The 1,073,734-nt window shown below is 49.0% G+C and overlaps 402 protein-coding genes across 402 annotated transcripts in view; 190 read left to right on the top strand and 212 right to left on the bottom strand.

Moving 5' to 3' along the window:
* Positions 1–1,110, top strand: part of N7508_009892 (putative cytochrome b5 reductase) — a gene marked incomplete at both ends in the record, with an annotated part of 1,472 nt that extends 362 nt beyond the window's left edge. Inside the window, one exon of the mRNA XM_058467953.1 lies at positions 1–1,110. This exon is cut by the window's left edge and continues 185 nt beyond it. Within this exon, the coding sequence (XP_058315799.1) occupies positions 1–1,110 (1,110 nt within the window).
* Positions 1,111–1,713: 603 nt separating this feature from the next.
* N7508_009891 (uncharacterized protein) lies at positions 1,714–3,420 on the top strand (the record flags this gene model as incomplete). Its single annotated transcript, XM_058467952.1, has 1 exon — positions 1,714–3,420. The coding sequence occupies one exon, from the start codon at positions 1,714–1,716 to the stop codon at positions 3,418–3,420; it is 1,707 nt and encodes a 568-aa protein (XP_058315798.1).
* A 272-nt stretch (positions 3,421–3,692) lies between these two features.
* On the bottom strand, positions 3,693–4,436 carry N7508_009890 (uncharacterized protein; the record flags this gene model as incomplete). The annotated part of the gene is made up of 1 exon (XM_058467951.1): positions 3,693–4,436. One exon carries the CDS (start codon positions 4,434–4,436, stop codon positions 3,693–3,695), a length of 744 nt encoding a protein of 247 aa, XP_058315797.1.
* Positions 4,437–6,688: 2,252 nt separating this feature from the next.
* N7508_009889 (uncharacterized protein) lies at positions 6,689–7,030 on the bottom strand (the record flags this gene model as incomplete). Its single annotated transcript, XM_058467950.1, has 2 exons — positions 6,689–6,771; positions 6,862–7,030. The coding sequence occupies 2 exons, from the start codon at positions 7,028–7,030 to the stop codon at positions 6,689–6,691; spliced, it is 252 nt and encodes an 83-aa protein (XP_058315796.1).
* An 889-nt stretch (positions 7,031–7,919) lies between these two features.
* On the bottom strand, positions 7,920–9,832 carry N7508_009888 (GMC family oxidoreductase; the record flags this gene model as incomplete). Its single annotated transcript, XM_058467949.1, has 3 exons — positions 7,920–8,866; positions 8,922–9,638; positions 9,802–9,832. The coding sequence occupies 3 exons, from the start codon at positions 9,830–9,832 to the stop codon at positions 7,920–7,922; spliced, it is 1,695 nt and encodes a 564-aa protein (XP_058315795.1).
* Positions 9,833–10,470: 638 nt separating this feature from the next.
* Positions 10,471–11,872, top strand: N7508_009887 (uncharacterized protein; the record flags this gene model as incomplete). The annotated part of the gene is made up of 5 exons (XM_058467948.1): positions 10,471–10,605; positions 10,660–10,886; positions 10,948–11,087; positions 11,146–11,354; positions 11,420–11,872. 5 exons carry the CDS (start codon positions 10,471–10,473, stop codon positions 11,870–11,872), a joined length of 1,164 nt encoding a protein of 387 aa, XP_058315794.1.
* Positions 11,873–12,009: 137 nt separating this feature from the next.
* N7508_009886 (uncharacterized protein) lies at positions 12,010–12,447 on the top strand (the record flags this gene model as incomplete). Its single annotated transcript, XM_079040915.1, has 2 exons — positions 12,010–12,059; positions 12,309–12,447. 2 exons carry the CDS (start codon positions 12,010–12,012, stop codon positions 12,445–12,447), a joined length of 189 nt encoding a protein of 62 aa, XP_078897039.1.
* A 1,533-nt stretch (positions 12,448–13,980) lies between these two features.
* N7508_009885 (uncharacterized protein) lies at positions 13,981–15,117 on the bottom strand (the record flags this gene model as incomplete). The annotated part of the gene is made up of 2 exons (XM_058467947.1): positions 13,981–14,889; positions 14,941–15,117. 2 exons carry the CDS (start codon positions 15,115–15,117, stop codon positions 13,981–13,983), a joined length of 1,086 nt encoding a protein of 361 aa, XP_058315793.1.
* A 692-nt stretch (positions 15,118–15,809) lies between these two features.
* On the bottom strand, positions 15,810–16,148 carry N7508_009884 (uncharacterized protein; the record flags this gene model as incomplete). The annotated part of the gene is made up of 1 exon (XM_058467946.1): positions 15,810–16,148. The coding sequence occupies one exon, from the start codon at positions 16,146–16,148 to the stop codon at positions 15,810–15,812; it is 339 nt and encodes a 112-aa protein (XP_058315792.1).
* Positions 16,149–20,276: 4,128 nt separating this feature from the next.
* On the top strand, positions 20,277–21,035 carry N7508_009883 (putative allergen; the record flags this gene model as incomplete). Its single annotated transcript, XM_058467945.1, has 1 exon — positions 20,277–21,035. The coding sequence occupies one exon, from the start codon at positions 20,277–20,279 to the stop codon at positions 21,033–21,035; it is 759 nt and encodes a 252-aa protein (XP_058315791.1).
* Positions 21,036–21,570: 535 nt separating this feature from the next.
* On the bottom strand, positions 21,571–22,990 carry N7508_009882 (uncharacterized protein; the record flags this gene model as incomplete). Its single annotated transcript, XM_058467944.1, has 2 exons — positions 21,571–22,829; positions 22,882–22,990. The coding sequence occupies 2 exons, from the start codon at positions 22,988–22,990 to the stop codon at positions 21,571–21,573; spliced, it is 1,368 nt and encodes a 455-aa protein (XP_058315790.1).
* A 1,679-nt stretch (positions 22,991–24,669) lies between these two features.
* N7508_009881 (uncharacterized protein) lies at positions 24,670–24,927 on the top strand (the record flags this gene model as incomplete). Its single annotated transcript, XM_058467943.1, has 2 exons — positions 24,670–24,713; positions 24,762–24,927. 2 exons carry the CDS (start codon positions 24,670–24,672, stop codon positions 24,925–24,927), a joined length of 210 nt encoding a protein of 69 aa, XP_058315789.1.
* Positions 24,928–25,182: 255 nt separating this feature from the next.
* Positions 25,183–25,517, top strand: N7508_009880 (uncharacterized protein; the record flags this gene model as incomplete). Its single annotated transcript, XM_058467942.1, has 2 exons — positions 25,183–25,242; positions 25,284–25,517. 2 exons carry the CDS (start codon positions 25,183–25,185, stop codon positions 25,515–25,517), a joined length of 294 nt encoding a protein of 97 aa, XP_058315788.1.
* A 1,254-nt stretch (positions 25,518–26,771) lies between these two features.
* Positions 26,772–26,978, top strand: N7508_009879 (uncharacterized protein; the record flags this gene model as incomplete). Its single annotated transcript, XM_058467941.1, has 1 exon — positions 26,772–26,978. One exon carries the CDS (start codon positions 26,772–26,774, stop codon positions 26,976–26,978), a length of 207 nt encoding a protein of 68 aa, XP_058315787.1.
* A 2,143-nt stretch (positions 26,979–29,121) lies between these two features.
* Positions 29,122–33,675, top strand: N7508_009878 (uncharacterized protein; the record flags this gene model as incomplete). Its single annotated transcript, XM_058467940.1, has 4 exons — positions 29,122–30,283; positions 30,340–31,022; positions 31,092–32,306; positions 32,362–33,675. 4 exons carry the CDS (start codon positions 29,122–29,124, stop codon positions 33,673–33,675), a joined length of 4,374 nt encoding a protein of 1,457 aa, XP_058315786.1.
* Positions 33,676–36,185: 2,510 nt separating this feature from the next.
* On the top strand, positions 36,186–37,089 carry N7508_009877 (uncharacterized protein; the record flags this gene model as incomplete). The annotated part of the gene is made up of 2 exons (XM_058467939.1): positions 36,186–36,414; positions 36,473–37,089. The coding sequence occupies 2 exons, from the start codon at positions 36,186–36,188 to the stop codon at positions 37,087–37,089; spliced, it is 846 nt and encodes a 281-aa protein (XP_058315785.1).
* A 259-nt stretch (positions 37,090–37,348) lies between these two features.
* Positions 37,349–38,456, bottom strand: N7508_009876 (S1/P1 nuclease; the record flags this gene model as incomplete). Its single annotated transcript, XM_058467938.1, has 2 exons — positions 37,349–38,246; positions 38,326–38,456. The coding sequence occupies 2 exons, from the start codon at positions 38,454–38,456 to the stop codon at positions 37,349–37,351; spliced, it is 1,029 nt and encodes a 342-aa protein (XP_058315784.1).
* A 2,873-nt stretch (positions 38,457–41,329) lies between these two features.
* N7508_009875 (SEC14 family lipid-binding protein) lies at positions 41,330–42,559 on the bottom strand (the record flags this gene model as incomplete). Its single annotated transcript, XM_058467937.1, has 4 exons — positions 41,330–41,698; positions 41,759–42,148; positions 42,198–42,339; positions 42,399–42,559. The coding sequence occupies 4 exons, from the start codon at positions 42,557–42,559 to the stop codon at positions 41,330–41,332; spliced, it is 1,062 nt and encodes a 353-aa protein (XP_058315783.1).
* A 1,360-nt stretch (positions 42,560–43,919) lies between these two features.
* Positions 43,920–47,092, bottom strand: N7508_009874 (uncharacterized protein; the record flags this gene model as incomplete). The annotated part of the gene is made up of 2 exons (XM_058467936.1): positions 43,920–45,436; positions 45,496–47,092. 2 exons carry the CDS (start codon positions 47,090–47,092, stop codon positions 43,920–43,922), a joined length of 3,114 nt encoding a protein of 1,037 aa, XP_058315782.1.
* Positions 47,093–47,528: 436 nt separating this feature from the next.
* Positions 47,529–49,507, bottom strand: N7508_009873 (uncharacterized protein; the record flags this gene model as incomplete). The annotated part of the gene is made up of 6 exons (XM_058467935.1): positions 47,529–48,293; positions 48,353–48,601; positions 48,659–48,907; positions 48,978–49,092; positions 49,167–49,353; positions 49,414–49,507. 6 exons carry the CDS (start codon positions 49,505–49,507, stop codon positions 47,529–47,531), a joined length of 1,659 nt encoding a protein of 552 aa, XP_058315781.1.
* A 605-nt stretch (positions 49,508–50,112) lies between these two features.
* N7508_009872 (uncharacterized protein) lies at positions 50,113–51,806 on the bottom strand (the record flags this gene model as incomplete). Its single annotated transcript, XM_058467934.1, has 2 exons — positions 50,113–51,478; positions 51,571–51,806. The coding sequence occupies 2 exons, from the start codon at positions 51,804–51,806 to the stop codon at positions 50,113–50,115; spliced, it is 1,602 nt and encodes a 533-aa protein (XP_058315780.1).
* A 1,909-nt stretch (positions 51,807–53,715) lies between these two features.
* Positions 53,716–54,515, top strand: N7508_009871 (putative extracellular soluble lytic transglycosylase; the record flags this gene model as incomplete). The annotated part of the gene is made up of 2 exons (XM_058467933.1): positions 53,716–53,858; positions 53,909–54,515. The coding sequence occupies 2 exons, from the start codon at positions 53,716–53,718 to the stop codon at positions 54,513–54,515; spliced, it is 750 nt and encodes a 249-aa protein (XP_058315779.1).
* Positions 54,516–54,870: 355 nt separating this feature from the next.
* N7508_009870 (cytochrome P450) lies at positions 54,871–56,483 on the bottom strand (the record flags this gene model as incomplete). The annotated part of the gene is made up of 5 exons (XM_058467932.1): positions 54,871–55,046; positions 55,093–55,169; positions 55,220–55,836; positions 55,901–56,286; positions 56,342–56,483. Coding segments are annotated over 5 exons (1,398 nt in total), but the record flags the coding sequence as incomplete, so codon positions are not given.
* A 1,557-nt stretch (positions 56,484–58,040) lies between these two features.
* N7508_009869 (putative C2H2 finger domain protein (Kin17)) lies at positions 58,041–59,134 on the bottom strand (the record flags this gene model as incomplete). Its single annotated transcript, XM_058467931.1, has 3 exons — positions 58,041–58,718; positions 58,775–58,989; positions 59,041–59,134. 3 exons carry the CDS (start codon positions 59,132–59,134, stop codon positions 58,041–58,043), a joined length of 987 nt encoding a protein of 328 aa, XP_058315777.1.
* Positions 59,135–59,640: 506 nt separating this feature from the next.
* N7508_009868 (uncharacterized protein) lies at positions 59,641–61,814 on the bottom strand (the record flags this gene model as incomplete). Its single annotated transcript, XM_058467930.1, has 3 exons — positions 59,641–60,209; positions 60,266–61,637; positions 61,698–61,814. The coding sequence occupies 3 exons, from the start codon at positions 61,812–61,814 to the stop codon at positions 59,641–59,643; spliced, it is 2,058 nt and encodes a 685-aa protein (XP_058315776.1).
* Positions 61,815–62,538: 724 nt separating this feature from the next.
* Positions 62,539–63,246, bottom strand: nctB (negative cofactor 2 transcription regulator complex subunit NCB2; the record flags this gene model as incomplete). The annotated part of the gene is made up of 4 exons (XM_058467929.1): positions 62,539–62,658; positions 62,727–62,986; positions 63,137–63,163; positions 63,225–63,246. 4 exons carry the CDS (start codon positions 63,244–63,246, stop codon positions 62,539–62,541), a joined length of 429 nt encoding a protein of 142 aa, XP_058315775.1.
* An 868-nt stretch (positions 63,247–64,114) lies between these two features.
* Positions 64,115–65,036, bottom strand: N7508_009866 (SDR family oxidoreductase; the record flags this gene model as incomplete). The annotated part of the gene is made up of 4 exons (XM_058467928.1): positions 64,115–64,151; positions 64,201–64,571; positions 64,630–64,943; positions 64,997–65,036. 4 exons carry the CDS (start codon positions 65,034–65,036, stop codon positions 64,115–64,117), a joined length of 762 nt encoding a protein of 253 aa, XP_058315774.1.
* An 841-nt stretch (positions 65,037–65,877) lies between these two features.
* Positions 65,878–67,223, top strand: N7508_009865 (NAD(P)/FAD-dependent oxidoreductase; the record flags this gene model as incomplete). The annotated part of the gene is made up of 2 exons (XM_058467927.1): positions 65,878–66,338; positions 66,392–67,223. The coding sequence occupies 2 exons, from the start codon at positions 65,878–65,880 to the stop codon at positions 67,221–67,223; spliced, it is 1,293 nt and encodes a 430-aa protein (XP_058315773.1).
* A 644-nt stretch (positions 67,224–67,867) lies between these two features.
* On the top strand, positions 67,868–68,564 carry N7508_009864 (zinc finger CCCH domain-containing protein; the record flags this gene model as incomplete). Its single annotated transcript, XM_058467926.1, has 3 exons — positions 67,868–68,168; positions 68,236–68,314; positions 68,390–68,564. The coding sequence occupies 3 exons, from the start codon at positions 67,868–67,870 to the stop codon at positions 68,562–68,564; spliced, it is 555 nt and encodes a 184-aa protein (XP_058315772.1).
* Positions 68,565–69,125: 561 nt separating this feature from the next.
* On the top strand, positions 69,126–70,239 carry N7508_009863 (non-structural maintenance of chromosomes element 1 family protein; the record flags this gene model as incomplete). Its single annotated transcript, XM_058467925.1, has 3 exons — positions 69,126–69,240; positions 69,309–69,928; positions 69,979–70,239. The coding sequence occupies 3 exons, from the start codon at positions 69,126–69,128 to the stop codon at positions 70,237–70,239; spliced, it is 996 nt and encodes a 331-aa protein (XP_058315771.1).
* A 1,185-nt stretch (positions 70,240–71,424) lies between these two features.
* On the top strand, positions 71,425–74,715 carry treA (alpha,alpha-trehalase treA; the record flags this gene model as incomplete). Its single annotated transcript, XM_058467924.1, has 2 exons — positions 71,425–71,436; positions 71,491–74,715. The coding sequence occupies 2 exons, from the start codon at positions 71,425–71,427 to the stop codon at positions 74,713–74,715; spliced, it is 3,237 nt and encodes a 1,078-aa protein (XP_058315770.1).
* A 192-nt stretch (positions 74,716–74,907) lies between these two features.
* cat1 (catalase catB) lies at positions 74,908–77,329 on the bottom strand (the record flags this gene model as incomplete). The annotated part of the gene is made up of 5 exons (XM_058467923.1): positions 74,908–76,002; positions 76,056–76,220; positions 76,273–76,688; positions 76,743–76,968; positions 77,033–77,329. 5 exons carry the CDS (start codon positions 77,327–77,329, stop codon positions 74,908–74,910), a joined length of 2,199 nt encoding a protein of 732 aa, XP_058315769.1.
* A 1,580-nt stretch (positions 77,330–78,909) lies between these two features.
* On the bottom strand, positions 78,910–79,633 carry N7508_009860 (GNAT family N-acetyltransferase; the record flags this gene model as incomplete). The annotated part of the gene is made up of 2 exons (XM_058467922.1): positions 78,910–79,121; positions 79,243–79,633. 2 exons carry the CDS (start codon positions 79,631–79,633, stop codon positions 78,910–78,912), a joined length of 603 nt encoding a protein of 200 aa, XP_058315768.1.
* A 336-nt stretch (positions 79,634–79,969) lies between these two features.
* On the bottom strand, positions 79,970–81,123 carry N7508_009859 (uncharacterized protein; the record flags this gene model as incomplete). The annotated part of the gene is made up of 2 exons (XM_058467921.1): positions 79,970–80,612; positions 80,666–81,123. The coding sequence occupies 2 exons, from the start codon at positions 81,121–81,123 to the stop codon at positions 79,970–79,972; spliced, it is 1,101 nt and encodes a 366-aa protein (XP_058315767.1).
* Positions 81,124–81,924: 801 nt separating this feature from the next.
* On the bottom strand, positions 81,925–83,053 carry N7508_009858 (SDR family oxidoreductase; the record flags this gene model as incomplete). The annotated part of the gene is made up of 3 exons (XM_058467920.1): positions 81,925–82,689; positions 82,749–82,986; positions 83,034–83,053. The coding sequence occupies 3 exons, from the start codon at positions 83,051–83,053 to the stop codon at positions 81,925–81,927; spliced, it is 1,023 nt and encodes a 340-aa protein (XP_058315766.1).
* Positions 83,054–83,345: 292 nt separating this feature from the next.
* Positions 83,346–85,008, bottom strand: N7508_009857 (putative aromatic-L-amino-acid decarboxylase; the record flags this gene model as incomplete). The annotated part of the gene is made up of 3 exons (XM_058467919.1): positions 83,346–83,910; positions 83,972–84,902; positions 84,960–85,008. 3 exons carry the CDS (start codon positions 85,006–85,008, stop codon positions 83,346–83,348), a joined length of 1,545 nt encoding a protein of 514 aa, XP_058315765.1.
* Positions 85,009–85,319: 311 nt separating this feature from the next.
* On the bottom strand, positions 85,320–85,871 carry N7508_009856 (cupin domain-containing protein; the record flags this gene model as incomplete). The annotated part of the gene is made up of 1 exon (XM_058467918.1): positions 85,320–85,871. One exon carries the CDS (start codon positions 85,869–85,871, stop codon positions 85,320–85,322), a length of 552 nt encoding a protein of 183 aa, XP_058315764.1.
* A 532-nt stretch (positions 85,872–86,403) lies between these two features.
* Positions 86,404–86,973, bottom strand: N7508_009855 (cupin domain-containing protein; the record flags this gene model as incomplete). Its single annotated transcript, XM_058467917.1, has 1 exon — positions 86,404–86,973. One exon carries the CDS (start codon positions 86,971–86,973, stop codon positions 86,404–86,406), a length of 570 nt encoding a protein of 189 aa, XP_058315763.1.
* Positions 86,974–87,223: 250 nt separating this feature from the next.
* On the bottom strand, positions 87,224–88,249 carry N7508_009854 (uncharacterized protein; the record flags this gene model as incomplete). Its single annotated transcript, XM_058467916.1, has 1 exon — positions 87,224–88,249. One exon carries the CDS (start codon positions 88,247–88,249, stop codon positions 87,224–87,226), a length of 1,026 nt encoding a protein of 341 aa, XP_058315762.1.
* Positions 88,250–88,566: 317 nt separating this feature from the next.
* Positions 88,567–90,765, bottom strand: N7508_009853 (transcription factor domain-containing protein; the record flags this gene model as incomplete). The annotated part of the gene is made up of 2 exons (XM_058467915.1): positions 88,567–89,641; positions 89,702–90,765. The coding sequence occupies 2 exons, from the start codon at positions 90,763–90,765 to the stop codon at positions 88,567–88,569; spliced, it is 2,139 nt and encodes a 712-aa protein (XP_058315761.1).
* A 366-nt stretch (positions 90,766–91,131) lies between these two features.
* On the top strand, positions 91,132–92,609 carry N7508_009852 (putative MFS monocarboxylate transporter; the record flags this gene model as incomplete). Its single annotated transcript, XM_058467914.1, has 5 exons — positions 91,132–91,151; positions 91,203–91,419; positions 91,488–92,261; positions 92,309–92,406; positions 92,456–92,609. 5 exons carry the CDS (start codon positions 91,132–91,134, stop codon positions 92,607–92,609), a joined length of 1,263 nt encoding a protein of 420 aa, XP_058315760.1.
* Positions 92,610–94,128: 1,519 nt separating this feature from the next.
* N7508_009851 (glycoside hydrolase family 32 protein) lies at positions 94,129–96,048 on the bottom strand (the record flags this gene model as incomplete). The annotated part of the gene is made up of 2 exons (XM_058467913.1): positions 94,129–94,246; positions 94,298–96,048. 2 exons carry the CDS (start codon positions 96,046–96,048, stop codon positions 94,129–94,131), a joined length of 1,869 nt encoding a protein of 622 aa, XP_058315759.1.
* Positions 96,049–97,000: 952 nt separating this feature from the next.
* N7508_009850 (oxidoreductase, short-chain dehydrogenase/reductase family) lies at positions 97,001–97,966 on the bottom strand (the record flags this gene model as incomplete). The annotated part of the gene is made up of 4 exons (XM_058467912.1): positions 97,001–97,212; positions 97,273–97,424; positions 97,489–97,689; positions 97,746–97,966. The coding sequence occupies 4 exons, from the start codon at positions 97,964–97,966 to the stop codon at positions 97,001–97,003; spliced, it is 786 nt and encodes a 261-aa protein (XP_058315758.1).
* Positions 97,967–99,771: 1,805 nt separating this feature from the next.
* Positions 99,772–101,518, bottom strand: N7508_009849 (cytochrome P450; the record flags this gene model as incomplete). The annotated part of the gene is made up of 4 exons (XM_058467911.1): positions 99,772–99,944; positions 100,016–100,282; positions 100,342–101,008; positions 101,069–101,518. The coding sequence occupies 4 exons, from the start codon at positions 101,516–101,518 to the stop codon at positions 99,772–99,774; spliced, it is 1,557 nt and encodes a 518-aa protein (XP_058315757.1).
* A 271-nt stretch (positions 101,519–101,789) lies between these two features.
* Positions 101,790–103,575, bottom strand: N7508_009848 (putative serine peptidase, family S28; the record flags this gene model as incomplete). The annotated part of the gene is made up of 3 exons (XM_058467910.1): positions 101,790–103,038; positions 103,089–103,303; positions 103,372–103,575. 3 exons carry the CDS (start codon positions 103,573–103,575, stop codon positions 101,790–101,792), a joined length of 1,668 nt encoding a protein of 555 aa, XP_058315756.1.
* A 2,053-nt stretch (positions 103,576–105,628) lies between these two features.
* Positions 105,629–106,603, top strand: N7508_009847 (SDR family NAD(P)-dependent oxidoreductase; the record flags this gene model as incomplete). Its single annotated transcript, XM_058467909.1, has 4 exons — positions 105,629–105,912; positions 105,968–106,197; positions 106,258–106,359; positions 106,410–106,603. 4 exons carry the CDS (start codon positions 105,629–105,631, stop codon positions 106,601–106,603), a joined length of 810 nt encoding a protein of 269 aa, XP_058315755.1.
* Positions 106,604–109,331: 2,728 nt separating this feature from the next.
* On the top strand, positions 109,332–109,757 carry N7508_009846 (ester cyclase; the record flags this gene model as incomplete). The annotated part of the gene is made up of 1 exon (XM_058467908.1): positions 109,332–109,757. One exon carries the CDS (start codon positions 109,332–109,334, stop codon positions 109,755–109,757), a length of 426 nt encoding a protein of 141 aa, XP_058315754.1.
* Positions 109,758–110,926: 1,169 nt separating this feature from the next.
* Positions 110,927–113,036, top strand: rglA (putative rhamnogalacturonase B; the record flags this gene model as incomplete). Its single annotated transcript, XM_058467907.1, has 11 exons — positions 110,927–111,284; positions 111,335–111,456; positions 111,510–111,579; positions 111,630–111,705; positions 111,753–111,804; positions 111,854–112,065; positions 112,117–112,338; positions 112,403–112,649; positions 112,704–112,844; positions 112,896–112,952; positions 113,007–113,036. The coding sequence occupies 11 exons, from the start codon at positions 110,927–110,929 to the stop codon at positions 113,034–113,036; spliced, it is 1,587 nt and encodes a 528-aa protein (XP_058315753.1).
* A 198-nt stretch (positions 113,037–113,234) lies between these two features.
* Positions 113,235–114,922, bottom strand: N7508_009844 (uncharacterized protein; the record flags this gene model as incomplete). Its single annotated transcript, XM_058467906.1, has 2 exons — positions 113,235–114,559; positions 114,607–114,922. The coding sequence occupies 2 exons, from the start codon at positions 114,920–114,922 to the stop codon at positions 113,235–113,237; spliced, it is 1,641 nt and encodes a 546-aa protein (XP_058315752.1).
* Positions 114,923–115,870: 948 nt separating this feature from the next.
* N7508_009843 (glycine decarboxylase subunit P) lies at positions 115,871–119,035 on the bottom strand (the record flags this gene model as incomplete). Its single annotated transcript, XM_058467905.1, has 1 exon — positions 115,871–119,035. One exon carries the CDS (start codon positions 119,033–119,035, stop codon positions 115,871–115,873), a length of 3,165 nt encoding a protein of 1,054 aa, XP_058315751.1.
* A 404-nt stretch (positions 119,036–119,439) lies between these two features.
* N7508_009842 (putative phthalate transporter) lies at positions 119,440–121,254 on the bottom strand (the record flags this gene model as incomplete). The annotated part of the gene is made up of 8 exons (XM_058467904.1): positions 119,440–119,563; positions 119,635–120,096; positions 120,147–120,364; positions 120,411–120,556; positions 120,604–120,721; positions 120,768–120,896; positions 120,952–120,991; positions 121,046–121,254. The coding sequence occupies 8 exons, from the start codon at positions 121,252–121,254 to the stop codon at positions 119,440–119,442; spliced, it is 1,446 nt and encodes a 481-aa protein (XP_058315750.1).
* Positions 121,255–122,733: 1,479 nt separating this feature from the next.
* Positions 122,734–124,639, bottom strand: N7508_009841 (putative MFS transporter; the record flags this gene model as incomplete). The annotated part of the gene is made up of 4 exons (XM_058467903.1): positions 122,734–123,052; positions 123,121–124,182; positions 124,236–124,398; positions 124,447–124,639. 4 exons carry the CDS (start codon positions 124,637–124,639, stop codon positions 122,734–122,736), a joined length of 1,737 nt encoding a protein of 578 aa, XP_058315749.1.
* A 1,989-nt stretch (positions 124,640–126,628) lies between these two features.
* Positions 126,629–130,509, bottom strand: N7508_009840 (hybrid sensor histidine kinase/response regulator; the record flags this gene model as incomplete). The annotated part of the gene is made up of 5 exons (XM_058467902.1): positions 126,629–126,840; positions 126,911–128,577; positions 128,647–129,920; positions 130,007–130,148; positions 130,295–130,509. 5 exons carry the CDS (start codon positions 130,507–130,509, stop codon positions 126,629–126,631), a joined length of 3,510 nt encoding a protein of 1,169 aa, XP_058315748.1.
* Positions 130,510–132,326: 1,817 nt separating this feature from the next.
* Positions 132,327–133,327, bottom strand: N7508_009839 (uncharacterized protein; the record flags this gene model as incomplete). The annotated part of the gene is made up of 3 exons (XM_058467901.1): positions 132,327–132,906; positions 132,972–133,229; positions 133,293–133,327. 3 exons carry the CDS (start codon positions 133,325–133,327, stop codon positions 132,327–132,329), a joined length of 873 nt encoding a protein of 290 aa, XP_058315747.1.
* A 1,992-nt stretch (positions 133,328–135,319) lies between these two features.
* N7508_009838 (dienelactone hydrolase) lies at positions 135,320–136,924 on the top strand (the record flags this gene model as incomplete). The annotated part of the gene is made up of 3 exons (XM_058467900.1): positions 135,320–135,569; positions 135,625–136,062; positions 136,113–136,924. The coding sequence occupies 3 exons, from the start codon at positions 135,320–135,322 to the stop codon at positions 136,922–136,924; spliced, it is 1,500 nt and encodes a 499-aa protein (XP_058315746.1).
* Positions 136,925–137,398: 474 nt separating this feature from the next.
* On the top strand, positions 137,399–138,673 carry N7508_009837 (uncharacterized protein; the record flags this gene model as incomplete). Its single annotated transcript, XM_058467899.1, has 1 exon — positions 137,399–138,673. The coding sequence occupies one exon, from the start codon at positions 137,399–137,401 to the stop codon at positions 138,671–138,673; it is 1,275 nt and encodes a 424-aa protein (XP_058315745.1).
* A 198-nt stretch (positions 138,674–138,871) lies between these two features.
* On the bottom strand, positions 138,872–140,429 carry N7508_009836 (purple acid phosphatase family protein; the record flags this gene model as incomplete). The annotated part of the gene is made up of 2 exons (XM_058467898.1): positions 138,872–140,226; positions 140,294–140,429. The coding sequence occupies 2 exons, from the start codon at positions 140,427–140,429 to the stop codon at positions 138,872–138,874; spliced, it is 1,491 nt and encodes a 496-aa protein (XP_058315744.1).
* A 1,274-nt stretch (positions 140,430–141,703) lies between these two features.
* N7508_009835 (uncharacterized protein) lies at positions 141,704–142,882 on the bottom strand (the record flags this gene model as incomplete). The annotated part of the gene is made up of 1 exon (XM_058467897.1): positions 141,704–142,882. The coding sequence occupies one exon, from the start codon at positions 142,880–142,882 to the stop codon at positions 141,704–141,706; it is 1,179 nt and encodes a 392-aa protein (XP_058315743.1).
* Positions 142,883–144,569: 1,687 nt separating this feature from the next.
* On the bottom strand, positions 144,570–146,210 carry mfsA (glucose-inactivated glycerol proton symporter STL1; the record flags this gene model as incomplete). The annotated part of the gene is made up of 1 exon (XM_058467896.1): positions 144,570–146,210. The coding sequence occupies one exon, from the start codon at positions 146,208–146,210 to the stop codon at positions 144,570–144,572; it is 1,641 nt and encodes a 546-aa protein (XP_058315742.1).
* Positions 146,211–149,472: 3,262 nt separating this feature from the next.
* Positions 149,473–149,882, top strand: N7508_009833 (uncharacterized protein; the record flags this gene model as incomplete). The annotated part of the gene is given in 2 exon segments (XM_058467895.1): positions 149,473–149,607; positions 149,625–149,882. 2 exon segments carry the CDS (start codon positions 149,473–149,475, stop codon positions 149,880–149,882), a joined length of 393 nt encoding a protein of 130 aa, XP_058315741.1.
* Positions 149,883–152,682: 2,800 nt separating this feature from the next.
* N7508_009832 (FAD-binding oxidoreductase) lies at positions 152,683–154,388 on the top strand (the record flags this gene model as incomplete). Its single annotated transcript, XM_058467894.1, has 4 exons — positions 152,683–153,048; positions 153,098–153,792; positions 153,844–154,052; positions 154,117–154,388. 4 exons carry the CDS (start codon positions 152,683–152,685, stop codon positions 154,386–154,388), a joined length of 1,542 nt encoding a protein of 513 aa, XP_058315740.1.
* A 992-nt stretch (positions 154,389–155,380) lies between these two features.
* On the top strand, positions 155,381–156,277 carry N7508_009831 (uncharacterized protein; the record flags this gene model as incomplete). The annotated part of the gene is made up of 1 exon (XM_058467893.1): positions 155,381–156,277. The coding sequence occupies one exon, from the start codon at positions 155,381–155,383 to the stop codon at positions 156,275–156,277; it is 897 nt and encodes a 298-aa protein (XP_058315739.1).
* Positions 156,278–156,547: 270 nt separating this feature from the next.
* On the bottom strand, positions 156,548–160,911 carry N7508_009830 (uncharacterized protein; the record flags this gene model as incomplete). The annotated part of the gene is made up of 6 exons (XM_058467892.1): positions 156,548–157,084; positions 157,135–157,385; positions 157,438–157,684; positions 157,738–160,458; positions 160,506–160,739; positions 160,831–160,911. The coding sequence occupies 6 exons, from the start codon at positions 160,909–160,911 to the stop codon at positions 156,548–156,550; spliced, it is 4,071 nt and encodes a 1,356-aa protein (XP_058315738.1).
* A 633-nt stretch (positions 160,912–161,544) lies between these two features.
* On the bottom strand, positions 161,545–164,933 carry N7508_009829 (Sfi1 family protein; the record flags this gene model as incomplete). Its single annotated transcript, XM_058467891.1, has 2 exons — positions 161,545–164,813; positions 164,870–164,933. The coding sequence occupies 2 exons, from the start codon at positions 164,931–164,933 to the stop codon at positions 161,545–161,547; spliced, it is 3,333 nt and encodes a 1,110-aa protein (XP_058315737.1).
* A 289-nt stretch (positions 164,934–165,222) lies between these two features.
* Positions 165,223–165,505, top strand: N7508_009828 (uncharacterized protein; the record flags this gene model as incomplete). Its single annotated transcript, XM_058467890.1, has 3 exons — positions 165,223–165,285; positions 165,336–165,431; positions 165,485–165,505. 3 exons carry the CDS (start codon positions 165,223–165,225, stop codon positions 165,503–165,505), a joined length of 180 nt encoding a protein of 59 aa, XP_058315736.1.
* Positions 165,506–165,772: 267 nt separating this feature from the next.
* Positions 165,773–169,124, bottom strand: N7508_009827 (isoleucine--tRNA ligase ILS1; the record flags this gene model as incomplete). The annotated part of the gene is made up of 3 exons (XM_058467889.1): positions 165,773–168,577; positions 168,633–168,680; positions 168,744–169,124. 3 exons carry the CDS (start codon positions 169,122–169,124, stop codon positions 165,773–165,775), a joined length of 3,234 nt encoding a protein of 1,077 aa, XP_058315735.1.
* Positions 169,125–169,405: 281 nt separating this feature from the next.
* Positions 169,406–173,650, bottom strand: N7508_009826 (uncharacterized protein; the record flags this gene model as incomplete). Its single annotated transcript, XM_058467888.1, has 5 exons — positions 169,406–169,486; positions 169,537–172,943; positions 173,022–173,217; positions 173,267–173,317; positions 173,375–173,650. The coding sequence occupies 5 exons, from the start codon at positions 173,648–173,650 to the stop codon at positions 169,406–169,408; spliced, it is 4,011 nt and encodes a 1,336-aa protein (XP_058315734.1).
* A 438-nt stretch (positions 173,651–174,088) lies between these two features.
* On the top strand, positions 174,089–177,479 carry rat1 (5'-3' exoribonculease Dhp1; the record flags this gene model as incomplete). Its single annotated transcript, XM_058467887.1, has 6 exons — positions 174,089–174,395; positions 174,487–174,767; positions 174,826–174,951; positions 175,010–176,250; positions 176,316–176,864; positions 176,918–177,479. 6 exons carry the CDS (start codon positions 174,089–174,091, stop codon positions 177,477–177,479), a joined length of 3,066 nt encoding a protein of 1,021 aa, XP_058315733.1.
* A 1,628-nt stretch (positions 177,480–179,107) lies between these two features.
* N7508_009824 (uncharacterized protein) lies at positions 179,108–179,455 on the top strand (the record flags this gene model as incomplete). Its single annotated transcript, XM_058467886.1, has 1 exon — positions 179,108–179,455. One exon carries the CDS (start codon positions 179,108–179,110, stop codon positions 179,453–179,455), a length of 348 nt encoding a protein of 115 aa, XP_058315732.1.
* Positions 179,456–179,945: 490 nt separating this feature from the next.
* N7508_009823 (pentafunctional protein ARO1) lies at positions 179,946–184,756 on the top strand (the record flags this gene model as incomplete). The annotated part of the gene is made up of 3 exons (XM_058467885.1): positions 179,946–183,075; positions 183,158–184,671; positions 184,721–184,756. 3 exons carry the CDS (start codon positions 179,946–179,948, stop codon positions 184,754–184,756), a joined length of 4,680 nt encoding a protein of 1,559 aa, XP_058315731.1.
* Positions 184,757–185,111: 355 nt separating this feature from the next.
* On the bottom strand, positions 185,112–186,866 carry N7508_009822 (cytochrome P450; the record flags this gene model as incomplete). Its single annotated transcript, XM_058467884.1, has 5 exons — positions 185,112–185,243; positions 185,296–186,163; positions 186,213–186,337; positions 186,394–186,581; positions 186,635–186,866. 5 exons carry the CDS (start codon positions 186,864–186,866, stop codon positions 185,112–185,114), a joined length of 1,545 nt encoding a protein of 514 aa, XP_058315730.1.
* A 2,885-nt stretch (positions 186,867–189,751) lies between these two features.
* N7508_009821 (putative integral membrane protein Pth11-like) lies at positions 189,752–191,108 on the top strand (the record flags this gene model as incomplete). The annotated part of the gene is made up of 6 exons (XM_058467883.1): positions 189,752–189,884; positions 189,936–189,955; positions 190,008–190,044; positions 190,093–190,160; positions 190,209–190,579; positions 190,637–191,108. 6 exons carry the CDS (start codon positions 189,752–189,754, stop codon positions 191,106–191,108), a joined length of 1,101 nt encoding a protein of 366 aa, XP_058315729.1.
* A 223-nt stretch (positions 191,109–191,331) lies between these two features.
* Positions 191,332–192,120, bottom strand: N7508_009820 (sulfotransferase family protein; the record flags this gene model as incomplete). The annotated part of the gene is made up of 1 exon (XM_058467882.1): positions 191,332–192,120. The coding sequence occupies one exon, from the start codon at positions 192,118–192,120 to the stop codon at positions 191,332–191,334; it is 789 nt and encodes a 262-aa protein (XP_058315728.1).
* Positions 192,121–193,820: 1,700 nt separating this feature from the next.
* Positions 193,821–194,615, bottom strand: N7508_009819 (uncharacterized protein; the record flags this gene model as incomplete). The annotated part of the gene is made up of 1 exon (XM_058467881.1): positions 193,821–194,615. One exon carries the CDS (start codon positions 194,613–194,615, stop codon positions 193,821–193,823), a length of 795 nt encoding a protein of 264 aa, XP_058315727.1.
* A 1,921-nt stretch (positions 194,616–196,536) lies between these two features.
* N7508_009818 (uncharacterized protein) lies at positions 196,537–196,795 on the top strand (the record flags this gene model as incomplete). The annotated part of the gene is made up of 2 exons (XM_079040914.1): positions 196,537–196,589; positions 196,633–196,795. The coding sequence occupies 2 exons, from the start codon at positions 196,537–196,539 to the stop codon at positions 196,793–196,795; spliced, it is 216 nt and encodes a 71-aa protein (XP_078897038.1).
* A 3,889-nt stretch (positions 196,796–200,684) lies between these two features.
* On the top strand, positions 200,685–202,684 carry N7508_009817 (stress-regulated transcription factor RPN4; the record flags this gene model as incomplete). Its single annotated transcript, XM_058467880.1, has 2 exons — positions 200,685–202,572; positions 202,623–202,684. 2 exons carry the CDS (start codon positions 200,685–200,687, stop codon positions 202,682–202,684), a joined length of 1,950 nt encoding a protein of 649 aa, XP_058315726.1.
* A 4,641-nt stretch (positions 202,685–207,325) lies between these two features.
* N7508_009816 (uncharacterized protein) lies at positions 207,326–207,916 on the bottom strand (the record flags this gene model as incomplete). Its single annotated transcript, XM_058467879.1, has 1 exon — positions 207,326–207,916. One exon carries the CDS (start codon positions 207,914–207,916, stop codon positions 207,326–207,328), a length of 591 nt encoding a protein of 196 aa, XP_058315725.1.
* A 929-nt stretch (positions 207,917–208,845) lies between these two features.
* N7508_009815 (cytochrome P450) lies at positions 208,846–210,558 on the top strand (the record flags this gene model as incomplete). The annotated part of the gene is made up of 5 exons (XM_058467878.1): positions 208,846–208,908; positions 208,959–209,744; positions 209,800–210,114; positions 210,178–210,344; positions 210,393–210,558. The coding sequence occupies 5 exons, from the start codon at positions 208,846–208,848 to the stop codon at positions 210,556–210,558; spliced, it is 1,497 nt and encodes a 498-aa protein (XP_058315724.1).
* A 291-nt stretch (positions 210,559–210,849) lies between these two features.
* N7508_009814 (magnesium transporter CorA family protein) lies at positions 210,850–212,034 on the bottom strand (the record flags this gene model as incomplete). Its single annotated transcript, XM_058467877.1, has 2 exons — positions 210,850–211,423; positions 211,478–212,034. The coding sequence occupies 2 exons, from the start codon at positions 212,032–212,034 to the stop codon at positions 210,850–210,852; spliced, it is 1,131 nt and encodes a 376-aa protein (XP_058315723.1).
* Positions 212,035–217,044: 5,010 nt separating this feature from the next.
* On the top strand, positions 217,045–218,499 carry N7508_009813 (DUF563 domain protein; the record flags this gene model as incomplete). The annotated part of the gene is made up of 1 exon (XM_058467876.1): positions 217,045–218,499. One exon carries the CDS (start codon positions 217,045–217,047, stop codon positions 218,497–218,499), a length of 1,455 nt encoding a protein of 484 aa, XP_058315722.1.
* A 3,301-nt stretch (positions 218,500–221,800) lies between these two features.
* Positions 221,801–223,153, top strand: N7508_009812 (Zn(II)2Cys6 transcription factor domain-containing protein; the record flags this gene model as incomplete). Its single annotated transcript, XM_058467875.1, has 3 exons — positions 221,801–221,926; positions 222,038–222,328; positions 222,398–223,153. 3 exons carry the CDS (start codon positions 221,801–221,803, stop codon positions 223,151–223,153), a joined length of 1,173 nt encoding a protein of 390 aa, XP_058315721.1.
* A 232-nt stretch (positions 223,154–223,385) lies between these two features.
* On the bottom strand, positions 223,386–224,401 carry N7508_009811 (short chain dehydrogenase/reductase family oxidoreductase; the record flags this gene model as incomplete). Its single annotated transcript, XM_058467874.1, has 2 exons — positions 223,386–223,679; positions 223,763–224,401. The coding sequence occupies 2 exons, from the start codon at positions 224,399–224,401 to the stop codon at positions 223,386–223,388; spliced, it is 933 nt and encodes a 310-aa protein (XP_058315720.1).
* A 915-nt stretch (positions 224,402–225,316) lies between these two features.
* Positions 225,317–226,939, bottom strand: N7508_009810 (cytochrome P450; the record flags this gene model as incomplete). The annotated part of the gene is made up of 1 exon (XM_058467873.1): positions 225,317–226,939. One exon carries the CDS (start codon positions 226,937–226,939, stop codon positions 225,317–225,319), a length of 1,623 nt encoding a protein of 540 aa, XP_058315719.1.
* A 262-nt stretch (positions 226,940–227,201) lies between these two features.
* On the top strand, positions 227,202–228,123 carry N7508_009809 (uncharacterized protein; the record flags this gene model as incomplete). The annotated part of the gene is made up of 2 exons (XM_058467872.1): positions 227,202–227,340; positions 227,363–228,123. 2 exons carry the CDS (start codon positions 227,202–227,204, stop codon positions 228,121–228,123), a joined length of 900 nt encoding a protein of 299 aa, XP_058315718.1.
* A 155-nt stretch (positions 228,124–228,278) lies between these two features.
* On the bottom strand, positions 228,279–231,843 carry N7508_009808 (benzoate 4-monooxygenase cytochrome P450; the record flags this gene model as incomplete). The annotated part of the gene is made up of 5 exons (XM_058467871.1): positions 228,279–229,769; positions 230,091–230,238; positions 230,293–230,450; positions 230,507–230,617; positions 230,686–231,843. The coding sequence occupies 5 exons, from the start codon at positions 231,841–231,843 to the stop codon at positions 228,279–228,281; spliced, it is 3,066 nt and encodes a 1,021-aa protein (XP_058315717.1).
* A 405-nt stretch (positions 231,844–232,248) lies between these two features.
* Positions 232,249–236,463, bottom strand: N7508_009807 (multidrug resistance protein 1 2 3 (p glycoprotein 1 2 3); the record flags this gene model as incomplete). Its single annotated transcript, XM_058467870.1, has 4 exons — positions 232,249–233,176; positions 233,235–234,661; positions 234,756–235,395; positions 235,496–236,463. The coding sequence occupies 4 exons, from the start codon at positions 236,461–236,463 to the stop codon at positions 232,249–232,251; spliced, it is 3,963 nt and encodes a 1,320-aa protein (XP_058315716.1).
* A 576-nt stretch (positions 236,464–237,039) lies between these two features.
* N7508_009806 (FAD-dependent oxidoreductase) lies at positions 237,040–239,492 on the top strand (the record flags this gene model as incomplete). The annotated part of the gene is made up of 3 exons (XM_058467869.1): positions 237,040–237,323; positions 237,380–237,654; positions 237,706–239,492. 3 exons carry the CDS (start codon positions 237,040–237,042, stop codon positions 239,490–239,492), a joined length of 2,346 nt encoding a protein of 781 aa, XP_058315715.1.
* A 471-nt stretch (positions 239,493–239,963) lies between these two features.
* Positions 239,964–241,848, bottom strand: N7508_009805 (Cytochrome P450 oxidoreductase; the record flags this gene model as incomplete). Its single annotated transcript, XM_058467868.1, has 3 exons — positions 239,964–240,121; positions 240,231–240,735; positions 240,784–241,848. The coding sequence occupies 3 exons, from the start codon at positions 241,846–241,848 to the stop codon at positions 239,964–239,966; spliced, it is 1,728 nt and encodes a 575-aa protein (XP_058315714.1).
* A 556-nt stretch (positions 241,849–242,404) lies between these two features.
* On the top strand, positions 242,405–244,074 carry N7508_009804 (beta-ketoacyl [acyl carrier protein] synthase domain-containing protein; the record flags this gene model as incomplete). The annotated part of the gene is made up of 6 exons (XM_058467867.1): positions 242,405–242,677; positions 242,736–242,822; positions 242,879–242,936; positions 242,995–243,328; positions 243,397–243,987; positions 244,041–244,074. 6 exons carry the CDS (start codon positions 242,405–242,407, stop codon positions 244,072–244,074), a joined length of 1,377 nt encoding a protein of 458 aa, XP_058315713.1.
* A 7,662-nt stretch (positions 244,075–251,736) lies between these two features.
* Positions 251,737–252,885, bottom strand: N7508_009803 (uncharacterized protein; the record flags this gene model as incomplete). The annotated part of the gene is made up of 3 exons (XM_058467866.1): positions 251,737–252,618; positions 252,671–252,715; positions 252,793–252,885. 3 exons carry the CDS (start codon positions 252,883–252,885, stop codon positions 251,737–251,739), a joined length of 1,020 nt encoding a protein of 339 aa, XP_058315712.1.
* Positions 252,886–253,686: 801 nt separating this feature from the next.
* Positions 253,687–254,521, top strand: N7508_009802 (uncharacterized protein; the record flags this gene model as incomplete). The annotated part of the gene is made up of 2 exons (XM_058467865.1): positions 253,687–253,903; positions 253,965–254,521. 2 exons carry the CDS (start codon positions 253,687–253,689, stop codon positions 254,519–254,521), a joined length of 774 nt encoding a protein of 257 aa, XP_058315711.1.
* Positions 254,522–258,051: 3,530 nt separating this feature from the next.
* N7508_009801 (uncharacterized protein) lies at positions 258,052–260,123 on the top strand (the record flags this gene model as incomplete). Its single annotated transcript, XM_058467864.1, has 6 exons — positions 258,052–258,056; positions 258,120–259,109; positions 259,169–259,305; positions 259,356–259,689; positions 259,745–259,787; positions 259,839–260,123. 6 exons carry the CDS (start codon positions 258,052–258,054, stop codon positions 260,121–260,123), a joined length of 1,794 nt encoding a protein of 597 aa, XP_058315710.1.
* Positions 260,124–260,899: 776 nt separating this feature from the next.
* N7508_009800 (type I polyketide synthase) lies at positions 260,900–267,384 on the bottom strand (the record flags this gene model as incomplete). The annotated part of the gene is made up of 5 exons (XM_058467863.1): positions 260,900–264,787; positions 264,845–265,048; positions 265,120–266,694; positions 266,762–267,035; positions 267,089–267,384. 5 exons carry the CDS (start codon positions 267,382–267,384, stop codon positions 260,900–260,902), a joined length of 6,237 nt encoding a protein of 2,078 aa, XP_058315709.1.
* A 2,974-nt stretch (positions 267,385–270,358) lies between these two features.
* On the top strand, positions 270,359–277,917 carry N7508_009799 (PKS4; the record flags this gene model as incomplete). Its single annotated transcript, XM_058467862.1, has 6 exons — positions 270,359–270,479; positions 270,591–271,420; positions 271,505–271,615; positions 271,678–274,506; positions 274,623–275,791; positions 275,871–277,917. The coding sequence occupies 6 exons, from the start codon at positions 270,359–270,361 to the stop codon at positions 277,915–277,917; spliced, it is 7,107 nt and encodes a 2,368-aa protein (XP_058315708.1).
* A 1,305-nt stretch (positions 277,918–279,222) lies between these two features.
* On the top strand, positions 279,223–279,947 carry N7508_009798 (uncharacterized protein; the record flags this gene model as incomplete). The annotated part of the gene is made up of 2 exons (XM_058467861.1): positions 279,223–279,336; positions 279,375–279,947. The coding sequence occupies 2 exons, from the start codon at positions 279,223–279,225 to the stop codon at positions 279,945–279,947; spliced, it is 687 nt and encodes a 228-aa protein (XP_058315707.1).
* A 3,189-nt stretch (positions 279,948–283,136) lies between these two features.
* Positions 283,137–283,619, top strand: N7508_009797 (uncharacterized protein; the record flags this gene model as incomplete). The annotated part of the gene is made up of 1 exon (XM_058467860.1): positions 283,137–283,619. The coding sequence occupies one exon, from the start codon at positions 283,137–283,139 to the stop codon at positions 283,617–283,619; it is 483 nt and encodes a 160-aa protein (XP_058315706.1).
* A 1,399-nt stretch (positions 283,620–285,018) lies between these two features.
* On the top strand, positions 285,019–286,737 carry N7508_009796 (FAD-binding oxidoreductase; the record flags this gene model as incomplete). Its single annotated transcript, XM_058467859.1, has 1 exon — positions 285,019–286,737. The coding sequence occupies one exon, from the start codon at positions 285,019–285,021 to the stop codon at positions 286,735–286,737; it is 1,719 nt and encodes a 572-aa protein (XP_058315705.1).
* A 3,480-nt stretch (positions 286,738–290,217) lies between these two features.
* Positions 290,218–291,787, top strand: N7508_009795 (zinc-dependent alcohol dehydrogenase; the record flags this gene model as incomplete). Its single annotated transcript, XM_058467858.1, has 5 exons — positions 290,218–290,329; positions 290,413–290,508; positions 290,583–290,810; positions 290,876–291,456; positions 291,509–291,787. The coding sequence occupies 5 exons, from the start codon at positions 290,218–290,220 to the stop codon at positions 291,785–291,787; spliced, it is 1,296 nt and encodes a 431-aa protein (XP_058315704.1).
* Positions 291,788–292,223: 436 nt separating this feature from the next.
* On the bottom strand, positions 292,224–292,835 carry N7508_009794 (cupin domain-containing protein; the record flags this gene model as incomplete). Its single annotated transcript, XM_058467857.1, has 1 exon — positions 292,224–292,835. One exon carries the CDS (start codon positions 292,833–292,835, stop codon positions 292,224–292,226), a length of 612 nt encoding a protein of 203 aa, XP_058315703.1.
* A 5,204-nt stretch (positions 292,836–298,039) lies between these two features.
* N7508_009793 (uncharacterized protein) lies at positions 298,040–298,439 on the top strand (the record flags this gene model as incomplete). Its single annotated transcript, XM_058467856.1, is given in 2 exon segments — positions 298,040–298,061; positions 298,078–298,439. 2 exon segments carry the CDS (start codon positions 298,040–298,042, stop codon positions 298,437–298,439), a joined length of 384 nt encoding a protein of 127 aa, XP_058315702.1.
* Positions 298,440–319,767: 21,328 nt separating this feature from the next.
* N7508_009792 (putative glycosyl transferase family 8 family) lies at positions 319,768–320,454 on the top strand (the record flags this gene model as incomplete). Its single annotated transcript, XM_058467855.1, has 2 exons — positions 319,768–319,790; positions 319,947–320,454. 2 exons carry the CDS (start codon positions 319,768–319,770, stop codon positions 320,452–320,454), a joined length of 531 nt encoding a protein of 176 aa, XP_058315701.1.
* Positions 320,455–321,656: 1,202 nt separating this feature from the next.
* On the bottom strand, positions 321,657–321,936 carry N7508_009791 (uncharacterized protein; the record flags this gene model as incomplete). The annotated part of the gene is made up of 2 exons (XM_058467854.1): positions 321,657–321,763; positions 321,828–321,936. The coding sequence occupies 2 exons, from the start codon at positions 321,934–321,936 to the stop codon at positions 321,657–321,659; spliced, it is 216 nt and encodes a 71-aa protein (XP_058315700.1).
* Positions 321,937–322,694: 758 nt separating this feature from the next.
* N7508_009790 (uncharacterized protein) lies at positions 322,695–323,225 on the bottom strand (the record flags this gene model as incomplete). The annotated part of the gene is made up of 1 exon (XM_058467853.1): positions 322,695–323,225. The coding sequence occupies one exon, from the start codon at positions 323,223–323,225 to the stop codon at positions 322,695–322,697; it is 531 nt and encodes a 176-aa protein (XP_058315699.1).
* A 2,275-nt stretch (positions 323,226–325,500) lies between these two features.
* On the top strand, positions 325,501–326,251 carry N7508_009789 (uncharacterized protein; the record flags this gene model as incomplete). The annotated part of the gene is made up of 2 exons (XM_058467852.1): positions 325,501–326,145; positions 326,198–326,251. The coding sequence occupies 2 exons, from the start codon at positions 325,501–325,503 to the stop codon at positions 326,249–326,251; spliced, it is 699 nt and encodes a 232-aa protein (XP_058315698.1).
* A 953-nt stretch (positions 326,252–327,204) lies between these two features.
* N7508_009788 (Mpv17/PMP22) lies at positions 327,205–330,649 on the bottom strand (the record flags this gene model as incomplete). Its single annotated transcript, XM_058467851.1, has 4 exons — positions 327,205–328,698; positions 328,758–329,142; positions 329,530–329,946; positions 330,012–330,649. 4 exons carry the CDS (start codon positions 330,647–330,649, stop codon positions 327,205–327,207), a joined length of 2,934 nt encoding a protein of 977 aa, XP_058315697.1.
* Positions 330,650–331,143: 494 nt separating this feature from the next.
* On the bottom strand, positions 331,144–333,018 carry N7508_009787 (MFS transporter; the record flags this gene model as incomplete). The annotated part of the gene is made up of 2 exons (XM_058467850.1): positions 331,144–332,595; positions 332,653–333,018. 2 exons carry the CDS (start codon positions 333,016–333,018, stop codon positions 331,144–331,146), a joined length of 1,818 nt encoding a protein of 605 aa, XP_058315696.1.
* Positions 333,019–336,733: 3,715 nt separating this feature from the next.
* On the bottom strand, positions 336,734–337,346 carry hhtA (histone H3; the record flags this gene model as incomplete). Its single annotated transcript, XM_058467849.1, has 3 exons — positions 336,734–337,011; positions 337,060–337,167; positions 337,322–337,346. 3 exons carry the CDS (start codon positions 337,344–337,346, stop codon positions 336,734–336,736), a joined length of 411 nt encoding a protein of 136 aa, XP_058315695.1.
* A 679-nt stretch (positions 337,347–338,025) lies between these two features.
* N7508_009785 (histone H4) lies at positions 338,026–338,674 on the top strand. The gene is made up of 3 exons (XM_058467848.1): positions 338,026–338,039; positions 338,092–338,367; positions 338,418–338,674. Exons 1-3 carry the CDS (start codon positions 338,030–338,032, stop codon positions 338,441–338,443), a joined length of 312 nt encoding a protein of 103 aa, XP_058315694.1. The 5' UTR covers positions 338,026–338,029; the 3' UTR covers positions 338,444–338,674.
* Positions 338,675–340,799: 2,125 nt separating this feature from the next.
* N7508_009784 (heme-dependent oxidative N-demethylase family protein) lies at positions 340,800–342,280 on the bottom strand (the record flags this gene model as incomplete). The annotated part of the gene is made up of 5 exons (XM_058467847.1): positions 340,800–341,435; positions 341,531–341,709; positions 341,762–341,814; positions 341,870–341,972; positions 342,022–342,280. Coding segments are annotated over 5 exons (1,230 nt in total), but the record flags the coding sequence as incomplete, so codon positions are not given.
* Positions 342,281–342,788: 508 nt separating this feature from the next.
* N7508_009783 (dolichyl-P-Man:Man(6)GlcNAc(2)-PP-dolichol alpha-1,2-mannosyltransferase) lies at positions 342,789–344,704 on the bottom strand (the record flags this gene model as incomplete). The annotated part of the gene is made up of 4 exons (XM_058467846.1): positions 342,789–343,040; positions 343,095–343,889; positions 343,940–344,612; positions 344,664–344,704. 4 exons carry the CDS (start codon positions 344,702–344,704, stop codon positions 342,789–342,791), a joined length of 1,761 nt encoding a protein of 586 aa, XP_058315692.1.
* Positions 344,705–344,875: 171 nt separating this feature from the next.
* N7508_009782 (RNA-binding snoRNP assembly protein NAF1) lies at positions 344,876–346,729 on the top strand (the record flags this gene model as incomplete). Its single annotated transcript, XM_058467845.1, has 1 exon — positions 344,876–346,729. One exon carries the CDS (start codon positions 344,876–344,878, stop codon positions 346,727–346,729), a length of 1,854 nt encoding a protein of 617 aa, XP_058315691.1.
* A 285-nt stretch (positions 346,730–347,014) lies between these two features.
* On the bottom strand, positions 347,015–348,757 carry N7508_009781 (U4/U6-U5 snRNP complex subunit PRP3; the record flags this gene model as incomplete). Its single annotated transcript, XM_058467844.1, has 1 exon — positions 347,015–348,757. The coding sequence occupies one exon, from the start codon at positions 348,755–348,757 to the stop codon at positions 347,015–347,017; it is 1,743 nt and encodes a 580-aa protein (XP_058315690.1).
* A 263-nt stretch (positions 348,758–349,020) lies between these two features.
* On the top strand, positions 349,021–354,224 carry N7508_009780 (DNA-directed RNA polymerase I core subunit RPA190; the record flags this gene model as incomplete). The annotated part of the gene is made up of 4 exons (XM_058467843.1): positions 349,021–349,205; positions 349,273–349,764; positions 349,821–352,554; positions 352,608–354,224. The coding sequence occupies 4 exons, from the start codon at positions 349,021–349,023 to the stop codon at positions 354,222–354,224; spliced, it is 5,028 nt and encodes a 1,675-aa protein (XP_058315689.1).
* A 705-nt stretch (positions 354,225–354,929) lies between these two features.
* Positions 354,930–357,501, bottom strand: N7508_009779 (TFIIH/NER complex ATP-dependent 5'-3' DNA helicase subunit RAD3; the record flags this gene model as incomplete). Its single annotated transcript, XM_058467842.1, has 4 exons — positions 357,457–357,501; positions 356,944–357,400; positions 356,779–356,895; positions 354,930–356,723 (listed from the first exon to the last, which is right to left on the bottom strand). Exons 1-4 carry the CDS (start codon positions 357,471–357,473, stop codon positions 354,930–354,932), a joined length of 2,385 nt encoding a protein of 794 aa, XP_058315688.1. The 5' UTR covers positions 357,474–357,501.
* Positions 357,502–357,798: 297 nt separating this feature from the next.
* On the top strand, positions 357,799–362,983 carry N7508_009778 (ubiquitin-protein ligase RKR1; the record flags this gene model as incomplete). Its single annotated transcript, XM_058467841.1, has 7 exons — positions 357,799–358,098; positions 358,154–360,273; positions 360,326–361,164; positions 361,214–361,627; positions 361,679–362,052; positions 362,105–362,404; positions 362,462–362,983. 7 exons carry the CDS (start codon positions 357,799–357,801, stop codon positions 362,981–362,983), a joined length of 4,869 nt encoding a protein of 1,622 aa, XP_058315687.1.
* Positions 362,984–363,721: 738 nt separating this feature from the next.
* ppm1 (protein C-terminal leucine carboxyl O-methyltransferase ppm1) lies at positions 363,722–364,979 on the top strand (the record flags this gene model as incomplete). The annotated part of the gene is made up of 2 exons (XM_058467840.1): positions 363,722–364,016; positions 364,087–364,979. Coding segments are annotated over 2 exons (1,188 nt in total), but the record flags the coding sequence as incomplete, so codon positions are not given.
* Positions 364,980–365,076: 97 nt separating this feature from the next.
* N7508_009776 (serine hydrolase domain-containing protein) lies at positions 365,077–366,994 on the bottom strand (the record flags this gene model as incomplete). The annotated part of the gene is made up of 4 exons (XM_058467839.1): positions 365,077–365,896; positions 365,956–366,220; positions 366,273–366,383; positions 366,439–366,994. The coding sequence occupies 4 exons, from the start codon at positions 366,992–366,994 to the stop codon at positions 365,077–365,079; spliced, it is 1,752 nt and encodes a 583-aa protein (XP_058315685.1).
* A 291-nt stretch (positions 366,995–367,285) lies between these two features.
* On the bottom strand, positions 367,286–369,319 carry N7508_009775 (Zn(II)2Cys6 transcription factor; the record flags this gene model as incomplete). The annotated part of the gene is made up of 6 exons (XM_058467838.1): positions 367,286–367,935; positions 367,992–368,269; positions 368,322–368,543; positions 368,613–369,038; positions 369,101–369,172; positions 369,231–369,319. 6 exons carry the CDS (start codon positions 369,317–369,319, stop codon positions 367,286–367,288), a joined length of 1,737 nt encoding a protein of 578 aa, XP_058315684.1.
* Positions 369,320–372,104: 2,785 nt separating this feature from the next.
* N7508_009774 (SUN domain-containing protein) lies at positions 372,105–373,565 on the top strand (the record flags this gene model as incomplete). The annotated part of the gene is made up of 2 exons (XM_058467837.1): positions 372,105–372,425; positions 372,477–373,565. The coding sequence occupies 2 exons, from the start codon at positions 372,105–372,107 to the stop codon at positions 373,563–373,565; spliced, it is 1,410 nt and encodes a 469-aa protein (XP_058315683.1).
* A 793-nt stretch (positions 373,566–374,358) lies between these two features.
* Positions 374,359–374,703, bottom strand: N7508_009773 (uncharacterized protein; the record flags this gene model as incomplete). The annotated part of the gene is made up of 1 exon (XM_058467836.1): positions 374,359–374,703. One exon carries the CDS (start codon positions 374,701–374,703, stop codon positions 374,359–374,361), a length of 345 nt encoding a protein of 114 aa, XP_058315682.1.
* Positions 374,704–377,057: 2,354 nt separating this feature from the next.
* On the top strand, positions 377,058–378,290 carry N7508_009772 (putative transsulfuration enzyme family protein; the record flags this gene model as incomplete). Its single annotated transcript, XM_058467835.1, has 2 exons — positions 377,058–377,213; positions 377,265–378,290. The coding sequence occupies 2 exons, from the start codon at positions 377,058–377,060 to the stop codon at positions 378,288–378,290; spliced, it is 1,182 nt and encodes a 393-aa protein (XP_058315681.1).
* A 25-nt stretch (positions 378,291–378,315) lies between these two features.
* On the bottom strand, positions 378,316–379,933 carry N7508_009771 (Zn(II)2Cys6 transcription factor; the record flags this gene model as incomplete). Its single annotated transcript, XM_058467834.1, has 3 exons — positions 378,316–379,015; positions 379,075–379,552; positions 379,606–379,933. 3 exons carry the CDS (start codon positions 379,931–379,933, stop codon positions 378,316–378,318), a joined length of 1,506 nt encoding a protein of 501 aa, XP_058315680.1.
* Positions 379,934–380,347: 414 nt separating this feature from the next.
* On the top strand, positions 380,348–381,712 carry N7508_009770 (IST1 family protein; the record flags this gene model as incomplete). The annotated part of the gene is made up of 2 exons (XM_058467833.1): positions 380,348–380,368; positions 380,543–381,712. The coding sequence occupies 2 exons, from the start codon at positions 380,348–380,350 to the stop codon at positions 381,710–381,712; spliced, it is 1,191 nt and encodes a 396-aa protein (XP_058315679.1).
* A 697-nt stretch (positions 381,713–382,409) lies between these two features.
* N7508_009769 (uncharacterized protein) lies at positions 382,410–383,135 on the top strand (the record flags this gene model as incomplete). The annotated part of the gene is made up of 2 exons (XM_058467832.1): positions 382,410–383,006; positions 383,094–383,135. 2 exons carry the CDS (start codon positions 382,410–382,412, stop codon positions 383,133–383,135), a joined length of 639 nt encoding a protein of 212 aa, XP_058315678.1.
* A 401-nt stretch (positions 383,136–383,536) lies between these two features.
* N7508_009768 (AP-2 complex subunit sigma) lies at positions 383,537–384,276 on the top strand (the record flags this gene model as incomplete). Its single annotated transcript, XM_058467831.1, has 5 exons — positions 383,537–383,571; positions 383,629–383,668; positions 383,740–383,769; positions 383,878–384,108; positions 384,175–384,276. 5 exons carry the CDS (start codon positions 383,537–383,539, stop codon positions 384,274–384,276), a joined length of 438 nt encoding a protein of 145 aa, XP_058315677.1.
* A 1,967-nt stretch (positions 384,277–386,243) lies between these two features.
* Positions 386,244–387,210, top strand: N7508_009767 (sulfotransferase family protein; the record flags this gene model as incomplete). Its single annotated transcript, XM_058467830.1, has 3 exons — positions 386,244–386,388; positions 386,445–386,721; positions 386,775–387,210. The coding sequence occupies 3 exons, from the start codon at positions 386,244–386,246 to the stop codon at positions 387,208–387,210; spliced, it is 858 nt and encodes a 285-aa protein (XP_058315676.1).
* Positions 387,211–389,584: 2,374 nt separating this feature from the next.
* N7508_009766 (arylsulfotransferase family protein) lies at positions 389,585–391,688 on the top strand (the record flags this gene model as incomplete). Its single annotated transcript, XM_058467829.1, has 3 exons — positions 389,585–389,683; positions 389,744–389,872; positions 389,928–391,688. The coding sequence occupies 3 exons, from the start codon at positions 389,585–389,587 to the stop codon at positions 391,686–391,688; spliced, it is 1,989 nt and encodes a 662-aa protein (XP_058315675.1).
* A 1,468-nt stretch (positions 391,689–393,156) lies between these two features.
* Positions 393,157–395,156, top strand: N7508_009765 (putative MFS transporter; the record flags this gene model as incomplete). The annotated part of the gene is made up of 2 exons (XM_058467828.1): positions 393,157–393,955; positions 394,006–395,156. 2 exons carry the CDS (start codon positions 393,157–393,159, stop codon positions 395,154–395,156), a joined length of 1,950 nt encoding a protein of 649 aa, XP_058315674.1.
* Positions 395,157–395,598: 442 nt separating this feature from the next.
* On the bottom strand, positions 395,599–396,621 carry dph5 (diphthine synthase; the record flags this gene model as incomplete). Its single annotated transcript, XM_058467827.1, has 3 exons — positions 395,599–396,196; positions 396,285–396,433; positions 396,487–396,621. 3 exons carry the CDS (start codon positions 396,619–396,621, stop codon positions 395,599–395,601), a joined length of 882 nt encoding a protein of 293 aa, XP_058315673.1.
* A 1,012-nt stretch (positions 396,622–397,633) lies between these two features.
* N7508_009763 (transcriptional regulator SPT3) lies at positions 397,634–398,750 on the top strand (the record flags this gene model as incomplete). Its single annotated transcript, XM_058467826.1, has 2 exons — positions 397,634–397,864; positions 397,917–398,750. The coding sequence occupies 2 exons, from the start codon at positions 397,634–397,636 to the stop codon at positions 398,748–398,750; spliced, it is 1,065 nt and encodes a 354-aa protein (XP_058315672.1).
* A 653-nt stretch (positions 398,751–399,403) lies between these two features.
* Positions 399,404–400,164, bottom strand: N7508_009762 (blue light-inducible protein Bli-3; the record flags this gene model as incomplete). Its single annotated transcript, XM_058467825.1, has 3 exons — positions 399,404–399,426; positions 399,494–399,902; positions 399,961–400,164. The coding sequence occupies 3 exons, from the start codon at positions 400,162–400,164 to the stop codon at positions 399,404–399,406; spliced, it is 636 nt and encodes a 211-aa protein (XP_058315671.1).
* Positions 400,165–401,033: 869 nt separating this feature from the next.
* On the bottom strand, positions 401,034–402,600 carry N7508_009761 (phosphatidate cytidylyltransferase; the record flags this gene model as incomplete). Its single annotated transcript, XM_058467824.1, has 2 exons — positions 401,034–402,536; positions 402,586–402,600. 2 exons carry the CDS (start codon positions 402,598–402,600, stop codon positions 401,034–401,036), a joined length of 1,518 nt encoding a protein of 505 aa, XP_058315670.1.
* Positions 402,601–402,911: 311 nt separating this feature from the next.
* Positions 402,912–405,641, top strand: N7508_009760 (baculoviral IAP repeat-containing protein; the record flags this gene model as incomplete). The annotated part of the gene is made up of 4 exons (XM_058467823.1): positions 402,912–403,049; positions 403,120–403,398; positions 403,450–403,574; positions 403,622–405,641. 4 exons carry the CDS (start codon positions 402,912–402,914, stop codon positions 405,639–405,641), a joined length of 2,562 nt encoding a protein of 853 aa, XP_058315669.1.
* A 206-nt stretch (positions 405,642–405,847) lies between these two features.
* Positions 405,848–406,483, bottom strand: N7508_009759 (U4/U6-U5 snRNP complex subunit SNU23; the record flags this gene model as incomplete). The annotated part of the gene is made up of 1 exon (XM_058467822.1): positions 405,848–406,483. One exon carries the CDS (start codon positions 406,481–406,483, stop codon positions 405,848–405,850), a length of 636 nt encoding a protein of 211 aa, XP_058315668.1.
* An 841-nt stretch (positions 406,484–407,324) lies between these two features.
* On the top strand, positions 407,325–407,889 carry N7508_009758 (uncharacterized protein; the record flags this gene model as incomplete). The annotated part of the gene is made up of 2 exons (XM_058467821.1): positions 407,325–407,766; positions 407,828–407,889. 2 exons carry the CDS (start codon positions 407,325–407,327, stop codon positions 407,887–407,889), a joined length of 504 nt encoding a protein of 167 aa, XP_058315667.1.
* Positions 407,890–408,388: 499 nt separating this feature from the next.
* On the top strand, positions 408,389–410,611 carry N7508_009757 (Zn(II)2Cys6 transcription factor; the record flags this gene model as incomplete). Its single annotated transcript, XM_058467820.1, has 1 exon — positions 408,389–410,611. One exon carries the CDS (start codon positions 408,389–408,391, stop codon positions 410,609–410,611), a length of 2,223 nt encoding a protein of 740 aa, XP_058315666.1.
* Positions 410,612–411,042: 431 nt separating this feature from the next.
* On the top strand, positions 411,043–411,826 carry N7508_009756 (ThiJ/PfpI; the record flags this gene model as incomplete). Its single annotated transcript, XM_058467819.1, has 2 exons — positions 411,043–411,631; positions 411,702–411,826. 2 exons carry the CDS (start codon positions 411,043–411,045, stop codon positions 411,824–411,826), a joined length of 714 nt encoding a protein of 237 aa, XP_058315665.1.
* Positions 411,827–412,142: 316 nt separating this feature from the next.
* Positions 412,143–413,479, top strand: N7508_009755 (histidinol-phosphate transaminase; the record flags this gene model as incomplete). The annotated part of the gene is made up of 3 exons (XM_058467818.1): positions 412,143–412,222; positions 412,266–412,436; positions 412,483–413,479. The coding sequence occupies 3 exons, from the start codon at positions 412,143–412,145 to the stop codon at positions 413,477–413,479; spliced, it is 1,248 nt and encodes a 415-aa protein (XP_058315664.1).
* An 811-nt stretch (positions 413,480–414,290) lies between these two features.
* On the top strand, positions 414,291–416,077 carry N7508_009754 (putative integral membrane protein Pth11-like; the record flags this gene model as incomplete). Its single annotated transcript, XM_058467817.1, has 2 exons — positions 414,291–414,655; positions 414,724–416,077. Coding segments are annotated over 2 exons (1,719 nt in total), but the record flags the coding sequence as incomplete, so codon positions are not given.
* A 1,157-nt stretch (positions 416,078–417,234) lies between these two features.
* On the bottom strand, positions 417,235–418,066 carry N7508_009753 (DNA-directed RNA polymerase core subunit RPB5; the record flags this gene model as incomplete). The annotated part of the gene is made up of 3 exons (XM_058467816.1): positions 417,235–417,760; positions 417,840–417,922; positions 417,974–418,066. The coding sequence occupies 3 exons, from the start codon at positions 418,064–418,066 to the stop codon at positions 417,235–417,237; spliced, it is 702 nt and encodes a 233-aa protein (XP_058315662.1).
* A 218-nt stretch (positions 418,067–418,284) lies between these two features.
* Positions 418,285–419,946, top strand: bfr1 (putative nuclear segregation protein (Bfr1); the record flags this gene model as incomplete). Its single annotated transcript, XM_058467815.1, has 3 exons — positions 418,285–418,395; positions 418,519–419,685; positions 419,737–419,946. 3 exons carry the CDS (start codon positions 418,285–418,287, stop codon positions 419,944–419,946), a joined length of 1,488 nt encoding a protein of 495 aa, XP_058315661.1.
* Positions 419,947–420,387: 441 nt separating this feature from the next.
* N7508_009751 (uncharacterized protein) lies at positions 420,388–420,832 on the top strand (the record flags this gene model as incomplete). The annotated part of the gene is made up of 2 exons (XM_058467814.1): positions 420,388–420,405; positions 420,482–420,832. The coding sequence occupies 2 exons, from the start codon at positions 420,388–420,390 to the stop codon at positions 420,830–420,832; spliced, it is 369 nt and encodes a 122-aa protein (XP_058315660.1).
* Positions 420,833–421,303: 471 nt separating this feature from the next.
* N7508_009750 (uncharacterized protein) lies at positions 421,304–421,900 on the bottom strand (the record flags this gene model as incomplete). The annotated part of the gene is made up of 1 exon (XM_058467813.1): positions 421,304–421,900. The coding sequence occupies one exon, from the start codon at positions 421,898–421,900 to the stop codon at positions 421,304–421,306; it is 597 nt and encodes a 198-aa protein (XP_058315659.1).
* Positions 421,901–422,255: 355 nt separating this feature from the next.
* N7508_009749 (glycoside hydrolase family 35 protein) lies at positions 422,256–425,563 on the bottom strand (the record flags this gene model as incomplete). The annotated part of the gene is made up of 6 exons (XM_058467812.1): positions 422,256–423,586; positions 423,636–424,308; positions 424,356–424,872; positions 424,932–425,234; positions 425,294–425,370; positions 425,429–425,563. The coding sequence occupies 6 exons, from the start codon at positions 425,561–425,563 to the stop codon at positions 422,256–422,258; spliced, it is 3,036 nt and encodes a 1,011-aa protein (XP_058315658.1).
* Positions 425,564–426,281: 718 nt separating this feature from the next.
* On the bottom strand, positions 426,282–429,049 carry N7508_009748 (tRNA (cytosine-C5-)-methyltransferase; the record flags this gene model as incomplete). The annotated part of the gene is made up of 4 exons (XM_058467811.1): positions 426,282–426,567; positions 426,622–428,709; positions 428,777–428,973; positions 429,026–429,049. The coding sequence occupies 4 exons, from the start codon at positions 429,047–429,049 to the stop codon at positions 426,282–426,284; spliced, it is 2,595 nt and encodes an 864-aa protein (XP_058315657.1).
* A 1,347-nt stretch (positions 429,050–430,396) lies between these two features.
* N7508_009747 (mitochondrial processing peptidase) lies at positions 430,397–432,161 on the bottom strand. The gene is made up of 5 exons (XM_058467810.1): positions 431,949–432,161; positions 431,772–431,897; positions 431,640–431,717; positions 430,890–431,584; positions 430,397–430,840 (listed from the first exon to the last, which is right to left on the bottom strand). The coding sequence occupies exons 1-5, from the start codon at positions 432,096–432,098 to the stop codon at positions 430,450–430,452; spliced, it is 1,440 nt and encodes a 479-aa protein (XP_058315656.1). The 5' UTR covers positions 432,099–432,161; the 3' UTR covers positions 430,397–430,449.
* Positions 432,162–432,456: 295 nt separating this feature from the next.
* Positions 432,457–433,425, bottom strand: N7508_009746 (SDR family oxidoreductase; the record flags this gene model as incomplete). Its single annotated transcript, XM_058467809.1, has 1 exon — positions 432,457–433,425. The coding sequence occupies one exon, from the start codon at positions 433,423–433,425 to the stop codon at positions 432,457–432,459; it is 969 nt and encodes a 322-aa protein (XP_058315655.1).
* Positions 433,426–434,835: 1,410 nt separating this feature from the next.
* N7508_009745 (rRNA 2'-O-methyltransferase fibrillarin family protein) lies at positions 434,836–435,995 on the bottom strand (the record flags this gene model as incomplete). The annotated part of the gene is made up of 3 exons (XM_058467808.1): positions 434,836–435,546; positions 435,620–435,771; positions 435,908–435,995. The coding sequence occupies 3 exons, from the start codon at positions 435,993–435,995 to the stop codon at positions 434,836–434,838; spliced, it is 951 nt and encodes a 316-aa protein (XP_058315654.1).
* Positions 435,996–436,565: 570 nt separating this feature from the next.
* Positions 436,566–437,378, bottom strand: N7508_009744 (uncharacterized protein; the record flags this gene model as incomplete). Its single annotated transcript, XM_058467807.1, has 2 exons — positions 436,566–437,060; positions 437,115–437,378. The coding sequence occupies 2 exons, from the start codon at positions 437,376–437,378 to the stop codon at positions 436,566–436,568; spliced, it is 759 nt and encodes a 252-aa protein (XP_058315653.1).
* Positions 437,379–439,288: 1,910 nt separating this feature from the next.
* On the bottom strand, positions 439,289–441,639 carry N7508_009743 (CCAAT displacement transcription factor COY1; the record flags this gene model as incomplete). Its single annotated transcript, XM_058467806.1, has 2 exons — positions 439,289–441,459; positions 441,525–441,639. 2 exons carry the CDS (start codon positions 441,637–441,639, stop codon positions 439,289–439,291), a joined length of 2,286 nt encoding a protein of 761 aa, XP_058315652.1.
* A 557-nt stretch (positions 441,640–442,196) lies between these two features.
* Positions 442,197–446,046, top strand: N7508_009742 (uncharacterized protein; the record flags this gene model as incomplete). The annotated part of the gene is made up of 3 exons (XM_058467805.1): positions 442,197–442,350; positions 442,417–445,058; positions 445,108–446,046. The coding sequence occupies 3 exons, from the start codon at positions 442,197–442,199 to the stop codon at positions 446,044–446,046; spliced, it is 3,735 nt and encodes a 1,244-aa protein (XP_058315651.1).
* A 471-nt stretch (positions 446,047–446,517) lies between these two features.
* Positions 446,518–447,068, bottom strand: N7508_009741 (U6 snRNA-associated Sm-like protein LSm7; the record flags this gene model as incomplete). Its single annotated transcript, XM_058467804.1, has 3 exons — positions 446,518–446,645; positions 446,720–446,791; positions 446,897–447,068. The coding sequence occupies 3 exons, from the start codon at positions 447,066–447,068 to the stop codon at positions 446,518–446,520; spliced, it is 372 nt and encodes a 123-aa protein (XP_058315650.1).
* Positions 447,069–448,092: 1,024 nt separating this feature from the next.
* Positions 448,093–450,216, top strand: N7508_009740 (Zn(II)2Cys6 transcription factor domain-containing protein; the record flags this gene model as incomplete). The annotated part of the gene is made up of 2 exons (XM_058467803.1): positions 448,093–448,699; positions 448,751–450,216. The coding sequence occupies 2 exons, from the start codon at positions 448,093–448,095 to the stop codon at positions 450,214–450,216; spliced, it is 2,073 nt and encodes a 690-aa protein (XP_058315649.1).
* Positions 450,217–450,837: 621 nt separating this feature from the next.
* N7508_009739 (uncharacterized protein) lies at positions 450,838–451,891 on the top strand (the record flags this gene model as incomplete). The annotated part of the gene is made up of 2 exons (XM_058467802.1): positions 450,838–451,538; positions 451,621–451,891. The coding sequence occupies 2 exons, from the start codon at positions 450,838–450,840 to the stop codon at positions 451,889–451,891; spliced, it is 972 nt and encodes a 323-aa protein (XP_058315648.1).
* A 648-nt stretch (positions 451,892–452,539) lies between these two features.
* Positions 452,540–455,244, bottom strand: N7508_009738 (PAN-complex poly(A)-binding subunit PAN3; the record flags this gene model as incomplete). Its single annotated transcript, XM_058467801.1, has 8 exons — positions 452,540–453,570; positions 453,617–453,772; positions 453,819–453,963; positions 454,014–454,196; positions 454,507–454,568; positions 454,659–454,798; positions 454,866–454,917; positions 454,983–455,244. 8 exons carry the CDS (start codon positions 455,242–455,244, stop codon positions 452,540–452,542), a joined length of 2,031 nt encoding a protein of 676 aa, XP_058315647.1.
* Positions 455,245–455,694: 450 nt separating this feature from the next.
* On the top strand, positions 455,695–457,301 carry N7508_009737 (clathrin-mediated endocytosis regulator UBX3; the record flags this gene model as incomplete). The annotated part of the gene is made up of 2 exons (XM_058467800.1): positions 455,695–455,826; positions 455,880–457,301. 2 exons carry the CDS (start codon positions 455,695–455,697, stop codon positions 457,299–457,301), a joined length of 1,554 nt encoding a protein of 517 aa, XP_058315646.1.
* Positions 457,302–458,390: 1,089 nt separating this feature from the next.
* On the top strand, positions 458,391–462,995 carry N7508_009736 (pleiotropic drug resistance family ABC transporter; the record flags this gene model as incomplete). Its single annotated transcript, XM_058467799.1, has 2 exons — positions 458,391–460,193; positions 460,239–462,995. The coding sequence occupies 2 exons, from the start codon at positions 458,391–458,393 to the stop codon at positions 462,993–462,995; spliced, it is 4,560 nt and encodes a 1,519-aa protein (XP_058315645.1).
* Positions 462,996–463,770: 775 nt separating this feature from the next.
* Positions 463,771–465,687, bottom strand: N7508_009735 (ferric reductase family protein; the record flags this gene model as incomplete). Its single annotated transcript, XM_058467798.1, has 1 exon — positions 463,771–465,687. One exon carries the CDS (start codon positions 465,685–465,687, stop codon positions 463,771–463,773), a length of 1,917 nt encoding a protein of 638 aa, XP_058315644.1.
* Positions 465,688–466,615: 928 nt separating this feature from the next.
* Positions 466,616–467,564, bottom strand: N7508_009734 (putative 2-deoxy-D-gluconate 3-dehydrogenase; the record flags this gene model as incomplete). Its single annotated transcript, XM_058467797.1, has 3 exons — positions 466,616–467,065; positions 467,161–467,373; positions 467,436–467,564. 3 exons carry the CDS (start codon positions 467,562–467,564, stop codon positions 466,616–466,618), a joined length of 792 nt encoding a protein of 263 aa, XP_058315643.1.
* Positions 467,565–467,968: 404 nt separating this feature from the next.
* On the top strand, positions 467,969–470,317 carry N7508_009733 (uncharacterized protein; the record flags this gene model as incomplete). Its single annotated transcript, XM_058467796.1, has 4 exons — positions 467,969–468,069; positions 468,131–469,452; positions 469,501–469,820; positions 469,871–470,317. The coding sequence occupies 4 exons, from the start codon at positions 467,969–467,971 to the stop codon at positions 470,315–470,317; spliced, it is 2,190 nt and encodes a 729-aa protein (XP_058315642.1).
* Positions 470,318–470,489: 172 nt separating this feature from the next.
* On the top strand, positions 470,490–471,402 carry N7508_009732 (SDR family NAD(P)-dependent oxidoreductase; the record flags this gene model as incomplete). Its single annotated transcript, XM_058467795.1, has 3 exons — positions 470,490–470,545; positions 470,636–471,060; positions 471,131–471,402. 3 exons carry the CDS (start codon positions 470,490–470,492, stop codon positions 471,400–471,402), a joined length of 753 nt encoding a protein of 250 aa, XP_058315641.1.
* A 218-nt stretch (positions 471,403–471,620) lies between these two features.
* N7508_009731 (NAD(P)-dependent alcohol dehydrogenase) lies at positions 471,621–472,909 on the bottom strand (the record flags this gene model as incomplete). The annotated part of the gene is made up of 2 exons (XM_058467794.1): positions 471,621–472,802; positions 472,853–472,909. 2 exons carry the CDS (start codon positions 472,907–472,909, stop codon positions 471,621–471,623), a joined length of 1,239 nt encoding a protein of 412 aa, XP_058315640.1.
* Positions 472,910–473,509: 600 nt separating this feature from the next.
* Positions 473,510–476,067, top strand: N7508_009730 (60S ribosomal uL22 domain-containing protein; the record flags this gene model as incomplete). The annotated part of the gene is made up of 9 exons (XM_058467793.1): positions 473,510–473,593; positions 473,645–473,743; positions 473,793–474,024; positions 474,088–474,197; positions 474,257–474,724; positions 474,929–475,069; positions 475,241–475,454; positions 475,667–475,854; positions 475,909–476,067. 9 exons carry the CDS (start codon positions 473,510–473,512, stop codon positions 476,065–476,067), a joined length of 1,695 nt encoding a protein of 564 aa, XP_058315639.1.
* A 573-nt stretch (positions 476,068–476,640) lies between these two features.
* N7508_009729 (putative haloalkanoic acid dehalogenase) lies at positions 476,641–477,342 on the top strand (the record flags this gene model as incomplete). Its single annotated transcript, XM_058467792.1, has 1 exon — positions 476,641–477,342. The coding sequence occupies one exon, from the start codon at positions 476,641–476,643 to the stop codon at positions 477,340–477,342; it is 702 nt and encodes a 233-aa protein (XP_058315638.1).
* A 377-nt stretch (positions 477,343–477,719) lies between these two features.
* N7508_009728 (VHS and GAT domain-containing protein) lies at positions 477,720–479,245 on the top strand (the record flags this gene model as incomplete). Its single annotated transcript, XM_058467791.1, has 4 exons — positions 477,720–477,866; positions 477,916–477,954; positions 478,011–478,391; positions 478,487–479,245. 4 exons carry the CDS (start codon positions 477,720–477,722, stop codon positions 479,243–479,245), a joined length of 1,326 nt encoding a protein of 441 aa, XP_058315637.1.
* A 602-nt stretch (positions 479,246–479,847) lies between these two features.
* On the top strand, positions 479,848–480,864 carry N7508_009727 (NADP-dependent oxidoreductase; the record flags this gene model as incomplete). Its single annotated transcript, XM_058467790.1, has 1 exon — positions 479,848–480,864. The coding sequence occupies one exon, from the start codon at positions 479,848–479,850 to the stop codon at positions 480,862–480,864; it is 1,017 nt and encodes a 338-aa protein (XP_058315636.1).
* Positions 480,865–482,006: 1,142 nt separating this feature from the next.
* N7508_009726 (lytic polysaccharide monooxygenase) lies at positions 482,007–482,939 on the top strand (the record flags this gene model as incomplete). Its single annotated transcript, XM_058467789.1, has 1 exon — positions 482,007–482,939. One exon carries the CDS (start codon positions 482,007–482,009, stop codon positions 482,937–482,939), a length of 933 nt encoding a protein of 310 aa, XP_058315635.1.
* Positions 482,940–484,115: 1,176 nt separating this feature from the next.
* Positions 484,116–484,901, top strand: N7508_009725 (uncharacterized protein; the record flags this gene model as incomplete). The annotated part of the gene is made up of 1 exon (XM_058467788.1): positions 484,116–484,901. One exon carries the CDS (start codon positions 484,116–484,118, stop codon positions 484,899–484,901), a length of 786 nt encoding a protein of 261 aa, XP_058315634.1.
* A 1,351-nt stretch (positions 484,902–486,252) lies between these two features.
* On the bottom strand, positions 486,253–486,940 carry N7508_009724 (uncharacterized protein; the record flags this gene model as incomplete). The annotated part of the gene is made up of 4 exons (XM_058467787.1): positions 486,253–486,405; positions 486,467–486,598; positions 486,666–486,838; positions 486,892–486,940. 4 exons carry the CDS (start codon positions 486,938–486,940, stop codon positions 486,253–486,255), a joined length of 507 nt encoding a protein of 168 aa, XP_058315633.1.
* A 943-nt stretch (positions 486,941–487,883) lies between these two features.
* On the bottom strand, positions 487,884–488,194 carry N7508_009723 (uncharacterized protein; the record flags this gene model as incomplete). Its single annotated transcript, XM_058467786.1, has 2 exons — positions 487,884–487,975; positions 488,050–488,194. 2 exons carry the CDS (start codon positions 488,192–488,194, stop codon positions 487,884–487,886), a joined length of 237 nt encoding a protein of 78 aa, XP_058315632.1.
* A 451-nt stretch (positions 488,195–488,645) lies between these two features.
* Positions 488,646–488,858, top strand: N7508_009722 (uncharacterized protein; the record flags this gene model as incomplete). The annotated part of the gene is made up of 2 exons (XM_058467785.1): positions 488,646–488,697; positions 488,755–488,858. 2 exons carry the CDS (start codon positions 488,646–488,648, stop codon positions 488,856–488,858), a joined length of 156 nt encoding a protein of 51 aa, XP_058315631.1.
* A 2,768-nt stretch (positions 488,859–491,626) lies between these two features.
* Positions 491,627–492,628, bottom strand: N7508_009721 (uncharacterized protein; the record flags this gene model as incomplete). The annotated part of the gene is made up of 1 exon (XM_058467784.1): positions 491,627–492,628. The coding sequence occupies one exon, from the start codon at positions 492,626–492,628 to the stop codon at positions 491,627–491,629; it is 1,002 nt and encodes a 333-aa protein (XP_058315630.1).
* Positions 492,629–495,324: 2,696 nt separating this feature from the next.
* Positions 495,325–495,792, top strand: N7508_009720 (uncharacterized protein; the record flags this gene model as incomplete). The annotated part of the gene is made up of 1 exon (XM_058467783.1): positions 495,325–495,792. The coding sequence occupies one exon, from the start codon at positions 495,325–495,327 to the stop codon at positions 495,790–495,792; it is 468 nt and encodes a 155-aa protein (XP_058315629.1).
* A 3,471-nt stretch (positions 495,793–499,263) lies between these two features.
* On the top strand, positions 499,264–500,906 carry N7508_009719 (cytochrome P450; the record flags this gene model as incomplete). The annotated part of the gene is made up of 4 exons (XM_058467782.1): positions 499,264–499,426; positions 499,452–499,882; positions 499,931–500,524; positions 500,577–500,906. 4 exons carry the CDS (start codon positions 499,264–499,266, stop codon positions 500,904–500,906), a joined length of 1,518 nt encoding a protein of 505 aa, XP_058315628.1.
* A 744-nt stretch (positions 500,907–501,650) lies between these two features.
* On the top strand, positions 501,651–503,390 carry N7508_009718 (uncharacterized protein; the record flags this gene model as incomplete). Its single annotated transcript, XM_058467781.1, has 4 exons — positions 501,651–502,211; positions 502,260–502,459; positions 502,516–503,096; positions 503,158–503,390. 4 exons carry the CDS (start codon positions 501,651–501,653, stop codon positions 503,388–503,390), a joined length of 1,575 nt encoding a protein of 524 aa, XP_058315627.1.
* Positions 503,391–504,123: 733 nt separating this feature from the next.
* Positions 504,124–505,563, top strand: N7508_009717 (cation diffusion facilitator family transporter; the record flags this gene model as incomplete). The annotated part of the gene is made up of 2 exons (XM_058467780.1): positions 504,124–505,261; positions 505,322–505,563. The coding sequence occupies 2 exons, from the start codon at positions 504,124–504,126 to the stop codon at positions 505,561–505,563; spliced, it is 1,380 nt and encodes a 459-aa protein (XP_058315626.1).
* A 1,268-nt stretch (positions 505,564–506,831) lies between these two features.
* N7508_009716 (uncharacterized protein) lies at positions 506,832–507,312 on the bottom strand (the record flags this gene model as incomplete). Its single annotated transcript, XM_058467779.1, has 2 exons — positions 506,832–507,126; positions 507,182–507,312. 2 exons carry the CDS (start codon positions 507,310–507,312, stop codon positions 506,832–506,834), a joined length of 426 nt encoding a protein of 141 aa, XP_058315625.1.
* Positions 507,313–507,550: 238 nt separating this feature from the next.
* Positions 507,551–508,177, top strand: N7508_009715 (uncharacterized protein; the record flags this gene model as incomplete). Its single annotated transcript, XM_058467778.1, has 1 exon — positions 507,551–508,177. One exon carries the CDS (start codon positions 507,551–507,553, stop codon positions 508,175–508,177), a length of 627 nt encoding a protein of 208 aa, XP_058315624.1.
* Positions 508,178–508,612: 435 nt separating this feature from the next.
* On the top strand, positions 508,613–509,833 carry N7508_009714 (uncharacterized protein; the record flags this gene model as incomplete). The annotated part of the gene is made up of 1 exon (XM_058467777.1): positions 508,613–509,833. One exon carries the CDS (start codon positions 508,613–508,615, stop codon positions 509,831–509,833), a length of 1,221 nt encoding a protein of 406 aa, XP_058315623.1.
* A 401-nt stretch (positions 509,834–510,234) lies between these two features.
* Positions 510,235–511,330, top strand: N7508_009713 (uncharacterized protein; the record flags this gene model as incomplete). The annotated part of the gene is given in 3 exon segments (XM_058467776.1): positions 510,235–510,667; positions 510,782–511,160; positions 511,174–511,330. 3 exon segments carry the CDS (start codon positions 510,235–510,237, stop codon positions 511,328–511,330), a joined length of 969 nt encoding a protein of 322 aa, XP_058315622.1.
* A 754-nt stretch (positions 511,331–512,084) lies between these two features.
* N7508_009712 (uncharacterized protein) lies at positions 512,085–515,103 on the bottom strand (the record flags this gene model as incomplete). Its single annotated transcript, XM_058467775.1, has 2 exons — positions 512,085–514,792; positions 514,842–515,103. 2 exons carry the CDS (start codon positions 515,101–515,103, stop codon positions 512,085–512,087), a joined length of 2,970 nt encoding a protein of 989 aa, XP_058315621.1.
* A 1,737-nt stretch (positions 515,104–516,840) lies between these two features.
* On the bottom strand, positions 516,841–518,331 carry N7508_009711 (aminotransferase-like domain-containing protein; the record flags this gene model as incomplete). Its single annotated transcript, XM_058467774.1, has 3 exons — positions 516,841–517,282; positions 517,344–517,759; positions 517,852–518,331. The coding sequence occupies 3 exons, from the start codon at positions 518,329–518,331 to the stop codon at positions 516,841–516,843; spliced, it is 1,338 nt and encodes a 445-aa protein (XP_058315620.1).
* Positions 518,332–519,064: 733 nt separating this feature from the next.
* On the top strand, positions 519,065–521,752 carry N7508_009710 (uncharacterized protein; the record flags this gene model as incomplete). The annotated part of the gene is made up of 3 exons (XM_058467773.1): positions 519,065–519,598; positions 519,681–520,417; positions 520,468–521,752. 3 exons carry the CDS (start codon positions 519,065–519,067, stop codon positions 521,750–521,752), a joined length of 2,556 nt encoding a protein of 851 aa, XP_058315619.1.
* A 692-nt stretch (positions 521,753–522,444) lies between these two features.
* N7508_009709 (ankyrin repeat protein) lies at positions 522,445–525,777 on the top strand (the record flags this gene model as incomplete). Its single annotated transcript, XM_058467772.1, has 1 exon — positions 522,445–525,777. The coding sequence occupies one exon, from the start codon at positions 522,445–522,447 to the stop codon at positions 525,775–525,777; it is 3,333 nt and encodes a 1,110-aa protein (XP_058315618.1).
* A 106-nt stretch (positions 525,778–525,883) lies between these two features.
* N7508_009708 (RTA1 domain-containing protein) lies at positions 525,884–526,847 on the bottom strand (the record flags this gene model as incomplete). Its single annotated transcript, XM_058467771.1, has 3 exons — positions 525,884–526,332; positions 526,399–526,641; positions 526,691–526,847. The coding sequence occupies 3 exons, from the start codon at positions 526,845–526,847 to the stop codon at positions 525,884–525,886; spliced, it is 849 nt and encodes a 282-aa protein (XP_058315617.1).
* A 329-nt stretch (positions 526,848–527,176) lies between these two features.
* Positions 527,177–528,604, top strand: N7508_009707 (Zn(II)2Cys6 transcription factor; the record flags this gene model as incomplete). The annotated part of the gene is made up of 3 exons (XM_058467770.1): positions 527,177–527,245; positions 527,289–528,085; positions 528,136–528,604. The coding sequence occupies 3 exons, from the start codon at positions 527,177–527,179 to the stop codon at positions 528,602–528,604; spliced, it is 1,335 nt and encodes a 444-aa protein (XP_058315616.1).
* A 1,620-nt stretch (positions 528,605–530,224) lies between these two features.
* On the top strand, positions 530,225–531,349 carry N7508_009706 (agmatine deiminase family protein; the record flags this gene model as incomplete). Its single annotated transcript, XM_058467769.1, has 1 exon — positions 530,225–531,349. One exon carries the CDS (start codon positions 530,225–530,227, stop codon positions 531,347–531,349), a length of 1,125 nt encoding a protein of 374 aa, XP_058315615.1.
* A 505-nt stretch (positions 531,350–531,854) lies between these two features.
* On the bottom strand, positions 531,855–533,153 carry N7508_009705 (Hsp20/alpha crystallin family protein; the record flags this gene model as incomplete). The annotated part of the gene is made up of 1 exon (XM_058467768.1): positions 531,855–533,153. One exon carries the CDS (start codon positions 533,151–533,153, stop codon positions 531,855–531,857), a length of 1,299 nt encoding a protein of 432 aa, XP_058315614.1.
* Positions 533,154–533,658: 505 nt separating this feature from the next.
* On the bottom strand, positions 533,659–533,865 carry N7508_009704 (uncharacterized protein; the record flags this gene model as incomplete). The annotated part of the gene is made up of 1 exon (XM_058467767.1): positions 533,659–533,865. One exon carries the CDS (start codon positions 533,863–533,865, stop codon positions 533,659–533,661), a length of 207 nt encoding a protein of 68 aa, XP_058315613.1.
* A 347-nt stretch (positions 533,866–534,212) lies between these two features.
* Positions 534,213–535,784, top strand: N7508_009703 (uncharacterized protein; the record flags this gene model as incomplete). Its single annotated transcript, XM_058467766.1, has 3 exons — positions 534,213–534,497; positions 534,549–534,793; positions 534,845–535,784. 3 exons carry the CDS (start codon positions 534,213–534,215, stop codon positions 535,782–535,784), a joined length of 1,470 nt encoding a protein of 489 aa, XP_058315612.1.
* A 1,877-nt stretch (positions 535,785–537,661) lies between these two features.
* N7508_009702 (uncharacterized protein) lies at positions 537,662–540,375 on the top strand (the record flags this gene model as incomplete). Its single annotated transcript, XM_058467765.1, has 4 exons — positions 537,662–537,999; positions 538,067–538,178; positions 538,227–538,960; positions 539,016–540,375. 4 exons carry the CDS (start codon positions 537,662–537,664, stop codon positions 540,373–540,375), a joined length of 2,544 nt encoding a protein of 847 aa, XP_058315611.1.
* A 2,477-nt stretch (positions 540,376–542,852) lies between these two features.
* On the bottom strand, positions 542,853–543,676 carry N7508_009701 (uncharacterized protein; the record flags this gene model as incomplete). Its single annotated transcript, XM_058467764.1, has 2 exons — positions 542,853–542,972; positions 543,029–543,676. 2 exons carry the CDS (start codon positions 543,674–543,676, stop codon positions 542,853–542,855), a joined length of 768 nt encoding a protein of 255 aa, XP_058315610.1.
* A 3,012-nt stretch (positions 543,677–546,688) lies between these two features.
* On the top strand, positions 546,689–548,416 carry N7508_009700 (putative pyridine nucleotide-disulfide oxidoreductase; the record flags this gene model as incomplete). The annotated part of the gene is made up of 1 exon (XM_058467763.1): positions 546,689–548,416. The coding sequence occupies one exon, from the start codon at positions 546,689–546,691 to the stop codon at positions 548,414–548,416; it is 1,728 nt and encodes a 575-aa protein (XP_058315609.1).
* Positions 548,417–549,285: 869 nt separating this feature from the next.
* N7508_009699 (uncharacterized protein) lies at positions 549,286–550,964 on the top strand (the record flags this gene model as incomplete). Its single annotated transcript, XM_058467762.1, has 2 exons — positions 549,286–550,048; positions 550,105–550,964. 2 exons carry the CDS (start codon positions 549,286–549,288, stop codon positions 550,962–550,964), a joined length of 1,623 nt encoding a protein of 540 aa, XP_058315608.1.
* Positions 550,965–552,610: 1,646 nt separating this feature from the next.
* On the top strand, positions 552,611–553,162 carry N7508_009698 (uncharacterized protein; the record flags this gene model as incomplete). The annotated part of the gene is made up of 2 exons (XM_058467761.1): positions 552,611–553,098; positions 553,150–553,162. 2 exons carry the CDS (start codon positions 552,611–552,613, stop codon positions 553,160–553,162), a joined length of 501 nt encoding a protein of 166 aa, XP_058315607.1.
* A 2,542-nt stretch (positions 553,163–555,704) lies between these two features.
* Positions 555,705–557,009, top strand: N7508_009697 (uncharacterized protein; the record flags this gene model as incomplete). Its single annotated transcript, XM_058467760.1, has 1 exon — positions 555,705–557,009. One exon carries the CDS (start codon positions 555,705–555,707, stop codon positions 557,007–557,009), a length of 1,305 nt encoding a protein of 434 aa, XP_058315606.1.
* A 1,345-nt stretch (positions 557,010–558,354) lies between these two features.
* On the bottom strand, positions 558,355–558,694 carry N7508_009696 (uncharacterized protein; the record flags this gene model as incomplete). The annotated part of the gene is made up of 2 exons (XM_058467759.1): positions 558,355–558,536; positions 558,592–558,694. 2 exons carry the CDS (start codon positions 558,692–558,694, stop codon positions 558,355–558,357), a joined length of 285 nt encoding a protein of 94 aa, XP_058315605.1.
* A 3,028-nt stretch (positions 558,695–561,722) lies between these two features.
* On the top strand, positions 561,723–562,439 carry N7508_009695 (uncharacterized protein; the record flags this gene model as incomplete). The annotated part of the gene is made up of 1 exon (XM_058467758.1): positions 561,723–562,439. One exon carries the CDS (start codon positions 561,723–561,725, stop codon positions 562,437–562,439), a length of 717 nt encoding a protein of 238 aa, XP_058315604.1.
* Positions 562,440–564,907: 2,468 nt separating this feature from the next.
* On the bottom strand, positions 564,908–565,680 carry N7508_009694 (C40 family peptidase; the record flags this gene model as incomplete). Its single annotated transcript, XM_058467757.1, has 2 exons — positions 564,908–564,917; positions 564,971–565,680. The coding sequence occupies 2 exons, from the start codon at positions 565,678–565,680 to the stop codon at positions 564,908–564,910; spliced, it is 720 nt and encodes a 239-aa protein (XP_058315603.1).
* Positions 565,681–567,196: 1,516 nt separating this feature from the next.
* Positions 567,197–568,481, top strand: N7508_009693 (uncharacterized protein; the record flags this gene model as incomplete). Its single annotated transcript, XM_058467756.1, has 2 exons — positions 567,197–567,364; positions 567,444–568,481. 2 exons carry the CDS (start codon positions 567,197–567,199, stop codon positions 568,479–568,481), a joined length of 1,206 nt encoding a protein of 401 aa, XP_058315602.1.
* Positions 568,482–568,855: 374 nt separating this feature from the next.
* Positions 568,856–570,278, top strand: N7508_009692 (uncharacterized protein; the record flags this gene model as incomplete). Its single annotated transcript, XM_058467755.1, has 6 exons — positions 568,856–569,026; positions 569,090–569,225; positions 569,279–569,290; positions 569,363–569,782; positions 569,835–569,868; positions 569,921–570,278. The coding sequence occupies 6 exons, from the start codon at positions 568,856–568,858 to the stop codon at positions 570,276–570,278; spliced, it is 1,131 nt and encodes a 376-aa protein (XP_058315601.1).
* A 1,649-nt stretch (positions 570,279–571,927) lies between these two features.
* Positions 571,928–573,525, bottom strand: N7508_009691 (uncharacterized protein; the record flags this gene model as incomplete). Its single annotated transcript, XM_058467754.1, has 5 exons — positions 571,928–572,766; positions 572,813–573,055; positions 573,109–573,224; positions 573,272–573,380; positions 573,429–573,525. The coding sequence occupies 5 exons, from the start codon at positions 573,523–573,525 to the stop codon at positions 571,928–571,930; spliced, it is 1,404 nt and encodes a 467-aa protein (XP_058315600.1).
* Positions 573,526–574,708: 1,183 nt separating this feature from the next.
* On the top strand, positions 574,709–576,599 carry N7508_009690 (putative general amidase; the record flags this gene model as incomplete). Its single annotated transcript, XM_058467753.1, has 3 exons — positions 574,709–575,014; positions 575,089–576,379; positions 576,442–576,599. 3 exons carry the CDS (start codon positions 574,709–574,711, stop codon positions 576,597–576,599), a joined length of 1,755 nt encoding a protein of 584 aa, XP_058315599.1.
* Positions 576,600–576,730: 131 nt separating this feature from the next.
* N7508_009689 (oxidoreductase, short-chain dehydrogenase/reductase family) lies at positions 576,731–577,692 on the bottom strand (the record flags this gene model as incomplete). The annotated part of the gene is made up of 3 exons (XM_058467752.1): positions 576,731–577,145; positions 577,211–577,525; positions 577,577–577,692. The coding sequence occupies 3 exons, from the start codon at positions 577,690–577,692 to the stop codon at positions 576,731–576,733; spliced, it is 846 nt and encodes a 281-aa protein (XP_058315598.1).
* Positions 577,693–578,497: 805 nt separating this feature from the next.
* N7508_009688 (superoxide dismutase) lies at positions 578,498–579,234 on the top strand (the record flags this gene model as incomplete). Its single annotated transcript, XM_058467751.1, has 3 exons — positions 578,498–578,545; positions 578,598–579,074; positions 579,127–579,234. 3 exons carry the CDS (start codon positions 578,498–578,500, stop codon positions 579,232–579,234), a joined length of 633 nt encoding a protein of 210 aa, XP_058315597.1.
* Positions 579,235–579,393: 159 nt separating this feature from the next.
* N7508_009687 (uncharacterized protein) lies at positions 579,394–579,967 on the bottom strand (the record flags this gene model as incomplete). Its single annotated transcript, XM_058467750.1, has 2 exons — positions 579,394–579,625; positions 579,687–579,967. The coding sequence occupies 2 exons, from the start codon at positions 579,965–579,967 to the stop codon at positions 579,394–579,396; spliced, it is 513 nt and encodes a 170-aa protein (XP_058315596.1).
* A 397-nt stretch (positions 579,968–580,364) lies between these two features.
* Positions 580,365–582,011, top strand: N7508_009686 (TPR domain protein; the record flags this gene model as incomplete). Its single annotated transcript, XM_058467749.1, has 1 exon — positions 580,365–582,011. The coding sequence occupies one exon, from the start codon at positions 580,365–580,367 to the stop codon at positions 582,009–582,011; it is 1,647 nt and encodes a 548-aa protein (XP_058315595.1).
* Positions 582,012–584,902: 2,891 nt separating this feature from the next.
* Positions 584,903–586,576, bottom strand: N7508_009685 (glycoside hydrolase family 47 protein; the record flags this gene model as incomplete). The annotated part of the gene is made up of 4 exons (XM_058467748.1): positions 584,903–584,988; positions 585,037–585,211; positions 585,259–586,306; positions 586,353–586,576. 4 exons carry the CDS (start codon positions 586,574–586,576, stop codon positions 584,903–584,905), a joined length of 1,533 nt encoding a protein of 510 aa, XP_058315594.1.
* A 2,703-nt stretch (positions 586,577–589,279) lies between these two features.
* N7508_009684 (histidine biosynthesis protein HIS4) lies at positions 589,280–591,990 on the top strand (the record flags this gene model as incomplete). The annotated part of the gene is made up of 3 exons (XM_058467747.1): positions 589,280–590,123; positions 590,175–591,737; positions 591,791–591,990. 3 exons carry the CDS (start codon positions 589,280–589,282, stop codon positions 591,988–591,990), a joined length of 2,607 nt encoding a protein of 868 aa, XP_058315593.1.
* Positions 591,991–592,517: 527 nt separating this feature from the next.
* N7508_009683 (uncharacterized protein) lies at positions 592,518–593,534 on the bottom strand (the record flags this gene model as incomplete). The annotated part of the gene is made up of 2 exons (XM_058467746.1): positions 592,518–592,825; positions 592,880–593,534. The coding sequence occupies 2 exons, from the start codon at positions 593,532–593,534 to the stop codon at positions 592,518–592,520; spliced, it is 963 nt and encodes a 320-aa protein (XP_058315592.1).
* Positions 593,535–593,950: 416 nt separating this feature from the next.
* On the bottom strand, positions 593,951–594,897 carry N7508_009682 (rRNA-processing protein UTP11; the record flags this gene model as incomplete). Its single annotated transcript, XM_058467745.1, has 2 exons — positions 593,951–594,712; positions 594,802–594,897. The coding sequence occupies 2 exons, from the start codon at positions 594,895–594,897 to the stop codon at positions 593,951–593,953; spliced, it is 858 nt and encodes a 285-aa protein (XP_058315591.1).
* A 437-nt stretch (positions 594,898–595,334) lies between these two features.
* N7508_009681 (uncharacterized protein) lies at positions 595,335–595,933 on the top strand (the record flags this gene model as incomplete). Its single annotated transcript, XM_058467744.1, has 2 exons — positions 595,335–595,491; positions 595,674–595,933. The coding sequence occupies 2 exons, from the start codon at positions 595,335–595,337 to the stop codon at positions 595,931–595,933; spliced, it is 417 nt and encodes a 138-aa protein (XP_058315590.1).
* Positions 595,934–596,647: 714 nt separating this feature from the next.
* Positions 596,648–597,526, bottom strand: N7508_009680 (putative transcription initiation factor TFIID, 31kD subunit; the record flags this gene model as incomplete). Its single annotated transcript, XM_058467743.1, has 1 exon — positions 596,648–597,526. One exon carries the CDS (start codon positions 597,524–597,526, stop codon positions 596,648–596,650), a length of 879 nt encoding a protein of 292 aa, XP_058315589.1.
* A 654-nt stretch (positions 597,527–598,180) lies between these two features.
* On the bottom strand, positions 598,181–600,562 carry N7508_009679 (putative lipin Smp2; the record flags this gene model as incomplete). Its single annotated transcript, XM_058467742.1, has 3 exons — positions 598,181–599,982; positions 600,036–600,401; positions 600,454–600,562. The coding sequence occupies 3 exons, from the start codon at positions 600,560–600,562 to the stop codon at positions 598,181–598,183; spliced, it is 2,277 nt and encodes a 758-aa protein (XP_058315588.1).
* A 483-nt stretch (positions 600,563–601,045) lies between these two features.
* N7508_009678 (Fibronectin type III domain protein) lies at positions 601,046–604,374 on the top strand (the record flags this gene model as incomplete). The annotated part of the gene is made up of 3 exons (XM_058467741.1): positions 601,046–601,161; positions 601,208–601,401; positions 601,451–604,374. The coding sequence occupies 3 exons, from the start codon at positions 601,046–601,048 to the stop codon at positions 604,372–604,374; spliced, it is 3,234 nt and encodes a 1,077-aa protein (XP_058315587.1).
* Positions 604,375–604,655: 281 nt separating this feature from the next.
* On the top strand, positions 604,656–606,073 carry N7508_009677 (tRNA guanylyltransferase; the record flags this gene model as incomplete). Its single annotated transcript, XM_058467740.1, has 8 exons — positions 604,656–604,669; positions 604,725–604,814; positions 604,959–605,090; positions 605,163–605,207; positions 605,284–605,459; positions 605,538–605,626; positions 605,694–605,798; positions 605,861–606,073. 8 exons carry the CDS (start codon positions 604,656–604,658, stop codon positions 606,071–606,073), a joined length of 864 nt encoding a protein of 287 aa, XP_058315586.1.
* A 201-nt stretch (positions 606,074–606,274) lies between these two features.
* N7508_009676 (uncharacterized protein) lies at positions 606,275–607,036 on the bottom strand (the record flags this gene model as incomplete). Its single annotated transcript, XM_058467739.1, has 1 exon — positions 606,275–607,036. One exon carries the CDS (start codon positions 607,034–607,036, stop codon positions 606,275–606,277), a length of 762 nt encoding a protein of 253 aa, XP_058315585.1.
* Positions 607,037–607,800: 764 nt separating this feature from the next.
* On the bottom strand, positions 607,801–609,448 carry N7508_009675 (WD40 repeat domain-containing protein; the record flags this gene model as incomplete). The annotated part of the gene is made up of 6 exons (XM_058467738.1): positions 607,801–607,938; positions 608,088–608,214; positions 608,322–608,659; positions 608,736–608,802; positions 608,851–608,950; positions 609,148–609,448. The coding sequence occupies 6 exons, from the start codon at positions 609,446–609,448 to the stop codon at positions 607,801–607,803; spliced, it is 1,071 nt and encodes a 356-aa protein (XP_058315584.1).
* A 1,175-nt stretch (positions 609,449–610,623) lies between these two features.
* Positions 610,624–611,955, top strand: N7508_009674 (class I SAM-dependent methyltransferase; the record flags this gene model as incomplete). Its single annotated transcript, XM_058467737.1, has 2 exons — positions 610,624–611,006; positions 611,064–611,955. 2 exons carry the CDS (start codon positions 610,624–610,626, stop codon positions 611,953–611,955), a joined length of 1,275 nt encoding a protein of 424 aa, XP_058315583.1.
* Positions 611,956–613,073: 1,118 nt separating this feature from the next.
* On the bottom strand, positions 613,074–614,706 carry N7508_009673 (Set1-mediated histone H3-K4 methylation subunit Swd1; the record flags this gene model as incomplete). Its single annotated transcript, XM_058467736.1, has 4 exons — positions 613,074–614,151; positions 614,251–614,477; positions 614,527–614,588; positions 614,637–614,706. 4 exons carry the CDS (start codon positions 614,704–614,706, stop codon positions 613,074–613,076), a joined length of 1,437 nt encoding a protein of 478 aa, XP_058315582.1.
* A 987-nt stretch (positions 614,707–615,693) lies between these two features.
* On the top strand, positions 615,694–616,765 carry N7508_009672 (uncharacterized protein; the record flags this gene model as incomplete). Its single annotated transcript, XM_058467735.1, has 2 exons — positions 615,694–615,779; positions 615,871–616,765. The coding sequence occupies 2 exons, from the start codon at positions 615,694–615,696 to the stop codon at positions 616,763–616,765; spliced, it is 981 nt and encodes a 326-aa protein (XP_058315581.1).
* A 2,392-nt stretch (positions 616,766–619,157) lies between these two features.
* On the bottom strand, positions 619,158–620,003 carry N7508_009671 (glycosyltransferase family protein; the record flags this gene model as incomplete). Its single annotated transcript, XM_058467734.1, has 2 exons — positions 619,158–619,862; positions 619,914–620,003. 2 exons carry the CDS (start codon positions 620,001–620,003, stop codon positions 619,158–619,160), a joined length of 795 nt encoding a protein of 264 aa, XP_058315580.1.
* A 285-nt stretch (positions 620,004–620,288) lies between these two features.
* On the top strand, positions 620,289–623,045 carry N7508_009670 (uncharacterized protein; the record flags this gene model as incomplete). The annotated part of the gene is made up of 3 exons (XM_058467733.1): positions 620,289–620,408; positions 620,476–621,330; positions 621,381–623,045. The coding sequence occupies 3 exons, from the start codon at positions 620,289–620,291 to the stop codon at positions 623,043–623,045; spliced, it is 2,640 nt and encodes an 879-aa protein (XP_058315579.1).
* Positions 623,046–623,396: 351 nt separating this feature from the next.
* Positions 623,397–625,389, bottom strand: N7508_009669 (sugar porter family MFS transporter; the record flags this gene model as incomplete). The annotated part of the gene is made up of 8 exons (XM_058467732.1): positions 623,397–623,533; positions 623,589–623,662; positions 623,728–624,158; positions 624,223–624,230; positions 624,292–624,836; positions 624,888–625,112; positions 625,168–625,244; positions 625,294–625,389. 8 exons carry the CDS (start codon positions 625,387–625,389, stop codon positions 623,397–623,399), a joined length of 1,593 nt encoding a protein of 530 aa, XP_058315578.1.
* Positions 625,390–626,023: 634 nt separating this feature from the next.
* Positions 626,024–628,080, bottom strand: N7508_009668 (glycoside hydrolase family 154 protein; the record flags this gene model as incomplete). The annotated part of the gene is made up of 3 exons (XM_058467731.1): positions 626,024–627,174; positions 627,236–627,534; positions 627,593–628,080. The coding sequence occupies 3 exons, from the start codon at positions 628,078–628,080 to the stop codon at positions 626,024–626,026; spliced, it is 1,938 nt and encodes a 645-aa protein (XP_058315577.1).
* Positions 628,081–628,530: 450 nt separating this feature from the next.
* Positions 628,531–629,938, bottom strand: N7508_009667 (putative lipoate--protein ligase; the record flags this gene model as incomplete). The annotated part of the gene is made up of 3 exons (XM_058467730.1): positions 628,531–628,776; positions 628,825–628,932; positions 628,985–629,938. 3 exons carry the CDS (start codon positions 629,936–629,938, stop codon positions 628,531–628,533), a joined length of 1,308 nt encoding a protein of 435 aa, XP_058315576.1.
* Positions 629,939–630,153: 215 nt separating this feature from the next.
* N7508_009666 (bifunctional chorismate synthase/riboflavin reductase [NAD(P)H] ARO2) lies at positions 630,154–631,492 on the top strand (the record flags this gene model as incomplete). The annotated part of the gene is made up of 3 exons (XM_058467729.1): positions 630,154–630,188; positions 630,247–630,608; positions 630,663–631,492. 3 exons carry the CDS (start codon positions 630,154–630,156, stop codon positions 631,490–631,492), a joined length of 1,227 nt encoding a protein of 408 aa, XP_058315575.1.
* Positions 631,493–632,414: 922 nt separating this feature from the next.
* On the bottom strand, positions 632,415–635,249 carry N7508_009665 (uncharacterized protein; the record flags this gene model as incomplete). Its single annotated transcript, XM_058467728.1, has 1 exon — positions 632,415–635,249. One exon carries the CDS (start codon positions 635,247–635,249, stop codon positions 632,415–632,417), a length of 2,835 nt encoding a protein of 944 aa, XP_058315574.1.
* Positions 635,250–639,689: 4,440 nt separating this feature from the next.
* Positions 639,690–643,201, top strand: N7508_009664 (putative serine/threonine protein kinase; the record flags this gene model as incomplete). The annotated part of the gene is made up of 2 exons (XM_058467727.1): positions 639,690–642,177; positions 642,225–643,201. The coding sequence occupies 2 exons, from the start codon at positions 639,690–639,692 to the stop codon at positions 643,199–643,201; spliced, it is 3,465 nt and encodes a 1,154-aa protein (XP_058315573.1).
* Positions 643,202–644,787: 1,586 nt separating this feature from the next.
* N7508_009663 (uncharacterized protein) lies at positions 644,788–645,947 on the top strand (the record flags this gene model as incomplete). The annotated part of the gene is made up of 2 exons (XM_058467726.1): positions 644,788–645,123; positions 645,216–645,947. The coding sequence occupies 2 exons, from the start codon at positions 644,788–644,790 to the stop codon at positions 645,945–645,947; spliced, it is 1,068 nt and encodes a 355-aa protein (XP_058315572.1).
* Positions 645,948–646,794: 847 nt separating this feature from the next.
* On the top strand, positions 646,795–649,101 carry crzA (putative C2H2 transcription factor Crz1; the record flags this gene model as incomplete). Its single annotated transcript, XM_058467725.1, has 2 exons — positions 646,795–648,046; positions 648,098–649,101. 2 exons carry the CDS (start codon positions 646,795–646,797, stop codon positions 649,099–649,101), a joined length of 2,256 nt encoding a protein of 751 aa, XP_058315571.1.
* Positions 649,102–650,088: 987 nt separating this feature from the next.
* Positions 650,089–652,539, bottom strand: N7508_009661 (aconitate hydratase ACO2; the record flags this gene model as incomplete). Its single annotated transcript, XM_058467724.1, has 2 exons — positions 650,089–652,443; positions 652,495–652,539. The coding sequence occupies 2 exons, from the start codon at positions 652,537–652,539 to the stop codon at positions 650,089–650,091; spliced, it is 2,400 nt and encodes a 799-aa protein (XP_058315570.1).
* A 1,145-nt stretch (positions 652,540–653,684) lies between these two features.
* On the bottom strand, positions 653,685–655,404 carry N7508_009660 (uncharacterized protein; the record flags this gene model as incomplete). Its single annotated transcript, XM_058467723.1, has 8 exons — positions 653,685–653,840; positions 653,888–654,073; positions 654,132–654,345; positions 654,397–654,563; positions 654,625–654,903; positions 654,969–654,993; positions 655,048–655,129; positions 655,185–655,404. 8 exons carry the CDS (start codon positions 655,402–655,404, stop codon positions 653,685–653,687), a joined length of 1,329 nt encoding a protein of 442 aa, XP_058315569.1.
* Positions 655,405–655,792: 388 nt separating this feature from the next.
* rpp1 (ribosomal P1 domain-containing protein) lies at positions 655,793–657,191 on the top strand (the record flags this gene model as incomplete). The annotated part of the gene is made up of 5 exons (XM_058467722.1): positions 655,793–655,851; positions 655,924–656,200; positions 656,372–656,449; positions 656,554–656,683; positions 656,740–657,191. 5 exons carry the CDS (start codon positions 655,793–655,795, stop codon positions 656,784–656,786), a joined length of 591 nt encoding a protein of 196 aa, XP_058315568.1. The 3' UTR covers positions 656,787–657,191.
* A 563-nt stretch (positions 657,192–657,754) lies between these two features.
* Positions 657,755–658,973, bottom strand: N7508_009658 (PQ-loop repeat-containing protein; the record flags this gene model as incomplete). The annotated part of the gene is made up of 5 exons (XM_058467721.1): positions 657,755–657,904; positions 657,965–658,023; positions 658,077–658,126; positions 658,181–658,782; positions 658,875–658,973. 5 exons carry the CDS (start codon positions 658,971–658,973, stop codon positions 657,755–657,757), a joined length of 960 nt encoding a protein of 319 aa, XP_058315567.1.
* Positions 658,974–659,623: 650 nt separating this feature from the next.
* N7508_009657 (transcriptional repressor TCF25 family protein) lies at positions 659,624–661,801 on the bottom strand (the record flags this gene model as incomplete). The annotated part of the gene is made up of 1 exon (XM_058467720.1): positions 659,624–661,801. One exon carries the CDS (start codon positions 661,799–661,801, stop codon positions 659,624–659,626), a length of 2,178 nt encoding a protein of 725 aa, XP_058315566.1.
* A 256-nt stretch (positions 661,802–662,057) lies between these two features.
* On the top strand, positions 662,058–663,972 carry ptcF (type 2C protein phosphatase ptcF; the record flags this gene model as incomplete). Its single annotated transcript, XM_058467719.1, has 3 exons — positions 662,058–662,725; positions 662,777–663,799; positions 663,861–663,972. The coding sequence occupies 3 exons, from the start codon at positions 662,058–662,060 to the stop codon at positions 663,970–663,972; spliced, it is 1,803 nt and encodes a 600-aa protein (XP_058315565.1).
* Positions 663,973–664,522: 550 nt separating this feature from the next.
* Positions 664,523–665,545, bottom strand: N7508_009655 (putative mitochondrial export translocase Oxa2; the record flags this gene model as incomplete). Its single annotated transcript, XM_058467718.1, has 1 exon — positions 664,523–665,545. One exon carries the CDS (start codon positions 665,543–665,545, stop codon positions 664,523–664,525), a length of 1,023 nt encoding a protein of 340 aa, XP_058315564.1.
* A 216-nt stretch (positions 665,546–665,761) lies between these two features.
* N7508_009654 (alpha-1,2-mannosyltransferase ALG11) lies at positions 665,762–667,517 on the top strand (the record flags this gene model as incomplete). The annotated part of the gene is made up of 2 exons (XM_058467717.1): positions 665,762–666,141; positions 666,191–667,517. 2 exons carry the CDS (start codon positions 665,762–665,764, stop codon positions 667,515–667,517), a joined length of 1,707 nt encoding a protein of 568 aa, XP_058315563.1.
* Positions 667,518–667,779: 262 nt separating this feature from the next.
* Positions 667,780–668,464, bottom strand: N7508_009653 (ankyrin repeat-containing protein ANK1; the record flags this gene model as incomplete). Its single annotated transcript, XM_058467716.1, has 3 exons — positions 667,780–668,111; positions 668,220–668,397; positions 668,453–668,464. The coding sequence occupies 3 exons, from the start codon at positions 668,462–668,464 to the stop codon at positions 667,780–667,782; spliced, it is 522 nt and encodes a 173-aa protein (XP_058315562.1).
* A 410-nt stretch (positions 668,465–668,874) lies between these two features.
* Positions 668,875–669,452, top strand: N7508_009652 (DNA-directed RNA polymerase III core subunit RPC11; the record flags this gene model as incomplete). Its single annotated transcript, XM_058467715.1, has 4 exons — positions 668,875–668,884; positions 668,961–669,170; positions 669,275–669,369; positions 669,417–669,452. The coding sequence occupies 4 exons, from the start codon at positions 668,875–668,877 to the stop codon at positions 669,450–669,452; spliced, it is 351 nt and encodes a 116-aa protein (XP_058315561.1).
* An 866-nt stretch (positions 669,453–670,318) lies between these two features.
* Positions 670,319–671,974, top strand: N7508_009651 (translation elongation factor EF-1 alpha; the record flags this gene model as incomplete). The annotated part of the gene is made up of 3 exons (XM_058467714.1): positions 670,319–670,581; positions 670,638–670,776; positions 670,866–671,974. Exons 1-3 carry the CDS (start codon positions 670,447–670,449, stop codon positions 671,972–671,974), a joined length of 1,383 nt encoding a protein of 460 aa, XP_058315560.1. The 5' UTR covers positions 670,319–670,446.
* Positions 671,975–674,694: 2,720 nt separating this feature from the next.
* On the bottom strand, positions 674,695–675,870 carry N7508_009650 (MAGE domain-containing protein; the record flags this gene model as incomplete). Its single annotated transcript, XM_058467713.1, has 3 exons — positions 674,695–675,371; positions 675,457–675,787; positions 675,856–675,870. The coding sequence occupies 3 exons, from the start codon at positions 675,868–675,870 to the stop codon at positions 674,695–674,697; spliced, it is 1,023 nt and encodes a 340-aa protein (XP_058315559.1).
* Positions 675,871–676,225: 355 nt separating this feature from the next.
* Positions 676,226–676,829, bottom strand: N7508_009649 (putative pathogenesis associated protein Cap20; the record flags this gene model as incomplete). Its single annotated transcript, XM_058467712.1, has 2 exons — positions 676,226–676,717; positions 676,779–676,829. The coding sequence occupies 2 exons, from the start codon at positions 676,827–676,829 to the stop codon at positions 676,226–676,228; spliced, it is 543 nt and encodes a 180-aa protein (XP_058315558.1).
* A 2,281-nt stretch (positions 676,830–679,110) lies between these two features.
* On the bottom strand, positions 679,111–680,077 carry N7508_009648 (uncharacterized protein; the record flags this gene model as incomplete). Its single annotated transcript, XM_058467711.1, has 3 exons — positions 679,111–679,125; positions 679,291–679,664; positions 679,957–680,077. The coding sequence occupies 3 exons, from the start codon at positions 680,075–680,077 to the stop codon at positions 679,111–679,113; spliced, it is 510 nt and encodes a 169-aa protein (XP_058315557.1).
* Positions 680,078–680,775: 698 nt separating this feature from the next.
* On the bottom strand, positions 680,776–681,824 carry N7508_009647 (60S ribosomal protein eL27). Its single transcript, XM_058467710.1, has 4 exons — positions 681,719–681,824; positions 681,614–681,669; positions 681,112–681,448; positions 680,776–681,051 (listed from the first exon to the last, which is right to left on the bottom strand). The coding sequence occupies exons 1-4, from the start codon at positions 681,723–681,725 to the stop codon at positions 681,044–681,046; spliced, it is 408 nt and encodes a 135-aa protein (XP_058315556.1). The 5' UTR covers positions 681,726–681,824; the 3' UTR covers positions 680,776–681,043.
* Positions 681,825–682,274: 450 nt separating this feature from the next.
* N7508_009646 (uncharacterized protein) lies at positions 682,275–690,239 on the top strand (the record flags this gene model as incomplete). Its single annotated transcript, XM_058467709.1, has 2 exons — positions 682,275–682,357; positions 682,445–690,239. The coding sequence occupies 2 exons, from the start codon at positions 682,275–682,277 to the stop codon at positions 690,237–690,239; spliced, it is 7,878 nt and encodes a 2,625-aa protein (XP_058315555.1).
* A 636-nt stretch (positions 690,240–690,875) lies between these two features.
* Positions 690,876–692,184, top strand: N7508_009645 (uncharacterized protein; the record flags this gene model as incomplete). The annotated part of the gene is made up of 2 exons (XM_058467708.1): positions 690,876–691,355; positions 691,447–692,184. The coding sequence occupies 2 exons, from the start codon at positions 690,876–690,878 to the stop codon at positions 692,182–692,184; spliced, it is 1,218 nt and encodes a 405-aa protein (XP_058315554.1).
* A 569-nt stretch (positions 692,185–692,753) lies between these two features.
* On the bottom strand, positions 692,754–694,348 carry N7508_009644 (SWIB/MDM2 domain-containing protein; the record flags this gene model as incomplete). The annotated part of the gene is made up of 3 exons (XM_058467707.1): positions 692,754–693,278; positions 693,329–694,203; positions 694,258–694,348. The coding sequence occupies 3 exons, from the start codon at positions 694,346–694,348 to the stop codon at positions 692,754–692,756; spliced, it is 1,491 nt and encodes a 496-aa protein (XP_058315553.1).
* A 297-nt stretch (positions 694,349–694,645) lies between these two features.
* On the bottom strand, positions 694,646–695,963 carry N7508_009643 (proteasome regulatory particle lid subunit RPN6; the record flags this gene model as incomplete). Its single annotated transcript, XM_058467706.1, has 2 exons — positions 694,646–695,652; positions 695,702–695,963. The coding sequence occupies 2 exons, from the start codon at positions 695,961–695,963 to the stop codon at positions 694,646–694,648; spliced, it is 1,269 nt and encodes a 422-aa protein (XP_058315552.1).
* A 223-nt stretch (positions 695,964–696,186) lies between these two features.
* Positions 696,187–697,636, top strand: N7508_009642 (rRNA-processing protein SOF1; the record flags this gene model as incomplete). The annotated part of the gene is made up of 3 exons (XM_058467705.1): positions 696,187–696,189; positions 696,246–697,225; positions 697,276–697,636. The coding sequence occupies 3 exons, from the start codon at positions 696,187–696,189 to the stop codon at positions 697,634–697,636; spliced, it is 1,344 nt and encodes a 447-aa protein (XP_058315551.1).
* A 144-nt stretch (positions 697,637–697,780) lies between these two features.
* On the bottom strand, positions 697,781–699,012 carry N7508_009641 (uncharacterized protein; the record flags this gene model as incomplete). The annotated part of the gene is made up of 2 exons (XM_058467704.1): positions 697,781–698,368; positions 698,500–699,012. 2 exons carry the CDS (start codon positions 699,010–699,012, stop codon positions 697,781–697,783), a joined length of 1,101 nt encoding a protein of 366 aa, XP_058315550.1.
* Positions 699,013–699,644: 632 nt separating this feature from the next.
* On the bottom strand, positions 699,645–700,955 carry N7508_009640 (phf1/phf2 family PHD finger domain-containing protein; the record flags this gene model as incomplete). The annotated part of the gene is made up of 1 exon (XM_058467703.1): positions 699,645–700,955. The coding sequence occupies one exon, from the start codon at positions 700,953–700,955 to the stop codon at positions 699,645–699,647; it is 1,311 nt and encodes a 436-aa protein (XP_058315549.1).
* Positions 700,956–701,785: 830 nt separating this feature from the next.
* On the bottom strand, positions 701,786–703,403 carry N7508_009639 (CaiB/BaiF CoA transferase family protein; the record flags this gene model as incomplete). The annotated part of the gene is made up of 6 exons (XM_058467702.1): positions 701,786–701,997; positions 702,052–702,345; positions 702,396–702,900; positions 702,953–703,076; positions 703,143–703,174; positions 703,230–703,403. 6 exons carry the CDS (start codon positions 703,401–703,403, stop codon positions 701,786–701,788), a joined length of 1,341 nt encoding a protein of 446 aa, XP_058315548.1.
* Positions 703,404–703,593: 190 nt separating this feature from the next.
* On the top strand, positions 703,594–704,405 carry N7508_009638 (riboflavin synthase; the record flags this gene model as incomplete). Its single annotated transcript, XM_058467701.1, has 3 exons — positions 703,594–703,624; positions 703,678–703,800; positions 703,858–704,405. 3 exons carry the CDS (start codon positions 703,594–703,596, stop codon positions 704,403–704,405), a joined length of 702 nt encoding a protein of 233 aa, XP_058315547.1.
* A 358-nt stretch (positions 704,406–704,763) lies between these two features.
* N7508_009637 (Brix domain-containing protein) lies at positions 704,764–706,161 on the bottom strand (the record flags this gene model as incomplete). Its single annotated transcript, XM_058467700.1, has 2 exons — positions 704,764–705,906; positions 705,958–706,161. 2 exons carry the CDS (start codon positions 706,159–706,161, stop codon positions 704,764–704,766), a joined length of 1,347 nt encoding a protein of 448 aa, XP_058315546.1.
* Positions 706,162–706,348: 187 nt separating this feature from the next.
* rrp3 (RNA-dependent ATPase RRP3) lies at positions 706,349–707,854 on the top strand (the record flags this gene model as incomplete). The annotated part of the gene is made up of 2 exons (XM_058467699.1): positions 706,349–706,709; positions 706,767–707,854. The coding sequence occupies 2 exons, from the start codon at positions 706,349–706,351 to the stop codon at positions 707,852–707,854; spliced, it is 1,449 nt and encodes a 482-aa protein (XP_058315545.1).
* Positions 707,855–708,104: 250 nt separating this feature from the next.
* agm1 (phosphoacetylglucosamine mutase PCM1) lies at positions 708,105–710,049 on the bottom strand (the record flags this gene model as incomplete). The annotated part of the gene is made up of 6 exons (XM_058467698.1): positions 708,105–708,965; positions 709,023–709,514; positions 709,565–709,579; positions 709,638–709,782; positions 709,880–709,893; positions 709,957–710,049. The coding sequence occupies 6 exons, from the start codon at positions 710,047–710,049 to the stop codon at positions 708,105–708,107; spliced, it is 1,620 nt and encodes a 539-aa protein (XP_058315544.1).
* A 316-nt stretch (positions 710,050–710,365) lies between these two features.
* Positions 710,366–711,533, bottom strand: N7508_009634 (PGAP3/PER1 family protein; the record flags this gene model as incomplete). The annotated part of the gene is made up of 4 exons (XM_058467697.1): positions 710,366–710,420; positions 710,483–711,257; positions 711,314–711,356; positions 711,411–711,533. 4 exons carry the CDS (start codon positions 711,531–711,533, stop codon positions 710,366–710,368), a joined length of 996 nt encoding a protein of 331 aa, XP_058315543.1.
* Positions 711,534–712,108: 575 nt separating this feature from the next.
* rmtA (protein-arginine omega-N methyltransferase HMT1) lies at positions 712,109–713,508 on the top strand (the record flags this gene model as incomplete). The annotated part of the gene is made up of 7 exons (XM_058467696.1): positions 712,109–712,203; positions 712,255–712,268; positions 712,337–712,356; positions 712,421–712,530; positions 712,589–712,920; positions 712,975–713,446; positions 713,502–713,508. 7 exons carry the CDS (start codon positions 712,109–712,111, stop codon positions 713,506–713,508), a joined length of 1,050 nt encoding a protein of 349 aa, XP_058315542.1.
* A 528-nt stretch (positions 713,509–714,036) lies between these two features.
* Positions 714,037–715,220, top strand: N7508_009632 (putative peroxisomal dehydratase; the record flags this gene model as incomplete). Its single annotated transcript, XM_058467695.1, has 5 exons — positions 714,037–714,156; positions 714,206–714,254; positions 714,318–714,638; positions 714,695–714,788; positions 714,875–715,220. The coding sequence occupies 5 exons, from the start codon at positions 714,037–714,039 to the stop codon at positions 715,218–715,220; spliced, it is 930 nt and encodes a 309-aa protein (XP_058315541.1).
* Positions 715,221–715,753: 533 nt separating this feature from the next.
* N7508_009631 (putative trimethyllysine dioxygenase TmlH) lies at positions 715,754–717,563 on the top strand (the record flags this gene model as incomplete). The annotated part of the gene is made up of 10 exons (XM_058467694.1): positions 715,754–715,890; positions 715,951–715,968; positions 716,031–716,097; positions 716,161–716,221; positions 716,274–716,397; positions 716,455–716,557; positions 716,629–716,728; positions 716,784–717,266; positions 717,322–717,393; positions 717,442–717,563. 10 exons carry the CDS (start codon positions 715,754–715,756, stop codon positions 717,561–717,563), a joined length of 1,287 nt encoding a protein of 428 aa, XP_058315540.1.
* A 294-nt stretch (positions 717,564–717,857) lies between these two features.
* N7508_009630 (proteasome regulatory particle base subunit RPT5) lies at positions 717,858–719,413 on the top strand (the record flags this gene model as incomplete). The annotated part of the gene is made up of 3 exons (XM_058467693.1): positions 717,858–718,171; positions 718,287–718,702; positions 718,755–719,413. The coding sequence occupies 3 exons, from the start codon at positions 717,858–717,860 to the stop codon at positions 719,411–719,413; spliced, it is 1,389 nt and encodes a 462-aa protein (XP_058315539.1).
* A 1,162-nt stretch (positions 719,414–720,575) lies between these two features.
* On the bottom strand, positions 720,576–722,522 carry N7508_009629 (glutamine--tRNA ligase; the record flags this gene model as incomplete). The annotated part of the gene is made up of 1 exon (XM_058467692.1): positions 720,576–722,522. One exon carries the CDS (start codon positions 722,520–722,522, stop codon positions 720,576–720,578), a length of 1,947 nt encoding a protein of 648 aa, XP_058315538.1.
* A 519-nt stretch (positions 722,523–723,041) lies between these two features.
* N7508_009628 (uncharacterized protein) lies at positions 723,042–725,425 on the bottom strand (the record flags this gene model as incomplete). The annotated part of the gene is made up of 3 exons (XM_058467691.1): positions 723,042–724,950; positions 725,024–725,214; positions 725,240–725,425. 3 exons carry the CDS (start codon positions 725,423–725,425, stop codon positions 723,042–723,044), a joined length of 2,286 nt encoding a protein of 761 aa, XP_058315537.1.
* Positions 725,426–730,006: 4,581 nt separating this feature from the next.
* On the bottom strand, positions 730,007–730,540 carry N7508_009627 (uncharacterized protein; the record flags this gene model as incomplete). Its single annotated transcript, XM_058467690.1, has 1 exon — positions 730,007–730,540. One exon carries the CDS (start codon positions 730,538–730,540, stop codon positions 730,007–730,009), a length of 534 nt encoding a protein of 177 aa, XP_058315536.1.
* A 611-nt stretch (positions 730,541–731,151) lies between these two features.
* Positions 731,152–731,568, bottom strand: N7508_009626 (uncharacterized protein; the record flags this gene model as incomplete). The annotated part of the gene is made up of 1 exon (XM_058467689.1): positions 731,152–731,568. One exon carries the CDS (start codon positions 731,566–731,568, stop codon positions 731,152–731,154), a length of 417 nt encoding a protein of 138 aa, XP_058315535.1.
* Positions 731,569–733,554: 1,986 nt separating this feature from the next.
* Positions 733,555–734,721, top strand: N7508_009625 (uncharacterized protein; the record flags this gene model as incomplete). The annotated part of the gene is made up of 1 exon (XM_058467688.1): positions 733,555–734,721. One exon carries the CDS (start codon positions 733,555–733,557, stop codon positions 734,719–734,721), a length of 1,167 nt encoding a protein of 388 aa, XP_058315534.1.
* Positions 734,722–735,075: 354 nt separating this feature from the next.
* On the top strand, positions 735,076–735,312 carry N7508_009624 (uncharacterized protein; the record flags this gene model as incomplete). Its single annotated transcript, XM_058467687.1, has 1 exon — positions 735,076–735,312. The coding sequence occupies one exon, from the start codon at positions 735,076–735,078 to the stop codon at positions 735,310–735,312; it is 237 nt and encodes a 78-aa protein (XP_058315533.1).
* A 626-nt stretch (positions 735,313–735,938) lies between these two features.
* Positions 735,939–738,860, bottom strand: schA (serine/threonine protein kinase SCH9; the record flags this gene model as incomplete). Its single annotated transcript, XM_058467686.1, has 4 exons — positions 735,939–736,304; positions 737,226–737,388; positions 737,445–738,611; positions 738,817–738,860. 4 exons carry the CDS (start codon positions 738,858–738,860, stop codon positions 735,939–735,941), a joined length of 1,740 nt encoding a protein of 579 aa, XP_058315532.1.
* Positions 738,861–740,973: 2,113 nt separating this feature from the next.
* N7508_009622 (chromatin structure-remodeling complex subunit RSC7) lies at positions 740,974–742,975 on the top strand (the record flags this gene model as incomplete). Its single annotated transcript, XM_058467685.1, has 3 exons — positions 740,974–741,022; positions 741,132–742,323; positions 742,375–742,975. 3 exons carry the CDS (start codon positions 740,974–740,976, stop codon positions 742,973–742,975), a joined length of 1,842 nt encoding a protein of 613 aa, XP_058315531.1.
* Positions 742,976–743,851: 876 nt separating this feature from the next.
* On the bottom strand, positions 743,852–744,723 carry N7508_009621 (ESCRT-III subunit protein SNF7; the record flags this gene model as incomplete). The annotated part of the gene is made up of 4 exons (XM_058467684.1): positions 743,852–743,931; positions 743,988–744,196; positions 744,280–744,484; positions 744,546–744,723. 4 exons carry the CDS (start codon positions 744,721–744,723, stop codon positions 743,852–743,854), a joined length of 672 nt encoding a protein of 223 aa, XP_058315530.1.
* A 445-nt stretch (positions 744,724–745,168) lies between these two features.
* On the top strand, positions 745,169–745,713 carry N7508_009620 (nuclear telomere cap complex subunit Ten1; the record flags this gene model as incomplete). The annotated part of the gene is made up of 2 exons (XM_058467683.1): positions 745,169–745,254; positions 745,335–745,713. 2 exons carry the CDS (start codon positions 745,169–745,171, stop codon positions 745,711–745,713), a joined length of 465 nt encoding a protein of 154 aa, XP_058315529.1.
* Positions 745,714–745,885: 172 nt separating this feature from the next.
* Positions 745,886–747,737, bottom strand: N7508_009619 (MFS transporter; the record flags this gene model as incomplete). The annotated part of the gene is made up of 4 exons (XM_058467682.1): positions 745,886–746,609; positions 746,664–746,940; positions 746,996–747,372; positions 747,424–747,737. 4 exons carry the CDS (start codon positions 747,735–747,737, stop codon positions 745,886–745,888), a joined length of 1,692 nt encoding a protein of 563 aa, XP_058315528.1.
* A 1,220-nt stretch (positions 747,738–748,957) lies between these two features.
* On the top strand, positions 748,958–750,549 carry N7508_009618 (putative 3-beta hydroxysteroid dehydrogenase/isomerase family protein; the record flags this gene model as incomplete). Its single annotated transcript, XM_058467681.1, has 3 exons — positions 748,958–749,180; positions 749,251–749,896; positions 749,964–750,549. Coding segments are annotated over 3 exons (1,455 nt in total), but the record flags the coding sequence as incomplete, so codon positions are not given.
* Positions 750,550–751,147: 598 nt separating this feature from the next.
* On the bottom strand, positions 751,148–751,863 carry N7508_009617 (pre-mRNA-splicing factor SPF27 family protein; the record flags this gene model as incomplete). Its single annotated transcript, XM_058467680.1, has 2 exons — positions 751,148–751,761; positions 751,827–751,863. The coding sequence occupies 2 exons, from the start codon at positions 751,861–751,863 to the stop codon at positions 751,148–751,150; spliced, it is 651 nt and encodes a 216-aa protein (XP_058315526.1).
* Positions 751,864–752,607: 744 nt separating this feature from the next.
* Positions 752,608–754,947, top strand: N7508_009616 (neutral/alkaline ceramidase; the record flags this gene model as incomplete). Its single annotated transcript, XM_058467679.1, has 2 exons — positions 752,608–752,813; positions 752,868–754,947. 2 exons carry the CDS (start codon positions 752,608–752,610, stop codon positions 754,945–754,947), a joined length of 2,286 nt encoding a protein of 761 aa, XP_058315525.1.
* Positions 754,948–756,196: 1,249 nt separating this feature from the next.
* N7508_009615 (uncharacterized protein) lies at positions 756,197–756,637 on the bottom strand (the record flags this gene model as incomplete). The annotated part of the gene is made up of 1 exon (XM_058467678.1): positions 756,197–756,637. One exon carries the CDS (start codon positions 756,635–756,637, stop codon positions 756,197–756,199), a length of 441 nt encoding a protein of 146 aa, XP_058315524.1.
* A 100-nt stretch (positions 756,638–756,737) lies between these two features.
* On the top strand, positions 756,738–757,316 carry N7508_009614 (uncharacterized protein; the record flags this gene model as incomplete). The annotated part of the gene is made up of 1 exon (XM_058467677.1): positions 756,738–757,316. The coding sequence occupies one exon, from the start codon at positions 756,738–756,740 to the stop codon at positions 757,314–757,316; it is 579 nt and encodes a 192-aa protein (XP_058315523.1).
* Positions 757,317–757,873: 557 nt separating this feature from the next.
* N7508_009613 (CVNH domain-containing protein) lies at positions 757,874–758,356 on the top strand (the record flags this gene model as incomplete). Its single annotated transcript, XM_058467676.1, has 3 exons — positions 757,874–758,015; positions 758,075–758,235; positions 758,300–758,356. 3 exons carry the CDS (start codon positions 757,874–757,876, stop codon positions 758,354–758,356), a joined length of 360 nt encoding a protein of 119 aa, XP_058315522.1.
* A 1,092-nt stretch (positions 758,357–759,448) lies between these two features.
* N7508_009612 (uncharacterized protein) lies at positions 759,449–761,756 on the bottom strand (the record flags this gene model as incomplete). Its single annotated transcript, XM_058467675.1, has 3 exons — positions 761,633–761,756; positions 759,931–761,577; positions 759,449–759,853 (listed from the first exon to the last, which is right to left on the bottom strand). The coding sequence occupies exons 1-3, from the start codon at positions 761,690–761,692 to the stop codon at positions 759,449–759,451; spliced, it is 2,112 nt and encodes a 703-aa protein (XP_058315521.1). The 5' UTR covers positions 761,693–761,756.
* Positions 761,757–762,181: 425 nt separating this feature from the next.
* On the bottom strand, positions 762,182–763,088 carry N7508_009611 (EI24 domain-containing protein; the record flags this gene model as incomplete). The annotated part of the gene is made up of 3 exons (XM_058467674.1): positions 762,182–762,356; positions 762,412–762,989; positions 763,038–763,088. 3 exons carry the CDS (start codon positions 763,086–763,088, stop codon positions 762,182–762,184), a joined length of 804 nt encoding a protein of 267 aa, XP_058315520.1.
* A 364-nt stretch (positions 763,089–763,452) lies between these two features.
* Positions 763,453–764,215, bottom strand: N7508_009610 (haloacid dehalogenase, type II; the record flags this gene model as incomplete). Its single annotated transcript, XM_058467673.1, has 2 exons — positions 763,453–764,003; positions 764,050–764,215. The coding sequence occupies 2 exons, from the start codon at positions 764,213–764,215 to the stop codon at positions 763,453–763,455; spliced, it is 717 nt and encodes a 238-aa protein (XP_058315519.1).
* Positions 764,216–764,339: 124 nt separating this feature from the next.
* N7508_009609 (uncharacterized protein) lies at positions 764,340–765,165 on the top strand (the record flags this gene model as incomplete). Its single annotated transcript, XM_058467672.1, has 2 exons — positions 764,340–764,519; positions 764,587–765,165. 2 exons carry the CDS (start codon positions 764,340–764,342, stop codon positions 765,163–765,165), a joined length of 759 nt encoding a protein of 252 aa, XP_058315518.1.
* Positions 765,166–765,494: 329 nt separating this feature from the next.
* N7508_009608 (translation initiation factor 2) lies at positions 765,495–768,828 on the bottom strand (the record flags this gene model as incomplete). The annotated part of the gene is made up of 3 exons (XM_058467671.1): positions 765,495–765,646; positions 765,704–768,755; positions 768,805–768,828. 3 exons carry the CDS (start codon positions 768,826–768,828, stop codon positions 765,495–765,497), a joined length of 3,228 nt encoding a protein of 1,075 aa, XP_058315517.1.
* A 222-nt stretch (positions 768,829–769,050) lies between these two features.
* On the top strand, positions 769,051–770,259 carry N7508_009607 (uncharacterized protein; the record flags this gene model as incomplete). Its single annotated transcript, XM_058467670.1, has 5 exons — positions 769,051–769,156; positions 769,288–769,299; positions 769,349–769,485; positions 769,542–770,170; positions 770,229–770,259. The coding sequence occupies 5 exons, from the start codon at positions 769,051–769,053 to the stop codon at positions 770,257–770,259; spliced, it is 915 nt and encodes a 304-aa protein (XP_058315516.1).
* Positions 770,260–770,589: 330 nt separating this feature from the next.
* Positions 770,590–771,097, bottom strand: N7508_009606 (uncharacterized protein; the record flags this gene model as incomplete). Its single annotated transcript, XM_058467669.1, has 2 exons — positions 770,590–771,028; positions 771,078–771,097. The coding sequence occupies 2 exons, from the start codon at positions 771,095–771,097 to the stop codon at positions 770,590–770,592; spliced, it is 459 nt and encodes a 152-aa protein (XP_058315515.1).
* A 646-nt stretch (positions 771,098–771,743) lies between these two features.
* N7508_009605 (uncharacterized protein) lies at positions 771,744–773,339 on the bottom strand (the record flags this gene model as incomplete). The annotated part of the gene is made up of 7 exons (XM_058467668.1): positions 771,744–772,078; positions 772,141–772,252; positions 772,311–772,326; positions 772,390–772,860; positions 772,915–772,974; positions 773,041–773,072; positions 773,241–773,339. 7 exons carry the CDS (start codon positions 773,337–773,339, stop codon positions 771,744–771,746), a joined length of 1,125 nt encoding a protein of 374 aa, XP_058315514.1.
* A 301-nt stretch (positions 773,340–773,640) lies between these two features.
* Positions 773,641–775,880, bottom strand: N7508_009604 (uncharacterized protein; the record flags this gene model as incomplete). The annotated part of the gene is made up of 12 exons (XM_058467667.1): positions 773,641–773,851; positions 773,904–773,939; positions 773,990–774,054; positions 774,116–774,213; positions 774,262–774,283; positions 774,342–774,609; positions 774,674–774,787; positions 774,837–774,908; positions 774,971–775,023; positions 775,078–775,140; positions 775,190–775,287; positions 775,343–775,880. The coding sequence occupies 12 exons, from the start codon at positions 775,878–775,880 to the stop codon at positions 773,641–773,643; spliced, it is 1,638 nt and encodes a 545-aa protein (XP_058315513.1).
* A 651-nt stretch (positions 775,881–776,531) lies between these two features.
* On the top strand, positions 776,532–779,075 carry N7508_009603 (putative alpha-glucosidase; the record flags this gene model as incomplete). Its single annotated transcript, XM_058467666.1, has 1 exon — positions 776,532–779,075. One exon carries the CDS (start codon positions 776,532–776,534, stop codon positions 779,073–779,075), a length of 2,544 nt encoding a protein of 847 aa, XP_058315512.1.
* A 1,451-nt stretch (positions 779,076–780,526) lies between these two features.
* Positions 780,527–781,711, bottom strand: N7508_009602 (mitochondrial 37S ribosomal protein uS2m; the record flags this gene model as incomplete). Its single annotated transcript, XM_058467665.1, has 3 exons — positions 780,527–781,338; positions 781,404–781,631; positions 781,681–781,711. The coding sequence occupies 3 exons, from the start codon at positions 781,709–781,711 to the stop codon at positions 780,527–780,529; spliced, it is 1,071 nt and encodes a 356-aa protein (XP_058315511.1).
* A 437-nt stretch (positions 781,712–782,148) lies between these two features.
* hel10 (putative high expression lethality protein Hel10) lies at positions 782,149–782,808 on the bottom strand (the record flags this gene model as incomplete). The annotated part of the gene is made up of 2 exons (XM_058467664.1): positions 782,149–782,461; positions 782,513–782,808. 2 exons carry the CDS (start codon positions 782,806–782,808, stop codon positions 782,149–782,151), a joined length of 609 nt encoding a protein of 202 aa, XP_058315510.1.
* A 1,765-nt stretch (positions 782,809–784,573) lies between these two features.
* Positions 784,574–785,118, top strand: N7508_009600 (putative phosphoglycerate mutase family protein; the record flags this gene model as incomplete). The annotated part of the gene is made up of 2 exons (XM_058467663.1): positions 784,574–784,796; positions 784,892–785,118. 2 exons carry the CDS (start codon positions 784,574–784,576, stop codon positions 785,116–785,118), a joined length of 450 nt encoding a protein of 149 aa, XP_058315509.1.
* Positions 785,119–785,674: 556 nt separating this feature from the next.
* On the top strand, positions 785,675–787,448 carry N7508_009599 (putative 60S ribosome biogenesis protein Rrp14; the record flags this gene model as incomplete). The annotated part of the gene is made up of 3 exons (XM_058467662.1): positions 785,675–785,689; positions 785,740–785,826; positions 785,946–787,448. 3 exons carry the CDS (start codon positions 785,675–785,677, stop codon positions 787,446–787,448), a joined length of 1,605 nt encoding a protein of 534 aa, XP_058315508.1.
* An 898-nt stretch (positions 787,449–788,346) lies between these two features.
* N7508_009598 (NuoI/complex I 23 kDa subunit family protein) lies at positions 788,347–789,178 on the bottom strand (the record flags this gene model as incomplete). Its single annotated transcript, XM_058467661.1, has 3 exons — positions 788,347–788,477; positions 788,541–788,806; positions 788,916–789,178. The coding sequence occupies 3 exons, from the start codon at positions 789,176–789,178 to the stop codon at positions 788,347–788,349; spliced, it is 660 nt and encodes a 219-aa protein (XP_058315507.1).
* A 285-nt stretch (positions 789,179–789,463) lies between these two features.
* On the top strand, positions 789,464–790,251 carry acpA (acyl carrier protein; the record flags this gene model as incomplete). Its single annotated transcript, XM_058467660.1, has 6 exons — positions 789,464–789,676; positions 789,763–789,780; positions 789,880–789,960; positions 790,043–790,091; positions 790,149–790,187; positions 790,244–790,251. 6 exons carry the CDS (start codon positions 789,464–789,466, stop codon positions 790,249–790,251), a joined length of 408 nt encoding a protein of 135 aa, XP_058315506.1.
* An 838-nt stretch (positions 790,252–791,089) lies between these two features.
* N7508_009596 (GOLPH3/VPS74 family protein) lies at positions 791,090–792,345 on the top strand (the record flags this gene model as incomplete). Its single annotated transcript, XM_058467659.1, has 4 exons — positions 791,090–791,362; positions 791,441–791,687; positions 791,752–792,245; positions 792,295–792,345. The coding sequence occupies 4 exons, from the start codon at positions 791,090–791,092 to the stop codon at positions 792,343–792,345; spliced, it is 1,065 nt and encodes a 354-aa protein (XP_058315505.1).
* Positions 792,346–792,846: 501 nt separating this feature from the next.
* N7508_009595 (uncharacterized protein) lies at positions 792,847–794,910 on the bottom strand (the record flags this gene model as incomplete). The annotated part of the gene is made up of 1 exon (XM_058467658.1): positions 792,847–794,910. One exon carries the CDS (start codon positions 794,908–794,910, stop codon positions 792,847–792,849), a length of 2,064 nt encoding a protein of 687 aa, XP_058315504.1.
* A 364-nt stretch (positions 794,911–795,274) lies between these two features.
* On the bottom strand, positions 795,275–796,591 carry N7508_009594 (phosphatidate phosphatase App1 family protein; the record flags this gene model as incomplete). Its single annotated transcript, XM_058467657.1, has 1 exon — positions 795,275–796,591. One exon carries the CDS (start codon positions 796,589–796,591, stop codon positions 795,275–795,277), a length of 1,317 nt encoding a protein of 438 aa, XP_058315503.1.
* A 1,264-nt stretch (positions 796,592–797,855) lies between these two features.
* N7508_009593 (uncharacterized protein) lies at positions 797,856–798,128 on the bottom strand (the record flags this gene model as incomplete). The annotated part of the gene is made up of 1 exon (XM_058467656.1): positions 797,856–798,128. The coding sequence occupies one exon, from the start codon at positions 798,126–798,128 to the stop codon at positions 797,856–797,858; it is 273 nt and encodes a 90-aa protein (XP_058315502.1).
* Positions 798,129–798,850: 722 nt separating this feature from the next.
* Positions 798,851–800,077, bottom strand: N7508_009592 (ribosome biogenesis TSR3 family protein; the record flags this gene model as incomplete). Its single annotated transcript, XM_058467655.1, has 3 exons — positions 798,851–799,581; positions 799,641–799,777; positions 799,833–800,077. 3 exons carry the CDS (start codon positions 800,075–800,077, stop codon positions 798,851–798,853), a joined length of 1,113 nt encoding a protein of 370 aa, XP_058315501.1.
* A 257-nt stretch (positions 800,078–800,334) lies between these two features.
* On the top strand, positions 800,335–802,689 carry N7508_009591 (VHS domain protein; the record flags this gene model as incomplete). The annotated part of the gene is made up of 8 exons (XM_058467654.1): positions 800,335–800,401; positions 800,466–800,553; positions 800,609–800,684; positions 800,737–801,030; positions 801,080–801,352; positions 801,420–801,807; positions 801,857–802,431; positions 802,489–802,689. The coding sequence occupies 8 exons, from the start codon at positions 800,335–800,337 to the stop codon at positions 802,687–802,689; spliced, it is 1,962 nt and encodes a 653-aa protein (XP_058315500.1).
* Positions 802,690–804,593: 1,904 nt separating this feature from the next.
* On the top strand, positions 804,594–805,092 carry N7508_009590 (uncharacterized protein; the record flags this gene model as incomplete). Its single annotated transcript, XM_058467653.1, has 2 exons — positions 804,594–804,636; positions 804,719–805,092. 2 exons carry the CDS (start codon positions 804,594–804,596, stop codon positions 805,090–805,092), a joined length of 417 nt encoding a protein of 138 aa, XP_058315499.1.
* Positions 805,093–806,872: 1,780 nt separating this feature from the next.
* On the top strand, positions 806,873–808,248 carry N7508_009589 (uncharacterized protein; the record flags this gene model as incomplete). Its single annotated transcript, XM_058467652.1, has 2 exons — positions 806,873–806,961; positions 807,009–808,248. 2 exons carry the CDS (start codon positions 806,873–806,875, stop codon positions 808,246–808,248), a joined length of 1,329 nt encoding a protein of 442 aa, XP_058315498.1.
* A 5,976-nt stretch (positions 808,249–814,224) lies between these two features.
* On the bottom strand, positions 814,225–816,043 carry N7508_009588 (uncharacterized protein; the record flags this gene model as incomplete). The annotated part of the gene is made up of 4 exons (XM_058467651.1): positions 814,225–814,729; positions 814,786–815,082; positions 815,137–815,609; positions 815,660–816,043. 4 exons carry the CDS (start codon positions 816,041–816,043, stop codon positions 814,225–814,227), a joined length of 1,659 nt encoding a protein of 552 aa, XP_058315497.1.
* A 299-nt stretch (positions 816,044–816,342) lies between these two features.
* Positions 816,343–817,586, bottom strand: N7508_009587 (uncharacterized protein; the record flags this gene model as incomplete). The annotated part of the gene is made up of 2 exons (XM_058467650.1): positions 816,343–817,285; positions 817,339–817,586. 2 exons carry the CDS (start codon positions 817,584–817,586, stop codon positions 816,343–816,345), a joined length of 1,191 nt encoding a protein of 396 aa, XP_058315496.1.
* A 1,327-nt stretch (positions 817,587–818,913) lies between these two features.
* Positions 818,914–820,520, bottom strand: N7508_009586 (caspase family protein; the record flags this gene model as incomplete). Its single annotated transcript, XM_058467649.1, has 6 exons — positions 818,914–818,939; positions 818,998–819,606; positions 819,661–820,020; positions 820,082–820,145; positions 820,213–820,375; positions 820,441–820,520. The coding sequence occupies 6 exons, from the start codon at positions 820,518–820,520 to the stop codon at positions 818,914–818,916; spliced, it is 1,302 nt and encodes a 433-aa protein (XP_058315495.1).
* Positions 820,521–821,267: 747 nt separating this feature from the next.
* On the bottom strand, positions 821,268–823,205 carry N7508_009585 (chaperonin-containing T-complex subunit CCT7; the record flags this gene model as incomplete). Its single annotated transcript, XM_058467648.1, has 5 exons — positions 821,268–821,371; positions 821,425–822,459; positions 822,521–822,857; positions 822,926–823,092; positions 823,160–823,205. The coding sequence occupies 5 exons, from the start codon at positions 823,203–823,205 to the stop codon at positions 821,268–821,270; spliced, it is 1,689 nt and encodes a 562-aa protein (XP_058315494.1).
* A 417-nt stretch (positions 823,206–823,622) lies between these two features.
* On the bottom strand, positions 823,623–825,244 carry N7508_009584 (putative histone acetyltransferase Spt10; the record flags this gene model as incomplete). Its single annotated transcript, XM_058467647.1, has 2 exons — positions 823,623–824,699; positions 824,747–825,244. The coding sequence occupies 2 exons, from the start codon at positions 825,242–825,244 to the stop codon at positions 823,623–823,625; spliced, it is 1,575 nt and encodes a 524-aa protein (XP_058315493.1).
* A 597-nt stretch (positions 825,245–825,841) lies between these two features.
* Positions 825,842–827,578, top strand: N7508_009583 (lanthionine synthetase C family protein; the record flags this gene model as incomplete). Its single annotated transcript, XM_058467646.1, has 4 exons — positions 825,842–826,022; positions 826,078–826,648; positions 826,706–826,719; positions 826,773–827,578. 4 exons carry the CDS (start codon positions 825,842–825,844, stop codon positions 827,576–827,578), a joined length of 1,572 nt encoding a protein of 523 aa, XP_058315492.1.
* A 74-nt stretch (positions 827,579–827,652) lies between these two features.
* On the top strand, positions 827,653–830,556 carry N7508_009582 (F-box protein; the record flags this gene model as incomplete). The annotated part of the gene is made up of 3 exons (XM_058467645.1): positions 827,653–827,658; positions 827,890–828,112; positions 828,164–830,556. 3 exons carry the CDS (start codon positions 827,653–827,655, stop codon positions 830,554–830,556), a joined length of 2,622 nt encoding a protein of 873 aa, XP_058315491.1.
* Positions 830,557–830,801: 245 nt separating this feature from the next.
* Positions 830,802–831,761, bottom strand: N7508_009581 (40S ribosomal eS26 domain-containing protein; the record flags this gene model as incomplete). The annotated part of the gene is made up of 5 exons (XM_058467644.1): positions 830,802–831,036; positions 831,095–831,246; positions 831,359–831,437; positions 831,620–831,656; positions 831,707–831,761. Coding segments are annotated over 5 exons (429 nt in total), but the record flags the coding sequence as incomplete, so codon positions are not given.
* A 393-nt stretch (positions 831,762–832,154) lies between these two features.
* N7508_009580 (CBS and PB1 domain protein) lies at positions 832,155–834,306 on the top strand (the record flags this gene model as incomplete). Its single annotated transcript, XM_058467643.1, has 3 exons — positions 832,155–832,367; positions 832,426–833,445; positions 833,494–834,306. The coding sequence occupies 3 exons, from the start codon at positions 832,155–832,157 to the stop codon at positions 834,304–834,306; spliced, it is 2,046 nt and encodes a 681-aa protein (XP_058315489.1).
* Positions 834,307–835,067: 761 nt separating this feature from the next.
* Positions 835,068–838,719, top strand: N7508_009579 (nuclear import receptor PSE1; the record flags this gene model as incomplete). The annotated part of the gene is made up of 6 exons (XM_058467642.1): positions 835,068–835,250; positions 835,388–835,610; positions 835,687–835,862; positions 835,916–836,347; positions 836,397–838,462; positions 838,512–838,719. 6 exons carry the CDS (start codon positions 835,068–835,070, stop codon positions 838,717–838,719), a joined length of 3,288 nt encoding a protein of 1,095 aa, XP_058315488.1.
* A 224-nt stretch (positions 838,720–838,943) lies between these two features.
* N7508_009578 (uncharacterized protein) lies at positions 838,944–840,039 on the bottom strand (the record flags this gene model as incomplete). The annotated part of the gene is made up of 3 exons (XM_058467641.1): positions 838,944–839,298; positions 839,370–839,742; positions 839,763–840,039. The coding sequence occupies 3 exons, from the start codon at positions 840,037–840,039 to the stop codon at positions 838,944–838,946; spliced, it is 1,005 nt and encodes a 334-aa protein (XP_058315487.1).
* Positions 840,040–840,506: 467 nt separating this feature from the next.
* On the top strand, positions 840,507–842,150 carry N7508_009577 (putative C6 transcription factor; the record flags this gene model as incomplete). The annotated part of the gene is made up of 1 exon (XM_058467640.1): positions 840,507–842,150. The coding sequence occupies one exon, from the start codon at positions 840,507–840,509 to the stop codon at positions 842,148–842,150; it is 1,644 nt and encodes a 547-aa protein (XP_058315486.1).
* Positions 842,151–842,199: 49 nt separating this feature from the next.
* Positions 842,200–843,204, bottom strand: N7508_009576 (quinone oxidoreductase family protein; the record flags this gene model as incomplete). Its single annotated transcript, XM_058467639.1, has 1 exon — positions 842,200–843,204. One exon carries the CDS (start codon positions 843,202–843,204, stop codon positions 842,200–842,202), a length of 1,005 nt encoding a protein of 334 aa, XP_058315485.1.
* A 511-nt stretch (positions 843,205–843,715) lies between these two features.
* Positions 843,716–845,352, top strand: N7508_009575 (MFS transporter; the record flags this gene model as incomplete). Its single annotated transcript, XM_058467638.1, has 2 exons — positions 843,716–845,016; positions 845,067–845,352. Coding segments are annotated over 2 exons (1,587 nt in total), but the record flags the coding sequence as incomplete, so codon positions are not given.
* A 77-nt stretch (positions 845,353–845,429) lies between these two features.
* Positions 845,430–846,785, bottom strand: N7508_009574 (iron-containing alcohol dehydrogenase; the record flags this gene model as incomplete). Its single annotated transcript, XM_058467637.1, has 3 exons — positions 845,430–845,801; positions 845,858–846,364; positions 846,438–846,785. The coding sequence occupies 3 exons, from the start codon at positions 846,783–846,785 to the stop codon at positions 845,430–845,432; spliced, it is 1,227 nt and encodes a 408-aa protein (XP_058315483.1).
* A 5,515-nt stretch (positions 846,786–852,300) lies between these two features.
* Positions 852,301–853,359, bottom strand: N7508_009573 (SDR family oxidoreductase; the record flags this gene model as incomplete). Its single annotated transcript, XM_058467636.1, has 1 exon — positions 852,301–853,359. The coding sequence occupies one exon, from the start codon at positions 853,357–853,359 to the stop codon at positions 852,301–852,303; it is 1,059 nt and encodes a 352-aa protein (XP_058315482.1).
* Positions 853,360–853,831: 472 nt separating this feature from the next.
* N7508_009572 (uncharacterized protein) lies at positions 853,832–854,963 on the bottom strand (the record flags this gene model as incomplete). Its single annotated transcript, XM_058467635.1, has 3 exons — positions 853,832–854,240; positions 854,366–854,775; positions 854,826–854,963. The coding sequence occupies 3 exons, from the start codon at positions 854,961–854,963 to the stop codon at positions 853,832–853,834; spliced, it is 957 nt and encodes a 318-aa protein (XP_058315481.1).
* Positions 854,964–858,528: 3,565 nt separating this feature from the next.
* N7508_009571 (germin family protein) lies at positions 858,529–859,351 on the top strand (the record flags this gene model as incomplete). Its single annotated transcript, XM_058467634.1, has 3 exons — positions 858,529–858,668; positions 858,723–858,865; positions 858,924–859,351. The coding sequence occupies 3 exons, from the start codon at positions 858,529–858,531 to the stop codon at positions 859,349–859,351; spliced, it is 711 nt and encodes a 236-aa protein (XP_058315480.1).
* A 1,275-nt stretch (positions 859,352–860,626) lies between these two features.
* On the bottom strand, positions 860,627–860,950 carry N7508_009570 (uncharacterized protein; the record flags this gene model as incomplete). The annotated part of the gene is made up of 1 exon (XM_058467633.1): positions 860,627–860,950. The coding sequence occupies one exon, from the start codon at positions 860,948–860,950 to the stop codon at positions 860,627–860,629; it is 324 nt and encodes a 107-aa protein (XP_058315479.1).
* A 3,652-nt stretch (positions 860,951–864,602) lies between these two features.
* On the top strand, positions 864,603–866,620 carry N7508_009569 (putative ferric-chelate reductase (Fre2); the record flags this gene model as incomplete). The annotated part of the gene is made up of 2 exons (XM_058467632.1): positions 864,603–864,991; positions 865,045–866,620. The coding sequence occupies 2 exons, from the start codon at positions 864,603–864,605 to the stop codon at positions 866,618–866,620; spliced, it is 1,965 nt and encodes a 654-aa protein (XP_058315478.1).
* Positions 866,621–868,929: 2,309 nt separating this feature from the next.
* Positions 868,930–870,198, top strand: N7508_009568 (uncharacterized protein; the record flags this gene model as incomplete). Its single annotated transcript, XM_058467631.1, has 1 exon — positions 868,930–870,198. One exon carries the CDS (start codon positions 868,930–868,932, stop codon positions 870,196–870,198), a length of 1,269 nt encoding a protein of 422 aa, XP_058315477.1.
* A 126-nt stretch (positions 870,199–870,324) lies between these two features.
* On the bottom strand, positions 870,325–871,929 carry N7508_009567 (putative C6 transcription factor; the record flags this gene model as incomplete). Its single annotated transcript, XM_058467630.1, has 1 exon — positions 870,325–871,929. The coding sequence occupies one exon, from the start codon at positions 871,927–871,929 to the stop codon at positions 870,325–870,327; it is 1,605 nt and encodes a 534-aa protein (XP_058315476.1).
* A 2,634-nt stretch (positions 871,930–874,563) lies between these two features.
* On the bottom strand, positions 874,564–875,172 carry N7508_009566 (ankyrin repeat domain-containing protein; the record flags this gene model as incomplete). Its single annotated transcript, XM_058467629.1, has 1 exon — positions 874,564–875,172. The coding sequence occupies one exon, from the start codon at positions 875,170–875,172 to the stop codon at positions 874,564–874,566; it is 609 nt and encodes a 202-aa protein (XP_058315475.1).
* A 1,088-nt stretch (positions 875,173–876,260) lies between these two features.
* N7508_009565 (uncharacterized protein) lies at positions 876,261–877,106 on the bottom strand (the record flags this gene model as incomplete). Its single annotated transcript, XM_058467628.1, has 1 exon — positions 876,261–877,106. One exon carries the CDS (start codon positions 877,104–877,106, stop codon positions 876,261–876,263), a length of 846 nt encoding a protein of 281 aa, XP_058315474.1.
* A 1,554-nt stretch (positions 877,107–878,660) lies between these two features.
* On the top strand, positions 878,661–879,050 carry N7508_009564 (uncharacterized protein; the record flags this gene model as incomplete). The annotated part of the gene is made up of 4 exons (XM_058467627.1): positions 878,661–878,672; positions 878,733–878,791; positions 878,852–878,926; positions 878,978–879,050. 4 exons carry the CDS (start codon positions 878,661–878,663, stop codon positions 879,048–879,050), a joined length of 219 nt encoding a protein of 72 aa, XP_058315473.1.
* A 748-nt stretch (positions 879,051–879,798) lies between these two features.
* N7508_009563 (glutaredoxin) lies at positions 879,799–880,192 on the top strand (the record flags this gene model as incomplete). The annotated part of the gene is made up of 2 exons (XM_058467626.1): positions 879,799–879,949; positions 880,038–880,192. The coding sequence occupies 2 exons, from the start codon at positions 879,799–879,801 to the stop codon at positions 880,190–880,192; spliced, it is 306 nt and encodes a 101-aa protein (XP_058315472.1).
* Positions 880,193–880,472: 280 nt separating this feature from the next.
* Positions 880,473–881,774, bottom strand: N7508_009562 (chalcone isomerase domain-containing protein; the record flags this gene model as incomplete). The annotated part of the gene is made up of 1 exon (XM_058467625.1): positions 880,473–881,774. The coding sequence occupies one exon, from the start codon at positions 881,772–881,774 to the stop codon at positions 880,473–880,475; it is 1,302 nt and encodes a 433-aa protein (XP_058315471.1).
* A 632-nt stretch (positions 881,775–882,406) lies between these two features.
* Positions 882,407–883,030, bottom strand: N7508_009561 (uncharacterized protein; the record flags this gene model as incomplete). The annotated part of the gene is made up of 1 exon (XM_058467624.1): positions 882,407–883,030. The coding sequence occupies one exon, from the start codon at positions 883,028–883,030 to the stop codon at positions 882,407–882,409; it is 624 nt and encodes a 207-aa protein (XP_058315470.1).
* Positions 883,031–883,972: 942 nt separating this feature from the next.
* On the bottom strand, positions 883,973–885,376 carry N7508_009560 (putative extracellular exo-polygalacturonase; the record flags this gene model as incomplete). The annotated part of the gene is made up of 3 exons (XM_058467623.1): positions 883,973–884,613; positions 884,690–885,056; positions 885,107–885,376. The coding sequence occupies 3 exons, from the start codon at positions 885,374–885,376 to the stop codon at positions 883,973–883,975; spliced, it is 1,278 nt and encodes a 425-aa protein (XP_058315469.1).
* Positions 885,377–885,851: 475 nt separating this feature from the next.
* On the top strand, positions 885,852–888,010 carry N7508_009559 (putative alpha-L-rhamnosidase B; the record flags this gene model as incomplete). The annotated part of the gene is made up of 3 exons (XM_058467622.1): positions 885,852–886,739; positions 886,793–887,064; positions 887,125–888,010. 3 exons carry the CDS (start codon positions 885,852–885,854, stop codon positions 888,008–888,010), a joined length of 2,046 nt encoding a protein of 681 aa, XP_058315468.1.
* Positions 888,011–888,914: 904 nt separating this feature from the next.
* Positions 888,915–890,640, bottom strand: N7508_009558 (uncharacterized protein; the record flags this gene model as incomplete). Its single annotated transcript, XM_058467621.1, has 2 exons — positions 888,915–890,399; positions 890,539–890,640. The coding sequence occupies 2 exons, from the start codon at positions 890,638–890,640 to the stop codon at positions 888,915–888,917; spliced, it is 1,587 nt and encodes a 528-aa protein (XP_058315467.1).
* A 903-nt stretch (positions 890,641–891,543) lies between these two features.
* N7508_009557 (uncharacterized protein) lies at positions 891,544–892,686 on the bottom strand (the record flags this gene model as incomplete). Its single annotated transcript, XM_058467620.1, has 1 exon — positions 891,544–892,686. One exon carries the CDS (start codon positions 892,684–892,686, stop codon positions 891,544–891,546), a length of 1,143 nt encoding a protein of 380 aa, XP_058315466.1.
* A 1,113-nt stretch (positions 892,687–893,799) lies between these two features.
* N7508_009556 (NAD(P)-dependent alcohol dehydrogenase) lies at positions 893,800–894,897 on the top strand (the record flags this gene model as incomplete). Its single annotated transcript, XM_058467619.1, has 1 exon — positions 893,800–894,897. One exon carries the CDS (start codon positions 893,800–893,802, stop codon positions 894,895–894,897), a length of 1,098 nt encoding a protein of 365 aa, XP_058315465.1.
* A 684-nt stretch (positions 894,898–895,581) lies between these two features.
* Positions 895,582–898,554, bottom strand: N7508_009555 (M28 family metallopeptidase; the record flags this gene model as incomplete). Its single annotated transcript, XM_058467618.1, has 1 exon — positions 895,582–898,554. The coding sequence occupies one exon, from the start codon at positions 898,552–898,554 to the stop codon at positions 895,582–895,584; it is 2,973 nt and encodes a 990-aa protein (XP_058315464.1).
* A 503-nt stretch (positions 898,555–899,057) lies between these two features.
* On the bottom strand, positions 899,058–901,005 carry N7508_009554 (putative ubiquitin ligase complex F-box protein GRR1; the record flags this gene model as incomplete). The annotated part of the gene is made up of 3 exons (XM_058467617.1): positions 899,058–899,405; positions 899,466–900,146; positions 900,199–901,005. 3 exons carry the CDS (start codon positions 901,003–901,005, stop codon positions 899,058–899,060), a joined length of 1,836 nt encoding a protein of 611 aa, XP_058315463.1.
* A 516-nt stretch (positions 901,006–901,521) lies between these two features.
* Positions 901,522–903,510, bottom strand: N7508_009553 (putative AMP-binding domain protein; the record flags this gene model as incomplete). The annotated part of the gene is made up of 5 exons (XM_058467616.1): positions 901,522–901,841; positions 901,911–902,540; positions 902,596–903,042; positions 903,100–903,295; positions 903,364–903,510. The coding sequence occupies 5 exons, from the start codon at positions 903,508–903,510 to the stop codon at positions 901,522–901,524; spliced, it is 1,740 nt and encodes a 579-aa protein (XP_058315462.1).
* A 788-nt stretch (positions 903,511–904,298) lies between these two features.
* Positions 904,299–905,258, bottom strand: N7508_009552 (60S ribosomal protein uL13; the record flags this gene model as incomplete). Its single annotated transcript, XM_058467615.1, has 4 exons — positions 904,299–904,437; positions 904,517–904,829; positions 905,002–905,137; positions 905,238–905,258. 4 exons carry the CDS (start codon positions 905,256–905,258, stop codon positions 904,299–904,301), a joined length of 609 nt encoding a protein of 202 aa, XP_058315461.1.
* Positions 905,259–905,986: 728 nt separating this feature from the next.
* Positions 905,987–907,356, top strand: N7508_009551 (metallophosphatase domain-containing protein; the record flags this gene model as incomplete). The annotated part of the gene is made up of 2 exons (XM_058467614.1): positions 905,987–906,182; positions 906,320–907,356. The coding sequence occupies 2 exons, from the start codon at positions 905,987–905,989 to the stop codon at positions 907,354–907,356; spliced, it is 1,233 nt and encodes a 410-aa protein (XP_058315460.1).
* A 2,991-nt stretch (positions 907,357–910,347) lies between these two features.
* On the top strand, positions 910,348–911,955 carry N7508_009550 (J domain-containing protein; the record flags this gene model as incomplete). Its single annotated transcript, XM_058467613.1, has 1 exon — positions 910,348–911,955. The coding sequence occupies one exon, from the start codon at positions 910,348–910,350 to the stop codon at positions 911,953–911,955; it is 1,608 nt and encodes a 535-aa protein (XP_058315459.1).
* Positions 911,956–914,285: 2,330 nt separating this feature from the next.
* On the bottom strand, positions 914,286–916,196 carry N7508_009549 (putative sterol o-acyltransferase (APE2); the record flags this gene model as incomplete). Its single annotated transcript, XM_058467612.1, has 6 exons — positions 914,286–914,312; positions 914,386–914,427; positions 914,478–914,733; positions 914,796–915,506; positions 915,559–916,002; positions 916,072–916,196. The coding sequence occupies 6 exons, from the start codon at positions 916,194–916,196 to the stop codon at positions 914,286–914,288; spliced, it is 1,605 nt and encodes a 534-aa protein (XP_058315458.1).
* Positions 916,197–916,913: 717 nt separating this feature from the next.
* Positions 916,914–919,686, top strand: N7508_009548 (AP-1 complex subunit gamma; the record flags this gene model as incomplete). Its single annotated transcript, XM_058467611.1, has 5 exons — positions 916,914–916,923; positions 916,993–917,116; positions 917,173–917,361; positions 917,415–919,530; positions 919,591–919,686. 5 exons carry the CDS (start codon positions 916,914–916,916, stop codon positions 919,684–919,686), a joined length of 2,535 nt encoding a protein of 844 aa, XP_058315457.1.
* An 819-nt stretch (positions 919,687–920,505) lies between these two features.
* N7508_009547 (putative nucleotide-sugar transporter) lies at positions 920,506–922,015 on the bottom strand (the record flags this gene model as incomplete). Its single annotated transcript, XM_058467610.1, has 4 exons — positions 920,506–920,779; positions 920,839–921,711; positions 921,794–921,870; positions 921,932–922,015. 4 exons carry the CDS (start codon positions 922,013–922,015, stop codon positions 920,506–920,508), a joined length of 1,308 nt encoding a protein of 435 aa, XP_058315456.1.
* A 506-nt stretch (positions 922,016–922,521) lies between these two features.
* On the bottom strand, positions 922,522–927,066 carry N7508_009546 (uncharacterized protein; the record flags this gene model as incomplete). Its single annotated transcript, XM_058467609.1, has 3 exons — positions 922,522–926,622; positions 926,684–926,786; positions 926,852–927,066. The coding sequence occupies 3 exons, from the start codon at positions 927,064–927,066 to the stop codon at positions 922,522–922,524; spliced, it is 4,419 nt and encodes a 1,472-aa protein (XP_058315455.1).
* A 1,267-nt stretch (positions 927,067–928,333) lies between these two features.
* N7508_009545 (LMBR1 domain-containing protein) lies at positions 928,334–930,459 on the top strand (the record flags this gene model as incomplete). Its single annotated transcript, XM_058467608.1, has 2 exons — positions 928,334–928,641; positions 928,704–930,459. The coding sequence occupies 2 exons, from the start codon at positions 928,334–928,336 to the stop codon at positions 930,457–930,459; spliced, it is 2,064 nt and encodes a 687-aa protein (XP_058315454.1).
* A 1,643-nt stretch (positions 930,460–932,102) lies between these two features.
* N7508_009544 (uncharacterized protein) lies at positions 932,103–932,819 on the top strand (the record flags this gene model as incomplete). Its single annotated transcript, XM_058467607.1, has 1 exon — positions 932,103–932,819. The coding sequence occupies one exon, from the start codon at positions 932,103–932,105 to the stop codon at positions 932,817–932,819; it is 717 nt and encodes a 238-aa protein (XP_058315453.1).
* Positions 932,820–933,108: 289 nt separating this feature from the next.
* Positions 933,109–934,495, bottom strand: N7508_009543 (uncharacterized protein; the record flags this gene model as incomplete). The annotated part of the gene is made up of 2 exons (XM_058467606.1): positions 933,109–933,485; positions 933,544–934,495. The coding sequence occupies 2 exons, from the start codon at positions 934,493–934,495 to the stop codon at positions 933,109–933,111; spliced, it is 1,329 nt and encodes a 442-aa protein (XP_058315452.1).
* Positions 934,496–934,878: 383 nt separating this feature from the next.
* On the top strand, positions 934,879–937,096 carry N7508_009542 (Hsp70 family protein; the record flags this gene model as incomplete). The annotated part of the gene is made up of 8 exons (XM_058467605.1): positions 934,879–934,975; positions 935,025–935,584; positions 935,639–935,711; positions 935,766–936,027; positions 936,088–936,190; positions 936,247–936,380; positions 936,446–936,659; positions 936,731–937,096. 8 exons carry the CDS (start codon positions 934,879–934,881, stop codon positions 937,094–937,096), a joined length of 1,809 nt encoding a protein of 602 aa, XP_058315451.1.
* Positions 937,097–937,510: 414 nt separating this feature from the next.
* N7508_009541 (uncharacterized protein) lies at positions 937,511–938,611 on the bottom strand (the record flags this gene model as incomplete). Its single annotated transcript, XM_058467604.1, has 1 exon — positions 937,511–938,611. The coding sequence occupies one exon, from the start codon at positions 938,609–938,611 to the stop codon at positions 937,511–937,513; it is 1,101 nt and encodes a 366-aa protein (XP_058315450.1).
* Positions 938,612–939,417: 806 nt separating this feature from the next.
* N7508_009540 (NAD-dependent epimerase/dehydratase family protein) lies at positions 939,418–940,323 on the bottom strand (the record flags this gene model as incomplete). Its single annotated transcript, XM_058467603.1, has 1 exon — positions 939,418–940,323. One exon carries the CDS (start codon positions 940,321–940,323, stop codon positions 939,418–939,420), a length of 906 nt encoding a protein of 301 aa, XP_058315449.1.
* A 2,114-nt stretch (positions 940,324–942,437) lies between these two features.
* Positions 942,438–943,199, bottom strand: N7508_009539 (SGNH/GDSL hydrolase family protein; the record flags this gene model as incomplete). The annotated part of the gene is made up of 1 exon (XM_058467602.1): positions 942,438–943,199. One exon carries the CDS (start codon positions 943,197–943,199, stop codon positions 942,438–942,440), a length of 762 nt encoding a protein of 253 aa, XP_058315448.1.
* Positions 943,200–945,851: 2,652 nt separating this feature from the next.
* N7508_009538 (Dyp-type peroxidase) lies at positions 945,852–947,708 on the bottom strand (the record flags this gene model as incomplete). Its single annotated transcript, XM_058467601.1, has 8 exons — positions 945,852–946,104; positions 946,151–946,529; positions 946,595–946,698; positions 946,754–946,864; positions 946,921–947,013; positions 947,063–947,352; positions 947,404–947,623; positions 947,671–947,708. 8 exons carry the CDS (start codon positions 947,706–947,708, stop codon positions 945,852–945,854), a joined length of 1,488 nt encoding a protein of 495 aa, XP_058315447.1.
* A 1,665-nt stretch (positions 947,709–949,373) lies between these two features.
* On the top strand, positions 949,374–951,389 carry N7508_009537 (uncharacterized protein; the record flags this gene model as incomplete). Its single annotated transcript, XM_058467600.1, has 1 exon — positions 949,374–951,389. The coding sequence occupies one exon, from the start codon at positions 949,374–949,376 to the stop codon at positions 951,387–951,389; it is 2,016 nt and encodes a 671-aa protein (XP_058315446.1).
* Positions 951,390–951,842: 453 nt separating this feature from the next.
* On the bottom strand, positions 951,843–952,880 carry N7508_009536 (proline racemase family protein; the record flags this gene model as incomplete). Its single annotated transcript, XM_058467599.1, has 1 exon — positions 951,843–952,880. The coding sequence occupies one exon, from the start codon at positions 952,878–952,880 to the stop codon at positions 951,843–951,845; it is 1,038 nt and encodes a 345-aa protein (XP_058315445.1).
* Positions 952,881–955,967: 3,087 nt separating this feature from the next.
* N7508_009535 (Zn(II)2Cys6 transcription factor) lies at positions 955,968–957,993 on the bottom strand (the record flags this gene model as incomplete). Its single annotated transcript, XM_058467598.1, has 3 exons — positions 955,968–957,758; positions 957,848–957,939; positions 957,990–957,993. The coding sequence occupies 3 exons, from the start codon at positions 957,991–957,993 to the stop codon at positions 955,968–955,970; spliced, it is 1,887 nt and encodes a 628-aa protein (XP_058315444.1).
* A 2,363-nt stretch (positions 957,994–960,356) lies between these two features.
* Positions 960,357–963,617, top strand: N7508_009534 (uncharacterized protein; the record flags this gene model as incomplete). Its single annotated transcript, XM_058467597.1, has 7 exons — positions 960,357–960,995; positions 961,046–961,245; positions 961,294–961,868; positions 961,923–962,056; positions 962,342–962,496; positions 962,542–962,702; positions 962,749–963,617. 7 exons carry the CDS (start codon positions 960,357–960,359, stop codon positions 963,615–963,617), a joined length of 2,733 nt encoding a protein of 910 aa, XP_058315443.1.
* Positions 963,618–963,637: 20 nt separating this feature from the next.
* Positions 963,638–964,805, bottom strand: N7508_009533 (fumarylacetoacetate hydrolase family protein; the record flags this gene model as incomplete). The annotated part of the gene is made up of 6 exons (XM_058467596.1): positions 963,638–963,796; positions 963,849–964,010; positions 964,065–964,305; positions 964,354–964,570; positions 964,619–964,697; positions 964,743–964,805. The coding sequence occupies 6 exons, from the start codon at positions 964,803–964,805 to the stop codon at positions 963,638–963,640; spliced, it is 921 nt and encodes a 306-aa protein (XP_058315442.1).
* Positions 964,806–965,409: 604 nt separating this feature from the next.
* Positions 965,410–967,274, top strand: N7508_009532 (uncharacterized protein; the record flags this gene model as incomplete). Its single annotated transcript, XM_058467595.1, has 7 exons — positions 965,410–965,594; positions 965,644–965,668; positions 965,726–966,018; positions 966,076–966,180; positions 966,236–966,802; positions 966,864–966,981; positions 967,041–967,274. 7 exons carry the CDS (start codon positions 965,410–965,412, stop codon positions 967,272–967,274), a joined length of 1,527 nt encoding a protein of 508 aa, XP_058315441.1.
* A 360-nt stretch (positions 967,275–967,634) lies between these two features.
* On the bottom strand, positions 967,635–967,958 carry N7508_009531 (uncharacterized protein; the record flags this gene model as incomplete). The annotated part of the gene is made up of 1 exon (XM_058467594.1): positions 967,635–967,958. The coding sequence occupies one exon, from the start codon at positions 967,956–967,958 to the stop codon at positions 967,635–967,637; it is 324 nt and encodes a 107-aa protein (XP_058315440.1).
* A 1,383-nt stretch (positions 967,959–969,341) lies between these two features.
* Positions 969,342–969,836, top strand: N7508_009530 (uncharacterized protein; the record flags this gene model as incomplete). Its single annotated transcript, XM_058467593.1, has 1 exon — positions 969,342–969,836. The coding sequence occupies one exon, from the start codon at positions 969,342–969,344 to the stop codon at positions 969,834–969,836; it is 495 nt and encodes a 164-aa protein (XP_058315439.1).
* A 720-nt stretch (positions 969,837–970,556) lies between these two features.
* Positions 970,557–970,905, top strand: N7508_009529 (uncharacterized protein; the record flags this gene model as incomplete). Its single annotated transcript, XM_058467592.1, has 2 exons — positions 970,557–970,682; positions 970,735–970,905. The coding sequence occupies 2 exons, from the start codon at positions 970,557–970,559 to the stop codon at positions 970,903–970,905; spliced, it is 297 nt and encodes a 98-aa protein (XP_058315438.1).
* Positions 970,906–971,239: 334 nt separating this feature from the next.
* Positions 971,240–972,901, bottom strand: N7508_009528 (fungal specific transcription factor domain-containing protein; the record flags this gene model as incomplete). Its single annotated transcript, XM_058467591.1, has 1 exon — positions 971,240–972,901. The coding sequence occupies one exon, from the start codon at positions 972,899–972,901 to the stop codon at positions 971,240–971,242; it is 1,662 nt and encodes a 553-aa protein (XP_058315437.1).
* A 1,157-nt stretch (positions 972,902–974,058) lies between these two features.
* On the top strand, positions 974,059–976,060 carry N7508_009527 (uncharacterized protein; the record flags this gene model as incomplete). The annotated part of the gene is made up of 2 exons (XM_058467590.1): positions 974,059–974,109; positions 974,198–976,060. The coding sequence occupies 2 exons, from the start codon at positions 974,059–974,061 to the stop codon at positions 976,058–976,060; spliced, it is 1,914 nt and encodes a 637-aa protein (XP_058315436.1).
* Positions 976,061–977,083: 1,023 nt separating this feature from the next.
* N7508_009526 (DNA-binding ATPase) lies at positions 977,084–982,912 on the bottom strand (the record flags this gene model as incomplete). The annotated part of the gene is made up of 3 exons (XM_058467589.1): positions 977,084–982,772; positions 982,830–982,847; positions 982,902–982,912. The coding sequence occupies 3 exons, from the start codon at positions 982,910–982,912 to the stop codon at positions 977,084–977,086; spliced, it is 5,718 nt and encodes a 1,905-aa protein (XP_058315435.1).
* Positions 982,913–984,294: 1,382 nt separating this feature from the next.
* N7508_009525 (uncharacterized protein) lies at positions 984,295–984,812 on the bottom strand (the record flags this gene model as incomplete). Its single annotated transcript, XM_058467588.1, has 3 exons — positions 984,295–984,441; positions 984,520–984,656; positions 984,785–984,812. 3 exons carry the CDS (start codon positions 984,810–984,812, stop codon positions 984,295–984,297), a joined length of 312 nt encoding a protein of 103 aa, XP_058315434.1.
* A 183-nt stretch (positions 984,813–984,995) lies between these two features.
* On the top strand, positions 984,996–987,897 carry N7508_009524 (secretory pathway Sec39 family protein; the record flags this gene model as incomplete). Its single annotated transcript, XM_058467587.1, has 3 exons — positions 984,996–986,523; positions 986,575–986,731; positions 986,784–987,897. The coding sequence occupies 3 exons, from the start codon at positions 984,996–984,998 to the stop codon at positions 987,895–987,897; spliced, it is 2,799 nt and encodes a 932-aa protein (XP_058315433.1).
* A 957-nt stretch (positions 987,898–988,854) lies between these two features.
* On the bottom strand, positions 988,855–990,498 carry N7508_009523 (dual-specificity mitogen-activated protein kinase kinase; the record flags this gene model as incomplete). The annotated part of the gene is made up of 4 exons (XM_058467586.1): positions 988,855–988,984; positions 989,036–989,405; positions 989,464–989,755; positions 989,812–990,498. The coding sequence occupies 4 exons, from the start codon at positions 990,496–990,498 to the stop codon at positions 988,855–988,857; spliced, it is 1,479 nt and encodes a 492-aa protein (XP_058315432.1).
* A 4,097-nt stretch (positions 990,499–994,595) lies between these two features.
* Positions 994,596–995,231, top strand: N7508_009522 (GPI anchored serine-rich protein; the record flags this gene model as incomplete). Its single annotated transcript, XM_058467585.1, has 1 exon — positions 994,596–995,231. One exon carries the CDS (start codon positions 994,596–994,598, stop codon positions 995,229–995,231), a length of 636 nt encoding a protein of 211 aa, XP_058315431.1.
* Positions 995,232–997,682: 2,451 nt separating this feature from the next.
* N7508_009521 (NAD(P)-binding protein) lies at positions 997,683–998,754 on the bottom strand (the record flags this gene model as incomplete). Its single annotated transcript, XM_058467584.1, has 7 exons — positions 997,683–997,789; positions 997,853–998,144; positions 998,203–998,284; positions 998,336–998,424; positions 998,475–998,543; positions 998,598–998,668; positions 998,721–998,754. 7 exons carry the CDS (start codon positions 998,752–998,754, stop codon positions 997,683–997,685), a joined length of 744 nt encoding a protein of 247 aa, XP_058315430.1.
* An 822-nt stretch (positions 998,755–999,576) lies between these two features.
* Positions 999,577–1,000,464, top strand: N7508_009520 (fungal specific transcription factor domain-containing protein; the record flags this gene model as incomplete). The annotated part of the gene is made up of 1 exon (XM_058467583.1): positions 999,577–1,000,464. One exon carries the CDS (start codon positions 999,577–999,579, stop codon positions 1,000,462–1,000,464), a length of 888 nt encoding a protein of 295 aa, XP_058315429.1.
* A 40-nt stretch (positions 1,000,465–1,000,504) lies between these two features.
* On the top strand, positions 1,000,505–1,001,080 carry N7508_009519 (uncharacterized protein; the record flags this gene model as incomplete). Its single annotated transcript, XM_058467582.1, has 1 exon — positions 1,000,505–1,001,080. One exon carries the CDS (start codon positions 1,000,505–1,000,507, stop codon positions 1,001,078–1,001,080), a length of 576 nt encoding a protein of 191 aa, XP_058315428.1.
* Positions 1,001,081–1,004,315: 3,235 nt separating this feature from the next.
* On the top strand, positions 1,004,316–1,006,410 carry N7508_009518 (DnaJ and TPR domain protein; the record flags this gene model as incomplete). The annotated part of the gene is made up of 3 exons (XM_058467581.1): positions 1,004,316–1,004,838; positions 1,004,911–1,006,072; positions 1,006,131–1,006,410. 3 exons carry the CDS (start codon positions 1,004,316–1,004,318, stop codon positions 1,006,408–1,006,410), a joined length of 1,965 nt encoding a protein of 654 aa, XP_058315427.1.
* Positions 1,006,411–1,007,578: 1,168 nt separating this feature from the next.
* N7508_009517 (uncharacterized protein) lies at positions 1,007,579–1,009,780 on the bottom strand (the record flags this gene model as incomplete). The annotated part of the gene is made up of 1 exon (XM_058467580.1): positions 1,007,579–1,009,780. The coding sequence occupies one exon, from the start codon at positions 1,009,778–1,009,780 to the stop codon at positions 1,007,579–1,007,581; it is 2,202 nt and encodes a 733-aa protein (XP_058315426.1).
* Positions 1,009,781–1,011,329: 1,549 nt separating this feature from the next.
* N7508_009516 (putative serine/threonine protein kinase) lies at positions 1,011,330–1,014,467 on the top strand (the record flags this gene model as incomplete). The annotated part of the gene is made up of 3 exons (XM_058467579.1): positions 1,011,330–1,012,221; positions 1,012,277–1,012,374; positions 1,012,425–1,014,467. The coding sequence occupies 3 exons, from the start codon at positions 1,011,330–1,011,332 to the stop codon at positions 1,014,465–1,014,467; spliced, it is 3,033 nt and encodes a 1,010-aa protein (XP_058315425.1).
* Positions 1,014,468–1,014,783: 316 nt separating this feature from the next.
* Positions 1,014,784–1,015,471, top strand: nut2 (mediator complex subunit NUT2; the record flags this gene model as incomplete). The annotated part of the gene is made up of 3 exons (XM_058467578.1): positions 1,014,784–1,014,814; positions 1,014,866–1,014,962; positions 1,015,105–1,015,471. 3 exons carry the CDS (start codon positions 1,014,784–1,014,786, stop codon positions 1,015,469–1,015,471), a joined length of 495 nt encoding a protein of 164 aa, XP_058315424.1.
* A 723-nt stretch (positions 1,015,472–1,016,194) lies between these two features.
* Positions 1,016,195–1,018,374, top strand: N7508_009514 (bZIP transcription factor; the record flags this gene model as incomplete). Its single annotated transcript, XM_058467577.1, has 5 exons — positions 1,016,195–1,016,244; positions 1,016,298–1,016,698; positions 1,016,754–1,017,272; positions 1,017,328–1,017,712; positions 1,017,768–1,018,374. 5 exons carry the CDS (start codon positions 1,016,195–1,016,197, stop codon positions 1,018,372–1,018,374), a joined length of 1,962 nt encoding a protein of 653 aa, XP_058315423.1.
* Positions 1,018,375–1,018,442: 68 nt separating this feature from the next.
* On the bottom strand, positions 1,018,443–1,019,354 carry N7508_009513 (HpcH/HpaI aldolase family protein; the record flags this gene model as incomplete). The annotated part of the gene is made up of 3 exons (XM_058467576.1): positions 1,018,443–1,019,008; positions 1,019,058–1,019,150; positions 1,019,201–1,019,354. The coding sequence occupies 3 exons, from the start codon at positions 1,019,352–1,019,354 to the stop codon at positions 1,018,443–1,018,445; spliced, it is 813 nt and encodes a 270-aa protein (XP_058315422.1).
* Positions 1,019,355–1,019,630: 276 nt separating this feature from the next.
* N7508_009512 (IlvD/Edd family dehydratase) lies at positions 1,019,631–1,021,702 on the top strand (the record flags this gene model as incomplete). Its single annotated transcript, XM_058467575.1, has 3 exons — positions 1,019,631–1,020,230; positions 1,020,283–1,020,437; positions 1,020,493–1,021,702. The coding sequence occupies 3 exons, from the start codon at positions 1,019,631–1,019,633 to the stop codon at positions 1,021,700–1,021,702; spliced, it is 1,965 nt and encodes a 654-aa protein (XP_058315421.1).
* Positions 1,021,703–1,021,765: 63 nt separating this feature from the next.
* Positions 1,021,766–1,024,099, bottom strand: N7508_009511 (uncharacterized protein; the record flags this gene model as incomplete). Its single annotated transcript, XM_058467574.1, has 4 exons — positions 1,021,766–1,023,034; positions 1,023,143–1,023,622; positions 1,023,673–1,023,703; positions 1,023,762–1,024,099. The coding sequence occupies 4 exons, from the start codon at positions 1,024,097–1,024,099 to the stop codon at positions 1,021,766–1,021,768; spliced, it is 2,118 nt and encodes a 705-aa protein (XP_058315420.1).
* Positions 1,024,100–1,024,417: 318 nt separating this feature from the next.
* N7508_009510 (putative erythromycin esterase) lies at positions 1,024,418–1,025,761 on the bottom strand (the record flags this gene model as incomplete). The annotated part of the gene is made up of 1 exon (XM_058467573.1): positions 1,024,418–1,025,761. One exon carries the CDS (start codon positions 1,025,759–1,025,761, stop codon positions 1,024,418–1,024,420), a length of 1,344 nt encoding a protein of 447 aa, XP_058315419.1.
* Positions 1,025,762–1,026,170: 409 nt separating this feature from the next.
* On the top strand, positions 1,026,171–1,027,443 carry N7508_009509 (uncharacterized protein; the record flags this gene model as incomplete). Its single annotated transcript, XM_058467572.1, has 3 exons — positions 1,026,171–1,027,011; positions 1,027,065–1,027,328; positions 1,027,391–1,027,443. The coding sequence occupies 3 exons, from the start codon at positions 1,026,171–1,026,173 to the stop codon at positions 1,027,441–1,027,443; spliced, it is 1,158 nt and encodes a 385-aa protein (XP_058315418.1).
* Positions 1,027,444–1,027,649: 206 nt separating this feature from the next.
* Positions 1,027,650–1,028,667, bottom strand: N7508_009508 (putative inositol phospholipid biosynthesis protein Scs3; the record flags this gene model as incomplete). Its single annotated transcript, XM_058467571.1, has 2 exons — positions 1,027,650–1,027,751; positions 1,027,810–1,028,667. 2 exons carry the CDS (start codon positions 1,028,665–1,028,667, stop codon positions 1,027,650–1,027,652), a joined length of 960 nt encoding a protein of 319 aa, XP_058315417.1.
* A 792-nt stretch (positions 1,028,668–1,029,459) lies between these two features.
* On the bottom strand, positions 1,029,460–1,031,121 carry N7508_009507 (oleate hydratase; the record flags this gene model as incomplete). Its single annotated transcript, XM_058467570.1, has 2 exons — positions 1,029,460–1,030,501; positions 1,030,568–1,031,121. 2 exons carry the CDS (start codon positions 1,031,119–1,031,121, stop codon positions 1,029,460–1,029,462), a joined length of 1,596 nt encoding a protein of 531 aa, XP_058315416.1.
* Positions 1,031,122–1,032,253: 1,132 nt separating this feature from the next.
* On the bottom strand, positions 1,032,254–1,033,268 carry N7508_009506 (uncharacterized protein; the record flags this gene model as incomplete). Its single annotated transcript, XM_058467569.1, has 2 exons — positions 1,032,254–1,032,649; positions 1,032,726–1,033,268. The coding sequence occupies 2 exons, from the start codon at positions 1,033,266–1,033,268 to the stop codon at positions 1,032,254–1,032,256; spliced, it is 939 nt and encodes a 312-aa protein (XP_058315415.1).
* Positions 1,033,269–1,033,541: 273 nt separating this feature from the next.
* N7508_009505 (bZIP transcription factor) lies at positions 1,033,542–1,034,294 on the top strand (the record flags this gene model as incomplete). The annotated part of the gene is made up of 1 exon (XM_058467568.1): positions 1,033,542–1,034,294. One exon carries the CDS (start codon positions 1,033,542–1,033,544, stop codon positions 1,034,292–1,034,294), a length of 753 nt encoding a protein of 250 aa, XP_058315414.1.
* Positions 1,034,295–1,035,485: 1,191 nt separating this feature from the next.
* On the bottom strand, positions 1,035,486–1,036,634 carry N7508_009504 (putative sarcosine oxidase; the record flags this gene model as incomplete). The annotated part of the gene is made up of 1 exon (XM_058467567.1): positions 1,035,486–1,036,634. The coding sequence occupies one exon, from the start codon at positions 1,036,632–1,036,634 to the stop codon at positions 1,035,486–1,035,488; it is 1,149 nt and encodes a 382-aa protein (XP_058315413.1).
* Positions 1,036,635–1,037,329: 695 nt separating this feature from the next.
* Positions 1,037,330–1,037,995, bottom strand: N7508_009503 (GNAT family N-acetyltransferase; the record flags this gene model as incomplete). Its single annotated transcript, XM_058467566.1, has 1 exon — positions 1,037,330–1,037,995. One exon carries the CDS (start codon positions 1,037,993–1,037,995, stop codon positions 1,037,330–1,037,332), a length of 666 nt encoding a protein of 221 aa, XP_058315412.1.
* A 982-nt stretch (positions 1,037,996–1,038,977) lies between these two features.
* N7508_009502 (uncharacterized protein) lies at positions 1,038,978–1,039,352 on the top strand (the record flags this gene model as incomplete). The annotated part of the gene is made up of 1 exon (XM_058467565.1): positions 1,038,978–1,039,352. The coding sequence occupies one exon, from the start codon at positions 1,038,978–1,038,980 to the stop codon at positions 1,039,350–1,039,352; it is 375 nt and encodes a 124-aa protein (XP_058315411.1).
* A 1,588-nt stretch (positions 1,039,353–1,040,940) lies between these two features.
* N7508_009501 (uncharacterized protein) lies at positions 1,040,941–1,042,818 on the bottom strand (the record flags this gene model as incomplete). The annotated part of the gene is made up of 1 exon (XM_058467564.1): positions 1,040,941–1,042,818. The coding sequence occupies one exon, from the start codon at positions 1,042,816–1,042,818 to the stop codon at positions 1,040,941–1,040,943; it is 1,878 nt and encodes a 625-aa protein (XP_058315410.1).
* A 1,564-nt stretch (positions 1,042,819–1,044,382) lies between these two features.
* N7508_009500 (MFS transporter) lies at positions 1,044,383–1,046,058 on the bottom strand (the record flags this gene model as incomplete). Its single annotated transcript, XM_058467563.1, has 2 exons — positions 1,044,383–1,045,052; positions 1,045,121–1,046,058. 2 exons carry the CDS (start codon positions 1,046,056–1,046,058, stop codon positions 1,044,383–1,044,385), a joined length of 1,608 nt encoding a protein of 535 aa, XP_058315409.1.
* A 1,150-nt stretch (positions 1,046,059–1,047,208) lies between these two features.
* Positions 1,047,209–1,047,421, top strand: N7508_009499 (cytochrome P450 monooxygenase; the record flags this gene model as incomplete). Its single annotated transcript, XM_058467562.1, has 1 exon — positions 1,047,209–1,047,421. The coding sequence occupies one exon, from the start codon at positions 1,047,209–1,047,211 to the stop codon at positions 1,047,419–1,047,421; it is 213 nt and encodes a 70-aa protein (XP_058315408.1).
* Positions 1,047,422–1,047,978: 557 nt separating this feature from the next.
* N7508_009498 (4-hydroxybenzoate octaprenyltransferase) lies at positions 1,047,979–1,048,986 on the bottom strand (the record flags this gene model as incomplete). Its single annotated transcript, XM_058467561.1, has 1 exon — positions 1,047,979–1,048,986. The coding sequence occupies one exon, from the start codon at positions 1,048,984–1,048,986 to the stop codon at positions 1,047,979–1,047,981; it is 1,008 nt and encodes a 335-aa protein (XP_058315407.1).
* Positions 1,048,987–1,049,898: 912 nt separating this feature from the next.
* Positions 1,049,899–1,051,757, top strand: N7508_009497 (uncharacterized protein; the record flags this gene model as incomplete). Its single annotated transcript, XM_058467560.1, has 3 exons — positions 1,049,899–1,050,228; positions 1,050,605–1,050,947; positions 1,051,294–1,051,757. The coding sequence occupies 3 exons, from the start codon at positions 1,049,899–1,049,901 to the stop codon at positions 1,051,755–1,051,757; spliced, it is 1,137 nt and encodes a 378-aa protein (XP_058315406.1).
* A 118-nt stretch (positions 1,051,758–1,051,875) lies between these two features.
* N7508_009496 (O-methyltransferase) lies at positions 1,051,876–1,052,861 on the bottom strand (the record flags this gene model as incomplete). The annotated part of the gene is made up of 3 exons (XM_058467559.1): positions 1,051,876–1,052,230; positions 1,052,295–1,052,472; positions 1,052,531–1,052,861. The coding sequence occupies 3 exons, from the start codon at positions 1,052,859–1,052,861 to the stop codon at positions 1,051,876–1,051,878; spliced, it is 864 nt and encodes a 287-aa protein (XP_058315405.1).
* Positions 1,052,862–1,053,729: 868 nt separating this feature from the next.
* On the bottom strand, positions 1,053,730–1,054,792 carry N7508_009495 (CAZyme family AA7; the record flags this gene model as incomplete). Its single annotated transcript, XM_058467558.1, has 3 exons — positions 1,053,730–1,054,004; positions 1,054,059–1,054,264; positions 1,054,320–1,054,792. The coding sequence occupies 3 exons, from the start codon at positions 1,054,790–1,054,792 to the stop codon at positions 1,053,730–1,053,732; spliced, it is 954 nt and encodes a 317-aa protein (XP_058315404.1).
* Positions 1,054,793–1,055,020: 228 nt separating this feature from the next.
* N7508_009494 (CAZyme family AA7) lies at positions 1,055,021–1,055,524 on the bottom strand (the record flags this gene model as incomplete). The annotated part of the gene is made up of 2 exons (XM_058467557.1): positions 1,055,021–1,055,204; positions 1,055,265–1,055,524. The coding sequence occupies 2 exons, from the start codon at positions 1,055,522–1,055,524 to the stop codon at positions 1,055,021–1,055,023; spliced, it is 444 nt and encodes a 147-aa protein (XP_058315403.1).
* Positions 1,055,525–1,055,852: 328 nt separating this feature from the next.
* On the top strand, positions 1,055,853–1,056,947 carry N7508_009493 (Short-chain dehydrogenase/reductase SDR; the record flags this gene model as incomplete). Its single annotated transcript, XM_058467556.1, has 2 exons — positions 1,055,853–1,056,769; positions 1,056,824–1,056,947. The coding sequence occupies 2 exons, from the start codon at positions 1,055,853–1,055,855 to the stop codon at positions 1,056,945–1,056,947; spliced, it is 1,041 nt and encodes a 346-aa protein (XP_058315402.1).
* A 106-nt stretch (positions 1,056,948–1,057,053) lies between these two features.
* Positions 1,057,054–1,057,858, bottom strand: N7508_009492 (uncharacterized protein; the record flags this gene model as incomplete). The annotated part of the gene is made up of 3 exons (XM_058467555.1): positions 1,057,054–1,057,278; positions 1,057,343–1,057,766; positions 1,057,824–1,057,858. 3 exons carry the CDS (start codon positions 1,057,856–1,057,858, stop codon positions 1,057,054–1,057,056), a joined length of 684 nt encoding a protein of 227 aa, XP_058315401.1.
* Positions 1,057,859–1,059,305: 1,447 nt separating this feature from the next.
* Positions 1,059,306–1,060,047, top strand: N7508_009491 (uncharacterized protein; the record flags this gene model as incomplete). The annotated part of the gene is made up of 2 exons (XM_058467554.1): positions 1,059,306–1,059,985; positions 1,060,041–1,060,047. 2 exons carry the CDS (start codon positions 1,059,306–1,059,308, stop codon positions 1,060,045–1,060,047), a joined length of 687 nt encoding a protein of 228 aa, XP_058315400.1.
* Between the last annotated feature and the right edge of the window lie 13,687 nt (positions 1,060,048–1,073,734).

The raw sequence follows: 1,073,734 nt of genomic DNA, 5'->3' as shown, positions 1-1,073,734 counted from the left end.
GTGCGCGTGGTCTCGCAAAAGACAGAAGAGGCCACCACCTCTTCATCAAGGGCCATCCCAGCCATGGCTGCTCTGGGTGGTCTGATCCCAATCTTCTACATCCTCAACCGCACCAGCTATCTCAGCAACGGTCTGGGTGCCATCTCCCAACTCATCCCTCATCAACTCAAGAGCCTCCGCCTTCCTCACGGCGGCTTCGTCAATGGCTTCCTAGCGGCCAGCGCTATCTCCACGGTAGTAGGAGTTTTCGTCGCCAAACAAGCCAACCGTTTCACCAAAATCGACTCAGGTTTCATGCGCTACCCACCACACATGAAAGCCAAAAAAGTAATGCGCATCGATCCCCATCTCACCCGGGGCGTCCTCGAACCACAGACCTACCAACGCCTCCCGCTAGTCGAGAAGACCGAACTAGCAACCAACGTCTACCGCTTCGTCTTTGCCCTGCCAACAAAGACAAGTGTGCTAGGCCTCCCAATTGGTCAACACGTCGCCATCCGCGCCGATATCAACGGCACAACCGTCACCCGCTCTTACACCCCAACATCCAACAACACAGACCGCGGCCGCATTGAACTAGTAATAAAGTGCTACCCAGACGGCCAACTCAGCGGTCAATACCTGGCCCACCTCCAGCTCGGCGATGAAGTCGAGTTCCGCGGCCCTAAGGGCTCAATGCGCTACACCAAGGGCCTCTGCAAGAAGATCGGCATGGTAGCCGGTGGCACTGGCATCACGCCTATGTACCAACTCATCCGGGCGATCTGTGAAAACGACACCGATACCACGGAGGTTAGTCTGATCTATGCGAACCGCAGTGAGGCGGATATCTTATTGCGCGCTGAGCTTGAGCGCTTTGCTCGTCTCTACCCGAAGAACTTTAAGCTTTGGTATTTGCTGGATTCTGCACCGGAGGGGTGGGCTTATGGATCTGGGTATGTGGATCAGGAGGTGCTCAAGTCGCGGCTTCCAGGTCCCGCGGAGGATACGAAAATCATGCTGTGTGGTCCTCCTGGCATGGTGAATGCGACTAAGAAGAATTTGGTTTCGATGGGCTTTGCGAAGCCAGGGGTTGTCTCTAAGATGAGTGATCAGATCTTTTGTTTTTAGTTCTAGAATTTGATAGACTGTGGCCTGATGTGGTAATTGCCGAGGTTCGAATTAAGGTGCATTTAAGTTTTTGTTGGGATTTTTGATCTGGCCAATTGGACTGGATGTGAATATCAGTTACGGCCCCGTCGCCTAAACGCGTTGGGGTCCGAGCTAGAGAAAAATCTGCCGTCTCAGGGAGATTTTCCGAGTGTCTAAGACGGGTTTTCCCGAAGTTATGAATGGTGGAGCTTATCCAGACAGAGATTCAGCCGAGGTATCTTGGACGTCGAATCTCCAAATACTCGACAATATCCTGCAGGAACAATCGAAGTGAAGAAAGAAAGAAAGAGTTGTCTGCAGCTAATTATAGTGGATCCCCATGTGGCCAATCAAGCGATGCTGACCAAGCTCCCTCAAAGTCGGAAATGCTTGGCAGCAAATCTCTACACAAAGACAACTGTTGATGCAAGCCTCTTACAACCTGCAATCCTCCAAAAATAGATGAATTCTTGATTTTTGCTGTATCTTTCACGCTCATTTCACAACCCATCTGTAACTCATCGCTCAATCGCACCCATTTGAATTTTCATATCAGGTCCTTTGAAACATTTAGCCTCGACCATGTCAGGCCCCGGAATCAATGATGGCGCTGTGCCCTACTCCAGCATGGCTGGAAAGCTAGACTCCAAACTTCTCCAGGCCCTCAAGATCATGGAATTCGAGTTCATGACCCCAGTGCAACACCGTGTTCTGACCGAACTCCCTACCTGGCGCAGCGATTGCCTCGTCCAGGCCAAGACCGGTACTGGAAAGACCCTGGCCTTTCTCCTCCCTGCCCTGCACTGTCTTCTCCAAGGCCAGGCAACCCCACCAAAGGGCAAGGTTGCCATCCTGATCATCACTCCGACTCGAGAACTCGCCCAGCAAATTGCCAAGTCATGTGATCAACTAACATCGCAACTCACCACTCCTGTCAGATGTGATATTGCCGTTGGTGGAACGAACAGGGCACCTGCCTTTTCTCGTTTCATGAAGCAGACTCCTTCTGTTCTTGTGGCCACCCCTGGACGTCTGAAGGATTATCTTTCCGATGAGGACTCAGCGGAGAAGCTGTCTAACATCCAAACTCTAGTTCTGGATGAAGCTGATACCATGCTTGAGAGCGGATTCATTCATGACGTGAAGCAGATCCTCAGACTCATTCCCGCCAAGAGTACTGGCTGGCAGGGTATGTGTTTCTCGGCTACAGTCCCTCCTAAGGTTAAGGACGTGGTCAGCGTGGTCTTGAAGCCAGGCTACACCAGTCTTTCCACCATTGAAAAGAACGAAGCACCTACACACGAGAGAGTGCCCCAGTACCATGTTCTGATGCCATCCGTGTCACAAACTTTCACTACCCTTACCTCCCTTCTCAACCTTGAAATCAAGACCAGCTCCAAGATCATTGTCTTCGGTGTCACCGCCAACATGGTTGCTCTCTTCGCAGCTGTCTTCTCCCAGGGCTTGACACCTTTGAAGGTGTTCGAGATCCACTCTAGACTCAACCAGCGCGCACGCACAAGGACCACAGAAGAATTCAAGGAAGCCGAAGCCGGAATCCTCTTCGCCTCAGATGTCATTGGCCGCGGTATGGATTTCCCCAACGTCGACCTCGTCGTTCAAGTCGGTCTGCCCTCCAACGGCGAGCAATACGTTCACCGTGTCGGTCGTACCGCACGTGCCGGAAATGACGGCCGCGCCATCATCCTTCTCACCCAAGGCGAGTCTTTCTTCATGAACAACAACCGTCACCTGCCTATCAAGGCTCACCCCGCCACCGAAGCTATCAATGCCGGCGCAGACTCGTGCGTCGACACCGTCACCCAGGCTATGTACAAGATCGACGAAGAGACCAAGCAACGCGCTTACTCATCCTTCATCGGTTTCTTCGCTGGATCAGGTCTCATGCGCCAGCTCCGTCTTGACAAGCCCGGTCTCGTTCAACTCGCAAATGAAATGGCTATGAAGGCCATGGCTTGCCCCGAGCCTCCCCCGATGGACAAGAAGGTCGTTGGCAAGATGGGACTGAAGGGCGTTCCCGGCTTCAACTATGCCAGCGCCAGCGACCTGGCCGCTAAGCGCGGCGGTGGTGGTCAGCGCGGCCGCTCCCGTTCTAAGAGTAACACCCGCGAGCCCAAGATTAAGAGCCGTGATGCTTTAAGTCCTGGTGCCGGTCAGCGTGATGGCAGAGGCGGTGTTGAGAAGAGACGTGGTGGTGGCGGCGGTAGAGGCCGCGGCGGTCGTGGTGGAGGCCGTGGAGGTGGCCGGGGAAAGCCAAGAGCAGACTAAATCTTTCGAACCGAGCGTCATCCCATTTCCCCTATTATGCCCTAGAGAACTATCTACATAGACCATGCAATGCCCCCACACAAGATCAGATCATGTCAGATTAGACAAAACCAAAACGAAAGAGCCCTCAGGCTAATGAAATCCAATCCAATCATTTAAGTTCAGCTCAGTCCATGCCAATCTTGTCAGCCCATTCATAACTATAACCAGTACCATGACTCCTATCTATATCTACCAATTCCATTATCAGGCTCAATTACCCCTCACCGGTATTAAACAACCTCGCCCGGATCCCTAGGCCGACTAACAAACACAGTCGACGGCCCACTCTTACTCCTCTTAATCCTAATATGAGCCCCAGCCGCGAGATCCATGGTATACCGCTCAATCGGAGAAAACATCCCCTTCGCCTCCTCCGAATCAGGATAAAGTTTCACCTTCACCTTGACAGGCGTCCGCACATGCGGATGAAGAGTGAACTGCGGAGGAGGTGTCGATCCAGGCGCTATGCGAACTGTTTTCTTTTTCTTTGATGCTGGCGGCGGTTCTGTCGGTTCTGGTTCTGGCTTTGGCTCTGGGGCTGGTTCAGGTGCGGGCTCTGGCGAGTCTTTCAAGGTATTAGAATCTTTTCGGTGTTTTCGTCGGTGTTCTTCTGCTGCTCTGGGCGATCGTCGGTAGCAGCAATATAGTAGTAACAGGAGGAATGCGGCGCCAAGAATTGAGCCTGCTATTGCGCCTTTGAGGGGGCCTGATATGCCGCTGCCGCTTTCTTTGCTGCTGCTACTATTTCTGGAGCTATTACTGCTGGAGCTGGTATCGCTTGTATCGCTATCCGTATCGTCGGTGAATGCATAGCTTGCGGGCGGCGTAAAAGTAACTGAATTACCGCTACTGCTCACAGTAGATTCGCGAATTAGGACTTCTGTCACGCGGGGACCAGACGATCCCGGTATAAAAGCTGAAGATGTTGAATCTGGCGGGATGGTCTGGGAGAGCTGGTGTATCACAGGCGCCATCGCCCTACCTGCGGTACAGATCCAGATGACATCCTCGATGGGCTCTCGGTTTTCCGAGGAAGGAAGAAAGGGAGGGAGGAGGATTTAATTCCAGGCCAGCGTGGCAGGTACATATAAGCGGGGGTTTGGTTCAGTTTGGACTATGGGCATTGTGCTGATTAGTGCATAATGTACACCGTACATGCAAGATAATTCAATGTCGGAGTACATTTTTTGTTACTAGTTCGCGTCATTTGCCCTGCTTGCTAGGGGTCGATAGTGGATGCGTTGCATGCGGGTGGGTTAATCGTGGTCAATCACTCTGGAGGATTTTTGGGGTTTCTGAGTTGTTCATGCAGCTTATTCTGCATTTTCATGCATATTATGGTGTTTTGTCAGTTTGAAATGGGTCAATCGATTGGTACTTGGGTGCTTTGGCGCCATTGGCTTTATTCACGTATAGCTTGGGTTGCAGCAACTTCTGCCCAACGACTGGTATCATGTAGAACTTGCGGTCATCTAACCGTGATTTTCGAGGCTATGGAACTGTGGATGTAACTGGTTTTCGCAGTAATTGGATGCGGAGGGGAATTTGATAGAAACAAAGCATTCCTGTACGGAAGCAAATTGAAAAATGACAAAAAAAAAAAGAGAGAACTTGATATGCTCACGCACCGACTTGAACGATGGACCTCGGCATTACTAGTGCCGCGCTCTACCAACTGAGCTACGCGAGCTGATAGGTTATTCTTGGATCATTTGGGTACTAAGACCTTGAGGGATGGTCTAGTAGAAGAAAAACAAAATGCAAAAAAAGGTAGATATGCTCACGCACCGACTTGAACGATGGACCTCGGCATTACTAGTGCCGCGCTCTACCAACTGAGCTACGCGAGCTTATTGGTTGATGCTTTGGTTATCACCCCGATACATAACCAAACATATACCGTCCATCCTCTTACACCAAATGAATTAGTTATGTGCCACCCTATATAGGCCAAAATTGGGGGTTTCATGTGTTAAGGTGCGTGCGATCCAACGTAGTCCATAAATTACTCCAAATCGACTGTAATCACGGGGATTGTTATTTTAGTCGTGGATTCTTTGTAGATAGCTACTGTAGCGAAGATATATATAGTTTCACTGTGGATGAAGAACGTAGGGTGACTCGGGCTACAGTCTCGCAACAGGGAAGACTTCTAGTTTAGCTGTGTAATGAACCTCAGAGCAACAATTCCGCAAAAGTATATAGTTGACTTTTACAATAAGACGGGAATATCACAATATAACATACAAGAGTAAGAATTCGCCAGGTGAAAGCCGGGATGAGAACCCTGCCGGCGCAACCAACCACCGTACTGATCTGCATTTGATTGTCACCAGCGGCTGTTTACTCTGTATCTAAATCCGAACTTAGACTACAAAAATCTCGTTCACATTCAAATCTACTCAAATCTTCCGCAATGAGGGCCGGTGATCCCACCATGGCCAGATTATCGGACGACACCACCGAGCACGCAATTCTGACCTGGACCAAGTTCAAAGTCCGTGAAGACCTGGAGCTGGATACCGAATGGGCTGGGTATATTCAGCCGCTGCATTTTTCACTTTCATCCACGAGCCCTCAAGCCACCGGGGTTGACCTGGCCTAGGCTAAATGTCAAGTCGGGAGAACTCTAGTGTGTAATCAAGGGTGGTATCCGTACGAACGCCGGGACAGAGAAAATTCCCGAACGACGCGACTAAAGCCATACTCAGGACTTTGTATGGGGCGCACCGACAAAAGCAGTGAGTGACGCGCCCGTCCGAGGCCGACAAAGTCGGTAGAGATAAACAGTAGATGGATATCTTGGTCTGTAAGATGATATACGAAGCGCAGGCACGTCCAGTCGGGCCTATAATCTGCAACAGTGCGAGCATATGCCTAAGATGCAGTACGAGTAGAATTCTAAACGTACTCGAAATTCTCGGGTAGAGTAAATCGGCACTTATAACTACTGTTAAGGAAAAAGCATGAAAAGTAGAACAACACATTGATGCTTGAGTACCTAAAGAAGGAACATGTCTATCTTTCAATAGTACCTTTAAGGCCTTAAATACCAAAGAACATAGACAAAGAAAGGCACACATGGAAAAAAAATAAAACAGAGAAAATAGAGTCGTGCTGGGCGAGAAATAGGTCAAACATATCCCTCTCGTCTTTCCGCGTTAACAATGCTAGCCAGATTGGAGCCTCAATCAGATCAAGTTGGCGGAACCCCCCACAGGCTTGATCACAGGGAAGATGGCAAGGTGGCAGCAAAGATTTCGTAACAGACGTTCTGCTGCTTAGCAGCAAGCGTCGCAATGCGACAGGCTAATATGAATTTTGGTTAGAAGTACTAATTACCATCACGAGGCGAGGGTCAGGTAAAGACGAACCAAACTGCACAAGAGACGCCAATACCGCCTCCAGTGTTGCAGTAAACGCAGTACTGGTCCCTATCATAGCATTCATCACAGCTGTCATAGCTGCAGCCTCGCGCGTCGAGGCCAGCACCTCGCTGGTCCACAGCGGCGGCATGGACAACAGACGCAGCTGAGAAGACAATAGCAAGAATCTTGGAGAATCTCATACTGGGAATTGTTGTAGGAAGGTAAGTGCAAATGTGGAAAAGAGGAAGTTGGTATAGAGAGGATCTGTAGTAGAAGACGTTGGAATTTCCTTTACTTAAATACTTTCTCCTTCGTCCTGAAACTCACAAAGATGCGCATATGCCTACCAACTGTATATACCCCATGGATCACGAGAGAAAGTGACGTTAGCACTAAACCTAGCAAAGAGATAAGACATGAAGGCTGTAGAGTCATTGGTTGAGGTGAACCCAATATACAGCTCAGGCCAATCTTCTTGCTTGATGAGACATAAATCAAGACTTGTTTAGGCGTACGACACAGCCGCATTCAAGCATTCAAAACGGGGCAAATGGCGCGCGTATCAAGCTTTGTATCGGAAATGTTCTGAGATGTAGGGCCTCCAATGGAAAATGACGTACATTCAGGCCTCCAATACCAAACATTTCACATCTAGGCTTCCAACGCCAAGCAATTTGTAATTGGAGGCCTCAGAAAAATTTATTACAAAATATCTTTTCCAGATTACAGAAATTTTGAATCAACCGATGAACTGCAATAATTCCAAACCTTTATAAGTCAATGGTAGAGAGTGAAAACGTCTGCTTCTAGGCAGAAGCACCCCATTTTGGCCCGGATCTGTGCCCTCTTTTGACTAGAATATACAGAATTCTTACTTTACTGCATAATTTTTCCTAGAGAAACTCCACAAAGACTTGCTATATTGTAAGCCCAGCACATACTACTTACAAACAGGGAAGATGACACAGGGAAATTTCGATCTTGACGAGTTCTTAATTGCCCCTTATAATAATACGCGCGATTTGATAGCTATATATTGCAGCCAATTGTAGCTTATATCTCGAACTACAACCTCTGCAATTTCTTTATCTAAGCCAGGCTGTATTCCTTGATCAACTTCTCGGCGCAAGTTGCACCAGTAACATAGGCCACTGCCTGGACATGGGCATTGACCAACACCGGCACAACGCCCATATCAGCAATCCGCAAATTCTCAGTGCCCATAACTCTGAAATCAGGATCGACGACGGCATCAGTGTCGCCTTTTTTGCCCATCTTGGTTGTTCCTGTCATGTGCCAACTCGACGAGATATTCTGGCGCCAATATTCGAGCAGGTCCTCGTCCGATTCGCCCTTGGGCATGGCTAGTTCGGCCACATTGTCCTTTGTATAAGATTCATGCTTGGCAACTCGGAAAGAATCTCGCAGAGCCTCAATTGCAAGGCGGCGGTCGAATGGGTGGGCAAGGAACTTCGGATTGAAAATAAGCGGAGCATCGGGGTCCGATGATTGCAAAGTGACTTCTCCACGAGTCTGTGCATTGAACAAGAAAACCAACAGACAAGAGTAATTCAAGGCTTCGTTAGGGAAGTCCGGAATGAACCAGTGGATAGGGAAATGGGTAATAATCTCGTAGTGTGGCACGGTCTCTTGAAGGAGATATCGCTGTTCATCTTCGGGAAGGGCCTTGAATTCTGGCGTGGAAGTGAGCTGTTCAAGCTTGAACCAACCAATACCCAATTCACAAGCGAACTTCGCCCAGGGACCGGTTCCATGTTCTTCCCATTCCTTTTTTGCGGCATCCATAGCGGCCTCGGAGCCATAGAAACCCCTTCGGTCCGTACTGGTATCGGTGCGCGTGTTCACCATTGGAACGAAGCAATGGTCGCGAAGTCCTTGACCAACGGCGGGGGCATCGAGAACGACGTCGATGTTGTATTGTTTGAGTTGGTCGGCGGGACCAATTCCCGAATGCATCAAGATGCGAGGGTCATTGAGTGAGCCGGCGGATAGAATGACCTCCTTTGTAGCATAGTCTATTGACAAAACTGTATTAGCACTTTTTTTGGAGGCCGAATGGGTTGAACTCACATTTCTTTCCGTTCGTTTCAACGCCGACAGCCTTCTGTCCTTCCAGGATAAGACGCTGCACCGGCGAATTGGTAACAATAGTCAGATTATTTTTATCTTCTCCGACAACCAGATCCTGTGCTGTTGAGCGCAGACCCTTATAGGCAGAGTTAATCAACACCGACATTCCAATGGGGTTACCCGAGTTATGATCAGGGTTCAATGGGAATCCAGCCTGCTCGAAAACATCCAACAGCTCCGGCAGGTCTCTTTCCCACTCGCGTGCAAAGCCTACGTGCAGAGGGCCTTTGCTACCATGATTTTCTGACTTTGGATTGGCGTATTTCTTATCCATACCTTGCGGCGTCTCTCCGTGAAAAGTCTCAAGGTCCTTCAACCTTTTCTGGATACTTTGCCACCCATAAGCATCATCGCCAACGATGCGCGCCCACTCTTGATAATCGTCACGCGCGCCAACACTGTACACGCCAAAGTTGATGGCGCTTGATCCACCCACACACCGACCGCGGCTGTAGTCAATCTCCCGGTTGTTGCAATCTTTCTGCGGGGAAGTCTTGTAGCCCCAGTTCATAGACTGATTTTGGAAAGTGATCCATCGCTGTCCATCCACGCGAAGATTACGATCCTCCTTTTCCTCACCCGCTTCCAGAAGCAAGACCTGTGGCTTTGCGGTCGAGTTGGCAAGTGTGGCAGCGAGCGAACTGCCAGCCGGGCCACCTATCACCTATTAGCTATGAGGCACCAGGGTTGAGGTATTTGGGATAGAATCCGAGGCTTGGTCCCGAGAGATATGATCTAACCTTAGGATACCATGGTACCCCGCAAACCATCTGAAACCCTCGGGAATAGGCTGAAATCGTATCTAAAGGCTATTACTCACTTCCGACAACAATAAACTCAAAGGAGGACATATTCACAAATCGAGTGAAGTGCCAGGTGAGGAAAAGCAGAGAGGGGCACTGCAAGTCTCGCTGCCTAGGGATAAATGTATATTTAGTTGAAACTTCTCGAACCGACGGGCTACCGGAAGGAAAGCCGATTTCGGTAGGCCATTAGGAATGCTAGTTGTTAGTTGAGCCCCTGAAATGGGACCGCCCCCATCGATCAGCATTGTCCGTCAGTTCACCGAGCGGAGCAGGGTTGAGAGTTCCGGTAAAACTATCCCAATGTTTAGCCTCTGAAAATTGCCACGGTCGTGCTTGGCGGGCCGACACGAGCTCCACCTCTCCTGTTTTTGTGGACCTGGTGGAGAGACGTGCGTGAGTATTCGAAGATCTTGCTTGTTATGGATGGCGAAGCGTACCGATGACACGAGTACCGCAAATGGCTTTCCATGTATGTCTTGTCAATAAAATTGAAGTGGATCAGCTTCTGTACAAAAGTACCAGGGGGCTTATGATCTTCAAGCAAACAAGATGGAAGGATTCAGCCACGAAAATCCCTGGAAGATCCCATTGAAGCCTCTTGGAGGCTTCATTATTTTGTGACCCCTGCCTGATCCTTCACACTTACCGTCATCTGCATTCCTAGCCATCGCGCACTCGTGGACATGTCGAGCAATGTCGAGGCATGGGTGTTGCTATCTTTAGCGCTGTTCACAATCATCGTGCGTATCTTTGTACGATGGAAGCTTGTCGGACCTGCCAATTTCCAGCTCGATGACTATCTCATGCCTTTGGCGGGGGTATGTTCTACTTCTCTCTATGTGTCTTCTATGCGCTAAGACTATCTTGCACAGATTGTATTTGTATTAGAGACAGTAGCAGCGTATCTCGTTGTTGCCAAGTATCAGGGCTTGACCAACAGCTATATGACAGATGAAGAGCGGAAAGGTGTCGACCTTAGATCTAAGGAGGCGTATAATCGAGTTGCTGGATCAAAGATCCAAATCATTGGATGGTCACTATACGTCGCAATCCTATGGCTTGTCAAATTCAGCCTGTCGGTCTTTTATTCTCGATTAACGTGCGCTCCAAATGCTTCCTAGGAACATTTCAGAATAATTGAAATGCTGATAATTCTGCAGAACTGGCCTACAGAGCCTTCCGACTCGTGTCCGACTCGCCTACGTTATCCTAGCCGTGACATGGGCTGCAACACAGTTGTCTCTTTTGCTGTCATGTCAGCCTTTCCATGCGTTCTGGCAGATTAGCCCAAATCCCGGCAGTGAGTTTCCCCCAAGCCATTGGCAAGCAAAGTCTCAAACATAACTCAATATGCACAGAATTATGCCAGCCAACAAACTCCCCAGTATACGTTCTCGTCGTGGTGATACTCAACATCATCACTGACATCTACTTGCTTTCGATTCCACTGCCTCTGCTGTGGACAGTCAACATCAGTTTGAAACGCAAAGTTCCTCTTATGGCCCTCTTTTCTGGTGCTGCTTTTGTCATCACAGCGTCAATCATTCGAGCCGTTACCATTATGAGCGTAAGTTCCTTGTCAATGGTGCCCTTTGCTCCAGCAATACATTATTTCTGACAAATAACATGCAGTCGGGTCCCGATGGCGCCTCTGCCGGCTCCAAGTGGGCTTGTCGCGAGACATTTGTTTCAATCGTGGTATCTAATCTGCCCATCATTCAGCCACTTCTTCGCAAAGGCTTCAAAAAAATGGGTCTCTCTCAACTCTTCAGTTCCTCTGGAAAACCATCGGGGCAGACTTACCCACTCTCGGGCTTGAAAACTTTAACAAATCGCGGTGACAGAAACACAAAGAAGAGTAAAATGAGTACCGCGGGCCCGACACAAACGCAGGTTTCTGCGTGGGGAAGTGATGAGCATATCCTTACTGAGCCAGAGCCTACTTCAAAAGATATCACGGTAGTCTCAGAGACTGTTGTGCAAAGTGAACCATGGAGCTTGGATGAACCCGGTGGGAGCCATTCCACAACTCCACCGAAAGAATGGAGAAATCCATTGACAGACCGCCAAAGCCTAAAAAATTGAAGCTGGTTATTTAATGTGCGGTACAACTACGGTCTTATAACTATGATTAAACTCTCTAATAATCGCAAACTGATGCATGCCTCCATTTGTGATATGTCTTCTGGAATAAACTGGCCGTGAAAAAAATTGTAATTAACATGCTCAATTCCGTGACACCTAGCACTTATAGAGGCCAATTGCCAGGCAAGTCAGTATGTCTTTGACCTAGCTTCACAGACCTCATTTTGTTCTAAAGAGCTTTTTGCACTCACATCACTAGCTACTTAAAGAAAGTAGCTTTTTCTGTTGTCCGGCCTCGATCTATTAACATTTAATTTCCTAAGCCATTTATCATAAGATTATATTCTTATCATAACAAATTGAGAATGTAGTATAATTATTAAGGTTGATCTCCGCGGAAATGAAAAATAGATACAAAAAAAAAAACATACAACAGTAAGGATTCGCTAGTGGTCACCCACCTAACTACTAACTTACCGGCGTGTGGCTTAAGTACGGCTGAGCGGACGGGAAGCCCTGTTCTCCACACCCTGTGGTCGTATGTGTCAGAGAAAGCATCAAGGAGACACATATAGGAATTTAATCCAAAAGGCGTACTACAGTGTTCAGCGCTTATGCGTAACTAGTATCCACACAGGTGACTAACCTGACAGCGAGTTAACTGCTCACAGTACCTAGTATTGGACTTTCAGTAGCTTACTATCGAGATAGCGTGAATCTCGTGGACCTGATAAATAATGGCTCTCCCCTTTTCCCTTCTTACTCCATTCCTTTTACTTCATGGCATTGATTCAGTTTCGTTCCTGCTGCAGCACTTATGTCTTTCCATAATTGAATTCTGCGACAACTTCCAGATTTAACAATCGAGACAGGGTAAATTATGATCCTCCAAAATTTGTAAATCGCACAAGGAATTTCACTCGTGGTAGATTCTCAAGTGGGACCAGACCATATCCCTCTGACCCGAAAATTGTTGTCTAGAAAGAGCTCCAAGTCTCCAAGAGCGAGGAGCCTGAAACCACTAGATGGGCTGGATATCCTTAGCCGTTTTAACATTGCTCTAAATCTTTCCATTATAGCTCCAGTCAAGTATGTCCTCCAAGACTTCGGACCACCAGAGAGTCTTCTTGTTCCCCACCCAGTCGAATCTTTCTCGTTGAGACCCCAGAGGAAGTCATTCCACTCCTCAACTTCTTGAAATATGCATGGGGTCCAGATGCGCGACAACCAGATGGGTGAGAAATCCAGACTCCACCCGGACCAATTTCAATACGGTTTCTTCTTAAGAATATGTCCTGAAAATAAGCTGACTTTGGAATGTATTAGATCATTCTTTCTGTTCACACACCTTCTCTGATTCTTCTGATGATGGTTGCTCTTATGACAAGACATGAAGGAATAGATTCCCTCCCACCTTAGTAATATACGTTACCAGAAGCAGCTATCATGCTCTTCCTCAATTTGATCATAGTCCATCTGCGAGCCTTCAAAGTATAAGCCGCGTCTGTCTTTGCTCACGTTATGGTGAGTACTGCATTCAGATGATTAAATTCCAGTCGGCTTTATTCTTGACACACATAGGTGTTCAAGTCGGTCAACCACAGGTCTGATAAATAATTGAGCGACATCGGGCTTGCCGAGAATGTGCGTATTGAGGTTTTTTGGCCTGAACATAGCTTATAATAGCTCGGCAACCATGACAACTCTTCTTGATGGATGTCTACAGCTGCAGAAAGACTCGGTTTCCAGCCTTTCTTCTTTGGTTATGCTAGAAATGTTGAGTGGCTGGAGACTTGAGATTCTTTTGGCTCGGAGAGTCAGTCATCTTCGACTCCTAGCGAGACTTTGGTGAGAGAGTTGGCACTAGTTGAATACGGCTGCCATTCAGTAGTGGAAAACAGGGCTAGTAGTGAGCTAGTAATTTAAGGCTTATGCATGTAGGATATTGATGCAGAATAGTATAGAGAGTAATCGTTCCGGTTGGAAATAGCAACGAGCAAAAGAGGACAGAGCATTCCGAAGGACCAGGGTATCATATATAAAAACAAAACAAAACAAAACAGCAAGCAAAGGAGATTCGGATGCTGGTGGTAAGCTCAAGTTTCTCCCTAGCGCTGGAAAGGCCGCCCGCGACTTGTGGCCAGCGAAAGAAGTTCGATTGGAGCTGCAGTATTTGGATTCTGCTTGAATGCCTCGATGAACTCATCGCAAGCTTCCAGGAGTTTGTGTCGGTCGCACACCTCAACCTTCCGCCATTCACGGGTTGGTATCGAGATGTCTGCTCGTGAATTGAAAATCTTAAGGATTGGAGGGGAGACATCGACAAAGTCATGAAGCTGCTCATGGGAATAAAGGTACTCCAGGTTGTAGTGCTTGTGGAAGAAGGACTTCCAAATTTCTGCGTGAGCAGGATCGATCATGTCCTGGTCCCTGATGACGGTAACATCGAGTTCAATATTGCCACCGTGGACGGCAAGGTTTCGGTTGGTTCGGTCACTATCAGTAATTCCGGCCCAGAGGTCTAACTCAGCACCACGTATGAGAAGATTTTGATGAGATTGAAGCTTTGTTGCTTTTTTGAGCTGCAGAATTTCGTTCTTGAGGGACTGTTCTGCTTCCCCGAGCTGCAGCAGTTCGTTCTTGAGGGACTTGTCTGCTTCCCCGAGCTGCAGCATTTCGTTGTTGAGGAGCTTGTTTGCTTCCCCGAGCTGCAGTAGTTCGTTCTTGAGGGACTGTTCTGCTTCCCCGAGCTGCAGCAGTTCGTTCTTGAGGGACTTGTCTGCTTCCCCGAGCTGCAGCAGTTCGTTCTTGAGGGACTTGTCTGCTTTCTTGAGCTGCTGCATATCTTTCTTGAGGCTAGTTAAGTCCCCCAGTTGACGAATCATAGTCAAGCCATCTTCGTTACCGATGTAGTGTTGATCCTCATCAATACGGACAGGAATTGGCTCAAAGAGCTGGTGCGCCATCGTATTAAGGTTGCTTCTGGCAACGTGTTTCGCGATAACTCCGGTCAAATGCTGCTTAGCGTTAGCTAGGCACAGTTTGTGGATGGAAGTATCCAAACTTACAGCCGGTAGTGTGTTAGGTCGTGCTGCGGCTGGATTCGGTGAAGTGGTCTGTATTGACTGCGCCAAGATTGACTTGTCCACACATGGGATCGGCACGGTGGCGGGTCGCTCTATTGCAGGACGAAGGGGAGCGATGGACCGCGCTAGCTTTATCCGAGGCAATTTGAGTGCTCCCATCTGATTGCTGTCAGTTGATTGGCCCTCATAGTAAGGAATGCGAGTACTTACCGTCAGTGTGGTGGAGAATGTGTAACTAAATGTAGCAACCACTCGGAGAATTGATGCAGGAATGATGGGAGTGGGCAAGAAGTATCCACAGAGACGGCGGCAACTCCCGCCACAAATGTCACGTGATACACAAGCCCACTTCCTGTGATCCCGGTGGCTTGGCAGGGGTGTTGGCCAGACTTTCTGATGCCTGGTTGCTAAGGCATATTTTTGGGCAAGTGATATAGACCTACTTGGCAAGCCTGGCATGCAGTTATGTAAATAAGATTTTTTTAACGTTAAATAAGTTAACTGCTGATAGCGGCCACGTAATAAAAGCCATGCGATCCACACAGTATCTCATTTCAGCAAAGTCATAGAGACTCAAGGCTGGATACCAGTCTCTAGAAATACGTTTGGTAGCGAGCCAAAACGTCATAATTCTGGCAGTCCCGAGGATACGAAGCGAGAATTGATGTCATTTATACTAGACTTGCACCTTCAATCTTTTTTACGCCTTTGCCATAAAGAAATGCGATTTTGAAAACGATCTGCCGTGTGATTTGAGCTTAATCATACAGTCCACGGTAAGAAATAGCTAAGGTTTGCGATCAGGCTGTTGGTATGAGATATTCCCCTCTCAATGATTTTGATATGCTGCTTCAGGACATCTGCAACTCCCTCTCAAACGCACATAAGTCAGGGTCATTTTCGCTGTCCGAAGACTCATGTCCATCACCTTCGGCAAAGGGTGATGCCGGACGTACTGCGGAAACTTCAGCATCCTCTGGGTTCTCAGTCTCGTCATTTCCTTCCATGTCACGCAGAAGCCCTATGACCATACTATCATCGAAGCCCGCGGTAGGTGCAGGTGGAACTTGTTGCTCGGATCGAACCACACCTCCAGTCGTGGGTCCTGGAGCAGGCAAATTTTGCACAAACTCCTCGAGGATGGCACCAGCAGTGATAACCTTGGAGCTGTCGCTGGAAATAGACATCATGTTGAATGGATCACTGAAATCCAAACGCTGATCTACACATTGCATCCTCATGCTCAGTGTGAGTTTGAAAATCAACGGACAAGTACATCTGAAATGACTGACCTCCACTCTAGGCTAATGTACATGGCATGGTTCCCTTTATTTGGAATTGCAGAATCCGTCATAGGGAAAAGGGTCTTGTTTTTACTTTAAGGTATCAAGAGACCTGCATGGGACTTGCAGACTGGAGACTCTTCATTATCAATGGAGCGGTAGAATTTCTGGAAGGAGCGACTGCCGTGAATAAGTAGTGCAGATGAACTGATGCAACGGAATCGGGACGGCGCCCCATATCTGGTGGTACTTGTGAACAATACAGCGCAACAAAGCCAGGAGAAATATTCAACGCACTTAGCTCAGCTTAGAGAGACATGTGAATACCCCCCTGTGAAAAAGGATTGTGTCTGGGTCCAGCATCGGCCGGATTGACAGTTAATCCAATTTGAGACAGCCAAGGTTACCTCATTTATTAGCTGCAGTTTAATGAAACAGCAAAACCACCTGTATTTCTTACAACAATTCGCGCTATGAATGCGAATCAGTTATGGTACAATTCTTCTTACTAGCAACTCTTTTTGTGCAGCTTATCTTCCTGCGTATCCACCCCATGACCCTCTCTCTCGTGAGATTAGTATGATCATCAGTGCTCACCGAGAATCCAGTGTAGGGGTTATCAGTCAATCTGATTGATTTCAAATACTTAAACGTGGAAAATAAAAAGCAGCCATATGTTTGCCTTGTATAGTGTACATCCTACCTCAATTCGGGTCAGTTAGCCCTCATGAAAACTGCAACGCGCTACCTCACGTATAGACGGTATTTCTTGCTTTTTAATAGCTTGAATAGCTAACAAGATCATACCATCTTGGTCCGTGCGTTTTGAGAGGATTGAGTTCGGATTGGTGGCATAGTGGGTGGTTGAAGAAGGAAGGTCTAATCAATTGACGCGTTTTCGCGACGCTGATCCACTCTGTTATGTGATACACTCGGTAGTCAAAAACGTTGTTTAGTATCTTCAAATGGTTTGAAAGAATAGTGGGTCACTCAAGGAGTCCGTGGTATTGAAAGGTTTGGACATGGGGATTCAAAGCTTATTGTATTCTGTCAAAGGCGTGAACTCAGGCTTGAGTGAGAAGAAAGGCAATTTCAGACTTGCGGAATGGCAACCAGATATCTTTGACTATCTCTATGTTAGAGGATATGGGAGACGCAAAAACGCAGAGTGTGATGCGCAGATAGACGAATCTTTTCATGGCTCAGATCTGTCTAATTTGACAGAGATTAGAGGCATTGATGAATGGATTCCCAATTCTCCGCATAAAATCTCTCAGTATAAACTGCTTGGCATGATATTCGTAGAGCGTGGAAGAGATTACCAATGAGATTGTATGGCTTGCAAAAAGCTTTGACACTATTACGTGAAATTAAGTACCCCAGGCTTTTATTATTCTTATATTAATTGTGAACTTTGAATGAAGTCACAAACACCCAATAGATTGCCGTCAAATAACCTACTACCTTTTCAAACGCCGAAAAGAACAGTAGCCGAGATTGCAACCAAAGTCAAAGAAGCCACAGAACATGGCGCCCTCACATGTTACAAGCATATGCAAAAAAGGTAAATTGGTCATATCTCGTTCATGAAATCCAGCATAATCTTTTGTGGTGTGCACCTGGTCATCGGTCAAAGTTGACTCGGAAGCGCGACGGCTGTCGTCATCGGAGTGGCAAACGTCATGTGGGTGTCATTTTCAGAGGCGCCAGGAACAAGCGGGTGTGGCAATAACATCAACGAATCAACAGTTGAATAAGTCTATATTGATTCGCTTTATATATGTGGTGGCAATAAATATTTGTTTGCGTGCTGTTCTTCTGCCAAGCCGCACTTCTTGGATATGAACTCTATTCGCATAACGAACACAATTCAACCTATTTTGACTGACTTGCGTAATCAGAAAAGCTCTATCGGAAATCAATTGAATTGAAAATTCCACCTAATAAATTTGACCAGGATGAACTCATTGAGGGGATTTGACTGTCAGCATTCCTGGCATGTGGGGGCCCAGACATATCGACTTGTCTAGACAACACGCTCGACTCCATATTGAACCCACAAGCTACACTAGGCGAACGGGAAGACGCTTGTTCATTGTGCAGCATATAACTTTATTTCCCTGGTCAATGGTCTCGAACAAAGAAACTCCGATATTTTGACCGAGCTTTGCTGAGCCTTTGAGACAACGACTACAGTGTAACATTAGTCGAGTACCCACAGTCACGAGCTTTTCACCATAAATCCTTTGATTGTCTGGCTCAAGCCCGCTCAAATGTCCTTCTCGCCGAGTCGGCAGTTCTTGATCCCATGTTTGAACCCTCAGTGGGACTTTGCGGAGTCAGGCAAGATAATTATCAAGGCCCACCCAGAAAGGTGGAAAGCATAACCGTGAGACATTGGCAGTGGGGTTCGTAGAAGGATTGATTCTTGGCGAGGAAGGGTCCGCATGTGAAGCAGAATTTTCGATTACCCAGTCCTGAGAGAAAAGAGATGAACACGTATGCACTGTATTTCAGCCTAAGCAGCGGCGTACAATAAACATATGAGTGTGGTTGCGACGCCTTTGAGATGTCTCCAACGTTGTGTGGCTTTTTCCCTGGGGCTGCGTCACGGACCCATTCCCCCTGTAAAAGAAACTGAGCGAAACCATGGTTGGCTGTCACTAGAGTTCAAGACAACAAAGTTCGATTGGTTCGTTTGCAGCGTTGCCCTGCCAAGACTACAAATTGTATTGTGATTGGTTTATAGTTTTGAATGGTCAGCCAATCGCCTTGCTTTTCTCCTGGACCACAACACCATCGTCCGTGGCACTTAAGCTGCGAATCACAAAATTCAACTCATCTCAGGGTCAGGGGCAGAAATTCTATTTCAGTAAACAATCAATAGGTACAGAATCACTGTATATTGTCCTTGAAAAAAGGGTATACTTCTATATCTTCCGGTACGCACGTCAAGAGACATGCATCGGTCACACTCAAAATCCTTCCAGATCTTAGTTTCCAGCAGTTCCGGCTAGAATCCCTTAGTCCCGGGCCAAGACAATTTGGTCATCTCGGCCCCATTCAAGACCCCATTAAAGGCCCACAATGGGCTCTTTCTGTCCATTTAGTCCGGCGATCCAGTTCTCAAACTTTGATTGTCGCTTCCAGACTGGCACAGTTCTTCTAACCCCATCGGATGCTCCATCTTTGAGTCGCATTGGCGCCCTGACTTGAATGGATTACTACTTCTAGTTACTCCGTGGGACATTACTTGTACTGGTACTTCCTGGATTACAACGTGAGTCGCGTCCAGTTCATTGATATGGAGAGCGAGAGCCTCCCCGTGCCGAAATCGTAGATGCGCCGGCCATCCTCCGGAAAACCATGCGGCCCCTGACCCATCCACTGCCAAATTTGGACAGGACCATATACATTGGCCCACTGTCTGACAGACAAAGGAACCGCCAATGACGAATGTCCCGAACACCGTATCATTCTAGATTGATTATGGCTTGACACGTCGCACACAGGCCCAATCATACTTATCCACAATTCTAATGTCCAAAATGTGACCCATGGCCCGGAGCATCCGCGTGTCCACCTTGAATGATCTCTGTTACACCCAAGCCCTAACCCACCGCGCCCCAGAGAGAGATGGTCTCGGCTTTTTTTCAATCCCACGGGCATACGACGCCTTTCCTCCTCTGAGTTACCTGAAGTACTTGCGCCCCGCTGTCCACCATGGAGATGAGGGTCAGGTACCAGGCACCTTTGGTTTCATCCTTTTGGTTCTGAAATAGGCCTCGACTTTGGAGGCGAGTGGCGGGGCTGCAGATTTTGTCTCGACTCTCAAAGGTATTTATACCTGGCCATGTCTGGCACATCTACTCTCTTCTTCTTCTATCCAAACCACCACATTCTTTTTAAGGAACCACGACTTCTGTCATTCTTTACCTAAGACACAGACACTCATTCGAATATCTTGACTGATATATCTCTCCCCTTCGTGTCCAACTATCCAACAACTCGAAGTTCCATCTTCCCACGCACACAATGCAATTCTCCACGTCTTTCATGCTCTTCGCAGCCTTGGCCACAGGCACCCTTGCCCGCCCCACCACTTTCGAGCGCCGCCAGGCAAGCCAAACCTCTGGCGGCGATTGGACTGCCACCCCCTCCAGCGGCAGCTACTCGACCGCCGGCTTCGGTAGCTCAACCGTCTCCTCCGGCAGCGGCGTGACCTACGCAGGCAACGTCGGCAACCCCTACGGCAGCAACATCATCGAAGTGTCCTCCTCCGACGCCAGCCAGTACAAGTACGTGGCTCAATTCACGGGCTCCAGCACTGACGACTGGACCGTCGCCATCTTCAACAAGTACGGCCCCGACGGAAAGATGGACGGCTGGTACGGCAACGCCTGCAACACCTTTACCCTCGCCGCCGGCGAGACCAAGTATATTGCCTTCGATGACGACTCGCAGGGTGGCTGGGCTGCCGCCTCTGGTTCCACTATCCCCACTGACTCCGCTGGTGGCTATGCCTCCACCTGGGGTGAGTTCGACTTTGGCTCTACCACCAACAACGACTGGTCTGGATTTGATGTTTCCGCTATTGCCGCCCAGAACGCTGGTCTCACTGTTGATGGTATGAAGATCTGTGATGCTCTCGGTGGCACTTGTTCTTCTATCTCTCCCAATGCCGCTGTCGTTGACAATGCTTATACTTCTGCCGAGACTGATATCGGTGGTATTGGTGGTAACATCTCTGGCGGCGCTGTTCGTTTGGCTGTCACTATTGACTACAGCGGCTAAATCTAAAAGCACTCTGTTTTCTTTGATTTACATTTGACATGATGTTGAAGATAGACTTGTGCTTTTTTGTTTCTTCTTCCTTGGCCATTCTGTTGTACGGGATGGTCTCCAGCTGGAATGGTTTCGCTTCTCTGTCAATATAGAGACTTAGGCTGGTCCTCTTTTTATGGATTTCAATATACCACATTCGGTTTCAATTATTTCCAATGGTAAAAAGCAAATCATTGTAAGTTTGTTCAAATTGCCTTCTACTCTGAATAGGGCGTCGTGGACTCTTCAAACGTGGCGGACATGACCACATAATTGCATACGCAACCCCCCGCTATGTCGCCGCACCGCCACAAGCCATCAACCACAACTACGGTAGCACGTTTCACATTTTGCGATTATAATAAGAAAAAAGCCAGAGGAGCTAAAATTAAATATGGTTGCATCCCGAGATCCCTTCGTAACGTAGTGATATATCGACAAATTCATTATTGACTTCGTATCCGCTGATCAAAACAACACAATTTACCCAAGTAGCCCTAACAGCTTACTTACGGGGGCTAACGAGACCGTAGAACTCAAGCGGCTTAATACTGAAAGCGCCGTTGGACTCAAGCTTGTAGTTAGGGTCCGCCAACTCGAACTTGGTATCCTTGAGAATGCTAGCCAGAGTGAAGAACGACCAGCGCCAAGCCCAGAGCTTACCAATGCACTCACGCTTGCCATTACCGAAGCCCTTCTTCGCGGCAGCAGGGAGCTGATCCCACTTCTCGCCGTAGACACGCTCGGGCTTGAAAGCCTCGGGGTCTTCGAAGACGGCTGGGTCGCGGTTCACTTGGCTGAGGACGGCGATCATGGGCTGGTTGTGAGCGATCTGGTACTCGCCACCGGCGAGCAAGATGGGGCTCTTGTCGTCCGAGGGGATGGGCTCAATGTTGAAGCCGGGGGCGGGGGCGGAGAGTCGGATCGACTCGCGGAGGATGGCCTCGACATAGTTCAGGCTTTTGAGGTGCTCGAGATCGATCTTGCCGTCGCCGACGACGCGGTCGATCTCCTCCTGTGCCTTGGTGATCTCGGCTGGGTTTTTCATGAGATAGTACAGAGCGTAGGAGACGAGGTTGGGGGCTGTGGCGGCACCGATGAAGCAGGAAATGATCTCATCGATCACTTGTGACTCGGTGAGCTTCTCGCCGCTCTCGGGGTCGCTGCCGTTGAGCATGGCGTCGAGGATGTCCTTCCGGGCAGTCTCCGGGTTTTCTCTCCGGATCTTGATCACCTCGGCTGAGAAGTCGCGCATGGTTTTGGTGTCCTTCTCGAAGCGGCGCTGGTACAGCCAGTTCAGCAGCTTAGGGCGGGTGGGGCGCTTCATCGCCTCCATGGTGGCGCCGTCCATGGCGTTGAGCATGGGTGGTTCTTCACCCTCGAGCACATGCACGCGCTGATTGAAGAAACACTTCTTGCAGGATGCGAGCAGTAGACGGTCGAGGTCTTTTGTGAGCAGAGTGCGCTTCTTGGTGCCTGAGCTCCATTTCTTTGTGAGATCTGGGATGACCTCGGCCATGTCGCCGAAAAGGTTGTCGGTCCCGGATTGGGTGAGGTGAGGCATCATAATGCGATGTGCAATTCCCCAGCTTTTTTCGCTGTCGTAGGCTGTGAACAGACTGTCGTGCACGGCATATCGGATCTCCACAACTGGGCCTGTCACACACTTGCGGAACCGGGTTTGGTCGCAGATCTCCTCGAGCAGTGCGACACTACCGATGAAGACAATCTCATGTCCCAGGGCATTGATTTTGAAGATAGAGCCTAGGTAAAAGTCAGCTGCTGCGACTCCGAAACCTTTCTTCATAAAGCTTACCAAATTGCTTGGCCAAGCTGTTCAGCGAGTTCCATGTCTCGTTGGGGTTGACATCAAAAACATTACCAAGGAGCGGAACTCCACGGGGTCCAGGAATCTCAGTAGGCATATCGCTGGAAATAATGGAGGGGATATCACTATAATACACAAACACTAATCAAGAGGGTGAAGATTGGAGAGAAAATAGAAAAGAAAGCTCACCCGCGCAGAGCGGGGGAACAGACTTGGAAAAAAAGCCTTCAGCTTCGGATCTTCATCTCTGCATCTCCGATCGACAGATCAAGTTCGACCCAGTCCAGTGGAGGAAGGCATCTAGCGCTCGGACACTCCATAGGTTCATAGGTTCGAGCTGAAGAGATCGGCGCGATTGCAATGTAATAGCGCAGATTGGCGGGCGCTGATCGCACCAGGATAGGCAATCCATCAGACTATCTGGAGCCCGTCTGCAGCCATCTGGAGTAGGCTAAGCGCACTACGGGCTGTAGTGCAACCACCGAGGGCAATAGGGTTCATCACAATGGTCAGCCGGGAAGCTCCTGCGGATTTTGGTCCTGCACCCAGCTGTACTCCCTGGATTCGTCTCCACGCATCTTGACCGCTTGATCGGCTCGGCTTGACTGGCTGCTTTTGTTTTCTCGTGTTTGATATGATTGGAGCTGGCTGCACATCATAGATCATATTTCATCGTCAGCATGAAAAACATTGACTGTGGGTGGCTGCCGTCGGGTGGGGCAAGGGTGAAATTGACATCATCAAGACCAGCCTCCCCTTCAAGGGCTAAGGATTTGCAATGAAAACCCTCATGATTACATCGTGCATTCCAGTAGCATCAAAGGTAAAATCAAGACCAGTCCCCTCTCGTGACAAGAACCATAGTGCTGACCCTTGGTTTCACGCGGGTGCGCACCTGCAAAAAAGTGGGGCATCGTCTCATGAACCACACGTGATCGCTCCTCCACCTCGATCTTGACAGCGAATCCGATGAGAATGAACAAGGGCTAAGTTGGTCATAGCTTTATTAAACTTATGAGGATACTTGATCAGGTGGGATTTTGTAGCGCGATCCCTCTGAAGTTAGGCCGAATCAGATTGCTTATCGCGTAGCACTGGATCGTGTAAGCATTTCGGTTGATCATTAGCAAATGATATATTCCTGGTGCCAGTTAAGAGCGTTATTCATACAGAATGATCTCATCGCTTTTGACCAGGAAGGGGCAAGAGGGAGACCTCTCGAATCTACGCACCCCAAGCCAAAAGTCACCAATCATATTAGCCAGCCATAGCCAGTCTTTGTTATTTTATTCACCAAGGCTTGTACAATGACAAGCCAGGGGAGCACCCTGCCATTGATCCTAGGCAATCGAAGGAGACAACGTTGAAGTCAGTACTGAACCAGGAGAAAGATCTTCAGCCAAGATTTCCAGAACAGCTTCTCGTCTTTTCCCAATATTTTTACAGTAGCCGCCACGGTATTGTTCGGCCTGCACCGTATCATCTCAGCCTAGATGCTTCAGAGACTTGCCAGATTGGGGATTTTACTCAATGGCTTAAAGGCAGTTTCAATATTTGTATTACATTGTATGTCAGCAAACAAGGCCACGTAAAGAGCCTACAAAAGCGAAGTATGATTAGGTCCAGCACCCTATAAGCAGCTGAATTCAAGTTTCCCGGGGAGCTCGGTTAATTTGGTCCCTCAAAAGGTCACTCAAGTGATCTTTCAGGGCTCCTTTGCCCTGCACCTTCGTTTGCCACCAGCGCTCATTTCTTCCTGAGACTTAATACTTGCTGATGGATTATATCGGTGACTCGGACGTCCAAATGTTCTCGAAAATGTGGGACGAACACCGATAATAGAAAGAAAAGAGAAGAAACCTATGTAGAGGGCTCTCTCGTAACATGCTACCTCCAAGGTGGATTGAAATGCCCTGTATAGGATCCTGGATCTTGGATGACAATGGAGCTTTAGAGTTTTCCAATCGCCGCTTGCCCTTGAACTCCACAAGTCGGAAACGGGTGGAGTTTCGACCCACATTGGTCGAACTGTAACCTACTCGACAGCGGACGCATACTATCGCGATATTCTGTCCTGTCATGATAGTTGTAGATGACATCAGTAAGCTCTATACCTTATGTGAATGACGGTCAGGGCCAGATGGCCAGATAGACGACGATGAAAGCTCTACTTCCGCATTTTTCCAAAGAGAAGGCTGAGGAGAACCATTGTTCTACACACTAAGAGATCTCGTTGCCCGGATATATTTTTGATAGCAATTAGATTAATAAATGTGTGGTTGACCTCGAATGGGCATCTTCACTATCAGCAGAAACCCTCCTTCCGCCATACTGTCTGACAGCTCAATCGTTTGACGATCTAACAAGCGAGAAGCTCGGTACATTGAAAGGGACTTATGAAGGATTCGTGGATATTTTTGAAAGGAAGAGAAATACTTCCCATTTATCAAGAACATCGAACATATTGGTTGTCGGACAAAAAGCACGAGGATAGGAGTGAAAGACGAAAGACTTTGGTATTTCTCTGCTTTGAACACAACGAAAGTGCAATGTCTTTCAGCGGCACATTTATCCCATCTGAGTGTCTTACAATGACGCTCCTCCTGGATTTGACTTGGTTGTAGCCATATTTTGGGTCCCGGATGTTGAAGAGATTCTGGCTGCAAAGATTTGAGATAAAGATGAACATGAAAAAAAGCTTCGTCAAATATTTGATGAGGCTGCAAATCCCGTGTCAGACATAATATCAGATTTTTAATCATCTTTCAAAACATGGAAGCCCAATCTTTTGGAAGGATTGTTATTGAAAACTGTGACCGGGGGTGTCAAATTTCTTCTTATCATACTCTGCTCTTTATTTTTCTTGATACATTTGTCTCATAGCAATACTTCAAACAATTGCACAAGCGTAATATTGATGATTCTGGGCATAAACGTGAGAGTAGGGGCAGACTGGAGAGCCAAGACATCATTCATGATAACAGATAGAGATTAAAATACTCATAGGCCTTAGCAAGGATAGTTATACCCCTTATATGCCAGCATGTTTTCTGGCAATATGGGGGACTTGTCACCTAAATGGACAGGCACAGATGAAGTTTGGACGCTACATTAGGCGGCTGGATCGCCTAGCGCCAATCAAACACTAGTCTAGCCCAATTATTACACACAAGCACTGGATCACTTAATTTGTATGTCCAGTCTAAGTGGGAGTCAGCCTAGGCTTACACCCCTCCTGACTTGATTCCCCCCACCTTTTTCAAACCCCCAGAAGTGGATATCTTGTGTACAAAATTTGGATTAAATTGGCGAAACAAATCTACGCTCGCCATATCGTAGCTTAGACGATGGCTAATTGGAAGATCAACATCTCTTACTCCTGTCCCAGGGAAGTCCCGTCGGCGCGAAGAAACCGGGCCGCGGGCCGATCCAAAATCCAGGGAGAATGACACTCGACAATTTGACCCATACGGAACATATGACAGTGGAATTTTTCAACAGAGCTTGACGCATGCAAGCATTCCAGTTGTCAAGAAAGTAATCGTGAGGACTCAGAAGACGGCTATCGGGCGGCTCCCGTCTAAAAGACAGACAATCCTATCCCGTGGCCAAAATGCGGGCTATACGGTGGAAAAGAATCAGTACGATAACGAAGGCGTCGAACAATCCGATGCATACCCCAGCAGTCGGCGAAGAGGGATTTATTTGGGTAGTCACCGCAATCGATGCGATGAAACAAATGATGGCAGGCCTGAAGTCTCTGGCCTTACGGGATACGTAATTGATCGACCCGGCTCATATATCCAACTTGGCCACCAAAGGAGACCAGATAATTTTTGATCACGATATTGAAGACGCCATATAAGGCGATGACCAGCATGTCACTCGGTCCGAATCGCCCCTTGGTCGCGGCCGTCGAGCCTCGAATGGAAATCTGCTGCGAAGAGATCACACGGGGCAGGTATGGCGATGGAAGAGCTATATACTTCCGTTTCAAAGTGACTATCTTGGATGCCGAGAAGTTCAAAAATGGCCAGGAGGTCAGGTTCCTGTTCCGTGATGTTTTCAGGGCAAGAGAGCATTAAATTTTTCAAAGTCTCCCCTGAGAGCATTCGAACCTCGGTGAACCCGGTGGACAGGACACATGATGATGGCTAGAAATTAGGCTTGGACGTAGGTATTAAAATTCTCGGCGAGCACGTCAAAGGCTACAGAGACAAAAGGAAGGCTTGGACCAAACCAGACTTTTGGGAGTTGTAGGGAGAAGAGACGATCTACGAAATCACAGCTAGTCTCAAACGTCATCGTGATGCGGCCCCGTTAATGCCCATACATTTCCATTTGCAGTTCGTCATCTCGGATTGTGATTGAAGGCCGTTCCATATTGCCTGCGACCTTGATTGGACACGAAAGGGCTACATCTTTCCTGATGATGGGTGGAGTGGGTTTTGGAGAGAAGTCGATATGACTGACAGAGTAAGGGAGGGAGGCAATTTTGGAGAGTGGATACAGGGCATTAGTAGAGCAAAGGGAGACCTGTTGGATTTGCAAGAGAGTCAGTGTTTCATGTAGCTTGAGATCACCTTTCTGTGCTTGCTCAGCCAGCCGCTAACATGGACTGCAGGTCAGGAAATCGGTGATAAGTGCAAAGAGCTGGGAGAGGTGGTTTAGATTGCAGACCATTGCTCATTCGTGGAAGCCCTCGAGGGCAGTGCCTGGACTCATAAATGGAGATAAAAATCTCAGAGTTGGCGACACTAAGACCCTGAAAAGGTTGATTCACTGCTTTGCCTCTGAAGGCTCTGCCACATGAGCTTTATAAGCTCACTGAAATCCAGGACCAATGATTTACCCGAGGCTGCATGCCTGCAAGCCAGAGAAAAAAAATGCATTGGATCGCAAATCATGTGAGCAGGTATCAGATTAACAGACGGATGACTCTTTCGGGAATAATACAGTCTCATAGCCCCAACGGCCCGAGCATAATTCAGTGCTAAGACCATTCGTCATCTGAATAAAAGATCGCAAAATAAATTCAAACTGTCATTGGGCGACCGGATCTCGGCATAACAGGCTAGAGGCCAAAGATTCGGGACCTTAAGGCATAGTCTACGCTAAGAGCACAACTTAGCTGATCAAAGCACAGCAAAGCAGTCGAGAGCCCCTGGAAGATAATGTTAGACCCGCAATATGAGTCCAGACACCTTCTCGCATATTGCCTGATTAAGAAGACGCTAGTCACATATTTCCTAATTTGGACTGGTACAAGTATCCAGGAATTCGGCACGTAGCTTTGGCCGGGTAGATCGGGATCGTCACACCCGTTATCGGGCTGACACCCTCTCACGAATTCGGGAGCGGAATTCTTCCGCTATATTTTTCGGCATCGAATATAGAAAACAATTTAATTCTACCCGATTTCTTTATGCAGGTACATATGTCGTCTCCGATAAGGCGCCATGATGATCTAAAGTTAAACTGTATTTCGTCTGAGCATAAAATATACCGCAACCATCTAACGCACTGGGCTTATCCAACCGTCACACATCGCGAAGGTTATCTAAAGGGAAGACCTGCTAAATAATTGCCGGCATCTTATCCTACTTGAATCCACAGTGGAAGTGGAAACAAAACAAATTGTTGATTGCTAATAAATATCTCATAGACAAGTAATTTTACGTCTGCGCCCCCTAAAAGTCTCACAAGGATCCAAAGACAACCCAAAACCCAAGTAGGCAACAGATCGGACATTTCTCCGGGTTTAAACTCGCATATGTAGGCCAATCATTGATTATCCTGTTTTGGTATGAGCCTTTGCAGTAGTTTGCTCGACCCAAGATCTGTCAAAACAATGAGCTCCACCACCCATTGAAGCTCGGCCGGCGTGCCGATTCTCAGGGATGCTCCCTTCTCAGGATCTATACATAGTGGCGGGTGGACCAATAGCCGCCGCATTAGATGCTTATGAACTGATAAGTGTGTATAAACTGATTTCCGGCCAAAGATGGCAGTTATGTCCAATGACGGCTGTTGGATTCCCCATTGCTTCGGATCTGTAGTCGGAACACACATTTAGTACCCCTAAGAAAGTATTTTGTGGATTGAAATAAATACCCTGGTCTTTCTCCCCTTCAATAGATCTTTGATCTCAACATAATAATTAACACTCTTTGACCGATCTCTACTCCCTGACCGATCTCCACTCCCTCACCGAATCCCTTCTCTATAATGGACAAAAACCACGACCCCGACGATACGTCGGCGTCCGAACCTCATGGCGAATACTACTCTGAAAACAAGAACGAAGAACGCAGATCCGATGATTTGCCTGTTCGCAAGCTAAACACCCACGATTTCACCAGTGTGGAAACCCTACACGTACCTCACACCAACATCCGCGAAGCCAGCAGTGCCGAGACCCTATATGCTGGCAACGGCAAAGCCCCGGAATCACCCAAGAAGGACGTTACCTGGCACATGAAGCATCATGTTATTCGGAATGCAGAGCGAGACGAAGCTGCCGGTTTCAAAAGGCGTGAGCTTGGTGTCACATGGCAAGACCTAACGGTCGATGTCCTTGCCGCCGAGGCCGCCGTCAATGAAAACATGATCTCGCAATTCAATGTTCCTCAGTTGATCCGAGACTTCCGCCGCAAACCACCACTCAAGTCTATTTTGTCAGAAAGTCATGGCTGCGTGAAGCCTGGTGAAATGCTCCTTGTCTTGGGCCGGCCCGGCTCGGGATGTACCACACTTCTCAAGATGCTGTCCAACCGCCGCGAGGGCTACCATTCCATAAAGGGTGATGTGCGATTTGGAAACATGAGTGCTTCCGAAGCCGAGAGCTATAATGGTCAGATTGTGATGAACACAGAAGAAGAACTGTTCTATCCCAGATTGACTGTCGGCCAAACCATGGACTTCGCCACCAGAATGAAAGTTCCATTCCATCTACCAGATGGAACCAACAGTGCTACAGACCATACAGCCGAGACGAAGCAGTTCCTCTTGGAATCTATGGGCATCGCACACACAGCCGATACAAAGGTCGGAAACGAATTTGTCCGTGGTGTATCCGGCGGCGAACGGAAACGAGTCTCTATTGTCGAGTGTCTTGCAACCAAGGGTTCTATTTTTTCTTGGGATAACAGTACCCGTGGTTTGGATGCCAGTACTGCATTGGAGTGGGCAAAAGCTCTTCGTGCCATGACCGATGTCCTCGGTCTTTCTACTATTGTCACCCTGTACCAAGCAGGAAACGGAATTTATAACCTCTTCGACAAGGTCTTAGTTCTTGACGAGGGCAAGCAAATTTACTATGGCCCTGCCGCCGAAGCCAAGCCTTTCATGGAAGATCTTGGTTTTGTTTACACTGATGGAGCAAATATCGGTGAGTTTTGATGTCTTAAACGCAGAGAAAGTGGGCGAAGGCTAACTTCGAGATAGGTGATTTCCTCACTGGTTTGACTGTTCCGACAGAGCGAAGAATCAGACCAGGCTGCGAAAACACATTCCCTAGAAATGCCGATGCCATTTTGGCTGAATACGAAAAGTCCGAGACTTACAAAAAGATGGCATCCCATTATGACTATCCCGACACTGACCTGAGCCGTGACCGCACGGATGCGTTTAAACACTCGGTCGCGTGGGAAAAGTCGAGGCATCTCCCAAAGGGAAGCAACTTGACCACTAGCTTCTGGGCTCAGGTCAACGCATGCACCACTCGACAGTATCAAATCTTGTGGGGTGAGAAATCCACTTTCTTGATCAAACAGGTTTTGTCGTGCGTGATGGCCTTGATCGCCGGTTCATGTTTCTATGACTCTCCGAACACATCTGAAGGACTATTCACGAAGGGTGGTGCGGTCTTCTTCTCTCTGCTGTACAACTGCATCGTGGCCATGTCTGAGGTTACCGAATCTTTCAAGGGCCGCCCGGTTTTGGTAAAGCATAAATCATTTGCCATGTATCACCCAGCTGCTTTCTGCTTGGCTCAAATCACAGCCGATTTCCCGGTTTTGTTGTTCCAGTGCTCTATCTTCTCGGTTGTCATCTATTGGATGTCTGGCTTGAAACACACTGCGGCTGCTTTCTTCACCTTCTGGATCATTTTGTTTACCACAACCTTGGTAAGTTGGCAGTGCTTTGAGCCATTTCCTGGCATACTGTCATATACAGGCTAACCAGGTCATCAATAGTGTATCACCGCTTTGTTTAGATTCATCGGAGCCGCGTTCAGTACCTTTGAGGCCGCATCGAAGATCTCGGGAACCGCCGTCAAGGGTATTGTCATGTATGCTGGTTACATGATCCCGAAGCCTAAGATGAAGAACTGGTTCCTCGAATTGTATTACACGAACCCATTTGCCTACGCATTCCAAGCCGCAATGTCCAACGAATTCCACGACCGTCATATCCCTTGTGTCGGTATGAACTTGATCCCGAGCGGTCCTGGTTATGAGAATGTTGGAATAGCCAACAAAGCTTGCGCGGGTATTGGTGGCGCTTTGCCCGGTGCAGACTATGTCACTGGTGATCAGTATCTTGGATCTCTTCATTACAAGGCCTCTCAGATGTGGAGAAACTTTGGTGTCGTCTGGGGATGGTGGGGATTTTTCGCCGTTCTCACCATTATTTGCACATCGTACTGGAAGTCGGGTGGTGCATCTGGTGCAACCCTACTCATTCCACGCGAGAAGCTGAAGAAGCACCAGGCTGCCAGCTCCGATCCAGAGGCACAAAACAAGGAAAAGGAGACTGCACGCCAAACTACTGATGAGCCTGTTGAGGTTGACGATGACAACCTCTCTCGAAACACGTCTATCTTCACTTGGAGAAATCTCACCTATACTGTCAAAACTCCCACTGGCGACCGGGTGTTGTTGGATAATATCCACGGCTGGGTTAAGCCCGGTATGCTTGGTGCCCTCATGGGTTCTTCGGGTGCCGGAAAAACGACCCTACTCGACGTTCTTGCACAGAGAAAGACAGACGGTACCATCAAGGGTTCTATCATGGTTGATGGACGACCGCTTCCGGTTTCCTTCCAGAGAATGGCTGGCTATTGTGAGCAGTTGGATGTTCATGAGCCATACGCGACCGTGAGAGAAGCCCTCGAGTTCTCTGCCCTTCTACGCCAATCCCGCAATATTCCCAAGGCAGAAAAGCTGAAGTATGTAGACACTATCATTGATCTTCTTGAGCTTCACGATCTAGCAGATACTCTTATTGGCTCTGTTGGCAATGGACTCAGCGTCGAGCAAAGAAAGCGTGTCACAATCGGCGTGGAACTAGTGTCTAAGCCTAGTATTTTGATATTCTTGGATGAGCCCACATCCGGTCTTGATGGACAATCCGCCTATAACACAGTACGCTTCCTTCGCAAGTTGGCTGATGTGGGCCAGGCTGTTTTGGTAAATTTCCTTTCTGATATGCGTGGGATCATACTGCTAACATTCAATCTTTTAGGTCACAATACATCAACCCTCAGCACAACTCTTCGCTCAATTTGACACCCTTCTCCTGCTTGCGAAGGGCGGAAAGACCGTCTATTTCGGAGACATTGGTGCTAACGCCGCTACAATTAAGCACTACTTTGGTCAATATGGAGCTGAGTGTCCTACCGATGCCAACGCAGCTGAGTTTATGATTGATGTGGTCACTGGTGGTATCGAAGCTGTCAAGGACAAGGACTGGCATCAGATCTGGCTCGATTCTCCTGAGCAAACACGGATGATCCAAGAATTGGACGAAATGATCGAGGACGCTGCTGTCAAGCCTCCAGGAACAGTTGACGATGGGTTTGAATTCTCGATGCCTCTTTGGGAGCAGACCAAGATCGTCACTCAGCGCATGAATGTTGCGCTTTTCCGAAACACCAACTATGTCAACAACAAGTTCTCTCTTCACATCATTTCGGCTTTACTCAATGGCTTCTCCTTCTGGCGTCCTGGCCCCAGTGTGGTAGCTTTGAACCTGAAGATGTTCACGATTTTCAATTTTGTCTTCGTCGCACCCGGTGTCATCAACCAGCTTCAACCCCTATTCATCCAACGCCGTGACATCTACGATGCCCGTGAAAAGAAGTCCAAGATGTACTCGTGGGTCGCGTTTGTGACGGGACTCATTGTTTCCGAGTTCCCGTACCTCTGCATCTGTGCCGTTCTCTACTTTGCGTGTTGGTACTACCCCGTTTGGAGATTGCCTCACGACTCCGACCGATCTGGAGCTATCTTCTTCATAATGCTTATATACGAACTGATTTATACTGGCATTGGCCAGTTTATTGCTGCCTATTCTCCCAACCCGACCTTCGCTGCGCTGGTGAACCCACTGGTAATCAGCTTCCTTGTTCTCTTCTGTGGTGTCTTTGTTCCATACAATCAGCTCAACGTATTCTGGAGATACTGGATGTACTGGCTTAATCCATTCAACTACGTCGTCTCTGGAATGTTGACATTTGGCATCTGGGATGCGAAGGTCACTTGCAACGAGGATGAGTTCGCCTATTTTGACCCGACCAACGGAACCTGCGGACAGTACTTGTCGAACTATATGGCGGGGAATGGCTGGAGAATCAATTTGCTTAACCCTGACGCTACCTCGGCATGCAAGGTCTGTCAATACAAAAATGGCAGTGACTACTTGACAACCCTCAACATCAATCATTACTATGTTGGATGGAGAGATGCAGCTATATGTGTGATTTTCGCTATCAGCGGATACGCTTTGGTCTTTGCATTGATGAAGTTGAGAACCAAGGCTTCGAAGAAAGCCGAATAGGTTCACCATTCATTCTTCAGCTTCGTCAAACATTTCATCCCTTGCCGACCGACCGACACTTGAAAGTGTCCAATCTGTTTCATTCCATTCCTTCATTCATTGTTCTCATTTATTCATTCATAGATTAGACTTCATCATAGAGTTTCCCATAGACTTTGTCATATAGATTATTTTAGCCACTCTTTCGATTTCAAAATAAGGAGCTTGATTTGTCATATACTTTCCATTGTACATTAAGAACAAGAAGCTCTAAGGATGAGTCTTTTATAGAGACGTAGCAAGTTAATAAGCCGATGAGGACCATGACAAACAAGACAAACAAGACAAACAAATAAGGTAGGCTTGAGCCCGAAGGCCGAAACTACGCTCAAACCTGTCATCGCTAATCCAGTTCAGCATTTATACGATCATAAATTTCTATATCAGGTTGAAAACAACAAGCTGTAGCCTTTCTCCAATTTTATCACCCCATGGTGGAGAGATATGACATATCGTCGTTTTCTCAAATTACGCCGATATCTGCGCGGAGTTAATGAAATCAACAGCAAGACACAATCCAGTGGCCACATATACATGTAGCAATGTACTCTTTCATCTCAAAAAACTCTCTGAAATCTCAGTGGTACGTCTACCAGTTACGAGGTCTTAGAGTTTGTACGCCTACAGACGTAGACGCCCCACTAATCCCGTAGCTCTATTCCAGTACCGCGGTTGAACCATTACTGTATTTCAACGATTCTGGATTGCTTTATGAATTCTACCAACCCATGACTCCTCTAGATCCAGTCTCATTGAGTTTTCAATATACTATTTAGCATGTTCAACTCAGGCTGACAGATCCGCAACACCCAAAAGCGCGTACAAAAACCACACGAACAGCTTACATGTCCAAGTATTATCGTTCGGGGGACATGATTTCACACAACGAACGATAATAAGTTTGCATGCGTGTAATTGAGTGTTCACTGGCTGGTGAAATCGAAGAACAATCGCGCACCGCACCGCTGTGTTTCAAGAATTCGAAACCTTCCCATCCTCCAATCCCTTCAATCGCTCTCTCGGAGTGCTCCTGAAGCTCAGATCTATAATATATAAGACAGATAGTAGTGCATGGAACTTGGTGGAATACACGACATTCCAATTGTCGGAATATTCAGCCCGTTCTGACTTGGCAACTCGATGATGGCACATCTTAATGCAACTTGAACTAAATAGTCAGCTTGAAACTGGCACTATTATGGTATCAGTAGTTGGGTTAGCCCACAGATACTACGTGCTAGTAATACGCCGCGAGGTCAAGCCCGGTTCGATCTCGCTAATGTCTTTTTGTTACGTAGTGAGAAGACATTGGCGCATATTTGCAGCCCTGTTCACGCTTCGCAGCACTTGTTGAAGCCAGGTTGAGGTAGTTTGTAGCTATTTTCTTTTTTTTTTAAAAAAAAAGGAAAAAGTGAGACATTAGAACCCAAAGTATTCGAATGTCGAGAACAATGACGCTTAGGGGCTTTCGTGCCGAGACTATGCCTTCATAGCGGCACAGTCTACAAAACATAGGGCCACTTCAGGATTGCATAGCTATTCGCCAGATTATTATAGGCGGAGCCAAGCCTAGGCGTTGGCCCCTGCTCATATTTGGTGCTTGGATGCGTCGTGCTTGAAATGACGTCATTTGTTTGGATTCTCATTGTCTAGTGTAGTTCTGAGGAACTCGATTTTAAAGGGCTTGACTTCGGGAAAAAAAAAGAAATGGACAAGAGCCACTTACAATTTGGTTGCGCGTCCACGCATGCTCATATCTTGAGGCCCGTCCAGATCCAAACAAAAAGCCTAGTGCCATTCATGCCACGCAGGAACTTGGAAGTGGCGTCCAAGCAGCTGTTGAAAACTTTTTTAGCTGAACTAAGTCGAAGTCTGGGCGTGCTAGCGATAACAGCCAAAAGCGACAGGATGATTTCATTTATTTCTCGGATGTCTAAAGCAGCCCAAAAAACCGATGAGTCCATTGAAACCGGGTTCACTGAGCAACAGAATTTGAAATTTTATATGAGACACATGGCACTCTGTATTTCAGAGAACAGAATATGTGATTGACTTGCAGTCTGCGATCGCTCACTTGGGAGCAGGGCAGGGATTTCACCCGTGAACACGCGTCCTGTGTTGGGCGTTGGGAAAATCCCCGCTACGCCACCCCATGGTACTTGATTTTAACATGGGAACAACAACTATGTGGAGTGCGTATAGACCGGATGTTGACGAATCAATTTGATAGATAGCAGTGGCTTGCTATACTAGATTACAACAGCTGGCCCTATGCTTGTGGAACTACGTAGCCTAGGTTGATCCCTACCCACTTCCGAACAAGGAGACATCGCTCTCCTCTGCTACTTCAACATTCGTTTCCCCGATTTTTAGCCACTCTTTAAGTGAATTGAGTTCCCTCTACATTAGCGCGCTAGTCACCCTACTCTTCTTGGCTCCTCATTTTGTTCTTGCTGGATTCATCTACCACAATGAAGAACATCATTGCTGTTGCAGCCTTCGCTGCCGGAACTAACGCACTTGTTGGTCGCAGCGACAGCTGTTGCTTTCATTTGACTGCCACCGGTGGCATCTCCGGATCGCTTGGTCAACTAAGTGACGGTCAGGTCCGTGTCGGCGATACTACCTTGTCTGCTGCTCAGTTCTGCCTCTCGGACAGCATCATTACCGATAGCGAGGGCCGTGGCTGTGTTGTGACGTGTAAGTAACATCCGATGAACAAACTCAACAGCTCGTCGATGACTGACACACCATGCAGCTGAGACTACACAATTCCAGTGTGACGAGGGTTCAACTGGTACATCCGGATTTTCTCTTGCTTCTTCTGGCTCCCTCGAGTTTGATGGTAGCTCAAGCTTCATTGCATGCGCGACTGGTTTAAATGGCGGAGACAACATCTATATCTCCAACAGTACTTCTGTCACGCAATGTACGAAAATCCAATTGACGGGCGACTCATGCTTCGCCGCCGCCTCTTCTTCTGCTTCGAAGCTTTCTTCCACACCTTATGCCGTCCCTACCAGTGCTGTACCGGTACCTATCCCCGCTATTAGCTCTGTTGCCGGTGCTGTTGGCTCTTCCGCACCTATGTGGACCAGTTCAATTCCCTCAATTCCTATGGTTCTGCCCTCCACCCCAGTCGGGACTTCCACTCCAGCCGCGAGTACCCCATTGACGACTTCGAGCCTTGCGACAGGCACTGCTACTTCAGCCGGTCAATCAGAGTCGGGTTCCTCGACCAGCTCCTCGGGATCCTCTGCAGCTGCTACCACATCAGCCCCCGCGAATTCCGGAGCCAGACTTGACTTCTCCGGACTCGCGTTGCTTCAAGTCGCCGCTATGACCTCAATCATTGCCTATCTTGGCCTGGTGTAGATACAACCAGACTTCTATGTTCGCAACATAGGGATGATCGACTGTTTGGAACAATACTTACGAAATACCAATTCAGCTATCTCGCAACGATCGATATGTCATAACGTGGAAGCGAAGAGGTAGGCATCCGAAATTCTGGGATAGTCTGCTGTACATAGAATACATAATACACGCTTCCGAGTAACTTCTTATATTTGAAAGAGTTCACGCTCAACGACTCCACCATGCTCCCACTAAGATTGCTAATTACATTACCAAATCAGTGCTTATGATCGCGCTTCTCTGAGCAGCATGACCCGTCCATAGCCGCTCTAGCAAGGTTAGCACGGCTCATAGGACGAGGCTTCGGAAGAAGATCCCGACCGGACAGGTCTGGAGCCGCGTCACGGGTCATCTTGACAAATCCTTCCAAATCGCGCTTGGCAATCTTAGAAGTGTAAATCATGTTCAGCCAGTTGCCCAACCTGTAGCCACCCTTTGCAATCTGAAGCTCAATGGTGCCAATGGCAGAATTGTAGTAATCAGGGTAGAGGTCGCCAGTCTGCAGGGCGGCAGCTCCATCGGGCATGACAATAGTGCACACATAGGCATTGGCATCGGAAGCCCAGCGAGTAGATGTGGTGATAGCATCGCTGATAGTGTCTCCCTCGATCCAACTAGCTGCCTCGGATTTGTAACTTCCTGAGTCGATCTCGCTGACCAGAGTCTCAGACCAGGTCTTCGCATCTGAGAGTGAGCTTCCACCAATCAATGACTGCGGCATATAGGTATCCCAGTCCGAGTGAAGATTGTCGCTGTATCCATTGTAGGTGACCTTAATGCCGTTTCCGCCCGTCTCGTAAGCCTCATCATGCAGTGGTTGCGTAATGTCACCGAGGAAGTGCACAAGGAATCTGAGAGCCTCTGCTGTGTGGTCGTTGGTAAGTCGACCGTCACTTACACGCTGGGTGTAGTTGGCGATAGCAGACACTGAGCACCCTGAGCTGCCGCAGTCGCGCTCATAGTCTACATTGCAGGTCGTTGGAGGATTGTCCTCAGCATCAATGTAGTGGAGCGAAGCAGACCATTTGCCAGCGGTTGTTGCGCGATATGAATCGGCCCAAGAGGCAATGCTAGCCAAGTAGGAGTCGGAGGTATCTCCGAGAACACCTTGCGCCCTTGAAAAATATCAGCATTGAATCTTGAAATAGGTGACCCATAGACTCGTTGCTGTTTGGAATCACAAAGTGCACATACCACGCTGCTGTCTCGGAGGTAAGATAGTTTTGGGCAACATATGCCACTGTAGCATGACCTAGTGAGCCCCACGCATTGACTCCCGTCACTGACCCAAAAGCGACAAGAGCGATCTTGTTAAGAGGCGCCATCTGGGAAAATATTCAAAAAAAATCCTGCGTGGGTTTACGAATGATCAACAGCCAAGAAGGGTGAGCAGGTCTCTGAATATTTTTTTGGCAGCGAAGCTCTGTTTAAATAATTCAGTCCCCGCATTCTTCTCGGCGCGTAATTTATCGGTTGCCTTATAACTCTGAAGTCGGACTAGAGCAGTATGCAGACCGACGTTACAGCAAGTACAGATGCCCATGAGGATGTCTTCAATGTCAAAGCGGCCCCTGAATGGTCACCTTACTTACCGCGGACGAGTTTGACTTCGCGCTTCCACCTATTGCAGCAGGGTATATTTGTGAGATCTGCATGCAGGGAACCGGAGACCACCGGCTTGCGACCCTACAATAAAATTGTGGCTCGACATCTGGCGGCGCATGTCTTATCTTTTGAGCTTGATAGGTTTCTGTGGACTAGCGTTCTTCTTGGCAACACACTAATGTGAGGGGTCATTCGGCAGTCTTAACCAATCTTGGCGTGGGGAGAGTGTGTGGTGAAGAATTCATAGTAGCCGATGAAATTTAGATTGCTTCATATTTCAAGATATTCACACACGTGCTCAAACATGTTAGCGAGTGGCCGAATGTCCCAGGAACCATATCTAATTCGCTCGTGCCGTGTAGCAACTACCAGGAATATCTAATATAGGACTTTTATTACGAGACTGTAATTAAAGTGATGTTCAACTCACCGATGAACTCTAACTTGCATGAAAAGCGACATGAACAAACCGGAACTGTATGTAGTTAAAAATTTGAAGATGTTCTAGATGATGAAATCGTTTGCCTCTTCGGGCAGAGATTCAGCGATTGTGGAAAATGATATTATGCACCATGGAACATTCTGTGTGCTCCGAGTGAGTCTCAATATAAGGGAGTTTGTATTCATATAAAAGTCAAAATAAAGTGCCGTAGAAACAGAACGGCAAATTAGGATAAGCCAAAACGAGGTTATAATCTGCGTATACACAGGTGGACGCAAGAACAATGAGACATCGGATACAATGAATTGCTCCAATGACCTCTAAAATACAGGGGCTTTGTCTTCCCGTACGAAGTGAAGTTTTTCAAACAGTCTCAAGCTGCCAGGACCGAACAAAAGTACTTAAGTCGAGCGTGGGCGGGGATTTGAGGTTCCAACAGATAGCAAAAATGTTGTCAGCGGACTATTAACTTCCAAGCCTAGTAATTGTGCCTCGAAATGCACTTATAAAATTTAAGGGGAAGGAGAATCGATTGTTATCTTTACCAGTCTTGGTTGTAATGTGCAACTTCATGGCTGTGGACACAATAGAACAGTTAGATATCACCTAGTACTATCCTCTGGTGATATCGTATCTCTATCTTGTTCCACAGCTTCATAACAATGAAATCGATCAATATCACGATCAGTACCTGGCCTGGTGTCGTAGATTTGTGGCCAGTGTATTTGACATGGGACTGGGATAAAGAAGACCTCGACTTTAAAATAAAGTGGGGTTAGAAGGTGCTAGAACCTAGGGGGTAGATACTAATTCCGCTATATTAAAGGCGTTAACAATGAAAATTAATAAAAGAAAGTACTTTTGTTAAGCTAATAAGACTTTATCAATTAGTCGTAATGTGAAATACTGCTTGACTAAATAGGAAAGAGTCTACTATTAGTAGGAAGATTTGCCCTTATCCAAAAAGGTTAAAAGTAATATTCCATCTAGAAGAGATCTAGTAATAGGGAAGTGAAGCTTGATAGCGCTCTTAATACAATATCTTGGCTAGCAATAAGTCTTCAAACAAGGGTCTTATAACCTTAGAGGCCAAGAAAAGGGATAGAGAAAAGGATGCCTCAGTGAGCTATCTACAAAAAGTGGTCTTTATAGACTATCCGTCAAAGAACTGCTAACAAAGGGGTCACTGACAAATAAAAGGTCTGATAGAAAAAGAGCATTGGGCATGTTTGCCCAATTTGTACGTCACATTGTCTGCTTGTTGAGAATGTCCAACTTCGTGATTCGGTAATTTTGATTGTCTGCGGTCGTTTCTTTCAAATCCTTCGAGGTAGTGTGTCGTTGAGCAAGGTGGTGATTGACGTCTTACATAAGCCTCTGTTTTTACAATCGCTGGTGGCATGAGACAAAACGCTTCTGTCAGTTTCTGGGCGTCCATTACGTCCATTGATAGTTCTATCGTTTTATTTAAAAGCACCATGAGATCGGACAAAACCATCAAATAGATTTCGAAGATTTTGTTTTCAACGCAAAAACTTTGCTTCTAGTCGTTAGAATGATTGTTCCGTTCAAGCTTCGAGTATGGTGGGATCCTGATGATTGGGGGGTCTCGAGTCGAACAAATCATTGACTGCCGCACATATGGCTGAAGCTGTTGAATGTAGTAGGCGCTCCATTTTCAACATCAGCTGTCTTTAATGGGTATTGACGTTAAATTGAATACTGGCTTATTTTAATGAATCCTAATAGAGCAGGGGCAATACTGGCAACGGCAATGTGAGGTGAACTTCTAAGGATGGTTTTATCCATGCAGAGACCGGGAGTCTGGAAAGAAGCCGTAATAGCAGGATAAGAGATAAAGTTACTTCATGTAGAAATCCACGCTCCATTGGATGCTAGCGCAACGATGGTCCATTTCTCCCAAGGTCTAAAGGCGGAGTAAATCCGATCGGTAGACTATGTTCCAAGACAATCGACTCAAAGTGGATTGAAATATGTCTCTGATTGTAACCCCAAGTATGAACTCTCCGGCTCAACTATCATATCTATCAATGACAATTAAACAAGTTCTCCGGCTTTAAGACATGTTCGGAACGCTTATTGGATCAGTCCAAATCCCCCAGCAGATTATGATCTAAGTAGAAGTTGCAACTACTTCGTACAATCAATCTCCGCGATCTTATCACTTCTCGTCAAACCAGCCTGGGTACCAACTGCCGATGCAGCAACTTTTCCGTCTGCTTCCCGAGCCCATTTGATGGGACCAGGAGGCAAAGTCTTTTCTGGATCGTCCCAGTTCAAACGATCCCGGATGTTACTATCGAGATCCGGTAGCATGCCGTGCTCAAAAGAGAAGCCACCGCCAAATATGCTCGGAATGTTTTCATCATCAATATCCTCCCTCAGGGTTGGTAAGACCTCAGCACTCAGTAGAACTACGATTTTTTCTGCCGTGTAAGGATCTACCCATCCTTTAAGGTACCTCCAGATTGTAGAGAAATATGAAGGAGGGTTGCAGACCTGTGGTATGTGATGTTAGTATAGGTAAGTTGCTGTCTGTACCTCTGCTTCGCTGCTCACAATGATGCGTTGTATAGTCTCGGGGTAGCATGTTGCGAGAAGCCAGCTGATTGCCTGGGCAAATGATTTGACGCTCCATCCCTGTTTCAACCCTAAATTTGATGCGTCCACAAGATAAACGAAGTTTGTGATCGGAGCCGATGAATTTGGTCGGTCCTTCATCATTGAGCAGAGAGGAAGCACAAACCGGGCTAGACTGTCGTGAAAGATCGAGGCCGACTGCATCATATCAGGATTCGGTGGCTGCTGTTCCCCGGACGGCGAATGTTTCCAGCCAGGGGTATTGCGAGTCTTCTCCCAGCATGCTAAAGCATCTTTATCAAGGTAGGTCACGTCAAACATGCATATTGGTAGACCATTCTTGTCTCTGCGACCGGTCCAGTGAGGATACTGAGTCATGTAAGTGGGGTCTCAAAGGATAGCAGAAACTGCCACTCACAAATTGCCGAGCCTGTTCGAAATCGTCGATTGGGATGATATCGTACAATTGGAGCGTCGATTTCTCTTGGCGAAATTGACATGCTTCTTTGAATTGGGTGAGTGCCGCATCGGGATCGAACCGACGGGCAGTCAAGAATCGTCTGTCAGTGTCAGCCCCACGAGGGAAGAAAGCGGTATCCACGTAGTGAGGAAGATGTACAGCAGGGTACTTGGATCCGATAACCCATCACACAAATCTCGGCTTTCCTGCTCGTTGAACTGATTCAAAAGTTTATGCTCCTCGCATAACCGAGTAAATGATTCCAATGAAGCCTCATGCTCGGGTGGGATCTTTAAGTCTAGAATTTGATGGATGGACATGGCGAAATTGTTAAGGGCGTTCGAGAATTGGATCATTGATATGGGGGTGGGGGTTTGATTGGGAAGAGAAGACAAAATAGAGTTGGGTGCGAACCGGCTTTGTGGGAATAATCTGCAGTGTCGCGTGTAAATTATGCAGGCTGACGCGCGTGAAAAGAGATCCCTGAAGGACGAGCATTTGCTTTGGCCGAGGCAAACTCACCGCTTGCCGATCATGAGGCAAGTCATGAACAGAGATCTCAGCCACCAATGAACTCACCAGTTGACAACCCTGAAATTGTGGCACGAACAGGGCGGTGGTCCCAGGTAGATGTAAATATGCCATCAACATCTCAGCTCTTAAGATATAAGTATATATGATGTCAGTTATTTGCGTCCTTACTTCAGTCATACTTGTTATCACAAGGCGCTGGGTTGCTTTGACCTTTGAAACGCATCATGACAAGTTAAGATCCATGGCAGCGAGTGTTTTCCGATGAAGTCATTGCCCTCGATCTCTACCCCGCTTGTCAAAGGTTTTATCATCGATTTTGACGATGCAAAAAGAGTATTCACTCAATCTTCGATCTAAGTGAGCGAACCCACCATTCCCACTAAAAACCCCAAAGACATGGTTTTTAACATTTCCAAATCCGGATTAAGCGGGTAGTATGGAATACACTCTGCAAACTTTAAAGGGGTTGCAGATTAGTATTTCCGACAAGCTAGAGCATGTTGAGCAGGAAACAGATTGTGAGAACTAGGTGATGAGGTTATTGGTACTTAAATTGCTAAGATGATATTTTAATCAGCTCATTTTGACATCTTACACCTTCTGGAAAACTCTTTAAAATTGCAAACATGCAAACCTCTAGCCTAGAGAGTGGGTTTCATTTGATCTACTTCTCCTGTGAAAGCTCATGCCGCCTTATATTGAATGGTGGAAGGAGCGGGTTGACGTTTGCTTATGAGTTGAGTGCAGGAGCCATGGAGCCAGACCCCAAAATGTACTTCTCTCTAAATGGAGAGACCAACCTCCATAGTTTCAACTGCGTACTCCGAGGCCAATAGCCCCTACATGACTAGTTACTATTATTTATCCAAGATGTATCCCTGGATGGGCTTTTAAGGAGCTAGTTTGAGAGCGGCCTATTGAAGGCTGATGGATAAAAGGGTACAACTAAGCATTTGCGCTGGCATCTACAGTCCTCAAAGCCCCTATCAATAACTGATTTTGTCGCCCAACAGGAACGAGGCAGCACTCGCAACCTCTCGACGTTGAACGCTGTTAGATAATAAAGATTCAGTGGCTGACGAAAATTATGGAAAGAACAAAAGAAATGTCAATTTAGCTTGTCACTTCGATGCAGGAAACATTTATTTAACTTTCCATGAGCTTGAAATTAACGGTAAAATCAAATGGTCCGGCTTCCAATCGATGACCTTCAAAAGGACCAGGACCACAACTTGCTGTCCCGATTCCGTGATGCGCATAGTCGATGTTCAATTCAGTCTCATTTTTGAGCTCAGATAGCTCATGGGGGTGTTTTGCGCGATCTAGTTCCGCTGTACTATACTTCCGCAACGAGAAATTGAAAGGTCTATCCATCGTAGCCTTCATCTCGGGGAAGGCTGGATCTGCACCAGCGGAAGCAGAATAAGAAGTATCAGGAGGCGAGGAATGGAGACGCACCCAATGCGTATCCATGCGATTACCATTCTCCTGGGGCCACTCGTATGGTGTCTGGAGACCAGTATCAAGGGAAGCCGTGTATGTGCCGAATCGAGCCGCGCGCTTCTTGTCACGGTAAGATTCTCCGGGACCCCTGCCGAACCATGTGGCTGAGTCATATCGACGGGGTAGTCGAAGTGTGAGTCCAAGTCTGGGGATGTATTTTGGATGTGTGCCAGTGAACTCGCCATTGACGTGCAAATTCACAGATGACTCTGTGATTGTGTAATTGAGCGTTGCTTCCATTGCCCACTCCAGGACTGTTGGTGCGACTCGGACTTTTGTCTTGATAGATACATTTCCGTCTTCATTCACATCCCATGCTGCGGACTGGATGAGCATGCGAGTGCTCTTCACACGGAAGCTCTCCCACTCAACGCAAGGGCCTGCTGGGCCCAGATCATTCTGTGTCATGGCGCGGTATATTCCTAGCTGTGGCCCGCTTTTTAAGACCGTGCCCGCATTAGTGGACCACGACAGATCGCCCCTGATAAGGTCGTAAGTGAACTGAGAGGAAAACCCCGTCGAGGTGACGTATAGTCTTCCCGGGCCCTCGCGAACAGTCATCACGGAGCCCGGTGAGCTCAATGCCAGAGGAATTGACAGTTTCCGTTCTTCGTGTAGGAAAATCTGTGCCCAGGCAATCTCATGTCCACTTGGCGCCCAAGCCGTAGCCTCCTTCAAACAAAACCTGACTGTTAGCCAGGTTGGCTCAGAAGTAAGGCTCACACCTTCTGGGAGCACAACAAGAGCAGAAGTTCCAGGTTCAGTGAACGGTATGTCCAACGACTTTGGGCTCGTGCTTCCAGTTTCCCTGACAAGATGCCATGTCACGGCCAGATGATCAAGAGTATTGAAGTCGTAGTGATTCATAACTTTTAAATGTCTTCCCGTCTCCTGCAGTGTCACTGTTACTGGCTCGATGGCTTTTTTATACTCGATCAATCCGGGGGTAGGCGTATGGTTAGAATATACCATCCCATCAAGAATGAAGTCTGCGTCATTGGGCTCGTCTCCAAAATCACCACCATAGGCGTAGTAAGACATATCTCCATCTCTTTTCAGAAGGCCTTGATTACACCATTCCCAAATGAAACCTCCTTGGAGAAGCCTTTCGGTGCGGTAAGCTTCAATGTACTCTTTCAAGCCCCCGGGGCCATTGCCCACTAAAAGCAGATTGTTAGAAGACGTTATCAGGTCTCTTTCTTTGGGCTGTTGAACTTACTGGCATGACCATACTCGCACTGGATCAAAGGCTTGTCACTTTTCTCTGCAACATGCTTTTTGAGCGCGTCTACACTCCAGTACATGGCAGAGTACAGGTCTGCGCTAAGAGCATCCCTGTCTCCTTCATAGTGAACTAGACGTGTCGGGTCCGCGTCTTTGATCCACTCATACATACTGACATGGTTTCTTCCGTAGAATGCCTCATTACCGAGTGACCACATGATAATGCAAGAGAAATTCTTGAACCGTTGCACCAGTTGTATCACGCGGTCGAGGTAAGCATCCTTCCAATCCGGGTTATCAGATGTCCATTTCGTTGCCATCTTGTATGACATTTCTTGAATTTCGTATTCAGTCATGAGGTGCTGGTTTGGAATTTTAGATCGCTCCACTGGATCGAAGCCATGACACTCGAGATCTGCTTCGGCCATTACATAGAGGCCTAATTCATCACAGACCTCGTAGAGCCTGGGATCATTTGGCTGATGAGAACATCGCAGTGCATTGATGTTATGCTTCTTCATCATGATAAGGTCTGCACGCATGTTTTCGTAGGGCACCGCTCGACCATAGAGATGGTGATGCTCATGGCGGTTCACGCCATACAGGATGACGGGCTCTCCATTAACCAAGAAGTTTGAGTTGATGACCTCGATGCGTCGGAAACCAATACGTTGGGGAATTGTCCGCCCGTTGAAAAAGATAAGCAAGGTATAGAGGTCAGGGGTTTCAGCTGACCACAATTTCAGGTCGCTCCTTGAGACCTCAATGATACTAGAATCGGTCGATGGGAATTCTGATTCCTGCAGTAACTTGCCATTGGGGTGATACAGCTTAATCTGGACATTGCCAATTTTGCCTTGGATTTTGACGTTGGTGATCAGCCGACCCACAGTGTGATCCCTTGCGGGATCCTCAATGGTGGCAACAGCGTTGAAGTCAATAACTGAGTCTGACGGGAATGAAACCAAGCCGACATCCCGAAAGATGCCACTTAGAAGCCACTGGTCTTGGCGCTCAATATATGATCCATCACAAAACTCGTACACGCGCACCGCCACAGTATTAACGGAACTGGCAGCGAGAAGCATGGATGTGATATCAAACTCGCTAGGGTTGCGTGAGCCCTGGGAGTAGCCAACAAGCTCCCCATTAACCCAGAGGTGAAATGCGCTATCCACACCCTCGAAGCGGATGCGAATCTGTTGCCCGTCCCATTTCAAGGGCGTGACAAACTGTCTCCAGTATGATCCTGTTTCGTTTAGAGCGGGTACTTCTGGGGGGTTGACGTGAAATGGATAATTGACATTGGTGTAGGTCGGATGCGAGTATCCTTGGAGCTGCCACATTCCCGGGACTTTGATGTCATCCCAGTTCAAGGGGTCCACGCAGGACCATTCTGGTGCCTCAAAAGGCGACGCATCATGTCTGAATTTCCAAGTGCCGTTGAGTGACACGTACTCGCTCTTCTCGCGGGCCAACGTGCGCGCGGCTTCTTCTGAGCTGTATGAATAGAAGTGGGCTCGTGGCGGAAGAGTGCCCTTGTGAATGACCTTGAGATTGTTCCAGTCGGGCAGCTCTTTTAGAAATGACATGATCAAGAGCTTTGATCTGAATGAGCTCAGAGAGATACTGCCTGATGGTTAAGCTAGCAAGGAGGAGCCACAAGATAAGGACAAACTCCGGCGGGGCCAAGACTGCTTGCTTGGGTTCACATTCTCGCGGAACTCCGGCAATCCAGGTCCATTTCTCCGGATGATAACACAGCGATATTCAGTCAAATGTGGGCCCCGTGGCTGTAAAGGGACAAGGATGATGGGCGGGGTTCAGGGCAAAGGCGGTTCTAGTTCCAAATTGGGCCTCGAATCGGTGAGAATGCCGAAAGCTTTCCAAATTAATACTTTTGACGTGCAAAACTCTCAATTGGCTGTATTTATTTGCAATACCGCGAAAACTCTAGACATATTGTCCTGCGAACACTAAGCAAACTCTAAAGTACCACGAATGCCATTTTCCACAAGTATCACATCATTAACAAGTGTACTTGAATTTGAATGAGATCTTGGGCACCCCAGTAAACTCAGAAGGCACAACATAGGAGATGTTGTAAACACGATTATCCTCAACGCTGGCACCGTAGATTACTGGTTGCTCTACTAGCCCTTTTGCGTCGATGGCGACATCAAGGCAAGGAAGGTCCTCGAGGCCTCCCACAACTTTCTTCTTGAGAAGAGTCCAGCTTGGCGGCAGTTGCGCGAGCGCGAAACTGAAAATATTAGTGCCATCCTGAGTGGTGTTCGGGTACGAAATCTCAAGGCTGTTAGGCCCTGCGACGGCATGAATAGTTGATGCTGTCGGATATAGAGAGAACAAGGCCATATACGGATGGGGTGTATGGTTTTTATCACCGGCCCATTGCACAATAGCCGGGACATATTGCTCACCGCGATTGACTGTCTCGGAGACTTGCTCGGCCCCGATCATGAGGGGGGCACTAATCCAAGAGGTCACCACACGGACCTCTGCATCGGCGCCGAGGGCATGAGGAACCTTTTTAGTGATCATCCGCTCGCCATCCCCGTGACCCTTGGATGCCAGCCATGCAGAGTCATTTTTCGAGATGTGCTCTCCAACTACGTCCATGACGAGCGCCAATGCTGCACCCTGAGCGATGTCGTACAAGGAGTCCGATTCCATTTTGGTTGGCTGAGGCCCGCCATAGCCGTATAGACCCCACCAGAAGTAGTCGATGACAGCCGAGTTTGAAACAAGATCGCGTGTATAGGCCCGGTCATACTATTTGCAGCGTTGCTATTAGTTGTTGTGATGTGGTAGACGCTGAAAGAAAGACATACTGGTCCAACCATGTTCGCAAGGTAAGGGTTGTAATGCGCGGCAATATCTGCCCACAGATCCGTCAAGATACTCTTAGCATCCTTGGTCATGGCGGCATCCTGAGGTCCATATTTGATGGCACCAGCGAGTGCCCAGGTATCCATTCCGTAGTACGTGGGTGCATTGTATTCAGACAGCACATTAGAGCCTGTCGACTTGAACAGCTCCAGGATAGTCTTTCCCTGGTCATTTGCGTAGTCGATGAAAGTCTAGAGATTTAGTCAATCTATTCAGAGCTTACAACCTAGCTGATGGGGATCAGATACCTGGTTGCTGCGGCGCTGGCCAATCCAAGAAACGTACCATGCGCGCATTATAGCCGGGTTTGAGTACGCTGGTGTCAGGTTGTCTCCTTCAGGGTAGGATCCATTTCTGCGCATAGAACCAACGGCTGCAATTTCCAGACTGTCCTCGATCCGCGATACGAGACTGTCCCCTAGAAGATCGGAGAACTCCTCCACAATTTGCACAAGCTGAGTCCCGATGAATTCTCTCCAATTTGGGTCATAGGTGTTCTTGTAGGGTTTATGTGTTAGTTGATCCCCTTCTCCCGTATTCAGTGGTTGTGGACTAAGGGTAACGTACATAGATTTCCGGCGGGTACAAGTCCGAATCAGGAGTTGGATAGGGCTCATCGGGTGAAAGCTTGAATGTGCCATACCAAGCAGAGTCATAGCTCTCGGCCATTTGGCACGTAAGGCTGATAGACTTTAATGAGCTTCAAACACGCGGAAAGACTGAATCACTTGGCATTGTTGATTGAGATGTTCTTACATATTCTCAATAGCTGCCTTGGCGTTACTGAGATCATGACCCTTATTTCGGTACAGTAGTCCGGCGGTATACCATGCTGTAAAGCGAGTTGACCACGGGCCGTTGTCGGAGTACCAGATGTACTTATACGAGTCATCCCAGCGCTTGTCATTGACATTCATAGACCAGTCAAACAGATCTTGAGCATCTAACATTCTCATGTGAGCAAGTCCCCGTGCCTGACATCGATTGTTCTGAGTATACTAACTTTTTGTCAATCCCTTTGTTATTTGGGCGGCTGAGGCGCTGGTGACTGCAATGGCACCGACGAATGCATATCTTGCGATGTTGTTCAGAATCATGGTGCCTGCAAATCAGTACAAAACAGGAAGAGGACAATTTGTTGACGATCACCCTATAACAGGGCGGGGTCAATTAATTTATACAGACAGACTAGTATAAGCCAAATCCCCTTGAATAGTGGGATTAAGCTTTCAGGGATGGTTATTGAGGCTACTCGGAGAATTCCCGGCTAATCCCCCGCACTTCGCCGGTGAAATGTCCGAAGGTTTATCGCCTTCTGCTCGTCGATGTCTCACTAAGTCATCTAAATTAACTTTGAGTCACCTTAAAGCGTTTGTTCCAGAATTTTACCAGTGCTTTGCCGGACGTAACATCTCTTTTCGGGTTGTCTAATCGAGCTGTAGATAGTGGCGGGACCCGCCTACCGCACCCTCTTCCTCTCGCTCGGTCATAGACGCAGATTTTGGATTTTGCTGAAGGTGGTGGTTGAACTACTATTTGAAAGATGGTTTGGGGGTTTGGTTTTTCTAATCGGCTTGGATCCCTGTAACCAGATGTCATCTTACAAGGACGCGTTTCATTCAAAGAAAATATTGAAACAAATGAGCTTAATACATAAACACAACAAATGAGAAACGCTGGCCATAAGCATACTCAGTGTTGATCATAAAGTCTTGGTGACCACTTTACTCTCAACCACTGCCCGGTCCTTCTCATGTTCACCGAGTTTCTTCTCCACTATAGATGCCGTGACTCCAGCCAACGTATCTCCATGTTCCTCTCCATCCAAAATAACGGCAGTCTCCTCCAAGCTTAGATTGCCGGTCTCCACGAAAAGGAAATAAACCACCACAAGCTCGAAAGCTAGCCAAACGTCATAGGTAATGTAGAACTTCCATTTGCTGTTGGTGACGCCGATAGGGTTAACGTACTGGTTGAAAATTCCGGCCAGTGCGACAAAGAGATTGTAAAGAACGAGGCCCCGGGCACGTAGGTTGAAGGGTAAAATCTCAATGCAGTAGGTTACCTGCAGAGGTGTCCAGCCGATGGAGAAAAAGAAGTTGTACAGGAATATCATAGCCAGAACACCTTTTGCGTAGCCATCACCTCCTGTTCCATCAAGCGCCGTCTTGTTTTCGTAAATAGCTTCGAGTGCCGTCCAGACGATGTAGACTGCCAGTATCCCTCCAGTGGAGATGAGGAAGAGAGTTCGCCGACCGAATTTGTTCATCAGAGCAGCGAATACAAGACTCCAAATCATAGACCAAAGCGTGAGGAGCGCATTGATGAGTGTCTGAGTGCTTTCCGCTGTATAACCAATCGAGTCGAGAATAAGAGTGAGATAGTAAGAGATAAGACCGTTCCCGCTCCACTGAGAGAAGAATCCCACGGACAGAATAATGAAAAAGCGCCTGATATTGCCTTTGCTCTGGAAGAAGGTCAGATAGGAGGTATTTTGTCTGGCTTCATGCTCGAGTTGAAGCGCAGTGCGGATTTCTTCCATTTCGAGGGTGACGAGTAAATCAGAGTCATCCCCGTTGGCGTGATATTTGCATATCAGCTTCCTAGCCTCCTCGTCGCGTTCCTTGCTGATGAGCCATCGTGGTGATTCCTCAATGAGAAGGCAGAGGCCGATTTGGATCACACTGGAGAGACCCTGCAGGAGGGACGGGATTCGCCATGCCCAAGTGCTTTCAATGCGGAATGTGCCATAAGTAATCCATGCGGCGGCAAGCGCGCCCAGATTCCACAGGCTGTTATATATAGCCACCTGTGGACCTTGCTGTCGAGGAAAAGCCAACTCCAAGAGGAGAAGCGGGGCAGCGGTGATGTTGAGGACAAGGCCCATACCAATGATGCCACGAGCTGCGATGAACATGCCGACATTCTGTGCCGCCGCTTGTAATGCGACACCTATCATCAGAACAAAGGCGCCAGCTAAAAGCACCGGACGGCGCCCAAATTTGTCGCAGCTAAAGGCGCAGATTGGCATGGTGATCAGTTGGCCAACATTCTGGATAGCGTTCAAACTTCAGGATAATGTCAGTTTTCTTCTTTTCTTCGCCTAATATCGTTTGTATCTGCCAGTTGAATCAGAGGAGCCAGTATGGGTGCTGCTTACAGGCCAAGCTCAGAAGCTCCGGGATTGTTGAAAGAATTTTGCCAGGTGGTGAGTGACTGGAGGCCATTCATCATAGATCCATCATATCCAGTCGCATAACTCGAAATCTGGAAGATAGCAAGCATAAAGTTGAGTTTTATGATACCGGAGTTGGTGATCCATGATTGTCCTGTGCGCAGGCCTGCGATCGCACCAACTGTATATGGCGACTCGGTATCTGGAGATGAAGAAGCCATTTTCCAACTCAACTAGATCAGAAACCCGAGGTAAAGGCAGGTCCTTTTGAGCAGATTTTGATATATAGCACCCAAGGTGGTGAATCTCAGTCGTAAGGCTAGGTCATCTCACATTTGACGGGATATCAATCATATATCAGAGACTCCCTTGGGAAAGACGCTAGAAAAGGCGTGGCATTTACTGCATGGTAAGCGATTGCAAGCTCTCCTGGGGGAGAGATTAGAGTTCATTGGCTCGTTCTAGACCTTCGCGATAGAAGACCCTGGGGGCTACCGTTTTAGTGTTGACTGCGGAGCTGTGGCTCTTACTGCGGAGAACATGCGCAATGATAGTTTTTGGAACAGGAACAGCCCACTCGAAACTCAAGTGGCGCAGTGCTTATCCATGGGAAGACTTTTGCCGGACTTCGCCGGTTTCACCGGTCTGATAAGGAACGCCGGTTGAACGTGAGCTTTTTTGGTGAAAGGCTATCAGGTCTGTCGCATATGAGAGACTAAATGATAAGTTTTGAAATGGGATACGGAGGTCCCTCGTCTGGGAGGGTATCCATGTTTTTGATTTCCGCTTTGTTTCCCAGCAGTAACCGCAACAGTTATCGCAAAGTTTCAATGCGCAGCTGATGATGGTGGTTTCTTTGCATCAATGTTGAGAGCGCTCTTTCGCCTAATTGGCCATCTCAATCACGAGCATATTTGTGAATGCACACTTGCCTGGTGTGAAAGATGTCGGAACCTACTTCCTCGCTCTTCACAGGAGAGCATTCAGCCATGTCGTGGCGCACCTGCAATGGACCCCAAGTCACTCATCTCTCATGCGATCCATCGCTTCGTGTATGGCTTGGCTACGTCGCTCCATGATTGCCACCCCAGCCGGGTGGTCAAAGCCCACAAATCCAGCTTGTCCGTGTCCGAGACTGCTAGGATTGCGACAGATGATCCCACTTTGGATATTGTTCATGTCTGCACAAATGAGAGACCTCTTGACTTAAGTGGTAGTCTGAGGGACGCTGGGTGAGTGAAGGAAAAATGTAGCATGAGTAGAGAGGGTTCATGCCAATCTACGCTCGCTGAATTTGATCGGGCTTGCTCTCCCTGTGCACGTACCCAAGCTATAATATGATTACATATAGAACCTCTACAGCTGATCAGATAAATGGATGCATTGAAGTTATATTATTTTATCCAATGCGATACTGTCATTCTGCATTAGATACTTGGCTTTACGCAGCAATCTTTCGTTATGAACTCGGCATCGCAGTCGATAAGAAACAGTTGGGGGAGAATATCATCATACCGTGAGAGGTTGATTGTTCAATAATTTACTCCTTGATAATCACTTCAACTCGTAAACTCCAAGCTACAGTATAATTTCTGACTGAAGATTCGCACTCACTTTCCACATTTGGAAACACGTCTACCGATTCGTGCAAGATCGACAGGGCAAATTGTATCCGAAACCGCCCCCAACACTGCTCACCAATAAGCTACAACATTTGTGCCATGCAAAATCATGATAGACCCCAGATTTTAGTGAGCAGTCTCAGCCCGCGGTCTTCAGTGGCGCACCCCTGCATATGAGATCCTGGGGGCGAAACTTACCAAACACCGAGTCCTTCACATTTACCTAAATAGGGCTTGCACCATGCCCAATTCGGAAACTGGTTCATTGAATTTCTGAACAGACCTCTCCGCCTCTATACATATAACTGTCTACTTTCAGAAACTCCTATCGAGCTATGGGATGATCGTCGATTACGAGCTGAAAGAAACCTGGCAGGTTACATCGAGTAAAGGAGAGAGACAGCTTACAGGATACTAAGTTGCATCTCAAGACTATAAAGATGACCTGATTTCCGACCTGAACAGAATTCACTTAACCAAGCTCCATATCAAAGATTCATTTTCTAAAATGGCCATCCTGAAACCTATCGCTCTCGCAACCCTGGCCCTAGCTGCCCAATCAGCAGCTCAATCCGCAAACCCAGGCGTAGGAGCCAACCCCAAAGCCGACGGGGCAACAGAAGATGTCACGTCGACCACAGGTCCAAACGGGTACGCACTCTACCCACTATTGTCCGTTGAAACATCTAACAAAATTCCAGATCCGAGGATTGGCTGAACACAGGCATAACCGACAACGGCTGGAACCCACCGTTCCTCTCCATAGACGACGTCTATCACATCTCCCTGGATGACTTCTACAACGGAATCGGATCGGCCTGCAAGCAATACGACAACTACTTCCAAATCGCAGGTTCAAAGTACGGCGTCGACCCAGTAATCCTAGCCGTCATCGCAATGCAAGAATCATCCTGCAACGCCGATGCCGGCGGACCCACGCCTGGATTGATGCAAGTCTCTTGCGAAAACTACCCTAACGGCCAGTGCACGGATTCGATTCAGGACAACGTTGATGCTGGGACCAACTACCTCTCTTCGCAGCTGGATTCGGCCGGTGGAAATGCTATTCAGGCGTTTGGGTCTTACAATGGGTGGTTTACTAAGGGGAGTGGGTTGAATGGGAATAAGGGTCTTACGCAGGATTATCCTTGTTCGGAGGAAGGCCAGTCTAATGGTGTTCCGCAGAATTTGGATTATTTGCATCAGGTCATGAATGGCTGGCTGATGGGGTTGGATGTTTATGGGGATGATAGTTGGATTGGGACTTACAACTGCGACCAGTCTTGTGGTGATGGTAGCTTGTGCTAGATTCTCAGCATTTTTGTTTTACAACAGTGGCCATATGTCCTTTCCCACCCCTACGTTTATACAATCTGAATGGCTTACCTGGTGCACTTTGAAATTGGCAAATTCAGAGCACAAATAATGCATAAAATAGCACGTTCACCTCGAAAAATTTGGGAGGAAATTGTCCAATACTTCATGACACTGGAAACAGAATTCTGTTACCTGTTGTATATTTGCTACTGTTTACTGAAAGGTAGGTTACTTGCCCTTGACTTTCGGGGTCTAAACAATTGGAATGTTTCACGAATTGTTCATTTTGTTTATAGAGTGCCTTCGCTCAACAAGACAACAGTTGATCTGGTTACTCAACGTGAAATCATGTCTCAATAAGGCAACGATGACCCTGTGGAGCCATCAAGAAGAAAGACTCCATAATCATATCGTTCTCTGACATTCCCTCTTTCTTCGAAGGTCGAGCATCAGGGAAAGCACGGAAAAAGAGTGCGGTGGCCATCCGAAGCTCCATACGCGCTAGATGAACACCCAAACAAACTGCAAACGTTAGTTTTGATCAGAAGTCTGGATATGAGAGACGTACTACGAGATCCACCACCAAAAGGAAGAGAGGCATCTCTCATTTCTTTGGTAGGGTTTTCCCATCTCTCGGGTTTGAAGCTGTTCCACTTAGTATTGGGTTTGAACCTTTTGGACCTTTCTCAACTCACCTGTTCGGGTCTGGGAAGATAGCAGGGTCTCGGTGCAGACTATAAGACTGGGTTGTTACTGTGCTTCCTCCCGGTAACTGGTATCCACAGAATTCGGCTCCTTCTGACGGCACTGAGCGAGGCAAACCAAGCGGTACAGCCGTGTATAACCGTAAAGTCTCCGTGATAACCAGATTGAGATACGGCAAGATTCTGAGGCTTTTATCCGTAACAGGCTCGGAAAGATCCATCAACTCACCAACAAGTTTCTCTCTCACACGGCTGTCGCTGGACACAGCATAGCTCAGATAAGTCATAGTAACAGCAGTAGTATCACTTCCTGCAACTATGTATCCTTGGGCTTCCTGTCGGATATTGTCGAACGTCAAGCCATTTTTCTCGGTTTCAAACAATTTGGTAAGTAGAGTTGGCTTAGGCTCCGATGGATTTTCAGCAATGAGACGTCGATAACGATCTATCGACTGTGCGGCGTACATCCCAAGTCTTCTACCTGCCTGTACACCTTCTTTGATCATTGGCAGAGGAACATGACCAGCAATTTTGATTAATGTTGGGAAGGTCGTTCGCATTGGTTGGTATGATGCCAGTCGTTCCATATCTGAGATGTACTGGTTTTTCTGTAATCCGTCGTCATCAGCACAGGTCTCTTCAAAGATTGATACACCGACAATATACACAAACCTTTCCTGCCTCAAGCATTCGGAACGATTCACCAAAGCTCAGTTCACCAATTATGTCTGTTGCCATGAATAACCACCATTTGAAAACATCAGCCGCACCACGAGATTCTATCTCCTGCTTCATTTTGCTGACAGTAAGGTTGATTCTATCAGTTATGAGTGGCTCAAAGCGAGTCAATGAAGAGTCGGAGATTGGAGATGCCAGGAGACGCCGATGGACAGAGTGGAACTTGGTATCCATAGTCGAGAATACGTTATTCACGGCACCGCTGACCATGTTGCGATAGAACACGGTTTTAAGGAAGCGGCTGTTGGTCTTGTGGATCTCTCTCACGGCATTTGTATCACATATGTCAACCATGTCTGGACGGACTCGAACAATAGGGCCTGTTCATATCCATGTCAGTACATTTCTATTGGTTATCAAACTGGTGATGCTTACCATATTTCTCATGAAGCTTATGGACATACATGGGTGCCTTTCCATTCATCCAATAGTATGTGTAGACGAATCCTGTCCATTTTGATATTTCAGGGCCGGGGATATGCGATGTGTCATTTGTGAGTCGTTGATATATGATAGTCTGGCAGCGCTCCGGTCAACAAGTCTTGAAAAGGAAACGGGAATCAGCATAGAAGCCTACCAGGCAAGTAATCCCAACTAGATTTGCCAGCCAGTGGCTGAGAAGAAAGGAAGTAGGCGATATTTCGCTAAGCGACACCATTATGTAGCGTTAGGCCTTGAATGATTTTGCTCTAAGTTTGCGAAAAGACCCGTACCTAGCGGTTGCTTTATACTTGACGAATCACCCACCGTACGTCACACGAGTCAAAAGGTCTGGACAGCTGTCACTGTCGCTGTCGGGGGTCTTGATTTCCGATTCCCCGACACATCGCAAGGAAATTCGTAAGGCTGTTTGCCCCCGAACTATCGGTCGGTCATTCGTGAACGAGCGAGGGGGGGAATGATCGACGAGGCCCACCATCGGGCTTAAGCAAACCCCCATTCACCGATGCAGAAATCGATGGCTTCACATTGCAAAATGCAACATTTTATTGGCTCTCACATCCCTGCAGGTCTGATATCATCGAGACTTCCACCTACCCCGCCATTATTGTGTCTCTCCTAGCATCACAATGAACCGTTCTACAGAGAGTCTCGGTACATTATGTGAAATGGACGAGAATACAGCCAAAACAGCAGTCTATTGAGTGTGTCCATATTCTTTTCTAGGCATCCCTCAATCGAACCCTGCAGCTTCCAGCTGTGACATTCTAAATCACATCTCCTAGTCCATTGGCAAGAGAATGATATGCTCTACGATGACCGATCATCGATGATGGCTGGATAGAAATTACGTTTAATATACCCGGAACTGAAGAATATGCTTTTTGGGACGAGACTAATCCATCGATGGTTTTTATACTGGGGGTTAAGCTAACATTTTGGTGTGAACTAACACATTCAGTCATTGCTACCAACGCTATCAACTCCTATGATAATGTTTTGATGATTGCCATGTTTACTAAGATATTATGGACGCCAAAATAGTTTCACCAACATACAGTAAAAGAGGGGTCCGAGAAACTTATATTGTTTGGTGTGAATGTACTGGTGGTGTACAGGAAATTTTGCTTCGCTCTTGATACAAAAGCGAATCATGAACATCCTTGGAACGTAGAGCTCTACAATATAAAGTTATAATCCAGTATGATGGCTGTCACATTTGTCAATTCTAAGTTACAACATTAGTCGCAAAGGTGTAGGTCGCATGAAAGGAAACAAGGCGAGTACTTTAAGGCACATCTTTCACACCGCATCGAGGTAGGATGCAATAAGAGGCCCAAAGAGGCCCAAAAGCTAGACCTGCAAATTAGCCATCCCTGCAGAAGAAGACAACAAACGGACGCTGGATCCATCAATGTACAGGACCGACCAATTAGTTGAACTTGATTTCACAAACACCATTGAAATTGGGAGTTGCACATTCCCAATAGCTTATATTGCCAGAAAAGAAGTTTGCGTCGTAGAATATGTATGCAAAGATGTGCAACTTGTCCTGTTTCGTGCATCGGCATTAGATTGACGTGAGTCGCAGGACGCGGTTTTGGAATATAGAAGACACATGGCAAGCCACGCTTCAAGTCACCTTGGGACGCTTGGCATTGTTAAAACCAGAACCAGGATGAGACCGCTTGCGTTCCATAGCCTCCATCTCGGCCTTCATGATTCTCTCTTGCTCGGTCATCTTCTTAGGAGGAGCGAACATAGAGCCCTTCTTGCCAACCAGCGGGTTCTTTTTAGCGGCAGCAAACACGTTCTTGGGCTTTTGGGCACCCATAGACATGGAGACCTTGATTGGCGCCGGTGGTTGAGCTTCGGCAGGCGGGGCAGGAGAATTAGTGGCATCAGTTGGCGAATCCTTTGTCTCGGGGGACTCGGCTGTAGTTGGAGGTGATGGTGGCTTTGATTCTGTCTTTGGCTTGGATCCAAATCCGAAATCGAGCTTCATCTTCTCGCCTTCCTTCCGCTGCAACAATTTCGCTTCAGGTTCCTCTTCTGTCTTGTTGGCTGCTGCCGTGCGCTGGGCCCGCTCGATCTGTTCTTGGATTTGTTGCTGTTCTCTCTCCTCGTCGCCCTTGTCCTGTCGCTCCTTTTTCATGACGGCTTCGCGCTTGCGCATTGTTTCCGGGCTGTTGTCAATCCATGAGACGAATAATCCCTTCTCGCCTTCCTCCACGCGGCAGATACCCTCCCGTCCAAGGTATGAGGCGAATTGTGTCAGGCTTGACCATTTCGTCGAATTCATATGAATATGCTGTTCCAGGTTAGCACGTGCTCTTAACTTTCAATGACAACGGATTAAAGACTCACGCTTTTATCTTGGATAACCTGCTGGTAGAAGTGGTTGATCTGGATCTTCTTTTCACCGTGTGTTGTTCTTAAGAGCTCAACAAAGTTCCTCAAGAAGTCGCGACTGAATTCTTCGATGTGCTTCTTGGAGTTTTCGCCAATCAGGAGCATCTGTCTCGTATGACTTTCGCTGTTCACATGGCACTTGAATCCGTTTTGATCGTTACACTGTTTTTCTTGAAGGGGTCAGTATATCGCATGTAGTTCAGAGTCGGCAGTAGACTTACCACAGGCCTGACAGTACCAGCGAAGTCGGCCTAAGCCTTTCGACTTCATCTTGTTACTGATCGCCTTCGTGCTTCCTGCTTCGGCGCGCGGCATTTTGGGCGAGTATGTGCAAAATAATAGCGGGAGGTATGCGACAGTTGAATGATGAAAGAGAAGACTCTAGTCAACGGATAAGGCCGTTGTGGAGAGGGAAGTGTCAATGTCGAGATCAACGATGGAGTATCGGCCTCGGAGGCGATAAGCCCATTACTAATGTAATATTTGAGGTCACGTGAAGATTAAAAAACGGACCAATTAGTTCATGATTGGTGGCCTGTCTCATCGATTGTTTGATACAGTGTGAAAAGGACAATTTATGAATTGAGACAGAATAAATTATCCTGATAAAAAATATCTGACCAAACTCCCCAATCCTACGCCTGCGGCCGCAGATGGCCTTTTCTAGGACTCGTAGCATACATGTAAAAAAAGAAAAGATAACAAATCCGACTCATCATAGCTAACTTCGCCAGGTAACGTCTCATAAACCGCATAATGTGAGAAATAGACGAAGCCCGAGCCAATAGGAAGCGGTCAGCAGGCTAGATGTGCGAGTTGTATTACAAAATGTATTCGTGAATGGCGGATGGTCCGCTCTCGTTGTACTCAACTCGGCTCATGTAGCCCTTGCTGAGACCCTGATCAAGAACAAAGAAGACCTTGGCAGCCATCTGAGCACCAAGGAAAATGGCCTCCTCCATACCGTGGCCACCCTGGGACGACCCGGGTGTGGAGTTAGCACCGGTGGCACCGGGGGCGTTGCTGTTGCCGTGGTCCTTGAAGTCGGGGAAATACTCGGGAAGCTTCAAAGTCTTGACGGACGTTGGGGTCTGAGAATGGCCGGTTGAGCGGTAGTGTGAAACCATGTTGGGGTCCATGCCGGGAGTACCAGGCATGCCAGGCATGCTGGGCATACTGGGGTTGTTATGAGTAGCAGCAACGAGAAGAGGGTTTACGCCGGGAGCTGCGGGATGGTACATCATCCCAGATTGGCCCATATGAGCAGGCGTGCTGGCGCCAGTGGGAACAGGCGTGGTGAAAGTAGAGGGGATTTCAGAGGTGAAGATGGTACCAGAAGGAGAAAGGATGAACTTTTGTTGGATAACACCGAGCAGAGCCTGAGTGAAGCCTGTTGTGATGTCAGTAAATATAGTTTGCGACGGAAGCAGATCATCAATGACTTACCCTTGACCTTGCTTCCACATCCAACGATGATTAAAGAGTCCCAAAGCTCGCTTCGTTTTGTGGCATCGGGAACAGCAATAATGGTATGGTGAATTTGTGTGGCAATGTCCTCAAGAATTCCGCTGGTGAGGCGGTCTCCGTTCTTTAAACGAGGCGAAGTCAAAAGAAAACGCTCAATGCTGACTTCAATCTCTCGTTGCTTGCGGATGTACTGTCGAGAATCGTTGGTTGCTGCATCCTGTCCTTCCAATTGCACGAATTCTTCGAACTGGAATGAAGCCTTCTCTTTCTTCGAGTTGGGAAGACGAGCTTGCTTTGGATCAGCTGCTCCCTTCTTTGTCGTCGTCTTTTCTTTCTCAATATTGGCAAGATACTCGGTGGTGTTACCGCTGACGATTGCAGCGACATCAAGAACGCCCTCCTCTTCATCATTGCTGCCCTCTGTCCCAGTCTGAGTGCCATCACCTGGTCCACGCGGGGCAGAATCGTTGCTATCTGCTCCTCCAGTTGAGGCAGCAGCAGCCGGGTTCGCACCCTGGCGCGCGGTGGCAGCGTCTCCAGGAAGTGGGGTTCCGGGGGGAAGAATCTCAGTAATGTTGCTTCGCTTGAGCTGCTCGCACATCTCTCTGCTGAATCCTTTTGGGCCCAGCAATTCGACAAGACGGTCCGTCATAGAATCACCACCGCAGCCCTCGAGAGCAATACCTCTGCCATGCTCGTTGACCGCGAAATCGGTAACAGCAGTAACATCAACCTTGCCCTTGCCGACATCAACAACGGTAGCTGTAGGTACGCCGTAGCCGTAGCAAGCTGCAAGTGCAGAGTCCATAAGACTGAATGCTGGAGCCTTAAACTTCTCAAAGACGAATTGGGTGATTGCTTCGCGATCGCGCGCAGACCAGACAGGCTCGGAGATGAGCATGATCGGAGTGTGAAAAGGTGGGCTCAGGGTGTTGTAGATGTGAGTCAGCAGAGCAAAGAAGCAGGGCCAATCGACAATGCGCCCGTTCTCAATGGGATGAATTGCGTCTTTGTCGGACATCACATCCTCCTCGTAGAATACCTCTTCAATTGTCTTGGTAGCTTCACCATTGGCCTCAGCACCGTCGGCCCCGCCTTCAGGCTTCTCGGTAGGCTCGGTCTTTGGGGCGTCGGCCGCAGATTGAGCGTCCTTCATTTCCACATCTTCCTTAGGGGCCTCTGTGCCATTCTTGACCTTGATCTGTTGGCGCCGCTCATTGACACGGTAAGGTTCATATTCTCCCTTCTTCTCGGCGGGGAACATGCGTGTTGGGAATCGGTATCGCGCGGGCGTGAATGTTTCGGGCAACCCCAGCTGCGCCAGGGTCATTTGCGAACCCGGCGCAATTAGCTAGGCAGGTCAGCAATTCATATTCTGAATTCAGGGCAGACATGAGGAGTTTGTGCATACCAAGATATGCTCATCCTTGAAGGGAGGCATAGTGATGGTGGGCTTTGAGCGCAAGTGGTGATGACTGTCCACGGGAGCTCCGCGCGATTTGCGATGGGGGTTACGGCGTCTTCCCATTTTGGCTTAGTGTGGTGAAGACCACGAAGTTGTCACGTGTGCCAAGATATTTGTGCCCTGTTTGTCAGGCGTCGGGTGTGGGCGAAATGTGGAATCTCAAGAGGGGAGGAATCTCGAAACTGAGATCGAGAAAAGCGCAGTCTCAGAACTTCGAATTTCAGTTCAGGCAGGGTTTGGATTATTTGAGACTCAGTTTGCAAGCGCTTTTTTTTTCTCCTAGAAACTCCAATGTTATGCCAATACGTTCTACTCCAATACCACCTCCATTTGATCCAACTCAGATGTCAATATCTTCATTCCAGATTCAATTTAATTCTGTTTACTAGGGACTGGAGGAAAATCACAAACATAGTGGCACCTTATTGAGGCCGTGTAGTATCCAGAATTCTGGAATATGGCAGGCATCTCTTCGTCTACCAAGTTTGTTGCTTCCTCGATATATATCTTGACAAATTCTTCGAAAACCACTACATCAAAGTACTTTTTAGATTGGATCATTGAACGCTTTGAGGAAATTCGAGATTATTGATAAACGTTAAATTCATGTGCAATTCAATGATGCATTGACGCGTATACGCCATTAAGTATATCCCCAACCCACCCCCAAACAATGACAAAAAAACCGAGAACCATCGCATAAAACTCCAGACCCGCATAACCAGTGAGTCTTGCAAAACGCCCATTGACCCTTTTGCTCTATGACCAGCACGAGTCTCAAATGATTCTATTCAGGCCCGGCATTGTACTTGTCCGTCGCTGAACGGAACAGCTCCTGCTGTTGCCGTAGAAGCTCCTCCTCTGTCAAGCCACTCTGCTCCATCTTGCTCTGCTTCTTCTCTCGTGACTAGAATGGAACCAGGTTAGCAACTTGATCTGAGACAACAATGCGCATCCAAACACGCAGAGACATACCTTGAGCTGCTGCTTGTGCTCCTCAGCGACGGAGAGAACATCGGCAATATAGTCGCTGAATCCAAGGTCGCGCAGGGCCTTCTCGACATGTTCACATGCGATTGTCTTCTTGGCTTCCTTCTCGCTGATATCGTTTGCCTCGGAGGAGATCAGGGTGATGAATTCAACACAGCATTCCATGAGCAAGTCGCGCGCATCCTTGGAAAAGGTCTGACCGGAGCTGGGGGGCAAAATTTCGGTGATGATCTTCTGGACCGTGGCTGTCGCAGGATCTAGGTTAGCACAGGCTCGTCGAACGCGCATACATCGCCGCAAGCACAGAAGAGAAGAAGGGACAAAGACAGCTACCAGGTGAGTTGTCTGCACCCCAGAACGCCAAAATTGATCACAAACAAGGTTTTAGATCGTACCTTTAGGAAGCGACAGGTCGTCGTTTGCTATTTAACCATAAGATGTCAGCAAAAGCACGCGCAGGATGTCAAGATTCCGGCCACTTACAGCTGAATTCACGATCGGACATGGTGAAATCGACAGGGGAATATAGTGGAAATGAGGAACAGGTGAAAATCGAACTGAGAAGTGAAAAAGAGAAAAAAAGATGCGATCGTAATTTCCTCGAGCTTTTGCGTGGGGCTCGAAGTTTCTTGGAGATCGCAGGCGCGCCGGAGTTAAGTACATTTCTTGCCGGCAGTACCACACCGCTCTTGACTACATATAATGTGCTCTCGATTTTTTTTCTTCCCTCTTTCTTCATCATTCACTCAACCACCTTGGATTGAGTCTTTCTAATGCGATTGACTCTCTCCAAGGCTCTGCACTAATGGTAAGTTCATAAAGCTCGAAATTCTCACTTTCCTTTTTACCATGATGAACCTTGTTGTCGCCCCTATCATACATTCTATGGTGACCATACCTGTCCTAGCCAAACGGACTTTCTGATACCATCAACATTACCAATTTTGCATCTCACTTCATCTTTTGAAGCTCATGCTAACTTTGTTGAAGATTTTTACAGTAACTCGTTACTCGTAGCTTGAGAATCCGCATTTCCCCCCCATCTTTCTCTTCACCTACGGAACAACATTCGGAGGACAGGAACACTACATTTTTGTGTATCTACTATCCAAAAGGTACGCGTTTGAAATTTACTATACTCTGAATTTGAATTACATGATGAACACCCTACATTCCATGCTAAACATGAAGGTGTGCTGCACCTAATGCTTATAAAATGTATATGCTTTTCATCTTTCGGCTGACTTGTAACCCAATTATTGCCTTGCACTTGCGTCAATATCTATAGCGATCCATGCTGACTTGCTATATAAGACCACAGATATGAACATGAAAATTTTTCTAGCTGATAACGATAACAATGATATAAAACTCTATTCCTGGAAAGCCTCAAGCTCCTTGTCGTTCCACCTGTAATCCGTTAGCATAATTAACGTAGTGACTGTAGGGTTCAACATACGAGTAGAAATGACCACTGATCTCCTTGGGTGCATCAAGAACCAGCTTGGCCATGACATGACCAGGCTGCTCGGGCTTGAGAAGCTTGCCGTCCTTGTGGACACCGGTGAACTTGGAGTGCATCTCAGCATCCAAATTTGTGGCATGGTCCTCCCGGAGCTCGCGCTGCATCTCGGTGTCGACCATACCGGGCCGGACAGAGACGGACGTAACATCCGGTTCCTCAGCACCCAGGCTCATAGCGAAGTTGTTCATGGCGGCCTTGGTAGCGGCGTAGAGAGCCCAACCGCGGTATCCGGTGACTGCTGCACCGGAAGAGGTGAAGATGATTTTTCCCTTGGACTCCCGCAGAGCCGGGAGAGCTGCCTTGGCCTGATGACATTGTTATTTTCGAACGTAGAGCAGGACTGTATATGTAGGGGACTCGTACAAATGCAACCAGGCTGATGAAGTTGATATCAAAGCCTTCCTTCCACTGTTGTGGATCGGCTTCTGAAATTTTGCCGATTTGGCCCAGGAGGCCGTGGTTCAGAACCATGCCGTCGAGCTGGCCGAATGCCTTGATGGCTGTGTCCACGGCCTTTTGGGCAAGAGTGAAGTCTGCCAGATCTCCATTTAGGACTTCGACTTGCTTGTTGTATTGCTCCTTCAGTTTTTGGAGGGGCTCAACGCTGCGGGCTACCACCACCACGTTGTGCGATTGGGGTGCTGAGAGCAGATACTTGGCCACTGCAAGACCGATGCCTGACATATCGTGTTAGTGTATGGTTGTGAATGGACAAGCTTGGAGCTGTTACCTCGGGAGGCACCTGTGATGATGATAGTTTTGGCAGCCATTTTGGGATGTTCTGTACAAGTTGTCAGACAGATATAACCTCTCTTAGGAAGCACAAAGCAATATGTCCAAAGAAAGCAAAGGCGATTGCCAGATAGGAATATATCCTTTGCATTTTATAAAGATTGCGCATCATGGGGCAAGACTAGGGCAGAGACGGAGACGGAGACAAAGAAATACGATTGGCTTTTCTCCCTTCAAAAGCCCGGGGGGATAGAATGCAGATTGCAGCTTTTCAGCAAAACTTACCTTTCAATGTGATATTGCACTTACTAGGGTCTGTCTTCAATGATTGTGAGGCGTGAACTGGCGATTTAGTGCGGGGCTTAATAATCTCGTGGGGTTGGCCGGCTTTGCAAAACGTCATGTTACGCAACATTCCATGCGTAATCATAAAAAAACATTTGCGTCTTATTTATATATCGATGTGGAGATGAAGAAGTAAAGTTTGCAAAAATTGTCAACTAGTTCCATATGAAGGCTTGTAGAAAGCTGTTCGTATCTATCTAACAGGTGCAGCCAGGGATAGAAAGGCATATCTATGCTGGTTTGCCGTGCTCCACAAGGTGTTTGTCTAACAAGGCAGCATGCAGGAAGCTGAGAGCATAGAAATCATTATCTCATGTCTTCTACCACACCCAGGCGAACTTATCTCTGTCTTACCCCGCCATTGACCTGAAGTCCCCGGCCCGGTACATCTTAGGATAAAGATAATAGGTCGATGAGACGGACGTGACATCAAACTGACCCAAACCCATTCGAAACCGGAAGTGTACCTTTCAAGCAATATTCCATTCTCACGCGTTGCACATATAAGAGCACTGACTGTTCCAAAGACCAGCCATGTCGACCGTTATTCTTGGAGGAGGTATCATTGGCAACGCAATTTCGTATTATCTGTCTACAAATCAGCCAGAGGGTGAAGTCCACATCATTGAGCAATCAACGGAACTTTTTTCAGCAGCTTCAGGTTATGCCGCAGGTTTCCTAGCGAAAGATTGGTTTGCGCCGTCTCTTGCACCTCTTGGTGCTTTATCGTTTGACCTGCATACTGAGCTCGCCGCCGAGAAGGACGGAAAAAAGAACTGGGGATTTATGAAAGGGACGGCCTTCAACTTGGATACTGTTCCTCGCCAGAAACAGAGTGCTCCACAGGCTGATGACTGGATACACACCGGGACGAGTCGGGCGGAGACTGCGGCGGGATCTCATGATCTTAGTGCCTTTGAATGGCCGGAGTGGTTGACGAAGCAGAAAGATGGCAATCTAGAGAAGATCAGCCAAGAAGGAAGTGTGGCTCAAGTGTGAGTGACTTGGAAAAGGAGTTTTTTTTCAGTATTTGCTAATTTGTTGCCAGTGATCCATTAAGATTATGCCACCATCTAATGAACAGTGCGACGTCTCGAGGGGTGAAACTTCATCATCCAGCCAAGGCAACGGCAGTTGTAAAAGATGCGAATGGCACAATTACCGGTGTTAATATCGTGCGCCTGGATTCGAAATCAGAGTCCATAATCCCATGTACAAACCTTGTTCTGAGTACGGGACCTTGGACGCCACAGGTTTTCAAAAATCTGTTTCCGTCCTCGAGCATATCATTGGATATTTCGCCTCTAGCTGGCTATTCTCTTGTCGTTCGCTCTCCTCGGTATACTTTGGAGCATGAGAGGAATGTCCACGGAGGTCAGAGCCACGCTGTGTTTACCGAACACCCTCCGTCGTGTGGGTTCAGCCCCGAGATCTTCCTGAGGGAAGGTGGTGAGATTTATATCGCTGGTCTCAACTCCACAACCATGAATCTTCCCTCTTGCGCAGAAGATCGAAGGCGGCTTTTTGATCCACAAGAGATGCAAAAACTCAAGGATGTGGCGGTCCGTTTAATGGGTGGTCTTGCTAAAGATAGGGAAGATGCCACCGACGAGACAACCAACGTCAATGATCTAGAGATACTACGAGAAGGACTGTGCTTTAGGCCTGTAGGTAGTACTGGTGTTCCCACAATTGGCAAAATCGATAATCCATCCTTGGGAGGAGGAACAAAAGCAAGTCCTAGTGGAGGCGTGTTCATTGCAGCTGGACATGGACCATGGGGGATATCATTGAGTCTTGGGACGGGGAAGATTATATCTGAGATGATCAAGAAGCAGGAACTCTCAGTTGATGTGAGAGGGCTTGAGGTGAAGAAATAGGGCCAAGCATCAAGCCGTGATGTGCAGCACTAGTTGGGCCTCTTGTCGAGGTGGGATCATTGACTTTTTATGAACAGATTAAGGTACATGTCTACATGTCATGATAGTAACAAACATCAACGTTAGATTGACATTTGAAAATTCCTTCAGCAAGGAGTGAGTACCGATATAACGTATTCCTCGGTATTATGATGACAGGACGGCAGTGAAATGTCTCACATGCTCGTCATAACAAATTCAATACCACGCAGATTTTCTTCAGCGCGATATTACCTCCATGCTAAATTCGTTTTATCGAGTCACCTTTCGTTTGACACTTCCCGCCACTGCCATACCACGAAACCGTCTTACGGCGATATTCGCGCTCACTTGTTACACCGCCTGCCACAATGAGATCCCCCTAGCAGAATGTCGACCAGATGGACGATGCTGAGCTTAGTCATCCCCCTCGACCCCGGGAACTGACCGCCCGCGAATGGACCGCCCGAGAGCTCTCCAGAAACTTCAGGCATTGCATAACCGCCACAAGCTTTCAAATCAACTCTCCCCTTTTGCCGACGCCCGCCACCTCGACTGCGAGGTTATTTTCTCCCTATCTCCTCCACTTTCGACGTTGCTTTAGTGAGATCCGACAACTCGCAGCTATGGCCAACTATCTCGCCTCCATCTTTGGTACCGAGCAGGACAAGGTCAATTGCTCCTTCTACTACAAGATCGGCGCATGCCGTCACGGCGACAGATGTTCGCGCAAGCACGTCAAGCCTTCCTACTCGCAGACTATCCTGATGCCCAACATGTATCAGAACCCGGCCTACGATCCCCAGAACAAGATGAACCCCAGCCAGCTCCAGAACCACTTCGACGCTTTCTACGAGGATGTCTGGTGTGAGATGTGCAAGTACGGCGAGCTTGAAGAGCTGGTAATTTGCGACAACAACAATGACCGTAAGTTGGAACTCCTGAGTCCACCGAATTCCCCGACACCTGCTAACCTCTCATCTCGCGACAATAGACCTCATCGGTAACGTTTACGGCCGGTTCAAATACGAAGAAGATGCGCAAGCCGCCTGCGACGCCCTGAACTCCCGCTGGTACGCAGCGCGGCCCATTTATTGCGAGTTATCACCCGTAACAGATTTCCGAGAAGCGTGCTGTCGTCTGAATAGCGGAGAAGGATGTGTACGTGGAGGGTTCTGCAATTTCATTCACCGCAAAGATCCTTCGGCCGAGCTTGATCGTGAGCTGCGACTGAGCACCAAGAAGTGGCTCAAGGAGCGCGGCAGAGATGCGCGCAGCGTCAGCCGCAGTCCTAGCCCTGAGCCTGCCCGCCGGCGGTACTAGTGGTGTTTCGCAGCTTTCTGGATGTTGACTTCATCGACTTTCTTCTTTGATTTGATCTTTTCCTGGCGTTCGGCGATATCAGTGGATGATTCGATTCCGCTTTCCTTGCGCATCGGAGCGTCTAGGGTTTGGGGTATTGGTCTTTTTTTGCTGATCAGCATTTGTGTTTCGTGGCATGATATCAGAATTTCAAGATGAAAATTTCCTGCTAGATAGCATAGAACTTGCTATGTGAGTTGCATTGTTCTCCATGTATTAGTAGTACAGTATGCATTTCCAGCTATCGTGAAAACGATCATTTTCTTACAAGTATACTTCAGTAGCATCGAGAAAATTTCTCTTCAAACCTTCAAATTGTAACTCTGAATACACTAGACCAAAGTGTTCTTTGTCCAATGCGCCGACTCCGAGGTCTTGGCATCCACTTTGATAGCTACGCGAGCGCGTCGGCGCGTCGATTCTAATTCTCAGATCAATCGCCCCAGAACAACCCACGCAGCTGATACAGCAACATTTGCTGTCGCATCAAGCTCAGCTGACAAGAGACTTACTTGCGACAATATGGCTGCAGCATACGACCACAGCAACCGTGCCTTTCTTCAAGCGTTCATGGCACGCTCGTCCATGACCTTTGCAGAAGCCCAACCAGTCTTGGCCGCGATATTGACAGTCTCTGGTACTTATTTCAGCCTGTTATTATGCTCCCACTCATGGGGATATGCGTTAACCGCAAACCATGAACAGAAGGCCAAACAGTCGACCCCGAAGATGTCACCGAAGAGCAATTCTCCTCTTACATTTCAGCAGCCAATACCGCAATTTCACCATTCGACCTCGAAATCAGAAGCTCATTGCCACAAATTCCTCAATCCACAAACCCAGATGACGCCCCTTCATTACCAGATCGAGTATACGCCCTCGTCAACACAACAAGTGATCCTCTGACCCAGCTCGCAACAACCTACTCCGCAGACGAAATCGCGTTCTTGAAACGTCTCCTTGACTACATGTTCATCACGAATAACACAACACGATGCGAAGGAATGGCCGTTACCCAGATGCAAGCAGTTCAATTACATCGAGTTGGCGACGCCAATCGACAACAGTCCCAAGCTGCCGATACACAACAAACACTGGCTGGAGCAACGCAGTCGCTGCGCATGACGCAGGCAGAGACTATGGTTAAAAATTTGATTGAGGAGGGTTGGCTACAGAAGAGCTTGAAGGGATATCTTAGCCTGACACCACGGGCTTTGATGGAGTTGCGGGGATGGTTGGTGTCGGAGTATAACGATGAGACTCGTAGTGATCACCGAGCACATCGGATTAAGTTCTGTGCCGCTTGTAAGGATATAATTACTGTGGTGAGTATACTTGACGCTTTATTTGCTGGAACCCATCTAACTGAGATTAGGGCCAACGCTGTGGTGACCTTGAGTGTGGGGGACGACTTCATGACCATTGCATGCGTAATTTCTTCCGTGTGCAGCAAGGGGAAAATTGCCCCGTTTGTAAAGAGGAGTGGCCGGGTGATCATTATGTTGGCGAGAGAGCCTTTGCTGCCAGAGCACAGCCGAGAAGTATCGCCCACCCGGACTCTCAGGTTCCTTCGTCTGGTATGCCGAATGGTGATGATGAAGGATCGGATGAGGAAAATACCGATGAGGAGGGATGAAGCGATACGCAGTGACATGATCGACTATCAAGCATCTTGATCCTGGCCAAATATGCCAAGGATAGCGCCGGCTCCTCCCATCATGCAGTGGATACCATACCACTCCAGAGCATTGGAATGGTGATAAAAGGCAAAGCCCATAGAGCTTGCTGGAGTTCTCGGGCAGCGAGAAATGGTTTGGATCCAATCCGGGCGAATTGTTCTTGAGCATGCCGTGCATCGCTCACGTCTTATTCAATCAGAGTTCACGTCCAAGCCTGATCAGATGTATCTAACCTAACTATGATGGTCAAATAATTGATACCCTCGAGGCGAGGCCACATACAAACCTGGAATTGAACAACCGAGGACTGACGTGAAATGAAGTAATATGAACAATTGCAATTATCCCGGCAGAGATAAAGACTTCTATAATCTAGCCATTATCTGAAAGACAACTCAAGGCAACATGTGAACGGGGAAGAGAGAGTGAACAACATTCGAAGTATATACCAAATTGACACCTGAGGCAGAATATATTTTCACTCCTGCATAAACATTGCACACCGCAATAGTGACATTTCAGGGCTAACCTAACACTCCTTTAGACACGAAGGATTTGCCCCATTAATTTAACTCTAGGCTCCAACGGCCATTTACCGGGCAATTACTCCAAATGCGAGGGCATCCCCACATAAATCTCGCGCCAAACCTTCTCTCTGACTCGATGACGACGATCTGGGGGAATCCGGCATGGGCAAGTTCAGTCCGTGGATGCCGATTGCCATACTTTTCGGCCATCTTGGCCAATGTCATCGACATCATGCTTCGCCCCGCATATCCCGACTGTTCCGTAGACTTCAAGCCTCATACGACACCTTTGAGTGGCTTGGCCAACGCCCTCCCCCCGGACTCTACCTCGTATAATCCACCACGAACCGGTCTTCTGCCACTCAGATGTGGCAGCAGATCCCCACATTTTGCCTGAGTTGAGGCCTTTTTAATTTATTATGTACCTGGATCGGCATCTACTTCCTTCAGTGGGAATGCGCATTAAATTTTTTCTTGCTTTTTCACTTTCTTCCTTCTACCACCCCGCGTTCTCGGTTTCCAGTATAAACCGTTGATCGCACATCATCTTGAAATATAACTTGGGTTAGATCTACCTAGAATCAGAGCTGGTTAGAATCTTGGTTAGACTGCAATATGCAGTTCAAAGTGAGTCTTCAACCCCGTGACCAACAAGTTATGTAAACTAACCTATACCTCCAGTTCATCACCTGCGTGGTTTTGCCGCTGCTTGCATCTCTTGGAGTTCTTGTTAGCGGAGCACCCAACGGACGCCTCATCAGAAATGTTCAACAGTACGCCGGCCCAGGCAAAGTGGGCAACTCCAGCAAGAATGTATATCAAACAGGCTTTGACGGCGTGACATGGGACGATGACAACTGGCTCCTCAGTACCACCAACTTGGAACAAGGTCGCTTTGAAACCCGCGGATCTGTAGCAAATGGATACCTTGGTATCAATGTTGCCAGCGCCGGTCCGTTCTTCGAGATTGATAGTCCCGAAGACACTAACGGATGGCCACTTTTCTCTACCCGCCAGTCCTTTGCAACAGTCAGTGGGTTTTTTGACTCGCAGCCTACTCTAAATGGCAGCAATTTCCCTTGGCTGTCTCAGTATGGTGGTGACAGTGTGATCAGTGGTGTACCTCACTGGTCGGGACTGATTCTGGATCTTGGTAATGATACATACTTGGATGCGAAGGTGGATAACAAGACTATCTCCAACTTCCGATCCACATTCGATTTCAAGGCTGGTGTCTTGATCTGGTCTTACAAATGGACACCAGAAGGCGACAAAGGATCATTCCAGATTACCTACCGCCTATTTGCTCACAAGTTGTATGTCAACCAGGCCGTGGTGGATATGGAGATTGTTCCATCTACTGAATCTCAGGCTACCGTTGTCAATGTGATGGATGGAGCCTCAGCTGTGCGTACCGAATTTGTCGAGACTGGAGAAGACAACGGTGCTATTTTCTCAGCCGTTCGACCGATCGGTATAGCCAATGTTACGGCCTATATCTACACCAACATGACTGGATCGTCGAATGTGGATTTGTCTTCGCGCAAGATCGTGTCCAATAAGCCATACATCCACGCCAATCAATCTTCCATTGCGCAAGGCGTGAATGTTAAATTCCAGCCTGGCAAGGCTGTTCGCATCACCAAATTTGTCGGAGGCGCTTCGACCGATGCTTTCAGCGATCCGAAGAAAACTGCCAAAACAGCTGCTTCTACTGCCATGAAGAATGGATACGCCAGGTCCGTTCGTTCGCATATTATGGAGTGGGCAAGTGTCATGCCAGAGAATTCGGTTGATCGCTACGCATTTCCAAATGGAACACTTCCTGCAGACACCAACATCATTGATGATGCAGTCATTGCTGTGGCCAACACATACTACTTGCTGCAGAACACGGTCGGAAAAAACGCGATCAAGGAAGCTTCCGGAGCCCCAGTGAACGTGGACAGCATTTCGGTCGGTGGATTGACCTCGGACTCTTATGGTGGCCAAGTCTTCTGGGATGCCGATGTATGGATGCAGCCTGGCCTTGTCGCTTCTCACCCCGAGGCCGCACAGCGATTCACGAACTTCCGTGTCGCCAAGTATGAGCAGGCACAGGCGAACATTGAAACAAAGTTTACGGGATCCCAAAATCAGACTGTCTTCTCACCCTCGGCTGCTATCTACCCATGGACCAGTGGCCGTTTCGGTAACTGTACGGCTACTGGCCCTTGCTGGGACTACCAATATCATCTGAACGGAGATATTGGTCTTTCTTTGATCAACCAATGGGTTGCCAGTGGTAACACGCAGCTCTTCAAAGAAAAGCATTTCCCAATTTATGACTCTGTGGCCACACTCTATGCTGATTTGCTGGTTCGAAATGGCTCTTACTGGACAATAACCAATATGACTGATCCTGACGAGTATGCCAACCACATTGATGCCGGTGGCTTCACAATGCCTCTTGTTGCTGAGACCCTTCGGTACTCCAATTCATTCCGCCAACAATTTGGACTCGAGGAGAATTCAACCCGAGACCAGATGGCTGATAGTGTTTTGGTGCTTCGCGATAATGATGTAACTCTTGAGTTCACTACCATGAACGGGAGTGCTGTTGTTAAGCAGGCTGATGTGGTCATGGTCACCTACCCGTTGGATTATACTGCCAATTATACTTCCCAGAACGCGCTGGATGACCTGGACTACTATGCCGCCAAACAATCACCCGATGGCCCGGCCATGACCTGGGCTATCTTCTCAATTGTCGCAAACAAGATGTCTATGTCTGGCTGCTCCGCATATACATATGCCCAGTATTCATACAAGCCTTACACGCGCGCACCATTCTTCCAATTGTCGGAACAGATGGTAGACAATGCTACTATCAACGGCGGAACACACCCGGCATACCCCTTCTTGACTGGACACGGTGGTGCCAACCAAGTTTCTCTCTTTGGTTATCTTGGATTGCGACAACTGCCAGATGACATCCTCCATGTTGATCCCAACTTGCCACCCCAGATTCCCTACCTGAGATACCGCGACTTCTACTGGCATGGATGGCCTATCACCGCGTGGTCAAATTATACTCATACCACCATTCGCCGTGCCATTGGTACCCCAGCCCTTGATACTGCGAACCCCAAGTTCGCCAACAAGACCATTACCATCCATTCTGGCCCGGACACAGATACCAGTGTGTACAAACTCCCAATGAGGGGCTCAGTTGTCATTCCAAACAGACAGGTCGGCTCTTCAAACACAGTGGCCGGCAATCTCGTCCAATGCCAGCCCATCATTTCCACCGACGCATTCGAGCCCGGTCAGTTCCCCATTTCCGTGGCTGATGGCGCAGCATCCACAAAGTGGCAGCCTTCCCTCGCAGATAATGTGAGCACCGTGACAATCTCCTTCCCTGAATCGGAGATCGGCACTCCAGTGTCAGGCTTCTACTTCGACTGGGCTCAAGCGCCCCCAGTCAATGCCACAGTCATCTTCCACAACAAGACCCTGCAAGATCCCACCCTGGCCCTTCGGTCCATGAACAGCTCAGACTACGCGATCGTACACGCCATGAGCAATATTCCTCAATCTCGTCCTTACACAGAGGCCACTGACCTTGACACGATTGCCATTCCTACTGGCAACTCAACCAACGTAACACTCCCATCACCTGTTCCTGCGGCGCGATACGCGTCTCTCCTTATCGTAGGTAACCAGGCCCTCGGCCCCATTGACGTGGAAGCCAAGAATGGAACCGGTGCAACTGTTGCTGAGTGGGCGATTATTGGACAGGACAAGCAGAGCAACTCTTCTAGCTCTCAGCTTGCCAAGAGGAAGATGGATATGCGTCATGCAGCTGCTCTTGCGGATGTTGACTCGTTTATTCGTCGGAAGCGACAGCTTCTTTCTTTGAATTAATGTTGATTGATGTTGAGTTTGAATTATGCGAGAGTTTTGAAGAGCCAGATAGGATAGGGGTTGTTTTTCTTTTACTCTGTACAAAATATGATAGCACAATTCAGATTTGTCGTTCAGTTATATCATAGGAAGATGACTCGTGGAAAGAAGAATGTACATTCCCATTTTTACCCTTTCGAATCCCAACAAGATTTACTCATCCAAAGCAAACCGATCCAAGAACTTGAACGTCTTCAACCCCTCCTTAACATCCTTGACAAACTCCTCCCCAACACTCTTACCAACATAAACACCCTCCCTCTCAGCCGAGATCAACCCAGCCCGCAGTGCAGCAGACCCACCCCCAACGGCCGCAACAGGCTTTCCAAAACGGAAAGCATCAAGCAAGATATCCAAAGGCCGTCCAGCCGGATAAAGCGACGTAGCGCCAGACCCCTTATTCTTAGGCGAACCAGTAAAAGAACGCGAAGAGAAAAGACCCTCGGCCCCGTCCGCAATGACAACAGCATCAAACTGCACAGCATCAGAAGCAGAATACGTCTGATTAACGTTATCCGCCATCCTCTCCGCAACAACAACAACGTCAACTCCAGCCGACTTGAGCGCAGACTGTAACTTGGCCCCTTGCTGAATCGACGATGCATTCGCGACAGAGGCAAGAAGTCCAACCTTCAACCCATCCAACTTGGTCAATTTCTGTCCGAACGCACCGATATGCGCCGTCGTGTTATCATGGTAGAAAGTTGAATCGGGCTCTGGCGCATCGACGCCAATTGCACTGGCAACCCGCTTCGCGAGATCATTGCTGATCCGGTTCAACTGGATAATAACATTGTTGCGCACGACTTCACTCTTAACATTCGAGTTCTCGAACCGCATCGCGTCAACAACGAACTGTTTCTCTGCTGGGACGAGCGAGTTCCAGAACAGGCGCGGCTGTGACCAGACGTCTTCGAAGGTTGAGCTCTTTGAGCGGGTGAGGTGGCCGGTTGTTGTTCGGTCGGGGCTGGTGAAGAAGCCGTTGCCGACGGTTTGGTTGGCTTGCTTGGGGGAGCCGGAGTTTGGTGTGTTTGGCGTGTAGGCATATTTGTTTAGTGGGATGAACATTTGGCCTGCGCCGTCGCGGTTGTTGTTGTGGATGGGGACTCTGGGACGGTTTATGGGGAGCTGTTCGAAATTGGGGCCGCCGTGTCGGTTTAGTTGCGTGTCTAGGTAGGAGAAGATTCGCCCTTGGAGGAGGGGGTCTTCTGTGAAGTCTATGCCGCGGACTATGTGGCCTGGTTGGAACTGGGGGGTTGTTAGTATGGATGGGGTTGGTGGAAGGGAGAGGGTGGATATACCATTGCTTGTTCGGTCTCTGCGAAATAGTTCATTGGGTTGCGGTTTAGTTGCATCTTGCCCAGCTTTGTGACGGGGACGAGTTCCTCAGGGACGATCTTGGTTGGATCAAACAGATCGAATCCGAAGCGAAGCTGGTCCTCTTCGTCCATGATTTGAACACCGAGCTAGCAATGGATTAGCTGGAGGAATAACATCAAAGGGTCTGCGAGAACGTACCTCCCACTCAGGGAATCGACCGGCTTCAATAGCTTCGAACAAATCCTGGCGCATAAAGTCCGCATTCTTACCAGCAGCCTGTTGAGCCTCTTCCCAGACAAAACTAGCCTTACCCTGCATACCCTTCCAATGGAACTTGACAAGCTTGGAAGCACCCTTGTCGGTAACCATACGGAAGGTGTGAACACCAAAGCCATCAACATGACGGAACGACCGAGGAATCCCGTGACCAGCCATTGCCCAGAGGAGCGTGTGCAGCGCACTAGGCTGCTGACTGAAGAAATCCCAAGCGGAGTCATGTGCAGTGGCAGCTTGGGGGATCTCATTGTCGCCGCGGGGCTTGACGGCGTGGATCAGATCTGGGAACAGGATGGCGTCTTGGATGAAGAAGACTGGGATGTTGTTTCCGACAATGTCTATTGCAAGTTAGCTTTGCCTTGCTCAGATACAATGAGCGTATGGATACGAACCGAAGTTTCCTTCCTCTGTATAGAATCGGGTGGCGAAGCCGTGTACATCTCGTGCTGTATCGGCACTTCCGCGGCTTCCAGCCACGGTGGAAAACCGCGTGAACATGGGTGTCTGTTTGCCCTTGGCGGAGAGGAAGGAGGCTGCTGTGAGGTTGGACCAGTCTCCGTAGGATGTGAATGTGCCATGGGCTCCGGTGCCTCGAGCGTGAACTGCACGTTCGGGTACCTAGGAGAGAAAACTGCATGAGCGTGTGACTCTTATCGTATGGCTCGGTTATATGGAAACATACCCGTTCATGATCGAATCGCTGAATCTTCTGACGGAAGATGAAATCTTCAAGCAGAGTCGGACCACGCTCGCCAGCCTTGAGACTGTTCTGATCTTCAATAGGACCACCCACATCCGAGGTTAGGTAGGTATCTTCGTCATTGAGGTAGAACTGGGAGAGGAATTCCTCAGTGGCTGCAGCATCGCCATCGTTGCGACGTTCGATACTGTGAGGACTGTCGGCGATGTCGCCTGTCATATAAGGGCACGCTGCATTGGCAACACCAACGAGGCCCGTGAAGAGGGCGAGGGCATGCATGACAACCAAAAAAAAAATCCAGTACAGTGGAAAGAGTACTGTTCAGAATACAATTAGAAAGCACCGCTTCAATTGAACCTGTCGGACCAAAACCGACATACGAAACGGAGACACAACGCTCATTTTATATGCATGCGACCTTGAGAGAAAGGAAAAACATCTACCGAGGCCACCTGCAGGTAACCAATGGGAAGCTCTATTGACAGCAACATGATGTACAATCCAGGCACCACATAGGGTGGCACGGGCTGGCAAATCTCCAACCAGGCAAGAGATGATTATTTCAGCAAGACGGCCTAGGCCAAGTTGTGTGACAAGATCGAACCACCGGCGCAATAGTACTGTAGTTGGGGTTGATCGTCATGTCTTCCACGGTGAGCCAGGAGAGAGCGCAGTGGGGCATGATGCATGCTTCGGAAGATCGTTAGCTCACGGCCGAAATGAAAAGCAGCAAGGGTTATTGGCCCGCTGGGATCCTTTGACAAACAGCCAACAGCCCATGTCCGACTATCATTGCGCTATTTGAGAATGGGGTAGAGATTGGCACGCCATACAGTATATGCGACGATTGGTGACGCTACACTTCTTGGCTCGGTTGTCAGTCGGCGAAATTACCAAAAGTCAAACAAGAAAGGTGGACTTGGTCTGGGCATCTGGACAGGCAGATGTGATTCAGCAGGGATCGGATTAGATGATGAGGCGGTCGAGCCCGAGATGCTTGGTAATAGGAGCATCTGGACATCTTCTCCACTCAAGTCGAAGATGGTTGGACTTGGCATCTCAACACACCGTGACGTAGGGATTGTATCAAGGGGGATTGTCTTGGGTGCAGACCCTTGAAACATCAACTGCTGTCTCATGTGGATCGGTTCATTTATCCCCGACCATATCTTGTATATTGCGACTGTACAACCGTGGACAGTCGACATACTGCTGCAGCCGGCAAGTTGAGTCGGACCTGAAAATGTGACAGGGATGTGCCGCGGCCTAACGCCCAGGAACTTCTGCAGGCTATCCCTGCGACGCACATCTCTTACCATTTTTAGACTCGCCTCTTACCCCTTGGCCGTTGATTAGCTCCTAGGAGTTCTGATAGCCAAGAGTTCGAGGATCTAGGGTATGAGGGGGTGTTATTATTAGACAGTAAAGGTCTCTGCATTGATCCCGCATGGTCAACGGCTCATGTGGTGTGGTCGCTCGTTGCTGGATTTCTTGGAAAGCGGAAATGCTTGGCATGGAAAAGAACTTAGCAGTATCCGTTGGATCGACCAAGAGTAAAGAGCTTGGCAGTACGAAAGTGTCAGCGAAATAGCTATTTTTAATGTGATAACTATGTGATCAAGGAATTGAGGGGTAAAATGCCCTCGCAAGCTCAAGTTTGAGCACGATGACCCGTAAGATTCTAAAATTGGACATAATAGCGCAAAACTAGCCCAGAGACCGTACTTGACAAATCGCATTGCGTGCGACCATTCCTATACAAGGACGAAGAGTGACATGTTATGCTGAACAGCTCTACTGCTTTTCTACCAACTTTCGCTGCTAACCCCGGAATACATATCGTTCTCAATCCACCCCAGTTAAAGCCGCCCCATAGAAGCAGTAGTACCCGGTTTTGCGGGGTCACTAAGATCGACAAACCCATGCCTCTCATAAAGCGGTGCACCAGCCTTACTAGCATCAACATAAGCGCCGTCACCCTCCCGATCGGCAATATCACATCCCCACTGAACAAGCGCAGAGCCAGCTCCGCAACGACGGTAGTCGGGATGTGTACCAAGCATATCGAGATCTGAATCTATCAAGTTAGCCAATTTTATACAGCAAAGCCCACAAGACGGCGATAGTGATCGTGATCATAATCAGCCCGTAGGCAGAATCAAGTAATCATATGGCGGGGACAGGGCTCATACAATAATGCTTCCTCTCACCCATTACCCGCCTCCGATCATCCTCCAACTTCCCAAAGAAAGCATCGCAATCGCCAGCCGGCATGTCTGCATGCCAAGGCGGGAAACGAGGGCCGCGCTGGTTGGGCATGGCCAGATCCCATTTGGCGTAGGCTGCTAGTCTGGGACGGCCGTCTACATCCTTTGTAGTTGGGTCGATGATTTTGATGTATTTATGGTAGGGCTTGTTCTCCATGTCATGGTAATTTGCTTCTGTCATCCATGCGCGCACACCGGGTGTATCGGGCATTAGGTGGTTCATGCTTTCATTGAAGACTGTGAACCAAAGGTTTGTTATTGCGGGTATGTCGTCTGGTGTGGCGAGCTCTAGTATCAATGGGGCTTTTAAGGCCATTTTGGTGGTCGGTGATTGATTGATTGATTATTGTTGTTGTTGTTGTTGTTGATATGACTGAGGGGCAGTGTCGGTATACTAGTAGACTCGGTGGGGACTTAGCCGACTGGCGGTCAGATTCGACTGGAAATCAATTCGGTCGCGTTTGTAATGTGACTGTGACAGTACTCTGCATTGCATGGAAATGCATCGCTGCGAAGGGAACTTTTTTTCGCTGACAGGTCTGCCGATCTCGGCGAATTTTACGGCCAAAACTAAGCATGAATCGAGGGGTCTGAGGCTCGACACTCAATGTATGTCTATGTCTATATTGACATCACTACTCCGTGCTTCGGCTTAGTACTGGGGGAAAGTGGGATAGTTCCAGCTCTTTCCACTCTGGATGAGCTGCGAATCGACGCCATTGCTACCGCTGCTGACGTGCAAGACCTTTGTGAAGGCCACCTGGGAGTAGTAGGTGAACGAGACACCGACGGGAATGAAGGCTACGTCACCCATGAAAAGGGTAGCGACCGGGTAATCGCCGATCTTGATCATGAGCACACCCTCGAGAACCTCAAAGGCGGCAGCACCAGGCAGAGTGTAAGTGGGAGCATTGTCCTTGGTCTGGCGGCTGAGCGAAATAGTCGAGAGAGTGTAATTGGTATCCTGAGCCTGGGCAGGAGTGACCAGAGGCTGGATGACCTGGTATCCGAACTTGGAGTTGAGGTACTTGGGGCCGTAGTTGTTGGCAATGAAATAGGGCTGAGCTGGCGTGCCGAGGGAGTTGTCGCCGGTGTGCCATTCGGAGTTGTCAATGGGAGCAGTGCCGTTGACGAAATCGCGACGCGGCTCAAAGTCGAGCTTGGCGTAGACATCAAACCTTTGCAATGAAGAAATGACGCTGGAGTCTGGCGAGGAAGAGCTGTTGGAGTGGGCAGGAACATAGGGGGTGTCGGTGCCCGAGGTGTAGTTTGTTCCGAGGGCATAGAACAGATCTCTGGATATAGGTTAGTATATCTCTAGTGGGGTTTGATGTATATGAATTCTTACTCAAAGCCACCAGGGACAATGACGCCGACCATCTCAGTGTCGGGATCTAAGATCTGGAAGGTATGGGTGGTATTCCTAGGGACTGATCCGTAGTCACCCTGAGTGAGCAAACGTGCCTGTTGCTCATTCGAATCCTTCTGGGCCCAAAGCTGGAAACGGCCCTTGAAGTTGAAGAAGTTTTCATAGTGTTTCTGGTGAATGTGCGGCAAGACACCCAATGAACCACTGGAGGGCGCATTTGTGCTCATCAAAGTGAAGGCATAACCAGAAGAAGGACCAGTCACGGTGAAGCGGTACAGCTGGTCCCCAACAGTGACAGCATGCGAGTTGGCATAATGCGGGATGACATAGGGGCGCGGAGAAGAGGGCGCATTCTCAAGGTAAAGCTCTTCAAGGGTGGCCGACTGAGCAAGGCCAGCACTAAACGAGGCCAACAGCAAAAGAGAGGATTTCAACATCTTGAAGGGTGGATATTCAAATTGCACGTCCCGGTCCTTGGGTATGCGTGCTATATAACAAAGGAGAACTCGGAAATGCCGCGGTCAAATAGACTAAAAGAAGATTATTCAGGAACAGACGAACGGCGTGGATCCACAAAGTTCCTCTTTCCTCTCCACCCTTCGCCAGTTTGGCATCAATATCTGGATGAAAGGAGAAATCGGCTTGAGAATAGCTCGGCAATTCCGGATCGACAAATCGTCAGGGCCGGTATCCAAGCGATCCGACGATGACTTCTTCGACTGAGCTTGCGTCGACTGGATCCACTAGAGCTGATCGGCATTAATCTTTGCCGAATCTTCTCCCGGTCCGCTATGGCTTGTATAGCAGGGATCTTCTTCGGACGTCGACTACATTCATCCGTCCCCGAAATGAAATCTGCGGAGAAGGGTGACATCGCTTCATCTTGGACATGCCGTCATATACTGTATCAAGGGAGGATTCTTCACGCGTGGGTCCTGTTTCAGGCCTTGGCGGAGTATCAGGAGTAGTGCGACGAGTTGGACTCAATTTGACAGTGTACATGGACACTGTCAACTCAGAGAAGATGCCTACGTCAAACTCAGGTTTCATGCAGTTATCCACTTCCCGACGCCTCAACGCCTCCAATAGTTTGATCCGGCACGGCGTCGGCAGCCATTTCCCGACCTCCGACAGTAAAGCGTAAAGCCGATTATTAAGCAGAATAAATAAGTTAACTTAGGGTATAGACTCGAGCTCCATGTAATCACACACCTACCCAGATATAAATATCTAAGCATCTAAGCAAGCGCCTTAATCTGCCCCACCAAATCAACAACAGTCTCCCTAAAAGGTCGATACTCAACCCCCAATTCCTTGCTCACAGTCTCCCCATCAACCCCATAAGAAGCAACCGGCTTCTCGCCCATCTTATAGTTTCCAGTAACACTCTTCTTGCCCCACTCAAACTCCCCCCGAATAATATCCGCCGCAAGCTCATAAGAGAATGGCTCCGACGAAGCAGGAATAAACCTCTTTCCCCCTGCCTCGGGAGTAAGCAACGCTTGAACATGCGCCTCTGCAAGATCGCGCGCATCAATCCAAGCAGGGACTCGAGCACCAGGTAAAGGGTCCGCGCCGGCTGCTACACTCCAGAGGACGGAGTTGGATTCGTTGAGTTGTGCCACGGTAGGCACTGGGTGCACGACTGGGCCGAAGACCATTGGTGGGCAGAGAGTTACTAGGTCGAAGGAGGTTTTTTGGTCCCGCACAAAGTCCCAGGCTGCTTTTTCGGCGAATTTCTTCGAGCCGCGGTATGCGACTACTGAGTTTGATTCTGGGGAGATTGAGGTTTCGTATGTTAGGGGATTCCAGTCGGCTGCTGTGTAGGTGAAGCCTGCTGGTGGGGTTGTGTTCACGTCCACTACGGCGGCGAAGGAGGAGGTCATGACGACACGCTTAATGTTTGAACCTTGTTTGGCTGAGGCTGAAAGGATAGATTTCACGCCGTTGATTGCTGGTAGGACGAGTTCTTGTTCGTTATTTGTTGTGTCGTAGAAGAATGGCTAGTTTACGAATTAGCTTGTGTTGTTTCTAGAAAGAGATTTGGGGATGGGGGGCATACACTTGCTACATGGATGACTGCATCAATGCCATCCATCACAGAATCGAACACTCCGATCTTGGTGAAGTCTTCTACAACGACCCAATCGAGCTGAGAGGCATATTGAGGACGCGCTGCCTTCATCTGATCTCCCTTTGCCTTGGATCTTGTTGATCCCCGGACTGAAAATCCGCGAGCCAAGAGGTTATCGACGACATGAGCGCCGATGAATCCTGTGGCGCCGGTGACGAGAACATATCTGCGATTGTGAGCTTTGATTGATGTGACAGCACTGGTCATACATACGAAGGCTTCTGTGCAGACATTTCGATCGAGATATGTGAGATGATGTCTGTCAACGCTGTGTCTATTGAGACAATATTGGGGCAACCCCGCATGGGGAACCGACTCGGAGTTACTGCGAGGAAGTGGGATTTGGTTCCCCACGCGGTGGCATCTAGTGTGGGGGAGAAATGGTATGGAGTAGAGTATGTATTGTTCTGTTATGAAATGGTCTAATCCGTCTGGGCATGTAAGAGTTCAAATGTTCTGTCAAGTGGCAGCATCTGCAGACCACATCTATAATGAAACTCTCCATTGAAACCCGCCAAAGTCTATTCACTTTTGCTGCAGCACCTCTTCGGTGGTGCGAAGCACAATATCAAATGCATTGCGAACGTTCTTTTCCTCAGCTAGAGGATTGGCACTCACAACACGGATCACATAAACACCATCAATGACAGTGGATGTGATGAAGATCTCTCCTCGCGAGTTGATCAACTCATACACTTTCTTAGTCAGAGTATCAGCCCCTTTATCCTGAACAGCGCGCTCAGATGTGCCATTAGCCCCGTTAAATGAAGATTGAGGGTTTCTTAAACGGAAAACAGTCAAAGCGAAACCGGGCTTCGTCACAATCTCAAACAGATCAGAGCGACTGCGCACCAAGTCGGCAAAGATATCACCAAAGCCGATCGTCTTGCGGATATGCGCTTTCATGCCGTTGAGACCGTAGCTTCGCATGACGAACCAGATCTTCAATGCGCGGAATCTACGACCGAGGGAAATTGACCAGTTTCTGTAATCAATCACTGTGCCCATGTCGGAGTATGGGTTGCGCAGGTAGGTTGGTGTGATATCAAGGGCATTAGTGAGATCCAAGCGATTCCGAACGTAGAGGACACTGGTAATAGTTAGAATCAGAGAGCATGTAAAGAGATCCCGCCAAATCCAGCGATACTTGCCTGGCATCAAAGTTGACTAGCAGCCACTTATGCATGTTCATGTTGAAACTGTCAACACCCTCCGCAAAGTCCTTTGCAATATACTGCCACTCATCCGCGACAAGCGAAGCACCAGCATAAGCGGCATCGATGTGCACCCAGATGCGCTGCCAGTGGGGCTTCTCCTGCAGTACAGCCTTGAGCTCTGCAAAGCGATCCACACTGCAGGAGTTGGTAGTACCCATGGTCATAGTAAGGTGATACGGGGTAAGTCCATCCTTATCACACTTCTCAAGGACCTCCCGGAGACGCGGTCCAGTCATCTCCATGTTATCTTCTAGCCTGGCAGTCACGCTACGGAAGCGAGTACCAGCAATTAGAGCTCCCTTAGCTCCGCTGCTGTGGGTTTGATCACTGGCAATGGCAACGAGCTTGCCCTGGACATCGAACTTCCGGTCTTCATACTCGGGCGTACCCTCTTTCAGACCCTCTGCAAGCAAGACCTCCCGAACACGCCTCTCTCGTGCAGCGACGATAATCGTCGCGATTGCATCACTGGCACTGTTCTGGATTACACCTCCACCATGTGTCTCGGATGTGCTTAGGAAGCATTCGGGCAATGCTAGGGCCTTGGCAACCCAGTCCATCACGATGGTTTCCATTTCTGTACATGCTGGAGAACAGAGCCAGTTGAATGCTGGTGCGGTGAAGGTAGCCGAGTACATCTCGCCTAGAATGCTGGGGTATGTGACGCTGGCTGGGTAGTATGCCATGAAGTTCGGGGATTGCCAATGGGTCAAGCCGGGTTTGATCTTTGTGTCAACATCTTCCTGAATCTGGGCCCAGTCTTCTGGCTCATCGGGAGGGTTCTCGGGGATCAGAGGACGAAGATATCCGGGGTCGACGGCGGGGAGAACTCTTCGCTCGGGGACTGTATCGAAGTACTTGACGACTGGGAAATTGTAGGTCAGAATGAAGATCTATTTAGCTACTGGTATATAGCCCATACTGTCATCAATGGCTGAGTGAGCCGCATCACGAAATTGGTTGCGATCCATGCTGCACGTCAATTAAATGTCTGCGCCGCGGGGAAGTGGGGCAATTGATAGTCGGGATGGAACAGCCAGATATCCAGATATACTAGCTAAGGGATGGCTCGTGGAGGCGTATGCAGGGAGAACAGAGAGGAAAATCAAAAGCTGTCAATGAAAAGACGGGGAATTAGGCGTGTCAAGCACAAGGCGTGGGGGGAATTAATTCCGTCGGAAATTTTCTTTCCGAGGAACGTTCCGTCATTCCGAGGACTTTACAAAAGTGTATGAGGCTCATCTACGGTAGAGCTACCCAGTGAGGCTCTTCAACATGTGACTCAATCCTCCTCTTCCTCCGGATCATAGATATCTCCAGCGAGAGACTTCTCCAATCTAGTTCCATCCTCCAACACAATCTCTTTACTAGGAACAACCACCACGAAGATTCTAGCAACGTCCTTGCCCCGATTGACCCATTCATGGTTCACACCCCGACAGACAATGACATCGTGTTGATTCAAAATCCTTTCTTCACCACCGTCAGTGATGAATCCAACAGTGCCAGACAAAACGACACCGTAATCCAAGCTTAGCGTGCGGTGGAACCATCCTGCGTCGGCAGGGGGCAGGTCGAGGATACGACAAGAAGGTCCCTTAGTATCGGCGAGCGGGACGAGGGACTTAGGCGGATCGGCGACCGTCTTCAGATTGTCCACTGGGAACCCGCGCGATCGGTGGATTTGGATGACGCCAAATCCAGAGTCGGGGCCTGGCGTAGAGAAGACTGGTGCGGTTTTGGGATCATAAGGCGTAATAATTTCGTCCGAGGCAAAATGTCCCTTGCCTTGGGAATCGTGACTTGCAACAACGCGACGAATTGGAGCGTCCATGTTTGAATTGGTGGTGTGGAATGGTGGCTTGTCAGGTAGAGGTATCTGAAGAATTGCTGTTTGTGCTACTGTTTAATTGCGCGATACAGCGCCATCTTATATAGTTGTTTAACACCTTATCTACAACTATGCTATCTATTGAGATTTCATTCCAATGGCTTCTGTGCGCAGCTAGGTGGATGTTGTCGACCTGATTGATAATCTCGAGATTTATAATATGGGGGCCAAAACCCTCAACATGCCATAAAGCACGACAATTGATTGGAGCTTCGAAGTACAGCTTATAAATTTCTATCATTTAGTCTCGTTCGTTCAAGCTGACGAGGCCGATGATTGTACTAAGCTAGATTGGACGGAGTGAAGTGAGAGATGAAAGAGTACTACCTCAGTCTTTCAAAACAAGCCGATCTAGAACCCAAGGGTACAAAAATTACAGATTTGAGCCAAGAGGGATTAGAGACGTGATGAATGTATTGTCTAAGGCCATGAGAGAATGCTTTAATGGCAAGTCTCGTTTCATCTGACAAGATATCTAGTCATCTTTTTTATCCGGCTTGTCGTAGTCATCTTCGTACACCTCGTCTCCCAACTCTTCGCCTCGGATTGTCAATTTATTCATTGGCAAGAAAACAAACAACATCCGGCACCACTTCTTATCACTCCTATTCCGAAATGAATGAGCCGTACCTCTCTGCACACTCACATCACCACGATGCATGTGCCTCTTCGAACCCGAATCCAGCACGAGATCCACCTCTCCTTCAAGTATCACGCCATAGTCAACACTGACAGTCCGATGCATCGGCGTGGCCTTTCCAGGACGGAGATCGATCATCCGGAAAACTGTCCCTCCATCGGTTGTAATGCCCGGTGGTTGATGCAGGAACTCGTCGTACATGGCTACATCGGCTTCGTCATCGACGGATACTGGCATACTAGTTGTAGCGTATAGAAGGGCAATCTCGCCATCTTCCCCGGCCGGCTTTGAGGGGAGATAATCGGGTACCTGTGCATGAGGAAGAAACACCGCTTCGCCTTCCGTATTGTGGGTTGTGATATAGCGGTGGATGTAGGGGAGGTCGTTCTTTTTGTATGAGAGCATAGTGAGACACTAGAGATGGCATTGGAGAAGAGAAGTATTTTGGAAGGAAGAGCATAATGGATAGATTTGGACATGAATGGTGATTGAGAAATCCTATCACATCATAGTGGCATCATTCTATAAAATAGAGGTTTTATGCTTAGTTTGGTTCCAATGTTGAGAAGAACCTGACAAGCACTACACCACCAGCGTCAGAAAACGACGTTATAAGCATGAGTAAAACAGAGGCAATCTCACGCAGGCATTAAAATCAGTTCAAATCAAGCTTCTTGTACATCATCTGGCTTAGCTTGTTGCTAAGATGACCTTCCAACATTCGCTTGTGCCCCTCCGATATCTTCATCTTAGTATGTAGAGTACCAGCATATCGCTCGATGCATTCTTCCAGACTGGGGCCGCTTTCAAAAAATTCTTCATCTTTCTTAGCAGCGACTGCGTCAGACCAGAGAGTCTCCAACTCTTCCCTCCAACCCAACGCATCGGCCAACTGACGAACACCATTGTCACACGTGCCAATAATGCAAACATCCTCTTCCCGACTTCCAAAATCACCCGCTTTTTCATTATTGATCAAAACGCGTGGAATCCCCTCTCTAACCGAGCGCGGCAAACCCGAGCAAGGAGCGCTCGTTCCCATCACAAGCATCAGGTCCGCCTCATGAACCTCCTTTTGTCTTTCTTCAAACTCCGCTGGGAGATCCTGCCCAAAGAACACAACGTCAGGCTTCACTGCACCACCACATCCGCCCTGCAGACAATAAGGCACCTCGCCCGCCCCAATAACTTTCTTCATAAGATCATCAGGATAATGCGCCTTGCATTTGTCACAGTGCTGATTCTTCCAGTTACCATGCGCCCAGAGGACTTTGTCTTCCGGGACACCAGCATTTTGTTCAAGACCGTCGATATTCCGAGTGAAAAGAAAGTGCAGAAGGTTCTTCTTGGCTAGTAATGCTAGGAATGCATGAGTCACCGTTGGCTTGAGATTGCCCGGGTGTCTTGCCATTGCAATCGCGTAAAATGGCTCGGGTGTGTGCTTGAAATAGCTGATATGGAAGATCGCCTCTGGGTATGGGAGTCTCAGTGGCGCCAGCTTGTCATAGAGTCCTGTGGTCGGGGATCTGAAGTCTGGGATCCCTGCGCCGGTACTGATACCGGCGCCTGTTAAGACGACGATTCGCTTGGCTTGACCATTTTTGATGCGGTTGACGATTGATTGGATGTCGGGATTTGGTTGAGAACCCGTAAATTCAGGCGCAGTGTTCTCGTTAGACATAGTGTTCTGGAAAGAGTCGCGAAACCTTACTTCATCAAGATATCTTCCAGGAGACGATATAAAAACAAACGGCGGAGCTTAGGCCATAGGATAATAACATCATGTGATGTCAGATTGTTTACTTTGGCGCAGAGCCTCATCGGTGAAGAGACGGTCCAACCAGGCAAACCGATTACCACAAGATCTCCGCATTACATCCCTTGACTGAAAAGATCGACAGGCTGCAGGCGTTTTGACGTGTCACACGGTCATTTTCAAACAAAGGAAGGAACTTCGGGCCTCAATCCATGAAACGAAAGGAACTAGGAGATTGCTCATTATTCACATGGCATAGTGACGTTTGTCAATTCGGTCAATAAATCTGTCCAGTCCGGTGTTTCTAGCTCCGTGTACGCGGTGCCATCAAGCATCTCCGTCCACATGTCCTCTAGAGGCAACGGATCTGAAACCGATTCTGACAGCAGTATCGGTTGACAATCAGAGACTTGTGGGGCAAAACAGACTCTTTTTGGGCCCAGGGAAGTAGCCGTAACAAGATCCGCTTGTGAAAAATTTGCTGTGACATTTGAGATAGAAGATGCAGGGGGATCTGCATGTGAGCCACTAGAAATAGGCCTCTTTTCTTGCTTGCAATGTTTTCGCAAAATGTCCATCATCGCACTTATCCCTTCGCGGGCAATTGGTGAAGATTGTTGTGCCCTACTCAACATGCGACACGCATCAAGGACTTCCTCTTTCCTTTTTTCTGCCAGTATATCGTCCCAGTTGAAGCAGACATCAATCAGAAGAATGACAGCTGCCATGAAAACGTGGTGCATGACTGACCATATCATCGAACTATGTGGAGTAAACACGGGCTCTTGTTCATCCATCATGCGCTTGACCTCAAGAATCTTGCGAGCGGATTGAAGCGATATTACATGAGAATAGGAGTAACGAGGGTCTTTGGATCCACGCACGAAATAGTGGCGATGCAAGCGACAGAGTCGGGAGTGATAGCCTTGTTGAACGATGGATCGTTGCCATGCTAAAGTCGGGCGCTCGCGGTAGAGCGTCGCGAATTCACGTCGGGAGATTTGATCGAAACGGAAAAAGCTCGGAATCCCAGCGCAAGCTTTGTGAAGTTCCCGATCAAGCTCAAGTATCTTCTCGTATGGTACTTCTTGTCCATTCAGATGGTATCCTGCGGTTTCGTCCACTATGTGACGGCATACAACAGCCAACCTCATTCGACAAAGACTATAGGACATGTCGGTCGGAGAGGAAAGAGGCAGCCCAGCCTCGGCATGTTCAATGTCCTTGTCGTCAACATTCAACGGCTCCCGCACTTTCATATGCTGGGGTTGGACGGTGTATGTCCCTTCCTGAGGACCACTAAGGAAACCTAATAGCCTTATAAATGATCAGCAATCAGCAAATTCACGAAAAAAAATCTCCATATCTGAGGCTTACCAGTCGTACGTGGCGAGATCCCACCACAGCCGACGCCTAAGTTCAACATTGGTTTTGTCGGATCCATTTGCTGCGCGTTCATCTACAGATCGACTTGAATCCACGAGATGCAGTCGCATACTGGTTGCTTGGCTCATAAATGACCTGTGCACACAGAATGAGCTCACAGAAGGAGGTAAATTCATGTTGGACAGATAATGTCCAATTATCATAGTTGCCTGTAGACCTTCGATGGTCGGATACGCGATATAATTGCCTTGAATCAGCGCGGCTCCTGCTAGAAATGTTGTCTCCTGGCTACAGAGGTCTGCATATTCTGATGATTCCATCAAAAGTTTGTAGTAGATGGCCGAGGCAACTATACTGAACAGCAAGGCAGCGTAACCAAAGTTTATGCTCTCGTTGCAGGCGACTTGCTCATAAATCGTTTCAATTTGTCGTTCAACCTGACTTTGTATGATAAGATGGTACTGGAAATCGAGATAGTTGCAGTAATATCGAAACAGGCTCAACGCTTCGGCCTTCGGGGGCAGATATGATGGCAGATGAACTGTAGCTGGATTCTCACGCGCGGCTATTGGATCACGTCGAATCATAGCAGATTGCACGCCAGGAACTGTGTTCTGGCGTAGAGATGAATGCTCGCTTTGTTGATTTTGGGAGAGCTCTGCTCTCAACGGGGCAGGAATCGCGCTCGGTACACGATGCCCCATGACTATAGTCTCAAGCCAGTCTGCCGTCAAAAGAGGCTCGTTTCGATTGCTTTGTTGCGTTTCTGAGTCAATTCGGATACTTCGTTGCACAGTTAGAGGTGGCTCAAGCCTGATGTTGTCCAACGTAGGTCTCTCCTCTGTGTGGCTCCCGGATTTCATTACCCCTGAGCCACCGGTACTATAAAGACATTCAAGCTTGCGCATAGCACAGTTACCGCAAGGATATCCCCTATCACACTTGGATTTCTTCCTCCGGCAGGACTCGCAGGAAACAGGGTCCTGTCGAGGCTGCTTCTTCGGAGGCGATCCAGCACTTCCAAATTGGGTCTCAGCGCTCGGCTTTCGCTTCATTGTATTGCACTAACAATAAGAGAACCAGAACAAACCGATGAAATCAGAAACGACGCGACGCGACATGAGAATATGCCCTGTGGCAATTGTTGGGAATGTAGTCACAATGGTCGGAAGGTCCGTGGAGACTCCGGTGGACACTAAGCCTGATTCGTTGACCATACATAGCCAAATTCTCATTCCAACAAGCAACTCTGAGCAGCAGGAGACCCTCGGAGGCTCCGGTGAAGCATTTTTTCCCTTGCAGATGCAGATAGTCTAGATGAACGTAAGTATTAATATTCTTGCAATGTTTTCAACTTCCAGCTTTTCAAGATCTATTGCTCGCCGGCAGATACCAACAGCCATCCAAGTTGAGACGGAGAAATGGCATCTACTGAATACATGTGAGCTGAATTCACCTCTAAACTGATGATACTAAAAGCTCACATTCCAAGGCATCGGGCATGGTTCGTCATATTCGGGGCCTTTACTTGTCTGTTCTGCACCATCGGGTTCATGAACTCGTTCGGTATCTTTGAGGAATACTATGGCAGGAACCAGCTTTCATCAAGTTCATCATCTACCATTGCATGGCTTGGAGCTATTTCAATATTCTTCCTCTTCTCAATTTCTATTGGGGCAGGCGCAATGCTTGACATATTTGGACCAAAGGTGAAATTGATCTATTTTGACTATCTGAGCGATACAGAGACGAAGCTTACCTCATATCGTACGTACAGCTTATGGTTTACAGTGGCTCCATCGGTACCGTCTTTTCAATTATGATGATTTCACTTTGCCAGGAGTTCTACCAATTTCTACTTGCACAAGGGGTTTTGTTGGGGATCTCCATGGCTCTGGTAACATGGCCCATGCTCGCACTGGTCGGAAAATACATCAAAATCAAACGCGCAGCTGCCATGGGCATCGTCCTTGCAGGCTCATCCCTCGGGGGTGTTATTTGGCCCATCGCTATTGACAGACTACTTGAAAGTCCTAGTATCGGCTTCCCATGGACTATGCGAATCGTTGGCTTCATCATGATACCTTGCTTCATATTCTCTTGCTCTGTTGCCAAATCCCCAATGGCACCGCGGAGCGCAGAAAGTGAGACATGCGAAAGATTGAATAACGAGAAGAATCCGGATCCAGACATTCAACCGCGGAGTCATAAGGCAGAGGCCTTGGATTTCTTCAAACAGCGCTCGCTGCAATTATTGTGTCTTGCCATGTTCGTAACTTATTTTGGGATGTTCTCCCCATTTTTCTACACAACATTATATGCTGTGGAGAAAGGGTTTTCTACAACTTTGGCTTTCTATACTGTCTCGATTGTGAACGGCACTTCATTCTTTGGTCGGATTCTTCCGGGTATCGTCGCTGATAAGTACGGAAAGTTCAACTGCTGCATTTTGGCGACCATAAGTGCAGGAATTGTGGCTTTGTGCTGGACTAAAGTGACGTCCGTTGCTGGACTTGTGATCTGGTGTGCTGCTTATGGCTTTGCTTCTGGCGTGAGTTGCCTTGCCTATCACCGAAAATACAGACTAACTTCGCTCAGGGTATTCTATCTCTACAGCAAGCCTGTGCTGCACAGGTTGCCAGCAAAAATACTCTCGGTCTAGCCATTGGAAGCGTTTCAGGTTCTACAGCTCTATCGTAAGATCCCTTGCTCGAGGTAGTTTTGTATATTCTGACAAAATCACAGTGCTATGGCCAATGTACCCATTAGTGGTGCTCTTTCTGAGAAATACGGGTATCTTTCATTGTCACTCTTCTCTGGCGTATCATTACTTCTAGGTGGCATTTTCTTGATTGCTGCTCGTTTGGTACAAAAGAAGCAACTTCGAGCGATCGTCTGATATTTGTGCATTTGACTAGGAATGGAATGTGGGGCCGGAACTGGAGAAAATGTGGGGATCTTCATAATGCATGCCTGGGCTTTCTTCGGAGCAGACTCGGGCATCATTCTTGGCCAATGGGGTCTGCATATCCACGCCCAGGAATAAGCACAAAATAGCGCTTCAACACCTGCTTTCTGAAACATATTATAATCTGCTCAATTTCTAGCCGTGCCTTCCTTGGCAGCGTCTCGAACGATCATGGAAAAGTTATCTCATTCTGAGTGCGTTACACGGTGACCATATGCGTGACCCTAGATAAACACCTAGATTCTAATGCGAAAAGAAGTTGTGCTACGAAATAATTTGGCCAGTATAATAAGGAATAGGCATCCAGTGGTATATGTATCGATCTTGCTGCCAGAGTTCAATATCATGATTCAATTTGTCTCAATCCTTTACATTTATGACCTATATACTACGCTATCATGGCTCCCACTGTTGTCTTCATTACGGGTGCTAACTGAGATCTGGGCTTCGCGTTGGTAAAGGGTTTCTTGGCCAATTCAAACTTTGTGTGTTACAGTTCGAAGCGGTATTAGCCAGCCGCTGATCAAGCCGCTCGTAGGCTGTCGTTGCTGCGGTCCGAGATCCGGCACACTTAACCGCTAAGGAGCTATCTTATCAGTCCGCCGGCAAAGGCAGCAGCAACGTCGTAGTGAAGGTTGGCGCTGGTGTTGAGAAAAAGGCGTTGATCATATTGATTACGCTGTTGCCAATGCCGGCATCGCTAAAGCCTTTCTCCTTATCAAAGACGCCAAACGCACCGACGTGCTCGAGCATATTGAGTTGATTGTCCTGAGCGATATCTCTTTCTACCAATCCACTCGCCGTATACTTAAAAAGTCGGTCACCAAGCCTGTCTATGCTGTGATGGGCTCTGGAGCCGGAGCTTTAGCGTAAGATATCCCTTCGCCTATCTATTTGCGTTTATTGTTTCTTTTCATTTGATGCCTCTACCATCCTAATTCACTATCTAGTTGTCAGCTCTCTAATTCTAACACAGCATACGGTGCTTGTAGAACAGTTCTCTCGTGGTCCGATGTTCGAATCGCCCCGCAGATGAGTGGCTTAACAGCTTTGTATTGAACCCCGGCCGAATACAGACCGACATGGGAAGCGAAGCTACGAAAAGTTGGGATATAGAATAGGCACCGGTCACTATTGATGAATATTCTAGTGTATGGTCGATGCCTTTACCAATGGGAACAAGGAGCAGTACGGTGGCAAGGTTGTCTTTTACACCGGCAAATTTCAAGAGCATTAGATTGCTTGGGTTATTTTGCTTGATCGGTGGTTGGAATACAAGAAAGCTAGACTAAAGAGGTAGAGGTAGTTTATACATGTGCAATTTCAGTACTTAAAATGTGCTATAGCTTCAGTGTACAAGGGTATAGATCATCACCTAGTCCAACATATATACAAACACTTACGGGCACAGTACAGTGCCAGATGCCTTGTATGCACACTAAAATCACGTTTATCCTCTCTGGGGCCAAGCATTGTACAGGCCCTCAAAGACAGTCACATTTCCAAAGGTAGCTTCTCCCACACCATTGTGGAAGAAGCTAATATTAGTCGAGTTTGCATACCAAGAGCTGTATTAAGAGTTAGTCTTTTTGCTACGTGATGAAACCGGATCTACTTACCGTGCCCAAGTACTCAACGCGAAGCGACCATTGGCATAAACCTCCAGAACACCATTGTCCGCCACGATAGTCAGCTCCAAGGTCTCGACTTTTTCTGCTCCATCCTGTGCGATATCGAAAAGGCGCAGACGACCAGCCTCGTTGTCGCTGCTGATTCCATCTGTGGTCTTTGCTGCGGCACTGGTATTGCTGCGATCGATAATGACAGACTCGTTTGAGAATTGGTAGTAGATATATGTTGACTCAAGCTCGGACGAAAGAATCCTGAAACCGGATTGAAGATCGGAGCCACGGGCCGAGCTAGGGAAGGAAATGTTCGCTGTCAGAACGAAAAACTTGCTGGATGGTGAAGTTTTGAACGCCAAATCTCCGACTTCTGACAAAGTCCGACCTCTCTCGATAGTGGAGGGTGCGGATGTCAGAGCATTGTAGGTTTCCCTAGCCACTGAAATTCCCATGGACTCGACATCAACTTGGCCGCTTGCCTCGCGAGAAATGCGCCAAGAAGAACCTGGCTCGCGTGCAAGTTCATTGTCCACAACATTGGGGAGGGTTTGGACCTTCAGCTCGCGAGGAAGAAGAAGGGCTCCGGTCCAATTTTGCTGAGACGTGGGGAAACCAGTTGCCAGCTCGAACAGGTCTCCAGTAAGCCAGACATATGAGATGAATCGATCCGGTGCGCCGCTCTCAGAAGAGGCCTTCGAAGTAGCGGGTAGAATCTTTCCAGCAGCCGCATACGATGACAAGCCCCAGTCAAGTACACCTGCCATGGTAGGAGTGAAGGTGACAGAGTCACCCTTCGTGATATTTCCTGCCACCCACAACATGTCATGGATGGAAGAAACTTTGGGAGTGATGGGTGCCTCGGATCCCTCAGTACCGAGTGTCATGAACAGTTCTCCGTCGGCACTATATCCCTCTTCATTTAAGCTGAAAATGTTGCCAACCTCAAAGTTGAAGCCCCATCCTCCGGCCCAGTCACCATTACCCCAGGTGGTGTTTACAGACTCCTGCCACCATTGCCCGAGATACTCCCAGTATTGGAAGTCTGCATCGTGCTGACGGTAAAGGAACTGGCAAGGTCCGACATTATGAACACCACCGGAAATGGCGGTATACCAAGTATTCTGGGTGCTGTTGAGGGCCGAATCCAATGCCGGGCTTTGGAAGACATATGGATCACGGAACGCCGTCACGTTGAGGGAAAATGGCGGGGAAGGGATGACCGGACCTTGTCCGAGCTTGGTGAAGTTGCGACCACCATCATATGAAACGGCCAAAGATTGTGTTTCACTTCCCCGGGTATAGGGAATAGACCAGTGAATTGGGAGGTAAGATACCGAAGTATACAGCAATGTGGGCAGACCATCAATACCATTGGGGATCACCGAGCCATCGAAGACAGCGAGTGGATCGTTTCTTCCTCCTGCAACAATTGATGGACTTCCGTCGGACCTCAAGTCTTTGTAGGTAACGAGATCATCTGTAGTCGCACCTGCAATTCCGTCGTGAAGCCAGCCAACATGGAAGAGTCCTGTCTTAGGATCGGTGTATTGCATGCATGGGTCGCCTATCTTTCCTGATGGAGGGAGTACATGAGCTCTCGGTCTCCATGTATCAAACAGAGTAGCATTGGCTAATGTCGACAGGTTTGGGGGTGCTGAGTTGTAATCAATTGAAGCCTCACGACTGAATACAGCACTTGCTGCTCGATCGGCCAAAAAGACCAAAATCGCACTTGATAACTTCATAGTGCTGTTCAATGCTACAGTGCCTCCTATTTACTTCGCGGGGTATAAGCACTTTAATACATCTGATTAGAGCCAAACCTATTTCACCGAGATTTAGTGACGCTCAGAACCAATTAAATGAAGAATCTGCGCAACTCTGGATAGTCTTGCGATGTTCATTGCCTCTTTCGACGCATTCAGAAGTTTGCATGAGCCAACGGCAAAACCGCGGGGAATCTCCGGGCGGCAATTCCCCGACGTAATCAAAATAACCTCGCGATGCACTTGATTTCTTGTTTTATGCCTGCAATTGAATTTACGCTAAAATTAAAATTTAAGTTAAGAACATTTGGCTGATTTCCAGTGAATATAATGGACACTCATCTCCTAGAGTAATCCCAGTTCGCACCTAGTGTAACCGGCGCCAGGCGTCCCGCAATCCTGATTAATCCTATTAGTCCTATTAAAAGCGAATAAATCATCCTTTTGCCGTGGGATGATGCTTATGAAAGAAATGTATGCAGCGGTCTAAAGCTATTATCGCGGTGAGAGACTTGCAGCTAGCCGCTGATGATATCTGAGATGTTAGTAGCAAAGGTATTGCTGTAATTGCATTTATATAGATTTTCTGTTCGAGCTACGATACTGGCACTGAGGATCAAAAATGAGTTTTCGAATTTTAGCTATACTACAACAGGGGGCATAGTGCTGTTCCCAGTATCATGGAGTATTGGACAAGTTCTTCACAAAGTTCTTGAAGTGAATGTATAATTTCATGCACAATTTGTGCTTTGAAGTAATCACTCCTGCTTTGAATTATCGAGTGCCTCGGGTTAGTCATTCAGATTGTATAAACGTGGGGGTGGGAAAAGACTTGTGGGCCATTATTGTACTATGCAGGAGCTCAAGACATGATTTCTCCGGCAATGTTCCGTAAGTAAGGAAGCTAGCTAGATAACTTCGGCATTGAATTTCAAAACCTTCCCCGAACGAGTTTGGTCATTCCATCAAAGGCAGCCCGTCTCTTGTCAAGAATATCATTAAACTCCTCCGCGGGCCCGGCAGAACCAATGATGATTGTATCCTTGCCAGCCACCAGACCATCAAATGCAGCCTCAACAAACTGAGAAACTGGCATACCCATGCTACGCCCTTTCTCTTCGCCCATGTAGTCATGAAGCTCAGCTAGATTTCAGTCAGTTGAATGCTGAGATTAGACTTGGATCAGATGTAGCTGAGACTTACTCTGCACGACAGGGGGAGAAATCTCAATAACCTTGACATTGGTCTTAGATAGCTGTTCGCGCAAGCATAGAGTAAAGACATTCAACGCTGCCTTGGATGCACAATAGGCAGGCATGGGAAAGGCAGGCACAATCGCAATGTGGGATCCCGTGCTATTCTATATTAGTTCGCCATTACATAAAATCGACCACATAACGCGGTACAAGTGATACTCACAAGATGAAGCTAGTTGTGGTATCTTTCTCGGTCAAGAAAGGCAAGAAGGCATGGGTGAGAGCGACAAAGCTGTTAAAGTTGACGCTCACTTCGTTCTGAAACTGATCCAGATTGAACTTAGCGGGGTCAGTCATGTCATACATGTGCTGTACACCTGCGTTGAAGAAGACACATTCGATGTCAGGAAATTGCTTGGTGACACTATTTACTTGGTATTAGTATCAAACTTCCCAGGTTGATCCCGGCTGGATCTGTACCTCTCGACGAAGCCGGGGATGGCTTTCATGTCGGCAATGTCAAATGCAACACCACTAGCCTTTTCTTTGCCGTTCATGCGCACGAATTCATCCAAACGGTCTTGGCGACGACCGACCACAGTGACTTTAAATCCACCCTCGAGAAGTCTGTTGGCCATAGCGAGGCCAATCCCTGAAGTCCCACCAATGAGGAGGACATGCTTGTATGGGAAAGAAGACATAGCTTTCATACTTGTGATACTTATTGAGAGAGTTGAAAAGAACAGCGGCTGGGAAGAAGACACAGGACGACTATGTATCGTATACAAGTCAGACATAAGCGGTGCGAAGCACCGATAGCGTCCTCATCGACCAATCAGGTGTGATTATCCCCACCCTTGGGCTCCATTATCGAAATGGTTGCCAAAAGTGGCTTAGCGTATTTCCAACCCAAGAGTACATTCTAAGCGTCACTTACTGCCATTTCTTCCATGACACAATGGTCTTTCGTGGGCGGCCATCCAAGGCTTGCTCTCGCTGTCGATCTCGGAGATTACGAGTAAGACTACCTGGTCTTCAACCTAGCCACAAGCTAACCCCGAGCAGTGCGACCTCCGACCTGGCTCATGCGGGTCGTGCCTGCGAGCAAATGAGCCCTGTCACGGCTATCGGAATAATCCTGAGCTTCGCATTCAGGATGAAACGGAGTCTGTTTATCAAAAACTTCGTGTTCCAGCTGTCAAACCCTTGCAGTTCGCAATTGAGGTTCAGGCTAGGGATATCTTCTTCGCACACTATGTATTACCTGGATCACGGGGATGGGATTTCCTAATTCAGATGCCAAGTTCAACACCATCATATTTTTCACCCAGTCTTGATGCACTGTGTCTGGCATTCCTGGCATATCGGTGTAGGTCGCCGTCACTTATATCGCGCGCTCGCTCGGAATATTCAACCGCTCTTCGATCGATGAATAAAGCGCTTCCGTCTTTTACTATTAATGCCAAACACTGTATGCTGACAAGTTCCATGTGTCTGGACCTCTTTGAAAAGATTACCAATACCCACTCAGCAGGAAAGGGCTTCTGGTTAGGGCATATCAAGGGCTCTCTAGCTCTTGTTCAGGCATTGGGATTGCGAAATCTCACGGATCCTATGTCTTTTACGGCTGCTGGTACGATTGGTGACGAATTTTACAATCTCATCTGTGGCGAGTGCCACCGCTATTCCACAGGAACTGCTCGAAGTACGATCGCACGTTGAGAGAAATTCGACTATAGGCACGGATCCGAAATGGAAACTCACCGGCTTGATGACCGAGTATGCATTTTTCCGAAGCGGCATTGCAAACCTTACCTTATCATTGGATGAGTGTAACAGCATCGCCTATGGTCTTGATCTCAAGCTCGTGGAATTGTGCCAGAGTATGCCTGACGGATGGCTACCTGAGATACAAGGATCAACAGATGTTTTCCCTCGTGAAGAAATTTATCCAGATCGACATGTTACAAAAGCATGGAACACAATACGGCTAGTTCGTATTTTGCTGCACGAGTTTCTGTTGCAATATTGCGAAAGTGATGATGAGCAATGTTTTATCACGTTGGGTAATCTACATGAACCGAGTGTCAATATAATTACGACAATGGCTGATGACATGTGCGCCACGGTTCCACAATATGCAGATGCATTATCTCAACAGAACTTGGATCCCGGAGGGAATTCGGACTCATCCCAATATATGAACTGTTACACATTGCTTTTCCCACTATATATTGTCGGGAGATCCACATGGACAGCTGCATTTACAAAATCATGGGCTCTCGAGCAGCTAGAGCGCATCGGCAATGATCAGGATATTCCCGCAACGCTACAGTTATTACATCTGATCAAGGAATCGCCCGAAGCAGAACCATGGCATGTGTATGCCCTGCTTGGGAGCTACGGGTTTGCAGCATGATACAAGCTCCGGTACAACTAATATTAAACCACACTTCGTTTCATTCTATTCATTGGTCAAGAATCGTAACAATAGAACATATTAATCTCACATCCGCTCCGACGAATACAACCGAATAGGAACACCCAAATCATGCATCATAGTAAGATTCGACAACTTAACAGGCTCCGTCCGAGGATGAGGATCCGCATTTTCAAGCGTGTCAAAGTGTTGCATGAGACGAACAACGGTATAGCTTGCTTCCGTGAGGGCGTATTGTTCTTAGTGACAGTTAGTAAGGACTCAAAATCCCGCAATTCCGTTGTTTCCCAAGATGTAGAGGTTCACTTACGACCAAGACAGATACGCGGTCCACCATTGAAAGGAAGATACTCCCAACCATGCTTTGCATTCTCTTCCCAACGCTCCGGTCGGAATGATCTGGCATCTTTGCCCCATAGATCCGTCCGGCGGTGCATGGCAAAGACATTGTAGGCGACCATGCCGCCTTTTTTAATATAAACTGGGGATCGTCGGTCTGGTCCACCACCAACTGGAATAGAGGTATCCTTTGTTGCGACACGGAAGTTGACGGGGACGGGTGGTTGAAGACGAAGGACTAGAGATAGGTCAATCACCATGGCAAGTCTCTATCAGCTGCTCAATTGCACAACTCACCTTCGTTCAAGACATATCGCAGATAAGGAATATCCTTGAGCTTAGTCTGCGTCATCTCAACCTTGGAGCTCTTCCCATCACCAAAGTTTTCAATAATCTCTCGACGCAGCCGATTCCAAACATTAGGATGACGCGAAAGATAAAAGAAAGTCGAACTAAGTAGAGACGCAGTAGTATCACGCCCAGCAAGAAGAATATTCAACATATTGTCACGCAGCATCTTGGGGTCATCGGTCTCAGCAGCCAAAGCCTCGAGGAAGATATACCGACCATCGGCATTCTTCTTCTCCGGATTCCGCTTCGACTCTAGTGCGACGTTGACATAATGATCGACGACTTCGTGAACCTTGCGATTCGCATCGCGGAACTCTTTTGGGTTAATAAGCCAGTATAGACCCTGAGCACGCGATCGCGATGCGAGATAGTCCTGTGCTGTTCCGAAGGCCTCGGCGAAACCTTGTGCGCTTCCTACGGCGGACTTTTCCAAAACACCTGTTGTTTCCGAAGGTGGGAGCATGCATCCCACTGATTCACCGAACAGGAAGTGTGTTGCCGAGTCCAGGGTTAGCAGAAAGAAAAGACGCTGGATATCGAAGCTGCTTCTATCTTTGGGGATCAAATCGATTAAATGCGAGATGTGATCGTCCAGCATAGACAGATCGGCAACCTGGAGCAACCATTGGTGTTAAATTCCCCGAAAAGGTTCCCGGGCTTCAGCTTGACTCACCTGGTCCCTGGTGAACTGCGGGCGCAATAATCCCCGAGCATGCGACCACCCCGCGCCATCCAGCGTGAAGATACCATCACCCAACAACGGATCAAATTGCTGGTGTCGAGTACCGAGGCAGAAATCTTTGAATTGAGTCGCGAGAACGGCCTTGATATTCTCCGGCTCGATAGTTGTCGTCAATGTGCGCGTCAGGAATTGCTGACGGAAAGTGTAGGCGCCATGCACAGCAAACTGATCGGTGAGATAATCGATCCAGCGCTTTTCGCGCACGGCTTTGCTCAGACGCAAGAACGCGGGGATTCCGAAAAATGCGGAGTGTCCATCCGGAGGACGTTCGCAGTTTAGGGCTTTGGATTGTTTGTGGTGGTGGTGTAGCTGTGCGAAGTAGCGCAGGATCACGAAGCCTGCATATAAAGCGCCAATCCAGGCGATGGCTGGGCTGAGCATACTGACAGAACTTAAGGGGTGAGAAATCTCCGAAAGAAAGTAAGTAGTTTTGATTTAAGTATGTGAAGAATCAGAATATGTGAAATCGCGGTGATCCCATTCGCATCTACAAATGAACACACACCTCGGCAGAGGCACACGTGAGAATCTCGGGTATCGGTGAAGATCACAGTGTGCAGTCACACACTTCACACTTCACAACTCATGCTATGAACACATGCAGAAATGGCGTTTGCCGATCACTCTTGGCTTCCCCGGTTATTCCTCCGACTTAATGCTCCGTGGGTTTGAAGCATGGCAGCCACTCTTTCAACGCCTTGTGAAAGTGGTCTCGGGACACCTTGCCCGGCTCAAATGAAGTACGGAAGTCGAAACAGTGCTCGGCATTGTCCATGATGTATCCGAATAGTGAGTCTTCCTCGGTCTCCACATTGCACGCTGGGATGTCGGTCGTGAAGACCACGTTCTGCGGGGCGAGGTCTCCTGTTGCAAGGGGAGAGAGTGTGCGCCAGGGATCGAACTGTCCACCACTCCAGTACACATTGGACGGGCGGATTGTCCACCCGCCGGTCTCCCTGTTAGTCTCCTTAGTTCGGGGGTGTTTAGGCAGCAGGCCGGTCTTCGAGGCTTCCGGGAATTGTCGGTTGCACACAAACTGTGCGTAATCGAGGGACTGATACTTGGAGAGGAGCGCGTGAGGTCCCTTGTTGATCGTCTGGAAGTATCCCCATTCGTCGCAGTACTGCCATGTCCAACTGATGGTGTCCGGGTCGACTGCCGGAGCGGACAAGATACACGAAAGTTCCTTGCTCGGGTCGAGCTGCTTGCAGTTGGTTTCGAAGTTAAAGTTGACCAGCTCGGTGAAAACTGGCCATGAAGCCCACCGCTTGGCGGCATACTCTTTACCGCGGAAGCGGGCGAATCCAGTAGGTGGCGCCGGACGACCGGTCACCCCGTCGCTCTCCATGTGCTCGCAGAACGACGACAGGCCCGCAACGCCACCGCCCAGTCCATACGACTGGAAATAGTTAAAGATGCCAGTGAGCGCCGCAGTGAAATCACCATGGCTGTTTTTCTCGGCGCCCTCGCCGAAGAACTGTTTCTTGATGGCAGCCGCACTAGTCTGATTCCTGGACAGCTGCTCATCGATGTATTCCAAGGCCGCTTTGATGTCTTTGGTACAGTTGGAGTATCCGTACGCAACGAGTCCAGCATACACCTGGTCGAAATAAACGCTCATGTCGATTTTTGCCTGAACTGGTGCGGATGAGGCGAAAGAGGCGAAAATGCTGTCGGGATACTCATTGCGAGTAAAGGCAGAGCGCATGCCGGCATAAGATCCCCCAACCATGACCCAAGGCTGTGCGTAAGAGGTCAAGTCAATCTCCTTGAGGCTATCGCGAGTGAAATTTTGCGCGAAGTACGGAATATCCGCCAATGCCTGGCGGTTGTTCAGGTACTGGAAATGCTCCGGTGGAGTATTATTGTTGATGGGGTATGGCAGTGAATCACCATAGTATCTACTTCGGGTCAGTAAAATCCGGCGATCTATTGACAGAGGCGGACAGACCTGTGCTCCCAGACAATACCCACGCCACCGAACTCTTCAAGCATCTGATAGAAGAAGGAAGACGAATTACCCAGGTGGGTTTGGGCTGAGGTTTCGGCTGTTGCCTCCCCGACGTCGTAAATGAAGACCGGTCCTCCTTCTTTGTAATGCTCCGTCGAGGCCCAGTACCGGTTCTGGTAGAATCCCACGGAATGGTTTCCATGGTCGATGGGAAGCTGCAACTTGTCAGTACCCTATTTCAACGTCGGAACAGACGCAACACGCTTGAAAACGAGCAACATACCGAAATATATTCCGCGTCAACTTTCGTATTAAGAGAAGATTCAGCAACAGCAGCCACAGAGGTCCGCTGTGCAAGCAGAATATCCGGATGAATCCCCAACTCAGCAGAAAGCTTGATTTCCCGTTTGAACTTGGTCATGCCATGACCCATTCCCGCAGCTGTACCAGACAGCGCAGCGAGGGCTATCAAGGACCCCCGCACCATAATCGACAGATGCATGATTGGCAGTATCAAGGCTTGCTCGAGAACGAAGCCAACGACACAATTTGAAAAGGAGTGATACGGATCGACATAACTGGGATGCTAGTTTATTATATGCACACCCCGGAAAAGGACGCTATGAGGTGGTGAATGGAACATTAGCCCGAGAACAATGTGATGAGAACAATATGGTTGCGTTCACAGATAGGCACCAGTGGATTCAGATTGTGGATTCGGGCATTGTACTGGGCATTGGATTACGGACGTAGAAAGTGGGCACTGCCTACAATACATCGAAGACCTCCGAGACATATTCATCGCCTTCGGCCAATAACTATTCTCGGGTGACTCTGAGGAATAGTGTATGTTGCAGGTTCTAGATTGATTGATTGTGTCGGATGTAACCTCTATTCGGGCGAAAATACAAGTATTGGCTGTTGGACCAGGTACCCCTCGCCGGCTATGCACTATCCAGCCTTGCTGTAGACACCTACATGCACATTTATCTCTGGTCCAACTTGCATTGCATTAGTGTACCGTACCGCTTCGGGGCTATGCGCGGGGCTCAATTAGCGACGTCGATCATATACTATTTCGGAAGGACTGCGATCAGCCTTGCAGACTGATTCAGCGATATCATCACACGGACTTTTGAGATCTGGCGCGGGTATGCGACGTTGTCATTGGTGTTTATTGTGTTTCTTGTGTACATATTTCCGGGTCAGGAACAGCTAAAAAAGGAACCACGCGAGCCGGGTCGATCCCGCCCGGAACCGGGGCGGTCTTTGCCATGCGAGTTCTCCAAGCTGGCAGGGGATTGCAGTGCAATGGTTGATTATTCATGCGTTTACCGGACTCCGGATAATGGGCGGGGCTTAATATTGTTGTCCGCTGCCCGTGTCTAATTATGTCGAATTAGTGTTCTGCTAAGCCACGGCAGACCCTTAGACTTGGCGTGCTGATCATGAATAACATTCCTGGGAATTTGTCACGATTTGCGATCAGAGTGGTGGGCTGGAAGCGGTGTTCCGATATCGCGGAATGTGCGAAAGTCGATTGTGGAATGTCCGTCGGGCACCCGGTAGAATAGTCAGGGAAAGGCAATGTTCGGTCACGAGACAAAAGGCGTTCAAACATGGCTTGGAAGTTACTCAATGTTACACTTCGGGATTTCTCGTGGTTTCGACAAGTGAGAAACACTGTTCTACAGTGTTCTCTCTTTCTAGGAATTCGTCGGAGGTCGATCCCTTGTTTCTTTCAATTTTGGTCAAGTCTCATTTGGAGAGACATAGGGGCTTGACTGTCCTTGGATCCAACACTAAACAAGAATTGTTTTGCTTTGGGATCCTTTTCGCAATCATTTTCAACGAGCCCCAAACGCGCATAGATCTGGAAAGACTGTACCGTGGGACTACTGGCCGCAGCCATTGGGGTGACCCGCAATGTCTAACGGTAAATGGGAAGTACTGGGGCAATACCTACAACAAATAGAATGGTGGCTTAGTTATTGAGCAGTGCGTTTAGTACTATGCCATGGTAGGACTGTCCAGCCCCCCCCCCCCAAACCCGTATTGTTTTCTTGAGTCACTCAAGGAAATCAGGGGAAACGATGGTTAGCAAGACGTCGGGTCAAATTCGACCACTCGCACTATCTTCTTTCCGTTCCTTGTGTTTTTTCTGCATTGATTAAAACAGGCAATCGGAGCGAGCCTTGTGGCTCGGCTCTATTGCCTTTAATGTCAAACCCCCTCTTCATCCTCTATCTATCTATATGGACTAGTCCGTCATCCAGAAGTAGCAAACGGACCGATTTTGTACTCCCTTCAGACAAGGTATTGACGATCGGTGGGATGTTTTGGAGGCCTTATACCCACATCCATCCCGCGATAGTAACTCCTTGACTCGAGCACATGTGTCGGTTCAGTTTCCAACATGAACTGCCAACGTATAAAAGATTTGCAGGCGACATCTGACAGACCTGTATTTTTTTAATCTTGAATCTCACCGCATCATTTCTCCAGGCATCAAGCCTTAGCTAGATAGCAAAAAGTGAATCATGTCGAGCTCAGCCCGTCTGCAGGACAAGGTGGCCATCGTCACCGGCGCGTCGTCCGGTCTAGGACGAGCAATCGCCATCCGATACGCGCAGGAAGGAGCCAAGGTCGTCTGCGCCGATTTGACACCAATGGCGCGATCACAGGAAGAATCCGAGATCACGACCCACGATCTTATTGTGAAGGAGGGAGGGAAAGCGATCTTCGTGCAGACGGATGTCGGCGATGGGGCTCAAATGGAGAAATTGGTTCAAATGAGTGTTAAGGAATATGGACGACTTGATATGTCAGTGTGTCGAGCAACCAGAATATTGATTGGGTTATCTGATGATTTTCAATAGTCTAGTCAACAATGCTGGAATCAGTATCGAGGCACGCAAACCAGCCGTCTTGCATCTCACTGATGAAGCGACCTGGGATACGACCATGCGTGTCAACACCAAGTCCGTCTTCCTGGGTTGTAAATATGCTCTTGCACAGATGCTCGTGCAAGAGCCTCATTCATCTGGGGATCGTGGCTGGATTGTTAACATTTCTTCAATTATGGCTATGATTGGAGGTCCCAAGAATCGTGAGTATATCTGTAGGGACTGAACCGTATGGCAAGAAGTATAACTAACAGCGCTACCAGCATCTTATTGTGCATCCAAGGGTGCAGTCAGCAATTTGACAAGACAGGTTGCTTTAGATTATGCTCCTGAAAACATCCATATTAATGCACTCTGTCCTGGCTGTGAGTCACTTTCGATCTGGTTGTTTTGACTCATACTGACCTACATGCAGATACACAAACAGCTATATTCAAGGAGACCACCACTAATTTGACTCCGTGGGAAGACCTCAGACGTCGGCATCCTCTCAAAGGACCGGGAATGCCGGAAGATATTGCTAGGATGGCTGTTGTATTGGCAAGTGATGATGCTAATTGGGTTACTGGTACATGTCTCCCGGTAGATGGCGGGTACACTGCTCGATAGCACCCGCAAATTATTGATTGGCGAGAAGACAACTGTACATTTTCATGTTCCAACCAAGTCTCACCTTGAACAGAAACAAAGAAAACACGCAGATGTCGTTAAGTTTAAACGGTTGGAGCCTGGATTATCAGGCGTGAATATGATGTCGAATCCCCGTGAAATCCTATACCGTCGTACCCAATTAGAGATGTCGAAGACTCTGCATTGTATTACCCCTGTTACGGAGCTATTTTATGTCTAGTCTAATTACTAATCTATCGGCATGGATCATTATATCTCCGGTTTTCATGCAGTATTCGTACGATATTGTTGACATTTGATGTTGGAACTTGTGTATTCCGTAACTTGCACAGCCAATAAGGGCATTGAAATCTCTGTCATTTATTACTTGCTAATTCTTGCTATTTATGCTATGCCCCTCATTAGTAATCTGATTACTCGGAGTTACTATAATTCCGGTTCTCAAGCAGTATTATTGAATTCAGCACTGACATATGAAATGAACATGACGACGGAGCAAACGCAAACCTGGGCCAATGGAACACCAAAAGGCTCTGCGTATCTGTAGTCATGAGAGTAAGCCTTTCCATTCCACACCAGCATGTTAGCTCAGGGGAAGAGCGCCGGGCTCATAACCCGGAGGACCCTGGATCGAAACCAGGACATGCTATGTCTATCTTTTTTTTCTTTTTCTTGTCGGATTTGAGATAGTATGATCCCTTGATGTTTTTTGTTTCTGTTTGGTACAACGACTTGGGCTCCAGTCATCTCAGGTTGTGAATGGTATGTTTTGCTCAAAGAAAATGTTTACTCTCACCCCCAATGGAGGGTTAAATTCGATGAGGATAGCAACTAGCCGGTGAAATAGAGATGTTGAAACTTGTTCAAATGTTTGCCGCTTTTATCTTTGTTCCTCTCAGCCCAGTATTGTAAGAACAGCATCACCGCGCTGTCCCCTTTGCTTGATACACCTATTTTCTTCTTGAGATCACCAAATGTCTTCATACATAACGGAGCTGTAAAGTCGTTTCCCTGTTTATGAAGCTTATTTAAGGCTTAGCGGTCCGCCTTGTCTGATCATCCGATATGCGCTCCCTCCGCAAGAAGCTCCCATTATCATAATAGCAATAACGTGGACAGAAATCTGTTGTAGAGGCTAGCACAAGCCTCATGTAAACCCTATGGTGGTAGTCTTTGGCCTGCTAAAGGCTTACGTTCGCTAAGGAGTGGTGGCTCAGTTGTGTTTGCGTGAAACTCATGCTGTAGGAAATATATTCTTCACCGACGGTTGTTTTCCTATGCTTTTGTCGCATCTTAGTTCTGTCTCATGCCTGGAAGACTTGAACCACAGTCATAGATTATCATTTATCAGCTTGCTGAACCCTCAACAGAAGGTTTCCCACCAACCAAGGCCGATCTTCTGTCGAAGCAGGGTTCTTCTATTAAATCAAGGGCAATTGGTACAAACACGCCAGCAGACTCTCGCTTTATACCATCGTCTGATCTCCCGAGAAACAAGATTGCTGCCTGCTTGCCTTCCCCAGCACCTGCACATTAACCTACACAGGCCCCAAAGCCTCTTTTTCTTTTTGACTCGTCACTGTCACTCCAACGATGTCTCTTCTTGACCTATCCAATGAGCTTCTCCTCATCATAGTTTCACATCTTGACTCAGATACTTATATTCAACACTATCGCCCAGGCAAATCGACGTTGCTATACAATATTTGATTTTGATCTTTATGATCGCAACATCTCAGAATATGAGTTCTGCGGGATGAAATGGGCTATCAGGAATGGTCAGATACAGACTGCGAAAATTTTCGTTGATCAAGGCGCTAGTCTGAGCACCAAAACCAATTACACCAAGCTCACAAGTCTCACATGGAGAAGGTCTCCTCTATGGAGTGCAGCATTCATGGGGAACAGCTTCAGTCTAGAGAAAATATGCGGTCCTCTCTTCTCAGGTACAGATCCACAATCCTTTGTTGTATATGCTTCGTTGAGCAAAGAGATGCTGATATGCCGCCAGTATGTTGGAGAGGCTTGCCATCTGAAACCAAACTAGCCCACATTGAGGATGCCGAAAGAACAAATTCAAGGGCCGTTTGTATTCTATGCAAATTTATATTTGCCAGTTGTGTCAACCAGCGATTGGAGACCTCGACTTTATTCCAGTGGCAATTAGCAAAGTACATTCCGACGGATACATCCCGTCGGAATACTCGGATGGGAATCGCAAGCTGTGCACACATGTTAAACTGCTGGGCAGATATCGGAAAACCCGAACTTCATCTTTGGTCGAACCAATGAGAACATTAGAAGGTCTTCAATATGCAAATCGTACAAACTGTACAAACTCGGGAATCGCCATCATGTACGCATCATTTTTAGTGATATTTTGCCTATAAATTGGCATTGTCTGCCTTGCTACATGTTCTTAAACCAGATTCGAACTTCACAAAATACCAAATACTCTCCTTTTCATGGCCGCGAGAATCCTCGAAAATTTCATTTGCACTTTTTGTATGTCGTTGATCAGACTGAAGCCACATAATGCATTTGAAATCGGAGAAACATTTGTGTCCTTTACTGATTCATTGAACAGGAAGCTGTCGATAGTACCAAATTCTACTCTGCAATCTGATTAGAACAGATTCAATCCGTGAGTAAAGTTCGAAAACGAACTACCGATAGTGGAAGACTAACATGCCCTGAAGGAATAAATATGTCTCGCCCTCTTCTAGAAAGAATGCAACGATTTGTCGAGTTCATCAACTCGGGCGATGAAAGTCTGGGGAAGGCTGTGGTTTCTGAATCAGCCCAATTCCACGTTCCGTTCTCACCAGAACCTCTCAAAGGTTTGTCTGGGTACATGCAGATTCTCGACATGATGCGCTCTGCTTTTCCAGATGTTCAATGGACTCTTGACGATACGGTCATTGAGGACGAAAGAGTTGTAGCGCAGTTTACTCTGCGCGGATCCCACAACGGTGAATTCTTTGGCGTTCCGGCTTCTGGGAAACCAATCCAGGCACGAGCTATAAACATGTATCGTTTCAAATATGGCAAAATTGTGGAAGAGACCGGGTTGCCTGACATCTTTGGAATAATGTTGCAAATTGGAGCTGTGAAACCCCCAGGCGCGCCGTAGGGAAACATGTCATAGTTTATTTTTACAGCTGCAACTCGTGTTGGATTATTAAATGAGACATTAGCAACAATCAATAGCCTTAGAATAGAAGAAAAGTCTAGATAACTGGTGCATGCGGTGGTATATCGCTAGCTCAAACCAAGACCCACATTGAGGACTATAGAACGACAAAGTGTGAAGGCAGATCTTATTGAAAACACATTGTTATATATTTATAGGTGTGAAGCAGACTATCCCTTTCATGAAGAGGCCTTCTAGGACAGAGGAAGTCTGTAGATGTACGCATAGACAAACATAGGAAGCCGCTTCACCCGAGCGAGCTGTCAAATCTAGAAATATGTCGTGACCAATGGATCGATAGCAAATAGCAGCCACGTGGGACTCTGAAACAGCAAGCAACGAACTAGCTCTCGTGGTCTTCATAATGAGTATAACGGCTTTCGTATGACGTATTGTACAGTGATGAAGAGCAAGTAAAACAGAGGGCGGATTTTATTAGATTGTCTGTCAAATTTTTCTTTCTACGGACGCCAATTGCAGAGTGACTCCGTATATTGTTCATGTTCAGATCTGGTCTTATCGAAGGACACCAAGGCTCATCAGGGCCGAGACTTCGGGGGTGTACCTAAAATGGAAATCGGGTGTTTGAAGTTAGGGGGTGGGTTGGAAGGGGGTTCTAATTCCACAGCTCAGCTTAGCTAGTAAAAATGTCTCAGGTTTGTCCTATGGGACAGCTGACAGGAGCTCGGTGCTGTTGAAACAACCATCAACCCCACACGGGATTGCAAGGGTCTTGGCAACCCTACGCGAGGTGGACCTCCGGGAGTCTGCCCTCGAGAGAGCTTGATGATGAAGATGATGAGGTGCTCATTTCACGGAAAAGCGGTGTTTCCGTCAATTCTTCAAGTGTTCCGTTCCTGATGGGGAAATCATGCGGAATGAAGTCAGAGGCGCCGCCCAGATTGGTGGAACTATGGCTGAATTCAGGGCGTCCGGGGAGAACCATGCAAGGACGAAGTACTAATCAGCTGCCAAATCTCCACCTTTCACAATGCAGAGATTTAGCGTGATGGCTGTGAATTCTCCGGTCGTATAATATGTAGCTTCCCCGAATCGTGCGTTGGATTAACCATTCGGACAAATATCTCGCGACGCGCAGCATCATCAAGATGATTTTCAACCCTTTGGCTTTTGCCTCGGTGGTTCTTTTGGCTAAGCAAGCATACGCTGCTTTCGGAATTACTACTAGTTCCTCTGCCTATGTTATCGACGCTGGCTCGTCCAACCCTCTCAAGTTCACTGTGAGCCGGACAAGTTGTGACATTACCTCGATTAACTACTATGGCTCCGAGCTGCAGTACCAGTCAACTGGATCTCACATTGGATCAGGTCTTGGATCTGCAACTGTTACCGCAGAGACGATTGGTGATTATATCAAGGTGACATGTTCCACCGACACCTTGATCCATTACTACGTTGTTCACAGTGGAGATTCGATCATCCACATGGCAACATACACCACAGCTGGTTCGTATTCTTTCCGTTCGTACGTTTAAATTATACTAAAGTTCTTTTAGAGCCGGCCATCGGAGAACTGCGGTACATTGCCCGCCTGAATGCGGATCTGCTTCCAAATGAAGAGCCATTCGGCGTTGTATCCAACATTGCGGGTGGTTCTGTTGTTGAGGGATCTGACGTGGTGAGTATCTTTCAAGAAATACTCGACCAACAAATGAAACTGACGCAGCATAGTACTTGGTTGACGGCCAGACCCGAAGCAAGTTCTACTCCAGCGAGCGTTTCATCGATGACAACAGACACTGTAAGATGACATTGAAGCCTATACAGCGTAGTGTATACTCACTTCTCCAGGTGTTTCCGGAAGCGCCCACCGCGTCTGCATGATCTTGAATCAATATGAAACCTCCGCCGGCGGACCTTTCCATCGGTAAGTTCCTTAACCAGTATAGATTAGCCCATACTAATTTGGTTCAGCGATATCAACACCAACAACGTCGGCTCATACACTGGTCTCTACTGGTACATGGTATGTAACAAAATATTGATTATCATATAATAGCTACTGACTGCCTCAGAACTCCGGACACGTCCAAACCGAAACCTACCGCCAGGGTCTGCATGGCCCCTACTCGATGTATTTCAGTCGCAGCGGAACCCCCAGCTCCACCCTTGACACTTCGTTCTTCGCCGACCTCAGTATTAAGGGATATGTTGCCACTTCTGGTAGAGGTTATGTCAAGGGTACTGCTTCTGGTGCTTCGTCGTCTTTCGAGTGGGTTATTCACTGGTGAGTGACATCGATATCCCATCACTGGAAACAGCCATCTCACAAGTACAGGTACAACGATGCCGCCCAATACTGGACAAAAGCTTCATCCTCGGGAAGCTTCACCTCCCCAGCTATGAAGCCCGGCACTTACACCATGGTCTACTACCAGGGTGAATACGCCGTCTCTACTTCATCGGTTACAGTTACTGCTGGATCCACTACTTCAAAGAGTATTTCTGGCTCTGTCACGACCGGAACGACTATCTTCAAGATTGGAGATTGGGATGGAACGTAGGTCTCCTTCACACATTAGACACAATGCCCCGATATAACTACATATACTCATGCTTAACAGACCAACCGGCTTCCTCAACGCCGCCAACCAACTCCGCATGCATCCCTCCGACAAACGCATGTCATCCTGGACACCGGGTACTTACACAGTCGGAAGCTCCTCAGTCTCTTCTTTCCCAATGGCTTTGTTCAAATCTGTCAACTCGCCCTTGACTATTAAGTTTACAGCTACATCTTCGCAGACTGGGGCTACGACATTGAGAATTGGAACTACGCTCTCTTTCGCCGGTGGTCGGCCTCAAGCAACGGTAAATGAGACATAGCCGCTTACTCGCTTCTTGGATTTATCTGACGTCTTTTAGATCAACAGCTACACAGGCTCTATCCCCTCCGCTCCCACTAATCTTAACTCACGTGGTGTCACTCGTGGTGCTTATCGTGGTCTTGGTGAGGTTTATGATGTTTCGATTCCATCCGGGACTATTGTTGCTGGCACCAATACTGTAAGTCCCTTGAATCGTGAGCCATTTAGACCTGGATACTGATGCATATAGATTACTATCAATGTGGTTTCTGGAAGTTCGGGAGATACTTATCTCAGCCCTAACTTCGTGAGTGCCCTTATCTATACCGACTTCATTTGGAGATGCTAACAGATAGTTTAGATTTTCGACTGTGTTGAGCTGTTCCAGTAAGCGCGTACTGTTTATCGATTGCTAGCGCTGTGTGATACATGGAGACTTTCAAGTTGTCAATATATAATCAAGAAATTGACTTGAATATGTAAAATGTATCTATACCTCGTGAAGGCCTGAAATAATATAGGAGAGAACAAATAAATACCAACGAGAGAATCGTAACCTTGCAGAAACCACAGATATAAATAAGATGGATCACCCTCTAGTATGAACCAACCGTCCAGCAACCCAAACAGCCTTAACATTCCGATCGTCACCACCCCAAACCCACTTCTGAATCTTCTCCGCCCAAGTCTCAGTTCCAAACAAATCAACATTACCCACAGGCCCAGATCGAACAAGATCAACCAATCCATCCCCATAATCCCCATCCAAAGGACTCTCCTGTAACCCCTTAACACCACCAAGCTGAATCAACTGCACATCCCACAACATCCCCAAATCAAAGCCTCCAATATCATCCGCCATATCAACAACGGCAGCACCACCCCGCGTAGCGAGATACAAACTCTCCGGAACGGAAAGTTTCACACGCGCCGCCTCATCTTCCATTTCCTTCTGCAAACCATCCTTTCCATGCGAATGGGAATGCCCACACTCAAATCCTTTCTCAAAAGTCCCCGTATGCCCCAACAATCTAGAAGCAAGACAAGCCTGCCTAGCAGCTTCAAGGATACTAGGACTATACCCACCACTAACATCAGTCCCAAGACCAACCGTAATACCCAGATCAAGGAAAGAGCGCACAGGCGCAATACCCGAACCCAGCGCCGAGTTTGACGCAGGACAATGCGAGATCTTAGCATCACGTTTCGCAATCAATGCCTTTTCCTCAGCGGAAAGATGCACAGCATGAGCAAGGATAGTCCGCGGCGTAAGCAGATCATATTTATCATAGACGGCTGTATAACTCCCGGCTTCAGGGAAGAGGTCGTTGACGAGAGTGATTTCGTTTGTATTTTCCGCGATATGGGTTTGAATGTGGAGGGGTGGGGAGTATGAGGCGGCAAGTTTACCCAGTGCTTCAAGAGAAGGGCGCGTACAAGATGGCGCAAAGCGGGGTGTTAGAATCGGGTTAATGAGGGAACCTGTTGGGTCGATTGCGTTGATGTGTGCGATTGTGGCTTTCGTTGCGGATAGTGAATCCTCTGCTGAGGTATCACGGTAGTATTTGGGACAGAAGTCTGGGTTGTCCATGCAGACTCGGCCTATGAAGGCTCGCTGCCCGTGTTTCTTGCAGAGGCTTGCTAGGGCGTTTGTTGCTGGGATGTGGATTGTTGCGAAGTAGGATGCGCATGTTGTGCCGTGCGCCAGTGTGCGGCTTATTACTTGGTTGTAGATTGTTTGGGCTGGGAGGGGGGTTTCGGTTGCTTTTGTTGCTAGTTGGTGGCCTTTTTCATTGTCGGGCTGGGTGCCGAATCCGGATTCCACGGGGAAGGTGTAGGTTTCTAGCCAGTCTAGCAGGGTTGAGGAGCCGAAGAGGCCTGCGTTTGGATATTGGGGGGCGTGGATGTGTGTGTCTGTTTTGTTAGTTATGTGAATGTGTGGAGGGTGGAAATGTACCTACCAATGAAACCCGGGAAGAAGAATTCATTCCTCTCTTCACTCGCAGTAACAATCTTCACCGTGATTTTGGATTCTTGGCCGTTCAGATCAGAATCAACATCAATCCATCCATTCCGGGTCATCAATCCGGCAAAGCCAGTATCATCATGAGCCGCCCAGTCCCAGCCCTTGATCCGGCCATCCGCAGCAGAAACCCATAAAGCACCCTGATTCCGAACAAGTTCAGGCTTAGGACCGGCATCAGACAAACGAGGCAATTGAATGAACGTGCCGCGGTAGACAGTCAGACTGAACGATGTATCTGTCGTGGAACCCATGTTGATACACGAAGGCGCCGTAGATGTAGATGCGGTGTATATAAATATCGATATCGAAACAAGACAAATAAATCAGCTGAACGAGTATCCGAATCTAGCAGTATAAACCCGTCGATATAAGAGTCTAACTCAAGAGAGCGCAGATCAGTCTCCACAATGCAAGCCTCACAAGTCAAGTCCGAAGTCAAAGGCCAAGGAACAAGATCAAAATCGAAATCCCAAAGAACGGAATCTTCACAAGAGGGAAAGCAGTCTAATATATCGTCTCTAACATAAGCCTATCGCAACAACCTACCACAGTGGTCAAAAGAATAAGCGATAGCCCCCAAAAAGCCAAGCGCGCAGGTATGTATCAAGGTTGTCCCTTCTAAATTGGATATAAATCTCTCTCCATGGGTCGTGCCCCGTAATTGAATCCTGCGAACAGCGGCTGAGTTGACAGTTTCATCCGCAGGAATGGGGAAAGTTAGGCCATTCGGGGTCTTTGGCGGGGCGGGGATCGGCTGACTCCGATGTGTATTGAAATTTACCGTGTTGTTTGATTATGTCATTCGATCATGGGTGTTGGAAGTGGGGTAATTTTGGATGGATGGTATTGTATTGTACGAGGGGCATTGATAAGTTGAGAAGCTGATAAGGGTGTTGATTTTGCCGGGTTTTGCCGACTTCGGGTGCTTACAATTTACTGACGGGGGGAGAGAGAGAGAGAGAGAATATAATAAATGCTATATTGTATTGTATTATGCCCGCTGGATGATTATGTTGAATCAATCCAAGCCGAAAACTATATCTTTTTGAACGTCATCATCGTAGCCAAAAGAAAAATGTTGAATGTATACACAAGAAGAGCGGGAACATATCCCTATAACGAAACCAAGAGCCAAAAGCAAAAGCAAAGCAACCAGCGCAGCATGGGTATCATAGATCATCGTCTAGATCGATCTTAATCTATTCGCTGTCCTCGACAGGACCGCAAGTGCAGAACAAGTTCTGGTCACCGAAAGCGTCATCGACACGAGTGACGGTGGGCCAGAACTTCTTCTCGAGCAGGTAGGGCACGGGGTAAGCGGCCTTCTCACGAGTGTAGGGACGCTCCCAGGCGGTGGTAAGGAGGTCACGCTGGGTGTGAGGGGACAGCTTGAGGACGTTACCCTCGCGGGGCTGCTCGCCTGCCTCGACCTGGGCGATTTCCTTGCGGATGGAGATCAGGGCGTCGCAGAAGCGGTCCAGCTCGGCCTTGCTCTCGGACTCGGTGGGCTCGATCATCAGGGTGTTGGAGACGGGCCAGGACATAGTCGGGGCATGGAAGCCGTAGTCCTGGAGGCGCTTGGCGATGTCGATGGCTTCGATACCGCAAGTTTCCTTGAAGCCGCGCACGTCGAGGATGAACTCGTGGGCGCAGCGGCCGTGGTCGTTGGTGTACAGGATTGGGTAGTGGGGCTTAAGGCGGGAGAGGATGTAGTTGGCGTTCAGCAGGGTGATCTTGGTGGCGTGGGTCAGGCCGCGGTCGCCCATCATGTTGATATAATTGAAGGTGATGGGAAGGATACTGGCGCTACCCCAGGGAGCGGCACTAATTGGTGGAGAAGAGGAGTCACCACGTTTGGACTGCAGATACTCACTAGTAGGGTGAGAGGGCAGGTAAGGACGCAGGTGCTCGGCAACACCAATGGGGCCGACACCGGGGCCACCGCCCCCGTGGGGGATACAGAAGGTCTTGTGCAGGTTGAGGTGGCACACGTCGGCGCCGATCTCACCAGGGGAGCAGAGGCCAATCTGGGCGTTCATGTTGGCACCGTCCATGTAGACCTGACCACCGTGCTGGTGAACCAGACGGCAGGCCTCCTTGGCACCGGGCTCGAAGACACCAAAGGTGCTGGGGTAGGTGATCATGAATGCGGCAAGCTCGTCCTTGTGTTTCTCACACTTGGCCTTGAGGTCCTCGAGGTCGAGATTACCGGTCTTGGTGTCACACTTGACGGTGACAACGCGCATACCGGCCATGGCGGCACTGGCAGGGTTGGTACCGTGGGCAGAGACAGGAATTAAGCACAAGTTGCGCTTGGCATCACCCTTGCCCTCAAAGTACTTCTTTATAACACGGAGACCAGCGAACTCACCCTGGGCACCGGAGTTGGGCTGAACAGTAACCTCAGCCATGCCGGTGATATCGGAGAGCTGCTGCTCGAGATCATCAATCATGTTGGTGTAGCCCTTGGCCTTGTCAGCAGGCATGAAGGGATGGATTTGGGAGAACTCGGGCCAAGAGATGGGAAGCATTTCCGAGGTAGCGTTCAGCTTCATGGTGCAAGATCCGAGAGGAATCATAGAGTGGGCCAGAGACAAATCCTTCGACTCGAGGTGATGGATGTATCGGAGCATCTCAGTCTCGGAGTGGTGGGTGTTGAAAACCGGGTGAGTCATGTAGGCGGAGGTGCGCTCAAGGTTGGCAGGGATGGGAGTGACACCAAGGTGGCCGTCGACCTCGACGGGGGAAACGGACTTGTGAGCGGCAAAGACAGCCAAGAGTTCCTTAACCTCATCACGGCCAACAGTCTCATCCAGAGAGAGACCAACCTTGTTACCACCAAGACGGCGGAGGAACACGTTGCTGGCCTTGGCCTCAGCCATGATGGCATCAGCCTCTGCAGCACTGGGCAGCTCAACGGCGAGAGTGTCAAAGACAACACCAGAGTCACCATTGGTGCGGAGAGGAACGTTGTAGCCAAGTCCGACAAGCTTCTCACGAAGAAGAGTGGTCATGGACATGATACGCTCGGCGATAGACTTGAGGCCGACAGGGCCGTGGTAGATAGCATACATGGCAGTCATGTTAGCGAGCAGAGCCTGAGCAGTGCAAATGTTGCTAGTAGCCTTCTCGCGACGAATGTGCTGCTCACGAGTCTGAAGAGCCAGACGCAGAGCGCGGTTGCCGAGACGGTCCTTGGACACACCAACAACACGACCGGGGACCTTACGCTTGTACTTATCGGCACAAGCGAAGAAAGCAGCGTGGGGACCACCGAAGCCCATGGGTACACCAAGACGCTGGGCACTGCCGAACGCGATATCGGCACCGAACTCACCAGGGGCCTTGAGCACAGTCAAAGCAAGCAGGTCAGTGGCAACACTGAAGGTACCACCCTGACCGTGGATAGAGTCACCCAGGGACTGGAAGTCGTAAATACCACCCTCGGTATCGGGGTACTGGGCAAGGACACCAATCAGGTGGTCCTTCTGGTCTTTGACGAGCTGGAAGTCGTTGGCCAGGATGTCACCAACAACCAGGTTGATTCCGAATCCCTCGGCGCGGGACTGCATCACGGCAATGGTCTGGGGGTGGCAAAGGTGGGAGACAACGAAAGACTTGTCAGCCTTCTTCTGCTTAGAAGCGGGCATAGTGGCGAAGGACATGGTCATGGCCTCGGCGGCGGCGGTGGCCTCGTCCAGAACGGAGGCATTGGCGAAAGGCAGACCGGTCAGATCAGCGGTCAGAGTCTGGAAATTCAACAAAGACTCCAGACGACCCTGGCTGATCTCGGGCTGGTAGGGGGTGTAGCTGGTGTACCAGGCGGGGTTCTCGAGCACATTGCGCTGAATGACGGGAGGCACGATCGTGGGGTAGTAGCCAGTTCCAATGTAGGTCTTTCCGGAGACATCAATCTGCTCCCGGTACTTATTCAAGAGCTTGAGCATGTCGGTCTCGCCGAGACCACCCTGCACGCTGGAGCGGTATAAGTTGATATCGGCATGGGGCTCGGAAAGCTCGAGGTTCTTCTTGGAGAGAATGTCCTCAGGCAGGACCTGCTTCACAAACTCGTCCAAAGATGCCACTGGGGGATCCAGCACTGCTAGCATCTGCCCGGCGGCATCTGGAGAAGGACCGATGTGTCGGCGGGGGAAGGTATCGAGAGGCTGGAAGATATCTTGGGGGTGGGGGTCACCGTGATCGGCGAGGGTGCTATTGTAAACTCCACGAGGCTGCGAGCTGTGTACGCCCCGTCTCTGCAGGTTCAATGGCGAGATTGAAGCTCTAGCAATGGAGGGGACGCGAACACGCGATCGCAGCGCAAGCTGGCGGGTGCCACGAAGGGCAAAGAGGGATGCCGCCATACTTGAGGTAGTATAGTAGGCACTCAACACATCCAATTGCGGAGAGGAGAAGGAGGATAGCAAGATACAAGAAAAGAAAAGAAAGCAAAGAAGTACAGAGCCAAAAATTAATACTTTATCAGTGACTTGCCCTTGCCGACGGGCAACTATCGGGAAACGGAGTCCACTGATAACTGCTGCTTATCTAACCAATAACCGCCTTTTCCTGCCCCCGTCGCCCCTCGACTCCGCCAGTTCCCCACTGCTTTGCGGAGGTGAGCCCCCGAGTTTCCCGCCGGGAAACTGATCGAAAGTGGGCTATAACCCACCGAGGGGAAGCAGAGAAGAGCTCCGGTTGAGCTTCCGATACGAATTGAAGTGGATAATGAAACACCTGATTGACATTGCTATCTCGACTATATGACTCAAATGGTATATCGGAACTGAGCGTCGCCCTCGATTTCCCGCTCTCCCCGATCTGCCTGCTTATTACAGTGTCTGAACCACAAACTCAACGCGATAACCAAGATGATGATAAGAATGTTGCACCTGCAGAGACATCAGTCAGAGATCAAACGGAAGGACCAAACGGAGACAGAAGGGGACAGAGGGATACATACGCGATAGCGGCATACATTCCGGGCCGATAACCGGGCGCGTCCTGTTCACGGAAAACCAAACTACTCACGATACCACCAAGGCCACCAAATCCGACAAGAGTAGCGCTGGAAAAGGCACGTGTCCATTGTCCACGCACGTTGTTCGCTTGGTACGCCATACAAGCGGGGATATTGGCATTGGCTCCAGCGACAGTGAAGAACACTCCCGCATAGCGTGTCGCATCCCCCTTGGCGAAGCCCATCATCGGCAACCCAATAATGGCGAGCAAGGCGTTGAAGATCAGGATCGGTCCGCGCATGTGATATTTATCGGCCACCCAGGCTGTGCCGTACATGACGATTCCCGCGAAGGCGTAGGGTGGTGCGACGAGGCATTGCGATTCGCCGACGCCGTAGCCCATTCCGAGGCGGAGGATGATTGGGAGGAAGTAGGCAATTGCGTAGGTCACAGTTGTGAGGCAGCTAATTATCATTAGAATAGATCATCGGGTCGGGGAAGGGATTGTGCATACAAGAAGATCATTGCGAAGCCCCAGATATGAATGTCCAGTGCGGGCTTGAGGAACTTTTTCATGGAGAAGGCTTCGAGATTGCCATCGTTACGGTCGTCGTTGATGCGGCGGACGATGAATTGGCATTCACGTTCGTTGAGGAAACGCCAGGACTTGTGTGCGCGGTCTGGGAAGTCGACGAGGAAGAAGAAGCATAGGATGCCGATGAAGCCGGTAATCTGGTCCGTCAGTATATGCACTCAATTGATACCACGCACTACGCACCACTCCTTCAAGAATAAAGATCCACCGCCAGCCAGTCAGACCGTGCTTTCCATTCAACTGCATCAATCCGAAAGCGAGAATACCTGCCAGCGCTGAGGCAACACATCCAATGAGATAGAAAATAGAGAATCGCTTTTGGACGTCATCTTCGAGTGGTCAGCCATCGTTCCGAGTCTCTTGGTTGTTGTCTTACATCGAGTATACCAGCAAGAGAGCAGGTAAACACAGCCAGGGAAATATCCTGCCTCTAGGACACCCAAGAGCACACGTGTGACAACCAATTGGCCCCAATCCTTGACGAATCCCATTCCCTATACCAGTCAGCAGAGAACCAATATCCTTGGGGGCAAAACACACTATCATGATAGCAGCCCAGCAAATAATGATCGACGACAGGAACATAGTCGGGCCCAACTTGCGGATGATAATAGTCATCGGTGGTTGGAAGAGGATGTAGGGCACGAAGAACATCAAAACGATGATGGACTAGTGGACAATTAGCATCAGCCAACCAAAAGTATCAACAGGAGTATAAACATACATATCGCTGTCCAATATCCAACCTCAATTCCTCTTTCAATCTGTCAAAATGTCAATAATTGACCCCATCATTCAATATGAAAAGGGAAGCATACCCAGCAACAGCAGCCATACTCAAATTAGTCCGATCCATCAGTGAAATACAATAAGCCAATCCAGTCATAGTAACAAGTCTCAAGTCAACCCGTCGAATAATCTTCTTCTGCTCCTCCGGCGTAAACTCATCATCTTCACTGGGCGGGCTCTTGCCCTCAATATCCTCGATATTATCAACAGTAGGGGGTTTCTCGTCGATGGGAGCCATGTTTCCCATAATAACACAAAGTGTCAAATCAATTCAATTCAATTGAAATCAGACCAACCCGATTCCTCTGATCGAGATTGCTGGATAGATGGATAGACAAGATAGAGAACAATGACTCTGTAGAATGCAGTACAGAAAAAGAAAAAAAAAGCAGGCAAACCCACCATCTTATCTACTTCTGCAAAGCTTCACAAACTAATCATAAAGTTCACCTACTCTAGATCTCCACAAGACACCAGAACCACCTCCCACCCAGTCACAAAGACCACTCGCCAAATAACCCCCCATGGATCCCGCCCAGCCAACGCCATCAACTCCAAAACCGGAACGAGAATCAAATAGCCGACACGGGGCCTCGGGACAAGACAATCGCCTACAGTATAGACATGTACAGAACGGCAGCTTGGGGGGCTAACAGGATAGTTGGCAAGTAGAGTCAGCGCGTAATAGAGCAATATTGCCCGAAACAAAGGAGGGGGCTTGGATCCACTTTTTGCTTTCTCTACGAGTTAGACGAGTTAGATAGGAGCTGGGAGTAGGTTTGATGGCTGTCTTTGGAGGTTTTTGGTGAGAATCCGGGGGCGTGAGGGTTTAGATGCGGGGGTGGGTTACTTGGCGGGTTCTTGGCGAGTGGTCATCCCCTCGGTTTGTGTTGTTTAGGGGCGGAGGGAGAGGTGTAGGTGTAGGGGTTGGGGTGTTGTTCGATTGTCTTTGTTTTGCCACTGGCTCGTTGGGGTTGTTGATTAGGGCTTGAATGGGTTTGTTTGGACTAATGGCGGTGTAGGTGTCATTTATTGTGCTTTACTTTCGCCTATCTGGGTATTCCGACTTTTCCTTCATTCTTTTCTCCTAAACGCTTTTCTATATGGTAGCCTCGTGTGGTGCTGATTGTCTCTTTCATCCAGTGGCGAGGTCCAGATAGCCAAGCAAGAGTCAGCTCAAGCCATACCTCCTATACGAAGAGAGCAACATTCAGCATTGACATTTTCTTTCTGATACGTCTGTTTCAGACTCACATCGGAAATACCGAAATTTTAATTCGTTATCTCTCACAGCTTCTTCATTGGTACATAAAGCGTGGCACTACCTACCTACCCTGGTCTCGGCCGTCGGGAATCTCAGTATGCAGGTCATGAGCTCATCATACATGTATCCCTTTATCTAGGCTAATAGATATACCCCATTCGTCCAGCTAAGAACCGCTTTAGCGCTGTGCTCGAGGTTGGAAGCTTCTGCGTCAGACCCCCAAGCTCCACCGTATATTCGAAATCCGGGGAAACCTAAAACCAATTCCGATTTATTGTCTCAGAGCATGTGACCAGCCCGCGCGTTTTCGTCTTGGTAGTACACATAATTTAAGAAAAATGACAGCCACAATACACAAAGATGAGCAGAGAAAACATTGGCATGCCGGCACTCAAGCTAAATGCCGAACGAACCTCGGCCAGCATCTAAAACCACTCATTCGAACCCGATGCATCAACGATACTCCTCATCACTCTCGTATTCTTCCTCCTCTTCCAAGAACTGGAGCAATCTCTCCCGTTCCTCGTCATCTACTGCGTCTTGTACTTTTCGTTGGCGGACAGCCACGAAAACAAATATCACGAGTGCCATGCCCACGATAAATCCCGCAATTGCCAAGGTGGCATTTATTGGGATTGGGTTTCCATTGAAGGTGCGGTGTGTCAATGCGTCTAGGCCGTATTGGGAGAAATTTGCTAGTCCAGATAGACAGATGATGGCTCCGTAGACGCGACCGAATGTGGCGAAGCCGAAGACTTTAGTTGTGTAATCGCTGTATCGATGTTAGTTATAAACGGCATGATATAAGCTATAGGAGAAAGGGCAAGGGAAGAAACATACGACATAGCAGAGTAGTAAAGAGGTCGTAGTAAAACAAACAGTATAACTGTCATGTATCCAGCCCAAACAGCCGGAATGGAATTCAAAACTCCAATAACAGTAGTGAAAAGAACAATAAGACCTAGCATCGCTGGCACGCTAAGACGATCAAGCAAGAAGCCAATAGCAGGCGTGAAAAGAACGCCACCAACCGGCAATGCAATATCAAACAAATTCCCAATTCTATCAGCTTCATCAACTGACCCGAGCATAAACTCATACTGCGAGCGGATAGTCGCAATGAAATAGTTCATGCGGATCATCTGCAGGACTGTCATCAATGTAATTAGAATGAACCACGGCGTCGCCATCTGCTTGTGCGCCGGAAGACCGTGCAACACACCCCAGACCCAGGAGGTCTGTTGACGATCCTCTTCTCGGTCGGCGCGCAGCTGGCGCTCGTCTTTATCCCCCAATACGGCGTTAATCTGGCGGATTTTCTTCTTCCGCTGTTCGGCACGTTTCCTGCGCACTTTGTTTAGCTCGGCTGTGCTCTCGATCTCATCGTCTGAGTCGTGTACGTCGCGTGTGGCATCTTCCGCCCTTTCGATTCTGTTTTCTAATTGCAGTGTTGAGACATAATCCTTCGCCGGCATTATTGTCATAACTGTAATTAGAATGCATAATGGCACGACGAGATAGCCTAGGAAGAATTTGTCGGGTGTGAATGTTCTTGCTGTGGCCTCGTAGATGAGTCGGTAGAACAGGAAGACGGCGGCCGACGCGTCAAATGCACCCGTGACCAACGCGACGATCGTGCCCGCATATTTAGGGAACGCATTTGCAATTTGGAAGGATGGAACGAAGATAAATGTTCCAGCTAATGCGAGGAAGAAGTTTCCCGGGATGTACCCGTCGAAGCTGGGGATGTGGAATGCGAAGCCCATGACCACCCCGCCGATGGCGAGCAATATGGATCCAATGAGCCAACATACTCGCGAGCCGCAGCGATCCAGGATTGTTCCAACTGGCAAGGCAGATACATTGGCGGTGATGGAAGCAATAGTGAAAAAGAGATTGAGTCTGGCGGTGGTTAGTCATAACAAAGTTGTCGCGGGAGCACAGGGATGACCTACCTCAGATCTTGCTGAGAACACAATTCAAGACCTTCTTCTAGTTCAGCTGCTGTACAGCGCTCATGATAAACACCCTCCTCAACAAGGACTGGTTTCAGAGCCGCGAACCCAAACACGATACCCGACGCGAGCCAGCACGCAAGGACGGTCACCACAACCTGCACTGAGACACGTTAGCTGATAATTCCGTCTTGATTTGATTGATCCGTACCTATTCGCCTCAGAGGGGAATGCTCATACGCAGGGATTCCAGGACGCAGCTCTGCGACCGGGATTCCCTCAGTTGGTGGCTGCAGGACATCGTAGCTGATTTTTCTCCGGATGGGGACGAAGTCTTCTGCTACGTCTGGCTCAGGTTCACGATCCACACCATCTATGACGGAGACGTGCTGCACCAGCGACATTGCTCGTGTTGAACGATGAGCTTGGGTGGGTTGTGGAGGGGAAGTGGTCTTATCGCGGAGACTTTTCTTTTTAGTGTGTTGTGGTAGGGTTTTATGCAGTGCTATCGCGGATTAACTCCCCGATGCATGTGAATGTATAGTTATTCTGTTTCTATGGATTTCATTTTGTTTCTATGGGTTTCTTTCTGATTTTGATTTTGCAATGTGTGGTAGCTCTGTAGATCGGAGCTATATGGCACCTGACTTTGCTGGGTTTTCCTTGGAGCTAACCCAAGCTCCCGTTACTCCGTGGCTGTACATGCTTCTGATTCGCCACTTTTAACGGGGGCCGTTTTTAATATATTTCAGTCGGCTGAGAATTCCCTTTCTTATACATTCTACCTTCTTTATCCTTACTTCGAATATCGAACAAATTTTTCCAGCCTTCTGCTCTGATATGCTTCTTTTGGGGAGATTAGCCTATCTGGTTCCATAGTTCGGCCAGAACAGAAGCACGGTACAATAGGTACATCGTACGTCTATTCAGATGTATATTGTTATGCAGCTCGTACTATATAGATAAAACTATACATTTCTCAAATGAACCAAGCCATATACAGTCCCTTATCAACCATGATTGTCTACATGATACTATGTTATGTCTGTTTGCCTGGCACACGTGACCCTAGGGAGTATATGACGTCAGGACCGCGCTCGTGACGTCAACCTCGACTTTCTACACTCTCGCAATTCGGTGTGCAATTCATCTTGAATTCTCATCAATCACCCGGACACTATTTGCCTCAGACTTAGAGCTCATGACCCCTTGCAACGAGTCAATACTAAAGAGGCCTAGTTCAGACCAATGCCCAGTCGCCCCTGTATTGGGGCACTGAGTCTCTTCAATCCACTTAGCTTTAAATGCATATTGTCTGTATTTGTGCTCATCCAATCACGCCGCTACGAGACTTGGCACATGTATAATTGGCTCATCCTAGCGAACATGCCTGGCACGCCTAATAGTATCGAAAACAAGCATTCGACGTTCATGTTTTCACTTGACTCTGCGTCACTTTTCCACCCTATTTCGTTTCAAGGCCACAGCATGCGAGCGCATGTCACCAGTGATTTTGGGTTGACAGGCTGGGGGATACTAGGTATAAGCAAATGCATGTGACCTGGGAGCTTGGGGGCCATCTCAAAGCTGCGGACCTCAAGAAAATGCGATTGCTAGGCTCGTAGCATACGCTATTTTCGCCATAGCAACAACAAATTGCGATCTCGTATTGCCTACTCGCGCACTTGAAATAGTCAGTAGCAACTGGTGTTTGAATTGATACGTCAAAGCCTGCTTTATATCGGGTGGGAGCTAGCTCAGTACGTGCGGTATCACATAACCAACAGAATGTCAATGTGGGCGGTCCGCTCATTTAATTCCATGCCTCAGCATCGCGGGTTTATCAAACGGTGAACCTAAGGCAAGTTCCCTCCTTCAAATAAAAGTCAGATATCACTCCCACTTGCGGCTTCATTGTCTCCAGCTATGAGCCCACCAGAATAGTTTGAAGACTTATTCATAGCCTCAACATCTACAACAGTCTACTGATGCAGGGGCTATCGCATCGGGTTCGAATTACTCGGCTTCTATCTAGACAATAGAGGTATTTCTTGTCTGCTTCTCCTCCCTATCAAGTTGCCCAAGGCTAAAACAAAGATATGAACAGGGTTGTATGAGGGGCTTTCTGCCAAGCTCAGGCGCGATGGGGGCGGGTCACAATAGAGATGCCAATTGAAATGCCCGTGGGCAAGGGATTTTGGCAACTCAACGAAGACTTTTTTGTATGCGATTCTTGTGTTTTCATCCGTAGTTGAGCCACGTATCCTGAAGCTGAAAAATTAGATTGCCTCCAGAGGTATGAATCTGCAATGATGACCACCCGGTCGCAGACGCAGCAGTTTTAATGATTGATCCGGTGATACTCCCAATGCTGGAAATATCTTCAAATTTTCTCACTCGCCCAGCACGGTCATTATTTCCTTGAGAGAGGCCGGCTTTCGGAGGAAGACATTAACGCCTGCCGCATAAGCTCTTGAGATATGTTCATCCGACCCTAGACCGGTGAGCGCGATTATGCGTGTAGGAGACACGGTCTGCCGCTTTGTTTCTATCAATCGAATTTCTTTGCTTGCCTCGAATCCGTCCATTATAGGCATAGACATGTCTTTTGGCGCGGATTTGTTAGAATTTTTCGGGTAATTTTGAAGACTGGGGACTGAGAAGAAACTACTCACCCATGAAGACATAATCATAGCCTTGTGGCATTTTCTGTACTAATTCAACGGCGTTTGCGCCGTTTACGGCGCAGTGCAGTTCTTGCGTTGGTACTTTTGAGATAAACCTTTTGAGTAGGGCGAGGTTTATAGCGTTGTCCTCTACCAAGAGGATTCGAAGCCCATCTTTTACTTCAGTCAGCGAGGAAACATGGGTTTCCTTGGCATCATTCCCAATATGAGCTGGCAAGTGAAGGTCCGTAATTCTGGGCTTCATATTTTCTTCATTTGGGGTAGATGATGTGACCGACGGAGATGAATCACTTGATTTGGGCCGTACTTCATGCTGCCGAAGGAGAGCCATCTTTGTTCGCGGATCAGTTGAGTCTGAGTCCAAATCTGTGTCACGTTGAACAGATTTCGCCGTGCTATCGGACGTATAGGCCTTGCTTGGCCGTAAATTTTGAAGGGAGCTCAAAAGCGTCCTGGCTAGTTGGTGAGGCCCACACGGAAGAGTCAGCCATATTGAGTTGACCAGTCGCTCTTTCATCAAAGTCTCCGTTGACAATGGGCTAGAGCCTCGATGAGACAGGACCAAAAGTAGGGCATGACGATAGACTTTGGGGATTTGATCCAAATGACGCTCGTCAACAACCACCAAGTCAGACGCGGTAGGAAGAGGCTGATCCCCAATAGCCATGCCGAACCATTTGGTCAGATATTGTTTGATCATATGAGGTGATGACGGCTTGCTGGATTGGAAATTGGCGGTGGGATAAAAGAATACCCTCCTCCCTTCCAGCTCTGTGGTAACACGGTCAATAGATGTCATAGTGGGTGGCGACAAGCCCGGAACGGGAGACTTGGTTTCAGAAATCTGGCGTTGTTGAGGATATGTAAGAGGGAACGTGATCTTCACCACTGTACCCACGCCGAGTTGACTTTTAATTGTAATGCTTCCACCCAGTGAACGAAGTATACCTCGGACGAGTGAGAGACCCAGCCCCGCACCAGGTGACATTGGGTTCTCTTGTGAAAACGGAGTAAAGATATTGGAACGAAGGTAGTTATTTGAGATGCCCCTGCCCGTATCGGAAACTGTTATCAGGAGCACTGGGCAGTCGTTCTTTGACTTCTGAGTCTCAAGATGGAGCGAAACAGATCCTACGTCCGTGTTCTTTAATGCATTTCCGAATACATTCATCACGACGCGCCTCAAAGCACCTGGTTCCAATACATAAAGCCAGTCCTGGGGTGCAGCATCAAGAAACACGTCCACTTGTTCGCCGTCGATGGTTTGCGATTCTCTCATGGTATCATCCATCGGATCCAACTGCCATAGTCGGGCAGATGCACTGCCTCCATTCATGATACTTGATAGGTGCTGTCCGGAGCAAACGCTTTCAACAGCCTCCTCAACGACTGCAAGGACATCGACTAGCTTGACGATGTGTAATGTCTGCGGCCGACCACGTTGGAGACGTTGGTGGGGCGAGCGAGATCTTGATAGTTCCCTTTCAAAGGAGTTGATTTTGGTGAAATCTAAGATCTGCTCAAAGGTTTCAAGGAGGGTTTGACCACAAGCACGGATCGTGTCAAGAAGCCGCTTCGCGAAGTCTGAATCCACGTGATCGAGGAGTAATTCGTTAGATGCTAAGATGCCGTGCAATGGGCTTCGTAACTCATGTCTTTGGTGGTTTTGTGGTTAGGAATGTCCATGGCAAATTATAAAGAGAGGGAGGGCCCGTAATACTCACGACATGGTACTAATAAAATCGCCCTTTTGCTTAGCCGATTCTTGGCTCTGAATACGACTGTGCTCGACCATTAGGGATGAGCCAAATCCAAAGAGTCCACCCAGATCGACATGTGCACTGAACACTCGAGTCTCGGCTCGACTCCAACAAAAGGCACCACCGAACCATCGCGAATTAAGTGAGTCCCATAGAGGCGCGAAGATAATTCTGGTCGCATTGGGGAAATTCTTTCTTATTGATTGGAGATCCTTCTCGCGCAACGATTTGAGCGACTCTGGATGTACTGAAAGTGGAGGTTGGGAGGGGTTGGGAGCATCCTTTATGCTCCCCGAACTGATTCCATCCTCATCGGATGAAAAGGCTCCTCCATGGTAATGCAAATACCATAGGCCGCCGCGTGGGTGATGTCGTATCATTCGGCGTACAAATTTTGATTCCATCTGTGATGCTGGATATGAAACGATTTCTTCCTTGGTTTCATGGGGCTGATGTTTGGTGTCCGAAATCGCCCATAATTTGACCAGTTTTTTCTCCTTTTCCCCGTCTGAGTGATCGTACAAATCTTGATCGATATCTTCACCGGTGCCAACAATCACCACACCACCGTCTGAGCCCAGATCCAAGCTTTCTCGCATGATGTTGGCAGCACATTGAAAAGTCCGCTGTAATTTGTTGTCGTTAAATCCCGGGCACCGTTCTGCCTTCGATTTTGGTAAAAATTTGCGAGTTGTAGATGGAATGATGCCAGAAGTAACAACGTCAGGTGCATTTGGCTGAGTCGACGAAACCAGTGGTGGGCTTCTGCTCCTGGCCTTGAACGTATATTCCTCAACCTCGGTGTCAGGAGTATGAGGGTCGCATGGTGAATACGATGGGAGACAGTCCGATTGGCCGGGGCTGTGCCTAGTTGAGTCGCGCGGGGTATCTGAACTGGATGCACCTTGTACGAAAGTATTCAAGCCAGCCAATAGCTTCGTCAAGCGATTAGCCTCTAATGACTGCCGAGAGGTCTCCAGATACTCCATCACCGCATCCGCGATATTTCCAAGTGTTTCTTTGTGAGAATCGCCCAAACGGCGGTTGGGTCGAGGATCAATCACGTATAAACTGCCAATATTGATCCCATTAACGGTTTTCAGGGGTGTACCAGCGTAGAACCGGAAATGCGGATCTTTTGCGACGCAGGGTAAATTGGAATAGGTCGGATGCTGCTTTAAATCCTCTACGACGAAGAACGCATGCTTTCCGTCCGAGGCATTTAAGGTAATGGTTTTCTGTGACCATCCAGAAAACATCAGCAATTTCCATCCCGAAGAGATTTCTTTGAACAAAGAGTCCTTTTGGAGCTCGTAGGGCTCACCTCGCACAGAGATCCCGCTACGGGTCCTCGCGAACAGCCCACCCAGAGGCCATCGCCATGTCTCTCATGCCGGTCATTGTTTGCCAAATCCAGCGACCGCGAGGCTTCTGCTACCACATAAAGTGTTTCCCGATCAATCAGACTGGACGATTGTCACAGGGTAAGTAACTATCTTGAGGATGGATTCCAAGGTTCGCGCTTTGAAAAAGTACAACGAACAATCCACCGGAGCCGTCCGTATGCATTTGGTAGAATCACTCCAACGCATCACAACAAAGAAAATCGTACCTGATAACTGTTCGTTGAACCCCCAGCTTTAATGCGGCCAATTGTGCCAGAGCCGTCAACACCAGGTTTGGACTTGATTTTTGAATAGTGGGGTTTTCGCATGATCGCTTCGCGTGCTGGCCGGTTGGCATTAGAGCCGGGTTGTCCGGTTGGAAATAATGGAACAATTCTCGGGCGCGTAAGTCGGCATCGCGATCTTCCTGCTGCGCGTTCATGGTGCCCAGTCCAGTTGGGATCGCCAGCAGAAGAAGTGAAGAACGCACTTACGGAAAAAAATAAAAAATAAAAAAATAAAGAAAAATCGAGTGGGAAGTAATTAATAATAAAAGAGAGAATGAAATTCGTGAAAAAGCGCGAAGATGGAGAATAAAGTGGTGGCACCGCGAATTTCGCGGCGTCATGGGTAAATGCCAAAAGCGCAGTCCGTGCCTCGGTCGGAACCCCCACCATCAATCATCTGACTGGTGGGTGAGACTACCGACGTTCCCGAAAGATGGAGTCGCAGCCCGTTTTTAACATCAAGAAATCAAGCCCCACGTGGTGGTGGTGGTGGTGGTGGTGTCTCCTCAAAACGTTATCTACTCCCCTTTCTCAATTGCTGACCCCACAACTTTACTCTGATGTTCGGCAACAGGTAGGATAATTGCTGGAATTTTCAAATTGGGCTGCAAAGGTCTTATCAATAAGTTCCAGGCGACATTCTTAGATATTGTCCGGCCTATCGAATACAATCCTCCTAGGTATGTTTCTTGCTTTACCGTGAATTTCGCGATAGACATGTTTATTCTATACATTACTCTGCTAGGCTTATCCATGGGAATTAGCTCATATAGTTTCTCATAGACCTACAAGGAACGGTGACCCGAACCATCTGTCTACCTAGAGCAGCTCTAGTCTTCGCTGTACGCTCTTGCTCAGCGACTCATGTGGTCTCTGATTTACGCCATTTCTTGATAACTCTTCGATTCCCGCCCCGAACCCATATTGTCCTTCGCCGAATTGCATTCCGGTAGCTTGCACACGGTTTTCCATGGCACGGCCGCAGACTTGCACATACCACGCGTGGAGCCAAATTTGACGACACCACAGACACTTTGTGTGCATTTCGCCGTTGCTCCTCTCCATGGAAATCGCATCTACCCGTTCCAAGATGGTAATTAGACGTGCAACGCTTTGCGACAAGGCTGCTCATTGGGGGTCGAAAATGGGGTGGTCGCACGATCGCTCATAAGAGCAACAAAGAGCTTGAAGGCGAGAGGAAGAACGAGCTACAAAGAAACTTGGACGAGGAATTGGTCACTATGCAGAATCGATCCTATTCGAATCGGCGTGTGATCAGCTTCTGTCTTCACAGCAGTATGAAAGATGACATTGATCTATCCCCGATCACTATGGAAGATTACGAGATGCAAAGGATCGACCGAGTGGCCCACTAACCGACCTTGCATACATTGGCTCCGCCCTCAGTGTTAGGCAGGGTGTCGAGAAGCTTGTCATTTAGCTCCATAGATCACCGCCCAACCAGACCGCGTCGAAACCAAAGCCCGTCAATTTTAGAATTGTCTCCACAAGCTCCGTTAGTATTCATGAATTCAAAGCCCGAAGCACCAGTTAAACTTTTGTCCCTAATCAGATAAGAGAATACAGTCTGACTTACCATTCATAAGCAGTTGCATGTTTTTTTTATCTTTTTTTTTATCTCCGCTTCCGAAACAAGGGCGCAGCATAGCAAGATGATTACTACAACGCGGTGTATTTCACAGAGTGCACCGTGAAGGAACTAATGGCGAAAATATCTCACAAGCAACGCTTCAGCCAAGATCATATATTGCACCTGTTCCAAATCAAGAATGGGTCAGCATCATTCAATGATGATGTTGTCCAGCGAATCCTAGATGGCCAGTCTATGATTGCTGAAGTTTACCAAAAGACGGTAACTGGTTTCAGGAACTTGCAACCTTTTATCTCCCTGGTACTCGCCCAGCCATCTCCCAAAGCGCTATTCGATATAGGATAGGTCGGATTTAGTTGTTCAATCCTCAGATCCCCCTAGTAGAGGCTCCTGCTCCCTGTCCACCGCATTCTCTCCATCTTTGGCCCTCCGCCAAGCCAATGCGAACAAAACACCCTGCCCCATCGCAAATATACCATTATCAAAAGCGGGGAACCCAACCAAGCTATACCAATACATAAGATTGTCGGGAGCGACCACGGGCCATGACCACGAGCCCCACTCCAATCTAGCATTTTCAATCGGAACGCGCCAGATCCATGTAAAAGCCACAGCAGCAAAGACAACAGCTTGCACTGCCAATCCGCAGATACTTAGAGCATTGTCCGGTGGACTCGATGATTCTGAGCTCCTTGCACTTTTGATTTCCCGTATCTGCGAGAAAACAGCATATACCACCAACACTGTTACGAGCGGATTCAGCAGACACATGGAGAGGAAGAATATTCCCGAAGCTACAGGATCACCGTAAGTGTGATCTGGCGAAGGGAAACCATAGAGGATATCCAAGATTGGAGGGATGATTGATATGGGAATGTAGAGTGCGTATGCGATGATATAGAACGGCTTAGAAGGTGTGTGTCGTAAACAGGCACAGAAACTGGGTGGTATGTTAGTTGGGACTTGCTTGATAGTACCTGTAGCCGGGGGTCGGATATTACTGACAGTGTAAAAAATGATAACCAGGCCACAGCAGTCTGGTACATATTCAGTCTATCTCCAAACGTTGGGGGATCATAGACGAGTGGGATGTTTTCTTCGGGGTCCTTGGCTATGAGAAGATAGACAAAGAATTTGAATTGCTCTGTTGCGCAGAGGAGGTTCCAAAAGATGTAGTCCGTTGAAATCCCTTTGCTGGTCTTTTTTGTCCAGATGCGATGCAGTTGAGGGAGAAACGATAAAGCGGTTAGGATGGTGAGAGCCCTGCGAATTTCCAAGCGTGTTAGTCGTCTTGTGTTGTTTGTTCTCGCTACTATTGGGACATACACTCGGAGACGATCAGGTATGGGTATAAGCAGCATTCTGAGTAGAAGTATCCCATATGATATATGCTGGATAAATCATGTACTCAGAGAGCTCAAGTCGCAACATTGAGGGGTTTCCCTCGGCTGACACCACCCGCTCCTTCTAGTATGGCGCCTCTTTTTTTTTGGCCCCCAATTTTGTTCCATTTGTTTGTATGAAATATGCTCTAGACAGGCAATATGCCATTATTTCAAATATTGGATGGTTTTGAATACTGTCAACAAGGGGGGTCAGGGCTAAAGGGCATTCCAGATTAGGGCTTGGAAACAATCTGTGTGGATAAAGTGACGCTTCTGTTTCGACAGAGTAAGTTGACCATACGCTATGTATAGTAATTTACCGACCTGTACTATTCCCAGCATAGCCACACTATATTACGACAAGCCACAGCTTCGGAAATTTTGAAGAGCCACGTAAGACCGAAACATGTCTTTCCGTTATGGAACACTTTCATGTTTGTTTCCTTGGACGTTTGAGACTTGTTTCATCGTCTTGATTCCTCGACTCCAATCAATCACTCGTCCCCAAGTCTAGGTTTCTGTGATGTGAGGGAGAGTGAGCAATACGCCCGCTTACTAACTTCTAGTCAGGCTTTGGGGGACTTGCGCCTATAAAGGACATTGCGGGAATTGATGTCACCGCTTATTACATTGATAGCATCAATAGGAAGCTGGCCTTGTTCCTCGGTATAGACTGGTTATCTACTATACAAGCAATTGGTCTCAGACGAAAGCTCACCAATGACTTTTCAATGATAATGTGTTCCAATCCCGTCTATTTCGGATTCACCAGCGATGGTTTAAGTGTCGATTATCGGTCCTATGGCATATATTATTTCTAATTCATTTCGGTCGCTGCTAAAAATTGTTTATTCTCTAGAGGTCCACTCTACGTCGGAAAGAAACCTTAAGATAGTGATCTCGTCAAACCTGGTAGAACCATGAGTTGGACGGACTAGTACTTTGTAGAACGGTGTGTCGCCCTTGACAACAAGGCCATGGTAAAGAATACGGATGAACACCTAGTACTGGCACCGAGCGCCTAGTAGCATTTATTCCTAGAGAATAAGCTACAAATTGTCCTTGGAAAGAAGGTCAACCGCAACAAGAGAGTTAGGATCGACTTACAGAGATATCCGGGTGTTGTGCAAAGTAGATGTATATATATCTACTTAATCATGCAAACTTCCACTAAGCCTGAAAGTGATACCTTATCATCTTAAAGTTGGTGTTTAAAAAAGTAAGTTATAATAAGAAACATCGAATATCTTGAATTATAGACTTATTTCTTAATTTCTCCGGGGGTATATAGTATAAAAATATCATGGTTCAACATATGGTCTAGAACTTATGTAAAAAATAGTATATTGTTTTGATGATAGAGCAGCTTTATAATTGAAATGCAAAAGTTAGGTCGAGTTAGGTCTCAATTGGGATTTATTGGGGCCGTAGTATTGGGTCCGGGTTGGGTTTTGGTCGGAATCTTCGACCCAATTGGGTTCTGCAGAAATTTAACCGGAGAGTGGTACGAGGTACATGAAATTAGGGGTTACAGCCAATTGAATCGATCGAATTTCTTCTCTTAATAGCTAATAAGATCCTACCCTCTTGCTCTTCTCGTTTTGAGAAGATTGAGTACGAATTGGTGGCATAGTGGGTGGTTAAAGAGGGAAGGTCTAATTGACTAACGCGCTGGGTGGCCACTCGTAGTGCAATACGTTAATGAAAACGATGCGATTCTTACCTTATCTTAATGTGCATGTGCCTGACTCACGTGATTTAATATAAACCATGGTTTGATGACGTTGCGACGCCAATGACGTAGAGCCGTTAAGTGTCAACTGCCATGGTTGTGTGACCGGCCTCTTCATTTCCTCTTATTCATTCTGTTGCCCAGTAAATCGTCTTCGCGAACTCAGTTTTACCATAGTTGCGGCGCTCGCGCAACCTGTAACAGCTTAGGAGGCAACATCACCACTATATACAAGCATGGCCACCGTTTCAATCAGCGCCCCAGGCCTGGGAAGCGGAGGATTCCTCTATAATAATGGCAATAACAATGCGCGGCTGTGTGTTACGGCCGAGACCGAAAACTTCGATATGGAGACCATCAAGAACTGGCAAGATGAAGGATTTGACGTGCTCTACATCCCATACAACGGCGGAGGAAAGGAGTATGGTGCCAAGTTACAGTCAGTGAAGGATGGACTTGGTGTGGGCGAGAACTACGGTGTAGTCGGTATGCAAAAATCAGGACTCATGGAAACTCAGATACAAACTAACTCGATCTATAGCATACGGCGATGCCGCAAACTACTGTCTCGACTACTATCTCAAGCCCACAAACTCGAGTCGACTCTGCGCCCTTGTCGCATACTATCCCAGTATCATCCCTGACACACGCTCTCGATACGGTATGCAGATGCAGGTCCTTGTGCACCTGGCTGGTGAGACCGTGGACGTGCTTGTTCAGCCCGTCGCACTCGGCTTACAGGGAAAGAAGCGACGCCAAACACGCCCTCTCAACCCTGGTGTTGGAACTGGAGAGCGCTTGGATCTGGGATATCCCACTTATACGTACGACAACGCGCAGCCCGGCTTTGCCGAGACTGATATCGAGGAATATGATCATCTGTCGGCTGATCTTGCTTTCACGCGGACTTTGAAAGCATTGCGAAAGGGTTACTCACGGGATCCCGATTTGGAAAGACGCTGGGAGGACCATGTGGAAGGTAAATTCGAACTTTCCCTCTGTCGGGTGGATTTGCTAACAAATCTGTAGCCAAATTCTTCGCGTCCAACGTTAAACAGACAATGGAGGGATATGTGCAGCACAAAACCCCCGCTGTGACTTATACGCCAACAATTACAGGCGGCATCGGCAAGAAAGCCCTCCGCCATTTCTACGATCACTACTTCATCGGCAAACTACCCCCATCAATGCGCCTTCGCCTCCTCTCCCGGACTACAGGCGCAGATCGCATAGTCGACGAGCTGTACGTGAACTTTGAACACACACAGGACGTCCCGTGGATGCTCCCCGGTGTCCCACCAACAAACAAGCGCGTGGAGATCATCCTCGTGAGCATTGTCAGCATTCGCGCCGGTCGCCTGTACTCCGAGCACGTCTACTGGGACCAAGCGAGTGTCCTCGTTCAAGTCGGTCTGTTGGACCCTAAGCTTCTGCCAAGCACCGTTCAAGGCGTCGACCGACTTCCCGTTGTCGGTCGCGAAGCTGCTCGTCGCATCCTGCACGAAGACAATGAAGTCGAACAGGAGGATTATCATAACAAGATGATTCGCCGTGCGCATGCTCGGGCTCGTCGTAATAACAGTTCCCGTGCTTCTCAGATTGCCGAGGAGTCTGGCGCTGAGATGAAGAGTGAGGCGGAGCAGACTTTGCCTGATCGGACTGGTAACAAGGGCAAGTCGGTACAAAAACCTTCTGCTCAAATGGCCGAGGTGGATGATGATGGCGCCGAGACTGAGACTGAGTCTAGTGCTAAGGCGAAGTCTGAGGCTGGAGATCGGGATCGGGCTGCTACCGTTGAGGATGTCGGAGAGGATGGACAAAATGGTTCGAAGCAGACATGAAGGCTTACCTCGTATTGTCGTGATCCCTATCATGAAATTATCGCAGAGGTACCCTCGTCTGAGGAGTTTGTGATTCATGTGGATAATCTCGGTTGGGAGTTCTTATTTTTGGGCGATTGCGTTTTGATCATGAGTGATGTTGTACCTGTTGGACTCTTCTTCGTAGCGTTGATGATTTCCACCAGTATGGACATGATGATGAATGTGACATGTATGTTTGAGCAGATGTTGCAGCAATTAAGTTAAGTTGATCTTATAATCTGATAGTAGACTACCGCTTTGGGAAAAGTGCCGCCGCTTTAAACCCCACGCTGTTTCGCGACGTCATGCAACGCCAAGTCATGCTTACCCAAAGAAGATTGGACGATGTCGCGCTCCCTCTAACACTATTCTCTCTTGAAATTATGTGAAGGTCTCTTATCACATATCCCAGACCGTGTAGCTTCCACAGGCCATCAGGGTCCGGACCAGCAAATGGCCCGACATTCCCACTTCCAACCAGGTCGAGAACCACTAGAAGACCACAATGGCCTGGAATTAAGACGATCCCATGTCTCAGGCCCAGTGCATTTCTTGAATCCTACCTGGGCCCATTACACACCAACCCAGCAGCTTAAACCGAAACGCCCAGGACTTGGAGAAGCCCAACTCCATCCACCCATTGAGCATCTCTGGCGATCGCGCGATAACAGAAAAGGCCGGCACGCACTGCGCGTTGACATAAAGGCCACTCCCCAAGAGACGGGCTATACGGTTCCACCATTAACACGTGGCACACTCGCAACAGCAAGGGGAATTCTCCTCATGTTCACATACGTACCTTACTGGGACGTGTCATATCTGGTAGCGATTACATTCACAATTGGCTCCATAATCTGGATTATCAACGCTTTCTTCGTCTGGCTACCTCTGGAAGATCCGCAGACAGGTTTCCCCGGTGAAACGCTAACAGGGGGTGGCGTTTCCGCATTTATCGGCGCGACTGTTTTCGAGATTGGAAGCGTGTTGCTGCTATTGGAAGCTATCAATGCAAATCAGACGGGGTGCTTTGGTTGGGCGCTTGAGTCTGTTTTGTCGAAAACAAAATCTGGGGAAGATGGACGTCATTCACATACGCCTGCTTCTACGAAGGTCATTCCCAACATGCGGGAGTGTCGGCATCACCATGCGGATCGGAAGTCACTGTTTTTTGGCGGCCATTCTCGCCCGTCTACTAGTCATCATGAATCTTTGTCGAATTATCCTGGTTATGTTACCTCGTCACCTGATGGGATGTCATTTCAATGGATGCCGTCCATCCTGGCATTGCGCTCGCACTACTTCCATGAACTGGGGTTTCTGGCATCTTTGATCCAATTCTTCGCTGCATCTATTTTCTGGATTGCCGGTCTTACTGGTCTTCCCGGCATCTACAATCATATGAGCCAAGGGCTTGCCGATGGTGTATATTGGGTTCCTCAGATTGTGGGTGGCATGGGATTCATTTTGAGTGGATTGCTGTTCACCCTTGAGACTCAGTCCAAGTGGTACCGACCCGCTTGGCATGTTTTGGGCTGGCATATCGGTGTATGGAATTTCATTGGTGGCATTGGCTTTACTCTCTGTGGTGCGCTTGGGCCGGCGAGTATGCACTCTGGGGTCGAGTATCAGACTACGCTTGCTACATTCTGGGGGTCGTGGGCTTTCATGATTGGATCTACAATCCAATGGTATGAGAGTCTGCAGAAGCATCCCGTTGAAAAAAAGTGAATCTGTGCTTGTTTCAAACTTTGCTTTCCTTTTCCATTGCCTGACAGTGTTCAAGAAAAACAGGCATATTGACGGATTGTACTTGTCTATTCAGCGCATTATATACTCATCATCCATGAGCGCGTAACACTCTACCTAAGTCTTAATCATATCAACTTGAACAAAATGTCCTCATTGGTCCCCCTCAAACAATCACCATCACTGCCTCACAAACTGCGTAGCATGCTTCTTGTACAAAGTGCTAGTATCCAGTACCTCACCAGTGGAAGACTTCAGAAACTCAACGGTCAAGTGCTGCTCATCCACAAACTTAATAGCGCTATAGCTATAATCATCAGCATAAGCAAAGGCAGTATAATCAGGCTTAGTCCCAACAGAACTCAGCCCCTCAATATTACCCGCACCACCAGCAACAATGTACATAGGCGCCTTGGGATCATTCATGCCATTGGCATCAGCAGTACCATTAACAACAGGCAGGAACCGCTGCGAGTTGTGCACGTGCCCGAAAACACCGAGGTCAACTCCGTACTTGTAGAGCAGTCCTTCAAATGCTTCCTGGCAAGAATCACATCCGCTGGAAGAGCCAGTTGAGTACCAAGGTCTGTGCCCAGCGACAATAACCCACGGCGTGACAGTTCGGTCAACACTCGCCAGATCAGCAGTCAAGAAATCAATTTGCTGGTTCTTTGTGCCGAAAGGTCCGCCGTCTAGCTTTGCAGAACCATCCTGGCCGTCCGGGGCATCGGGGAAATCCGTTTCGGTGTTGATCATGACAACATGCGCCATGCCGTATTCGAAGGAATACCAGAATGGCGGGTTGGATAGGGACCGGGCCTTCTTTGCATTTGCTTGGGCAGTCGCATCTGAAGAAGATGAGGTGAAAGATTGTGGCATGGTACTGTCGAACCGATGCATGAAATCGGTAAAGTTCTTCTGGCCTTCTGGGCAGAGGCCATTGATGTAAGGAATTTCACTGCAGTCTGCTTCGTGGTTTCCAGGACTGGCCATGTACATTTTCCGGCCTGCGATGGGAGCGAGTTGGTCGTAGAATTGCTCCAGGATTGATTCGTAGGCTTCTTTTCCGTCGAAGAGGTTCGAGAACTTCAGATACCAGTCATCTGCGTAGGCAAAGTCGCCTGGGTGAATTACAAGCTCGTAATCGTCAACTGTGTTGGCTAAACTACCGATTGTTGTGTGGTTGAGTTCTGGTTCGATGACGGGGATTGTGTCTTTTTTCTTGCTGGTTGTGAAGCCGTCTTTGCCGTAGACACCTAGGTCGATTACTACATCCATGTTGAAGGGTGTTTTGTCGCCTGGTGTGCGTGGGCTCAGGAAATGGCCTATTGTTGAGTTCGTGGACTCGATCTTGTAGTAGTAGGTTGTTGCTGGGGTTAGGCCTGTTAGGATGGCGACATTGGACCATGTGCGCGATGTTGCGTAAGTTGTTGATGAGCTTGAGCAGGCTTTTGTGTCCAGCTTGTCTGCTGATAAACCATATTGGACACAGGCTTGGTTCAATTGCTCGTATGTGTTCCAGCCAACGGATACAGCTATAGATATGTTAGTTCATGGTCGTGAAACCCCCTCATAGAAGAAAAAGAATGCGGAGAAACGTACAGTCAGGTCCGTAAACTGCCAGACGCTGCTGATGAGGAGTAGTCAAGTCCTTTGGAAGAGGAGGATAAGTGACACTGGCAAGAGCACTACCTGCCACAAGGGGCAGAGACTTGATGAGCGTCGAAACTCCAACCATGATGACCACGTTTCAAGACGATCGACAAGATCTGAATGTCAGACTACATATCAGGAAGGATGATCAAGTCTATATATATATTCATTTCTTATTGCAAGCATTAAAAACACAATGCGCTGTAGCATAAATACAACTGGGTCGAGAAGTACTACCAACCAATCATATTCGGAATGCCACCCACGGAGCTGAACATGCAGATCTCTTGCATACAAAGTCACCAGGCCCCACCACGTTCGTCAGGCACAAGGGTCGCTTAGCACAATGTGGTTTTAATGTCCGGGCTTAATAAACTAGATCTCGGGGATCGTCAAGCTTTTGGTTGTGAAGGCATCGGAACTTACTTATTGGCCGTGGTTTAGGGCGCACGTGGAGGCATCGGTTGGTTTTCATGGGAGTTACTAATTACTATTCAATCGTTGGAATGCTCAATTCGTTCGCTTGGGATTGTTCACGCGCAATTAATATCGGAGTCTCCGGCCGGGATCAGACCATTGCTGGTGTTTATATTGCAGCTGAGTATTTTAGGGTTGAACTATAGAGGGGAAGTGGGAGTGCTTACCGAGGTTTTTTGTTTCTACGTATATTCCTGACTGCTGATATGCTGCTCTACAAGAAGCTTGATTATATTTATTCAAATTTCACATTAGCATAAGTCTCCCTCATGCACAAGACCGAAATTAATGCCCACAGTATACCTGTAAACATGCGCTTTTCGGTGTACAAAGTACATTCTACAAATTAATCATATGATACACTCTGCCTTTTTATGTCTCTTTCCAAAGCACATTCCTTTACCTTTATTGTTTGAGGGCGTATTTCTAGATGCTGTAGTCACGTGTTGGAATGAAGACCTCAACTTACCTGCGGGATCTCGACTGAGGAAATTACCGCATCTTCCACGAATAGCGATTCTTCCTAATAGCTTAAAGATCATCTCAAGACTTCTATTACCATTTAGTTGAGAATTCCTACCCAAATTACTATACCAAAAGCTGAAAAGAAGATGATTGACTAAAAAGGGGGTCCAGATGTCAGGGTAAGGTGATTTTTGATTAATTTACCCAGAACTAACCGAATAGTACTATCTCGCATAATTAAATGAGCGTAGGTGTGCACAAGTCGCACAGGAATATTCAAAAACACAAATCGGATGCAGTCAACATCATACGAAAGGGTGTTCCACCACAACAGGAACGTGCCAAAAATCTCCCCAAAACAGCGACCATTGAGGCGCTAAGCGAGGATCAGCCAATTCCGATCATATTGTTTTTACCTTAAGCAGAAACGCTGGCGGAAGCATCGGCGGAGGCGCTGGCATTGCCGGAACCATCGGCAGATGCATCAGCGTTGGCAGAAGCATTGGCGGAAGCATTTGCAGAAGCATTGGCAGAGGCTTGAGCTTCAGCGGAGGCCTGGGCGGAGGCAGAGCCGCTAAGAGAGTCGCTTGCGCCGCCGAAGGCGCCAGTGGGACCGGGCAGAGCGAAGCTGATGCTGGTGCTCCAGCTGGTTTCTTGAGGCGAAGTTCCGGTGCCGGAGCCAGCTCCTACGCCACCAGAGACGCTTGTGCCAGACGAACCAGATCCGGAACCGCTAACACCAGCGGAGCCGCTGCCAGAAACGCCAGCCCCAGAAGAACCCGAGTCGGAAGAATCAGCGGCAGGGGAGCTAGACTCGGGGGATGCGTCGCCAGTAGAACTCGCGCCAGAGGAGCCAGTTCCAGAAGCTTCACCAGATGCACCGCCGCTAGCAGATCCAGAGCCAGAGCCAGAGACATCACCAGAAGCACCGCCGCTAGCAGATCCAGAGCCAGAGCCAGAGCCAGAGACATCACCAGAAGCGCCGCCCGAGGCACCGCCGGAAGCACCGCCGCTAGCAGATCCAGAGCCAGAGTCACTACCAGAGCCACCAAGACCAGCGGAGCCAGAGGTGCTAGCGCCGAGAGAACCAGTGCCGGAAGCATCACCAGAGGCAGTACCAGACCCACCAAGACCGGCACTGCCAGAGCCACCGAGACCAGCAGAGCCAGAAGATCCAGCCCCAAGACCGCCAGTTGCAGAAGCACCGCCGGAAGCACTGCCATATCCACCGAGGTCAGTACCTCCAGAAGCACCAAGGCCAGCGGAACCTGAACCGCCGAGGTCAGCGGAGTCAGAGCCACCAAGACCAAGACCAAGACCAAGACCAGAGGAGCCACTGCCAGACCCGCCTATGCTAGCAGAGCCGGATCCCGATGCCTCACTAGAGGCGTCGGCGTCAGCGGAAGAATCAGAGGAGCCGCTACCAGAAGCAGAGCCACCCAAGAAGCCGGGAAGGAAAGAGGAAAGTCCACCCGAGCTACTACTGCCGCTGGAGCCGCCCACGGGCCAGAGGCAAGGCTCACGGGTCTCGAGAGTCTTGTTGAAGGGAGCTGCGAGAGCAGTGCCCGCGAGGAAAAGAATCGCGGTGTTCTTCATGTTGCCGGAACAATGAAGGAGAAAAAGAAGGATAGAGCGTCGAAGTCAACTCTGGAGGAAGAAATAAAAAGAAGAGCGAGTGAATTCCAAGTTGATCCAGTCAACTGAAGCAAAAGAAAGAAGTAGGTTGTTGATGAGGACTGATCGGTGCTGGAATATGCCCTCTCTTATAGTTCTCTCGAGGCATGGAGCGGGCCGATAAATGATTCTATTTTGGTGGATGTGCTCGTGCTCGTGACTGTTCCCGTGCTTGAGATCGTGCAATCTGTTGACGTGCATTGTTAGTGAAACTACGGCTGTGACCGTGACTTGTAGTTCCTGTTTCAGAGTACTACAAGTCTGGATCAACGAGCTCATTCTCAAGCTTCTCCTAGGGCGAATCGTTTCAGATGCCTCATAATCGAGCTTCCCCTGTCGAGTGTCTGGTAGAAAGGTCGCAAGCTTAAGGTCGTCAATCCAGTGATCAAGGTAAAATACAAGTGGTATCAAAGACGCAGAAGCTGGGTGGTGATCAACTTTTCCTCGTATACATCTTCAAGCCACTCTACGGACCGTGTGCTATCAAACTCAACAAAGATGGAGCTATGGAGACTGACACAAGGGGCTGTTTTGATTAGATGAACTGGAGAGAGTTGATTAGTTGGAAGAACTCAAATATGAGGCTTTTTGCCATAATTATCTAGAAACTTCTCAGGGTGGATCCGATCCGCCTTGGGGTTCTTTAGTGCCCGTGGCCGAGCATCCCGAACACCGAACGGTTCGTGAATAAATTGGGTTCCGTGCGAGATGCTTATTTTTAGGTGCTGTCAGGGGATAATTAAGGAGAAGGGGGATTGCGAGTAGTTTGCAAACCAATCGCCACTTGGCTATCTATTTGAGTTTCCTCTAACGGAGCTAGGGATTCTTGTATAAAATTTCAACTGATTCTTTTTGAAGCAAGATTTGCTTGTGAAATGAAATGGCAAGTTCTGTCAGCCTGGAGAATTAAAATGCGCGTGTATGGTTTCATTTAGGGCTTTGAAGTCCAGTGACACAGGGTACAAAGGCAGAATATATAGGGGGAAAGGAAAAACAGCACGAACTCTTGCATCGAGCACATACAGTACAAGGATTTGATTGTGAAACAAATATTGTTTGTCGAGTCTTCACAGAAAATGCACCGTTGAATCACAACCCCAAGGATCATCGCGATAATCGCCCCGGAATGCGCACGATCGACGCAGTTCGTTTCAGCCCCCGCTGCAGGTGTTGATAGATTGAGACAATCCATAACGCCCCACTGTGTGATTAATTTAGTTAGCTACATCCTCGACAGACCTAGTAAATGGTGGCTGAAAAGTTCAACCAAGTTTCCAGATGTCTGCAAGCACAGTTGGACACCCCCTAAAGGCTCCGAAACACCACCTCTCTTGAATGACCAAGAGTAATTAAACAGAGATATCTTGAAGACATGTACAGAACACAAACTGGGTTCCGGCTACAATCGTAATCATGATCATGAAGTTGAGCAAAAAGAAATCATTAAATTAACGTGACGAGGAAACAGCAACACATAAATACATAAGTTGTCTATAACTCGCCTTCACTACCCTGTCGTCGATATCACCTTTCTATCTCTTCGTAACCACACTTCACAGAAGCTAGTTACCTTCACCCCCTAGGTTTCAACAGGTCCACCAAAAGAGAATTACTCCTTGTAACGGGTCTCCTCGATCTCCTGGCCGTTGTCACCATTGTCACTGCTGCTCATACCGAGCTCGTTCTTCTCAGCTGCGCCTTGGTCACTGGTATCCAGGCCCAGATCGCGTGACTGTTGAGCGATTTGTTCGAAGGTGAGCTTGGGCATCTCCTTGGCGACCCTCCAGGCCATCTTTCCATCGACATGAGCCTTGGCGTAGATGATGTCGACCTCTTCAAGTTCACGGCCGGCTGTCTCAACATAGAAGAAGAAGCCGAAGATCAAACCGATGAAGTTGAACAGTGCGAAGAACAGGTAAACACCCCAAGGGCTCTGTCCAGAGAACAGTGGCGTGAACATGACAACAGCAAAGTTGCAGATCCAGTTGGTGCAGGTCGATGCCGCCGCGCCGATAGTACGGGTACGGAGAGGGTTGATCTCAGGGGGGTAGATCCAGGGCAATGGCAGGAGTGTGAATGCGAAGAAGGTGATGAAGAGGAAGATACCGACAGCAGCACCCTTGGAGTTCTCCTCGGTCTCCTTGATCAAGCAAGCAAATGTGATAACGAAACTGAGACCCTGGCCAAGGAAACCAATCAAGTATAGGTTGCGACGGCCAACCCGTTCAATCATGAAGAAAGATGGGATGGTTGCAAGGGCGTAGACAGAAGCGAATACACCACCCATGATGAGCGATAGGTATTTGGCCATTCCTAGGTTTTCCTGGAAAAGTAGCGTAGAGTAGTAGATAGCAGCGTTGCAACCGGTGAACTGCTGGAAGAATTGACCGGAACAACCAATAAGAAGACGCTGGAATTCCTGAGTCTTGCCGAAAGTGAAAACGGTTTTCCAGCTTGCCTGTGAGCGCTTCGAGTTTTCGACGTCCGCTCTCAGGAAGTTAAAGTCGGTAAGCACTTCGTCGGAATCGGGAGTAGAGCCCTTGATCTTGGCGAGAACTGCGCAGGCTTCGTTGTCAAGTCCGCGCTTGACAAACCACGACGGGGAGTCCGGTAGCAACAAAGCACCCGTGGCCACGATAAGAGCGAAGAAGATCTGGAAGGCAATGGGGAAACGCCACTGAACGGTATCGGCAGCGTGCGACATACCAAAGACCAACCAGTAGGCAATAAAAGTGCCACCAGCGATCATCGCACCTTCGAAACAGACCAGGAACCCACGGTTGTGAGCGCCGGAGCATTCCGATTGCCAGACCGGGATTGTAGCCGTGTTCATGCCGTTTCCAATACCAGATACAACACGGCCGATGACGAACTGGCCGACTTCCCATTTACCAGTAAAGCAGACGGTGGTGATCAACGCACCAATAGTCAAGACGTTGGCACCCATGAAGATCACGCGAGTACGGCCGAGTCTCTCACCGAAGAACATGGAGAACAACGCGCCGAAGAAGCAGCCAAGCTCATAGCATGATGTGACGGCACCACGGATAACGTCGATGTAGTGCTTTTGGCCCGCGGACGGATTATCGGGCATTGCAAGAATTGGGAAGGAGCGAACGAATTCATCGCCGTTCAGCAGGCCAGCCATCATACCCTGGTTGTAACCGAAGAGGGAAAATCCCACGACAGCGGTGATGGTGATGCTCACCCGGAGCGACCGACCGGTCAAACCACTTGTGGTTGTCCACATGTTGACGGTACGTACAAAGTAAGAGCCGTCAGCTTGTGGGGGGGGGGAGAATGGAAGTTGGGGGAAAAAGTAGTAAAGAAGAAGATTTAAACCGAGGTCAGGACGGACGATCGGGCTGTCTTATAGCCTCCATGGAGGCGGACATCCCACAGATACCCCATCCTTGGTCGGGCCCCAAATGGGAAAGTCCAGCGACTCCAGCGACGGCTCTACAGTTCCACATGGGGAGAGACGCGGGGGAATCCTTTCACTTGGCACTTGGCGGGTCTGGGCAAGATTGACTAATCCGGAGATCCCAGGCCCGATCTTTAGTATAGATGCAGCTCTATGATAGATTTTGTAATTGTATTGCACCATTCTTTTCTCTACTCTAATTTTCCTCTGTTCGACATTTCATATACATCATGCACACATTCATTTTACCGTTCTAGTGTACCTGGTACCTGAGGCCGCCAAGGCTTTCGGCCCCAACATGACATCAAAAAGTTTCCGCCAAGGCTTTTAGTGGCGCTGGACAAGGTTTTCCCGGCCCCGAGCCAATCACCGCCACATACTTTGTGGCGCCGCACAAGGCACACGGACCCAAAGTTTTCGCTGCCGACTCCGAAAACCGACCGGCGCAATTTCGCTTAATCGCCTTTTTGTGGCAAGCCGGCTTTTTCCGTCCACGTTGTACCGTGACCAGACATCGGGCCGACTCAGTGTCGCCGCGGCCTATCGGGTAGATGTACTGGTACTATTCTTTATCCAAATATATATTTAAAAAATAGCGCTGTCTAGGAGCGAGTCATTCCGTCGCGGTTCCACAGTCCCTGGAGGCATACATGTAACACCACACTTTCAAAATATTAGTGATGTTACGTCACAACGGGGAACCCATAACTTCCGCTTGGCAACTGGCGCCTTGGCGACTCTGGGCGGACTTGGCACGCCTGAACTGTAACCAATACATGGCGAAGGGTCTTCTCGATAGGCTCCACATGGCACATGGTACTCGCAAGCGGAGTATTCACTGGCAAAAGCGAGCCTTTATGCTCCACTGCAATCTCCTATCGATGCAAAACAACACTTAGGCTCAATGTAACGTGCATATATGTAGATAAAATTTTCCCGCGATATCCACCAACGACAAAAATTCTACATTTTATGCTCGCATTAGCGAAATAGCTACGACGAGAGGACTAAGGCGGTACACATAGAATAACAATATAACTGTAGTGTAGCTCTTATCGAACTAGCCACAAGCTGGCTCGCCATCCGCCATAGATGGCGGATTCGTGACCCGTGATTTTGAGACGGAAAGGTACGCCATCTACGTATGAAGCTTCTTCTTCGGTTATTTCTATGTGTACGAATTTGACCTGAACCAAGGCATCACACACCATGGAAGGTGAAGCGGAGGGTCCAAAGCAATGTGGCTTACTCGCCCGGGGCGGCAACGGTGCTTAAGTGCTGCCTAGAAATTTCTTGTAGCGCCAAGGGCCCCCATGCGAACGCCGTCCCCGGAGTCACTTCCCTCCCGGTACGCCACTGACGGCGTACCGCGAGTTGTGACCTTTTGGCTTTTCTATTAGAATTGAGGTTCGGCCCTTGGCAGAGTGGTGGCGCCCCGCTAGCTCATTCAACTCGGCATAGCACCGCCCTCTTTCAAATCGGCAAAATATTCCAGGGTTTTTGACATGCGGTGTGAGACCGACATCTGAAATGGGCCCAGCTGTGGATACGTCAGCTATGATATCACTGTGGCCTTGGCAACACGGGGCCGTGTGCGACTTAGGTCTTGGGAAGGACCGAGTTGAGTCTTTTTCCGCAATATCACCATGTTGTGTACGCATCGGCTTATGCTCTATCTTTTTTATCCGACATCCAGTACATATCCAGTTGCAGGGTCTAATAGCCACCCACGCTCACCTTATGTCAAATTCCCTGGCCATTTTAGTCTTTCGCCTTTAGAATTGGCCTGCAGATTATCTGTTTCAGGTGCGGCCGAGTAGACGGGAAGTCCAACTCCACACCTTGAGGTCGCATGTACCAGGCAGGTTGACCAATCAGGGGAACTACGTGTACATTGAAGTCAGTATCAGATACAAACTGCATGCTGTAAAGCTCAAACCTAACTCAGTAGCTGCGTGCAGTTTATACGTATGTGATCAGTAGTTGGTGGGTGTTGCCTGTGTGGTTTTAGGATGGCTATAACGGGGTCAAATGTTTGTATACGGTGCCACGAATGAACTGGTCTTGAAGATTTCTACATGAAACCTCAAAGCGACTGTGCCGCTTCATACAATGTTTTTTCGTACTTTGGCCGCTCCTTTTTCGCCTTTTTCTAGCACATTTTCAAGTGCCTCGGTTTGTAGTTGTTCTAAAACGATGGGTTAATCATGAAGGGATGTGAAAAAACCGATGGCCTCTATTTTACCATACCAATGCTACGCGATTTAGGCCGAGAAGGGGAATATGTTATACGTGTAGAGGGTCTAGTATCTCCATACCACGTAGAACCGCGACAATACTAATAAATGATTTCGAGGGCTCTTATATGAATTGTTAGATTTTCATTAGACATCGAGTTATCTTCTGTGACTGCAGTTAAGACTGATACAATTGAATTAGAAGAGATGGAGTTATAGTGGCTTTGAAAATTACAGATGGTTGGTGCAAATATATATTTCGATTGATGGTCAATCTTTAAGCACACCAGTGAGAGTTGGCATGTGATTATCACATGACCATTGATCTGTGTGTGGCTCGGCTTGCAAATTTCGCCTGGGTGAAATCAGAATGAGCACCGCCGCACCGGCGTAAAGCTGCCGGGTGAGCAATGTGAGTGCAAACTGCATGTAGGGTGAGAGCCGGGTGATTCTCGATCTCTGTGTTGCGACCGCCGCACTGGCCCGCTCAGAGGGCTATAATGAATACTACTGGATGTTTGATTCCACCTTACAGACTGAGCCTCAAGTAAGCTGCACACATCCGCTCATGAGATGATAATTGGGGCAGAAGGACGCCTGAGTCATGAGGTTCGAATTTTGTCGGAATACCTTCCTAGGGTCTACGGAGTGAATCCTCAAAGGACACCTCGACAGATTCGATGATTGGACCGGAGGTAGCGGGCCCCCGCATATAAACAAAGGCAGTAAGATGGCCCCGACTCATCCGAGTCTCATGGCGATCCCCGCGTCCGCCGCGCCAAGTTGTCTGGGCTCGTGTGACCTTCTCTTGCCTGCGGTAAGAGCTCTATAGGATTCTTCGGCCAACCAAAATGGCGAACAGAAGCTGTGGGACGTGCAGGGGTACGTTTCATCTCGGGAAACCACCTGTTCGAGCCTCAGCATCTGAAGTCGCCGACGATGGCTCTTACATCGCCGGATCCTCTGCGATCGGACTTTCCCAATATGTTTGAAATGTTTCCAGTCCAACCGCATCTGTAAAGGCTACAGTATTCGGTTGTCGTGGCCAAAGGCAAATGTCAAGCGGCGAGCGGTCGTGGCGCGCTCATTGCTGCAACAGAGGAGCACCGGACACCGGTTCTCTGATGCACGACTAGTCAATGCATCCACCTGGGATATTGAGATGCATCGTCATCTCTCGGGTGTAGCAGTGAATGGTGGTGCAGTCCACTGTGGAGACTTCTGCGATCAGCGAGAGGACAGGAATAGTGACGCCTTGTAGAGTATCACCGGCTGACATTACAATCGCCAATGCCATAGAATTCATCTGAACTAGATGTTGCGGAAAACGGTTTATTTCAATATTGCTAGTGAGATATGAATGTGGCATCCAGACAATTTACCATGGGACTGACCAGTATTGCAGTCCAGGGCACCACATCCTGCTCTCTTACAACATTTGACCAGGACCTGACGGGCATGGGCAATATGCTTATTCGAATTGCTCTTGTAAAAACACTCCATCTGCCGCGGCAGTACTGTGCTCTTTGCTTGCTTTGTTTTCGCTGCACCGCTCTGGACTGCAGACACAAGCTGCCTAAGCTCAAGATCGGTGCCTTGGAAGCCCTAAGAGCCGTGTCGAATCACGAGATTGGTGCAATGGAAAAAGTCCAGCATATTGCGGCAGGAATATTGTTGTGCTCATTTGAAGTTCGTATGAATCTGTGACCCCTGCTTGATAAAAGAATGATATACGCCGACATAGTTGGCAACACAGATCTATCAGGCGTTATGCACCTCCGGCCAATGGCGGTCGTACATTATCGGCATCCCACCGCCACTGGTAGATAATCATCCGGGTACAGAGGTTAGAAAAACTGTCTTGAATCTCCCGGAGATCGATTATTCACTAAGCGGGATAGATCACACTCTCAACCCAACCACCCTCTACTGCAACTCTGAGGCTGTTGAGTGAGATCTATAGTCTAGTTGCAACCGGAACGTCTCATATCGCTGCATATCAAGCATCCGATAGCGTTAAGAGCTATCTCCATATCCTTGCATGGAGGATCCGGTCTATCCCAACCTCGGATAATAAAGTCGCCGGAAGTTCGGATACAGCAACTTTCATCGATTTATTCCAGGTGGGCATGCTGTTATATCAATAATGGTGATTACTTTTTTTCGATTTGCGAATACTCGACATTTCTTCTGTTGCCGCGTGGGCTTGCAGGTGGCAGCCTATCAGATGAATAGTTGTACTTAAGAAAAGGCTGTACTCCAAAGACCCATTCATCAAGTGAAACCTGATTAGAAATAAATTCCTGCAACAAAAGACCGAGCCAAAGCCTATCTCGGCGAGTATCTATCCTTTCTATGATAATTCCGCGAATAGATGCCATTTCGTTGGCGCCGAGGACACCCTATTTCGCCTTAGTGGCATGGAAGAGGAATCCTGATTCGATATCTCATAGGGCTATAGAAAATTTACAGGTAATACTGAACTTTGGCATCATCATGTGCTTCGTATTCGATTTCCAACGAGCTTTATATGTCTCGTCCCTGAGTAACTTATTTCCATTGGTGCAACTGGTCATTCATTCCTGTCGGGTGTTTATAATTGACACGCCACACAAGAGACAAACTGGGGACGGATTGACAGCGCTCGTGCTAGCAATGCCGCCCGTACTGACACTTGGTCGTAAGAATATCATATTGAATCGGTATGAAGATGTGTGGTTGTAGAATAAATTAACAAGAGGACAGTTCTATCATTATCATCTCAAAGTTTAAGCGGGACTGTTGAGTTACTCAGACAGTTAGGTCATGATGAACCTTGCAACATCGATGCAGACACCCAGCTGTCTACCTTGAAAGCTCCTTTCTTATTAAAGAGTATGTCCCTATTATATCCCTGCAAGATTTTATATAGAAGATGGGAAAGAATCAAAAAGAATGCCCTTCGAATATTCACTTGTCTAACGGTACCAAAGGCTTAACGGCTGATTTATTTTTTTTACCTCAATTGAAAGGCCCTTCATTCTTAGGATTTGGGCCATATCTTCACCTTTTTAGACTGGTCAGACCTGGTATCGTAATTGTGATACGCAAGTATTGTTTTGTTTTCAAAATGCAAGATCAATGAGGAAGATTCTCGCAATACGAGAGTCAGCGGCGTCTACGACACGGCGATGTAGTATCGGTCAATGGTCATTCTCAGAGGGACCTAAAAAAGCGATTCAACAAGACTGATATAGTCTAGACACCAAGCGAGAAACAATTCCAGATATAGTCGAGTCACTTCTCGCGTGGCAAGAGACTCACGTTGAAGTTGTGTCTTAACTACGTAGGAGATGGCATTACGTTTATTTATGCTAATTATTGAGTGAGCCATCATGTTTCTGCATGTGGAATTCATTTCATGCTATTATTTCGTTCTGTTGGGGGTTCTCTCTGTTTTCTTCAATTTCTGTACCCTACCCATCATTGCAGGTGGCCACTTCATTAAGGGCCACCGGTAGAACTATGAGTGTTTTCAACGCAGTTTATGAGTTCTATCTTTTCACGTAAGTCCACCTGGTTCACATGGTTCAGTCGAAACCACCTGCGTTTGAAGATATACGAACACGAACCCGAGAGCTAACGTTTAGCTGCTCGGTTCTTGATTGGCCAAGGGCCTCGAGCTCGGAAACTTATGGTGGCATCGGGTTCGGGTTCGCATAAATGTCACTGCCTAGGTATATTTGTCTGCTCGACCTTGTGTTGTTTTGAAGGTAAGCTTAATTATAGTATACTGATCCGTGGTTTAGTAGCTTAATCTCTCTGCCTAAACAGGCTCAGCACTATTACGATCTTGTGGAGCATGATCAGGACTTGGGAAAATCCAAAATCTCGATCGGAAACCGAGACCCTGCCGTGATCACCGCGGAGACTACCGAAACAGACTGGCTTTATGAATAACAGTGAATTATTGCTATCAAGAATCAGGGGGCAGAACAATTCAAAAATTATATATAAGAAGGGGTGTTCCACGCCGCCATTGTTCCTTTCCCATTAACATTCTTCATATTCACAAGCCTCTAATGCATCTTTTTATTCCTTTTACTGGGTTGTCCCTTTTGAGCCGGGCATTTGCCAATTCGAGTTCCAGCCCGAGTGCCTCGGCCACTCTGACTGGTTCCATTGTGACATCTTCTGGCACTCTTGGAATTCCCAATGATGCTTCGTGTGCATGCGCAAAGCTTGCCCATTCTATGCCTAAGCGCATGCTCTTACCGGGCTCTACAAATTATACCATAGAGACGGTCGACAAGCTTTGGGATATTCGCGCCGACCTCTCACCTGCTTGTGTCGTGGTACCTAATACCGCCAATGAGGTCTCGCAAGCCGTCGAAAACATTGTTTCCTGCAATGCGCAGTTTGCTGTCCGAGGTGGGGGGCATATGAATGTGAGCTTATTCCAAAGCTGATCTTGAAGAAGAATCTGACAATCAACAGTACCCGGGCGCGAACAACATAGACGCTGGTGTTCTCGTTGCCCTGTCAAATCTGAACTCCATCAAAGTGAAGAGAGATACAGTGGATGTGGGCCCTGGTCTCACTTGGTACGATGTATACTCAGCACTTGAGCCCTATGGCCGTGTTTGCATCGGAGGCCGTATGAAAACCATCGGTGTTCCTGGCCTGACTCTTATTGGTGGCTTCCATTACTTCAATAATAAGTACGGATACGCCATGGACAACGTGGTTAACTACGACGTCGTTCTGGGCAATGGTACCCAGATCACCACCAACAAGACCTCTCACAGTGATCTCTTCTGGGCTTTGAAGGGTGGCGCGAACAACTTTGGAATCATTACGCGATTTGAACTGAAGACCTTCAACGTGCCAAAGGTTAGCACCACTATTCAGATCTTCAACGAGACCCATATCCCGGAATATCTCGCCGCTGTTTGTGATGCTGCCAAGTTGAATGAGGTGGACCCCATTGCTGCAGGAATGATTGCTACCATCTCGTACAATGCGACCACAAAGATAGCCCAAGGCAGTCTCTTGGGTGTTCAGGAGGGTGTCAGCAACCCCCCTACGGAGTTCGCCAACTTTACCAAGATCCCTGCCGTCCAACGCACCCACAATGTTACTACCATGAAACCTTGGGCCAACCAGCTCGACTCTCCTAAGCAGATGTTCCGGTATGTTGGCTGCATACCACTAGATATGCCTGATACTGACGCTTTTCACAGGGTGCAATTCTCTCACAAGACCATGAAGCCGGATGCAGATGTCCTGTACTCGATCTATCAAGCTTGGAAGGATGCAGTGGATGCAGTCGCAGATGTCAAGGGTCTATATCCTACCTTCGTCACCAATGTCATTTCCCCTACCTCTGTCCGCGTGGCCAAGACCAACGGCGTCGGTAATGTCTGGGGTCTTGAGGAAGAGCCACTGATAAGTAAGTCATCACAAATAGGTTTTGAGTAGACTTTACGAAACAATGGCTAACTACCTTGCAACAGTTTGGCAGTTCAGTACTGGTTGGGCCCTCGCTCAGGATGATCGCCGGATGCAAGCTTGGTTTCGTCAACTAAGCGAACACCTCCACGGTATTAACCAGGAAAGGGGCATTGCTTCCGAGTTTGTCTATATGGGGGATGCCGGTGACTGGCAGGATCCATATTCTGGTTTCCCTAGGGACAATGTCGCTCGTATGAGGACAGTTAGATCGGCATACGACCCCAAAGGAGTGTTCTCCAAGCTCAACTGGGGTGGTTTCAAGCTAGGCCTGTGAAGAGCCATATTCTTTCTTACGTTCAACTAGTCGACGGACGACGTGTATCAAGTGCTTTTCGTTCTATTCTACAACAGCACGGGGGCTATAAGTGTTTTCACATCACGACCTTGGCATAGGCTGTCAGCCCGATACACTCGAATATGTCCAAATTATATGAAAAGAAAGAGGCCAAGTTAGTGTGAAACAATGTATAAAATAGTACACTCATTTCGGAAGCCTTGTAGAAACCATTCAATACTCCATGATGGATGGTGCACATTAATAAATCATGCCATACATATACAAGTTTTATCAACCCGAAAGTGCTCATCCATATATACTCAGGAGCTTAGCCACGACGAATACAATACTTGTTTGGCCAATCACAAAGCGTCATAATCGAGTCATACTAATCTTACCTAGTCCCTGGGTAGTTCGATTGTCAAGAACCACCAATGAAAATGCTTCAACCGGAATGGCAGCCACCGGCCAACCTCATGCATGATTGCCAATTTTTTTAACCCACATGTCCTTTTCTTTTGACAAGTGAAATTGCTCTATTCTTGTAGATCAAGCATTACCAAGCCATTCAGAGGCGTCCTGCCGTCAATAGGAATGTGGGATCAATGCCTACATACCACACACGATCCTGGATCGACATTATACGAACATTCTGGGACTGGAATGTGCAATCACCCAATCAATGGAAGGCAAATCGAACTTTATGACACTTTCCTGTCACCTAGTATGACGCTGGTGGCCCATTTGGCCTTGAGACGCGTTTCACGACTAGCATTAAGGCCATTCCAATCATTCTTCCCCGCCATCCCATTACCCTGGTGCACTGATGGAATGATGGAAGCAATAGTCTATATAATAAGGGGTGACGATTGCCATGAACAATCAGATCCTCGACCAGATTTCTAATCAAATACTCTGATACCCTTATCTCACTACTATATCAATATCCAAGCATCACTATTTGCGGATATTGAAGCACTCAAGCAACAATGCATTCCCTCACCACATCTTTCATCTCCCTCTCCCTGCTCTCAGGAGCAGTGCAAGCTCAGAGTGTCGCCCGGGTCTGGACACATTTCTACCCCAACTGCCCCGGCGACGCTTTCTCCAAGCTGGACACATATGAGAACTATGAAGAAACAGCACCGTCCAAGGACATCACAGTCGGCAGCTGCGAAAGCATCCCAGTCCCCTCCTACGAGCACAGCATCGTCAGCGCCATCTCCATCGATGGCGAACTCCTCTCCCACAACCACGACCTCCCATTCCTAGAAGGTGGCAGCGGCTGCAACATCACCGTCCACGAAGTCCCGGAATGTATCGATCCACCCCTGATCACCAAGGAGATCCGCGATGGAGTTGCAGTCACGCACTGTGAACAACGCCAATTCGCAGCATACAGCCAAGTGTGGGTAAACCTAGTCTGCGACACGGATATCAACGGCATCGCAAATGGCGAGGTCGACCCCAAGGCCAGGACACAAGACAAGCAAGCCAACACAGAGCACACAAATGAGCCCGAGCAACCCATTCGCGCCGAGAAGCAAACTTCCGTTGAGGACATCAACAACATCCAAACACCAGGGTCGAACTCGGATTCGTGGCATTTGTCGCAGATCACGCACAACCAGCGCGAGCCTGAGCAGGAGGGCCGTGTTAACAATGCCGGTCATGCTGAGAGTCAGCAGATTGTTCATAAGATGATGGAGTTGTTGAAGAACAAGGCTTCTGTCCTTATTGATGGAAAGCACAATGGTACTCACCATAATGGCACTCATCACTTGAATGTCACCATGCATCACAACGGTACTGTTGCTGGCAACCGTACTGTTATCTCGCGTCGTCATCCTTCTGTCTTGCGCAGCCGCATGGCTCGGTTCGTTTGAGTTGTTGAATTCGGGTCTTTTCAGCTTATTTTCTTTTTCTTTTTGATGTTTAATGAAATTTTGTCCAAAATACATACATGTATATTAAAACAATCAAAAGTCGATCCTAGTTTGTGAAGACACCTTGCTTTGGAAGTAGTACTCAATTATGTTTCATCACTTAGTGCTTTCTCTAGCTGTTCAAATTTGCTTCAGCCTGCATCATCGTTCAATCAATAGATCCAGTTACAGTCTGACAAGACAAAAAGTGCTAGGAGATCAAATTACAGCCTAGAACCCAAAGCTATCCAACAAAGAATTAGCATCCGGTTCATGGAACATAGTCGGAGCCGGTTTCGGCTTGGGCTTTTCTTCCTTCTTAGATTCAACACCTGTCTTCTCAGCCCCAGAAACCCTGGAGTCCGTAAGTCGAATGGGCAAGTCAGCCACAACGAGGCTGCTTCGGCGACGAAGCAACTTCCGATAGTCAACACCATTCTCATTCATTTCGAGAGAAGTGTTAGCGTGCATTGAGTCTTGCATGGGTAATCCGCCGAGGAACTCCCAGTGGCGCACCAGATCTAAAGCGAGGAAATCGCAGCCCATGCGGTCGTAAAGTCTGGCGTTGCGGAGGACGAACTCCCATTCTTCGCGGGGTCGGACCTTTGAGGCGCCCTTGAGGGTTTGAAGGGTCTTTGCGCGGAGCTGGTGGTAGAGAACGACCAAGGCGGGATCGTTGGAGAGGTAGGATTTTGATTGTAGGGTTACTCGTCCCGGGCTTACTGGTGAGGTCGGGGTTGGTGGTAATAGGAGGGTCTCGACAGGTGACTAGAGCCGTGTTAGTTGGGGTTTGATAGTTGGGAAAGCATAGAGCTTACGATCAGTGCCCGCACTGCCATATCTCGCCGTCTGAGCATCCAGAAGGCCCACGAGGCCATCCAGCGGTTGCCCTCCGAGGCAGCTTCGTGTAAGACTTTCTCCTCTAGGATGTGTCGGAGAACTGGTCCATTGTCTCCTTCGTATGCTCGCGTGATTGCGATAGCAAGCTGGAGATCACCCATCTGGTTTATGATAACGTTTGCAGCATCACGCAAGTGGTCTGCAAGAAGGAAGAAAGATGCAGCATATTCTTGATAGACGTTAGCTTTGCTTCTATTTTGGGGGTAATTGGGCAAAGTTACCGAATCGTCGCTTCCCAAGCAATGCATAGGCATTCTTGAGCGCCGATGTCTTCCATCGCTGTTCTTTGAAGTCATTCGCCAACAAACGTTGGGTGGCTGCTTGTTCGCGGTTCCAATGTGCGATACGCCAGAGGCCCTGGAGAACATTCTTCTTTCCAAGAGCGAGGTAGTATAGAGTGCAGTCGATAGGATTCCGCTCTTCTGTCTTGGTGTATTCACACCGAGCAAGAATCTCGAGTTGTGCTTTCTAATTGAAGAGTTAGTTTTGGTTTTCATTGGTATGCGGTAAGAAATACGTACAACAGCTACCGGGTCCGAGAGCCACATGAAGAGACCGCTTTCACGAGCAGCCTTCCATGTCAACTTTCCATTGAACTGCCTCGATACGAGATCTGTGAGGATGTCTTGACTGCTGCTGTGATAAGCCCATACAATTTCTCGCCATGAGACAGCGTCTTTATTGGCAACTCCCTGGGTCCGTCGCAGCATGTGTTGTCGGAAGAACAGGAGATAGCGTGCTGCATTATCGTCCATTGATCGTCTGTGCTTTTCAACCATCGCAACGCATTCAATGGTATCAGCCAGGCGGAACTGCTCATGACTGGACAGTTGAGGCAGAGCGATGCGTGCCAAGTTCTCGTTAAGTGCAGTGGCAGTATTTTCATCTATTACAGAGGACATTTCCTCGTCGGCGGAATCCATATAAGAGGAGCGCATTTCCTTAGAAACTGCTTGTTGGGAGCCATCCTCTTCATAGAAACACTCAACCGGCATCTCCAAGAAGCCATCTAGGTCGTCACCCTCGGTATAAAACTTCAGCTTCCGATGCAGGTTCAACAGAATTGTGTGTACCAGGCTGGTCCTCCCAGCCAGAATGCACTGTGCCAAATATTGTGGATGGAACACAGGAAGTGGGCCATTAAGCCGGCTAACAACGTCGAACATATCGACAGACTCAAGTCCCCGGGACGGCATTCGAAGCTCAGAGACCAGACGATCTCCAACATTGATATCCTTATCCCAAACAAAGAGCTGGTTACCTGCGCCTATGATCAAATGACCATTATTTAACCAGCAAGAATCTCCGATGGGATGAGGTGTGAGGTCCCGGATCCAGATCTCCCGAACCTGAGTCCATGAAGGTCGAGAGTCTAGATAGTCGTAACGAAGCTGTGACAGAAGAACCACTTTGTGAGGGAATCCTACAGCCAAAATGGATTGTTTGTCGGGTGTTGAGGTCCAGTCAAGATCCCGAATAATATCATGTGAAGCGAACCGTTCCTCGAACTCCAATTGGGCATTGTTGGTATCCCAAATGGTGAGGCGAGTCCGATGTTCGTCTACCAAAGCTGCCTTGCGAATAGAGCTTCCACTGGCCAGAGAGGGGTTGGTGATGCCAGTATCAACTGTGGATTGCAGCAGCCATTCAGCTTTTGAATTTGCAGGGTCAACCTTGGCGGTCCATGTACGCACGACACCGCTGTATGTATATGAGAGAGCGATGTCGGTGGAGAAGGCATCGAAAAAGCCAGAGTGCTTGGCTTTGGGGCCGGCCGGGTCCACGGGAAGAATGTATGCGACGTCCTCTTTCAATCCCATGTCAAATATGCAGAGCTCTCGGAGATGATAGCCAGCATCATCTCCAGATTTGCTCTGGCTGTCCTTGGTGGGCCATTTGATTTCCCATGCGATACCATGCATATCTGCCCAGATGGTCGCTACATAAGCAACGCCCGAGGTGATCTCAGTGCTGGGGATTGGGAGCACACAGAGCGGCTTGTTATCTCGGGTGAAAGGTAATGAAGCCACTTTCTTCGCGTGATATGAGCTGTAATCCCACAGCGAGATGCCATTATGATGGAGATTAACCAGAAGACTGCTGTTCTCCAACACGCATGTCCGGTGGATATGCTCGTCGGAGAGCACCACGCTCTTGTGAGCCAATCTTGATCCACCATCATGGCGCCGCTGTTTCCAGACTGTTGCTTTGTTTTCGTTGGTACGTGACACAAGTGTATCTCCAACAGCGTTTCTGACAATCTTCTTGACCGGAGCTGTATGGCCTGACCAAGACGCGGTCTGTATGATTCGTTTTGTTCGAGGTGCAGGGTCAAAGAGAAGATCCACTTGGGAATCATACCACTCAATCCGGCCGTCGAAGTGATGAACCAGAACGCTTAGCGTGTCATCTGATGCTGTATTTTGAAATGCATGGATTTGAGCATAGTCCTCTTGCAACGATCTATTAGTTGCGAATCCAAACCCCAATCCCTCCACATGGAGAATATTGAAGACGCTCAGTTTGGTCTTTGCTTTAGAGCCAACATCTTCCAAAGCCCAGGCCGACATGTGGCCCTGACCGTCAATCACAACACAGATCTCCGGCGCCTTGTTCGCAACCTCGATGACATGTTCCAATGCATGGTTCTCTTTATTTCCTGTAGTCCTCTGAACAGCACGTTCAGTTGCAGCGCAAAAGTCGCGGCCGTCCAAAATAAATCCATATCGCCGTTGTGGTCCTTGTTCTTCGTTCAAGGCATGTCTAGGCTGAACCGACTCACCCATATCAATCACAGCCCAAAACTGTAGTGGCGAAAGCGCATGGTGGTCTGTCACAGCCCATACCCGGATCTTGTTATCGGCGCAAAATGTGTAGAGGACATTATCTATGGACTGTTCAGGGTGTCGCGGCATTCGCCAGTGTATCCCAGTAACGACATTCGGATGCGGGAGATATGAGACCTCAAACCGGACCTCATCTGCACCAAAAGCAAGCCGCCTCCATATCTTAGCCAAGCGGTCGTATTTACCTATTGTAACAATCAAAGCTGAATCCGGAGAAAATTGTGCGAATTTCACTGGCATCGCTAGCTGGCGTTTCCATACTAGTCGCGGTTCGTCATTCAGAAACCAGAGGGCGAGTCTGGAGTTGCCCGCCAGGAGCTCGTTCGCGGAACCCCACGATAGCGTATAGATCGGTTCGTCGTCATCGCCGGCACGGAATGTATAAAGGAGAGACCACTAAATATAACCAAGTCTTAATATTAAATTCCGTCCTTCTTGCGCACGTCTATTTCTCCAGGCCAAGTTTCGGGGTCGAACTGTATGCGCACCTTCAATGTCTCGCCCTGGATGCCGTACGGCTGGTACACGAACACATCGGGCCCCCCACAAACAGCAATCTTCCCGGAGGTCTCCTCAAAGGCTACAGCTTCAAGAGCATCGGTATCGTCGACGTAAATCGTTTGTAGGAGCTTCTGCGGACCGCCGAGGATAACCAGCGCGTGGCCGGAGATGTATGCCTAGAACGCGCGGGGGTATAGGTCAGCGACAGGGTTCTTTAACCGGGAACTGGAGCTGTAGAAGTGTGTTTCGGTCTCATATAGCACATACAACAACACGAAGACCGTCCCACAGCGCTGTGCTGAATGACTGGAGCTTCGCTGGGGGTCTCCCCGGCAGTACCGCTCGCATAGAGGCGGTTGGTTCGGAGGATGGACGCTCGTTGCGCTTGGGATCACGTTACACCATTGCCAGGTTCGAATGGTGTATTCCTGAGAGGAGGAGGCGTATGGAGGGAGTTGGGTGATTTCGTTGGTTATGGGGAGGTCTGGATACGCGGAGGCGGAGAGTTGTCCATTACGCTTCCGCTCCACTCGGCGTGACGAATGACCCTCGACAGCCTCGTTTTGGGCAAGGAAGCCCCTGATTTCTATCATTTTGGGCGTCGGTCTGTTGTCTGTTTGGCCGGAGAATTTTGTTTTGGGTGAAGTTCTTGTGAGCTCCAAAATATAGCAATAGAGCTACTTGATAAGGAGCAGTTAATCAGTACGTATACTGATCGACATGGATGGCTGACATATCATTCTACTAAGTCTACGATTATTTACTGTTGAAGATTCTCAAAGTCATACTATTAACGTTAATGTCACGTTCATTCATGTCCAAGTACATTCATTGTATACCAAACCCCCAGAATCCCTGAACTCGCTATATGTTGCGCCGGTTGATGCATGGAATGGAACAATATCAACAAGACACGAAGAGGACTATAGTCATCGCTGATGTACAGAAGTGGGAAGCAGCTGAAAAGACATCATATATCAATCAAGAAGGTAAAGGTCGTCGATTCGCTGATCGGCGACCATCTGTCGGAGACTCAGGAGGTTCATCGTCCACGAAGCGGACGCTGTTTCCTACCGAGGTTCGTCGACCAGTGCGTGGCCTGATGGAGGATGTGATTTGACCAGTCGTGGTACCGGCACGAAGAAGCCGACTCGCGAAAGGGGTGCGTAAGGGGGTGGCAGGGGTGGTGGACATTTGTGCCAGTGCTCGCGCTCGCGCGGCTCGTTTAGAAGGTGATGCGGTGAAACTCGGGGTTGCGAGGGGAGTTGCGGAGACCGGCTCCTGAGAGGTGTTCGTAAAGTCGCTGAGTTTGAAAGGTGTTTCGGCTTCGTCTTGGTACCAAGGGTCAAATAGCGCCGAACCAGCGCTATTCACTTCTCCGAAATTCGGCACTCGTGCTGGTGTCGTGGATGGACCGGGGGTCATAGGCGGACCAGCAGAATCTCGAGCCTCGAGCTTCATTCGGGCATTGTCCACCCAGTTGCGGAACATGTTCCTCGAATGTTTTCTGAGATTTCTTTCGCGCATGGCTTCGGCAGTCTCGGCGGTACTACCGATCTGGAAAATGCGAAGACTCATCTTGCGAAGGGAAGCAGCTGACTGTCGCAGGACATGCAATCGCAGGACATTGTCTGCTTGGTCTTCCATCTCACGGCGAATGACAAAGGTTTCGGACATTTGCATTAGCTGGTCGAAGGCAACTTGTCGGAAATATGAGTTGTCGGCGTCCTGAACATCCTGTAACCTCTTGGTGGTCTTCTCATGCCATTGGACAAATATCTCCGATGTATCCGTCAGCAATTTGTCACGATCAACAGCACTGGCTTGTTGCTCCATCTCAAGTATGATCCGCGTTTTCGAAGCCCAAGCAGCCAAGGCCTTGGACGCGAGATTGACTTTGATTCTCCGTCGAACTTTTGCATACGCCTCTTGTCGCCGTCGTTTGCCGGAATCCACCTTGGCCTGGTGCCATTGCTTCATGTTCCTTTTCACCAGGAAGTAATATCGGGCATCATTGGCCCATCCTTCCATTTTGAGCACCTGTTTATGCTTAGATTGCCAAATTGCAAGAGACTCGGCTGCCAATCGCGGGGCATAGAATTCAGATGCCACATACTCTCGCTCGCGCTGGAGCTGCAATTGATCCCGCCAAATGGCGAATTTGGACCGCACCAAGTCTTCAGCTCGATTATCTTCAAGAACTTCTGCATGGAACAGCAAGCGAGTATAGGTACCTCGGGTATTTGTCACAAATCGAAAGAACACTTCCCGCTTAATGCGCTGCTCACGAATTCTCCGCATCAGCTCGAACCTCTCCATCAGAATCCACTTGTACATGGCTTCCATCTTGAGTCGCTCATCAATCCGAGCCTGGAGGGCCAAGCAGCGAAGCGTGTCATTCCAAGACGTCCATGCATTATGCTGAACACGAATACGGTCCATTTCTTCGGCTTGTTTCGCCATCTGAGCCTTCCCAATCCACTGCGATAGAGCATTTCGTACAATTCTAGTATCAACCATCTCTGATACACGAGAACCAGCCGGAGCCAGCCGGGACTGAAGTCTCCATTCATCAAAAGTGTCTTTCAGAGTATGCTGACGTCGAGAATTTTGAAAATACTGTTCTGCAGAGGCAATGGTTTTTGAATGCTGAGACCATACCTGGAGAACAGACTTGAGAGATGACCGTCTGTTCTGTAGGTCTATGTCATGGTCACGCTCTCGGTTATTCCGGAATTTTCGAAGCCAAGCAAGAAGTGACCGTCGTTTTAGTCGGTAATCGGATAATTCGAGGACTCGACGATCACAGAAACACCACCACCAGTGCCAGAATGACGCTTTTTGCATCTTTGCTTCACGAGAGGCAACGGCTTGAGCCTCTGCCGCTTTCAGATCCTGGAGTTTCTTCCGCCATGTGTTCAAAGGCCTCCGTAAAGCGAACCGTTGGGCTTTCAATTCATTGACTGCGGTGATCTCCCGCCATGCGTTGAAATATTTGACGCCAAGAACATGTCGTCTGGCAGCAGAAGTACGAGCTACTTCATCTGATGTAAGTTGAGCCCAGTGACTAAAGGCTTTAGTCATCAAATATAGATCGCGCGCACGGGTGGCACGCTCTTCAAGGTGTTTGAAAAACCGTTCTGTTTGAGCCGAGTGGCGTTTGTCCTGAATGATTCCCCGCCATGGCTCAAATGCCTGTCTCGTCAGAAGACCTCGGTCATAATTTATTGCGATAGTTTCCCTTGTTTGACGCGTTTGTCTTGCCTGGAAGGCCTTTTTGAACCATACTGACAAGATTCGACGGCAGATGGATCGCTGTCGGTACATATTGAAAGTCGATGCGTCCCGAAGTAGATCGGAGAGTTGCGGACGGTAAACATACTCTGGTGGGACCTCTTCCTTTTCGAACGAATCGTGTTCTGGGCCTTCAGACAGAATTGACTGCGCATCCTCAGACTCAGTGGCTGATGAATCAGGCAATGGAGGGCGTTGCTGGTGTGAGCTAGAACGTGAACGTGAAGCTTCAGCCGCTCTCTTTGAACGATCGCGGGCGACTGCTGACCTCGCCACCACTCCATTGGTCAATCCATTGGTTAACGGAGGATCTTCCTTGACGGGGACCTTGTTCTCCACTCCGTCGAACCTGCTTAACAATCGACGACCAACATCCAAGAACTGGCTAATCAATTGTGTCCGATCTGGGGACCTGTTGGGGCCAAAATCAGGATTGGGCGTAGGAGACAATTTGGGTTTCTGAAACTCGGGCTTGCCAACGTCAAGTCGCGACATCGACGAGCGAGAGCTTGGACGATTGATGAAGCTTCTTTGTGTAGCATCCTCGCCAATGTCAACAGTTGTATTGAACGAAGCGCGTCGTTTCGGAGTAGGTGTTACACCGTTCGTAATGGGAGAATGATTTTGTTCGACCTCGCTAGGAGTATCATCCACGGTATAATTGGTGTAGTGGTCGGTCTCGTCGTCGCCATCGCCGAAATCGAACTTAATCGCGATGTTCATCTGTTGAAGCAAATTCTCGAATTTGTCGAAGAGAGTCTTGCCAGGTACATCTTTGTTGCCCATCTTGAACAGGAAGCGCAAGCACGCATGGCCTGGGTCTGCATCGACGCCGTGATCCCGGTTGTGTTGTGCAATGACTTCATCGTATGCTTCAAAAAGTGCGCGGAAAGGGAGTAGATCGACAGAGGGTTTGGTCTCCGCGTCCGAAATAACCTGGTAGAGAAAGCCGACATCTAGGCGGACGCTATTAGGCTCACATCACGGTCATAGGCGTTGCATAAGGTCCTACCTTCGTCTGAAAGAGACGAGTTCTCTTCGGTCACGGCTCGGCGCTGAGAGGATATCGGAGGCATCGAAATTCGCGATCTTGAGGCGCGCTTGTCGCATCCGGGTCATAGAGGCGTAACAAATATATCACCGCGAAAGCGGGGCATGCAGAGAAGATCCATGCGCATGCAGAGCTTGTCTGCGATCAGCAAATGCGCAAAAAAAGAAACAAAGTCATAAATCGGAGTTGGTCAAGTTGTTTTGGTTGGTCGCGACAGAAACATGCGGCGCGGTCACGTGCGCATATCCGTATTAGGTAACATTCCTGGATTCTCCTTCACTTCATTCCAAGCTCAACCATCAGATACATATAAGATGCCTGCTAGAACTCGTCCTGTGGAAAAAATTGCTAAAGCCTCGGCTCAGTGCTCCGCTGAGGTGTGTATCTCGTGACCGATCCTTCTGTCTTGCAGATCTGACTGAAACAGGTTGCGGCATACGGCAAGTGTGTCGTCACGGATTACAATTCAGTGCATAAAGACATGTGCGCGAAGGAGTTCATCAGATTGAAGAACTGCTACTTGGTAAGTAATCTCATATAGGTTGCATATTTCAACTTGCTAACCTGCTGGTACAGGCGGCCTCCAAGAAGGGCTAAGCAGAAGCTCTTATTATCATGTACAATCAAGCGTTTAAGGGTCATGACTTCAGTTTCAACGGCGCATACGAGGAGGCATTTTAAACTAAACTATCTTGAATTTCACTACTAAAGCATTGGATGCGAGTCTTATGTATCGAAGAAGAAATAATTGAAATTTCGTGAATATATTTTTATTCGTAAAGCAGGGAAAGGGGGAATGCAAACAGGAGACTTCTATCCACACATGCTCATTTGTTGAAGTCGACACAAAGCACGCTTGATGCTCTAAAGCCTGAGAAGACGCAACAAGAAGGTGGCGTTCTGCACTTCCTGTTCTTCTTGCGAGATGGTACCCTCAGCATCCGCGCTGGGAACCTTGCCGTCGATGAAGGTACTCTCCTCAACTTGGCGGCGGAGAACCTTCTCAATGGCTTGAGACTGTGACTTGAAAGCCTCACCGAGGCCAATGCTATCGGGGTCCGAAAGGACGGTGTACTCCATCTTCACATCATCAGTGGGGAGCAAACCGGCCTTCTTGCGAAGACGCTGGACACGGTTGATGATCTCACGACCCAGACCCTGGTGAGCCAGCTCAGGGTACAAGTTGACATCAAGGATGGTCAAAACATCAGCGTCAGTGTTAGTCTCCATGCCCTTTGAGCCGTCATCCTCCTTGATTCCACGTTTCACAACGAGGTCACCCTCGACGAGCTCAATACCATCGACCAGGATCTTCTTGTTGGCAAGGTAGCCCTTCACGTCGTCACTGGAAAGCGAAGGCAGGGCCTTCTTAACCTTTTGAACGTCCTTCTTGAGCTTCTTACCCAGAGTAGGCCAGTCGGCGTTGACACTGTACTCGACGTTGTACTTGGCCTCGTCAGAGGACAGGACAAGTTCGAGAACATTAAGCTCCTCCAAAATGTATCCCTCAAGCGACTTAACATCGTCAAGGTACTCCTGGTCCTTGTTGATGACGACGAGGGTCTTCAGAGGGGTCTTGAGACCGATAGCACGGCGCTCACGGGAGATACGGCCAAGGTCGATAACCTTCTGCATACGAGAAACTCTGCGCTCAACAACCTCATCGAAGAGCTCCTGGCGGACCTCTGGGAAGGGAAGGAAGTGGACACAGCGGCTGTCCTCGGCGCGGAGCGCCTCGGGGATGTGAGGAAGCAGACGCTGGTAGATGTTGTCGGTGATGAAGGGGGTGAAGGGAGCAAGCCCTCGGACCAGGGTGTAGACGACCTCGAAGAGAGTATTGAGGGCGTGCAAAGTGTCATCAACACCGTTCTCACCCTTGAGACGCTTACGGTTGAAACGAATGTACCAGTTAGTAGTGTCCTCGATCAGCTGGAGAAGACGGGGCACAACAGTGTACAGACGGTAACCAGCCATCTCCTGGTTCACGAAGATCAAAAGACTTTGGCAACTGGCCAGAATCCAACGATCCATGACGTTAGTGTTAGTGGTCTCCGCCTGAGGATCAAACATGAAGTCGATGTTGGAGGTCTTCTTCAAGAGAGCCACCTGGCCTTCGAAGAACTTGTAGCTGTTCCACAAGGGGAGCAACACCTTTCCAACAATCTCCTTGACACCGGACTCCTTGAAACGAAGAGGCTCGGCACGGACGACAGGAGAGTTGATCAAGTAGAGACGAAGGGCATCAGATCCGTAACGGTCCATAATCAGAGTAGGATCCGGGTAGTTCTTGAGTCTCTTGGACATCTTCTTACCATCCTCAGCAAGAACAATTCCGTTCACGACACAGTTCTTGAACGGCAGCTTGCCGAACAAGTGAGTGCCGAGAACAGTGAGAGTGTAGAACCAGCCTCGGGTTTGATCTAATCCTTCAGCGACAAAATCGCCAGGGAAGCCGTTCTCAAATTGTTCCTTGTTCTCAAAGGGATAGTGTTGAGAAGCGTAGGGCATGCTACCGGACTCAAACCAACAGTCGAAAACTTCCTCAACACGCTTGAGCTCGCCTCTTCCTTCCTTGCTGGGAATGGTAATGTGATCAACCTTATCACGGTGAAGGTCGGTGATTTCACCGGTGTATCCACTGAGCTCCTTCAACTGCTCAATGCTGCCGATAGCAACCACTTCCTTGTAATCCTCAGATACCCAGAGGGGTAGAGGTGTACCCCAGAAACGGCTACGTGAGATGTTCCAGTCGTGGGCATTTTGGATCCAGCTGGCAAATCTGCGATCCTTGACGAAAGAAGGAGTCCAGTGAGACTCAGAGATTCCCTTGAGCATATCAGGGATGATGGGGCCAATGCGAACAAACCACGATGGAACGGCACGGTAGATAAGGGGGGTGTCGCTTCTCCAGCAGAATGGGTACGAGTGAGTGATTTGGCTATCAACGAGAACACGGCCGTTGGCCTTTAACTGCTTGATAATTCCCTTATCTGCAGCCTTCACTCCTTGGCCGACGAAGTCGCGGACTTCGGGTGTGAAGCAACCCTGAGCATCGAGAGGGTTTGGCGCTTGACGCTTCTCATCGGTAACGCCGTGCTCCTGAGCAACTCGGTAATCGTCCTCACCGAATGATGGAGCCTGGTGTACGATACCAGTACCGTCTTCATTGGTGACATATTCATCATTCAGGACCCTGAAACCGAAGTCCTTGAATTCCTCGTAAAAGTAATCGAAGAGAGGCTGGTACTTCCATCCCTTCATATCAGAGCCCTTGAAGCGGTCGACAATACTGAACTTGGCCTTCTTTGGGTCCTTGTAGATGGTCTTGAGCAGACCTTCCAGGAGAATGTAATTCTTCTTTGTGGCCTCATCGTAGATCTTGACGTACTCGTATGTGGGGTTAACACACAGTCCGATGTGGGAGGGCAGAGTCCAAGGAGTGGTAGTCCATGCAAGCAGACAAGTCTCGGGATCGTCCAGAAGAGGGAAGGTCACGACAATGGCGGGGTCCTGCACATCCTTGTAGTTTTGTTGCGCTTCGAAGTTGCTCAGAGGGGTGTTGAGAGCAGTGGAGTATGGCATGACGCGGTAGCCACGGTAGACCAGGCCCTTATCGAAGAGCTCCTTGAACACCCACCAGACGGATTCCATGAAGGAGGGGTTCATAGTCTAAATTCAAAGACAGTTAGTAGGTTTCACCGACGGCTGGCAATGTATATTCTACCTTGTAGTCATTGTCAAAATCAATCCAACGGCCCAGACGTTCAATGGTCTATTTCGAGTGTTAATTCTAATGCTGGGCAAGGCATGCTGTGAAACCATTCTAGGACTTTACCTGACGCCATTCAGAGGCGAACTTCATAACAATAGCTCTGCATTCCTCGTTGTATTTCTCAATACCGATCTTCTGAACTGCCTCCAGACCGGACATGCCGAGCTTCTTATCAATCTCATATTCAATTGGGACACCGTGAGTATCCCAGCCAAATCGTCGCTCAACGTAATGGCCTTTCATAGCCCAGTATCTCGGAATGATATCCTTGATAGTGGAAGCGAGAAGATGGCCATAGTGAGGCAGACCAGTTGCGAAGGGAGGACCATCGAAGAAGGTGTAGGGTTCACGGCCCTTGGAGAGTTCGACCTGCCGTTGGAAGGCATTGATCTCCCTCCACCGGTTGAGGACGAGCTCTTCCTCGGCAGGAAAATCGATCGACATGGTGGAATGGTTTGCGATTTTCCCAAAGATGAAGAGTGAAGATCCAAAAAAGTGACTCACCCCGCCATTGATTTTTTGCCAGTGCGCGCCCTACGCCCTCCCCTCCTCGTCCACCGCCTTCCATAACAGGCAGATTTATGAAGTACACATTGGAGTAGACGAGGCAATGAGAGAATTTTACAATAGAAGACTCCGATAATCGTCTCCAATGGTGATATAACCATCCATGTGTAGGGTTTGATTTCGATTGCGCAGCTATATACTCAGCAAACATTCCTCCATCACACATCATCCTCCTCGTCATCATCCTCGTCGTCATCCTCAGCCTCTGAGACTTCTTCTCCAAGCTCCTTGAGTCGATTCTGTGCATTGTTAGTGTTTTTTTTCGAACATTCTTAATTGCTGAACGTACCTTGTCTTGGGTTCTCTTAACTTCTAGGTCTCCAAAGACAATCAGAAGATCTTCCAGTTCAGACTGGGCTGTTTGACGAGAGTCCTCTTTCTCCTTCGCTTCCGCCCGTGCCTTTTCAAGCTGAGCCTGGATGGCCTTGAGAGCGTCAGCAGCACTGCGAGCCTGAGACTCGGCCTCCTTGGCCTTGTCTTCAGCCTCTTTAGCCCGAGTTTCCAGCGCAGAAGTTTTGGATGAGGCGTCTTCTTGGGCTGACTGAAGGCCCTTACTGAAATTCTTGGACTCTGCAAGATCTGACTCAAGAGATGCGACAGTTTTCTTCAAAGCAGCGAGCTCAGTTTCATGCTCCTTCTTGGCTGTAGCGAGGTTCGTTTCTAGAGTTCCGACTGTATCGCTGTGACCAGTAGCTGAGTTCTCGTGTTGTTTCTTAGCCGCAGAAAGATCCGACTCCAAAGATTCGAGCTTTTTCTTGTAGTCATCGACTTCCTTCTCATGTTCCTTCTTGGATGCTGCCAAAGAGGACTCCAGGCTCTGAATCTTCTTCTCCATATCAGTGACCTGTCCACCCTGGGTTCCCTTGGCGCTTTCCAAGCCCTGGATCTTCTTTTCGAGGTCGGCAACTTGAGACTCGTGTGATGTCTTGGTGCTTTCTAGGTCTTGGATCTTCTTATTGAGATCGGTGACCTGACCGTCATGGCTCCCCTTGGTGCTTTGCAGCTCTTCAAGCTTCTTCTTCAGGTCGGTGACTTCCTTGTCGTGAGAATTTTTAGAGCCTTCCAGACCTTGTATCTTCTTCTCGAGCTCAGCAACTTGGCCGGCATGAGATTTCTTGGCGCTTTCAAGATCCTGGACCTTCTTGTTAAGGCCGGTGACTTCTCCATCAGAAGATTTATTGGTGCTCTCGAGGTGCTGGATCTTGTTCTTGAGTTCAGTAACTTCTTTGCCGTGAGACTTCTTGGCGCTTTCCAGATCTTGGATCTTCTTCTCGAAATTGGTAACCTGACCATCGTGAGATTTTTTAGTACGCTCCAGATCTTGGATCTTCTTCTCAAGACCGTCAACTTGACCACCATGAGACTTCTTCGTACTCTCTAGATCCTCAATTTGCTTCTGAAGATAAGCAAGTTGGCTTTCAGAGGACTTCTTGTTGCTTTCGAGGTCTTGGATCTTTGTCTCCAGATCAGTCACGTGTTTATTGTGACTCTTCTTCGAGATTTGTAGGGTTTCAATCTGCTTTTCGAGTCCAGTCACCTCACCACCGTGAGTTTCCCAGGACTGTGTGATCGTCGTCTGCAACTCTTGGATCTTATTGTTTAGTTCCGCAACGTGTCCATCATGAGATCTGTTGGTGTTTTCCAAGACTTGAATCTTCTTTTCAAGGTCGGTAACCTGTGCCTTGTGTGATTCCCTGGATTGGGTGATGACATTTTCCAACTCTTGGACTCTCTTGTTGAAATCGGCGACCTCTACCATATTGTGCTCTTCAATGCGAGAGATCTCTTGCTCCAAGCCACGGATGGTTTTCTGCAGACCAGCAACTTCACGCTCATGGTGATCTCTAACTTCTTTAGCCTGGTGACTCTTTCTTTCGGATTCAGCAGAGACCTCCTTGAGTTGATGGTCAATGGCACGGAGCTGGTCACCGTGTTTCCTCAATAACTCATTGTGGGCATGCTTGTGTTGCTCTTCCAGCTTTGACAACTGGTGTGACAGCTCTTGTGCATGACTGTATTGCAGAGATTGCTGGGCCTGTTGAGCTCTCGTCAACTCAATAGTGCCGGATTCTTTGGTCTTTCGGTGATCCTGATGTTCTTGGTCAAGCTTGCGTTGGATGCTGACAAGATCGGACTCCAGCTTTTGGAGAGTTTGAGTTCGATCTTCAAGTTCTGCGCGCAAGGAGTCAACAAGCTCACGCGAGACACCCTTCTCGACACCATTGGCAACGACAGAGATCTCGAATCCAGGTTCACGGTCGATAGCCCGGAGCAAACGGCTGAAGTTGTCCTTGAGGAATTCAATGAAAGAGCGGTCAAAGAATACCTCGGGCAGTCCACCCTCAAGTGGCCCTGCTGCGGTCTGCGGCAGCACTTCGAAGTCACGGACCAATTCACATTCTCGGAGCCTTGTTATCTTGTCGATGTACTGCTCTCTCCCGAGTTGCTCAATGAGCAACTTGTGTAGCGTAATGCGAGGGATGGGCGAGTCCTTAGTAGAGAACTCATATATGACACCCAATAGGACGGTGCAAAGACCAGGTATCAGTTTACTTGGAACCCGCTGGTGCTTGATCTCCTGCAACAGGGTTTGGATACTGCTACCCTCGCCAAGGAGATCGTTCACGACATCTGGGTCTTCGAAAAGCCAACCACAGAGCAGCATCAGGTAGCCAACTGTGATTCTTTCATCGTCGCCGCGTTGCAAACCAGTGATTAGATTCCCAACCACAGACTGAACACTGGTGACTACTTCCTCACCGCTCTCAGCATCGCCCTCGGTAACGCTCATAGCCAATGCCTTCGCCTCTCCATCGTCAAAGATCAGGTGGAACATCAAAACAGAGGCCATCCAAACTTGGTATGGATCAGCATTTCCTCGTAATTCTGGCGCAGTGAGCAACACAGAGAGGATATTCGGGATCTTGTCCTGGCCACTGGTATGTCCTTCGATAGCACGTCTGAGAACATGGATCCGGATTCCAGGATGATGGGCAAAGAATGCTTTCATACATTCACAAGCAGCTAATCGTGCATCCAAAAGGCTGTTGGGGGCAGGCTCAAGGCTAAGCTTTAGGAAAGCTTCGATGACGTTGATCCGTAGTGGTTCATGTGCATCGCCATTAGCGGCCTGGTCGCCACGTGAGTAAGAGCCCCATAGCACTTCAATGTCACCAAATCTTTCCTGCAATGGCGAGTTACCGCGAATAAGATCGGCACAGGTTCCCAATGCCTTCGAAGTGACATTCACACTGAATCTTTGGCCAAACGCTATGCTGAGTACTTGTTCTGTGACACCATTCTGCCAAAATGCTGTCTGGTTAATGGGTGTGCTCATGCCACCACGGATCAAAAACAGCTGAATGATGGCCAGTAGACCCCAGACGTTCTTGTCTCGGTGGAGCTGGGTCCATTGGGGGACGGGCTCGTCGCCCTCTGGCTCCTGTTGGCATTCATGAAGAAGTGCTGTCACTCTTTTTATAGATCCTGTCTCACGGAAAAACGATTGATTTGAGACATTGAATCTCAGCAGTTGAGCGAGCAAGGAAAGGCAATCTTCGACGACCTCGGTTCCAAGACTCAATGCACCCTCTGCTTCGATAAGAGAGAAGAGTATCTCGAACGCATTCTCGAAAGCCACAAGCTTCTGCAGCTCCTCTGATGCGGGGGTCAGGGCGATAAGCAGGACTAATGCCTCTATAGAATGAAGAAAACAAGTTGTCAGCTCCATCCACATAAATTAACAAGCAATTCCAGATATTGACAATGGCATACCGTTGCGGACCGGTTCCCTCGCATCTGTAAGCGTGCTGACGAGCTTAGAAATACCCAATGGCGCTGTAAAAATGCATTCTTGTGTTCGTTCAGGTCGTGCGCTGCAAATGTGTGACATCAATTGGAGGGAATATAGACGGGAGTAAAACTCTCGGGCTTCGAGAAGGTCGAGTAGGGTAGTAATATTATCTTGTCGCTTTGGTGATGTTAGCTCATGGTACAATGGTTGGGTTAGCACTGCGTACCTGGGTGAATTCATCTGCCAGCCACAGGGCGATTTCATCCGACGCTTCAGGCTAACAATAGCTGTCAGTACTTCAGTGGGCTTTTTTTTTCAAGCTGGAAATGCCTACACTGGATTCATCAGGCGTAAATAGCATCAAAAGGGTCTCAAGGACCACCTTGATGGTGTCAACATCCTCGCTATCATTGCGTAGACTGCTGATCAAGGATCGCAGACCACCAGAGGCTACCGAAGCAGGATAAAGCTTTGCAAAGCTTCTGAGTCCCTGAATTGCAGCCCGTCGATCTTCCAGCAATGTAGCACTTTGTAGTCTACTGCTTAATACGTCAATTGTGTCCGTAGCCGTTTGTTTGGCCGGAGCTTGCGACTCGAGGATTCGGAACATCGCAGCTAGTTTTCAGTATCATGGTCACCGCCGGCCGAGGGCGTATGAGTCGATATTCATCGAAGGGAGATCAGAAATTAGCGGAAAGTCGAAGTGGTCAGTAGAGAAAGCTGTCCTCCTACTGAAGGGGGTTAAGGCCGATCTTGGCCCGAGCAGAATCGCCGACCGCCCGGAATTTATCTTTTCGTCGGCCAAGCTACGCTTTCATCACTTAACACGCTGCACCGCGATTTCTACTGCGGTTGCACTCTGCTTTTGAATTACTTCTACCCCGGTGGAAGTAGAAGGACTTGGAGCTGAAGTATTTGCAACTACTTCCTCTCAAACCTAGCGCGAGACATCGCGACTTGCGCCTGCAACAACCCGCTGTCAACCGATTGCGTCAAAGCGATACAACATTCACCCCAATATTGACCGCGCAGCTGTCGCATCGCCATCATGGGTGTCCCCGCGCTTTTCCGATGGCTTTCCAACAAATATCCGAAGATCATTTCGCCGGTTATTGAGGAGCAGGCCCAGGAAGTGGATGGAGAAGAGATCCCGATCGATATCACCGGTCCCAACCCCAATGGCGAGGAGCAGGATAACCTCTACCTGGATATGAATGGTATTGTACATCCGTGTACTCATCCGGAGGGAAAGCCCCCACCGGCGAACGAGCAGGAGATGATGCTGGAGATCTATAAGTACACTGACCGCGTGGTCAACATGGTCCGCCCCAGAAAGCTTCTGATGATCGCTATTGGTATGTGGATGTCTCAGTAGAGCTTTCGCGGCTCTGCTCTTGATTTTATGCCCTTAGATTGCCGTCAAACTAACCTCTATCTTACGTACAGATGGTGTCGCCCCGAGAGCCAAGATGAACCAGCAGCGTGCACGTCGTTTTCGCTCCGCGCAAGAAGCTAAAGAGAATGATGAGAAGAAGGAGGAGCTCCAGAAGATGCTTGCCAAGCAGCATCAGACAAAGACCGGTGAGCAATTGATCCAGGAGGAAGTTGTTCAAAAGACATGGGATAGCAACGTCATCACACCCGGAACACCTTTCATGGACATCCTCGCTGCTTCGCTGCGCTATTGGATTGCCTACAAACTCAACACCGACCCCGGCTGGGAAAATGTACGTTGGACCTTATCTTTCTTATCCTAGTAGTGATGCTCATTCTCATATCTCACAGTTGAAAATTATCATTTCGGACGCCACAGTCCCTGGAGAAGGAGAGCACAAAATCATGGAGTTCGTACGATCACAGCGTGCTTCGCCCGGTCATGACCCCAACACTCGCCATGTTATCTATGGTCTGGTGAGTTATATTAAGTGTTCAAATCATGGAATGTTAAGTGCTTACCAAATCTCAATAGGACGCCGATCTGATCATGTTGGGACTTGCTACCCATGAGCCTTACTTCCGTGTATTGCGCGAGGATGTGTTCGCCCAGGACTCAAGACCTCGCGGATGTAGACTATGCGGACAGACAGGACACAAAGCCGAGGAGTGTCTAGGAAAGCCAAAGGAGAAGAGTGGAGAATTCGACGAGAAACAACATGCTGCTCCTCTCAAACCATTCATTTGGCTTCATGTTGCTGTTCTCAGAGAATATCTTGCTGTTGAGCTCCGTGTTCCTCAGCAGAAATTCCCCTTCGACCTCGAACGTGCTCTGGATGACTGGGTGTTCATGTGTTTCTTCGTCGGAAACGATTTCCTTCCTCACTTGCCTAGTCTGGATATTCGTGAGAACGGCATTGACACCCTTATCGCCATCTGGCGTGACAATGTTGCCGGTCCCATGTCTGGGTATCTTACAAAGGATGGAAGCGTTGACATGGCGAATGCCCAACTCATCCTTCAAGGACTGGCCAAGCAAGAGGATGCTATCTTCGCGCGCCGCAGACAAGCCGACGAAAGAAAGCAGGCAAACGAGAAGCGTCGCAAGGAACAAGATGCAGCCCGCAATGCAGAGCGTTCTCAAAAACGGAGACGCAGCTCTCCCCAGTATGATTCACCGCAAAACCGCTCGCGTGGTAGTGGTGCTGCTGAGCCTGCGCCTCCCATGGAATTGATCACTCCCGGCCGTGGCCATTTGGCCAAGGAGACCCGCGAATTGACACACAGCATGGTTGTCAACCGTGGCGCTGTCTACCGCGCTAATATGGAGAACAAGAGCGCCGCTGCTATCTTGAAGAGCAAACTCATGAAGGGTAACCAGGATGAACCCGCAGACGAGACTCCAGCTGCGGAGGGCGAGGAAGCAAACGCAGGGGAGCCAACCTCGCCTGGAGTCCTCGGCAAGCGAAAGGCAGACGAAGTTGAACAGCAGGAAGCCGAGGCAGGAACACCGGGCAGAGATTCTCCGCCGCCAGTTGCCCCTGTCCCCGAGAACAAGCCCAAGGAAGACGAAATGCCTGAAGACACAGTCAAGCTCTGGGAACCGGGCTATGCTGATCGGTACTATGAGCAGAAATTCGGTGTCGATCCGAAAGACATCGAGTTCCGTCACAAGGTCGCGCGTGCCTATGCCGAGGGTTTGGCCTGGGTTCTCCGCTACTATTTCCAGGGCTGCCCTAGTCAAGGGTGGTACTATCCGTATCATTACGCACCATTGTATGTATCACTACTCCCTTCACTTTATTGATTGGAAGACCAATTTGCTAACACACCTTTTCTAGCGCCGCGGACTTCGTTGACATCGCCGATATGGAGATCAACTTTGAGAAGGGCAAGCCATTCAGGCCGTTTGAACAGCTTATGGGCGTCCTGCCTGCCTCATCTAACCATGCACTGCCAAAGGTGTTCCATCCTCTCATGTCTGATCCCAACAGTGAGATCATTGACTTCTACCCGGAGGATTTCCCTCTGGATCTGAATGGCAAGAAGTTCGCCTGGCAAGGTGTCATTCTCCTTCCTTTCATTGACGAAAAGCGTCTCCTGGGCGCTATGGAGAAGGTGTATCCTCTTCTTACTGAGGATGAGAGGAGTCGCAACAGCCATGGTTCGGAAGTACTTTTGCTTTCTGACCGTAACCCATTGTACCAAGACCTTGTCGCGAATTTCTATTCCAAGAAGCCTGGTCCCGCACAGTACACAATCAAGCAAGAATTGAGTGGTGGTCTGGCTGGTATCGTTGAGCGAAGTACCACCTACATTCCCCACAGCTCGCTCAACTCTCCCCTCGAGGCACATGGCATGCCGGGACTTGATGATGATCGCTCTCTTACGTGAGTTTAATCAGTCTTCCTTATTCAAAGTCCAAACATACTAACCTCTATAGTGTCGAATACACCATCCCGAAGTCTTCCCACGTTCACAAATCTATGCTGCTCCGCGGCGTGAAGCCCCCAACGCCAATGCTAGATTCAGCCGACATCAGAGCAACCAAGGGTCGCGCTCAGAACTCAGGCCGCTCATTCGGTGGCGCCCCATTCCAGGGCAGAGGCCGAGGTGGCCGCATGAACTATCAAAGCGATCGCCCGAACCCCTTCGCCGCTCACCTCGACCCGAAATTCAGCTCTGGTCCACCAGGTGGTCCTGGCGGGCCACCCGGATGGGTTCCCCCTGGCCAGAACTACGGGGGTGGTTACTCACGAGGTCCTCCTCCCCCACCCCGTGGTGGAATGTCGCACCAGTACCCACCCCAGCAAGGTTATCAACAGCCTGGTGACTACTACGGTCACCAGAACCAGTATAACCAGGGTGGTCAGTACAACGGACACCAGCAAGGTTATGGCTCGCAGGATTATCGTGGAGGCCGTGGCGGTGGTGGTCGTGGTGGTGGCGGATATCGTGGTCACCGCGGTGGTGGTGGTGGTGGTGGTGGATATGGTCGGTATTAGAAAGTGGGATGGGACTGCTAATCTCTCATCTTTTTCTTTCTTTGTGAATGCTTCGTACTGGTTTTCAATGCCGATTGTATCTTTTTTGAATGGTTGGGCTCTGGGTATGAAGGCCCAGGAAAGAAATGGAGTTATGGGAATGTAACATGAAACAAAGTTTTTTCTTTCTTTTCGATGGACTCTTTGAATATTGACTATTCTTGTCTAGGGCTTTGTAATATGTAGTCACTGCATGCTAGGTATGCCATTTCGATATGCACACAATGTGCTAGATCATAGATGTAAATACATCCAATTTTTGATTAGACACCTTTGTAGGTGCTTAGAGAATACACTCGTTGAGTATCAATCTCTTTGCTCATTTTATGTTGTTTTATTTTGTGGTTTTCTTGGCGATCTATATTCTACTGTGTAGATATGCATTCTGGGGCAATGACTAAATTTTCTCAAGCCTTATTCCAATTCGTGGTCCTAGTTTGTAATGAAGTACACATAAATGTAGCCAGCTTGCTAGAAGGAAGTTATAACTTCACACCTTTCAACACGCCTCCTAGACCTTTGTTCATCATCACCTGCGATATCTCCTCATCTACTTTGATCACGCGGTTCTTCCGCTGCTCGATTTTCATATGCCTGAAACCGAACCGCTCAATTTAAGGCAATACTGTATTGTGCCCGAAATCCTTTACGATAGAGATTACTGCGATTGTCTATCCAGAAATGGCAGGCTCCTTGCAGGTGCCTGCGGCTGCGACACAAGCCGGGAGATTCTGGGCGTTGTTACCAATCCGGACGCTGTCAAGATTGCAGAATTGTTCCATGTCAAGAACTGTTCAGTTTAGAAACATCTGGCAACATATGCCATTCTGCCCCCCCCCCCCCCACCCAAAAATTATTATAGCCTCAGAGCGCCGCGCCCTCGGGCCGAACAGATAGCGCTCAAGGTTTGGCTCATTTATCAGCTAATGCTCTCAAGTTATTCCCCCGCACCAATCTCGATGCATCTCCCATTCGGGTTGAGGCCAATGACTTTTTACACGGATTACGATTTTAAGCTATGTCAAAATGACGCATCGTGGACACCGGCACAGTCGACATGCCAGAGCTCTACCTATAGAATGGTGCCACACATCCAGTGGTGATCCTCGAGGCACAACCTTTTCTGCATAGTACCCAAATGAGCACACGGAGTCAGGAAACCACCAGCCAGCAACTAGATTGGCCCACTCCCCAGAACGGCTTGACCTGGAACACAACACCCCAGCCTTGACGATTGACAATATGACTTTGCCTGGGCAAATAACCAGCAGAAATGACAGCGACACACGCCAGATGTTGTTTCAATTCGCCGGCAAGCTAACTGAGCATTTTCAGCAGAGTCTGCTATCTCTGTCAAACAACCTGGCAACCCCGAGAATGATGGTGGTGGGGATGCGTTGTTGTTCAAAGCCAAGCACTTGATGAGCTAGTAAGTTGATGTGCGCGCATCATGAATAAGTGCAGCGGAGGGTCCCCAATGGAGTCCGCTCGATCAACTACAGTTGATGTCAAGACCGCAGATGCAGAAATGGCTGATCCAGATAACACCAATGAAAAGACTGCGAATGTCAAAGGTCACTGGCGCAGAGATGACAGATGCGGAAACCGCGGATACGGAGACCGCGGATATCGAGGTCACTGGAGCTGACATGGCTGATGCAGAGACTGCCCATGCCGAGATCGCCCAGCCGGAGACCACTCACATAGAGATCGGCAGTGGGGACACCTCAATCAAGAACACGGTCGACAAGAGATCCAAGGCGTCTGCTAAGAGACTCAGAAGGTCTGAGCCCCCCTTGAGCGGCATTTCCAAGGCCAAGACAAAGGCCAGAACTTCGAAGCCCATGGAGACACGACAGGCACTCCTGGAGACGGCAATCAAGTTGGAGCTGAGCGATTCGGAGCTGAAGGTGGAGCCCATGAAGATGGAGCCATGAGTCACGGTCGAGGATACCTACTTGTACTAGTAGATCGATCTACAAACTGAGCTGAGAGATGATAAATTGGAAGGGGGAATGGAATGAAAAAGGGGGGGGGGATAGAAGATCAGAAAATAACATATCACAAATGAAATCCAAATCACAAATCAAAACATAGTAAAAGGCCACACTGTGTTGGGGGGAGGAAACCAGTCGTTCGTCGTTGGTCAATTTCAGGGGTTCGGATTACCGGGCGGTCAAGAAAGCCGCGAGATCGGCGGGGAATTCACGATCGATTTGCTTTTTTAACCTCATCTTCATTCTGTCTTCTGTGTGTCTGTCCAGGTATGCTCAATTCCCTGCTCTTCAAGGATCTCATTGCCATTGTTCAGTCTACGCCACTAGCGTGGAGCAACCTAAAATTAAAGTATGAGTCAAGGCTGACCACCACGCAGAATGAGATGAGCAGATCATAATCCCCCCAACCTCTCTCTGTCTCTCTATCAATATGACTGAACCTACAAAGATCAGTATCTTGGGCCGGGAGAGCATTGTTGCTGATTTCGGCCTGTGGCGCAATTACGTCGCAAAGGACCTGATCACCAACTTGCCCTCCACCACCTACGTCCTCATCACCGACACCAACCTCGGCTCCATCTATACCCCTACCTTCCAAAAAACCTTCGAGGCCGCCACCGCATCTATCTCTCCTGCCCCGCGACTTCTCGTCTACCATGCTGCGCCCGGCGAGAGCTCAAAGTCCCGGCAGACAAAAGCCGACATTGAAGATTGGATGCTGAGCCAGAACCCACCATGTGGAAGAGACACAGTGGTCATCGCCTTGGGCGGTGGTGTCATTGGTGATCTGACCGGTTTCATTGCGGCAACCTACATGCGCGGTGTCCAGTATGTGCAGGTCCCCACCACCCTCCTCGCCATGGTGGACTCCTCAATTGGCGGAAAGACTGCCATTGACACGCCTCTGGGCAAGAACCTCATCGGCTCCATCTGGCAGCCGTCGAGAATATATATTGATCTCGAGTTCCTTGAGACGCTCCCCGTCCGGGAGTTCATTAACGGTATGGCCGAGGTCATCAAGACCGCTGCCATCTCCAGCGAGGAAGAATTCACCGCCCTCGAGGACAACGCAGACCTAATTCTCGGTGCCGCGCGCAGCGAGGCGAAGCCCGGCCAGGGCCGCTTCGATGGAATTCGCGATATCTTGAAGGCCAGAATCCTGGCATCCGCTCGCCACAAGGCCTATGTTGTGTCTGCGGATGAGCGCGAGGGCGGTCTTCGCAACCTCCTCAACTGGGGTCATTCTATTGGACATGCCATTGAGGCAATTCTCACTCCCCAGATCCTCCACGGCGAGTGTGTAGCCATTGGTATGGTCAAGGAGGCAGAGCTTGCACGCCACCTCGGCATCCTCAAGGGTGTTGCCGTGGCTCGTGTCGTCAAGTGTATTTCCGCCTATGGCTTGCCTACTTCTATGAAGGATGCCCGTGTCCGTAAGTTGACTGCCGGTAAGCACTGCTCTGTGGACCAATTGCTGTTCAACATGGCATTGGATAAGAAGAACGATGGCCCCAAGAAGAAGGTTGTTCTTCTGTCGGCCATTGGCCGTACTCATGAGCCCAAGGCCAGCGTTGTTTCCAATGCCGATATCGGCGTCGTCCTCGCCCCCAGTGTTGAGGTTCACCCTGGTGTGGCCAAGTCCCTAAATGTTACTTGCGCCCCCCCCGGATCCAAGAGTATCTCTAACCGAGCCCTTGTGCTTGCTGCACTTGGATCTGGAACCTGCCGCATCAAGAACCTTCTGCACTCCGACGACACTGAGGTCATGTTGAATGCCTTAGAGCGTCTCGGCGCAGCCACGTTCTCCTGGGAGGAGGAAGGTGAGGTTCTTGTTGTCAATGGCAAGGGCGGCAACATTGTTGCAAGCCCAACACCTTTGTACCTGGGCAACGCTGGAACTGCCTCCCGATTCCTCACTACCGTGGCAACTCTCGCTACCCCCAGCACCGTTGGCTCAAGTGTCCTGACCGGCAACAACCGTATGAAGCAACGCCCTATTGGCGATCTTGTCGATGCTCTCACCGCCAATGGTGCCGACGTCGAGTACATGGAGAGCAAAGGCAGCCTCCCTCTCAAGATTGCCGCTTCTGGAGGTTTCGCCGGAGGCAAGATTAACTTGGCCGCCAAGGTTTCCTCTCAGTATGTTTCTTCGCTTCTCATGTGTGCTCCTTACGCCAAGGAGCCAGTCACTTTGAAGCTCGTTGGTGGCAAGCCCATCTCCCAGCCTTACATTGACATGACCAATGCCATGATGCGTTCTTTCGGTATTGACGTTAAAAAGTCTACTACTGAGGAGCACACCTACCACATTCCCCAAGCTCGCTACGTAAACCCTGCCGAGTATGTTGTGGAGAGTGACGCAAGCTCTGCCACCTATCCTCTGGCCATCGCCGCCGTTACTGGCACCACTTGCACTGTCCCTAACATTGGCTCCAAGTCCCTCCAGGGCGACGCTCGCTTCGCAGTCGAGGTTCTCCGACCTATGGGATGCTCTGTCACCCAGTCTGACACTTCCACTACTGTCACTGGACCTGCTGACGGTATCCTTCGGCCATTGGCCAACGTCGACATGGAGCCCATGACCGATGCATTCCTTGGCGCCTCTGTTCTCGCGGCAATCGCCCGGGGCGAGGACTCGAACCACACAACCCGCATTTACGGTATTGCCAACCAGCGCGTCAAGGAATGCAACCGTATCAAGGCCATGAAGGACGAATTGGCCAAGTTCGGAGTTGTCTGCCGTGAGCATGACGACGGTCTTGAGATCGACGGTATCGACCGGTCTACACTTCGCCAGCCTGCTGGTGGTGTTTACTGCTACGATGACCACCGTGTCGCGTTCAGTTTCAGTGTCCTTTCTCTCATCGCTCCCCAGCCGACTCTCATTTTGGAGAAGGAGTGTGTTGGTAAAACCTGGCCCGGTTGGTGGGACACCCAGAAGCAAATGTGGGGCGTTAAGCTTGACGGTAAGGAGCTCAAGGAAGACGAAGTTGCTGCCTCAAGTCAAGAAGAGCGAAGCAACGCTAGTGTCTTCATCATTGGTATGCGTGGTGCTGGAAAGACCACCACTGGCAACTGGGTTGGTAAGGTCCTTGGCCGTCAATTCATTGACCTTGACACCGAGCTTGAGCAAACCGAAGGAACCACCATACCTGAAATGATCAAGATTCGCGGCTGGCAAGGTTTCCGCGACGCTGAGTTGGCCTGCCTTCAGCGCGCCATGAAGGACCGTCCTACTGGCTACGTCTTCGCCTGTGGTGGTGGTGTCGTCGAGATCCCAGAAGCTCGCAAGATGCTTGTTGACTACCACAAGAACAAGGGCAATGTTCTCCTCATCATGCGCGATATCAAGCTGGTCATGGACTTCCTCCAGATCGACAAGACTCGCCCTGCCTACGTCGAGGACATGATGGGCGTGTGGCTGCGCCGCAAGCCTTGGTTCCAGGAGTGCAGCAACGTTCAGTACTTCAGCCAGCACTCGAGCTCTGCTGAGCTTGCTCTTGCCTCGGAAGACTTTGCGCGCTTCATGCGCGTTGTGACTGGCCAGACAGACAGCCTCGGTCAGATCAAGAAGAAGAAGCACAGCTTCTTCGTCTCATTGACACTGCCCGATCTCGCCCCGCGCCGGCGACATCATCACAGAGGCTTGCGTCGGATCCGATGCCGTAGAATTGCGGGTTGACTTGTTGAAGGACCCCTCATCAGACATCGACATCCCCTCGCTTGACTACGTCACCGAACAGATGTCCATCCTCCGCCGTCGTACCTCTCTCCCCATCATCTTCACTATCCGTACCAAGAGCCAAGGAGGTCGCTTCCCCGATGATGCTCACGATGCCGCGATGCAGCTGTACCGCCTGGCGTTCCGCTCTGGATCTGAATTCGTGGATCTTGAGATCGCCTTCCCTGACGGGATGCTCCGTGCTGTTACTGAGATGAAGGGTCACTCCAAGATCATCGCCTCACACCATGACCCTAAGGGAGAACTCTCTTGGGCCAACATGTCCTGGATGCAGTCCTATAACCGTGCTCTGGAGTACGGCGATGTGATCAAGCTCGTTGGTGTCGCCAACAGCCTGGACGACAACACCGCTTTGCGGAAGTTCAAGACCTGGGCTGAGGAGGCACACGAAACCCCTTTGATCGCTATCAACATGGGTGACAAGGGTCAGCTCAGCCGCATTCTGAACGGCTTCATGACCCCAGTGTCTCACTCCAGCCTCCCCTTCAAGGCCGCACCCGGTCAGCTCTCTGCGACTGAGATTCGCCGTGGTCTCTCCTTGATGGGCGAGATTAAGGCCAAGAAGTTCGCCATCTTCGGCTCTCCTGTCTCTGCCTCCCGGTCGCCCGCTCTCCACAACACCCTCTTCGGCACCATGGGTCTTCCCCACGAATACAGCCGCTTGGAGACCACGAACGTTGAGGACGTCAAGGACTTCATCCGTGCCTCCGACTTCGGCGGTGCCTCCGTGACCATCCCTCTCAAGTTGGACATCATGCCCCTGCTCGATGAAGTCGCCAAGGAAGCCGAGATTATTGGCGCAGTCAACACCATCGTTCCTGTTGCCAACGGTGACAAGCCTCCCCGCCTGGTCGGCTACAACACCGATTGGCAGGGCATGGTCCAATGCATGCGCAACGCAAGCATTTACGGCTCATCTGGTGATGAGAGCGCCATGGTCATCGGAGGCGGTGGCACTGCCCGTGCTGCCATCTTCGCTCTACATCACATGGGCTTCTCTCCGATCTACGTCGTGGGCCGTAGCGCTAGCAAGCTCGAGGGTATGGTCTCGACCTTCCCCACCAGCTACAACATTCGTGTTGTAGACAACCATAGCCAGCTTGACAGCGTCCCCCGCGTTGCCATTGGCACCATCCCGGCCGACCGTCCCATCGACCCCACCATGCGTGAGACACTCTGTCAAATGTTCGAGCGTACCCAGGAGATCGATGGTGCCCTCATTGGCAAGACTTCCGAGTCCAACAACCCCCGTGTCCTCCTCGAGATGGCCTACAAGCCTGCCGTCACGGCGCTCATGCAGCTTGCATCCGATTCTGGCTGGAGCACCATCCCTGGACTTGAGGTTCTTGTCGGACAGGGTGTTCACCAGTTCGTTCACTGGACTGGTATCACTCCTCTGTACCACGAGGCTAGGGTAAGAAATAAAATGCTCTCTTGATAATTCATACTAACGGATTCTCTAGGATGCCGTTATGGGAAACACCAATGAGTCTTCATAAGATCTGAATTACCATGTCTAATATCAGTATCGTGTTTCATGTCTAGCCACATAAGGGCGGGTAGGCTATAAAAAGGATTTTCTTCATTGATTTTCTCATTCATCTTTACCAATTGGTTGCATGTTCTAGTTGAATATGCGCCATTATTTACATATCTTCGGTCAAATATATTGTCCTTAACTCCATAACATAATTTCAATGCCTACCAATGTCTTTTCTCCCGTTTATAAGGAAAGTATTGCATGTCTCTCAACTTATTCCCAAGATATCTATTGCCTGCTCCTATAGTACAGTGGCATCTCAACTCAATAATAACAAGAAGTATTCCTCTGCATTCCATCCCCAAAACTAATGCTCACTCGGCCTTGACTTCTGGCCTCTTCGAAATAGTGAGCCACACATCTCTCCAGTACCCAACACCACCCTTGACCATGAACTTCGGCTCAGGTTTGCCAGGTACAGCATTAAACTTGTACTGACGGAAGAACTAAAAGCAAATTAGCAACGATCCCAATCAAACACCAAAACCACAAACTCACCTGCAAAGGACCCTTGAACAATTCCATCATAGCAATATCCTTCCCCAAGCAAATTCTAGACCCATACCCAAACGCAAAGTTATACTTATTAAACAACTTAGCCTTCTCAGCATCCAACCACCGCTCAGGCCGGAACTCCTCAGCATCATCCCCATAAAGCTTCGGATCCCGCTGAACAAGATAAGGATTACAAGTAATCTCCGTACCAGCCGGTGCAAACTGCCCATAGAGCTCAATCCCAGGCTCAGGAACATACCGCGGGAAAATATTCGGCGCAGAAGGACAAAGCCGCATAGTCTCCTTAACACAACCCACATAAAATGGCATATGCTCCAAAACCTCGCTATACTGTGGCATCTCAGAGATCAACCCCTTCCGCGTCGCATTATCAATCTCGGCCATCATGCGCTCGTACACGTCTGGGTTTGCCAGGAGAAATGTCATCAATGCCTGGAAGGCTGTCCCCGTTGTATCGGCGCCAGCGAGGAGGACTAGAAGGACTTCTGCGCGGATATATTCCAGGTCAAGGGGTTTGCCTTCTTCGGTTTGGGCTTCGAGGAAGGTTTGCAGGAGATCTGTTCGGACGTTTTTGCCTGTTTCGATGTCTTTGATGCGTTGGTCGATTAGGCGGTCGCGGAAACGCATTAGGACACCGATACCGGTGTTGTCTTCGGGCTTTGCGACTAGATATTTCTTCATGAAGGTTGTTTTTATCCAGGATGTGAAGGGGTGTAGGCGGGCCAACAGGCCGAAGGCTGGGAGGCCGTCATGGAAGCCTTGGATTAGGCCGCCGATGTCTTCGCCTTTTTCTATGAAGCCAAAGGGCTCGCCGAAGCCTATTTCGCTGATTATGTCGTAGGCCATGTAGCTATTTGGGTCGTTAGTTGGTTTCCTTTTGGGGGTGATCTGCTACCTACACTGCCCACCAGGAGAAGTCGAAGGCTTCGCCGGATTTGATGAACTTTTCGTCGAGTTTGTTGGTCCATTCTTGGATGCGCCTGTCGAGGAGAGGTTCCATTTTCTTGATGTTCGTGAAGGAGTACTGCATATTGTCAATTGTTTTAGTTCGGGTATTACTGCGCGTGCATTATATCGTACCGGTCCGGCAATATGTTTTCTGAATACTGCATGGGTCTTGTGAGACCTCATGTTGAACAGAGATTCATTTTCTCCAAAACTTCCGGTGATGTAATGGCCGGTCTTGTCTACATTGCGGTGGTAGACTTCCGGGAGCTTCTGGTAATCGCTGACCAGCAACAATGTCGGGGTAATACGAACGACGGGACCTGCACTTGTCAATTCAAGATCTCAAGACTCAATTGAACAAGTAAAGCCTAACCATGTTCCTTCGCCAGCTCATAAACAGTCGGCACTTCTGTTTCCTGCAGATTATGCCATGCGATCCAAAGTCGAGTCACCGAACCCCAGAAAGGACCGGGGAATTTCGAAAGCGGGTGGAAGAAACGATAATAAACAATCTGATAACCAAAATTGAACAAAACATAAGCAATCAGACCCAAAATGCAATTGGGCACTGTCACCAGTGACAGGATATTCCCAGCGAGACCCATGGCGGTTTAGAAATGGCAACCAAACATGAAGAGCAGATGGAATCGACTTCCTTTAGAAGGGGACCAACCCCGCCGAGAAGTATTAAATCTCCAAATCTCCAAATCCCCTAACCCGTTTAAGGGCCTTGCATTGTAAGGGGCACAAGGGCATTGGCCAGAAGGCTATGCCCTGGTAGCCATGTCCACTCCCATCAGTTCACTTCCTTGAATCATGCAAGCCTAGACCTACTGGGTCTAGAGGTGGAAGCTATACTCCGTACTCGGCAAGGACTGCACCACGGAGTATACATCGGGGAGTCCACCGTTCTCCCCCTGGAACCTAGTGTCTTCGGCACGGAGGACAGTCAAAGCATTGACAACTGTGTGGATTTGATGACGACTCCGCTTGCTAATTCGGAACTGGCGAACTATTTGTGGCTGGTTCTCCGTGCGTGTCTAGCTACAGTGTACGGTAGACGGCGGATAGCGGCTAATGATACACATTCCTATTGTGGTAGTGATGGTCTGTACAGAGAATAAACAATGGAGAACCTGCATCTGTCAGGACTTGAAGAGTTGGCTTTGCGGAGCCTCGGCAGTCGGCATCCTTCGTACAACTGGGTGTAGCAATGCCATTGCCTTGTTTGAAAGTATGTGGATCAGCATTGGAGATTGAAAGGTCTCCACCATGAAGAGGGTCTTGACTTGCGAATCCGAAACAAGGATTATCCGGCTCGGGTCATTTGCACAGGGCAGGCCTGGTACGGGTATGGAGAGGTTGCCTTGTAGATTTAGAAACAAAAGTACTTGACACTAGGGCGGGGTGGACTGCAGGCTGTGGCGTTCTCCACTGTGGAATTGCCAACTTCTGACTTGGCGTAAACCGGAACTAAATGAGGCTGCAGACGCCAGGACAAGGGTGGACTTGTTGGGTCTTAGCGCCAAAGGACCGTTAATAAGGGTCGAACACGTTCTTCGTGAAAAGAATGTGGAGAGAATAAATAGTTCGTGGAGGAATTTGATTTATCTAATAAAATGTAATATGTGATACGTTCATTATAGATCAACTGAGACAGATTACTGTGGTTTCTGGCTGTGGAGATATCAGGAAGTGTTCTCCACTAGTTTTCCCCGAGGAGAATGTGATGCGCCAAAGCCCAATGCTAAGCTGCCACATACGCTGTACATACTGCGGTTCAATATCCCGGTGCAAGCTATTGTCCGAGGACCGCCAATGGTACAATTCATGATTCGTTCAGGGGGTTGTTTTGACAGCCGCCGATCCCAACGGTCGTAAGTGGCCGAGTACACTGTTTAATTCGGAAGAAAACCTTGAGCTTTTCAGTTTCGGAAATACCAAATAGGTTATTAATCGGGGATTTGTAGGGCAACTTCCGAGGGCGCACTGGACCACTTACTTAGTACGGAGAGCGGAGACCAGCAGTGTATACTTCCACTATAAGAGGCTCAGGATTTGTCGTGCAGATATTGACTGCAGCTTGAATCTCATGTATAAACATGAATTATATCACATGTACCCGCGGCTCTATTCTTTCCAATGACCTTCTCTTAGTGCAACGTCTTTGAAGGGGCCTGTTCGCCATTCAGCCAATTTCGCTTAGCTATTGTTGAGGACGACCCGCTCTCCACCAAGACGGCTCGGAAGGCCAGTGCAGATCGGAAGCATTAGCCTAGTCTAGCGTCATGTCTGCATTAGGGGCAAGCCCATTTGTCCCGGCACATCGCGAACGGGACAGATCTGTCGCGCACTGAAACGCCCGTCCGCGCAGATCCCACCGCCACTCTCGTGTAAAAACCGTCTAAGCAATTCTTCGGGATAAAACCCTTTTAAACTGTGTTCCGTCGCAATTTCTAGTCGCTCCGGGGGAAAGGATAAGGTGTTTGACTTTTTAGCGGCGTCCTGTCAACTGAATTTAGTTTGATGTTTGAACAAAGGGGTTGTTTTACACAGTGCTCCATACTACTCGACCAAAGATCGCTACTAGGGACATCAAGATCACCTCATCTTGATAAAATTTATAAATAACTTGAAATCGGAGATCAACTCGGTCGCTTTCCGCTTACACTCATTTTTCGGTCTGCTCTATCTGATCACCTTTTCTTTTTTTCTTATGCAAGTCGGACATGTACCCCCCAAATATGAGGGAAAATTTCGCTGAGGAAGGATTTCTAAATGATCGTCGAGACGTTGAACGTGTCGACCCGGCCCTGTCCAAGCCAATGCCAACCCTGTCTTGGTGTGGATATTAATGTACTAAACACAGATATTCCTTGTCCCCCGAACTACTGTATGTAGGACCCTATTAGTTAGGATTGAGCTGGGATTGAGACTAGGCAAAATGATTTATCCAAAATCCTTTCTAGTACGTAACATTTGAGCGAGCAAAACTCATCTCGGTGTCTGCGTAGCGAACCGAATCTTGCACAGGCTTCCAGTCTTCGCCTTTTGGATCGCCATGTTTCAAGCCCCTCCCGGAGAGGCAGGCGGGTTAAACAGGTAATCCTCGGGTGGAGATAGGCGCCTCTGACAGTCTCGTGTCTCGTGTTTCTACAAAGGGAAAGCCCTTGTCAATCCCTACCTTGTTTTTGCGTACTGATGGGGTATGGATCGAAGAACTAGACCATGCATAAGGCGCATCGTTAGCATTTTACACGGTCCTTTTGTTCATGCTAGTCCAGGGGAGTGCAGAATCAATCTCTTTATAACTATAAGCCGGGGTACCGCGAACCATTTTTCTTGATCTTTCCGATGGTACTTGCAGTTCTCCTTTTTCCTCTTCTCTGTGAGACGGGGATGTGAGACGGCTGTCTGTGCCATTCTTTAATAGACTTATTCGCTATTTGTTACTTTCCCTTTCCTTCTTTCCTGTTTTCCATTCCTCATCATGACTGCCAATGGATCCCAAGGCCCGGTGGTGGTCGGCATTTGTGTTGCCTTTGCCGTTATCACATTCTGTGTCTTGTGTCTTCGTATCTTTGCCCGTGTATATGTCCTGGGCAAAATGGGCCTCGATGACTGTAAGTTATCAATCGATACACTGTGATCAGTGCTATGCTGACTCTTCCAAGACCTCATTATCGGAGCTTGTGTAAGACAAAATCTGACCCAAATCTCAACGAACCGTTCACTGATGAAAATAGCTATTGGCTTGGGCATTCATCGCTGTCACCATTGTTGGTGAGTCCATAAACGCCATTTAACGATGCAAAAGCTGACAATATTTAGCCGTTCAAAATGGACTTGGAACACACTATGTCGATACGGACAAGACAAAGCTCATTAACTATGCTTTTGTAAGAAGACCAATCTTGAACTTCTCTTGCATCGCTCACATTATCTAGGCTGTCTGGTTGAGTTCAATGTTCTACCTTGCATGTCTCGGTTTCGTCAAGACATCTGTCTTATGGTTCTATACTCGTCTCGGAGATCGTTACCTGACCCGCCTCTCCTGGATCATGATGGGAGTCATTGGAGCACAAGCCACTTCATTTGTGCTCGTGGCTGCATTCCAATGTCGACCTGTCAGCAAGGCCTGGGCAAGCACCAAGCCAGGAACATGTGTCGATATCAACGTGTTCTATCTTTGCAACGCAGCGCTGAACATTTTAACTGATGTTCTTACCTATACTTTGCCTATCAAAGTTATTTTCAAGCTTCAGATGCCCAAGAAGCAAAAGATTGTCCTCGGTATCATTCTCTGTCTCGGTCTTTTGTGAGTGAAAACATCCAGCCAAGGAAAGCCGCAGCGACTAACGTCCCGTCTTTGCAGTGCATGCGTCTCCTCCATCATTCGAATCACATATATTCCCGCCATGCTCACATCCACTGACTTCACTTACGCCATCAGCGGCGCCATGTATTGGTCCGTCATTGAGACCAATGTCGGTATTCTTGCCGCATCAATTCCCTCATTCAAAGCAATCGCCTCCCGTTTTCTGCCTCGCTTCATTGGAGAATACAGCAGTGGAAAGAAGTACGGCCCCTGGTCCGGGAACACCACTGCCAGACGGTATGGCTCCGGCTTCACCAAAGTCACTGATCCCAGGAATATCACCATGGGCACCATCGACAAAGACGATACGAACATGGGCACTGAAATTGGGGCTGCTAGTAACTCTAGCGAGGAGAGAATTATTCCCGATGGCAAGATCTTCAGACATACGGAGATTGAGACAACCGTGGAAACAAACCATGAGTTCAGAAGCTTCGGTTCTTCATCGCTCGAGCAGGCTCGTCGGTAATAATTCTCCAAGGTTAGGTGGGATTTATGATAAGTTGTAATGGGTTGATTGTATAATAGTTTCCGGGTACATAGGTATACAAAATACCCTTTCTCATGTTCATGCATCGCCTGCCCATATTCATTTCACCGAAGAACAGGAATGATTTACAAAAGCAAGACTGTCTATGATAGTATATTCAAAACTTAACTCATTCTTCATAGCCTATTGACATGTCCACCTCTCACCAATACTTGCGCCAAGCCGCAATCCCAACGCCAAGAACAGCAAAAGCCACAGCCCAGCGAGTCAACCCCCTGCGCAAATGATACTTGACCGTCTTCTCAATAGCCTCGGAATCATTTATGCGAGGGAACGCCTGGTCCGGGGGCACTTGAGCCCCCAGAGCCTCACACAATGGCTCCCACCCATCCTTAACATCAAAGAAGACCAACCTCTCCTTCGGCACAACCTCGGTTAACCAAGCAATATGCCTCTCATACGTCTCGCGGCCATGATACCCCGAAACACCCCCATACAAGCGTTCCCACTGCGCAGCAAGCAAATGCCCATAAGGAATAAAATGCCGCATGCCCTCCAGCGGAAGCAATGCAAGCCGCGCAAACCAAACACCCGTTAGACTCTGTACACGCATCATACTGGGTTCCCAGAGAAGCGGATCACGCGTCGTGCAAATAACCTTCGCATCCGGATACAATTCCATCAGTTCTGGGACGAACTGAGAGCCTGGGGAATCCGTTATGGCAACGTAGCCCCCCAATCGGTGGCGCAGGAGTGGGAACATTGTCGCGCGACTGACCTGGTCGCCTTTGAGCCACTTCTGAAGGATTGGTATCCAGCCTTTAATTTCGGCTGGTGGGCCCATTGATGATTGCGTACCGCAGTGGTAGACTGGGCCGTCTAGCAGCATTTCTAAGGCCTGACTGAAGGATGACGTCCCTGTGCGTGGTAGGCCTGCGCCTATGACTTGAATTGTCGCGCCTTCTTTTGGCTTTGATGGTTTTTGGCCCATCTTGCTGTGTTTCGTGTACGTGTTGCTCTATGCTTGTCGTGTTTGAGTTGGGGCGTGTTGGGGTTTCAGGTTTACCGACGTCCCTCATTTCCCTTTTTTGTAACCTTTCCTCCCCGGGCGCTGATGATCTGCGCTTTCCACGGGCTAATTTTGGATAACCCGAGAGACAGATGTTTCGCGAGAGGCTATCAAGATGGAGTCGGGGGGAGCGGGTTGATATAAAGCGAGTTTCGGAGATCCTTTCGGCCCCCACTCCGGGATTCCCCCTTTGGGGCAATGAAGGCACTTTAGCCTGCCACATTCCATTTTCTTTCTCTCTTTTTGTCAGGCATGCATAACTTTCATAAAGATAGCATGTATCAAAATCATTGCGACGTTGCATCGCATATTTCCTTGGCTCCTCTACGATGTTATTACCCCCCAGGACCTTTCCAGGGGGTACGAATACGAGCGATGGCTTTCGATCTTTTTGCTTTCGCCGTCGCATAACAAGAATGATGATACTAAGCAATAACAATAATTCACAGCCCGAAATCTCAACTTATGGGATAAGAATTGAGCCCTGAAAGTCAACGTAACAGCTCTCCAAGCTATTCCCTTTCGCCTAGTCACTGGTACTTTGGTAATGATCTACCCATGTAAGAAGCTTATCAAAGGCAACCTAATCGCTCAACTCAATCCTCTATCACAAAGTGCTTGACTATACTATGATTCCCACGGTTTATCTCGGTGACACTGCACTTGGGGTCAGAACTGGCAAACCCCGGGCTTGATAGCAAGTCAACTATCGCATGATGCCCATTTGACGCTATTTATTTCAAGGTGGTTTCGGGGTAGATATCCTCTTCATGGACCTTATCAGTCCCTTTTTCAAGACCCATGGCCACGGGCAAGTGTCCATACTCTGCTGCCCAGGATAATGGGGTGCGATCCTGTATTTATCAACCATGTATTGCGCGATATACTAAGCCATTAGCTAGTTATGGCAGGGCAATATTGAATACACGTACAATCCGTGACATGGTATACACCGACACACATAAACATCCATGGCTAGATAACCATTTTTCAACTCCAGACCGTGGCACTGTGACAGCAAAAGTCCCACCTCCCCCCTCTCCCTCGATTGCTTCGCATTTTAAACCTTCAATCTCAGCATCATCATGGGCCTGAGCCATGAAGCATTGGCCCAAAATATGGTCAGATGCCGAGCGTTTTAAAGGGGAAGGTACGGACTGTATCAATGAGTCTTAGCATGAACTGCTATTGTTGATCGGTCAAGGGGAACAGTGCACCAACCGCGCGATTACTGGTAGTAACTCTATATAATTCCTTCTTGCGATGTGTTAAATACATACGACCACAGGGTGTGGAGAACAGGGCTTCCCGTCCGCTCAGCCGTACTTAAGCCACACGCCGGTAAGTTAGTAGTTAGGTGGGTGACCACTAGCGAATCCTTACTGTTGTATGTTTTTGTTTTCTTTTTGCAAGTTTTCCAACTCATAGAAAGGTTGGTTGTTGAGATATATGATCGTGGAATCTCATTTTTAAGGTGGTGTTCTAGCTGGACCACTCGGTGGAATACTTTAGTTGCGCGACCAGTCCTCGGGGCGCCTTATACCTGGCTTGAGAGTTTGAGTCGAGAATGTGGTATATATATTATTCTAAACTTAGGCGATATATAGATACTTCATTCAAAATCAACTATCTATTCCATAATATCGAGCAATTTCAATCAGACCTGTGCCTCCAAATTCGACCCAAAGATCCACAAATCCCTCTTCCCTGGCTCGCGCAACGTCTTTACTATCCCAAGCTTCTTCCAAGTCTCTTTCAAGGTAGATTGTCTGAAAGCCACATTTTTTGGCGGCTTGCAAGTCCTCAAGATGGGCTGCGACCAGACAACATTCCGAATTTTCAAGACCGAATCTGCGAGAAGCACCACGATAGACCTCTGGCGACGGCTTGTAAGCACCAAAATGCTCTGCACTGGTGATGTGCTTGAAAGGCAAAGAATTGTGTTCTTGCAGGTCTTCGAGCAGTTTTACATTTCCATTGGATAATGTAGACGTCAAGAATTTAGTACCCAGAAACGACAGGCCTGGCACACTATCAGGGTATGAGTCAAGTCGGTGCCAAGCGAGTGTCAACCCTTGGAGATCATCTTCGCCAAATAAACCTGGAAATAGCCTTGTGTTGAGAATATTTTCCAAAGAAATGCGGTTGTACTCGTCTACTGAGACAAAGGGCTTAGATGTATCGTAAGTGTCTCCGAATTTCATATATTCGCGATGCCACTCTTCGGCGATCTCCTGCCAGCTAGAGGTGGACATATCACAAACACGTTCTCGCACATCGGCGCTCAAATTTCGAGCTTTTTCTTGCAGAGCCCTTTGTGCTGCAGCATGCAGTTCGGTCGCGATGCAATGCCTCCATTCCACAATTGTCCCCAGAACGTCGAAAAATATCATTAAAGGGAGCCCGTCCTGTGACATCTTTGTTGGAACTCTTTTTAAGAGATTTGAAAGAATGAAGGCTTTTGCGCGAACTGTAGACTATGTCTACAAATTCATCGTCGGTCAGTGATAGACACATATTGGCCTCAACAGACGACTTTACCGTTAGTAACTGGTGAAAATGTTGGTACAGTATTATCGCAGGTGGGATTGGGCCTCTTTAAATGTTGAGCTCATCAACCTCGGGATTTTATTGGTTATGGTTGCATGTGATTGATAAGTAGAAAATCTCAACAACGCCCAGGGGTATCGCGGTTTCGGAATACCAGGCAAGACGCCTATACCAGTCAAATGAATCTGCCCGAGTAATTAGACCTCGGGGCTGCCTATCGGCTGCCCATGGACGAGAAAAAAGTAGTATCTACCATAAAAGCAAGGACACTATCGATTATCTGATGCAAATATGGCATTTCAATTAGGATAGAACTAAATTTAGCTTGCGAATGGAATCCAGAGATTGATTGAAACACAACCGGAGCCTCTTGGTTATTCTATTCTCCTCCAACCAATTTCTATTGATTGCGTTGCTTGTGGGCTCTGGCTATCGGAAGATCTCATGAGCCTTCCCGCCTAAAATAACAAGGAGGAACAATCACTCCGGTCAAAATGTTCTCTTTGACTTATTTTACAACAAGCTTAGACGGTCTTTTATATAGCGATTTATTCATGAGTGGGGTTCATGAATGAACAGATCTATTCACGGCGTTGACGCCTAAGCATCAACCCGGGTTTCCTTATCCATCTAGTCCCAGGCATTAGTGTGGACCAACCCTTAGTAGTAGCAATATATTAAGCTAATACCCACTTATCGGTAGTTCTATGCCATTTGTGGGCCATAAGAGGGAAAAGAGAGAAGGATACTTAGTCTATTGAACCCTCGTAAGGAAGAGGGTCCATATTCAGCGCTCTGACGAATTGTGGCAAGCACATACTGATTGCGTGATAAACATTGAACCACAAAAAACAAAAACAGCCTGAGAGCCGTATTTTCTCTCTTCCGCCACTTTATTCTTCATTTATCACAGCCATGTGCCATTCCGCCCTCGCGATCCATCTTTGAAATAATTTCACACACTGCCGCCGCTCATTCACATTTCCAGGTAGAAGAGGTGGAAATGTTCGCTCTGAAAGTAGTGGAAGTGAAAATGACAAGATAAATCTTCGCAACTCCGGCAGCTGATACTGGCTCTACTTCGTCTTGAGAGAGGTAGATTCCGGTCAAGGTAAGCAGCCGAGCTTCGTTGCGCTGTCGTTCGAGCAGTGTACTAGGCCTGCCAAGTATTCCCACCGTAGATCTTGATTGATTCGACAGATCTTATTTGAAAAGGTTGAGAGACTCGGCCCTCTGAAGTTGCTTGAGATCCGGAGGGAAATAAAGGCAAACAAGCTTACCTCGGATAATCGTCCAGCGTAATTTTGTACAAGACCTAAAGAGCCGCGTATTGTTGCTGCGATTCTAAAGACCATTCAGCAGATGAGTTCTGGAGTCATTGTTCTGTCTATTCAAGTTGTTGCTCCGTACTCTCAAGGAGGTTCCAGAGTCTCCAATGCATAATAAAAAGAAATCGCTGCGGCCAGGTTTAGCAAAGAAATAGAGGACCGTTTGTTATCCGATTAAGGCAAATTTGTCTTGCATCTGTCATGCGTGGGGTGAAGGAAGTGATGAAAGCTCGATAGCCTTGATAAAATTTGACTCCAGGTGAAAGAAATTGTCGCGTACGTCGGACGATTCAAAGTCCAAGTCTTCGCGTGGCTACCCCGAAAGGACTGTCTCAGAGAGACCAAGATGACAATTAGGACTATCGAGGTCGTTGTGATTATAGTCCACCGATGGTTGTGTTGGTATTTTCCAGTCCAAACGATATGTTACATATACAGACAGAAAAAAAATACAATAGTAATGATTCGCTGGCGGTCACCTATCCAACTACTGCTGAGTGCTTCACAGTCCGGGTAAATTTGAACTGTATGTAGTCCCCTTCACCATAACACCTAGTACATACGACCACAGGGTGTGGAGAACAGGGCTTCCCGTCCGCTCAGCCGTACTTAAGCCACACGCCGGTAAGTTAGTAGTTAGGTGGGTGACCACTAGCGAATCCTTACTGTTGTATGTTTTTATTTTTTTCGTCATATTTTTGTTGTGCAACTTCGCATGATGCGATCAAATCTGGGATTCTCCTGTAGCGTCCAATAAAGTCTCATATCGTCCAACCAGTTTTTGCTGCGGATATTAGTGCCCTGATAGAACAATCCGCTGGCAACAAACGGACTCATTTCAGTTAGTCACATTGTCGGATCTGGCAAAATAGTTCAAGCGCCTTGTGTTTACGGTAAGTTTAGAGGTGGGGGCGAAGGGTTTTGCTTATAGAGAGATGTATCGGCCTTTGGTGTGTTTGCATGAAATATCGATCCATTCTCCACTCTTATATATATATGTGAGGGCAAAGGCCGGATACACTATCTCTCAAACTTAAAGATATATCTTGTGATCATCGTACCTCTCAACATCACCTTCCATACAGTATATAGTCCGAACAAGGGTTGTTACTATTTTTGTAAATATAAATATACGAACAGTTTGATCTCATAAAAGACGCAACGCGGCTGGCAATACGTATTGTCTCAGATGAAACGGGGTTGTTTTCACCACAAAAAGAACCGAATCACTCAGCGTTTCGGATTGTTGAGAGCAGACTGCGTAGTAATCTCAGTGGCTCTGAGCTCTACAGCGTTTATCCTCGACAGAACATGTCCAGAATTCAATTTGAGTGACCGGTATACGAACAATGTTCGCACACCTAGGCATCAAAATAAAGTTGAAGGCAAAATCCACATGGGTTTTCAGCCGCACTGGTGGCTGTCCCGGAGACTTGGTCAAGATCCCTTCAAACCTCAATCTACGAGGTCCGATACAATACGGAGTACAAGGAGGGATAAAATTCGACCCTTGATCACATGTAAGGTTGACTCCCTTGAAAGTAAAATACCAACCCCTCCAAACATTCCAGCTGAAACTGTAGCATTCCTCACATAGCGTGTCTAGCTTCTAGAAAAATGTCAAGTAGGCAACCAAATAAAACAACTGGCACCCCTTGCACCCTATCACTGCAACAAGCTGCATAAGCCTCGATCCGCCAAGGAGAGAATTCCAAACACTTTTACTAAAATTATCGCAGTCTTTGATCCTAGCTGACGAATACAGTATGTACGTGTACCACAAGCCACGTGACAGCTACTGAGTCATGGTGGACAATGATAGCATAATCAGAATTACAAATAACCAAGCCACACATGCAATCAATGTCCATTAATGACAATCACAACGCAGCATGAAAACTCTTCAATCATGCAGCCAAAGAAAACTCAACAAAAAAGCCCCGAAACGAAAGAAAAAACCAAAAACCAACTTACGGCGATACCCGGAGGCCGACATTCCGGCACGAAAATAGCAAGCTTCCAGAAGCCCGAAAACAACCGCACCAAACCCAACCAGGAAAGGCCTCAGCCACTAATACATCCCCTTCTGGAAAGGTCTGGAAATGACCAATACATGCAGACGCACACCTGCAGCCATAAATACCGTAACAAGGCTAAACCGGCAACGGGGAACAGCGTAACGGCAATACCGACTTTGTGGCTGTACACCTACAACAAACACCAATGAAAAGCATCGAAAATTTTTTCCTTGCATTAGGCTGTTTCTAAATATGAGATTTTAGTCTCGCTAGTTGGTCTGTAGGGCTTGTTCATGCTGCCCGAAAACCCAGCTCAGGTGATTAGAGTGCTGACACTTTTTTTGGTCGGGATTGCTTGCCGATGGGAAAATTTTTCTCATGCAGGGGTTCTGTTTTGGTAACGGCGTTGGGGTTTGTGCTCAAGTCGGGTGTGTGCTGGCTTGATGTAGAAGGTCGCTTATTCTTGTTTGGTTTGGGAAGGTGCTTTACACCAGGTACATGCGCAGACTGCGGTCACGTCTGATTTCCCTGTTTATACTCCATTTTGATCTAATCTATGTGGGCTGGACACTTGGATCAGCTGGTGCTGGCGCTCAACTTGCCACCCCCAGACTTTGGATCGAGTAACCCGAGAAGCCCGAAGCCACGTCTTCATGTGCACACTTTGTTTCGGGGTTAAGGGTGTTTCTGTGTTAGCAGGTGTACTCGACGCCAAGATCTCGGATCTAAGAAGACTGCAGAAGTGCAGAATCCGGAGATGGGCTAGACTGTTCGGTAGACACGGCACACCCCCGGACCCGTCTCGGCCTGTCCAGACCGGGGTTAGAGGCTCATCCGAGGACTTGCCGATTCTCAACATTCTGGTCACATGGCTAGTTGCAGTATGCTAATGGTCTGCAGTAGTGTCTCATTGTTGGTCTAAGGGAATGCTCAGGTGAAAGAATCGGGATTTGCCACCCTTTCGCGTGTTCGGCTCGGAGCCCCTCGATCCGATCTGATATTCAATTAGAGCCAAAGCCATATGCACGGTCGGCGACTGACAGCGCTAGTAGAATTTTTTTGAGTCTGACCTGCAGTGCATTTTTCACACTTTGCACGGCTAACAGTTCCGCGTGGCAGAGGGATCTGATCTACAGGGAAAATTCTATCCCATTCACATTTTTAATTACTGTTTTAATTAAATTTTCTTACATTGACATCTACTATATTCTACATCTAGAATCTAGACATACCTGATTAGGTGGTTGTTAGTACATAGTCACATATGAGTCGATTGACCATGTGACCATTCCAGTCCCAAAATGGGCGTTTCCCGCCGAGCCTATCGCGAACTAGAGACAAGCGCTTACCATCGAAATGCAGTTGTCCATGTACTAGTCACAATATCGTGGGGTGACTCAAGATCGAGTCAGCTGGTCAACGATCCATGGACTGCATTGTCCGACTGCACTATCATGCCATGGTCAGCTGACTCGACGGCTGAAAAGTCTCATCGGAACCCGCCGATTGGAGACATATCAAGACAATGACTTACTTCACAGCCACACTCAACCAAGTCTGCAGATCCGATCTACAGATAGCAGTTGGGGGAACGTGGACAAGCCAATGCTAGTTTCCCCATGTGGGAATGCCATGCCGTTGGGGCGGCGGTCCCGAGCAAGTGACACTAGCCACTCGATGTGGCTAGTGCAGGGATGAAAGAGACGCACAGTAGGATACGGGGATGCGCAAGGGGGAGCACAACTCTCCGACAATCCACTAATTCACTGAGTAATCGGCTAGTGATGACTACCAATCAGTTCTAGCAGGTTCTGCTTGACTCACAGTTGGGCCGAATGTCAAGTCCCGAAAAACTAGGTGTGGCTCAGCCCTAAGGAATCCCTCGGCCGACCCACCCCCATTCTACGTCCTAATTTTGGCGCGGTCACCCGAGTAATCTAGTTCTAGGCAAGGGAAAATTCTAAGCGAGCTTGGCCATGGTACGTGTAGTTTTTCAAATTACCAGGAAGTCCAATACAGAATGGTGAGTGTGACTTGGAAGTCCAAGTCCAATACTCACATAGATAAGTACAATAAAATAATAATAAAATAATAATAAATAATTCATGTTGATGCCCACTGGTGGAGTGTGGCTTGCTCATGTAAGCCACGAAGATCCCCAGATCAGTGGACTCGGTATGGTATGTAATATTACCGGGCTACTCTCGATCTGGACTAGTGTAAGATCCTATACGGTATTTCGGTCACTCCGTTACCTGTGAGGTCATGGCCTACTTATAAGGTCTCCCTCCCTCTCTTTCATTACTCATACTTCCAACTCTTGATATCATATATCTCCTAACTTTCCTCCGGTCGAGTCATTACCCAGAACCAAACTCAACCTCACCCAGTACCAACCCAACTTTACTACTCAATCATTCGATCAGCCTCCCGACATTTCCAGACTCTTCGCTACCCCAAGCTTCGAACCAAAGTCTCTTACAAACCCACACGGCAATTGATCAGGAAATCTTATTCGGATTTTGCGCCCTCGGATACATATAAAAGCTCGCCTTCCCCGGTGGCGAACCCTCTGACGTCCCCCACCATAATGCTTATGTACCCACGTAAGGGTCTCATCACCGATCCATACAACTCAGAGGACATCATCATACAAGACGACCAGTATCCACCTGAGTTATATTCAGAGTACAACTGTCAACGCCTGCAATCGCCGTTCCAGTGCCACCCTAGTGTACAGCTTTCTCCGCCATCTTCCGCACCTTCCTCGCCTTCCTTCTCCTCTCCGACCTTCTCTATTCCTTACCCGCAAACGTCGGACTCTCAGTCGTTTGGGGCTCCTTCAATGACCCCAGCTTCTTCTTACAACCCGTCGTTTGACATCCAGGGTTCCAATTCGCCTCACTATCTTCCTCAGTACCCTCAACAATACTATACTCCAATGTTGGCGCAACAGCCTCTCGCCACCAACCAAGGGTGGGATAGCAACTTGCAGTTGTTGAGCCCTGCGCGCATTCCATACGCCGGTGTACAGAAGCGCACTTCGCCTCCATCACCCGCCAACAACTTCCACCGTCGTTCCAACAGCTCCAACAAGCCGTTGCCCACGCCAGTGCAAACCCCGCTTCAGAACTCCTTCCTTGCGACACCCTTCCAGAATTTTGATCCTTCCTCCCAGGATGGCCACAACGCCGATGCCGAGTCTGCGATGAGAAAGGCCATCATGGACCAGCAGAAGCAGTCCCCTCCCCAGCAGCTGCAGAGCGATTACTCTCTGGCGCCTTCAGTGTCAACTATGAGCCACAACTCACCAGTGACTCCTCAGACAAGCTTGGATGAGCTCGAAGATGCAGCTAAGATGAATGGTGAGAATGGAATGATCAGCCAGTGGATGGACCAGTACTTACAAGTCGACGCAGAATACACCTCTAACGGTATGCCAATGGGAGTTCCCAAGCTGGACAGGACCATTTCCGATATCTACCAGGATGAGCTTTACAACCCTGCTATCATGGGTGCTCCCCAAATGAACAAGCAAATGGCTCAAAATCAGCTCAATCCGCGCAATTTTATGGCCGATCGCCTCCAGGCTGCCAACCAGGGACATATGTCTGCTCGCTCTCAATCTCCCGCCAACCGCCGGGATCGTTCGCCTTTCCGCCCTTCTTCTCCTTTCGCCGGTGACATGGGTAGCAACATGCAGCAGCCTCAGATGGCCACCAGTGTGCCGATGACACAGAATGCCATGCAAGGAATGAACCGATCTCAGCCCAACGCTACCGGAGATATCAAGACCATGTCCCCCAAGGACGCAGTCTTGGATTTCCAGGATGGTGAGGACCCAGCTCTTCCAGCTCTGTTCCCCTCCGGTATGCCCCAGGGTGACTTCAACTTGGGTGATGCTCTTGGTTTGCGACGCGACAGTGGCTCAATGCGACCAGTGGAAGCCTTCCCGCAATATACCACCGCCATGTCGCAGCCTCAATTCGCATTCGCTCAGCCTCCCAGCCACCGTCCTTCGCAGAACAACCTGCTGCAGCAAACTCCCGACTTCCCATCTCTATCGGTGGAATCCAGCGAGACCTCGCCGCAGGCCCAGGTCAACATGTCAATGGAGATTCCCCGACCGAGCAACACCACCTCCGACGCTGGCACCTATACCTGCACCTATCACGGCTGCGCATCTCGCTTCGATTCTCCTTCTCGTCTACAGCGCCACAAGCGTGAAGCCCACCGTCAAACTACACCGGGCGGCCACCTCATCAGCCGCGACACCACACTACGCAATTCCCAAGCCGGCCCGCACCGGTGCGAGCGCATCAACCCATCAACGGGCAAAGCGTGCAATTCAGTATTCTCCCGACCCTACGATCTTACCCGACATGAACATACGATCCACACGGCGGGCAAGCAAAAGGTCCGCTGTCACATCTGTAACGAGGACAAAACATTCAGTCGAAACGATGCTCTGACAAGACGTAAGTTACACCCCGTTGATCTATTACATTCCCAAACTAATTAATTACAGACATGCGAGTGGTGCATCCCGAAATCGACTGGCCAGGCAAGCAGCGCAGGAGGAGAGATTGAGCGCGCCTTCTACGTCATGGTCCACCGGATCGGCATGCCGAACGTCATAGGGCCCATCGCCCCACTTTTGGGCCCCTGCAAAATCCGGGGCTCGTCATCATGACGATGTGTATTCTTATTTTATTTGTGTACGATTTACGAGTTGCATGCGTTGCATTGTACGGTTATGGTTATGGAAACGGATATATGGTGTTGACTGGTGTATATTGTTTTCTTTTTGGCTTCGGCTTTGGTTTGTTTTTCGCGTTTTGTTTACAAGCGAAGCGCAGTACAGTTGCTGGTTCTCTTGTACTATAGTACATTCCTCCCAAAAAAAATGTACATTAGCTGAACATTGGGATCTGTTGGAATTACATTAAATAAACCGTTTTACTTGGACGTTCATCACATTCACTGTATGGTCATTGTTGATCGCGATAGTCTGAAACACACTGCTATCTCCCCTCTTTACTACTGCATGTATGTACATCCATCCCTTGATTCACGGTTTCAATTTCTCGTACCTAGGTACCATCTCAGCCACAATATGCGTATACCCTTGTTAGATAGAGTATGTCACTACCCGCTTAAGAGTAGTACAGTAACACAACAACATTCACAGATGTCATCAGTCATCGGGACAATCAGAATCATAATATTATCATAATAGTATCATAGCCCCCACGTTCTCAAGGATAATATCCAGTTCTGAATCCATCTTACAAGTTATGCTTGAACAGCTGATGAGTCTCAAAACTAATTCTAAAGGTAATGTTCTTGCAATGAATCTGAACTTGTAGTTTCGTGCCAAGACCTCCATTGACATGTATGATCCCATCATTGCGTAGACACCCGATCGCGGACCCTGGTTCGCATGATTCGTGAACCACTTGGATTTGGGCTGATAAGATATGAGATACATAATTATGGAGGGATTGTGACTTGGATTCATTATTTAGATTTAGTTTGAAACTTGGCTCTGAGGTGGTTATTGTTCGATTTGGAAGATCCTTGGGTTTCGTCGCTTTCGGTTGGGTATTTTGTGTGGTTTACGTATGTTGGACGGGTGTTGTATACTCCAGTCCAATCATTGTTCTCTTAATGTCATTGTCGATTTCAACCCCAACTCGTACTATCTCCTTTTCGGATTTGGGTTTGACATTGAGTGCAGGATGGAGCTGGAGATAGTGAGTACATGAGCCGTATAGTAGCTGTCAAGGTTTCGGGTGATTTTATCCTTGCTCCCCGGTTTAGTTTAAAGTGAAAAGCGACGGTTAACGTAGACGTTGGTTGAACTTGGTTCGATTGTATTAACACCGATCATAATTATTGTCATTGTGATCCAATCTTGAATTCATCCCTAGAGCAAACCTGCAATCCAACAAATCAGACACAGTATTCACCCTGTGGGACATCCCCTGCCTACTCTGTACACGTACACATCTAGGAACATGGACCTCTGGACATGCGGAGTACTCCCCTCCCTATTCCCTTACCCCCACTTTACATTTACCCCGACCCCAAATCCAAAACCAAAATGAAGTTCCCTGCAGTGGAAAGCTCACCCCATGCCAATCGCACGCAAATCCAATGTCAATCCCAGGCTCATGTGGACCCCTAATTCCGTACAGACCAGCGTGGAGGGATATCGAAAGAAACCCCTATCTCATTGGAAAGAACGACACCGGATTATGGGCCCATGGCTTGTCTCGCGTGTCGCGTGGGTCGGGGATCCTGGATCTACAATACAATATTTTTTTACAGCTGAGCTCAGCTCAGCTTACAGCTTACGGGGCGGACGGAGTACATATGGAGTACAAAGTCCATAGCGCGAATTACTGTTCGATTCTCGCTCTCGCATTCGCGGGTAGTGGAGATTGTGGAGCACGTTATTGTATTGTACTACATGTATTGTAGGGTGGAGTTTATACCCGTGGGATTGGTGGGGTTACTGTAATTGTGGTGGGTTTGGTGTTGTGGGTTTAGTGGAGGTGTGGCTTGGTACGAACTCGTCTGTCATTTCTGATTGCGTTGTTGATCTGTGCCCGTACTACTGAATTAGCCTGTGAGGGGAAGTTTGGAAATGAAACGGTCGGTTGGTGGGGCTTGTGGCTTTTTGATGATGCTCTTAGTCGCGTCTTAGTTTTTGACTTTGCTGTTCATGTTTATGTTGGTTTAGGGCAGGTATTGAGGGGTATTATTGTTTTTCATTAGGGGCTTACATATGTGGCTTGGGATAGGGGTGCTTGCTCTATTTTGGGTTGGGGGTACGTTTGTGGCTTATTCTTGTGGTTACGGCTCTGCACTGCATGTATGGGTAGTGTAGGATTGCACGCCATTTTCCAGGTTATCGAGGAGGGATAGAGTCACAGTGACGGATACTCTATTGTAGTAGATCTTCTAAAGGTCATTTTGATTACAATTAAATGGTGTAGTACAGTACAGAACCAAAATAGACAGCAAAGGCCTCACAGTTCACATGAAAAAGAAAACGCATATCTAAAATGAGCACAACAACTCATGATAACAGTGATAGATTAGACGTATCCTCGATTCTCATGATTGATGATTCTCATCGAGAAATGCTAGACAACTGATCGGACTACTGAACCGAAGAGACAACTACTTGATCGGGCTGATAATACTGTTACTGTCACTGGGTTGTGATCAATCCCCTCCTTCACAAAAGCATAGAAAGTGTCATTGAGTGCCACATAGGAAAGCATCAAAGTGTATACTGTTTCAGGACTTTTATTCGGCCTCCTTTGCCTCTCCCGTCTCGCCTCGACTGCTGCATGTTCGAGTGCCGCAACTCGCCTTGCGACTTAAGTCCTTTCCTGCATCTTATACATGCGACATTTCCTTCGTCGACAATTTTTTTTCTGTCTTAGATGGTCGGCAATACAATTAACATGGCAGAGTTAAATAAAAGATGGGTTACCTCTCAAGCACAACCAGCCAAACTGTTGACTATTGACCAACCACGCCCTAACTATCATTAAAAGGCAAGAGTGGATTCTCTTGGTTACGCTTTGTATGGCGCCCACAGATCTTGAGCAGAATGCGATGGTTGGTTGTACGACTCCTGGAGCTCGGAAAGCCAAGTCTACGTACATGAGCCTGAGGAAATAGCCGATTAACCCCCTAGACAAAACCACTCATCACCTTTCATTGCAGTGCAGAATAAATGAAAAACTACAGAAAAGAATGCAAAAATAAAAACATACAACAGTAAGGATTCGCTAGTGGTCACCCACCTAACTACTAACTTACCGGCGTGTGGCTTAAGTACGGCTGAGCGGACGGGAAGCCCTGTTCTCCACACCCTGTGGTCGTATGTACTAGATGTAGTGCTGAAAAGAAATATATAGGCCAAACATGGTGGCCGCTTTATCGTCGCGCGACTAGTATTGAGAAGGGCGAGTGCACAATAGACAGGGTGAAAGCGAGGGATTCTCATCCTCCGTCACTCTTCCACCACACATTATCAGACTCCAACTCAGGATTGGCCAGATCAACGGCGAGGCTGACTTGAACGTCGCCTTGGGCCAAAGTATTGTGCTTATTGTCTAGGCATCAGCATACTCACGTGGAAACCAGCGTTTTTGTTGCATGAGGCACGATGTTGTGAGATTAGGCCATGTATGCGAGCTTGTTCAAATCGCTACTTAGGGAGCATAGCAATTCAAGACCTATTGTCAATCTCATCGGTGTAGCAGTACAGTGATATTCGAAATAATTTCTACCTCTACTCAGACAGTTTTCCAGCACCCCACTAGAGGAGCACTATTCCCAATCAGCAATATATATACAGCCTCGACGAAGGTTGTGAAGAGGTTTGAATTGCTGTCGAAGTCCACCATAACATCCGGTACACCTGGCGTAAACATAGAAGATGCCAAAGGGCTAGGTCCATCAATACAAGATATTGGTTTCGTCATAGATATGCAGAGCGCTCCCTGACTTATGTTAAAATGTTATAGACGAAATCATAGGGATGATAACCCATCTACGAATGGCTCCCCAATTCACGGGACTCGCAGGATCTTGATTCAAGGGCTCCTCCCAGAATACCTCCATATTTGTGTCCGTTGCTTTACTTTTCTCAACAATTTGAAAAGTGTCGGTGGGATTTTCAGGATCATGGCCATGGTCCCGAGATTGAGAGTTTTGTAAGCCTGTGTCCACCCGATATGACTTCCTCTCCCTCTGCACCTAGGTAGATCGGCAAATACAAGAGTAAGTTCTTGAATGAAGTACTGAGCTTTTTTGGGTGCGTTGAAAATAATTATATATGCCGTACCAGCTTCTAGGCCTAGCTCCTTTGATAATTTCATCGTAAGCGCAGGTCGCGGTCCACTTTTATAAATAGCGACTTGAGAACATGGTAATTCCACGGGATCCTTCCCCACCCTAGGAGTGCCGCACGAGGATTAAGTGAGTCCGACTAAACACAAAAGACAAATCATACTCGGGTTCGGATTTCAATGATTGCCTCTCAATGCACGCAGGCCTCGAACCCCATGGCCAAAGGAAGAAGTCTAAGGGACACATTGAATTGTGAATTTGTTTCACTCCCGATTGCCCAAGTGGAGGCGGAAAACAAGCCAACTGTATTCGTATCTTCGACTAGATAGCCTCGTTTCCTTATATATACAAGCCTTAACATTCTTCACGATCCTCGGGTGTTTCCACTCTTTCCAAGGTCCTGAGATGCACCCAGTCTGGTTTGCTTATAATTCCCCGACAATTCTCTGGCAGATACCAGATTGCCCAGGCGCCCAGGACCACGACCATCTGGTAGCCGTCAAAAGCATAGGTCGGCCATTCATTTTCGACCAGAAATGGGATTCCACCAGCCATTGTCAAACGCATCACATTGCGGCCGAGACCAATGATAGAAATAGAGAGGCCGAAAAGCTGATTCCAGGATCTCCAACGAGAATATAGAGTTTGGCTAGGATAAGTCGGGTCACGACGCAATCGAATAGACATGTAGATGTTCTCTGCGAAAGTAAATGCCCAGAAAAGGGTCTGCGCAACGTAGATGGAAATGGTCATCTTGGTTGCTAAGGCAATGGTAATGCGGGAATTGGATGCCACAACCATTATACCTCCAATGGCCTGCAGGACAATCAAGATCGCATTCATGGTGGAATAGCCTATCCGTTGCCATGTAATTGGAAACCAGCAAAACTTTCCAGCGCCGAGTGCTTGGTAAAACTCGGTCTGCACCAAATTGACAGAGATCATGATCGAGCTTGGCCCAAGGAGCAAGAGGACTGATTGGATGCCATAGGCTGCATGATTACAGGAGTCTTGTGTCGAGAATGTGCGTGCGGTATAGCCTGCTAGTTGCACTAGTGGAAGTCAGACAATTGTTGGCCACCATCGTTGATGTTTACTCACTGAATGCACCAAGCACGAAGAATATGTTAATCCAACGTTTGGTCTGGATCACTCGATAGCAGTGGATAGTCGCCAATCCCGAGAAACTGATGACTGCGATCAATGCAAGAGGGAGATTCACAGTATACAAGTATAGTTCGCATTGTCTAGACGCCATGGCCAGATGATTCCTGTGAAGTGGCGAGATTGAGAATCGACTGGAGAATGGATGGGCTGTCAGTGATCCCGTTGTAGGAGTGTTTATAAAGACAGAAGCCTAGGCAGCCATTTTGAAGAGATGAGCCTGAAATAATCCAAAATTCGGGGGCTTCGACTTATCACTAGTACATACACGCATGACTGCCATCTTTGGAGACGAACTCTGCAAGGATTAATGATCGACAGGCTTGACCGAGCCTTAGCTGACCCCAATAACGTTTGCATCAAGCTAGGCTTAAGCTTTTACCATGGAAAGCTCGAGTATTGGCCATAGTCTCAAGATAGGGTTAATCCTTCAACTTTCGACTGCTTTTCGTGCCCAGTACGGTATACTTTTGCTTGGCATTTATTTGCGGAAGAACGGGTCGAGTTCGGCTTCGGGATCGGCTTCGGGTTCGTATTCCTTCTTGACCGTGCCGATCAATCATACCTTTTAATTGTTAATTTTTTAGATTGAAGGTTTAGGAGCGGTGCGGGACTATGCGTCCTTTGAACGGAGACATGGGATTATGACAAAGTACATAAGCTGTCCTGGTCTGGACCAAGACCGGACTCGTCTAACACAGCGATCGACAATGCTTCAATCAATCACTCTGTCGCTGGACCCAAAGTATGCACTAGGGCTGGCTGTTTCCTCGGTATTCTATGTCTCCTGAGTTAAACAGTACAAGTTTTCTAACCGCTGCAGTTGTCTGTTTACTTTCTGACAAAAGTCATCTACAACGTTTACTTCCACCCATTGAGCCGTTTTCCGGGCCCAATCTCCCACGCCATTTCTCGGCTCCCATATTGCTATCGTGCAACCAGCGGCACTCTGCCCTTTGATATGCTGAAATTGCACAAACGCTACGGTAATATTGTTCGCATCGCACCGGATGAACTTGCCTTCTCACACCCCGATGCCTGGAAGGACATCATGGGCCACAAGAATGGAGCACCCGAGATGGGCAAGGCTGCCTGGTTTTACCGACCTATTGAGCAGCCTTTGCACATTGTCAACGAGGACCCTGGAGAGCACAAACTTTTACGTCGTCAGATGGCCCACGGCTTCTCCGAGAAAGGAATGCGAGATCAAGAGCCTATGATCAGAAAGTATGTTGATATTTTGCTGAAAAATTTACAGGAGTTCGCCGAACTTGACGAACCCGTTGTACTTTCTGACTGGTATAATTTTACCACCTTTGACATCATTGGGGATCTGGCATTCGGCGAGCCGTTTGGCTGTCTGGAAGATTCGAGCTACGACGGCTGGATCCAAAGCATTTTTGATTCAGGGCGTCTGGGTACAATCCTGCAAGCACTGTCATTCTTTCCTTTGATAAAAAAGCTCTTGCTGTCCTTTGTCCCTCAATCCCTGAAAGACGCCCAGCATAAGCATACCAATCTAACCAAAGCTAAAATGCTGCGCCGGATGTCTATAGCCGAAAAACGTCCCGACCTCATCGAAGGTCTGTTGGTAAAAAAGGATGAGCTGGTACGTCATAGCCACCAAAAGTGCCTAGAATTTTTGCCTCTTCTAATAAATATAGGAGCTCAATCTGGAGAAGCTGGTTGCAAATGCTGAAATCCTGATCATTGGTGGCTCTGAAACCACGGCATCGTTATTGAGTGGAGTGACTTACTTACTCCTCACAAACCCCGAAGCCTACGAGAATTTGAAGGGCGAAGTTCGCTCAACGTTCCAAAGCCAGGATGACATCAACCTGATAAGTGTAAACAAACTTTCATATATGCTTGCCTGTCTCGACGAGGGCATGCGTATGTATCCTCCTATCGCCAATGGTCTTCCTCGGGTCTGCCCAACAGGGGGATCTACTGTCCTGGGCGAATACATTCCACAGGATGTAAGTGTTTTCATCATTTGTCTAAACATCGTAATCGATCATGTACTAACACGTGGAGTAAAGACATTTCTCTCAATCCATCAATGGGCTCTTTACCGCCGTCAAGAATATTTCAGTAAACCTAACACATACCACCCCGAACGCTGGTTGGAGAGTCCTAAGTTTGCGACCGATTGTCGAGATGTCTTCCAGCCATTCCATCTTGGCCCCAGAAATTGTCTCGGAAGGAAGTATGTGGCCATTTCGACTTTATTATAAATATGCTAACCATATCCCAGTCTTGCATATAGTGAAATGCGCCTCATTCTTGCTCTAGTAATTTTCAACTTTGATATGAAGATTGCAGATGAAAGCCAGGACTGGATTCTACAGAAAAATTTCTTGATGTGGCAGAAGGGCCCCTTGAAGGTGTGTTTAACACCAAAGGCACAGAGCTCTTCATGACTTCCTATGAATTTACTTTGAAACAAATATATCAAGCGGTGTTTGTGACTATTATTGAAGTTCATTTTAAAGGTCGAATCTTTTGTTCTTTTTTGGTTTTGTGGCTACTCTCGACCTCGCAAAAGTCCAAGCGACCCATTTATGGACATGTCCAAACCTGTCCACGGGCGGCTTTGGATACCCTTCTGGGGTAGATACCCTACTGGTGTCCAGCTCGTGGATACTAAAGCAAGTAACTTTGTATAATTTAAGTGATTTCATTCACTCAATAGGCGGTAAAGACCAAGCCTATTATATCGCATTAATTCTTTTCGCAACAATAAACAGCAACACTAGAAGACCGAGAATAAGCCCCAAAATACTAGGCCACCAAGCCAGGTGTTTCACATATTGTCCAGGAACTTCTATGTTCATTCCAAAAAGACCGGTTATGACCTGCATCATGACCACGACAACCCCGACAACCGTCAGTCGGCTTAGGGCGGCCGCGATCTCGTTGCGGATGCGCGTGGAATCAAATGATATCTGGGCCAGGTACTTGGATTGCAAGCGTGACAGCATCTGCTCCGCATTTGCCAAGTTTGATAACATGGTCAAGATGTGGTCCTGGATATCACTCAAGTGGACTCCAACTTCAGTAGGCGCAGCCCCAAAGGTTCCACAGTGACGAGCAAAGCACTGAATGGCATCGGTCTTCTCGTGTAAAAGTTGGCGGATGCGAATGACCTCTTTGCGAGATTTGAAGATGCTCTGGAGGGCCAGACCAATGTCGTCGGGCCGTGTGACTGACACGCTGTCCTCCATGACTTCCAAGCCAGCTTGGATGCGGTTTATGAAGGGGGCAAAGCCGTCTACAATATCGTCGCTGGGGTTCGTTAGCATAAGGTTCTATATCGATGTGGTTATGACAGCGTCCTACATTAAGGCATAGCAGATCCAGTCACTGGTCAAAGGAAAGTGGCTTCGTTGCTCTTTAATGCGACCCAGCACATTTTGTGTGTGTTGGCTGTCATCAAAGGAGAAGCTCAGTATGCCTCCGCGAAAGACAATGGCGTAAACACTAAGCGACGATGCCCGGACACCTGCCTCAAGCTGCTTTGGCGGGCGCAAGGAGACGAAATAATAGGGACCGAAGAGCTCGGTTTTCTCACGAGGCTCGCGGATCTTGATATCCTCGGTAGTCAGCGGGTGGATATCAAGCATGCGCGATAACGACTCGATATCCCCGTCGGTTGGCGATGTAACATGCAGCCACCACAATCCACTGGGCATATCGGTCCTTAGAAGAAGATCGAGGGTGGGGTATGTGGACTTCAATGACTGAATGCTGGGGGCATGGGCGATCACGTCGAGCTGGGTACTAAAAAGACTGCAATGCGTTGTTTCGGGGGTGTCCTGCTTTTCCAGGAGAGCAGAGTCTCCATTACCAAGGGCGACTACAGGCGCTTCGGCGCGGATGCCCGTTGTCGAGCCCATGGTGGAATATAACGAAGCAGCTTTTGTTGACTCATGTAGAATGTGAGAGTAGTATAAATGACGTGTGTTGAGGAAAGAAAAAAAAATGAGGTCCTAACGCGATAATCCAAAGTCTCCTGTCTTGGCATTGTGGCGGAGTACTCCCTGCGTCCACACATTGTAAGGAAACCCTCCTGTCTATTCAAATGATTGAAGTGCCTACACGGCTAGGCAAATCCATCAGCTTATATTATACTTATACAATAGTTTGTCGGTCAGTTAATGACAAGTTTTGAGAGGCAGGCTCAGGTATTAAGTCAAAAGTCATACATTTTTGTCGGTACAAAAGCTGGATGGGCCAATCAGCGTACGTTAAGAACCACTGACTTTTATATGGGGTATGATTATATAATGGACACGGAACAACAGATCCTCCGGGTTTATATAGTCATCTGTAGACATTAACGTTATAACGTAATTCACATGCGAGCTGGACACACAAGCGAGCTGGACACCCCACCTAATCAATCAATTTTAAATGCATTTATCTCAACCAAAACGCCATTAAATTCAATGAATTAAACTCGAGATCTATCAGGACATGTAGTCATTCTATGACCCTGAATTCCACAAACGCTACACTTCGGTAAGGCTCTCGTACGTGGCTGAGAAGGTGTCGGAGCTAGCTCTGCCTCGCGGGGCAATGGTGCTAAAACTGCTTGCTCTGACTGCGCTATTAGAGTAGAGGCCTCTAAAACTGAGAGGCCTTCTCCGGAGGGTATTTGCCTTGTAGAACGAGCCCTTTTTTGCCTCTTCTTCTCGTTTTCAGCGCGTAAATCGCTTACTTCTTTCTCGAGTAAGGCAGCTGATTGCATCGTGCTTTGACAGGCTTTTAAAACCTGATTAATCGCGGAATTTAGCGGACTCGGTGGGCTTTTTGAGCGTTGTTTAAGTAAGGCTTTTATTGAAGAAGCTTATTTTTGTAATTGGACGTAGTTCGAGGGCGTTTTCGGCGACCACTCGCTTCCCCGGCTCGAGGGGGGTGTCGGGGTTCGAAGCTGAATATCAAGCTTTGAAATCACTCGATCGGGGTTATACGGTATTAGACCGGCAGCGGCGAAGCTATTTTTAATAGTCTTTGATTCAAATGTCTCGTTTCGGGCAGATAGGTAGGCTTCGAGGAATTCTAGTTTATCGACGTGATTGATATTCAGCCGAACTTTCGATTCGACTAACCGACCGTACGCGCGCTTTAACCCCGCAAAACAGCCAATATCGAGAGGCTGTAAAAGGTGAGACGAGTGCGGAGGCATACAAATTGCGATAATATTGTTCTTCTCGCAAATTTCGTCGAATTTCGCGGTTAAATAACTTCCGTGGCCGTCGAGTATCAAAAGTCTATACTTCCCTTTCGTACGCGAAGAAGTAGACGGAATAAACTGCTTTTGAAGCCACCGAAGGCTAATTTCGTCGGAAGTCCACCCGTTCGAACTAACATCGAGTCTCCAATCAAGCGGAAGGCCGTCGAGCCAAGATTCAATAAGGACTTTACCCTTAAAAATAATATACGGAGGAAGCGCCCACCCTGACGCGTTTATACACTCGATTGTAGTCACCCACGCGCGATTTCTAGGCTGTAAAAGCGATCTCCGACCGTAGAATTCCTTTCTCGTAATAACTTTTGCGGTCGCAATTAAGCCCATTGCAAACCCGGTCTCGTCAAAGTTATAGATATCGTCGAGATCGATACCGTACGTTAGAATCGTTTTTTGAACGAGAGAGAACCATTCAGAAATAATTTTTGGGTCTTCGCATTTTGCTCGCTGATAATCGTAGCGTCTCGAGAATCGGGCCGATAGGTCAGAATACCTTTTAACGAAATTCGTAACCCAATTTTGGCCGACCGAAGGAGGAGGGATAGATCCACGCGCCGCGAGTAGTAAGTCTGCTATTTCTCGTACAGTAGAAGGCCGAGGGGCTGCTCCACGAGAATCCATTGAGAGAATCCATTTTCGAAGCGATTCCTCCTCAATTTCAGTCAATTTGTATGAATTTGCGCGAGATTCAACGCGGTTTTTAACCCCATTAAGGCGTGTAGCGAGAGTTGAATTCGGTACTTTGAATTGGCGTGCTGCTTCACGAATAGAGGTAAATTCTTGCTTCCGAATAGCCTGAATAGCTAATAAGATCCTACCCTCTTGCTCCGTACGTTTTTGAGAGGATTGAGTACGAATTGGTGGCATAGTGGGTGGTTAAAGAAGAGAGATCTAATTAACTAACGCGTTTTTGGTGGGGTGTCCAGCTCGCTTGTGTGTCCAGCTCGCATGTGAATTACGTTATATATTCTTAAATTCAGTCACACTCTTGTTTGCGTGACGTGACAGTATACATAGATTTTGGACTGATGAATCTACATACATTGTTCCCTCGCTTCTAGTCATATGTAAGCTCCCACTAGATGATGCAAATACATGAGTTTCTCCAATGAGTGTTTCAAATTTCCTTCGGTAAACTTTAAGCCTTCGCGGTGTAGGGCTGTGAAGGCTGTTACGTTTCCATATGAAGAGGCTGGAGTGTGCCAAAAACTGCAAAATCGCAATCTCGTGTACTTGGCTGGCAGTGTGTTGACGACCTGACGACCTGACGGTCTGACGGAGATAGGCCCCGGTCCTCGACTCTTTGGGTTCTTTCTTCCATTGAATGTGAGTCTATTGTCTGAAATGTTCTCTCTCATATGACAGCAAAAAGCAGAGCTGCGTACCTTAACCAATATGGTTTTCTCCTTGACCAGCAAGTCGGCCATGTCATTTCCAAGCACGGAGATATAGCGCAGCTATCGTAAATCACATAAGAGATGGCGCTTCTTACTCTAGATCCATCCTCTTGACCCCTGATATAAGTCATGCTGTTTTCCCAGGGCACAAAGTTGCTATGTCTTCTAGTCCGAGGCGCTGTAGTCGGATCAAGGCTTTATAACGCGTCGGTCGCTGCCATTCCTCTGGTTGTACGAGGGTGTTCGGGAGCACCCGTATGTGGGTCCATCATCCTTCCCGCTCGGTGCACAACAATAATTTTATATCGCAATTGTATCAGCCACGTTTTGAGACGCGCTCCAAATGCCTTGACGAATACCAGCAAGTACAGCTGAATTCGAAAGATTTACTATACCCTGTGTTATAGTACTTCCCGTCCTCAAGCTACAGCGAAGTGCCACGATGCCGAAAAATACAGAGGCGCGGTCCAAATACAGTGATCCAATCTTATACACTGAAATTCTCAGCCATACAGTTCTTCCCGAAAATGACACCTCACCACCACACTCTTCTCTTCAATCGTTTCTCGAACCCTAATGTCAAGGCATATTGCACCATAATAGAGATAGACTCGGAATATTAATAATTCTGTAAGGTTACCCGTACAGCATTTTACTCTCAAGGTTACTTAAATTCATGTATCGTCACTGTATAGAGTAGCCACTATAGCTGGAACTTTCCATATTGACGCGCACAAGTCATACTGCCATGAAAATACTGTATCTTCACCCGCAGAGAATGACTTGTTGCGATTGAATACACCAGCATCATCTGCGTAGCAATGGTGTCAACGAAGACCACAAGATTTGATTATCACAAAAGTACGACAATAAAGTGGTGCTGGACCAACGCCCACCGGGGTAGAGGGCAACTGTCTGTGATGGCGTGCCTATTCCTACTGATACAGCTTGCCATGACCAATGGGGCCAAAGGACTTCTCAAACCAGGAAAAGCGAAATGAAAAAGTCGCTTCAGTGACTACCTGGCCAAAAATGAAACAGTGGCATGATAGAAAAAGTATGGACGAACGGATAGTGTCTGGTGTTGCGTCCATGGCGCACAATGGGGCTCCAAACCATAAGCCTGTTATCAAATTAAAGAAAAGCGGTCGAGCAGTAAACTTTCGTATCAGGCATAGACCATGGGTTTTACGAGGGGCAAAATGCTGCGAGGGGCAAAACGCAGCGCTAAAAACAAAGAGAAAGAGAAAGAAAGATCGTAATGTAGAGCGAGTGAAAGTGTCACATATAGTTGAGGGCACACCAGGTCTGCTTTAGGTGGACAAGGGTAATGAGTGAGCGCTACACATCTCTAGCGACGGCCCAATCTGCGAGCATCCGCGACACAACCCTGTACAGAGTACAGTAGAACTCGCAGGGGCTCACTGTATCCTTAATTTCAAGTGATGCGGCCAATTGTTTCACTTTTGTCCCGCAAGATGGAGTTTACAGCTCTGCTTACTATATGCCCTTTCTGTGCCTTTGTGTAACCGGGTGAACAGGGGTGTGTTGTTAGTGCCGATTCAAGCGCCCAACATCTGGCCCTCATTTCTTCGAAGCACCTGACGTGGATTGATTCACTGCAGGTTGTCCTTGAAACTCTCTCAGTTGAGAATCATAATAGGTAGCAGTCGATATTTGTTCTGAACGAGTGAACAATCATGGGGAGGGAAAGTACGACTCTCTTAGAGTTCCGGGGCTGCCCGTCGGGCATGACCCGTCCTTTTCGGCCCCCACAGGGCTGGAGGCTTGGCGGGCCGCAAAGATGCATGTACTCGGGTGGACGGGTTACTCTTCCCGCAATGTACTACAAGCCAACGACCACCGTATCTCCCCGGTATATATCGGAATTGCATAATCTCAAATATGAAAATGGTCATTTGATATCAATTTATCCGATCATGTTGGGCGTAAGACCATGTTCGATGGACGGTCGGCATCTGCACTAAAATATTCGCGCCGGCGCCAATGTAGCTCCAAATCAATCACGCAAATCAATCACACAGTTCGGTTCGCAAATATGCTATTCAATTGGCAGCTAACATAAGCGATGGCCCACTCTCTCGCGGGGCTCACATATTCTTTGTTATAAGGCCTAGTCTCGGCGTTCAGCCGCCATCTCATGTGATTGCCTTTGTGCCTTTGTGCTTTCCCCTGAGCCATCAGTAGGCCATATTTCACTTTAATCCTCACATCCATGCTATCAAGCCTCAGTGAATATGCTCGCGATAGCCCTCAGTAGCGGCCGTGAACGGCGCCGCTTAGCGTTACTTGGATCATTTGTGCTAGTAACAATACTCTTGCTCGGGTACGAATCTTGGCTACCAATCTCAACTTGCGAATTTCGTCAGACAGCCACAGTCCTCACTGCTGCCAAAGAAAAGCAATCCCTGAGTCTTCCTGCCGAATACACCACCCTTCCTGCAGAATCAGCATTCTGTGCAGAGAGGTTTGGAACCACATTCCTCAACAATCTTCGTGATTCGGCGACACAATACTGCAACCAGTCGTCGGCTCTCACATGCTTTCATACTTGGACTGTGGGCGATCGATGGGATTCTTTCTGCTTCGGAAAGGGGGTCAATTTTAACCACGACGGAGGTAAATTCCACCTACAGTGCGATCTGGCCCAAAAAACAGACTCGGACTTGGAGCAAACAGTGTTTGAGAACGCTCCCAGGTTTCCAAGATTCGATAAACTTCAGAAATACTGGTATGATACTGGGCCACCATTAGTATTAGATGGCTGGGTCCAAATGGATCCTGAAATCCAATCATCCCTGGAAAAGACTGAGAACTACACCATATTGGTCAAACGAGAAGGCGCCACCAACCATTGGCACTCATTGATGGAGATATATTCCATGACATTGAGTATGGACGTTTTACAAATCACACCTCAATCGACAGAGTCTACTCCCTTCTACATCGCTGAACGTGACATACCAAACACACAAGTCGTCATCCTTGATGACCACCCAGACGGACCATATTTTGATATGTGGTCGCTCTTTACAAAGAAGCCAGTTCTCCGTTTCAAAGATTTGACGGGGAACACAAGATTTGAAAATCTCATTGTGCCACTTGCCGGTGCAGGAAATACGCTATGGCAAGGTGACTGGAAGATTAACTCTTGCGAAAAGTCAAAAATCCTAGACACATTTGTCAATCGGGCTTTGACTTTGTACGGGTTGAATGATACCAAGCCGCGACAGAGTGAGAAAATTACTTTGACGTTCATCTATCGAGTTTCCGGGCGAAAGCTCGCCAATCATACTGAATATCTAGAGCAGCTGCAACAAAAGTTTCCTTTGGTGAATGTTCGATCGATCGACTTCGCCGCAATCTCCTACAAAGATCAACTGAAGATCATTCAAGAAACTGATATACTGGCGGGTGTCCATGGAGCAGGCCTCACACATGGTATCTTCTTGTCTCCTGGATCTGCGATGGTGGAGATCCTGCCACCTGGGCTAAATCACAAGGGCTTTCGTAATGTTGCTTCGCTTAGGGGCCATGATTATTTCAGCGCACATGCGGAAAGTCCCAATTCAGCCCACGGCGGTGACTGGCACTCCGAAGATGTCTACCTGGATATTGAGCGGTTTATTGATGTGATGAATGTAGCCATTAAGGCAATGTATAACAAGGGCATGCGAAGTTATGATGTTTGAACATATAAATTTTGCCCCAAGGGGCTTTTTCCTTCTCGACCTATCCCGCTTCGAGCCTGTTAATTTTCAATCAAATCTTGACAAAATGAAATTCAAAAATTATCCAATAAAATACTACATAATTTTTCCTTTTTTAGCGTGGTAGATTCGGTCGCACTACCTGGGCTGAGCTGGCCACGGCAACGCCTGCTAAATTGCCAAGACAAGCTTATCGTCATGATTTGGATTTTGGTGGGATTTCTGGTATTGTTGCGTCTTGTTTCTAACCAGGTCAAGAAGCCATCTCAATGTCGCGGCCTGTTCATTTTCCAATGGCCGAAACCCCCACCAGCAAGAGCATCACCAGGTAATCGAGACAAACGCTGTTCAGCGTGGGCGATCAATGTTTTGCAGATATCTTTGGCTATATGGCCTAATGGGCACGCGGACGCAGGGAAGCTATCTGGTACTTTCGTTATTGAGGATTATTAAGTACGGCGCCCCAGAGGCGATATATATGCACTGGGAATTGCAAATTGGCCTTTACCTCTACGAACTGCACGTCGATAGAGATATGGAAATAACATGGGTATATGTGGATGCGACGCGATGGGGCTCATGAGGTCCCATACCCCGGAAAAAGTCGTCGGTGAGACGTCCGCGACAGATTCTGAGCTTGCAAGTATGGGTAAGCTGCGCCCTACGCTTCCGATAAGTACTCGGCTCTGGGAAAATCCAACGTATTTAGCGGAGAGAGTGTTGTCGCAAATTAAATCTAGCGGCTTGGGATCTTCTTCCCCCAAGCAAATTATAACTTTGTGTGGAAAAACTGTCACAGAGTCGCACTCAGGATTCTCCAGGCCTCTATCTGCTTTGATATTGGCAAAGCGGATCCATTCTAGTCGCTTGCTTTGGCGTGCCGGAGAAAGTTGAAAGCTGTCTCGAGCCACCATGGCGTTAAGGAAGTGTATGATTCTCCAAGTTCGTGCATATGAACAGCCACAGACATGTGGAGGGGCAAGCTTCGAGAAAAGCATTTCGAAGGATTACTGGCTGACCACGATATGGCGCTGTCAGAGACGGAAAGTTCGGAAGATGGTGATTTAAGAAAACAATGAAGTCCCTTAATACAACATTCTCCAATTGTTTGAGCCTTTGGAGACCCTCAAGAAGCTTGAGGATAATGCTCTGATCAGATTGCCGCGCCCGAAGGCTGGGTCAGGAAGTGGGTTAAGAAGCACCACCTGTCCATGTCCACCATACGCTTCATCTGCCGTGGCAGTGCCATTTCCAGTAACTGTCACACGGAACAAATAATCCAGGACAGGGTGTTGGAATATTGCGACCATGGGTTCTTCTTGGTAAACAAGATCATTATCTGGAGATGAAGCAGAGGGCAAGTCGAAGTTGCAAAGTCTTATACTAAAGTCTGTATTATCGGAAAGACCAGCATATTGAACAGAAAATGTCAAATTTGATAGAGTCTGTCTCAAGAGATCGAGCTTTGCTAAAGGGACACGCCAGTGCCGCTATTCGGACGAAATCACCGGTTAAGGAAAAGCCCAATATGTGTACCACTAGTACTGAGAGTGCTTCACCCTAAGTTCTACCAGGGAGAAAACTGTATAATAATTATTATAAGAAAGAGTACAAACTTTTGAAGATGGTAGGTCGATAGGAGCGGAACAACCATATGAAAGAGCTTGTGACCCCCAGTAGAATATATGTGAGAGCCATAGCACGACTGACTATGCAGTTAGGCGCCAATTTGGAAACCCAAAATGCGGTTCAAAACCCGAGCCGCAACACCGAAGGTGTCTGTGGCGACTAGCTTGGTTAAGCATCAAAGTGGCCCGAATACAGTGGCGCGATCCAATCTAACACGTAACTAGTCTACTAGTACGCACTCATTTCCCCACTGCTTCATATAAATATTTATTTGCATATAGATCTCATTGTTAGATACCGAGAGTCTTCATATATTTCAGTTACGCTACGCTAATGCACACTAAGGCAGAGGGGTAGCATTGATTAGAGATTGTACTTATTCAAGGATATTCCGAAGGCCGTTTCCATAAGACATCCTTCAAATTTCTTGTATTGAAATGTAATTCAGTCTCTCAATTATGATTTTCGTCTCTAGTCCTTGTTTTGTGATGCCAGTCTTAGAGGGGTGTGACAGTGCATGACTGCGGAGGTCAAACAGCTGAAATGAGGGTTTCATCTAGCAAAGCCCAGATTCACTAGTTCACTGATTCACTGCGCCCATTGAAGCCCGCTTGCCGCCTTTTTCGGCTGATTTGCGTTGGCGCATCGACCTACTGCAGTAGTTGCAGGATTAGGCCCCCACAGAGGCCATTGATTTGATCACGCTTCCACCCAGTTCAGCCTCGTGTAACGAGAAACAAATTAGGCAATAGGGGAGGAAGCAATTGCATGAGTGGGCGCAGCTTGGCGAGCGGGCCGTGTGGGGTACGGCCGTTCCTTGGTGCCATCAGCTCAAAAGTCGTTCTGCCACCTATTCAGTAATATTACTATTTCTGTACATGCGAAATACATCACTACCATGTACGATCTTCCTAATCTCGTAATTCTAGAGCGTTGGGATATAGACTTAGCTAAATAAACTACTACTAAATTTGTTATAGTAGAGTGTTAGGTTAGATATAGGCTATGTTACTTGTTCGAAAGGATTGAATATTCCGTACGCGAAACTTCCAAAACGAGCGTACCTTGGATATTATTTTTACCTTCACCTTTTCTTCCATCTGTTCTTCCACCGCTTTTCTCACCTATTTCCCCCTGTTTTTCAGTACCTTGAATTATTGGTTATACTCTAGTTACCAACAATGGATAAAGGCGGTACCTAACGCGGGATTTCGAGCCGATGGCACCAACAGCCTGCCGTAGTATGGCACGAAACGTATACCTTCAGGGTTCTTTTGGCCCCCGCGTCTCGAGTGGGTTTTGACATTCTTTCTATGGCCTGATAGGCAGTGTGCCTTCAGGCGGCCCCGTGGGAAGTAACAGGAAGTCCGGCTCGTCGCCGTAGCGGAACTACTGTAAACACCGCCCATCCAGACAACAGGGATTATCTTGTCTCAATGTCAGCTTCACACCTTGCTTTAGTGGGCGACTCCTAATCAGTACATACGTACATAAATTCTCACATAGTAGCCGTGTCTCATATGGACACCCTGTAAAGAACCCCTCATCTGCGGGGATTTCTTGCATCACATGTATTTGATCTCCTATTTCGAGTCCTAGATTCTCATGGAATTAGATTGCATCCCGAGTTTAATCCAGGCAGCAAGTGAAAAAGATGTTCGGCACTATCCGATACGACAAGGACACTGATAGTCGTGAGCATGTGGAGCTCCAAAGAGCCGATGGGATTGAGGCCAGAGGTTATACCCCGATTGCCTGTGACCGCTGTCGTTCGCGAAAGGTCAGTGAATCTACATCACCTTCTTTCTACCACTGCAATCTACATTTACTCTTCACAATGAACAATTATATAATTCCTAACCGCAGCAGAATGCTGCTGACATGCCTCCAGCTAAAATGTAGCGGTGACAAAGATGGCTGTGGAAGATGCCAGACTGCCTCAGTTGCCTGCACTTATCGAGATGTCTTGTCGAACAAGGACAGCAGGAAAATGTCTAAACGGGTGTGCACTTCGAACAACCAGTTGCCTATTCCGAGCCCACGTCGCGCGTCCAGCCGCAGCCAACCGCAGCCCTTGAGCACAGAGGTGGACCGAGAGCGTACGCGAAGTACGTCGGACTCTGAGCCGTTAAATTGGCTATCCTCCTCCTCCGATGCATTTACGGAATCACCCAACACGTGGGTGAGTTCGATCTTGCCAATACAACCTACGTTCTCTGAAATGATAAATGAACGGGCAACTCTCGGACAGGATATATCATGTGGGATGTCTGGGGTTCCAGAAAGCAATGATCCCTCCTCGACAGACGTGGAAAATATCTTTGACGCAGTCCTCGATACGCAGGCGGCCTACCACCATACAAACGTCCCGTCTCAGCAGGCCTTTCTTAACGGAAATACTCCAGAGAAACGGGCAGGACGGACCTCGCTGCCAGGAGGTAATCTGTTATCCACTGTTGGCGCTGGCAAGAGGATTCTCTCAAAATGTGAATGCCTCAGCGATGTGGCTAGATTCCTAGAAATCATTGGCGTAGAATCGACAGAAGCGAGAGCTGACATGCTCCTAATGTGCGTGAGTCGAGGGATGCGGATCTGTGGGGAGGCGCTTCGATGCTCAGACTGTAGTGTTCGTGGGGACAACGGCATGTTCCTGGCCGTTGTCTTACAACAGCTCGTGACATTGACACGTACGGCATCAGACAAGCTTTTGGCTTGGACTCGCGAAAATAGGAACTGCCAGGGATCCGCTGCCGAGATCCACAGTCCCACCGTTTGGCTCGACCAGTACAAAATCGAAATGCCGGATCTCAAGGCCCCGCTTATTCGTCACGTCGTTTTGTTGCACTTGTTCAGTTTACGAGATCTATCGAATGGCATCAAGGATAAAGTTAGACCAAACAGTTTGGCGGGGCACCTGATTACGGATTGCGAAAGCAATATTGTTGATGCACTCGAGACAATTCAAGACAAGGCATCGCATTCGATGCCTATGAGTTCTGCGTTTTAGATGGGAAAGAAGTTCAGAGTGGAAAGATATATGCTCACTTGACACTGGCTTTCTCGCAGTTTGAGCGATGCCAATCATGAACAGAGCAGCAGATAGAAGGTTTTAAACAAGATAGCCCAAATGAATCCATTGATTGCTGTATAAATGGCGCAAGGCAAAGAGAAGTACATCTTCACCACACAAGAACCGGAAGGGGACTCGGCACATTGGCAACTCTTCGATAAGTTGAATTTCAGGTTCGCATACCGCTATTCCGAAGCTCTGCTATAAACCGTCGCTTATGCTCAATATAATTTTTATTGGGACGAGCAAGACTGCCAGTGGGATACAATGCTGTCAGTGGCACGTCGCGAACAGCAATCTCCGGAGCCGCTTTTGTGCCAACCATCTGCGTCTCAACAATACTGCCGCCACCCCATTGGGGCTCCTGAAGGACCCGCAAGATGATTGCAGCGCATTCAAAAGCCGATAGAGATACGTCATCCAATGTCAACTTTTGATTCCACTCGGGCTCAAACATAGGGGTCTATAATTACGCAGTTAGAGATCGCTGTGGCCAAGCAAAAAAGAAGAAGAAGAAGATGCTGAATCGATGGAAAGGTCACTTACAAACACAGCTCCGGGGCACACGGCGGAAACCCGGATTCCAAATAAGTCCAGAAGATCACCCAAGCACCTAACAAAGCTAATAATCGCCGCTTTGCTGGCCATGTATAACGGTGTATCGATTGCATGAAGATAGCCGGCCATACTTGCCACACACAGAAGATTACCCTTCACGTCCGGATTTTGAGTCCAGTAATCCACGGCAATCTGGGACAGTCGAATGGGCGCCGCTTGATTAATGGCAAAAATCTGGTATTGACCGGGCGCCGCGTTGATGGGATCCGCAGACTTGGGCGAGAGCCCGGGCGGTTCCCAGAAGGAGCTGAATGGTGATTCATATATGCCGGCTATATTGGCGACAATATCGATCCGCCCGAATGTGCTCAACGCGAACTCCCATAAGGCACCAAGTTGAGCCCAGTCGGCCACATCTGTTTTGTGGAATACTGCAGTCGAAGCTCCGGGCGTGACAGCTGGACGAGGATACTTGGCAACCGTAGAGGCGGCCTCCGGGCGCAATTTCAGGTCGGCCAGAATGACAGACGATCCTGCCTCGAGCAGCATGCTGGCCACTGCGTGACCAATCCCTGAGCCAGCGCCCGTCACTACAGCAAATTTTCCATTCAAATTATAAGTAGACATTCTTCAGAACAATCGCAAGACCTGGAGTTTGTTGTTGAGCTTCAATGATACTGGTGAACACAAAGAATGAGACTTCCGCGGAGATGGACTAGAGCAAGGTGAACAAATAATTGAGCATGAGGCACCATGGCGTTCTCCGCCACAACCTGCTGGACTAAGGATGTCTTTGTATAGTATCAGTGGCTTCTAGGCGATGCATCGGAGCTTCCACAACCGGTAATCGCCGTCCAAGCCCTAACACCGGGCCCTAAATTCGTTCAAAACAGCATCAACCGCGTTCGTGAGTCCATAGTCTTCGGCGTAAACCTAATTGGGGCCCTACTTCAAGATGCCGAGGGTTGTTTGCTTGATGATGCATACAGAGCCTCGCCTTAGACACCAAATCGAGGTGGAATGGGGTGGAGTGGGGCGAGGTACATCCCAAAAAGTACTTCCACCAAATCGACCTACCCGATCAACACAACAGCTAATTCCACTTATAATTTACGTGCGTTTGGCAATCCAATGTGGAAAGTCGCAATCCGAAATTGCCCCTATTACCAAGGAGGACCGCAAAACGATATACAACACTTTGCAGCGTTTTGAATAACAAAATAACTTTGATCACCTTCTCGGAGTAGCCAGCTTAAGAAATATGAAAATCGCATAAGACATCTATAGGTTTTCTTCTACTAGATTTAACGACTAAATAGCATGATCGGAACATGGCTTTAAGTATGATGCACTCCCATTTGTGACGCACAAACCGATGTATAGATAGTACGATGGAGGGGATTAGGTACGAGTGTTTGAGTCGCCCTAATCAAAAACGAAATTATTCCTCTTGCAAAGAACTCAGATGCGCTTCAGTCCTGCGACTGGGGATGATTGCAAAAAAAGTAGGATTTCCCTACCTGAGGAATGGAATACAACATGTCAGACCAATTTGTCATTATTCACGGACGGCTGAACGCTTCCCTTTCGGCGGCGTACTCGTAGCTTGGCATTGGAAGATGGAATGCGCAATATCCCAATCCACCTGTCACCGGGTCTCGAGTCCATAATCTCCAGGTCGTAGTACATCAACGCGTACGCCAACATTAGTTTGAGCTCACTGGCCGCAAAGAATCGGCCGGGACAGGCTTGACGACCGTTACCAAAAGCAAGATAATCGCACCCAGTAGCGGGAAATGTCAAGCGTGCTCGCTGTACGTGGTCCTTGTTGGGATCGTCGCTGTTGACATCACGCCGCAGTCCAACGAAGCGGAATGGCTTGAAGGTATCTGGCTGCTCATACACATTGGGGTCGTGGACAACGCCTAGGTTATGGACAGCGCAGAAATTACCGCAAGGTAAATGGACACCAGATGTCGTGGTGAATCCCTCCTTGGCTACGACTCTGCGACGCAGCCCCACGGCAACCAAAGTGTTGAGACGAGCACTCTCGCGAAGCACCGAGTCGAGCTTCTCCATCTTACCCAATGCCAGCTTCGTCCATTGTCCTCCACACTCATCCAGAACTTGTTTGACCTCGGCGCGCAGCTCCTCAAGGACTTCAGGTGTAGAGGACGCCAGATCCAGCATGACATTCACGATGGTCAAGGAGGATGTGTGGATAGAGACCAGATTCATTAGAAGTATGCGGCCTGCAAGGGTCCTGGGCTGCCACATGCGAGGGTCGCCGCTTTCTTTCGCCTGCTCTATACACCACTCTAGAAAATCATTCTTCTTTTCCGCTTCGCCAGAGGTTTCCTCGGCACGCAGCGGGGAGGTAGGATTGTCAACTTGTTGTAGGCGATGTTCAATCTCTGGAATTAGCATTTGAGTGAACCGGTTTTCGTAATATCGACAGGGAAGCGTGAACAACAATGATGCCAAAGGACGTAGCGGCTTCCATGTAAAACTCAATAACAGCTGGCTGAATGGTAGTGCACGTGCAAAGCCAATACCGGCATTCAGCAGCGCCGAGTCACGACAGTATGGGAGACCAACAAAGGCGTAATTTGTTGCTCTGCTCACAATAGCACCCATACTATCCCATATTGTGACGTCATGAAATGACTCTGTGTCGGTTCCCCATTGTTGCTCAAAGCCTCGAATGGTCTCGTTAGCCAAGCCAGGAAGGAGATTAGCGACTTGGTTGGTTAACGTCGTCGTAATGAGCTTCGTGTGCGTTGGGTTTGAGACGATGAAATTGTCGGATATAGTGTACTCGTAGAGAAGCCCTTGTACAATAACCTCACGCAAGCTGAGCACAGTATTGGGCTGATCCGTCACTAATTTAGTCTCAGACGCTGGAAGCAACACAAATGTTTGACCGCCAGGTCCTGCAATAGGCAGAATTGCGGCCTGGTCCTTGTGCGTTGCGTAGGCTTCCAAGATATTCCCCCGAAGGTTGAGAGCGTTGCGCAATGCGGCTTGAAAAAAGGGAAACCAGTCGCTGTCTTTGGCGCCAATTATGGGTAAACCCTTGGGGAGATGTGCGACAGACGGAAACAAGAGTTTTCGGACAATGTAAACGCAAATCAACCCCGCTATTATCTTCGTGATGAGAGCCATATTTGCGTCTGCACTGCTGATGCAGTTTGGAGACTTGTAGCCGGGAGTATAACCAGGGAGGCAATAAAATTGGGTGGCATTCACAAAATACTCAAGTTGACACGGCATCACGTCCAGAAAGTTGTGATGATATCTCGGGTTCTCTTAATGTGGAAAGAGCCGAGAGTGGCGCCCTGCAAACAAAAAAAGTGCATTATTACAGATAACTGGCATGTACGCGCGCTCCATTTGATCCGAGGCAGAGAGAGAAAGGCTGCCGAAAATGAGGATCCTTGCTCTCCACGGTCTCGGCTCGTCATCCTCGCTGCTGAAGGAGCAACTGGCGCCCTTCGTGAGGGCATTAGGCAAAGAGTACCAGTTCAAGTTTCTAGACGGAGCAATACCTTGTGGGAGAGGCCCAGGTACGAGTTTCTATCATTCCAGCTCCAACCAATACTGAATCATCCCAAGGCGTCCCAGCTTGGGCCTCCGGGCCCTTCTATTCATACGCAACTGGATTCACTCCAGCTGAGATGCGTCAAGCTCTCCGTCACTTGGATGATTTTATCAAAGAGCACGGTCCTTTTGACGGTGTGTTTGGCTTCAGTCTGGGCGCTGCCCTTGCGATAACTTATATGCTGGATCAGCAACAAAAGCAGGCTTCTGCGCCATTCTGTTTTGCTGTCATGTTCTCGCCCATATTTATTGTTTCACCTGATGATAATTATTGCGAGCAGCTTCTGCGGCGATGGCTATCAGACGACTATGCAGTATTTCGGTCCAAGTTCCCCAACGGCGAATTTATGACGGAGTTGGAAGATGCGTCCGAGCGAGCACTTGCCCAGTATCTGCAGCAGGTCTTGTCTATGCAGTCAATGGGTATTGGAATGATTTTGCCAAACACAAATGTCGATTTCCTAGGCACCAAACGGCCCGAGGAAATACCGCGCTTGGTACATCCAGATTTGTTCGACTCCCGCATCAAAATACCAACGGTCCATGTGAGCGGGCTGAGTGACTCACCTTACATTGGAAAGCAGTCGGGAGTTGCGCGAGACCTATGCACACCTTCGATTCGGCGGGTGCATAGTCACGATGGTGGCCATGACGTACCTTTTAAGATATCCGACGTGAAAGCTATTGTTCCATCGATCAAGGCGATGGCCGAGGAAGGTACTCAGATACGAGCTTTATATGGGCTTTGATCTACTCGCGAACGGAAACGGGATGTCATAGAAATGGCAGTTTTCAAGCTGGACATTTCCCTAGTTGAACTTCCATCATCCGAAACATGTTTTCAGGTTCACAGGCTCAAGAATGCTTTATCATATATACTGCCATTTGTCTCCTTCGGTTGCTATTACATGCGTAAACTATATTTCGTGAATTCACCGTCCTTGTCGAGGAAGTTCACTTCTTTGTCAGATAAATTCATAACAAACTCGATTCCGCCATAAGATTTTCGAGGTATGACGAAACAGGTGCGAAACCCACCGTTGCAATCTCCCATGAGCGGCCGAAAAGCTTCCGGTCGACCACCAGCACCGAATGTCTGGGCTCCAAAGCAGGTCTCATTGAACGGAAGCGTTGTTGGAGCCAGGATGCCCACTGAGGGGGATATCATGCGAGATGCTCGCAGCTGCGGTAGACTTTTGTAGTCTGGGACCGAATCGAGTAGTCTGTACGCATCCAGTAGGTTGTCGTGACCTGCGAAAGTCGCTGCATGGGTCCGTATCGTTTGCGCGAGCTGGGGTATGCTCGTATCCCTGCCCACAATATGGCTCAGGGAAAGGGCAACTCTGTTTTCAAAGTTGACATTGCCCAGATAACTGGTTGGCAGCAGATCCTGTAGCTGCGGCCGCGCATCAAAGGGGATGCTGACCTCTGACATAGCTGTGCCAAGCCCGCCGTTGTTGTGCTGCGCGTCTTGAGTTGCCATCCAAGCCCTGACAACACTTCTCCAGATCAATGCACAAATAAGGTCGTTTCCAGAAACTTCCGTAGCACCAAGTTCAGCAACGCAGTCTTTGCGTAGGGCTGTATATGCTCCCTGCGGCAGATAAAACAACGTGGGCTTCATTGTGTTGGGCACACCAGGAAGGGCGTCGGGAGCGGTGGAAGTCATATCAAGAATTGCGTGTTCGGAGTCAAGGCCCACAAGTCGACAAATTCCTGCTGCCATATGACTTGAAACCTCACCTCGCTTGTCCCCTTTGCATATCCTTCTCAATGCTGTCCGTTCAAAATCCGAGCTCAAGCCGCCATGCGGTTGAACACTGTTGTCCGTCTCTGCGTTTGTCATCCAAGAGTTGCAATGGTGAGCCCAAGTTTGAGTCACGGAGAGCATAGCTGTGCCGTCCGAGGCCGGGCTCGCGACAGAGAGAACCAGAGCACAGCCTCCAGGCAAAAAATTGGCCTGGGCCGACAAGACATCAGCCCCTTGCTCGAAATCTGGCTGAAACGGCACCGTCCATAACAAATTTTTATCTTCGAATGTGTCCAATGGGAAACCTTGATCTCTGAGATCAGAGAACTTTAGATCAGTTTCTAACTCATTGAATCGCAGTTGGTGTGGTGACTCTTTCGAAGAAGGGGACTCGAAACGAATTTCCAACTGTCCGGGACGCCACCCCGGGGTATCCTCACTCCAGTGTACGCGACCATTCAGCCAAGGTATTTGAGCAAAGGTTCGACGCAGGCCTTCTTGGAGACGTCCAAAGGCCTCCTGCACCGTGACACCCTGCTTCAAACTCAAGTAGATCACGCTCTGTGGAATATTCCACGCAGCTATGTGGTCGAGGGGGTCAAGCGCGATCTTCGAAGTCGAGGCCATGGTCATCACAACACAATTCTAAGGGTAATTGAAACACCTCGATTTATGATTTTCTTTTTAATTCTTCTCAATTTAGGGGTCTTAGCTCCGAAGCATATTCAGTAGCTGAGAATATTCAAGTCGCTGGGAGGTCGGATGTTACTTGATTCGGTCATTCCAGATTATCTGTAAATGCAAATGCATTGCTACTAGTAGTGGGTAGAGCTAAGCAACCAATATCTTCCTGAATGTCTCAGCCAGATCTTGTTTTGTAAGTAGAATCTGCGGGTATGGCCAAGTGTGAACCTGCTAGATAACCGGAGCTCGATATCACCCTGCTTTATCTTGTATAATCCTCACACGGATTCCCTGCCCTTCGAGGCTCGGGAGCCCAATTATAGAATCACGTTTGACATCGACGTCCCGCTCCCTGATTGTGTCATGCAAACGCATGTCAAAACGAGTCACGAGGCGGGCTATAGCGAGATAAAGTTCGGCGTATACAAGACTGTTGGATGGTCAGATGGCGCAGGAAAAAGACCGATAGCTAATGAACACTGACTTGATACCAAGACATATACGAGACCCTTTGCCAAAGCCCATAAAATAATTCTGTTTCAACGCAGGATTGTCAAGCCAGCGATGCGGGTTGAACGTGTAAGGATCCGGGAAGATATCGGGATTCATATGATGCAGATAATGAGATTGCATCACACGTGCCTATACCCGTTAAACAATCAATGAGAAATCGATTTGGCCTTGTAAAATGTACTCACCCCCGCGGGTATAGTCCATTTGCCGTAGCGTAGTGTCTCCTCCGGTGCATATCGAGGCATTCGGCTTGAAACCACATGTGAGAGCCTGATTCCCTCTGTAATTACTGCTGGCTGATTGACCCAACATGATTAGCTTATATCTTACGTCGATGAAGGTTGACTTTTTCTCAATGACCTACAAAATATCTCAAGGCTTCGAGGGCAGCCACGGACACCCGTGAATCAGGGTGGGGCATGAGAGGCGCCAGTTCTTTCCTCAGTTGCAATAAAGTCTGATGATTATCCAGGATATGAAAGAGGACAAGCGACAAAGCCCTGGCAGTAGTCTCAGTGCCTGCAATAAGTAAGAGATTGGCCTCTGCCGCTAAGCGGGCGGGTGCTTTCTCGCCGGGCGGAAGGTTGCTACGTAGAATATCCTGGAAAATGGACTTGTTCTTTTGAACTTCCTTCTCTGCCTCGAATGAATCTTCGGATTTGCGTCTCTTCTCTTCTTCCTGTTGATGGACAGATTCCTCAATCATACCGCGGAAGAAAAGCCGATTCCTGGGAATGAGGGCAGCGGCAGGGCTGATTCGATGCATGAGGCTTGACGGAATCAGCGTAAGACATGCCTTGGCAAGCCAAGGGAACTGGCGACCGACAGGGCCAAATTGACTCAGTTTGCTATATGCCTCGAGATACTCCGCGCCGAAGTCCTGGCGCGTTAAGTTGTCCGTCTCCGCGCCGAAAGCGTAGGCCGAGATGACGTCCATTGTTAGCGCACCGCAAGCGAAGGTTAGAGGAACAACATCGCCTGCGCGACAAGCCTCTGCAAAGCGACCACACAAAACTTCAATCTTCTCGATTATCATCTGTTCGTGCTCTTGAACGGAACGCTTGCTGAAGAAACGATTGAGTGCGGCCCTTCGCATCCGGTGGACATCGTGATCGACAGTCTGAAAAACCGACCATCCTAGAGGGCCATTTGGCTCAGAGCGGTAGTACCAGGGATCTCGATTGCGCTTACGCTTGCCTCCGGCATATATTTCATCGAGGTAGTTGGGGTCGTTGATATGTAAGTGAATTGGGTTGATGCGAACAATTGGCCCGTATTTCTTGTGCATTTCTTCTATCTTCCACAAGTAGCGCAATTTGTGTGGGAAAAGGTCATAATAGAACTCATACCAAAATGTCGCTGCTGCAAGCTTGGGGCCTGGGAACTGGGCCAGCGGGTGAAGGGTCAAGCGATAAATATAGAGGAGGATTCCGTAGACGAGGTACAGCGATATTCCACCGAGGAGAACATCTTTGAATGTGTAGTGGACTAGAAAGCCGGAGAGGTCATTCGAGGACATCATTTTGACAGGTAAACTAACTGTTCGTAGATGGTACACGTCAGGGTTGCTGTAGTTCCATTTCAAAACCCAAGGGCGGTATACGCCGGATATAACCAAGAATGGAAAGTCCCGACAGCCATGAGAGCGCAAGAGAAAAGGCTCCAACGCCTTGACAGAAACTAGACTATGAGGCATCATGAAATCATGATATGAACTAAGAACAGACGAAAGCTAATAAAATTATTACTATCTAATGATAGAGAAGAGAACTAATCAAGGAAGATAAAAATCACAGGATGATCATAGTCATCAGGTACCGAGAGAAAAACAAAACAAAACAAAACAAAAAGCATCAATTTGATAGTCCCTATCCGATCGGACTTTTTCTTACAACCGCCAAAGATTCGGGGTCCCCAGCTAGAAGATTCACATTTCGCCCAAATTCTGCAAGCCGACAAGCTCAAAGTATGCCGACCGCTTCTGCATCAGCTCAGAATGAGTTCCACACTCGATGATGCGGCCTTGATTGAAGACATATATCATGTCTGCCTTTTGCACCGTGCTGAGACGATGCGCGACGGCGATTGTCGTGCGGCCTTTAGCTGCGGTATCCAAAGCAGCTTGCACGAGCTTTTCGGACTCTGAATCGAGAGCGGAAGTGGCCTCGTCCAGCAAAAGGATTCTGGGGTTGCGGAGCAATGCTCTAGCTATTGCAAGACGTTGCTTCTGGCCACCTGACAGCATGCTGCCCTTACTACCAACGAGGGTATCGAAACCGTTTGGCAGACTGATGATGAAATCGTAGATGTTTGCGTTCTTGCAGCATAGCACCATTTCGTCTTCCGAGACATCATCTCGGTCCGTACCCAGCATAATATTCTCGCGGATGGTACCTTGGTAGAGCGTTGGCTCTTGGCTGACAAGTGCGAGATGGGAGCGGTAGTTGTTGATGTTGAATGACGAGATGTCCTTGCCGTCGACATAGACACCGCCGAGGACTGGATCGTAGAATCTCTCTAGGAGGGCAATTGCAGTAGACTTGCCACATCCACTAGCTCCGACGAACGCAACATACTGCCCGGGCTTGACGTGCAGATTGAGATCTCGCAGAACGAGCTGGTTTGGTCGCGTCGGGTACCTGAAGTGCACGTTTCTGAACTCGACATGGCCTTCGATACTCTCGACCTTCTCGCCATCATGGCTCCAGCTATCGATTTCCGGCGTCCGGTCGAAGAGAGCCTTGACACTAGCAGCAGCGTGCCTGGCTTTGGCAATATCCGGCGCAAAGCTGAAGATGGTTCCTGCAGACTGCGCCCCGAAGATGACTGTGCTGAAACACAGGAAAAATTGGAACCTGAATATGAGGGTTAGAACTAATCTGGCGTCAGTTCGGGGAATCTTTATTTACTCACATGGAATATTCGTGTCTGCCGAACAAAGTACCTCCATACCAAAAGCCGAGAGCCATGCAAAGAAATTGAAGTGACTGAGATGCCGCATAAAGAACGGATGACTTGAGAACCGAAAACACTAACCTGCGGCCTTGCAAGAGGAGCTGTTCATGGTAGTGATTGCAAACGTCGGCCTCGCGGGTCAAGGAAGCCACAGTTCGGATGGCTGAGGTGGCCTCGCAGGCATAGCTTGCAGAATCTTCGTAGGCTTTCTTCTTCTCTTTCTCGAGTCGGACCAGCATAGCCAAACGGAAGTACCCACAAGCGAGAAGGAGAGGAATGGTGGACATGCACACCAGACTAAGCTTCCACCCTACGGCCAGCCCAATGGCGCATGAGGCAACCAAGGTCGTGACCAGCAAGAGAATCGTCATAAGAGTAATCCCAGAGAGCCCAGCCAGGTGGGAGGTCTCAGTGGACAGGAAAGAAGTGAGAGCACCAGAGGAACGTTTGTCGAAAAAGGCAATGTCTTGCCGAAGGATATGTCGAAATGCTCGATCGCGAACCCGATGGGTAAGTCGCTCTGCGCAGTAAGAGAACGCAACACCCTGAGATATAAGAGCGAAAAGCTGTACAAAGGCGAGCATCAAATACATCAGCGACCAGAAATTGGCTTGTCGCCGTATCTCAGAGCTCTCGGAAAGAGGAAGCGAAAGGGCTGTGATGCACTTGGCGAAGAAGACAGCCTGTGTTGGATTACCTCCACCACAAACGGCCGAGAGTAAAAGTCCAAAGAGCATGTATTTCCACTCTTTCTTGTTCAAGCCAGCGACGAATCCTATCAGCGTGAACAAGGTATAGTTGTCGGCAATGTCATCCTGCCCCTTCTTCGCAAGTGCTGTTCTCGATGCGGTCCTGTCTAATCGCGTCTTGTCCACTTGAAGGTCATCAGGATCTTCTCCTTCAACCTCTTTGTCTGAGACGTATCGATTCTCTTTGAAGTCGGGTTGCCGTAAATCGTAATCTATTTCAGGCAGTATAGGATCTTCGTCTTGGTTTCTAGACTCCTGCTTCGTCGCGATTCGCTGCGCCTCGGCCAAGTTGTAGTAAGCCCCTTTCTTCTGGAGAAGGTCATCGTGGGTGCCCTGTTCGGCAATACGTCCATGGGACATGACCACAATATTGTCCGCATTCTTGATAGTAGACAGTCGGTGAGCGATGATCACGGTGGTTCGTCCCTGGGCAGCTTTGTCCAGTGCGGCTTGTACAACTCCCTCGCTCTTCGTGTCGAGTGCGGATGTTGCTTCATCAAGTAGCAGGATCCTAGGATCGCTAACCATAGCCCTAGCAATTGCAATACGTTGTTTCTGACCTCCCGAAAGAAGGAACCCTCGTTCGCCAATGTCGGTTTCGTAGCCCTCGGGAAGGGAGGTGATGAAGTCATGGGCCTGAAAAGCAACCATGTCAGAACATCGTATCGTATATGGTACAAGCAGGGAGGGTGTGTCTGAGTCAGGGCATCATGCAATTTGCCTTACTTACGTTTGCCATCCGAGCAGCACGTTCGACTAGCTCCCAAATTCCTTTTTCGGATTCATTCTCGTGCGTTGTTCCGATCAAACCGTGCTTGATATTGCCAAATATCGTAGTAGCGAATAAGGTGGGCTCTTGGCTCACCAGAGAAATTTGTTGTCGCAACCAGCGTAGGTTTAGGTCTTTGATATCGTGGCCGTCAATGTGTACGCATCCACCAACAGGATCGTAGAAACGCTCAACCAGCCCGATGATAGTGCTTTTCCCAGAGCCTGAAGCCCCAACAAGCGCAGTAGACTTACCCGCGGGGATCAGCAAGTTCACATCATCCATCACAACAACTTCGGGGCGGGAAGGATATATGTGTCTGATATTCCTGAGTTCCAAATTTCCTTGCAATTCCTCTAGCTTCTGTCCTTCGTTCGACAAAGGGTCGAGAGGAGAGACACGATCAATGGTTGCGTAGATCTTGTTGGCTGCGGCGACGGCTGTGGTGATGGCCTGGATATTCGGTGTGATATTCCCGAGGGCAAAAGCCCCCAACATGATGGCCATTTGAATAGTGAGGATTTGCGCTAATCCAACGGACCCATCCACCAGGAAGCGGGAGCCCATCCAGAAAGACAGTCCGTAGTTGAGGTAGATGTATCTAACAAAAAAAGCGCAAGGTTAGAACACTGGGCTGTTTAAGGTAATTCAAAGAGACCGCCATTCGGACGGCGAAATGTTGCGCTCCTCGCTGCACTTACAGAAAGAGAAAACCAATCATTGAGCTGGTAGTGGCTTTTAGCTTGAACCCGGATTTCTCTGCTTCGACAAGATATCCATCGTATCGTCGAGCCAGCTTCTCTTGGGTATTGAACGCTGCCGCATTTCGGATCGAGCTGATGACCTCTTCCGCAACCGTTCCTCCTTCAGCAAAATGACCGAGGTATTTCTTGCTGAGCTTAGCGACGAATGAACCCACGGCGCCCAATGTCACAACAATGGCTGCGACAGTGGAACACAGAATCAGCGTGAGCTTCCAGTATCTGACAAACCCAATCACAAACGCGGCCACAAAGGTAGCGACGGCTGTCAAGGTCAATCCCACTTTCTCTGAGATACCTTCCTGGACAAGATTGGTGTCTGCTGTGATGCGTGTGGTGATCTCACCCGCGCCGAGCTCGTCGAAAAAGGCAATATTCTGCCTCAGAATGGCGGCCAAGAACTGCTGCCTGATCTTTGCTGTGATGTGTTCACCAGCGTACACGAAACCGACCGTGGCCAAGTACACCATCACAAACTCGCCAATAGCGAGATAGAGGAAGTAAAGAGAAAATCTAGCAAGCTCGCTGGTGAATTTGCTGTCCGATATGTCGCCCAGTAGGAAGCTGCGGAAGGTGCCTGCAAGACCTCCAAACAGGACGGTCATCAGAGGCATGAGTGCACCACCGATGATTGCTGCGAGCGAGGCGATGACCAGGATGATCTTGTCATTCCGTGTCGCATAACGATACAGCGTCATGTAATTGACCTTGGTGGCGGGCAGATCCAACTGTCTCTTGAGAATGACCCTCTCGTGCTCAGGCAGATGCTTGAACGGATCACCATCTTCCTCATTTCTGTCTGCATCTGCCGGCGATGAGCCGACTGGGTTCAAGGGAGGGTTGGCAGGCATAGCTTCTTGGCCTGCCTGGACAGGCGCTTGCTGGTCTCCAAGTTCGCGGCTCTGCATAGTGAGGTATTCCAGCAATCACCCAAGGGGGCAGTGGTAGTCAGCTATGGTAGTCAAGTCCAGGAATGGAGGGAGGATGAAGCTGGAGGATCGTTGAGGCGAGGCTGAGCTGAATGCTCGGGTTTTGTTTATGCCCCTGAATGTCCCTGAGTGCCCCTGCCGACGCGTTTTCTTTGTTTGGGATCAGTGGGGAGCGACAAGGATACGGGTACGGTAGCCTGTGTAAGACTGTTGTATTGCAAGGATGTTGTACTGTGTGGGTCACGACCCAGTCTTAGAAATATACTAGGTGCTGTAACCCTAATGCATGAGTGGCGTGTAGAGTCACAGAACAGTTCTTTACAGAGTCCAGACAAGACTTCCAAGACTTAGTGGCAGACCGCTAAGCCCTAGCCGAATCAACGCGAATCAACGGGGCTCGGAACTTACCGAATCAGGCAATCCCTGATTCTCCCCCTCCCCCTGTATGGGTTTAATAACAGCTAGTCTCGTTGGCGATAAAGAGGGTCGCGTTTGTTCTTTAGTACTCTTTTGTTTTGTTGGAATTCTTTGATTTGCAAAGACCTCATCGCATCAATGCGGGTAATAATTGTTGGCGGGGCCCTGGCGGGCCTCACGCTTGCAAGTGCATTGGAAAAAGCCAATGTTGACTTTGTATTGCTAGAGGCCCGAGGTCGATTTGACCCCCAGGTCGGAGCATCGATTGGGCTGAATGCCGCCGCTATGCGCATCCTGGATCAGCTAGGGGCGGCCGAAGAGATCATGAATCATACAGCACCAATCAAAATGTCCAAAGTTCATCGCAGCGACGGCACACTGGTCATGCCACCAGCGTTCACTTTCCCGATTTTGCAAGCCAGGTATGAGATAATTAAATGTCTTAGTTGTGAAGCAATTTCATTGAAGAATATTCTAGGTTTGGCTACGGAGTATGCTTTCTGGACCGACAACGCGCTCTCAAGGCGTTGATAGGCTCAATTGCACGGAAAGAAAAAATGCTGCCCAACAAGACCGTAATGCGGATCGACCAAACGGATTCTGGCGTTAGTGTGGACTGTGAAGACGGCTCTTCCTACCATGGTGACGTGGTCGTTGGTTGTGATGGTGTCAATAGCAAAGCATCGACTCGTAGTGAGATGTGTCGTCTTGCCAAGGAGGATCCAGGCTACGCCCAAGCACTGAAGGAGACAAGTAGGGGCGCAAAGCTGCGGATCAAGAACTACAACTAATGACTTTTTCCAGGAATGAGTGCGGAGTTCAACTGTCTCTTCGGCATATCTGACCCCGTGGCTGGTCTCATCGAGGGAACCGTAGACACTGTTTTTGACCACGGCAGGTCTATGCTCGTGATCACTGGGAAACATGGACGAGTGTTCTGGTTTTACCATGAGAAGTTGGACAAGGTCTATTATACCGATGCCAAAGACTTCCCACGATACTCTCAAGCAGATGCCAAGAAGCTTGCGCTCAAAAATGCCTGGCGACCTATCACTGAGACGGTGACGCTGGGAGACCTCTGGGAAAAGCGTGTGACCTGCACGCTGGTGCCGTTGGAGGAGGCCCTCTTTAACATGTGGAGTTGGGGACGTATAGCGACTGTTGGGGATAACTCCCATAAGATGACCCCTAATACTGGCCAAGCTGGGAACAATGCAATTGAATCTGCTGCTGCGCTAGCAAACCAACTCCAAAGGCTCCATGATGAGGGGCCGGTCACCTCTGAGACAATCAGGTTAGCCTTGCGCAAGTGGCAGGAGAAGCGCCAGGCCCGAGTCAACGCGACAGTGAAAGAAGCGGCGATGGTTTGCCGATTGCAGGCGCTGGACAGTCGCATGGCCCCCTTCGTCATGAACTATGTTGTGCCAAATGCCATCGAGTCGCTTCTAAGGTTGGTCACCGGGACGCTCATCGGCGCTGAGATCATTGAGTACCTACCAGTACCAGCCCAGTCTTTTGAAGGCTCCTGTCCCTTCAACCCAAGTCAAGGTATTGGCAAGCATGAAAGACTGTTCAAACGTTGCACCCTTGCGTTGCCATTGCTCGTTCTCTCTTCTTGGATGGCGACAATGACGCCCATTGACAGCGTGGATGGTTCTATGCGCCAATTCCTACAGCCAACACAACTCCCGGACTTCGGTGAACGAGCACAGTTGCTTCAAATCTTAGGCGCTCTTGCTGATGGGACTGTCATTTATGCCATATGGCTCATTGAGTCCAATCGTCGTGCCAATGTGATGACATTTGCGCAGTTTCCAACCATCTTCTGGCTCCTTGGCCTTAGGTTCGGACCAGGAGTTGTTGCTCCTTGTTACTATGCCCTGCACTTTTTATTCTCAGGCATCGAGAAATTCGCGGCAGCTGATGCAAGGCTCACCAATGTGGCCTACACCCGGTTGATCTTGCCCTCAGTAGTGCTCTTCATGGGTGCACCGGTTTTCCTCACCCTGGGCGGCTACTCCATCAAGGTCGATACGGCGTGGTGGCACTGGCGATGGATGCTCCAGCCACAGTGTTTAATTGCGATCACGCAGTGGATAATGGTAAAATCTCGAATGAGCAGAATCACGATGCATGAGGACACGATGAGTAACCAGCTGCGGGATCTCCCCTGCATCCGATGGTGTTTATGTGTTCTCAGTGCCGTATCTGCAGCGACTTACATAGCTACGCGGCAGAGCGTACTCTCGGGCGCTTTTTCGACAGCTTTCTTGCCCGGCGCAGGTGGAGATTTGTCCGAGTTGCACCGATACGGGACCCTTCTCGCGAGTCTCTTCTGGGTCTGCCTCTTGATCCATGACATCAAGAGCGCCGGGATGACTCAAGAAAGTTGGGCGAAGATACTCACAATAGGTTTTGTGTCGGGCGCACTTGCAGGCCCCGTGGTTCCCGTGGCGCTGGGATGGATTTGGCGAGAGGAGATATTGGCGTCTAGGAGAGAAAGACACGCGGTCACTAGGGACAAGTATTCAGGAAGGTCGATCCTTGAAGTCCAGAAAGAGATCTTGTCCAGGGGAAAGGCGGCGAAGTGAGAAAGTTGCAGGCTTGTTGATTCTAAGACCCCGTACAGGATGTGCTACTAGCATATTCAGACATAGTTTATATCCTGTTCAATTCTCACTGGTGCAAAGAGGTCGAGTTTTGTTCTGCAAGGGTTCGCCGTGGTAGAATACCTACTCATACATATAAACTACTATTAAGATTCATAAATTGGAAAGGCCGCGCTTTTGTGTGGGTAACTATAGATAATTTTATCGAAGTGGAAGCACCGCCTGTATCACGATGACTGATGAGCTGATATTGCTGCGGTTGAAATCATTTCACATCGGTAGGAACCACTATGTAGCGGCGTCTGACTTCATGTAAATCTCGAAATTGCCTTGGCCCCTCAAACTTGGAATTCTCCCGCGAAATACCAAAGCAACGAAGGAGCTCGTTGGTGTTCTATTGAGTCTGTCTCTTTGAGTACCAATATTGAGCCTACTTGAGAAGCCAGTTCGAATTCAAAGAGGACTGAGCCTGACATAGCACTGCCGTGGCATTCGGAAAAGTCGCTGTTGAGACTCCATGCTGTCCAAGTCTTTGGGAAGAGACTCGAACTTGAAGTTCAAGACTAGAAGCACGAGGTTTACGCGAAATTCCATCAACGCGAGATTTCTGCCTAGAGATACACATCGGCGTCAGCTAAGGTTCCTGTCCTACTTATGGAGTGTCCGAACGAAGGGCCGACTGTGGGCATGATAGTAAAGTTCACATACCATAGCACATACGTGGACCCGCAGAGAATCCCAGACGTGGAAATTGACGAGGGTTAAAAGAGCCGTCTTCTGCAAGCCACCGCTCTGGCTGGAAATCATCCATGCCGTTGACATCCCAGTATGATTCGAAGTTACCCTTGGAGTTACGGGAAGTCTCGGATCTCAAATGCTCAGGGATATCGAGGGGCTGTGTACCGATATAAGGATTGAGAATTACAGTAACGCCCTTTGGAATTGAGTATCCGAGCACCTGGGTATCAGTGGTAGTTCTCCGAACGAGACGAGGAGACGTGTTCGCCGCGCGCATGGATTCCTCCATGTATGCTTCCAGATATGGGATCGACGTGCTTAGGATAGATTTCACTGAAGGCTGCTCTCCATTTGAACCTTTAGGCAACGCATCAACAAGAGCTTTTCGTAACTTTTCCTGCTTCTCGGGATTGGCTATCAGAAACTTTACAGACCAGGAGAGGAGAACTGCCTTTGTCTCATGTCCCTTTGGTTTCCTGGGCATCAGCTATCTGCCTAACAATTGGGTAATTGGCACATTGGGTAATGGACTTACAGCGACGAGAATCATAAACAGTTCATCATGAATCTCAGCTTGAACTGATGCCGGAAATGGGACGTTGACGGGTTGCCCCTGACGTATGTGTGCCAAAAGCTGACGCCGTACACCAGTGACCAGGGCAGAGCTCTCTTCAAGCTCCATCAGTTGACCTTCGGAGAGCCCTGCTAGCTTTGAGCGGGTTTTTTCAATAAGCCCGTCAATGGTGCTGTTTTTGAAAGCTAATTTCCGCTTGTAGACGGGTTGCTGTCTGAGATACCAAAGGTGCCACGTCTGGGAGACTGACTTTAGCGACTTTGCCACTGTGCTTATAAAGAACGACACGGCCTCGCACATATCAGGCTTCTGAATTACTGGTATCCGAGCCGGCGAATTCAGTGATGGTGGTTGGGCCGTGTCAGAGGTTTGGCAGAGGACCTTGTTGCGTGCATTTTTGATGGCGTCCACATTTGTCCCAAATACCAGTTCCCATATTAGCTCGAACGCGGCTACATCGAAGTCGTCAAAGCAGTAGAATGGTCGACCACCGGCCATTTTGGCCTGAGCTCTGAGTAGGTCGATTAGCCCCAGAGCGCATCGGTACATCTTCGGCTCAGCGACGCGTCGTAGGAAAGGCGTGCCGGTAACGCCCTCCCAAAAGCGTCTCTGGTGTTTGAATGCAGGCCCTGTTGCTTTGACCAAACTGCAATGTGGAAGAAGTGAGCGATAAGCGTCTTGTGTTCTGGGAGCGCGATCAAATTCGTGCGTGCGGTTGCTTAGAATATCCTTGACCTCGCGAACGTCATCAATAATGATGGTGGGATTTGAAAGGGGCGCCAGAAAGAGCTGAATCACGGGCGAGTTGAGCTTCCTGTTTTGTTGGAAGATGAATTTCGCTGGGTCCTGGGTTATCTTGACAGCGTCGAGCAGCCCCGACGAGTCGCCCCAGAACTTGTTTGCTGAGGTAGCATTGAATGGAATGCCTGGATATGGGCTTGGATATGCCCTCTTGGAAACATAGTAGAGTATAAATGCGAGGACGATTGCAACCAAAGGTAGATGGTTCAATGATAGTATATCCATATTTCTTTCTAGCAGTACCAGTGTAGGAAAGTAAGAAAATTTGATAGATGCCAAATTTCGACTTTGAATATATGAATTAACAATTGTACAAAACGGCATCAAAAATCTATAGGTGCATTCCGCTATTGCCATCCGTTCAGCCGTCAGGTATGGAAATATCCGAGCAAGTGGTAAGAGGAAAGGAAGAGCCGCCATTATTTCATTATTACTGCTCGGTTGAAAAATGCTGCTGGATAGGCACCCGCATGTTCAGACTCGGATGTTTCCTCTTTGGGAAATCCGAAGCTGAGAAAGACACCGTGTTGGGAAGTCCACGCGCAGTGCTCACGGAACTCCACCACGAGTACTACGAGAGAGAGGATGACAAGGCTTTGATAAACGAATCGGAATAGAATGCTTCTAAGATTCGCCCCCAAGTCGCAAAATTATCACTAGTGTACAGAGTCAGTATATATATAATATCATATTGACTGTGTTCAAGTCTTGCCAAACCCGGGACTGCCTAGATTCCCAAGTAAATAAGCTGTGAAATACACGTTATCTTAAGCTACTGAACATGGCTCCAATTCCCAACCCTGACACAACTCAACCAGGCGACTCCCCCAGAACCAACGGAGCTACCATGAATGGCAGAGAATTGCCACGGCAACATGCACCCTCAATTCCTATTGCGATTGTTGGCATGGCTTGCCGCTTCAGTGGGAACGTCAGGAACCCTTCCCAATTGTGGGAACTCTGCGCAAATGGGAAGGATGGCTGGTCTCCCATCCCTGATTCGCGCTTTGATGTGAAGTCGCTGTACCATCCAGATAATTCAAAAGCTGGCAGAGTAAGTTTTCCATTCTATAAAACGCACGTAAAGCCAATGGGTGCTGACGTATATGCAGAGCCATGTTATTGGTGGTTACTTTCTGGACGATGATATCGCTTGCTTTGATGCCGCCTTTTTCAATTTAGCGTCAGATGTCGCTAGTGTAAGCAGAACCCCTTTTATGCCCCGAGTGTCGAAGAAGCTGACGCCGAGAAAAAGGGTCTTGACCCTCAAGCCAGATTGTTGCTCGAGACTGTCTACGAAGCAACAGAAGATGGTTAGCTCCTGTCCCTTGTGCTTCTGTCAAGAATTGTCGGATAAGCTGACCCGCTTAGCTGGCATCCCTTTGGACAAGCTCGCTGGCACCAATACATCGGTCTATACAGGAACATTCAACAAAGATTACCATGAAATCCAGACCAAGGATGCCGAGGTTTTGACCCGCTCCTTTCTCGCCGGCACAGGCACCGCAATGCTCTCCAACCGCGTCTCGCACTTCTTTGATTTGCAAGGACCAAGTCTTTCTATCGACACGGGCTGTTCGTCGGGCTTGGTGGCAGTTCACCAAGCATGTCAAAGCATTCGCACTGGAGAGAGTAACATTTCAATCGTCGGTGCTTCTAGTACACTCCTGAGTCAAGATGCCTTCATTTCGGCATCCACTATTGGGTAAGTGCGAGTTTGAGAATTGCATGTATCTCTTCCACTAGAGCGTGACTGACAGAAAGTCATGATAGTGCCATTGGCTCCGAAGGTAAATGCTTCGCCTGGGACAAACGTGCTGCCGGTTACGGCCGTGGCGAGGGTGTAGCGACACTCATCCTCAAACCTTTGGATGCCGCGCTGCTCGCTGGTGACCAAATCCATGCTGTCATCAAGGACAGCGGGGTCAATCAAGACGGGAAGACGACCACAATTACCTCCCCATCTGCCGACGCCCAGGTCAAATTGATTGAACAATGCTACCGTCGTGCAGGGCTTGATATCTCTCAGACTGGCTACGTGGAGGCGCACATGACCGGCACAGCAGCTGGGGATCCCATTGAGGCCGAGGCAATTGGGAGAACCTTTGGAAAAGCTCGCCAGGCAAGTGACAAGGTACGGGTTGGCTCTGTGAAGACAAATGTTGGCCACACCGAGCCCGTCAGTGGGCTTGCAGCCGTCATCAAGACTACCTTTGCGTTGAAAACAGCGTCGATCCCTCCAAACCTCAACTATGAGACTCCGAATTCAAGCATTGACCTTGATAAGGGCCATTTGGAGGTGCCGACACGATTGATGCCATGGCCGGAAGACAAGATCCTTCGCGCTTCAATCAACAACTTTGGGTACGGTGGAACGAACGCTCACGTCATATTGGAGCCTGCGCCACCCCCAACAGCAATTCATCACACGAATGGACAGTCGGCACCTGAAGGAAGTCAATCGGGGGATAACTCGCGCGTTTTCGTGGTCAGCGCGAGGGACTCTGCTGCCTGTCGGACCGTGATGGACCGTCTTGCTTCTCATATTATTGAGACGTCACCATCGCCAGACAGTCTTGCTTATACGCTTAATGAGCGTCGATCACTACACCCCTGGGTTGCTGCTGTCCGGGCCACGTCAATCAAAGACCTGGCTGAACGACTTCGAGAGTCGGAACGTAAGCCCTCATTTGCGTATAAAAAGCCACGTTTAGGTTTTGTGTTCAATGGCCAGGGTGCCCAATGGCATGCAATGGCTAGAGAGCTTCTTACTGTGTACCCTGTTTTTGGCCATGCTATATCTAATGCCAGCAAGATCCTGAACGAATACGGGGCCTCTTGGTCATTGATCGGTAAGACCTGAATCCAATCTCCAACATGAAGCTTGCTCACAATAAGTTTTCAGATGAACTCAATCGCGATGAAACCTCGACTCAGGTATCCGAAATCCATTTGAGTCAACCGATTAGCGTCGCCATTCAGCTCGGCCTCGTCGATCTGCTCAAGTCCTGGGGCATCACTCCTTCTGCCATCACCAGCCATTCCAGTGGTGAAATTGCCGCGGCATATGCAGCTGGAGCGCTGCCTTTTGAACAGGCACTCGGTGTGGCATATTACCGTGGCGAGCTAGCCCGCAAGCAACTCAAAGTGTCCCCCCCTTACAGGTGGAATGCTTGCCGTAGGCATCGACCAACAGAGTGCTGAGCGACACATTGCTGATATCGCAACTACCGGCGGTGTCGTCGTGGCTTGTGTTAACAGCCCCAGCAGCGTTACCCTCTCCGGGGACTTGGACACTCTCGACGAGATTGCTGCTAGGTTCGAAAAAGAGGGAGTATTCACCAGGAAGCTCAAGGTCCCCATGGCCTATCACTCCCACCACATGATGCCTATGGTGGCTGAATATACCGAACGACTGGAGGAATTGCTTGACCTTCCCGTGACTCCGGAATGGGATGGCCCCCTTTTTGTATCCCCGGTAACGGGTGAGGCTGTGACTGCAGTCAAGACATTCAGGGCCGAACACTGGGTTCAGAATCTGACCAAGCCGGTTCAATTCAGTCAGGCATTTGAGAACATGTGCTTCAGCTCATCGGAATCTTCAGTTCCTTCTGCCAATGTTGATCTTATTTTAGAGATCGGGCCTCACAGCACCTTGGCCGGTCCAATTCGCCAGATCCTTAAGGAAAAAGATGTTAAAATGCCCTATGTGTCTTGTCTCAGGCGACCAATCAATGCCGTGGAGACAATGCAAGACCTCGCCTGTGAGCTGTTGTCTCAGGGCTATCCTGTGGATCTGAAGTCAGTCAACTCTCCTATGGGGGATGCTGACAATATATTTTTGGCCAATTTGCCGTCTTATCCGTGGAATCATTCAACTCGGTTCTGGGTGGAGCCAAGGATTGCCAAAGAGCAGCGGTTCAAGAAATTCCCTCCTCATGAGCTACTAGGTACTCCTCTGAATGGATCGAACGCTCTCACTCCCACTTGGAGGAACTTCCTCCGTCTTTCGGAGATTGAATGGCTCAAAGACCATCAGATCGATGGTACAGTTGTTTTCCCAGGCGCCGGGTACATTGCCATGGCTATTGAGGCCATACGGCTTATCACTGATCCTTCCGAGAGCACAATTCGGAAGTACCGGCTGCGAGATATTGACATTATGAATGCGTTGGTGCTTCCCGACTCTGAAATGGGAGTGGAAGTGCAACTTCAGCTGCGTCGTTGCAGCGACAGAGAGCTTGACCACGAAGGCTGGTATCAATTCGAACTCTGCTCTCTAGCGAGTGCCGATGCACCGTGGATTGAGCACTGCAAAGGTTATGTCGCCGTGGAAACAGAGAGCGAGACTCGAATAACCGCGGTCAATGATGAGCGCGAGATTTCACGCGAAGATACCTTTTTTGCCGATGGTGTTGATCCATACCCTGTCGACATTGATTCACTTTTCGCTGGTTTGCGGCAGCGCGGAATCTACCACGGTCCACTCTTCCAGAATATCATTGACAGTCACGCAGCTCATAACAGAGCAATTACAAATTTCGCAATCTCAGACATCGCTTGTCAGGAGCATGAGTATGTTCTGCATCCTACTACGCTGGACTCCATTCTGCAGTCGTCGTTTAGCAGCCTGCCAGATGATATTGGGCAGGATTCCATGGTTCTTCCTCGTTCGATTCGTACAATCGATGTTCCGAAGAATTTCAAGAGACAAGGTGGTGAAAGGTTGAGAGCTTTGACTAAGATGGTCACAGGAGATACACGTGGCTATGCATCAGACATAACGGTCGTGTCTGATATTTCCGATAAAACCAGCTCTTTCCTTGAAATCAAGAATTTCTTTGGCTCGGCAATTCCTCGTCGTATCCAAGATTCAGACGAGGAGGCGGGTATCTGCTCCATTAACTGCTGGGAATTGGATATCCTTCACAACCCTCCCGCCTCTTTTAGAGAATCAATGGTCATTCCAGTGAAAGAACATGAGATTGAGCAAGAGAAGAAACTGACCCGGATGTCCTATATCTTCATCCATGATGCCGCCGCGGAATTTGAACCCCAGGAGTCCGAATCCTGGGAATGGCACCACAAGCGATTGTACGCTTGGATGAGAGAGGTTGTGACACTTGGTGAAGCCGGACAACTCGCACCCAACAGTCAGACATGGTCTAAACTAAGCCCAGGTGCGAAGAGGATCCTGGCAGACGAGCTAAGCGCAGGGAATGCGGCCGGTCGACTCACTGTTCGGATTGGAGAAAAGCTCGCGAGTATCATCCGCGGAGACATTATGCCGCTGGAGCTGATGATGGAAGGTGATCTCCTGAATCAATTTTACATGCAGCATGAGGCTCTTAAGACCCGATCCTACTCGCATCTCGCTCAGGTTGCAGAGCTATACGCGGTGAAGAATCCTGGTGCCAATATTTTGGAGATTGGAGGCGGTACAGGAGGAGCGACGAGTACGATCCTTGAGGCTTTCGGCAAGAGGGGTGCTGACAACGGTACTATCCTCGGTCATTATACCTTTACAGACATTTCGCCAGGATTCTTTGAGGCTGCAAGGGAGAAGTTTGCCCCGTGGGCAAGAATGATGGATTTCAAGAAACTCGACATCGAAATTGACCCGCTCGCACAATCCTTTACTTCTGGCAGCTTCGATCTCATTGTGGCGGCCTCTGTGCTTCATGCGACCAAGAACCTTCATACGACCATGAAGCATGTGCGGAAGATGCTCAAGCCAGGTGGCACGCTGTTGCTCATCGAGGCTACTGCCGATCGTCTTGAAGGCCAGCTTATCTTCGGTACCCTGCCAGGGTGGTGGCTTGGAGAAGAGCCTGAGCGGCAGAAGAGTCCCAATGCTCCACTCGAGATGTGGGATCGCGTCCTGCGGGATACTGGATTCACTGGCGTTGACTTTGAAATCAGCGACTATGAGGAACCTGAATTCCAGTCAGCGCGTGTCATGCTATCGAGGACTTCCACAACAGTGCAAGCGCCCATCTCTATTGTGGTTGAGGACAAGACAGCGGAGAAGCCCCAGGAGTGGTTGGCAGAGCTATCCGACGCAATTCAAGAGAAGACGGGCGTTTTGCCAAAGCTTGTGGACTTGAGTGACGTTGATTCGTTTAAAGACACAGTCTGCATCGTTGCGCTTGAGATGGAAAATCCGTTTGTGCACAGCATGGATGCAGACGCCTTCCAAAAGCTCAAGAGCCTTCTCCTACTCTCCAGTGGCCTACTCTGGCTCAGCTGTGGTGGCCTTGTTCATTCCCAGAACCCAGCCTTCTCGGCTTCGGAGGGTCTTCTGCGAACCATGAGACAAGAGGATTCTCACACACGATGGATCCGATTGGACTTTGAAAATGACGAGGATACGTGGACCAGCGGCAAGATTAGACACGTTGTTCATGTGTTGGAGCGGTCATTCGACAAGGACACTGAGACAGGCAACATTGAATGGGAGTACTCAGTGGCAGATTCCCAGCTTCATGTACCCAGGATTTTCCCTGAGAAAACTCAGGATGCCATTGCCAGAAATCTCAAACTTCCTCTTGAGCCTGCGCTTGAAGCATTCCATCAGCCTGACAAGCCTTTGGTCTGGGAGACGTCGCCGAGCACAGGCCTGGACCCATACTTCGTGGAGAATCCGGTGATCCTAACTACGGATGTGCCAAGTGAGATGGTGGAAGTTGAGGCAAGAGCTTTTGGCCTAAATTTCCGTGAGGTGATGGTTGCGCTGGGCCAGCTGGAAGAGCCCCTGACGGGCTACGAGTGCTCCGGCATCATAACCCGTCTAGGTCCCAATACGGAGCAAAGCGGTTTGAAGGTTGGCGACCGCGTCGCAGCACTGTGCAAGGGCCGTCTTGCGAGCAAGGGACGAACTTACTGGACTTCGGTCGTCAAGTTGCCGGACGAGATGCCTTGGAAAATGGCAGCCTCATTCCCAGCGGCTTACACCACGGCTTATGGCAGTCTAGTTCAACTGGCAGGACTTCGCAAGGGCGAATCAGTGCTCATCCATGCTGCATCCGGTGCAACTGGCCAAGCCGCGATCGTCATTGCGCAGCATGTTGGAGCAGAGGTCTTCGCTACCTGCAGCACTGAAGCGAAGCGAGACCTTCTCGTCGAACACTACGGCATCAAGCCTGATCATATCTTCGCCAGCCGTTCTGGAAGCTTTGCTGAGGGTATCATGACTAAAACAAACGGCAAGGGAGTTGATGTAATTCTGAACTCTCTGTCTGGACCACTGTTGAAGGTATCTTGGGATTGCATGGCCCGCTTCGGCCGCTTTGTTGATATCACGAAGGTGGACATGGAGGCCAACCGCTGGTTACAGACAGCCCCATTCAGCCGCTGTTCCATGTTTTCGAGTTTCGACCTGTTGCAGCTTACTGAGTATCGTGGCAGACTGACGCACGCGGCGCTGGTGGAGAGTCTCAATATCGTCCACGAGCGTGGAATCTCTCCTGTACACCCCGTTACGCCGTACCCAATCTCTGAGATGGCCACGGCCATGCGTCAAATGCAAGGAGGAATGCACATGGGCAAGCTGGTCCTCGTACCGCATGATGAGGATAGAATCAAAGTACGTAATGATTGCCTTTTCTTTCCTTTCGCGAATTGAGCTGATCAGTGTTCAACAGTTCATCCGCCGCCCATCACCCGTCTCACTGGATAGCCCTGGTGAGACCTATTTGATTGTCGGTGGACTAGGTGGTATTGGTCGTGCCATTGCGCCGTGGATGATTGAAAACGGTGCGAAGAACTTAGTGCTCGTCTCACGCCATGCCACATCCCATCCTGAAGCCCCTCAGCTTGCCAAGATGGCCGAGACAGCAGGATGCCGGCTTCAGATCCACGATTGTGACGTTTCAAATGAGGCGAGTCTGCTCCAACTGATCCGTGACTGCTCGGAGACATTGCCCCCGTTCCGCGGAGTGGTCAATGGAGCCATGGTACTCGACGACACTGTCCTGGAGCGCATGACATTCGAACAATGGATCAATGCTGTCCGGCCGAAGATCAACAGTAGCTGGAATCTCCATACGCATCTTCCCAACCTTGCATTCTTTGTCATGCTGTCATCCGTGGCTGGTGTGGCCGGCCACATGTCCCAGGCCAACTATTCTGCTGGCAACTCCTTTGAGGATGCCCTTGCTCGATACCGAACGGCACGCGGTCTACCAGCCGTGACCATCGACCTCGGTGCTGTCAAGTCGGTTGGGTACGTGGCAGATAGAGAAGCCAGTGGCGACGACCGGCTGCGGGCACGAGTCGAGAATGTCGGTTTTGGCTCCGTCGACCTGGATCATGTATTGCGGATGGTTGGGCATGGAATCAGTGAGCCTCTGCGCCATTCGCCATCGCAGAGCCAGGTCGTTGTTGGGCCCAACTTCCACACCCTTGCCAGCGAGTCAGTCATGAGCCATGACAGGCGCTTCGGTACGCTCCGTATTGCTAGCCAGCGTGGAATCGAGGCAGCAACCACATCCACCAGCAAGACCTCTACGGCCGCGCTCGCGCAAGCACTCTCAAAGGCCTCGACTCTCACCGAGGCCGTGGCATTGCTGGTCCAGGCGATTGTGGCCAAGATCGCAGAAATCTTTAATATTCCCCTCTCGGATATTGACGCCGAGTTGCCGATGTCGCGCTACGGCGTCGATTCTCTCGTCGCTGTGGAACTACGCAACTGGCTGAGCAGCGGCGCAAAGGCTAAAGTCACTGTATTTGATATCCTCCAGAGCGCGTCGCTGAACGAGTTTGGTGCCTTGGTGGCGAGCAGGAGTGAGGATTTGACGTGCAGGGATCTGCCAGCATAGGGTCGGTAATGCCCACTGATGAAGGAATGAGCGCAGACGGGAAAGTTCTGGACAGATTAGTCATGAAGTGCAAAAGATATGTGTAGATTGGAGAACACACTGGTGTGGACCATTAGCAGAGGGTATATATAGATCAGCTAACCTTATACAATTGGTTTCTGTTATGACCGCGGCTGCGTCAAGTTAGCACCTACCAAATAAAGCCATGTTGTACTTTTCATGCTCAGCAATCGAAAGCTTTGCCGGTTTGATCGAAAACATCTGGGTGAGTCGTCGTGTTGGATACTGAATCGGTTCACTGTTGAGTGACAAAGCATGGAGTGATTTAGCTATGGTATTTGGGGCGACCTACAGCGTCCCGATTGCCTGTTCAAGTACAAGCCAATCACGGCGGACATCAACCCTTTGGTCACACCTCATAGTTACGCCGCTAAGCCGGGGAAATCTGTCTTGCACGATCCACGCTCGGAGATCCTATAAGTTAGATGAAAAACATGTTTCTCACTATCGGACGTAAAAAGTATAGGAAACCACAAAAATAAAAATAAAAACATACAACAGCATTTGTATGACCGTGGTCATCTAGCGGCCACGGTTCTGGCGTGGGCGGCTCGCCGCTCTATTCAACCCTCTTCAGGAAAATCCGGGCGGACCTTCACCCACCTGAATGTTCTTCAACTGAACAGTCACCCTTGGTAGAGGAATATCTCTTTTCACATTTGGGAAAAACAAGGAATCGCCGTAGAGGCCCGCTCTTCTTGCTTTTCTTATACGATCAATCTAGTGCAATAGGAAGACAAAATGTAGACGGAGCACGATCCAACACTAGTGCTTGAAAAAGGTGCTATTAGATAAAGACGTCTCTATTTATATTAGCTTATAAGTAATAATTCGTGACTAGAAATATGCAATATTAGGAGTCATATAACTAATTGAGAGATCAGCTTGTTAAATTTTCTCTTGCTACCTAAGTATAGCCCTACCTGATTTAGTGAGCAGTTACCTCTCTTTGGTGAAAAAGAAGGGTTTAAAGAGCCTTTCCGATCGTTTTTTTCTCGGGGTTGTTCGGCGGGTGAGAGATATTTGATCTATTGATCACACAAAGCCCGCCGAAACTTACCTTGACTAAAAAGGGAGTGCAGTCGCGCATTAAGTACACAGGTAGAATAATAGAGGAAACGTTAGGGTTTGAATGGATCTGAAAGATGATTAGCTGAGTTGTAGTAATGAAGTAATGCCACACACATGAATTGCTCAATATCGAAGTCTAAGGCACACATGAAATTTGAAGTCCTCAAGAGGCTTTCGCTTTGAGACAGGTCTCGCCCCAGAGAGCCTGGCAACGTGCACTATGTAGGATGTTCTCCGTAGTGCCCTTTATAGATTCGAAAACAGCATCTTCCGGCCCTGGTGCTTCTCCATTGCCGATATCCACCAAGCTCTTTAACCTGTATTCCTCAGGCGGGAAATATTGGTGGATGACTTCTGGGGCCACAGAGATGCACCTAAGATTTCCAGCCTTGCACTCACCCATCATCTTGACGTCGAATGCCTCGCCTTGACCAGCTCCAGTTAGCTCCAACACTTTTCTGGCACCATCATGAGACAACGCATAAGCGAACGAACAGACTGGGTTATCGGACCAATATACAGCTCGCTTTCCGTCAGGTATGCGGGACAGGTATTGATGTGCCCAACCAGTGTAGTCCGCATGTGGGCACACTGCATCATTATCAAAGAAAACAGTCTCGAATCCTTCTTGCCAGTATTCTCCACAATGGCCAATCCAAAGGACATCCCAGCCGCGACCGTACGGCCCCCCTTCATCTTGAGTGGTCTTTGTCAGGGATTTCACTGCGGATGCAATATCTTTCATTTGTGCTCTGAGCGATACATCCCAGTCAACATCGTCCTCGATGATAAGGGTCGTTTGAAAGTTGGATTGGTAGGCAAATTTGATCAGATCAAGGTGCGCAAGCCAAGCCCGGCTGCCACCGGGGGTAGGGTGATCTTTCTCTTGCTTATGGGGACCGAGAAGAGCAAATGCGTTGATGAGATCTGGGTGTGTTGGCGGCTGCGGGGGAATCGTGATTTGAAGCCCGGTCAATCTAGCGGCGGCGACAAGGCCCCGAGTGCGCCATGACGCACCGTGGGATAAAGCAAGTATCTGTTGGAACTTCGTTGTGTCAGCAAGTGAACCGAACAATGTAGTCAAGAGAATGGCTTACTCCTAATGTCCCGTTGCCTGCGCCCTCTTCTGGATGCGGGGGAGTCTTTGGAAAGACGGATGCCGAAGCAGATTCGCGCGTTGGGGACAAATAGAGGGAGCGAAAAAAAGCCAACAACCAACGAGGAGCACGGTGGAAAGTACGAACGAGGTCTGACGGTATGAGAGCAACCTGTGGACGCCAGACGGCATTGTCATGTCCCGGAGGAGCCGCATTGAATGCCTTCGATCAGGCGTGAAAGCCAGCATTAAATCAATCCAGCTTCCAAGACAGCCTCTCTGAAAGGGGCCGCAACAACCGGCAGTATTAATCACACTGCAGTCAGTAATGCAGCGCTAGTCAGATAGTGCCTTATACCCTTGTCGAGTGGACCGCGCCGCCGCCCTAGTCACCCATGGCACGTTTCGGCAACTCCCTCATCTCGCGCGTAAACTACGAGAGCACTCCCGAAAACACGTAGGGGTCGAATCTTTTCCCTCTAAAGCTACCACGAGAGCACACTTTTATATCTCAAAGTATCCATGCAACCAAGGGTAAATTTACATTCTGGATTGAGTTTCCGTTCGCCCAATCAACGCTGGGTGGGGGCTTGTGCTATGATCCCCCGTATGGGCACTACATCCACAAAAGCGCTAGGCTTTAGCGTGCGATTGGGCCGGCTCATGATACTATTCGGGCCTGTCGATCGCCGCGGGAGACGGACTCTTACGGGGCCATATTTGGTGGAGGCTCGAATCAAGTGGTATGCAAGTCCTGAGTTCTAACTATTTTCAGCTAAGTTACGCACAGCCATATTAGATCATTCGAAGCAAGTCCTGTGGTTGCTCTCTTGCATCGGTGTTGAGGGACTTTGGACAGACTAACTAAGAAGGGTCTAGTTAGTGAATCAGTTAGTGCTTTGGGACCCCCTTTCCCTAAGTCACCTCCTAAGGGCTGAGACTCAGCCCTTGCACAAACTCTGTCCGACGGCTCTATCCTACCTACTCACTCGGTGTCTTCATCTCCTGGTTTCCTTCATGAAGCTATTTTTGATCCTCCTGTTAAGATGCGCCATTACTTTTGCGGAACCGGGGATCTTCTACAATCCACCGACGGGAGGTCCCATTCATGAGTACCAGGATAATCCGGTTTACACCCTGGGGGAGACAGTGCAGTTGCGCTGGGATACTACGTTGGATACCTTTTCAATCATGATATGGCAAAATGATAATTCAGACTTTGAATGGGTGCAAAGTAGGTCACCCATTTAGGCCTTGATCTCTTGCAACTTCCTAACACTGTCAAACACTCTCAGCCAACCTTCACGACGTCACCTCTTATGACTGGATCGTGTCAACGAATAGAAACTTGAGCAACGGAGAAGTATTTTTCTTCCAAGTCCGCAATGCTTCGAATCTTGACGACCTGAATGAACTCTTCGCCAGTCATTACTTCAACATCACTCAAGATGACTCAGCAACCTTAGCCACATCGAGTTCTGCTATTTCAACTACACTGGCCACGGCATCTACTCTTAGCTTGAGCCCCTCCTCAACTACAACTCAAGCGGTCGCTACGACCACTAATGCAAGTCATACTAGCCAGGGAAATAGCGGACTATCAGATGGTACCAAAATCGGCGTGGGAGTGGGTGTCGGACTCGGGGGTGCTTTTGTTGCAGCTCTCGCGCTATTTTTCTTTGTCCGCCGCAGGTCTAGGAGTTCAACGCAGGTCAATGAGAGCAATCCTGTCACGTCTCAAACACAGCCCGTGATGGATTCAAAGTCCTACAACGGACAGGCTCAGAATGAAGCGCCGAAGATTTTCGAGGCACCAGCAAACGAAGCCAGACGGTTTATCGAACTACCGTGACGAGCACGTGTCTATGCTAATGTACAATAAGAGTTGATACATCATTCAGCGTGATTGAGTCGTATAGAAAACTTGCATTGAACGCGGGTAGGTATCAGTCCCAAAGAAGCAAGCTATATCCCTCGAGCTAACCACAAGCTGGAATACTTTTCCTAGAGGAAGCCAACTGTAAGGCTTCCCATGTTCACAAGACGTTGTAAATGAGTTCAAGAAATTGGTTTTATTACTCAGGGGCAGAGATTCTTCAGCGCCCAAAATTACCCTTGCCTCTTAATCAACTAGCGAAGGGAAGCACCATGATTCTAGGAATAGCCCAATGTAAGTAGAGTACCTTCTAGAAAGCCGGAATCCTTCTCCGGGCACTGCATCGATTTCGAAAGGAAGTTATCATACATCACTGTAGCTACAGCCTCTTCAGACTTGTACCGTTGGTTTGTAGGAACCTGTGGGGATCGTGTTCATAATAGGTTTATTCTATATCTACAAATCAGCATCGCAGAGACACCGAACATTTCTCCAATGATTAGTAAATTGCTGCCCTATTGCTTTAATCTCTTTCATTTTACTGAACTCCACCTATCCAATAGGAGTCACTACCACCATCGTTAACTAGCAATCTACCGTACCGGTTTAAATGGGGCAATAGCTATGTTCTAGCCTTCCAGAGCATAATGTATGTTCTGAATGCCCATTTCCTGAAGGCATTGACGCATTGATGGGATTGTCTGCTTTTGAGGCCCTTAGGGCTAATACGACGAAACCTCCTGCATTGGCATGGACTGCTAATTGCAAGGGCGGCTCGGGCGCCTTAGTGGCGAATGTCACGTATAGACCGGCCGCCGCTCGATGACCATGTATTGTTTCCGGACATTTGGGTTTCTCGACTTATAGTTGGTAAGAATTAACCGCGGTCAATTTCAGTTAAACTAATTGGTTGCTCTCAGTTGAGAGGTTCTGATCCCCGCGTCAATTTTCTGCGTGCGACGGGTGAGAATTGATCTCTGTACTGCATGTAGAAGGACGCGAAGGCATTGTGGTGGTCGGTGCCATAGCTATTGGTCGAAGGGCTGAAATTTCATAGCCTTCACATTATAAATCACTGCACAAGCAATACTGGCCTGGAGTTTTCTATGAGCAAGGCATTCTTGGTGAAGGAAAAATTTTGTCACTTATTTCGCAGGGAGTTTGTATACATGACGGCATTTGCTTACCGCAGTTCCTTTTTCTTCGGCTACAGGATATACAGCCAGTCTACTTTTTACGACTCTATGCACATTTTCTCTTTTTGACCGGCTGAGCAACAGTTGTACGCGTTTCTCGGTCCACTGCATGTCTGGTTATTGACGAAAAGTGCTTGCAATCTGTTATGAAGACCTTCGACAACCCCGAAGATAGTAAGGATAAAAGATGGTGGAAGGCCAAGGATGGGGGAAGGTTCCTGTTATAATAGGAACTATGAATTCGAGTTCGTATCGATCGTCAAGCTTGTGATTTTAGATCAAAAGATTTACCTGGAAAAGGCAGCCTAGAGTGCGCCAAAAGCCGCAATTGGGGGCAAACCGCACCCAACCCGTAAACCACTGCGGTTCCCCAATGGGGAATCGCAATAACCCAATTTTGCATCAAATTGCATAAAAATCCAAAAATAGCTCGATAAAGTCTCTTAAAAAACCATATAATCCAGTAAAAAAATCTACGCACGTGATTTAGCGTATAGATCATACCCCACTTTAAAAACCATTGGGGCCCGAAGAATCATTGCGATTTCTGAACTTGGCCCCAAAACCCGACCCCATTGCGGTTTTTGGTGCACTCTAAGGCAGCCTCTGGTGTACATGGTACTCGGCGAATGCTCGTGGAGCCGATCGCTTCCAGAATTTGTAGCTAGACTGTCATCTTGTTTATGAAAGAATTTTGGCAATTCAGGTCGCTTTTGATAGGTGAAAACTCCTGCCGTTAGCTGCCTTTGGTCCTCAGAGATTCTTCTTGCACCGTGAGTTTATAGGCTGGCTAATCATTCCGCCATAGTGACAGATACCATTTGCCTAACTTGGGATTGCGTGGTTGAACATTTTCCAATATGCTTCCGAGCTTGATCGATCGACCTTGCGATACTCCGGGTCTTTAAGAGAAAACTTGCCCATATCCATGTGGTTCTTGTTTATCGCACGAGTAATCTCGATACTCCTATCTCCCAAACATGAGGAAGCTCTCTCGACAACCTTCGAAATCAGCTATAATGGCCCAGGTTATCAAAGTTAGCGACTTGTAAGTTTTCTATTCAGAGACGGCACACCTTTCTGTTCTTGGGATAAAAAACCAACCTACTAGCTCCGCGTTGTTATAGAGCTCTACGAAATCAGGTAATAAGATAGCTACTAGACTTCGCCAACGCCCACGCCAACCCGAGCCCAACCCGCAAATGGGTTGGGCTTTGGGCCCAGTCTTTGAGCCCACGATTGGCTGTAGGCTTTGCTTATGGGCCCCCAATAGGCCCTAGACAATGCAAATAGAGCAGAGACTCGTGACTGCATAAAATATGTGGTTATCACCTATATGTTTGGGTATTTCGTTTACGACTGTCAATTTTCTTTGACGAAAGCCTTAGTTAAAAGGTATCTATTTAGTAGCTTGCTGGTTTTAAAGAGACTAGTTTATTTAGTGCAAAATTGTTTGCCTATTGTGCATCTAATGGGCTAAAATCCACCCTTCTTTCTCTGGAACAACCTCTTTCTTGTCCGTTTTAAACCTCCGCTGCTCCTTAGTAGGGTCTTCGTCCTAACTTTCTTTATCTATCTCATTTTCCTTCCAGGGTGGGGTGAAGTTTGAGTTTGTCACGGCAATCGAATGTCGACACTCCTTTAGTTAGTCGTTTTGCGACGAGAACCTGGTGCAAGTTCCTGAGTCCTTAAACCCTCCTTCTTGACCTAGTCCCGGAAGGCTCTGACCTTGCAGGCAACTTCTTTATAATGTGCTCTCCTAAGAATAAGGGCGTGAGACAATATGTGAACACCGAACGTCGTCATCGCTTTTGGTATACGATAATTCTCTCTATATCCTGATAAAAGATTGTGATTTAAAGGCCAAGTGATAGTGCTCCGCACGCTTCCAATCTGATTGCTATTAGCAGGATATATTGAACTACTATAGGGCAGTCCAGTGACTAGAAATCTGTAAGTATCGCATCTTCTCCCGTGATGACCATGGACATATTCAGTTCAGATTCAGTAAACCTTGGAGCAAACTGAATACTGATTATCGAAGTGAAAAGATATCCAATCATGTTGGGATGTAATGTGTAATTTACATACCATGGCGGGCCGGCGAATGGAGCACCAATACCGATCGGCGCCCTTTCGGCCCCACTCGGCAGATCCACCGGAACCTGTAACCTCGCATGAGAGAGACCCATTGATGGATTACGTGCAGGGTTCAGATCCTGATGCGGTAATAAAATTGAGTTAGTGGCCTTTTTAATCGAGATAAATGAACATAAATTTTACCTGGAATTGGGGGCCATTCGCTTATCGATGGCGTGAGTCAGAGGTTGGTTCATTTGGCCCTGGGGGCATAAGTATCAGGGCCTTGGCTTTTTGAGTCATCCCCCAATCCTCCCACCATACCATCCCCCCCCCTCCCCTTTGTCAAAAAGCACCATGGCGGATCCTAGTGTCGTGAAAGAGGCGGTTCTACTGTTGGACGAGCTCACCGGCGAAAAGGTCTCCAAGACAGAATTGAAGCGACGCCAGAAGCTCCGCGCAAAAGAGGCCGAGAAACAAAAGAAGGCCGCAGCCGCTCCCCCCAAGACCCAGCAGAAAACATCGGCCGAGGACGATGAAGCCAACCTCAGCCCCCACCAGTACTTTGAGATTCGGAGCAATCGGATTAACAAACTCCGCGAGACCAAGAACCCAGACCCCTACCCGCACAAGTTCGAAGTCACGAATGACCTCCGGGAGTTTTTGACAGAGTACAAGGTTCTGGATAAGGGCGAGGAGAGGACCGATGTGCCCATTCGGATTGCGGGACGGATCTACACCAAGCGTGTCGCTGGCAACAAGCTGGTCTTCTACGATATTCGCGCCGAGGGGGTCAAGGTCCAGGTGATGTGCCAGGCTCAGAACTCGACGGTCCCCTTCGAGAAACAGCATGAGCTCTTGCGGAGAGGTGATATCGTGGGAATTGTTGGCTTCCCCGGGCGAACCTCGCCGAAGAACCGCGACGATGGCGAGCTGTCAATTTTCGCAACGCAGGTGGTCCTCCTCACACCCTGTCTGCACGCTTTACCGTCAGAGCACTACGGCTTCCAAGATAAGGAACAGCGATTCCGACAACGCTACCTGGACCTCATCATCAACGACCGCTCCCGCGAGATCTTCCGTACCCGAGCCAAGATCGTCTCGTACATGCGAAAGTACTTCGACAGTCGTGATTTCACCGAGGTTGAAACTCCGATGATGAACACCATCGCCGGAGGGGCTACGGCTAGTCCCTTCATTACCCACCACAATGATCTCAATAGAGACCTTTTTATGCGTGTCGCGCCTGAGCTCTACCTTAAGATGCTGATAGTGGGTGGTCTCGAACGGTACGTCACATGAGAGCATACCATTCTTATATCCATGCATTAAGTCTAACACCGATTAGCGTCTACGAGATTGGCAAGCAGTTCCGCAACGAAGGTATTGATCTGACCCATAGTCCGGAGTTCACGACCTGCGAGTTTTACCAAGCCTACGCGGACTACAATGACCTAATGGTCATGACCGAGGATCTGATCTCCGGTATGGTCAAGCATATCACGGGAGATTATGAAACTACCTTGCATAGTCAGACTGGGGAGGTTTACACTATCAATTGGCAGGGCCCCTGGAAGCGAGTCGACATGATTCCTGCATTGGAAGAGGCTTGCGGCGAGAAGTTCCCCCCGGAGACCAACTTCATACCCCGGAATCTGGCACTTTCCTCAAGGATATACTCAAGAAAATGGGGGTGGAATGCTCGCCGCCTTTGACCAATGCCCGCATGCTGGACAAGCTGGTTGGCGAGTTCGTTGAGGACAAGTGCATCAATCCTACGTTTGTGACTGGTCATCCCCAAATGATGTCTCCTCTGGCCAAGGGCCACCGTGATACCCCTGGTATCTGTGAGCGCTTCGAAGTCTTCGTGTGAGTACTCCATACAGTCGCAAAGCTTTTGCACACGGTCACTTATCTTTGACAGTACCACCAAGGAATTGTTGAACGCGTATACAGAGTTGAACGATGTAAGAACCCCTCACATTATTGGAATAGACCCCAGCTTACGATATTCGCAGCCTTTCGACCAACGGATGCGATTTGAGGAACAGGCGAACCAGAAGGCTCAGGGCGATGACGAGGCTCAGATGGTCGATGAGAATTTCTGTCAGGCTCTTGAATATGGCTTGCCGCCTACCGGTGGCTGGGGCATGGGTATCGACCGTCTGACAATGTTCTTGACCGACAACTATAGTATCAAGGAGGTTCTGACGTTCCCCATGATGAAAGACGACAAGCCCGACGGGGAGAAGGAGGCGACGGAGAAGAACGACGCGGTAGAGAATGGAATAGTAGAGCCCTAGGCAGGACACGGCATTGTCATATCCTGAACTCTGCATTGTTCAAAGCTAGTGTTGCTAGCTCGATGCTTACGGTGTACTAGCGTGGGTAATATTGTTCCAAGTCAAAAGTCCTACTTTATATAGACACGTAAATGGTTGGGATTGGAGATAGACAGACACACCATGACTCCCATAGATAGCCTATTTGGGGATACAATAAAGAAATGCAACATACAGCAAATCGTCACAGCAAAGCTCGAGACAAATCGTAATTCATCCTCTTTGTTGCCTGAATTACGAATTGCAGGACTCGGTGCAGACAGAAAGTTCAGATCGCTGCCCTCCGCCCTTCAAAACTCCAACATTCCAAGCTTCCAAACCACAATATTGTTCCAGAAACCTACCGATAAAGAAGACCGACTTCGATATTTTAAAGCAGATTTCTGACTCGAAACGCAAATCAACTATCCCACTCAAGGCCACCGCATTAGGAATGTTTGCACAAAGCGAATCCCGCAGGGAGGGGATGGGACCAAAATTAAAATCAATGGACAGAATTGACAAGGATAAGAGCCCACTTCCAACATCAGAAGCCTCGACACAGATAGAACATAGTTTCGAAGGACTTGAACCTACAAGCAAGGAATAAATGTTAAGAGGAGTGGAAGGGCAGAAGGTCAATCAGCGAGTTAGTGGCATGTCTATTGCGTGGGTTCTGGACAATCTGAATAAGAACAAAAGATGGACATAGCATGGTTGTCCGATAGAGCAGCGGCCTTCATCACCGAGAATCCGTATCAAGCCTCGATGCGCTTGAATGCCTCTTCAAAGGCACCGCGAAGAATGTGCACCTGGCCAGGTGCCATCATCTCAAGATGATCGAGATCAACAGACAGACACAGCGGCTCATATCCAATGTACCTCTGCCAGCCATTTGGCCCCAAATCATTTGCGCCTTTGCTCAAAATACTCCATCGGATAGCCCCAAAGGCTGGATCCTCCATGAATCCTGCAGGGGGATCCCGGGTCAAACCTCGCTCTGCAAGTCCCCGCATAATCTCCGGATTATCGTAGCAGCGCGTGATCATTCCTTTCTGGGCCCAGATAATGATTGTGCGTTCAGGACGCTCCTCGACCGTCATGGGGGGCGGGTGGTAGATGGACACGGCCTTGAAGATGGCACGAAGGTGCTGCTGCGTGTTGGTCGCGACGTTGGAGTCAGCATGACTAGAGATGGCCTCAAAGGCCTCAATATCATCGTTCCATAGATTCTCCTTGAGGTTTGAAGCAACAGTAGGGCGGGGACAACACATGTCGATAAGGATCATACTGTCCACCTTGCGCCCGAGTGCGGCCAACTGCCGGGCAATCTCATAGCTTAGCATGGCACCCCCAGAGAAGCCACCCAAGAAGAACGGACCTTCAGGCTGGGCCTTCACAAGGGCCTCGACGATCCATTTGGCTGCAGCGGGAATTCCAGCTTCCGGGGTGAGCCTGCTCGGGCAATGAAGGAATGGCGAGTCGACACCGTAAATAGGCATCTTGACTTTGGCGGGAGGTAGATGGATGTATGTTGCGATGGAGCCACTACCATCCGCAATCAGGAAAAACCTCGGCTTGCCCGGCACAGGACGACCTTGCAAGAGGCTGATCCTGACGCGAGGCTGGGGCGAGTCATCGTGTACCGGGGTTTCGGCGAGAGATCGACCATTGGGAATGTCGATATCCTTTCTCGCAAATGCAACATGTTCTTTAGCTTCCAGAAGAGATTCTTCTCCAGGTACAGAAAGCTCCTCTTCGCTTGTGACAGATGCAGAAGAATCTGGTGTATCCGAGGCCTCCTTGGATTCCGAGGAATCGGAGGATTTTGACGAAACACTCTCACCAAAAGTACGTCGTAGATGGCCAATTGTGGGATACTCCAGAACGAAAGATGGTAGAAGGTCTTCATCCGTCGAGTCTTTGACATCGGCGACGATCTCAATCGCCATGATGGAGTCAACACCGATTTCGGCCAGTTCTGTATCATCATGGAGCTCGGATAATTCACCGCCGGTCGTTTTGATAATGGCCGCAATGAGTGCCTGATATATGCCTTGCCCAACTTCACCAGATTCCGAGGCTGGAGCTGTGGTCGCGATGGCAGAATTTGGTTTTTCGGTACTCGGCACCCCCGGGACGGACCGAGCCTCGTGTGGGCCACGTTTCAATGGCGGACCATCAGATGCCGGTGCCGGTGCCGATGCCGACGCCGAAGCGGGCTTGCCGAGTAGTCGTTCCAAGGTGGCATTCTGGACATGGTGGAAGACACAGTTGGTGGACTCGATGATCAGTCGGTCGTCGTCAAACACGAAAGTGTCACAGTACACATGATCCTGATCCTTGCCCGAGATGCGCGAATACGTGAAATAAGACTTTCCGGGAATGACCTGACCCGTTTGGACATAGGTCCCAAGACTCGCCATCATGTACGTGATGTCTTTGGGCCGAGCAGGGGTTCCGTTCACGACGAAACCACACAATTGGGAAAGGCTGTCAGTCCAGTAGGGAGAGGACGTAAACTTGGTGCCTGTGGGATCTGCTCGCAAAACGACCTCAGCGGCAGCCTCCTCGAAATCCTGAGAGACATATGCCTCCTTGACTCCCCGGAAGGGGGTATCATACTCGACTGTATCAGCGAAGAGGGCGTAGTAAATATCGCGCTGGATGCGGTGCCCCTGACCACTTTTCACATTTGCAATGATGTCATTCATCCGCGATCTGATGAAGAAGGAACTCTTTTCCCACTGGGCTTCTAGACCAGCTTCACAGAGTTTCAAGAGGCAGCCTCCAAGTCGTTGCGAGGATCCTGCCGGAAGTGACTCGTTGAATGTAATGCGCACAGTGTCTTTCGAAGCACTGTCCAGGACGGCCGTCGTTTGAAGTTCAGCTTTGGCGTGCACTGATTTGTGTGTGATCGGACGGATAAGAGCCATTTCTTGAAGGCTCAAGACGGCTGTGTCAGCATCCTCCCTTCCGAGGTACTTGAGCAGATATCGACCGGCCGTTTCGGCGGCTTCTATAAAGACCGCACCTGCGCAGACTGCCACTCCTCGCAGGCGGTGGCCGTCGATGAAGGCTTTGAACCCGGCGTCCGCTGTGACTGCACCGAGCTTAATCTGTGGCTTTGGTGTCATGGACTCCTCAATCACGTACTGGGCACATGTGGAAATCGGACCCGACGTTTTGCCACGTCCCGAGGTAGTGTTCGCGACCACAGCTTGACCGGGGCCACTAGGCTCCACGTATGGCATCCAGTAGTCTTTGAGATCCCACTCATAGGTAGGAAGTGTCTGAAGTCTCAGGCTGCTTTCATACGGAGCATGAAGTCCAAGCCAGTCGACATCAACGCCATTCTGGTAGAGTCCGGAGAGACATTGGGCAACAGAGAGCCAGTCATTTCCTGTTGCATCCAGGGTCGACATGACCTTGGAGGTACTCGGGGAGATTGTTGCTCGGACAAAACTAGAGCAGATGTGACTGGGGCCGACCTCGAGCCAGACCGGATTATCCAACTTGGACTTCACCGCATTGAGAGCGCCAACGAAATCAACCTTTTGACGGGTCTGCTCGACAAGATACTGAGGGCTGAAAGTGCCTTCTTTGTCAATCACTGCAGCGAGTAGAGTGGAAGCGACCGGAATCTTAGGCTGCATGAAAGTGGCCACTCCAGCAAGGATGTTATACTCGTCCAAGATAGGGTCCACCTGGAGGGAGTGGAATGCGAATGGAACAGAAAGCACTTTGGACCGGATATTATTGTCCTTGAATTGGTCTTGAAGATGGGAAACTTCCCCAAGTGGTCCACTAACGACAGTGGCATTCGGGCCATTGACGCAGGCAACTGCACAGGAAAGGTGTGGCTGGGTTTCCAAATGCACCTGTACAGTGGTGGCCGACGCATTTAGCGCAAGCATGGAGCAGGTCCCAATCTCACATCGCTCAAGAAGCAGAAGAGCTCGTCGGCCAACGAGATACAAGACGTCTCCAAGCGACAAGACACCTGCGACATATAGAGCTGCGTACTCTCCCAATGAGTGACCCAACACAATGTCCGGCAGAACCCCAATAGACTTCCAAAAGGCAGCAAGACCAATTTCAAGCGCCAGCAGGGAAAGTTGAACCTGCAATGGACTCTTGGTGGAAATATCGATGTCTTTGTCTGTGATGATATCGATGAACTCGGGGAATTGGTGGTCATTGCAAATCCGAGCACAGAGCCTGACAGTGTCCCGGAAGGCGAAGCTGGTTTCATATAGCTCAGCACCCATTCCTGCATATTGCGACCCCTGTCCCGTGAAAGTGAAAACAATAGGAGACTTTCGTCCACTGAGATTTTCCGGGTTCTCACGGGCAATGCTTGACTCCAGCTTGGTAATCAGGTCTTGGGTCGATGAAGCCGCAACAGCATATCGCAAGGGCCAATGAACCCTTCTGGCAGTACTGGTGTATGCGATGTCCTGAATTCGCGTGCTCTGGTTGGCCTTGAGCCAGTTCAGAAGGTTCCGCTTGTTGGCGTGATGAGATGCTTGTGTCTTCGCCGACGAGACAACCAAATGAGTGGATCGAGGATCTCGTTCATCGATCTCCAATTCATTGGAGGTGGAGGAAACGTACTCTTCTAGCAGTAGACACCCGTTGCCGCCCTGCACAGAAAGTCCAAGTCAGTAACGCCCTGACATGAGTTGCTCAACTTCACTTACAGCTGCATCGAAGTTATTAAGCAGAATCCGTCTAGGCATGTTGGGCTTCTCCTTGAAGTCGTCAATTTTCGAAGGGATGACCACGTTGATGTCGGACAGAGGTGGGAAATTAGGGTTGAGGGCGTGTGGCATGCCTGCCTGGGGCGGAATTGCCTTTTTCTGGAGCATCATGAGGCACTTCAAGAGAGAGGCCATCCCAGCGGCCTAAAGAATTGGCCAGAATCCATGATCAGCGATGAGCAAAAAGGCAACACCGTCAGCTACGCCTCACTTACCGATTCACTATGTCCAACATTTCCTTTGACAGCTCCAAGCGGGAGAGGTGCGTCGCTTTTTCGATTACCAAAAACATTGGCAACAGCACCCATCTCGGCAGGGTCACCGATGGGTGTACCCGTTCCGTGCATCTCAACATATGAGATATCCTCGGGAGAAACGTTCGCGTTCCGAAGGACCTTTTGGAAAAGTCTCGTCTGCGTTCCGGTGTCCGATGTGGTGATAGAAGTTGCATTTCCGGCCTGGTTTCTTCCGGACCCAGCTAGGACTCCCAGGATGTTGTCATTGGCAGCAATTGCGTCTTCTAGTCGTTTGAGCACAATGACACCTGAAAAGTCCGCACGGCAGTAACCGTCAGCGTCGTCTCTGAATGGCTTACAGTTGCCCGTTCTGGACAACACGCCAGACTGAGATAGACTGATGAAGGTATGCGGGTACCCAATGACGTTTGCAGCACCAGCAACAGCCATGTCTGTGTCTTTGTTCATCAGACTCATACAGGCGAAGTGGATAGAGGAGACACTGGAGGCGCACGCCGAGTCCATGGAATACGCCGGGCCTTCCCAACCAAAGTGGAAGGCAAGTCGCCCGGGTCCAAAGGCGCGCGCAGTACCAGGCAAAGTGTAGGAGTCACAGCCCTTGACATCGTGACTTGCGATTCTCCAATCGTCATTACATTGAGCAAAGAATATGGAGATCTTCTTGGGATCCGTAGCTTTGGTATGACCGTTGGAATAACCGGCCATTTCCAAAGCTTCATAGGCATTCATCAGAAACATGCGATGCCCAGGATCCATGAGCAAGGCTTCGCGTGGGGAGATATGAAAGAAGCGAGCATCAAAGTCGCCTGGCTTGGCAATGAAGCAGCCATGTCTTGCCATCGATTCGCTTTGGCATTGTGTCACATGACCCTGTTTGAGGTAATCCTCCAGATTGAAGCGATCCTTGGGAATTTCCTGATGTTGATCCTGGGCATTGGAAATCACGTTCCAGAATTCTTCGAGGTTTTCGCATCCAGGGCCCTTGCCAGACATTCCTACAATGGCGATACGACCGCTGGAAGTTGATTCAACCTGCTCGTTCCCCAAGCCGTTTCTGAAGTTGACAGCTTTCCCGGACGACTTCAATGTGCTCACCAGATATGCCGCATGACTGCTCGGGCCTTCCATGGCCATGTTGCAAATGTTGGCTTGATGTAGTGAGCTTAGACAACCGTGGAACTCGTCGACGACTTTGACGATGTCAAGAGGCTCAGATAACATCTTTACAAACACCACCCTTAACAAATCACCCCAGGTACCCCAAGGCTCCTTTGGCTGGGTCATGCCCCACAGCCTGAAACTGGGATTGACATGGCTTTTGACGAGGGCTGAGTCTCCCACAATGTAGTCCAAGTCGGACTCGGAAAGGTCAAGAGCGTGCTGCAGGGCATGGATGTTCAATTTGTCTTTGGGGAGTGATTTGATGGCAGGGCATTGTTTGAATACGAGCTCTAATATCGAAGGCGGGCCGATCACAGTATTCCATCGATCACCGGTCAACCCGACCTTAGCCCTTTTGGAGCTTGGTATTCCCTGTTCGGTGTCCAATCCGTCAGCTTCTCATGGCAACTTGATCGCTTGTATCAATTTGAAAACATACCATGTTATTCTGAAAGTGATCGAGTGCGTCTCGCAGATCGCTTGAGGGGATTCCGACAACGAGCCAGCCCCACGAGCCTGAGCCTTCCTCGATGGCCCGGGATCTCACGATCGCAAGTCTGCACGACCGGCAGAACATTCTTAATCCTTCCAGGCAGGCTGCGTACAATTTGTCAAAGTCTTCGGCAACTGCAAGCACCGACGCGTTGGCCAGTCCCCCCGAGAATCCCACAGCGTGTGAAGCTGTGAGAAGACTGGGCTCGCGCTTGATCCATCTAGTGCTTCACATCAGCGGGTTCCAATCCTTCGCTTGGCTTATCGTACATACTGTAGGAGATAAGCAGCTCGAATCGTGAACAGCATCAGACCTTGTACGTAGCTGATCTCGTCTGTTGTGTGGCGATATCGATCCGCGAGATCCTTCAAGTCGGTGAATTCACCTAGGCAGTCTTGTAGGGTCCTCTCGATAGTTCTCTTTTGTTCTTTAATGATGGATACGGTGTCGTCGAGAAAGCCTTGGAGCCATGGCTCCGAGCTAGCTTGTTTGCATAAAGAATCTATGCTCTCAATCCATGACTCTGTATAATCCCCAAACAAGAGGACTGACTCTGATATTTTGAGCATAGCCTGAGAGGAGAATGAAGGAATGCAAAGTTGGCAATGTACAGAAAGATAGATTAGTATGCTGTGTTTTCAGTAGCAATTTATCTGGAATTGGGCTAATTTATAGACATCTGAACCTGGATCTACCGGTGATAACATGAAATATACGTACAACTATAGGTGAAGTCTTGCCCTTGACGTGCTTGCACATCGGCTTTGGGCGCTCTAACTCCGAGCTCGTATAGATCCCCAATCCTTCATATCGGACGGTAATGTGTTGCAACCCACATGTCCCGCCTCAAATCTGACCTGCATTAACGACCCAGGCAAAATCGAGTGGAGCCTGAAAGCGCACCAATAGGATTTGCTCCTTTCGGGATTCCTTCGAGTCGGTCTTCACACGTACAAGTACACCTATAACCCGATGTGGGTCCATGGTCCTTCTTTTACTATATCGCGTAGTACTCGACTCGGGAGGCGCAGCACGCACCGGCAATCGGCCCAACCTAGCTTACGACACCCGATCCTACTTACGCCGATCCCGCTGATGGATCCCCATCCTTCGGGGGCCCGAATGGTTCAGGTATTTTGATTAGCCATACAATCCCATGACAATACATCCATGGACACAATAGACCTTGGTGGGTCCACCTTGGCGCACGCCGAGCTGTCTCGGCAATGGCGGCCGTTACAATTAGCACATTATTTATTAGCACATTTATTACTACGGAATTTATTACTACAGAATTTATATTTACGCGATATGCTTCCCTGTGTTTCCCATTTGGATTGTCATTGGTCCTTGTTCTCTGTTGCCTTGTTCTCTGTTGTAGCACCAAACCTAGCCTTCATTAGCGGTTTCGGGAAACCGAGTAGGGTCGCAATCTCAAACCCGTAGGCATATATTGTTTTGTTTTATTCCTTTTTCCAAAACCTACTGGAAGGTATAATTACGGAGAATTCGGTCCACTAAAATCCGATTTGCGGGCCCTCCACCCAGCTAATGGCCCCGAACTGTCGGGGCTATCCGGACACTAAATTATCCCCATTGAGAGGCTTTGCATGCCTTTGCACATGCAGTACAATCATATCATCCGCGCAGGAGACCCAGTGGACCCCACGTGGAGTATTTTGTTGAGTCCTTTTATGTAGTCAGGGTTGCACGAGTTTGAAGAACACAGACTTTGTATGAAGTAGTGGCGTGATTAGACTTCCAAGATCCGCAGGCACTCATTTGATTTCAGGGAAATATATTAAAAACTGGCGAGGAGACAAGTCAAAGGCCACCAAAGGGTGATGGTGGTGATGCCGTGTTTCCTATTCGATAATCGTTTCCATAGTACTTTTCGTTCGCTGCCTTTCAATTTCGAGACATTTTCCAATCCTTTGGGAAACGAATGATCACCATAAGCAGCACGCCATATGACGCCACTCACGATGACACAGCTCTATAATCGTGGGACAGGAAGATGGAGCGATAGGTGACAATCTTACAAGGCTCGGATTGCTTCCTATCAACATCGCGCGACCCCCAAGCTACATCGGAGTCTGATAATCCATGATGGGCGTTATAAACATTGATATATGTGCTTATCTAGACTACACACTCGATACAGATAAGCAAACGCTCCCGAGATGGCTGCAGATATCATCCGTGGAAAATATACCCATTGGGGGCTGACATAGTAGATAGCGATAATGGGCTTCCTCAACCATCTCAATCCACCAAGGTGCTATCAACCTTGGAATCAGGGCCTAGAATAACGAAACACTCTGATACCGGAGGCTAAAGATACGCATTTGGCCCCATGGAATGAGGATGCATGAGCTGACTCGCAGGATGGTTATGCATTAACGTACCTTTGGTGCATCTGGCCTTCCAAGAGTCGTGCAATAAACAGTAAATTAAATCAAAACAGCTCTCTAACATGATAGGACAGGCTCCATAGCCCCACATACCCTGGTATCCCTGCTCATGCAGGTCAGATCTTAGGTGGGTATGTGGATTTGCGGCTCATTCCTTCCTTTTTAAATGATATCACAAGATATCCGGAGCCGAATGCAGTAATTATCTGACTCAATTCCCAGCTTCTCATCATTCGCTTCCTCGGAACTTACTCAAAGCATCGAGATGCCAAGATCAAATTGTCATGCCCATGTAAAGACAGAAACCCGAAACCGAAAATACGAGCTGGTTTCTGTGGATAGCCACTGTTAATGAAGCGGATTTCGTTTGACGAGCCATATTGCATCAACGTCCCGATCTATACGCTGTGATTTACAAGGACACTGTGTCTTGTTGGCTGCAGCCTCGGGTTCAGTTTCGATTGGTCTCTGATGTTGCTGACCACCTAGGCAGCACTCCGTGAAAAATCACTGTAGGCTTTCCCAATTTCTCTTTGGACGCTCGAGAATTAAAAGATAAGAGCGATGGTGGAACATCTGTCTGCAGCTAGGCGGGACGATCTTGCGCCTTTCCGCAATCCCTTTGCGAACAGTTCTTCTGTTCCTAGTGGCGAACGGAGATAGTGAAGGGCGACTCGCGCCGGGAATCAGGCATCCCGAGTCAGATTCACCGGTGGTAACAGTTCTTTGTGATTACATCCAAGAATAATACCTCATGCATATAGATTAAGCGGGTCCTGGACACGTAATTCCTCACTGGGAAGCTGGGGGTAGAGTACACACTGTCCTAACTATCAACACAATGGGCCAAGAGCTCCACTGGCAGGTAGTTGTGAGAGAATTACAGCGCGTTCTTCGTATACGGGCTCCTGGTGGCGTCAGCAAGACTACTGGATTGAGGAGAACTCATCCTGAGATCTATAAAGCATCCTCTTCCCAAGCTGATCTATCTTCTTTTCAACCCCTTTGAAAACATCCGTCTAGCTATCCCACATCTCCTGATCTCACATAGCCTCTTTTCTCTCTTTTTTCTGCGCAATTGTATATTTGTGGCTTTTGTTGGAAGAAAACCGCGTCACTTCCTTTCAAAATGACATCCTCCAAAGACTTTTCGCCCCAGATTCCAATCGCCATCGTGGGACTAGCTTGTCGTTTTCCAGGAGATGCCAATTCTCCAGCGAAGTTTTGGGATCTTTTGAAAGAGGGTCGAGGTAAGATATCATCGAAAGCTCCGGCATGGGTTTAGTCTATGCTATGTTATGCTCGACTCTGTTCCAGGGGAAAGCTTCCTTGCAGTCAATGCCATACTAACTCTTTCAAAGACGCCTACTCCCCTCGAACTGATCGTTGGAACCCCGACGCATTTTACCATCCTAACAAGGACCGCGTGAACACCCAACCCACAAAAGGTGGTCACTTCCTCAAGCAAGATCCCTACGTATTTGATGCCTCGTTCTTCAATATTACAGCTACCGAAGCCATTGCACTGGATCCCAAACAGCGGATTGCTTTGGAGGTTGCCTATGAGGCCCTGGAGAATGCAGGTCTGCCACTCCAGAAGGTGGCTGGCTCCCAGACCGCATGCTACATGGGGTCTGCTATGGCCGACTACCGGGACTCCATTTCTCGTGACTTTGGCCACGCGCCCAAGTATTTTGTGCTGGGAACTTGTGAGGAGATGATCTCCAACCGCATCTCCCATTTCTTGGATATCCACGGTCCAAGTGCCACTGTTCACACGGCCTGCTCGTCGAGTTTGGTGGCAACTCATGTGGCATGCCAGAGTCTGCGATCTGGAGAGGCTGATATGGCTCTTGCTGGTGGTGTCGGTATTATGCTGACCCCTGATTCCTCTCTTCAACTTAACAACTTGTCTTTCCTCAACCCAGACGGTCACTCTCGATCATTTGACGCCGACGCTGGTGGCTACGCTCGTGGCGAAGGGTGTGGTATCTTGGTGATGAAGCGACTCGATGAGGCCGTCCGAGACGGAGACAACATTCGAGCCGTTATTCGTGGTTCGGGTGTCAATTCGGACGGATGGACCCAGGGAGTCACCATGCCTTCGCCTCAGGCTCAAGCTGCTCTCATCAAGCAGGTCTTTGAGAGAAACAAGCTTGACTATGATACAATCCAATATGTGGAGGCCCATGTGAGTATTCGGTGTTGCTTGGTTTTCCCAGCTATACATGCCTTTGACATCCCAACTTCGGACTGACATGATGTATCTGTAAAGGGTACCGGTACCAAGGCTGGAGATCCAGTTGAAACGAAAGCCATCTACGACACCATCGGACAAGGCGTAAACAAGTCGCGGAAGCTCTGGATTGGAAGTGTCAAACCAAACGTTCGTTCCAAGGCAATTCAACACTCCCACAAGAGCAATTTTACTGACAATATATATCTCAGATTGGCCACCTTGAGGCTGCTGCCGGTGTGGCTGGTATAATCAAGGGCGTGTTGTCTCTAGAGAATAGCACTATTCCCCCTAACATTTACTTCTCGAAGCCCAATCCCGCTATCAAACTCGACGAATGGAACATGGCGGTTCCTACAAAGTTGGTCAAATGGCCTGTTACCCAGACCAAGCGAATGACTGTCAGTGGATTTGGCATGGGTGGCACAAACGGCCTGGTTGTGTTGGAGGCTTACACGCCCCAGCGCCGCCTCAATGGTGCAACCAACGGCACCCGATCAAAAGAGACCGCGCACTCGAGCAAGAGGCTGTTTGTCTGCAGCAGCCAGGATCAGGCCGGGTTCAAGCGAATTGGTGAAACTTTTGTCAACCACTTGGACAGCCTGGGACCCACCGCCTCCAGTAGCGAATACCTGGCCAACCTTGCCTACACTCTTTCCGCCGCCAGGGCTGGCCTGTCCTGGCGAACAACCTTCGTGACTGACAACACGGCGGAGCTTCGGGAACAACTGGCCACCAACCCAGGTGAGAATTCCACCCGGGCCAGTGATGCCGAGGCGCCGCGCATTGGATTTGTCTTCACTGGACAGGGCGCTCAATGGGCTGGTATGGGAGTGGAGATGCTTGAACGACCGGTGTTTGGAGCTTCCGTGGGTAGATCGGCCGAATTGCTGCGTAGCTTCGGCTGCACTTGGGACCCCATCACCGAACTTCAAAAGCCCCAAAAGGAATCTCGCCTCGCTATCCCCGAGGTCAGCCAGCCCATTTGCACTGTTGTTCAAATTGCTCTCGTCGACGAGCTCAAGTCTTGGGGCGTGACACCGGCCAAGGTCGTCGGCCATTCCAGTGGTGAGATTGCCGCTGCCTATACTATAGGCGCCTTGACGCATCGCGATGCCATGGCTGTTGCCTATTTCAGGGGTATGGCATCGACTGCCTTGAAGACAAGCGCTCCTCACCTTCAGGGAGGTATGATGGCCGTTGGCACTTCGGCTAAGGATGCCCAAAAGCTCATTTCAGAGACCAAAGGCAGCATCTCTGGTGATATAACTATTGCATGCGTCAACTCGCCTTCCAGTATCACGCTCTCGGGTGACCTTCCAGCGCTCGAACAGCTACGTGCAATTCTCGAGGATCGCCGTGTGTTTGCTCGACGTCTCAAGGTCGACGTCGCCTACCACTCGTCGCACATGAACGTCGCTGCACCAGAGTACCAGCAATCAATTGCCGACATCGAGGCACATCCTTACTCTGGTGAAGCAGATCTGGTAAATCTACCGGTCATGGTCTCCAGTGTCACAGTTGAAGAGGTCTCGCCGGAGCTTCTGGGAACCTATTACTGGGTCCGTAACCTGGTCTCTCCCGTTCGATTCTCGGATGCTCTAGCAGAGTTGGTGGCCCCAGGTGGCTCAGAGAAGAACGACGTCGATCTCTTGATTGAGATCGGTCCTCACAGCGCGCTGGGTGGTCCAGTCGAGCAAATCCTCTCCTCCCACAATATCCAAAACGTCGACTACAAGTCCGTTCTCACTCGTGGCCAAAACGCTCTTGATACCTCCCTGTCTCTCGCCTCTGATCTATTCCTTCGAGGAGTCCAACTTGACATGGAGAAGGTCAACGCTGACTCCGACTGTCGCTTGCTACTTGATCTCCCCTCATACCCGTGGAATCATTCCAAGATTTTCCGAGCCGACTCGCGTATTCAGCGAGAGCTACTCCAGAGCAAGAACCCCCGCCACAGCATGATTGGGTTGAAGCAACCCATGCTCGACGAAAGCCAGCACGTTTGGCGGAACTACGTGCGTCTCACTGACGAACCTTGGCTGCGTGGTCACGTTGTTGGTGGCACTGCTCTCGTGCCCGGCGCTGGAATGGTGAGCATGGTCTTTGAAGCGGTGCAGCAACTTGTCGACCCCGGGAAGTCCGCTCATTCACTCCGAGTCCGTGACGTAACATTCTTCGCAGCCTTGACCCTCCCTGAGGACACATCCATCGAGGTTGTGACCAACCTCAGGCCCCACCTGGTGGCTACTTCGGGCTCCACTCCCGCAAGTTGGTGGGAGTTTACCATTTCTTCGTGCCCGGGAACCGATCAAATCCAAGAAAACTGCCGAGGCCTGGTGGCAATCGAGTATGCCAACAGCAGGAGCGAGCAGATGATCTATGAGGATGCCAATGAAGAGACTTCAAGGATCGCTGATTTCCACCGCGTTCGCGATGAGTCTCCTCTGACGATCCAGAGAAAAAAGTTCTACGAGCACATGCATAAGTCCGGTTACAACTACGGTGAGACGTTCCAAGGAATGGAAAGGGTCCACTTGGGAGACGGGGAAACTGCCTTCCATGTGAAGCTCATTGATATTGGCGAGACGTACAGCAAGGGACAGCTCGAGCGCCCTTTCTTGATCCCAGGATCGTCACTTGATGCCATTTTCCAGTCTATCTTTGGAAGTACTTTCAAGAATGGCGCCTTTGAGGTCGAGAAGCCCAACTTCCTTGCCTACATTGGGGAACTCGAGATTTCTCTGAATATTCCCGGCGAAGTTGGGTATGTGATGCCTGGTGTCTGTTTCTCGCGCAAGCATGGCTTCAACCAGCAGTCTGCCGACATCTTCACCTTTGACAAGTCTCTTTCCCAGATGCATCTGGCTGTCCGAGACTTTAGGATGACCGAGCCAGAGGTCGGTGATGATGCTTCGGATGGACTCGAGCCCTGGGCCTTTACTTCGGTTCCGCGCTGGAATTACGCATTGAGCCTGCTCAAGCCAGAGGAAATTAGTTCGGCGTTGACTAAGGTGACAGCAAAGGACGCTCCAGTTGAGGTAAGTTGACAGTCACCTTTTTAGTCCTTTGCGGCTCTTTTCATCCCAAGCTCATGCTTTGCTGGACATGGAATGACCATGTACATTTCGAGCTTCCACTAAATTTATATCCGCAGCTACTTCGCGCGATACTTCACGAGAATCCGTCCGCATCGGTTATTGAGCTCATTCCCGAAACCGATGATCTTGCAGTTGCTTCTTCCTATCAGCTACCCAAGGGCAGCATTCAGCCATCTCAGCTTCGGTACGCGGTTGTTAAACCTAGCCCAGATAACCTTGCCGATGAGAGCCTGGTTGGAGAAGTATTTGAGTTGAACGGAGTCAGCGAAGATGATCAAAAGACTTCGGCGGATGTGCTTATCATTCCTGCGTCTGCGGGCCTTCTTGAGGACAGCAATGCCATTCTCGCACGTTTCCTGAAGCTTGCCGGTTCTGCCGCACTTGTGATAACAGCTTCCGGATTGCATAGCGCGGGCTCTGTCCTTGAAGCGAACGGGTTCCAGGCTTTCCCCGGCCTGAATGGCATCACTAGCCTGCCTGGGCTTTATTCCAATGTTGAGGAACCGTCTTTGCCTCAAGCCAACCGGGGAACCCGAGACACGTCCGACACAAAAATCACCATCCTCGTGCCATCCTCTCCCAGCTCTAGTACCACTGAATTTTCGACAGCGTTGTCTTCTCGACTAGAGGGCCAGAAGTATTCCGTGATCGTCCAAAAGTGGGTCGGTGGTGAAGCTGAAAAATTCCACAATACCACTTACATTTCTCTTCTTGAGCTTGAACAGCCCTTCCTCGATGACCTCTCTGAGCCTGACTTCCAGGGTATCAGGAACTTGGTTCTCGATTCTAATCGTCTAATCTGGCTTACACTTGGCGAGAATCCTTCCTTTGGTGCCGTCGATGGATTCTCTCGTGTCATGCGAAGTGAATTGGGTGTTCCCAAATTCCAGGTGCTGCACTTGAGCGGCCAAGCTGGCTTGCAGAGCCGAGCGGAGCTCACGGAGCGCGTCCTCAAATCGCCCACTGAAGACACTGAGTTCCGTGAGCGAGACGGTCTGCTTCAGGTCATTCGTATCTTCAACAGTCCAGATGTCAACGAGACTCTTCGTGGCCACTTGGAGAACACTACCCGCGTTCTCCCTATCAAGCAGCTCGATTATCCGGTCCGGCTGACTGTTGGCAAGCCAGGATTCTTGGATTCCCTCCAATTCATCAAGGACAGACGTGCTGAGGCTCCTTTGCCTGAAAATGAAATCGAGATCGATGTCCGCGCGTCAGGTGTCAAGTAAGTCATCACCGTCCCTCATGGTTCTATTTGTACCACAGGTGACAAAATAATCATTATGCTAATGACATTCGACCAGTTTCCGTGATGTGATGGCGTCAATGGGTCTCATCTCCACCCCTATTCTTGGATTTGAGGCAAGTGGTGTGGTGACGAAGAGCGGTTCCCAGGTCTCTCAGTTCCAACCAGGCACCCGGGTTAGCTTCATCGGAGAACACACTCACAGCACGAGAATTCGGGCCGACCCACGTCTTGTTGCTCCTGTTCCAGATGACGTGTCGTTCGAGGATGCTGCTTCTCTGCCAATCGTTGGTGCCACAGCCTACCACACTTTGGTCAACCTTGCCAGGCTACGCAAGGGTCAGACCATTCTGATTCATGCTGCTGCCGGTGGTGTCGGTCAGGCGACAATTCAACTGGCCAGCCACCTTGGTCTGGTCATCTATGTCACCGTTGGTACTGAAGATAAGCGCAAGCTCCTGGGAGAGAAGTACAATATTCCTCAGGTAAACATCTTCAACTCACGCGACGCTAGTTTCGCCAAGGGTATCAAACGAGTGACCGGCGGCCGTGGCGTTGACTGCGTGATTAACTCGTTGTCTGGTGAGCTTCTCCGAGCCTCGTGGGGATGCGTTGCTCCATTCGGTACTTTCATCGAGCTGGGTCTCCGTGATATCACGGATAACATGCGTCTTGATATGCGCCCATTCAGCAATGTGACTAGCTTCACATTCTGCAACATCCTCGCCTTGATGCAGCAAGACCCGGATGCTATGGGTGTCGTTCTGAAGGAGACCTTCGAGCTTGTCTCTCAGGGCATTCTCACTTCGCCTTTCCCAACCACCGTTTTCCCCGTTGAGCAGGTCCAAGATGCTTTCCGTCTCATGCAACAGGGCAAGCACCGCGGAAAGCTTGTGCTCTCTTTTGCAGGGAATCCCCAAGCCCCGGTTCTTTGCGAGGCCAAGGAGTCCCTGCAACTGGACTCTGATGCCACCTATCTCATTGTGGGTGGACTCGGTGGCTTGGGTCGTAGCATAGCTTTGGAGCTCGTTGCATCTGGAGCTCGACACCTTGCCTTCATCTCACGATCCGGTGATTCCACGCCCCAGGCCAAGGCTATCGTGGCTGAGCTGAAAGAACGCAACATCGACTTCCGGGCGTACCGTGGCGACGTTTCGAATGAGGCGTCCTTCTTGGCCGCCATGGAGCAGTGCTCACGCGACCTACCCCCCATCAAGGGTGTGATTCAAATGGCGATGGTGCTACGTGATATTATCTTCGAGAAGATGACGCACGAGCAGTGGACAGTGCCACTTCGTCCCAAGATCCAGGGAACCTGGAACATTCATCAATACTTCGACGAGTCCCGACCCCTCGACTTCCTGGTTATCTGCTCTTCTACCTCTGGTATCCACGGCTATCCCAGTCAATCGCAATATGCGGCGGGTAACACCTACCAGGATGCTCTGGCAGCCTACCGGCGGGCTCGCGGTCTGAAGGCCGTTGCGGTCAATCTGACCATTATTCGGGAAGTTGGCATTCTCGCCGAGCAAGGCACAACGGGTAACATCGCGATCTGGGAAGAGGCTCTGGGTATCAAGGAACCCGCATTCCACGCGCTGATGAAGACTTTGATCACTGGCCAGCAGGGACCTGCAGGCTCGGAATTCCTTCCTCCCCAGGTTTCCACCGGTCTCGGAACAGCCGACATCATGGCTGCCCACAACCTGGCTCTCCCGGATTATTTCCAGGATCCTCGATTCGGACCCTTGGCCGTGTCTGCTTTCTCCACTAACGTTGGCGGTGATAGCCGTAACGCGACCGTCTCCTTGTCTTCGAAGCTCATCGAAGCTGGCAACGTGGATGAGGCCTCCGAAGTCATTGCTGACGCCCTTGTCACCAAGGTGGCCGACATCTTGCAGATCCCGGTTTCCGAAGTTGACGCGAGCCGCCCCATGTACCGTTACGGAGTCGACTCCCTGGTTGCCTTGGAGGTCCGTAACTGGATTGTCAAGGAGATGAAGGCCACCGTGGCATTGCTGGAGATTCTGGCCGCCGTGCCCATGAACGTCTTTGCTAAAACCATTGCCAGCAGGAGCAAGCATTTGGCTGCTGCCTCCAACTAGACAGCGTCTGCTGTCTTTTTCCCACTGTTGCTGTACAAATCAAGGTGGTCCGTGAACGCCTTTGCCCCCTAGATATGTTTTTTATTTACAAGATTTATAAGAAAATCACATTCAGCAATATCTCCAAAAGTGACCCATTATACAATCTTGGAATGTACGTCAGGGAGCAGTAGATTTTTCGATTCCCCCGAGGTTAGACCTTCATATTGGGCTAGGTTGGGCCTGAACCTGAGGCCCATAGCCCAGTTAGCAGTGGGCTATGGGCTACGGGCTCTACCTTCAAAACCCAACCCACCTTATAGCCATTAGTAGGAGTAGACCTCCGTACGGCAGTATACAGGGACAAGAGGGGCTCTTTCTAGTAATTAGAAGCTCGCAGGAGCAGAAGACTGGGTCTTCAGTGATTAGTTCAGCATCCTATAGACTTTCTCCTCGATTAGGTAGAACGGATCGTGGATGCTGTTGATATCTACAATGATGCTATTCGGAGCCAACGCCTAGAAGCGGTGTGAATTCCTGCTGCATCGCCCGCGCATCAATACAAATTGTAAGGACAACAATGGAAACACGCCTCCCTGGTTGTCTACCCATTTTTCACGCGATAACACCACCGAGCGGCTTCAGACTTAGACGAGTATCGACATCAATTTCGTCGGTGGTCAGGGCAGATTCCAGACGTCCTCGACTTCTCTGCACCATGCTGCGGCACCGTCTTGCAGTGCTAGAAATTGATGCAGACCTTTGCACTGCGGGCTAGTCCCTATTCACGCAGTGATGGTGCTGCTGAATACGGGGAGTCGTGAATATCAATGCGAGCGGCTTGGCGGATCCGCGTATCTGTTGGGCGGCAGAAAAATGACATCTAGAGACGGTCAGACGCTTGGTGCGGCAGGACCGGCGTAGGCAACACGACTAGAGCACGATCGCGGCTCAAGACACTAAACCATGACCAGATTGATGCCAATGTCAGGAATCGATGGGTGGTACTGTAAATAATCAACAAAATTGAGATTTGACGGGAGAATAAAGGGTCGAATCATCGCTCGAAATCTGCCAAGTAATCCTGCGCTTCTAAGCACTAGTCCGATGCTTGTCAGCTTCCTATCCTCTCAAGCACCACCTTCTTTGACTCCCAAATTGACTGGCAAATAACCTGGGTCACATCTTCACCCGCCTGCCACTGTTCGCTAAATCTGCGGGCGCGACGCACTGCTGCGCTCGGAAAACCATCCCAACCCATCCCTCTACCTGGCATTGCGTAGCACGCAAACTGCAACAATATCCTCAAGCCACCATCGCGCCCCCATGACCTCTGGCTCAGCAAGTTTGCTGTCGGCATGGCTTCCTGTTAGACCCAACCCTGCATTAAGTCTCCTTAAAATCTTGCCTGCTCAGGAGCATATTGCGACCCCCAATATAGTATGGCTAACGACCAGACAGTCCTTTACTCGACCCAGACAGCCAAGAAAGCTTACTTCCCTCTCTCGGATGCGCTCACTGAGCAGGACGTTCTCTCATTCCTGCATCACCACGCCGTGCTTGCACACCTCTTTTGGCCCCCACCGGTGACGGAAGTGGTCGGTCAAAGGCACACCAACCCCACATCAACGCTGTTTAGCATTGGGTCAGCTGCCACAAAGGGGACAGCGACCATAACTACCGCGGCCGACGAAACTGTCTACGAAGAAGAGCTACCATTAGGTCTCAGAATGACGGTGGCTTATAGAGTCATCGACACCTCAGCCCGCGCTCATGGCAATGGAGATTTTGAATTCTCGGACCGTCTCATATCACTACCCGAGTCACGCCTGTGCTTGGAAGAAGAGCGGTCCGTGGCCGCCCCTTGGCCCCTTTCGTTGCTTGTCAATCTTAAAGAGGGGCCCATGCCCAAGACTCTAAACCTAGTTGGGGCTCTGAATGAACTCGGCCGGAATGGAAAGGATGTGGGGTTAACCGTGGCTTCTTTCCCAGCACCCACAGCCGATCCAGACGACGACGCGTACGAGCTGGAAAAGTACAAGGCAGACTGATTATGCGGATCACCTATAATACTAGATGGCAGCATCGACCATTATAGATTTTGCGAGCTATCCAGAATACAAATCAAGAGTCGTCATGCTGCCACGGCCTCTCTTTGGCATTCTAAGAGGTGTCAATGTTTGACGCCTGTTGATACACCAAACGCCTTAATTTTCAAGAAATTCTCTTCTGGTCATAATTGCTTCCTAGTTTCTTTTCTTTTTTTCGGCCTCTTGTAACCGAAGATAGGGTCTCTGCTCAGCCTATGGCATTCTGTCCATTCCAGCTCCATTAGATCCCTATTTTATACACTTCTGTATTCTCTCTACAGGCTTCGACAGCCAGTCTTGGGCCGAATTGAACAAATCGAAAAATTGAATCTTAGCACCTGTTGTTTCAATGATTGCGTTGTGCTAATATGAGCAGTGTATGTATCACCCCAAAAGCGGCTGTCTTTCTCCTTCCTCCGCGTGTCTAATCTGTCGCAAAGACAACCACAACAAAATTCTTTGCCCTAGAGCAAGCAATGCATCATTGACAGCGACAAACCCAACCATGTGGTACCATGCATTAATAATCAGAATGATCGGGTGTCCACCATCCAGGTATAGATCCCATGGAACAGAGACTCTGGGGACCCAGGAAACGGCTGAGAGCATGAAAGCCGCTGTCTGAAGCTTCAATCCAGTCAGACTTTGCGTTTGTAACGACATGCGGGCTTGCTTGATTATTCCTATAGTAAGTGGTATAGTCGTAAGAAATGGCAGAAGTATGACGGCATGAAGGCCCTGGAAGAGAGCGATTGGATCTCGCTCATGCTCAGGGCAGTTCGGATGGTGTGGAGGACAGAAGATGTCCGATACTTCATCTGCTATGACAGGCACTATAGATATAATGAGAAAGCCGAAATAGATAACTACTGTCAAAGCCTTGCGAAGGCGACTAGTGGGCTTGTGGTAGAGGTTGAGCCATAATCTAGACATTTTGGTCAGTCTCTGGTCGCTTTATGATTATTAGGAAAGGCAATATTGTGAGCTCACAGGATATTCCACAGTGCCCACACGCCTAATACTTGAACAAAATTGACCCAGTCAAGTGCATTACGCGGATGGTGAGTCCAGTACCCTGTCTCGATAGGGATATTGATAGCATAAAAGAAGACGAAAAGTAGATGCTCCGTGGAACAAGCGACATTGAAAAGTAGGTAGAGCAATGAAATGTCTCCATTATCCTTGCCGAGCCAAGCGTGACGTATATGAGGTGCGAAGGAGGTAAAGACCAAAATACGGACAATGCTATTTGCTTGTTAGGTTTTCTGGAAAAATTCATAGTCCTAGCTCCATATGTGCAGAGAGAAATACCCACAAGCTGAGAATGACTAGTAGCATGCTGTGTGATCCCTATTAGGACTCAGAAGCGATAAGTTGAGCAAATGAAAATAAATAAAAAGTAACGGAGGGACGTGGATAATGAAGGGAGGCGCAGAACGAGGTGCAAAAAGAAAGTAAATTAACAAGTAGCTCGGACAAAGAGCTGACTATTCTCTCACGGGAGCAGGAATCTCATCATTTCAAATGGCAGCATGGAGTAACACGTTGCCAAGAGATACTAGCAGGAGCCAGAAAGGTTTTAGGTCGTCCAAGGTCGCCCCAACGTTGCATTCGCCTCATTGATATTAGAATCAAGCAAGCGGCTCGGAGATTAAACATGAGCTTGAGGGCAACTAGGATTTAGACTACTTCAAGTCTCCAATAGACCCATTCGCTTAAGATCAGCCTATAATATCCGGCAAAGAAGAAACCTCAGCTGGGACCGGAAATATTTGTCGCCATTTGCCAAGATCTGCTGGTTCAATAAAGGAACCAAGGATCAATTTATCCCCTATCACCGGGCACAATACGACCAAATCGAACGAAGAAAGCAGAGATTTCAACGTCCGGTATAGAAATGATAATGACGACCACCGAGATAGGTCCGTCAGATGCTAGTGGAGATACTAATGAATGAGGAATTCTGAGTCTTTGATCAAGAACAAATAAGCGTGAATCGCCGTAGAGAGGCAACACTACGAAGCATTAGCAGGAGCCTTGTGGACCTGGTTCGGGTATGAAGTTTAGCGGCAGTTGCAAAACCGTCGCGAGTGGTCAAAAAGACAATGTCGAGCCTCAACCAAGTGAGAAAATCGCAAATGGTCCTCGGCCCCATAGAGATCCAACTCAAGTTAAGGGGGGTTTTCCACCTAAGCACTAACGGTTCAGTCTACGGAGTCCCGATCTAAGACAGTACTATACACATTCGTCCTTAACGACCGAATAATCAGAGCTAGGCGGTGCAAGGGCCGCGCCGGCATCAACCGAAGTGGGCCGCTAAACCCTTCCGGGCTAGTTCCACCCGAATTTTGTGGCCCCTGCCCTACTGTTGGTGTCATTTAGTTGTGGTGTGTCATTTAGTTGTGGTGTCTCATAGTAATTTCGCTTATGGTTTACCCCTCCAATACTCACATAGCTGTTGAGCTTTTACGGTTTAGCAGAATCATTCAAAAGAAATGTATCTATTATACCGTTTGTTGTAAACTGATACGAAGGCCGACAAAGCTACTGGCTGTATTGAACCTGAAACAAACAGCAACACCTAGGTATAAATATCAGTGTACTCAAGTGCTTGAATTCATCGTGTAGTATTATACCCGGAGGAATAGGGCTCCCTGGAGCCACTTGACGCGAGAATGAATATCATCATCCAGTCCAATTTCGAGACTACTAGCAATACTACTAGCATCGAAATGTCGGCGATGCTGTGACTCTTTACGGAAAGGCAGACTCGTCTAGCTGAAAATCTGACCTCTCCTGATGTCGTGCCCAGTTGATGGGAGACAACTAGGATTTGATTGATGAGATTATAAAGGGAGTAGTCTAGCAGAGGTCTGTTTCCCTACGGTTTCCTTCAGCCACTATTGCGACAATGAATTGGTTTCTGGCTTACCATGGTAGTGACCTTTCAGTTCATCTACTAGGCGAATGCAAAGGCTGTGTTTGCCCATTGTATGGTATGTAATTCCACCCTGAGCTTTTCTATCTAAATGAAGTATTATAACAATAATACTCTTCAAGGTCACGAGCTCCGAGAATTATACTGCCTCCGACTGGTAGTCAGACTTTGGATTGGCCTAGGATGTCCATGTCGATGTGTTCGCCCTTAACATGGCATGGGAAGACAAGACCAATGACGCTTCCCTGGAAATGGCCTTCACTGCTGCCAATGCGAAGGGATCCAAGATATTCTTCTCATTTGACTATGCTGGCAATGGACCTTGGGACCAAGAGGTTCTCACCAGCATGATCCCAAAATACGGTTCTAGCTTTGCATACTTCTTGTGCAACGGAAAGCCATTCGTGTCTACTTTCAAAGGACCCGGTAATGCAGATGACTGGGTTACACTCAAAGCAAAAACAAATTGCTCCTTCGTGCCGGACTGGTCTTCTGTCGGTGCTAATCCGGCCGTGGAACTGACAAATGGGGTTGCGGACGGATTGTTCAGCTGGTTACCGCTGGTGGGAACCGGGCGTGCAAGAGCCAGATTCCAGTCACTAAGCCCTGCCTTCTCCCTCAGCAGGTGGTCGGACATTGAAAAAGGAGCCACGGTTTCGACAACGGCTGATGTTAGCGCTGATTTGAGCTTCTGAGTGCGCCGCTCGCATATGAAATACGTTATGTGTTGATAGGCAAAGCCTCACTGCTTCATGGTTGAGATTTATGTATAAATATATTCCCCTTTCATATAATATTTGGTACATATGACCACAAGGTGTGGAGAACAGGGCTTCCCATCCGCTCAGCCGTACTGTAAGAAAGGGGTCTGATGTTTACAGGATAGAGCCTGTCAACTAGGTAAGATCAAAGATGTCTCCGAACAAGTGGTATTGCAAGATGTACAGAGACTGATTCTCGGGGAACTTCCAGCTTCACCAAGAACGACATAGTTAACATGATCAAAACAGGCGGTGAGTTGATGCTGACGACTCTACGGGGATGCACTGGCAAGAAGCGGGGGTAGTCCACAAGAGTTGATACTGGCATGATACATATGCCCATGGAGTCCGTGAGACCGACAGAGACATACGAGCGAACCTTGAGCAACATTGACGAAGAATATGTCGAGGACGTGCGGTGGGTTTTGACTCTGCATTGCTTCTCCACCCGATCGCTCACGGCTAACGAGCTTGAAGCCTGGAATCTGTAGCATGTTTGAGGATGTGCAGCCTCATCTTTCGAAGGGGATAATAAGACTCGATTCAGCACCCAAGACTTCCGTCTTCCGTCCAAGCCAGAATTGTTGAATGCAATGCAGGCTTATTCTGAGCCGAAATACCCCGAGCCTCTAAGCATTTCTGTTGGCTTGGCCGAGCTAGATATTACACAGTAAAGACAGCAATTCAAAGATAGAAGTCATCGACCTATGATCTAATTGGATGCCTCAGGCTCACGTTTCGAGAGTGAGGCTCAACCGAACCCGTGACATATTTGCTTCGGCCAGATAGTGTCGCTCAAGGTCTAGGCCTGGGCATGATTCTGCAAACGGTAAGACTATCTATTTAAGATTTTTCAGTTCCTGAGAAGGCTTAGAACCATTAATCTAGGCCCACTGTTCACCGCTTGGCGTATCTTTGGTCCATACCAAAGGCTAACTTGTTCCGCAGCAGAGAAGCAGCACCTCCTTGTCTCTTGGCATAATATCAATGCCACTATCTTAATGAATGAGTAGATATATCCTTGCAGCCCTTTGCAACTGTGGCAAGAGTAATGTGATTTACCATAGATTTGCTTAGCAACAGTGCAATAGATATACATCATCATTTATATGGGAGTGATGTAATGCCGTGATGCATTCATATCAATGACCAGTGCTTGAATTTACAGATATCACGTCATAATCACCCAAGCGGTTGAACGCCCCCCCAAATCTGTTCGTGTCCCCAAGCACTTCTGAAAAGTATAAGGCTGGGTGTCGCTCACGTCTGAAGCGTGTCCACTAGACTTCCGTCAATTGTCTATTTGACTTCTGAAGTCTTTCAGAAAGTAATCATGGTCCGACTTCAAGATTTTGAGGGAATGCAATACTCCCGCGATGGGACTCCAGCTGAGAAACAGGACTACGCCTACTTCAACCAGCAATATGCGACCTCAACTCACGAGGATGATCACAACATGTACCCAGATCTCATCGTTCAGCCGAAACGAGACGAAGACGTCATTCAAACTGTAAACTGGGCCAGAGAGAACAAAGTCGCTATCGCTATCAAGAGTGGTGGTCACCAGTACAGTGGTGCATCGTCTACCAGTGGCAAGAACATTCAGATCGACCTGAGCAACACATACAAAGACTTGATGGTTCTGAATCCCCGCGACCCCATTGACCAGGATAAAGCACTGGTGTACGTTGGCGTCAGCAATCAACTCAAGGACTTCAACGCATATCTCAAGCACAACCAACTGTTTGTCCCCCACGGACAGTGCGCTTACGTATGTCTGGGTGGACATGGTCAGACTGGTGGTTATGGCCAACTGGGCCGTAGCTTTGGCCTTTTTGGCGATCATATCAGAACCATTCGTATGGTCTGCCATGACGGTGTCATTCGAGACGTCTCTAAGGAAAACGAGGCCGAACTTTTTTACGCCGTGCTCGGGGGCAGCCCAGGTAATTTTGGTATCATCACGCACTATGTCGTGGAAGTATATCAGGCCAAGAGTTACATAGGGACAGTTTCCGGTCCAGATGGATTCAAGGGACCACATGGTATTAAAGGACTCTGGATCTACTCTCCGGCGGTCCTCAAAAATCTGCTTACTGCAGTCGCACAAATGGCTGACGATAGCAATGTCCCGCGAGGCTTTGACCTCTGTGTGAGCGTCCTCAGTACAGAATTTCCCGTCACGATGCTATTCCCCACATTGAAGAATGCTGACGAATGGCAACGCATTCAAAATAAGATCAAGGAAGCCCTCGCGGATAAGTTCCTTGACTGGCTGAATGGCAGCTTCCCCGCCATCATCGTGCTCTATGCGCAGTGGTGCCCAACCAGCAAAGATGACAAGTATGACGAGAGTGTTGATCAATGGTTCAACAAGTTCCGGGCCCTGAAGGGTTTCTTCCATAACGAAACCCTCCTCATCAACGAGCTCGAAGAGGACATGTCTCAAATGACTGGAAGATGGATTTTCCCCAAGCAGCGAGAGTTCGATCTCCCTTACGTCAAGCGCACCTATTCTACGAACTCGAAGACTCTCGAAAAGGACGGCTGGGTCGACGATGTGGTTGATCGCATCGACTTAATCTATAACCCGCATCAGTTGCTCAATAATAACCCTGGAGACAAGGATTATGAAGTCTACACACATTGCAAGCTTTCAGTGCAGATCCAATGCTATGGAGGCGACAATTCGCGTTTCTATTTAAACCAGGATAACGGCACCTCTTACAGCTGGAGGGACACATCGGTTGTCCAGACGCTAGACTGCTTTCATGAACCGGGCGACAAGTATAAAGAGTATGCCGAAAAATGGCAGGCCAAGAATGACTCCATTATGGTTGGTCCCTCGAGCCCTTTTAGCAAGCAGGACAGACGTTTGCTCTGGGGGTCTTATGGTGACTGGGACCTGGGGAAGCCGGAGATTTGGAACTGTTATTATGAAGGTGCGGACAAGTACCAGAAACTGGGTAGGGCAAGGGATAACGCTGATCCCAACGGTACCTTCACTGCAAACCCATTCGCTGTTTCGGCTATTGCAACCAGGGACGCTTAAACTGTAAGATTGCTCAGCGGATGGGTCACTAGTAGGGAGGGACTGAGCTCGCTTAAACCTTGGTAATAAATTGTTTGCAGGGATACTTGTTCGTCCAAGGCAAAGGAAAGAGAATAATATGGAAGTGCGACGGTTTGACCATTGGCGTTCCGGGACTTGGTCAATCAATCAATCAATCAATCAATCAATCAGTCAAAGTTCTATTAACCTGTTGCAGCCTATCTAGTATCGAATAGTTATTTAGGCGCTTCTTTCCAGTTGAAACAAGAACTCGTGTCCCGTACGCCTGATCATGCTCCAGTACAGAAAACTAGGCTGATTCTCGAAATAAGAGAGAGCACCAGCCCTATATGTGGTCCAAATAAGCCAAACCCGTACCCAAAATAAGAAGCCCGTACAAATAAGAAATCCAGTGTTAGGAAGCACTGAATACAAATGCTTGCGTGGATGCACTGTCCACCTCCCCTGTCCTTATCTCCTCTCTCCTATCTCACATCCCATGAGACACCTCTCGATCTAGATAACAGCCAATTCCTGCTGCAGCAAGATCAAACCCCGTTCTCCGAAATCCTCACTTTAGCCTCAATTGCTGGTTATCGTTGGTCGGGCCGAGCGTAGGCTTTAGCCTAGTCCGGCAACGTGTATTCGAATAGCGTATCAAGGTTCTCTCTATTAGAGTGCGCCAAAAACCGCAAAACCGCAAAATCGAACCGACCCAAACCGCACTTGGTTAGGTTTTTGGGGCTAGTTCTAAAAACCACTGCGGTTTGTGGTTTCTTAGGTTCAAACCGCAATGGTTTTTGGGGCCCCAATGGGTTGTCAAACAAAGCAAACTTCAAGCGCTAAATCACATGCTGTAGTGGTGAATCCCGTGACAGTAGCATATTGTCGAATCTTCGGAATCCCTGTACCGACCAATTGGAGATATCAATGACTCTGAGTTGTATTACCCCTATTACGAAGCTATTTATACCTAGTATAATGACTAATTCCTTGGTATCGGATCTATAGTATCTTCGGTTTCATGCAGTATTCCTAGACCTCGGCAAGGACCGCAAGGGTCCGGTCCGGTCTTGCGGTCCTACAAACGGGACAAACATGTAGAACCCCGTGATTTACATAATTTATGAAGAATCTATTGGTATTTTTAAGTATTTTACTGTCATACTTTGTTATATATAGCCTAAATATATTCTTTCCAGAAATTTTGAGTACTTTTCTAGAAATTACTTATGTGCATGATTTATGTTGAAAGGATCAATTGTCCTTTATATCTATTAATTATATACAAAATCCGTATTATGTCTTAGTCTCTTTGGAATACGCCCTAACGAACGCCTCTAAATGTCAAAATTAGGTAGAGGGATCTTATTATTATCAATAGCCCTTCTCTTCCCTAGCGCTCGTAGGCTAGGCTGCTTAATAGATACTTCTGCAGAAGTTTCTATTGTAAGATCTTCCTCGTTATCGCTAATAGGATCAAACTCTTTATCCTCTTACTTAGCATTATCCTGCTCCTTCTTCGAATGCTTCTCTTAGGTAGAGAGGAACTTATCTACTAGCGCAAGCTACTTAGACTATATATCAAATCTGGTTGTATATATAAATATTATTATGTCCTAAATAGTCTATAGTCTTAATAAGCCCCGGCGATAGTGGTATATATCCCGAGCAGAGTTAAAAAGTCTCTCTACCCTAGAGCCGCTAGCTAGAGTTATAAGGATATCTCGGGCAAGGCTTGCTAAGATAGGATACTCTGCCTTATAAGCCTTCTAGAAGACTAGGGGTGTTAATTGGACAGTACCTAGAGAGATATAAAGTTAGCAAAAACAAAGATTTGATATACAATAGGAGAGAGGGATATTAAACTTACTACTTCTAAGATACCTTGTGAGTTCATCTAGAGTAGTCGGTCTTGACTAGACAGAGGTAGTAGGTCTTAGAAGTATATTAATATCAGAGATATTGTTACTTATTGACTAGGAACTTGACATTGTCTATGCCTCTATATAGCGCTTCTAGTAAGGCTAGATATAAGTCTCGAGGGACTCCTTATACCGCGGTGCCTAGTATTTCTCCTATTCTAGTGTTAAGAAGAACTTAAGCTTATTTCGTGGGCCTAAGATAGTGTCAGGACCCTCGACTACTTATGTTGGTACCTGAGGCACGAGTGGTGCCTCAGGAATCGTGGCAGTATAGTACTGCTCACCGCCCGGAAGCTGGGCCAGCCTGTATTTAGTTCATCCCCGCTGACCCTGGGAAGGGTCAGCGTTCAGTCTCTTCTACAATAGAACCATATTGTACTACACGTCAGCTGAGGCTTCTACTTCGCTTACCTAACTAAACCGGAGACTCTGCGTGGTCTCACAACAGCCTACACTGGCATGCTGCATTTATCCCTTTGCATGGGTTCGGAATGAACTGTAATTTCTTTCGGCGATCATACTCTCATAAAAGAACAGGTAAGCTCGCTCTAAAGATATTTCTCAACACGCTGGTGCAGCTAGATTCCAAATTGGCTTCCATGCTTTACAAAGGGAAATTGTTTCTGGAATCCTAAGTCGAGATACGCTAGTCCTAATACGGATAGTTTAGACGCAGGGGCTGTTACGTCAAGTTTACGGAGTACGGTTCTTTCAAAACATAAATACCTTAGATGTAAATTATACGCATTGCAAGCAAAAGTCTGTTAAATGTATGATTACTGATGTAATGTTGCTGATTGGAATGAATCGCAGTGAATTGTTATGCACATTGTAGGCAGACCATAGTCGTGTGTAGGTGGCCGGCAAAGCATCGCCGATTCTTCGGAGATGACCGCCTTGGGATTTCGATTACAGTACGTCTCGAAAGTAGTGTCCCCACCCACAGTCATTCGTTCATTCTCGAACCCTAATTGCCAAGATACACTAGTGCGTACTTAGATTTTTCCGAGCAACCTCCTTGTCGTTGAACCAACAGTATTGGGTCATACAGAGCGTTTTCAAAATTTCGCCTCGTCGTAAATTACCTGTAACATTAATACATGACACCTCGACGCCCACCTCTGAAGATCATCACCCTCTGGTACTAGGTTTATTGACAATCAAGCATAAGTGGTACCACTAGAATGGCAGGAGCTTTTTAGTCCCATGGCACCTTCAGAGGTCTATTCATATCGATGAGAATAAAATGTGGAAGTTCTATGAGCCCCAACCAGTCTAGAACCACGTAGAAGCAAAGCGTATTTAAATCTAGATGGCCAACGACGTGTATGACGTGAATATGAGATTCACGATCTCAACACACCCCTTCGCTTCACAGGTTTGGTCGAGATGCGATCATGGTGATGTAAACATTGAGACACAAGGAAAATGTCAGAAAACCCGAAGACGCCTCGCTATCCGGTGAGTTATATATACCCTTCCTCTATCCGGGTTATCAAAGCGCCCGATCGAAAACCCATTGATCAAAACGAACCATTATATTCGGAAATAAACTATGTCTGCCTCGATCACCACAGATGTCAGCAACTATGGGGCTCGGGGATACGGCGACCTAAGCCATAAGATGAAAGCTTTGACCTGGCAAGGGAAGAATTCGGTTAAAGTTGGTCAGTCATCCTGCCTATCACAACTTTCACTTCACTTTGACCATTTTGAAATTCGATTTTCCTGCTTATACAATTTGTTATAGTGGAGACGGCTCGCCCGAAGATCATCGATGAAGGCGATGTCATACTTAAGGTGACGGGCAGCACTATTTGTGGGAGTGACTTACACCTGTTCCACGGTATGTCGCGACTTTGTAATAGTTAATAAAATGCTAGTGGATCTGCTAATAAGGTATCTATTACCGGTTTATAGAGGCCATCCCAGATCTCCAGAGAGGTGATATTCTCGGCCACGAGTTCTGCGGTCTTATCGCAAGCGTGGGGCCGGCAGTAAATAAGGTTAAAGTAGGTGATCGCGTTGTGGCGTCGTTCCAAATTGCCTGTGGGGAGTGTTATTATTGCAACAAGAAGTTGTCCTCAATGTGCGAGCGGACGAATTCGAGCGAGGCTGCCTGTAAGCTATATGGGCGTCGCACAGCCGGTATGTTTCCTCTCTAAACGGCTATATTGATATTAGTTAGACTACTATACTAAGACCTATGTTAGGCATGTTTGGCTACTCCCACTTTACGGGGGGTTTTGCCGGTGGACAAGCGGAATATGTTCGTGTCCCATACGGTGATATAAACCTCCTTCAGCTGCCTAACGACGTCCCCGATGAAAAAGGTCTTTACCTTTCTGATGTGCTAGCAACATCTTGGAACGCTGTTGTTGACACTAGGGTTGAGGAGGGTGACACTGTGGCAATTTGGGGAGCTGGCCCAGTTGGACAAATGACAGCTGAATTTAGCTTCTTTAATGGTGCTAATAGGGTAATCCTTATTGACGGCGGCCATGGAAAATGGCGACTAGACTTTGTCAAGAAGATTCTACCGAAGCTCGAGACAATTGAGTATACGAATCTCCCAAAGGGCGAGTCTGTTACCTCAACTCTGAAGAAAATGTGTGACGGCCGCGGACCTGATGTGGCAATTGAATGCGCCGCAGGCGAGTATACGAAAGGATGGGCTCATTACTTCGAAAGATTACTAGGTATGGAAACGGATACATCTGAACTCCTTAACGAGATGATTACCTCTGTCCGTGGGTTCGGGCGTTGTGGTGTTACGGGCGTATATACCGGTTATGTGTGTGATGCCTGTCCTATAGTAGAATAATTCCACTAACGTGTCGATATAGTGCAATCATTTTAACATCGGTTCTTTAATGGAGACCGGGATCCATCTCGCGGGCAATGGACAAGCTCCTGTGCAAAAATACTGGAATGACCTCTTGAAGTATATTCGGCAGGAGCAAATCCACCCCCTGCATATGGTCACTCACCGGTTTAAGCTCGAGGACATGGAGACGGTCTACGATTTATTCAACAAGCGTGACCCGGGTATACAGAAGGTTTTCGTCCAGACAAAGTTTTCGGCGCCTCCAACACCAGGAGCTCCTACGTTAACAGAACTCTGAGCTTCAAGGATGGTTAAAAGCTAACAAGTTTGAATGTTTCACATTGGTTTCATGTCTGAAATATCATTTTCAAGTCGGCGCTTCAATAACATAATGTGAAAAGGGGTATATTTATTAGAGTCATATGGCAGTAAAAAATCGAGATATCTTTGAAATAATCACCTGGAATCAAAGGAGCGTGTCACATAATTTCGCTACTTTTTATCTGAAATGAAACTTCAAGAGCTTCCTAGGGAGCTCAAAATAAAATGAACCTTCCTATACTAGACTACTGTTCTAAGAGAAAAGGACTGCGTGATATGAATGCACTCTGTATATAATTCCAGAACTTTTTAAAATATTGAGACGGGATATTTGACAATACTTAAAACATTTAAACATGGCCAACTTTTGTTCAGCAATTTCAAACAATACCGCCATGCCACGTAATTTTTTTTCAAGTCTCACACAGAGATAAATTCAAGTCCTGACCAACGATCTTTCCGTCTTCCAATCGCACCTGTTCGATAGGTTGAAACACGAAAAAGACACGTAAAATACCAGAGTTCTCTTGCTTTTCAGTTATATTCCGCCAAGCATGAGCTGTGCCTCGTTGAACAAACACATCTCCCTTTGCCATTAATCTTTTTTCACCGGAATCAAGGACTAATTCTGTAGTGCCATCAATTACGACACCATAGTCGAGGGTCGCTGTTCGGTGCATCGGGACCTCTGAACCCGGAGGTACCTCAATAATTGTGCAGGAGGTGCCGTTTGGCGGATTCAAAGGCGATGGATCTGAGAGCAGAGAGTGATAGTGCTCAATGTCGAGATTGCCTTTAGACTCCGGGTTTGCAGAATTTGGAGGAGAAAGCCCTTGCACAGGAAATGTAGTTGTGCTATAGGCTAGAGCATAGTCTGACGTCGTGGGCTTGCCGGGGGGAACCGGGAACCCAGTAAACGATACCTGCTCCCCGACCGCGTCGCTAAAGATAGCTCGGCCGCTTGTAGAATCATGTGTTGTTATGATTCGACGAAGCGGCTCGGGCTGTCTTTGTCCGACTGCCATGTTGAAATCAATATCAAGACAAGAATAGGGCGAATACCTGGAGGATCATACGGCACTTGATTAAGGCTGAGAAATATTGCAAATTTGATCCCAGCACCGCTCGACACTTATATTATCAGCTTTGAGAGGCATATGACTCAAATTTAAATCATCGTATAGTCATAAAGTCAATAATTGATCAATGTCTCGTTATAGGATGAAGGTATCATTGTGATTTTCAATTCACCATTGGTCGCTTTACCAAGGTCTGGAGACCTAAGGAATGCTTTTCTCCACATAATAGACATTGAAAAACTGACAGCCAGCTTGTCATCTTAAGATCATTATCACATCATTCAAACCATAAATTCATGAGCACACCATGGAATGAAAGTGAGCATTTGCACAGCATTGGGAGTGCATGGGAGTTCGCGTGTTCAGCAAAGTCGTGGAGACTGCCTTACATACTGAACCGTCAATTGAACATGGGAGTGGCAAAGAACTTTGCTTCGAGGCCCTTTAGGCTCTATAGTTTGGCTTGTTTGCATTACTATGGAAAATTCTAGTTCCTTGGTTTGCTAATACAGTTACGAGACATATGTTCGTACTTATCAAAGTAATTTTCAGTAATGATTTGATATACTTGAATATTGATATTCCGGGTCTATTCCTGATATAGAGTAATGGGTTCTGGCATTAGGGTTGGATAATCAATCGAAGGGTGTAGGTGTGTCACGGACTCTGTGGGGGACATGTATCACATCAGTATCAACTCCTGTGGACTACCCCGCGTCTTGCTAGCGTATCCCTGTAGAGTCGTCAGCGCCGACTTACCGCCTCTTTTAATAATGTTAAATAAGTCCTTCTTGGTAAACCTAGGAGTTCCCCAAGAATCAGTCTCTGTATCAAATATATATTGTAGTGGTGAATCCCGCGACAGTAGCATATTGTCCAATCTTCGGAATTCCTGTACTGTATCCGACCAATTGGTAGACCTCGGCAAGGACCGGGACCTGACCATGCGGTCTTTGGTCTTTTTCAAAGTAGTCAGGACCGCACCACGGTCCCCCGTAGTCCTTTGCGGTCCCCTATACGGTCCCCCATACGGTCCCCCGCAATTTCATAATTATGCCAAGACCTTCCTTTTTTGGCCGTATAAACTGATTATTCAGCCGCGCTTTTTACTATTATTTAACACTGTTTTGGTATCTACACAAATTTTGATAATGAATCAGGTCTAACAATCAATAAAATAGTTGAAACTACCTTGTATCTGATTTTATGAAGCTTGGGATTAAGTTAATTACTAATAAACTTTCAATTTCGGACTATTGTGGTTGACATTTTAGAATTTACTTCTGATCATACAAAGATATATATATTTTCTATATAGGAGCACTTATACGCTTAGGAAGAGTCGTGACTATTAATATCCCTAGCCTAGATTTCTGACGGCCGTTAGAATTTGAGCCTATCTATTGTCTAGAAACTGTTAATATCCCTACTAGATTTCTAACAGCCGTTAGAATTTAAGCCTATCTATTGCCTAGAAACTATTGATATCCCTACTAGATATCTAATAGCTATTATTATTTAGGCCGATTAATACGTGTTAGATATAGATTATTTATAGGATCTAATAAGTTCTACTAGTTCTTACGGTCTTTTGGCGGTCCTTATCTAGTCCTTATATAGTCCTTATAGTCTTTTAGCGATGCTTATATAGTCCTTATATAGTCCTTATAGTCTCTATATAGTCCTTATAGTCTTTTGGCAGTCTATTAGCGGTCCTTATACGGTCTTTATATAGTCCCCGCGGTCTAAGACCGCATAGATCTAAGTAGAGTAGGTCTTATTAGCCAATTACGGTCTATAATCTAGTCTATTCTATCTGAAATCATCTATCTATTATTTTCTTGAATATGAATACCCCTTAGGATTCTTTTGCCTAGACAAAAGATAATAGTATATCTTGACTATCACTCTAAAGCCACACTGCCTACTATCTATTAATTATTTATTAATATATCACAGAGCCACGTATCCCAATTCTCGGATAATTATCCCTTATCTATCTTTGAGGACAACCTAGTTGATACACTCTCCTTCCTTATATCTAATAAGCTATTTAACCTAGACAGAGGCGTAACACCAATATCTATGTGAGACCACGCAGAGTCTCTGGTTTGGCTTGGTAAGCGAAGTAGAAGCCTCAGCTGACGTGTGGTACAATATGGTTCTATTGTAGGAGAGACTAAACGCTGACCCTTCCCAGGGTCAGCGGGGATGAACTAAATATAGGCTGGCCCAGCTTCCGGGCGGTAAGCAGTACTATACTGCCACGATTCCTGAGGCACTAACTCGTGCCTCAAGTACCAACATAAGTAGTCGAGGGTCCTGACACGTACCTAGCACTAGGTTCCGATGCTTATTGCCGACCTTAGTTATTATAATATAATTATCGGGCGGATATAGTTCGAGAAGCATAGAGTTTTGCTTGATTGCTATAGATAATCTAGCCTAAAGAACCTACCCTTTTCGAGAGCGTGGCTAGCAAGATACCTATCCTAATACCCTAGAGAATACTAAAATATAAGACTTAGCCGGAGGCTAGGCATTATCAATATAAGAAGTCTATACGACTATAAAAGAACCCTTTTTATAATGGAGGGTAGGAAAAAGCCACTTTTTCCTATAAGACCAATTATAATATAGTGGATCTTATCTATAAGATAAGATCCCGAACCAATAAGAACCGAGATCTCGGCTATAACCGAATACCTTCGGATACTATCGGCAATAGAAGCTAATAGAAAGAACTAGAAGCATCTGCTGATAAATCAAATTACCAATGCTGATAAATCAACTAGGTGGCAAGAGCATTTGCCACCTAGGGGAAATAACATAAATAGAGAGTGATACCCCGACTGAAACAAATAACTATACTCTTCTCTCTCACTTTATTCTTCTTACTCTCTTCTTTATTACTTCCTTTCCTCTTATCACATGATCCTATAACCCTGACATCCTCAGAGGCATTAGAAGGATGCCGATCGGAGAGACTAGCTCTTTACGAAGGACCTCTCCCGAGAATAGACAAGAAAGCCGAGATAAGACCCTCGTATCGTGGAACTTGCTAAGATATATAGATCGATATAGGAATTGCTAGTCCTAAGAAGTGATCCGAAACCCTATCAAAAGGCATGGCTAGCTTTAGATCCCCAAAGGAAGCTCCCTATAATTAAGATTGCTATAATCGGAGGTTCCGGATTCTATCGCTATCTCTAGAAACCTAAAACCGAGATCTTTGTTACTAGTCTCTACGAAATCGATCGAATTATCGAAGAGAAGCAATATTCTCTAGAACTAGAGAAGTTAGCGGAGGAACACATAATTAGAGACACGATTCTAACCGAGTACCTAGAGTACGTCGATATATTCTCGAAGAAAGAATCTAATATATTACCACCCTACCGAGGGTTAGTAGATTATCGAATCGAGTTAGAAGGAGAAGTAAAGCTTAGATATTATCTATTATATAAGTAGTTAGCCGAAGAACTCGAAGCGGCGAAGTAGTATATTATAGATAACCTCTATAAAGGTTTCCTTATACTAAGTATAGCTCTTTTTACGTCACTAATCCTAATAGCTCGAAAACCTAAAGGAGGGCTTAGGTTCTATATCGACTATCGCAAGCTAAATACTCTTACGAAGAAAGATCGATATCTATTGCCTTTGATCGATAAATTGCTATAATAAGTTAATAAAGCGAAGTTTTTTACGAAGCTCGATATTCGATAAGGCTTCTACCGTATCCGTATAGTGGCCGACTCCGAAGACCTTACAACGTTCCGAACAAGGTATAGATTATTTAAGTACAAAATAATACTATTCGGGTTAACAAATAGACCCGCCACTTTCTAGCGGTATATTAATATAGCACTTGGTAAATACCTTAATAGTTTTACGACTACCTACGTAGATAATATCCTGATTTACTTAGAGAGCTACGAAGATCATATCCGCTATATTGTGAGACCACGCAGAGTCTCCGGTTTAGTTAGGTAAGCGAAGTAGAAGCCTCAGCTGACGTGTAGTACAATATGGTTCTATTGTAGAAGAGACTGAACGCTGACCCTTCCCAGGGTTAGCGGGGATGAACTAAATACAGGCTGGCCCAGCTTCCGGGCGGTGAGCAGTACTATACTGCCACGATTCCTGAGGCACCACTCGTGCCTCAGGTACTAACATAAGTAGTCGAGGGTCCTGACAATATCCCCCTCCTTAGAGACCACGTCCCTGGGGTCTTGTAATGGAATGGGCCTGTCCAGTGGCTTTTTCGGTCCATTAAAACCATGCATGGCAAAAACCTCTAGCTCTTTCCTGGGGAAAATCTATGCAGGGAAAGGTATCCGATGCCGACTGGCCTATTTTTCGTTCTTGCGCGAGGTATGTGATTGGCGTAGTGAGAAAAGGGTCTTGATACAAGCCTTTTTGCGGGGAAACCCGTAAGGCTGAGAGTAGATAGATGCACTGTTTGCTTGAACTGTTTGCTTGATATCAGGGCCAGGCAACACTTCTTGCGTTGCCAACATAAAAGGCCCCTTTCTCTCTCAATTAGTTCTTCTTCTTCTTTCTCCCTAGCTAGTACGCTTGTATTGCCTGTAAGTCCCCTTTATTTCACTGCCTCTTCCTATCTTTATGCTCTCTCTGCTCGGTGTCAGCTTTGAGATCAGTTGTGTGATTAGTTTGTCCTCAGTTTGTTGTTACTGATATTTCTGTGGGCTGGGGCATTTTATCTCCCTCCTTCGGAGGATCGTCCCTGATCTTCGATGTCTTTTGCTGACTGGGGCATTCTATAGTTCGAAATGCCGCATACTCGTTTTCCCTCCTCTGACGAGGAAGAATTTTTCCGCGTCGCTGCCTAGCAACGTCGTGCTTCCGCTTAGTAGGCCTAGCCCGCTTCCCGTCGTTAGTCTAGTGACTCGTCTCCTGTTGTCTCGCCTGGACATCGCGGTCAACAATCCCGTGGCCCTGCTCAGCAGACCTAGCCCGGGAATCCTTATACCCCCTCTCCTCCGGGAACTCGCCGATCTAGGGCTTTTTCAAACTTGTCTTACCGTGAGCGTCAGGAGAATAGGCAGGCGTCTTCTGGTGGTGGCCGCGAGCGGGCCCGGGCTTCGGCCCCGGTTCCGACGAACGCCGCTGCTAGTGGATCGCCCTCGATGTCTTTTCGCACGCGCCGCGGTGTGACTCCCCCTAGTTCAAGCTTCCGGAGTTCCGAACACCCCTAGTCGCCCGGTTAACTCTAACCCTACGACCCCGGTTATTGAAGCGAAGCGCATGAAGCGTCCGCGGTACAATACTAAGGAGCGCGCTCGCAAGTGTATCACCTGCACCGGAATGGGCAGAGTGTGTACTTGGTCGGAGGATTCGAACGGGAAGGCCCTGCCGCGTTGCGACGACTGCACTGATCGAAACAAGAAGTGTAGCGATATCCCCTTTTCCACCGAGATCCTGGACCGTTACTTTGCCGCCCTGGCGGATACGTCTCCTGCTATAGATGTTGCCCCTGTTAATGGGCCCCGTGCTGATTTCCTAAAGGCTGTGAAGCGGCATACCTAAGAGAGTAACCGCGCGGCCAAGGATAGCAGCAAGGAGACTACCCTAGTTGTTAGTAGTAGCAGGGATTCTCGTCGTTGTACCGGTTCACCTCGTTCGATGGTTTCCGTAGTACGTGATCGACAGGACGCTGGTGGTCGACGTCTAGTTAACGGGCCCCGTCCGACTGCCCCTTCTTCCGATAACCGTGGTAGAAGTGAGCCTTCTCGTCGGGATCGTGCTGAGAGCCCTTGTGTGGTGGCTACTTCTAGTTCCACTGGCCCTTCTCGGGAGAGTTCTGAGGAACCCCCTCGCCGTCGTCCTCTGAAGCGTTTCTTCTAAAGGAAGAAGAAGTGAGCGGTAGTAGGCCCATTTTTCTTTTGTTTCCTTTGTCCCTGAGCCTTAGGCATAGCATTAGGACTAGACTGATATCGGCAGTCCGTGGAGTATGCTATCCTTTCCTTGAACTTCTGCCTCTTCTCTTTGTAGGTTTCAGTTAGTAGATATCTAGCGCCACTATATTCTCTATAGTAGCTAGGTCTTCCTATGTGCATTCATGGTTAGGGTACCCTTCCCACTTCACTAGATACTGTCTTGGCGGGGTGCCACGGTGGGCTCGAATCTCTTCGATCTTGTATTCCAATTGGTTTTCCACTAGAACTGGCCTAGGTATTTCGTCCTGCTTTTCAGGATTGCCGTGGAATTTCTCGAGGAGTGACATATGGAAGACGGGATGGACTAGTCGATACATTGGAGGTAGTCGAACGCGGTATGCTTGTTTTCCGATCCTGTCCGCTACTTGGAAGGGTCCGATGTATTTCACATCCAATTTCGTGGAGACGCGATGCGAAACGATGTGTTTTGCGCGTAGCAAGACCTATTCGCCAATGTGAAATGATATATCGATGTGATTTTTATTATAATAACGTTTTATGTCCTCCTTGGACTAGGTCAGCTTCTTCAGCATGAAGGATCTTCTTTCTTGGATATCCTTCACCCTTGCTACCGCATCTCTGTGGTGCTCCTTTGGATAGATGTCAACACTGATCCGTAGGTCAGGTTTAAATCCCTGGAATGCCTCGTACGGCGATGTTCTAGTAGCGCTATGCTTTGCTTGGTTGTAGCATATCTGCGCTAGCGGGAGGTAACTGGCCCAGTCGTCTTGGTCCTAGTTAACATACGATCGGAGGTAGTATTCTAACGTCTGATTCTGCCGTTCCGTCTATCTATCGGTCTGTGGGTGGAATATAGTTGATAGCCTTCGGTCCGTTCTTAGTAATGCGCAAAACGACGACTAGAATTCGCTTATGAATAGGCTGCCCCTGTCACTGACTAGGTTTTCTGGTATACCTAGGATTGGTATCACTTTGGAGAACCATAACTGGGCGAGTTCTTGCGTGTCAATGTCCTTTGTATATAGAAGATACAATGCGTATTTCGTACATAAATCAACTACTACTAGGACTGCGTCATATACCCTACCGTCCTATTTTGAGGGAGGCATGCTAGTGATAAAGTCCAAACTAACCTATTCCGCTGGTCGGGATGGCACTAGCATGGGTTGCAAAAGCCCGTATGGCTTATGCCGCCTAGTCAAGTTCCTCTGACAGGCTACGCATTCTTAGACGTACGCACGGACGAAGCTTTTCATATCGTGCTAGTAGAAACGCTGGCCGATGGCTTCCTGAGTCCGTTTTTCCCTATAATGCCCCCCTTGCGGATTATCATGGTGCACTTTTATGATCTCTTGCCGTAGGGCTGGGTCATTCGGCACGTATACTCGGTGGCCATGGCGTAAAAGTCCGTCATTTGTCTTGGTCCACGCTGTGCCCGCTAGTCCAACTAGCCCATCCTTATGCGCCCGTCCCTCTATCTTACTGAGTTTATCAACGCTAACGGGATCCAACGCTTGCGTATACTTGATCAACTCAATAAGTGAGGGTCGCAATGAGTCTGGATATGCCCCTATTCCGTCTATAGCCTTTGCCGCTAGCAGACGGGGCATTCGACTGCTTGAGTCGATCTAGTCCTCTTGACCGTACTGCGCCTGTTCTCTCTTCTGGAGGTCTTCGGCTGACAGTCTTCCTACACGGAGGACAGGGCTAGTCCGTGAGGGGCCTTCGTGGGTCGTCACCCGACGTAGGCGCGGCAATAGAAGTCCATCTATTCCGCTCACTATGATTCTACTAATCAATGGTATCTCGTTAGGGTCCGCAGCCCCATAACTCTGCCGGATCTTTCGTTGTAATGTGGGTAACATTGAATTATCCGCAGTTTCGCCTTCCTTAGGCGCGTAATCCGGACGCCGACTAGGTATATCCGCTGGATTCTTCTTGCCGGACCTATATTCGATAACGAAATCGAATGCCGCAAGGTATTCGGACTATCTTGCTTGCCGCCCACTTAACACCTTTGTGGTCATAAAGTAGCGTAAGTTAGCGTGGTCAGTCAGGACTCTCACTAGGAATTTGCTACCCTCTAGGTAGTGCCTCCATTGCCTGAATGATTCTACAATAGCTAATAGCTCTGAATCATGCGTCTCGTACCGGGTTTCTGGCCCGATCATCTTCCGAGACCAATACGCAATAGGGTGCCATCCCCCATCCGTAAACAACTGGCTTAGTATACTCCCGAGTCCGAACCCCGACGCATCGCACTCGACTAGTAGGGCTAGTTCGGGGTCGAAGTGTCGGAGGAATGGCTCTTCCGTAAAGGCCCTCTTTAGCCTTTCGAACGCGTCTTGCGCTTCCCGAGTCCATTAGAACCCGTCTTTCTTTCGGTTGGCTTTCCTAGCCGTTCTGCCGTGGGTGGTAGCCGAAATGGGTATGCAGATAGCTGAGAACCGTTCAATGAAATGGCGGTAGAACCCGGCGTACCCTATAAACTGCTAGACGTCGAACGCACATTCAGGGATAGGCCATTCCTGTATGGTTTTGACACGTTCTTTTTCCATACTTACCCCTTCTGGGGTGATCACAAACCCAAGGAATGTGACCGAATCGGTATGGAAGCGGCACTTGCTACGTTTTGCGTATAGCCGGTAGGTACGTAGCCGTCGAAAGACTTCTCGAACATGCTCGACATGCTCTTCCTCGTTCTAAGAGAATATCAGGATGTCGTCTAGATAGACGACACAAAATTGGTCGAGGAGGTCACAAAGCGCCCTATTGATGTACGCTTGGAATGTGGCAGGGGCATTCGCCAGTCCAAATGGCATGACCGTGTATTCGAAATGGCCGTATCGCGTACGGAACGCCGTCTTCCATTCGTCTCCCTCCTTGATTCGGATCCTATAGTAGGCATCCCGGAGGTCTAGCTGGGTGAAGATTTTTGCGCCCGATAGTCGGTCTATTGTCTCGCTCACTAGCGGTAGGGGGTAGCGGTTCTTGATAGTAATGTTGTTGAGACCCCGATAGTCCACGCATAACCGCAAAGACCTATCCTTCTTCTTGACAAAGATAATTGGTGCGCCAGCTGGACTCTGGGAAGGCCGAATCTATTCCTTGGCTAGTATTTCATCAATATAGTTTCTCAGCACCCCCAGCTCGTTCGGGGAGAGAGGGTAAATTGGCTGGTGCGGTGGCTAGGCGCCCTCCTCTAGTTCGATGGCGTGATCCAAATGTGTGGACTGGGGCAGTTTGTCCGCGCCTTCCTCGCTGAAAATATCTTCGAAGTCCCTATACGCTTCTGGGATGGTTTCGCCGTCGTCAATTACTGTGTGGAAGAACGGCACTAGGCCATCTTTGTCCGATGGCCGTGGGTAGACAGCTATGACGAATGCTCCGAGCGCAGCCTCATTATAACATACCGCGGCGGATATCCTGAGGAGCTGCGTAGGTTCATTGTCACGGTAATTCCACGTGTGTTCTTTGTAATTGATGTCGGGGTTGGCTGAGATGAGCTAGTCGTATCCAAGAATTATGTCGTACCCTTGGATTTCGACTGCCTCGCACGTAACAGGGTCTTCTCGAATAGTTCCTGCGCTGTCGGTTATTTCAAGAAGTAGCTCGTGCGCTCCAAATGACCGGACAGTCTATTCGTTGATGGCCCTGACCGTCCGCGGTATAGCTTCGCTATCTAGGAGGTGTTGTTTGGCCCATTTTTGGTTCACGAAACTTGCCTCTGCGCCGCTATCCACAAGGACGCTTACAGGGATGCCCCTGTCGGCCAGGATAACAACCGCTTCGCAGACAAATGCCTTTTCTCTATCTGAATGCGTCTTGGCGGCCCCGAGTGCGATTGCGGCAAGGTTCACTAGGGCTGTCCATTTTTTGGTACTTCGACGGTGGAGGCTCTGAGGTCCGTCTTCTTCCTTGTGCAGGATCTAGCGAGGTGGCCTATCTCTCCGCAGTTGAAACAGGCGCCATCCTGCACCTTTCTTTTCTTGGCTAGGTCAGTCGAAGTGCTATGTCGTGGTGTCGGATCCTGTCGTGATCCGTAACTGCCCCTTCCTCGTCCTCGACCTTTGGTCCAGAAGGCAGGGTTACGGCCGAAAGTGTGTGGTTGGGGCTGATTTCCCCGGTCCGGTGGAATAGCCCCTTTGGCGTCCTTCCTTCGGTTGGACAGGGCCAGTCGTCGGGCAGGGATATTGTTCTCGACAGCAGTGAGATGGTCGATATACTCTGTGAGGTCTATTTCTCTCTGGACGTCGAATTGCTCCCTCCTTTCTTTGATAGAGGGTAACACCGAGTTACGAAGCCGGGTGTAGATTTGAATATCGCCTGTCCGTTCTTGTTCTTTCATCTGGCCCTGGTACTGGATTAGGCGCGCAGCGTATTCGCGGACAGACTCAGTTTCTTTCTGAGTGGCTAGGTCGAATTGCTCAGACATAGCTTCTTGTAGATTCTTGTGCTTGTTGATCAATCCAATGGCCTAGTTCTTCATATCCCTAAAACGAGGGGTATCGTGGGGAAACTTGACCTTGTATAGCTCCTTCACCTGGTTCGAGCAATGGGCCAGCGCCTATCGCGTCTGATGAGGTTGGTACTCGAACCAGTCTATACAAGTATGGTCAGCCTCGAAGAACTCTTCTAGTGAGAAGACCCATCTTCGATACTCGTCGTTGTCTTTTGCCTTGTAGATCACTGGGTTAGGCTGATCCCGCGGTTTCTTGATACCACGTCGGCGTAGGGTGAACAGGGCCTTCCGATCAGATTCCTGGTCGGTAGCTTGTGGCGGTCGATAGTCATTGAGCTCGAATAGCTCGTCGGGGAAACTAGTTGGTGGCATAATAGCTTCTTCGCCGAATGCGACAGGCGGCTGGGTTGTCTCCGATTGCGACGTACTTGCTGGAGTAGACGCCCTTGTCGGTGCATTGCTAGGTGCAGTAAATAGCGCATTGCTGGGTGCGAGTGGAGGTGGTCTCATCTCTGCTTGTTGTGTGAGATGGCCCTGCTCTCGGCGAAGTTGCTCCATGACCCGGGCTCTCCGTAGATTATATGCTTCTCTCTCCAATTCCTCTAGTTCTCGTATCTCCTGTTCGGTGACCGCTCCCTGAGCTGCCCTAGTTGTGGAAGATTGTTGTTCGATTATTGGCGTTGGTACCCGGAGAGGTATTGGTTCGGCCGGCGGGAATGGCCCAGTCGGTTCTTGGGTGGTTTCCATGGTCGAGTCTTCAACGCTTTCGGTGACCTGAGGCCTAGGGTCGTGCCTAGCTGGCCCATTCAAGGGGTCCTCACTAGATTGGCTCGCTTGAAGCCCTTCGGTGAGGCGTTGGGAGCGACGCGAGTTCATGGCTTGTTGGTGAGGTTCTACCGGGCAAACCGTGTTTCGGGGAGCGTTCAGAATTGTGAGACCACGCAGAGTCTCCGGTTTAGTTAGGTAAGCGAAGTAGAAGCCTCAGCTGACGTGTAGTACAATATGGTTCTATTGTAGAAGAGACTGAACGCTGACCCTTCCCAGGGTCAGCGGGGATGAACTAAATACAGGCTGGCCCAGCTTCCGGGCGGTGAGCAGTACTATACTGCCACGATTCCTGAGGCACCACTCGTGCCTCAGGTACCAACATAAGTAGTCGAGGGTCCTGACATATATAGAGTTAGTCCTATAACGACTTCGTAAAGCAGGAATTTAAGCTAGTCTCCCGAAATACGAATTCTATACTACCGAGACGAAGTTCCTAGGTTTTATCGTGAGTACCGAAGGTATTACGGTAGACCCTATAAAGGTAGAAGCTATTACAAAATAGTGGTTACCTACGACTATAAAGAGTATATAGTTATTCCTAGGATTCTGCAACTTTTACTAGCGATTTATTAAAGACTATGGTCGGGTTACAAAACTATTATATTAGTTAATAAGAATTGATACACTATTCGAATAGACTATGTAGTGTTAGGAAGTATTCGAAGAACTAAAGGGACGATTGATTAACACCCCTATCCTAGCCTATTACGATCCTACACTTATTACTTGGGTCGAGACTAATGTATTAGATAGTGTTATAGGCGCTATACTCTTATAGTAGGGAATAGACTCCTAGTAGTATCAATATAAGAAGTCTATACGACTATAAAAGAACCCTTTTTATAATGGAGGGTAGGAAAAAGCCACTTTTTCCTATAAGACCAATTATAATATAGTGGATCTTATCTATAAGATAAGATCCCGAACCAATAAGAACCGAGATCTCGGCTATAACCGAATACCTTCGGATACTATCGGCAATAGAAGCTAATAGAAAGAACTAGAAGCATCTGCTGATAAATCAAATTACCAATGCTGATAAATCAACTAGGTGGCAAGAGCATTTGCCACCTAGGGGAAATAACATAAATAGAGAGTGATACCCCGACTGAAATAAACAACTATACTCTTCTCTCTCACTTTATTCTTCTTACTCTCTTCTTTATTACTTCCTTTCCTCTTATCACATGATCCTATAACCCTGACATCTTCAGAAGTAGCACCTAGTTATATACTTTTCGAAGACTATAGCCCTAGCTAAACGGAATTATGAAATATATAATAAAGAGCTACTAGCTATCGTACGCGCCCTTAATAAATAGCGACCTAAATTAGAAGGACTATAGCGAGAGGACTATTTTGATATCCTTACTAACCACTAAGCTCTCGAATATTTTATAAGTTCGAAGAAGCTTAATGCTCGTTAGATTAGGTAGAACCTCTCTCTATCCTATTTTCACTTCTATATCTAGGAAATAGAATATATTAGCTAATATACTCTCTCGAAAGGACACGCCCTATATAGATAAAGGACGAACTCTTACCTTACTACTAGTAGACTACGTCGAATAAAGTCCTCGAACTACAATACTTACTCCGGTTATATTAAGTATCCCTACGGACGTTATTAAAAGAGTTAAATTGTCGAATCGGATATACGTAGGCCTTAACGAAGAACGGAAGCTTGCCTATATTATAGAGTCGACCTATTAGAAGATTTAGGATAAACTTCTATTATACAAAGATAGACTAGTAGTTCTAGATAAAGGAGACCTCCGAGCATAACTACTTAATAAGATTTATCGATAACTATCGGTTACTTACCCTAGAGCTAAGAAAATAAAGTAGTTAATAACAACCCGATACTATTAGCCTAGCTAGTTAGCTAACGTATCCCGGTATACCGATAACTATATAGTTTATAAGAGGTCTAAAGCTTGGCGAGATAGGACCCTAGGACTTCTATAGCCCCTACTAATACTAGAGAAGCTATAGCAATATTTGATTATAGATTTCTAGTTATTCCTAAAGGATCGGAGAGGTTTCGATACTATTCTAGTAATTATATACCGCCTTAGTAAGCGGCTAATATCTCTTGCTTATCACAAAATAACTAGTGCGAAAGAAATAAGTTAGTTATTTATCGATTATATATTACGCTAGATAGGCCTCCTAGACTCTATTATATTGGATAGGGGTGGTAAGTAGACCTAGACATTTCCCATGGGACTAAGTCCCATGGGAATTCCCACGGAGGTTTAGTCCCACCAGACCCACTCCCATGGGACTAGATTTTTTTTTAGTTCCACCATGGGAATTCCCATGGGAGTCCCATGGGAGTATAAAAATTTCCCATGCATGCATTAAGATCCCAAAAGAGGTGGATAAATTGCTGAGTTATCCCGATAAAATACCGTCATTTATAGGTGTTTTGGTAAGTATCAGGACTCACCAAGCCCTCCTGACTGTAGATTCATCCTGACTGTAGATTCGTCCAATATAGACATTCGTCACCTAAATTCTAATTAATCACACTTTCTGACTTACCTCAGAAAGTGAGGCTTAAGTCAGATATATCTACATCCAATTAATCCTGATTTAACCTAGAATGTAAGGCTTTTGTGAGCACGCAGTACACCAATTCTGATATCGCTAGCGACTTAAATATCCGCTTTCTCACTATTTTAAACTCTTTCTTCTTTATATTTTCATGGGAGGTCCGCCAAACGGAGAGACTTAGGTCTCTCCAGCCGACCTCTAGAACGATAAGGACCATGCCTTCCGCAAGGTCAAGCTCTATGTTGAGTTCTTGCCCTAGATCTTATCGACACGGAGCTTGACCTTGCGGAAGGTGTGGAAGTTGGTTAGGCATAAGAACTAGGGCAAGAACTATCTTACCAACTTCCACGGCCTAGACTTCACTGTTATCGTCAAATTCTTATTCAATGGTGAGCCCTTAGTGGCACTGTGAATACGCTGTTATTAGTATTTTCACTTTCTTTATTTTATACCGCAGTAAACCCAAATTTCATGAACCAACTTTATGGACTCTACGTATGTTTGTAGTCTTATTTAGAGACTGTACGTACTATAGATTAATCATTATCCCGTGCCTTAACTTTCTGACTTAAGTCAGAAAGTAAGGCTCTAGATGTCAATAACCTTATAAGTGCCTAATTAGGAAGGTATATATGCCTAGTACCCCCGTTTTCAAACCTTCTCTTCTATTTTCCCCACCACTCTTACCTATATAAGTGACGTATCTCAGAATTTGAGGCTCTTTCTTCCCTCCCTTCTAGACTTGGGTATTCCTAGCCTATCTCTTTGACTTATGTCAGAATTTGAGGCTCTTTTATTGATTATTGCTAACGCCACTAGATCACCACTCTAACCTACGCCCACCTCTTTGTTCCCCCGCCATTGTCTACTATCTACTAACTACTTCCCCCTCTTCTCTCTCCACCACCCGCTATCATGGTATCGACTAGGCGATCTAAGTAGATCGGTACTATCAATTACTCCCCGGATTTTATTAGCAGCCTAGAGAGCTCAGCCTCTAAGCTTGCAGGTTGTTACGGCTTCCCTTCCACCGCACTGTTCCACAAGATCTATTCTACCGACCCTAACTTCTCTCACTCTAGGCGTATTATCGATGGTTTCGCAGCTGATCGTGCCAACGTATTCGACCATCCCTACATCGCTCCTAGGAACAAATAGGTCCGATTCTCTATCGTGAAGTAAGCGTTTGAAAATACTGTCAAGTGGAGTTCCGCCCTCGCTCACTCTGATCCTCCTTAAATCGGACGCCATAATATAGATGCCTCCTCTATCTTCGAAATTCGCACACTCTGGTGGATAGTGCGCCTTATAAGAACCCGAAACAATGATATATTCAGAGTATCGCAAGTGACCACCGCGCCCTTCTTATTTAATGCAAAAGACGTTCTCCACGCGTGGAAGACTCTTATCTTCTTTGCCAACAATATCAAGAAAAACAAGGACTATATCAATACAGCACCCTAGTCTTCCTAGGCCGTTATGCCTAAACTTGTTACTAACATACGTTCAACTACAACCACAGCTACTATAGCAAATTCGTCTAGTGTGGAGAATTCCATTGTGCTTGAAAGCCTTCACAACGATCCCCTTAATGCTGAAGATTCGTTGCTACTAGATATCGACCTCCTTAATATATCACTTTTCGATGGCGCTAGGTACCAATCCCTACTTACTAGAATTGCGGATACACTAGCCCACCCTATAAAAACCTTATTGGTTCGTGGCCCACTTATCCTAGCCGACCGTGATAGCTTAGTCGAGGCTCTCACAAAAGGGCAATAGGCATAGAAATATATACTTTACTAGGCTCCGTCTACCAAGATATCATAGGCACTAGACCTCCTAGATGAATTGCAAGCCCTATCTTCTAACTAGCTAATCTCCACAAGCGAAACACTAGCTAAAATTGCTAATAAAGAGGCTAAGAGGCACGCTTACCAGGACCGTTAGCTAAAGGCCACTCACAACAATCGGCCCTTATATATCCCGGACCTACCCGATTAGGTCTAGCAACAACGCTCTAGTATTACCGTCTCTACTACCCTACCAAGCTTCAATGATAGTCTAGCCCATGCCTATATCGCGACTGATTCTAATAGCAATGCTATTATCGACCCCCTAAACACGTATAGAGTGCCTCCCACGACTCTTATGCTATAGCAAGCCACAGCTACCTTATAGATACTACACCAAGAAGTAAGTCTAGTGGCCGGTGGAATTATAGCCGATACATGCGGTTTAGGAAAAACACTCATAGCTCTATCGCTTATGTGGCACGCCTCCTAATACCAAACGGTACCCACCAATTCAGTCACCTTCCGACCTACTCTAATCCTAGTCCCCTCTTCGTTGATCGACATATAGGCGAACGAAATCCAAACTTATTTCGGCGATACGATTACCCTCTAGGTGTTTCACGGTTTTATTACCCGCATAGGCGATACTTCACGGAAACAGCAGACCCTAGATACCCTTACTCGACTCCAAGAGAAGCTTGCCTTGATAAATCCTAATAAACTCGCTACTAGTCGCACTATCGTCCTTAGTTCATACACAACATAGGCTAAACGCACACTTATAGAGATTCTTGCCGATAGTACTACGAAAACTCCCTCGAAGCGTGTCAATCAGGACCACGATAGAGATATTTCGACACTAGACCAAGACTACTAGAATAAAGATAACTTAGATATTATAGAAGAGGACGACGGCTAGGATCACCAACCAACTAGTTCTCCCCTCACTTCTCCCCTTATATCTCCCCTTAGTTCTCTACCAGGGACTCTATCTATGATTTCTTCTTACGAGGAGGCTGTTGAAGCCTTGGCCGCTCTATAGGATAACGATACCTCCACTCTAGTAGCTTTCAAGGCTGATCTCTAAAAGTCTAGGAAGAAGAACGTCCGCCGTCGCTTCGAGTCACTGTTAGATTTCTATTTTGAACGCGTGATTTGCGATAAAGGTCACCGTGTGAAGACTATCTCCTCCCGCTAGCACTATAGCGTGTCTGCCCTAAAGCGCAACTCTATCTAGTTCCTCACTATAACTCCGATATAGAATAAGCTATTGGATATCGCGGGATATCTTAGCCTTCTCTAGAAGGAGGAGTGGGCTAGTATTAAGGAGACTCTAGCGAAGATTCCACCCACCGCTTAACCTAACGCCAAGGACGACCTTCTTTCCTAGTATCGCCTATAGTCTTAGGAGACAGAAATTCTAGCCTCCCCGTCTAAGCGACCGTACCACCTCCTAAGCCCCCCCTCCAAAGGACTTATGTCAATTGCTACGAAGTCCTAACTTACCCTAACTAAGGGATATTGGGTCCTTCTAATTATCCTTCGTCTTAGTTGCCTTCGCAGAGAGATAGGCGAATAGATAACCGGTGCTAACGGAGCTACTTTATATATTAGATCCGATATTCCCGACCTTACTATATAGACGGTGGAGTTACGGTATGCTACGTAGGCGCAACGTAAGCATAATAAGGTCTATCATTTATTACACAAACGCCTTAAGAGTTTCTAACCCGAAGAAAGCAGCACGGAGTCCCTGGATTCGGGCTAGACTATGGATTGGGCAATGTTCCGACGTCTATATTACCTAAGCGTTTCCCCGAAGTTGGACCTATTTCTATAGAATGACCCTACCAACGTGTTGTCTACTAATATTTCCAACTATATCTCCACGGGTTCCGACCATGGCTTTGGAGTGTTCTAGGAACGCATAAGTGAAGATCGTAGTGCTCGGGTGCCGACTTGTCGGGCCGCCTAGGCTATCTACCTCGCACACGAGAGCCTACGTCTACGCTATCTATTACACCTTCTTGCCACCGAGGGTGTATTTAATCTAGTGGGAGAACGCCCCCGCTTCTTAGTGTTTTGGAACTAGCCAATGACTTTGTGGGTTGTGTCTATGTTCCTTGATACCCTTTCGCTCGATTTTGTGGAGATCCGCGTAGGCATGTCCACAGAACTACGCACCGCCGCCGTGACCCGCTTTATAGAAGCCGCCTCGACGACCTAAGTCCTCCTAACAATATACAATTGTGGGTCAAGTGGCCTAAACATATATCACAAATGCAGCCGAGTCGTCCTGTTTGAGCCCGCGCTAAACTACAATTCCCTATTTCAGACTATTGGGCGCGTCTATCGCCTTAGACAGTCTACTACCTAGAGTGCCTGGTTACTGTTCCAAGACCACACTATTCAGAGGTGGATTGAAGCGAACTATACTAAGAAGGTCCTTCCTTAAATTGTAGCTCAATTCCGGGATAGTCTAGCGACATACGTTGAGACACTTCACAATGCGATCTATCACAAGACCCAACCTCCCCCTAGTTAGTGGGTATCGCCATAGGCTAAGCCTCCTACGGCCAATGAAGATAGTAACCCCGTTCCCCTGGACTAAGCAATAAAAGCTAGTCAGCTTGAAGCTGAACTACTCAACGTCCCCCGACTATCTAAGATACTTCTTCGTGACATACTAGGCGTCGCTCCAAGCTGTGCTGCACGAACCGATTTCGAGGACTATCATAACCTAGGACTCGTGTATTTCACTAACCGCCGGTTCTTTGACATTGACTACTTAGAGGTTAATAGTGTCTCCCCACGGATACCGATACACTTATTAGAAGCTCCTCAAGCCGAGCCTGCTACACTAAATCCCAGGGCTAAGAAGCGAGTGTTTCCTACGGATAGTGCTATAGATAGCGCAGCAGCTTACGGTCTAGATATATGGCCACGCGATGTATCAAAGGAATATAACCCGTGTACTATTTAGGCTGACTTTGGTGGGGACGGGGCGTGTAATAACTAGCCTATCCCTTGCGCTAGTTTCGAGAAGCTAGCCCTCTCTAATAAGTCTGATTCAGACGTGGACTATGATTAGTCGTCTTTTGAAGGTTCCTACGACACTGATTCTTGGTCCGAAGACTCGATCGTTTTCTTTTTCTAGGATATGAATGATAGGTGATATGGATAGACTAGTATTAAAAGTTGTAAATTAACAAAAAAAAATTGAAAATTAAGGGGCCACTAGCTCGATCATAACAATTTCACTTTCACTATAGAAGGGACCTTGTATTCTGACTTAAGTCTGAAAATCTGCGATTGAATCTTGCTGTCTAGAGCCTCTCTTTCTGAGATAAGTCAGAAAGTGAGGCAATTAATAAAGGTGTAACGTTTATATACAGTGGTCCCACCACTGATATATATATATATCTGAGGCCTTCGTTTGACCTAGGTCGGAGGATTCAAGCTTTTATAAGCATCTAGTATAATTGTTCTTAAAGTAACATTATCGTCTATTAGATTATTAGGTTACTTCCTCCCTTCTTTCCTTTTATATTCAGTACCTAGGCTCTTTAACGTCTTCTATAGTCAAAGCATTTCTATAAACTCTTACTACCTATTCACCGGAAGTCTTTTCCGACGGGGGTAATTAGTCCTATAGGAATTCCTATAGGACTAAAATAGGAATTCCTATCGAGCCTGCCAATTATACCACCATCTATTATAGGGCTACTGTTTATTTTATGATATATCTTTTAATACCCCTCTCTTCCTAACATTGTACCTCCTATCACGCCTATATAGACTTTACTTAGTAAGACCTTCTCCTTCCTATTCTAATACTAAAGTCAATATATCTCAATCAAGTCGGTTTTCTGACGCCGGCACTTCCTTATAGATCCCAAGTGATATACCTAATTTCTCCTCACTCCTCTTAGATAATCAAACCCTTTTCTTCGAAACCTTCGATAGCCAGCAAACAACTACCTCTTTACTAAATTCTGAATTCGCTACCCCTACTATTGCTCCTCTCACTCTTGAACGCGCTAGCCCCCCGAATAAGAAAATCTGGATAATCCGAACCGAAATAAATAAAGACCATTTTATTTAATAGTGGATACAAACATAGATAGGGGAGACACCGTACCTACTTCGCTAGGAAGCGAAGCGTACCTCGAACGCTTAGGATCATTTTGACCAAGTCGCCTACCACACTTCTGGCGAGCCAATGGTTTTATGCCGGAAGTGTGGGTAGGCACTTCCTCACCCTTAGTGGACCTCGAATAGAACCAATTCTATGAAGCGTTATATCAAAGCAGGCAAGTGTCAACAGTCTTCTTTAATAAATTCGAAGCAAAGAAATATTCATGAATCGTTAGAATTAGCGGTATCAATACCTCTTGCCTACCAATTTCGAAGTAATACTAACGGTTTAACTCTACTAACAGGCTCAACATACCCAATCTTCAAAAAGGGCATTCGATATCGATCGGTGGAATCGTCTATAAGTCACGTTAATTGCTAAATCCTCGCTCCTATTCCAATTTCTCGCGCACCGTGATTTCTAAGACCTAATCGCCGAAGCCTAGCTATCTAATTCTATGCTAGCTTTACTTTCTCCTAAGACTATACGACGTCGGCTTTAGATAATAGTGAAGGAGGAATAAGAAAAGGTTCTATCGGCGCTACCCGAAGGTGCAAAGATCTCGATTGCGCTTGATTGTTAGACTTCGCTATTTTAATAGGCCTTTATAGCTATTACTAGGTATTTTCTTGATTATGACTAGAAATTCTGTGAAGTTCTTCTAGGATTTGAGCCGCTTTATGGGACACACTCCGGTGTCAATCTTGGTGCTACGGTGTTTCTATTACTCTAGAAGCATGGTATTGTTGATCGAGTATTAGTAGTGACCACTAATAATGCCTCTAACAACACTTCTATAGTTGAGAGTATCTAACAATCGATCAACTCCCTTGAACTTCCCGACTAATTGCCGATCGTCCGGATTCCTTGTCTCGCGCATATGATTTAACTCAGTCTACGTGACCTTCTAGGTTCTATAAAACTAGACCCGAAGAATGAGACTACCGACCGGTAGTGGTCAGAAGATTAGGAGTAGGTACTCCGCGCTAGATAGGAACAGCAAGGGGTTTCCTTCACACTATCAAAGGTATATCCTAGTATTTCTCTTTTTACAAATTTCTAACGTATTTTACTTAGATTCGTGGCCTAGCGATCTTCATTAATGCTAGTCCTTAACGCCGCGATACCTTCCTCAACCTTTAAGTAGAAGAACCGAAGCTTACTCCAATACAAGATATTCGCACTCGCTAGAATTCGACCTTCCTAATATTAAGACGGGCAAAACGTCTTATATTGATCTTCGATAGATACTATATCGAGCATAACCAGCCTCGCTTCAAACTAGATCATGAAGAATAGCGATAGGTCGATTACCTTCTCTAGATCACATAGCCATTCTATAAGTAGACAATAGGTCTATCGTAGATCAAGGATGTCACAATCCACAATGTTTTCAAGGTATACAACGTACTCTTTAAGCATTTCGAGAAGTCAATTCGTTAGCTTCAACGGAAGAGGGTGGCTTAGAAAAAAGCTATGATTCAGGCACTTTGTGTAGGAAAAGAGAAGTTATCTGTCTACTATAACAAGACGGAACAAGTTCACGGGCATCTTTTCGCGATTAGGACGATTCTTGCACTAGAACACAAGCTAGACTTCTTCTCGGAAAAGGATTAGACTAACAACGATTACGAATAGCGCCGGACATATCGAGAATCTCTATAGCGGTATCTTATAAGATATCAACAATAGTCTACCTTACCCTCTCTCCCTAAGACTCTAAATCGGCCCGTAACTCACTTTGGTGTTCTGTTCAACGATAATCAAGCTCTACGGGAAGAGTCCTTCTGCTCTAGCTTTAAATCTAAGCTTGATGAGTATCTAAACATAGGTATAAATAGCCACTTCTATGATTTTTCAGTTTACTTAGTCTAACCTTTTTTTATATAGGACGACAGAGAGACCTTAACCTATGTAGCTATTGGCGCTCTGCCGAACGTCGGTTTCCTACGCTTGCTAGTCTAGCACGGGATGTTTTCTCAATTCCTGCAACCGGCGCTGGTGTTGAGCGCCTTTTTAACTCCGCCCGTGATATATGCTATTACCGACGTGGCTCCCTTCACGCCTCCACTATCTAGGATCTAATGATGTTTCGTTATATCTCGAACTTCGAGATACAGCATAAAGATATCAGTTTAGGGGAAAGAGCCTATACTCGGGAAGAGAAACAGGCCACTAAGGAGAACATAGAGGCAGAGCTTCTATTAGAAACCATGACTACGATCAGTGACGACGAGGAAGAGCCAATAAGCGATACCTAGTCTCAATTAACGGTTCAAATCATAAGTCAACGCGTCCTTAGAAAGAGACGGAAGAGTACTATTTCTCTCTCTAGTATTGAGGATACTATAGAGGACTAAGCACTTCCAATGCCAGTAGAAAGTGATATATAGGTGCGGATAGAAACAAGATACCAAGGTCAGAAGCGACCAAGGCGAGAGCATAATGACTTTATTTCGTATTAGTAGCATAGTGATAAAATGAACATTACTCTAAACTCTTGATACTCTGTTTCTTAAGACTAAGCTAAGTAATTGAAATACTGATAAATACTGCTAAGAAATGCATAATTTATGTTAGTCACGAGCCAGTCAATGTTTGCATTGTTTACAGTCCCATGGGAATTCCCATAAGTCCCATGGGAATTCCCACGGAGGTTTAGTCCCACCATGGGAATTCCCATGGTGGGAGTGGAGCCACTGGACCCACTCCCATGGGATTAGACCCACTCCCATGGGAGTCCCATGGACAGTCCCATGGCGGACGTCCCATGGGAAATGTCAAGGTCTAATTGTAAACTAGTATATAGCCTAGAGGTTAAGACTATTCGTGAATCACTACTAAGATAACTAGTCCGAATTACTTGCTATAACTAATTTAGCTACCGCTATACTACTACAAAGTATAACAAAGCTATCTCTATTCTTTGTTAAAAGAGGGTATAAACCTTGTATATTATTCGACTAGTAACCCTTAGATTCTATCACAACACCTAAAACCTACGATACTTAAGAATAAGCTAGTAGATTATAGGAGATTTAGAAAATAGCACGCGAGTAGGCCTTAAAGGCCTAGGATAGTTAGAAGAAGCAAGCCGATAAGCACCGGCGAGAAGTGGATTTTATAGTCGGCGACTAAGTCCTTGTTACAACAAAGAATTAGCAAATAGGACGACCTAATAGGAAGCTAGTAGACTTAGTAAGCGGCCCGTATAAAATCATAGAAAAGATCGGATATACGTATCGCCTAAAGCTCCCCGATAATATCAAAGTGTATCCGATTTTCAATCCTAGCAAGCTCTAATTAGCTAGTAAGACACCTCTATAAACTAGTTAGATCCTCGATCCGCTATCGCTAGAGATTATTAAGGAGTTATAAGAATAGGAAGTTAAAGAGATCCTCGCGTTAAGGACCTATTACGGCAAGCTTCAATATAAGGTAAAATAGATCGGCTACGATAAAGATCGGGCTTAGTATTATATAGGAAATTTCAAGAATACGCCGCAAAAGTTGATCGAATTCCACAACGCTTACCCTAACCGGCCTAGACCACCAATAAGATTAGACCTTGACATTTCCCATGGGACGCCTCCCATGGGACTGTCCATGGGAATTCCCGTGGGACTAATTTTGGTCCCATGGGAGTGGGTCCATGGGACTAAACATCTATGGGAAATTCCCATGGCGGGACTAGACCCCCGTGGGAACTCCCATGGGAGTTATGGGAATTCCCATGGGACTGTAAACAATGCAAACATTAGCTATCTCGTGACTTGTATAAATAATGCATTTCTTGGCGGTTCCGAACGGTATTTTATTTACAATAGCTTTTTTCTAAATTAAAGATATACTAAATAATCACAAAACTATGGTTAAAATATATCAAAAGTAATAAATATTTGTTAGTCTCAATACTCGCTAAAACACCTTTAAATTACCGTATTTTATTATAATAACTCAGCAATTTATCCATTATTATTATGAAAATAATGTATAGATGGGAAATTTTGTTAGTCCCATGGGAGTCCCACGGGAATTCCCATGGCGGGACCAATTTTTTTTTTTACTCCCATGGGAGTGGGTCCACGGGACTAGACCTCTGTAGGAACTCCCATGGGACTAAGTCCCATGGGAAATGTCAAGGTCTAAATAAGATTGATAGTGTGGACGAAGGCAGCACTAGAAGATAAATATCTCGAAGACTATAAGGATGACAATAAAGTTGCTACGGCGTCTAGGGACTAGACGATATCTTACGAGGGGGTAATATAACGATGTAACTTGACAATGTGACCGATCACGTGATATTATCACGTGGAAGGATTGTGATTGGCTGGCGGAGGTTGATTTAGTCTCTCAGATAGCTCCGCGCCTCCCCTCCTCTTCTTCTTCTCTCCAGTTTAGTGTCTTAGTGAATGGACCCTCTTACCTACTGGCTTACCCTCTCACACTTATTTCTGAAAGGAGCTTCAAGATAACGCTCGAAAATCTTCCTCGCTGCCCACACCCAACGCTTTGATGACACCCAAACATCCTCGTTAACGGCCAACAACTCACACTAATGCTGCAACGAACCATGGGTCCCAACCCGGCAAACTTATGCTCGATTTCATTCGCGATATGATAAGCACTGGTGAAGTAACCACTTCCCAGATAGCTGAAGTTGCTGGCTTTAGTGAACGCGCAATCATCAGGATTCAGTCTAATCTATGGCTTTTCATCAGAACCAAAGCTCCTACATCAAAGCTGGGTTAATTACCATCGTACTCACCAGACCTAAACCCTATAGAAGAATTCTTTGCTAAGCTAAAGGCTTTCATTCGGTGGCATCGGCAGTCTTACGAAAACAATGCGAATCAAGGATTTGATAACTATCTTGAACGGTGCATTGATGCAGTGGAGCAAATGAGGCCAGTGCTCCTGGACATTCCTAGCATCCTATTCTCAACGTTGAAATGATTTAGCGCAAATATACACAAAGCATGATTGAAGAAGAATGTCATCGTGGCATGCACCAGGATAAAGTGTTTACGCACTGCTTCAGTGATACCTCAGTTGTGGTAAGACGTAATTTTATTTGGTGGCGTTATTGTATCTCAAATCTTTCACTCTACACTTCCTTCCATAGCAGCATATACTGTTGAGACTTTCAGCGGGCATGTCCTAGGCTGAAAATCTATAAAACGTCTTATTACCAGCATAGAAGTTTGTACCCGTAGGAATAGGGTAGCAGTGGTAATGGTAGGCTCTCCAGTATCAATAGATATTTGAGTTTGAATTCTTAGAACCAGGTGCTCCATTCTTATCTAGCATCGCAACTGGCACCTCGACCTAGTAGCATCTGCACCACCTCTTTATGGCCCCTATATGATGCAGCTTGAAACGAACTATTATGCTCTCCACCTTGAGCGTTGATATCAGCACCTCGATCTAGTAGCATGTGCACAACCTCCTTATGGCCGTTATATGATGCGGCTTGGACTGCGTTGCCGTAGTGTCCACCCTGGGCGTTGATCTCGGCACCTTGATCCAACAGCGTCTGCATCACCAGCCTCCGCATACATTTATACGAGTCTCTCTGAATAGTGGAATAATATATTGTCTATCACGAGGACAGATCTAGGCTCCGGCTATCTTCCGCAATACTAGAGTAGCTAAGCTATAAAGCTCTCAAATATAGTGGTATCCGTAGAGCCACGGAAGGCGCGCGAGAGGAGGATTGTATCTTAGGAATACGCGCGGGTAGTATCTAACATCGCTAGTCGCGGTGGAACTATGTTATTTGCAAGGAAGCCCTGCCAAGTGGTGCCTAGCCAGTCTATCTAAGCCAACCCTCTTATTATATCCAGATTCATCAATCTATACTAGGTGATATAATCGAAAGTCCAATAGATCGTGCAGATAATATTCACGTATTCTGCTCCCTTGCGTGTTGTCGAGCGGTCTTTTTAGGCCAACGTTTAGCGACAAGTGCTCGTCTAATACTGGAGGTTGTGACTACGGTCTAGAATTTATTCCAGAGGAAGATAGCTATTTTATCAAGGTAGAGACCGGGCTTCTCCAATAGGTGATCACAAAAAGCCTCTATCATCAACAGTGTCACAGTTCGTTTACGGCCTATTAGCGTTTGAGTTGTATATATACTTCCATATTGTCGAAGGTTTCTGTGATTGTAAGCTTGCTGCATTCAGCTTCAATGGCTATTTTAGATGTAGTGAAGGACTATTTCTCTATTATATCACGAATAAGATGAAGCTTTGAAGTGGTAAGCCTTGGCCCTATATCGTTTAGACTGTGCTTGTGTGAGCTCTGAAGACGGCGCAATAGTGAACAATGACCGCGAAAGGAAAGTCTGGCACTTGACGGAGTCCTAATCTGGTGAGAACTCCGGCTGCTTCTTGCTGTCACAATCGAGGTGATATCCTCAACCCATAAAGCGCCTTTCGGAGTTTCCAGCACTTGCCAGAGGATCCAAACTCTTCCAGCATTCTAGTATATACGTCATTGTCGAGCCTGCTATTCAAGAAAGCAGTGACAGCATCTCGTTGTCGAAGATCGAGATCAAACGCCGCAACAAGTGCGAATATCATCCTTGCTATTCTTGCTGTTAGTGTAGTAGCCCGCTTTTTATCTGATGATATAGTCTCTAGATCACCTCAGACGCAAATTCTGGCTTTCAGTTTGTTTGTAGAATTACAATTCCCCACTCAACGGAGTTGCCGGAGAAGTGGCTCTCACGTTGTGTTTAGGGGCTCAATCCTTTGGGGGATAACTGTTGCTATACTTGTCATTACGTATCTTGATACATAAGAAAATAGCGTACGCTTTTGAAAAGAAACGGTCACAACAGCCGAAATTTCTGCCGTACACATGCGTGGGTCCACGCTACAGCGTGCTACATACGTGAAAGTCCTAAGATCAGCATCACCACAACGAATGGGGCGGTTTCCACCCACTTAGCGCGAGACCCTACTCACCTACAGTGCCCCAAAAACATAACCAAGGAAAATACAAAAGTAATGGTCACCCGCGACCGAGCCTTAAACGGTCCTCTCATCCCAAACTCTTAGGATGGAGCGGGCCATGAACTTTACCAGTCCGACACAGGCGAGGAAATTATTCATCCCGCTGCTTGCCACTAGCTTTTGTCTCTATTTTCTAACTTTGCTCAATAATGTCCACCAACCACCCTCCAACGTGATTCTCTATTATGACCGTCCTAATGCTTCAATTCAACCGCCGAGCAGTCCTGATATTCCAATTGATGCGCCGAGCGTCACTACAACTTCATCTCCGACCACAACTCCTCCGCAAAGCCCACCTCGAAGTCCCCATGCTATAGCTATTCCTTAGGGCAGACTACCATGCAAGAGATGATGACAGTGACAAGGCCGATTGGTACTATATGGGCGCACGAACGCTTGTTTATCAACTCCTTCACTCACCTACAACTAAGCTGAAAACGCCAGCCCCGGTGGTGATTCTGGTGACAAAAGATGTTAGGCAAAGTAAGCGAATACGGCTCCAAGCGGACGGGGCAAGTGTGATCGAGATCGAGGAAGTGGACCATGCCTTCTCGATCGGCGAACCTCGCTACGCTCAAGTGCTCACGAAACTACGGGTGTTTGATTATGAAGTTATGCCCTACAAAAAGGTCTTCTTGATGGATACCGATATGGTTATCACAAGGTCACTTGATGCAATTTTCGATGACGACAGTACTCGTTTGAATACGATTGACCCTAATGCAACTCGAACCGACACCGAAAGGGAAATATCCGCCCTTCCTCGGAATTTTATGTTTGCCGCTACGCCAGAATCTGCCGAGAGAGACCACGAGTATCCATATCTGGACCCCTAGCGCGAGAAGTCATATTTCAACGTCGGCTGTATGTTGTTTTCACCGTCAAAAGAGATATATGATTATTACTTTGCGATTTTCGCCCACCCCGAATTGTTTGGACATAGATTGCCTGAGCAAGACCTTCTCAACTATATCCATCGATTAGATGGACCTATGCCGTGGACAAGGCTGCTCTTTTCATGGTATCTTAACTCGCCAAACCAAATTGACCTAGATGGTGGTATTCATTCCAAGTTTTGGGCAGAGGATGCTGGCCCTGGAGAGAAATATGCGCTTAGGTGTCTGGGAGAGATGCAAAGGTACTGCCAAAAACGCTGTTTAGGCTAGATTTTGAGCTGTGCGAATAATGAATTTTATATACATAACTACGTAGCTTTAAACGTCTACGTTTGGCGAGGATGATTTGATCGAGTGAATATATAATCCGTGTTAGCAATCAGCGTGCAGTATTAGGTACCTCTCAAATGTCCCTGGGGGCTATTATATATAATCCAGCCGAGATTGGTATCACTATCAGTGGTAGGTGGCCTTTGATTTCATCGCATGAGGTCCGTTTTAATCTATGTGATATCAGAGCATTGATCCACGGAAAGGGAGTTGCAGGAATGTTGCGAGAGTTCTCGATATACTTCCCCAAAAAGCTGCTACATATAGGGCTGTTTAATGTAGTCAAATTTAATAAGGCGATATAGTCCAATGCTTTGGCAAGATAGGATGTGTTTGTGAAGTATAGAGGATTTCTCTTGGCGTTTCAGAAGACGGTGGAAGCGGAGATACACAAGTCTAGTGCTGCTTATCGTAGCCAAGCTTGATTGCGTGTATCTTTTGAGTTGCAACCACTGTCCATAAATTTGGAGGATCAATTAAACATTTCTATCTATTTCCCTATGTTTATATGACGACTTTCAGTTCTCAGCCTATTCGCTGGTCTCCCATCATTCAGCATACGAAGGTTGGAATGCCTTAGAAGAACTGTTTTGTCGACGGACCGAAAATCGAGCTCACGACGGTGGAAGACGAGGTTCCTTGCGAATTTCCACCGTATATACGGATTGAAGACATCCAGCTAGTTGTCCTCTGTGAGCCAGGGATGTATAGTTACGGCAGTCGGGAGGGAAGTGAGAATATGCCCGTGGGAAAATAGCAATATGCAAAAGTGGAAAGTTGAAGTACACTAAAAGCGCTTTGACTTCCGTAACCTACATAGCGGCATGCTTCTCGGTGTTCATTGCTTCGGTAATGTCGTCGCTGGAGTATGGCAGCTTAACGAGTGGGAGTTGTTCACCTCGCATCCGGTTGAAGGCGGCTATAGGTTTACAATTTCGAAATAATTGTTCCAGCACTGGTGTTCTCGTGCAGTCATCTCTTACGGATCGTCTTTAGTTTTCGTCCGAACAAGGCTACTAGAGCCCTATTGATATCGAGATTACTGAAGTCCGACAAGTAAAGAGACGTTTGAACTCCCTTTGCCACCGGCATGATGGCCCATATGACGGTACCCTAAAAATCCATTATCGAAGTTGAAAGAGCTCTCAGCGTGGGCTATGCAACCAAAAAAATTCATGAAGGGATAGACCAATATGTTCAACGCAAAGCCTGTCATCTGCAATGATGACATGTTTCTTGTACTTTAAGCAAGAACCAACACATTTATTGCAATATCACATGGTTTTCCATAATGGTTGAAGCCTATTGCCTAGGGAAATAGATAGGCGGACAATATCATAAAGGGGAGCGCGGGAGTCATGGCCGTTGCAGTGAGTAGAATCAGGTTCTACGCTAAGAGACGGATGATATGCGATCGTACTATTCCGCGAGAGGCTGTGCGCAGACATTGAGAGACTAGCAGTCTCAGATAGGCGCTCGTGGCCCAATTATGTTCTATTCTTGCTCTGTCTATTGCGCACTCACCCTTCTCAGTCCTAGTCGCGCGACAACAAAGCGGCCACCATATTCAATCTATATATTCCTCTTGAATACTACGATAAGTACATACGACCACAGGGTGTGGAGAACAGGGCTTCCCGTCCGCTCAGCCGTACTTAAGCCACACGCCGGTAAGTTAGTAGTTAGGTGGGTGACCACTAGCGAATCCTTACTGTTGTATGTTTTTTTCTTTTTTTTTTTTTTTTTTTTTTTTGCTCTCTATTTGAATGCCGACTACGTGTTGTATAAAAGTGTTATCTTAATCTAAAGAATCGATCTCTTGTATTCAAAATTTTCACATAATCTATCAGTCAGGCTGTGTTTGGGGGATCGAGAGCCTGGTTTCTGATGGGAGCTCCAAGATAACGCTCGAATATCTTCCAGCCATCGGCAGTCATTCTTAAGCGATCAGTCATTGGGCCAGTCCACCATACTGCAGGAAGTCCATCAGTTCTGATAGTATCATGACCAGAAACATTACTCGCATCATCTCCCTTCCAGCCATATCTGATGAGAGTTTCGTGGTATCTGACTACCACGCCACTCTCTTCGTCACGGTCAACGACATGGTTTGTGGCGCTGCGCGTGATCCCGTGAATAAAGAACTCATAGCTCTCCTCGAAGAAACGTCTTATCTCTTCGTGGCCGCGGATGGTCCCGTGGCTGTGGTATACATCGGCTTGGGGGAGAAATGTTGAGATGATTTTCTCGTGGTCCCACTCCTCAAATATAAAGTTATGGCGGTTGAAAAAGTCAATCGCGGTGCACCGTTCTTCGCTTGACGCATTGTTGGAAGTCGATGGGTTGATGGGGGGAAAGTGACCGTTCGGAATGAACGACATTGTTGACTTTGGTATCGTGGTAATTGAATTGAAGATGGCTTGGCTATTGTTATTTCGGAAGACGGAAATAAGTCTTTTCGCATTCTTTTCAATTATCTCTTTGGCTGCCCCCTATATACCAGTAGTTGATAAGTGATCATTAACAATATAAGCTCTACATGGTGACGTAACTGTACAAATGTAAGGCTCTTGCGTTACTATACATTGTGGATTTTAAATCCGGATTTTAAGCAGAATTTATTTGTAAGTCTCAGAGGAAAGTCAGTGGGCACGCTATTGGGCAGTAGATTGAAGATAGTGGGGGTGTCTGTAATTTGGGGGATAGGGGCATTTATAGCTGTAGTCTTTTGTTCCAGGTTTGCTGGACTAGTTATTTCAAAATTTTGTTTGAAATTCACTCAATTATTGATTGCTATTGACATGATGGCATCGTTGCACGAAGGCTTCGTGAACAACCATGGTGTCAATGTTCAGTTCCGAGCATGCGGCAAGGGGCCATTACTGGTCCTCCAATACACGTTTGCGGATGATGGTTTGTCTTTTCTACCCATAACGGGAGAGTTTGGCAAGAGTTACAGTTTTGTGTATCCTACTTTCAATAGTTTTTACTGAGAGATATCCTTGAAGATGCCCGACGCATACGATTTGAAAGTGATTGTGGAGATATTTTTGATATCCTTGATCATTCAAAACCTAAAACGAAATCATCTGAGGCCATGGTATTGGTGGTGCTTTGATCCAGGTATTCTCCTTGTTCTATCCAGAGCGGGTTACTGGCCTCATTCTCATCAACCCACATATGATACCGACATTCTATAATCTAGTCAAATTCGACACGGGTCAACAAGAAAAAGCCGGAATGTACTTTACCATATTTCCACTATCAGCCTGAGACCTCAAAATGAGGAACTCATTGTTTGCTACATTCGAAACCCCGAACGCAAGCGAGATGTTCAACAGTATCTGGCAGACCATCCTATACATGGCATTCTCAAGTACTACAATAGTAAATTCCCTCAGCCCCCTACGGCGAAGAAGTCGACACCTCACAGATGATTTTCAATGTACCAGCCATCTTGATATGGGGTCTGGAAGAGTATGTCTCTCTCAAAATACTGGATGGACTCGCTCCGCTTTTTCTGAAGGGATTGAGAATGATCACCCTACTAGATACAGGCCACTGGTGCTTCCAGGATGAACCGACCAGAGTGGAACGAGAAATCTGGTCTTGTTTGGCAGATCTGGCGCGAACTGAAGAAGAATGGAGGAAGTCAAGTGGTTGCGCCTCGTCTCATTCTGTATGTCAATTAGGGCTTCCCTCCACAGAGCAAGTTGAATACTGTCCAATATTTTCATATATGCCGCTTGAATTTCATTGGTATTCTCAATGAATATACCACTGTTGTGTTCATTTGCAGTGAAAGGAAGCCGGAGACCCACGTGAATGCTGAATGCTGACAGCCAAATATACTGTATGAAGGGGTTGTGTTCGAGATCACCACCTTATGTCCTGGCTCGCAGAGTGATAAGATCTGTGTTAATTCATTATCTTTCTCTCGTATGTTTTGGATGATGTTGTCTCATGACAGGTCGATAATCGCAGTCTGGCAGGGGTGATAATAATGGTTCCGTATTAATTTGATGCCGAGGCTCTGGGGGATGAGGCTTCACTACTGCAACGAAGTCTATTCCCACGACGGAAACGGATGATCTTGGGTGAGATGTTTAGGTTTGATTCGGTATTTCTGATTTTGGTTTGGAGTCTGCCTAGAGGGCTCTGCCCAAAGGTCTATGGTCGTCTTCAAGATATGATATCTGACATGGTGTTATCAAGTGTGCGACCTACAGAGGACTACATTAGCCCATACTTGAATGAGATATCAGCAAAGAGAAACACAGTGGGGGCCAGTATTTATATCGATTCTCCACTTCAGTCAAATAAAATTTTGCCCCGTTTCAGTGATCGGCACGGCAGGGGCTGAGTTTGGGGGCCATTTTCTAGTACTGAGACCAAATCAAAGAGATCCAGAGATTAATGAAGCTACTTCAAGGCAGATCTGGGGGCTGGTGGCCTTCCATGGCTTATACTTACCAACTCGGTTTTAGCATAGGGTGGAGTCCCTTGCGCATGCCCTGAAGATCACAGTATTTAGCGTCACCCTAGTACGACAATGCCACTGTTGATGATGTCACCAAGTGACTCAAAAGCTACACTATATAGCGCTCTGTCGCTCCAGAAGTCTTGCTCAACATCAACCTCCCACTTCATCTCAACATGTTCACCACACAATCAAATTCATGGGTACAATCCGTATCATGGCCACGAGATCGCAAACCCTTTAGAATACCACAGCGCCAGATAGCCCTCCGCAAAGAACACATCGCAACTACCGACACACATCTCCTGCTTAAACCACAAGGCGGAGCCCAATCGGCTGTCCGATTCAAGATCATTGACGACTACAACGACTCAACAAAGTTCACAGTGACAGGCAAGAAGTATAGCGATCGCTCATGTCGAGAAATCCGCGACTCATCCGGTCTACCCTTATTCGAAATCCACGAAAAGGCCAGGTTCGCACATAAGTGGTTTGTCACCCTACCCGGCAGCAACGAAGCCACCGTAGCCAATGCAGCTGTGAAGTACTCGTTGAAGTATGGGATCAATGACTTTGGTATGTCATTTGAAAACCAAGCTGCCCTGGAGACGAAAGATCAAGAGAACAAACAGGTCAATTTGGTTGTGGAGAGGCATGGTAATAGCATTCCGCGGTTTGATGTTGTGGATGGGGATCGGACGGTGGCTTGTGTGAAGGAGAGTTGGGAACATAACAGGACTTGGCCGCTAATGACTACGGGTTACCGCAAGACTCAGCCTGTTCTTGATATTTCTGTAGCTGCTGGTGCGGACTTGTCATTGGTAAGACTCCGTATATGCTATATCGGGATTACCGTGGGCTAATGGTGAGCAGGGTGCTGCTGTTGGTGTGATTTTATCGGATTGGGCATATATGGCTTATAAGTGACTCGTATTGGAATCGGAAACTGTGAGTCTGTCTTTTAGGTTGGTCTAGATGATGTGGTAGTAAATGCGTGGATACCCTGTTTTATACGTAGCCCACTCGTCGAGTTATTGATGTACTTTTTGGGCAATACTGGTTCATATCTGTAGAGACCATATGTCACAGTCTTTTACAAAGTTGCAGTTTTCAAATGAGGCTGACTTGGAACATATCCCAGAAACTTTACCACTGGATCTAATGAGAGGAGGTTTGTTTGTGTTCGATCCGACTCTTCATAAAAAATGCAGGTTTCATCCCTACATCGCCTATTTTCTTTCACTTTTCCATTCCATGGTTTTACTCTTTATGCTTATTTAGGTTCTAATCTCACTCGGTCCTTATTGTATTGCTTCCTGTGTCCCTGCCCTCTTACTGCATGAATCAATGTTTCTACCGGTGTCTGATATTCCCGGTCATACCATCGCTATGCGCTTTGGCGAAAATTAATTAGACAACTGGGCGGCTGGCCTAATGGTAAGGCGCTTGTTTTCGGCGATAGATCTTCCGAAAGGATCCTCTATGGAATACACAAGAGATTGCAGGTTCGATCCCTGCGTCGCTCACTTCTTTTTTTGCTCTTAATTTTTTGCTACCTTACTGAATTAATGATTTCTTATTTTGTTGTAAATTTTTAATCTTGTCTTTCAATAAGAATTTATCATACTGTCTGCACGTTTGGGACTACAAGCAAATACAGAAAGAAAATAATGCCTTTCTAGGAATGGAACTTGTGATATAACTATATCTATACCTATATATATATATATAACTGTGGAGGAAGACTCGAGCCTATGCACACATATATCAAGAGCATGAATGAAATTAAGTATTTGCGTATTCTATCAGCTCCAGATCTATGCAATCGCTAAAGATAGACAGGAAAACACCAAGATCCAACTTCAGGTCTCACTCCGAATCTACTCGGAATCAATCATATCCGCCGAATCACTGGTTCTCCTCCTCCCACCCCGTCTAGCATAAGCCAACTCCCGCTCCTGGCGCCACTCACACTCATCCCGGAATTCGCAAATCCGACACTTCCACGCATCCATAATCTCTACTCCACACGGATCACGCTCGCCACGCCACCAGGTCATCTGGTCGGAGAGATACGAGGTCATGGTTGTAGGATCGTAGAGGAAGGATCGACTTCCCAGATGGCGGGAAGCGGATTCTTCTTCGACGGCAGAGGAGAGGTATCGGGCTGTGAGGACGGGGGAGAGGAGGGTTTGATATTCCTCCAGGAGGTCTGGTTGGGTGGTTGCAGGGATGGATGGGGCGATGGTTGTGAGTGTTGTTTCTGGAAGGAATGTAAGGCGGAGTTGGTCTATCATGAATGCCCATAGACGGGAGAGGGTATTGTGTGTCATGAGGATGCTGGTTGAGTCTTGATTGGCTGGTGGGTTCGAGGCTGGGTTATTTGCGTTTGATGTTGGACTTGCTTCGTGTTCTTGAGAAGAGAGGGCGTCAAAAAATTCGTCGTTTAGTCCGTCGACTTCTGAGACAAATGCACTTGTGAATGGGCTCTCCGGACTGAAGTTATACCGAGCGGCGAGGATGTCAATCGTCACGTCATCGCTGGTGATGAGACGGTTCAGCATATGATAGTAGAGCTGTAATTGGAGAAGAGTAGGCCGGAACCCAGTACTCTTAACAGTCGGTATAGACCGACTAGCCTTGGTCTTAATATCCGTCAAGTAAACGCGAGGAAGACTATAAGCCTCCGTAGGCAATTCCTGCTCCATCTTCTCCGGACCAGGCACCTCCTCGCCACCACCCTGTCCCCACTCAGAAAGACTCCTCCCGCCTTGCGCAGAAGAAAGCAAAAAGTCAGACAATGACATCTGATACTCAGGCAAAGCAACTCTGGAAGCAGCAAGATCGGCATAAAACCCAGCAGCAGTTCCCTCAAGTCCAGAATCAGGACACTCATAAGACAACTGATCTATAACCCCATTGACGATCTCCCCATCAACAAGCCCCCAAACCTCCATCTCCCGCGTAACCCCATACTCACGCAGCATACGCAGTCCTTGGATAATGTTCCAAACCCGAAGACCCCACGCATCCTCCTTCGTCGAAATCTCCACAGGGACAGTGGTATATATCTCATCTTCAAGAGTTTTATGCACAGTACTCCCGCGTAGCATGGCAGGCGTGCGCTTCTTCCGCCCATGCTTGGTAAGGGTATACCAATACTGCAGCTCGCACCAAGCAGGCGAAACAAGATCCGTAACGGAGAACGCTTTATTAGGTGCTCTGCGGAATCGTTCGACGGGTGATCGTGTGTCGAGTGTTTTAACAGCTGGGTCCTGCTTGATCCATTCCTGTTCGCGCGCTGCGCTACGCTCGCGCTCTATCGTTCTGCCTTCTGTTGAATTGGTGTGCTCGACTAATCGCTTCGGTAGACGCTGTTAGCTAAATTCAGTTACGCCATGAACAGAGCGGGAGTGGAATGGGAAGAGCATACCAAGCGGGCTGGCCCTGTTGCTGTTGCTAGCGCGCGGACTGCCACTCGCCATCCTGCTGAACCCGCCCATGCGACCTGATTTACCCTGGCCTGACCGCCATGGTGAACGGGGCCCTTCCGGGCCCAGCACCTTTGGTAACTGTGCACGTGTAGGTGTACCCGGTTGCGCAATGCCAACGCCATCCTCAATATCGGCAACGAGGGCTGCAATTGCCGCCGGAGAGAGAGAGTGGCAATGTCCGGATCGGGGATGTCCGATCTTGTGGATGTTTGTTTCGGGGAGGTCGGGATTGCAGTCGAGCTTGGGGTTGGAGTGGCGGGCTGGACGGTCGCGTTTTCCGTGGCGGCTTTGAGGAGGTCGTCTAGTATTTCTTCTTCGTCTGTGCTGAATTCGGAACCGTAGTCTGATTCTTGGTCAGTTCCGTACATGCCGGAAGGTCATGATGGGTTGAGACTGAGGTTGGTGCTGAGGTGAGGTGAGTTGGAGATGCGTCATTGTCATTGGGAATTCTGGGGTTGTGAGTGGCTGACTCTGATTACCTCGACTATAGCTATCTACAAGTGGTAATTGCGAAGATAATTTTGATTAAATAGCTGTAAATGCAGCGAATTACAATTAATACAACTCAACTCGATACAAGAAACAGAAATCCATTGATCTAATATGGTATCAAATGCAACGCTAAGTAACACGCAAATCTATAAATCTAAGTCTATACAAAACCCCCAGCTCTCATCTATACTCAATATAAAAATCCAACATCAAAATTACACAGCCCCAGCAATCAATTCAATTCCCCCCGGCCCAACCAATCCCCTAACCCTCTCCTCCTCCGCAATCTCGGCCAACAAAACCTCCTTAGCAGCCTTCTGATTCAACCAAGACAAATAAGTCTGCCACCCGACAGCAATAACACCAGAAAACACATTCCGGAACTGCGCAGGTATATACATAAAACTGAACGCCGTAACAACCGGCCAAAGCTTAACACTGTTCGTGATAGAAACAGGCAGAGCCTTCTTCAGGCGCTCGTAGGTCTCTTCCATAGTCGCACCGCCGAGGAGGGAGTGCACACTGAAGAAGTATGTGTTGAAGACGGGTGTAAAGCAAGTTTGTTGGACGACGACTTTCGTCAGGATTGAGAGGATTTTGCTGGGGTAATTGAAGTGGTTACCGAGGAATAGGAACCTGATATTAACATTAGTCTCCTCTTCTTGATCTTGTACTGTACCAAGGAAAGAAAGCAAGCGTACCAGTTATAAGAAGGAATACTAGACCCAGCCCCAACAACCAAATGTCGCATCGTTCTATACGGATCATATCCAGCATACTTGGGCCCTTCGTCCTCCCCATCTCCAACAGCGGCTTGTGTCCGTGTCTGGCCAGTCTGGCCAGTCTGCGCATCGCCTTTCTCTCCCTTCTCGGGCAAAATCTCAGCGGGGAAAAGCATCTGCGCACTCAAATCTCCACAGAGATAAATAACAATCGAACTCCAGAACTGCGTCGTATATGGCCTTTCATGTTGCACGCGCGCATACCACCTTCCTAGTTTTCCCGCGGGGCCAGCCTTGATCGAGTCGCGGATGCGAACGCCGAAGGTGCGAGATTGTTTTATGGGTGGTGTTGCTGCGCCTGCTGATGCGGCGGGTGTATCTTTTGGCGGAGGCGAGGCATGGTGATTTAAATGTGATGTTGAGTGTGACTGTGTAGCATTCGATCCCATATTGCATACTGTGTTTGTGCTTGCATTTTTATGTGTTTTATTCCCCGACGCAGAATCAGACTTATAGCGGTGACAGCGAGGTCGGCGCAAAGGGTGGAATCCGGGGGTTATCGGTCGCGGTCGGAGGAATGTTGATCTTGGGCCGAGGGATTTGGGGAGCGGTGTCATATTTGGGGCGCTGGTCTGTACATCTATTTGCGATGAGGGTTTTTGTATAAAAAATGGAAAACAAAAGAGTGAAAGACTGAATGAGTGGGAGTTCGGGGAGAAGTTCGAGATCTCTTGTGACGGGAAAGCCGAGTGTCGGGTGAATGCAGTGCCGGGTGAGGATTCCGATTGGTGCTTATGTTATCTTGTTATTTAGGGCTATTAAATATAGAATCCGATATTGAATGGATAGTGATCTTGTATTATTTTAATCAAAACGCCAGATCTATATAGATGCAAACCGTAGACACATAATCGGTCATCCCCAGCGTGAGAACAAGATCCCATCGGGTATCAAAACAAAAGCAAACGCATACGCATATGCAGCAGATGCAAAACGGAGAATTTTTGGGGTGTGTAGGAGTAGGGTAGGGGAATAAAAACTAAGATTAAAACGACTTCGTCAAGCATAAATGACAAAGTCTAAATAAGAACAGGAGCCGCACAGCAACAACCTAGTTCTTGAAAGACTCACGAGTATTGACACGGTCAATATCGTACGGGTTACCCTCATAAGTGACCGAACGGTGCAACGAGCCCGCAGTACGAGTCGACGCAACAGAGTGAGCACGACTGCGAATGCGCTGCGCAGAAGGAAGCTGTTCAACGCCATCCTCCGACTCACTGGAGATAGAGCCAGCAGGAGCAGGCGCCTCAGTGCGATCATATTCAACCTTCTCTTCTTCAACGGGAGTGGTATCAACCTGTTCCTGGACCTTGCGCATGAAAGCCTCGGACTGGGCGGCGAACTTGCACCGGGTACGAATTGCAGGGCCGTACTTATAGAAGAGGAATGGGAAAGGCACACAGGCGAGAGCGAGGAAGGCTGGTACCGAAGATGCCCAGTGGATACCAAGGTTCTTGTACATGTAGGTAGTGAAGAGAGGGAAAGCAGCACCAAAGAGGGAGCGCAGGACGGAGTTTGCGGCTAGGACGGAGGCGGCGAAGATGGTGTAGGCATCGATGAGGTAGTTCATGATTCCGAGGAAGACGAGGACCATGCCGAAGCCGAAGGGGACGCCTGCGGCGATACTGGCCATGAAGTGGATTGAGGTGTAGTTTGTCCAGGCGAACCAGAAGAGACCGATTGGGATAGCGATGGAGGCGATTAAACAAGGTGGAAGACGGGCTTCCGGGGGTGCGAAGCCGTTGTGGTTGTCTGAGGTTCTAACGTAGCGCTTGTTATCCCAGAGAGTATAGACCACTGCGATCAACATGCCGACCATAATTCCGAGGAAGGCGAGACCGCTAACTCCCTGGTTCCAGCCGCGTGATTGTTGGTACACAATAGGGAAGGCTGCAAACATCATGTACAAGGTACCGTAGACGATTGCCATGTACAGAGAAAGGAGGAAGACGATAGGCTCGCGAAACAGCAAGATCCAAGGGCGAGAAAGCGAGACCTTGAAGGAGTTCTTCAGGGAGACTTTGCCCTGGTCAATATCGATCTTGCTGCGATAGATCTTTCCAGACAGCTTTGAGAGTCTCTCGGCACGGCGGCGCAACAGAACAGGCGCATAGGTCTCGGGGATCAACAGAGAGCCCATAATCCAGACAGCGCCCGAGAAAGCAGCCAAGAAACCAAGGACCCATCTGAATCCAGCATTCATACCGAGGAAGCCTCCAATTATCGGGCCCAGGACTGGACCCAAGAACGGAGCAGCAGCAAAGAGTGACATGGCGACTCCACGCTGCTTAGCGGGGAACATATCAGCAATGACACCACCGGCATTGGTCAAAGGCGAAGAACCAAAGGAACCAGCAAAGAATCTCAGGATAATAAGAGTCCAGCTATTCTGGGCACCAGCAGCACCAGCATTGAAAGCTGTGAGAGCAGCATAGGTCGTAACGAATAGGATCTGACGACCAAACAGCTCACTAAGCGGAGCCCAGAGCAAAGGACCAATCTATAACAGAATACGTTAACACTGAGCTCAAGTCAAAAACCAGGAAGCATCACATACCGCAAAGCCCAAGACGAAAAGCGAAACACCAAGAGTAGCCAACTCTTGTCCAATACCGAAATCAGCCATAATCTCTTCAATACCGCCAGTGTAGGCCGAAGAAACCAAGGCAACAGCCAGCGTAGCAATAGCCACAAGCATGGTAAATGACCACTTCTTTGCCTCGCTAAAGTTCATGGGATTGCGAGGATCATTGGGGATCCATGTTACGGCAAATGGGTCGTCGTCTGTTCCTGCACCGGGGTACGGGTGATCAATAATCTCCTGTGTAACGACACCCTGGTCAAAGACCAAGCGCCAGTATGGGATCTTGGTTGGGGCAGTCATCTCGATCTTTTCGAGCTGGGGTTCCGTATTGGCTGCCATGGCGGCAGATGTGTAGAGTCGATGCTCTGGGTTGTTTATTAGGATGCGGTGGCCAGACTCGGTAAGGTGGGGAGGTGAGAGGTATTTTATTGTGGATAGACCCTGAGACCGTTTGCGGGGTGTGCAATGGTCCTAATTAGGTATTAGGTGCCCTGGTGGATGGGAACTAATATGGAAGTGTAGGTATAAGATGTAAACTGGAAGCTGAGATTGCAGGCTAGCTTTATTATATATGCAGCTCTTGAGAGATTACCCCGTGGCGCTTTTTCCAAGCTAAAAATTCATATTATTCACTTTGGCGCATCTTGGTTATGAACTTATGCAGAGTGGAGATCGCCGAATGCGGTCTGTTATCTCCGGTCTGGATTTGTACATGTACATTTTTCCTGTATAATATGATGCTTGTGGTTCAGTATAGTGTAGTATAGTATATATCATAAAATCTAATTGCTTGCACTTGTAGACACAATTGTAGATAGACAGTAGATATTATCCAGTACAGTACACATATGTTGTGCATCAAAATCTCCGCACCACGTTTTACACACGTGATTTATACAAAAATGCCAAGATGCCACTCGGGTATGCGGCATCTCTCTGATTGGACAGGAATCTGGCTGGCCCGTGGTTTCAACCTTGAAAATCTTGAAACATGCGATGTTCTCGCATATTCTGACCTGATACAACCCTGGATTTCGAATCTGCACATCTCTGGTTCTAGCACTGACCAAAGGGGTACCTGATGCCCTATTCTACCGGCAACTTAACTTAGAATAGATGAGGGTTTTCGGGTGCCACATGGCTGGATAATCTCCGGTGCTCGTCCTGTCCACAGGTATTACTGGAGTTTGGCCTTATTTCCGTTATGGCTTACTCTACCCTGTGCTTGCTAATCACCGTCGAACTGGGGCCAAAGTTTGAACTCCGATTTTATGCTGCACGGAGGCCTGATCTGCATAAAGTTAACCGGTATCTGACTCATATCTGATTGACCGTAACATGGACAATGCATAACTTCCCATAATGGCGTGAGGTTGCGTGTCACTAAGTTCATCTGATTTTGAGACTGGGCCATTTTTAAGTATGATAGTTATACTGCACTTCGTGACTGGCTCGTTTACCAAGCATTCCCGCGAACTATGGGAATGCCGAGTGCACTACGTACGTACAATACCGATAATATAATACCCTAGTATAAGTACAAAGTACATATCCCGAAGATACTCCAAGCGCAGATGGCAAGGATACATGATGCAAATCCAGAATCAAGCCCACACAGAATTCACAATTCACACAAAATCCAATTCAAGCCACAGCAAAAAGTGTACTCGGAAGAACCCGAGTCAAAGGTCAAGCCACAAAGCCAATACCTCAAAGAAGGTGGTTAACCCGACCCGAGGCTCGGGGATGCCGCAGCCCACCATTTTGGAAAAAGGGGTGAGGCTTGCAGGCAGCAAAGAAAGAGCCGTTCTAGCGTGTAAGCTAGAATATTCTATTCGTAATCAGGTGGACTTCGTGCCTCAGGGTTTTATGCCTCAGGCTGCCAGGCTTGTTGCTTTGGATGACCCACAGTGCGGTACTTCGAGGTGTCAATTATATTGGGTTGATCTTGATGCCCATTTGATAATGTGATTCCAAAACTGGGTGGTATATTTCGTCAAATGGCTTTTATTGTATGTTTAAGTTTCGACGGTATTGAATTCGTATTAAAAGAAAGATCACAAACCCAAAAAGCGCATACAAGTCACTCGGTCCCACATCAGATTCCAACATTACAATTAATTAAAAGTTAGTCAGTTAACCAGTACAGACACTTGAATTCTAAGGAGGAAATATCTCCTCAGAATGAACGTCTCCCCAGTCCACCATCAGTCCAAATACGGGATTACAGTACACAACGCAAAGAAAGGGTCTTGAGCTTCATACATGCGATTCATTGACAAAGAATCCCTTTTTGCTCATTAGACCCATTCGTACATTTCATTGCCACTGTGGAAGTTCATTCCGGTGACTAGTCTAGCTTGCCACCACAATATAGACCCTTCCTCGCTCTTGGCTGTGCGTGTCGGCATTGTATTCTATCTACCGTGGACTAGACTCTGAGTATTACATATTATATTATGAGCAATACTGCAACGAATACCAAGTACCAGGTCCATGTTGAAGGCCCTTCGAGACCCTCCAGAAATCGGTCTGTTTTTTGGGATACTGTAGTCATGAGACCTAGATCCCATCATATGATCAAGTTTTTCGTTCAAGGCAACGAGATACATGAATGTATGAGCGTGCTATGACTCATTCTGATATAGCCACCTGCCAAGCACCCATCCATCGCCTGGTCCTTTATTGTATGCTGGTTCGTCTGCTTGAATTGACTCGATCTCGGGAAGAGGGCTTGCATATCTTCCATGTATGTGGATATGATGACGTTGCGAGCTCATCGTGGCTCTTTCCAGTTCATGCGTTTTGCTCGGATTGGACTTGGACTCGGATTGGGACTGAAATGACATTGGGACTTGGAGGCCTTCGTCTTCCCTGTCGATTGTACCCTGTTCGGTTGATACTGTATGTAGTACTTGTGTGGCGGCTCTTAGTGCGAGTCCATTCGGGCAACAGTGGACTGGTTGCGCGGCACATTCACATCTAGTCTTGGATAAGGTTGTGTGATAGTACCCATTTCCTATTCCTGATCAGGAGCAGAGCCATGAGCCGAAATATCTGAGGAGCACTCAGGCGCTCTTATCCAGGCGTATGTGAAGCGAGCATCTTGAGGACCACCATCGCACCAAGTAACGACGTAAATACTGAAACGAGACTGTCTCTATTATTGCCAAGGCATATTCAGAAAATTATTTGTACTTGTACTGTGCAGCTGTATTCAATGTGCAGGTTCAATCCCAGCTGGAGTCTTCGTGAGGATCTTGAAGCCTAAGTCTCTCACTTCAGAATTGGGTATTAGTTGTCTCTTTTTGCTCGTTGTACATTGACTGGTACTTGACTGGTCATTGGAGATGAATATCGCTACGTGTGATACTCTCATACTCGAATGGTATGGAAGGGGAGATCGTGGTGGAATCATGTGAGTTGAGCGTTAGAGGTTAAGCGTAGGCATCTCGATGACGTCGGTGGGATATGGGGATCGAGTAATTGTGGAGAGCGTATGAAGTAGAGGCAGTTAGCTCTTTATATAAGGACTTGGTTGCTTCGTGCGTTGGGATGGATGGTCGTGTTTTGGAGTCACGAGCGTAGACTTCGGGGCGGAAGGGGTTGAGGCACATAGGCTTCACGTTGGGACGTGACCGTTGCCAGTCCAGGGAACACACTGATTGAGCAGGGGCCAGGCCATCGCGAAAGACACACTAAGTGGGGTTCAATGTCTCTAGCATCGTCGCGTCAAGATCATAACAAGCTACGCGTTGCTGAAAGTGGAAATAGTTGGAAGAATCATAGATATCGCATTTCGCGTCTATGCCATGAGCTGATGCGCGCTAAGGCATCAAGTTAAGAGAGATCCCTTTAATGTACATGCCCATGACCGATTCATTCCGGACAGTAGCATCGAATCCCAGGGAGAAAACAGCAAAATCAGAGAAACCCAGTTCCCGAACCCATTGATATTGGAAAGCAAACCCATCATGTATCGCCAGTCATGATAAAAGATAAAAACAAAACCCCATGATCGCCTTGAAACCAGCTCGTATTAAAGATGAAGAAATTACGAGCGCTCGCCACGGAGACGGCGGGCCAGCTGGATGTCCTTGGACTGGATGGTGACACGCTTGGCGTGGATGGCGCAGAGGTTGGTGTCCTCGAAGAGGGAGACGAGGTAAGCCTCGACGGACTCCTGGAGAGCACCGATGGCCGAGGACTGGAAACGGAGGTCGGACTTGAAGTCCTGGGCGATCTCGCGGACCAGACGCTGGAAGGGGAGCTTGCGGATCAGGAGCTCAGTGGACTTCTGGTAGCGACGGATCTCACGGAGAGCGACGGTACCTGGGGAAATTAGTAGGTGAATGGATGACTGAAGGTGACGGAACATACCGGGCTTGTAACGGTGGGGCTTCTTGACACCTCCGGTGGAGGGGGCGGCCTTGCGGGCAGCCTTGGAAGCGAGCTGCTTACGGGGAGCCTTGCCACCAGTGGACTTACCTGTTGGACTTGTTAGCAGTTGGTCTCGGGGCGCGTCGCGTCAAGATCAAGTCAGGTCTTCTTCTTCTCCCTTGGTGATGTCACATGACCATGATCAAGAGAGTAAAGTGAAAGAGATGACGATGATGTGGAAAGGAAGAGATGGAATACTCACGGGCAGTCTGCTTGGTACGAGCCATGATGATTTAGTGGATAGTTTTGATGAAAAAACTGTTGTCGGAAGATGGATGAGGAAGGGAAGTCAGAGGCGGGTGGGGGAAGAGTATTTGTAGGAACGGGGGAGGGGGGAATGATCTTGAGAGAACTGGCAGACGAATCACGTTGGCTGCCTGGCAGATCAGAATCAAAGGACGGAAAGCAGTCACCGCCAAAGCCTGATTTGCAGTAGATGCTGATTGGTCAGTTGCATTGCCTGAGTTGGTACACTAAGCGAGAATCCGACCAATGAGAGTGCAGGATCACGGAGTATAGAATGCTTCACCCTGGAATTCCTGATCTCGAGCCCAAAGTGGGCTGGGAAGGAAATTAACCAATTCCATTCTATCCAGCATGCTTTGGAATGTATCTTACCTTGTTTACTACGCGTGATTTACATTGTTGGTGGTGAACCGAAGAAGGATCAGAGATCACTACCGCCAAAGTTGGGATTGCCGAATTGAGAGGATCCCGGGAGATCAGTCCTGGCCCCGGGATCCTCCGCTCCCATTGGTTGATCTCCTGACTAGCGTCTGATTTCCCAACGCGCCCTCCCTCTCGTCTGATACAAATACCCTCTGCCCCATACTCTTCTTCTTCTCCCCAATCTCGACAACTTCAACAACAACCTTTCCCCTTTTTACAACCTCTTTTTCTATCACACAACATGTCTGGCCGTAAGTGATCCACTTTTCCCTTCTCTGAACGCGTCTAACGCGTTTTCTACAGGTGGCAAAGGTGGCAAGGGTCTTGGAAAGGGTGGCGCCAAGCGTCACCGCAAGATTTTGCGTGACAACATCCAGGGTATCACCAAGCCCGCTATCCGCCGTCTCGCTCGCCGTGGTGGTGTCAAGCGTATCTCCGCCATGATCTACGAGGAGACCCGCGGTGTCCTCAAGACCTTCCTCGAGGGTGTCATCCGTGATGCCGTCACCTACACTGAGCACGCCAAGCGCAAGACCGTCACGTCTCTTGACGTCGTCTATGCTCTCAAGCGCCAGGGCCGTAAGTTCTGCTTTCTGTTCTCTCATGACCTCATGCTAACTCGTTCTCAGGTACCCTCTACGGTTTCGGTGGCTAAATCATTTGTGCTTTTCTTTTCCGGGCTGGTTCTACGGTATGACGGGACGTTGGGGTGTTCTCTGATTTATTTTACTACAATCGTCATGGGTCTCTGGGTTTGCTTTTTACACTCGATTACCACTATTGTGCGTCCACTACGGGTCTGCTAGTGTTCGCTTCTGAGCTTTTTTGTATCATAGCGGCCTTCTTCATTACGGCTGGCACCTCCATGGTGGGATCAGCACTTGGTGCGATCCGATACGAATACAATCAAAACTTCAAACAATTATCTTCAAGTAGCTGTAAATTGTACGTGGCATGGGTGTCTGTGTTGACGCGTTGTGTATCTTTTGGTGGGATGGCTGCGCGTACTTGATCCGACGCGTTGTTGTGATGGCCTCAGGCCAAGTCACTCTTCATGGTAGTTCTCGTAGTAGTTATTGTCTTACAATTCAGTCTTTGCATCTGTGTTCTAGTCGGTGCTTCCATTAATGTGTCTTGTATGGTTAATTTGTCTGTAGTCTTGCCACGTAGTTCTTGTATATGTGGTAAACCGACATGGGGATATCTACACTGGCTGACTGTTGTGCTCTTTGCTGATTATTGACATAATTCTCCATGCCTGTATCCTTAGTCCGGTATCAATTGTATCGGATCGTGGGAAATAATGTTAATGTGAACCGTTGTGGTTGAATCTGATGGGTGTACGTCCTGTACCCCAGTATGAGATATATATAGTAGAGCATGGAAATCCAGCTTCTCCAGATCGACCATCCACACGGCTCATACCGAGAAAGTAAAACAGCCATATTCAATTGCCATTGACAAGGAGTCAATCAGAGGAAAATTGAAGTTCACAAAAAAGTACTAGGGGTGTGGTAGTCCAAAAGACAGGAGTTGCTTCATAGTGCAAGTTGAACCTCCCAAAACAGGGGTTCAACTGGTCTTGGCACTGCGACCGGGAGTTACAAACAGCCAACTCAACCAATACCACACGAGATTGCGACCGAGAAAATACAGCAAGAATGTCAACAGAGCGAGGGAGTCTTACGGACAACACAAAGCAAAAAAAGTGCAAACCAGCGAAAAGTGACGTCGCAGATATGATCCCCAACTGCACCGCGCCTGCCTCGACCACGAGAAACAAACACGGCCAAGATACCATCGCTAGTCAATAGGGCCGACACCCAGATTCCCAAGCGTCTCCCCTCAACACCAAGCCAGCCAACACCATCACGAGCCAACAAGTTTACTTCATCATCAAGCCACACCCGGAAGATACCCAGCAGACTCAGTCTGTCAATGATCACCAACAACTCACACATCGTACCAGACAGTCGATGTAAACTGTGTTCAGTGATGGACCCAAGCCAACCCACCAAAAGTGGGCACAACTGTCTCCAAATTCAACGCAGAAAGGGACAGATGAGTTGATCAACGTGATTATATGGACCTCAACCCCTCTGAAGATATAGCATCCAGTCTACATGTGCAAGACACAGCAAGCGCCAGCTGGGACAAAGCCACCACAGAGTCGGCGTAAAGACCATGGGCTCGAATTGATCGCGAGTTTGTTGACAGATGAGCCGATGCCTACACACTCAAGGTTGACTGATCCCACACGATACAACACTACAACGAGAACCAGGGACACGAACAAAACGACAAGAAAATGACCAAGTAGAATGATACAATACTAGCATGGCTTTACAGGGTCAATGGCTGGATACACACGACATGATCCGTTGCGATTACTTAATGTCTCGTTTGGGTAGTAGCTGAGAGCTGACCTTGAACCGTCGTAAACTTGAGTGAGTATATTCAGGTATATTCTTACAGTCATATTGCCTCCAGGGATATGTGTAGACTGGTATAATGGAGCATATATGTGTTAGGCCATAGTAGTGAATTGGTTTTCCCCATTCGGTCAATGCAGCTCTAAATGCCAAAGCTACTTTAAATCCAAATAATTTTGCACGTTACAAAATGCAAGGAGTATGTATATACAGCAAAGCATAGTAATAAATCTGGGAATACACCCCCCAAAAAAGAAACAGAAAAAGCAAAAAATGAGCGACGCAGGGATCGAACCTGCAATCTCTTGTGTATTCCATAGAGGATCCTTTCGGAAGATCTATCGCCGAAAACAAGCGCCTTACCATTAGGCCAGCCGCCCTTCATTTTTAAATAGTATCCACATTTTATAGAATATAACCTAAATAATCTGTTCCTAAGTTTGGATATATATTCAACTTTTCAAGACCAGCAAAGCAAAGAATCACAGGACAGAACAAAAGAGAAATACAACAAGGAAATATAACATTAAAAACTTTAACCAAACTCAAAAAGGATAACTCCTAACTTCATCCTCCTTCTCAACCTCCAACCCCCCCCTCAACTTGCTCAACATGCTTCCGACCCAAATACTCCAACAGAACATCCTGATATTTCTCCCGTCCCTTATACCGACTAACATCATCCCCCCAACTCCTAATAGCATCAGCCAGCCTCCCAGGAATATACGGCTCCCTAACAATCCCAGTAACAGGCTCAAAATAAGTCCGAATCGTAAAAACCACCGCACCAGACTTGGGCAAGCGTCTCAAACTCTGCCGCTCAGATCTGAAATAATGATTATTAACAGCGCGGTTCTTCTCCGCCGTGTTCCACGATACCGTCTCGGCATCCTCAGGCCCAATACTATGCGACCAAGCCAGGTTATCATCCACCTGAATGAAATAGTTATTCCGAATAACTGGATCTTCGGGTCTAAGCCTACGGAAGAAATTCATCATCCCCTTTTCCAGTTTGGATTCGTAGCCTGGGACATCGCCTGATGTGTGGATTTCTGAGAGTCGCATGCCGAATTTATCGGTTAGGCGCCAGAATCCTGCTAGGAGGACTGCGCCTGCTAGTAGGTAGTATTCGCCGTCTGGGCGTTCGATCATGAGGGCTAGGTCGTCTTGGACTAGGCGGGCTGCAGTTGCCATTGGGTCTTCGGGGAGGGGGCGCTGGGTTATGTTGAAAGTTTCGTGCGTTATTGTGTTTGTTATTCCTGTTGGGGTCTTTTGGAACATTGTTGGGTATCTTTCTGGGAGGTAGGCACATCTGATGGGTCGGTCAGATCTGGAAGGGATGTGTGTGGCTTTTGTTGGACTTGCAGTTCTTCTAGGAGCTCTATTGCTCCGTCCGTTGCTTCTGGATCTGTATAGCAGCATTTGCTTCCACGTTCTTCGATGCGGCGGGCTTTGTCGGCGTGGTATTTTAGATAATGGTTGTCGAGTTCTGTAGGTATGAGGTTAGTGGGTGTTATAGGGCTGGGAACCTTAGGACTCACCAATCCACTCGTCCCACTTCATACTTCGCAGACCCATTGTGATGAAGTATTTACTAAAATACCACGTTAGAGACGACCAGGAATGAAGACCTTGGCTATTCGACTTACGGGCCATATCGAAATGGTCGATAGAGGATTGGTCTGGTTGTATGGACATCCCAGCCTGGATATGGAGCAGCCGTTGGTCTTTTGAAATCCGATGGTGTCCATTCTATGCACAGGTTGGTTGGGGTTCATTATGTGGTATGTGACTTACTTACCACCCGGTGGCCTGGTGACTTTCCCACGAATACTGCTAGCTGGTTTCTCTAGATCAAGAATCGAGGCTCTGGCTGTCTTGTTTGAAATGAGCGGCCATCTCCCGGAGAGAAAGACTACAATATAGGCGCAAAAGCCCAGAGCGAGAAAGACTCCGATGATGTCATTCATTGGAGCATTTGATAAGATGGTTTCTCGCAGGGACTCAAACGCCAACATGATTATTGTGAATATATGGATGCCAGGTAAGATTAAGAAGAAGACTGCGGTGTAATTTAAGACCACATAGCCAAAGATATTATAGAGGTATGGCGAGACATTTAGGTGAAGTGAGTTTATTAGTATGAGGTCGGCCCTGATCGCCCTTATCAAGTCTATGCAGCGCGTCAAATGGTCTTCTCTTGCGAGCTGCCATTCCTGTTAATGCGATGCGAGATAGGCGTTTATCTCTCTAACATGTGGCTTGGAGCAGGGTTAACCTCATATAGCCGAGAAGAGGGGAGGTTTCTCCACCTCGTCTCTTTTGGGTCGTTGGATCCGGGGCTGCATGTGGGAGTAAAGCTAAATAGAAGAGTGGCCTTGTGTAAGGAGAGTTTATCACAGTTGAAAGCTTATCATTCGCAATTACCTAAGGGATATTTTGCCCCGATTCGGTAAGGTGGCTTTGGACTTGATAGCCATTCCTTCAGTGTAGATTTAAGTCATTCTACAAAGTCAGTTTTACAAATAGCCTCTAAACAGAATGTTACAGAATGCTCACTGAGCCATTCTATACATTGGCTGCGCTGCGCTGGAGAAGACAGTATTGTCCCCATTTGCGTCGGAAGCGATCGGGGATGATAGGGAAATCAGGGATCCAGATCAATCGGCCTAGGAGACCAGTCTGGGATGCATCGAGGAAGCTTGAGCAGGAGAGAGTCTCCCATTTGTCTTTGTCCAGGATGTAATTAGGCTCCAGCTCGGTCGCGGCGTGGCCAGGGAAATAGGTGTCAACCAGGAAAGAGCATTGAGAGATATCAACCTGCAGAAAGTCAGTGAGAATCATCAAGATCACAGCAATAATCGCACAACTTACGTATTTACTGGGATCCTCAATATTAAGATCGTTCATGCCAGATGGGACCTGCGAGGCACCATTCAGACGCCCAAGATAGCTAGGTGCATCCGGGAATTCACCCGGGAGTAGTCCTCGGAATTCGCTTCGGATGAACTTGGCACGCATGTCATGGGGAAGGAAGTATGATGACGGGAAGCGATACCATTCCTTGCCGAAACATACCGAGTCACCTGTCTGCGCGACATTCACCTGCTGAAGTGGTTCGAAAACCTTCAGCGGGGCACCGTATGCCGTAACCATGCCCAGGGTACGCAGCATGCCAGCGTTTACAGCGACCAGAACAACAGACAAAGCTAGAGCAAGCTTGAGTTTGGCCGGAACACGTCCAATCAGCTCCTTCGGATTAGTAGATCCAACCCAGGTCAGGATGATATGGAACGAGAGAGCTGCGCTGAGTGCCAGGAATGGATATGCAGGGTACATGAACCGCTCTTCCTTGTGAGGTTGGGCTGAGAAAATCCCGAACCACATGTAGAAAGGGGCGACCAGGGCCATGGAACGCAGCATTGTCTTTATAGAAGTTCCTTTGGCCCTGGAGATGGTCTGCATGAACAGGATTGGCGCAGATAGCATGGCAAAGAGGAACCAGACATTAAAGTTGAGTAGGAGATTTCGAATATAGAAGGTCCATGGCTCCGTGCCAAAAATGTCTGGACCCTTGCCCTCACCTCCCAAGATGTTGTATGCAACAATTTTCCATGGCACGAGAACAATTTTTTGGAAGAAGGCATAGTCAACTGCGACCTCAACAGTCTGTAAAATGTCAACTGAGAATTCTCGAAGCTCAAATCAATAAGACGTACCCCAATGAACAAACAAAGGACAGAACCATCGGAGAGAGACCAGAAGAGCGAAGCAAAAGATCTAGAAGCAATGCCCAGAACAACCTCCTCCATCAAAAGAGGAACAATCAAAGCACCAGCGAACGGCCATCCGACAATTGCACCTAGACCAAACCACATTATACTCTGTGCTGTCTTCCGTCCATTCTGTCGATCCAAGAAAGAAGCAAAGCCAAGCATGGACATATACATGGTAAAGGTCGATGGCAAAAAGGCGGTTGATGCATGGAACATGCCCGGGCTGAGCGTAACAATCATCACAAACAAGAGGCCGATGCGGGGGCTCAGATTGCGACAGACGGCAGAGTATAACCGAGTCTGACAGGCAGCACATACAAATGCAAGAGTCAAGCGGATTGTGTAGAATTCAGCTGTCTTGCTGTGCACCAACATGGACCCCAGCTTCCCTACTGCGGCATGCAATGACACATATAGCCAGCTCCGGATGGAGTAGACTGGCGAGTATTCCCATGTTTGAAGTCCGTATCCATGCTGTAAGTAATGTGTAGGCTCCCAAAAATTGAACACCTCATCACAATCTTGGATTGGGGAGAACAGCGCCGCAAGGCTATTGGCCACTAGGCATAAGTAGAGGGTGATGTTGAGTGGGATGTAGAATGGAGGTGGTGGGGGACTATCAAGATGATGTCAGCAGCCATCTCTCCCCTATAAAATTACAACATACCGCTGCTTCGTCTTAGGCCCATGAGCCCCTGCGTTCGCCATGTTGTTGTATAAGTTGACATGAAGATGAGGAGCTCCGATAACCGATAAGGCTAACCAGACCGCCTGGCAGATCCGGCAAAATAAAAAAAAGTTCCCGTCAACTTTTTTTCTTGATCTTCTTATCATTCCATATTTTATTGCTCATTCTAGTCTCTTATCCCCTGATGCAAGATGAGTGGCCACCAAAACCCCCCAGTGGAGTCAGCAAGTGTCGGCGACGACCCTACCTCGAAGACGGCTAGCTTGGCCGATGCGCCGCCTACCGCGAGCGCCCCAGACAACGGTAGCGATTTCTACAACACACCTCTGACAGGCGGAACCCCGGTTCCGATTGCTAGCAAAATAGCCCCCGAGAGACAAGTGAAACAAGAGGAATCTGAATCAAAGACCCAGCAGAGCCTCCCCGGATTGAAACTCGCCGAAAACCCCCACCTACACGAGCCTGCCACGATGCTCACTAAGGAAGAGCCTACTGCCAACGTTGAAACCAACGTTGAAACTATGGAGGTTGAACAAGTAGAGAATGATACCAAGGAGGAGGAAATGAAAGAGGAAGAGCACCCAGAGTGGGAGGTCGACTCTTCCCCATACGAGTCATCTTCTGACAGCTCGGACTCCTCGGACTCCGACGATAGCGACGACGAAGACTATCCGATTCTGAGTGCCGAAGAGCAGGCGCGCATTCTCATGCAAGCAGAGGCTGGCGAAGACGACGATGTAGACAAGGGAAAGTCTGGCGCACAACTTCGAACCGCCAACGAGATTGAGCAAGAGGTTCTGCCAATTCCCGACGTTAAGATTACACCTGAGACAAAGATCGTGTTCCTTGGCAAGATCCAGGCCGCCATCGACAATGCTGTCCTCATTGAAGCCAACACATCTGGAGAATACCAAGTCCTCGAGTCGGGCTCCTTGCTCTGCTCCGCTGACCGCAATGTTGTTGGTGTTGTGACGGAGACTCTAGGCAGAGTCGAGAACCCTATGTACACCGTCATGTACTCTACTGCATCTGAAGTCCAGGAGAGAGGTTTGGTCAAGGGTATGGATGTCTATTATGTTGAAGAACATTCTACTTTCATTTTCACCCAGCCACTGAAGGGCATGAAGGGAAGTGACGCCTCGAACTTCCACGATGAGGAAGTAGGCGACGAAGAGATCGAATTCTCCGACGACGAAGCGGAGCTTGAATACAAACGGAAGATCAAACAGAAGCGCCAGGAGCGTAAGGAAGCCCGGGATGGCCCTCGCGCAAAGAAGAATGCACCAGGCCCCTCGAAATTGATCCATACCGAGCTCAACTACGATGATGCCGGAGGCGAAGATGGCTACACCCCCCTTGCACGCCCCACAAACCTCCACGAGATGATGGGTGCCCGCGAGGCCCCAGTCGAAGGCACCGAGCGCGGCGGTTTCCGCGGTGGACGAGGCCGTGGACGTGGTGGTGACCGTGGTCGTGGAGCCCGCGGCAGAGGTGGAGCCGGACGAGGAGGAAGGGAGTGGGAGGACCGTCGCCCTCACCAGCAGGGCGACTCAAACTACGAGTCCCAGGCTCAGTCTCAACCCCAGGCCCAGCCCGCGCCCCACGCCCAGGCCATGTACCAGCAGCCCCAGCCTGGCTACGGGATGTCTCATATGTCCCATATGCCCCAGATGCCCCAGCCTTACGCCGCATTCGCACAATACGCCCAGCAGCAGCCCCAATTCGGACAGGGTGGAGCACATGCTCAGTTCCCATTCCAAATCCCCTTCCAGCAGGGTTATCAGATGCCTGGCAACTTCCAAGGTGCTCATATCAACCCTGCTTTCCTGGCTGCTTTGCAACAACAGCAGCAGTTCCAGCAACAGCAGCAATTTCAACAACCTCAACAGCAGCACCAACAATACCAGCAGCCCCAGCAGCAGCAGTATCCCCAGCAACCAGCTCAAACCCCTGCCATGAACTTTGATCAGGTTAAAGCCCAGCTTGATCTGCTGCGGAATCTCAACAACGGGAACCAGGGTCACCAGGGTCCTCCTCCGTCCTGATCTATTCGATGTTTGTCTTTTTACATGTTCTTCAGTGATATCCTGGCATCGGAACATTTGCATACGGAACGGGGTTATGTGGTTCGGGAATATTTTTTGTTTAAGTAAAAGTTGATCATGGCTCCTTTTTCTAGTGGGCACGTGTGGAATTGTCAATATTACATAGTTGAAGCACCACGTGCATGATTTGAATTGACACTGACTAAAAACGAAGAGCAAACTCGCTTTCTGTAAACGTACATGAAATTGGACCCGCGCAGGCCCTTTATAAAAGAACAAGGACTATTAGAGCTCGGCAGGCTTGGCGCTCTTTGCCAGTGTCCAGAAATTTTCCATCTTAGCTCGCGAAAGAGCGTCTTTGGCTGCAGAGTCTGTTTCGCAGACTCGTGCACCAAACCATCTCTTGAATGACCGGTTCTTAGTCTGTCCTTCCCAGAGGAGAGTGCATGTGTTATCGCTGAAATCCCTTGGCTGTCCCTTATCATCCTCAGTTGATAGCCATGACACTTGGGCTTCAGGACTGTCTGCGGGCATGCGGTCGGAGCCTGGGTTTTCGGTCCAGTCGATACGGTTCATCATCAACTTTCGGTAATTTTTGACGGAGTGCTTTCCGCCCTCAACGATCACTAGATTGAGTTTCGGGTGCATAACACACATGCCGGTGAGATTGTTTTGTTCGGCGTTTTTGCCAATCTTGAAGCGGTTTCTGCCGCTTGCGAGACTGTCAATTCGATACACAGTTTGGTATACGCCCAAGGAGATATCTTTCTCCTGCTGGGCTGCAAGTTTCTCGCGTCGTTGCTCTTTAGTCAGCTTTCGCTCCTCGTTTGCGACCTCGTGATGCTCTTTTCGATCTGCGATTTCTCTGGTCACGCGAGCTTCAACGGCCGTGGGATCCTTGACGGCTTGTTCGCCTAGAACTCGCATAAGGTTTGATTTCTTGACCTTTGGAGCGGGTGCTTCCTCAAGACCCAGTCTGATCTTGGCCTGCTGCTCCTTCAGGTCTGCCATACGTCGCTGTCGACGAATCTTGGCTTGCTCTTTCGGGGTAAGGAACATGGGCTTTTGAGCAGGCACGTGCTTCTCTTGTGGGGGTTCAATAAGGATGGGATGTTGAACATAGCGAGTAATGATTGAATCGGGGGTATCGACTTTGATGTTTTGTTGGTCGTCAATTGCGGAGTAGTCGCTGCCATTCACCAAGCCTTCATCCCACCATTCCAGACCTGGTGGAGCAGGAACAAGATATGACTTCTCCACATCCATTTCCTCATCAAGACCAGCTTGTCGTGCTCGCGCTGCGATGCTTTTCTTCATTGCCTCCAACTGGGCCTGCCTGCGCAGAGCGGCCGCCTGCTGAATATATTTGCCCTTCTGGTTAAATATGAGTTGCCGAGTCTGGCGCGGCTTGGCCACTGTTGCTTTGGGAGCAAGCGTAGGGTCAAAATAAGGATTATTCTTGATCTCCTCCACAGACGGACCAGAGAGGTCAAGTTGGGCCTTGCCGTCGCGATGTTTAGTTGCCTTGGCCTGTCGTCCCTTTCCACTTCGGAATTCTGGTTTAGCATCGGAGAGGAGTGCTGGGTGGAGACCAACATCCAGACCACCTCGAGCTTTGGACATTCCATCATCGTCGCGGACCGGAGGTTGATAAGACGGAGTGGGTGCACTAGGTCGTTGCGGAGGGGTGCTGGCTTTCGCTGTAGCTGCAGCAACCCGGGCTTTCATTTGTTCCAATCTCGACATTGCAGCACTGGGCGCTGGTGATGGCGCTGGCGGAGTAGGACTGGAGGAATCGGGTGTAGCTGCCGTTGGTGTCGCGCCACCACGCGCAGCCTGTAGACGAGCGCGCACAGCTTCTGCCTTTGCCCTGGCCTCGGCCACCATCTTTTCGATATCGGCCTTGCCCTTCACAGGCGCTGCTTGTCCAGGTACCGGAGACCCATTGTTGGAGCGGGTCCTTTTGGCGTTGTTGTCTTCATCCTGAGGATGAGGGCGCTTGAGCGCATTACCTGACGCGTCCGCCATGGTCTAGATAGATCTCACCCACTGTGAACTGGTGACTGAGCTACACAAGAGACTGAACAAGTGCTGATAGACAAAAAAGACGGTGTCAAACAATAAACGTCAGTGGTCCGCAGAAACCTCAAAAGGGTAAAGCGGTGGACCAGGGCAAAAAAAGTTGCTCCTCCGGAAAAAAAGTTCGATCCAGAACTACACTTGGAGATAAATCCGAGCACTTTGATTTCGTGCGCCAGCGTTTTCTGTTGCTCCAGGAGCTGCAGGCTACCATGGCAAATTTTGCGCGACCGGTCGCCTCGACCATTAATGGGGTCGACTTCAATGTCTACTCCGAGCAAGAGATTAAAGCTCTCTCGGTGAAAAGAATTCACAATACTCCGACTTTGGATTCATTTAACAACCCTGTCCCTGGTGGCCTTCAGGACCCTGCTATGGGCGCATGGGGAGACCATGTGTAAGTATTTGCCATGTCTTGCTTTCAATCGACAATCCCTAACGAGAGATTTTTTCTTCATCTACAGATGTACCACATGTCGCCAGAACGCTTTTACCTGTACCGGACACCCCGGGCATATTGAGCTTCCAGTCCCGCTCTATAATGTTACCTTCTTCGACCACATTTACCGCCTTCTCCGAGCACAATGTGTGTACTGTCTTCGGCTGCAGATGGGCCGCAACCAGGTCAACATGTACACCTGCAAATTGCGCCTTCTTCAGTACGGATTGGTCGACGAGGTTGCTGTTGTTGATTCTATGGGATCCGCCAAGGGCTCCAAAAAGGCATCCAAGAGCAAGGAAGAGGAATCTGACGACGAAGAAGACGATGATGTCGACTACATGCGCAAGAGAACTGAGTTTGTCAGTCGGCGCATCCGGGAAGCCAAGACTGAGGGCAAGCTGGAGGGCTTGATGGCCGGTGGACAGAACCCTATCGCCGCGGAGGCCAGAAGAGAGTTGATTAAGACCTTCCTGAAGGATATCAACTCCTTCAACAAGTGTGCTAACTGCAGCGGGTACGTTATACGAAAAATCTTGATTTTTACCCGTACACCAGCTAACCTTATGGCAGCGTTTCCCCCTCGTATCGAAAGGATCGTTATAACAAGATCTTCCGAAAGCAACTACCCGAGAAGGCAAAGCTTGCAATGATCACCGGAGGATTCCAGGCACCAAACACTATGGTCCTTCTCGACCAGGAAAGGAAAACCGAAGCCAAGCAAAATGGTACTCGGATAAACGGCGCTGAGGCTCATGGAGCTGAGGAAGAAATTCTCCGTGGGGCGGCCGTTATGCAGGCGACAGAGAGCACCACGGGCCAGGAATTCATGTCTTCCTCTGAAGTTTATGGAGCTCTTCGTCTTCTTTTCACAAAAGATAGCGATGTCCTGCAGCTGGTTTACAACTCTCGGCCTGTGCCCAAGGGAGTCAAGGTCGTTTCGGCAGACATGTTTTTCATTAAGAACCTGATGGTACCGCCGAACAAGTACCGCCCTGCTGTTCAGCAGGGTGCTGGAACTGTCATGGAAGCCCAGCAGAACACTTCCTTCAACGCAATCCTTAAGGGCTGTGACACTATCAACCAGATCAGCAAGGAAATCCAGAACGAGGAAGAGAAGACTATGTCTCGGGCACGAAACTACAGTGATCTGCTCCAGGCTATTGTTCAGCTCCAAGATCAGGTCAACGGTCTCATTGACCGTGATCGTACCGCAGCCACTGGCGCAGCTGCCATGGCCCAACCTAACGGTATCAAGCAGATTCTTGAAAAGAAGGAAGGTCTGTTCCGAAAGAACATGATGGGTAAGCGTGTCAACTTTGCTGCTCGAAGTGTCATCTCGCCCGATCCCAACATCGAACCCAATGAAATTGGTGTTCCTCTTGTCTTCGCCAAGAAGTTGACTTTCCCCGAGCCCGTGACAAACCACAACTTCTGGGAACTGAAGGAAGCTGTCATCAACGGACCTGATAAATACCCCGGTGCTTCATCCATTGAGAATGAGAACGGACAGGTGATCAACCTCAAGTTCAAGAACCTAGAAGAGCGTACAGCACTTGCAAATCAGCTGCTCGCCCCGTCAAACTGGCGGATGAAGGGCTCGCGCAACAAGAAGGTCTACCGCCATCTTACTACCGGTGATTACGTTTTGATGAACCGCCAGCCCACCCTGCACAAGCCCTCTATCATGGGTCACAAGGCCCGTGTTCTTCCCAACGAGCGTGTCATTCGTATGCACTACGCCAACTGTAACACTTACAACGCCGATTTCGATGGTGACGAAATGAACATGCATTTCCCTCAAAACGAGCTTGCCCAAGCGGAAGCCAGGATGTTGGCTGATGCCGATCACCAATATCTTGTTGCCACCTCAGGCAAGCCGCTGAGAGGTTTGATTCAAGATCATATTTCCATGGGAACATGGCTCACTTGCCGTGACAGCTTCTACGACGAGGAGGATTACCACCAGCTGTTGTACAGTTGTTTGAGACCAGAGCACTCGCACATTGTCACTGACCGCATTCAATTGGTTGAGCCTGCTTTCCGGAAGCCCAAGTGCCTTTGGACCGGAAAGCAGATCATCACCACAATCCTCAAGAACATCCAGCCCCCTGGACGTGGAGGTCTTACCTTGAAAAGTAAGTCCTCGACTCCCAGTAACCGCTGGGGTACAAACAACGAGGAAGGAGATGTTCTCTTCCAGGACGGTGAGTTCCTGTGCGGTATCCTTGATAAGAAGCAGCTTGGTCCTACTGCCGGCGGTCTCATCGATGCTATCCATGAGGTCTATGGACACAGCATTGCTGGAAAGTTGATTGGTGTTCTTGGAAGATTGCTTACTCGCGTCTTGAACATGCGTGCCTTTACTTGTGGTATTGATGATCTTCGCTTGACCAAGGAAGGTGACCGTATCCGCAAGGAAAAGTTGAGCACTGCCGCAGACATGGGTCGCGAGATTGCTCTCAAGTATGTCACACTCGACCAGGCTCCTGGCGATCAGACTGCCGAGTTGAACAGACGATTGGAAGAGGTTCTTCGTGATGACGATAAGCAGAGTGGTCTGGATAGCGTTTCCAACGCCCGCTCTGCTCAGCTTTCCTCCGAAATTACCAAGTCTTGTTTGCCCGAAGGTCTCGCTAAGCCTTTCCCCTGGAACCAGATGCAGTCTATGACAATTTCTGGAGCTAAGGGATCTGGTGTCAACGCCAACCTTATTTCTTGTAACCTGGGTCAACAGGTTTTGGAAGGTCGTCGCGTACCGCTCATGATCAGTGGAAAGACCCTTCCATCTTTCAAGGCTTTTGAAACACACCCCATGGCTGGTGGTTACGTCTCTGGTCGTTTCTTGACTGGTATCAAGCCCCAGGAATACTACTTCCACGCTATGGCTGGTCGTGAGGGTCTGATTGATACCGCCGTCAAGACCTCCAGATCCGGTTACCTGCAGCGTTGCTTGATCAAGGGTATGGAAGGCCTGAAGGCTGAGTACGATTCCTCTGTTCGTGAAACCTCCGATGGCTCCATTGTTCAGTTCTTGTATGGAGAGGACGGTCTCGATATCACCAAGCAGGTGCATCTCAACGACTTCGACTTCCTCGCCCAGAACCACGTCTCTATTTCCAAGCAGGTCTCCGCCGATGACTTCCACTCCCTGGCTAAGGAAAACGTGACTACTTGGCAGAAAGATGCCATGAAGGCCGTTCGCAAGACCGGAAAGGTTGATGCTATGGATCCCGTCTTGTCTCACTTCCCCCCTGGAGGAAACTTGGGCAGTACCTCCGAGGCATTCTCCCAAGAGCTCAAGAAGGTAAGGACTTCTCTCACTCTATCAACTTGTGCATTGCTAACTAACTCAAACAGTACACTGATGCGAACAAAAACCAGCTCATCAAGGACAAGAAGAAGAACATCGATGGCAAGGTCTCCAAGAAGACCTTCGAAGCCTTGATGAACATGAAGTACATGAAGTCTATCATTGACCCTGGTGAAGCCGTCGGTATTATGGCCGGTCAGTCCGTTGGAGAGCCATCTACCCAGATGACATTGAACACTTTCCATTTGGCTGGTCACTCCGCAAAGAACGTGACGCTGGGTATTCCCCGTCTGCGTGAAATTGTTATGACTGCCAGTGCTAATATCATGACGCCTACGATGACCCTGCTCTTGAACGAGGAAATCTCCAAGGAGGATTCTGAGAGATTCGCCAAGGCCATCAGCAAGCTCAGTATCGCTGAGATTGTTGACAAGGTCCAAGTCAAGGAGCACATTGGCTCCGGCATTGGCCACTCCAAGGCTAAAATTTACGACATTGACATCACTTTCTTCCCATCTGAGGAGTACACCGAGGAATACGCCATCCAGACCAAGGATGTCCAGATGGCTCTTCTGACCAAGTTCATTCCTCGCCTGGTCCGACTCACCAAAATGGAGCTCAAGAAGCGTAACGAGGAGAAAAAGGGTACCAAGTCCTCGACTGCCCAGCCAGAGATTGGTGTCTCCGTCGGTAAAATCGCCGAGGCACCACGAGGAGGCGATGCCGAGGCCCAACCAGCTGATGATGATGATGAAGATGACGAGGATGACGCCAAGCGGGCCTCCGGTGCTCAGAACAGGAGTAACCAGATCTCATACGAAGCCCCTGACGATGATGAGAGGGATATCCAGAGACGCCAGGATAGCTCAGACGAGGAGGACGATGACGAAGTCGAGGCTAGCAAGCCTGCGAAGGCCCGTGACGTTAAGATGAAGGATGGTTCCTCATCTGACTCCGACTCCGATTCCGACTCCGAATCTGAAACCGAAGAGAACAAGGCTCACGAGGACGACATCGTCGGCAAGTTCGAGGAGATCACCAAGTTCAAGTTCGACCCTAAGAAGGGCAACAGCTGCACCATCCAATTGCAGTACGACATTGAGACCCCCAAGCTTCTGCTCCTTCCTCTGGTCGAGAAGGTTCTCCACCTTGCCGTCATTCAATCTATTCCCGGCATGGGCAACTGTGTCTTCGTTGAAGCCGACGTGAACAGCGGTGATCCTGCTAACGTCCTCACGGAGGGTGTCAACCTGCTCGCCATGCGCGACTACCAGGACATCATCAAGCCCCACTCGATGTACACCAACTCCATCCACGACATGCTTCACCTGTACGGTGTTGAGGCTGCGCGTGCCACTATCGTCCGCGAAATGGACGCCGTTTTCAAGGGTCACAGTATCTCCGTCGACAATCGTCACTTGAACCTGATTGGTGATGTGATGACGCAGTCTGGTGGCTTCAAGGCCTTCAGCCGTAACGGTCTAGTCAAGGATGCCTCGTCTGCCTTCGCGCGCGCAAGTTTCGAGACTACTGTCGGGGCCCTGAAGGATGTTGTGCTCGAGAGAGGTGTCGATAACCTCAAGAGCCCTAGTGCAAGAATTGTTGTTGGTCGTGTCGGTACCGTTGGTACTGGTTCCTTCGATATTCTTGCTCCTGTAGCATAGTCGCCTCTCTGACTGGACGGAGTTTGAAATGTGTATTGTCATCTTGTCTTTCCTCATGTGTATATTGTGTTTTTGCAAAGCTTTTTGGTTTCATTTTTTTTTTATGTTTGTTTCTGTCGCTTCATCTTTGATGTGTCGATGATCTGGAGTTTGTCTTCTTGCAGCGGAACCAAAAAGTGTCTGTCCCTGTTTATATTAGCATCTTATTTAGTCCAATAAATAGATCTTTTCGAAGTCATTTACCGCCCAGCTGACTCTCATTAGTATAAGCTCTTCGTGCTCTGTACTGGGGCCATGTTAGAACTGCTTTTATGAAGATCTGTCACTGTCCTCGCTAAAATATTCGCTGCAAAAATCCAAGTCTGGTATCAACAGGTATTATTATGGTGGCCCTGACAAATCCGTTAGTGATGAGATGAACCTTCTGATCTCTACCTAAAAAACTCATGGGAGTACGAGGCCACTCTTTACAATGTACTACTTACTACTTACTCAGTACTCACAACAGGCAGATTCAAGTACTCATTAGATGACTCAACTTTTAGAATGACTTCCAAATTTTTAGTTCAATTACAGGAGGCAGACAGTGCTGTCTCCAAACACCATCCATGCTAAATGGCATCCTTGCCAAATGATAACGCCCCAGATTTCATGCCCAAAGCACCACTATGTACGCCCGGTCCCAGCAAAAAGAACACGATTATTTTATTGCGCATCCATCATCATGAGGTCTTCGTCAATGTCATCATCGAACTCGTCCTCCACGATCCGAGATGCAGACGGAATGAGACCCTCCATGTGTCCGTTGTTAATTTCCTCTCTCATCATCCGCTCCTCCTCTGTTCTCCGCTTGGCCTCATGGCGTTCGATATCAGCCAAGCCCCAAGTAGAAATGCCTTCCTGATCCTTCGATTTGAAAGGCTGGGCCATAGTCCGCAAGAAGTTCTTAGCATTTGATACAGCCATATCTGTGCTGAGATTGGTTTCGCTGTCCAGCATTGCCTGGTTGATCCACTTAGGGAGTTGTGGGCGTTTTCTTTCGAACCGACGGTCTGCCAACACCATGACTCCGTAGTCATCCTTACCACGCAGGACACGACCCAGACACTGGGCGGCGTGTCGAATTGCGTCGAAAGACAAGAAGTCGTTCTCTCTGATGCGATAGTTCTCACGCAAGAACTCAAGACGAGCTTTCAGGATTCGAGACTCGGTGTATTGGAATGGAACACCGATACACAGTACTGCACGACCATAGTGATGGTCGAAATCGATACCTTCGGAAACCTTGCCTCGAGCGACACAGAACAATATCGCACCACGTCCGTTGCAACACGCTGTTCTATAGGTCTCCAAAGCAAGCGATGATTCTTGTGCATCGGGTGTTTCGACAAGAATCAACTTGTAGTTCCAGATCTGATCGAGAATGCCCATTCCCTGCCACATACTAATGATGGATTCCATATACAGATAAGAGGGGAAGAAGACCACAACGCCGTCAGGTGTAATGCGAGCAAACTCCGTGACCAGAGTTCCATAGTTTCGTACAACACCAGGATCGTTACGGATTCCAAAGGAAGAGGATACTTGTGCTTGATCTGAGCCTCGGGTGACGATCATAGGCAAAAATGATCGTCGCGCGAGTGTCATGCTGTAAGACTCCTGCATAACAGCAGTAAAGCCTAGCATCTTTGGGTACATTTCCAGGGGTGACAAAGTACCCGAGGTAATGATCACAGAGCTGAAGCGGTCGAATACCGGTTTGATAGCAATAGCGGCATCCAGACAGGTGAAATGTAGAATCGGGTTCGGTACAGTGGCTGCTTCGGACTCAAATGGTTCAAGGATGAGAACAAATCCTTTGTCGTACGTTGCGACAAGAGTTGCAAAGGTAGCTACTTCTTGCAGAGGCTGGTAATCTTCGATATTGACCAGCTCCAGTGTTCGCACAAGTGATGTTAAACGCTCAGCGCAGAATCTCAGGGGTTTTCGCTCAATATAGGTAAGGTCTTTCAGGTGAGTTAGAAATGAAGGGGGTGTTTCGGATATGGTATGGGTAACTTTCATCCGAGTCTTGAGGTATTCGATAAACCTCTTCAAGAAAGAGACGAAATGCTCAGCTCGGCGGATGTTCCCAGGAACAGCTTCCTTCAACAGGTCATCAGGCAGGACTGGGTTCGAGATGAACTGGTCTTCCTCGCGGGCTTGCTCTGCTTCTCGCAGTCCTTCCACTAATTTTGAATATTCATTTTTGAGTTTTTCCTCATCTGAGCTCTTCATTTCTTCGATCTTGCGTTCCAGATTGGTGGCGCCTCGGGTAGCTTTTCGTAGAGAGTCTTCACTCAAGTCTATACTGAGTGATTCGATGCAGACGTTATCGATGTTATGCGCCTCGTCGAAAACGACAATGCAATCTTTCGAAAGCTCTCGGGAGACTCGTTCAGCAATTTTGGGGTCCAGAAGATAGTGGTATGAATAGATGATGATGTTACACCACGGCATCTAGTGAAGCTTGTCAAATCTAAATGTCACGCGTGCTTTCGTTTCAATATCTTACCATACGACGAGCAGAGAAGTAAGGGCACTGCTTGTGTTCTTCTCCATATCTTGATAGTCCGTCGAGAGTGAAAACGCCGGGGGGTACGAGGTTATGCGGTTCGAGTAGGTCGAGGTTCTAGGCTAGTTAGATCGTCCAATGTGTTCTCGAGATCAGCAGACCTACCTCGTGATATACACAAAGGTCGACATCTTCTCCACGCTCTTTCTTCTCTTTCACGAATCCCGCGGTCAAGCTTCTGCACCGAGCGTCAACCACTGTACCGCTCTTCTCTCGCTTCACGGAAGGGTGAAGACAAAGGTTCTTTCGACTGGTCAGACCAAGCGCACGGAACTCCTCTTCGTGGCCCAGTTCCTTTGCGCGGTGTTCCATCAGCGCCTTCAACTCTGCCAGAGCTTTCTCGATCTCTGACATCGTTCGGGAGCAGTAGATGAGCTTGCGGTGCTCCGGATAATGCTGTTGGTAGGCGACGATCAACGACAGTAGTGAAACTGTCTTGCCGGTTCCTGAAGGCATTTCCAGTACACAGTGACCCCCTGCATCGAGGGTCTTCTTGAGATCGCACATGTAGGCATATTGTTCGGGATAAATGCGAGGATAAGGAAACAGCACCGGAAGATCACTATTGGAAACAGGAAGAGTCAGCTGAAAAGCAGAGTAGAAAGGATGAAAGCATACTCAATGAAAAACTTCATCTTGGCCGGGCTCCGATGCAGACCGCAGGAGAGCGAGAGACAAAAAGAAGAGCGCGAGCTCTCATCTTTCGTGCACCGACGCTTTTCCTGTTTGGGACAGCGATGACACCAGCTCACGTGACTGTTATCATGTCCCGCGAATTGTTGGAGATCGGGTGGACTTGCAGCTTCACACACACGATCAAAGACGATTTCAGCGTTCAGATCACTTAGTTGATCCTATCAGTCATTACTGCAGCCACTCATTTTTGCTGCAGTCCCTCCAATCCCTCGATTTCGACCTCGTCCCCCACTACTTCCTTATCCCGCTGACCTCATACCCCACATGAGCAAAAAGTTCAAATCTCAGGCCTCCAGCAGTCGCGCTGCTGCTAGTGCCTTTGGATCATTTGGAGGCTTCTCCAGTGGACTCTCCGGTCAAGGAAAAGAGCCGTCTGTGCTCACCTACATTGCAGCACCACCAGATCTTTCTCGCATTGCGGACCAACACCTGGTCATCGCATTCAAAAATTTGCTGAAAAAAGATGATATCACACGAACAAAAGCCTTAGAAGAGCTGAGGGATTACATCTCTAAAGTCGAAGGAAACAGCGGAACTCTAGACGACGGGTTCCTGGACGCCTGGGTATGTAGAGACTGCTTCATCTTTATACAGTTACTAATAAATCTTCTTGGTTCAGGTCAAAATCTACCCTCGTCTCTCGATTGATCTTTCGCGCCGAGTTCGACAAATCGCACACCCGATCCAAGGTACAATTTCTGGCCTTGTGGGAAAGCGCATTGTGCCCAATCTACCAAAAGTCATCGGAGCATGGCTTGCCGGAATTTACGATAATGATCGACCAGTCCAGCGAGCCGCCCTTGAATCATTTACCAAGGTCTTCTCATCGGAAGAAAAAAGGAACAATGTGTGGAAGATCTACCAAGGCTCCATTTTGGACTTTGTAGATGATGTCATTCTTCACCAAACAGCCCTGACGTTGAGTGATGAAAGGACAGTCAAGAGAGACGATGCTGAAGGCAAGTACGCCCGCGTTGTTGGGGCCGCAATTATGCTATTCAACCGGGTACTGGGGAATTCGACCAATGAAGATCTGCAAAAGAACCTCACAGAGATTGAGACTCTATTAGGAAGCAGGTCTCTTTGGTCTCTCTGTTACCACGATGACCCCTATGTTCGTCGATCTATTTATATTCTGCTTCGATCTGCTGTCTCTCGAGAACCTGGATGGCTTGACTGGAATACCCTGAGCTCAACAATCATTGGAAAATCGTTGTCCCTTCAGCAGATTGGATCGGGCTCCGAATTATCTGAGTCTCTTCTTCTGTTGACATCGTCAAGGCCTCAGGTGTGGACTGATGATTATACTGGAAAATCATCTGCTTCGAAAAGACTGCGCCAGTATATTCAGAAAGGATCCCAGGGTGGGCATGGCAACTACTGGTCGAATCTTGATCAATTGCTCCGAATCATTCCCCGGGAGGTACTGGCAGGTGCCGACAAGGCAACTGCTGATGAAGGAATTACATCCACCAGTGCGACTGCCCTGACAGAGGCTTTGCAGGAAGGCCTTAACTCTAGAGAAGAGCCTCGCCAAAATCTGGCCGTTGGATGGAAATCTTACATCCAGATCGGAACGTGGCTTGCAACTCTGATCCCCGAAGATCAAAGATCCGAATTTATTGAAAGGAGACTTTCTCCCCTCGTGATTAATTACGTGCAAGCCAACCCAGAATTGTCGCAGTGGTCTCTTCCTGCCCAATCAGCCGAAGGAACCTGCGTCGGCTATCTCTGCACCCTGGCTTCTACAAAACAGGAACAGGCATTGCAGTCATTGTGTGCGGCCCTTTCCGACGGTCTATTAGAAGCTGTGAGGCTATCATCACCAGAACAATCAAAGGATTTCCGCGCTTCGCAAGACTCAATATGCGCCCAATCAAAACGCCTATTGGCCTTGCAATCTGCCGTTCTCTCCCGGATTGCAGAAACCGAAGTCGAACCTCAAGTCTCGGAGGTTTTCGAAAAATCAAGTGCAGCCCTTCTTGAGGGTTGTCTGCAGGTTTTGCGCACCCGCAATGGAAAACCATATGGAGCTGCGGCTGTTGTGGAGGAGTGTGTTCGCAGTATGCCTTCTGTTGCCAAGAAGTCTTCAGATCTTCTCAAGTTTGTTCGAAAAGATGCACCAGAGCTTTTGGTCTCCCCATCTGCTGATCGCTTAATTGCGATCATTCTGGCATGTCGGGACTGGGACGGCTATGCGTCCAGTTTCGAGAACATTGTTGAGCAGGCGCTGGCTTTGGAGCCCGAGCAATCAAACGTCCATGTCCTTAAAAGCTTGCTCTCTTCTCTCGACTTTAATGAAGTTGATCACAAGGAAAAGCTCAACTCGCTCGTCGTGCGGGCTCTTGATAAGGCTTGCCGAGGTAGTCATGCCCATTGGCCTATCATCACTGCTGTTCTACAGAACAAGTCATCTCATGGTGAATTGATGGACCAAATATTCTTGTCTCTGGTTGACGCCATGTCTTCGCGTGATAGAATCTTTGATGCTTTGCATGGGCTTTCGCATATTGGGAAGACTGCTCCGTCATCGGTTCGAGAATTCCAGGCTGGACCTCGCGGTTCAAAATTAGCGGGCAAACTGCTCTTCCTTGCAGAATCCTCCGAGGAGGAAATATCAAGCGTAGCGGAGTCATTGTTGAAGTCCTTGAAGGCAGCTGCCGCTGGCGATACGAGTGCGAAGTCAAGCATTGAGATTCTTCAACATGGTTTCACTAATGTAAACGAAGAATCATTGTCGTGAGTGTTCCGTTCTTCAATCTTTATCACATAATGTACTAATTTGACGCAGGATCGAATCGCTTCTCGCTATAGCAGACGAGCTTCTGCCAACTCTGACAGCCGGAGGGGCCACTGGCACAATCAAGGATATCTTGCCCTCTCGTCGCACATGGGAGGAAGCATTGAGTCCTTTTCTCCAGCTTCCACCTCGCTCTTCTGCTACTGTCACGAGCCCTCTTGGTGGTATCGTCCATTTGGTTGAGCGAGAGCTATCAGACTCTTTCAAGGCCTTGTGGCTTACCATTCCCCGTGACTCGGATCATTGCTCTTCTGCGTTCCGTCTGGCAACCTTCACGATCAGTATCCTCTCAAACTCTGAGGTAGCGAAGCATCTTGAGCAAGAAGATCTGGAGACTTTGTTCCAATTTCTCCCCTTGGCTGTTCAACTAATTGATGATGACCTGAGCATCGAGAGTTCCAATGGTATCTCAGGTCTCGAGTTAGCTGATCAGCGCGAGGAATACATGGAAATTGTCTTCAGCGGAAGAAGGGTGATTGGCGGCTGGATTCGGGCGAACGAGCCACTTGCCTCTGCGCCAGATCTAACAGTTTCCTCTTTATTCACGAAGTTCTGGGAGACCAAGTTGGAAAAGCTCAAGGGCACATCACCCACGGACTGCCGGGTTGGCGAGGCCTTTGTGAAGATTATGACCGCAGTTGATTCATCGAAATCTTCAGATGATATTGCAAAGATTTGCAGAGAAGCCCGGACAGCAAATGCTATCCGTTCAGCATCCTGGTTTGCCGTATTGAGGGGTCCTATTCTTTCAAACCCAATTGGGAACCGGATTTGCAATGAGTTGGTCGCAGATTCTACTGGACTTAAGCACCAGGATGCTTCTCTGGGTGGTAAGTAAACATGAGTGAAACACCACAGACCTAAACTAACCGCCCATAGGTCTGCAAAAGCTTGCACTCCTCAATATCCTCCTTTCTGGGGAGGAGGAGGTCGTCTCCACCATTCCCACACAGCGACTTATTTTCCTGACCAAGCACTTAATCGAGTGTCTTCAATCTGAACCTGTGCCTCTTGGTCTGAAGGCCGAAGTTATTAAAACATTGTCCTTTGTTCTTCCGGCTCTGGGTGAAATTTATGGATCTCACTGGGAGGAAAGCATGGATATTTTGAGCACTGTGTTCCGGGAAACTAACGGAGGTGACGAGGCTTTACCACTGCTTGTTTCGTCGTTCAGGCTATTCTCGAAGTTGAAGTCCATCTCAGAAGGTGACAGCAATGATGATGCTCAGGACGCTTGGTCAGACCGAAAGACCAAGCTCTTTAATGATGTGGCGTCTACCATTGACAAATTTGGTAAGAATCATAAGGCTTCGTGGGTTACCAATGATTTTTAACCTGATATAGACTCGTCTACTACATTCCACCAGCCTCGTGACGTTGCCGTTGAACTACTGCGACGCCTGATTACTACCATTCCGATTGATAAACTGGAGGATGTTAGTGAAACCTTCCACCTTCTGACTGCACACAGCCGAGCAGTTCAGCGGACAGCTTACACGATTCTTCATCGCTACATCCCTCACTGCCAGGAGCATGTCTCTTTTGATGTCGCCTTATCAAAGACTGCAGTCAGTCTTCCTGATGAGCTAGTGTCTCTGCTGATGGAGCCACCAACAATGCAAATGGTTTCTTCTGGTTATGGAGACGACAAGATGTGGACCACAATGCGGTCATACCTATTGGCCTGGCAAGTGGTATATGACCACTTCTCGAACGCAGTATGTAATGCATCTTTACGATCGTTTGTGGACTTTTCTAACACCGTTTTAGTCGCTTCCCGTCCAGGAGTATTACACAGGGAACTTAAAGGAAAACAATGTTCTCATTCCCCTGCTGGAGTTCACATTCGATTTCCTTCAGAAGTCCCACGGAAAGATGATCGATGCGTCCAAGCTTGACATTCGGTCATTCGAGCCAGATCAATCCGAGTCCGCTGAGAAGGAAACACAATGGCTCTTGGTCCATCTCTACTACCAGTGCCTGAAATATTCGGCCAACATGACCAAGAACTGGTGGATCGACACCAAGAAGCGGATCAAGGGACCAGTGGAGTCGTGGACGGAGAAATACGTATGTTTGCTGGGTGACCATCATACACATCGCCCGATCACAGCTAACAATATCTAGATCTCCCCTCTCGTGGTCGAGGATGCCCTCAAGGGTGTTACCGACTGGATCGCAACCCAAGATCCAAATGAAGAGCGAGCTCTGGATGTGAAAATCTCAGCAAAGACAGGAGAAATCATCGCATCCATCCCCGTCGACGAAGAATCCCCTCCAGTCGCCATTTCCATCTCCCTCCCTCCCGCATACCCCCTCCAACCCGCCCTAGTCGTCGGTCGCAGCCGCGTACTCGTCGACGAGAAGAAGTGGAAGAGCTGGCTGCTCACGATCCAAGGCGTGATCATGTTCGCTAACGGCAACCTGGTCGATGGCCTGCTGGCCTTCCGACGGAACGTCCAGGGAGCCCTTAAGGGCCAGAGCGAGTGCGCGATCTGTTACTCTGTTATCTCGACGGATATGCAGACGCCCAACAAGCGATGTGCCACTTGCAAGAACACTTTCCACTCGGTTTGTTTGTTCCGCTGGTTCAAGAGCAGTAACCAGAGTACTTGTCCACTGTGCCGAAACAACTTTGTTTATGTATAAAAAGTGCTAGCGATAGATTGTTAGAGAATGCATTACTGTCGAATTGTCAGGCAGCTTTGATTGAGCGTATAGATTAGATGGTACTATCAGATACTCGGCGTGTTGGTTTCCTTTGGGGTATCTAGATGGGAGTCGCCATGTCATAAGACAAGTAGGTGGCTATATATTCCCATTGTAGCCGGTCTGAAGCCCGGTGGTGTTAAACACATATGGCGGGTAAGCCTGTATAATCCGACTCTAGCCTCCCATATATATATATCCCACACACTCCACGGATATAGCGAAACACGGTCATACCCAGAAGAAAGGACTACTGGGAATAAATTAAAGAACAGAAATTAAAAAACAAAAAATTACATGCTATCCAGTAGCTACCATGCCCGATAAACGTGGGACATAGGAAGTGCAACAAAAGAGAAGAAAAAAATTCCGGTGGGCCGGAGTCGAACCGGCGACATTCAGATTACAATGGTCAATTACAGTCTGACGCCATAAACCAACTAGACGACCGCCGGATGGTTGTTGAAAGCAGCTCTATTTTACTAACTATAATGATGTGTAGCGCACAGTCTAGCGTACATGTACATTCCATGCATAGCTACAGTGTTTTATGTACTTGAACAATTGACTTAAATCATTGAATCTTGTATGATTTGATACGAAGCTCACATTTAATAATGACAAGAATACTAACACCACCTATACCAATGACAGTAAGACTTAACGTATTGGGCAGTCATAGTCCCATACCAAACCCCACCACGCAAGTCCAAGCTCCAAGCTTCCTCCACTCTCATGGCCGCATCCCACATTCCAAACCTAAACTCACTACGGCGAGGCCGAGGTCGCGGTCGAGGCACAGGTCGCGCAGACTCAACCGCCCCAGGCAAAGACCGCGTCGTGCAAGGAACTGACAATGACGCAAGCGTGTCCCGCCTCAGCGCCGTCGAACTGGGATACCTAGACGACGCATATGCAACGGCATTGACACCCCTAGGGTCCACGACACGGCGGCTCCCAATTATCAACAGAGGTGAGACAGCCTACCCTTAGCTCCAGTTAAAATCGCAGAATGAACAACTGACTCGCATATCGCGCAATAGGAACCTACGTTCGCACGACAGCCATCGACCAGCTCGTAGCTCGCTTTCTCGGTCCATGCAAGCCAGAAGGGCAGTCACACAAGAAACAGATTATCTCGCTAGGTGCAGGCTCGGATACGCGCGTCTTCCGTCTTCTCTCGTCGCGACAAGCTCCCGACTTTGTCTACCATGAGATTGATTTCGCGGTTAACACCACCGCGAAGATTCGCACGATCCGCTCGGCGCCGATAATTCAGCGCGCGTTGGGAATTGGCTCGGAGAAGAATAGTAACAATTCGGTCACGGTGTCGGAGGCAGCAGATGCGCTTCATTCGCCTGTTTACCATCTCCATCCTGTTGATCTGCGATCACTAGCTAGGAGCAGTGATGCTGGCGCCATATTGCCGGGTGTGGATACGAGTTTGCCGACTCTTTTGATTTCGGAATGCTGCCTTATCTACCTGTCACCCCTTGAGGCAGAGGAGGTAGTTTCGTTCTTTACGAAACGTCTCTTTGATGCGGCAGATACACAGGCACAATCTCCGCTGGGGTTAGTTCTCTATGAGCCTATTCGCCCGAATGATTCATTTGGTCAAGTTATGGTCTCAAATCTCGCGGCGCGCGGTATCCAGCTTCAGACGTTGCATCGCTATGCGTCGCTCGAGGCGCAGCGGGGCCGGTTCCGAGAGCAGGGCTTTGGGAACGGCCAGGCGGCGGCTGATATTGAGTTCATCTGGAAACAGTGGATCAGCGAAGAGGAGAAGGAGAGGGTTGCGGGCTTGGAGATGCTGGATGAGATAGAGGAGTGGCAGCTTCTCGCAAGGCATTACTGTATTGCCTGGGGCTGGAGAGATCGTGATGATATTGCGGCTTTCGCTGAGTGGAAGGATTTAGAGGCTCAGCAAGGCGAGTAGTCTCGATTGGATTGTGCATATTTGATGATGATATGGCTCACATTTATGATGAAAGACTTTGATACACACTCCAACAATACAAATGAACAAACTCAGACTAATTCCTTTCAAGTTTGACTTGCAAAGCAGGAATTTCAACACCAGTAGCCCTCCCCCTGGAATCCAATTCAAACACAAACTCATCCAACCTCCTGCCCCCATACTGCAACTTATCCAAATCCAACCAAGACACACAAGTTGGAGTTCCAGCATCTGCCAACTCAGTCATATCCTGAAAGACAGCCCTAAACGCCATTCTCGACCCGGACCCAGACCCAGACCTCTCAACCAGCTGCACAGGATACAACCTGATACTCAAATCAACGGGCGAAGGGAAACTCAGAATACCAGCCAAAGTAGCCCTGAAATCAGTACCATTACTGATAAACTCCCGGATGAACAACCCAGGCAATTCATCCACCCCAAGCACAATCGAAGAATTGAGCCTTGCACTAGAATGCCCATAACCACCACCAAAGTGCTCCAAAGCCTGTTCAGCAGCGATACCCATCAAAGCCTCCAGAATAACATCCCCAATGAGATCCGCATGAGCATTGAGATCAGCAGGCTTCTCAGTATCAGCTGATAAAATCGTAAACCCAACGCCGAAACTGGGCACGAGACCCAGATAAGAACTGTACAGGCTTTCGTTTCGTCCTTCATTGCTGAGGACCGTGTATGTATCCACCATTGAGGTGTTAGGATAGTTTCCCGCGCTGTAGATTACCCACGGGGCGCCGAGGGAGTTGACTGGGTTTGAGGTGTGTGAGACTGGTTTTAGCCAGTTGTTTGTTTGGGACTGGGGAAGAAGGGTGGAAGATAGGATTGCTCTTCCGGCTTTTGAGAGGTCTTTTGGGGTTGTGAAGAGGGATATTGATCTTTGGGGGTTTGTGTTAGTATTGTATTGACCTGGAATGGGGTGTTGGACTTGACTTACGCTTCGTTGCTGGTTTCGTGGGCTGACCAGCCACTGGCTTCCTTGTTCACGGGTATAATCCCTTTTGATGAATTGGTCGGTGCGAAAATGGTAGTCTTAGTCATGTTTAGTGGTGTTAGGATACTTTGCTGGAGGCTATCGGTGAATGGTTTTCCTGTGCGTCTCTCTATTATGTAGCCCAGAAGTTGAAAGGCCATGTTCGAATAGCTGGGTGTTGCTCCTGCCTGGGCGACGGGCGTTTCAGCGGCTATGTGTCGGATGAAATCTATCATATAAGTTCATATGCAGATGATGGAGGAAAGACTTGGAGTTCTTACCGCTGCTGCCACAACTGGTGATATCATCACAGCAAGGCTTGCGAACAGCCTGATGCACAGCCAACCCCAAAGTCTGAGGGCTTGTCTGTATACTCACATCCTTCGAGCAATCTGCCGACTGTCAATAAGATATTACCAGGATGGTAGCCCAATCCAGGTTGCTTACAGTCGCGAGCAATACCAGACATATGACTAGTAAGCTGACCAACAGTAACATCCTCCCATTCAACATGCTCAATGACATCTTGATCACCTGTTCCATCAAGTAATTCTGGGAGATATTTCGTGATAGGATCATTCAAGATCTGTCCTCCAGCTTCTGTAATAAGAAGGCCCCAGACAGTGAATACTTCTGTAAGACCACCTATCCGATATATACTATCTTGGTCTGCACTATGGGATCCATATGAGAACTGTTGCAATGCAGGTGCTGTGTGGTGATATTGCCAGAAGAAAGCCTCGTTTTCGGCGTTCCCATTGTCAGATGAGAATAGAGTGATGCTGAAGGTTGTGTTTGGCGAGATATCTCCATGTGTGCCTGCTGTGGTGTTGACTAAGGTGTCAAACTCTTGGGTGAGAATTTTCAAGGCTGCTGAGATTGTTTTGTCGGATGTGTTTAGGGTTAATGGGGGGAATGCTGGACCGAGGAGTGGACAGGGCGTGAAGCAGAGCATTGGGGAGATGAACAAGTAGAAAGTTAACAAGAGGATTGAAGGAATCATTTTGGTCATTTTCAGCTGATTGTAATCTAGGCAATCAATTATTCTCTCGACCATATATCGCTTTTATATTCCACATCGGGTCGGGGATATAGATGGTCTTGGCGCGGTGTATACGTCGGCTCGGCGATAACAGTGGGCATATTGGATGCAAGTGGGTGCGTCGGATTCATTCCAGCACTGCCACCATGAGTAAATATTTTTCTTATGTTTTTGCTTATGTTCTCTGAAAGGCCCGAAACTAGACTGCAAACACAATTGACTAAGCAATTAGAGATAAACGGAATATTTGATTCACTCCCAGTCACCCACACCCCCAAAAGAAGATGAAAAGAAGTCACCGGGAAACCCCTGCCAATCATCCACAAAAGGGGAGAAAAAATCCCTAGGAGGAACACCAAGATCTCCCATGTCTTCCATAGAACTCTCAAAATGCGATGCCTTAGGATTTGACGTGCTACTGAAATCCTCAAAAATGTCAAGACCCTCATCGCCTGCGCTGCTTGCTTCGTCCTTGCCATCAATGCCAAGCCAACTCTCAATGCGAAGCACACGTCTCCTGAAATCAAAGAAAACATCCCGAGCACCGTTCACGTCTACATGTGCAGTAGATAGAGCCCCTACCCTAGACCTCACTTGTGATAGAGTATGAAGAAGTGCAGCCTTTTGCTCTGGGTTGGAATTAATCACGGCGTGTCGGTATGAGAATAGCAAAGCAAATGCCATCTGTACCCACTGCGTATTGTTAAATCCAAGTTCCTGGCCAAGAGGGAGAAGGATGTATTGAGCGAGAATTGCATTGGCTGAGACTTTTGCTGCAAGGCTGATCTCATCTTGCCAGCAGTGGGATGCCACAAGGTTTGATTGAGAGTGTCGGTTTGCGATCGTTAGAGACACTTGGTATAGGCTTAGCCCGGTTGCATGATATTGTGTAGCGAGAAGAGCTATACTGAGGTTAGTATCGTGCTTGCTCCTTGTATACAGAATTTCCTCAACGCACGGCTTTCATTGAGATCGAAAGGAAGTTGATGACAGAACCCCTCTAGTTCCGATTTTAGATTGGCGATATAGAGTTCCGATCCCGAGCCAGGGTGTTCTAACTCAATCCTATGTTTTGCAGAGAAAGAATCAATATTTTCTGCAATGAATTGCAGCCGGATGATATGACTGATGTATTTGTCATGCTGATACTCTTTGACATGGGAGAGAGACCTGCAACACTCTTCCAAATATGGAAGATGAGCAAACGTCGAGTGTTTCTGCACAAGCACTGCAATCCTACAGGAAAGATCATTAGCCAGGCTACACGAAGCGCATAAGCCAAACTTACGATGATGATAGGTAATAACAACCCAAAAGAGCCCTCTGATCATCACTCCCCCAGTAAGGACGATCTAGCAATTGCTCATTTAAATTATACCTCTGCCCAAAGCGCAGCCCTGTCTTCCACACCCTCGTCCGTGGCGGACGGTCCAACCGAAGATCGACAACGAGGCCAATAGCCAATTGGAGAAACTGCGTATAACGGTGTGGCCGCGAGTAATAATGCGACCTGTCACATAATGTCAGACGCATCTCCCCCACAAAACCCAAACCCCTGATAGGTCAAGTGGAGACTTACCATGCGAGGAAGACTAGTAACCCTTGCAGCAAGTCAAAAGAGACTTCGCCGTTTATTAGCATGCGCGATGCAATGCACTTTTTGATCTCTTCCTCCACCACCCGTTGCAGTGGCATGTTATCGTATGCGGCTGACGCAAGGATTGCCAGGCTTAGGAATGGCTTTTCTTGGTGGAGTCGTGTGATAGATATCGAAGGGGCCACGACGACGAACGGGAAATTTGGAGTCATTCTGGTCTTGAATGTGTCCAGGTAGCTCTCAGCTTTCTCTATTGTCAGGAAGCCTCGTCTGATAATGTCTTCAACTGGGATTCTGTCGTCTATTACTTTTGCGCCGGGTGCGTTCGAGTTGAGTTCATTTTCTTCTGATAGAGCAGAGCGATCGGCCATCAATTCGGTTATCTTTGACTCGAGAGCCTCGATCTTTCTAAACTGATGTAAATACGTGAATGTGATGCTATCACAGATCATTACATGAAAGCTGCTCACCGATCCTTCTGGAAGCCATTGAATCGACGACCGGCTTGGCGATAGAGACATTCTCGACCCAATCGGAGACATCTAGTATCAAACATAAGTCTTAATGCTTATCTTAATTGAAGGCAGTTCTTCTTCATACCGGTTACATGCACCAGCTGCATTCGGATTGCGGACACATCGCACCTTGGAGTCTGCGCAGCTCTGACACGTTTTGGACACGGGAGGCATGGCCGAGCCTCCACTTGGTGAGATTGAGTACGTTTACGGAGATGATTCTGTAGAGTCCATGCTTCTCTCAGAGTCAAACTGTAGATCTATAATGGGGAAGTTGTTAAAAAAAAAGATAGGAATGGGGCCGCGTCGGGCTGAGTGTCAGAAACAGGTGGGGGCGATTGGTTGAAACAAGCTGAAATGTTTTGGTGATGATCTTTTTGGAGTATTTTGAGGACTCAGTGCTGGCGTTGGTTAGGCTGATATCATTTCTCAGGCAGCGTAGATTATCTCACTTCAAACGATGTTCGCAACTTTGTTTTGTTTTTCGCCCCCATTTTTTTTTTGTATTCAGTTGCCTGCTTAGCCCGGGGGCTTAGCTATGCTGATATATTATTTGTTAGTGAACGTGCGCAGACAGTCATGAAATCTGGATAGATTGATAGCCCACGAATTCTTCAATTTGGTTTTTTCTTTCTTTGGTTAGTGTGACCCCACTGACTGGGAAAGGAGTCAATCATCGCGAAAGGCCAGGAATATTTCCAGTGGAACCACAAAAGGATTTGACAAACATCCAGCTGCTGAAGAAAGTGTGGCAATCGGAGCCGAAAAGCAAATGATATTTTCTTCCTATACATACTTCGTTCCGTCCATTTCGCGCAACCAAAACGGATATTGCCTAGGGATTTATAAGATGTCGCTAGACAGCGGACAAGCCATCTAGGCCCATGTGCACAATAAAGATCTAACAAACTGCTTCATTTTCCTCGTTTCCAGTACTGTGAATAAGGTCAGTATCCCCTCAGGACATAAGGGAGTCCACTTTTGTCAATCAGGCCAGCACACGCATTTAGAAATGTCCCAGAAGCTTCTTGCAGCTGGCATTGAGCTTGGAATTCTCCCAAACAGTGAAGTTAGATCTGTCTCAGTTAAGGACACTGCGGATGCATGGGGTGGTAGAATGAAGCTAGCGTGGAGCAATCGTTCGGAGCAAAGTAAGTCATGTCCACGTTTTTGAAACCCCTCTGTTGCGGTATATCGCTGACACTCAATTGTTGCGCTCGGCGTAGAGCTGTGCTTGCCTGTAGAATGGGATGGAACCCGCGTCGTGAAAGTGGTTGGGAGACTACTTTCTTCACGGAACTGAAATAGTATATAGAGCGACCCCCTCAGCCCAAGCAACGCCCCAAAGTCATGCAAAAAGCAGTTTCTGCTTAAAAAATTTGCTAACTTCATCTTTTCGCTCATCTTGACATACATCGACTGTGACAGGTCGTCCTAAGTGCCGCGATTCATAAGCTGTTAACATCGACACCTTCGGTTGAAACACAAGAGAGTTACAAGTGGCACCAAGCGTCGTAGAAAGTACCGATCTCACTGTCCAACCAATGGCAATAAAATATAAAGTTAAGCTATAGTCCAACTAACGCCGACCCCTGCATATAGATATTTCCTTGCTTGGTCAATCCTTGAAAGACGCCGGATCACCAAACCCTCATGTGTTAAATCGAAAGTATTTGATTACTCACAAGAACTTCGGCTAACAAAGGATTGGAAATCGAGTGTAGTGTGTCCTTATCATCAGTACTAGAAAAAAAACACCCCCGACTCTATGCTACCATCTCTAAATCAGGCCTTGTTGAAGCAAGCAGTAACCTCCACAGCAACATGTCGGCGATTAGAAGATCACCTTCCAACGGGCGAATCTCTTGGCCATGTGATCCCGCGCCTGTCAAAGGAAGAAACATCCCGAGATCTCCCTATGTGCGGTGTCATTGGCTGGGTTCAATGACGGGGTTAGGATTCTATCATGATCAGCAGGTCCAGACCAGACCGACCTGGTGAATTTTATTGCGATTGACAGTTTATCGTCTTAGCCGCGTCGTGCACAAATTTAAAGCTATTGATTTCCCCATAATAACGTTGCTTGATTCAATTGGGTGGAGACTCGTTTTGTTTGCTATGCCGGGAGTTGCCCGTGGTTATGACTGTTATCCGTAATTCGCACAGTAATTTCTTTTGTTTGTCGCGATAAACCACTGCAGTTCGATTTAGTGTTCGCAATTGCGACCAAGTTGTCAGGGCTATGATGTCATGTGATTTTGCGACATCTGTCACGAAACTCCCATCAATTCTCTCCTTTCCAACTCTCCTTCTCCAGACCGCACCGTTGAAAGAGTTCGCGAGATAACACTCCATGGGGTCCTATTTCCACCAAGCTTATTGGCTTCTCTCCACTTGCCAAGTAGGAACCATCGGGGTATTCTGCCACATTACTGGCTGAAACCAGGCGCTGCCCCTGACGCTAAACACCTAGTGGCCCCATGTGGCTGCTCACTAGTGGTGTTTGCTCAGGGGCACAGCACTTTGGGGGTCCAAGGCACCGCGCATGATTCCTGTTTGGGGTAAGCAATTATGGGCAATTATGGGTTTAGCCCGCAAGTTCGCGACGCCAGAGCCACTCAGGGTCTGTTCCGCCCAAAGTCAGGAAGTTAGCTTTCTGACTGTACCGGAACTGCGTGCATATCACTCCAAATCTATCACTCTTTGAGGCTAGCACCATCACTCATGGCCTTGGTCGTCTGAGTAGCCGGCCGGGGTCCTTTTCCAGGCTTGCAGAGGCCGTGTCCCTTTTCTTGGTGTTCCTCCCCCATACACTTTCCTTCTCCTTGACCATCATCTCTGCGAGCATTGTTGTCCCTTGGCCCGTCGGCCGTATATTTCTGTCACTCGTTTGACTTAGCCATTCGCTTTATTCACTCTTTTATTTGACCGATTCAAATCCAGTCTTTCCCCTGACAAAATGAAGTTCGAGATCACTTCTTCCCGCGCCGCCGCGCTCGTCGCTCTCTTTGCGAGCGCCGCCGAAGCCGCCAAACATGGCCATGGTCACAGCCATCACCACAACCGTGATGTTACCTTGGAAAAGAAGAGCGGAAAGTGCCAGTTCCCCACCGATGCCGGCCTGGTTGCTGTCAGCCCGAATGAGCAGAACGCCGGTTGGGCCATGAGCCCTGACCAGCCCTGCAAGCCTGGTAACTACTGCCCCTATGCCTGCCCTCCCGGTCAGGTTTCTATGCAGTGGGATCCTAAGGCTACCTCTTACTCTTACCCTATGTCAATGGTAAGTATCAATTGTTGCCTTGGTAATGAATTCATAGCTAACCGGATACAGAATGGTGGTCTATACTGTGACGAGAACGGAGAGATCCAGAAGCCCTTCCCTGAGCGTGATTACTGTGAGGATGCTAAGGGACCCGTAAAGGCTCACAACAAGGCTGGCAAGGCCGTGTCTTTCTGTCAGACCGTGCTGCCCGGAAACGAGGCCATGCTTATCCCGACCCTGGTTGATGAGCTCGAAGATCTGGCCGTGCCTGGCATGTCCTACTGGTGCTCTACTGCTGCCCACTACTACATCAATGCCCCCGGTGTCTCTGCCGAGGAGGGATGTATTTGGGGTACTTCCGAGAACCCCGTCGGCAACTGGTCCCCGTACACCGCTGGTGCCAACACCGATGCCACAGGCAACACTTACCTGAAGATTGGTTGGAACCCGATCTATCTGGAGCCCACTACTCCTTTCCGCCATGTCAAGCCCGACTTCGGTATCGAGATTGAGTGCGAGGGTGATGGTTGCAACGGCCTGCCTTGCAAAATTGACCCCGCTGTCAACTCCGTCAACGAGATGATTGGTACTCCCTTCACCGGCGCTGGCGGGGCTACCGGCTGTGTTGTCACCGTCCCGAAGGGAGAGACTGCCCACATTGTCGTCTTCGAGAAGGAGGGTAGCGGCAGCAGCGCTAGCACCGAGTCTGAGACCATCCAGGTTTCCACCAGCACCGCTACTCCCACTAGCACCAGCACTTCTACTCCTACTCCCACCCCCACCAGCACCAGCACTTCGACGGAGACTCCTACCAGCACTCCTACTCCCACCTCTACCCCTACTCCTACTCCCTCATCAACCGAAACTCCTACTTCCACCCCCACTCCTAGCTCCACCTCGACTGTCAGTGCTAGTTCCACAATGGTCCCCATGTCTAGCGCCGCCTTCAGCACTAGCCTGCCAAAGTCGAGCGGCTCCCTGAGCTACACCTATCAACCCCACGTTCTCACTGGATCTGCTGAGATCGCCATGGCCTCCTCGACCACCGCTGCTGCTGCCGCATCCTCGTCCACTGGTACCAACGGTGCCGCCAGCGCTGCCGTCTCTATTCTCACCCTGGCCTTTGGCGCTGTTGCTGCCATGGCTGTGAACTTCTAAATCAGTTGATACCGATTTAGCTGTATTCACTGTACATTATCGCAAATACGTGTACGAAGGTGTGTACAGAAAACACCTCAGGGCATCCATTCAGCACTATTTGCCCGCTGCGATGATCAACCTGATCACCACACCGGCATTTTGTTCATTTCTCATCACATTTTTTAATTTCTCTTCTACATAATCCCCCCCCTTTTACGGTTCTTCACATCCCCTGGATGCCCTTTCTTGACGACGCTCAACGTTGGCCTTTTTTACTTTCCGCTTCATGACTTATATATCCCTTGGCTCTCGGCTCTCCAGCACTGTTATTCTTTTCTTTCCTCTTGGATATCCCTTTTTCTGCTTCTGGTATGCATTGGGGTTTTGTTTTCATATTTGACGGCCTGTCCAGGCCAAGTTGGTGGATCTTGTTTGTTGAATATAAGGGGAAAAAACAGGTTCTTTTTGTTCCGTGAAACCTTGTGATATATTTACTACTAGGACTTGGATTCCGAATCCTTGTATATTGTTAATCGCTCTTTCACTGATTACCCTCTCTTCTACTTAGGCCAGCATTGGGCTGCCTGTTAATTGAATAATCAATCACATATTGTCCTTGGGATAGTTTATTAAATAAAATCATCCACCATGACCGCGGATTATAGTAACATACATGTATAACGTTATTTGATAGAGCTGGTCAACCAACCAGTCATCTTGTATACAACCCATAAAGCCATAACATAACGCCCTAACCAATGCAACATACCATTCAAGGTATTGCTCCGTTCTTCCATCCCCAGATCCCAATTTACCAATTCAGCTGATCGACCGGAATAATCATATCCGGCCTCCTAGCCTCAACAGCCAAGGCATTCAAATTCCGCTGCCGAGCCTCACGCATGTATTTCCTTTGCTCGTAGGATACATCCTTGAATGTATTGGTATCGTCTAGTCCGTGGTACATGATCCACACGCCGTACCCGATGAGACCACCCACGACGCAGCCGACGATAATAAGGAAGACCCAGAGGGGGTATTTAGAGGGGTCGCTGAGAGAGCTTCGTTTCAGAAAGCTTGTAGCCACGTCCAGCGTGGTTGCCTTTGTGGTTTCCATTGTGGGTTGGGTTGCCATTGTGGGTGGGATTGAAGGCATTTTGTGATTTGAGATAGAGACAGATCTATGGGAGGCAGGGTTTTGTTAGTGATTGCCCAGAGAATAAAATAGAAGAAGTGCGTCGATAGAGACATACACAAGTCAAATGAGGATTTAGTGTCAAAGTCTCTTCTTATCTTGGGTATAGATCAATGCGATTGGTTTGTAAAGACAGTGATGGTGTACAACAAACCAGGAAAGAGCGAACTCAGACCTCTAAATATACAATTCAAAGAAGAAGCCCGCTGATTCTTCCCATATAACAAGCGCAGATAGTGAAACGCAACGCAAGTACTAAAATGAACCATACAGTTGACTTTATTCCCAAATAGGCATGGCGGCACCAAAATCTCACGCCGATGATGTCAGAAACCGAGCAGACCAATGAGAATGCGGAATTGACAGGTGGATCGGCTGCTTAGGGTTGACCCAAATGTTCTAAATATACTGATGTGACTGCTAAGGCTCAATTTCTTTTCTTTGACCACTCTTCGGCCCCCAATACCAGATCTGGTGGGTTCTTTGTGCTGCCTTTTTATTGGTCTGCTCGGGTTCTTTTGGTCCTCATTGGATGTATGATTTTTGCTCTGGGTCTTAGACCCTTGTTGCAGGCACTAGATCTAGGATTGATCCGTGTTTGTCAGCTCATTCGCCTGGCCCTGGCTTTGTCTCATCTGACTCGGTGCTTGCGTGGTCTTGGTTTGCTGGCACTCGTCTCCGTTGTGCAGCGAGGGCCCACTACCTTCGCCAGAGACCTTCTGTCACTAGTATGAATGCCTCGGCGCTATATCCATGGTTGCATTCTTCGCTACCTAATACTTGTCTGCACTGCTAGTGCACAAAGTGCATTAGATTCACCATCGGTAAAAGGACGCCGGAGCGGGGTGGCTCAACCCACACGGTACAAGTTGCCGGTATTCCCGAGCTGAAATTGTTAGACTTATAGACCTACAACTCAAGTCACAATATGAAGAACTCCTGTTTGAATGGGCCATCATGTGGATATTATCTTATATCTGGGAATGTTCTTGAAGATCTGAGTCCTGTAGGCTGTGGCATACGATGAATCACGAAGCAATTCCCATCCAACACGCCGTAATAAACAATATGAAGTGATTGAATAGACACGCGGTACTGGGTCATTTCAAAAGCTGGCTCGTCGATTAAGTGTTCCCCTCCCAAAGATGGGGCGTGGTGCAAATATTCATGGGTGGACGGAGGACTCTTATAGGGAAAAGAGGAAGAGAGAGGGAGAGAGGACGATAATTCTTCATAGAAGAGTAGAAAGCAGAATAGCTCTATGGAGAAGGGGCCGCAAGCAAGAAGGCCTGATCTCTGAGGCAATCGTGTCATGCCAGGCCAGGCAGAGCAGGCAGTTCTGCCTGAATTAGGAAGGAACAAACAAGACAAATACCCTAAATCCTTATCAATCTCTTTGACACGTCTTCAAATCACTGAGACGCGTTTTTATGTCAGCAGCCAAATTTACACCCTCTCAATCATTGAAAAACATCACCAAATTGCGACGTCGACCTAAACAGGCAATCCCGGGTTGGCGAACAACTCAAAAACGTAACATCTAATCTATCCATCTTGATCTAATATCTACGCATGTTCCTTCAGACTACTGGACTTCTCCCTCTTAACTTCTGAGACCACGTCACTCTCCCCCACCCACAAGGTTTGCTAGTCTAGGCTTGGTGTCTTCTCCCACTTCCTTGCACTACTTCAACTTGCCAGGGAATATCCAATTCATCTGCATGTCCACTATATTTGAAGTTTTCTGGGAGACTCTCAAAGCTATCTACCGCCGCAACGACAATTGAATCTCTGCTTTGCATAGCTGGTAGTACAGTCACAGGTCACAAGTCAAGCCACACTCCCACTTAACTATAGCCAGCATAGCAAGTATAGCACTAATAAGAAGATCAAATAAAACGCACCTGAAAATGGGCAAAAAAGGCGAGGCGAAAATAGGTACACAAAGCAGCATACTCGCTTCGAGGCGTTCGTATAGAGACCGTCACATACTTTATCAACGGTACTGTATACAGATTTGCGACCCCTACTACTTTTTTCTGTTGAAACAACATAATCTTTTTGTAAAAAAATGGCAGAATAGAAAAAGAGGATTGCATGTAGTCTATACACTTAGCCCTTCCGTTTTCGGAAGTTAACGGGAGTGGGGCCCCGGCGTGCCACGATTCAGCATCAAAGTGTACCTCGACCTCAGTCTAATTGGACGCCCTTTAAGGAACTTGATGGGAGTGGAGAGAGCATCGAGAAGAATGTAAAAGCGAAATGTCAAGCATAACTTTTTACCCCTCTCAACACCTGAACACACTACAGACAAAATGGCACCAACGCATAACAGCCATCCTTCAACCAGAGCACTACACGCAGACGATGCGCTGAATCTAGTGACAGACGTCGCACCCCCAATCCATTTATCAACAATCTTCAGATATCCCACTGACCCGGATCAATTCATTCCCTCCAAGGATCCAGTAGTATGTGTCGGAAATCACATCCAACCATGAACCCAAACTAATAATACCCAGGACGAATTCAACGGCAAGAACTACGTCTACTCGCGCGAATTCGCCCCAAACTCAACCCGCTTTGAAGCAATCCTCTCATCACTAATAGGAGGCCAAGCAATAAGCTACTCAACAGGTCTAGCAGCCCTGCACGCAGCCCTTACACTCCTAAACCCACGCAGAATCTCAGTGGGCGATGGCTACCACGGCAGCCATGAAGTCATCTCCGTGATATCCCGTCTATCAGGACTTCAAAAACTACCATTAGACTGCTCCGCTGAGGATCTCTCCGCTGGCGACGTCATCCTTCTCGAAACGCCGGTGAACCCGCTCGGCACGGCGTTCAGTATTGAAGCGTACGCCAAGAAAGCGCATGAGCGTGGTGCCTTCCTCGTTGTTGATAGTACATTTGCTCCGCCTGGTTTGCAGGATCCGTTCCTTTGGGGTGCGGATGTTGTTATGCATTCGGGCTCGAAGTATTTCGGCGGTCATAGTGATTTGCTTTGTGGGGTTCTTGCTGTCAAAAGGAGGGATTGGTCGACGAGGTTGTTTGAGGATCGGATTGCGTTGGGGTCTGTTATGGGGGGTATGGAGAGTTGGCTTGGGACGAGGAGTTTGAGGACGTTGGAGGTGCGTGTGCAGCGTGCTAGTGCTAATTCTGCGAAGTTGCTTTCTTGGTTGCATGGTGCTATGCTGGCAGGGTCTCCAGCTGAGGGTAGTGAGGAGGCAGTTGTTCAGTCTGTTGTCAAAACTATTTATCATGCTAGTTTGCAGGATGGGGAGTGGTTGAAGAGGCAGATGCCTAATGGGTTTGGGCCTGTGTTTTCGATTGTTTTGCACAAGGAGGAGTTTGCAAAGGTTTTGCCGACTAAGCTTTGCTTCTTTCAGCATGCTACTAGTCTGGGTGGGGTTGAGTCTTTGATTGAGTGGCGGGCTTTGTCGGATTCAAAGGTTGATCGGAAGTTATTGAGGGTCAGTGTTGGGTTGGAGAACTGGGAGGACTTGAGAGAGGATTTGTTACAAGCGTTCAAGTCGCTTTTGGCATGATTATGCTATTGCCATATTTCCAAGGTTATATTAGAAGCCAGTCCCGACCCAAACGACCAATATCAAAGATCCACCGTGAAGAAACCTCCAGTTTATCCTCCTGCTGCCAGTAATCTCGCAGAATATTCGCGGCATTGACCACATTTAAACAACTAGTTGCTACCCAAAACTTCTCCAAGCAGCCAACAAGGAAATCCCTCTGTGCCTGAGTGCGGCATTCCAGACCCGCCACAAAAATGGCCCACAGGATACACTTGAAGAGTGCCTCGTCTTCTTTCAACGCATCAATCAGACCTAGTAACTCCGATACCAAGCCATCTTGTGGGGTGACCTCTTTTGTAAGGGCATCCAGGACTCGTCTGCCATATATTAAAGCTCCAATCTTGTATGCTTGCGACAGGGTACAGAGATTGCTTATTTTGTTTGGAGATGATTGGCTGGAGTTTTGAAGGCTCGAGGCCCAAGCGTAACAGTCAAAGTTCTGTATAAGTGATAGCATGGCTGTTGTATCTTGGATATGTGTCTGGATGGCAGCGTGGTCGAGCTTTGATCCAGCCATGGTGTCTCGTTCATTTGAGAGAAATTGTATCGCCGTCAACAAGTATTCCGGACATCCAAGGAATGATTTCTCAATAGATTCTTGGGGCTGGGCGTCTTCTTGGTCGGCGGAAATGAACTCGGACAGTAATTTCGGTCGTAGGAAAGTTGCCCCCAGAGTCTCGATACTACGTCCGTCAGCCACACTGTAACCAGATGTGAGTATCATGGATAAGTCATAACTCACAGGTTTATCTGCTTAGCAATAAATCCCCGAATCTCCTGAATCGTTTGACCGGGCCCACTATCCACCCCAGCATCTCCCACCAACCGCTGAGAAGAAATCAAACTCTTGGCGCCCTCAAGGTGGAAATTCCAGCCATCACTCCCAGACTCCAAAAGATCCAAAAATATAAGGAGAAAGATACTAGCCACAGTAGTATCCTTCTTGGATGAATTTGAATTTGCATTGCCCAAAGCCCGGGATAGAGCTTCCATGGCTTGATGCTTGAAAAGCAGTGCGTCCCGGTTGGCATTGATGAGACCAGGAGATGTCGGTGCTTGAAATTGATGAAACGGCTGGCCTGAGTTGACGTGGTGCCGCGCTGCAAGAGCGAGTATAGCCTTTTGTAAAATGGGCTCTTTCATTCCTAAGGGGATCAGACTTCGGAGTGGGTTTTTGTCGCTGTCGTAGACGATGAACAGCTTGCATATTCGTTCGTTATCTGATATATTATTAGCTTGTCTGTAAGTATTGCTGATTTGTAGGTAAGCTCACAGTAATCTATGTAATACTTCGAAACTTGATCTAAGTGCGATGTAGATGGGTCTTGTAGTGCAATAGGTACATTTTCGCCACTGACCAGCGCGCGAGGTTTTTTAGCTGGTAACCGTACGGGTTTCAAAGCAGAAGACGAGTCTCCTGTCTTGCCTTCGTATGAACGGCCTTGCATCTTGCCGCGGATTGCCACGCCTTTGACCCATCTGAATGGTCGTTTATCGAAGCATTCTAGTCCGGCTTTCTCGCACTTGGCGCATGGCGTACCGGACTGGTCGCATTGGATGCGCCGGTTGCGACATGTCCAGCATGGGTCGCATGTCTCCATCTGGATGTGACATGGGGAGGTTGAAGAGTATAAGAGTTGTGGTTGGAGATAACGGGTTGCTGACTGAGCCGGCTGGTGGGGCAATATATATTCCAGGTTGTAACGATGGAGGCCAACATTGTTTCGTCAATCATTGGGATCAATACTAGGAACTTGTAGTTTTGGAATACGATGATATATGCCTCGATGAGTATTTGGGCTGCAAAGGTCAAGGTAGCTTGAGTTAGTTGTAGTCACGTGCAGATGTACACGCAACATTCAAGAATAATTGAAACTAAAAAAGAACCAACAGAGGGCAGGGAACTGAAATCAGTCAGATATACTTGGACTTGGCTGTGGTATAAAAGAAAGTGGGTAACCCCAACCTTGGAGACTACTCTCCCCGCTTGACTCTCCTCTCCAACACACCACACCATGCCTCCCTCAGCGCAAACGGTAAGCTCTTCTGATCCCTGTCTCACTATGAGTTGCATCTGCCCTCCCTTATCTTAATGACATCCCCAAACCTCGCTGCCTAAAGCTTCAAGACTACCCCGCATCACCGCATCACCATATCATGTCCTCACCTTGCACCCCGAACACAACAGAACCACAATTAACATGGAACAGACAAGACTGGTATCAACTCTCCGCCTCCTGATCCCCCGCCTCCGCCTCCTTCAAAAGAAAGACACGGCCTCATCAGTCGTGCAGCGTCGCGAACTCTCCCAACTCCTCAGCGAAGGCCGCGAAGCCTCCGCGCGCATCCGCGTCGAAAATGTCATCGCAACAGACGTTGCAGTGGAGGTAATGGAAATGGTCGAGCTGTACTGCGAGCTCCTCCTAGCGCGCGCAAATGTTCTGGACCAACTAGCCTTCGGCGAGCAAGGCAACCGCGCCCGCATCCGCGCCAAGGAACTGCTCAAGATGCGCACCCAGGCTCAGGCCGGTACCGCGCCGGCGGCTGCCAAAAGTGAGAGCTCTGGGTCGCGTTTTGGATTTGGGTGGTTGGGCGGCGGTGCTCAAAGGAAGGAGGCCGAACGGTCGGGTACGCCGATGACGGCTGGGGCTGCAGAGGACTCTGGTGATGCTTCTGCCACCGCTGAAGAGATTCCTTACATGGATACTGCGCTTGATGAGGCTGCTGTTGTGGTCTTCTATGCTTGGCATCGGTTCCCGCATGAGCTACGTGAGCTTACTATGCTTCGTACTATGTTGGGTGAGCGTTATGGAAAGGAGTTTATGACCCTGGCGCAGGATGATAAGGTTGATACCGTTAAGGTGCCTGATCGTCTGCTTAAGGGATTGCGAGTCCGTCCGCCTGGTCAGGAGCTTGTTGAGCTCTATCTGAGGGAGATTGCGAAAGCATATGGGGTTGAATGGGGTGGTGATGAGCTTGGGGACGTGCCGGAGTTCGTGGACGATATTCAGAGTGATGGCGGCGACGAAGAAGAAGAAGAAGAAGGAGAAGAAGAAGAAGCTAAATCACCGCAAACTCCCAGCAAGCAGGATGGTCCGAGGCCGAATCTTGAAACGAGACGGGCTTCTGATGCTAGTGAATTGACCAAAGCTACACCCCCGCGTGGACTTGCAGCGGGCCGGAGTCCTGTTAGTGTTGCGCCGCCGGCTCCTAGGACGGACAATCCTAATCCTCGCGTCAAGGTGCCCGGTACAGAAGGGAAAGATGAAGGCGCCTCGAAAGAAGGCAATGGGGCTGCCTCCAAGGGCAAGAGTAACAATGGGATACCAGAGCTCGACGAATTGACTCGGAGATTCGCTGATTTGAAGCGCCGGCCTTGAGTTGGGTCTGTCAAATAACCCATGAATAGTGGGCTTGAGACAAGCATTGCCTGGCTGCTGCGTTTTTTGTCATGTTCTCCTCAGGGGAAATTTGTGATCTGGATTGAATTTGGTTCTGCTCGTATGATAGATCACATTCACGAATTGACGGTTCAAATTTATCTGTCGCTAACTTGTAATCTGGCCTGGTATCAAACAGTTGACCGAGCACCTGGTCAGCAAAGCAATTGACCCTCGAATCATGCAATCTGCTATACTTATAGATCGGCCCGTAGATATAGATGGGATCAATACTTTTCCGATTACCCCAAAGCAAGATCTACCCCAAATGAGGAACTTGCAGACTATATGCACCAGTACCCACGTGATAAAATCAATAGCCTGCATAGACTCTAATAATAAATCATTATCTCAAATAAAAGAAACCAAATACTCCCCTGCAACTGTCACGCCAAACGGGGAACCGTTGAAACGGGAACGGGAAACCCCAGCAAAACCGATTGATCACCGCCCTCCACAATATGAGCCGACACCTCAACTCCCCAAGTCGCGACTCATCCTAGGCTCCCTGCCACGCGCAAACCCCCCAACCTCCAAAAAACACCCAAAAAAGACCCAGAGAGAGACCCAGAGAGAGAGAGAGAGAGAGAGAGAGAGAGAGAGAGAGAGAGAGAGAGAGAGAGAGAGCAAACCCAGCATGCCAGTATACATGCTCCACGGCTTCCGCTGGCCACGCGCAGGCTTCACCGGAATAAGAGTCTACATCGTCCTCCACAACCTAGAAGAAGCAGCCGCAGAATACATCCAACAACCCCTAACAACATCGTTGATCGTGGACTCCTTCAACAAAACAAACCCGGACCTCCTACCCCGCCTGCCGGAGCTGCAATTCATCGAGCAGTACGATCCAGCCGATGAGACGAGCGGCACGGTCAGTCAGGATTATGCGTATGTCGGTGCGCGCGTGTTGACAATCCCAGACGGCGGGGATGGGGCTACTTCGACTGGCGGGCAGAATATTGAGGATGTTGTTGAGCAGGGTTCTGGTCTTACGGAGGATCAGACTACTGCGTTGGAGACGTTGAGGGATCGGCTTGCGCCTGGTGAGAAGATTGGATGGTATTTGGTTTATAACGGGGATCCTGAACGGTGGTTTCCTGAGTCTGAGAGTGAGGATGGGGATTATGATGAGGAGGGGGAGGAGGATGAAGAAGAAGAAGAAGCAGATGGGCATGGGAATGGAAATGGGCATGGGGAGAGTTCTACTGAGCCTTCAAGTCCGCAGAGTGTTACGGTATGTTGAGGTTCTGGCTTTGGATTGCTTATGCTATCTATGGATATGTCTGCAATGTGTGTTTGTCGGTGCTAACTTTGTCCATAGGCTCGATTGACGAGATTCTTCAACCGGATGAGCTCTGGGTAATTGATCCGCTTCTGGGGCTTGGGAAAATATTGCAACAGCATATCTCATTCATCATCATGTCAACCTGAGGCTGTGCCTCGGGATTGGAGCTTAACGAATTCTACGCTTTATGTCTGATACTCTTGTCTTATGAAAATACTGTATTAGCCACATTTTATTTGATATATTTGAACCACTCAGTCCAAGTGACAACTCTGTCTTCCTACATAAATCAAAGAATCGACTCTGCAACTCTTATAGTCGAGTATACGATCGAATCTGCGGGCGGTGAACAATGGCAATATGGGGTTGAGGGGAGCTTCGATAACGGGAGCAGCGGAGAAACCACCAAAGCTTGTTGCAACACTCCCCCGAGTGGTTTCACGAATGCAGACCAGGTAACATCCTGGCTTTATACGACAATGGTCCTCTCATTTATCCTGGTTCAGAATCGCCAGTGAGTAGCTGTCCCACGGGTGTCATTTTCAGGATTGAATTGCTGATGATGATATAGGGGGAAAACGCGCCTGGCGAAGTGGTACGCCCCATACAGTGTGAGTGGTGATAGAATCCAATTCAACCATAAAGAGAAAGAGGTGAAGAATTGGGCTGACATTCGCTGCAGGATGAAGAGAAAGTCAAGCTGAAAGGCGAGGTCCGTTCCGCCCATCACCTATTTATTACCTATCACCCATCACCATCGCCATCACGCGCACCGCATCGCATCGCAGTTCGAGCTTTAGCTAATCAACACCCATGTTAGGTCCATCGTCTTGTCGCACCCCGAGATCAGAAATATCAGTCGAATTTCGTCGAGTTTCGGCGTAGCACAAAGGTCGTCTACCGCCGGTATGCGGGCTTATTCTTCTGTGTTTGTGTCGATGCCAATGACAACGAACTTGCCTATCTCGAGGCTATCCATTTCTTTGTCGAAGTGCTAGATCAATTCTTTGGGAATGTCTGCGAGCTGGATTTGGTGTTCAATTTCTACAAGGTACGTAAGGATGTGAGGAGAGGTCTGATTGTGAAGTGCATAGAGCTGGAGCTGATCCGATGACAGGTCTACGCTATCCTGGATGAAGTCTTTCTCGCAGGCGAGATCGAAGAAACGAGCAAGCAGGTCGTGCTTACGAGGCTGGAGCATCTTGATAAATTGGAGTAGTGGAAATGGACAGTGCCCGGCATTAACATCACATCAACATCGGACTCAAGACTCGAACCGGACTCGAATGGTATCAACACTACAGGCTGCGGACAGCACGGTCATTTGCATGGAGTTTCAGGGGTATTGTGGCTTTCACTGGACAACATTTTTACTGTTCATATTCTTTATTTTCATATTCAGGGTCAGTTCAGGGGATATGGGGATATCAAAATCAAATATCAAACCGTCATTCCACCACTTTGGTCCCAATGTCGAAATCACGGACCGATCTATAATCGTGCCAAGCTTTCCACTCGTATTCTCTCTCTCTCTCTCTCTTCCCGGGAGACTGTGTTGGCCCCCGACTCAGACGCAGCTTCAACTGCCGACAAACACTGCCGTTGCACGGCGGGGACAGGATTCTACGCGCGATGGACCAAGCAGCTTTTAAGCTTATATTAGATGCAATGTTAATCTCACAGCGGAGTTCGGGTCGTCTGAGGGTCTTCCTAATCGGTTAAGGCTGGGTGAGGTGATCGTTTTCATCGATTGCGACGATGGTGGTGTGCTAGTATGAGGTCTTGGCACTGAACATTTAAGCTGTGCCCCTGCCCCCAGTGACCCTTCAGGGCCAACTTCCTCTGGTTTGGCCATTCTTTTGTTTCTCGTTACTCTTGCTACAGTGTAGTCAATATGATCATTTTGGATACTACACAGCATGGCCAATACATCAATTGATACATATTCATATACATGTACAGTATCATGACTGACCCTGTCACTGACCATACTCGGACCAGCACCATCCGCCACAGTCTCACAACACAGCCTACGAACATCAGCTCACTCAAACCTTCAACCCTTCAGACCCTGTTCGAGAATAACGACCCTGGCATGGATCGTCCGGGCCCACGAAAACACATCCCCGAATGGAAAATCTCTCACACGGGACGATCACTCAGCTCACCGTACTGTATAGGTACAGGCCGACCATTGAGAGCCATAACCAGACCGACCGGGCACAGACACAGACAAGGATACAGGGCAGACCGAAGAAGGGGACGCAATCTCATACACCAACGCCAACACCAATCGACACCCTTGAAACATTGTTCTTCTCCTCGAGGCGACACATCCAACGCATACGTGCAAGTCTTTTCCGAGATAGGTGGTGCGCGGCCGATCCAGGAGAGGCGGGCCCCATCTGCACCGGAGCATTGGTCTCATTTACCTTTTTCCAGTGTTGATCCGTTGTATATTGGATGCGGCTTGGCAAGGTGGAGCCCGACTGGTAATTGTTACAGAGTCTCGACCATGTGTCGACGCCACTTGCCGAGTGTACCAAGAAGTTCCAAGCCCGAGCCCCTGAGCAATCTGGTTATGGTGGAGCTCGGCAGATGTTTTCTATCTTAGAGATGTATACTGGTGTGTGCTTTGACATAGGTATATGTATATGTGTATATGCACATACATACACATATACATGTATTTAGATAGACTGTTCTGTTGAATGTGATCCGATACATTCAATCAAAGTGGCACAGTTCCACTGTGTACGCGTTGCCCTTCAGCCTGCGCCAATGAGGATTGGCTCATGCACGGATCGTCAAGGCAGTTCCGGCGGCCAACGGCAGAACTTCTTCGTATACGTGGATCGAAGGCTTGGCAGGGCGGTATTCTTCATTACACGCTGATACCATCTCCACATTCCCCTGACAATCCTGGACATCCCTGTGCGTCAGCCTTTGACGTCGCTCTTTAAGTTACAATACGTGCATTACATGTACGTGGGGAGGAAAGTGTAAGAGACGCCACTTTTGACAGACATGCTTAATATGAATTTCTTTTATTTCTTTTACATGATTTTCCCCCTTATCTATCTTTCATAAAGACCCCCTTCCTTCTAGACTTTTCCAGTCTGTCCCTTCGTTATTCTTCTTGCTCCTCTCTATCTATACCTTTATATTGCAATTGAGCTATTCACCATGTCTCTCGCGCTCTCCGATAATTTGGCTCCTCAGCCTATGACCGATATCTTTACGGATGACACAAACATTAATCGCCGGAAGTGCCACCGTACAGTGCCTATGAAGGTGCTGGCTCTGGGTGTTGGCCGGACTGGAACTGCCTGTGAGTACAGTCTGGAATTGGTCTCTATACAAGTATAGAAACTAACTCAGATACAGCTCTGCGCAAAGCTTTCGAACGTCTGGGCTATGGCAAGTGCTACCACATGATGTGCGCCAGTGTTGAGAACCCACCGGACTGCCTCATGTGGCACGATGCCCTGAACGCAAAGTACAAGGGTGAAGGCGAGTTCGGCCGCAAGGAATGGGACCAGCTGCTGGGCGACTGCCAGGCCGTCTGTGACTGGCCCGCTTGCGCCTTTGCAAAGGAGCTAATTGAGGCATATCCTAATGCCAAGGTCATCCTGACCACCCGCGACGTTGACCCATGGCACGCGTACGTCCACCCCAGTAAACAACCAAAACGAACAAGAAACTAAAAATCACCAGATCCGTCATGAAGACCGTCTACTGGCGCGTCTCAGACCCAGAACACAAATTCGTCTCAAACTTCAGCTGGGCCGCAGGAATGTACTACCCAATGCTAAACAAGTTCTTCGAGACCTTCTTCCGCGGCGATTTCCCCGGAAAGGGCAAGCAAGTATACGAAGATCACGTCGCCGAAGTGCGCAGCATGGTTCCCCCCGAGCGTCTGCTCGAATACAACATCAACGATGGCTGGGCTCCTCTCTGCGAGTTCCTCGAGGAGGAAATTCCCGATACGCCTTTCCCCCGCGGTAACGACATGGCCGATTTCTATAAGCGCTGCAGTACCCGTAACCGTCACCAGATGATGAACGCTGCGCTGCAGGCTGTTACTATTGGTGGTTCGCTGCTTGCTGCTGGCTTTGCTGCTACTGTTGCTTTCAAGCGGTTTTCGAGGTAATGCTTGAGTAATGCTCTTGCGTGATCGTTAACTCTTTTTTTTTTTATGTGAACTGGCTGCTAGTGTGCGCGGGCGTTCGCTGGTCGTCCGTATTTTTTTTTGTGTTTTGTCTCTTTTTATACGGGGCAGATCGCTATCTATCAACGTCTCTAATACCCATATCTCGGGCATCCTATCTATATCATTGGACGGAGAGCACGGAGAGCCAATTTGGCAAAACTTTAGTACATATTGTTTTATTTCGCGTTTCTTTTGTTCATTCGAAACTCCCACCTTATCGTCCTTGTCATTCTATCTCTGGCAGTGTTTAGGGGGGCTCCATTCCTCTCTCTATACTTTGCATTGTGGGACAATCCCCGGCTTTCTGAATCGAGGGATGATCTCTACATTACTGACCTGCAAGGGATTGGAAGCCCTCACCGCTGAACTGAACTAAATGGATTGTGGCAAGGATTGGTTTTCGTTACCAGGCAAGGCATGGCGCATTGGGGTGATATTGGCAATTTAAAAGAAAATACTATTTGTCTGTTAAATGCATTGTTAATCATTCCATTTCTTTCAACCTTTAAAATTTGACTGCTGATCCGTAGTATAATGCCCCGTAAGTCGACTGAGTAGACGGAGTACTTACTGTATGTAAAAAAAATCGGAATAAAGAAAAACCTTCGCTATCGCCCCGCAACGGAACTCGCTACGCGGACTCGTACTCGTACTGTACGAACGAACCAGTGGTTCTTTTCATTGGAGGGAGATTCGGGGTTTCTTGGCCATTTAGTGTCTTGGCGTGTGTTATATACATTACCATACACGGTTCCATACGATGGTATGTATGTTACATATGATACATGGATCTAGATTGGGGTTACATACGATTTTACTGTACTCGGTTCTCAATTGGTTTTCAAGATGAAATATGGTGAATAGTAATTACAGTGCAAGTAGCACTACGTTTTACATATACTGTGATCAAGTTTAAAATATATTTGCGCATTGTTCCCTGTGATCATCGGAGATGGCGGCTGCATTCTGGGCTGGGTTGTGGATGCTGGATGGTGCATGCTGTTCTATTCTCCGGTTTGCTGTGACATGTGTGGTGCATGTGCATCTGTATGTGTATTTGCATGTCTCTCATGAAAACTTGGAAATAGGTTGCATACTTGCAATCTAGCCAAAAGATTCATCGCTTGGTTATGTCCAATCGAGTGGGCATGTGTTATCCCCGCGGCTATTGGAGTTGGAGGGGAAGGGTGAGGTCTTATCTTTTACTGTTGCTTTGCTAGATTTTGATTGATTGTTTTATTGGGTTATCGTATGAGTGTAGACTGATCATGGTTGTACATATACATGTACCTCGTGTGTCAAGTTATTCTTGTAGTGTTGCTCAACATCCGAGCTGTGAACACTACAGTACGTACATTGTATGATACGAACACATCAAATCATCACCATAAATAACTATTAATTCAATTCCTCAATAATCGGCTATCGGCTCCAAGACCTTGATATAAGACGTTCACCCTGACGAAGCACACATGCATTTGACAAAGCCCAAGCCACCAGATCTGTGGGATACGTAAGAGGTGATGCCTCTTCTCAGCCACATGCACGTGGCCAGTCTCTATCGGGCCCGTCACATCTGCAGCAGCATCCAGATTTAGGTGTCACTAGCCGGAAAAGAAACATTACATGCGTATTGAGTAATTGCGACGGAGTACATCCGGACAGTTTTGGCTTGGCTTGACTTTGAACTGGTGGGGGCATCGTTCGTCCGCTGAGTTATCTTTAGAAGTCTTTTGTTTGAGATGTTTGAGGCTGTTTCTGTTTAGATCGGATCTCCTTATGGGGTACGTACGCCTCGGAGTTAGGGTGTTCGGGGCTGGTTTAGCGTGTTGGACTAAGTGGCCATGACGTGGCCTTTTTGAGTCGGGAAATGGTTACCTGTATTTTGTTTTAGTAATACGTGTATGTGCATCAGGGGGGATCTGAGTTTGGATGGGAGTTGATCGACAGATATCTGTAGGAAGCGAACAGTTGCAACTTAAAGTAGGATATAACAGTACAATAGCAGTCTAAACTACCGAGCCCCGCAAGTTAGTTAGTTAGTTGCTGGGCATCTTGGCGTTGAATCGTGTTGGCTGAACAGCTACTGACTAAGCACCTTCCGTCGGCTTTAAACTACTATCGACCAATCAGGCTGGAGTACTTACTGTCGCAAGTATTGACAGGTGGAGTGGGATTCGTACACTCTTTGGTGGACATTCAACTTTTATGTTTTATCTCTACCTCCTTGCATAAACATTCTTGTCACTTCACTCTCGCTTTGTCTCTAATTTGTTAATTTGTCGGGGGATGAGGACTTATGGTCGCCTCTATCATGTCCTCTGCGAGGGCTGCCCCCTCGCTGCTCCTGCTACTTCTACTGTGGCTATGCGCTAACCGCGTGCTTGGGGAAGAAACCTCCTTTTACAAATCTGTGAGCTGCCCCTGACTGCCACGTTCAGGCCCTTTTTTTTTTTTTAACAAATAAACGCAGAGACCCGATATCTACCCTCCGGTATTCAAGGTAGAAAAGTCCGAGCCGAATAAATTGAGCCCCGGTTACATCTTCATCACACCATACGAACTTGCAAACCCCGGCCCTTATATTTTTGACACCACAGGGGTAGGTCCTGGATTGCGGGGATGAATGCAGATCACCGAGCTGACTCACGCGACAGGAGTTGGTATGGAGTGGCTGGGGTATTTCAGGGCCTGGTAATGCGCACGGCATCCACGTGTGCAAGTACAATGGCGCCGATCATCTATGTTTCTTCCAGGGAAATCAACAGAAAGGATATTGTCGTGGTCATGGCATCATCATGGATAACCAATACCGGGTCGTACGATCTGTGCAGCCCGGTGGAGGAATGGCTTCAAGTGACATGCACGAATTCCGTCCCATCAATGATGGAAAGACTGCTTTGATGACTATCTACCAACAACGCCAGTTTGATATGACTCCATGGAACATCAAGACCGGTGTTGGATGGTTGATGGAGAGTGTATTTCAGGAAGTTGATATCGAAACTAACAAGGTCTTGTTTGAGTGGCGCTCGCTTGATCATGTTGATCCTTCGATGAGTTATACTTGGCCTGCACATACGGATACTTCTGGTACTGGACTGAATGTACATGAACCGTGGGATTACTTCCATATCAACTCTATCGACAAGAACGCCGATGGTGACTATCTAATTTCGTCGAGGCATACCTGCGCCATCTACAAGATTTCTGGAAAAGACGGTTCGGTTCTTTGGAGACTGCATGGTGCGCAGCCGACATTCAAAAATATCAACTTTAGCTTCTCGCAGCAGCACGATGCGCGGTGGTTATTCGAAAACGCCACACACTCTGTTGTCTCGCTTTATAACAATGGCTACAATGGCTTCAACAAGACTCATACTTATTCAGCTGGTATGATTGTCTTACTTGACCATGTGGAAAATACGGCGCTCCAGCTTCGTGATTATGCGCCCATCCGAAATGACTTGGTTAGCTCGAGTCAGGGAAACCTGCAGATGCTACCGAATAGAAATGTTTTTATCGGATGGGGCAACAATCCATTTGTTTCCGAGCATGATGAAGCAGGCAACTTGCTGTTCTGGGGTGCATTCGCCAAAGACACTGTTATGAACTACCGCGCCATGAAGTTCGAATGGAACGGTATGCCAACCGACTCACCAGCTCTATGGTCGTATTCTCGCACTGCAGAACCAATCTCCCCAACAAGCTTCTACGTCAGCTGGAACGGCGCAACCCTCGTCAAATCATGGCGATTCTACGGCGCAATGAACATGACCGGGCCATGGACCTTGCTGGACCAGGTCAACAAAACCGGCTTTGAAACCGAATACACAAACGCCAGCTTCTACCTCTGGTCCAAAGTCGAAGGCATCGACAGCGAAGGCAAAGTCCTAGGCAAATCTGAAACAAAATACACCTTCGTTCCCTCCTCCGAACTGCGCGAATTTTGCGCAGACTCTACCTGCCTCGATGCCCCCGGCTACGGATTCCCAGGCGAAGAAGCCGCCCAGCCTTTCATTCCGCCCGTAGGCGTCAACACAGTCCCCTGGATCGACCCCGACAACCCAGGCTCCAATATCTGGACACATCCCTCGGACTACCCACACAAATCAGCCACAATGGCCTACTCGAACGGGTGGAACATGGGCCGATTACTCGCCTGGGGCGGTGTCTGTCTCGTGGCGATCCCCTTCCTTGCTGGTATCTACTTTGCATATCGCTATTTTAATAAACATCAGCTCGACCACCTGCGGGACCAGGAATCCTCTGAGCCGTTGAATGGTATGGCTGAGCGGAAAGAACCCCCCGTTCGGGCCACTGATCTTCCCTGGTGGAATTGGCGCAGGTGGACCGCGGAGGGTGAACCTTCTCACTATTTCCCACTCCGGGAGGGTTCACAGAGGAGGGCGGATTAATCTTATCCCAATTTCGCTGTCACACTCTTTTTTCTTTTTCTTTTGCGTTATCTACTTGCATTTATACCTGGGTCTCGGTTGGTTTCATTCACATGTACATAGATATATCCAAGACAACAAACGTCTCTATTACTATTCTTTCAAATATCTATATCAATCAAACTCTGTAGATCCAAGCATGTAGATCCACATGGTGATGAAGATACAGATCAGTATGAAGCCCACGCAGCGCCACGCAAGGAACCCGTCCATGGGCCCGTTCTCTTCACCCGTGCTTAATACACAGTACATTACATTACAGGTAAGTAATCCCGAAAATAACACAAAGCCGACAACCCGACCCTTACGCAGTGAGTATACGTACCCCCGAGGCGGAGTGCAGATATTTCCCTCCATCTATTTTGTATTGGTTACTTGATAGGGTCTTTAGTTCGCAACTCCCAGTTCCCAGTTCCCAGTTCTGCGTACCCCATGTAATCGTGTTAGATCGATAAAATAATTACACCCTCTACACAATTACACGGGACATTGTAATTAATATTACACAGTAAGGTACATGTATCATCTACAGTACCCTTACCCTTCCGGATAAATCACCGTCGATCACAAATCAAAACGGAAGCTGGATATTTTACCATACATTATCCCCAGTCGCAGGATTGGATTGGATTTATGTTTTATATAGTACTAGGCATATGCATAACTCATCTCTTGGCGAGCCTTGTAGGGTTAAGACAAGTGAGGAATGCCTAGGCGCTAATGTACTACAAACAATGCCGGTATATGTCAATGTTTTTTTTACAGTGGCCGTTTACGTGGATTGGGGCTGAAACGCTAACTCTGTTAGCGCCAACTGTTGTCGCTCTAGACTAACGTTTGGAGTGGAAGCGGAAATTGAGATTGGAATTGTGAAATTGTTGGGTATGGTTTGGTGTGTGTTTCAGATTTGAGCTTATTTGTTACAGATGTTTGCGTCAGATAAATTGTATTCATTAGGTACAAGTAAATTGTACATGTCAATCAGCGGATAAGTCTAAGTATACTATAAAGTGTCAAAAAAGCCAAGACTTCCGTCGTCAGACGGGCGAGACTGACGAGTCACGGGTCAGGGGGAACGGTGGGCTCGGGTGTTGTGGAGATGTCGTCGCAAGCTGTGTACTGTGTATCTACAGTGTATCTATGTATACTCTACTTGTATGTAGTGAATAACAGATAATGAATAATAGTTAGAAAAGAGATAATTATACTATCAAAGGGAACTAAGTTATGTACCTCGTACTCCGTATAGAGGCATAAATGTGGACTGGAGATGTGGGCCAGGACGTCATCAGGAGTAAATTACAGATCAGCCCTGGGGTTAACTGTTAGTTAACTAGTCTAAACTCCCTTCTACACAGTAACTGTTTCTACTTCTCCAAAAATACAAGAAGGGGCACAGCTTTACTCCGGCTTACATACGCATTCCTCCATGGCCAGGAACCAGAAGACGAATGCCCGCCACGCGCGTACGACTTCCTGGTCGAGTGGCTATCTAACGCACGCCCCCGGCGAATCCTCCGAGAACCCGCAACGCCGCCGCCGCGAGTCCAACCACTCCCTCGCCAGTGTTGAAGAAGGCCCCTCCTCCCCCGACTCCGATCCCGCCGATGATACAATGCTAAGGAACACTTCGATGGATATGGGTGGTGACCGCAAAGCCCAGCATGTGCGCAGTCGCTCTATCAGTCAGGGCGCCGTACTGGCCCTCCAGGAGGCCGAAATTCCCGCTGTTCCTGTCAAGCCTGCGCCTGTGACGTGGATGTCACTGCCGCGAAAGGGTCAATTGGCGCTGCTGGGACTCTGTCGGGTCTTTGATTTCTTGCAGGTCGCATCGTTGCAGGCGTACATGTTTTATCAGCTCAAGTCTTTTGATGAGAATCTCTCCGACTCCGATGTTGCGACTCAGGCGGGTATTCTCCAGGGTGCATTTACCGCCGCCCAGTTTGCGACGGCTATTCCCTGGGGTCGGGTTGCTGATGCCGAATGGGGTGGTCGGAAGTTCGTTCTGCTTGTTGGTCTGGTTGGCACTGCTGTGTCGTGTTTGGGTGTTGCCTATTCGACGTCATTCGCGCAGGCTGTGTTCTGGCGCTCGTTTGGTGGTGCTATCAACGGTACTGTCGGTATCATTCGGACTATGATTGCCGAGAATGTCAAGGAGAAGAAGTACCACTCGCGTGCTTTCTTGATTCTGCCTATTGGATTTAATGTGGCCTCGTTGTTTGGCCCTGGTGAGTTTCTTGTTCGATACAATTGCAACATGGTGCTAACGGTTTCGCAGTCATGGGTGGCATGTTGGCCGATCCCGTCAAGAGCTATCCCCGTCTCTTCGGTCCCAATTCGTCTTTCGGAGGTGAGAATGGTGTGCAGTGGCTAGAGAAGTACCCCTACGCACTTCCTATGTTCGCCAACTTCTGCTTCCTCTCCTGCACTGCTGCCCTCGTGGCATATGGACTGGAGGAGACCCTCCTATCCTGCAAGGGCAAGCCCGGTCTGGGCTCATTTGCCATGAAGCTCTTTGCGCGCAGTGTGAAGACTGTCGTTCCCTCCTCCTCGACCTTGTACACACGACTTCCGTTCCGCGACTATGATGAGGACGGACCTCTGTTGGGCCGTGGCCTGGAACGCGCGGAAAGCTACGAGCTTGAAGAAAAGGCACACAAGCCTGTCCGCCTCCAACGTGTGTTGCCTTTCCGCCGAATCTGGACTAAGAACGTCTTGTGTACACTCGGAGCACAGGCTTTCTTCGACTTCCAAATGGGTGCCTTCAACAACCTCTGGCTCCTATTCCTGTCTACTCCTCGCTACGATGCCAATGACCCTGCCAGCCCCGCCCAAAGCCTACCTTTCATCTTCACTGGAGGACTGGGTATGCTACCGCAGAGTGTCGGCTTTGCGACTGCCATCCTGGGTGTGATTGGCATGTTCCTTCAGTTCACCATCTACCCTTCCATCAACGGCCGCCTGGGCACAGCCAAGAGCTACCAATACTTCCTCTCTCTCTTCCCGGTTGCATATTTCATTGCGCCATACATCTCTCTGGCTCCCTCCTCCATCCCCCCACCTGGCCAAGCCAACGGTCCCTGGGTTTGGTTCTGGATTATCATCGTTCTTTTCTTCCAGGTCACCGCCCGAACATTCACCCTCCCAACCTCGATCATCCTGCTGAACAACTGCTCGCCACATCCCTCGGTCCTCGGTACAATCCACGGCATCGGCCAGTCAGTCTCCTCCGCCTTCCGAACCATTGGCCCTATCTTCTCAGGTGCCTGGTATGGTTATGGTCTGGATATCGGCATGGTCGGCTTTGCTTGGTGGTTGATTGCCTTGGTCTCCGTGTTTGGCTGTGTGGCTGCCATCTTCGTCTACGAAGGCTCTGGGCATGAGCTTCTCCTCCCCGGCGAGGAAGATGAGATCGAGCATGCCCATTAGTGATGTGATACGATCAGCGTGTCTTTTGTTCTAGAGTTGGATTGTACATTGCTTCAACATTTGCATATTATCGGTGTCGTGGCTGGGTTTGGTTTGGTTTCTCGGTGTTCCATCGGTGCAGGTCATCTTACAATTATTTCAGATATCCAATGATCTCTTCTTTTCCTGTACCGGTGGACATTGATGTCATTGCATAGTTTCTTGTTTTGTCTTTTTCGCTTTTTGGATACCATTTTCTTGCATTTGTTTGTCTTGCTGTCACCACGGTATCTGTGTTTAATTGCCATATTAGAATAGAAACTACCAGACAGTCTGCCTGGCCAGTCATCAAATCTAGATCTAATCAACTGTGAACGATATACTATCCACCCTTTGTAAACGTATAAATCATAAAAAGAAACCTATATTTTCATAGCTAACAATGCACCACTCAATCAACAACTCACAAACTAGCCCCATACCCCTTCACATAACTAGCATCAAAAGTCTCCTTATCAACAGCATACTCCCGAATATAATCCCGCTCAAGATCGTGCGTCCTCCGCCCAAGAAGAACAAGACTATGCAATGGCGCCCCCATCTCAACACCAGCCAACTCCTTAAGCGTACCGGAAACAAGCTGCTGATTAGCAGCCCCAACCCGCGCAGCACCCACAGCAAGACTATCAGGCCCATAAATACCCTCCTTTCTCTCCTCCTCAGTCTCGAGCATCTGAGCTGCACACTGTGCAACAGTCATATAACGAGGCGGCTCGTAGATCCGTCGACCGCGAGCCATGTTCTCAAGCGATTGCTCTTTCACTTTGATGTCTAGCAGTACGAGTGTGTGCAAGCCCATCTGGACGTTCTCTTTCACTCGGTCGTAATAGGAGCTGGGCTTCCAGTTCTCTGTGAAGAATACCATGCTTACTGTTTGGCCGAAGTTGTACAGTTGCAGTCCTGTGCACCCGATTCCGGACATGATTGAGGCATTGGGGACGACTTTTGTTTCGATGTTGAGTTCGCGCGCGCGGAGGACGAGGTCTGTGTGGGTTGTTGCGCTGGAGAGTGGATTGGCTTAGTTAAATGTTTTGGTTGGGGGTTGTAGTTGTATGCGTATTTGTAGATGGTGTTTTGGGGGTTTCTTACCCGAATGGATCGCCGACGACTAGGAAGACGATGTCTGCTTTGTCGGCGCCAGCAAGTATGTCATCACTGCCGGTTTCGACGAGTTCTCTGTCGGCCTCAATGACGGGGCGGCCGTAGAATGCTTCCTGTTGGTTCATGGTGGTTAGGAACTATGTTCAATATAGCCATAATGACCATCAGGGCTAGAATATAATCAACTCACCAGCTTGGACTTGTCGACAAGCAGGATGCTAGTGTATGCCTCCAAATAGACTCGCTCGGCCTTCTTTACGATCTCCAGACCGCGGACAGTGATATCAGTCTCATCGGCGAGACCGAGACCAACGAGGTGCAGCATATTGTCTGTGTGATAAACAATTGAACAATTTGATCCAAGTAGAGCTCAATTAAATAATTGAAGAAGACAACGTAGTATAAATTGAACAGCACAGCCCATAGAAATAAAAAAGTGAACCATGCCCCGCGAAACCGGCAGAATTGTGACACCGCCGGGTAAAGGTATCACCGTTATCGGGCTATCGCTATCGGATCTCCAACTTTCGAGCCTCCGCATCTTCCTTCTTGAACTCTCGCTGCACCCTCGCTGCATCCTCGGAGTTGCAATTGTGGCTCCTCTTCTTTCTGGCTGATTCGTTTCAGAGATTGGCACGTACCTTCTTCTTTCATCCCTCATTCCATCTCAATTCCCACCGGAAGGGTTCCCCCATATCATCATGTCTGATCGAAACCCCAAGTACCGTCAGGAGATCCAGCAGGTGAGTTATTTTCAGCTAGTTCAGTTTACCCCTCGTGTCTCTGGTTTCTGGGTAAGCTTCTTGGTTGTTGGATTTGAGTTTCTAGCGCCGACGAGGTGCCTGTCACGACTCTCCACTTTGCGATTGCTCCGCGTGGCATGCAATCCATGCCCATGCACGACTAATGCACCGACCACCTTGACCAATATCGCGTACAAAACCCTGCCTACCTGGCCAACTTCACATTTCGGTGTTGTCTTTGTGCCGACGACATCCCGACTTCCCCTCGGCGCGTCCTCTGTTTTCGGTCTTGCTTCGCTTCGATATGCTACCACTGCATAAGAAAGTCATAAGCTTTGCTCTTTCGCTGGACATCTCATACCAAGTCTCGATCTATCTCACATATTGGATGATCATTTGAGCATGTCAAATGCGGCCTTGCCGCGCCAAGAGGCTTGAGAGCCGAAGCATATTCGTTGCATTGTGAATACGTTGCAATTGTCTCGATATGCAATATGGCATTGCCCGGATGTCAAAATTTGCCTCGGGGCAGACCGAAAAGCCGTTGCTCGACTAGTGTTTGCTAGGAACTTCATCTCGTAGATGTACCTCACTATGCGCAACAGCCATGCGTCTATCGCCGGCATCGGAAACAACCCCAGCAACGCCAACAATCAGGAGGGAACCCATGGAAACCAGAACATCAACATGGGACATAAATTTACCTCACGTGAAACGCTAACTTCAATTGCGAAGATGATGTTTGTTTCTGGAGAAACTGCTGAGCCGTCCGCTGAGACCACTACTTTGATTGAAGAAATCACTCGCCAGCAGGTCCTTGAAATTGTCAGTACTTTTATTTATATATTTGACGCACTGTTTATTAACACTGCTCTAGCTCTCTCGCAGCACCTCTTTGGCAACTCGCCGTGGAGTGCGCTCCATCTCCACCGATGACCTTATCTTTTTGATCCGCCACGACAAGGCCAAGGTCTCTCGCCTCCGAACTTTCCTCTCCTGGAAGGATGTTCGCAAGAATGTCAAGGACTCCGACGACAAGGGCGGTGGTGACGCCGCCGACTTTGCCGCTGCCGACGATGCAGCTGGAGTTGTTGCTGGTCCTCAGGATGTGGCCTCGAAGCCCAAGAACAAGAAGGCCAAAGTCGGACTTGCCTGGGACGTTAACAGCTTTTACTCGGTCCAGATTCCCGAGCGCGAGGACGAGGAGGACGAAGAAGAGGAAGAGCAGAACTACGCCACCCTCCAGCGTCTGGCCGCCGCCGACGAGCGCACCCGCAACATGACCAAGGAGGAGTATGTCTTCTGGTCTGAGTGCCGCCAGGCATCCTTTACCTACCGTAAGAGCAAGCGGTTCCGCGAGTGGGCCGGATTCGGAGTTGTGACCGAGTCCAAGCCTAACGACGACATTGTTGACATCCTCGGCTTCCTTACCTTTGAGATTGTCCAGACCCTGACTGAGCAGGCTCTCCGCGTGAAGGAGCGCGAAGACAACGAGAAGAACCGCCGCGGTGGCGCCGACGCCGGCGAGGACCTGAAGAAACGTAAGCGCGAGACCGGTCTGTTCGACCCCCCTGAGGAGGGTCGTACCCCCATTGAGCCCCGCCATGTGCGCGAGGCCTACCGCAAGCTGCAGGCCACCCCCCGGGCGCAGACAGCCATGCTGCTGCATAATGGCCGACTTCCTGCCAGTTTTCCTCTGGTGCTTATCTAAGGGCGGCCTGCCTTAGTCGGGCGTCGTATGACGCCATTTAATGATTTACGCTCAGTAGCGGGAGTTTGCGGTCAGCTAAGGAGATACCCAGGATTTGCTTTCTTGGATTTTGTCTGTAACGTTAATTGTTTTTGTTTGTGGTAGTGGGGAGAGTGAGCTCCTTTATTTGCCTTGGTCACGGCTATTAGTCTTCATACCATCACCAGACCTATCAGTTCCGAGGAGTCTTGATCTCAAAACTTATCCTTTCGTAAACAATGTAGTCAGTCTTCAGTAAATTTACCTTCAGAAGATGCCTCGAGTGCATCGACCGAGGCAGTCTACTCCCCAGTAGTCCTACCGTCTATAACGAGTCCACATCATCCAGCGCTGGGTTGGGACAAGGCACAAGATCCTACTTCTGATTGCAGCTCAATTCTTTATAGAACTGTATACAGACCCATTGATCCCTCTTGGTAGCAAACGCGATATTGATCTACACACAAAACTATATAGTTGTTACAGAGCTACAACCTGAACGGTAAGAAACAAGGTGATAATGCGAATATGATGACAACCAAAGTAGTCAAGTCATAGATTGATAATGAATATCTCATAAGTCATGCAACGTAACTCAAGCCAAGCCATTCCGGCTTATAGTAGATATAAAACCCCTAGTTCTGATGCGTACGGCGCCCTATAGTCATCAAAGTTAGCAAACAACATTCAAAAACAACACAACAAAGACGAGCATTGGAACATACACTCAGCCAATTCCTGCTCAGTCAACTCCCGGATTCCATTAATATGAGGCACATTACCCTGCACAGCGCCCTTCACAGTATCATAAGCACGTCCGATAACCCCCTTTGCGGCAACAACATGCGTAGCAAGCTTCGCTTCCAGCTTGATAACGCCAATGCGAGGATCGGACGGGCCGCCGTCGTGCACGCCATCGCCCATGTCGCCAATCCAGGCCTTCAGCATGGGTGAGTAGTACTTCTCCACCACAGCTGCGTCGCTGACTACTGATGCTGTTCCTGAAATTGAGGCCCAGGCGCCGCTGACTGGGTCGAGGAAGGACATGTTTACTTCCTTAGGGTGGACGGTTAGATCCATTGTTTTGCCGGAGAAAAGGTTTGTATGGAAGATTAGGTCAATGCCGCCGTTTTCCTGTTGAAATTGGTTTGTTTAGTATGTGTTTGTGAACTGAAACAGGCTGTTATCATACCTGTGCGGCGAGGGCCATGCATCGTGAGGCTAGATAGTCACCCTCTGATTGGTGGGTGGTCAACATGCCAAATTTTACTTCGGAGATGAACTTGGTGAGTTCTTCGATCTTCTGGGGGAGAGGAGGGTCCTCGAAGTTCTGGGTCTTATAGGGGTCCACGGGGTGGTTGCCCGTGGAGGTGTTGATGGAAGCGTCGGCAGACATGTTTGTTCAATGTTCGATTGGAGAAGAGAGGTGATAGAGTGAAGAATTTAAGCAGAGAATTGGTGGGGATTGCATACATATATAGGCAGAGCTTTGCAGCTTTCTTGGAAGTATACATAGAATCGTCAATGTGACGTCAGTGGGTAGATCCGGATTGGGGTCTCAACTTCACATCTACTTAGACATCCTTGGCAGTAAGTATCACGAACTGGCACTTTTGTGTATAATATGCTATTTTCTTGTTTCAGTCTTTCATGAGCAGCTTTGTTGCATGTTTAATTACAATGCCTCTGAAACAAGGTAACCTAGTTTGTGCATTAGGGAAACAGAACAGCTACTTGCCATTGCTCTTTGAGGAACTATTTTATGGCTCTTATTGTCAAGATATTAACAACTCAGACCAATTCCAATCCAAGATACTCCAGTGAAAACCTCTGGTGCTACCCAGAATGCAAGTCATTCAATGTTCACGTCATTTATGTAACTCAACAGGTACTCCTGACAACAATCCAGATTATGAGGGCAAATTCTATACAAGGTAAGTAGAAGACAAGTACTCCATACCGACAGTACAATGGTCTAAGGATAGCGATTACATATGCTTGCACCCAGAAGCACTAAGTTAAGGTTGTTGCACCATGTGGGTCCGTGGTTCGTCGATCCAATCCAAGTCAAAGCTGGGGTTTCAACTTACGATCTACTGGATTTAGATTATTTGACAGATTGAATTGAAATCTATGTAGTCTGTATGTATTGGGTCAGATATTTCCTGCCGATGCATTGATGATTTTGATACATAGGTCACAAAAATCCACAACGCCTCCGTATGCCTCAAGTAGGGCTATTTCTTAAGATATGCGTTTGAACATTTATTTTTTCTTGCTCTCCGGCTTCTCACTCGAATCCACCTTGCTTTGTGACTTCTTGTGCTTGTCTCGCTTTTCCTTCATGTAGGTCCAGCTCTTGCCGAGACCTGCAGTCAGGGGCGCTTTAATGGTCTGCACAGTACTTGGCCAGCGGATGGTCTTCTCAATGGACCTAGAGACTTCCTCCTGGAGAGAATCATCTCCGGCAATCCGCTGTTCAAAAGGACCTCCCTGGGGCCGGCGAATAATATCTTGAGCATCTTTGTTTTCTTTCATCATTTTGTCGAAGTCGACCCGCGGGATCTGGAAGCGAGACTGGTACTGGAAGTACAGCTTCTGACGGAATGATTCTGGCAAGCGACGAACCATGTTGCCACGCTTCACTGGATCCATATCCTGCGCCATGGCGAGGATGGCGTTCGGGTCATCGATCCAATCTTCACTACTGCAGCGGGGGTCTTGGAATGTGACATTGGGAAGATTCTCAATGAGCGGCGCGTATAACCGGCGGAAGTGTGCCATCTGTCCCGAGACGATGTTGCGCACCTTGCCGGGGTCTTCAGCCGGGAGAGCCATGCGCAAATCTCCCATGTAGCTCATACCGGCAATTGTGCTGTAAAGCTCGAACTCGCTGAATCGCTCAGGTAGCAAGAGAAGTGCGACTCGTAGGGCAGACAGCAAGTTCATCTGGTTCGCTAATCGCACCTTAGGGTGGTCCCGCAAGATCTTCACGGGCTTGTGTAGCCGACCAGCAAGATACAGAGTATCCCACTGGGTAAGGTCTCGACATAATGTATCCAAGTTAACCACTCCATACTTGATCATCGTGCCGTTAACGGTAATATAAGGATGGAAGTAGACGCCAGCCCCGAACTTGTCCTGCACCTGGGAAACCATGTACGACCCAAGAGAGCCCATACCAGAATAATGATCCCTATGCTGGTGCAGATTCAAGTCATGCCAATGCTGGGAGTATGAAACTCCAAAAATGAAGTCAATCATCTTTCCGGAGCCTTGTTGCATATTTGAAATGGCCGTAGGTGCCGAAGGATGTAATGAGCTGGCCGGTGCTGCACTTCCATTCTGAGGGAACACACCCGATCCATAGGCAAATGCATATCGAATTGGCGCTTTGAATTGCCAAAGGATCTGTCGCAGTGCTTCTTTAAACTCTTGGTTTATAATCATATGCTGGTTAACTCCGAAATCCTTCGAGGGTAGTTCCGAGAAGTTAGAGATTGCCAAATTCGGGTTATGGTCCCAGTCCGAGTCGGGAAGCAAAGAAGAGGTAGATGTTGAGAAGGAGGCGGATGAACGGCTGGTGGTAGTCTTGCATAACAGATGCGATGTCAATGAGCTGTGGTTCGCCGACAGTCGGCTATGGAGGGTGGTCGGGCGACAATTGATCGACAGGCAGCGGGCCGACGCAGGAACGAAAGAGGGAGACGAAAGGAGGGTACGCGAGCGCCAGATGAAGCTGGAGCTGGCTCTCCGAGAAGCAATCATCTAGCCGATAAGTTAGTGAGATCCTCGGGCCGAGCGAGATCGAACGTACTGTTACTCCCGGCATATTTGTGAGTGGAGTGGTAGGGAACGGGGCGCAGAGCGCAAAAATAGGATCAGTTCAGAACATTGATATCCCAACAAGAGAGAAAGGCAAAGGGATTGAGGTCGTCAACATTTCCGGGTCTGACGTACGCCATCCTGCTTCCACTTCGGATGCTGAGTAATGCATCATGTGACTACGCGCGCCATAACAACGGAGTAAACAGACGCGGAGAATCAACAACACACTTTCGACAACCCACTAAGTCCCCCACCAAGGCGTCCTTGCATGTCACATATTGGGGAGAATTATCTCAAATAGCTTGATATCTCGCCATGGGTTCCGAAATGGACACTTTCGCCGCTCGCCTGGCCAGCTTTGATCTTGTGTTGAAGCCTGAGAAACGCAGATCTTCCGGCGCAAAGACACCAAAGGCGATTACATGGCCGCATCAGCGACCTTCGCCAGCTGAGGTGCGCACAACCTCGGAGGCACTATGACTATGTGCATTAGTCCTTATATAATCGACTGACGGAGTTCTAGTTGGCGCACGCCGGGTTCTTCTACAAGCCATACGAGACGAATCCCGACAACACAACATGTTTCGAATGTCACAGGGCGCTAGATGGCTGGGAGGAGGAAGACAACCCCATCACCGAACATCTCAAGCATGCGCCTGACTGTGGATGGGCCATTATGATGGACATTCAACAAAACAGTTCCAACCCTTCTTCTATCGAAGACCCCACAAACGAGCGTATCACACAAGCACGAGCGTCGACATTCGGGTCAGCCTGGCCACATGATGGGAAACGAGGCTGGGTATGCCAGTCAGAGAAGGTAATGCGCCAAGTCAAACTGCTTGTTACTTAGCTCACAATAGTACAGATGGTTGAGGGTGGATGGTATTTTTGTCCGACGGAAGAGAGCAACGATCTGGCCAGCTGCGCTTATTGCAAGTTGTCTCTGGACGGATGGGAGCCCAAGGATGATCCTTTGTCAGTTCCCATCGCTCTTTCCGGATGAATCTTGCTAACTTATTCAGTGAGGAACATTACCGCCGCTCTTCAGATTGTTCATTCTTTGTGTTCGCCCAGCCCCCAGGAAAGAAGGGCAAAGGACGTGCTAAGAAATCTCGTGTTTCCAAAGCAACATCTCGTCTTTCGACTCAGTCAGTTGGCACAGTTGCCTCCGAAACGCCCGAGGTCGATATGGACGACTCAATGGACCAGAGCATGATGTCCCAATCTACTACGAAATCGAAACCTACAAAGAAGGCACCCAAAGGAAAGGGCAAGGGAGCTAAAAGCAAGAAGGAAGAACAAGCGGAGGTCGAAATAGAGACCGAAAGTGCAGAGGTTGCTGAGCCAGAGCCTGCCAAGGCCAAACGTATAGGCCGGGGAAAGAAGAGGGCCAGTGAGGATATCAGCAAGGAAGAATATGACCTAGAGCCAATTGCTTCGGAGAAACCAGAGCAGGTACAGCCGGCTGAAGAACCCCCTGCCAAGAGACGGGCAACAAGAACACGAAGCAGCAGCATTTCTCGTAATTACAACTACGAACGCAGTGACTCAGCAATGCCTGATGCAGACACGGTGGATGACGGTGCTTCGGAGGAAGAAACAAGGAGGGGTCGCAAGCCCACAAAGAAGAAAGCTTCCAAGGCCCGTAAGGTCTCTGATGTCTCCGTTGCATCAAAACCTACTTCAAAGGCTCGTGCTCCTCGCGATTCGGAGATAGAAGCAGAAATCGAAGCAGGCCTCGATGCTGATCCCGAACCTGTTGAGGCTCAACCTGAACCCAAGCCAGAGCAGGAGCCAGAGCAGCCACATGCTTCTAAGAAGTCCAAAACAACCAAAAAATCCAAGGCTGTGGCAAAGTCCCCCGAGCCCATCCCGCGGGAGCAAATGGACCATGCGGCTGAGGAGGATCATACGGAACTTCAAGCCGAGCCAGCCCCCGAGGAGGTACCTGAGCCGCCACCTCCCAAGACCAAGACGGCCAAGGGATCCAAGAAGAAGGGAACAAAGAAGGCCAAGGCCGAAGAGCCAAAAGCAGAGTCACCAGAACCCCAGGAATTTTTGGAACCTATGGTAGCCGATGATAGATATGAGCCGGAGCGCCATGAATCTTTTATCTCTGTGGAAATCATTAACAAAGAGCCTGGGCCTTCACCTAAACCTGAAGAATCCGCACAGCAACCTGAAGAATCTGTTGCTAAGTCGAAGAAGAAAGGCTCCAAGAAGAAAGACGTACCGGCACCCAAGGAGAAGAAGTCCAAGAAAGCTGAGAAGAAAGAGCCACCTCCGCCTCCCGAATCCCCAATCGTGGAACATGAGATCGAGCCATCCGTTGACGAACAGGATGATGGATTTGAGACAGCGGATGATTTGCCTGATCAGATTGAGTTAGTCCAGCCTCCTCCAGAGTCTTCTCCACAGCAACAACGATCGCATCGAACAACACCCAACTTGCCACCAAAAACCGCGAAAAGATATAGTGATATTCCCCAGGAAGAGCACCTCGCGGAAACCATCGCTCATTCTTCCCCTCATGATATGCGCAACTCTCGACAATCTGACCGGGCTGTCTCTCCACTGCCATCGACTCACCGGAGTACGCCTTCCATGTCTCCGCAGTCATCCGATGCTGAGAACAGACCTCCATCGTCACGACCTTCGGCATCTCGTGCAAATGATCAATCAACACCCAAGGAGCCCAAGTTCCGAGCCACTCTGACAGCTAGTACTCCGTCTCCATCTAAGCGGAATGTCAATGCTGGATTCGGGCCTTCGGGTCATCCGTGGACTCCAATTGATATCGATGAGGCTCTCTTCGGAGACAACAGCGACAAGGAGAATGCCGACCTGGCTAGCCTTTTCAGGGGTGTTAAGGGCGGACTGACCAGCCCGGAGAAGAAGATGACGGTCCAGGAATGGATCGCATGGAATGCGAAGAACGGCGAAGAACGCTTGAAAAGAGAATGTGAGCGACTTGTCGGTCAATTTGAGAAGGAAGGCGGCCGAGCAATGCAACGGATAGAAGCGATCGAGTGCATCGACTAACTTATGAGTGATACCACAATATTCTGGATGATATGAATTTGCATGGTAGGCGTTGGGAATCATTGTTGAATCTTTCGGTCTCAATTTGAATTTTACAGTGCAGTTTTATTGCACATTGAAGAACATGCTAGTAAACAGAAAAGAAACATGCCATAACACCATGGGTATCAAATGTAGAACGCAACCCCTAGGACAAAACACAGCTCTCAAGAAATAATGCCCAACCGTCCCTCCCAGCTATCATCCTCCTGTTTAACCTTCCTCCGCTTCTCAGTCCGCTTGCGCCTCTTCTCCTCCCTCTCCTTAGCGTCCTGCTCCTCTCGCTCCTTCAACCGAACCCCAAGATCAAGCTGCCAAGCCTTCCGCTCCTCCTCATCGCGAACCCTCTTCCGATGCGCCAACGCCCGCAACCGCATCCGCACCTCTTCAACAGTAGCCCGCTTCACCTCTCCACTCTGCCCCGTCGCAATCAAATGCTGCTTGCTATTCAAATGCTCCACAAGCTGCAGGTTATCCTTGAATGTAAGATCACAATCTTTGCAGTAGAATCCAGCACCGGCACCGCGCTTGCCCATTGACGCGCCGGCTGGCACAATCGTCGTTTTGCCCACCATCGAGGCAACGTCCAGCCGCTGGTTTCGAGCTGTCGTCGCTTCGAGTGTGCTGAGGTCGACGGGTGCATGGTATTTCTTGCCTAGGAGTTTGGCTTCGTATCGTGCTTTGCCTTCAGCTTTGCGCTTGGCTTCTTCGTCCGCGGCTTTTTTCGTGTATTCTTCTCGGTCCCATGTTTTGCGGAACGCTGTGTCGGACACCGGGGTGCCGTAGGCGTTTGGGCCGGACATGGCTGTGTCTTTTTTGTGGATTGATTAGATTTTGAACGGGGTTTGGAGGTGGAGGTTTAGTGAGTGGCGATCTCTAAGTTGGAGTCGAAGCTCGAGATTGGATTGATAGTGATGATTACATAAGCGGGTACTAAAACCGACATATTGAAACGGTCATCTACGTGACCCTGAGAGCGCGCTCATGAGCTTCTGAGGTCGAGCCATGCAATACCCAACATCGGTGTTTCCCTGTTTGTGGCCTTATTATTGAAACATGAGGTTTAGCAGCATGCTCGTCGCCATGACCCTCAACTTTCTACCAACTCTCTGGCAACAAACCATGGGCCGCTTCAACTGCCAAGCGATTTTGGAAAAATGAGTTTAGCGATGAATATGGAGGAGAAGATACAGATCATGAGAGAGTATGGCGCTACTTTTGTTGAAAGTGTCACGCAGGTGGAGGAACTAAAACACGATTTGAGGCCTACTAGTTCAATCAATGTTGATTTAAATAGCCTCTGTCTCTTTTAACTTGATATCGGCTCAATAATGTGATTATTTATGATTCTTCCTGCTGATAATGTTACGGTAATTTTGTCTCTTGTCAGGAACTTGGGCGTTGCTTAGACCATGAAGTAAGCAGGATCCACGCAATGAACACGACATAAGCATTGCAATAGGCAGCCGCATCAACTTGATCGAGTCAAATATCCCAATTCTGTATTAGAAAAAAGACTATGGCTCCAATCGCTTTCAAACATACACGTGGAACCTGGAGCATTAGGCACCCGCCTATTCGCCAAGTAATATAAACAGGCACGTCTCAAAACATATCAATCATCCATCTAACATATCAACAACCATGATAACGCCAGACCCGACAATGCGAATGGCATCCCTCAACAACCGGTCAAAGCTGATGACCCTCCCATCAGAACTCCACATCCAAATAAGCACATACCTCTCCTACCCAGACGCCCTAGCCCTAAAACACAGCAGTCGCCATTTCTACTCAATAGTCTATACAGGCGTGCATCTCAAAGTGGACTGGTTGCTCGAGCGATTTGAGCGCAAGCTCGAATGTCCCATGGAGAAATGCTCGTTCCGCACTGATGAATCTTTTTGCAATGAGCGTGTTCGTCGCATTATGGAGCGCCGTCGTTGGCACCTTGAGTGTCGTCGGTCTAGGGGTGGTTGTGTTGTTGTTGATGGGGGAACTTGTCGGACGGATTTGATGCCTACTTGGTTTAGGATGCAGGGGAAGAGGAAGGTTGTTAGGGTGCTTGGGGTTTGGGGGAAGGAAGGTTTGTTTTTCTCATGTTGCTTCTTGTTGGGTCTTATGGCTGATTTGATGATGTTTTATAGCTATTCTCGTTGGTGCTATGGCTCTTCTGTTGAATTTGCTGTGGCAATTCTATCGGGGATGATATCATATCTGTTGATTTGATATTTCATACTATAATGGGATTGAGGAGTATGTGGTTTATTTGTTGATCGAGTGGCTCCTGTTTCAGGATGTATAGAATTTCCTGTTTGTGTCACTGGATCTTTCGAACACTTTTCCTCGCATTAAATGGAGATTAAATGATAAAATAATTATTTGGTTGATCTTGGAAATTTTAATAGCTTATGCTCAGGAGCCAAACAAATTTATACTTCTGTATAAGTGGTTTCCTCAAATAACCGGGACTTTCTATTTCCGGACAACCTTGATATCCAGAGCATTTTGAAACACACTAGAACAACGAGTAGAGCCAAGCCGATGACTGGAAGAAGCCAATTTATAGAAAATATTCCCGATTGGGAAGGGCTGCGGAGAGGCCGTCACGTGTCTCCACTGATTGGAGTATCCGAGTGCTGCTCACTTCCAGGATGTACATCTTGGCAACGTCTGTCTCAGTCTCCCGGCTTATCCAGTGACGTTCCATGACTACCAGGCCGAGCGGTTCGGTGCCTGGGCTTCCGGGGCATCAAAAGGCATCCCGGCGCCAGAAGCGGGTCCAGGTGGCTAGAGCATGCGATGAATGCCGACTACGACGCAGAAAGTGCGATAACAAAGTTCCATGTTCAAATTGTACAGCAAAGGGCCGAATATGCAGCAATAGTGGTGCGCCCAAAGCATCCACGCTCACCCAAGCCTCCGAAGAGATTGAGTGGCTGAAGCAGAGAGTCCAGCACCTGGAAGCCGAACTCGAACAGCGGTCCAACGAGGGCAATAATCTTCCCACGCCAACAGGCTCTGCATCGTCGCCACCTCATGTCTTTTCATCGAGAAGCTCTGAAATTGCAGATTCGGGTGATTTGAAAAAATACTGGGGCGGCATACAGCTTCGCCCTGCGCGATCATCCAATGTGACATGGCTTGGCCCGTCATCACTACATTCTTTCATACAACGTCTCAGCGTGTATCTCAGTCTCAATCTTCAACAGACGCATTCTGCAAATAATTTATTCCCCATCTCGGCAAGCGACAATAAATTGCTGGACAGACCAGAGGGCCCCGACGTAGACCCAGTCCGTCGGCTGGTCTCAACGGGGAAACTCTCCAATGCCGGTGTCTATCTAAGTCCGATACAAGAGGAGTATTTTATCAACTTCTTTTGGCAGACTTATCACACCTCTTTATTCCCATTGCTGGATGAAACCCAATTCAAGAAGCATTACCAGTCTCTGTGGGTGTCTGGTGACAAAGAACGAAAGCCATCAGCCCTAGTCGATGTTATCATTGCCATGTGTATGCAACATGGCATTTCAGCTCTGCCATCAGACACCCAGGGGTGCCTGGTAGAAGGCAAAGATGCCTTGGTCGCCGGCCGATGGCACTTTTGGCGTGGACAGACACTGCTCACATACGAGCTTGAAAGTCCTTCTCTTTCAACACTGCAATGCCATCTACTCTGTTCAGTTTATCTGTGCGGTGGATCTTTCCACAATATGTTGGACAATTCAATTGGTCAAGCCGTGCGCACAGCTTACGCTCTGGGCCTTCATTTGGACCCCTCGCCGAGCATGACTGAGCAAGACCGCGAGATGCGGCGACGATTATGGTGGGCGGTCTATCTTATGGATAGCAAAGTCGGAATGAAGCTTGGTCGCCCGTTCTTGTTGCGTGACTCTCATGTCATGCCATGTCTACCTAGCGACAGCTTCGATGCTGCAAGAATGTCGGGCTCTGCTTTTGCGCCCATTGGCGACAACTCTACCTGGCTGAGTTATAATCTCCACCAGACGGAGCTATACATCAAAGCACGAGCTGCCTACACGAGCTTTTACGACCAGGAACTTCACTTGCGGGATGGCCAGGTGATATGGGATAATCCTCATGCCCTGCAAGCCAGCGCGGAGGTTTTATTCCCACATATCCAGATCCTGAAAGAATGGAGCAACAGTATACCAGAGGCTCTAAAGCTGAAGCGTCAGAATAACGGCAGGCCTCTTTCGACGGATGGTACACGTCTGTTAATCGAGCAGTTCGCTCCACTCTGGCTCCAGCGGCAACGCGTCCTCCTCGAACACTCCTATCACCACCTCAGTATCAACCTATACCGACCGCTGCTTTCCTTCTCTTCCAAGCCGTCGCCAGGATCTCGGGCGGAGGAGATCGCTATGCGCTGTGCTTCCCACGCTATCATGCTATCGAAGATTACGCAACAAGTCCTTGCAGACACTTCCATCCTCGACGGGTGGCATGAGGCCTTTCACTGCCAATGGAATGCGGCTATGACACTGAGTGGATTTGTCATGGTATATCCGGATGCACCATTGACCATCGAAGCCAGGAATGCAATCGACCTAGCAGTCGATGTATTTGACAACTTCGGTGCAAAGTTCTCTGTTGCGGCGAATGCAGCCAAAATTATGCGGGATCTATGTGCCAAGATTGACTTCCTAGCAAAGTATAATCAGTCCCAACCTGATCCTTTGAATGGCCTCCAAACTATCTCTATGGATGATTCTATGAGTATTCTGCCAGGGCTATCCTTTGATGCTTCTTCAAGTTCATCAATACGAGATTGGAGCTCCTACACCAATGATCTGGCACCGGATTTGAGCTTGTTTGACATGGCGGTTGATGTAGATTTCTGGAACAATCTCGATGCGCTCTGGCCAGAAGCTGACAATATGCCTCAATACCAATCGGAGATGTGAGGATCTAACCTTTCATTCATAATGACCAATCCTACAATGACAAATCATGACTATGAAAATTCCAGGTTGAAGCCATAGATGGGTCGGAGTTGCGGAGTCTCAATATTGGTGACCACGTAGCTCTGGGGACAGAATGCGGAGCTCTAGTAAACTCTGATTGAATGCATACACTAACTGTCTCTCCACTAATGATTCAGGGTTGAAACAGGCACTTCCCACAGATTGACGGAGTCGCGGAGTGGTGGTGAAGTTGCGGAGTTGCGGAGTTCATCCGCACGGACCAGATTATACCATACAAGCAGATGAAGCTGGACATAAATACCAGATGATCTACCAGTCCCAGAATCTCATCAGCATCCTCCAGAACAACTCAACTCTTCATCTTGACACCCAATTCCAACAACCAAAAACCACCCACCTTGAATCTCAAAATGTCTCCCGCTCGCAAAGCCCTCATCGCCATCACCTCAGCCAAAGCCACCCTAAACAAGGAAACAACAGGCCTCTTCATCACCGAAGCCCTACACCCCTACAATGTCCTCGTAGCCGCGGGCTTCGAAGTCGACCTCGCCTCAGAGACAGGCACCTACACCGCCGACTGGCTCTCCCAAACACCCGACTTCCTCAACGGCGACGACCTGGCAATCTGGAACGACACTAACAGCGAGTTCCGCAAGAAGCTGGACAACATGCCCAAAGCTGTCGACCTGAATGCATCCCAATACGGAGTTTTCTATGCCTCCGCCGGCCACGCCGCTCTGATCGATTACCCAACTGCGACCTCGCTGCAGAAGATCGCTGAGCAGGTCTGGGCTAGTGGTGGTGTTGTTGCTTCTGTCTGTCACGGTCCTGCTATCTTTGCCAATATCCTTGATCGTGAGACTGGAAAGCCTGTTATTCAGGGTCGGAGACTTACTGGTTTCACTACTGAGGCGGAGAATACTATGGGTATTATTGGAGATTTGAAGAGTTGGAATGTTGAGCTTTGTGAGGAGATTGCTGCTCGTCTTGGTGCTAAGTGTGAGTTGCCTTTTTCATTGGAGTATTTTTTTTTTTTTTTTTGGATGTTTGCTGACTTTTTTTTGGACAGATGAGCGCTCTACTGGTATTTGGGATGACTTCCATGTTGTTGATGGCCGCCTTGTTACTGGGCAGAACCCTGCTAGTGCCAGTTCTACTGCTAAGGCTGCTGTTGAGGTCTTTGAGAAACTTTAGAGAAGTTATTATTTTACTTTAGACCTTATCGAGATGTTATTCATGCTATCAACGTTGTTTGACACGGCTGTATCGAAGCTATTTTCGAGTTAAGTCTAGGCTTAGATGTAAATAGAATTTATTTTAGAGTACAATTATAATAGAATCGGTCAAATGAATTGAACAATATCTATATATAGTGGTGGATATGTCCAATCCAATGGGTACCCTGGAGAGTATAGATGCAGCATTGACTCATATTGCAGTGTTCCGCTCTCATCTCCGATAAATTCCCCGCCACCCCACCAACTTCTTCACTGTACATCCTTCACACACAATGGCTTCGTCACCATTCAACCTGGCCACTTGCGCCCGCCCTAATATCCTCGCATTGCAGCCATACCGATGCGCCCGAGAGTACGTCGACCCGATATCGGACCGAACCCAGCTAACGAGTCAGTGACTACAAAGATGATGGGACGAATGTGCTCCTCGACGCCAATGAGAACGCCTTCGGGCCCGGTCTTGCGCTGAACAGCGAGGGCGCCTTGCAAGCCTCCCAGACCGGCGATGCGACGGGCGCCTCCAAGCCCGAGATCGACTTCCTGGGCTTGAACCGCTACCCCGATCCGTGAGTGCCCCGTCGCAGACAAGCAGTACATGTCTAACACAGCCAGTCACCAAATTGAACTCAAGCAGCTATTCTGCAACCTCCGAAACACCCACCACCACACCCCCAAAACCCTCCTCCCAGAGCACATGTTCTGCGGCGTCGGATCAGACGAGGCCATCGACGCCCTCCTACGATGCTTCTGCGTCCCAGGCAAAGACAAAATCCTCACCTGCCCCCCAACCTACGGCATGTACAGCGTCAGCGCGCAAGTGAACGATGTGGAGATTGTCAAGGTTCCCCTAGACGCCTCCAACAACTTCCACCTGCAACCCGAGAAAATCCACCAAGCCCTCACAGCCGACCCATCCATCAAACTAGCCTACATCTGCTCGCCCGGAAACCCAACTGCAAACCTCATCCGCAAAGAAGACATCCGCAAGGTCCTCGAGCACCCAACCTGGAACGGCGTGGTCGTCGTCGACGAGGCCTACATCGATTTCGCGCCCGAGGGCTCCAGCCTCGCGGAATGGGTCACCGAATGGCCGAATCTGGTCGTCATGCAAACCCTCAGCAAGGCTTTCGGTCTAGCAGGTATCCGTCTCGGCGTCGCCTACACCAGTCCTGACATCGCCCGTCTCCTTAATAGCCTCAAGGCCCCTTACAATATCTCCAGCCCGACCAGCGCGCTTGCTTCTGCCGCCCTTACTGGCCCTAATATGGCTGTTATGCGCCGCTACCGTGCGCAGATCATTGCCCAGCGCGACCGTTTGCTAAGCGCGTTACCTACCATCCCGGGTGTGGGGAAGTTCCTCGGTGGGTATGATGCCAATTTCTTGCTTGTGCAGATTTTGAATGCTGAGGGCCGACCGTGTAACGTGACCGCGCTCGCGGCTTACGAGGGTATGGCGGAGAAACGTGGGGTTGTTGTACGATTCCGGGGTAAGGAGCTTGGGTGTGAGGGATGTTTGCGGATTACGGTCGGTACTGAAGACGAGGTTTCGAAGTTTTTGCAGGAGTTGCGGGTCGTACTGGGGGGGGCTGCGTGCTGGGGGAGCCATTGAGTCTGTTCGTTCCCTGTAGATAAGAGGCCCAGAGTCCAGAGCCCCGAGTGCCATGGGTGTGATTTGGGGGCCAGCCACCTGATATAGAGATAGATAGGTAGAAAGGATATAGGCACCCTATCATAGACCGGGATTCCTGTATAGTATCTTGGTAACCGGCTTATCTAGGCAATAGTCCACGTGTAATCCCCTCCCTTTCCCCTGTTCTAACCATCTAACCATCTACCTTACCTAGCCAACTATCCCCAAACCGCCCAAGTCAATCACTGCTCACCATCAATCTATTACACTTTGAAGCCAAGGCCGATCCTTTCCGTCCCCAAAGGTTAACTCCGCCGGAATCCGCGCAACGGTGAGCTCCTTCGCGCCTTAACGCAGTGAGAGGTTATTTCTTTCTCCTGAGTTGATCCTTCCATCTTGCTATTGTGAACTAGACGGGAGAACGTGAAGTCTGACAGGAGGCGCTTACCGGGATCTGACAAGTAGAGTAGAGGAAATGAGCAAGATTAGCGAGGATACGATCACTGGTTCTTGACTGGCTGTTTGGCTTATCTGTTATGACTCGTGGTGATTTGTGGCTCTTATTTCTCTCGGCTTCCCCTCTTTGGTTCTTGGTTCTTGCTTCTTGGTTCTCGCTCGGAGACTCGACTCCTGGAGACTCCTGGAGACTCCTACATATCAATATCAAACGATCGCCATAGCTTCCACTTTGCCCCGTTCACTCCCCCACACGGCACGTGCAGACCATGTAAACCTCAACCGTGAACCTCGACATTCGAGTCTGAACTCGCGTGTCTGATAACGATCCAGTTGGGTCGCCATCGCGATGGCTTCCATCTTGGCGCGTGGCATTTACCCAGACAGCCCGCCCGCCATGCAGACCAGAGACCAGATCAATCCGACTCTGATGATGAGCTGGTGGGCGACGGGCTTTTCGCTGGCCATTATCATTGTCCGTCTGTGTGGCCGGTACATTCGTATGGAGCGCTTCTTTCCTGAGGATAAGGTTGCCATGATCAGCGTGGTGCCGCTGGTTATTCGCATGGTGCTGGTGCATTTCGTGCTGGTGCTTGGTACTAATAATACCACAACTGCGGGCTTGACTGAGCAGGATATTCGGAACCGCGAGCTGGGGAGTAAGCTTGTGCTTGCTGCGCGGATCTTTTATGCTATCTTGTGAGATCCTCCTGTCTACCCTTCTCCCCACTATGGAGTCAATTGGGGCTAATCTACGATATATACAGCATCTGGACAGCAAAAGTAACAGTCTGCGAATTCCTCAAGCGAGTCACAGGCCTCGTCTGGCGCCGCTCGGTCGCCATCTTCCTCCGCTTCATCACCTTCTTCCTAATCTCAACCCTAGCCGCCGTGGTCATCGCCACCCTAGCAGAATGCCAACCCTTCGACCACTACTGGCAGGTAACCCCCGACCCAGGCCCAACCTGCCGAACAGGCTACGTGAATCTAATAACAATGGGCACCTGCGACGTCATCACGGACCTCCTCCTAATTGCCTTCCCCGTGCCAATCATCATGCTAGCCCAAATGCCCCTAAAGCGCAAACTAGCCCTAATCATCCTCTTCTGCCTCTCCCTCTTCCTAGTCGCCATCACCTGCTACCGCGTCCCATCCGTCATCGCCCACGCAGGCTCCCAGCAATACCGTTCCCTCCTGGCAAGTCTGGAAATTCTAGCCGCAACAGCTGTCTCGAACGCCCTCGTCATCGGCTCATTCGTTCGAGACCGCGGCGTCAAGAAATTGAAATACAAGCGCGATCAGGGCTCCGCCTCTGTTTCAGAGAGTATGGATAAATCCTTCGTGCGGAGGAATACAGTGATGCAGAACCAATGGGGCAGCGACTCCGATCTAGCCTCTGGACTGTGCATCCGTCTCGATCCGGATACGTGTATCAATCCCTCGACTGCTGATGGATCCCTGATTCCTCGTCCTGCACCTGCCGCCCTCCCTTCTAATATCCCGCTTGCGGTCGCCCGCACTGGCTCCATTGATCCCTCTTGGTCGTTTACGACCCGTTCTGATGATGATCGTGCTTCCGCGGTCGATAGTCTTGATATTAAAATTAGTCCGCGAGAGTATTTGCGGACTAATACTTCGCCGAGGGAGTCAAGTGCTCAGTCGAGACGGGTTTCGTTTTCGGATGTGGGTGGGCTTTTGACTAGGGCTTTGCCTGGGGATTCTCTTGCGAGAGGGAATTCAAGTTCCCATACTGCTGTCCCTGTTCATGCTCCTCTGCCTCCTTCTGCTGAGGCTTCACAGCGGAGAAGTGGCAGTCGGGCTTTCCTGGAAGATTTGGGCATTGTCACGCCGTTTTCTTCGAGGGGGGCTGGCCTTGGGAGATCGATGACTTTGCCTCACTCTCAGCCTCGACCTCAGTTACATTCTCATTCTCATTCTCAAAGTCAGACCCGGACTCAGCCTCACGCTCATATCCTTCCGGCACACTGCTCTTCTTCGGATATCACCCTCGATAAAGATGTCGAGTTACAAGATGTTGGTGGGCTGCTCTCAACACATCAGAATCAGAAACGTGACCGTGACCGTGACCGTGACCGTGACCATGATCGTGACATTTGTTGATATCATGATCTACGAAACGACATAATGCCTTTCCTTTTTGTTTTTTTTTTGTTTTACTTGTTTATGCTTATGGAGAATTGGAAAGCGGAGGAGTTCTGGTACATACCCATACCCATGCCCATATATGGCTTTGCCTTTCCTGTTTCTACTACATTTGGGTTTCTTTCGGCTTGTTTGGACCTGTTTTTGTTTTTCCATATTTTGGTCTCTGTTGTATTCCCCCTGCTGCGTCTGTGTCTGTGTCTGTTACTGCGTTGTTTAGTGTGGCGTTGGATATTGATTTGATATTTGGTGTTACCTTTCCTTTGCAATTGCATTGCAATTCATGTACCCCCGGACTGGAGTCTGGATAGTCTGGGGTTGTTAATAGTGTACCACCTACATATATTGAGATTTGAGATGATATGCCCATACTATGGAACGAAATGAAATGAACACTTAACAGATATTCTTCATTCGTGATCACATGATGCCATATAACCCTGACATAAGAATACAAAGGCTCCAGATCTAGATCTATACTATGACAGGACTGTCTACATCTCATGGACTCTTCATAATAGATCAAATTCATCTAGACGACAAAAGGGGAACCATTAACGTAACTATGTGAAACAGGTAACCCCATCAACCGCAACCACCCGAAGCCAAAGCTAGAGATAGAGAAACGTTGCGCGCCTGTACGCCATGCTGTCCATAATACAAGGGGGGTGGACCGAACTTTTTTTCTGAGTATCGAGTATCAAGAATCGAGTACTGTATCTTTGTGTAGGCGTAAATTGGACCAAAAATAAAAGAAAAAAAAAAGAAAAAAAGATAACAGAACTCCCTGGTGTCCACTTCGCTTGGTACTGTTTCTTGATCCAGCGCTGCTCTTTCTCTCGCAGTATTGGTATGCCCAGGAGAAGGGTAGCATGCTGGAAGGGTTCAGATGGTGGAAGTGGACCGGATGCGATATGTAGAGGTAGCTCCAGAGGAACCCGAGCTTGGAAGCAGAACTGGGTCCCTCGGGCGTGAACCAAGCCCCCAAAGAAAAGAGAAAAGGAAATGGAAAAGAGATACTAAAAAGAAAAGCCTGCATCGGTCCATTTCGAAGTGGTGCAGCTGTGTATCATTCTCCAATCCCGTTTTACGCCAATTTTCCAACGAAAAAAAGCTTAGATGACCCAGCGGTAACTGGCATACCGACCGGCAGTCTCACTCTTGCGAATAATCTTAACAACCTGACCACGGCGCAGACCAAGGTAGCGCGCAACAGGATCAGACACCTGTATACGGGGCAACTGCGACTCCTTCAGGCGGTAGCGCTCGAGCAGACGGGCCTTCTCCTCCGGGCTGAGCAGGACGTGCTTGGGCACCAGCTCGTGGCGGGTGATGTTGACCAGTAGATCCTGCTCTTGGAAGTGCTCACAGATGCGGCCAGGGACTCCGCTCAGCAGGCGCACGGCCGAGGGCGAGATCGGGGTTTGCGTGATGAAGATTCCGGTGTGGAAGTTGTTCTCGTCGACCAGGTGGTTGAAGGCGCGGACTTGCTTGGTTCCGACGCCTGAGGCGTCTGGGCAGAAATCAACGTAGATTGTGCCGCAGTCTGGTTGCGGGTTTGGGTTTGCTTTGCTGGGAAGTGGTGTGTACTTCATCTTCATGGTTTCCGTGGGGCGGGCTTGGATTTTCATCTTGGTGCGGCTGGAAGAGGGTTGTTAGCTTTCTTTCAATTGGCGATTTCTCGCGCTTCAATTGTAGGCGAGGCAGGGATTTCGCGTACTCAGGGTAGCCCAGAGGGTCGGAGTATTTTGAGCGGAATTCATTCAGATCGAGGGCCAGCTCGTCCTCAGATACTTCGTAGCCCTTATGCGATGATTAGCATGGTTCAGGACCAAGGGAATCAGGCGTGCCTACCCGGTCCGCAAGCAATTCATAGACTGTCTTAAATGTGCGCCAGAGCCGGGTCATCTCCTGCTCGGCCTCGCCGGAGTGTGTTTCGCCATCCATGACTGCGGTGTTGAACAAAATAAGTGAAAAACGGGTGAAGCTCCAAGGTGAGAAAGTGAAGTCGAAAAATCGGCGGGAACTTTCTGCCAACGACCGAAGCGGAGAAACCGACCGAACCAAATTAATTCCCCTTTTCTACTCCTCTTTTGGTGAATCGTTTTCTTTTCTTGTCTTGTCTTTTCTGGTCTTTTCTTCTTTTACTTTCATTTCATTTGAGAATGTCTTCTACTGAGGAGCCCCGGGTCAAGCCCACCAAGCCCGATGAGGCTGCCTACAAGGCCAGTCTGGCCGAGGCTGAGAAGGAGCACACTGCTGCTCAAGAGAAGTTGGTATGACTTTCTTAGATTCTTGTCCTCACATTGGAATTGAGAGCATTGCGATGATCTCGACCCACACCATTACATGCCGTCGCCCATTGTTGTATCCGCTTCCCCTCTGACTGATTTGCGCAGAACCAAATCAAGGCCAAACTTGACAACGCTCAGCCCAGCAACAAGGATTCGCCTACCGCCAAGAAGCAGCAGGAGCTCCGTGCCCAACTCTCCTCCATCCGTCAGAAGCAATCCGGCTTCAAGTCCAGCCGCTCCAGCACCCAGGAGAAGATCAACTCTCTGGACTCGAACCTCAAGGCCCGCATTGCCGAGCAGAACAACTCCCGCGGCCGTCTTTCATTCAAGAGCGTCGATGAGATTGACCGCGAGATTGCCCGTCTCGAGAAGCAGGTTGACTCCGGTACCCTTCGTCTGGTCGACGAGCGCAAGGCCCTGAGCGATGTCTCGACTTTGCGCAAGCAGCGCAAGAGCTTCGCTGGCCTTGACGAGGCCCAAAAGGGCATTGATGAGCTCAAGGCTCAGATTGCCGAATTGCGCAAGACCCTGGACAACCCCGAGGCCAAGGCTTTGAGCGACCAGTATAGCGAGATCCAGAAGGAACTCGACGCCATCAAGGCCGAGCAGGACGGTGTCTTCAAGAACCTTAACTCTCTGCGCGATGAGCGCACCAAGCTGCGCAATGACCAGCAGGAGAAGTACACTGCCATTCGCACTATCAAGGACACCTACTACAAGGCCCGCCGTGCCTACAAGGAGTACGAGGATGAGGCGTGGCGCGTGCGCCGTGAGCGCCAGAAGACTGAGCGTGAGGCCTTTGAGCGCGAGAAGCGCAAGAAGGTCGCTGACAAGAAGCTCGAGGAGGCCTCGCAGCCCGCTTACCATGATGAGATCCTTACCGCCCAAGGTCTTATCCGTCACTTTGACCCTGCTTATAACTTTGCCGCTCTCGGCTTGGACGAGAAGAAGGATGCCGGCAGCAACTTCCGCGCCGGAGTCGGCCGGACTGTTGAGGCTGCTGAGATTAAGGGTATGAAGGTTGTGCGCAAGGACGACCAGGAGGACTACTTTGTTGGTACCGGTGGTAAGAAGGGCAAGAAGGGTGGCAAGAAGGGTGCTGCCCCTGCTGCTGAGAGCACCAAGTTCAACATGAACGTTGGTATCATCGAGGAGTTCTCCAAGGTCAAGATCGACCCTCCCATGAACCAGTCCGATGTCCCTGCTGCTGTGGAAAAGCTGGCCGCCAAGATCTCCGAGTGGAAGAAGAACCAGGCCAGCAAGACCGAGGAGGTGAGCTTATCTCAGTGACTGATGTTGAACATATATACTAACAAAATCCAGAACATCAAGAAGGCCAAGGAGGAAATCACCCGCCTCGAGGAGGAGGAGGCCAACATCTCCCAGTCCAACGGCCGGGCCACCGACGCTGCCAAGAAGCCCGCCCAAGAGAACGGTGCCCCGACAGCGGATGCCGAGCTTGCCCAGGAGCAGGATGGCGCAGCCGACGCCGCCGACGAGCTCAAGAAGGCCTCGATCGAGGAAAAGGCATAGAGAGGGAGTTCTCATATATGCGTCAACATACAGTCTAGCGTTTGCCTAGCATTTTTTTTTTTTTCATTTTGGCTCTTGCATCTGCATTGTTTTTATAAATGGTTTTTCAAAAGTCATAATCAAGTTCTGAAACAAGACTCAAACATAAAAATTACCCTGATGCCTACTATAAAACTTGGTCCGGTCTTGGAACTGACTAAGCGTGCCGACCCCCGGAACTGCGCCACTTTCGCAACGATCTCTTCGGCTTTCTCCTCTCGAATCTCTCGAATCCTCATAGCGATCGCTCATTACACCCCAGATCCATACATAGTCCATACAAAGACATCCAACCCGGGCCCATCCACACATCAGCATCTACATCTGCACCCCAGATCAAAGATACACCCGATCGGCGCTAAACCCTCCACCTCCATAAAAGAACTCCACACCTCCCCAAAAATGTCCTACAACAAACCCGTATGTCGCAAGCCAATCCCCCCCCCCCCCCCCATATCCAATCCCAACGATACTAATTGATATTCCTCTGGTATAGACGAGTCCCCCACCCTCCTACGCGGGACCCTACAACCACGCCTCCCCCCCACCACAAGGCCCCAGCCCGGGCGCCGCGCAAGATTACTACGGCGGCGCCGGAACCCAGCAGCAGGGTTATTACCCGCAGCAGCAGCAGGGATATGGGTATCCGCAGCAGCAACCGCAGGGGTATTACAATCAGCCGCAGCAGCCTATGTATTATCCGCCGCAGCAGCAGGGCTATCCGCCTCAGCAGCAGGGCTATTATGCTAATGATCGGGGTAACCGGTCTGGTGGTGGTGCTGGGGGCATTTGTGCGGGTATAATGGCTGCTCTTGCTTGCTGTTGCTGTTTGGATATCTTGTTCTAAGGAGAAGAGGAGGGGGTTGTTTTGATATTGGGTTTCCTATGGTTTGCATATACTCTTGCTCTTGCTCCCTGTTGGGCTTGAGGGGGATTGGGCTTCCCTCGGTGGAGATTGGTTTTTGGTTTCTGTGTTCTCGTATATATCCTTGACTCTTTTGGCTTTTGTTGGCGCAAAACAGAAAACGGTGTTTGGGCTTGGTTTTTATTGTATCCTCGATTGTACTATTCACCCCTACTGTTGTCCTCGTTCTCGCACGCTATCACTTTCACTCTAAATTTTTTTTTTTTTTTTCTCTGTAGGGGTCGTTTTCATGGTAGCGTATCTAGAGCTTCCGTTTGCGGTAAGTAGCTATCAAGATCAACTACGAAGACAACTCATACTCCCAAGGTATAACAGAACAGCAATATATTATCTCGTCAAACATTAATCCATAAACATAAGGGTATCGACATAAACCATAAACCATCATCACAATCAGGACCTCCGACTATACTGACTCCCACCCCCATAAGCCAAAGGGTCAACATGACTAACGCCCCTCCGACTCCGTCTAGCAGGTCTAGGCGAAACATCAGAAGGAACAGAACTCTCCTCCTCAAGGACCTCAACAACATCTCCACCCCCAGAAGTAGAAGTAGCAAGCGACTCCTCAACAAGAATGCGATCATGCCTAGACGAAGGCCTGCGCCGATAACTATCACGGAACGTCTCCCGCTCCTCCATCACCTCGATGGTCTCACCGCTCCGGCGACGTCTGGACGGTCGTCGACTGCGTACTTCCACGATCTCTTCTTCGTCCATTGAGAGCGAGGAGGATACTGTTGGTGCCGCGCCGCTGCTACCGCCGCGTGCTAGTCCGCCTGGGTTCACCGCTAGGAAGAGGATGTACATGAGCAGCACGAAGCCTGCTACGCTGCCTAGCACTATTCCTACGACGGTTCCTGCTGCTGGGCTGGAGTGGAGCCGGCCGTAGGTTGAGGGGATGGAGATTGTTGTGTAGCGTTTTTGGTGGGAGGTCAGGAGGTGGGAGGGGAGGTCGTTTGGGTGGGTGAGGGTTGCATTGGATGTCATGTTGTTTGTTTGAGCTCGATGAGTATGGTTGGTTGTTCTGTTGGAATTGGATTGAGGGGTTGGGCTGGGGTTCGACTCGAGCGAGTGGTGAGTCGGTGTGAGATGGGCGCTTAGAGGCCGATGTCACAAACGTGAAGTTGGACGTCAAGAATGATAGAAAGAGAGAATGCGCATATGTTACTCCGTAGTCATAATCGAAAAGGAAGGAAAGGAAGAACAGAAATGAAGAATCGAAGGAGGTTGGGGGGTGGCTGGGATCTGCGGAGAAGTGGATCTACGATGTATACAATTCACTTGACTGCAATTCTTATATTCTTATATATCCTTGCGAATACTATTTCACCAAGCCATCCAACTAATAAGCCCCCTTCCGCTTCGAATACTTCGGCTGCCCAGCTGCCTCAACCGCATCCAACGCAGTCAACACGGGAGTAGTATAATCCAACTCCAAATTCTCCACCTTAGCACCATCCTCTCCCTGAGCCCACAGACTCAAGGCAACATAGTTGCTCCCACGATAATTCAAAATACCCTCGGGAACCGGATAACTTGTCTGCGGCCCAATATTGTTCACATACTTACCATACTGGTAGCCATTCACATACAGCTGGGCACGGTACGCAGCAGGCGGCGCGGTACTATTTCCGAAATTGAAGTAGAGGGGTACATCCCAGCCCTTCTCGATATCGAGATCGAAGCTTGTGTAGTAGAATTTGATGCCGGGTGCTGAGAGGCCATCGAAGGGACTGTCTGATTTCCAATCTTGTGTAGGTGCTGAAGGCTGGTGGAAGCCCTGGCGTTCGGCGTAGAGACCGCCTTCGTTGAGCGGGCCGCGGACTGTGTCGATGTAGTCCTCGCCGCCGAGGTTGCCGGTTAGTTTCCAGGTAATTGCGTCGGCGGATTGACCGGAGAGTTCGTAGTTGAGGATACCGCGGGGCAGTTTCATTTCCTCTGAGCCGACTGTCCAGTCTTCGTTTAGACCCATGTTGTCCACGACTACGGTGAATACGTAGGACTTGCCCTTTGTTAGGGTTGGGAGGGTGTATGTGGCGTTGTAGTCGCTGTCAATCGAGATTCCCGCCCAGGATCCGATGTGCGTGGAGTTTAGCCAGACTGAGCTGCCAAATGCTGTGCCGCCTTGGGTGTGCATGAAGAAGGTTGTTTCATCGCCTGTCGCGGTGAAGTGGCCTCGGTAGATTAGGGTTCCTGTGTGGAAGCCGTAGTCGGATGAGTAGAGGGAGGTCGGGGTCTGCAGAGGGTGGACGCTGTTTGCTGTGTTGGCGAGGTCGGCAGCAACCCACTTGGAGTCGTCGTATGAGCTTTGGATCTCGGGGAGTGTGTCAATGGCCTTCCACTTCAGACTCTTGAGAGTGGGGAGCTTGATCTTAGGTGTACTGTATGCCACATTGCTGGACCAGATGCCGTTCTTATCGACTTTGACCTGGGCCTTCTTGCCGTTGATGACCAAGTTCTTTGCCTTGGATGGCGCACCGATCACTTCGATAGGTGTGGTGGCGTTAAAGTCAGCTGTGAGGTGAAGGTCACTGCCCTTTAGATAGGCAGTTCGCACAAGGTAGCCGGCCTTGACAATGACGGCCGACGCGGCGGCCTTTTGGGTGCTGTAGCCAGGTCTAGTACCTGACGCCGGGACCTGAGGAGCCCAGTAGTTGTATGCAGAGTTACGGTCTGATATAAGTTAGTATATGTAGTATGGCTGAAGCAAGAAGTTACTGACCAATAAGCAAAACCTTTAAGTCATCTACTTGGACAATTCGACGAGTGGTGGACACATCCCAGCCGATCACAACGGTCTTCCCAACTTGCTTGGTGGTGAAACCTGACGAGGAACCCTCGACAACAGATGCCTTGGATGTGGAGTTGACTGCCAGCTCGTGGTGTTCACCAGGGCCACCGTACAGCACAAGCACCTTGGAGTTGCCAACCTGGTTCCAGGTGAACACTTCAGCGGAAGAGTAGAGAACATTGGTCCCTGCAACATCATAGTCAACAACATGGATCTTAGAGTCACGACCGCTGAGAGTCAAGCTTCCACCAAGCTGTGGGATTGTGAGGGAGCCAGCGCTGGTAGAAACCTTGAGCTTGTAGTCGACTGAAGTCTGGCTTGAGTAGTCATTATGACGGACCACGAAGAACGAAGATGCTGTGCTGTTACCACTGAGCAGGGGCGTCACTGCAATATCGGATGATGTAGTGTACTCGGAAGTACTCAAGTCTCCTGGTGTTGTAAGCAGGTACGCCGGTGACGCCTTGACAAAGTTTCCAATCAACTTGAGCTCGCTGTACTTCTCGCGAGTGATATTGCGAGACTCTGTAATTGGAGAACCATAGTCATAGGATGTATAGCCACCAGGGTGACCAAGATTACCCCAGTTGGTACCACCAAAGATCTTTAGATGTTAGTTCATATTCAATGGCTGGAGCGTTGGTGTCATACCATGTACAGATTCAGGAAAGCAACCTTGAAGCTGAGGTTGTTCTTATAGAAAACTCTCTCAAACTCATGGTTCAGAAGAGCAGCACACTTCGTGAACCCAACGCCTCCCCAAGGATCAAATGCTCCACCTTGGAATTCAACCAGAGAGTACGGGGTAGAAGGACTCTGATCCATGTGCGTTTGATACCACCCTTTGGGCAAATTACCAGATGGCCAAGTAGAAGGGTTGGCACAGTCAAAGCCAAGAGGGTAGCTATCATGACCGTAGATATCGACCGCCCCCTTGCCAGTGCCAGGTGCATTGTGGCCACCAGCCCAGGCATCATTGCTAATCAGAGGGACGACAACACCAGCATTGCGTGCCTGGTCCTCGACATACTGCATGTAGGCTCCATCTGGGAAACCTTCATATCCGCAGCAGGCACCGCTGTATTCATTCTCGGGCTGATACAGAATGATTGGACCGCCATTTGTGATCTGCCCTTTGGCGATTGTCGCGGCGACTTTGGCAATATAGCTAGACAAATGTTAGTATGAACGTCATTCTCAAAGTTAGTATCATGGGCTTTGACATACTTATCAGTTGACTTTAGGTAAGCCTGATCGCTAGTTCGCAATGTTCCATTCACACGCTGAAGCCAACCTGGGAAACCACCACCCGATGCTTCGGCGTTGATGTAGGGACCGGGACGAGCGAGGAGATAGATACCAGCCTCCTTGGCAGCATCGAAGAAAGGCTCCAGCGCAAAGATTCCTTCGGCAGTATATTGCCCGGGCTTGCCTTCCAACAGATTCCAGTCAACATAGAAAGAAACGCAGTTGAATCCTAAAGCCTTGACCTTTTGGAAGACATCAATCCACAGAGATGGAACAGGCAGACTATACGGAATAAGAGTCAACAAGGATCCCTTCACAGAACAGCCACTCAAAGCACTCACCGGAACGGGTGGATTTCACCACTGAACAGCATGATCCTCTCGCCATTGACGAATAAAGAATCCTTGTCCCATGTCACCTACAGGAGCAAGTCAGGACAGTAATCCCTACCCATCAGCAAATTAAACAAAACTCACATATTTCTGAAGCAAAGCCCGCTTAACAGGATCCGGATGCTCGGTAATCGTCAACCCATTCAATTGATGGCTAATAGCAGCACCAGCAGCCTGGGCCGCCAGACAGGCAATAGCCCAAGTAGACGAGAGCTTCATGATCCCTCAACAGTTCACAATTCACAATCCACGCGGGGGAAGCAGAGCGTGAAGCGGGAAGAGGAATCCCCAATCCAGGGGCAGACAGACATTCATATAGAAGCAGCCAGTCGGGACATCATTGACCGACATAAGCAGGATCTGTCAACCATGCCATATGCAAACAATTCTAGCATTGCTGTTCTCCAGAGCTCCGTCCCTTTCGCCATTTGCAGGGGTCTTGAAATTGAGGGGTTGCAGCGTTGCATAGTTGCAAATTGTGGAGAGACACCAGCCTCACAGGGCAACCGGACCGATGATCCTTAAGCTTATTGCATGGAGAGAGGGGCACCGCCGCGATTTTTCCGCATATCGTATGGTTGGGCTTTAGCCTGAGGGTTGTGGTTGGTGAGGGATAGGGGTCCTCAGATCGGGGAAGTTAGTATACAAAGTCCGCAGGGATCTCTCCGGTGGCCAATATCGCCTTTGGGGCATTCTTCCGTTCAATTTCGGATGCGCAGGCTGCGGGGAAGCTGAAGGAATTTAACTGGTGCACTAATTATTGCTGCACTCAATATTGCTGCCGACGATTCCCCGGATCTTATGAGTGCAGATCCCTTGCATTAGAGTGAAAGGAAAAAGTGGGTGTGAAAAGAAAGTAAAGAAAGAGAGAAAATTCATGACATTGGCTTTTAGTACATTTCATGTATCCCGAGTTGCAGGTAAATAAGAGAGTCTATTAGACGGTGGTATTGAAACGGTCCTCCTCGTCGCCGTCCTTGGTGTATGTCTCGCGAGTATCCACCTGTTCCTGTTCATCTTCGCCCAGCTGGACATTCTCGCTCTTCATGGCTTCATCCTCTGCTCCAGCAGTAGGAGTGCTGTTGCCAGTCTTCTTCTGGGTGGTGTTAATAAGAGGAGTGGTGTCGTTGAAGATACGGAGCAGCATCGCGCGGCGGTCTTCCTTGGGAAGCATGAGGTTCAAAGAATGAAGAGAGCGCCACAAGGGCAGGACCATGCGCTCACTATAGTTTTGTTAGTCAACGCACAACTAGAAATAAAATGTTCAAAAAACTTACGTCAGGCCGTCTTCCTCGCCGGTGGGCTCAATGCGCAGGATACTGCATCCCATTTCGATATCCTTCACGCGCTCACCAATCTCACCAAGCTCCTTCCAAGCATCATCGTTGACCTTGGGGAACATTTCCACAAGAAGACGACGCAAGGTCTCCTTCTTGGTCAGAGTGACGGTGCGCTCAGGGCCCAGCCAAGGCTCGGCGATCTTGAGACCATCCGTTTGCATACGCCACCTGCAGACGTTCTCGCGCTGTGCGTCCTGCTTGACGAACATCTTCACGCCGCAGTGAACAAACTTCATACCCTGACCCTCGTTGGAGACGAGAATATCACGGGCCAAAGCACTGGTGTAGTAGACGGTCCGGGTGGGAAGGCCCTCGGCGTTACGGACCATAAAACGGTCACGGGGGAAACGCTCGGAAAGTTTGTAGAAGTCGTAGACAGGAACGAGCTCTTCGTGGTTGGGGTCAAGGTACTTGAAAGGCTCCTCTTGGCGGGGCCCCTTCTTCTTCAACTGCTCAGGAGCAGCGGACGTAGGTGTGCTGTCGTCAGCATCGGGAATTCCAGTTCCCATGGAGGGCGCAGGACGGTGGACTGGACGGTCACCGATGAGGACCTCGGTGCCATCGTCGAGCTTGGTGCGCTTGGCGGGAAGTTCCTCTTCAAAGTCACCTGCATCACGCTTGGGGAGAGAGACTGTAGTAGACTCGTCAAGAGTTGCAGAGTAAGGAAGCTGGTGAGTGGCCTCGGCAACACTGGCGTTCTTTGCGGCCTCCTCCTGAGCCTCGGGGTCGGGAGCGACCAGGTCGTCCAGAGCATCGAGCTTCTCCAGAGGCTTTCCATCCTCGCCCTTCTTGTCGAGCTCAGCGGCGAGAGCAGCAACGGAAGCCTTGGGGATGGAGTTGGTGTTCTCGGGCTTGGCGCGGATCTCAGAAGTCTTCTCGAGGACAGTAATGAAGAAACCACCGGTGTCCTGCTGGTGAGGGTAGACACGCATGCAACGGTCGAGAGGCAGATCAGCACCCTCGCCGGTGGGAGCGAACATGCCCTCGGCAAGTCGAGCAAGACCGTTGACACCTTCTTGGTCGCGGTGCTCCTCAACGTCCTTCCAGCTCTTCCACATACGGCCCTCGCGGTCCATCACCTTCCAGTTGCGCAAACCAGAAGCTCTCTTAAGGCCGGGCAGTTCGGCGCTGCAATCAATGATCTTGACATTGGCAGCACCACCGCAGCGCTCAATGGCACTGGCGACAACAGCCTCGTTCTCCACTGGGTTCAGACTGCAAGTGGAGTAGACAACACGTCCACCCACCTTCAGCATCTGCAGAGCACGGACCAAAATGCGGGCCTGGATAGAGTAGAGTCCCAAGGCATTGCCAGGGATCCATTCCTTCCAGACACCGTAATTCTTACGAGCGGTACCATCGCCGGAGCATGGAACATCAGCCAAAATGCGATCAAACTTCAGGTATCTGTTCTGAGTCTTGCCCTCGGCGTTGGTCGTAGGAGGCAACTTAATGGAGGGGAACATGGTGGCATCGTGGTTGGTGACAATCAGGTTAGGCGAGCTCAGGCGCTTCATCTGGTGAATCAGCATGTGAGCGCGCTTGTAGTCGCTGTCGTTGGCAATCAACAAGCCAGTGCTGCGGCCATCGTCGTTTAGTCCCTCGGGGCCGAGGGGCTCAGGTCCAACATCGCCCTTCTTGACCTGCTCAGCAACCTGCGCAACGGAGTCTTCCTCGCCAGCGTGAAGAAGCTCCATAAGCTGCGCAGACTTGCTGCCTGGTGCGGCGCACATGTCCAGCACGGTCATTCCAGGTCTAGCATCGATGAGGAGAGGAGGAATCATGCTGACAATTTCCTGACGACTGATATTTCCGACATCGGTCTCTGCGACGAGGAACTTCTGGAACGAGGCGAAAGGTGGGAATCGTCGAATGATGTTCTTGGGGGTGGTCATGGACCAAGCAAGCTGATCCGGGTACCACGAGACCGGGGTGGGAGGCTCAACGAATTGATCCTCATACTTGATGGAGGTGATCTCGGGAATGTGATGGTCCTTGAGACGTTGCTGGACAGCCAATGCGTGCCTGTAAAGTGCACAATGGTCAGTATTGCTTGGTCGCCACGAGGCGCAACAGAATAGTGATAACCTACCCTCGAGAACCTGTGAAACGGAAGCTGTTGGGAAGATCCTTCCTCATGGTAGCCCAGAAGATCTCTCTCTCCTCCTCCGGAAGAAATTCGGGCTCATTGTAATAGCGCTCGAACTTCTCGTTTTCTCTGCTGATATCCTGCCAGATAGAGCGTGTGCGGCCACTGCTGCCACCGCCGCCGCCGCGACCTCTACCGGACTGTATGAAAGATCAGTCTAGTCCCCTAATTGACACATACATCGACACATACCTTCTTGCCTCCTCTTTTGCCCATTTTTCAGATGTGATGGGATTTAAGACGTTTACTCCGAGCAAAATTGCCGCCAAAAAAATCTCCCCGTTATCATGCTTAGTCATCGCCGAACTGGGCAATCTAAAGCGGGATAAAGTTGGACGACAATTATACTCCTACTCTCTTTTCATGTTAATATGTTTGCCTTGGGCCTTGTTGAGTCTCTGGATCTACGTACTGAATGAATATCGAACTATCAAAGCCTCTGTGTTGGCCTTATCGGTACAGTGGAGTCTCGACTATGAACGGTTGGTCAGGCTACTACAAGTGAACCACTTTGCTTCTCTGGAAAGTAGTGGAGAAAGTCGAAGATGGAACCCGATGCAAAGAAACCTATGAACTGTACAATCGTTGCAAAACCATGACTTCCGTGTGACAACTACTGGTACCTAGTGAGTGGCAGTGTATACGCATTTCTGACCCTGGTCAGTACGAACAGCAAAGTTACTTAAGTCGCAACTCGGAACGTGAATAATGTATAGGAGGCAATGAAAATACGGCCTTGCTAGAGATAGTCATTTACGCCGTCTTTGCTGGAAATAATACTACATCGATCCTTGGCTCATCTCTTTGGGGAAGACAGGCTGATATCTCATCACATCTCACTAGAAGAACAAGCCAAAGTTGAGTGTTCACGATATCAGATCCATCTCGCAGTCTCCTTTGATTCTCTTCAGGCTCTCCCTAGGCTCTCCTCGGATTCTTCTCCGCTATGCAGCTTTCCCGGATGATGAATGCTTGATCTTCTGTACGAAGATCAATGTGCCGACGGTATCATGTAGCGCCACCATGCTGCAAGCTTGAGAAGCTACGAGTGATTCCTTTGACGATCTTCATCAAAATCCCGATGAATATCGAAGCTCCTATCAGCGCAAGACCTCCCTTGAAGCAACGGACTGATATCACGGGCCAGCAAATGAAGGAACATTCCTGGAGTGGAACAATATAAAACCTAAAAATGATGCAGAAGTTCGATTAAGGGATATATATGTATGGATTGGACAGGCAATCCAGTCGTAAAAAGGCTCAAGCGATCATAAAAATAAATTGCTGGGAGTAGGTGGAAAAGGATTAGGAAACATGATGTTTGATATTGCAGATACATGCTGTCAAAGCACACATGGCTTTACTGCTACAGTACAACTACACTGCTATACAGATCCAAATAGAACAAACAAAGGAGATAATTGGTGCGTTTGCGGCCTCAGCAACAAACGATAGTCTACTATGGCAAACCATTAATTGCTATTTCACACACAGAATTTGGGATCTAACAGCCCAAGGCAAATGATTGATAGTACATTCAAACCAAAACCACCGAGATATCCACGACGGGATATTCAGCAGTCATCTTTCACAACGCGATCATACTCTAGACAAGATTAAGAGATCATGCGGGACATGTCTCCACGGATGCGCTGGTAGTCGAGGATACCCTCGATGCTGCCGACGGCGCTCATGGCGAGGTCCTGATCCCACAGCTTGCGGGTGGCGAAGTCCATGACGTCCTTCTCGGTGATCTGGCTGACGGTACGCTCAATGTCCTCGGCGCTGAGGCGGCGGCCGGTGGTGATGATCTGGCGGCCGATGTCCTCGGCGACGGCAGTAGTGCCGTCGAGGGACAGGAGGATGGAGGCCTTGAGCTGGGCCTTGGCACGCTCAACCTCGGCGGAGGTGACGTTGTTGCAGAGGCGAGACCACTCGCGGAGAGTGAAGTGGATCAGGTCATCAAGCTGAGTAAGGTTCTCGCTGACGAGGTAGATACCCCAGAGACTACATCAAGTTAGCGCGTGTAACCAGTTCTATATATCAATCAACTTACCCGGTGTCGCTGTAGCTGGTGGAGAAGCTCATGAAGCTGTTGGCGAGGTTGTGGTGGCTGACGTGGGAGCTGAGCTTGCTGCCGAGGAAGGGGGACTGGCCCATGGCGCGGTCCCAGTTACCGACGATGGCCTGGGTGACGAGAGCGGTGAAGTAGTCATCGTCCTTCCAGCTGACACCCTCGACGGCGAGAGCGATGTGAGCGGAGGGGATGGTGTCGTCACGGAGACGGACCTCGGAACCAATGAACTCGGGGGTGCGCTTCTGCTCGGCAGTGAGGGCAAGGGCAGCGGAAGTAGGGGCCTTGCTGGGGAGGGCACCGAAGTGCTCCTCGGCGAGGCGGACGAGCTGCTCGTGGGGGATACCACCGGCACCGACCAGGACCATGCGGTCAGCAGTGTAGTTGGTCTTGATGTAGTCGGTCAGGTTGTCACGGGAGATGGTTTGGATGTTCTCCTTGGGGCCGAGGATGGTGCGGCCAAGGGGCTGGCCCTGGTAAGCGGTGGCGTGCAGGTGGTCGAAGACGACCTCCTCGAGCTGCTTGTCAACCTCTTCCTGCTCGCGCAGGATCACGTCACGCTCACGCTCAATAGCACCGGGCTCGAGCTTGGAGTTCTGAAGGATATCGGCGAGGATGTCGACGGCCTTGGGGACATCGTTGTTGAAGGACTTGGCGTAGTAGACAGTGTTTTCACGCTATATTCGCTATTAGTATTGATCCGATGGGTTGATGGATGGTTTCCGGTCGTACCGAAGTGTAGGCGTTGAGGTGAGCGCCCATGTTCTCAATCTCAAGCTCCAATTGGTGCTGGGAGCGCTTGTTGGTGCCCTAAATATATTCATCAGAAGATCGTTTCGAGGATTGAGTTTGAGGGTGTCGGACCTTGAAGGCGAGGTGCTCGAGGAAGTGCGCGGTTCCGTTGGTCTTGTCAGTCTCTGCCCGGCTACCGGCATCGATCCACACGCCGACCGTGGAGGTTTGAGCCCATGGCGAGTGATCAGTGGCAATCTAGGAAAAATATTAGCGAGTCGATGATGGCATTGATAAGATCGGACGTACCGTAAATCCGTTGGAGAGGGTGGTAGACTGGGTGGTGGAAGGCAGCGCAACCGGCGACGCAAAGCCACGCTTCACGGGCTGGATGGACTTAAGAGCCGCACGGCTGCGGAGAGCCTGGTTCAGGTTGAAAGCTAGGCGCCGAGAAGCCATTGAGAACGACTTTTATAGGTGGGAGGGAGGAGAAAGGGGGAGAGATGTAGAAAAGAGCTGATGGAGACGCCCTGAGGTTGAAGTTCGGAAGTCTGAAATTGTTCGCCTTCGCCAGCCAATCACATGACCCGCTTTTCCAAACCGCCCTTCCCATCCCGAATACTTCCTTGCGCTGTCATTATGGGGCAAAGAGAGTGTTTATGATCTCAATGGCTTGGATTTATGATTTATGAGGTGTGGGGACTATATTGTATGGCTTTTTCAACTTCATCTCCCCAATTTTTCACCAACATCTCTCGATCCAATTTCATGTCTATTGATTGGCTACATCATACGGAGTACAGAGCATCAAGCCTTCTTATACAAATCGACTGGCAAACTGTCGAATATTATCCTCCATCGAGATATCAGCCGAGAATCCCAATTTGATAGCACGCGCAGTATTAAACTGAGGAGTCCATGACTGCACAATCTTGTCGGTAGCAGCATCATATTTCTCTTCAACAAGAGCCCGACGCTCCTTACCACCGACCTCGAGCAGCGCATCCAGCATCTGCTGAATACTTACCTTTAATCCAGGCAGATTAACAGATCTGGACTCGCCAAATGCCTCCTTAGGAACAGTTCGGGCATGGATCAAGTTCTTGATCACAGTGTGCGGCGAGCAAATCCACATTTCCGTCTCCTTGGCCACGGGGAGAATGGCTTTCTTGCCGTGGAATGGCTCACGGATTATATCACTCGCGAAGCTGCTAGCAGCCTGTGTAGGCTTTCCAGCTCTGACTGTGACAGTAGGAAGACGCACGCATCGGCCGTCTAGGAATCCTCGGCGCGAGTAGTCATTCAGTAGAGTCTCAACAATCAGCTTCTGTGATCCATATGAGGATGAGGGCACAGGCGGGAAATTGGTCTCGTCAATGACGAATCCTGGGGCTGCAGGGCCGTAGACTGCCAATGAGGATGTGAAGACGACCTTTGTTCCGGGCATGGTCTTGCGTAGCCGGTCGAGAATGTACCGTACTGAATCGAGGTTAACTCGGACTCCCAGCTCGAAATTGGCTTCTGAGCCGCCGGACATAATGCCGTGGAGGATGTAGACTGTTTCGTAGGGACGGGCTTCATTGATCAATTCGTCGACTTCTTTGGGTGAGGTGAGGTCTGCCTTGACTGTGCTCAGGCGGCTTGCATTCTGTGCAGCTGACTGTGGGATCTCGGGCTCGACCATATCGGTGATGGTCACTGTTGTTGTAGCTGGTGTGCTCGCGAGCAGGCCCGCGGCCAATTCCTGGCCGACGTAGCCCCCAGCTCCGGTGATAAGGATGGACATTTTGAAGGTAGTTCCTATTGATTATAAGTTGGAGTCAAGGATATTAATACAGAGAAATAATTATGTAGAACTAGAAACCAGGCATCCGTTCAGTCCTTATATAGTCGCCCACGCTTTGCGGGGTTGAAGCGGAGTCCATCTCTTCCCCCACGGTCCAACTTGAACATGGTGTCTCTCCGCCAATAATACAACCGTGTTGCACTCAGTTGGTCATTTGAGCTACGTTCCACGCATCAATTCCGAGCCATTTTGGGTGATTCTCGGTGAGATATCCGATTGCCGGGAGGCCCGGCGCAAGTCCGAGATGACTACGTGTGAGAGCAACATTTAGCCCTGATCACCTCTACACTAGATAGCATATTTTTTTTCCTGTTTGATTTTGCTTTGTGGAGTTAGAATATACCAGAAAAGCAGCTGGGCCGAAAGTAATCTGACATACGCTGGAACGTTAGAGGTAAAGATACTTGGAAATATAGGAACAAGTAGAGAGAAGTCCTCTTCTCATTATCATGCTTAATTGACCCAGCAAAGTCCTTTTTCTGTGGCGGATTTGACTGGAAAAACAGGTATGACATGGTGTGAAGTGTTCGTGCTGTCTAATTCAACGAGCTATATATCATCCATGGAGACATCAATCTCAAGCAAACAATCAGCTTGAACTGGTTGCCCGCAGAATATTTTTCTCCACCGTCTCGTGGCAATTGAGAAGAGTATTTACTTCGAAAAGTACTGTCGAGTCAGGTTGGCATTTTAAAAAGAGTGTACCGCGAATTCCTTTCCGGGTGTCCGAATCGATTTCCATTGTTTGTTCTATATCGCGCTCTAGCTCTGTTACTATTTCAAAAATGGTTCTGGATTCTCAAGTGATTGTAGGATCTGCTGAAGAATGTAGATGGGGAATGTAACTAAGCGGGGAGTTGAGGGGTGACCGGGAATAGTATCATTTGGTTATATCGGACGGTTTCTACGTAGGACGTTTGTGTAGATTAAGGGTCTACACAACTCTTAAGCGCAGGTGCTGACTTGTCTCTCGATGCTGGGTCCTATATGAAGTCAGGATCAAGAAAGCTTCCAATAATTGTAAAGAGACTTAGTCATTACCAACTAGCTACAGATACACCACGAAAGCATAGAATGGCTAGCATGGCTGGGAATCACTTGAATTGGTCACTAATTACTGTGGATATCACACTTCATCCAGAGCCATCTCATCACCTCAGATCAAGACAGAGTGACACATTCCAGCGTGTACAATTCGAAAATGGAAACTAAATTTTGAGACGCAGCCAAAAGTACATGGGCAGTAAAAACCTGTCACAAGAAACGGGAAACAATTCGATACATCACAACACGAGACGCCGAGGAGAACATCAAAAGGGAATGGACATGACCAGAGATTAAAAATCACCTTTATGCGGAGCGCTTGTACAAACCAGCGACGATACAGTGGTCACGCTCGAAAGGCTCAAGGGTCAGCTGCTCCTTGGGCTTAATCTTCTCCTCGCGCATCTTCTGGACCTCGCGGGCGAACACAACCTCGGGCTTGGCTGTGGAGTCAATACAGTTGGCCTTGACGGAGACAATGACACCACCCTCGTCCTTGAGGAACATGTGGGCGTTGAGACCAACAATACGGGCCTGGTCGGGCTGGGCAACATCGGCGAAGATGACATCGACCATGGGCACGAGCATACGGTAGCGGAGGGGGTGACGGGCATCCTCGACAATGGGGATGACGTTGGTACGGTGGGTAGCCATGCCAATCAGATCACGGCCAGAGCGGTGAGAGAACTCGACGGCGTAGACGTTACCGGTGGGACCGACGATATCAGCAATGTGAGAGACGGAGGTACCGCTGGCACCACCGAGGTAGAGAACCTTGGCACCGGGCTTCATGTAGATCTCATCGAGACCACCAAGAATACCAGCAGCCATCTTGGAACGGAAGGGGTTCCACACGCGGTACTCGATCTTGGTGACGGCACCGTCCTCGTTGGCAGGGCCCTCGACGGAGATGCGCTTCTCACCGTAAACGGCCTCACCAGGGGTCAAGTTCTTGGTGACGAGCAGATCCTCCTTGCCACCACGAGCGACGAAGACACCGGAGTGACGGTGGGGCTCCTATAGAAGAAGAAAAAAGGTCCGGTTAGCGGCTGATCCTGATGTCCCTGAGATTTTTTTTCTGAAAGCTTACAATGATAACCTTGGCACCACCGCGAGCACCGCCGCCACCGCGGGGAGCACCACGGCCACGGGGAGCACCGCGACCACCACGAGGGGCACCACGGCCACCACCACGGCCACCACGGCCACGGTCACCACCGCCGAAACCACCACGGCCACCGCCTGAAGAACTCGAATTAGCAAGATGAATTGAATTATGCCAGCAAGTCGATGTGCAGAAAGTGAGTGTCGAGTTGGTAGAACCACCGACACTAACGATGCGCAAGCTTGCGGCTTCGTAAGGATGGACTGAACAAACCTCGACCACCGCCACGTCCACGGTCACCACCACCAAATCCACCACGTCCACGAGGGGGACCACCACGGCCACGGGGAGCGAAAGCCATTGTATAGATTTTGAGGAAAACTCGGTTGGGAAGAGATAAAGGGGAGTAGGAGGTTGAGCTGTCGTTTCCGAAGGCTCAAACCGGTGTAGTTGGAAAATGGGAAGAAACGGTCCCAAGAGAGTCGAGGAAGGAATAAAAAAATTTGAGTGCAGATCCAAGTTTACTGGATCAAGCAGTTAGAACAGAATTGGCCGCTGACTGTTTGTCGGGTGCGGGTCGATACCGTTGCTGCTCGTTGATGCGGTCGAGATTTTTTTGCGCTTTGGGATCTTTCAGAAAATCAGAACGGCGCTAGTCTGCTTTGGGGCTAGCATGCTCTTCCGTGTGAATTCATCACGTGAGAGACTGGCGCCGATAGCGAGATCACGTGGTACGTCTTAGCCCTGCATGAAGTTGTTGATGGATGATGGAATGTGGAAATAAAAAGTATAGTTATATTCCGTAAATAACGCCATATGTGCCCGTGGGTGTTGGAAATAGGTTGTAGTAAAAATTAAGACAAAGACCAGCCCGCAAAACTCATAATCGTAACCTCCCTCGAGGTCTATGTACAAAGCAAAAACATTCCAATCATTGCCCGAAGAAATAGTAGTTTGCAGAATATTGCATTTGAAATGTCTTAGGAAGCCCCTTGCAGGTCTTAGGGGATGATCCAGCAGCAGTGTCAACTCGATAGACACTCTTGTAGTTGCCAATGGTGCCATCAGTGGTAGTGAGGTAGAGCCAGGCAACAGCACCATACTTCCCAGAGGTAGCATCAGAAGGCGCAGAAATCTGATCTTGCTTCTTGGTCATGACAATTCCATCTTGCTTCTCTGGTGTAGTGTTGAGGTTGAATTCTGGAGTTGTTGCATCAAAGAAGAAATGATGTCCCATGAGGTCGATGTTGGCAGGGGGTAAAGAGGCCATTTTGTTGGTCGGGAGCGTGATCTTGTAGGCAATGCTAGGAAGCTTCTCGACAATACTTGGGTAGTTGGCTGCGAGGCATGTAGCATTGTACAGTCGAGCGACGGCTCCTGCTGCTACTGGTGTGGTGTTGGATGAAGAATCGGCGCATGTGTAGTTCTGTGTGCATTGTGAGTAATGATATCCAAATGGATAGTGTATATGTTTGCATACCTGAGTACCACGTCCAAGTGCAACATAGACTGGCTTCAAGCCAGTGGGTCCGGGTAGACCTGAGGCATACGAAGGAAGAGCAATCTTGGAGACATCGCAAGCATCTGGGGATTTGATGTTGTGCTTTGCGTTGCTGATGAACTGGCTGACTTTTCCGTAGAAGTCAGCCAGCTCATCTGACCAATCGTATGCATCGTCGAGGAAGCTTGTTGGGGCAGCAAGTGAGACTGCTGCCAAGCAGGTGATGAGAGAGAAGAGATGCATTGCTGACAACTTGTTATGAGCAGAGAGGGAAAGTTCACGGCGGTGTCCTTTTTGGATAGTATTAAAGGTTGCCCAGCAAGCCTTGAGTAGCACTCGGTTTGATATGAAGGAACGGGGTAGAGCGTGGTGAAGAAAGGAATGACAGGAGAGGGAGGGATTGACATGGTTCCATTCGGGTCAGAACAGAGATACATATAGATGCGATGTTAATTGCAGAATCCTTTAATTCAAGCGTGCATCAAAGATAGTAACACACATCTGACTCGAAACAATGCTGAATCTATAAACGGAAGGATCGATGCAACCTGCAGGTACTAGCAGGGATTGGGGCTCGACCACGGATTCTTATTGGTAGATCGACGCGCCCTGGGCTGCTTCCTCCAGCCTTACCTCTCTCTGATTTGTCCTCGGCCACAAACGACTTTGGATCAATCAGGGTAGCAGCGCGCTAAGCAAAACAACGGGGTTCCCCAATGGCGGTTCGGCAGAGCTACGAGCATATTAGGCCAATGTGGAGGGCTCTATTAATTCCCCGGGCTATTAATAAATCTTACTGAAGAGGAGTACATGTATACTAGGCGTTAAGATGTGCAGAATTATTGCCACTGTAGGCTAGTCTGCAGAGCTCCGGAGGTATTGCTGGGGTCATGATCCTTGAGCATTTGTGCAGAACTCGGGGAATTGTTGCAGGCATTGTACATGGGCTAATACTAGTACTTTTTTGTATCAGGTCAAATCTTCAGCCCTGCCATCGATTCGTCAACTGTCATCAGGTTGAATGTTCTGTCCTTGCACTCCAGGGCTTGTTGGGGTTCTCACGGGGGCTGGTTGAGGGGAAGAGGGGTTGGGCTCACTCCCCTTTGCAGTACAACGCACCGGCGCGTAGAAAACGCCAAATCTTACACCGGCTCCTGATCCGTCATTTCGCTTTAATTGACCTATTTCTGTGTTCCTGCTTTTGCCAACTGGCATTTCGGAACCGGCTCGTCTAACCGACCCAAGCCACCAAGATATATATACTTGCATGCACAGTGTCCCAACCAGATCGGGAAGAAATTGACCGGATCCACACTCATCTGACCGCACTAGTGGCATCCATATATGTTGTGGGGTATTTGATTGAAGCTAACATATTTTCAGTGATAGTTGGAAATTACCATATGAATATGAATATATACGAATAGACAGGAGTTGCTAGATGATAATGTTCAAGATTCCGGTACCTTACTCCATGAAGCCCGGGTGGTCTAGTGGTATGATTCGCGCTTAGGGTATTCAAAACCTAAGCACTCCTGCGCGAGGTCCCGCGTTCGATCCGCGGCTCGGGCCTTCAGTCTTTTTGCCTCTCCAGATTTGTAAACTGAATCTAGGAAGCTCTTTTTCTGGTTACTTTCTTTTCTTGAACCGTTCTGCCGAATGGTCTATTAACTGTTTTACCGGTAGAACTAGCTAGCTAGATAGGTGGATCTATAGATCCGAGCACATGGGCATCCAAACACACCCATAAGATTGGCATGGCAATGGACCTAAATAAAGAGAAATACACATTTGAGCGAAGGCAAAAAGTACACTCATCTATCTATAACTAGAAATGAGTCCAATTGATAGCTTGATCGACTGGAGATGACCATGTCACAAGAGCATTCATGCATAACACTCCAGGAATGACCAGCCCCCATGCGTCATTACGCAGAAATCTACAGTCGGCTGATGCAACATAGTCACAGACATACAGATAGATATATTTGCCAGAACTCAAATTTACACAGGATGCAGCTAGACCCACATCCAAGACTAGAGAGAGAGCGAGAGATGACATTCAACCCCGAACGCCACAAGATGATCCATAAAGAAACAAGGAAAAAATATGGAACTCCGATACCCTCGCTGTGAGAACAAGAAATAGAACATTAGTTGAATCCTTCTTGCTGCCAGTCATCGCCGTGCAGCTGCCCCGTGCCACTCCCTGTGCCACTACCACTTGCGCCAACAACCCCGTCTCCCCCGTAAGCAGCAGCGGCCGCACTACCGACGGCGCTCATAGCGCTATGCTTTTCAATCTCCGTCGTACTCATCATGTAGAGGACCACAAAGAGGAGGATGTGGAGTGCAAAGCAGTAGCCAGCGAATAGGTTGCGACTTGTTCGGTTTGCGAGGATGACACGCGTGAGAGAGAATACGATTCGCTCTGGTAGGCTCATGCGTTTGTATGCACGGGTCGATTCTCGACCTCGGAAGGCCGCGAAGGGTGAGATCCGGGCTTCGTAGGCATTTTGGTAGCGGTCGAGAGAAAGCCCTGATGGTGTATCGGTGGATGTGTACACTGAGGTGGAGCTGGGAGTGTTTGCATATGATGATGCCGATGTGGATGCGCCCTGGCCTCGGCTGTAGGTTGAGACGTATCTTGTCTTCTCATAGAGACCCAGATTGTCCTTCTGGAGAGATGCTATTTCTTGCCGGAGAGACTTGACGGTAGCGTACAGCTTTGACAGCTCCTCTTCAAGTTCGGCATTCTTCTTCTTGAAGCGGTCTCGTTGAGCTTGGATCATTGGTAGAAGTCCTGAGCCGCCACCGACGGCTTCTCCTGCGCGAATTGCATCCATGGTATTTGCCGATGCGGCTCCCTGGTCAAAACCGGAGATAATAGATGAGGTGGGTGATGATGCACCGCGGCGGGCAGAGTGAGGGTGTCTGGAGGTGTATGTTCCTGCAACAGACATTGCTCCGGAGGGGAACGAGTTTGCAGCCTCCTCTTGAACGCGAAGAAGATCGTTCTCAAGAGTGCTTGATAGGGTTCGAGACTTCTCGAGCTCTCCCTTTGAAGTGGAAAGTTCGCTCCGCAAGGTTTCAAGCTGACCTTGGATATCACGATGGGACACCCGCAGAAGAGTGAGATCATCTGTCAACTTCTTGTTCCGGGCCATGAGGAGTTGCTCTAGAGAGTTCTTGTCCTTTGCTTTAGCTGTATCACCGTTAGTCTCAGTCGCCGTGCCTTCAGCTCCATCTCCAGCATCACCATCGTCTCCTGCATCATCATCGTCTCCTGTTGCGAATTCAACGGATCGGATCATCTCCAGCTCTCGGCGGATCTCATCATAATCAGCAACCTTGGCTAAGCGTGAGCGCAGCTCCTCTTTCTCTACCGTTGCCTTTGATGCATTTCTCTCCGATTGAAGCAGCTTAGCCTCCCAAGCGTGTCGTTCGGAGTCTTTATCGAAGCGCGCAGCATCCAATTTCCGCAACAAAGAGGAATTCTCCGACTGGAGGCGAAGATATTCAGGGTCATCCTCGACAGAAACTGCAGCAGAATGAGAATGGGAGGCGGCCTGGGCCAGCTCGATACGCATTTGTTCATTGCGGGCCTCTACATCTGCTAGTCTTAAGCTTGTCTTCTCCAAGTCGGCAGAAACAAGCTCAAGCTCGGCTGCGGTAGCACCACTTCGGGAGCCATCATTATCATCGCTTTCGCCCTCACCTAGCCGCTGGGAGACTTCATAGCTTGCCTTGAGCTCCTTGATTAAGCGTTCCTGATTCTCCACCTTCTCTTCCAAGCTCTTCTCTTTGGCAGCCCAGTTATTCGTCTTTTCAGTCAAAACAGCTTCCCATGATGCCTCGATTTCCTTGGCTCGCGATTCTTGGTGCTCTTCCAATTTCTTCCGGGCAGCGCGTTCCTCCTGTAGGCGCTTCTCGGTCTCATCTTGCTGCTTGGTGAGACGATCCACCGACTTTTGCAATTGATCCCGTTCTGATGTAAGCTTCGGGACCGTATCTTCGGATAGAACGAGGGAGTCAACAGAAGCCTCGAGAAGTGGGTAGGGGTCTGGAGCCTCCGACAGTGACGAGTACAGCTGCAAGAACGATGATGACGACGTTTTGCCTTGGTTGGTCAAGAGATCGATGAAGGATTGATACGCCTTCAGTAGACCCTTATACTCGGAGAGCTTTGCCTCATCATCAAGCTTCTTATAGTCCTTTGTTTTCTGGGCGAGGTCCTTTCTCTGCACGAGTGCATCACGCTGCTGCTCGACGATGTCGGTAGCTGTTGTATCGAGTTTCGCGATTGTGTTGGCCAAGTCAATACCTGCGATAGGTCTAGATTAGCCCAGCCCACCAAAATAAGCGTAGTCTGTTGATCTGGCGACGTACCTCTCCAGGCTGCGATGGCGCGTTGAAACTTGTTGGTCTCCTCGGTCAATTTGCTGGATGGCATATCAGATTGGTCTTGGGAAACCAAGCCCTCTGTAATGGCAAAAGAATCCATTGTCCCCAGTCTGCACACCCCACATCAAATAGCTAAGGGGAAAGTTGGAGATCTGTTATCGCGAACAGGACACGCGGCGCACGGGCCGATATTGTTCCGGTGTATAGGTTAGGGTCCCTTGTATGAATATGTGAAAGAGGGAAGGGAGCTGGATTCAAAAGGAGTGTCAATGAACATATGTGCAATGTGTTTAATTTACACCCCTAAGATGACAGCCGTTGTCCCGAGGTAGTCGTGCGAAGCTGAGTGGGCGATAACGGCCAACCGGACATATATTGTGGTTACCGCCTTGGGTCTCATCAGCTCATCTTTTGGTATTCACCAACCAGGCAACAGTCTAGGGATATGCTTGATTTGACTAGAATATAAAAAAATAGGAACAGGAAGGCATAAAAGCTATAAGAATTGAATTGAATAGAAAAGTGGTTAATACAGCGATAATAGCACCCCGGCCGTTATATTCTGCCATCCCTGAACCCTTTGAGCTTTGGCCCCAAAGTGACCGCCTTAGCCGTTCACTCTCCAACCACGCGGGGAGAGATGTCAACTACAGCCTCATGATGGCTTCAGACCATGGAATTGGTCCCCGCAAGAGGCGAAGGATCAGTCCTTCAGGGACTATGCCTTATGTGCTGAGGTCCCTCTTCGAGGATGTCCCGTTGGCAACCGAGCATAGCTCCGATGTCTACATCACTTGCGTTGAATACTGGAGTAAGCGCTATCCACCAAGAGCTGTGGAGGCCCCTATGATTTGAATATCCACTGACCCTGATTCAGATGAAAATCTATACATCGGTACATCTGCAGCCGAGATCCTGCACTTCGTATGTCTTCCGCCAGCTTCCCCGGACGAGTCCAATGAACCCACCTTTATACTGGCTTCCCGATTACCTATATTATTCGCCCACAGCCCTCCAGCGGAAAGTGACCAACGAGGCGTCCGACAAATAGTTATCTTATCCTCTGTGGGCAAGGCATGTGTTCTTTGCAATGGCACTGTTACATTCTACATGCTGCCAGAGCTCAGCCCAGCCTTTGGAACTACAAAGGTCAACCAGTGCCGCTGGATCGGTGGTTTAGATCTCAACCGGGATGCAGAAGAAGAGGAAGACCCGACATTGATGATCGCTGTGCAGAATAGGATGATGTTGGTCCAGATTGGAGACGAGGCGCGCCGGATCAAGAAGATCGAGTTCCCCGGTTGCTTGGTAGCGGCACGACGAGGAACCATTGCCTGTGCTGCTGATGCACATTCGTATTCATTGCTTGAGGTGGCGCACCAGCAGAAGATCCCCCTCTTCCCTATCTCCTCTTCGAGTGAGGTCTTCGAGTCGGGACATGTTGAAGACATGAACCCAGCACCACCGACTCCACTCAAGCGTTCTCCCTCTTCTTCATATCCAGATTCATCACCGGTTGACCCCCGCGGACATGGCCGAAGCAGCAGTGCAAATACCTTTGTGGGGATGCTCTCACCGCATGCACAAGGAGCTCAGATAGACAGATCGCCGTCAGGGACACCGGATCCTTTCACATCTAGTGGAACCCTTCGAAGATCGAGCTCGGAAGAGCGTGAAGGTGGAAGTTCTCCCAAGCCTGAAAATCAAGAACCAGACAACCACTCTCCCAGCAACGACAGCTTGAAGCCATTACCGCCTGTACCGCCACCAACGAAGCATAGCTCGAAGCGTCTGCAGCCTCATGTAGTGTCCCCGACACCATCAGAGTTCTTACTAGTCACCGGAACTGAAGCAACTGAACCGGGTGTTGGAATGTTCGTTGACATGGATGGCGAAGTGGTTCGCGGCACAATCAACTTCCATCGATTCCCAAAGTCAGTTGTAATTGATACCGGTGAAAGTGATCAAATATTCCAACCAAGTGAAGATGCGAAAGAAGAATTCATTCTCGCTGTCATTGAAGACGACGAAGAAGGAGAGTCTCGAACTCGACTTGAAATCCAACGCTGGGATGATGACCCAGGCGAGATCGAGCGGAACAAGAGATGGATAGATCTTCCGTCACCGGGAGAAGACCAAACTATTCAAGTTGGTCTCAAGCACACACTCAGCCCCAGCCATCTCGAGCTAAATGAGATCGGCAAGCTGCTACAAATGGTCCGCCTCAAAACACCTCTATTATCACCTCATGTTCCAGTGGCAGACCCAAGAACACACGCATCTATTGAACAGCTTCAGAAAGAAAAGGAACTGTTCGACCCACAAGATTTGACGGACTCCGAGGGACCGAAAAAAGGCTCACGCTCATCAGAGCAAACCTGGGAGGATCAACGGAATGCCGAAGAAGCAAAGTTCGCACATGGACTGGGTAAGGCTCAGAGCAGCCTCATCTTGTGGTCTGGTTCACAAATATGGCGTGTTCTACAGAACCCTTTGGTAGTCCAACTCGAGGGCACTCTGCAAAAGGCCCAGGAGACAAACGAAAGCGACCATACGGTGCTGCAGAGAGACGCTGTCTTGGACTTGCTGCTATCAATTCAGGACACAGAGCCAAAGACTGAAGCTGAATTCATTGGGCTCAGCTACGTGAAACAAAAGGCATGCCTCTTACTCTATGGAGACCTTCTCTCGATGCAGCCGAACGACCGTAGCGATTCAGCAATCAAACAGACCGAACAAGCATTGGTGGCTGGAAACCTTGACCCTCGCCTGGCCTTGCTGCTTATTCCCCTGCTGCGATGTGAAGTGCTACAAGGCCCACAGGGTATATGGATACACGCCGGATTGGCATCAATGGCGGTCAAGTACACACAGCAAGTAGGGAAAACGGGCGTTGAAACCTCGGGTTTGGATGCTTCCCGCAGCCCAGTTCTTAACATGGTGAAGCGCTTCCTCTTGTCTTGGCAACAAAAGCGAGGATATGGCAGTATTACCGATGAATCCTATGTGTTGGATAGCACGGATGCTGCACTATTGCACTTGACCTTGGAACAAGATGCCTACCTCACCCCTGACCAGCGTGCAGCGTCACCTCTTCGCTCCGAGCTGAACAAGCTGGTTGATAACTGGAAGGGCAACTTCGATCGGGCAGTGATGCTACTTGAGACATACAAGCGGCTGTATGTGCTGAGTCGTCTATATCAGAGCCAAAAGATGTCTCGGAATGTGCTCAAGACCTGGCGGAGAATTGTGGACGGGGAGACGGATGCCGGTGGTGAGGTCTCCGCATCTGGCGTAGAAATGCAGATGCGTAGATACTTGGTGAAGATCAAGGATGCTCAACTGGTCGAGGATTATGGCGCTTGGCTGGCTGGGCGAAATCCCGCCCTAGGTATCCAGGTATTCGCGGACAATGCTAGCCGGGTTAGGCTGGAGCCAGCAGATGTTGTTTCTTTGCTCAAAGAGCGAGCTCCCAATGCTGTTCAGGTCTACCTGGAGCATCTGGTGTTTGCCAAGAATGTGAGATCCCCTCGTCTTCTTGTACAAACATAATTAACCATGAATCCAGTACACACAATATGCCGACGACCTGATCTCATACTACCTGGACACAGTGATGTCCGTACTCGAGTCATCCCCAGAAGCACGAGAATCTCTAGCCGATTCCTACTCAACCTACCGGGCCCTACGTGCCCCAAAACCAACATACCTAAACTTCATCACGGAAAACACACCCGCAGAACCGTGGTGGCAGTCCCGCCTCCGCCTCCTCCAACTCCTAGGCGGAATCTCCAGCTCCCAATTCTCATCCCAGCCCCTATCAACAGGAATAAGCTACTCAGTCCCAGCCGTCCTAACCCGCATTGAACCATTCCAAAACGAGCTCGTCTCAGAATGCATCATCCTAGACGGCCTCCAAGGCCACCACCGGGCCGCCCTCCGCCTCCTAACCCACGGCCTAGGCGACTACGACTCCGCAATCCGCTACTGCCTCTTCGGCGGCCCACGCAGCTCCAGTTCTTCAACAGGAACACCACCAGACCTAGCAGAACACACCCTACAATCCTCCCTTTTCCGCCACCTCCTAGACGAATTCCTCCAAATCAAAGACCTATCAGACCGCATCGAGCGCACAAGCGATCTCCTCGCTCGCTTCGCGGCCTGGTTTGACGTCCGTGAAGTCCTCGAGCTCGTACCGGAGGACTGGAGCGTCGATATCTTAGGCGGTTTCTTCGTGCATGTCTTCCGAACTCTCGTTTCGCAGACGAGAGAATCACGCATCGAGCGGGCCCTCAGCGCTGGTCTTAACTTGCGTATTGGTGCTGAATATATCGATGGTATGGAGAAGGTTGGGCCTTGGGTTGAAGAAGCCGAAGGCGTGAGACGGTTGAAGGATCAGCCGAAAGAGGTTTCTTCGCTGGCTGGTGCTGGTGCTGGTGCTGATGCTGATGCCGACCATGACTCTGAGTTTGGGGAGACGGTGGAGCCTGGGGATGTGGGCCAGTAATCACTTTTACTTTAGATCGAGTGCTGATCTGGAGAGGGCGGCTTTTGTATAGTTTGCTTTGGTGCGTTTTAAATCTATGATACCTATGCTGTTTGCTTGGAAAATCTGTGTTGATTTTGAGTTCTCTTTTTTCTCTTTTTTCTTTTCTTTTCTTTTCTTTTTCTATTTTTGTATCTTTGCGTGGGGTTGTAGATTCCATCCCATGCCAACAGCCCTACTATGCACATGCACATACACATTCCAAGTCAAAAAAAAAAAAAAAAAAGAGAAAGGGTAGATAAAAAGTAAAACCATCATATTGCGTTCGTTCCCTTCGTAGCTACTGATGAGCATAAAGATCCGGCCGCACGCCGAAACCAAAGTCAGGGTTGGCATTGCATTGACATTGACATTAGGGAGGAGAGAGTTAGGAAACTCCTGTTTTGAGCTCCGAACTCCAATCTTCCAGATAGAGAGGTGAAGAGTGCATGCTTACTCCTCTGCTTGCAGGAAGGGGTTAGGGATCTCATCACTGCCATCGGCGGGTGAGATCAGTACGATCAGAGTGCCTCGGGCGACGATGAGGCCCAGTGAGCGAGTGGTCTTGTTGCCCTCGTCGTCTGGTGGGAGTTAGTATATCATTTTTAGTGAAGATGGAAGCTTATTTAAGCCAAGCTTCATATGATGGACTTACCACGCATGGTCTCCTTCACGTCATCGAGGACCAGGTTCATCAGCTGGTCGTAGCCCTTGAGCGTACCGGAGACTGATAATGGAGTCAGTATAGATCAAGTATGAGAGTAGAAAAACAAAGGAAAAGGAAAAGGAAAAAGGAATAAACAAAGCGAAAAGAATAAAAGAATAGACATACCCTCACGGCCACCATTGAACTTGACCTGAACCTCCTTGTCCATATACTTGTTGAGGTCCAAGATGTTTTCCTTCTTGGGCTTCTCCTGTGCGCCACCACCGCCACTTTTCTGCTGGGCCTGGCCGCCACGACCACGACCACGACCCCCGCGGAACGAGCCTCGCTCGGACATGGCTAGAAAGGGAAGAGAAAAGAGGGAATGGTAAAAAAAAAAAAACAAGTATGGTCAAGGTAAAAGGAGTAGTTCCGATTACCCGTTGGCTGAGAGGTGAGGTGTAGGTAAGGTGGTTGCGTGTATGAGGGATTTTACCAGGAAGAGACGTTGCCCGCCTTACAGATATTACCATGTATTGAGAGTTGCGCCCGCGTGAGGGATCCCGCTCGGAGGTATTTTACACTTCCGTTACATATAGGTTACATGTAGGGAGGGCATTCCAACTTCCTCAACCATGTACATGTACATCTAGGTCACTGTACACTTCTATTACCATTGTACAAGTCACACAGATATCTCTGGCCTGTGCCAATTCCCTCCGAGCTCCCGAACTGCGCGTAATGTTTCAGTGACAGTGAGGAACTAGGCATCAGCGAAACCACAAATGGGGGGCACCTCCACAAGGCTCAAGGCTTGATTTTGGGATCGGCGCATGTGAACGGACCTACTGTATACCGAGTAAGAAACTAATTGGTGAGTTATCTTCTAAGCTCTAGTAGTGGCCAGGTAAGGCTGTAGTGCAGGTGTACATTGCCTCAGCGGAACCCTCCGGCGGGACTCCGCTGGGACTGTACCAGGTACCTGCGGGCCTATTGTACGATACTATCCGGTTGTAATTGCAATAGGGAATGCCCGATTTCTCACAATTCCCTTATTAATCCAAAATTAATCAGAATTAAGCAAATTCCCAGCAGTTCCGGGGGCTAAATGATTGGGGCCTAAGGTCACGTTTTTCCTCTCCACTCCCGTGCGCTGTTCCGTCGAGATAGGCGTTTCCTTCTTTCTCACTTCCTTTCTCTTTTCCTTTCCTTGTACCCTCCATGAATGTAGCTTCGGATCCTACTTGACTCCGCGGTTTTTCTCCGCGCGCTCAATACTCTCCGCGCTCCTATACCCTTTCCGCTGTCACTTTCCTCCCTTCCCCCATCCCCCCCCGAGATAAACCCTCCACTCCCGGGTTTCCACGCCCACCCCCATACCGATGGATTCCCACGCTCCGGAATCGTCTAACAAACGGCCCCGGTCTCCCACCGCCGATCATGCCGTCTCGTCCAAAGTCCAAAAAACCCTCTCGAGCCACCTGCAGATCAACTACCTTGCGCGCCAATACCCTGATAATCTCCCGCTGGTTTCTGTCGATGATACCATGCCGGCGATCATTCACCTGCTCAGTGAATACGACGGTGTGCTCCACCGCCATGAAAGTATCGCCGGCAATCTTGGCGCATGCCCGCTGGGCCCGATCTTGATCAAGCGATTCGAGCGTCTATTCGATGGCCCGCCGCAGGTTCTCAAGTCGCATGGCAAGGATGGTCCCACGGTGACTTGGCTGGATGTGGTTGAGTTTGCGAAGAATAAGCCGGAGCAGTTTAACCTGGAGAAGTCGCGCAATGGTGTCCGAGTGTGTCAGTTTTACACCAAGCAGTGTCGCGTGGAGATTAGTGAGGAGGATTTCGTCTTGATTGCTTCTGGCATGCCTCAGAAGATGATTCCGCCTCAGCCTATTATCGAGGATGAGGAGAAGGAGTTGGGTGCGCTGGAGATTCTGGAGAAGAACTTGCAGCATATCACTCAGATGGCTGATCAGGGTAGGCTTTGTTTGCCATATTTGTAGATGTCTACTGACAGCTCTCGTCTAGTGTCTGCTCGCGCTAGACAGCTTAATCATCGTCTAAAGAACCGTCGTACCGCGATTGTCACTCGCCGAGAGAACGATGCCACTCTACACGCAAATCCACCTAGCGCCGACATCTGGCGTGATCCCAACGCCTATGCCCCAGTCAATGGCGGCTCCTCGCATGCGTCCCCAGCTGGTTTCCTCGCCGTCAATACCCACCGTCCCGAGACCGAGCACGAAGAGAACCCGCTCTCGTCACAGTTCATGTTCTCCCACTCCAATACGGACAATGTAACTATGATCAATGGGACGTCGATAAAAGGCGCCTCTCCCACTACTCGCGCAGACCTGATGAAGAAGTTCTTCACAACAGCAGACCGCCAAGCCCGCGGTTACGACGACCCCGGCGCACCCCCGGTGAACCCCCAACCACGTCCGCGCCCTGGCGTCTCCGACGCAGCCGATTTCAGTCCCTACACCGGCGCCACCGCAACCCCAGTCGCGATTCCGAGCACGCCCTCCTCCCTCCTCCCCCCACCAAAAACAACCCACCAAGAAAAAGACGACGGCGGTCCCTTTAAGCTCGAAATGATCGCCCGCATGGAAGAGCTCCAGCGTGGCGAGCGCGTCATCCCACCCTGCGACCGCTGCCGCCGCCTCCACATGGATTGTCTCAAGAACCTCACCGCCTGCGTCGGCTGCACCAAGAAACATGCCAAGTGCTCCTGGCGCGACGTCAAAGAAGACGAAGTCGCAGCCATGCGCGCATCCACCATATCCGCCTCCCACGACCGTATGGAAATCGACCGTTCCAGCGCAAACCTAACCCCACCCCAATTCGGTCTCGGTCCCTTACCTCCCATCTCGGCGGAACGTGAACGCATCCGCGAACAACCCTTCGATTCCGTCGCTGATGCCAATAAGTCTTACCACGGTCGTCGTGAATCTGCTCCGTCGGCGCCAAACCCCATTCCTGCTACCAATGTTCCGATGGAGTTACCATCCACGGATAACTCGCCTCGTCGTGCGGTTAGCGAGACGGAGGGGAGGGGTTGGGACCAGCATGATCGTCGTGTTCCGACGGCTGCTCGTGTCCATCGGGCTGAGGATGAAGATCCCGATGCCAATCAGCGGTTGATGCAGGCTATTCTCGATACTGTTGATCATCATACTCGTGTTGCTGCTGCTGTGCAGGAGAAGGAGCGTGGTGCTGAGCGTGCTGATAATCAGAATCAGAATCAGAATCAGAATCAGCATTTGAGCCTGAGCTTGAACCAGACTCCGAATGCGAACCCGAGTCTAGGTGGACCTTCGCCGGTTTCTGGCTCTCGTTCTGGTTCTGGTGCTGCTCCTGGTGCCGGTCTTGCTGCTGGCCCTAGCCCTGTCTATGCTCATTCCCATTCTCACTCTCACTCCCAACCGCGAGTAGAATCTGATCATGACCATGATCGAGATCGTGACCGGGACCGTCGAATGGTTCCGGCATAATTTGGGTCTTGAGTTTGAGTCTATTATGTATATGTTCTATTTTTTTTTTTTTTTCTCTCTCTCTGTTCATATAACTTTGTTTGGCGAACTGGTGGGAAAGGTGTTTGTGTACTATGTCATATATCCCTGAATATCATTAGCGTTTATTTCCTCGACTTCATTCCACTCCCTGACTAAATACATGTGTAGCCTCGGGGGCATCTACCCCATGCTTAGTGAGGGATGACCAAGTGTGGGGGGCCGGATATAACCTCTGCCATATCCGAGATCTACTGTAGGGAATAAAGTGAGACATGACTTATCAAGTTACGTGTATAGAGTTAATTCCAGCATACCTACTCACTATACTGCAACTCTACCAAGTCCGCTATAAACATACTGAAATGGCGGGGGATCCGAGTGGGGTGCGGGGTGATTTCTTTTGCTTCACATCTGATTGACCAATTCGGCTGTTTTCCGACGGAACTGCCGATGCCATAAATCCGAACTAAAGCCACGATATAACTGCTCTCTTCTCTCTCTCTCTTTCTGTCTCTCTCTCTCTTTTTCTCTTCTCTTTAGATACTGTCACAATTTCCAAACCCCCCCCCCCCACCTCCACCTCCAATTGACACTGCCAAAATGGATCCCTCAAAAGTCAAAATCCCACCCATGAAAAACCTCACAGTGGACAACATAACCGAAAATGTAATCCGAATCAACAGCCTCTGCGAGGACGAGCGTATGAAATATATCCTGGAACGGCTCGTAACGCACCTGCACGACTTCGCGCGCGAAACCCGCCTCAGCAGCGAAGAATGGATGACAGGCCTCCGCTTCCTAACAGAAGTAGGCCAAATAACAACAGAAGTGCGCCAGGAATATATCCTCCTGTCCGACGTGCTAGGTCTCTCCATCCTGGTGGACTCCATCGATCATCCCAAACCACCCGGTTCAACGGAAGGAACCGTCCTCGGTCCATTCCATACACACGATGCTGAAGAGATGACCGCCGGAGAATCCATGTCCCATGATCCCAAGGGGGAGCCGTTACTGGTGGTCTGTACGCTGAAGGATATGAACGGGAAGCCGGTTGAGGGTGTCAAGATTGATATCTGGGAGACGGATTCGTCGGGCCATTATGATGTTCAGTATGCAGGTCGGGAGGGTCCTGATGGGAGGTGTATTATGCGGAGTGGTGCGGATGGGGTGTTTTGGTTTAAGGCGATCACGCCGGTGCCGTATCCCATTCCGCATGATGGGCCGGTTGGGAAGTTGTTGACCAAGTTGCATCGGCATCCGTATCGTCCTTCGCATATGCATTTTATGTTTGAGAAGGAGGGGTACGATCATTTAATTACGTGGGTTTCTTCTCTTTTTCTTTTGGAATGACTGGGGTGGGATGGTGGCTGACGACTTTTATAGGGCTCTCTACCTTCGGAATGATCCTTATGAGACTTCCGATGCGGTCTTTGGTGTGAAGGACTCTCTTGTTGTTGATATAGGAAAGGTCGGGCCGGAGTGGTCGAAGCAGTATGGTGTTCCTGAGGGCCATGCTTTGCTTACTTATGACTTTGTGCTGGTTTCCGATGAGGAGACTAGTCAGTTGCGCGCTCATAATTCCAAGGTTGCGTTGGATCAGTTGGGGAGAAAGGTTAAGATTGTTAATGGGTTGCCTGTGCCCGAGTTGGATTAGGGGGATATGCACATGTATCTCGAATGAATAGCATATGGTTTATCTCTTGTGCTCGATTTTTGGTGCCTTGATCGGCCCGATGTAGACTTGTGTTTATATATATTCGTGTTTGGCAGTATGGTGCATTATTTGTTATTGGGTCCCCATACGCTGGTGAATGTCGAGATGGAGGTTGGGTCGAATATATTTTTTGACGTTGTTGGACTCTAGATGGCTGGCCAGGGTAATCACCACAAAATGAGACTCATCTATCTGATGATGTCTGCTTAGCGTATTGACATCCTTGACACTGGGATTGACAGAGGGTGAGTATATGGATGGTAGCTGTATGGCATGTATGGCGGTAACGTTGATGGCGATGGTGGCTGAGGATTGGATCGATTGATCTTCAGGATTGTTGTGGAACTAACATTCATAGCTTGTCAGAAGAGTGAGTTATTTGAATTTCTTCATTCCTATGTGATTGTTATTTCCATTACATCAATGGCAACTTGGTTGCAATATGAAACATGTAACAACATCTGTGTCCTAGACAGTAGCAATCCACCGGCCTCAAAACAATGGTGGTATGACAAACGTCTGGAGAAAAACAAGCAAATCGCAATCGTAGTGTGGCGTGTCCGAAGACCGCAAAAAGAGATCAAGTTCCTAATGCATCCGTCTGCCTGACTTCATGAGAGCCTGAAAGGAGGACTCAAGACTCTTCTTAAGCTCCTTGTAAGTGACAATGAACATATTCTGCTCGTCACGGCTGACCAAATTGATCCTCTCATCAGTTCCAGCATCAAGCTTGTTCAGAGACATCAAAACATGTCCCAGATCAAGCACAGCGTCGCCATTGGCGTCCACTTGGTGGAAAACATAATCGCGGAACATCTTCAAGAAGTAACGCTCTCCAGTCTCAGACCACTGTCGGTCCAGTTCATATTCAGGGCGTTCGTTGACGAAGTTGAGCTTGGCCATCAGGCGCACAAGTCGTCCATTCTCCAGCTCGCGGCTGAGGTCAAAGGTAAGCTGATCATCCATGTGAAGGGCAGAGTCAAAAGTCGACATCAGCTGAGAGGAAATTCCGGTGATGAAAGTATCGATGCCTCGCTCTTGATCTTTCTGCATTCCATTTAACAGCCAGAAGATCGAGTTCTTCATCTGGGGGCTGTAAGCGCGGGTGAAATGCTCCATGGACTTGGTGGGGTTGTGCATGAGAGTAGGGGTGTTGGCACCCAGGGTGACAATCAGTTGTCCAAAGTTCACGAGATCCTGACGCTGCAGGTCCTCCACACTGCGCTGGGCGTCGAACTGCACTACGTCCAGAACAGCACAAGCGTTCAAGCGAATGCGGTTCTTGCTGGTGAGCAAGACCTTGCCTGGCTCAAGAACCCTAGCAGCAAGACCTTGCGAGTGAATGGCCTTGAGTGCATTCGCGATCTGAGTCATGTAGCCCCAAAGTACCTGCTCAGGGATGGGAACGGTCTGGCCGCGGTTTGGGAAGCGGTTTCCAGCGCCCAAATGCTGCTCTGCAAGTGTCTTGGACATGGGGTGGTAATCGGTGACAACAATCAAAGAGCTGTCTTGAAAGCTCCGACTGGTGAAAGCATCATGGACAGTCACCACGCTTCCGCTGCAAACACGCTTCCAGGCCTGAACCGACCGGATAGCCTTCTCGTTGGTCAAGCGGAAACCTATTTGGTCAGTCAGGATCAAAAGTAAAATTGGGCATTTTCTTACCTTCAAGGCGCCGCAGGGCGTAAAAGTCACCGTCCTTGCTAGACTGGGCCTTGTAGATCCAGCTTGGGTAGCCAAAGGTCGCGGCGTTCTTCTGATGAGTAGTGTCCAGCGGAACAAGAGAGTGGAAGTAGTCAACCTGAGCAGGAAGGTTGGTGTCTAAACTGTTAGTCTGATTCTGATCGTGAGGGATGTTTTGACATACTAGGGAGGGTCTGCAGAGCTGCAGCGGACTTCTTCTGCAATTCCTCACGAGCATCGTTGGGAAGGAAAAGATCATGGACATTGCGCTGATATCCCAGAGTGTTCTGATTATGAGGGCCGATGGGGGCATAGAGATGGTACTGGACCTGCTGCGATGTAAGCGTCTGAAATCGGAAAAATGACCATTTCAACTTACCGGCTGCTGGAAACCAGCCTGGTTTGCAAAGAATGCGCCTCCCATGGCAGCAGGGTCATGAGCATAAGGATTGGCCGAGACAGGGCCGACTGCACCAGGGGTCATAGGAGATGGGGCAGCCACAAAGGGATCAAAGGCACTGGGAGACGTGATGGAACCATTCCCATTGCCTGGAAGAGAAGCCTGCACGCGGAAATTAGCATGAGGGCCCATGCTTCGAACGCGAAAGTTGGGATCGAGGCTTGAGCTGCGATAGTTGGGACGATGATGCTCCGGGAGTGGATCGAAATCATCAGCCAGAGCATTCAAGCTCGACATAGACATGTTAGGAAAGCCTTCATACATCTTGACAGAGTACGAGACAATACAAAAGGGGAAACGAGGTTGACAATGGGAAAGAGATCGAGGAGACGAGGAACCCAATAACAAGGACCCAAGCCGAAAAGGGAAAGACAGAGCAAGAACGACTCTGTAGTTGCGACTTTAAACTTACCACGTGCTCAAAGCCCTGGGGCACAAATTCCTGGACGTCTGCCATTGCCCAGTCTCCTGTTTCTGCCCGCACTCCAGGCGTACTTGTGTTTGATCCTTTGTCATGTTAGTCCGTGTCTCTGATGTCTTTGATTTCTCTCCATGACCACGTACGTGAGGTGCCTCGGGGCTGAAAAGGAGCCGCACTTGCAGCTTTGGGGGATATCGCAGTCGACTTCTTTGGGCCAGCCACGCCATTTCCAGAGAGTAAGGATGGGGTGAAGCTGGGGGAGTCTACATTAAAGCGTTTCTTGCTATGAAACAAAAGAATTCCTGTCAGCTTTTTCCACCGAATGACCAATATTGCATCGCCATATTCACCTGTCCGATTGATTGGCGTTCAGCTTCGTTGGGTCATGGTTGAAAGCGCAGCCTTGAAGCATTCCAGATCAGCTTCAACATTCACTATACCCATTGAATGAACGGGGTTGACCATACCTTTATCTTCATAACGGCATCGGCCATAAATGGTCACGTTGCGACACAGAGTCTCTTTCGCATTCTCTGGGAAGCTCCTTGTCAGCGCCATCACAGAGCCGGCATGTGCCTCCGGGCCGCTCAGTCCACCTCGCTCGAGTAAATCTCTCTGCGAAGAAGTGAACGGAGTGTCGCTAGCTTTGCGCTCACCTCGGCTCTTCATTTTCGGCGAACCGGTCGTTCGACGAGCATCCTCCAAAGGAGGCTTTCCGGCGGATGCCATGGTGTATGACGGATGTCCACGAGACGGTGCGGATCAGCGCAAGAAGATCCCCATTGAAACCGGACTCGATGTGGAGCAAAGGATGATATCGAGAGGAAACCGCATTCCCTGTCGATCTGATATCAAGCGCGTTTGGCGATTGACAGCGGGTCAATTCCGGGATCACCCACGGAGGTCGGGAACTCAACCGAAAACTATCGGCATGAATGGATAAAGATAAGTCGAAGACCCTCTCTCATCCCAGAGAATGATTGAGAGCGACAGAACGGATAGAGATGAAGACGCGGGGCGAGGGACGAACTCGAGTGAAGGGGTCGTGCACGGACCAGGCGGTCAGGACGTCAATGAGCTTCAGGCCAGCTTCGTCATTGCTCTACTCTTCTTACCAATGTACCGTCTCATGGATGTTCTGATATTATAATCTTTGTATTGCATGGATATCCCGTCGCCATGCCCTCGGACCTCGATCTGGACCAGCTCTCTGAGAGCGAGAGAACTGCGCTAGAGATGTACATGGCCGTGACAAGCCAGGAACCCTCAGAAGCAATTCTTCTACTGCGCAGGTCACAATGGAATGTTCAAGTTGGTTTACACATATCGCTGTAGGATGCTTACGCCTGACTGACCTGCATTAGATAGCGATATCAAAATTCTTCGACGGCGAAGGCCCCGATCCGCTTGAAGAGGCGCGTTCAGCTCTTCAGACGCCGCCACCGCAGCCGAACCGCATAACTCGGAATCTGATGACTGAAGATCTGACTGAACAACTGTCTCGGGTTTCTCGCACACATGCTGCAGACCCCGCCCCGCGAGTTGACACACAATCCGGCGATCAACCCATTTACCGTCCGCCATTCATCCTCGCTTTACTCTTCACTCCGTTCAATCTAGTCTACCGACTCCTCTGCAGCTCGTTCCGCTTGTTTGGCACGTTATTCCCTTTCTTGCCACGCTTGTTCAATGCGACCGCAAACCCCGCCCTGCAAGGTGCCCGCCGCAATACCACTGGCCGCCGGACTCTGGCCCCCAAAGACACAGCCGCTCGATTCATCCGTGAGTTTGAAGAGGAGTATGACTCCCATCTCATCCTGTTCCTGGAGAACGGATACAACATGGCGCTGGAGAGGGCCCACCGCGATTTGAAGTTCCTACTGGTTGTTCTCCTGGCCCCCGAGCACGACGATACGAATAGCTGGGTCCGTAATACTCTGCTGGCACCGGAAGTATTGGAGTTCATCAATGACCCTCAGAACAACATGATAGTATGGGGCGGTAACGTGCAGGATTCCGAGGCCTACCAGGTAGCTAACTCGTTGCGCGTGACGAAATTTCCCTTCGCAGCAGTCGTCGTCCACACCCCCAATGTGTCATCTACTGCTATGTCAGTTGTGGGCAGAATTGCAGGCATCACCTCGTCATCCGAGGTTGTGAACAAGCTCCGGACTGTTGTCACATCCAATCAAGAACCAATCGAACGACTGCGATCCTCCCGCGCCGAACAGCAAGCCTCGCGCAGTCTCCGCGAAGAGCAAGACTCCGCCTACGAGCGGTCGCTGGCGATCGACCGGGAGCGCGCCCGTCAGCGACGGGAAGCCGAGGCAGCGCGTGAACGCCAGGAACAGGAAGCTGCCGGTCGCCAGGCGGCAGAGGAGCGGCGGCGTCGTGACCTCGCTCAGTGGAAGCTTTGGCGCGCACAGTCTCTTAGCGCAGAGCCCGGACCCGATGTCAAGGATGCGGTGCGGATCAGCGTGCGGCTCCCATCCGGTGAACGGATCATGCGCAAGTTCGCCCCCGATGCGGACATGGAAGAGCTCTATGCAGTTGTAGAGTGTTACGAGGTCTTACAGGATGCAGAGCAACCCAATGCGACCGAACCCGAGGGGTTCGAGCATCTATACACATTCCGATTGGTTTCCCCAATGCCCCGAACGGTGTACCCTGTGGAGGAAGGTGGTTCCATTGGAGAGAAGATCGGCCGCGGTGGGAATCTGCTAGTAGAGCCCATTGAGGAGGAGGATGATGATGATGACGAAGATGGAGCATCTGAAATGTCCTAGTGTCTCTACTGTACACATGCTATGACTCTCCACATGTACGAAGTATGCAACCCACACTGCTTAAGGGTCTGTTCTGTCTTGATTATTCCCCAGCTCCGTCCGTCTGACATCTGAGTCAGAATTTGCAATGTCTGTTCGCAATATCCAAATTCCGTATGGCCTAGCGCAAAGACTCAGGCTAGACCGCGTGGATGGCGTGCCAAGAACACCTCAAACCAAACCCGAATCCGAATCCAGTAAAGTACAGCAAGCAAGGGTAGAGAAATCTGACAGCACGCATGGACAGAATTTTCCCCATACAGTAAATGAACCTATGCCAAGTGAAACTCCGCCGCTTCGGCCGAATTCGTCCATGGCAATAGGGCCAGATTGATCCGAATACTTTAAAATGCTTTAGTGCTTGGACCCTGGTAAAGGAAGATTGGGGCCGGAGATAAGGTTATGCAGTGGATAAAGTCCTGAATGGGCCAAGTTTGGTCCATGAAACGTAGCATAGCTGAGTCAGGGAGGTGAGTCAGCACGGATACAGGAACCACTCGCATCCGACGCGTATAAAACGCCACGCAGAGACTTGGTTCGGAGGGCGCCCGTCCCGCTATTCTGGAAGAGTTAGATACGTGCATGTTCTTGATTTACATGATTTTACAACTACTACATAGTTCACCATAGAGTATAAAGTAGATGATGGATAGAGCAGAATACTTGGTCATAACGATTGCGTCAATGAATCAATGAATAACCTGTTCATGTAGTTGATCACCCACTAAGAACTCTGATATGTTCGGTAAGATCGAAGCTCCGCCCCGGGCAGATTAGGATAGACGGGATGCCCCATTTTTCTGTCCCGGAGGCGAAGGATGCATCTTTCCCGCTCCCGATTTGTGCTGTCCAGATCTTGCATCCTTTTCACTTTCCTTAAAACTCGTGTATGGCCGCCTAACCATCTCCCCTCGTTCTTTTGCCATATTCTTAATATTCTAATATTTGGTCACCCCCTTCGTTCTATGGTGATCCCTTAATCCCTTATATCCCTTTTTTGAGTCCCCACATAATTCACCCCCTTGGCAACAAACAGGTGGTCAAGCCACAATGGATATGTCTATGCTAGGGACAGGGGCTTTCAGCTCCAATGCCACCAGCTCCGAGATGGACGAGACGCACATTGCGACGGCAGAGGCCCGCAGACACGACCCGCGGGCCAGTGTGACACCTAGTGTCTTTAGTGAGGAGACCATTGTCCCTGACAATGCCAGTTATCACGAGTCTGTACAGGCTGGTAAGAGCGACAAGTCTGAGAAACCAGGAAAGGCTAGCAGGAGCAAGCCTAGCGTTGAGGATGAGAATGAGGCGCAGATGGAAGCTCAGGTTACTTACCTCGCTCGCGAACTCACTCGTCAATCGACGCGCTTCTCTGTTGCTGGCAACACCGCCGAGAACACCTTCCTCGAGACGCAAGAGAATTCGACCCTCAACCCCCACAGCGAGAACTTTAAGGCTAAGAACTGGATGAAGAACTTCCTCGCTATCCACTCCCGCGATGAAGAACGATACCCCAAGCGCCAGGCTGGTCTTGGGTTCAAGAACCTCAGTGTGCACGGCTTTGGTAGTCCCACCGATTACCAGAAGGATGTTGCCAACTCTGTGCTGCAGATTGGTGCTTTGTTCCGGAGTATTGCCGGTACCGGCAAGCAAAAGATTCAGATTCTACGCAACTTCGATGGTCTCGTCAAGAGCGGCGAGATGCTTGTTGTCCTTGGACGTCCTGGATCTGGATGTTCGACCTTCCTGAAGACCATCGCTGGAGAGATGAACGGTATCCACAAGGATGAGAACTCTCACATGAACTACCAGGGTATCTCCGACAAGCAGATGCAGAGCCAATTCCGTGGTGAGGCCATCTACACGGCTGAGACCGATGTGCATTTCCCCCAGCTGTCTGTGGGAGATACTTTGAAGTTTGCCGCTCTCTCTCGCGCACCGCGCAACCGTCTGCCTGGTGTCAGCCGTGAGCAATATGCAACCCACATGCGTGATGTCGTCATGGCCATGCTGGGTTTGACGCACACCATCAACACCCAGGTTGGTAACGATTTCATCCGTGGTGTCTCCGGTGGTGAGCGTAAGCGTGTCAGTATCGCCGAGGCCACCCTCTGTGGTAGCCCTCTTCAATGCTGGGATAACAGTACCCGTGGTCTGGATAGTGCCAATGCTTTGGAGTTCTGTAAGACACTGAACCTGATGGCCAAGTACTCTGGTACTACCTGTGCCGTCGCCATTTACCAGGCCTCCCAGAGTGCCTACGATGTCTTCGACAAGGTGACTGTCCTGTACGAGGGTCGCCAGATCTACTTTGGTCGCACCAATGAGGCCAAGGAGTTCTTCACCAACATGGGCTTCGAATGCCCCGACCGTCAAACTACCGCCGATTTCCTGACCTCGCTTACCAGCCCTGCCGAGCGTGTTGTGAAGCCTGGCTTCGAGAACATGGTTCCTCGTACCCCCGATGACTTCGCCGCCGCCTGGAAGAACAGTGACGCCTACCAGGCGCTCATGACGGAGATCGCCGAGTTCGATGCCGAGTTCCCTATTGGAGGCGAGGCTCTGGACAAGTTCACCGCATCTCGCAAGGCCATGCAATCCAAGAACACACGGGTCAAGTCGCCCTACACCATGTCTGTCATGGAACAGATCCAGCTCTGTGTGTCTCGTGGTTTCCAGCGCCTGAAGGGTGATTTCAGTTTGACTATTTCTGCTCTTATTGGAAACTTCATAATGGCCTTGATTATCGGTTCCGTCTTCTATCAGCTTGAAGACACCACGGATAGTTTCTATTCCCGTGGCGCGCTTTTGTTCTTTGCTGTCTTGCTTAATGCCTTCTCCAGTGCTCTTGAGGTGAGTGAAGATCCACTCTGATACGAGCCTTGCTAACCCATCTAGATCTTGACTCTCTATGCGCAACGTCCAATTGTCGAAAAACAGGCTCGCTACGCCATGTACCATCCTTTCGCCGAGGCCATCTCTTCCATGTTGTGTGATACTCCCTACAAGCTTCTTAACGCCATCACTTTCAACGTACCGCTCTATTTTATGACTCGCCTTCGCCAAACCCCAGGAGCTTTCTTCACCTTCCTCCTCTTCTCCACTGTCACCACCTTCACCATGTCCATGATCTTCCGTACCATCGCCTCTTACTCGCGTACACTGTCGCAGGCTTTGGTACCCGCTGCTATCTTGATCCTTGGCTTGGTGATCTACACTGGTTTCACCATCCCCACCCGTAACATGCTTGGCTGGTCTCGCTGGATGAACTACATCGATCCGATCGCGTACGGTTTCGAGTCCTTGATCGTAAACGAGTTCCACGGCCGCGAATTTACCTGTGCGGCATTTGTCCCGTCTTATGAAAATGCTTCGGGTATGAACAGGGCGTGTTCGACAAAGGGAGCTAAGGCTGGCATGAACGTCGTCTCCGGTACTGATTACTACATTGACAGCTTCCAGTACGCTCACAGCCACAAGTGGCGCAACCTGGGTATCATGTTTGCCTTCATGGTCTTCTTCATGGCCACCTACCTCATTGGCACTGAGTACATCTCCGAGTCCAAGTCCAAGGGCGAGGTTCTGCTTTTCCGTCGCGGTCAAACCCCCAAGCGTACCGGTGGTGTTGATGAGGAGATTGAAATGACCGATGTCTCCTCTGCCGAGAAGAAGGATGGTTCCGAGCCCGGCGAGTCTGCTGCTATCCAGAGACAGACTGCTGTCTTCCATTGGCAAGACGTGTGCTACGATATCAAGATCAAGAACGAGGAGCGCCGCATTCTCGACCACGTTGACGGTTGGGTCAAGCCCGGTACCTGCACTGCTCTTATGGGTGTTTCTGGAGCTGGTAAGACTACTCTTTTGGATGTTCTTGCCACCCGTGTCACTATGGGTGTTGTTTCCGGTGAAATGTTGGTCGACGGTCGTCCTCGCGACCAGTCCTTCCAGCGTAAGACCGGCTACGTTCAGCAGCAGGATCTTCACCTCCACACTACTACCGTCCGCGAGGCCCTTCGCTTCAGTGCCGTCCTTCGTCAACCCGCCCATGTCAGCCGCCAGGAGAAACTTGACTATGTCGAGGAGGTTATCAAGCTTCTTGAAATGGAGCACTACGCTGATGCCATCGTCGGTGTCCCCGGTGAAGGTCTCAACGTTGAGCAGCGCAAGCGTCTCACCATTGGTGTCGAGCTCGCTGCTAAGCCTCAGCTCCTTCTGTTCCTTGACGAGCCTACTTCCGGTCTTGACAGTCAGACTTCTTGGTCCATTCTCGATCTCATTGACACCCTCACCAAGCACGGTCAAGCTATTCTCTGCACCATTCACCAGCCCTCTGCCATGCTCTTCCAGCGTTTCGACCGCCTGCTGTTCCTCGCCCGCGGTGGTAGAACCGTCTACTTTGGTGAAATCGGTGAACAGTCTCGCACTCTGTCCAACTACTTCGAGAAGAACGGTGCCCCGAAGCTGTCTCCCGATGCCAACCCCGCTGAATGGATGCTTGAAGTTATTGGAGCCGCCCCCGGATCCCACAGTGATATTGACTGGCCTGCGGTGTGGCGCGAGAGCCCCGAGCGCGTTGAAGTCCACAACCACCTCGCCACTCTCAAGTCGGATCTCTCTCTGAAGCCTGTGGAGACGAACGCCAACGACCCCTCCAGCTTCCAAGAATTCGCAGCTCCCTTCTCCGTCCAACTCTGGGAATGTCTCACCCGTGTTTTCAGTCAATACTGGAGAACCCCCGTCTACATCTACTCCAAGGCTGCTCTTTGCATTCTCACTGCTCTCTACATTGGTTTCTCGTTCTTCCACGCCCAGAACAGTCAACAGGGTCTTCAGAACCAGATGTTCAGTATCTTCATGCTGATGACCATCTTCGGTAACTTGGTCCAACAAATCATGCCCCACTTCGTCACCCAGCGCTCCCTCTACGAAGTGCGTGAGCGTCCATCCAAGTCCTACTCCTGGCAAGCATTTATGACAGCAAACATCCTCGTCGAACTCCCCTGGAACACCCTTATGTCGGTCTTCATCTACATCTGCTGGTACTACCCTATCGGTCTCTACCGCAACGCCGAAGCCACAGACTCAGTCCACGAGCGTGGCGCCTTGATGTGGTTGCTCATCCTGACTTTCTTGCTTTTCACCTCAACCTTCGCGCACATGGTCATTGCCGGCATCGACCTAGCAGAGACAGGAGGAAACATCGCCAACCTGATTTTCTCTCTGTGTCTGATTTTCTGTGGTGTTCTCGCAACCCCACAGCAAATGCCCGGCTTCTGGATCTTCATGTACCGAGTCTCGCCATTTACATACCTCGTCTCGGCAATGCTGTCAACCGGTACTTCCGGCGCAGCAGTGACCTGCGAGGACATCGAGTTGCTCCACTTCTCCCCTCCGTCAGGCCGGACTTGCTATGACTACATGCTGCCCTACATGCAGCCAACAGGGGGATACCTGACCAACCCCAACTCCACTGATACATGCTCCTACTGTGCCATTGGTGACACGGACACTTTTCTTGCGAGTGTGTCCAGTCACTACAAGGACGCCTGGCGCAACTTTGGTTTCATGTGGATTTATATCATCTTTAACGTCTTCGGTGCGGTCGCTATCTACTGGCTTGCTCGTGTGCCTAAGGGCTCGCGCAACAAGAACTAGATATATTCCCTCCTACATTTATGGTCTTATGGTCTTGTTCTATGGACCGAGGTCCATATCTTTTTTCTCATCTCTCTCTCATCTACATCTCATTTCACTCTTCATTTCTGTCTGTCTTTCATCTCATTTTACGTTGAACAGGCTTCTTTCTGTGGGCTACTATTCCTCCCAAAATAACCCAACCCCCAAATTCTCCGCTTAGATTTCATCTTTTTGATATCGTGGGATTGCCTTTTCTTGATACTTTGATACTTTGGCTTTGATTTGCCTCTGCATTGCTGTTGCCTTTGCTTTTACTTTTGGCTCTCTTTGTGCACCTTTTTTTCTTCTCCAGCTGAATTTTGTACAAAGTGTGCTTCTTGTCTTGGTTATGATTGTGATTGTGTCTGTTACTTGGATTAGATCTTTGATCGGGTCTTTTCCTTATAGTGGGTTTGCCCTAGATAGCCGAATAAATTAGCCTGGTTCGAATAATTTATCTTTATATAACTATATTTTAAGTCCGTGGTGTAGTACAAGTACGGTATGATTTGTTCACGCTTAGATACTTCGTTAATGAATGTAGAATGATAGGGTAAAATGATACATCACAATGTCAAGTATAATACCGAAAGGAAACCAGAAATGAACAATATACACATTAAAGTCCACGCTAACATCATCCATAGATGATAAAAGAAATGCACGCAAAAAGCCCAAAAAAAAGGTAGTCACCTCGACATCTTCAAGCCAACCACAGAACACAAAACCGAAAGTTCGAAAACAAAAAGACAAATCACCAAGTAAAAGCCTCCTCCACAAAATCAACAACAGCCCCCCGCCCAATCCACCCCCTGGCCGCAGACCTAACCTCATCAGCAAAAGCCCCCGGCCCACAAACACTAACAAGCGCGGCCCCCGTCCTCCCGGGCAAAACCTCATCAAGAACCACCTCAGGTCGACACCGGCCACCATGCATAAGCACCGTGGCAGACGGACTAACAATATCCGCGGCCCGACGAGGCTTCGAGACGAAGAGCTTGACAACCAGTATATCCCGCCGCCCGGGGAGACGCAGGATCTGATCCATGAACGACGAAACCCAGGATAGATGATCCGTCGATCTGACAGACCAGATAAGGTAGATCTTCTTCGTGGCGCATGTCCCTTCTGCGGCGGCCTGGAGAAGGGACCGCGTGTACAGGAGGTGGTGGGTTATTCCGGCCCCTGCGCTGAAGAGGACTGTTGTGCCGTAGCTTGCCGGGTTGGAGGGGTGGCTTCCGTATGGACCTTCGATGAAGCCTGGGAGGGAGAGGGATTTCTGGGGGGCTTGGTTGGCGAGGTTGTAGAGGCGGCGGGTCATTCCTGCGCGCGCGGAGATTATGAGTGTGATTTGGGTTTTTGAGCATGATGGATTTGGGGGTAGGGGGAAGGTGGGGGATTGTTTTTCGAGGGAGGAGGGAGTTAGGGGGATTGGGTTTGAAATTGAGGTTTTGGGGTTGTTTCTTGTTAGGGAGAGGCTGCGGGAGAGGGAGGGCGTGTGTGGTGACGCGAAGGCGTAGGGGCTGTCTGTTGTTTCGGACCAGGCGATTGAGAATGGGTGGGACATCCACCAGCTTACGGCTGGGATGTAGGCGAAGACGTGGCAGCCTGGTTCGATTGAGATGCGTTTTGGGAGATGGAAGGTTACTCGGCAGGCTTCGCCTGGTAGGGCCGTGACCGTCATCGAGGTTGTGCCTGATGTTGAGACGTTTAGGTGGATTAGGCGGAAGAGGCGGGCGCTTCGTTCCAGTAGCCAGATTGCTGCTATCACCTGTGACCAGCTGCGTTGTGGGAGGCTGTCTAGTTGGAGGTGGAGGTAGACGCCTAGGAAGGCGAGGACTGCTGCTAACTGGTGGAGGTGGAGGAAGGTCTCGTAGAAGGCGTGGCGGATGGGCGAGGGCGAGTGCAGACAGAGGAAGATCATGGCGACTGTACCGACTAAACCCCAGGCGAAGAAGGGGGTGTCGCGGAGACGGGTCAGCATGTGGTTGAAGTCTTGCTCGTCGCAGGCGTTGACGGCCCATGCCGCTGTGTGCACGACTGATTCGACGACGACGATGCGACCTAGCCAGCGGTGAAGCAGGTTGTATGTGTCGAAGCTGATGTGCAGGATTGAGATTAATGGGTTGTTTCGGCCTGCGAGGAGGAAGAGAGGGACCATGTTGAGGACGGCCAGCGTCCCGGAGCGGCCGCGGAGCTCAGCTACCAGAGCTTTCTTTTCGTTGACACTGTAGTCGAGGTAGACGCAGTAGACGACCTGGCTGACGAAGTAGAGCATGACCAAGATGGTCTGCAACCGGGATGGAAGAGTGCCGACATTGAGAGCAGAAGAGAGCTGCATCTCTCGGTTGTGTCGTTTCTTTCCTAATGGGGCGTATAAGAAGTGTTTCTTGAGGTTGGGCCACCATGATGAGCTCTCCTGTGCCCAGAAGGTCTGTTCCCGTTTCGTTGTGCCAGAGGCCGTGATTTGACGAAGGTAGGCATGGCTGATCTGGGCGATTCGGCCACAGAATAAGGCGACAGCGAGGGTGGCGAGAGAGACGTAGATGATTCGCGTGATGATCACATCACGGGGAACATCTACGCCGCCCAGTCCTCTGGAGTACTCATATATGTATGTTGTATTGGATCCGTGGCCTCGAGCCGCAATGTGCGGAAGGGATGCAGCCATTGAAGAGCCCAGTGGGAAATTGTAGATGAGTCAAGTGTATCAGGTGTATCAGTTATATCAGGTGTGGAGATGTGCAGATGTGCAGATGTGCAGATGTCGCAGACGATGTATGTTGCCGGTCAACAGCAGCGATTTCGATTTAGGCTGGAATGAGCGCTTGTTGAGGAATCGATCAGAAAAGAGACCAGATGAAATAGAGATAGCTTTGATGTAGGTGAATGGAACAAAGACGCTCTATAATAGGAGCATTGTCGCAACAAAGAACAATAAGGATTGTAATCAACAAAGGATCTGCGGTATTCGAGGTTAGCGTCACCAAGAATCAAGTTGAGAGGGGAGACTGACTGGAATGTGAAGGCAAGGGATGCACGTTGAGAGTAGGAAAAAGAGATCAGTAGATCAGTAGATAGTCAAGTCGATCGAACAATCAATCCAAACAGGTCCAAAGAAAGACAATGTAACCAGACAAAGAAGCCAAACGAAGGTCTATGCGAGGAACGCAGATGAAGAATGAAGATGCAGAACGAAACAGAAGCTCTGACCCTAGCAGGGGCCTGTCAGTTCATGTACTCCTTGGAAGATGGGCTGATGGTGTCCAAGGCGTTAATTCTAACCCTATCGGACGAACTCCCTGCACAGTCAAATACGCCAGTGTTTCGAGATCTGCCAGGGACTCTCCACGTGTCAACTGTAATTTGCTGTTGAACTACCTGGCAGGGCTCGGCGTCACGCCGAGAGTCGCTCCGAACCAGACGAGAGACATTATAAATTACGCGCAAGAGATTTCCTGATGTCGATACTTTCCCTAAGTGGTCGGAGACTTTGCTTAGCGGTTTCAGATCGGAGTCAATCGACATGAAAGTGGTCTAGCGGATCATAGTGGATAATAGTATAAATCTGCAAATGACGGGTGCTTTGTACAGAGTATTCACCGCCCCATCCAGCCACCGTCCACAGTGAGAATATCCCCCGACACATAGCTACTAGCCCGACTGGCCAAGTACACCACGGCCCCCTTAAAGTCCTCGGGATTCCCCCATCGGCCAGCAGGGATACGCGCCATGATTCCCGCATTGCGGTTGGCATCGTTGATCAGAGCAGTGTTCATATCGGTCGCGATATATCCAGGGGCAATAGCGTTCACATTAATACCCTTGGCGATCCACTCATTAGACAACGCCTTAGTTAACTGTCCAATACCCCCCTTGGACGCCGCATAGGCTGGCACTGTGATTCCACCCTGGAAGGTGAGTAGCGACGCGACGTTGATGATAGAACCCCGACGGCCAGAAGGGAACTCAGAGGCATCACGGGCAAGCAGGTATGCGCCGAATTCCCGGCAGAGCGCGAATACCGAGGAGAGATTTACTTCTAGAACCTATTTCTCCACAAATGAGACATTGCGTTGAGATATTGGACATTATATATTGACAGGGGCAGGGGGGTGTCGTGAATAGATTGGGCGGGGCTTACCTCGTCCCAGTCCGAGTCTGGGAACTGTTCGCTCGCGTGTCGCCGTTGAATCCCGGCGCAGTTCACTAGAATCTCGGGCTTGAGGCCTTGGCTGGTCACGGCGGGGATGATGTTTTTGACGGCTTGCCGATCTCCTAGTTCTGCGACGTGGATCCAGGCTTGACGGCCGAGCTTGGTGATTTGATCTTTGGTGGATGTGTTGGTGTTGTCGCGCTATAGTTTGTGAGTATATGTATTCCGCATATATATCCATTCACTCCGGTCAGGTTCCGTACCTGAACCAGGATAACGTCGGCGCCGGCCTCGGCCAAGGCGAGGGCCATGGCTTGGCCAATGCCTCGTGTGCCACCGGTGACAAGGGCGGTTGTCCCGTTGAGGGAAAAGAGGGATAGAACGTCTGTCATTTTGGGTATAAACGAATCAATTGAAGAAGCAGAGAAGAAGAAAAGACCAAGACAACATAAGTTAAATGACTGACCCCAATGACGCGGGGTTCTTCCGATGTGGCAATTCCTATAGCCGGCGCAATAGCCGTCGGCAATTGTCCTTTTCCCCCTCATAGCGATATTCACAATTGTATATGGAGGGAGGAGTTTGCGCGTGGAAAAGCTCATGTCTCTACTCGTCTTGGAAAAATATATGATACTCTGTAGTTGTGGTAGATGTAGGCAAAGACGGAAGCGTAGATGTACAGTTCCGTTTCCCCACAATCTCCATCTGCGGGGGTACTTTTTCGCATCGCATTTCAACTTCATTTCACAGCTTCACAGCTGCAGATACAGCTACAGCTACACTGAAATGCCTTAACATGGACGACGAATCCCCAACAGAAGCCTCAAGGCGCGACATCGCCAAAAGAGTCTCACGAGCCTGCCTCCACTGCCGACAACGCAAGTCCCGATGTGACCTGTAAGAACCACCGGATTTCAGATCCAGAATCCAGATCGACAGCTCACTAATACCGAGACAGAGATAGCAACGGCAATCCAGGTAGACCCCCGTGCCAACGCTGCGTCCGCGAAAACCGCGAATGCATCCTCGGCGGCTCAAACCGTGGGGGCCGTCGAATCCGCAAAAACAAGATCAAAAACTTCACACCAGCCAATCCAAATTCAAATTCAAATGTGAATCCCTCACCAAGCAAAGGGTCCGACGCTTCAAGTCCGGCCACGTCAGAGAATCGTCCGGCACAATCACACCAACCTCCATCGTCATATCCCGGCCCTGTCGTCTTCTTACCTCCTAACCCTCCAGCCCCAGCCTCTGTCGCCGTAGAGGAAGACGACGCATCTATAAACTCCGTTCCGCGCAACCCATCCGACGCATGGCAATGTCTAACTGGAATCGCGACGCAGACGGGAACAGCTGAACCGCGCCAGGACCGTGTCCAATCCGAGTCCACTAGTTTTCCGACATATAATGGCCTGCGCGGTGGCGTAGTGCCCGAATTCACAACGCCAAATACAGGAATTAGGGCGTACAGGCTTGTTCAATCGCGCTCTCTAGATCCGGAGACGGTGTGGCAGCTGATTTCGCGCTATGCGGATAACTTTCATCCGTACCTCCCCCTCGTGCCGCGGAAGTATTTCGTGCGCAATGCGCTTGATGATTTCGCGGGGAATGAGAAGCATCTTCTGACTGCTGTTTTGACGATTGCGTCAAAGGATCTCGTTGATCAACCTGAGATTCATGAGTATTGTTCGAAATATATGCATGAGTTGATCTCGGGTATTGCCGCTGGTGCCGAGTGTGATGTTGAAGCTGTGGAGGCTCTATTACTGCTGGCAGAATGGGAGCCACAGGGACTACGACCGAAGATTGAGCGGGTTGGACGAGGCGAGGAAGATCGCGCTGCATGGATGCATGTCGGGCTAGCCTTGCGCTCGGGGTACTTCATCGGTATGGACCGCACGTCCTTCCGCGGTGATCCATATGGGGATCAGGAAAGTGAAGCGCGTCGGCGGCTGGCCTGGGCTAGCTGTTATGTTTCTGATCGGTTGATCTCTGTGCGTATTGGACGTGCATTTTGGTCACGCGGTCCTGGGCCCATGACTGGTCTTGTGAGTCAGGATTTTCCTTCGTTGCAGCCTGTTCAGGAGGGTGATGAGGATTATTCGAAGATTTGGCAGGCTATGTTGGATCTGACGCAGCTTTATGGAAATGTTCATGAGGTTTTGTATTCTGGTATGCGGGCGAGTAACCAGATGATGTTGATGGGGGATTATGTGAAATATGTGGATGATTTCCGGCTTGCTATTTTGCGGTGGAAGTCGCTTTGGGGGTCTTTGGATTGTAAGTCTACTTCCATGCAGTTTGGGTCTGCTGCTGACGTTATTATAGGCTCACCACCCATGCGAGCGACTCTGCAGTTATCATATGAGTATCTGCGATTATACACAACGGCATTTGCTTTCCAAGCTGCCATCTCTCAATCCCTTGTCCAGCCGAAGACCAATGGACAGGGCCAGCGGGAGCAATTACGATCTACATTCAAGAATGTGGCCTCGATGCAGGATTCAAGATTCATATATGAATCCGTCGATGCGGCTAAATCATACTTGACGATCCTTGTGGACTCGGTAGATCCAGAGAAGCATCTCCATTTCATGCCTCTCCGATTCTATCTTTATGGAATTTACTCTGCTGTCTTCCTATACAAGGTAAGCCAACTACCAACCCCGCGAACTTCTCGAATAGTCTAACAAACCAGGCCCGATCATTCGGAATGATGCTCCCATCAGAAGAAGCAAAAGTCCAGGGCCTCGTCGCGCGAACAACAGAAGTCCTAAAACAAGCCAGCGCCGGCACAGACGACATCGGCGCCCGCTACGCCCGCCTCCTCGAACTCCTCTGGAAACCAAAAACACCCACCTCCCACCCCAATCCCCCAGGGACCCAAAACAGCGATTTCTCCATGCAAGCCCTACAAAACCCAATAGCAGACCCAGGCTACATGCAATTCAGTCCCGCAAACGATTTCTCCTGGCTTGACCTGGAAGCCGTGGGCGATTATGTATCCGGAGACCAGATATCCGGCGGGATGTTGGGTCTCGATGCGTTCCAGAATGGGTCTGATATGTATCAGGGTCAGGATCGATCGCAGGCATGGCAGTCTTCTGCTTGGATGGGTGATATGAGCAGCAATCTTCTGTTCTAACATCGTCAATATGTTGTTAATCCGACGGTTCTACTCCGACGGCTAATGATGCGGGGCTGTGGGGGTCGGAGATCGCCCCGTAAGCCGAGGACTTCTTGGGGGTTTTGTTCTTCTATTTCCTCACTTCTTGCCGTTGCTATTCATCATTTGTATTGTCGCATCGCATCGCATCATGTCTTTCAACGAGCTTCAAGACCGTCTCGCCCTCATCACCGGCGCTTCGGGTGGGTAAGTCTTTAAGTCTTTACCCATCTACCCCAACATCACCACCACCACCCCCAAAAAAACCACGAACACGAAGGAAGCTAACAACTACAGAATCGGAGCAGCATGCGCCCATCAACTCGCCGAACAAGGCATAAACCTAGCCCTAACATACGCAACAAACCTAACGGCAATGGAAACCCTAGTAAAAACCCTCCAAACCAAATCGAACACCCTCAAAATCTCAATCCACAAAGTAGACGTCGGCTCCTCGGACGACATCGAACGCATGTTCCAAGAAATCGACACACAACACGGCCACAGACCTGACATCCTCGTCTCAAATGCTGGATATGGCAAGCGCATCCCTAACGTTTGGGATTGCACACTCGAGGAATTCGACTATACGCTCCAAGTTAACCTGCGCGCATCATTCATTCTGGTCAAGGGTGTTGTTGACCGGATGAAGAGTCAGCGCTGGGGTCGGATTGTGTTTATGTCTTCTATTGCTGCGCAGGGGGGTGGTATCAATGGGTGTCGTATGTTTCCTTTTCTTTCGCATTCTATACCATACACTTGATAGATTGAGTGCTAACTGTCATGGCACAGACTACGCAGCCTCAAAAGGCGGCCTAACAGGAATGATGAAGAACCTCTCTACCCGTCTCGCCGAGTTCAATATTAGTGTTAATGATGTTGCGCCCGCTATGATTGGTGATACGGGCATGATTCCTAACGCTGCTGCTATTCCTGAGGTTGCGGCTGGTATTCCTATTGGGAGGTTGGGGACGCCTGAGGAGACGGCGAACGTTGTGACCATGTTGGTTAAGACGGGTTATATGACTGGGCAGAGTTTGTTGCTGGCTGGAGGGTTGAAATGATGTATTTTGTATATCAGTACGTGTATTTATGGGGTGATTATTTGATGGTGTTGGAAAGTGATTGTTAAAACTTTGTATGTGTGTAAATGTATGGGGAAATGCAATATATTGTTTCATAGACTCAATTTATGTACCTTTCACCGATCTACAATACATCCACTTTTCAACACCACATCAATGCTCGCCAAGGGTATCATAAAACCATCCCCAAAACCACCCTACAACGAAACATCCCGCCCCCGATTCTCAATAATAACCTTAACAACCGGCCTCCCCTCCTCATCAACACCAGCTCCAGCAAGCTGGAAAGCCCTAGCCCCCTCCTCAAGCTTCACGCGATGCGTAACAACCTTCTCCTCAACACTCCTCATCTTCCCACTAGCAAGTAAGGAAATAGCCGCAGGATATGCAGCCCCATCATACCGGAACACACCAATAATATCAACCTCCCGCAACGCAGCCGCACCAACAGGAACAGTCTGCACCGGGTTTCCCATTCCAATCTGGACCAACACACTACCAGGCGCAGAGGCATAGATCCCCGCTTGAACACAGGCTGGCACACCAGTGCAGTCATAGACACGGCTGAAACCGGGCATACTCAATCCAGAACCAGAACCAGAGGATGCAACGCTAGTGAGAGCCGCAGCGACAGATTGCGCAGTCGAAAGGGCATAGGCTGTCTGCTCTGCATGGGGGGCATCCTTCGCCGGAGGCGGGTTCGAAGGATCACCACGAGGAATAAGCGCTGTCTTAAGTCCTAGCCCCATACTCTTGGCGATATCGAGACGACGCTCGTCGATATCCGCGACGAGGATAGAAGTGAAGTTCTCACTTGCGGCCAGTGCGCCTGCAATCAAGAGACCGATTGCGCCTGCGCCGAAGACTAGCGCAGCGGTTTCTTCGCCCGCTGCGGCGTTGAGCTCTACTTCTTCTTTTGTGGGCGGGTGTGAGCGACGGACAGCGTGCAGGCAGACGGCGAGTGGTTCGACGAGGGCGCCTGCCGCGTCACTGACACAGTCAGGGAGGACGTGGCACATGTCTGCTGGATGGTTCGTGCGGTCCATGAGTGTTCCGTCGAGGTGGGGGTATGTCTTTGCGCTACTGCGGAAGCGCATTTCTTTGCAGATGTTGTACCGGCCTTGTTTGCATAGTGCGCATTTTCGGCACGGGAGGCCTACTTCCAGGGCGACTCTGTCGCCGGCTTTTAGGGTGTGCACGCTGCTTCCAATTGCTGTTACTGTGCCGGATGATTCGTGGCCTAGACACATTGGTTCGCGGACGACGAAGTCGCCGTTGCGGCCGTGGCTGTAGTAGTGTAGGTCTGAGCCGCAGAGGCCTGTTGCGCGGATTGCGACTTGGACTTCGTTGGCTGCTGGGGCCGAGACTGTGCGTTGTTCCTGGTACCTTTAGTGGGCTGGTTGGGAATTTATGGGGTGGATGGACTTACGACGCGGAGGTCCTTTGCGCCGTGGAGGACGAGCGCGGTGGTCGACGTTTCTGTCATTATTGCGGATTGGTAGTGGCAGAGGCAATGACAGTAGTTGCAGAGTTAGGAGTATAAGTAAACCTGGAAAAGAAGTAAAGCGAAACCCGACCCCGCTGACGGCATTTGGAGAATCGGCCATTGTTTTCCCTCACGGGTGGGGAGTGGCCTACGGAGCAACTCCGTGGTGTCCGTCGGCTATTGACTTCAAGTTGCAGTCAGTATCTTCATTTCCCGACGTGGGGGGTTTCATAAGTTGTGAGCGCATTCACTTAGTCCTTAGTTAGTAGTTAATAGTATAGCATGAATTGAATTAGGGATAAAACATCTATATCATCTGCATCCAGAGTGTTTCTACTCGTATGTCTAGATCTATATCATCTTCTTCTACTCTCTACAAAAGTGTACATCTAGACTGTGGGGCAATGACATACATGGGGGTGCGATAGCGGGGGCGAGTAATTCTTCTGTTTCTCGCGCAATTCCTTTTCTTTTCTTATTCTAATCTTACACTCTTCACTGTACGGTACACATAACATCCAAGGTAAGTACCAGTACTCGCGACATTATGGCGCACATCCGCATCTAACATCCCCGCACAGTCTCCAAATCAGATTCACCATGTCGCAATCAGCTCTCCTCATTGGAGAAATCTCACATGCGCGCAAAGAATGGGAGAGCCTCTCCTCGAACTTGACATTAAAGGTAAGACTTCAGCCACAGCATATGTTGCGATCGGATTCTAATATAGAACAGGAATTTCCCAGCGGAACACGAGAGGAGTTCGTCGCGAACTGCAAGGCGGGCCAGTATGATGATGTAGTCGCTCTCTACAGATCGAATACCTCTACAAAGGTAGATATTTATCTCAATCCTGATGAATGTCCTCATTAACCAGTTCTAGTACACCGGTCCCTTCAATGCGGAGATGGTCGCCGTTCTGCCCAAGTCGCTGAAGTATATTTGTCACAATGGTGCCGGATACGATAATATTGATATCGCTGCTTGCTCAGAGAGGAACATTGCTGTGTCTAGCACACCTGTTGCCGTCAATGATGCCACTGCCGATGTAGGCATCTTCTTGATGATCGGTGCGCTGCGCCAGGCTCATGTGCCTATAATGACTCTTCGGGAAGGTAAGTCAAGCAGAGGGATAGACTATATCGGATCTAGTAGCTGACCACGCGACCGCTATTCAGGCAAGTGGCAAGGGCCAATCACCACAAATGGAAAGCAAGAGCGCGCCACACTCGGCCATGATCCCAAGGGCAAGATTCTCGGTATTCTGGGTATGGGAGGTATCGGACGGGTAAGTGCAAACACAAATCCCATTGTCTGCCAAGCTTGCTGACCATACTTTCCATGTAGGAAATGGCTATCCGCGCTAAGGCATTCGGAATGAAGATTCAATACCACAACCGCTCCCGGCTCCCAGCAGACTTGGAAGCTGGCGCAACATATGTTTCCTTTGACGAGTTGCTCGCCAATGCAGACGTGCTCAGCTTGAACCTCGCGCTGAATGCCTCAACACGCCATATTATCGGTGCTGCTGAGTTTGGCAAGATGAAGGATGGTGTTGTCATTGTTAACACGGCTCGTGGAGCTCTGATTGATGAGAAGGCGCTTGTTGCGGCGCTTGAGTCTGGCAAGGTGCGCTCTGCTGGTCTAGATGTATATGAAAGTGAGCCCGAGATTGAGCCTGGTCTTGTGAGTAACCCGCGCGTGATGCTCTTGCCTCATATTGGTACCATGACCTATGAGACGCAGAAGGAGATGGAGATTCTCGTGTTGGATAATTTGCGGTCAGCTGTTGAGAAGGGTGAATTGATTACACAGGTGCCTGAGCAGAAGAAATAGAAGATAGATGAAATAATGGACTATATTGGTTTTAACTTCGTCTACTCCGTACTGCGTGCGCAGTTAGAGCCAATTTCAAAGTTGGAGTGACACCTGATCCACAAGGCTGCAAGGCTTGAGGCAGGAATGACTCAGCTGTTACTAAGCAGGCATAGTATTCTAACTGCATTAAGCTAGCGTTAGGGCTCGCTTAGGGCCAGAGCGCCAAGAGCGAAAAAACCGCACCAAACCTGGTGGCTCAAGCGACCGCCGGCCGACGACGAAAAGCGACAACAATTCATCACCGAGGACCATCACACCCCCCTCGCCAACTCCTTCAAGATGGTGAGTGCTGCCTGTCCCCTCTATCGACAAATGAATCGGAATTCCATTCTTTACGACATGCCACCCGTGTGACGGCACATTCAATATCACATTCAATGTCCGATCACCGGGTCGACCTCGCTGTCGTCAATTTCAACCATCAGCATTGCTAACGAGCAATGCTCTATCCAGGTCCGTTACGCCGCCCAGGAGATCGAAAACGGCAAGAGCGCCCGCGCCCGGGGCTCTTACCTCCGTGTCAGCTTCAAGAACACCCGTGAGACCGCCCAGGCCATCAACGGCATGAAGCTGTCCAAGGCCGTTACCTTCCTCGAGAACGTCACCACCAAGACCATGGCCGTTCCCATGCGCCGCTACGCTGGCTCCACCGGTCGCACTGCCCAGGGTGAGTACCCTTGAAAATTTTCGATGATTGGATGGAAGATTGTGGGATGGGAAATATCATCGCCAATATACGACAGCCATGGACGTGAACAGGATGAGGAAGAAGCAGGAGAGGAGACGTGTCTATTGGATTTTCGATATTGGCGATGTTGTGGAAAATTTCAACCTGGAGGAATTTTCATTTTAGATGGACAAGGGCTGACTCTTCACCAGGCAAGCAGTTCGGTGTCTCCAAGGCCCGCTGGCCCGTCAAGTCCGCTGAGCACATCCTTGATCTGCTCAAGAACGCCGAGGCCAACGCCGATGGCAAGGGTCTCGACACCAACGCCCTGGTTGTCAAGCGCATCCAGGTCAACCAGGCCCCCAAGGGTCGCCGCCGCACTTACCGTGCCCACGGTCGTGTACGTTCCATTCTCAGCCATTCTAATAGTTGTGACTTGTGCTGATTATCCTAGATCAACCCTTACATGACCAACCCCTGCCACATCGAGCTCATCCTCACCGAGGCCGATGAGGAGGTCAAGAAGGGCCCCCAGGCCGCCCTCGAGAAGCAGACCCGCCTCTCTTCCCGCCAGCGTGGCACCCAGATCCGCCGTGCTCTCATTGAGGCATAAACGGATCGCATAAGAAGGTGTGAGGGGACGTGTTGAAAAGATTTTTGCGGTGGACGGGAAGGTTCGGAGTTCTACGGCATCAGCTGTGTATGTTGGAACGGAATTCGATACCGGATCATACAAGATTTTTAAGGTCATGGCGCCAACTTTCGGAGGAGAACCAAATAAAAAGTTTAAACGAATGGCCCTGGGTTGATGGAATAGGATTCTGTACTTCCCGATCCCTCATGATACAAACGTGGTTCTTTCTCCGTGATATGCATTCTATTTTTTACTTCGACTTGCTTCTAGTGTAGATGCAGTTCCTCCTGCAGTAAGCAATAGGGCAGGCTCATCCGTTATCTCAGTGCGTCGTCTTGAGTATATCCACCTTAGTATCTACCTAAGGCAGGTAAATCCAGATTGACTAGACCACTTCGGGTCCCCGACAGAGCTACTATCTATCAAATGCATATGCCAAGGACTGCCTCAGCAGATCTACATGCGGGGCAATTTGTATAAGAAGTCTTACAATTCCACTGTACCTGATGCTATTCACACCACCATTATATATGTCCACATATCAACTACAAAATGTCACTCAAAGACTACCGTCTCCTCTGCTTCGACGTCTACGGCACGCTAATAGACTGGGAAGGCGGCATCCTCACTGCTCTTGAACCACTCCTCTCAAACGCAACAACCCAATTCACCCGTGAGCATCTCTTAACAGTCTTCCACGAACTTGAAAGCATCCAGCAAAAGTCAACCCCAGAAATGCCCTACTCAACCCTCCTAGCAACAATCCACCCAATCCTCGCCACCCGCCTAGGACTAGAATCTCCCAGCAAAGAAGAAAGCCAAGTATTCGGCGACTCAGTCGGATCATGGCCCGCCTTCCCAGATACAGTAGACGCCTTGCGCCGTCTATCAAAGCACTACAAGCTGGTCGTCCTCTCAAACGTGGACCGGGCCTCGTTCGCTAAATCTAATAGCGGGAGTCTACAGGGTGTACCATTTGATATGGTGATCACTGCACAGGATATCGGCAATTATAAGCCCGATCTACGCAATTTCAAGTATATGCTCGCAGCCGTGGAAAAAGAATTTGGAATTCGTCCCGCACAGGTCTTGCAGACTGCCCAGAGTCAGTTCCATGATCATCAGCCTGCGAAGAGGGTGGGGATTCACTCAGTCTGGATTGAGAGGCCTGGGGCTACGATGGGGAATCTGGAGGAGCCGATTTTTGATTGGCGGTTTGGGACTCTTGGGGAGATGGCTGATGCTCTAGAGTGATTTTGATATCATGTAGATGAAGTAGATACTCGATCTGAGGTACTGAATACTTAGCAGTTTGGTGATCGACGCTATGGCTGGCGTGTACTCTGTACATCGGCACGTGGCTGAGTCACCGGGAATAGAAACATCCATCCATCAGATATTTTGGAGCCTGGAGAGAGGCCTTGGCATTTGGATGGCTTCATTGCGTACGCGGATTTGCCACTTGAGATAGATATATTGACTTTGGTTCCCTTTGCTGCCTCATGGACCATGTTCTTAGCGAGGCTCCCTTTCTTCACTAGTCTGCAGAGCGAAAGCTTCGGCCCCCCATTTAGCCCCAAATTATCTTGTGACTGCTCTTCTTCCTCCAAACTCCCCTGACCAAAGACACCATGAAGCGCTTCCTGGGTTCTTTGAGTAGGCGCTCGAGTGAGTTCCTCGTCTCCACGCTCCCAGCAACTTCACTAATCAATCTAGGCTCAAGCGACAGTGTAGACCACCGCGACGACTCACCAGAAGCCATAATCGCAAAAGAATTGGTCCGCCCAGCAATCACACCGACCTGAACCTAACTAACCAATAACTTAGACTGCATTCTGCGAATCAAACAGTTCCTCTCGCGACGCGGTACGCACTTCCCATGGACCATGGAATCTCGGCGAACACTCACTAACCAACCCCAGAACCAACAAGGGAACGAATTCGTCCACCTCCCTCAAATAGTCGAAACAGCCGAATCAAGCCCCAATGCCGCCAAAGAAGCCGCCTACCGAATCCGCAAATACCTCGCCGACCCAGCCGGAACCCCAAACAACGTCCAATACAATGCCCTCATGTTGACCCGCATCCTAGTCGACAACCCTGGCCACACTTTCACCCGCAACTTCGACGCGAAATTCGTCTCCACGATCAAGGAGCTCCTCCGCGCTGGTCGCGACTGGCACGTGCAGAGCTACCTCCGCCAGTACCTGGATACACTTGAGCAACAGCGCAGCTGGGATGAGGACCTGAAACTCCTGCTGCAGATGTGGACGAAGGAAAAGTCGAAGCCGCAGCGTGGACTGGTGAGCCTTTATTGAATAACTCTTGATCTCCATGTCAGGAATTTGCACGCGGAGAGCGACAATGTAAAAGGCTAATTCCCAGCTGCTGATCTCAGATTGATCGCTTTCCTATGGCTTCTGGCGTTGCACCGCCCGTCCCTCCGCATCCGAATCCGCACCGTAATGCCTATGCAGGTGCGCGTGCGCAAGATGCTGCTCGACCGCCCTCGAATGCACTGCCCAACGCGGAAGAATTAGCAGCGCGCATCGAAGAAGCGAAGAACTCGGCTAAGCTGCTCTCGCAATTCGTGCAGTCGACGCCGGCGGCGGAGCTGGAGGATAATGATCTCGTGAAGGAGTTTGTGGATCGGTGCCGCACCGGTTCGAGGCTCATTCAGGGGTATATTCATTCGACGAATCCTGCGCCTGATGAGGATACACTGTTGACGCTTATCGAGACCAACGATGAGATTTCTGTTGCTTTGTCGCAGCAGCAGCGGGCTATGCTGAAGGCGCGCAAGGCTCGGGGGTCTTCGTCGCCTGGTTCTTCGAATGTCAATTCGCCTGAGCCCACGTCTCAGCCTTTGCCTTTTGCTTCTGGGGCTGCGGCGCCGAGGGAGCAGCCTTTGCCTCCGGTGCCTGTTGCTGCGGAGTTGCCGTCTACTGCTATGACTGGTGGTAGAATGTCGAGTGCAACTGCTACTCCTACTGCTACGGCAGCCCCTGGTAATGCGGGCCGGTATGAGTACAGGTCTGAGGATTTCCAGGTTCAGAATCCTTTTGCTGATGACTACGCGGAGGATTCTGATGGGAGGAATCAGCATCAGTCTCAGAGAGATCGGGTGCATTTCCAGCCTGCTGAGCAGGAGCGTTGATACCAAACGGGTGGCAGTGATACGTCTTTTTTCTTTTTTGGTATTTTTGGACTTTTGTTCTTGATTGTCGTTCTGTCTATATCGCCGGCGCATAGCTATTCCCCAGTCTTCGTCCTTCATTCGTTATGATACCTTGAGCATTGCCTTTACAGAGTTTCGATTCACGTTCAACGTTAAACAGCGTTATATACAGCTTACACAAGAATGAGGTATGCCGATATAGTGTTCTCGCTTCGCGTATAACGTTATAGGTAGATCATGTCAAATGGAAAGACTGTTCTAGCCCAGAACTCGCGACTCGCGTCTTCGCGTCTTCGCATCTCCGCGGCTTCGGCTGGAAGATAGTATATGGTTCGCAGAGAATCAAGGGAATACGAGGTGATAATACCACATTTCATTTCGTTTCTGGATCCGTGGCTGAATCTCCCATGTTCCGGTTAGGCTATGATGAATAGGCTATCCGGGATCGCGGAACGTCATCGAGGTATAAGAACCCCATCCATCAGATCAGATCAACCACGACTCAATCAAATTACACTCTTATAACCAAACTTTCTATCTCCGATCTCAACTCTTCAAATTCAATAACTACCAACATCAAAATGACTCTTCCAAAAACAATCCGAGCCCTCACCCAACAATCCGCCCAATCAACAACTCTAACCCTAACAACAACTCCACCCCCAACACCAACCCCAAACAGCGACGAACACCTGATCAAAATAAAAGCGTGCTCACCCTGCGCCGGCGAACTCCTCTGGCCAAAGAACTTTCCCCCACCAACCGAGCGCATGTTAATCCCCTGCCCGGACATGGCAGGAATAGTCGTCTCCGCGCCGGCAGACTCGCCCTTCCAGCCGGGCGCGGAGGTGTACACACGCACTAATTATATCCGGCCGGGTAATGCGCGGGATTATTCCATTGCTGTTACTGATGAGTTGGCGACTATGCCGAAGGGAATGAGTTTTGTGCAGGCTGTTTCTGTGCCGCTTTCTGCCATGACTGCCTGGCAGATTCTTCTTGTTCATGTTTTTGGGGATGGGGTGGATGAGGAGGCAATGGGGATTGAGGAGGCTAAGCGTGCCTGGAGGGGGAAGAGGATTCTTGTTACTGCTGCTTCTGGTGGTGTTGGGATGTGGGTTGTGCAGTTGGCTAGGATACTGGGCGCGGAGGTTATTGGGACTTGTGGGAGTGGGAATGTTGGGCTTGTTAGGGGGCTTGGGGCTGGGGAGGTGCTTGACTATCGGAGTGTTGATTTGAGGGAGTGGGCTGGGAGAGATGGGAATTCTGTTGATGTTGTTGTTGATTGTGTTGGACGGCAGTCTCTTGCTGACGCTTGGTGGACTGTTAAGGATGGTGGTGTTGTTCTGAGTATTTATCAGCCGCCGACGGGGGTTTGTCCGGCTGGGTTTGAGGGGTCTGGGGTGAAAGATGTGTTTTTTATCATGCAGCCTGTTAGTAGGCAATTGGAGGAGGTAACGAAGTTGGTTGAGGCTGGGTTGTGTCGGGGTATGGTTGATAGTGTTTGGCCACTGGAGCAGTTTGAGGAGGCGTTCAAGAGGCTGGATGGGGGTCATGCGAAGGGGAAGATTGTGTTTGACCTGGAGCTAAACCAATAGATGGCGAGTTGGAATATTGGTTTGAGTTGGGACTTGGTTGATCGAGACAGCGGCGATGTGCTTCAATGCATGATGACCGTATTCTAGAAAAAGGGTCGATTGACTTTTCAATGCTCCCACGTTGTCTTACTTACCCAGTCTTGTTAAGAACTTGTCTTTGGATGCTCAAATGATCTCGTATTCAAGAAGTATACATATCATGGAAGCAAGGTCTCCGAATCCTCGTGCCTGGATGGTTCATATCTCCATACCCCGTTGGCCGAGGCATACTATTCAGGGGGCCGAGACAACAAAGCCAGTCATGTATTGAATAGAACTATGGCGTAAGCACGGCGAAGAAAGCGAATAAGATATGGCAATATAGAAAACTCCGAAATTCGAGGCGGCGCTTGGTCTAAAGACCTAGTTCCATAATATCACTCGTTTACTCTGTCCTCAGGCTAGTCCATGATTAATAACGGCCAATCTGATAGGTAAACCAAGACATATCTATCCATTCTTTAATATGAAACTATCGAAGGCTCCCAAAGTACCTAGTTAGTTTCACAAACCCCTGGCAGATGCTGGGCCACTATAGGTCGGGATTAGAGTCAAATTGAGGAAACGCCCGAGACCCGCGATCATCTCTTTGACTCCACATGCTTAATTACACAGAATACCCATCAATGACAGGACTTACAGCTGTATAACTGTCACTTGGCAGCTCCATCAATCTGAAACGTTCATCCCTGTTCGGCGCGTGGGCCATGCTTGGCAAGCCCTAGCTCGAGAACATCGGGCTTGTCTCGGAAGAATCGGTCAAGTTGGATATTCACTTGCCGCCAGTCTTCTCCCTTCAATTATATCCAATGTGTTTCAAGCTACCTGCGTCCCTCTGGCCATATGATGACCGTCACTGTGGAGTCCGCACTGTTTGTAGTTGATTAATGGGGTGAAGGGCTTTCACCATGGTCCATGGCTATATAACGGCTACGCCCACGACGGCCCAGTTGAGTATGCTGGCCAGTCCTTCTTGAGTTTTTTCCCCCCCTCATTCACATTCTTTTACACCGGTCTGTGGCCGTGCATATTTCATTCGTTATACATTCATCGGTACCGGTTTACCGTTCACTTCCATTCTCTTCAATCTCATATCCATCAAAATGATGAAGCAATTCACTCCCGCCCTGGCTTTCGCCAGCATGGTCTCCATGGTAAACGCCCACGGCTTCGTCACTAGCCCTCAAGCCCGTATGCCCGGCTCCGCCATGGCCTCCGCCTGCGGCAACCAGGTCCAGATCAACCAGGAGTCCGACAACTACGGCAACATCCAGGGCGAGCTCCAGGTTGCCTCCAGCCAGAGCGACTACAACGCCGCCGAGTGTGACATCTGGCTCTGCAAGGGCTACAAGTTCGCCGACAACAAGGACAACGTCCAGTCCTACACTGCCGGTCAGAAGGTCGATTTCACTGTTGACATTCGCGCCCCCCACACCGGTGTCGCCAACGTCTCCGTCGTCGACACTTCGGCCAACTCTGTCATCGGCAAGCCCCTCATCTCATGGGACGTCTATGCCTCCACCGCCACAGGTGTCACCGACGATGAGACCAGCTTCTCCGTGACCATCCCCGAGGACCTCGGTAGCCAGTGTGGTACCGCCGGTGACTGTGTTCTGCAGTGGTACTGGTACGCCGAGTCCATCGACCAGACCTACGAGTCCTGTGTCGACTTCACTCTCGGCGGTGACTCTTCCAGCTCCTCCAGCGGTTCCAGCTCCAGCGTTGTCGTCAGCTCTGCTGCTGCTACCACCTCTGCTGTCGCTGTCTCGACTTCTTCTACCGCTACCTCCACCGAGGCCCCTGCTACCAGCACCTCTGCTGCCATCGCTATCGAGACCTCTGTCACGGCTCCCGTCGCTGCTCAGACTACTTTTGCCACTAGTACTCGCCAGGCTGCTTCCCCCTCCGAGGTCCCTAGCTCCATCGTTGCTACCCCGAGCGCTGCTGGCTCGGCTCTGCCTTTCCCTACTGACAGTGCCTCGGATGTCCTGAGCTGGATTGAGTCCCTGCTCGGCAACTTGGTTGGCAGCAACTAAATGGAGAGCCATGTGGCTCCCTTGGGATATGTCCGACGTGCTGTTTCTATTAGATCAAGTTGTGTTTTGGCTAGATTATTTATCAATACATTTTGGATCTTACCCGGCTCATCTTCTTTCTTCGCGGGCTGTAATGTAACCACGGTTTATTTTGCGATATCGGCGGATTGCCTTGTCATCTTGTCCCGAAGAATCTCTGCTGTAGATGTCAAGACATTTCACAAATTACAGCAAATATGAAGGAATATTCAAAGACCTTGTATTATGGCATGTAGAGATTGTCTCTTCTCAAATGGCCACTACTGAACATTCTCTCATCTTCCGTCTTTCAATATCCAAGTAGAAATGTATGGCGAGCGCATCACTCAGTCATCCAGCGCGAGATTTCTTTCTTCCACAGCTTTGGTCATATCCAGCAGATAATATGGAAGTTGCCATTGACGCCAGCAGGCCATAAGTTGGTTCCCAGTTCAAAGGAAATATCAACACAACCACCGGGTTTGAGGAAGGGATGCTTCTGCAATTGAAGCATTCCCTACAAGAGATAGGCTTGAATCGTACACGTAGAGGTGTAAGCCGTGCTACCGTGCTGGATCCTATCAGTGGAAGGACTGTGACAGTAAAGGCATTGCCGGACTTGATCAGAGCAATTGAGAAAGGGCTCTTTGAGCCGGAGGACTGATTCATGCGCTCGCGATTTATTTCTACTTGGGATTGGAAGATGAGAGACAAGAGTGGTCATTGTTGGACGGGTACTATGGGGGAGAAAGAGAAGAGGTCGCGACCCTGGAGGCTTCGTGAGGCAATGACGCCGTGCTAGCTATTGATCACACCATTTAGAGAGAATACCGACATGCCAAAATACGATTTGAATATCAATTTCATGACCCTTTCAATTCGCTTTGAAGTATGTCGTCTCTGAGTATTGCGGGGCGGAGTATGCGGGGACTCCAAAGATCGGCAAATGCTGACCAAATGTCCGATAACCGCTCTGGACCTTTCATCTGCAGACCTCACCCCTACAGTCCTCAAGTATAAGTACCGAAGAAGCCCAAATATTATCCAGGATATGTCAATTAAACCTTAGAATCTCCGATCATCAGTCCAGCTATGCCAATCCGCCTCCAAACACTATCCACTCTCAGCAAAAGGATAAACCCACGCACATACACTACAATGACCAAAGCCAAAGACTGGAACGCGAGCCAATACCTCAAGTTCGAGAATGAACGCAGTCTTCCAGCGCACAACCTGCTCGACAGGGTTCCTCTCTCCTCACCAAAGAGAATCATCGATCTGGGCTGTGGCCCGGGGAACTCAACAGAAGTCCTGGCGACACGTTTCCCCGATGCAAAGATCACTGGTCTGGATTCTTCACCGGATATGATCAAGAAAGCGCAGGCTGTTCTTCCAGAGCGGGAATTTCATGTCGCAGATCTGACGACGTACAAGCCAGAGGCCGGCGATGCCGTTGATCTCTTCTTCTCCAGCGCCGTGTTCCATTGGTTGACGGCAGACGACCGAATCGCGGTTATCAAGCGGCTGTTGGAGCCACAGGCTCCGGGCTCTTCTTTTGCTATTCAGGTGCCGAATAATCTGAATGAGCCGTTGCATGTCTTGATGCGCGAGACAGCGGCGGAGGGTCCGTGGGCCAAGAAGTTGATTGGGGTGGAGAGGATTGAACTCGAGTCTGTGCAGGTGATGTATGATCGGCTGAAACCATTCTGTGCCGAGATTCATATCTGGGAGACGAGTTATTATCATTCGGTTGAGGGGCCTGAGTCTGTTGTGGAGTGGATGAAGGGGGCTGGGTTGAAGCCGTTTATTGATCCGCTGGAGGGGGGTGAAAAGGAGGCATTTTTAGAGGCATATCTCGAGAAAATCAAGAAGGCATACCCTGTCTCTGTTGATGGGAGGGTCTTGTTGAAATTTCCTCGGCTGTTTATTGTTGCTGTGAAATGAGAGACTTGGGGGTAGGCATGGAGAAGGACATAGGAAAAACATTGGCAGGGGCCGGTTTCGATCCCTAGCTCTTCAGATCTGGAATTTCCTGTTTGAGATTTTGTATGGGGAGAAGCTTGGCCGGGTTGGGGGCATTCGATGTTCAGATTGCTTCATTTTGGACTTGGGATGGAGGTATCTCGACGTCTATCTACCATAATTGCTCCATATGAGATTATTCAAGCTACTTGACAATGGAACTCCCTGACGATACACATTCTCGGCCATTATCCTCCAAACCTGAAGTCCCCACGGTTGCCCAAGCCCGAGATACAGCCATTCTCCTAACGCCCGTGACATAACCCCCAAGCTCGCACCCTATATTTATCAAACAAAAGACTCCCAACTAACCAACTCACACCAGTGGCTCAGGTGGTTGTCATGGCCCGTCTTCGTCCTGCGGGGTAGCGAAGATAGATAGGTCAAATTGCCTCACTGCCGGTCTGAAGTTCATATAACGAGGTGATTCCCAACGTTACACATAGGCCAGGACTCAGTCGAATGGGAGATATCTGCTCCGTCTCGATGAAGAAGGCCGTAACTAGTAAGTTGATCTGAGGGATGTGGGGCGATGACTGGGGCGTCAACATATCACTCTAGTAGTGTGCCGTACATGTTGGCGTGACGTGCCTGGGAGAGGACCGGGTTCATGAGACTTTTTTGTGATCATGAGTTATTTTCATGATTCCCGCCTCTTGTTGTGGCTCTGCTTGTTGCTGTTGGAGTTGTGGAAGGTATTTCAATCTTTTCCCCCTTCCCCATGCCCCATCACAAAACACGAAGCTTTCCCCAGGACAGCCCTTCCTGCCTTTCCTTCCACTTGCATGCCAACAACCACGATTGAAGCTATTCCCAACCACCTTCGCTCCCCCCTTCCTGGTATACCTCCTTCCCCACATCCCAATTCGACCATTGTGGTAAATGAAGCTATTCCCTGCCGCCCCTTGTGTTCATTAATGCTCTACCTTCTGCCCTCTGTCTTTTGCCTTCCACCTTGCCATCTTGCGTCTCTGCTCATGTAATGAAGCCACGCCAAATCTCTTTCCCCTGTCCCTAGCCCACTTCCCACCCGTGTTTATTGCGGCCTAGCCAACATGGCCAAGCACAAGCTCGTCCCATGCCTTGCCCCTTGAGCCACCCACACGCATAAAACAACAGACTTACACCCGTCCACCCTCTCAGCACCTACAAGCTCATCTACAAAAAGACCCAGATCGATATCCACATATCATACTTCCATTGCAGTCTATACAGAGCACTACCCAGTATGACTACAATCAAGCATGACAAGAGTCCAACACACTCCGAACACTCAAAGAGCACCCGAGGCAGCAATCTTGATAGTCCCATCAGTTTTCCCACTTCGATCCAAGCTCTTACTCTCCATCTTCGAGATGATGTCCTGTCCCGAGACGACCTCTCCAAAGACAACATGCTTGCCATCTAGATGGGGAGTTGTCACGAACTACATACACAGTCAGTCAAAGTCACATCACAGGTATGCAAGGACGGAAGGAGAGACTCACAGTGATGAAGAACTGAGACCCATTCGTGTTCGGTCCAGCGTTAGCCATGGACAGCAGACCAGGCTTGGTATGCTTGATGTTGAAGTTCTCGTCTTCGAATTTCTCCCCATAGATGGACTTGCCGCCGGTTCCCTATGACAGATGCACATTAGCTTCATTGTGGATGGAGGTGGACGTGGTTATGGATATTGATACGCACGTTTCCGCGGGTAAAGTCACCACCCTGAGCCATGAACCCCGCAATCACACGGTGGAATGCAGAGCCCTCATATCCAAAGCCCTTCTCGCCAGTGCATAGGGCGCGGAAGTTACCAGCAGTCTTTGGGACGACGTCGTCGTAGAGCTTGAACTCGATGCGACCCCATGATTCATCTATATACCCTTTAGCAAACAGTGACACAATGCAATGATTGGGATTGACATACTCTGCCCGCTGGGGGTCGTATAGTCAACATCAAAGTAAACGTTCGACATGATGAATAGATGGTTCAATGAGTGAGATTAGATTAGATGGTGAGAAGAAGTTGGGGAGGTGGGGTAGTAAAGAGGGGGTTTTGACTTCTATACTTAGATGTCATGCATGAGGTCATGTTGGCTATTCCCATTTCATTGGATATCGGTTTACGCTTTGGATTGGTGACTTCCGTCGCTTGTGGAGAGCGGATGCGCTCGGATCTATGCGATCAGCGGGATCGGATAGCGTGGGCTTGGCGGGGAAGGGCTGGGGTTAGACACTTGTAGACCGGGTGAATTGTATTATTCCTTGACTGATATCCTTATTTCTATGGGACTTCACTGTTGGTCATCATCGTCTGTTCCTCTTGTTTCCTCAGTTAGACTGTTAGACCGGCCTGCTTGGCCCTTATACAGCACATGAACTGATACAAAAGTCTGAGATCCGCCCTGTGTTGCCCCGCATATATTTCAATTGCCATAAACGAAACTCTTCTAGACTAGTAAATGTGTCTTTGGTTCTAAGTCGCATGATCTTCACCATTATAGATTAAGCCTGGCGCCGCATCCTTATTTTTGCTGTGGTGCATGGAACAAATATCTCAGCATTTTCATTGCGACTCAAAATACTTCGTCAAATACTTCGTCAAATACTTCGTCAAATACTTTCAATTCTCCTTCTGTAGCGATTTTACCATGCTGCTTCGGTTGCTGCCGCTTTCTAAAAAGGGTTAGTGATAGTCCTTATCATTGGTTTAAAGCAACGCCGATCATCGACGAGCCTCGTATTTTAGTCTCTCATCTCCACAAGGGACTGTGAGATCGTCTTGGGTAAAGACAGAAGAATTTAGGAAGAATGGAGAGTCGCACACAAAGAAGATTTGACATAGAAACTATCTTGGGTAAAATATCGGGATTATTAAGTTAATAAATTGTATTAAACACGAAGTCGATTTTGTAGATTTTAAATCATCGACGCACCGAAAAGCAGAGCTCCGGAAGCGAACATTGCTTTGAGGCCAGGGACGTTGGAGTTAGCAGCGCCTTTGGAGGAATCTGCAAAGTTGATGATTAGCCTGGAATTCTCACATGATATAATGAAAAATACAAGGAGTCAAGAGAAAACTTACCAGAGCTGGTACACTGGGTCGAGAGATCGCTAAACCGATTTTGGAAAGCCTCGAGCTTGAAGGAAGCATCCGAAAGGTCCTCGGAGTCACAGCCGCTTGAAAGACACGAGCTCAAGCTGGAGGCTGCATCCTCGACGTCCGACATAGAACCCTTAACACCGCAGAGACAGTCCGCGGTGGCTTTGTCAGGGCTTCCACACTTTGATTCAAGACCGGCGTCTTTGTAGAAGTCGTTCAGACATGTCTTCTTGCATTGAGGGACGTCGCCGACGGTTCATCCCAGGTGTTGCTGTCGACGATGGCGACGGAGGCGAGAGTCAAGAGAGCGCGCGGGAAAAAAACGCATGTAAAGAGGGTATATATATAGCCTGGGTATCAATGTGTAAAAGTTATAAAGGAAAAATAGCGGATAGAAATTCCCACAGCAAACCTGATTATCATCAACGGCGGCTGCAAACCTGTCACCATTGGTCAACTTGCAAATACGCTCTAGCCGAGGGCGAGCGCCATATCCTCCAATTAACATTAACGTCCTACCCTGCCGGGCCTATAGCCCGGATGTTTCGGCTTCTATGCCGACGTCAAAATCGGATACAATGAGTCCAATCGAGATATCTGGCCTCAGGGACGTCGCTATTGAGGAATACGGTGAGTGGCACGTGTAAAATGTCGAATGTTCCATTCTAAAAATTGTATTTTGACAAGTCAGTGACGTGATGCTCGAGAATGGCCTTGACCTCGAGCAGGCCTACAAGGATCAGGATCCAAACCTGTTCATTGTGAAAGGAATGAAGATAGGCATCGCCTGACGATTTGTAGAGGATATTGAGAAGTGGGCCAAGAACGTGAAGATCGCGATGCCTATATATGAAAGCCTGATTCGGTTTTAGTGAATTACTAAGGCGCTCTGGGCACTACAGTATGAACTATAGACATCCAAATAGACTTAGTGATACGACTAAAAGCCGGAAAGGCTATGAATATAAATTTTCCTCAACAGACATGGAAAGAAGGGACATCAGCTCTCACGATCGGTCGCACCGAACAACATCGACGGTCAGCGGCGATTGCATTGTTCTTCCCAGCCCAGCCCACATTTTTTTCCCAGGATGCAATCCATATCGATTATAAGACTTCGGCCCGGTGATGAAATCATATCTATGCAGCCAAATCTCCCCTAAGCCATACTGCTGCAATCGTACTGCGCCACTTGAAATGACTAGACCCTTCTATGGATTTCCAAGAAGCACCCACCGCATAGTAACCTCAGTGCACGAAAGGACGGAGATCTTGGGTCCTGGCCCTCGATGATCTCCGATAGTAGAATACCACATATTTAGTGAATGCTGATCGATCAAAAGCAGTAATTATCCCGCTTAGTGAATGTGTATATGCGAGCCTCATAGGCCCTAAATAGCGGTTCGGAACTCAGAATTAGTATATATGAGACGTTGATACTTATGGTTGTTGTGTTCGAGGAGACCTATTAGATCAAAAGCTCGAACATGCGAAAGAGTCGTAACGAGGCACACGTACTGTAACCAGTGGTGTACTCTATTTGCAAGAGCGAATAAGAAACCTTTGAACATGCAGCTACGTTTCGATAGACAGGCGGGAATATAGATCAGCGGTGAATGAGTGCCCCAAAAATGAGCAAGACTTGTACTAATTTCGCGAGGTAAACCACTATCTGGTAGCAGATGACGCAGAAAAAGGGTTGAGAGGTTCTCTATATCGTGACGGCAGACGTGCAGCCAAACCATATTGCCCAATGCTTTAATGAGTTAGCAGTCAAATGTTCAGACCCCCTTGACAATCGTACGAATAGATATTTGCTGGAGAACCGATGAATGTCAGTAGAATATGGCCAACTTAGGTTGCCTTACACTCACATGGAGAACTATAACCGTACTGGCGAGTAGGCCAGGAAGTACAATTCCATATGCGAATTTCTTAATTAATGTACCGGCGGAACCGAGAGCAGTAGGAAGTTTACTGGTTTTATAGCTACACTTAGCTAGGCTTATATAGGAGATATGAGATAACCTAATAACTCAGGGCAGTTACTAGCATTGGGCGAGTACCAGAAAAACCTACCATTAAGTAACTTATCATAAGGAAGCTGATTTTTATTGGATAGATTGACCGGGGACGTATAGTGACGTAAAACCTTGATTTCCCTAGATTTGCCCCGGATTTGACGGCGAGCACCTTTCCCTGTAATAGCCCTTGGTCTGGAAGACTATTCGAACCCAAATAACGCAAGGTTTCGGTTGTAACTCGAGGTTCGATAGCCCTTCCAGAGCTAGTGAAGGAATAATAGAGACTGGAAGTAGTCTAGGCCGCTAAAAGACGGAACTTTACCTTATCTGAGCGACACATGATATTCCCGTAACCTGAGGAAGGCACTGTGTGGGATATCTCTTGGCTTACTACTCTTCGGGCTACTATCGGTTGCCCACTTCTTGCCAGTTGGTTGGTTGTTGGTTCGTGTGGGGACTCGCGATAGTGCGGCCGCACGCTACGGCCGTCACATCCGATAAACCAGCCACGAGTTAGGGGACCGAGCATCAAACCTTGCTGCTTGTAGAATGCAAGGTCCTTGACTCTATGCAAAGGTCGGCTAGTTTGACCAAAAAAAAAAGAGAGATCACTCCTTATAGGATAGAGTTAGAGTTAGAGCTTGGTAACTCTATAAGAATAACGACAGTTATAGTAGGCCGCTCTTATGTCTAGAAGCATCAGGAATACAACGTACGAGCATCTCATGATTTAGACTTAGCTCAATTAAAGAAATAAAATAGAGCAGAGGCATGATCGTAGTTTGGACTTTGACGTATGACCGATAGCTCGGAGAGACCTACCTTGACTACAAATAATTTGAGATACAATAGATCAATTGAATAGGAATGAGGCATGTATTTAGCAGCTATCCTATTATTATATAGATTCTGTTACTCTTTCTCACTGGTCCCATCGCTATTTCCTCCGCATTTGGATGTTGGTACGCACCCCGCTGGAGCCGCTTGGCGGGTCGGTGAGCAAGGTCGGGCGATAAGTTACGTCCTACCACAATGCGTGTCTTTTCTCTCCAGCTAATCTGTCGGATTTTGGAAGATGCCCCCAAGATTAAAGTGGTGAAACTGATTTCGATCTATCCTGTACCGTAATCGTACACCGTGTTGTGTTCTCTTTAGATCGTAATTCCTAGTCCATTTATAATTCATTTTTGACTTATGATTGTGGAATCGTCAATTGTTAAGTAGCGAAGCTTGTTATTTCCTACACTTAGACCATTTACTATGTTCGTCCTCTACAAGCAGATGGCGGCGATGGATTTGATAGCCCACATTGCCTCAATTGCGTCAACAAGCCCTATGAGAAGGGAATTCAACAACATACTTTCTAAAAGTCTATTATGTATTTAAATTATTTTTCTTGAATGTCATGATCTTTATTGAAATACAATGAGAACAAGCATTCAGCCGGGCAATTTCTCTCCCTATTTGTACAAACACCTGCCACAAAGATATTCAAACACAATAAAGACCTCTTCAATCATAAATACCCTCGAAAATCAGTTCTCCCCATCCAATCCAACCATCTTCATCGAAATATTCCACAACTTCGCCGCATTCACCTCGTCGTAAGCCCAGGGCGCATATCCAGCACCCATGAGCCCAGTCTCAGGATCATGCGGACCCGCAATCTGACAATCATCGAGATAATTCCCGCCCCGATCCTCCAAGGCCTTAGCAACAGCCGCCCAGACAGTAGTGGCAGCACCCTGCTCGACACTTTTCCACCTTAGCGCAAATGACCTGTCAGCCCCCCAATTCTGCTGCACTTCGTCGGGAACGTGTTGCTGGAGACCCGTAGTGATACCTCCAGGGTGCAGACTGAAGGCGAGGAGGCCTTTCGATCCGTATCGGCGCTGGACCTCGTTGGCCGTCCAGATAACGGCGGTTTTGCTTTGCCCGTAGGCTATCCAGGGCTCGTATTCACCCGCTAGAGAAATATTGTCCATGTGCACGGTTGAAATGCGGTGGGCGACGGAGGAGACGAAGACCACGCGGGAAGGCGAGGTAGGGGTTGAGGAGCTCAAAAGGGCAGGCTTCAGGAGCTGGAGGAGAAGGAAGTGGGCGAGGTGGTTAATGCCGAATTGGGACTCAAAGCCGTCGGCAGTTTTGCCTTCCGGTGTTGCCATTACGCCGGCGTTGGTGATAAGGATGTTGAGTTTTTGGTGGCTCTGGGCCAGGAACTCGCTAGCGGAGGCTCGGACGCTGGCCAAAGAGTTGAGGTCTAGTGCTAGGAGTTGGATCCTGTCGGACTCTAGGAGATTGCCGAGGGCGACTTTTGCCTTTTGTGGATTGCGCGCTGTGACGAAGAGCTTGGCGCCTGTCTTTGCTAGTGCGCGTGCAGTCGCGATTCCTAGACCGGAGGAGCAGCCCGTGATAAGGATGACTTTGTCTGCGAGATTTCCCTCGAGATGCTCATCTTGAATGATTCGGAGGGCCGTGGGACGGCTGTCTCCAGGGCCGTTGGGAGACTCATGAGCTACGGCGTACTTAGTTGCCATTGCGATAGGCCAGTTTCTGTTGAAAATATAGTATGATGATACTCAAAGATGAAGAGATGATTAATATTTTTGAGGGACTAGTGGCAGTGATTGGGTTTATATAGCTTCATTTTTTTTCGTTCTTTTTCATCTCGGAATTAAGTCACCTAAAGTCCATTCCAGCCGTTTTTATCGAGGGAAGCTTCACGTTGTGGTTCCACAGTTCCAAAATTTTGAGAGAAGGACGTAATCGACGCTGCTCCACAAGCGACTGCATTGTATCGCCCGCTCCGCCCTGCTCCCTCCTATCGTGACCGAAGTGTGCTTGATACTATTTAAGATTAACGCCATTGCTACCTTTTGCTGAGAAGTGGTGTGCTTAAGAAATGTCTTGCCACTATCGTTCTCTAAATAAGGAGATCCTAGATAAAGATAGTCGACCGATAGTTTATTTTTGGGCTTAGCTAAAAGACAGAAATCGCCACTCCAGGCTGATGCATACTTTGAGGCCTGCGACTAGAGTTTGTTCTTTATCTCCACTCAATCATCATTAGCCAAATCCGGTTAGCTTTGTGTCAGCAATGCTGCATTAGTAAAGTTTTTAAGTAGACCTGGATCATCATCATCATGCATATTAGCCAAATTCGGTTAGATTTGTGTCAGGACCCTTATACTCGGGCGAGATAGAGAATCATCGTATATCTGACAAAAAGACTAACTCAACGTGCACTAGCTATTCCTAGTATTCCTCTCAAACGCACCGTATATTCTAGTCTTAAATGTAGTGAGATACTCACTTCTTCGCAGCACAACTAGCCCTACGTATGTGCTCTCGCGGACCTTAGGGTTGCGGCGTACCCTATCAAAAATTTAACTATCCCAGAGTATGATTATCGCGACCCTAAATAAAATGTAATAACCGAGAGGAGAAGTCGGACTTAGAGAATCTCGCTATTTACTAGTCGTACAAGAGTCTGTTGAGATTCATGGCGCATTCAGACTAGATACCTGACGCAACAGGCCTGAATCTAGTGATCAGCATTAAACATACCAAGCGGAGTATAGTTCAGGAAAAGAGTTCTCATTTATATAGGGTCTTTCACTCCTTAAGAGGAGGGCCAGGCTTAAACAACCTCGTCGGCCTTGATATGCATGCTTCCCAATTTAGTAGACATCCAATTTCAACAGAGTCTAACATAGAATTTTCGGAAGAAGGTATCAAGAGTGGGGTATTCCTCGCCCGAGATATATATTTTGAAAAATAGGCGGGATTTCTCGAAAATTAAAGTTGATCACACCCTGACTTTGCCCATTTTCCTTTTCTGGTAGATGCCGAGTGGGGCGTCAGCTTGGGTCAAGTCTACCGCCCGAATTCAATGCGCGATCTCCACTAAATTATGCCTTGAAACTTGAAATTGATCACACCCTTGACTTCGCCCATTTTCCATTTTTGCCGAGTGCGACCTAGCTAATGCCCTACCCAATGACTCAATTCACACAAAACGGAGCTTATAGCTACTGACCATCGCTTACATGATTCAGTGGATCGGTCAATATTTGTTGCCTTTACTATCTACGGTAAAGCTTCTCCGACAAGCATTTTCGTCATGCCGTGTTGATTAAAGTGTGTCTTTGCTCGGGACAAGACCGAGGATAAGTGAGCTCCTTCATTGTCAGCGCTGCAACTTTTCGCCAAGCTTTGTCACCGAGATTGTCGCTGGCGTTTGTCTTTAAGAGACAACGCCTCACTATATTTGTGTTAAGTTCTACCACACTGTTCTTTTATTGCCAGACGATGCCGGCACTAGCATACGTACCTCAAAAAAGAATTGAGATATTACGTTGAGGTGTTAATGATATAGATCGGGAGACGAAACATTTATTTACAAATAGCAATAGGAATTTCAATAGTGCGATATAGGGTTTGAGAACGACACTAAATAGCAAAATTATAGAAATTAAGTCATAACGTGCAACGGATCATAAGGGACAAGCTTCTCTATGTCATCAGAAATCTATTGTAACAGAACTGCGACTAGACTAGGGAAAGGCGTCCTTTAGGATTTAGCTAAGGTTGATGGCTTAGAAACTGTACAGTCTAGACTGATTGCGTAGTTATATAATGCGCCCCAGAGGTGCCAGATCCTAAATACATACTAACAATTATCTACATACTTAATGAGTAGAGCCTCTGGAGAAGCTAATAGAGAGGATCCTCGAGTAGCTTCTTTATGTAATAGGCCATTCTAAATTTCCATTTCATCACAAAAAATCATAGCGGGGCGAAGAGTAGCCCTTAAGTGAGCTAGCTGCATCTGAGCCAGTTAACCCGCTCGTTTTCACGCCTAGAGTCAAAAAAAGGAAGGTGGTAGTTCCGCAAATCGAAAGGAAGAAAATAAAAGTAAAATATAATCACCCACGGGCTATGCAACTTAACCTAATTGGTTTTATTATGTTTTACTTCGCTCGCCGAGCTTGCCGAGCCTGGGGGCACTGTCTCCGGCTACGGGTCACCTTGAGGTACAAATAACGGCGTATGCCCCCGCGATTGTTGAAGAAATATCATTAGATAGCGATTCTGTTTGCCACTCGACGCCATTTATCAGTTTGCATATCTGAAATCCGTCCCTTAAGCAAGGTCAGCGAAATCTGTGTCCTACTTTTGAAGCAAAATTTCTTTTCGAAATATTTATACTTACGTTCTGGTAATAGCGGCCATGTTCAAAAAGCCACTACCAGCCCTAGCGCTGCTCATACATGCCTCGACGCTGACATTCGCTGCGGATACTGTTCAAATTGGATACTACGCCGGTCTCGTTGGCAACCTTCCCGGACCTGAACCGAGCCTAGGGTGTGGCCTTTGGGCACAGGTAACTGATGGGCAAACCACAGCCCTAGCAGACTTTGTTTCTAGTGGAGGGGTGCCTTCGGACAGTTGTCCAGCGGCTGATCTATCTCTCTTCTGCTCAAGATGGGGATGTCCATTTGTTATGACTTTCGACCAAGTCCTGGCTCTCACTGTCGAGTCAGATAACTCCGGCGACAAGTCAATTACTGTTTCAGCTACCGGTCTTAACGGTCCGACTGCCACAGTAACATGCCCCTGGTCTATAGAGACTATCTCCAAGGATTCGTCTGGTTCTCTCTATCAGACGTGGTTGTGTGACCTTAGCGCGCTCGGGTGATGGCAAAGATATATGGTAATAGGGATATGGTTAGCTACACGCGATTCGCATCTCAGTCTTGGTATTTATTTCTGGAAAACACATAGACTCGACCGTTGTTACCGTCGAGTATTGTCTATATAGGCCGGTAAAAGCTCTCAACAGCTTTGCTTTGTTTTCCTTATAATCAATCAATTGATATTTTCACGTTTGATTTGCTTGACCAATATATAGTATACGGAGAATCCCAGCGTGATTCTTTAACCATACTAACAAAACGCCCCCGTCGTTAAACTACCTAACGTACTAGTCAATATCGCCTTCAGTTTCCACTCACTCTGCTAGGGGCCCCATCTGCGCTGTCTTACGTTATCGACACAAAGCTCGCCACCCCATCTAATTCCCCCATCTCTTTGCTCACTCCGCCACTTTAAATCGCCTATCATGTCAACAAACCGGTCTAAAAAGAAGCAAAATTCAATCCAGCAAGAAGGTAGAATTGAGATTGCAATCGAAGCTATTCAAAATAGAGATCTTCTTCCTATTGCTGCTGCCGCACGCGTGTATGACGTACCGCGATCCACGCTACCCGACCATATCAATGGCCGCAATTCAATCGTCACTACACGCGCCCAACCCTATAAAATGACACATTTAGATGAGGATATGCTTACCCAGTGGTTTCTATCTATAACAATCGCGGTGCAGGCCCGAGGCATGCTATGGTACGCAATATGACCAATATTCTTCTTGTGGCGACAAGAGCTGATACATTTAGCCCTGCATGTGACTAGGGCTTGAAAGAGCTCCTCTGTGTTGGTTCACATGGAAGTTGAAAGCGGTCGCTACTTTATCCAATGCTTGTCTAGGGTGGTAGACCTGCGGTAGAAGAATAGGCCTCGGGGGGAATCCCGGGGGATTTCTAGCTTTTGTTGCAGACTAGCGCAGTCCTTTTGAAAATTCTCATATTCCAGAGACTACTAGTTAGCATCATATGCTATTAGGCGATTTAGTTTCGTCTGTGGGTTTGCGTCAGGACCACTGACTTGGTTACTTGGTAGACCGAGGTATATTGTCTGCGAATAAGTCTGCTAAATAAGAATAGGTTGAAAAATAGAGAAAATCTTTCTAAGTACGGCGATGCAGAAATAGCAATAGAGGCAGCTCATTTGCAAACATCTTACTTGCAAATATCTCACTTAGAGATCAGCTGAACAGGCATGGCCTACAATGCTTGTAGAGATCAACTAACTAGGCGTAGTAAAATAACCCTGATTAGGAGTATACAGATAATAGACGTGAGCCACGTCTAGTAGACTTCCTAATTAAGATTAGTATATCCGGGTTGTCGAAGATTCGACCAATAGTAGTCTTGCATAAATCACGACACTAGTGGCTATTGAGCAAACAAGCTTTCCTAGATTCGGCCAATAGCAGTCTTCTATAGATCAAAGACAATGGAGTACTGTTGTACTCGATCAATAGCAACACTGGTATGCGGGAACCCCCCCCCCCTAAATATATATGTCCCCTTTTCTCTTTCCACCTTCCACCTACAAACTCGCCCTTTCCCCCACCTCCTTATCCACAAAATGGCTTCTATTCTAGGCCGCCTTTCTAGTATCCCAGTCTACCAGCCCTACCCACCAACTGATGGCCCATGTATCCCGTGTCTTCATGGCCAACTAAGGTCCTGGGACATGGACTCCCCTTTCTTGTTTACCGCATGCATCCATGCAAATAACCATGGTGTATGTATCTTCTAATCTTATAAGTTTCTCACTAGCCTATTAGCTCCCCCTCGGCTGTGCCCACGTGCAGTTTGAGGCTTTGGCCCTTGTGCCCTACACCAAGAGTACTTGAAAACTCGTCATAGAAATTGCGACTCAGGGCTGACTTAAATAGGGCTGTTTCACCTCACATCTTCCGCCCCCATTTTCTTCGCTTGAGCAAAAGCTCTATGCTGATTATCTTTAATGGGAAGTGCCAAGGGCGATGATGATCTATCAGAAGCTGTGATCTAGTTAAAACACGAGATGGGGCGGGCTATACGTGGCTGAAGAGACCCTAGCAAAGGGTCTACTCTTCAACACGGGGACTGTCTGAACATCGACCAACTCTATTATGAGAGATCATCAGCCCACAAATCGACTTACGAGCCTTGAATCTCCGCCTGGAGTGGATTCATGAGGCCCATGACAGATTTGCTCCCCCATTTTGGGATCAATCAAACCATTACCCATCGGAAACTAGGAGACTCACATGAAGATCATGGGATGAAACAGACGAGAGAAGATGGTCTAGTTCTTTTATGGGCGTCGAACGTTCTCACCCTAGACATCGCGCCTTACGGCAGCCCGGAGATAAGCGGGTATCGGACTCCGATTAGGACCGACTTTTTAAACGAAACCATCCTTCTCCTCAGTTGCGTTTGCACACCTGTCCTGATCGGCCTTTTTCTCCGCAGCAGGTCGCGCTACAATGCTTGCAATCCCGGACGGTGTTGACCAGATGGCTAAATTCGGATGCTGTTCACAAGCATTTGTCTTTCCGCACTCGGGAATCCCGGATCTTATCAATTTATACGAAACAAAGCATCTGGGGTACGTGGACATCATCAACGAAGAATTGCAAATGCAAACCAGGAAATCCGCTGGGCCCTTCCTCCAGCTGTCAAGCAGCATGCTGGACGAAGAAGCTCTAAAGGGATGACCAATCTCCCCTATACACTACTCAAGCATAAGAGCAAAGTGGAAATGGCAGACATGGAGAAGGCGTGGAATTTCAAGGTTGATACGATGGATCGGGATACTTTGCGTGAAGAGCATGTTTGGGCTAGTAATGGGATCTGTCAGATTTTGAATAGTGCTGTAAAATAAATTACTAAATAGAGTTCTGGATTATATATCAACTTGATTATCTCGTCACTAGGCTAACAGATGCGCCTGGCTAACCATTTCGCGAGGTATCAACATCCTGATCTGTTACTAAGATGAAGAGTAATCCATGTTCGCATTGGATCTTGCAGACAAACATATAGTAATAATTAGCTTTCTTACAATGGTTTCATGGGAGTAAAAATTCACGTTTTGCGGTGGCTCTATCAGGAGCTAAGCATGATTCGCATGGAGGGTAGGGAGGAAGATTCACACTTTGTCCATTTGTCTTTCTTCAGGTTTTCGGACCGGAACTTCACATTTATTTACTATGAGTAATACATTTAGAGACGATCTCTGAAGATCGTCATCATCTGTCCCTATTTGATCAATAAAGACATTGTCATTGGATCTCGGGGGGTTTAGCACGACGTGAGCGGGCACCAAAACAGCGCAAAGGTAAGGATCATGGCATTCAACCTCGCTGTATTCATACAAATGGCAACTCCGAGGACCCATACTCCATATAAAATACCTTGTCTTTCCCAGATAATTATTTCGTCATACTTGGATAGGATTATCTCTCCCTGCTGTACTGTGGCAGCCATCTCGAAAAATGTTGTCATTAATATCTCTTTCGACGCTTACCCCCGTAGGCATTGCAGCCCTTATACTTCGTCTCATTGTTTCTATAATCAGATTTCCAGCTCGTCTTTATCTCCCAGGTCCAGCTCTCAGTCGTTTCACGAACCTCTGGTACCTATGGCAAATGAAACGTGGTGATTTTCATCACACAAACATTAGACTGCATCAAGAACATGGCAAGTAAAGTATTATTGACCAGCCTCCCTCATACTTACTCATACGTTCCTACAGGCCCGATTGTCCGTGTGGCACCGAACTTTTACAGCATCTCCGATCATACGGCTACAAAGTTGATCTACGGCCATGGCTCCAAATATCAAAAGTCAGACTGGTACGATGCTTGGAACTTCAGCGGCGACTTGAGTAAAACAAACTTGTTCTCCGAGAGGTCCTCCAAGAAACATGCAGATGAGCGCAAAAAGGTTGCTTCGCTATATTCGATGACATCTTTGGTAGCATATGAGCCATTCGTGGATAATTGCATCGAGATTTTAAAGCAGCGGCTAGATGAGTTTGCGTCAACGGGCCGGCTCATTGATATGGGACATTGGTTGCAGTGTTATGCTTTTGATGTTATTGGAAAGATTACTGTGCGTGTCATGGCTATCCTTTGGCTTGTGATATACTAACCAAACTAGTTCGGCGATCGATTCGGCTTCCTCGATGCGGGCAACGACGTAGGAAATATGATTGAGTTCCTCGATGACTCCTTCACTGTATGTTCCTACTTCGGGCCATACGTCTGGCTCTATCCAATGTTCCTGAAGCTATCGAAATACATTGGCATCGATCAAAGCTACGCGAATGGCTTTAGCTTCCGACATATTCAAGAGGCAAAGGCAACAATGAAGAATTATCATGCCGATCTCCCGAGCCATATGACTATGAAGGTCGTTCAAGCTCAGGCACAGAACCCCGAGAAGATTTCCGACTATGATATCCTAGCCACTGCTGGGTCGAATGTCGGCGCTGGAAGCGATACTACTGCTATCAGTTTAAGCTCAATTCTGTACAACTTGCTTCATACCCCTGCGTGTATGGAGAGATTGCGAGAGGAGATGAAATCGTCTGGTATTACTGGTAACCCGACTTTCAAAGAAACACAGGCAATGCCATATCTTCAGGCTGTTATGAAAGAGGCCTTGCGTGTTCATCCTGCAACAGGGTTTCCAATTTTCCGTGTTGTTCCTCCGGGTGGGGAGGTACTTGCTGGTCAATTCTTTCCAGAAGGGGTAAGGGCCCCTTATTATGAAGCTGAGTGGGTGGAGCTAATATGACGAATAGACAAATGTCGGTGTGAACAGTTGGGTCTCACACTACGATACAAACGTCTACGGGCCGGACGCAGCTAGCTTTAGACCTGAACGATGGCTCGAAGCGAACGAACAGCAAGCCAGGCTGATGGAGCAAAACTTCATGCCGTTTGGTATGGGATCAAGAACTTGCATTGGGAAAAACATACCATTGTTGGAAATGAGTAAATTGATTCCCGTGTTGGTTCGAGACTTTGATTTCGAGTTGACTCAAGATAACAAGGTTGATGGATGGAGGACAAGAAACAGATGGTTCGTCAAACCGAGAGACTTTAAGGTGATACCTACGAGGAGAACCTAGATGTGCATGATTTATGCTTTGAGGCTTTCAGGTGGACTGTCTACTGCGTACTCCAGCTAAATACAGTGGCTTCATGGCTCTATAAAAGCAGCCTTGTCGGCACTCTCTGTCCATAGTAGGTATTTTGACCCCATTACTCCTGACTATCATTTTTCTCTAGGCTGCTGTTCATTAGCCGGAAGAGTTTGCCTAATCCGGTCATTGCGCCCCGGTGGGTCAGACTTTGACGGGCCAAGAGGCTCAATGCCAAGCGGAACTGCCTGGAATGATTCTGGGGAATGAAGGCGATAGAGGGAATGTGAAAGTGATCTCTTCATCAGAGGTTCACTCCGTCCACTCATCTTCCTACAAACGTACTCCGTAGTTGTAAGAAAGACCAGCATATCAATTCGGTAGAACCTCGCGTGAGAGATTTTTTCGAGATTGAGTGGACCCGGATGAAACCGGTTTCAACTCTAATGACCGTTAATAAGCGCGAATTGGGCACGATTTATGCGTTTATGAAGTCAAGCCCGGATCGCCACGTTCCCACGTTTTTTTTCTTCAGTTTTTCCCTCTTTCATCGACGCCTCAACGCCACCCATCGACGCCATAACGTTAGACAACGCCCTCCGCAACGTTAGAACAACGCCCAATTGCTCCATTGTATACTCCCATGCGCTAGTATATACCATCCCGTTGTTACTCCCAAGCGCCAATACAGCCCTTTGATTCTCCCAAGCGACAAATACCCCCAGCGACATCATGGAAGTTTCAAAACCCGACGCGCCAACGGCAGATTCTAACCTCGAAGCTCTGGGTTATACAGCTGAACTGTCCCGCAACCGATCGACATGGCAGGTCGTGTTCATGTGCTTCATCCTTGCCTCCGTGCCATATGGTCTGTCCACCACCATGTCATACGCCTTGATAGGTGGCGGTTCGGCCAATATGATCTGGGGCTGGATTGTTGTTTCTCTGATCATGCTGTGTGTAGGCGTTTCTCTAGCTGAAATCACCTCGGTATATCCTACTGCTGGTGGTGTCTATTACCAAACTTTTGCCCTCTCGCCCTCCTGGTGCCGCCGCTCCACTGCTTGGGTGTGTGGTTGGTCTTTTGTCGCGGGTAATATCACCATCACGTTGGCTGTTAACTTTGCGACCGCACTTTTCTTCATCGAATGTTTAAATGTGTTCAAGGATGCGGCTGGTAACGGCATTGCTGCCAACCTGGAGACTTGGCAGACTTATCTCATTTTTGTCGCCATCACTGTTCTCTGTCATGCCATTCCCACTTTCGGGAATAGGTGGCTCACCCATATCGAGGTATGTTATTCGCTTGAACTCCGTTTCCCGCTTGCTAATTTTGAATAGACCTTTGCTATTTTCTGGACTATCGTTGGCGTGACAGCTATTCTGATTACCATCCTGGTTGTTGCCGACAACGGACGCCGATCGGCTGAATTTGTCTTCACCTCGTTTGAGCCTCAATCTAACTGGCCTGATGGATGGTCATTCTGTATTGGGTTACTCCAGGCTGCATACGGTCTTTCGGCTACTGGAATGGTCACATCGTGAGTATTTCGCGTCCACTCCATCCACTCAAATGTCCCTATATTGACTTGAGTAGCATGTGCGAGGAGGTCCGTCAGCCTGCCATCCAGGTTCCCCGCGCTATCGTCGGTGGTGTCGCTCTCAACGCCCTGGCCGGTTTCGCGTTCCTCATTCCTATCGCATTTGTGCTTCCGGATGTTGCCATGCTTGCAGCTCTCCCATCTGGTCAGCCCGTGCCGACCATTGTGTTGTCTGCGACTGGCAACTCCGCTGGTGCATTCTGTCTCTTGATTCCATTGATTGTCCTTGGACTGATCTGTGGAATTGGATGTGTCACTGCTACGTCTCGAATTACTTGGGCGTTCGCTCGTGACGGTGCCATTCCCGGCTCTGGATGGTGGAAGACTGTCAACAATCGTCTACAGATTCCTCTGAACTCATTGCTGTTGGGTATGGCCATTGAGCTGCTTCTCGGCTTGATCTACTTTGGTTCAAGCGCTGCCTTCAATGCCTTCTCCGGTGTCGGTGTCATTTTCCTCACCCTGAGTTATGCCTGCCCCGTCGCCGTGTCTTTAATTCTCCGCAAGCGCCAAGATCTTAAGCGCGGTCCTTACAACCTTGGAGTCCTCGGCACCTTCTGCAACGTGGTTTGCATTGGTAAGTGGATCATGTTTTCCGGACTCTTCATTCTGTTCTCTCTAACCAACATGACCTTTAGCTTGGTGTCTTCTCGCTATCCCACTATTCTCCATGCCCACGAGTCTTCCCGTCACCAAGGACACAATGAACTATGCGTGCGTTGTGTTTGTCGGTTTTGTCATTATCTCCGGTGTGTGGTACGCAGTATGGGGTAAGAAGAACTACATTGGTCCCGCACTCGAAGAAATCGATGGTCAACCTGATTTACAAGCTGGTGACCACTCCGACATCGACATTGCCCCGAACAAGTGATTCATCATGGACAAGCAATTTCATTGATTCGAGAGACCGATCTACCTTGCTGTTTTATAGCGACAACACTTCGCTAAGTACACTCAAAACTCTTGGGGGTACACTCTTATACACAGCTCTAGTTTCATGACTATGAGCGACTACAAAGTGGTACAATTTTGGGCAACCTGGCAGCTAGTTCTTGCTCAGGTTCATGCAAGCATCGCCCGACTCTGGCCACTTCCCTCTTTCTGTCAACAATAGAGGCGGACAAAAATGATCTTCGGTATCTGACTGGTACTCGAAGATCGAAAAGGTGTAGTATATATGTACATAAATGTTATCGCAGAAGTATATAGGATTAGAACTAGGACTAGGACCGAACTTTTATACCCAGTTTTTTTCTTTTAGAATTCTTCTGAAATTAGCCAAGCAAATATAATATAGACCGTTGAAGTCTGGTGTGGCATACTATATGCAGACCCACCTTGATACCCTGGATGTATACTCCGTACCTCGTCTGGAATAATCGCAGGTAAGTGTCATGCCATTGCAGTCTGATCTATTGAAATAAAATTATGCGAAGCATCTGCCAAGTCCAGACTGCAATGCAAGTCATAGATGTGTGCAGTACCTTAACTAACTCATAGCTTAAAGGTGTATGATCGGCGCGATAAGAGATAAGCACTGCCACTTTCTCAATAATTTCTTCCATCCCTTACGTTGTCTCCTTTCTTTCATTCCACAGCCCATCATGGAGGAACATATTCGCCAAAGTCTTTCCAACCACCCGCATGCATTCCAGAGCTTACACCACTCCAGCAGCTCGCCATCCCAGCGCGAAAGGATGGCCCACTCCAACGAAGCGACCTCCACCGCTCTAGAGCACGAGCTGGCAGTGCTGCAACACCACCCCAGTGGCAGCGCGAGCGACGAAGAAGGCCAACCCCCGCCGCGCTACACCCCCGAAAACGATCCCTTCCAACTAGCCTCGAAGCTGAAGACCGAGGAGGAAATCCGACAGATCCAGGCCAATACCTCCCGGAAACGTGATTCCGCCAATGCTAGCAAAGGCCGGAAGGTTGCCGCCCTGGTGAAGGACACCGGCCGTATTGGAAAACAGGCCTTCGTCACCAAGAAGTTGCAAGGCTTCTACGAGTCCCAGAATGAGAATATTGAGCGCATGCTGAAGCCCGTCGAGGAGCACCGCCGTGCCGCTCGTGAGCTGAACGTCGATAACCGTCTGAAATACCGCATTGCCGTGTACGGCAGTTTCGCCGCCAATGTCATTCTCTCTGTCATCCAAGTCTACGGTGCCGTTTCCTCCGGATCGTTGTCTCTATTCACAACCATGGCCGATGCTATCTTCGACCCTATGTCCAACCTCACTCTCCTACTCTGCAACAAGGCTGTCAACCGTGTCGACCCGCGCGAGTTTCCCGCTGGAAAAGCCCGTATCGAAACTGCTGGCAATATTTGTTTCTGCTTCCTCATGACCGCTGTCTCATTCATTCTTATTGCATTCTCGATTCGTGAATTGGCTGTTGGCTCCGAGGCAGAAACCCAGTCTTTCCATCTGCCCTCTATCATCGCGGTTGCCGTCGCTTTTGCCACAAAACTTACCTTGTTCCTGTACTGCTGGGCTCTGCGGAATCAAGTCTCGCAGATTCGCATTTTGTGGGAGGACCACCGCAACGATCTGTTCATCAATGGATTTGGTATCCTCACCTCCGTTGGTGGCAGTAAGCTGCGCTGGTGGGTCGATCCCATGGGCGCTATCATTCTCTCCACATTGGTCAGTGTTCTGTGGCTGCACTCTGCCTACGGCGAGTTCCAACTGCTGGTTGGTGTCACCGCCGACACCAAGATGCAACAACTCATTACTTATATCTGTATATCAACCCCCTCTCCCAATCATCTCAAAGAAACTCATTGCTAATATGTCTCCACAGCAATGACCCACTCCCCCCTCATCACCGCCATCGACACTGTACGCGCATACACCTCTGGCCCCCGTCTCCTTGTCGAAGTCGACGTCGTCATGGAAGCCAACGAGTCCCTGCGTGCTACTCACGATGTCGCCGAGGAACTCCAGATCAAGCTCGAGTCCCTTCCCGACGTCGAGCGTGCCTATGTGCACGTGGACTATGAGACTACCCACAAGCCTGAGCATTTCCTGAAGAAGGAGCTCTGAGTAATATTTTAACTTTTCTTTATTGACATTTGTTATTTCCAAAACTTTTATGAACCAAAAAACCCCGAACAAACTAATGTCCAGACCACATCCCGAGAACTGCCATGCTGGAGACTCGACGCGCACTGTCCTGCCCCAAACTGCAGTGCGAGGTCCAGGTCCAGGTCTACTGTACGGCGGAGATGCATGGGTGACATCTGCACGCATGCATGCACGATGAATCACCTCGCCTGTCAGCTTAGTTAATCACAGGATGTATTCAATGTCGGAAGCAGTGGTTAATTCCATTCCATCAAAATATCTTTCCTGGATAGACTCTGTCTTCGCATTATATCCTAACTTTGAACCTCAAAGATATCCACCAACTTGATACTTTGTATGAGTCACAAGAATTAATTCTAAATATGCTGCTTGATTATTGATTTAAAACAGTATGTCACACCTTTACTGGCCAATTGAGCCCGGAGATGTTGCTTTCTAGAAATAGATCTCTGCAACGGAACAGAATAGTCACGTGTAGACTCCAGCAGTCTGAACATCATGAGGATCGTGTGGTGCTATCACTCCCTTCACCCCCCCCCCCCCCCCCCCCCCCCTCTTCTTTTCTGCTGCTTAACGCTCTTAGCGAGCTTGCATTCTTCGCAGAGTTAGCCACAATTGTTGGAGCTAGGGGGCCTGAAGTTGCAGATTTTGGTCTGCGGAAACGGCCCCCACCGATTGCACGGGTAGTGGACCGTGTTGATGCTGATCCCCCTGCTAAGTAGTCTAGCTGTATGGATACTCGAGACTAAAGACTCGTTCAGGGTCTTTTTTCCGAGTTACGACCGGTCCCCTTACCGGGTTTGTTAATGATTATCTACAACATTATACTAGAAAAAGACGATCACGAATCCCAGTGTTTTCCGGATCCGTATATTCAACCCCTATACTCCGCACTTCGTACAGGGTTCGAACGGAAATAATCACAAACCCAGTCTTCTGCTGCTGGAAATTCATGAGCAGGTACCCAATTATATACATAATCTTCCACACCTACATACAGTTCTAGGAGAGTGGTATAATTCGGTGGTGCTATTCTTTCTGTTGAGGCGCTGTACAGAGAACTTTGGACACAATAGTAGTTACCACAGCCACCACTACTGACTGCCACTAATAGTACCTAACTACCACATCCATCGCTCCACCTATTCACTCACACCAATACAGTAGGATGTATCTTCCTGGAACATAGTCCCACACTCCTTGCCACCATCACCCAGACCTGTGCTCTACTGGTACAACTGCTTGGGGGTAATGTCGTAATCCTTAGCGAAGTCAATGCAGTTATCGCCATCCCTGGCTTTGGCATAGTCGCTGCAGTTGTTTGCAATGCTGTTCGACTGGGTGGGGGAAGGGACGGGACCGTTTGTCGTCGTGGGAGTTGCGGTCGTACTGGTGGACTCGCTGCTAGTGCTTGTGTCTTTCTCGGTGGTTGAGGTCTGAGAGATCGATGTGCTCGTTGGGATTAGGCTAGATGTCGATGAAGAAGTCGAAGTCGTAAGCGGCGTCGAAGGCGCCGGCGAACTAGGCACAGCCCCTGAGGACGATGCACTCACCTCAGGTCCCTCCATACAATAACCTATACTCCTTGCTAAAATTGAAACTGGCAGACTTCGATTTCTGCTTCTTCAGCGACGGATTCCACTGGAGCAACTCTGCTTGCGAGATTTCCCGGAAGGTCACGTCTTCGAGGTACACCTGGTCAGTCATTTCCTTGAGTGGGCTGTGCGAGGGAACGCCAGAACTCAAGTACGGGACTATGGCCAATATTGATTTCCCTAAAAATTAGAAGCGTCCTGATTCTACTTGGTGCCTCAATTTTTTTGGAGGTAAGAACCCCAGGAATATGAATAGCGGGTTCACATAAACTAATAATATCTGTACAGGCCCCAGTGGCGGAATGACTTGGTGAAGAAACAACGGCCCCAACAAGAACTGGGTCCAACATATGGCCGACCTCCTAGGAAGTAACACCAACCTTGACCTCCTCGTTCTTTACCACAAAACGTCCAACGGAGTCAAACAGGTCATCACCGAAGGAAAAATGTCTAGTATGCCCAAAAAGGCCAACGCGAAGTCTGTAGCGGACAAGGTCCTGATGACCGCCACTATTTTCGACTACCTGCGAGACCTCAGCGACAAATGGACCAAGCCCAGCCAAAACATTGAATTGATCTCTGACGAATTCGACGCGCAATACACCCGCCAATATGTCAACAAAAGGCCGGCGGGCAAGCCGCTCGAGATGCCTAAGGCCCCCCGCGACGTCAAGCACTGGGGTTTGCGTACCATATGGGCCTACTGGATTGACAGACACCTGGGCAAAGTTGAACAGGTGCAGGCCGATTGGCACAAGACCGCTAAGGGCAAGATGGAAGGCTTAGGCGTGAAGGACCCAAACGCGAAGAAGTTTGCATACCAATTTATGACGACGCGCAATGCAGCAGTGGGCAACTTGAAGTTCCCACAGAACAACCCGGGTAAGCCACTTGCCGGTACTGCGACAAGTTCATCAAATGATCAGAGTAAATACGGAATGTGGGGCGACAATCAGCTAGGAAAGCTGGGCCTGTAGTAGATTTGATATTCGGGGTGGTTATAAATGTATATATCTAGTGGCCAGAGTTGAGACCATCTGAGCAGGAACTAGTTCAAGTTGTAACTTCCAAGTTGAGTCGATTAGCCCTAAGTTGACTGTCGATCTTCCCACTGCTTACGTAAATATCCTCCCCTGAACGTTAAAGGCCGCATAAGCCCGTCGCTCCCCTCATTTACTTAGCCAGTCTTTTTTAGTCCTGTTTACTCTTCAACCACTCCAAACGCCCAAGTCGCCATGTCCCAAAGTAAATAGCAGCAAGTGGGCACCTACGCTGACAATCTGGGTCACCGCGTGGTGCTCGAGCAGTACGTCGAGCCAGACTACGAGCCACACCCTGACCACATAATTCCTATCCAGGTCTACAGCCTTGTCCCCCTGGATGATGACCATGAAAATCTCCGGGGCTACCTGATGCAAGGTTTCTGGAATGAAGAGGTCAAGCCTTTGTTCGAGATTTATTCATACTGCCCGCCCGACGCCTTTGCCTGTATTGAGCATAACCGCATTGAAATCGCCCGTCGCAAGCAGCAACACCGGTCAGGGGCCGAGAATCCACTCCCGCTGATTCCGCGATTCACCCGTCCTAGCGACTACTCAACCGTTGGGTTTTGTGTCCTGCTGCGATCGCACAGCTATCGACTGGGCCATGTTGAGGACTCGGATGAGCTTGCTGAGCTGGGCGAAGGTCCGGACTTGCTCTACTTCAACCGCTCGTTTTCTAGCACGCGCAGTGATGTTGACGAGGCGCAGCATTCATCCGAGGGCGCCGAGAGCCTCTCGTCAGAGGCATTTGAATTGGCCACCGAGCACGTCACGGACCAGATTGACATCGGCCAGATTCTCATGATCGATATCTTGAACAATGTCAGTCGCCCTCCAGAGCGATACGCCTTGGATGTAGACGAGGGTGAGCCTCCTAGCTCGGATCTGCCGTCAGAAGAGCAGATTCGCGACCAGCTAGGCCAGGAACCTTCAGTTGACGGCTTCTCTCTTGATCCGGCATTCCAGATATCTCAGAATGCCGACATTGTAACAGTCACCAATACCCCTGAAGGCAAATCCCCTGGTATTCAATACCTTGTCCATGCGCTTTTTCTCGGCGCTATCCGCGACACAGCAGGGCCCTCCCTCTTGGAAAGCACAGCGCGCCTCTTCACAATGTCAATATTCTCCCACCTCCCGGCCAATAAAACCCTCACTCTCAAATTTTTCATCCCAAAGTCCCCTTCTTGGTCGGCCATTCGCCCCGCCCAAAACGAAGTTCTCGAAATTCTATCCCAGCAAACTCAAGAAGAGGACCGAGAAAATCCCTTCCCCATCGGCGCCCTGCACAACATCCCCGCAGGCGACAATCGACTCCCAACCGCACAACGTATTACTCCCCAAGAACCCGAAAAATATATGATCACAGCACAAGGGAAGTCCTGCGAGCTCTTTCGCCTGTTCACAGTTGTGCTCGATCGCGCCAAGTTTGTCTCTGAGGCCGGAGTTTACTTCTACATGGCTTATTTGGATGCGTCCGAGGATTCAGACCCTTCCATGGAGGGCGCTCCCGATGATACGCAGGTTGTGCGGGGCGTGGACATGATGACGGTTGCTGGGCGGTTGGGGGTGGTTGTTCTTGACGGATAATTTGGTTTAGTTGGGTGGTTTACAACATATTTTGTGGAGATATACATCCCGAGGCAGCTGAGCTGTACTCGAGTAGGGTGATGATGCTAGTAGATAAACCAATACGCTACGTGGACAAATCCGATGGACAAACAAGATGAAACAAAGCATGTGAAAATACCACAATGTTAAAGCCCAGAAACGATATCTAGGGTCTGGCGACGTAAAGCCATACAGGTGTAATTACTTGAGGCAGTTGCACCAGTAATGCAAATAGATGCAGATGGCGAAATCCCTTACATGTAGCGGCAAGGACCAATTGTGTGGAGATGCTCGGATTATATTAAATGAAGGGACAGATATGAATACCGTCTCTAGAACGGGCTGGACGGCTTTGCAACTAGCCGCCAGGTACGGCCATCATGCTCTGGTCTCGGCACTTCTCCAACACGGTGCAAATCCAGATATTCAGGGGATCCATGGATGATCATGCGAGTCGAATGGCGCACTACGTAATCGTGGAATTACTTAATAATGCTGCAATCGATGATGCCCGGAAGTTTGAAAGCATCGGTATTGGAAATAAGTTTGGTGACAGACTCAAACTTCTCGTCATGGCGAAGATTCGTCGCGGGGGAAGCGGATTTATCAATATTCGCAAAGTCAATGGCTTTCACCCAAGCTATTACCCAAGCTATGCGATAAAGCATCACCCGCATATTGATATTTTGAGGCAGATCCATATCTTGATAGGAGCTGAAACTTGTGGGATGATCAGAGGGGACTGGAAAGAAGAAACTTGGATGAAAGTATTAAGGCGCCGTTGCCATGAGGAAAAGGTCAAAGCATTGTCAGGTAAGAGAATGGATGTTCTATTCCGAGGTATGTCTTACCTTTGCCACAAACTCTCATGCTGGCTTCATTTTCGAGAATTATCACCGTCCCAGTCCCCTCTTCCACGGAGCCCAGGCCAAAAATCGTCCAGACTTAAGAAGGTTTTGCCATACTACCAAGCTCTCTATTCTGAAACCTTGCTTGCCCTAGAAAATGGTGTCAACCTTCTTATTTCAAATCCAGAACAAGCCAAGAAACCATCCACAGCGCTCTACGAAGCCCTGCTCACCAGCGGTGGGAGCGAGATTTGTAACAGTGCCACGCTCATCTTACATCAAATCGTTCGTCTCCGCACTCGATACTGGCCTACATTTGCAGTCCCGAAGAACGAGGCTGCTCGAAAGGAAGCCGCGCGTGATACATTCCAATTCACCGAGAATCTGCACGAAGCTGCTGAGCAACGCAACAACACGGTGTTTGCGGAGATCATTCAGCAAGGAGCAAGTTTTTCTCCGTAAGAGCGTAAGTGGGGTGAATGGTGAATATGTGCTGGGCTTGGATGAAGCCGGCGACGCGTTTGTCGCCATCGCTACGAATATCGAAACACTTCTCATGGATCTTCTGGAAAAGGCAAAACCATTCTATGCCTTGGAGGCGGAAGAGATATTGTTGAATGTTGAATAAGATGGGGAGGATGGCCCTGGCAACAGTGGTCAATTAAGGGCTTGCATGATATAGGGAATCACTTAGTATATACCTAGGGTACACCACTCCGAAGTTGCTTTATTGGCATATGCATAACCTAAAACAGTATCTTGTCACTTGCGAGGGCACCTGGGGCTCCTCAATAACTTAAAATGCTAGCTTCCGGCATCAATTATATATATCTCGGGGTCGGATATAACACATGGCTTTTTGTTTCTTTTTGGCCTTTTACAGTACACCTTTGGGAGCAACTTTGAGTAGATCTACAGGTGTCCATTCATGTAGTACGACGCACTTGTTTCAGCATCTCCATCCACCACGTGATTTGCTACACCCTTAGATGATAATAACGGTCCTGTGCTCAAGCCGTAACATCATAAAATAATTTGGATAGCACTTTATATCATCGAACACGAAGGAAAAGATAAAAGGTAAACATAGAAAGACATAAATCTATTAATGATTTCGTTAACCGAATCCGGATTGGTATCAAACAGAAAACCGCCATTTATGGCCCGTTTAGCAAGTGCTAATTTGAGACAATCTAAGAGGAGGATGGTGGGAGGAGATGAAGAAAGAGAGATGAAAGTAGAAAAAGGAAAGAGATACTGATTTATGAGCACAGTATTGTGTGAAGTTGAGAAATGAGAATTGGTGAGAAAGAAAATTGATTGAGAGGGTGAAGGTGGGGTAAAGGAATGTAAGGAAGGAGAGTATCGCGGGGAGAGATACTCTAGGCAGTCTGCTGGAAGAGAGCGATGGTCGAGCAGTAGTTGCTCTGGTTTGGCTTGTTGGGGACCATGCTCTTGCCCTGGGAAGAGGTGACCATGTTGACCGCCGCCTTGGTGCTGAGTCCGTACAGGTGAATGTCTGAGCAATCAACCTCGACCATGTTCTCCTGGCAGTCCTCGGAGTTGAGACAGGACTGGGCGTAGTTCTCGAAGAAGCTGTAGAGTCCGGCACCGTAGACGAAGACGTCGGAGGACTGCAGAACACGCAGACCCCAGGACTTGCGGCAAGAGTTGGTAGTGCAGTTGGAAAAGTCGGGGTCGTTCCAAGAGTCCTGGGGAGTGAAGGGGGTCAGGGAGGTAGGGTTGGACTGGTAATAGGGGGTCTCGGTTTGGATGAGACCCATGAAGACGTGCTTGGCGCTGGACACCTGGTAGTTGTACAGCTGGTGGTGCTCGGAGGAGGTACCCCACAGCCAGACAGGGCTCTGGGACTCGATGAGGACACCACGGCCGGTGTAGACGTTGATCTGGTTGTGGTCCTCGAGGTCGAGCTCGTGATCAGCGGTCCAGAACCAACAGTTCTCGATGTAGGCGCTGGCCTTGGAAGTGACGTGCAAGAGCATGAATGCGGCCATGCACTCCTTCTTGGGGGTGGTCTTCTCCTTAGGAGTCTTGGGGCAAGTGTCGCTCTGGAGCTCAGTACCAGCAGCACCACCGATACGGAAGTGGACATCCCACATACCGGCGGAGCCCTGGGAGGCGCCGTTAAGGTTCCACTCCATGAGAATAGCACCAGGGGCGGCGCCCTTGGTGGTGATGATAAGGTCGCTCATCTCGACCGAACCGGACTCACCCTTCTGGCCAACCTGGAAGAGGGGCACGGGGTTCTCCTGGTCGGCAAAGGTCTTGCCGTGTGCCATGAGCATGGGCCAGATCTCACCAGTGATCTTGATATCCTTGGGGATCTTGATAGTGGACGTGATAATATAGGCACCGTGGTCGAAGTAGATAACCTGACCATCCTTGTAGCTGTTGAAGATCTTCTGGATAGCCTCGGTGTCATCGGTAGTTCCATCACCCTTGGCGCCAGCAGACTTGACGCTAACAAAGTTGGAAGCCTCAATATCCTCGTAGAGGGGCTTAGAGCGTTCGAAGACAGCACCGTCCTTGAGGAGACTGGCGGGCTTGGAGGCAACCTTCATGGTGCTCTGGGTACGGGCAGAAGAGACAGCCTTTTCGGCGCCACAAGTACCAGTGCCACTGCTGCTATCACTGCCAGATTCGGAGCTTGATCCAGAGCCACTGTTGGTGCTCTGGGGAGTACCAGTGGAGGAGGGGGTAGCAGTAGCGACGGGGGCAGTGTTGACAGCAGTGGCAGCGGGTTGCTGAACGACAGCGCTGGAGACAGAAGAGACAGCGGGAGCCTGGGACACGACGGGGACTTGGGAGGCAACAGGGGCCTGGCTGGTAGCAGGGGCAGCGGGGACAGCCTCAGTAGTCTCCCGGGTATCAGAGGCGCCGCCAAGAATGGAGTTCAACGTGTCCAGGATAGGCAAGCCAGTGTTGGAAGAATTGACGACAGACCTTCCAGCCTCACCAGTGGTAAGAGGAAGCTCGGCAGCATTGCTGCTGACAGCGGGAGCAGGGGAAGGAGCAGCAGCAGTACCAATGGAGGCGGTCTTAGCAGGAGCAGGGGCGCTCTCACTGGTGCTGGCCAATCCGTGGGAAGCAGGGCAGGCAAGGACGGTGTGGACAACGGTCTGCACGACGGTGACAACCTCGGGCTCAGCCTCGGTGGCACGCTTGACTGTCTTCGAGGGAGTGTAAGTGTTACCTTGGACCCAGTTGTCGACGACAGAACCACCAGCCAAGATCTGTTCACCGTCAACACCCGCAACGGCCATCTTGGAACCGGAGAAGTCCACGTTGTCGAGGATGAGGTCACCACCACCGACGGGGATGCTGTCTTTGGTCCAGGCAGTAACAATACCAGTGGGGGTGTTGGTCAACTTGCTGTCAAGCAACATAACAGATCCGACAGTCTGGTTGGAAGGCGAAGTAGACATGTTCAAGCCAACCTCACAGTTGTTAATCTGGACAGACTTGAAAGTCCAGGCCCAGTTCCAATTCATGAAGATACCAGTCTGGCAGCCGTTGAAAGTCAAGTTGCGAGTGGTGAACTGCTGGTTACCAAGGAACATGCCGTAGTTACCACCGTTGAAGGTTAGGTCGGACATGAAACCACCAGATCCATTGTCCATGAAGATACCCTGCTGCTTGTTGGCGTCACCACCACCCTTGACCATCTCGAAGCGGATGTTCTGCAAGCTGGTGGCCTGGCCGACCTGCCAGTGGATACCCGCACCAGAGCCCTGGGGAACGCTAGTCAAATCAATGACCAAGTTGCGAATGGCGCGGAAGAAGTTGTTCTGGTTGGTGAACCAATTGGAGCCATCGTCCTCGTATGGATCGGCGTCAATCACGGCCATGCCGGCGAACTTGGCAGAGGCCTTGATGACAGGAAGGTCGACAGCATCACCGACAATCTGGGTGTAGTAGTACTGGACAATGGGCTTGGAGACAACATAAGTACCGGGCGGGAAGTAGACGATGGCGGGAGTAGTAGTAGACGAATCGCAGCCCTTTCCACATCGACCACCAGAGGAGATGGCCTTGTTGATAGCGGCAGTGTCATCGGTAGAACCATCACCTTTCTTTATATCAGCATTGGTCTTAAGTGTAAAGTATAGATGGCTCACCAGTGGCACCAAAGTCCATCACATTTCGGAATACTTGATAGTCGGCACTCTTAACAAAAGGCACGGTACCCTGGCGTTTCACATTGGCAACCCAGTAAGAGGATGCAGCAGATGTTTTCTGATTGGTCGCAACTTGAAGAACATTCTTGACAGGCGTGACGGGAACTGTCACCGGGACAGCACCAACCAAAGCCGCAGGAAGACCGAGAAGAAGGAAAATGTGGGCGACGAAGATCGCAATGGAGGTTTGAAGAACGGCCATTTTTCCAAGAATTTCGCCGAACCAGCAGCGGGAAATGACTATATCAGATGAATACCTAATGAAGGATAGTTCAGTAATCAGTACTGAGTAAAAAATTGAGTCGCAGACCGGCCGCGAGACGCAAGAAGATGCAGATGCAAGAGAGAAGAAAAAGCAAAGAGGTAAAGAAGTAAAGGAGACGGCTCCTTCCAAATGAATGTATAGGGAACTCCGCACAATAGGGTCACCAAGCAATGAATAGAAAAGAACAAGGGACAAAAGACAAAAAAGACAATACGGGGACTGACTCTATAAATTGAAGACTTCAAACTTCCCCTTTTCACCCTATCACACGCGCCAGGTCCCCCGCCAATCGGAGGCTGGGGTGGGTATAGCGGAGACGAAGCTTGAAACGCGATACTTCGGGGTGAAACGCTGAAAGATGGTGATCACTGAGCCGAGTGTTGCAGATTAACCAATTCAGGAATCGCGTGGGAAAAGTAGCGCTGATGTGAAGCGATCGGGTTTCAGGGTAAGCCACTCTTGTCACTCGTACTTAATGAATCGGCTCCACTGATTATTTGACCCCAAAATTAAGAGTAGAGCAAATAGGAGGAAAGGCAGAGATCTCAAAATAAAAGCGCTGTGATTGGGGCTTCTACGCGCTATATAACTAAAGGGCCATGATTATCCATTCCGGTCCAAATTTGTCGTCGCATGGGAGAAGGGGGCTCTCTTTTCCCGACCTTTCATGGTCAAGGGCGAGCATTGTTGTATGCCTTGGTGGAGCCCCTTCACACACACGATAATCTCCCCCGATGTTCGTCGATTGATCAAAAAGATCCGGTCTGTCAATTGGGTTTCATGTCCACTGGCTAGTTACAGTACTCTCGTAGTTGCATCTCTTGTTGCTGACATGGTCGCGCATCAACAAGGCGGACTGTGTCCGGTCTGCTATGCACGCGCGTCGAAGATACCGATCCTAGATACGCGCAACTGTGTTGACAGTGCCAAGCGATATCTGCCCCGCGGAGTTGGGCGATCTGGGTTGTCAGGGGGGTCAGTTGTTATGTGGTGGCATTCCGGCGCGGCCTTCCGCGGGAGATGCCTCAGATTCCTAATGACGGAGAGCTCACAGGGCAGCGGCAGAGAACAGGGGTCAGGGACTGGAATTCGACTAATGCAGGCCGAGATCTTGGAGTCTTGGGCGTTTTAGACTTGAGATCATATCCTCGTACGAAGAAGCAGAAGTCTGCATGGGGGAACGTGATACTGGCCAAGCTTTTGATCTCCTGAGACATGAGGGGGCCGCTCATTTCTGGCCTAGTGCTGGACGTGGATCGACGGAGGCTTACTACATTGAAGCCATATTAGATTGGATGTCATCCCATACTGTAATTAGTAGAGTAGAAAGTAGAAGAGATGAGGTGAGTTGTTTGGTCAACAATCCAAAGTTTGAAGGTTCCAAGGTCGAGCGCAGCGCTTCCCTGACTAATCAGATCATTGGACCAAAAATAGATTGGGAGTATATCCGGCATCGGGTACCTGCAAATATACACATGCACTTGGTCCAGGTACTCTGTATGAGATGCATTGCATCCATGTTCTATACTTCCATCGCGGGATGGTGTTCCTACTTGTATAAATTTATATAGTTGAGATTGTCCCAATATGTGCATAAGCCACGCGTCCAGTGGGAACCGGTACGGACCGGTCGTCCAAAATGGCTAGACGTGGAGCCAATACGGGCTGTACGGCCTACGAAATAATACGCTTCAAGACACGCGCTAGCCTACGCACACCTTCATCCAAGTGGCGCAACTCTTCCCACGCAAAACAGAGGCGCAGATGGTCTGAGAAAGCACCAGCCTGAGGGTCACCAGGGATCTGGAAGAGATCGCCCGCGGCTAAACGTAATTGTTCCTCGGCTTGCGCTCGTTGAACCACATCAGACGCGCGCACTGGCTTTGGAAGAGTGACCCAGATGAAGTATCCTCCGGCCGCGGCGGTTGGTGCGGGGACTGTCACACCTAGTGGCAGGAGGTACTCTTTAATTGCTGCCAGTAGTCGGTCGTACCGCAAGGAATATTGCGGCTGAAGAACGTCGCAGATGTGCTTCTGAAGGATCTCTGTGGGAAACATCTGGTCTATCATTGCGGCGCAAAGATGGGAAGGTGCGCCGCCCGATCGAGAAGAGCCACTATTATATTGGGTTAGCTTATGGCTGTAAAGGGATCAGCGAACGACACGCAGCTCCATACGTTTGTGATATTCCATAGGCAACCTTTTCAGACGCCTCAGCCCAGCCTGTTCGAGCCCCAGGGCCGATCAGCTTACTGAAGCTGCCGTTGCTTATTGCGTGTCCCCATTCATCAGCCGGACCACCGTCCAAGTAACGGTCCACATCGACCAGCCTCGGGATGTATGCGCGATCAGACAAATGCGCCTCAGGCTTCTTCGCCCACTTAAAGAAATCCACGTCGGCCGGGACAACCGCCCACTGTAGAAAATCGTAAACGTCGTCTGTGACTATCAGCGCATCATAGCGACGGGCCAGGCGAACAAGCGCCTCCCGTCTGCGCAACGACATGATCATTCCCGAGGGATTCGCAAAGGTTGGGACAGCATAGATGACATGCTTGTAGATCTTCCGCCAGGGCCTCGGTGGTTTCAGCTTCTGCAGGGAAAGGAGGGGCACGTCAGTCCAGAATCTCACAACGGATGGCACAGTATCCTCTGACCAGATGTACCGAGTGGGATTTGTCATACCGGCTCTGTATTTCCAGCCTGGATGGCTTTCTCTTCTGCGGCGCGCAGCTCTCGCTCTAGGAAGTCAATGTCGATTCCCTCGTCATCCTCGGGAACCCCACGTAGGCGCCCGGCGAACCCGGCATCGTCCATGATCCGGGCTGCCAGGAAGTAGGTTGGTGCGACCATCCACACATTGCGCGTGTAGATTGGGTCTGTGAAGACTTGTAGTACGCACGCGAGGTTCTGACTTGCCCCGCCGGTGATGCAAATGCGCTGGGAGGAGATCGGTTCACAAGGCTGATAGAACGTGTTCAGCCACGAGGCTATGTGGATGCGCAGTGGCTCATAGCCTTCATCGGGGCCATAAAGCAGGGCTGGATTGGCAATTGAGAGATCAGACAGAACGGTCGTGGCGGAGTGGCGGAGATCGGGGGCGGGGAGGAGCGCGGGGTTGGGCCAACCACATAGGAGGTCAATTGGAGCTTTTCCCTGTTCCATGATGATGTACAGAGTAATGTACAAATTAGATGAATGGATCAGATTAAATGGTGGATAACATCATCCATGGAAATGTTAGCTGACTACTCCATATCGGGTCCGAGATCGGGCGGGACAATATCCAGGGGCAGGAACAACCAATGTTTACAGTGCAGTCACTGCGCAGAGTAGAGTAAAGTAGCGCTGTCCAAATGAACCAAATACGAATCACTCGAGATGTGTCACTATACTAGTTGCATATAACCGTGAATCCCAGATTCCGGCATTATATGCATCAGATCGACTAGTAAATACTAGTGACTGCACCGAGAACGCCTACAATATATTGTCACCGAAAATATATACTCGCCCAAGCTCAGTTCTCTCACATACCACGGCAACCGGCAAGTGGTGAGACTTCAGTATCAACTACATGTATAGTATAGACATAAGGCTGCTACATTATATCTACGTAATTTATTAGGCCCACATCCAAGACATGCACAGCCAACTCCATCTATTATTGGCAAAAGGAACCCAATCGAATTTTTTTTTCTTTTTCATAAAATCGCAACAAGATCATAAGCTGTCATTACATTAGCTCTGCTCTCCCCATTCCCTGTCCCATTCTTCCCACTCCTGCCGATCCATTCCTATCCCCTTTCCTCCCTCTCTGTCACCTCTCCCATTCCATGCGCCTCACGTCTAATTGCGCCTGAGTAGCCAACTTCCTCTTTTACACAAACCCGGCAAGATGTTGTCGGCTCCCGTTAAGTCGGCGAAGCGCATCTCTTCCCTTTTCTCGCTGGGATCTAAAGATCGAGAGTCACAAAATTCACCTGTTTCAACAGAGTTCCAAGAAACCGCCAACAGACGGAGAAGCAGTTCCCGCCCTACTCGTCATGTATCGACCCCAAATGCGGTGTTCTCAGAACCCCGTACGATGCCGGATCCTCTTGACCTAGAAGGCCTTCCGCCGCCGCCTTCCCTCTTGGCGGTAAACCAAGATCTGGCGAGCAGCGCCCCGAGCTCACCATCCGATGCTCGCCCCCGGAGCAGGGGTCGGGATATGAGCCGACCCTCTAGTTCGGCGGGACTTGCTATCCCGGGATCGAACCCAGACTCCAGACCCAGCACACCCTCGAAGCGTAGGAGTTGGATGCCGGGTCGGTCGCGCGCCAGCTCGATTGACAAAAGGCCGCTCGCTCCTTCTTTACCGGCTGCGTGGATTGCCGGTCTCGACCAGAAGGTCGTGTACGATCTTTCGCCGTTATCTCGGGGAGAACAGGTATGAAACATCATATTCAATGGCCCAACCGAAGCTAATGGTGAATAAACTTTCGCAGATTCCCGAACTCTGGAATGAACAGGGCGATACCTACGTGTATCTGTTCCCGCAGAACACCGGCCGAGCCCCGTCATTCAAGGTCGATTCCACCATATTCGCTGAATCTCCCTCCCTCACATACCTCGCCCGCGGAAACGATGCCAAGAATGATCTCGAGCAACCAACACGCACATTATCGCTCAACCCGATGTCGCCTCCGTTGACGCCGCAGGACCGCCTGAACGATGACGACGATGATAGTGCCGGAAGTCAGAGAATGGCCTTTGGCGACGATACCCCAGAGGAAGTACAGGAGATCCATCTCTACCTGCCTATCCCCTTGAACTGCGATGTTTCCAACCCCCAGGCGCGCCTGCAGCAAGACGATACCGAGACACTTCTCTTGTTCCGCAACTTGTTCGCATTCCTCCTTGGACAGTCTTTGATTGCCTCGCCAAAGTCCGCAACACTGTTCTCGATCTTCATGGACGTGGCGGTTCTCTTGGCCCGTTTCGAATTCTCAAACTTGGACGGTTCCAACTTTGGTGAAACCGCTACGTCCAGCTTCAGCAACTACTGCGAGGAACTGCGTTTGGCAGATGTTCGACGAAGTCGGGAGAAGACTATCGAGGCCATCGTTTTGGGTGAGCGTCTACGCTACTACCCGCTCTATATTGAAGGCTTCGTGCACGGTGTTGGAAAACTGGACGAGCTCAAGCAGCTTAGAAGCCCGAAGTACACATTCATCCATCCCATCACACAAAAGCGGATGGAGCGAGCGTTTATTGATCTCGACAACCGCCTCCGTGGTCTCTACGGCAAACTCGCAGATTTCGACTTCCCCTCCTCGTCTTCTCCGGATCCGCCAACTCGAACACCTCCGAGGAAAGTAAGGTGGTCCGCTTCAAGAACTGGAGAGCCAGCTTCCACGAATTCCGTCGCTTCACCATCCAATACTACAGACAGAAGTATGGCTCGTGGCCACCCAAGGCCCGCTCGAAGAAGAACGAGTTCGAGGAAAACGGTCTCAACCGTCTCCTCCTGCTCGATCTGTATCACGACTTCACCGATCTATACGACCTGCTGGTTGACCGCACAGCACTGACAACCCGTTCCATCGATGTTTCAGGCACAGGTGAAGCATCAGCTACTTCCGAACCCAAGGAGATGGCAGTTCGCGCCCTGCGTCATATTCTCAGCGAATACGACCGCAGTACTCCCCCCGTGCTGCCTCCCATTCCATTTGACATTCCTCAGTTCCCCTCGCTGCAGCCGTTGCATCGCAAACCCATGGACGCCAAAAAGGAAGCCAAGCAGAGTACCAAGAAGCTCAAGAACTCCGACGTCAACGCTGTGTTGATGGGCTCCTACACTCGGGAGAGCATGCGGCCTACTCCTTTCATTGAGAGCTTCATGCAATTTGAACGTCGCTGTGCCCAGGGAAAGAACATTAATGATATTACCGATCTCCGCTGTGGTCAGTGGATCTTCCTATACTGTGTCATCCAGGCTCTGCCTATGCTCGTCGTGGATGTCCCCGACGTCCATTTCAGCGAAGGCGTCGAGTACTTCCTCTGCATTGCCCCTCGCGGTGGTGCTCCTTGGATCCACAACGACACCAAGACTGCTCGCAGCTGGTTTGGAGTTGCTGGCGGTGCTGGTGTTGTCAGTCTACCGACTGATGTGGTTATCAACGGTGTTGAAGGTGTCTACCGCCGTAGTCACTGTTGGCAAGTCGCCCAACAATGGGCTGAGATTGGCGCTCTGATTGATCCTCCCATGATGGAAGATGCTACCTACGAGGACGCCGAGTCTTCCATCTCGTCCCCGTACCAGGCTCAACACTCCTCCGCCGGATCATCCTCTGAGCCAAACCCCTTGATGGTCCCCGGAGGCGGCCTCACCCCGCCTCCCCCTGCCATCCCGCGCCAGCGTTCTCCTGGTGCTGGCGCCCGGTCGGAGCATCGCCACTCAATCTACCCCGGACTGGAAGCCCTGCCTCTTCCCGCAGGCATTGCCCCCATCGAACCACCCGCGCGCCCTATGAGTCGATTCAACCCGAACATGAGCTTCGATGATATCCTGAAGGAAGTGCCCAAGAAGGGAAAAAAATAAATAACCCCTACAGCCCTCAGATACTGATTTCACCACATCTTGTTCCCCTTTTTCTGTTGATAGGCGCATTTTGTCACTCGGGCGTGCACAGGGAAAGCGAAAAAAGCAAGAACATTTTAATTTCGGAGCATGGAGAGTCATAATTATCAGGCATATCAGCATCTACAACTCCTCGATTCCTCTGTAATTTGATATGGATTTAATATCTACTTTTTCTAGTGATACTCCGTACTGTATTCTCTTTAGTCACATGTCACACTCGCTCTAAATTGCCCTCCATCTTAAGTCTCCCTGTCCCCCACAGTCAATTCCAAATTCGACGAGTCAATCATCCAATCTGCCTACGGAGTATAACCAAGGCCCCACTGGACAAGTCTGTTTAGTCCACCACATGTACAATCCGCTACCCCACACCCAATACGAGGGCCGCAGCTTCACTTAGGATTAAGGGGCCAAACTGCAGTACTTTCTTTTTTGCAGATCTGGGCTACTGTGGGCCCATTCCCTGTTGAGCTTGGTTCGATTCTTAGCTTCAAGTGCATCTGCCAGAAAGTTCAACTCTCGACTTGATCTTATTCACACCCATCATGGAATAACAATTCAGCCAATATCAATATTCTTATAATACCTACACCAACACCCATACCATACTACCCACCTATACTATTTACAGCACCACCAATCCACCCAAAATGCCACCCTCCCGCTCCAGCCTAACAAGCGACCACGAGAGACTAGAACCACGCCTTCTCCGCGCAGCAGAAACAAACGACCCAGAAGCCCTGTCACACACAATATCCCTCGCGCGCGACACAAATCAACTAACAGACAATTTCCTGCGCATAGGATTGATGCGCAGCGCCGAACGCGCAAACATTGCCGCAACAAAATACCTACTGTCCATAGGCGCAAAGACAGACGTCGCAACCACCCGACTCTCCCCGCTTCACCGCGCCGTCGAGCGAAATCATTATGAGATTGTGGAGTTATTGCTTGGCGCTGGTGCCTCGGCGGATTGTGTTGATAAGGAGGGGCGCACGCCGCTTATGATGGCTGCTTGGAAGAATCATGGGAGGATTTTGGGGTTGTTACTTGCCCGTGGGGCGAATGTGAATAAGAAGGATTTGAGGAGGAGGAATGCTTTGCATAATCTTGCCGCTGATAAGGATTGTCGGTGGGGATGGGGGGAGGAGGTTGTTAGGTTGTTGTTGACGACTAATGTTACGCTTGGGGGGGAGGAGGGTGTTGATGAATTGGGTAGGACGCCGTTGCATTGGGCTTGTGCGAGTGGGAATTGGGGGCTTGCTGAGATGTTGCTTGCCAGCCGGGAGACGGGGAAGGCGATTGAGATTGATGCTGTTGAGTTGAGGGGGAAGACTGCTTTGCATGTTGCTACTGCTCATGACCGTATTGATATTGTGCTCTTGTTGCTTGAGCATGGGGCTTCGGTCAATGCTGCTAGTGACGGTGGTTGGACGCCTTTGCATAATGCTTGTGATAAGGGGTGTGAGGGCATTGTGAGGATTTTGCTGAAGGCTGGGGCGTTGGTGAATGCTCAGTTGTTGAATGGCGTTACACCTTTGCATCTTGCTGCGCAGGGTGGACATCGCGAGGTTGTGGAGTGCTTGCTTGAGAGAGATGATTTGAAGAGGAGGGTCAGGGATAATTTTGGGAGTACGCCGTTTCTCAGGGCTGCGCAATTTAAGCGCAAGGATATTGTGTTGTTGTTGGCGCCGTTTAACAATGTCGAATCTCTGTCTGATGATATCAAGGATGCCTGTGCTGCGTTTGATGCGACGGTTGTTGATTTTGGCAACTTCCACAATGAGAATCGCGTCAAGCGCATGTCTGTTTTTGATCTGCTGTATGGCAGGGATCGAGAGAATCCTCGCAAGCAGGCTGTGACGACTATTCCGGCCGATAGTCGCGCGACTGATTTCAGGTGGATTCATCTGCCTGCTAATAATATGGCCTGGGTGGAAGCTTTGCTGACCAAATCATTTATTGAGGAGGGGGCTCATGATGTTGATGGTTTTAAGGGACTGGAGAAATCGTTCAACTATCAACATCGAGGTCAGCGGACTCATTCACATTTCATGCGGCCGTTGTGTCAAAACACACCGCGGACGATGATGCGACGATGGGAGGAAGAGAAAGAGAAAGAAACCGAGGAGGAGCTGTCAGAAGGACAAGCCAAACCAGAGCATACATCTCGCAAACAGAAAGGCGGCAAGATGGAGCGAGTCGATTCACACTCCCAAGATGAACCAGCGAAGAAAGGCAAAAGCAATCAGAACCAGAATCAGAAACGTGGCAAGTCGGGAAGTGTACCAGGGACCCCCAAGTCTGAAACAAAAGGCAAGTCGCCTTGGGGACCGAGTGAGAAACAGACTCGATCATCGCCTCTGTTGTCATCAATGTGCAAAGACCCTCATCCTCTTGTCTCGGCCTGTAACATCTGCGTCTTCATGCCATACCTCCACTTCGAGACAACAGAGCGAAGACAAAAGATGCAAGATGCTATTCAACGCGCCGAGACATTGGAATTCATTCCAGGAGGAATGAAGAGAATGCGCACAAGAGACGAAATGCTCATCGATGCACATCTCTCATCCTCCACAACCTCTCTGCACGTCCGCAGAACACTAGACCAATTCTTCTACCCAAATATCGATACCAGGAGCCGCGACCAGGACCAAGTGGTATATCGATACCAAACCAAAAGTCCAGGGATGGGTTCCGACCCCAAGATCTTCATGGTCGACCAACTGTGGATGTGGATTCTCGGCACGAACCTCATTGTCACAGGGTTCCCACAAAGATGGGACCAACCCAAGAACGACCCGCTCAACGTACTAGATGGGATTATCGAGGATATCAATTCCAAGACTCGCGACCCGGTCAAGTCAGTATATGACCTAGCAATTATCATTACAAGTCGATGCTCGGGAGTCTTTGATCGACACCGGCTAGGCGATGAGGAATACCAATTCCTGGATATGTTCGAGTCATCCATCGGTATAGCAACGGACAAGGAGACTCTTCTATTTAACCAATTCAACCACGCCTCCGTGCAAGCATCCGACTGGCTAAAAAGCCACCGCAAGCTCAACGGATCATTCTCAAAATCGGTCGACGAAGATGGCCTGACAAGCGATTACTGCGACGAAGACGGTCAACCACTCTTCGTTGACCGGCTCCTAGACATCGGACAAGAAACCGATCTCTTAGCCGAAACAAAAGACATCCGCGACGAACTAAACATGATACGCACAGTCCTTGAACACCAAAAATACGTCCTGATCGATTTCCAAGATGTTATTTGCGAGACATATCAAGGCCAGCATCGCTCCCAGGTCGAAGTGAAGAAACGGTTCAAGGATCAGCAGCGCGTTATCGATATGCACCTCAAGGATATCGATCGAATGGATAAACAGGCCGAACGCATCTACCACTCTATCACTGACCTGCTAGATCTAAAACAGAAACATGCCAATGCCTTCGAGGCTCGCTTTGCGCGTGATCAGGCTGCTGGTACTACACGCCAGAGTAAGACGATTATGGTCTTCACCATTGTCACGATCGTCTTTTTGCCGCTGTCGTTTATCACGTCCATTTTCACGATCAATATGAAGGAATTCGATAATTTGAATCTTGGCTATGTGGCTAAGTATACCTTCGGCATTGGCTTTGCGATTTCCATCCCGCTTGTCTGGGTTGCCTTGACCGTTGATGATATTGGTGGTTTCTTCCGTGTTGGCAGTCGGCGCTGGCTGGCTGGGCGGAAGAAGGCTGCTGCGCCGGCTGAACGGGAGGGACCGTTGCAGGCGCTGGAGATGGAGAAGATTATTAGCCTGTCACGTATGCGTCGGAGTGTGGACGTTGAATATGGGGGAAATTTGTTGCCTGTGTCCACGCGCGGCTCTGCCGTGTCTAAGCGGCCTGGTTTATATGCTAATGGTTTGGGCAATGGGGTGAGGAAAAGTTATGATGCTCGGTCAAGTAATGACTACAGATCACGATGATATGATTACGGCTTATGATGTTTTGCTTGTTTGTTTCTGGCGTTGGCTATTTGTTTTCCATGCAGAAGTTGAATACCCGTCTCTATAGAGCTAAACAAAACTCGATCTATAACTGTATCGTCTCCGTATATCCACTCTGTCTATCCTTCCCATCACCTAGGATCTCCGCCGGGTGATATACATTCATCACAACCATAGCAATCCACATCAGCAATCCATCGAAGATATACATGAACGCCTCATGTGTCATGATATACCCACTGTATCCCTGACTATACTCAACAAGACGGTAAACAGACCGAATAAGAATCAGAATGCTGACAGTATACAGCGCCAAGATAACAGTAAACCAGTTACGCTGCTTCCAACCCTGGCCCTGGGTTAGGATAAGGTCGTTTTGTGACTTGGAGGTTGGATGGCGGGAGATGCGGAAGTGGAAGACTGTCGTGACAATCACGAAGAAGCCGAAGAAAAGTAGTTGGATGACTAGACCGCCGATTGTTACGTTTGAACCTGTTTGGTGCATGGATGCTCCTGCAGACATAAGACCGCCACCTATATGAGTGGGTTTTGTGAGATTATTACCTTGGGCATGTTCCCCATTGGAGTTGAAATACTTACCAGCACACTGTAGGAGGAACGAGAAGACATCACCAGACACGAAGATCTTTGTCATCCATCTCACTGGCACCAAGCTCTGAGTTTCTGCCTGGAGGTAGGTCACTGTTCGGCCTAGGACCATGTAGACAGATGCGGCGTATAGTGGAGGAGCGAGCAGAATCAGGAGGGTTTGAATTGCGTATAGGGGAATTCCGTAGTAATTGTCATGTGAGGCTGCGCGACAGATGTATCCGATAATTTGGACTATAGAGGTTAGGAATAAGCATATCGCGAAAGCAATTGAACAACTTACAGATACCACCGATCAAGAACGGAATGAAGTACATGCATCGTGACTTGTAGATTTGGTAAGCATGGTAGGCAGTTGAGGCACCGAAGAGAATAATGAAGATGACAGCTGCCGGAATTGAAGGATTGTAACCATAGATATTATGCTCGCCTGAAGCCATCTTGGGCTGAAAAGTGAAGATTTAGATATTTTCATTCTATCTAGGGTCCATCGGTCTTTATAAGAAGGCCCAATCCCTCAGCCCTCCCACTCCAACCCTCGTGGATATGAAACAGAATCAGATCTTATCTCCACTATCAAATCTAGGCAGGCATTCCTTTCACTGTGATTCGAGTTATTATTATCTGGCGACATGCATTTTGCTCTTAGCCGATGTCAAAGTGGGTAAGTGGAGCCTCGCGTTCGAATCCGTATTCGCATCCGCGTCCGTGTCCGTGTCCGTATCCGCACTCAAATCGACATTTGTCTCTAACTTCTCTCTATTTAGTGATGGCTCCGAGAAGATCACATCGAAAGTCGCGTAATGGGTGTCAGGAATGCAAGACGCGAAGATTGAAGGTGCGTACTCTGGCTTCACCGCGACCTTTCTAACGTGATGCAGTGCGACGAACGATATCCGTGTACTAACTGTACCAAACACGGTATTCCTTGTAGCTATACGCGACCGAATGATGCGCATGGAACGGGCAGTGCCATATCTACCCCAGCTGAGACCCTGGCCACGCGGTCGGAGTCTTTGGCCCTGCATGTCCCGTCGCCTTTCCATCGGGAGTCTTACACTCCCGCATCTTCTACACCGGCTGTCTATCCCCCCAGACGTGAGAGTAGACTTGACCTTCTACATATTCTGTCCAACGCTCCATCTGGTACCCCTTCAAACACAGATGACTGGGCATGCGATCTTGAACTCATGCACCATTACTGCACAGTGACATGCAACAGTCTCACAATTCGCGAAGATGCTCGACATGTCTGGCGAGTTGTCTTACCCATGGAGGGCTATGCAAATCAGTACTTGATGCATGGGATATTGGCACTGGCTGCCCTCCACCGCGCCTGTCTCTACCCTGCCCAGAAAGAAAAATATATCAAAGCATCTGCCTACCACCAGGCAGCCGGATTAAAAGAGTTCCGAGAACTTATTACTTCGCCAATTGACCCTAGCAACTGGCAACCCGTGTTTTGTTTTGCTTCAATGATTATGGTCTATGTTTGCGCCTCACCGATTAGGTTAGGCACAGATCGTTGGCCGGACCCGATCTTGAATGTAGTTGAATTATTCTCTGTTGTTAATGGACTTCAAACTATCATGGAGCCATGGCTGCATTCTCTTCGAAAAACACAGCTTGCGCCGTTGGTGAACTGTATTTGGCTTGAAGATGATATGCTCATCCCCAGGTGGGTTCTTACATCATCTCGGGTTTATTCGGTATAGCTAATCAGTCTAGTCCTTCGGTCATGCAACAATCTATGCTTCCCCCTGATATTCGGGACCGGATATCGCAACTTCGTCAATTCATTGATGACTATCCCTTTTCTCAACCGGCTCAGACTCTCGGCCAAAATGCTTCTACGGGACCCCCATCGACAGTTGATCACAGGGAAGATTACAATAATGCCATGAAGTTCTTCGAAACTTCAACCCGTCAACTTGAGCTCGCCGGTCCACATATCGAGACTGGTATGGTTCTCATGTGGGCTTACTCACTTTCCAAGCGTTTCCAAGAAGATCTGGAAGCTTATAGACCTGCTGCCCTTGTTCTTCTGGCTCACTGGTGCGTTTTGCTACATCTGATTGACCACTGCTGGTTCGTCAATGGTGCTTCTCGTCAATTGTTGGAGGACATTGAGAGCAAGATTCACCCGGGGTTCCAGGAGTGGCTAGTTTGGCCTAGGAGATGGGTCTATGGGAAATGATCCGCTCTGCCTGAAAGATTGAGACTTAATGCATCCAGCAAGGATTTGCGCTTATCATCTGTAGTAATCATTTTACTGGGTTCAAGCCGCACCGCTTGGTCTTCGTTGATGTGCATTCTCGTGTTTCTTCGCGGTTCAATGGCATCCGTTGAGCCACAGTCTACGAAGACTTCTTCAACCAGCTTCATCGACACTGCGGAAGATGGTCGGAGCAAAAGCCTATACTAGTCCTGAATGATATCTACATCATTCTACCACTCTGAGTGTGTTGCGCAGATCTTTCTGATGCTGGAGGCAAATTGGTCTATCTCTATCGCCCTACCTTGCAGTGACAGCGTAAAAGCGGAAGGACTTGCTATGTTCGCTTTTTGCAAGTCAACTTGGCGGGGATCTTCGTGTCTCTGAAATTGCGACCGTTTCTCTTGGTGCATAATTGGCCAAATATCAAATTATTGTTAGTTTACTGTCGATCTGAAAGCGGGGATCCTCTTGGTTCTGGACAAGCTTGGCAACGGTCCACAGCTTCCTGCAGCTTAGCGGAGCTAACTTTGCGTAATGGCTACAATCATCTTTCTCTCGAGTTTCGCTGTTGTCAGTAAACTCTCATTGTAATATCGTAAGTCGATTGAACCTGGGTCGATAGAAGAACCGGCTGGGCAACCCAGTTTCTTGTAACGTAAAGTCTCGATCTCAGTCTCAACAGCATTCTGCATTCTACCTTGTTATTGCCCAGAGTGACCTCCGCTGTCTGGAGAACCTTGCTGCCTATTATATAGCTATGTTCAGTACGGAGTACAGTGACTGGATCGCTCATCTCCGAGTTGCCTCGGCCGTCATCAAATGCGGCTGTGTCTGGAGCCAAAACAGGGTAAGCCGCGACTAAGCGATTCCCCACTAGGCTTAGCGACAGTCGGCTTGTGGCTTATGTGTGGCTCGTGTTGATGGATCAGCAATTAACGACTGCGAAGGTCCACTCGACAGGTCCGATATTGGGCTGCCTTAGTCCCACCTAGATTATGTTATATAATATACATATTTTTAATAATTACGTTCTCATTTCGACGCCTGGTAAACCAAGCGGTATCTATGCACAATACCATTAGGAGATCAAAGTTGATCGCTCTGGACTATGCAAAACGCCAGCGTAATTCGGTATACCTGAAATTGGCCTATGCTTTGTTGTAATAATCCATCACTCAGTTCTTCTGCAGGAACCGGAATCTCGGATCTCCGCCCTTGGCGAGGGCCCGCGATACCATGCTAAAAGCGCAAGCCAAACAATAAGACGCGATGCGGGACCGTTGAGAGTTTGCTGCCTATTACAATTTCCTTTTAGGACCGCGAGCCGCGGTTCCTGACGATGATTACCAAATTCAGCCATAGCGTGCCATAGAGAACGTGTAGTTTGGCGGTAAATTGTTGGAATAGGGTTTGGAAGACCGGGGCTGTGGCGTTACATTAGACCCTGACGAAAACTTATATCGAGGTGACGGAAAGCACTGCCCACGCCATATAGGCAGAAATATTAATTAACCACAGTCATAAATGATAAGGTATAAAAGCATCGCAAAGAAATGGTTCATTTACATTAGCCCCAAAGAGAACTCAACAACCGACTCTATGACCCCCAAACGTTTCTTCGTTGCTCTTCTTCAGTTACAAGCTTTTGTCGCATCAGCTATGTACCGTCCTGCAGAATGGGACCACCATGATGGAATCATTATGGCCTGGCCATCGATCGAGAACGACGCCTATGCGGATAAAGGCGGCAGTCGGGATTTAGCTGCTGCCACCCGAGATATTTCAGCAATTGCTGAAGCAGTTGCTGAATTTGAGGAGGTCACCCTGCTTGTCACCCCAGATCGTCTCAAGGAGGCAAAGAAACGGTTCAAGCACGACCCAGACGATATCATCGTCCAGCCTGTTCATGATTTTCCCAAGCTTGATTTGTGGATGCGTGACATGGCACCAACTTTCGTGTTTGATGGATGCCACCTTTCTGGTGTTGATTACAATTTTAATGGCTGGGGTAACAAATACCCCGTCGCTGCTTCCGAGTCTCTTGCGTCCCAGGTCTGTGACAACATGGACCGCCCTCGGATTTCGACCTGGCTTGTGACGGAAGGCGGCTCGCTGGAGGTTGATGGAGATGGTACTCTTCTAATCACCGAGAGCTCGATCATCAATGAAAACCGGAACCCAGGCAAAACCCGGGAACAGATCGAGGATGAGTTGCGGCGAACGCTTGGTGTCTCGAATATTATCTGGCTTCCTGGTGTTAAGGGCGGTGATGTTACTGATGGCCATGTTGATGGCCTCGCGCGTTTCGTGGCGCCAGGAAAAGTCGTTATCAGCAAACCGAACACTCTTGACAACACTCAATTCTCTGCTGTGTTTAAAGAAGCCTATTCAATCCTCTCCAACGCGACGGATGCTCATGGCCAACGTATTGAGGTTATCGAAATGGTCGAAGCCGATTTGTACTCTCTCGGATTGGACAAAGGGACTTTGAAGGATATTGAAAGTGAAGAGGAGGATTACCCTTCATTGAGCTATGTCAACTGGTTACTCGTGAATGGTGGAGTTATTTTCCCTCAATTTGGAGACAAGAAGGCCGACGCCGCGGCCTTGAAGATCATCCGTGACCTGTATCAAGATCGACGGGTGATGACTGTGCGCCTCGATCAGTTGCCATTCTTGGGCGGCGGTATTCACTGCTCCACGCAAGAAGTCCCTGCAGCCTAAATGGTGGTAACTGCGATTGATCTAGTTCGAAAGTGTGCAAGGCATCTCTTTGCCCAAGAAAATGCATGTCATGCTTGTGGAGATTTTATGTATTTATTTCTGATTTCCCTGTGGGAATAATCTTGCTTGTTATCATTCAACATGATGGGTGGTTTTCATTGGGAGGATTGACTTAAGATAGAAGTAGAAAGAAATAGCACTGACTACAAATTTGGTAGATTTCGACCATTCTCATGCAGATGACACTTACCTATTAATTGACCTTAAGCCACGAGAGAAATAAATTGACTATGGCCGCAGCTGTTTCTTGATAGGAGCCCGAACGATTTCGGATATTACTGTACTAAACGAAATGAGCTACGATTACAAGTTTCTACGAGGAAATTGTACTGATATGTATACCACCCGAGGGATTGTCCATTCTTAATTGCAAATATCAAATTATTAATACTAAACATTCAGATCCAAACGCCAACCATCAAATCTCAAAACCAACAGACTCATATCACAGCACTGGAACCTTCACATAATCCCTCGCCTCACCATCCTCAAGGTCACTGACTTCCGACTCATCGGGTGTGAAATTTTCACGGACCTTCTCATCAACCACATCACCCTTCTCCCCCTCAAGGTTTTCATCAACCTCAAGAACTACCTTCTTCTTCTGAACCTCCGGCTCAGGAACAACCTTGGGCAAAACAACATTAAGAACACCATCCTCCAACTTCGCCGAAATCTCCTCAACAACAACAAAAGCTGGCGCAGCCCTGGTCCCGAACCGGACCTCACGCTCAAAGACACCAACTTCCCGCCCACGCTCTTCCATCACGAGTCCCTGATACATATCCTCGTCAATACCAGGACGGTGAACAACACCCGCCAACCGCAGGACTGATTCCTCGGCGTCATAGTCGATGCTCAGATCACTCTTCTTCGCACCGGGGAGTGAGACGTGCACCATGTACTTGGCCGGCGTGTCGAACACATCGATGGTAGGTGTGAAATCCACTCCTTCGGGGGCGGGCTCGTCCATTGGGATTCCGAGGTTGCGGAGGAAGTTGAAGGGGAAGCCCTGGCCGATTGGGGGCCCGCCGTGTCTGCCGTGTCCGCCTCTATGGTGAGGACCTCGTCCGCGGCGGCCGAACATTCCTGCGTGCTCGTGGGGGTGGTTGTGGTGGCCCCATGGTCCGCTGCGGGGACCATGGCCGTGGCCGTATGGACCGGCGTGAGGGCCATGGCCGTACTTGCATTTGCCGCCCTTTCCTCGGAAAGGACCTGGGCCTCCGTGGCCCTTGTTCTTGCATTTTCTGCCGTCGTTCTCGCATACTGGGATCTCCGTGGTCTCAATGTCGGGATCTTTAGCTTCACCCTTTTCTTGAGATGTTTCGACGTCTTTTGGGCTAATTTCGTTCATGTAGTCGAAGGGATCAGGACCGTGGTGGTGGCCGTGTCCATGCTTTGCTCTGCCTCCTCTTCCACCAAATGGACCATGACCGGGACCTCCACGGCCTTCACCCTTGCCCTTACCACAGTGGCCACAACGGCGGTGCTGGTTATCTGGAGAGTCGGGGTCGGATGTTGAGTTGTCGTTCTTCATCTCTCCGTTGGACTCTGCGTTGGGACCTTCAGTGCCTCGTGGAAAATCCTCGCTCTGTTGGGGGTTTCCCCATCCATGACGGTGGCCGTGATGTCCACGTCTTCCATGGTGGCCTCCAGGAGCAAAGAAAGGATGATTCTCTAGGTTTCCGTTGAAAAGATCCCAGAAGGGATTAGACGGTTGATTGAGTTGATAGATGGAAGCCATCTTGAAGTTGTCGATCGATGGTACAGATAAATTTGATCTTATCAGATGTTGAAAGATGATATACTGAAAGGTATCAAGAAAAGGAATGAAGAAAAGAAAAGTGAACAACACTTGATCTGATTCCAAAATCCAGCCGACAGGTGCACCAAACAGGTCTTTATATACACATCTATTCACCCACCCAGGCAGCCAAGCTCCCCGTATTCATCTATAAAGGTGTACGTACCCAGGCCTGCCTAGACCGCATCATCTCCAATCATATTCGCCATCATGCTCGGGGCCGAGTGTCAGTTCCCCCATATGGCCAAATCCTCGGTGATGACAACGCACTACTCGATGGTTCTCGAATCTACCAAACCATAATCTGTCGGGGAGGCGAATATAGATGTCTCGATGGAGCTAACACTATCGATCAGCAGCTGAATCAGGCAGTCTGCGCCTAACTCCGAGAGTTGACTCATGGGGCTTGCGCCACTCCGAGGACGCGTGCCATATATCACGTGCATTAAATGTGGCGTAGTGGCATAGCAGATTTGATATCACGTGCCAAGTCATCTGCCTTTTGGCCTGAGGCGGAAATGGCGATTTGCCTCTTGCCGACCATTGCCCAATTGGGCCAGATTTGTGTTTGATGAGCGGTGGCTTCCGCGTCGCTGATAGGCTGAATGTCTTCCGGATTGACATGGTGCAAACATCTCACTGGGTCGACCATCTCGAAATATTATCGGGCGATTGTTCATGCAATGATGTTCAGGGCAGTTCTCGACCTCCTTGATAGGCTTCTAGCGTCTCTGACGTTAGATCCCCGCCCAATTGGAACTTAACTCCAGAAGCATTCACATTGAAGATCCCCACATTCCTGCCTTACGTAAACTGATATCTATCCTTGATATCTTCACTTACATCAATGGACCCAACTTGTTTCTCGGCAATGACGTACCCTCGTATAGTTATATCAGTTCTGATCTCGCCCTGGATATTTGACTTCTATAATCCATATCGTGTGATTCTAAACCAAATTTGTGCTGTTACCGGCCATTTGAGCCATTTTTGGTTATAATGTCACCTATATCTACAGATGACCTCCGCACATCTGCCGTACCCTCCATTGTTAAAACTGCGAAGCCTAATACCTCCAAGATCCAAACGAACACCAAGAAGCCTACCGCCCCTCAGATGGCTGAATCAAGAATGCCTTCGTACCCTGGATTGGGGCGTTGGACTCTCCTCGAGACCATGGGCAAGGGTGGATTTAGTAGTGTCTACCGTGCCGAAGACACAACCTCAGAATATGGAGAGGTTGCCATCAAGGTATTGAGAAAATATGAAATGAATAAACAACAGGTATGACGCTTGAACCACTTTGGTCTCTTGCATCCGCTAATAACTCAACAGATAGAAAATATGAACAAGGAAATTCACATCCTCGAAGAAGCCGAACACCCAAATATCGTGCAATTTGTCGACTCTTTCGAGACACGCCAATATTGTTATATCATCATGGAGCTCTGCACTGGTGGCGAGCTCTTCAACCAGGTCATTAAATTAACATACTTTAGTGAAGATCTTAGCAGACATGTTATTCTTCAAGTTGCCAAAGCTGTGGAATATCTCCATGGTACTCTAGGTGTTGTTCACCGGTAAGTCATATGTTAATCTATGCTTTTGGTCCATTCTGACTTCTATTCTAGTGATATAAAACCAGAGAACATCTTCTTCTATTCCATACCATGGAAACAAAGCAAGAAAATCAATACCGATTTTGACGAAGAGAAAGCAGATGAAGGCGAGTTCATCCCTGGCGTTGGGTGCGGCGGTATTGGAAAGATCAAACTGGGAGACTTTGGTTTGTCCAAATTGCTTCATAGTTATGGAAACCAAACCATGACACCATGTGGGACTATGGGATATGCCGCACCTGAGCTCATTTCAGATCAAGGATATTCAATGGGTGTTGATATTTGGGCTCTTGGGTGTGTCCTATTCACACTCCTGGTTGGATTCCCTCCGTTCTACGACCCAAACATCAATATCTTGAAAAGACGAGTTACCCATGGAGAATATACCTTCCAGTCTCCATGGTGGGATCCCATTTCAAAAGAGGCAAAAGACCTCGTTGCCAATCTCCTCACTGTCGATCCCGGGAAACGCTTCACTATTCAGGACTTTATGGACCATCCCTGGATCAAACAGGCGTCCGGTGAAACTAAGTCTGCATACGCAACTCCAAGCCCGGACCACCAGACCGCCTCTCCTACGAAAGAATCGAAGCCAGATCATCTTGCACCTCCCAATCTGACTGCTGGACATCAAATCGGTTCTCGTACTCCCGATACCATGAACGTTCGCGAAATCTTCGACGTTGCATTTGGAGTACATCAACAAGAAGAAGAAAGGAAAAGACGAGAGAGGATCGCTGCTGGAGGTCGAGGAACACCTGCAGAGCTTCCCATTGGATCCTTCAATAGAATCAATCATGGTCTATCGACACCAGCACAACTGCGACAGCCAAACCAGACGAATATTACATCTCCTTGGACTCGAAAAGAGAAGTCCCAAGACCCGCAGTCATTGTTTAAGCTTAGCTTGCAAAAAAGTTGTCTGCTTGAGAAACGGAGACAGAAGTCATAGCATGCTGTCTTGTGTACCAAATTGTATAATAATGGGAATATGAGAATAATGACTGTTTATAATGATGGCTCAGACGCAGATAAGAGAACTATCTAGGTAACAACATCTCTGTATTTTTCGACATTTAGGCTCTCATCTGTTACTCGTCTTCAGGCTTCGCACCTCCCTCTTCTCAACTTTCTCACCTTCTCGTCACTTCCGCCTCCTGGCGCTGTGCTCGTCACATTCAGGACAAAATAACCTTTGCTCTTGACTCTCTTCTTCCCAACTCGCCGCAACAAGCAGGCTCTGATTTTGACTTCTGGGATTTCTCGCCTTCTGCTTCTCAGTCAATACTCAACACCCTATGCTCCGCCAAATCCAGCAAACAGAGTATCCTAGCAGTTTTCATCAATACAATACGTCATAATGAGAAACAAAAATTCAACTGCAAACTTATTCGAACCTTCATATTGGTGGTGTGTAGTGGAAGTTAGACAATCACAGAAGCACCTTCCATTTTCAGCCTCATACTTCCCCGCGGTTGGCGTTCCACCAATGATATGCCCCTGAGTCCCTACCCGCCAATGAGAAGCTCGGAATGCCCAGATCTATGATGTTACCGACTCCCTTCAATTTTGCGTCGATTTCAACAGCATCTTTCGGGTTCATTCGGCCTGTGCCCGGTTTAATTCATAAGAATTGGCCGATGTCCACGCGATTGTAGTCCAACCCGGTCCTCGCTATGTTTAATATCTTTACCGACTTTTGCTTTAAACTTTCAATTTTGTTCGTTAATAGTATGAATCTCTAACTCTCATAAGATTAGAATGTATATTATATCGTTTCAAGGAAAGAGCTCAATACACCCACACATTTTGATAGGCTTTGGAAGCTCGGATAGCCCGATGTTGTTGTTTGGCATGTTTCTATATTACACCATCAGCAGGTGGAATAGGGTTAAATTGAGATAATCTAGACTTGATTGAGGACTGATAACACGCTTTAATCGTTCTCGAAGTAGAGCCGTCCAATGGAATTTTGTTTACAGCGAAGAAACCCTAACCGCGAGACGAGAAGTTCACACAAGCATGCTTTCATTCGTCAGGTCAAAGCTTCTATATTTTTGATTCGGTCCAGTATAAATCCTTGATGAGTTACACGAGCTTGTCGAGGGTATCTATAGTAATCGGATCTTTCTGTGTTGATATTCTGTGCGAAACTACAGGCATATGCTAGAAGCTTCTTTCAGATTTCATCATCTGTATATCTAAATGACAGAGGCACTCGAAAGTAGACAAAGAAACAGTAAAACTGAGAGATGGCAAGTAGGGCGAAAGCAATGAACGAAATAGTGTGCTGGCTCCGAAACCTTTGTGTAGAGTCTGTTTGATACTCCATTACATTGTTTACACGTGTTGGGTCACTGGTGCTACGTAAGCTCGCTAACCATATATTCGAACCCTATATTCCCGATACTACGGTTAGGGCGTCACATCAAGGTTTAATGCAGATGAGTGGATGCATGGAACAGAAGTATAAGTGTAGTACTTTTAGGGAATAATTGCTAGGAATGCAAGGCATTGTCCTAGACATGTCACTGCGGTCCTTGAGCTAGCAGCCGGTCATTAAATTGACACCTGCCAGAGTATGCATAACTGAAGGGGTAGATCAAATCAAGGGGGGACGGCATATGTATCTCAGTCAACATTAGGGCTTGATTTCCCACTTGTTTCCGCTTCAGGAAATGCAGGCTTCTGATTGGCGGTATCTCAGACCGAAGCAAATAGTGTCGCACTGGCAACCTATTGGCCGCTTATTTTCTAGTGAATTAAGCTAGCTATTCTCATAACTGAAGGAAAGCTCAGTTCTCCATTTAATGTCTTGTCTTTCCCAGCATGAAGAAAGGGAATGGGCAAGAAACAGAGCCACCAGAGCCACAAAGTGCCCCTGCAATTTTAAGTGGACCCTCGAGTACAGATTTAGCTTCCGCGCGGGGGACAAATAGATCTCAATCAACGCCGGTCGGAGATCCCCAACTCGGTAATGCAAAAATTGCAATTCCCCGTCAGAATCAGGACACAACCCCACGATACAGTCGAAGGGTACCACGAGCTTGTGAGGCTTGCCGACGCCGGAAATCGAAATGCAGTGGTGATACACCCCTTTGCCGACAATGCCGAGAGCTAGGGCTCATTTGTTATTACCCAGTGGGATGGAGGGAAAAAATGACAAGGTGAGACCTGGAATATGCTAGGTGGGAACACTCAAATCTTACCGTTGGATCTATGGGAACACAACAGGGAGGTTCAAAGGCTCTCAGCAGCAGTGCAAGAATATGAAAGCTTGCTGCACGACTTACGGAATGCGACAGAGTCTCGCACCAGTGGCTGGGTTAAGGCCCTCTTGGATAAAGTGTGTGAATACCCAACCCCTTTTTTGCTATCGCTGATAATTGTATAGCATGGCCAAAATACGACTGCCCCCTTTGAACACCCGCAGTCTCTTTTATCGGCATCACAGAACACGGTCGAATCCGACAAACCATCTTCACCACTGTCCATCGGGTCACTGGAAGCTATCGATAGAGTGGACGAGGACCTGAACCGCACGAACCGTACCCGCGCAACTGGCTTCATTGGAAAAACATCAGAAATCTCATGGATGAAAAGGCTCCAGAAGGAAATCAATAGATGCTCTCGAAACAAAAAGGATATCTCGGGTCCCGCCCAAGGCAAAAAGGAAGAGACAAAGGATCGAGTCTCTCTCCATACCATGAACTACCGCCTCGACGACCTCGATATTTGTGTGCCGGAGCCGATACAACTTTATACCCTACCATCAAAACCGCTCGCCGACCAGCTCATTGATGACTACCTAGAAACCGTTCACCCGTTCTTTCCTATCATCAGCAAGTCAGTATTTCGCCTTCAGTACGAAACTTTATTCGACAACTCAACCCGGCCGAGTGATAAATGGCTTGCTATTTTGAATATTATATTCGCAATATCAGCCAGACATGCACATCTTATCCGAGCACCATGGCGGGGCGATGAAAATGATCACTTGGTGTACCTGACCCGGGGTCGACGGTTGAGTATGAATGGCGAAATTTTGTTCAGCCACCCTGATCTACAGCAAGTTCAAGTGGAAGGCTTGATTGCTTTCTACCTAGCTGCATCTGATCAGATTAATCGGTAAGTATCACAGCGGCACCTCCACAGACTAGGATTTCCTAACCATGACTTGTAGAGCGTGGAGGATACAAGCTTTGGCACTGCGTTCGGCAATCACCCTCGGCATCAATCTCAAAGCCGAAAATCCCAAAAATTCCAGCATTTCAAAAGAAACACGTTATAGAGTTTGGTGGTCCTTATACACTTTCGAGCATTTGTTGGGCGTTATGACCGGTCGGGCGATTTATACCCTCGAAGGCGGTTACTCTACCCCTTTACCACTACCATTTGAAGAGCACCAACTACAAGATGACCCAATCGCTATCGAGTTACTCAATGACCCTGCATTGAGAGATGAACGGATCGGTGAGGTGATGGCGAGCTCATGGATCAGTGCCCCAGATGACACCCAGACCCCTCCGCCACGGGATCAAACATGGTTGAAAGGATTGCCGGCAAACACGGGTCTATGCTATCTCTACTACTGTGATTTGGCAGTAGTCACACAGGAGATTGTGAACAAGGTCTATTCGACAAATGCCGTGACGCTTGTGTGGTCAGAGATTGAAAGTCGACTCGATGAACTCAAGGCTCGAATCGAACTCTGGAAATCGAGTCTGCCAGCGGCGTTCGACTTTGGGAAAGAACCGACTGATGACAGTCATGAGCAGCTTCGATGTAGATTGGTTCTGGCCTTTCATTACTATAGTGCGCGGATGATCCTTGGCCGTCCCTGCTTCTGTCGGCGGGATGCACGCCAGAGGAATTCACCTTGGACTTACAGTTGTTCGATGGCCATTTTCACCCTTGAGTCGGCTACCTGCATGCTCGATCTTATTCCGGATGACCCAAATGTCTTCCAGCTTTATCACTTATGCCCGTGGTGGGGTGTGCTACGCTATCTCATGCAGGCAGCGACCATCATTCTCCTCGAGCTTTCATTTGGCTGTGTCCACGTACCGGGAAAAGAAGAGAATCTTGTGGGTCTATCGAAAAAGTCTATTCGTTGGCTCTTTGCAATGTCCGATCGCAGTGTTGGCTCGCGTCGGGCATGGCAACTCTGCGACTCCAGCTTCCGGAACCTGGCAAACAAAATGAACTATAACACCGATGATATACCTTCGCCATCGTCTCAACCAGGTAATCCTCCGACCGAGGCGATGTCTGAAACTCACTCTGGATCTGATCAAGTTGCTTCATTTGCACCCAGCGACTATCATGACCCCCGTTCTGAAGACTTGATGGATACCTTTCGACCCATACCGGAAGCTGGGTTCTACACGACGTACCTCAATTTCCCGACCCCTGATTTGACGACTTCATTGCAACTTTCATCCGAAACAGATGCTTCATATTTCCCTTACGATTCCCTCAGCGAAGAACTTATGCGATCTTTCTTGCCTTCCTTCGACGGGGACAGTGGGGAACAATGCTGATATAAGAAAAAACGTATTTATTCGCCCAGAAGACATGGAAATGACGAACACGAATTCATTTTCCATCTTGTTTCTTCGGCAGTTCTGAATCTTTCTACTCTATATCTTATACGTAACATTCTTCTCAAACTGGGAGGAAGGGCAAATAACGTTTTGGTATATCAACGCCATCAAAAGAAGACAGCTTTTGGTTTTGGTTTGAAGATGTATGTTTGAATACAAATAAAGCCTTACTAACACGGTGTTAGAATGACCTCGGAAGTCTCTACCGAGTATACAAAGGCTGCCAGCGATCAAAATGCCTCAATTGACTCGGAGACATCATCTAGGTACCGACCCGAGCCGAAATTAACCAAACTCTCCTGGTACATGTATCCTAATCATCCTCTCGCCCTCTAACCCCCGCAAGAAGCAGAACCACTCTAGATTCTTTAAGAGAACTTCCCTGGTGCAGTGACCACTGACCAAAAGAGTAGAAGGATATCAGCTACGTACTGTCCTCACGTGCCAAGTAAAAATGATTGAACCTGTCCTAAGCGAGTATGGGCAAGGAGTAAATGACATGATAATTTGTTTTCAACCCCCCAGCGCATGATCACCAGATTCCACATGGTGAAGCGGTAACAGAGATGTATCAAACATGTACCAAACATGTACCAAACATTTACCAGAGCTTAGGATGAGCCTGACACATCTCTGTTTCCCAGACACTCGACGCTAGCCCTATATCCAGTCAGATTGCGCTCTCCCCCTAACCAAACCAGATCTTGGACTATGCCCCATTCACACTACAGCGACAGAACAATTGTTCCCGAGACCTTCTCTCCTCTAGAGGAGTATCCTCGCCATCAACATTACCCTCCACGCCTGCCAAAACGCGATTGTTCCAAGAAGAAAGCGTTCCTGCTCTAAGTCCCACTTTTTCAACATCTCACGGCTTATTGATGGCTCTCCGCTGATACCGATGGCTTAATCATACAGATAACCAAGCCATTGAAAAATGCAGGGCTAATTAGCCAAGTGCTCAAATCAAGCTGCTCTTTAAATCTTCATGTACAAATCATGTTCTAAACAGAGCTAGTGCATGGCTTTACTTTCTCTGCACTCGCACGCGCGACTTCTCATTCAGTATCGCCAAACATAGTGTCCAAATCTTGATTGATTTCTGGATGTTCATGGAATTTTTAAGCGGCTTTGCATGTTTGGCGAAGGACAAGACACAAGAAAAAAACATACATCAAATAAAAAAAATTCTGTGGCTACATATTGGATGCAATCTGAAGGTATTTTACAGACGAAATATAAGCTACGAAACTGCGTGTTTAGACACCGCATTGCCAAATAGTCGTCAATGTCGCATTTGCTAAATATGAACACGTGTAAGGTTAGGTGGGTCGGTCCGACGCCATAGGGTGAACTTTACCCCCTAACAAGCTAGAGAGAGACCTCGCCAGCTAAAACTGTATGGCTAAAAAAACTGGGCAGAGGGAACCACAACTCATAAATTGAAATTTTTTTTTTGGGGCAGAAAGATGAAAATGTGCACTGAGTATGACATGTTTAGGAGGCATTGGATGGCTATCAAAAGAAGATGGTCGTGCTTGTACATCCACCATCAAAGCATGACGCCAGGTCTGCCGCGGATGTGCACGAATCAACTACGGTCGGGGTAGCCTCTAAGCGATGTGATGCGTCTAGGCAATAAGGCGCCGTACGTGTCCCACCTTGGCGTCTTCCGCTGAACTGCCCCACCGGATACTGTCTACAATATTCAGAAGGCCGAAACTAAGAAGAATGAGCTGACCGTATAGCGTAGGTACGTGGATTTATGCAATAATTTCTAGACGCAGCATGCGGTTCTGAATTGAATTGTTCTTAGTATCCAGCTTCCCTTACTGGCATCTCAAGTATATGCGACCAAGGGGTGTGGAAAATAGGGCTTCCGGTCCGCTTGGCCGTACTCAAGCAAGTGGTTTATCAAGCAACACTATAAGAGCTACTGAGAGGAAGCGAGGATCAAATCAAAAGCCATGTGGATTGTATGCAGGAGAGGCGGAGGAGGAAGGTCTGGGGCTGAGAGAGAAGCTCTCATAGAAGGGCACTAAACCCTAAGGGTCAAAACAGTTTATCTCGGAAGTCACAATGAGTGGTTTCTGGCGGCAAGTGCGTTCTGATGAAGATGGATTTCTGAGACGGCCTCGAGAAACTTGACAAGGCAAAATCTACGATGAAACAATTTTGCGGGCGCTTCAAAGTGACAGCGGTCATTATATACCAACTACATGGCGTGTGTAATATTTTTTGGGCAGGCTGTGCTCAGATACGGAGTTCAATTGTGATGGTGGCATGATAAGAAAGAAATATGGTGTCAATTTGTCTGCCAATAACAAGAACATAGAAACTTCACTTTTACCCCGTGCATATGAAACACCCAGGATAGCCCCAGTGACCTGTCCCCCATCACCCAGCGTGCGGAACTAGTTATTTGCATCGTAGTCCACAATAAGCAATGGAGTATAATCGTTTTGCTTAACTCCAAGATATTTCCCAGGGAATTGGTAAAATATCTTAGCGCTTTCAATGTCCAAGGGTTGCATCTGGGGGGGAATTCGTATCCCATCACTGATGTTGGGTTACGTGGACCGATTTGGACCGACTTCAGGTTGGCACCGGTTTCAAACTCCGGGGCAAACTCGTGGCGGAATCCCAGAACATGACCTAGCTCGTGCAAGAAAATGTTCTTCAAGTACTGAACTGTTCCTTCCTCGAATGCATCAGCGTAAACGTTCAGCACGTTCAAATCCACACTATTTGGGAAAAAGGCCGACGCAAGGACCCCAGGAATGGGATCCTTTGCGTAGGTGAGAACGAATGCGGCATCTTCAATATTTTGGACCCACTCAAACTTCACGCCGAGTTCTAGCGTATTCCATTCATTAGCGGCTTCCTTCAACCTGTTTGCTGCCAGAAGAGCGAGTTCGGGCTTAGGATATCCGTTTGCAAGAACAGCGAAGTTGACGGATTTCGTCGGTCCTGTCTTCCAGCGGGGTATATCCTTTCCAATCCCGACTTGAAGAGCTGTAGCACTGAAGGTATTGGCTATCGCCGCTGGCGTAGGCTTCTGCGTTACGCATGGGTATTTCTCGAACTTGGTCGTAGAGGAGTCACCTATGGGCGGCAGATTTTGGGACGTGGACTTCTCTGGGTCTAGGGTTTCCAATGCCTCTGGAGTAAGATCTTCTTTCAGGCCCCGAAAGAAATTGGCCCGGTTGGGGTTGATAGTGGTTTGACTGTGAGGCATGATGAACGACTTAGGTGGATCAGTGACGGTTCCACACCAGTTTGTATTGCTAAGATCCAGCTTGTAAAACCAGAATTTTAGTGCCAATACCAATCTCCTTACTAGCACCCGAGGAAATTTATATTTCGGCGTACAATTTAATATTAAACTCAAGAAATACTGCTCAAAGTTGTTTCTTTCGTCAGCATGATCCTTTGATAACTAGATACGAGTTGCTTACCGGTTGTCGTCTGATCGGTTACGAAATTCAGAAAAGTTAGAGGAGTTTCATTTTGGTAAGCAGCAGTTCAAAAGGCTAGAATTCAAAACTAACTCACTTCCACGGTCTTACTCTAAAGCTTAATAAGAGTTCTTCTGGGGCAGCCATATGTATCATATGGTCGGATATCACACCAGCAAATGATCAACTGCACTAAGGCTTGGTACGATATCCAAGCAACCTTGATTTCGAAAGTAACTATGAGCAACCCAGCATGAAGAATACGCCTTGACGTGATTTTCATGAATAAGACACGATGCCTAGGTCAATCGAAGTGCGACCTACATCGAATGCAGCACAAAGCGACCACATTTCAATCGTACTGATTTACCTTTGTCTCCATCCAAGGCAGTATCCTCCTCATACTGTGTACAACTCTTAATTTGGGAATCGAAGGATTAAAGACATCAAAAACACAGATGATAAATAAGTGCATCAGAAACGTCATTGAGAGCACCATTGATATGCCGGTCCTGACTACTTTAAAAAAAGACCAAAGACCGCATGGTCCGGTCCCGGTCCTTGCCGAGGTCTACCAGAAATTATGAAGGATGCTTCGACGTCGTCCACAAAGACTACCTCTGTATTGTTACCATTCGCATTGAAAACATTGATTCAAATAACATGATACAAGATCGCCGGATCCACCTCTATCACATCAGATTGCCCAAAGCCGACTACAGTGATGAGGGTACCTACCTTGTCGTGTTCCCAATGCCAGAGATTCCAAAGAGAACAATGGAGTTTACGAGCCAACTGTGCAGAACATCACATCGGCATCTGTGAGACGCAACTGTAGTTCCTCATCTGGTCCCTCCTGGGTTAAACTCGGTTGAACTCAGGAATTCAAATCGACACGACAAATGCCATCGTACTCCGTTATCTTCGTTGGCGGTCTTTGTGAGCTCTTGCGTTTGGTTCTCGGATTGATTTACAATCGTAATGAAGCTAATGTCTGCTCCCCGAAGCATAACGGCAAGTCAAGTGTGCCACAATGCCTATTTTCCTCCGCCGAGCACTACTATCTTACCAGTGCGCAGACGGGAAACAAAACGAATGGTTGGGCTAAGATTTGTCCCGTAACCAATAACTTCTGCAGTGTTCAGAAATTCCGTGGGATGTTCGTACTTGTCGCCAAGTACCAATGTGCCATGGAGTGGAACCTGCTGCTTTTTTTGTTATCCGCAGAGGGCTTAGAGTAGCCGGACCTCGGGGGAGGTGCACACAATAATTTTCGGCCCTACTGTCTCAGTGGAGGTGAAAGGCATGAAGCAAATCTTTTGCCCATCGGCTCTATTGAAAATTCCAGCCTTTGGCTGGTATTGTCGTCCTTTCCCACCAGGATAAAACGATGAGGCAAGCCTCGAGCTCTTTCGGAAAGTATTCAATCACCTCTTTCGATAAAGCAGGCCGGGATATGTTTGGTGACAGCTGGTGGGGATTCTTCGGTGAAAGATAGTATTGAGGCGTGGCTGTAAACGTCTCCAAAGATAATGGCGCTATTTTCATAATGGATATCAGTCGGGATACTGATCTACTTCACTATATATGCCTTACTCCGACAATATAATCCGGGTTTTCGATGGTCAAACGCAATGCTATGATTTCCTTACTTTTCTTTCATTCCTTTTTCACTTCTAACTTTACTTCCAGTCTTGCTACCAATGAATCGCGGCAGAAAAGCTAAAGAACCTTTATATAGGGGAAGGTAGGTTTTGAGCTTAAGGCCGCGTTCGAGTGCCATACTCACAATTAGTGGATATGAACGAATGTATAAAGCATTCCGTGTGAGTAACCAATAGAAGACAGAGATGCCATAGCTTGGGTAGACGCGGGATTTGATGCTTTGTTTTACTACATGTCGAAAAAAAAAGCCAAAATTTTAGACATACATACGCTTTTGGTTGAACGAGGGTAGCTAGATGAAGGAGTCAGACTCCATAAAAGGCCAACAGACAGTATCAGGTTACGATGTAATTAGGACAACCATACTAATTGCTAATTAATGCTTCTCTCATCCACCCAACAAGAATTTCAGCTAAGTGATGGTGTACTTGGATACACCCCTATGGCGAGTGGACCTTTTATGATACCTTTCCTAATCAGGATAGCGTATTGTGTGCATAACGCAACAAGTGTCCGCATAACAATGCAGTGAATATCATGCCATAATCGAGTGTGGCACCACTATGGGCCTAAATGTATATATAATGAAGAGTTCCTCCCACTAAACTCTCAGACTCCGTGGTGCTACACGTGATAATGCCAAGCCTACCACATGCTATCAACGTTCTCCCTCGACATTGACTGCTTTGTATTGCCAGCTGTCATATCTCTCAATTGCACTAAAACAACGACCAAAAACCCTTCCTTCACTGCCATGTGAGCCTGTGCCTAAATCTCCCGACATTCTCCAGTGGCACGTGCCAGTCCTTCTCACCGACCGCTCCGAAGGGTTCCGGGTTTCTCCACGAGCTTGATAGAGCCAGCCAGAGCTCAACATGTCTACGGAAGTTTGAGGATCCGACACCATTCGAAGCAAAGTGGGTCTGGCCAAAGGCTTGGGTCGAAGATCCCGATCCGGGCCTCTCCTTTCCTTACCCTACCGAACATGAGGTCATCAATGGGTCAGCGGACAGTATACCGCGGATACGGAAAATGAGCCCGGAACGTGTTAGACTCCGGGTTTATACGAATGGCCTTGCAGCTTGAAATCGTTATTTACTCCTGACATACAGAGCTAATCCATTGACATGCCACCCCGGCCATTGAGCGGAATGCTCCCTTTCCGCCGACAGGCCTTGTGTCTATGGAGTCCCATACCTCGCAGTTCTCTCCACTTGACAGGCGCATTCTCCCCCAGCGGTGCCCTTTCGCATCAAAGACCGAGCCGAAGATGCCTGGCAACACAAGTCGACCATACAGTCGCTGCCCCTCATTCCGATAACCAAAAGGAACGAGTCGTCATTCTCGGATCTGGCTGGGGTGGGTACAGCCTCTCGCGCAAGCTCTCCCCCAATATCTATTCGCCAATCATCATCTCGCCTCGATCCTACTTTGTTTTCACACCTCTCCTCACGGACGCGGCAAGCGGATCCCTAGATTTCTCCAACATCGTCGAACCTGTGCGTGACCCGCGCGCCAAAGTCGACTTCATCCAAGCAGCTGCACGCGCAGTTGATTTGAACAAGAAGACTATTCTATGCGAAGCCACGGTTGTGCGGAGCGGTGTCACCGAATCGCCACGCACGGAGGACAATGAAAGGCAGACCGAGGAGGGCCCGGAGAGTACAAGCAAGAAGCCGATGCAAGAACAGCGCCAATGGGAGCAAGGCGAAATATTCGAAGTCCCATATGACAAGCTTGTCATTGCTGTTGGTGCTGTCAGTCGCACTTTTGGAACGCCGGGTGTGCGAGAGAATGCCATGTTCTTCAAGGATATCGGAGACGCCAAGAGGGTGAAGCGGCGTGTACGGGAATGCTTTGAGCTAGCAGTCTTGCCGACGACTACCCCAGAGATGCGAAAATCACTGCTGAACTTCGCCATCGTGGGAGCTGGTCCAACTGGCATTGAGCTTGCGGCTTCTCTGCGTGATTTCATCTACGCGGACATGATGGCACTGTACCCAGCTCTCAACGAGATCCCAAAGCTAAATCTCTATGATGTTGCACCAAAGGTGCTGTCTATGTTTGACGAGTCACTATCTCGCTATGCGATGGAGACAATGAAGAGTGAGGGTATTGATATCAAGACCTCCCACCACGTCAAAAGCTTGAGGTGGGGCCCGCCGGGTGCTCCTCCACCGTACGAGATGGATCCCAAGCGCTGTCTGACTTTGACGACTGAAGAGGAGGGCGAGGTTGGCGTTGGAATGTGTGTTTGGGCAACTGGAAATGCCATGCCGAAATTCATCACCCAATGTCTCAATGAAGTCGACCCCCTTCCTGAAGGCTCGGTTCTCACCATTGAAGGATCTTCTGCTACGCCTGCTAGCGCGGAGCAAACATGGAAATTCAAGAAAGCACCCAAGAAGGGCCCACTCCTCGTCGACGGTCACCTCCGTGTCCAGCTTGAAAACAAATCTGGCCAGACGGCCGTTCTCCGAGACGTCTTCGCACTTGGCGATAATGCCATGCCAGAGACTGGCGCCCCACCGGCGACAGCACAGGCTACCTTTCAAGAAGCCAAATGGCTGGCATCGCGACTGAACAAGGATGATATGGCCCAGACTCCACCATTCTCCTTCAAGAACCTGGGCACGATGGCCTATATTGGCAACGAGAGAGCGTTGATGCAGATTCCTCACGAAGATGACGGAAGCAAAAACAAGTTCCTGCCTAAAGGTATCAAGGGACGTACTGCATCGCTTATCTGGAAAGCGGCATACATTACAATGAGTATCAGTTGGCGCAATAAGTTGCGTATTGTCTTCAGATGGACTTTGAACAGGCTGTTTGGAAGGGATGTGTCGCGTTTTTGAGTGCGGATATCCTGAAAAGCTGGCCTCGTACATCGCTTCCATCAACATACTTTTTTCTCCAAACATACCTAGGAACAAAAAATAGACCAATATTCTAAAAATAATACAGTTCAGCTCATCGACAAAGGACGAGTAATGAAACGAGCATTTTGCTCGGCTGCGAAGTTAGGATACTCTGAACTCTGCCCGCTTAGCTATCCTGCTTAGCTACCCACTGGGTACTACGTACCTGAGTAGCGAAGAAAGCTTCGTGGGCGGGGACTCCGGCACTGCGATGCATATCGAACAGTTGTACAGCCACCTCCCTACAAATCGTACGCGCAGATCAGCCACCAGCCCGCAGGTACAGGTCTGATTTTTATGCTTGACCATATTCCAATTCTGGAATATGCAAGCCGCTAGCCCGCATGCGGCTTACCTCCAAGCCACAATTGTCCTCCAGTCAGGATGCAGCCAGATATGCTTGGCATCAGCCGCCATAGCTATACGAGATGGCTCCGCGGAAATTGATATTGCTCATTGTTTAGAACGCATATCCACCAGCATTGCTCGGTAGTCAATTTCCAGGTACTACATTGTCAATGGGCTTGGATCCCATTGATGTCATACGAGTATAGGTCATATTTTCAGACGAACTGGGACAGTGAGAACCCCGAATCCTCCGATCCACCATCCGTATTACTGCTCTCTCACCTTGGTTATGCTATGATACCCAAGGCATGCAATTTGCTTCCGCACAGGCATTGTATGGCTCATGAATATAAAGAGGTGATGTGTCTGTCCGGCAGCGTAATTTTTTCGGGTAAAGCCAACAGCTAAATACTGTCATTCCCCGTTCCACCATACCGTCGAAAGCCTTTGCCTTCAGCATGAACGTCTTTCGAACAACCACCATATTGGCTGCACTGTCCAGTCTGCTACCGGGCACCATCGCAACCAAAGAACATCATACGTCGGCTTGTTCTGCAGCAACATTCAAGTCACTCTCTTTGGACAACATCAAGCTCAAGTCTTTCAATGTCACTGCTCACCACGAACTTTCAACCAGCGGTCGAAATGCCACCGGGGGTGTGGGTGTTGTTCCCGACCTTCCCAACGTTGAGACTCCTACCGTGGACATCTGTCTTATCTCTTTGACCTACACGCACCCGGGACAAGACGACACCGTAAACACGTACATTGGTCTTCCTCTCGATACAAGCGAGTGGAACTCACGATTTTTGATGCATGGCGGAGGAGCATACTATGCTGGCGGGCCAAGCAGCGTTCTAACTCCGGTGTTATTAGGCTATGCATCCTCTTCTACGGATGGAGGGCATGGACCTGCCACATCCATTGCAGACTGGGGCCTGACGAGTCATGGAAAGACCAACTGGCCGGCCCTTCGTGACTTCTCAAGTGTTGCTATTTCCGAAGCTGCGGTGCTCGGAAAAATGGCGACAAAATTATACTATGGCTCCAAGGCGAAATATTCCTATTGGCATGGCTGCTCAACCGGTGGTCGTCAAGGACACGCAATGGCCCAAGAGCATCCCGATTTATTCGACGGTATTGTTGCTGGAGCTTCAGCGATCAATTGGGATAAGTTCGCTGCAGCAGGCATTTGGGGACCAGTTATTGCTCAACTTCTTGGTAAGTGGAACTTGTTTTCTATCTGTATCTATTTCTAACCAGTATATGATCTAAAGATTCGAAGCCACCATTGTGTGTCGTTGAAGCGTTCACGCAGGCCGCTATTGCAGAGTGCGATGGGCTTGACGGTGTCACCGACGGTATCATTGCTTATCCAGGTCAATGCCACTTTGAAGCATCTTCCCTCGTCGGACAAAAAGTGAACTGCAGTGACCCAAATGGGGCTGTTACGATTGCCAAGGAGATGGCTGAATTAATCTCTGCAGTTTGGGATGGTCCACGTTCAAAAGATGGTCGGTCTCTTTGGTATGGATTTGACCACGATTCTAGCCTCGGAGCGATGATCGGAACAAGTTGCAGCTCCATCGAAAACTGTACTGTAATTCCATTCAGCGTCTCAGAAGACTGGGTCAACTCATTCGTTGTCCGCAACCCCTCGTTCGACGTTGAAAACCTCACCCACAATGGATATGACTTGATTTTCCGTCAGTCGGTCAATCAGTACGCCTCCGTGATTGGCACTTCGAACCCAGATCTCTCCAAGATGAAGAAGTCTGGAACAAAAATGCTTGCCTGGCACGGCATGGCCGACCAACTGGTTCCCACTAATGGATCAGTCGATTACTATGAGCGCGTGGCAGATCTCAATGCCAACGTTGCGGATTATTACCGCCTCTTCCTTGCACCGGGGGTGACCCATTGTGGATTTGGAGCCGGGTTCGACCCTTCTGAAACAGTCTTTGACACGATGAGGGCTTGGGTTGAGAATGGAACGGTGCCGGATCGGTTGAAAGGCTTGGCCGTTGCTGTTGGGAACACTTCAGCCACTCGTACGGGGTACCTGTGTCCCTATCCCCAAGTATTTACCTACACCGGTGGGGATGTAAATGCTGCATCATCGTTCACCTGTGTTTGATTTAGAAGTCATGTGGAATCAATACTTACAAAGTGTTCGATTTGTACCTAGCAGAAACTACTTAGTTGGCCTGATATCAAATATTCGCGCTGTATTCACTGCTTCCTTCCATCCTGATGATCTTAATTCACTTGCAGTTTCTAATAGTCATGCATTGGCTCTTTCAATATGACAATGCTAGACCTAAATTCTTTCAATCCTTGAGATCAAATCGCTACATAAACAAAATAAACCCCTGTATCGCCCTCATCATTTCAGCCGCCATGGGTTCGCTAAAAGTCCAATAAAGATTAAAATGAGGTTGTCAAATCAAAACAGGGTTTGTCAGTATTGGCAACACGACAATTACCACGATGGTCAAGTATAGCGAGATAGGGCATATGAATAATACAGACCCGTATCCTAATCAATCAATTCTGCTGCTTCATTTGCCCGTTGCAAACTGCGATCAAAATAAATCAAGCCAGATTATGCTATTCTAGGAACAGCTCCGCTCGCCATGGATCCCAGCATGTGGGTCTTCCTGTATACTCTGATTTCACCTTTTACCATTTACCAATTAAGGAAGTTGAGGCTGGCGAGGTGCACGGATCGTGAGCAAAATAGCCCGCCACTAGTCCGCTAGCGTGCCACCTGATGACCGTCAGAGTGGCTGATTATGGTTTCAAGCCATCAAAAGTACTAATCATGGGTTTATGCAGTCGGATCGGAGTTAGCGATTAGACCCGCTTGTCATTTGCATAGGGCGGAGCCTCTGTTTGCATCGCCTCTAGGTTCTACTGGTATAAAAGCAACTTTCATCCGCACGTGCATCCGCCTCTACCCCACAAACCCTGTATCACTAGTTCTGATTTTGCAACCATGGCAAATGTCCCATCCGATAAAGTCTACGCTGCAAAGGCATGCGCGGCATGTAGATCTAAGAAGCGGAAGTGTGACAAGATTCTTCCAGCATGCACGAGGTGTACATGGTTAGTACAACTTGATCTTTTGTCGACATGCCTTGATAACATTTGATTTTTCATAGCATGAAGCAGGATTGCCAGTATGATCGTGTGGGGCAATCAGGAGGATCCCCGGGTCTCGGGATAGGGGTAAATTTTAAATTGCGGTATGTGTCTTGCAGCACCACCCACCCAAAAATAGTATTTGTCTCACAATAGTTTGTTAGCGCTATCGAACCCCGATTTATCGTACCGAAATCAAGCCTAGCTTGTTTACGGTGTAGTGCAGGGAAAAGGAAATGCAGCAGAGACATACCATCCTGTCTACGTTGTGTGCGGTAAGTTGGCCTATGAAAATTTAGTTGCGCCTCTCTGACTCAAAAGAATGAAGCATGGGGAATCTTTGCAAGTATTCTTCGTCCCAACTTGAAGGTCAAATCCAGTTTGTCTCTAAGCCGTGGGACGAATTCACGGAGCTGGTACACGACCAGCATGTCAGACATGAACAAACATTTTCTGGCACGAAGCGGACATCGAGTCTGCTGACAATCGATCATGATAGCCACCGCTACCTAGACCCATTTCATACTTATCCATCCGATTTGAATCGGGAGACCATTACTCGGATATTTCATTACTGTAAGTTACCGCGAAGCGAGATTGCAAGTATTCCTCTGATACAAGATCACAGCCATCCGAGAAATGTGGCCGAGACTCTTCCCCGGCATGACATACGAAGGGAAGAGCTTCACCAACGAGTGGATGAAATCTGCAATGAACTGTCCACCTCTCTTCAGCGCATGGCTCCACTCAGGCGCAGAGCACATTCTCATCCGATCCAGAGCATCTGGTGTTCAGAGTTCCACACCCAAGAAGGACCATTACGAATTGCTTCTTATGCGACAAGAAGCCATCGTAGCGTTGAAGGAGGCTGTAAATGACCGTCCTACAGCCATTGTTACGGACCAGATCATCATGGCTGCTTTCGCTCTGGCATTGCATCCACACGAGAGAGACCAAGTTCCAAACTCACCGAGGGAAATGGCCCCTCTTTCCAACTTACAATTGTTGACGCGGTTCACCGATATCGTGATAATGGATGGCCACGTTCGAGGATTACACCATCTTGTACAGGCCAGAGGGGGTTTCAGAAAACTAGAGATGCCTGGGCTTCGCGAGGGGTTGTCAACGTGGGCTTCCTTTTATAAATTATTTTTGCAAGCTTCAGCTAATACTTCTAGAGTTGGGATCTGATCGTAGCAAGCAAAAGGTTAACAAGACCCTTCTGGCCACTGCAATCCAGACTACAGGTCGATAATGCTGCTGCTTTCTTGGCTACTTTCGAACAAAGTGATCCTCAAAAGTGCCATCTACATTTCCTCCTCCGTTCAAAGGTAACGCAGCCCATAATCTGGGTATTCCACGCTCTCCGCGGATATAGTTCTCTGCTAGAAGGGTATGCCGACGGGCACCTCTTCAATCTGGATCTGGGATATGTACTCCAGCTGCGAAACTTAATCCACTACCACGTGTTATCCCTTTCACCCGCTCTTTCGGCCGAAAATGGACCAGTTTCGCATACGTACGAGCCATTCCGATTGGCGTTGACCACATACAGCCTCCTCGTCGTTTTCCCCGTTTCGCTGATGACAAGTCCGTATCCAAATTTAGCGCGTCTTATCCAGTACGAGCTGGAGCTGGTACCTGACGAGGAGAGGGCAGCAATGCCGTCACTATTTCTATGGATGTTAACGTTGGGTGGGATTGCGGCTCTTGATACGCCGCATCGCTCGTGGTTTGTTGGGCGATTACATTTGGAGCTCAGAGGGTTGGATATCAACAGTTGGCAAAGATTTGTATGCATGATGGATGCATTTATATGGCTGGATAGCCCTTGCGGTATGGAGGGTATGATCTTGTGGAAGGAAGCTCAGCAGTATGGACATCAGCCGCTTGCTGATTACTACCTGAGCCAGGGATTAGCGCATGATATTCCTGTTCAAGATTAGACTGTGCTTATTTCGTCGAGAATTTTCACGTCTCACGATACAGTGGCGTAAGAAAAGTAATTGAGCTCAAATACTCCAGGGCCCTGGCCGCTTTTTATACCATCTGCTTTGTTATTATATCAAAACTCGCGATTTTGAACGCGTTTCTCTCTCTCTCTCTCTCTCTCTCTCTAATAGTACCTTCTATACACAGAAACGAGTTCAAGAGGTTGACTGCCTTACTCAGGCTAAGATCTGCGAAGTATATGCTATACACAGCCGGGTTGTTACAATTATCAAGAAGCAGCACTCTTCCGACATTTCACGCTCAACAGTTTAATTTACGCTTACCCAAGAAGCAAATTGTCAAAACAATGAAAGCCTTACACGCTTAGGCACCCCTAGGAAGGTTACAGATGCGGAACGAGACCATATCTCTATACAAGAAAACCCGTCCATTTTGATCAAGGCTCTACTCGGAGAGGTTGATTTTTAGGTCCACCGAATGTCGATTCAGCGTCTAACCCACGAAATAGACTTTCGAAAATGGAGGAGGATACAGGCTTTACACACTTGTTGAACCCTTCAATGTCATTGTTTTACGTCGAAGGATTGGACACGCGTCTATTGCTCTGACGAACGTATGATTGAACGTGGACTTAGCTAGCGTCAAGAATGAACCTTAAAACGTCCGAAGGACTGGCCTTTTTGGAATTCAAAAGAAGGGCTTCAAATTTAATTGGCTTCGGCGCGAGGGAAACAAATCAAGAAGATATTTTGGGCCGCTTTTTCTGGCATCCCGCGTCGATTAGGCTCATACCGCTATTCGGGGATTCCTATCCCAAAGAGGTGGCATTTATTCACGTACGATCGAAGAACTCTATCGGCGAATGTTACGTACGCTGCTTAATAGCATTAATCATAATGCTAATTTTCCGCAAGATAACGCGCCTATTCACACGGCATATATCGTACGGGACGCTTTAAACAAGCTCGAATGCAATTTCATAAAATAGACTCCTTATTCACTTGATTTGAAGCCAATCGAGAACCTCTAGGCTCTGCTAAAAGTCAAAATTATTAGGCGTCATCCTGAGCTTACGCAGCTTCCTAAAAGCGCATCTACGCTAGATCTACTACTAGAAGCTACGCAGGAAGCTAGCTATTAAATTGAATTCAATCTTCGAGATTCTTGCTGGCAGGATTAAAAAAGCTGGGCCTTGGCCCGAGTACTCGTGGTCAAGTACTTTTGTTACGCCACTGTACTCCGTAAATTGGCCGAAATGGCTTAGTTCAATCCTTCCTCATGCCATCCACACGATAATTGGAACTTTTGTCCTCACTAACCGGCGGCGGTGTAACCCAGCCCCTCTTAAATTCCGTGCTAATATATAAGCGCCCTCGAAAGGCTCGCAAATATGGTACAGTATCTAAGTTATCTTTTTGTTCGTCTCTTTGACAGAACTAGCGGCGTGGCAGAATGACGATTTCTTCTCCCCAACAAAGTACTCTCTTGCAAGTCTATTTGGCTTGGTCGCATACCTGGGTCCAAACATCTTTCAAAGAGACGCAGGAAACGCCATACCTTTTAAGTGTTGACGATATATCGAAGTTTTTTTCAGATGTCGAAGCTTGAACAGCTTCTGGACCCTACATGCCTGTCCCATGTGATATCATCATTCCGCCAACGGTTCATAGACGGGGAAATGGCATTGGGTGGACAGCTGCCACCTTCGTGTTTAGAAACCAATTTGCTTTCGGGGCGATATGATCCTCGTGTTGATTGTACCTGTGATGGAATCTCGCCAATGTCATCTGTTAAAGATGCAGATTTGATTAAAGGGAAGACTTGTCGAGCTATTGAGAAAATGCTCGAGGCAAAAAAAGACGTTACTGAGCGGTACAAGGAATGGAACGGACATGGCATCTTCACGGTGGAGAAACTTGAAAGTGCTGTCGAAGAACTCATTTGCTGCAACTTGGACATCCAAGAAAGCCCGACTACATGTTCCGGGACCGATGTTGCATCTATCGTTTCCATCAAAGCACCCGATCGCCGGCCAAGCGAATATTGCGACAGTCCAGTGGAAATTCGAGAAGCGTTGTTTCCAACGTTTGAAAAAGTCAAACTTTGCGCCGATGCAAAATATTTCTATCCCATGGCCTGCGGTGCTAGTCTTGTGGACGAGGGTATTTTGCGCGCAATTGCTGATTCCGGGAATGATGTTATGATTGGCGACTACTGCGAAGCAGCCTCTGAGGACGTCCTCTCCCAGCTACAGCAGACAGGGGCAGCAGCTGTTGCCTTTCTCAGGGCTTGCAATCTTGGGGGATTACTTCAAGACTGGCATATAGACATTCTGGTTGCCGCCCATGTACAGTTCAGAGTCCTGGGCTATTACCGTAACCATGCTGTTCCAATTCTACCCGAGGGGCTATATGGCAGTCGCATGACAGAGTTAACAACCCATCGACACATTGATATCGCCAATACAGTTGGAATTGTTGCAGCGTCCCTGGCAACTGGGCAGCGACTCGACGAGCCTGAATATATGAAACTGTCCCATGGGTCGACCCTGATCAACGACTTGGTCGATCTCCGAAGCGATACAATGCGCAAACAAAGAGAGAATCCCGTCCTCAGAGGTATAAGAGGATCGGTCTGTCAGTATCTCAACAAGCAGATGCTTGATTGCTTGATTCTCACGAAAGAGCTTGTGGAGACCAAGCAGTTACTTGCCATAGCCACAATGGCTTTCTGCAACTGGACTGTCATGGCCTCTCACCACAAACTATATGAGTTAATCAATGAAACTCTTGAAAACAGAGACGTCCCAAACTGCAGCTATGATGGTCTAGAAGAGCAATATGATGGACTGTTGAAGGCGTTGGAACCGTATGGATCACTGGGGCATGATGGTCCGCACTGGGGGAGAAAACGCATGGAACTGGATACGCTATATACCATCAACCGTCGGTCAGCAAGGAGTCATTTGGCTTGGCTAGCTGATATGACGAGGTTGTTGCTAAAACCCTCCAATTTTCGGAGGATTGTTGACGTCGTACATTACGCTTGGGCTGGTGACATTGGCCAAGTGGAATACTGCCCATGATGAGCTGAAATTCCAATCAAAATGCAACAATCATTTGGATGAGAAAGATAATTTATGTCCATTTTCCGATCCACGGGACGTAATGCCGATGTTGTCAGATTGCCACAGCATCCGTTCTATGTGGCTCGTTTGCACGGATCGAGAGCCGTAGACGCTACAGAGCTATGGCAAGTTACATCTGAATACAGATCAACCTCAGCTCCCATATATATCTACATGATACGCTCTGAGTGATTTAATGGCGCATTGTCCGTAGCAAACCGCGTATGAAATTATTATCCCAGAGGAATACAGTCATCTTCTCATCGAGGTATTGACCAGGCTTTTTCAATTATTGGCCGCACAGCGTATCCATCATCGGTGGTGTAATGACACGTCTGCGGCCTATTCGTGTTGGGGGTGTGTGAGCTCTTCCAAACTCTCGCAAGTTTCTGCAATTATTTATCCTTATGCATTCACCCTCTTTAGCAGTTTAAGTAGTGGCTTGTAACTGTCTCTTTACCATACCACGGATGAGATGCGGCTTTGTGGGGAGACCTCCTAGAATTATATTGCAAGCCTTGCGTTGGTTGATACTTAAGAGTAATTTATAGAGGAAGAAGTCTCCGTCGTGCTAAAAGGGAGATATCAATGTAGAAAGGAGGCCGGGGGTGGGATGTAGTGGGACTATAGCATGCGTAGAGTAGTTTTGCTCAAAAAATACTCGGGAAATTCTTATCCACGTCATATTTCAAAATATATTTCGGGAATCAGGCGATCGTCCGTGTGCGATCCTAAAACAGGAAAACGTTTGCTAAGATTGGTATCGAGCACATCAACCTGCCTAAATGGCGAATTGGTCGCGCCTAGCCAGAGTTGGGGCTTGTCGTTGCGATGTGGGTGGTGCTTTCGGGTGGGAAAAAGGGGTTTGTGGTGAAGGGCTGAAACGGGTTCAGCTTTTCAGATTGCTCTGGCGCTTGGGGTGCTGCTACTCCATTTCCGTCTTTCTGTGAAATTCTCCTTGCATTTGGGTACTACATCCATTCTCGCAATGTTAAGTACAGGACATGTGTGTGTGTGTGTGTGTGTTTGTGTGGAGAGAGGAAGCCTTTATGGTTATTGTGTAGAAGAAGAATGTTTATGAGAGGAAATGGGTAAAGGTACGGTATAAAAAACAGGCGCATTATGATTGTATGGGTGCTCAGACTCCTTTGATACCCAAAAAGGAGAAGGCGAGGCTTTTTCTCACTTCTCGAATACATATAATCTGTGGACCCAAACACCTGATATCTATCAATGTAGGCCCATTCAAAGATGTTGTCAGTCACCATTGACGTTTTGCTGTCCATGACCAAAGGCGCTCCTCTTAGATACACGAGTCAGACTCGTTGCTGCCGGCGTCGTGGCATCCCTTAGGGCAGGCCTTATTCAGACTGATTGCGCCGTTGCTACCGCCGTCACAGTGGTAGAGGTAGTAGTCGTAATTGACAACAGCAGGGTCGACACCGCCCTCATCCAAGGCTTTGAGAATCTGCTGGTGGTAGTCACCTATTTTGAGTTAATATGATTTGTGAAGGGATAAAAGATGAGTTCCATGACATACCTTTGCCCATCAGGGTAAAAGAGCAGTAGTTGAGGCCCGTTTGGCAATTCTCTGCAGCAACCAGAGAGGCGAACATGGCGAGAGCAGGAAGAACGAACTTCATTTTGAGATTTGTTGTTTAAGGTTGAGAATGGATATTGTTATGCTTGTTTGAGTGGAAGGAGGATGTTTGGTGGTAAAAAGATTGGAGGGAAACACCACTCTTTAAATATTGTTGTCTTGATATTGTAGCACCAACTAATGAGCGACATTTCAGAAATGTCTCTGTCTTCAAAGTCAATGTTTGGCCCCAAGTTTTCCGAAGTTGATAATGTTACATGGGCCCATAAATCCTGGCCCCAAGGAATCCAAAGATGATAATATCGTGTGGATCCATAAATCCTAGCCCCAAGAAACCCAAAGTTGATACTACCGCATGGGTCTTTGAATCCTGGCCCCCGGTGGGGTCTATCAACCTACGTAGGTGGCAAGTGGCACAAAACTCAACAGTATCTCAGGGTCTCAAGCGGTCATATGCGGAGTATACTGCACCAAAGTGGAACAATAAACTGCCACACCCTCGTATAATCTCAATTTTTAGAACCACATGTCGATCAAACGACTATTACCTGGATGTGCCCAGCTATCGGTGACAATGCACTATAGTTTACAGCCAAGGCAGGGGTTAGACTTCACCAAAAGCACTTTTTAGGCGTCAAGTGTCGATTGATGATAGCTTTCCCCTACTAGAACACAAGTACCCTATTTGATAGCGCAAACCTATACTAGTTTCCAAGTTTGAGAAGTATTCTCTCTTCTCTCAGCTGATTTTCTGTTTGAGATCTATGCGGGGAGCTGCTTTATGAAGTCATGATAAAGCGCTATGCCATGTGCTGCGATGGATATTGATGGGACTAGAGCCTGGAATGCCGTGGTAGTTGAACAGAAGAAGAGCATTAGATCATCATTGTAACATGACTATGAGAGAAAGGTACCAAGAAAGGAAACTCAAATCTGATTCAATCCCAACGAGATCATACAGGCCATCTTGAAAACAAAATTTATGGCAGTGAGAAGCGGTCCATAGCACTGTCGATATTGCCTGCCCGCTTTACCCACGGTGGTGGAATTTAAAAACAAGATTTGCGCAGCGAGAGCGAGTCATGCTTCTCTCTCGGTGGTGGAAAGCGGATGTTTCTTAGAAAGCTCAACTGGAGGAATTCTTGTCGTCTCGAATAGACTAAGATTGCATGTTTCGTGAGTCCTGCGACTGCCGCAGGTCTATGTAAATGGTGTAAACCGCGAAAAAGATGGTTGCTGCCAGGTAAACTGCAATTTGACTTGCCAACGGGTACTGATCACTGAGCCCCGTGATGGTTCCAATCTCACTGGTAGTGAAGAGAACCGCAAATAAACAGATGCAGCCTTGCACAGTTCTGGTGCACATTATGGAATGACCGGGCCCTGAACTTGAGGTGAGAGCGTTTGTCCACCAGGCAGGCTAGAATCTTTAATCTATTGAAAGGCGTAGAGCGTAGTAGGTGGTGTCAAAAGCAACAAGAGCGAGTGGCTGAAGGCGGTGAGAACAGAATACTTCATGTTTCGCGAGGCTGCAGCATTACTATATGGCTTGACTTCTCGAGTGTCAACTATTGCGATCAGCATGTAACCCATCACAGGAAGTCCTGTCCAAGAGGCTAATAATGCGCAATATTACAGCCGAAAGAAAGAGGGGGCGACAGGAGCTAAAGGAACAAAGTGTGGATATAAGGCGGAGGAATCAGCTTGCAATATGGAAGAGAAAGATGTCTCCTACGCCCCCAGACTACGAGGGTGCACCGGTTATTCTTAGGTGATGTTATGCAAACCCCCTATTGGTCCGGCTCACTAATCCGTGTTCCATACTGTGGGATTAAATCTCGCAGGTATGAGATCGACATTACTGCGGGCACACAGCTTGCTATTTTAAGTAACGTCATGAATGTCATTCCAAGCCCCTATTGGTCAAGCTAGCTGCCTTGGGATTGGATCGCGCTAATATGAGATCGACGTTGCTGTGGGCGGACTTACATTGCCATATGTACTAGTATGTACAGTGTAACCCGGGGGCCATGGACCTTGGTAGACTTATCTCCCCACCCAAATCACTAGCTGTGCGTAATTTTTTGGAAGAAATTGGCCAGCAAAGGGGCAGTTTTAGCGGTTGGCCCCCGGTCCGTACCCTGGTCCCCGGGTTCGACCCTAAGAAGCCTTGACCCTTCAAGGCTCTATTGAGGATCATCCTCAACGAAATGGAGCGACTCTTAGGAGCCAGCCCCTGAATCCGGAACTAATCCATGCCCGAGTTGAGGGTCGGGGTCAGGGCTAAGAGGTTCGTCCTTCTGGGTTAAGTGACAATGTGTACTATGAATATACTGAAACGACTCCAATAGTCCCCGATTAGATGACTGGTCATACATGTCGGTTTGCATCAACATTTGAACTACAGTGCAGGTGAAGTAGCACTTGAGTATACAAGTGAACAAGCACCATGCTACACTCAATGAATATCCACAGACCGTGTTATCGCCTCTCGGCCGTCTTGTGAATTTGGAAGCCGCTGCTGTATCAAATGTCTTTCATCTCAATATGATATCATCATTCATGTACGTTGCATAGCCAAGGAATGTAGGCAACATAGAAAGACATGATACAGTGATCTCACCTGAGGCAAGCCTGGCACTGGGACTTCGTAAGCTATTTTCATTCCTTCCAAAGTCCGAAGTGGCCCTTTCACATCCACTTAGATGGCTTGCACATTTTTCCATGCACGATAAGCCCAATGACACCTGTTAATGTCTTTTTGATAGCCTGTGATTAGGGGCCATTACATTGACGTCGATCACTCGTAAACGCCCGGTGATCTTTCCGTATCCACTATGATGATCTTGGCTCCTTTCCATTCATGGGTATTACTTCTGCTCTGTGATAATATTATTTGATAGCCAGGTACATTGGCGCCAATCCTGCCATAGCCTCAACGAAGCAAAAGTTGCTCGTTGAGATATTCGACATATAAAAGGACCTGCCCGGCTGTCGAGTATCAATTCTCCAATCATCGCTTCAATATATAATTACTTCTCCCTACAATCATTCCGACCAACTAAGTAGATATGTTGAAGCTTGTTCCATTTGCCCTTCTTGTGTGCTCTGTTAGCGCAGTAAGGTTCTATGGCCATGCCACTCCGGCACACATTGGCACCAGCCATTTGCAACATTTGTACGAGATCCTTGAGGATGAGCTTCAATACGACTCTATGTTTTTCTCCAAGGACCTCCAGAGTCAGAATGGCTCCGATTTCCTTGCAAAGGAACTTGGTGTCACCGGTATGACCCTGATGGAGTACTTCGCCGAAGAAGACGAAGAGCAGCTCCCTACAAGCGCCACCATTCTGCCCGCCGCGCATGTCACACCGTCTACCTCCATCAGCGGCAGGGACACAGTTGATCAACTTCGCTGCTCCCACAACGCCGTTGAAGACAAAATCAGCCCGGGCAACCAAAAGCATATTTGCAACTTTGTCTCGGCTTTTGCAGCAATCCCTGCTGGAGCCATAGCCATGATTGTAAACTCACGCCAGTGTAACGAAGCAACCTCAGGCGCAGCCGTTGCATGCAAGACAGTTGTTCTGATAACTGGTGTTACTGGAACGACCTGGTCGGCCAATGAAGCGAACCAATTCTGTTTGGACAAACTATCCGCCAATGATAAGCAATGCTCCAGTCAGGGTCTTTCTGCTTCCCAAGACAAGGCGAGTATGACAGTGCGAAACACCCAAACCGGCCCCACGTGCGAAAATTACGACCATTGTCAAGAGTTCAATGCTTGAGCGTCGTGGCATGGCCAGGTTAATCTGATGGGAAATGATTGGGGATGGAGAGATGGACTGGAAATGAGAAGGATGATGGTGCACAGTACTCCCTAGCGACTCATTGGCCTTTTAGCGTACTTTCATCATGTACATACTTGAGATGGACCAGTTTTGTTCAGACGGCCTGCATGTCTCACAAGTTAATGTTGATAGCTATTGGCCTTCTTCGCCTCGTCTTCAAAGGCGACCAAGATGGGATCAATATCGTGAAGAATATACTGTTGGATTATGGCTTATCTTATATAAAGTACTTTTTTCATGATCCAAGTGTGATGGCCCTCATGGCACGAGTACTTTCACTGAATGTTCGAATTCTATGCTTGGGTTGTGATACTGTGTGAACTGTCCTAGCAACTGCCTCTTTGCGGCTGTTGCAGTGCTTTAAGAGGAGAAACTTTTTATTATGCTGTCTGTTCAGAAAATTTCCACTGACTCCACCTCAAAGACCGTGTGGTTCTATTTCGGGGCCTTCGAATTATACATCATGGGCTGAATTGAAACGTCGCGCTTGCTATTGTCTATTGTAAACATTATAACGCTAGTACCGACTGCACCCATATCTACGCCAAATCAACACTAGAAAACGATCCCTACATAAAGGCGCGTCTAGTTATAAGCAGTGAGTAAGCGATGCCTTGGTGTATCCACTCATTTTTCAATGTAGGCAGGGACTAGACAACGCCCCGCACTAAAAGGTTGCGAACCTCGAAACGAAGCAGTCATTGTAGTTGTAAATAGGCTATCTCGGGACAAACGGCGCATCGAGATTGCGGAGTTTTCCGGCCAGACTATTGTGGCTATCAATACAGGCTCTTACCTCTCGATCCTAAGTTCGCAAAAGATTCTGCAGCGAGCCTCGCGCTTCAAATACGAGAGTTATCCTAATACAGTACCTTTTTCAACTGATAATGATGTGACAATCAAACGCAGATGGCATGAATGGGTTGAACAGGAGTCGTTTAAAAGGTAATCAATTTGCTTTTGAGTTGTGTTTTCAGATATACTCACTTATACCAAAGGGACTTGTTCATCATATATTCATTCGCTATGTTTCAGTGTCGACTGTGCGGTCTACTGATCCTATCATCTCACATATAGAGTTCGATCCCCTCTTCCCAATTTCTCCCGCCAACTCTGGGACGCTAAATCCGCCGCGGAGTGGGAAAACATACATCTCCAAGAAATGCTTGAAACATCGCCTGCTCCCTTGTTCTAGCAAGCAGCTTGAAAGATGTATCTAGTCCCAATTTGAAATAGGCTAGTTGGCATGCTGGCTAGGTTCTGCGAACTGCGAAGTTCATCGACCCGAGCTCGCTCACTCGGTTCAATCCCGCTTGTCTGTACCCCTCTTTGCCGGCATTGTGGGCCTTTAGCACTGTTTATTCATCGAACAACGGACCCTTTGATTCTCGAAATGGCAACACCGAGACGGTGTTTTTCCCTGCTCGGAGAACCTGGCAGCAATTCACTACGTCGATTCACGCTATTTGGGCAGAAAAGACCAGCCCGCTCATCTTCAGACAAGCACGTGCTCTTTAACGATCGAGCGGTGGTCATGTCTGTTTTTCAACAAGTGCTATGCTCAAAATCCCGAAGCGGTACCGCAGATCAAAAATTGATGGCTTCAAACCATATTTTTTCCGCTGCTCGAGAGTTTAACAGGAACCGCGGCCGCGGGATAGCGGAAGATGAAGACGCGTGAAAGCCAAGTCTGAAATGTAACTGCAAATCATCTCGTCAAATAAAGGCCACCTTTTTCAATATGAATATGACTAGTCCTTTAGATTTTTATCGATGAATTCAATATGGCAAAGCCTTTTCTTTTTGGTCTCTACATGAAAGGCGAAGTCTCATGGCCTAGCCAGACTTTGGGGCGAGCTTCCCCAAACTGAATGACCGTCAAATTTAATGCTGGTGCTATAAAAACCCCTAAACCTGCAAAATCGGCCCAGGTACGGCTCAATTGCAAAAGGGCACCGGAATATTACTACCCACTCGTGTCTCGCATGATTTCCAAGGTCCATTAAACCAATTCCGTATTTGTTTTGACGCTAATAATTACTAATTTGTTTGTACACTTGGGGGAGGGGGCATACCTCCGGTGTATACCCACGGGGGTAATAGTGAGGCTTGCACTAGTGGCGTTGTCTAACAGGACGCTTACCTCAATTTCTCTAATCTCGGATAGAAGTGCGGTAAGAATATTGTTCGGATTGAGTCTTACCGTAATCTTCCCCTGTAATTTGTTACCAATTTAAATTCCCGGCTATCATCTTTATATTGTATGGTCTAGAGCATTGGAAGCGTGCAAAGAACGAATTCGACTTCTATGTCGGAAGGCAAACATCTTATCAACTAAATAAGTAACCTTATGCCAATTACACAATCAGTTGACAATGGCTAGAATATAGTAAACCCAACTCAATTCAAACAAATCTGCAATCCAGTTAGCTTGATCATTCCCCAAACTCAGGGATGGAACCACATACCTCATAACATATGGGCAAATACTCTCACTCCCATAAGAAGTCCAAATAGCCTGCTCACGAACGGGTGTTCCAGTATGAGCAGCATTTATCATCAACCCATCCTTGATGAAAATCCCAACATGAGAAACACCCTTCTTGCAATCACCACCAGTAGCCCAGAATAGCAAGTCACCCTCCTTAGCTTCCGAGCGAGGATATCTCTTGCCCATACTGGTGTCGTATTGATCCTGAGCCACCCGAGGGATTTTCTTGTCCAATGCCTGACAGAGAGCATACTGCGTCAGGCCGGAGCAGTCGAAGCCGCCACCGGTTGGACCGTTGCAGCCACCGCCGCCCCATTTGTAGGGAAGGCCCTTTTCTTTCTCGGCTGCAGCCACTATGGCTTTGCCATTTGCAGAGCCAGGGCTGCCGCCGCCGCTGCCGCTGCTTTGACATTTCTTAGTGACGTAGCTCGAGCTGCCGGTTTTGACGTAGTAGTCGGCAACATAGCAGCCGTCTGCTGTCTTATCCCAGAGCTCATCCCCCTTGACATTGGTGCCGGTGGCTTGGCAGCTGACTTTGATTTCGTCGCCCTTTCTGTAGGTCCTCGCAATAGAATGACTTGTTCCGGGGCCAGAACGGCAGTTGACGCTGTCCCCAGTGATGGGATAGGCACTGACTGCTGGAATAGCGGTCACCAAGGAGAAAGCAATGAAAGAAATAAAATGCATGGTTGGTGAACAGAATGAGATATTGATAGAAGATTGGGTTTGAAGTTGTCGCTTTGCTTGTGTCTTTCGGACAGATTGCGTTGATGGATATCTATCCCAAGGGCGTGGCACATCGAGGGCTTTATAGAAAGCCAATCTACATCGTCTGAGCAAGCATTCTGATGATCGATGCCTTTGATTCTAATCTTCATAGAGCCCTTGGAGATTCACATCAAGAATGCAACCCTTCATCCGTATTCCAGCCGCAAATACGACTTGTGGTTAGTAATTTCGCGAGATGCAGCCAACATCAGGAAGATCTCCCATCGCAAAATCCATATCTAGAGGCTTGGCAGCCCCTTATTGAAGCTTTGGGGGATCTTCCCTCGTAAGTTCGTGTTCCTGCATTTATACTTCTGCAGCGTCCACTGAGAATGCACGAAATACGGGGTGACCTAAAAATAAATCCGGGGTAGACCACCAAGCCTCCACGTATCTGACATATTGAAATTAGTCTATTTTTTACCTTGAAGCAAGGGTTTGACTAACATCCATCCTCACAGTGTTGATGGTTTGTCAGCGAAGCATCGCGAATACGACTTGGCTTTTAGATACAATACACTTTCATGTCGATCAGTAGATCCTTACCTGGCGCCGAAGAAGTTCCTCTAGATTCAATTCATGGAAGCACCAAATTGGCTGTAGAAATCCAGGGATCGACCTTGGCGTTGGTTGTAAATTAGGCACTCGACAGAGTGAACACAGAGTAGAAAGCTTTCCACGACCTCCTCTTCAAGAAAGACGAAATTTTCCGGGCTGCGTATTAACTGAGTAAGAAAACCATCGGCTGGATGAAAGTTTGTCCATGTGTTCGGATATATGTTTGGCGATTTCCCATGTATGATAGGCTGAACTACTGTGTCACTTGCTCAGTAAGAATTAAATCCAACTCCGGGCGATACGAATAAAAACCGAGTTCAGTATATTTAATAAAATGACTCGCGTTTCCAGGGGCAGATCAACATGAACAAGCAAAAAAATACGAGACATGGGGGCCGGAACGATAAGTGCAAAATTCGCCCCTTCGATCAGGTCTGAGCCCGAATCTGTGGGGCTATCAAAAGTACCAAATGAACCGAATCCAGTCCGGCGGTACGGATCGCAACCGAGGGACAAGTGGAGACAATTCAAGTCCAATGCAAATGCAAATAAGTTACGTCCTATTCAAAATAACTTACATTTTCAACGCTACTTGTCTTTCTAGCAATGCCAACTTCAACGGCGTAAGAGCTATCAATCCTAGCGCACGCCCTAACTTCCCACTAGGTCTCGGAAGATGAACTCGTCAAGATGAATGCCGACGCGGCACGGGCTTCTAAACGGCCCCCAAAAGACGAGGCCCCTGCCCTCTTCTAATCGCAGATAGAAAAACATCCTTGTTCTGGTCCTGGCTGCTGTGCATATTGCATATTTCATACCCTAGCTATCCATCACAACGCCCCAGAAAAAGCAAACAAAAGGCTACGGATCGGATCAAATGGCCTCCGCTCAAGCCTCTTCCATTTTGGACCAGCTCGCCAAAGCAGGCAAAGCATTCAAGCAGGATGAGCCTGGTTCACGAGAGGCTCTGATCGCGCACAGCCGCGCGCTTGTCGCTGCGTTGGAAATTCCCAGTGAATTTATCCAAAGGACATTCTGGGCAGAGGTGAGATACTCAATACCAAAAGCAATCATGTTGACCCCCTCAAGTACAAGTGTGGGATACTAACACCCTTCATCCAAAGCCCGCCCAATCAGCAACAATCCGCCTAGCTGTAGATACGAACCTCTTCCAACATCTCCGTGATGCAGGCGCCACTGGTCTGAACGCCACAGCCCTATCGGAAAAGACAGGGATTGAGAAATCCCTCCTTCAGCGCCTCACCCGCCATCTAGTCGCAGCAAACTTGCTCACTTTCTACGAAAATGCTTTCCACGCCACAGAGCTAAGCAACGGCCTCTCCGAAGAGCGGTACCAGCATAGTATCTCATTCTGCTATGACGCTGCACGACCTTCGTTTAACGGATTCCCCGCATACTTTCAGGAAAATGGATATCGGGCGCCCACGCTTGGGGGCACAGATGGACCATTCCAAGCTGCTCATGGGACGGAATTGAGTTTCTTTGATTGGCTTGTTGCTACGCCGCCGCATTTGAGACACTTTGATTCTTTCATGTCGGCTTACCGGGCTGGTAAGAAGAATTGGTACGATGAGGGATTCTATCCTGTCGCTGAGAGATTGGTGAATGGGTTCAAGAAGAGCGAGGATAGTGGTGTTTTGCTTGTTGATGTTGGTGGAGGTCGTGGTCATGACGCTGCTGCCTTCGTGGAAGGTCTCCAGGACAAAGTTGGCAAAGTTATCTTGCAGGATCGCGAGCCCGTTATTGAGAGTGTAGTCGGTAGTGGCGTGGAAAAGTTAGGATTTGAGGCTCAGGCACATGATTTCTTTACACCCCAGCCTGTTGTTGGTGCCCGCGCTTATTCTCTGCATTCTATATTGCACGATTGGAGTGATGAGGACGGAGTGAAGATTTTGGAGAATCTCGTTCCGGCACTGAAGAAGGGGTATTCGCGCGTTCTGTTGAATGAGATTGTCGTTAGCCAGGAGCACCCTACCCTCGCAGCGACAAGTATGGATATGATGATGTTGGCACATTTTGCTGTACGGGAGAGGACTGAGGCCGAGTGGAAGAGCATCTTGGAAAGCGCTGGTTTGAAGGTTGTGGCGATTTACACATATCCTGGTGTCGCGGAGAGCCTGATTGAAGCAGAATTGGCTTAGACTTCGAGAACACAAGAAGTGGACATTGTACATATGCAAGATTAGGAGTTCATCACATTCGAGGCTCATGTATCAGGTGCTCGGCAGATATTTGCCCAATGTAGTTAGGGCTGCGATTCGAAGGATTCATGCGGGTCCATACTAGTTCAATACATGTTCATGGACACTCTGACAATAATCCCATTGACAAGGCTCCCGGTCCTACGGCTGATGTTTTTATTTTCCGGTCCCTTTTTCCATATTATTCCGATATCCAGTCACATATTTTTCTTCACGTATAAATGACCCTTCCCCAATCCCTGCTCCAAGCGTGAGCGTTTGTCTAGGGGGAACGTCAGCCCCATGCATTCCTGGCTTTATTGGATCATTCTACAATGAGTACCATAATCACCGATGTGGACTTCAACGAAACTAAAGCAAAGGAAATTAATATCTGCGCTTGGGTTTTCACGGGGATCGCGATTGGAACTGTCTCTCTAAAACTTACAACTCGGGCACAAGTGAAGAAGCTGGGTTGGGATGACTTTTTTATTTTCCTTTCGCTGGTAAGGGGCGATGGTTGGCGCCATGCATAAAGTAGAGCTAACGTCACCTGTTGTTCGCTACAGGCTTTGAGCATTATTGCTGCCGCATTTGTTTCATACTCTGTTACATTGGGACTGGGGCGTCATACTGCTGCTGTCGTTGCAGAACACGGACAAGAAAGGCTAGCATTGACGGCTTATTGGCAGATTTTGGGATACCGTATGTTCAAATAACTAAGACGGAAGCGATTGAAGGCTAATTTGCACAATCAGCGTTTAACATCGGTTTGTTTATTCTTATTTTGACTCAAAATTTTCAAATGAGAAATGTAGTGCTAACCACACCCGCCAATTCAGGATCCTTCAGCTTCCCAAACATCTCAATCGCAATCCTAATTAGCAATCTTCTTGATCGAAACCCGCGGCGAACAGGATGTCTTTACGCAATGACAATTCTTCAAGTGGTACTCGCTCTGATCTCCATTTTCGTCATCTTTTTCCAATGCACGCCCACAGCCGCCCTCTGGGATCCTTCTGTGAAAGGAACATGTTGGAGCACAAAAGTCTTCAATGACTACTCATACTGGGTCAGCGCATATACGACTGTTACAGATATCGTGCTGGCTGTTGTTCCTATTCGGGCTTTTTGGAATCTGCAGATGCGGTTCTCGACCAAGTTAGGAATTTGTATCATGATGGGGCTGACTTTGCTCTCCGCCATTGTCACGGTTGTCAAGGCGACTTATTTGCATCTCTTCACTGATCGCACAGATCCTTGTGAGTCTCAGTGGCAGTGTGTTGAGCGTGATCTTTGCTCATACTGGGATAGTGTTCAATGTTGTTCCGCTAGTACTTTGGGGACTGTGAGTATTCGAGTGTCTATCTATACAGTTACAGCTACTAAGTCTCTTCTAGTGTCGAACAAAATGTCGTCATTGTCGCTGCCTGTATTCCCACGCTCCGTCCGTTCTTCCGCAAGACATTTGAGTCAAAGGTCCCTCATTCGGGAACTGGAAACTCAAACTCAGGGTTAGGATTCAAACTTTCCTCCCACCCTTCGCACAGCGCCGCCAAACCCATTAGTGCGGAATCGGAAATTCCGTTTGGAAGGCCAAAGCAACAGGCATTCGATGCCGAGAGCAATGATAGTCAGCAGGGTATCTGGCAAACACAAGAGATATCCGTGGAGAGTGATGAAGAGACAGATTTGGAGGGTGGTCGACGAAGAAAGTACCAGGAAGTGGTACCCGCTAACCTGCGCGGTGGTAAATAGTATTTATAGAAATAATGTGCACCAAGCATTGTAAAGATGAATAGTCTCAACTTCGACTTCGATAAGACTATTCTTCCTCCACTATATTTTTCGGACTCGAAGATATAGCAAAGAGGTCTCGCGATGTTCTTTTACCCAAATGCATTGCATTGTAATTTCTTGTTTACTATCACCCTGGAGTCAAGCCAATTCCAAGGGGCAGCGCGAGGTTAGCACGATGAAGTATTCTATTCTTTAGTTGTAGAACATGCTAGTCCAGATATGGCAATACCCCTTACCGGAGTGACTCCGGCCATTTTTCCGCCTATCCGCTCTTTGTCAACAATTATTGGCGACGCGTGGGGAAAACAAGCTTAATTTCCCCACGAATTCACTTTCAGCCGAGATTTCGTGGTTCCTGGAGGGGCGGGGGCTGGTCGTTCCGTCTCCTACCATGATAAGTCTTCACTTCAACATAGGAGCCCTAGAAATAGAGTGTCTCTCGCTGTACGTTGTCGCTGAATCCTATCACGATCGGGGGTTGACCATCATCAATACCGCCAAAGCCTAGCAATACCAAGAGCGCCGAAAATGGCCAAGAGCCACATAATCTTATGTTTTTATCTTGGTCAGGTGAGAAATCAACTGAAATCTCCAACGCGTCAGCGTCACGAAATGCTCAAGATTTTGTGCTTCTTGGCGTTATTGGGCAGATGGCGTATAATCAGGGGGACGATTCGTATTAGTATGCTGATACTCTTATTTTGACCGGGTGAGTTCTTTGATCCTTTTTTTTCTTCTGGTCCATGATTCGTGTCGACCGATCACATTACAGGGCTGAACACTGTGCGAAATGCAATCTTGGTTATGAGATATAAGGTTCCTCATACGACTTATACTAACAGAGATGTCACTCAGACTGTCCTTAGTAACAGTAGTTGAGGGGATATTTGTCCGATTCGGGAGCTGCTTTATAATCATTATGGTGTTTTGAAGGGCTCAATGCCATTGATACTATAGATTATGGTGACTTAGTGGTGAGTAAAGGCTCGGGAGTTGAAGATGAAGGTGGTTGTTGTGGCACGACTAGTGGCGGGTTTGATCAACTGGGATATGGAACTTACATGTACAGGCTGGAGAGAGATATGAGAGAGGTCTTGTGTGTTGCTTTCCCGTCTTTTGATTTCCATGCAGAGTCAAGTGCCATTTTGAACTATGAAGACTCGTGAAAACTGTCGTTTGGGCATTTTCAGTATGACCAGCGAGTGTGTGTGCCGTGTGAGGCGGAGGATAAAATCACAAAGGTATTATTTGATGAAAATCTAGAAGATTTTAACCAATTATATAAATCAGCTGGGCTCTTTAGTCCTTCGGTTGCATTGATTTTCAATTGTAACAAGAACGGAATTTCCTTTTGATCTGGCCTTTTCAAAACGATACATGGACGCTAACTCATCTCAATCGGGGCTGACCTAGCAACATTAGTATAGTGAAAATAGTGGTCTACACAGTACGAAATGATGACCAGTCCTAGCAAATTGTGCCACTCCAAGCAGATGGAGCAATTTGGATCTAACTTCCATAACACGCCTCCGTCTCCTTCATTCCAGCAAGAGCAGCAGGCTCTTAAAGCACAATCATATTTCCACATCAAGCGAAGAACACGACACTTAGATAGCCATATTAGCGCAAGTAAAAGCAGGCGTTACAGCTGACGAGTAATCGTCAATAATAGCCTCAACGGCTGCATAAAATCCTGGGCCCAGGATGAACAGCCCAACACAGAAGATGAAAACATTGAGCACGGTCAAGGCTGTCTTGCCCAGACCTGCAAATAATGACCCCCGATTTAGCTGCCAGTATGCAATGGCGAAGTAAATGAATCCGAAGAAGGAGTCGAATGCCGCACTGAGCAGGGAGAGGAAATCGCCCATGCTTGGGATGATCTCTGCAAAGACAAAGCCTAGCAGCCACACTCCCACCATGATCGATGCCCAGACTCCCCATCCGATGGTAGTGTTGCTGTGTGCGTGTCGGGATGTACCCATGATCTTAGTGTAGACCAGCTTTGCAGTCACGTTTGCGTAGATTACGCCGATGATCAGTGTGGGTACGATGACGAAGCCAAAGGATGCCTTCTTGTATGCGATTGAGCCGAGACTGCCAAATGCTGGCGCTGTGGAGTATTGACCCAAATAGCGGAAGCCAATGGCAGGCGGAACGATGAAGAGTATGCAGGAGATTCCAGTGAGAACGGCTAGGGCCTTGGGGAAGTCTTGAGGCTTTTCCATTTCCGAGATAAATGTCGGGAAGAGGATCTGTGGGACCCAAATGAATGTTATGTTCAATACGGCATTCATGCACGCTACCCATGTTGTGCCCGGGCGAGGGAACGCGTAGGTCGCGACGAGTCCATCAGTTGGGTAGTTGCCCTTGTAGCCGTAGAGGGGCGCGGGTTCTATGCCTGCAAAGACGAGGAATAGGATGATTGCGATACCCATGCAAGCAGCTGGGGATGATTAGTAGTGGTCAGGTTGATCGGATTTACCACTTACATGAGAACATTGACATAAAGCTGACATGATGCAGTGTCCGAGGCATGGACATGATAATTCCCATGATGGTGGTAATGACAGAGAACACGGCTGTGCACAGCGAGTGGTCAGACAAGGTATTCAGGACCTTGGCGCCGGTTAAGATGTGGAAGCCAATGAGCAAGATGTTGTTTGCCAGCAACATGAAAGCCGAGAAATACCATGCGGCCTTGCTCTTTCCAAAGATGTAGTAACCGAAATCACCTGCCCATCCAATGTTAGCGTCGAGTCAAGCGTGCCGAGCCGCATCCACTCACAGATATCTTTGATTTGAGGGTACTTCATGATATACTTGTGCATCGTCATTGAGGTATACCAGAAGATCAAAGCACACAGGACCATGGTGATGATTCCTGGTACCCATCCCAGCACGCTAGAATTGGTCAGTTTCCCATTGGACAAGCATAGATGATAACACACGAGAGGGACCACGACTGAGCCATAATGGCCAGGCAGACCTGTTCACCGGCGAGCAAACAGGCGGTCTTGTGCCATGACATGGTCCGAAGTTTGATCTCATGCTGGTGATCTGGGGCTGTCAGCTCATGATACAGGATCTACAAGCACAGCATCAAACCTTCAGCCACCAGGGCAGTGATGGTGTCAAAGGAGTCGGAGCCATCAACGTCCACGCCCAGGGCGTAGCCAGGCTCTTTCTTCTCAATGTCATTCATAGTGAGGCACGGTGAGACGCATGTAAAGAAAAGATGAGATCGGCGATCCCTGCAGTATTTAAATGCACGTGGGTTTTTTCTGCCTCGTTCCTCCATTTCCCAATAAAAGCAGCTAAGCCCAATTGGTCAAGTTGAAGTGATCAAAATGACAGTGATGGCGCCATAATTGGTCAAATCGCGTATCTGGTTATCGGTCATCCCGGGAATCTGGGCACTTTCTACTCCCGGGCCGTCTGATCAACTGTTGCCATTGGCTGACAGTCCAAAGTTTACCCTAAGGCTTAGCCTAATAAGAAATGGTAAGCTTACTGCCATCAAGCCAAACACTCCAAACAAGCCGATGCCAGGGCGGGATTCCTTGGCATTGAGCATGGACCCCTTGAGGCAATCCTTCGATGTAGTAGTCTCACATGGTTATTGTATGTATCATGCAAGTTATTAACTTGTCTGGAGACTGCATGTACCATTTGAGTCTCGATCATTGTAATGAGTCACGTCATGTTCCTAAATCAAGACACATAGATCTAACGGATTCAGCCAAGGCTTCTAGAAGTGTAACAGCAGCTTTCTTAGGATTGGTCCCGAAAATGCAACCATGCGACTCATTCTACTCTAATATGTAACTTTAAATTATAAGTAGTGTGACCCATGAACGGGCCCTTTTACTTACCTCCGTCGGTTGAAATAATACAACATGGCGGATTTAACTGACATTCTTGTCTCTTTGCCAATCTCTAATCATATCACTTCCAAATGACAATCAATCGGCAGAACCGACATCTACAAATTATCAGTACATTTATTTATGGTTCTTTTTTTTTTCTAGGTGAACGGGGTCTGAACTCACCGAAGGGATGAGATGTAGTGTGAAAGATATTGTTGAAATCTATATCTACGCTATTGCTATCGCATTTCACTATCTTGTTTTCCTGTAGGGAATGATAGAGAGAGATCTCTAAGGATGATGGATTCTCTATGGAAAACGGCGGACTAAACAGCCCCTGGCCTGCGGCTAGCAGACTGTCAGCTAACTAACAAAGGCCTGAAAGCCTAGACATGCATGTCTAAAAAATGGACTACGAATGTATATCGTTGTATTTCGGCAATCGGCCCAGGAACCGAGGCTGTCTCCGCACTCCCCGCATTAAAACCACCTCCACTCCACTTCGCTTCTTCACGCATCATGTCTTCCCAGCCACGATATATTGCAATTACCCAGCGCAAGCAGGCAGAGCTTTCTGCTGCTATCCCTGCGGAGTGGCGTCTACCCGCTCACGCCATTCCGGAGGGTATGCTTTCTATCGCCGAGTCGATTACCGAGGGCCCGAAGAAATATGAGCGCGTGAGTGTGATGGATATTCCACGCACTTGTGGTCTTCTTTCTGCCAAGGAGTTGGATATAACTGAGAAGTATGATATCCGAGGACTTGTTGCTGAGATGTCGGAGGGAAGACTCAAGGCCGAAGATGTGGTGCGCGGGTTTTGTAAGGTATGCATACGTTCATCTGCTACTCCTTGCTTCTTGCTTCTTGCTCATCGGCTAACCACCACGAACAAATGCAGAGGGCAGCTATTGCTCACCAATTGACTCGCTGTCTTACCGAGCCCCTTTTTGACCGTGCATTGAAACGAGCCCAGGAGCTAGATGCCCACCTCCAGCGCACGGGCACCCCGGTCGGCCCCCTCCACGGTCTGCCTGTCTCAGTGAAGGATACATTCAATGTACAAGGAGTGGACTCGAGTGTTGGACTAGCCGCATTGGCGTTCAAGCCCGCCAAAGAGAATGCCTCGTTAGTCGACCTTCTTGAATCCCTCGGCGTGATCATCATCGCCAAGACCAACATCCCCCAAACACTCGCGACACTGGATAGCTGCAACCACCTCTTCGGGCGCACTTTGAACCCTTTAAATAGGCAGTGGACTGCTGGTGGTAGTACGGGAGGTGAGGGTGCGTTGATCGCTATGCGTGGATCAATGGTCGGCTTTGGCACGGATATCGGTGGTAGCATCCGTGTTCCGGCCATGTGCCATGGTATCTACGGCTTCAAACCCAGTTCCGGACGTGTACCATTTGGAGGTCAGGAAAATGGTCAGATTGAAGGAAAGGGTCGGATTGGACTCCAAGCTGTGGCAGGGCCGTTGGCCCGCTCCGTGGCTGATATCAATGCCATCATGGCGGAGATCGTCCCACGCGCCGAGTTGTTCGGGGAGGATGGTATCCCAGGCTCATGGTCATCACATTCTTTACCAAAATCTCTCTCTTCTCCTCGCGGTCTCACTATCGGCGTGCTGAAGACTGATGGTCTTGTCACTCCTCTCCCACCTATCACCCGTATCTTGGATGAAGTCGCCCAAACACTTCGCCATACCCCCGGTGTTGAGGTCGTCGAGATCCCACTTCCTTCAGTCTTGTCCAAATGTCAAGCCCTAGCTGGCCGACTCATGGGTATAGATGATGGCTCCCACATGCTTAATCTGATCGAGAGCATGGACGAAGAACTCACCCCCTGGCTGCAGGGCCGTATGAAACGCGGCAAGGATCTGACCATTCCTCAGCTTGCAGGATTACAAGCCCAGCGGGCTGAAGTTGAAAAGGAAATGCTGAAGATGTGGACTCTATCAAATGGGTTGTCTAAGGCTAGACGCGTCGACGCTATTATTTGCCCAATTGCTCCTCACCCGGTGCCGCAGCTCGATCGTTACAATGCCGTTGGTTATACTTCTACGTTTGTCCTACTGGATTATCCAGCGGGCGTTATTCCTGTTCGCCCATTCGTAGATTCAGATCTGGATATTGGACGGGAAATGGATGTGCCTGTGCTGGGTAGTTGGGACAAGGCTAATCGGCAACTGTGTAAGTCCATACCAATGATCAAATTTCGAGGGTAAGCTCACTAACTTTTTTTTTCAAACTAGGGAATGAGAAAACAATCGATCGTCGCGTATACCTTGGATCCCCTCTCAGTGTCCAAGTCGTCACCCCCAAGCAGCACGATTACGAGCTCTTCCAGGCAATGGAGGTCATCGACCGAGCTGTACAAGGACGCGTTGGGTCAACCATTGCAAAGCTTTAATCAATTAGTCTATAATATACATAGCAATAGCATAGGCGAAGTGACACATGTATGAGATCCAATAATACGTTCAACTGTATTCCCGTTCCAATATCTACTTATATCAAGCATACAGGCAACTGACCTACATCCTAAAGCCGCCCTTTGAGAACAGCTCCACCATCCGTAGCAATGACAGCCCCATTCAAATGACTCGAAGCCCTAGACCCCAAGAAAACAACAAGGCCCGCAATATCCTCGGGCTTGCCAAGACGTCCATTAGGGGAATACTCCTCCATCTCCTTCATACCCCCCTTAGCCTCAATAAGTCCACTAGCCATCTTGGACGGATAAAAGCCCGGCGCGATGGCGTTTGTCAGTACATGTCTTGGACCAAGTTCGACCGCCAGGTTCTTGGCGATGTGGATTGCCGCCGCTTTCGAGGCTGAGTAGGACGGCGTTGCGTTTTCGCCGACTGTTCCTATGCCGATTCCCGCGACTGAGGCGGTTATAATTACCCGTGAGGGATCGGTAATTGTGGCGGTTTTGGTGAGCAGGGGTGTGAATCTGGTGTTGTTAGATACTTTTTCATAAAATATACATTGGATACCTTTTTTTTCGGTGGTACTTACTTCTGAATCGTATAGAAAACACTCTTCACATTCAGATCCATCACCTTGGAGAACATCTTCTCGGGGTGTGTGTCGAATTTCTCACCCCATGTTGCGCCCGCGTTCGCAAATAGGATGTCGACGTGGTCGGTTGTCTTGTTCACTTCTGCAACTAGGCGGTCCAGTTCTTCCATCTTTGCGCTGTCGGCTGGGACGGAAATGGCTTGCGCGCCTGGCCGCTTGTTTGGTAGGGCGTTCAGGGCTGTGACGGCTTCATCGCAGGCTGCCTTCTTGCGGGAGGTTATGTAGACTTTTGAGCAGCCGGCTTGGAGGAGGCTATTTTGGTTCTAGTTGACGAATTGTGGTTGCTTTTGGGGAGTGGCTTACCCTGATGCTGCGTGTAGTCCTAGGCCTCTGGACCCGCCGGTTACGACGGCGACTTTCCCCTCGAGGGAGAAGATGTCGGAGAAATTGTTCAGCTTGACTTGGTCTTCGGCGGACATTTTGGTTGTTGGGGGTTAATTGGGGGAGGATGGAGCTTCAAATAGTTTGCCGGTTAGCTGTTTGGCGCCGATTCGACCGAGGCTCGCGGCTGTTGACCCCGCAAATCTGGGGCATTAGTAATCGATACAAACGGTGCAAATGTTTGGGGTATGTAATGTGTGCACAGTAGATGTCCATTGTAATCGAACTTGCACTATGTAATTGGACTGTTCGGGGGCACATGTTTATATGTGGATCACGTATCGCCAGTCAAATGGGGCGGGACCTGGATTGAGTGCCAAGAACAACCATGCAGTACATGCATATAGACAATACACCGAGGAATGAAGAAATTATCATAAAAGATGGAGACTTTTCGTCAGGGACATTGTAATTGATTAGTATTTTTTGATCCAGAAGCTCTTACGTGTCCGGAGTGTTCACTGTATGGTTCCTCCGGACCTACCTCGAAGCTCTGGTTTTCACTCGTCTCCTGCGGAGTAGGTATAAAGCACATAGTAGTGACATCAACAGCATAGCATCGGAAATGGCGGGAATAGCTCTTATCCATCATTTGGAAAGCAAACACTCACCTTGATAGGTCAAGCACCCTAATCTGCCAATCAAAGTAAATAAGAGCAAATGTGCTCAATCCCACTCGCCCAAACGGGAAATACCTTGGTGGCCTCAACTTGCGTGCTTGGAGGGGCAAGGGACCTTGTGGCCCTTCCTGTTGATCCTCTCAATTCCTCTCTCTCTTCTTCTCCCCTCTCGTCTCCTTCTCTCTCTTTTGATTCTATTCCCAACAACTTCACAATCATAATCATGGCCTCACAGACTCATACCCTCCCTCCCCTGCCATACGGCTACGATGTAAGCCACAACAAATCCCAATCCCAGATCTTGAATCACTAACCCCCTCCAGGCCCTGGAACCCATCATCTCAAAGCAGATAATGGAACTCCACCACCAAAAGCACCACCAAACATATGTGAACAACCTCAACGCCGCACTCACAGCCCAAGTCACAGCAACCCAGTCAAACGATGTTCCCTCCCTAATCGCCCTACAACAGAAGATCCGCTTCAACGGCGGTGGCCACATCAACCACTCTCTCTTCTGGAAGAATCTCACTCCACCCGGAACACCCGGTAATGATATCGCCGGTGCACCCACCCTCCGTGAAGCTATTGTTTCTCGCTGGGGCTCGCACGAGGCATTTGTTAAAGCCTTCGGTGCTGAGCTTCTTGGTCTGCAGGGTAGTGGCTGGGGTTGGCTCGTTAGTAAGGGTGGTCCTAAGGGACGGCTTGAGATTACTACGACTAAGGATCAGGATCCTGTCAATGGGCCTGATGTTCCGGTTTTCGGTGTTGATATGTGGGAGCATGCTTACTACCTGCAGGTGAGTTGACTGTCTTTTTGGTAGTTGATTGTATGCTGATTGCATTGTTTAGTACCTGAACAACAAGGCTGGTTATGTTGAGGGTATCTGGAAGATTATTCACTGGGCTGAAGCCGAGAAGCGATACACTGCTGGCGTGGAGAACCCTTTGAAACTTTAAATGAGTAGTAATGAACCAAGCGGGGCCGATGAAAGAAACGGTATTCACCGGTCAAGTTAGTTTAATTCTACACATGAAATAAGAACGCATTATGAGCAAAAGTTACTCCTTTCCAATTATACCCATGATGCATGTTCAAGATATCAACCATGAGACAAACTAATTGTATCCCACAATACCGATTCCCAGGATTGAACCACCTTCCTCTCTGACCGTAATCTGTCTGCCAATCACCCCTTTCTCCGAAACACCCAGATCCAACCGCTGAGGCAGGTCAAACTCCATCTCAGTTTGACTGGCTGATCTGGAGTTTCCATCTTGTGTCATCTCTAATCTGAATTGGTGAAGTGGGCTATTGTTTATTGATGTGTTGGAGATATCGCCGTATTTCCTGTTAATGGTATAAGTTTGTGCCAGTTAAGATATATTCCATATCACAAGGGGAGTCTTACTCAATCCGCACATCGACACGTCCACAGCCCCGGATTGCCTGATATGTATCTGCATCATCCATTCGGAAGATTGCTTTGGTTTTCTGGTAAGGGTCTGTGTCGCGGAAGAAGAGGGAATAGGAAGACATTGAGGCTGTTGATGATGTAGACGAAAATGATGAGATTGATTCTGGAGACGATGATCGGGATCCTTCTGATGAACTTGGATTCGTGCGATTTTCCTGGGGGAAGAGGACGGCGATGGTGCCTCCCATGGTTGGACGGTTGCTTTCTCCACACATTGTATAGAGTGGATATCGGAGGAAATGGGTATGAGATGGGTATGAGATGGAAGATATATGTATGAGTAGCTGATATCAGATACTGATTGAATGTATAAGGAGAGAATAAGTGATCAAGAATGAAGAATATATACCCCCCAAGGTTGGCCACCAAGGTGAGCGGGATCGAGCACAAGTGAGCACATTTGCGGTGGAGCCTGAGGCATCAATTCACTCAATCCACAGAGATGAACATGGATAACACATATGAATGACGACTTCGTTCAACGACAAGATGCAATATACAAAGTAGAAAATCAGCTACGATACAGTACTCATGTAATGCTTATCCTTATCACACCAAAATGGCTAGTACACATCAGTTCCGCACCTCAACCCCACTCTCCCCCACCACACCATGTCCGACTACGACCTGGGAGACTACCGTCGCGAGGTAACAACCGCCAACGAAGATGCCCAAACTTGGTTCAGCCGCGGTCTAATCTGGGCCTACGCCTTCAACCACGAAGAGTCTGCCCGCTGCTTCGAGAATGTCATCACCGCCGACCCAACATGCGCAATGGGATACTGGGGTCTAGCCTTCGCCCTAGGTCCTAATTACAACAAGCCCTGGCAACTCTTCGACGGGGAAGATCTGGCTGCTACGACAACGCGCGCGCATCGTGCTGTCCTCGACGCGAAGAAATATGCTCCCGCCGCGTCGGCTTTGGAGGGTGCGCTCATTGATGCGTTGCTTTGTCGGTATCCGCAGGAATTGCCTGTTGAGGATTGTTCCGTTTGGAATGCGGCGTATGCCGATGCTATTACTGTTGTTTATAATGAGTATCCGGACGACTATGATGTTACGGCATTGTACTGCGACGCGCTGATGAATCTGACGCCATGGAGTTTGTGGGATTTGAAAACGGGCCAGCCGGCACCAGAAGCGAAGACGATGCAGGTGAAGAGAGCGCTAGATCGCGTTCTGGCTCAAGATGATGCGCTTAATCATCCTGGTTTGTTGCATTTGTACATTCATCTCATGGAGATGTCTGGGACGCCGGAGATTGCGCTGCCTATTGCCGATTGTTTGCGGGGGCTTGTTCCTGATGCTGGCCATTTGGAACATATGCCTACGCACATTGATATCTTGTGTGGTGATTATCGTCGTGCTATCGTGTCTAATTCTTCGGCTATTCGTGCTGATGAGAAATACCTCGCGAGGCAGCCGACGAGTCATTTTTATAACCTTTATCGCGCCCATGATTATCATTTTAGGATGTATGCTGCTATGTTGGGTGGACAATCGAAGATTGCGCTCGAGACGGGCGCTGAGCTGGCGGGGGTTTTGACTGAGCAAATTTTGCGCATTGAGCTACCACCCATGGCGGACTGGTTGGAAGGATTCGTGGCAATGCAAATGCATGGCTTGATTCGTTTCGGTCGCTGGGAAGATATAATTGCTCTGGGGCTACCAACTGATCCAAGCCTCTACTGCGTCACCACAGCCATGATGCACTACGCCAAAGGTGTCGCATTCGCAGCCACCGGAAAAGTCCCAGAAGCAGAAAAAGAGCGCACACTATTCCAGCAATCAAAGAAAGTAGTGCCCGACTCGCGCATGCTCTTTAACAACCGCTGCATTGATATCCTCGGCGTCGGGGAGGCGATGCTGGATGGCGAGATAGCATATCGACGCGGTGAACATGAGACAGCGTTCAAGCACCTGCGCACGGCGGTTGATCGAGATGATTCGCTGCCATATGATGAACCTTGGGGCTGGATGCAGCCGACCAGACATGCGCTTGGTGCGTTGTTACTTGAACAGGGGCGCGTGGACGAGGCGGTAGCAGTCTATGCTGCGGATTTGGGTATTGAACCTACGTTACCTCGGGCTCTGCGTCATCCCAATAATGTTTGGGCTTCACATGGGTATCATGAGTGTTTGGTTAAGCTGGGTCGGAAGACTGAGGCGAGGGTTTTTGCGTCTCAGTTGAAGATTCAGTTGGCTAGGGCAGATGTGCCTATCAAGTCTTCTTGCTTTTGTCGGCTTGAGACTGCTTGATAATGCTTTTCCTTTGTTCTGGTGATTGATGGCGCAGTGTCTTGGGTTTATCTAGCATATTATACGGTTCCGATTTGCATGCTGTTAACCACTAGATTAGACATCCTTGTGTTTCTGCTTTGAGCATGAATCTTATTGTGAGTTGTGTAAATAGATTTTGAAAAAAGGTTCAGGTAGCTGGGACGGGGATCCAGTATCTGGATTATCTATACGCTATCAAGGAAGTGTTAGTTGGTGTGGAGGCTCTGGGTCGAATGATAAAGGCAGTACTTCCTCTTTCGTTTTATTGAGACTTGTATCGTGAATACCTCTGTGATATATAGGGAGATTTCTTCGCGAGAAACATTTGTGATTCGGCGGCAATAATCGAACAGCGGTATACTTCATCATCTATACGATCCTTTTTTTGGCTGAGCAAATTGCTATATACCTTCCCATAAAGTCTATGGTCCCTCAAATGGCTAGTCTTTCGAATATGAAATGCCATTTCCCATCCATCCATCCTTCTTCGTTGCAAACAGCTAAAATCCATTCGAGCAGGCCAGTCGAACATCAAGACATTTCTCGCCCTGTTGCTCATCGACACTTCAGGTATATCAAGATCCAGCCACTTACATATCAAAGGCTAACCTATTCACTCCACAGCAAACTTGTGCGGGCTCATAGCTTTAATAGTGATGCACAACTGCCGCCACACACTCGTCGTCACGGACTTGAGTCTGGAGAGATTAAATTCATCGAGGATCAATTCAGGGAGGAATGGGATACCGAAAGTGTCCACTACGAGGATACATATAGAGACTTCATTCACATCTACGTATCGAGGGTGTGGGTATAGCGAGGATGGATACAGTGAGGGTGAATCCAGCGAGTGTGAGAGTGTTCAGAGCGAGGAGACGATTCCAGTCACTCATCGTGAGCCGGTATAACATGAATCGCGAGAGCGTGGGCCGAGACAGATTGGGCACAGAAAACCAAGCCTGGGTGCCCGTTTTGACAATTATTGGTCGTTCCTTCGAACCCATATGCGAGGGGAGCATCAGCGAAGTTAGACGCACCAAGGGCCATAGTAATGAGCCGTGTGCTCGTGTCTTGCGGTTTTTGATGCTTGCGTCAATCCTGAGTATCAACAGATCTTGCGTGAGTCGAGGGAGACTGTTATGCTTTTGATGGGGCCAGGGGTTTGGATTGATTTCTTTATTATTTGAAGACGGATCTAGCTTATCAGATGAAATATTCTTTTTCGTGGTCTTTCTAGAGCGTCTTCATACAAGCCAAAATTATTCTTCTCTCCTCTTTCATTGAATGAGTAAATTTGACTTCTCATTACATCTCAATTATGCTGTAGGCCAACATATATAGCTCGGTTATCTGACTGAAGTCACTAATCCACTCCAGACTTCAACTACAACCCAGCTTCCCATACAACCCAGTACTATATAAATAGACCAGCGAAATCATTCCTTCAGGCCCCCAACTCCAACCCAAACCCAAAAGTGCCAAGCCAATAACCGCCAAGACGAAACCCATCCCCAGATTCGGCCTCTAAGCTACCCAAAACAGCCATTCTGAATACTTCACTTTGGGGGCCACCAGTAGATTAACCAAACACAAACTTTGCGCTAAACTTCAACCCAATGGATTGGTTATTCGGGTATCGCAGGGTCCGCTGTGCCCTTGGCATCGTCACTGCGGTTGAAATGATGGCTGTGTCGAATGTAAGCGGAAATGATTAGCGCGACACGAGGATTTGGGGTTCTTTCATAAAGATGAGAAAAGCTCCTTCAGATTATTTTTTCTTTAGTATGAACTGCGCTTTAGCACTATCTTAATATTTAATCTTGTTACAAAGTGGTAAAATGCCTTCAACGATCTACGACCAAACCACCCCATCCTGGTGTATCGAGGCGATACCCCGACACCAGAAAAAATGGCTCTCCTTTTTATCTCTGCGCTTCGGAACAGTACTCTGCACCATGACAGCTGTTATATGTTTTTCCTGGGCTATGGTCCAGCACGATGGGGGGATTGTTTCGACGGATGGGTTAGGGTCTGCTTGGTCTAGTATTAACATTGGTGTTGTGGGTCACATATCCAATCCAGATATTACCTATGCATGCTAATTCTGGATCTTCTCTATCAAGTCTGCATACGGCTTCATCTGGTCAACAGCCTACCTCGTCGTCATATTCTGCAACTGTATCGTGCCACCCGCCGCGAGCATAACACTCGACTGTATTGCGTTTATTGCACAGATGAGTGGCGTTAGTCTTGATTTAAATGAGCTTGTTTATTGGAATGGGGGTGGTTATGGAGTTTCGAGGACTTCTGATGATGATGTGCTATATGGTGTTGAGTGTTTTGGGTGTTCGGTTATGTTGCTTGGGATGTGAGTATATTCCGATTTAGGGTGGCTTTGATTTGACGATGCTGACTGTGTGGTTTGATAGGTTCTTTTACCTAGTCCTTGTTGTTTGGGCTTCTAGGGCTTGTCACCTCGAGCGCAAGGTCGGTGAAACAGAGACAAAGCCCTCTTTTGATGCTTGATTTGAGGTACATTGTGCTCAGAACTCATGTAAAAGGCTGAAAACTCTAAAGAGGCTCTATCTGGGAGAATATCTGGCAGCGGAATACTCTTACGAACTCATGTTCAACGGAATTGATTAATGTTTAATTCTGGCTCTTACTGTGTCATATTACCTTAATGTCTAATACGAAATGTCGCTTAATGAACTTGTTCCTTGTGGGTACACTCCCTGTAGGGCTAGAATGGGTCAAGTAGATTTACGTTTCACATGCAGGTCATCTATGTCAACCGCAGTAAGAAAAGTAATAGTCTTGATACATAAACTATCTACCAATGTGCAGCAGTAGGAGAACTGTGCAAGAAACTAGGTGTGTGCGACACTGATAGGATGGGCCTCGGTGTTGAACACAAAGGTGTTCTTGTTGCCCTTCTGAACTTGCCAGGGAGAATCTAAGACGATCAGCATCTGTATTGGCATAATAGCCGAGTTTTACTCACCTTCTGCATGCACGAGGTACGCGTATTTCATGACCTCAGCGTAAAGGAAACTCTCTTGGTTATCGTATTTAGAACCACCACCCGAGGTGTTAATGTTGCTCACGGCAGCAAAGCCGGAATCGGTACGACATGTGGCGTTGATTGCCTTGAACCCGTTCCAAACCCAGTCGCGGTACTATTTCTTGTTAGTATAGCTTCGGCCTCCTTATGGGGAAACCTTACGATCTCATTTCCAGTGATACGGTACGCGTAGTAGAAGCTCTCGATGGCTTCGGGACGCAAATCATATGATCCATTGCTGATGTAGAAACCGGCCTTCTCGTAAAAGTCTTTCTGGTCGTTTGGTACCTTCTTCGGGTCCCAGCCCCATGACTCCGGTCCAATTCCAGTCATGGTCTGGTTATAGGTTGCCTCACAACCGTTCACGAGCTCCAAACCAAAGTCGATGAAGTCTTGACGGTCCAAAACGGTGCCACCCAGGATGAAGCTGCCGCCATCGAAGCAGGTCAAGTGCTGCGAGCTAAGATCGTATTGACCGTTGTAGTAGGAAGCCAACCAGGTCAATTCTGGGCGGTTCTTAGGGTGCGATGTAAGGTGCTTGATGGTCGACTCGGCTGCCAAGACCCATCGGTCCTTGTAGGACTCGAACCGCTTGGGGTCATATACGTACATCTTCATTAGGTACTCGTAGAACGAGTCATCACCGCCATTCCAGGAGACAGCACCGTCGGTGAAATGGCCGTTGGAAATGTTGATGCTACTTCCCACTAGACCGGGGAATGGCTCTCCACTCGATGGCTGAGGGTTGATCAGATATGACTGGGCTTTTTGGCTCAGTTTGGCATATTCATCGTCGCCTGTCAGATCGGACAAGCGCGTCCACTCCAGAACCAAAGTTCCTGTCACTGCAAGACCATTGGTGCTTGAGCCGTCGTTGCTTTTGGTAGAAATGTTGAGATTGTTGTATGGAACACCAGATGGGGTGTTGAAAGCGTACTTGAGAACATCGCCTAGCTTCTTGGACTGGAAAAGCAAGGCATCCACATGGTCAGATGAAGAAGCGAGATTTGATGCAGGGCCTTTGAGCAAATCATAGCCAGACAACATACCACCCAAATACCGGATGGTTGTCTCGAAAAGGCTGACCTCATCGTTGGTCTTTGAAAAGTCGATGGTGGTGATATGATCCAAAATCTTGCTCACAGCATCCTGATTGCCCATGACAATGGCAGTGGAGAGCGCGTCGACAGCCGAAGCACCCCATCCATTTCTGTATGTGTCAGTCATGACGCGATGTAGTCCCAGATCAAACTCACCTGGAGTCACCATAACCATTGCTCACTGGGTGCAGCTCGTCGTGCGGGAAAGCATATTTGACATAACCATCCCAGGCATGTTGGAAGGCTTCCTTGACAGCATCGGCCTTGACTTTATTGTCGGATTCACGACGCAAAATTGAGGCTTGTTCAGGATGAGGGTAGGCGGCGACAGTGCCCACGAGGCCCAGTGCCAAAGGGAGTGACAGAGAGGGAATGCGCATGATTACGCGATGGACGTACAAGAATATACAATATTTAGGATTGAAAGATTTGGAGAATCGCGAACGAAGGGACACCCAATGGGTCAATGCGATTCATTATGTATGGAATGAAGAGAAAAGAAGACAGAGTAGGGAAGGGACAAAGGGGGAAGGAGAGTCGCACGAGACCCCGTCGCATTTTACATTGAATAGCATGTTTGTCTTGAATATTGACGTTCATCTCAGACTTTCAGGGGTGATCTGCAAGGGATATGATCGGGATATGTGCCCCTGGCCTGAACTATGACTTGTTTACCGATCAACAGATCGATGATCTCACCGTTTTTAACATCTCCTCTTCGATCTACCCCAGATCATGCCCCAGATGATTAAAACAGCCGACTCTCTGGCGTGACTGAGGTACGATCTTCATATATTTTTGTATGTTGAAAGTTCAGTCTAGGATGTGCTTTCGGTAGTTCGGGCTTGGCTTCACCTCGCGCTAGGAGTTGAATATGCAACATACCCCTCTTGTTATCACCGGGTGGAACAGACTGACTTGGACCAATATCACATTGAAGGATTTTGCAGACAAGGGTTTCCTTAGACCTCGTTCCACCATATATCTGAACATACTCGTGGACGCGTCGCGTGCCACGCTACCTGTCAAATTCCAGATCAAGTAACCGTTTTGACTATCGCAAAGCCTCGAAAAGTCCCTTTAAGGAGCCCAAAATTCAATCTTAACCTCGTTTGGGATGTTGAATTCCGGTTTCAATCTGTGACTTCGGAAGAATAGAAGCCTTCGGGTTCAACAAGCATGCATTCTTGTCACGGGGTGTATAGAAGCCGACAGCCACATTAGCTAGAAATGTATACTCAAGCCAAAGTATGACAGTACCTGCATCTTGTGTTCCTGTTCCCTTCCTGTTGCTGGTTGGGGCCCTATTTCGGCATGCTTCCTGGCTTGAATTTGTGCCACCTTTGAACTTTCTCAAAAGCAGACATCTTTCACATAATGAGTTCAGCCACATAAGAAAGTGCTCAAGCCAAGACGTTGGGTTATGGACTCCCCTGAGCGCTTTCCCCAGGTCATCTGCAGTCCGTGCGATCAGAAGTATATCACCAGATCATACACGTTGACTACACAACCATGGATACTCATATACCATGACTATAATACATCTCTAGTCATGTTGTCTTTTATTTTAACTGACTGCTCAAACTAGTTGAAGAACAACACCGCCTGTCCATACCCAGTGCTAACCCGGCACAAATCAGTGTCGCGTGTGACACGGAGTCCAGATGGTATATCAGGATATTGATACTACACTGGGTCATTCAGTTTCATACTTGGCAGTCTAACACTTCGACACCAATCCCTTCCGCGACGGGGCACCCCTTGGGTGCGACTGGAAAATGAAACCGCTAAACCCACCAAGGGTGACATCGTTTCTGGTTTAGTTTGATGAGTTAAGCTAGTATAATCTCCCCGCTGTGGTGTGCTACTGGATGATTAGGCGATGCCTGTTGTGGCAAACATTGACAAAATTGATAGTGTTGCAGGTAGAGAAATGGAACACTTCGCCATCTAATGTAACACTTTTTAGAGCTTGGCGGCATCCCGATGCTTACAGATTTTGGCCAGTTACGGGATGATGACGGCCGCATGATAAAGACTGGATCATCCTTGATTTATATCGATCCCGAGCTCTGGAGGTGCTCCTGCTGATTTCGTGGACGTTTCAGGTTGATATGTGGTCTGTTGGTGTGATGGTAAGTTAAGAATTGGCGAAAACTTTCCGACAATTTCTCCGGCCTGTTTGCTAGACACTAGAGCTTCTAGAAGGAAGGAATCTTTTTGAACCTATCGATCATGCCAACCATCAATACGTTCTTCCATTAGCATTGCCTCAGTATGTTGGGTATCTTGGGCCGCCACCGCTGCACATGGTCAGGATAGCCTTCTCTTCTCGACTTATTTTGATGAGAAAGGCAAGTAATGTACTGTTTCCGTCTCTTTGTCGGTATATTCAACATTCAATAGGCAACTGGACACTATCCGAGGCTCCAATTCTCGAAACGTCCCTCGAGTTTGTAACACCGATACCCCCAGGCGAAGACAAAATTTTTTTTTCCAAGTCTTGACGAAAGGTTTTAGCCTGGAATCCAGAAGCAAGGGCAACAGCAAATGAGATCATTGAGGACGAATGGCTCCAGAGGCCATTTGACAAAATGAACGAAGCTTTGATGAATTGAATAGGATCAAATCAGACTAAGTCATGGCATTTCATGGGATAGATTCTGTGTTTGGGGGCTTCATGAGCACCGAGATGGGAGCATTCCAGTCTATATAATTGTTGTGAGTTGGGAGTGGTGGAGTACAGTATAGCGGAAGTATGAATAGCCATAGAACATAGTCCATACAGGGTGCGAGTAGACTAGGGTAGAAAGAGCGGTGAGATGTAAGTTAAGTACTGCATAGCATGTCTAATTGAGAGAAAGAAGCAAGGAAGAAGAAAAAACAAGTATGCATTTAGGCAGACCAAGTAATCAGGATGAGGCGATTCGATGAATCAGCGAATGCCCAGCGATAGCGGGAGAAAAAAAGGCGGGTACTTTGTAGGACAAGGAGTCATACTTCTTCCTCTCCCCAACGGGTTTTCTTAGGGGATACAATATTCCCTTCTTTGCCTTTTGCATATTTGCATCCCTTCATTCATCATGGCGACTCCGTTGCTCATCTCGTTCGACCCCTCTACCCCCACCTCCGGACTCTCCCTCAAGCAGATCGCCTACTTCGGCCGCGCGCTGGTCAAGGTCTCAACTCTCGCCCAGGCAGAGCAATTCCTGCGCCAGAACTTCCGCACTCTCGATGTCTACGTTGATGCGACCGAGGTCTCCTCCGCTGGTGATCTCGTCGATATTCTCAACGCCGGTGCCTCCAAGATCCTGATCACCTTGGACCAATTGACCACCCTCACCGAAGAGCAATCCGTTCCCTCCTCCCGCCTGCTCGTCTCTGCCCCCTCAGACTCCCAGCTGGACACCCTCCAGCAATGGGTTGCCGCCAATGCCGAGCGCAGCGAGGCTAGCGTCTGCACCAACCCCGCCAACATCCCCGCCGCCGCCGACAAATTGAAGATCAGCTCCGATTCCCCGCGCCTTTTCACTTCCTACGGTGGCCAGGTGACAGAGGATGCGATCAGACAGGCTACAAAGCAGGGTGCCATTTCCATCGTCTCCGCCGCAGCATTGACCGTTGAGCGGGATGTGTCTGACAAGATCTCTGCTGCGAGCCTTCTTGCGTCGTACGCCGTCACTGACCAGGCTAACGGTCTTTATGCTACCTCTGTCACTGATGAGCGTGGTGCCTGTCTTGGTTTTGTGTGGAGCAGCGACGAGAGCATTGCTGAGGCACTGCGCACCGGTACCGGCGTTTACCAGAGCCGCAAGCGCGGTCTTTGGTACAAGGGCCAGTCGAGTGGTGATGTTCAGGAGTTGATCCGCATTGGATTTGACTGCGATGCTGACTGCTTGGTCTTTGTTGTCAAGCAAATTGGACGTGGTAAGGACCATCTCCGCGTATATTGATATTTGTATACTGACTTAATGATAGGCTTCTGCCACCTCGGGACTGAGACCTGCTTCGGCGCATCGGCCGGTCTGTCGCGCCTTCAGAAGACTTTGGATTCCCGCAAGGCCGATGCTCCCGCGGGATCGTACACCGCGCGTCTGTTCAACGACCCCAAGCTCGTTGGTGCCAAGATCATGGAAGAGGCTGATGAATTGTGCCGTGCGGCTACCAAGGAGGAGATTGCTTTCGAGGCTGCCGATCTCTTTTACTTCGCTCTGACCAAGTGCACTGCTGCTGGTGTTAGCTTAGAGGACATTGAGCGTAACCTTGACCTGAAGAGCTTGAAGGTCAAGCGGAGAAAGGGTGACGCCAAGGGACCTTGGGCTGAGAAGGCTGGCCTCGCTCAACCCGAGTCGAAGCCTGCTCCCGCTCCCGCTCCTGCTCCTGCACCAGTTGAGGACCGCGAATCTCGCATTGAGATGAAGCGTGTCATTACCTCCTCTACTACTCCCCAGGTTGTCTCCGACTACCTCAAGCGCCCCTCTCAGAAGTCCAACGAAGCCATTGTCAGCCTGGTCAAGCCTATCATCCAGGATGTCCGTACCGGTGGCGACGCCGCTGTCCTCAAGTACACTCACAAGTTCGAGAATGCCACATCACTCACCTCCCCCGTCATCAAAGCACCCTTCCCTGCCGAACTGATGAAGCTTACCCCCGATGTCCAGGAAGCCATCGATATCAGTATCGGTAACATCCAGCGCTTCCACTCTGCTCAGAAGGGCAGCAACGACGCTCTCCAGATGGAGACCATGCCCGGTGTTGTCTGCTCCCGCTTCTCTCGCGCGATCGAGCGCGTCGGTTTGTACATTCCCGGTGGTACCGCTGTCCTGCCGTCCACTGCCATGATGCTGGGTGTGCCCGCCATGGTGGCAGGCTGCAATAAGATCGTCCTGGCTTCTCCTCCCCGCTCCGACGGCAGCATCTCCCCCGAGATCGTCTATGTCGCCCATAAGGTCGGCGCTGAGAGCATCGTCCTCGCCGGTGGTGCCCAGGCCGTTGCTGCCATGGCCTACGGTACCCAGAGCATCAGCAAGGTCGACAAGATCCTTGGTCCTGGAAACCAGTTCGTGACCGCTGCCAAGATGTTCGTGTCCAACGACACTTCCGCAGGTGTGAGCATCGATATGCCCGCCGGTCCCAGTGAGGTCCTCGTCATCGCCGACAAGACCGCCAACCCGGCATTTGTTGCGTCCGACTTGCTCAGTCAGGCCGAGCACGGTGTCGACTCCCAAGTCATCCTCATCGCCATCGACCTCTCCGAGGCTGAGCTGCGCGCTATCGAGGACGAGGTCGATGCCCAGGCCAAGGCCCTCCCCCGCATGGACATTGTTCGTGGCTCCCTGGAACACTCGGTCACTTTCGTCGTGCGCGACATCAACGAGGCCATGGTCCTCAGCAACGACTACGCTCCCGAGCACCTGATCCTGCAAGTCCAGAACCCCGAGTCTGTCGTCGAGCAGGTCCAGAACGCTGGCAGTGTCTTCATCGGCCCCTGGACTCCCGAGAGTGTTGGCGACTACTCAGCTGGTGTCAACCACTCCCTGCGTAAGTCATCTTCCCTTCTATTTTGAAAGTCTCCAAGCTAACATTGCTTCCAGCTACCTACGGTTACGCCAAGCAGTACTCCGGCGTCAACCTCGGCTCCTTCCTGAAGCACATCACCAGCTCGAACCTCACCGCAGACGGCCTCCTCGGTCTTGCCAAGACCGTCGAGACCCTCGCTGCCGTGGAGGGTCTTGAGGCTCACAAGCGCGCTGTGAGCATTCGTGTTGCCCAGATGAAGAAGGACCGGTCATAGGCCTTTCATATTTCTCCACTTCATTTACCATTTTCTTGTTTGCGCTTTTTTTTGTGTTTTTATCATGATGGGATGTGCCATGAAGAACCATAGCCAAAAGTAACCACGTCTTTTCGGACCTAAACATTGGAACTATAGTAGAGTATAGAGGGGCACATGTATATCCAACTGCCGATATCGTAGGGCAAGTGAAGATCACCACTTGATTCCCTCTAGCGGAGTGCCCAATGACGTTGAGATCCACTCGAGATTTTTTTTTTCCTGAGCACGCAACATCTTATACGGGACATTTAACGGAGTACTGAGGACATGAGTCACAAAAAAAAAAAGTAAATGATATCATAAAATGTCCAACTCCCCCATAGTTTTGTCATCCATAGCCATAGGTAATGAAAAGTAACCAGAACAAAAAGAAACAAAACTCCAAATGCAACCCCACTTCCGTTATCGCAAGGTACATCGAAATATTTCATGTCAGGCGCGAACATCGCCGCGTATGCAAGCCCACATAGCCGTAGACGTAGACTCTAGAACTGGGCAGTATCATTCAAAATCTGGACCTCCTGGCCAGGCTTAAAGGCAGGAAGACCCATGTAGGGACATCCGTCGCAGCGGAACGCATCGCCAAGCGCGCAGCTGCCACACGAGCCTGTCTTGCCCTCGACGGTGAAGTCTAGTTCGTTCAAGTCGCCCGTGTCCAACTTCATCACGTTCAATTCTTTGTCTGCGTTTGCGCGGCGCTCTTTATCTTCTGCTTCCAAGCGGTCTGCTAGACCGCAAGTGCAGTCCTTGCAGGCGCGTCTGCGGCGGCCGGTTTTGGGTTGGCATTCTGGGGCTGGATGGACGTTAGTGGTTATGTTAAATATGTGGGTGTGTAGCGGGTACGCACGAGGCATTATGGGTCTTGTTAAATCTTCCTCGGTGAGGAGGGTATCTTCGTTAATGAGTTCGTCTTCGTCATCGCGGTCGTGGTCCATGCCTGGCCCGTCGAAGCCAAATCCAGTGGGAAGAGTTGAAATGCCTGTGGGGGCGGGTGTGGGTGCTGGTGCCGCGGTTGTCTTATTCTTCTTTTTCAAACCGAACTTTAATGGGACTGCCGCCGAGGGCTCGAAATTAGGCTTCTCGAATCCATTGTCGGATTGGACTAGGCCGGCCAGGACGGCTTCCATTGCGTCTGAGGCATTGAGGGTAGAATCTTGGGTTTGGAGCTTGGCGCCTGGCTTCATGGCGGGGACCAGCGTGGTGTATACATCGCGGGTAAGGAGTTTCAAAGCCTCAGTGCGTCGTGTGCCGTCTGTGTCGGTGAGAATGAGGACGAGGTCGTACGTGGATTCGGGGAGGGAGACGAAGCCGGCTGAGAGACGGTCGAGCATTTGCAGGTCTGTGGTGGAGCGGTCGAAGGTGGTGAAGAGGCCTCGGAGTTTGTCCTCTTGGGTGGCGATGGAGGGGGGAGCGAGGACAAGAGTGCGCTTCATGTTAGACACTGGCTTTGAGGGTGCCAGGTCCATATCGTTGGTGTCAATGGTCATGAAAGAGGGCGCCATTGTGAGAGGATATGTGAGTAACGAGGGGAGAAAGGAAAAAGAGAGGTGAGGGGTGGCGATATAGAAAAGATAACCTTAGTAATCCCATCATTAATAAGCGGCGATCCTCTCCAGGTCCTATCAGCGGCGATGTATTAGATCCGCGGAGATCGGGTTGTTACTCTACTTTTAGTTACAGTGACTTGGTGGCTTAGGCTGCGATTTCGGAGAGTCTGACTCTTTGGAGGGGCTGATTATCAATTGTGGCTCTATGAATGGCACACTATTGGACTCTTGACCGGCCTTGTTCCGACTCCGCGTTCGCAGCACTACGGCGGGTTACTTTTCTCGAATAGGTACTGTAAATGTAGACTCCCTTGGTATCAATATGTACAAAAAGATGGCGAGTCATTACTCATAAACTCCGAAACATGAAATCAGCGCTTCCGCTCACGGATCTTCCACTTGAGGCCGTCCTTGTTTGTGCCTCCAACTGAATTCTCCATCTTAGCTCGCTGCCAGTCGAGTTCTTTCTCTGCAGTCTGAATCTCTGCAAATTGCTTATGGAGTGCGGTCAGCTTGTTCTGACGGGCCTCTGTGGCACGTTTGCGAAGCTTGCGAGCCCGTCGAGCTTCCACAAGTGCTTGTCGCTCAGCCTCGAGTTGCTTCGGAGTCTTGCGGCCCTTGGTTGTTGTTTGCTCTTCTTTCTCTGACTCAGATTCGTCTTTTTGTAGTCTCCGCTTCTTCATAGCCAACTGGTCCTTTCGATCGTCGGCAAACACAGTCTTGCGTGGCTTGGATTGAGACGGAGGAGCTCCAAAATTGAAGTCATCGTCATCGAATTCATCTTCGTCCAGGCTCTCATCATCTTTTTTCTTGCCCAGTGACTCGTCCATTCCTTCTTGCAACTCGACTTCCCGCTCGAGGCGCTCGATCTCACGGCGCACTCGCTCTCCAACCGTCCGGAGATATCCCTTATCTTGTGTCTTCAGAAGCTTAATCGCATCGTGACTGAGTCCTTGTGCTGCGGCAGAGTCGCGAGCAGTGCCTACTCCACCTCCGTGCTTGCCCTGGGTCCGGTTCTTGCCTCCCATCATACCGAAATTGAACTCGTCGACATTGCGATCGCGCGCCTTCTCTTCAAGGCGCTTCAGCTTAGCCTTCTTGGCGTTGTAGTCTTTTGCGCGAAGCGAGTAATCCTGTTGAAGTTAGAATGTAGTCCTCGAACAAGTAGAGGCAAGACTGAGGCATTGAAATCTCTTCCAAAAAAAACCCTGACATAACTGACCTTGTGCTTTTCGAGAAGACCCCATTTCTCCCGGCCTGAGACCTGGCCACGCTCTTTGTGGTTCCGCCGTTGGACGGCGTTACGCATGCTCGACATACTGGGTTTTTGTGTTGAGAACCTTGTGTGGAAAGAAAAATGTTTCAAGGAGACAAAAATAAATTTGTCAGCCTTGTAAAATATACAAAGACTCCAATCCGATCAAGTTGATGTAGACAGAACAATCGTCCAAAGAGTTGGAGAACTTTTTTTTCTGCAAGCCATCTCCGCCCGAGGTCTCGCGGTCCGCCATCAACACTAAGCCACTCGGCTGATCTTCTCTGCAATCCACGATTCAGCAACGACACCGCGTTGAAATACGAAGTTTTCTTCTCAATTCTTATTCCTGGGTCTTGTTTTACCTACAAGTCTCATTCATTGTCTCTGGACTGCTGGGATTGACCCCTCTCCACAGCAAACTCTCTGACGCATTGATCATCCCATACTCTCCTCAAGCCGAATAACCTCGATCTTTGAGATCGAGCTCCCCAGTCCCAATGGCCGAACAATCCACATCTCCCGATGCCTCCTCAGCACAGACACCCAAGAAATATAACCTCCGCAATCCGCTTCCGCTCTCAGCCCCTCAAGAACAAGAAGTCAAGCTGCTGTACTACAAGCGAGTACGGGCCCTTTGCGCCCCCGAGATTAAGGGTATGTACTCTACATAGTTTTTCAAAAGCACCAGCCTCTTCAAAAAACCATACTGCAACCTTCAATTGCCCAAAATGGTCCTAAGTCTGGCTGTCAACGAAGATCAACTCCGCCCTCGTGACCCCAATCCACTTTCCCTCCCACCTCTTTATCAATCATTCCACTAAATCACTTCAATCCAGCATTCGCCGAGTGTGCCGTTAACCGCACTGTCACTGCTACATGGATATGCCGCCAGCAGCGTCTCGCTATGAATTCATGCATGGTTGCCCACGCCAAGCCGGAAGAAGAGGATCGCGCGCGCGAGGAGTGGTTCGCTTCGTTCGAGGAGCGCCGTCGTGCGAAAGAGGAAGAGCTTGCTCGTGTTGAGACGCGACGTGCTGAGGTTATTAGTATGATGCGCAATGATGAGGCGCGGAGGAGACAAGATGAGACGAAATGATTGCTTCTTTCGTTCCGAATCTTGACTCCTCTCTTCATCTGTCTTTTCCTTTTCTTGTCTATATGGGTTTAGGCGTTTTGGGCCTTTCGCTTTTTGCCTTTCTCCGCGGAGTGAGAGCTTCTTCTTGGATAAGGGTGGTTGCAGGGGATGATCTTTGACTAGGACTTAACTGGCTTCCTCACCCGTTGATACTGTCCAGTCGGATAGCGCCGGATTTTTGGGTCCAGTATTAGCAATGCTGATACTCTCCCCTCTCACCTCCACTGGTCGATATCAGAATCGTCCTGCCGGACGGCTGGCTCTGGTATTCTCCGTGGTCAAGCGGACTCGAACTTATATCTTCTCTCCTCACGGCGCACAGGGCAGACAAGCAGGCGTTTCTGCTGGGCATCTCGATTACATTGCATGATCATCCCGAATGCGGAGCGATGGGATGGACTTGAATTATGTACAATATACACAGACCATTGCATATCCTGGTTCAATTGACCAGAAAGATGTCTTTTCATTATTTCCTTTACCCCATCCTGATTTGCAGGATAGGGCAGGGCACTTTATCTGTAAAATATCGAGATTGTAGAAGACATGAGTGAATCTTCTCCATGTAAGCCCCGAACGCCCCCGTTCGGTTTAAATCAAAAGAATCAACTCCAAGCGCCAGAAACACCACACCCCGGCCAACGCAAATGAGACCCTGTACCGGAATGTATGCCCTTAAACATCAGTCATCTTGCGATCCTCGTCATCCGCCTCGCCCATGGCCGTATCCTCGCCGAAGATATCCTCCATCTTCCCATCATCTTCTTCATCCTCGCCGCCATCTTCACCATCCTCAGCCCCATCACCACCACCAATACCTTTCCCAGGCCCCTGCTGCGCAGCATCAGGCATCTCCTCTTCCTCGCCCTCACTATCCCACTCATCCTTCATATTCCATCCCATACCAGTAAGACAGAAGCGCTCAGGAGGCAAGCGCATACCACCCATCATAATACTCTGGTTCGCAGTACCAGTAGCCCCATTCGCAGGCCCAACAGCAGGATCAAACCCCCTTGAAACACCAGGCAAAGCAATCCGGTTCCGTTCAGACGCGACATCCATAAGAAATTCCTTCGGCAGTCCGGTCTGGAATTGGAAATGCAGGCGCGACGCAATGCTCAGCCGCAATGCCGGCAGGGAAACGCTGTTCACTTCCGAGCTACCCTTTGCACCGGAGCTGCCATCCGTTGCAGCCGCGTAGCCTTCTGTCGCGAGGTGTACGGAGTCTTGGAGGACATTGGCTGTGTAGCGGTATGCGAAGTCGAGGAGTTGGAGGGGGACGCGGTCTTGGTAGGAGGTTACGCCTAGTGAGGCAAGGAGCATGTGCACTAGTCGTACGTCGCGGGGACGTCGTGATTTGCCGCTGTCTTGGGCGGATGTACCTGGCACTTGTGGGGGTTGGGGGTTTGTTGAAGTTGTAGGGGGTCCTGATGGGACGTTGACCTGGGTTTGGGTCGCGGTGGGTGCGGAGACTCCATTTGTTGCGGAGTCCGCCGGGGGTGAGACTGGTTGTGTTGGAGGCGCGGAGCCTTGCGCTTGGCTGGGAGATGCCATTATGATTGGACTTGGTGATCAAAGATCACGAGGTATTGCGGTGATGCGAAAGCGATGTTTAGACTGTGTCTAGTGGCAATACAATCAGGTCAGAAACAGGTACGCAATAACCATTCCTAGCACAATTAAGTGCTCACAGGCTAGGAACAAGAAATTTGCGAGCAACGGTGAGTGTGGAGATGGAGGTGGAAAGTGACATCTTGGTGAGGCCGAAAAGAAGCGTAGGAGCTCTGATAGTGCGCTAACCGCATTAAGTAATCAAGTTCCCCGACCTCAATATGAGGTGCACTATAGATTGAATAGATTGATTATATCGAAGCTATTATCAATGAATGTATTCACATTGATTTCAGGTAATATTTAATTTCATACCATACATTAAAATTCCTCCCAACTATATGCGCCATGAATATACAAAAACTAAAACAGAAACGCCATTAATGCCCATCATTAGAACAGTCGCCAAATATGGCTGTGTAATGCAGTCTCCGACTCCAGGTCTGCATGCAATAGTGTTGAACATGGTATATCGCTGTCAGAGCAGTCTAATGCAGAATCTGACTTGGTAAAGCAATCGCAAGACGGGTATCAATGACGCAGAAACAATGCCCAGGAATCGATCAGATCGTACCAAGGGATAGCGATGGATTATGTTCAAGGGGTCTTGGGGGACTTGGATCGGATTGGAAGAGAAATGGCGGGGGCGTCGACAGGGTCCTGGGTGTTTTCGACCACAGGAATCAACTCCTCTTCACCAATAGCCTCTTCGACGTCCAAATCACCTTCCACTGACTCCAGGATTGAGCCTGCCGGGTTGGACATGACAGCAGAATCCTGTGACATATAGCTTGCCCCAAGATCTTCCTCGACGGCTTCAGCGTCATCAAGGTATTCGCTGCCTTCACCCTCGCTCAGCTCGTCGTCGTATTCTTCGTCATCTCCGTCTTCATCTTCTTCAGCAACATCCTCATCTTCGTTTTCACTGTCGGTAGTAGAAAAGTCTTCAAGCTCTTGCGGTGTATCTCTCCAGTAGGTAAAGTCCGTGTATTCTTCGCCTCCAGAATGCACAAGGAGTGTGACTGGTGGGAAGAAGTGGTCGAGTAGCTCTTGCATAGTCACGTAGCTGCTCTTGTACTTGTTAAGACTCAGTAGATCCAGCGAAACCTCCGCGTTGGAATTGATGGTGAAAATCCGAGTAGACGGAATGTTCACAGAGCGGTAACTTAATGCATCTGTCAATCGGTTGCCAAAACCAGCGTAGAAGGGGTTCTCCTTGCCACAAAATAGGTTGAGAATGTCCCGCAAGCAAGCCATCTTGAAAACTTCCGGCTTTCTCAAATAAATTTCTCGCCGCAAGGCCGCCATTGTGCGATCAGGGCTGCAGATCACTGGTCCTCTCGGGAGTTTGTATCCATCTTGATTGATGCCATGCAAATAGGCTCGCGTGGTGTCCGTTTGGCCAACAGATCGACTTGTGAGATACATAATGTTGTACCCGTTGTTCACGATATCGGTGTAAAGCTTAGCAACACCCGCATGTGTCCAGTCGCGTCCGATCATGTTGAGGACATGACCCAGCGCATCAGACTTGGTGATAGTTCCGTCAATGTCAGAAATCACGATAGGAGTGTTGCCATTCCAGAGATACATGTTTGCACTGCAGATGGCTCTGTTGACGCTGAAAGACATTGTGTTGGGGCCTGGCTTCAGTTGCAGCTCTTTGAGTTGATCGCTCGTTAGCCGGAGGGTCTTGGCGTAGTTGCGGGTTTCCACTGCGAAGCCCTCATGCAACGGCGAGTCTGGGGGTGTGGGGAATCCAGGTTGAACATCTGATTTGGTTCTGTGGTGGCGTGCTGTCAAAGATGGCTCCGAGATAGCATGGTCACCCTCGCTGTGATATCCCGGGTCTGACAGTGCATCATCGCTCAATGCCGTCTCTGGGCGCATTGAATTGAGGGTTGCTCTGCGGTCAGCTAAGTCCTTTGCTTCTTCGCTGCTGTAGATCCATAAATTGCCGTGTTCATCGGCTCCAATGAGAGCACCAATGTCATAGCTCCCTTCCAGTTCCTCAGCAAGAATCTTGCGCGCCACAACCTCTGCACGAAGCGCATCTTCTTCATTGCTCTTGTAGCCGGTCATATCCAACATTAAATCTCCTTTTTCTGTAACATGCGATGGAATATTGGAGCCTGACAGCTTCTTTGAAAGCGAGATGGCACGAGACACCGCCTCCTGGGGAGACATGAGAGGGGGACTACGAGAACGTGCTGCTTCATCCTCATGCTCAGCCTCTTCAAGGCCGCTGCTCTCAGGCGGGGCGGTCAAAGAGTGCCGAGGTGAGCTTTTTGGAAGCACATTGTCCGAGGTGGTATGGTCAAGTGGTGGTTTGCCACTCAACGAGTTATGCGGGTGAAGATCGGATTCGTCAGGTGATCGCGATAGCGGTGTGATTGTCCCTGGTAAAGCGTCAGCAACGATGCGTTTATGAGAAATGTGGCATGTCTTTTACCTAAATCGGTGTGGGCCCGCGCCTTGTTCGCAATGGGGATGGTCGGCGGAGTCTTTGCGCCTTCTGACAATGCATCTGCATTCGATTTATCCAGGTCCAGGAACTCGGGTTCCTGCAGTGAAGGCGGGATATCGGGTTCACTTTGGGCCCGAGGGCTGGCCGCTGGAGAGACCAACGGCGAAGTCTGCAATGATGCGGGGATATCGTCGGTCGTTTCAAATACAAAGAATGCTTCGCCTCCTTCTCCCAGCTTCATAGCATAATTTTGTTTGACCCCGTTGACCTTGAACTCGACTTTCTTCTCGAAGGGACGCAAGAGCGAAAACTTGCCAAAACGGACGTGAAAGGGCGAACAGGCGAGGGTGCCTTAGGGTCGAAATCAGTACAGTCAAACAATACTTCAGTCATCTATACTCACCATCTTCTTGTTCTATGACAATAACATCAATAGCACCGCTAAGGGTGGCTGGGTTGATCGAATTCCATGTCTTGGAGACGGAACCGCTGATGCTCCGAACGTATTGCATGCCGCCAAATGGTGTCAAGCACCTTTGGAATGTGATTGGAAGGGAGTTTCAATACAAGGAGATTATTGAAAATGCAAAGGCAGAAGACAGTGGGTGATCAAAGAGGAGTGAGACAGGTGGGAGAGAATCGGAAGTGTAGTAAAGCCCGCCGCTTCCAAACGGCCGGCCCATGTGACACTTCAGCGAACAAGGAATAACAGCGGCAGAATGCCCTCAAAATCAGTAAGGAGTATACAAGGGGTCTCAAAAGAGTATATGCAATAGAGCAGATGGGTAAAATCAAACCACTTTGGGTTTCATCAACAATTCAACCTCTCTACAACTTCCCAACGCTTTGAGCCGAGGCCCCGGCCCGAGATCACGTGTCTTGTCAAGAAAAGCGCTAGGCCCGATATGGTAAGCGGACGATCTTTATCACGTGGACCCGCTATCCCACTGGTTTGAGGTCTCTTTGCGTTGGACTCTCCTCCGGTCATTGACGGGATGTATGAGCCGCTATACCTTGCGTTTGACGCCTACCCTGCTGCGGTTCCCCGAGTGAGGGTTCGAGGCGTCATGGCTCTCTTCCTGGCTGGCTCAATCCTATGGGCATTGATCTGGTGAGTTACGCCCCGTGATCCTTCCGTGCTTGGCTGACGGTTGAAGGCTGCTCTACCGTGCATGGCAGGTCTGCCAGACCTCCAATGAGGTTCTGGTAGAGAAGTTGGGTCTCGATATTCCTCCGCCACCAGAGGTGACCCTGGAGGAGATCACAGCCCGTGAAATCCGCCTTGCCTGGAAACAACCAGACTTTCATAACTCTATACACAAGCATATCATTCAAGTGAACAATGTCAAAGGTAAGAGGGACTAATTTTCATTGCTCAGTCAGGTACTAATACCTTCTAGTGGGAGAATCCAAGCGAGCGGAAACTGCGGTGGAAATCTCGAATCTCATACCTGGAAACATTTACCACATTTGCGTTCTTTCTCTCAGCGCCGCGAACTTTCAAACACCCAGTGCGATCCTCCATGTCCGAACGAAATCTCTTCCGCTGTCCCAGGCCCAACAAAACGGCAATGTTGGTGCTCCGATTATTCGCGCCTCCATTCCGAGGTCAACAGTCGGTCTACCCACGCCATCTGCCCCTATCATGTCGCGCGAACACAGTGCGGGTCAACTGCCTGGCAAACGACCCTCTGCTGGGCGCAAAATCTCTCCTGCTGTTGGACTGGACGCATCCCATAGCAATCTCGACGAAACCCATAAGAGCAAAGCAAAGAGCGCCAAAGAAGAGACTCTGGAACAGCTGGCGGACCGTTTGAAGTCGTTACAACAAGAAAACGAAAACGTGGAGAAACAAGGGATAGAGGAGGAAGATGAACATATCGCATTGTTGAAAGATCTGGAAAAGCAACGCAGTGAACTGAGGAAACGTGTTCGCGAGAAGGACGAGGCAAGCGGCGATCTGAAGAAACACGTCTACAAGCTAGAAAGTGTCAATCGGACAGTGCAAGGTGAAAAGTCCAAGCGCTTGAGACTTCTTCAGCAGAAAGAGGCAGAGCGAAAGAAGCGCAAGAACGACATCCTGCGATGGCAGGAGAAGATTGCGCGCATGGAAACTGATGCCACCCAAGCCAAGGAGGATAAAGCTCGAATTGAAGAGGAAGCGGCAGCGCGCGCAGAGGAGGTTCGAACGAAGATTGCCAAAGAGCAAGCCGAGATGAAGACGATCGATGATGAGATTCAAGACAAAGGAGGACGAGTCAAAAAGCTCGAAGAAGAGAGAATGGGAATGCAAGAAGGTGACGGTGAGGATGGCAAGGAATTGGACCGCATCGACAATGAGCGGGCTCGGCAATGGGAGCTCAAGTTGGGCAACCTACATGCACGGTATACCACTCTGGTAAATCTTCACGCCCAAGCACAGCAACAATACCAGGAAGCCCAAGAGCGCTTGAAGTGGCTTACAGCCCAACGACCCGGCAGCTCAGGGCCCTTTTCCTTGCCGAGTCTCGATCTTGATATGTCGAACACTGCCACCATTCGACCCCGTCGCCACCGCAGCTCACTTGTCAGCAATGTCTCTTCCCCGGTGAACTTCCCAGGCATTGAGACGTCGTTCCCAGGTGGCCTCGGCTACAATCCACCCACAAGTCACTCGCCTACCTTCGCTCCCAGCTCTGCATTCTTCAACATTAACAATGGCATGGCCCTTCCCAGTCTGTCCGATCCCCCAGAAATCATGCGTTCAGATGCAGAGCTTGCTTTTAATAACCCGCAAATGAGTCCTCGGGCAGATGCGCTTTTGCCATCTGATCTCCTTGGTGATGAGGAATCGCCGGAATTCCCACGATCTATCACTCGTCCAAGATTCTCAACTCTGGAAACACCTGGTCCTCCTTTGGATGGCTTCGGTCATGGTCCTGCATCTCCCGTTTCTTCGGACAGTCGAGCGGGTAGTATATTTGCCAGTCCATTGGAAACTCAAACACGACAAGAAGAAGCGCAAGCTGTCCATTTGTCTGCTGCTGGAGAAGCTCCGAAAAGTGCATCCCGAAGACTCTCTGGGCTGTTTGGCTTTCATCGGCCTCGTGGTAAGACGTTGGCAGATGAATCACCTATGCTTGGCACATTGAAGCCGGGTCAAAGTCAATCCTTCCCTCGCAACGTCGACGAGCTGGACCCAATTGGTTCACGGCGACGCAGATCGAGCTATACTGGAAATTGGGCAAACCCAATGTCGTTGTTCCCTCGAAGCAACACCACTGGCGTTACTATGGACAGTTCATCTGATCATGCGCCTTCTCGGCGAGCTGCTTTCTCGAGCATCTTCTCATCCAGCAAGTTTGGCTTTGGCGGTGCTGGCACCCGTGGGAACTCTGATCTCAGCACTGGGTATAATCAGTTCAGTCCTCGCCATGATCCTATTGATCCGTCTTCGCTTCTCGGCGGTGTTCGACGGGGATCCTTGTCCCCAAGACCCTCGTCTGTCTCCTTCGACAACCAGAGTCAGTTCCCTCATCCTTCTACTGATAACCGCCATTTCGGATGGCCCTCAACCGAGAACACTGGACACCGCAACAGCCCCCTTGGTTTCGACTGGGCGTCGCCATCAACCTGGTCTCGTGCTCCTTCTCGGCGACCTTCAATCCAATATGGATCGTCAGGTCATCTCCCATTGGGCTTGACTGGTGAACCTGACTTTGTGGAAGACACCTTTGAACGTCACCACCGACCACTTCAGGCGCCTATTGGCACTCGTCCTTCGTCCTCCCATCGGCCACTTACACCAAAGCTGAACCCTGCTGCTCCAGCGTTCACTGCAGTGTTCGCGGGCGAGAATCCCAACGAACAGAAAAATCCGAAGGCCCCTGACAGCCCATTCAGCTTCAACGAGTTTGATCGCTCTCCTTCCGAGCCTCGCACATCTCGCTCCCTCTCACACTTCACCGGTGAATCATACGAGTCTTTGGAGCGCATGCATTCGGGAGCTTCCGTCGACAACGGGTCCAAGGAGTCATTCATCCGCAAGATCACGCGCAAGGGTAGTTCCAGCAAGTTCAGCTCTTGGAAAGATCGCTCAGGGCTCTTCTCCAAGAAGGCCGACTCTGCGCAGGGTGATATCGACGAAGACGCGGCTAGCGAGGCTCAGCTCGGCAAGAGCATCGATAGCACTGTCTCGAGTGTGCCCTCTGCTGACCGCTCGGCCCGCAGCAGTCTGGGTTTCTTCTCTCGCAAGTCCCGCAGATCTGACAAGGCCAGCGAGACTAGCGAGCGCGCTAGTGAGACTGGTGATGAGGAGATCCCGGAGGAGGTCGAAGCATTGTGATTCAAGTTCTATGAGCCAGCGTCCTGTCCACTGTTTATTTCTTACATTCTGAGTATTATACACCCAAACGGTTTTCCTTGGTTCATAGCCATGTCTATAATATTTCCCAGTTTGTAACCTGTAGAAATTTCGCCATGAGTTTGAATGGTTAAGCGTGTATTTACAACAATTACACCGTCAAGTAGGGCTATCTCAAACACTGGTTGAATTGGGCAGAGCGGGCGGGCAGAAATTGCACAAATTGACTCTGAACTTCTATCTCAGACTTCACCCAATCAACCATGGCGAACTCAAGGTAAAAGAAAAAAAACGAAACTCCTGGATAAATATAAATATTAAAAATTAAACAGATTTGAATACGTCAAGTCCTTCGAGCAGCCAGATGTGCTGCTCCCCAATACGTGGATTGTGGTCCGCATTGATGGACGAGGATTTCACAAGTGAGTCTCCCGCACTCGATGCTTATTCTAAGCTCGACGCTCTACGTAAAGAAGAGAAACATTTCCATATCTCTCATTTGCATGGATCTCGCAATACATGCTCGGTTCGAACATGTCTACTCTGAGCCAATCTGACTTTACCAGGCTCTCCGATCACTATGCCTTCAAGAAACCAAATGACCGCCGCGCACTCGACCTGATGAATGCTGCAGCCGTCGAGGTCATGAAAGAACTCCCAGATCTATGTATTGGCTATGGAGTAAGTGACGAGTTCAGGTATGTTACCCTCGTCCAAGACTACTTCATCAAAGTATAATCTTCACTATCTTTACTCACCAAATGGCTTAGCTTTGTCTTCCATCCCAATTGCCAACTCTTCGAACGACGAAACGGGTGAGTAGTCCTCCTTCACTCTGAATCAGTGACTATTCAGTCTCGATGGCAGGACAGTTATTAATTGTCTCCTCAGGAAACTGGTAACAACCATCGTCTCTACGTTCACTGCACACTACATCTTCAAGTGGAACGAGTTTTTCCCTGCTACGCCTTTGCAGCCTCCGTATTTACCTTCTTTTGATGGTCGTGCTGTTATCTATCCGAATAGTCGGATTTTGCGCGATTATATGAGTTGGAGACAGGTTGATTGTGAGTTAAATTCTTCCAGCGCGAGTGACTTACGTCCAGCCATATTCCGGTATGAACCTTGCTAATCGCAGTATATAGGTCATATCAATAACCTCTACAATACTACCTTCTGGACTATGGTTCTCCAGGGTGGAATGAACAACACAGATGCGGAACTAGAGTTAAAGGTATCCCCTCGTCTGCCTTGACTGTCACAGTCCCACTACAGCCATATACTGACTTGCTATACTCTAGGGCACGGTATCAGCAGACAAAAACGAAATCCTGTTCGGGCGCTTCGGAATTAACTACAATAATGAAGAAGAGATTTATAAAAAGGGCAGTGTTGTCTATCGCAAGGTATGAGCTCAACATACACTACACTATATATACCTTGCGGTACATGCTAACATCTATACCAGTTCGAACTTGAAGAACCTACATCTACTCAATCACCCGTGGACAATGACACCCCCCTCACAGTGCAGACGCAGTCCAGGTCTCAGCAGGATAAGATCAAGAAATTGCGGAGGAAGGCCGAGGTCGTTGTTGATCACGTTGATATTATCAAGGATGAGTTTTGGGAGAGGAGGCCTTGGATTCTTTCGGGTAATCCTGGGAAATTGCCGGTTTAGATTAAACTATATACAGCACCTAAGTAGGTCTATTGCGAAAGTAAATGCAGTGTTGTTTCAGGTCATACTCGCCGCTCGCCAAACAAAAGGGTATCTTGGTTTCTATATGGCGTAGAAAATAGCATGCGAATGTTTTATACATGGCCTTTGAATGCATGGACCCTGAGATGCAATGATAATAGGGTTTACAGTATGATCAGATCATGCCTTGGACTCCGACTTCTTCGCCTTCTTGTCCTTTTTGGATTTTTTCGAGCCGTCGTCGCTCTTCGCCTTCTTCACTTTCTTCTCCTTTATCGCAGAAACAGTCTCTGCTTCCGCCTCGGTCTTCTCAGATCCAGATCCAGACCCAGAATCAATAGACATAGGCGTAGGATAATCCTCCCCACCAGCAACATCCTTCTCCTTAGCCTTCCTAGCAGCCCTCTTCTCCTCCTTCTTTTTCCTCCTCTCAGTCCTAGCAACAGCCCTCTTATCTTTCCTCTCCTTCTTCGCAACACGCGCAACAGCCCTCTTCTCCTTCCTCTCCTTCTTAGCTGCCTTCCTCGCCCTCCTCTCCTCCTTCGTCTCTTTGGCCTTCTCCTCGTCCCCTGTCTTCCTCTTCTCCCCAGTCCCCGCCTCTGTTTTCTCTCCATCCTTGGAATTCAACGTCCCAGCCAATCCATCCCCACGCACAAAATTACGATAAAGCTCACTGGTAAGTGCGTTTCCTGCGCGCGCGGAAACTCCCTCGTGGCTTTCATCACCGACGCCCTTGAGTGCGTCTTCGAAGCCGCGTAGCCACCATTGATTTGTTGGGTCTTTGGTTGTTTTCTTGCCTACGCCGTGATTGTTGGCTTTGCGGGCTACTAGGATTGGCCGTGTTAGGCCTAGGCCGCCGTGTGGTCCTGGTCTTGTGTTTGGTTGGAGTGGGTTTCCGGGTCCTCCCCAGCCGTGGCGCATGAGGTAGGCTTGGGCGTCCATTTTGGTATGGTGAGGGCGAGAGTGGTGGTTTGATTGGGGGTGATGCGGTGAGGTGTTGGGAGGTTGGACTTAGGTTGAAGGGAGAAACGGCGCCGAGATATTGCGCTGGTTCGCTTTGTTGGGAGGGGTGTGAGTCTTAGGTGGTTTGGTCGACTCGGGTATATAGTAAAGAGGGTGGTGGAAGGGAGTGCCTGGATGAAAAAAAAGTTGGATAAGAAAAGTTCGATAAGGGTTCAGGCATCAAGGCCAACATCCGAACTTAACTAATTTCTATCAGGGCTACTTGACGGTTTCTTTTCCTTCCTTCTATTTATTTTTTATTTAGGGATATGTGTTGAGATTCATGGCACATCCAGGCTAGATACCTGACATATCAGGCATGAATCTAGTGATCAGCATTAGACCTACCACGTAGAGTATGGTTCAGGAGAAGAGTTCTCATTTATATAGGGTCTTACACTCATACAGAGAAAGAACAGACTTAAAGAATCTCGTTGGCCTTGACATTGATGCATCCCAATTCAGTAGATATCTATTTCAACAGTATGTCTTGTGACGAAGGCTAACTAATCAGTTTGCCAAATTTGCAAAGTTGGTCAGGAACTTATCCAGCTTCACCCGAATATATCTTGACACACACCGCGTACCTAGACATCTTTTCTTAAAGTATTTCGAATTATAAAGAATTTAATATTTTCATGTAGCTATTTTTACCCAAAGCCACCAGATACGACAGAATCAAATGTATTACATTCAGCTAGTACCTAGTACGGCTTAAAGCGATCCTTCTTCTCCTTCTTTGGCCGGGACCTCGCAGACCCAGCCTGGACTGAAGCACCTTCTTCGCCGAGCTTCCATGCTCGCACGAACCCATCTTCGCCACATGTGAAGACGGATTGACTCTGTAGCGAGGTGGTTAGTGACTGTCTCAAATGGGATATATAGAATGCGTGAAGATGTGGATGTCCATGTGGGTGGATTGGAAATTAAGAAGCAGATAGCATTTGAACAGGGAACAGGGAATGGGAAGCAGAGTGGAACAGAGACATACCTGTTCATCCAAACACACCGAGCGCACAACTTCCTCGCCATGAGCACCGGGTAGACGCCACAGATTCTCCTGGTCGAATTTCCACTCGGGACCGGAAACGAGTGGGACGAGATCGAGGCGGTGGTCCCTGTAAAAGAATGACTATTAGAAAAAAAAAGACGGAAACACAAACACGATCCGCTGTGCGAGGCGAGAGGGTCTGGATCTAGACGGAACGAATTATGCAATACATACATCTTGTTACCAGCAGCAATAAACGCCCCCTGACCACCGATGCATAGCTGCGCGACATACTCACAAGCTAGCTTCTCGCGAATGTCACCGAACTGTACGGGGTCGGGCATCTGCGCGTCATCGTCTGGGTCTGTGGCCGGGTGCACGGAGAAGAGCTCGTCGTGGCTCAGGGCGAAGATCTCGCGTTCCGAGAGGAAGCCTGCATGATGTACGGAGCCGTGGTTGATTACTTGCACGAGGGCTTCGTCTTCGTCGGTTATATTTGTGTTGTAGATGTTTACTAGGCCGTCTGTGCTGCCGGAGAGTAAGATATTGCTGCGTGTCGGGTGGTATTGGAGCTGTGGAACGTTAGTCCCGGGTGTTTCTGGTTTGCATTGTAGTAGTAGGGGTAGTGATCGTGATAGGATGACTTACCTCGGTGATATCATCGTTGTGACTTTCCACGTATTGCAAGCTGAACTCCTTGGGAGATCGGATGTCCCTGTTGGAGTTAGTATCAATATCTAGATAGGACAAGTAAGAAACATACCAGAATTCAACAACAGCCTGTGAAGAGACAAGCTCGGTCCCCGCAACAACGGTATTGGTCTCGGGATTGCAGGCTACAGACAGCACAGGTGATTGTTTCGCTAGACATGCATTAGTCAAGATGCATCTGATAGAGCGTCAAAACTCAATCGAGACGGGAACATCCTTGCGGAAATTCTCCGACAAATACTCAAAGGTACCCGAAGTATGAATAGAGACAGAATTGAAACCATGCAACTGGGGTATACCATTGTACTGTGAATAGAAATAGAACTGAGACAAAAAAATATAAACTCACTCGTCTCCATCTCCACGACTGGCCCACCAGCCCGGACATCCCAAATCCTGACCTTACCATCTCGGCCGCCTGTCACCAGTAGCTGCGACTCGCCCACATAGCTCCGCAGCGACGTCACACCATCGTGGGTATGCGATGAGACGACAGCCCCGCGGTTGAGATCGGCGGCGTCAAACACACGCAGCGAATCATCCGAGGAGATGGCAGCAAAGGTGCCTGGGCCTGCTGCGGTGAGACCGTAAATGTAGCTATCCGCCGGCAGGGATAGCGACGAAGAGGCAACGGCTTGAAGGTTATGCATGACTGGTTGGGGTGTGGCTGATGCGAGGCGCAGATTTGAAGGGTTGTGTGCCAAGAAATGATGGGGCTGGAGACTACTTCCGTATACGTGCATACACCGTATACAGTACTGTAAGACTGTAAGTGTGAGAGTATATGAGTGCGATTTGTATTTAGGTTTAGCTTAGTCTGGGTTTGTTAGGGTGTATCCGAGGGTTAGCAGAAAGACAGACAGACAAGTTAGACACATATAATACCCTAACACTAGTACTGCAGTATGGAAATGACGAGTAAACGATCAGCAAAGCCCGGGCCCCAGTGGAGAGAAAAGTAAGGGAGCGGCCGGAGTCCGAGGGTGAGCCCATCAAATTGGGACGAATGAAAAAGAGCGAGCAAACGAGGACTTGGGCTTTCAGTTACCAATGATTCCCCGACGGCTTCGGGTGGAACCAGGATCCTGGGGCCGCTAAATCAGTGCAGTCCCGATTTGCTTTAGTTGTCTTGAACGTACAGTCTCCATCTTATACCACGGAGTCAGTTATATGCTGAATTATACTCTAAACAAGGTATAATTATTGCGCAAGTATATAGATGAGCATATGAGAATTGACTACTCTGTACACCTGTACTGAATACCGACTGGTTGGAGTGACTTGACGCTAAGACGTGGAGAGCCCAGACGGTCCGCGCCCGACCCAAAACCCGGAAACACGTCGGTTTTTGGGCTTTAACTTAACTTGGTTTTGCTGGTAGCTGACTGGTTTAGCCTGGTTATCCTCAGAACTGGGAATTGCCATCCCTGGGGCCCGACACTCTGGTAAGATAACTGATACATACCTTTTACCCATGACTTTGCGTACTTTGTACTTGCCCCTTCTCCTCTCCTCTTTTTTCTCGTCACCTCTTCTCTCTCTTCATCTCCCCTCCCTCTTTCCTGTCTTGTTGGCTCCCCACCCCCCACCTCCGGGGAACTGCTTCACCTCGACCTCCCCAGCCTCTCTCAACCCCTCCCGTCTCCCACGTATGGAACTTTCTCCATTCCCACCGACCATTGCATCTCCACCATCGACAGTTCTTCAGTTGAACTCGCTTGTCGACCTCGGCCTCGACACCCCGACCTCATTTCATGAGATGATCGCTCGCTGCCTTACAACTTTCCCAGATATCTTGCGCGATCATTGATCGCAGATATCTGCCATGGCCTACAGAAGAGACCCCCGATTACTCCCAACCCCTGACCGTGACCCCAAAACTATGTATATGAAAGGGGACGCCCAAATGCGACACCTGCCGCCCATGATGACCTCGCCGCCTCCGCCCAAGAGATACAAGTCTGATACTCCCAGCGACACAGGCCACGGTCGCTATTATTCGCACTCTGTCCCGAGTGAGCGAGCCCGTTCTCGGCAAACGTCTACAGCTATGGATCTGTATACCTTGGTCGATCGGGACCCCGTCGAAAATGACCCGCGCAGGAACTTTCGCTTTACCAGTAATGGCTCGGTTGCGACACAGGCTTCGGTGACATCCAATACGTCGCAGCAGTCTCGTTCATCCCCTGTGGTGATCTCGAATCGCCTGTACGTTACTCTTGTCAATGGCAGTGTGGTGGTGGCTGATGACTGACCTCGTGACAGGATCCCTGAAAAATACCCCAGCCACAAGGAGAACGGTCGGAGCTATCATGGATACCGCAAAGGGATCTACCCGCTACCGTGCGATGACGAGGAACAGGACCGGCTCGATATCGTCCACAAAGTGGTGACCGTGGCCCGAGCTTCGGATGGCTTGATCTACGCACCATTCCCGAAACAGTCCAGGGTGCTTGACCTGGGCTGTGGCACTGGTATCTGGAGCATCGATGTCGCCAACAAGTACCCTGACTCATTTGTTGTTGGAGTCGACATTGCTCCTATCCAGCCCACCAATTTCCCGAAGAATTGCGATTTCTATGCCCCGTTCGACTTTGAGGCTCCCTGGACTATGGGTGAGGATTCCTGGGATATCATTCACATGCAGATGGGATGTGGGAGTGTTGCGAGCTGGCCTAGTCTCTATAGAAGAGTATTCGACCACCTTCGACCAGGGGCCTGGTTCGAACAAGTAGAGATTGATTTCAAGCCACGCTGCGACGGCCCTTCTATCAACGATACACATCTCGCGCACTGGTACAACAAGTTGAAGGAGGCTACCGAAGCCACGCAGCGTCCCCTGGCACACAGCTCACAAGAGACCATCCGCAATCTACAGGAAGCGGGTTTCACCGAGATCGACCACCAGCAGGTCGGCTTACCCTTGAACCCATGGCACAACGATGAACATGAGCAGAAGGTTGCACGTTGGTATAACCTTGCCATCTCGGAAAGCGTCCAGCCTCTCAGCTTGGCGCCTTTCAGTCGGGTTTTGGGGTATTCCAAGGAAAAGATTGATCTACTCGCCGCCAATGTCAAGCGGGATGCTTTTGACAAGAATATTCACAGCTATAATATTTTGCACATTTACCAGGCGAGAAAACCAGTTGTGCCTTGAGTTGTGTTTCGCATTGCAGATATATCGGCATGATAGTCGGCTGTTGGCAGTCGACTACCTGAACCGGCTTCGTGGTCTTGACTAGACCAGCCGGCTTGGACTTTGGCTGGCCCAGAGTGTGTATACTCATGTTGCACGTGGTTCTGTTGCAGGTGATGTCATTAGACGTTGCCCAGCCACCGCTTGCAAGGCGAACGGAAGATGTATGATTTCGGTCTATACAGAGAAACCCCTCTGTCAAAAATATTGGCGTTTGGATCCAGCCGACAGAACAGGCTACGATTTGATTTTGGAATTGAGATGGTCTCAGGCTGTCTCAACGTCCCAGGGAGGATTGGTGATTATTGATGACACGATGTATGGGATTGCTTTCCATGCCCACACCCCACGCCCCGACGGTTCCAGTCGACTCGGGCATGACCTTGCACTCTTAAGTACTTCCTTTGTTCTTCTATTCTTGCATGCTGGTCTTTGCATCTCTTGGCGTTTGGTTGTCTGCCGAATCCCCTAGCCTACCCATGAAGGTAGGGTAGGCTTGATTTTCGGCTTATGATATATACCCAGATTACCCTTTTAGTTAGTCTCTGATGTTTCGGTTTGCTCGCCAGATGGGTCGTCATCGCTTTTTGGAATCGATTTTCTTGTATTCTCAGTCTTCTGATTTGCTACCATAGATTCTGATATCAACCCTTTCGGGTATTTATAACTTCGTTATTTGTACCTATGTATTACTTAGGATTGGTTGAGCTCTGCATGGATATGTCTGAGATCCTCCTACGATGTTTAGATTCGGAATCTATATTTTGACCCCTAAGGTAGATATATTGTGGTCTCAGATATATCCAGTGTGCACCTCCCCGGTTGCGTTCAACATCTTGTTCAGGACATACACATTCCAACCATCGAGTATATACATCGAGACCCAACTAGAAATATTTAAATATCCGTCCATTTCATTGAAATCAAGAATCATAGTAGAGAAATCCTCCAACGCCTAACAGCAATAAAATCCAAACTGAGCCTAAAAACGCCGCCTATGCAAAATTTTGAATAGCCCCAGCCAAAACCTCAATGCAAAGACAAAAGAAAAAATAAAGAAACCAGACAGATAGAGAACATCATCGCCGCCGACTCCTGGCAGCCCTCCCGCTAGCACCCTCCTTCTCAACATCCCCATTTGCAGTCCCATTCACCCCCTCCCGCCCAGCACCAGGCGTCCGCCTCCTCATAGTTCCAGGTCCAACGGCAATAACGTCCTCGCCACTATCACTATCTTCAACATCAAGCAGGATAGGCACATTGAACGGCTCTACGCCGTCAGCTTCGACATCACCTTTTACCGAATCGATAGTCACAACGTCTGGCTCTTCATCCTCCTGATCTAATCGTCGCTGGTGGACCTGTTCAGCTGGATGAACGTCGAATTCATCCTCTGCTTCCATGTATTCCACATTCTCTTCTACCTCGCCGAAATCTGGTGCCAGGGCTGACCATTTCTGCGGTGAGACGATTGACCATGTATATATGCAGCCTGTTTCTAGTCCGCAGGCGACGACCATTGGTCTTGATGGGTGCCATTCCACGACGCCTAATTCTTCGCGTGGCCCTTCCAGGATCTTGACCAGGGACCCGTGGCTCCGCTCCCAGACGTAGATGTCTGGGTTCATGAAGGTCGTTGCTGTGACGAATTCGCCCGTCGACGAGAATGTTACGTGGTTCCAGCTTAAGCGGTTGACCACGTCTTGGAATTTGTGTTCCACGTGTAGTTTTATCGCGGATGCTTCTAGGTCGATTCCTAGTTGGGAGAGGTCTGGCATGAGGACTGTGCGGATTACTCGGTCTGAGCTGTTGACTAGCAGGTCGCGGCCGTTGCTAGCGAGTCGGAGGAGGATTACTACGCCGTTGCAGAGGCGCATTGAGTGGATTGTTGTGCAGGTTTGCGTTTCGATTATGTTTATCCAGCCTTTGGATGTTCCTGCTATTATGTGGTTTCCGAAGGCCGTGAAGATTGTCACGCAGGTTGAGTGCTTTGCGTCTTGGGCTGCTTGCTTGGCTGCTACTGCTGGGTCGACTTCTTCGCCGTTTGTTGGTTGGGGTCGGAGCGGGGCGCTGGGGAGGATGCGCTTGATTGGTTTTGGGGAGGAGACGTCCACTAGGACAGGTTGATCTTCGAAGAGGGAGGCGACAAAGAGGAGGCTATAATCTTGTTAGTTTGCGGTAGTAGCGTGGTGGGTTGAAGGCGTACTGGTTAAATGGGTGTAGTTGGGCAATATAGACCGGTGCTTCGAATCGTACTGTACGGACTCGTGAGCCATCTTGGAGATCCCATAGAATACATTTCCAGTCTTGTGAGGAGGTGAGGAGGTATCGACCGTCGCGAGACCAGCTGGATCTGAGTTAGCCTGGCTCATTCCAGTATACTTATGGACTTGCCTGAGAGACTGGATCTGTCGTGTATGGCCTTGCAGTTTGCGCGCCACACCATTGGTTTCAATGTCGAAGATCACCACTGTGCCGTCCACCTATAACAAGTCTTAGCTTCCTCCTTGTAGTCTTCATTGTGTCACGAACTCGTCCGGAGGCAAGGTAATCGCCCTTGTTGTTGAAGCTGAGACATGTCGCATGGCCGCTGCCTAGTGAACATATAAGTATTGTTCACTGAACAAAGTCAACACACATACTCAGCTTTTCGGTCAATGTATCCGGGTATTCCTGGGCCAGGACAAATGGGTCGACGAGTGAAAGGTTCATCGTTGCGAGGGCATGGATAGCTGGATTTTCTGAATAAGCCCAGGCCTGCAGGTAAGGCCAGGCAATGTCAGATCATGTGCAGCTTAAAAGCAAGTCAGTTCCTGGATAATCTTTCTTCTGCCGTCGATATCCTTGGAATCTGGAGGAACACAAGGCGGTGAATCCACCCGTCTAAAAGTGAAGACTTTGAATGCCTGAAACTGATGCCTTGTCTACTACTCATCCTCACCGCTCTCAGCTGTCATAACCAAAAGTACGATGGGGTCCAGCATCTGCTCCAAGTATTAGGAGAGTTGCAAGTCACCCACAGTTTAGCGCGAGATTCTTTACCGACCCTAAGAATACAATATACAAAAGGGTAGACAAAATGAAAGGGGGGACTTTAGATAGAACCTACTATAGTTGTTTCAGTGGACATCTCGGTTTTTGAACCTGCTTCTTTCAATTTACCTATTGATGTTTGATTATTTAGCACATGTTCCAATAGTATTGATGATTGTGTGATAACCTTACCACCTATTCTTCGGGTTCAATGATTTGAAGCGGCAAAGATTCTGATCCCAAGTCCGCTATACCTGCCATCGGGACCGGGGTCTTTTGTGCGTTGAGTAGTTTGAAAAATCACGAAGCCAAGTGAAGATACGATGAGATGAATTTTATTGATACATATACCGAATGTAGGTAGACAATGTCATAAACGGAGTTCGGAGGGGCAAATCCGAAGATCTCTTGCAAGGGTTTTATACGGTGTAACAGGGTCATCATTACAGCATATCCAAATACATAAATGGGTGGGATATATGTAATTACATGTATATACCCATAAAGACGAAATGACATGATACGGATCAGTAAACCCGGCGGCCCCGGGGCGGCCTCCGTTCCATAAGCAAAGAACAAAGAGGTGTATCTGCAGCCCCCCACCTGGGCACCTACAATCGACAGAGATATCCTGAGCATTCAGCATAGCCTGCCCTACCAATCACTATGACTATGGAGAGATCGAAACCAACCCCCAGCTCAAGCAGCACCTATGGCCAGGCCTGCACCCCTTGCTACAAGGCAAAGTGCCGGTGTGTGCGTACTGCAAATGGCGACAATTGCGAAAGGTTGTTGATATAGAATATTTGATGATGTTTGACATTAAGCTCATTTTTTTCCTAGATGTGTTCGCCTTGGCAAAAGGTGTGAGGCATCAGAGTCGGTTCGCAAGCGTAACACTTCAACAAACCCAGCCGATGTGTCCGATACGCGCATCGCTCGGCTAGAAGACAAGATGGAGAGCTTGCTTTCTGCAATGACAGCTTTTATCGGTACTCCAGGGGGTTCTGGGTCTTCAATCAACATTCTGCAGACCCCTTCCCTCCAAGGAGACAGCATTTCGTCAGCCACCTCTTACTCAAATAGCGCTCTGATAACCCCCACGAGCACGACTCTGGGCTTCAATGAGGGGCCTGCTTTTTCGGCGAAATCGATGAACACCGTAACGTCAAATTCAAATCCGCTGTTTGTGTCTAATCCTTATTCTCTGTCGCCTTCTATTCCATCGGCAAATCAACCAGACGAGCGGCTCAATTTCTTCCGATCTCGCATGCTGCCATCTTTCCCTTTTCTCAACCTTACCCCAGATATGACGAGCTGGTATCTGCGTCAAAACAGGCCATTCTTGCTCCAAGCCATTCACACCGTTACCACTTTCTCGACACAGGAAAGATTTGTTCAATCTGAGGAACTGAAGCGTCTTCTGTTCACATCTGCTTTCATCAAAGTCGAGTCAAATATCGATCTGCTGCTTGGACTACTAACTTATCTAGCATGGAGTACCGACGCCTTTCTCGGCAGGGCAGATCTGATCTCTCGTCTCATGATGCTCGCCATCTCAATGATATACGATCTGCGGTTGTTTAAGCCATCCTCGCCAGATGTGCAAGTCATGATGACTATTACCCAGGGGCGGGATGAAGAGGGTCACATCCCCGGCGACGAAACACCCTATGACTTATTGGAAAGGCAGCGGGCAGTACTGGCATGTTTTATTTTGAGCTCGAAGTGCGTATAACCCTCCTTACCTTCTGTCAAACTTAAAAACTCTGGTAAATCCAAGGAGCAATCCATACTGACACATGGCTCTGTAGTGTTTCGTCACATCTTGGGCGTCAAGATGCTATACGATGGACTTCACAGATGGAAGAGGCACTTCAATTTATCACAATAAGCAAGGCATGCGCCGCCGATGAATTATTTGTCGCCCAAGTACGCTTGCAACTGTTGAAGCAGAGAGCCAACGACGTCCGACAGCAGGACGAGACAAATTGCACTCGCACAGGAATGGCTTCTGCAGCCTCAGCTCCTCGCATATTGTATCTGAAGACTTTACGAAGGCAGCTGCATGAGTTAAAGTCTTCATTTCGTGCAGATCTCCAACAGATTGGTAAGTCATTTCTCGGGTGAACAATGTTGTAATTTGCCTCTACTACAAGATGGCTAATACCTTGACCTGGGGTGAACCCCGGGCTTGACATGCAGATATTCTCAACACACATGCGCAATACGTCGAATTATACATCAATCAGCTAGCGTATTCAGTCAGTCAAGATGCGCCTCCTCTAGATCTAGCTGGAAGACGGGGTGACGGCGGGATTCTACTGGGATTTGAACGCCTCCATTGTTTATGGCAGTCCGTCGAGAACATCAAATCGTGGCTGGACAACTTTTATGAAATTCCTTCCTCAAAGCTTGTCGGTCAACCCTTTCATTTTTGGTCACAGATGATTCTGAGTATCACACTCTTGAAATATCTTTCAACACTTAAAGACCCAGATTGGGATTTCCAAGCGGTACGAAACAGAGTTAACCTCATATCGACGATGGATTCCATGCTTAACAAGCTCGATATGAGCAGTAAGGAGCCGGAGCTTCAGTGCAGCAGTGACCATCTCCTGAAGTTTCTATCCAAACTTTTATCCAGATGCCGGGTTTGGGCTGAATATCGGTGGAACCTGTCTTCTCCGATGCAGAACGGTGATACCAGGCCGTGTCAGAGTGAAGGTCACAGTAACCATATCCCTGATCTAGATCAGATGGTCTGGATGCAGTCTATGGATTTGGGGAATGACCAATGGTTCGAGAATGTACTGGGTATGCCCACGAATTTCTACTAGTTTTAGTTATTCAGTGCTTATAATTTGAAGGCACTTCAGAACGTAAGTGCTGTATACTAGAGTAGGAAGATATCCGCTTGCAATAAGCTCGATCGGGAGAGATATATATCTTCGAATAACAACAGCTCCGCGCAGCGATATGGGTGTCTGAAAAATAAACGCGGTAAAGCTGGATCAGACTGCTTAGTGGGCGTGGCATCCAGCTTATTAAATGATTCAGGTGATACTCAGGGCGTGGTCAGTATTACTCGGTGAGCAAAAAGCGGCAACAGGTAAGCACTGAAACCGAAAGCAGAAGCCAAGACTTGCCAGATATTATCCTGTCTATATGCAACTCTATGTCACAATGCAATTTTACAAAAGACCTTTGTTCATAAAGGAGCTGGTCAAACTAGATTGAAGTGACATTGCCATTCATCCTTTAAGTCCTCGAAGTATTTGAGCAACTTCTTTGCCCTGTATCAATATATCATCAACAACCCCGACAACCCAGACAACCACCAACAGTCAATAACTACCATCAACTTGTAGCAAGCTAACTCGGTACAGCAAACATAGTAAGATACCTACCATATTTTTCATCTATAACTAAGCCATCAGAATGTTTTCCAACGACATGATTGAAATGGCCCCGAAGCAGTGCAGCCAAAGACGCACATTCATCCGTGACGGACAGATTTGCCTCGAAAACTATCGTCTGATCAATCTATGCGCAAAGACCCAATATGTTAATGCACAGTTTGACGAATTAGATGCTCTTCCTTAGTGATAAAGAGCTAATTCAGACCGCAATTAACATGATTCAGCAAAGAGAAGCCATCATAACTGACTACAACCACCACTGCGGCTACGCATGGTACATATCGTTGCCTGTCCTCTAGGGCCCTGGCTATGAACTCGACTACAACGACGCTTACGAAACAGCAGAAGCTCATGCGCGACGCACTCTGCGAGGTATCACTCACGATTCGGTTTCTAACAATCGGCTCTGTTTTCACTTTGGACATAAGGATATTGATTGGCTAGATTTCTCAATACATTCATCTTCAATTCTACACATACAACACATATTATTCTAATAGATTTATGCAAATTAGCCATCATTCAGAGCCATAGATTTGTAGAAAACAGTGCACAATTTCTCTACGCTCGGTATGTGGAGAGAAAACCGTTGCGGAGCTCAATTCTGCTTGTACAATTTATAGGGTAGACATGGTTGTTCATACAGACTTTGCATTTAAAGTAAGTAAGGAGAGAGACATTACAGGCATCAAGATGATGAAGCGGACCCTAAATCACAAGCCACCCTGCGTATTTGGTTCTCTTCATTCCCCACCAGGCTCGCAGCCCTCCTAGAGCTGGCCATTGAACAAGGAACGTGTCGGCCAGTGGCAAGAGAAGGACGCCAGACATACTCAATTTCTTGACCCGAGCCCAAGATTCAAAATGAATGATGCGCAGCCGGGACGCACGCGGTGTTGCGGAGCTTCGCAACAAGGAGTTGAAGCCAGATACATACTGAAAAAGGCGGATGAGCTTCGCCGCTAGGGCCATACAAACAGCTGTAGCTGGACCGTTTGTCAGAATCAAGTCAGGGTAAGGCGTGACGTATTGTTTGGGGAGTCGCTGGTCTGGATGAAGCCCACAGAGGACATTAAGACAAGCCCAGAAGCATTGGAGCGTGGTGAAAGGTGCTGTCAGGTATGATTGATGAACTCTTCGGGCCCGAGGCACTGTCACAATGTTGTAGTTGTCGTCCGGACAAGCTCTCTGCGTCTCGAACGCCTTGGCCTTGCCAGCGCTGAAGTTATCTCCGGAGCTCACGACGTACGTCCGATATGTGAACTCCTTCATATACGTTTTCTCGAGCATGTAGAACATTTCAGCTGTATGGCCACCACTTCCAAGGACGAGCAGAAGGTGGATAGGCGAGCCTCTTGGGCGCCATTTGGGTACAGGGCTGTTGTGGGCGATTTCAAGGGAAAGGAATATGACCTGAGAGTATTAGGTTAGATCAATGTAATAGTATTCTTGCGGGATACTCACGAGACCAATGAGAGATCCGAATACAGCTATCGCGACAGACAGACACAGGGCTAGGTCCCAGAAGGACACAGATGCAAGAGGGAACTGCATCGTTGTTGTGGTAAGGACTGCTAGCTCGGGAGCTTGAGGCTAATGCATTATCGGACAGCAAGCGGCCTGAAGACCAAAAAGAGTGAAAATAAGCAATGCGACTTGCGACAATGACCCATTGAAGTATGGAAGACAACAAAACAAAATCACCGAATGGGCCAAATTGGAGTCGCGGTACACGTCCCCGCACGTGCAAGCTCGACCGTTGATTTTCTTAGCCTCTTTGGCATCTCGACTCTCTCCCTTGTTTACGTTCACACTTCACGTTCACTTTCAGACTATGTCATGGCGTCTTTATTCACCAAGCGTCTGACCTGCTTTTATTGTGGGCGGCGGTCTGCCTCCCAGTGGCCTGCTCGCAATTTCCGCTGTGAACACTGCGAGGCCGACAACTTTCTTGACGAGGTTAGTTCCGTGTCTAGCCTCCGAAGTTGCTCAATCAATACTGAACACCGCATCTTGATGAATATAGAAAGGCGAAATCACCGATCCGCCAGCTGCTGTCACCAACGCCGACAGTGATGTGCCTGGTACATCAAGCCAACCCTCCGAGGCCGCCGATCTGAAAGAGTCCCCGTTATTTTGCTCCAAGTGTACTCGCAACCAGCACCTATTTACAAGCTCATTGGCATCGTACTTTCCTCCATCCGACGATCCGACAGACGCCGAGTACGAACGTGGGTATGCAGACTTTCGCAAACGCCTCGAGGACCGCTATCCCCAGATTTGCGAGTCCTGCGAACCTCGCGTGAAAGAACGCATTCGAAGAGCCGGATATGAAGCCAAGTCAGATCATCTGAGACGCATGATGGATCAAAGCCGCGCGAACCGTGAAGCGCGACAGATCAGGAACCGGAGCTGGAGGAGTTTGCTTCTTTATGCCGGTGCGCTTGCACACTGGACCAGTATTTCTGGTCAGGTTGCATGGGATTTGATCAGTGCAATGACACTCCACCAGACACCGGAGAGCCTCGATGAATCGCCAATTTCCACAGAATCGTCTTTGGCAGCTACCTTTTCACAGTGTACCAAGCAGACATTTTCTATGTGGCGTATTCCCAGTAACTGTGTGGTTGATCTAGCACCGGCTGCAGGCCTGGCATTGATCGCAGGTGCTCTCTCACTCTGGTGGAATCCCAAGTTGCGCTTGAAGATAGACGGGATGCCAGGCAAATTCAAGGGCCTTGCAGAGTACTATCAAGCTCAACTGATTGTTCTGGTAGCACGGTGTGCATTCTGGGCAGTTCTCAAGGACCCTGTTGCTAGTGGCTTGGATTCTAGTATGTCTCCGGCCTTGCATGGTCTAATGATGGCTTTCACTCTTTTGGTAAGTGCCTTGACAGCTACAACTTTGCTTTCCTTGGGCTAATTCAGTAGTCACTTTCGTACTCTCGATACGTCGTGCAATATTCTAGTCGTCCACTTGTCAATTGGTCCGACAATAGCTGGGAAACTCAACTTCAAGGCACCACGTCGTCCTCTGAATTGCCTGAGTCACCGGCTGTGCCGTCCCAAGCCACCAATCTCAACGCCTTCACTGCGAACGGCGGAGTCAGTCAACGTTTCCCAATTGAAACGTTGGCCACAGCTCCGGCACCCGTAGAGAAGCCGCGAGAGATTGTTCCTGTTATGGAGAAGGATAGCATGGATTGGACTCCGTCTACTACCCATAACCTCCGTCCAACGATCCAACAGCGGAGCAAGCAATCTGTGCTCAATGGTCCCCATCCCTTTCACGGGCAGGTTCCAGCGGCTCCAATGGCTCCATCATGGAAGCTTCGCGCTCAGCCTTCAACAAAGCCTATTGAGCAAGTGGTACAGCCTAACCCGTTCCACCGCATCCCTTCCCAAGCACAAGCACAAGTGCAAGCTCCAAGCCGACAACCGTCTGCCGACGCCGAACCAGTCTTCAAGCCACCTAAGTTCTTCGCTCCAGGGGATCTCGACACTTCTACTGGACTGGAAACGCTGTTCGACAGGGCCTTCAATTTCCAATCCGAGGTCCCTGGGCCTGGATGGCCCCAGGAAAGTCAAAAGAACTTTGCCAGTCGCATTCAGACACCGAGACATCTGTTCTATGGATGGCTGCGACTTGTTCTATTGGTCGGATTCATCAGCGCCTGGACCTTTTCTCAAAACCGCCAGGTGTTTATTCCCGGAAACTACGTGGAGATCGCTGCTCTAGGGGCTGCGAGTCTTGTTGCTGGATTCGCTCTCATAAGCATGGTCAAAAGGCCTCTTGTGCAGTGGAATGGGATGGAAATATTGATTTCCATCACTGAGCTTGTTGCGGCCGTCCATATGGGGGCCCATCTCCCGACTGCTTCGTTTGACCGAGATTACTTTGATCGTTACGGCAAGCTTCTTTTGATGTTCATGGCTATACAGGAAGCTATGCGTGTGGGCTCTTTCTACACTGCGGCCATGATGGAAAGTCGAAACACATCATCAGAACCAGCATCGTCGCAGTCGGGGACACCGCAACTGAACCAGCCGGGTGCAATCGAATGGCCCTCTAATAGATCGCCACCCGTGTCCCCGTCGGAATCTCGAGTCAGCAGTCCCCCATTGCCAACTCATCGATCGTTCGAGTCACAGTCCTCCGCGCCTCCGCTTTCCTTTTGTACTACCGAACCAAGCTCTAGTTTCTCGTCAGCACTACCTTCTGTGCCAAACTATGGGCTTTCTTCGTCTCAGACTGTCCCTTCTTTCTCCTCCGCTCAGACTCCGAAACGAAACCCTCATAGCTTCACCATGGAGTCTTTGAAGATGAGCGACCCTCCGTCTGATTATGACCAGGATTCAGACAGCGAGACTGTCGCTACAGCCACAACCAGTGGTACAAATATGACCAACCGCAACATTCGGTATGGTTACAATCCTAGCTTGGGTCACAGCTCCATGTTCTCGCCCCGGCGCAATGTACTGGGTTCAGGAATGGGCGGGTTGAGCTTGGATGATAACCCAACTCCTCGCCGCATGACTCGCAGCCAGACCCAGCATGGGCTCCTTGGCCGGGCTCAGCCCAACTACATTCGGTAAAATTGCTTCTTTGATATTGTCTATCCTTTCTTGCATCTTTCATTATTGTTTTGTTTTACCCTCATATTTTGTCACAGCACTGGCTTCTTTCCATTTTTCTTTCATTTCTGGTCATCTGTCTCGATTCGAGCAGATAAAGTGATTTCATAGCGCAGGCGAGCATTTTCGTGGTCATGTATTGATTGACCAAGCGGTCTCTTGGAGGGACGCCGCACATATTTTTTTCGGAGTTACTTTGATGATATTTATGAAATAATGATGACCAATGTGAATACTCTTCAGAGAATCAAATTAATTCAATTCTTCTTCAATCATTCTTGGCTTGATCCTTCCTAAATTGCTGGTAACTCATTAAGCCACTCTCTCAACGTGCGTCTGTGTCGATTTGCCCACATCATCTGCAGCAGGGGCCTGCTCCGGATCGGCAGTCTTACTATCAAAGAGCTGAGTGACGCCAAAGAGCTCATCCATCTTCTCAAGAGACATTCCTATAACACAATCAGTAAAGACAATCCACATCACTAGTCATAGATTCAAACCAACCTTTGGTCTCAGGAATGAAGAACCAAACGAAGACACACATGGAGAAACAGAAGCAAGCAAAGATCAAATAAGTGCTACAATCCCACAAAAGTCAGCATAAATCCCATCTCACCAAAAACCAGGATCAATAAACGCTCACCCATAACCATTATCCCCAACAGTAGCCAACATATTAGGCACAGCCCTTGCAACAACAAAATTAAACAACCACTGCGTAGCAGCCCCAAAAGCAACATTCAACGACCGCAACCTCGCAGTCGGAATCTCGGAAACATAAATCCAACAAACAGGCCCCCATCCGAATTGGAAGAAAGCCGCAAACAGGAAAATGCACACGAGAGCCACGTAGCCGGCTGGAATGACCGGTGCGCCTTCGACAGGTGGTGCGATGCGAACGTAGAGCCCGATGTAGAGCATTGCTAGACCCTGTGCGATTGAGGTCCAGAGGAGGGAGCGACGCCGGCCCAGGGAGTCCGCTACGAAGACTAGGAAGACGCCGCAGCTGATCATTTTCACGATGCCGTAGACGCCTGTTGCGAAGAGGTTTGTTGCGTTTCCTGTTACGCCGAGCTGGGATGGGTTAGATTATAGTGTCGATTTGGGGGATTTGGGGTGGTAGTATATAGACACTCACGTTCTCGACTGTAGATGTTTGTTAGCTGGACTGTTGAATCAGCGACAAGGAAAAGAAGAAGTAACTTACAAATCTGAGGCGCGTAGTAGTTAATAGCATTAGTACCAGTCATCTGCTGGCAAATCATCAAAATGATAGAAATAATAGCCCGCTTCCTATTTCCAGGAATGAGCCACATCTCCTTCATGAGATCCCAAAAGCCGGATCCACCAACAAGAGCGCGCTCCTGCTCAAGCTGGGTGGCAATGGCTTGGAACTCTTCTTCCAGGTAGGGGTGTTCAGCAGGCAAGTTGCGCACTTTGCAGAGTGTTGCGCGTGCTTCCTCCCACCTATCTTGTCTAGCAAGCCAGCGGGGGGATTCATTACACAGTGACATGCCGATGAGAAGAAGGACTGCTGGGAGGCCTTGCATTGCTAGTGGGACGAGGTACATTGCTGGACCCTTGATGTGGAGGAGCGAACCGTAGTTGATCCAGAATGCCAGCATGATGCCCATGGTGATGAAGAGTTGGTATAGACCTGTTAGACCGCCGCGGATTGCTCGCGGCGCATTCTCGGCGACATAGAGGGGGTTTATCATTGAAGCGGCGCCGACTCCAAAGCCTGTGACTAGTCTGGTGAAAATATTAGTATGAGTATGGTTGCTGACTGCGGGTTTGTTTTACCGTCCGATGTACATGGCCTCGAGACGGCCGCTGGCTGCGGTTTGCATGACAATTCCGAGGATGGATACTATCGCTGCGCCGATAAGTGCTCTTTTCCGGCCGAATTTATCGGATACCCAGGAAGCACCAAGTGCGCCGAAGAAACATCCTGCTTGGAGGGTTGAAACGATGTTGGCTGATAGATTTGCTTGAGCAACTGGTGAAGTATCTTGCAATCCGTATGTTCTGCAACAACGATTGTTAGATGAATAGATGTGAGATACAATAGACAAGTGCTTACTTCTTGAACCCTGGCATGGTAAGGACGCCTCCAATGATACCAGAGTCCATGCCGAACAGCATTCCTCCACAACAGGCCTTCCCAAACGTCAGTATGGCATCAGTATATAGGACTTGCGACACTAACCGAGCAAGCAAGCATGAAAACCCTCCAGCCATAAATCTCCTTGGGATCCTCTTTCATCGCCTCATTATGAACAACCTTCTTCAGGAGCCACGACATCGTGAAGAGCAAGCAAGATCAAGTCGGTATCGTATGGCGAAGCAACCAACTGAAGATATTTCCAGGACACCACCGACGACTAAATACACGATATCGTCGGCAACTGATATAAATATATAAACATCAAGAAAAGAAAAGAGACGATGTCAGGGTGTCATCCCAAGCCCAAAATCTTGGCCAACCCACCGAGCGACCTATGAGACGGGAACAATGGCGCCAAACAACGCGAGCAAGAATGGAAGAAAACATCCACGAATCCGAGGTCAGGATGGCACGGGCTGCATCTTATCTGCTCACAAGTTCTCCAGTACTTGGAGCTGGGGTAAGGTCCAAGACATCCCTGGCTTTCCCTGGCAGCTTTTAGATAGGCGGAGAAATGGTGGGGTAAGGTTTTAAGGTCGTATGAGTTGAAGTACCCCCACGGGGAAGCGATATTGGCTAATAGGAGATGTTTAGCCGAGAGAAGCGAGTTACATAGTTACTTGTACAATGTAAGGGTGAGAGAGTTAGAGTTGGCCTACCCCGGAATGCGGGGAACCCCCAAATTAGGGCTAACCTGGTCTCCCAATAAGGAAATGTGACTACGAGTCCACGCTTTGTTCTATCAAACCGAGATTGACAAGGATCAGCCTACTCACCCACTCTCCATCCGCTTCCTCAGCCACCCAGGGATAATCGGCTTTTGCTCCCAGGCCGCCTTCCAATCCCGCCCATGATCGGGTACAGCACAGATTGCCGACACGAACCAACAGGCCTGGCCAGGCACCATGTCCACCGTAAGCGACGGCAAAAGTGTGCGCCCATGGATAATATTCGAATTTGGATCTGCCAGCACAATCCGACCAGCACGTCCAATGTCCGAGTGTAGCTCAACAATGCCGACAGCCCCTGCCGATGAAACCACCAGGCTGCTCCGGTCCTCATGCATCGTCCCCTCGGATTCACCTTCAATCATAGAGCCCAGAATCCGTCCGTTGTCACTACGACATCCATAAATAGCAAATGCACCCTCGGAAGTCTGCAATGCGCGACCAGTGCGCACGCGATGAGCGCGCAGATGCCAATTCTCATTTTCTGCTGTCGGCGGAATGAGAATCGTTTCAACCTCGACGTCTGGCCATGGTTTCCAGCTAGATACCAGGATTGGGATGCTATTCCCTTCAGGTTCCTCGAATCGTGCATCCAGCGCTAGCCTTCTCGTCTGCCAAATATCGCCGCTGTCATCGGATAGGGCGAGCATACTATCCGGCGCGTGCTGCTCGAGCTGATAGCCCCCCGTTGGAACAGAGTATCCAAATGCAGAACTGTATGCGAACTTGCCATACTTGGCCTGCGTTGCTTTGAGAGGGTAGTGGCATGCCTGGCCAGACGAAAGCAGAAACGAGTGTCCGCCACGGCGGATCGCGATGTGTTTGGGGTATTTGAGGGCTACCACTTCTGGAAGAGAGGAGCGGGGATATGGCTCTTCTTTCGCGGACCAAAACGGGTGTGTCTCTGGTAATGCCAGTGGGATGAATGACAGACAACACCAGTATGGCGATCCCGGAGAGTTGTAGTTCTCTGTCAGATACATGTTGGCGTATGAGTATCCGAGGCTGAGTGTGCCGTCATTGTTGAACATGTCTTCCTGTGTCGACCACCATCGGAAATGACGGAGGAGGATTCCTCTCACGACACCCCAGGTTAATGGTGCTGGGAGCTCGACGTCTGCGAAACCTAGCGCTCCCCAAAACCCGACCATGGCGAAACGGTATGTCATTGAGCGGCCAAAGGGGATAGAGCTACCTATTCGATAGAAGAAGGGGTCAGTACCTGCTAATTGGACCGAGGATCACAGTAAACATACCATCAGGATCAAAGTAGTACACGAAATCCTTCGCAAACTCCTTCGCCCGCTGACGATAGCGTTCAGCACGCTCCAGATCAAAATCTCCAGCCAACTTCGAGTAAAGAAGTTGCAAGAACTGAATGGCAAATGAACCTGAGTAATAATCCATCTGGTGATGACTCTTAGGTCCATCATTACTCCATCCCCCACCAACATGGAATGAATCAAGATGATCCATATCAGCTTCGATCCGGGAAAGAGAATATTCAGCTCCATTCTTCCTCAATCCTAAATTTGCAAAGACTCGAAACCACAACCTAAAATCATCAGCAATCCCTCCACATTCGAAACCACACCCAACAAAGAAGAACATACCAGTTAGTATTCGGCATCTCCCGGGCATTAATACTAGCCAGCCAAGCCCCAACATTTCCCCTCTGCCCCTCAGTCAAAGGCCCCCAAAAGGTATCAGGCGCAACAGCAAGCGCAAACCCAATAGGACACATCTCAACCATCCGCTGATCCAAATCCTCAATCTTCCCCCAGAACTCTGGACTCTCAGGGTCCGTCCCGTTAATCAGACCCTGGCGCCAGCGCTCTGCCTCGGGGTATTCGGATTCATGTCCGCCTGCGAGTAGCGACGCCAAACCCCAGAGTGGGCGCGCATACCCCTCTATCTGGGCGCCGCCTTCGTCGAAGCGGGTTGTTGATGTTCCTATTTTTATGCGACTTTTGCCTGGGGTGAAGAGGGGGAGGAGGGGGTTTAGGATTGCGTGGCAGGCGGATCGGAGGTCTGTTTTTGTTTTGAAGGGGTTTTTTGTGAAGGGTTGGGGTGGGGTGTGGCCGTTGGCGTGGACTGACATCGTTATCGGGGTTTTGGTTTGTGTCAGGTGGTGTATTGCTGTGCTGATTGTGCTAATTTGGGTTCGTTATTGGATCTCTGGAGTTATATAGGGATTTGTATCGGACAAGTCTCCGATGCTTGTATGTCAAATAGGCAGATGTCCGATTAATGAACGGGTTGCATTCTATATGATCGAGTATCTTGGTGCTAGTCGAGCTGGGCTTTCGCACGGAATGCCGATTCAGCCAATTTGCAGACGACGTGCATAACTAGGTTCGACTTGGGGGCGTGGGGTGAATGTATTTAGCCGTACCGCGGGGAGATTAACAAGTAAATGCAGCTTGGGCTTGGGCTTGGACTGGCGATCCCACAAGTGGAAAAATATAATCCACCAATTGAAAGGCAATACTTGGCGCTTGGTGTAGAACATGGGATGAGTGTAATGTACATGGGTATATCTATACAATGATTAACCACCTAACAGGCCACCCAGGAACTGGGATAGCTCCTTCACCAGGGCCTCATCTGTTTCTGTCTCACCAAGACCCTCTTGAAGAATCTCGGACCACCGCGCCAAAGTCATTTCGTGTAATTTTTGTCCGTCCAGTAATGTATGGATGCGACTGGCTTGGTCAGATGCAGCGATCTCGTCAGGTGAGACGGAGATGTGGCTTTCGATGACTGCACCATGTTTTAGACGGAGGAATGCGCGAGTCTAGTTCTAGGGTCAGATTTGAATCGAAGACTTGTCTTGTAGACTTACACTTGAAGGAAGTGAGGGGGGCAATGGTGGCCGTTCGCGAGGGTCCTCTTCGATGGGGTATGTCGAGAATGTGAACTGTGGCGTTTGGGTATACTTCCAATCCAACGACTATTTCAATGTTAATACCAGTTCTCTGATTATCTTTGGCATGACTACTCACCCGCAATTCGTCAATTCCCTTCCCAATGGCAGGCTCCTGTTCACCCTGCACTTCACCAACTGTACCCGCAACCCAGCCATCTCCAGCGAAGATCTCGGGATCATTAGCATGAGCACGTTGCGCGCGTCGTACAGCGTCAGGGTGAACCTCGTACAACCGAGCAAATTCCTCAATTACACTTTGAATCACCCCCTGCATGGAAAAGAAAGAATCGGCAAAAGCAGCCGAAACATTTCCCACAGGAGACCGAACACTTTCGACACCCTTGGCCTGGATATAACCACGCGCTGATGACCGCAGGTACCGGCCGAGATCATGAATATTCGGGGAATCGAGCAGGCAAGTACCATGATGAAGAGCTCGATGTCGAGTCAGCTTGAATGCTGACCCCGAGATTTTACGGGCCAAAGGCTCATTAGAGTCATTTTCCATGCCTTCCGCTCGGGCCATGACAATATCGTGTCGCTCATTGACACGGGTATTGGTGGCTCCGACACGATGGAGTGCGCGCACCACCATCTCCGCATGTTTATCGCGAGTGAAGGATATACGCGGAGATATGACGCTGTAGTTTAGATTACCTGCGTCATGAAACACGGCCCCACCGCCCGAGCGTCTCCGTACGAAGATTGCAGCTTCTTCGTCTCCGGCCGCGCCGTTCCAGCGGTCATTGTGAAGGGCGCGGAGATCCGTCTCGAGCCACGGGTTCTGGTTGCGACCTATGACTACACAGGGTCGATTGGCGTATAGGAACAGGATGCTTGATTCTGCCGGGGCATTCTCAAGGAGGAAATGCTCGATGGAGAGGTTCACGTAGGGGTCCGTCGATAGCGATTGGTAGATCTGGTGTAGAGACGAAGGACGACGGACCAGCTCGGTGAATCGATCAGGGACCGAATGATTATGGCGAACCCAGGCATATTTCAAGCCGCCCAACCGCGAGCGCAGAAACATGTCGGTGGATGAGTGTTTATCACCCGAAGCGCCAGGCCGATAGTCGGTTGCGCTAGTCCCGGATCGGAAAGATGAGTCGAATTGTGTTCGCTTTTTTTGGGATCGACACTCAGCTCGTCTTGGTTCCTCCGCGGATCACTCCTTTTCCCTTTCGCATCTCTTTATTTGCTATATCCTTCTAATCCCTTTTCTCTTTTCCCTTGATCAACATCATCATGTCGACGTGGGGTGAACATTTCCGTGTCACTACGTAGGTCTCCCAGGTCTCCCCGCTCTCCTAATGAACACCAGTTGCTAATGCCCCTTAGTTATGGCGAGTCTCACTGCCGCTCTGTCGGCTGTATCGTCGACGGATGCCCTCCTGGCATGGAACTCACCGAGGCCGATATCCAGCCCCAGATGACCCGCCGTCGTCCCGGTCAGAGCGCCCTCACTACCCCGCGGGACGAGAAGGACCGAGTCGAGATTCAGTCAGGCACAGAGTTCGGAGTCACTCTGGGCACACCAATTGGAATGATGGTCCGCAATGAGGACCAGCGCCCCAAGGACTACGGTGGCAGCACAATGGACCTGTTCCCGCGCCCCAGCCACGCTGACTTCACCTACCTCGAGAAGTACGGTGTCAAGGCCAGCAGCGGTGGTGGTCGCAGCAGTGCCCGTGAGACCATTGGTATGTCAGACTCACACACTACATACAACCAATGTCACTAACACCAATGTCCAGGCCGTGTCGCTGCCGGCGCCATCGCCGAGAAGTATCTCAGCCTGTCGCATAATGTCGAAATCGTCGCCTTCGTCTCCTCCGTCGGCAACGAGCACCTCTTCCCCCCTACCCCCGAACACCCCTCCGCCTCCACCAACCCCGAGTTCCTCAAGATGATTGAGACAATCGACCGCAAGACCGTGGACTCGTTCGCTCCCACCCGCTGCCCGAACGAAGCCGCCGCGGAGCGCATGACCAAGGTCATCGAGAAGTACCGCGACAACCACGACAGCATCGGCGGAACAGTAACATGTGTGATCCGTAATGTCCCCGTCGGCCTCGGCGAGCCCTGCTTCGACAAGCTGGAAGCCAAGCTCGGCCACGCCATGCTCAGCATCCCCGCCACCAAGGGCTTCGAGATCGGCTCCGGCTTCGGCGGCTGCGAGGTCCCCGGCTCCGTCCACAACGACCCCTTCGTCGTGTCGCAGGCTTCAGCTGGTGCCCCCAAGCTGACCACCAAGACCAACAACTCTGGCGGTATCCAGGGTGGTATCTCCAACGGTGCCAACATCTACTTCCGCGTTGCTTTCAAGCCTGCCGCTACCATCGGCCAGGCCCAGACTACCGCCTCCTACGGTCTGGAGGAGGGTACCCTCGAGGCCAAGGGTCGCCACGACCCCTGCGTTACTCCCCGTGCCGTCCCCATCGTCGAGGCTATGTCTTCCCTTGTTATCATTGATGCCCTCATGGCCCAGTACGCCCGTGAGAGCGCGAAGAACCTGCTCCCGCAGCTTCCTAGCACTATCCCCACCAGACCTGCCAGCGACCCTAAGACTGCTCCTTCTTCTTAAGTGGGGATAAAAGTGAACAATTATATAAAGGAAAAGTTATACCAACGTCATAGGGGTCTTGTCTCAGATGATGTATCATGGAGCTACGAAGTTTGATAGATATTTCTCGGTTCGACTAGTTTCGGGAATTGCAGAACATGTTTACGTGCGAAAATGAGATTTCAACATCTTTCTTGACCTATAATTTGGACTAGATATACTGTACTCTAGACGCCAATATCAAATCTAAATATGAGTTCATTTGTGCGCCCCACTATAGATCTATAGTGGAGAGTCTAAACAGAGGGCAGATTTTTCAGCCCAACAAACTTTATATCGACTGTGCTGCATAATGACCCGTCTCGCAAGGGCCAAGTAGATAGGCTAAAAAGTGTTGGGAATTGACTCGTTCCAAAGGGATAAGATTGGCTCGCAGAATTACATATGGTTGATACATCTACATACTGATTTGGAGTAAAAGGGAAGAAGTAGAAACAGAAAACAAGAATCAATTGTTAACTCGCTCAGCTAATAAACAATCTAACAAAGCGCCAGGGACATGGATTCATCAGTCGTTCATAGTCAGAACGCAACATCAAAACACGCTGTGGATATCAAAACGACAGAAAACAGCAACATCCCTCCCAAAATGCGCGGCTCAATTCCACGCGAGGGGTCGAACGTAGGCTTTCCAGTCTGTACAGAATTTGGATTATCAGAACAGCACGGAAATGGACATAGACATAACTCGATCGAATCCCCGAAGACACAATAGAGCGTTGTGAGCACAGGCTCCTCTTGTGCCCTTCTCCTGATATCACCATGCCAAGCATTCGTATAATCTTCATTCTTATCGTCATCACCATCACCATCATCATTCAAATGTGTATACAAAAGTACAAGCCAAGAATAAAAGGTCAAAATCAAGGACACGCCGACCAAACTAAGTGCTCACCCTCCGATTCCCAGTGGCACGATTAATGGACCGCTCGGAGATAGTATCCATATCACCAGCGGTAGCATTAACAACACGCAACTTTTCTCGGGGGACAGTATAAGTCATCTGCACACGCCTACCCTCGGCAGCACCTTCAACATCCCAATCATGCATATCAGCCTCATCATCCACGAAAGCATCTTCGTTACCGAGATAACCTGGTGCACCGACGAAGAGATCATCGCGTGTAGAGCGAACTGTATTGAAGACATCGTCCGAGACGCGTTTCCGGGCGTTCCAGTCTTTGGCGCCTTGTTTGCGGCGGAAGAGTTCGGCTGAGGCGCTGACTGCTCGGCGGGGTGTGCCTGCTCCTGAGGAACCTGGTATTGGGGATAGTTGGCCTGCGCCAATGACTGTGCTGCGGCGGTCAATTCCTGATGCTAGTGGGGCTGTTTCGTGGGGGTCTCGCTGGGATTGGGAGCCGCCGCGGGTCATGGTTAGGGCTCGGCGCATTGTTTGCATAACCCATTCTGAGGCTCTGGGTCTAGAATCTCGGCGGAGTTTCGAGGGAGAGGATGATTCAAAGTGGTTGATTGGCTCGAGGGCGTCGAAGAGGAGGGAGTCGTTCTCTGCTTGGCGTTGAGAGATGGTTGTCTGTGCTGTTGAGTAAGAGTCTGCTGAGACTGAGTTCTCAGACGGAGCAATGTTGCCAGGGTCGCTATGTGTTGAGGCTGCGGCGATATTTTCGAGTGATTGACGGCCACTGCTTGCCCAGCTTACAGGTCTGTCAATGACCATAGCTCGGGCTGTTGCGACTTTGCCGACTGGCTGAGAAGAGTCAAAGGAGAAGGCTGAGGCATCGGATAGACTGGTTTGTGTTCGTTCACTCTTGGTGGGAGACTCCGGATCAACTGATCCAATGTCTTTCCGTCGGCTGTAAAATGGACCCAAGCCAACGCCGAAGATGGTGCTTCGTGGGGTTGCGTAGGGAGTATCTGAGAATGGATCTTCAGCCTCTGGCTCTGCAGTCTTTGCAGTCCCATTTCCAGCGGGAATGGTTGCCATCAAGCGCTCTCTGAAAATAGCCTCGTCCTCCTCGCGCTCATCGATAGGGTGGATTTCGCTGGTAGCATCACTGCGTCTGAAATCACTGTGTCCTGACATACGACATGACCATGGTCTTGTATTCTTCGGTACAGGGACTCGGTTGTTCTTGACTGGGCTGGGAGGATCCATGAGTAGCCCAGTTCTCTCTGCCGTGCCTTCACCCTGGTCATTCCAGTTGGGTCGAGCTCCTCCATTGCGATTTGCCGACCAAGGGTAAACAGAAGAGTCTCTTTTCTCGCTCATTCCAGAGCTTCGGATACTGCTGGCCTGGTTAGGGTCCTCTCGACCCCAGAAATGAGCTCGTTCGGCCCCGAGAGCCAACTCGCGAAGCTGTGAGTCTCGCTTTCCCCGTACACGTCGCTTGCGATGAAGGTTCCATGCAAATAATACAAGAGCCAGAGCAGCTGGGCATCCAATACCCAGACCAACTCCAAGGCCAGCTTTTTGACCCTTCGAAAGATTGGCACTGTGACTGGACGATGATGTGGAGGAATTGGCCGCAGGGTTGTTGTAGGACGTAACCCAGCTATTTGATGTCGTGTTATAGAGGTAAAATTGCGAATTGGCAGTCGATACTGCCCGTTTCGCCGATTGTTTCGGAATGGTATAGCCTCCTGAAATCATCATCACATCTCCTGGGAGCATTGCGGCTCCATGTCCAAAGATGCCAGCACCCTTGGTGATACCCACTCCTTCCGAAGATGGTGTCGTCCAGATCCACTCCGTAGCGCCGCCGAACCCTTCCTTGATTTCTAGAACTGCAAATTGCGGATCGGCAGGGACAGTTGTATCGCCCACCCAACCACCAACCACAAACACTTTCTTTCCATCTTCGGAGAGAGTTGCTGTATGGCCAGAACGGGGTTCCACGGAGGCCGTATCGCGAATAGCCAGCTCGGTCTTTGGTATGTTGTCCGAGGTCGAAACGAAGCTCCAACTCTGCTGCGGCAGCGAGAAAATAGCAAGCGTCGACATGTTGAGGAACGCATGTCTGGTATGACCACCAACGAAAAGGAAGTCCTGCTGTTTCCCAGTTGAATCGGCGGAATAAGTGGCCTGAAGGGCCACGACAGCCATGCCCGCTTCAGCGACTGGTGGTGCGCGCTTCCCCGTGGTCTCCGCGGTGTACTTGTTGCTGTAGTAGGGACTCGGACCTAGAGCTACCATCGACTGAGAGTAATTTGCTGCCGATACCCACGTCTGGTCCGTGCTGTTTGCGAATGGACACATTCCTCCAAAGGCGTACATGGCGGTCTCATTTGGCTGGCCGGATGATGAGTATGTAAACCCCGCTGCGAGGTAGTTTGGGGCGGTTTGGATGTCGTTTGAGAGAACGCCCAACTTATCCCATGTCCCGTTGCCGACTGAGCTGTTGCTGTTTGGGTGAAACTGCCATAGTGTCGGGCTATCGGATGTGTTGTGACAATTCCCGGCATAGACGGTTATGGACCCCTCATTGTTGATGGCGGGGATGAACGTCGAGTTCTGGCCTGGATTATGGAATGGTGTACTGCTGAGCAGAGTATGATAGGATAGGTCATCGGCATTGATACTGGTGGACAGGTTCAAGGACAGGAATTCGGTTTCGCCAGTGGAGCTGGGTCGGAGGATATACGCGAGGGAGTCGCTTTGTGGGGAGAGGAGTACAGAGGATGGAAGGTATGTAGCAATGGAGGGGCTGAAGAGGGCGAACAGCACACCTAGTGCGAGTGGATAGCTCCCAAAGCTCTCCATGACGCCGTCGTTTGCGATCTGAGACACTTAGAGATAGGGATACATGTCAGGATCGGCGAGCATGGCACGCCACGCGATTGACATAGAAGGAGCAGATGTGAGCAGGTATCTATTCCAAATGATCGGAGAATTCAAGAAACCACAATTGTATTCCAAGGAGAGAGAAAGTGAAGACAAGTGTTGGCACCAAATGCCCAGTAAACAACTGCCGATCCGGGCCTCGCCATTACAGTATAAATTGCTGAACCAATCACTACGATTCACAGAAATTGCCTACTTTATTCGATCGCGCTAAACAAAGAAAGAGGAAGCCTAATGTATTGCCGAGAGTTAGCTCGCCGGATCAACACTTGGTTGCTGGGCAACGAGTCAGCCTGTGACGCTGGGCGGGTGACATTGCGTGTTGCCCGCCTCTTTGTAATATGTGCATCCTGTTTCCCTGTTTAGTGGCCGTTGACCTGCACAATCAGTGGGCTTGGGTGTTCGATTTGTTTCACCTTGTTCCGTCCAACTGTGAATATCTTCACTTCCATCCCCCATATATTACCTATGTTCTACCTCCCTTACATCCAACATCCCGTCCCCTTGAAGATCACTCTCAGTGGAACCTCTACATATCACGAACCATGGACGTTTACGCCCCTAAATAAGTTGGCCGGACAACCTAACCAAGACTCTCCCACCACTGTATTTTCTACTGTGCATAGACGCTTGAACGGCTAGACCAACGCCATCTGATAACTAATTGCATGAGGTTACATTGTGACCTCTTCTTGACGTTTCTAATGCCGACTTGAATTCTCTAGGTGCAGAGATGTTACGACTGGTTATATCTAGGAGAGGTATGCGGAGAAAACAAGTGGATGTTACTATGGCGCAATATATGCGGCAGTGAGAGAAAAATGTAACCACACCTGACAGTTCCTGGGGCGACCTTTTGCGTCCGACTTGAGGGGGTGATGAAGCGATAGTTTGTCGCGCGTGAAGTCACGATTAAGGGGGTGAGAGAGAGTACAGAAAGCATGTAGAATTTGTATAGGGAATCCTGTCTATGTCAAAGTGACTGTTCGTCTCATATGATATCAGGGAAGAAAGTGACAGGTGGTGAGAAGGATTAAAGATTAAAGCACACACACTTTCCAAAAAAGCTATGCTCGCCTGGCATGGTATTGAGATAAGGGATCTCAGATGAGTTGAAATGTAAAGCAAGTAAATTTTATTTGGAAAAGCTTTGTAGATATCTTTTACGTCTAGTATGTCAGCCGAGCTTTCACTTACATCGTCAGAGACTAGGGAAAACTATACGTATATCATTTTTATGCCTCATTTAAGAGATATTACTATCAGCAAGGGTTCTTAAGTAATTGATATTCCTTGCCATCTTCTCTACTATGATATGGTCTCTTAGATTTAGATGGCTGTTAGTAGTACCATCCTTGCTTTGGGGCATCGGAAAACCAGATAAAGAGATCGAACATAGCAAGTCAAGATCGAGGTACAATATAGCGATGGAATTGCCAAAGGGGTTATTCAGGAGAGCATGGATTGGGGTTGATTCCTACTGTAGATGGCACGGCTGGTAGACTAGGCAAGTTGATAGACGGCACTGCAAGATCCCCTATTAGGAGTCAAATAAATGAAACGACATGGAGATTTTTCCAGCAATCCGGACCAATCACCTTCATCACTTCAATTCAACATTCGACATTCAATGCCTCAAAGGATCCGAAGCCACCATACCAACTGACCAATCGCTTCAAAAAGATAGCTTCAGCTCCTCTCCCGTATGCCGGTTGCCTCCGCCACTTTTACAGTCCAAGTCACATCCCATATATCTCTAAAGTATTTGAGGTACCTGACTATGCATGTCAGATCCGGCGCTTACCCCTAATCGTCCTGGTGCAGTACTGTCAACAATGCAGTATGCCTAGTTGTTCCGTGAGCTGATGCACCAGCACGGCACAGTGTCTTAGCTGCATAGAGGAAAGTTTTTCAGCCTGACTACCTGCTATTATGAGCCCATCCAATATACAGAAGTTGGCTTTCGGATGGGGCTACCGAATAAGCAAGCAGCACAAGGCCAAAAAAAAAAAAAGCAATGTGCAAATGAAAACTTTATCGCCTTTACAGCCACTCTTCTTCCTATAGTAATGTTAGACGAGATCGATGACAGGCAAACTTAGCCTGGGGTAGTAATTAGCAGCAGTTCTTCTACTGTTCACGATCTACTGTACAGGTACAATGGCATCGCAAAGGATTGCCACAGGAACTGGACACCAATCACATGTGGAAAACAACCCCTGCATGCGCATAAATCCCTCGACTAGATTAGTAGATCGTGAGATTCACAAAAAAAAAATCAACAAGCGCGGGATAGAGTAAACCACATTGGAAATCCCTCATTCTACACACTACCCGGTCAAGCATCTCAGCACGTTGCCTGCACACAAGCACCGGGCACCTGCACTAGGGCATTTGAAACCGAACTCGACGTTAACACAGAGTAATAAGGAACTAGGGCGTGGCACGCGCCCAACGAACCGGAACGGGAGGACAGCCAACGCCCTGGAGGGAACAACTCGCCGCTTGTGTCACATTGCAGGATTAACACGGGCATGTTCCTCGAAGAGTATGGGTACAGATGGGGATTTTTATTAGCGTGGGATGGGAGCAGACTGCGTGTTTTGGGATAGGCCACGGTTCGTGTGCTTTGATCTCTTGCTCTTGCGCAGGAGGCGCTCGGGTGAGGGTGCATGCGTCTTGACAGTATACGGATATATGGAATGAATTGACTGGATTGGGATTAGTAGAGTTGCTATTGATGTTTTGTGGCCAGCCAAGACTGTTTCTTTCTTTTGTTTGCTTGGATTGGCCTGGGGTTTGGTGTGTCGGATGGAGGGCCGAATTTCCACTGCGGGGGATATCTAGACTGCCACAGAATAAGTAGTAGTTCTCGTATTACGCTAGTTTAGAGGAATACTCAGGCCTCTCTTCCCCGCAAGTACGGAGTATAGATGTCTATACCATGGATATCACCTTAATTTCCTCCCGATTATCCCAACTCTGCCAATCAACTCCCTCATTCGGAGAGAAAGCGCCAAGTGCTTGGGACACTAAGCCCAAAACGGAACGATGGCTAATTAGGGGCCAGACCCGACATGACGTAGTGGACCGTGCACGGTTGCTTCCAGACACCTTTCCTTTTCTATCTCTATAGAGAGATGATGATGATGATATTCATACAGTAGTAAGTATACTTGGGTATATATGATGGCAGCAAATCTGGTATCCAAGTATGCCTCGGTTACATACTTGCTCACCCCTGGCTTGCCTGCCATGCCCAGGCAAAAACTTAGTGCAGCCCCTTCCAGCCTATCATAGTCTACCTCAGCTGTGTAGGATCCCCTCAGGGTAGTTCGGGTGGCAGAAGTTAGGTTTGGGCCTGAGATAGTGATATGTACGGATCATTCAACTCTCGGAGCCGATATGAAATATGGGTTGGGCAACCATGGTCGGCCGAAGTGACCGTTGACCATATTCAGCTTCAGAGCTATCCAACTGTCGCCAGACTGGACTGGAGGACGGCTGGTTATCCACCTGTCATGAGAGTTCCCACAAACGAATTGATCCATGGAAGTTTCACTATAGCCGGGGATGGCTGTGCTCGAGTCGCCGACGTAATTCCCTGTGGCAATCCGCCACTAGAGAGATGACAGGGCTCGAGGGTTATATGTACTCGTCTAGAAGAAGACATGAGGGAGGGGTTTTGTTAATAGAAATCAGTTAATACTAACGGACACTTGAAACCCTCTATAAATCATAATTAAATAATAAAAAAAGAAAGAAAGAGGTCTGTCTGCTCTGTACAGAGTACATTGCCTTGTCATAATTTTCCCCTTGGCATCCGATCATCGCTCTCTGCCCTATTACCCACCCAACCTCTCCCCTTCGTCTCTTCACTTCTCCCCCTCCTTGGTCTCGGTGTCTTTACCTTCGACCTTTTCTTTCTGTTATTTTTTTCTTTCCTTTGACCTTGGACATTCCTTTCGGATCCTCTCCGATCTCGCTCCCCTCTCTCCGACCCTCCCCACGAACGCGCCCCCCCCCCTCGAAATATTTATAGCATCGCACTCCTTTTCTGATCCACGTGTGGATGTGATCCGAGTCCTCGTGTAGTAGCCGGTCTACCTCGTGTCCTCCTTTTTTTTTCCCCGGCGACAACAACCGTCCGGTACACCGTCTCTAGTTGTCGCCATCCCTGTGCAAGTAATGCCGGTCCATTCGGGCGTGCCAACAGAGCTTCTCGTCAGCTCGCCTTGAACCAATTTGACCAAGCGTGACACTGGAGGATGCTGAACTAGGATGCTCAACTGCACTCTCGGCACAGTTGGCTCGATTTCCTAGTTCTTTCGGATTACACGAAACTCCCAAAAATAGAACATGACGGAAATTAGGTCCTCGCAAGCTGGTCTGGAGGATCCAGCTCGTGCTCGGAATGGAAATGTCTCGGGAGATCCCAAGCGGGACAGGAGGCAGTCCGAGGAGTCCTTACAAGCACCATCTGCGTTAGGCGAACCTGAATCTCGCCAGACCCCGTCCAAGAACATCGCCAAACCATCCATAATCACCGATGTATCAGAGGCACAGGCGACCTTTCGCCAGGCCTTTCCCAGCATCTATGGTGCTCGAACCCCGTCGAATCGCTCCTCCTCGAGTTCGCTACAAGCCCTCAACGAAGACACGGTTGTCGATGTCCGATCGGAAAATGGAAGCATTGGACGCAGCCCCCGCCGGGCTTCTCGACAATCCGACCATGAATTACCGGTATACCCCGATCAATCGTATGCCTCGCTTCAGTCTCAGATACACCCGAACTGGCGGGCACCTCACCTCTTCCAACCCGATCCGCTGCCACGCCATTCGTACGCCCGTGGTATACGTACCGCGGGTAACACTCCGATTTCGAGCCCTGGGCTGTTCTCTATGAGACATCCTCATTTGAAGACACCCTCTGGCTCTGACGACGAAAGTTTGAGTAGCACATACCTCCACCCAACACATCTTAATCCGCCCAAAGAAACCCACACCGCTGAAGTGGATCGCGATATTATCACTGGAAACAAAACCATCAATCAATACGAGATTCTCGAGGAGCTGGGACGAGGTGAACACGGCAAAGTGAAACTAGGCCAGCATGTTACGACTAAGCAGAAGGTTGCCATCAAGATTGTTCAGCGCTACTCCACTCGTCGTCGATTAGGCAAGCTTGGTAACCCAGAAGACAAAGTGAAAAAGGAGGTGGCTATTCTGAAGAAGGCGCGGCACCCGAATGTGGTCAGTCTGCTCGAGGTCATCGACGATCCGAACCGACAAAAAGTGTACATTGTGCTGGAATATGTCGAGAATGGTGAGATCTTATGGCGCAAGAAGGGTCTACGAGAGATCGTCCACGTCGACAAGCTACGTCTCGAGCGGGAGAAAAATGGAATCCCTGACACTCCCGCCTTCCTGGAAGAGAGTCACCAATTTATTCGAACTGCACAGCATCTGCGGCGACAGCGTGAACGGGCTCGCGAGCGAGTTGAGGCCCAGGCTGCCGATGCTCAACAAGGGCCGATTCCTGCGTGGAGTCTGGAGCATGGTGTGGAGTCCTCGGACGAGGAGGAAGATGAGGACGGTGGCTTGATGATCAGATCAATCAGTCGTCGTTCTGTCGCAGTAACTGATGACTCAAGTCCATCCTCTGCCCAGGATGCATCTTTAAATGCAGTCGAGGGCACCATGTATGGTGCATACTCGGATTACCCATTCGAGCGCCGTTTCAGCACAGCCTCGAGTAGCTTTGGTTACGCTCCTTCTGAACCTGAATGGTCTGCTGAGGGTGATGACATGGCATACGTCCCATGCCTGACCATCGCTGAAACTCGCAGTGCCTTCCGTGACTCAGTTCTTGGCTTGGAATATCTTCATTACCAAGGTATCATTCACCGTGACATCAAGCCGGCCAATCTACTCGTTACCAGTAATCATCGGGTGAAGATCTCCGATTTTGGCGTTTCGTACTTGGGTCGTCCAATGCGTGACGAAGAAGAAGAGCAGGTCGGTGAAACTGATGCCGCGGAATTGGATGATGCCCGTGAGCTCTCCAAGACTGTCGGCACACCTGCCTTCTACGCACCTGAGTTGTGTTATACCGGCGATGACTTCGTTGAGACCATCGGGTCGATCCCCAAGATCACCGGCGCCATAGACGTTTGGTCTTTGGGTGTCACGCTATATGGAATGATCTTTGGCCGTCTACCGTTCGTCTCGGACGACGAGTACAGTATGTTCCAGACCATTGTGAAGAACGAAGTGTTCATTCCACGGAAGCGCCTTGTGCCCGTAATTGACGACTCTTCTGACTCCAATCAATGGAACTTGAGGAACAGCGATGAGCTTCTGTATGAGGACATCGAGGACGAGCTATACGATTTACTCAGACGCCTGTTGACCAAGGATCCAGTCAAGCGGATAACGCTTAAGGAAATCAAGCACCACCCTTGGACCCTTCACGGTCTTCCCAATCCCCGAATCTGGATTGAGGAAACTGATCCTGGTTTCCAAAGCAAGGGTAAGCGAATCGAGGTTTCGAACGAGGAAGTCACCAGTGCCGTCAGCAAGGTTCCATTCATTCAACGCGTTCGATCCAATGTCGCCAAATGGTTTGGGGGCCGATCAAAGGACAAGGAACCTCGCAAGCGCACGTCGAGCACAACGCCCTCAACTGAAACCCTCTCCTCCGCCTCGAGTAGCACATTCGGTAAAGGCTCTCGTGACAGTCGCCCAACCAGTCTGCGAGGAGATGAGGATTTCTTCCGGCCGCTCAAGTTTGGCAGCCAAGGACATCCTCTTGCTCAAAGCGTTACTGCTAGCCCAGTGGATGAAGGTGATTGGGCGTCTTACTTCGATACTGTGCAAACACCTGCGCTCAAGGCTGCCCCGCCCCCAGCTGTGACACCACGACCTGCCCCTCCTCGACGCGCAAAGTCTTCCATGTCTACAGCGGAATCCACCAAGACTGTCAAACCATCCACTCTCGATATCCCCTTGCCGGTTCGGAAAGGGGGGATGCACGCTCTTCCATCATCGAAGCACTAGGATCGACCAACTTCGGCAGTCTTTTCAGTGGCGCAACCCGACGGGCATCACGCGGTAGTCGCAGTCGACGCACATCCCCGTCTGGCGAGTCAGGATGTCACAATGAAGAGCAACGCTCTGAGCCTAGCATCGCTGTCAGCAATGCATCAGCTCAGGGCCAAGTTCGGACAACCGGTCTGTGGCATGATGAAGATCATCCCACTCCAGAGAAGCTGAATCCTGGGTCTGCACACCGACGCAACCGATCTCAGCAGCTTGCGGGTAAGTCGTCTGCAGAATCATTCCATCTCACGAGAGACGCACTCCTGCGCCGCAGGAGAAGCGATATCGACGCAACTGAGGGTGGTACACTACGAGTTGACTACGCGATGTACTCCACCGAGTCTCTCCTCCTGCCTCCCATGGCGCCGCCCGCGGACTCTGGATGCCCTGCAGATAATCCCAACAATCGACATCCAAACTCTAATCCGGCTACGATATCTTCGTCTTCGGCCGATGACTTCACCAGCGGCATGTCGCAGAGTGCTTCACACCCCAGCATCCCGTCCGTTGTGTCGAATGCTTCTTCGCTCTCAGGCGATGGGCTCTACTCAAGGGACAAGGATCTCGAGGAAGTCCCCTCGATACTCCGCACAGGTGAAACCGTCAAACCCATTCGCTCTGGCTCACCCCGGCCGTCTGAAGAAGACGAGTCGAGGTACTACTGCGATGACGAGGATGAAGAGGAGTCGGAAGATGAAGGTCTCGTCATTGGGAAAAAGAAACCGGCACCAGCATCAAAGCTTGCTAACCCTCCACAACCCTCAAACTAATTCGATCTACCACCATTACCACCTCATCTATCACACCCTCTATCTCTATGGACTACTTTCTCCTCCCCCCATAATTTCCCACCACTTCGACGCTTCCCTATACTACGAAGTCGTGTATATCACCCCGTCACGTTTGCTTCTGCTTTGATTTCTTTCCAGTTCTGCCGTCTGGAAATTGTGACGTCCTAGAAATTGTTGACATACATCTACATTGTCTGTACATATACACCCATGCCCGCGCACATCTACCGTTCCCATATTGAGAGAGAAGCCTTCAAATGCCCCCCGGTGCCCTCCGACCGGCTGCCCTACATATTCGTTCTGATTGATTGTTTAATGTTTGGACAAAACATGGACAGGTGTCGCAGTTCTTTTCCTCTTTCTTCTTCCTTCTTCCGTCTGGGTTTGTTCGCATGGGATAAAGGGCGATTCGCGTCTCTTTATCCAATCGTCTGGTTTTTTTCCCTTTCTTTTCCTCTTTTCAATTTATCTTGTATGTAATGTTGACCTGACAAACCTGGTGGAGGTCTGAGGCAAATTCGGATTCTTGAGAGGTTGCAGAGACCAGACTGATCGGATTAGTGTCATGAGTGCGGTTTGGTCTGCTGTTCGCTTTCTGGTGTCTGTGACCTCGAAGAATCCTGACATGATACATGATGCTGGGAGGCGTGGGCGTCTAGCGCGAAGCGAACGATGAAATGAACATTTGGGTGTACTGGGAATTCGAGATAATTATCCCACACCTAGCTTTAAAAAAACAGCTCAATATACAGTAAACGAGTAGAGTTCTCGGCCCGGGCCTAAAACTAAACCCCATCGTAGCAATACACGTTGACATCTCAAACACCTTCACATCATATGAGCACATCCACATCCACCCGTTCCAGATAGAGGTGAAACCATCATATTCTCCGGTGGAGTAAAAAAAAAAACACAAGAAGCTTATAAACCCCTCGTCCCACATCGCAATTTCAAGCCTGAATAACATGCACGAATATAGATTCTACTTCCACCAATGATACAAGCAAGCCAAGCAAGGAAACAGGTCACTATTGACCGCCACCTCCGGCATAACACCGAACAATTCCCCCTAGTTCCTGTACATTAGTGCTTTCACACATTACTATGCTTACCCCATACGTTACAAGACTTACCCTTGTACACAGTACATCAATCTAAATCGTCACGGGAATGCACGTCCAACCGATGACAGATGACATGAGTGAGCCATTTATATTCTCCACCAAGCTAAACAATCGGCTATGATGTATTAGCATGAAATTCTCCGCCTATTGTCTCTGCCGTGCCTGTCTCAGGATGTGTTTCACGGCGGGAACTAGACCCGGATGGGATATCTCCCGGGGGGATTTGGAGACTTGTAGTTATGGCTTCTGTTTGATCTGCGCGGGTTTATTGGAGGTATTGGTTAGACTGGTCGGAGAATTTGGATCCTTGGTGGAAAGCGCGGAGAGCTATAGGTTTAGTACGGTTGTGTTTTGGTAAAGAGACTCTACTCTCTCTCTCTCTTTCTCTCTTCCTTTGTTCTCATTCTTTCTTGTAGTTGATCCCGGATTGGTCTTTACAAAATGTATATGCTTCCTTGTCTGCTTCTAGCTGCATCGCAGCTCTTTTCGCCGGTATCGGCTGCGTTGAGTATCCACGGTGCTGATATCTCTTCTCTTCTTGTTGAAGAAAATTCCGGGATCTCGTATAAGAATTCTGCTGGGACAACGGGGAAACTGGAGGCTATTGTGAAAGCTGCTGGCCTCAATTCAATCCGCCAGCGTGTCTGGGTTAATCCCAGTGATGGGTCTTACGATCTTGACTACAATGTCAAGTTGGCGAAGAGGGTGCAGGCACAGGGGATGACTACGTATCTTGATTTGCATTATAGTGATACATGGGCTGATCCGAGTCATCAAGTACGTTTTTTTTTTTTTTTTTTTTTTTTTGGAGAAGCATTGACTGGTCCATCTGATCCTTCCATGTTGAGGATGCCTGACTTACTTTATAGGCTACCCCCTCCGGCTGGTCAACAACCGACATCGACACCCTCGCCTGGCAAGTCTACAACTACACCCTCGAAGTATGCAACACCTTCGCGGCCAACAATCTAGACGTGGCAATCGTCTCAATCGGAAATGAAATCCGCAGTGGTCTCCTCTGGCCCCTAGGCACAACAAGCAGCTACAGCAACATCGCACGACTCCTACACTCCGGTGCCTGGGGCGTCAAAGACTCCGACCTGACCACCACCCCTAAAATCATGATACATCTTGACAATGGCTGGAGCTGGTCTGACCAATCCTACTTCTACAACAAAGTCCTCGCATCTGGCTCGGCCCTGATGTCTTCGGACTTTGACTACATGGGCGTTTCCTACTACCCCTTCTACAGCGCGAGTGCCACACTCGCATCGCTGAAGACTAGTTTGGCGAATTTGTACTCGACATATGGGAAGCAGACTGTTGTTGTTGAGACGAATTGGCCGTATGCTTGTCCCAGCCCGGCTTATGCGTTTCCGTCTGATCTAAGCGATATTCCGTTCTCTGTTGCTGGGCAGCAGACTTTCTTGCAGAGACTTGCTGCTGTTGTTTCTGGGGTCTCGGGCTCACTGGGAATCTATTATTGGGAGCCTGCTTGGGTTGATAATGCTGGGCTTGGGAGCAGTTGTTCGGATAATCTGTTGTTTGCTTGGTCTGGTGATAAGGCCAGGGCTAGTTTGAATACGTTGGGTACTGTTTAGGGTGGAGATTGGACGCCTTAGAGCTTTGGACCTATCTTACATGTATCCCTGGAATATAAGCTACGTGTCAATGGGTCTGTGTTTATGCAGTCATAGATGTCGAGGCAAGGCAGACTGATATAGCTCCCAATGGGGTTTAGCGTGTATATGATTCAGCTGCGTGGCTGTGCAAAGCTAAGAATGCCTAGCGCTTGACAACCCCTCCACCGAAGGACTGGAGAGAATATTTGAGTGTGTTCTTCAGCATGTCAGGAACAGGCAGCCGTTTTCTGTAGAATGACATCTTGTGGCAGGTAGAGCGTATAAAAATAGTAAAGCAGTGATCTGATCTGTTATCGGCACTAACACAATGTGGGGAGACCCATTGGGGAACTTATAGAAGAGAGACTCTGCGCTTAGGGCACAGGGCAAACATGATATAAAATAATCTCCTGTAACCAGCTCCATATATCTTAAAGACGTATAGGCGTGTCCACCAGACCGCCTTGCGCACGTGAAATCATCGCCCAATCTTCAACTCCTCCCTCTCTCCCATTGTCAACCTCGCATTAAAAGGTATCATTGCCCTTATTCTGGATGCACTCTTCCACTGACACTGGCCAGTGGATCATTCGCGTACCGGCGCCTACTCAAACTGGACCCTTGCGAATGACATCCCACCCCATCAGCATCTACCCCTACATCGCCAACCGGTGTCTAGGTCCCTGACAAAGCGACTCGTTATCTCGTTGTCTTTCGCCGAAATCCTGCGCTATCCGTGCCTCCGATTCCGCTCCGCTCCTCTTCTCCTGACCGCAACCCCAGCTTGGCGCTCACCACAGAGCCTTATCGGCGCGCATTCGCAATCATGGCCTCGCATGACCAGAACCAAGGCCCGGGTCATGGTCAATCGGATATGAAGCATCGCAGTGTGAGCCCGTCGCCACACCTCCAATATCATGATCCAAACTCCGGAATGGGCGTCGACCCCTCCATGACCGCCTATACGACCCCCTCCTTCCACAACCCCGACGGAAGCATGGGCGCTGAGCAATATGGGTACCCAGACTATCTCTCCCAGGCGCCTCCGGCACAGACATTATCTCCACCGGCCGACCAGAGCTATCCCCCAGCTATCAATACAAACATGCCGATGGCGCAGTCGTTCGAGGCGAGCCTGGTCAATCAGCTCGAACACTCGTCGACAGGACTCAGACCGATGCAGGACGACAACTTTTCCAACATGCTCAATACAAACCCGGCAGAAATGGACTTTTCGGTCTACCAGAACCATAGTCCGAACAGCACCACCGCGTCGGAGTATGACTCCTCTTTGTTGCTGGATCCGCAGATGCACCAACGCCAGACTGTGAACCAGGCCATTAACCCTGCCGATCTGGTCAGCCCCATCTCCAATCCCTCCGCCTCTTCGCATCCCTCATCGCAGGATCAGCAGCATTCTTCACCGGGTCCTATGTCCCCTCCGGGATCTACTCCGGGCACATACTACACTCCTCAGCATTCACGGCACACCTCGCTAGACCCGGCGACTGCGGCCTACCTCAGCGCTCAATCAGGTCCAGACTGGGGACATATTATGAACAATGCCTCTTTCCGGGGCCATCGACGTGCGCCATCTGAGGTGTCTGAAGTGTCCTCGGCCAACCACTCCCCCTATGTGTCCCAGCATGAATTTGACGGTATTGAGAGCAATGCGTCGCCTTCGTTGGCACCTCAGAATGACCCTGCTTTGTATGAAAATGCTCTGGGCATTGAATCATTCACTCTGTCAGAGCAGCAACAACAAGGAATCAGCCCGCTTCACAGTCCATATATCTCGCCGCGGTTAATGCCACAGCAGGGTGGGGAGATGGTTCCCAATAACGCTTATCTGGGACCGAACTCTCAGTTCCCTTCTGCGCCGACAGATATGTATGGCATGCCTTCAGATGACATGATGAATATGGGCCAGTTGAACAATGTTCCCGGTGACATCGGTCAGGCTTCGCAGATGGCACCTCCGTCTATCAATGTCGAGTTTGCTCCGCCGTTGCGGAATCCCAACTTTGATCCGTCCAAATCGACGGCTGATTATGATTCTTTGAGTCCTCCTGCTATGCGTAAGTGCCGGCTCCATCAATATAGTAATTCAATATGCTAACCAAAACCAGGGTCTCGCGTTCGTAGCAAATCTGATCCATACCACCCTGCAACTCGTTCACGCTCTCCTGCAGCTTCAGTAACAAGCTTGGAGCCGCACGCTCCTAACACCCCGCGATCCCTGTCGCCGGTTGGTTCAATTGGCTCACACTCACGGAGTAGCCCCAGCTCGCGAGATGCATCACCCTCTCGATCCAACCGACGTCTGTCTACATCATCAATTGAGAATCGAAACTACATCCTAGACCTGGCAGATCCACAACGACCCGGCGCAGCACCTGGAGAACCAAAACGGATCCAAAAGCACCCTGCAACTTTTCAGTGCAATCTATGCCCGAAACGATTCACCCGCGCCTATAACCTCCGCTCCCATCTCCGTACCCACACAGACGAAAGACCATTTGTATGCACAGTCTGCGGCAAAGCTTTTGCACGACAACACGACCGCAAGCGCCATGAAGGCCTCCACTCCGGTGAAAAGAAATTCGTCTGTCGAGGCGAGCTCTCGCGCAGCGGACAATGGGGCTGCGGCCGGCGCTTTGCCCGTGCAGATGCTTTAGGCCGGCATTTTAGATCCGAAGCCGGTCGAGTCTGCATCAAGCCATTGCTCGATGAGGAATCACAAGAGCGAGACCGTGTCATGCTGGAACACCAGCAGCAGGCTCAGCAGCCATCTGGCCATTTGCAGCCTGTCCCTCAGCCACTCGTTATGCCCAACATGCCTGGCATGGACGGGCAGTCCACGGGTAACTTCGTACTTCCTGCTGCCCTCTTGGCTCAGTATCCCGCTCTGCAGAACCTGCAGTGGGATCAGATCCCTGCTGCTGGTGATGAGCCTGGGGACATTGGTGGGCGGAGTAGCTTTGATGCTAGCTCTGGGGGTGAGTTTGGATTTGATGAAGATGATTCGGGGATGGGTGGTGGTTATGGTAATAACCACGGCAATATGTATAGGGTTAACAACCCTGGACAGATGCTTGGTGAACAGGGGTATGATCAGAAGTGGAGTGGATGACCATGACCTTCTCTCTGGCTGCTCTTTGTTGACACTATTTTCTCTCTCGATCTCATCTTCGCTCACCTTGCCCATTTTTCTTTCTGTCTCGGAGCTCAAAAACGGTCTTGCTCGAGATTCTCTCGTCTGCATTATCTCGGTTTCTTTTGGTCTTTGCTTTTCCTTTTCAATTCACGCCTGTATAGAAGGCTTCTTTTTGGCGTTCATATACAGGATGGGAGATATCCGAGAATTCCGCCAAATCTGGCAATCGGGTTTGGATATAGTTGGTTCGGCTTTTGCTTTCTTCTGATCTTTCTCCAGACATTGGTATTTGGTACATATTTATCATACCACTGCTCTATCTCTCTCGCTTCATTTCGTTTTCTTTCCCTTTTGATGACTTGCGCTTTCATCTTTATTCCTGCTGATTTGATTTTCTTCTCTTGGTCTCTTGACTAACCTGTTTCTCGAGGTGGCTCCTGCTTAACCACCTTGATGCTCTTATGAAAGAATTATTCATCGTGATGTGATGTTTTTGATGATTTATTTACCCCTGTTCATACCCGTCTGTTTGCGTTGCTTACTCTTTTACTCTTTCTCTTGAACCTCTTCTCATATATCTATCTCACCTCATATCCTCTTTCGCTTATGCCACCAGCTGCTTTAAACCTATGACATGGCATACAATGATCAATCGAATGAATTTGACGGTCTAAATTACCCTTCTCATGATTGAATACTCCATATCTTTTATTTACTGTCTCTATCCAAAATAGTATAACACAGATCACATTGGATATCATCTAGGGCAAACATAAAAGAAAATCTAAAAATCACCATATACAAGCTAACAGGCAAACAACTGCTGCTATAGAAAAGTAAAACAAACATCCAATCCACGCAGATCATCAACTCCAATCGAAGCCACTTTTTAATAGTGTAACAAACAGTCTGAAGCTCTCTCTTTTCCACCTATCACCTATATGCAACACTCGACTCAATCCCTTACTGGGCGTTAGCCTTCTTAGCCAACAAGTTCAAAGCAGAACCAGCCAGAATGAAAGCACACTGATCCTTAGACAGAGTGTGGTTAACAGAGACAACGAACTGCTCGCCGGTCTTCTGCTTGGTAACACGGAGCTGGGCCTCCCCCTGGCCACCAGCCTGGAGTACATCATAAAGACCAACAGTATCGACCTTATCACAGGCATCAATGCGGTCATAGTCCTCGCGGTTAGCAAAGGTCAGAGGGACAACACCTTGCTTCTTAAGGTTTGTCTCGTGGATACGGGCAAAGGACTTGGAAACGATGACACGGCCGCCGAGGTAGCGGGGCTGCAGGGCTGCGTGCTCACGGGCTGAACCTTCGCCGTAGTTATCCTCTGCGACGACGAGCCACTCGATGCCGCGGTCCTTCCATTGCTCTGCGAGCTCGGGAATACCGTAGGACTTGCCGGCCTCGTCATAGGCGACGTTTGTCTCGCCGGTTGCGGCGTTGACGGCGCCGATGAGGGTATTGGCGGAGATGTTGGGCAGGTGGCCCTTGTATTTGAGCCAGGGGCCGGCGGCAGAGATGGTGTCTGTTGTGCACTGGCCCTTGACCTTGTAGAGGACCTGGAGGCCGGAGAGATCGCCCTTGGGAAAGGGGGCGAAGGGCTCGAGGAGGGCGAGGCGGTCGGAGGTTGGGGAGACGATGACCTCGGCGCTGGCGTCGGGGACCGCGGCTGTTGGAAGGAAGTTGGGGTTTCCTTCTTCGAAGCCGGCGCTGGGGAGGTCGAAGCCGCTTGGTGGTTGGAACTTGAAGGTCTCGCCTGAGGGGGTGGTCAGGGAGTCGGTCATTGGGTTGAAGGTTGTGCTGCCGGAGTAGGCGAGCGCCGTGACGAGCTCGGGCGAGGCGAGGAAGTTCATTGTCTGGCGGTTGCCGTCGTTGCGGCCGGGGAAATTGCGGTTGTACGAGGTGAAGATTGCGTTGTCTTCGCCCTTGGGGACGCCGTCGGTACGCTTCCACTGGCCGATGCAGGGACCGCAAGCGTTGGCCAGGACGACACCGCCGGCTTCGGAGAAGGTGTTCAGGGTCTGGTCGCGGTCGAGAGTGGCGCGGATCTGTTCACTACCAGGGGTGATGAAGAAGTCGGCCTTAGGCTTGAGGCCTGCGGCGGAGGCTTGCTTGACCAGGTTCTCGGCACGGGTCATGTCCTCGTACGAGGAGTTAGTGCAGGAACCGATCAGACCGGCCCCAAAGGTCTCGGGCCACTTCTTCTCGCGGACGGTGTCGGCGAACTTGGAGAGAGGAACCGACAGGTCGGGGGTGAAGGGTCCGTTGATGTGAGGCTCGAGCTCGGAAAGGTTGATGGTGACCAACTGGTCGTACTCGGCCTTGGTATCGGCGCGGAGCAGACTCGAAGGGCCAGCGGCGGCAACCTCAGCGGCGGCCTCTGCGACGTGACCACGGTGGGTGGACTGCAGGTAGGGCACCATGCTGGGCGAGAAGGGGAAGATGGAGGTGGTAGCACCGACCTCGGCACCCATGTTACAGCAGGTAGCCATACCCGTGCAGCTGAGAGTCTCGACTCCAGGGCCGTGGTACTCAACAACGAAGCCAGTACCACCGCGGACGGTCAACTTACCAGCCAGGTGCAGGATAATGTCCTTGGGAGAAGCCCAACCGCTGAGCTGACCCTCGAGGCGCACACCCAGAACCTTAGGGGCCTTGAGCTCCCAAGGAGCATCAACCAGAGCATCAACGGCATCGGCACCACCGACACCAATAGCAATGGCACCCAGACCACCTCCGTTAGGAGTGTGGCTGTCAGTACCGAGCATCATCAAACCAGGGGCAGCGTAGTTCTCCAGCACGCTCTGGTGGATAATACCGGCACCAGGGGGCCAGAACTCGATACCGTAGCGCTTAGCGGCACTCTCGAGGAAGTCGAAGACCTCGCTGTTACCCTTGATCGAAGCGGGCAAATCGGTATCGGCACCGCGCTCACCAACAATCATGTGGTCACAGTGAATACTGGCCGGGACGGCCGTGGAGGGCAGACCGCAAGACATGAACTGCAAAAGAGCCATCTGCGCGGAAGCATCCTGCATGGCCACACGATCGGGCTTCAGCTTCAGGTTAGCCTTACCCCGGACATCGCGGCCGTTGTTGGTGCCAGTGAGCAATGACTCCTCGGCATTGTCCAAGTGGGCGTAGAGGATCTTCTCGGCGAGGGTGAGGGCGCGCTCGGAGCCTAGTACTCGGCGGACTTGCTCGAGGTTGCGGACGAGCTTGGGATATGGGGGCATGCGGGAGGACGAGGCCTCGGTGGCCAGGCCACGGGCGAAGAGCCGTTGCGGGGACAGCCGTGTGGCTAGCTATGGGGAATTAGTCAATTGAGACATTTGGGAGGGTCAAATTCAACTTACCCCACGAGAGGCAGAAGCCCGCTGCCAAACAAGCTGGCTCACCATGATTCAAGTTGGGATGGTGAACTGGGGAAGAAGTGATGTTGAGCCCTTTTTTTCTCCGGTTTGTTCTGGTTATTTGCCCGTGACCTGATTGGCCCGTGGTTGCGCCGATTTCGGACCAATCCAGATCTATGTTGTCGATCTGAGCATCAACATACTTTGATTCATACAGTGGTTTGTATTTGAATCTTCCGAATACGGGGGGCATTTAAATGACGGGAATATTATGCAGGAATGATGTCTCGACTGCAAGTATACCAAAAGTTCTTTGGCGACTCGATTTGGGGAGAATATCGCATTCTGGTGGCTGAGGCACTGAAGCAGACATACTAAATCTTGAAGCTGAATTCGAAGCTCACGGCCAATATGGGCTCGCTCAGTTGGTGACCTATACCTTTCATATAAGTCCACCAGTCGGGGGTAACAGGAAATGTTACGAGAGGATTGTGCAGGACGAGAAGGCTGTTGTGGACGGAGTTGCGGATGCTGTGAAAAGTCACGACTAATCGATGGATCTAACCTTGATCAGCTTCGTAGCAAGGGACACTGCATTAAATCATGTTATTGCTGTCTAAAGGCAAATCACATGAAAGGTGCCATGATTGCCGGTGAGTTGGAAGATGGCGAGGATATCCAAGATTTGCACGAGATTTGCTTTGAATCCACGGCAGACGAAGGTATAGATACCATAGTCTGCGATTGCTCAAGGGCTACGTTTTTTTGTTGGCCTGGAATGGAGTAAACGACGAACTGAAAATCTTGCCTGAACCAAGATCATTGCTTTGTCCGTATGCTGCTGTGTGTTGCTTATCGTGTCTACCTCTTCTAGCTTATTCGTACTGCCCTAAAAGAAATGAATCAAAATTCAAGTAAAGCATCATTAACAGGATACATTAAGCTCGAAGTAGAAACACAAGGACACAGAGTATCCCCATCCCCAAGACAATGCCAATGCCATATCGGCCCAAACAGCCTCCATCTCAAACGCCTATCGTAACATAACAAGAAGAGAAGGACTGCGACTCTGATCGTACAATCAAAGACCACTGTATGCCAAGAGAATCCATGGCCAATCATTCATGAGATACTGGAAAAAGTAAAACAGATGGATAGAAAGAGAAAAAAATCAGCTGGAAGGCATGTGAAAACTAGGATTGTTCTTCCTCATCGACCACCGCAGCGCGGAGTTCCCAGACATAATCGTAACATTCGGCAAGCAGGTTGTTCACACTGCCCTGGCCTTCTGGGATATCGGGTCCCACGTAGAATTTACCATCAACGCGCATGTTGTCAATTGAGTTGAGCTGTTTTGATTAGCACATGTAGAAAAAGTCCATGTGTGGGTATGTACCTTCATGCTGTATGGATATAGTTCGCGGGAATTGGCGACGCCGCCAGACTCCTTGACCTCAATTAAGCATCGACGAAGGGTCTGGAGTTGGTTGTAAACAGGAAGAAGAGCTTCCGATACAGGCTCGGATGAAATGAGAAGCGCATAAATGTATGCATAGCTGCGACGAATGAGGTACAGCAATGTCTATTATCATGGTTAGCCAGATCAGTCCAAAGAATAATCGAAGTATGGGGGTTCCTACCCGCTGCGCATGAAGGTCGGCAGGCTGGCCCTCCGCATCGACGAAGTTTCCGTTAACCCGTGCTTCGTCAATTCGGTCTAGTTTGCGTTGGTATCCGAATAGATCTGTCTCGCGCAATGACCAAGCCTGGGTCACGGACAAGCGATCCAATTGGTTGCGGATCTCCAGCAAACGCTCGTACTGATCGCGGAAACGCTCATCAATCTTTCCCTCTCTGCTCCAAATTAGCGACTGTCCGGTCATCCTGATAACAACTCCAACATACCGCTCCAAGACGATTTCAGTCCACCGCCAACAGCGCTGGATCAAAGACTTGAGATCGTCTTGTCCTGCGAGGATATTTCCCTCGGCATCTACAAAGTTGCCATCTTTTGTTCCCTTTTCGATCTTCTTCAGCTGTTCGCGAAGACCATTCACCTCGGATGATGAGAACTAAAACAGTCCAAATATCAGTCAATGTCGATTTTTGAAATATGTGCATTCGAGAACAAACCTTTGTTCGAGTGTTGACAGCGGATGTTGACCGCAAAATTGAGACCAGGGTCTCGTGTGTCTGTGCCAAAGGAGGAGCCAGAACGGCAAGGCCTTTCTGCAACTTCTCTAGAGAAGCTTCACATTGTTCCAGTCGGCTCTCCAAAAGTGTGAGGAGAGCTGGAGAGTAGGTATCGCGGCCACGTTCGAGAGTTTCGCGGGTAGACTCCAGGGTCTTGGTGATCGAGTTCAAGTCTTTGGAGCTGTAGAATCCAGCCTCTTTGAGGTGGTCAAGTAAACGCTGGGGCAAGTCAGTATTTAGATCGTAATATAACTCAAAGCCGATGAAAACGTATGTTTACATACCTGAATCGTAGTCGCCAAGGAGTACCTAGCCAGAGGTCAGTCATTTGAATATGGCGGGGTAGAAGGCTCTAGATCTTACACTGCGGGAGCTTCATTGTTCCGTCCAACTGTCAAGAACAGGAGCGAGATCAACTGGAAACAATCATCCAAGACATAGTCCACTGTCATCACATGTCAGTTACCCTCCAAAGTGAGTGCGCGCATACCAAAACTCACGACGGTTGTGTACCAAGCGGCGCTCGGGTTCTTTACGGGCAGCATTGAGCTTCTCAACCTCCGCAATCACCTCCTCGTAAAGCGGCAGGACGTCACGAGACTTGATGTAAGAAGACTTGTCCTGCTTGATGAGCAGGAGCGCATCGCGGGTTCGGAGCAAGCGTTCGAGGATGGGCTGCTCCCGCGGATCCAGCGGGACCGGGATAGCGGGGGACTCCATGGAGATGAATACGTGAGTAGGAAGGTTCGGAATAGCAGTGGAAGCACGGAGGTAGATCGACGAGCAATATGGCTTTGAAAGTAAAGACAAATGAGAAGAATAGTATGTTCAAACCCCACCGAGATGTGATGTCAATTGATGAATGGACTGATAGCAGATACGCCGGGGCGGAGACACGGGATTATGTCAGCGGCGCTCAGGTGCATGAAACCCTTCGGCATCGATCTCCTCAACTTGGTCGTAATTTATTTTATATTTCAACTCATGGAGCGTGATTGTTGAAGTCTGTCATTTGATGAATTCCTAAATATGGGAGTTTTCCCCACTTAGAAAGTCATTAAGCTTGTGAAAAGGTGAGAAATCGAATGACTATAGATATTACAATTCAATGCTTCGACCAGAGGAGAGTATAATTAAAAGCGAGACTGGTGTATACAATTCAGTAGTGTACTTCTACAACAGTGTTTTAAATCAAGAAAAGGAGCCTCTTCTGTCTGGCACGTGACTTGACCATCCTAGATCTGGTGCCGTTTGCGGTTTAGCGTCAAGTCACGAGGAGGGGAATATGCTAGTCCCGATTAGTCCAAGCCCTAAGCGAGGGCTTTTTCCCACACACGGCGCGTTTGCCCTGTTCGGGTGTCTATCATTGGCGTTCTCCTCTCTTCTTCTTTCTCATCCCCAACTCTCTTCAAGACACCCAGTCCGGTCAACACCACCCGTCGACAAAATGTCTACCGCCGAGCTCGCCTGCTCTTACGCCGCCCTCATCCTGGCCGATGACGGTATTGAGGTCTCCGTACGTATCCAAAATTCCATGATCTCGTTGGAACATTGAAGGGTTCAAGATTACACATGAAACTTGATTTTGTGTGTGAAAATGAGCCATGGAGGAACACAGAAAGCTGCAGCACAGCTGCATTAGGGTCAATACATCAACAGCAGTAACTGACCTCGAATCTTCATCCAGGCCGACAAGATCCAGACCCTCATTGGTGCCGCCAAGGTTCCCGAGGTTGAGCCCATCTGGGCCTCCATCTTCGCCAAGGTAAATACCTGAACCTACATCATCATCTGCGCCAGTATCGCAACAACCGATGGCCACGCGCGACAATTTGAAATGCGTTGACTAACGCGGTTTGGGATCTATAGGCTCTCGAGGGCAAGGACATCAAGGAGCTCCTGACCAACGTCGGCTCCGCTGGCCCCGCCTCCGCTGCCCCCGCCGCTGCCGGTGGTGCTGCCGCCCCCGCTGAGGAGAAGAAGGAGGAGAAGGAAGAGGGTAAGCATACACAATGCAGCCCATTTTCAAAGTCACAGATGCTAACCCCATTACAGAGAAGGAGGAGTCCGATGAGGACATGGGCTTCGGTCTCTTTGACTAAGCGTATCATATCCGTATCGAATTTGAACTCGTTTCCTTTTTTCTCTATCCCACGCCTCTTTTCCCGCTGCCGCTTGCCGGCTCCCTCGACGATTCTCTCTTGTACTCGATACTCCACGACCCCCGCTACGAAGACCTAGAACCCGGGGAAGAAAAAAAGAAAATTAGCAAAAGAATTCAAACGGACAAGGACATTCAATGGAGACTGGGTGCTCGGTGTGCCTCTGTGTCATAATAATGTGACCGAGGTAGACTCGATCGGATACCGCTGCGACTCCGAAACTATTGTTGCTTCCAGGATTATAGGGGAATTGAAGAAAGACGTTTGGCACACTTTCGGATTTGTCCATGACCATCTCGTACGGTTTGGTCTGGGTAGATGTATGCGTTTTCTCGTCCTCCACGGATCTAGCTTAGTTCTGCTCGGCTCTCATGCTATGTCTGTCATGCGACCATGAACCAACGAATGCCGTCTGATTCTTATATGGATTGCTTGTGTAGTTGTAGACTTGTGGCGCCAGGCTTCGATGTGGAGCTTGTGCACTGATACTGGGGGCAGCGGATCCCGAGGCACGGTTCTCAGGTCCTCGGCCAGGTAAGTAAGTACATACACTTTGTAGCTTCATACTTGGTTGTTTGTCCTGGTGTCCACGTCCATTCTTAGTGGATTTTTGGTTGTGGAATCGTTTGTGTTTACATCTCCAAAGCTCATGAAAGTTTTTGATAGTCTTCAAACTGATAGATTACTGTTTACTTTCACACAAACACAAATCATATATACTTTTAAAACAACAGCCGTTTACCGGTAACAAAAACGCCATGTCATTGCCATCTCAGCCTAACACCACTAAATCCAGGCAGACCTTCACATTCAAAGCTACATGGCACAGAATCAATTTCGCAGTCGACAGTATACAAACAACAAAGTCGCTATGGATGTAAACAGACCCAACATACAAAGGTCCAGAATTATGAAAGCGCCGACTGACGCTGTTCCTGGGGGGCGTAGATGCGGAATTGAATGAAAATGACCACATCTTCAACCATTGTTCCCAAGGAACCAATCAGCCATGGAAGGTTAGTGAGGAAGTACTCCTTCTCCGTGGAATGGCAGAGGATCTATATGCCTTGTTAGCGGCTGAGTTCCAGTGGGCAAGACAAATTTAGGGTATGACTTACGCCTGCACCATATGTCAAGTTGCCGAGAAGTGAGAGAATGAAGAACAAAAGTGAGAGACCTGAAATTTATGTCAATATCTGTTCCATATAGTTCAAGAAACGAAGTTTATACCTTCACAAGACTTTTCGCTGTAATTCTTGTAGATCTGAGGCAATCTCGCTCTGCAAGGAAGTCAGTTTCAATCTTTCACTACCAAATATAACAGATATACTCACCCCAGATAACAAACAGCGCTGAAGTAACCTAACACCAAACCACTAGTAGCCTCCTCAGAACCACTGTGATTCTCCTGGGGCGCTGGCGCCCACATGCCTGTCTGCCAGGCCATGGTCCAGCCAGCCATACCAACAAGGAAAATACCTATAACACTGGCAAAGTTCTTGGTCCAAGCCTTGCGGCCATAGTCATTCTCCTCGACAATCTTCGCCAAGGTATCCTCAACCTGGCTCTCGCGTCGGCCAATACCCTGATGACCACGCAGCGATCCAGAGGACCGACGCCGCGACTCATTAGGACCAAGTGAATCACTGAAACGACGACCCAAGAGCGGGGTAGTAGGGTCGGGAGTCTCAGTGGACGAGCGTCGGCGGTGGACAATGTGGCGGCGGGAGTTGCGCGCCTTGTAGTACAGGCACTGAGCGATGAGAACGCCGTCTGCGATGCAGAAGTAGACTGCGATAGCGACGATCACGGGCACAAGACCTGCTAGGAGGCCACCGACGAGGTTTGCGACGTCACCGACGAACCAGACGAAGACGAAGAGGAGGGAGATAGCTTCGGCGTTGCCATTGCGATAGTTTTCTATTAGCTGCGGGACCTAGATTCATTTTGTTAGGTCTTATGTTCGTTGCTGTTTAGATCTCAGGTGCGAATCTGCTTTATCGCATGCTCCGCGCGGATCGCACATACCAGGAGGAAAATCCAGCAGGTCATGGACACTGATCCCAAAAGGCCGGAAGCAGCTTCGCGGGCTGTCAGGGGTATAGATTCGTGTCCCATGGTGACCATTTTGTGTGACCGGGGGGTTGAAGGAGAGAAATCTGCGCGGGAGAGATAAGACTATGACACAATTGACACAATCTGGGCCACTCCCGGGGTAGTCCCAGCACTGCACATATATAGGGGGAGATGTGTGAGATTTGGAGGTCGCAAATAGTTTCAGAGCTATAGAGGATCAAAAATCAAGTGATCTTTCATTCTATGCAGAGAAACTCGAATAAAAACCTTGCAAGAATTTGAAACGATACCAGCTGAGTCAGCCTGTCAGTGCGGGATGATGCGCATGAACCATGCGCGACTCGGGCGTGTCTGCCAATGGGATAAACTCCAATGGCATCATGCAGCTGATTTTACAATCCCACGTGAAGTGCTTGTTCTGGTGTTTATGCATAGAAGCTGTATTATTACGAGGCTCAGAGCACTCTATTGGCAGTTTTGGTATGTAATTTCTCAATGTTCGGAGCTTGCCGCCAGACTTTTATAGCTAGATATATATATTCCATATACCATCACCTAAGGTCCGAAACGAGTGTCAAAAAGGTCACTATTACATGTTTAGATGCCTAGAAGCAGCTGGAAACAAGAATTGAAAGAAATATATGATTGATACACTGCTATAGGCATTGTTCTCTAATGTATCTTGCTCCTGAGATATGATTTTATGAATCCGAGTCCCCATCTAGCATCATTGCGATTTCATCTTCAAGCATACTGACAACGAAATCACCAAGAGAATCCTTGATGATGCCATCCAACAACTGCTGGCGAGCTGTCGCCGAAATCATCACCATTGCTTCCAGATAGTTGGTCAAGGGTGCATAGTCGACGACATTTTCACTCCAATTGCCACGGTCAACACCATACTGGTTCAAGAAGATGCGAAGAGACTGGAAGCCTTCACGCGAGAGCCAGAGCTCAAGAGCCGAGGGATCACCAAGTGGAGGGCGAGAGCGTGGCATATCAAGCTCTTCTTCCGGCTCATCATCAAGGCCTTGGTTCGGGGCTAGCTCCTCTTCTGGTGGGAGACGGAGACCAGCGCCATTAATCTGTCCCAGGAGGTCTTGTAACCAATTCTCGCCACCGCCAGCAGGAGCTGCATAGACGGGAGCAGGCTCGGATTGCTGACGGTAGGCTTCAGACTCATACGGGGGAAGAGGGTCGGAGGCTGAAAGTCGACCGGCCACAAAGTGGTTTGGAAGGTGGGTCGTCACCTTGGGAAGATCAGAGAGGACTACATGACGAGCAATGTCAAGGGTAATCTCTGGTGGTTCGATGGGTTCATCGTTATCGGAGATGGTGTCTGCCACTTCCATGATGAGAGAGACAGCCTCTGGTGTGTTCCAGAGATCCTTTGCACGGGCAATGTAGAGTTCAGTGAGCAGCTCATGTGACCCTGTGGGGGGCATCTTGCCCCAGATTTGCTTAGGGATATGCTGGATATCAAGTTCTTGTGCCAGTCTATTAAATACCCATGGGTAGCGGGACATGGCAAGTGATAGCTGTCGGCGACAGTCCTGGGGCTTGTTGAGCCGTAGGTATGCCACAACCAGCGAGCACTGAATGTTGGGAAGGTCGGCCCAGTCTCGACTGAAACGTGTCTGCGTGCATAGATCCACGAAATATGCGTACTCTCTGCCTCTGAGGGCGAGGTGGTCAATGAGTAGCTTCATACAATATGGATCGCTGTCATCGAGACTCAGGAGCAGCTTAGCCCATTCGAAGGCAGTTCTCCACGTTCCCTTCATTCCGAGGTTGGAGATGTACCTCCAACCCACAAGCCAGAGCTCTCGGTTCTCGGCATGAATAAAGTCTAGTCTGGCTTCACCCTCCTTGAGGCGATTGGCAAAAGAAGAGTGAACTGATCGTCCGATATTGAAGAGTGCTCGTTCCATCAGGTCAGCAGACACAGCGTGATCGCCTTGGTGTTTGGCAATCTCCGACACCTGGAGAAGTGTGGAAATGTGATATGGGTTGTATTGAAGGTGTCCAATGAGTCTCTGGGGGTCCATTGACTCAACACAGAGCTCAAACTGCCTTTGTACATCTTGATAGGCGGTATTATGCACAAGTCGGTAGAGTGTCTCTCCCGCAGGAAGTTTCTCTACTGTCTCCATGCCGAGTCCTCCACTCGGCGCACGAGGCCATTCGTCTTTGCCCTGCATGAGAACGTTTCGCCGCAGTGTGACCCCACCTAGACTCTGACCTCGACTGGCTGGACTGTATCTTCCCGTCAAGGCCTGAGCGAGATCGACCATTTCTCGATTGCGATCCCGGCGGCGACCTGATCCACTATCGGCTGGCGAATCGAAGTTCTCCAGAACAACATTTCCAAAGAGGCGGCGCATCTCATTTGTCGCATTGAGGAATTTGGGTTCGATACCGAGTAATTTATTGGTGGTCTTAGGGAATGAGGGTCCGCGGACGGCACTGGAAGCATTTGACAGATCTGCACCAACTGACGATTGTCCACCTGTTGACAGCTCCTTAAGAGCACGATCAATTTCATCCAAATCTGCTTCCTTGGATTTGGGTGGAGTGTCGACCGGTTCGGAGGGTTTGGCTGCCTTCTTCTTCTTCTTTTTCTTGTTGGCCTTTTTGGACTTCGTAGGGGCGGGCTCGGGCTTTGATTCTTCAACAGGCTCCTCCTCTTTTTGTTCTTCTTCCTCTTCCTCCTCATCTTCGTTCTCATCTTCGGCGTTCAACAGATCGAAAGCATTGAACTTGGGCTTCGCGGGGCGCGGGGCTTCATCTTCGCTTGACTCATCTTGATTCTCGGAATCTTGCTGTTGTTCTAGATCGCGCAATTTTTGCAGTTTCCGAATGGCGCGTGAAGACATCCTTGCGCGCTGAGGCCAAGGCCTGTAGACTTTGAAAAGTAAAAATTTCGAGGTGAACGCAAAGCGCAGCAAATCCGCGGGGAATGACGACACATCTTCATCGGGACTAGCGCAGTACCTGGATAACATTCACACGTGACACCATCTTAAGCAGTCCAGCTCCTTGAGAAGCTTTCTGTGCATACAGTTTCAGAGCTGTTATTTCCTTTGCAGAGGGCAAGGAGATTCTTCAGCTGCAAGAATACCCGCCAACTCAATGCGTCAGGCGACTGTTCAGGCTTGCCGTACTGCTCGGCGTGCCCCGGTATGGAACGTAGCCGTTAAGCGGCCGTCCCCATTGTCCTTCACTCAAAACCAGCTGCGAGGTCTTCGGTCATACTCTGGCAGCAAGCGCTCAACCTCTCCGGCAGCAATCCAGCCATCGATGCATCGCCGCAATCTCTCCCTCGCCGTTATCTCAACCGTTGTTGCCTCCGGGGCATGGTATGCGTATCAGGGTGAGACTGTTAAGTCGGCAGCATCTCAGTTCCGAGGATTCGCCTCGAGTGCTATAAATTCCGCCTACGCTGAAAAGCCAGCCGAACCTGCGCGCCGTGCGCTGCTGGTCAGCAACGATCAATTCTACACTGCTACACTTTCCGGGGACCAGCCGCTTGCCAAGACTACCGACGATTCAGATCGCGGAGTCCTCGAGATGTTGACACCGGAGCAAGCAACCCAGAAGCTTCGTAAGAATGAAGAATCTTACCTGGTCAACCGAGGCAAGGGTGTTGTTCGCTACGATATCGTTCAGGTTCCTAGCAACTCGCCCATTGAGGATGACCATGCGGAGAAGATCGTCGAGATTCCAGCTTCCGTGGCTGCTGTCAAGGATGGCGAGCCAAGCAGTGATTGGATGTTCTGGGCAGTATTTGATGGACACTCGTATGTTATGTCTATGATTTATCAAATGCCGTTAAACTAATTATGAACCAGAGGCTGGACAACTTCCGCAAAGCTGCGAAATGTTTTGATCTCATACGTTGCCCGCGAATTGAACACTACATATAAGGCTGCTGCAGCAGACTCCTCACTGTTGGTTCCCTCGTCCGAGGCTATCGATGCTGCTATCAAGCAAGGCTTTGTTCGTCTCGACAATGACATTGTGAACGAAAGTGTCAAGGAAGTCTTCAAGGCCAAGTCGCGACGAGTTGCCGCTGAGCTCCTTGCTCCTGCTCTGTCTGGCTCATGTGCTCTTCTCAGTTTCTACGACTCCCAGTCCAAGGATCTCAAGGTTGCTGTTGCAGGTGACTCGCGTGCAGTTCTCGGTCGTCGTGGCCCGAGCGGTAAGTGGACTGCCACAGCTCTTTCCGAGGACCAGACTGGTGGAACACCATCAGAGATTAAGCGAATCCGGGAAGAGCACCCCGGCGAGCCATATTCCACCAAGAACGGCCGCATTCTCGGCCAGCTTGAGCCTAGCCGTTCCTTCGGTGACGCTACCTACAAGTGGACCAGGGAAATCCAAGATCAAATCAAGGGAAAGTTCTTCGGACGTACTCCTAGTCCTCTCCTGAAGACCCCTCCCTACGTTACTGCCGAGCCTATCATCACTACCACCAAGGTCGATCCCTCTAAGGGTGACTTTATCGTCATGGCAACTGATGGTCTATGGGAGATGTTGAGCAATGAAGAAGTTGTCGGTCTTGTTGGCCAGTGGGTTGAACAGCAACAATCTAATGTTGCCAGCACTGGTACCAGCAAAGCCTGGCTGCAGAGTTGGTTCGGATTTGACAGCCAGAAGCAACTGCCGGTTGAATCCGCAACTGATGCATCTGGTGAAGGCCAGCGCCGTCCTATCCGTCAACAGCAATACGATATCTCTGGCGCCGCTAGCCGTTTCGTTGTCGAGGACAAGAATGCAGCCACACATCTTGTGCGGAACGCCATGGGTGGAAAGGATAAGGACATGGTTTGTGCTCTGTTGACGCTACCCAGTCCCTACTCTCGCCGATACCGGTAAGCAATATCGCACCCTCATTTAGTTCCCCCTGGAAGCTTTGCTAACATTTATTCTTAGTGACGACGTCACCGTCGAGGTTATCTTCTTCGGCCAAGGCCCTGACTCGCATACAGTTGAAGTCAACCAGGAGGCGACTGCTCCAGAAGAACCCGTCAAGTCTAAGCTTTAGGAGTTTTTTTTTTTAAAAAAAAAACTTCTCTTTTTCGGGCATTCTATCATGGATGGTGGTGGGCTTTTCAATATGCTTTGCAATCTACAACAGCTCTAGGCTGTATTTGGCGTGGTATTACTGAACTTGCAACAGGCCGATAGATATCAGGAATCAATTTTTTGTCTCACATACCAAATACTTTTGTTTCACAGCTTTGAGGTTGAATCGATGCCATTTGCGTATGATATCTTGAGATAACTAGAATATTGTACATGAAAGTAGAAGAATGAATGGGAATCTAGAATTTCAAGCATTGCCCGTGTTGATGTAGACTTTCAAACAGATCAATGCATAATGTCCACATGTATATTGCGCTTTTGAAAGGAATTCGTGCGTATCCAGTCCGCGTTGGACCAGCCAGTCTGGGCTGGATGCCCGCATCGAAGCATTAGCTTTTGTCGAAATGGTGCGGTCAGGAAATTGAGCCGTTGAAGAAAGGGTATGAGGCTTTGGATGATACTACAGAGCACAGCGCGAAGGTTCACCAATTTTTGATAACGCCACTGAATCAGCGCAAGTTCTTCAAGTGGAAAGGATCCTCGACACCCTTCTTCTCGAACGTAATGTACTTCTTCTCAAACTGTTTGAGCTTCCTCTCATTGAAGACCCGATTCTCCAGATACCAAGATTGCAACGTAGCAGTATTGGTACTCGTAATCCAGTACAGCATAAGAGCAACCGGCATCTGGGAGAAAAAGCTCGCAGCACCAACATAAACAGCCATAACCTGAATAAAGTACCGCAGACCAATGAAAGAAGACTCTCTGTACATCTGCAAACTGGGCAGATCAGAAACAGACTCGAAAGACTTCTTCTTCCAATTAGCCGTAACATTATGCAGAATTGAAGCTGTCAGAATGACCGGCAGGATACCTGTTTGGTCACCAGCCAACAAATCCGGGAACCAGAGCGCGCCTTCGGCCGCGAAACTGGGCTCGAGGGTAAGATGCAGAGACTCAGATGCTTGGGCAGGATCCATGGAGCCCTCCCAGCACGAGAGAAGCCAGAGGAGGATACCGTTGTTATTGCCACACATGCCGCGCAAACTCTCCATCAGCGTTAAGAAGACGGGGAGCTGTAAGAGAGTGACGGGTCGGTAGGTTGTGTTGACCCCCCAGCGTCGGTGGAGCTCCTTTGTTCGATCCTTCATAGCGGTTTCCAAAGCTTTTTTTGCTTCCACGATATTGGGTATCCGGCGCGACCGTTCTTGGTATAAGACAGCCCATGATTGTAAAAGTGGTTGTAGGCGCTTTTCTCGGGTTGCATGGAATTTTGTGAATATTTGGAGAGGAAATGCTACCAATGTACGGACAATCACGGCCGTGAGGGGAATTGAGAGCACCCAGGGTAGGAAGGTTACGGTGTGGACACCGTGAATGAATGCGCTGGAGGTGTCTAGCGCAAGATTGATCACGGAGAAGGACGCTGGTTTCGTGGGGTGGAAGTGTCGAATCTGTGGAGAAGGTGGACGAGGCAATTGAACAGCTCGCCGGACCGAGTGCAGAGACGAGGCTGAGCGAAGGCAAAACATGGCGGGCTGCGCAGCCAATACAAAGAATGTTGAAGCTTTTGGGGCGTGAGTTGGAGATCAAACGTTTGTCATGTGACGCGCATCTAAGTTAACGCCGCCCGACTGATCAACTTGTCGACATGAGAGGGGGAAGCATTTCTGATCAGATTTCTGGCCTGTCAACCTTTTACTATGTGTGATCTCTGGTGAGATCCTTTCATCTATCGCCTTTACATCATGGCCCTCATATCCAACGCCATTCTCGCTGTCCTGATCCTCACCGCCACGGCCATCCTGCTTCCGAAGCTAACAGGTGCTGTGCTCGGTCTGGTCTTTCGGGGAGTGGGATGGCTGATCTTGAGGCGAACGCGGTCTCGCCGTGAATACGTGATCGCGCGGGCGCGATCTGAAGAGCAGGAGTCCCGCGTCCCGCAGCCAAATGTGTCAACAAGCTCACTGTCGCGGAACGGCGCAGAAGACGAGGACTGGGAGAAGGTGGACAGCTTAGGCCCTGGCGGCATACAGACTGCGACTAGCAGTGAGAGCAGTGGTAGTGCTGGAGGAAATAAGAACTCGGATGACTGGGATGGGATTATTGGGTTCTTCCACCCATTCTGGTATGTCCACTCTCCACACATGTAAATGCAAGTGCTGATCGAATGACAGTAATGCCGGTGGCGGTGGAGAACGAGTACTTTGGGAAGCAGTGCGCGCAACACAGAAGCGCTGGCCAAAGGCCATTTGCGCCATCTATACAGGTGACCATGAAGTCAACAAGGCTACTATGCTTGAGAAGGTAGAGAACCGGTTCAACATTCAGCTTCATGCGCCGACAGTTGTGCTTCTATACTTGACAACTCGCAAGTACGTTGTGAGCAGCTCATATCCGTATATGACACTGCTCGGACAGTCGCTCGGATCACTGATTGTTGCCTATGATGCCTTCACACTCCTTGTACCAGATGTATTTATCGATACTATGGGCTATGCGTTTACCCTTGCGCTGTGCAAGTGGCTCTTCCCCACAGTGCCTGTTGGCGCATACGTCCACTATCCGACCATTTCAACCGATATGCTTGCCTCGCTCGACGACCAGAGTGGAGTGCAGGGTATCAACTCTGGCGCTGGAAAGGGCTGGAAGGGCAAGATCAAGCGTCGATACTGGCAGCTGTTCGCAAGACTGTATGGCTGGGTAGGCCAGCAGATCGATGTGGTCATGTGCAACTCGTCCTGGACAGCAGCGCATATCCGCTCACTCTGGGGCACCGGAAACGAGAACACTAGCAACGGCGAGGGCACAGCATCGTCGCCGGCGGTGGTGTTCCCCCCAACCGCAGTGGCAGAACTGGAATCCACCATTGCCGTCGACGCAGAGAGCGAGAAAACCCGCCAGCCCGTTCTACTCTACATTGCGCAATTCCGGCCAGAGAAGAACCACCCCCTGGTCCTGCGCTCTTTTGCACGATTCTTACAAGAACGAGCCAACAATCCAGCCTGCGCGGGTCAACCTGAACCACGCCTCGTACTGATCGGATCAGTCCGCCACGCCAGCCCGGACGAAACACACATCTATAACCTGCGGCTGCTAGCGCACGAACTCCGCATCCGCGACCAAACCACATTCTTATGTGATGCCCCCTGGCCAGCCGTGTTATCCCACCTCGGCACCTCCTCCGTCGGCGTCAACGCCATGTGGAATGAGCATTTCGGTATCTGTGTCGTCGAGTACCAAGCCGCAGGTCTTATCTGCGTAACCCACGACTCGGGCGGTCCCCGCGAAGACATCGTCATTGACCTCGGCGACGGTGCTACGGGTTTCCGGGCTGAAACAGAGGAGCAGTTTGCTGCTTCCTTTGAGGCTGCTCTTGCTCTTCCAGAGGCGGAGAAAATTGCTATGCGCCAGCGGGCTCGTCGTTCGGCACGCCGGTTCACTGAGGAGGAATTCTCTCGTAAATGGCTGGAACAGGTGAAGAAGCTTGTTAGTATGCGGTAGTCTAGATATCCCGGCTATAGATGAATCACATAGCTTAGCTTTGGAATACTTCGCTCTTTGTAGAAGTTATACAACTCGATACATGTCCATGCCAACCCACGGAATCAATAGACCAACATTTTCCTTAGAAACTGAACTGTATTCGTGATAATCGTAACGTAGAACTGAATATGGCCAACTCTAAAGCTCAAGACACCATCCACCGGGATAAAAAAGAGAAAATGCTCAGAATGAAACGGGCATCAGGTCCCCTCATATGCCTTTATTCCTCCATATCACTGGCCGACCCACCATCCGATTCAGCACCATCACCATTATTCTGTAGACCCTCAGCCATGATATACGCAGCCTTCTGCAAAATGGCCATAATTTCCTTGTTGCCCCTGGCTAACTCACTAGGCAATTGATTATGCTTATTGCGCACGCGAGGATCACAACCAGCCTCACACATCATCTCGATAATCTCGGTGCCAACCGAGAGGTCTTTTTCCATTGCGTAGCGTACTGCGACGTGCAGTGGCGTGTCTTCATCTAGGCGGTTTTTGGGGTCGCATTCGAAGCCTTGAATGTCAAATAGGTGGTCCATTGTCTCTCCTATGGGGTATTAGCTCTTGCTGGCTTTCATATGGTGGGGATATAGATATATAGAGTTCCAAACACGAACGGTACCACGTGTATATCCATGTCCATGGGAGAACGTACCGCTGCCGTATTGGGCACAGATGTGCAATGCATAGTTGCCCATTGTGTCTGTGACTCTGTTGAAAAATTCTGCGACTTGCTCGTTTGTTTGTTCTTCCATGTCATGCAGGACTTGCTCAATTAGGTGGGGTTGGTCACGGCGGCAGGCTTCCACGATCAGCTCGCGGGGTGATGCGCCCTATAGTGTAAAAGTTAGTCATAGTTCGAGACTGTGGCTATATGGTGGTACTCACTTCGTCAGCCATAGTGTCTGTGATTTGGTCCGGAATGCCCCGGAATAAATGCAAGCAGTAGGGGGGCTGTAAGGGACGCGGGAGCTAGTTGTAGCGTGGATCGCGAAACGTTCTGAATGGCTGGTGCTTAGGTGGTCTGCAAACAAGCAGATGGTATATATACAAGCAGGATAGTCGGATCAAAGAGTCATTCGTGGTGTATCATCTACACTCCCGGAGTTTGTTCCCCAGGGACAACATCCCACGCGCGGCCCGAACGGATCAAGAGATTTTCCGCGTCCCGCTCTGATTAGCCGCGCGTTTAGATTCGGCATCGACGGTGATGCTTTTGCGCTTGGGTCTACAGCTTGTGAGCCTTTGCTGCGTGCAGTTCTTAAGTGAGATCTTGCTACTACATATTACAGACTCCAGCTGCTGGCAAGATGTTGATCTGTACGTTTTCCTCCTCTCCCACGCCGAGTCTTGAGTGCTATTCAGCGAGGCTGCAGAAACTGACATTTCTCTCTAGTCTGCCCCAACTGCAGCAATGCGCTAACCATTTCCCGTGCTGACTCGAGCAATGCCTTCCCGATGGGTGTCAACCGCTTCGAGTGCCGATCCTGTCCCTACGAAGCCCCGCTGGACAAACAATGGTTTGAGAAGACGGATATGAAGCAGAAGGAGGTGGATGATGTCTTTGGAGGCAAGGAGGAGTTTGCCAACGCTGACAGTGTGGCCAGTAAGTCAAGAAGGGATCTTGGAGGCTTTCTACCAGACCCAGCAAGGCCCAAGATGAACCCAAAACGAACACCCAGGACAGAAGCTAACGGAACTCTTTCACAGCTCAATGCCCCGCAGAGAACTGCAACGGGGAACGTGCATACTTCTTCCAGCTGCAGATTCGCAGTGCAGATGAACCTATGACTACATTCTTGAAGGTAAGTCTACTCCTTGCTTGCGTGAGGTACCCGTTCTGACAGCTCAGTGTACATCCTGCGGTGCTCGGTGGAGAGAAAATTAGAGTTGGGCATCAACCCGGGACACTGTGTGTTTCTATTTTCTATTTTCTATTTTCTGTTTTTGGTTTTTCTTTTCTTACGCATTTGGAGCAAATGGCGCATATGGAAAAAGATATCCAGATACCCAAATTGATCGACGTCACTATCCAACGCCCAGATTGCGGGAACCCTTTTGGGATAGCTTTTTTTAACTTTTCTTATCATTTCTCGGCGCTTTAGCCTCACACAGCACACCCGAGGGTTTAGTAGGAATTGCCCCTAGTGTTTAATACGGATAGGTAGTAGTTCATAGAGCCGATATCAATTTCTATGAATCAACTGTGGCGAAAAAAAAGAAAAGATACAAAAGTCCCATCTGCATAACATGGCGGGACAGGTTGGCGGTGAAACAATGTGCCCCTCATCGCGGGGTCAAAGAAAAAATAAAAACGATCATACGGCAGGTAACCAGCCACCAAGGCCAGAAAAAAAAAGCGCAAAGTAAACAATGCAAACCATGAGATTCTCACCCAAATCTGCGTTGCTGCCCAGTAAATATGGATAGTGGATTGGGAGTTGAAAAATTCTCAGAGTGGAGCAAAGAACCAGGGAACGAATGGGTAGAAGTACAGGTACATTAGCAGCAATATAGATTAGTATTGGTAAAGAGGTAGCGGTACCTCTCAGATTAGCCCACTTTGCAGAATCTGCGTCCACGGCTGACTGTGGCAGCCAATCAGACGACTCAACCACAGAGGGCTTGAACCCCGCTGACTCGCCTCTCTCGCTTGCCCCTCCATATAAGGATTTCCCCTCCCCCTCCCACAGACTTTTTTCTTTCCCCCGTCTGCTACAGTGAGTATTTCTTGCACCCCCTACTGCTTTTCTCTTCTTCCTCTTTCATCTCTCTAATCATCTGTGCTCAGTACCTCTACGCGTTCTGCCGTAGTCTCTGAGCAATCTTTACAGACTCTTTCTAGTATCTTCCAAAGAACTACAAAAGTTTCAACCGCCAAAATGGGTAAGGAAGAGCGTTCCCACATCAACATCGTCGTTATCGGCCACGTCGATTCCGGCAAGTCTACCACCACTGGTCACTTGATCTACAAGTGCGGTGGTATTGACCAGCGTACCATCGAGAAGTTCGAGAAGGTAATTTTCGCCCATCCCACAAATCCATCCACATCCATGCTGACCCCCCATCACAGGAAGCCGCCGAGCTCGGTAAGGGTTCCTTCAAGTACGCTTGGGTTCTTGACAAGCTCAAGGCCGAGCGTGAGCGTGGTATCACCATCGATATCGCCCTCTGGAAGTTCCAGACCGCCAAGTATGAGGTCACCGTCATTGGTAAGAATCTACTACCCCTCCTGTGCCTCCTACCCTCAAGGTCGGAGGGCTTGACTCATCCCAACATGATGCTAACCTACCACTCACAGATGCCCCCGGTCACCGTGACTTCATCAAGAACATGATCACTGGTACTTCCCAGGCTGATTGCGCCATTCTCATCATTGCCTCCGGTACCGGTGAGTTCGAGGCTGGTATCTCCAAGGATGGCCAGACCCGTGAGCACGCTCTGCTTGCCTTCACCCTCGGTGTTAAGCAGCTCATCGTTGCCCTCAACAAGATGGACACCTGCAAGTGGTCCGAGGAGCGTTACAACGAGATTGTCAAGGAGACCTCCAACTTCATCAAGAAGGTCGGCTACAACCCCAAGTCCGTTCCCTTCGTCCCCATCTCCGGCTTCAACGGCGACAACATGCTCGAGGCCTCCCCCAACTGCCCCTGGTACAAGGGTTGGGAGAAGGAGACCAAGTCCGGCAAGTCCTCCGGAAAGACCCTCCTCGAGGCTATTGACGCCATCGACACCCCCGTCCGTCCCTCCAACAAGCCCCTCCGTCTTCCCCTCCAGGATGTGTACAAGATCTCCGGTATTGGCACAGTTCCCGTCGGCCGTGTCGAGACTGGTATCATTACCCCCGGCATGGTCGTCACCTTCGCTCCCGCCAACGTGACCACTGAAGTCAAGTCCGTCGAGATGCACCACCAGCAGCTCAAGGCCGGTAACCCCGGTGACAACGTCGGCTTCAACGTCAAGAACGTTTCCGTCAAGGAGGTTCGCCGTGGTAACGTCGCTTCCGACTCCAAGAACGACCCCGCCATGGGCTGTGACTCCTTCAACGCCCAGGTCATCGTCCTGAACCACCCCGGTCAGGTCGGCGCTGGATACGCTCCCGTTCTGGATTGCCACACTGCCCACATTGCCTGCAAGTTCTCCGAGCTCCTCGAGAAGATTGACCGCCGTACCGGTAAGGCTACTGAGGCCAACCCCAAGTTCATCAAGTCTGGTGACGCCGCCATCGTCAAGATGGTTCCCTCCAAGCCCATGTGTGTTGAGGCCTTCACCGACTACCCCCCTCTCGGTCGTTTCGCCGTCCGTGACATGCGTCAGACCGTTGCTGTCGGTGTCATCAAGTCCGTCGAGAAGTCCGCTGGCGGTGCCGGTAAGGTCACCAAGGCCGCTGCCAAGGCTGGTAAGAAATAAATGATTCTCGGATGATTCAAGAGATGCCGTGATGATTTTATTTTCTTTCAAAAACATTTTTTATGGATCGCTAGACGTCGTGTAGTTTAGCTAAATGACTACATACATTTTCGTCTCCAATATTTTCTCAGTTCATTTTTAGTAGATCATAGCAGTCCCTGTAGTTTCCTTTTCCCCACGTACATGAGGCCGAAGACGCCGCAGATGAGAGGGGATTCTTTTGGTAGATTTCCCTCGCGCACATTTGTGTGCGATTGCCCCGCACCATTTCCTTCCGTCAGCCACCTGCACCACACCATCCCAAAATAATCGAAGCACCTCTTGTTTCATATACATCAATCAAATATGCATGTCACACTTATGTATCTATTACTTTTGATCAATCTATTTCATCTTGCAGACAGTATTAGGCCTGAAGAGGGGTAACATACTGAACCCGATGTGACACGACATAGCAGTAAATCCGGCTACCACCTTCGATGTTCAATTTCACTGCAGTCCAGTCTGGTGGGTTTATTTGGAATCTTGTTCTGGGCTACAGGTACATACTGGAGTTTTGAATCTGCTTTTGTGGTGTTGCATTTTGGCTTGCGAGGGTGTCGTACTTGGAGGTTAGATGTGTGGTTGATCTACTTATCGTATATGGCAAGGTTGTGATATAGGCCTCTATTAGTACTGATCTATTACATGTTCTCGGTTTGTATGAGCTTGGCTCTGCTAGCCAAGTGTTCGAGGTGTTGGGCTTTCCTTCTCTCTAGCACTTGCTGTTCTATATGCTGTTATTCCGCAGTGGATATATATTAGTCAAGCGTGTCAACATAACGTACTCCATCAAGCGCGGACTATAGCAACCAATCTGCACATGATGAACATATATGATACAATACATCATGAACTCATCTATAGAAACAAGAAAACAGCATCGAAAACATCTAGCTCCTACCAAAAGCACCAACCATCCTCGCAACCCAACAACCATCATCAAAACTTCGACACCTTCTTCGCCGTCAGGCAATAAATTTTAGCAGGATAAATCTCCCACGAAGACACATCTTTCATCACACCATGCTCTTCAAGCGCAAAAGCCTCAAACTTGCCCGGCTGTTCACTCCCAGCCTCAGCAAACTTATTCTGCAACAACCACCAATTAAGCCCAAGAGCTCTGCCAGAATGATCCCCATCCTCAACTAACACAGCCAGATCAAGCAAAAGAACTGCATCAGCATCAACGAAAATAACCTCCCGAAATGACGACAAGAGAACAGCACACGGCTTCCCACCCTAGCCGTTCAATTCCCACCCCACCCGTCATCTGAAACGAGAAGCCGGCTATCGCGCGTCAGTACGTCTGGCAGAGCTTCGAGTCTTGCGCCTGCTTTTGGGGAGAGGTCGCTGGAACCGAGGTACATTATTTCTATGGGTAGGGTGCAGCACAATGCTCGAAATGCGGAGATTGTTGTTAGGAGGTACTTTACTTGGTGGGTTCCTGCGCTGAAAACTAGGACTCGGCGACTGGGTGGGGAGTGCAGGGTTTGGCGGTGGCGGAGGTGGTTTGGGTAGTAGAGTCTTTTTCAGGGGAAGAGGTGGGTTTGAAGGCGGGTTAGGGTTGAGTGGTAGGATTCGTAGGTGTGGAGGAGGGTCGCAGCGGGGAATTGGAAGGGTTGTTAGATCTGGGGGGTTGTTTGAAGGGTATGCGGGAGGTTGGTGGTTATCTTTTGATCTTCTGTTGAGGTCGCTATGTGTAGATCTTCCCAGGCTTTTAGGAGGATCTTTTATTGTCGGGTTCGGACGGCGTAGTCGTGTAGTCTTTGTTCGCCTGTTGATTGGATTGGGGCGAGGAGGGCTTTTGTTTCTTCTTGGGAGGAGGTAGACTATTCGGGATGGGAGTTCGATTAGGCGAAGCGTTCGTATTGAAATTGGTTGAGGAGCTGCGTCTTGGTGAGGTGTGCTTGCAGTGGCTGGTTTTGATTATCTTGCAAGTTTTATAGATCTTGATTCCCTCCTTTACTCGGGGTTTCAAGGTAAACATTCAACTCACCATTCCACCCCATAATAGGTTTATAACAGAGCCACATAGAAAAGGCGAGCAGAATGAGTTACGTACTGATGACTCTATTCTGTCGGTTTGGACGGCCTTGGTTCTCTTTTATCGCGAAGTGGCCCATTGTGCCGGTGATAACTTGTAGAGCGAAATGTGAGAGGGATTAAAGGGTAGTTCCTATTATTTAGTCTAGGTAGACTTCTAGATCTATTTTTCCTGGTAGAACTCAATCTCGACAGGGCAACTTTAAGATTTATGAAGTGGTCGGGATTGAGTTTGGATTGAGGTTACATTCGAGCTACTTAGGGCTAGTGGAGCCCTCGGCTTGGTTAACGTTATATTGACGGAACGTTAATTTTGAGATGTCTATGCCAATTGCTTCATTATTATCGTCATTTCTCTTCTATCTTCGACCGGGAAATTGAAAAGTTCCAATTACTCATAGGCATTACGATCCTCACTATCGAGCCGACTCCCAAGTCAAATATTAGGGTGATTGGCATTCCACCTACTGAAGATGGAGAAACTTATAGAGTAGATCCTTATTTTGGAATTCAAAAAATGGGTCAAATGCTTTGATTGATATGTATCATGGGTATCACGTTGCGGATAGTACTGTATCTATCCCATATTATCACAGCGCAGCCAAGAGCAGCAATGGAGTAAGGGAGGGGAACTATCAATCACTCTCCTCAGAGGAGTCATTCTCTTGTTCTTCCTCCTCCTGCTCCTCCTCTTCTTCTCGAGCATGCCTCGTAGACCGTCTCCCACCCCTTTCCTCAACAGGTCCATTCCCATGAACCTGAGAGGCACCCTCCTGCCCATCCCCATGCTCACTCTCCCTCACAACATGAGCCCCAAGCGTCCTCCCCAACCTCCCCTCAAAGCCCTCCCGCTCCATCCTCTCAATCTCCCCTTCATCCCCATCCCCATCACCCTCTTGCCCATAAACAGCCCGAACAAGCCCAGCAACAGATCCACTCCCAACCTCAACCTTGCCCCGTGGCCCGACGATATACTCAATAATCTCCTCCCCCCCATCCATTTCCCGGGTGCGAATCAAGTATCCCTCCTTACACAGCCGCTGCAGCAGTTTCTCCGTCCGGTCAATGGGCGTCCCGACATCCGCGTTCACACGTGCTAGATACCGATCCAGTTTCTGCTCTGCAAGTGTCCCCCCATTTAACGTAATCACCGCAATAATGAAACTGTAAAGACCAGTGTATGTACTCTCAGTCCAGGTGGAAGGTGCCTTGGGTGGATGCAGGATGGCAGGTGTGCGATAGGCAGGTGGTAGAGTGCTAGTAACGATCCAAGATTTATTGGCACTGGAAACTTTTTCAGATTTTTGAGCGGCTATTGAAGGAAAACCCGGTCAGTAGAATGAACCAAAAAGAATTTGAAAGTGATGACCGAATTTCAATCAGAATTGGATACTCACCCCGTCGCTGCGAAACAGTAACCTTCTCTCTAGCCGGCAATTCAGATAGCTCCATGCCAAGCCGATGCCGTAGCTCGTTCTGCGCCTGCTCGAATACGAGCTTGAATTGGCGCGAGCCTTGCTCGCCCAGGACTTTCGCGCTGATGTCTGTTCGTCGGATTGGGAGGCGGGAGTATTCGCTTGCCATGGCTAGCCGGACCATCTTTTTAACCATTGCATCTGTGCTGGAGGGCGCGCTTGGTCCGCCATCTTCGCTGTCGGTTGCGGAGGGGGATGTGCTTTGTCTTTGGCGGCGGGGGGTTGGGAGACCCGCTGGGGATTCGGGGTTTGCCTTTTTTTTTCATTTAGTCTGGGTATATTCAGGAGGAGAAGTTTGGATTGATGGTGGTAGGTGCTTACTCTTTTGCGTGGCATGGTTGTGGTGAAGATGAGACGCGACGCGAGTTGATTTTACCCCATCGGGAGGGTGGTCTGTGCGCTTATCTCGGGTGGTTTGGGATGTTGTACGAAGTTACGAAGTATCACCTTGCTTTTTCCTTTTCTTTGAGATATTTACGATGTAGTCAGGCAATGGTACAATTCAATAGGGTCATTATTAGAAATCTGAATCTGGAAGTTCCCGACATTGAAAAAGTAAAAGCTGAAACTGACAATAGATAACAGAACACATGTAAACGATCAACGATGAGGTATTATTTTCTCTAAAGTCCAAAAGAAAACAAAAACGCTTCAAAAAGATGAAAGATAGAATATGAAAACAGTTCTAAAATCAATGGCTGTTCTTCTCGTTGACCACCTCTTTCACCTCCTCCTTCTTAGTCTGCAAGAAGGTGCTGATCCAAGCCAAGGACTCCTGGGACAGGACCAGACTGGTAGTAACCACAGCCTTACCAGAAGCAAAGACACCATCACCACCACACTTCTTGTACTCCGATCCATAGATATCAAAGACATGGTGTTTAGCTTCTCCAGCAAGACGAACAGGCATTGAAGCGCCGTTGTAGATGGAGCCACGCAGCTTCTGCGTATCCTCCTTGATGATGGGGAAGCGAGTATCAATCTCGGTCAGACCCTTGTCGCCGAGGGAGTCGGCGCGGGCCAGGTAGGGAGCAACATAGCTGTATGGGGTGGAGAAGTAGGGCAGGACGGGCTTGGCCAGGCGAGTGTAGCCCTGGTCGGCGTACTGGATGGACTTGGCCCCGTAGGGGTTGCCCTTGTACAGGTTGATAGAGTCCGAGATGAGGGGGTAGGAGATGAGGTGCTATGATGTGTTGGTGGGCTGACTTGTATGGGAGATATGGGGGATAGAGGTGTATACTTACGTCGAGGAATTGGGAGTTGTGCTTCTCGCCGTTGATGGTGGGTTCACCCATTGTTTCTGCGTGCGGCATGAAGATGGTAGGTGGAAATGGGAGAGAGAGAGGAATTCAGAGGGAAAGAGGAAGAGAAGAGAGGGAGGAACTGAAAGAAATGGGAGTATAGAGAGAAGAAATAGGATTTTCACATGTGATAGGCCTTAGCGCTGTGCGATCTGGTCTCGTTGCCCACGCCAAGTCTCGTTTTTGTAATTTTTTTTTAATTCTTTTTTTCTGGTAGCTTAGCTTTTGTTTCTGGTTTGTATTAACCTCTCATAATCTACTGTGCTGTATTGCACCATTGTGAATCCTCTCTCTATCACTGTTTCACATGTGATTGCGGGTCCAACATTGACGCATTTGGTCCCACTTGACGGATGCGGCTATGTCTATTGATATTGATATGATATTGATATGATATTGATATTATCTTGATATCACTCTGTTCGTGTTCTATTGTACTAACGTCACTTGTGCTCATAACCTTGGGTGACCGACAAGGCAAACCTTGTTCCCGCTTATCTCTAGACCCCATGTTGAGTTTGGACTCTCTCTCAAGGCCTGGGCAGTCAAACACCTACATTAGTGAGGTACCCACATCGGTCTGAGCGCTATTCGAACCCCCCTTCTCTCTCTCTTTCTCTTTCCCGAAAGTACGTAAACTTTAGCAAGGTCCTGGCCGGATTTGAGATTGTTCTTCCGGCAGCCCGGGGACGTGCGACTGAACACCCGGTTGATTCGCAGTTTCATCCGATCTTCGGCGCTTATACCCGTCGCGGTCGCATTCAATCCTATCAATGTATGGGTATGAGCATAATTGTCTGGGCATGTCTGAAATCTCTATATGGTGTTGTGTTTCCAAGCATTCCCTCAGTCAAGGTTGGCAATAGCAACAGCAATTGACAAGGATATCCTGTGCAACCAGGGGAGACCAGGGATTTCCAAGTTTCCCCAGCGGACGTGCAGAAGCACATGAAGAAGCGCAAGCACAGGCACAATCATAAAATGTGACTCGGCATAGCAGCCCATGGCATATAGTGAAGCCGAAGGAAAATCAGAAGCAAAACGGGATCCCGGCGGGCAATCCACTCGATTAAGCTACTATGCAGATCTTCCATCGTGGGTCTTTCTTCTCACCCTGAACCTGTGATTCTACACCCTCTCACCGTCATTCTTGGTCTTTCCACCTTCGCTTTCTGGTCAATCTCACTGAGCTGGACCAATAACCTTGTCACCCTGGAGCCGCTGTGATATGCAGAATGTGATGTAGTGGATCATCGGCATAGATGTGGCGAACTTATATGCTGGATGGTTATGGATGTAAATCCTGATACATTCAAATCCATGTTCATACCATAGACATAGCATGACATTCCCCTCGTTATTGGTCAATGGCACAATCGTACTCCTGAGATGCCCCTCTACGGTCCCCTCTGACAGGTGAAAGTGGGGAAGATGAACTCGGCTATCGATATCTTGTACATGTACATACAGTAACTTATATAGACAGGGAAAAGGGACAGCTTTACGAACATCCCGGAAGCTCGTGATCCGTACATTCTACATACCAATAGAAAAATACCAACGCATTGTGTTTCACATGCGAGCTCACCTAGATACTTATGGGAAATTAACGCGCAAACGCACCTGATACGAGAGACAACATGGGATATGAGATATGCCATGAAATTGTGTTGCCTCGATTGCCAACTCAGAATCACATGAACTGGGGGCGCAAGAGGTTACACTCCCGGTTTACCGTCGCTCTCTAACTCATCATATCGACAGGGTATGCTTGGCCAATGGGAGAGGCGGTAAGCCAATTGGCGTGCCTATGATAGTTTTTTGCACTTGCGCTTAAACTGGTTTCTCTTTTTCGCCTCCGGTGATGGGTGAACTTACACGTCAACACGTTTGCCAAGGGAGGCGCTTTTCGGGGTATGCGCGTTTGCATTAGGTGTTGCAGGCTATGTTTGGGGTTTTCGTTGGGGTTGTCTAGACCACGCCACAGGACGGGATGATGGCCGAACCTTGTGTTTGTCTGTCTTATGTTCTTTCTTTATCATGTGATTCTGGTTATACAGTTGGGTTATTGTCTTACTTTGATATGTTGGGGTGCATTATTTTATGCATATCAAATTAGAGGTTCACGGTAACGTCTACGGCTTACGATGGGCTGGACTGGATTGGAGCCGGAACGAATGAAACTTTATCAGCCTATCTATCCTTTCTCTTCCTTTCAAGTTCTTTTTGGGGATTTTCGCCTTTTTTTTCACCTTTTTGAACGCAGCAATGCATATCACACTAGGGAATCCTGGGAAATTTAAGCCATGGACAATTTAGGAGGCTTTCTTACTTTTAACAAACATCAGCATTGCTAAAGTCGAACGATACAAAGCCTACTCATGAGGAAAGCAGCGGCGCAATGGATTGTACATACAATCACACAAGTCTGCATAAACAATACCAATCTACTTACGAGAGATGCGGCGGCGCACAGGATTGTTTCGCAGACGATGAGACAAATTGGCAAAAGCATCACGGGTCCGGCGACGGCGAGAGGGCTAGAATCGTCTCCAGCACCATCAGAGGCAGAAGCCTCAGCCTCAGGCGCCTCGGCGGTGTGCTCGAAGTTACCTGTCTCAAGGGTGACACTACTTAATTGAGCAGGAGGTACAGGGTCAGAACCGATGACAGGCGAAGCAACATCATCGCGAAGGACAACATCCCAACACCAGTGAACACTACGGGTAGGACCAACATTGACAACAAAATTCCACATGTCCCAGAAGCTCCGGTCAATGTACAGATCAACTGCAACGGCACAAATTCGGAAGATGACGCCCACTCCCCCTATCAGGCTCAAGAACGGCATGCTCACAGTGGCACGAGGGTAAGCGCCTCCGGGGAAACGTAGTTGAGTCGTTCGGGCCCATCTTCAAGGGCAGCTAGGTCTGCCTGGATGCGAGTCCAGTCAGCAAGATGATGCAGCTCAAAGTGCCCGCTTCATTCAGTGTCAATGTCATGGTCAGCTTGTACAGCACTCATTGCCTGAAATAGGCTGGACTTGCCCATCGAGATATTTTAACGATTGGGCCGCGGTCATTAGAGCCTTCTTTTATGATTTCGCAATGCATGAGCTTACGCGAGGGCATTTGGACAATAGCGCCAGGGAGGTTAGTTTGCGGGTCGATGTCGTTTCCCCAGTTTTCCTGACAGGACTCGCTGATCAGGGACAGGCCTCGGGCTGAGTGGCCCGTTGCCATTGTTTTGCAATTGCATAGACGAATGAGAAGGCAATACTTGCCAAATAGGGATTGAAAGTGGTTGAGGATTTCCGATAGAATGTACTGGTGATTTTCTGTTCGATGGGGTTGAGGTTCTTTTTATACATCTCCTTTAGATACTGAAGTTGGATGAGAACAAGAAGACAATGGAGAAAAAGGTCCTTATTGACCTTTCAGGTCTTCATGAGAATGGCGTTGTGACTCTTACTTGCTGGCGAAAGAATGAAAGGGCTCATTGTTTCATTGCAACCGGAATTGGAGAGTAGATTCGAATGGAAATACTTGTCAAGATAGAATTAAAACATATGGAACATCATGTGTAGGTTGATCGAAGGGCTGTAGGATGATAAACAATATCTTGGCGGGGTGGGGTTGATATGCGTGAATGAACTGTGGAGGATGGGTAGCAATTGCATCGAGTATGGAGCTGACGGACCTAGACCTTTGGATTCATGCCCTAAATTGAGTCTAATAATAGCCAGATGATCAAAATTCGACTTTCATCGGTCTTAAGTCGGGAAAGTTGACTGGGGTCAAACCAAATATATTAGGACTATGACAACGATTGAGGCGCTGGGGTGGTGAAGAAAATTACGCCGGCAGACGGAATACGAAAGATCCACCGCAAGGGCGAGGAGGCAGCTGCAGAGCCTCCCCCTACATCATCCAACCAAAACCAAGTCGACCAAATTCACAGGCAATAGACAACGTTGATTTTGAAAATAATTGTTCATATTTTCCATTTCATTCGGACAGACACCAGGTATTGTAGTGGCATCCCTCGTTAAATCTGGAATTCATCGATACATTCCCGAATCTGTTTCCAGCTATGGTGTATGTTTTCCCATCCCATGCTCGCAGGGACCGAATGTGCTCGATGGTTTTTCGACCTCGCCTTCACCTAGACCCGTGCGCTCAAAACGACAAAACGCCCAAGTAAACCGTTTAGAAACCTGTTGAGTATTAGCAGTCGTCCAGAATAGTATGCGGTTGTGTATCCAGAGTAAACGTACGCAGGGGAGTGAAGAACCAACGGTTCTTTCCGCTGGTGTACCGGTCCTCAAGAGCCTTCTTGATGGTCTTCTTGGCGTCCTCGCGCTGGGAGACCTCCTTGAAGGTGTCGTTGGAGACGGTACCCTTGAGACCCTCGAGCTCGAGAGTGTAACGGGTGGGCATCAAGTGGTTGTAGTTGACGACCTTGATGAAGGGCTTGATGCGGCTGCGGCGGTCGACAAGCTTCTTGCCCATACCGCGGGTAACCTTCAAGGGGTAGCGCTCGATACCGGCGACGATGGCATAGGAGAAGGGGTGGGCCTTGGAGCCAGAGTCGTTAGGCTGGACAATGACGACCTGTAAATTCGAAAAATGCCTGATTAGCATTCTGAATTTTTTCTTCTGTCGCGCGTTTCTTTTCCACCACGTTGCATCGTGCTCGCTTCTTCTCGAGCCCATCGCTTGCACGTTGTTTCTCTTTTCCATGCGCATTCAATTCGGGGATCAGGATCTTTGTCGTACCTTCTTACCGGCGTAACGGCCACGGGTGATGATGGCGACACGGCCGACTTTCATGACTGTAATTCCATCAGCATATAGATCGAGGGTAGTATGGTAGAGACGTACACTTCATTTTGAAGGTCCCGGGGCGGCGAGGTTGGGTGGTTGTCGAGATACGGAACGGTCACGATCGAAGTGTTCGTTTTTTCGGGTGTGAGGTAGAGGGTTTCAGGGCACAGTAGCGATTTGTGTGCTGGTCATTGATTGGCCGACTTACCGACAGATGACAACTAGCCTCTTTGGGGCTAGTTTCCCCATTGGGTCCGGATCAATTATGATTAGGTAACGCGGGGCCTCACCGCCGGGTCCATGCTGCCCAACTGCTGAGTCAGTTTGTTTACATTGTCGTAGCCCGTTGCTATGGGCCGCAAGTGATGTGTACAAGTCCGCGCAGCTTCCCTGTTACTCTCCACCTGCTTTTATCAAGCTAATCTCCCGGTGTTTCCCCATTGTTCATCGAGAGTTCTGCATTTACTTTGTTCTTCCAGCGTTTCTCCCTTGTGTTGATATGCCTTGATGACCTTGCTTCTATTTTGACTTTGAACGCATACTCCTACATTCCATCTATCAATATTGTCAATACCAGTCTGAGACACCTTGACAATCCATTCACAACTACATCATGCCATCCCAAGACAGGGACGTTCCCCGTGATCGGGAATTGGTCAGGCACCCGATGACAATGTCCGATTCCAAAGTTCCAATGTAGGTTAGGGCAAAAGACGCATCACACCTGCCCTTGACAGGTCCCATGGGCGACCTCAAACAAATGCTAAAACGCGGTCTACGCAGGTGGGACAGTTCGGATCCTGAGCGCGCACCGCCACCGCTGCCAATGAATCCTCGTTCAATGAGCCCGATGAGCCCTGGCGCAACAAGATCCAATGTTTCTCCCAATATTCAAGCGGTTGCCGCAAAATTCACAGAGCGGCCCAGCGAAAATGCGCCCAGCTCTTATACAACAAATCCTATGCCACCCAAGGCTTCATCGCCCGAGAGATCGTTGGTGAAGGGCCAGCACAAACGCATGCAATCACTCCAGCCTGAAGATACCCGACAAGACGCGCGATCCGAGTTCATGAACTATCTCGAGAATCGGTCACCAGAAAGGCCTCTTCGCGCAACAATTGTCGACCCAACGAAATCACGGGATCCAAGCAAGTCTACCAGCTCGCCTGCGCTCCGTCAAGATACAGAGCGCGACATGAGCTACTCGTTATCGAGTCGATATCTCTCCAAACCCATCTTAGGAGAAAGCACTCCGCCATCAGCTACCATGTTAGCTCTTCAGAACATGCAAATTCCTATAGACGCCGACCCACCTTCTCCTTCTAAACCCCCGAAAATGATTACAGCACCAATGGAACCCCGACCTTCGAGCCCCAAGACTGCGAGCATGGACTCCCTTTCGACCCAAATTCACAGTCTGACCGATATTGCAAGCAGCTTGCAACGTGAAATGATGAACCTGAGCCGGCGTAGCAAGGACAACGCTACCGACCTGGTAAGCCTCAAGGCCGCAACCAACGCCCGAGATGAGGACATTCGCAAAAGTCTCAAAGATCTGTCCTCTCATCTAAAAACCAAGTATTTGGATACCGATGCTGCAAGGTTTGATTTCAGTACTCTCTTCAAGTCTGGAGATGGGTCTAACCCTAAGGATGCGGATAGTTCTCCCCAGTCCAAGAGAAGCTACTCTGTGCCTCGCATGCCTAGCCCTAACCCCTTCGCCTTTGATCGTGACTCATGCGTGTCACCTTCACCGATCTCCGATGGCTCCGCTGCCCTGGCCTTGCTCGAGAAGGTATTGCGTGAAATGGCAACCAAAGAAGGTGAGGAACGACTTTTAGAGCTTGTGGAAGAAATCAAATCCCGCCCCGCTGCAAGCCCCTCGGACAAGGATGCCGATACCAAAGTTACCGCCATGCTCGAGGAGATTCTTAACCTCGTTAAGGAAGACCCTTCGGGTAAAGCCCTTGTGCGATCTAGAGGCATCACGGATAACCTCGATAGCCTCGAACCTGAAGATGCCCACCCCGAGGGCACACGTTCTCGGTCAATGGGATCTATGAATCCGGATGTTGTACGTGCACTCGATCTTTCTAAGACTGATAAGGTCGATGGCTCTACACCCAACCCCGACGAAGTTTTGGCAATCCTCCACAGTGTCAAGAACAGCGTCGTCGAAGGAGGTGGTATGACCAACGGCGTCAAGAGCCTTGTCCGTGAATTACGAGGTGAGGTTCTAGGCATGGGTCGAGAACTTGGTCGACGCCTCGACGATATCGAATCTACTCGTGCCAACGATCAAGCTGAGGACCAACCGCGACCTGCTGGACCAGAAGAAATCTCGGCTATTGTCAACCGCAGTCTTGACGATCTCAAAGAGCAGCTGGCTGCCACTATCAACGAGAGTCGCCAACAATCCTCTGACCTGTCCGAGTTCAGATCAACCATGAACAGCGCCGCTATCTACTCTGTTGTGAAGAAAGCTCTCGACGAGCTTGAACTACCCCAGCCCCATGCCGAGCCCCGAGGTGCCGAAATGGACAGAGAAGACATTCTCGAGACAGTGCGTGAGGCATGGGAAACATACAAGCCAGAGATCGAATTCAACAATTTTGGCTTGGAGCGTGACGAAATTCTCACTTGTCTGGAAGAAGGTTTCAAGTCTCATCAGCCTCAGCACGAATCTGTTACCTACGATCAAGTCCTTGCAGCCGTTGAAGACGGCATGCAAAAGTTTATCCCGCCACAAATTGAACAGGCACCTGGTATCTCCCGAGACGAAGTCATCCTGGCCATTCGGGAATGTCTGGAGAACCAGCCGGAGCCTACTTCTCGTGGTCTCGATGAGGAACAACATGTCAACCACCTCAATTCCATGCGTGATCAGATTCTCGAGTCGGTGGCTAGCAGCTTGGCTACCCACAGCGCAAACGCCAGGGGCCTGGGTGAAGATGATGTTAACCACCTGTACGCCATTCGTGACGAGATTATGGACGCTGTGACTGGACTCAACGAAGGCTCCAAGTCGCTGGACGAGACACACCTCCACTCTATCCGTGATGAGATCATTGACGCTGTTACTGGAGTGATGACTGCCCAGAACACAAGTTATCGATCTATGGACGAGGAACATGTCAACCATCTGACTTCCCTTCGTGATGAAATCCTTGAAGCAGTTAATGGCGCCATGGCTCTTCACAATGAGTCCCCTCGGTCTGTCAACGAGGACCAGGACCATATTGGACATCTGAATTCCATTCGTGATGAAATCCTTGGAGCGTTGGCTGGTTCAATGGCTCAAAGCACACTTAGCAAGGATTCTCTTGATTCTGGACTTGGCCGTGATGAGATTGTCAGCGCCGTCTCTGATGGTCTTGAGGCCCACTTCACTGCAGCCAAGGAGATGGATGAGCCACATATTTCCAGACACGATGTCATGAATGCCGTCAATGAAGCCTTCGATGCGCAGCAGTCTGCCCTGAGTGTTGCTCCTCAAGTGAATGTCTCTCGCGAAGAAATCATGAACGCCATTGCAGAGGGGATTGAGGCTTCAATCAACGCCCAGCAGTCAGCCCTTAGCACCAATGTGCAGCAAACCGTCTCTCGTGAGGAGATTTTCACCGCTATCGTGGATGCCATCGAGCACTCGCAAGCCTCTGCCAGCAACAATGGTCAGCCTGGCATCACCAGAGATGACATCCTAGGAGCCATTGTGGATGGCATGGAACATTCGGCAACCTCCAAGGAACCGAGCATTTCCCGAGACGAGATTCTGAACGCCATTGCCGATGGGATCCAAAACTCCAACGGTGGCACTGAACGAGCTCTTACCTTGGCTGGTTCTGAGCACGAGGATGAGAAGCCTGCTCCCATCTCTCGCGAGGAGATTTTCAATGCAATTATCGATGGCATTGAACATTCCCAATCCTCTCTTAACAAGAGTGTCGAGCCCAATATCTCTCGCAGTGATATCCTCAATGCAATTGTAGAAGGCATCGAGCACTCTTCTAGTCTTCAACAGTCAAGCATTTCACGTGAGGATATTATCAGTGCCATCGCAGAAGGTATTGAGAGTTCGAACACCAGCCAACAGTCTGCTCTGGCCACTGTCCCTGAACCGCCTATCTCGCGCGAAGAAATCTTGAGCGCAATCGCCGAAGGTATCCAAAACGGCAACTCAGTCACCCGAGAGATCGAATTGAACAAGGATGATCTTATGGATGCGATCACTGCTGGTCTCCAGGAGGCAAACAGCTCCGCAACCAGCAATGTTGGCGGCGAGGTGATGGAACGTCTCCAGGAACTACTCGAAGGCATGAAGGAGGAGTTCAAGCAGTACTCTGCTGCCAACGGAAGAGATACAGAACAAGTCCTTGATGCCGTCAAGGATGGCCTCGACGTCGTCCGCAGGGAAATCGAGTCGTATGTCGTTACAGCTGCCGAACTTTCAGGCAAAGACGAAGTCATCGACACGGTCAAGGAAGGGTTCCGCCTTCTCCAGGCAGATATGGAGAAGACAATCACCGACACTTCTCTTTCCAATGGTTCAAAAGGTAACCCTGACACACCTGAGCTTTTGGATGCCATGGAGAAAGAGTTCGAACATTTGCGAGGCACAATTACTACACTGCTCCTACGTGAAAACGCCACTGCAGACAAAGACGAGATCATCGACGCTATCAAGGAAGCCTCTGAACATAACAAGGGCAGCTCCGGCGATGATGAAGTGGTTAACACCATCAAGCAAGAATTTGAGAGCCTTCGAGAGCGCATGGACTCCAGTGTCATTCGGGCTGAGCCAGGCGCTGAAAAGGACGAGATTATTTCGGCCCTCCGTGAGCACTTCGATAACCTACGCGAAGAGACCTCGCGCAATGGTAATGAAAGCACATTGTCCACCACCAGCGAACTCCTTGACGCATTTACCGACGGCGTTGACTCAATCCGGGATGACTTAAAGAAGCTGCTCGAGAAGCCGGCTGAGTTCGACAGCTCTGAAATTCTGGAGACCATCAAAGATGGCCTTGCTGATCTGAAACTCGACATGGAGAACCTCCGCGAGTCCCAGAAGGAGCCCGAAGAGGGTACCCGCGGCGGGGAACTCATGCTCGCGAACGAGACTCCCTCTGCTGAACCGGAGAATACCCTTGTTCCGGATATTGATGGTCTCAAAGCGCTGATCACCCAGCTTCAAGACAAGATTGAGGCCATTGAATCGACTCCTCGTGCTGCAGAGCCCGTCGAGGATGCCCTGAAGAGATCGCATCTGGACGAAGTTCTCATGGCTCTTCAAGAGGTTCAGCTTGCTATTGGTGAGATGGGTGCTCAAAGGAACCCAGAGGACGACAATACAGCCAAGAAGCAAGACACCGAAGCCCTTGAGCAGTTGCTCATGAGCACTAAGGCCCAGATTGATGAGCTGGTGTTCCCCTCGCTGGACGAAGTCGCAACTTCCGAGCAGATCGGCACTCTAGAGACCATGATTCGAGAAGCCAAGGACTCCATCGCCGAGTTCTCTGGACGCGTGGAAGCCGAAGCACCCACCAAGACTGAGATTGGTACTCTAGAGGGTCTCATAAAGGATGTCTGGGTCGTCCTGGACGAGCTCAAAAGCAAGACTAAGGACGGGGAAGAAGAGGAGAATCCCGAAAAGCTAATGAAGTCGGATCTCCAAACAGTCGAAGCTATGATCTTCGAGGTCAAGACCCAGGTTGACGAGCTGAAGCTCCCCGATGTCGAGACCCTTCCTACCAAAGCTGAAATCCAGGAGCTTTCAACTATTGTTTACGACTTCCGCGAGAAGATGGAGGCAAACAACGAGTTGACTGCCCAAGGATTCGATGCTCGCAAGATCGAGCATGGTGGCCTTGCCGAGAAGATCGATGACAAGATCGAGGAGGCTAAATTTGTTGTCGGCGAGCTTGGAGATGAGCTCAGAAGCAAGCTTGACGGCAGCAGCGAAGGCCTGGGTGAACTCAAGCAACTGCTCGAGGGGCTCGCAGTCACTGCCGAGAATTTCAGCACCGTCGACAACATTAAGGAACTGAACGAGCTCATAAACCGTGAATTCGAACGTGCTCGCGGTGAAGAGGACGCAGGCAAACTTGACAAGGAGGAGCGCGACGCTGCTGCCCTCGTGAAACATGACGAGACACGGGCAGCTATCATTGTCGAACTTGGAGCCAAGATCGATGAGAAGATTACAGAAGTGTTGGCCAAATACGAAGATGCTCACACCTCGCTCCATTCCAAGTTCTCTGAAACCGAGGAGCGAGACCTAGCACACACTGAATCATTGACGAGCACCAAGAGCCTCGCTGAGGACATTAGGCTGGTCATCGGTTCTATGGGTGACACTGTCAATGAGACCTGCGAGCGCATGAGTGAGGAAACCAAAACCCTCCTTGAGCGTGTTGATGAATCTCGCCAGCAAATGGAGGAGATGCACAACGACGTTAAATCTCACCGCGAGCAGTCTCAGGCTGATTCTGAGAAGGCTGTTGCTGCCACCGACCGAGTGGAGAGTAAGCTTCTCGAGTTCCACCCCCAAATTCTGGAGAGTGTGCAGGAGATCCTGTCAATTGTCAACCAGCACTACGAGCACTCGCAGAAGTCGGCCGAAGAGTTCAAGTCAGAGCTGTCGGCTCTGCCTGCCAACATCCCCCAGATGCTCCCTGCGCTTCCCCCGGCCGAGCCTGAGCCTGAGCCAGAGGAGGCAAGCCGTACGCTTGCCATTGAGGATACTCCTGTCCATAGCAAGCTAGACGATCTTTTGGAGCATGCTAGAAATAGCCAGGTTCATGATATCCTGAAGACTTTGCTCGAGCACTCCAAGAATGAAGATGTTCATGAAAAGTTGGACAGGGCTCTGCTTCAGCCCTCAAAGGATGATGAGCTCCATGAGAAACTCGACCGGGCCTTGCTTCAGCCGACAAAGGACGACGAGCTGCATGAGAAACTTGATCGGGCTTTGTCCGATAGCTCCAAGAATGATGAGCTCCACGAAAAGCTTGACCGTGCTCTGAATCAAGGGTCGGAGTCTAATGATCAAATATATGAAAAGCTCAACCAGCTTTTAGATCATGCCACGAATGGCTCTGGCCCTGTGCACGAAAAGCTGGATGCTCTTCTCAGCCGTCCCACGACTGCCGCAGCGGATCCCGAACAATCAGTTACACAGATGATGAAGCTTGATGAGATGCACAAGGACATTATGGAGAACGCTCGTCGGATGAACGAGATGTTCGCAGCTCAGTCAGTAATTGTCGCTGAAGATACCGAGAGAAAGCGTCGTGAAGCCGAGGAGGCTGGTATCGCTTTGGAGCGGAGAGTTGCACAGCGCGAGCAAGTTGAAGCCGAGATTGTTGGCTTGAGCGAAGAAAAAGATTCTATGCTAAATATGATCCACCGTTTGAGAGCGGAGAAGGAAGATATGATCAAGCAGAGCAACAAAATGAGCAAGGATCTGGCTGGTCTTGAGACAGCTCTCGAGATTCGCCATGAAGAAATGCGACAGATGGAGGATCGTGCCGACGGCCTCGAGAAGCGCATTTTGGAAGGTGTCCTCGACCATGCCCGCACAGTCCTTCTCAGCCGATCCAACAGCTTGCAGGCCATGAATCTGAAGAGGAACCGAAGCACTCGCAGCAACCGTACTTCTCGCTCAGGTGCCCGCAGCCCCAGTGCCACTAGCACCGCCAGTACCGCCAAGGATAACAAGGAAACCCGCAGTCTCCTTGGAAATGGTGTTGGCATTGCTCTGAAGCGCAGAATGCCCACTTCCCTCCAGGCAGGAACAGTTGCTGTCCAGCCCAACATTGGAAAGGAACGTCGCATTCTCAGCTTGAGTCATGTCACAGGCAACCGTGGGGCGGACCGCCAGGTCAGTTCCAACACCGGCATTACAAACCTGAAGCGCAGCCATTCGGTCAAGTCAAACGCCCTTCGCAACACTTCCTGGGCTGGTCGATCCTCTGTTACCAACAAAGAGAACGAGCCTTTCCATGAGGAGGATGAGCTTGCCAGTGAAGCTGAGAACGATGCTGACTCTCAGCGCAAGACGAGCTATGCTGGAAGCGAACGGAGGACCAGTTATGCCGAGAGCAACGCTCTCACCGACCGGAAATCAAGCTATGCCCCTAGCAATGCTCCTTCGGACCGGAAGACCAGCTATGCGGAAAGCAATGCCGGCACTGAACAGGATACAGTCTACGCAGAGAGCAATGCCGGTGCGGAGAGAAAGCCAAGCTATGCCGGCAGCATTGTTGAGAGTGTAGTGACCGATGCTACCGATCCCCGTCGTGTCAGTGGTGTGACCTCCAACAATGACTACGACGACGCGGAGAGCTCGGTTATCCAGCATGACCAGGAGGACCGGGATGATGATATTTCCATCGATGGGTCAGAGTCAGAAGACGATGCGCAGACTGCGCATGGGGATGAACATTCTGTGAATGGAGACCACGAAGAGGATGTCTCCCGGCAAATCAGGGAGGCTAATTTGGCTGCGGAGGCAGAAGTCTTGAAGCTATTGGCCCCACCTAGCGACAGCGGTCTTGGTACTGATGTCGCCGTTTAATGGCAGTTGTGTTTAACGGAGTTGGGTTTCCTTTCATTTTCCTTTTATTCTTTTCATATACCACTCTTGTTGTGTTTCTGGTTTGGATGACTTTGGATGACTTTCGTTTGTGATTTTTGGAATGTGTATTGTTTAATGATTCTCTTATTGTTTTTGGGCTTTTTCTGATCCCCTCATGTGATGTTAGTGAAATTGTATAGGTTCATGTGGCCCAGATCAGCAGATCCTTATATTTGATCATGAGTACCAACTTTGTAGTTTCGTATCTTTAACTGTCCATTTTGAACTTCCCCTCTCTGTAATTACTCAATTTCACTCTATGAATATACACCTTCCATGCCTCTTTTGGAAGTATGCATGACTGGGGTATGTGATCATGTGACGTCCCAACAATTCGTGCCTCAGGCCGGACCTCGGCCTCCCCGTCATCTTATCACTCGGTTTTCCCCATGGGAGCTCTTTTCTCCTATTCCTGGGTTTCTGGGTTTCCTTTGTCTCCAGCTTTCCTTTTGTCTCCATGTTAGACGGGAATAGTTATCTCAACTGCACATAGAACTACGTTCTCCCGACAACCCCGAACTATTGAGAGCTTTCCCCCACATCGCGTGATACGAAGTAGCTGAGGGGACTCCGACAATGTTGGACCCCTTTCCACCCGCCCCGGAATGGCTACGGAGCTTTACTGAGCCCTATGCTCTCTGGCTTAACAGTCCGACGCTTTCCGAACACATCCACGAGGTGATCCTGGCCTTTGCCTTCTACCTATTCATCCACGCCGTCGTCTCGCCATGGCTTTCTCCGATTCTCTTCCCAGAGTCTTACAACAAGCTCACACCGAGAACCAAACTGAACTGGGATATCCATGTTGTCTCCCTAATCCAGAGTATCGCTATCAACGTCGCCGCTCTATGGATCATGATCGTTGACCAAGAACGAAACTCCATGACCTCCGGAGAGCGGGTCTTCGGATACACAGGTGCCTGCGGCTTCGTCCAAGCCTTAGCCGTAGGCTACTTCGTCTACGACCTAATTGTCAGCATCAGACATGTGCAAATGTTCGGAATTGGATTACTCTTCCACGCCGTTAGCGCCTTATGGGTATTCAGTCTCGGCTTTGTAAGTTGATCTATACAGGAATGATCTACATCCTGAATATAAAAAGGTCGATCACTACTTCCAACATATATCTAACAAAACAACCAAACAGAGACCATTCCTAAACTACTACGCTCCAACTTTCATCCTCTACGAGCTCTCGAGCCCATTCCTCAATATCCACTGGTTCCTCGACAAGGTCAACATGACTGGCAGCCGCGCCCAGTGGTACAACGGCATGGCCCTGCTCGGAACATTCTTCGGCTGTCGCCTAGTCTGGGGAACCTGGCAATCAATTATCGTCTACAGTGACATGTGGAACGCCCTGCAGCACACCTGGTCGGCATCATCATCGCCGCTCTCAGAACCCGTCAGCGTCAACGCTCTCGTCTTCTATCCTGCCCGTGATGGCAGCATGTGCATTGACGAGACCTGTGCCCGCGCCAACGCTGAAATCACCCGCTTTAAAGAGTACACTGCTGGCGGCGTGCCAACTTGGCTGGTTGTCACGTATGTGGGCTCGAACTTGGTCCTCAACTTCTTGAATTACTTTTGGTTCTCCAAGATGGTTGAAACTGTTCTTAAGCGGTTCCGTGGGCCTTCTCAGGATGCTGTTAAGGGAGAGAAGCAGGTGGATGAGAAGAAGGCTGCCCAGCTAAAGGAGGATATCATCCATGATGTCGTTCTTGAAGCTGCATCCAAACTTGAGCAGGAGGAGAGCGCTATCTTGAAGGGGGATCTTTCCTCATTGCAGGAACAGGTTTCTTCGGCTGTGGACTCTGGTCTTGGTGAGGAGTTGCGCAAGCGGAGAGCGGAGCTTGTTGCTAAGGTTCCTCTACCTGGGGCTTAAACGTCTTGAGTTTTGGATCACTCTTTCATGACTAGAATCTTGCCCTAAGAGATTGGAGGCTCTTAGCCTCGCCCTGTTCCGTGCATTTTGCTCGTTGGTTGGATGAGTAATGTCTCTATCATGGGGATGCTACAGTATGCCTCCCCTTGGAGTTTTGCGGGCTTGCTTTGATGCATATTGATTTTGGATCTACTCATCTATACTTGCTGTAGAGAAATGGTTCAAAATTTGGCGTATTGGGCATGTTCTATGCTGACACTTGCCTCTCACTTCTTACGGGTTATGAGCCATGGGGTGAACGTAGACAGCAGTTGCCAAATCTTTTTCCTGGCTTCTTGGCCATTTCATTAATTTACTTTCATTTTGCATAAATAAGCAGAATCATATTGCATCGTATCATATTGAAGTACGGATTTTGGAAGTATTAATCCTGCCTGTCATCCCAGCTACACCAGTCCAAACACCACGTAAGCGCCCGAGATCAAAGATGAACAAAAGTACACGACCAGATCTTATCTGCATAGATAGCAGCCTAGAGATGAGGTTTAAAAGAACATATCATTCCGAATTTACCGAACACCGGCAGCTTCGGGCTTAGCCAGCATGTACCGCACAGCTTCTTTGGCAACAACCGTATCCCAAGGTCCTTCGGTACCACCGTAGCGGAACTCAGGTCCACTGCCATCTTCACCTCCGCCGCGAGTAGCCTCGCCAAGGATCGTCTCCAGATCACGGCGTTGGGAGTTGACCCAACGACGAACGAAGTTGACGGGATCCTTGCTCAGGGCAGTGTAGAAGGAGTGGCGAGCGCGGGAGTGTGTAAGAGCCTGAACGATCAGAGCAACTTGATCGTCCAGCGACGAAATCTGGCGCATGCCAGCTGTATACTGAGGATTTTGGGTGAGAGCCATCATCTTGGTACGCAGGGGGTCTTCAACCGCGACCTGGATATCGTAGACGGTGGGTGTGGGGTCGTTGTGGAATTCTTCGTCGACTCGAATAGTGTAGGGAAGCTTGATGGGCTCCATTGGGCTAGTGTGAGGACCGACACTTTCGGGGATCTGAGGGAAGAACATCTGGTCTCGACCGAAGATCTACAGAGCTGTTAGTGACACTGGTTAAAATGAAAATTGAAAGAACATACCGAGCGCAAACGGTGGTCACAGCGCACTTGACGCTTCTCCTCATCTTCCTGCAGCTCCATAGCGCGGATGTAGTCCCAGATTCCGAGCACGATTCCACTGCGAGTCTCCTCTTCGACATCTAGAACCTCGGCGAGCTCCTTGCTCAGCTTGTATCGTTCTGGGATTTCGTCACGGACAAGGCTGATTGTGACATTCAAGTTGTCCTGGGAGGCACGCGAGAATTGTATGCTATCAAACTCAGCGTTCGGGGGTGGTGTTGTAGTGTTGGGAGGCAGCATTGGTTTGGACCAGTTGACGGGCTTGACCTCTTCGGGGATTGCAGTGACGGGCTTGTCAAAGTCGATGGTGATAGCCTTGAAGAAGTGAGAGAAGCGTTGGGATTGGGCCTTGGCATCGGCCTTCTTCGCTTGCTCCTCCTCAGAGGCGTCGTGATCCATCGCATCCTCGTCCTTCTCCTCTTCGTCGGGGACCGTAGGGTCGGTATCATCATCCAGCAAGCGTCCCTCAATGCGGACCTTGTACCGACCAGAGCCAGGGTTGCTGCCGGCACCTTGCCACGGCTGACTCTCGACGGAATTAGAGATCCAGATGCGCATAGTCCGGTACTTTTTGACAGTCTTGTTGATAGAGTCTTGGATATCCAATCTCTTCCGTACAACGGCAGCGTCCAGGCGCTTTTCCAAATCGCGGAGGTTCTTATATTGCTGTACACCTTCGCCGATGATCACGTCTTCAATGCCGTCGGGGAGATTCCTGTCTGTCGGCTTGCGGCTGCGACGAAGAGCAGCATCGTTAGGGTGAGGCATGGCGCGTTGCGCATGCATATACTGTGGGTTGACAGCCTGTTGAGGCATTGGAACGGGCAATGCGCCGCCTATCGAGATATGAGGTTAGAGTCTAGGGTGGAGACCGATGAAAGGGGACGAACCCGGTACTGGAGGGCGACGGGGCGCGGCGGGAGACCGCTGCGCTTGTTGGGGGAAGCCCCGAGCGTAATTGGGCTGCATAGGAGCTTGCATTTTCGGTAAAAAAGGACACCGAAACGGTGGTGGGGGAATATGCGATGGGGGGAAGATGCGAGATGTTGGAGATGGCGAAGTCGCGATTCTTTTGCCGTCGCGCTTTACCCTTTTCGGCGGAGCGCGAACAACACTCTGTCCTGCACATTTGAACGATTCTCACTTGTGACGACTTTCCACAAACAAATATTTACTATTTTTACTTTTGCATTACTATTTTCAGTGAACATTGAGTTTAATCATGCAATACATAGTCTGGATTATTTCCTATGGAGGCCATCATCTAACGTCACTCTTCTACTCCAGAAGAGATGCCTGATTAGTGTATAGGCCTTCCACCACATTGCCGAGCTTCTCAATCGTTTCCAAGGCGGCATCGTACGCCTGGTCACGTTCCGTCTCGTCGTACACAATCAGACACCCAGAGCCCTGGTCCAACACACCAATGATCACCTTATCGAGGATCATCTGGGACAGCTTGCGCTCAACCTGCTGTGTGTCCAGACCCACCATCTTGGCAATGTGTTCCAGCTCAACCCGGCTGAAGGGCTCAATGACCTTGATCAAGTTCTGCTCCAACATGGCATCGTAAAGGCGGCGCAGATGGTTCCGAATGAAGACATCACTGCCCAACTCGTACCGGTAGTCCGACAGAGCCTTCTCGTACTCCTCCAGAGACCGGTTGGCGTGTGCGCGTCCAACGGCCTTGATGGCCTCCAGGCGTGGGCTGGCATACTTTTGCGCTTGTTTGGAGCCAAGCAACTGTGTGACATCATCCACCAGGTTCAACATGATCTTGCAGAGCAGCATGTACTGCAGAGCTGCCGTGGCCAGGTCGTTCTCATCGAGCGAATTATATCCCTCAAGGGCCTCAATGAAGTAGGAGAATGAAGTGGTGAAGTCCTTGTCCTCAGCGTGTAGCATACCACTCTGCATATCCAGACCGGCCTGGAGGTTGGGTGGCGTGTAAACAGAAGCGGCTGACGTCCGTGCTGCTGTGAGAGCAGCGCGGGCCTTGGCCTGGTTACCGAGGGCATGGTAAACACGCGATTCAAGCAGTTGTACCTCCACCAACATAAGCTTATCATCCAGGCGCTTCAGCTCCTTCAGAAGAGAATTGATCAGGGTGAGAGCATCATAGTAGGATTGCTTCTGCATATAGATGGCAACCAGACGTGCCTGGAGGTTCTGTCGAAGGAACGATCTTCGCTCGGCGATAGCCCATTCTATGCATGATTGGATGACGTTGCCTTGGAGTTCGAGGGTATTGGGGATTTCGCTAATCAGGTCCAAGAGTTGTCGGACTAGAATAATTAGCTAGGTATTCTTTCAATGTCTCGAAGCGCTTCTCACCCAACTTGGCCGTCTTGGCTTTGGCAAATGACGAAAAGGTGTCCCGGCTGGTCTTGATGAGTTCTGCGATGGCCTGCGGCTTCTTCGCATCCCGGTGCAACTGACCCAACCCAATCAAAGCATGTTCATAGTCTCGCGAAGAGGCTTCTGTGGATCCTGGGCCCTCGGAGAGGATCTTCTGGTAACTGGCCGCTGCTTTCGAGGGATCCTGCTTCACCAGATCGCGGACTTCTTGTATCCGCGGCGAAACTTTGGAGGACATGATGGAGGACGGCAAATTGCGAGCGAACGAAAGAGAGAGATTCAAAGAAAGAGAACAAGAGGAGATGGTAGATTGAAGGGAGGTTGATAATCAGGTCAAGAGAGACGGGGAGCTCGAAGCTGGCAGCTCATCGGCCACTCACCGCCCGCTTAGCAAATCAAACAGAAAAAAAGTTCCATCGGCGTTTTTCTTTCCCTCTCTACATTGTTTTCACAACAGCATTATGGTTAGTATTTTTGCTTAAAATTTTGCCTGCCAGATAGCCATGCTCATACTTTACAGAAAATCAAAGCCCTTTCTCGCCCTACGGCGTCGCAGCAGGCCCCCGGGTCCTCGACTGTTCGCCAGTCCCGAAATCTCGACCCAACCCAGCATCCTTTTGAGCGGGCCCGTGAATACACTCGCGCTCTAAATGCGATCAAGATGGAGCGCATGTTTGCTGCTCCTTTCCTGGCCCAGATGGGCAACGGTCACGTGGACGGTGTTTACTCTATGGCAAAGGATCCCGGTTCGCTCGAGCGCTTGGCTAGTGGCAGTGGCGATGGTGTCGTGAAGGTGTGGGATCTGCCGACCCAAGGTGAGGTGTGGCACACTCAAGGCCATGAAAACATGGTCAAGGGACTGTGCTGGACACCAGAGCGAAAACTATTGTCTTGCGCCACCGACAAGACCGTCAAACTCTGGGACCCTTACAACTCGAGCCCCGACGCACCCCCGATGGCAACATATCTGGGTAACAGTGCCTTCACCAGTGTATCACACCATCGTGATCACCCTTCATTTGCTGCCGCTTCCGGTGTCATCTCCATTTATGATCTCTCACGGCCTTCCTCGACTCCGTCGCAAACCTTGCACTGGCCGACAAGCGTCGACACCATCTCGTCTGTTGCATTCAACCAGACTGAGACGTCTATTCTTGCTTCGACTGCCATCGACCGCTCCATTATCATGTATGACCTGCGGACTTCCTCGCCGGTCCATAAGACGACGCTGCGTCTGGCCTCTAATGCCATTTCTTGGAATCCTATGGAAGCATTCAACTTTGCCGTGGCAAACGAAGATCACAATGCCTACATCTTCGACATGAGAAAGATGGATCGTGCTCTTAACGTTCTGAAGGACCATGTGGCTGCTGTCATGGACGTGGAGTTCAGCCCAACTGGTGAAGAGCTGGTCACTGCCTCTTACGACCGAACAATTCGCTTGTGGAACAGAGCAACTGGTCACTCGCGCGATATCTACCACACTCAGCGGATGCAACGGTATGTGTTTCAGCTATCCATAATGACATTCATTGCTAATTTCTTCATAGTGTGTTCACCGCATGCTTCACGTCCGACAGCAAGTACGTCCTGTCTGGATCAGATGATGGTAACGTCCGTCTCTGGCGTGCCAAGGCTTCAGACCGCAGTGGTATCAAGAGTGCTCGCCAACGTTCCAAGCTGGAATACGACCAGGCTTTGATCAAGCGCTACTCACACATGCCCGATATCCGCCGCATCAAGCGCCAGCGTCATGTGCCCAAGCCTATCAAGAAGGCTGGCGAGATTAAGCGCGAGGAGATCAATGCTATCAAGAGGCGTGAGGAGAATGTGCGCAAGCACACCAAGAAGAGCAATCTCGCTCCTAGGAGTCATGAGCGTGAGAAGATGATCCTGGCTCGCGAGCAATAGACCGTACCAGTGATACCATGTCCATCGACTAGACTCGGCGCTGAGACTTGCAACGGAGGTATTTCTTTCATCGCTCTATACTACATGTTGAGCAAGCCCCGGCCAGCCACGCATATATACATCGCTGGGCCCCTAAGCTACCGATCAATTTGTCTTCCGACAATCCTCCCGGCTTTGAATCACGGCAGCATCAATTCCACTCAGATACCTCGCAATCCGCTGCAGTGCAGCTGGTAGCACAGCATACCATTCCACGAGCGTCGCATACAAAGGCAACCTGATGACACCACCTCGACCGCTATCAATCGCAGCTACCATCTCGCGGACAACTTGAACCGGTTCCAAGACAGGCGCAAAGAAATGGTTAGGTGCGCGGACCCAGCCAAATAGCGGTGTTGACATTTGCCCCATCTCCACTAGCAAAGTCTTGACTAGCGGATTGCCGCGGTTTTCGGCTTCGATGGTCTTGTGCAGCGCACTGAGTCCTGCTTTGCTTGCTGCATAGTCCGATAACCCCGCAGCCGTCAATTGACCGAGTACTGAGCTGACCGTGACGAGTGTGCCTCCAGTTTCCGATTTCAGAATTCCAGGCAGGAACACTTGGTAGAGATGGAACGCAGCCAGGAGATTAGTCCGGATAGTCTTTTCAAACGCATCCGCCGCCAACTCCAGCAGTGGAAGGCCATTAATCCTGGCAGCGGCACAGTTGATAACAATAGTCGGCGTCCCCAACTGCAAGAAAATTAGCAAATCAGAATCCATCAAGCAAAGAAAAAGCAATTCCCTAGAACCCATAGTCCCAACAAAACAAACCCCCTAAACCCAAGAAAGCAACAAACAGCAATTAAAGGAATAACACATACCTCATCAACAATTCTCCCCTTCGCACTCTCAACCTCGACCCTATCGCCAACATCACAACGAATATACAAGACCCCAATCCCAAAAACATCCTCAGCACACTCTTCCAGATTTTGAACATCAAGAACAGCAACACTAGCCCCGCGCATCCCATAATTCTGCGCAATCAACAAGCCCAGTCCACTAGCGCCCCCAGTAATAACCACAACCTCATTTTCGAAATCGACCGTGCGCGGCACCCCATGCGCGACGCGCTGGTTAACCGTTCGCAGAACCCATAGGATAGTTAGCGAGGTTGCATATGTGACCGTTAGGATCCAGGATGGATGAGACAGAGGCGTGACCTGGGCACGTAGGCAGAGGACGAGAATCCACGCGATAAAGGGGTTGAGGAGAGACTTTTGCAGGATGCTTAGGCAGGTGTCGATTGTGAAGAGCGTTGAGGTTGGTTGGATTTGCGATTGCAATTGCGATTGGGGTTTTGCGATTGTTTTTAGGGGTTGGATTTGAGACATCTTCTCGTGCCTTGGTCTTTTCCTTTCGAATAGTATATCTCAGGCGTTGCGTTTCGCGTTGGAGATGCGATGGCGTGAGGTTGGTTCGGTTTGCGATGCGCTGGCTGTTTTAGGGGCTGTTCCCGCCGAGGCTAGTGCAGGTCGGTTTTGTATATGGATGCTATCATCAGATCATATTATATCACCGCAGTATAGGATGAGTCGTCGATTAATTGACGATTGAACGTGAATCTGACACGCGCTTGGTTGCGGGGGCCGATAAGATCCGACGTGATCAGGGCTAAATATAGTAGAAATTTATTGTAAGGTGATTACGAAGTGTAGCTATTTAGGGCGGATGCATATAGAATACCAGTTCAGAGGGCAAACGAAATCGATTTATTCAATTGATAAAACACCTGGGTAATAAAAGGCATTTTAACCAGACCTCTTCAACACCGGTAGACCATAGCAGAGTACCTCGCCAATAGAAAGACAAAACAGATCTAAAAAGAACCAATAGATAAAAATATAACAAAAACAAAACCGACGTAAACCCACCAAGCTCCCATGATTCTCGTTAAACAAAAGAAACCCGACAATCCATGAGCCTCTCTATGATACAAGACAGATTAGAGGCCAACCCGTCACTGCTAAGTCTTAACAAGATTCCAAGCCTGTCCCTTCTTCCCACGGAGCGAATGGCTGAAAGTAGGATAATCCTCAGCCTCAGCCATGATATGCCGATCATTCGCATCCGAAGAAGCACTAAAGCCCTCGCCAGCATCAGCATAAGAACGATAATCCTCTGAATCAACCTCAGACTCATTTTCCGAGAATGACACCGGCGACGGTGGGCGCATCAATTCCATAGAAGGAATTGATCGAGAATAAGTCTTCTGCGCGGGATCTGAAGCATTTTGCACACGCATCGAGGGTGCTCTAGACAGAGATCCTCCAAAAATAGATCCCCCGAACAGAGAAGCAGACTGCCGCGGAGTTCTATCTTCATCGTCATAAGTGTGAATTGGGTAAAAATTTGTAGCTCTGACAGCCTCAACAGCTCTTAAGGCGGGGTCAGAGGACATTTCTGGGGAAGTTGTGGTTGAACGAGCTCGCCTGCCTGGGGTGATATGCCTCAGTAAGGGTGTTTGATTTGAAAGGCTCTCAGTAGCTGGGTTTCCGAAAGTGACAGAGACAGCGCGAGCTGCATTTTCCGGGCTGGCTTTGGTCGTCTTTGATGGGGGATCGGGAGCAGTCGTAGGTCGAGAATATTTACTAGATTCCTGGGTGTCTTGCTGTACATTGGAAGGAAAGATAGGGAATCGAGGGAAATCGTTTGAGACAACCAAGAGGAGATCAACTAGTTCCCCGTGTGAAAGAGATGTCAAGTATGTCCGTCGCTCCTGTTCCGACAAGGCTTCTCCGCCAACTCGAGACTTGGCTCTAGCAGCACCTGCCGTGGGGAGAACCAGCTGCTGGCGGTCCAAATTATTTGACCGAGAAGGCGTCTGAGTACCAGATGTGGTCCGAGGAGACCGCTTCGTTGCTGGCTTACGACCGCGAGCTGAGGTTTGCTTTTGGCGTTTTGCTGGACGTTGCTCAGGCCTGCACTCGCTGCAAGCCCACTCGGCTTCCACAGTCTCAATGACTTCATTGCCAATCTTCGGTTCATGGCACTTCTGATGCCACGGAGTGTCACACTCGTCACAGAGAACAATCAAGTTGTTTGAAGGGCTGTTTCCTCGGTTGCACTTGATGCAAAGGATATTTACCTGGCCTTTCGTGCGCTGCCTTTTTTTTGTTGATGATTTAGCCGATGTAGAAGGTTGTTTCATCACTGCCTTCTCAATAGTATGTGGGGATGGCTTTTGTACAGAGCGGCCAGACCGGGTTCGGTTAGAAGACGGAGTGGCGACGACATTAACATTTTGGCCGTCGAGAAGTACAACGCCATTGGTCATATTGTGCTGCTGTGAAACTGGCTGTAAGGCTGGAGATGGTGTCCCTTTGTCACTCAGTGTGCTGTCGCCGGTGGCCAAGCGCTCCCACGGAAGGGAAGGAGGGGGGTTGCTTCTACAGCAACATCCTCGTGGTTAAATATTTCGCCCTCAAGGACGTTTTTGGGAACCCCCGTGTGGACATCGGGGGCGGGAAGGTTTCTGAACGTTGCTGAGACCCGCATTCTCGCTGAGACGTTGAGAATAGTTTTGAAAATGGATTGAAGAAAAGGTCCGAGAAGAAGGTGAGGTAAAGTGAAAGGAAAGAAAGTGACAAGTAGAACAACACGATATTAATATTTCTTTGCGGTCTTCAAGACTCGAGGGTTATAATGGACTTTGGCGTCTTTTAGAGGCAAACATTCTCAGGTTCCTTTCAATTGGTCCCTTTGAATAAAATGATGTCGTCGGGAAGACATTTGTATAGTGTCACGTGATGCTCAATGCAACCTTAAAATAGCTTTCTCTCACTCATTCTTTGGTCAAAGAGTTAATGAAATTGATCAAAGGGATCTGCGCTGGCGTTTTTTCATGTCGAGTTTTTAGACTAATACTAACCACGAGCGTGTGCATGTCCAATGTACAATCAGCTTCACGGCATTTATTGATTACTTCAGTATGACTCTAGTTCTTCCATGTGTATGCAGAACTAGAAAATGTCTAAAGTACTAACCTACGTAGTCATTGTACCATATTGAGGGTAGCTAGGAAGCATTTCATGAGATATATACAGTTTGCAACCGACTCCCTATGTACAGAAAAAATGGCATTCATGTCTCATAAGCATGAAGTATTCAAGAGATAACGCCCTCGTCTTTGAGTCGAGCAATATCTGCCTCTCCATAGTCAAGAACGCCGCCCAGGATCTCATCTGTATGCTGGCCCAAAGTAGGAGGAGGTGTGCGGACACCCGGCGTCGCCTCGGAGTACTTGATAGGCGTATTAACCAGCTTGATAGGGCCACATGCAGGGTGCTCAACCTCGGTAACCATGCCTCGTGCTAGCACTGTTAAACAGTTAGTATTCAATTTTGTAGCCCACAGAAAAGATCCGAACTTACCATGCTTGTGGTTCAACGTTCCCTGGATATCGTTGACAGCAGCATATGGCATCCCACTGCCTTCAAAGATATCCAGCCACTCTTGTGTAGACTTTTGAGCAGTAGTACTCTCGATCATGCCGTCGATCTCAGTCCGGTGCTGCACTCGGTCACTGTTAGTGACGAAACGGGCATCTGTCTTCCACTCCGGGAAACCCAATCGATCACACAGCACACCGAATAGCCTATCATTGCCACCGCCAAAGAGGATATCTCCATCGCTGGTTTTGTAGCTGCGGTATGGTACAATAGAGGCTGTGAAAGTATTAGTATAATGTAGAAACAGAAGATTTTTCACCACTTACGATGCGCTGTACCCCATCGTCCAGAATCTTTCTGTCCACTAATAAGTGCAGAGCTAGCCAAGTTTGATAGTGTAGCGACTTGACAATCGCTCAGACAGGCATCGATATGTTGACCCTTACCCGTCCGACCCCGAGCAATCAACGCCGCCATAATCGCGTTTGATGTGTATAATCCGGTGGTTAGATCGGTGACAGCCACACCGACCTTCACTGGCGCACCGTCCCGAGCTCCGGTTATATGCATCAGTCCCATCTCAGCTTCGACCATGACGTCGTAACCGGCTCGGTTGCTGTACGGACCTGTTTGGCCGTAGCCGGTGATGCTAGCATAAATCAACTTGGGGTTGATCTCTCGCATAGTTTCATAGTCCATGCCATATTTCTTCAGGCCACCGGGGAGATAGTTCTCGACTAGAATATCACATTCCTTCGCGAGCTTGTGTAGGATTTCGACGCCCGACTTGTGTTGGAAGGATAGACCGAGAGATTTCTTATTTCGATTGACCTGAGGATTTGATTAGTACAATTATGTCTAATTTTGCTCGAACAAAACATACAGCTAGGTAATAGGCACTCTCGCCAGGACCCTTCTTGGACGCATCTTCATATTTCGCATATGGTGGGCCCCAAGCTCGAGTATCATCACCACGAACAGGATGTTCAACCTTGATAACGTCCGCACTATACGCAACCCAGTCAGTATATAATAGAATTGATCAATTGAAGCTATAAAAGCTCCCAACGTACCCCAAGTCGCCCAGGATCTGAGTACAATAAGGCTAAATCAATTTAGCTTAGATTCCAGGGATACAGTATACCCAAGAGCATACTCACCCCAGCAAGAACACGGGTCATATCAAGCACACGAATACCAGCCAAAGGCAACGACCCATCGACCGAAGCAGCACTAGAATAGCTCCTCAAGGGCACTGTGCGCCGCAAGGCATTGCTACCCCAACACGATCCTGATCGACGAGCAACAGCCTGGAGCTTAAGCGCGATAGTCATCTTCAAATATGTAAACTACAAAACAAAGAAAGCACAAAAGACTCAAAGCTCGAAAGACACGTTAAATGTAGTATGGGGAAGTGTGAATCTCCGCCAAAACGCCGACACCGACACCGCTCGGAGCGGCGGCCGATGCCGAGGTGTGTCAACCCCGCGGGTATTTTCTCTGCAGATCACATCACAAACAACTATGTTCACAGGTCTCGTTGAAACAATTGGCAGTAAGTCTCATATTTATCGTGAGATCTCCCCAGGACTAATATATTCCTCTTAGCCGTTACGGCCCTAGAGCCCCTCGATACCTCGTCGAGCGGGGGCGGGGGTACGTCGCTCACCATCTCCGACTGTGAGGAGATCCTCTCCGACGCGCACTTGGGCGACAGCATCGCCGTGAATGGTATTTGAGACCCACCTATACATCTATCTGAATGCCGACTAAGTGCCGTTCTTTTAGGAACATGCCTCACGGTGACAGCATTCGATAAAACCTGGTTCAAGGTCGGCGTCGCGCCAGAGACGCTGCGCCGCACAAACCTGGGCTCATTGGAGAAGGGCTCCTACGTGAACCTTGAGCGGGCAGTCTCGGCTGATACCAGGATGGGAGGGCACTTCGTACAGGGCCATGTCGACACTGTTGCGGAAGTCCTGTCTGTGATACCAGATGGAAACTCGTTGGTGTTCCGGCTGCAGCCACGGGACCGGGATATCCTGCGCTATGTCGTTGAAAAGGGCTACGTCACTCTTGACGGTGCTAGCTTGACTGTTACCAAGGTTGTTGATGGTCAGGATGGATACTGGGAGGTTATGCTTATTGCATACACACAGGAGAAGGTGGTCACTGCGTCTAAGAAGGCCGGTGACCTCGTCAATGTTGAGATTGATATTGTCGGCAAGTATGTCGAGAAGAGTGTGCAGGGATACTTTGCTGGCACCGCCAGTGGGGATTTCGCTATTCTGGAGAAGATGGTTTCTCGCATTGTTGATGAGAAGCTGAAGAAATAGACTAGGAGGTTCATGATTTACGCTAACAACGAAGATCCGGTTCACAATTGTAGTCCATACAAGATATTTTCATGCCCTATAACTTTTGTCGCTTTACTCCATGTACAAGTATAGATAACCAAACATTCGCGATTACATGTGTGGAAAACCCTGAATGACGCCTGGATGCCTATCGGGTATGTGACGGTGAGGATGGTCCTGGTGTTGTAAACAAAGACCTGGGATGTAAAGGCAGGCTCTGATTGACGAGAGCCCACGATACCGCTTGATAGACGACCTGTGATTGGGTCTGAGTTCCATCAAGTGCGTAATGATCGAGCAGTAGCTTCTGTCAGGGAATGGCGCGGTTTCAAACCACTCACTCCTCCATAGAGTCATCTGAGTCGGCTTCAGATTCCTCAGACTCGGCACCCTCAACTTCTCCCTCCTGGTCATAATCATCATCACTGAGCCAGGCATCCTCATCATCCATATCAACGTCTTCATCATCGTCGGCAACTTGCTGGCCATTAGCCTTGGCACTGGCCTTCTCCTTCTTCTTGCGCTCAATGTTCTCCTTTTGGAGCTTCTTTCTCTGCTCCTTCTCCTTCCTCTTAACGTCCCAGTTCTGGTCCATCTTGCGTACCTCCTTCTCGGATTTCGTGATAAAGTCGTGCCACATGATCTTGCCGTCGCAAACACCATCCTCAACCTTCATCAAACGAAGACGCAGACGAGGACCAAGTTCCACTAGCTTCACAGCTCGCTTTTCAACGCCGGGAGTGCTGGGGGGCTTCTCCTGACCCTTCTCGGCGGCCTTTTGGCGCTGTTGCTCTCTCTTGTTCAGAACTCGGCGTGTCGTGCTCTCCGCAACCTCCACCTCGGCATCGGTGTCTAGCTCGGTCTCACTGGCTGATGTGTAGCCTGCAGCAGATGGGTCGAGGAGGTAATCGGCGGCATCTTCTAACTTTCCGAGATTGGGAACGGCATGTCCCTTCTTGTCTCTGTTCCGGATCTCCTTGGGGTCCAAGCGGCGGATCCGTTTCGACACCCCGGTCTTCTTTGTGGCAATCGCGTAGTGACGCAGAGTCAGGATATATGAGTCGTCGTCCTTCTCGGAGGGCTCTCGGTTGAGCAACATAACACGTTTAATGGAATGCAGAGGCTGGCTTTGGGGATTGATGGGAGGGAAAAGGGATTGGAAGATCGTGGTGGTGAGGGTCTCGAGGCGCTTCGGCACCTTGGACTCTTCAGTGGCATCTGGGGTAGTGAAGTTGTTCATGACTAGCAAAGGTGGGGTCTTGTGGTCCTGGCCACCACTTCTTGGGCGCTTCATTGCCCTCTCAACATCCTTGCACAGAGAATAGTTCTCGACCTTGAAGTGAAGCGTGGGTCCACGGGGGGTAACTGCCAATCGCATATTTGTGTTGCCGGTTGCGGACTTGGAGAACAGCATAAGATGGGTAACACCGAGAGGTCCAGTCATGACGGTATAATCTCGCAGTCTGTTGGATTTGCGCTCCTGTATATCTTGTTAGATACAAGCAATATACGAGCGTATTTTCAAGCTTACCTTGAGTCGCACAGCAGTATCGGGCTCCATCATACGGCGAACATCCTTTACCAGCTGAGTGACACTGGTACCGACCTGAGAGGCGCCTACTCGAATGACCATAGACTTTGGAGTCTTAGCCATTGAGGCAGCGCCACCCTTGACAGCAGCCGACGCATTCTGCGGCTTCTGATGTGTGCGCTTCTTAACACGCTGCTTGGCCATTTTGAACCTGAAAAACAAAATTTAATGGGGAGGGAAATCAATGGATGTCAATGTCCAACAGCTGGAGGTTTTTTTTCCAAAAATTAAGTTCCGCGGCAGAACCGGATCAATGATCTTGCGGCTCCACATTAAATTATTTCTTTTGACATGGACATCCTCGACTTTTTTGTTAGACAAGATATTAAAGATGCCGATCACCAAGAAACGCAAGATTGCCCACGAGGCGCCTGTTCAAGAAAGCGCCCCTTCAAATGCGAGCGCTTCCAGCCCCGAGCCCACCAATGAGTCTACCAACGAGTCCGCCAACGAGGACCCCGATGTCGAAGATGCTACCTCCGAGACTGAGGCCGCCGCCAGTGCGCCGAAGACATTCAAGGAACTGGGTATCATTGACGCACTATGCGAAGCTTGTACAAACCTCGGATACAAGGCCCCAACACCAATTCAGGCCGAGTCAATTCCTCTGGCTTTGCAAGGCCGTGATATGATCGGTCTTGCGGAAACCGGTTCTGGAAAGACGGCAGCTTTTGCGCTTCCTATTCTACAGGGTATGTATCATCCATAGGCTTAGTTTATATCAAGAACCAAACTAAAAACTCCAAAAGCTCTCATGGAAAAGCCCCAACCATTCTTCGGCCTGGTACTGGCACCAACCCGTGAACTGGCCTACCAGATCGCCCAGTCATTCGAAAACCTCGGCTCAACTATTGCAGTACGATGCGCCACAATCGTCGGAGGAATGGACATGGTCCCACAGTCCATCGCACTAGGCAAGAAGCCTCACATCATCGTCGCCACACCGGGTCGACTCCTCGACCACCTCGAGAACACAAAGGGCTTCTCCCTCCGCAGCATGAAGTACCTAGTAATGGACGAAGCCGACAGACTGCTAGACATGGACTTCGGTCCGATCCTCGACAAAATCCTCAAGGTGCTCCCGCGCGAGCGCCGCACCTTCCTCTTCTCCGCAACCCTCAGCTCAAAGGTCGAGTCGCTCCAGCGCGCTTCCCTTTCAAACCCGCAGCGCGTCTCTATCTCCTCTAGCAAGTACCAGACCGTCTCGACACTTCAGCAATATTTCCTCCTCCGCCCTCATAAACACAAGGATGTCTACCTTGCCTACCTTCTCGAGAAGTTCACCGGCCAGTCTGCCATTATCTTTATGCGCACTGTCCACGAGACACAGCGTATTGCCTACCTCCTCCGTGGGCTCGGACTCGGCGCCATTCCGCTGCACGGACAGCTCTCACAATCTGCCCGTCTCGGTGCGCTGGGCAAGTTCCGCTCTCGCAGTCGGGATATCCTCGTTGCTACGGATGTTGCTGCACGTGGTCTGGATATTCCCTCTGTGGATGTTGTGCTGAACTACGATCTGCCCACTGATAGTAAGACCTACATTCACCGTGTTGGTCGTACGGCCCGTGCGGGTAAGAGTGGTGTTGCTATTAGCTTTGTGTCGCAATATGATGTGGAGATCTGGCAGCGAATTGAGGGTGCACTTGGCAAGCAGTTGCCTGAATACGACGCTGCGAAGGATGAGGTTATGCTTCTTGCTGACAGCGTTGGTGAGTCTCAGCGTCTGGCTATCCAGGCGATGAAGACCTATGATGAGAAGAAGGGTAGCAAAGGCAAAGGCAAGTTTGGGCACGGTGCCAAACGTGCCCGTGATGCCATGGACCAGGAGCAGGGCTAAAATCTTAAAGTATGTAAGAGTGTGTTGTATATGAATAAATGTCCTACGAAGAGTATAAAGTGCTTCTAGTGTTTAAAAGAACCCATAGATTTCATTACTGCATCAAAATGACCTCGAATATTTTCTGGACCTTATTTCCTGTCCCTCGGGTCGCGAGTTTTTCGCTGCCTGTTTTCCAAGCCTAGTGCTAGCCACACTGGTCAGGATAAACTGTGGTCTGTACCTTATTTGTGAAGGCTAAATCAATCGCTTAGGCACTGCCTGCCTCACTGACGGCGTTGGCCACGCGAGTGGCCAGGTCATCCGCCTCAGATCGGCTAGCAGCCTCAGCGTAGACACGGACAGCATCCTCAGTGCCACTGGCACGGGCAAAGCTGCGGCCCTTGTTGTAGCGAGACTGCAAAGACTCAATGGTACCCTGCAGGCCAACAGGGGACTCGAGCTTACGCTCAGCATCGTAAGCCTTGAAAATAGAGCGGTCGTTGACCTCGACACGCACCAGGCGCGAGGGGAGGTCGGTGTAAGTGCCGAGCCACTCTTTGGGAGACCAGCCCTTGTGGGCAAGGATGGCTTCGACAAGGAGCATGTCAGAAAGAGCATCGCCGACAGCCTGGTTGATCAGGTCGGTCAGTGCCTGGAGGCTCTCCAGGGCGTGCTGCTGCGCCGGCGACTGGGGCTCAGTGTTCTTGATGACCTTCAGAGCATTCTCGGAGAATGTAACGGTTCCGTGGCCATTAGCCTCGAAGTAGACGCCAACATCGAAGCGGAGGGCGGCGTGGTGGAGGTGCTTGACACCAGTGTTGGTGCAGATGATGGGGAGCTTCAGGACCTTTTCAATGTAGTCTGTGCTGGAGCCGTTGGCGTAGGCAGTCTGGACGACACCAATCTTCATCTTGGAAGCAATACCGGCACTGCGAGCGAGGTCACCAATGAAGGAGGCCGCAAGAGTGGCGATGCGGTCACCGTCGAGAAGACGGAAGACGTTGCTCTCGTCCTGGAAGTAGTAGACCAGGCGATCGGCGTCACCATCAAGCGAAGCACATCGGTCAAGCTGGGCAGCCTTGGATGAAGGAGGAGCACGCTGCTTAGTCTTAACGTAGTCGGCACCGCACTAGATGGATTCGATTAGTTGAATGTGGGGGTGGGTTGTTGACCAGGTAGGGCATACATCAAAGTTCAAGCTGTCGGGATTGATCACATCGTCGTTGACAACCTTAATATCGATTCCAGAAAGGAACTTCATAAGCTCCCGCAGCTTGGGACCACCTACGCCGTTGGCGCAGTCAACGGTCAAGCCACCCTGAACTTTGACGCCCCGCATAACCTTCTTGAAGGAGTTTGCGAGCTTTTCGTAGTATCCCTGCTCAGTAGGCTCACCATATTCGTACTGTGTTCCAAGGGTGTTCTTGCAGCGGACGACGTAGTGGAGCTGAGGGGTGGTCATGAACTTGAAGTCGATGAATTCGACCTCAGTTGCGGTAAGGGCGGCGCTCAACACGCCAACCAGACGGGAACCAGAAGCACGGGTATCACGGGCAAAGACCACACGGGCAGGGTTGGCAATCTTCACATCGATCTCTTTCACGAGCTCATCGTAGACATCGGCGATCGATTCCAAAGGAGCATTGGCGAGCCTTGTCGCATAAGCCTCCCACTCGGCCTGTTCATGGTAAGCAATTTCCCCCAATTTCGAAAAAATACTAGAATTACCTCGAGCATCTCTCCCTATGACACCAATTAGTCAGATGTATCGCAATAAAAGCGTTGATGAACGGAATCATACCATCGGGTCAACCAACTTAACACCATTGTCCTCTGCGGGGTTGTGGCTGGCAGTGACCATAACACCAATCCATTGTCCACTGAGCTTTTTAGAGCGCAAGCTTGCAAGCAAGCCCACGGCGAAAACAACAGTGTTGAGGAGATCCCTGCGGCGAGTCGGTCAGAATACGTCGATGTCAACAAAAGGACGATCGCGGGGTTCTAGAGGATGTGGAGGCGGGGCGGATCAGTGAAGAAACTTACGCTTTCATGCGAAACTGTAATCCGGAAAAAGGAGGTCAGCTAATCAGCTCTTTAGAAAGCTCCCCAATGCGACTTACTCCTGCGGTTCCATACTCAAACACCTTGCCTTCAGGCTTTGTGTACTGGAGTGCGGCCTCGGTGATCGCTTTCTTGACAGCCGGAGAAGCCATGGTGCAATATGTGATGATCAAGCGAAGCACCGGGGGAATATGAAGCAAAAAGAGAGGTGCTTTGAAGCTGTCAAGAAAGATGTGAAGGGTTGAAACAAAAAATGGCTTGAAGAGGGGCGAGACGGGCTATTGCGACGGCCCTAGCGGTGAGCCAATGGCGGGGAAGCCAGGCACCACACGGGCAGAATGCGTGGCATTAAGAGAAACATTGGCCTTTGACTACAGAGTACGTGCGGTGGGGATTATCTGGAATGCCACCGTGACTATTTTGGCGTATGTTTGCTTCTATATATAACTGAAATGCTGCCCATCCCTTCTATGCCTTCAGTCTATGCGCCGCAATATCATCTTGGGTGTCCCTGATCAGGAACCTGTCGGTAGCAACCGATGCATTAGTCATGGAAATATCAGAAATCAGGTGGGAATTACTCACGAGTACCACCAAGCAGTGGGTATCACGGTGCCAAGATGCCACAGGCTGTGGGCATCGATCAATCCGTTCCAAGGGGGGAAGTCGAGCAACTCCAAGCTCATGGCCAGGATGATCCACGCGACAATCATACCAGGCCAAGCAGTCCAGGACTTCAGATACTTCTGGTAACGGAAGATACTGAACCCAGTCCACATGAGGTTCTGAATGATTCCAACCACCACGTTCGCTGCCATGTTGTAAGTGTAGTTCCACGACCAGAAGCTGAGGTATGCAACATGCAATGTGTACAGAACAAGACAAATGGCAGTCCAGAAGCGACGCAACGTGGGGCGGTACTGGCTGTTTTCGAGATCCAGGCGGAAGATCCGAACCACGGCCAGATAGAGACCGAACAGAACATTGGCGCCCGCTCCCCAGTAGTCTAGTTTCTCGGTCAAGGGGAAGTCACGCATGTGGAAGATCATGCTGAAACTCCAGCTAGCAAGTCCGATATATCCAAACATCATGTAGTATTGGCGCAAAGAGTGCCAGGCAGGTATTGACTCCTGGATGCGAGACATACCGTGCCAGTGCGCGGCAAAGTTTAGGAAGGAGAAGAGCACTGAAAAAGGCTCCTGCATGCCCAACAGTCGACGAAAAGGCCATTTGCCATGGAATTGAACGACTGGGTTGATCATCGGGGGGTCACGCGAGACTCGACGGTCGGTAACGACATGTTGGCAGGTGTAATCACATTCGGCAGGGCAGGTCCATAATAGCAAGCGGTGGTGCAGAGCTGGCAAGGTCAGACAGGGGGATCACGGGCGATGAGTGAGTGTGGAAGAGACATACGTAGCACCGAGTTGCCATTCTGGCAGTTTTCCGTTTTACAGATCTGGCGTTGTTAATTGCCGGTACAGGGTGACTTATTCGAGGGCGTACGACGTACCTGAACACATTCTTTGAAGTCGGGGAGATGGTCACCCAGTGACGCGTTGGACCGGCCAATGAGCGAGGCAAAGAGAACAAAAGCAAATAGAGTGTAGAGGTTGGCTCGTCCGACCAGATGCATGGTGTCTGGCATAAAACGCGTAAGCTTTGAATAGATGACAGTTGGGCGGAGCTTCCGGCGGCATCAAAGAGCCTCCCTCGGTAGTCTTGGCATCAAAACAGTGCTCATTTACCCCACAGCCATTGATCTATGTGATTAATGCTATTCAACAAGGTAATTCTAGGGAGTAATTCTAGGTTCTAACCCCCTGATTATCACGTATCAATCCAGTTAACTTACCTCACGCTCTAAAAGGTGCGGCAGGTATTGTACCAGGTATCGTACTAGTCCGCTCTAGCCATGAAAGTACCATTCAATTAATCGAGGTCTTGGCTCATTTTACGATACAATTTTCGTTCTATCACATTCAAATTTCCCAAAAATGAAGATGTAGATAAGTTCAAACTCCTAGCCCTAAGGATCACGTGGTAGTAACCACGTGATGTCCCAATAAAGCTAGTGCGGGCGGGGATTGGAGTTAAGCTTGGCGGGCGGGCGAATAATCAGAGAAAAAAAAAAGTTAGAGAGACTTCTTGGACTTTTATCACCTTCCATTTTTCTTCCCCTTCCACATTATCGTTCTTCTTACTACCAAGATGAACAACAACGGATCCGAGACCCCTACTGCTATTACCAGCAGTGCTGACCGCATGGTCGGCATGGAGCACTCTGAAGTTCGCTACTTCACTAGGTACGATGTTCTGGCACTTCTCTCGGAAATCAGATGCTAACCAGTCTATAGCTACGATCACCACGGTAATTTATTCCTATGAATTGCAAATGCCAGGTTCGCTTTTACTGACAATTGCTTTTTTCGAATACAGGTATCCACGAGGAGATGCTGGTAAGTGCAAATTGACTGGCCGAATAGCGCTATTCCCATTTTCTAATCGGTCTCGTGTTTACAGAAGGATGATGTCCGCACCCGCTCTTACCGCGACTCGATCTACCAAAACCGCCACATCTTCAAGGACAAGGTTGTTCTTGACGTCGGCTGTGGAACCGGTATCCTGAGCATGTACGTATTGGGATATCTGCAAACCCTCGAGCCTTCCGTTGACCATTGTTCCACACAGGTTCGCTGCTCGTGCTGGTGCCAAGCACGTCATTGGTGTCGACATGTCCTCGATCATCGAGAAGGCCCGTGAGATTGTTCACGTCAACGGCTTGTCTGACAAGATCACCCTTCTCCAGGGCAAGATGGAGGAGGTTAACCTTCCTTTTCCCAAGGTTGATATCATCATCTCCGAGTGGATGGGTTACTTCCTTCTCTACGAGTCCATGTTGGACACTGTTCTCTACGCCCGTGACACCTACCTCAACCCCGGTGGTCTGATCTTCCCCGACAAGGCCACCATGTACGTTGCTGGTATTGAGGACGGTGACTATAAGGACGACAAGATTGGATGTAAGCAAATCTACGGTATCCAGTACCGCTCTGTCAAGTTACTGACCTTTATAGTCTGGGACAATGTTTATGGCTTTGATTACAGCCCCATGAAGGAGATCGCTCTCAACGAGCCCCTCGTTGACACCGTCGAGATGAAGGCTCTCGTGACTGACCCTTGCCCGATCATCACTTTCGACCTGAACACCGTCACCGCCGCCGATCTTGCCTTCAAGGTCCCCTACTCCCTCACTGCCAAACGCAGCGACTTCATTCACGCTCTCATCGCTTGGTTCGATATTGACTTCAGCGCCTGCCACAAGCCCATCCACTTCTCCACCGGCCCCCACGCCAAGTACACTCACTGGAAGCAGACTGTCTTCTACCTCCGCGATGTTCTCACCGTTGAGGAGGAGGAGGGTGTCACCGGCTGGATCGAAAACCGCCCTAACGAGAAGAACAAGCGTGATCTTGACATTGGCATCTCCTACAAGTTCGAGACTGCTGACCCTACCCGCGCTGCCGAGGGTGGTTGCTTCTACCGCATGTAAGTTGATCATCTGCTCCTGGTTTCCATGTTTCAATTGACTAACACGCTGCAGGTGTTAATTTTCTTTGCTTTTTTTACGTGATATTGGGTTTATAACTGCACGTTTGCACGATCCACGGGAAATACTTTCATCACCAATGCATTCAGGCATGGGCATGTTGGAATTGCCCACGGCGAATTTCGCCATTGTTTCTTTCGGCGTTAGTACATGGGAGGCAGGAAAAGGCATTTTGCGGCGCGAACGGAGATATGATTGTGAAGCTCCTCGAATTTCCAGGTAGATTGATACCCCGAGTCGATGCTTAGTCTAGCAAACTCCGACGCTCTTCTTCTGGACAGTGAATACTTTTTCAATTTTCCCAGTAATCCGTAGTATTCAAGTAAAAAGAGCATTGATCTGCACTGGGAAATTGTGCCAAGAAGATGCCGCGTCGGCTAACCAACGGCAACAAATCATCCCAGAATTATCAGATCCTCGGCTGCTTATAGCCCCCGCAATTGTCGGAGATACTTTAGCTTGTCTTTTTTCTTTTTTCTACCCCTTGACATATTTTACATATCTCTCTCTATCTTCTTCAATATATACAATGTCAGCACCAGGAGCTGGTCACGAATTCCCCCGTCAAGACGTCTCTTGGCAGAAGCGCGATGTGCTGTTGTTCGCCAACAGCATTGGCGTCAAGGCCGACGAGCTTCACTTCCTCTATGTAAGCTTCCTGGCTCCTAGTCCAGATATCAAGTCTAATTGGTGTCTAGGAACTTCACCCGAACTTCGCCGTCTTCCCTACATACTCCCTCATCCTCCGTATGTCAACTATCCCCGATTTCGGCTCTGTTGTTTCGCACTAACATAGGTCCCATTCACCAGCCTTCAAGCTCACCGACCAAGAAGTGACCGATTTCTACGGCCGCCAAAAGGCTGTCCATATACCCGGAGTGCCCGACCTCGACCACCGCTTTGGAGTCGATGGCCAGCGCAAGCTCACCGTCCTGAAGCCGCTCCCTGCCACAAGCGCCGGACGTAAGTTCGAGCTGCGCAACACTGTTATTGGTGTTTATGATAAGGGCAAGCCAGGTACTGTTATTGAGACCGAGCAGGCTATTGTTGACAAGGAGTCCGGTGAGGTGTACTCCAAGGTCGTGTCCAGCGGCTTCCTTGTTGGCCAAGGAGGCTGGGGTGGCCCCAAGGGTAAGATTACTATTCTTAGAAGGTGGTACATGGTGTATACTGATCTATTTGAATAGGACCCAGCACTGTGAACTTTGCCCCTCCCAAGGGCAAGGCTCCCGATGCTACTCATGTTATTCAGAGCAGCATGGAGACAGCCCACTTATACCGGTAAGTTGAAGCTACAGCAAGGGTGTATTCAGCCTCCTTGCATGAAAGAAATAATTAATGAATCATTGGATACTAACACCTATCAGTCTCAACGGCGACTATAACCCCCTCCACGCCACCCCAGAGCCCGGTCAGAAGATGGGCTTCGGCGGCATTATTATCCACGGTCTCTTCAGCTGGAACTCCGCTGCGCACGGTATTCTGCGCGAATTGGGCGGCAGCGATCCTGCCAATATGAAGGAGTTCCAGGCCCGCTTTGCCTCGCCCGTTCGGCCTGGTGATAAGCTCACCACTGAGATGTGGAAGATGGGAAATGTTCAGGATGGCTTCGAGGAGGTTCGCTTTGTTACTAAGAATGACAAGGGTAAGGTTGTTCTCAGCAATGGTCGTTGTTTGTTGAAGGTTGTTGGTCCTGTTAAGAGTAAGCTGTGAGTTTATATTGTGGTGCATATTTTAGCATATAGTTTCCAGGCATGAACAATAAATAAAGCATTTGTCTGTAAAGATCTTATTCTTCTCTTTTGAACCGCTTCATTCTTGAGGCTGGTGTAGTTCCTTTTAACCTCGCACGTGACCACTTCATCGCCTCGGCTGATGCTCCGCTTAGGCTTCATAAATGCTACCCTGGATCCGATCAGCGACCTTCAATTGACTACCCCCCCCCCCCCCCAAAAACTTCGAATTTCCACTCATTCTATAACAGCCATGAGTTTAAGCTGGCGTACAGCACTCAGGTCAACTGGGTTGTGGAAACAGGCCAGGTAAGAGGATCTATATCCGGCCATTCAGTATAGAGAGCTAACATTGTCGGAATAAGACTCTGCTTTGCCCCGACTGGTAGTCTTGTATGCTCTTGACACTCTCATTGACAACTCGAGTTGTGCACTGGAAAACTAATTCAACGTGTTCGTTTGGTCTTCCAGATGCTTAGATGCCGAAATTTCGCTCCTGGGTCCGTGAGATTGATGAGCTTCAAGGCTCAACATGACAGCAATCCTAAAATTGAGCGACGGCCATATTCCGCTATGGCTGGCTCAACGCCAGCTACTGTGAAATTCCAAGATGTTGCCGATGCTGTAGGTCAGAAACACAAGCTAGAGTTGTGAGTTGATCGCTGTCTTTTGCCCTTTGGAAGACTTGGCTATATACTAACTAGTCGCAGTGGTCAATTCTTCCTCAGGTAAGTGACTGTATACATCTCTGAATTTGATCTTGCAATATGAAGTTTAATGTTGTCATTAGAGAAAATTGCCAATGTTCAGGGTGTATCCATCCAGATACGAAGCAAAGAGCAGCAGACACCTTTGCGGTAAGGTATTTGAACCCAACCCTCAAATGTTCATGCTAATCGTCCCTGGTATGGTTTCTACAGGTTTCGGAAGATGTTCATGCATTGTCATTTGAGTCCAAGGGCGAAGCTCTTGAAGTTAAATGTAAGGACGCATTGCTTTACCACTGGAGATATCAGTATTGACATAATAACAGGGTCCGATGAGCACCTGGGTATCTATCCATGGAAATGGCTTCGTCCGCATAAGCAAAATAGTAAAGCCCATGCTACGGTTTCGCCTGCAACGGCAGACCCTAAGTACAGCCCACCGCCTGTCAGGTAAATTTACCGTCCTATCAAAGAAAAGTATCCATAAGCATGCTGACGCCCAGGAAGGACATTTGTCTCAACTTCTCTGACTACGAAAGAGTATCCGACAGTCTCGTACGAGGGGATCATGTCGGACGAGTCTCATCTCCGACAATGGGTGGAGCTTATTGTGAGTGACCCTAAATTCGCTCTGCCGATTTCCAGATATATAGATGAAATGTCGTGCTTACCTCTGTGAAGTGGGAGAAAGGATATTGTTTCGTATCAGGTGTCCCTGTCACCCCAGAAGCGACTCAGGGTCTCATCGAGCGGATTGCGTTTATCAGACACACTCATTATGGTAAATATCCAGGACTCCTGACTTGTGTTTTAATATACTAATCAAGATATTCTAGGTGGCTTCTGGGACTTCACAGCTGACTTGACCTTCAAGGACACTGCTTATACCAATGAATTCCTGGGTGCCCATACAGATAACACATATTTCACGGATCCAGCAAGGCTTCAACTATTCCACCTACTATCCCACACCGAAGGACAAGGTGGTGGTAGCCTGCTCGTTGATGGATTTGAAGCAGCTAACATATTGCGTGCGGAGAATCCTTCATACTTTGAAGCCCTGATCAAGTATAGGCACCCGTGGCACACCAGTGGAAACGAGGATACCTGCATCCAACCATCTGCTCAAGCTCCAGTCTTCTCTGTTCACCCAGATCTCAACCAGGTATATCAGATTCGCTGGAACAATTATGACCGTGCGCCGAAAGTCGACTGGTCGGCGGCGGAGCAACAGGATTGGTACAGCGCGGCACGTCGGTATAATGAGATTTTGCAAAACAGGGAGATCTGGACACAGCTTGAACCCGGAACAGCACTAAGTGAGTCTTTATGGGTATTGCGGTGGAAGTTTATTTCACTAATTGTTCTACTTAGTCTTTGATAACTGGAGAATGATGCATGGTCGCTCTCAATTTACTGGAAAAAGACGGATGTGTGGGGGTTACGGTATGTATCAATCTAATTATTGCGATACACGATGCTAATTACATCCAGTCAACAACGATGACTTCATTTCTCGACTTCGGTTGCTAAAATATGGCCGTGAAGCTGTGTTGAACAACCTTGGCAACATCCCTACAGGCCACGATCCCGAGAACCCGAATAGCATTGTATAAAGTGAGATCGCGGGCTGCATATATACTGTATTTAGCAATATCACATACTTTAAGCAACATCTTGATACCAATTTAGCCAGGAAAGTCAACTGCCTCCATGATTATAAACACTGTATACGTCACGTGACGAGCGGCGCTGACGTTGAACGGAGCTCTGTCACCGACAGCTCTTCCTTCTAGCAACCTCCGTTACTCATCTTTCCCCATCCCTTTCCAATTTATTGACGTCCCATCTCTGCGTTTCGGGGCTTTGATTTCCTGTGATTCTACAATTCCCATTTTCTCGATCCCACAATGTCGACTCTTGAGGACCTCGACGACCTTGAGCGCGATCAGAGAGACAAGAAGCAAGACCAGAACGATGACGATGGTCGCAAGCCCGGAGGCGACGGCGATGCCGAGATGAGAGATGCCGACAACAAGGAAGATGAAGAAGAGCTTCTGGATGAGGAGATCTTGACTTCAAGCACGGCAGACATTGTCAAGCGGCGGCGGATGCTGGAGAACGAGATGCGCATCATGAAAAGCGAATTCCAGCGTTTGACACACGAGCAAAGTACAATGAGGGAGAAGGTGAAGGACAACCAAGAGAAGATCGAGAACAACAGGTACGGTGTCGAATGTCTTCTTCGCGGTTCCGCGGGCTCGCGGAGCTTCATATCCCACGGAAGCTGCGAAACCTCCTTTCTTTTGATCTTGACTGACTTTTTGTCCCTTATTTAGACAACTACCATACCTCGTTGGAAACGTTGTTGAGCTATTGGATCTCGATGTGGAGGCAGAGGCAGCAGAGGAAGGGGCCAATATCGACCTGGATGCCACCCGCGTAGGCAAATCCGCCGTCATCAAGACCTCCACCCGCCAGACTATCTTCCTTCCCCTCATCGGTCTCGTCGACCACGAAAAGCTCAAGCCCGGTGACCTCATTGGTGTCAACAAGGACTCATATCTCATTCTGGACACACTACCGGCCGAGTATGACAACCGCGTTAAGGCAATGGAGGTTGACGAGAAGCCCACGGAGAAGTACACGGATATCGGTGGTCTGGATAAGCAGATTGAAGAAATCGTGGAAGCTATCGTATGGCCGATGAAGGAGGCAGAGCGCTTTAAGAAAATCGGCATCAAGGCCCCCAAGGGTGTGTCGTCCTCTGTTCCAGAGTATACATTTAATGCTAACCACATATTCAGGTGCTCTGATGTACGGACCCCCAGGTACCGGTAAAACCCTTCTCGCCCGAGCCTGTGCTGCCGAGACAAACGCCACATTCCTCAAGCTCGCAGGTCCCCAACTGGTGCAGATGTTCATCGGTGACGGTGCCAAGCTCGTTCGCGACTGCTTCGCCCTAGCCAAGGAGAAGGCCCCCTCGATTATCTTCATTGACGAACTGGACGCCGTGGGAACCAAGCGATTCGACTCTGAGAAGTCTGGTGATCGTGAAGTGCAGCGTACTATGCTGGAACTCCTGAACCAGCTGGACGGTTTCGCCTCCGACGACCGTATCAAGGTCCTAGCCGCAACCAACCGTGTTGACGTCCTGGACCCTGCCCTCCTCCGTTCCGGTCGTCTGGACCGTAAGATCGAGTTCCCCCTGCCCAACGAGGAAGCCCGTGCCAACATCCTGCAAATTCACTCTCGCAAGATGTCCGTCGAGGACAGCGTCAACTGGGCCGAGTTGGCTCGCAGCACAGACGAGTTCGGTGGTGCCCAACTCAAGGCTGTCTGTGTTGAAGCTGGTATGATTGCGTTGAGGAAGGGTCTTAGCAAGATCGGACACGAGAACTACGTCGATGCCATTGCTGAGGTCCAGGCTAAGAAGAAGGATACCAACATGGGCATCTATGTTTAGTTTAGACTAGACAGCAGTGTGCTCTTGGATGTCCTCTCGTGCTTACCTTTCTCTTTGCTTGTTTCCTCCTTTCTTTTGTGTCATGTCATGTATGTATGCTCCTCGGCTTGATGAGGTCGGTAATTCGCTATGCATAATGCCATGTCATACCCCCAATGAATTATATTCTAGGGACTTGAAGTATAGTCACGAAATCGCTGTAAAACAAATGTCCATGCGAAGAGTCAGATCAAAGCTTCTCGGAGTCGGCGATACTCTATTCTCTGAACATGGCAGAGGCCGCAAGTACTCGCCTGTGCATTCCAGCGAGGAAGGCGACAACCCCGACAATCCACCGGGAGAACAAGATAGGCAGGAACCGATATAGAGTCGGGTTACAGCTATGAGTCCAGACTCATGTTTGCAAGACACAAGAGCTGAAATGAGCTTTCCACGGCGCCCAAGAAGGGTTATGGGATTTGCATGTCGAAGCGATATGTGTTTCAAGCTGAAATGACAGGTTGCTGTTGTAGTGGGAGAAGAGAACATCGAAAAATGAGTATGAATTTGAGCGAACCTAGGAAAGTAGGGAGAGATGCATTTTAAATGACGAATCTCATATAGATTGTTCTGTCTCGTGTGATCCAAGTGTATTCATAGTATTTCACTTGAAGTCAACTGGCTACAAAGTAAGGCTCCCACATCCGGTGTATAAGTTAAGTGTCGTAGTACATGTAATCTAACGCACATTTCTCCGATGCAAGGCATCGAGAAGATAGCTGCCGGTAGTCCGATGTTGGAGATAATGTAAAACAGAGGATTGCTGATTGCCTGATTCAGTGGTTGTACTTCGGTCACTGTAGAGAGCCGAGCATATCACTAGTGCGGTGTCTGAGAATATACTTAAGGCTCCACAACATCATTGAGCGGCTTATCAATGATGATGTTGACCGGGGAACAGTGGGGATGAGGGTTTCAGCGATCTAGGATATGATAGTTGTATATGATTTTCATATTCAAAAACCTACAAGCTAAAACAAAAATGCAAGAGTCATAAATCCATAACAACCATTCATCCCCGAAACACACCGCCACACCCACACCCACTCACACCACAACATGGTATTTTAAAAAGAGAAAAGGCCAGATGCACATTCAAAAACAAAGAGAAGGGTCCACAAATCTAGTTCTTACCCTGGTTATCCTTAAGCGTGACAATGCGGTTAAGCACAAGCTTCTCAGGGGTGGATTCACGATCAACGCAAACATAGAAGTTACGCATAGCCTGGAAACGGACACAGTGCTTGTTATTCTCGACATCATCCTCAGCAGCCGCCTTGGGCCAAGGCGCAGACTTGGAGATATCCGTGATACCAGTCTCGACCATGGCATCCTTGTAGATTTCCTCGGAATCGGGGTTGATATCAGCGAGGAAACCCTTAGGGTGGGCGGACGGATCCTCGGACTTGAAGAGCTGGTTGAAAGCGCGGACCTCAGCACGGATAGGGCTGTTGTGTTCGGCGGACTCGCCGACCCAGTGGATGAAGGACTTGGGCTTCTTGGGGGTTTCGCCTTCAGCGGGTTTCTCGTATTTGGCGTGGACGACTGTGACTTCGCCGGTTGCTGGATCGGTCTCGAAGGAGGTTGCGGTGATGGGGTAGGGGGCTTTGAGGAGACCGACTGTCTTGCCTGGGGCGAGGCGGAAGTAGTCCGGCGAGTCAACGGCGCGGAAGTCGGAGCGCTCGATGTAGATTGTCTTTGTGAAGGGGATGTTGTGGGTGCCAAAGGAGGGATCCTTGGGTGAGAAGGGGGAGTCGACTAGTTCGACGTGGCCGTCGGGGAGGTCGTCGATGATGACCTTCAATGGCTCGAGAACGACCATTAGACGGGGCACTGTGGTCTCCAGGTACTGGCGGATGGCCTGTTCGAACTTGGCGACTTGGACGTTGGTTGTGTTCTTTGTTACGCCGAGCTCGTTGACGAAGGAGAGGATTGCACCGGGGGGAACACCACGGCGACGAAGAGCAATGAGGGTGTACAAGCGGGGATCATCCCAGTCGCGGACATGGCCCTCCTTCACAAGCTGGATAATCTTGCGCTTGGAGAGGACAGTTCCGGTGATGTTGAGACGACCATATTCACGCTGGTTAGGGCGGTAGACCTCCAGCTTATCGCAGAGCCAATCATACGAGACACGGGAAAGCTCGAACTCTGTGGTACAGAGCGAGTGCGAGATCTCCTCAATGCTATCACACAGACAATGGGCGAAGTCGTAGGTGGGGTAGATCTTCCACTTGCCACCGGTACGATGGTGCTGCTTCTCCTCGCTGTCCATGATACGCCAGGCAAACAGATCCCACATCTGGGGGTTAGGGTCTGTGAGATCTTGCTTCATACGCAGAGCAGCCTCACCGGCCTTATACTTGCCATCACGCATAGCACGGAACTCAGCCATGGACTCCTCAATGGGACGGGTGCGGTGGCTACAAGCGAAACGTTCTCCGCCGCGCTGGCCGCCCTCACCCTCTCCACGCTGAACCTTGATCTCGGCCTTGGTGCAGTGGCACATGTATGCGCCATCACGCTTGATGAGATCCTCAGCAAGCTCGTAGAGACGGTCGAAGTTGTCACTGGCGCAGGTCTCACGCACAGGCTTGAATCCAAGCCAGGTCACGATATCGCGGATGGCATTGTAGTAGCGCTCCTCCTCACCTTCGGGGTTGGTGTCGTCAAAGCGCAGGATGCACTCGCCGCCGTGGTGCTTGGCGAATCCAAAGTTGATGGCAATGGCCTTGCTGTGACCGATATGGAGGAATCCGTTGGGCTCGGGCGGAAATCGTGTGCGGATCTTGGGGACAGTCTCGGAGAGGGGCTTTTCCTGGTAGACTTCCGACAGGAAACCGACCTTGAACATGGCATCAGGATCCCGGGGGGGAGCAGCCTCCTTTGCATTGGCCTTGGGAGCCTTGGGAGCCTTCTCCTTGACAGGCTTGGGCTGGTCCTTGCGGTCCTTCTTGGCCTGCTCCTTGGCCTCCTTCTTAAGCTGGCTCTTGGACTTCTTGTTGGGGTCTGTAGGCTCAGCGACCTCCTTGGGCCTCTCGGGCAGATCAACAGGCTTTCCGGGATCCATTGCGACGAATGAGTGTAGGGACAAATGTGGGGGATATTTTTTCTCAACGAGGGGCTCTTTGTATATGCTTATCAGTCCCACTTATCGGTCCGATTCTGCCCCGGATGAGTCATTGGGCACGTGAGCGCGGTGTTTGATAGTTCAATTTGATAGATCGCGTGCATGTAAAGCTATACATTCAATTATTGCTATACAATATGATACAGAGAGTCGCAGACTCCAACGGAAAACACAAATGCCGCCTATTAGCCCTCCACCGGAATGCCAATACAGACCCAATGAAATAAAAATAGACCCGTATCATGCGCACTGAACCATTATGCAACGCCCCGACATGACACAGCGCATGCATCATAAAACATGTACAATATAAAAAATGGGTACCCAGATAGAAGTAGGAAAGGAAAGAGGTGGAAGAAAGAGATTGAACAAGTGCGGGGGTATATGGCGGATGAAAGTGTGGACAAGAAATGGAAGAGAGGGAAGAAGAAGAAGAAGAAGAAGAGAAGTTTGGAGCAATCAAAAGAGTTGCTTGGTATCAATGAGCTCTGTGTTACTCGGACGATCACGCTCCATATGGAACCACCACTCCCGGCCTGTTTTGTGATTCCAGGAGCCGGTGCAGGTGTCTTTTTCCCATGGCAATGCCTGGCTAGACATACTGCTCATGGGTGTGATAGGAGTAACTGGGGTGGAAGGAGAAGTGCCCATAACCGACCGACCACTCAAGCTGCCCCAGCCAAAGCGAGATGTGCTAGAAGAAGGCGAGGCAACCTCTTCAGGGGGTGGGATGGGAGGACTCGAGCCCTTCTCGAAGCAGTTAACGCCCACTCCGGCGGCGAATGAGAGGGACTGGTTGGAAGCAAGAAGCTGCTTCCAACCGATCAAACCACCGTCAGCCTCCTGGCCTGTGATATCAGGGCGGAGAATGAATTGAGGGATTGATGCACCGGTCGCGGGATCTCTGACGCCGCTACGGCCCATAAAGGCTGGCATATGGAACTCATACACCGTCTTCGGTCCATCGTGGTTGTTTTCCTGGTGTTTGTATCTTTCACAAGCGGCCCAAATACCGTAATCGTCCATTTCCTGTTCGGGCTCGTCCTCGAACTGTGTGGCTTGCGCATTGTCAGGCACAAAGCTGTCCGAGTAATCCTGGATCAGCACTGGCATTCCTGCCTCCGTGTCCTTCGCGGCCATGTCGATGAATGTTTGAGCGCGAATTCGAGCAGAAGTTAGGTTGTTGCCGGCTGGTAGGGCGAGCGGGCGGGTATTCACAGACCCATATGAGCTTCGGGGGAGACTGTATCGGTCGGGTCGGAGCAAGGCCTTTCCCTTTAAGATGGGTCGGCAAGCAGCCTGGAGCGCACCAGGGGGTTCCACATCATTGGGTGCGCGGAGAGATTCCAGTTCGGGGAATCCGGCGGAGAGAATGCTTTGGGCAAGGTGGGAGTTGGGGGTATTGGAGGTTTTGGTAGATTTCTGGAAGGGAAGGGTGTCAAGTTGAGTGAGAGCTGTGCCTGGGTCTGGGCAGGCCACGTCCCAGTGAAGGTATTTCAAAGTAGACGAGGCAAGGATAGGCTGGAAGATCATATCTTCTTTTGGGAGAGTTGGGCATTTTTCTGTCTGAACGATCTTGAATCGCTCGAGCTGTCGTAGTGATGAGAGTATCTTGGAAATGACAAGAATGGACTCGATGTTCTGCTCGACCAAAACAAATGTCTTGAGGGAATTCGACTCGGGTCGCGACGTATACTGTGTGAGACCGGCGTCTGTGATGCCGGGTAAGTTCTCTAGTCGTAATGACTCCAATGGTGGTAGACACAGCAAGGTACTATCGGCGAAGGCGTCCTCGTTGAAAGAGGAGATGCACAGATTTCGCAAGGAGGGGAGAAGGTCGAACATTCGTAGGAAGATGCTAGGCTCTAACGCGCCATTTCCGTTCAACCCATAAAGCATCAAAGTTTCCAAGCTTGACCAAGAGGTGTGGTAGTCTAGGAATTCAAACATCTGCGAAGGACCCAAACTTCCAGGGCAAAAGTCGTCGCGAGGGGATACCTCTGATACTTCTGCAGCCTCGCCTAAAACCCAAGTGTGCTCTTTTAGCTTCTTGCGAGTCGACAGAGCATGGGTCAGACGGTCGAATTCGTGATGATAGGGGATAGACAAGCCCAAAAGACGCTCCAAGTTCGGGCATACCATGACCACCGAAGCAACAAGGTCGCGGTATTCCTGCCATTGGACACTTTGTCTTGTAGTGGTAAAGATCAAGTCCAACTGTGGCACGCGCAATTCGTAAACAAGATTGGCCAACAACTTTCGTTCGCGCAGGGTCCGTCTCAGGAGTTTCAGGCGGCTTCCGCGCTTCAAACGGTATTTCTTCAATTGAGCCGGGGAGTCATTTCCAACAATGTGAATATGGTGATAGCTATGGCAAAATTAGCAAACCGGACATCTTCCTGCAAATCCCTGCAATCAAGACGGGCCGCACGGGTACTCACAGAGGCGCTCTGACGGCCTTTTCCCACGACCGACACGTCAAGGACAAGGCATGAAGATCGCGTTGGAAACACGTCGTGCATCCTGTCTGGTGCTGGCCTTTGTGTAGTTCCTCCAGGTGATGAATGATCACCTCATACACCTCCTGGGGTATACGACGTTGAATAGGTTCTGTGATCTTGGGGATAGAGCCCTGGGAGTCGAATTGGCGATAGGACGACGCGGGCGAGGAGGGGGGAGTATGCAGTCGGCGCGGTTGAGGCGCTGTAGTTGGTTCTATAGGAGGATACGGACGAGGTTCGCGAGGCAATTGGTTGAACAGGCGCAGCATAGTCGGCAATATGGTCCTCAGGGATTGAGCTGTAGAACCCCGGGTTCTCCGGTCTAGTAGCAACAACACTCATTGTGAATGTGCTCTAGCATCGGAGCGATGCGACACACGGGGAAAAGCAAAGTTAATTGCAATATAGAAGAGGGATGTGTGGAATGTAGGGATACAGGATGGCGTAGCTGGGCGTAATGAAGTATAGAGGGCGAATGCCAGGCACGTCTGCAAGGATGAAGGAGTAAGAAGGATATCCAAACGAGCGGAGTACGAAGCCCGTTGAACCAAACTCTTGGCTTTCTCCCAGGGACGCCACGTTTTTACGGATTTTCGTAAAGAAAAGGAAGATCTCCCCCCACTGGAGTTGCTGAGCCGTGCATGTACAGCGGAGACGGCTTGACAGGGGCGGTTCAGGGGTTGATCCATCCGAACACCCAGCTTTCTACAGCACAAAGTCTACTGTATGTTATAGTTACTCATATGTGAGGGACATATACTATTGTCCTGATCTATCTAGACATCTAACTTGTAGCATCTATCATATCACAAACAAGTTTGAATATAAAATGTGGCATCTATGGAAAGGTCTGAGGGTTCTGCACTATCACCTGTTCGGGCTTAATATTGTGGGTCATAGGGCGGTTTACCCCTTTTCCTCTTCTCTTTTCGTTGCTTTTGCTCTTGACATTAATACTTAGTGCTATATCACAGACCTTGGGATGTTTCATCTTATACAAGGTCCGAGCAGACTCTTTTTGTGACCCCAATCCGTACAAGCCCGAGTATACAGTTGTCACCTAACTGCATATACCCAAGTGCAAAACGAACCGGGGCCCATGCGCACTATGCAAGCCATCAAAAAAGGCAATCGCCTAATCTTAACTTCATTCTGCATTACGGGGTACATGTATACGGAGTACACTAGAGTCGTCATTCCATGCCTCAATGTATGGTACACTAATGGCGTTTATTAAAATGTCAAATGCTAAATCCCAAAAACTAGTCAATTCAGAGCCCTAGCAACAATCTCCCGAGATCGATCACGATCTGCAGAGCCACACTTTCCACTTTTCGGAAACTCTCCACGCCACCCAGATAGGGGTAGTGAGCAACACACCATATATCACTCATTACTGGATTCACGGAAAAACACGGGAATCTCGGGAGCCAATGCTCGGCACTATAGTCCCTTTGACTATATATGCAGAAGAAATATCCGAGAACGTGGGAAAGAATCAGAGCTGAAACCCGATCTCGGTGGGGGCCAGCTCCATACAGTTCCCCATTGGGGCCAATGGAACCATTGGATCTGGCGAGCGATGGGGAATGTGCCACTTGCTCGGTGTGTGTGATTGCGGGATTTGGAATACATTTGCCTAATTGATCCACTAGACTGCTTTCATTTGCTCGTCTGGGTATGTATGTGATGTACGGGGCTTGGCTAATTTGATGGTCTTGCATGCAGATGCAGATAATACAGATCGGCTCGGGGCTGGATGCTATTTATGGGGTGTCTGGAAGTACTCGAGTTTTGTCCCTATGTGTCGTGTTGTGATACCGTCCCTAGACGTGCTTTGTTTTGGATGAAGTGATATGCCAAACTTTGATGTTTGATCTTTTGTCTATTGCTCGAAGATTTAAATAGATTATACAGTGGGGCATTGAGATGAAGTGGTTTGCTATAGCTGGTTCGGTTTTGATTACCGTGCTTTTATTTATGCTTATTGATCACCAACCCCTGGGGTTGATGTACTTACCCGTGCAATTCCGTGTACAGTAGCACCGGGTTGTACACTTGCAGGGTGAGGTACAACACTCTACTTCTAGCTAGTGCATAGGAGCGGTCTAGCTACATTTATTGGAATGTGAATCTCTTGGGAATGAAGTTTCCTGCAGATTGGGACAGAAGTCATCTATAATGGGCAAATCACGAGAGAACATGCAGCCGCAACATTTACAGTAAGGTCTTTACTTTCTTTATATATCTGTATGGCTGTTATCTAATCGAGCTGCTACGAATTCAGCAGAGTCCACTGTCTACGCTCCATGATACCCTATTTTCCCTCCACACACAGGCTCATATTGCTGCTGCATATGCCGAGATACACCTAATCTCATTAAGATAGCCCTGACCTTCATGGCTATAAGTGTGCTCTTTCCATACCTTTATTTTTAGTTACAAGTATCTTAACAACGTTTTCTGGCTGTGTCAATTTCGGAATACCTTAGTAGGCCATGATATATAATAGCACCGGACACCTCACAATACAACGCCACGTGAATATATGCCTATCTGTACCTAATCCAACCAAATCAATTGTAAATTCATCTGTAAATAGGTCTTTGAACAAGTCCTTCATTTCAATCAACTAAGAAACTAGTATTAAATTGTTAAAATTATCTAGTAGTGTGCAACAATCTTCTCCTAAAGTGGCCCTTGGAAGGAATGGTGGTAACCTATAGTGGGGCCTTCCCTTCAACAAATTCGGGGGTATGGCGCAATTGGCAGCGCGTGTGACTCCAGTTCACAAGGTTATCTGATCGAGACGGGTTACCCTCAAATTTACTTTTTTATTACTTTTCTTTTTTTCCTTTCCTATTGGAATTGAAATTACTTCCTGGGACATTTTGACAATGTCGGCTTTTTTTTGGGGGCTTTCATCGGGGCGCTAAAGTCCGATAGTCTCTGCAAGGGATACACACTGACCCCTACTACATGTACCACTACGTCTAACGTTATCGCGGACCTCAGAACCGAAGTAAATCACCCCAGGCAATCAGAACCAAGCCATTAGCCAATTCACTTGGAAAGATTCTATAGAGTATATTCAGCTAAATTTGCCAAGGTGGAGCAGAGGTAATTTGAGCAATATATGTTGATGCACCTCGAAGAGCCGAATGGGAATTCAATTCTGCAGAACCCATGTATTAAAGCCTGCCTCGGACCAATACTTCGGTGATCTAAGCTACTTATCAATGCAAAGCCAGCCTGTGCGGGCGGGTACCTTGCTGAAACTTCTACGCCTCTCGTTGCTCTAATACTGTATCCTAGAGCGCCCCTTGACTCGAGCTACAGACAGCCAAGAAACAGTACAGTGCTGACCGCCACCTGTATGAACAAATCTAATGCTATGGTTTCAGTGATTTCCAAAACAATGGCTAAAGCAATGAGGCCAAGCACATTGTGCCAAGTTCTGTTCAGCTTTCATCCCAACCCAATTCCCCGAAGCCATTTTAATCAACATTGGAAATGGCAAGCGGCAGCTTTCTTCACGTCAAATGAAAGGTGGACGGCATTGAGTAGACCTACATGACCAGATTGAGTGAGGCTGACTGAGAAAGGTTCCGAAATATTGGATACTCTAAATTTTGATGCCGCCCGTTTAAGGGCAATCGGAGGATCTTGAATCAGGGCAAAATCTGCTGAATTGCCCTACGAGTTACCTTGAACATTTGTACCGGATCATTTCCTGCACAGGAATAGCAACCGCAAGGACAAGACTACCCAGGACCGTCTTAATCTCCCTCACGCAAGAACTTTCGATTAGGAAAGACAGTTATATGCAAACCCCATCTGAGGGCATATGTGATAGTTACATGAGCTAAAAAGAGAACAGGAAAAATGATGCATCATCGTCAACAATGCACTCAGGTGCCAAGTTGAGCACATTTGCGCAGATTATATCTTATACAATTTAGCCAAGCAGCTAAATCTCTAAAGCGGATCTTGAACTTGGGACAACTTTTGCCCACCCCTTGGATATCATGCCTTTTGACTCCGAGGGCGACAAATGGTCTTGGTAAGCAAGTCGCTTTTCCAATTTGACCCTATACTGACCCCGAGGAAGTGAATCATGTATAAGAGGCCATCGATCCTCTAAATGTGCACACTTTGATCGCCCCATGAAGCGGATACCCAAGGCGGGGCGCCCGCTCACACATTGTACCCATGTTAATGGAGCAAATTGTCATTGTCGAGAGGTTTGGGCGATTATGGTTCCGCTTGCTCCAGGTATATCGTATCGGTCTTCTAGATTGACTCCATAACATAGACTGAGATATATTTCTATAGGTTCGCCGCTTTGCAAACCATACTTCCACCAAGAGTTTTCATCACCCATCACGGAAGGCTCTGAACCAGACCCTCAATCTATGTGACTATGCTTCCCACGTTGATCATATCACGAGAAAGAACACGGTCTCCTAAAGTGATTGAACCTGAATCTGTCAATTAGTTTGAGTTATTCTATTGTTTTGGTACATTGTGTGAAGCCTTTGAGAATACTAGAGGTAGAAATTTCTATTACGTTACTTTGGTTAGAGCTACGTATTTCCCGGTTTGCATGTCCAAACCGACGCACTACAAGGATCAATCGTATCAGATCGAGCATAAAGGATAGAATGATACTCAAAGATCCGGATTGACCAGCCTCTTCTCTCATAACTGTCATTCCAAGGTCACATTCCCGACCGTGACCACGCATCTTTGTGTGGTATTCTCAAAAGCCCGCAAATGCCCTCATTCTTGATCAACCCGGAGCACGTTGACGGACATAGATTCCAGAGACTTCAATATCACCTTCACCTTTCGTATACACAAGTATTACGAGTCTGAGTATGACGCAGTCAAATATTGGTCAAAAGACAATCCATTTCCAGATCAATGCATACACAACGGAAGAACCTCACGGTAAGAAGACTCTTCTCCAGGAAAAAGCCCCATTCCAGAGGGATCTCTTCTTAGAAAAAAGCGCTCTAGCTGCAACAATTTCGAGGGAGCATCAAGCGACCGCTGTTGACGATGAAGCATAAGCTTTCTGAGCTCGATGTTTAACCGCTCCAATTCAACCTCTGCCTTTAACAAAGTAACCAGGAAAAGACAGACGTCACCAAATATGAGAATCACTGCTACCAGACGGATGACGTGTTTATGCGTAGACAGAAAGTCCCATATATCGAACTCGGGAGATGTGTGGTCTTCATATTGCCAGTTATAAGTGCGACGTCGGTTCATGAATGGACTTGGCGATGTATCGCTCCATTGATAGCGATCGGGCTGTACTCCCCAGCCAATTCCATATACATCATATGCAGTGCGCTTTTGAGGATCCGAAAGGATTTCGTGTGCAGCGACAATGAGGCGGTACCGCTCTACCCGTTCATCTTTGGACAAGCCTTGAGATATGGTGGCCATGCTCAGGTCTGGGTGGTAGGCTTTCACCAGGTCATAGTATCTTGCCTTCTGATATTTTTGGCCTCTTCGAGTACCGAGTATATCATACGGTGTCAGGGCATTCGTCGATGGCCAGGGAGCGCAAGAAGTACAATTGCGCTTACATTTTGAGACATCAGAGGTTGTGTGAGGGAAGTGTGTTGATTTTGAGATCAATTTTAGAGATCGAATCGATGCAACGCGATACATAGTCAACAGAGGCTGTCTGCTTCGAGTGGCTGCGTCGCAGTAGTCTTATATGAGCCATAGTGCGTCAATTTGCTGACTTGAATGCTACCCCTTTGATTGAGTATGCATGATGGCTAGATGATCAGCTATACCCCCGGGTCCTCATGGAGAGGGGTTCCGAGTGGTAATGAGCAGTTTTGCGATGCTTTTCTCCCCTTGTCTGTGAATCGTGCAAGGCACATACTGCATGCATGATAGCAAGAAAAGCAGGTTAGCTGGACCGATGGCTAGAGAGAAGATGATGAATAACAAGACGTTGAATTCTTGAGAAAGCCTTTCAGCTTTATACATGGTATTCCTGCGAGAGGACCTAATGCCCAGATACGGTATCGTGCGGGCCACTCTCACAACTTGGCCTTCCCCCCCGCCTCCCCCGAAAACCGATAAACAATCTCCCCAAACGACCCCACAGCAAAGACATAGAACCATCTTAACACCTCGTCACCGGTATTGACAATCCCATGCTCGGCATTTCGTGGAATGAAGACAGTGCACCCGGCTTGCACCTTGGTGGTCACGCCGTCAACAGTCATATCGCCTTCCCCCTCGAGAATATGATAAATCTCGGCTTGGTCGTGGCGATGCGGACACAGACGACCTGTTTGGGGTGGGCAGATCGCTATCCCTGCACTTAAATCTGTTGTATCTGTTTGCGGGGCTGAGATTAGGGTGTGCCAAGATACATTGTTGTTTGATGGCGCGGGAAAGGTTTCTGAAGGGGTGGTTTCTGTGTACCTTGCTCGGAGGATTGTTGGTGACATTGTTCTATAGTGAGGAAGAGGTTGTACCGACTACTGTGATTAGTATGCGAAAGACTGCTTTATATGACGTTACTTCATCCTGTTGTGACGTGGGGCCTGGGAAATATTATCTGATTATAGAATGCGGACCCCTTCAGAGTGAGCTGTCCTGTGGAATACACCTGGCACTGTTTTGGACGTAGCCACGAACTCATTGCATTAATCAGTCAGTGGAGTGCGAGTGTCACACACCTCGCTGGTCTTGACGACGGGTGTTTTCCCAGGATTCATCGTCCCAATGCAAACAGAACAACTTTGTCTAGCTGGCAACCGATACTCACAGGGAACTTGTTGTCAGACATACGCTCCGTAGTAGGCGACGTGTAGCTGCTTCAGCTTCATTCTGCCCTCCCCGTTTCTAACACAAGGGATCCCCATTCGGAAGAAAGATCGAGAAGGGAAGTTTCTATACAAAGGGGGGGTCCCCTCTTCTTTCCCTATTTCCACCCCCCATGCCTCCTGTCACCCATGCGGCTCCTACACACAGAGCCCTGTGCAGCAACTACAAGCCACGGGCGATTACGGCCGATTTGCCTAACCGACGAGAACCAGAGCAAGCTAATCATTCTTATTTCTGTCATCTTCTAAGAATATGGAAAGACCTCCCGGCACGCTGCGATATGGTTGGGAATGAGAATTCAATAGATGGTCCGAGCAGAAATGAGGAGTGATTATTGCACCAGCCAACCCAGATGGGAATAGCATGTTGCTGCTACGGCTGCCATCGACCCGACCAAGATTATGGATGCAATTCCACTTGTGATGACATTGCTGTCTACTCAGCTGTTGTCAATCTCGCAAGGTATTTTGCCAGGTTAGAAAATATTCGAGGCTATCTAGCGTCCTTATGGGAGATTGCGAAAGAGTGGGATGGCCTAGATCCTATTATTGCCCTGGGAAGACATTCCTTGCCCGAAGACATCATCAACGCCTTTTGATATCCACTAGAGGAGGAAATGCCGTCTGGCGGGGTCCAAGTCTTCAATTGCAAGTGCAGTTTCGAAACATAGCATTCCATCTATGTTCTCCAGTCCAAGGGGGTCGACAGCTTGCTACGAAACATTGCTCATCAACTGTCATCAAGTGGCGTTAGGCTTACCATCCGAACGTAGATCAATCTATGGACGTGGTAGATTTCGAATCGATACTTTTTGACCAAGCATCCAAAGTGGGGAGCCCCGTGACAGGAGTTCCCACCTCAAAATGGGTGGGACGCTGAGACATTTTCGAGGGCCAGAAACGTCGTCTTTCACGTCACATCAGAAGCCGAACTGGCAGGCTGAGGTTTCAACGCAGCTCCTCTACCTACATCTCCTGAATCGTGTCGGCTTTTCGGTTGAATTCTCGACGAAGGCTATTTCAAAATGACAGAATTCAGGGAACACCTGGCTGATCTCATCATTGCGTTCTAGTTGTTCCATTATCCCGTGAGCATAAGTTTGTACACAGGCCATTTATAAAATATTGAATTTTCTTGACAAAACCCTCATAGCCAGTGGAATGAATGGTTCATGCATTGTTCTTAGCCTCTTTTGATGCCTCTTTTTGGCCTCTGTTTTACTGATATTCAAGTACCTCGGCTTTTATTTGTGAACGGTACGTGGACCACACAGAAGGGGAAGAAAGACTCATGACTCCTGATGTATATCTCAATCGTGACTCTAATTTCGATCACTGTGGCCCACACACTACACTCCAAACTCTCGAAAATGGTTCGCTTAGACTCTATAACCAATAGCTGCCCATGTTGTCACGAATACGAGATCTGGCCTCGTTTTCAGCCCCTTGGCATCTTGGCTTTCAGGGTCCATCAACCGTAGATCCCGTGTTATCACCAAATTAGGGCACAACATAGCAGATCAACAAGCTTTTAAAGTCTTCGCTCGCGCCGTTGTAGAGTAGTGATCTGGTACAGTCTCTTGCAGAATATTAACGGTCTTGACGAAAATGCTCCTCCGTCCTCGGTTTCTCACTGTTCTCGCCTTGCTCGCCGTTCCAAGGGGGGTACTATCACGAGGCGGCCATGGTGGCTCTAGCAGCGACAGTGGCAGTGGGAGCAGCAGTGGCAGCAGCGGCAGCTATGACGATAGCGGTTCCAGTGGTAGCGACGACACCTCTTCAACGTCTCCATCATCCGGTGGAGGCCTCAGCTGCACAGACAGCCACCGCCTCAGCCTAGAGGATATGCAACCTTACCACTACGGGCAATACAACCGGGACCCACGCGCAGGTCACGCCAGTGCCTACAGCGACTTTGACGGCGTGTTCTTCAAAGGCGTAGCAAAATACAAGTACACAATCACAACGCCGCCACCAAACATCACCGAATTGGGGAAGCCTAAAGTCGGTTCAATCGAATGTCCCACTGGCGAACAGTATATCCGCATGCTTGGCGCTGCATGGGTTGCTGGCAGACCTCCCAGGCCGGCCGGGCCGGAGAACCCCATTGCGATTGGATTCAAGGCGTGGAAGAGCAACATACGGCTGTCGGATATCGACTATTCGTATAGTGTATGTGAAAAGGTGGATCTTCTGCGCTTTGGCACGACAGTGGATTTGATCCATGACAGTTACGACAATATTACTGCGATGGATGCCGTGGACCTAAATATTACGCAGGCCTCTGAGGACAGCGATATGATTCTGTTTGACGGTGTTTATGATTTGAAAGATTGGGCTGACAGTGCACGGAGCAAGCTGGAGCCACAAAAGTACGACAACAGCGGTCTTTCTGATCAAATGCTTTACCTTCCGAAGGGTACATGCTCCGAAGGGAGCAGCTTGGGTAAAGTGATGATGAGATGGAATGGAACGTCTGTTAAGGGGTCCTTGACCAATGAGACTCTGCAGTTGAACTTGTCTGGCTCGATGGTTGCGGGATTCGAGAGTACCAGCATTCATGATTCGAGTCAGACGAAGGTCAATGTGACTTTTGAGATTGCTTTCGAGGGAATTTTGGACGCTGCGAATTCGACGCAGGTGGTGTTGACGGGTGCGGCGAGTCATAACGAGTCACTGGTTACCTTTGAGAGGGCTAGTAGTGCTACCATTTCAAGAGTGTCAGTGTATTTGGTCCTTTTGTCTTTACTGACTTTCTCCTCGATCATCCTGTGATGAAATGGAGTTTCACCTTGTATAATGTCTCTTCGTATGTACTTATGACTTCATGCTCCTTGTTTTAGTGAAGTGCCAAAAAACCATATCTAGATCTCAGTTGATATTGTGTGACAGAGCTGAACCGAAAACAGCACATGAAATGGTCTCTCAGGCTGCTAATTGAGGTAAGACGTGTCCTCCCAAAAAAGCCATGAATGGGCAATATGCACGCCCATGCATGCCTTGTAGAAGTAGACATCCCACGGAGGAGCATCAAAAATCTAACAACTTACTATAGAATCCATGAAAAGCACAGAGCTACCAGCAGATGCACAACCAACCCGAGCCAAACTATGCCCAAACGCCACAAAAATGACTCTAGGTAACAAACCTAGCTACCAATGCTCATCCACAACCAACCACTACCAAGAGAACAACCCAATCAGACCACAGGCAAGAAGAAGAAAATACTACCAATACCAGCGCGAGAAGAAGAAGAAGAAGAAGAAGAAAAAGAAGAAGAAGAGAGGAAGAATCAAAGAGCAAGCAAAAGAGCTGGTATCAGAATTTGGACTGAGGAAACGCGGCAACGAGTCCAGAGAAAAATAGAGATAGGGATAACGATAGAAATAGAGAGATAACAAGAAGTAAGCTATCATAACTGCGCTGGAGACTGGAGACCGAAGACAGAAAAGACATCAGAAGCAAAGGCGTGAAACTAGGGCCAGCACGACATGTCGATTCAATAGGCACATGAAAATACCCAAAACCTAACTCCAAATCCAAACACGCAAATTCAACCGGGAGACATTGTTTAGATGTGATAATGAAAAAAGGAAACCCGGGAGAACGGGGTATGTGACTGGTTGCTAGCTGGTAGTGAAATCGGAATCACAAATCACAGCCCACAGATCAAGTCTAAGAGACATGATCGATGTGATGTGATGCGATCGCACGACTAACTGCCAGGATAGAAACTAGACTGAGAGGGAAAGGGACATTGGGGCAAACACCAGCTTGAGAGAACCTGACGGATAGCCGAAGTAGAAAATGGACATGACAGACATCAGACATGAAGATTGAGACATGAAGGTAGGGAAACGCAGATGGAAAGAGGAACCCATATTTGCGGGCTGAAGTGATGCATCCGAGAGGGCATGTACAAGACAAGTAGGAAAATGTATGCCAGATCAAGACTCCATGATCATGCAGTAGGAGATGAATGAAAAACGTAATCACATGTCAAAGGTATCGTCAACATTGAAAATTCCGGGCTCTGTGCCATCGTGCGTCTTCTGAACGCCTGTCATGCGCTGGTCGACTGAGTTACCGGACCGGTGAGAGCGCCGGTACCCGTCGGCATGGTCATGCATCGCGTCTTCTTCCATGTGGTCGCTCAAATCGTCGTCTTTCAGGTGGTGGTCGATGGAACTCTCGTTGACAAAGGTGAATCCCTTGAAGTTGGCTTGCATTCCGGGGGAAAGAGGGGTAGAGCCGGGCATGAGGCCGTTGGCCAGGGCGGCTGCACGGAGGTTCAGCGAATTGTTGGTCTCCAACGCGTTTGTAAACTCTGGGTCGAAGTTGGAGGTGTCGGTGTCGGACTGCAATTGGGGCTTGAATGGAGGGATCACCTGCTTGCGGCACAGTGATTCCCAATTGATGTCGTGGAAGAATGGGTGGGCCATCAGCTCCTTAGCATCGCCGTTGGCGCCCAGGCGGTGCTTGGGGTTCCGGTTCAGCAAACCCTTGACGAAGTTTCGACCCTCGGTGCTAAGAGCATCTCTGGGGAATCGGACCTTGCCAAAGGCAATGTTCTTGTACATCTGTTGGGTGTCCTCGGCGTAGAATGGACTCCATCCGCAGCACATCTCAAAGACCAACACTCCCAGAGACCAGAAGTCGACCATCTTTGTGTATCCTTGTTCGTCAAGCAGGACCTCGGGGGCCAGATATTCAGTGGTACCACAGAAGGTGTTGGTTGTGTCGTTTTGTGTCAGGTTGGCCTTGGACAAACCGAAGTCACAAAGTGCAATGTGACCGTTGGCATCTAGCAGAATGTTCTCTGGCTTGAGATCACGGTACACAATGTCATGGTCGTGGAGATGTTGCAAAGCCAGAATCAACTCAGCAATGTAGAACTTCGCCCGGGCCTCCTGGAATCGGCCTTCACGCTGCAAATGCCAGAACAGTTCACCACCGGACATGTAATCCGTGACAAGGTAGAGATCTGTCGGAGTCTGGAAAGAGAACTTGAGGCCGACAATGAACGGAGATGCTGTCATAGCAGTACGCACAAGAATATTGCGCTCTCCAAGGGTATGTGCCACTTCCTTCTTCTGAATTATGACCTTCTTCTGCAAGACCTTCATGGCATAGATACGCTGAGTATCCTTCTTCTTGACCTGATAAACCTGACCGAAAGTTCCCTTTCCGATAAGCTTGAGGATAAGGAAATCATTCGGCCCAACCTGCTTGCGATCCGTCTTTTCGAAGTTCATCTCGAGGTGGATTTCACCTGACACTTGATTGTCTCCAGCGCCGCGGGCGACCAGAGGGAACCAGCCTTCTAAGCGGCTGTGGTCTTCTTTCAGGTTGATGCAGAGTCGTACATGACCCAGGAAAGCTTCTTGGTTGTTGCGGTCGTAAACTGTAACATCAAGCTCGGACTGGTCTCCCATAACATCGCTAAATCACAAATTAGCCAGCGATTCAGTTAAAACTCAGTTTGATATAGAACTTACAAGGTTGCCTCGTGATCCCAGTGGGGGTCCGTGACAGGAGTCCGGCCCATGTGGTCACCGTCCACAGCACTGTTGTGACTGCTCTGTCGGCTTTTCATGGGAATGGCCATCGGTCGGCCGGCAGCAGCCTCTTCGGCATCGGACTCCTGCTGGCGTCTCTTTGTTTCCTCTTCACCATCACGAGCACCCTTGGAGATGTACTCATTCCATTCAAAAACGCACACCACGTACGGGTCAAAACTGGGGCGTAATCCTCGACCATCGGTGATCTTCACGAACAATTTACCGTTGATTGGCCCTGTGGGCGCACCGTTGGCAGGGGATGAGGATGTCGCAGGCTGGGAGGGGAATGCCTCGTCAAGCTTCATAGTGATCTCATCGGTGGAGCTTTCCATGTCTTCCGTGGTGGATTCCGGTTCGGGCTCTTGCGGAGCTGGCTCAGCTGGCGTGACTGGTGTGACCTCCTTCGGCTGAGAGGTTGGGACCTCGTTGGACATGGCCCTGGGGGTGAGGGGCGGGGTGTTCTTAAGACGCGACCCATCGGGCGCGTTTCCAGTTAGCTTGGCAAGGTTCTCGGAAGATACTGAAACACGGGGCTTCTCATGGTCGTGGAGGGGAGCTTCGGTCAGGGAGAATGCATCTGAGGGGAGAGAGGGATTGGAGAAGTGGGTGGCAAGGACGGGGTCATCAGAAATGCTGGAGACTGGGAGGGAAGTTTGACGGCGGGAAGCATCATCGGGGGTTGCGGGTGGAATGAGGTAACTCTTCAGGGTATTAAAGATAGATGAGGTGCCTGGACTCGTCCCAAGTTCCATCTCATCTGAGTCATGTTGCAACAGCGAATGAGGAGGAGTGGGCAGGCCAGCAGGTACAGTTTCCATCATCTTATCAGACCCATCTTCATGTTCCATCATGACAAAGGACTCGGAGGAATCGGAGTGTGGGAGCGCATTTGATTGAGGGTCCTCAGAGGATTTCGACAGGCACGACCAAAAGCGCGGCAAACTCGCTTTATCACCGGAGATAGAACCAACCTGGAAGTAGTTGTGCATTATGGAAGGCAGACGCTTGTCCGCAGGATCGGGTTCCGGTGTAGCGATTCCAGTCGGCGTAGGGGTTGACCCATTTGAGCCGATCTGGTCTTGATTCTCGTCCTCCGATGTAGAACTAATGGGATGGAAGGTTAGCCATCTGCTTATCTTGATCTTGTGAGAAGTCCTCATCAAATGTCGTAGGCAAAGTCCGACGAGGATCGAGGGAGCGGCAGAAAAGGCCTCGAAACGTGTTTCATGCAGGTTGAAACCCAGAACGTCTGCAATGCCATGCAGTGTAAGGGAGACCTCCCCACACAAGAAAGAGAAAAAGAACATACGGGATTGACTTCATTGCATCGTGCAACTCGGTTCCGCTCGCCATTGTGATTCCATTCAAAGATTATCGGAGGGGGCGGGGTTGGGTTGAAAATTGAGGAAGGCAAAAATTGGAGGTTGACTAAGGAAGTTTGCGGGTTGAACCCGAGCCCCAACTGGATTCGGCGAAATCGAGTATTGAGAGTCAAGTATTGGAGTATTGGTGGGGAAATGTTGGAAATGTTGGCACTGTTGGAACTATTGGAATTGGAAGAGGAATTCTTCGATAATCCACTCTTTAGATGTTCATTCACCCATGTCTCCGCGCTAAATGTCCCTTGCCCGAATGACCAGCTGAAAGGAGCTGATCATAAGCCGTGAGATTATAAGAAAGCCTGAACCCCCGGGGCTTTGAACGCTTTTGTATTTTTCTATGCAGTCTATTTCCTATTTAGAAGAGGCAAATCATTTTGGGGGGGAAGCCCAAAGGAAAGGGTTGGTGGAGACCAAAGTAATATCAAGAGAAAGACTCGGGATCTTGTTCTCGATTGCCTAATTAGGAGCGTCTACCATTTTCGTACACTTTAAGGATTTAATTTCATTCATGTATGGCAGATTAGATTCATTTCCCAAGGCACATGGTCCACGTAGGATCCAGGGTTGGAATTTAGAGGCTGATACAAGGGCATTTGGATCTCAATATGTCGAAATTCCACTGGAATTTTCGAATTTTGTCTCTTATCGCGCTCGAATGCATTCTCCGAGGGGCGGGGTACTGTGCGATTTCATCATCTGGTGACAGAGACCGCTTCTTTATATCCGGAGTAGTGTTTTCCGTATACTTCCTTCTTACTAGTGTTGTACTCTGTACAATGTACTCTGCACACTGCACTTGACTTATAACTCGTATATCGCGCCTCCTTCCTACTGTGAAACCATGGATTGAATACGATCTACACAAGCCGATCGCGATCGTGGTGCAGCCTTTCAGCTTTGAGCTTCTAATATGGCCCGGCCCTCTCAGCTCCCCTTGCATCTGCAAATATGCTGTGGTCACTCAATGCTCCAAGGCTACCCTCCACATGCGTCATCGGTCCCTCACTGCGACACTAGCACCAACACGGTTCGGTGGAGCTCACTACCAGTGCGTTAATTGTGCCACAAATGCGAGCTTCAAGCGCTACTACATGAAGTAGTAGATCGCTTTCTTTCCACATCTCCGAATTTGGTGGGGAGGATCGGCGTTCGCCTCCCCCTCTTGATTGTAGAAGTAGAACGAATGGAATGACATGGAAAAGGATATCCTGGCCACGTTGGACCGGGTAAAGAGATCTAATTATTCTCATCCTTGTAGCTTTGGGAGAGTTAAAATATACATTTTGGATGCTTCGATTTCGGGCTTTGCTGCAGGATAGAATCATGCAGGATTCGCAAGGCATTATCCGTTATGCATCAGACCGAGCCCGAGGCGCAGAGGGTCATCTGCACGGTGTCACAATCTGCGGCCCTGTCAGCAATATTTTCCATTCACTTTGTCAAGGCTTCTACGATTGCAATTCGGGTTTCCTCGGTAGGTGAACCGAAGCCTTGACACGTTCTTGGGGCCGCCAGTTGCGCCAATTTAAGATGCCTAGAAATGGAGGCCCAAGCGGAACATGCTAATCTGGGAGCTCAAGCCTCTTGACATGTGAAGCTGAAGATATCCAGATTTCAGTTCAGAGAGGTCACAGGTTACACCACTCATTCTCCGTCAATCTAGGCTCAGGTGGAAGCTGTGGAAGTCATCTGGAGTGTAGGTTTCAGGCGAGAACGGTACCGGTGAGACATATTGGATGAAGATCTATATGAACTCATACATCCAGATTATCGAGTCACACCTATGATATCAAGAGGAATTTGAGACGGCAATGGCGGTTCAAGGCCTAGAATTGAATTCAGGAAAGTGCCCGACGTGCTCCGCGGTGAAGAACTGGGCGCTATGACGTCATTAAGAAGACGTTGCAATGAGATCATGTGATACGATCAGATTATGTGATCGAAGGTGAGCAATGCATGGATGACTGATTTCTCTGTCAGCGGTCTCTCCGCCCACACACGTGACACGGAACATCATTCAACCGGCAAAACAGCTACGCCTATCGATCCATTTGCGCTAAACGTGTTGAACCATCATCGCCAAAATGCCACGCAAGCTGAGGGCAGCTGCCCAAGCGGCAGCGGAGTCAATTAGTAAGTCGGTCGCAACACCAAAACACTCCAATGCCTCAACACAACCCCCCCCCCCCCCACTCTACTCCACCTATCCTTTAGGACGCGTTCGCGATTAACACTATACTAGAAAATGTACCTGTACTTCCTGAGGCCTCCGACGACGAAATGGTAGATGTTCCTTCATCCCAAGCATCTTCCCCCGTAGCCGAGCCCGAGGAACCTACCGCGGAATCCCCCGAACAGGATCACGATGTCGAACCTGAGGCTGAATCCAATGTTGAAGGCGAAACCGCGACCGAGGCTGAAGGTGAAGCCGAAGCTCCAGTCGAACCTTCAGCCGAACCTCAAGTTGAAGGAGAAGGTGTAGACACTGAGAATCAGACCCCCGCCGAACCTCAGGCAGAGGATGAGACCAGCGTCGCAACCCCCGGATCCAATGTACCCCAACTTCAGGTTGGCGATGACCCCAAGTACGGACCTGGCCGCCCATCCGTTGTCCCCAAGAAGCGTCGCATCGGACGTCCACCAAAGAACCCCCGCCCTGAAGATACTCTGGACGCCGACGGCCACATCCGCGTCACTACTCCAGTGAGAAGACGCCGAGGTCGCCCTGCTGCCAGCGGAGGACGCTGGGCTCGCAATCGCGGTCCTTCACATCTCACCCAAGTTCCCGTCGACAAAGAAGGAAACATGATGGATGTCATCAACGACGAAGTCTCGATCCCTCCTGATCCCATTGGTGCGACCAAGGTCGACCAGGACGGTCACCTTCAGGGAGGCCGTGAGTATCGCGTGCGTACTTTTTCGATTCTTGGCCGTGGCAACCGCCTCTACATGTTGTCGACCGAACCCGCTCGTTGCATTGGTTTCCGTGACTCCTACCTCTTCTTCCAGAAGCACAAGATGCTCTACAAGATCATCATTGATGACGATGCGAAGCGTGACCTGATTGAACGCGATTTAATCCCTCACTCCTACAAGGGTCGTGCAATCGGTGTTGTCACTGCTCGCTCTGTGTTCCGTGAGTTCGGCGCCAAGATCATCGTTGGAGGAAAGAAGATCATCGACGACTACGACGAGCAAGCTGCCCGTGAGCGTGGAGATGTTGAAGGGGAGCTGGCTGTCCCGGAAGACAGACTTCCCGCCCCAGGTGAGGAGTACAACCGCAACCAGTATGTTGCCTGGCACGGTGCCAGCAGTGTTTACCACACAAATGCCCCTACTGTGCCTCTCGCCGGCGGTAAGCCCGTTGATACAAAGAAGCGCCGTGTCCCCGTGACTGATGATAACTGGATGTTGGAGCATGCCCGTGCTGCAAGGTAAGTCACAATTCATGCAAAGCAAAATCCTAAAATTAACCCACTCTCCAGCAACTACAACCACAAACTTGCCGACATGCGCCGCGCCAACCTCAAGGGTGTCTACGAAGTGCACACAAATACAATGCAATACCCCAAGATCATGCAGCCAACTCACGTACGCTGGGAAGCCGTGCCTTTGGAATCAGACGCTCAAGCCGGGCTAGCAAGCAACATGTCCTCGCTTAACATCGCCAACGCAAACAGTCCCGAAGACACAAACGAACTTACCATCGAAAACTCCAACGACCAACAACCCACAGACCCCAAAAAAACAAACCCCGCAACAATGTTCCCCCCGGTCCCCCGCTCCGTCACAGACCGCTACGTTGTCCAAGATATCGTCTACGAATCGCCCCAGTATTCCAACATGGGAATTCCTGGCCCGGACGGCGATCTACAAGATATCGGCTACAACGGTATGATCAGCATTGCCAACCCCGCCAACCCGGAATTTATGACCCCTGAGATCATCGCCCTTCTCCCGTCAGAGTGCAAGGAGGCTCTTCTCGACGCTGCTACTGCAGAGGTTGAGTGGAAGTCTAAGTGGGGCACAGAGTCTGAGAATGGTCAGCGTGCTAAGCCTACGAAGAGCTATGCCTGGTTCCCTTGATTTCTTGATTTGATCTTCAAATTCGAACCCTCATTTTCGATTGACGTTTTCGGTTCGGCATGGTTATTAGGCTTTTTCTGGGATTTTCATTTTTGCTTGTGCATCGGCGAATGCTGGAGTTGGGTTGGATGGATTTGGTTGACGAATTACTCGTCGTGGGAGTTTTCTTTTTCGAGAGTGCGGTTTTTATGATCAACATGAGATCTATTTCTATCTCAATGATGCACTTGACTATCTATTTCTTTTCGATGCTGCCTTTGTGCTTGCATTCGATTGGATACAGATATGAGTAGGATAATAATGAAACATTTTTTTTTAAAAAAAGAAAACTTCGGATTATAAGCTGTAGAGGTTTCATGGTATTTAGAATAGGTTCAGTAGTGGCTATAGTATACATGACAGCTACAAACTAACGATGGTATAATGCAATCCCGAGCTGTGATTAAGTTAAGATCTTAGCTTACATAAAACAGAACCAAAATGATCTAAACAAACTTCATTAAAAGAACAAGCAAAAACTGAAACGGGAATCGAGAATTCGATTGAGTTTGTACCGAAGGGTGTTGAGTGGAACAGCCAGATAGAAAAGTGATAAAGCAGAGAGACAGAAGACGGAGAGAAACCCCTACTAAATTGGCTCGGGGTAATGTGATGAGAATAGAGAGGGAAACAAGAAAGGAGAAAAGAACAACAGAAAGCAGGCCTGGTCAGCGCCGGGACAAAAGGCAAGAAGAAAGAACAGGACAGCCGGCCGAGGGACTTGCTTGAGAAAATGGCCGATCATGCATGCGAGGGTGGGACAAGGATCAAGCATGGAGAAATAGAAGAAAACAATGCTGGGGCTGCATGGGTCGCGTGGCTGAAGGAGAGGTGATTTCAAATGGCCATTTCCGCGCGCAGCTTTGCCAGCTCGGCTTCATCGTTGTCTTCCTCTTGTGCCTGGGCGGGTTGTTTGACTACATACGTGGTTAGCAATTAATGTAAATGCTATAGATAGCCAGGTCCAACATACGTTCTGTATTCCCGGCAGCTGGTAACCGATCCAGTTGAGCACCAACAGGTACAGAGCCAGTATTGAGCATCTTCGCATCCATAGCCTCCTGCTCGAGACCCTCCAATTCGGCCTCGAGATCTTCCTCGTCGGGCTGTTCGCCAAGCGGGACACTGGTAATAGCGTTTCCGATTTCCGTGTGGAGAGCATGCTGGTCCTGGAGATCCTCCCTGCATAAACATCAGTATCAATGCCATACTCAAGAACCCGCAAGTACCCAAGCGGGTCGCTGAATAGCGCGAAAAACACATACATTGTCTTGTCGACATCGTCGATCTTCATTCCATTATGGATATCCTTCATAGCCGCACCGGCCTGCTTCATAGCTTGTAGAGTCTCGTGGTTGATATTCGCCGCCTCGATCGAGTAGACCTGCTGCTCGAGTTGCATGGCCTGCGCCGTTGTCTGCTCGAGGTTCTTTTCGTGCACCTTTTTCCGTCGGAGGGCATTCTTAGCAGCTATAGTTTTAAGACGTTAGCCCCGGTTCCGCACCGTCCCATACAAGCTCAGAAAACCCACCATTTTTATCCGTGTTGATGTTCTTCCGCGCGATGGTATCCTGCTCTGAAATTAAGTTCTCCAGATGTTTCTCCCGCTTCTGAAGCATATCCAGCTGTCCCCGCAGCGCGAGGATAGCATTCTTAGGCGTTTCCTTGCGCCTTTGAGCGGCCGCGCCGCCGCCAAACCAAGACCACATATTGGATCGGTGTAACTAGAAGTGAAAGTCGAGAAATAGTATTAAATGTTGGACTTGTTTTCGAAATTATGTCCAAAGAAGTCAGGCAGCCACGAGGAAATCAAGAGAGGCGTGGAGTTGTGTCGCGCTAGTGGGTTGCTGCAAGTCAGGTGGAGGTGCGGTAGGCTCCAGGCAAACTCAGTTAAGGCTTGACACAGGTGATAGTAGTAAGATGTGGACTGTAAGACACCAAATGACCAGGAAGTTGATCAGCAGTCTGGTCGCAGAATGTCAGGATAATTTGATGGGGAGGGGGAGATCCGTCTTCCCCTCGGGCCTATGACATACACGGTAAGATCGGTCACGTGCGCTAGCAGACCCGTTGATGTGGTGATCTTCTTTCACGTTGCTTTTGTTCACTTTTGTGCTTTTGTGATGTCGATGGCCTTCAGCCTTTAATGCTGGAATGAACGGGCCGCGCCCCTCTACCCGCGTGTTCCTCTCTGATCTCTCTTCTCTACAGGCGGACTCGAAGGTCCGCTTTCTTGGCTGGTGCGTCCGGCCTAGCAACGGATTTTATGTATGGAATTGCAATTAAGTACTAACGGTGATTATGTATTGCGTCCCTATAGTGTGAGGCATTATACTATAACCACTGGCTATCTGGTTCTCGAACACAACTATCCACGCAGCAAAGCGGAGATCAGCTTTGTGCCTGTCGATATCAATGCTGTACTTGAGACCCTGACTGCCGAAGAACTACATGTGGGGACGTGGTTAAATGTGCTGGGCTACATTCGAGAGTCACTACCTCCGTCTTATTCTTTCTCTTCTGCACCTGGGTCATCGCAGTCCAGTGATACACCCACCGGACCTGTTACAGTTCCCTCTCGCCCGGTGCATGTCGAGGCCATTATGGTATTCCCAGCTGGTGCAATTGCACTCGGAGAATATGAACGGATCCTCCGCAATTCGCAGGATGTCGAGCGTATGATACGAGTTACGAATTGAGATACCCAGGAAGCCAGCATAAACCAAAAACGACAATATTATTCACCCGATAAGTCCACAGGCCACTAATCTATTAAAAATTCGTAAGATGAAAAGCACTTTTACAACTCCTCAGATGCAAGACTCGGGGGTATAAGACACAAATCAAAGACCGAAAGACCAAAGACTCAGACTAAGCAACCCCAGCCTGTTTCTCCTCATCATTTTGCGGAGCCATCTGAGCCAACCTCTTAGCCCTCTTCCCCTCAAGCTTCTTCTTATCCTCCTGCATACGCATAATCAGCGTACTGCGCTCCCGAATCTTATGCCCATACTTATAAAACACAAACGGAATCGGCACAATGACAACCTCCAACAAACCCAGCAGCGTCCCAGACCAATTCGGACCCAGACTAGCATACATATACGAGCCCGCCAGCGGGAGTACGCCGCCCAGGATACTGCGAATAACAGAGTTACCCGCCAAAGCAGAGGCGGCATACATGCCATAACTACCCGTCAGGTAATTCGACGCATAGATGAAGACACCGGTGTTTCCCGCGCCGAAGGGAATACCTGCGAGCAGGGGTGCGATCCAGTGAATCGAAGCTGGGGAGCAGGTCCAGGCGAACCAAAGCTCGCCGATTGGAATTAGGACGGCGCAAATGCAGATGAAGGAGACCATGGCTTCTGGTGGTGGTTTGCCGGTTTCGGGGTCGACGGCGTGGCTGTTGATTAGGCGGCGGATTAGGGGTTCGCAGGCGATTGTGAGCACGACGCCGATTCCTATTCCTATGAAGGCGAGGCCTGATAGACCCAGGTCCCAGCCGCGGATTTCTTGGAAGACAATTGGGTAAGCTACGAAGCAGAGGTAGAGGATTCCGTAGATGATTGCGATGTAGATGTCCCAGAAAATGCTATTTTTGGTTAACGGTAGTCTATTAGTGAGAGGGAGAGTGGTTAGGGCTTACCAGATTGGCTCGGTGACGGCCATCACGAATGGACGGCTGAGGTTCAGCTTTAGGATCTCATATAGTCCTGCCTTTTGGTCGTAGCGACACCACCAGCGAGATTCGCCGCTCTCTTTGCGGAGTCGGGCTGCTTTCTTTTGGAGAAGGGTTGGTGCATATGTTTCCTTGAGGAGGATGGCAAAGACCAAGGCGATGGCGGACAGGATGAGCGCGATCCAGTCCATCCAGCGCCAGCCTAGATATTGAGTCACGAATCCTCCAATGACGGGACCAATGACTATTCTGTGTTAGCACTTGTTTGTCTTCGAGCGTGGGGATTAGATTGTACACACCTGGTCCATTCAATGGGCCAATACTCCAGATGGAGATGGCCAGTGCACGGTGCTCGTCATCTACCAGATCAGCGACCATACCAGGAGCAGTGGATATCATGACACTGCCAAAGAAAGCACCGATGAAACGAACGACGATCAATGTCGTTACGGATTTGGCGAGCGCACAAGGAATGATCAGGACCGTGAAGACGGATAGACAGATCACGCAGACGGGTTTACGTCCATAAACTTCGCTGAGCGGAGCCATGAACATAGATCCGATGGCGAGACCGATGAGATAGAAGGTCAATCCGAGAGTAACGATGGTCTCAGATTGACCGAATTCCTCGGCAATCAGGGTAGTACCCGATGTATAAGAGGTTGAATACAACACGCTGCCATGGTGATTAGTTTGATATTCCGATATGATCTTCCAGGGAACTCACACGATGAGAGTGTTCCATGCGAGGAAAAAGATGCCCATGGCTTTATATTTCATAGTCCAGTTTTTGGGGTTCTCAGGGTCATCTTCACCCTCCCAGTCAACCTCATAGTTAGGGTCGGCAGTGGCATTAGTAGCGATAGTAGTGACTCGTTCCGACAAGGACATGTGCGAGGTTCGCGAGGCGCGAGCCGTCAACGTCTTTCCCAGCGCATCGTGATCATCGTGAGTTTCAACCGAGGAGATAGACTCGCCGATGGAATCAGTATCGGTATTTTGGGGCCGTTTCTCGGCTTCCGAATTGGGATGTTGAGACATCCCGAGAAGCTTTGACGGACAATAAAAAAAGGTTCTGGATGGAACCTTCCTTACAGAGATCTTAAGAGCAAAGGTCAAACAAAAAGCTAAGACTTGAGAGCGGAATTTGAGAACAAGAGCAAGAGTCAGATTTACATATCAAGTAAACTTAAGGAATATCAAACGTAAAGCTGGAAATTTTTCAAGTAGTGGGGCCAATGCAGTGATAAGCATCTTCTTTCATGAACTAGATGCCGAGTGAGCTGAGCATCTCGGAATGAAAACCGAGGGCCAAGAATTGCCATGTTGGCGTATATCTGGCTGTATCAAATTGTATCAGATGGCGCAATTTTTCTGTGCAAGCTTCGCATCCTATAGATCTGAATACGCAGTAATATGGAGACTTCCCCTTCCCCATGGGACAGAGACTCCTCGTACGGAGTGTAGATAGATGTTTCAACTCTCCGTATGGGTCTATCAGGCCGGAAGTGGATTCTCTCGGGCAGCTTAGCGTGCCGGTTTGCCGAATACACTGAATGTCTCCAGTACGTTTGGCCTATGAGTCTATGCCGAGACTGTAGCGGGGTAATATATGGACATTGGAGACACATGTTCTGTGTCTATATCCATGTCTACACATTGCATCTACATGTACAGCATGCGTATATTCATGCAAAAGATAAAGCGACAGAAGGGAATACTTCCCGACCGCTAGTTGAAAGTGGGACCGAGCCGAATTTGCAATGTGAAACTTGAAATCAAATTTGAAAAGGGGCGAAACTTAGCGGAACATTCCGCTCGCGCATTAACGTTAGTTTGATCTATGCATCTATAAGAGCCACCCGGTTTCACGTTTGGATCTGGCTTTCCCTTTTTGTCACTATTGACAGTCGCATATTCATGTCTCGGGTGGGTATAGCCTGGATTGCCTGAATTATGTCTTTGAACAAATGAACCTGTGTGACGATGTCAAGACCCTCGCTTGGAGCAATGGGAGGGTCTCAGGTCGCTCGTTTAAAATAACCGAGATCTAAGCGACCTGCCATTTTCGATCCAATCTGATGTCAAATAAATGAGGAATTTGAACAGACTCAAGACTTTTTAACTGCAAGTTTTTCACCGGGCCGGGTCGTCAACGATTGGAGCTTCTTATTAGCCCTTTACGCCGCAATCCCCCGCCCTTGTAACCCTCCTAAAACCTTCAAAACTTCCTTGCCCAAACGTCTACAGAATAATCAATCATGTTGTTACTCATAGGCATCTTGACGCTTGGCGTCCTGTTCATGTGGCGGGTCAACTGCGCCATGAAGGCAGTGCCAGACGAAGCACGACAACTATCACCACATCGCTGGACAGCCGAGGAAATTAAAGCAGCCTACAAGAAGAACATGGAAAATCCCATCAATATGACCAAGCACCTGCCACCGAAACAGTCTCGCCGATATGTCATCGTCGGCGGAACAGGTATGACCTAGATCATTCAATAAACTCCCAGTTTCAACCATGGCAGGAGAGATGGACTAACAAGTGACAGGGCTCGTTGGAGCATGGATTGCCAACCATCTTCTAGCCCGTGGAGAAGACCCTAAAGCCATGCGTGTGCTAGACATAGTCCCACCAGCCCAAGAGCTCCTCGCCCAAGGCGTAGGCTACACAAAAGTCGACATCACCGACTCGCTCGCAGTGGAAACAGCGTTTGAGGAGCCATGGCCAGCTGCAGCTTCTAATCTCCCTCTGACAATCTACCACACGGCAGCCGTGATCCGGCCTTCAGATCGCTTGCAGAGCATGCTCTCACTATGCAGCAAAGTCAACATCGACGGCACACGCAACGTCCTAAGCGCAGCAAAGAAAGCAGGTGCCTCGTGCTTCATCTGGACATCCTCTGGATCAATCGGCATTCATCGACCAAATTTCTGGATCAAGCCATGGGCTACTGAACCCAAGCGTGTAGTCCAAGTCCTCCACGATGAAGGCAAGCTACCACAGACGCACGGAGAATTCTTTGGAAATTACGCCGCATCCAAAGCCGAAGCAGAGCGTATAGTTCGGAGAGCCGACGACCCAGAACAAAATTTCTGCACTGGATGTATCCGCCCAGTAAATGGAATCTACGGCACAGGCGGCGAGAACAGCACGGCTATCACAGATATCTACCTCCGCAACGGTGGCAGTCCAACGTAAGTCAACACCCCAAAATTTAACACACTAACCATAGGCTCAAAAAAGCTAACATCAAACAAAAAGCTGGGCCACCCCCGTCCTCCAAAGCTTTATCCACGCCGAAAACGTCTCATTAGCCCACCTGCTCTACGAACAACGCCTAATCGAGCAAAGCAACCTAACCAACAAGAACCCCAAAACAAGCGGCCAAGCATACGTAGTAACAGACCCAAACCCAGCAATTGCCTTCGGGGATCTGTACAAGCTCTTAACAACCCTATCCAAAACACCGGTTTCATTCCCAGAGCTACAACCCGCGCCATTCTTACTACTCTCCTACATTGTGGAGGCATATGCCTTCCTGCGCTACAATTACCTGCACTGGCTGTTACCCGCGATCCCCAAGGATTTGGAACAGATCCAGCCGGCACTTTTTGGGATTTTGAATATTCATGTTTTTGGCGATGATCGGAGGGCTAGACTGAGTCCTGAAGATGGGGGGTTGGGATATCAGCCTGTTATTTCTACGCTTGATGGGATGTGTCGGAGACTTGTTGATTGGAATACCTTGGCTGAGAGGGAGGGGGTTAGGGTTAAGGGGGTTGTGCAGAGGCTGAAGGTTGAGGTTGTGGAAGAGAGGATTGATGTTAATGTTGTTGCGCCAGTGAAGGTGTAGGTAGGACTCTGGGGTATCTTTGAGCGAGTAAAATGAAATTAAATTTCGCATACGATATTAAGTGTGTTTATGGGTCGGGATTGACTACATGAGATAAGCCAGGGCTCTGTTGTTCATTGAATCTAGTGCTGTAGCTGGGGCTGACCTGCACTGCCCAGCCACACTGGGTACTTCCTCCCCCGATTCTCGCCCGGTTGCAAGGGCTTTTGTTGGAGCGGTAGTGGTGTTGGTGTTGTTCCGATGAAATAATAGGACGGGCATAGTTGGAGGTTGCTGCGTGCTGGAGCAATAGCTTCGGCCAGGAAACATCGAATGTCCCGCATTCACAGCGTTGGGAGATGGAGGCCTCGGCACGAACACCACCGCGCAAATTGCGAGACTATTAACCAACGAAAGGGTGTGTCCACAGGCAAAGGGACCTACCACGGGGGGCATTGGAGTCATACGTAGGACACTAAGACATGCAAGTGTCCCACCAGCATGCAAACGGTGCAACCAAGAAGTGATCATATCCAACACAAAGCCGCCAGTCTTGCCCAAAACAAGCTTTCGCTGTCAAAGATAGTTCAGACAGGATAAGGAGCTGGATCCCTTAACGCGCTTGTTGCTGTGCAAACTGTCTCCGATGCTCAAGAATTTGCATGCGCAGACCCTCCGACGCAACCTCAACATCAAGGATAGCACCAACGCCGCGCTTCCACGTCTCCTCCAGGCTGACCAATTCACCCTGGCTAGCCTCCTGCGCAATCTTTCTCTGCTTATTGGTTTCCTCAGAAGCCTCCTTCGTTTCCGCCAACTCCTTTTCCAACTGACCAAGGATCTCCTCTAGCTGCGAGTTACCAATCAACCAAGCATTCTTGCCATGCTCCTCGAGCAGCGCCAGGTTCTCATGGCGCTTGGCGAGGTGTGAGCTTGATGCGTATGCTTTCTGTAGGGTCTTGCGCCATTCTTCTAGGTTGGGCGCTTCGTTGTCTGAGGCGCGGGTTGGGGCTTCGGGTGCTTCGTAGCGCGAGAGGTCGATTCCGCCTGTGAGTGGTGTGCCTTTTGCTTTGCGCGCGAGCTCTTGTTGCATGAATTCAGTGAACTTTGGTTCTGGAGCTTCTGGGATCCATGGGTGCAGAGTTGTGGCGTGCTCGGGGTAGAGCTCTGCGTTAATGAGTTGCTGGGCTCGTGCTTGCGCGGAGGCTGAGGGCGCCGCGTCGACGTCTGGTCGATATGTTAGGACAATTGGGTTCAATGGTATTTATATGTGGGTGCTGCATTTGGCTTACAGGGAAGTGAGTCGTGAGATTCGTTGATGAGAGGCATTTTGAGTGATATGCTGGTTACAGCGAGAGTGTCGCGGTCGATTAATCTTTGGATGCTTCAGGGCGGTCAGTTATTTCTGACTCAGCATGTCATGTGATCGAGAAGTATACAGCAAAAAAAAGACTATAACCATCTTCGTATTGTGTGCAATTGATATTATTCAAGTGATCTGTCTAATTTTGGATGCTTCTAGCTACATACGAGCCATGGAGCTAATGGGGAAACCAGGGTCCAAATGTAAAAGTACCTGGAACATTGTCAGAAGCCCTCAAGGAGGTCCCCGCCACCATCTACATGATTACTTCTGATTGCTCAGGTTCCCTCAAGGTTGACCTGACACCTACCACATTTCCTCTAATATCAGTTCCTAGTTCCTTGACTGGTCCTAACAATATGCATATATTACGGGCATATATCATCTTCCGTGCGGGGGAAAGCTGAAAGTCTAATCCCAAATGGGATTCGGAATGCAGAGGAATGACGATCTAGGAGGTCGCTATCACACATCAGCTAAGCGATGTCACCTTTTGCAGGGTCTACTAGCGTGGTGCTTACCTCTTTCGCCAAGCTTGCATGTTGATCCCAGCTTGACTTGCGGCCAAACCCTCCGTGACGGGCTTGTATAAGACTCGTGTGTCGTCCTAGGACGGCCAGTCTCTTCAGAGGAGCAAACTAACTCGGAGAGCTATACGTGCTGAGCTCATAGCTTATATTACTATTCAGTACATCGCCAAGCGCTTAAAAATGGCTAACGTTCGATTGGGCGTTATATTCGCTGCGGTGATGCTTGCAGCGCTGGTTTGTTTACAGCTAGTCGCGGTGTTCAAACATGAAGAGCAATCACCCTCGCCTCATTTCAGCAGGAACCTCAATCAGTGGAAAAGTAGGGCGAGTGAAGCTACTGACGACGGGACATTTCTGGTGGGAGCTGGCAAAGCCGATGTAACAGGGTACGACCATTCTATTTGTTCTGCACACGCCTGAAAAATGCTAATATCAATCAGACCCGTGGTGGAAGTCGATTTTAATGGCTATGCTAGTCTAGACCAGCTTGGTACCGGTCTGAAGCAAAGACTATATTCCCGCGCCTTCATTTTTGCAGACCCAAACAAACCAGAGGATACCTTTGTGTATCTTGTACTCGACACTCTCGCTGGTGACACTGCCGTACGACATGGAGTCCTGCAGGGTCTCGCTGCACTTGGTACTGATTATGCACGGTACGGCGAACACAACGTCGCATTGACAGGGACACATTCGCACTCCGGACCCGGCGCGTGGATGAATTACCTACTCCCTCAGATTCCGACGCGAGGCTTTGACAAGCAGAGCTACCAAGCTATTGTCGATGGAACTATTCTTTCTATCAAGCGTGCCCATGAAAGTTTGACATTGGGACGGCTGTCTTTTGGGTCGATTGATTTGGAGGATGCCAATACCAACCGCAGCCCTTTTTCGTACGACCACAACCCCGAAGAAGAAAAAGCAAAGTATTCAGCCAATGTGGAAAAGACCTTGACTCTCCTTCGGTTTGACCGGAAATCTGATAACAAAACGGCCGCGGTTTTGACTTGGTTCCCCGTCCATGGCACATCTATGTACAACAATAACACCCTGGTGACTGGTGACAACAAGGGTGTTGCCGCCTACCTATTCGAGCGGAGTATCACTGACGATGCAAGATTTGCCGATGATGCTGTTATTGGATTCTCACAGGCTAATGTTGGGGATACAAGCCCTAATGTTCTGGGTGCTTGGTGTGAAGACGGCTCGAATGAGATGTGTCGGTATACTGACAGTACCTGCGGCGGAGAAAACGAGCCATGTCACGGTCGAGGACCCTTCTTCCGTGAAAAAGATAATGGCGCAAAGAGCTGCTTCGAAATTGGACGTCGCCAATATTCAGCAGCAAAGAAACTTTGGGAGCAGATGAATACGAACCCTATCAAACTCACTGGGAGCTCCGCTGTCAGGTCTTTCCATGTGTATCAGGATATGAATGGTTACACTTTCCAATCGCCATTCAACTCGAGTATTCTCAAGACTTGTCCCGCAGCTTTAGGTTACTCGTTTGCCGCTGGAACTACAGACGGGCCCGGGGCCTTTGATTTTACACAAAACGCTACCGGTCCAGCTTCAAGCAATCCTTTGTGGCAAGTTGCGCGAGCATTCATTCACCAACCGACTGAAGAACAACAGAAGTGTCAAGGCGCCAAGGAAGTGCTTTTGGATGTCGGCACTCTCATAGAGCCGTATGCTTGGGCGGCAGACATTGTCGACATTCAGTTGTTGCGAGTGGGCCAGCTGTTTATCATTATTTCCACCAGCGAGGCTACCACCATGTCTGGGCGACGCTGGAAGGAAGCAATAGCCAAAGGAGCCAGGGAGAAACTCTCTGTTCCAGACCCTCAAGTGGTGCTAGGCGCCCCGTCAAATAGCTATGCACACTATGTGGCAACCGAGGAGGAGTACAGCGCTCAGCGCTACGAGGGCGCGTCCACGCTCTTCGGCCCAAACACCCTGGCAGCCTACATCAACCTGACTCTCACATACCTGCCATACTTGGACAAGCCTTCAGTTGCTTTGAACCTCCCAGACATCAAGCCTGGGCCCAATCCACCGGTCAACACCAATCACTCATTGAGCTTCATTGCAGGGGTTGTATACGACGGTGCACCATTCGGCAAGTCATTCGGGGACGTGCTTTCAAACCCGGGGAGTGGACCCTTTGGCCCAGGTAACGTTGTCAATACAACCTTCGTGGGCGCCAATCCGAGGAACAACTTGCGTCAGGAGTCGACCTATGCGGCAGTCGAAAGAAAGAACGATTCCGGTGACTGGGAGGTGGTGCGCAATGACCGCGACTGGAATGTCGTGTTTCTTTGGACACGAACCAATAGCTTGCTTGGCTACAGTGTAGTGACTATTCAATGGCAGATTGAGGATGATTATTATAGTGTCGGCGACCCGACCCCCCTGCAGGATGGGACCTATCGGATGCACTACTATGGAGACTCAAAGAATGCCTTTGGCCAAATTTCGTCATTTGAGGGCATTGGCGGGACATTTACAGTCCAGGCTTAGCCTGACTCATTTGTCTGCAGATATTGAGTCAAGATGGTGGCCGATCCGTGCAATAGCACTATATCCTTAATTTTTGAAGTATGCCGGAACAAAATCAAACTCTACCAATTAAGCGCCCGTGCTACTCAAGAATTGAGACAAATCAATGTATAAACAAACTCCATATCCTCGAATTAGCTTGAAATTAAAATAAAAGGTGTTGCTGCGCCTGCAGCGGGCCAATCACCACGCGCCATTGACCCCGGCGCGTACTGCAACGTCTCTTTGTTCGCAGATCTATTTCAAGTGAAACGTCCCACAAAGAGCCCCTTGCAATGGCGGCTTCTGAAGATGCTAATGCCTTTCTACCTGCAACAATGAACGGCTGACAGGAGCTCTAAACCTAGCCTAACCCGGCTCTTAGTCTGCAGATATACGTGCTGGGATCCTCGACAGCGAGTCTCTCAAAGAAAATCATCTCTCCTGCCTGGTATCGGAGTGCGTAGCTGTCGCCTCATTCTTTTTGTTTCTTTTTCTTCTGTTTCTTCCTGATCACCTTGATCAATCCATTCTTTCATCTGCAAGCCAGCAGAACGCCTTTTCCGTTGCCCAATACTAGAACAAGAATATCTTTTCTCTTTGGCCATGCTTTTTTCTGCGTGTGATAGCTACTGTACTACATCTCTTTCTTATATCTCTGCCTGATATTACTTCTTTCTCTGCTACCCACACTCTCTGAAATCTTACCTTGTCGATCGTTCCCACCCTCGCTGTTTCTTGCCAGGATGTTCTGCGCTCAGCTCATTTTGTTATTGGCTCTTTTGGCATGGACTGTTTCGGCTGGTCCGATCTCTCTCTGGCTACTTACTGGAGAGTCTGTTCCTGTTCTTACTGATTCGGAACCTTTGCCGACTTCTTCCTCCGAGGATCTTTTTCGACGTGATGAGAATGAGACCCATATTGGTCTGACAGTAATTCCTGTTCCCAGTCCAACGCATGCAGTTGGGAGTTCGACAAATGCACCGGCATTCGAGACTACTCCCCTCGCATCGGTATTACCTGATTCAGTCACTTCTTTGCCGACCACTGTCTCTACCTCTGTTTTATCGGATACGTCCGAGCCCACTAGCTACAGCTGGCAGAATCCCTTTACGATTGACGTCTCAAACTATACCGAGGATCCTGCGTCTGTATCTACAAGTAGTTCAACTTCAAAGAAGCCTACTACCACGCATCTACCTACAACAACACATGCTCCCACTACAACATCTCACCCCTCAACTCCATCAACTTCATCCTTGGCTAGGACTAGCATTAGCAGTGTTGATCCAGATGGAGTTGATGTGATAACATATGTACATATGACTACATCTCCTTCAACTACGACGACCTCTGCGCCGCCCAGGACTTCCACACCCAGGTCTTCCACTACCACAAGCTTGTCAACGTCAAAGTCTTCCACTTCAAAAGTACCGATGGTAACGCAAACAGGCCATGTTATTGTCTGGCTTAGTGGAACAGGTTTAGGGCCTTCCTCGACTGTCACTATGGCTCCTGTTGGTTCGAAAACTACGTCTTTCAAACACACGACTACATCTTCACATACCACAACTACACCCACCAAGCCCATAGCTACCTCTATCAAACCAACAACGACATCTATACCGCCAGCCATCCCACCAACTACTACTTCTGTTCCACCTGCAGTCATATCTATACAGCCAGCCGATGCATCTGTTCCCCCAAGCACAACTACTGTTCCACCTGCAGTCATATCTATACAGCCAGCCGGTGCATCTGTTCCACCCACAATGACATCTCTATCATCTATCTTAGAAGTTAGCTCTCTCGGTTCTATCAACCAAGCTGCAACGCCTACCACGTCCGCCACACCGCTCGCTACTGAGCCCGTGACAGTCATCGCAACCAAGACAGAGACCGTCCATATAACAGTCTGGCCGGCAACCAGTTCCTCGGCTGCATCTTCTGTGACAATTTCTTCAAGTGAACAGAGCACAGTTCACATCCTCGCAACAGCAACGGAAACGCTTGTCGTGACAATTTACCCAGCTACGTCATCTCTGTCTTCGACATCATCCACTTCCAGTACTTTATCCACTTCAGGCGAGAACAGCGCCATTCCACCGGCAGCAGCAGAATCAACGGCAGACACAGCAGGGACTCCTGCTGCCTTAGCAACCACTCAATCCACTGCACCGGTACCTACGAGCACGACAACGTCAGATTCAGGACAAGGCTTGCTCAGTGTCATTCCTGTGACGCCAGCTGGGTTTATTCATGTTACTGAGACAGTGACGGAGGTTGTTACAGATAAGGTTACTGAGACTGTCACTGCTACTGTCACTGCTACTGTTACTAGGGATGTATAGTTGGATTGTATCTCTTAATTGCGTTTTTATTTCTTCTTCTAAATGGAGGCAATTTGTCACTTTTTTTCAATCTGTGGATTATGGAGTTTAGCTATACTCTCTAATGCCGTGTATGTTTCCTAAGCTATAGTCAATTTTACACTTTTCCTACACTTAGATCCCAAGTCGCAGAGATTTGAACCTGAAATCCGTGTATATATGTCACGGACAAAGACAAGATGTTTGTGACAAGTACGCCACTCCGGTAGAGGTTATGTATCGATCCCCGATATATCTGTCTACCTAGAATGAGCGACGATGATTTCAAATATAGCTAAATCATACATACGCGCCCAACCTTTCTCTTTGATCATTTGTCGGTCTGCGCTCCACACGTCATATCTTTTGTTGCATCTTCTTGGCATCATTCCACCAAGCTAAGACATGTAGGTGACTAAAGCCGACTTCCCCTGGCCCCGCGTAGGTATAAATAAGTCCGATCCTCAATTGAGACCTTCTCCAAGCCTTTCTACTCTACCACCCTCCTCATTCAATCTTCAATTCCTCAATTCAACAACATGTCCTTTTACGAAAGCTGCGAAAACGTTCGCATTGAGATCAATGACGACGCAATCTACCTGCACTGTGATGCCCGCAATGAGGATGGTGAATCCCAATCTGCCTCCTTGAGACTCGATGACTTTATTGGCAATGAAGATGGTATGCTATTCTTCCCAATCCCCCGTCCCATCATCGCAACCACTAACAACAAGTACTAGGCTGGTTCATGTGGGATGGAGTGAATGCCGGCCAGAGTGCCCACAATGTTGAGCTCGATGGCTCAATGCTGACAGCGGAGCTGCCCATGAGAGACGGTGGCCACAGAGAAAGACAGGGTATCGACCTGAATGATCGGATCAGCAATGAGAACGGTCGGTTGGTGTATCAGCAGTGTAAGAGAAGTCTTTTGTTTCCAAGAAATTGACTAATTCTTTTCTTTTTAGGAGCTCCAATGGCTTGCATCTGGCGGTCAATACCATGTTTGCAAGCAATTGCTCTAACAGGACAATTGCCTCTGTTTATAGTCCAATACACAGTTCTGAGTAATCCCAGAATCAATCTTGAGTTTGATTGTATGAGCAAGAGCAACCCATTTTCTACGGCAGAGTGTTTGTTTTCTTCATGAAGGCCATTGAGACCCTGCAATGGCTATTTGATGTAGACAGATAGACCCACAATACCCAATTTTTCTCAAGCCAACTGGTCTATGCGTTCAGCCACTTTTCATCGACGTGTTCATGAATGATTCGTGCAGGGGCGAGTTTACATGGCAGCCTACATGTGCAATATAAAGTAGGGCGCCAATGGTTAAGATTGGGCTCGTCTTTTCCTACCAAACTAGCTTTAGCTTCACTACATGTACATCTACAGGGTAACGTGATATCCCTGCAGAAGCAGTACCTGCCACAGGTAATCTTCATATCAAATCTTAACACCTGTGAAAATATCATCCTGAAACTTCCACAAATTGTAGCCTGAGGGTCGCACGAAAGAGAGATTGATCCACTCACGATATTGCCTCAAAGATTCGGTGTGAGTTGTAAATCAAGGGCGACCCACTGCGGGAAATTTGGACAGACAAAGTGGCGACAGACATTCTTTCACCGGAAACTTTGTAGGCAATATCGAATGTCTTGGGATGAAAGTAGATAGAAGCCGCGCGGGGCTATACGAAAGGTACGAGCTCAATAACACTAAAGTGAGGACGAATATTTGCAAGCCTCTTACTCAAATCGCTGGCTGAGTTCTCAAAATACCTAATGGTTGAAATAAACCATGCACCGATGGTTTATATAACTAGCCCCTACGAAAGCTGACCAATTAGGTGGCCCGCTACCTGCTTCATTTTCGTTCATATCAGCGAGGAAGCCTTCACCAAGACAGAAATCATGAGAATAATATAGATTTACATAGGTTGAATAATAGCTAAGTACCCTGGTGAGTTCCAGGAAAGATTGCAAACCAGCAATCAGTGCACGAACCAATCCCGATATTAACGAACGACCCCCAAGCCAAGCTGCACAAGTCCTTTCTACCAAACCATCATACAAGAAACCAGAAAACCCCGAAACGAAGCAAAGCCCAAGACGGAATTACAACTGATACAAGACACCCCCAGCCTCAGCAAATTTCTGTTGATATTCCTTGAGACTAGCCCACTGCCCAAGTTCCTCTTGATCACGCTGATAATCCGAAAGATAGCTCATAGAACGACCATTGACCGGCGGACTAAGTCCATCGGCATTACTAGCCGAGTCAGCCATCGACGAGTGACATTCTAGTCGAACGAGAGTCTCGATAAAGGCGTGTAGGTAGGATTCTGCCTCTGCGGCTGTGAGGACGTGGAGGCCTGGCAGGCCCGGTGTGGGTGTTGGGGATGAGGCGGTTGGTTCTAGGGGATGGTGCAGTGTGAGACTTGGGATTAGGGTTGGGGGGCTTTGTTTTGTGCGTGGGGAGAGGTTGAGGAGGGTTGACGCTACTTGGCGGATTTTGCCTGTCTGTGTGGATAGAATGAGTGGTTAGTTGGTTCGGTTTGTGCTACTTGTGATTTGTGGGTGGGTTGGTAGGAACTTACGATGCTTGCGCCGTTTGGCTCCATGTTTACTTCGTTCACTGTTCGTAATAGTACGAACAGGTCTTTTATGACTGATTGGCGTTCTTCGGCCATCATACGGCCGATGTAGTCGTCCTGGGCATGAGTTTGGGCCTGAGTGTTGGTATTGGTTTCTGATGGAGTGGTGGCACTACCTGTGGCAGTTTTCGTCGTATCTGGCATGCCTTCGACCTTGATTTGTGGCGTTGTGGCTCCCGGCCCAGTGAATTTAGATGACTTTCCATATTTTGAGAATGTCTCAAAGAGACTCCAGTACTTTTCGACTAGAAAAGATCTTGTGCACAGCTGACTGGCGTATATGTTGGCTTTTTGAATTTCATACTGAATGGCACGTCGTTCCTGGTGGATGTGGTCATCTGCATAGCTGAAAACTGTGCCATCTTCGCCGAGACCAGACAAGCGGGCTGGGGATAAATGTTTCGGGTGATCTAGCGACAGCTCAACGGGGACATTGAGTAGTGCTGACTTTGCTTTCTGGAGACAGCCCCAGAGACTGGATCGTTGATGCTCCCAGTCGAAGATTTGTCCACTGCCAAATGCTATTTCCCAACATAGCAAATCTGTGTATGAGCTATAGACACGAACATTTGCGTTGAACCCAACTAGTCGGGAAATCCGACTTGGTGGCTGTGGTTCAAAGTGCGTTGGGAACAAGAATTCGTCATCAATCTCCATCGGTAGTGGTGGGTATGGGTCCGTTGGAGTCTCTGGGGGGACATGAACTTTGATATCAACAGAGCCCATTTGGTGCAATGTCTGATACCCAACAAGGGTGACATAGAACAAACGTCGGCCGAGCTCTTGGGTGATGAGATCGACCCCTTGTGTGTCCATAAAACTATGAACAGGCTGATCTTGCATCATGGAGGCCGATGATAACGGGCTGTTGGGTCCCAAAGTTGATGATCGGGTGGTAAGTGGCGGGGACCGGCATAAATCATAAACCGAGAGCATAGCTCGGCATTCCGAAAGATACACGCGGCATCTGCGCATGTTATAAATATAGCCAGCACAAACGGCAAGGAAATAACTGATTGCCGCATCGTATACTGTGGCATTGCGGTCGAGATACCCGGCGCCTCTGGCTTGAATAGCAACATCGAGACAGCGCTTGACCAAAGCTATAGAGTTAGGGAACGCATGGCGTTCCGCTTCAGTGTTGAGCCGTAATTTAGGTCGTCGAGGAAATGAAGCCACAAGAAATCCAATCATGGACGCCAAAAGGGCCAAAAAGGTGTGATTGGTCACATCTTCCCTTCTCTCAAACGCCGCTCTGAAAGTAGGCTCATGAGGAACCGGAACCAAAGGATGAATATAAGTAAAAAAGTCATCAAGCAATAGCTGAACCGTATGCAAAGAGCAAATTGATTCCGCCGAAAGGGGAAACTGCCCCGATGGAGGGTTGGCGAAGGTAGCCTGTGGAGTCGTCACTGGCGGATAGTCTGCCGGACTTAGGGATGCTTCGTCGTCAAGCAGCGGTTCCCGCTTTTGCTTCTTAAGCGCCTCTGCATGGCGGTTAGGAGGCCCACGGCGTCTGCTGGGTCTCTCGTAGGTGCAGGGAATCTCCAAGCTAGCGCATGACCGACAAGGCGGCCCACCGGTATCACACTTGCATGCAAGATCAGTTATCTCCACGGTTGGCCGCGGATCAAAGCGGACATACCTTCACTTTTCGAATACTGCAGGCATCGCAGGCCTTGCGCAGCCTGGTTTTCAGGTCCATCGGTGAGCTTTTTACGCGCTCGGATTGACCATGCCTCAAGCTGTCAGGTCATGATTAAACCAGGAACGGCACAAGCGCGTGCAATTCAGGGCCGGAAAACCCTTTGTATATCCGCCGAGCAGATTGAAGTCCCGGTCAGAATATATCAGAAACTCCGAAAGACAAAAACGCGTTTCAATGGAAGTCCGGGGAAGACTAAAGACCGGAAGTCGCTAAGCGGGGTGGAACTGAAGCCGAGCCGCCAAAGATGAACTGAATGAACACGATGCGATGAGAAATGACCTCGGATGTGAGTCACGTGCGATACCGAAAGTTAAGAACTACAAATGAACTGAAACTTGAGAATTACGATTGGATTTATGAAAGCTACGACCGGCCCGATTTTAGTGGCTCAAACTAGGGGAGGGGGGAAGGGGTCCTGCCACAGGGTCCAGTGGGAATGAGATCGACCTTGCTTGGTCGGTCTGCACATATGACATCGTTAACAGGTCATGGCATAATGTCATCGCGATATTGTTCACCCAGCCGACTAGCCTGCTGGTTAGCAGCTCGGCGCTTGCGTTCAATGTCCGTTACCCAGAGTGCAGAGCCAGCGGCAGTGGTCATCAAAAAGAGCATAGAGAAGGGGGGAATCAGCTGTAGGATCAGAGCGACCGTTCCAAACCTAGATGTGATATCAGATTCTAATCGATCTGGTAATGACGTGGTTTGTCACTTACGTGGTATACTGCAACTGGCGTCGACTGATGCTTTCCTTCCTCTGCTGCTTGCTCATATCAAGCAGGTGGAAGTAGCGCCAGTGATGGAAGGGACCAGCACGGTAGCCAGTCAGAATGAGGAACATGGGAGTTCCAGCCACAGGGATGAAGATGAGCGGGAGCAAAACAACGAACTCGACGATTTGCCGCAACGAGAAGGGAGAATAGACGGCACTGGTGGTCGGCGTGCCGAGGCGTTTGGCAGGATCGCCGGGTTCCGGGTAAATGACTCGGGATGTAGTGACAAGCTCCTCTTGACCTTCGTTGACCAAGACTGCATCAAAGATATCTACCAGGGTCTCATCCACGAAGAATGCCTCAAAGAGGGCCGCGACGATCGCAGCACCTTCACCGAGGACCAGGAATGCACCGCTAACCCATGAGGAAGCTCCCTGGAAGATTGCAAGGAATGCGACCTGGGGGAGATAGGTGAAGAAGAAAAGAATGAAGTAAATAAATGAGGAGAGGAGAACAATAGGCAAAAGGCGGGTTTTGAACAGAGGCCATAGGAACCGGTTCGACGCAAAGTAGAAGATGCCCTAATAGGAGATCAGTATTGAACTTGCGTTTGGATCGAGGACACATACTCGAAGAGGGTACAGCCAAGCTGCCCGGCTGGGATCCCACAGTCTCGACATAGCTTGCAGACTCTCGACTCTCCCTGTCTGAAGTCCGCAACAGAAAAAGGAAGCCTGCTCTTATCGATAAGCTCCACGTGACTTAAATTACTATCATGACTGGATCATGACTAAGCACTGCCTATTTTGCTCGAGATTTTTTCGCCGAGAGCTCTTTTCCTTTTCTTCTTCACATAAAACTATTTTCCTCCCTATTCACTCTGGACTTCCCTACAATGGAAAATCCTGGAGGGGAAATGGGAGGATAGACCGAGTCTGCTGGCTTACCCCAAATTCTTCTACTCAAGCGTGGAGCGTTTGGAAATATATTCAGCTGTACATTTCCTCTCTTCCGCTTCAACATGCTGAAGCTTTTAGTCGTGGCTTAAAGCCGAGCCTGGATTTCTTCCACAATATGCTCCAGACTGTGTACAATCGCTGTTGGTCGTAGATCAGGAGCTGCGGCATCCTTCCAACCAGTGTTTGCGCGATCAACCCAGATAGCTTGCATGCCCGTACTGCGCGCCCCGACGATGTCGAATGGGTTTCCGCTGATCAGCCATAACTTGCTCATCTCGATTGGATCTTTGCCCATTTGAGTTGCTAGGTGCTCGTAGCTTGCCCGTGATGGCTTGTAGCGCCGGATTTCATCCATTGTGACGAGGCCTTTGAACGCGCTTGCGTGCGGTGAAAGGTCCTTCGATCGCAGCACCGAGCTGGAGACCATGGTCTTGGTGCCATTGGAGAAGATCACAGCCTCGAGAGATGGGTCTGCTGCTACTCTAGTTAAGGCTGGATTCACGTCGGCGAAGGTAGAGAGACTGTCGTAAGCTGCCATCAGTTCATCGATATCGTCGTCGCCAAGTTGCTCGCCATTATCGGCCAGTGCATGCCGAAGCGAGTTGAATGTGACGATGGAAAAATCTTCATATCGATCTGCAAGATGTTAGTAATGCATATGGATCAAGAGTGACTGGCGCACCCATGCTGTTCAACCGCCATGTATATTCGAGTTGATACCGTCTCCAAAGAGCGGAGATGGACTGCGCCTTGGCATGGCCAAAATGCTTCTCCAGCTGCTTGACAATCGACTCTGTCGAGAGCAATGTACCGTAAAGATCAAAAGCAACAACAGTCGTCTCTGTCATAATGGCTGTGAGGTTAAAGGTGAAAAAGCAGCATCTCAGCTCCTCGTAAATATGCGGGCAAATGATGTCAACATCCCGTGGGGCCAACCAGCTCCCCTCACAGCCCCAAAGCTCAAAACCCCCAATGACCTCAGAAAACTACGCGGTATTCCGCGAATGTCTCTCAAACGCCATCGTCGCCCGCTCGGAGGGTAAATCAAGAACAAAACGAAAATCCAAAGGCAAACGCAATGCGCGCAAAGACGTGACAGAAGACATCTCAACAGAACGGGCAAACCCAGAAGAGCTCGCCGAATTCGTCGACGTAAATATACACCCTCAATCAGCAGTCTATACCTAAAAGTTCATGAATCTCACAAAAAAAACCCCAGTTCCTCGCCTCAGAATCCTTCACCTCCTTCCCCGAACCCCTCCAGAATCTCACCTATGCAGCAACCCAACATGATCCAACCCTCAGCACCCTCTACGTCCCCCCCGACGCTGAAACTCCTTTAGATCGAGCCATCCTCGAAAAAATATGCACTCCAATTCCCCTCTCAGTAACAGATAGCCTAGCAGTCTACGGTATAATCCCCGACGCAGCGGATCTCCCAGACTTCCTCTCGCCAATTCTATCAGAATACACAACAAGCGTGACAGCCGGACCGCCTGTGTGGGCGGATACGCGGACAGACGCGTGCGAGATCTGCGAGAGGGATTGGATTCCGCTTTCTTATCATCATCTTATTCCAAGAGGGGTGCATGCAAAGGTTGTCAAGAAGGGGTGGCATGAGGAGTGGATGTTGAATAGCGTTGCTTGGCTTTGTCGTGCTTGTCATAGCTTTGTGCATCGTATGGCTAGTAATGAGGAGCTTGCGAGAGAGTGGTTTACTATTGAGAGGATTCTCGAGAGGAAGGATGTGCAGGATTGGGCGGGGTGGGTTTCTAGGGTGAGGTGGAAGGCTAGGTAATTTTTATAGAAGTGTATGCATAGAGCAGGGAGATGGCTGGAGGACAGAGGATGTACAAGTTAGAAGGTATATGGATAGACAGCATTGTTTGAAAATATACACTTGCTCTGCCATGAATCTCCTTAATTACATTGATTGTATGCCTTCCTCTAATCCCCGAGGGATACAACAACGCCCAAACCATGGATGCAAGTCAATCATGCCGAGGAAAGAAAAATATGATACAAGATCCTCCAAAATCGATGGAAATGGAGAGCGCCAGAAATACAGACAAATAGTACAAGCGGTGATTGCGATGCTCACCGCATAGATGTTGAACTCACGATATCTCACAGATATCTCTTCTCGAAGATCTCTTCATAGCATTGGACGTGGTCACCCACTTGGAAGTCAGACCAGTCTTCGAATCCGATACCGCACTCTGTATCCTTGCGCATCTCGGTGACGTCCTTCTTGGCGTGCTTGAGGGAAACAATGGTGCCTATAAGAGTTAGTGATTTCCGAAACATGTGAATTGTGGCTCCTGTGGGGCACTTACCATCATAAACGGTCTCATCACCGCGGAGAACCCTGACCTTGCGGGCTCGGTTAATCAAACCGTTACGAACACGAGTTCCAGCAATAGCTGCCTTGTCGCGTCCCTTGACAGTGATTTGGAAGATTTGCTGAACCTCAGCCTCTCCAGTCACACGGGTAGTAACCGATGGAGGTAGCTGCTCGCTGAGAGTGGCCTTCACATCATCAATCAACTTGTAGATGATGTTGTGGTCCATGATCTCAACTCCCTCGTTCTCTGCAATGCGCATTATGTTGGGATCAATGGGCTGGTTGAAGCAAATGAGCTTGCCCTTAGCACTGGCAGCATGTTCGATATCGAATTCACTGATAGGGCCCACACCCGACCGAAGAATGTTGGCGTAGACTTCATTGTTGCCAATTGCCGCAATGGAGTTCATCACAGCTTCCGCTGAGCCATCCACGTCGGCCTTCAGAATGAAATGCACAGCTTTGGGGCCGGTTGGTTCCTCGGGCCTGGAAGTTGATTCCTCATCTTCGTCCTCGAGTCTGCGCTTCTCAAGAAGTGCCTTTCGGCTCTCGTTGATGGCAACCATATCCTCACCCATCTTCTGGGTATCGGATTTGTTCAACCGGTGATTCACGACATCCTTGGCTTTTTGTTCGGTGTCAGCCTGGATGAGCTCGGTACCAGCGCCTGGCTGGTCTCTCCAGCCGTCGACCTCAACCGGCATTCCGGGTGTGGCTTCACTGATGGGTACATCGGCTTCGTTACGGAGAGTGCGAACGCGTGCCCATGTGGTACCGGCAACAATGACATCTCCGGGTCGTAAAGTTCCACGGCGAATGAGAACGGAGGCTACACGACCATGACTCTTAGTTGTGGCTTCGAGAACCCAGCCCTCAGCATTGCCATTAATGTCTGCACGGTGGTCGAGCATTTCCGAAAGTGCCACAATGGCTTCTTCGAGCTCAACCATTCCTTCTCCGGTCCTACCGCTGACACCAATAGCCTGAACGTCACCACCATAGTCTTCCACGTGGACACCATTGGCGGAGAGATCACCCTTGACTCGGTCGGTATTCTTGCCCTCCTTGTCAATCTTGCTCATGGCGACAATGATGGGCACATTAGCCTGGGTGGCGTGCTTGATGGCCTCAATGGTTTGGGGCTTGACGCTGTCGTCTGCGGCCACGACAAGTACTACAATATCAGTGACATCAGCACCACGGCGGCGCATCTCCAAGAACGCAGAGTGACCAGGGGTATCTAGGAAGGTGATGGCCTTTCCGGAAGGCATCATAACAGAGAATGCACCAATATGTTGCGTAATACCACCATGCTCAGATGCTGCCACGGATGACTTGCGCAGCCAATCCAAGATAGTGGTTTTACCATGATCAACATGGCCCATGATGGTAACCACAGGAGGACGAGTTGGCAAATCAGATGTATCCTCTGGCAGAGGCGCAGCCTTGAGATCATCTGAGCCGGTATCAAAGATGGCCTCGAAGTTAAACTCAGCAGCCACCAGCCCAGCGGTCTCTGCGTCAAGGACATCTTTGTATGTAATATCCTCGAATCCCATGTCTTCCATGCGCGCAACAAACTGCGCCGGCCGTACACCAATAACATCAGCCAAGTTGCTGACGCTGATGAACTCAGGCAGATAAAGAGGCGCTGGGGCATCCTTAGCAGCTTTCTTCGCAGCCTTTTTGGCGGCCTTTTCTTTTTGCTGCCGTCTCCGCTCTTCACGAAGACGTTGGCGTTCTTCCGAGTCGAACTCTTCTGCTGCTTCGGGTGCCGCTTGACGTCCCTTGCGCCCATCGCGGCGCTTGGTCGGCTTCTGTGACTGCTCCTGCTCTTGTGACTCTAGGTTTTCCAATTGTTCGAGTGCAGACATATCCCAGGTCCAATCATTTTTTTTGGCCCTTTCCTTCTGTTCTTTCTCTGTCTTGATGGTCTCTTTGTCCTTCGGTCCTGATGCTGTGTTGGTGGAGCCTTGCAGGTCAGCCGCCTCTGGCTGCGCTGACTGGAACTGATCATTTTCAGGCAAAAATGACTTGCTCAGATCTTTGAGCTTTCTTGTATCCTCGGAGCGTGCTTGGCCAGACTGTCTTCCCTGAGACCGAGTGGAAATATCGTAGTTTCTAGTGGATGGGAATCTTTCTTTAAGGCCACCCGGGCGAGGCACATGGCAGAATGGACATGTCATCTTCGTGCCATGGACATGCGCCATACAACTAGGACAGTTCCAGTCAAGAGCAGGCTTGCTCCTATTAGTCCTACCCAGGGCTCCATCATGCCACCGCTCTCGTCCAAATGGCATTGCTTCCGAGGGCTGTGAGCCTGAGACGTCCGTAGAAGGCCGATTGCCCCAGATATCCGCATCGCGATCACGTCTTGACCTAGAGTTCTGGGATGGGTTTGATCGATCGAATCGTCGCGGTTGTCGGGACTCCGGAGATGGCGGTGGTGGTCTAGTGTGCTCCTTTACTAGAGCATTACGCATAGCCTGCTCTGCGGTACTCAAGCCTGCTGGCTTCGAAGTCGTCCGAGGGCCAAATCGGGGAGCCCCAAAGACATTAGATCGAGGAGGGTCTCGCTGCTGAGGTGTTTCGTTACTGGTGCCAAAAACATCGCGCACTTTTTGCTCCTCCGCGTTTAATCCTGATGACTTCGGACTTGATCGCAGGCGCGGGGTGTCTCCATCGCGTCTCGACCTCGAATTCTGAGTCCGGTTTGATCGATCGTTTTGTCGGCGCCGCAAGTGAGGTTCCGTTTGTTGTTCGGGCTGCGATGATGGCGGTGGATTGTTGGCGACGATACTATTGCGCATAGCTTGCTCTGCGGCACTTAAACCCGCGGGCTTAGTAGCTGCTTTGGGAGCCCATCGGCTCCCAAACTTTGGCTTCGCTGGCGCGGAACTTGAAGTAGCATCGTTATCGTTTCCGTTCGACGAATCTGACGTTTTTAAACAGCTCGCGGATAGTCTTAACGTCCGTCGAATGGATAAAGCTGTTAATGAGGGTTTTAGGCCGGTTGAACCCGACCATCCAGCCCGATGTGAGAGCTATAACCATGAGTAAGAAGGTCATACACCACAATAGCTTGAAACTCACCTTCAAGATTGGGCGACGATGCATAATTGCTCTCTCCACAACTGATCCAACACTTTTTTCCCCATGCAGAAGTTCGAGACGACCAGCTTATGTCATCCGTTCTCCGCTTACGTAACTTCTCCGCCGGTAAAGTCACGTGAATCGGCGACCCCCTCGAATCAGCGGGCAGATGGCGACATCGCGATAAGAAGTTATAAAGTCGTCTCCCTCTCTACTTCGTATTTTTTTTGCAATTGAATATCAATCATGGAGTCTGAGGCCTTTGAAGATATTGAGAAGGGTGGTGGTGCCCTCCGCACCATCAAGGATCTTGCTGCGGGTGCAGCTGGTGGAATGGCCCAGGTGCTGCTCGGTATGTGTGCACCCTAAATTGAGTGGATTCCGGGGAAGCGCCAGGGACCTCACAACGTGAAAACTGAGCCTCGGACTATGCAAAATCCATTCTGTGACATGTAAATCTGAACATTGCTAACAAACAAATAGGTCAACCCTTTGGTATGTGATGCGATAAAGCACAAATGCAGCATTAATTAACAAAATCCAGATATCGTCAAGGTGCGATTGCAAACCACCACTCAATACAAGAGTGCTCTGGAGTGTGCAACCCAGATCTTCAAGAATGAAGGTCCCACAGCCTTCTACAAGGGAACTCTGACCCCTCTCATCGGTATCGGAGCCTGCGTAAGTGACTCCAAGCACGGATGGCAACATAGCAAACCCCTAACCCAGCAATACAGGTGAGTGTCCAGTTCGGTGCATACCACGAGGCCCGCCGCCGCCTCGAAGAGCTGAACAAGAAGAAGTACGCCGATTCTGCTCTCTCGTACACCCAGTTCTTCATGGCCGGTTCATTCGCCGGTGTGACTAACTCCGTGCTGTCCGGCCCAATCGAGCACGTACGTATCCGCCTGCAGGCCCAGCCCCACGGCGCCGGTCGTCTCTACTCTGGCCCTCTCGACTGCGTGAGCAAGCTGTCCGCTCAGGGCGGTATGCTCCGCGGTCTGTACCGCGGCCAGGCCGTCACTGTCATTCGTGAGGCGCAGGCTTACGGTACTTGGTTCATGGCGTTCGAGTTTATGATGAACCAGGACGCAAAGCGCAACAACATGAAGCGCGAGGATCTGTCTAGCGTCAAGGTTGCTACTTATGGTGGTCTGGCTGGTGAGGCTCTCTGGCTCTCCAGTTACCCCTTCGATGTTGTCAAGAGTAAGATGCAGACCGATGGATTCGGTGCCAATCAGAAGTTCAGCAGCATGCGTGATTGCTTTAAGAAGACCTATGCTATTGAGGGTCTTGGTGGCTTCTGGAAGGGTATCGGCCCTACTTTGCTGAGAGCTATGCCTGTCTCTGCTGGAACTTTCCTTACGTATGTTTCCTTTCCGTTAATTTATTGAGAAAATGCCTCTGCTAACCTATCGATTTAGTGTCGAGCTGGCTATGAAGGCCCTCGCCTAAGTACAGATTGTACAATGATGAAAGTTGACGCATTCTGTTTTTGTTTGTCTGGACTATTTTCACTTGAATTTCTTGATATCCAGGGCTCGTCCATTTCCTAAGAGTTAGATAGAGGATTACCAAAAGTGAACGGCATTTCAAGCTTAGAAGCATGTCTTTATGTTTACATTTGGCATCGAATCATCTGTGAGATAGAAACACACATTCGGGATTTCCAATATAAAGCTCCCTATATCTCTACATAGCCAACGAAAAATCCCCAAAAAAGTCCTGCCAGGCAGTGGGAAAATAAAACAGATTCAGCCCCGGGAAATCCCACTCTGAGACAAACTACTCAGGTACGAACCACTGGAGATCTGCCTGCGCATCGAATAGTTCCCAGAACGGCGATGTCGCGATTTGTCCATCTGAGCTCGGCTGCTGCGTTTCCCGCAATGCACGTCCATATTTCTCGATACTGACCTTCAAAATCTGCAGGTAGATATTTCCAGCACCAGACTGGTTCCCGTTGGAGCCTGCTTTGCTTAATTCAGACACCAGTTGGTTGCCGTGGTCTAGAAGCTCTTGATATTCCTCGTCTCGTTCAGGTAGTAGACGGGATAATTTTAATAGTAGCAGGAAGGAGAAAGCACATTTCGCCCAGACAAAGTCCATCGCATATTTTAGCTTCGCGAGGTAGAAATCTGGTTCCACTATTATTAGTCGGAGATGGCGGCGGGCACTTGCTTTTGCCGTTAGGAGGATTGTTCGTTCGGTGGTGGACATGGCACTGTGGGAGTCAGCTAGTGAACAGTACACACAAGCTAAGGCTGACTTACGCAACGTTTTCGACCCCCATGGCTCGTAGTGCTTTGCAGTTGAGCATCATCTCAGCCCAGCATTTTTGGACTCGCAAGGCGACGAGCAGGGATGGTTTTTCTTCCTCGGCGGCAATGCAGCTTTCTTGGGCAGGTCAGTCACACTCCAGTACTAAAAGCGTGGTTGAAATATAGATGTTTCATACCGATGATGCGTAGCCAGTCACTTTTAAGAGTTAGCAAATGAGGGTGTGTATGACGAGCAAAGAACTCACTCAAACCATAGATCAAGTTCAATCTTGATATCATGAACATAGTCGGTTATACTTTGTCCATCAAGTGTCGTGCCTCCTCCCAAGGTATCACCCACATTGGCTTCAGAAACTAGTTAGCAGTGCTGCTGGAAACATGAGATAGAATCAATTACCTCTAAGAATATTCAACTGTCAATAAAAGTAAGCATCTCCTCAAAGCGCGTTTTAAAAGTAGATAGCACCCATTGATCATACCTCAACCTGAGAAAACAATCTTAAATCCAAAATAGTCGAAGAAGGATGAGAAAGCAGAACACGACAGCGCCGAGCATTCCCTTTCAATCGAATACCAGGTGGTTTACCACCATCAACACGAAAACTAAACCGAAATTTATCAGTATACAACCAAGTCAAAATAAAGAAGAAATGGATCTCACATATGCTCCAAAACCAAGAGTCCAAACCAAGTCCTCGCCTTCCACATCAAAGCCCTCTCCTCCTCGAACATCTGATGCGGCAAGGCATATGCCATATCATCATTCTTGATGGCAAGACGCTGGGTCAATTCATCAAAGGCTTCGTGTAACTCTAGATCTAGGGCCATGCGAGTAGCGAATGATAAGATCAATGAGCGTTCGGATGAGTAGCACGCGACGACGAGCATCGCTTGCACGGACTCGAGGCAATTTAGTTGTTTGTTTTGGACAATCACGTTTATCCATTTTTTTAGTTCTGCATGTAACATGTCGGACATTGGGCCGCCAGATCCTGGTGAGGTTGTTTTTTAGTGTCGGAGATGGGAGATAATAGGGTGAGTGAGGGGCTTTTACTTGTCTCAACCATGCAGCCAATCGTGCATATAGCATTGAGAAGAATGCTACTTCTCGACCGAACAGAGTCGAACGTATCGTATTCCGGATCGAAGATAGGGATGTATCTGTCCTGTATGGTTTCCATATATCAGTATCTGAAATGTGCCAGTACGAAGCATGGCACGTACGCATCCTCCAAAGAATCTAGAGCAGTGTCAATGCCATGTCAATTAAAGCCTTGGTGGTAGATCTTGCAGGAAAACATACGTGTTGAAATAAGAAACAGCATACTCCGGTGTAATGAGACCTTTATCAATAAAATCGGCAATAGGTTCATCCCGAATCTCGAAGCCGGACCGTTTCCTCTTTAGTGGACGAGTAATAATCTGATTCGAAACTCCATAGATAGGCTGAGTGGCAATCTCATTGGGAGAGAGGGTTGGTATAGACGGCATGGATCGTTGATACTGATGACCATTCATGTATCCACCGGACCCTGGGACTGGAATAGTAGGAAGACCATCTTGGACATGATCCTGTGAGTGAGTATATTGGGAGCATGAAGAGCCGCAGAAGCTCTCACGGCGTACTTGTGCTTGCCGATCACGGGGTTGATTTGGGGAGTGTGTTACTTGGGATTTCGGCGTTGTGTGAGCGCGGCTTTGTTGAAGCAGCTCGCGCATCTCATCTAACTGTCGTCTGAGATACTGAACCTCGGACTCGACACCCTCAATTCTTCTGTAGGGTATCAGTGATTGACTTGTTTATATCTGGCCAATGTAAGCAGCTCACGTTGAGACGGGGTCTTTTGGTATTTCGAAGAAGATACATTGTTTCTCTAGTTTCTGGCATCTGGAGTCACGGGATTAGTGCCATAGAGGTCAATTGGATGATGATACAGCCGGCTTTTTGACTTACCTCGTGCATGGTCTTTCCCCATCGCATTTCACCTGTAGAGATCAGCCTCAACACCGTGGATCCTTCAAATTGAGCACAGACCTTCGACTGTCGACAAGCACTACACGCTTTCTATGCATGCAAACACCATAGTAAGTTAGATCCCATCAAGCCCATGAAACACAGGGGTCCAATTGGCCAGAAACGGACATGATACGTACCGGAATACGCTTCTTCCCAGTGGGCGCGGGAGCAAGGTGCAAGGAATCCTCAGCATCCAGCCCCGGGCTGTATGGACTACAACCTGCATGATCAGCCATGACTGAGTCGTGTTCCGGTTACACCGAAGGTTCGGAGATGGCGGAAAGGGGAAAACCTGGAGAAACGCGGGGTTCGGCTGTAGCTCCGAACCGGCTATTCGATTAACCAGTTGGGATATATTCCGCCGGCTATCGGCTTTTTAAGTCTCCTGTCTCAGTTTCAGTGGCTTTACAAGGTGGAGTAGGGGCCCGAGTTCCTCTTTCGTTAATGTAGACGACGTGTATAGACTAAAAACAAGTGCTGAAATCCTCCCAACTAACTAAACACTAACATCCGAACAATTTCTGAATCAAACAAAGCCTAGAATACATAAACAAAATCCTCATTCTGCCAGTCAGTCAAATCTTTCCAGGCATTGTCTACCATCTGTTGAGCAGGAAGAGCTTCTTTGTCGTCCGTAGCAACCTGGACGGTCTGCATTGACTGGTCGACAACCTTGGCACTCTTTCCAACAGCCACACGTCTCTGTTCATGCTTCTTGTTCAGGAAGTAGAGGTATGCCATGTTTGCCCTATAGCCGGTGTTAAGAAACATATAAATACGTACTGGCGTAGAGAACTTACCCGATCAGCAGTATCAACACACAGAACATCGCAAGGCTAGTGAATTGTTAGTGATTATGAGCCTGATCATATATCTGCAGACTTACTTAGATAGAAGTCCACGGCGATAAAGTGGTGCATCATTCGTGGTGTAGAGATTAGGACCGAGAACCTGTGGTCGAGGAATGTCAGTATCTGAAATGGAGGTGCTTGCTCTACTGAGAACCTCTTACATTACCAGCGCACTGTCCAACGTAAAGAATGCCGGTGGTAACCTTCTTCTTAGTCTCTCCGGCAGTGTTTCCCGCCGACCATGAGTAAATCAATGGAGCTAGGTATGGTTAGTTTTGCTTCTGATTAATACCAAGCAATCACTCACTGATAGCTGGGTAGACAGAAATCTAATTCATATAAATTAGCCCTTTGTAGATATCGTTGTGATCGTTGTTTCCCACTTACTATGTAGTATCCCGCAAGCAAAGGTCCCTTGTGGGCAGCATCATGCGTAATCTGCAAGAGCATGACACATCCAGCGATAGGAGGAAGGCATAGCAAGGCCAGCACCGGGCCTTTCATCTTCCAAACGGTCGCTAGCCATGCACCTCCCATTGTTGCGACAAGCTGAACTGCTCCAAATGGAATGTTAAACAGCATGGTATCATATTCACTGAGGCCGAAGGACTTGATGATCAAGGGACCGAAGGTGGTGATACCACCACTTGGAACACTAGAATGGTGGTTTGTTAGTAATTGTGATATTGTCTCCATCTCAAGAGAGTAGGATGACATACGAGATGGAGAACATCAATGCAAACCAGAACCATGACTTGGGGTCGAGGCATGCTTCCTTCACATGGTCCCATTTCCATTCTTGACTTTCCACACCCTGCTGGTTCATCCGTTGTCTACAGGCTCGTTAGCAGATGTGCCGTAATTGAGCACCGGAGCAAGTACCTTTCGATTGCAAGAAGCTTGTCTTCCTCGTGGAGGAATTTAGCCGAGATGGGGGAGTCAGGCATGAATACACTGTTTTAAATGATTGCATCAGTATAATGTTCATGAACATGGTAGGGAAAGATCAATCTCACAGAATGACAGCTGAGAAGGCCACCGTAACCAGACCAAAGAAAAGGAAAATGATCTAAGCATCGTTAGATTCAGAAACGAGTAAAACAGTCCGTAACCGATAGCTCACCTGGTAGGAGGCAAAGATAGAAGAGTGGATGTGTCCCAGCCCGTAGGCAATCAAACTTCCAAACTATACAACTTCAACGTATGCCAAAGTACACCAGACAAAAGGGACCCACCATGTTCACAACTCCATTCATAGCATACCAAGAACTCAATCTCACGGGCTGTTCACGACGCCGATACCACATCTGAGTAACTGCAATGAAAGCCGGGGCTAATTGTACCCTTCGTTAGCTATGTCAAGCTTGCATAATCAGTCCAAAACTTACCAATACCGGCCTCAAAGATACCAAGGAAGATTCGGCAACCAAGAAGACCTCCAAAGTTGGTTGCTGCCGTCATGCAAGATAAAGAGATGCCCCAGAGAAGACATGACACAGCTAGGAACTTTGCCAGGGGCACCTTGACCAAAAGGTAAGCGACAAGGGGCTGGAACACCAGCTGGGCCAGGTAAATCGAGGCTCCTAGCCAGGAGTACTGTTGGCCATGTAGGTTGGCTTTCTCAACAATACCAAAGATTGAAGCATATGAGATGGTTGACTTATCGAGTTGTTGAAGGAAGTAGATTCCCAGGAGAATAGGGAGCAGGCGCAGGTCGATCTTTCGAAGGACTTTCGCATTGTTCTCTGGGGTAAGGATAGTCGAGTGGCCTATCTCCTGAATAAGTTGAAGAGCCTGATCTCCTTGAGTCTGATTCTTTCTGCCATCGTCGGAGTGAGGGGCTGCAGATGGTTGGGAGGGTTCAATAGTCTCCACGAACTCTTCCTGCTGGCCCTTTGACTGAGAAACGTGTGCCTCCTGCGACATGATTGTTTACTTGCAGAGGCTGCAAGATCTTGGTATGAATATGAGCAATAAAATGAGGGTGACTTCTCAGGGGGGAAAGACCGGGGATTAGGGCTGGATATAGCACGATTTGCACAGTACCCCGTGGGGAAGACAAGTATATTACATACCCCGGACGAAACACTTCAAAACCCGAGGGTTATACCACGGCGTTTGAATTACAGTTTCCGTTTTCTGTGTCTAGTCTTTTTAGTGCCTCTAGTGTGTCTTGAGTCTAATCTGGCCACGTCAGGTCTGGGGAGACACGGCAGCCCGCACTTGACCCGCACAACTTCCAGTCCTATCAATTGATTAGTTCTGGGGTCGTGGGAGGAGAACGAAGCAAAGTTTGACCAAGCCAGGGAAAACATCGGCTTTCGGTGAACAAACCCGAGGTTGTCTTGGCGGATCTGGGGATATTGTGGGGATCACGGGGTAAGTTGAAATGCGCGATATTCAACATCGGCCATCAACACCGATTTCCGACAGTATACCCCACACTTCCTGCATCAGCAATGGGACCAGCGCGGGGCATGCAAATTCAAGAAGATCAATAGATGACATTCAAATACAACACCATGCCAGGGCATATTCTGGTCTATTCAGATTCCTGGAATCAATCACATCCTCATTATGCCTCAAAAAGAAGTCTGCCCACGGGGCTACCAGCAAGTGCCCCAGGCCACGAGCTCTGAAGCTTCCGTTCAAGTTCGCAGCAGCACTAAGAGCAAGACTCCATTCGACTTCACCTTCGAGGCCATTCGCCCTAACCTCTTCCGTGCCACCTTCGCCTCCGCGGAGCACCCTATTCCTCCCTATCCCAGTGTTACCAAGCCCGAGACCAACCTTCAGGGTGTCAATGTCTTTGCCAAGGAGGATGCTACCTCCAAGACTATGGATGTCGCTGGCGTCACTGCCAAGGTAGAGTGGGAGCACACCCCCGTGGTCAACATTTCGTGGACCGGCTCCGACAAGCCTCTTCACAGTGATCTGCCTCTTCGATCTTATGTCGCAGACTCTGAGGGCGTCGCCAACTATTCTATCCATGACCGGGAATGTCTTCACGTCGGTCTGGGTGAGAAGGCAGCTCCAATGGACCTGAGCGGCCGTAGCTTCCAGCTCTCCGCCACCGACTGCTTTGGTTACGATGTCTACAACACCGACCCTCTGTATAAGCACATTCCACTCCTGATCAAGGCCTCAGCCGAGGGTTGCGTGGCCATTTTCTCCACCACCCACGGTCGTGGTCTGTGGTCCGTTGGTGCTGAGATCGATGGTCTCTGGGGTCATTTCAAAGTGTACCGCCAGGATTATGGTGGTCTTGAGCAGTACTACATTGTCGGAAAGACTATCCCGGATGTTGTCCGGTCCTATGCCGAGTTGGTCGGCTTCCCGATCCTTGTGCCCCGCTGGGCTTATGGTTACATCTCTGGTGGCTACAAGTACACCATGCTGGATGAGCCTCGGGCTCACTTGGCTCTTCTTGAGTTTGCCGAGAAGCTGAAGCAGCATGGTATTCCCTGCTCGGCTCACCAGATGAGTTCCGGCTACTCTATTGCTGAGACGGAGCCCAAGGTTCGCAATGTCTTCACTTGGAACCGAAGCCGTTTCCCCGATCCAGAGGACTGGATTAAAAAGATGCACGAATATGGTATCCGTCTTTTGACCAACATCAAGCCTTTCCTGTTGGAGTCTCACCCCGACTTCCAGCGGCTTGTTGATGCAGGCGGATTTTTCAAGGACTCTGACAAAGAGGCCGGTTACATGCGTCTGTGGAGTGCTGGTGGTGCCACTGGCGGTGATGGTGCTCACATTGATTTCACCTCCAAGGAGGCATTCAAGTTCTGGTATGACGGCGTGCAGAGCCTGAAGAAGGTTGGCATTGATGGCATGTGGAATGACAACAACGAATACACCCTGCCCGATGACGACTGGACAATGTCTCTCAACGAGCCCACTGTCGCCGACGCCGCCGCAAAGAATGTGAAGAACTCCGTCGGTCTCTGGGGTCGTGCCCTCCACACCGAGCTCATGGGCAAGTCCTCGCACGATGCCCTCCTCGACATGGAGCCCAAGTATCGTCCCTTCGTCCTGACCCGCAGTTCGACACCTGGTACAAACCGTTACGCTGCCAGCTCTTGGAGTGGTGACAACGTCACTAGTTGGGAGAACATGAAGGGAGCCAACGCCCTATCCCTCAACGCAGGTATGTCCCTGCTTCAGTGCGAGGGACACGACATTGGCGGATTTGAGGGCCCCCAGCCTTCACCTGAGCTTCTCCTCCGCTGGATCCAACTGGGCTGCCATGCACCTCGCTTCGCCATCAACTGCTTCAAGACCTCCCCCAAGGACTCCTCCGTCGGAGACGTCATTGAGCCCTTCATGTATCCAGAAATCACCCCACAAGTCCGCGATACGATCAAGCGCCGCTACGAGATGCTGCCCTACATCTACTCCCTCGGACTAGAAAGCCACATGTTTGCCGCACCACCACAGCGCTGGACAGGCTGGGGCTACGAGTCCGACCCAGAAGTATGGACCAAGGAGATCAAGGCTGGCGAGTCCCAGTTCTGGTTCGGCGACAGCATGATCGTCGGCGGAGTCTACACAGCCGGCGTGAACACCGCCAACGTCTACCTGCCCCGCAAGTCAGGCAACGCCTTCGACTACGGCTACGTCAACATGAACGCTCCATACCAGTACATCGCTTCCGGTCAATGGGCTGAGATCTCGTCCGAGTGGCAAAGCAGCATCCCACTCATTGCCCGCATCGGCGGTGCCATACCTGTCGGAAAGAACGTTCACACCCGCGTTCCTGGCGATGACACCGCTGCTTCAATGGCCGTTGATGAAATTGACGATTACCGTGGTGTTGAGATCTTCCCGCCCAAGGGCACTTCTCACGGCAACGTCTTCTCGAAGACCTGGTATGAGGACGATGGTATCTCCGTCAAGCCCAAGACATCCAGTTACACTGTTAGCTACAGCTCTACCGAGGAGAAAGTTCTTGTCAAGTTCGAGCGGGATGAAAAGTCTGGCTTCGTTCCTGCATGGAAGGAGCTGGATATTGTTTTGCATAATGGGGACCAGCGCCGTGTTGTTTCTAGTACTGGTGATGAGATTGTGCTTAAGGGTACTGACTCTCGTGGTCGTGTTATTTATACCCTCAAGGCTTGAATTGGAGGGGATATGGTTGCATTATGACATTGGCCTGGAATGGCCTTTTGGTATAGACTCGCATTTGCATGTGGGATGATCATAGATTGTTCGTTTGTGGATAGATGAATTTGATATGACTTTTAATGAAGTATCTGACATTCTAGTATGAGGGGTTTCACTCTTTGGTATATCATTTTTGGGAAGGTGGAACTTGGATCAAATATAAGAAAAAAACAGCCAAGTTGTGAGGACGGCTGGAATATCACAAGGGGGGTCATTCTCTATGGCGTGGACTGATATAACACAAACGAGGCTCAGACTAGTTTTCATAATAAAGAGATGATATGAGCAGACAGTCTTGGCTGCCAAAATAAGATAACAGAATGTCTGGAGCATAGCTGTTTCTGGGGTTTTTTGCGCTACTCAACGCTTGCTTAAAGCGACGAGGACAACCGGACATTAACGAGATTCGAGCTCTGAAGAATGCCGGTGAGCTGGGCTGGGCTTTTGCCCTTGATATGAATTTGATATCATTCTACAGATACTTTTGCTTCTTCCTACTCTGGTAAGACACTACTTCATATGCCGATGCTCAGTAATCTGAATGCCTCCTTGGAGAACTCACAAGAATTGAACAACCAGCGGGACATGTACGATGGACCAAATTTATGGGAATTGCCATTCAGGCCTCAGTTCAATAGCGGACCATTGGCAACAGCTTGCATCTTAAAGGGTTTCCCACGGATGGCTTTTGATGATGATTTCCTCGTTCAGTTCATTACTAGTCGCCCTTGAGTACATCAAATTTCGACACTGCAGCCTGAATTTCAATGGGAGAACAGAGTTGGCAGGGGAGGTCACATCAGACCAAGGAAATCCAGCCGACAATGTCTTCTTCTATTACTTCCGATGTGAAGACCATGAGAGTAGGAGCGCCCCTTTTCATCTTCATCCAGGAAAACACACTTTGTAACCACGGTTTCTGGGACTACAGGTTGGTCAGCCTTTTCGAGCCAGACATACTCCCCGAAAGGGAACGGGCCAAATCATCGCTCGTGAATGACACAGGTATTTTGCTCTGAGAGATTTGCTTGGTGAGTGCTGACCTACTCTATAATCACTTGCTCGCCAATACTGACACAGAGTAGGACACATAGAGTCTATCGAAGAAACTTTCGGTGAATATAAATTGAATGAAGTTGCTACACAGCGCGGAAGTTCTTCCCATGTGGGCGAGAGAACATAGAAATGGCCCAACATCCTTACCTGGGCACATGGAGATACATATAAAGAGATTCAGGCTAAATGATTCAAATGAAATAACCAAAAAAAGACTTGTTAATACATATGTAGTCAACACCAACAAGACCTGGAATCATCTATACAATACACGAGTCCCGTCGTATGCAATCGACAGGAAACAAGAGAGAAATGCAAAAGAAATGCAACCAGCACCACAAGCCGAGACCCTACTTCTTCTGAGCCTCACCACCAGGCGGCAACCCAGTAAAGGGATCAAGACGCAACTCAGCAGCAGAAATAGGCTTATAAGTCGTCTGACCCTCAGCAGCCATCTTCAACCGTCTAACCTGACCAGCCTCACCAGCCCGTCCAAGAATACCAGCAATCAAACAAGTGGCCCGGAGACTATCATCGTTCGCCGGAATCGGGTAAGTCACGCGAGTAGGATCAGCATCGGTATCAACAACACCAATAGTAGGAACATTGTTTAAACCACACTCATGCAGCAGCACAACATTCTCAAGCGGATTCAAACAAACAACAAGATCAGGCTTCAGACTAGGCCGATCGGCAAGATCAGCCTTGAACTCCGAAAGCACCTCATCAAGCGCATTAACAACGCGCGTCTCGCAGTGTCCAAGAATCTGCTCGCCGTTTGTCAAACTGCCCGGAATCCACCGCTCGAAAATGTGGTAGCCCTTTGCCAGCTCCGCGGCTTTGACGACAGCCCGCTTTTGGCCCTTGCGTGTGCCGGCAAATAGGATTAGTCCGCCGCGTGCGGCGACTTCTTCTACTACCTTCGCGGCGCGACGCAGGTAGGCTGCTGTCACGTCTAGTGAGATTATGTGCACTCCTTCGCGGATACCGTAGATGTAGCGGGAGTTCTGGGGGTTCCAGCGCGAGGTCGAGTGGCCCAGATGTGTCCCTGCTGCCAGGAGCATTTCGAGGGTTACCTGCGAGGGCTTGGGAGGGTTGCGGAGGATATTTTCGGGGTCGTAGGAGGCTTTCACGGAGGTTCCAAGTTTGTGGAATTTGGATCCTAAGGAAAAGGGAGGGTAGGTTAGGGTGTGGTTTCTGGGGATCTGGAACTGAGAGCAAGCTCACTTCGTGATTCTTCTTGCTGCGCGGGTGTCTTTGCCTGTGATTGCGCGCTCATCATCTCAACCAGGGGGTTTTCCACCCGGGGAACGGGATCTGCCTGGATAATTGGCTCTGGTTCCTGGGTTGGCATGACTGGGACGACGGGCTCGCCTGTCGGGATTGCCGAATTGAAACGAGCTGAGATCGGGGCTCGTCGGCTCATGGCCAGGAGCTGGCGGCCTGGGAATTGCGCTGTTAGCTGTGTTGGGTTTTGAATTGGTTGCAATTATACCACACTCACTCTGCCGCATACCGAACTTCCGTACAATCATTTTGGGAATGCTGAATTGTAGATGGGTCTGGCAGGAAGGTTGAGGTCTGCCGCTCGAACTTTTGTCGGGCTTGGCAGTTGGTGCCTCAGGCCACCAACTATTCCACTTGGGGTTTGCTTGGATCTCTCCGCCTGCATGTTCTCGACTCTACAGATCTTACTAAAGTTGTCTACGGAAACTCTTTACTTTTCGAAACCATCGGTTCATCACGTTGCAATTCTGGGAATTATGATTCATGAGATCACACAAAGGTGAATCTCGATCTCAATGCAGTTGGTTCATGATACAAAAGCCACTCTTGGGCGAAACAAAACCCCAAAAAAAATCTGAAGCGATCAGGCGAAAAAATGCATGCCAGCCCGTTGCAAAAACAAAAAGAGCAGAAATAAGGAAATTCATCAAGGACGTGTCGTCAAGGAAAGCGAGTCTAGAACCCTCTACTTCTTGAAGAAGCCACCGAGCTGGTCCATCATGGAGTTGGAGCTACCATTGTGGGAAGGAGGGGGACCGCCGTAAGGGCCACCAGGGGGAGGACCCTGGTTGTTGGGAGAGTGGCTGTTCTGGCGGTGCTTCTTGACAGCGTCTTCAGCGATGGAACCGATGATAGCACCACCAATTGTTCCGAGGAATCCGTGGTTGGCCTTGTGGCCGGCGAAGCCACCCGCGGCACCTCCAGCGAGGGCACCGGCGAGACCACGCTCGCCCTCCTGGGCTTCACCGGGGGCACCTTGCTGCTGCTGGTCATAACCACTGTTGCCTGTCAGTTCAAGTTCAGAAGGAGAAGTGGGAGAAGTGACATACCCCTGGCGGTACTGGTCGTGCTGCTGGCCATACTGGTGCTCGCCCTGCTGCTGGCCACCGTAGTAGTCAGATGCGCCACCCTGCTGCTGGCCGTAACCCTGGTGCTGCTGGTGCTGTTGCTGCTGGCCGTAGTAATCGCCAGAGCCACCCTGCTGGCCGTAGCCCTGCTGAGGGTAACCCTGCTGCTGACCGTAGCCCTGTTGGCCGTAACCCTGCTGAGGGGGGTAGCCCTGCTGCTGTTGGCCGTAACCCTGCTGGCCGTAGCCACCCTGGTTGTACTGATCGTAGCCGGACATTGTCAAGTAAGTGTGAGTAAACTGAAAGTGGAAGTGGAAGTGTGGAGGATGAATGAAGCAAGTCAAGGAGGGGCACCTCTTTATAGGAAGTCACGCAAGTAGCCACAGGGCTGATACATGTAACCCCACATGGCCAAGCGAAATATTACCGGAGGCGCAGTAATTCCTCTCAGCCTTGCGCACATCATTACTAGTACAGTTACACGTTTACTTACATCGTACTGCAGACTCAGCCACACAGCGCGACATGATTCTGTGTTCATTTGTGGCTATGCTAGGAGATACAGCATTACTGTCCGGAAATAGATCAGATTACACGGCTCTATCGGCTTCCACGATTCTTCCAGAACTCCATACGTGGCCTGCGAGCGCCGAGACTTTCTTCTCCGCGTCATTCTCGGCGTACAGTATTGCCCCGTCGTCTTATTTGGCTGCCTAGTAATATTAAGCCCCTCATGCATCCGGTCTGTCCGAGCCCCTGAGAGAATACTCAGTGAATACCCGACATTATTACATTCATTACACATCAACAGTGGCGCATGAATCACCCGATCTAAGAATATATCCCTATGACCTGAACCGCTTGATGTCACGGGAATATAGAAACTCTAGTCTTTAGGCACTGAGGCAATTATCTTCGACTATAATCTGGAAGACCGCGTACGCCCAACGCCAAACCCGAAGCCAAGACCGTATCCCAACATTGTTTCTCCGGCACTCCACATCTCTGTCCGATCCGATCACATCTCCTGTATTGAGATCATAGTGATAACATACAACCTTCACATGCAGGCAAATCGAAAACCCATAACTATGTAGATCAGATGTAGGAGTTTGGCTTTTGTCCCAGTCAAACCAAATATATCATTGAGCAGCCCGTCCGAGAATGAGCATGCGATCAAGGCCATGCGCTGACAGATACAAAGAGGAAGATCGTCATCCGACCACCGTATGAACAAACTCACCTCTTTCAGCCCTATCTTCTGACTCGGGCCATTCGTTGATCTTTGCATTCAGCGTCTTTGGATTCTTATCTTTGGCTCATGACTCGAAAATGAACCATGATTCGGCTTCACGACTGTAGTCTAATCTTTCCCCAAGGTCCTCATGTTACAACTGGTTGTACTAACGTTGGTATATACTGGCTGAGGATCATGTCTCATTATAGTCAGTCTCGAACCCGTCTCATTCACTAATTTTCCAGTCTATATATCTAAAATAGCCTCTTTGGTCTTGCACAGATGTAGCAGATGTATGTACAACCACTCCAATGATCACACTCACACTCACACTCACATCCAAAACCCCGACAAAGTTCAGCCGATCAACACAGTGCAGTGGACATGCAGCACAACTTCCAACCAATTAAACAGCCTAAGGGGGGCACATCAACCGAACACTCTAACAGTTCGTCCAGCGCTCCAACACCTTAAGTCGCATTTAGCCCTGACGCATTTTTACCGGATGATCATTGGAAACGGACTCTGCTGATCCACCGTCACTCTTTCTCTTCTCTGTGTTTCCCATCTTTTTCCTCGGTGATAGATTCCATACCGGGATCCCTTTTTTTGTCTTTTCTTATTTGCTATGCCCTATAAAGACTAGAGCTATGGGCCGTCCCAATTAACACCGGCATTGGCATGTAAAAGTTTACTTTTGACTTCAAATTTACTCTTTGCTCCTGTTTCATGCAAGCTACCTTTGGTGTCATTTGTTCTGCTTGTGTATATCAATCCGATCTACTTTTGTAGATCTACGGGCCAAGATGTTGCTGCACTGGGTTTTCACGGCTCTGTGCCTCGTTCCTGGGATTGCGTCGGCTCAGAACCCGACTGTTTATATCATTCGCCATGGCGAGAAGCCCAAGAATAAGGATGATCATGGCCTCACCTTGGATGGGATCAAGCGGGCGCAATGTCTACGCAGTGTGTTCGGCGAGGGATCAGGATATAATATTGGGCATATTATGGCGCCTCATGTTAAAGACGGTAAGACCAGAGTATACCCCGTGGATACTGCAGTGTCAAGTGCCGAGGCGCCGCACAGTGCCATTCAACGTGGCTGGCTGACTTTCCATGTATAGATGGCGCGCACCGCCGTGCGTTCCTGACTGTCCTTCCTCTCGCCACTGATCTTGGTCTTACCGTTGATACACACTGCAAGCGCACACGGGTAGAATGTGTTGCAAAGACGGTTCGGTCCTATGATGGACCGGGCAATATTCTGATTGCATGGCGACACACAAATATGGGTGGGATTGAGAAGGCGCTTGGTGCTTCTGATCCTATCGAGTATCCGGATGACCGGTGAGTGGTTCTGCTCTTTTGTGTTTGTTATCAGTTGGTCCAGATGTGTCGGAGTTGATAATGGTTATCTCCGAGTCCTCTTGAAGCTCTTGTCTGTTTGATTTTTTGGAGTATCTTTAGGGGTTGTCTTTGGTGTTTTGTATTGTCCAGCACTGACTGTCTCAGCTTCGATCTCATTTGGACAGACCCTTGGCCCTATGGCAATGTGACGCAGATTGAGAGCGAAGGTTGTCCCGGATTGGACATAGGTCGTCTGGTGGAGCAATCTTGATTTGGAGTGTTTGTTTGGATTAGCATCGGGACTGGTCGTTTATTGGATATGATTGGATAATTGCATAGGGGAGCAAATGGAACAATAGCAATAAAGCACAATACTACTTGGTATAAGTTTGGGAATAACCTTCAACACAAGTAGAGACTACTGCACGGGCCACCAGCAAAATTCTCAGGCGGTGAAGCCGAGCGGAGACAATTGTAGCGCCAAGATTTCCTCACCCCAAATTTTTCGTTGCGCTTGACCAGCTTTCCCCCTCCAGATTGCAATTTCAGTCTACGGGATCATGGATGATATCGAGGTATGTGATCTTGGATTTTACTCCAGGACTGTGCGCTGACTGTTCCCCAGGATCGGCTCCGCAGCCATGCACAGGCATTTGACGGTTTACTGTCCTTGATCCCCGCCAAATATTACTACGGTGAAGAGAACACAAGTGTATGTTGGCCCGTCCTATCAGACCTCTCTGCTGCTTCATCTCGAAAGAGGTTTTATTTCTGCCGCCCATTGCCGCTATCCATCACATGAAGACTCTGTCTGACCGTCCTCTCTCATAGGATCAATGGCAACGCAAGAAGCAGACGAAAGAACAAGCTCGTGAAGCGAAGCGAGCAAAGCTTGACCCTGAAGCCGCCAAGACCGCCAAAGACGTGATGGACGAAAACGCACGCAAGCGCAAGCGCGAGGATGGGACCATCCAGTCCGACTCCTCTGATGGAGAGATGGGCACCGAGAACCCCAAGGAGGGACTGAACCGCGGAAACGCCAAGCCCAAGAAGCAGAAGTCGGTCGAGAATGGCGAGAAAGATGCCATCAAGGCTGCCGAGGCCGAGGCCCGGAAAAAGCAAAACGCTGAGAAGAAGGCCGCAAAGAAGGCCGAACAAAAGGAGAAGAAGAAGGCCAAGGATACTGCCCGGAAGGAGAAGCTTCAGCAGAGCAAGAAGCAGGCGACTACTACAACTGATGATTCGGAAAAATCTGCACCAAAGCCTAATGCATCAAAGCCTAACGGTGATGCCTCCAAGAAAGCCGAGGCATCTGACGACGAAGAGGACGATGACAACGAAGAGGAAGATGGCGTTGTTGAGGAAGGATTCTCTCTCGAATTTAATGACCAGCCCGAAAACTCCTCAGCCTCGTCCACCCCTCACTCTCCCAATGCCTCAAATCCCCAATCCGGCAGCTCCTCTATCTCCTCCATTGTCCCTCCCTCCGCCTCCACCGAAGCCAAATCCTCAGAGCCCAAACCCCTCAAGCACACACCCGAAGAGCTGAAGCAGCGCCTACAGAAGCGTCTCGACGAGCTCCGGGCCAAGCGCCACGCAGATGGACTCAACGGCAAGCCTGCCCGTAACCGTCAAGAGCTCATCGAAGCCCGTCGCCAAAAAGCCGAGCAAAGAAAAGCCCACAAGAAGGAATTGCGCCAAAAGGCCAAAGATGAGGAACAGCTCAAGTCCGACGAAGCCATGGCCCGTCGCTTCTCCCCTGGTGGCTCCGGCTCCCTCTTGGCCTCTCCCCGCTCCCCAGCCGAGTCTGTCGGCTCCTCCAGCAACAACTTCTCATTCGGTCGCATGATCTTCACAGATGGCCAGGCCACAGACGCCACCGGCACCGATGTGCGCGACAAGCCCAAGACCCACGGTGCCCGTGATCCCGCTGCCCAACTGAAGGCCGCCGAGGCCAAGAGCGCCCGTCTCGCCGAAATGGACCCTACCAAGCGTGCCGACGTCGAAGAAAAGGACCGCTGGTTGAACGCCAAGAAGCGTGCCCACGGCGAGCGTGTCCGCGACGACACCTCCCTCCTCAAGAAGGCCCTCAAGCGCAAGGAGACCGCAAAGAAGAAGTCCGAGCGTGAGTGGAGGGACCGCCTTGACACCGTCGCCCGCTCCAAGGAGCAACGCCAGACCAAGCGCGATGACAACCTCCGCAAGCGCCGCGACGAGAAGGGCAACAAGGGCAACAAGAAGAAGCCCAGCAGCGGCGGCAAGAAGAAGGCCGCCCGTCCTGGCTTTGAAGGCGGCAGCTTCAAGGCCAAGTCCGGCGGCGGCAAGAAGAAATGAGTCAAAGAAATCCAAGTCAACCCGTTAGGATCTAAGCCTTGATATTATTCTGGCTTATCTATGGTCGAACTCTTCTATTCTTTTGTCTTGTTATTCTTCCCTTTCCTCTATTTCTTCTTCTTGCATACCCTTTTTCCCATCCTCTACGCGGGCTATTCTGTCGGGACCAACATCCCACTCGGAACGCACATAGACCCACCCCCTCGAGCTACAAAAAAAAGTGTTTTGAGACTTTGAACTGGGAAATATTCGTCCGGAGATCAAGGTGCCTGGTGTTTTTATGTTTTGTGTCGCGGCTTGGACTCGTCAAATCTTTTATGTCTATGCATGACAGCATCGGTAGCGATTTGATTTATATCTGTGAATACAAATATCATTTCCTTCCATTTGGCTGAATGTGTTTTCTGGTATTGAGAATATACTGTAGATTATTAGGAACAACATACATAATGTCCAAACATCAAGTTAAATTTTAAGTTACACTGATGGTAGAGTAGGTATAGACATGGTGTCGGAAATATATTGCTTGAGGATCAGATACTGAAACGGGATCGACCAAATTTATATTATAAATACGATCTCAACCAAATCAAAGAAACCTGCTGGATTCCAAAACATAGGAAATAAAGAGACAAAGGAGTCAAGATTCCCTGGGGGTAGAAATTGACTAGTACAAGATGAGAACACAGATCGAGGGCATTTATGTACAGTGTGATGTGATGGGGTTCAGAAAAAGAAAGAAAAAAATTCTTTCTTATTTTCGAAGCACGAAAACTCGTCCTTCTTCAATGGGTATTGCGAGTGGCATGTCTTCCAATCCGCACAAATCCACTCTCTAAGGAAAAATGCGTAAACTGGACGGAGACACGCCAATCAGATGAAAATCGAGGCGATTGAATTATCGGTAGGGAGCATCCGCACGGGCAGAAGCGGCAATCTCGGGCTCCCACTTGTCACCGTTGGAGAGGAGCTTCTCCTTGTTGTAGAGCAGCTCCTCACGGGTCTCAGTGGCGTACTCAGCGTTGGAGGCTATATAAAGGTACATTAGTCAATTGGGCCAATTGGATAAGTCAATTGAAGATGATGACTCACTCTCAACGATGGCATCCACAGGGCAACTCTCCTGGCAGTAGCCACAGTAAATGCACTTGGTCATATCAATATCGTAACGGGTCGTCCGGCGGCTGCCATCTTCACGCTCCTCAGCCTCAATAGTGATGGCCTGGGCGGGGCAGATAGCCTCACAGAGCTTGCAAGCAATGCAGCGCTCCTCACCGGTGGGATAGCGACGGAGGGCGTGTTCACCACGGAAACGGGGAGAGATGGGTCCCTTCTCGAACGGGTAAAAGATGGTGTAACTGTACAAAGGAAGAACGATTAGTTAGTTCGAGTGAACTTGGACCTTCTCCAATAATTGGATTGATCACGCAGATTGCGATCCGTATCCATGTCGAGTGTGGGACTTACGGTGGTCTGAAAAACTGCTCCAGCACCACGTACATGCCGCGGAAGATCTCAGCCAGGAGGAAATATTTGCTGGCCTTGTCCAAGGAGGACTCGGAATCCTGGTCCCAGCGCTTGGGAGCGGGCAGGCGGAAACCGGCCTGGGGGGTCCCGGCTGGGGTTGCTGCGCGGGACGCCGAGGAAGAGAAGTTTGCGGTTGAGCCCAGCAAGCCGAAGGGGGTCGGCCGGCGGTAGGCGACGAGCCTCGCGACCGAACGGGTGGCCATTGTTGGAGCGGAGAGGGATGAAAGTGGAGGGAGAGCCGAAGCAATTGTAGGTTACTTGAGGGGGGGGGAAGGGGAGCCAGAGGTGAGGTTGTGGTAGTTTGCAGGTTTCGGGCTTAGGTCATTCCTTTCTGTTGGTTGCTGATTGGCCCGCAGGATTTTGCTGGAGCGCGACCTTCCTCATCTCGCCTTCTTCTGCTTCTTCCCTCCCATCACCTTTCTCCCCCCACGTCTCTGTCTTCTTTATTCTAGATCTTTAGCCTTCGCGCTTCTCCGAATCTTCCCACCATGTTCCGCTCCGCCATTGTTCGCTCGCTCCGGGCCTCCGCCCCCCGTGCTGTCAAGACCCCGGCTCCCTTCCAGATTCGCAGCTCCCCCATCGCTGTTCCTCAATTCACTCCCTCCATCTTCCAGGGTGCTCGTCTCTACTCTGCCCCTGCTGGTCTCTCCAAGAACGAGGCCGAGGGCCGGATAGTCAACCTGCTCAAGAACTTCGACAAGGTGCGTCATATTGTTTTGCCGGGGGTTTTCGTCCATTGGCTTCTCTGGGAAAAGCATATCGCTGACTGAATTTGTTTTGCTATCAGGTCTCCGACTCTAGCAAGGTTAGTGAATCCGACACAGTTGTTGTGACCTCTACGTAGCTACGAGCCAGGGAGAGGCGACCACGAAAGATTCAACTACTAAACCTGATCGACTTGCAGATTAACGGCGCTTCCCACTTCTCCAACGACCTCGGTCTGGACAGCTTGGACACTGTTGAGGTCGTCATGGCCATTGAGGAGGTACGCGCCCGGTTTCCCTCGGGAAAGCCTAAACCCGCCATATTGGCCATATTGTGCGATGGATATCTAACAGCTTCTACAGGAGTTCAGCATTGAGATCCCCGATAAGGAGGCCGACCAGATCCACAGCGGTAAGTTTTACTGATGGATGTTGTGTGGATAGACAGCTAACATGAATCCCCGCACAGTTGAAAAGGCTGTTGAGTACATCCTCGCCCAGCCCGATGGTATGTTATATCTATCCTATTATATATGTGTTTGGCAGATGCTAACTTATTTCCAGCTCACTAAATACTTAATTGAACTTCGGAGATTGGAGAGTTTCGGATAGAAAAAGAATCGGGATGGCATCGGGAGTCGCTGAACACAGAACACAGTGACCCATTGAGATGCTACTATGTATGCTGAACCCATGCTGGCCTTTTTTCGTCCTTCATATCGTGTATATCATTTGAATGCAATTTATGCAATTTTGCACCGCATTGTGGGAGACGTGACTGAGTTATTCAAGAAATAGATCAGTCTGTTTCATTTTTGTAAATGGAGCTAATTTCAGCTTCAAAATATCTAGGTTATCAGATCTTATGTGGAGTGTCTGGGGTTGGGATGATGCATGTCTTGCGAGAATATCCAGAGATAGGCGAAAAGTAGAACTGCCGGAAAAAGTCAAAGAATGGGGAAGGGGAGAGGGAAGAAAGAAAAAGCGAAGAGAGAAGATGTGACCATTGGCTTAGAATCAGCTGCATATAGGAAGACAATTTAATTGTGAGTATAGACATCTACGGTACTTAGCAAGGTGGTAAGTGTTCTTTGTCACGGGGAGGTCAAGTGCTTCCGTGGACGGACGGACTGCTGCATTCGAAGAGCCACTTCACCAAAACTTCCATCTTTTGTGGACTTCCCCTGAAAGACATTGATTGCAACTCTTCAACTCGTTCAACTCGTTCTGGCCAACCCACTCGGTCCCTGGTTTCCCCTGACACCGAGTCCCACTTTGGACACTCTCGACACGGTCCCTCTAACACCTCACTCCATCAATGCTCCCCACCGGCATACAGATCGGCCTCTAAACACTACGCTACTTTAATCTCTTCCTCACCCCCACCACCCCCCCGATCCCGATATCCTCATGGCCTCAGCAGCCGGGGGCTTGACTCGCCGACGAGGCGCCGGTCGAGTCGCTGGCGCAGACGAACAAGATGACAGTCGAGTGTCATCCCCAATCTCCAGAAACGGCTCTGCAATGGACAACCGTGGACCGGAGACGTCTTTCACCAGCGCAGAGAATGGCCACAAGATCGCGTTCGACCCCCGCGACATCAGTGAGAACGAGGAACGGGGCAAGCAGCCAAAATTGACCCTGATGGAGGATGTGCTACTGCTCGGACTGAAGGATAAGCAGGTGAGTGATGATAACTGGATGGGATCCTTGTCCGCCCGACCGTGGTGTGCAGCTGCTGACCTCGCGCCTACGCAACAGGGCTATTTGTCCTTCTGGAACGAAAACATCTCTTACGCCCTGCGAGGGTGCATCGTCATCGAACTCGCGCTCCGAGGTCGTATAAGCATGCAAAAGGATTCCTCGCGGCGACGCTTCCCCCTGGCCGACCGCGTCATCGAGGTCATCGACGATACATTGACTGGGGAGGTCTTGCTGGACGAGACGCTGAAGATGATGAAGTCGAGTGAGAAGATGAGCGTAAACTCCTGGATTGACCTGCTAAGTGGTATGATATCTCAATCGTCGAGAAGCGATGCGAGCTACCTGCTGACCTGCGCGTTTGCGATTAGGCGAAACCTGGAACTTGATGAAGATCGGATACCAATTGAAGCAAGTCCGCGAACGACTGGCAAAGGGTCTTGTGGACAAAGGTATTCTCCGGACCGAAAAGCGCAATTTCCTCCTTTTCGATATGGCCACACATCCCGTGGCCGATGGCGGCGCCAAAGACGAACTCCACAGACGCGTGCGCAACATCTGCAGTAACCGCACAGTGATTATTCCCCCCAGCCCGTGGCTCCCCGAGGACGCTGAATACCGCTACCTTCGTTCGATTACAATGGTCTGTGCCGCCTATGCTGCCAATGTGCTCGAGAATGCCTTGGTGACCATGAGCCATGAGGCTCGCGAGAGAGCCTTTGCGCAGGTGGATGAGCTGCTGGCCGAGTACTCGCAATGGCCATTTGGCCGGAGGACCGGTGGCTCCCAGGCGATTGGAGCCAACCTGGCTCAGGCCGTCAACGACGAAATCAACCGGAACAAGGATAGAGAGCTTCAGTTGGAGGTAAGATATCCCCTCTCCAATTCTTGCACAATATACTGACAACTGCTAGATTGTCGCCGCATGCTTGAGCGTATTTACCAGACTTGATTCTTTACTTTAACCGGATGTACTGCGTTGTCCCTAATACACTGTCTTTTCGCGGCTTTTCTTCTACCGTCCCAACTGAGGTTCGCACGCTGCTCAGGGATTCGGTTTCTTTTCTATTCATGTAGTTTGTCATCCTATGGGTTGGAACTTGGGCAGAGCGTCGTTTTTAAAGATCCTTTCGAGTCAAAATTCATCCTTGGATGGGATATCTCACCACTTTGGTTTACTTCTTCTCCTGTTTTATTCTTTTCTTTTCTTGGATTAGCCTCTTACTCGAGACTTTGGACCAAAAGGCACTGTGGAACAGCCTTCTAACGATCCTCTACAGGTCTCGTCAAGTAAGTAGCCCGCAACGAACTTGTTCGACGTTCCAGATTGATGCACAACCCCAGCTTGATTTGACGCGTTTCTTCAGAACCATTACTTTCAACTTGCTTTTCTGTATTCTCAATTGCTCTCGATATCTCAATATACCAAAACACAAGTCATACCCAAAAGATTGAACACAAACCTCTCAAAGATCAGCAGGAATCTGTCCAGAGGGAGACTTTCCAGAAGATCTCTTCCGTCCAACAGGAGTCCGTACAGAAGGGGACCGCATAGGAGTCTGTCCAACAGGAGTCTTTCCAGACGAACCGGCATTAAGTCTAACAACCATCATCCTCCCCTTCCGACTGCCAGCAGTCCCAGCAGCTTTTCCAGCTAAGAGATCCATTGCCCCATCAAGATCAACAACAGTATCCTCTTTCCCCCGAACAAGATTATTCTCCACCAAATTCACAATCCGCGCCATAGCCTCCCCATCCGGGTTAGGAGGAACAAACCGAGTCTTGATCCCTCTCTTCCGATGTCCAAGAACATCCCGCTCAGCACGATGGAGAGGCTGGTCCGCAGACCGCGCCTCTACAACCGTCATCACAGCCCCGTTGTTCTTAATGACACGGGGAGCATGCGCTTGCCGGAATACCTCGCCGCCAGTACAGTCCAGCACAATATCGACAGGCGGCCAGCGCTGGCGCTTGAATGTACCACCGATATCACATTCGGCTGGGTGAGGTAGATGCGGAATCACAATAACCCCGTCAACATCCCACTCTTGCGTGATGATTCCTTCTTCGGCTTTGGTGCAGGTCACGCAGATCCAGGGCCTGACTGTGGCGGGGAATAGGGTTTCTGCTCTTAGGAGTTGCACTGCAATGCGGCCGACTTCGCTGTCTCGGGCATTTGTGACCAATATCCTGATCGATGGGTCCCGATGTTTTCTGGTTGCATTGATACTGCCGCTGATACTATCACTGATACTCCCAGCAATACTGCCTCTGGGCTGATTGTTTCGGCTTCCGTTGACCAGATTGAGTAGGGAATTGCGGCGTTCATTGCCGTTGCCATTCTGATTGGCGTTGGATTGACTCTCACGGTGTCCATTGATCAGACTGAACAGACTGCCACGACGTGCATTGCTACTTGCCAGGTTCTGGAGCGTGTTGCGGCGTTGCATATCTGGGTTCGAGGTTTGAGTGCCGCCCACTCTGCCAGAACCAGCACCAGAGGCAGAGCTAGAAGCAGGAGACATGGGATGATCATTCTTGCCCCCATTGCCAGCGAGGATCGTACCACGACGATTCCATTGCCAAACCCAGCGTCCATTCTCACCTCCTGTCCCACCACCACTGGCACTCCCACTCGCACCACCACTAGCCAAATCATTCCCCAAACTCCGGCGCTGATCAAAGTTATTATTAAAAATACTCCCATGAAACTCATTCCTCCCATCTCCACCAACAGCATTCCCGGCCCTAACCCCACTCCCATGCCCAGTATACTTCCCAAATCCATAAGCAGGATCACTGGCCAGAGTATTCCGCCTGGACTCGTGCCAAGTCCACCGCCCAGTTCCAATTCCCCCAGCGTCCCCGTCCTCATCAAGACCCCCAGGAACATCCGGATCAAGCCCCGCATAGCGAAAAAGCGCTTGCCAAGCTGTGAGCGCGGGCAAAGCCAACGCCGCCGCCTCAGCAGTAGTAATATTCCCCGGTTTAAGCGCCAACTCCATCTCACACGCAACAGCATAATCAGCAGCACCCCCGTCCCGCGTATAACTCAACAATCCAAAGACGGTATCTCCAATCCGGAACCGCGGACCGCCATCCCGGTCATCGTCTTTGGCAGGCGTACTGATCACCGTACCACAGAGACTATGCAGTGGGATCTGGGGCGTGGTTTTGTGCGGATTCAATGCCGAGGCGAGTCTTATTTCGTCGTGGCAGAATGCTGCCGTTTGGACTTTAAGGAGGTATTGGTGTGGTGAGGGTTGTGGTGTTGAGAAGCTTCTGTCGAGGACTAGACCGGATCCCTGTTTGCGGATGGTTGTTTTGGTTTCGTCAAGGGATTTTCCGTCGCCTTGGAGGCTGTCTGGGAGGTCGTTTGTTGTTACTTCTGGTGTGTAGTATAGGGCTCGCATTGTTAGGGGTGCTATTGGGTTGTCGTTTGGCATTGCCGTTGAGGTGCGCTTTGCTGGGCTTAGGTCTGGTGGGATGTCTGGATGTAGACTTATGGAGTCTCTGGCTTGTTCGTGCATTTTGAAGATTTTTGATTTGATTTGGATTGAATTGAATGTATTGGTGGTTTGATGGTTTGATTTTGAGGGTTTGCCTTTTCTATAGATCCAGGGCTATTTCCTAATCTTGACGTATGTTGGGCTTAGCTCAGCGTTGCCACTTTGTGATACTTCCGATCAATGCGAGGCGTATAATATTTTATATGTAGTATATTCTAGGTCTAATTGGGTCAGATTGAGTAGAAATAAGGAAATGGGTGGCGTCTCGTATGTCACTTAGGGCTAAGTTGAGATTTGTCACTTTATGATATTTGATAACCAAATTTGAATCATTGCAGAAACAACCTGCTAGTTAGAGCACCCTCTAAATCAAAACAGAAACAAATCAAAATTCCTGTTCCTCCATCCCAAGCCCATCAACAAACTCATACAACTCCCTCGGGTCCTCAAAGACCGTCCAAACATGATCAGGCACATTCTCAAAAGCCTTCTCAAACCTCTCACGGTCATTCTTCTCCCCCATATGAGCAACATCGGTAACCTTCCGAATAGCAATAGCCTGAATCCACCTCGGATGCCTCTCGTACATCTCAGCGTAAGCCTCCGGATCCTTCTGCGTAGAATCCCCAATACAAAGCACTCGCCTACGCGGGAACCAACCCTGAATCTTCTCCATCCGATCAACCTTATACTCCTGCGTCTTCTCTGTAAAAGACCGAATCAACCCAGTAATGTCCATCCAAGAATAATCTCTCAAAACCAACGTCCCAGGACAATAATGCTCACGCAGGAATGCACGCAGGAACGGATAGAGGTTATAAGGCGACGCAGATAAATAAAACCAACCAGGTGCCCCCAGCTCCCTATCAACCCACCGGTAAAACTCAGGCATACCGGCTATCACCTCGGCCTCTTCAACAAACGTCGACCGGATAATCCCCGTCGGCTCAAGCGTCATCGTTCGCTTGACCGTGTCGTCAATGTCGCTTATAACAAGCCACCCATGCGCCCGCGCAAATGTCGTATTCATGGCTACTTTCTCGCCTGCGAAATCATACAGGCGTGGTTTGATAACCGTTCCGTCGTGGATATGATGAATACCACCCACCTCCCCAATGCAAATATTCTGACTGACAATCCCATTCCGATCCGATGGTCCCAGGTCATGGACCTGTCCGCGCCGACTGATGGGAACATGCAAACTAACCATCCTAGACGGCGAAACCGGATCCAGGAATGGCTGGACGCGGTCTTCGATTCGGCGGCGGACTTCTGCTTCGTGTGTCCCGCCTAGCTCGCCATCTAGGCCGATGTAGTCTGCTATTGCGGCGATGAATTTGCCGGCGTCTTTTCGGTGGCCTTTTTCGAATATGCAGGCTACTACTTCTGCTTCCCAGGTTCGGGAGACGAGTTCGTTGTGTTTGTTGTAGGTTTTGACTTGGTAGGCTGTGTTGTCGAAGAGCCAGACGGTGTTTTTTTTGGGATTCGCCGGTTGAGAAAGTGGGTTCTTTGAGCCTAGGAAGGAGGAGAGGTAGTTTATTATTGTTGAGCTGCGGCGTTCTGGGGTTGGTCGGTCTGGGGACGAGCTTGAGGAGGAGCTCGGGGAGGAGTGTTGGGAAGTATGTTCATGTTCATGGCTGTCTTTGCGGCTATGCCCATGGTGATGGCTGTAGGCGACCGAGAGGTCTTGGTCGTGCGCCATCCTGGGTTTGTTGGTGGTAATGAGAGTAGATGCTGTTGTCTCCAAATAAGAGTTGGTCGGGTGCAAGCAATTTATATGCAAATAGAGAATTTCAAAGACGAAAACCCCGAGGAATAACCCTGAGAGCTAAACAGCACATGCTAGAGCGAAGTGATAGGCGTCAGGAATTCATCAGGGGAGAACGCTGATCATATAGCCCCGTTCGCCGACGATCCGTAGTCCAAGTGGTCGGAGCCTCCAGGGCCCTATCCCGCCTGATCTCATAAACTCATAATCATAAGCGAGGATTCAATACAAGTTTCGTATTGAGGCAGTGAACATGACGTTAGTAACAACACGAAGCGCCCTGGTGACTTCTCACTCGATGGGGTCACCTGCGGGGTACTTGGCAGTAGGGCTGAGTTTGCCCTGAACACTGCCTCTCAGCTCGGGCAACTGGGAAGTTTATCATCTGTTTTCTTTCTTCAGATGCAGCTGCTAACGGGCCAAGCCGAGTAATAATAATGAACTCAAATCCATTGAAAAGTAAGGAAATAGCCGACCTGAGAGAATACTAGCAGTATTAGAACCGAACACGTTGGACTATCAATCTCCTATATTCCATGCATCCTATGAACTCTTCCAGAACAAACATGCATCGATACCCAGGATATGTTCCAGTTCGTGGTAAAATCCTGCATGAACCCCTATATGACCCTCGTGTCCACCCTTGCAGTCCCCACCTGATACATCCACGTAAATGATCGTCATGGTTCTTGGATGAACGTTTTGAAACTTGATATTCTGTAAAACATGACTTTAGAGCCAAGTAGCCAAGGCGAGTTACACAGAGAGGAATACGCATGATTTGGACATGAGATCGGAATACCATGTGACTCAAAGGGGCAAGATACACCATTCACACAGGATTGTGGAGGTATAGATATGCATATGAAATAAGTGAATGGATGTCAAGACTTGACACTGGTTAATCTGTTTTGAATTGGTTTGAATAGATTCAAATGTAGTTATACCTTACAAGTCTAAGTCAGAGGTTGATGCATAGAGATCGTCGCTGTATCCCTTGCATGGGGTGCTGATATCCCTGAAACTGTACCTCTGTAGCACTATATACTGACGACAAGCAAATCACAAGAATCTCCTCACGCAAATGGTCCCGACGGTCGAGCAGAGAGAACATTGTCTCACTATGTTCGTGGACTACAAGAGAAAGATTCTCTGAAATCGCAATCCAGAAAAGACTCTGTTCTCTTCCTCCAGCTCCTCAACCAAAGCTGGCACTTTGTGTTCCATCTCGTCTTGTATGGTCTCGATACACTCGCAGGCGTGGTCCATGGATTTCATGGCAATAGGTCTCATACAGCGCATCGCTCAGCCATTCGATATAGGTGTAGACTGAGTCTAGTGTTTCACCATGTCGGTCTCGCAGAGCAGGCATACATTTCCCTTGTTTCTCAAGTTCGCATTCAAGGTTGGCTTGCTGCTTTCTCAGCTGGAGAACAGCCTCGACTTCTTGCTCTTGAAGGTCAGCTGCCATTTTGACAGTATCGCAAGGCAAGATATTAGTACGCATTTTGTGTTGTAGTGCGTTAGTTTCGAGATAAATCTAATGAAAGACACAGGTGGGAGAGGGTGAAGTGAGAAGAAAGAAAAAAAGAAGAAATGAGAGGTATCTAAGGCAACGTGAAGTACATGACTGAGTCACTTGGGGGAATGTGTTCAGCAAAAGCTGAGTTTCTAGATCCATGGTGCTGCTCCGATTCCTACGTGGGGAAACTGCACCGTTTTGGTATCGCATATCAAACTATAAGTAGCAAATGAGTTAAAAGGAATTCCCATTAGATGAAATGAACCGATCAGCTCTTTAGTTTATTTCCCAGGTAATTTTTTCATACATCATAGAGCCTTGGAAAAGGGTTGAAGACATCAATCATAAAATCTTGAATTTGGGGGTTCATACAGCGATGCTAACCTGCAAGTGTGCATGTGCGGATGATCAGAGTGATGCACTTGCAAGTGGGCAATTGTAACAAATGCTCAAATTGCCTGACTGGGAGTGCCTTCGTGCGGAGACAAATTTTTGATACTAGAGTAGACTTGCGCCATGGGCCTGGCGTCCGGTCTCAAAATAAGCGGACCCAGCGTATCTGATATGGGTGTGTCCTGGGTCGACTGTCTGGATGTCTTGCCCCCAATACTGTGCCTGATCATGGAATTTCAACCAACATGGATGACTCCAGGTTGGTAAATGATTTCCCCTCACCATCTCTTGGGCGCAGAAAGTTCGGTCCTGGAGAAGGAGGCGGTAACAGTTTCCTTTCCTTTGCGCTGCTGGATTGCTTTGATCCCAGTGCGGTCAGTGACCGTGGTCGCATTGATGATGTTGTCAAATGCTTCATCCTCGCTTCCCGCAGAGCCAGACTCAGCATCCGAATCAACGTACAGTTGCTCCGGACGAGCGATTTTCTCGGGTTGCTGTTTCTCCTCGGATTCTGGGTTCTGGAAGGACTTCGAGCTAAGAATCTTGCGACGAATTTCTGCCATTTGTTCTTCGTCTTCGGAGTCATCGGAAATCGCAAATGGATCCTTGTCTTCCTCTTCCTCGTCGGTTTCTTCGTTTTCGCTTCCCTCTTCTCCGCTTTCATCTTCCTCGTCTTCGTTTGATTTTCGTGCCGGTAGCCGGTTGGTGTTTCCAGTAGTCCAGATATCGTCGCCACCCTCTGCGCGGTTGTCTTCGTATTCTTGTTCGATCTTGGCAAGCCATTCTGTCTCTGTGTTTTTGACATCTTCCTCAGTTTCACAAGTAGCGTAGCGCTTAAGAAGCTCCTCGTTGATATCCAAGAAAGCCTGGCCGTAGCTGAAATGTCTGAGAAGATCCTCAGCCCACTCTAGACGACCGCAAATAGCGAAGCAGGCGGCCAGTGCCTCGACACAGTTCAAACGCCATGGCTTGCCGTAGTTGACCGTATTGGCTGCGATGAGGTAAGGAACTATGCATCAGAATGGTTAGCTTCCAAAAACCCTGTAATTGTCCGACTGTATCACATACGAAGTCTTTCGCACTTTCCGCCAATCCGCGACCAAGGCACTTCCTGGACGCGCACCCAGGAGCATTCGACCACTGCAGCACCGTGTTGTTCCATAAGCTCCTTGTCTGCAGGAGAAACTATCCGCTTGGCATTTGGACTGGCCGTGGCCCGTTAGTATGTGAGCCAAGCAAAAAATGCGATGCGAAACATACGAGATGATTACGCCGGGGTGGCGCTGGCCAATATGGAGATCTCGCATCAATCCCAGCTTCATCAATCGCTTGCCAGAGCATCGCTTGGGGTCACAGTGTCCCATATCCCAGCAAGCAGCCTTGTATGCTGGCCGCGACGAGATGGCGCCCTCAGCGTCTTCATTGCCGCGGGGCACAGACTTTGGGCGGGGGTTGTTGAATTTCTTGCCTCCTCGCGAGAAGTTGTCTTTCTTGTGGCGGACCATTGTATGTGAGGAGTAAGTGTCAATCGACTTATATTGAAACAATCTGTCGAGCGTCGCGAGAAATGAAAAAGATCAAGGCCAAGCACAAGAGCCACACGTGCAAACTAATGGGTTCTCCGCCCGCCTCAGCCCCCCCCCCCCCCCCATCATTGTACACATCTCGCATTGCTCGATTACATTCCCCCACGTCGTCTCTCTCTTCAATCTTTTTTCTTATCTCCTATTCCACCGGCATCCTGGAGGCTGCCTCAGCACGAATGGCGGCTAGGGACCGCTTCGGGGCCTACCCTGAGCCGGCGTTTTCGCCGCTGCAGCGGGCAATTCGTGAGTGTTGACCAGGAAATGGATGGAAGACAGCAGGATATAAGCTAATATTGATCTCTCACAGGCAATGCATGCGATCCCCAGAACTACGAGCCCAACTTGGCCCTGAACCTTGAAGTTGCGGACTTAATCAACTCCAAGAAAGGCAATGCGTGAGTTGGACATCCGCGTTGGCAGGGATGCGCATACTCATAACCTCTCTCCTAGACCTCGAGAATCCGCATTTGACATCGTCCATCTTATCAATTCCCGAAACCAGAACGTCGCGTTGTTGGCCTTGGCGGTACGTGGGGAGCTCAAATGACAGCTGGCGCAAGGAGACTGACCGGCAATAGCTACTCGACATTTGCGTCAAGAACTGCGGATACCCGTTCCATTTACAGATCAGTACAAAGGAATTCCTGAATGAATTGGTTCGCAGGTTCCCCGAGCGGCCGCCTATGCGACCCTCCCGCGTCCAGCACCGCATCCTGGAATCGATCGAGGAGTGGCGACAGACGATCTGCCAAACATCGCGCTACAAGGAAGACTTGGGATTTATCCGGGATATGCATCGTCTCTTGTTGTACAAGGGTTACATGTTCCCGGAGGTACGCCGAGAGGATGCTGCTGTCTTGAACCCGAGTGATGTATGTCCCAAATCTTGTTGTGATGTCAACATTGAGCTAATAGCTTTAGAATCTCCGCTCGGCTGATGAGATGGAGGAGGAAGAGAAGGAGGCGCAATCTGCCAAGCTCCAAGAGCTGATTCGCAGGGGCACTCCTGCCGATCTTCAGGAAGCCAACCGGCTAATGAAGGTCATGGCTGGTTTCGACAATCGGCACAAGACTGATTATCGGGCAAAGGCTGCCGAAGAAGTATCTAAGGTGCAGCAAAAGGCTAAAATTCTGGAAGAGATGCTACAAAACCAACAGCCGGGTGAAGCTCTTCCGGAAGGCGACGTCTTCGAGGTGCGTGATGTCGTGAATTCAAGCCATTGCTCAATTGTATTGACACTAACATCCCTATCTTGTTTAGGAACTTGCAAATGCTCTGCAAAGTGCTCATCCCAAGATCCAGAAGATGTGCGAAGAGGAATCGGATGACCCCGAGGCCGTTCACAAGTTGTTGGAGATTAACGACAGCATACACCGCACAATTGAGCGGTACAAGCTCGTCAAGAAGGGCGACTTGGATGCCGCATCTAAGATTCCCAAGGGAACACTCGGTACCACGACTGGAGTCTCTACAAATGCCAACAATGAGCTCTCTCTTATCGACTTTGACCCAGAGCCTCAACCAAGCTCGAACGATATCGAGGCCGGTCCATCTCAGGGTGGTAGCTCTTTGGAGAATGATCTGCTTGGCCTTTCATTAGGTGAACAAGGTCCCTCTCCTGGCGGTGGTATCACACTTGGATCTTCCAGTAAGCAATGCGTATCTCAAATCAAAGTCTGCCACTAACCGGACTGCAGACAACTACCCTTCCATGTCGGCAGGCTCAACGCCGCCTATTCCATCACAGCCTCAGCCTCAGCAGACACCAGCATCATTCAAACCTAATTATGATATCCTTGCTTCCATGAACAGTTCGCGACCTGTCTCTCAATCCCCAACACCCGCCATGGGGGCCTCACCCCAAGCTCAATCCACGGCAACTCCACCATCAGGCGATCCATTTGCATCGCTCGTCTCTGCCAGTCCTCGAACTGGATCAAGTCCATTCCAACCGCCCTCCGCGCAAAGCCGCCCAGCTCTGGCCTCATCGTCCTTGCTTGACCTAATCGGAGGTCCCAGTACGTCACCACAGCCGGCGCGGCAGGCCGCGAAGGCAGAAGTTGATGATGAGTGGGATTTCGCATCTTCGCTGCCAGCCAGCAATGCACTCCCTACAACAAACAAGATCCAGGTTCTCAACTCTGAGCTTCGCGTTGACTTTGCTGCGCGCAGAGTGCCAAATCAGCCACGGCAAGTTCACGTTGTGGCTGTTTTCTCAAACCCAAGCAGCCAACCCATTGGAGAACTCCATTTCCAGGTTGCTGTGGAGAAGGTATGCTGTGGCTCATGTCTTTGTCATTTCTCATAGTGGATTGCTAACCATGAATAGTCTTACACTCTACAACTCCGCCCGCAATCCGGTCGAGACATTGCGCCTGGACAGCAGAACGGTGTCCAGCAAGAAATGCTCATGGACGGCATCGATGCAGGAAAGGGCAACTCGGTGAAAATCCGATTCAAGGTATCTTACAAGCTTGGAGGCGAGGCCCGCGAGGAACAGGGCATGGTACCACCTCTGGGCATCGCTTAGACAAAAAAAATGAAGACCCAAAATCAGGTCTTTCTCTAGTCTCTTGCTCTAGCTAGATCCGCCTTTCAGGACCAGAGCGGTCCGAAGTAAGCTCGGAGATTCCGAGAAGACAGCATCATGCTTAGATGCTGCATTGCTGTGTGATTCTCTCTGGTTCCTGCGTTGAAACGGGCTGCGCTTCATTAGCCTCTCGGCGATCTCCCCCTGCTCTTGATGTGTTTTCCCCCATTTGGCTTCCCACCCATTGAGACTTTAGCGTCCGTTATTCATGCTGTTTATAAAGAAGATTAAGATTTCATTCCCTGCACTACTTACTCATTCGAGGAAAGTGAAGGGAAATGTTGAGTGATTTCGTTACATTAAATGCTCTGCTAGATGCTCCATATCGACATTCAAACGCCAATATCGCTAAAAAGTCAGTAAGTACCGGTCCTATTGAACCCCAACATAAGGCCTCATCTACTCCAAACCCGACCCATTCCTACCACACCACCTTCCTACCCAAGTAACCCGGTACAAACACCCCACAAAACATGGCAAAGAAGATTCCACAGCATCCATATCACCGATATCACCCCAAACCCAAAAGATTAGAAATCAGATCAAATCCGCGGAGAAAGATGAATGTCTCGCCACCATCGCCTCCCCAGAAAAAACTTAGTTCCTTCTAGGCATGCGACCATGACGATCAAATCACATTTTCGGTATTCCGACTCAGCCATCGGGCGAATACTATGGCGGCGGGACAAAAGGGACACGGATTGATTGATTTGATCGGATTGATCGGCCGGGTATACCTTTTGCTTGCCGAGCCCGAGGAGAAGAACATTGTAATTCCGATTTTTCTCCGGACTTGGGTATCATGGTTGTGGGTCGGGTTGATGTGGTGGGTCTGGGGTTGGGATTGTGGCTGTGGCTGTACCGTACGTGTGTTTATACTGCACATCATGCATGGTATAGTATCGCTTTGTTTCTTGATTTGTCCAGCATTGGAACACCCCTCTCATAAGTTCAGAATCTTCAGATTCTTTTGATTGCCCATTTCTTGGTTCGTTAACGATGTGTGTATTAACATACCCTTGGCAGTGATTATGATTCATACTGAGACCTCGTCAGTGGGGTCACACTCGCGCCTGTTTATCTCAAAGCCATGTGAAAAGCAATGGAGTCTCATGTCATCCATGTACTTCCATATCAAGACGGCTGACCTCCAAGCCTCCTAGTCAATATCTTTGGCCATGAGTCCTTTCACAGCCCTCACGTCTCATGTATGATCAATTCAAAGCACTCAAAAATGGCCAAAAAAAGAGGGATCAAGTTCAAGGCATAGATAACGCATCAAAAAGTACATTTGTCTCGATGCTCATGGCACTGTGAATTAATTAATGGCCCTGTTGTACCTCGCACGGCTCCCGATGTCCTGTATACTTCCGTGGACCTCGATGGCGCGGGGCCCTGGCACGCTATGTATGCAACTAAATAGCATAGTGCCAACGCATAATAACAGGGATGATGGAGCTTGCACCATATCCCCCCCTCATTTTGTTTCAGATATGCATAAGCTTCTGTATAAATTATTTTGCCCCTCTATTATCTACTTGAGACTTACATCTACCACCACCGAACAATCTCATGCAATATAAGAACAACTAAAACAACTAAAAAACATACCCATAGATTAGTAGTCAATCCCCAATATCCTTGACAAGATATTGTTGACACCCCACATCGGGTAGTGATCATCCAGCGCGTACCTTATCACGAACCCCTATCAACCACCAACCATCACCATCGCATTCACATTCGCGTTCACACTCACACCAGTACACCAAGGATACCACTCCCAAATGACAAACATAACAATCGGCCCCCCCCAAAGCCCTAACAACCCCTACCCATCAAAAATGCACCCCACCAACAAACGCCTTCCTAACAGGCACCTGGCACGTAACACACACCAGCCTCCCCCTCTGGAAAAACAAACGCAACGTGAAAATAAGCTACAAACCCCTGCCCCCATCCTCCCCAGGGGGAGTACCAAAAATCGACGACCTAGTCGAGTACCAAGCAGTCAACTCCCCAAAAATCAAATCCGTGCATGGGATTGATACGCCCACGCCCGGCGATCCTGGTGCGTGGGATTGGCGTGGGAAAGGGTGGTTGGTTATTGCCAGTTCGCACTGGGAGGTTCTTGGGTTTGGAAGGGTTGATGATGGGAATGAGTGGGTTGTGACGTATTTTGCGAAGACGCTTTTCACGCCTGCTGGTATTGATGTTTATTCGAGACGGGGAGAGGGGTTGGGGGATGAGGTTGTTGATGGGATTCTTGGGGCTTTGGGGGGGCTTGGGATCGGGGAGATTGATCGGCTTGTGAGGGGGGTTTTTGAGGTTCCTAGGGATTAGAACATGGAGTAGCAGTATGGTAGAGGGTTTCGATGGGGGATTGTCCTGTTGGAGGTTAGTTGGTTAGTTGGTGCGGGTGAGACCTGGGCTTGGACAGAGCGGTGTGAAATGTGGTGTATGGTTTGTTGTCGACACGGCACATCACGAGAGGCTGTCGCTGCTTTGACAGTCCACTATCTTCGATCCCGAGGGTGTTGCTGGATGATAGCCCAGTTCCTGTATTTAGTTCAGCTGAGATACTGGAGACCTGTATAGATAGGATGAGCCAATGAAAACAGCGCTGTCTATTTTCACATGGCCTAAGCATGTGGCTGGATTATTACGAAGGTATTTGTCAAGCGATATGCTCAACAGATTTGAGACAGATGGAGCCACATTCGACCTATTAACCGTCTACGGCGGCGTAGTGCATGCATCGAGTCCGAGAACTATGAGCGTTGTAAGACCGATGGGGTCGATCTGGTTGTTTGCCGAGCCCCCACTAGTTAATTGAGGTTCATAAAGTAGTAAAGGTTTCTTTAACGAGTAGATCTAGAACATCAAGGGTTTCGAACTGTTAGGACTACACAATTGTATGTGAAGGGCAAGTGGCAACTGCCCAAAGGGGCTTAGTTTCGGCCGGTCGATAAGCGATAAGAGGGCTAGACCGGTGGCGAGTCGAGAGACTTGGAGAAAGGCTGTTTGACTTCCATATGGCGTTGTTGTTCTCTGGCTATGGGGCTGTATTAGGCAGTTGAGATGAGTGGGCTTATTAAACCCGAGGTATAGCTCTATCTGACAGGGCTGCCAAATTACCACCGGGATACCCGATCTTGACTTGTAGAACAGACTCCGTGCTCGTACATAGAGTTGAATCGACCCCCGAGCACATACTCCAGGCCTAAACCTTCGGGTAGACCGGGCGTCAATACTGCAGGTCCAACATCTCCTGATGCCAGTGGCGGTGCAAGTGGAGAACCTTGCCGAATGGCCGTTGCCTTGGAAGATACCCCGAGATTTCACCAGTAGGAAGTACGGAGATAGAACCCTCGGCAATGCCGTGAGACAGAATATGAGAATGGATCCGTTACTTCAGACTCGCGCTCACTACTCTTCTAGGCAGGTGACGGTCGTAAAGTAAATGGCCGAACGCTGTCCGCCGAAGATCGTCGATCGATGCATATCTCCGGCAGAATAAACTACAGATCAGATCGGAGATGACGCAGGTCCAAACGATACGGAGAATGCCTCAGGTTATTGAACATTGCGTGAAAGGTGCGGCCCCAGGTGAATGCCTGATCCGGCCATCACGTGTGCCAGAACACCCTCTCGACAGTAGCACTGGTTGTCTCTGGAGAAAAAGTAATAAGTGAGTGTACAGGGGAAAAGAGAAAAAAAAAGTAACGGAAAAGTGAGAACGGGCAGGGATCAACGGTTAACGCTTGATCTGCAGGGCTTTGGGCGTACGTAACATGAAAGATCTGGAGACTGGAGTAACCCCCCCACTTCCAAGTCCATATGATAAAAAATGAAGTCTAGACCCAAAGCAGGTAAAACGGGTGTATGTCTGTAGCTTACCTGCACGGGAAGAGGTATCCGGGTCAGGGAGGCCCGTGAATGGTACTCGTATTGGGGGGGATTTATGGGAACGCAAGTCAAGGGAAATAAGCCAACCATGGATCGCGGAGGCCGAAGGTTTTTTAGTACCCAAACTATGATCGTCTGGGATCCGTGGTTCTGGCCCTAAGCTTGGAGAGGGCCTGACACCTGCCCCTCTATATTTAAGGTGTTCCCCCCCCGTATGTTCTTTCCTGCACCTCTATACTTGCCTTTCGACATGGACGCCGACATTACCCCTATTCCCCGCTCACGGGAGGAGAATCAGGAGAGGTATGTACTATACTATCCAATTGATAGCCTCGCTAACCATGTCCCAGAGCCTTTATCGCTGCATCGCGGCGAAAAGATCGCAGTCTGGATGCACGGCTAGAATCGGCCAACAGGGCCTCTATGCTGCACAAGAAGCGTACAGGCAAGGGCTTTCACATCACCAAGGAGATTGTCGAGAGAGAAGCCATGTATGAAGAGGTCGACGAGCGCTATGCAGAGAAGCGTATCCGTATGCTGCAAGCCCAGAACATGCAGATCGAACAACAGTTCCACCGCCATCTGATCGCAGCCTTTGGTCGTACTCCCAATGGGTCAATCGCCAATCGACGAGCGAGCACTTATACTCCCCGCCCATCCGCAGATGGCGGCCCCCGCAAAATGAGCCTAGACCTGAGCAACATCCGCTCGTCCTTCTCGCAAAATTCAAGCTCCATGGCCAGTCCCATGGCAACAAGTGATGGTTACATCCTCTCACCAACAGCATCCTTCGACAACAGCGCCAACTCCTACATGGCCTGCATGCCCGGCTCGGAGGCCCCATACTCTGTGGCTCCCTCAGGCCCCAACTCCGCCCAAATCCCGGAGTACGTGAACCAGCAAGCCACCACCCCAGCATGGAACACTCAAATGCCAAACTGGGCCATGCAACAGCAAGTCCCCACCCCAGGCCAAACCCCCACAGACCAAGTGCAAATGTGGCAGCAAAGCATGATGCAGCAAACAGTGCCAGACATCCAAATGCAGCGCCAATTCAGAGACCGACTAGCCTCCGCGCCCGAATTGCCTCTGCACCAAGCTCCGCGGGTCGCGCCCTCGGCGTCGATCTCTGGCCCCACCCCAAGTGCCGGTGCCCACGGCCACGGCCCAACCCTGGGCCACTCGCGCGGCCAGTCACAGCCCAGCAATAACTTCCACAACCTCCACCTCCTCACCCAAAGTACGCACCTGGCCATACCAGCGTCGAGCGCCAGCTCCCCGAGGATCGAGGCCCTCTCTGCAGAGACACATTCTACTCCTGATTTCTGTCCTACCCCTCACAGCCCCATGTCGCCGACTGCTGTTACTACTCAGATGACGATGCCATCCATGCCTGCCCCTGTCAAGATGGATGGAGATGGAAACAGCGATGGTATTATGGTTTCTAATGAGGGCATGGACGCGGATTATTCGGACTTCAGTCAATTTGCGCTACACTTGGGGAACTCGAATGTGCCGCTTTCTGATCGCGAGCCCTTTGGTTTTGACGATTTTATCGCTGTTGACGAGTTTACCAGCGTTTCTTGTTGATTCTTCCCCATTTCCTTTTTCTTACGCCCATTACGATCTGTGATACCTGATATACCCAGGTAGTTATTTTCTCTTTAACATACTTGATTTCCTTCTTTGTATATCGGCTTGATACTTTTGTGGCTTTGTATATTCGCTCCTGTATCATACTTTCAATTTTATCTCTCATTTAATATTCGAACTTGCTTTCTATGAATCTAAACAACTGCCATGGGGTACTCGATCGACCCAGATTATTCTTTCCCTTTCCTTCTTGCTTTCTTTGAATTTTTCTTTTTTTTTTTTTCGTCCTCTGCCATGAATGTCCTCTATGCACAGTGACATGAGCCCACAAATGAAATCAGTACATCCAAAGAATGAAGTTCTCGCCCTGGTCTATCCCCGTCCCACAATGATCGACGTTACATCGACCCTCCCGCAAACATCAAGTCCACACCCTAATCCGGTGATCTTCTCCACAAGATCGACGCAACTGTATGCTCGCTGGGTAAAACCCAGCGCGATCATTCGGTGGGTAGTTTACTCTCGGTCTCAGTCTCGTTCCCGGATTTCTATCTTGTCGGGCCGTGCCAGGTAGCTCGTAGCCAGCTCCAGCTCCAGCTGTAGCTGGAGCGGGTTTCTTCCCCACTCTTATTGAGTGATTTGATTTACTTTCCCTTCTATTTTCCAATAAGAGTTGGTCGTTTGTCTCCTTTAATAATTAACTCTTGCTTTAACGTGGACGTGCACTGGATATGGACATCGACATGTAAGTCTGACGAGAGACGTTCGCGCCGCTTTGAGCTAGGGATACCCACTCACACCCGTGAAATGTGTTTCACACGTTAAGTTACTGTGAGAAAGAACACAATGTTGCCTTGGAGATTGTATGAGGTATATTTCATCCATACATCACAAATCAAACCAGAGCTTCTCTACTCTAGAACTAGACAGACCGTGGAATAGACCCGTTTATTTTATTTGTCACGCATATGTCATCCAGGATCTTATGTTTCCAGACCAGCAGATGGGCAGTGTGGAAAAAAGGCACTTTTGAACCCTTTCTTGGCGGGAGGGGAGGTGAACTTTGCGCCTTGCGTTTTGCCTCCCCTGGCTTTTGATTATTGTTTTCGTGGTAAGTGGTCTTGTGCTTTATTCTTGGGTTCTATGGTTGCGTACTAGGTTTTGGAAGCTGAGGGCGGTTCTTGTTTCTATTATTAATTCATTGCTGTGGAATGATGAATTGGGGTTGGAGTTGATGTGATATGTAAAAAATGATCTAAGGTGTAGGTTGGACTTGCAGGATTACAAGGATCGTGATGACGTTGCTGGGTAGCTAGCCTAGCTCCTGGGGGGTATGAGTGATGAGGCGTTCCCGGCATCCTGGATCAACGGTGATCGTGCAGGATAGGATCGATGATTCCTTTTCCACATTCAAAGCTATATCTCCTTCATTTTCGCCTGTAGTACAAGGCTAGTAGTCTACGACCTGTGGAAAGGCAGAAATTAGCAAAAAGTATACCAAATGAGGCAATGCAGTAAACCATCGCATTGACAGGCCAGTAACCAGAATAAAGAGACAAACCCCAAAGTGACCCAGGGCGGGAAAAAAAAAAAAAAAAAAAAAGGAAAAAGGAAAATTAAAAAGCCAAAAAGGCCGAATCGGGCGAGCTGCAGAGAAGATCCCAGATTGCGGGGTTAAGGTTGCAGCTTTGGAATCCACCAGGTGCCCCGATTGGCCCGATAACCTATACCAGGCGTGCATGCTGTATCGAGAATCACCCAACTCAATCGAGGACTACAGAGAAACAAGAAACGAAGCCCCGAGTAGAATACTCTACTATACAAAAACCTCCCCGTACTCAATACCCAGTACCAGTCCAATCCAGTCCAGTCTCGCCTGAACCCTCACCGACCCACAATCCCCACCGGCCTAAGCCACGGTTCCCCACTCGGGTCCGATCCAGTCTTGCACATCCAGACCCCGTGCACCGATGCAACAGCCTGATTGGAACCAGAACTGTGGATCTGGTTGTCGGGCTTTGGGCAGTTTCCTCGTCGGGAGATATCCAACGACTGGTTTGGCGGTTTTGGTTTTGTGGCGTGGGGGTTGCCGCACGAGCCGTTGGTCCTACACGGGCACGTCAAACGGGCATTGGATTTGGGAGTGTCGTGGTTCGAGCTGGTGATTGGGTATCACGTTCTACACCCTGGTTTTCCTGATCGGCGATTCGTGCAGGGTGCAGTTGTCGTTGGTGGATGGGGCTTATTATTCGTAGGTTCTGGCTTGGACCTGGGCCTGCCTGTCGGTTTTGCGTACCTGCGTTTTGTTGGTGTTGGGGCTTACGATCCATCTTCCTAATGTGGGATATTTTTGCGCTGTGAGGCTAGAATGGTCGGATTTGAGGTGGTTTTGTTGGATTGGCTTTATTTGGTGGTTGCTGTTGTCTAGGCGGTCGTATAGAGCTAGATAGCTCGACTGACTTGCCAGGTAGGTTTGAATTGCCGCTTTGGGGTGCCATGGTCTGGGTAATTCTCAGTCTGGCTCGAATCAGCTCACACGTGATCATTATAGTTTGCTGCATAGTTTTGGATTTCCATATTTCTGATTATGTGGTTGCTAAATATGAACATGTGAAACTAGATTATTGGACTGCTGTCGTTCTTACTGCCACAGGCTTCATAAGTGGAAATGGCGTGATGTGCAATGACGGTAGATTTTTAATCTTACATTGTGCCATGCTCTGTCAACACATGGGTCTACCAGGTGCTGTGTCAAGGGAACGTAGGGTGAACTGTGATAGCTGAACACCACGCAATATCCAGTGTAAAAATCCTACGAATACTGTTCGCCCAGTGCTTTCAGTGCTCCTTGTACTGCATACCTACCTGGGCATTGAGATTACTTAGGTCTGGTGGCTCAAGAATGCATCTCGCTACCAAACAAGATATCATCCTCTGCTTGAGAAGCGACATAGACATAGCCAAGTCTTCCACAAAAGACACGTTGCTTGCTGCTACATTTGTAAAGCAATACCGAGGTTTCCTTCCTGTGGGAATGCATTCCTTGGTCCGGGTAATGTAAATAAAATATTTTCATTTCATCTCTCCAGAGAAACAGTTCAATGATGTCGCAGCTCCATGAAAAAAAAAAAAAAAGTATAGGAAGATCGAATATTCACTTTGTGAGTTGCCAAGTCTAACAGTATCTGAATATGGATCTCATAAGCGATATCCCGATTTTGAGCATCGCTCATGTCAGGACGCTGGAATTGGTGTACATTTAGCCGAACTGTGAAGCCCCGCGGCTCTATTGAAAAGGTTCGCCAAGGCGACGGGAGGATCCACTTCAGGTGGCGCCACTTGTCAGTTTCCTCCAGTTTCTTGGCATCAAGGCCAAGCGACGAAACCAATGGCACATTTGCTGGAATAGGGCACCATATCGCCTCCTCCTAGTCAGGACAGACTATTCGGAGGCATATATCTTCTGTAAGCCCTAGAGTATTGAGATTCGGATGATGCTCTTTGTTCTAGATATCTACCCACCGAAAGGTAATTCACAGCCTCGAAGACTAGATATCTTGTTCGAAGAATAACCTGACAATATGATCTCATAAAGACAGCAATGATCGGAGGGGGAAAGCAGTTCATTACAAGATATCCACTGTACACTGTTAGACATACGTCTCGACCAAACAATACTTGGTTTTACTCTTCTGCCAAAGACAAGCACAGTAGTAAAGACAGCCTTAGCACCAAGGTCCTGGAAATCCATCTAGACCCCATCATCTCACATTCATATCATGTCATGTCATATCATATCACATTTCCCGCCAGCCCCTCTAAATCCTGACTCAAGATCCACAAAAACGAGCAGAAACCAGACAAGAGAAAACTGCTCACCCCCTCTCACGACCATGACTGGGATAAATTCCTGTAATAGATCACCCAATCACATCAACATTCAAGTCAGATATCCCAGGGCGTACGTTCCCACCAGTCTGGGCGGGCCCTCCGACTGGTCCATGAAGTGTGGGACGTGGCTTGCGAGAACCAGATTCGTGGGAGGCGAGGTAGCTGTGCTAGTTTACGTGGAAGGTCAGCTGGTTTCCCCGGATTTCTGGTATGCAGATGTAGGCCTAGGCTTGGCTGGCGTTTTTGGGGCTTTGGTTTCGCGTTCGTATTTTTGGGAGTTTGGTTTTGCCTATCAGATTTGTGTTGGCGATAGGGACTTTGTGAACCGCTGGTTTGATCTTAGCAGGGAATGTGAGTGGATATTCTCATTTGGTCTTTTCTTATCTGCTGTATCTAGATGAGGGCTTGTGGGATTCGCCATGTTTGTGGCAAAGACGTTGTAAAGGGATGTTTGTACTGGGTGATATCACTCGCGGGAATTGCGCTCCTTTCGGGATTTGATACGTACGACTGGAAAGCACATGATGAAAGATGCTGGGAGAGGAGATAGTTCGCGTACAGTCGGCGTTGACATCAGAGTCGATTGATATTTGAGATCGGATTGAACTATGTTTGGTAGACTCCATCAAAGTCAGGCATTGTATTTGGAATTCCTACCAGATCGTGACGGTGTCTGAACATTGGGCTCGGGGAGAAAATCCTAGACTATACAAATCTTGACTCAGGAACTAGTCATTCTCCCCGGAAATACACCCTGCGTCCAAGGGATCCAACAACTGATGTTTTTGTTAGCAAAAACTCGTATTTCTTTGTTCTCTTTGCCTACATTGCAATATGTGGATGAAATTGAATACACGTGGAATTTCTCGCCAAGTAGAAAAAGCTCAGATATGAGTCAGTAAATGCTCCAAGCCTCAAGTACCATCATCATCCTTCGTGCTTAAAGATACCTTGAACTGACTACTCTTACAAAACAATTTCCAAAGAAAACACTAAGCAGAATAATCAATAACCATTTCCATACCTCACTCCCAGATCGACACATCAGGCAAACTCGGAACGAAACGAATTTCCTAATCCGGCGAAGCCGACTGTGAAGCCCTCCAAATCTGACGAGCGAGTCAAATCCCACAACCAAAAATGTAACAATGCCGGTACATTGCAAATCACATGTAGCAGTTGAATAATTAATCACTAAGCCAAAGTCAAACGCAAACGAGCAACGTCATCCGCCAAGGAAGATCAACAAATGATCGCCCCGATCGAACTCACAATTGAAGCCAATCTGACACTTTAATCTCGGAGATCGGGAATCACAAGGTTTAGCTGGGATTCTCAGGATAATTACTGGTAAATGCAATGATCTGCGATTAGTGTAGTCCACTGGTGTGGTCTGTGCTTGTGTAGGGTGGATGTGGTGGATAGTGTTGCGTGTGTGGTGCTTAGGGTGCCGTTGGAATGATCTGGATGGGACAGATAGAACAGTGAGGTTCTAAATTGTATTGGATTCGATCCCAGGGAAAAGTTTTCCGGGTAGCTTTCTTGTAGTTTCCTAAGCCCGAAGGCCGAGGCCGGATTTGGTATGCCTTGCGTAAACTGTGAATCTAACTTGGACAGTGAAATTTGGGAAAATGCCATTTCATGTCCGTGTTGAAGCGTGGGGGTTGGCTAGTCATGGGATCGGCATCTGATCTCTGTGAAGACATGGTTTGGTTTCGGCTTTGTCCGGTGCGTCGATCTTCGCTGGAAGTGCATAATTGTACCTCTTGAGTTTGATGCTCGGCAAATTGAAGACTCAAAATTGGGGAGTTCTAATCGAAAGAGAACAAAGTGCATGTAGCACATATAGAGAAAGGGATCTGAAAGAGTATTTCGTAATGCTAATTCACAAGGAAATCATGTCCGCTGGTAAAATTGAAAAACGAAGGATTCCCACGAAACGCAATTTCATAATCTGTGACAACGATTCATGACTGATGCGGGCGTGTGGTCCATAGTAAAATTTAACATAGAACATAACGAGTGGACTTCTCTCTGCAGCATACACGAGAACAATTGTTCAAACAAGTTTGGAATGTTTCGTTACATACCACCGCGGCTGAATAGCTCCCGGCCAATATCACCACTGCGGCGAACACTTAAACTCGACGAGCTACTGCGTCGACGGCGGTTACGAGTCTCGGCTGGATCAGCTGGACTCAGTCCGCTAGCTCGGGCGTGTAGATTCAAAATATCAGTCAAGCTCACGACTCCAACTAGGCGTCCAGAAAGTCGGGCTCCATCTAGTGCTGAAGCGGGAATTGAATGGGTGAGTGGTGGCGGCGCGGTCACCCCTGCAGTAGAATGAGAGCCTAGGGTTGTGGATGCGAAGGCTAGAGGAGGCGCAGGGTGGTGTGGTGCTATGTATTGAGAGGGCTGTGCTGTAGGGGTCAATGGTGGAGGGAGAGGAGATGCTGGAGGTGAGTTTGTGATGTGCGATCCTGCAGCTGGCTGGCTTATGCTAGAGGGAAGAGGGACGTGGGCAGCAGAATGCGATGGGGTTGGTGGTCCTGAGGAGGATGGGGACATTGGATCAGTGATCCAGAGTCTAGTACAATTAGTATAGATATTCATACTGTTGATGTTTGGGGTTATATGAATTACCGATGTGATTTAGTTGCCACAATCTTCGCAACTGTATGGGCCAGTGTCGACCCTGGATTGACGTGGAAGACAGGAAATGAGTCTTTGCCTTCAATCAGTCCTCGTGTAGACAGGATGACCGAAATGAAATGGGTGCAGGTATTGTGAAGAAGCGGCAATGAAGATGACCGAGTCAGAAGCTTGACGTCTGCTGTCGAAATGTTGCCGAGGACATTCATGTGGCTATCAACCACGACGATGGATGATACGCCTTCATTATTCATGACATGTAGAGCTTCACGAAGAGGTTTGTCGCCGCTGCAGAAATAGATGTTAGTCTGGCTGCAAGCATAGTTATAGTGAACAACTTACTTGATAGAGATCACTTCTTGAGATCCAATGCGCAGCTCGCGCAAAGCTTGGGTGTAGAGTTCCTCAATGACAGGGAAGCTCCGGCCATTCTCCCAAAGGAATTTAACAAGTCGGAACTGACTAAAGATTCCAACCACCTCTTGGGGGTTGGACTCATTGACCACAACGACGCGGTGAACACCCCCACCAAAGGTCTCAACAGCCGTCAACACATTTGCCGACGCAGGCAGATTGATCAGTGGCTCTTTCTCCATGCCAAATTTCTTGACATCTCGTAGCGGAATAGGCACACCATCGTGGGCCTTCTTGGCAAGCTCTTCGTAAGATGCTAGGTGTGCTGCATCGGGGGAGGTCAATCCTGCCGCTAGCAGGAGATATGAATTCAGATCTGCATAATCAAATGTGCCGACAGCAGAGGTGGCTTCAGGAGTTTCGCGGATCAAAAGCACGGCCGCACCGGAATCAATCAAGATCTAGTGAACTAGTTAGTATGAGTCAACCATATCGGCATTGATGTACTCACGTTTGTAGCATCTTCAATGCCCGTATCAAGCTCCACAAACTTAAGGTCATCCGGGCTGACCAACTCTCCAATTGAGATCTCTCGCCAATCCCGGCCGATAAACGCAGGGTCACTCGGCTTGGGTGGCGGGGGATTGTCGATGAGGCTCTGAATGGCTGATTGGGTGAGGGATGGCTGCCGGCGTGCTCGGGGAGATCCGGGTGGTCCGCGAAGGGATTCACTCAAGCTTTGTCTGTGCTGGTGGTTCGGGGCGGGCATGTGTGAAACGCGGAGATTTCGTGTGGAGGTTCGGGAATCGGTGCTGGAGCGCGAGGATGCAATGGCCGAGTCATTGTTGTTCAAGGAGGCGTCGGACCCTTCGGTTGGGATTTGGTTGTCAGCCATGGAGTTATGATGTCTCCTACTTGGAGGGATTATCGAAAGGCAGGGATCATTAAAAAGTTGCGAAATGCAAGTCGTTGCTTGACTGATTGAGGTCATCAGGTGATGTTGATCAGATTAAGCGGGGTTTGGTTCGTAGCCAATCAGCGTCAATATTTGTCAATTGCACCTGACATCATTCACTTATGTCATCACAAAGGGTTGCCTAGAATGGTTTAGCGTGTTCTTTGGTCTACTTTGTATAGAACCACCAATGAGTGAATGAAGAAAAAGTTCAATTGCAAATTATATTGGAAGATGGATTAAAAAAATGCATTCAATGTCGTAGAGATATCTCTCCCTCTATCCTTCATAACAGCCTTCCTGGCACGGGGATTAGGTCCCTCCACTGGCTCAGACCGCTTCTTTCCCCTCTCACGCTGCTTTTTCTCCTGATCAAGTTTCTGCATGGCAGGGTCCCTAGTGAAGAACACAATCGACCTAGGCCTATACATAGCACGCTGTGCCACCCGCTCCGGATTGTTGTGATTGGCTGTTGGAAGTTGGAATTCCAAAATCGGGAGATTGGTAACCAATGTCGAGGGTTGTTTTTGTTGCCCATCCGCATCTGGATCTGTTCCAAGACTAGCTTTGTACACATCTAGCAGTGGCCCTAGATCTGTCAGTGCCTTCTCCTTTGGTAGCCAGTCAAGCCTGCTAGCCGACCATCCTTCAATGGGGAGTATGTTGTTTGAAGGTTTCCGGTGGCTTGAGATCTCTTGTGTAATCTTATCGCATGCGTACGCAACCACAAGCTGGAGCCCTGGTAGTTCGCAAAGAGATCTCAAAGCTGCAGTGGTCAATCCGTGCTGGTGGTAGATTCGGAGGACCCGGAGATGCTGTAGAGCTCTGGTGAACTGCCACATTTCGACCCAACCACGCACGGATCCATCTTGCAAAGAGACTTGCTCTTTAGTGACATTCTCCTGGTCCATTTGGCTCCGATTACCTCGGGACAAGCAAATCTCCAGAGCGACTAGGTTCTTGATATTTGGGATTCCCGAAAGATCTGTCAGAGAGCAATATGTGGATGCAAGTGTCAAGACTGCTCGCCAGCGGAAGTCTTTGTTGTTAAGCATTCCCATATATGCTTTGAGCGGCTCCCTGGGACTACCAGTGCCTAGACAGTAATAGGGACTGGTTTGAGGAAATTCTGCAGGGTACATTGTCGCCATCAGTTTCCACATGTATAGTGTCTGCTTGTTGCTACAGGAATGGTTAAATCGGCTGTAGGTAGCTTTGTGAGAGCAATAACCCACCATTTGCCTAGAGATTCCCAGAGATATTTTGCTAGATGCCATGGAACAATTTCGAACAGCTCTGGCTTCAGTTGCGACTGGTCTTTCAGCAGAGCTTTCATTGCGGCATGTTTAAGGGTCCCGGAGCCATGGTCATTGGTGGTTTCCCATCCGTGGGGCAAAAAAGGAATTTCATGAAACCAATTCTCACCCCGGGGTAAATAGCCTGGGGCTGGTTGTCTCGAAAGATGACGGACATTATGGATCATGATTGAAGGATTCGGGGGATTCAGTTGGCCGTTTTCAGTAATTTTTATTCTCTATCCTGTAAAAAGCACCCATTGGTACTAGCTGGTGTGGCTTATTTGAGGGAAAAGCAAAAATTGTGAAATATGACGCGTAGTTGAAGCGGCGGAAACGCGTCGGTTGCGATATAGACACAATACACGTGACCAAACATATTGCAGATAGAAACTCCAAGATCTTTTCTGTCAACATATTTTTCTATCGATTTCTGATAAATGTCTCGTATATTTGTACGGAGTAAATACAACCAAGACACCGCTGGTTGACTGTCATCGTGGATGTACTGTTACTGGCCTTCAATTCTTCGCGCATATCAACTCCAAACGCGCACCTGCGCTCCTTCCCAGTACAATACGAACAGCACAGGCATAAAATCTAAAGAAATATAGCCAAGAACAGTTAAATTCCAAGCAATACCCAAGTTTTGGTGAATGATTTCCGAAATAATTGCCATCACCCCCGCAGCAATAAGACGCAGGACCTGCAGACTCGAGAGAGGACTAGCAGCATGCAGCTCAAACGAATCAGCAACATATTTGTACGATGAAACAAAGATACACAGTACCCCAAGGCCCAAAAGCACCGACAAGGCAAGCGGGCTCCAGACACTGATGGACTCTCTGGCAGTCCGGCCCATCCAGAAATAGAGGTTGGAATGGTTGGCGCGCCAAACAAACCCATGTACAGACTTGTTCCGGGATCTGGGCGGTCTTGGCCTCAAAAGCGACTGCGAATGATTTTATGGTGGAGAAAGTACATTACCATCGGGACAGCTGGTGCAGCAAGGAGAGCCCCAACTCCGATACCTAGGAAGGTCATTGCTGTCAAGCCTGGGCTCCAGTGATACTTTTTCTTGTAGATAGAGACATATTCTGCAAATAGATGTGTAGAGAATGATAAACTCGACCGCCAGGTACAATGCGTGGACGCTGATGATTGGCTCTGTCATAATAAGAACTGATCGGTACAATGAGTTGTGTAGATGGTGTAGGCAGGAGACTCGTTTGAAATCCAGGGGTGCTCAGAGTCTATCATCGCCAGTGATATTGCGAAGCTCTCTGGCTTCTTATTTTAGCAGGATGGGGCTATTATATACTTTGAACTTGTTTGTTGAACAATTGACAGTGTTTTGTTAAGTAGCGCATATGAAAGTGCAAGGCTATCAATGTACAAAAGCACGAATAAATGGATTACAGGCCAGTTTGTGCTTTAGAATCAACCGCAACTCGAAGCGGTAGTCAACGATATTACAAAAAAAGAGAATTCCTTCAGAGATACAGCTACCCCAAATTACATCACATAAAGAATGTCGGTATCTGCGATTCAAAAGTCAGTTAAACCCATGCCTTCCACAGATAGAAAAAGAAAACTTACCAAGAGGGTGGCTACAGCTCAGCTGAGGCTTCTGGGTATATTTGGTCGAAAGCTCATCACGAATACTATTGAGCAGCTGAACATAGCTCTGCTGAGGGTTCTTCTTCAGAGCAGCAATGAAAGCCCAAGACATAGCACCAGTAGCCTGGCCGGCAATCTGCGCATCCTGACTAGTCTGATCGTCCTTACTACCAGACCACATGATGACATCGGCGGGGGAAGTCTTAGTCTGCTTGTTACGCTCGTAGACTTCGTCACCCTTGGTGGCCTTCTTGATGAAGCCCATGGCGGTGGACATCATGCTGCCCATATCACCACGCGCGTATGCGGATACAACGCCGAGCAGGCCCTGTCCGGCTTCCTTGGCCAGGTTGGGCTCTTTGAGAACTCCCGAGGTGGAGTAGATGTAGGGCAGGTCCAGGGCGGAGCCGGAGTGGCAGGAGTCGAAGATTGCTGTGAGGCGGACACCTGGGCGGAGGGATTGCACCATGATTCGGTGCATCTCGTCGTCGACTATATGGCCGGCTGCGCGGAAATCTACTGGGTAGATCACTTCGTCGCATCCGTCTTCTTCGTCGCCGTCCAGATCGGGTGTCTGGCCGCCGTGGCCTGTATATATTTGTCAGTTTATTAGCGGCGGGTCGATCTGTGGATTGTGCTTACCGGAGTAGTGGAAGAAAAGAGAGTCATTCGGCTGGGCATCCTTAACGAGCCAGTGCATAGCCCGCAAGATGTTAGCCTTGGTCGGCTGGCTCATTGGATTTTGCTGGTCGTCGGTCAAGAGAACCATGTCCTCACGAGCATAGCCGAAGGTCTGGTTCAGATAGGTCGACATGTTCTTGACGTCGTTGATACATCCGCGCAGCTGGCCTTTTTGACCAAAATAGTTAATACCAATCAACAGCGCCTTTCGCTTGCCTCGGCAGGTGGAGTATTGGAAGCTATAATTTTGCGGAGCGCCGTGGCCGAAGGCGACGGGGTTGCTGGGAGGGGGACGGGGACCACCGCTTTGGTGTCCGTAAGCTAGAGATATAATATATACGTTAGTCTGTACCGTGTAATTATTCCCGAAACCCCGACGAACCTGGTCTTCCTTGTTGCATTGGTGGCCCTGAGGGTGCGTGCTGACTGTAACCCGACGGCGGACCCTGCTAGAAGTCGGCGTCAATATCGCAGATCCAAGCCTGTTTTCTTGGTCTATATCTCATCACATACATTGTATCCATGCTGCGGGGGCGGCGCTCCGTATGGCTGCTGAGGTGGTTGGGGTGAATGGCTGTATCCGTACGGGTTGGACTGCTGCTGCGGCGGCGGCGCCTGGTGATAAGACTGGCCGGGATACCCGCCATAAGAGGGTTGCTGTTGATGATGCATTGGTCTGCGATTCAATCCACGTCAGTTATTCGAACGTTCAGCGCCGAAATCAGATAGAAGCCATCGTACGGGTACTGTTGCTGCTGCGGGGGATAAGACTGCTGCGGGGGGTAACCCGGCGCGCCCGAGTAAGGCGGATAGTAGGACATCACTTCAGGATTTCTCTGTGTCCAGACGCCTTGGGGAGGAGAGTAGAGAGAGGATTCAGGAAGATTGATTAAGAGAGAACGCGATGTGGAGTAAGGGAGATCCGAAGCAAAACAGATCGGATAATACGGGCGCCAAGCCTTGAACGGTTCACAATGCACAAAGCAGTTCACACACGTTTAAGAGATTTGAACAGATCAAACAAGAGAGGACGGGAAATGCCGAGGCAAGTTTGCGAAAGATCGTCACACTCGCCACTTACTAGGTTCGCGTGTTAGGGCTCTATAAGGCTTATGAATGGCAAAAGACGAATCTCTATCAAGAAACTAAAATAAAAAGAGAAGGAGAAGGCAATGGTTTTATATCTGACCTGCATCGGCAACCCCGAGTAATCCCTGTCGTGGCCGCTTATTAGGCTCGTACTGGGAACTACTCATTACGTCTACAGCTCGCGAGACAGCTGTCATTAGATCTATGCAAGATTTAATAGATCGTACTTGGGATAAGTTATAACACATGAACTATAACGGAATTATTCCAAATACTGTCTGGCTGAGCGCGGATCGGCTTGGCCCTGAGATGCATTGGATAAATCATCTGCATGTAGATCTATGTACGGAAGACTATAAGTCCGATTATGTCTACAAACTCTTCTCCCTGTACTCTGGTGACACACAAGCCATGAGAATTCATCGCTTAGGATCTTTTTTAGAAATATCATCGAACATCATCCGGGTACCCGGCCTCGTTTAACCGCGTCGGGGCATACCACGGCCACGGCCACGGAGGGCCCGCTGGGCAGCACCAGGTGGCATACCACGCTGTTGGCCAGGTTGGGCGGATTCCTCGTTCTCTGTGGGATTGTTAATTCTGTTAAAAAACGTTAAGATCACTCGGGTCACTTACTTATCGTCTCATCCACACTCAGGATCAGGCAAGAAGCTTCAACAGCGGCCTGGATGGCGTTGACCTTGACCAGACTGGGTTCCCAAACAAAGGCGACCATGTTGTCACGGACACCCTCGTTATCGAAGTCCACACCGGCCCAGACATTGCCCTTGCGGTGCTCCACACGCAGGCGGTTCAGGATGTCTGTAGCGTCGAAGCCGGCGTTGTCACACAGCTGGCGAGGAATCACCTCGAGAGCCTTGGCGAAGGCCTTGACAACAGCCTGCTGCTTGTGGGGGACGTTGCGGTCGGCAAAGCCGTGCATGTAGCTGGACAATTCCATCTCGGTAGCACCACCACCGGCGACAATGGTTGTGTTGCGCAGAGCGCGCTTGACGATCATGATAGCATCGTGCAGACTGCGCTCCACCTCGGCAATGAATTGCTCAGCACCACCACGCAGGACGAGTGTGCAGGTCTTGGCGAGAGGGCAGTCGGAGAAGAGGTTGAAACGCTCACCACCAATCTGGCGCTCCTCAAAGACACCACAGGTTCCGAGGTGGCGCTCCTGGATGTCACTGCAGGTGGACTGGGTAGCGGCTCCGGTAGCCTGGCAGACACGGTCCATGTCGTCGGAAGCAACACGGCCAGCACAGAAGATGTCACGGTCCGCGAAGTACTGTGTAGCAAGATCACCAATGGGCAGCTTGCTGAGAACAACCTTGGCTCCAGTCTTGTGAATAGCCTCGAGCTTGTTGTAGATAATCTGCCACTCGGCATCGACGATAGCCTGGTACTCTGAAACCTGTTCAACACGGACCTCGGCGTTATCCTTCTCGCTCTTCAACTCAAGTTCGACGTTCAAGCACACAATGCCGGGGTTCTTGAAGTGCTTAGGCTGCTGCTCGAAACCGGCGTAGGAGAAGGTTTTCTTGAAAGCGACACCGTCGACGAAAATGGAGTCCTGGAGACCACCACCGGTAATCTTCTTAACACCGATCAACTTCTCGTTGAGATCGTCCTGGTCGAGAGAAAGCACGGCATCGACAACCACTATAACACAACTGCTGTTAGCGTTTGCAGCTCTTCGGGGGGTCTGGATAGGGGCTCTCACTCTTTGTGAAAAAGTCCGAATTCCGCTTGATGAGCTTGCTGTTCATGGCTGTGGCGGCTAACCGTCTTAGTGTCTCGACCTTCTTCTCGTGGGTGACCGAAGAGTCCATCATGTCCACCGCAATCTCCTTAACCTTGTTGACCGCCATGGCGCTTGCCCTGCGCAGACCCTTGATGATAGTCTGCGAGCTGACACCCTGCTCAACGAGATCACGGACCTCCTTGAGAATCTCACCAGCGAGGACCACGACAGAGGTTGTTCCGTCACCGACTTCGGCGTCTTGAGACCGGGCGATATCCGTGAGGATGCGGGCGGCGGGGTGCACAATATCCAAAAGCTATCAGACGAATGTTAGAATTATCTTTCATTATGCCCGGTGTATGATGTTCGATAATTTCGACGCACCTTCATAACTGTAGCTCCATCGTTCGTAATGGTCTGTCGGCCATTGGCATCGACAAGCAGGAGATCACCACCGTAGGGACCGAGGGTGCTCTTAACTGTTGCCTGCACAGCGACACAAGCATTGATGTTGGAGATGATCTGGCCCTTTCCCTGAGAAGCATCTGTGCCTATATGTCGAAAAAGCAGTTAGCACTCTGAATCCCACCAAAACTGCCCGCACTGAACGACACATACCCTCCTTCAGCACCACAATCGTGGGGGTTTGGCCGGCAAAGGCCATTATGAAATCGGATATTACCGTTCAACGACAAGAAAAGAAATAAGAAAAGGGGTATGTTGAGTTGGAGCGTCGGAGGGGTTGATCTGCCAAAATTTCCCAGAGCTGTTCCCCCAAAACCCCCCAGTCGCGCAAGGCGGTGACCAATCAGGCTCAACCCTACGCATCAAAGGTATAAGTTAGTACACAAACTACTCGAAAAAAATTATATTGTATGAATGATTTGATCACATTTTTTTCGGGAAGAAGTATGATGCCCAGAGTTTAGCATAAGACATTCACTGCCCACGGCCAACTGGTGGAATATTATATCAATATCCCAGACCAGGTCTTGACGCCAAAGGAAATACCGAAATACCGAAATGAAAGGATAAGAAGATAATGATTACAAAGGTCTTCCCGAAAGTAATAGTAGATTATTCACGTAAAGTCATAATTTCCCTCTGATGGACTCCCATACTCGTACTTGGCGAGTAAGTCCGCATCATGCTGCATGTCGTGTGCAGATGGATTCACCAGTCCAAGCACATCTTCCCGGAAGGGATCTGAACCATCGTCTACCATCATCTGATAGGCATTGCTGGCCGTATGATAGCGCATTGCATCGTCAAAGTTCATGTTCATATTGTGCGGCCCAGGGGCAAAAGAGCCCATGGGGTTTTGTTGTTGGTAACGTCGTAATTGGTTCAATTGCATCATTTGAGGGTCCACGGGCATGGGAGCGAATCCAGCCATGGGGTGTACTGTGCCAGGCACAGCTGTTGAGACGGGTTGATGCATGAAAGGGTTGTGGGTTGGAGGTTGTTCGGGTGCTTCTTCCATCTGTTGGTCCATTTGTTGGTCTATCGCTGGTGTGACATTCTGAGTCGGGGGCGGTTCCATTGGGCTGGCCTCGGTGCTGGACACATTCTCCGACACAGTCTCTGAAGGAGGTGAATCTTCTTCCTTGGTTCCGGGAAGAGGAGGTGCCTTGACAGTTTCTTTGCATTGTGGACAGTCACGAATCACCCGATTGACAGTCTCTTTGATTCGCACCCAGTGGTACTTGACTGCAATAGCCGCCGTGGTTTTGTTAATTCCAGCATGCTGCTTGAGATGAACCTCTTGAGAGATGTCGTACTGCTGCTGCGGGTCCGATACGACCTCTTTGTCCTTCAGCATCAATCTCTCGGGCTCGCCGTCCTCGCCCCCAAGGAGCTTGTAATGTGTCGCTGCACTGCGAAGCCGACTCTTTTCAGCTCGATCAGCACCACGGGGATATTTGTCATGCTTTAAGTAATAGCGAATCTTCTCGAATCGATCCTGAGACACGGAGTCCTCGCCATCCAGACTCAATCCTCTTCCATAAATAATCGCATCAACAAACTCTCCGGGTTGTGATTTGAGTCTGCCTCCGCCAGGGACACGTCCAATTCGTTTGAAGCCAAGGGAATCCCATAAGCGACATGATGCAACGTTAGACTCATAGACCAAGTTAAAGACAGCATATGTGTAGCCCTGCAGGAATCAGAAAGGTGGATTAAAGTGCTGGGATTAGTACTCACCAAACGGGGCGCCCATTCCAGATAGGCTTCACCCATCAGTCTTCCTACACCCTTGTTTCGAGCAGCATCTGTGACAATGAACGTGCCATTGCAGACATGGCTACTACGACCAGGGTAGTTAGGCCTAATGTGAAAGCCACCAAGGCAAAGCTTGGTCCAGTTGGCACCGGCGCGGTCCATGGTATGTGTCTGCTCGGCACTCTCAATGTCACCCAGAAGCATGACAACACCAAAATTAGAGAACCAGTACCGTCCAAATTGGGCCAGTGGAATGGGCTCGGTCATGGCATATGTATCTCCCTTTTCAATTTCTTTGTTGAATTGATCTGAGAGGTACTTCAGCAGGGCCCGGGGTATTTCCTCTGCTGAGGCGAAAGGGACAAGCGTGGCAATTGTCACTCTGTCTCGTAGAGTGACCTGTCGCGGAGCCAGTGCAAGAGGGTAGTCAAGCTCAGGGCCTGATGAGACCAGCTCTGAGTCTCCATGTACCTCCGACATGATGCCTCTGTTTACCGATCTCACTGCATGTCATGTTAGTAAATCTCAGTACATGTCCGACAATTCCTTGTGAAATACGAGAGGAATAAGAAGACTACAAGAGACAAGATAGGAGAAAAGACAAGGGAGGAAAAGAGACTTGACAGGGGGGTCTGTTCACTGACATTCGGCACTGCTTCTAGAAGGATGTCCTCGATCGCACTTCGAGGACCGCGTGAGTATTCTCGAGTCCGGAGTCGAGAAGTTGTGGTCCTAACTGACTCAGTGCTGACTCATTCATTTCCCAGGCAAACACTTCAGGCATGAATGTTCTGCCTCGCAAATCAGGCCTCATTCTATGTCATAGTTAACCATCTTCATCTCGCATGTTTCTTTTTTCGGTTAGTATAGAAATGGTGGATCCAATTCGACACCGACATTTGGTCAATCTGAGAGATCATCTTGCGCTAAGAGATACTAAGATGCCTTAGGCCCGGATTCCTGGGGGGAACGAGATCCCCGCCACAAGCTTCAATTCTGCAGAGTGAATCTGACTTGCTTCAAAGAACGCCATATACCAGCAGTTCAACTTCAGACAGCTCTATTTAATCCTGCATCATGGCAGAACGCCCCCAATTCTTCCCAAACACTTTGACCCCACCAACCATAAACGCGGCAACTCTGGCCTCGAGTCTGGAGGAACTTCGTATTGCTGTTCGCAATGGAGCTGAACAAGTAAAAGAAAACACACCTCTCCCTGAATCCTGGGGGTCTCATGGCATATTTAGGGCTTTTCCAGGTATTTAGACGCTATCATTCTCTCTATAATAAAGGCGATCTGACCAGCCATACAGGTATTGCCCTTACCTTCTTGCGCTTGGACTATCAGACATCCGTGTTAGGAGACACAAAGGAGACCTCTCTAGACTACCGTCAGCTTGGTCTGCAGCAAGTTCCGTCAGGTTTGCCAGAGGCACCTCTGCTACCATCCCGGTTGTCAGCAATTGGCTCTTCTTCGCCTGTGACTGCTATTACTCTGCGTATTCTAGCTGCACTTGCAAAGGATAATTGGGGAAATGGAAAAGCAAACATCGCGGTGGAAGATATTTCTTGTCTTCTCGATGCTGTGCAAATAGCATTGAAGAACGAGCCTCTTGTTGCCCATGATGGCCGCAAAATGGGCGGAGACGAGATTCTTTTTGGTCGAGCAGGACTCCTTTGGACCTTACTCAATATTAGGGCTCATACTTTTGATGAAAAAACGCAGACAGCCCTTACTCCAGTTCTGGGTAAAATCCCTGACATTATTCGCGTGATTATCGATGCCGGGCGACAGGGCTCGAAGAGTTACATTAATAAGAACGGGGATCAAGAGGCACATCCATTGATGTACGCATGGATGGAAGATCATTATTGTTTTGGGGCGTGAGTGACTCTTGTCCTTTCTAGCCAAATCTATATTTTGCTAACCATATCTGATAGGGTCCATGGAATCAGTGAGTATGCCATCGAAATTTTTACTTCTACGATGTTAACCCGAGTGATTTAGCTGGCATCCTGACCATTATTCTCTCGGCTAAGCCTGACGAACTGGCCGAGCATCTTCCCGTGATTGGTGATAGCATCACTGCACTGTGCAAGCTATCCATTTCCACCAATGGCCATCTCCCAATGACATTGCCTCCTTTCAGCTACGGACAACGCTCTGAGCTAGTTCAATTATGCCACGGGACCCCCGGCCTATTGATCCTTCTAGCTGCCGCCTTGAAAAACACCGCCTTGACCCGTGCCCATTGGGATCCGTCCTGGGACCAGGCCATCTACTTGGGCACTGAGCGTGTCTGGGAAGAAGGACTGCTTTCCAAAGGAGGCAGTCTCTGCCACGGCATTTCAGGAAATGCCTGGCCATGGCTTCTCCTGCATAACGCTTTCGAGTATTCGTCAAAAAACTTGGATAACGGCCGAGAGGCATACCTCCAGCGCGCCCAGCTGTTAGCGCTGCCAAATGCAGACGTGTCCCAGAGGCTTACAGGCGACTCCTTCCTCTCGCGTGCACTTGCATTTATGATGCATGCACGTGAGACTCGGCCATACAACACCTCTACTGCCGATCCTGAGAAAGACTACCGCATGCCAGATGCCCCGTATGCGTTGTTTGAGGGTCTCGCCGGCAATGTTTGTGCGTGGGCCGATACCTGCGCAGTACTCCAGGCCAAATTGCGCAAAATGGAACTGGTTGAACAGGGCGTCTGCGCTACCTCTGGTGTGCCAAAGGACGAAGCATTCCAAGAGGCTCTACTTAAGCAAATTGGCTTCCCAGCCCTGGGTGGAAATGGGGCCACTGGGCTCTACTAAATGGCCCCCGTCTATATAGTGACGTCATAGTGCTCACCCCGTTCGGTTACAGATAGAATATTCAGATATTGGAAATGAATGTACGCGGTCCCTATTGACAACAATTATAATCAACCTTGCTGTGAATAATCCCGACACATAGACTTATAACTGCAAGTGCCATGTGAGCCCTTAGTGTTGCCCCGTGCACGGACCTTCCATACATCAACGACGTGGCTGTGTCGGGTACAAGGCCAAGAGTCCAGTGCTGGTTTGATCTATCTTTGTTCAGCTTTCTAAATGATGCAGACATGGCAGTGACAGGCTCCTAGCCGCTATCTCAAGAGCATAGGGAAGAAACAGAGATGGACCTCATTCCTCCCTCTTACGAATCCGCTACGGACAGAGATGCTTGGGCAATCATTGCTCGTTATATCCCATCCAGCGATTTGTGCGCAGCTACTCTAGTCTGCCATCGATGGCATAATCTGTTTATGCCTTTTCTATGGGGAAACCCAGCATCCCATTTCGGTACAGATAATGACGCAGTCTACGGTATGTCAACCGAATATATATAACGGAACACCACCTCTGATTACACACTAGTGGCACTGACTCGGTTCAGAAGAACCCTCAAATATGCTAGACAAGAAGTTAGAGCGATGACACATACGCTTCATCTTCCACCAGCCCTGTCAGAAATCTATGGTGGTCCCCGACCGGGTTGGTTGAGGGACATCCTCGAATACCTGCCATGCCTTCAATCTTTGATGGTTTCAAAGCTGCCATTCTTCGACCATCATGCAATGATCGCGTTGAAAAATCACCAAAGGTCCAACCAGTACAATATACGTCTATTGTTGGCCGAGCGTGAACCAAACACAACTTCCTCAAGCCTTGCGGAGACTCTTCTCTTGTTCCCCGCACTGGTCTACCTTGACCTCTCATACACCACATCTGCGCGAGATCGTAGCGTTCTATGTTCGCTCTCTCAACTTGAATATCTCCAGGTGTTGAAACTACGCGGCATAGGTTTAAAGGACAACGACGCCGAATTCCTAGCCAATGCGATTGGGCACCGGGTCCGTTTTCTGGATTTGAGGGACAATATGCTCACTGATATGGCAGTTCGCTCTTTGATGCAGGCCTCTTTCCTTCCTCCAGATAGCAGAACTCAGCCAAGACCAAGACGTACTGGGACTTCCCCGGACCCGGTTTCCCAGTCTATACTCCAAGGATCTGGCTCAAACCTTTTCAAACGCCCAGATCTAGATGAGCAATTCATAAAACTCCTCGCCCAACCAGTCTCATATCACCCGTGGGTTGAGGATTTACCTCATACGGGAATCACTCATCTATACATCGCAGGGAATCTACTTTCGATAGAAGGGGTGGCAAGTATTTTAGCCTCCTCGCGACTGCACGCTCTTGATTTTGGTACCCCCAAAACTCCAGATGTGGCACGCAAGGTCCTCGAATTTGGGGAGAAGTACCCAGGAGCGGAAAAATTGGTGCCACTTCTGGGTAGAGTCGCAGGAGACAATTTGATCTATTTCCGAGCCCATCATGCAGTCCTTACTGCCGAACCACCATCGAAAGATGCTGCATCGGTGGCGGAGTTTTTACCGGAGCTTCCAGCCCAGGAAAGTTCCATTGAAGGGGATGACGCCGAAGTGACCGAAGCTGCTGAATTGGATGCAGCGCAAGCGGTTCATGAGTTACCAGAAGACACACGACCTGTCTTTGAACTTGCCGATACGTCTATCGACGAGTCAATAAGCCCGGCCCCAGTATTGCCTAAGATTCAAGAGCCAATGCACGAGGAAGAACCACCGTCAGCCAGACGTGGATCGGCCTTTGCTCCGGAAGTTGTGCACCCAGTCCCAATACGCAACACAAATGGCAATGCCATGTTAGGCCGTTCCGAGACAGAAATATCATTCCCCGAGACGACGGAAGGAGACACCTTGTCATCGATTTCAATGTCAGAGTATACACTGGCCACCAGTTCCTCTCTTCAGACATTGCAATGTAGCTCTCCAATATCGACAGATGATCCCAGGGCACAAAGAATCCAAGAACTACTGGCCAGAAGACCACGAAACCAATCAATCCCACTCCAAGGAGGGAAAGAAAGCCGCTTTCCCTACCTCCATCCATCGCACATTCCCCATATGGAAACCCTAGTTCTGACAGACGTACCCTCTCACGTGGCAACCAACTCATCCATCATTACTGCTCTCATACGATTTATCACTGCCTGTTCAAATGAATCCTTGCTGGCAACTCTACAAGCCGGATCAGACTACTCTCTTCCACCAGGACAAGCACGCATGCGAGCCGAGCAGCAGCGTTCAAGATCTCTCTTTGGTTTACGGCGATTGGTCCTCGAAATCACGCCTGTCGATACAAAGCTAACGTCATGGAAACCTGGAAACCAATACAATGCCACAGGACATTCAAGCACTGGTGACCGCGATTCAGAGAATCTCTGGTCTGCAGCAGTTGATGATTTTAGTTTCTTCGGGGAAGAAGAGTGCGGAGTTCCAGAGAATGATCCAGGCAGATACTTCCCAATGGCTGCGTTGAATGAAAAGGTCTCGCTTATGCCGGATGATGACTCGGCTCGTTCGCCTGAATCTCCTCGTCTAGGACGTCATCCATCGCAAAGAAGTGCCCATACCCCAAGTCCACCAGGGAAACTCGCGAAGGATAAGCAGATACAAACTCTTGATCTTGTTGCGGAGGTTGCGGCTTTCCGTCGGAGCAAAAAGGCTGAGTATGAGTCTATGGTTCGTCGTGAGAGAGGACGGCGGACCACGTTTGGTAACAATGCTTCCAGCCTTTCTCCATCAACACCGCAGATCTCTCTGAACACCTTTGTTGAAGGTCACTGGAAAGGGGAAGTAAAGGTTGTGCGGAATCCAAAGCCCAACATGCGGACTGGGATGGTCGACATGTATGGGAACCATTTCGAGAAAGGATACTTGTACCCATAAAGTGTGAACTAGAGATACCCATAACTGAACTACCATGCATCTACGTCATAGAACATGAGTTGTAGGAATTTTTGATATTTTCTTAGTCCTGTTCAGACTATGAACCTTCCTTCCTCCCAGTCATAACAAGCCGTCATCAACGGGCTCATGCACACCGAACAAATAAAGATGACACCTCAACGGTCTTCACTAAACGGTTGAGCAATCTTTTTCATGCTTTTTTTGCGTTGCCAATGTAGGAGCATGACCGGCCGTTGTGGGACCGAGCATTCACCCCTGCAATTCGGTCGACAAGAAGAGTGAAGACAAAATAAAAGAATTCATTTCAAACTAGTTTCATTTTATTTTGTTCGTTGAACGAAACTAAAACCTCCTTACAGAGCCTTGGCGGCAGAGGGGGGCTGAAGCTTCTTGCCGTCCTTGTTGTAGCGGATACGGGGAGGGGGAGCACGGTTGCGGCGGCCGTCACGGGAGCGGACACTATGTGAGATATTAATATATAGTTGAAGGGAAAGTGGCGAGTTGTGTGGACACCAACCGGACAATCTTGCCGTGGATGGCGCAAGAAACGCAGTACTGGAGCTTCAGGTACATCTTGGGGACGGAGTACTCGGCGAAGACGGAGGCATCGGAGATATCCCGGATGGCGGCAGACTCGACCATGTTGCGGATGGTGAACCGCTTGATGGCCTTTTATGATGTTGTTAGTATTAATGTTGAGATATCGGGGGGTCGAGAATCGAGTGTCGAGTGGTCATGATAGATTCAGGGACCAGGGAGACCATCACGATGCGTTGCGTACCTTGTCCTTGGGGGTGCAGCGGGCGCAGTTGGAGCAGCGCACAGGCTTGACGTGGCCGCGGCCATTCTTGTTGCGACCGCTAAGAAATCAATTAGTTCTCTTGTTCCCTGAGTTGCAACTCGGTCGAATCCAGTCTCCCATTCTTGTCGTCCGGCAATGTGCGGTAGTCGTGGTTTCGATGTTTGAATTGTATGTGCGTGTTCGTCATTGCGGAGATGTTGAATGGGATACTGCTTCGCCGAGGAGGGTTGTTGGTCTTACTTGTTCGCCCTCTTCTTGACCATTTTGACGGTTTGTTCTGTGGACGGTCAGGTAAAGATCTTTTAGTGAAGGGGGGAGGTAGCGTACGGTTGACTTGTCGGGAGTGGGTTGTCGAAGCTCGCTCACACACAAGTCTCGTTCGGGATGGATTGGATTGCGTTGTGCGGGTAGCCCTAAGCCCTTAAGCGAGATGGATCACGTGCGTTGGAGCCTGGGTGGTGAGGTGTCAAGATCAGGCCGACAATTGACCATCACGTGGGGCATGACCAACGTGTCTAGAACTAGCCTTATTTGGACTAGTGCCCCCGAATAGTACCGTAGGTCATTGACTACTGTTTACTCCCGTGGGCATCGGAACACCCCTGTCGGGATCGACTATTGACTACCCTTTTTTCCTCCTCTCTTCCCTGGAATTCTCCTTGCTTTTCTTCTCATACCGGTCTCACAAGCCTAACATCCTTGTCTTGTTTGTCTCGCCCCATTCTCCCCCTTCTCTCCTTTTTTTTTGTTGCGATTTTCCCCTTTGGGCATTATAATGTCGGCCACGGGGACTTTTCGGGGAACACCCAATAAGACGATCGGCAGAGGAAGGCTGCCCGACTTTGGAGGAGATTCCAGTGCTTCCCACATCCCTCGGCCCCGTCCAGAATCTTCAGCTACTACCCATACCCCGTCCAGCGACGTTGGAAGTGGCACCATGTCCGCCGCCAGCAGCAGACAAAGACAGAATCAGTCGAAGCGTGATGAGGTATGTCGCACAGGAGCTAAACTAGTGTTTAGCGGGAGCAACAAGCTGACCTTTCCAGGCTATCCGCCGCAAGATGGAAGCCGACCTCAACAAGAAGAGGAACGCCCCGGCGAAATCAAGAAGTTCCCGCAAAGCCCCTCCCGGTACCGTTCTCGCCCTGAAGCCCAGCCAGGCCCTTCAGATCAAGCCTTCACTCAGCATTGCCGAGGCCGCGCAGCTGATGGCTGCGAAGAGAGAGGACTGTGTTTTGGTCACCGATGACAATGAGCGCATCGCTGGTATCTTCACTGCCAAGGATCTGGCTTTCCGTGTTATTGGAATGGGTCTTAAAGCCCGCGAGGTTTCTGTCGCCGAGATTATGACCAAGAACCCTCTGTGTGCGCGAACGGATACCAGTGCTACCGATGCGCTCGATCTCATGGTGCGAAAGGGATTCAGACATTTGCCGGTTATGGACGAGAACCAGGATATCTCTGGTGTTTTGGACATTACAAAGTGCTTTTACGATGCTATGGAGAAGCTCGAGCGCGCCTACAGCTCGTCTCGCAAGCTGTACGACGCGTTGGAGGGTGTGCAAACCGAGCTCGGCTCCAGCCAGCCCCAGCAGGTCATCCAATATGTTGAGGCTCTGCGCTCGAAAATGTCTGGTCCTACCCTTGAGACTGTTTTGGATGGTATGCCGCCAGTCACTGTCTCTGTCCGCACCACCGTTAAGGATGCCGCGGCTCTCATGAAGGAGCACCACACCACCGCCCTGCTTGTCCAGGATCAGGGTTCTATTACTGGTATCTTTACCAGCAAGGATATCGTTCTCCGTGTCATTGCCCCTGGTCTTGACCCTGCAACCTGTAGTGTCGTCCGCGTTATGACTCCTCACCCCGACTTTGCCCCGTCGGATATGAGCATTCAAGCCGCTCTTCGCAAGATGCATGGTCAGTTTGTTCGTCCCATTTATGTGAGCGTTGAAATTGACATTGTACTAGATGGCCACTACCTCAACCTCCCCGTGATGAATGAGGGTGGTGAAATCGTCGGAATGGTCGACGTGCTGAAGCTCACATATGCCACTCTTGAGCAGGTATGTTCTACCATATGAGAGAGGGGAGTAATTGCTAATTAAGCTTAGATCAACACTATGTCTACTCAGGATGATGAGGGTCCCGCTTGGAACAAGTTTTGGTTGTCGATGGACCACGAGTCGGACTCTATGGTCTCTGGAAGCCAGAGCCACCAGCCTCATACCCCACACCGCTCAGTGATGAGCCCCGATCTTAACCGTTCAGGCTATGACAATAGTCTACTCCCTAACGATTCCGCCTCTCACCACGGCGATGAGCACTCCGAAGTCGTCTCTCAGCACAACCCAACAGACCAGGCTACTCCCTTCCCCTTCAAGTTTAAGGCTCCCAGCGGCCGAGTTCACCGTGTCAACGTTCTCACCACCGACGGTGTTAGCGCCCTTGTGTCGCAGGTCACAGCGAAGCTTGGCAAGGAACTCGAGGCTGTTGGTGGCGAGGCTACCGTTGAGGAGGGTACTTTGAGCAACACTGGATATGCTCTCAGCTACATGGACAACGAGGGTGATACCGTCTCCATCACAACAGATCAGGATATGACAGATGCTATTGATCTGGCTCGCCGCACCCACCGCGACAAGGTCGACCTGTTCGTTCACGACCCTACCCAGCCTCCCATCCCTGCCACTGTTGAGCCTCAACCAGCCCCCGTCATGACCCCGGTTCAGGAGCAGAGTGTTGTCGATCAAGTCTCAGAAGTGTCCCCGGCGCCTACACCCCGCTCGCAATCTATGCCCTCCCAGGCCCCAGAGAAGGAATTGATTGCGGGTGTTCCCAATGACTTGCTGCTCCCCGGTGCCATTGTCACATTGGCGGCAGTCATTGCGGGTGTGTTTATTCTCAGCCGCCCCAGCGGCCGGTAAATAATCTCGCACATTGTCCCCCCTAAAACTACCCTTCAATACTTTCTTTCTCAAGTTTTGCCTCATCTCGGGATTCCATGAACTCTGGAAGTAGATCAGAGTTATAGATTCCCGACCCTCGACTGTTGCATACCCGTTTGTTTCTAATATTGATATTCTGTGTCGCCTTTCAGATACCGCTGTTCGTGCTATGACCAGTCGCGGCCTTCGTTTAGCCTTCAATGCAAATAATTTATTCGAAAAACGTGTAATAAATAATCCATCATTCTAATTTTAGTTTTAATTCCGTCCGTATCTAGTTTTAGCGTGAATAGACACCGTTTCCCCATTGATTTGGCCAATATAAGAACTTCCCCGGCTCTTTGTACTGAGATTGTGGCCTGATTGCCTGAAAGTTGCCGTATTGGGCCTAGCGCCCGACAGTGAACATCGTCACTATGGACTTTTTTTTTAAATTTTTGAGATGAAAGAAGATAGATGTAGTTTTCCTTGTAGATCAGTCCTAGGCAAAATGGAACTAGACTGTCTTTGTACTTTTCTCGTTGTTTCATGCTTCGTGGGCACCATTCTCTACACTCCCCAAGGGCTATCAATCGCTCTCCTAATCAGAAATTCTGCTTTTTCACCTTCCTCCCCGCCCCACCAAAAACAAAACTCCTCCCCTTCTTAACACCCCTCCACCCCCACCAAACTACATTCAAGAGGGTTGAAAGAACTGGGTTGCTTGGATTGTCTGGAACTTGGGAACAGACACGCCCACCATGTCCTTGCTTCCCGCCGAAGTCCACACCGCGCTTTCGCAGCTGCTCCGCGCCTTGAGCACCCCCGATAATACCGTCAGATCCCAGGCGGAGGACCAACTCAACAATGACTGGGTTCAGAACCGGCCAGATGTCCTGCTCATGGGCCTGGCAGAACAGCTCGGTGGCGCCGAAGAGACCCTTGTAAGTTGGACAACCTGACTCCAGGGGTGTGATATCTTTGAAGGGAGGGCCATTGCAAACGACCGTATCTGGACCGGAGGCCATCTCATTACCTATCTGGGTGATTAATTGACGCTAACCTGAACCTTACCGGATAGACGCGTGCTTTCTCCGCTGTGCTTTTCCGCAGAATCGCCACAAAGACTCGCAAGGATCCCGCATCGGGCGACGCCAAGGAGGTTTTCTCGAGCCTACCCAACGAGCAGCGTGTTGCTATTCGCGAGAAGCTGGTTGCCTGCTTGACCAGCGAGAGCGTCACCGATGTGCGCAAGAAGATTGGAGATGCCCTGGCCGAGGTGGCTCGGCAATATACCGACAATGGTATGCGAATTGGACCCTTGCTGTGAAAATGACCATGGTAAACATTGGTTTCTGACGATACAATTTTGACTTATAGGTGAGCAATGGCCTGAACTTCTCGCCGTGCTCTTCCAGGCCAGCCAAAACCCCGATTCCGGTCTCCGGGAAACTGCATACCGCATCTTCACTACCACCCCCGGTATCATTGAGAGACAGCACGAAGATGCTGTCGTGGAGGTTTTCACCAAGGGTTTCAAGGATGATAACATCTCCGTATGTCATTTCACATATATACTTTCGAACTACAAGTTTGACAATGTTCTCAGGTCCGCATTGCTGCCATGGAAGCCTTTGCTTCATTGTTCCGCTCGATCTCGAAAAAGTCCCAGCCGAAGTTCTTTGGTCTCATGCCCGACCTCCTCAACATCTTGCCTCCTCTCAAGGAATCCTCTGAGAGTGAGGAGCTGTCTTCGGCCTTGCTCGCACTGATTGAGTTGGCTGAAATCAGCCCCAAGATGTTCAAGTCTATGTTCAACAATCTTGTCAAGTTCAGCATCAGCGTTATTGCCGACAAGGAGCTCAGTGATCAGGTTCGCCAGAATGCTCTTGAGCTCATGGCTACCTTTGCCGACTACGCCCCCAACATGTGCAAGAAGGAGGCGGAATTCGCACAGGAAATGGTTACTCAGTGTCTAAGCTTGATGACCGATGTTGGTGCTGACGACGACGATGCTGAGGAGTGGAACGCCTCCGAGGATGTAAGAATGCCAGCCCTTGTGTCTATAAATTGCAAACTAATTGTTCTAGCTCGAACCCGAGGAAAGCGACCTTAACCACATTGCTGGTGAGCAGTGTATGGATCGTCTAGCCAACAAACTCGGTGGACAAGCCATTCTCCAGCCCGCCTTCTCCTGGATTCCTCGCATGATGTCTTCGACTGCCTGGCGTGACCGCCACGCTGCCTTGATGGCCATCTCTGCCATCTCAGAAGGCTGTCGCGACCTGATGGTCGGTGAGTTGGACCAGGTTCTGGCCCTTGTTGTCCCCGCTCTTCAAGATGCCCACCCCCGAGTTCGCTACGCCGGTTGCAATGCTCTCGGTCAGATGAGTACCGACTTTGCTGGTACCATGCAGGAGAAGTACCACGAGATTGTTCTCACCAACATCATCCCCGTTCTCGCTTCTTCCGAGCCCCGTGTGCAATCCCACGCCGCTGCCGCTCTGGTTAACTTCTGCGAAGAGGCCGAGCGCAGCACTCTGGAGCCTTACCTCGGCAACCTTCTCAGCCACCTGCTCGAACTTCTGCGCAGCCCCAAGCGTTACCTCCAAGAACAGGCCCTGTCCACTATAGCTACTATTGCCGACTCCGCCGAGAACGCCTTTGACCAGTACTACACCACCCTCATGCCATTGCTGCTTAATGTCCTCAAGGAGGAGCAGGGCAAGGAATATCGCCTTCTGCGTGCCAAGGCCATGGAGTGTGCTACTCTGATCGCCCTTGCTGTTGGCAAGGAGAAGATGGGCCAGGATGCCCTCAACCTTGTCCAGATCTTGGGTAACATCCAGCAGAACATAGTTGACGCTGACGACCCTCAATCTCAATACCTTCTTCACTGCTGGGGCCGCATGTGCCGTGTCCTCGGCCGTGACTTCGTCCCTTACCTGCCCGGTGTCATGCCTCCTCTCTTGACCGTTGCTGCCGCCAAGGCCGATATCCAGCTTCTCGATGACGAGGACCAGATCGAGCAGGTTGAGCAGGACGAAGGCTGGGAACTGGTTCCACTTAAGGGCAAGATTATTGGAATCAAGACCAGTGCTCTCGAGGATAAGAACACCGCCATCGAATTGATCACCATTTACGCTCAGATTCTTGAGGAGAACTTTGAGCCCTATGTTATGGAGACTATGGAGAAGATTGCCGTTCCCGGTCTTGCTTTCTTCTTCCACGACCCCGTTCGTGTTTCGGCCGCCAAGCTCATTCCCCAGCTGCTCAACTCTTACAAGAAGGCACACGGTCAGCAGTCACCAGGCTTTGGTGATATGTGGAACAAGGTTGCTGAGAAGATCATTGAGGTCTTGAGCGCCGAGCCCACTGTTGACACTCTGGCCGAGATGTACCAGTGCTTCTATGAGTCCGTGGAGGTTGTTGGTAGAAACTGCCTCAGCGCCCAGCACATGCAGGCCTTCATTGACTCCGCCAAGTCCACTCTTGAGGACTACCAGATGCGCGTTAAGCAACGTCTGGAGGAGCAAGCCGAGCTTGAAGAAGGCGACGAGGAGAATCTCGACTACGAATACGCAATCGAGGATGACCAGAACTTGCTCAGCGATATGAACAAGGCTTTCCACACCATCTTCAAGAACCAGGGCACTTCTTTCCTACCGACATGGCAACAGCTCATCCAATTCTACGATGCTTTCATCACAAGCCCGGACCCCACACAACGTCAGTGGGCTCTTTGCATAATGGATGATGTTCTCGAGTTCTGCGGCGAAGATTCCTGGGCCTTCAAGGACCACATCATGCAGCCCTTGGCCTCCGGTCTGCAGGATGAGAACGCCGCCAACCGTCAAGCCGCCGCTTACGGAGTCGGTGTTGCTGCTCAAAAAGGTGGTCCCGCCTGGAGTGACTTTGTTGCTGCCAGTCTCCCCAGCCTGTTCCAGGTGACGCAGCACGCCCAATCTCGCACAGAGGAGAATGTCTTCGCTACTGAGAACGCTTCCGCCAGTATCGCCAAGATCCTCCACTTCAACGCCTCCAAGGTTGCGGCCCCTCAAGACGTCGTCACCAACTGGATTGAGACCCTCCCCATCACCTTCGATGAGGAGGCCGCTCCTTACGCATACCTTTTCATCCTACAGTTGATTGAACAGTATGTATTACCATCCCATTCTCAGAATCACCAGCTAACGTCATCCCAGGCAAAACCCCGCTGTCTTCGCCAAGGCCGACCGCGTCTTCGGATTCATCGTGCAGGCACTCCAGGCTTCCACCCTGCAGGGTCAGACTGCTCAGCGGGTTGCCACAGCTGCCAAGCAACTGGTGGCAGCCACAGGCGCAAACGCCGACCAGATCCTGGCCTCTGTCGATCCAGCCAGCCAGGAGCGCGTGCGCAAGTTCTTCCAGTAGAGCTCGGACTTATATCCGACCTTCCTACGCAATTTTCTTTCATCTTTCCCGAATCAATTCCCCAATCATGTGAAATCTGACTTGTTACCCGAATCCTGAAACGCTTCGTTAATCCCCGTCTCGTACCTACGAATGCCATGAGCTTTAGACGTCGGAGACATAACTTTGTAATCCATTTGTAGTATCCCCTGTGTACCTGCACAACTCACAATATACTTAATCTACTACAGCTTCGACACCCGCTCAATCTCATTCGCAACTACCTCCTCCAACCCCATAACCTTTGGCTCCCCAATTGCCTTGTTATCCCGCTCCGCATACAAAGTCCCACCCTCAGTCCAGATTCGTCGCAATGTAAGAACAGTAGCAGCCGGCTTTCCAGCTTCCCAAGCCTGTGTCTCCAACTCCCGCAGTCGAGCTGACGAAGTCCGCGAAACAGACTCCCACTTCTGCCCCGTCTGCCGCTCAAACTCGGCAAGAATCTTAGCGGGTGTCGTCGTAAACGAGTTCACGCATAGAGCAGAATTACGCGATTCAGCCGTGGCATGGAGAAGGGTATTCATCACGAGAGTTCCGACACTAAATGCCAGGTTAATCAATGCTCCCAACCACACAACCTCCACATAACAACAAAGGAACCCAATACTCACTCCGTCATAGTCGTCAAACTAATCTCCTCATTCCCCCGCTCCCCAAGCAAAACCGCCTTCCGACTCTTAACGTCCCAACCACCGGCCTCCTCAAGCCCAGGCACAAGATTCAAATACATTTCCGCAAACGGTCCGGTAACAACATACGAGTATGAGAGATCATCCCGCGAGATCTCATTCTCGATGAACGCGCGCACCTTCAGTTTCTGCTGGTGCGGCTTCTCGTGCGCGGATGCGGCCCCGTATTTGATGTCTGTGCCGTATTCGGAGGGGAGGAACCATTTCACATTTGGGCTGGCGGCTGCCAGACGGATTAGGGGGATTTGTTGGGCGAGAGTGTTGCGGCCTAGGGCTGAGATTATGGTGTCGATTCCTGTTGGCGTCAGTACATACGGTATTCGGATTGGGATTGGTATATTGGGGACAATGGCAGGTTCATGCCTTCGTAAGCGGCCTTGATAGCTTCCTCGTCCTCTACGTTACCAATGATAATTTCGACATTCTTCCTCTTCAGCCTTTCTAGGTGCTCAGCTTTTGTTTCCGCTGTATGCGGGGAAGTGAAGATTGCGACGCGGTTAAATTGGTCGCGGACGGGGAGGATGGCATCTAGGATGAATGAGCCGATTGTTCCGGTGGCTCCGAAGAGAAGGATGTTCTTTGCGAGAGACATTGTGTAGATGTAGATGCAGATGCAATTGCAGTATAGACCTCGGGAAGCAGAAATCGAGCGTCAGGTATACAGTGGGGCGCGGGGTTGCTTATCAATATAAAGAAAGACTTTATCCGCATTGCGTCAGTGTCTAAAGGAAGTAGTGATATGTTCATGTATTCATTGGGGACCATGTGCGCTCGCGGCGTATATAATATAGATCGATACTTGGTCTTTACCGGGTGTTCCAAGTACCTGCATATTACTATAATGCTGCTAGCACACTGCAGTAAGAAGTCTCAGGGAATGCTATGGATAGACCGTCAAGATGATATGGAAGTCTATTATAAACGAATAGAATCCACTATGTATATTGAAAAGGAACTAGAGGACGCAAATGATAGAATTACGTCAAATACATCAAGGTGTTCATGTGTACTCTCATTCTCGTGTGGGGCCGAGCTCAACCTCAACCTTTTGACCTACACATGCCTCCATTGCGCCCAGTCCGACAAAGATCAAACCGAGCATGTCTCGCCTGTCGCCAACGAAAGAGAAAATGCGACGGAAAATTGCCATGCAGCACATGCACAGGATATGGCTATGACTGTGACTATGACTCTACCAATTCAAGAAATGCAGTCCAAGGCCCATCCAGGTCGCAGGCCAAACCACCTGCGTCTGAGCCCAACCTCAAGGGAACATCATCAGTTCCTTCGGGAATCCTCGATTCCACCAAATCTCGATATGTCGGCAGATACTCTTCTGTTGCCTTTCCGCTCTGCGTGGGACTAGAGATGCAGGCAGCGAAGCCTCCGCGACTGCATTCTTTCGGCTATCACACTGGCATCCGGAAGGAGCCTGATTCAACAGCCAGCCTTAGAATTGCTAAGCGAATGCCATGGAATACGGCTAGAACGTTGCTGGAATATTTCTTCGCCACTATTCATCCGGTATTTGGATTCCTTGACAAAGACGGTTTTTATGAGCGGTGTGAAACACATTGGCATGGTCAACCGCAGACCCCTGATTTCGAAGCTATTGTCTGCGGTGTGGTTGCACTTGCTTCGTTGTTCAATGGATCCCTAGACCAAGGCGAAGAAATGTGGTTGATCTTGCACGCAAAAGAAATCCTAGAGGATCCTTTTGTCAGCCGGTTTCCATCCATCGATCAAATAGCAGCATGGATTTTGAGGACAATCTACCTCCGTGCCACTACCCGACCACATGTGGCTTGGATTTGCAGTTGCACTACAATGCATCTTGTGGAGGCCACAGGGCTGAACCAGGCACCACAACTCGTCATGTTGACAACTAACAAGGGCGCTCAGGACTCTACGCCGGAATTGTCTGACATTTTGAAAAGAACTGCACGTGTTGCACATTCTTTGCATATCGTAATAGCATACGAATACGGTCGATCTGTTATGAACCTCGAATTTCCATCCCAGGAGGCTTTGCCCCTATCAGATCGCGCGGGGGATTTCACTCCTTGCTTATGCAGCCTCGTTGAAGCTGTGCCATTAACCCCGATGGGTACAGACTCTATGGCAACAATGCAGGACCTATCATCGGCTATTAATAAACTCGCAGACACACCTGCCAGTCACAATTTCCTTGTTCTCGTCCGAGCCGATCTGATCTTCTCCATATACCGCCGTCTGCGTTTGTTAGAGCCAAATATACGACAAATTCTGCTTGATGAGGTGATCTGCGCAGGCATGTCTGCTTTACCTGCGGCTCGTGCACTTGCAAGTCAAAACTTGCCGTGGTGGAATATCATCAGCACTGTATTTCAATTCGTCTGCGTTCTTTTGGCTATTGATACCCATGCAAGTGTCACCAATCTACCTGACGCAATGGATACTTTGGGGATGATCGTGGACCAACTGAAAACGCACCTCGCCACTGAAGCTCTAGCCACTGCCCGAAATCTTGTGCGAGCTTCACTGGATCGAAGACGTAAGGGTGTTGGGATCCTGGAGAGCATTGTTGGATCAACCGCTTCAGATGATGCAGTGGAAGGTCCGGATTCTGATCTGCCACAAAACTTGGACTTTTCGACGTCTTTCCCATATTATCAACATCCCGTTGATTTGGATTTCTTGTTAAATATGGACCTTCTTAATTGATTCACATTATCTGTAGCGCCACTTGAATGGATCGCTCCATGATCTTGTCTCATTCCATTTCAATTACAACTTGTTCCCCAGCCCTTCCATACCCCATGTTCACCGAATCCTCGATATTCACTTTCCTAAAAAACCCTTCATCCTGTGCACGCAAAAACCCTTGCTCAATCCACCCATTGAGAGACCGCAACAACTCCGCTGAATCTATAATACTTGGACTAACAGAGTTACACCCAACAAGCGAAATCTCCTTTCGATACGCCTGGAAGATATCAAATGACATCGTTTTGCTGGCATCTCCCCTAGGCGCTGCAATCCATGCATAACGTCCCTTCCGCGCCAACGACTCAACAGCAGCACCCATCAAAGCAATATCCCCTACTGTATCAACGACAACATCGACACCTTCCCCACCAGTCAACTCAGTAACGCGCGAAGTAAGAACTGCAGCTGAGCTCTCCCTAGATAACAAGATATCAGGGCTAGCTTCTGCCCTCCGCGCAGCAGTCAATACCCGCTTACACCCCATAGCCCGAGCAATCTGCACAGCAGTCGACCCCACAGCACCCGTGGCACCAAGGACAAGAACAGTATCATCTCGCTTAACTTGAGCCCTTTGAAGGCAAACCAGTGCAGTGGTAAACGGTACACCAACTGTCGCAGCTTGCAATGCAGAAAGAGAAGATGGTTTCTCGACCAGGGCTTCGTGTGGTATTAGGCAGTATTGCGCGTGAGGACCATCAATTGTGAAGCCGAGACTTGAGCCGCTAGTGCCGTAGACTTGTTTTCCGATCCAGGATTCGGACTTGCTGAGCCTGTCGGATTCGGATATGTCTATCACTGTGCCGGAGAAGTCTCGGCCTGGGATGCGTGGGTAGGTGATCGATGGGAAGAGTCCTTGTACATTTAAGCGGTCGGAAGGGTGGATGCATGTGTAGTTTATTTTGACTAATGCGTGGCCTGGTTTGAGGGTTGGGATTGGGAGTGTGTTCAATGATACGGTTGATGATGAGGCTGACCGGGTGATTTGGAGGGCTTTCATTGTTTTGGACATTTTTGTATAGCGATTGATATTAATTGACGACTTCAGTGGGGAGGTTGTCCTTTTGTAGTCTCCGAAAAGTGAGGTGATCGTCTCTCATGATCTATAATCGCCAGCGAGGATGAGGTATCGGCCCGCGGGCCGCGCGGGCCCTGCGGAAGGAAAATGATACAGCTGATCGCCATCCATGCTGAAATTAGTTTCATGGGTCAATTAAGGGTGTTTGAGGCAAGTATTTAGTAATTCAAGATGCCATGCTTCTATAACCTATTGTTCTTCAGAAACAACCACAAAAAGTGTCGTAAGAGCGTCCGGAATTTGGTGGGCATCACTCTTCGACCATACCGGCTCAGACATTTGCATATCATTTCACGTTGTCTCAGTATATTGAGATCTACTTTTACTTCACCTTCTACTTATCTTCCGGCTACTCTTTTTTGTGCGCTTTCTAACTCGTTTCCCGGCACCAAAAGCGAGTGTGTTTGTTAGCATTACCGTGACTGGTAAGCATCACAATGTCAGGCGATTCTATCTCGTTTCCCTCTTGTTCAACTCTCTGACATCACCCTTTTTACGAAGAGAACTACAGAAGCCTACAGCCATGTCTGTGCTAGAGATAAAGGAGAACGGGACTCCTCCGTCAACGACATCCGATCCAGAACCCCTAACCAAACCAGAAACACCAACGAAACCCCAATCCCCAACCAAAGAAGCAGCATTCATAGCAGTCGTCTGTGCTGCCCAATTAATGACCCAAGCCGGTCTCTCCCTATCGATAGCCCCGCTCCACTACATCGGCAAAAGCTTCAACACAACACCCCGAGATCTGACCTGGGCCTCAGCAGCCTACAGTCTAACAGTGGGAACATTCATCCTTGTGTCTGGCAGACTAGGCGACACATACGGACACAGGCTCATCTTCATCATTGGATTTACCTGGTTCGGGGTATGGTCTCTTCTCGGCGGGTTTGCCGTATGGTCCAATCAAATTTTCTTCGATTGTTGTCGTGCCTTTCAGGGGATTGGTCCTGCGTTGCTTTTGCCTAATGCCGTTGCCATCTTTGGAAGGACTTATCCGCCGGGATTGAAGAAAGATATGGTCTTTTGTCTTTTTGGTGCTACTGCTCCTGGTGGATTCACGCTTGGTGCTACCTTTTGTTCGCTGCTTGCTCAGCGTGTTTGGTGGCCGTGGGGGTACTGGATTATGGGGATTGCTTGTTTCTTTTTTGCTGTGCTGGGATTTGTTCTCATTCCTCATGATGAGATCAAAGAGTCTGAGAAGACCGAGGGCTCAACCTTCGCTCGGTTGGACGGGCTTGGGGCTGTAACTGGTGTGAGCGGTCTTGTCTTGATCAATTTCGCGTGGAACCAAGGTCCAGTAGCTGGGTGGACAGTGCCATATACCTATGCTCTGCTGATTGTGGGAATATTATTCCTGGTAGTATTCACGATTGTCGAGAGAAGAGCTCCTTATCCACTTCTGCCGAGCTCAGTATTCAAGGGCGAGGTTGGCTGGGTACTCGGCTGCATTGCGGCGGGATGGTCGAGCTTCGGTGTCTTGGTCTTTTACTACTACAACTTCCTCGAGAACATCGAGCATAACAGTGGACTTTTGGTTACGGCAAAGTGGGCGGGAGCATCTGCTTCTGGTGCAACAGCGGCAGTTATCACTGGTCTTCTTTTGAGCCGAGTACCACCAAGTTTCATTATGCTTGCTGCAATGCTAGCATTCACGATAGGCTTGTCCCTGTTAGCTACTATACCGCCTGGTCAGACCTATTGGGCCAATGCATTCTTGATCATGTTGGTCACTCCTTGGGGGATGTGAGTTGATATACCATGGCAGCAAATCTTTCACGGCTAACGCATTATAGGGACATGTCGTTCCCCTCTGGGACATTGATTCTCAGTAATTCTATGCCTCGAGAGCATCAGGGTGTGGCAGGCTCGCTGGTGAACACAGTTGTTAACTATTCTATAGCCCTCGGCCTTGGATTCGCGGGCACAGTCGAGAGATACGTAGACCCTGACGGCTCGGATACCCTCAAGGGATATCGGGGAGCTTCTTACATGGGAGTGGGGCTAGCAGGATTGGGTTCAATCATTGCGATTCTTTTCACAATTGTGACTTGGCTGAAGTCTAGAAAGGTTGTCGAGTGAGAAAGGCCCATCATGTCGATTAATTGATTATTAAGGGATATGAATCAAGAGCTCATGCAATTTGGTCGTATCTCCCTCTAAAAAACCATCTCCAAGATCTCCAGTACCTGAGACTTCTCCTTCAAGGGCACTGGGTTTGACTTGCACCACCGGTCGTGTAAACTGTTCGCTGCTAGTCCATCCAATTGGTCACGACCAACTCGGACATCACTCAGAGAACGCGGCATTCCCAGTTCGCGAATGATGGCATCCAAAATGTCACCAAGATCAGATGCATTGGCATCAACTGACCGTGCGTGTAGCACCTCCGACACGACAGGATCCTTGATCAAGAATTGACGCACCTTTTCCTGCTGAGTTCGATTGGCGTTGTACTTCGAATTATATTTGCACACGGCTGGCAAAAGGATACAGCTGGTCTCGCCATGACCAACACCAAGGGGACCAAGCTAAGATGATTTCCATCAGAATGATGATTACAAAATTCCAAAAGGAGGCAACATACCTGATGGCCAATTCCATGACTAGCACCCAACTCAATTGACCCGCTCGTACAAGCCGCCATAGCTTCAACGGACCCAAGTTGGCATTGCAAATATGCTTCACGATCCGCATGATCTTTTTTGCAACGCAGTAGACCGGGAACCAGTAAGCTCAATGCCCGCTGGGCCAGCTCATCGGATGACGTTGTTGTACCCACCACAGCGCACAACGTCTCTACGCAGTGGTCAACAGCTCGTATGCCTGTGCTGAGCCAAACTGAATCTGGTGTAGTTTGTGCCAGTTCTGGATCGAGGATCACTAGCTCGGGTCCCCGAGTTGGTGGTTGGAAGCTGTATTTGCGCTTTGAGTTGTCCTCCGTGCCACCTGCGAAGTTGGAGTACTCGCCAGCAGAGAGAGATGATGGCACTGAAATAATGGGCACTGTTGGTGCTTTTATATTCTCGCGCTTGTTTGGACCTTGTGCGAGAGTTTCCAGTTCTTCAGGGGTGCGGATATCATTTGCGAGAGCCTGGGGATGTGTTAACTTTCCTTTGACTTGGGAATCTATGTCGACATAAAACCGGTAAGAGGTAGAGACTCACTAGAGCAATGATCTTTGCCCCGTCGGTTAAGCTGCCTGCTCCAATTGTCAAGATGAGATCTGCCTGGGCGGCTCTGGCCTCCGCAGTAATCTCCAGCACCTCGGACCACAGTGTATGGCTCTTCATGCCAATTCGACGACCAACTACCTTATCCGGACCAATAGTAGCAGTTAGCCGTCCTAATGTGTCGGTGGTACGCGCCAAGGTCCCAGAACAGATGACATACACGCGCGAAGCGTTGAAAATGTCCTCAATATGGCGAGCTACAGCTGTGGGGAAAGAGACACCATGGGCTATGATCGGACGCTCGCGACCCTCAAAGGCTGGTCTGACTGTTTCTCGAGACATTACGATGAGCTGTAGGGGAAATGGTAGAGCAAATGCTGTAAGGTTTGAAAGTGGGGGGAGGGGCGACTTCAAAGGGGCGAAGAGATGAGCTAATTCCCGATCTGAGACTCGAGAAGACTTGAAGCTTCCCGGAAATGACCAAGAAAGACGTCGAATATGTATGCAAGGAATCAAAATTATCAAGTTATCAAGTTAATTCAAGGTGTTGATTATCTCATGAGTCAGTGGGGCTGCGGGGGTTTCATACTTTTATGCATAACTCGGGAAAAGTTTCCGGCAAATTCCCATGAGATTTAAGCAGCCTTAGACGACAAAACCTGCAATATATCGAAGCATCAGGAAGTAATGCCTCCGCAATAATAGTCTATATAGGAATCTAAATGTTCGGAGGTATTTTCCTTCCATCTTCCACTGGTATTGAACGTTGCCGCTGAGCGAACTATGGAGCATTAGTATGGAGCGTTGTTGGGTGATATACGAAGTATTGGGCGCTCATGGGCAACACTTTGCAGTTAGTAGTACATGTGCCAAATTGAGCTTGGAATTACTTTCAATGTCGAGGAAGCTTGCCCAACCTTTTCTATTTGCAAGTTTCAAACTTTCCTTCAAATTCTAAATCACTTGACCTGACAACTTTGTCGTCATTTCCGTCTACCTCACAGCTTTCTTTTCCTTCCGATTCCTCTTCATCGCCCCTTATAGCACTCTTCCCATAGTCAAAATTGAGTTTCTTCCCGAGAGGATTGGTGCCCTCACTATGGCCGAAACGGAGTGTCATCCCGCCAAAATGCAGCTTCTTCCCAATATTATTGGTGGAATAATCACTACACCAACTTCTTCAGACACTAAGATTAATCCTGTTGGAAGGTGGTTGATCATCAACAAGATAAGTGAGCATACTGAACCAGCCACTCCCAAGGATGTCGCAGATGGCCTGGGCCCCGCATGCCCTACGATCGCTGACAAGTTATTCGTGACAACTTCAAAACGACCTACATGCTTATTACTAAGTATCCTGAATATGATATATACCGAAAGCTAACGAGGTCCAGGCAGCTTGTGGGTTGCGGGTTTGAGCCTTGCATGGGGACCGCATCAAATATCATACTCAACAAGATCACAGGTGATCTGTGTGCTCTATCCTATCTTTTGAAGCTTAATTGAAATGAAACAAAGCAAAACTTCTGGCTTCTACGGAGCTGCCGCCTTCCCCAAGGAGACAAATGGGAAGATTACAACTACGTTATAGTGGCCCTGGTCCTAGCTTCCTCGAGAGGTATTGAGGATTTTCCCGACATTTCGAAGAATATCAAAATTGAGAATAAAGGCAGGAAACGGTAAGGAAGAGTCCGATACACCCGGAATAATCCAACGAAGGATCTTTAAAATGACAACAAGGACTGAATGATGGGAAGGAGGCTTGCATAGACAAAGGGGCCAACAGGAGACCACTGGTGCTCGGTCTAGTGCATTTGGCTACTTAGCTTGACAGGGATAATACAGAGGTACATTGACTTGACTGAAGGTTTATTATGATGGGTCCTATTTCTGCGTGACCAAGGGGGGTCGCTTCCAGTCAAGCAGAGCAACCACAAACGTATGCACGACCACAAATGAGTCAATGTTTACAGAGGTATTACTCCCTCTATCAATCCTACATTCCAGGGCAGTTTAGTCAACTGAATAAAGGACAGGAAACACCGGCAATTTTCGCCTTGGCTCAAAGGGAACCCGGCATAGGGCCTTCCTTCTTCTGACCTGGGCCTGAATTGATTGTAAATCCATCTCAGTAGTTTTCAAAAAATAAAGGAAATTTATTAACGTTCAAAAAAAACATACAACAGTAAGGATTCGCTAGTGGTCACCCACCTAACTACTAACTTACCGGCGTGTGGCTTAAGTACGGCTGAGCGGACGGGAAGCCCTGTTCTCCACACCCTGTGGTCGTATGTATCAGTTGGGGAGATAAAGAGAAACATCAAGGACGTTTGTCTAGATAGGCCCTATACATAACCTTGTGTACAGCTCGTAATCCGGTAGGTGGCACCTACGTTAGTTTAAAATAAGCGGAAGGTAGGCTGAACGGAAGTTTAAGATCACCTAAGAGTAAGTTACCAGTTAGAGCCGCTAGATTTACTACTCAACCATGCTATTCTGATCTTTTAGATTTATACTTAGTGGTGTCCCTTCTATCTACCTAGGTAACGGAAAGTCGCAAGGTAATGACTAAGAATGTCGCTTTACGTATCGACCCAGGTACGAAGACACGAGGAGAAATACTCCAGTCAAATTACTTAGAATACGAAGCAACGGAAATTGAGGCTTAAATGCTAAATTTAAACGGCCAGATTGAATCAATCTAGGAACCTTGAATGTGATAGGCTTTGCATAAAATCAGACGTGGCGGGGCATGACTCGCCTGCAAGTATAACGTGGAGCTACCCCCGCAGAACTAAAATCGTTACCCATTGATTTAACCCTAGTAAATAGGATTATCGATTAGTATTTGACTATCCCTCGCCCTCTCCAGATATTTGGCCTTTCACGAAGGCCCGATTCATCATTATAAATTAATCCTTCCGCTGTGTCAAGCCAAGCGCATAATGCCAGATTCCTTGAAGACCTCTGACTTCTCTGCTTTTGATTTCGATTTTTCAGACTCCTCTGTTTTTACAGAGGACGATATTGAAAAGCCCCTTCTTGAATTTGAGTTTCACTTTGACATTTCAGCCCGGAACGTGAGATCAGTTTTACATCAGATTATTGAATATCTGTCGTCTCATAAACAGTTGCACAGCTGGGATGAAAAATTAATCACTAGCCCTTTGAAGGCCCTCCGAGCAAGTGTTCATCGCTATTTAACCACCAGTTTCGATAGCTCCATGAATATATTACTAGCTCATGCAAATGTTCACGAGGTTAGCACCGTCAACGGTATCAATAGGGCGTGGCCCGTTGTTCGAGAATCAGAAGATATCTATGACCATCTCTTCTTCTCCAAGGCATGTGACTAGTCTAAGCTTGCACTAGCGTTCTTTGCTGATTTTCAAAGTGTTTTGAGATTAAAAGCTCCGGAAATTTGTGTCTTTCAGCTCAACATGATCCTAGGACCGCAGGACGCTCTTCTCAGACTCCCGTCGCAAATCCACCCCTTGCTTATGGACGTATAGTGTAAGCCTAAGGCATATATACAAATAATATTTTCCTAACGTCTCATGGAAGGAATATCAAAGAACATGTACCTTCACTACAAAGGGCCGCTTTGCTGGTACTTCATACGTTCTGTCTGCAACTACAATATGAAAACCATGGATTCATTCAAGAATTCATTGAAAGACATCTTACTCAGCGCTCTGCTTTCAAAGCACCTGATCGCCTCCAGACATTACATCTCCAAGGGACAGACCCTGTAAGTTTCCGTTTTCTCCGAGAAAGCCTATTGCTAAAGTTGTCTACAATCTAAAATTTCGTCTTACTTACGAAACTCTAGTCAGAAAACAAGTGTTATAAACGAGTCACTTTATCTAGCCATCTTGTTTATCTGACCTTGGGCGTCCACAGCCACAGTGATAGACAAGGACCTCCCCTAGATCGCCTTGTTCTAGGCCAATTTCGACCTGGCAATAGCAGTGATCCAGAGACAGATGTGTATCTTTTCAAAACCTCTTCTTCAGTCATGCTCACCCTCGTGGTACCGGAAGAATCTTTTTCAAAGGAGGAAGAAATAGGTTTAATAGAAAGTCCTCATGCCCTTTGGACTGTACTAATTGCCAATGGTCCTACACGATTTGCACTTGATTATGAGCCACTCGAGCATTTATCACCTTGTGCCCAGTTTCTACGCGGTATAACAGCCACCTTATTCATGCAGAGAACCAATGCGCAACATTTAGTAGGGGTATTGAATGATCGTCTTCAGGAGCTTGACGATGATAGTCTTTTCGACGACGAGGCATTTACAAAATCAAAACTGTACCATTGGGCTATTAGGATGTGTCATGAACTGAGCGGATCTGTGGCTTCGAATCTAGCTCACTTCGACAAGGTGCTTGATGTTGAGGTCACTAGCCTTATCCATAAGGCTCATGTTCATGAAAAATTGGGACTATCACATTGGTCTAAGAAGCTGAAAGATGAAATCAATGAGCTAGGCAGACTTCAGGCAGAGATAGAACTGCTTAGAGAGAAAGCACAAGAGAGTGTCAGTACATCCCTCTTATTCATGCTCTGTGTCTACTTACTGACCGACACTTTCAGCGGAATGCTGTAAGTATCACATCCACCAAGTGACTTTACGGATACTTCTGATCCATCAGCTGCATGGGGCAACTGCTGTCATGGAGGCCCGCTCAGCTTTAAAGCAAGGCGAGCGCATACAAACCTTAACGTATCTCACTATACTATATTTGCCTTTGACCACCATTGCTGTAAGTATATAGTGCTCTGGTATTAATCCTGATACGATATGACTCACTCGAAAACGCATTCCAGTCCTTGTACAGCATGTCTGTTTTCCCAAGTTCGGCAACTTTCGCATCATTCTTCGCGGTTCTCGCCATAGCATTTGCCTTTACACTTCTCCTAGGAATCAACTTGTCGCGAATTCGAACAATTATCTTGCTAGGAGCCCAAGATTCAAATTTGTGGTTGAGGATTTCCCTAGCACCTTTTCGCCGAATAAAAGCTTATGTTGAAAGCTATGTGGATGAGCTTGGAGCACTTAAAAACGACGAAAGCTCAATTGTGAATATCCGCAGTTGCTTGGTGGCTGCCATACGTGATTTCTTAGTACCGGAGATCCATGTGCCCCTCACCCTTTGGAACCGATTCCTTTATCGCAATAATCCCTACGTGAGGGTATGGTGGAGCCCGATTTTAGTACTGGTACATGCTATTCAGATTGTATTAATTCCAGTCTGGATCTCACTTGTTGCGGGGATGCTATTGATGCTTATTTTTTGGGACGTTACTTCTAGATGTTATCATTTCCTTTCTCGCAAGGCAAATTGAGATTGCCTTAATTGGATTTCCTCTGTGAAATTAGACAAGATAGACAGACAAGTCACAAGACAAAAGTAAAAACCAAAAATATACAATGGCAAGAATTCGCCAGTGGTCACGCACCTGACTAACTTAAGTACGGCAAAGTGGACGGCAAGCCATGCTTCCTACACCCTATGGTAGGATGTACCAGATGTTATATAAAGAATGATCATATAGGACTTCATAGATCAGTCCTGGCCATACGGCTTGTATGTGGCTGTTCGTTGAGTAGGTGGGACCTAGGTGAAATTAAGGTGAGCTCAACTTAAGCTGAAGGTGAGTTTAGGATAAGCTTAGTCTGGGCTATAGGTGATTTAGAGTGAGAGTAACTAGATAGTCGAGTAGCAGGGGGTAAGTCCAGTAAAATCTAAGCTTAAATCCTACATTAGCAAGGAAATTCTCAAATAGATGCGCATCCTTCTGAGCGCGGGCATTTTTTGATCTATTCAAAACATAATCTCCTATCGTCGCATCAGACAATACTATGTTCTACTAAGCTATCCGCTGTATCCAGAACACACTCTTCAATCGGTCTGGGCTTCCATCCAAGCACAGTCTTGACTTTCTCGTTGTTGATCAGCTTCGTAACTCCAAGCTCTGGGAGAATAACGCGGAGATCTGAACGAAACAGTGCAACAGCGCGGACTAGAAAATTGGGTAGCACTTTGGTGGGCACTAGTGTTGCGTAATCAGGCTTTTCTTCTCGTAGCACATTCGCAATATCAATCATTGAGACTGGTCCGTTGTCACATGTTCCAATGAACCTCTGACCTATGGCGGCCGGGTTTGTCATCGCAAGAATGTGCAAGTCAGCAAGATCGCGCACATCTACTGCCCCAAAAGAGATGTTCGGGCATGCAGGCAAATCTCCCTTCATCATACTCTCGATGATTTGGATCGACGTTGAAAAATCCCGGCTCAAAACAGGCCCAAAAACACCGGTAGGATTAATGACAGCAAGTTCCAGGTTGCCACCCTCTTTTTGTACAAAATTCCACGCGGCCTTTTCAGCGAGAGTTTTGCTCTTATGGTAGGCAGGTACAGAAATCTTGCCATCGACGACAGACCAATGATCCTCAGTGAACACTGGCATCTGTTCATGTCCGTACCCGATGGCCGCAAAGGATGATGTTAGGACCACCCGCTTCACCTCAGCATCGCGTGCGAATTTGAGCACACGAAGAGTTCCCTCTCGTGCTGGACGAATTAATTCATTTTCGTCTCTGGGTGTTGCTGCAGGGAACGGTGAGGCAACATGTTGGACAAACGTACACCCTTCCATTGCGTTGGCCCAACCCTCATCTTTCGTTAAATCAGCCACAACAAAGGATAGGTGGCTCTCGGTGTCAACGCCGGCATTTTGAAAAGTATTTCGTAGCTCTTTTTCTCGCGATGGGGTTCGAATTGTAGTGCGTACTTTGTATCCAGCATGGAGGAGTCGCAAGATAAGGTGCGACGCAATAAATCCTGATCCGCCGGTGACAAGAACACATTGCGCACCAGAAGCTTGGTCGAGATCTTGCGCAGCCATTGGGTAGGAAAGCCTCAGCACCAGAAAAATTGAATGATGGAAAACGAATGACTTACAGAAGAGCGAGATCACTATTTATATGCGAGAGCTGGCCCTCGTTCCCCAGTCCCAAACCATCTTTACCCAGAGAAGAAAGTTCTTCCTGTATAAAACCTTCGAATACCAAGTTACAATTCCCGTTAGCAAAGTGAGCGATTTAGGGTTTACTTGGTACGCTATCCGCCTTTGGCTAGTTTACTTGTCATCAATCTATGGACCCGTGGACCCTTATTGATGACATGAGACTAGCCGAAAGCGACTAGCGCCTGTGATTGAAGGCGAATACCCACAGCAACAATAGTATTATACTGAGCAACTGACAACAGAAAGCATGTATATATTGTCAATTGTAGGCGGAGAGCATACAGTGATTGCCCAAAAATACTTTCTTATTTCACTACCTCAAGGAAGATCTTCTACTAAAACGGCCCGTTTATGCCTTGTAAGACAAGATATAGCGCCCGCCGTCGTATTCCGTGACTGTATAGTACTCCTTTCGCACTGGGTTATAGCTCAGATCCTCATTGCCAGCCATGAACCAACCAGGATATTCCTTTGCCGTCTTGCCCTCCTTCCAAGTAAACAGGTCGCCAGCCTTAGGGTTACGGCCATTGCTGCGTGAGAGGTAGAACTTGTCATCATACGAGACAGCACCCTGCACCTTGAGAATATCGACACAATGAGCCCAGCTAGCTGTAGCCAGACCCTTATCGTCTGTGCGCAGTCGGCGGGTGGTCGAGTCCAGCTGGTACTTGACCAATCGAATGGGCACCGGGTCTCTGTTCTTGTCGACTTCACCATCGCGAACGAATTCACCAACTAGGAGAGTATCGGGCGAGTCGCTGCAGTCGAGGGAAATATAAGAGAAGCGGAAAGGAGGGTTTGATCCAGGGGTCCATTTATACTAGCTAGAGAGAATTGTTAAAAGGTTGCTTCCAAGCCTTCAAAACGTGGAGATATTGCTCACCGGATTTGGGGAAGAACATATCGATACCCATCCGCAGAGTATCCCTTCTCATTCTTCCCAACACCATCCGCAATATCGACTTCCCAGATATTGTCAAGATCGAAAGCGCGGATCCCGTTGTTGGTATCGACAACGTACAGCAAGTTGCCGTACCACATAATCCCTCCAGCATGGATAGTAATAGATTTGAAGTCATCATCGGCGCTCGGGTAGACAAGGAGAGCATGGCGGTATTTGTTTGTTTTGCGATCAACAAAGCTGACTCGAACGCTGTCTCCAGTTTGGTACCAGCTCACGATCCAAGCCTTATGGTTGTTCCAGTCACCTTTTCCGAATGCATCGGCGGAGCTGGTGATTCCCTGTGGCCTCCACTTGGTAGTCTTGTAGTCCCCAGATTTCCAGGCCCATGCCTCTGACGGAGATCCACTACCGACGGGAGGATGCCCTTTGCTTAGATCACGGTTGGCGGGTCCAGGACAGCTGAGACGCTGAGATTCTTTCCAGTGCCTTCGAAGTGCTTAGCGAGTGCGGCAAGATGAGAGCTATCGGCGGATTCTTGAAGAGTAAAATCCTTTGCTTTAATGACATTCTTGTTCATGCAGTAGCGAGAATCTGCCGCAAAGACTGATATAGAAAAGGCAGCTAGAGCAACAGTCAATTAAAGAAGTGAAGAGTAACGCATTCTGACTACGCCTCTTATGTATAGTTGAATAGTGACTTACAATTCTCTCGTTGATGTCGCGGACTCCAGACATTAAATAGACATCAGCAACGAATTAGAGCTAAATGAAGCCAGCGGCAAGCCCTTTGCTATTAAGATCCCCTAGTAATTTCATATCCTTACTACGCACCCAATGTAGTAACATGTCGCATTAAAATGGGGATCATCGGCAATACGAGGCTTTGCAAACGGCTATAGCCAAGTGGGAATCCCAAAATATCGCCAGTATGTTACAATGGGCTCGTGAAGATTTTCAACGAGGACAATAGCTCCTTGGCAACGCGGGTGAAATGTGGGGGGAATCTCGTATCGTAGCATAACCAATATGCACTAAGGGGATTGTTTGGACCTGGAGCTGACTGCGAATAAACAGTCAGAATTCGCTTGTCGATATTGACACCCTTTCATCTGGTGGCAGGTGGCTGATGAAGTATGCTGTAAGGAACTTGGAGAACAATCGCTTTCATGAAAAAAAAAAAATAGTAATTGGTGAAGTTTGGATTTGAAACTACTTGGAAATTTGTCGATGTAAGCGCTGTTGAACTTCTATGAGAGGAGATGTTTCTCTCCACTCTATTAACCTATTTATTCACTCTAGAGGTCTGTATTTGAAAGCCAATTGTTATAAATCTATTTATCTCACTAAAAATGTCTTCTAGAGACGACCAGAAATTAGTGCACGGTTGGGTGATTAGGCTACTACGGTTAAAGCATCCTACATACCAAGATGCGGTTACCGCGCAATTTCCGCCGGCCTAGGGCACAAGATAATCATTCCATAATCTTTCAATGATTCATGACGACTTTGTAAATCGAAAGAGTTGTGGTGGTATCCAAAGACACGTTTTTCTTGGCTCTATGTAGGTATTCCAAATCATCAGCCCGAAGTGGGGTCCGGAGCACCTCAGCCTCATCTAAGCCCCAAGGGAACCTTGGAGGATGACACTGAGAAAATATGTATTGAAAAGATCCCACAGCACCCTTTCAAGTTCTCAGATAATATGAAGTGCTCCTTTCTGCATTATTATATTTGCCTTCAAGATACTCTCCGAGATAGATAATACGGGCGCGAACGATGAAATGGCAGACTATAAGCTTCGGCGAACACATGGGAAATCCAGGAACGGTTGTCTTAGGTGTAAGCAACAGCGGAAAAAGGTATGCCCTCTAAGCACAATTTTGTCTAACATATGTTCATAATATCATCAGTGTGATGAGTTACAACCGAGCTGCTCCAGATGTGCCAACCGCTCGTATACATGTGAATACCGAAGTCCTCGATTTGCGTGTCCGGGGGATCACATCTCAACTTGTGATTCTTCTTCGCGTGACGTTTCTCCTACTTCACTATGTCTCTCTCCGACTGTCAATATCAACTCGAAAACATCATTGTTGAATCCGGATTTCCCTGGTCCTCTGGACGCGACGGAGCTTGACCTTCTGAGTCACTACATGATGCACACAAGCCAATCAATACCTTTCGACCATCTTGATCACTACGCGCTTTCTGTGGGGATGCCAAATATCGCCTTCAGAAGCAGACCTGTCATGTCGTCCCTGATAGCCTTGGCTGCAGCATGCAGATGTCATGATCTAGTTAAGCTCAATTCATCTTTGAATGAGCAGACGATAAAAAAGGTCCGAGAGCTACTTATACTTGCAGACAGCCACCACAGGAGCTCGCTCAAGCATATTCAAGTCGCTGTGTCATATTCAGATTGTTTTGATAAAATTCTTGCAAATGCCGCCCTGATGGTTCTGTACGCCTCTGCTAGTCATTCCGTCAGAGTACATCTGGCTACCGTAGCAAAACGAAGTGGCCAGAAACTGCCAAGTGAAGTCCTTCCACAACACTTGCAGTGGATCTCATTTACTCGCGCAGCTCACATGGCATCCACCGCAATACTGAATGGCATAATGGATAGTGTACCGGTTGTTGAAACAAAGACAAATTTTCCAAGCCCGAATATCCACACACAAAGAATGCCGACCCCGGGTATAAATGCCGAAAACCTCTTGTCGCCACAGGACGGTCCGTCCGAATGCACGAAACGCCTATTCGTTCCCCTGGTTGCTAGTACGTATACTCAAGCCCTCAAAGTCCTACGCGAAAAGGTTGAGTCTACAGTGGCTTCCTTGGGCAGCCATTCATTGCTTAAATCTTGCTTGAAAAGTTTGTCTATCCTTGAAGCATGCGCATTGGAAGCTTTGTCTACAAAAATGTCTGATCAGAAACATGATGGCTGTAATTTACAGCCTCTGCTATTAAAACACATCCAAAAGGTCTCGCCCTGGATTGGAGAATACATGGTCAGCGTCACGTCAATGAGATCGCCGAGAGCATTACGACGGACAATTATGTCTTTTTTGAACAAGGTGCCGGGAGATTTTCTCTCCCTTGTTCAGTCAACTCTCGATTCGACATTCGCAGCGGATGGTGCTGGGAATATTATGACGCCCGACTCGTTGAGCGATGAGGTCTTCTTAGTTAATTCAACGCAACTGTTAGCTGTGGAAATTTTTGCCCATTGGCTTGTCCTTGTCATATTGTTGGATGGCGTGTGGTGGATCGGCGATATTGGGCAATGGGAACTGGGGCAAGTTGTAACTTGCATGAGAACTCGGGGCTTTCTTCACCAGTCAACAAATACGACGGAAACCTGGTGGCCAGAAAGCATGTACTGTATAAAGGTGGAACTTTCACCCCATCTGAAGGAATATTAATATCCGTTTCATGCATTCTTCTGGCTAGATTTACATAAAAATAGACTATTTTCTGGTGCACGATGTTAGCATTAGATGGTGTCCATGTGGTGGCTTTTGGAGCTATATTTTAATATTCGCCCAAATCCTAATCATGCGTTCAGACTGTTTTGAAGCCAGAGCCATAAGCTCTAGGCACGCTCAAATGCATGTCATCCGTATTTGTGGGCACTGCCCGAATGACAAATACCGTATGTAGGGTCTAATGTGGGGAATACGCTCGGAGCGGATGGCGGAGTGGATACGCAGGGCTCAAAATGCATGCTGACCACTTAACTATTTTAGGCTACATGCAAGTCGTATTATGAATACGCTCGAGCCAAGACGCCATATACGGCAGTCCTTCTTTATTTACTTGTGAACACTGCCTATTCCGAGTTTATTGAACCGGTATCATATCTACTCATCATCGTTCTCTCACCGGAAACTCTTGAGCACCGGAAACTCTTGAGGCGCAGCGATAGTCTGACCGATGAGTATTTGGAATTAAAAATGGCATTTTACGTTGTCTGTGAAGTACTGAGATACAAACTTATAGCTATATAAGGACCCTAGTCCACTGTTTTCTTGATCATTCATCATCAAACGTTTCTTAACAGCTCAGTAACAATTTACATTTACAACATTGTCTTCTACTTGCAATCCAATCCATATATTTCTTGATATTTTCATCGCCATCATGTTCTCAGGATCTGCTCTTGGCTCTGTTCTCGCGGCTGCCCTCGTCTTTGCACTTCCGGGACAGGCTGCACCTAAGCAAATGATGAAACGCTCAACTCCCGACCTCAGCCTGACAGCTCAGCTGCAAATTGCAGACACGTAAGTCTTCTGGTCTTTGTCAGACCATATAATTAGATAGTTCTAACTGTTTAGTGCCATCGATCGTTACAAGCTTCTCCCAAAGGATGAAGATTTTGTATTTGATTTCACCAACAGCAAAGCCCCATTCGCCAATCGTCAGACTTTTCCTGCTTTAGTTGGCTCTGGAATGTCAATCAGTTCCAAAGAGCTGCCAGGTATGTTACTAATATGATACCTCGAGTTTGCCTGAGGCTAAGTCAATTTCCCCAATAGCCTGCAGCATGGCCTATCTCCACCTTCACCCTCGTGCTACAGAGGTTTTCGTGCTTAATTCTGGGCGCGTGCTTACCCAAATGGTGCCTGAAGTAGGTGTACTTGACTCTGAAGGTAGACCACGAGTCATTCACACTGAGCTGCATGCCGGCATGGCGACTATCTTTCCGGCTGGTTCGTTCCACACGCAGGTGAACCCAGATTGCGAGTCAGCCAATTTTACGGCAGCTCTTTCGGCAGAGGACTTTGGCATCGGCTTGGTCGCAAATCAGGTTTTCTCTCTCAGTGATGATGTTATTTCTGCCTCGTTCGGGGAAAGCATTGCTGGAGAGGATATCGATAAAGTAAGACATGCTATTCCGGGAGATGTTGTGATCAAGGTTGAGGAGTGCTTGAGCAAGTGTGGCAAGCACAAGCGTCATGCTTGATCAGACCAATCTCGCATAGCCCACAGGGCTAGGGAAAGGCTGCAATCCTGTGAAGTAATTTTTGTTTCGTTTATTTCGACTCTTGTCAACGACTGTTTGGAGGGCATAGATAGTCAAGATCTCGTTGTCAGTATGTGAATAACCTATTTTTTATATCGCTACAGGTCTTCCGGTCTTAGCACTCATGAAAGAATACTCACTATATTTTTGGTAGCCTGCGTATTCCACAACAAAGTACCTACGGAAGCTCTTCATTGTGTCCGACCAAAATGTCTCCATGTTCTCACCACTATGCTGTAGATGCATTCTCGGACATAATTTTCAGCTTATAAAGTTTAATCTACTCCTCGGCATCTTTCTTTCTTATAGAATTATGTTATTCATATATTGACAAGAAAACGCCACTTTCAACCCTTGATAGACGATTTTACAATCATCCAAGACAACGACCCAGACAAGATTTATGCACAGTTTGACGATCTCCGAAAAGCCTGCCCTGTTGCACACACCTCTGAAAATGGCTGTTGCGGCTCTTTGCCCACTACGAGGACGTCAAGGGCGCTGCTTCCGATACGAATACATTCATTTCATCTGTGAAAGTAGTGATACCTATTGGTCCCCGAGGTATCCCTCATCCGCCCATGAATTCAGACCCTCCTGCAAGCACGCGTTACCGTACAGCACTAGATCGCACCCTCAAGCCTGCAGGACTCAGGCAACCAGGTATTGGCTATGGCACAGCTTCTACGAGACCGGATGCATACGTGAGCGTGGATTACACCGGATGGCTCACCTGCTGAGTCTGCTCCGACTGAAGCTCTATAGGTATGCCTTAGTTCCCCTTCTAGATTTTTTAATAATCTCGCAAACACAATTGACTTAAAAAGCGCTGTTTTCAATCTCAAAGATGTGCCGAGAAAGATTCTTTAGAAGCAGTGACATTGCGAGCAAAAAATAAGTTTACGTCTAGATATTTTGATTCCATTTGAGTGCAAACTAAGTAATTATCTCCGAGGACATGAGAAGACTGTACAATATGGATAGAAAGGAATCTAGTTTAAGTCAGGCCTACATGATAATTCGACAGTCAGTTTTCATGCTTGAAACTGAAGCAATACTTGAGCATGAAAGGTTATGCAGCAGAATATCATTCTCAATTCTAAATCATCTATTCAGTTTAACAGAAGAAACCTATTTCTTTGGTAAGGTGCGACCCCAATCATGACACTTCTGAACTGAAGTACAAAAGAACAATGTTGAAAACTTTCTACTGCCTCAACGGAGGCTGCAAGGATCGCCGGGCATACTGTTGACTGTATGCTTCCTGAGATGCCGACTGGGCATGTGTAGATTGAACATATGTCGGATCGGACGCCCATTGCTTTGCTGAATACCATATTCAACATCCCCGGTTGCGTAGTTTCCCTGTTTAGCAGCAGTGCCAACAGTACACTTGGCTGTGATCACGCCCAGGATAGTATACATCAAGAGAATGATTAGTTCTTCAATATTGCCATTGATCAAAGAGAAATGAGTGTTGTTGCCAAAGTCGCTAATCAAACTGTACAAGAGACGCACGACAAGCAAGGGGAGAGCCATTATCACAGCAAAGAAGAGACGGCTCTATCTTGTATTCATGAGTGCGGTGTCAAGGAGGGTAATAGGCCAAAGGACATAACTCGGAACATACATAGTCAAGAAAATGATGATTCCTGCGCGGGTTTCGGCCTTGCCCGTGGCATAGTCTGAGACATAGGATGACACTTGATCGGTCCTGCGACTGATAGATAGGGTCATAGCCTCACTTGCTGGAAATGCAGGAGGTGTGAAGCTTACCCTATTTCCAACAAACCCAGCGTGGAGAGTAGTAGAGGCCAAAGGCCAACAGACTGTGACATCACAGCCCACTCCTTGTCGTTCGCGTTGTCACGATTCTTTGTACTGAGGATCTCATGACGGAGCCGCCAACTCGGATATCATAAAAAATGCAAAGATAAATCCACCTAAGTTGCTTATGAAATTCATGGCGCAATACCGCTCAAATGGTAAGTATGGCTGTTTGGATATAAATGATCAACTCCGCAATGGCAACGTGCTTTGCGGTAACAACAGCCATGATTGATACGGAGGTACTGATATAGTGTGTAAATGAGGTGATAGTGGAGTGCGAAGAAAAAATTCTGGTTGTTTTGGTTTTTATTTGTGCGATCTTGGCTCTCGCTCTCGCGGTGAAGACCATCAACATAGCCATCCCCATGCCATGTTCCCCATTTTCGGCATGATCGGGTTCAACATGCCCGCCGTGCTTTATGTTCGCATGATGATTCATTCTGCCGCAGGGGCCTTGTAATGACTGTGTCGTGAATGAACTTTCGGAATTCATCAGCTCACCCTGAGATGGTCGGAAATCACACGGATGACGTGATCAATGCGTGTTTTGTACAGCTTTTGCTTGGCACTAAAGCAATTACGACTTAAATATGCGCAATATGACGCATCATATCGCATGGCACGCGCTATAGCAATTTTCTACCACATAATGTAGTTGGCTCTCGGCATGGGAGGAGACCGTTGCAGTGGAGACTTCGCGCAAATGTGCTCATCGCATTTCCGGGTCTCACAGTTTTGGTAGTCGGATCGTCTGATCAACCTTCACCTATGGTATGGGTAGATACATAACAAAGAAATGTACTCTTCACTGGAGATTGTAAACCTCGCATATAGCCCTTGCCGATGCAAGGCGGCTCATTTAAGGTGACGCAGTGACTGCCGTCAAAGGACGTCAGTAAAGTTTTCATAAATGATTTCATACCTCCAGTAGTCACTTCTGAATCGCAAGTGATAGCCTTTGCCTGCCATAAGTGATAAGCATACATTTATGCCCTATCTATCTCAAACTCTCTCAACTGAAGCACCAATAGAACATGACGATGCACGTCAAAACTAGCACTACCTTTATCAAGCTCTCGCTCTTGGGTCAATTGCTAGGGATTGAATGTAATGCTGTAAAACCAATCATTCTGACCCCAGCATGGTGCAAGACAATAAAGTAAGTCGCGCTAAAATCATACAGTGGACGAATTTCAGAAGCTACATCCAGAATCGCATGTATTCTCCAGAGACATTTTGCCGCCAGAACGAGTTATGCCGGAGATTTGATGCCAAAGTCCAAGCTTCAAAGCCTAGAAACCCAATTTATAGTGCCATCAAGGCTCTTAATGCAGCATGTCTTCTACCCTCACATGATGTTACCAAGCTATTGGCTACTGCCTATTTTAATACATGGGAGCCGGTTCATCGAGTGGTTCATACATACTCATTCCGGAAAACTTACTACGATGCATGCGTTGAAAAGAAGCAGTCGTCCTCAGTTTGAGAGTCCTCCCACTCGCAATTCTGATCCTAGGACAGCAAGTCATAGACCGTGATTCAATTGAATACCATGGTTCTACCAAAGCACATTTTGAACGCCTTTCAGAATGGACAGATTGTGTCGAGAACTACTGTTTTCTTACTAGTCGACAATTAACGCCTAGATTTGATGGCCCTACAGGCCGTATGCTTGTTAGCACTATACAAGACCACAATTAGTGACCGCAATGAAGCTCGAAGTTGGGTACAAAGTCTTGCGAAATGTGCCGTGCAAGCAGGGCTTCATGTTGTTCCTTCCAAATTGAAAGAAATCTCCGTGTTTGATACCGAAATAAGAAGGAGACTTTGGACAACCATTTTGGAAATTGACATTCAAATGTCTCTTGATCACGGAAACGCCTTGCCTTGGACATTGCACATCAACCACCAAGTGTTGCAACCTTCTGTTCTGGACGATGTTCAATTACGTTCGCGTTTGGATATTACACTGTTGGCAACGAACTGCATAATAAGATCAGATTGTAGCTTACAAGGGGCTTTTTACCGGAGTGGAAAGCCACGCGTACAGCTTCTCAAAGATACCCTCGGTGGTGAGAATGAAGATATAACCAAAGAGATGAAATCGGCCTCCTCCAACTTGCAAGAGCTACTAGGGGACCTCGACGAAACCTCCAGCACAACAGAATTCTGTAGCTGGAACGCAGAATTGAAGCTTCTCTTGCGACTCCACGTCCTCCGTACTTCTCTTTGCGTACTGCAAGACCTTGCGTTTCGCGCGGCAGACTTTGTCAGCTCCGGTCTTCTGTGGCCGCCTATCATGTATGTTCCCTGTAATACCTTGAGGTATATTTGGCATTATCGCCATCTGCACGAAAAGGATCTCTGCTGTCGTCTATGCTTTTCGAGGCACTTTCTCCGGTGGTGTAAATTGATACTGATGGATTTCAACTTTCAAGTAAATATCACAATACTTTGCCTACAATGCATAGTGCTAATATGATTAAAGTAGGCATTCCCAGTCCGTCGCAAAGAATAATTGATTTCGTCAAGTCATGGTCCAAATACGAATTTGAAGATTTGGATTCCCTGACAGATCGAGCCCTCCGAGATAGACTGTTACTTTCCTTCTCTTCATATTACATGAAGAGCAAAGGTCAACACTCCATAATGCCTTCTTCGAACTATGAAATGGCGTCATGGAGATACGGCAGATTGTATTTAGCGCTGGACCAACGCAGACAGACTCCCAAGTTCTAAATGGAAATTTCAGAGATGGCGTGGTATATATCGCAATCACCATTACCATGTCCTTTGAAGCACGTTTGAAGGTGTCCATGACTTTAATGTAGAACAACGCTGTTTCAATCTGGACTTGGGCCTCGCCAAGAGACCCACTCCTAGCCCTATTTAGAGACAATGTGCTCATTTTCACTCTTTTTAATTTCGGAAATTTCCCGGTAGCGTCGCTGGATAATTTAATTCCCCATTTGAAAAGCTATCATCATGGTTGGATTATGTCTTCGGAAACTTCCCCTCTAATCTGGAGTAGCTCGGAAATTTTGACTTGATGCGAGAATGCTTCGGAACCCTCATGTTCACTTATATTTGTTTCCACTTTGTTTTTTCCAATATCTTTTCCTGAGTAGGGCCGTCTTCAAAAAACAAAAACTTTTCGGACATTTCCTTCCGCCTCCCAGACACCATGCGCCGTGAGGCCTATGTAGCTGCGAGCTTCTTGCTGGGTTTCGCTCCAGTGATCTCATCGGAAATGACGATGGGAAGACCCGGCCATGGACTAATCGGTTACGGAATTTCTATGTATCATCCTCCCTGCGCCTTTGCTTGTCGATCATCAATTACCAATCCTTTAAACTGTTCAATGAGCACAGGGGCCGTGGAAGATAGGAATACCAGTGACATGAGCACATCCTGGATGATTGAAGAGTCTCCCGATGCCGATTGTTACGCCGAAAATGATGCGTTTTTGCAGACCCTGGCTTACTGCATCTACCTCCATTGCCATACAGAGGCGAATTCTACGTTGCAGAGATACTGGGAAATGAACGTTGCTGGCAGTGATGCAGTCCAACCATCTCCGAAGGAGTCATACCAGCAAGCGCTTTGGAGTATCGGGTTTACACCGAATGCCACCGTCAAATCTACCGAGGCCTTGAAATCGGTATCTCTTGTATCCGATACGACCTACGCGCTAGAATATAACACTCTGACTATTTTTGAGCGCGTTGAAACATCACACGAGCAATATGGGTAAGAATTTAACAACTGTTTTTATGTTCTATGTGTATTAACTTGAATCACAGACTAGTTCTTATTTTGACCAGCGCAATCATCCCTATTGCACTCTCAATGACAAGGTTTATCCCATTTCCTGCGACATGGGAAGCGAAATTTCAAGCACGTTTCATTCACCCTCCACTCATCGGCAATCGACATAATGTGCCATTTTTCAAGACTTTTGTCATGCCTACGCGGGGTCAAGCACTGTTAATTGCTTATTTTATTATCATTAACATCATACTTTGCGCTGTTGGCTATGAATCCGCCCACCCAAGCTCTTGGTACGGCTCGGAAACGATCGAAATAGCTACGTATGTGAGCAACCGCGCTGGAGTTCTCAGCTTTGCAAATATCCCTCTCTTATTCCTTTACTCAGGTCGCAACAATGTTCTGCTCTGGTTGACCAACTGGTCTCACTCCACTTTTCTTCTTCTTCATCGATGGGTTGCAGCAATCTGCACTTTGGAGGCATGTCTGCACTCCGCCATCTATCTTCAACTTTACAGCGCAGATGGCACACATTCAAATGAAAGCAAGCTCCCATATTGGTACTGGGGAATCATTGCAACACTCGCCATGGTGATCTTGTTTCCAGGATCGGCACTGCAAATTCGAAGAAGATGCTATGAGCTATTTTTGGCATGGCATATTTTCTTCTCTCTTTTGGCTTTGATCGGCTGCTACCTGCACATCATTTACAGATACGCTCATCAATGGGGCTATGAGAACTGGATATACATTGCATTTGCCATATGGGCCTTTGAGCGTGGGTTCCGAATCTTGCGAATCATTCGAAACGGTATTCTAGAAGCACATGTTTCTGTCATTGACGATGAATACATCAAGCTGGAGGTTCCAGACACTACAGCCGTTGGGCATGTTTACTTGTACTTTCCCACTTTGACTTGGCGCATTTGGGAGAACCATCCTTTCTCTGTCATGGCTGATTTTCAGCAAATTGGGGACACCAGGACCTTGAAAACGTCACGGGATTGCTTGGTTGAAGGGAAAGACGAAACAGCCAAAATCAATATCACAGCAACTGGGGATGACTTAGAGCCAGAGGCAATACATGCGTCAAAGCAAGATAGTCTACATTGTCAGTCCAAGCTCCTCATCTACATCCGAACTGAGGCAGGCATCACTCGACATCTCCGAGGAAAGTCATACCTGCCGGTCCTTGTGGAGTCTACATACCATCCAACTTCGATTTCGGGCAAAGAAATTACCCAGGCACCGAATATTATCGCAATCGCCGGCGGAGTTGGTGTTACTGCTATCACGCCCATTTTGTTGGGTCATCGGGGATATCACAAACTGCTATGGGCAGTCAGAAGCAAGGCACTGAGTGATTCCGTATCAGAATCGCTTGGGGATTCCAGATTCGAACAGTTAAATGCCATGGTCTTTCATGGTCAGCGTATGGATGTGTCCCGGTTGCTGGAAGACGAGGTGGCTAGATTTATGGGGCACGAGCTCACTGTTGTTGTGAGCGGCCCACCAAGAATGGCGGATGAAGTCCGCGTTGTCGTTGCCAGACTAGCTAAAAGCAACCCATCCGTGGCGCTGACGTTTGTTGAGGAGTCTTTCAGTTGGTAATTCTCCCTAATTTTAGCTCAGACATGGTATACGACATGATCATAAGTTATATTTTTTTTATGATGGAGGTCATAGCGCCAGAGAAGTATTATTGACTCTTTCATCGGAATCGAGAAAAAAAGAAAAACCAGCCAGGTGCACGGAGGAGCACAAAGGTTGGTTGAAGCACAGAGCGCTGGTGCACAAGTGATGCTGTGATGACTGCAGGACGTGTTTCCCTAGCGTGCGTCATTGCTAAACCATGACACCACTTTAGACATTTTTTTTTTGTAGAGATTTACACAATGACAGTATTTGAGACGTTCTGTATCCTTTCAGCCAGCACATTGAGCTTTTGGTACTAGCGATATTCAATACTTAATCCCGGGGAATTTTCCATTGATGCGGAGCTGCGACAATATTAATACAAAGTGCCTTACAGCCAATACTATGATGAAGGCACATGAGTAGTTCGAATATATTTTCTAGGTTAATTTCTATCCCTATCGGTAATGCTAGTTGATTATTCGAACGTAGCGAGACTATCGCTATATGACCGAGATTGATTTTGTACTCAAAAACAGGCAGGCCGCGAAGGAGCTTGGAAAGGTGAAGAGAAGGTAATGGAGGTGGAACGGACAATCGAAGTATTGTTGGGTGAAACTGATTACAATCCGCCTGTATCGAAGAAAAGTGCAGTACTACTCCAAGCCATAGTCGTTATCTCGGAGAGAGCTCAAGTGCTTTGAGTGCTAACTCGAATGTAGCTGTTGATGGTGCTCGCGAACTAGGAATTGTCGGCCGATCAACAATTTGCCGTTTACCGGTGGGGGCTGGAGTATTCATTCATGCCTAATAAAATCATCAATCAACAAAGCTTGATGCATTCACATGCGAGCGGTCCACACAAGCAAGGGGCTCGGCGAACGTGGAAACGCGTCAATTAATTAACCTTCCTTCTTCAACCACCTACCATGTCACCAATTGGTACTTAATTCCCTCGATGTTCAATTGAACAAAAGGGTAGGATCTTATTGGTATTTGAGGCTTATAAGAACAAAGAAATTACCTCTCTTTATGAAGTTGCGCACTAATTCGATGTAACACCTCGTAGTAACGGATTACCTTCGTCACAACCTTGTTTCAATGCTGATCCGTCAACCAAACGTCAACAAGTGTAGTCAGCATGACCACACCCATCGTTGCTGTCATCATGGTCATCATTATATGTCAAAATGAATTATGATCATGGCAACATCAATGCATTGTATCATCCTTGTACAGATTCATCATTTTTACTCCATTATTACTGTATATACTGCCTCATGATTACTACTCATGTGCGGTATAAAAGATGGAGTCATTAGAGAAAACATTCTGCCCCTCAGAAAATTAGTCTTGTAAGAAAGATGATTTCTCTTGCTATTCCTTAACCACTTATCATCTTTATATTTCACCTGATTGCCAAGACGTCTACCTGATAAAACACAAGGTTACCGTTTACAAAAACCTATGCTTGGAGACGTCTGAACAGCTTCCGCTTCATTGAATTCTCGTTGGGATTAAGAAAAAGATAATAGTAGTAATTATGACGCGGGGTGGACCACTCGATGGTGGAATATGTTAGTCCTGTTTTCATGATCTTGATTGTCATTAAGCTGTAGAAATTGGATTATTCACCTACGGCATAAAATGGACGGCCCAAAAATGGGGTCTAATGCAAGGAATGAGTGAAGTTTGGAAGGCTTAAATTGAATAGAGGCCATACTTGTCTTTGACTTGGTCACACTTCGGTCAATGAGTAATTTGAGATGATCCCTTAGCTTCGATCAAATCGGAAAATTTTGAAGCGATAAAAATCATATGTTGTGCAAAATAATTAAAGTAAACTCGAAGTAGCGATGCTCTCGGCCGTAGGGCTGAATATCCCGACATGTCCGATAGAACCGACTACACCCGCCGAGATAGGTTTTGACCACTAGCCATGGAATCAAACTTTGTCCGTCCGATGAATGGCGTGAAATATAAGTAGTCTCAGGTTCCAGGACTGGTTTTTGATCTTTATCAAATTCCAACACATCTTTACAGGTCTACGCTCCTGCATCCTTGTATGTGAGATGAGCGAAACCCCAACTTTAATTGACCAGGCCTTGGGTTCGGTCGTTTCCTCTTACTTACTTACACTCCACTGAAGATTATAGGTTCATTTGGCACCCACCCTCGTCTTCAGAAAAAGAAACCTGCGAACCGGCAGTCTGTTACTCGTCACCATCGTCCGAAAACGCAATTTCGCCTATACAAGCTCCATGACTCTGGTATCAACGCCAAAAATGCCTCTAAACATCCTCATCGTTGGCGCAGGCATCTGTGGTCCAGCCTTCGCAATGCTACTTCAAAGATCTAACCCCAAACACAAGATCACGATTGTGGAGCGCTTTCCCTCTTTGCGCTCGACAGGGCAGCAAGTCGATCTTAAGACTCAAGCTCCCCACATACTGAGGAAGATGGGTCTCATGAACGAGATAAAATCACGTTGCGTTGACGAAACTGGACTTGAAATGGTAGACTCCAAGGGTGAGCAAATCGCTGTTTTTCCTGCCACCACTGCCGGCCAACGTCGCCCTGGCCTGACAAGCGAACACGAAATCATGCGTGGAGATATAGTGCAAGTGCTATATGATGCCACTGTCAAGCAAAATGCAGAATTCAAGCATGAGCGAGGAGATGGGAATGGGGTGACATACGAGTTCGGCCAAACGATCACGGATCTCAGTCAAGGAGTCGATGGCGTCGATGTCACTTTTGTGAATGGACACAAAAAGCGCTACGATCTCGTTGTTGCTGCAGATGGGCAAAGTTCGCGGACTAGGCGACTTGCCTTTGGCCGGGAGGCTAGTGACGCTAGTTTCAAGACCCTCGGTATCCATGGTGCTTATTTCAGTATCTCGCGAATTGAAGATGAAGGCACTCTCGCCAGAGGCTATATTGCTCCAGGAAAGAGGATAATTATTACAAGACCTAGTGGCCGCCCAGTGACTGGGGTGCTGTTCTTCACCATGGGAGAATCGCCGAAGCTGAATGCATCTTATGCGAAATCGACTGAGAGCCAAAGGGAAGCCTTTTCTGAGATATTCCAGGATGCTGGATGGCAGTCAAAGCGGCTGCTCAATGGATTGGCCAATTCTGATGACTTTTACGCGCATGAGCTTGGGCAAATCAAGATGACACAGCTCTCAACTGGTCGAGTAGTGCTCCTTGGAGATGCGGGATATTGCACCAGCCCTTTTACTGGTTTGGGTACCAATCTTTGCCTCTTGGGTTCGTACATTCTCGCAGGGGAGTTGGCCCGGCAGGATGGTGACGTGACAGGAGCGCTCAATGCATATGAAGAGAAGATGCGACCCTTGATCGATGAGTGCCAGCAAATTTCTTCGACGGGTCTGGGTCTTTTTTTTCCCTCTTCGCAGCTTGGTAGTTGGTTTGTGCATCAGCTAATCTGGGCTGTGTCCAAGTTGAACGGATTGTTTCCCACATCACAAAAAAAGGACGATCATGGGAAGCGTATCCCAAGTTACCCCGAATTGAATCTGCCATTTTGATTCCACTCTAGAATGGAAAATTGCTTCGGTTGATTCTTACTGTTTTGTCTATATCACTTTGGCCACGCAAGAGATACGCAGGAATTTTTGTGCATTTGATGATACAGAATCTTGAGATGTAAACTCCTAGAAACGTGACAAAGCTTCCAAATTCTGGAAAAGAAAAGGATCCGAAACTTCATAGTCGAACCCCTCGTCTGCAAAGAAATCAAAGTTACCGTCTAGAACAGACGGCGTAGACATGTCTCCATCATACCCCCAAGCCTCGGAGTAATTCACAGCATCTCTATTCAAATCGGCCGACATACCACTCAGAATGGTTTCGCATTCTTCCAGACTCTCGAGTGCAGCACCCTTCATAGCTTGCTCAACCGGTAAGCCGTCAAGCATGGCTTCAGTTTGAGCCGTTGCCATTCTAAGAAATACATAACCCTTCACATTCGTTTCTCCCTGGCACAGCCTGTCCTTTGCATATTGAACCACTCGATGGGCATCTTTCAATAACGGCTCTTTTCGAGCGCGAGCTCTTCTCTTAGCCAAAATCGAGATATTTGTCTCCTTGCCTGCATTAAGTTCCAAGTGGATCATCAATGCGCCGCGTGTGATGATGTCCCGAAACATGCCACCTCCGTTGACGAGGAGCCGGCCGTAGAGATCATCATCGAGGAGTGATACCAGATCTAGGGCGACATCCAGACAGACTTTATGTGAGTGCGCATATATCGGGTTTCGTGTAGCTTTAATCGCGTATTTGAAGTGAAGGCACAGGAGGAATCGGTTCAGAAGATGACTGCAAAAGCTGTACGCAAATTGACTTTCCAGGGCGGGATGATCTTCGGAAATACTGTGAGCGGTCTCTTCCACAGCCGCACGACAAGTATCAGCCAGCTCATTGCCCAGCTTTAAAACTTCATCGTAGGATGGCTCTTCCTGTAGGCTGTTTATGATTCTTGCAGCTCTCAGTCTGAGAGAGAAAGATCTGGCCAAGAGGCACTGGAACGACTTTTGGGTCCGTGCCGACGCTGTGTCTGTGCAGTTCTCGTTCGATACAGCTTCTAGGTCTGTATCCCCAATCATGCAAGGTGGAAGAGTGTTGTAGTCGCTCTCATTAATCATTGGGATCATGCCCGAGTCCAAGGCTGCCTGAATGTTCATCTCTAGAACGGTATACCACAATCTTCTTCGAATCTCGGTCTGCCAAAAGCTCATATTCTCCAGATTACTGGGATCTTGATGCAGCCCCATTTGCATTGCCATCCTCATTAGTGAGCCCACGGATATCCATATTAGGTCCGCTCCTTTCCGGTATATCTGACGGGCAAGAAGCAACAGACAATATATCTGAATACCCTTTAATGTCAATCTATCTTTCTCGAACGGTGCCGAAAGCCAGCTTTGGGCGACATCAAGCCAAAAATTGCTCTTTTCAGCCATCTCACGCCGAATATTGGTATCGCTGTGTAGCGCACCACCAGTGGACATGATTAGAAGAAGTTCTACCACGAAAGAGCTTTTTGCATTTTCTAGATGGTCCACATAGCTCGCATAGTCAGTCTGGAATGAGGGTCGATGAAGAATCCGGTAGCATGATTCGTATGTAGCGAAGTAAAGCTGGACTAGTTCATCAATGACGTAGCGCTCGGGGAATGAGCGATGTATTTCTGCCGGGAGACTCCTTCTATGAGGACGCTGCTTCTTGATCTCTCGAGCCAACACCTTGCACCGTGCCATTTTGCGCGAAGTAGGGTCTTCAGTGACATGATCCGTTGGCTGAAACAGAGTATTCTGATACGCCACAACTGGTCCGAGGATGGACAATTCGGAGGCCTGACGCAAAATGTCAGAAAGGGGCTAGCGCTGAGGTACAAATAAGGGCAGTGACTTGCCAGCGGTATTGTACTCATCCAGTGGCCATGTCCAAAAACTCGAGTCTTGGATTGCGTTCCAACAATCTTTCCTAAAGGGGCGGAGACGGGTGGAGTGACATTGCCAGAGTGAGGGCCATCAAGGCTCCGTCTCGTCTCCTCCTGTTGATTGCTTTCGGTGATTATTGATTCCAGGTTGGAGGCAACATGCCGCTTATCAGTGTAGGTGCACGATGGCTCATGGTGGCGGACACATTGACTGCATGGATCGGCTCGATCGCATCGAACTTTGCGACGGCGACACTCGACGCAAGAATGGGCGGGGCGTCGCCGTTTTCCCATACTTTTAGCCGAGCTATGTGTTTTAGGCTTGTTTCCTCACTTAAAGCTTCCCAAATATGACCCCTTCTGTTCACGCTGAAGTCATAGTAACTTGCGCGGTAGACAGAGTGAAGGCGAATTGAAGTGGCTCGGACCTGTCCGATATCCCCGAAGTGGCGTCCGGCAGTCTATTACGGCCATTTACCCCTATATAACTGTCTCGCCGCCCTTGTTACCGCCTTTATGCTCTTACCCTATCGTACAGCCTATTAACCGTACTGTATACCTTTTTTTTTTCACTTTACGGCTATTATAAAGAATTGAATTTAATTGGTCTTATGTGGAATATACCCCACATTATATTTTGAAGAACGTGAGTGGAAAATATAAGTAAGATTGTAAGTAATGGATCACTTCCCGAGAAGAGTGCGTGTATCAAGATTGGTTTATCATTTCTAGCCCACGGTAGTAAGATTTCGAAAATCGTAAAAGCATGCATGTCAGAGGATAGTTTCTTGAATGCCGCTGGTAAGAAGATTTGCCTTTTTAGATCGCAGCTATGGGGCAATGACCATGGATCTCCCAATCCCGGTATACTCAGCTGCCACGTCAAGTGCAGTCTTCCACTAATCTAGAGGGAAAGCGTTTCACGTTAACAAAGATTTTTGCCATGTGGAAATAGGCCATATTTTAAGAATTTTACTAATCGAGACATGTCCTCTCTCTCATACATGAACTTGCCTTCACAGTTATATCCTTCGCAATGAGGTAGAAACTTGGTATAGGGCCATCCATAAAGCCTCCCATAAGGCCGCCCTTGCGTCGCAGAGGATTAATAGCACTGTTTTAATGCGGTGATTTGCTTGCAGTGGGTGGCGAAAGATCCAGTACAGCATCAATGATTCCAAGATCTTGGAGTGCATCCAAATTCTTCTCCTCGTCTGCGGTAAACATGACTGTATCAACATTGGCGTTGAACGTGCCTTCCGTCTCAATTCTTTTTCAATCTTGCCAGTTCCTACTCGTTCCGGCCCATCGCAATAACCCTGGCATCTAGAGCAGTGGCAACTTGAACCTCCAGCGCCTCCGAATCTGCCAGTTACTGGGGCGACAATGAGAGTCCCACTAGGTTCAATCTTGATATCCCGCAAACCGCAATAGGATACGAGGAGTTGGCTGATGTATACCAAGTCAAGGATGTTGTACCCTAAGCCATGTAGCAGGTTCAATTTACCAGGGGGGCACACTTTTCTCAGGATAATTCGGTGGATTGAAAAAGGTTTCATTGCGCCAGACGTTTTTCATCAGCAAATCACTCTGTTCATTGAACCCATCTAAAATTCCAGATAGATTTACAGTATTGACTCATCGTTTCCACGGTGTTGGGACGGAAAGTCACGGGAGATACAGGTTTGTATAGTTGGATACAGGAGGAAAATTGACAATGTACGTTCGAAGGAGTAGCTTTTTGCTGGTCTGTTAACTCTTAAAACGACCGGTGCGAGACAGACCTACTTATATGAAGCCAGTTTGCCCTGGATATTAGCGGAACAGGGAAGCGTATGTCCAAATTCGTGCTTTCATTTCTCGCTTCGTTACGGCTAAAGTACTGCCCTTGCGGCCATGAAGCTCTACTAGAGTGCGCCAAATCCCGCACCAACCCGAATCCGCATGTCTCGAGCCGTCGTTCGCGTCTCCTCGCTGTCTCTTCTGGTCATGTTAAATAAGTCGTTCTTGGTGAACCTAGAAGTTCCCCGAGAATCAGTCTCTGTATAACCTGCAATACCACTTGCTCTGAAATATCTTTGATCTTACCTAGTTGACAGGCTCTATCCTGTGAATTACAGCCAGAAACCACTTATATATATCTCTCTTTATACTGATCTTGTTCGACTAATGTAGATAACAGAGTTTGTCGTGTTCTTTTTTTTTTTTTTTTTGGTTGACAATGATCGGCTTCCAGCGGGTGAAGATGATTATTGAAAAAGCGAAATGACAGTCACATGAATCAGGAAGGGGAAACTTGGGGCAAGAGGCCACTCGTGGCCTCTTGAAGCATCTTCACTATTCCCTCATGGTTTTGATCGGATGCCAGCTCGAGAGCGCTACCATGAAGTCCACCTGAAGCTTGAACATCTGCATTGGCGCTTAGTAGTATCCTTACCACCGTTTCATGACCTTAGGCCGATGCGGCTTGAAGTGCAGAGCCATATTCTCCACTAGGAGCATTAGGATCGGCAGCTCTATCTAGCAACAGCTGCACCAATGCCCCACGGTCTGTAGCTGATGCATCTATAAGCGGATCGCGAATCCCTGAGTCCACAGCAGAAGAGCGCCTTGATAAAAGTGGTAGCACAGCCTCGCTGACTTCTTTGAGCGCCTTTTCATCCCATTTGTACGCATCCAAGGCAGCAGCCTCTAGAGCATTGCTGCTCTGATCAAGAATTGGTATACCCTTTGAAATCATATTCCTCGCTAGCCGTTGCAAAGCTTGTGTCATATGTTCACGAGTGCCAAATGATGCGGCCTGAAGGGCATTACCAAACCTCCCACCAGAAGCATTGACATTAGCTTTTTTATCAAGCAAGTATCTGACAAGGTCAATATGGCCCCCAAGAGAAGCGGCCTGGACTGCACTGCCTAGTCTTCCGCTGGAGGCATTGACGTTGGCGTCATGATCGAGTAGCATCTGTACTGCTGCCATATTACCTCTGAAAGAAGCAATGCTGAGCGCAGTACCGAATTCACTATTCCCAGCGTTGATTTCGGCTCCAGATTTTAGAAGCATCTGTAGGACGTTTATATGTCCACCCCATGAGGCAGACCAGAAGGCATTACCAAAATTTCCACCGCGGGAATCGATGCTATTCGGCCGTAAGCTAACCCCAGTTTACGGCCCGTAATCGATGTCTTGGCACTTCTCGTATCTGCGGGTCCTCGCAACGAAGAGCTGGCAAAAAAACATACAACAGTAAGGATTCGCTAGTGGTCACCCACCTAACTACTAACTTACCGGCGTGTGGCTTAAGTACGGCTGAGCGGACGGGAAGCCCTGTTCTCCACACCCTGTGGTCGTATGTACCTGACTTCCTCTTGAATAGAATTATATTGGAGGTTTAATGGTAGCTTGTTATATGAACGCATAATCCATTTGGGGAAACCATCAAGATCAAGTATCATCTCAAATAAAAGTTCAATTAATATTCGGCGAATTATCTATTCTAGCTTCCTGATGAGGTTTTTTTCTGACCCTTGCGGAATCGGTCTTTGCTATTCGAAATACTGTCATTTCGCATAACTGGCATAGGCACGCGCCTTTTTTTTTTTTAAGATCGGCATCTGCGGTTTGCGGTTATCTTTAATGCGTGCTAGTTATCATGCATCACGGCCTAGTCATTTTAGTAATCACCTATCTTCTTGAACAGATTCCTAGTAACTTGATGGGATAAAGGTCTTCTTTATATCGGTCTATAAGAATCTACACCTATATCTCTCTCTACGAACAGAATTCACTTATAGAATTCACTATGAAGAATAAGATTTAGTGGCATACCGTATGGACGAGAAACCTGTCTTATAGTCTGTTGCTCTTTTAAAGCTACAAATTAATCAGACAGAAGAGCATTCCAGGACTAACACCCTGGTTCTTTCCTTCTCACTTGACATAGTGGGGACAACAATCGCCAACAGCTATGGTTTTTTTTACATCAAGCTGCTCGCAGCTGCATTTCATGTCCATAAGGGCTCACCCTCTTGTTTGGCGACGGTGGTTCTTCCGTCTCTTTGTTCAGAGTTCTCTCTTGGGTTTTTGTACCTTCATTATTGTGCAAAGCCAATAATATTCCGTTAATTTGGACAGTAATAACCAGCTGTGATCTATTCATCGTCGTCATACACAAACGACCGCAGTATAGCTTTGGCAACCTCAACGCCATCATGCTCCAGATGCGCCGTCTCAGCCGCCCGATCCGCATGCTCGAGGTCTTGAATCCCGCCACTGTCCACTCTGATCTGGATTTGTCGTTTTACCATGTCCTCGTCAAAGGCCAAATGTGCCTGCGTGGTAAATAGCCTGTTCGCAATATACAGGCCCTGAACAGGTGTATGCTCACTACGGCCCCAGCAAGCGACCTCCGTGTCCGAGGAGAGCATGTCGGGTCCCGCAGACCCAGCCGTGGGCGGCGAGACGACCTGGTCTTGATGCATCTGGTGTAGATAGACGTGTTCGTCTGATGTACGGAAGAGGTGCTGGCCGACAGGGGTAAGAGTGATGCGACAGTGACCGAGTTCCCAGTCTTGCGAGGGTGCGGGTTTAATAGAGCTGCCGAGGAGGCGGGCGAGCAGCTGGTGGCCGAAGCAAACACCCAGGAAGTGAAAGTCAGGACGCTTGATCCAGAGGGTCTTGAGAAGCTCCAGCAGCTCCAGGATCCATTGGTTGTTTCCATGGGCATCGTATACGCTCCCTGTGATCAGGAGCCCGTGAAAGCGATTGAAATCTTCCACGGTTGGAATCCGGCCGCCTTGTTCGGACACGACAAAGACTTGGTCTGTCTCCACGCCTAGAGGCGGATGATGGGCACGCCCGGCTCTGGCAAAGTGATTGTGTAAAATCCGGCCAAATGAGCCGCGCTCTGAGTATGTGTCTGGGTGAGGCTTGTCGGTCTCGAGGACCATTAGACGTATGACAGGCGCCGATTGCGTCGGGTTATAGGTCTTATCCATGCTGTGTGTTTGCTTGTTTGGTTTTGGTGATAGACAATCGAGCAACTTGTTGTGTGAGGATGAAAAGTCGCTTTAAATAAATGCGACAGACAACAGCGTCGCATAAACGTAGTTGCCTTAACCAATGCCAAGTGACTCGGCCTTCAAAATCATCATGAAGCGCCGAATTCCAGAAATTTGCCGTGGGGGACTCTTGGCCTTTGTCATAAGTCAATTCCGAGTTCGGGGCCAGTGGGAATGACGTTATGTTCACCCGCAACTTTACCTGGGCATAGACCCACATCGGTGCCTAGAAATAGGGCAGCCGATCTTGACACCAAAAAGTGCTACTTTGTAAGGAGAAATTGCGGAGATTGGAAGTGAGCAGAGCAGATCAACCAGTGGTCTGCAGCGGCCAAGCGAGCGGGCCACGCATCCGAGCTAGGAGGGGAAGCAGTAGGAAGCCGAAAGGACTAACGAAGCGCCTATCAAAAAAGCCTATCCTGGAAGTTTAATCTAAGCCCTCGAGGTTGTATGAGTACTTTTCTAAGCCATATAGTTAACGAAGGTTCTCTAAAATAACATAGTAAATGGGATAAATTATAATATAGTATCATAACCACGACAGGTTATAGCGACTTTTCCTTTAAGATTAGATTAATTTTTTTTCAGCTGGTATCTAGTCTCTAAGAGGTGTTTAAAGAGTTTCTATAACTTAGTAACCAAGATGCATACATATATTCCTGACTCCCAGCAACGAAATTTTCGATACCGTGACAATGTAGGTTTTCGAATTCTTCAAAGTTCATATATAGTGCTGAAAGGCCTCATCAACAGCTATCGGCAAATAATGCAATGAAATAGTAACGTGGTTGCTAAGGTGCTAGAGTAGAATATGTCGTATTTACCATGGTGTTGTAGAGTGGCCAGCTCGGGGGTGTGGCCAGCTCACTAGTGAATTACGTTAAGTTACAGCGATCATCATACAGAGTACGAAGAATGCAGTGTGCAAATGCAGCCAATGCCCATTTCAGTTTCAATTGTCCTGTGTGGATCTTTATAATATTTTGGATCTGGGCGAATCATGATCTATATTGCATACTTGATGCGATCGTGGCGAGCTGAATCGGAGAACATGTGTTCATCTTAACCCGATTCAGTTTAGATACGATGCCGTGCATCACGTCATTATATAGAAGATCAACAATCAGCTGGGTGAGTCTAAGACCGAGAAGGGCTCCCTAGAAAGGTGTCCTCTCTAGTTCACTGCTCAGGTAGAAAATAGATATTTCCCAGTGGAAAGCCACCGGTGAAATTTTGTGGCAATCATGATACAAATGTAGATCGGTAATACGGTTACCGCGGATGTCGCAAAGTTTGCCGAATCTAAGTCTTCCGGGTCAAAGTGGAGAGCAACTGCATACTCTCTGATCGATGGGTTTAAAGCATGCATGAGGGACTCGCTAGGGATAATCACGCCATATTATGCCAGCAGTCACTTACTCAAAGATATCTAAACTGCCGTCCTGTTGAAGTTCACATCACCAATAATTCAACTCTTGTACAAGCTATACAATGACCAACCAGGTTCAATATACCTTAAGCCCACGAGTGTCCCCAAATCAAGCAATATTAACAATACTCTAGGTAGTAATCCGCTTTAAAGGCCCCGAGGAGTGGCAGGAACAACAAGACAACGTCAATAAGTAAGCACGAAATGACTAAAAGGTATTCCTTTCACGAATACGCTGCTGACATACCTCTAGGATCTTGAAGGATCGCACTGGAACTTTGGATTATCCTTCCACCAGAAGTTTTCCCCCAATGATATTTGGGGTTGAGTATGTGCGTGCTACGCGTTCTGAGAAGGGGTTCTGACATGAACAATACAGACTTGAAGCAGATGCTATTGACGAGTTGAAAGCAATCAACGGAGTTGTAGTGCAAATTTCGGAGGATGGGTAATATCACTCATTTTGGTTGGGTCTCTGGTCGCTTATGTAGACAAAGACAACGCCGGCGTCCAATCGCCCTTGGATGATAATACACAATAACATATCAATTTACTTCTACAAATCTCATGAGATATTCATAAAACGAATCAGTATAGGTATGATTAATGTGCAGGGCTTTACCAGTAAATCTTTGGACAGCTACATTGGTTGTGTAGTATACAGTTCAACACCGATATTCAAAGTTATCCATGTTTCATGTCTTACTACCCCTCTCTTTCTATAATTCCTAACAGTATCTGCCGTCGCCAACCAGGATGAAGCTGCTGGATCCCCGAAAGCTACACGTACCAAGTTGATATTTCGATGATATATGTTGAGTTTCCATATACTCCTGCACATACGCAAATAGAGTAAAACTCTCCACGGTTGATGAGTATAACATTTTAGTGCACAACCAGTACAGAGGCAAAAGGCGCTGGTCAAGATAATAGAAATCTATATTAGTAGAAAACAAGAGGAAATCAAAAACAAAATATAGATGAACAATCAAATGCCGAGGTCAAAGTCCGGATCAAACAGCTGACAAATATCACCTGACATCATCGCAATGCCGCCATCGACACCATTTGCTCATCTCACAACTCTCACCCTGCCCCGCCCCAAAGAGTCCGTATAAAATCCGGTCTCTTTTCCCTTCGCCCACCATTTCGTTCTTCACTCGACTCTTCGGCACCTTCGCCGGTCCAAATCCCGCCACAATGTCCGCCGCCAAATCTCGCGCCCAGCAGCTCATCAACGACAACGCTGTTGTTGTCTTCTCCAAGTCTTACTGCCCCTACTGTGACTCCTCGAAGAAGCTCCTCGATGGCTTGAACGCCAAGTACACTACTCTTGAGCTGGACCTTGAGGGTAAGTCAGACTGTTCCTGTTGCTTCTTTTCCGCAGAGTTTAGTTGCATACCGAACTCTTGCTAATGTCTTTTTTTTTCGTTTTATAGAAGAGGGGTCTGCTATCCAGGCTGCCCTCGCTGAGATCTCCGGCCAGCGCACCGTCCCCAACATCTTCATCCAGAAGAACCACATCGGTGGTAACTCCGACCTCCAGGCCAAGACCGACCTGAAGGAGCTTTTGCAAGCCGCCGGTGCCGTTTAAGCGTTGTGATCGTGCGCACCTTCTTTCTGAACACTCTATACCATAGATTCAATTGAGACCAAGGATAATATCCTTCATTGTACAGCGCTGCAGCTACACGGAGAAATTCATGATCTAGAAATGGGTTGTGGATGGCTTTTCTTTGCCATCAAAGGATTCTCATTGAGTGGAGTCTCGTTTCGCTTGGAATAAAGTAGACCCAGATGACGAAAAGTACAACAACTAACGTACATGCATATGGTAGTACAAAAAATAAAGAAAAAGGTATAAAAGATCAGCTTTAGATAACCTTCTGCACAACAGTTCCAAGAGGCCGCTCAACAATAGCCATGATTCCTTCAATGATACTCTTGCGCGCGCCATCACTAGAAACATTCTTACCAGCCAAGTAATTCAACCAGACCAGACGACTGATGCGCTCATCAGCAACCCGGCCCATCAAGCGCACCGGCTTGGCGGGTTCAGCCTGGAAGAGCGCATCCAAACCACCCTGAGCGTTGCGGAGCAGAACAAGAGTCTGGCCCTTGGGAACGTTCTTCTGCTGGCCACCACTGAAGACGGCCTTAAAGTCGTTCATGGATGTACCAAAGGACTCGTCCTGGAACTCGCCGGGCTGGGTCGAGCCAGGCGCGGGCTTCTTTGACTGTGCGCGCGCTGTGATTCCACGGACCCAGCCGTCGCGCAGGTGCATGAAGTCCGTGTTGCGAGTGGGCACGATGCGGAAAGCAGTGCGGATACCGTTCTCCTTTAGAATGGCTGTCCAGGCGGCATCGCCGCGGTCTGCGTCAAGGAGGAGCTCCTTGAGTTGCTGGCGCTCGGGTGGGACGAGAGAGGTTGCAGCGTCGGCGCCTGCGCCGGAGATGGCGACTGGGTCATCGTCGGAGGGAGGGTGGACGGCCGTGCGGAGGAGGCGTTGTTGCAGTTCGGTGATGTCGGACTTAGCGACGTATAGGCCCACTACGTAGACCTGGATCGAGAGGAAGGAGACGGTGCGGATTCCCAGGCCGAGAAGCTGGTATTCATCTCCCGAGGCGGGAGCCAGTTCATCGCCTGATTTCTTGCCTTCGGTTTGCTCGGGTGAAGGTAGGCGGATAACGGTGGGGAAATATGGTATCGTGCTGGTTCCGGTTGGGACTTGCTCGAGGCCGTCCTGGCCTTGGATTGTGATCACAGACGGTCCGCCGTTAGGGAACCCGGCTGGTCCATCCATTCTCATTGCGCCATTATTTGAGGATTTAGGTGCGGATTCTTGTTGCGGGGTTTGGTTCGCGTCCGACTTGCTGTCCTGCTTCTTGGCCTCTATTTCATCTAGGCCAAACAAGTCCAGCTTGATAACTCCATACATAGCGGCTCCGCAAGCCACAATACCAGCGCCGGAGATCATAATCCTCCGCTTAGCCTCGGCTGCTTGCTGGGAAGCCTGCGCGGCAGAAGCTCGGGAGCGGAGGGGGTTACTCGTGGCATTGTTGGATCGCAAGGTGCTGGAGGAGAAATGACGGGAGCTGATGCGTGTCGTGCGTGATTGCTGGCGGGTCAGACATTGGCAGGCCCGCCACGGGTTCTGTCGAAGCGAAGAAGCCATTTTGACTCAATTTGATAGACGAGGAATGGGCAAAGCAGGATTGGCGGCTGCCGACGGAGCTGGGGTGTGGGGATGCACGTGATATGGCATGATCTACAAAGCCGAGTAATGCTAACGTATACAATGTTTAGCTGAAAGGGTACGTATAAGTTGCAGGTTATTGCGCGAGCTTATTACTATTATTTATGGGAGGTGTAATTTCCGTATTACTAGCATGGTGCGTTTGGAGATCAAAGTCAGCCCGCATGTCACTAGCTAGGAAGAGGAATTTAGAATACACTCGAAATAGCTGGTTTTTTGCATGATCAACGAGCTTGACTAATACGGCTCTGCAGTAGCAATAGTGTAGTTAGTATTCAATTTCAAGTATTTATTCTCCGGTTGAGAGGTGCAAATAAGCTCTTTGTAGTGGACTTCAAACCTTGCATAGCCGGTCGCTTTTACAATTTCCAAGAAAGGCTATTCAACAACAGATGATGAAGATTATTTTCAATTATTAGTAGAAGAAGCTTTCAAATTCCATGTACATTTAAGAACAAATAAATCTGGGTCGCATGACTCGTTGGACGTATAATTAAATCAAAATCGGGTAACGTCCAGTAAACAAAGGGTATATGTAACAGTTCAAACACTTAGAACATAGCTGCAAAAGCAGCGGCGGCAGCAGCTCCCAATGGCGCAGCGGTAATCAAAGGCTTAGCAGGACCAGCGGCTCCAGTGGCAGTAATGGCAACAGCACTAGCAGAAGCCGTCGCATTAGCAGTGAAAGCGTAGATACCATCAGTGACAGTCAAGGCACTGTACTGGACAGACGAAGGCTCGACAGAGGTGCTTGAATCAGAAGCAGAGGTGGAAGTGGTGTAGCCTTGAGCAGAGGCGGTGATTGCAATACTCCATGAGCAGGAAACAGACTCAGAGGTGTGGGTGAAAGAGCAATCCATGACGTTGGTTGCAACGCCGGTACCACCAGCAGTGGTGACGGTCACTTGGCCAGAGAAGCTGAAGGTCTCAGGACCCTGGACCATGGTCAGAGGGTGGTGAATTGCGCACTTGTCTGCACCCCTCATGCAGGCAATCTCGTAGGTAGTGGCGTACTTGTCGATTCCGACGACGCGGGCAGCAGTGCTGGTGTAATCACCTAGGCTGGCGTAGTCCAGACCGGCGTCGATTGCAAAGTAGCTGACAGTTGTTGTGCTGGGGTCGGCAGCAGAAGCCAAAGCCGCGAGGGCAGAAGTGAGGAACAAGTTCATCCGCATTTTGAATAATATGAGGTATCAAAAGGGCTGATCTCCAAGTTGGGTGAGATGTGAAGGCGAGGACTGGAAAAATAGGAGTCAGAAATCAAATCACGGAGTCCATTTATACTAAGAGCCTCAATTTTAGCACTAACGTGCTTTGGGCAGTTAGCCTTGAAAAATTTACTCAGCCCTGCCTCATTTCGGGGCGCAGGCCAAGATACCATAGCGGCTTCAGGGTCCCATTGCTACCCTTTGGTCAGGTGAGTTGGCTAACTTTTAGCTCAGTACTCAGACCCCTATCGCAACTTCATGGTCCCCTTTGATAATTTTAGACCTTCACACCGCTTACGTTTCCCCTGCTGTACAGATGTCGTGGCTCAAGATTGGTTCGAATGGGCTCATGAGGTGAGTCCGCCCGAAAGAGACTATCATAGCGCAAAGGCTGAAGCTGCTTGGCGGTGCGGTTAGACCGGCATAGTCCAACCAAATTGATCCTTATATCAAAGCCCACTCAAACTTGGCTACACACCCACTATAAGACACTAAGAGAATATCCATGTTGATAGAAAGAAAACATGTGACTCATTTAGGGCAAGTCGTGGGCATATCGATTATTATTGGCGAGTTTTTCGGCAAAAGTTGCTGGCCTAAATGCAGCCAAGCCAGTGGAGGCTCCAGGTCTGCAAGCCCTAACGGGATGGAGATTGGGGCGGTGGGGCCCAACCCCAAATGAGCGCTATGTTGCATCCTGCTTCACAGTAAAGAATCAATTATTTGTCGGATTACCGGTGACTACAGTAGGGTCTTTTCACACACCAATCTTAATATGAACGACTTGATTTACCCAAAAGCATCCAACAAAGGGCAAAATAAAGGCGGACCCAATGTTCGAGGCTTTTCTATAGACATACTTCATGCACTTTGTATAAAATTATGACCTCGGTTGTATGATCTTTGTATTCAACATCCATCAAGACCATGGACCCCTCCCTCCGCAGTATACTTGCAAGATCCAACGCCTGGCGTGGTCGCATTCGCCCCAGGATAAAGCACAACATTATCAAAGTCGATATTGTAGCACGTGTGCAGTTTAGAACAGGAAACAGAAGCAACTTTCGTCGAAGGACCATTCGTATGACCGGTGAAATTTACGAATGCAACGTTTGAAATGCTCATCAGGCTTGTCCCCGACAAAGAACCATTATTCCCATTGTCCTGCGTGATAGCAGGGCCCGCATTAGCGCCGTGAACTTCGAAGTTTGAGAACAACACGTTCTCAATGCTGCCCCAGCCACCTCCACGAGGGAGTCCGGCGCTTTCATATGAAGACTGGGGTACAAGGGCTCCAACCCATGTCTTTATGTAGGCTGTGTTGTGTAAGTCTTCGTTATATCGGATCACCTTTACATTGTCAATGCGAATATTCTTCACGCTCGAGTCTTCCAGGTACTGGCCCAGACTGCCAATTGCAATACCGTTCCCGCCGCGGCAGGTCACATTGTGGATGTCGACGTTGTATGAGCGTGGCTTGATTGCGATGCAGTCATCGCCGCCTTGGTAGACGAGGTTTGTCAGTTTGACGTTCTCCACATCCATTGTATCTGGTCAAAGCGTCAGTCACGGTGACTTCAATCCAATAGAGGAAGAGAGATGATGGAAGCTTCTATATTGACTTACCGAACCCATCGGTATTTTGTACCCAATTCTCGCCGTAGGGTGCATCCACCGCAGTCGCATTGCAGTAAATGTTACTGAAGCGCATATTTGTCCCATTCATAATGTTGACACTCCACAATTGAGGATCCTTGATGTAGAAATTCTCAACACTGACATCGGATACATTCCAAAATACAAAGGGCATTGGTCTTCCAGGCTTTGTATTGCCTTTTTCTGCGTTGTACCACGTATTCCCATTACCATCAATGCCACCAGTGCCATATCCATCAATTCTAATATTTTGGCCTGTGATAACGAACCCTGCGGCGTGGTTTTGGAATGCGACGGGGTAGGAATTGTTGCGCCAATAATCCAGATCATCTGAGAACTAGTCTGGTTTAGCTTTTATTTTTTGATATATTTTATACGCTCACTTACCGTCCATTTCCCACGCCATTCAACTGTCACATCATTGACCACCGGGTTCAAGCGTGTTGCAATCCAGTATGATTGATCTTCAGGGAAGACAATCGTGCCACCCTTTCCACATCGACGGAAAGCTTCGAGGATGTTTGGGACATCATCTTTCTGGTGACCTCTTGCCTTGACAGTGCAGACATTTAACCCTTTTTGCTCATTTGCGTATGCTAGCGTCGATAGTCCCACGGTTATCGGGAGAGCGAATAAAGACAACCCGAATAGCCGCATTATGATCTTGAATCGAACTATTGAAACTTAGCAATACTCGCAACTGGCGTGAGTCAATCACTTATAACCTTACAATCGTGAAAGCTTAATACTCACACTTTGGGTTCGGGGAACTTTGCGCCGAGTGGACATTGCAAATCGAGCTACGGATAAAGCCGTCTGCGGGGAAAAGACGGGGTAGATGTAACCTGTATGGAAAATGTCAGTTGTGAAATCACTTAGGTGCTTGTTCCGTCGATCCTTACCTAGAGTACGGGAATTCGATATTGCCTTCTAGGAATGTCCCACCAATCGGCTGCTATGCAGCAGATCTCGAATGTTGACATCGACTAACCCCTTGTAAGCCACTCGTGGTATTCACAGCCGAAGAATGCTTGTCTTGGTAGCTCTAGATAATCCCCCCCCCCCTCTCCTTGGCTCAGGTATATGTACTTTAGTCGTTTCTTGCATCATCATCACTTCCCTCGCAATCATCATGGTGCAACTAAATTGGCTAGGTGTAACACTTGGCTCGCTCCTCTTTTTCTTGCCTGTCCTGGCAGATACATGCTGGCGTAATACCTCTTGTTCCGGGCCAACAGACACTGCTTTTACCGGACCATGGGAAAAGAACATCTACGCACCCGCCTCACGCACAGTCCGACCAGCCAAACCCTTATCGGAACTGAAGAAAAATGCCATCACGGACTCGTCCCACCCATACAAAGTGATCTTAAAAGGCAACAGCTCACTAATAGTGTTTGACTTCGGTATCGAAGTAGGCGGTATAGTTCACCTGGAGTATACATCCACCGGAAGCGGAGCATTAGGGTTAGCATTCACAGAAGCGAAGAACTGGATCGGAGAATGGTCAGATTCATCAAATGCGCTTTACCATGATGGAGCACTATATGCCAATTTCTCTTCGGCTGGCAAAGGAAACTATGACATGCCAGACAAGTACCTGCGCGGAGGATTCCGATACTTGACGGTCTTTTTGGTCACTGATGACGACTCGACGAATGTGAAGATCGATGATTTGAACTTGGAACTTGGCTTTCAGCCTACTTGGTCCAATCTTCGGGCTTACCAGGGTTATTTCCATTGCAGTGATGAGCTTCTGAATCGTATCTGGTATAGCGGTGCTTATACCCTGCAGACGAATGAGGTACCCGTGGACACCGGTCGTGTGACGAAGGGTGTTACTTCTGGTTGGGTTAACAACGGGACTATGGGCCCGGGAAATACTATTATTGTCGACGGCGCAAAGCGAGACCGTGCGGTTTGGCCTGGGGATATGGGGGTCGCGGTGCCTTCGGCTTTCGTGAGCCTGGGGGATCTGGACAGCGTCAAGAATGCGTTGCAGATTATGTACAACACGCAAGTGAGCTTGCCATCTTTTTTGTTCTATTTCCCATTTTACTCTGACATATCCAGGACAAAACAACAGGTGCATTTGACGAATCGGGGCCACCGCTCAGTCAAAAGAACTCGGACACATATCATATGTGGTCGATGATTGGGACCTACAACTATGTGCTGTATACTAATGATACCGACTTCTTGCTTCATAATTGGGAGAATTATCAACATGCCATGGAATACATCTACGGCAAGGTGACCTACCCTAGTGGTCTCTTAAATGTGACAGGCACTCGAGACTGGGCCAGATGGCAGCAAGGCTACAACAACTCCGAGGCACAAATGATGTGAGGATTCCATTCACCATAGTCCCGCTACTCTATAATCTCTAATCTAACGCCCTCTAGCCTATATCATACCCTAAAGACAGGAGCATGCCTCGCATCCTGGGCCGGAGACACAGAACATCTCTCAAAAACCTGGACGGCCCGCGCCGCAAAACTGAAAGAAGCAATAAATACCTACTGCTGGGACCCAAGCTACGGCGCCTTCAAAGACAACGCAACAGAAACAACCCTCCACCCCCAAGACGCAAACAGCATGGCAATCCTCTTCGGCGTAGTAAACCAAACGCGCGCATCCAGCATCTCCGAAAAACTGCTCGCAAACTGGACACCAATCGGCGCCGTCGCACCAGAACTACCAGAAAACATCGCATCATTCATTTCCTCCTTCGAGATCCAAAGCCATTTCGTCGTGGGCAAGCCTGAGCGTGCCCTTGATCTCATTCGGAGGAGTTGGGGGTGGTATATTAATAATCCCAACGGTACGGAGAGTACTGTTATCGAAGGATATCTTCGGAATGGGATGTTTGGGTATCGCATGGATCGGGGTTATGGGTATGATCCGTCTTATGTTTCGCATGCGCATGGTTGGTCTGCTGGGCCTACTTCTGCGTTGACTGAGTTTGTTGTTGGTCTTCGGGTTACTTCGCCTTTGGGGGCGACTTGGAAGATTGAGCCTCAGTTTGGAGATTTGAAGTTTGCTGAGGCTGGTTTTGTTACTGAGCTTGGGAAGTTTTTGGCTTCTTGGAAACTAGGGTCGGGGGGGTATTCTTTAACTTTTGAGGTGCCGAAGGGAACTGTGGGCAGTCTTGTTCTGCCCTTTGTTACTCCTTCTAGGGAGCCTGTGGTGACTATTGATGGGGACCGCTTGTTCAGAGGGTTGAGCTATGCTGGTGACACTGTGACTGTTAAAGCTACTGGTGGCTCTCACAGAGTGGTTGTCAGATAAAATCTTCTACGGTCGATTCACAACGATTTTCCTTACAGTTTCATTCAATTGCAATCTAACACGCACATTCAACGCTTTGGTTTGAACAGATCTGCCATGGTTACATCTGACATCGAAGGCAAACAGCAATTCATATACAGGGGTGTATTTAACTAACCTGACAATTGATAAGCAGCCGGAAAGAGCAACTATCTAAGATGTGATGGAAGTTTTGACAACAAAAGCAGGTGTATCCAGAACTGGAGCAGCTCACCGGACGAAATCACACAAAGAGTAGAGAAGAAATATGGATAATAATAAAAAGCGCTAGCGAGAAAAGACTTGGGAATATGGCAAAGGTAGCTGCAAGCAAATGCGAAACTAAAGAAAATAGAGGTCGAGAAAGGAAGGGAAAGCGTGTTAGAAATCAGAGACGTATGGACGGGGGCGAGACGAGGGTGGATGAATTACCCGATACCTCGATATGCTTTTTTTTTTTTCTTTTCTCTCTCTCTGCGAGGTGTCTCCGTTTCTGTCCATTGCGGTCTGAAGCAAGTTTTTGGTATCTCCTTTCTGCTATAGCAGGGAGAGAAGGCAAGAAAATGAGCAAGTGAAGAGAAGGGAAAGTCAGGGAATGGATGCATGGGAGAAAATGAAAGGTACCATGCTCCGGTGTGTGTGAAGAGTGACACCGAATTACAAAGCAGTCTGAAGATGTGGAATATGGGTCGAAAGTCAAAAGCAAAAAGGGCCTTCGAGCACGGGATATAAAGTCACAGAACCGACAGAACACCATCCCGCCGGAGACGCTGGGGAAAAAATAACAGAGAATGGAATCAAGCAGATGTGTAAATATCAAAGGTATCTTGGGTAGATGGATGAGAGATTTGGAATATGGTGGCCGGGATGGAAGAGTGGGTGTCCATCACATCACAATGCAGCATCCACAGCTCTTCTCTTTCTTCGGTTGCTCGCGTGCGGTGACAACCGGTGGGTTCCAGTTGGGGTTGGGGTTGGGTGTCAGTCCCATTGGAGGTGTATCTTGCACCTTTGGCATGGTGCTGTATCCCATGCCCGTGTTTGGTCGCGGAGGTTCGGAACTCTTGGACGGTCGAGGGATTTCCTCGAGCTGGAGGTTTTCGGTGGATTGCTGTTCCGGTTCCGGTTCTGCTTCGGTCTTTGAAGGAACAGGAGGTGCATCGAATGGATGAACTGCGAGGGGCGCAAAGTTGCGGTCGTATGTATTGGGTGTCCGGCCTTCCTTTTCCCATTGCTCCTGCTGCATCTTTTTGGCGAGGGTAGGGAGCATCTGCTGCTCTGGTGGAAGACGAGGATCAGGCTTATACATAGTTGCCAGCCATGGCGGATCTCCTTCGGGGCGGTTGGCGGCAGTTGTTGGCCGACTTTCATTCCCCCGGGTGGTAGGTCGCTGTGTAGTGTTGCCCGACACAGCACGAGACCGGGCGGTGCTAGTCTTCCTGTTCGTGGGCGGGGCAGAAGTCTTTCGGTTGGTAGATCCTGAAGCAGCTCTTGGGTTCTTCTTGCCTGGTGTGTTCGGGGTGGTACCGAAGCCGCGGCTGCCCGGTCGGCTTCCTGGAGATGGAGTTGAACCATCTAACTCAAGGTTAATGGGCTCACTAGCTCTCCGGCCGCGTGACGAGCGATCGTCATCTTCGTCTGTGGCTGCACGGCTGCGAGGTCCACGAGAATCACGGCCCATACCTGGGATAGGCACAGGACTAGCTGTCGAAACGGGTATTCGGGATGCGCTCTTTCCCAGGCTAGGGTTACTGTAGATGCTAGTTGCAGCGTCGTCGGCGGCAATCTCCTCGGGTCGACGAAGATCCCAGTGCTTCCGCTCATCATCTACATATTCGTTCACGCCACGCTTGCCGGGTTCTCCCCGCATTTCCGGCCAGGGCTCAGAGAATTCCGCGGCAGGCGAAGTCGCCGTACCAGTCCCATTAGGAGCACTCTGCTGAGAATCATGGCTTCTACCACGTCCCGCACTCGATTTGCTTTCTCCTCTCATACGACGCTGGAAAAGAATGGCTGCCTGGTGAAGCTCCTCGCTCTCAATCTTGGCCAGCTTGTCACGATGGATCCACTTCTCCTGGCTCGTTTCCCCTTCCAAATATAATTTTAGCCCATTCTTGGCCTCCTCGTTGTCCTTCCGACTGGACGTATCATAGCCAGGGGCATCTCGCATGCTGCCAACTTCGCTCCCACGTCGGCCGACGCTGTGGTCCCTCCGTCCCCTGCCGGAACCCAGATAGGGCGATTCGTGTGAGTGGACGTTTCGAGAGACGGAGGAACTGCGTGAACCGTTGGAATGACGCTTCCGGTTAGATTTCGCGCGGATCAAATTTGAGTCGTTCGAGTGGCGTGGTCTCGAGGGGGGTTGGTTCTCCTGCGGGGGAAAGGGATCAGCATTTTTCGCTTCTTTTTTTCTTTCTTCTTCCTCTCCATTCGCGGGCTGCCAGGCCAGTCCAGCCCACAGCAAAGCCAAGCTTGCCTGCCATTGTCACTGCCAGATGAGGGATTCTTACCTCGTTTCCCAGTGGCACAGCGAAATCCCATTGCGAACCGTCCACGCCGCTAGGCGATGGTAGCGCATCTGCAGAATATGCCGCGGTTGCGACGCCCGCCATTCCAGAAGTTGTAATCGAAAGAGGCCAGTCCAGCTGAAACCCGGTTGGTAGCGATCAAATACAACAATGAGTTGTTTGTGTGATCAAGACATGCGGACAAATGAAGGTGTAAGGGGTGGCCGAATCAGGCAAATTGTAAATACGCAGGGGTTGTGATTCCGGTCCACGGGGAGATAGCCGACTGCTGGTTCCGTGGTCGAAAGTAAGGGTCCGCTGGTTGGTGAGAAAGTGGTCGGGATTGAGGTCAAGTCACGAGATCAGAGATCAGAGATCACACGAAGTGTATAACCCCGGGGGCAGAGGGGAAAGGAATGTCGAGGGGTTAAGTCAGAGAAGAGAAAGAGAGCTAAGGAGGCCGTTCGAACTAACGTCCCAACTGGGAATAGCAAAGGACTAGACCGAGTCCAACATCTTATATATGAGACTCTGGTGCGTTTATGCATATATTCCTCCGCCTCTGAGACTATTTCAATAAAGCGATCAAATCAATTGTTTAACCTTCCTGTCTCAAATAACTTTATACATCCGACAGGTATCAAAATTCAGAAAAAAAATCGGTCTCCCTGGGCCGTGCGATGCCCCTGAACTACTGAACTACTGAACTATGCCGATCACTAGATCCATGATCTCACTCGATGTACTCTACTGTGCCTTAGTACCTTCGTGTCTTCTCCCCACTCAATAGAGAAACTTTGAACTTATATTACTGATATGCCGAAGCTGACAGGTTTATCTTGGGAAAAATGATAAGAGTTGACACCTCACATGTGCGCCGATCCTGTCCATGCAAAGAAACATCCCGAGGGGCTGACAGGTCCCAGATGAGACTCGCTAAAACAGATACCACAATAAATCTATGTCCGTCCAAATGCTCCAAAGTATACACAACGAAAGGGGCGGCCTCTAGAGCTTCGCGATCGTGTCCAGCTTGTTAAGAGCCGCCTGCGCGTCCTTGATGAGCGCTTTGCGCGCATTGCGAATCGTCACATCACCATCTGGTTCGATTCCGTCCGCTTTCAGCATCACCTGCGCAAGGATCGTCTCGGACAGTTTCTTATATTCAAAGTCCCGCTTCTTGGGGTCGGTCGGCGGGTCCGCCACGTATTCATCAACCAACGGGATCATCTCTTCTTGCAGCCATCCTGCCAATGCACTGACTTGCGCCAGCCGGGACGGGATCAACTTGATGTTCGGAGGCGGTGCGGGGTTGCCCGAACCGCCTGAGGAAGATGGCCGGGGTGGAGCAACAGGCTCGGGGGGTGTGACCGTCTTGTTCTTCTTCTTGTTGTTCTTCTTTCTTCCAGTCTTGCCCCGGGGGGTGGGGGGAGATGACGATTGTTCGGCGTCGCTGTAGCGGGCGGGGTTTGGCGCTGGTACTTGGATGTGTCGTCCGTTGTCTTCGGAGACATCGCTTGGATTGCCGGGACCGAAGTCCGAGACCACACACATAATCTCGGAATTCTGCTTGATTCCTTCTTCACGGCATCTCTGTGCATCGTCCTTCAATAGCTTCCCCTTGTACAGCAATCTGATGTAGTCCGTGCTGCTGACACCTAGTGTGTTGGCAGCCCTGGCTCGGAGCTCTCCCACAGTCAAGGATTCGCCAATTGAGTATGGCTCGAAGTGCAGTGGGTAGTTGGTCCCGCGGTGTTTGAGACGAATGATATCGGGTCCAGCGTCGGGGCTTGCTGCGCGTCCGTCTACTTCGCCGGGTGTGATATAGGAGAAGTCCGCGTCGCTGACATGCGGGGAGGATGCGGGAGCGTAGCTCGGCGAGCGACGCAGGATGTTGCGCCAGCTCATCGCGACGATGGTAAGCACACAGACGATGAGGGATGCAGTGAGAGCGAATGTTTGTTCGTCGATGTCGAATGGGAGCTTTTGCGCGAGTGGTCCGAGCGTGGTCGACAGGTAGGTAAGAATAGGGTCAACTCGAAGGCGGAGAGTCTCGAGGTGAACGGGGATGTTGTCGGCGACCTGGTCCAGGTAAACTGCGCACTTCTCGCCCAAGGTGGACTGGGCGAGGGTCGAGGGCAGTAAAGTCATGGAAATCTGTAGGGGAGAAGAGAACAGGTGGTGTTCAAGTCAATGTCCCTGGTGGTTCCATATAGGCAGATAAGGCGGAGAGTACTTTTTTTGCCATCGCAGACAATTGTGCCTCCGCGGGGTGTCTGCCTGTTGGTTTGATGTGGTTTAAGTCGGTTCTCTTTGATTCTAGGATCCTAGAATGATTAAGATGGTAGGGATAAGCCCATGAGTGCCTTGTGTAGCGTGAGACTGCCTAGGTGTGGCGATGTCCTGGAGACCTGAGGCAGAAATATGTTATGACACTTTGTAGGGAGGCCATTCTTTGCAGCCTGGTTCTATTGACACTAGACTCTCAGAATCCCATGCTATATGCGCCCTATGCATTCGGGGTATATACTATGTCGTCGGGCATCCGACTCGAGCTGGGCTGTTGAGGGCAAAAGATATGTACGGCCTAAGCAACATGAAATCCATTGCGCTTTGGAAAATATTTGTGTAGGTCGATATATTCACATCAGCAACTTGTGGGCGCAGATAGGAAGTGCTGTAGAGGACTTCATATAAAAAGATCACTAGAGAATGATACCAAATGTTGGAAGCTTTGAAATATATACTTCACCCAACACCACAAAAATGAAATTCACCAGATACCGAAGAACGGTGTTTTGAATAGTAAGATAGGCTAGACAAGCCCCTTGAGTGCCATAAGGTAAGGGATCTTTATAAAACAAGCCTGTTCCGAGATATGGAGGGGATGTTAACATGTTGCAAAACTGGAGATTGAAAGGCAATTCTGAACTAGATATTAATTTCTGGCTCGTAGTGCTAGCTGGAGCGACAGATATCATCCACAGCCTTCGTGGTCTAGTTGGTTATGACGTCGGTCTCATATATCCTTTCTTATGACATTCTTGGTAACAAGATTGACATCCGAAGGTCTCCAGTTCGAACCTGGACGAGGGCATACTTTTTGCTTTTTTGGCCGCCAGTTTACTAGCGCTAATCCGGGGAACGGTCCACGGTAATAAATCACATGGATCCTTGCAAAGCGGTGAGTACCAAATCATATCAAGCATCATCCAAGCTCTATCAAAAACATACCGAGGAAAGCACGTCCAATCCACAACCACAATGGATCCAACAATGGACCCAACGACGGGCCCTCCAATGGACCTACCCAAAGTACCAACAACAATGAAAGCCTGGCTCTACAGTGGCACATCCTCCGGCCTAGAGAAGAACATGTACCTAGACGAAACAGCGCGCGTCCCACCCGCCCCAAAAGGCGACGAGGTGCTCGTGGAAGTCCTCTCAAGCGCGCTCAACCCAGCCGACTTCAAAGTGCCCGAAATGGGTCCCCACGCCCGCTACCTAGCAATCGGGATGCCAGCAACGCCCGGAATGGACTTCTGCGGGCGCGTGGTGACGACCGGCCCTGGCGCCCCTTTCAAGCCCGGCGAGCTTGTGTACGGGTGTCATAGTATGCCAGTGAAGTTTGGCACGCTTGCCAAGTACCTGTCCATCTCGTCGAAGCTTATTGCGCCGCTCCCTGAGGGTGTGAGTGTGGATGATGCCGCTAGTTTGGGGATTGCGGGTCAGTCGGCGTTCCAGGCCTTGACTGGGTATGTTAAGGAGGGGGATAAGGTGTTTATTAATGGTGGCTCTGGGGGCTGTGGGGTATTTGCTATTCAGCTTGCTAAGTCTATGGGTTGTTTTGTTGCTGTTACTTGCTCAACGCGGAATGTTGAGCTGTGTTATCGGCTTGGGGCTGATGAGGTTTTTGATTATACGGCTGTTGGGGATCTTGTTGGGGCTTTGAAGAAGAAGGGAATTGTCTTTGACCATATTCTTGATCATATTGGGTTGCCATCTGACTTATACTATCAGTGTCATCATTTCTTAAGGCCTGGTGGTGTTTTTGTGCAGGTTGGGGCATCGGCTTTGACTACGTTTGTTGGAAGAGTGGCTTGGCCCTCGTTCTTGGGTGGTGGAAAGAGGAAGTACGTTATCTTCTTCTTTAAAAATACCCGGGAGCACATTGTCAAGCTTGGAGAGCTGGTTCAACAAGGAACTCTAAAATTAAACTTCGACAGCAAGTATGAGTTCGAAAATGCTGTGAAGGCATTTGAAAGACTTCGCTCAGGGCGTGCCAGGGGGAAGGTCCTTGTTCATGTGGCTGACCCTCAGGAAGACACGAGTGCGGTTGTGAACGACTTTTTGTTCCAATAGCTAATGAGATCCTGGCGTACCGGAATGTACAATTCCAAAGCATACAATAATACACAAAGGACGACCCCCCCAGGCCGAATCATGCGAGCTACTTGCCTTCACATGGGCCACTTCAGCCAGATTTGCTGTGCTTCAAAAAGTTGTTATATCACATAGAGATTGCTATTCTGAGGACGATGACAACAACTCATCGCCGGTAAAGAATAACAGAAACTAGACAGAAGATGAGACCAATAGACAGATACTTCATCAGTAAACTCCATAGCCGTATTTGACTCTGGTACTATGACATGATCATCGTCAAAGCGACGTCCGCAATTAGGGTTTCCGCCTTCCATCTCAGATTTTCACCTAATTTCGTTTTCGTTTGTCTCCTCTTTTGCATCACCATGAGTAATTGCGCGACACAAAAAAAAACGCACATTTAGACGGTATTAGCTTCCTTTCGATAGTTTATGTCCACCAGAGAGTAAATAAAAGTCAAGCTGGCATTTACGCTCTTCAGAATGTGATGTATAACCCAAAGAACTCAGATTCAGGTCATTGATGAACAACACCGAATATTTCCTGTTAAGTAAATACCTAATGGTCATCGTAAAAGATAGACAGCGCTTGAAATTCATAGCATAATGAATACATTAAATAGACCTGGCATAAAATAAAAATATGCCTTCACAACTAGTATCAAGATGCAACAACCCGGAAAGTAGACCGCTGAATCTCAAATCCTCTCGAACCCTCAATCAAGCCATCAGAAAATTTAGTAACAGCAACCCAAGCAGGACTAAACTGCCGAACCTCATCAAGAGCAGGAATGAGCCCGACCTGATTATTATCACTCCAAAGACAGGTAATCCTGCCCGTGATGGGGGTATCATCGAACGCTTCATCGTTCTCTGTCGAGTCATGCTCAGTAAAGTTGATGTCGACCGTCCACTTGTTACCCCATGTGCGGCTCCAGAGTTGGATCCTGTTCAAGCCGTCCCGGGATGGATTCAGGAAACGGCGGTCTGGAGCGGATGAGCCAACGACACTGAAGTTCTTGATGAAGGGGCCGTCCATGTTGATGCGGCAGGCGCGGGTGTTTTGGCCCGAGACTTCGAAGCGGGCGGTGGGGGTGTTTGGTGAGGACTGGGAGATGCTAAAGGTAATCCAATCGGGTGAAAGTTCGGTGGCTTTAACGAGAGCATTGGTGTTCTCGTTATCGATGGATACGGCTGCGGCATCGGGGATGACGTGTGGGATTGGAGCGTTCCAGGAGCAGCGCTGGACGTGGTTTTTGCCTCTGTATATCCATTCACATATCTCGTTTTGACCTGCTGCACTTGGAAGGCCGTAGGTTACGTCTTGGACAAATGGAGGCATGCCGGTCAAGGAGGCAGTGGAGATTCCATTGTCTAGATCGACTTCCTGGAGGAAGAAGAGCTTGAGACGGTTCGAGTCCGCGAATGGGAAGGCAGCGAGGTTGTAGATTAGCGTGCCAATGAAAACGAAGAGCATGAAAATCGGGATATGGTAGGTGTACCGGTGAATTACTGGTAACGTTGGGGCGAAAAGCAGCGAAGTCAGACTGGCGATGAAGATGTAGACGATGAGCTGGGGGCTTCCATCCTGGCCAGTCTGGTTAAGTGCGGCTGTGATTAGAAGAGCCAATGGGACAATCAGCATCAGGATCACGGGGGCCGTAAAGAGCAACTGCAAGAGCCAGGTCCATCGCGGCATCCGGCCACTCCACGACTGTTCATGCCCATAAACGTTGGGGTCTTTCTCCTCTCCCTCGTCATCATAGTCATGAGATGTGTGGTCACCCGCAACATGAACGTAGTTGGCAAAGGTAGTGCGGTGACGACCATGCAACAGCGACGTTGACTCAGTCGGCTCCTCCTCGACGTCATTGTCCTCATTCTCATCGACCGAGGCACCAAGACGACTTCCATGGCTGCTGGGCCGTCGTGATCCTTGGATGAAATGACTAACATACTCCGACTTTGGTGGCAGAGCAAATAGCTCCAGGTAAGAGATCCAAGTGGCCAAAAAGGTGCCTGCGAAATAGAAGAACATAAAGTAGCCTCCAGCGAGACCCTCCTCATGTTCATAAACAGTGGCAACCACCATCATAGACCAAGTAAGGACAAACATCCAGGTCCAAGTGTAGACACGGTGGAAGGCTGACGGACGTGCAAAGTCTGCAACACGAGATACGAACCAGGCTAAGAAGAACCAAGCCGAGATCATCATGCTCCACACGGCGTATGAGCTGCTGTGAGCAATGAACGGGTTGACCTTTGTCACCATGTAAGCCAGTCCAACAGTCACAGCCGTAGGAATGGAAAGCAAGAAAGGGAAGCGGAAAAAACCTCGCAGACCACGCAGCGAGATGTGCTCATCACCAAGCTCAGAGTAGACAGACGACCGGAACAGATACATCTTATCAGCCTTGGACAGAATCACACTGGTCACGAGCAAAGTCAAAGGAGCCACAATGAGCAGAGTAACCGACAATGCAAAGAGAGTATGGAGGCGAAACACAGCGAAAGCACTTCCAAACAAATCAAACCACACAGCCCGAGTGCCCGAACCACTAGGAACAAGCCCATCATCACTAAGGTGTCCATCAAAACGATCAGTCGAGTCGGAAACAAGAGCCTCAGTAGTCGAAGTAGCCGCGGAGAGCATATGCCAAAGAGAATCCAAGCTAGTATGCCGCGCATCATCCTGGTCAGTATGATAACGAGCCCGGGGCTCGAAGAAAGCAACATCAAGCCCACGCAAGCCCAAAATACCATCAAGAACAACATAATCCGTCTGGCTACTGATAAGCCCCTTCTCAAACCCATTAGCACTTAGCACCGAGCCGAACGGATGCTCCGATTTCGCGTACGCCTGCGTAACCTCCGTATCAGAGCTGCGGAACAAAGTAGCCCGACCACCAGCCCCAGCACCCTCTAAATTGAGGAAAGTATGCGCGAACTTCGCCATAGGATGCTGGCTGTACGCGCGCGCACCATTCAAATAGTCCTCCTCGCCATTATTGAAAAGAACGACCAAACCGCGGCGCGGCGCATGGCCCGGCGTGAGGAAGTATTTGACCAGTTGCAGACAAGTCACGACTCCGACGCCATCATCTGTAGCACCGTAGCCTGTCGAGACACTATCGTAGTGCGCATTGACCAGCACGCCACCTTTGCCGACGGGCGTTCGACCAGGCGTCTCCCACCAATTCCCTTTCTTATCTTCCCAGCCGCGGATGTAGACGAGGATGTTGGTGCCCTCGAAGTAAACGCCAACGTTGTTATCGATGAAGGTGAGGTTCGAGATCAGGTCGTCGAAGACAAATACGTCTGGTTTCTCCTCTCTCGCGTCGGCGAATTCCTCGGATGACGCGGCGGAGTCTTTGATCGCGTCGATGCGCTCTAGTAGCCATGAGCGGACTTCGTCGTTCTGGCGAGAGTTGTAGGGGTGGAAGCCTTTTGTCAGACTCTGCAGGTCTTGCCATGCTTCCGTGAGATTGAGGCCGTTGGGGTTCGTCTGCGGCGCGGCGGGGACGTTGTGCTGGATTACCAGTAGTGGGATTATCAGGGCGAGGTATACGGCTGTAGTCAGGATTGTTACTGGCCACGGCGTGAACGCCAGCGGGTTGGCTTTGTAGGAAGCCATGGCCCTGTTGGATGGGAGAGTTGCAGTTGGCAGTTGGAGAAAGATGCGGGGGGAGCTTGGTGGTATTGGGATTACGGTATGTTTGTCACTTACTCTATCAGATTGGACTTTGGGGACTTCCATTGAGGGTCAGCTCAATTTGCGCTTCTCTTTACAATCTTAATTGCTCTAGCTTTATGATAGCTCTTGCAGATATCTAGGTGTTTCACTCGCGGTCGTATTCCCAAAGCACCGCAGTTGACCATTACTTGCTGTGGTGAGGCTAAAATAACTGATTGCCTAAATGCTATGTAATTCAATGTGACAAGAATCATCCAAGACCATAACCGCTAGTACACGATGCATTTCGCACAATAACACAGATACCGAATAAGATAGGGTAATCTTCGTTCATATGAGTAGAAATATGACTACCTGATTGATCCCGAGGAACCGCAGGTAAGACACAGGGAATTGAAAAGAAGGAGTGTGTCTCATTTTCGACAGTAAAGGGGGGTATCGTTTCAAGTATTCATAGGCCCAACGTCGATGTAGTCATCGTCTCCGTCGTTGATTACGGTTGCATTCATCAACCCAGTCATTTGGCCCTCGTCCTCATCGAGTTCTTCGTCGTCATCGTACATCGTGGCTTCGGTTTCTTCGTGCGGTGATGATTCATGTTGGTTCAAGTGGTCCCGAAGTCGATTGACACCGTCGCCACTGAAGACACAGAAGACGTCCCGTTGTTGTTGTGTAAACTCTTTAGGCGCCTCTCGGCAGAACTTGGTGAGCTCTTGGGTGAGGAATGGTGGGACGCCAGTCAGACTGAGGTGAGTGAGACGAGGGCAATTGTTAAGCAAAGCGTGAATGCCCTGAAAAGTAAAATTAGTATGTTATGTCAAAACATAGAGATGACATGGTGGAACGCTTACCCCTCGGTGCAGTCGAGTGCAGTAGCTAAGGTGCACTCGCTCCAGGCTGCTAACTGAAGGATGGCTCGTTTTGGGGTGTGCCAATGCCAGTATACTCTGATCTGTAATAGCCTGGCATTTGACCAGCCCAATTCTTCGCAGCTTGGGCAGGGTAGCTAGTTGTTGCACACTGTGGTCTGTCAATAGGTTGCAGCACGCCAGATCGATGTACCGAATGCGGTTACAGGACTTGACCAAACGGCTAACAGCCGAGTCTGTAATGTTGGAACAATGACCCAAGTGAACATAGTGGAGGTTCTTTCCTAGCCTGCAAATAGCCATCACAGATCGATCTGTGATAAAGCGGCACTTTGCTAGTACTAGGTTTCGTAAACGAGGAGCTGCATGCACAATGCGCTCCACTGCATCATCCTTGACGTTCTCACAAGCGGTGAGATCGAGAATGCGAAGACTGTCATAAGTGGCAAATTCCGGTAGTTTCAAGAAGGCCGAATCGTCAACTTCAATGCAGTGTGCGAGGCGCAACTCTCGAAGGTGTCGCAGAGTTACAATCAAAGCAGTCACCGAAGGACTTGTAACCAGTTTGCAGTCGTGTAGATCGATTTCAAGGATGGATGGGCAATTCTCCGCAAAAGACTGAATCGACCGGTTTGAGATATTGGATACTCCGTTCAGTTTCAACTACAAAAGTCAGCACTTCACTCTTCAAGTCAAAATAAAACAACAAACATACCCTCTTGATCTGGCGACAGTTTTGAGACACGACAAACAGTGACTCGTCGGTAATTTTCGAACATCCCGTAATATTCAGACCCTGAAGACGGGGACAGTTCCTCGATACCGTATTCAAAGTGTGATCCGTAAGGTGTCGCAATTCCGAGACATCCAGCGCCTGCAGGTGCCGATTACCATCGACCAAGTCCGACACACCAGTATCCGTAAGTTGAGAGCAGTTTGTCAGCGTCAGCCGCTCGATACGCTTGCACTGAACAAACGGAACAACTGTTCCATCACTGACATCACCCAAAGCGGAGAGGTTGAGTCTCTTAATCAGGTCTGCGTAGTTGAAAAGGCTGTCCTGCTTGCCCACGGAAGCGGTCACGCTTGTCAAGTTCGACCAGCTGTTGCAAGAAGGCCGGTGCCACAGTATCCCGACAGAGTTCACTGCCCATCCACGACAAACCAGCATGCAGTTGAGCATGTCTGAGGGTAGAGTTAGCTTTGAAAATATCGCAATCAGGATCTCAGGCGGGAGGCGACCGATGGGCGGAAGTGGCATGGGCTGGACATTTTGGGGGTGGCTGTCACGGAAATTGGCGACACCGATGGAGGATTGTGAATCGTTGGCTTGGGCCATGAAGAAGTCGGTGTCATCGTCAGCAGCACGCTCTGGTGACGTTGATCCAGAGGTTTCGGAAGGGGCAGCGCTTGGAGACCGGCCAGTTTGTAGTAGTCGGGGTGCCATCTCAGCCGGTAAAGAGTCGGCTGTTGTAGTAAGGTCGGTTATATTGCTCGAGGGTTCGTGAGGCTGAAGTCTCATTACTTCAGGAACTCTTCACGAGAGTTGGGTGCATGTGAGGTAAGCGCGCGTACGTACGCAGTTACAGCAGGGAGAAATGGAGTTAGAAGGGAGATAGTGGAATCGAGCGAATGATCCAGCTCATGCTCTTCCGTCGAACGCTCGTTAGGGTCAATGCGATTGTGAAGGGATAGAGGCGGCAATGGAGGGGGATGAGGCAATGGGGCCGGGTTTCACGCGGAGTCAGGTGCCAAGCATCTGCTTATCGAGCGATAAGATCGAGTCCAAGTATAGAAAATATTCCAGCAGGAGGGATATTAGGAGACAAAGAGAAATGTCATGTCGTCAGAGTCGCTTGATGTAACTTGTGATCTACATATCGATCGGGAATACCGGGACATCTGACCTCTGGAATGTAGAATGTAGGGAAGCTGCCTGTTCCCTGTTCCAGAAGAGTGTGTTTCAAAAAAAAGTTATTCACAAATAGCTTTATGTTGATCTTTCTAGTGGTCATTCTAGAGTTTTTTTGAGGTCTTTCTAGATATTTTTCTGGTTGTCTTTCTGCCCCTTCACCCAGTCTCGCAGGATATTCTTCCGAATCTTACCAGTACTTGTCTTGGGAAGCTCCGCTACCACCTCCACCTCACGAGGAATCATGAACTTGCTAATTCCGCTGACATTCCGAGCCCAGGTGATCACTTCCGGGCCGTCCAGGAACTTGCCTTGCTTGACCGTGACAAAGGCCTTGGGTCGTTCGCCCCAATGAGAATCAGGCACCGAGACAACACCAGCCTCTAGAATGTCGGGATGCGTGACTAACATAGACTCAAGCGCGACCGATGATATGTTTTCACCACCTATTTATAATATATTAGCTTATTAGCTTTCGCTCTTTCAGCAGACCAGAAACCCGACGCAGAACATACCGCTGATAATGATATCCTTAGCACGATCAAGAATTTGAATCGCCCCATCAGGATGCCAGACAGCCAAATCGCCAGAGTGCAGAACACCACCCGCAAATAGCTTCCTGGTTGCCTCGGGATCCTTGAAGTACCCACGCGCGCAGATATTGCCAATAAAGACGATCTCACCAATCTCTTGCCCATCTTTGCTGACGTCAGTAATAGTACCGTCAGACACATCTGTCTTAATGACCCGTGCAGGAAGACTAGAAATAAAGCCATGACCCTGTCGGGCCATCTTCTGATACTTTTCCTTTAGAGGGAGAGTATCCCATTCAGGCAAAAAGTAACCCTTGGTGATAGGGCCGTATGTCTCGGTCATACCATAAACATGCACAGGATGCAAGTTCAGATCTGACATTTGTTCAAAGAGATGAGCTGTAGGCGGGCTCGCTGCTACAGTCACCCGAACAGGTTTCGGTAGCTTCTCTGCTTCTTTCGCGTTGCAGAGTAGTGTGTTCACAGTTGGGGCGGCGTTGAAATGCGTGATGTGCTCTTCTTTCAACAATCTCCAGATCTCGGGATAATCTATCTTTCTGAGACAATAATGGGTGCCGCGTGCTGCTGTTACTGCCCATGGGAATGTCCAGCCTGTGATATATGTCCATGTTAGCTCGAATACTATATAGCGAGAAAGAGAACGAACCCATGGCATGGAACATAGGTAATGTCCAAAGATAACGAGCCCGTCCACGGTGATAATTCAGCCCCGATTCAACAACATTCGCCAAAGCTGCCAGATAGCAGCCCCGATGAGTAAACTCGACACCCTTGGGCTTAGCTGTTGTTCCGCTGGTGTATGCCAAAGCAATAATGGACTCTTCATCAGCAGCCTGACTCTGAAGACCCTCCCAACCCTGAGCACCATTATCAAAGTCATATTTCAGACCCTCCAAAACAGCTTCATCAAAAGGACCGGTCAATTCACCCTCAGTAGCATCAGTATCGGAATCTACAATGAGGGGAACATCGGGGTGTTGCGAGCGATATGTCTCCAAAAGTGGCACAAATTCCTCGTCAACAATAATGACATCTGCATCCCCATGTTCGAAGATATACGCAATATCCTCTTTCTTGAGACGGTAGTTGACAGCTTCAAAATGAACACGTTAGACCAACATTCGAGGAAGGACCAACCCGGAGTTCTTACCGACGTTAACAGCCCCCGCAGCGGCAATTCCAAAGATCGACTCCAGGAATGCCGGTGTGTTGGGGCAGAGGATTCCAACTCTCTTGAACCCGTGTTTTTTCAGGTAGAATGCCAGGCCCCTCGCTCTATCTGCAGTCTCGCGGTAGGTCCTGCGCAGAACCTTGTCGTTGGCTGTGATGTGGTAGATTGCCTCAGCCTAAGGATATCTTGTTAGATAAATGCAATTGAATTGGGCCAATGACGAATACAGGAAGGGAGGCTCACCTCGGGCTCAATGGCCGCCGCACGGGGTAGGAAGAAAGTCGGTGAGAGTGTATGGTGATTGATGCGGTGTTCAAAGTGTGCAGGTGTTGAAGATGCTGTGCTGAAGTGGCCAAGCACGCCAGACAGCCGGGCCTTTACTCCAGACATGCTATACCAGCGGGAGGAGGACAAAAGTAGGGTTGGGGGTACGCCCGGGGAATTCGAGAGTGAGATAAAGAAAGAAGGAAGAGAAGAGAAGAGAAGCCAAAGGTAGAAGTAGAGAGAGGGCAACTACTCCAAGTTGGAGAAATGCGGGGAGGCCCTGGAGCGGTTAACCTAGGCTATGGCGGATCACAGGCGGGGACTCGGGAAATTCTGGGGTAACTTGTTAACTTCGGGAGGATTCTCATTTTTAGGGGATCATCTTCGGTCTAATGGATTACTCTTTGCCGTGGGATTGGCTCAGCATATTAGACATATTGGAGATTGGAGAATGGTACTTTGTGCTTTGTGATGCAGCACTGGGTTCCTACTGGGGGTTAGCGTGGTAAGTAGATGTTTAGTCAACAACCTAAGTACAGGCAATTACAAGACACTACTGTGCTACACTGGACACCGAGAACATATAATAGGTCAAAGTATTTTGATCATAAGAATCATGTTGAACTCTTGAAAATTGTTTCTTTGGATTAAACCGCCACGGCGCGACTCAACGGCCAGCTAAATTGAACCTTTAATCCCAAACGACTCCGTTTTTTTCGACTTGTGAAAATTCCGAAGAACCCCTGTCCCCGGCCACCATGTGCGTCACAGACAGTGGTATTCATGAAATGGTAGGGGACCGGGCCGCAGAAAAAGGTCGGTCGACTTGCCGTTCAAATTCGCTGAAAGTAAACCGTCCGCGATCCCATCCCAGAACCATCGCTCGACACAACAACCAGCCGCGCTAAAGGTATCTAGTAGCCATACTGAGCAAGCTGGGTCTTGGTCTTGCTGTCCACGTTCGCACCCTGCTCCGCCTTGGCAAGGTTGCGGCGAGCGGCCTTCTTGCGCTCGTAGTAAGCCTTGCTCTTGACCTTCCGACGCTCCTCGAGTCTGTAGAAAATCAGTTAGATGGTGCCAATAGAGATAATGGGTGCCACACTGGTGAACCAGGTGACAGAGATAAACATACCTGGAGACAACATCCTGGTACTTCCAGCCGACCTCGTGGCTGAGACGGCCAACAGTGCAGTACTTGCGGCCGGGGCGAAGACGCAGGACACGGAGAGCCTGGGGAACGACGACACGCTTCTTCTTGTCGTAGGGAGGGGGAACACCCTCGAAGACCTTGAGGCGCTCCATAGCGGCGGCACCACGGGCGGTCTTGTGGGGAATCATACCGCGAACAGCCTTGTAGAGGATGCGGGAAGGAGCGCGGAAGTGGAAGGGACCACCACGGGTGGGGTTGAAACGAGTGATCTTGCGAAGGTAGGCGTGGTACTTGACTGTAGGGCGTAATTCGGTCAGCATTTCTGATCCCCTCAAAATGTGCAATTTGCTCTTCCAAAATTCCCAATTCGGTTTGCTTGTCGTATGGCCTCCACATGATCTCGTAAACACATTCCAATCTTCCACACAAGACACAAAGAAAAGATTTCGAGGGGAAGTTGAACGTACGCTTCGCGCGGAAGAACTCGCCGGAGATGTTGAGGGCCTCACATCTCACAACGACGATCTTCTGGCCGTTGAGCAGCTGCTTGGCGACAGTGCTGGCCAGACGACCAAGGAGGTGTCCCTTGCCGTCAATGACGACCTAATTCAAGATTGAAGTCAGCGATAACGGTTCCCGGATGCAGTTTTTCAAGACGACTGTAGCGGCACTCAGGTTGTCGCTTTGGAGGTAATAAACGCACCACTGGTTCGAAGGTGGACATCCTGCTCGTAAAATGTCCCGGGGGATGGATGTTGTCGGCGGTTGTTGTCGTTGGTGTCAGGTCAACGCACACAACGAAGTCGGGTGGCTCGCAGGTGAATGGTTAAGCGAGGGAAGCCTACTTTGTGTTAGTGGCGAGGGTCCCAGCCCTAAGCCGGACCAATCATGCGGTGTGACAGTTATGTATGGGAAGACTCTGCCCCACCCGTGACCAGCTTATGTAATACTTTCAATTCCGACTGTGCGCCACGCAGGTTCCTTCTCTTTGTGCCGTTAGGGCTTTGGCTTAGGGCTGGCGATACTTGGGCGTTCTAGAAGTACAGTGAAGATCATGATCTGGTGCTTGGTGGCTGAATGAACATGTAGGAACTTGATTACTTACAAAAGACTAACTGATCCTTTCCACACTGTCGAACACCCTCAGCAAAGTGCTACTGTCTTATATCATCGAACATCTACTATATCTCCACGCCTCCAGTGATCAGATCTAAGTTGATCAAAGATTGGGTCCGATGACTAATCCGTACCATAGTCCGATTGTTTTTCCTACGCAAGTTCTTTCCATCAGAGATCTCCAATACAGAGACGCGTGTCAGAGCTTCATGAATCCTAGTCACCCCCAATTGCTTGAGCGCCCTGCAGCAGCACCGGGCACGAACATCACCACAATTAGGCCTGTCTTTGCCAACAAATACCATTGAGGCAGGGATTTTCTCTACATCAATCAGCATGCTTCGAAAGACACGATTCGTCTGCGTTTCTGATACACACGGCTACACACCCTCTGAAGCAGGCTTCAAACTCCCAGCAGGGGACATCCTGATCCATGCAGGCGACTTGACTAACAATGGAAGCCTAAGAGAGCTTCGCAAGACAATGGATTGGATATGCAAAGCCGACTTTGAAATCAAGATCATAGTTGGTGGTCCGTTTCTTCAATGCCTATGCGCCCTATCCAGTCATTCATGACTTGAACCCAGGCAATAAATAGCAATACTATGCCTGCCTCAGTGTTCCGTCCACGCCAAATGGTCACATCAAAACTCCTAACCAGATAAACAGGCAATCACGACGTTACCTTGGACCCAACATTTTACGCAGAACACGGACACAGTTTTCACAGCCAGTCCCTCGAAGATCCGCAGCAATGCCTGAAACTCATCTCGGAGTCGCCTTCAGTACTCTTCCTTCAACACGAGTCAGCCGTGATTCGCTTGACGCGAGCAGGCGGTCCAAACACGATCTTCAAAGCCTTTGGCTCCCCATACTCCCAATTCAAAGGAAACTGGGCATTTGGATACGACTCAAGTGATGCAACAAGGCTATGGAGTCAGATACCACTCGACACGGACGTCGTCGTCACGCATACGCCACCACAATCTCACTGCGACCAGAAACCAAATGGAACATCAGTTGGGTGCTCAGCACTCCGCAAGAGGTTGAGCCTCCTAAGGCCGCACTTGGCCATTTGCGGCCATGTGCATGAAGGACGAGGATATGAAAGAGTTCACTGGCAGGCCGAGCTTACAAACACAGAACAAGATATCAAGACAGAAAGACATAGCCAGTCCAAAAAGGAAGCAGAGAGACAGATCAACGCAGTTGACCATGTCATCCGGGGCACGTTGCCGCCCATGGGAAGCAAGAAACAAAGCCTGATCGACTTAACCAGCAAACGGAACGAACGAATAGCCAACGAGGGATTTTCATGTCCCGGTCACGGTGATAGCCGTCCCGCACACGAAACATCAAAATCAAACGACGAAACGATGTCATTAGCCTCGTCGAAATCATCAGCAGGCGCCGGGCCTGAAAAGACAACTCCACGAAATTCGCCGAACGCTCCGTCCCTGAGCGTGGGTAGCCCCAACCCCAATCTCAGTCTCAGCACCGGCATCAGCACCAGCATCAGCGGCACGATCGGCCATATCGACGCCTTGCAAACGCTCCGAAGGGAGACTTGCATTGTCAATGCGGCCGTTGTGGCCACCAGTTTCCCGCATCACGGAGGCAAACGCTTTAATTCGCCCGTCGTAATTGACCTTGAGCTTCCCATGTGGCAAGATCCAGCCAACGCCAACGTTAACGCCAACGGGTGATGTTCGCGAGTGCGTCTGACACCTCGGCAGTTTGCTTCCTAGCGTACTTTTCTTTCCTTTTTTGTTGCTTCTTTAGCGTGGAACGGGGGCGGTATCTGGCACATGGTAATATGGAAATATCGAATTAAGCAGCCTTGATCTTCTGATTCCGACCAAACTCCCTCTCTTCTTGCCATTCTTGCCATGCATTGTGGCTTGACGCCAGATGGTACTGTACATCCTACCCGCCGTGAGTGGGGAGCTTTGGCCATCCGCGCTTTGATACATGGAAAAAGTGAGTGAAGGCTCGATCTGCCAGGTTTGCGCTTACATCATTGATTCCATGTGGTGGGTGGTCAGCCCATTAAGACTGGCTAACGTGGCCGATGATGTCCTCGCTTTCCATAGTATTGCCAAGTATCCAATAAATACGTCAAAAAAAAAAATAAAAAAATTCAATAGCTCGTACAGAGTTCTTCGCACAGCCCATGACTCTCTAACATGTTCGTAATGGTGAATAAATGGTGACTGGGCACCTCTCAAGTAATACCCCGCATGCATTTGCAGTCCCAACCCCCATCTGATAGATCGCACTCAGATGTGATATGTGATATCACTCCCTCTCCAGTCCAGTCCAGTTCCAAGTTCCAAGTTTCATCTCTTCAGGCACACAAGTCATCCGCATCATCTGCAACGGGGATCTCCCAAACCCAAATCTACTCCAGCGCTTGTTCCCGCTCGCTCAGTGGACAAAGCACAGCTAGCACAAGTGAGAAAAGGGAAAACGTCTGAAAGTCCGAAAGGCTGGGCATGCGACAAGTGCACACCCCCAGCCAATTAATGCATGGACCCCTCCCACCCTGCTGATATACGATGTGACCATGCGAGGCCGATCATGTATTAGCCTTGGTTAGAGGATTACTTTGTGGATGTGGATGTATAGGTAATTGCTGATAGCTGCGCTGATGGGCTTTTGTCTTTCTTCAGCTAGGACTAGGCTTCCTGTCAGGTATGTCGGACTCAGGGATACGCCTCACTGCAGCTTAGTCCCGCGTGGAAGGAGGTATGCGCTTTGGATTTTAATTGGGGGATTGGTTTCTAGAAGGCTTTTCGAGGCGTGTGGAGATGTGTTCTGGCTCGGGTTAGGGGGTGAGGATGGGCTATTGGTCTTTTCCTTTCTATCTTCCAGAGATACTTTGGCCCTGTTATTGCTGAACGCATGTTGTTATTGCAGGAGAATTGCATTTGCATGTGCATTTGTTTTGGTTTCCTGGGTATGGAGTAAAGTACGTACAGTACGGGGTAGTTGCTGTAGAGACAACCTTGCTTAGGGAGTCGATGACCACTCGATTCGATATCTTCCCCTCCCTCTCACTATCATGTCCCGGTCTGCTCTATAGGTAAATGACCATTATCCCGGTCTAGTGTCAGTTTCGCCGGTGCTCAGCCGGTCTCGACCCGTTCGGCTACAAACAAGTCAACTCTTTAGAGACGGCATCCAATCCGAAACCCAGCACCCTTGTCGACAACTTGGATTGAGGGGCCCGTAGATCACAGTTTAAGCGTATAAGGTTACAACCCTGTGTTTCGGCACAAGAGTTGTGCGACATCGCCAGTTGCGCTGATGGGATCGGAGGATTATGGACACGGCTGATGCGGTTTGAATCGAAAGATGTGTGCTCCTTTGCCTTTTGGGTTTCACGGGGGCATCCCCAGATTGAGGGGGTTATACTGCAATCACTATCACACAGATATTGTCAACTGACTGTGTCAGGGTGTTTCCGGATCCCGAAGAGGCGAAGCGGAGAGGGAGGAAGAGGTGGGCGGTTAGGCTAGGCTAGGTTGTTCTATGAGACACTTAGACATTTTACACATTTTTGACATTCCAGGCAACTGGAGGCTCGTGGTTTACATTCGAGAAAATACTATTTGGGCAGGAGATGGGGAAGTCATAGACATGATGAAGTAGAATTGAAAGAAAAGAGTAGGTGAGGTGTTTATTGTAGACAGTTGTCAGTGATAGGCTCATCGCAAGGGAATACAGCATGTGCGCGGACCGCAGGGCCGGGTTTAGAGTCCAGATGACTTAGAAATGGGTCGAGACGGTGTACATTGTACCCCTACTTCCTCCAATCATTTGATACCGCGATAGTTACCAGATGGAGTCGCTATAGGTGGAGTCCGACACGTTGGTGATGGGGCTAGTGGGACAGAGATTAGGTCTCAGTGCCTGAAAGTGAAAGGAACAGAATTGCAAATGTGTCTATATATAGGCTGTTGGCATTCCACGAATTAAGGCCACGGAATCACTCGGAGAAGTGGCTACCAATTAGGCGTACAGGGCAGAGAGCGAGGCAAGGCAAATTCTCCTTAAAAAGTGGCTGTTAAAGAATGTTCAACAGTGAGGCGACCTAGGCGTATAGCGTAAAGCATAAAGTCGGGGCAAGTTAGGTGCATGCCAAACCTACTCGATCGAGACGGCGGCAGGAAAATAAGTAAAGATGAGCGCCATGACGATGGCCCCCCTCACTGGGGCCTTGTCCTCGTGTTAGATCGCCCCATCCCTAGGCAAACGAAATACCTAGGGTGATTGGCAGACCTGCAGCCAGTCGGATTCAGGGCTCAGGTAATAGAAGACCGGTGAGGTGGAAGAATATTACCTGTAATAAATAGGGGAGAAACAGAATTATAAAGAAATTGAAATTACTTCCAGAGTTGGGCATCTCCTTTGAGCTTAACTAAGCACGCCACCTGGTTACTGTGGCGCAGTTCTACATGTAAATACCTGATGCCCCTGGCCGGTTCGTTCGGCTCACTTCTCACGGCATTGTCCGATGCCCTTACTTGGACGATTTACAATCTCCTGATCGAGATCTTTCTGGATGCATCGGCGTTGGCATTTGACTACGTCAGGTTGACATTCCATACATTATACCTCCACCGCCTCTTCTCCCCCTCTCCTTCTCTTCTCCAATTCAACCCCAACACATACTCTTGTGATTCAATTTCACAATGTCCTCAGCTCCTGATATAGATCCATATGCTGCACTTGGTATAGCCAAAGATGCGACTCTCTCCGAGATCCGGGCTGCCCATCGCAAGCGAGTGCTGAAATGCCACCCAGACAAGATCCAAGATGAGTCGCAGCGGAATGCCGCCCAAGATGAATTCCAGAGAGTTCAACAAGCCTACGAGCTCCTCTCAGATGAGTCCCGACGAACCAAATATGACGCCAAAGTCAACAGGTTAGCCGAATTGAAGGCCGAGTTGGAACGCAGACGAACAGAGTCATATGGCTCTCCACGGGGAAGTGGTTCCAACAACCGAGAATACCGCAATGGTCGGATCGTGGAGGAACGAGCTCCCTTGGAATCGTATTTCGATGAACAACTGCGATTTACAGCGGAACCACGTCCAATGTCTCGCAAATACGAGGAATATGGCATGCGTTCTAAGACCAAGCCCACGGAGGAAAAGAAGAAGAAGGCTCCATCAACTCCGATGAGTGCTTTCTACGCCGCGAAGGAGCAGCGGGAATCAACCAAGGCCACCCATTCCGACCGCGCCAAGACCCGCGACCAAGAGCGACGCCGACAAGCCTCGGCCAAATACGACACATTCGAATCTTATGCTGAATCCGACGATGCTTCAGAATCTGATGCTCCCAGATCCGTCTTTACCAAACGAACAGCAACCCCGCGCAGAGAGCGCGAATCCTGGTCCAGGCCAGAGCCCTCCCGCCGCGAACGCTACGATGACGAAGATTTCTCCGATCATTGGCAAAGCAAGATCAACACCAAAACAACCAGCGCGGAGGACTACATCGCATCCAAGGGTCGAACCTCAAAGTCCCCACGCCCATACCGTGGTTACGATTCAACGGAACCAGACTCGTCCGGTTCGCGGCCAGGACGATCCACCCGCCCGACAACAAGACGCCCATCAATATCCCGCGGCACTTCCTACGACTACAATGAGTCGCCTCGTGAGAAGCCAAAGATGCCAACTGCTACAACTTCCCCAAGTATCAAGTCCTCTCTCCGCCCCTCATTCCTGAACCATCGTGCAGCAACCTCCAGTGGCTTCAGTCGTCCCAAGCGCGAAAGCACGCTCTACGGAATGGCCCACGAATCCATACCCTCTTTACGCTCTTCAAAGCCCCGCGATCGCTACGATTCCGGATATTCCAGCCCAACGACGCCCGAAATGACGACGCGGGGCAGTTCCCCCAAGACACACACTCGGTACAAGATCGTCGAAGAGCCAGATCGCGTCGTCGTAGAACCAAAGTCTGCCTCGTCAAAGTACCGCTCCTCATCCCCAGACCGCGCCGAAAGAACATCCTCTTCGGCGCGCCAGCCCCCAAAGCGGAGTAGTACGTTCCAGAATTACCCCGCTGGATCGCCATCGTCTCCTCGCATTGAAGTCCGCCCTTCGCGACCTTCAAGGCCGGCGTCGCATCGCGATACCGACTACTCTCCTCGTCCAAAGGAGAAGGATGTCAAATACTCTCGGGCTTATGGGCCCGAAGACATCAGTTACTCGCCCCGTCGCCATTATTATGATGAGGACAGTCGTCCTTCTAATGTGGGCAGACGCCAGTCTGCTTACGCTTACTAGTTCTATGTTGTGTTGCAACATGGGATTATGAACTGCTTACGACAGCTTATGCTTATGCACGCTAGCTTTTGCTTTTACCGGATATTCATGATGGAGCTCGGGGTGTTTTCAATTCCTTTGCTTTGCATTTTCATTTCCATTTTCATTCCTTCTTGTCTATACATCCGCTACTATGCGGTCCTTTAACATGGAGACTGTCTCCACTATCAATCCGAGATTGATTTGATACATGGTCGGTTCGATCCAAACCGATCTCGGGTTTTCATGGTATGTCTCGCTTTTTTCACGGCCCGGATTGTATATCGCATGCCTCATGTCACATACATATTCTATGCATTGAGATTGAGACAGTTTCGGTATTGATCTCGGCTTCTTTGTTCCTTTCGGTGTTCCTGTACCCTAGTCTGGTTCACTCCTCTTCCCCCGCACAGCCAGTTCGGGGAGTGAGGATTAGGGCTAGGACCAGGGTCAGACACAGAGGGATTATTCTTTGTTGGCGCATATGGGTGGGGTTGGTCGGAGTGGATGGAATGGTGTTGCCTTTCTTTTACTCTTGACTATTTCCTCATCACATCTATGGCGTATTTTTGATCTACCTTATGCTTTTTTCCGATTTGAGATCGTTATCTTGATCTTGACCTCTTTTTTTCTTTGTTCTTCTCTTCCATTGTCTTTTATTTCTTTTTATTTTCTTTTTTACCTCCCGGATACTAGATACCTGATGACCAATTCATGATTTACGCTCCTTGATATAATATGATATGACATGCTGCGATCTTTGACTTTTTTTTCTTTTCCTCTTGCATTTGACTGCTCTTCTTGGTTTCCATTTTCGCTTTGGGTTTGCACTGTAGGAAGCATGGATTTGACTTGGTATTACAGAAAACGGCGGAGAAAATGGGTTCCCTTTTGTTTGGCTTAGATTATCTACTTCAAAGATTGAAACTTCTTGATTGAGACAGATTTGAATAGAACAATGATAGTATATAGAAGTTGACAAATTACTTGACATAGTTGCGATAATTGTGTTATCCAAAATTCCATATATTATTACTGAGCTTGTATCATGTGGCTTGAGGCAATCTCGAATATTCGTATTCGACATGGTTTAGGAACTCATCATGTCATAGTGCAGTGCAACTCCAGCCGCGTTTTGCGCAGAGTAAGACTGAGCACGCTCCAGTTGCTACATCATCAATACTTTGTCGAAGTCACCCAACACATGACTCTTTTACTCTGTTGGCACACGCATGGTAACTGAAAGTCTGCCTGGATATTGTTAAGGCAGAAACGTCTTTTCTTGGGTTGTGTCTACGGTAAGCAACCCCGAAAGACTGCACTATACACCGGGGCAGGAATATTGATAGAACAACTCTTCGTTCCAGCCCGCTGTGGTCCATTTACCTCTCGTTCCTTGATGATCCCAACACTCAGGCTCTCTAGAATAGTATCTGCGTGTGACGAATGTATAAGTTCTGCATACCATTCAAGAAGGCATTTGTAGCATCCTTGCCCGCAAATTGCTTGAGAAGCTTTGGGCTGCCGGCATATTTCGTCACGAATTACTTAATATCGTACATAATTCCATTGATGGAAAGAAGGCAGTGGTCGTGGTCAACTTGGTCCTCGTACTCTTTCCAGCTCATAGCAGGCAACTCGGCTGGTCCACCTTGCAGTCTGTACTGCGGACGAGCTTTCTCAATTTCTTCAGACATAGAGTCATCGGATTCTATGCAATATCATCTTTCGGACATAGGCAAATGAATTTCTGGGACCAGTCTGGCTCATAGCACCGTAGTCCATTTCGATGGTCTGTTGAGAATGCGTGGTGGAAGGTGTAGTTTCCTTCACCACCGGCCAGAAGAGCAACATTCACATTGTAGTAATTGAGGTACATGTATTCTGCAAGTGAGCATGTAAGCCAGCCCCGTAAAGTACCCCCTATACACTATGGCGTCTGTCAATAACTATTTGATTTATCGTGGCTAAATCTAGCTGGATTTACCAAGAAATAGCCTCACGTGTGTTGAGCGATGAAACGAAAAGCGTCCCTTTTCAGTTCTCTTTGCTCACCCCAAGAGACTTTTAATCATTGTTATCTACTGGCGGTATACTGTAGATGACCGGGGCATTAGAACATAGTACTCCGTAGTTGAGACAAAAATACAACTGAAGCTATATACAAAGGAACGAGTACACTCTTGGTACAAATAGAAGCAAACCCGCCGCTAAACCATCTCTGAATCCAACCTACACCTTGCTACAAAATCGCTTTGTTGATCGACTGCACTATTCCGCCTTGTCCAGGATACCACACTTAAAGTACAGCCCTAGACCAAGACGTAGAACGCACACATCTAGAGCAGCCATGTTAGAATCAAAAAGTACCTGTGTATATATCCAACCCCAAGAGAGCACTGTAGAACTTACCATTGAAAGACCCAAGATCATAGAAAACCAAAAGAACACATTCTAGTCGAGTCAGCACTGCATGACAGCATATCCAGGTATAGGTAGCTTACATTGAGGGTAGTCCGTCCTCTGAAGAAGCGGGACTTCTGAACTGCAACAATGGGCAGCTGCAGCATCATAGCCAGGAATCCGTATCCACGGAGTTTCTTGGTGATACAGCTCATGACCAGCTCGTGGAATATTGAGCTGACTAGAAATGTAATGAGCATAGCCACGGGCTGAGAGAAGTTGCATCGAGAGGGGAAGTAGACATGGCGGAAGAGGAAGTGGTGGACGGGGACATTCCACTCGCGGGAGAATTCGAGCCTAAAAATTATTAGATCAACATCTAGTGAGTGGGTTCATATCGAGTCTGCTGTAAGACGTACCAGTCGCACGAATTCCACCAGTCCGCGTAAAAGTGTCGGTCAGCAAATCGGGTCAGCTCGGCAAATGCGCCTAGCACGTATTCGAAGATGACCAGGAAGACAAGCAGGAATGTAATCATAAAGGGGAACAGGAGCATGCTGATAGTCTCAGCGAGGATGAATGCCTTGTCCGAGATGCTGGAGACGACGTGGAGCTGAGCGCTGGCCTCGTTCAAGACGGGGAGAATGAACTCCTCGCTGACGAGGGTCAGCAGGAAGATGCAACCAAATACCGCTGCAGTCTTCCATCCAATCTCTGCCCAGCGGCGATCCTTTCGACGTGGATACTCCAGCTCGTAGCAGAGAGTCGGACAGAATAGGAAGTCGACGTAGTTTCCGACGTGAAGGTTCTGGGGGTAGGAGATATTGCCGAGTGGTGAGGTAAGTTCTGTGGCTAGTTCCTCGCGCAACTTCAGCAGTGGTTCTGTCGGTGTGTCTTTCTCGTTCTGGTCTTTCACGGATGGCCGGCGTCGGTGGACTTCCGGGTAGTGGACGGCAGACGTAGTGTTCGAGGACATCGAACCGGGCTTGTCAAGAGAAGCTAAGCGGCGCTCAGTCTCACTGAGATGACCATTGTAAAAAGCATAGGAATGCAGTTTCATGAGGATTGTAAGGGTATGCAGCGTGAAGAAGACCTGCGCGGTCCAGGTCCACTGCAGCATAAACGGCCAGCTATTGCTTGTCAGCGATATATAACGCCGCTCAACTAAGGATAGAGTCTCACTTGATCCATAGGACCAACCAAAATGCCTCGCCCAGACTCTGCACTATCATACCGCCGCGCGACCACCGCAGCCACTGCGGACCGCTCCGCCAGATCCGGTGTAAGGGTAGAACGAGTCCCGAGCTTACGACCATGGCCACATCACTCAGTCCCATCACCCACACATTCTCCGTCAAGAGACTCCAGACGCGCAGTTGTAAGGGGAATCCTGTATATTTGATGTTGCGCAGCACGCTGGTTCCGACCATAATCACCAGCGCAATCCAAAAGAGAGTAAAGAACCCTCGAAAATTATGATAGTCGCTATCCGGATCAAAATGCGACACACGTGGGACATAGTCTATCGTATAAAACAGACGGTTTCGGGCCCGAACCTGCTTCCTCGCAGATGAGATCGAGTGCACCGACGGGGGCGCATCCTCGGAGACAGGGGTTGAGCGGCCACTTCAATGCAATACATATGTTAGCCAAATCCATGTAAAGATCTAGCTATGTGGGTAGGCAGCAGCTCACCTCGTGTCCTGGGATAGCTTTTCCAGGGGAAGGGGAAGAGCTCTAGTCACGTCCTTTTCGTCAGACTGGAGAGGAACGGCGCGCGGCCGTACAGTTGCGGAATCATGGGAGACGGCGCTAGACATCCTATATGGATGCAATTGTGGAAGCAGAAAGATGGCACATCGAATACGCTGAAGTGTAAGAAAGACACATATGATGTGGGGGAGCTCTGGTGGGTTTGTTTGTTCCGAAAGTCAACCAAAATAACCACTACGTCACAGCGTTTATAGGGGACTAGGCAGATGGATTCACAACAGTCCGTTGAATTGTTAGGAGGTCTACTTGCCAAGATGTAACTACGTTTCATGTTGTCATTTAATTTCAATCTCAAGTAAGGAAGTGTTCTGACATTCTTATACATGTGGGTAGTCTGGCATTACGTCTGATTTTGGATTATATCGCATCAAGGTAAGATCTCCACCAATCAAATGGGCTTGTGGTTTAGTGGTATAATACTCCCTTAGCATGGGAGTGGTCCGGGGTTCGATTCCCCGCGAGTCCATTCTTTTTTTTATCTTTGGTACCCACAAGGCGGTGAGTCTTTATACCAGTCTCTCATCACCTGACCCCAAGGGTCGCGCTAGTCCCATTCTCAACTAGCGCCCCATGCCAAGAAGCCAGGTCGACTGCCATGAGGAATAATAATAAAGCAGTCCAGACCTTCAGACCACTGCCTTGACGCTTCTTCATTCCATTGGTTTCATGAGCGCGGTGCTTGGTTTGCTTTCCTGGGCCTGAATTTGTCTCTTCTCCTCCATTGAATATTCCCTTTTCTCGCCCCGTTGGGGGTCTCCGTGGCCATGTCTTCCCGTGAGTGCTGCCCGCCGCCCCTCCTCCCCTGAGATGCAGTACTAACCACGCAAGATGATCTGTCTATAGTCAAGCAATTCATTCGGAATGTCCGATCAGCCAAGACCATCGCCGATGAACGTGCCGTGATTCAAAAGGAGAGCGCCGCTATTCGAGCCTCGTTTCGAGAAGAGAGCCATGACTCCGGTATTCGGTTAGCTGCAGCAATCTCCCAATGGACTTTGTGAACTACCTCTAATGACCTGATAGGAGGAACAATGTCGCGAAGCTCTTGTACCTCTTCACTCTTGGAGAGCGCACTCATTTCGGTCAGATCGAATGTCTGAAACTACTTGCCTCACACCGGTTCGCCGATAAGCGTCTGGGATATCTGGGGACCATGCTGTTACTGGATGAGAATCAGGAAGTTTTAACCTTGGTCACCAATTCTTTGAAGAAGTGGGTGTCTACGATAGTCTCGATGGCTTGAACTTATACTGACCGGCCTGCAGTGACCTCAACCACTCCAACCAATATATCGTCGGTCTCGCTCTTTGTGCTCTTGGCAACATTGCCTCCATCGAAATGTCCCGTGATCTATTCCCCGAAGTCGAAGGCCTTATGTCGACCGCCAACCCATATATTCGCCGGAAAGCAGCCATCTGTGCCATGCGCATCTGTCGCAAGGTTCCAGACCTTTACGAGCACTTCCTCGAGAAAGCCAAGAACCTTCTCTCAGACCGAAACCATGGTGTACTGCTTTGTGGCTTGACACTGGCGATTGATCTTTGTGAGGCGGAAGAGGAGGAAGAAGGACCAGAGGGTGTGATTGAGATGTTCCGGCCGCTGGCTGGAGGTCTCGTACGTGCTTTGAAGGGTCTGACAACCTCCGGGTATGCACCCGAGCATGATGTGTCCGGTATCACAGACCCTTTCCTTCAGGTCAAAATTCTCCGTTTCTTGCGTGTATTGGGTCGCGGAGATGTGGCCACTAGCGAGTTGATCAACGATATCTTGGCCCAGGTGGCCACCAACACGGATTCCTCAAAGAACGTCGGCAACTCGATCTTGTACGAGGCCGTTCTTACTATCCTGGATATTGAAGCCGACTCGGGTTTGAGGGTGCTGGGCGTCAACATTCTCGGCAAATTCTTGGCTAACAAGGACAATAATATCCGTTATGTTGCACTGAACACCTTGAACAAGGTGGTTGCAATCGAGCCTAATGCGGTGCAAAGACACCGTAACACGATCTTGGAGTGTCTGCGGGATCCAGATATTAGCATTCGCCGGCGAGCGCTCGATCTCAGCTTCATGTTGATCAACGAGGGTAATGTGCGGGTGCTGGTACGGGAACTCCTGGCCTTCCTGGAGGTGGCCGACAACGAGTTCAAGCCTGTGATGACCACACAAATTGGCATTGCGGCTGATCGTTTCGCGCCCAACAAGCGCTGGCACATGGATACCATATTGCGGGTTCTCAAGCTGGCTGGGAACTACGTCAAGGAACAGATCCTCTCTTCGTTTGTCCGTCTCATTGCTACCACCCCTGAACTGCAGACCTATGCAGTGCAGAAGCTCTACTCCTCATTGAAGGACGATATCTCACAAGAAGGTCTTACACTGGCTGCGACATGGACGATCGGTGAATACGCCGATAGTCTACTCCAGGGTGGTCAATATGAGGAAGAGGAATTGGTCAAGGAGGTAAAGGAAAGTGATATTGTCGACCTCTTCACCAACATCCTCAACAGCACCTACGCCACCCAAATTGCAGTTGAGTACATCATCACTGCATCCATGAAGCTTACAGTGCGCATGTCGGATCCTGCTCAGATCGAACGTCTGCGCCGTTTCCTCTCTGGTCGGACTGCCGACTTGAGTGTGGAGATCCAGCAGCGTGCTGTTGAATATTCCAACCTCTTCGGTTACGACCAAATCCGCCGCGGCGTGCTCGAGCGGATGCCCCCACCTGAGATTCGCGAGGAACAAAGGGTGCTGGGTGCGCCCACTGCGAAGAAGCGCCAGAGCAAGGTTCTCCGTAGCAAGTCAACCAAAGCCGCCAAACCGGCCGAACATGACCTGCTCCTCGACCTGGTCGGCGGTGACGCCCCCGTTACCAGCCCTACCTCGAACGGATCGAACACCGCCGATCTGCTGGCAGACATTCTTGGCGGAGACTCCGGCCTGTCATCGCCTTCACCAGGCCCTGCTAGCCAGAAGAACCCGAACAGCGCCATCATGGACCTGTTCGGCTCCAATGGTCCTTCGCCATCTCCCCAGCCAACACAACCTGCATCTGCATCCATGGATCTATTGGGTGGTGGCATGGGTGCCTCTGCCCTCTCGCCTTCAGCCTCTCCCGCTCCCGTCTCCGCCTCGACACCAGCACACACTGCCCTCAGCAAGGATGGCCTCATCCTCACCTTGCAAGTCCAGCGTAGCGGCCCCAACGCCCAGATCATGGCTCGCTTCCGCAACGAGTCCAACTTCGACACGTTCACTAGTGTCGGTCTGCAAGCCGCCGTGCCAAAGAGTCAACGTCTGCAACTGAGCGCAATTAGCAAAGCCGATCTCGAAGCCGGTGACGAGGGTACCCAATCGATGCGTGTGACCGCTCTGAACGGAGTATGCTTTTGCTTTCCTACCTTCCACCTAACGAATTCATCAAACTAACAAATTCCCCAGGCTCTCCCCGCCAAAATCCGTCTCCGACTCCGTATCTCCTCCGCCAAAGACGGCGGCGATCCCGTTATCGACCAGGTGGATTGGTCCGAGCCATAGATATATGGCACTGGCGAAAGTGATGTCAAAATCTCAACCGAACGAAATTTTTTAATTTTCCCATGAACAGTTCAAAATTCATTTCTATACACCTTAGCATCTGTACTCTTCTGCCTTTTGCCTTTCTTGCGCCTACGCTTTCGTCCGTATCTAGACTTTTGTTTTGGTCCTTGTCCTTGATTTCCATCCTTGTGGTGGAACTTGTTCTTTCTTGTATATGCTTAACAGACGGAACTTCATGTATGAGCAAATGCTGCATGGTGCAGATATAGGTGTAGGTGTAGGTGTAGGTGCAGTGGCTTGCATCGGAACAAAATGTTAGTGGTTCGTTAGTCGGGAGTACAAGCGCTGTACCTACAGCTGAGGTGCATGTCCTAGTAAACAGTACCGACTATGTCAAATGAGAGTAGCTTCGATATTATTCTTTCTATGGTTTGAGAAGGCATGGGGTAATATTTATATGTTTTGTTATATTGCAGCTATAACTCTCTAGAAGAGAACGAAAGAATGAACTCCAAGCAAAAACAAACCCGAGAAATGCAATAAACCAGGCTCTTTAAGCCGAAGAGGCAAATAGAACACTACAGCAAGAAACGCGAGATATAAGCTCAATACATGGTCCAAAACAAATAAAAAGACGGAAGTCAGCTAACTCCAACGAAAGAATGCAAGATCGTATCATCTATCCAAGATCGTATCATCTATCCAAGATCATATCCCTCAGCTTCATGATAGTCAAATCAATGACCCAGATACTAAATGGTGACGATATGAGATAGATAGTGAGATGGTAGATAGGTTGAAAGTATATCATCTTTCTCAGATATGCTCAATAGGGTCCTCGGGAAGAAGGACCTCGCCCTCTCTGTGGTTGCGAGGGAGACAGGCCTTGAGAGGAGGGCGAACAATATCGTTGAACAAGAATGTTCCGTAGACCAGGAGGGCGAAGCCAGCAACCTGGAGCCACTTGAAGGACTCCCAGCCCAGGCCCAGAGAGACGAGCCAGATGAAGAGGGTTCGGCAGGTGTCAATTGTGCTACGGGAGGTGGCGGAGACGGTACGAGTCACTGACAGACCGAAGAAGTTGAAGCCGCTATGATTAAGTTAGATGGGAGGTCAAAAAGGCGGAGTCGAGAAATTAGAGAAACATACCCAATGCTGACCATGATCGCCAGACTCGACAGAGCAATGGCACGGCTGTGAGTGATTTGACGCCATCCCTCCTTCATGTCGAAGTATCCATAGCGACCAGCCTCAGTCCGCCCCACGGCGAAGTACATAACGATCATACCGATAAGCGTGACCAAGAAGCCGAAAATACCTTCCCAACCAACAACCTCAATAGGATCCATAGCATAGTGCTCGAGAATCCATTCCTCCAGAACAAACTGCGAAGCAGTGAAAATCTGCGCAGCAGCAATAAGCAACACACCAATAACAACCTGCACAGCCTCAGGTGTCCCAGCAACAGCACGAGCCTTGATCATAGCATGGGAAGCAGCACCGGCAACTCCATCACCCTGAGTGATATCATGGCCGGAATCACCGCTGAATAAAGCGCCCGAAAGACCGACAACCGCGACACCGAGAACGACGATGAACAGCGCGCTCCACTGATACAGGTACAGCTTGCGGCGGAGGAAAATAACGCTGAACAGACCGACGAAGAGGACTAGTGCGCCACGGGTCATCTGGTAAATACTTGCCGCCACGAAGAGGAGGCCTACGTTCATTAGGGTTGTGCCAGCGATGTCACAGCTGGACGGCGCGGCGAGAAGGAGGATCTTCCAACCGCGCAGGGGGATGCGCTCATCTTCCTCGGCGAAAGGCTTGGGGTGTCTGCTGTCGTCGATTGTATTGTCATCGTTGTTGTCTAGCTGCTCGTCTTCGCCGTTTACTGGGTGGTAACCGCCTGCCAGGAGTGGGGAGGGGTCGCTTGATAGACGGGGACCGATGTAAGTGCGGTAGAGGAAGGTAAAGCCGACGACGAGCCAGCAACCCATTTCTCCGATGAACATTTGGGCTCTGTTGGAATTGGAGGTGCTGTCAGTATTTTTTGTTCTTGGTTTAGAGCTTCAGCTCGTGATAAGCTTGGGTTGATCCCTACGTTTGGATGACTGGCTGCTCGAAGAGCTTGCGGTAGGCGGGTTCGGGGGAATCACAGTTCCGCACACATTGCATGTCCTGTTCAAGGAGGATGATTAGCTCGGGTCTCCTTGACTGTAGCTATGACTCCTGGACTTGCCTGGTACTTGTTGAGAATGGTGTTGCACACCCCGGTCACGAGCATCATCGTGACCAGGAATGGAATGAGAGCATTGTTCGTCATTTTGCTGGTATTATTTGACTGGTAAACTCGAGCTCAGACTCAAGTGCAAGAGAGATGAAGAGGCTATTGAGGGCCTCTGAATAGGTGAGGAGACAAAGCGGAGATAGGCTTATCAGAGCAACTGATAGCACAAGTCACGAGGCACGGCTGACTGTACGGCCGGGACCCACTCGGTATCCACGTCGATCTAAGCTTAAGCTACACTGAGACAGTATTGAATATAAAAGAATGCATATTCAAGAATTGAATCCCTATTTTTCCTCCCTCAAAACGCCATCGCTGAGGACAACGGACAACACATACTGCCCAACAAGAAATTAAGAATAGAATGATGAAACAGGAGTCCCGCGTATGGTAGTGTACAAACGCATCGCTCCTGAACCCTATATGCGCCAGAGAAAAATCACCGAAACCAGACAAACCGTCATGTGAGTCCACCTGTAACACAACCTATGGCTATAGGGCTAGGAATGGGTATAGAAGCCCGATATGAACCATGAAACTCATCAAGTAATGGGAATGGAAATGCCCTCCTTGTCGAAACGGGCAACGGCATCCCAATCAACTTCAAGCTGACCCATGGGGCCTTCGCCCTTGACTTGAATCTCGGGTGGTATGCGGATTGTGGCCGCAGCCAGTGCAATGGAGTCCTCGTCCCAGGGTTCATAGAAATTATCCATGAAAGCGGCTTGGTCGGTCTCGTCAGGAGGTGTCAGAGTACCGAGGGCAAGCCAATCATCCTCTGGGGTGGCTTCGTTGATATTGAAGTCTTCAAGTGGGTCGTAGCCCAGGTAAGGCAGGTCCTTGCTTGCTAGGTTCGAGAAGGTGTCATGGAGGGCGTCAAGCGAAGTGGGACAGTCCGCCCATGGGTCCTTTGGCTCGCTATCCTCCAGACCAGACTTGGCAGCAGGCTTCGCTCCCTTGGCAGACTGCTGCGGGGTGAGAAGCTGGGTTGATGTAGAAGGAGATGCGGTCTTGCCTCCGAGGTGGCTGGTGACTCGGGCCATGGGAGTCATGTTGCCAAGCACAGGGGTAGCAATGCTTTGCTTCGCAGGAGAAGCCGCCGCATTGATCTTGTTGGAGAGTGGTGCGAATCCAGTAGGCGCAGCTTGTGGGACTTGAGGGTCGTTAGGATTCAATCCCAATCCAATCGAAATGCTTTCATGGTAGTATTTGAGGTAGTCATCGATAACTTCCTCCTCCTCGGGTTGATGGCTTTCTTCAACATGCTTGTCCAAGGCCACTTGAGTGGGGAATCCTTGGTAGTGGTGTTGACATTCGACCACACTGCACTTGAAAGCTCCCGCCAACGCTGCAGCTGTCGATTTGGCATCCGCGACTTGTTTGTTGTACTTCACCGCGGCCACGGGAGCCCCATTGGCCTGGATTGGAGATGATGCGATACCAGCGTGAGACTGCTTCCGTCTTTTCGGGGGAGGCAATTTGAGGTTTTCGGGGGCAAGTCCTCCTGGGCCATATGCATGAGGGACTCCAGATGGAGATGGAGCACCGAAAGGCGCAGGTGGTACGGTAGCTGATTGGCTTGACGCGCGTCGAGCTCGCTGGAGGGCTTCTTCCTGTGCCTGCAACTGTTGCAAGTTGGTGGCATTCAGTGCAGGCATATTGCCTTGCGCATTTGGTGCGGCGGGGGCAGGAGGTTGAGCAGCGTTGGAACGCTGGCTCTGTTGTTGGATGCGGGTAAGCATCAACTGGAACAACCTTTTCATGAACATGACAGCGCCGTGAAGGTAATCATTGGTGATGGTGAACTGATCATTAACAATCCAGTCCTGCGAGGGCTTGAACTGCCTCATGAGTTGGATGCGCATGGCGAGAAGATTTCTCACGTTCTTCTCCTGGCCTGGAACTTTTGCATACCATTGCACCAGGGTATCTAGCCGGCCGAGAACTTGCAGAGAATCACGCAATTGGTTTGTCATTAAGACCTTGTCCTCTGGGCTGATGGGCAAGGGCTTTGCGGGTGGGGCGGCCTTGGAGATCTCATTGTAAACTTCCATGACTTGAGGTGGCAGATTCTTGTTCCACGCTTCCTCGGCGGCAACTCTGCTAAGAACCTTGGGTTGAGCTTGTTGTTGTCTCCACATGTGCGCATCCACCTGAGCCCGCTGCTGGGGAGTCATCTGTGCAAGCTGTTCCGGCGTGAATGGCATACCTGACCTTGTGGGGCCAGCCCCTGTACCAGAAGGCATTACAGTCTGATTCTGTTGGGGGGTAGCCATATTTCTGTCGTCAGGAGTATCATCCGTGCTAGGTCGCTTCTTCGAGGCCGGTTTCCCGGCCACAGCCTTCGCACTTTTGGCGTTCGCTGCGGCTTGCGCCTTTACCAGTGATTGTGGGTCCGCAGGTGGCTGTGTCTGCTGAGGGGGTTGGGGTTTAGGTTGAGGAATAGCTTGACCTGAAGGGAATGGAGGTTGCGTGGTCGGTTGGCCTTGCTGCCCAGGGGGCATATTTCCTTCCATTTGCATGGCTCGATTTTGGGCTGCCTGCATCAATTGCCTTTGACGGTTCCGGTGCAGAATGTCGCGGATCTGTTCATCGGTGAAGTTTGCTGACTGAGGTCCCAGCTTCTGGCGCGCCATTTGGATATCTTGGGCGGTAATCGGACGCATACCCGCCATGTTAGGGGGAGGCTGTTGCTGGCCGACCGGAAAGCCCTGGGGATTCGGAAATTGGTTCTGGGTGCTCTGGAAGGGGGTTGCCTGTTGACCTGGGACATTGGGGTCCTTGACTAAACCAGTACCAGATGAAAGCAATTGGCCGAGGTGAAGCTTCTGGAGCACCATAAGGCGAGACATATCATTAGGTCTTGAGCCTCCCGAGTTTGAAGCGGCCCATTGTTTCAGTTGGCCCCAATTCTTAACGTTTTTAGGTACTTGCATTGAGGTGCCGTTCATATTCAGGATCGACGGTGGGAAAGCCACACGGTCCATTTGCTTGCTCTGATCAGGGGTCATCTCCACTCCGTTGTTTTGCTGTCGGAGCAGTTGAAGCTTGAACATCTCGTTCTGCCGTTGTTGACGCTGCTGTGGGGTCAGCTGCTGGCCTTGGGGTAGTCCACCGGGATTCATTTCCTGAGGGACGTTCATCGAGCCTCTCATCATCGGATTGCCCATTTGATTATTGAGCATCTGCTGGGGTTGACCTGGCTGAGGTTGGTTCTGCTGTAGGGAAGCCGGCTGTTGGGCGGGATTCCGAGCCATATTGCTCATGGCCCGACGCTGCTGGGTCAACATGAACGCCTGGGCCTGTTCTGGGGTCATACGGGCAATTTGGTCTTGGATGTGCTGCGGAATATTGGGGGGCATCGGTGGACGACCTTGCATTGCAGCCTGTCCTGGAACACTTCCCGGATGCTGAGACATGGGGCGAGAGGGTGGTCGCGTTTGACCATGGACCTGAACTGGTGACATCTGGCCGGGTGCCATCGGCTGGTTCAGCATCGGCATGCCGGGACTCTGGCCAGTGAGTTGTGACTGTCCTTGGGGGTTTGCCTGACCACCATGACCCGAGATTGCCATCTGAGCTTTCTGAGCCGCTTGGGCACGTGCCTGAGCCTGGGCTTGGGCCTGGAATTGCATTCGATCCTGGGGAACATTGGAGCCACCTTGCATATGCTGCTGCTGAGCAAGGAATTGAGCCTGGGCCTGGGCCTGGGCATTGACATTATCGCCATTCATGTTGGCCTGGCCATTCTGGCCCATCTGTTGCGGGAACATGTTATTGTGATTGTTATTTGGGAATGGTGCCTGGTTCATTTGCGACGAACTTGCAGGAACCACTAGCTGACCAGCTTCTTGTGAGCGTAGGCCATCTGCCTGCTGTCCTTGAATGTTCTCCACGTTGCCCATGAAATTTGGAGGCTCCATAGACTGACCCGGGTTACCAGGAAATGCGTTGTTACGCTGAAGGTTCAGCATATTTTGGAATGCTTGTCGTTGCTGTTGTGAATTCATCATGGGATCACCCATCATATTGCCATTGGGGTCTATGCCAGCGTTCTGGGTACGTCCTATTTCTGCGCGGGCGCGACGATGACGTCTGATCTGACCAAGGGCCTGAGAGCGGAAAAAATAGGTCATCGGATCAAGATTTTTTCTTGCGAGGTATTGACGCTGTTCGGGTGTCATGTTGGACAAGTTCAGCTTGATCTTTTCCATGTCTTCGGGGGAAGTCTTGCTGAGCATCTCGTTTGCCAGTCGGGAAACATGATCAAGATCCTGGGGAGATAAGGTATTGAGGTCGTCGGGAAGAGGTATGCCATTGGCAGGACGTTGTTGGGTGCGCTGTGATTGCGCCTGTTGCTGTGCCTGTTGCTGGAGCATCGCCTGAGACTGCTGCTGTTGTCGTTGCTGCTGTTGCTGTTGTTGAAGGGCAGCATTATTCATCCCCATTGACATTTGATTCTGGCCAGCGACAGGGGAGCCTTGCAAGTTCTGATTCATTTGTTGTGGGAAACCGACTGGCATCTGATTTGGGACGGCGCCCGTCTGAGGCATCATTCCACTTTGGTAGGCGACCGCGGCTTGTCTCTCTCTTGTGTCTTTGATGTGAAGAAGCTTCTCGGTACATTCCTTGTCATAGTCGTCCTAAAAACCCCTCTCGGTCAGCATATGAGGTTCAGGTGAAACAAACAGGGTCGGGACGAACTCGTTCATTGGCTTTGGAGAAGGCCTTGGACTCAAAACTCATGGCCGCCTGGGCTGCTTGGCTGAGACCGATGCTAGGTTGAATAAGACGGAGGGAAGAGATCCTAGTTCAGACACAGGTCAGACAAAGCAGAAGCACGCATTAAGCGCAGGCAGAAGAAACACTCACATTTGGTAAATGTGCAGGGCGCGGTCCTTGACCTGGACCGTGGCCTTCCAACCACCATAAGGACCCTGACTTGTTATTACTGAGGCGACATGGTTCATGACAGCCTGGATATTGTCATTCTTCTGTTGCATGTTCGCCTTCATGGGCCTCATCCCAACGGGCAGGGCTGGCCGGCCAGGCCCCGCGCCCGGGTTGGCGAACTCTCCCGGATTCATAGCGGACACCCCATCAATGGAGGATCAATGAACAATCCGCGAGAAGCTTTCTTGAAGGTCAGCATTAGCTAAATCCCACGCGCAACTGTGAAAGAAGTCGCAAGGTCAGCAGGAGAAGACGCAAGGGATTCGGTTGATCAGCGGGAAAAAAAAGCAAGCAGGTGCTGATGTGGAACCGTGATTCGAGTCGATCAGGGAGGGTGGGGATGGAATGAAAATGGACGAAACGGAGGGCAGGAGGGACTAGAGGCACGCAACGAGCCAACACGACGGAGAAAGCAAGGCGTTCGGGCACCAGCGTCAGAGCGATGCCATTCGCTGGCCGACACCTGAATGTGGCTTGGAACCAATGAGGGCAGTTGTAGAATGGATAGGATCCGTGACAGGGATGCTGCAGCGCTCAAGTCGCACTGGGCTTCTTTTCATGTTGCCTCTCTCGACAGAGGTGCCAAAGAGCTTAGGTACGTACCGAAAGTCAAGAATCCCGAGACAATGCGATGAGAGCACAGATCGGGCGGGAGGGGGCAAAAGGGAGTGGCGGGTCAAATTGAGACGAGATGCGGGATATACAAGATATGAATGAACGGAGAGGAGAGAAAAGAGAAGAGTCAAAAGAAGGGCGATAGAGGAATAGAGGAACAGAGGAGTTGAAGGTGAAGGGGAGGGAGAGTGTATCAATAGACTGGTATTTGGTATTGCGGTGTCATGGGGTGTATCTCCTTGCGGATGAAACTGACAACTACTTGCATCTAGGGCTGTTTATTACATGTATCAATAATACCGCTGATCACTCAGGCCGCAACTTACAGAGCCTGAGCTTCGTCATAGTACGGAGTTGGTCGATATGGAGTAAGGGTAGTATTAATTAACTATGTACTATGCAATAGTAGACTAAGACTAACTACTATGTTCTATACCTAAGTAATGCCTACAACTATATTGATATGTACATGCAACACTTGATCGACAAGGCGTTCTGGCCCTGACCTGATCCGGGCTTGCGTGGTGATGGCTGGGTAACGGGTACTCCACTGTCTATGGCCCTCGTCACCCAGACTCATGTTCCCGGTACTTCTTACCCGGTTAGTCAGACCTTAAGTCAGCCACTCTCCTGGAAACGTCAGCCCGGGGGCCCGTTTCTATATATGGCTTGCCGTTCGACAACTCGCGTGCCATCCGGTCTCTCCTTTCATTTCGTGACACTGCTAGTTCTCGTTATGAACAACGGTTGAACTACTTGTTCTATCACCTCCGCTGTTTGTCCAGCATGTTTTCCGTCTCTGTATCGCCCATTTCCGTGGGTTCAAACGTCTTTTTCGCATTCGCCCTCTTCTTCATTTCAGCTCTCGTACTATTGCTCCTACGACGGTTCCTAACATTGCGCGCCACCCCGGGCTATTTGATTGTTCCAATCTTCTTGGCTCTGGCCCTGCCCGCCAGTGTTGTGCTCTTGGTTCCCATTGATTTAGCGTCAAGTTCCCACGATGGCTCCGGTCCCAAGGCAATTTGGCTGCCAGAGCGAATGGTTTTGGTCTGCTGGCGCATTGCCTACTGGCTCATCTTTGTTCTTACTTGGTAAGTCGCTCACTCTCTTCGGATTGAGTGTGGAGTGTAACTAATTGACGTCTCTCCTCCAGGGCTATCCTTCCATTGCTCGGTGAATACGTCGATTCCGGATACCGCGAACCTAAAGCCCGCATTATGTATTCCCTCCGATCCAACGCTAAATACCAATTGATCGTCCTGGGCTGTGCATTGGTGGGGTTGGTCTACGTCTCCATCTCAAACGGCTTCCGTTTCACATCAATCAAGGGTCTCGTCATGGCACTAGCATATGTGTGGGGTCTGGTACTTGCCATTTACCTTATGGGTCACGGCCTCGTTTCAATTCCACGCAATCTGCTCCGAAATGCGAACGTCAGCGGTCGGCTACGCAGAATCCAGGCGCATGCGCCAAAGGTACACGATCGACTGATGGACTCGGTCAATGAGCTTGAAAACCTTAATGGACAAGTTTCTCAACTACAACAGCGTAAGACTGGTACTGCCCGCGATTTCCGGGACTGGATTGAAGAGCTTCGGGAAGGCCACGGCCAACCCGATGTGCGGGCCCCGATCCTTGAATCTCAGGATACGTCTGCTGCTATTCCCTCTGTTATTACAGAGCGCTATCTGGCCGATCTGACGAGACGGCTTCAACGTGCTCGCCACATGAAGGCTCGTTTCGTGGATGAGTGGGATCGCACGGTCCAGTTGGCGGCCGATCTCCAGGCTATCATCAACTCCGCGGCCTCAAAGAAGCTTGAGTTTGCTCCCGCGGCTAGACGGTCTTCATGTTTCCCCCGCGTCAAATTTCTGAATCCGTATATGCGGTATCAGCTTTACTCTAATGTAATCCCTGCGGTCAGGCTAGCATTTGGAGCAATCTTCGCTGTGGCGTCTGGGTGCATTGTTTGGTCAGAGCTGATCAAGTCTTTGGCCCCCCAACTATCTGCTGTTAGCTTGACTGTCGTTCCAAACTGGAAATCCAGCCCGGTCGGTTTTGGCGGTCAACTCACCGCTTCTGCATGGCTGTTGTACATGTGCTCGGCCGCCCTCGTTGGTGTCAGTGATGTCAAAGTCTGGGGAAACCGAGCCCTGGTCCGACGTAATACATACGGTGAAAGTGCATGCTGGTATGCCAGTCTTGTGGCTCGTCTAACAGTGCCAATCGCCTACAACTTCTTGACATTCCTGCCCAAGGAGTTCCGCAGAAGCACCACTTTCTACGAGTTCCTCGGCAAGCTCATCAACCTGACGCCCCTGGGAAAAGGATTCGATTTTATCTTCCCCATCCTTATCCTTCTTCCTATTGGCGCAACGCTATTCAACCTCTACGGTCGCATCCAGAACATCTTCGGATGTGGTCTCGCAGAAGACGATGATATCCACGATGTGGAGAACAACCCTGCGGGATATGGCCTAGGCGGTTGGCGCGAGGGCCGCGATCTCATTGAGCGCGAGCTGAACGGCTTCGGTTCATTGGCAGTATCCTCCCGAGGCAGCCGCTCGACCTGGGCCTCGGATCGCAGCGAAGAAGGCTCCCCGGGATCATCTCGCCTGCGAGTCCCAGCTGCCGAAGGCTCTCGTTCTCCCCAGCCTACCCAGCGGGCTGTGGCTTCCCCCACCATTGTCGATGGCGAAGATGAAGAAGACGAGAACTTCTTTCAGTCCTTTGCGCATCGCGTGAAGAATACTTTTGACACTACTAATACGCCTCAGTGGTTCCAGGGTGAGCCTTTCCGCCTTCCGCGCTGGATGTCGGGCAACAACAACAATGCTTCCACCGATGAGGGTGGAGTTTCGGGCATGTTCGGTGGCCGGGCTGTGCCTGGTCGTCTGCGACTCGGTTAAGGAAGTACATGTATTTCCATGATGCGGTGTTTAGATTTATGTCGAAGCTGCTGGACAGTGTAATATAGATGGTTTCTTTTTTGTATATAGCTTCGTCCCTTTGTGTTGTTTGGGTTTTATTACAGTTCAATTTAATATGCCATAGAACGACGGAAGGAATAAATACCTGGATGAGCCTTTAGCACTATCTTCGATCGGCTTCAGCTTGGGTGTAAGAATCATGTAGCATGTTCCATACTTGGAAATCTTCGCTGGTATATTTGGCCTTGGTCATAAACCCATCACAGCCCTAAGTGTAACCACATCTAGCGTCATGGAGACTGGGTCATTAAAAGACAAGCCTCAAGAAATATATATATATATATTGAAATGGGGATGGCACGATGGCAGTCTGACATAGCAGACGGGTCGATACTACTGAAGAGATCACACAACCACTCCCATGGCCTGAAGGCGTAGAGAGCGGTCCCTGAAGGTGTAAATCGTACCGAGCCTGATGCTATATCATGAATCAAGAAGTTTTGCGAGTAACTGTAGTCATATTGAGGTTGTTGGATCATGCTCCTCTCTCTCTGTAGGAGAAGACTGCATGTCTCCTGAGGCATCATAGATGCCTCAGGCATTAAAATACTACTGTCACGGGATTCACCACTACAATATGTATTTGCAATCGGGTTTTTTTTCCGCCGGGGTCAACCACAGCGGGAGTGCGGTCAGTTAAGATAGTCTAGTTACATAAACCAGAGTAAATTGTAATATGGCTTTATGTAGGATAACAGCCAGTATAAAGATAAAATTGTTCAGCTAAACAGATATCGAGTAATCCGACATGACGTCATCTACGTGGATATTCTAAATATAAAAAAATGCCCTCGTCCAGGTTCGAACTGGAGACCTTCGGATGTCAATCTTGTTACCAAGAATGTCATAAGAAAGGATATGAGACCGACGTCATAACCAACTAGACCACGAAGGCTGTGTATGAAGATTGCGGCACACATTGACAATATGACCCAAATCAGTATCGTGTGACGGACCCCGTGTGGTCAATTTGTACTCCATAGCCCACCATGCGTACCATTTCTCTTACTAGCTGGGGATTTGGCACCTTCCCCCCTCATAGCCTCGCACAACAAAACTGGAGCAGAAATCCCCATAGATCTATACCAAGTTGGGAAGACCCGGGTGATCGGACCAAGACCTACTAACTAGCGCACAGTGGCTTGCCAAAAGCACCAGCTTCCTGTACAGCATTGTTGTCTTTTGCCGTGGATCCTGGCCCTGTCTATTGCCTAGTTCCGTATTTACTAATGCCATCTCTATTCAACTTAGAGTGTCATCGATCCTTCCTTTCAAAGGCTTGGTAGGCACGTCTGGTGCCAACAAAGTCCATCTTCTAATCCGATCTTGCAATCCCTGCATCACAAACTGCACTTGCACTAAGTACAGAGCTAGCATGGATCCCAATGCACCTAGCAAATGCAAACTAGTCCTCGGAAATGAGAAGGTACTTAGACGCCCTGCTAGCCTCTCGACGAAGAGAAACAACTGGATAAAGCGGAGCCAGGTGCCTCCTGTATTTTCCTGCCTGTCCAAGCTATTCTCCTCCTTGAAAGCCCAGCTACCTACCGATAGCGCCTAAAATGGAGTTTACTGGGGCACACGCCATCCCAAAAGAGGAACAGAAATCTCGAGTACCCCCAGGGACACCACGAGCCCCGGCGCGGGATATGTACCTGTCATCCGCAAACGAACGAACAGCCGAGCTACTCAAAACAAAAAACCACATCCTTGCCCAGCTCCACGAAGCCCAGCGCCTCCGTGAAATAAAGGGCCTACTCTTAGAACCCAGCGAGCGCAGCTGGATCGACCAAACCCTCGCAGACGTCGCAGATGCAGTCCGCGAAGCAGCTATCCTCATCGAGCCCATGCGCGTCGAGAGCGAGATCCGAAATGGAAAGCTCTCCTGGGGGCGGCAACTGCGCTGGATCTATCGAGACAGTAAACGCGCCAAAGTCAAAAGTCAACGGTTGTTGGCGTGCCACCATAGCCTAATGCTGGTCTTGGGTCATCTCCAACGGGTGGATATCCTTGTGTCCCCTGTGTCCGAGTCACCCGTTGTGCATGAGCTTGGGGCTGTTAGCCTGTCTACGAATTCCACCTACAGCCTATATGAGCGACAGGGCACTTGGCCTGGATCTAATGGGCCGGCAAAGGATACGCTAGAGGTCGTGGGGGCGAAAAGTCCCCTGAACTACGAGATGCACGATATGTTAGCGTGGCGTCAGTCTAAGGGAGCATTGAATAAATTGAAACATCCTGTGGACTCTACCACGGAGGAACTTGATGTTAGGACCTGAATTAGTCCCTTGTGTTGCATTACCTTCCTTTCTCGGACTTTCCCTTCCGTTTGAATATCCACGTGCTTATTATTATCTGGTCTCTGAAACACGATATCTGCATGCTCAATTTTGAGTCGAAGAAAGCCGCATCCCTGCAACGTCGTAAACACCCTAAACATCGTATGCTACAGCTATCTGCCCTAAATTCTCTTTTTTTTTTTTTTTTTTTAAAAAAAACTCCATTCTCAACAAAGGATTCGCCTAAATTATTGAATTCAATCAAGATATAGAAAGAGAAATCCAGCTCTCAAATTCGTACTGAAGTCTCCTCCACCAGGGTATGAGGCACTCGTAAAGGACGCCCCTGTTCATCACCATCTTTGAAAACAGCCGGGAAAATAATCACTTGATCCAAAGGAGTGACCAAGGAAGTCCATCGGAACCCAAAAGAACACGGCTGAGAAAACAACCAAGTACCTAGATCGGCGGCTGCCCGGACCACACTGGTCAGATGGTCGAGCTGATCTTCCACAGTGAAATTGGCATCAATATAAGGGGCGAATGCTGTAGCAAAATCCCCCACGAGAGCGGGGATTGCATTTCGAGTAGTTCCCTGGCCCCCATGATTCCGAGTATACATCGCTGACGTTAACATACGCCAGGCAAACATGGCGCGATGGTCATCTATAGTTCATCAAATCAGCTCAGTACTGGGGAGGAGCGCAAGACATGAGAAGCGTACCGAACATATTTCCACTAATCTCTTTTTTGTCTAGGTTCATTGTATAACATGGTGGAAGGAGAGACCATGTTTGACTCCCTGGTTGGATACCCTGCAGCAGGGCCCTTACCAAGGTGTGTGTTAGAGCAGCTCTCTTGGATCTTGGGTTTGCGAGTAGAGTTGCCAGAGGAGACGAGAGGAACGGTGAGTCAAATTTGTTCATGCAAGCCACGACTTCAGGTGTTATCTGAAGGGTTGGATTGGCATGGGAGTAGTAATTGTCAATGTGTAGGCTGGCCTGGTCAAAGAGCGTTTGAATCTTTGTTGACACAGTGTTGTCGTCTGCCGGGATCGGCATATATGAGGCGAGATCAAAATGTTGCAACCCAACAGCGGGAGCAATCTGTGGGTAGGCGTCGCGCGAAGTAGCAGAAGTAACACCAAACGAGCGAGATTGGATCTGTGTGGGTTGTTTCGGGGTTTCTGTTGTTACAGATATGGTGGAATTTTGGGCCATTGCATCGGGATGGTTGCGCTTTCGGCGATGGCGAAGCAAAACGAAAGCTAGAAGAGCCAGGAGAAGTGTTCCTGCAATGGATCCTACTATTGCTCCAGCAAGAGTTCCACCAGAATAACCTGATTTATGAAGGCTTGAGGATTGAGCATTGCCGTTTGGGATATTGGTTGTGCTGGGTGTATTGGAAGGCGGCCTGGATGACGACGGCGCCGGCGAGGTAGGAATGAGCCCGGAAGATGTGGTTGCTGTGGGCAAAACAGAGCTTGTATCGGGTGTGGCAGATGGATTTGTACTCGTTTTGGTGGAATCGGACACTCCTGCGGAGGAAGAAGCAACAGAAGGAAGTGTCGAAGAAGAGACCGCCGCAGCCCAGGAGGAATTCGCAACCGAAGAAGATTCAGCAGAGGAAGAGGTTTGTGCAGCCTCTGCCTGTCGAGCTTCTAACGTGTTACTCATCTGGCGATAGAGTGAAAGTAAGAACAGCTGTGTGGGCTTGGATAGAATTTGCAATATAGGAACCCAATCGTGCAGTACTTAAGGGTGACATTTCTCGGGGCCTTTTACTGAACTAGGATAGCATGAATGCACCCGGGAAACAGAACAGCAGAAACGAACTAATAGAAGATGCTCCACTTTTGATAGTAGTAGAACAGTTAGCTGCATGAGCTGAACGCCGATTGCAAGCTAAGGGAAAACGATCTAGTTTCCTATGCACCCCTGTCAGGGGGCCAAATCCCTAATTTTACATGAAAACCGAATAATCCCGGTGCTCCGGGCCATGTTCATATACCAGAGAGCTCCTGTTGCATTGCACAACATTCGTTCCGAGAGCTGGAAATATGGACGACAAAGAAGTTGTGGCACTAAAAGCGGAGAGTTGGGACGAATGGACACCGGATATTGTGGTGGGTATTGATTTTGGGATGACCTATACTGGTGAGCAAGCTCAATACAAGCGAACATACACTATTTAACGCATACCAAGGTGTTGCATATTCATGTGCGCCAGAATGGCTTCCTCCGAAAACTCTCCAGCGCTGGCCAGGGAAGCTACCGGGAGAACTGGCGAATAAAGTGCCGACATGCATCGAGTATGACTCCAACTCTAACAGGATTCTCAATTGGGGGTTTCAATGTGATCCAGAAGGGAAAGGGCCAAACTTCAAAGAATTCTTCAAGTTACATCTCGCGCCTCAGTACCAAGATGAGTATCCCGGTGCTCCTAGTCGACACGAAGCCCAGCGCTGGTTCCAAGACTATGTTCATTGCGTATATCAACATGTACTATCTCATTTCAGCAACACTATTCCTCATTTTGCTTCGCGCAATGTTGAGTTTCTTTTCAGTGTTCCAACGACCTGGAAGGATGTCCGAATGGTTGAGGAAACTCGAAGACTTCTTGAGAACGCGATAAATGCGAAGACCCCAAATCATCGTGCCTTTATAGGTCTTACTGAAGCTGAGGCTGCTGCGGTATATGCTGGGAATGAGCACTATAATGCGGATGATACTATCCTGATATGTGATGCTGGTGGAGGAACTACAGTGAGTGTTTCGTTCATCTTGACTGCTGCGATTGTCTTCTTATCATGAAAACAGGACGTCAATGTTCTGAAGCTCATGTCATCCCGAGGTGAGCCCACACGGCTCGAACAACTTGGTCATGTCGAAGGTAATACATGGCAGAGGAATGAGTGTAGGAGAAAGCCCACTGACGAAACCACAGGGCAACCCATTGGTTCAGTTTTTATCGACAGAAAGATGCACCAGCTTATTTGTGAGAGGCTAGAAAAAGTCAAAGAGAGCCTAGGTCTGCCGCCTAGCGAAGCAGCGTGGAAAATGACGTCCGGTCGCTTTCAAAGATTGAAATGCGCATTCGGCACCGAATCCACACTGACACCGTGGCTGACGCTGGATGTACCCTCCTTGGAACCCAGCCCCGATTTCCCAGAAGCAGAGATATACAATGGACAGATGCGCATCGCATGGTAAGTGATAGCCCTCGAAGCATATATGCTGTGGCAGGTTTATGATTGAAATTTATATAGGACCCTTGTCAAAGGGTGCTTTGATGCCAAAAGTGAAGAAATTTGCAACCTTCTGGATGGACATCTTCGTCAGATGCATATAAAGTACCCTGGCGATCAAATAGTATGTGAATCAAATTTCTATCGGGGATATATAACTGACCACGCTTCCTGGAGTAGACATATCTTATCCTGTCGGGGGGTTTCGGCAGCTCCCCGTATGTGCGGAAATATCTATTGGAAAGATACAGTGAGCCCAGCGCGCCTGTGCACCCTAATGCCGCGGGAATGCAGATTCTACTTGCAGACGAACCGTACGTAGCGTATTTCCATGTTTGCTCACCATGCTATCGAGACTTTCTATCTAACCTCTGAAAAGGCAACTTGTGGTTGTGCATGGCTTGGTCATAGATAGGATACAACAAATCAAGCGTGGAGTTGTCACCTTTGGATCGAGATGCTCACCCGTGAGCTACGGCATTCTCTGCGACAAGATATACGACCCAGAGACCCACGTCGGAGAACCAGTTCGGCTTGATCCACGAGATAAGAAGACCTTCGCTGTTGACCAAATTGACTGGCTAGTCATTCAGGTAGGGCTCAACCCTTTTTCATTGTCATTGTCGTTCTGATTTGGGGTTGACTAACCTCGGTATATTTGCAGGGAAATCCCATTCCATACACTGGCATTAAAAAGGAATTCCAATTGAAATTGGACCCTGGCCGAGAAATTGGACCTTGGAAGGTGCATATCGTCATGTCAACTCTTACATCAGAAAAGCTTCCCAGTAGTATTAGCCAAAGCGGCGTTCATCTGGTCTGCAGCCTTGACATTGCGACTGAAACTGTGGATAAGAAATTGAAAAATCGGCACTGGTACAGTATGAAGCCAGCTTTCTGGAGAACCACATTTGATGTGAAGGTGGTGGTTGGACCTGCTGATCTGTCCTTTCAGTTGTGGTCTAAAGATAGGAGAATCCGAAGTAAAAAACATGATCCTATTGCGGTGAAATGGATGCCTGCTAAGTAGTTTGAGGACGAGAACGGGGCGCACATTCTATTTCCAGTCACAGAGGATTTTTTTTGAACAAGTAAATATCAAAACTGGGTCTATGTACAGAGAGGCAATGATGAATAAGTTATACATAGACAGCCCAAGAAATGCATAACCCGCCAGGAGGCATCCGCAGATCCTATAATAAGGGGGTGGTATAGTGCGTCGCGAACCGCAAAGTATAACCAAAATCTCCTCGAGAATAAGTCGGGCGGCCCGCGCTCTGGCATGTGGAGACCACAGTACCTCGGGCCAGACGAAAGAGTCTCAAAAAGGGTATGATAGGTTCACAAACAAGGAAATGGGATATCAGGAGTATCAATAGGTGATTATATTTCATAAATCGTGATTCGTAAAAGATCGAAGGAGGGTATCGGAGTCACAAGATGCTCAGCACGGTTTCTCGACCATTTTCCGAGACCGACTCGCATGCCTTGAGTACTGAAAAGGGTTGGTGAAGTCAATCGGCGCATGATCCACATGGTATGCGCGACCCTCGCTGCTCCACGAATTGGAGTCAGAGTTACTCCGCATATGAGTTGGGGGCAAATGTTCGAACATGGCGATGGAGATGTCATCTGCGTCCATGCCTGATGGCATGCGCTGGTTGACTGTGGGAGGAGCGTGGGTAACATCTGAGGTGACACGGGTTGCATCGACGAAATCGGGGAGGTCGCGTGGTGCGGAGAAAGATTCGGGTTTCCATACGTGATTATGTACGAGGTGGATGAGTTTTCCGAGGACGGCGAATTCGAGTTTCAGCTTGATGCTGTAGACGGCGCCTTTGAGCATTGTTTCCATAATGTAGTAGTTCTTGTACTCGGCGACGAGTAGGCCGAGGTCTAGGATGATGATGATGAAGTTGATTATCAGCAGTTGGTATTGGATCTTGCGCTTGGCGCGATCTGGATCCAGGCGCAGCATGCGCACTGTCTCCCAGATGTATAGGCCCGAAATAATGAATTCTTGTAGACAGAAGCCTGTCATTTGGAGTTTTTCCATTATGTTGTAGCCCCTTTTCCACGCTTCAAGAGAGGGTGCGACGGCGAGATTCGTGCCATAGGTAAGGACGGTTGTGGGTAGATGAAGAATAACTGCATTGACAACAATCATGATCAATACGCGGCGTAGAACGCGGTGGTTTGAGAGGACGAGATGTAGGCGTGAGTACAGGACAACAGACTGGCCCGTGACCATGCACCACCATCCGATCGTGAGCAATGTTACGGGCAGCCATCGTATGTCGGTAAGATTGAAGAACTTGAGCAAAAAACCCAGCGAGTAAGGCAATAAACCAACAGAGGATGAGATCAGCAAACTCCAAAAGTAGAGACCTCTGTACTCGGCAAAAGTCACGAAAAGTAGAATCATCAGCTCGAAGGCATTGTACCAGGTGATTCCAGCGAGAGTAGCGATCGTGATCTTCATGCCCAGGGAAGCTCCCTGGTAGCCGCCGCTGATACCATTCCCAGGGGCGGTGAAGTTAGTCATGGCGTTGACCTAGTATCAGGGAATAGGACATGGCGGTGGGTAGCGTAGAAAATGCAGGTGAGACGGGTAGATATGAAATCTGGGGAAAGGCTTAGAGTGAAAGAGGAAGAAAGCAAACAAAGAGGCGGAGCTGGAGAAAGACGCACCCCGTATAATCAATGCCATGCGGGGGCCGGGGTGATAGCCCGGGGTAGGCGAATGTAATATTAGAGGTTACAGTGCTAAAAAAAAGGCCCATCCCACATGGAATCATCGGTGAGATCCAAAAGCGAATCGACGTTGGGAAGGATTCGCTTCCCAGTCGCTTCCCAGTCGCTTTCCAGCGTCCCATGCACCTCGAGTCCATAATGTGATTGTCAACGTCTCACAGATCTAAACTTCTGTCGGGTGGATCAGGGGATATTTCCAATAACTCCGAGGGGTACACAGTCAAGCCCCGCTAAAGGGGAATATCGGGGTCCTGACGGCGTCTTGGTGACTTGACGGCGTTCATTGTGCGCCAAGGCCAAACCGGGGGGAGGGGGGGGGGGGAAGGGCCTTCCAGCCTCAAAAAGCAGCAAGGATCGCAAGGAGGGTACATCATGAATTAGTGCCATTATCGCCAAGACTTAGGCGCCTCGTATGGAGTTGGTTGGAGAGAGAACAACAGGAGCAACCCGAACGAGACGATCACTTGCCCTATTGGGATCATGTGAGGTCACATGCTGACTCATACCTTATATTGAGACAGGTCAATTCTTTGTTCTATCTTGACTATACAGTCGGTGAACGGAGGACTCCGTATTGGAATCCTGGATTTAATTTCTCTATTCATAGTACTTCATCCAATGATGCTGTTCCTTGAACCCAAGCATTTCCTTGATTTTCCGGTTACTGATGGGCGCCTCTCTGGCCCCCAACTCCCGCGTAATTGGAACGCCGGGGCAAACCCGAGCAAGGAAATCCGCCGTCCGCTCGTAATTCGTAATTTCGTCATTAATAGCATTAAAAATCTGGAAGCCAAGGCCAGTCGTTTTCACTGCAAGGTCACACATCTGACCCAAGTCGCGTGCATCAATGTAAGCCCAGCCATGCGGCGCCCACTTCTCAGGCGTCTCAACGTAAGACCGGAACATGGCCTCCTTGTACTCCTCTGGCGCAACAATACGTCCGATACGCAGGACATAGATGTCGCTCCCGTATCGGCGGGAAAAGCCGCGGGCAACGCGCTCCCCACACACCTTGGAGATGGCGTACGTATCCATAGGGTTTGCATCGACTGTTTCTTCGACGGGGAAGGAAGGGTAGTCCACATCACCCTCTGCATAGGAAACACCGTAGACAGTGACTGAACTAGCGATGATGATCTTCTTGATGTTCAGGCGGGATGCAGCCTCGATTATGTTATACGTTGCCTGGGTGTTACAGCGGAATGTCTCATCATCTGGGGCAATCATGTTGCGTGAATATCCCGCCAGGTGAATGACCGCATCTGGGATAATTCCGAGTGGCTCACGGAATGGCTCTGACAGGTGGAAATGGGAGCCTAGGGCGCTGTATACTTGGCCGGTGTTGGTCAGTTCGACCTTCAGCGTGTGTACTCGACTCTCCAGATCCGCTGGAAGAGGGATCAGGTCGAGGTTGAGAATGTCATGACCTTGGTCAAGGAGATATCTGAGGATGTGCTGCCCGGCTTTGCCGGAGCCACCGGTGACCACGATGCGTTTGCCCATAGTATCTGGGGAAATGGCGGGGATTGCGGGGTATATCTGCGCCCAAGAGAAATTGATGTTGCGGAAGGTGGAGATGCTGATTTGGAAACAGGGAGATTTGATCTTTCTCTAAAGAAACCAACGTATTCCTCGAGATTCGAAACGACTGGCCTCATATTTACCGGACGTGGAGCGTGGAGCCGGAACATGACTTCCCGAGGTCTTCGGCCCGACAACAATGGAACGAAAGATTCCGAGTGGATAGAGTGATAGCCATTCTATACTATTATATCTGCAGAAGATGTAAATTATAGCATATTTAATGCATGATATACTAAAGCTATGGCGTGATCATGCTATTAGGCTGTAATTGAAGATGCACATGCAGTACGATCCCCAGTCACGTACTTGACGATATCTCAGATAGGAAGGAGCTAAGTACGCAGAGTAATCGGAGGGCTGCATGGACATGCGGTTAGAGAGCTGCATATGCATAATCGCAACGAACTCCTTTCCCGGGTGGAATAATAACGAAATCGGGCTGGCTTCCAAACTGTGATCATCGTCTTAACCATGTACAATATTCAGACTGCTAAAGAGAGATAAATCTCAATTACTGTCATTGGTAATGTATCTTGCATGGTTCAATTCATCTCATAGGAATGTGGGCAACCGAAATGTTAGATGGCCGCCCAAGGGACATCCCGGTTTTAATGACAAAAACAGATAGCTAGCTATTGCCTCAGTAGCAGTCTTAAACGGAGACAACACAGTTTTGAACTGTATCTTAACGTGACCTAACAATTCAAATGAATGTCGAGCAAATATTTCTGAAGGAACTCCCGCGAGTTTAACACATCATCTCTACCTGCATCCCTCTACTCTTTTTGGCCTCTACAGTGGACTTCTAAAATCAAGATCAAATCTCCCAGCCCTATTACTGATTTTGAATGGGCCCACTGAACAAGGATTGTCCCTCAGGTGACTAGATGATACCATACGCGCCCTTATGTTTCATAAATATGCCTAGCACGCAAGCCACCATTCATTTAACGCAAAGACGGTCCGTTCAGAGCATAAAACTAGGGCTCAAAAGCGTATTTAGCCCTCATGTACCCACTGTTGATCAATGCTTCAAATAGGGTTTCTGAGTTGAGACGTGCGTCCCGCAGTGGTATCAGGCCCTGCATCCTGTTCCTGTGCCTGACACCTTCTTGGTCTAATAATAATTACAAGTTGACACCACACCCTGTCTATAAATTACGGCCACAGAGCAGAGCTGAAATCTCCAAAAGAACCATGGCAAATATCGGCTTTCTGAGAGAATATTCGACAGTCTGGAGTGGAACCGATGAAGTTATCTATCATTCTTTAAGCTTCACCGGTACCCACCAGTATCATCCGAGAAGAAATGACCAAATCCACCCAAGTCAGTCAGAACAAGCGAGTCAAACTCGCTCCATCCTGTCATATCCGCAAGACACGATGCCGAACCAAGATCTTGGCTAAAGTTAGGAATCCACCGCGGAGATCTTGGCTGCTCATAATTCCTCATGCTGTCAGGATGTACCAAGAAATGTGAATCTTATTTCGGTAAAGGTGCATCGCCAAAATTTGAGATGGGCCCATCTGAGAAATCGGCCACATTCTCGTGGATGTGCTTCTGGACTCGAAGCAAAATTGATACTCCTGAAGGATCAACATAATGCCCCCCTAAATTAGTCTAATTTGGATCTGAAAAGTTACGCAAGGAGATCTTTCCTTCGCCTTCTTCGCCTTCTTAGCCTTGTAAAGCAACGAGATGGGGAGTACGCTGTTGGGTATTATAATCTAGACTGTCCGGTTGATCTGGAGCTCTTGAATGAGCAAATGATGGAGAAGCAGCCTTCGATGGAGAAATCTCTTCTGTGGACATGATTGATCGCTTGGGTAACTGTTTGAAGTGGGGTATCAATTAAGTAAAGTGTCTATAGCAAAGAAAAGATGCCCAGGCTCTGCGTCTGACTGGAAACAGCAAGGCTGGTGTTGTTTTGTCCGGGCAAGATTCATGAATCTGGATGTCTGATCTGCCCTTACACGATGGTTTCGGCAATATGATGCGCATGAGACCATAAGCCGACCCCACGGGATCAGGTTCAGAGCAGTGCCCTGTTAGAGTCATTGCGGATCCTCTCGAACAGAACATCCGCAATTGCCTTCATTCCGGCAAGGTTGGGGTGAAGGAGCGGCCCGCCGTCAAAACCTCCGACCCAGGGTTCTTTGCTCCCAAGTGCGTGTCCAAGGCTAAGTTCGTGAATCGGGACTCTTTCACACCAATCACGTCTACTTTCTGCAGCAGCCGAATATGCATGTTGAAGGAGAGACGCGACTCCGCTGTGGTGTGTGATCCTTTCCTGGTTGAAGGGAATATCTTGTTCAGGCTGTGTGTCGGGTCCTAGAATAGCGAGATATTCAATAAGGTAAATGCGAGCTTTTGGAGCCAGTTTGTGTAGCTCATCAAGGACATCGCCTAATCTCTGTGCCAATTGATCAAGTGTCAACGGGTCTGGTGATTGCATTGGAGCACCGCAAGCGTCGGAGATCATGCCTCCAATGTAGTTTATGTCGTTTCCTCCTGCAGTGACGGTGATGATATCTGCATCTCCGGGTAGGTCTGATATTTGCGGCGGAAAGACATGTTCGAATAATGGCGCAGATTGTGGTTCAACTATGATGTTGAGGAGAGTTGCTCCAGAGACTGAAAGATCTGTGAGTTCGGCATTTAATAGTTGCGCCAAGAGGTGAGGATAATTTTGTCCTGATCGCATCGCGGCAAGAGGCTTGATTTGTGGGGGGATGTCAGGCCCGGCAGCGAATGAACTGCCCAGGCTAGCTATACGTAGCTTCTTCTGATCCATTGTGGAGGTTGGAGACTGCAGAGGACCGTTGAAAAGATCCGGGTCTATTTCTAGGCGCCGATCGGGAAAACATGAAGCCGATTTCCGCGTCTTTCAACTTGTAAACTATGAGAATACTTTGAGACAGCACTATGGCTTCCAGATAGCAGTATTTCCAATGAATCTTCATGAAAAATTCCCAGGAAAAATCTCCGATGGATCAATGAAGGAGAGGAGCAGTTCGAAATTATTCGAAACACAGTGATCGGAATTATATTAAGAAATAGATTTTATTGTAGCGTGAACGTTACTAAGATAATTACCAATTGCCTTTTATTGTTAAATGTAAATTATATTCACCTCTCAATAGTCCAACTAGCTAGCCGATCGTATCTGGTGTAAGAGCAGTATTATTACGTTGATACTTATTCGCAAGTAGCTTAGTAGGTGTGGCTGGCAATTCCTTATACATAAATTCTTGTTGACCTTGGTATACGTGAAGACTTCAGAGCACCAAGCCGGGACGTCTGACCTATTTAGGAACCACTTATCCAGTGATTCATGAGTGACTCCAATACTCTCTATGTCCATTTTCAACATATCAGTCTTGTTCTGTTTTAAAGCTCAGGAGATTTCGCCCCAACCGACTCTGTAGAGCTTGTGAATAGCCTACTAGTGAGATCTTGCTATGCTTTCTAGGGGACTGAGACATGAATCGCTTGAGTTAGCCTAGATATATTGATCTGATTTTGCCGGCAATACTCCTCCCTAACCCGAGTGTCGTTATGGGCGGGATTTCCAAAAAAAGATGCACATCGGATTACCAGACAAGAATAGTGATAGTATACAAGTTCAGCGTGATTAGGGGCGAAAGATCCAAGACATGCACCGTAGAACTATCTAACTACCTCGCCCTCGCCTTGTGGCTAAACGCGATTCCAGCTCCCGAAGTTACGTGCAGCATTGGTAGCAATCCTGCGGAGGATGAGCGATCAATTCTAGATCTTGATAAAAATGAACAAACTATCAACTCACCGTGCCATCCTCGTTGGTATTCTTCTGAGACGTCTATTCACCTTGTCAGCTTCTGACTCTAACAACCAATAACAAAATACATACAAACTTTTGCCCAAGATCGGAGCAGTCCACGGGCTCACTCGCGCACCCATCGTTCACGCAGTACAAATCACTGGCATAAACAGCGGAGACGGCAACGGCCAAGGCTCCAAGAATATAAGAGGTAAGATTCATCGTGATGTGTGAATCTTTGGGGTTGTAATTCCCTGGAAGTGTAGAATTTTATATGGATCTGTGAGGGGTCTAAATAAGATAATACTTGCCCTTTATACCTAGAGACAGACCGTTAGTATGAAGACTCGGAGCCTACCCGGACTAACTCATTCCGAGCTACGCAAGGTTAAAAGAACACGAGTTTTCGCATCATGTTTCTCAACACAGTGATAGACAGAATACCAGGCTTGAATGTCTGGATGACCTCACCGTCTTTGCTATCAGCCAGTCATGGATTGAGCCGCAAATTCAAGCATGCTGTATGAATTATGTATCATAAATTTATTGTTACACAGCGGCTAATGCAAGTATGCAGGGACGTGCAGGAGGTTGATCTTAACCAGGTCCGCAACATGCATTTTTGCTACATGGCTACTGCCTCTTTGCCTCACCGGGGACATGCAACAGACAATATGTTATGATGTACTTGAGAGCAATCAAGTCAATTTGAAACAAAAAGAAAAGACCAGGAGTAAATTGATGTGAGAAGGTCTCTCTGCTCCTGAAGAGAAATCGACCTTTGAGCTGCTTGCAGTAGCTACACATCAAAGAACTATCTTAATAATGCAGGATCTGCCTTTACAATAAGAGAAGGTGGGCCGTAACCCGTTAACCGTAGCCTGTGGATCGAAGTTACACAAATAGCTATCTGCAACGATACATTCTCCTGCAATTCTCAACAGCCTGCCCCCTTGCTGCCTCTAATTCAGTACAGAGCTCGAATGTTTCATTATGGGATATTTCATCCCCTTCCACAATAAGTCGCCAATTATGTATGGTGATAGGCAGGCGTGTCTTTAGACGTTGCATTGCCTTACTTGCCCGAGTCTTGCTTGTTCATGGTTTCAAGGTTGGTCTCCACAATTTAGTGCCCGATGCGACCCGGGACCGATAACCCTAGGGTCGGTCCGCTCCACCACTAATAAAAGAATGCCCGCATAGGCATGTGCATGTAAGAATGATGCGGCTGGAGGATGTAGCACAAATCCGTTTTCGAAGCGGTATAGCTATGGTGATCGTTATGCGGGATGTTTCACGATCATGTCTGTAAAACATGAAACGAATTTACCATTCCACACCGCTCTATCAATCGAAACCAACCCCCTCAAGTGCGTGAGTGGGTATCTGGGTAGATCAATCTTTCATTGTTCCTCGATGATACTCTTACCCGTGGAAGAGGGTCACTGTCTACTGCATGAAGGATTGCCGGATTTTAGGAAACGTGTCTGCAAAAGGGGGCTTTTACTCTTTAAAATCTTCTTCTTCACTTTGTTTTGCCCCAGCATAAGTTCAGACGTAGGATTATTGCAGAGAAATTTTCTAGAATTCTTATTCGATTGAGAAAGAGCGTTATGATCAAGTTGAATACCGAAATGAAAGAGTCTATGCGCAAACACCACATATTTCACGGATACCGGAGATGGAGGGACTGAAGAAATACTCACCACCCTCGGCAATGACGGATCGTTCAAGCTTCCATTGCTCTACCTTCTTGGGATTATCGTATCTCGGCATGGTGATATAGTTGCTGTGGTCGTCGTCCTTGGCCCATTGACCGATGATAGGATCCAATCCGGGCTGCTTATTATCGTAGTGCCGGGCCTTTCCAGGGGGAAACTGATCTTGTTCGCCCATTCTACATTATTGGTTAGAATTGATCATGAAAATTGGCTTCGGGGGACTCACCATTCTGCACTTGGCGGAATCCGTTGTGCAGATTGGCCTGGTAAGATACAAAAAGGAGTCCGCGATCATGCGTGGTCACTCCGACAGATTTCTCCTGATTGGTAGTGAGAGGTCCAAACGAGATACCGCGGCGGATCATGGCATGGGTGTCATCGAAGGTGCCATCCATATTTGTGCGATCAGCTCGGGGCCGCACCTTGCGGATGTGAGATGCAAAGGGGCACCTGTCCTGCCACTGAGTGTCCCGGAAGTCGAAGTCATTCGAATTTGTGAGCGCCATATGCTCCTCGCCTTGACCTGGAGCATCCTCAGGAAGACCCTTGTAGGTGTCTTCCTGACCCTCTGGTGGTCCTGGCATCAGATCCAGAGGCGCCCCTGAAATATGTGTACTTAATTAGCGGGTTGCTCGGATAAAATTAGGGACGAGAAAGAGAACTCACCATCGGGCCATCTTCCAACCAGACGGGAGGACAAAGTCGAAATAACACCGAGTTTCATTTTATCCCCGTCTTTAGCCTGATCTCCGATCTGCTTGACCACCCACCTAGATAGCGACGAAATATTAGTACCTGTGCCTAAATCCAGTGTACTGAACTTACTGAGTGAACTCGGGGACCAACTGCCTCAGTCTACGGAAGACCATAAAGCTACCATCCTTGGCCCAATCCGGCGATGGTTCGGTATCGCCCTCCTCTCCAAGGATAATGTAACTGGCAACCTGCAGTTAGCCTCGGATACGCGTGAGGGGACATGTAGCTAAGATTACCCAGGCTTGATGAGGCCGGGGCCTTTGGTGTTTGTGGTCTCATCGTCCAATCCCTTGAGCAGAGGCTGGGATGCACCATCTTTCCATCCGAAGCTGAGATATAATTAGCGATTATCCAGGCATTCAGGGCATACTAGCTTACTGTTCGACGTCATATTCGTTCAGGACCGCGCCGCTTTGGGTGAACAGAAATTTTGAGGCCGCGGGCTCACCATTGATGGTCGGATCAGCGAACTTGGGCTTGATAACGTCTATGATCCAATTGTTCACAGTATCCTCGGAGCTACCAGCAAGGATGAACACCCCATCAATTTGACCGCGGGATCCTTTAAACTCTCCATGCCACTCCTCGTCTCTGTCAAGACCGACCGTCACCATGTCTGCATACATGCCGCCTTTGAAGATAAAATCTCCAAGATCGGTTTTTCCGAGCTAGGGAAGGAGGTTAGATAGCATAGAATCTTACTACAGAGAATAATTTACCCGAGCAAGACCAGCAGCCGAAAGCGAAATGTTGGTGCTGATAGTTTCAACGATGTTGTTTTCTCCATTCTCCTTTCGAGAATAAAGCCTGCCACGAGTTTCGCAGGCAGCTTTGGCAGTTGTGATATACTTGCTGAAGGATCCAAGCTCCTTCTTGAACCGAGCCATGTCGAGGATTTCGAAGAAAAGGAAAGTCTCATATTTCTTTGCCAACCGGGGCCTGAAAGTCCGTTAGTCAAGCGACTGCTTTTTTGGGGATATAGTTACCAGATGTCACCCTGGATGTTGTTCAGATTCGGGACCATTATGAAATAATGCTTCTTGCGTTCAATGGGTTGTATAAATACAAAGCGAGTAGAATGATGAAATTTAGTCTATTGGCACGAGCTCAAGCTGCCTTTTATAATCCTCGCCCCGCTGTGATCAATGCAACCAAATACAAAAAGACGGTCAACGAGATGAGTTGGAACGCTGTTGGGGACCTATGAATCTGGTAAATTTAGGTGGGACACAATGTTTCTGTGCCTTTGGAATGCATCGCAAATGCACATGAATTGGAGGTTCGAGATGTGATTGATTGATTTTCCTCCGTTTATGACGCCGAAAGGAACATGTTAGCCAAGCAATGATTATGAAGTTGCCATCGGCGAATGGACATTTGTTCGGTCTTTGGGGATAGGACAAAGTCCATGCGATCTAACTGCAGGTTGAAATCGGACGGTTCGACATGATGGGCCAGTAAGAAGCAAAGTGATGACATAGTCGAGGCTGGTGAAAAGAAATGAGGAGCTGAGAGACCACGGTATGCGCCATAGCTATCTCATTCCTGGAGTTATGGTGTAGTACAACAACAATTCTTACCTTAGCGCAATGTAGGAATTCGGAATACCTTCCGTTGGGTGGTATGGATCTGGGTACCGTTTCAGGGATAGTAATATGGCGAAATTCATAAGGGACGAATGAACTGGGAGAGATTGGAAAGCACTCGCTTGCATAAGTACCCACATAGTGCATAAAGATGTTACATGATTCAAGTGATCAAGTGGCCATGAATGCAAGAGTGCCTAACGCATTGGCTCGGTCTCATCCGCTGTTTAATTATTTCATTGTTATTTTTTATCATGATCTTCATTTTCCTTGTCTTAAAATTCCTGGCCTCATTGTATTTCAATTTCAAGCCCAGATTTATGGCAAATCCGAACTGCAGGAATACATTGCAGGAGGATCCAATACATCACGCTAATCAATTGACCTTTATTCTAAGTTGTAAGGCTAAGGGCAGTGTTCCACAGTTACCTCGGGGTCTTTGAAATGACAATGTCATCGAAATATCCCAGGACAGAGAAACTCCTGGATAGGGAATTCTTACACTTCGAGCTACTGTCCTGCTTTAGTAGTGTCAGATAGTCATAGGGCTACGCACAATATTAAGAACAAGAATTCAAAGCTCAGACCCCAGGTCGAACTGAGTCATTAATATGCATAACTAAAGTTACCTAACGTTATAGTGCGAAGTATAAGACGTCAATCCAGAAAAGGGAAAAAAAAAGAATTAGAATGAAAAGTAAGGTAAATGCCCCCTTTCATTCTTAGGAAGACTGTGGGGGCTGGATTAATAGAGGCTGGATGATCGCCGCAGCCAATTTCCATCTTGAGGCTTGTAACACAATACAAGTATTCACCAACGTGGCAATAATCAGCGTAAGGTGCGAAGCTATAGCGATGAACATCAGTGGCCGTTAACATGTGCACATAGTTACTAGTTAGTCGCCAATGTCCAGCAGGATACGTGGTATAAGACATGCCAGATGAAACTTCCCCTTGCAGGTCGAGGAATTTGATCGAGATTGGCAATATATTGCATGTTGGTGAAGGCGATTCAAGAACTCTAAGAGAACTTATTTAAGAGAAAGTTGTTACTCCAGTGAATCTGGCAGGACTCCCGACTGGTAGCCAGATTTACAAACAAAATGCACGCCAAGTGGCTCTCCGGACTTTTACTCTTGGGCCTGAGCCAGGCGAAAGACAATTCTCAAGCCTTGCAAACTGCTGCCACCACAAATCTTCAATCAGCAGCTGAGGACCCATACGCCACCAACCAAGCACCGCCGATTGGAGAAAAGCTCAGCCGTCGACGATGGACAGTCACCTGTGACAACAGCCAGACGGATGAGTGTACGAAAATGCTTGATGATAACTTTGACACCTTCTGGCAGTCAGGAAATGATGGTAGCATTCATGAAGTTGTCGTCGACCTCAGCCGAGCGGAAAACATCCAAGCTCTCTCCATAGTATCGCGCCGAGATACCGCCACCACAGGCCAGATATTTGCTCACCAAATCTACGTGAGCAATGACAAGGAGAACTGGGGGAACCCGGTTGCATTCGGAACCTGGTACAATACCACTGACGAGAAGTTGGCCGTCTTCGAGCCCAAGGAGGGCCAATATCTCCGCCTAGTATCCCTCGATGGCAACGCAGCTAGTATCTCCGAGTTGCAAATCTATGACAGCGACAGCCCAAAACAAGTTTCCAACGGTGGTGTTTGGGGCCCTACCATAGATTTGCCACTTGTGGCTGTCTCTGGCGCAGTTCTTCCCGGCACCGGCCAGGTTCTTGTTTGGTCTTCATGGGCAAAGGACGACTATCTCCATTCTACGAGCCAGACCCTCACGGCCCTCTGGGACCCGAAGACTGGAAATGTCACTCAGCGGACAGTTCAAGACACTGGACATGACATGTTCTGTGCTGGCACCTCTTGGGACGGCAACAATGAACTTCTCGTGACGGGTGGTAACAATGATGGACAAACTAGCATCTTGGACCCAGCCACCGACACCTGGTACCCTGGCGCTGCAATGAAACTTGGCCGTGCTTACCACGCTTCTGCAACTAATTCTGAAGGTCGGGTGTTCATCATCGGCGGTTCGTGGAACGGCGGTACGAACAATAACAGAGACGGTGAAATTTACGATCCAGTTGCCGAAGAATTCACTGGCTTGCCAGGAGCTCGTGTTGAGCCCATGTGGACAAACGATGCCAATGGTGGCTATCGACGGGACAGCCATGGCTGGCTCTTTGGATGGAAGAATGGCACCGTTTTCCAAGCCGGCCCCAGCAAAGCTATGAACTGGTACTACACTAGTGGCCAGGGTGACCAAAAACCCGCAGGAAATCGCGGCGATGCGGATGATGCTATGTCTGGTAATGCCGTGATGTTTGACGCAGTGAATGGAAAGATCATCAGCTTCGGTGGCTCGCCTTCTTACGAGAATACTTATGCCACGAAAGACGCCCATCTCATTGAGATCGGCGAGCCCGGAACCGACCCCAAGGTCAGCACAGCCAAGAACCCCTTTGGCGATGGCATGGCTTTTGCCCGAGTTTTCCACACATCGGTCGTTCTACCCAATGGAAATGTCTTTGTTGCTGGTGGACAAACCTACGCTACCCCATTCAATGATAGTGGCGCACAGTTCACCCCTGAGATCTACGACCCTGCAACCAACGAGTTTCGTCAGGGACAGACCAACAGCGTCGTTCGTGTGTACCACAGCATTTCCCTTCTGCTGACTGATGGTCGTGTCTTCAATGGCGGAAGTGGACTCGGTGTTTCGGCGCCCAGCAACCATTTCGATGCCCAGATCTACACTCCCGACTATCTGCTGAACAATGATGGCACACTCGCCACCCGACCCACTATCGACAGCGTTGATAAGAGAACTCTTCATCCCGGCGAAAAGCTGATTGTCAAAGCCAGCATCAAGCTCACGAAGGCGTCCCTGATCCGCTATGGTTCCACTACCCATACAATGAACACGGACCAGCGGCGGGTTGTATTGGACTCGTGGGCCGCGAACGGAGAAACTTACGAGACGACTCTTCCTAGTGAAGCAGGTGCTCTTCTGCCAGGTCCTTGGATGTTGTTCATCCTCAATGATGATGGTGTTCCCAGCATTGCTGAGACCATCTATATCGAAGTCTGATATGTCTTCAAATCACGTCCTCAAGGACAGGATCTATTCCTGCTCAAACTCTGCCTTGTACTACAGGGACATGAGGATTGCCAGATCCCACTGAGGAGATCCACGTCCAATGTTCTTATTTCTTTCTTGGGATGTAATATTGATTCATTCGTGAATGGCTCAGGGTCTCTTGTACTGGGCTATGTATTCTATGGGCTACTCTTTGGATTGTACCATCAGACCTAATTAGGCACTTGAGTTTGGAATTCTAGATAGTAGGTATACCACTTATTGATGGTATCATAAAGCTGCTGCTTTTAGTCAGACAAATAAATGAAACCAGGAATTTGTAGACCCTCAGTGCCAACCAAATCTTGTCTGTTTGCCTAGGAATAATTCGATCCAACAGCCCAAGAATACTGCCACAAAGACCTGGAAAGGCCCCGGCAGAAGTGAATTCCAGTCCAGAGCCACCTAATTTGGAACCATTCGCCACTGGTCACCAACTCTGAAGCCTTCAGGGAAAGGATCACTCGAGTCAAGAACGACTTGCTTGAAACTCGTGATCCAGGCCCGGCCAGAGACCGTTGGTAGGACAGCCTGGTAGTCTCCCACCTTCGTAATGCCACGAATATGGCTGATAAACTCCGTGCCAATAATACTGCGATGTTTGAAGATCTCTCCCTCCTTGAGCTGACCCCTTGCATACAAAACAGCCATTCGTGCACATGTCCCAGTCCCACATGGACTGCGATCAAATCGCCCGGGCGAGACAACAACAGTATTGACGGCGGTTTTGCACTCCTTTTCTGATGTCAGAGGCTCAGTAAATCCCAGGATACTGACACCCTTAATTCTGGAGTTCTCAGGATGAACAGGGGTATAGGATGACTGGACTGCACGCTTGATACGCTCGCCTACATCAACTAGCTGCGTACTAAATTGAGCCTCAACTTTTAGCCCCACCGAGGCCGCATCCACCAACACGTACATCATACCTCCCCAGGCGATATCAACAGAGACCTCTCCAATTCCAGGGACTTGGACTTTGTAGTCAAGCTTAAAGACAAACGCGGGTACATTATCGAAGGCAACGCTTTTGCATTTTCCAGCCTCACATTGCGCAGTAACACCCACTAGACCGGCGGCGGTATCCAGTGTCAACTCGGTGATTGGTTCTTTCATCGGAACCATACCGGTTTCCAAAAGCACAGTGGTAGTGCATATGGCATTAGACCCCGACATTGGTGCATATTCTTCACTCTCCATGATCAAAAATCCTGCGTCGGCCCGTGGATCACAGGGTGGTAGGATCAAATTCGTGTTCATCGAAGATCGACCTCGTGGCTCGTTGAGTAAAAGCTGACGGATATTGTCTTTCTTGTGCAAAAAATACACCAGTTTATCGTACATGGTGTTGCCAGGAACATCGAGTACGCCGCCTGTAATTACATCGCCGACTTCACCTTCGGCATGGCATCCAACAACTGACAATGTTCGGGAAAATGACATGTTTTATTGCAGTTTGAGTTTGCGTTTGGGTTGACAAAAGACGGTAAAAGATAGAGTGTGAGTGATATTTTTGAACTAGGGTTCCCAGCAAATATATACGTTTGAAGTGATCAGCTGTTCGAAAGGCGAGACCGTTCTATCAATGCCTGATTAGTCGCATGACTTCGTGTGGGGAAGCATAATTGCTTTTGCTTAGCCCTCAAAATTTTGAAATTGGACTACCTGGCCATGTTTGACGCTGCAAGCGCTATAAGCCCTGGACCTCAACCGCCATAACATGTACGCATCAACATGAACTCAACAGAGACGAAATGGAGAAGTACTTCACAGAAAAAGAAGGGCGATTCAATACATTTGTGTCGCTGGCCCAAACAATTCCTGCTTCACTAGATACGGTAGATGCTGTCGAGAACAAGAACTGGAGAAAATCAAAAGTCGGCCAGACGTCAGAAGAGAAAATAAGTATTAGGGAGCTTACAAAGTAACCGCTTTGGTAGGCAAGGGAGACACATACGCATAACATACATATACGGCCCAGTAGGCAGATATAGATTTCGCGCCAGCAGAATGACAAATTTTGTTGCGCAGTTCAAGTGATTGATTGTCAAACGGTTTTTATAACAGAAAGTCCTTGGGATCGTCGAGTTTAACCGCTGCAGAGGCGCAGTCTCGCATGATCCCGTTCATGTCGAATTTCAAGAACACTTTCCTGGTGTAAAAAATGGTCTCCCAAGAGAGAGGATCTCTTGCTAGCATGTTCGCTCCAGTTGGTTCCGGTTGTTTTTGGATTCGATTCGATGTCATTCACAGCAGCAACCCGCGGCCGACTCAGCCAGTATAGTATGCAGAAAAAGGCGATGAGAATCCCACATTGACTTATGAGGGCGCCCACGCAGATATAGAAGGACAGTTCATATGTCTCCATCGTACTAGTACTGATCATGGTTTCAGACAGCAGATAGCTCTTTTTGAGAATTGCAGAAAAGTGAGAAAGGACAAGTCTGAAAGCTTTCATAAATCTTTTGTCATAGCTGAAGTAATTTGAATTGACATTACGCCATGGCTAGGTAACCCCACTTTATCCTCCTAGATATGGAAAAGGATCTTTACCAAACAGCGAACCAAGCCCTGGCCTTTCTATTGAGGGGCTCAAAATACTGTCCGCGTACATATAGCAGCTAGAAGGGGAGAGAAGGAGAGAGGCGTCACTCAGTCCAATAAGTCAAGGCCCCGGAGTATGACTTGCAAGAGTTTATGGAGATATCAAGATGACCGAACATCTAGAAAAGGATCCACGGCATAGTGACGGAGATAGAGCTAGTCCTGATTCGGCACCATATCTACACATTCCGTATGCCGGTCACGTGGCCGGTTACGATGTTTAGATGTTCAACCCCCTCACCGTTACTTGGAAATTTACTTAAAATGGACGTTGATCTCGTGTAATGAAAATGGGTTGATCCTCTGCATGCCTTCAATATGGGGGCTAGATCCCGCCTCGGATGTTTGCCTTGTCGAAGGCGCAAAAAGAAGTGCGATGAAGCCAAGCCGATCTGCACAGCCTGCCAACGCAATTGCATAGGCTGCCTTTGGCCTGATACATTCTTCGAGAAGGACGACGTGGAAAATAGGATGAATATCGGGCAAAACGCGTTGTTTGCTCAACATTCAGCCATGGAAAAAGCAGCTATTACTTCCACCGAGATCCCTGCCTCGCTATTTCCTTTCGTCCTACCAGGATCTGTGTCATCTGCAGGAGACACTTGGAGGATTATCCACCATTTTCTAAATGACACAGCAAACAGGCTTGTTTGCTTACAAGACAGCGAAAATCCATTCCTTCATACGATATTTCCTGCTGCCTTGAATGACGAACTATTGATGCATTCCATCTTGGCACTTGCAGGGGTACATTTAATGCGACGGCTTCCCCAGAACAGCTCCAGTATACAGTTTTTCGACCTGTCAAAGTTACATCCGTGCATTGAAAAGCTTGAGAGTAGATGTGTCCCACACACTCAAAGATGACGGGAGCCGCAATGTCGATTCTGTGTTGCGATCTCTTTTAGTCGTTTTGATACTTTACCTTGTCGAGGCAGGTCATTTTCTTCCGACTAAGTTACAAATAATTCCCTACTAACGTACTACAGGCTACTCGAGGGAGTGACCAGGAAGCAATGAAATCACACATGGAGGGCGCAAATTATTTAATGGCGTACATTTTGCGCTCCAATCCTAGCCGTGTTCAGTCCGGCATGGGATTGCTTATCACTGAGCTATATACTTACAATGCTTGTCTCGCCTCTTTCACATTTGATTGCCCAGCCCTAGCGATTTTATGGCCCAATGTACCGGCGGAATCGCCAACGCAACAGGGAAATAGGGTTGGTATGCTATGTGGATGTGCTCAAGGGTTATTTGCTTTCGTCCCGAAGGTCTCGGGTTTACTATCAGTCTCAGCATCAGCGGTACCGAAATCCCAAAATGGGGACTTTCAGGTCGACGAGTATTGGAGCATAAGATCCCAGATCTCGAATTGGAAAACCATAGCCGCGGAACATGATATTGCTCTCGGTGCCGAACTTTACCAATATAGTCATCTCCTTTTGCTAGATACCCATTTTCAATCATTCAACGACGGAGATGCTATTCGAAATTCATTTGATTCTCTCGAATCATTGTTTTTACGCCTGCCACCCAACTCTCCAATTGCAACAACAGCTACATGGCCACTATTTGTCTTCGGAATGAACGCACATGAGCCCTCTGAAAGAGATTTAGTACGGCGTTATATGAATTCTTTGATTGAAAACTTGGGAATGGGAATTATGGAAACAGCCCTCGCTCATTTGGAGAAATCATGGAAGACAGGAGCACAAACGGGCATGTCTAGTTTCTTCTCAGACCGAAATGAGTTATTCTTGATCTGCTAAGCCATATGTGCGTAGGTCAGTGAAACCATGTATTAATTCGAATTCGATCAGAAATGTTCGCAAAGATTCAATTTGACTAGCATACTAGATGGTATGTGGCATTTTTCTACGCAAAATACTTAAAATATGCATTCAGTACACCATTTCCATATGCTTAACCCATGATCGTCTCCAAATTCAAATCCAACATAACATCCAACCAAAACTCCTCCAACCCAGAGTCGGCGCGATCCCAGGTCTCGTTTATAACATTAGTTATTCGCTGCATTGGTAACTTTGGAAGGATTATTGTAAGCTCAGACAACTTCATCTTGACTTTTCGTCTGGCTTGTGCAATATCAACATCCAAAGTATTCAAATTGGGGATTGCATTTGCGGCGGGACCTAAGACAGACCCAGACGAAAACACAAGATCACTGGAAATGCAAGCCAGAATCACGGGCTGCATCACCTTGGTCCCAGATGTTGAAGGGAGTTGATCCAAGAGAGAGACAATGTGCAGTGCCAAGGTGTGTCTTGTGTCCTCGATTGACAGCGATACCCAGTCTGCAGTAATTGGGAACAACAACAAAAATAGAGCTGGAATAGAGGATTCACCATCTGCTTCTTGGTTGCTGCGAAGCCTCTCTTCTAAAATCTCCGGGAAAACGTGATAGATTTGTAATAGTGCTGCACAGCGATATGCTTCGGCCAAAGTGAGGAAATGTGACGGGGGTGTGTTTGTGTCACCAATATCGACAGGGCCGCAATAGAATGAGAACCCTGAAAAGAGGATGCTATTTTCAAGTTCCTCTGCCCTCTGTCTGAGATCCAGTTCTTCAGCCAGGCGGCTGAAATCGACCAAGGCAGGATCGACTGCCTGTGCTTGTTTCCGATGCGACGTTTTCGAGGCTCGAATCACTCTTGCGGTCCGATAGAAAAGACTCAATGCATAAGTGAGAGATCCCGTCCATGGATGAGGAATTGCCTGACCATCAACAAGGTAGATTGATAGATCCCCATCGCTGTTTTCCGTAGGGCTATCCTCGTTCAGTATCGGCGAATCTTCAGCTACAAACGCAGCCAACAAGTTCCAGTACAGCAGACACTGCTTGAAAAGCGGGTACTGTTTTGCTACGCCAAAGTTTGGGCTTTTACACCGGCGCTTCTGTCTCAGAAGGTGCTCTTGGGCTGCTTTCAAATATGACAACCCTAAGTCAGATGGATCGTGCCATCCAGTCGTAGATCCCAGCATTAGGAGTGCCAGGAAAAATTCATCATCGCCCATACGAGCAGATCTTCCTCGTGTGCTATTCTGTAAGCAGACGATCGCTTGTTGCTGGGTTTGTCTCCCGATAGCTCTCATGCTTGGGAAATCATTGGCCAGGGATGCAGCTGACATGCTTTGGATGGTAAAGTAAATAGCTGCATTCCGACTCCAGAGACGACTGATGATTGTTCGGAATGGGTTGAGAGGACAGTCGAAGGACGACCATTGGTTGCAAACAGTACGGAAGTAATACTCGACGAGCATCGCCGGCAGCTGGATAAGGAACGATGGAATGGATGTGTTTGACAACTGCTTGCGCAGGATCGACAGGCTGTTCTGTTCATCATCATTCTCTACCTCCATGGCAGGCAGCCCTGACTCGAGATTGAACCAAATGTTTGTTGGGTCGTCAATGTCGGGAAACTCCTCAAAGACAGAGGATCCGGTGGTATCTAGTTGGTCTTGGTCTTCATTGGGAGAAATTTCCCTCTCAGGCTCCTGGGGTGGATTAGTCGCCTCAAAAGAATCGGCCGCTATTGATTTGGGAGTCTCAGTCGAGGACGCTGTCTTAGTAGTTTCGTGGGTATCATCTTTGAAGACATAGCGCCACTTCAAATTCTGCTTCTCATATCCAGGACATATGTGTCCCTTCTTGGAACATTCTTGACAACTTGGCTTCGTCTCATCGCAGCGACGCTATACGAGGGTTAGTTGGAAGCAAGAGAGTGGTAAAGCGAGGCAACACATATTGCCTCTTTCATTTCAACTCACTCGCCGTTGCTTACACCTCTGACAACCTCCTTTGGACTTGGGCCTGCACCGATTTGGATTTTGCCTTTTCCTCGAAGTGGGGGCTTGGTTTGCACCTTGCATCCTACTGAAATCAGCGAGACGTGAGTGGTATCGATGTTATCGAGAGATATGAACACATCATGGAAAAGACGAATCTCGGGCCGGTAACAACAGGCGAGCTTGCAAAGAGACACTATCGCCTCGTCAAGCCCCGCGTCGGGACGCCAACCGACCCGATCACCTGACTAATCGGTGACTTCAAGGCGAACGCCAGGTCAGTCCTGAGGTCCCGATTGGTTTGGTATAAGTAAGTGGATTGTTGAGGCTTCGGCAGACGATGATATTACCCATTTCGACCCCGCAGGCCTTGGTCTCGTGATGGGATTTTGGTGATGCTTCTCCACGCTAAGCCTAAACAGGAACTATAACACGCCGAGGGCGGGTTTGTTCTCCTGATGGAGACTTGACCCTACGACACAGCTAGCTCAAGCCTTGAAGGCTATTTATCAAGAGTAATGTGGCTAAACAAACAAAGCCTGCACTCCCAAAAATCTGTAAGTGGGTGGTCAGCGTACCTTCTTGTTGAGCACTGAGCACCATGCTAATTTTTGCCTGCAGCCATTAACCTCACCCAATCAGGATCGATGAAGCTGAAACGTCTTGCATATTGAAACACTTCTATCGGCAGCCCATTTTTAGCAATTTGATCTTACAAACATGACAATTGTGACGGGCATGCGACGAGGGAGAGGTATAGTCTCCCACTCGAGCTCTTGCAGTCGACCAAACAGTACCTATTTTCTTTCAACAAATTGGCATCTCCCATCCAAGGCCTACCCACCCGATTATTCTCTACTATGGGTTGCGCGCTGCTTGCCTTTGCAGCCCCCTTTACAACAGTGTCGATATTCATGTGACACTTCGACCATGAAACCACCCCCAGCTTGATCGGGACGCGACACAATGATTACAGCAGGGATAGGTGGATAAAATTCCCACTTATAACCTGGAAGAAACCAGACTCTTGACGACGCTTGCTTGATCTTCGATGACAGTGTGATCGATACATATGTTCACACATATTTCAGAGAATCATTGTCTAATAGATATGTTGTTCATAGAGTGCACAATTTATAAGTTAAACATCTTTGGTTTGATCCCCAGGTGCTATGTCCATCTGAGTTTCGATTTGGTCAGAACTCTAAGCTGGTCGGCTTCTGGCACGGTATCTCACTTTTGCTAACAAGGCAGGACTGCGACATGTTGCAGTGACCGAACAAAGGTAGCCAGCCATATCTGGCTTCGAGTCAAACCATTTCCTGCTGATCTGCAATAAAGACATAGCATGACATCACGAGTGCGGAGAAATTCTCGTCTACCCTGAATTGAGTTGCAAATGCTTTCATGGTATACCAGTGATCTGGGCCCAAAACGTCGTAAGGTGAGGGGAAATTCGCGCATTTTCTAGCCGGTAACGCCGGAGTGTCATGGTTCGACTAAAAGATCCTCTTGTTGGACCTGGCAACAAACCATCCTCGATATAGACTATCGACGGTGGCTCACGGCTATACTTGATAGGATAAGATATTGATGCAGATGAGACGTCGATAATTCCTTCACTATGTGCAGGTGTATACAGTAGGTATATGTACTGTACATCCCTCGGAGCATCATCTCGATACAGTCGCTGTATTAGACATAGCGTAGCCGCCGTGCATTAGCGTATCCGCTACATTCCAAACACTAGACCTACTATGTAACAGCTTAGATAAATATCGCAGCCTCCAAGGCGAAAGACAGGGCGAGGGTTAAACCGGTTGGAGCTTAGGCACGTTACAGCTCAGGTATCATATATGATAACATCTTATTGACTTATCTTGCCACTATAGCTCTGTCATAGAGTTGCCTTATCGTCAAATCGCTATTCCATATCGGCCTATTTATCGATTGATTCCCCTTACCATGAACTTGCAATGTGGAGACTTTCACCCCTGAGTCCAGTCCCAGTAACCCACGGTCAAGCTTGCTTACCGTGGCCGCCTTTTGATTGGCACGGCCTGAGTGAACAGACTACTGCAGTACATCATCCCGCATCGCTAACCTTGTTAGAGAATGGCTCGAAGAGATAGGGCATAAAAGGTTTCAACGAAACTAGACTTCAGTGGCTGTTACTGTATGCCCGGCCCTGATTGAGCCAATGAAATCAGTCTCCGCATGGAGTCTGCATCACCAGACAATCAGATAGACGTTGTCTCCAATATCCATACTTGATGATGCTCCGCTCTCCAATGACGAACTATAACTTTATAAGCTCGGATGTTCCCAGATATTTAGGTCTTTTGTGAATACAAGCTTTCAAAATATCCTTCCACTGTTTAACTCTTTCTTCTTCATCTTCTATTTTAACGTTAGCCTCACCAGAAGATATCTCATTCTATCCTAAGCGCGCCATTCTGATCATCTGAATACCCACCTGCTGCAACTCCCTAAAGCACCTTAACCATGGCGACCGAAGCCGACACCCAGCAGCATGAACTATCCAAAGACAAAAAGTCCGAGCCCGATGTACTTGACGACGACTATCCCAAAATCGAAGAGGGCAAACAGACCTCAGCAAACGGTGTTCTGGAAGCCCTTGGCTATGAGCCCGAATTAGTTCGGAACCGTTCCACCCTTCAGGTGGCCTTTATGTCGTTTGTCCTTGCAGCAATCCCATATGGCCTCGCAACAACATTCGTCTATCCCATTGTCGGAGGAGGTTCGGTAAGCATCATCTGGGGATGGCTTGCAGTCTCAGTGATTATTCTTTGCGTGGCTGCTTCCCTTGGCGAAATTACATCCGTCTACCCAACTGCAGGAGGTGTCTACTATCAAACCTTTATGTTAGCACCTCTTTCCTACCGACGGATTGCTTCGTGGATCTGTGGATGGCCATATGTTGTCGGCAATATTACTATTACCCTGGCAGTCAATCTCGGAAGCACCCTTTTCCTCGTTTCGTGTATTAATGTTTTTGAGTCCTCGGCCGGAGTGGGAATCTTCGAGGCGGAAACTTATCAAGTTTTCCTGATTTTCCTTGCTGTTACTTTTATTTCTACTGCGGCGTCAGCCTTTGGAAACAAGTGGCTGCCCTTGCTTGATGTATGTTGAGTCTCTATTTATTTGACTCCCATTACTGACGCTTCAAACAGACTTTTGCGATATTCTGGACACTTGCCGGTGTTTTGGCCATTGTGGTCTGTGTTCTGGTAATTGCTAGACATGGTCGACATGATGCCGGGTATGTCTTCACAAACTTTGAGCCCCAGTCCGGATGGCCAGCTGGCTGGTCATTCTGTGTTGGCCTTTTGCAAGCTGCTTACAGCACTTCATCGACTGGAATGATTATTTGGTACGTGCTCTCCTCTCTTTCTCAGAAATCGCAACTTATGCCCTGAAGTATGTGTGAAGAGGTGCAGCACCCATCAACACAAGTCCCAAAGGCAATGGCTGGTACGGTCATTTTGAATACCTTGGCCGGTTTCCTCTTTCTCATTCCTCTGGTCTTTGTACTCCCCGATACCACCATGCTTGCCGCTCTCGCCTCCGGTCAACCGATGCCGACTATTATCAAGTCTGCTATTGGAAATGAGATTGGATCATTCTTGCTGCTGGTCCCTCTAATATTCCTCGCCTTCTTGTGTGTAATTGGCTGTACCACCGCTGTTTCGCGAAGCACTTGGGCCTTTGCCCGCGACGGGGGTATCCCAGGCTCCAAGTGGTGGAAGCAGGTGAATAACGATGGTGTTCCATTCAACGCTATGATGCTTGGCACTGCTGTTCAGGTTCTGCTCGGTTTCATTTATTTAGGATCCACTGCTGCATTTAACGCTTTCACCGGTGTTGGAGTGATTACGTTGACCGTCAGCTATGCTTGTCCAATTGCGGTGTCTCTTGCTGGAGGCCGAAAGCATATCAAGAATGGCCAATTCGATCTTGGGACTCTTGGGCTACTTTGTAATATTGTGGCTCTGGGTAAGACGGATCTAGTATTTTCCAACGGACATCGCTAACCTTTTATCCATTTAGCATGGAGTGTCCTCGTGATTCCTCTCTTCTGCATGCCAACTTCGATCCCTGTATCTGCGGAGACGGTCAATTATGCACCAGTCGTTTTTGTGGCATTTATTTTGATTGCTTCCGCTTGGTACTGGGCTTTGGGGGTATGAGAAGTATGCCGGCCCGCCATCGTTGGAAAGTGAAACTTGGCCATAGGGTGTATAAATAAGCCACATATCTGATAATTACCTGGATTTATCAAATTGAAGCAATTCCAAGACATCTCGTACTACTCCACTTGAGGCTGAGCGGCTGAGAGGGGCACGGCCCGTCTCACCTGCGACCGCTCTTTTCTACCAGAATTTGCTGCCCAACCCTTGCATTATCTCTCGTTAATAATTTCGCTGATCCGTTTGCCTCCGTTTGTATTTAGGTTCCACAAAATGCAGGAACCAAACGGCCGAGTTTGTGCCAATCTGTTGGTGTCCCAATGGAACGGTGATCCAGCAGCCGACTGGCGACAGACCCAGCTCATCAACTTTCATATTGACGACTCCAGCGACATTTCTTCTATTCTTCCTACTTGGTCAAAAGTATGCATTATGTACGTGGTAGACCTCGATTGACAGAAGATCGCTGACGAATGAAGTGTTGCCAACTCGTCGGGGATTGAAAGGTGCGATCAGTGCCGAAACTCGATTAGCAATGCGCTCTCTATGCCTCATTTCTGGTGGTCAAAATATTTACGAAACGGGAATGGTGGGTTTGGTTGTGAAAGTACGAGGAGTTCTGGGATTGTTACCGGCTTCAGTAAGCACACAAATGGTGGCTAATGTGACAGCGCTAATTTTGCCAGATACCTGGTCCAGATTTACTGTGAAGCAGGTAAGACCCGATGCCAGCTTTGTGTGGTATTACACAAACCTCTTTACCAGGTGGCTACCGTCAACTGGTCAGACTGTTGTCCTTGCCTTCGATATGGAGCCACCGATCCAAGGGCGGTGTCTCAGAGCTCTCATGAATGCCGACCCAAGTCTTCTCAGTGATCCATTCTGGGCTCACCCATATTTGATGGAGCAGATTGCTCGCGCCCAGGAGCCCTCTGTGTGGGCTATCCGGGATCATGTTCGAGCCTTAGAGACCGAAGGAAAGCCGGAAGGTAGACCACAGCCTGACTACAGGCGGCTGCACGACATTGCACGGCATGCGATCCACGTCAATGAGACACTAGACGCCACCATGCAAAATTTAGAATATCTCATGACTGAGCATGAATACTATCAAAAGTCGACCCCGGAGAATGTCACCAGTGCATCGGAGGATATCCACCGTCGGCTGCGCTTTTTCCAATCGTTCATTGCCAATCTACGCTCACGGTCAATCTCGAACGAAAAGCGACTTCAGAATGAGATCCAGCTGGCCTTCAATACGGTTGCTCAGCATGATTCCAGTATTACGCTTGAAATTGGTCGTGCGACTCAATTGGATAGCGCCACTATGAAAACCATCGCGTTCGTTACTCTTACATTCTTGCCTCCCACATTCATCTGCGCTATCTTCAGTATGTCCTTTTTCAATTACGGCCCTGATACTGGTTGGAATATGTCGAGCAATTTTTGGATTTACTGGGTCTTCGCGATACCCACGACTGTTATTACGACTGTCCTGTGGACCTATTGGCCAAATATTCGCGACATACTTCTTCCGAAAACCGAACAAATTTGAATTTCCTGTTCATGACAGGTTCACTCTCTCGAAATGGGGCATATTTGGGTGCCTAGTCCATGGCTTATACTCACCCGTAGTTGATCCCCCGGCTGGAGGAACCTTGGGGGCTTCTGTGAAATTCCAATCCCACAAGGTGTTCCTGTGATAATGACTGTTCCGGGCAATAATGTGTGCCCCTACGGTTGTGCGATAAGTACAATATTCAGCTTGTCAGAGTGTTTACCATACCTGTGATAAATAAGAGACGATTTCAGGTATACTGAAGATCATGTCGTCAACAGATCCATTTTGCATAATCTTTCCATCAAGAAAGGTCTTCAAATTCAAAATGGCAGCATCAGGGATTTGCTCCGTGGAAACAATACATGGACCAAGTGGGCAGAAGCCATCCTAATCAATGTCAATTACGATAGGCCATTGTTGAAGCAAATACACATAACATACCATGCCCTTTGCATAAGACCATTGCGAAGTCTGATCCTGATGTTTGCGGGCAGTCACATCATTTGCGACGGAATATCCCAGGATGTAGTTCGACGCTTCTGACACTAAGACATTCTTGCATTCTCTGCCAATAACCACAGCTAGCTCAACCTCATAGTCCGCTTCATCATACGTCACATTGGGAGGCAAACTGATTGGATCGGCTGCAGAAGCAATGCAGGTCTCCGCCTTCAGAAAAACGCTTCACAATATTAGCAAGCAGTTAACGCCAAAGGATCAAGATACAAACGTTGGTGTTTTAGGAAGCGTCATGTTCATCTCAGCCGCATGCTCCTTGTAATTGAGGCCGACGCAGCGAACAGTCCCAGCTTCTTTCTGTGACACTGGAGAAAGAAGCTGGTCAATGACCTTGATTTCACCAGTGAAGTGAGCGTCATAATCTAATGCGGAGGCACCGGCGACGATTTTGACAGCCACTTCAGAGCTCTTCGCCAATGCCTGGCCCACTGTAAGTTGGTTAACTTTATGGAACTTCCGAAAGGGTGTTGACATACCATCAATGTGCTCGTTCACAGGTTCGCCGCCATACACTTGACCATCTTTGCCTCTAAAGCGAACCCATCGTTTCCATACCTGGAGAATTAGTTCAGTTCCAGTTTCGTACCAGTGAACGCTTACTGGGTGGTTTGCAGTCAGGCTTGGGTTAACCCCGTTTGTCTTTGAATCATTGGAGATTGCCATTTTCAAATGCCAAGATAAGCAAAGTAAGGTACAATTCAAATTATACAAAACTTGCAGTCTTTGTCTTCTTATCATTGTCTCCTGATGTACCCCCGCGAACTAGAGTCGGGAAATTCATCGGGAAATTCACTGCTAAACAAAGGTACAAAGTTTGAATTCACCGATGCCAAGATGATAAAACGCGGGGAATGGCAAGAGTTATCGGACCATATCCGCAGTCAAAACTCTGCGGAATTTGACAGCATTTTACTCATCTGAGACAGACTCAATGGTAGTCAATATGATATTTACAGATCCATGTTGGATGTGCAACATATTCCAATTGAGTTTTACGCTTAAAAAAAGTGAGGCCGAAGCGAATTTAAAAACTAAAACTGGTCTCTTTCGGTCTTATCTCTGACAGTTTCATTCCGCTCTTGATTGGTGATAGCGCCACGAACGTCGGTCAATTACCGTGCCCCTTCTCCAATTCTGTGATTAAACCGATGTATTTCCCGATGATTGATAACGACTACCTCAACATGGTTGGTACTTAAAAACCGACGAGGATTATCAGTTGCTTGATTCTCAATATTTGGCATCCCGCTGCTATTCTACGCCCAGCATGACGATGGAGGAAACAGACATCAAATTTCAGACTGACATATCCTCAGAGCATGATGTGCAAATGGGAAACTTCGCACTTGATCCTGTGCGGGAAAAGAAGCTCTTGTGGAAGCTTGACCTCTGCATTTGCCCTCTGGTGATGCTCATTTTTTTGGTTGCATACCTTGATCGCAGCAACCTAGGGTAAGTTTGTATACAGCACAGGATATATCACTTGCTAACTGGTTTGTAGAAATGCAGCTGTTGCAGGCATGCCAGTAAGAACGATATTTTCACTTGCCGAGGGACCTTGAATACTAACTCTGTGCTCCCAGGAAGACATTGGTCTGGTTGGAAATGAACTAGGAAGTGAGGCAACTCCATATCGTGCTCCGGAAGTAGTAGCTAACAAATGCAAATCAGATGCCGTCTCTTTGTTTTATGCGACCTACGTCTTTTTCGAGATTCCATTTTCAATGCTTCTCAAGAAGCTACGCCCAAACAGATTGATATCCGCGTTGATTATTGGCTTCAGTGCATCAGTCCTTGCTGGCGGCTTTGTCAAGAACGTTGCAGGGCTTTATATCACTAGGCTCTTCCTTGGTGTCTTTGAGAGTGGCCTTTTCCCGTGAGTATCTCAGTTTTATTTGTGCGAAGAATAGGCCAAGGGCTAATGGTTTTTGAGTTGCTTAACTGTGCTATTGACCACATTCTACAAGCGCGAAGAGCAAGCACAACGAATATCATATCTTTTTGTGTCTGCTGCTCTGAGTGGAGGATTTGGTGGCTTGTGCGTTACTCCTCTATCAGAAATGTTTTACTGTCCATACTAATAGAAACTACAGGCTTGCCTTTGGCCTGGTCCGCTTGGACGGTGCAAGCGGGCTCGAAGGGTGGAGGTGGCTCTTCATTGTGGAGGGACTGATGAGTGCCGTCGTGGGCATCGCCACTTTCTTCCTTCTTCCGAACAACTACGAAACCGCCTACTTCTTGAACGAAGAGGATAAAGAGTTGATGCGCATGCGTATGCAGCAAAATGCCCGTTACGCTGATTCCGAAGAGTTCGATGTCAAGGAAGTATGGAAAACACTCAGAGACCCTAAGAGCTGGCTCACTTCCTTCAACCAAATTTGCGTCAACACTTGCTCCTTCGGCTTCAGCACTTTCTTACCGACAATTATTCGCGGATTTGGATATGATTCCGTCCGAACTCAGCTCCTTACTGTCCCGGTGTATATCTGGGCATCGGCTTTCTACTTGGTTGTGGCCAACTTATCTGACCGAGTTAGCATGCGAGCTGTCTTCATGGTCCCGTTATGTCTAGTAACGGCCGTCGGATATGCTTTGATGCTGGGAGTGGATGTTCATGCGCGTGGTCCCCTTTATTTTGCAACATACGTTTGCGTTACTGGGTATGAGGACTATATCTTTCTGATATCTCATGAAAGTCCAAATAACTGACCATTCTCTCAGAATTTACGCAGTTGTTGGCCTTGGAGTTAGTTGGAACGCTAACAGCCATTCGGGTTACTATAAACGTGCCATGGCAGTGGGTCTTCAGCAGTCTATCGGAAACTGTGCAGGTTTAATTGTGAGCCTAAATTTGAATGGATGTATTGATCTTTTACGTAGCGCTAACATGACTCACAGGCTGGTCAAATCTACAAGTCACCGGTGAACGGGCGCTATGTAACTGGGCATTCCGTTTCACTTACTACGATCTGTCTTGCATTCTTCGGAAACGCAGGAATGTGGATGCTGCTACGATACCACAATACCAAGCGAGCTCAGATGTCACCGGAGGAGAGGGAGAGGATTGTCAGCTCAGGGTCATACGAGAAGAAAGGTGGAGACTTCCATCCAGACTTCCGCTATATCCTGTGACAGGATACATTCATATATACGTATTAACATATTGTAATATTTATATTTGGAATCTCGCAAATTCAACTTGGATGGCATGGATTCCAGCTGCTTGCTTTGTTAGCTAGCCACTGTTAGCTAGCCACTGCCAGGGGCTATCTAGTCGGCCTTTCCCCCATAGAGAATCCATGATCCTTCCCTTTTGTGAGCCAAACTCCACCTTATAGAGGTTTTATTATCACTTTGAACATCTTTGTTGAACATCTTAGATACTTTTCTTCCTTTAGTCGATGCTGTTGAGTTTGGAATCAGTGCTCCTCAAACTGGATTTCGATCCGCCTATTGAGGGTTGTCATTCTGAACGTGTTCATATAAGTGATTCTATTGCTTGAAGATGATTTTTTCGAATCCTGATCCACGGAGGATCGGAGCTTGGCTATGCTCCGATTGCAAGGCGGAGCTATCCATGTTATCTCGGGCATCTTCCGGCTGTGGTTTGAGGATGAAAGGATGACCGACCGGGATCTCTGAAGAATCCAGAATCACATCTTCAGGCTCTTCGGATGAACGCTGATGATCAGCCAAAACCACACCGAGGATGGTATGTCGTGGTGGGGACTTGGGAGGAAGATTCAGTGGGGGCGGGGACTTGGCAATTTGACACTGCGTGACATTCATCTGAAATGGTAGATCGGCAGGGGCCATTAGCGGCTGAATGCACTTTTATTTCTGCGAAATGCGGACTTGGCTCAAAACAACCTCCACGTACTGCATAACGTTACATGCACCTGATGCGAGATGTCGTAGGTGGTGGGCATCAAATTGATGGAATAGCCCCCACACAACTAGAAGCCACTTGGCACTTGAGGCCGAGGCCTATAAGCCTTTTCTTCATTCTATTTATATTTATATCAATGGAAATGGAAGAGGTTTGGGAGGTGCAGCGTGGAGAAGAATCGTGTGTGGCATCGGAAGTATCTAATCTCCGGATTGAAGCTGTTGGAGAGGCCCTGCAGCGGACAGGGGCAGCGATATACACCATAATAGAGTTCTAGTTTAAATTCATGGTATTGCACTGCAGAGCTTGAGCTAATCAAAGTGTTTGGCATCATGGGCTTGCAGGCTTGTGATGTCACTGAACGATGTGATTTTGGCCCCCATTTTCCCTTGCCTTGCTTTTAGCCTTTATTAGTGCTGACTTTCTGGGGGCGGGGAATATTATAATGGAGAGGGAAAACGCCTCACTAGTCATGTGAATAGCTGAACCCTGTCGACCAACCTTCCATCATTGTTGGTTATTGAATGGCAATGGAAGGCCGACAAGCCATTTCCGAAATTGGGACCAATCACTGTTGACGGACCCACGCTTTGAAGAGCCTCTAGGCAATAAAAGTAGAATATAATCTCTTCAATTCATATTCTTCCCCTTTCCCTGTTTGATGTATCACTACGTAGCAGCTAGTATGGAAAGTCTTGGCCTTGCCAGGGGTTTTGAGTTTCGCCCTGGATCAGCAACAATATTATCCACTTCAGTTCTAATGGTTAACTAGACGGCTTGAATCGAAGCTAAGTCTTCTTCAGCTCATTTTTGGCCCCTTCATAGGTAGATACAACGGAATCGCTCTGCACAATCTGGTATAATTTGTATTGCCAATCCCAATTGATCTGTTAGGTCTTCCGAACGACAATGCTAATTACTGCCGGGTCATCTGCGCATCGCAATAATACCAATTATGCTATATAATAGACTGTCTTTAAGAGAATAGTGCAATCATCACTCTCACAGTTCAATGGTCGATCGGCCCACTCTTTAGAACGTGGGCAGTGGACCCTGATTCAGGCCTGTCAATCCTTTTGTTCTGACTGACATTCTCCATAGCAGGTCTGCAGTATATCCATGATATCATAGTAAGCCTAGAAGGATTGCAGTGCTCTTGGCATCAGCTTTCAGGGGCATCAAGGTGGCTCCGAACAAGTATAAAGACCTCTGAGCTGCTGCTGCAAGAGAAGAGCATCAGCAACAAACATAGCTCTTGTTTCGGCTATAAATCAACCATCCTTCAAATTTTCAAGTGTCACAGAAGCATGATGTTTTCCCTCCGCACAGCTCTTCTCTGCCTGATGGCTGCCTCTGGAAGCGTCTACGCTGAGCATCTCAAGGTGGTCTGGTCCGCTGGTGACTTCTCCTCAATCTCCGGTCCTGCCGGTGGCAACACCAATGGCCACTACTCCGGCTTTGCTATTATCAACGACGCCGGTGAAGCTATCTATGACCAAGGCTTCCCTGACGACCACTCTCCCTGCTACAACACTGGCGATGGCCGCGAGTTCACCATCGAGGGTGACTGCTGGAGCACCCCACGCAAGTTCAAGTGCAAGGCTGATTTTGCAGGCCATCCTGAAACATGCGAGGTCAAAGACGGTGATGGAAATAGCCTCGGTACCGGTGAAGGACAGGAGGATACCACTTTCATTGGTATCTCTATCGGCCAAGACGCTAGCTGTGTCGTTGAATTCGATTCTGACAGCGATGGCTGCCCCGTTGATGACGGTAACGGTCCTCTTCACGTCACCTCTGGTTAACTTACACACCAGAGCTCGAAGGCGAACCCTACCAAATCTTGGATCTTTCTTTTGTATCTACACAACGCTCTATAAATCAAGATTTGAATTTCTCTCTTTATAGACTGATCAATTCATTATTTCTTTCTTCTTGCGCGTATAAAATCCTCGAGCATAGATCCAGTTATCTAGAAAATATCAAATCGCACGGGCCGACTGCCTCGGGGATCCGGCTTTTTGTTTGCTCGTCCTAGTCGAAGTTATCCAGTATGCTCTTCATAGGAAATAAGCAGGCTTTCTTCCTATTTATTTGTTCTCTTTGCTCACTCTAAGCCTTTACCTCCCGACCTATGGATAATGTGGGTGATCAATCTAAAGTAGTTGAAGATAGGTATATTAGGAAATAGAAGCCAATTTGGGGCAAGAACAATGCATGAAATAGAACACTTGCTTCGAGGGCTTCGTATAGAAACCATCTCGTACTCCATAGCGCCGTAAAAAGATCTATGACCGCTTTTGTATGTGCGTAAGTCCCTGCTTCTTGTATCTTTAGCGACTCTTCCAAATTCTCGGCGTCTTTTCGAGCGGCTCATATGGAAATACCGTATGTGGCCGTGTGATTACTCGTCGACGACAAATACAAACTGTCGAGTCACTACCTGGGCGTTTGAAACTCCCCATTACTCTGACGCCTCTCTCACCTCCTCTCTGCATCTATCCGATTCATCCAAACAATCCACCATGTCCTCCTCTCCCAAAGGGACGGCCTCTGCCCAAGAGAAGAATGTCTCTGAAATTGCCGGTCTCACTCCAAGTGAGACCAAGCACCTGCTGCTTGCCTACATGTGCATGACCAGCCCTCTTAAGGTTAAAATTATCGCCAGCTTAATGCTGCTCAAGCTAATCATACGCTATACAGATTGACACGAAGCTTTTGGGCACCTTCACAGATACCAAGGCTAAATCCGCCAACTGGGTCTTCCTGAAGGCTCGCCGCAAGCTTGTGAAGGCCTACCACGAGACCCTCGCCGATATCAAAGACAAGGATGAGACCGATGGCAACCAGAACGACGCAAAGACCCAGAAGTAGAAGAAGTGAATTCCACAACAAGGATCTTTAGCAGGATACTTGATGTGATATGTCAATCATGAATCATGTTGTTCCACGTCACTGCGAGCAGGAGGAGGGAGGGGGGCGGCGAGCGGCGAGAGCTTGGTGTGGGACATAGCGCATCCAGTTATCCCAGATAGGACAGAAATACAAACGCGCCTTTCGATATCTACAAATGTAAACAAACTTCGTCCACTATCCAATGTTTGTGGTTAAAAATATTAGTCATGGGTCTTAAAGCCTTTAATCTACAGTCACTGTGTCGTTAGATCAATCGCCAAATTCAAACACTGCGTTGTCACTATTGGATACACTAGGTATGATACGCAATTTCAGAGATCATTTGCTCCCAGGTTTCAAGATCTGCTGCTTGTGGAAACGCAAAATTCTGGTCTTCCCACACTGCGGGCCACGTCATATCAGGAGAATAGACTGGAGGCTGACTGGGAGAAGCGGGAATTCCAGGGCCAGAGATATTCATAGTCGACGTTATTTCCGGGTTGTCTTCCCGTTGCTGTGCTACAAAGCTTGGCAGCACTTCGAGTGGGCTCATTGAGGTGTTTTCACTTGGCTGGTCGGTGGCTTGGGCAAATCCTCGGGTGCGAATGATACACAACTCCACCACTTTAACTTCGGCAAGGCCAAATTCGTTAAGCCAAACATCCTTCCGCAGTCGTTCACAATATTCCTCGAGGTCATTCAATATCGCCGCAGTCTGAGGCGCGTTGGGTCGCCGCACCGCTATAATGCCGAGAATGAAGGCACTGTTGAACATGTTGTGGGTTCCTAACGTCCATCTCATGTTTTCTGCTGTTCCATATTTCAATGATTGTAACCTGATTTTGAGATCGGAAGACGCAGAGGATATACATGCCTGGTGGCTAAGGCCGAAGCGATTGGTGATAGATTCACGTAGAAGATGAGGTCGATGAAGAGTTATTCGAGCAAAATGGAATGCAGAGTGCAGATAAAGCCGATGCCATGGCAGGAATGTGTGGGAGTCATCCAGTGATAGTTCGGAGTCATCCACCGAGAAATACGCAGGTAGTTGCTGTTTCCACGCAACGAGTTTGTGATCCATCTCGACTACCATGTCGTATGATGCAGGGTATAAGCCAAAGCATCGATCTTGGATTTCACCTGCAATTTTAGCCAATCCAGCCCCGAGAAGTGACACAGTACTTCGTGTGGGATAGCTTATGGGATGTGCCTTGGCTATAGATGACTGCTCATCTGTCAATCCATCCAGCCACGCGTTCTCCGGCGCTTTGATGAGGCACATATGATCTGATATCGCGTATGGCCTTCCGAGAGCAAGTGCAATTGTCTTGTCAAGCATGTAAAGATTGCTCCAGAGGCGTCTTCTAGTCTCCGTGGCTTTCTTAGACAACCCCCATTTTTCTCCGTCAATATGCATGCCCTGTGCTTGAGCCATACGCATAGCAAAGCTGATAGTGAGCCAACTTTCTGCAACTTGCCGGGTATATAGTAAATAACGTGTGACCATCAGGCCTGCTCTGACAAGATCTAAGCTTTCTCCGTGAAAGGAGGGGGAAATAACAATAGCTCGCCTAGCAGCCCAGTAAAAGCGAAGAGAAGCCTCTTCGCTTTCTTTCCGTTTTTCAGGTGAAGATGTCGTGGGGCTGTCTAGGAGTACACTAAAAGCCAGAATAATGAACAAAAGAGCGAGCCAGCGAAGGTCCACGCCGGCAATTTCGTCAAACCCAAACTTCCGCCCCCAGAACTCCGCGAATTGCTGTCTGAAGGTCTCGGGGTGGACCGTGTCGATGGCCCAGTTGATCTCAGTCAAGAACCTCTCAATCAGCCGATCAACGGTCACCTTATTCCGCGGTAGGAGACCAAGTAGATCCCAGACTTGCGAGAATGGACCGGAGTCATTTCGGAATGATTGCAATGAGTCCTTGCTAGACAACAAGCTCATGGGGGGTAAATCCGGAGCGGACTCCTGAATCATACGTGCTGCCACCTGGTGGCCAAAGTAAGAGTTTCCAAAGAAACTTGGTGCTCCTCGTGCAATATATAACTGTCCCAGCTCTGTTCCTTGGTTATCTGCTATTTGATCGCCATGTCAGACTCAAGCTTGCTATGCAGGCGGGGGAGGGGGGGTGTTAGTCTAACCTGATGCGTTTGCTCCCCCCTGAGATGGAGATTCATGGCCCCTGTCTTTTTCAGGCCACTGACACAGCTCAGGTACCCCACGCTGGATACAGCGAGAACATGGTAGCTCTTTATTGCATTTCTGTTTCCTGGAGTGGCACTGGGAACAGGACGTTGTCTTGCGGCCGCGTCGGGTTCTAGCGCGGGTCTGGAGCAGCCCGTGATTTCGGATTTTCCCGTTTGTACTCATGGCATTATTCGAATTCATACGTCAGACATGAGGAGTGGTCGAATTTAGCCAGGGGACACTTTCTCTGGGCCCGCGGAAGGTTAGTTAACTTAGTTAATCTCGAGCGGAGGTTTTAGCCTGAGAGATAAGGCCTCGACACTCCAGACAACTTAGTTAACGTTATTTTGGTGGAGTTAAAGACGAAGATGTTGTGGGCTTTAAAGGCTCAGGTGCGTTCTTGAACTCGGTATACCAAAATGCACTTGTAAAGTGGCTCTGACTTTGAGAGCGGTGGTTGATATGTTGATATCCACTTACTTATATGCTGGTATGGTGTTTTACAATGTCCTGTTCTCTAACAGTATGATCGAAAGATCAATATAAGAGAGATCCAAGAAACAGCTATATAGATGAATCTTGATGTGTGTAAAAAGAGTGTTTCAGCGTTTTGGGCTACTACTATTGGCCGTCGAGCCTGGGGCTTCTGCATACAGGCTGGGTGCCTCGAATACCAAAGAAGCTCGGTTACTTCACGAAACATAGTCATGATAAAAAATATATTGCCAGTCCAAAGTATCAAAGTGAAGTGAGTTCAAAGTGGCCCTATAGAGCTGCTGAGTCATCTGACGTCAAACGCGCTCGGCGTTGTTTACATTTCGCTTCGACCGCCTCGACTTCAACGTTTCCCCACTTCCTTTCTTGAGATCTACCCTTGCAATACTTTTTGAGACTATTGTGATTTCCTCGCATATCTCGGTCTGTCGGTTGTGTTTTTGTTTGCAGTTATGGCGATCCGCCGTTCCGCGCGCATTCGCCGCGCCCAGGAGTCTCCGGAGGTGAGTGAGCATAGCAACATCCCATTGTGGGATGGGCCCAGGTAATTCTCAGAGGCTCGCGTCTGATGTTTGTTTCTTTCCTACATAGGTTGAAGACCCTACCCCTCAACAAACCCAGCAAACTCCAGTTTCCAGACTTGCCTCCGTTGCCGAGAGGGAAGAAACTGTCGACCGCGATCTTCCCCACGTTCAGACCCCAGTCGCGAAGACACCATCTCAAAAGACTCCCAACGCGTCTACTCGAATTAGATCCGTGACCGCGCGAACTCCAACTAGTGTAACTGCAGCTCGTCCGCCCCGGGAAGAAATGCATCCTAGCAAGGTGCATCAAAGCACGACCAAACGCGCGGACTCGGGCCTAATTCTTGGATTCAACCCCATAAAAAAGGACGCCGATGGCAGGATCATCAAGCAAGACGTAATTGACAACACACCTACCAAGTCCAAGGCGTCTCCCGCAACTAGCCAATTTGGAACCCCGGGATTCGAATTCAAGTTCTCTTCCCAGGAAAACGATCTCAGCGACCAGGCCAAGAAACTCATGGAAAGCGTTCGTGGCGATGTTGCCCGAATTAAAGCACAGATGGTTCACGACAAATCAAAGCAGGACGCTGAAGATCACGGAGATCGGAAGATTGCCATGCCAAAGGGCAGGGCTGGCCGTTTCAGCGATGTGCATATGGCCGAGTTTAAGAAGATGGACTCGATTGCAGGACACGCCTCGGCATTCCGCGCTACTCCTGGTCGCTTCCAGCCTGTTACCAAGTCTCTCAAGCGGTCCAAATCCAAAGCGCAGCTTGACGAACCGGAGAGCCAAAGCTCATCTCCTTCTCGGCCTGCTGCAAAGGCCTCGGCTTTGCCTACTCCTGTTCCTGCAGCGGCCGCTAAGCGTGTGAAGCACAACAAAATTGAAGATACTTCATCTCGCCGCGGATCAGAGAAACCTGCCGAGAAGCCTGCAGACAAGCCTATGGAGAAGCCTGAGACGCCTCGCAGACCCGCGGGCCCACGCCCTCGCCCTGGTGCTCGCAACTCACTCATGACTCCCACCCGTGCTTCCCTCGCTCGTACAACTGCTACCAGTATCAAGGCTCCGAGGACCTCCATGATCCCATCCTTGAAACTTTCTCCGGTTGCTAAAACAATTGCCTCGCCACGAACACCTCGTACCGATTTCAACCCACGCCTCAAGGGCAATTTGCCAACTCTCAGCAATCTTCGGTCTATTCTTCGCCGGCGTCAACCTCTCTTCTCTCGTGACCCTGCCCAAATTGCATCTGGCACCCATGTTGCTGTACCTGATTTCAAAACCAACTCGCTCTTTGCGGCACCCCCTGCTGATCTAACGGACTCTGCTCCAACCCCTTCGCCGAAGAAGCATGTTGAATTTACTCCGACTGTCAAGTCCCGTCACGAGCTTGCTCAAGACTCGCCCTCGCCTTCCAAGGTCCCCTCTGTCAAGCAACGATCTACTTCTACCGATGTGTTCTATCCGGTCCTCCCAACTCTCACGCCAGAGAAGAATTCCGCTATCTCAGCTGCCGTGAATGATTCCCCTAGCGTTTCATCCATTCGTCGCGTGCGCCCTTCAAATGGCGTGGAACAGACTGCTTCTGTTCCAGAGATTCCCGTGGTTGCTCACGGAATCGCTCACGGCATCGGTAACAAGAAGAGACACCGCAGCGAGGTTGACGATACTTCCAACACCGAAAACACCGAGAACGTCCCACCAGCTGATGCGCACACCGAGGAGCGCAGCACCAAGAGACTCAAGTCATGCCCACCCACTCCAAGCCCCGTGAAGCCAAGCCCTATGAAGCGCCTCACCAGGACCCCAGTCCGACCTTCTACCTCCAAAGTCGGCACCCCCGCCAGCACCAGACAAAAGAACCGCGGCGTTCTCAGCATGAGCCGTCTCAATATGCTATCCAAGCCAAAGGGACAAGCCTAATCACCCCATGACATAATAGGCACACGCCTGGCGCGTTAGGTCGCGTCTCTGATGACAACCTAGTGTTTGGATCAAGCAATTCCATCTTCGCAATCTATTTCAGCCAATCACACATTGCAGTTATGCTCGTCTGCAATGTCAACGAACCAACATTCCCATTCTTGCTTGTATCTACTTATCTTTTTTGCTCTTTTTTTTTTTGTCGAGGGTTTAATAATCCTTCAGTTCTTTTCTCCTTCGCTCCATTTCTGGTGTTCTTTTTTTCCTTGTCGTTCAAGGCTCGTTTCGAGCCTTGTGTCGGATTTGGCGTCTAGGATACATGGTTTCTTCTTCAGGTTATTTCCACAAGACAGGCGTCTCTGTTTCTTCTTTCGTCTTTGTTTATGTACTTATTGGCAATAATCGCTTTTTCATCATGAATTCTTCGTTTCACCATGGGGCATGTAGTACTCAAGGTAGTTCCCAGGAGTGTTTGCAGTGCATCCAAGTCAGCTAAGTCTTCGTCGACATCTACTCTAGTCTGGTCTACGGGAGATGACACCAAATCTGGATGAATCAAAAGATTTTGCTATGTACATACAGGATAAGATAAAGATCCATCCATCAGGGGGGGGGCAATGATAAATGAAGCTAGCAATACATGGAGAAGAAATCAAAGGGGGGTAGCGAAACACGCGTAAATCAAAAGGCCTTCCCAGCTGCTAAAAATGGAAATAGAAATAAATGTAGAAGTAGAGGGAAAAATGGGATATTATGCCCCGGTCTGTTGTACAGACAATGCAGAGCCTCCATGGAAAAGAAGAACATGGGGATAGTACAATGGCATTAGGCATGAAAATCGTTCGAAATGAGGATGGGATGGGGTGTTGAGAGGGATAGGGGGATTGGGTGATGGTATTCAAGGGTGAGAGATGAATGTGAGATGGAATGAAGATGAAATCTAATCATCAGACGAATCCGGGGTTCAGATGCAAATGCAAGTTTGGATGAGGAAACTGGTTGAGATGGCGATGACAGGGTAGATCAGTTCTTCATGGTTTCCAAGAACGAATCCAGGTTGTATTCTTCCTGGTATTGCCTGTCGTCCCAAAGCTCACCCAAGTCGTCTAGCCAGCCCTTCTTGCCCTTCTCCTTGACTTCGCCGTCGATATCGACCATGTCGACTTCATTCCCGTTTTGATCGCTTGGTTTCTCGGCTGTATCTGCAGTTTCGCCGAGGTTGAATAAGTCAAGGAGTTGATCTGTGTCCATCGTGCCCAAACCGGCGTTTTGTTGATTGACCACGGTGGAGGCGACGTCGATCTTGAATCGTTGCAGATTCAGGATCTTCTCCTCCAGGGTACCTCTAGTGATCAGACGGTAGACGTTGACAACCTTCTTCTGACCAATACGATGAGCGCGATCCATGGCTTGGATATCTTTCTGTGGGTTCCAGTCGTGCTCAACGAAGATGACGGTGTCGGCTCCTGTGAGGTTGAGACCCAGTCCACCAACGCTGGTGGTCAAGAGCAAGACGTCGTAACTGGGGTCGGTGTTGAAACGGTTGACAATGTCCTGGCGTTTAGTTGCTTCCACGCCACCGTCCAGGCGGAGGTACTGAACAGATGGGAGCAGTTTCTTGAGAACATCATTTTGCACAATGTCCAGCATCTCCTTCATCTGACAGAAAACAAGTGCGCGGTGCGGGCTGACGTAGCTTGCGCCTGTATCCAGTTCACCTTCCGCTGCAGGGTTCAGGCCAATACCGCAATCGACCAACAAGTCCTTCAAGGCGTTGAGCTTGGGTGCGTGGGACACATCTCTGATATTTGATCGTTTTGTGTTCAGGAACGTCTGTACCTCATTGTACTGCTTGTGACCTTCTTTGACCACCAGTGCAGGAGAGTTACACAGACGACGCATGTATTGAAGCGCCTGGAAGATGTGCTCCTTATCGGAGCGGTCTGTGCTGCCAACCTTGTCTGCCAGCTCCTTCTGTTCCTTCTTACTGAAGTCCTCGAATAACTTCTTCTGGAGTTCACTTGGGTCGCAGTAGTAATTCTGAATGATCTTGGGTGGCAGATCGTTCAAAACTTCCTCCTTAAGACGGCGAAGCAAGAATGGTAGCACTTGCTTGTGCAGTGCTTCAATTGCCAATGCACCCGCTTCTTGTTCCTTCGAAGAGGACTTGCTGAAACGGCTTGCTGCGATGGGCTTGGCGAACCGGTCCAAGAAGACCTTCTCGGTACCGAGGAAGCCTGGCATCAAGAAGTCGAAGAGTGACCACAGCTCGAGAACGTTGTTCTGGATGGGTGTACCAGACAAGATGAGACGGTGGTTGCTTGCCAATTTCTTCACAGAGGTGGTGATCTTGGCCTTGGGGTTCTTGATCAGGTGGCCCTCATCAAGCACGCAGTAGTTAAAGTTAATAGGGCTGAGCACATCGTTATCATTCCGACAGACATCATAAGAAGTGACAATGATATCGGTGTTGGCCAACAGAGGTTGAAGTCTTGACCGTTCAGAGGGAGGACCGACGTAAGCAATGCAACTGAGGAATGGTGCATACTGCTTAACTTCTTGCTGCCAGTGTCCAGAAAGGGAGGGCGGACAGACGATCAAGGAAGGAAGCTTCCTAGAGTCGGTAGATTGACTCTTGGCAAACTCTTCAGCACGCATGTGATGGTCACTTGCCACAATACAAATTGTCTGCAAAGTCTTTCCCAGACCCATGTCGTCGCAAAGAATACCGTGGAGGTTGTAACGGTTGAGGAAAGCGAGCCAGTTGACACCATCTTGCTGGTATGGTCGAAGCTCAGCCTTGATGGCGACAGGGATCTGGAAAGGTTCAACCTTGCGCACATCCAGCATCTGAGACATGAACTTCCTCTCCCGGTCACGGCCCTTGAGCAACTCCTCTGAGAAGCCAGGGGGGTCAGGAATACCGGCCTCGAGAGGCACCAATTTGACGAGGGTTGCGAATGAGGTCGTCGCCAGAAGACGCACATCGTTGTCAGAATCGCTCATGCGGCCAAGAACGGGAACAACGAGGAAGATAACGTAGGGGAGGATTCCATCTTCCATGACGTGGATGAGATGATAGATACACTCGATCGCACCTTGGCGATTGTGCACATCAAGACCATTGTTGATGATTGGCAACACTTTTTCAACCAGCATGGTCATACCCTTGACTGTGATGACGCTGCAAATAGTAGCGAAACATTTGGCTGCGGCGTAACGAATAACAGAGAGTCGGCACTGAAGACCCTTGGCAATGATGGGCATAAGATCGATAACCCATGGATAGAGACCAGGATCGAACTTGGGCAGGAGGGCCCGCAGCGTAGACAGACCATCCACTATTTCTTGGCCGAGTTCGTTATCGGGCTTCGTGATGTCTTCGGGAAGTTCGTCGGATGCCAAAGCATCTCGCAATGGCCGCTCAACAAGTTTCGCGAGGTTGGGAACCTTCTCCAGAAGGTCAGCGCCAAATTTGACGGTCAGCTGCTCCAATGCATCCTTGGCACCACGGCGCATAATGCGTGCCTCCTTGGCTTCTCTTTCGAACTTGGCCGCATCGGGATGGTCGCGTCGATCTTCTTCCTTGCGCAGAGACAAGATCGATTTCTCCAATTGAGCGTTGTGAGGGAACTCGGGTGTTTCGGACGTATCCACGCAGCAATATTTGACCAAGTTTCCAATGATCTTGTCCACTGGTCCGCGCTTCGTGGCAGCTGTGTAATACTCGATGAGACCTGCGACAGCGGTTGCAGAGCGCTGTTGGAGCTCCACATTCTCTTCCTTCTTGACACTGTCCATCATGCCCTTGATAATATGACCAGGCTTCTTGGGGATATCGCGCAATGCGATGAGGGCACCTGCGGTTGCGGCCAGGACACGCATGTCTCGCTGTTCTCTCATTAATCTTGCCTCATCGACGGCAGATTGGGCAGTGGCGCGGGTATCATTCAATACTTGGGTAGCAGTGATACGTTGAGCGGGTGTCAGGTTCTTCTTCAGACGGTCAAAGTCGGGTCCAACAATCTTCTCGGCATCAGCCAAGGAGAAGGCATTGGGTCCAGCTTCTGCGTCGCCCTGTACAACGACAGCCAATGTGGGCAGTCGGGAGGGTGCAACATGTGCATGGTCGCGGAACGTGTTCAGCAACGAATGGCACTGAGCGCGGGCGACATGGAGATAGCATGCAATGTCGGCATACCACGATGGACGCTCGCCTTCAAGGATAGGCCGGAGATGTTCAGTCAACGTCGTGGTGTAATTGCTCTCTGATCCAGCGCGGCGAGCATACTCCTCCATGACCATTGCGGAAGAAAGCTGTGTTGTAGATGCAGAGAGCTTAAGTGCATCCAGGATCGCCGGCCAAAGACTTGGAAGCTCATACTTGTCCCAGAAGGAAATCAGTTCACCTAATGCCTTGGCAGCATAGATCTTTGATCTCAGCATGGTATCCGCCCCAACGAGATCAATATCACCGGATAGCATATGCCCATCCACATTGTGAGCTGAAGGAGGGGGCGCTTCCTTCTTCTCTGACTTGCGTCTGCGTCCCGGCTTGGGCGTCTCGGCTCCGCCGGGAGTTGCGAGGGGAGGTGAGGATTTGGAGGGAGGGGGAGCAGGGGGGGCACAGAATGGTACGCCGGACGGTTTGATGAATAGCGAGGCGTTCATGGGGATAGGGTATCGTGGCACACCGAAAGCACCCAAAGTCAAGGTGACCAGAGGTTGGACGGATTCTGACAGCTCGGCCTCGGATTTAAATGAGCCACGCATCTCAACAACCTTGAGCAGCTCAGACCAGACTTGGATAGATAGCTTCAAGACACCCTCATTGCGCTCCACGAGAAGATTCTGGAAGATTAATCGTAGTGCCTTGCCATCTACCCAGTCGGTGGTGCCTTCGCCTTCTAGATTCAGGAATGTCATAAGAGCTCTAAGCACGGCAGAGCGAACACTGGTGATGGTATGGCGGAGGAAGGGATAGAGGCGAGGAACCAGTTTTCCGAACGATGCCTCTGGATCATCCGCAGCATTTGCCTTCATGGCATCCAGAACTTGGGAGAATGTGCATAGCTTAGCCAAAAGATCCATCACAGAACCGGTACTGGCACTAAGATCGTCTTGTAGGTTGGAGAGACAATCCCAGACAATGTTCATCAGAGGACCGAGAGTTCCAGTCCGGGATGTGACAAACTCTTCTGCGATGGGGACAAGAGTCGCAGCGCTGACAGCCCGAACATCATCATCGAAATCGGCCAAGCCTTTCATCACAGCCTCCAAGACCCCGTCCATCATACTGGAATCCTTGACAAGCAAGTCCTTTCGAACTGCAACGAGGTACCGAAGGCCGATCATGCCACCATGGCAGACCTCCCATACGGGGCGACTCAATCCTAGGTCATTTTGCATGATAATGCGATAAAGACAACGGTAGGATGATCGAACTGATTTGGGGTGTAGGTGTGAAAGGAGGGCACCGAGGGTCTGGCCCACAGTTTCCCGGATGGGGGCCACAACATTGTCGGAAATGTAGTCACCGAATCGGTCCAGAATGAGAACACATAGTAGTCGGCATGAAAGGTCATCTAACCAGCGGCGGTTGAGGGCGTCGTTTTCTTCACGAGACTTCCCATCTAGGCGGCCAGCTGCAATGCCCTGGACCCTGATCACTTCACGTAGAGCCATCGCCGCACCGTGTCGAACCTCCCAATTTGAATCGAAGATGTCCATGGTAAGAAATTCGCACATGTGCTCCAATGGCCATCCTCCGCCTTGCTCCACGATCTCCGGTTGAATGTGAGGTCGCTCAGGGGCGATGGGTCCCTTGAATTCCGTGACCAGTTTGGAGTCATCGTCATCTTCGGCGCGTTCAAGAGAAAAATAGTCGGGTTTCGTCTCGCCATTCTGTTCACTGTCGTTCTCGGACTTGACGGGGTGGGGAGTAGTCACAGGGGTCGTAACAATGTCAGATTGGCGCCGAGAAGAGAGATCCACAACACGGACCTTGTTAGCTCCCATCTTGGCATTTTGCTTGTTCTTGCGTTTGAGCTGATTGAGTTGCCGCTTGCTCAGTCCAACGTCTTCTTTGATTGCGGGTTCATTTGGCGACGAGGGCCGACGGGAGGGAGGATCCTGCACGCTGTTTTGTCGAGAAATGGGAGCAATTTCCGGCTCGCGCTTTGGAGCGGGAGTCACCACCTTGGGGGCGAGATCGATATCCTCCATGAGTTCATCGTCGTCATACTCGCCTTTCAGGCCGAGACGTGCGGCTAAGGTCTTCTTTTGATGTTGCAATCTGGCTGCCGGCTCCATGGATGCGAGCGAATATTCATACTCTTTGCCCGCACTGCCGAGGAGTCGCTTGCCGAATTTCAATACAGATGCGATATCCAAAGTATCCAACTTGAGGAGACCATTACTCGGAGTGGGTTCTTCAGACTTGATCTCTGACTTGATCTCAACGTCATCGTGCTCTGCGGCTGACTTGATTTGGAGGCCATCATCCTCATTTGGATCATAAGGGTCGGCATTTGATACGATTAGGCCAATCGCCTTGGCTGCAGCTGTCCTTGTATCCCAGGACTTGGATCTGAGATAGGGCAAGATGCGCCCGAGTAAGTTGAACAGCTCATCGGGATGTTGTTTCTGGACATCCGCTAGCTGTTGCGCAGCGGTGTTGCGGATCAACTGCGTACTGCCCGTCTCGAGAAGCCTAGATGGTGGTCAGTACTGTGGTCTACTTGCATCCCTATGCCAGATGTGGACTCACGTGACAAGACGGTCGAGGCTGGAGCTATATTAGTTTCACGTGACAGACGCGTAGTGATTGGCGGACACTTACCGGGAAGCCATGGCGGGCCTTCACTCTTTCACCCGAGTGAAGGGCGCAATTGAGGTGAAAAAAAAAATCAGGAAAATCCAAAGCCCAACCCAATCCGAAACCCAGTGCAAAAAAGGCAACGTAAAGCGCGAAAGTGAAGCGCGGAAGGGAAGCCAGGAACGCCTAAATTAGTCAGCAAAGGGAAGATTTTAGTAGAGAAGGGTCGAGGTCACGCAGCCGGGTTTATATCATTGGGGGTGCTTCTGCCCGGCGCGCTGGTCCATGTTTGGGTCGCTGGGGCTAGTCTGTTTTGGGTTTAGTGCGGGCGGGCTTCCATTCACAGCGCGACGATTTTTTCTTTGCTAGGCGGACACGTGACTGACGCGTTCATTGAGATCGAAATGATGTATGAATTAGAGATGTGCGATCGGGGTATTTGAAGCTCTCAAAAATGCCACATGCCAGTTCAATTTGAGGGGTTTCTGGGATCAACAATGTATGTGATAGGTTGCAATTTCGCAATTTTGACGATATTGGCACCTTCGATGAAAATATTGGATGAATGACTGCCTAATGGGTGATGTTTAAATATTTATATACCTGGTATAGTAAATCATCAAGCCCGGTCGCATACTGGCTGCAATCATTAGTATATTTAAATTCGATCAAACTGTTTTTACTTGGAGACTGGGGATGCTCCAGATATAAGTCATAGATCGAAACATATCCATGCATGGCATGCTTACACTTCACCACCTGGGCGATATGCCTACACTTTGCTAACTGGATACTCAGATCTGTCAGCTTACTATCTAAACAATTTGATACATTCGTTTACTTGCACCAGGAGATTTGCTCAGGGCAGTGAGCTCGACAAAACCTTATATGGAAGGTGTTGAGCGGATGAGGCTCAGGCAGAACACAGCCATATACTTATGCATGTAGGTATGCATGTTCCACAAGATTGTTGCTGACTACGAGTTGGTGGCTGAAGCTATCCTCCAGCACCCTATCAGACCCCCCTATCAAAGATGGGCGGAGGAGAATGAGTCCCGCGAACTATATAAAGGAGAAGCCAGCAGAGATCACCGGGAGAAGCGGCTAGGGACAAACGACTGACCACTGAGGGTATTTGTCTGCACCTAGCCAGGCTATATTTCTAGCCTGCCAATTAAGCTTATGGAGTTGGAAATCCCTCATCTCCTATTGCTACATTTTCCATCCCGGACCCATATCACAAGTTCAATACACCAAAATAAAAGACCGATTGTCATCGAATTGGAGTATCATTTCGAACCAATAGACCTGATGGTCAAGAGCAGTTGAGCGTTTCTATACAGTCACAGGCTCCGGGCTAAAGTCCCGGGCGGAAACACGGAATAACAAGCATTGAAAAAGAAAAGTCACAACCCCTTCACCGTTGGTTCAGCAGAGTAGTGGCCTCCTCTTCCTTTCCAAGTAGACCCAGGCTGCGGATTTGCTCAGCCTTGGGGGCGTTCTCTCGCGGGTGTGCGGCCTCGGCCTTGCGGTAGGCAGCTTGCATCTTCATAGTACGAAGAGCCTGTTGTCACATAGTTCCATTAGACCGAATTTTTGGATATTGAATGCGCAGTAATTATCGATCGGGGAGTGTCCTTACCTCTTTCCGGTGGTGAAGGCACTCGTAGTAGTCCTCCAGGGCGGGCACACACTTCTTCTTGCCAGCCTCACCCTCGCCGGAGTTAACCACGTAGCAACCGAGGACCTCCTGCCAGAAGGGATAGCAGCGGTTCTGACCTAGAATCCGCAGTGAATTAGCCGGGTTCATTTGTGGGGGAAGGAACTGGCTGCGCAAGCTGTGATCCGAAGACTCATGACCGCGGACCCGAGCAGATCCCTTTGGAACAGGGCGAAATGTCACATACCGCCGTTAAGTCCGTAGCCGGAAGCCATTGTGAAGTATAGAAGGAGGTAATTGAGCTGGTGGTAGGCACAGAGACCGCGAAAAAGGTGGTGATGAAGTGGCCGGCGGATGCGACTCTTCCCTTTCGTTTCCGACTTGGTCTGTGCGCCCCGCCGTATGCAACACCGTCACTGACTATGAGGCCACCTCACACTGTCTCGACTCTTGAGATCATGGCTCTCGAGTTGTCAGATGCGCACGCTATCCTCTTAGCCACGATACTCTGCGCAGATGGTAACGTGGCTGATCTGCCCATTCTTCAGGCGCAGTTTCCTCATTGTTTTCCATTGGAGCGCCTCCTGCGCATTATCCTGACCTTCCTCCCGGAGAGTACAGAGCCCTGTCACTATACCTCGGTGATTCAAGAGCTGGCCAATAGCTCCAAAACTGTACCCGCAGACCGATCCATTAATACATCGGCCGTTCAAGACTTATCCGAATCGGTTGCCCGAAAGCGCGTACGGAAGCTTAACCTACGACCACTGCAACGCCCAGACGAGGAAGAGGATGTCGCTTCCGCAGACCTCCTAACTCAATTCATTATCCATCGGGCGCACCTTATCGACTCGGAAACAGCACTCCAGCCGCTGGTCCTTGAACTCGTTCTGCCATTCTACGAACACTCGCCAGTACTTCGAACATGGCTGATCTCGAGCCTATTACCATTGCTTCGCCTCAACTATGAATACTATGCGCATCGCGACGAGACAATATCACTGGAGATTTTGGAGTCTATGGACGATCAGACGGCTGTCAACATTCTCTTGTCTTTAATGAGATTCGAAGGAAGCAGCATGGATTTGGTCAATAACTTGAGGGGTCTGATTGGACCGTGGTTTTATGGTGGCAGTCGATCCAAACGCCGGAGACTCAACGAGGCTGCTGCGCATAACTCGGTGTCTTTCATCGAAGGATCAAAGACTCAGTCAGCCGAATTGGCTGGTTGGGAACATGTGAATGAATGGCTCCTATCGAGAAGTCTTGTGGACCGCGAGAGTATTGTGGGTGCATTTACACAATGGGATGGACCGTCAGATGTCGACCTGGGAGGATATGAAGAACCCGGTATTCAAATTCCGAGGGAAAAGGCGAAAGAACTCCAGACTAGATACTGTCAATCCGGTCTGTCTGTGGTATATGCACATGCGGATTCCTCGATGGCTGTGCTAGAGGGATCTTTTAAGGTGTTGGAACGTGTTGCTAAGCTACTTGACTTGGAGGAAAGCTCATACCTAAGCTCAGACTCGGTGCTGCCATCCGTTCACGTTCACTATGATGCCGATTCGATTTCATCGACCTCCCGGGCATCACTGCTGCAGAACGCCCTCTTGAGGCCGACCAATCCTCTTACTCAACCATCGCCAGCATCAATCTCATTGCTTAGCGCTTTGCTTATGTCCCTTCGCATATTGACCGAACTTGGTCATCTGGTTCCCTGTCGTGTTGCAGCAAATATGTGTCTTCACAGCACCGAGGAGATGCAACTGGCAGAACTCAAGAGCGTGGTCAACTCTACCGTGAAGCAACCCAGGTCATATCAAGAATGGCTGTCGGTCCGGGAAAGGTTGCTTTGGCTTCGAGACTGGCAAGCCGAACAGTCAGAAGGTTGGGATGAGCCTTCACCTTATCACGGACTTTTCTGGAGGATTTCACGGGAGACGGTTGAAACAGAGATCCTAAAGACTCTACTAGCAGCCAGAGGTAAGTCCACGAATTCCAATTGTTTACTATTGATACTGATACCACTCCCAGAATTTGAATTGGCCGTGGACCTGTATACTAGCCCCAAAGAAGCACCGTTGAGTGCATCACAAGTGGAATCCGCCGTCCAAGTTGCTATTTTCACAGCGTATGACAACGCAAGTAATGGCAACCGAACCCGCGGAGGAATGAAGAGGGCATTCGACATGTAAGCGCTATTGCACGAGAAAGAATGAACCTTGGCACTGACAGAACCCCAGCTTACAAGCATTCCAACCACACTTCCCTGGCTCTGTTGGGTTCAAACAAACGCATGCTCTCATCGCTGCAACTCACGCCCTCTCATTTTACTCCCTTACTCTCCAACATGGCGTTCCTTTCCAGCCTGTCAGCATCCGCGTTCACCATGATCCTCTTGTCTTGATCGAGAAGGTCCTGGAGCAAAACGCAAAGAGCTACACTAAGCTGGACGATCTTCTCTCCATCGGACGCAACTTAGTAGCCGCAGGCGTGCCTAAAAACACCACCGCTGACGCCGAAGATGACGTATCTCACCAGAAGCCCTCAGAGGAATCTATCCTCCTCACAGCCGAACGTCGCATCACCTCCCTGGCAATCGCCTCCGCCCTATCCTCAAACGACTTCGGCACAGCCTACTCCTACATCCTAACCAGGCTAACACCCCCATCCCTCCTTTCAACCTCCTCCCCACTCCTGAACACCCCCGCCGTCCCAGACGACATCTCCTGGCGAGCCGTCTACAACGCCGGCCGCTACCGCTCCACAACCCCAGTCAACCCATCCCCAACCCTCCAATCCCAAATCACCCACCTCTCCCAAAGAATGGAACTCCTTTCCCTAGCCCTCGTTCTTGTCCCCTCTCCAGACCCCCTCCCCGAAATTTTAGGCGCCTGGCGCCGCTGCGACGAAGAACTCTCCTCCCTCCGCGCCAGCGAGCAACAAGAAGAAGATCTCTGGGACACAAAGGGCGACACCCTCTCCTCAGTCCCAGGCGGGTTTGGACCTTCAGACTCAGAGCGTGACGCCTTCGACACCGAACAGCAGCGCGCGGCACGCCGTGCACGTGCCCATGCAAATATGAGCTCGCACCACGAAGCGCCGATGGGCCTCTTCGAAGTTGCGCGCGGTGCAGCACTCGCATTGCACAAGAATGCCTTCCCACTTCGCGGAGCAGCCGATTCAACGGGTCACGGTCCAGGCATGAATTTCGATGCCGGCGCAGATGGAGATCGACCACTTTCTCCTGATAGCGAGAGTCGTGTCCGGAAGAGGGATTTGGTCAGCAATATGGTGACGGGTGGTTTGGTTAGTGGTATTGGGTGGGTTTTGGGTGCTGATCCTGTCAACAAGTGATATGGTAGACATACATATGTGTCTAACCTGAGCAGGAGAGAAATAGAGAGATCCCATGGTTGGATATGGATATAGTCTTGACACTCTACTATCCGTTCACGTTAGCTTTGAAACTGGGGATGTATGTAGCATTAATGATAGCAATGATATGATATGTAATCTTGAGAAAACATTTCTAGAGGATCACCTAGTGGGTCGCCACAGTGAACGTAGGCTTCTACGCACAGTTTACATGTACATAAAACAAGCTAAAGTCAAGATGCAATGGAATTAAGTCCCAAAGTATGTCCCAAAGGAAGCTTCCAATGCATTGCATACACTCCCGCAACCAGTGCAAAGCAAATATGACCCAAGTAAAACCCTAAATCAGACAGAAGAACCAAGGGAAGAGCGCTATACATGGAAAAGAAACAGAAGAAAAGCGATATACCAAGATGGCCGATATGTCCAGGCTCGAAATGTCACAGCGGAAGAGGAACTGGGCACTTGGAAAGCAAAAGGAAAGAAGGAGGAGGTCCATTCCATGGATAGGGAAGAGGGATGAGGGAGGGAATGAGAATGGAATGGGTGATGTAATGTAGTCTAAATAAGGGAGAGAGAAAGACCACTGAGGGAGGATATCCGAAGGAATGCAATGCGGGAGAGAGTCAGGCCGTAAAGGATCGGAGGAGGTGAAGCGTAGGCGATGAAATCTGTGTCGCTGGAAGATTGAGAAAAAAATCAAGATGGTATGATAGGGTATGAGAAAGATGTAGATGTTGAGACTCCGCGAGTTCCGGCCCGGGAGGGAAAAGAAGCGGAAAGCACAAAAAGCATTGGATGAGTCGTGAAAAATTGGTCGTTTGAGTGGTGTTGACAGCCAGGTCAATACTTGGGGTTCCAGCCACCTATTCTCACAGTGGAACTAAAAATGCAGTGCAATGCGAGACTGGGAGGTCTCGGTGAAGATTGTTTGATTTACTCCTTCCAATCCCATACCTGCTTCACAAAGTTTGCCATGTTGACTTTCTTGTTCTTCATGTCCAGTACCCATGGATGTTCCAGCATCCGCCAGGGAGTGGCTCGTCGAGGAGGTTCTTTTTCCAGACTGATATCCAAGTTAGTATGTAAAGTAGACCAGCTTTCAGGACACACTCACCAGCATTCGATGAAGTATTTAAAGTTGTCTGACCAGCGAATTCCGGCATTTGGTTCATCCTTCAGCTTGGGAATTGGTTGGCGGACAATGTATGTGAGAAGGTCTATTAAACCTGCGCGGGGTTGCATCTCAGTCCCGTCGGCAGGGAAGGGGAATCGGTGCTGCGCGACTTCAAGCAGAGTCACACCGAGAGACCACACGTCTGATGTGATCGTGTATGATTGACCAGTGATACGTTCCGGGGCCATGTAGTAAGAAGTACCAATGAAGGTGTTGGCGTCACCCTTGGTACCGAATTCACCGCTGACACCAAAGTCACAGAGTTTGACTTTGCCGTCGCGACATAAGAGAATATTTGATGGTTTGATATCTGCATGCAAAGTTAGTTGTCCAGCCAGTGTACCATGTAGGAGCACCATATGTCGTACCTCGATGAATGATTTTGCGACTGTGGAGGTAGGTCAACCCGTTCAAGACACCTTCGGCGACCTTACCGAGAACCTTCTCTCCAGTACGACCTCCGAGCTTTTTGACTTCCTTGTAAATACTGTCGAGACTGCCACCTTCGCAGAACTCCATCGCAATAGAGATTGTGCCGGTAGACTTGTCCATGAAAGCACCGTAGTAACGACAGATGTGGTGAGAGGCGCAGTCCTTGTTGAAATTGAGCTCACGAACAATCTGTTTCTTGACGTCGGGGTTGGGGTCTGTGGTAATGATCTAGATAGATGCGTTAGTCTCACTGGGCGCATTCCCGACTCGCCAAAAGGACATACCTTCAATGCGAACACGATCTTTCCCTCCTTCAATTTGCATCGGGTGACGGCCCCGCCGGCACCTTCACCTAAACTACCCAACTCGACGATTTTGTCCTGCTCACTGGCCGCGTGCCAGCCCTCATCATCGAGGTCATCAACATCGAGAGGCCGGCCCTTCTCTAAAGAAAGTCTATCCAGATCAGGGAGAAGCCCATTCACGCTGTTTTCGCGCTCCATCGACACACCATCGCGATCTGGGTACACCGAGCCAATCGCGGATGAAGAGTCTGAGTCGCCGCCAGATTGTCGAATGGAGAGATTGGCTGACGAATAATTGGCAGAGGTTGCAGATGCCGGTCCAACAGTCTTCACCTCCAAACTCGAACCACCTCCGAGTCCATGCGTGCTCAGCGGGGGCGGGGCTGGTCGTCCGTTCGGCATGAGAGTTGGCTGTTGGGAGACATTCTGCTGGCTGCCCATGGGAGTCGACAGTTGCAATGTTGGTCGTCCTGGTCGCCCGGCCGGGCGCTGAAGTTGCGGTTGCGGCAAAGGTTGAAGTGCTGGAGCAGGCGCACCGTTGCCATTGACAGGTTTGGAGCTTGGAGAGGGGGGGATGCCTAATGTGAGCTTCGGGGCTCGTGGACTGCCACTGTTGTTGCGGGCGCCAGGGACGGGCGGTCGGAGGAGGGGGACGGAAGATGACATGGCGAGATTGTTTTGCCTTTCGCCAGGCAAGAACAACTCGTTCGGATCAGCGAGGGTAGCCACAGCGTCGACGGACCGCAAGTCCTTGGGAATAGAGAGAGAAAGAGAGAGGTGGGGTAAGGGAAAAAGTACGGAGTACAGAGCGAGAGAGATAAGGCCCCTTTGGAGTTGCAAGGTTACCGAGAGCAGGTGACCTTTGGGATAACTCCACCTATATAAGATCTTTGAGTCTACATATGACATCTAAACTGCCTTCGAATATTAATAGAGCGACACAGCCGAGAGACTCGGGTCCTACGGGCTGTGGGGCCACGGTGTTTCAGAAGGCGCTTCAGCTGAAACACGAGTCTCCTTCTATTCTGAACATAAGCTAAGCCTTAACATACTATATTGTAAAACTATCTTGACTGGAATATTTACAAAGAAAAGTTGAAGAGATTGAATGTCAGAGCCATGGTTCGGACATCCGAACATAGGCGTTTACCCAAACATGTATAGGAACATCGGGTATATTGTTGCCTTGGAGCCGCAAGCCTTGTTCCGCTGGGCACATTTGCAGCCAGAAGACTGTGGCGTCGACATCATTGCCAACTCAGTTCTCCACTTATACTTCGTTTTATATGTCGCCCTATATGCTATCATCCTTGTAGAGTGGCCAATCTAGACTTTTACAATTTGCTGTCAGTGATTACCGGAAATCACAAATGATATCTCACAAAGCATATATAGTAGTGCCTATGTCATTGAAGGGCCATGGAGTCAGGATATATATCCCTTGGGTGTGGCTTAGCCAAGGCACGTCTGAGGCCGCGCAATGGGTCCGATGTCATCATAGGTCCAGCAAACTCGGTACAGGAAATTGTTGCCCTTGAGAATCGAGCAAGGAATATACAGAAATTGAGCATTGGATTGGTAAAATGAATAAGAGGCTAAGTTTAGTTACAGTAGGTCTATTTTGGTCTGACTCAAAATCGCAGTCCCGATTAGGCCAAGTTTGATATACAGTCGATCATGGATGTGGCTGTGATACCGAAATTGGGTTCATAAGAGACACCTGATATATATATCCTACCGAATCGTGCTCCAGCCGATCTGGAGATCCGGTAAGCCGAGGGGGCAGGTATGTACAATACGATCCATGTGAACAGACCGTTAAATAGCCGCCCATGTTGGTTCATGAGAAAAGGCACAAGGGATCACAAAAGTGTATTCATTGAAAATGATTCATGGTATAGGAAAGCTTCTATAGTACACCATTGATCAATTAAAAGTGTAACTCTGTTGTCGAGCCTAGGACAACAGTGTCAGATGAGTAAATTCTTGACTCGGTCTGAACTCCTCACTCCCAAGTTAACAATGGTGCCTAAATTCTCATGTGAAAAGGCAAGGATATTGTTTGAATCGACGCTGTCATTCAAAGACAGTGCACAAAGCACCAAATTATTCCAAGATACGTCGGTACCTGACCTGGCTCCGTGTCACATTGTCGTCACACATTGCACCATCAAGACCAAGAAAGAAAGGGTAGAGTATTAGTCGTTAGCGAGGTCAAGTTTATCTGCGAGCAATAATTCCGCGGCTCCAGTTTTGTTGCCGCTGATTCGTGTTCTCGGCGCCAAACAATGACGCGTTGCTGCTGATCGTTCGGCGGGAATTGGCTGACAGGTGATTATGGGTGGCGATCAGATGGATTTCTGCAGTCCCAAGTCATTGGGATGTGATTGTGAATTCGAGTTTGAACCTGGATATGATATTGAAATATTGCAGTGTCGCGTGTCGCTGTAAGTCAGGGATGTCAAGGTATTGTACCCCGGAGTTATATCTGCTCGGGCTTTCGTTAGAACGGACTCGGTGAGCCATGAGTAATCTGGCGGACTGGAAAGCATTGAACAGGTATGCAATTGACTCCACTTGGAGATATCCCTCGCTTCTTTCGCAAGTGGTCATGTTCATTTCGAAGGTATAGAACAACATAGATGAATGTGCAAGACGCTTCCTTTTCCTCGAAATGCTGAATGAGCGGTGAGTTGTCAAAGCGAACCCTGCCCCTAATTCTCAGGGGTGGAATCTAGTGGACAAATTGTCTTACCGGGGAACAATTTGAAAGAAGATAGCCTGCACTATCCGTATTGGAAGGTTGAACTTCGGAAGAAGTCTAGGTCCACAACTATTATTATCGACGAACACCCCTATTCATACAGTAGGATCATCAAGAAAAACGGATGGACCAGACATCTCCACCAATAATTCTTCCACAAACGAAGGCTAAACATAGTTCGAAAATAAGTATGGGGTTGATAAGAAAACAACAGCCCGACCGATCTATTGAAAAAGGGGCAGGAATTCAATGGCGGCAGGTGGAGTCTGGGGGCGCCACGAGGACTCAGGGACTGCTTTGATGGTGAACTACTACTTGTAACCCCCTATCTTTGACTCCGGGTACTTGGAACAAAACAACCACAATGATGGCGACAAGCCGGACTAAACGATAATTGGTTAAACACCATACATGTATGTACATGAAATCGAGGCTAGCCTTAACCCTGACTGGCGGTCGAACCGCTTCAAGTGCCTGACCCAAGGCCTCGACTCAGGAACCGTATGAAGATCGACAACACGACGCATTGATACTCTGCAGTAGGCCGGGGTTCCAACCAGATTGAATTCTCTAAGCCCCATTGACCAGAAGGCCAGGCTGCCGGTGTGACCGAAATGAAATTACACTGCAATGCGCCATGCCAGGGACACACCCAGTCAGGTGGCCGGACCTCGATCTATTTTCCAAAGTACTTTTCCTGTACAGTACGCTTGGGCACACTATTATAGCCGGGTGGCTTGTCAAGGAGGCTTACAGGAGCAAGCTTCGTTAAGCACTTTACGCGGAGGTGTAATTAATGCGGTCTAGCCGTTATTCCGCCAGCGCATGAGACCTTCCCGTTGCGGGGGGGGAACTCGGTCATAGAGCGAGAACGATGGTTCTTCGCTTACGGACTTATTGGGTTTAATTAATTAATATAGGGAAGAGAGCGTATGGATATTGGTTTTGATACAGTAGGAATTAACAGTTCTTGTAAAATATACTTTGTTCTATTATTGTACATGTAGGGAGTCAACAAAGAGAGACACTCTCGGTCGACGATATACCCAGTCCCCCGGAGGACACAGTACAGTCCCATTATTAGTGATCCACACGACGTAATGAAAGAAAAGTAATGGGAAAGTAAAATATACCATGTCTCGGCGATTCGCTCCGACAGGCGCAGCACCAGTCAGAGAGCCACATAGTGTTTTTCCGTGTTTAGATGAACATCCGGAGTAAGGACCAGCCTCAATTTCGCAGGTAAAGTGCACATCATCGTGGATTCGCCCTTGCACAATACAGTTCTTGGCAAAAATACATTCGCGGGCTGTTCAGGGGTAAGTGGAGTCAGATAGGGACCCACGGGGAGAACTGCAACTGGGACGCCAGGAACGGGTAGTGGATCGTCGGTGCGGTCTGAAACAGCGTCATTGTGTTTATTTTGCTGGACAGAAACGGTGGAATTACACCGAGAAAGAGAGTCGTAAACACAGATGTAGATAGAAGGTTGCATTGCAGTGTACCCGATATCAGGGCTTTGTAGATCCCATGACATGTATTGTCACAGTCGGTCTCAACGTCCAAGTTTAATGGCGCGATCGGCGTTACCAGAACCACGCTAGCCACACTAGTCCAAAAATACAGTCATTGGGTTATGGCGAAACAGACAAAGCACAGAGCCCGAGTAACCGGTACCTGGCAAGATACGGTGTGGATGTAGTGTCAGTCAAGTACCCAGTACACTTTCAGGAACGGTGTTTCCCCTTTTTTTTAGGGGCAAAGCGTGTTGTGCTGATCTTGACACTAATCTCCCCGTTCATACAAAGGCCCCCCTGCCTGCCCTCCTTTCCCTCTTTTCTTTCTTCTTCAAGTACACACTTCGTTGCATAGCATCCAGTCACTCTCTTCGACTTCGGTCTTCCACTCTTTACCAACTACCAACTCTCTTTCTACAAAAGCTACGCTTTTTATACAACCTTTTTGAACAACCACCCGGTTTTCCGTACATACATTCAAAATGCGTTTCACTGCCGCCACTGTTGCCTTCTTCGCCGGCCTTGCCGTTGCCGCCCCCGGTGCTGCTGACCAGACCGTCTACGAGACTGATGAGGTTACCATCACCTCCTGCGCTCCCACCGTCACCGACTGCCCCGGCAACTCCGGTGTTGAGCCCACTGGCACCCCCGCCATGACCACCAGCGTTCCTGCTGAGGTCACCAGCAGCGTCCCCAGCGCTGGCTCTTCCGAGACCCCTGCCTGGTCCGAGACCCCCGCCTGGTCCTCCGAGACCCCCGCCTGGACTGCTCCCGCCTCCAGCGCTGCCTCCTCTGGCGTCCCCCCCGTTGCTCCCTCCATGAGCACCGGTGTTCCCCCCGTCGCCCCCGTCGGTACCCCCTCGGTCACCGCCATCACTACTTGCATCCCCACCGTCATCTACTCTACCGTGACTCCCTCCGCCACTGCCCCCGCTGGCAACGGCGGTAACGGTGGTGGTGTCCCCCACCCCAGCAAGGGCCCCTCCGGTGTTTCCCCCTCCGGCACTGCCTCTGCTACCCCCGCCGCCTCCTCCCCTGCCTTCAACGGTGCTGGTGCTCTCTCCGGCTCCGTCGGCTTCGCTGGCTTCGCCGCCATCGCTGCTTTCGTTCTGGCTTAAATGATCTCTTCAGTGATGTACATCTGCACGTAATTGGATCTTGATGATTCAGTCCCGGCGTAGCTGTCGCAATTACCGGAGTGATTGTTGGAGGTGATGTCAAGAGTGGACCGTGTTATTTAGTGTTTTTGGTGATTTACCTTGGAACTATTGTTTTCTGATTGGATATGCCTATCCGTCTTTGCTTTTTTATATACATATTTCTTTTTTTACTTTTCTTGGGCTTCCTGGATAGCTTCGGAGTTGTGTGAAGCTCGCTTGGTGGCTTGAGCACGACCTTAATGTAAACCATGACAGCTTTGCACCTTTTCCATCTTTCCAGCGCCCGTAACCTTTTTGGAATGTATTCCAGTCTTGTTTACATATTTTCTTAATTCCTTACGAGTTACTTGCAATGCCAACATGTAATTCTACTTCACCCCTGACCAGCATCTATATATAAGGCACCAGTGTGTAGTACGGAGTACGATCCTTCTAGTCCGTGTCCTACCCCTGCCCCTTGGCCTTGTGTTAGCGTCCATCTGGTGCATCCTAGGGCTGAATATGCGACAGATTATGATTGGGAGTTAAATTCCTCGGTATTGTTACAGTATTGCTAAAAATCGGGGTCACCTACCCTTGTTCCAAGTTAATTGCTTCTCGAACCCTAACGCCTCGATGTATGCTAAGCCACTTTGAAATGGTGGAATGAAATCTCCAGTTTCTCTGATTTACCGCGCGTAGTACGGAATAATAATATTGTATTCTGGGTCAAAGGTGATCGCCCACATTTGCCGAGTCGCTGAACTCAAAGGCCTTATGTCTGTCGTGCATGTCATACCCGAATTCCATCTTTATGGCATGTGTGGGATACTTTTCGTTAATGAAACCTAGCTCGTAACAGAGCCATAATATGCGCTATGTATGTATAATATAATGCCCGGAGATGCTAGAGTCCATTTCCTTCAGAAGTGAAGCTACTGACTGGCTGAACGTGAATTGCCTTTTTGCTCAGACCTCAATACTATGCAGTAAAGGCATTCGTGCATTCTTGTAGCTATGAGATATACTCTTTGGTGATACCTCACAGAATCCACTCCATCTTTCATCTCCATCTCGTGTAGCAGGATGTGATCTGATGACTGGACTCACTTAATGCACACCCGATCCAGCATCTAGGGCTGGAGATAGCGAATAAATATCTAACCACCCTCATCAAGTGTATGTGAAACTGTGAACCCATAGCAAGAAGAGGCTCAAACCTATCTTTCAACTGTAGTACCACTGGATCAACTTCTGCAGACATGGACGAATACAGTACAGTAGATGAAAGATCCCAACTTGTTGCGCGTCAGAACAACGACAGTCACATACCAATAGACCGCAAATGAAGGTATGCGGTGTGATATTGTATACCGTTGCAGCCGGGGATACCTTACAAAGTTGGATTCTGCTGCTCTTGTATCCTTCAAATTCCTCACTCATCTTTCGCCTCAGACTTAGTATACCATCTAATTACTAATTACTATTTACTATTACGATTAACAAAGCATTAACTTTCGTGAGTCTCTGTGACACCCATCAGACCCGGTGAATCTAACCTACTCGCCAGAGTCATCTCAATATAATATCTCAGGTGTTTTTCTTCCTGGCAGTGTTGGGAATGACCTCTGCCAGTTTAGGAAATAACGGTAGGGGGCAATTTCAAGTCCATTCACTGAAGCTAATGATGATACGTAGTTTGCGGCACCTGTAAAGAATGCGTGAATGACTGTGACTCTGGACATTTCTATGTTGTTCAACGTACTGGACACCCAACGTTAAAATGTGCATGAAGCTAGAAGAACTTGGGAACCTTGAAAACATGTTGTCTAGGAAAGGATCAGGATAGTATTAGTTGAGCCCTTGGGACTTCAGACCACGCTTCTTGGGTATCCATATTTGTCTCCGTAGTTGAAGCATGCCTCTGCAACAACTAACGCATTTACAGACTAACTGTCCATTCTTATCAGCCATCTTCATTGTGAGCGGAGACGTATGAAAATTACGAAGCAGCAAGTTCCGTATGTATAAAGCTGAGGGAGAAGTCTGGACTTTCGTTACGTATTTGAAAGCTCGGCATATATCGACTAATTTGAATATGAAACCCGAAGAACTTGACGGGTTCTATTTTTTTTTTCATTGCGTTTGAAATGCTAGGCAAAAAGAATGCGTAAGGTTTACAGGCTATCTAATGTTATCACCACGAATAGCTTGTGCCAAAAGAAGTATCAACCTTTCAAAATCATAGTCACTACCTGTAGGTATCTGTGACCTGCTCTTCACGGCTTACCACTCCATTCTCTGGCCAATAAATCTTCTGTCTGAGTGAACTTGTAATCCGGCAGCAGTTGATTCCACTCGTCTGAAACCGCAAATGCTTCTGCTGAAAATGCCAAGAGAATTCCGGCAACTCCAATTCTCGAGAATACATCAACCTGGGATTGAGGGATGGTCAACTTTCGGGACCCACGAAGTTTGCCATGTCCCCTTCTCGAGTTCCTCAGCTTTCACTTTCTCAACAAGGAAACGCTGATATCCTAGTCAATAGTATATAAGCAAGATTGATGATGATCACAAGTAAATTAACTAGAGTTACTCACCGCGGACTTTTTCACCTAAAGCCAAAAGCTGCCCAATTGAGATATTGGTACCTCTGATGCCTCCAACAACCGGCCACTCGCCTTCGAAGTCAATGGCTCCGGCTACGACATTCGCAAGATCCTTGACTGCAGTGAAAGTGATTTGATCATCATCGCTGCCATCAATGGCGATGAATCGACGGTTTGCGAAATCGAACGGGATTTCGATCTGGTGGATGTGCTTGGTTGACTTGTAAGGACGGGTCAAGTAGTTCACGAAAAGACCTGGCTGGAACAAAATGTACTGCAGAACCTGTACGTAATCCTTGGGTCAAAACCTGAAGATAATTAAGAAGTTTTCCAAGTCCCACCGTCATGTCCCTGTTCAGCTCTTCCAGATATCGGCGTATTTCACCCTTGTAGCTGTACCAGCTAAGATGCTCCAAGCCCGACCTATCAATTGTCAATCAGTGAAAGTAAACATGATTGATGGACAGATATTACGTAGCCCACTCGCTGGGCGCAAAGCGCTTCACACCAGCTTGAACTGCGGCGTCGATAAGCCTCTTTTGGACTGGACTATTTGGATCCTCCTGTCGGCAGCAAAAGAGAGCAATGTGTTGACTCCCTGCAGTACTCTCACCAGTTGCTCTGGGTTGTAGTCTGTCTGGACCCATCTTATCCCTGGGGTGACCTCTGCGCCTGAATCACCCTGTATAAGAAAGTTAGACATGTCTGTCTAAAGTACAGGAGCAAGGACTTAAACCTTTCTGGACAAGATAATGATTTCATGCTTTTTAGTCTCAAGGAGAACACCAATTATCTCCTGTGCGACATCTATCGACATAAGTAACACTGCAGTACACGTTGTGAAGCGCGAAGTACACACTGCCAGAACCGCCAGCAATCGCAATCTTGACCATTTTGGTATGGACTTAGAATTTATTCTCCGGTAAAGGTTGTTGACTGGGTATTTGAATAGATGAGCTATGATGGTTCCTGCGATCTATATAAAGGCTTCGACCGAGCTTCGGTCGAATCACCGAGGGGGTGGTTTGTCATGACTCCGGCCGAGCTCCGGAACGTCTGTCAGCACCGAGCTCGGTCGACTGATAGATAGCTCATTCAAACATGGCCTCTGAATTGATGTGATTTCTAACTTTGAGGCTAGGATATCCAATCAAATTACTCATCATATTGATGAGACCTGGTTTGCCATAAGCCATGGATGAAGTATTCCACCACAAGAACAGAGCCGGAGCCGAACGAAGAAAGATACGGAAAGGGACCCAAAGCTGTTGGGAATGCAAGCGACGAAAGGTTCGGTGCCTCTTCGGCTCTTCAGCCCATGCACGCAATAATTGTCGGAGACGCGGGAGCACTTGCATCAGTCAAGAGTATCCTGATAAGCCGGTCTCTGTGAGCAGCAATAAGCTCGAGGGTCGACTTCGTCGAGTAGAAGACCTACTGGAGCAGTTGCGGAATAAGAAAGATACCTACCCTGGGCTACATTTACCTACTTCCCACAGGCGTTTCAGTCCAGTTGCTCTGTGGAACATGCACATCCTCCTCAGGTTCACCGAGGAGGCTCTATCCTCCCCAAGGATGATGCTTCAAATCCCAGAGCCGGCTAAGCACCCAGTGCTGATCGCGCGTAGGCTTCTGGTCCTAGGAATATTCCTACAGGAAATCCCCCCTCTTGTCTCCAAGGATAAGGAAGGATTGGTGTCTCTGTCCGCTCAATTATGACTCGTGTCATTGAAAAGGCCATCAGCCTCGTGACTACCAATGAAGAACTCATCCGCTCGGTCGAGGGTATGGAATGCATAATGCCCGAGACTGTATACCAGAACTACGCTGGGAATCTCCACCGTGCATGGATGGCAATGCACCGGGCAATTACCGTTGCGCAGATGATGAATCTACAACGTGGACTTGTCTCGCCGTCCTTGAAATTCATTGAGCCCGAGACTCGGGTAACATTCAACCCTGCTCAAACCTGTTTCAAATTGATCCAAACGGACCGCTACCTGTCAATAATGCTAGGCTTGCCACACAGCTCTCTCGACGATCGCTTCCCTACTCCCCAGCTGTCAGACGAATGCAGCCCAACCGAACGCATGCAATGCATCCACTGCGCCGTAGCCGGTCGTATTATTGAGCGAAACAATGGCGGGTTCAACAGCCTTGCCAAAGCCGAAGAGGATGATGTGCTGTTACGCAAAGCTGCAGATGAAATGGCACCTCAATGGTGGCTGATTCCGAATTTCATACCCTGCAGTAGTGACGGCTCAAAACTTCTTCGGGATACACTTCGCATAATGGATCAGCTTACGCACTATCATATGCTTATACGACTGCATCTACCCTACATCTTTTTCTCACCTGGCCCAAGGAATAATCGTAGCAAGATTACCGCCATCAATGCTAGCCGCGAAATACTGTCTCGTTATATTGCATTCCGCACTTCGAGCTCTGCACATTTCTACTGCCGCGGCTGTTATTTCCTTGCATTTATTGCCATTAACATACTTTGTATTGCTCACATCAATTCTCGAAGCCAGTCTCATGGAATTGAGAGCTCGGGCGTGCACACTGGTTTTGAATGCCTCGCTCCACAGTCGTCCAAGTGATCGTGGTTCTATGGAGTGTGCCTTGGAGATCATTGCATCCATGGCCCGGGATGAAATTGATTTGATCGCCTACAAACTCACCCGAATCATTCATCATCTTCTCAAAATTGAAGCAAATGCTGCCAAGGGGGTCATGTACAGCACAAGCTCATCTAAAAATGATGATGGGGGGCTTGAGTGTGACGGCAGGTTGACCAACGACGGCAAGACACTACAAATTAACATCCCATATTTTGGTGTGATCAATTTTGAACGAGGTGTCATTTCAAAATCAGTGGGAAAGATTTCAGGCCAGATAAATCTCGACACGTCGACTTTCCCTGTTTCGAATATACTCAGCCCCAACCAGCCGGCCGAACATAACCAACGCCCACCCTCTGGATACGACGGTATGTCTATGATGGGCTCTCTGCCTTCGAGTAACTTGCCATCGAATACACAACAGCCCTCTTTGTCAGAAGAATTCAATCAAAATAGCTCCGGTGATCAATATGCGGAATTAATTGGTTCCATGGAGTTCCTACGCGATGAGGGTGATCTCCAAGGCATTGAGGTAGCCTTTTTCGATGGACTGTTCTGTGGGGCTGAGATAGGGGGAAATACGGAGGACTCTTAAATAAGAGAACTGCTCGTTCCGGTTAAGCTCTGACTTCGGGTCTTTGATGCCGATGGGGTGGCGGTGCTAAATAGCGGGATATCAAATTAGAAGCATCAGAACAAGATATATGAATCTTGAGTTATTACTTTAATTACGATGGCATAGCTCCACCTCTCTAGGTTTTTGAAAACATATTTTGGATCCTTCCACGTCCATTCCGTACAGCATTGCTATACAGTGATTCAGTGACTTCAACATGTTTATACAATTTACGACATGTTATTGGCAGACAAAAATAGAGTGACCCACTATGAATGACCGCGATGGCGGCAATTGTGCCTGCAGGGCACATGCTACACTGTACATTTATCTACTTCACACCCTTGTACGGAGTACGTTTCATACCAAAACAAAATATCACTATGCTCTGACAACAAATGTACAGAGTAGTTTCATAGGAAGATTTCTCAGAGACCAGCATCAATGACCATTACAGTCTTGACTTCGGTCTAAGCGACGTATCCGCACCTGTGGGGTCTAAGGAGCCACGGCCCCTTCTATTACAATTTACATTCGTTCTTGGCTTTGGGGCTTCATTCCTGTGCCATGTAATTTTCAGGGTGAAGCGGGAGGCTCGGAGAAGACCGTCTCTATATGACGCTATCTGGTCCTTGCGGTGAGAGGGGGATTCTTCTGTGGTATCAAGTTTGGACCCCAAATCAGACCGAGAGGCTAATCAGTTTCAGGATCATAGCAGGATATACGCCCACTTTCCGCTCCTGGCGAAATTCTCCGACCGCTTCCCGGACAAGAAAATGCTGCTTACAGAGGCAAGTAATGAGCGGTCACGATGGATGCTAAGCTGGCGAGAGAAAAAATAAGCGTCGTTGATATCCCACTATGTGTCGTTAGCCCTAAAGGCGCACTATGTGTCCAAAGTATGGGGTCGATTCTATAATAAGCTGTGCCATGCCTTGCAAGGCGTGTGCCGTGATCCTTCGTTCCAAGTGAGGCAGGACGTACAGAATTCTCAGGCCTATCCTTAACGCGTCTTATTTCTCATGTCCAAATTTGATTTTGGCTTTAAATACGAGCCCTCACGACGATCCTCCATTGGCAACCCCAAAGCACGTCACTGTGTTTAAAGATAGTATATACTGGACTTTGGTCGTATATTGTCTATACAATGCACTTTTGTCCCTGTTTACGAAGACTTAATCCAATTTCCCCAGAGCCACCGAAAGTCGACATTCCACTCATGGATCTCTCATCCCTGGAGGGTCCTCCGATTGACAACCCTCGCCTCAGTGTCCCACGATATCCCACAAATCCTCGTATTCACATACACTCGCCCCCTCCGGATACTAGCATCACCAATATCCTAGTCTGGAAACCTTTGCCACCAGCACCGGCTTCAACAGACATTTCATCACAACAGTATTACCAAAGAAGGATTGACGGCCCATCTGGGTCATCACTCGACCCCAATCTCAGACGAACTCCGGCCCACAGAGGAAGGAGAAGTCCAAGTCCATCCAACGAGATATTCCCGGACTACTACTACGATCAACAAGAACGTGAAATGCCTCCGCTCACATCGCCCAATATCCGATCTACTTCACTTCCCAGACGACCACAGACCTGTCAACCCCTTGTCTGGCTCGAAAGCGAACAGTATTGGGTAGTTGGACACAAAGACAGGCCGCGTACACCCGAGCTTCAGACCCGAAACAGACCACGGTCCACAGGATCCTCGCCTATTTCGCCAATATCATCAATGTCGCCATATCAAATCGATTCATCATTCAGCCCTAGCTCTGGTCGCGTGAGTGTAGATCATCAAGTGGACCAGCCACCGCCTTATGGCAGCCACAGATATGGTTCAACGCATGCGCGGCTAAGAGATGCGCGCATTTCCAGGTGGATCGATATCGCGGAAAGGAGGCAGAACTTACCGACATAAATGGGGGCTATCAAGGTCTGTGATTACAGATGAGGTGCGCTAGTCTCCAAGTCGGTCGCGATGGTAACATCTATACGGAGTACGGGCCGAACTACGTTATATGTCAACATCACTGAGAGTTTCAGCTATGGTGGCTGAAAAGTTATTGGATGCAAAGCCCTATTATTTGATATCCTACAGATGAATTTCATCACTCAGGGGTCTTCACCAAGTCTGAATCGACGTGTTCAATATTGGTCTCACCGCCTGTTCGAGTCTTTCATTCTACTTTTACCACCCATGTGAGTCCTACCATGGACTTATTATGATCAGATGTGATACACAATAAGCACAAGAAAGAACCTGAGCACTGACCAATGGTTTATAGCGGCCCATGTGGCATGGTTTGCTGGCCTAGGGTTCCGCCAGCTGGACAGGAACGATATCAAGCACATCAAATCAAACCGTTTTGTGAAACGGTGTCAGATAAGACACATCGCAAGATGCAAAATGAAGGACGATCGAGACCTTCTCACCTGTATATATCCCAGAGCCAAGCCTCACACGATACATTACCCAGGGCAAAAGACACGACAATCTACCTGGATTGGCCGAGACATGTTTTAGTATCCATAGTATATCCGTGTCAAGAAAGTCCGATGCAGGGGTTCCCCTCTCCAAGACGCCAGTCACAGCGCTGGACGTATGTCTGTCACCGTCAGCGTAGCAAACTGCATGTCGGATCCACCGCTCCACTGCGACTTATAGACAGCCTCGCCATCCCTGCCCACTTGGTTGAGGGGGTGATGAAGTCTTCATGCGTGCTGTAAGAAGAAGATTCTCGAATCGACCTGACCTGATTTTTCCAGCGGCTGGGGGGAAGATTTCCGGCGAGAAATGCATGTAGTGACTCCATGGCTCCAGTTCTTTTGCGCGCTAACACAGACCAGTAGCTCTCCAGCCTCTGAATTATTTGCCTGAGAGGGGAGTAGTCATTCAATAAAATAGAAAATATATTATAAGGGAAAAGGTCAAACGCTTTCTTCTCTTGTCTTCACTCATACACCCCCCCATACTTCGGCTTGACTTCGGCTCGGTGACAGTTCATAGAGTACATTTCATTTTTCTGTTTGCTGTGAACAATTTGCATCCTATTTATTAACATGATCAGAACAGACTGATATGTTGTGAATATAACATATATCATATCATTCGACCTCAGAAGTGCTTGAGATCTTTGGAAGTCTCCCCGGTTCTACCGCCTTCGATAGAAAAAAAAATTCCCCCGAACGCCTCTTTCCCCCCCACCCAATGGTCCAACTCGCCCATATCTTCAAGAAAGACAAGGACAAGGAGAAAGATTCTGATTCCCCGTCACCGAAAACTTCCTTCTCCGCTTCGCGCAAATCCTCCAAGTCGCCTTCCAAGTCACCTTCGAAGTCGCCCTCCAAATCCTCTCCCTCGCCCACCAAACCCTCCGCAAAATCAAAGACATATTTCTCTCATAGTCGCTCGTCCTCGAATTCGGGACCAACTTCTAGTTTCAAGTTTGCTCGATCTTCGCGTGACCAGGACATACATCCGCTGAATCTCCCGCCTGACGAGCTACGTCGTCGATTGTCCGCCATGGCAGCATCTAGAGAGGAACGGAGCTCCATGGATATCGATCCTCAGGAGACTCCCAAGAACGGCACAAAGGAGGAACGGAGCCCGACTCCCCCACCGCACCAGCCGAACTCCTCGTCCGCCGATGAGGCTGACTCGTTCAAGCTGGCCGGTAACAAGTTCTTCAAGGATGGCAACTACTACCGTGCGATCCAGGAATACAACAAGGGTATGCATCTTCTCTAATTCGGAACTGATCTTGTCTAGAAGAGCAGAGTCGCTGACGAATATTTGTCTACAGCCATTGAGATAAACCCCAACTCATCGGCCTACCTGTCCAACCGCGCCGCGGCCTACATGTCCGCTAAGCAGTATCTGAATGCGCTCGAGGATATCGAGCGCTCCAATGAACTCGACCCCAATAATCCCAAGATTATGCACCGCTGGGCAAAGATCCTGACCAGCCTGGGTCGCCCACAAGAGGCCCTGGATGTGCTGGCACAGATCCAGCCCTCGGTCTCCGCGACCGACAAAGCCCCCGCAGAGAAGATGCTGCGATTCGTCACACAAGCCGAGGAGACATTAGCAGAGGACCGCGGAGTGTCAATGGTGATCTACTGCTTGGACCAGGCACGGCAAGGACTCGGACAAGGGGTGAAAGAGCCTCGCAAGTGGACACTCCTGGCAGCTGATGCCCAGCTGAAGTTGAACAACAGCAACTCGCTTGGCAAAGCACAAGACATCGCGATCGGTATGTTGCGCGAGAACAGCCAGGACCCGGATGCCATGTTGATCCGTGCCCGTGCTTTCTACGCCTCCGGTGAGACCGAGCAGGCACTCAAACTCCTGAAGATGTGCCTCGGGCTGGACCCGGACATGAAGGCAGCCATCAAGTTGCTGCGTATTGTGCAGAAGCTGGCCCGCACCAAGGAGGAAGGAAACACTGCTTTCAAAGCGAAGGATTACCGCCGCGCCATTGATCTCTGGGCCCAAGCTCTCGAGGTTGACCCCACCAACAAGGATATGAACGCCAAGATCCTGGGTAACCGTGCACAGGCCTACATCAACCTCAAGGAGTATGATTCTGCTATTGAGGACTGCACTGAGGCCCTGCGTCTCGACCCCGGCTATGTCAAGGCTATGAAGGTCCGTGCCAAGGCCAATGCCGGTGCTGACAACTGGGAGGATGCTGTCCGCGACTACAAGAGTGTTGCCGAGAACAACCCCAGCGAAAAGGGCATTGCGGAGGAGATCCGCCGCGCCGAGTTCGAGCTTAAGAAGTCCCAGCGCAAGGATTACTACAAGATTCTCGGGGTCACCAAGGATGCCACCGAGACCGAGATCAAGAAGGCCTACCGCAAGATGGCCATCCAATACCACCCGGATAAGAACCGTGACGGTGAAGCCGGTGATGAGAAGTTCAAGGAGATTGGCGAGGCTTACGAAACCCTCATCGATTCTCAGTAAGTTTACAACCTACCCTTTGTCTCAAGTCAACCACAAAACTAACCCCGTTCTTAGGAAACGTGCTGCTTATGATAACGGAGACGACCTGATGGACCCAGCCGACATGTTCGGAGGTGGTGGCTTCGGCGGCATGGGAGGCATGGGAGGCATGGGAGGTATGGGTGGCATGGGTGGCATGGGCGGTATGGGTGGTATGGGCGGCGGAGCCAGTCACATAAACATCGATCCCAACATCCTGTTCAACATGATGAACGGCGGCGGCGGCGGAGGCTTCGCCTCTGCAGGCGGCCACCCCTTCGGCGGCCAGGCTCGCGGCGGCGGCTTCCCCTTCTAGACGAAGATGAAGATGAAGACAGCCCCGGGCAATCTTCAGCCATTATCCCCCACCCCACCAATTCTCTCACCTTCCATCATCCATACGGAGTTGATGAAGTGGGAGAACAAAGGAATTCGCATGTCTTCGACCGGAGTTGGAGTTACACCTCGATATCCTATACATTGATTTGGCGGAAGCCAGGGCGTCATTTTTGTTTTATGCCCTTTGTTCACATCACACGATGTTTCTCGCCATGTTTTCTGTTTCTGAAGAAACGCCCATATGATTCCCGATATGATAGATTTGATTTTTTTTTTCTCATTTCCTTATTCTCTTCTCTCAGTTCGCCCTGTCTTCTTCTCATTGCATTTCATTTTTTCTCTTTTTTCCTTCGTCTTCTTCTCTTACCTCTTATGCCTCGTCGTGTGGCTGTATATGTTTGTTGGACTCTGTATGACTCTATGAGAATGGTGCATCATGACGGGGGATTCGGAGATGGATGTGCGCACGCAAGATACACAAGATATATCCGACAGACCATTCATTTCAGGCGTTCATACAAGCTCATTGGTTTTTTGGGGCTTCTTGATTGAGAGATTTGTTCACACGATATATTCTTCTCGATTTGGTTTTGCCTAGTTGAGCAGCGGCATAGCGTGCGTACAATCTACATGAGACGAAATACAATCGTCTTCTGAAGCATGTCTATACTCTTTTCTTTTCGCCTTTCTAGACTGGAAGTCGTTTCTTTGTATGGATATATAGTCATGCTATGCATGCATCCTTTGTAAAAGCAATATAAGATGTCTAAATAACTGCCGCATTGGTTGTGGTATGTACTCTCATAGTAAACAGCTGTACTAAATAATAAACAGGAAAACTCAAAACATGATCATGACAAGGGGGGAATCTCAAAAATCTGGGCATGGGAATTGGGAAGGCATCAGAAAGCGAATGGATATAGGAGACAGAACAGCATAAAGCAAACTCCGCCGCTTATGAGGGATGACGATCAATTCGAACAGTCGAACACAAACATGGCATAGGGCATATGAAGATGTAACTGAAGATGAAGATGGAAGATGGAAGGTGGAAGATAAATAACGCAAAATCAGATCAAATCAAATGGGCACACAGTAACAATGCATGCGATGAGGTCCAGCAAGCAGCATTGACGCTGGATCAATCAAACATAGCCGAGAGCACTGAGCATAGTCTTGCATTCTGGAACTGGCATAGCTGATACACCCAGTGCGCGGACTAGAGCACCAGCCCGTAGCCGCTGGAGTCCAATAGCGACCTTCCACGCCTCAGTATCCTGCAATACGAAGACATACCTCTTCCCTTCTTGATCGCGCAGACTAGCGCGTAGAACGTGGAGCCCACGAAAGTCAGACTTGCCGCCTTCATTGACACCGCTACCAGCTGCGCTGCGAGAAAAGCAGGCACTGGGCGAAGCCAGGCGGCAAGTATTTTTGCAGACCTTAAGAAAATTGGCAAGAAAGGCCTCTGACTCCTCGTTTGTAGGGACGTTGTTCCCGCGGCGGAAGGAGAAGGGATTGCTGGAGGGTTGTTTGGCGGAGGTTGCTGCGTTCACTTGTGGACACCATACTTCGGCCAGCTTGAGGGTCCATGCTTTGACGTCCCATTCGCGCTGGCCGATGCCGCGCAGGTCGTCGTCAATGAAGAGGCCTTCTGTTGTGATCCGGAGTACGAGACCGTCGGTTATCATGCCTTGACCGGAGACGAGCTGTGCTATAGGTGTTTTCATGAAGGCGTTGTTGAAGGCATAGACGCCTTGGATCACGATCTTGTCTGGATCCTTGGTTGAGTATGAGCTGCGATGTGAAGGTGGAGGAGTGGTGCGCGCAGTTGAGTGAGAAGGCGCATAAGAGGACTCCGAGTAGACGGAAGTTGCAGCTGCGTATGGGCGCCGTGGTCTGTCGTAGGGCCGAAAGGAATAGGCATCGTCTTCGACGGCAGTGTTGGCTGTTGGATGAGGCGGTTTCTTGGGAGAAGGTGTTCGAGGGGGGTTGCCAGCACTCGCTGGCTTAGGAGGTGGTTTGGCAGCGGCCTCTTTCTTTGCGTCTTGGGCTTTTTTCTCGGCATACTTCTTGCTAGCGGCTTCTTTGAGGGCCGCAAACCTAGCCATAGCTTCCTTGTGGGCGGCTTCCTTTGCAGCGGCTTCTTTCTCAGCCGAAGCTTTGGCAGCTCGTTCTTTGGCTTCTGCTTCCAGCTTCTCGGCTTTGGCTTTTGCCTCAGCTTCGGCCTTTGCGGCCTTCTCACGAGCTTCAGTGGCTTCTTTCTCCATTCGATCGCGAGCCTCCTTCTCGGCGGCTGCCTTAGCTGCAGCCATTTCTTTTTCAAGCTGCTCGCGGCGCTCCTTGAGTTCTTTTTCCATGGCCTCGCGCTCACGCTTCTTCTCCTTCTCCTTGGCTTCTGCGTCGCGTTTGCGCTTGAACTCATCCATCTTGCGGCGCAAGTCTTCTTTGCGCTTAGCCTCTTCTTTGGCGCGGTCCCGCTCAGCTTCTTCTTTGGCACGGGCTTCTTTAGCAGCGCGCTCTGCCTTGGCACGCTCCTCCCTAGCACGTTCCTCTCTGAGTCGATCCTCCCTAGCACGCTGTTCTCTAGCCCGTTCCTCCTTGGCCCGTTCTTCCCTGGCCCGCTCCTCACGAGCACGCTCTTCCTTAGCCTGCTGCTCTTTGGCTCGTTCCTCCTTGGCGCGCCTTTCGGCCTCTTCCTTTTCACGCTTCTCATTATCAGCGTTTGGAGGAGGCCCACCATGTTGGTTTCCAGAATACTGACCGCCACGCTGTTGTCCGCCAAAGTTTCCTCCATGCTGCTGTCGTTGGCCTCCACTGCCACCGTAGTTCGTGCCCTGGCCATAGCCGGCACCGGAGGAGTTCTGGTTGCTGTTTGACCCACCGTTGCCAGGGCCACCCGGGCCTCCAGGACCGCCGGGGCCCCCAGAACCATTAAATCCAAACCGTGCACCTCGAGCGCCACCATTGCCATTGCTCTTGTCGCCCAGGCTACCAGACTGGGCGGACCCAAATGCCCACCCAGCGAAGCCTAAGCCGAGGGCGACCACTGCCATACCCATCCCACTACCACTACCGACGGAGGCTATATACCATGCCTTCAAGATCGGAGAGACAAGCACCCAAGCCAGCACGACCAGTAGCGTGCTCGCGACACCGGCCAGGAAACTGTTTCGGTTGCATTGTAGAGACGGAAGGTAGAGGAAACCCGAGCCAGCGGAGTGAGGCGGGACAATGAAGATGTCGTAATTGCCCTGGGGAAGATCGGAGGATTTGCGATATTCGCCTTCCGTGGTATGCGGATTCTCGCCATGCGGCGGCGGAGGAGGCGGCGGGCCCTCGTCCATTTCAGACTAAGGGAAAGTGCGATATATAGTAAGACAACCGCAAGCGCAGCGCAGCCTCAGCTGATGTATATATATATATATATACAAGACCTAGGACCTGGATTGGGCTTCAAACCTAGTTAGACAAGATCTCGCGGTTAAACGTCAATTGCCAGGTCATATTCAGTCGGGTGAGAGTTGCACTGAGTGCCCAAGGCCTCAGTGCTTGGAGGGATATCTGTGCCAATCTGAGAAAACACCAAAACCAGTGGGGAGATGCACAGATTCCCAGAAACCCAAAGCGCGAAGGATGAAAGATGGAGAGAGAGAGTTGCCACGGGGGATTTGTTTGGGAGGAGCCGCTAAGGATCGGCGCCTGCACATTCGACGTGGCCATCACATCTTGGCCACGGTTGCCTAAGACATTTACTCGGATTCTATGAATTTTGGGATGTGACATCTAACATTACATGGAATTTTTTGAATGCCACGCGATCCAAGGCTCAAGTATGAGTGGCTCTGGCCCTGTACAGCGGAACGTCAAGGGATGAAACTGTTGATACAGTTGTGCCCCTCCGTGAAGATCTTTTTAAAGACAAGTCAGATTCAACGGGTGGCTCGCATAGGAGTCTTTCTCATATGTTTCATCTACAACTGATTGGATCTATCACCACAAACATCAAGCTGAAGCCCGGAGTGTTTTGTTGTTTTGATTTTTCCCTTTTGGGAACGGCTTATGTCATCTCATTTTGACACCTCGACACCTGATCTCAGGGCAATAAGGTGAGACACGGTGATATCATGGTTCATACTCCCTACAGACTTATATGCACATGTATGACACAGTTATGGTGTTCCTTTATTTGAGTCGGACCCTGAAGCCTCCCTCAGCCAATACGACATCAAGCATGGGCTGGGGACACGGAACATCACAACCTCCGAGTTGATATTGCGGTCAAGCGGTTGGGGCTCATTCGAACTTAGTGGGTCACTAGCCCTGAGAGGTTATTGTGGCTGGCTTTGGCTTGGACAAGTGTTGAGGGTAAATGGTGCCTCTTGGTGCCTGTAACACGTGTAGTTGGCTCTCCGAGGCCCGGAATCAGGTCCCATGACCTATGGCATGAGATGCGAGGCCATGACCAGGTCAGGGCCGTATGTTGGAGTCATTGAAGTCACTGGAGTCTGTGAACGGGGTGAATGGGGTGAATGGGGTGAATGGAGTGGCCCACTGGAGCCATTCGAAGTCCAAGTTAATCTGTAGAGCGAGAGAGGACTCGGCAGAACGTGATCCGTAGCCGATGATTGGGCGGTGTTGAGATTCCATTGCTCTCTCGCATCAATCGTCCTCTTCTTATCTCAACTCAGCTTCATTTCTGTCCTTTGCGGCTGTTTGGTAGTCAGGTACTACCCCCGTGTCTCCGCCTCCCCGCCAACTTGTCCCCTTAGCTTCTCTCGCATCCAACTCCAACATTCGCCCCCCCGTTCTCCTCCCCCCTCTCCCTCTCTATGCCGCGTCGCTAGTCGTCGAGAACCGATTTCTGACCTGCCCTTTAAGGGCATCCGTGCCACCATGTCCTCCCAAGCCTATCATGGTCATTCCGCGACGTCACGTCAATTCCCCGCCTACAATCCCGTCGCCGCAACGGCTGCACCTGCGGGGACCTTGCTTCCGGGCACTAAGGTGCAGGTCGGCAGCCATCGCGTGGTAGTGGAAAAGTACCTCTCTGAAGGTGGCTTTGCTCATGTCTACGTGGTGCGATTGCCTCAAGCTGTCAATGGCTCCGAGACCGCAGTGCTCAAGCGGGTTGCCGTGCCCGACAAAGCGGCCCTCGCCAACATGCGCACCGAGGTTGAAACGATGAAAAAACTCAAGGGCCACCGGCATATTGTAAAGTATATTGATTCGCATGCTTCGCAGTTGCGCGGCGGCGGATATGAGGTGTTCCTGATTATGGAGTACTGCGCGGGCGGGGGTCTGATTGACTTCATGAACACCCGGCTTCAGCACCGCTTGACAGAGCCGGAGATTGTGAAGATATTCTCGGATGTGGCTGAAGGCGTTGCTTGTATGCACTACCTCAAGCCCCCTCTTCTTCATCGTGATTTGAAGGTCGAGAATGTATTGATTTCGGGCAAGGGGAGCTCCGCCACCTACAAGTTGTGTGATTTTGGATCCTCTGCACCCCCTCGTCCTGCTGCGACTTCGGCTGCCGAAGGTCGCTTGATTGAAGATGATGTGCAGCGGCATACAACATTGCAGTACCGCAGCCCGGAGATGATTGACGTCTACCGGAAGCAACCCATCGATGAGAAGAGTGATATTTGGGCACTCGGTGTGTTCTTGTACAAACTATGCTACTATACGACTCCGTTTGAAGAGGTTGGTCAGATGGCCATTCTTAACGCGACCTTCAAATACCCCTCCTACCCATCATTCTCGCCTCGGTTGAAGCTATTGGTTGGTGAGTTTGGACTTATCTCTGAGATGGATGGACTGGCACTGACAGACTGGCTCAGGTTCAATGCTGAAGGAAGATCCGCGCAACCGTCCGAACATATACGAGGTGGTGCGTGAGGCGTGTAAGATGCAAGGAAAGGATATTCCGATCAAAGACGTTCGTGGCCACACTTTTCCTTATGGATGTTTGATGCTGACAAAAGGTAGATATATTCCAATCGCTCTATCTCCGAAGCGCGCAAGTACCAGGAGCTTCCTCCTACACCTGTAGAAGCCCCAGCTCCCGGCGCAACCTTCACCCCTCCGGTGCAAGAGACCGAGATAATCCCAGAGATTGCGCCCATGCGACGTGGTAGACCAGGGAAACCCCAGTCATCCCACCCTAGCTCCGCGCGACCCAGTCCATCGCCGTACCGTCCTCCGGCCGTTGGCTCCTCGACTGATCCATTCGCCGCTTTGGATGGAGGTGCTCCCCGAAAGAAGACGCTAGAAGAGACGTCGAAACGCTTCCCATCGTTGGACCAGTTTGATATTTTGCACGAGAAGGGTGACAAATTCGAGTTCGAACCAGCTGTGGCAGAATCGAAGTCCGAGGACGAAGATCTTTCCCAGCGACTCACCAATGCCTTGGCTGACGACGCCTTTGCCCGCCACCAGTCACCTGAGCGCGAGCAGAAACCAGCTTTCAAGCGACCATCTGAAGCCTCGCCAGTGCGATCTCCCAATGCTCGTGAAGTGCCTACACGACAGCCAGCCCCGTTGTATCAACCCACCCCCCAGCGCCCAACAATGGTGTCGACTGGTACTATGACTTCGCCTGCTCAAACACCTCGCCTGCCTGAGCCGAAGATCTCGAGTCGCCCGATTTATCGATTCCCATCGTCCGACAACGAGCGTCCTTCTAGTCAATCTTGGAAGGCAGAAGAACAGGCGCCGTCGCCTCCAATGTCAGGCCTGAAGCCGGAAGCGAGTCCTCGCCTCTCATCCGATCATATGTCTACTCTGTCCAACTCCGCGCGCCCATCCATGGAGACCTTGCGCCGCCCATCCGGGTTGGAGGTGAACGACCCTGTACGCTCTAAGTCTGCCGTGCCCAAAGCTCGTCCCCTGTCAGTACAATCACCTGCGAGATATGACTTGCCACGTGATTCTGAGAGCCCTCGCTCCTCTTTGGATATGTCTCGTGCCCAGTATGAAGGTGGTGCGCCACTACGATCTGTCCGTACCGACATTGATCGGGATGCTGATCGGGCTAAGATTTCCTCGGATGTCGACTATCTACGAGCGATGGAGGAAGAGGAAAGCAACCGGAAGCGTGAGAAACGCTCTAGCGGTAGCCACAAGCACAAACAGCGTGGCAGTCTCTCCACTCTTTCGCTCTCAGGAGGCAAGAACCTGTTTGCTGGACGATTTGGCGATGCTTTCCGCCGATTCGAGGCGGGTAACCAGGATAAACCCTCAACACCACCATCTGAGGGCGTGCCTCAGCAGGTTTTGATTGGAGGGTCTGATTCGGGCGAAGAACGCTTCTCCCCTGACAATGAGATTGCTATGAAAGATGCTGACCGCGACGACATCTCACCAGAGATGCGTCGGGAGCTGGAGCGCCGTAGACTCTCACAAGAAGAGAAACGGGTTGCCAGTGCTGCAGCCGAGTATCGGCGCCGGGTTGCTGAAAAGGGCGACGGAGGAAGGTCGGCCAGCGATGGCCCTCGCTCCCGCACCATTCAGGACAAGATGCAGTCGTTGCTCGGAGAGTCTAACAAGCCCGTCGTTCCCAAGACAGCGACTGGATATGGCCGGTTCACAGAGACTTCCTCTCCTTTGCAGGCAAAGCAGAGTGAAACCCAACCCATTTCCTGTAAGATCCCCGCATCTAGGACATCCGGTCCTAGCTACAACTCCCGCGAGGGCTCCATCGCCATTCCAGACCGCCGGGAAGACAACAGCGCCCCAGCAGGACTCCCACATTCTGGCAAAACCCCTAGCTACCCACCCACGCAACGTCCCGCCGCCAGACCAACCGCACCACCAAAGCCAAAGAACCTGCGCGTTGGCGGGGACACCTCGCGACCTGGCAGCAGCAAAGGCCAGGGCCAGAGTCCGTCCTTCCAAACAATCCCGGCAAGCCCCGGCGGAGAAGACTGGGAAGCCAATTTCAGCAAACGGTTCCCCAGTCTCTCCGGACTTGAGATGGAGACGGAGATTGAAATCCCCAAATACGCTAGTTTGCGGACTCGGGAAGTGTAGACTACAGGATAGAAGTCTTTTGTTTCACATGATGCGGTTTCAGCGTGTGTACGTGTGTTCGCCCTTCGGGCGCATCTCCAGGAATGACTGGTTCCCTCGAGCTATGCATATATAGACAGTGACATATTGGACCTGACATAAGTTCTCTGACTTTTATTTCGTAAATCTCAGTATCTCTCCAAAAGATTGTATCCTCTGACATCTGCGCGTGTGCTTTGATCTAGATCGATCTCGCTCACCGCCTTTGGTTTCTCCCCGCAAGACCAAGACAAACCTCACTTGTCCCTTGCTCAGACTCTTCTTCAGAGTTCAGGCTATGGCACCCGTCACATTGAAGACGGTCGATGGTAAGTCTCTTCTGGCTAGCTCTGGGAACTTAAAGCTAACGCGCTATACAGATGACCTGAAAGAGGTCATCCAACATCTCTTCGAGATACAATCCGCCGTCCACGGCTACCTGGGCCCAGAGACGCAGCAAGAGCTCGTGCGAAAGATGTACGTTAGCACCAATGACACCAAATCTGTATAAAATCCATCCCTCAAAATCACACCCAAACTCTAAGAGCCATCCCTGCCTCACTCCGCACCTCCAAACCACCGCATCAAAAATAGAAGCTAACCAACAAAACCACCACAGCAAAAACCTCACATTAGCCCTCTCAACCCTTTCAACGCACACCCAACCCTCATCAAACAGCGAAACCCAACAAGAGCAAAACCAAAATATAGACCCCTCAAACCCACCTTTATCAAGCATCCAACTCCCACCAGAAATCATCGACTACGTGGACTCAGCCCGCAACCCGGATATCTACACGCGTGAATTTGTTGAGCTTGTTCAGCGCGGTAATCAGGATTTGCGCGGGAAGCGTGAGGCTTTTGGGAGCTTTCGGGATGTGCTTGCCCGGGAGATGAGGAGTGCTATGCCTGAATGTCGGGGGGAGGTTGATCGTGTGGTTGTTGCTTCTGGAGGGACGGTTCCTGAGTCAGATGGTGGGAATTGAGGTCTGGTTCCGATCTTGATGTGGTTTGAATTGCTGGATGGGGATGTAGATTGGGGTCGTGAACCTGGTGCATTCATTGGCGTTCTTATTTTTTATTGAAGCATTGCGAGCGCGGCGCTGAAAGGACTATCTCTTGGGTAAGAAATTCACGAATTATGCGATTATACATGTTTTCTCGATCTTTGAGCCTTCGGATGCATGTAGATTCTGACGGCTTGTAGGCGACAAATGGCACCGGTCGAACTTTATAGATGCGCTATATGAGTGTGACAGTGCCTGTTTATGGCTATGAGGCTGGCAAGCGAGCTAGATCTAGATAATGAAGAGGATATAAGTTCCCATACTTCGACCACTCGAGATCCCTGGGTTGGCTGAAATTAGAGCTAATCAAAGTTCGACTGACTAGTTTGGAGCCATACGTTCAAATTCCCTAAAGCCTCTTTTATGTGTACTTCAGCCACCCCCACAAAGCTTGCTAATGATCTGGAACTGTGGATGGAAGGCCTGACATGTAAGGCGGCAACATCCGGGCTGAATGATCTCGGGGGCAAATCTCGGAATGAGACGTTCCGACTACAAATGCCGACTCGAAGAAGCCGATCGGCGGCGGCATGCGTGTTCTGCCGCCAGAAAAAGGTTCGGAACTATATTCATATATAGAGATCAAAGGCTGATAATCAGTAGTTGAAGTGTGATGCACAAAGACCGCAGTGCGGCAACTGCATGGCCAAGGGAGTTGACTGCCAGGCAGGTCCTGTGCAACAAAAGCCAAGGTACAGTCTATATTGCCCTGGATGACCTATACAGGACTGAAATCCATAACCAGGCCAACAAATCACCGCATTGCAGAACTAGAACAGGAGAACGAGATACTTCGACAGCAATGCACTCAGCTACGGAACGGCAATGCCGGACCAGCTGCGAGAGTTCAATCAGAACAAGCGAGTCCGATTACATTGGCCAGCCCGCGAACCCCATTACCATTCTCAAGACTAGGAGGTGGTATCGGTCTCTCGCGGAATGATTCTTCCAACCAAACCAGAGACGCATCGCGTCCAGAAGTTCCGGAAAACGACCACCGGAATACATCGCTGTATCATGGCCCAACAAGTACAGTATACGATGATACGAGTCCGAATTATAGTGGGAACAATCGCCCAACTTCAGAGAATCATTCCAATGAAGAGATGACACGGCATCTTCTCTTCTCTCAGACCGCAAGACAGAGTAAGTCATACACCATAGAAAAGTTAACGATCTAGTACTAAATGACTGTACACAGGGCAACTAGAATCCCTCAATCTAGCTGCAGGAACCCTCGACTTTGACAGCGTCGATCCCGAGATAGGCATTCATCTGCTCTCCATATACTGGAGTCGTCAACTCTACACAGCACAAATAATTTACCGGCCAGCATTCATGCGAGACATGGCCTGCGAAGGACCGTATTTTTCCAAATTACTACTGAATGCGATATTCTTTGTGGTATCAAAGCATTGTGACAGTCCCGAGCTTCGCTCTGACCCAAACGATATTACTACCGCAGGATGGAAATTCCGTCAACGGTTCACTCAACTTCTCCGGGACTGTTTTGACAAGAGCGAGATCACCACTCTCCAGGCATTGCTGATTATGTCTAATGCTCTTTTCTCCCGATGTGACGAGAGGAGTTTGTCGTGGCTTTATGCTGGCAATGCGTTCAACATGTTTATTGATCTGGGATTGCATGTGCTTCCTTCCCCGGACAGTATCCCTGCTGAAGAACTTGAAATTCGGAAGCGAGTACTTTGGGGGGCATACCGTGAGTCTACCATCCCCCCAAGGGATCGAACGAATCGAATCTGACAGGTCTACAGTGATCGATAAGATTCAATGCCTTTTCCAAGGCAGACCGCCTCTTCTTAACCACGTTAATATGCGGGCATCGTTGGATTTCCTGGATGATTTCGATGAACTTGAGCCTTTTCAGGATATTTCATACACGACCATCAAGCCATATAAAGTGGTTCCATCATTGAACGTATCTTTGCTAACAAATTTCTGCGAGCTGACAACAATTGTCGAACGAATTCTCTGCGAAATCTATTCCGAATCTCGAGACTCGAGCCTCACTCATAGAGAGAGTGTCTCGGAGGATATCAAGTCCCAACTGAGAAGATGGAGACAAAACCTGACACCTCAGCTTGACTATCTATCCTTTCCAAACCAATCGGTTCTTCTGCCTCAGTCAGCCTGCCTTCTGTGTGTATCCCCCCAGCAATGCCTAATTTAATGGATCCCAACTGACGAAATTCAGGGCTCTGTTCAATGTGTTGATCATTCTCGTACATCGCCCATTAATCACAGGAGGCCAGGGCGGCGTGATAAATTCAACAACCGCACATGAATCAGTCAACGCCTGCACGTCGGCTGCAAATCAAATTGTTCAAATATTGCATGACTACTCCCAGCATTTCTCATTGAGCAGTGCGCCATATATGCTCTCTTATGCCACTTACATCAGCGCGACTATCCACGCTCGGATAGTTGCACAGAAGGGAAGCAACTCTACCGTCTTTCAGTCTTTGGTACTATGTCGCAATATCCTAGTCGAGCATACGCGTTTGTATGCTGCAGCAGAAAAGGCAAAGGAGAATCTAGATAAGCTGATTTCTCATCTGGGGATCGGTGCCCCGGATGATAATCAGCGCACTAGTACTTCCGTGCAGAGTCTGCCGGGTGAAAGTATTGTCATAGAGGACTCAAATATTTCAACTGGCGAACAAGGGTTCTCAGACCGTGCTGTTGGTTTCGGATCTCCTTTGTTAAATTTGGAATTGTCCGATCTCGACCTTGAGGCAATTGCCCAAGGCTTCCAGGTCGATGTCGAGTCACTTTCCTTTTGGCATTCTCTTGGCGCATGAATAAAAATACATCTTATTGAAAAGAAAAATCTATTCCGAAGAACCTCTACTTTATCACTAACGATAGTCTAGTTACCATAAGGCCCAGAAGTAGTCTTACCCGCCTTCTGAGTAACAATCTGCATCTCACTCGCCAGCGAGCTAGTCAAAGCCCCAATATCAGTAATAACATTGACAAAGTCATATCCAAGATCAGCATATTTCTTCGCCTGAGTTCCACTCCCACAGTAAATACCAGCCTTCTTGCCAGCCTTATGAGCCGAAGCCAGAACCTTCTCAATAGCCTGCTCCAATTCAGGGGCGAAGGTGCCGGTCAACACGGGGTGTCCAATACCATTTCCGAGATCGAATGGCCCCACAAACAACAGGTCGAGCCCGTCAACAGCGGCAATGGCATCAACATCGTCGAATGCTTCCTTGGTCTCAATTTGCACGGCTAGCAAAAGGTTGGCATTGGCCTCGGTCAGATATTGCGTAGCAGTCACATTTGGGCCAAAGCGCTCCATTGGGAATGGCGAGCCGAAGCCTCGCTTGCCCTGTGGTGGGAATCGGCATGCCTCGACGAAGCTCTTGGCGTCCTCGACTGTTCGGACTAGGGGAGCGAGGACTCCATGGGCACCTGCGTCCAGTGCTCCTATGCAAAGTGTTAGTATATTGGCTTGTATTGAACGCAAAACACGTACGTTTGATCATCCACGACTGGAAATCCGGAACTCGGACAATGGGACTGACTCCATATGACGTTATGGCGGGGACAGCTTCATGCATTGCAGCGTCTGAAAGAATGTGAGTATGTTTTGAATACATAAAGGTGGGCATTGCCTACCGTCAATGTTGCCATGTTCACAGTCTACCAGAACCCAATCATATCCAGCTCGTGCTAGAGTACGCGACATGTTGCTGCCGGGCAACATCTGCCACACGCCCAGCGCGAGTCTGCCCTTGTCGAGAACGGATTTGACACGGTTTGTTCCTTGCATTGTGAGATGAACGAATCAAGAAATGAAAAAAGTTGAACTCCGTAGATATGTTGTAAGGAAATACCAATATCCGTCCGGCTGGTGACTTCCCGAGAGGCAAATCTCGGCCGAGGGCAACATCTCACCTCCCACTACATCACTACACCCCACGCATTCCGGAAACTGTCAGTCCGACCTCCGCAATTCCAGGGAGACACGAATGAAGAGCCGTCCATATATAATCTGCAATCCCCCACTTAAAATGTCACCCTTGAACATAGTCTCATATCCCACACCATGGCATGCTCAGACAAAAAGTCCTGCGAGGGCTGCTCATGCAGCAATGACGCCCCTGAGCCGCAGTCCATCAACATAGAAGATTGTCTTAGCGAGCTACAAGCTCTGCGACGACGAAACCAGGAACTAGAAACCCGCATGGGTGTCACAAACGAGCGCGACAATGCCCAAGTCCCCGTCAAGCAACCGGGTAGAACACTCCGATCTTCATCGTGGTTTGATTGTGCCAATAACCCTGGTATGACTGCCATCTATATGGAGCGGTATTTCAACTACGGCATTACCCGGGAAGAACTCATGTCTGGGAAACCCATGATTGGAATTGCCCAGACAGGTTCGGATATTGCGCCTTGCAATCGCCACCATATTGAACTCTCGAAGCGGGTTCGGGAGGGTATCCGAACTGCTGGTGGTATTCCGTTTGAGTTCCCTACGCATCCTATTCAGGAAACTTCCAGACGGCCAACTGCCACTCTTGATCGAAATCTTGCGTATCTTGGTTTGGTGGAAATCTTGACTGGGTATTTCCTTGATGGTGTTGTTTTGCTCACTGGGTGTGACAAGACCACACCTGCTTGTTTGATGGCTGCGGCTACTATGGTGAGTTTCATGATTACAGAGAAATTGATACATCGATGCTGACTCCTCGGAGAATATTCCTGCTATCTGCATGAATGTGGGACCTATGCTCAATGGTTACTCCAAAGGAGCTTTGACCGGAGCAGGCAGTGTGTTGTGGCATGGGCGAGAGCTATATGCCACGGGTGACATCGACGAGCATGAATTTATGGATTATATTGCCAGAGGGTAAGTCCTTACGAATAATCTATGTCAGAGCAGCAGAAGCTAATTCTAAATCCAGAACACCATCAGTCGGCCATTGCAACACCATGGGCACTGCCTCAACCATGAATGCCCTGGCGGAGTCATTAGGAATGGCACTCCCAGGGTCAGCCGCCATTCCCGCAGCATACCGCCACCGAGCTCAGTGCGCTTATGAAACCGGCCTACGGATTGTGGAAATGGTAGAAGCAGACCGCAAGCCATGTGATCTGATGACAAGAGAGGCATTCGAAAATGCGATTGTGGCAAACGCCGCTATTGGTGGTAGCACCAACGCCCCTATCCACATCAATGCCATTGCCCAGCATGCGGGCGTGGAAGTCTCCATGGATGACTGGGATACCCTGGGATCAACCATCCCCCTGCTATTGAACATGCAACCTTCTGGCGAATATCTCGGCGAGGAATACTACCGTGCTGGTGGTCTTCCGGCCATTATGGCTGAGCTCTTGGACCAGGGCAAGATTCACGGCGGTGTGCTAACCTGCAATGGCCAAACCATGGCTGAGAATGTTCGTAGGAAGCACACCTGGGACCGGAAGGTCATCCGTCCATATGACGACCCATTAATGAAGGATGCCGGTTTCGCTCATCTGAAGGGGAATCTGTTCGACTCTGCTATCATGAAGACATGTGCGATCTCGCCTGCTTTCCGGAAACGCTATCTTTCCAACCCCGAAGACCCGGATGCGTTTGAAGGATCTGTGGTTGTCTTTGATGGACCTGAAGATTATGAACACCGTCTAGAAAGCTCTGCACAAATTGACGATAAGACCATTCTCGTTATGCGTGGTGTTGGCCCGATAGGTTATCCCGGAGCGGCAGAGGTTGTTAACATGCATCCGCCTGGTCGACTTCTCAAGGATGGTATCGATGGCCTGTTCTGTATTGGAGACGGTCGGCAGTCTGGCACCTCTGGATCTCCTTCTATCTTGAATGCTAGCCCTGAAGCCGCGGCCGGTGGCAACCTTGCCATCCTGAAAGACGGAGACAGGCTTCGTATTGACTTACGAAAGAGGCGGGTTAATCTTCTCGTCAGTGATGAAGAGATTGCACAGCGGAGGAAGGACTTAGGTGTTGATGGATATACTGTCGCTCCTAGTGGTACTCCATGGCAGGAGCTGTTCCGCCAGGAAACGGCACAGTTGAGTGAGGGTATGGTTATGAAGAAGGCCGTCAAGTATCAGAAGCTGGCTCAGGAGGGACAGCCGCTTCGTCATAACCATTGATGTAATTAATGTAATTAACTGTCAACAATTTCCCCATCGCCCTCAGAATAAATGCATTAAGCCTCAGGGCGTAGGCCGCTCTTGGGGCATGATATAATCATAACCATTCCAAATCCCACCAAAAGCACCGGCCTGCATCAAATTCGTCCAGAAAACCTGGTTGTAATCGAAAGATGATGACCCAGGAAAATCGTCTGTAAGAGTCATAGATTCCAGTAGCATGTTCTCTCCAGACATCATATTCCCAGTCTCATGCATAGAACTTGGCTTAGACCAATCTTCAGCCTCCATAGCAGCCCCCGCTACATTCCTCCCAACCTTCTGTTTGGTCAGATGGCCAGGAAGACTCTCCCGAAGCGAACTAACAAGACCCGGAACCTGCAGAACCCTCCCACTCTTCAACTCCACCCTCTCCTTTGCTCTCCAGCTCTTCAAAAGCGCCTGCGCAAGAGCGACGTGCAACGGACTCCGAAGATTTCGACTCAACCCCTTATGATAAGGACTTCGGCAAATAGCAATCCAAGCACGTTCACAGAGTTCGCCATGAGTCCGGTCACGGAGTTCATTCGCAAGGAAAATGTATCCCGGTAAGGGGATATGCATATGACTGTACCAGACTAGTCCACGGAGACTTGGCGTTGAATGGATGGTATTGTCTGATTCGAGCATTTCTATTGCAGCTAGGAAGGCCGCATCTTGTCTTTCTTTGTCCGGGTCTGGAGATGTGGTTCCTCGACAGACGAAGTCTAGGACTCGGAGTTTGTGCAGGGATACGCGAGTCATTAGAAGAGTGAAGAGTTGTAGGGGGATTTCGGTATTGCAGTGTTTTAGATAAGTTGTTTCCATGTGTCTGCAGTAGCGATCGAGGGTTTCGGAGATGTTGGGATCTGGAGTTTGGCTGGTAGGATCCGTGGTGGACGCTTTGTTAAAAATTGCGGATTCGGGAGCCCTGGGATTTGGTCGAATTCCGTTGGGTGCAGAAGCGATGGTAATTTCAATCCGCGTGAGAGCAAAGGTCATCTCTGTGATGCCGGGAGACCATAATGGTGGCTCTTTGGATTGGGGATGGAGGTCTGTATCGTTCACGTTGAGGGGATACCGACAGTCTGCTCCCATAGAGGATAGTGCGTTGATTGGGGATCCGGTGATTTCAGCTATTCGCTTGTCTAGGACGACTATTTGCCACCAAAGTCGTCTTCTTTGCTCAGTATCAAAGGGCGACAGGCCGAATTGGGCACCGTCTCGATGCAGGCCAATGCGGGTTGCCATGCGCACTGCGATGCCTATGAGGCAAAACAGTGACCGGGGATCAATCCAAAGTCTCATAGTGATCTATTCAAAACTTTCCGTTAGCAGGCTCCAGGATGTCTGACGAGTGATAATTTCCTTATTCAAGGCTGACGCTGAAAGATGACGAGGAACCAAGGAAGTGCAACTGACCAGATATAAAATGTAGGCCTGGAGCACCATAAAATCAGAAGACTTCATAAAACAAGCATCTATCAGAGCTTGTTCCATGGCCTCGCGATATCGAGCAAAAGCAGTAGACTGGTCGCATTCGAGAATATTCTGAACGCCCTTTTCATCCATAGAAATAATGGCTGTGAGGTATATCCCAAACATGAGAGCACTGATAGGCTTCGGAATATTGACGAGGTTTGTGCAAGCCTCAATTATTTGAGGTTGAAGTGTGGGAACATGGCTTATCTTGAGAACAGGGTTCACGTTGTTTATGTATATTTGCCATAATTGAATGACTTGGGTTGAAGATGGATGTGATAAAGTCTCCGTTTGCGAACTCCCTGCAAAAAATGGAAAGCCGCTATTGTCACTGAACATGGCATCGAAAGCATGGTGTACAGTTGGACGCTCATTTTCTTCGTCGGAGGAGCCGTTGAGCATTTCGTCAGTAGCTCGATACTGGGTACAGTTAGCTAGGCGTTGCATTCATACCTTGTTCGATCCCATACCTCATTATAGTAGGCAAACCATTTAGAATCTCTAGTAGTATGTTAGGACTCAAGCCTTCAAGTGATGCCACTCAAATTCCAAGACTTACATTTCTTTAGTCGTCCTAGACGGGCGTTTGTTCCCAGGGCCCTCCTTGGGAGACACTTCCTTGTTTTGAGGCAGCTCAGGTGCACCAGAAGTACCCTGGCCAATGAGTGACTCAAAATCAAGCCCATGTCGGGTCATAAGCTCTTCATACTTCTTGACTCTTTCAGCCAAGTCTTTACCTTGGGGCTTCGGTGTATTTCTTTTCCCACGAGGCCGCATAGGAGCAGCAATGCATTCTGCGTTTGCTTTGACGCAGTTTCCACAGGGCTTCTGCTTGTCACACCGGACTTTGCGCCTTTGACATAACGTGCAAGAATGTCCTCTTGTGATCCCAGACATGTTTGAATCCACCCGTGGGACTCGCAGTGTGAAGGGAGGTCGTGCTGTAAAACAAATACATCAACGCAGCTCAGCAGCAAGAAATGTTCACATCAACCGCTACTTTTTTCTTGTAAGACGTCTCGCATTCAATATATAGTAGTGGGTGATGTCTAATTGAATGTCGAACGAGAAACATTATCAAACGTTGCTCGGTCCCGAACCCCTCGGTCCCGACGTCAGACTACGCTAGTCCATAAATGGCATAATTGGATCCCATTTTATACTTGTCTTTCTATCGCATTAGGATCTATGTTCGAAACTTGTCTTTCACATTGACTAGAGCCCAAATGGATATGTTTCACCCTTTCCAAGCGGCGTGTCAGGCTGAATGATCTCGAGAGGATTGACAGCCTGAGTCTCATCAAACCAGATATATCCATCAAACTGCTTGTGTAGAATCGCCTGCGAGTAGTGTGAGATGCGTTCAGTATCAGGGCGATAAAGAACTCCAATAAAGCGCTGAAGCCGCTGCTCAGCGGACAGAGCAGACCACAGAGAAGCATCTATACGATCCCGACGCAAGTCTAGCACGAAACTCGCTACCCCAGTATCATGGGCAATGATCTCCCAACTATCTTTTCGAGACGGACGAACATTCATCACTTTCATATCACCATCCCACTCATGAGCAGCTGCGACCGTCCCAGTATGAGTGCCACAGCCAAGGATGGTCACGTTCTCGTGACCTAATCGCTCACGACACAGCTGTCCAATATTGAGTTCCTTGCGGTGAATACCCATACTGGTATAGCGTGCATCTCCAACGTGAGAGTTATGTGCCCAGACAATAGCTTTTTGTCCCTCATGGTGCTGCAACAGCCTTTCCAAGGTTTCAAACATGTGAATGTCACGCAAGTTCCACGAGCTTGCAGAGCTGTAATACATCGCTTTGTAGTACTTCTCAGCATCACGAACTAGATAAGCATTCTGCTCACCACTGTGATACTCATCGCCATCACACAAGCCGCGCTGAGCATATTCAATCCGTCGTTCCAGAAGATCTGACAACATCTTCACCACACGTTCTTCACAATCTTCCATGCCTTGCAGGGATGCCAGACCATAGGTCGTGGGATCATCAATCCAGGGTTCTAGACACCCATACCTCCGACGAGCGAGCTTGCTTGCCTGTGGATTTATCCGATCCAAGTAATCAATCACCGCGCCAATCGAAGCTCCCATGCTATACAGGTCCAACCCATAGAACCCTGCCCTTCTCTCTGGCGGCAGGCGCTGATTTCGACCACGCATCCACTCTACCAAACGTTGCATTTCGGAGTTTCTCCACATCCATGTTGGAAATCTGTTGAAGGGCTCGTATCCCTTTGCGATGCCTCCAATTTGTGACTTTGGCCCCGGGCGCAAGCGCACGTACCGATCGATCGCTTCTGCGTCCGGCCAGTCTGCCTCCACTGCTACCATGGTGTACCCATGATGCTCGATGAGTCGCTTGGTAATTTCTGCTCGTGCGGAGTAGAATTCGGATGTTCCGTGACTGCCGTCACCTAACAGCATCACTTGTTTGCCCGCGAAGGTATCGAAATGGTAGGCGAAATGTTGGTCCTCAATTGCAGGAAGGGGCTCAATTGCTGAATTGAACAGTCCTTGTAATTGTGGCATTTTCTTTGACCTCAAGAAAAAAGAGACTGATCGCATGGACTGTTGATAGTCAACTGATGAAGCCGGTCAACCTAGACACATTGAATGTTTTTCTTGCTGATAGGGATTCATCTTCCGTTTCCCGATTCCAATTATCGTATTTTTCTGCCCTTCTGTTGTTCGGGAGACTTCCTAGCGAATGGTTTACACCGGGGCGACTAGAAAGTCATGATGACTTCACCCGTCCAACCCGAATCCTAATGCACCAGCACCAATAAGCGCGACAAAAGTGCATGCCACTGCAAAGGAAACAAACTCAATGCAATGTTCTAGGTCTCTAATTCGACCTCGCCTGACTTGCAGACAAACATTCCCTATTTTCAAAAACCAAGCCCATGCTCAATTAATATTCAGCAAGTATACTTCCAAAATGGCTCTCCCAATCAGCAGCCCATCCCCACGCCTAGACCGTTTCGAGCAAGCCATGGAATCACTATATGACAGCTTCACCAGCATAATAGAGCCTGCCGATTGGAATCCGCCACCAAGGTCGGGCGGCCACCGAGGACGATACCTGTGGACAGACGCGTTCGGCGTGATCAACTTGTTGACAATGCACAGCCAATACAAAATATCCACGAAACCAGAAGACTGGGATAAACGATATCTAATACTCGCAGAGCGTCTGGTTCATACCGTGCATAATGTGCTAGGTAGAACCCGCGATGGGGATTCCAGGCTGCCGGGGGCAACAGATACGAACCCGCTGGGTGGTGGGTTGAGAATCGGCAAGACGGATGATCATGGTCCAGATGCAGATGGGCAATATCACCATTACCTGACTTTGTGGATGTTTGCGCTGAATCGGATGGCCAGGGCGTCTGGGAATATGGAATATAACAGACAAGCTGTGCAACTGGCGAAAGCTGTCCATCCGAAGTTCTTTATTGATCGTACCACAGCTCGGCCAAGGATGGTGTGGAAGATGGATATTGATTTGACCAAGGCACTGGTTGCATCAGAAGGGAATCTGGATCCTATAGATGGATATGTGGTCTTTCGCCTATTGCAGGCTTCGGCCGTGGAAGCAGGTGATGGCGAGGTCTTGGCCGAAGAGATCTCCGATTACAGACGTGTGATGAATCGGAAAGGGGAGCACTATGTTTCTAGTGACCCGTTGGATTTGGGAATGACCTTGTGGACAACTCATTGGTTTTCCGAGCGAGAAGCTTGGGCTGCTGAATTATCCAAAAGATGCTTTGAACAAACGTGTCAGTCATTGTTGTCGCCTATAATTTGCCAGTATGCTGACAGATAAATCCAGACAATCTATTCGAAGTCAACCACTACCTGGAGCGGAATATTAAATTTCGCTTGGCTTTTCGTGAATTCGGTACCTGCATGGGCATAGAGTGCCAGGCTAAACAGGCCAAAGAGAAAGAGCTCGCCGTTGACCTGAAGACATTCTCTGCTGCTATTATTGCTGCTTGGGACCCATATATGGAGCTCACCATCGCTGATGACCTGACACCGGAGGACCTGAGGCCTATCACTCGGGTGATGTACGCAGCTGCCTTGATTCCGGGAGGTGAGTCAATCCGATCCGACCAGCCTTGATAATGATACTGACAATATGCTTGTGGATTACAGCGTTTCAAAGTGGTTTCTTGGGCCCCGAAGCCGAGCCAGTACCCGAGAAGTGAACACACCCGACAAAACCGCTGTACATAACTGCCGCACCAGGTGTATCAATGAAAGGGGCCGCATAAAAAGTGTGTTCAATTCATATATCCTATTAAAATTAGGACTAAACGCACCAAAGACCTTGGTTTCTAAGCTCAAAACAATGCAATCTATCATTACTTGGCATATTCACAGATGAACAAATGGCATGTCGAATACACAGCGTCTATACCCCTGGCTGTCCAACAATACTCCTCCATGATGCCAATTGTCTAGGTAGGATATAGATGGCGTAAACGGTGCTCAAAGCGATCGAAAGACCGGACCACTAGCCAGATAAGTTAGCAATAGAAAGTAGAATGCTGGACTGGCAAGAATATACGAACCTTTTCTACCCACGTATGGAACCAAATCGCAGTCATGAAGAGCATCCACCATCCCAAGCCTATAACACCCCAAACAAGACGAAGTGACCACGTCCTGGCAAACCCGCCGTCTTCAGTGGGTTCAACCGTAGCAGCCCTGTCGGCGTCGCTCGGCTTGCGCTCTCGCCCCGCGTTCCCAGTGGGACCAAAGCGAGAAAGAAACGCAGGCGCACTAGCACCGACAGCCTCAAATGCCAAAAGTCCCGTGGCGAGCACCAGCATTAATACATGTCCACTGATATCGTGTCCACCTCTCCAGGCTCCACCAGCAGCCTTGCATGTAGCGGCCGTAAACAGCACTTCTAGGTCGGCGGTCCCGGTACTCATATCCCCGAACTTCTCAAATGCACGTTCGCACTTTCCACCCGTGGCCACAAATCCACGGTCAATAATTGCTGGCCCGAAGAACCATTGCGTTGAGAGGTACCATGCTGTTGTCGCAAGTGCGTAACGCAAAACAGCTTGGAGAGTGCGGCGGAAACGGGCTTCTTGCTGTGACGAGGTCTGTGGAAGGGATGAAGAGTAAAGCGGTTGGAAGATGAGGAGCGATACGAAAGCAGCTGTTGTCCATAGCCATCCAATCTTCACGAAGTAAACATTGAAGATATTGTTCTTGCGGGCAAAGTAGTTGACCGGGCTTTCGGATAGGTGCAGATCTGAGGCGAGAGAGGGCACCAGAGGGCTGGCAGGTTGTGTTTCTCGAGAGGGGTTCGCTGTGGGTGAAATGATCGAGTACAGGGATCCCAACAATAGTGTTGCAGGGTATACAAGGAGGGCAGCCGGAGGAAGAGTGGCAGGTCGCGCGGTGGCTGCAGCCATGGTCGCAAGCACGGTGGGGATTTTAAACGGAGGATTATGCACAGTAGACCAGAAAGAGACTGAAAAGTTGAGGTACTCAAAGCAGATCACAAAGCATGGCGCAATTGAGGTCGAAGCAGGATAAGTTGGCGATTCGAACAGATGACATCAGGCTTTGCCGAGGCAGCTGCATTGATGCCTCAGGCAGAACAAGTAAACACCTGAAGATTTCTTTCCGCCTCAAGACCAAATTGATCCACTTTTTGGCAAGCTTTCCTACTTCTCATTTGCTCTTTTCACTTCCGGCATCTTTCTTAAACGGATCCCGATCACCACACTTGCATAGGATGCTGCCATCCTGCCCAATTCAGCACCTGCGATAACTTCGATAACTTCAATCTCTGGTTTGCGGCTCTCTTAAGTGCAACCTATCCAATACTAGATCGACCGACCGGGAATTTGCTAGTCATGATGATCAGGATCAGAAATTCGTTGATGAAGCAGCCAATTGCTAGTTTTCTAGGTAGCCTTTGTTTCCCACTTGTTGCACAGCTTCTTACAATGATACCCTCGATATGGTACCTTTGACAACCATACACCCCTACAAACATCGATTGGCAGCCAAGTGGTACAGCAACCTTTGCCTGTTGCGCGATATGGGTTTATGAAGACAGACAGTTCTACAACAGGGACCATAAGTCCGTTATAGTGCTATGAAGTGTTGCATATTGGATTCTTGCTTACCTATCAGAAGAATTTTCCATTTCGTATAACTTGGTTCACACACCAAGAGCCTACTGAAACGTCGGGGTATCAGTTACAGAAATCATCCCTGAGAAGCGTGTCTTGATCCAGCCCCATCAACTGACGCACTGCTATCTGCGCTCCTCTCACATAATAATCCATGGTACCGACAATCTCATCTGGGATGTCCACAAACTGCCCAATTAGCGCCATATTGGTCATTCCTTCAGGAATAACCGGTGGCCGATCAGAACATTCTCTTGGCAAAAAAGGTGCTGCCATGCGTGGCACCACACAAGGGATGGTGATCGAATCATCGAGGATTGGTTCCAGCGGTAATTGCAGATTGTACAGAATCTCAGTCATGATTTCCCTACCCGAACACTCGAGCATGGGTTTCTGGACGAAGTCTCCTTTGCGTTCTGGGAACGCTGCATAGCCCCAGAACACTTGAACGTCCGACGGCTGACCAGGAAACATAGGTTGTTCTGGGATCTTGAGGCTGAGTAACCAATTGCTGTCTTTCAGGGTAACAAAAACCCCGGACCCTGGGGCGTCGCCCGTCAACTCGGTGAAGCGGTTGAAGAACTCTGGGCTCTTGAGTGTCACGGTGAATGATTCCTGCCTAGATTCACACATCCGTGTGCAGAAGTTGTATGCATTTCCAAACTTTGGATCTTTTGTCGATAACTCCAGCCACAATAGCCAATTTTCATCCAACTCTTCGTCGGGACGCATGGTTTCGAGCGACGGTGGTGTGGTATTTGTTCCGCTTGTTGCCCCTGATATCACTGAACCCAAGGACACAATCACAATATCGTTGGGTCCGACATCGATGGTTATCTCCGGGCTGTTGCCTTCGACTGCGTGAATAGAGGAAACACGCCGGTGGGTTTCGGGTTCAAGGATAACATCAGTAACGGTGGTACCGAAGCGGAAGTCGACTCCGCGGGATTGAAGAAAATTTGCGACAGGTACTATGATAGATTCGTGGCGGTTATATTGCCCGTTGTCGAGCGGGCGTAGGTGGTTCAATTCGTGCTTGCCGTTTTTGAACCAATGTACATATCGACGGAACTCAGCGGCGCTATGTCTGGGTTCGAAACCGAAACTATTCAGAAAAAAAAAATCAGTCAACATAGCTCCCGGACATAGTTGCGTCCGCCTTGATACATACGTAGTAGCCAGTGTTAACCAATGACTGCTTCGGAAAAAGCTCGAGTGGAAGTGATCTTGAATGCGAGATCGTCCTAGGCCCTTCTCTGTCTTTGAGGATAGCATATACAAAGCTATGCGGTCTCTCAATCCTACTCCCATTTGATTCGGGCTAATCCGTGCCAATCCGGAGGTCTTTCGTGAGAGGATTCGCGTATTCGGGCTTTTATGGGGTGGCCTTGAGCGTCTAAACTCGCAAATATCGTCCAGCGTTGTCTTCTTCGGATCTGACTTTGAAGGCACAATGGAGAGGAGTTTCTCCACGTAAATGTTATTGAAAGCCGGCATTGCGCCGGCACGATAGTCGTACCCATTGACCGGATCTCCCGTGCTCGCTGACCCTCCGCCAGCTTTCTCTAGCGTTTCAATTATGTGAATTCGTGAGGGTGGGATTTTAGCCTCTTTGATTAGGTGTACCGCCGCTGTGAGCGAGGCAATACCACTCCCAAGAATCCAGGCATCCATATCATCTGTAAAGGAAGGTTCCATTTGCAGACTGGACATGTGGGACATCATTGTGAGAGTCTGGATGTTTGATTTCCTGCCAATAGGCAAGAAAGCAATTTCTGGTGTACAGTATGATCAGAAATCATTATGAGCAGAGAAAGCGGGATTATTCAATGCTTATCCAACCTAATGTGGCGGCGGAGATAGTCTGATGTCAGGCCAAAGTAGTAACCCTGGATCGTACCTTCTTCTGATGCTGATTTGCTACCACTATTTACTCGGTCCGCGGGATTTGGGTAGACTCCAGACTATGCTAAAATATACTTTAGGTCACCAGCTCAAATGCGAGTGTATGAGGATTTTATCGTTGGATTATATCCGAGTTACCATAGTTCCGGGTTTATGTGGATGAGTCTAGCTGCGATTAGAATCAAGTTGGGGCTCGTCATCATAGGCCAACTTTGATATTCTTACCATCTTGAGTAATATCCTGCGCATGTCCCAGATCGGGGCTATTTCTTTTTCTCATGGATGCGCCGACACGGCGGAGCGCTTAAATCATTTTTGGCATGCACGTCGGTCGGACTGCCAAGAACTGAACATGAATGTATTATTTCATTTTGTATCAAAGTTCTACACAGGCATGGAGCCTATAAGTAGGTTTACAAGTGGTCATTATGCATCAAAATTTCCACCGCATCTATGAAATCGTTTCATTCAAACCACGGTTTCCGCAAACAGCAACGGGTCACTTGCAAACTACACGATTTGTAAACGTCGTCTCTAAGCCGAGACCCAAGGCCAAATGTGTCAGCAAAATGCAAAATGCAAAATGGCATCCGCGTGACCGCCACATCGGAGGTCTAAGAAAAGAAATGCAACAGCCATGACATCATGACATGAGAACCGTGTGCTATGCTCTTTTGTTTCGTTTTGTCGTGCAGATATTTTTTTGGATGTTTGCCTGGCTCATGCTATGAGCTCTTATAGCTTGAATTTCGTAGATAGCGAACTAGTTATCTTTGCCTTATCTTTTATTCCTTCGGCGTAGTTGGCCTAATCAAAATATTCATTCGAACTAAGATCATACTCTAGCTCATCTATGAAAGTTGATTGAATGGGAGATAAGGTATAGTTCAAGTAGTAAATCACAGGGATTAGGGAAACTTGTGTTTTATCGTTGTCTATACTGATCCCAGCTTTATGAAGAAGGATTCATCTTCGCTTCTTTCACTCTTTTCTCTTCCCGTTCGCTATAACGATCACCAAAGAGGGCGATGTGAGGACGCATCACAATCGTGTATTTGACAAATTCTTCCATGCAATCCGCCAGACGGTCTCGGTTGCTACTCGGCATGAGTCTTTGGTCGTCGGGGTGACCTTCATCTGGAAACTGTGTATATGCTCTCGGGATTGAAGATTGATTCGGAATAGTGAACATGCGCATCCACCGACCAAGGATACGCAGTGAGTTGACAGCGTTGAATGATTGAGATCCACCACACACTTGAGCAATGGCCAGTGTTCGGCCTTGAGTCGGTCGGACGCTTCCTGTGCTCAAAGGGATCCAATCGATTTGATTCTTAAATACGGCGGTCTAGAATCGTAGATAAAGCACGAGTTAGTAGAAGTTATATGATGTGTTGCGAGTATCTTGATGAAGATAAACTAACCAAATTGCCGTGTTGTTCAGGTGAAACCCAGAGATGCCCATCACTCCATTGACTGAGCTTTCGAAGCTCCTGTACCTTGGGATGATCCGTATCGACGTCGTTTTTGACCGGAAGGCCCTGAGGATCAAAGACGCGTACATCGCAGCCCAGTCGGAACAGAATACGAGAAGCTTCCATTGCCACTAGCCGCGAATATGATCTTTTTCGAAGACTGCCATAGAGGACTAGAACTTTCAGCCTCTCGTTTGTATCTTGCAGATTTTGCTCGGCCATGTCGAGTGCAGTGGCCAATTCTAACTCGTTTATCCAGTCTTGAGTTTCACCATCATTCAGAATGAAAGGCCTATACTTCTGGCGAACGTCTGGATTATCTTCGTGCACAGGCAATGATAAGGACCGAAAAGAGCGATCGGCTTTGGGGGCACTTCCAGCCACTTGAGGAAGAGCAGAGGACATGCTTTTTGAATAGTTGGGTAAGAGAGATAGTCTCGAAGATGTTGCAGGCCTAATTATCGGCACTCGTTTTGTGAGGAGATTCCACATTGGAGGTCAAACGCACATACTATACCAAGAAATGCCTCAAAAGCGCAAAAACAACAAATATTTAAAGATAAAGATGAGTATGTCACTACTAGCTGGTGATTGGACAAGCTTAAAATGGGGCTGTATCGTGTCTATCATTGGAGGATTCGGTTACCGGCTTAGTAGTTAAGGCAAATTAAAGGACAATTCTCGGTGATTCCCGTTGATCCTGACATGTCCCAGGCCAATATATATCATTACAGCATTCCGACTCGTAATTTTCTTATCCTCGGCATGAACGCAAAGCAACCCGAAAAATCCAAGGAACTTGCAACCTCATCAGCGAGAATCCGTGATAATCAGCGGCGTTCTCGCACACGACGAAAAGAGTACGTCCACGATCTCGAGCAGCGATTACGCGCGTTTGAAAAGCTTGGCGTAAAGGCCACACAGGAGGTTCAAGCAGCGGGCAAAAAGGTCGCATCAGAAAATGTTCTGCTACGATCTCTGCTTATGCTTCACGGTGTGACCGAAACACAGATCACTCAGTATCTGGAGTTACATGGACACGTGCCTAGCTCCATTCCACCTCAGTCCCGTGCAGAGCCCTCTTCGGGATCGCAAAATCCCCTTCAAATAGCCCAAAGTTTACATCCCGTCGCATACCACCATCGACCAACAAACCCATCTCAGGATGAGTTGAAGAATCCGTCGCATGAGCAAAGCCAAGCAAGTCTTGAGTATATACCATCGGAATCAAATGAATACAAGGGTGTGAATTTTCTTCATACTCAAGAATCTGGCCCAGAATCAGCATCCATCCCTACGCCCGTTACGACCGAGCCCCAGACCGAATCACGGCAGTCTGATAATCGCGAAGAGACCGGCCAATTCACATCCTGTATGGCAGCAGAAATGATCATAAAAGATATGCAGGCCCATTTAAACAATCGTGATGTGCGATCTGAGCTTGGATGTAATTCAGAAGGAGATTGCATGGTGAAGAACATGTCGATATTTGACATATTGGATAAATCACAGGAATGAATGGACTGAAATTATATATTAAAAGGAAACACATTGTATGGCACAAAAAAGATGCAATACACGGCGACTACGTGCCCGAATCCAGGTGTCTCGATATCAAAAACGGGGCTCAACTTTTTGTATCCAGATTCCAAGAATGGGTTGTAGATATATGTAGCAGTATACATAACTGCGAGAATACTCCATCCAAAGCGAGCACGCGAAGCTCGTGTCAGCCCCTGATTCTCAAGAAAACCGCCGAAGGCAATGTCAATGACGAGCCCAAGTTTCGAAACAATGAATGCGGCCAGGGCCCGAGCTCGGAATGTGAAGGATACCGTCAAGTAATAACCTTCATATGTCTGCGCCCATTGACTTCTGAGAACGACTGTCATCAGCATGGAAACTTTCGGTCGTTTGAAAACCAGCCAGAATCTCAAAAATCCCCCCGCGACTGTCGTGCGTGCCGGTCAGATTGGTTTTATTCCATCTTTCCGGACACGCTTCTCAATCAAAGAGATGAGCAAGATGAGCAGTACGAGCGGGAGACCAAGACATTGCAATCAAATGAGAATAAAGTATGTTTTGTAACTGATGAAGCCTTATTGATCATCGCCAAGATTTAAGGCCAGTTCAATTGAAGATACGAGGATCAGGGAGAACCAGATAGCCAGCCACTAGGGATTTCAAATTAGAGAAGGAGCATTCTGCACCGACACGAAAAGTAACTCACAATAAACCCTTTTTCTATTTTCTTTCGGGTAGCCAATACTCATCGCCGCCTCAGAAACCCAGAGTGCCGCAGCCTGTTAATGAAATTAGTGCCATGAAGAAGGACCGATGATTATGACTAACACACCAAAATACCACAAGTCGCCGCGCCAAAGAGCTTGTCTTCTAAGTTCTTAGTGAACAGGGATTATCGAAATGTGGTTGACCTGGAAGATGGTGAAATGTCAGGATCGATAACGTGACGACGCCTCGTTATTAGAGCTTCGTCTCGAGGTATCAGTGAAGTCTTCTCTATGGTCTATCCTCAGTAGCTGCGGGGTTTGTCCGAAGCTGACGAGGTTATCTGAAAAAATGGAATGGTGAAATATGTCACCATTGTCGAGTTACATGAGCGAGTCCGCAACACATTCAAGAAGGAATATCAAAATAAAAGGTGAGCCAATGTTTGGTAGATCGGATATTTGATTAACGATGCAGATTCTAAAGCTTGCTAGTATAAGTTGCTGTCTGCGGGATACCAAACTTGGAAAGATCCTCTGTGCTCTTTCCATCAATAGCCAACTCCGCTAGAACACGGCCAAACGCAGGTGCAAATTTGAAAGCATGAGCAGCTCCAAGTCCGACAATGATATCACGATGCCTTTCCAGCGGGCTGATAACGAATTGTCGGTCTGGCGTAATGGTGTATTGACAAGTTACAGTGCGAAGGGGCTGGCGACCATCGTCGGGCATGACCTTGCCCATAAATGCGTTGAGTTGTTCGAGCAACTGAGGAGAGTGCACATAAGTACGCTGCTCAGGTATCATGAAATTGTTGGAGGTATCACGAGCAGCCTTGATGGTTGGCTCGCCGAAAGAGGGGAAGCCGTAGAAGCAGGGATCACCACCCCAGATCCACACGGGGAAACGGCTTGACTCCCAAGCTTCCTTTTCCGTCGGTTTGAAATATGTGACTTGCTCTTGCATCACTGACAACGGGATGTGTACGCCGAGAGGAGCGAGAAGCTTATTTGTCCATGCATCGGCTGCGAGAATCACTTTCGCTGCGTGTACTTGTCCCTTTGATGTCTGTATCACGACTCCAGAGCCTGATGCTTTGGGAATGACCCGGTCCACTCGTGTATGCTCTTTCAGCACCGCACCGTGGGTACGTGCCAGACTTTGCATGGCCAAGACAGTCTTTGCAGCATGGGCAATACCGGTGTCGGCTGTGTATACTGTGTCGACATTATCCGGAATGTCGAATTGGGGCCATCGCTTGTTCACCTCCTTGGCAGTGAGAACTTCGTATGGTACATTCCGGGCCTCCAAACTTCTTGTGAAGTCCCCGATGGGAGTTGGGGCATCTTTAGGGAGGAAGAAAACACCGCCAGTAATCGTCAACAACTTTTGGTCCGTAGCTTTTTCAAGGACGGCCCAGTCCTTATAGGCAGCTTGAGCCAGAGCCACATATTCGGGTGATGAGTTGGTGGTTCTCACAATACGCGATGTATCATGCGAGGCGCCATGGACGTTACCTAGCTCAAATTGCTCAAATGCAATGACTTTCTTGCCCTTTTGAGCAGCGTGATATGCTGCTGCACTTCCTAAGACGCCGAGTCCCACAACTGCCACGTCGTACTGTTCCATAATATCGGCGTTATATAGTTGAATTTTTCGTAACCACTTGCTGGATCTAATATACCAACAGCTCATAACATGGCCTTAATTTATGTTCTTGGTGGTACATATCTATAGGCGTGGGAGGACGGTGACGCGGGCCGCTCACGTGTCCGTTCCCCTCAACCGTCATATGCTTGCAACGTTGGGGAACCAGTCATCTTTGGTCAACTTCCTGGTACTCGTGGGATCTGGGTGGGTTGATTGTGTAGTGGTCTGGGGGTGGAGCTTGATGCTTCCTAGTAAGAGACCGTGTCGGCCCGTCTCTCCGTTCTCCTAAGCGGTCTTTCTAGAACGAGCCCTCCGTGCTTGGCCATATCAATCGGCTTTGCAGCTTTGCTGAAGGTCTTATTGGGTGACATTATACTGACCAAGCTTTCTTCTGAAATCTCAAGATGTTCTCTTGTGGACGAGTTAAAGTACAAAGACGAGGAAAGAGCAAGCACTTTCCGCTTGACAAACAAGGCCAAATGCGTCACGCATGGGCCCATATTCTTAACTCAAGACTAGTTCCAATATAGTCTAGGCGCTTGCAAAGGCTGATATGTGCAAATAAACACCAAACTTCAACAATAATAAATTCCAAATTCACTTCGGTGAAGTGCCCACACTGGGAATTCCAGCGCCGGGTTCTCGATGAGGAGCGTGGAGAACGAAAGAGCCGCTCAAACACTACCAGCTCTCATTCCTTTCGATGGAAAGAAGCGGAAAGCAACAAGATCTACAGTCTTGGAATCATCGACTTCCGTGAACTCTCGGAAGCGCTGGAAACCGGCCTTGATAAGAACTTTTTGACTGGGAGCATTCGTCTTATTCGTGATGGCAATGAGCTGCTCCTCAACTGCACCTTCACTATCTACCATATCCTTCTGAACCTGGATCTCTCTTTCAGCCCGAGGAAGTTCTGACCAGAATTGAAGCCAAGCACTCAGGAATTCCGTGGCGATGCCCTGCCCCCAAGTCTCAGTTCGGAGCATGTACCCCACCTCGGGCCAGCCGTGGTCTCCGGGATAAAGATGGCATCCACCGATGCCGATGAATGCACCAGTGTCTTTTAAGCAGATAGCACAGTTAGCAGTGATGGCATCGTTGGGTCCCAGGAATGGATCCAGCTTCGCTTTGCTCTGTTCGATGTCTTTGTCGATGCAGCCAGCCTTGGTCCACTTCATGACTGGCTCTTGAATGCGCAGAGAATGTAATGCTTCCAGGTCACTTGATCTGAGAGCACGGATGACCAATCGACTCGTTATGATATCTGGTCGGTCCTTATTCCGTGGAAGCGGGATGGTCGGCAAAAGAGACCTGACGGTCACGAAGTCTTGTGTGCTCATTTTGAGATGACTGTTGCCTGAACAGAAGGGCGAAAGGCTACTCAAAGTTTTGCAATGGAAGTGACAAAGTTGTCTGGGGTTCAAATATCGAGAGATGACTCAACGGATTGGAAATTGTCTTACAGTCGTGTTCGGTAGTTGCCGGTGATTACCCTATCCGGCTTAGCGTGCACTGGGCTCGGCATTTTCCCTTTTCAGCTTCAGAGTATCTACAGTGATGGGCCACAAGTCCACTCATACTCCGAAATTTATACCGTATACATTGTCAATGCTGACAGGAACTAAAAAAGCGAAAAAGTGAGGCCAAAGTAGAACGAAAACAGTGTACGAAGCTTCTAACAATTCACTAATCAGGGATGAGGGCCGTATAACCTGGTCATCTAAATTTAATCATTATGTTGTATCAGTTCAGTTCTTGAATTTAGCGTCCCCTGATATCAAACCCTTGTTTCTACGGCAGGTCCTGGCCCATTTCAACTGCGCTGATCAATTTTCCGAGATGGTGGAGGGATTAGGAAGGTTCTGTACACTTAGAGCAATTTAAAGTTGAAGTGCTGGATGGGGCTTGTCTGTAGCTCTATGAGTATCAAGATCAATTTAAGCTTGTTTCTGGCCAATTTTGGATTATTTGATTGTTGCGGTTCCTGTGTTCATTACCGGATTTGTAAGTCTTATTGATAGGATAGGCGTGAGAGTCGAACAATAACACCCTGAGCTGCTTAGATCATATCTTGGTTATCATTGTGCTTTTGGACTACTCATGTCCTTATGATTTCTTTCTTTCTCGAAGGTTCAGCTGAAAGATGTATCTGCTTTCCACGTTCCACGATTTCGGTACAACTAGTGGCAAGTTTGCTCGTTTTGGCCCCCATTTTTGCCTGAGACAACATTAAAGTAAATACCAGTCGGTCGCAGGTTGTTACAGAAGTTCCTAAAAATTTTCTTCTCTTTCTCAAGAGGCTCGTGGAATATACACCCCAATATGCTCGGCGAGATTTTCCAATACTTTGAAGAGACCTGGCGTATAGCAGTCTTCCTAGGGACAGTACTTCTCCCCTTCATGCTCAAATTCCTTTTGAGCCTTGCCATCATTATTGGAATCGTCTTTGTTGTCCTTTTTATAAGCGGAGCCATCGTCGTTTCCCTTGGCTTTGTTGACCTTCCTCCGGAGAAAAATAAGCAACAAACCACTTCTCAGTCTGCCAAGGAAGAAGCCACTTCACCACCGAAAGCCTGCGAGGACAGCCCAGATCCAACTAGTTTTGCTGGAGATCGCAAAAGACGTCTTGAGATTGAAGTTGAGATACTCGAAGAAGTTTTACACGAGAGGCGGGAGGAGCTAGCAAAGCTCGCTTAATGTGCCACTCGGGTCTTTTGCTCGCCTCACGGGTGTTTATATGAGGGGTTCTTATAATGATCGATATCATAATATGAGCTGTTGGCCTTGTGTTCTTGTTTTCGATATCGAGATATGAGAGCTGACGAGAGTGGCTATTCTTTGAGAAAATTCGAGGTCGACATAATGTGGGTGATCCAAACCCAGAGCGCTTTGTATGCTTCCTAAGTGTACGGTTGATCTCTCGCGGTTCAGACCCCGCAATTGCCTTTTTTTCCAGACGCGCACTCCAAGGTCTTCCAAGATAATTTCGTAGTGTAATGTTCGCACCTGGACCTTCTCGTGTAAATCAGTGAATTATAAGAAATGAACTACGCAGGCGCGCCTGGCTTGGAGTTCGGAAAGGGGAATACAAAGGTTGATCCAGCTGTCACTACGCGTGAGTACTGCTCTTACTTACATTTCTCTCTCCAGTATCATCGCAACATTAACCAAGGATATGATATCAGCAATTTCTCATTATTATAAGGTTTTCTCGACCGTGCCTCATGGCACCAGCTTCTGGGCCTCTACTGGGCGCATTGATGTTCAATTTGCAGACGGTTCAGTCCAGGCCTTCTTCATGAAAGTCCTATCACAGGAAATGGGCAGAGCTCCAGTTCGTGGAGAGTTCGAATCAATGACTGCGATTCATGATCTCATTCCTGGTTCTGTTCCGAAGCCAATTTCTTGGGGGAGTTACGAGACAGTGCTCGATACATACTTTTTGCTGTGTGAATTTCGGAAAATAACTGGAGACTTGCCCGATGTGAAGATTTTCACCAGCTGCCTTGCAGGTGTACATTTGAAAAAGTAGATCGCCAACTGTAAAATTCGGATTCAGTGTTCCCACTTACGGCGGCAATCTGTCGCAAGCTAATGAGTGGTCAGATATCTGGGAGGCCTTCTTCAAGAGAGGAATGAGACACACACTCGAACACGAAATGTTGGCTCAAGAAATCAGTAAGAAAATTTCCCAGTTCAGCTCTTTTATATTTCACAAAGTGATTCCCCGGTCACTACATCCACTTGAATACGAAGGCCGATCTGTGAAGCCTTGTCTGGTGGACGGTGGTCTGTGGTATGCTAGCACGGATTTCACCACGAATGAAACAGTGCTATTTGATGCCTGCTCCCTCTATGCTCATAATGAATGTATGGCATTCTAAATACCCTTTAATGGAGAAAATTCGTTTTGCGGAAGCGGCTCTCATAATTTCAGCCTGGGATATAAACGTTTGACGAGCGTTTTCAGGCGAATCCCAAATAACCTCAATCTAGTTATCTCTCATACTTTAAGTTTTGGACCAAGCACCATCAACCTCCGGCTAACTACTATTGTAAACTAGGTTCGGCAGATTACCGAATCGATGGTTTTTCTGGGGAAGGTTCGTTTCACTCAAGCAAATGTCAATTTAGATTTAGCTTGCCAATAAAAATCAGCGTTGCATCGCGTTGCGGTCTAGCAAAGCAAAAACCCGAATAAAACAAAAGATAAATAGCAAAATATTGTAAACGAAACCCTTCTGTCACTGTAGTTGAAGGGACAATGTCCTTCTAGGGGGGCGGTTCAGAACACAGTCTCGTCGCGGTTGCCTCTCCAGCCATTTCCCTGCTGCTGATAATCATGACTATAGCTGGACTCATCCTCAGCGTATTCAGATGCCCCTTTTTCATCGCAATAAGCGTTGTAGCCTCTCCGGGAGCTTTTTTGCTCGACAGGAGCATAGGTGCGCTCATCCTCTTCAAGGACTTGTTCGTCGCCATATTGCTGGCCATCCTGATATTCTTGCGTGTCGCGGTGATCTTGGCTGTTTTGCCGGTATCCTCCAAATTGATTATAGTTTTGTTCACTCTGGTTCTCATCCTGGTCGTTGGTCTGAGCGTCGTAACTTTCATTGTTGTCCTGTCTGTCTGAATTCCACCGCTGGCCCGAGCGATCTTCCTCCTGATCATTGGATGAAACTGGCTCGTTCTCTTTGTATTCGGCATATTTGCCACCAGAAGTGGGCTCTTCGTTGGCCTCGTAGTTATTGAAACGGTAGCGTTGGTTCTGGCTTTGCTGAGAATCGCCTCCGTCTCGCTCGTAGTCATTCTGGTCTGACTGGAAGTTATCCTGACTTCCCCTGGAATTATCCTGTTTTTGGTCACAGCAGTTTCGAGCTTCATAGTTAGGTTGGCCGTACCCACGACGCTGTTGCTGCTCATAGACTTCTTGGGGCTCTTCTTGCTGCTCTTGCAAGTCGTCGAAACTTTGATATCTCTCATCATCGGGATTTTCGTTCATATATCCACTTTCCAGGCGAACATTTTGAACTTCTGCATCTTGGGCGGGGGACCATGCAGCTTTCTGATATTCCAGATCGTGTTGGTATTGTTCCTTCTCAGACCTGTCTTCCTGGTAGTTCTCCAAGGATCTTTCTTCAGCTTCTCCTGGAGGAAGAGTCGTATCTTCATTGATAGGTCTGACGTTCATGTATATCTTGGAATAGGCTACCTTCTTCATGTTCCCATTTGTGGGGATCTCGTAAGAAGCTCCACTGGCCATCTTCACTTCAATAGTGGCCGTGTAATCAATATCAAGTGTGCCGGTGTAGGTCACAGCCTCAATAGAAACCGCATCATTGGCGCTTTCAATCTTTCCAGAAACACCGGCCGTCATACCATCCGTAATCTCTGTAGAATCTGCAGTTGAGTCCTCTTTGGACCAGACGTGGGAGACAGATTCGGTAGCTCCCACCTCGAGTTTTGATTTTGCAACGAATAAATCCACTTCACCTGACCACGTCTCAGTCAAAGAGAGTCCCAGGGTTGTTGAATGTGATTTAGTTTCAGTCACGGTGTGTGTTTCATTTTCAAGCCTGGGCCGTTCGAATTTGTAGTCGTAAGACTTCCCTAGCCATGGGAATTGGGCCGACTTGATCATTTTCGGTTTTATTCCTTGACTCGTACCCGTGGGATCATTCTTGAATTTGACGTTTTTCATCTTCATGGATTCAACCTTAGACAAGAAATAGACGCTCATGTTGTCGACTGTGGCTCCGCAATTTCCTCCGATGCCGACCCAGAGGCCACATCCAACGTCCATTGGGTACTCCTTGTTTCCGCCGTGACCACCGTAGTCGAATGTACGTCCCTTTGAGGTGGTGAATTTGATTCGGCCGAGGTTTGTGCCCTTGCCGTTTCCCCAGAGGCTCAATGATTTTACAATTTCAGAGGCGTCTTCGAAAATGAATTCCAAATAGTCGCCCCATCCCCCGGAGCCCATTTTCTTCGTCGTTTCGTCATTTGTAAATTTGATAGAGACACCGATAATGTCTTTGCCAGATGCCCAGACACCAAGTCTTTCCACCAGACCGCCAGTCTGAGCAACGAAATCTATCGCGCCGCCGCCGGTTCCACCAATGGCACCGAGGTTGACAAGAACATTCCTAGGATAGGTGGGCATGATGGATCTTTGTCGTCAAGAGGCTGATTTGGAAGCTTTGAAAGTGATGTAACAAGGATATCGATGTAAGGTGAAGATGATAACTGTGTATGCTGGAACCTGTCTGCTTCTGATAACGTAAAATGCGGACGGCAGAAGCTGAATATATATTGCCTCCATAACAATTTTCATATTACCATATCACCTTTTCGCCTGCCCCTACTATTTTCAATTCTATCAGCCACATCAACCCATGTAGCTGCAGCAAGGACTTCTATCTCATTGCATTGAAGAATAATTTGGACCCCCATTCTCACCAAGTCACAGCTCAGTACGATTTCATGTTCAGCTCGGCTGCTGCAGTCAGCAAACTTTCTTGCCACAATATGAATCTGGTAGTCAGTCGGAGTTCTCCGGAGAAGTGGAAGGCAATGGTAGCCGGATACGGGTGTATATTAAATACCTTCATCGGGAAATATGCAAGAATATCCCATCAAGTTTCTATCGCTTGCCATGTGTGTTGGCCATGTTCGAAGAGCCTACCACATACTTTACTCTAGATTGGGACCCAGGCCTGTAAATATTTGGTTTCCCGAAGAAAGTCTACATGCGAATAATGCCTTAGTAGACTAAAAGAAAGCACCGCTCGTCCAACTTGTTGACTGAGAGCCATCGGGAAATGTTAATAATATGGATGATATACCTCGCACAACATAGTTGACAAAAATCACCAAATGATCCCGCGGAGTCAAGGGAATAGGTATGCATAAGAATGAGAGACAACAGCCGATAGAATCCTCTGATCCAATTGAGGCCGTCTGCATGGAAACAAGACTCTTGGCAAAGCGTGGAATTGCCTTGGCGCCAACGCTTGCTTCACACCAGTGAGACACTGCTGCAGCTATCGTATCCGGGGATAATTCGCAACGCAACGTGTCTGCTGCTTCCAGTCTGCGCCCCGATACAACTCTGTCATCCCTGGCTTCCTCTTTACATGAAACAATCTGGGGTTTCGGCCGGTCTGTGTCATCACGCACTAAGGTCATACGAGGTACAGCTGAACCTCCACTCAAGTTAAGTCAACTGTTAAGCATAATTAACATCCAAGCTGCGGTCAGATTACGAAACTCAATGTGGAGGCTTTGAAGGATTACCTCAGATATTCCAATCTAGACTATGCGCATTCAATTTAGAGAAAGATACGGCCAGGCCGGACTACTACTCGGCTAGTGGGAAGATGGTGTAGAGGCCCATTTAGACAGTCATGCTCAGCTTTGGTATTTTCTCTCTTGGAACAAAATTCGCTAGGAAACCGCCGAAATATGCTGGATATCAGAAGATTTATGTTTACTGGATACTCTAAGTACTGAAGGAATCCTATTTCACCGATGCCTTGGTGTGCAGTCCAGTAAAAACATGCGCCTTAGAACACCTACATTCATGGTCGCATGATCGTAATGTCAATATTGAAAAAAATTGGAGATCAAAAGAATAGAAAATCAAGATTGAATTTTAAGATTGCGTGCACTCTTGTCCAGTTGAGCAAGACGGTCTAATAGTCTATTCATTGCAGTATAATAAAACATTATTCTTCAGTGCTAGAACCCTCTTCGTGAGGTTCCTCTTGTTTTGATGGCGTTGGTTTTCCAAACAACTTCTCCATGAGAGCATCAGACTCTGCGGCATAGTAACATCGGCTCCGAATTGCCGCACCATACTTGTAGAACAAGAACGGCATGGGCACACAAGCAAGCGCCAAGAAAGCAGGAATCGATGAAGCCCAGTGAATTCCCAGGTTTCTGTACATGGGTGTGGTGAAGAGAGGGAACACAGCGCCAAACACAGAGCGCAACGCGGCGTTGGCGGCCAAGACCGACGCAGCATAGATTGTGTAGGCGTCGATCAAGTAATTCAAGACGGGAAGGAAAACCATGACCATGCCAAAGCCGAAGGGTACTCCGGCTGCGATCGAGGCCATCCAGTGGATCGAAGGTGAGTTGGTCCAGGCAAACCAAAACAGCCCAACAACTAGCGCGATAGCACCAATAAATGCATCGGGGAGTCTGGCTTCGGGGGCGACTCGGCCAGGGGTCGAGAGGACCTTCTTTTTGTATCGGAAATACATTGGGAATGCCGATAGAACGGAGAAGAGGATGCCAACCAGAATACCCAGGAAGGCAAGGCCGCTCTTGCCTTCACTCCAACCTCGCTCTGTTTGATAGACGATGGGAATGGCGGCGAAAAGTAGGTACAGACTGTAAAATCACAACGTTAGTTTCTGATTGAGCCTGATGCATTAAAGTGAAAAGACTATGACACTTACATGCCATAAATGATGGAGAGGTAGATTGACAAAAGGAGGACTATGGGCTCGCGGAATAGAAGCACCCAAGGCCGAGAAAGGGCGGTTTTGAAGACTGCTCCCAGGTACATTTTGCCCTTCTCAATCTCAATCTTACTGCGATAAACCTGTCCGGTGATTGAAGAGAGGCGTGCGGCTCGCTTGTTCAACAACACCGGGGCATAGGTCTCTGGCAAGGTAAAGATCGTGATAATCGCGAACAGTCCAGAAAAGGCTGCAACGAGTCCCTCCACCCATCGCCAACCCGCATTTTCCGACAAGAAACCACCAACGATGGGGCCCAGGGTCGGTCCAAGGAACGGTGCGGCACAGTACAATCCGCTAGCAAGGCCACGACTGATAGCAGGGAATGTGTCGGCGATGATACCACCAGATACTGCGAAGGGTGCAGAACCGAGACAGCCAGCGAAGAACCGCAGGATAATCAAGGTCCAAATGTTCTTCGACCCAGCACTTCCAGCGGTGAACGCTGTTAGGCCCACAGCACTCGCGATCATGATATAACGACGCCCATAAATCTCACTTAAGGGCGCCCAGAACAAGGGTCCGACAGCGAATCCGATGACGAAGAGCGAAATACCCAGAAGAGCAACTTCCTCGCTGACTCGGAAATCAACCAGGATTTCAACAATACCACCCGAGTAGGCAGATGATACAAGGGCCACCGCCAAAGTCTCGATGCCTACCAGGACCATAATAAGCCATTTGGTCACTGCAGAAAACAGCATAGGATCGCAGGGGTCTTCCTCCACCCAAGACACTTGGTATGGATCCTCCTCAGTGCCGGCACCATTGTAGTGTTGATCAATGATGTATTGAGAAACACTACCTTGGTCGAAGACTTTGCGCCAGATCGGGATTGCCCTAGGGACGTTGTTCTCAACAGAGGCGACAGTCATAACTGCGATCTAGGCTTACCTGGCCGGCGCGCAGGGAAATTGGAAGCGCGAAAGCCCATAAGGGGCGACCGATCTATCTAAGAGATTTCCTTGCTTCGGTGGACCCTGTGTATTTGCGACTATCTCGGGGAAATCCCGAAAATTTCGTGCTAAGATTTTGCAAGATCTGAGAATGCTGCGTTCGGAATGATGATTGGCAGTTTCAGGGGGTGAATCGGCGATGCAAGACCCAATTTTACCCACTTGGAGCACGAACTATGGGCGATCTACAAGATAGTTTCCACCTAATTACGTAGAGCAAAAACAACACAAACTCAGAATGGATCCAGGGATGCTGTATCCGCACGATCTGACTCGTCTTATGCCTGATATCGGCTAAACTATGGAATCTTTCAGCCACTAAGATCCACGGGTTCTGCACTATCCAATTAGCCGTGTTGGCGTCGTCGATCATTGTCTCGCATTCCGAAGCTGCCTTCCTAACATGGTAGTTTCTGCACCATTGGAGAAATTCCGGCATTCTAGCGCAGCTTAGATCCTCGATCTCAGCCCGACGATTGGGCCCATTCGTTAATAGTCTTAAGGGTGATTGGATGATTTGGGTGTCCATATAGTTTGAGATAAAGTTGTGCAGTGATGAACGGAAATGTGTTACGGTCGCCCTCATGACGCCATAGAAATTTCCTACGAGATTAGAGTATATTGGCAGGCTATACCTTCAACTGGGATCAATCTCTTCTGCACGAGGCCAGCCAATTTCAGCACTAACATGTCCAAGTTGATTCGGCGGTGGTCCTTGCCTCGCTGCTATGAGCTTAGTCCCTATTGCAAGCAGGTACTATATAAACTGAGACGGACTATTGTAAGGAAATGCACTACTCACCTACCGCTTATTTTTCCAAGTTCGCGCCTAATTAGTATACCGCTTTTAATGCCTGGAGAGGAGATCTCCATATCCAGAATCGAAAATGGCATGACACATACGTTCGGATCTGCTATTGTTTCTTGGGATATATCACAAATACTGATTCTTCGTACAGGAGTTATTGCTAGATCTGGACCTGACACTCTGGAATTCAATAGCCACTCCGGAATGACAACAATATACAACACCTGAGCCAACTTACGACAGTCAGAAAATTATGCTACTATGAGCTCCAGTCGTCGGACTACAAATACTATTTCTGCTACTGATAGAACTGTACACGAGTTCAAGCGTCGCATTATGTTCCAGGTCTTCTGCGACCCAGGCATGAGGGCAATCGAGGACCGGTTTATGGCAAAAATCACTGATTTCATCGCCTTGCTTTGGGATAAAGCCAAAATGGGTCCGAAGCACCTCCGCCGCCATGAGCGGTACTAGGTACCTGTTTCTCCTAGGGCATCACCTGGCTACGCTCGCCCGTTTAAAAGAAGAGCTTTGCGCGACGTTCTCCAACACGTTCTCCAACGAAGATGAAATCCATATAGGCCAGCCACTCAATTCATGCAGATTCCTACAAGCATATGCCAATGAGTCGCTACATCTACTGCCATCAATCCACAATTCTGCCCCGCGTGTAATCCAGGAAGGCGGGATCCAAATTAACCAAGATTTCATTCCTGCCGGAACCACTGTTGGCATGTCTAGATCTTGAAAAGACAGATATCCATAGAATTGGGATTATGATCAATTCAACGATAGAGCAAATTAAGTACAAAACAAAGTCATAAGCATAAAGCAGATCATGGGAAGCTTTGATCTTGTCCAGTTATTGATATAGTGATGCTGCGGTTGCGATAGAGCCGATGGTATCTCGTCATGTCACATATATATCATGCAGTTTATCCCTACACCCCAGCGTTTCTATCTGGACCCCAACACATTATCTTCACTTTTGAGTTGGCCCAGTTTTCATAAGAGTGAAACAATGTGCCCAATTACCAGAAACTTCCGTTCAGCGGAGAGACATACTCCGCCAACAACCCACCCGAGATGGCGACACCAGTCATCCAGAACCCTTGCGAAAACCACGACCAGCAGCTCGCCGAGTCCTTGAGATCAACCAAGAAAACCATCGCCCCGACGGAGAGGAAACATCCGCCCACCGTAACGGAAAAGAAGGCCAGGCTCATGTTGGCAAAATACCCGCAGGCGAAGACGCATGCACTCATAGCCAGGTACAAGACAAACAGAAATAGACGCGCATAGTTCCGGAGGAGAATCGCGGTGCTCTTCACGCCGACCTTCAGATCATCCTCCAGATCCTGATGGGCATAAACCGTGTCAAAGATGACCACCCACAGAATGGAGGCCATCAATAGGGACAGGGTCGATTTGTCTATCCACGGTTCAAAAACCCCCATAGCCGAGCTTCCAATCATGATTCCCCCTGTCAGAAAGAATCCCAACACCACCTGTGGGAAATTGGTATGTCGCTTCGCATAGGGGTAGTATGTGGTCCCGATGATGGTGGGCACGGTAGCCAGTCTGGTACCGCTGGGAAGTAGCAGGAGGAAGGATGCGGCGGCGAGGGCTTGGATGCAGGTGAAAATGAATACGGCACGGGGGGTAATGGCTCCACGAGGTATGGGGCGTGTGCATGTGCGCGCCACCAGTTTGTCAACGGGAGCATCTATGAGGTCGTTCCAGGCGTGGCTGGCGTTGTTGCAGAAAAAGCTCCCACCCAGCAGGATGAGGGAGACGCGCAAAACATCTTCGATGGAAGATTGTCGGATGCTGGCAGCGTGGACTACACCAAAGAAATGCGGAAAGAAGATGATGAAGAAGGCAACAGGGGGACTCAGACGACAGAGCTGGATGTACGGGACAAAGGAAGAAGGAAGGTAGTCCACCCATCCTCCGGCATGGACACCACCGTATTGCGTGGAAAGGGAGGACTGAGGCTTCCCGTTGGCTATGCCATTGGGCTTCTGTGCTACTTCCATGTTGAGGTCGATAGACAAGATGGCAGTCCACTAGAAGAGAGGTGAAGGGAAAGCTCTACTGATTTGCGGGCAGACAGCGTGATTGAGAGCAGGAGGAGAGAGATGGGACACGGTCGATTTCTCAATGGCATTGTGCTGGCAAATTTGTACCCAGGAGCAATCTCCGATGCCAGTGCTGACGTGGGATCTATACCGGGCAAATCTATAAACGGGGCTGGGCTGGGCACCGTATCTAATAAATGAATAGTATCCTACATTCTGGTCTTTTAGTAACGGGATATGTGCCCTAGACCCAAAGCTGAGGATGGATGAGGTGCTATCGAATGATACAGATCTATGAGAAGCCGTTTCATATGTGAAATTACGATACGGAATGGTCTTGGTACGAGAGTGTATGGATCTGCAAACAAGATTTTAGTGAAAGCCCTAAGATAGCAGGGCTGTAGGCCATGGTCCGGATCCACTCAGGTAGCTGAATGTTCAGCAATAACCTATCGCCTACTCTGTATCGCCAATACCCAAGATATCCTCGTATAAGCGAGATCTCACTATCTTCGACTAGAAGGGTCAGCAGGAAGTGAGATTATAACCGGTGAGAGGGTTACATCGGCAATTTACAACGGATGAGATGGAATCTATCGGTCTCTCGCCGGAAAAAAAGGCACACCTCAAGCGAGTTCAACAGGAAATTCCCACATTACATCCCGCAAAGAGCCTCATTGTTTATTCTTGGAGGTGACAGAGGTTGGCACAAAGATGATATTGCCAGAGTCTGTGTGGACCAGCAATCCCACCGTCATCACAGTGCTCATTGTAGCATGCATTGGTACAGTGGCCTACTGGGTGTTCCAAAGGGCATATCTACAGCCACTCCCCGGCATCCCTTATAACTACCATGCAACCAAAACCATCATGGGCAACCTGGCCGAGTTAGGAGAGAGGCAAAAAGACATGCAGGGAATGCGCCCGTGGTTCCTCGAGCAGGCACGCCGTCACAACTCGGCCATCACCCAGATCTTCCTCGGGCCGTTTGCGAAGCCAGCGATTCTGCTCTCAGATTTTCGAGAGGTGAATGACATCCTGAGCCATCGCGATGCGGTTGATTTCAAACGAGGGAAAAAGGTGGACGTGTTCAGTGGTATCCTTCCTCATGCGCACCCGGCCATGGAAACCCTCGATCCACGTTTCAGAGAGAGTCGCGATCTCGTCCGAGACTTGATGGCGCCGTCGTTTCTTCATACCGTAAGACTATTTCTTCCTAGATCTCTCCAGAAAGCCCAGACTAACAGATGACAGGTGAATGCACCTCATACCTATGTGGTGGCTTGCAATCTGCTGGAGTTGTGGCGACTCAATGCCAAAATTAGCTAACGGTCGCCCATTTGACGTCGTCAATGATATCGTCGAATTCTCCTTCGACTCTATCCTGAGCGCAGCAACAGGATTAGGCTCAGAAGGAGGAGATATCAAGCGGCAACTATCATACCTGCACTGCCTGGAAGACACCGGCACTTGCACCTTCCAACCCGACAGTATCAAAGGTGAAGTGACGGTATTCCCATCGGCAGGGACATCCACCAAACTGGCAGCCCTCATAGTGAATGAAGAATCCCTCTAGAAGGGCTTCTACATGCCCTGGCCTCGTGTCTACCACGCCATCAACAACCTGCGGCCCTCGGTCCGACATGCAGGCCAGACTCTGAGAGGATACATTGAATCTCAAATTACCAGAGCCATTCCACGATTGAACCGGGGCGGTGGGCCGGAATGTGCTCTTGACTATGTCATTGGACGCGAGCTCAAAGCCGCACAAAAAGCCGGCCGCGAGCCAATGTTGGATGATCCGCGGGTCCGGGATGAGATCTATGGGTATCTGATTGCCGGCCATGATACGTCGACCGGGTCCTTTATCTGGCTGATGCGCAGGCTTCTGTCTCATCCGGAGGAGCAGACCAAGATTTGTGAGAACCTGCAAGAGACATATCCTACCGCGTGGGCCGAACGACGTCTGCCGACGGCGGCAGAGTTTGTGGAAGTTGGATGTCTACTGAATTGGGACGCATCAATATCAAGGCCAACGAGATTGTTTAAGTCTGATCTTTCTCTTCATAAGAGGAAGACCCTATATAAATGAGAACTCTTCTCCTGATCCATACTCTACTTGGTAGGTCTAATGCTGATCACCAGATTCATGCCTTATATGTTAGGCATCTGGCCTGGATGCGCCATGAATCTCAACAGAGTTGATTAAACAAGCCCCCTACCTGGTCGCTTTCCTGGAGGAGGTGCTGCGATTGAACTGCCCAGTCGTGACGATCATGGTTCAAACGAGAATGGATACCGTTGTGTTGGGTCACGCTGTCCCCCGTGATACCCAGGTGTTTTTGAACCTGACCGGCCCATCGCTCAATATGCCGTCCGTGTCAGTCGAAGAGACCAGTCGCAGCAAGACGTCACAGACGTATGAGCCGACTCGCCACAGTTGGGATGACCTCGATCCCGAGGTTTTCCGTCCTGAACGCTGGCTCCGAAAGGATGCGGAGGGGAAATGGGTCTTTGATGCGGCCAGTGGTCCAACCCTCGCATTCAGTGCAGGCAACCGAGGATGTTGGGGAAAGCGTCTGGGACAATTGGAATTACGAATTGTCTTCACGATTCCGATCTGGTCGGCAAAGTTTAATGTCCACGAGAAACATGTTTCATGGGAAACGTACGATACATTGGTTACGGCGCCGAAGCAATGCCTGATGTCTTTGACAGAGGTCCAGTAGATACATTCTATGTAAATATCGATAGTGCTGATCTCTACTCTAGACAGACTACTTCATAAACCGCCCAGAATATTGAAAGACAAGAGCCTATTTCTTCCCGTAGATCTTCTTTAGTCCATCAATCGAGAGATGTTAACACCGTCCTAAGCGGACACAGCCAAATCTCCAAACGCTCACTCCCAGCCACGCTCGTATTAAATGCCCTGAGAGACTTTACGTCCTGGGACTTCCAATATTGAGGTCGGTGCGCGCCAAAGTCAAAGTTGCGCCATGGATTATCGGTGCTGTCATCGATGACAAACCCACACCGCAGGACGTTGTCCCCGATGATCAGTCCACCGGAGCGCAGTAGACGGTGAGGCATACCCGGCTGGGATCGTTTCAAGATCGTATCAAGGTAGAACGGATAGCCGGACTTTTGTGCATCGATGAAGATGATATCGTAAGGCTCGGAGGGAGCGAGCATCGCGAGGCTATGTAAAAAGCAATTGTTTCAGTACAAGGACAGATGAATGTACAGACTTTTGGCCAGCTTACGTCTGCAATGCATCACCCACCATAACTTCCGCATTTTCAACACCATGATCAGAGAAAGACTTCTCCGCCATGGCAGCAAAGTGAGGGTCAAATTCCAGACCAGTGACTTTGCCATGTGGCCCGACAGCATGGCTCCAGGCCAACATGAAAAGCCCCACGTACACGCCGACCTCGAGAACTATACAGCTGGTTATTGTATAAGGGTCAAAAGGGAGAGTATTGGGATTATTAGGTACCTCTCTTCGCGCCCACCGTCTTTGCTAGAAAGACTAAAGCCTGGGCTTCGGACATGTGGATCATGTAGTTTGCCGTTCTGGGCTGGGTCTTTTGAATAGTGGCATGGTAGTTGACAATATGCCGCGGGAGGGTTGAGCTGTGTGTTTCAGCGTAGGAGGTCACTCGCTCGCCGACCTTCTCGTTGGAATAGAGGGCTGGGACCGATTCCTTCGGGTACGACACCCGAGCTCCATGAATAGTGGCATCTGGGATAGATTCTGCTGCCGTGGAGGATTTTTTCGACCACATTGGGGGCACAGCGTTTGACAGAAGAGTGAAGATCGCATCCATATTGTGATCTTTGGGTGTTGAATGACCCGAAGGAAATTGTGAAGACAACTTGAGAGAATGCTGTTTATACTAGGCTAAATACACAGCTTCTCTTAATGTTACCCTAGAGAATTTTTGACTGCTCAGCGTCTACGAAGTATGTACGAAACGCTCAGCGTTCTCGGGCACTATCACAACGCTACCACAACACAGCACATAACTGCACCGCTATCTCTGATGAAGCAAAGTACACACTAAACCACCCCCAATAGGTACATGAGCCGTCTCTCTTCAAATACCGTATTGTGGTACGAACAACGAATTACCCAGCTTTAGCTTGGCTTCACCTTGTACCCTTGCGACATCCAGGATTGTAACATGGGGGCGGGAGGATTCATGAACCGTCACTCGCGGCCCACGTAAGGCCCACGCGATAGCCTATGCGATTAGGCATGTAGATCCCTAGATAATGTCAGATTCGGTTCGGGAGGGATCGTTCTCGATAACCTAGCCTGCTTCATAACGTAAGAAAGTGGGTCATTATTAGACCGACGTGGCAAAGAATGGGGTGGGTGATTTAGCCGCTATCGTCGACTGGCTGGAACCTATATCTAGTCTCGTTAATGGATTTTACGGTCGATTGTGGGGGTGCGTGGAATCCCGGTCCGGAATCCTGGTCCAACACGAGGCACAGAACAAAGCTAAGGCTGGATCAGTCGGCGTCTCCACCGTCGCATGGGCAATGCTGTTACGTATATAGTAGACAGAAGGGAACAGCGATTGGTTGATCTTTTTTTCAGTAAACATGTTCCTAATTCTATGAATCTAACTAATACGGTCGGTTTCATTACTTCTATACGATAGCGTAGACTGAGACGAACCGGACATCCTACAACCTCGAGAATAGGAACCCATTGTTCTGCAGCTTTTGGAGCATCTGCGTGGGATCGTATTTCTTGGCAGTTTCCTTCAGCTTCTTCACATTCGTCGCCCCATAGGATGCCAGGGGATTCTGGTCGCGGGAGGCGTCGTTCATACACGTGAAGGACACATCCAGCCCACGATCCTTGGCCAGTTTCTGCCAGTAATTTGTCGTCTCGATGGAAACGGATCGGGCGACCTCATCATCAACCGCATTCTCCCAGTCCACAATGGTGGTCCACCCTGTATCCGACATTAGAACGTCTCCGTATCAGGACAAATGGCAGCGAGACTTACATTGCTGGGGACCGGATCGGGTATTCAGGGCGTTTCCACCATTCTCAATCCCTTTCTGGATGAGGTTCTCTCCAACGTGTTGCAGAGCAAAGGACTGGTTGACCCCGATGGTCTGGTGAGCTGCCTGGGCCTTCTCCAGCCAGTAGTCGTAGACATCCCGGGTCAAGTTGGCGTCGATCCGGGTACTGCAGCCGCGATAGTCGTGTCTAGAGATGAATTAGTCCTGTCTAAAGAAGAAGGGTGGTTTCAGTAAGAACTTACCGACCGCTTGCGACAGGGAAGTCGGATCCCAGGAGTTGATCAATGACGGCAAACGTAGTGTTCATTGCTGGGACGGGAGTCGCCAGTGGTTCCAGATCATAGAATGGCGCAAACGCGCTGGGATTGTCGGCTGGCTCGGAGTAAACAAGCCCAAAGACTACAGACGTCAAGGAGATGTCGATGGCCACGGTCAATTTGACATCCGAGGCTCTGTTGAGCTGCCACTCCGTAAAGGCATCCAGAACGGCGCCGGCTTGATCGGGGGCGTAAATCATCATTTGCCCCCAGATCTCGTAGACCGGCACGGTGCTAAGATCATAACGAGAGACAATGCCATAGTTGGGGTCACCGCCCTTAAGGGCCCCGAATAGATCATTGTTCTGCTTTGCATTGGCATTGAAAATGGTTCCGTCTGCCAGAACAACCTCGAAATTCTTCACGTTGTCGGCTGCTAGGCCAAAGCGATTAGACATGTGATGGTATCCTCCTGTAATTCGTCGTTAGACACTTCTTTCGGTCCATAAATCAAGACATCGCCGTAAATTACTTCCGAGAATCAGACCACAGACACCCACCGAGGGCAGTCTCCCCCCGATCACCACGGCCTTCTCAGAGTCTAATGCCATCGTAACTTCGCCCCAGCAAAGACCTGGACCGACACTCGCTATCTGAACATCGGTTGACAGGCTGACAGAGTTCAATCAAGACAAATCGAGCAGGATACCTTGGCTACCGACACTCGACCAGCCGGGGTTCGGCGAGTGTCCGCCACTGCGCACTGCAAATTTCAACTGAAAGAAATTGATGAATTTGACCGCGGTGGATATATCCTGGGCTTCCCTAGGCTGAATGATGCAGTAGGGCTCTGCGACGCATGATTCGGACCTGCACGGTGTGGTCAGCAAGAAGGGCGGACATACACAGATCAAAGTGATAACATCCTACCAATTCACTTCCACGGTAGTCTGATTGAGGGGCGATGTATCGACATTCTCGGTGCCAAGAACGCCCTGGGCAGTCAAACACGCAATGTTCAGAATAGCAACGGGGTCCCCAGCCTTTGCATACTGCGCCGCCAGGGTACGGGTATCGGCAGTGGACAGCCCGAGGCGCTGCGCAAAGGAGGATAATTTAGTCACATCGCTTGTGGAAGCTGCTAGAGCCCCTACTGCAGATGCCCTAATCAGGACACTCAGCAGCTTCATGGTCTCTGCAAGTAATCGATTGTGGTTGGTCCCCTCTCGAAATGCCTGCGAGATGGGGACCGGACGGCCACGCCGCTATATAATTGTTGCGATACAATCTTACGGTCTGGGTTGGACAATAGCTCTGTCCAGGTCCCGAATCACATAACCGATATAAGGCTATTACAGGATCAGGGTTAAATTACGCGAAGATAGCGATCGCCTTATGAGCGAACTAAAATCTGACATGCTTGGCAACTTCCTATTGTCGATTAGGGCAGATCGACGACCCCCTTTCCTCCCCTCCTTACGTACCCTTCTTTGATATCTCACCTCATCATCTGAAGAAATGGGGACTAAATTCGACGTGAGTTCGGAAAAGCAGGCCAGCGTGCCTCGCTTCTTTTACAATCAGCTCACCGTCAAGCCCGTCACGGTCCAGGGAGTCAGCCTCGCGGGCAAAACTGCCTTGGTAACCGGATCCAACACGGGGGTAGGCCTAGAAACCAGCCGGCAGCTCCTCGACCTTGGACTGAGCAAGCTCATTCTTGCCGTCCGCAGTGAAGAGAGAGGTCAGACGGCGAAGACGAAGTTATCTGCTGGTCGGAATCTGTCAGACGATAGCATCGAGGTCTGGAAACTTGATCAGGCGGATTATGACTCTGTCATCGCCTTTGCGGAGCGCACCAAGAGCCTCGACCGGTTGGATATCGTCGTGCTGAACATCGGCATCGGCAACGCGACACGCGTCTTTAACTCCAAAACAGGCCATGATGAGATGATCCAGGTCAATTATCTCTCGACAGCTCTGCTGGCAATTCTACTGCTCCCGGTGGTTAAGGAAAAACGCACCGCGCAAGGGGGTCCGAGTCGGATTACGATTGTCTCATCAGAGGTCTCTGCGTGGACAGCCTTCAAGGAAAAGAAAAGCTTTCCGTTGCTGGAATCGCTCGACCAAAAGAACGCTAACGTAGACCCCCTGGATCGGATGATGGTATCCAAGCTGCTGGGACAGTTCTTCCTGGTATATTTGGCCTCTATTGTCCCGCCTTCTGTGGTGGTGATCAATGCCGCGTCGCCGGGCTCTGTTCACGATTCCGAGTTCAATCGTGAGCATGATAAGACTTTCTCCGGAAAGATCGCGAAATTCGTGATGCGCCAGCTGGCCAACACCGCTACTGTTGGAGCCCGAATGATTACCGATGCAGCCGTCAAACATGGCCAGGAGACGCATGGCGAGTTCCTCTCCTTTCAGAAAATTGTGCCGTGAGTTGCTTCTATATGTGTCATGACTAAATCTATCGCTAAAACCGTTTACAGGTTGGCACCAATCATCTACACCACAGAGGGAAAGAAGATCTCGGAACAGCTCTGGAAGGAGACCAAGGAAGAATTAGCTTTTGCAAATGTGGAGAAGATTCTCAAGACGACAATTTCGGACTAGATAGAACATTTAAAAGAGCCAATAGTTCACTTTGTGATTGAAGACATGTAGGTAATTTCAGGAGTACTATCTCATGAGCCGGTAGTTAGATCAATCAATCTCTATATCAATCCAGCTTTTTCGAGCGATCGGCAAATCGCCGTTGGAAGAATGAAGTTTCCATCTTTTGGCAAGCCAAAGCCCAATCTGTGGTCCATCTACGATGGAAAGGCTGATAGCCCAGTAAACCGCCCACCCATCGTCCCACGACGAGGCCCATAGTGCGTGAGACGGTCTGCCCAAAAGGAACCCACCACGGGAGGGAGATGTACGTTCCACAGGCGTCAAATGTCTGTATCCATAAGTCAGACATGAAATCGAAGCCTCTAAGGGATATGAATTGAAGGAGGACATACGCTAAACAGCTGGATCAGGTCAATTTTAGCCCCATTGACAACCACATCATCCTGATACCGGTACCAATTTTCAAAGAAAACCGGACTCAGTTCAAACACGCTGTCGGTCTTCTCACCCGATAACAGGAACTTGACCAATGTATTGTCATATTCTTGCCGATCCAGTGAAAGAGGGTACGATCGATGGTCCTTGTACGGCTTGATGCTGTAAGGCCCATCACCTGGCGTTAGCACCACTTCCCGACCGTCAATTTCCAGCGCCAGACGGCCTTGAATAGATTCGATATATTCTTCTTGAACGTGGAAGTGCATGGGCGGTTTGTGACAGAAGAAATGGGCCCCCTTCACCAAGTCGAGGGTGACTTCGAGGGCAAAGGAGCGTTCAGGATGGTGAATGAGGCGTCCGCTCACGGCATTTTTTAGACTATGAAAATTACAATGACCTTACTTCAGTCACGAATGGGATATTAAAGATACTCACACCTCGACCCGGGTGTCGGAGTCCGAAAACACCATTTAAGCTGCATCGGAGGGTGCCATGGTTGCAATGTCTTGTTCATATGTTCTCCTAACCTGAGAATGGGTGTCTCCAAGATCAATGGAACGGCTGCAGGTGAGGTTCAAGTCCACTCACTCAACGGGCTACGCTTATCCAGTAGTTTGGCTTATTCCATGAGCCCATATCGGATGTCACCTCCGCCATCACTACCGAGAGACAGCTCGCTCGTAACCCGCTCACCCTATCTCCACTGCATTTGGTATGAGGCTCTAGCCTGGCTCCACCTTGTACCCTTGAAACATCTAGGATTGTAATGTGGGGGCAGGAAGATTCATGAATTATCACTCGTGGCGTTATTGCCAATCTTACTCAGATACGGCTAGATTGACTCCACTAGCTAATGCCCGGCGGACGTGCTCGTTTACTAAACGAGACAACCTACTGCTAATCTCACAATGGACGGTAAAATCCATTGACGAGACTATTTATAAGATCTAGACTAGACTTCCGCAGAACCCAGCTTAACCCGGGCTGAGTTGGGTTCTGGGCCGGGTTTTCCAACCCAGTATTGGGCCCGGGTCAGGATTTCTGGCCCGGTGCCGGGTTTGGGCCCCTAACTTGGGTTATTGTGAGACCACGCAGAGTCTCCGGTTTAGTTAGGTAAGCGAAGTAGAAGCCTCAGCTGACGTGTAGTACAATATGGTTCTATTGTAGAAGAGACTGAACGCTGACCCTTCCCAGGGTCAGCGGGGATGAACTAAATACAGGCTGGCCCAGCTTCCGGGCGGTGAGCAGTACTATACTGCCACGATTCCTGAGGCACCACTCGTGCCTCAGGTACCAACATAAGTAGTCGAGGGTCCTGACAATATCCCCCTCCTTAGAGACCACGTCCCTGGGGTCTTGTAATGGAATGGGCCTGTCCAGTGGCTTTTTCGGTCCATTAAAACCATGCATGGCAAAAACCTCCAGCTCTTTCCTGGGGAAAATCCATGCAGGGAAAGGTATCCGATGCCGACTGGCCCATTTTTCGTTCTTGCGCGAGGCATGTGATTGGCGTAGTGAGAAAAGGGTCTTGATACAAGCCTTTTTGCGGGGAAACCCGTAAGGCTGAGAGTAGATAGATGCACTGTTTGCTTGAACTGTTTGCTTGATATCAGGGCCAGGCAACACTTCTTGCGTTGCCAACATAAAAGGCCCCTTTCTCTCTCAATCAGTTCTTCTTCTTCTTTCTCCCCAGCCAGTACGCTTGTATTGCCTGTAAGTCCCCTTTATTTCACTGCCTCTTCCCATCTTCATGCTCTCTCTGCTCGGTGTCAGCTTTGAGATCAGTTGTGTGATCAGTTTGTCCTCAGTTTGTTGTTACTGATATTTCTGTGGGCTGGGGCATTTTATCTCCCTCCTTCGGAGGATCGTCCCTGATCTTCGATGTCTTTTGCTGACTGGGGCATTCTATAGTTCGAAATGCCGCATACTCGTTTTCCCTCCTCTGACGAGGAAGAATTTTTCCGCGTCGCTGCCCAGCAACGTCGTGCTTCCGCTCAGCAGGCCCAGCCCGCTTCCCGTCGTCAGTCCAGTGACTCGTCTCCTGTTGTCTCGCCTGGACATCGCGGTCAACAATCCCGTGGCCCTGCTCAGCAGACCCAGCCCGGGAATCCTCATACCCCCTCTCCTCCGGGAACTCGCCGATCTGGGGCTTTTTCAAACTTGTCTCACCGTGAGCGTCAGGAGAATAGGCAGGCGTCTTCTGGTGGTGGCCGCGAGCGGGCCTGGGCTTCGGCCCCGGTTCCGACGAACGCCGCTGCCAGTGGATCGCCCTCGATGTCTTTTCGCACGCGCCGCGGTGTGACTCCCCCAGTTCAAGCTTCCGGAGTTCCGAACACCCCCAGTCGCCCGGTTAACTCTAACCCTACGACCCCGGCCATTGAAGCGAAGCGCATGAAGCGTCCGCGGTACAATACCAAGGAGCGCGCTCGCAAGTGTATCACCTGCACCGGAATGGGCAGAGTGTGTACTTGGTCGGAGGATTCGAACGGGAAGGCCCTGCCGCGTTGCGACGACTGCACTGATCGAAACAAGAAGTGCAGCGACATCCCCTTTTCCACCGAGATCCTGGACCGTTACCTTGCCGCCCTGGCGGATACGTCTCCTGCCACAGATGTTGCCCCTGTTAATGGGCCCCGTGCTGATTTCCTAAAGGCTGTGAAGCGGCATACCCAAGAGAGTAACCGCGCGGCCAAGGATAGCAGCAAGGAGACTACCCTAGTTGCTAGTAGCAGCAGGGATTCTCGTCGTCGTACTGGTTCACCTCGTTCGATGGTTTCCGTAGTACGTGATCGACAGGACGCTGGTGGTCGACGTCTAGTCAACGGGCCCCGTCCGACTGCCCCTTCTTCCGATAACCGTGGTAGAAGTGAGCCTTCTCGTCGGGATCGTGCTGAGAGCCCTTGTGTGGTGGCTACTTCTAGTTCCACTGGCCCTTCTCGGGAGAGTTCTGAGGAACCCCCTCGCCGTCGTCCTCTGAAGCGTTTCTTCCAAAGGAAGAAGAAGTGAGCGGTAGCAGGCCTATTTTTCTTTTGTTTCCTTTGTCCCTGAGCCTTAGGCATAGCATTAGGACTAGACTGATATCGGCAGTCCGTGGAGTATGCTATCCTTTCCTTGAACTTCTGCCTCTTCTCTTTGTAGGTTTCAGTTCGTAGATATCTAGCGCCACTGTATTCTCTACAGTAGCTGGGTCTTCCCATGTGCATTCATGGTCAGGGTACCCTTCCCACTTCACTAGATACTGTCTTGGCGGGGTGCCACGGTGGGCTCGAATCTCTTCGATCTTGTATTCCAATTGGTTTTCCACTAGAACTGGCCTAGGTATTTCGTCCTGCTTTTCAGGATTGCCGTGGAATTTCTCGAGGAGTGACATATGGAAGACGGGATGGACCAGTCGATACATTGGAGGTAGTCGAACGCGGTATGCTTGTTTTCCGATCCTGTCCGCTACTTGGAAGGGTCCGATGTATTTCACATCCAATTTCGTGGAGACGCGATGCGAAACGATGTGTTTTGCGCGTAGCAAGACCCATTCGCCAATGTGAAATGATATATCGATGTGATTTTTATCATAATGACGTTTCATGTCCTCCTTGGACTGGGTCAGCTTCTTCAGCATGAAGGATCTTCTTTCTTGGATATCCTTCACCCTTGCTACCGCATCTCTGTGGTGCTCCTTTGGATAGATGTCAACACTGATCCGTAGGTCAGGTTTAAATCCCTGGAATGCCTCGTACGGCGATGTTCCAGTAGCGCTATGCTTTGCTTGGTTGTAGCATATCTGCGCTAGCGGGAGGTAACTGGCCTAGTCGTCTTGGTCCTAGTTAACATACGATCGGAGGTAGTATTCTAACGTCTGATTCTGCCGTTCCGTCTGTCTATCGGTCTGTGGGTGGAATGCAGTTGATAGCCTTCGGTCCGTTCTTAGCAATGCGCAAAACGACGACCAGAATTCGCTTGTGAATAGGCTGCCCCTGTCACTGACTAGGTTTTCTGGCATGCCTAGGATTAGTATCACTTTGGAGAACCATAACTGGGCGAGTTCTTGCGTGTCAATGTCCTTTGTACATAGAAGATACAATGCGTATTTCGTACATAAATCAACCACTACTAGAACTGCGTTATATACCCTGCCGTCCCATTTTGAGGGAGGCATGCCAGTGATAAAGTCCAAACTGACCCATTCCGCTGGTCGGGATGGCACTGGCATGGGTTGCAAAAGCCCGTATGGCTTATGCCGCCTAGTCAAGTTCCTCTGACAGGCTACGCATTCTTGGACGTACGCACGGACGAAGCTTTTCATATCGTGCCAGTAGAAACGCTGGCCGATGGCTTCCTAAGTCCGTTTTTCCCTATAATGCCCCCCTTGCGGATCATTATGGTGCACTTTCATGATCTCTTGCCGTAGGGCTGGGTCATTCGGCACGTATACTCGGTGGCTATGGCGTAAAAGTCCGTTATTTGTCTTGGTCCACGCTGTGCCCGCCAGTCCAACTGGCCCATCCTTATGCGCCCGTCCCTCTATCTTACTGAGTTTATCAACGCTAACGGGATCCAACGCTTGCGCATACTTGATCAACTCAATAAGTGAGGGTCGCAATGAGTCTGGATATGCCCCCATTCCGTCTGTAGCCTTTGCCGCTAGCAGACGGGGCATTCGACTGCTTGAGTCGATCTGGTCCTCTTGACCGTACTGCGCCTGTTCTCTCTTCTGGAGGTCTTCGGCTGACAGTCTTCCTACACGGAGGACAGGGCTAGTCCGTGAGGGGCCTTCGTGGGTCGTCACCCGACGTAGGCGCGGCAATAGAAGTCTATCTATTCCGCTCACCATGATTCTACTAATCAATGGTATCTCGTTAGGGTCCGCAGCCCTATAACTCTGCCGGATCTTTCGTTGTAATGTGGGTAACATTGAATTGTCCGCAGTTTCGCCTTCCTTAGGCGCGTAATCCGGACGCCGACTGGGCATGTCCGCTGGATTCTTCTTGCCGGACCTGTATTCGATAACGAAATCGAATGCCGCAAGGTATTCGGACCATCTTGCTTGCCGCCCACTTAACACCTTTGTGGTCATAAAGTAGCGTAAGTTAGCGTGGTCAGTCAGGACTCTCACTAGGAATTTGCTACCCTCTAGGTAGTGCCTCCATTGCCTGAATGATTCTACAATAGCTAATAGCTCTAAATCATGCGTCTCGTACCGGGTTTCTGGCCCGATCATCTTCCGAGACCAATACGCAATAGGGTGCCATCCCCCATCCGTAAACAACTGGCTTAGTATACTCCCGAGTCCGAACCCCGACGCATCGCACTCGACCAGCAGGGCCAGTTCGGGGTCGAAGTGTCGGAGGAATGGCTCTTCCGTAAAGGCCCTCTTTAGCCTTTCGAACGCGTCTTGCGCTTCCCGAGTCCATTGGAACCCGTCTTTCTTTCGGTTGGCTTTCCTAGCCGTTCTGCCGTGGGTGGTAGCCGAAATGGGTATGTAGATAGCTGAGAACCGTTCAATGAAATGGCGGTAGAACCCGGCGTACCCTATAAACTGCTAGACGTCGAACGCACATTCAGGGATAGGCCATTCCTGTATGGTTTTGACACGTTCTTTTTCCATACTTACCCCTTCTAGGGTGATCACAAACCCAAGGAATGTGACCGAATCGGTATGGAAGCGGCACTTGCTACGTTTTGCGTATAGCCGGTAGGTACGTAGCCGTCGAAAGACTTCTCGAACATGCTCGACATGCTCTTCCTCGTTCTGAGAGAATATCAGGATGTCGTCTAGATAGACGACACAAAATTGGTCGAGGAGGTCACAAAGCGCCCTATTGATGTACGCTTGGAATGTGGCAGGGGCATTCGCTAGTCTAAATGGCATGACCGTGTATTCGAAATGGCCGTATCGCGTACGGAACGCCGTCTTCCATTCGTCTCCCTCCTTGATTCGGATCCTATGGTAGGCATCCCGGAGGTCTAGCTGGGTGAAGATTTTTGCGCCCGATAGTCGGTCCATTGTCTCGCTCACTAGCGGCAGGGGGGTAGCGGTTCTTGATGGTAATGTTGTTGAGACCCCGATAGTCCACGCATAACCGCAAAGACCTATCCTTCTTCTTGACAAAGATAATTGGTGCGCCAGCTGGACTCTGGGAAGGCCGAATCCATTCCTTGGCTAGCATTTCATCAATATAGTTTCTCAGCACCCCTAGCTCGTTCGGGGAGAGAGGGTAAATTGGCTGGTGCGGTGGCTGGGCGCCCTCCTCTAGTTCGATGGCGTGATCCAAATGTGTGGACTGGGGCAGTTTGTCCGCGCCTTCCTCGCTGAAAATATCTTCGAAGTCCCTGTACGCTTCTGGGATGGTTTCGCCGTCGTCAATTACTGTGTGGAAGAACGGCACTGGGCCATCTTTGTCCGATGGCCGTGGGTAGATAGCTATGACGAATGCTCCGAGCGCAGCCTCATTATAATATACCGCGGCGGATATCCTGAGGAGCTGCGTAGGTTCATTGTCACGGTAATTCCACGTGTGTTCTTTGTAATTGATGTCGGGGTTGGCTAAGATGAGCCAGTCGTATCCAAGAATTATGTCGTACCCTTAGATTTCGACTGCCTCGCACGTAACAGGGTCTTCTCGAATAGTTCCTGCGCTGTCGGTCATTTCAAGAAGTAGCTCGTGCGCTCCAAATGACCGGACAGTCTGTTCGTTGATGGCCCTGACCGTCCGCGGTATAGCTTCGCTATCTAGGAGGTGTTGTTTGGCCCATTTTTGGTTCACGAAACTTGCCTCTGCGCCGCTATCCACAAGGACGCTTACAGGGATGCCCCTGTCGGCCAGGATAACAACCGCTTCGCAGACAAATGCCTTTTCTCTATCTGAATGCGTCTTGGCGGCCCCGAGTGCGATTGCGGCAAGGTTCACTGGGGCTGTCCATTTTTTGGTACTTCGACGGTGGAGGCTCTGAGGTCCGTCTTCTTCCTTGTGCAGGATCTAGCGAGGTGACCTATCTCTCCGCAGTTGAAACAGGCGCCATCCTGCACCTTTCTTTTCTTGGCTGGGTCAGTCGAAGTGCTGTGTCGTGGTGTCGGATCCTGTCGTAATCCGTAACTGCCCCTTCCTCGTCCTCGACCTTTGGTCCGGAAGGCAGGGTTACGGCCGAAAGTGTGTGGTTGGGGCTGATTTCCCCGGTCCGGTGAAATAGCCCCTTTGGCGTCCTTCCTTCGGTTGGACAGGGCCAGTCGTCGGGCAGGGATATTGTTCTCGACAGCAGTGAGATGGTCGATATACTCTGTGAGGTCCATTTCTCTCTGGACGTCGAATTGCTCCCTCCTTTCTTTGATAGAGGGTAACACCGAGTTACGAAGCCGGGTGTAGATTTGAATATCGCCTGTCCGTTCTTGTTCTTTCATCTGGCCCTGGTACTGGATTAGGCGCGCAGCGTATTCGCGGACAGACTCAGTTTCTTTCTGAGTGGCTAGGTCGAATTGCTCAGACATAGCTTCTTATAGATTCTTGTGCTTGTTGATCAATCCAATGGCCCAGTTCTTCATATCCCTAAAACGAGGGGTATCGTGGGGAAACTTGACCTTGTATAGCTCCTTCACCTGGTTCGAGCAATGGGCCAGCGCCCATCGCGTCTGATGAGGTTGGTACTCGAACCAGTCCATACAAGTATGGTCAGCCTCGAAGAACTCTTCTAGTGAGAAGACCCATCTTCGATACTCGTCGTTGTCTTTTGCCTTGTAGATCACTGGGTTAGGCTGATCCCGCGGTTTCTTGATACCACGTCGGCGTAGGGTGAACAGGGCCTTCCGATCAGATTCCTGGTCGGTAGCTTGTGGCGGTCGATAGTCATTGAGCTCGAATAGCTCATCGGGGAAACTAGTTGGTGGCATAATAGCTTCTTCGCCGAATGCGACAGGCGGCTAGGTTGTCTCCGATTGCGACGTACTTGCTGGAGTAGACGCCCTTGTCGGTGCATTGCCAGGTGCAGTAAATAGCGCATTGCTGGGTGCGAGTGGAGGTGGTCTCATCTCTGCTTGTTGTGTGAGATGGCCCTGCTCTCGGCGAAGTTGCTCCATGACCCGGGCTCTCCGTAGATTATATGCTTCTCTCTCCAATTCCTCTAGTTCTCGTATCTCCTGTTCGGTGACCGCTCCCTGAGCTGCCCTAGTTGTGGAAGATTGTTGTTCGATTATTGGCGTTGGTACCCGGAGAGGTATTGGTTCGGCCGGCGGGAATGGCCCAGTCGGTTCTTGGGTGGTTTCCATGGTCGAGTCTTCAACGCTTTCGGTGACCTGAGGCCTAGGGTCGTGCCTAGCTGGCCCATTCAAGGGGTCCTCACTAGATTGGCTCGCTTGAAGCCCTTCGGTGAGGCGTTGGGAGCGACGCGAGTTCATGGCTTGTTGGTGAGGTTCTACCGGGCAAACCGTGTTTCGGGGAGCGTTCAGAATTGTGAGACCACGCAGAGTCTCCGGTTTAGTTAGGTAAGCGAAGTAGAAGCCTCAGCTGACGTGTAGTACAATATGGTTCTATTGTAGAAGAGACTGAACGCTGACCCTTCCCAGGGTCAGCGGGGATGAACTAAATACAGGCTGGCCCAGCTTCCGGGCGGTGAGCAGTACTATACTGCCACGATTCCTGAGGCACCACTCGTGCCTCAGGTACCAACATAAGTAGTCGAGGGTCCTGACAATATCCCGAGCAGAGTTAAAAAGTCTCTCTACCCTAGAGCCGCTAGCTAGAGTTATAAGGATATCTCGGGCAAGGCTTACTAAGATAGGATACTCTGCCTTATAAGCCTTCTAGAAGACTAGGGGTGTTAATTAGATAGTACCTAGAGAAATATAAAGTTAGCAAAAACAAAGATTTAATATACAATAGGAGAGAGGGATATTAAACTTACTACTTCCAAGATACCTTATGAGTTTATCTAGAGTAGTCGGTCTTGACTAGACAGAGGTAGTAGGTCTTAGAAATATATCAATATCAGAGATATCGTTACTTATTGACTAGGAACTTGACATTGTCTATGCCTCTATATAGCGCTTCTAGTAAGGCTAGATATAAGTCTTAAGGGACTCCTTATACCGCGGTACCTAGTGTTTCTCCTATTCTAGTGTTAAGAAGAACTCAAGCTTATTTCGTGGGCCTAAGATAGTCCTAATTGCATAGAGATCATTCGGAACATTATTAGTCTTGCTATAATACTCCGTAAGCTTATCGCGCCTATGCTCGAGCGCTAGTTTTATTACTTTCTTCCACCCGACTTTCTTTCGTGCTAGCTACGCCTTTGCCTTATCAATATAGGTAAACAAGGCATTGTAGATTCCAAACATATTATAGATAGTTATATTAGTTATAGCTAATAAAGATAAAGTGAACTTAAAGAAGGGATAGGTGATTGATAGTAGATAATTAACCTATCGCCATTTATCCTTATCTATCTTTATATTAGTTAGATTAAATTGTGCACAAAATCTATCAAATATAGTCTATAGCCGACGTACGCGTCGAAGCATAAGAAACGTGGAAGTCTAGCGTGTTCGGATATCTTGTATTGGCATAAGTTTCGGTTCTTTTGTCTAAAGTCTAATAAAGCTCTCGCGGCGCTAGGGGCTTTTATTAATATAGACTACAATTTTACGAACCTAAAGGATATTATATAGTTAGTATCAAATAGAGATACGATAGTAGAAAAAGGAGGGGGTAGTATATTTTGTTAAGGGTTTGCACAATCCTTCTATTCTCTTGACGGGCGGTATATCTCTGATCGGCCCACTCTATTTCTTCCCTATTATTCTATAGGTTTATATCTATCTAACCAAGAAGCTCCTTCAGACTAAGCTATATAATATATGCAATATATAGTATACGAATGATCGGTATATGACTTAGAAGCTTAAGAGACGAAACAGCCTTTTCGAGAGTAGTTAGTAATATACCGTTATTCGATACATTATCGGTAGTAATCGTAAGCATACGATTAGTAATTTGATGCTTCTTAAGTAGCTTAAGTAGGATACTACTAAGATAGGCGCTAGTATAGGAGCCACGAAGAGGTTTAAAGCCGAGTAAGATCTCACGGTAGTTCCACTAAAGGTCGATAAAGTAGCCTATAACTACTATAAACGCCTGACGAAAAGGGGAGGTCTAGCAATCTAATACTATAGAAAGCTTAGCGCCCTCTAGGAGGGTTTGAAGCAGAGAATCCTGACGTTCCTTGACTATCTCCTAAAGATACCGACGGATAGTCCTAGCACTAGGTATTTTAGGGATAGATAGGGCAGAGGAAGCTATTTCGATAAGGGCGCGAAATTTAGGGTGCTCAATAAGCTGGAATAGTAGGCGTAGAGTAACAATAAAGGTGGTTAACCTATCTATCTAAGCTCCCGGTGAAAACCCCTGTTTGCGGGAGGGAAGATTTGTCTATAAAGAACTATATAAGTTAGTATAAAGTAAGCCTTGTAGATAGTATTTATACCCTATTCGAGATCATCTCTCTAATATCTTGTGTCTTACTCCTTCCCTTTTAATAGGTAGCGGCTTGTGAGAAATGCCTATTTATAGTAGATATTCCCCGGTGCCGGTCTATAGGATAAGCAAGGATATAATCACACTACTTATATATCACCTTAGGGGATCTATCAGAGATTGCAGCAACCTAGTAGAAGTGTTCCTAAGAGCCTGCTAGCCGTTTACTATCAAAGATATTCCGTTTTGTTGCACTTCTATACTCGGTTTTTAGCTACTAAGCGACAAAATCCTTGTTAAATATCTCTGTCTAAAGGATATAGTTCTTCTTGCCAAATAGACTAATACGCTCAAGAGTTTGTGGAATCGGGATAGGTACTACTGGTCGTGTGAAGGCCACACTAGGAGTAGATATTGGTGTTACGCCTCCGTCTAGGTTAAATAGCTTATTAGATATAAGGAAAGAGAGTGTATCAACTGGGTTGTCCTTAAAGATGGATAAGGGATAATTATCCGAGAATTGGGATACGTGGCTCTGTGATATATTGATGAATAATTAATAGATATTGGGTAGTGTGGCTTTAGAGTGATGGTCAAGATATACTATTATCTTTTATCTAGGCAAAAGAATCCTAAGGGGTATTTATATTCAAGAAAATGATTTTAGATAGAATAAGCTAGATTATAGACCGTAATTAGCTAATAAGACCCACTCTACTTAGATCTATGCGGTCTTAGACCGCGGGGACCGTATAAAGACCGCAAGGACCGTATAAAGATCGCAAGGACCGTATAAGGACCGCTAACAGACCGCCAAAAGACCGCAAGAACCGGTAGAACTCATTAGATCCTACAAATAATCTATATCTAACGCATATTAATCGGCCTAAATGATGACAGCTATTAGATATCTAGTAGGAATATCAATAGTTTCTAGGCAATAGATAGGCTCAAATTCTGACGGCCGTCAGAAATCTAGGCTAGGGATATTAATGGTTATGACTCTTCCTAAGCGTACAAGTGCTCCTATGTATAAAATATATATCTTTGCATGATCAGAAGTAAATTCTAAAATGTCAACCACAATAGTCCGAAATTGAAAGTTCAGTAGTAATTAACTTAATACCAAGCTTCATAAAATCAGATATAAGGTAGTTTCAACTGTTTTATTGATTGTTAGACCTGATTCATTATCAAAATTTGTGTAGATACCAAAACAGTGTTAAATAACAGTAAAAAACGTGGCTAAATAATCAGTTTATACGGCCAAACAAGAAAGGTCTTAGCATAATTATGAAATTGCGGGGGACCGCATAGGGGACCGCAAAGGACCACGGGGGACCGTGGTGCGGTCCTAACTACTTTGAAAAAAGACCAAAGACCGCATGGTCCGGTCCCGGTCCTCAAAGTTGGGACCGGACCCGGTCCTTGCCGAGGTCTAACTATAGTTTTGTGATTTTTTAATATATCTTTAATTTAGAAAAAGCTACTATAAATAAAATACCGTTCGGAACCACCAAGAAATGCATTATTTATATAAGTCACGAGATAGCTAATATTTGCATTGTTTACAGTCCTATAGGAATTCCTATAACTCCTATGGGAGTTCCCACGGGGGTCTAGTCCCGCCATGGGAATTTCCTATAGATGTTTATTCCCATGGACCCACTCCCATAGGACCAAAATTAGTCCCATGGGAAATGTCAAGGTCTAGTAGGGAAAGATGTTTTGCCTATCTCCATGGATTTTGCTTTCTACTGCGCTTCTCATTCGTTACCAGCCCGAAATCTAACATGGTTCTCCCAGCTAATGTGGGCTTTACAAGGATTGGGATTATTGTGAGATGAGCCAATATTGCCTCGATGACGCATCTCAGTTTACGGTGCACGAACCATGGGAAAACCACTCGGATTATGCCCCGACACCTAGCTATTGCGGCAGCCCCTACGCAGCGCTATCGACCCTGAGCCCCTCCCCATCGAGTATAGTTGAGACTAGTATCGATCCTACGAGTAAACCCGCCCCACGCACTCTCAAATTTCTTCAGCTATGTAAGTGGGAAGATGGGAAAACCCACGACGAAGATCCGCCAACGTGCATCCACTACCGTATAGAGTCGCGAGTGACTATCAATAACAGGGAGGTGTCAAAGGACACGGAAGAAGATATGGTTTTGGCACCTAGCGCCTTCTGGCAGCTGTCCTTGGAAAAAAAGTTAGAAAAAGCTCTACGACGCAAGACTGCTCGCCATCGCCAAGTGAGACCAGATAATACCGTTATAAACGTATCGACAACCGATCGTACTAAGCGAAAATTGACCAAGAGATTTGACGATACCGATATATCTTGGACCGCAATCGAAAAACAGCTTCTGATGTGGTCAGATCTTTTACTCCGTGGAAAAGAACTTACACTGAAAATCAGTTTCAACTATGTAGACGATCGTCATTCCTCTCTATCCGCTGGTCGGAAAGGGGAGAAAAGAGGGAAGTCATCTATGACGCAAAGAATGCTCGGTGGGAGGGACGCATAGCTCGACGCAGAGGAAAGTACTTCTGGCGGGAAGCCAATTTAGCGCAGCGTTTATAGTCTAATGCGATGTGACTCGTCGACGTGTCAGCATGGCCCCCATTGCTAGGTAGACCCAGTGGGGAAAAAACACTACCCGCTCAAAGCTCATTATATCAAACGCTTAATCACCCACGTTCAGAAGGGTGGTGTGCTAGAAGGTCACAAGGACGTACCAGAAACAGTTCGTGACGAATCATACCGGGAAGAACAGGATAGACTAGGTAGAGACAAGCGCAAGGGAAACCATGTCACTAGTACTAGGTCACTATGACCACCTATCAACATCAATGTTTTGTCCTCACAGTCTGTGCCAAATGGGCTTGATAACTCGGCTCCGAAGGCAGCAGACAAATTGCAGACACTAGGCCCACTCGACATTCCTAGTCTCAGAGATATAGCTGTCAAGGAGTACGGTGAATGGCAGGTGTCGAATGTCGAGAATGACACCCTCAAAACTGCATTTCGAGAAGTCTGTGATGTGATGCTCGAAAACGATCTTGACCTTGAGCAGGTGTATAGGGATCAGGATCCCCATTTCTTCATTGAAAAAAGGATCAAAACAGGCATCGCTCGACGTTTCGTAGAGGATATGGGAAAGTGGGTTGAAAGCGTTAAGAAAGTCTTACCTGTCCTTGAAAGTTATTAGTCTAAACAATTTGGCATTGGGGCGTCAAGGCGTCAAAGAACCTACAATGAATCACCTATCTCGTAAACTATGTGATTTGGCGAAAATGCTAAATGATGGAGGGCTTTCAGCTAACTATTTATCGCTTTTTGAAGAATGCGTGACCCTGTACTCCGGACGCTATTAAGAGAATGGGCTTCACAAGGTCAACTACTGATGGGTCCGGTGGAAAATTGAGCTGGGCAATCGGGGCTTCCTCACCTAGTAAGTTGACCTCTCCCGGATTATCTGGCTGGGGTCTCTCACTGCCCTGCCAACCCTCACTTAGATGATTCATAGAGACCCACCCACATCCATATCCAGCTAATCGCTGCGCGGCATGATAGACGCTTATATCACGACTTTTCTGAGGCCAACACTTCCCCACCATCAATTTCCCAGCCATTTTGGTACCTCAGGTGTCCGCTACAGTCATCTCAAAATCGCCTTGACCAACATACACCGAGAAACTCTTTCCCGGCCCCACCGCCACGGCCTCAGCGCATATCATTTATTGAGTGGGCCACATAAAACTTGGAGGCGGAGCAGTAAAATGTGCCGTGTACGTTACAGTAATATGCGACGAAAGATTACATCTTCCGTATGAGAAGAAGACTCATGGTATTCCATTGAGTTGTCTGGTGGATCTCTGCTGTATGGAAGGTCCCTCATTAAGGTTGACTGTTTAAATTTAGAGTTGTTGTCTCAGCCACCCTAGCATGAGCTAATCAGTAGATATATTCTAATAGACGGCAAGGAAAACGCTAATTTAACGCAAGAGATTAGATTGGACGGAATGATTTACCATTTGCTGGTGATCGATCGACATCATGAATTGGTCTTCCACTATGAAGACTTTAGTAGGCCCAGAACAATTTGCCTAGACGTTTGCGGAGCTTTGTTTCCTTGGATTCTATATAAATGTTGCTTCGGTGAGGTGCCAAGACAATTTGGTCATTGCTTATGGGGCGCTCTAGATCACCTTCTTGCGTTGGTACTGAGACAGTATTAATTAAATCATTGAGACTTAGGAACACTCATGAACCATAGGCTTGCCATTCTGCGTCCGGGCTTAAAAGTGTTCTAGCTTTGTTATAATTCTAGAACATCAACAGTTATACGATTTATCACATGGCTGATCACGTAGGTGGCGAAGCACTTGTGTCATCGTGAGTTAATCATTATTTCCGAGAGAGATAAATTCCAGTATGACCTCTCTGCACATATTAAATTGTTAATACTCCTAAGCATTCTATCACAACTTCGCATCACAGTTTCTGAATAACTCTTCCTAGCGGTAACACTCATTGGCCCATGATGCCACCCACAAACAGAGAGAGGGATGGATTTGTTACATACCATCATGACTTCCAGAGTGTCAGTGGTGATTGCATTGAAGATCAGATGGCTATAAACACCAAAACTTTTCTGATCGGAAAGCATTATCCAAACGAGAAGAATGTGGCTTTTATACAAGCGAACGACCAAGCTTTTCCTATCGCGGACAGCGGAACAGTTTATCAGATGAATGTCACTGATCTGGTGGAGCGTCTCGGTCTCAACAATCGCGGTGGAGAATTTTCGTGTTCGTTGCGGTCGGGCGGTTCAGGGGTTCGTGTCTCGGCCCGTCCCGACATTTTCGCTAGCAGTAATATTCCGAGAATTCATCTCGAAAGATAGAGGCGCTTCTGGATCCTCTTCCTGAAATGATACAGGTTGCATGCAAGGATAATCGCAGTACAGTATAGTACGTCCCGAAACTGGTTAGATCAAATACAGTCACATTAATAACACCCAAAAGAGGTTTAACTTGGAAGTATTCCCAAAGCGGTTTAGCTGTCGCTGAAAATCGAGCACTGTCGCCGAAAACATTACCCTCCAAAATTCCATAATTTCGATACCTTCTTTTGGCCCGGATGTGTTGGAGAAGATTCAACTGCGGATTCCGACTGGGCGGGTCTTCTTTGACTTCCGTACATGAGGTCAATTTCCTGCGGCCCTTGGGGTGGCTCTAGTTCTAGACATGAATTGCCCGTTAGATATCTACTCTTCTCCCTTAATAATGACACAAAAATTGGACCTGGAATTTAATAATATCCCGGATTTTAGATCTATTTGTAAAAGGCACGCACTCTGAAGAAAATAGAATTTTATTTGGAAATAACGCCTTTGCATTTACATTACAGTATGGGGAAAACCTTAAACAGGAAGAAAAACCCACACCAAGGCAACAGACTACTTCCAACCAAAAATCGAATATCCAAGTACACTGCATTCCCTTGTAGGTCAACCAACTCGCACAGAAAATCATCCTATATAGTTGTTAGCTTGAGTAGGTGCATTTTAGATTCCGACAGATTCCACTCACTCCCACAATAGTCATTAGTGTCCCCGGCCCCAGTTTCTATGCAAGTGTTAGAGCAGTACTTGATGGCGTCAATTCTACTGCCGCCTATACACTCAAAGAGAACATTTAAAGGATCGGCGGCGGCCTCAGGAGCAAGTCTGTTATTGCGTTTAATAGCGACCTGAAGATCGGAAGTTGACCAGCCTGCTCAATCAGCGGATGTACTGGATATAGACTAGGAAAAATGAGATACCTCTCGCCTTTACAAGGTAGCTCCCACAATACTCCTTGTCTGCATCGCACGATC

Source organism: Penicillium antarcticum (assembly GCF_028974205.1).
Source record: "Penicillium antarcticum strain IBT 31339 chromosome Unknown utg000009l_segment0_segment0, whole genome shotgun sequence".
NCBI lineage: Eukaryota > Fungi > Ascomycota > Eurotiomycetes > Eurotiales > Aspergillaceae > Penicillium > Penicillium antarcticum.
This window is presented reverse-complemented; position numbering and strand designations above follow the sequence as displayed.

Coding starts and splice junctions, on each gene's coding strand:
- N7508_009785 (XM_058467848.1), top strand. Junction 338,368..338,417: donor TGCTCTCAAGCGCCAGGGCC/GTAAGTTCTGCT, acceptor ACTCGTTCTCAG/GTACCCTCTACGGTTTCGGT.
- N7508_009647 (XM_058467710.1), bottom strand. Junction 681,449..681,613: donor GCCGTTACGCCGGTAAGAAG/GTACGACAAAGA, acceptor TCGAATTTACAG/GTCGTCATTGTCCAGCCTAA.
- N7508_009747 (XM_058467810.1), bottom strand. CDS start 432,098: ATGGCTTCTCGGCGCCTAGCTTTCAACCTGAACCAGGCTCTCCGCAGC. Junction 431,898..431,948: donor CCCTCTCCAACGGATTTACG/GTACGTCCGATC, acceptor TATTTTTCCTAG/ATTGCCACTGATCACTCGCC. Junction 431,718..431,771: donor TCGAGCACCTCGCCTTCAAG/GTCCGACACCCT, acceptor GAATATATTTAG/GGCACCAACAAGCGCTCCCA.